Source organism: Gopherus evgoodei, chromosome 7, assembly GCF_007399415.2.
Source record: "Gopherus evgoodei ecotype Sinaloan lineage chromosome 7, rGopEvg1_v1.p, whole genome shotgun sequence".
Taxonomy (NCBI): Eukaryota; Metazoa; Chordata; order Testudines; family Testudinidae; genus Gopherus; species Gopherus evgoodei.
This window is the reverse complement of record NC_044328.1, coordinates 69,235,793-70,364,510: the sequence shown is the minus strand read 5'-3', so window position 1 is coordinate 70,364,510 and position 1,128,718 is coordinate 69,235,793. Positions and strand designations below refer to the sequence as shown.

The 1,128,718-nt window shown below is 45.9% G+C and overlaps 8 protein-coding genes and 1 long non-coding RNA gene across 30 annotated transcripts; 4 read left to right on the top strand and 5 right to left on the bottom strand.

Annotated features, from left to right (window-relative positions):
- Positions 1-42,712: 42,712 nt before the first annotated feature.
- FRMPD2 (FERM and PDZ domain containing 2) lies at positions 42,713-171,523 on the bottom strand. 6 transcript variants are annotated; one of them, XM_030570380.1, is made up of 48 exons: positions 171,452-171,523; positions 151,183-151,311; positions 150,777-150,934; positions 148,614-148,679; positions 143,795-143,980; positions 141,923-142,040; positions 140,215-140,340; positions 135,444-135,528; positions 132,763-132,913; positions 131,424-131,495; positions 130,533-130,707; positions 129,642-129,792; positions 129,407-129,545; positions 127,861-128,013; positions 122,025-122,210; positions 120,599-120,755; positions 116,497-116,707; positions 113,837-113,940; positions 112,309-112,407; positions 109,638-109,745; positions 109,409-109,525; positions 107,753-107,988; positions 106,119-106,223; positions 104,353-104,446; positions 103,795-103,880; positions 103,477-103,624; positions 101,605-101,819; positions 98,341-98,439; positions 96,223-96,590; positions 91,332-91,617; positions 90,886-91,044; positions 89,930-90,104; positions 88,807-89,017; positions 83,706-83,743; positions 75,699-75,785; positions 75,176-75,240; positions 73,317-73,478; positions 71,522-71,690; positions 70,463-70,551; positions 69,223-69,252; positions 68,052-68,125; positions 66,218-66,336; positions 58,041-58,189; positions 53,404-53,494; positions 51,051-51,385; positions 46,387-46,602; positions 46,073-46,135; positions 42,713-44,935 (listed from the first exon to the last, which is right to left on the bottom strand). In XM_030570380.1, the coding sequence occupies exons 2-48, from the start codon at positions 151,304-151,306 to the stop codon at positions 44,855-44,857; spliced, it is 6,636 nt and encodes a 2,211-aa protein (XP_030426240.1). In that variant the 5' UTR covers positions 151,307-151,311; positions 171,452-171,523; the 3' UTR covers positions 42,713-44,854. The 6 variants fall into 6 exon arrangements, 5 of the variants coding, with proteins under 5 accessions (XP_030426240.1, XP_030426237.1, XP_030426239.1 ...); XM_030570377.1 differs by lacking the exon at positions 171,452-171,523 and adding an exon at positions 171,027-171,210; XM_030570379.1 differs by lacking the exon at positions 171,452-171,523 and adding an exon at positions 171,037-171,209.
- Positions 171,524-190,856: 19,333 nt separating this feature from the next.
- Positions 190,857-310,661, top strand: MAPK8 (mitogen-activated protein kinase 8). 6 transcript variants are annotated; one of them, XM_030571383.1, is made up of 13 exons: positions 190,888-190,932; positions 256,191-256,233; positions 264,544-264,710; positions 277,337-277,466; positions 281,690-281,748; positions 281,870-282,008; positions 287,917-288,082; positions 292,376-292,447; positions 294,589-294,771; positions 299,630-299,754; positions 300,816-300,879; positions 307,486-307,563; positions 309,716-310,661. In XM_030571383.1, the coding sequence occupies exons 3-13, from the start codon at positions 264,589-264,591 to the stop codon at positions 309,859-309,861; spliced, it is 1,284 nt and encodes a 427-aa protein (XP_030427243.1). In that variant the 5' UTR covers positions 190,888-190,932; positions 256,191-256,233; positions 264,544-264,588; the 3' UTR covers positions 309,862-310,661. The 6 variants fall into 6 exon arrangements, with proteins under 6 accessions (XP_030427242.1, XP_030427246.1, XP_030427247.1 ...); XM_030571382.1 differs by lacking the exon at positions 256,191-256,233 and having other exon boundaries at positions 190,857-190,932; XM_030571386.1 differs by lacking the exons at positions 256,191-256,233; positions 292,376-292,447 and adding an exon at positions 291,960-292,031 and having other exon boundaries at positions 190,857-190,932.
- Positions 310,662-320,709: 10,048 nt separating this feature from the next.
- Positions 320,710-576,835, bottom strand: ARHGAP22 (Rho GTPase activating protein 22). 6 transcript variants are annotated; one of them, XM_030571381.1, is made up of 12 exons: positions 576,733-576,835; positions 545,247-545,446; positions 543,956-543,965; positions 518,469-518,484; positions 516,077-516,138; positions 376,795-376,923; positions 356,632-356,839; positions 344,859-344,991; positions 338,262-338,335; positions 335,986-336,107; positions 329,318-330,221; positions 320,710-321,414 (listed from the first exon to the last, which is right to left on the bottom strand). In XM_030571381.1, the coding sequence occupies exons 1-12, from the start codon at positions 576,764-576,766 to the stop codon at positions 321,186-321,188; spliced, it is 2,121 nt and encodes a 706-aa protein (XP_030427241.1). In that variant the 5' UTR covers positions 576,767-576,835; the 3' UTR covers positions 320,710-321,185. The 6 variants fall into 6 exon arrangements, with proteins under 6 accessions (XP_030427241.1, XP_030427235.1, XP_030427237.1 ...); XM_030571375.1 differs by lacking the exons at positions 516,077-516,138; positions 518,469-518,484; positions 543,956-543,965; positions 545,247-545,446; positions 576,733-576,835 and adding an exon at positions 405,835-406,050 and having other exon boundaries at positions 376,747-376,923; XM_030571377.1 differs by lacking the exons at positions 516,077-516,138; positions 518,469-518,484; positions 543,956-543,965; positions 545,247-545,446; positions 576,733-576,835 and adding an exon at positions 405,835-406,049.
- Positions 576,836-598,420: 21,585 nt separating this feature from the next.
- WDFY4 (WDFY family member 4) lies at positions 598,421-853,740 on the top strand. The gene is given in 63 exon segments (XM_030569859.1): positions 598,421-598,609; positions 608,184-608,452; positions 627,313-627,427; positions 628,076-628,179; positions 629,945-630,088; positions 643,164-643,353; positions 644,585-644,774; positions 649,410-649,570; positions 651,228-651,680; positions 653,233-653,337; positions 656,862-657,052; positions 660,077-660,690; positions 667,249-667,342; positions 679,938-680,152; positions 681,683-681,795; positions 683,223-683,430; positions 683,765-683,841; positions 684,669-684,887; positions 688,449-688,633; positions 691,997-692,228; positions 694,587-694,738; positions 697,941-698,052; positions 698,834-699,024; positions 700,836-700,988; positions 705,409-705,482; positions 706,778-706,939; positions 708,501-708,592; positions 709,642-709,741; positions 712,142-712,347; positions 714,195-714,364; positions 715,500-715,625; positions 716,129-716,290; positions 717,492-717,689; positions 720,204-720,330; positions 727,274-727,431; positions 732,136-732,374; positions 738,245-738,363; positions 740,045-740,236; positions 741,400-741,539; positions 759,510-759,587; positions 760,645-760,848; positions 763,891-763,927; positions 765,572-765,738; positions 777,943-778,091; positions 780,525-780,645; positions 783,443-783,528; positions 784,634-784,696; positions 798,511-798,553; positions 800,351-800,470; positions 801,513-801,630; positions 803,299-803,408; positions 810,236-810,256; positions 810,258-810,390; positions 811,935-812,026; positions 815,447-815,659; positions 817,925-818,072; positions 827,339-827,496; positions 830,271-830,429; positions 835,201-835,380; positions 843,338-843,520; positions 844,358-844,445; positions 851,870-851,981; positions 853,123-853,740. Coding segments are annotated over 62 exon segments (9,585 nt in total). The 5' UTR covers positions 598,421-598,609; positions 608,184-608,200; the 3' UTR covers positions 853,190-853,740.
- LRRC18 (leucine rich repeat containing 18) lies at positions 786,522-793,767 on the bottom strand. Its single transcript, XM_030569860.1, has 2 exons — positions 793,417-793,767; positions 786,522-787,823 (listed from the first exon to the last, which is right to left on the bottom strand). Exon 2 carries the CDS (start codon positions 787,721-787,723, stop codon positions 786,953-786,955), a length of 771 nt encoding a protein of 256 aa, XP_030425720.1. The 5' UTR covers positions 787,724-787,823; positions 793,417-793,767; the 3' UTR covers positions 786,522-786,952.
- Positions 853,741-900,019: 46,279 nt separating the features above from the next.
- Positions 900,020-959,956, bottom strand: VSTM4 (V-set and transmembrane domain containing 4). Its single transcript, XM_030569904.1, has 8 exons — positions 959,857-959,956; positions 954,251-954,649; positions 941,757-941,825; positions 938,733-938,840; positions 931,468-931,501; positions 924,767-924,873; positions 923,715-923,776; positions 900,020-902,213 (listed from the first exon to the last, which is right to left on the bottom strand). Exons 1-8 carry the CDS (start codon positions 959,909-959,911, stop codon positions 902,088-902,090), a joined length of 960 nt encoding a protein of 319 aa, XP_030425764.1. The 5' UTR covers positions 959,912-959,956; the 3' UTR covers positions 900,020-902,087.
- A 24,711-nt stretch (positions 959,957-984,667) lies between these two features.
- On the bottom strand, positions 984,668-1,025,022 carry TMEM273 (transmembrane protein 273). 5 transcript variants are annotated; one of them, XM_030569905.1, is made up of 6 exons: positions 1,024,877-1,025,022; positions 1,019,994-1,020,047; positions 1,018,917-1,019,027; positions 1,016,036-1,016,060; positions 988,175-988,359; positions 984,668-985,556 (listed from the first exon to the last, which is right to left on the bottom strand). In XM_030569905.1, the coding sequence occupies exons 1-5, from the start codon at positions 1,024,929-1,024,931 to the stop codon at positions 988,209-988,211; spliced, it is 396 nt and encodes a 131-aa protein (XP_030425765.1). In that variant the 5' UTR covers positions 1,024,932-1,025,022; the 3' UTR covers positions 984,668-985,556; positions 988,175-988,208. The 5 variants fall into 5 exon arrangements, with proteins under 5 accessions (XP_030425765.1, XP_030425768.1, XP_030425767.1 ...); XM_030569908.1 differs by lacking the exons at positions 984,668-985,556; positions 988,175-988,359 and adding an exon at positions 990,377-990,419 and having other exon boundaries at positions 1,024,877-1,025,020; XM_030569907.1 differs by lacking the exons at positions 984,668-985,556; positions 988,175-988,359 and adding an exon at positions 990,398-990,434 and having other exon boundaries at positions 1,024,877-1,025,021.
- LOC115654975 lies at positions 997,984-1,009,482 on the top strand. Its single transcript, XR_004001311.1, has 3 exons — positions 997,984-997,996; positions 1,001,598-1,001,609; positions 1,009,393-1,009,482. It is a non-coding gene; the product is annotated as an uncharacterized LOC115654975 (long non-coding RNA).
- A 62,274-nt stretch (positions 1,025,023-1,087,296) lies between the features above and the next one.
- Positions 1,087,297-1,116,946, top strand: C7H10orf71 (chromosome 7 C10orf71 homolog). 3 transcript variants are annotated; one of them, XM_030570440.1, is made up of 4 exons: positions 1,087,298-1,087,598; positions 1,088,691-1,088,781; positions 1,104,022-1,104,233; positions 1,106,274-1,113,319. In XM_030570440.1, exon 4 carries the CDS (start codon positions 1,106,450-1,106,452, stop codon positions 1,111,022-1,111,024), a length of 4,575 nt encoding a protein of 1,524 aa, XP_030426300.1. In that variant the 5' UTR covers positions 1,087,298-1,087,598; positions 1,088,691-1,088,781; positions 1,104,022-1,104,233; positions 1,106,274-1,106,449; the 3' UTR covers positions 1,111,025-1,113,319. The 3 variants fall into 3 exon arrangements, 2 of the variants coding, with proteins under 2 accessions (XP_030426301.1, XP_030426300.1); XR_004001348.1 differs by lacking the exon at positions 1,106,274-1,113,319 and adding an exon at positions 1,116,806-1,116,946 and having other exon boundaries at positions 1,087,302-1,087,598; XM_030570441.1 differs by lacking the exon at positions 1,088,691-1,088,781 and having other exon boundaries at positions 1,087,297-1,087,598.
- The last annotated feature ends 11,772 nt before the right edge of the window (positions 1,116,947-1,128,718 follow it).

The window sequence follows — 1,128,718 nt, the reverse complement described above, 5'->3', positions numbered from 1 at the left end:
GTCTTAGCACCACGGTAGAAGGAACACTAGAAAAGAATCCACAGGAGCAGTTCTCCGGCAAGGATTGCAGTCTCCCGTAGAGTACTGTACTTGCTGTCAGTCTGTTGAGAAACTCGGCTGCTTTTTCTGGTCTTGGCCACAGCATGAGTGGTTTCTATATGAAATCAGAGTGATTTATGTGTTTTATGAAATAGCTCAGACACAGAAATATTCCTAAATCATCTTCTGTTTCCCTGAGTTCACTCCTAATTTGCACCATCCCATTCCAGACATCCCAAACGCTTTCTCAAGGCAGAATCCTACAAAAAAAATACCCTTGTCTCGTTTCGAATCTCCACATTTTAATGGCCAGACTTTCCATATCACCCCAACTGGGCATTAAGCTTTAATAACATGGGGCAGGGCTGCTGGAACTAGAGGTGCAAGGGATGCAGCAGCACCCTCTGGCTTGAAGTTGTTTCCGTCATACAAAGATCATACAGTTTGGTGCAATGGCTCTCAGCACCCCCACTAAGCTAACTGTTCTAACACCACTGATGTGGGGTCACCTTGCACTGCTGGGGTCATTCCTATGTGTCACAGAGTACATTCTTTCAGGGAGCATAAAGGGCAGGGGAGGAATATCCTGTTTGATCTCTGGCTTGCCTCCATCTAGTTCCATGATGCTATTATCAGTTCTTCTAAACCACACATGGAGTTGTTTAAAATGCTTTGACACTTTTGCATTTCTTTTCGACATTTCTGGGGTTACATGAAAATTAAAGTCTGGGGGCTAAGGAGGCAGCGAAGCTGAAGGACCCCATGGAGACCTCTCCTCCTGCATTTCAATGGGGGTGGGGGAGGAAGAGTTCATCCCACTAGGGAACAGGCTTGTAGCCTGAAATCCCCATGGATTTCCCCAGGTTCTGCTTACCAGGAGGCTAGGGCCACCTGTGCAGAGGTCCATGCCTCTGCTCTGGGTCTCCAGCATACACTCACTGGCACGAGAGCTCCCAGAGCAGTAGTATGTTTCTTCCCTGAGCACTCATGCCATCACCAGTCCCAGCTCACCTGTTCCTCCCCAGTTTTCCCACTTCATGCCCCCTTCCCATTCACAGATCCCAAAGAACCCTTGGCAGGGGCCAAGGGAAGGAAAGAGATGCTGGTCTGAAAGGGGCTGATTCCCCTTTCCAAACAGCATGGGAAGATCCATGTACAGATGCGCCTTTTTACACATGGATCTTAGTGGCATGTTCAAGGCCAAAGTCTTGAGTATATTACTGTGTTATATGCTAGGATACTGCAGAGATGCAAAGCCTTTCTCTGAGTCATCCTGACAGCCAGACCAGGTGGGTGCTATTGGCTTCAACCTAGGATATAAAAAGGGTTTGTGTGTGTGTCTAAAGCAAAGGGAAATAATGGCAGGGACACTGTCAAGGTCATGAGCCTGCTAGGAATCTGATGCAAAGAATCAGCTATCAGGATCTGGTCACTTTTTAAGGTTACCCAAGGTGTCCAGGGTGAATTGCTACCACCTGCTTACAGCATGAGAGAGCTTTGTTTGTACTCAATAGGGGAAACCTTCCCCAAGTACTGGCTGCTGGCAATACAAGAGTCCCACTCTGGCCTCTTCAAGCCCCACTCTCTCTCAGCAGGCTAGCAATTTTTTGTCTAATAAGGTATTTCTCACCCAATGGATAGTCCAGGTGCTGGGATCCACCTTTCTTGAGACACCCTCATTGGCAGAGTTTCTTTTATGTAATGGATCCAAGCTTGTACTCTTTCTTCATCTCTTGCACAGTCATAGACCATTGTCTCTTGCCCCAGGAGGTCCCCTATCTCAGAGACTTTTCTTGGGATCTTTTGAATTTGTAAATTCTCAAGCTCCTTCCTGATCCCGGTGGTAAACAAAGTGCAGGCTTCATAGATGTCCATTGTTCTGTGACTCCCCCTCCTCAGGTGTATAAGTTTTACTTCCAATAGATTTGGAACACAATATCCTCCATGTTGCATAACTCTAAAATTATTTCACATACAAACTTCTCACAATAACCATGGCAATCAGCCGATTCTTAGCATTCAACAGAGACCGCCCATGGCCCCCTTTCATTCGAATATCAAGATGATGGTCGAACACAGATGTAATATACCTGCCAGGGCATGCTTCAGTCACAATCAGCTCCTGGGAATCTCAAGGAAATATTTGGCTCCACTAAGGCCTGGGCTACACTAGCGGGGGTGGGAGGGGGGATTCGAACTAAGATATGCAACTTCAGCTAAGCGAAGTATCTTAGTTCGACTTACCTGGCCGTCCTCACGGCGGTGAGTCAACTGCCACGGCTCCCTCATTGACTCCACTTATTCCTCCTGCCAAGGTGGAGTACAGGCGTCGATTAGAGGATCAATTTATCGTGTCCAGACGTGACATGATAAATCGATCCCCGATACATCAAACACTACCCGCCAATCCAGCGGGTAGTATAGGACATACCCCAACTTGGCTTTCACCAGGCTTCACAGGCTTAGTTTGCCAGTTTGGGAACGGACACGTGCGGAGTTTGCTACAGACGGCGCCACTACTGCTCCTTGCATACAGGAAAAAAAACACATGCTGAGAATTGCAAGATCAGCCTAGCAAGAAAAAGGTGAATATGAAGAGTGCAGTTCCAGTCTTCTTTGTTTTCAAGCAGTGAATGAGATTCTGCATCACATATGGTCTAGTGATGGGGAAACCTCCTAAGGTCCAGAATGTGGCTTTGGTTTGGATAAGCATCCAAAAGGAAGGGGTGCCATAGAATTCAGAGCTCATGACTCTCATGCCTTAATGGTTAACCAAAAGACTGCCCATATTCTCCAGCCTACAGCAACATAGTACCCATGCTAATGTGCCGGGACATTAGTTTGGTAATGCCATAAATGGAATAGCATCTGCAACAGAACAACCAGAACCACTGCCACTACCATCTCCATTGCCCTTGAGGGTCTCCTATCTGCACATCACACAGATCCCTGGTGCCTTAGCTTGTGAAGCCCAATGAGAGCCTGACGCAATGGGGAATGAGAGCAAGCAGGCATCATACTTCGAGCTCTTCCTGGAACTGGACATGAAAATGCAGTAACACAGATATCTTGTATGCTTGGAGGCCTGAGAGAAGAGATCTTGCCCAAGCAAGCAAAGAAATCAGGACTCCTGAGTGGAGCTGCACTGATGACTTGGAGTGGGAAAGCTTGAGATCATTCTGGGCACGTGTAACTAGCAGAGCTCCCAATTACCCTGCTGATAACCCAAGCAGACACTGACCTAGCCAGTAACTCAAGGCTAATATTTTCCCTCAGATAAACTGTTCCCAAGCTCGTTCTCCAAAATACTGGAACATGCTTTGCATCAATATCAGGTTGGCATGGCTTCTTTTCCCAGCAATGTTTTTCTTTTGTTTCCTCTCCTTTGCGCAAAACACATGAGCTACATGACCAACAAATGGAAAACTTCACTCAGCAGTGTTAGGAGTTTTTATTTGCTGTGGAGCCCTCCTGCAGATTCTAGCAACAAGCAAGGTCGTTCGCTGTACTACCAGTTCTGCTTTCTGCAGCTGGAAGCTGATTTCTCCTGATGTGGGTGACCCAAAAGAGACAGGACTTCACCCTCCACTGAAGGGGGTGAGCTGCCACCCACCCAGCAGGATGGGGAGAGAGCTGCTATTCCAAGGGCATCAGAAGCAGCAAGGGGAAAAGCCCAGCAATCAGCCTGCCCCAGGGCAGTCCCTCCACGCTGCTAGTGTCACACACAAGTTGCTTGTGCCTGCTTCTTTCCCAGTGGATGAAATGTAATATGCAGCGGTGGCGCAAGTACAATTGCCAGTTGTGGGTACTATCATCAATCACCCAATACACAGTAATTAATAAGCCCTACTTCAAACAATGCCGCTGGGGCTTTTTTATTAAATCAAAAGGTCTGTCAAATTCTGACAGATGCGCAACAAATTGAGAGGGAAGAGAGACAGTCTGCCTAGGGGCCCACCCACTCCCTTGCTGGAAGTTCATCTACAGTCGTCCCTTTTATTCCTCAGCAAAGGATACAGCCTGTCACAAAGAACTGTGAACCCATTTGCTTCTTCAATTCCCATTTGCTTCCCTAGAGGGCCATCAAAACTGAGAGCTCCAGTCTGAATTCCTTAAAGAACTCAGAACATTCGTGACACAAATAGCTTCTCACCCCACCACACCCCCAATCCACCTTCCCTAACTCAGCTACTTCCTCATCTTCACCTTTCCTTCCAAACACCATTCATTATTAAAGGACCACCCTCTACCTGAAATCTAAGCAGTTTTTAAAAATGAGTCAATAGAGGTGTCAGGTTATAGGTCAACCCTCCTAGCAACTTCTGTGATGTTATAATCACATCTTCCTTTAAAAAAAAAACAAAAAAGTTGTCTCTGTATTGCTGCTGTATGAAAATCCCAAATGGGGAAATGGCTGACTATGCAAAGGAAACACAGATTCATAGACTTTTAAGGCCCGAAGGGTCCATCATGATCATCTAGTCTGACCTCCTGCACATCACAGGCCACAGAACCTTACCACTCACTCCTGAAATAGACCCCTAACCTCTGGCTGAGTTACTTGATGTCCTCAAATCATGGTTTCAAGACTACAAGTGACAGAGAATCCACCATTACACTAGTTTAAACCTGTAAGTGACCCGTGCTCCATGCTGCAGAGGAAGGTGAAACCCCACCAGGGTCTCTGCCATCTGACCAGGGGAAAAATTCATTCCCGACCCCAAATATGGTGATCAGTTAGACCCTGAGCATATGGGCAAGACCCATCAGCCAGACACCTGGGAAAGAATTCTCTATGGCAACTTGGAGCCCTCCCCATCTTGTGCCCCATCACCAATCATTGGAGCTATTTACTGCTAGTAATCACAGATTAACTACATGCCATTGTAGGCTGTCTCATCAGACCATCCCCTCCATAAACTTACCAAGCTCAGTCTTGAAGCCCAGTAGGTTTTTTGCCCCCACTGCTCCCCTTGGAAGGCTGTTCCAGAGTTTCACTCCTCTAATGGTTAGAAACCTTCTTCTAATTTCAAGCCTAAACCTGTTGATGGCTAGTTTATATCCCTTTGTTTTTATGTCCACATTAGGGCTTAACTTAAATACCTCCTCTCCCTCCCTGGTATTTATGAGGGAAATTAACTATACACAAAGACCCTGGTTCTCGTCTAACTTGCATCAGGCATACACTCCTGCAATTCTATTGCCAGTCTCGCGATATTTGGTATTCCTATCATAGCAAACAAACCGGAAACAGAAAGAATAAATATTTATTCTGAGATATGTGTTAATTGGAACAATAATAAGTGCAACATTTTCAGAGAGATGCAGACAGGTCCCTTTAAAATCAAGAATCTTGCTCAAATTTTCAAGATAACTATGCAGAACTGATCTGCTTTGTTTCCCTAATTAAATCTTAATTAAGTAATTAAGCTTAATTAAACCTCCTCTGAGTCTGATGTAAATCAGGAGTAACTCCACTGAAGTCAGTGTGGTTACAACATGTGCAAGGGAGACAATAAGGCCACTTTGGAATCTCATTTTCAGAAAACCAAAATTCTTTTCCCTTAATTAAAGATGTTAGCCAAATTCAGATCTCTGTTATAAGCAAGTAATTCTAGAGTAACTCCATCATTATTGTTTGTATTTATATAACCAAGATCAGGGACTCGTTGTGCTAGGCACTGCACATATACAGAGTAAGAAAGAATCCCTGCCCTAAAGAGCTCACAAAACAGAACAAAAGGGAGAAATAGGACTGTTATGCCCATTTTACAGAGAGGGAACTAAGACACACAGAGATTAAGTAACTTGACCAAGGTCATACAGGGACTCTATAGCAGAGCCACCAATGAAACCTAAATCTCATGCATCCCTAATCACCAGACCATCTTTCCTCTCTATTAAAGGGCAATGAGGTTACGCACAATGTACACCGAACAGAATTTAGCCTCATGCAATTGCATACAATGTCTATTATGCCTTTGCAGCAGCATGAAGATTGGGAACAGGTGATATGGCCTTGGCCAACTTCTTCATACAATGAAAATACGGCCATAAAGAATGAGAGGGGAAATACTTTCCTCCACAGAAATGTGTGCAAAGAAAACATGGGTATTCTTAGCTCCAAACCCACTTTCCTGAATTTGGCTGCTTTGCAAAGAAGTGAGAAAGCTCAGAAGGTTTTGGGGGGTGTTTTTGTTTTTGGAGGAGTGAATCATGACAAGATTCTGGAAACTTGGCACCTTCCTGTCTCCGAGCCCTGGCCCAGTGCCCGACCTGTACATGGAAAGAGTGAAAAGCTTTTCAGTTCCTCCAGTTCAATTGAAGAGGCTTGGGTGCACAAGTTGCCACGTGCGCTGTTCAGATGTCTCAGCACAGCTGGAAATAGCGCCTGTCACAGAATAGAGGAGCTCATTACTGCTGATGCTGAGCTTCCCAAGGATTAGCTGTCTGGGAGTTTATAAATAAACTGATTAAAGCCGTGACATGGGCCGGACTGGCTAATGCCTGGGTATTCCCTAATGCAGCTCACAGTGAACTGGAGGAAGAGCGAATGAGGAGGCGTTTGAAAGCCACAAGGAAGAGAGGCTTCCAAGCCTGAGGTTTCTAACCCCCCTATTAATCAGGAGTCTTTTCACCACTATATTTTGATTCCACATGGCGGCTGGGCCCATGTCAGGGATCTGGTCCTTCAACAGGGCCCCCTTGGGGTGTGGACAGGGTTGTAGACTCTCTCTGAATCTGGTCACTCGAGTGGGATGCTCAGGAGCGGATGGAGTCTCAGCCCTCCGGCCAAGTCCTTCTGGATGCTCACCCTTTCTGGGGAGTCGGGGGACCACACAAACTGAGGAACAGGCCAATAAACGAAGGAAAAGGAAACATGCAGTCAGCCCCTGCCAGGTTACTGCCTCCCTTCCTTCCGAGAGGCCTTGACGGGCTGCAGTAAGGTGCAGAGTCCAGCAGAGGAGAATGGTACAGCCCCTTTCATCTCAGGGGACTTGGGCCATATTTAGGCAAGGGAATAGATTCTGCCCTGTGCCAGGCCAGGCCGCTCCCTGGGAGCTGGGAAACTCGGCACTCTGCTCCCCACCAGAGCCGCCAGCTACTGAGTTGCACTTTCCCCCCTCTTGAACTCCTCCTCCGTTCTTGACATGACTTGCAGATGCAGTGGGGCAGGGCCACTCCGGCCAAAAGCAATTCCTTAACCCCTTCCTGCCAGGTGCGAGTTTTATATGCCCCATCACAACTCCCCATAGAGAAATTACCTCCCCGGTGCAGCAACATGAGTTCACACCAGCTGAGCATCTGGCCCAAAGAAACACTATACCCTGTGCTTAAAAAAAACGGCACTAGGCACCTCTTGAGCCCATGTTCAATAGTGTATAAAACACACATGAAAGCTCAAGGAAATGACTCATTTTTCATGATACTCAAAACAGTGCAAGTCAAGAGAGCTGCCTCTGCTTTTGTTCTCTCTGGAATGATGCAGGCAGTGAGTGCCTGCAGCTTCCATTGAGTTCAGTGGAATTTAGGGGGCTCAGGATTGGAAAGTTTGCCCTGAATTTATGGGAACTGAAATTCCTACCTACAGGATGATGTGCTACAGAGAACGATGCAAGTGATCGTTGAACTTCCACCACAGCGTGACTGCAGGGTGGGTCACAGATGGTCTGAGTGATATCTGCTGTGTTATTACCATTTTCTAAACGAAGGGTGTGTTTAGGGATGCAGGAACTGACTCAAACCTTCCTTTAAAAGTTTAACCACATTTTCGCCTTCTGAGTTTTATTTTGTTCTTGACCAGAGGAATAGGGTGACCAGATGTCCCGATTTTATAGGGACAGTCCCAATTTTTCGGTCTTTTTCTTATATAGGCTCCTATTACACCCCACCCTCTGTCCTGATTTTTCACACTTGCTGTCTGGTCACCCTACAGAGGAACAGCATGGGATACGCATTCTAATCTAGAGTCTTGGTATGGGATGATATCTAAATACACTCATGCCTTCAAAACCAAATCTCCTACAATGGCATAGACATTACAAAGAGTGTAAACTCTTGGGTGCAGAGACCGGGTCTTTCAATAGTGTTTGTACAACACCTAGCACAGTGGAGCTCCAGTCCTGATTGAGGCCTCTGGGCACCACGGTTAATATTAAATCAAATAAATTAATTGTTATGAGCTAATGCACAGAACACACCCAGAATATGGAAACATACCTCCAGACGCAAGGACTAAATCCCATAATAAACCCTCTTCAGACCCTACAAAAATAAGAGTGACTTTCTGAATTTGCCAGTGCAATCAGACACCATAGCGTTCTTCAGCTTCTCACCGAGGTGGATGCAGACCCCTGGATTTCCAATTCTATTATGACTCAAAGGATCTCAGTTAAAACAGGTTCTGCAGCTCATTTTGCCCTGGACCTTTCTGGAGGTTCAAAAGAGCCTGGTTTCTCTTTTTGTTAATAATTTTCCTTTTTCACGAATGTCTCTGCAGCCCCTGGTCCCAGCGGGGGTCTGAAGTGGACATACTGTGTCAGTGCATCACAAGACCAACTGGGAGCATAGCAGAGTCCCAATAAAACTCCAGCTCCTCTAGAATTCTTTGTGTCCTAAACAGTTACTAACAGCAGCTTTAGCTTCATATGTTGGCTGCATCCCAGAAAGTCAGTGGGCCAAATTCTGCTCTCAGTTAACCAGCATGAATCTGAATGAACAAGTAAATGGAGCTACTCCAGATTTACACAGGTCTAACTGAGATCAGGATCTGTCCCAATGTCTTAGACTACTCTATGCATTTCTGAGAACGGATATGTCAGATTTGGTTGCAGATGCAATGTGCCAAATTGATCATCAGTGTAACACCCCAGACTTCATTAGTGTTATGCCAGGAGTGAGGGTGGCAGAACAGGCTGAGGCTTTAGTGGTGTGAAATCATTTTACATGTGTTCGATAATTTAGGGGATACAGGGAAGAGAACAAACCTATCATCATCATACACGCAATCAAACTAGCGATGAGGGAAATGTCCCTCCACCCATCTGTACAACTGAATATAAACCAAGCTTTTCGAGTGTCTCCACTATTGGAATGAGATGTTCCTTCACTCCCAGTTTCCAGCTGGGTCTGTAGGCAGACATGCTAAGAAACCATAAGCCGAGACTGTCGCAAACTGCAGCTCACTATGACCAGAGATTGGTCATGTCCCCCAGAAGGAGCAGATGTGTTACAAGATCAGTGGGCACCACCACACAGACTTTTGAGCCGGTGCCTCAAAATGTACCCCCTTTGCTACTGCACATGTCCAAACTTCAATGAACATGCCTCCGGAGCATGTGACAGGGGGCATAAAAAGAATCAGGCCAGATGGAGGTGGATGCAGGAGGGCAGAGGATGACAAAGCATTGTACCGCCCTACAAGAGATGTAAAGAGATGTCTGGGTCTCAGCAGCTCTTAACTATCTCCCACGTTCTGGTTAGCCCTGTGTGTTGCTGTTAACATCACAACTGTAGAACATTATCGTACGCACAGAGGCCCTTGTGGGACTCAAAACAAGCAGCGGGTCTGGTGCTATTCCATAATTAGCGTGAACTTCGGGAAGTGTGAGGCTGAAGAGCACAAAGGTGCCGTGACATCTGTTACGTCTGTTAGCATAAGAGCATTCTTAGGGCTTCTGTGTGCAGCAGCTAACCCCCGCCCTCCCCCTGCCCAGCCCCCTTTGCCCCGACAGCTTTCCCTCATTAAGGGATTAAGGATGTTATTGTAATATTGGTCATAATGTATACAATCTGCAGCACCCCATCTGTTTTCTGCACTTGGAGGTCTTGCTGATTAGATACCATTTATGTTTGCCTTGGAGATATCCAGGCAGGATACCAAAGGGTTCTTGGACAGAAAGGAAATAACAGAGGGCTGGTGTAATGCACTAATTAAAAACTCCAAGGTCAGGCAAGAGGAATCCAGAATGCTCTGGGGAAATGGGATTCCAGCGATGGACACCACTGCCTTTCTGGTAATGGGGCAAACACGATCAAAGCCTCATGATCATCACATCTCTGCGAGCTCGCCCGGCTCCTGACGTTCTCAGCCAAGCATTGAGGAGAGATGACAAGCTTTACTTAGCACACGAGGGATTGTAAGGAGAGCTAGCAGCTTGCTAGAGCAGGGAGTTCATGCTGTTAGTCAGTTACTGACAGGTCAGAGCTGACTGAGTCAAACCCTCCCCACATTGACCATTCAATTGTCTCATTGTCTTGGTCTGAAGAGCTCTGATTGGATGTGAAAATGTAACATTCGGAGGCAGACCGTATCCACATTCAGTTTTTACTTTGCCTTGACATGCTGGCATGGAATTCCTGTCACATCACTGACAGCAACCCGAGTGGAGGAAAACAGAAGTTAGGAGTATTGTGGTAGCACCTGGTCGGGACTCAGCGCCCTATTTCTCAAGGTGATCACAGATGTAATAAATAGCAGAGCCCCTACCCCAGAAAACACAGAGTCTCTATCTAAGAGAAGAGAACTGTTAAATGAAACAAACACACAAGTAATGGAGGTGATTGGGATCAATGTAAGAAGCAGCTGTTACAGTGTGACAGCCGATGTCTTGAGCAGCACACTTGCTATTGGGTTCTCCGCAGCCGAAAGCATGAGCTGGTACAACTTGAGCAAAAGAGAGAGCACAAGTGAGCGCCAGGCTTGGTAGCTGGGGCTGGAACAGACTCACCCCTGTGCAGATTGGACACAAAGGGAGCTGTGTAGTGCACAGCTGCCTAGCCATTGCCCAGTGTTTAGCAGGCATCATGGCAGAGGTGAATTTTAACGTGAGAGTTGAAGGAAGATAAAGCAAGGGCTCCAGCTCCTCCCAGAGCTAATCTGGAGGGTTTAGCAAGCATGCTGGTGCCAGACAAGCAACTGTGACAATGTTTTTTGGTACAAGAGACGGCCTGACCCAAAAGCTTAGATTCTAACTGACCCAAACTTCAGAGCATTCAAAATAGAGACTCAGCATTGGAGTTTGCAAGTCACCCCTGGCCCAGACCTCTCTCTTTCCTACTGCGAGGGGCCCTGCTTTTATCCTGGGCTGGCTTCAGACAGGGCCAGTACAACCATTTAGGCGACCACTAGGATCTCGGGGGCACCATTTTCTTCGATAGCGACCGCGGCGGCCAGATCTTTGGCCGCCCCAGTCGCCACCGGCATTTAGGCGGAGGTAACTGGGGCAGGGGAGTGTGGGGAGGGCCGCCTGCAGCAAGCAAGGGGGGCGGCACGCAGGGGGACTCCTCGCCCTAGCTCACCCCTGCCCCGCCTCCTCCCCGAGCACGCCATGGCTGCTTTACTTCTCCCGTTTTCCAGGCTTGCGGCACCTAAGCTGATTAGCGCTGCAAACCTGGGAGGCAGGAAAAGTGAAGCAGCCATGTCATCCTTGGGGAGGAGGTGGGGCAGGGGGGAGCTGGGGTGGGGGGGGTGCCTCAGGGTGGACGGTGGGGAGCTGCCATGGGAGGTAGGCGCCTCAGGGCAGAGGTGGGGAGCTGCCACGGGGGGGGGTGCCTCAGGGCAGGGGCGTGGGGGGGGGGAGGGCACAAGGTGGAAGTTTCACGTAGGGTGCGAAACATCCTTGCACTGGCCCTGGCTCCAGATCTGACTGCACCTGAACCCAAAAGGTGTTTGAAAACCCAGGGCATTTAGCAGCTCAAACACATGTCTGATTGCGAGATTGCATCTTTGTGAGGACCTGAGATGGGGATCCTGGCACTTCCCTCCCCTCTCCCCCAGGAAAAGGTAATGCTGAAGCTCTTTAAAGTTAAAGTTAGAAAGGGCAATGGGCTTATTCCAGACAGAGCTGGAGACTCTCCCAAACCAGCACCCCTCAACTTTGGGGGCCTGGGTGAAGCAGAGTCAGGGCTGAACCCTTCTTGTGGTTGGTTTTGCAGAGTCCCACTGTGAGAGGTCTTCCAGTGCCTACCTATTCCTAACCCTCCCCTCCATGGAGACACGTAACTCCCCCGTCTGTCCACAGAGGACATACCAGCTGAGGAAGGGAATACAGGTGAGTGGGTTTACCTCCAAGGGCAGAGCAGGGCAAATGTGAACGAGTGATTCTAATGTCCCCTTTTGCCTTTCAGAGCCAAAAAACGTGACCATGGGATTTGTGCTGTTTCCTGGTGGATAGAGCACTAGACTGGGCCCCAGGAGACCTTGGGTCTATTCCTGGCTTGCTGGGTGACCCTGGGAAAACCACATCCCCTCTCTGTGCCTCAGTTTCCTCCATCTGCAAAACAGGTGTAATGCTACTAATCTCCTTTGCAAAGTGCTTTGAGAGCTGCTGACGAAAGAGAGATAAGAGCTAGGTATTACACAACGGCAAGTCCGGGAAGCACTGAAGTACCATGATCTAGACATCAGAGGCAATGCTGGAGAGTTTATCAGCATGCCCACCATGCCAGTACAGGAGTTTGGGGCCACATCTTCAAGGTATGCAGGTGCCAAACTCCCATTCTTTTAACCAGGAGTTCAGCACCTAATACCTTTGAGAATCTGGGCCTGGGGCCCAATTTAGCAATGAGATTAGCAAACCCAGGATCACATCCCTTCTCAGTCCTGCTACGAGGCCTCTTTCTCCACAGCGTTCTGCCAGGCCCAAGGCCTCCTTGCAGCGCCCGAGGCAGGACAATCTAATCTGACACAGAGTGCCAAGGAGTCCTGAGCTGGCTAGCTGTTGAGTGTGGTCCGGCTGCCTGTCTCAGTCACATGTTAATCAGGGAAGGGTAATTTGCGAGAGCGTTAATGAATACAAATCACTCCCCAGGTTCAAGCCGGGGACCGCAGTCCATTATTTTCTCTCTACACGATAACAGCCCTGATTATCTCACCATGAGCAGCTCCTGTCAGGGCGCTCAAGGATGGCCACGTTTGATGAAGACAAATGATTGCCTTCAAAGGAGCACCGCGCCTTCCCTTGGCTTAATAGCTCGCTGACACCGAGCATGGATTTAATCAGAGCCCCAGCATCTCTCATGCCTGGGCCTTGAAGTTGGGTAATTGGAGGCAGGTGCTAAGTACAATTTAAATGAAATGTCTAGTTAATAAGGACAGTTTACAACAAGCAACTTCTCCCTCTCCTTGGGGAATGTGGAAGCAGCCAGCTGTGCAGAGGAACAGAATGATTTAACTTCTCAGCCCTGCCTTGTTTTCCCCCTAACTTTTTGCTGGCTGCTCCAAGTTTTCCTCTGGGATGATGCTGGGGAGCCACAGGAATTTCACAGCTCAGCACACTTCAGTGCTGGAGGGGGAAGCCAAGTTGACATCCGGAAGAAAGTCAAGCAAGAGGCTTTGTGGCAGCATCTGCCTTTTGAACACCCCAGCATCCCGGAGTAGAGCTGAACTTGGGAGCAGAGCACAGTGTCTTCCTAAAACACGTGCACTAGCTCAGCCACAAGATATAGGCTGGATGCAGAAATCACTGGGTGACATTCTCTGGCCTGTGCTATGCAGGAAGTCAGCCTAGATAGTCACAACAGTCCCTTCCAATCTTAAAATCTATGCAAATACACAATTTCAGACTCAATGAACAAGATGGGAAAGCCATTCGCCCACTTTGTCTCCTTAAGGGAGCACAAAGAAAGACTGATGGAGAGGTATTTTTTCCCATGTAATAGCGTGTTAATCTGCAGAACTCACTGCCACCGGGTATTATTGAAGCAAACGGGTCTGCAAGTTTCCAATCAATTATATGAACAATAATTGTGTCTGCCACTGTGATGCTAGAGGTCTCAATTCTCAAAAAATATATTTGAATTAGAAATGGTACAGAGAATGGCAACAAAAATGATTAGTCTCCATCTGAGGAGACATTAAAAAGACTGGGACTGTTCAGTTTAGAAAAAGAGACAGCTGAGGAGAGATGTGATAGAGATCTGTAAAACCAGGAATGATGTGGAGAAAGTGAAGAGTAAAGGGTTATTAACCCCTACACCAGAACCGGGGCTCCCCTGATTAAATGAATAGGCAGCAGGTTTTAAATCACCAAAAGGAAGTACTTCTGCACACAGTCAACCTGTGGAACTCATTGCCAGGAGATGTTGTGAAGGCCAAAAATATAACAAGGTTCAGAAAAGAACTAGATAAGTTCATGGAGGATAGGTCCATCAATGGCTATGAGCCAAGATGGTCAGGGAAGCACCTCAATGATCTGGGTATCCCTAAGCATCTGACTGCCAGAAGCTGGGACTGGATGACAGAAGATGGATCACTTGAAATTACTCTGTTCTGTTCATTCCCTCTGAAGCACCTGGCATTGGCCACCGTTGGCAGACAGGATACAGGGATAGGTATTGGTCTGACCCAGTCTGGCCAATCTTACATTCATGCTCAGCCCTCACTCTTTGTGAGATGATCACTATCACAACCTAACTGCCCTCTGACACTCCTGATGGAGGCAACCACAGGCTAGTGCCTCCTCTCACCATGGAAACATGAGAGAGACATGTCCTCACAAGGTGATTTCTGAGATCCACCAAGAAAACAGCCCCTAAAACAAACCTCTTGCTTCTTCGCTGTTTTCCTGCTGCCATCTGACACTAACCTTGAGACCCAGGGAAGGGATCTGAGAGGGAAACTAATGATCAAAGACATCTGAGGGGACAGTGATCATTCTCTGATATGTTTCCACAGGCCAAGATGCTTGCACAGCCATTACAGTCAAGGAGTGGGCCTGGAGGAGGAGAGGGTCTCAGGAGAAGACATGATTGGTGAGGGAGGCGCAAGGACACAGAATACTTTTAATTATACAGAGGGTGGGGGGACTTTTAAGTAGCAGTTAAGGACTCTGAGAAGCCAGAGCTGATCTGTTCCTCTTCCAGACCCGAGGGCATAGGCCAGGGCTGAGCCTGGTTGGGTGGATCAGAACTCCCTTCCTCCTACAGGAATTGCCTCTCTGCACTTAACCGGCATTTTTCAGAAGCTCAGGTTAACTTTTTTGCAGCTTCCTCTGAAGTGAGTTTTGCCAAACACCACAATGTGTCTGGCTCAGTCAGAGTCTAGGGGCTCCAGGGAGTTTCAGTGTCCCCAACCAGAAGTGGATTAAGGTTTCCTGGGGCCCTGGGCTAGAGCATGTGGGGGGCACTCCCCATCCCTTCCACCTGCAGTCCCCTCAACCTGCGGCCATGCCCACAGCCCCACCCCTTTCTGCCCCTTCCCTGGGGCTCTGCTTTGTTCCATCCAGGATCTCCCCATTCTGCCCCCCCCCACACTGTGGCCCCTGTCCCCATCACTGCTACAGGTCGCAGAGGGGAGTGAAAGCTCCTCCAGCCATGGGGCTACAGCGGGGGTCCCAGTACTGGGGCTTTCCCCACTACCCCCTGCACTTCTGCAGAGGACCAGGCTTGGGGCACTGGGGGCTTACCCTGCTGCCCCCCAGCTTCTTCCAGGGATGGGGAGTACTGGGGCTTCCACCATCCCCCAGCTTCTGCTGAGGAGCAGGGTTGGGGTGCAGAGGCTTCCCCCACTATGCCCGCCTGCCCAGCACTGCTACCAGGGAGCAGAGTCAGGGAGCAGGGGCTTTCCCTGCCCCACCTGCCTGGCAGCTGGGGGTCTGGGCTCCCACAGTTGGCCAGAGACCCTAGGCACAGGTCCTCTAGGCCCAGTGGCTAATCCACCACTGTCCCCAACTCTCACAATTTTATCATGAGACTCATGAGAGTTGCTGTGTTTCTTTTATTTGGAGCCCAAGCCCCTGGTTTCCTGTGATTATGGGGGGATCTCACTTTCTTTAAAAAAAAAAAAAAGTTTCTAGTCCTGTTGGTTGCGGAGAAAAGTTTGAAAACACGACCTCTATTGATGCCAACACGAGAAGGCAAAGAAAAAACAGCCTGTCTCCTTTTAGAAATCTCACGCTTTTTGAGCCAATGTCATGATATTTCGAGCTGGGGATCTGACCCATGATTTCCAAACACAGACTGAGCATAGCCTTTTTATGAGTGAGCCGAGCTGAGTGAATCAGCGTTAACGAATTTGTTGAACAAGTTCAGGCTTTGTTCCTCTGCTGGTGAATAGACAGGAGATCAAACAGGATTTCTGCTATGTCTTGCTGGGGCTGGAGAGTGGGGAACCAGAAGAAAGTGTTTTGATTGTAATTACAAAAGCATAACAAGATAAAATGGCTCGACGCTTTACATCCATCCCAAAGTCATAAGTTGAACCTAACAGATTCCAACTAGAAGTAAGACCCACACTTCTACAACCCATCCTGGACAATGATCCCACACTTTCACAGGCCTTGGGTGGCAGGCCAATCCTTGCCCACAGACAACCTGCCAACCTGAAACATATTCTCACCAGTAACTGCACACCACACCATAATAACTCTAGCTCAGGAACCAATCCATGCAACAAACCTCGATGCCAACTCTGCCCACTTATCTACACCAGCGACACCATCACAGGACCTAACCAGATCAGCCACACCATCACTGGTTCATTCACCTGCACATCCACCAATGTAATATACGCCATCATATGCCAGCAATGCCCCTCTGCTATGTACATCGGCCAAACTGGACAGTCTCTACGGAAAAGGATAAATGGACACAAATCAGACATTAGGAATGGCAATATACAAAAACCTGTAGGAGAGCACTTCAACCTCCCTGGCCACACTATAGCAGACCTTAAGGTGGCCATCCTGCAGCAAAAAAACTTCAGGACCAGACTTCAAAGAGAAACTGCTGAGCTTCAGTTCATCTGCAAATTTGACACCATCAGCTCAGGATTGAACAAAGACTGTGAATGGCTTGCCAATTACAGAACCAGTTTCTCCTCTCTTGGTTTTCACACCTCAACTGCTAGAACAGGGCCTCATCCTCCCTGATTGAACTGACCTCGTTATCTCTAGCTTGCTTGCTAGCACACATATATATACCTGCCCCTGGATATTTCCATTACATGCATCTGAAGAAGTGGGTATTCACCCACGAAAGCTCATGCTCCAAAACCTCTGTTAGTCTATAAGGTGCCACAGGATTCTTTGCTGCTTTTACTTCTAATAGATTAAACACTGCAGCAGATCCCCAAGGGTCAGGGTAACATTCTCCCTCCCTTGACGTCTTTTGCGAAAGCTGGGCTGTTTTACACCAACAAGGACTGCAGGACCCAAACCACTAATCCTGGCCCTACTGAAGTCAATGGGAGTTTTGCCACCAACTTCTGCAGGGCCAGGTTTCACTCTATCAGCCATTAAGAAAATACCCTGCCAGGGGCTTAAGGGAAAAGCCTGTGTCTCCAGTGATCTCAAGTTCCCGCAGATAGCGTTAATCTTTCACTTCCCTTCTTCCAGGCCAAGTTGCAATTCAGCCAGCTGCCTCCCAGAGATAAGGGGTTTTTTATCTCCACCTGACATGAAAATAGCATCGTACTCACTCTGTGGCACCCAAGTGTAGCACCTAACACAGTGGTCCCCAATGCAGTGCCCATGGGCACCATGGCACCCGCTGCGGCATCTGCGTGCGCCCACGTACTGTCTGGAGGACGAGCATCTGCCGAAATGCCGCCAAGAAGCAGCGTCATCCAGAGGCGTAGCCACCGAAATGCCGCTGATTTTCTGCGGCATTTCAGCGACACCACCTCTGGACGACGCTGCTTCTTGGCAGAATTTGGGCGGCGACGCCTATTGGTGTTGCCGCTTCTCGGCAGCATTTCGGCAGATGCTCGTCCGCTGGCTACGGTCCTCAGTGCCTCGTCGTCCAGTGCCCGCCAGACGAAAAAGGTTGGGGACCACTGACCTAACATTTGTCTTTGCTGAATTTCATTTTGCTGTCTATAGCCCAGTTCTCCAATTTATCACGATCCTTTTGAATCTTAGTTCTCCAATGTATTGGCAGCCCCGCCTAGCTTTGTGTCATCTGGCCATTTTTAGCCTAGATGACCTAGAAGCGAAGGGCTAACTTGCCCTAGCTGATTCACTCTGCATGTGTTGTATGCTCCTGTCACTGATGAAGTAAGCTCACTGAATCCATGTATCTCCTGACTCATATGGAAAAGAATGGTGACATCTAGTGGATAATCTCAAACTTTTCCTTCTCCCTCTCACCTCCCCCGCATTATCTATTCATCCTGGGGGTAAGCAACAAGGGGCTGGTGGAAGTATCCTCAGCTGAGAGATGCTGATCACAAATTTTTCATCAAAAAACTTTTTTTTTAAAGGGTCTTCAACAGAAATAAATTTTAATGAAAAAATTCCTTGGAAATTTTCTGATTCAATAGAAAAATCAAAACCTGAAAGACTTTTGGATTTTGATTAAAACATTTTTTACTTTCCTTAGACTGGATATTTTTTTACCAAAATAAAAGGGTTTGGTTTTTTTTCCAAAAGCAGACACATTTTGTTTGGTTTTCTTATTTTGGTTTAGTTTGCCTTGAAATTGAAATAAGAAATAAAAAGAATTTTTTTTTATCTTCCCCCTTCCTTCCACACACAAAACGTCATATCCATCCAAGAGTTTCCATTGAAATCACTGGGCTCTGGATCAAATCACCAGAGGGCCAGATCATGCCCTCAGTATGGGCATACAATTCCTATTGAAATCAGTGAGGTTAACACACTGTATAAAGGGCTCTGTCCTAAGTGGCAAAGGATTTCTTATTGCAGTTGCACATAACATAACACAGCTGAGATTTGAAGCACAAGGTACACAATACCAGGCTGGCATATGTCTCCTGGGTCTTGCCACTTGTATTTAGTCCTGCCTTGAGTGCAGGGGACGGAACTAGAAGGCCTCTTGAGGTCCCTTCCAGGCCTATGATTCTAAGGTGTGTCAGCCTTACATCAGAAAGGCACTTGGATCTAATATAGTGCCCGGTTCTGATTTTGGCTTTACAGCAGCATAGCTCTGTAGAGTTCAGCGGAATCACTCCAGATTCAGAGCAAGGAAGGGGAGGGGGAATATGAGTTCCCACAGTTTCCCCTAGAAAGGAAACAATTGTGCTAACTGTTGGCAAACGCTAGCTTCATAATGGCAGCCACCGTATGCATCATCCAGTCAGACATAAGGTCAATTCACGTCCATCCCTTCTCCAATGAGACTGAGCCAATGAGCCTCAATCTCCACTGTGATACATTGATTTTAATGCTGATGTAAGCAGGGGAATGGTCCCACTATTGTGGGAATTTTCCTGGCTTATACACTACCATGGGTGAAGTGGGCTAGCGAAAGGATCTGAGTCCTCACTCCCATTTCCTTTACCCAGAGGCCTTCCTGCCCTTGAGCGCTCCCCTTCCACTCTCCTGAGTGGCAGAGTCCTCCTAACCCCAACAAGGTTGGTCCAGGATTCCTGGGGGGCTCGACCCCCAACCTTGTTGTGGTCACTTAGGGCAGTGAGTAAGGTATCCCCACTCCAGGGTGCTCTCTCCACACTGGGCACTTCCCTGACCCACTGTTCATTATATGCAGTTCAAAGCAAATTCAATTTATTTAAACAGCCATCAATTTTTGGAAAAATGGGAAAGGTTAAAGGAAAACACAACCCTGTTCTGTGGCACAGGGACATCACCAACAGCCAATTCTGGAATGTAAGGGCAGTTCACAGTCTGTTCCTCACACTGCCCAGGCCTCCTCAGGTCCTGATTGTGCTGCAGAGATGCTGCGGGTCAGGCACTTGCACTGGGGGTGGCCACACGCCTTCAGGCTCTAGGTCACAGGACTCTTCATCTCCGTTTTAACCCCACCCACCTCCTCGGCGTTATGATCCCCCTCCAAGTCTGGCCTGCAAGGCATCTTGGCTGGGGGCATCTCCCTGTGCTGGGCCTGCTGCCCAGGGTTCCCCTTGCTCTCACCAGCTACTCACTGCACCCAGCTCCGGACTGCTCCAGCCCCAGCTCCACTCTGCCACAGCGCTGCTGGTGCTCTCCTTCAGCTCCTTGGGCTGCTTCTCTGCCAGCCCTGGCTCTGGTTGCTGCAACTTCCCGCACAGCACAGGTCTCTGCTCTCTGGGCTGCTTCTGTGGCTCTTTCTGGCTGACAGGGCTCTGCTCCCCAGCTCATGCACCTGCTCTCTCCTTAGCTCGGCCCCACTCTGTCTGACCCAGGCAATTCCGGCTTACCCAGAGGACGGACATCCTCCCCTCCCCTCCTACCTGCCCTGTCAATCAGGCTGACCTTTTGCCTCTCCCCACAGGCATTGGCCTCTCCCCCTTCCCCCTCGAGACTGTCAGTCTCAGAGTCCTGATTTCCTATCGACCCTTCCCTTTTCTCGTGGTACTGGAAATTAGCCAACCAAAAAACCCCCACTGAGTTTCAGTAAGGGGCCAACATACTGGTCCCCCTACTGGGGTAACTCCGCTGGTGAAATGCAATGAAAGCTCAGCTCTCACACTCCCATTCAGCAGTGACTTCCCCAGACAAGTAAGTTACATGCTGAGTCAGCCTGATCAGAATGCCGGTACAAGTGGCAAGACTAAGGGGACACAGGGCAGCGTGATAAGGCACAAGCAGCAGCTGCCTCTGAAATTGATCAGGAACCTGGCAGCCGCTCATTAGAAATCAGGTTTGGATGCGTGACTCTAACGTTTAGCTCTCAGAGATGCACCTGGAAATGATCATGAAAAGGTGATGACCGCTAGAGAAGCACATGGAACCCTGCCTTGGGTTTATGCCAGTCTGGGGAGCGCGGGGAGGGGTTGGGGGGGGAAGTGCTGCTGTGTTAAAGGTGAGCAATTCGGTTGTGTTTGTGCCCTTAGATACAGGAAGGAGGATGTAACCTGTTCCCATTCCCACCCTTTTTTCCCCTTTAAGCCTAGAATTCTGAGGACTCACCACTGCCCTTCACTTTATAGCACTTTCTCACAGTGTCATGGAAGGGACAGATGAATCTTTAATAAAGACAACGCACCCAGTGCCTGTCAGGCACTATATTAAATCGGTGGCTGGAGGCTGTCTCACCAGCCCAAAAGGACCAATTCCTCACCCAAGTCTACACCCAGTCCGTACCTCCAGGCACAACTTATTGGTCAGACACAATCAGGGCCGACTCTGGCTTTTTTGCCACCCCAAGCCAAAAAAAAAAAACCATCTGCGGGGTGGCCGGAGCGAGGGTGCAAACTTTCGGCTAGTGGGACTCCCTGCGCTGCAGATATGCCCCAGGCAGTGGAGTGTGTGCCCAGTCTAGCAGGGGGGAGGGGGAGGGAGCGGAGGGGAGAGAGAGAATGGGGGCAGCCAGGGCTTCCTTCAGCCAAGACACTCACCACTTGGTCCCCCGTGCCACGCTGCCTGCAGGGAGGGCTCTGCGCCACTCCGGTCGGCAGGGAGGGAAGGACGCAGGCTGCCGGGCTTGCTGCAGACCTGGTGTGCTGGGGCAGACGGCGCATGCAGATGGCTCCCAGCAGGGCGCTCCCCTCCTCCGCACCGCCGCCCCCTACAGGGCAGCCAATGACAAAATTAAAAAAAATAAAAGGGCGGCCGTGCCACCCTAGGTTTGGGCGGAATGCCGCCCCTTAGAATCTGCCGCCCCAAGCACAAGCTTGCTTGGCTGGTGCCTGGAGCCAGTCCTGGACACAATGCTCTCAAGTAACATCAAGCAAAGAAAAGCCATTCCCCGGGCCAATGCTGGCCGCAGTCTCCAGCAGCTTTCCCCTGACCAGCCTCCCACAGGTCTGCCCTCCCTGATATCTTCCCCTGCCCTCCTCCTCGTCTCTGATCACAGGCTGCTCTTCTATCCCATCAGGCCTGGGTTTGGGGTACATGCGCCCCATCCTGTGACTCTTTCTTCCCCTGGAGAGGCCTGACCCAAGCACAGCACGGAGACCCATCCTCCTTAAAGGGCCAGTTCACTCTGCAGCAGAGCCCATAAATAAAACAAAGGCCTCCCTGCCTTCTCTAACGGCTTTAAAATCCTGGCATGAAAGGCAGAAGAGTCAGAAATATTATCAACCATCATCATCCTCTTCTTTACCAATGCCTGGTAGGGTCTGCAATAGGAGGAGAAATAAGGGGCAGGAAAGAAAAAATAGAGGAACCTAACAAAATGATTGGCTGAGTTTTTCAAAGGGGATTGTCCGGGCTGAGCCAGCGTCCCTCTGCAAGGCCTGATTTCCAAAGGGGGGTGCTCAGCACTTTCTGAAAATTAGGTCCCTTTAAGGAGTCTCAGGTCCCACCCCCTGATCACTAGTCCCTTTTAAAAGTCATTGGCTATTGCTTTGGTCCACTTGCTATTTTGTATTTCAGCAAGGAAGGGCTGGAGGCAAGGGCTAAAGCAGGGGTTCAGGGTGAAACTCAGTGACTAAGATGGGGCAATTGTGCCTAGTGGGTAGAGCAGGCATTAGCCCTAGTGGTGAGAGTAATTGTTGGCACCAAGAGTCAGAACCAGAGTCAGATGCCAGAACCGAGCATCCCAGCCAGAGTCAGGGATTGGAGCTGAGTGTCAGAGTCAGGGCAGGCCCAAGGGTGGGAACAAGGCAGGTGTAGAAGCTATCACAGTCCTGGGCAAATGCTTTGAACAGCTACTGAATGGCTGCTGCAGCTGAGCTTAAGAGCTGTTCTGTGGACTCTTCCCTTCAGTCAGACAGTGCAGCCAATCAAGCAGCCTGCCACAGGCCAGCTGTGCTCATTAGGCTGCCCAGTGACTGGCTCTGGTACAGGCCCTGATTCCTGACGGTCTTGGCCCCGTTGAACTCAATGGCAAAACTCCCAGCCCCTACAAGGTAATCTGGATTTCACCCAGGTTTAAGGTTCCCTGTTCCACAGGGCTCTGCCTCTTTCTGCTCCAGCCCCAATCTGCACTAGTGCCACGACAAGAAACACCATTGCTGTCAACCTTATCACCAGTGCCAGCCCTCCTGTGTAGCCCAGCTGCCCACCTTCCCAGGAGGCTCTGCCTGCCACTGTTATGTGCCACCATGGCCCTATTGTTAGTGCTAGGTGAACTCATTCATTCTAGTGGGCCCAAAACACATATCCTGCATGTGGCAAGGTCCTCTCTGACAGGCCATTGGCAGCACCCCTGTTACCAGGGGCTATCACTGATAAAGTTTGCAGATGACACAAAAATTGGAGGAGTGGTAAATAATGAAGAGGTCACTGACTCAGAGCGATCTGGGTCACTGGGTGAGCTGGGCACAAGCAAACTATGTTTTCTAATATGGCTAAATGTAGACATCTGAGATCAAAGAATTTAGGCCTTACTTAAAGATTGGGGGACTCTATCCTGGAAAGCAGAGACACTGATAAAGATTTGGGGGTTCTGGTGGATAATCAGCTGAATACGAGCTCGCAGCATGATGCTCTGGCCAAAGTAGCTAATGCGATCCTGGTATGCATAGACAGGGGAATCTTGAGTAGGAGCAGAGAGGTTGTTTTACCTCTATCTTAGCACTGGTGTGACCGCTGCTGGAATCCTGTGTCCAGTTCTGGTGCCTCCAATTCAGCAAGGATGTTGACAAATTGGTGAGGGGTCAGAGAGGAACCACAAGAATGATCAAAGGATTAGAAAAGCTGCTTTATAGAGATAGACTCAAGGAGCTCAAGCTATTTAACTTAACAAAGAGAAGGTTAAGAGGTAACTTGATCACAGTCTATAAGTACCTACATAGGGAACAAATATTTAATAATGGGCTCTTCACTCTAGCAGAGAAAGGTCTAACATGATACAATGGCTGGAAGTTGAAGCCAGACAAATGCAGACTGGAAATAAGGTGAACATTAACAGTGAGAGTAATTAACCATTGGAACAATTTACCAAGCCCCTTCTTTCTGCCCCCCTCCCAGCATCACACTCACCCCCACCACTGTCACTACATATGCTCTTAGGGCCCCTTTCAGGTCCAGGAATCTTCCTCGCCTCACCCACAGTGGGTGCCAGGGGGTGCTGCGTGCGCCTCCTCCCTGCTGTTGCCCCTGACCGTAGCCTCAGTAGGGGCTGGGGATGAGGCTGTCTCCTTGCTCAGCATGTATCAGAGAGCATTGGAGGCCACCGAGACTGGATTCCTCCCCAGGAGGAAGGGGGTGGCTGGAAACTTGTGCCCTGCAGGGACAGAACTGGCTCTGCTGTGAACTCTCTGTATGACTGAAAGCAAGTCCATTGTTCTGTTAGTGCCCCATTTATAGAGTAGGGGTAATGCCGATACAGACGAATATAAGAATGGCCATATTGGGTCAGAGCAAAAGTCTATCTAGCCCAGTATCCTGTCTTCTGACAGCGGCCAATGCCCAGGTTCCCCAGAGGGAATGAACAGAACAGGTAATACCTCCTCTGCCTCTCTAGATTGGGAGCCCTTAAGGGAAGGGCACTATCTTGCTGGGTATTTGTATGGCGCCTGGCACAGTAGAATCTTTCAGTGCCCTGTCATGTGGTTATTAATAATGACAGGTTCCTCTGCTGACCCCAGGCTGAGTTGGTGTTGAAATCCAAGGCTAGGTGAGCATGCTTTAAAATCTCATTGCAAACATTTTGCAGTTTTGGACCCAGCTCGCAGCTAATCAGAAATGCCTGCCCCTGTCTGAGTTAGCAGCGAAAGAAAGAAGAGTTAAAGTGAAAAGTTAAAGCAAAGGGCAATGATATCAATTCAAAGAAATTTGGACACCATTTCTTGATGCATTTGGATAAAGAATCCTGAGATAGCGCAAATGCCAGACTTCCATTCCACCTGACCTCTCTGCTTTTGCCCTCCCTCTTCCAGCCCCACCCTTCACCTTATTTTGCTGATTTGTGTATCTTTTTTTGTTTGCTTTTTCCCACCTTACCACGTTCTATCTATATCCAGTACTGCTGGTTTTGCATTGTTTGGTTTTACAGCTTTGGCAAGTAGCATAATTGCCCAATTTAATCGGTGATGTGGAATGTGCAGCCTTTGATAAATACGGAAGCTGTCAGTCAGTTTACCTTGTTGTATTTCTTATTGTTTCTTTATGCCTATTAATAAAAAATAACTCTCAGAAAAGAAGTGCCTGCACCAAGGCAGAGCAGCCTTTGGTGTGCATTGCGCATGTGTTCTGGGTGGGGCACAGGTGCCAGCCAGGCCCACTCAGTTCTCAAGTTAAGGACCCTGTTTCCTGCCTTGATCAACGCTTTCCATAAAACAGCAGCAGCCTCCGTTACAGCTGCATTTTTCCCGCATGAACTGTCCCTGTTTCTTGGTGTCTGACAGATGGTGCTCATCCAAGGACATTGGCACCAACCAAGCTTACAGCAAGTAAGTACGGCAACTACTGATAGGTGACTAGATGGGCAGTGAAGAGCTCACTACATTTGGGGTTTGGCCGGGAAGGAATCTGTCCCAGCTAGGAAGGAGGAGGAGAAGGGGATGACTAAGGGCCTGCTGGTACATTTGGATGGGAAAGGAGATGCTCCAAATCAGAGGGCTCATTTCCAAGGGGGCTGAACCAAGAGGAGAAGGAGGAACCATGGAGTGAGCAAATGAAACAAGGAGAGAGACCCTGGGGCCATGCTGGTTTGTGCTAATGAGCTAAAAGCCCTGGACAGGAAGTGTATAGTTCCCATTGTGCCTGTCACTGGGTCAGGGCTATACAGCCCTAGGGTATCTTCGTCTTATTTTACATTGAACGGTTTAATTTGCACGCTAAGTAGCTGCAATCTTCAGAGCAGGATCTCAAAGAGATCCCGGGCCCCAGGCTGCATTAATTGGTTTGGTGCATGACCGACAGAGCAGCAAGTTCTGTGCTAGCCACCTACCTCCTCTGAAAGTGCAGGGTACAACTTGTACTGCTGGGACAGGAATGAGACGTGGGATCCAACCACAGACAATGCATAGCCCGGACATGAGCAGGTCTCACCTCTGAGATGCACCTCAGGGGCCTGCCACTTTGATAACCTCTGCCAACACTTGAAGGACTTGTCAGACCATCTAGTCTCACTGAATCAAAGTGAATCAATCTCTGCATTTGATTCAGTCTCCGCACATCAGCACCATCAAGACAGACAACTTCAAAGGTGTCCACCCTAATGTGGACTCCCTAATTGACCGGAATAAGCTATATAAACTTTTTATAGCTCTATGTCTGCCCTAGGGGGGCGACATTAATATAAATAGATCAGTTCCAAAACCTACATCATTTATTGGTGCAAAAGTTGTGTGTAAACCAGCCCTTATTACAAGTGCATTTATAAGGCACGTGCCCATCACAAAGCCTCTAGGCAATTAAAAGAACAAATTACTAACTGATTTCCAGGCCTGTGCTTTGTCTGTTTCAAGTGCAAGCACTAATGATGGGTATGTCTACACTGCAATCCTAGGGTGTGATTGCATCTTGTGAAGTCGTAGCTGAGCTAGTTTTTAACTAGCTAGCTTGTGGACTGGAGCAGGCTTCAGCACGGGCTGTACAGGCTTGCCAGAAACTAGAGGTAATTACTAATGGAGCTAGTTCGCACTGAGGCACATGTTGCCAAGGCTGCACTGCTCTGCAATCTGAGCCAGCTCAATTAAAGCTCTCTCAGTCTATGGCCTGGTCTACCCTACGCATTTAAACCGATTTTAGCAGCGTTAAACCGATTTAACACAGCACCCGTCCACACTACAAGGCCCTTTATATCGATATAAAGGGCTCTTTAAATCGGTTTCTGTACTCCTCCCCAACGAGAGGAGTAGCGCTAAAATCGGTATTACCATATCGGATTAGGATTAGTGTGGCCACAAATCGACAGTATTGGCCTCCGGGCGGTATCCCACAGTGCACCACTGTGACTACTCTGGACAGCAATCTGAATTCTGATGCAGTGGCCAGGTAAACAAGAAAAGCCCCGCGAACTTTTAAATTACATTTCCTCTTTGCCCAGCGTAGAGCTCTGATCAGCACAGGTGGCGATGCAGTCCCAAATCCAAAAAGAGCTCCAGCATGGACCGTGCAGGAGATACTGGATCTGATCGCTGTATGGGGAGACAAATCTGTTCTATTACAGCTCCATTACAGAAGATGAAATATTAAAGCCTTTGAAAAAAATCTCCAGGCTACACAGTGCTGCGTGACAAGCATAACGGAAAACCACAGAATCAAATGGAAGCTCATGGAGGGAGGGAGGGGGTGCTGAGAACTCCAGCTATCCCACAGTCCACAGCAGTCTCCGAAAGCTATTTGCATTCTTGGCTGAGCTCCCAGTGCCTGTAGGTTCAAACACATTGTCCGGCGTGGTTCAGGGTATAGCTCGTCAATTTACTCCCTCCCCCCACCCCATGAAAGAAAAGGGAAAGAAATCGTTTCTTGACTTTTTTCAATGTCACCCTATGTCTACTGAATGCTGATGGTAGACGCGATGCTGCAGCGGTGAAGAGCAGTATCCGCTCCTCTCCCCTCCCTGGTGGCAGATGGTACAATATGACTGCTATCCGTCATCACCATCAGCCCCTGAGTGCTCCTGGCTTGCCTCAGGTGAGGCTGGCCAGGGAAGCCTGGGTAAAAATAGGAATGATTCCTGGTCATTCCCAGTAGATAGTACAGAAGGGCTGGTAACCATCCTCATCATAGCAACTGGGGGCTGAGCTCCATCAGCCCCCTCCCTTTCCTGTGTAAAGAAAAGATTCTGTACTGCCTGGACTATCATAGCAGCGGGATGCTAGGCTCCTCTCCTCCACACCACTTAATGTCCTGCCTGGACTGTCATAGCACTGGGAGGCTGCCTCCCCCTCATTTTATCTCACTAACAAGTCACTGTTTCTTATTCCTGCATTCTTTATAACTTCATGACACAAATGGGGGGGGGACACTGCCACGGTAGCCCAGGAAGGTTGGGGGAGGAGGGAAGCAACGGGTGGGCTTGTTGCAGGGGCACCCCCCGTGAATGGCATGTAGCTCATCATTTCTGCGGGATCTGACATGGAGCAGCTGTGCTCTCTGATACACTGGTTCTCTAGTATACTTGCCCCATATTCTAGGCAGGACTGACTCTATTTTTAGAAACCATAAAGGAGGGATTGACTCGGGGAGTCATTTCCAGTTTTGCCTTTGCGCCCCCGGCCGACCTCAGCCAGGGGCACCCATGATAGCAGCAGACAGTACAGAACTACAGATAACCGTCTCTGCTATCATGCAAAAGTAAACGAATGCTGCTGTGTAGTGCTGCAGTAATGCCTCTGTTAGCGGCATCCAGTACACATACGGTGACAGTAAAAAAAAAGCTGAACAGGCTCCATGGTTGCCGTGCTATGGCGTCTGCCAGGGCAATCCAGGGAAAAAGGGTGCAAAATGATTGTCTGCCATTGTTTTCCCGGAGGAAGGAATGAGTGACGACATTTACCCAGAACCACCCGCGACAATGATTTTTGCCCCATCAGGAACTGGGATCTCAACCCAGAATTCCAAGGGGCGGGGGAGACTGCGGGAACTATGGGATAGCTACGGAATAGCTACCCACAGTGCAACGCTCTGGAAATCGACGCTAGCCTCGGACCATGGACGCACACCGCCGAATTAATGTGCTTAGTGTGGCCGCGTGCACTCGACTTTATACAATCTGTTTTACAAAACCGGTTTATGTAAAAATCGGAATAATCCCGTAGTGTAGACGTACCCTAAGTGAGCCTCAGTCACACCCTGTGCGTGCAATATAGACATACTGCAGATGTTTCTAGTGAAGAGACCTTAGCAGAGTGGCTAAATGCTGCTGTAGCAGTACAAATCCACACAGCCAATCTCCACGTTAATCTCCATTTCAAGGATCTCAGAAACACCATCCCTGGGAGCAGCTGAAACAAGGGTCCCCCCTCCTCCAATTCTTGCTCAGGGCAAAGGCCTGACTATCCAGGCGAAGGCTGCACCAGAGCCAAAGGTCAGGAGATTGAGGGGGGAGGGAGATGACCCGGGAAGCCAGTTTACACGTTTGAGAACCTGCACTAAAAATGCCTCAGCTGGAGGCAGAGCTTAAGCACCAGGCTTGCACTGGTATCAGTGCACTGATACACAGTTACCCTCCCACCAACAGCACAAGAAGAAGAACTCCACATGGAATCCTCCTGAGGGTCAAAATGACAGTCTGGACCTATACACTGAATGCTTCCGCCGACGTGCACAGGCAGAAATTGTGAAAAAACAACATCGCTTGCCTCATAACCTAAGTCGTGCAGAACGCAATGCCATCCACAGCCTCAGAAACCACCCTGACATTATCATCAAAGAGGCTGATAAAGGAGGTGCTGTTGTCATCATGAACCAGTCTTACTACCAAAAGGAGGCCATCAGACAACTCTCCAATACCAAATTCTACAGGACACTTCCCTCAGATCCCACTGAGGAATACACTAAGAAACTGCACCATCTACTCAGGACTCTCCCTACACTAACACCGGAACAAATCAACACACCCTTAGAGTCCCGACCAGGATTATTCTATCTACTACCCAAGATCCACAAACCCGGAAATCCTGGATGCTCTATAATCTTGGGCATTGGCACTCTCACTGAAGGACTGTCTGGATATGTGGATTCTCTACTCAGACCCTATGCCACCAGCACTCCCAGCTATCTCTGTGACATCACTGATTTCCTGAGGAAACTACAATGCATTGGTGACCTTCCAGAAAACACCATCCTAATCACCATGGATGTAGAGGCTCTCTACACAAACATCCCACACACAGATGGAATACGAGCTATCAGGAACTGTATCCCTGATGATGCCACAGCACAACTGGTTGATGAACTCTGTGCCTTTATCCTCACACACAACTATTTCAAATTTGATGACAATATATATCTCCAGATCAGTGGCACCGCTATGGCCCCACAATATGCCAATATTTTTATGGCCGACCTGGAACAACACTTCCTCAGCTCATGTCCACTCACCCCCCTTCTCTTCCTACCCTACATTGATGACATCTTCATCATCTGGACCCATGGGAAAGAGACTCTGGAAAAATTCCACCACGATTTCAACAGCTTCCACTCCACCATCAGCCTCAGCCTGGACCAATCTACATAGGAGGTCCACTTCCTAGAAACCACAATGCAAATAAGTGATGGTCACATTAACACCACCCTATACTGAAAACCTACCGACCGCTATGCCTACCTTCATGCCTCCAGCTTCCATTCCGGGCACACCACACGATCCATTGTCTACAACCAAGCACTGAGGTACAACCGCATCTGCTCTAACCCCTCAGACAGAGACCAACACCTACAAAATCTCCACCAAGCATTCTCAAAACTACAATACCTGCACGAGGAAATAAGGAAACAGATCAACAGAGCCAGATGTGTACCCAGAAGCCTCCTACTGCAAGACAAACCCAAGAAAGAAACCAACAGGACTCCACTGGCCATCACGTACAGTCCCCAGCTAAAACCCCTCCAACGCATCATCAGGGATCTACAACCCATCCTGGACAATGATCCTACACTGTCACAGGCCTTGGGTGACAGGCCAGTCCTCGCCCAAAGACAACATGCCAACCTGAAGCATATTCTCACCAGTAACTGCACACCGCACCATAGTAACTCCAGCTCAGGAACCAATCCATGCAACAAACCTCGATGACAACTCTGCCCACATATCTACACCAGCGACACCATCACAGGACCTAACCAGATCAGCCACACCATCCTTCATTCACCTGCACATCCACCAATGTAATATACGCCATCATATGCCAGCAATGCCCCTCTGCTATGTACATCGGCCAAACTGGACAGTCTCTACGGAAAAGTATAAATGGACACAAATCAGATATGAGGAATGGCAATATAGGAGAACACTTCAACCTCCCTGGCCACACAATAGCAGATCTTAAGATGGCCACACTGCAGCAAAAAAACTTCAAGACCAGATTTCAAAGAGAAACTGCTGAGCTTCAGTTCACCTGCAAATTTGACACCATCAGCTCAGGATTAAACAAAGACTGTGAATGGCTTGCCAACTACAGAACCAGTTTCTCCTCCCTTGGTTTTCACACCTCAACTGCTAGAACAGGGCCTCATCCTCCCTGATTGAACTAACCTCGTTATCTCTAGCTTGCTTCTTGCTTGCATATATATAGCTGCCCCTGGAAATTTCCACTACATGCATCCAATGAAGTGGGTATTCACCCACGAAAGCTCATGCTCCAAAACGTCTGTTAGTCTATAAGGTGCCACAGAATTCTTTGCTGCTTTTACAGATCCAGACTAACACGGCTACCCCTCTGAGGCTTGCAAATGGTTCAGCTAAAAACACCCATCAGGAGGAAATAAAAGAGAGCTTCATAAAACCAGCCTGTGAAATTTCCAATAGGAATTTTCCATTTGTAATGTCAGATCATTTCTAAACAAGACTGAAGCCGGAAAAAACTCCTCTCAATTCCAAAAGCTACCAATGCTCCAGTGTCTAGGCACTGAAAAGGACCACAGTTAATGGTGTAGTATTTGTTATGGGCCAATAGGTGGCAGTCTTTAGCTGTTATAATCTGGCAACATTGGTGGTATTTACATTTATTTACTAATTGTTCTGCCATGGGAGACAATCATCATTAATGCAGGCCACGGACCCCAACCTAGAAGACACTTAGGGAAAAGAGGCTGAACATTGCCCCCTGGGTTTTTACATAAGTTCTCAGGTAGCTTATTCAAGGTGTTACTGCAGGCAACCCAGGTGTCTAACATGCCAACCCCAATATTACTCACTGCACACGCTATCTGTTAAGCCAGTCTGGGTTATCCTTTCTCAAGAGGACAAAATTGCCCCCTTTTCTCAGAGGTAGAGATAAAATCCAGGGTTCCTGAACACCAATATTCTACTGGTGCTTGGAGAATAATTGGTTAACCCACTGAGAAAATGTATCCAGTAGCTGGGCTACAGTAGGGTCAGTAATTACTCCTGTAGCTTAAGCATTAGTGTCAAAGGTAGGGCTCTGAAGATCAACGGATTCAAACCTTGCTGGTGTTCTCTGTGGGGGATGGCATTATTGCATGTGATTCACACAGCAAGACCTCTTCACATCAGGTTACTTTGATCAGTAGTATATCAAGGTGTAAATCCCCAAAACCTGCGTGTTTTGCACTTGCAGCGTTTGTTGCATGATGCTAGTGTAACCCTGCTGCCAAGCGTTTTTGTGAACAAAAACAGGTGGGTTTCAATTAGCTAGGAGTTCCTGCTGAAAACCTAAACACTACTGGACTGAACTCCCCTGCAGAAGCCTGGGGAAATTAAATTATGTCCCCTGGGCACCCTTGATATGCTTCCCCCTTACAAAAACTGAGCTTAGGGATTTCAAACAAAGAGGTCTTTACTGGGGGAGAAGGAGGAGAAGGTAGAAAGGGGGACAGAGAATAAACTTGGGAAAGCCAGCAATTAATAAGTCAGCAATACCTATGAGATCAGACTCCCTCCAACCAGGGTGTCTAGGCAATAGCCTTAGCCTCAGTCCTCCTTTCCTGATTGTGAAGACTCCTGAGGCAATGCCTTCTACCATTAGGCACTCCCTTCCTCTACTTATCCAGAGCCCAAAACTCAGGCAGGTCCACCTCCAGTCCCAAAGAGCAGTACTGCCTCCAGGCACTTTACCATCTAACCCAGCTGAAGCAATTGCAGTGTTGGTGCTAGATATGGAGGCATGCACTACAATCCCTCAAACAGGCAACCATTCTCTGCCAGTTCAGCCCAAACCACCTTACCATCATCTCTCACCTTGAAGCTGCCTTGAAGACATCTACAAAGTCTCCTCCTATCCGGGAAAGCTATTTTTATGCTATTAAGCTGCTTCTACAACATCTCTTTTTTCAAAGGTCTTCAGAAGAGTTCAATAGCATATAAGACTCTGAATAAAATCCCTGCCTTAGGGAACACACTTACACCAGAAACTAACAATACCTCTCTAGTCTTTGTGGGTTTTGTCCAGGCTTTGTCACCCAACCATAACAGACTGTTCTTTCGGTTAAAGGGATCACTCACCTCATTCACATTTGGTGCAGTTCATTGGTCATTTAGTTTTCTGATAGAGACAATAAGGTTGCATTATCCCCAAATATAAAACTTACCTGAATTTTGAGAAAAATGCCCCCAAACTGTCACATAATAGAAATGCAAATGAGGCCCGGCCAACTCAGTTATTTCCTCTTGCTCACCAATAGATGGAAGCAGAGAGCTCCCTCCCCTAAGAAACTTTTGTCCCCTTGGTGTTCTCAAGCAGCTCTGAGCTGTTCTTCTCCCTGTTTACCAACAAGTGTCAGTAGCAAGCTCAAGACTCTCCAGGGCTTCCAGCCACAGGGCTTAACCTAATGTAACCCACTGGTTAGTGTGTGTGTTATATGTTCCCCTCTGTGCCTAATCTATAGAGGATGTGAGGCCTTGACAGCTCTTGAGTTTGAGGGCCTGGCCTTTCAGCACAAACTGTAAAGACTCCTAGTTCTGGAGGTCACTGCCCAGCCTTTCTGTGATGGGTTCAATCACAGAAACTCCCTGGGGCTGCCAACTGATGTGCCAAGACTATTTCTGCCCCTGCATTCCCTGCCAGCTTAGGACTCCAGCACCCTGTCCTGCTGAGCCAGACACGCCTGTCTGCTCCAACACAGACCCAGGGTCTGAACCACCTGCCCCAAAACTGCAGACTTAACTGAAAGCAGCTTACAGAAGTGTTCCTGTCTTTAACACTCAGATTCCCAACTCCCAATGGGGTTCAAACCCCAAATAAATCTGTTTTACTCTGTATAAAGCTTACACATATGCACAGCTGTTTGTCCCCCACCCCAAGTATTAATACATATGCACAGCTGTTTGTCCCCCACCCCAAGTATTAATACATATGCACAGCTGTTTGTCCCCCACCCCAAGTATTAATACATATTCTGGGTTAATTAATAAGTAAAAAGTGATTTTATTAAATACAGAAAGTAGGATTTAAGTGGTTCCAAGTAGTAACAGACAGAACAAAGTGAATTACTAAGTAAAATAAAATAAAACACGCAAATCTAAGCCTAATACAGTAATAAAACTGAATACAGATAAAATCTCACCCTCAGAGATGTTTCAATAAGTTTCTTTCACAGACTGGACACCTTCCTAGCCTGGGCACAATCCTTTCCCCTGGTATAGCCCTTGTTCCAGCTCAGGTGGTAGCTAGGGGATTTCTTATGATGGCTCCCCTCTGTGTTCTGTTCCACCCACTTATATATCTTTTGCATAAGGTGGGAATCCGTTGTCCCACCCCTCCTTCTCAATGGAACAGCACCAAGTTAAAGATGGATTCCAGTTCAGGTGACATGATCACATGTCACTGCAAGACTTCATTGCCCACTTGCTAGCACACAGGTATACAGGAAGACTTACAGGTAAAACAAAGCCATCTACAGTCAATTGTCCTGGTTAATGGGAGCCATCAAGATTCCAAACCACCATTAATGGCCCACACTTTGCATAACTACAATGGGCCCTCAGAGTTATATTTCATATTTCTAGTTTCAGATACAAGAGTGATACATTTATACAAATAGCATGACCACACTCCTTAGATTATAAGCTTTGTAATGATACTTTACACGAGACCTTTTGCAAGAAGCATATTTTAGTTACATTATATTCACACTCATCAACATACTTTCATAAAATCATATACAGTGCAGTGTCACAGCCCAGCCCTTAGTGTTGGCCAAGAGGGCATCTAGCCACCATCTTTTTAGGTGTCCCACACCAGTGGGTTTATATGTAGTGATGAGTAAGGCTGCATGTCTGTCATGGAGGTCACAGAAGTCATGGATTCTGGGACTTTCTGCATGACTTCTGCAATGCCTGAGCCGGGCAGCCCCTGGGCCAGAAGCAGCAGTTTGGGTATATGGGAGGGCTCAGGACTGGGGGTTGGAGTGTGGGGTGTCACTTACCTCTGGGGGCTCCCTGGATCCCACCACGATGTCCCTGCAGATCCTAGGTGGAGGGGCCTGGGGCTCTATGCCCCAGGCCCCTCCACCTAGTTCCCGGCCAATGGGAGCTGTGTAGCTGGCGCTTGTGGCAAGAGCTGTGTGTGGAGCCCGCCTGGCCGCCCCTCCCCCTAAAAGCTGCAGAGACATGCCAGTTGGGGACAGGTAGGGAGCCTGTCAGCCCCACCAAACCCTGCCCCCAGCACCAGCAGGGGTCCCTACCTGCCCCCCCCAGCACCCCGGTGCCTCTGGACCACCTCCCCAGAGCACCTGCAGCCCTCTGGCCCATGTTTTAGCTACAGGTATATAATAAAAGTCATGGATAGGTCAGGGGCCATGAATTTTTGTTTACAGTCCATGACCTGTCCATGACTTTAACTAAAAATACCTGTGACTAAAATGTAACCTTAATGATGCAGTCAGTATCCCTCAGACTGGCCAGGATGGGGGCATGCAGTGGGCAGACTTGCTGGGTGGCCAGCTCCTGGCAGTATCTAACTTCCAGAAGGCCATGAGAGTCTGTGGAAAGTTTTAGGAAGTGTGTCCCAGATCCTCAAAGGTACAAAGACACCTAACACCCATTGATTCACCCAGAAGTAAGGTGACAACATACCTCTGAGGAGCTAGGCCTGAGCGATGACCCAGGCTCCTTCACACTGGTTCCCTCCAGCTGACAGAGATGCTGCCATGACTTACCAGAGAGGGCTGCTCTGGCTGTACTTACTTTTAGTAATTTGTAAGCAGGGGTCAGATGTTACAGCCACCAAGAACTGACTGAGACCTGTCTCAGCTTCTCACACCTTCATGAGGCTCAGCATAGCCAGAAGCAGTGTCAGTAGCATAGTTTCTCCCTCTTATTCCCAGGTTGGGGCAGCCCCTACTTCTCCCAGACTCTAGGATCACCAAAGCTGGAGAAAATTAAGCAGATAACAACTCTGTTTAGTGGCAGTTACGGTGGTGGTAAGACATGGCCCTTGCTCCCAAACTTTAAAATCAGGGAAATCAGAAGTTAAGAGGAAAAACTTGTGCATTCATGTCCACCTCTGTTTTGCCTGCAACTCTATTGATATAAACCCCAAAGTCGAATGCAATAGGAATCTTCTTCTCACCCCCTCCCCAAGTTTGGGGGTGGGCAGGGTGTGCATTCAGGGCTAGAGAACAGCACAGCAATCCCTAGCGAAGCTGGACTCCGTAGCCAGCACTGCATTACGACAACCATCACTATTCATGGCTCTGTACATCTCACCATCCATGTATCAACCAGCCATCTGTGTTACGGGGTATGGCCAAGGTACAGAACATACACTCCCTTGTCTCATCACTACCATTCACAGTCAGACACTTGCTATTCCCTAACTCAGGCCCCAAGTCAGTTTGTCCATGACAGATGCTCAGGCTGGGCCATAGGTGCCTCTACAACACTGGTTCCCTGGCACTGCACCACCTGCAGCACCAGGAGCTTCCAACAGCCATCAGTTCATCGCTGTTGCCGGCTAATTCCATTTTCAGTGCCTGTCACAGGCACCTTTATTTAAATGGCTCTGTCACCTAAAATGCCCCAAAGCACTGTATTGCATGAACAATAATACACTCTAACAGCTGGCCCAGCGGCCCAGCTCTGAGACATCCCTGCTTCCCATCTGCTAAACCTAGCCCCATTCCCCCACAAATCACTATAAGTAGCTACCTAGAAGAAGGGGGTGCTAAATGGTCATGGATATGTAACCCTTCTGCCCCTCTGAGTTGGCAGCAACAAGGGCTGGGTTCAGTATCCAGGGGTTCCGTTTCAGTAACACAATGCATAACCGGCTCGAGCCCCCACCCAGTGACCTGGGACACTCACATACCACACACCCCTGGGCGCCTCTAGGAGGCAATACTTCTCCTCTCACAAGCACAGAATCTGAGTGTAGCAAAATCTTTTTAATAAAGGAAGGAATCAATGCGGCATCCCATTGGAGAAACACCACAAACAGGGTTATAACACAAACTATAAACAAAAACCCACCTCCAAGTACGTTTGGCACTGTCCTTTTTCCCCTTAGGGTTTTAAGTCCAATCACCCCAAAGTCCAACAACCCAAAAGTCTCTGGTCAATGCCACCCCAGAGTTCGAGAGTTTATCTGTAGATGCCCCTCCCCCCAGCCTGGGTAGAAAGGGGCACCTTACGTGGTCCAGGGCCAACTGCCCTGCCTCTCTCTGGGTTCTGCTTCCGCCTTCTCCATGAACTGCTCCGCTTCACCAGCCGCTCCACTCTGCTCCTCCAGCCGTCCTCACAAACTGCTCCGCTCCACCAGCTGCTCTGCTCCATGAGCTGCTCCAGCTCTCCCTGCAAACTGCTCGGCTCCGCTCGCTCTGTGGGCTGCTCCACCCGTCCCACAGCTACTCCGCTGTGCCAGCCGCTCCACTGCCACCAGCTGTCCCGTGATCCGCTCCAGCTGTCCACACAAACTGCTCCACTCCACCAGCTGCTCTGTTCCACAGTATCGCTTCAGGCTCCCCCACTAGTTAGCACAGTACTCAGTGCTCTCAGCTCAGTAATTTCAGCTCTTTAGTGATTTCAGCTCTTAGTGATCTCAGCTCTTAGTAGGGGAGCCCCAGTGCTAGTGCACCATTAGCCCAAAGTGAGTTCAGCTCAGTAACCTGTGTCTAGATTCTTAAGGAAATAAAAAAATCAACTCTGACATTCCACAGTGGAGAGAGTGGGTGTGGAGTGGAGTGGGTGGAACTGGTGCTTCTGGCTCCACAAAGAGACTGCACCACCAGGCACAGATACCTGTCCCCAGCCTCTCTCAATTCTCTGGGTTTTGGAACCCATGTCCCTTGTCTAGTAAGTACCACCAACTGAGGTTGAGTCATTTCTGTCACAAAGCATCCCACAGCTCGGCAGCCTGGGATGGGGCAGGCGTGCCTTTGCAAATACACTCTCTGAAATTCTTTCCACCAGATGTCAGGGTAGAGCTCATCCTGGCTCTGCTTACAGATATACCAACCCACACAGGGAGTGCTGTGAGCAGTCACAGTGGGACCTGGATGGTCCTGAATGGTCTGAGGGAAGGAGATTCACAAACCACTACCTTACCACTGACCACAGATTGAGTCTCAGGAGAGCAAGCAAGAACACTCCAGCTGAGCTCTGTTGCCTTGTAGGACATAAGGAGAAAGATGGTCCTTCAGGTACCTTGCTCTCACATGATTATGGGGGACACTGGCTCCCTTCTGTCTCTAGCCAAATGGCAGACTTGTGCCTACCGTGGTGACAAAGGAAGGCTGAATTTAAGGTTAAGGCATTGAACAGGAAGGCTGGAGATCTGGAATCATTTCCCAGTTCTGTCACAGACTCTCATGACTGCAGGTCATGACTGCAGGTCATCTAACCTTTCAATGCCTCATTTCCTCACATGTAATAAATCTTCCTTCCCATGTGCTGCTGTCTTGTCTCCTTAGACTGTGAGTGCTTAAGTGCTGGCACTGTCCCTTGCCACATATAAGAGCAGCACCGAGCATGATGAGGCCTTGATCTCTGCTGCGGGGCTTCTCGATTCTACTGGAATATAAATAACATTAAGTCAATGGGTGTTTTGCCTAAGCAAAGACTGCAGGACTGGGCCCATCATGTGTGTTTGACTAAGTTCAGCCTTGGGAACAGAGTGCAGTCCATGAGGTTCTTGGCTAGCATGGCTGCGTGTGGTGTAAGAGTCATGGTAACTCAGCTCTGAACCAGAAGATTCATGTGGCAAATGAGGAGCCTAGTTACAAAACTAACAGAGCAGGAATGCTATCGATTTAGACAACAGGGGAACCACTAAGTTAGAATACAGCCAGCATATTTCACCCCAAAGTAGGTGGAGAATGACAGGCTGGTTGTAAATTATATTTAGGGACTCTTCTCAAGGATTATTAGAACTAAAATCAGTCAGTTGTTTCTTATTGCAAAGAAATATTGACTACTGAATTAGCCGGGGGAGGAAGCATGATCCATTGTATTTCTTTCTGATAAACACCGTGGAGCATCAAAGTAATCATTTCTCTGCTTTGCACTGTTGATCAGCATTTTTGAAAGGGAAATTTGCACAGAACTACCACAAAGGCTACTCATCCAAGAGCATTTCTCACAGGCCAGCTGCAAATTCCCATTTAGAATGTGATGTACACTGAAGACTTAAGTCCTTTCTTACAGCCATGAGTACCTCTCTCAGCGAGCTCTGCAAGCGCAGTGAATGTATTTTATGAGAGTTGGCAATAGGCAAACAGATCTGTGGCATCAGGACTATCCCTAAAAGGTGTTGATGTTAGGGGCAGGGTGGCATGTGCCATTCCTGCATTTATCTTCACTCAGAAGCCTGCTTTCCATATGCCTGCTGATCCACAGCAGCACCTTGGCCTTATAACTGTTCTCCCCTCTTTTCTTCTAGAGGTGGAGCAAGTGACAAGATGGCTGCCATTCAAGAGCAGCCGTTGGAAACAACAGGAGGCAAATAGTGGGTAAGGAAAAAAGCCAAGGTCAAAACTTTCAGAACGTGGGGATCTAAAGCCCAGATGTTCAAAGGTATTTAGGCAACTGACTTTCACTGATTTTAGTGGATGTTAGGCACCTAAACACCTCTGAAGATGTGGATCTAAAAGTCCATATTCAGGTACATCATGAATTGAGGTGTCTAAACTTAGATTTAGACTCTTAAGTTTAAAAGTATTGACTCTCTCACAGCTGAAGTTCCTTGAAGTTATAATGGACTTAGATGATCTTCCAGCTGCCATCTTAGGTATATCTATGTAGGTGCTTCTATGGGCTCCACCTTCATAGTATCTGAGCACCTCATAATACAGAAAGCAGACCTATAAGGTAGAGAAATGCTGTCCCATGGCATACATGGGGAACAGAGTCCCAGAGAGGCTAAGTGACTTGCCCACAGTGTGATGAATTGGGGCTGTATCTGGTCAACTGATGAATTCTGATTGATATTGGGAAGTCTGCTCTGTCATGAATGCCTACGTGTATGAGGATCTGCTGTTGTTTCCAGGTCCTGTAGCAGATACAACCCAGACCAACACAATGGGAAATAGTTAAGGCTAATGACAGCACTTAACCCTTACAAAATGTTATGCTAAAAAAGCATCTGAATCCTTAGAAAAATGAGTGTAGGAGACTCCCCTGAAGGGTTGGGGAGAGGTAGGAGCAGTGGAAAGTTAGCAGGAGGAGACCAGAAGAGGCCAGGAGACCAGGAGGGTTTAAAGAAAGAAACACACAGGAACAGGGGCCAGACAGGAAGAGCTAGTGAGAGGAGCAGGAGAGATCAAGAACAGAAGCTGGGCAGAGGCTCTGTGAGGGAGAGAAAGACCAGCTAGCATGCCGCAGCCTGCCTTACTGGGCCCAGATGTTCCCCTCAGGACTCACAGGGGAAGGATGAGCTGCAAAGGGAGGGCCACTGTGGTTTCAGATGTGTATTATTTTGTATGAGCTGTACTCTGATGAGCTTTACAGGACGAAGGATAAAAGAGCAGAAAGGTGGTAGACTGCGCAAAATGTGCATACGTTGACTGTGTCATAACTACTGCACACCCTTATGAGGGTTAAACAGTAAGCCATATGCCCAGGGCTGGAGCTTCCATTTAGGCAACCTAGGCGGTCGCCTAGGGCACCAGGATTTGGGAGGGCGGCATTTTGCTGCCCTCGGTGGCAATTTGGCAGCTGGGGGTCCTTCTGCGCGCTGGGTCATCAGCAGCAGTTCTGCGGCAGGTCCTTCACTCGCTTCGGGACACGCCTAAGTGCCCCGAAGACTGGGAGTGCGGAAAGAACCCCCCGCCGCAGAATTGCCGGGAGCAGGGAAGGATCCCCGCCTATGGCGCCAAAACCCCTGGCGCCGCTCCTGCATATACTTCCCACCTTTCGGGGGGGGAGGGGAGCTCTGAGAGAGGGCTGGGGTTAAGTAGGAGATCACTGGTGCAGGTGGGCTTGGGCACCGTGTTTCTGAGGAGGGGGGTAACACACATAGTCAGAGCCCAAGAAATGACCCAGAGAGGAACCAGTGCTTCAGTCTACTGAGGATCTATGAGCTTGAAACATCCAGGGGACGCAGAGCACAGAGGCTGATATTCCCCTCCCAGAGGTCCTCGTCCATAGCTGAAAGGGGACGCTAACTAGGGTGTGCAACACAAGATCTCATAGGACAGCTGTGGCAAAGCAGGGAATTGAATCTAGGTCACTTAAGCCCACTGGCTAGTCACTGAATCACTGGACCATCCAACCTCTCTTGAGCTTGGCTTTTAGTCATGTTGAGAGAGGAAGGTGAGGAGAGGTTGTGCTTCAGTGCCCTAGGGAGCAATGGGGGAACATACACAACAGCAGCCTCTGCTGCACCCTTTACAAGGGTGCAATGTGTATTCCTCCAACCACCAGGGCTACTCCTCCTCAGGCCTCCTCTCTCTGGCACCTAGCGGGTGTCTGGGCCTGCTGTGAGCACTGGATTCCTCCACTCCCTGAACACCATAAGCAGCAAATGTGAACAGGTTGTGCCTATGCCTTTGCATTCTCTGCCCCCAGATGATTGCATGCACAACCTATTCCTGGCTATTTGCAGCTTGCTCAGTATGTGTCCACATTATCCCTCTCTCGCCCCCTGGCAGGTGCCCACTCTGCAGCATCGACCCTGTGCCAACAACTCTGCTGATGTCCCATGAAATGGAGGTGCAGTCCAGGCCCTGTCCAGATGTGCATAGTATTAACTGAAGTGGCTTTAGGTCTCTCAATGAACAAGGCCATATTTTCTGTTCTAGTTCTGATGGCCATTTGTTGTACCTCAGACTGCGGTTTCTGGAGGGCTAGCTTTCTCCCACCATGCTGGCCATGCTAAGCATCCCAGAGGATAGGAAGACCAACTCTGTACAACGGTGTAGCCCTAACACTAAAGTACATTTTGCCTGTGTACGGATGGCAGGATTGGATCCATTACTACAGTACTTGCCGCAGAGGTTAAGATGTTGAGGAATCAATCTTTGACAGCGTAGGAACACGGGGGTTGCCAGAATGGATTAGATCCACACAGAGCCGGCTTTAGGAAGTGCGGGGCCTGATTTGAATACCCGGCGGTGGTCCAGGTTTTTGGCAGCACTTTGGTGGTGGGTCCTTCACTTGCCCCAGGTCTTCCGAAGCACTGAAGGACCCACCATCAAAATGCTGCTGAAGACCCAGAGAGAGTGAAGGACCCACTGCCGAAGACCTGGAGAGAGTGAAGGACCCGCCGCTGAAGTGCCGCCGAAGACCCGGACCGCTTCCGAGTGAGTAAAAATAAAAAAGTTAGGTGCTCTTCTTTAGGGCGCGGGGCCTTCTTAGGCGCAGAGCCCGATTCAGGGGAATCAGAGGAATCGGCCTAAAGCTGGCCCTGGACCCACATCCATCTAGTCCTGTCTCAGACAATGGTCAGTAGCAGCTGCTTCAGAGGAAGGTACAAGAAATTCCACAGTGGGGGCAGATGTGGGACAGTATGCCCCCAGGGAATCACAGACATGGAGGGCTCAAAGGGACATAAAGAGGTCATTTAGTCTATCCCTCACACTGAGGTAGGATTAGGTGTCCCTGGCCCTTCCCGGACAGGTGTTTGTCCAACCTGTTCTTAAAAACTTCCAGTGGCGGGGATTCCACAACCTCCCTAGGTCACCTGTTGCACTGTTTGACTATCCTCAGAGCTAGAATGTTTCCTTCTAACCCCCAGGATTTAGACGCTGTTTTATGCCCCAAGGCAAGAGGGTTTATATCACTCCCAAACTCTCTTGTTGTTCGTTTATCTCTACTATTATTATATCTATTTCATAGCAAGAGACTGAAATGAAGTGCAAGCCAGTTTTGTCAAACATCTCTTACTTTAATATCCCTGTAAAACAGGAAACATTTATATGTTCAAACAGCTGCAAAGATGATGCACACGTAAAAAGTGGAGCAACACAGGGTACCACCAGGATTGCCTTTACAAGTCCAATAGGCTTGTTCACAGCCATGTTTGTACAAAGTCCAGAACGTTTCCATTGTGAAACTAGTTTAAATCAGTTTAGTACAAAAAGTGAATTGTGCATTAGGTTGTGCAATTTTATCTTACATAGCAATACATGTACAGTGCAGTAAATAAAACCAAAGTGAAAGGCCAAAACCCAATAGAGGTAACAGATTTATGAACATTTGGCTAACGATGCTTGACAAATCTGTGCAAATAATGGCTACTCTAGATGCAGCACTCAGACAGTAAAACAAATTCAAAATGTATGGAGAATAATGCTTTCTAGAAGGCTCAAACTCAGTCAATTCAAGTTAGAACACCAGGTTCTGTTCTCATTTACAGCAGTGTAAATCTGGAATTGCTCCAATGACTTAAGAGGAGTTCTGGATTTCTATCACTGTGACTGAATCAGCATCTGGCTTATGTTGTAAATTCTACTCCCAGTTACCCTTGGGTTAGTCCACTGTAGCTGGGAGCAAAAAGGAGAGATTGACCAGGAATCTTAGAATAACTTTATAAGGATGCATTTTTCTGAAAGTCAGGCTTTTAAGTTGTATTTAATGCCACATTTGTCTTCTGCCATAAATCTATCATTCTGATCCATAATAAAATGAAACAAGAGTATTTATTATTATCTTATAGCTTGCAGAGTGGCTTTGTATGCAAATACCTCTTAATATTACTACTGTCTTGAAGTCAAGGAAGCAGTTTTTATACACACATTGCTGTTAATATTTTTCACCACTGTGTTGCCTATTTTTAACAGAAGGTGATCTTCTGTTGCATAGCTAATAATTCTACTTCCATAAATATAACCCTCTAGGCAAACGAGTTACAATAATATCATAGCTGTAGTTTGCAATTTACAAACATGAACAAATGAACCCCCACAACACCCCAGGCTGTGAGGTAGGTAAGATATCCCAGAGAGTTTTCCAGTTTAATGCAGATTTCAGTCTCACAGGATGAATTGGAGGGGAGGGGAGGAGAAAACAGAAGAGATTTGCTCAAACTGGAACTCTCAGAAAATGAACCAGCTTTCACAAAAAAGTGTATAGTACAACAGCGCTATTTAATGTTGCTCAAGCACCAGATTCAACTCCCCTACCCCCAAAATCAATGGAGCTTTCCATCAACTTGAACTGGAGTTGGATCAGGCTCTAAATAAGCGATTATTAGGTAGTAAATCAATGGGAAGGGAAGAATTGCAGGTTTGGTGTGACAGTTATATTACACACACTCACAGAGCAGGCTTAGTAATACTTTCCTTTTGACATGGGTACAGAATGAAAGGAGCTAATGATATCTACATAGCTGATATTGCTAGGTGAAAACAGTCATCCATTCCAATTGTTGGAGCTCTCTGCCCGCTCTAAAAGTAGCTCACTAGAGCTTTGGGGTCATGTCCCGCCATCAATTTATTTATGAAAACTTCCACCTAACGCTAGAATGATGGCAGAAAATGGCTCTAAGTTGTTCAAACAACCAAAAGCAAATGAATTGGCACCCCCCCTTGAGAGCATCACTGGGAGCAGAGAATACTGATTCAAAATACAAGAGCAAAAGTCTAGAGTGACATGGGAGAGACAACTGAACTTCAGCTTGAAACAGTCATGGTCTCAGAGCTTCTTAGCTGCCCTTCCAATATTAAAGCTAACTGAATACAGCTGCAGTCCTTGACAGGGTACGTTACTTCCTAGCCACCAGCCAAACATATTTTCCTGGCCACCAATATGCTGTTATGCGGAACATCCAAATTACTCTCTGTGGCAACTTACTGGTGATGCTGATCAATTCTCAAGCCAGAGAGCCAGCGTATAAATAATTTACCAACCTACATTATGCTGGTTTCGAAACGCTTTAGAAATCAACATTTCCTAACACAGCGTGACAAGCAAGATAGTGCATGCAGTACAGCGCCTGTCCATGCTGGTCTGACAGCCCATTAGAATAAGTCTCAAGTAAGAGGGAGGTCTCCAAGACGAGTGGCAATAGCAGACGTTCTTATTGGAGGAGACGGGATTCCATGGCTTCAATGTTCTGCAGCACTTGCAGCACTACTTCGTAGCAGAACAGGTACTGGTCCTGGACATGTGGAAAAAACAGCATGGAGTCACCCAGTTACATTCCGTAGACACATGCAAAGGACTGCCTGGCTTGGGAGCACGTTTGTAACATGAATATAATCTAGGGCTGCATGAAACTTAGGGAGAGCTTCCTTCCCCTCCCTCACCCACTCTCTTGCATTCTGTCCTCCTTAGCCTTAAGGCCAGTGTTTAATTTCTAATGAAAAAGGTACTGGGGCTCAAGCAAGTTTTTTACATTCAGAACTGGTGCAGCAAGCCCAGAGGTGCGGGGACTATCAACTGCCAGGCCCAGAGGTGCCAGGGCTATCAACTGCCAGGCCCAAAGGTGCTGGGGCTCTAACTGCCGGGCCCAGAAGTGCAGGGGCTCAAAATGCCGGGCCCAGAGGTGCAGGGGCTCTGAACTGCCAGGCCCAGAGGTGCCGGGGCTATCAACTGCCAGGCCCAGAGGTGCTGGGGCTATCAACTGCCAGGCCCAGAGGTGCAGGGGCTCTGAACTGCCGGGCCCAGAGGTGCAGGGGCTATCAACTGCCGGGCCCAGAGGTGCTGGGGCTATCAACTGCCAGGCCCAGAGGTGCCGGGGCTCTAACTGCCAGGCCCAGAGGTGCCAAGGCTATCAACTGCCAGGACCAGAGCTGCTGGGGCTCTAACTGCCAGGTCCAGAGGTGCTGGGGCTATCAACTGCCAGGCCCAGAGGTGCTGGGGCTATCAACTGTCAGGCCCAGAGGTGCTGGGGCTATCAACTGCCAGGCCCAGAGGTGCTGGGGCTATCAACTGCCAGGCCCAGAGGTGCTGGGGCTATCAACTGCCGGGCCTCTGAACTGCCGGACCCAGAAGTGCTGGGGCTCTGAACTGCCGGGCCCAGAGGTGCCAGGGCTATCAACTGCCAGGCCCAGAGGTGCTGGAGCTATCAACTGTCAGGCCCAGAGGTGACAGGGCTCTAACTACCAGGCCTAGAGGTGGCAGGTCTCAGCCCTCGCAAGCCCTGGAACAAATTAAGCACTGCTCATGGCCCCGATTCAGCAGAGCGCTTAAGTACATATTTAAGTCTCATGAACTTCAATGGATGTGAAGCATGTGCCTTGCTGAATCAGGGACGTTAGACAAAATTAGCCTGGTCTCAAGGTGGAGATCTTACCTTAGTTTGAATCATGCCAAATCGTTGATGCCTCAGCTCTCTCACTATCTGCTTGATGTTGAACTGTCAGGAGAGAACAGTGTTGTTTCATCGCAGGCCAAGTTATTAAAAAGAATATGCTCAATGGGGAAGTGTAAGGTTGTCCCTTCCCTGCTTTAGTATTAATTATTGTCCCTACACTCAACAGGAATCAGAACCTAATACCATTTCCTTTTTACAACCAACTTGAGTTGATTTACATTGGGGCGAATTGGTGTCCCTCCACAAATAAGCCCATGGTAATATTTATAATGATTTGGTTTAGATATACTCACACATAGATCTTTTTCAATGCAACTCAGCAAAATATCAATACAAAGCAGAACCCCGCTCCTTCCAATTCCAGCGCTGCAGTGGGCCGTTATGGGGCCCGTCTGGTGAATTTTTCTCATGTAGCGAATGAATTTTACGAGATGCTCTATCAGTCTGGGAGTACCGTGATCTGGCCAAGTGGTAAACTGCAAGTGTTTTACGAAGCGTCTCTCTCCTGTCTGGAAGAGAGCAACCACCGATGTCAATTTCATTGTAGGAGTTACTCCTGTAAAGTCAACCAGAAAACTAAGGACTGTGGCTTCCCACGTGGAATAAGCAATAAAGAAAGAGAGACCCTGCTTTCAAGACAGATAGGGAGAGACTAGGATTAACCATTCTAAACAATCACAGAGACATTGTGGCACTTTAATATTTTTAAGTGCTCTGAGATCCTCAGATAGGAAGGGCTATGAAAGTGCTACAAGTTATAACAAACCATATCCTGAAACTTTGTAAGGACTTTGGCCAAATGTTAAAAGTATTAAAATTTCAATTTCAAGTAATCCTTTTTCCTTCCTACACAACAGGCATTTAATGTCTGATGTACACTTTGATTTCTTCAGCAGTAATTCATTGTTGCACCTGTATAAGTACCCTTGGGCTCTCGGAGGTTTCACACAGGCATTAAAGAAGAATAAATAGGTTTCCATGGGTCAGTGTCTGATCTTCTTTATGCCAGTGTAAATGAGATCAGATTCTTTGGCACAGTCTATTTCATAGAAGGTCATCTAGTCCAACCCTCTGCTCAAAGCAGGACCAGTCCCCAGACAGATTTTTACCCCGGTTCCCTAAATGGCACCCTCAAGGATTGAACTCACAACCCTGGGTTTAGCAGGCCAATACTCAAATCATTGAGCTATCCCTCCCCCCTTCCTCTTCATGTTTTGAGCATTGGGCATCTGCACTGATTTTGTAAATCTGGCCCATAGTTCAAAGGTAATGAGCTGAATGTGTTCACAAAGCGTGCAAACAACTGCTAGGTAGAGATCTCTACTTCAGTGTTTTCCATAGAGCCTATCACTGTTAACAGCCACAATGGGCATCCTGGGATACTGAAGGAGTGGATGATGGGGATACTGCTTTGGACAAAAGACCTTCACCAGAACCTTCACCCAGAACTCAAAATGAACCATTTGGGCTCAAAACTGTTCCATTAACTTTTGTCTACCCCATGGGATCCCTGCATCTCATGGTTCTGGCTAGGGCAGAGAGTGAAATGTCCTGGAAAGACCACCCTAACTGTATGTCTATGCCAGGGATCCCCAACGCGGTGCCTGCGGGCCCCATGGCGCCCGCTTGGGCGTCTAAGTGTACTCGTGTACTGGCTGGCAGACGAGCATCCGCTGAAATGCCGCCGAAATTTGGCGGCATTTCAGCGGCAATGCCTCTGGATGACGCCACTTGTCAGTGGCATTTTGGCAGATGCTCGTCTGCCGCCACGGTCCTCTGTGGCTCGTCAGACAAAAAAGGCTGGGGACCACTGGTCTATGCCAACTGGAAGCAGGAAGGACTGCACGTCTTGCCCAAGAGCCTGTTCTCATCCAGCAGATTCAGGAATCTCCAAACGTTTGGACATCACTAGGGCCTTACTAATTCACATTCCATTTTGGTCAATTTCACAGTTATAGGATTTTTAAAATGATAAATTTCATGATTTCAGCTATTTAAATCTGAGTTTTCATGGTGTTGTAATTATAGGGGTCCTGACCTAAAAAGGAGTTGTGGAGGGTTGCGCTACTGCTATTCTTACTTCTGTGCTGCTGCTGACAGTGGCGCTGCCTTCAGGGCTGGGCAGCTGGAGAGCGGTGTCTGCAGGCCAGAAGCCCAGCTCTGAAGGCAGTGCCATGGCCTGCAGCAGCACAGAAGTAAGGATAGCATGGTATGGTATTGCCACCCTTACTTCTGCTCTGCTGCTGGTGGGGTGCTGCCTCCAGAGCTGAGCCCTCAGTCAGCAGCCACCACTCTCAGGCCACCTAGCTCTGAAGGCAGTGCAGAAGTAAGGGTAGCAATATCGCAACCCCCCTAAAATAACCTTGCAATCCCCCTGCAACTCCCTTTTGGGTCAAGACCCCCAATTTGAGAAACGCTGGTCTCCCCCATGAAATCTGTGTAGTATAGGGCAGGGATCTCAAACTCAAATCACCACAAGGGCCACATGAGAGAAGTACATTGGCCTGGAGGCCGCATCACTGAAACCTTTTCATACAATGATACAAAAGTATGGTCAAAAATGAAAAACATGAAGAGCAATATAGTATACTATTAAAAGTCAATGGATTAACTTTTTTAAAACTGTAATGCGAAAAGTCAATGCTAATTTTGATAGTCATTTCATTTTTGGCCACTTAGCTGGCAGCGTTTTGCATCAACCAGAGCATCAATATTAGATTTGATATCATGAGACTAAACCAATCTCAGTGTTGCTTGCAAATGTTCGTCAGTGAGCCTTGACCTTAACACAGATTTGTTAATCTTCATGGAAGAGAAAACCTGTTCACATATATATATATGTACTTCTAAACACTGCCATTACCCTTGTGGAAGCAGAGAATAACATGGGAAATCTTTCTTGTGAAAGAAACCGGTAGAATTCTGGAATTCCAACATCTGTAGACTTCTGCTTCAAAATGGTGTCATACTGGAGCTCCACTAACTCCATCTCCATTTCCTTTGCAACACTGTCAATTTCCACAGCAAATGGCGTGCAAAAAAGTTCAAAACGTGGTTCAAGTGCCTTGAAATCTTTAAACCGCACATCAAACTGTTTGTGTAAGTTAGAAATGATCTCTGCATATTCTTTCAAGGATTTGGGTTCAACTTTTCCTAAGGAATTCAGAGTCGAGAAATGGACCAAATTGCCAGCAGTCAGGTGTTTCCCCCACAAAGTAAGCTTGACTTTGAATGACTTAACACTGTCATACATCTGTGCTATCACCTGTTTTCTACCCTGAAGCTTCAAGTTCAGTGCATTCAGGTGATCAGTTGTATCTGCTAGAAAAGCAAGGTTGCTGATAAAAGTGGAATCAGCAAGCTGTGGAACCTCCTTGTTTTTCATTGTCATGAAGGAATCAGTCTCCTCTCTAAGGGCAAAAGAACGCTTCAAAACGTTTCCATGACTCAACCATCTAACTTCAGTGTGATACAGAAGTTCCCCATATTCGCTGTCCATACATTGACTTCAGTGGACCCAGGATTTCACTCTAAACAAGTAGGAACAAATCTGGCAAACTCCTGTTGAGACAGATCCTTTGAGGAGCTGAGCATGCCCAACTGTAATTTAGGATGTTCCGCTGGTACTTGCTATATTGCAGGATGTTGCACAAGTGAAGTTTTTCCTAAGTAAAAATCCTGAATCTCAGGATCTGATATATGGTCAGTATTTTAAAAAATATATATAATAAATCAACAACTGGCAGACCTTTATAGACTATAGGATTTCTATTTAAGTATATATAATAGAGTACCTGAATCTGAACGTATCTTATTTAAGACGCTGAAGTTAAGCCAATGCATGGATTTAAGTTCAATTAATAAAAATCTTAGTATGTTTGCAGACAATTCACAAACAGGAAGAAGGCTATAATGACTGAATAGTTTACGCAACTCTGCTGTCAAATAAGTGCCTTCTCCTATTATAATGAGAGCATAAATGTCCCCCCGTCTGCCCCTGGCCCCGCCCCCACCTCACCACTTCCATGAGGCCTCGCCTCTGCCCTGCATCTTCCCACCCCTTCCCTGCACCCATTCCAACCCCTTCCCCAAAGACCCTGCCCCAACTCTGCCCCCTCCCTGCCCCTATTTCAACCCCTTCCGCAAATCCCTGCCCCGGCCCCACCTCTTCTCCTCCTCCATCCCTGAGCGCGCCACATCCCCGCTCCTTCCCCATCTCTCCTGGAAAATCCTAAGCACGGCCAAACAGCTGTTTGGTGGTGGGAAGCACTAGGAGATAGGCAGAGGAGTGGGAACATGGCACACTGGGGAGGGTATGGGGGGGTGGGGAGGAGTGGAGTTTGGCTGCCAGTGGGTGCAGAGCACCCACTCACTCCAGCCCCGGAGCACCCACAGAGTCAGAACCTATGGTGGTCTGCGGGAAATAACTCCGCAGGCTGCGTGCGTCCTGTGGCCACATGTTTGAGACCCCTGGTATAGGGTAAAAGTACACAGAAGATCAGATTTCATGGTCTGTGATCCATTTTTCATGGCCGTGAATTTGGTAAGGCCCTAGACATCACACATGGCTGCTTCTCTGAACTGAGTGCGGATTGCCCATCAGTGCAGCCAAAGAAAGAACTGCTCCCCCACCCGCACAGTTGTCCTTACTGAGGACACAGATTTATAAAGGTTCTAATATGAGCGCATCCTGCAAGTGCCCTCAACACCCACTGCTGTTAAAGGCCTTCAGTCTCTGTCCTGAAAACTGTCAGATCCCCTGTTTCTGCCCAGAGCTAAGGAAAAATCACCCACTCTATGTGCACTCATATAATTCAGGTTTTGATAAAGCTGAAAATAACCAGAAAATGCTACAGAAGGAAGTTACTCAACGCTGCTCTAAATACTGCCAGAGAGATACAATACGTAGTATCTGAGTCCCCCTCTTTAGGCATACAATAAAATATATTTAATTTACCTGCTTGTTAATTATTTCTATTATTCGGATGATAAAATATTCCAAGATCTGGTAGTTGTCCAGCCTCAGATGGAATTCACTGAAGTCTAGAGAGTGCTGTGGAGGTTCAGGCCAGTATCTGTGACACTTGACTTTTCCAAGCTCTACTTCTTTCGTCATCATGGCAATTACATCTGACTCATTCTCCCAAATCATTTGCCAGAAATCAGCCACAGTGCAAGGCAGAGGTCCTTGTGTTGAAATATAGAAATGTTCCTCTTCTCCAATATGTGTTCGGATGTAACTTGCATTAATATAGCCCCTGGTTGCTCCAAGAGGAACCCGTGTCGCATCATCTGGACAGAAAGAAAAAGTCTTCTGAAGTTTTGCTATTTCAGCTGGAGATCCAAATTCATGTGTCTATCTAGGACCTAAGGGGAGCTTGAACATCAGGCAGTTGAATGTTGTCTCAGTGATATTCATGGTGCATTTGGCTGGCCAAGCAGCGCTAATATCCCTGCTAGCAGGCAATTCCTACAATCATATTATATGATTCTTCTCTTCCTGCTAAGAACTATATTGTTTCTTTAAGGCACTTCTGTCACAATCTGACAAGCCGTATAACCGGGTCCTATGGTAATATTACAAAGCACTGCAGCTCACCCTACTGTTACCTGAACCAGTACCATATGACACTGTAAAGTTTCTGTAACACAGGAAACTTAAAAAACTTGTACTATTTCTCCAATATTACAGAACACTGCAATGCAACATATTCTGTATTTTTATTCCCTTTGTTACAGATTACAAAGAGGTCTGTGTGTAAATGAAAATGGCATAATGCTCTGTTAATAGTGAACATTCTGCTGTGGCAATCAAGTCTTCATTCCAGAAGCCAGCTCCAATTGGTAGGGAAACTTTTGTGCCTTGCTTGGATTGATCAATGGTGGATTTGGGGTCTGCAGGTTGGATAAGAAAATATTTATATTCTCTGATGCCTGGGAACATAGGAAAGAATTTTACCCCTTTTGGCGGGCCTCAATCACGCTGGGACAGAATTTCACTGTATCACAGTCAGCTGACTGGCTTTAAAGCGCAAATCTTCCTGTGCAAAATTTAGGAAGAGGTTCTATGGCAGGAGTGGGTAAACTTTTTGGCCCGAGGGCCACATTGGAGTTGCAAAACTGTATGGAGGTCTGGAAGCCTGTGCCTCCTGAAACAGCCTGGCTCTCACCCCCTACCTGCCCCCTCCCACTTCCCACCCCCTGACTGCCCCCCTCAGAACCCCTGACACATCCAACCCCCTCTGCTCCTTGTCTTCTAACCACCTCCTCATAGGACCCCCCCACCCCTAACCGCCCCCCGGGACCCCACTCCCTATCCAACCCCCCTGCTCCCAGTCCCCTGACTGCCCCAACCCCTATCCACACCCCCACCCCTGGACAGCCCCCCCCCCGGGACCCCACGCCTATCTAACCCTCCCTGTTCCCATCTCCTGACCCCTATCCACACCCCCACCCCCTGACGGGCCCCCCAGGACCCCATTCCTATCCATACCCTGGTCCCCATCTCCTGACTCCTATCCACATCCCTGCCCCGACAAGCCCCCCGGGACTCCCATGCCTATCCAACCCCTCTGTTCCCCGTCTCCTGACACACACCCCCGAACCTCCACCCCATCCAACTGCCCCCTGCTCCCTGTCTCCTGACTGCCCCCTGGGCCTCCCCAGCCCCAGCTGCCTTAGCATGCTGCTCAGAGCAGCATGTCTGGCAGCTGTGCCGCCTGGCCGTAACTAGACATGCTGCAGCTCTGCCCTGCAGGAGTGCGCAGCCCCACTGCCCAGAGTGCTGCCTGTGTGGCGGCGAGGCTGCGGGGGAGGGGGGACAACAGGGGAGGGGCCAGGGGCTAGCCTCCCGGGCTGGGACTCAAGGGCTGGTCAGGATGGTCCTGCAGGCCACATGTGGCCTGCGGGCCGTAGTTTGTCCGTCTCTGTTCTATGGAGACAGAGAAGGGACTAAATCCCGCATTTCACCTCCCACCTCTCCTGCACCCCTGGGAACAATGTCTGGGGAATCTAGATAGCAGCAAATTCATTGGCCTTACTCTTGCCCTACTCCCAGAAACGCACTGTAGAGGGGAAGAGGAGGGACCCCTTGTGGAGCTAGGCTCTGTATCACTGAAGGGGTCCAAATCTCCTGCATAAACCCCACCAATTCTACCCACTGCCCATGTACCAGATTCCACTGTTTCTGGAGGCCCCCATGACAAGAGGAGGGACTGGATGTGCCTGTTATAACTCAGCCTACCAGCTGTTTTCCTTGGCTCCCATGTATTCTTCAAGTGTTTTTAAGGCCCTTTAGTGTACTTGCTTACATGGAAGGATATCTCGGTATCTGTTTTTCTCCCGGTTTTCTGGCGCTTTCCCAACTCGGCAGCCATCAAGCGGTTTCATGTGTTCTAAAGCCTAGATCAAAGGTAGACAATCAAGACACTTCATTTCCTGCCTCCAGAGAGAAGCTGCAGGGTTAGCATTAGGACTCACCATCAATGTATGTGACCTATGACTAGGAAACAGAGTTTTGTTTGGAATACACTCAATATGCCCTACTCTATATTTTCAGGTAAGACGGAAGCCCAAAAGCCAGGCACTTTCATTTCCCATCTTCTAAACACTTTGAGTGACCCAGTGACATTCTTCAGCCCCCAAGAGTGAGTATTTCCAGGGATTTCCCACAAGATTTCAAACAAGGTCCTGACCATGAGTGTGATAAATGAAGGGGGAGGAGGGGCTAGCTCCCTTTTATGGACACTCAGCCAGCCAGTAGCTATAAAATCCCTCTTAGTAGCGGTTCTCTAATTGCTCTACCTGTAAAGGGTTAAAAAGTCTCACTGCTATGCATAGGTAAAAGGAAGTGAGTGAGCACCTGGCCAAAAGAGCCAATGAGAAGGCTAGAACTTTTTTAAATTGAAAAAAAGACTCCCCTTTGTCTGTCTGTCTGTTGCTCTCCTGGGGAGAGCCAGACAGGGCAGCAGCTCTGCTGTAAGAAGCTTGGGCCAGGTATCAAAAAGTCATCAGTATCATACCTAGAAACTACTCATTTAAAACGCCAGATATGTAAGTAGATCAGGAAATGTCTAGGAAGCCACAATTAGATTTATCCCTTTTATTTTGTTATGGCTTGTGGATTCCTCTGTGCTAACCCCAGGTGCTTCTGTTTTGCTTAAGCAGCAAAGAGTCCTGTGGCACCTTATAGACTAACAGACGTTTTGGAGCATGAGCTTTCGTGGGTGAATACCCACTTCGTCAGATGCATGTCATGCATCTGACGAAGTGGGTATTCACCCACGAAAGCTCATGCTCCAAAACGTCTGTTAGTCTATAAGGTGCCACAGGACTCCTTGCTACTTTTACAGATCCAGACTAACACGGCTACCCCTCTGACACTTTGTTTTGCTTGTAATCTTTAAAATGGACCTCAAGAAAGCTATTCTTGGTGCTTAATCCTTGTAGTTGCTCTTTTAAAATCTAGCAATAGCCTGAGTTCCCAGATGTATTTTCTTTCTTCTTTTTTTTATTAATAAAATTTACCTTTTTTAAGAACAGAATTGGATTTTTGTGTCCTAAGAGGTTTGTGCACATATTGCTTAATTAGCTGGTGGCAACAGCTGATTTCCTTTTTTTCCCTCTTTCCCAGCTCTTCCCTGGGGGGGGCGAGTGTGTGTGTGTGTGTGTGTGTGTGAGAAAGGGCTTGAGGGTACCACACAGGAAGGAATTCCCAAGTGCTCCTTCCTGGGCTCTCAAAAGGGTTCTGCACTTGGGTGGTGGCAGCATCTACCCATCCAAGGTCAGAGAAAAGCTGTAACCTTGGGAGTTTAATAGCAGCCTGGATTGACCAGTATTAATTTTTAGAATCCTTGTGGGCCCCCACCTTCCGCACTCCAAGTGCCAGAGTGGGGAATCAGCCTTGACAACGTCATTAAAGATCCCCTGGCGTGTTAGTGAAGGGTGTGTTCATTCTGGTGTCTCGGCCACATTTCAGCAAGGATAATGAACAAGCTCCTGACCTAGGAAACGCTTGTAGTTGCTAGCACAGAGCAGATGTCGCATTTCCATCCCAGTGGTGGCTACATTTCAGTGATGGGGAAAGTGATATGTGTAGGGCACTGTTTGTTCATAGGTATAAGGTTTAACGTGATATAACAGACACGACAAAGAACAGGAAGATGTCAGTTAAGGTAGTTTCATTGACACCTTTTTGCACTTTCTTGTTAGTTGCTTTTCCTGTTCTACATCTTTATTGCCATGGCGTGAGTTACACCAACTTGCACTCTCCAGTACCTACTTACACCCCATTATTGACTTATACGCTACACTAGAGGTTATCAAACTTCTTTGATGCCCACCCGCAACTCCCTTCTGACAATAAAAATTACTACACAACCCCAGGAGGGGGGACTGAAGCTTGAGATTGCCTGAGCCCCACCACCCTGGGGGGTAGGGGAGCAAAGCCCAAGAACTTCAGCCTGGGCAAGGGGCCTGTAACCTGAGTCCCGCCACCCAGGGCTGAAGCCAAAGCCTGAGCTCTGGACTTATAAGGGTACCATGGGCCCAGGCCTCATTCAGACAAAATGCAAACTGGTTTTGAATGTGTGAACAGACCCACAGGACTCAGCTGATAGCTGCGTAGGACACTATGGCCAAGAGTGACCTAGGACACCCTCCTGCCTGAGTCACTGATAGATAGGAGCTTCAGAGGCTGTTGGGCTTTTGGGATGGTTAGCAAACACTACACACTTCTGTAAAACACCCTTGTGTTGGTGGGATTGTGTTACCGGACGGCAAGAGCTGGACAGGAGGTAAAAGGAACAAAGGAACATATAAAATAGGAATTACCAAGGAGACCAAGAGCAATCACCAGATTCTGCAGAGGAAGGTCCAACCTTGTAACAGACAATTATAGAATAACTTGTCTGTAAGGGAAGTTCATGCCTAGTCCCCATTGGTCAATGGTTGGCTTATGCTCTGAAGCAGGAGAGTTTATACCTTTTACCATTTTTATCCCAGATATTGTAACTTTGCATGTTATTATCCATAGAAGTGTCTAATCATCTTTTGAATTCACAGAATCATAGAACTGGAAGGGACCTTGAGAGGTCATGCAGTCCAGTCCCCTTCGCCACGGCAGGACTAAGGCCTTGGCTACACTTGAGAGTTACAGCACTGGTGGTGGCTTTACAGCGCTGTAACTCACTCCCCGTCCACACTGGCAAGGCACATACAGCGCTGTATCTCCCTGGCTACAGCGCTGCTTGTACTCCACCTCGACGAGAGGAATAAAGAGTATAGCGCTGCTGCTGCAGTGCTGGGGTGCCAGTGTAAACAGTGATTAATCTTACTACGCTGTAACTGACCTCCAGAATCTTCCCATAATCCTTTTAAGTAAAGATAACTCTCTTTGTTTTGTTGTGATGCCTCTGTTTGTTTTGTTGTGAACTCGGCGCTCCAGGACCTGCTTATCAAAAAAACGAACACAGCTCCTGTTTGCTATGAACGAGCAGGGGCAGGGAGCTTCCTTTGGAATGCCCACAGCTAGTGTTTGCTTGAAGAGAGGGGGAAGGAAGGGGCTTGCGGATAGAAGCAGCATGGTGGGCGGGGGGGGGTTCCGTTTCACAGCAGCTGCGTATCTGGTCTGTGAGGAAAAAAACAAAGAGGGCTGTTTGCTTTCAATGAGTGAGAGAGGGGTGGGGGTGGGTCGGAACTTGCAAGGCAGGGAGCTGACACAGTGTCGGCTCCAAAAATCCACTCTCTCTCTCCCCCACGCTCCCTGTCACACTCCACCCCACCCGCACCCCACTTTGAAAAGCATGTTGCAGCCACTTGAACGCTGGGATAGCTGCCCATAATGCACTGCTCGCAATGCCGCTGCAGATGCTGCAAATGTGGCCACGACAGTGCGCTGGTAGCTGTCAGTGTGGACAGACTGCAGCACTTTCCCTACTCGGCTGCACAAAGACAGGTTTAACTCCCAGCGCTGTACAGCTGCAAGTGTAGCCATACCCTAAGTATTATCTAGACCATCTCTGACAGGTGTTTGTCTAAACTGCTCTTAAAAATCTCCAGTGACAGAGATTCCACAGTCTCTCTAGGCAGTTTATTCCAGTGCTTAACCACTCTGACAGTTAGGAAGTTTTTCCTAATGTCCACCCTAAAACTCCCCTGCTGCAATTTAAGCCCACTGCTTCTTGTCCTATCCTCAGAGGTTAAGAACAATTCTTTTCCCTCCTCCTTGTAACAACCTTTTATGTACTTGAAAACATGTCTCCTCTCAGTCTTCTCTTTTCCAGACTAAACAAACCCATTTTTTTGAGTCTTCCTTATAGGTTGTTTTCTAGACCTTTAATCATTTTTGTTGCTCTTCTCTGGACTTTCTCTAATTTGTCCCCTTCTTTCTGTGAAGCTTTTGGCCTCAATGGTCTCTTGTAGCAAATGAGTTCCACAGGTCAATCGTGCATTGTGTAACAATGTATTTCCTCTGATCGATTTTTAATCCTGCTCCCTGGGAGCATAGTCAGGAATTCTTCAGTCTGATGCCACCCCTGGAATCCCCTCGACACAACAGCACATCAGATCTGAGAGTGCTCTGTCAAAAAGTTAATACACCTAAGCTGATTCCCAGTTGTATCAGTTGGAGATGTACAAATACCCCCCAGCCAATAGGGTCTAGGGACATAGGGAAAGTGCCATCAAGGTGACTGAGCCCTTCCCTGCATGGAAAGAGGGAGAGTTGCATGTGGAAGATCTCCTTTAAGCACAGATCATGGGGCATAGTCTAGCTGGGAGTGATTCCCTGACCCAATGGAGTCAGAAAGGATCACTCACATCCACAGATCTCTCCTCCAGCTGGTGGGGATGTGCTAATCCTTGAGAGATTGGTTTTTTTCCACATACAACTCACTTTCCCAGCTGTGCCAAACACTTAGGCCTACAAAAGCAAAGCAGCACATCTCACCACAAACTCTTTCAGGATCTCTTGCTCTTCAATCTGCCTCTGAAGGTTCTGGATCAGAACTCTGAGACGAGACCTCAGATCTACCCCAGTCAGGGATGGCATAATGTGAGTAAGCTGAGTCAGCTCGTCTTCAGAAACAAGTGTTCTGCCTAGGCATTGACAACAAAGAAGGAATGAGTTTAATTTTTGTAGTGCAATGCGCACACACTGCTGGCTTTGAAAAGGAGGGGACTGCTAGTCTTCAGTGCCTTTTGCCACCTACTTTTTGGAAGCAGAACCCAGAAGCAGTTTCTCAATCTTGTTTATGTTCCCAGCTGACACAAGCATAAGTCAAATTTCATGGAAGCTGGATCCTGAGCCAGACACTGCAGTTCATGGCCACGTGCAATGGCTAAACAGCCTAGACTAAATACAATGTTACTGCAGAACTGTATACTTCAATGCCTGCTTAAACTCCACCCACATCTTCACGGTAAATCCTCTACTTTGTACAGCAGGGGATGGCATCCTTTCAGAAGTGGTGTGCCAAGTCTTCATTTATATACTCTAATTTAAGGCTTCGTGTGCCAGTAATACAGTTTAACGTTTTTTAGAAGGTTTCTCTATAAGTCTATATATTATATAACCAAACTACTGTTATATGTAAAGTAAACAAGGTTTTCAAAATGTTTCAGAAGCTTTATATAAAATTACATTAAAATGCAGATCTTATCAGTTTAGTGTGATCCTTGCCCTTGCTTTTCCTTGCTGAGCTTTCCAATATCTGGTGGCAAGTATGTGGATACTTTAAGCTGCACACAGGCTTCTGAGTGATCAGTTGTTAACCAGCTGGTAAGAGGTCAGTGGCTGCAACCCCAGAACCGCAGCTGAGGCAAGTGGAGCTGGCGGCTGGTAGGGCTGAGCAGAGCTGGAGGCCTGGAACCTGTCTGGCAAGGGGCCTGCGCTGGAACTCCAACCAGAAGCAAGGTGAGTGAGGCTGCAACAGGGACCCTGGCTGGCAAGGGGCCAGCGGCCGGAACCCCAGAGCAGCAACTGAGTGGCTCAGCCCACTGCCACTTTGGGGTTCTAGCCGCTGGCTCCTGCCAGCCAGGGTCTCAGCCCGCTGCCAGCCTGGGGTTCCTTCACCCAGGCCAGCAGCAGGCACTGAGTGGGACCGGTGGCAGGATCCTGGCTGGCAAGAGGCCAGCAGTGGGAACCCCAGAGGTTCCTTCACCCAGGCCAACAGCGGGCGCTGAGTGGTTGTAGCCCTACCTGAGATAGGTGTCCCAATTTGAGACTGTGGTCCATTGAGCACATGGGTAAATGGTTAAAAATCCTGCATAAATGTCAAATATTCTTACATGAAACACTGCTACTTTAAAGAAATATGAAGACTCACATTTGCTCTATCTGAACTTTCGTGCGACAATACAGTGAGTCTATGTTCAGACTGCTCGTGACACTGGAACCAGAGTTGCTGGGGTGAGTTACTCTGTGGCTTGTCTTTATGAATGTGGTCTGCATATACTGAAATTGAGGGACCCTGCCTTGATTTGCCCTAATATTTCAAGGCTAGGTCATGACTTGGACTAACTGTGCTGGGGAGTAAATACTGTTTACACTTCTGTGTGTGACTTGGGGTCTAGATACACAGAAGTTAGTAGCTGCTGAATGCTCATTTACTGTCCCAGCCCAGACCAAGAGAGAGGGCAGTAGGCAGGGATGACTTATACCCTTCTGTGTCTAGTGATACATGAGGCAACTCATTTTTCCCATTGCTGTCAATCTGGAGTAAGGTGTTTGACTCTATCATAAATTGTCTCCATGATGGCAGCATCCTTTTCAATTGTCCTACCATAGGTCATTCCTTGTCCTCCACACTTTCTCTTCCTTCCAGGTGGAAACCAGTCTAAGATATACTTTGTTTTTCTGCCATGGGATGGCCTGATGACACAGAAGCCATCTCTGCCTAACTACTGAGTCTGCAGTCTGCTGACTCATTCAGCACAGCACTTCCACATTGGTCACACAATTTCTCCAATGAATTCATCTCAAACAATACTTGTGACATGCATTCAGTTCCCTGCCACGTTTCTGAGGTATACAGTAGTGTTGAAAGGGAAATAGCATTGTATCGCCTCCTCTGACTCTTCCAGATGCTTGATAAATGGGTAAAGCATCCAAAAGCTTTACTGATTCTTGACTTCACTTCTTCAGTGAGCTGGCCGCTAGCAGATATTGCACTTCTTTGATAGACAAAGTCATCCACTCCTTTGTACTCTTATCAATCCGCCTGCATTGACAGCATTCTCTCCTATCTCCATGGCCTTGGTCTTCTGCTTACTGATACAAAGCCTCATTTTAGCAGCATCTGCTTTTATGCTCATAAAAAATCTTTTCATTCCATCCAAGTTGGTAGCCAATATCACTACATTATCTGCAAAACTGAAGTCTCACAGCATCACACAGTCTATAACAATGCAGAAGAGAAGCAGGGGGTCGTACGCAACCTTGCCTTACGCTAGAAAGTATCTTAAACCATTTGGCGTCTCTGCTTTGTGTCCAGATGCAACACAAAGTTTTTATCAAAGTAATTATCTTTGCTGGAATTCCCTATTGTCTCAGGATCTTCCAGAAGGCTTATCTGTGTACACTATCAAATGCTTTCATAAAATCAAGTGGGCAGGAAATGGATGATGTTTTGGCTATGTGCCCCTATGCACCAGTCAACAGAGCTGAGCCTGCACTGGGCGTGTCATACTCTGCTGCTGGTAAAAACCACCCATCAGCAAATCACTGCTTCTGCAGAGGAAAGGGAAGCTGAGTGGGAATTATACTTTATAGCAGTGTCTCTGAGATACTCCCGGAGTGGCGCAGCTAGGAGTCATGGGGACTAGTAGGTCAAAGTGCACCAGGGAACTTTTAGTGTGTGGTAGGTAGCGTGGTGTCCACATGGATAGTTAGTGCATGGCATGCTAGTGAGCTGCAAATTTACATCCTAGCTTGCAATCAACTAAGTGTTCATCTAACAAGCCCTCAATCATCACCATCCCTTGCTCAAGGTATTCTTCTTCATTTGGGATAGGAGCAATTGAAATTCTCACAGGACAGATAAGGCTGAGTCCTGCTGTGAGTAGGGGGTCTTCTGAGGCCTTTGGAGAGAGGTTCAGCCCTTGATGCATCGAAGGATTTAACTTCAAGTGCATGAGCAGTCCCATTGATTTCAATGAGATCACTCACACGCATAAAATGAAGCATATGTTTAAGCGTTGGCAGGACCAAGGCCTTACATTAGAATTGGTTCTTTTCCCCTTTCTTTGTTTCCTTCAGTAGTCCCTGTTTGTGTTTTTGGATCAAGTTTTCAGGTCCTCTTGTAACCCTGAGCATTAAAAGGCCTAGTATGAATTTTGTAGCATTGTACTGGAATTCATTTCAGTGCTTCTCCACACTTTGTGTGATATTGTCTTTCTGGTGAATTACTGTATTTATCCTTGGAAACGAATTTAAAATGAAGATGAAAAAATTCATGCATAACTTGTAACTCTTCCATTGTGCCCATAGAACCTTCCCTTTTGCATTAAATAAATCATAAATGTAATAATTCATCATCACTTAGAGTCTTTAAAGTAAGACTGGATGTCTGTTTAAAAGAACTGCCCAGAGGTTCTGCTAGAGTATTCACCTTTGCAGCAGGAAATAATTCCCTGCACTGCAGGAATCAATGATGAGATTCTCTGGCTTGCGTTATACACGAGGTCAGACTAATTGATCTAATAGTCTCTTCTGGCCTTAACCTCTATTACATCTCTTTCAGTAAAACAATGTAAAGAACTGGCTAGTGTGAATGTGTACCACTGCCCCCTAAGTGACAAAATCAAGATTGCAAGTCGAGGTGATTAAATAGGGTATAACTGAATTTGTTCAACAAACTATCAGAAGCCTGCATCCCAAGAAAGGGGAAAAAAATCATAGGCAGGAGTGGTAGACCAAGCTGGATGAACAAGCATCTCAGAGAGGTGATTAAGAAAAAGCAGAAAGCCTACAAGGAGTGAAAGATGGGAGCAATCAGCAAGGAAAGCTACCTTATTGAGGTCAGAACTTGTAGGGATAAAGTGAGAAAGGCCAAAAGCCATGTAGAAAGGGAATTAAATTTCCTTGTGCAAAGAGAATTAAAACCAATAGTAAAAGGTTCTATAGCCATATAAATAAGAAGAAAACAAACAAAGAAGGAAGAAGTGGGACTGCTAAACACTGAGGATGGAGTGGAGGTTAAGGATAATCTAGGCATGGCCCAATATCTAAACAAATACTTTGCCTCAGTCTTTAATGAGGCTAATGAGGAGCTTAGGGGTAATGGTAGGATGACGAATGGGAATGAGGATATGGAGGTAGATCTGAGGTAGAAGCCAAACTCGAACAACTTAATGGGACTAACCTGAGAGGCCCAGATAATCTTCATCCAAGAATATTAAAGGAATTGGCACATGAAATTACAAGATCATTAGCAAGAATTTTTAATGAATCTGTAAACTCAGGGGTTGTACCATATGACTGGAGAATTGCTAACATTGTTCCTATTTTTAAGAAAGAGGGGAAAAATGATCCGGGTAACTACAGGCCAGTTAGTTTGACATCTGTAGTATGCAAGGTCTTAGAAAAAATTCTGAAGGAGAAAGTAGTTAAGGACATTGAGGTCAATGGTAATTGGGACAAAATACAACATGGTTTTACAAAAGTAGATCGTGCCAAACCAACCTGAACTCCTTCTTTGAAAAAATAACAAATTTCTTAGACAAAGGAAATGCAGTGGATCTAATTTACCTCAGTTTCAGTAAGGCATATGATACGGTCCACATGGGGAATTATTAGCTAAATTGGGAAAGATGGGGATTAATATGAAAACTGAAAGATGGATAAGGAACTGGTTAAATGAGAGACTACAACAGGTCATACTGAAAGATGAACTGTCAGGCTGGAGGCTGGAGGGAGGTTACTAGTGTAGTTCCTCAGGGATTGGTTTTGGGACCAGTCTTTTTTAATCTTTTTATTACTGACTTTGGCACAAAAAGTGGGAATGTGCTAATAAAGTCTGCGGCTGACACAAAGCTGGGAGGTATTGCCAATACAGAGAAGGACCGGGATTTCATACAGGAAAATCTGGATGACCTTGTAAACTGGAGAAATAGTAATAGGATGAAGTTTAATAGTGAAAAGTGCAAGATCATGTATTTAGGGATTAACAACAAGAACTATTGTTATAAGCTGGGGACATATCAGTTGGAAATAACAGAGGAGGAGAAGGACCTCGGAGTATTGGTTGATCACAGAATGACTATGAGCCACCAATGTGATATGGCCATGAGAAAAGCTAATGCGGTCTTGGGATGCATCAGGCGTGGTATTTCCAGTAGAGATAAGGAGGTGTCAGTATTGTTATACAAGGCACTGGTAAAACCTCATATGGAATACTGTGTGCAGTTCTGGTCTCTCATGCTTAAGAAGGATGAATTCAAACTGGAACACGTACAGAGAAGGGCTACTAGGATGATCCGAGGAATGGAAAACCTATCTTATGAAAGGAGACTCAGAGAGCTTGTCTTGTTTAGCCTAACCAAAAGAAGGCTGAGGGGAGATATGATTGCTCTCTATAAATATATCACAGGGATAAATAAAAGGGAGGGAGAGGAATTATTTAAGCTCAGTACCAATGTGGACACAAAACCAAATGGATATAAACTGGCCATCAGGAAATTTAGACTTGAAATTAGAGGAAGGTGTCATAACTGTCCTACTCAGATGTGAACCTTAGAGTTCAGAACATGAGAAGCTAGCATGAAACCTCCAAACTTAATTACCAGCTTGGATCTGATATCGCTGCCACCAGCCAGAAGATTCCAGTGTCTGGCTCACTCTGGTCTCCCCAAAACCTTCCCTGGGGGACCCCAAGACTCAGATTCCTTGAGTCTCACAACAAAGGGGAATAACCCACTTCCCTTCTCCCTCTTCCTGTCCAGGTGTTCCCTCCCCAGGTTCCTGGAGAGATATACAGATTCACGCTCCGTGAATCTAAACAAAGGGATTCCACCCTCTTTACCTCCCCCCAGATTTCCCCGCCCTGGGTACTCTGGGAGATTCCCTGCTTCAAGTCCTTGAAACACAAGTACCGAGAGATCTAATCTCTCTTCCTCCTCACCCAGAGGGTACACAAAGTCAGGCTTAGTAAATCTAACACAAAGAGATTTTCCCCCTCCCTTCGTTTCTTAGCCTTAACCAGTGAAAAACACTCAAACAGGTCTTAAAAAGAAAGCTTTATATAAAAAGAAAGAAAAAGGACATAAAATGGTCTCTGTATCAAGGTGACAATATACAGGGTCGATTGCTTAAAGGAAAAAAATGAACAAACAGCCTTATTCAAAAAGAATACAATTTAACACATTCCAGCAACTACACACATGTAAATACAAAAAAATCAATATAAACCTATTGTCTTACTATCCTTGTACTTACAACTTGGAAACAGAAGATTAGAAAGCCTGAAGATAGAAAGATCACTCTCAGAGCCGAGAGGGTCACCGAACCAAGACAAAGAACAAAAAACTCACACCCAAAACTTCCCTCCACCTAGATTTGAAAAAGTCTTGTTTCTTGATTGGTTCTCTGGTCAGGTGTTTGGTTCCCTTTGTTAACCCTTTACAGGTAAAAGAACATTAACCCTTAGCTATCTGTTTATGACAGAAGGTTTCTAACCATCAGAGGAGTGAAGTTCTGGAACAGCCTTCCAAGGGGAGTAGTGGGGGCAAAAGACATATCTGGCTACAAGACTAAGCTTGATAAATTTATGGAGGGGATGGTATGATGGGATAGCCTAATTTTGGCAATTAATTGATCTTTGACTAATAAATAAGCCCAATGGTCTGTGATGGGATGTTAGATGGGGCGGGATCTGAGTTACTACAGAGAATTCTTCCCTAGGTGTCTGGCTAGTGAGTCTTGCCCACATGCTCAGGGTTTAGTTGATCACCATTTTTGGGGTCAGAAAGGAATTTTCCTCTAGAGCAGATTGGCAGAGGTCCTGGGGGTTTATCACCTTCCTCTGCAGCGCAAAGCACAGGTCACTTGCTGGAGGATTCTCTGCACCTTGAAGTCTTTAAACCACGATTTGAGGACTTTAATAGCTTAGTCATAGCTTAGGGCAGTGGTTCCCAAACTTGTTCTGCCACTTGTGCACGGAAAGCCTCTGGTGGGCCAGGCCAGTTTGTTTACCTGCCACGTCTGCAGGTTCAGCCGATCGCGGCTCCCAGTGGCTGTGGTTCACTGCTCCAGGCCAAAGGAAGTTGCTGGAAGCAGTGGCCAGTATGTCCCTTGGCCTGCACAGCTTCCGGCAGGTCCCATTGTCCTGAAGCGGCGAACTACAGCCAGTGGGAGCTATGATCAGCTGGACCTGCGGACACAGCAGGTACACAAACCGGCTTGGCCCAGCCCGCCAGGGGCTTTCCCTACACAAGCGGTGGAACAAGTTTGGGAACCACTAGGTTAGGGGGCTGATACAGGAGTGGGTGGGTGAGATTCTGTGGCCTATGTTGTGCAGGAGGTCAGACTAAACAATCATAATTGTCCCTTCTGACCCTAAAGCCTATGATTCTATGAAATGGAGTGACATTATTCAAATCAATTAGGTAATTAACTTTTTCCCCTTTATTTGCTCAGTTTGTAGATCTGGTCAAATCATATGCAAATATAAACGAGGAGTAATTGATTCAGTAAATTTAATTACATTGTTCAACTAATAATATCTCCGTTGGCCCAGCTCTGGTCATAGACCCTGTAGTGCTAACAGCAAATGGCGATTTCTCGTTAGCTCAAGTTATGAGGGCCTGTACTGTTGGAGCAGGACAATCTAAGCTCTATTCCTGCCATTATCATGAAGTTCCAATGGCCATAGCATGCAGCATAATGATGAAAGTTGTGTTCCAAGAAGCCACAGGTGGGATAGATAGAGAGGGCCTCAGCTAGTGTCCTACTATTATTTATATCAGTGTAGCATCTAGGGGCCCTACTTACAGACCAGTAGTGGTAGCACTGTACAAACACAGAATAGACAGTTCTGGAATGGATCTAATTCTATCGAGCTCATTAAAGCTATACTGGGACTCTGGGTCAGTATGTTAAAGAAAAGAGAGAGCCTTTCACACGTTTACCTCTGGGTAGAACGGAAATCCTCCGGGACACTTCATCTTCCTCACTCATCCAGCTGTCAGTCTCAGACTCCTGACTGTCTGTTCTAAGGCTGCTCTCACACCTGGAGTATTTCTGTGATCTGTAAAGCAACATTCAGTTAACATCCTAGCTGGGAGTGGGAGCCACCACTACAGTGAAGGCTGCATAAGTGTTTGAGTTCTAAGCTCCTTTTTAAACCATTCAGCACTTTCACTAACTTTCCGTTTTCAGGCACTGGCACGCGTTTTGGATGTCACAAGTCCCCCGCAGCAAAGGGTCTCTTTGTCTGTAGCAGTGTCTGTAAATACAGCAGCTAAAAGTATCTGCTGTTAACTTTATGGAGCTTAATTTTAAAAGGCTGAGGAGACCTTATATGTAAATCCAAACAACTCTTTAACAACAGTTAAAGCATGGTAAAATTATGAGCAACTGAAAATAGAGTCTTATAATAGAAGAAGTGTTAACCTATCTTAGCTAATAGGCAGAGCTGGTAGGGCTTCCTAAAATAAATATCCCCCAGAGTGTTTTACAGCATGGAACAGAGATAGCCATGAATAGAAAGTCCTAATCCAAACACTGCTTAACTTTGGAAAGTCTGGATCTGAATCCGAACTTTGAGGCTACTTTTAACTCTTCAATGGGCCAAACCAAAACCCCAGATGTAAATCACACTAAATTTTGGGAAAGTTTGAATCCAGATCCACACTTTTAGCTGGAACTCAGTTCCAGTGTAAATGGTGTATTCCATGTATGTTGAAGTCTTTAAATCATGCTGTGAAGACTTTAGTAACTCAGCCAGAGGTTATGGGTCTATTTCAGGAGTGGGTGAGGGTCTGTGGCCTGCAATGTGCAGGTGGTCAGCCTAGATGATCATGATGGTCCCTTCTGCCTTTAAAGTCTATGAGTCTAGTACAGAACTAAACATAAGAAATGTTAGCTCATCTTGAACTACAACAGTCCACAATGAAACAGCACTAGCAGGTCACAGCAGGGTCACATTCTCATCTCTTAACTACACAAAGACCAATGCAAGATACAAATATTTGTCTTCTTTATCATAGCTGTTAATTTCAAACAGAAAAAAACAATTCTTATGCCTTTAAGTGCAAGAAAATCACACACAATGTCTTTCTCTGCTTGTATGAGGGATGGGCCCCCTACTGATCTTGTGAAAAACACAATCTACCAAACTTTCTATCAAAATTGCAGCTACATACTTTTGACGGTTATGAAAATGGCTGATTAACATTTTCTTTTCCAGTTCACGTCCATGTGTGTCTGCTGGAAAGTGGGGCCAACTATTTATTCAACCATATGAACTCATTTTTCTGTTTGTGAATTATCCCCAAATAGACTTATATCAATGGGCTGCTCAGATGAACTAATTCATTATTCATGATCTCTGTCATGGGGAATTGTTTCGGATCACAGATTCCATGACTTCCAAGGCAAAGCCAAGCAGAACCAGGGACACCCAGCAATGTCAATGGCAGCTGAGTGCTGAGCATGAAAATCTGACCACCTGGTGCTGCACACACAACATAAATCTTAAGATGATTTTTGTAAGAGTACAATACGCCTTGATGTTCTTGTCCAAAATTCCCCCTCCCATCACTGTTGGCGAGGGGGGCTTGTTGGCATCCCCATTCCAGAGGTAGCTGCATTTCAAAAGTGCTGAATAATTATAGCTTGGGACTCACTATGGGATGGATGGTGCTATATATATCTATGATATTAGGATTGCTCAAAGAAATAGAAGAACAAACTGGCCATGCTGTACATTGTCATGGATTTTTATGTGCTGGAAAGACTGACCTGTCTGCATTTGCCTCAAACTCCAGTTCAGTTGATTGACTTTGCAGGAAAGAACTGCATTTACTTTCTGAATCCTGTGGAAACAAAATAAAACCATAATGAAAAATTAATGGGAGAAAGCATTGAGAATATCATTAATTTTATCGATAAATTTAATTCTTATCTGACAAAAACATGTCCCTTGTCAAAGCCAGAAAAGGAAAATGGAAAGTTTCCTAGTTAAAGATACATGCACAAATCTCAATTTAGCATTGCAGGACCTACTCAGCGTAAAAAGTCTCTTCAGCTGTATTTGCAAGCTCCACAACAATCCAGACAACTCTGTACAAGTGCACATCCTAGCATGCGTCATTGAGATCTGGAGGGATCCATATAAATTATTCCTCTCTGCTCTCACAATGAGAGTACAGTCACATACAGGATTTACGATCCACGCCATGCTCTCTGTCTCCCATGTACTATCTTAACTGGCAGCAGGAAGCACCATTGGATGAGCATGAACTACTAGCAATAACTTGCTTTTTATCCCAGGCACAACAATGCCAGCTGTTAGTGGCACGGAGCAGCTGGTCTATGGAAGGAACACTTGACTGGCAGAGAAAGCAGACACTTGATTGCTCTCCAGATGGAGGATAGAGCTTGCGTATTAGTGGCTGATTGAACAGTTCCAGAGTGATAATTGGGTTCTGCATTTAGATTATGATACAGAACGTCTGCCTTTATCACATGCAAATTGCTCCTTCTCAATTGTAACGTATGAGAGAGATTTACATAGATTTCAGTTCAGGATGGATTTATTCTCATTCTTTCCCTAATTTGTATTTCAGATGCAATCAGAAAACCATCTTTGCATGTTACAAAGTATAAACTGTTGAATCCCCAAAAGTACCTCTACAAAAGTCACCATCTCTGTCTTATTGCCATATATTCAGGCTTACTTTCCCTCATCAGAAATGCAAAAGAAGCATGAATTCAGTAATCCAATTTTTACACGTATGGACCAAATTGAGTGGAGAAAGCCATGGGGATTTTTGTTGGTCTCTAAGCAGAGAGAAGATATTTTTCTTTGCTCCTTTATTCATCCATTTTTCTCAGTACTTTGTCAGTTTCCAAAGCTACCTGTTGGGAGCAAATGGCAGCAGTGGTTTTGAAAGTTAAGCATATACACTACCTGCTTGAAGAAGACTGGGCTCAAGACATGCTGAAAATAACCAAGAATAAGACATAATTTTTAGGCTGTCATTCAGCAAAGAACTTAAATGTGGGTTAAATACTAAGCATGTGCTTTGCTGAGAAGGGAGGGACTTAACCATATGCTTAAAATTAAACAAGAGCTTTAATATATTGCTAATTGAGGATTTTATTTTATTTTGGGGCATACTTATTTGCTAGATCATACACACAGCATAAGTGTGAGCCTGTATTTTAGCGATTTTGAACAGTTAAGTTCCAATCTTCATTCTAATCCTTTGCTCAAAACTTTGTCAAACAAATTCCTCCAACTCTGAAATTTTCTCAGCTCGATTCAACTCAAAGATACCTTTTTTTTTTTTTTTAAATATGAGTGAAATTGGTTGAGCTATTTTTTTTAATCATTTGAACATGGAAAGCATTACATTTTGGTCATTTTTTTATCAGCTATTTTACAGCTGTATAACTAAAATATGGCTGAAGCTACAAAACTTGGCATATTTGGTAGACCTTGCTGAGGCTTAGAAACCAACAGGGGCGGCTCCAGGCACCAGCACTCCAAGCGCGTGCCTGGGGTGGCAAGCTGCGGGGGGCACTCTGCCCGTTGCCGCTAGGGTGGCAGGCAGGGTGCCTTTGGCAGCTTGCCTGCGGAGGGTCTGCTGGTCCTGCAGCTTCGGCGGACCTCCCACAGGAGGTCTGCCGAAGCCGGGGGACTAGTGGACCCTCCATGCTTGGGGCGGCAAAATGTCTAGAGCCGCACCTGGATACCAAACTAAGGAAGTTAAGTTTAGCTGCTTCAAAGGCAGCAATTGGAGGTCAGTAAGGTGCAACTTTTTAATATGTATTTCATTAAAAAAATGACGTTAAAAGAATGTTAAGGTTACAAAGTCAAACATTCAGAAGTTAGGAAATGCCAGAATAAAGGTTGTCCCTGCAATCTGAATTCAGCCCCCTTGTGTATCTATTTTATGAGACAGTCTTTATTTACAGGATCACATACTATGTTTTTTCCATATGACCCCTGCCTCAATACGGAGCTAACAGTTCTGCCTATGATAGCCCATTCCCTTCAGCATGGTTTATTGCTTTATTAGAATATGATCCTCCCCAGAGGAGTGGCCCATTAACTGATTTCTCTTCATTTCCCCAAACCCATGCCAATGAGACACATGTAAACAGGTCACCAGGTAATGTCTAGAAATTCCACTCAGGCTCTTCACCTTGCTGCACATCTGGCTGGATTCCTCTTCCCCTCCTCTGAAAGTGAATGAGTGCTCAGCTTCTAGGTTTCCCTCGCTATCTTGTTCATCTGAACGCAAGAGAGTGAGAGCAAAGAAAAAGGTCTTTAGACTTTGAAAGGCACATTCCTCCTCTTCTGTGCAGTGTGACACTGGCAGCTGGGCTGTTGACATGGAAAGCCCATCAGCAGAGAGCTACACAAGCAGGCACTAGCTGTAAACCCTCCAGGCTTCGGGCAAGTGAGCTTCTGGCTCCTCCAACTAGCAGATACAGGGTGCAGTCCTACCCGCACTGATGTCAATGGGAATTTTGCCAGGGACTTTGTGGGAGCAGAATTCCCCCAGGCTGTATATCTGGCAGCTCTTCCCCATCTGCCCCACTTATCCCAACTCCCACACTGGAGATGAGAGGGGAACAGGTCATCTCTTCCTTCCAGGCCAGCACCTAACACAGCTTCCGAGCCCTGTGGAGAAGAGACTTTTAATGTGACTTGTAGGGCGACAAGTCACATTAAAAGTCGCCCTCAGCCTGACACTCAAAAGGACCAGAAAAGAGGGGGGAAAACATAAACCAGCTGCTCTCTATATCTAACTCCAATTCACAGGAGTCACCTGAGGGCCATGTCCCTCATGATCAGCCTAGCCTGATGGCCCCCCGTCCCCATCCGTCCTGCCTCATTCCACCACTGCCGCCAACTGTCACACCCTCTGGTAGAACCTTCTCCCTCGGTCTCTGTGACATCGCTGGCTGGCACCCCCAGCACCCAGCTTGGGTGAGAAACTTCTCCCTACCTGGCACACCGGCAGTACAGTCTCGGCAGCATTAGGGGAAGGATGGGCCAGCACTTAGAGTGCAAGCAAGTCAGAGCAGAGAATCAAGGGCAGTGGGCCCAATTTTACTCTCATTTACAGTGGTGTAAAGCAGGAGTGACTCCTTTGAAGTCAATGGAGCTATACTGATGTCGCCGAGAGCAGAGTTGAACCCAAGCACACAAACTGCCTACTTTGAACATGCAAGGAGTGGATCGCGCTAATGCTTACCCGACTGGGCTGTTGTGCTCTGGAGGGAAGACGTATCACAGTGGCTGCCTGAATAAGCCCAATGCAACGCCGTGCTTCGGCAGACAATGAGCTGAACGGTGCCTTGAGCCTTGCGTAAGAGGTCGATCACTGTATTGCGCGTCAAACCAGACACTAAATCTCCATTCACCTGGAAAGCACACAAAGACAAATGCCTTTACAGTCCTGGAGCAGAAGGGTTTCATATTGCACACTGGCACGAAGCATGTGTGCACACCTCCCCCGCAGCTCAATTGGCTCTGATTGTCCACATCCCCTTCACTGTTAATAACTCAGTAGAACCTCTCTCCTAGATAGGCCTTTGTACAGAGCCGTACCACCAGACTGCCACCACCCTCTAGGAACTGATACATTTTCAGTTTTCCATGTTTTACCCCTTTATCCAAAGGAAAGAAGAGAGAAAGGGAGCTGTGGAGATGAAATATGAACAAGAACAAATTTGGTGATTTGGGATTTTTTCAGCTTTCTGTTAAAAAAGAGGAAAATTTGGGGAAGAAAAACAAAACAAAGTCTGCAAACGTTCAGTTTGGAGCAAGAGGCCATTTTCTGCTGGAAATGCGTGACCACTTCTTCAGCGACCCACCCATGCGCTCCCTGGAATGCCCTCCTGCATCCCTCCCAACCTTCCTGGCAGTCGGCCCCAGCCCAGACAGGAGTTCCCCCCATTCTTGACTCCTCTGTCCTCAAGATTGCTCCCTCTGTGAAATCCCCACCATTTCCTCTCTCCTCCCCACACTTGCCATCCCCAGCCCTGCCCCCCAAAAAAGCCTGGCACTAAGCAGGGGGGAGGAGGGGAGAAAGGAGGAGAAACCACAACTCCTGCCAGTGCTGCCCCTCCTGGCATGGCCAGACTTCTGCTCTGTAGTCACTCAGCCAAGACTGGGGTGTGGGGGGAGAGGGGAAGAAGCCAAGACAGGCAGGGAGTTGAGCTCTGCAGAGAGAAACCCCAGCAGGGGACAGAGTGACTCCAACAGGCAGCAGGCTGAACTGCAGCTGCATTCCACCTACCTGAGCCCAAGGACATGTTGCTCCACAAAGCAGCTTCAGACTTTCCTCTTTGCCTCACTTCACTGCCTGACCGCCTCCCCCCCCCCCCCCCACCGACTCTTCCCGCAGCCAGCCAGAAGTTAGAGAGGACACAGATACCACAACTGCCTCATAGGCTGGAAGTTGTGGAGGGCAATGTATCTCCCCTTCCCCACAATTCTGCCTATGCCCATCTCTCTGGTATCTGGATCTCTGTCAGCCTGGCTGTTTAATTAGCTATTATCATTACAACAGCTGGCATTTGCAGTCTCTGCAGAGAGTTGCTCAGCATTTTGGTCTGGGGTTTTGCTGACTCAAGCTAATTCATTAACAGAAGCCACTACAGAGAGGCCAGCTGATCTGAGTCATGTCAGAAGTAGGCTAATCCTTTTCCAGAAACTAGCAGTCTAACGCGGGCAATAGCATAGATACGCCCTCTCTGCAGTAACTGGTGCCTGCCCTTACGGGAAGCACTATATCTGGGAGTGGGGATCTGCAGGGTTTTGTAGATGAGGAAGCTCAGCTGCAGCCAGGCTAGCATCTCCCAACCCCCGAGAGCCTTCCCAAACTTTTAATATTTGCCCAGGCAGGTGGCAAGTCACGGGAACCCCCATTATGATCTGATTACAGTGATCATGTCCAGTGTTTGGTTATGATCGCACGGCGTAACACAAACTCTCCCTAAGCTTCCAGGGAAAATCTAGACCAAAGCAGCGAAGCCAAATGTTACCTTTAGTAAGATGTCACCCACTTGAAGCCTCCCGTCAAGATCAGCGATACTTCCTGGGCTGATGGCTTTAATTAGGATAGCCCGGCCATTTCTGCCACCTACCAGCGCAAATCCCAGGCTCCTGTTGGCTGTTTTCTCCAGCTCAATCTTAATGATGCAGTCCTGCAACACAGAAGGGCTCTGTTCAAAATGGAGCTAAGTCAGGAGCCAAATGAACTGACAGTGATCGTGACTGGAAATTCCTAATGTGCCCTTCATCCTACAGGATACCAATGGGCTTTATAATTTTCACTCGATGATGGTATAAATTATAGGGCAAATTCTTCTCTTGCATAGACACACAAAGGGACTTAAATGGCAGCTGCACACACGTACCAAAGAGATGGTATGATAGATATTTCCATTAAAAATAAACTTATTAAAAACAATGAAAGTGTCTTGAAGGGAAATCCCACCCACATAAACCCTTCAAAGCAAGAAAATGTCTAGTTCAAGTGTCCTTCTTTAAAAGGTCACATTTCACTGATGGGTAAGTCACATATACCTCCAACATATACAGTAACAAAATCCACAGCCTCTCCACTGGACTATAATGCAAAACCTTAGCCTCAGCAACACCACTATTCATGTCTGTTAGGCATTTGTGCACCAGTAGATAGTATGGTGAGTTACTTTCACAGGCAAAAGTTTGAGGTCAGAGTTAAGGTTTAGGTAGGCAAACTTATATCAAGTGCAATGCCCTGGAAATGTTTAAATTTTGTCCCTGAAAAATATGTAGAGTACATTGATAATGAGGCACATTCTCTAACATTTGTGGCAATCTGTTCCACTCCAAAAGACAAAGAATTGCTCTTCAGAAATATTTGAATGAGCTACTCAGATACAGATGATGATGATGCAGGAGCTGAGATTGAGATGATGTAGGAGAATCCAGTGAGTGGGGTGGGGGGCGGGAGGAGGTAAGCTTCATCAGAAGCAGGGAAGTCATTCCAATTTCCCCTTGAGTTTGGTGGTTGAATTTTAACAGGAGGCTCCCAGAAGCCCCCTCCAGCAAACCACCAGCTGCATGACACTAGCAAATACATTGCCATAAAAATTCCACCCTCAAAATGGGCAAGATTAATTCCAAACCACTTTGCAGTCCTGATATTTTTGCAGAAATGAGTATCTGCAGTCAGACGTGGGAAATGTTGTCCATTTCAGTGGGAAGACTGATTTTCCTGTGAATACACATTTCTAATCTGGAAATTCAAAATTTCAAATACGTAACCTCTTCTGCTAGCAAGTCAGACTATATTTTTAAGATAAAGCCATTTTGGATCAAAAATATTTGTAAAATTCCACAGTTTAACAATTTCATACTGACATACAGAAATCTCATGTTCCAAGGAGTTCTGGGGACTCTCACACTTTGAAGGTGTTTCACAGCCCTAGTTACATTCATTTCCGCAGAATTACCAGCTGTACTGTTAAATCTCTAGTGTCTGTGCCATTTTCCTTCTCTGTTCGGGCTCGATCCTGTGAGGAGCTGGAAACACTAAACTCCTTGTGAGTGCTCCCAAGAGGGCACTGTGTATGATCAGGGTTTTTTATACTACAGAGCCAGTAATATAGCAATATTACACATAGAAAAACAGCAGTAAAGGGACCCAGTCCTGTGAGCAGCTCAGCATCTTCAAGCCAGTGATCGCTCTGCACCTCACAAGCTATGGCCCTCATGGAATATGCTTACACTTGCAATGGAACAGAAGATAAAGCAAATACATTCAGTGTCACTGTAGAAAATCCCACTGCCAAAATCTGTATCGAGAGCCTTCTGCTCAGCAGGCTGCCTTTCACTTAATAAAACGATGACTTACCTCATAATCTGCTGAGGCAGATGTGCTTTGCTCAACCCAAACACTTTCTTCCTCTGAGTGCTTTGCTGTGAGAAAACAGGATGGGTTCTTACAAAGCTGCATTAGCGGTACGTTTTACAGTGTAACACTGGACATCGCACTACTATTAGACATAACGCAAGTTATTTTTATTTTCACAAGCAAAAGACTACCACCAAAAACTCTCTGCACGTACACCGTTTGCTTGTTCAGTTCCACTTCTTGAGCTGTTAACTGAACCCTGTGCCTGTCCTCTACTGTCCTTTTACCTCCCACATAGCAGTTTCCCAAGCAACCCCTAAAGCTGCACAGGGTCGGAAACATCAGTTGGACAATCAATAATGTACAAAAATGTTCTCTGATACTCCAGGGGAGGCCGTTTTGCTTACTAATAATTAATCTTTTCCATTCACAGCCAGAAGCACCTCAGATTTTCTTTTTCTTTGAAAGAGATGGCATGAAACATTACAAAGCTAGATTGAGAAATGCCAAGTAATTTCCTTACTATGTTGATGGGGTAGATGTTGTTCTTGGAGACTCATGTTTTCATTTGAGAGAGATACTTTGACTTCCTCTGGCACAGCAGGTGGCTCTAAAAAACAAGTGTGTAGATTTGCTATAGCTGATAGGCACCCTGCTAAATTTAATGTATCTGAGAGAGTGCAGACTAGGGTTTAGATTAGCCAACTAGTTGCCAGGACTTCTGGATTCTAATCTCAGCTCCAGTACTCACTCACTGTATGACCCTGGATGAGACACTTGGGGTATGTCTATAATGCAATGAAAAATCCTTGGCTGGCCTGTTCTAACCAACTCAGGCTTGCATGGGGTTTGGGCTGCAGGGCTGTTTCACTGCAGTACAGACTTCGAGGCGCAGGCTGAAGCCTGGGCTCTGGGACTCTGCGAGGTGGGAGGGTCCCAGAGCTCAGGCTCCAGCCAGGGGTGTCTAATTGCTGTGTAGACAGAGTCCTTGTCCTGTGCTTAAGTTTCCTCATTTGCACAGTGGTATAATTAATACTTGCATAACTCACGAGTATGTCATGCAGTTTAATCACCATAATTAATGTTTTTAAAATGCTGACAACAAGCACAGGGCAAAGTTAATGTTGTCTTTGGTGACTGCGGTCAAGTCGGGTCAATTTGCTAAGGGAATGAATAGTATGTTTGTGAGTGTATATGTGAAAAGGCAATGTATGTAGATATATAGCTTTACAGTACACTATATTTCCTAAAAAAACAAGGAGGAGTCCTTGTGGCACCTTAGAGACTAAAAAATGTATTTGGGCATAAGCTTTTGTGGGCTAAAACCCACTTCATAAGATGCATTGAGTGGAAAATACAGTAGGCAGGTATAAATACACAGGCTAGTCGTCGCTTACAGACAGCCCCCAAACCTGAAGCAAATACTCACCAGCAACTACACACTAACCCAGGAACCAGGCCCTGCAACAAACCCCGTTGCCAACTCTGTCCACATATCTATTCAAAGGATTCCATCACAGGCCCTAACCACATCAGCCTCACCATCAGGGGCTTGTTCACTTGCACATCTACCAACATGCTATATGCCATCATGTGCCAGCAATGCCCCTCTGCAGGTATAATGGCCAAACCAGACATCTCTATGCAAAAGAATAAATGGACACAAATCAGACCTCCAGATTTATAACATTCAAAAACCTGTAGGAGAACACTTCAATCTCACTGGACACTGAAAAACAGACTTAAAAGTGACAATTCTTCAACAAAAAAACTTCAGAAACAGACTCCAATGAGAAATTTAGAATTGGAATTAATTTGCAAACTGGACATCATCAAATTAGGCCTGAACAAAGACTGGGACTGGATGGGTCACTGCAAAAACTAATTGTCCTCTGCTGATACTCACACTTTCTTGTCAACTGTTTGCATTGGCCTCATTAGCACTACAAAAGTGATTTTCCCTCTCTAGGTATTCACCCCTTCTTGTCAACTGTTGAGAACAGGCCACTTTCACCTTAACTGAATTGATTTGTTAGCAGTGACTCCCCACTTGGTAAGGCAACTCCTATCTTTTCATGTGCTGTGTATTTATACCTGCCTACTGTATTTTCCACTCCCTGCACCTGATGAAGTGGGTTTTAACCCACGAAAGCTTATGCACAAATAAATTTGTTAGTCTCTAAAGTGCCACAAGAACTCCTCGTTGTTTTTGCTGACACAGACTAACACGGCTACCAATCTGAAAACTATATTTCCTGTTCCTTTCTGGCTTTGAGTTTTGCATTATTATCCCTTAGCAACTTTCACTGGCTTCACTATGTGGGTTTTTTATGTTTGAATTATATAAGCAATAAATGTTCTATTGTGTTATTATGGAACTCAAATAATGTAAATTACTACATTCATAGGCCAGAAGGGACCACTATGATAATCTAACAAACATCCTTATAACACAGGCTATAGGACTTCCCTGTAAAAATTCCTGTTTGAAATACAGCAGATCTTTAAGAAAAACATGCAATCTTCACTTAAAATTTTTCTCTGATAGAGAATCCAGCACATTCTAAGGTAAATTGTTCCAGGAGTTCCAATTGTTGACACTGTTAAAAAATTGCATATTATTTCTAATCTGAAGTTTTCTAGCTTTAACTTCCAGTCATTGGATTTTTTACACTTCTGGCTGCTCGATTAAAGAGCCTTTTATTATCAGTTTTTTGTTGTTCATGTAGGTACTGTGATAGACCCAGACCAGTGTGGTACAGGAGTCTGGTAGAGGGCAAATATACTGGTCACTGGATGAGTAGTTTTCTTTTCCCTGAGTGACCAGAGCAGGGGCTGCACTAGAGTAATCAGGAACCTGCTAGGACCAATTCAGGCAGACAGGCTGATTAGATCACCTGCAGCCAATCAAGGCAGGCTAATCAGGGCACCTGGGTTTAAAAAGGAGCTCACTCCAGTCAGGGAGGGGGGAGCCAGAGGAGAAGAAGTGCGTGTGAGGAGCTGGGAGCAAGAGGCACAAGGAGCTAAGAGTGAGAAGGTGTGCTGCTGGAGGACTAAGGAGTACAAGTGTTATCAGACACCAGGAGGAAGATCCTGTGGTGAGGATAAAGAAGGTGTTTGGAGGAGATCATGGGGAAGTAGCCCAGGGAGGTGTAGCTGCCATGCAGCTGTTACAGGAGGTACTATAGACAGCTGCAATCCACAGGGCCCTGGGCTGGAACCTGGAGTAGAGGTTGGGCCCAGGTTCCCCCCAAACCTTGCAACAACTGATCAGATACAGGAGGAGTGACCCAGACTGTGGGGAAGATCACTGAGTTGAGCAAATCTGCCAATAAGCACAGGACCCACTAAGATAGAGGAGGAACTTTGTCACAGTGCTTATAGACTGACCAAGTCACCACTGAACCTTCTCTTTCTTAATCTAAAGAGATTGAGATCCTGAAGGCTATCATTATAAGGCATGAGTTTCCCCCTGAATCCTTTAATCATTCTCATGGCTCTTCTCTGAACCTTCTGCAATTTACCAATATCCTTCTTACATTGTGGCCACCATCACTGGACACCAGTGGTCGCACCAGGGCCAAATACAGAGGTAATAAAACCTTCCTACTTCTTCTCAAGATTCCCCTGTTTATACATCCAAGGATTGTATTAGCGTTTTTGGCCATGGTGTTGCACATAAGGAAGGTGTTACCTTGTCAACACAATAAATGCACTGAGAAGCAAATTATTATTATTTTTAAAAGGGCTTTGCTAAAAAGAATCATTTGGGATTATAAAAAGAATATGTAATCAAGGAGATGAAATTTACTGCGCCTTTGTGTCACTTATCATCACAATAATAAATCTATGGAAAGAGAATAACTGGTTTTGAAAGGGTCCTAGGAAAATTCATGGAAAGCTAGAGTCTCACTAAGATGAATGAAATATGGGCTGGTGAGACACTTTGCTCCAGAAGTGACTTTTTCAGGCCTTCCTCATATGGATAAAGATTTCAGGTAGCCAATCAGGTATCAGAAACATTATCACTTGACTTAGGCCTCACCTACATTCAGGTTTTGCATCAATTTACCTAAAACAGTTGAAAACCAGATTTGGTTACATCCATGCAGCTCCCTAGTGCAGATGCAATTACAGTGCTAAAAAGGGATTTATAACAGCACAGTTTGTTTCTTTTTTTCTATCATTGTGGTTACACTGGTGCAGTGTAGACAAGGCCTTAGATGACCAATCACATTGTGCAACAGTGAAGTATGGATAGAAAATAGTCAAAACAGTCTTAGTGAATCGTTTGCAATCAACCCAGAGACTAAAATATGTTTGCAGAAAACTTCCATCCAAACTGTCTGAACAATGAACAAATTCACTGAAATCTGAGCATGGAGAATTCAAACATGGGTTAAATTCCCTGAACAAATTATTCTTGGCCAATAGTTAACCAAGTTCTTTTGGTAAAATGCTGTGTAATTCTGTTCTCACCGTGGGTGTGATTTTAGTAGAAATAATAAATTAAAAGTGGTATTTATCCATTGCATATTTTAAAAAGCAAAGTATCAACATAGGCATGTGGTTAGTAAGATGAAGGCAGCTGGGAGATTAAGGGAGTTCACCAGCGAAGGAATGCAGGTAACTAGGGTTGTTGTTTTCCTTCCCTTAACTTGCAGATACTCTACAAGGAAGAAGTCACAATAGGAGGAAAATGGTGTGCTGCTAACACCACTGCTAGCTCTTCCTTTGCCTGCAGGGGGGCCCTGGCCAAATAGGTGTCCTCCTGACCCTGGCAGCTTCTATCCAGGTCCTTGTCTTGACTTGCTGGGAATACAGCCTGCATGTTCCTGCCAGTGAAAGCCAGGCATGAGGAACCACCTGGTGTGAGAGGTATCTATTGCTGGAGTCCCTCAGGAAGCAGGTAAGGGAGCTGCAGGAGGAGATGGTATATCCGTGTAGCATCCAGGAGCATGAGATGTCCAGGATGGAGGATGTTAGCTGACTACAGATTGCTACAGCAGCACCATAGAAGGAAGGCGCCTCTGCTGGATGGAGACTGGCTGCCGGCAGCCTCAAACAGTAGACAGTGCTCCACCCCCATCCAGGTTCCCCATCCTTCACAGTCAAGAACCAGTATGCTGTACTGGCAATAAGCAGTGAAGGGCAGACCCCAATGGCTGAAGAGAAGGTGCCACCTGCCCCCAAAGCTGAGAGGGTCATGGCCATCAGACCCAAGAGGAGGAGGCATAGGGTGCTTGTGGTCTGTGACTCCCTTCTGAGGGGGCTGGAGACATCCATCTGCTGACCTGACATGAAGTCCCAGGAAGTCAGCTGCCTGCCTGGAGTCCACATACAAGACATTATGGAAAGGTTATTGAGACTCTGATCCACTGATCCTGGAAACATTATCCCTCTAACCAGTGCCTCATGCTGCTTATCCACATGGGCACTAATAAAACTGCCAGGTACGACCCTGAGCAGATCAGCAGTGACTACAGGGCTCTGAGGGTGAGACTGAAGGAGTTGGGGGTGAGGCTATGTTCTCGTCCATCCTCTCAGTTAAGGGTAAGGGCCTAGGCAGGAGCACACATCCTGAAGATGAATGCATGGCTGTGCAGATGGTGTCGACAGGTGGGCTTTGGCTTCCTTGACCATGTGATGCTGGGAAGAGATGGAGTCTGCCTGACTAAGAAGAGGATTAGCATCTTTTGACACCAACTTGCCAACCTTGTGAGGAAGGCTTTAAACTAGGTTCAAAGGGGGGCAGATAAACCCATAGATAAGCACAAAAAGGCGACTTTAACAAAGGGTTAGATGTTGGGGGGGGAGCAGAAATTTTTTTTAAAATAGAAGTCATGAAAGCAATAACAAGGAAATCATTGGGGGAATCTGCTCAACATCTTAGATGTCTGTATACAAATGCAAGGAGCATGTGGAATACACAGGAAGAACTGGAAGTATTAGTACACAAGCTAAATTATGATTTATTTGGCATCACAGAGACTTGGGGGATAAATCTTATGACAGGAATATTGGCATAGAGGGGTATAGCTTGTTCAGGAAGGACAGGCAGGGAAAAGGTGAGGAGGTGTTGCACTGTACACCAAGAATATATTAACACTTGTTCTGAGGTCGAGCAGGAGGGGAGAGGCAGAGCAGTTGAAAGTCTCAGGGTAAAAATAAAAGTGGAAAAAGAGAGATGTCATCATGGTAGGAGTCTCCATCAAATCAGGAAGAGGAGGTGGATGAGGCATTTCTAAAACAACCGCAATATCCAAAGCACAAGACCTGCTAGTAATGGGGAACTTCAGCTTCCCAGACATCAGTTGGAAAAGTTAGAGAGCAAAATACAAATTTTACAGTAAGTTCTTGGAAGCTATTAAGGACAAATTTTTTATTCAGAAAGTGGAGGAAGTAGCCAGGGAGACAGCCATTTTAGACTTGCTTCAGACCAACAGTGGAATTGGTTACAAATCTGAAGGTGGAAGGCAATTTGGGTGAAATTGATTCTAAGGAAAAGCAGAAGCAAAGGCAGCAGAATAAGGATAACAAATTCCAAAAAGCAGACTTTAATAAAACTCAGAAAACTGGTAGGTAAGGTCCCAGGGGAAGAAAGGATAAAGGAGAGCTGGCAGTCTCTCAAGGAGACAATATTAAAGACAAACTGCAAACTAACCCTGTGAAAAGGAAAGATAGGAAGAATAATAAGAGACCAATATGGCTCCATCGGGAGCTGTTTAATCACATGCAAAACCAAAAAGGAATCATACAAAATGTGGAAACACAGACAAATTGCTCAGAGGGGAATAAAAGAATAGCACAAGCATGTAGGGACAAATACAGAAAGGTGAAGGCACAAAAAGAATGACACCTAGCTAGGGATGTAAAAGGTAATTAGAAGAGGCTCCTTAAATACATTAGGAGCAAGAGAAGAGGAAGGAAATTGTAGGTCCTCTACTTAGTGGGGAAGGAGAGGTAATAACTGATGACATCAAGGTTTTTAATGCTGATTTTGCATCAGTCTTCACTAAAAAGATTACTGGTGATCAGACACTCCACACAATTAATTTAACAATGAGGGGGAAAGAATGCAAGCCAAACAGGGAAAGGACAATTTCAAGAATATTTAGATAAATTAAATGTATTCAAGTCGGCAGGGTCTGATGAAATTCATCTTAGGGTACATAAGGAACCAGCTGAAGCAATCTCAGAACTATTAGCAATTATCTTTGAGAACTCATGGAGGATGGGTGAGGTGCCAGAAGATTGGAAAAGGCAAACATAGTACCTAACTTTAAAAACAGGAACAGAGAGGACCCAGGGAGTTATAGACCCATCAGCCTAACTTCAATACCTGAAAAGATACTGAAACAAAGGATAAACAATCTATTTGTAAGCACTGAGAGGACAATAGGATTAGAAGAAATAGTCAGCATGGATTTATCAAGAACAAATCATGCCAAACTAACCTAATTTGATTGCGTTACAGGCCTAGTGGATGGGGAGAAGCTGTAGAGATGCTATATCTTGATTTTAGTAAGGCTTTTGACAGACTCCCGCATGACAGTCTCATAAGGAAACTATGGAAATGTGATCTAGAAGAAATTACTATAAGGTGGGTGCAAAACTGACTAAAAGACCATAATAAAAAAATAATTATCAATGGTTTGCAAACTAGGAGTGCGCATATAGAGGGGTTCCACAGGGGTCTGTTTTGTGTCTGGTACTTCTCAATAGTTTCATTAATGACTTGGATAATGGAGTGGAGAGTCTGCTTATAAAGTCTGCAGATGACACCAAGCTGGGAATGGCTCCAAACACTTTGGAGGACAGGATTAGAATTTAAAACCACCTTTAGAAATTGGAGAATTGGTCTGAAATCAACAAGATGCAAATCAATAAAGGCAAGCGCAAAGTCCTGAATTTAGGAAGGAAAAATCAAATGCACAATTACAAAATTGTAACTGTGTCCAGTTCTGGGTGCCTAATTTGAGGAAAGATATGGACAAATTAGAGAGATTCCAGAGAAAAGCAACAAAGATAACAAAAGTTTTAGAAAACCTGTTTTACTTGGAAAGGTTAAAAAACTGGGCATGTTTAGTCTTGAGAAAAGACGACTGAGGGGTGACTTGATAACAATCTTCAAACATGTTAAGGGCTGTTCTAAAGATGATGGTGATCAATTGTTCTCCATGTCCACTAAAGTTAGGATGAGAAGTAATTGGGCTTAATCTGCAGCAAGGCAGATTTAGGTTAGATATTAGGAAAAACTTTCTAACTCTAAGGGCAGTTAAGCTCTGGAACAGGCTTCGAAGGGAGGTTGTGGAATCCCCATCACTGGAGGTTTCTAAGAACAGGTTGGACAAACACCTGTCAGGGATGGTCTAGGTACTTGGTGTACTTGGTCCTGCCTCAGTCTAGAGGATTGAACATGATAATCTCTTGAGGTCCCTTTCAGCCCTACATTTCTATGAGTCCATGATTCCCACATTCAGGTCTGTACTGTGAACCCATAAATAAAAATATAACTAGCATTACTTACTATTCTGCTGCTTTGTGGGAACCACTGGATTGCCATTTCTGCCAAAAAAAAGAAAATTTTCTGAATGCTAAGAATTCCAGACCTTGCAATGCAAGTATGAGTACTATATGTTTAAAAGGCATATAGTTTAGTAATATTTTTTACATCTGTACTTTCATTATTGTTGTTTTTAAAGTCGTGTTTTTATAAAGAACTTACCGTTAATGAATGTATAGATTCTTATTCCATATTTATCCAACATCAATACTCCTTAATCATATATGTTTGAGAAAGAAAGCACCTGTTATATATTGTCTGCCCCAATGTAGAGACATCCACAGAGCATTTGGTTAAATCCAACCTCAGTTCCCCATCTGTAACATGTGGATAATAACCTTTCATTTCATTTACCCTTTGTTTGGCTTGTCCATTTACATTGAAGGCTCTTAAGAACAGGTGCTGTCTCTACGTATATAAATGTGCATCTCAGTTGGGGCCTTTAAGTGCTATTATAATACAAATAGTGGATAATAATTAATTATTCAAGCTTAATGGAAATCCTATTGGACATACAACAGACTCACTAGTCAGCTCTTTAAGCAAGATAACTCTTTTTGGTGTGTTTATATTATCTGATTTTCCATCTGAGATGGAGTTGTTTCGGGGTATCATGCTATAGGGGTCTCAAAGTCCTGATCATTGGACCATCTGTGGCCCGAGAACCTCTTCACTGCAGCCGGCAGAGGAGAGATACATGCAGACACACTGCCAGCAATGTCTGCTGCAGGCACCGCTCCCTGCAGCTCCCAGTGGTTGGGGGAGAGGGACAGAAATACCATCACTAGTTGCCGGGCAGAGTCAACCATGGAGGCAGCATCACTAGTCGCCAGGCAGAGTCAGCCATGGAGGCAGCATCACTTTTTTCCATGTTTTTTCCATAAACATGTCAAAATACGGAACATGGCTATCTGATGCACACCTTGCTGCAATCCTGAACGTTTCAACTGCTCAGTCACTGGGGCCAAACATCAACAAACTGACAGAACTGAAGCATTGCCAGGTGTCTGGCAAACACTAAAACTCTCTTGCAGGTGAAGAATTGTACACAGTTATATGACAGTTTTATTATTTCTAAGAAATTCAAAATAAAAAATACAATATAAAATGTTTTCTTTTCTGAACACCATCTTCAGTGACATTATTGGCTCACTTAGGAGGATTTGAGGACTGGCACTGGCCTTAAGGTACATTGAGTTTAAGACCTCTGCTATTGCCTGTGCAGGGCTTCATTGAATCAGGGACCAAAATAAATTCAAAGTGCAGTCAAGACCTGATGAGAGGGGTGTGTGCCACAGTTTGAAAACTTCAGTGCTAAATAAAAGGCAGAAATCTGGGAGAGTAAATGACCCCACGTGCCTCCCCCTCCATTTTTCTGCCCTTGCAGCTTTGCAACCAGGGCAGCTTCCCCTCTCACCCTGCCCTGGTTACATCCCTAGTCCAGCTGCAGCATAGGAAACCACAGAAGTGTAAAGTCAGGTCTTGGCAAGTATACAAAGGAGTAAATGCTTTTTAATTACATTTTTAGGTGGGCCTGAACAACCCATGACTCAGGGTAGTTACAGGGCCAGTGCTTCCATTTAGGCGACCAAGGCAATCGCCTAGGGCGCCAGGATTATTGGGGGGGGCGGCATTTTGCCGGGGGGATGGCAGGCGGCTCCGGTTGACCTGCCGCAGGTGTGCCTGCGGAGGGTCCGCTGGTCCCATGGGTCCGGTGGACCTCCCGCAGGAACGCCTGCGGCAGGTCCACCGAAGCCGCGGGAGCAGCACAAGAGGCGGCGAAATGGCCGTGCACCTAGAGCGCCAAAAACGCTGGCGCCGGTGCTAGACAGTTAGACCCTGATCTCACTTGTTGAGTCTCTACAGATTGGTTTTTATTTCAGATCTTGTACTATTTTCTTTGTTTTTAAGCATTTCACTTCACCTTTAAGAAAAGAAGGCAGTAATTTTAGATGGTTGGGGTCACTGAGTTTGGTTTGCACCTGCTAAGAGCAGAAGCAGAGGAGAAATTCCTCTCGGGCCCCATTTACTGCATCTGTAAGATGCTTCAGAGTCCAGCGATAATGCTAAGAGCAACACCAAGGAAGAGGGTGCAGCCTACATAACATCATTTTATTCTGTTGATTGAACAGATGGGAACAGGCCAGTGATATTCAAACCTCAGTGTTTCCAGAGCCAGATTAGCAATCAACATTACCCAAAAGAGCCACAGTCGTGAATTCATTGGTTCATTTACTATAGTACTATAGATTCAACAGCTCTTCATGAGAAGGAAACATGTGATCATAGAAAAAGCAGCCTGACTGGTTAACAATGAAATCACACAGTGTTTTAATATCATATGCTGCAAAAAGTCACAGGAGACACATTAAAAAGCCACTGGCGGCTCCCCAGCCTCAGTCTGAGTATTACTGGAATAACCCATCCAGCTCCTAACCCACTTTTCTCCTCCACCAGGCAAAATCCCTCTAATGCCTATCTCTGCAGTAATCTTTTGCTAAGAGATAACTAAATTACTACCTCCTAATAGATGGGTAACCCAGGAGAGAAACATTAACTACAAATTACAATTAATCTGCTACTAGATCAGAAAAAATGACCACTTCTCCTGATAAGCAACAGACCCACACTGAAACCACAAACATTCCTGGGAGTTTGGATCTGAGTCTGAATTTGATGACTGGGGCCAGTTCTATCAGACAGATCTGAACAGGAACACTGGGAAAGCTTGGATCCAAATCCAGATGAAACTTTTCTGGTTGGATCCATAGCTACTACAAATGTTTGCCAGCGAATTGTTCTGCCATGCATTCAGCGTAACGACATGGCACTGCTCCACAGGACAGACTGACATTCTCATCCACGTCAATTAAGGTGCATTAGAAAGTGATGGCTTGGGAATGGATGTGGGCTGAAAATGAAGTGATGGCTATCTGCTCCACCTAGGAGAAGACTGGTTTGTCCATGGCTCCTTGTTACCTTCACCACCACCTTCCTCATGTCACAGCCATCTATGTTAGAAAACACCTATACCACCTCTCTCATGCACTGCCTGCTGGGTAATAATAAACAAGGACTCCATGTTTCTAATAATAAACTGGTTCTTTATTATGACAACTATTTACAGAGGTGCTGCAATTGCAGCAGGCATGCCAGCCATGTGCACATACACTGGCTTCCTGATGCCTCCTGTGAGCAATGATAAGCCTCGAATCCAGCCTCACAGGAAGTGCTCAAACCACAGCTGCCATCTAGCAGCTCACCTGAACAACTGGAGAAGGGGGCCAGCAAGGCTGTAGCTTGCACGAAGCTCCTGATTGGGGGAGACATCCAGCTTCACTGACTGGCTGGAAAGCCCTACTTAAACCAGAAAGAGGCAAAGGAAGTTGTCTGAGCAACTAGAAGACTCCTTGGCTGGCTGCTACCACAGATCTTGCCCACTTGCCTTCCTCCCTGTTCCTGTCCTCCTTATCCCAGACCCCATCAGTTCCCAGTTCCTGCTTTCCTGCCTTGATCTAGGTCCCTGTTCCTATGCCCTACGCTGACTCCGGCTTTGACCCCTGGCTTGGCAACTGGATTTGGTTCCAGGCTCCTGATTCTAACCACTAGGCATGACTGCTGATGCCCGAGTCCCTATACCTCCTCCAAATCTTTCTCTCCTGGAAGCTGTGCTCCTCCCTCTAAGTTCTATGCAGCTGCTACATTTCCCAAAGTACATTTAAAGTACTAAGGAGAAGTTTGTACTAAGATAATTGGCCTGAAGGTCACAGCCAAGGAATAATTGGATGGCCAGCCAGTTGGCTGGGAGGAACTTGAACTCGAGTCACCTGGGATGATCCACCTACAACCTGAGAGTTCACACTGGTACTTGTTAATCAAATACGGGGCAACACGCTGGGGTGAGTGAGGTGCTTCCACCAGTCATATTATTTCTTAACCCCCTGGAGGAAGGACTCTGAAAATGAGGGTCTCTCTGCACTAGCCATGGTCTAGAATGAATTCTGCCACCTGGACTAGAAATATTTTCCTTAGTAAATGATTCACCAGCAATTATTTTAATATTTAAAGTAATTTAGAATCAAATCCTCCCTTATACCCCCCTGCAACCCTACTGTCTTCAGAACTTGGCCCTCTAGTAATAACTAGCTCAGTGAAATTACCTGTAAAACAATGACATCTAAATTGGAGATTCCCCCTCCCTCAGGAACCTGAACTAAGCCTACACTGTGGAGACCTTCCATGTTCTGAAAGACTGACCCGAGGCACATTTGGGCAGCCCAGGTCAGGTCCTATATTTTGTAACGAACTCCTTCCCTTCAGTTCACCCTCTATGATTCCATTCATGAATGTGGTCTGTAATGGCAAAGGACTGAGATGAAGCTTTTCAGATTGAGATTACAAGCTTCTCTTTTTCAGATGCTACTGTGTGTTGGAAAAACTGTGTTAAGATTACATGCTGTTATTTTAAATTGTAACGGTCCTGCTTGCAGGCTAGGGGCTCTGAGGAAAGTTGTGTGAACTGGATTCTCTTTGGGAAGTCTGCAAAAAGCCAGCCTAGAGTAAGGTGGGTTGAATTGTGCCTGCCTGCCTTAGACAGCAGCCTGGTTTGTCTCACTCTGGTTTTGGTTGTGGTGCGGTAGGGTGCTGGATTCCAAAATATAAAGTAGTGTTACATTTCTTACTTCCAGAAAGCAAAAAACCAAAACACTCTAACTTCTCTGTGAGTGTGTCATGAACATAAGAGATGCCAACACATCTGAAAAAGTGGGGGTTTTACCCAGGAAAGCTTATGCTCAAATAAATCTGTTAGTCTTTAAGGTGCCACCGGACTCCTTGTTGTTTTTAGGGATACAGACTAACACAGCTACCCCTCTGATATTAGATGCCAACACAGCAATATGACTTGCTACTGAGAGCAAGACTGATCTCTCCCACTCACACCACAGAGCAGCGGAAACGGGGAGAGAGGAGCAGCAACAGACTAGGAGGAAAAGAGGGAGATGGGGCACTGCACCCTGCAGTAACCCACAGAAGTCTCATTAAAGCATCACAGAGTCAGATTTACCTTATTGCCCTGATGCAGACATTGTGGCTGGCAGCCTCACACACTCGCACTGCATCGTCCAGGCTGAGGCCTTCCGTCCATAGCCCGCAGATGTAGATAATCTGATCCCGTGGCTGCAAGCTGCCTTCTATACTGGCGGGAGAGCCTGGCACGATCTCAAGCACGTAGATACCCTGCAATTTGCTCCCGGCTCCTCCTGTTAACTTCAAGCCTGGAAGGATACAGATAAGTGTATTGTGTCTAAGTGGTTTCTGAACGTTCCTTAGCATGAGACTAGGACAGTGGAACAATCTCCCACAAGAGACTCGTCTCCACTGACGCTAGGCTGGACAAAGCACTGGATGATATCCTGTAGGGAACAATCCTGCACCAGCTGGACTAGATGTTAGAGCACAGGCTGGGGCAGTGAAGAACAGGGACATGTTACTGAGAGAAACGTAAGAACAAAACAATGAAGGGCCTACCCGCACCCAACTACTGGAGTGTAGCACTTGCTATTGGATAGTTATTGAATTCAGACTAGCCAAGGTACTTATACGGCTCTCATTATCTCAGCACCACTCTTTAATTGATTTAACCTCAGCACTTTTATGAAGCAGGACTATTATCCCATTGCACAGATGAGGAAACTGAGGCACAGAGAGATGAAGTGACTCACCCATAGTGACACAAGAAGTCTCGGGCAGAGCAGAGAATTGAACCAAAGACCCAGGCTAGCACTCTAACCACTAGACCACCCTTCTTCTCAAAAACACACTTGTGTTTTTTTGGTCTAATGCTGCTTCATGTATCTCAGCTGATGGTAGACGCCAACATCTAGGCATCTGGCCTAAGTCCTTGACATCCCAAAATCTGATATTAAAGAGATTCCCCAGAAAATATATCTAAAGCCAGATCTTACTGCCACAACAGTTTTGCCCTGACTTCAGGAGCAGCAGTGTTCAGCTCCCTGTGTGATAAACAATGACCTATAGACTTGAGCCAGCCTGAAGAATGGCATTGGGAAGCTGGCAAGCTAACCCACCAGTGCACAAATCTAGGATTGTGCCAGTTCTCATGCAGCTTACCACTAGCACTGTCCTGGCCTAAAGAAGGGGCAAATTTCAGCCTCGGCACCACATACCCAGTTGTCCATTGTCGCCTTTCGTGAGGATGATTTCAGGAATCTCATCTGGTCTAACAGAGGCATGGGGGTCCTCCTTAACCCGGCCAACTACCAGGCTCAAATCATCAGAAGAGCTGTGCAGCAACGCCAGGGTTTCATCAAAGGAGAATGCTGTGACGTCAACTCCATTCACCTAAGAGACAGAGAGGAGCTATAATCATGTCCTAGGTCTTTTATTAACTGACCACACATTCCTTCCTTTTATAAAGCTTGGTATACAGGCTTCATGCAGTCTCCAGTCTGGTCTGACTGAGTTGTTATAGCATTCACTGCTATAAAATTCTCTTTTCAAATAGCCTTTCCATGCATTTTGCCCTGATTTGTTTCTTCACGATGTATAATGAAAGTGTGAAAGACATTTTTTAATGTCTTTCTCTTTCTTTTTACATTAGAAATATCAGCTCTTGTCTACCTTATTTTTGTTGGCGGTCTTTATGGAAGATGGGAGAACTAGCAGGATGACATCAGCAAACTAGGTATGGAAACCCCAGATATTCAGAGGGGAGGGAGAATCTAGTCAGACTGTTTAAAACTCATTGGGGTTATTTTTGTTTTTGTTTTTTGTTAACATATTTAACTCAAACACCTGACGTGCACTTGCAGGGAAAGCTGCCTTTGTTAAAGATTCAAACATTCCCAATACCCATCAGTTTGAGGACTGAAAAACCTCCTGCTCCAATTCTCTACTCCTCCAAGGAAGACAAGGCTTAACACAACAAGCTGAGGAAGAACCTTCAAAAAACTAGGCCTTGTTTATACATCAAAGGAAGCAAACTATTATGTTAATATAGCTTGTTACATTTAATATAGTGAATGAATTAACATTTCTGGCATCTTACACTCCTGCTACAAAGCAAGACGACACTGGTCTACTAGCGTCTGTTCCTCCTTTTTAATTCAAAGGATTTCTGTACCATAATGAGTCTGTCCCCTCTTCTCAGTCTTCCATTAGACAGGGCAGGCTCAGCCAGGATCTCCTCCACATACAGGCAGTTGTCCAGTTTGTTAGGAACCACCGTGAATCCATAACAATTGTTCTCCGATCTTGTCACAGTGACAAGCACCTCCGTTTCCTGTCAAATGCAGCACACAATGTGTTTTAACACCTTCCTTTCTCATGCCTTCTTCTTTTATGTTTTAGATACAAATTAGGGAACAGATCTTCAGCTAGGAGAAATCAGCATCAGTTGTAGCTACACTGATTCACAGCAGGTGGGATCCTGGCTGCAGGTCTTTAATGCACCAAGCAATACACAGATTCAGTGTTTGGGACCTGGTCAGATCAGACTCTGTATTTTGGACTGTAATAAAAATAAGGGTCACAGCTTATGATAGGGCTATTACAATAGTTATCACTTACCATGGTATATTCCTCTTCCTTCTCCTCTCCGTCTAGTTCCTCAAAGTCCTCCCACTCGTTGTCGCTATTGCCCAGTTCTCTGGCAGGGAAGGGGGCCGAGAAAGGGCCACGTGGCTGTGGGGTGGCGATAGTGGTGGAGGTTGTGTCTGAGCTCCTGCCACATGAGAGCGAGATCAGAGATGTGGAGCTGAGCGTGAGATACTCCTCATCAGCTGGGGTGGGGGAGAGATTGTCAGGGATGCAACAGGTGCTGGCGAGGTCATCGTCACTCCTCTCAAAGGCAGGGCTGGGAAAGAAAGAAAAACCCATATGATTGCAGGGCAGGAAGGACTTGCCTCCCAGATACTTCACCAGCAGGACTCTGAAACCTCTGCTGTAGGTAAATCATCTCCTTTTGTCTTATCTAAATACTTATGATACTAAACTGCTCTCCATGGCCTCCAGGAAGTATATAGCTACACAATACAAGTAATCAGTCATGAGAACAAGTACTGCATTTTGTACACTTACACAAATCATTTCAGGCTTCAAAATTTGTCTGTAGAAAACAGAGACATTTTTCACAAAGCATTTTGGACAAAATTTTCCTCATTTTGTCACTAGTTCTAGTTTTTTTATTAAACAGGGAAGAGAGTCAATAAAAAAACTTAGCTCTTATCTAGCACTTTTCATCCCTCGATATCCAAGTGCTACACCAAGGAGAGTAGTTTCATTATCCCCATTTTACATATGGGGAAACTGAGGCACATGGAAGCAATGTGACTTGCCCAAAGTCAGCCAGCAGGCCACTGGCAGAACTGGGAACAGCACCTACCTCTGCTGAGTTGCAGTCCAGTGCTCTGTCCCTGAGGCCACATTTTCAATTACCCTCCTAGCATTATAAATTCATTCACTTGCCTTTTAAAAAAAAAGGATAAGCAAATAACTTGTCCAATGCATAGTATGAATTTGTATTACATCGTCTCATCAGTTTTCATCTCCACCTTCTCCTTATTTGAAAGGCAATGCCTAACGCATACAATTCTTTGCATGGCAACCGTTATTCATGGGACCAACAGGTACGTTATGATGAAGCAGTAATCTCTCTATAGTTAAGGTGGTAAATAACTTTCCATTACAAGCCCGCTCTTGACCCCGTTGATGTAAATGATGTAAAAAAAAATGATGAAAAAACATTCAAAACAATCTCAAAATGGGCTTCGATGTGTGTCATTTACAAAGAACCCTGTTTCACAGAGGATAGATATTTTATTAATAATAATATCTTTCAACATTCTCCCCATCCCTCTGATTACAGGTTACTGTTGCCCGGCATTCAAAAGCAAGTGAATAAATGCAACTAAAAGGAGTGTAAGTCACTCTAGCCTTTCCTATATTAAGCCCGAGAGCCTAAGAGCTGAGTTTTGTTTGAGCTGCTATCTGTGATTGGCCAGAAAACTGAAAAACACAGAGAACCCTTCTTAGCTCATGTGATCAGTCCCACTGAGATGGTACAGACAGCTGTTATGTGGAATGTCCCTGTGGAATGAAGACCCATTCCCATTGGCTCCGGTAGGTTTCCTGGTAAGAGTAAATGAGGAAGAGTTTGGAGGAGCGGGGTGTGTATGCAGCTCAATGAAGAGAGCAATAGTGCTTTATTAGCTCGTTGCTATAGAGAGAAAAGGGAGAGGATCTGGCCATATCAAATAACACTGCTATGTGGGGAATGAAACAGACAGTGTGTCAGTGCACGTGCTTCGATAGGGTGACAGATGTTTATGATGTGCTGGAAGAGCACCTTGATGATTTAATGAAATATTTAAGAAGGGCAGCACACAAGGTCTGGGGAGAAGGAGGAGGTCACAAGTTTAACAGAGATCTCAACCATTAAGCATATGGCAGAGGCTGTGTTACTTGACAGTGAGGCACTGGGCCTGGAAGGTAGTTGGCAGAGCTACAAATGCTCATAGCAATCAGCCAAGTAATGGCTCATACCACTTCAAGCAACGGCTGCTTCTAGCCCATCTCTCTGGCACCAGGGAAGACACCGAGATCCTGACCCTGCTCTCCCTTACATAAATCAGTAATTCAGCCGAAATCTATGGGCTGGATTCTGTGTAGCCTGTGTATAATGAGCACTACAGCTGCAGTTTCCATGGTAATTCTGGGCATGTCTACACTAGAGCTGGAAAGTATAATTCCCAGTTAAAGGAGACATACCCACGTTAGCTCCCATCGAGCTAGCTTGCTAAAAATAGAGGGTAGCAGCATGAGGGGCCAGCTGCCCATAATATGTATCTAGGGCATTGGTCAGCAACCTACAGTATGCGTGCCAAAGGTGGCACGCAAGCCGATTTTTACTGGCATGCTGCTGCCAGTCGGGGTCCCAGCCGCTGGCCCCGCTCAGCCCCTTGCCTGCCTGAGTGAACAGAATCCTAGGCCGGCAGCAGGTTGAGAGCAGCCGACAGCCAGACCCCAGCTGGCAGGAGCTGGTGACAGGAACTCCAGACCATCAGCTGGCTGAGCCGCTCAGCCCGCCACTGGTCTGGGATTATGTCCACCGGCCCCTGCCAGCCAAGGTCCCTGCCGCTGGCCCTGCCCAGTCCGCTGCCAGTCTGGGTGAACGGAACCCTGGCCAGCACCAGGCTGATCGGGGCCAGGACCCCGGCTGGCAGGAATCGGTGGACAGAACCCCAGACCGGCAGTGGGCTAAGCAGGGCCGGCGGACAGAACCCCAGATTGGCAGTGGGGGTGGTAGATGGAACCCCAGACCATCTACCACAGCAGACTGAGCTGCTCCCCCCACTGCCGGTCTGGGGTTCCAGCTGCTAGCCCCATTCAGCCCGCTGCTAGTCTGGGGTTCTGTCGGGGGACCCTGTAAATGTAAACATTATTTTGGCGCAGAAACCTTACATTACTGAAGACTTGGCACGTCACTTCTCCAAGGTTGCCGACCTCTCATCTAGGGTTTCAGATGGAAGTGTACCTGGGGCAATGCACGCCATTGTGGCTGCACTTCTGTTCCAAGCATGGCAGCTCGATCAGAACTAGCACAGGTACATCTCCTCAAGTTGGAATTTACACCCAGTTTGAAGTGAAGATGTAATTCCCACAGACCCTGCTCATCAGCAGGCAGAATAGAACCTGGAATATCTGAAGCTTAATGCATGAGCCTCTACTGCATGAGCTAAAAGCCATGTGGCACTTAGCCAAAGCTGTAGCAGACTCATTAGTGCCACACCAAGCTGGCATGGGTTACATAGGCATAACCAAAGTTACATCATCCTAATTCTCCAGGCCTTTTTACTGGAGTTGATCCAAAAATGTAATTCCTTCCCATGTGAAATTGTGAACAAAAAACAACAAAGATGAGTCCTTGTGGCACCTTAGAGACTAACAAATTTATTTGGGCATAAGCTTTCGTGGGCTACAACCCATCTGATGAAGTGGGTAATAGCCAATGAAAGCTTATGCCCAAATAAATTTGTTAGTTTCTAAGGTGCCACAAGGACTCCTTCTTGTTTTTGCTGATACAGACTAACATGGCTACCACTCTGAAACCTGTGAATAAAAAGTCTTTTCTCCAGTGGGAAGTTTTGAACCAATGGGAAATGAAAATTTTCATCCCATTTCAAATTAAAATGACAATTTGGTTCAATTTTTTTAAACAGAAGGCTATCTGAAGTTGAAATGAAACAAAGATCATCCTTTTGAATGGACATTTTGACATAAAGTGTCAATTTTGTTTAGGTTTATTTAAACCCAGAAGCTGAAACAAAATGACTTTTTAAGTTGATACCAAACTAAAATTTCTGTTAGACCTTTTTCACAGGAAAAAATAAAAAATCATCATTGGAATTGCCATTTTCCTGCAAAATCTTCCATTTTTGATTAAACTATTTTCCACCAGAAAAACTTCCAATGCAACAAATACTGATTGGCTCAAGTTTTCACACTAGAAATGCTCGAATGCATAAATGCACAAGAGCTTTTTGGGGAATGGGTGAGCTAAAGGTGGTGTGGCGTTGCAGCCACCCCCTGAATTGACCCTGAGCAAGGGTACTAGAATCCCTGAATTTCTGGTACTGTCATTGCTGCTAAGGGAATCTGGACAGCCACACCAGGATCTCAATTGGCTGTATGTGAGAATAGGTACAAGCACCTCCTAAAGCAAATATCTCATAAAACAGAAGAAGTGGCCCTCTCGAAGAGCTCTCACTCTTGTGCTGCAGTCCCAGAGCTCCCCCCGCCATCCGCAGCAGAGCACTCATTTCACGGCGTCTCCTCTCCCATTTCTTTTGAGAAGGGGAGGACGGCTAGAGAATTTCACATTGCAGAATGGTACCTGAATGAACTTGATATTCTTTCCTCTATTCTTTTAACAGCCTTTCCTTTCTTTAAAAATTGTACAGAATCTGGAAATAAAATCTTATGAACACTTTATGCTTTTAATTGGTGAGCTTCCCTTTGTACTTAGTACAATGGGCTTGGAAAAGACCATAGGCCTGATTCTCATTTACTCTGTAGCCCTTTATTACCACTCTGATAGTACACAGAGACCTTAAACTAGAACTCAATTACTTTATTTCCCAGTTAAGTCAATAGGGGTCCTTCTGCTGAGTTCAATGGAAGCTGAATGAGGCCCTGGCTAGACAATGCAGTTTATTTCCATAATGCATTATTCATTCAATTCTCTCACAATGCATCTTATTGCACAGTTCCAGGAAGGAGGCTGGAGAAAGTGGAGACAGCAGGCTGGGACAGGCATGAACAGCTGGTAAGAGGAAATCTTGGTTAATTAACACAGCAGTTAAAAGCACAGAACCTTGTGTTTAACCCCCAGCACTTCACTTGGGTGCAAAATTCTAAGGGCCAGTGAAAGCAGCACAGGGTGGAGCTCTGCACTTCTTACCTTTCAGCCCTTCCGCTCTCATATGGTGAATAGCAGTTCTGCATCACTTCTTCCTCCAGAGACAGGAACATCTCAGAGGCAATAGCTTCCCGACGCCACTTCCAGAGGTGCTTGTAGGAGCACTCACTGTGGGCTCCCAGCCTGTCATGTGGCTTCTCTTGGGAAGGTTCCGTGTCCTGCTCCTCAGGAGAAAAGTTCTCCTCCTCAGGAGGGTCACCAAAAGAGGCCACTGCTTCAGAATCCGTATGATCTTCCAGTTCTGGAGAGGTACTGTCCCTCTCACTAGCAGCGTGAGACGCACCACTGCTGGGCTCTGGAGTAGCTGGTGTCACGGTCCCAAACTCCTTAACCGGAGAAGGCACTGGGGTCTATCAAAACAACAGAGAGGGATTAATCTAGCTTCACCTCCCTCTCCTATCACTCCTTCACCATCTTCCTCTGTTACAGGCTAAGAGGAACACAGTAGAGCCAATATCAACCGGCTCTCCATGCAGGACACCACAGTGCTGGTGGCGTGGTGCAAGAATAGCTCTGAGAGACACTATAAAAAGCTGAATCTCCAGGGAAAGAACGATGTGGAAAATACTTTTCCCCAATTAACGTATTGCTAGTGGGAGGTACCCGACTCCCCACTCTGGAGACTAGCCTGGAAGTTCTCTTCAGCAAATAGGTGCAGTATGAGCAGCAGCAGGATACATTTTCGGGCCCCATTCTCCTCCCCCTTTCACTGCCCTCTGGTGTGTGGACAATCTCCAGTTAGCAGTAAGTGGCTTCCAGCTAATTTGACCCCTGTGCAGCAGAGTGCAGAAAGAAGAGCAGACAAGCCCGTGAAGCACAGTAGTGTGGGGATCTGTTTGTCCCATGGGGACTATTCTAACAGCCATCTCCAACCACTCAGGCCCTCTGGCAGTGAAGACTGGCATGATGGGGAACCACAGGGTGGTCAGCCTGGCCTGAATCAAGTCTAATCCAAAGGCCTGTGCACCAAGAGAGTGCTTGTGTGTGGATATGAGATGTGGTACAGCACAGGAGGAGTTTGTCTGGCACACCAAATTTCTCTAGTGTAGACAAGACTATAGAAGGAAATTAGATTCATTAAATTCAAGACTATAGAAGGAAATTACATTCAGTCCATTCATACTTTGGCCTTTCTGATGTCCCTGCTAATCAGTACTAGTCATGACAGTGGTTTCTGAGAGGCGGACATCTGCACACAGGAAACTGGACTTAGACCACTGGTGGCATTTCATGAAGTTCACTAACTCACAGCCTAGAGGTCAAAGGTTCAATATCTCATGTCCAGTCTCAATAATGGTCCAGTCTACTTAAAGCTCCAGATTAGCACCCAGAAAACTGCTGCTTAGAACATGTGCAATGTTTGGCCTAGGCTAGAATGCCACAGTTCTGTCCCAGAACACTGCAATCACCCTTTGACATACCACTGGTTCAGTGCTACAGTGCCACAAGAAGATCAGACTGGAATCACCAGCGGGGCAGAGCTGCTCCCCTCTTACTACTCTGGCTACTGAGAAAGTTGCTGCTGAATTGTGGGAGCAGGGTTTGTTGCTGGGAGAGCGTACCAGGGCGGGCTCAGTCGCGAGCTGGTTCAGCACCCTGCCACTCAAATCCCCACTCGTTTATATTAACCGAGATTTGAAGGTGGGCAGTTGACAAAGCAGGCCAGTTATCTGAGTGGAGAGACAGTTAAGGGGCTAACTGGGTGGAAGCGTCCCCAGCAGCTAGCACTATATAAGTACACAGGAAGGAAGTGCTGTGCAGAGAGTGGGGGGCCCAGAGGAAGGTAGAAGTAAGTAGGATGAGCTGCTGCTACTGTCCCTTCCCCAGAAGCAAGCAGGGAAGCTCGCTACTGATTGTAAATATAATATATTCTAAAGCACAGCAGTGGTTAAGACGACTTGGTGGTTTTGGTCAATAGCTGAAGCTGGAAAGTTCTCTCAGGGGACCACTCCAAGACAGAAAGTAAAGGAAAAGAACAGAGCTGCCTGATGGAGGGAGGAATAATCCATGTCCTTCTTGTTTGAGACTCACTAGCAAGTGCTTCAGTGAGAACTTCCAGGCCTACGGATGCAAGTGCAGTACTAAGAAGGCTTGTCTTACCAGTGCGCTCTGGTCTATTTCCGGAAGAAGACCTTTCGGAGGCCTGCAAAGAAGAAGCGTGACTTGTCGAGGAGCTCCTCTCAGCACGTGCAGGACATCCTACACAGGGGAGAAATGCCGTTAGCCTGGTATGGTAATACACAGCCCCCAAGCTGCAGCACATCCCTCTCTGCTCATGACTGAAGGAGCAAGGTTAGTTGTGCCATTAGTCAGCAGCTAGTGCCCACAATCACTGCTCTAGGACATGCATCCGGTGGCAGAATTAGCCCTTTTATACTAGCTCAGGATCTGGCCTTCCAATGGCCACCTGGATTCAATGGCTCTTTGCTTTCATTACAGTAATGGGTGTAAATTACACCCAAGGGGTATACACTATGTAACCTATAACTTAGTTGAAAAAACAAACCCGTTGGGCACAAACATCCACTCTCCCCCGGTTTCTCTTGATTTGGTACCTTCTGTAAGAACTGCAGGCCTTGCTGGAGCCCTAGGCATAACTAACAGTGTAAACCAAAGGCTGTGAACCAGAGCAGGCTTGGCCTTGGCAAAATAACAACACACCAGGTATTGGCTAACCAAGTAAGCACATTCCTGACCACAGAGGATGGTGCAAAGACACCCAGAGTTCTCAAGTAACTACGTAAACAAGTTCCCAAGGGATGGCACAGGAACACACTGGCCCCTCGTAAGATAAGGATGGGATGACAGGATAATGGTTGAGGATGTTTTGTTCAAACTAGCAGGTACAAGCAGAAGAGTGGTAACTAACCATGTCTGGAGTGTAATGCATAACTTTTTTATATCAGTGTATAAAAGGAGAAGTCATAGGAGGGGCATCTTTGCACTCATCGAACAAGTACCTAAAAGGCCAAATCTGGATTTCTGTGCACAAACTGAATAAAGGGGCTGTGCACAGGGACACTACACAGGGAGCTGGAGGGGAGGGAACACTCTTCTTCAAGACAGGGGCAGGGCATGACATACATCTGCAGCCCTCCACAGTCAGCTACCACAGCTGCTGCATGTGGGTTTTGGACCTATGTAGTCTCAGTTCAGATCTGTTCAGACTGGCCACCACACAATTTTTTTCCTCTGCAGACCTGCTGCAGAGGCCTGAGAGGAGTGGTGCTGATTGGTACATGGAGTTAGGGGAAAATCCCACTGCCTGGATGGACTCTCTGTACTCTGCCTCTTCACTCATGGAGGAACTGTGCTGAATCTGCTGCATTTGCCTCTGCCTGTGCCTTTCCCATGCCTGGGATGATCTGTCCCTAACAGCGTATGGAAAGGATGTCTAGCCAGTTACGGGGAGGCCATTGACCAGAGGGGATGTGAATTCAGCATGCGGACAGAATGACTGAACCAGCACAGAACATCTTAGCCCCAGCCTTGCACACTGCATAGCGAGCACTTTTCCTGCCCCAGCTGCATGTTGAAGACCTTGCTCTAATGCTATAGTACAGGTTACATCATCATACATGAACGATGGGCAAACCTCCTGGGGCCTGGAATTTGAACAAGAACTGAGATGCTAGGATGCTCTTCAAAGCGCTGGGGGATTTCTAGCATGGCCTGCTTCTAACCAGACTGAGGATGCTGTGGGAACAGCCCCTTCCTCGAGCCATTCCCACTTCCTGCCCTGGCTAAAAACTGGAAACGCAGAAAGGAGAAAAAAGCCACTTTCCCTCTTCATACTTGTTCTCTGGGCAAGAGAGGCCTGTCTGAGCTCTGCAAGGGCCTTGTAGAGCCCACCAGGCATGCAGCCCCCCCCACTCATGTTGTCAGCAGCAGCAGCAGGCAGGATGTGCACTTTGGAGGCAGCAGTAAGGGGAACTACAGAGCACACTGCCTGAAAGCCCTCTTCCATACACAAGGCAGAATGCCTCTGGATCCCTCAGGCTGTCAGCACTTTGCTCCTCCCTCCCAGCATGCCTCGCTCTCAGAGGGACGAGGACTGGAAGAGCCATGGAAGAGGCTTTAAAGTGTGATTCTACCATGGAATATGGCAGCTGGGGTTCCATATTCTTTATGTCTCACTGATTTCCGGGACAGAGCATCCCCATTTGCCAATCAAACTATGTTTTTTCCTATAGCTAGCTGTGCAAACTCAGCTAGGATCTGAGAGTCAAGCTGGGCTCTCTCTATCTTGGCCATCAGTAGTGGCAGGGAAGATTGGATAGGCCATATTACGTTCACTACCTTCCGTTTATGCCCTCAATGACGCCAGTGTTAACCCACTTGGCCTTCATCAAGTGTCACTGGAGGACTAATTTGGCCTCCAAACCCTTTCTTATGACGATGAAGCAAAAACTGGAGAGGACCTAGCTTGACTTTCCAATCCCAGGTGGCGTTTGCACAGCTATCTGTTTTCAAACCATACTTTTAAATGTCACCTGAGCAGATCTGAACTTGAAACCAGTGCGACATGGTGAATACGGAACTCTATGGTGTCATTTATGCCAGGTCATTTTTTAACATAGCACCTGAGTAAAGCAATAATATACACTTCTATAGCTCCCTCCATCAGAGAAGCTCAAAGTAGGTAAATAGTGTATTATTATCTTCATTTTACAGATGGGGAAACCACTGCATGGAACATTTAAGTGACTTGTTAATGGTCACAAAGTATCAATGGCAGAACTGGGTACAGAATGCAAGTCTTCTAATGCCCTGTCTCTTGCTAACCACACCGCTATGCTTGCAATAAGAGCGTTACATAATATTACCCATCATCCATGTTCAGCAATAGGCAACCTCATTAACCATGGTTTCACTCATGTAGATCTATCAGATGATTTCACAAGGAAAGAAAATATTATATTTTGAAAAATAAACAGTCAAGATAGAACTGAGATCCAAATCCAAACCTATTGGTGTAAATCTGGAGTAATGTTCATTCAAGACAAAGGAGTTACTCCCCTTTATATCATTATACCGGAATCTTGCACACGGTATTTAGCATGACATTATAAAACACACATGAACCCGAGGGGAAAGCGTGCCAACTCATGTATCTAAAAGCAACACAGACTGCAGCTAATTAAGTAACTGGTGTGTGTTTGCCAATAGATTTTGTATGTCAATAGTGGAGAGCAAGGAAATTAAATAGTGAAGGAAATTCTGCATAACAATTTTATCCAAACTTAGTAGAGTGCTGCCTGTATTGAGCCTTTTGGGCAAGAATAAAATGGTGGGGTGAAACTTCATTCACACTTAATTAATATGTTACACAGCGGGAGGCCCATGCAGAGCCCTGCTTGGTACCTGATACGAGAGTCCTTGAATAGGTTTCTCATTAACAGCGAAAATGACGTCTCCGACTTCAATCTTTCCATTCTCTTCAGCTGGCTGCCCTGGAAACAGTCTTTTGATCCTCACAATCTCTCCTCCGAGGTGTTCGCAAGCCTCTCTTTCCATCTGCAGAAAACTGAAGCCGAGGCCTCCTGAGTTCTTCATCAGCTTGACTTCAAACGTATTATCTGTTCAAAGAGGGGACAGGAACCTGAGTGTGCTGCACAGCGCTCACATCCCATAAAGTGCCGTTCAGCTCTGAAAAGTGCCTATATAAAAACGACGCCCTCTGCCTCAGCAGATCTGCTCCTGATTTGTAGCACTAATTGAGAGGAACACTGCCTTGGGGCAGATGAGGACAGACTCTGCACCTGGTCTGGGCTCTCTGTAAATACCATTTATAGTATATTTACTGAGCCTAATTCAGATGTCACTCGCACCAGCATCAGTCAGGATTTGGGGGGGGGGCACTAGAGTAAATCTAGGGTTGTGCAGAACAGAATCAGACCTGTTGTTTTCTTACAGACTAGAGAGAGGGACATGCCCTCCTCCCAGACATATAGGGCTAAATCCTGGCTTTTGCCTCAAGAAGGGTGCTGGGAAGGAGGTGAAAGGGCTGGAGAGTGGCGGCACCCTGTAGACTGAGTACTTCTGGGGGAACTGAGAGGGGGACCTGCTAGACCAGGTGGGCAAACTACAGCCTGTAGGCTGTATCCAGCCTGTAAGCCGTTTTAAGCCAGCCCATGAGCTTCCGCTGCTGCCAGCTCGGCCCTGCTCTGGTGCTCCAGCTGGGGCGCCAGGTCTGGGCTGCACCACATGGCTCCTGGAAGCCACGGGGTGGCCCTGCTCCAAAGTCAGGGGCCACTCAACACCTAAAAGCCAGAGAAGTGACATGCCACTGCTTCTGGGAGCCACTTGAGGTAAGTGCCGCTCGGAGCCTGCACCCCTAAGCCTCTCCCCATGCCTCAACCCCCCGCCCCAGCCCTGATCCCCCTCCTACTCTCCAACCCCCTCAATCCCAGCATGGAGCACCCTCCTACACCCCAAACTGCTCACCCTCAGCCGCACCCCAGAGCCCACACCCCCAACCAGAGCCCTCATCCCCTCCCACACCCCAACCCCCATTTTGTTAGCATTCATGACCTGCCATACAATTTCTATTCGCCAATGTGGCCCTCAGGCCAAAAAGTTTGCCCACCCTCGTGCTGGACCATCAAAGAAGGGCAGTAACTGTTCTTTTCAGGTCTGGTTTCCTGGCAGGGTAAGTGCATCATAGGCCACACCCCTGATCCAGGCACTCCTCCTTTAGCAAGAGTGACATGGCCACTCTGTCTTCGTGCTCATAGCAGTGTCTGGGTGCCCCTGGCATGAAGATGCGGTGGAGGAGGTGAAAGGGGCTGTTTGCCCCATCCTGACTGGTGCACCTCTGCAGAGGGAACCATTATTCATCCCTTGATCAATTAACTGTGCATATGTAGTGCTTCAGCCAGAGGATAAAGCAAAAAGTGCCACTTACAATACCTGCCAGGCCTGATTTTGCTCTTGCGTACACCAGGAGTCACTCTACTGACCTCAATAGGGTTACACTGGGGTAAATTAGCTGGTGTATCTGAGTTGCAACCCAAAATGCTTCAGAAATAACAAATTCATTTAAATCATGGCAGTAGTATTACCTGTTATGTTTCTATTTATTCAATATGTAGTTACACTGTATAATCTGCAGGAAATATTCTGGCATATCTTTTTGTGACCAGTGCAAATCTTGTATGATCTTCCATTCACTTCTTACAGAATGGAATGAGTAAGTGGGAGGAAGACACCCTGGGTGCCTTTATCATTGCTCACCATCTGTTGCAAAGGAGTAGCCCTTGGGACCGGCTGACAAGGGCGTTGCCAAGGAAACAATCACAGATTTCTCCTCCGTTCTGTCTTTAGCAGCTGGACACGGCTCTGCAGATTTGTGACGTCCCCTTTCTAGAAGCAGCCTGACAACCTAGCAAGATGATGGACAAGTTTCCCTGACACTTTGCATAATCAGCATTGGCTTTTCATTTCTCTCTAACTAACAGAGCAGAAAAGAAATGTTCCTGGGCCCAGTTCTGCCACCCAGACTAACATGAAATAGCCTCTTACGCCATCATTGAGATCTCCCCTTCTACAAACCTGGCCAGATTTCTTCAGGCATTCCACAGCCTGCTTGTGCGTGATGCCACAGAGGCTGGTCCCGTCCACCTCCAGCAGCCGATCACCTGGGGCAGACAACAATCGGGGCAAGTTGCTTTGACGTTTTAATCTAACAGGGATGACCTACCAGCACTTTGCCAATTGTGACTGATCTTGGTGAGTTAGGCTTTACAACTGTATACTGTTACTGCTGTGTTTGCAGTATTTCCTAGATAGTCCTTGTAATGAGAGACCCTTCAGATTATGCACTGATGTGATCTAGATACCAAAAGCAACACTAAAAGATGTTCGCAAGTGGAGTCACTGAACATATATTTGAGAACCACTGGTCAGAGTTCCCTAATCTACAAAAGGACACCAAATATTGCCAGAGTGAGCTACAGGGACTGCATATTCTGAATCCCAGACAGCTGGAAGGTAATAGTTTTGTTTGCCCCTCCAACTTGTAACTGTTAACACATTTCAAAGACTCCTAGAGAGAATGCAGAGCCAAACGTTTAATTCTGCAGAGCAGAATTGTACTGTCAAATGTCCTACCTTTTTTTATTTGTCCATCCTTATCAGCTGGTCCTCTGGGGATAACTGACTTCACGTATATTCCACCATCACGCACGCTAGTGTTGATCCCACCCTGCAAATATTCACCCACCATTTACATTAGTGCCTCAGCATGATTTTCTCCTCCCTTGGTAAAATCAAAACCATATTTTGATGTGTTACCAAGCAAATTCTGAACAGAGTTTTTCAGAAATCAACAATGGCTTCAGAAATTGCATATTTTTAAAATGGGGGTGGGGTGGACTGGAAACAGATACTACTCCCCCACTTTGTACCTAGTTTATAACATGCTCCTCAAAGCAACAGCCATGTCTTATTCTCTCTGTAAAGCACTGGGCAGATCGATAAGGCTACACACAATTATTTAATCATATTCATTCATAAACACCTCCCCATGCCATTGGGAATGTGGTTACATCTCAAAGCCTGCTAACAGCCCCAACTCCCTAAATCTGTGCAATGCACTCAATGGCTATTAATGTTTCAGAGGAGATATAAAAACAAGGTTGTGACTCCTGACTACTTGGAGCCATTCACAATCCTACGGCATTTTCCCTAAGAAGAGAAATGTGAGTCCTCAGGCCCTGGGTAAATTCCAAACTCACTTAATTCCATTCTGCCAAACCACATCCCTGGGCAATTTTAAGTGGACAAGACTGGATGCCTTTCTGGAAGATATATTTTAGTCACAAGTTATTGGGCTCACTAAGTATTGAGGCCATAGGATGGGATTCTCTGGTCTGTGTTATACACAGGCCTGTGTTATACATAGATGGTCGTAGCAGGGGCAGATTAGTCACTGAGTTAACACAGCCAATACCCAGGGGCCCCGGCCAACTGGGGCGCCCCCACAACCTGACGTGCTCTGCCGCCCGGCGCTCCTGCTAGGGAGCAGGGTGGGGGCATTCCTGCCAGGGAGCAGGGTAAGCCCCCACATCCCAACCCTACTTCCGGCAGGAGTGCCAGGCAGAGAGTGGGCCAAACCCCAATCCATTTTGCCTATCAAGAGTGCCAGGAGGAGAGGACTGCAGGCAGAAGGGGTGGGGAAGGGCCTCCACTTGCTGTGACCCAGGGCCCCACAAACCCCTAATCTGCCTCTGCACCACAGTGGTCCCCTCTGGCCTTAAACTCTAGGAAATCTATGACATACTATTAAATGGCTGTTGCTTTCCACCCCAGTGGCAGCTGCATTTCAGTGGTTGGTGAAGTGATCCCCAGATCTATAGGGACGATAGATTAATTCCCCAGATGCAGTAGGGGGTGTTATCTCCCAATGAAATAACATTCAGCATTGCCATTTTTGCCCACCCTGGCACCTCTGAACTAGGGAAGGAAACATTATGTTCCCACTGAGATCCCATGGTAGCCTCACTAGTAGATGCTGTCTAGGAAATACTCTGAATTGGTGTATTTCCCAGATGCATTGGCCAGGCCCCTCCCTGGCATACCCTGACACTTTCAAGCCTCCAGCTGCATTACGGTTTCAGGGAGCTTATGCTGCTGTGACCTTTATCCAGGCTGACCTTCTGCCACTGTAGCTCCTCAGCCCGTGTTCTAATGGTGAGAATTGGGATGACTAGAATCCGTGGTTTATAATCACTTCATCAAGCACTGGGATCTCAGACTGAAATTCATGTGCTGGGTATCGCTATCAGTACATCTTCCTTTAGAGCTGCACTTTGCCATGTGTACCAGGTAATGTCACAGTGTTAAGGATGCATTGCAAAATCAACAATAATACTTGCAGTCACACTGATTCCAAGAGTCCCGTCTTCTTTAACCAACTCCACAGAATAGATTTCATCTGAATTGCTTTCGGCAGATGGTGGAAAGTGAGAGGAGTTGGCTTCCTGTCTCAAAATATAAACACTAATGAGACTGTTACATGGGAGATCAAGAAAAATATTCCAGCAGAAATAAAGGGCTCAATCATGCTCTCATTTACGCCAGTGTAAATCCGAGTAACACCACCTATATCCATAGCATTCCTCCAAATTTACACCAGCGTCACTCACAGAAGAATGTGGCTCAAAACGTAAGCTGCGGATAGACAGGGAGGTCAGTCAAGGCTAGACCCATAAGATTTTCTGTCTGGTTTTCTAGAACCGGTTGAAATTTTCTGCAAAAACATCAATCAAAATCTTGACATTTTCACAAGAAAAAATAGGGGGGGAAACCCCAACAATACAACCTTTTCCCCTAATTTTTGACCAGCTCTAGACTTGGCCAATATTTCCCAGTTTCAAAATTTTGATAAACAAAAGCAGAAGATTTTAAAGCAAAATTTTGCCTTGATATTTTCCCCTCATTTTTTGACTGAGGGCCAATGGGCAGAAAGCACAAGGGTTCACAGATTTTACAGGGATCCCCTGTGTCAGATATAGGCACAAAAGTGCACTGAGGGGTGGCATGTGAGGTGTCTGCTGAGAGTCAGTAACCCAATGGTCATCGTAACTATTACAAAATGTATATGTGGGTAATATTTAAGGAGTTATGTGTCTATAATGAAAATATGTTCTCAAGGTCTTGGAGTTAAGGCAGGTCACCAGGAGGTGATGTACCTTGGAAATGTTCCTTTCAGACAGGAGGCAACAGACACCTGTCTCCCTGCCTGTCCACTTGTGTATTGTATGCCTCATAATATATGCCTATTTGGATACTGAGCAAGTAATGAAATGAGAGACTGTGAAATTGACAAGATGACACAAACAGCAGCGGGTGTCCTGTTTATGAATAAAGACAAAGGACTGTTCTTGTATATTTTTGAGTGTAAGGAATCATACTGAGTCCTTCACCTAGGAGGCAAGCCAACAGCATGTCTATCTCCTGAAAGGAGGGTCACACCCAAACCTGACTCTAAAACGCTGCAAGGATTTTGGGTGAACAATACTAGACATGAGAATATCTTGCTAATTAAATCTAGGCTCTAGAACGTGTGTTATGATTTTGGTTTATATGTAACCATTTGTTTCTAATATGCAGGCTTGCTCTTACTTGAATCTCCATGCTTTGTTAAAGAAACCTATACTTGATTTCACTATAAACATATATAAGTGCTGCGTGTTAAGTGGAGCGGTGATCTGAGGTGGAACTGGTAACCTGGGGTGTTTTGTTCCATTGGAAGCAGCAAATCTGCAAATATTGTGAGTGTGCAGTGGACCTATAAGGCTTGCTAAGCACTGGCATAGGTCACCTGAGGAAGTTGTGGAATTACTATTATTGAAGGTTATTAAGAACAAGTTAGAAAAACACTTGTAAGAGGTGATCTAGGTTTACTTATTCCTGCCTTTGTGCAGGGGGATGGATACTTCCACTAACATTTCTATGATTCTTTATTTGACGTAGTGTCACAGCTGAGCAATATCAAAACTGTGGTTACCTCCATATCCTGGCTGTCAACTGAAAGAACAGGAATCTTGGGACGCAATTTTGGTGCTAAATTCCAGGAAAGAACCTTCTCGAGTTCATCTGTATTTATGTCTAGTTCTTTGGAAGGTGCTGTATGACAGTCTTGAATCCTTTTTCTTCCACTGTCTGCACAAGAGATCTCAGACCCACTAGTGCTGTTTTTTCTTGACAAATTCTTCTCCTCATTCAGTCCTTCTTCAGATATGTCTATGAAAACAGACCAAAAACAAACATTGCCAGCTGCAAAAATGTGGAGAGAAAGATATTCTTATGTATTGGCACAGCAGGAGGAGTTAACTTCAAAAGTGGCTTGGTCCTGAAATCTCAACAAGATCTACAAAACAAGCCATTGTGGAGATAAGCATTTCTGCTTAGAAAATGTGGGGCAAGTGTATTCATTTCACCCTTGCAGGACTCAAAAATTTCAGAGAATATTTTGCTGAAACTTTAAATAGAATAAACCTTGTCCTTGCATTAAGATGGAGCATGGAGACTTTTAGCACAAAAAGAATTTTTAAGAAATTTATTAGCTCCTGAATGAGGCAAGAGTGGATGGGATTTATGAAGGAAATCACATTTCAGTCTTGACTATTTTGATTGATAATGCAACTGCTTTAACAATCTGTAAACATTTCTTACCTGTATCATCTTTTTTGATACAACCAATCACTATTTATTAAATACTGTAGTTTTTTAACGTAAGCACCTTTTCTTAACCAATGCAGATAACAGAACATCTTTAGGATTTCATGATTTTAAACGTCCAAAATTTTGTTGTTGGTGGTTTTTTTCCCCATTTTTGAGTGAATTGATTGCTGGTCTGACAGCCCCGGGGACTGAATCTCCTTATAGCCATAGAACAGGTAAAGTACACAGCTGGTAGCAACCATGTAAGTTTTACAACAGTACCCTTCTAATGTGCCTCAGTACTGCCCTAGAGGGAGCACCTAGAGTGGATTAAAAGAGGAACTTTCATCTCTATTCAGGCTCTTATACTGTGCCCTTCACCTTGGTATATGAGCTCCTGATTACCTGGATGCTGGGATCCAGGTCTGATAAAGCAGTTACTCTATGAGACATCTAGACCCTATGGGAATGCTGAGAGAGAAAGATCCATTAGATGGAGGAGGGCCAAAGAGGATGAGTTAGAGAGCTGGAGGATGAATTTTAAGGTATCTATGGGGGCACTGATGTTCTCTGGGAATGCAAAGTATGGTGCATCTGGGCCCTGGTTAGTTTTAATCTGCCGCTTGTAACCATCTCTATGAGCCCAGTCTCAATGGCACATTCGTTTCTTGGCCACTTACGAGGGGTGGTTTGCGAGGTGGACACCCACTAAGAACTTGGACAGTGGGATCAATCCTGAGTCCATAGAAGTCAACGGCCAAGTTCCCATTGACTCTTGTGGTGCTGGCTCAGGTCCTTAGAGCATCAGCTCATTTCACAGTGACTGCTGAACAGCTGTCCAGGGTATCTACTTGTGGTCACATGCACTCACTACCGAGCTGGGCTGAATTATGACCTACAGTTAAGAGGCAAAAGCCTCCAAAGGTATCCCACTAGCAGTGCCCTGAGCCAACCACTTCCATGGCCCATAAAACCATTCACCTCCCAAGCCCTATTGTACCTTTGGGTTGAGAGATGATCAGTTCCACGTCATCAGGAGAATTCTGTATAATTTTAACCGCGGTATTAAAAGAAACACCCTCAAGGCTAACATTATTCACGGAGATGAGTCGTCCCCCTAAGAACAGGATTAAAACAAAACACATCAGGAGGGGCCGAAATAAGGCCAGATCAGTCCATTTTAAACCATGAAAGCATTTGAATTCTAATTAAAAACCGAGGACGGTGACCTGGTTTGATATGCCCAGCTCTGTCTGCAGGTCCCCCGGGGATAATTGATGCGATAAATATTCCGAGGTCTAATTTCCCCACATTTTCTCCTCCAATAATTACAAAACCTGCAAAAATGAGATAGCATGAGAAGTTGGAAAAGCTGGTGTTAGAAAAATGAACCTTAGAAGAACAAAAGCATCTTTTCCATTGCCATAAGTTATCTACATACTCTGGGGAATGGAGCTCTTTGATTTTGCCTCATCGAGGCCCTGGTTCGGGAAGCAATTCAGTTTGCATTTAACTTTAAGTATGCACTTTTTTTTTCATAGATTCATATATTCTAAGGCCAGAAGGGACAATTGTGATCATCCGGTCTGATCACCTGTATAACACAGGCCAGAGAACTGCCCCAAAATCATTCCTAGAACAGATCTTTTAGAAAAACATCCACTCTTGACTTAAAATTTGTCAGTGATGGACATTGTTCCGATGGTTAATTACTCTCACCCTTAAAAACGTACACCTTATTTCCAGTCTGAATTTGTCTAGCTTCAATTTCTAGCTGTTGACTCGTGTTAGATCTTTCTCTGTTAGACTGAAGAGCTGATTATTAAATATTTGTTCCCCACTGGACACAGCAGTTCCAGTAGCAGTTGCACCAGTGCAAAATACAGAGGTAAAATAACGTCTCTTCTCCTACTCAAGATTTCCCTGTTTATGCATCCCAGGATTGCATTAGTCCTTTTGGCCACAGTGTCACGCTGGGAGCTCATGTTCAGCTGATTATCTAAAATAATTCTCAAATCTTTTTCAGAATCAATGCTTCCTAGGAAAGAGGCCCCCCGCCTAGTTTGAGTATGGCCAATATTCGTTGTCCCTAGAGGTACACCTTTACATTTAGCTGTATTAAAACACACAGTATTTGCTTGCATCCAGTTTACCAGGTGATCCAGATTGCTCTGTATCATTGATTTGTCCTCTTCATATTTACCACTCGCTCAATTTTTGTGTCATCTGCAAACTTCATCAGTGACAATTTTATGTTTTCTTCTATGTCATCGATAAAGATGTTAAATAGTGTAGGGCCAAGAATCAATCCCTGGGGATCCCGTTCGATGATGATTCCCCATTTACAGTTACATTTTGAGACCTATCAGTTAGCCAGTGTTTAATCCACTTAATGTCTGCCATGTTAATTTGATAGTGTTCTAGTTTTTTAATCAAAATGTCAGGCAGTACCAAGTCAAATGCCTTACAGAAATCTATGTATATTACATCGACTCTATCACCTTTATCAGTCAGACTTATGACCCACTTTAGCAGCAAGTGCTTAGGTGCCCTTCCAGAATAGGAGTGCTTTCCTGAATAAGGGCCCCGAAGAGCCATGCCCCCAAGTCAAAGAAGCCAGTGTTTCCCAAAATCATCAGTGGGTTGCAGGAAAAGTCCAGGTGGGTTGTGCCTCCCTGGAGGTGTTCATCCTTCCCCCATGCTCTCACTGGCCCTGTGCAGCAAGCAGCAGCATAGGGAATGGGATCCAGGCAGCAGCAGCCCAGAGGAAGCACCTCCAGGATATGCACAGGATGGGGACAGATTACTGACTGCCGGCTCACTGGCTCCATCCATTTCCTCAGCGCTACTGCTGCTTCCTGGACCCAGCTCTCACTTCCTCGAGGCAGCAGCATGGGGAGCGGGAGCAGGGCCACAGAAGAAGCGGCCGGAGTCAGCAAGCAGCCAGTCAACAGCCTGATAGTGATTGCAGCCCCTTGGTACAGCTGGGAATAAAACCCAGATCTCCTGAGTCCCAGGTCAGTGCTCTAAACACTAGACCACACAACTGTGCTGTCTGGATCCAGACCAGATCTCTCACAAGATTCAAGTTTGTTTGGATCCAGGCTTCAGTTTTGGGCTTAGCTCTAAATAATAATTCTGTTTACTCTAAGAACTCCCCACTTGGTTGTCAGCTGGTTTTGAACCCAGAACTTTCAGTACAGATCTCTGTTACTTAAGACTTCAAAGAGTAACTGTGTTAGCTGTCTGCAGTAGTAGGCTGCTACTCTCTAGTGGGCCAATATCTAACAGTGGATGCATTACACACTTTGTCAGTGTGTTACATAATATAATATTAAGGTTGTACAGTCAGGCATTTAAAAGTCAGATAATACCCAAGTTAAGGTTGCATAGTCACTATGCAGCTAAGTAAGCGACATATATAACTGCACAGTGCATGCATTCAAGCCACATGTTGGCATAAAATGCTAAACAAAGAAAACCTAAAAAAAAAATCAAATTTCCTAGGTGACAGATGTCTGTCCAGAACCTAGCGCATTTGGTTCTACACCCAATGCCTACCCAATGAGGCCACCACAAACTTCTCTGTGTTGGTTAAACCTGATGAAAAACTGGCTAATAATGATGCTTTGACATTTTTAACCAGCAGACCTCAAAGTGATATGCAACCATTGGCAGTCACATTGGATCAGCAAGATCAAGGAAGCTACTGACTTGCCCAGTTTCACAGGGCAAATATCCTGTTTGCCAGATTTATTTTTCTAAATAGATGTCTAAAAACTGTATAGAAAGAAAGAAAGAATCTAAAGGCCTATATACATGCTCGGACAGTAACAAACTAGTAACAAACATGCTGGTTACATGCTGGTAACAAACATACCATTCATGCCCCTTACTCACCAAAGCCATTTTTAGGATCTCGTTTCAAAGTGACACAAATGATTTCTCTTTCTAATCCAGCCAGTGCATTCTCTCTTTGGTTGATTGGGGAACCTGGGGCTGCAGAAACAAAACAGCTGGAATAATTAGACAAGTGCAGACAAGGGGAGGACACTTACATTCTTTGACCATTCAGGTGTTTAGGGTTAAGACGCTTTCCTCTTAATTTCAACATCATTATTCCTTTTTTTACATGAATATGCTGCAGATGAGAGGTGCTAGATGGAGAGCCCTGTAGACTGGTGTCCTGTATGTAGCTACAGAACGGGCAAGCACTACAGTGCAAGCTTCCCGCACAATGTCCCACCTATACATATTTCCCCTCACTTGGAGGGACCACTTCTATTTAGATGGTCAGGGACCATTTTTTTGTTCTGTTTGTACAGCACAAGAGGGTCCCAGTCTATCACTGGGGCTCCTAGGCTACTGTAATACACCTGGAAATGTACTGCGCCTTGCACGGTGGGGGCCTGGTCCGTGATTGGTTCTATGATAATACAAAGAATAAATAGTAGTAAGGGGGAGGGGCCATGCTGGGATCTTTAAAGGAGTTTATGGGAATTAGGTATCCAAATCTCACTACGCCTAAGGCCTGGGGTCATAAAAGGGATTTAGCTTTTGCTGCACTCAGTATTGCAACACCTGCAGATTTAGCAGCCAAAGTGTCATCGACTGGCAATGGGATTTTGGCAGCTAGCCCTGTTGAAAATGAAATTTTGGCTCCTAAATCAATTGCCATGCTGAGTGGAGCAATGCCAAAGCACTTTCTAAAATCAGGGCCTTCATCTCCATGCCCTTCCTGCTGGCTAAGGAGGCAGGTGCTGTCATGGGATCCAAACAGCTCCAGACGTCACGATTGCTTTTTGGTTGGGGTCACTGGTCGTACCATGTCACTTACTGCAAAGTGAACATTGAAAATGTGACTCTGTTCTGAAAAGGGGCTGTGTAAAAATGACATCTTTGTCTTCATCAGATCACCCCCAGCGTGTCTAAGAGTCACAGCTGCTGATTTCAGTGCCTAACATTGATTTCTATGGCTTTTTACTCCTGCAGTGCCAGCACAGGCATAGAAGGGGGAGCTGCGTTCTCTGCCGCCTCACGCATCAACTATAGAATTGCTGTTATATTTCCACTGGAAGGCCAAATTCCATCCTTACTGACATCTGTGCCACTTCACGTCAGGCATTTAGATACAGCTAAGCAACCTCACTGAAGACAATGGGGCATCACTGGAGGAACAGCTTGGCCTGCCAGGCCCTTACTACTAGTGTCGATTCAGGGGGAATAAAGAACCCAGCTTGAGTCGCTGAGCCCAGGGATAGTTTGCAGGCCTGGGCGTGAGAACAACAATCCTTTACATTGTAAAGTGAGTACACCTGATCTGCCATCATTGAGACGTGATGAACCTGGAGTCCCATGGTGCCAGTTGTTATGTTTCCTTTTCAGATCACTGGTGCACTCCGAGTGCGTCACAGACTAGCATACTCACTGCTGGCTGTATTTGGAGTTGAATGGATAGAGAGATAGTCATAACTCCGTCGTTTTTCATTCAAACTAATGTGTACTTCTGACTGGGACAATCCAGAGTGGGAGCTAGGGGCAACAAAGGAGACTGACATTAATGTAACAAATTGACAACAGCACTCTCCATCTTCAAGAAACTTTCCAAAGTCAGTCAGAACCAAGATGGGAACAGAGAAATTCCTGGCTCTGGACATATGGCTCAGGCTACTAGATCTTCTTATCAGAGAAGACTGGGCTTAGTCTGGCTGGCATTAGCGTTCAATTGATATCCACTACTCGACCGCTCATTAAAGGACTGTATGGGGTGTCCACTCCACACAAGCCCTGAGCAGGTTAATGTCGGCCCAAAGCAGCCAGTTAACCATGAAAACAACAAGAAGTCCGGTGGCACCTTAAAGACTAACAGGTTTATTTGGGCATCTCTCAAGTTTTTTACCCACAAGAGCTTATGCCCAAATAAATCTATTAGTCTTTAAGGTGCCACCAGACTCCTTGTTGTTTTTGTAGATACAGACTAACATGGCTACCTTGTGATAGTTAACCATGGACGCTGCACCTGGAGGGGAACCATGAATTGCTAAGCATGAATGGCAGGTAGAGCCCAGCTCGGGGAGGAGTTGGGCTAGGCGTGTAAAGCCAGGAAGTGAGAGCAGGGAGGAAGTCTGCAGTCACTCCCTAGTGGGAAAGGGAGCTGGCCAGGGACAAGGAGATAATCCAGGGGGAGAGTAAACACTGGGTTCCTTCCCTGGACTGGGGAGTCCAGCGAAAGGCCAAGAAAGGGATCAGAGGAAGCTCCCAGAGAAGGCAAGGAGGGGTAGAAGGGGACTGGGGAAACAGCAACAAGTTCTGAGACTGGGCAGATCTGGATTGCTACACATATGGTCCCTGAGCTGGAACCGTTAGTTGCAGGCAGGGCTGGGTTCCCCTATCAGCCACTGGGAAAGTGGTACTGGACCTGGAGTCAGAATGGAAGACTGCCTGAAACAGCATACGGACAGCTTGTCTAATGGGACTCTATTACCCTGGAATGGGGGGACTCTATAGTGATCCTCTCTCTTCTAGGCTTTGTTCTACTTCATAGCACTTCAAATGGCATTCAAATCTCTTAAGGGCCTCAGGAGCCCTGTGCAGCTACAGCAACCACTCACACATTGGCGCATGTAGTAATGTCAATGAAAGGAGATGTTCTCATTCTGTTTTCTGTGTACTGCACCTTTAAACATAGAATAATAGAAGGACAGGAAGGGACTGAGTCCTCGGCACTGTCCATCTAGACCATCCCTGACAGGTATTTCTTTGACCTGTTCTTAAAAACCTCTAATTACAGAGATTCCACAACCTCCCTAGGTATTTTGTTTCAGAGCTTAACTACTGGACAATTAACAAGTTTTTCCTAAGGTCCAAACTAAACCTCCTTTGCTGTAATTTAAACTCATTGCTTCTTGTCCTGTCCTCAGTGGATCAGGAGAAAAAGTTATCACGCTCCTCTTTATAACAACATTTTACATATTTGAAGAGTGTTACGGCCCCACTCTGCCTTCTCTTCTTCAGACTAAACACCTTGCCCTGGTGCATTCAGGCCAAATGCTACCTCTCACAGAGGAGACACACACACTGTGCTTTCTCTTGAAGACTTCACTTTTGTTCCTTCTTTTCTTCATTGTTTTTCTTAATCCAAAATTAATGGCACTCAGTCCGAAGGTAAATGGGTTGCTCTTTGTGTCTGGAAACGAATATGACACCAGTTCTGACTCAAGTTCTTACTTGTTAGATTGTTTGCTCTGTGTCTTCCTCAGTGTATGTAGAGCACCTAACTCAATAGAGAACCTATCCTGATGGGTGCGGCCTTTGGGCATGAACGCAATACAAATATTAATGGAGGGTACAGGCCAGTTCTGAAACAAGGGACCTGAAGAAGTCTGCAGTGACCTGAAACAAACTAGTTAATTTCAGCCCAAACTGCAGCAAAGCCTAGGGACACTGTTATTATGACTAGACCATGCGGTGTAGAGCAGAAAACTGGTGCTAAACAAATAAGTCCCCTGCCCATGGCACAAGCTGGTAGAGAAGAGGACAGCACAGAAGCAAGGCGGTGGGTGGTCATTATAGGTGGAATGGCTCATAAGTTAACATCTGAAGGGAGAGGTTGTACTTTGGTGGAAGCATATTGTGAAGTGAGGTTGTATGACACTACAGAAAAGGCCAAGTAACTTTAACCACACAAGTCCAGGCAGAGTTCCCAGCATGCTCCATATAGAGTATGCACATATAAGATCTATCTCTTTGCCTTTATTAACTTAATTAACAATAAAATATAAACCTAAGTTTTCTCCTAAATTTAGCTGCTTTCTAGGGTTTCTCACTACAGGATCTCTTCTGTGTTTGCCCCTAGTCCCCTCTGGCTCAGAGATTTTCAAACCTTTATATGCTCCAAGATTGGAGCTAATAGGACCCTCCTGATCTGACATCACAGTAAATCAGCAAAAGTAACACTGCACCTCCATGCAGGGTCCTAGCATCTGACACACTGTCAGACAAAGATTTTAGGTAATAATCACAAGCCCAGTTGTTGACCAACATCTGCTTTTTAGTCCCATTCAGAGGAAAAGGCCAATTTAAACTCACCTGCCTAGATTGCTTTTATCCCTTATCCCATTGTTGGTTTCCACGCTGAGATTATTGCAAGACTTGCTCATCATCCCAGCAGACATGTGCTCCAGGTTAGCCCCATACAGCACATTTTCTGAGCAGGACAGTCTCTGAATCATGGCAAGATGTTCGCGCTGAGTTGCATAAGCAGAATTTGATTTGACTATTTCCATAAACGTGCTGTCCTCTGAGGGAGAAGGGTGAATGAGAAAAAGACAAATCGACTGACTTTCTTCCAGCCTTTTATGTTCAGAACTGCTTTCTGTTAAGCCTTTTCAACATGCCAGCCATACAAAAAAAACCCATTATATATAGTTGTTCTGATATTCCTTAAACAATCGAGAAGCTGGAGTGCGAGAAAGGGTTTTCAAGCATTTTCTATTATATCACAGGAGGTATTGTGTTTTTCATTTGGATTTGGCTTTCATTCATGTGAACTTTGCTGCAAATTCAGTCTCCACTAAGGAAGATGCAGTGTGCAAACCCATTAAACCTGCATGCGTCTCTGAAATGTACATTTAAAAAATCTGTCAATGGAACTGGAAGGTTCTGTCTGCAGAGGTCTGGAGCAGCTATGATCAGCTGATGCTCACCTGTGTCATGGGCCACCAGCCCAATACATGTGTATCTGAGGAGACATGCTCCCACGACATCAGAGAGAGATCAGGTCATCAGCCCTGCACACTCTGTACTAGTGAAGAAGGGATTATTTTGGTGGCAGTGAATGACATCTAGCTTTGCACCTCTAAGTGAAACCACCAATTCCTTATTGATAGCCAGATTTGGGGACTGCAAGAAAGGATCTGCAAAACTGGAGAGGGGTCAGAGAAGAGTAATAAGAATGACTGAAAGATTAGAAAACATTCCTTATTATAGTGCTAGACTGAAGAAACTCTAGCTTAATAAAGAGATGGTTAAGGGGTGAATTGATCACAGTCTAAGCATCTACATGGGGAACAACCATTGGATAATGAGCTCTTCAATTTAGCAGAGAAAGATCTGAAATACTCCAATGGCTGGAAGCTGAAGTTAGGCAAATTCAGACTGGAAATCAGGTGTCAATTTTTAATAGTGAGGTCAATTAACCATTGGAACAACTTACCAAGGATTGCAGTGGATTCTCCATCACTGGGAATTATTAAATCAAGACTGGATGTTTTTTCCTAAAAGCTCTGTGCTAGGAATTATTGGGGCAGTTCTCTGGCCTGTGTTAGGCAGGAGGTCACACTAGATGGTCCCAGTGGTCCCGTCTGCCCTGAGAATTCTATTAATCTATTTACATCCCCGCCTCCAGGCCCAAGGAAAGTCTGGGTATAAGTTAAAGCTGACGGAGTCAATATTAATTTATTCAGGTTCCATCTCAATGGGTTGGAATACCCCTTAAAGTGGACTTGGGGGCAGTTGATAGTTAAGGACGCACCTAGAAGTACAACAGAAACCCTGCTGCCATGACGATGTGGGTTGCAAGTTGGAGGGCTGGAAATCAATATGGCTGCACATTCCCCACTCTCTCCCCTGTGTGACCCTGATCTCCAGTGCCTCTCCCTACTAGACATTTTTGTAGCCCTCTGGAATGTTGCTTTTTAGTTTCATTACACCTAGGCTGCCCATTTCCTCGGTAGGTTTGATCAGAGGCATTTGTTAAGAGGCACTGAAAGGGTTAACTTTCCATCTTCTCAGCAAAGCCTGAGAGTTGCCATAGTGATGGCTGAGTCGGGAGCTGCATTAAGATCTGCAGAAAATGTGGCAGATACATCTGAGCCAGGCAGCAGTAAAAGGACAGATCTCCGAGCCACTCGTGTGGAAAGGATTCTGCCTTGCTGGGGAAAGACCTGCGCTGGGTTGCAAAGAGGGTCTAATTCTGAACAAGGGTCACTGCTGCCTGCCTTCAAAAACCAATCCATCCAGGAGGACCCACAAGGAAAAGATGACTCTTCACTCAGGATCCACTGCCCCAGCCCATCAGGCTAATCACCTGCACAAGACTGAACAGTCTGTGATTTGAAAGACTTGTAATCAGAGCTTGCATTATAATTTTCCTGCCTCCTAATTAATTTTTCTCCCTCATATCTTGAATGTAATCATTTTCATTACAGAATATTGCTGCTCAACAAGCCTGATGGTGCAATCTCAGGTCTCATTTGTATACTGCAGATCACAGCTTCCTGGCATTAAATCAGAAATAAAAGGGGGTTTCATGGACATAAGTAGGGCCCTACCAAATTCGGGGTCCATTTTGGTCAATTTCACAGTCACAGAATTTTAAAAATCATAAATTTCATGATTTCAGCTATTTAGATCTGAAATTTCACAGTGTTGTAATTGTAGGGGTCCTGAAGCAAAAAGGAGTTGTGTGTGGGGGCGGGGAGTCACAAGGATATTGTCGAGGGGGTTGTGGCACTGCTACCCTTACTTCTGTATTGCTGCTGGCAAAGTGTTGCCAATAGCCGCTGCTCTCCAGCCACCCAGCTGTGAAGGCTGGGCAGAAGTAAGGATGGCAATATCACAACACCCCTAAAATAACCTTCTGACACCCCTGCAACTCTCTTTTGGGTCAGGACCCCCAATTTGAGAAACACTGGTCTCCTCCCTCTCTCACTCCATGAAATCTGCATCGTATAGGGTAAAAGCACACAAAAGACCAAATTTCACAGGGGAGACCAGAGTTCACAGTCCATGATGCATTTTTCGTGGCCGTGAATTTTATAGGGACCTAGGCATAAGCTGCCTTTCTGTTACTTTCTAACAGGGCTGCAGGGGCCGCCACAAGAGTTTTTCGGGGCCCCTGGAGCAGGGTCCTTCACTCACTCCAGGGACCCTGGAAAACTCTCACGGGGCCTGGGATCCTGGAGCTGCTTCTGCTCTGGGTCTTTGGCAGCAATTTGGTGGCGGGGTGTCCTTCCACTCCGGGACCCACCGCCGAAGTCCCCTGAAGACCCACAGCGAGGGGGTCCTTCCACCCTGAGACCCGCCGCCAAAGTGCTAGGTCTTCAGTGGCAATTCGGTGGTGGAGGACCCAGGACCCCTGAATCCTCTGGGCGGCCCTGCTTTCTAACACCTCTGCAGAGTGATTTCCTGTTAATTAAGTTGTGCAACAAGAACTTTGACTCCTATGAAAGAATTTTGAAAATAAACTGATTAAGATATTAACCATTCTGTGCCCATGATATAACCTCATTGCCCAGCATGCAACACTTCCACTTGAGAGGGGGGCAGTCTGACCTAATGGCCAATACACTCGTATGAGATTCAGGGTTCCCAGCACTGCCACTGACTCACAGGGCCAAATCTGCAGCTTACAGAAATTGGCATAACTCCATTGAAGTCAGTGGGCCACATCCTCAGCTGTGAATCAGTGTAGCTCCACTGAAATCAATAGAGGTATGTGAAAACTTGGCCAAGTTATTTCCCTCTCGTCTCTGCCTCAGTTTCCCCATATATTACATTTACTCACTTCTTCAGAATACTTGGAGAGCTGTGGATGCAGAGTGCTATATAACAATCATAACATCATAGAAATGTCAGGCAGGAAGGGACCTAAGAAGTCACCAGGTCCAGCCCCCTGAGCTGAGACAGGACCAAGTAAACCTCACTTTTGGTCCTCACTCAGGCAAAAACTCCTAATGGACTAAATTCTGCCCTTGCACAAGTAGGCATAACAGCCATTGACTGCAATCGAACATGTCTCTGCTTGCCCCAGGGCTAGATCTGGTCTGTTGTACTTAAAATTCCCAGCAGGGTTCCTGCAGCTAAGTATAATAAAGCTTATTTCATACTAACCCAGTTTTATGTCGCACGTCACTAGAGCACCTCCCAGAGGTTAATTCAGCCTCACAGCCCTCAACCCCTGTGAGGTCAGGAAACATTACAGAGGGACAATTGAGTCAGAGTGAGATGAACTGATTGCACAAGGCCCATGGGAAGTTTGTGGTGAAGCCAAATGGCAAACCCAGATCTTCTGATTCCCAGCTCAGTGCCTACCCAGCCAGCATCTCTCCTCTCCTTGAGTTTCCTCCATTCCTTACCAAATCTGCCCTTGCCTATTCCCCGTGTGACAGACAGTATCTATGACACTCACCAGATGAAGCTTGCTGAAGCTGCCTGGAATGCATCTGGGCATTAAATTTGTGCTGGGCAGAGCAGAGGTCCAGTATATATTTACAAGTCTTTGCCGTGTCAGTGACGAATGTGTGTTTTTTGCCACTGAAGTTGCTTTCAATCATGAACTTTCTTCTCTAAAGGAAATAAAAATGCACCTTTCACTTTATATTCCACCCAGGACATTACCCAGGGGAATGCAAAGCTTCCCGATAGAATCATATTCGTTTGTCCAGGCATATATCTGGCCTGGCTCTGTAAGTGCAATGAACTCCTTCCACAACTCTGATATGAGTGAGTGGGGTGTCATTCATTTGCATTTGGGTCCTATCCTGACATCCATTGAAATCACTGGGACTTCTGACATGGACTTCAGTGGCAGCAGGATCAGTAGGTTGAGAAAACTTGGCCCTAAGAATGATGACATTTTAGCCAGTTGGACTGCAGACTGCAAATGCATTAAAGGGGCAAGCAGGCTAGTGGTAGGAAGGGAGTGGATGGCTGCGTGGTAATTGGCTGATATACTTCTAATGTCAGAATGCCATGGTGGGGTGGGGGGTGGTATTGCAGTCCCATAACACTGTTCCTAGCACATTAGCATATAGAGAGGCGGGGGGGGGACATAGAGAGAGATCTGAGAGAGGAAGGGACAATTGCCACAGTGGCCCAATACAGCAGCAGAGGGGTCAAAAAAAGGGAAAGGCGGAGAGGAGATGGGAGAGAGAAATGGATATGGGTTAGAGCAGCAGGCTACCAGCTGCCTGATAGAATCCCTCTGCTATGACCCACGCTGAGGGCTATGCTAGAGCCATGTGAATAGCTGCTTGTTCAGTTTGGCGGCCGAACCAAAAAAGTAAAAAAAAGGAAAAATTCATTTGGGGTCAAATGAAATATTTTGTTTCATTTCTGGGGGTGGGGGGCATTAACACATTTTCACATGGTTTTATGGGAGGTTTTTCTCCAAGATCTGGCCTTGGAATCTATGAAAACGGGGGGAAATTCCAAAACAAAAAATTCTGACATTTCCCCCCAAAAAAAACTTTCCCTTCCTCCCTCAACTGAAATCGGCTCAAATTTGTGAACAGTTTTGGTTGACCTCAATATGCATTTTTGTCCAAAAAAGGTTTTGCATGAAAAATGTACCCCAGGTCTAGGTTATGCAGGGGGTGAACATCAGCCCCTAGAAGCAGGTCAGAACTCAAGATCCAACCATCACTGAGCATTGGGATGCTCAGAACCTCATAGCTGGATCTCAATGTTTTTTGAACTGGGTCAAAAATGGGCATGTCTCGTGCATAATGATTCTGAGCATGGCTCTGAAGTAGATGTTTGCATTTACCAAAGGAACAGACCGAGGGGGAGTAACCCAGAGCGGAGGGGTAAGGATTCAGTGGGATCACACTCACATGAGCTGAAATCCTCTCCATTTCCCTCCATTGAAACCTTAAACTGGCAATTCTGATGTGGTTTTTCATCTCGTACACAATGATGCCCTTGGCACAGATTCCCAGGACAGTGTCCCCTCCAGCTGCCTTCTTCTCTTGGGACACTCGATGGAACAGCACCCCATACTCCGGGAGTTGCTGAGTCACCTTTGCAGAGAGGGAGAGGGGTGCACTTACTTGGCATTATGTGCAATGAAGGCTAAATATCACACAGGGCCCAGTACTGCAATCCCAGGACTTGAGCAGAAAGGAGCAAACCCAAGGGGACCCAAGGCAGACGACGTGGACGGGAGATGGGGAGCAGTGGCTCCCCTGCATGCTCCCACTCTCTTTAAGCCTTGGAAACCCATTCAAAATTCTCATCCCAGCTCTCTCACTGACTCAGCATTTGATCTAGGGGACGTCAGGTCACCTCTCCCTGCCTCAATTTCCCATCTGTAAAATGGCCATTAACCCTTCCCCTCCTGCCTCACAGGGGAGGCTGTGAGGACTCATCACTTGTCTGTACAGTGCTCTGACAATTACAATGGATGCATGTACTCAGTGTCACTGCTACTTAGACACAGTACAGATTCCTGAGTAGAAGTCTGCTTGGGGGTTAATGCCACTCCACGAACATTCCTTCCCACCTTCTTCTCTGTGCCTTTGTTCCCGTGATCAAACCACAAAAATACAAAATGCATTAAACACACTGACAGTGCTAAAACTGCTAAGCAATTGATATCAGGAGTCAAGGCTGCCCTGGCACTATGTGGTTGTGGAATTTGCTTTATGCATCATAAAGAACCTCTGGAAATCTTAGCTGTCAAGGAAAAAGCAGCTCTCTGCCTTCAGTAATCTCACTCAGAGGTACTGCCCCATGGTTCTTCTTTCTTTCTTTTTTTTTTTTAAATATACATTACAAGCTACTGATCACCTGGAAGCTTCAGCTCCAGGGCTCGCTAAATTGTAATTAAAGTGCAGGCCAAGCCTGGCAGCAGCTTTGGGGAGGGGAATTTGGTTCCCACCAGGACTCCACTGAATTCCAGAGCAGTTGTTCAGCCCCGTGCCCTTCCTGCACAAGGAGTGGGAGCAGTGCTTCAAAGATCCAGCACTGCAGCCGGGGGGACCAGCACTGTCCCTGCCCTGAAGCTGAGTATATAGGCTGGAGTAGAATAGGAGAAGTACCCAATTGTCCCCTTATTCTACAACCCCTCACCCCAACATCTTTACACCTCCTCACCCTGCCACAACATGTTCAACAATTATCCTGGGACTCAAATCTTACAATCCCTTGCAAAGGGCTGGTGGAATATGGCAAACCACAAGCTGATTTTTCATACATTTTGTGAGTTGTAGGCCAAAGCAAGGCTGAGAACTTGTGGTCTAGTCCATCCTCCTGCAGGCCAATCCAGCCTCTTAGCCCAAGCTTCTCAAAAGATTTTGGGAGACCAGCATGAGTGACTTTAAAGGGGACTGGTTTTCAGAACGCGCTCAGTGTCTGTCCTTTGAGAATCAGAACCTTTTACAGTGAGTCGAGATGGGCACACAATATCTGAGGCCTTCAAAACCAATAGCTAAATCTTGGCCTTAGTCTAAATCCCATATCGTATTGGGAGGAAGAATTTGCATGTCCTTGCTTTATGCAATAACTTTCTCACCATGTGTATGGCATGTTGGTGACACTTTATACAGACATCATCATTGAAACACAGACTAACAAAGTTATTTTTCTACACTGGATTTTCTATGCATGATGGGATGGTCATTAATCACCATTAAGAAAACTAACACCAGGAGAATCAACAAACAAACAACATGAAACACCAGTAATCCTTAGTATCAGATGGCCAGTAATCCTCAGTATCAGCTGGCCAGAAAGAATTCACAAATGAAGAACTCCAGAGGATGACAAAACAGAAACTGGTAATAAAAAAAATTATGGAACAAGAATTGAGATGGCTTGAACATACATGGAGGAAAGATTGAATAACATAATGAGATGTGTTGGACTGGAACTCTCAGGGCAAGAGGGGACGAGGTAGACCAAGGATAACATGGAAAGGCACAGTAGAAGCAGAATTGAAAGATATCAAAATGACATGAGAAGACACTGAGACTGCAGTAGGAGACCTGCAAAGATGGAAAGCAGCAGTGAAGGCCCTATGTTCACGGCCATCCTTAGCCATAGGCAGAATAGGCAGCCGCCTAGGGCACAACTAGGTCTAGGGGCACCACTCTGCGAGAGCCTGAACAGATGGGAAGCAATGGAGCATGTAAGAGCAGGGCTGTTCGGTCCTAGAGAGAGGAATGCAGCACAGTCTGAGGGAGGGGATTGGCTGCTGGTGTCCCTGGGAAGGGGTGGGGGAAGGAAATCACCTGTGAGTGTAACTCTTTCCCCTGGTGTGAGGTGAGGCAGGCTCTGCGGCTCTGGCAGTATCCTTTGTTGTCCCCCATAACGTCCATTCTTCTCCTCTCTGCCCCACAGAGCACCCCCTCCGTTTCTCCCTTCCCCCCCCATGGAGCACCCCTCTCTTCCCCTTCCCCTTCATCAGGGCTGGGTTGGTGAGGTGCTGGGGGGAAGGGGAGGCTGGCTGGCTGCCGGCTGAGGAATGAAAGTGAAAGTAACTCACTTCCTTGGCAGTCAGCCAGGATTGGAATGGTCGCACTGGGCTGAGCCGGCGGTAGCCAGATAGCATGTGTGAAAAATCAGGACAGAGGGTTGGGGTAGGGTGAACAGATGTCCCACTTTTATAGGGCCAGTCCCAGTTTTTTGGTCTTTTTCTTATATAGGCTCCTATTCTCCCCCTCCCCCGTCCTGATTTTTCACACTTGCTGTCTAGTCACCCTAGATAGAGGTAATTGGTGCCTATATAAGACAAAGCCCCAAATATCAGGACTGGCCTTATAAAATCAGGACATCTGGATCTGATCACCTTAGCTGGGGAGCACATCTCTCCCCGGGGCTGGCAGTGATCCATCTCATCCGGGAGGAGCTGCACAGGGCAGGATGAGCTGCTGTGGCTCCATGGGTGCCCTGTCCCTGAGATCAGATGCTGTGCTAACTTCACCATGGTCCATTGGGCTGGCGGTGGTGCCCATTGGCGTGTGATTGGACCTGAGGGTTTGCTACTGCTGTAGCCACTCTGCACCCCAAGAGGTGGATTTTGGGGTCCTGCAGTTTTCCATCTATCTCCTCCTCTACTGCAGCTGTTGGACCAGCAGGCTGGGGGGTGAGCCAAGCATGAAAGCAGTACTGTGTTGCCATTTAGATTGTCATTTAACAACTTTGTTTGCCAAACATGCTTACTAACAATCCTGAATTCAATTTCAATATATTTTTTTAAAAAATCAATATCTTAGCCCAAAACAGAAAATTAAGTTGTTGACAATTATTTGTGACAAGTTTGGTATGGGGAAGGGAGTGGACCAGTTTTCATCAGAGAAACAAAAAATGTTGACTGACTTTCCTATAGCCCTGTTACTGCTAAATAGAGCCCTCCAACAACTGTAATATGCTCATCTCCTTACTAATGTATAGAGCAGGGGTCGACAACCTATGGTACACGTGCCAAAGGTGGCACGTGAGCTGATTTTTGATGGCATGCAGCGGTGAGCTGAGCGGCTCAGCCCGCCACTGCTCTGGGGTTCTGGCTGCTGCCCCATTGATACCCAGGGTCCCGGCCGCCGGCCCCACTCAGCACTCACTGTTGGCCTGGGGACCCCCAAGGAACCCCAGGCTGGCAGCGGCTGAGCAGGCCAGAGGCTGAGATCCAGGCTGAGCCACTCAACCCACTGTCGGCCTGGGGTTCCATTCACTCAGCTGGCAGCGGGCTGACGGGACTAAATTCAATGAAATAGGGAAACAAGAGCAACTAATGACAAAGTGCAAGAGCCTAGAGCAGTGGTCCCCAACCTTTTTCGTCTGGTGGGCACCAGATGAAGGACTGTGGTGGCAGACAAGCATCTGCCGAAATTATGCCAAATTTCGGCGGCATTTTGGCAGATGCTCGTCTTCTGGCCAGTATGTGGGTGCACTCAGAGGCTCTGCGGGTGCCGGGACACCTGCGGGCACCGCATTGGGGACCCATGACCTAAAGAGCCTCCTGAAGCACAGTGATCGTTTTGATTTAAATGGACTTGAACTGTACGAAAAATTGAGTTGTTGCCACATGCAAAATCGATGATGGACATTGTACAGTTTATTCGTACCAGCAAACTTGTTGACATATATCCTAATGTGTACATTGCCACTCGTATTCTACTAACAATTCCTGTAACAGTAGCATCAGGATAACGGAGTTTTTCAAAACTAAAGCTCATTAAAAACTATCTTCGCTCTACAATGAGTCAGGAACACTTGACTGGTCTTGCTGTTCTTGCAATCGAACAAGACATCACTTTGTCTTTGTCATACGATGACAATATTACTGATTTTGCAGCCAAAAAAGCCAGAAAGATTGCTTTTAAATAAAAACTAATCCTTGTTTCAATACCTCTTCATATAAATTTCCAATAAAATGTTGACAAATTAAAAAAATTGATATTATTTGCATCATTCTGTCAAATCAGAATTTTTTCTATAGTGCTACTTCTTTAGTGCTAGTCCATCAGCATTACAGTGTGCTTAATTAAGTTAAACTGGTTTTAATAACATGCATGTGGCAAGTTTTCCAGTACTGTAAGCTTATGTTTGTGTTCCTAAGAGCAAGACAGGCACGGGGGCACCAGTTTAATAATCTCGTCTAGGGCACCATAAATCCTAAGGACGGCCCTGCCTATGTTCCACATGAAATTGAATGGCAGAAGAGAGAGAGAGAAATCAGCCCATATAATCAATTCCAGTGACAGTGTTAGACAATAAACTAACACAATTAAGCAGCTACTCAGCTGAACTGATTATATAAATAAAGGTATAAGTCACTGCTGCAAAACAGATAATGTTCAGAGAAACTCTGATCCCAGATATTTCAGATGTAAGGGGAAGGAAAAGACAAGGTAAAAATCACATACACAGATAACCCACACCTAGGCCAACGGTGTGTTGTAGCCATGTTTGTCCCAGGATATCAGAGAGACAAGGTGGGTCAGGTAATAACTTTTATTGGACCAACTTCTGTTGATGAGAGAGATGAGCTTTCATGCTATACAGGGGCTCTTCTCCAGGTCTGGAAATGGTACCCGGAGTGTCACAGCTAAATACCAGTTTGAACAGAGAGTTCATCCATTGCAGTAATGGGGAGAGGGTTGCAGGAATGGACCCCATAGCAGCTAAAATTTTCCCAAAGAGAGGATCTTGCTATCAGGAGAGTGTGTGACTGGAAAATCAACTGGCAAATGCAGCCACCCTGGAGAGTAGCATTCCCTCGCACTACCACTGTGAAAGCTTTCTGGTCACAATGGGAAAGCTCGGAGATGAAATATTGTATAGGAGATGGGAGAAACCAGCATGTGATGGATACAGGTACCTGCCTCTCGCTCCTCTCTGCCCCCTCACCCCCCTGTCACTCACACTTAAGGCAGGAGAAAAGTGGAAGTGCATAGCAATAGAGCAACCGCAATCAGCCTTTAGGTGTCTTGTCAGTTTATCCATAACTCTGAATGTCCTGGTTTTTCCTGGTTGCTTTGCTAACTCCAATGTCTTGGAAAGGACTTCTATCCCTAACCTGCTGATACATACTCTCAGCTTGCACACATGTTCTGCCACCTTTCTGATGTCATATCAGACCAGTGACAGGGAAACAACAACCCCAGGAGAAAGAGACAGGGCCCTTTTACTGCAAAATAAATAAATAAAGTTGGACGTATTGGAGGATACCCTTAAAAATTCCAGCTCAGCTTCATCTTCAAAGAGGGAGTGGTTCATGCGGTGCAGCTTGGCGAGTTCTCGCTGTATGCACGCCAGGGTCATTTTCTCTATCCGGCTCGCGGGAACGTAGTCTTCAATGCGGAAATAGTTCTTCCCATGCATCTTCAGGAGGGAAATGGAGAAACGAGAGGGGGAAATGTTAGTTCCCAAGGAGCTGTAGATAGGGTTGAAAATACAGTTCACACAAAAGCAGAAGAGCTGTCGAAGGGAGGGTGCAGTGATCTACAGTGTGCAACATCACACATGCCGTGGGGCCCCATTCTGGCTTTTGCTGCCGGAGGCACGACGGAAGCGATGGGATGCAGAGTCATAGTGGGCAAATGCAAGGAGACTGCCTCAGGGAAGTGTGAGGAGCACGGCTTCTCACATCTACTGCACAAGCATGCAGAATCTCTCCCTCTGCATGCCGGCCTCTGGGTACTAACTGGTTCATGAGGGGAGAAGCTCTGGCTTTCATTGCTCTTGGAGCACAATTAGTTCTGGGTCAGCTAGTCCCCAACATGCTTTCAGGAAACCAGCTCCATTCTGTCTGGCTCCTGTGCAGGTGTTCTTGGGAGAGGGAGGAAGAGAGGTCCCCAGCTCTTCTTCCTCCTTTCCTTCCCCCAAGACAACTGCACAAGACAATGCAGAATATAGCCTACACTGTAGTCTGGAAACTCTGTCTATATTGTCCAGTGTACATGGCAACATGTAGTGCCTCTGCTCTCTGTGTACTGCCTGTGGCCAGAGACAGCAGCCATTCTGTCTCAGAGTTACTGCAGCTGTTACTGAGGAGGACAACACTCCTAGTAAGCTCCTATCATGAGTACTTTACTTCTGTTCTTTCTTGACTTTTATATTAGATTAAAGAAAACAACAACAGAGACTGAGAGCCAGATCCTCGGCTGGTATGAATCAATGTACTTCCACTTCAGGTGATGGAGTCATACCAGCTGGAGATCTGGCCTGGACTTAAACAGCTGCTCTTTGTATATGGAAAAAACATCATTTATTGCACCCAGGGACTGGACAACTGGTTCAGAAATATCTACACTGACATCCCTTATCTTTGCCTCTTCCTACAACCCAGCCCAAATGGCAACTCTTAGAATGAGCTGAAATGTTCAATTCCAATCTCTTCCTTATTTTTTCATCTCTGCAAGCCCCTCTGCACTTCTGAGTTGCATCCATGGCTGGAATTACTCTGGAGATCTTCTGGGATTTCTGGCCTTACCACGCAAACAGGAAGTACCAGGAATCTCCCAAGAAGGACCAGTCTCCAAGATTTCCAGCCAAGCTTGGCAGATTCAGGAATGCTGCATACTCAGGCAAACTTTAGGGACAACTAATCTGAACCTGAAATGTGAATTCTTTCGGGTTCACTCACTCTACTAAGAAATGCCAGCAGAACTGAAGTCAAGGTGCTATTTAACTTGCATCTTAACTGTAAGAGACAGGGAAAGCCGCACAGGCTGATGGCGGACACCTCTGAGAAGAGGTGTATTATTTACCGTACCTCGGGAGCATAATTTCCAAGTTCTGCCTGCAAGGCTAAAGCACCTAACTGCAGGGAGGTCTCGTCATTGCAGTACAGCCGCTCCTCCAGAATATCTTTACGAAGCTGCAGGTAAAACTGATGCCTTGTCAGACCATGTCTGGAAAACAAGAGAGACTGGGAATGTCACGAGCTTCGAACTCCAATATTAAATGCCACCTTCCTCTTTGGCTGCCGATGGAAACCTGGCACTTACTGGATGATGTTAAAGTGGTTGACAAAGAATTTTATCCTCAGAAAGAGCGTGAAGTTAATGATGAAGGTTTTCTTCTTGGGTTGGTCATTCCAGCCCTCTGGGGCCACTTTGTAGAGTTTGGTCTCATCATCCAAAAAGAAAAACTCTTTACCTGAAATGAGACATTGAGGTTTCATGATGTGTGAAGTAGAAGGAGACCATTCAATAGAGCTGAATTCTGCTGCTTTTCATCCACCCCTTGCATCCCTCCCTTCCTTCAGCAGATCACAAGGAAGGGCTCAGAGAGTCAGAGACCACAGCTGCCCTCCACGGTGGTTATTCATGGCTTATTTCACCCTGGAAATACCCAGGATAACTCCCTGTACAGCTATCCAGATGTTTGATGGGGCTGGCCCTTTGTTGACACTCAAGAGGTGGCGAGGGCATAAAAAGATCCTGACACTTCACACAATCCTCATGCTGTGAGTGTAAGGACTGCTCCCTACCAGCGCTCTGTGGGTGCTAGCCACTCCAAAGGGCCAGGCGTGGGCTCTTTAAGGGGAGTAGCTGAGATTACACTCCTCCTCTGGACAAGGATGCTTTTGGAGGCATGTGGCCCACCTGAAGCACAGAGCTTCCTGGAACTCCTGATGGGGCAACAAGGCTCTGCCCTACTTCAGGATAAGTCTGGGTCTAAGGCCTTATCTACACTGAGATCACGTAGCTGCACTGGTGCACACTCCTGCAGTGGACACGGTTTACACCAGAGGGGCTTAATCCTGTTTGAAACTGAACTTCTAAAATGCCTTCTACCTGAGGAATTCAGAGGGTTCCACTCACATTAATTAGTACAGGCTAGCATGACTCCCATAGTCACGAGCCACTGTGCAGCCACTAGACATGGCCATGTACCTTTCAGGTAAGCTAAGCCAAAGTAGAAATGTTCCACCAGGTTTGCGTAGGCCACGACCGTATTGAAGACATCTCTTGCCTTCGACTTGATGTCACATTTCACCTCGAGGCACTGCCCGCTGAGCAGAATCACACTGAGGTCCCTTTGAGACAAATAGGATTTCCCTTTTTTAGTCTGAAAACACAAACCGGAGAGTTGAGAATGAGTGTCGTGTTCACGCAGAAACATCTGCCGAATTCCTGGTCTCTGGGTCTCCTGGTCCCATGGCCCAGCTGAAGGGAATCAGTTGCAAGGACTGCTGCTGCCTAGTTATGTCACAAGCGTTTCAAAATTCTCAAAAATGTATGGAGTCCCCAGGCAAACAGACAACCATTTCCAGACAGCGTCTGGGGCTCTTTCAAATTGGACCTTAGCTCCTGGGGTTCCAGTACTTGTTTATTTCATAACATTGATATTCCTGTCAGGATTTTTACCAGAACATCCCTGCTATGTGCTCTCAGCCTTAGCTCCAGCTTAATGAAGTTTTTTGTCTGGGAAGTACACTACACGTGTTCACTGCGTTAGCATAGGCAGCATAGTGTACATGATGTGCTGTGTAATCTCAGAGGACATCTATCCTCCTCCCCAAAGTTTTGCATCAAAATGACCTTCCCTAACTGAGACTTGATGGATGAGGCTCCATCAGTTTCACTCTGACTGCAGCACCAGGGATCACAACATAGCAATGTGAGGTGCTCACCTGTCTTTAGGTTCTCAGTATGCTACCTCTGGCAGGACTCCCATCATGGGGAATACCAGCCTGGGAATTAAAGGCAGGTTTTACAGGATAGCATGGAGATTTAATCTAAGAGTCACCAGATCAGGCCAAAATTCCAAACATTCATATTTACCACAATGGATCCAGGCAGTTGTAAGGTCACTGGTGGTTCACTGGACAGAATGATAAATTCTGGCCCTGAAAACTGGGAAGAAGCAATTTAGAAAGTTAATAAAATGATTTATTCATATTCTGAAGATCCCAGCTCTCTCTCTACAGACACCCAGCAAAGCAGGGACATGAACCTGGCCCTTCTACATTGCAGGTGAGTCCCTGGCCTCCAGGCTATTGGCTACAGCAGGGAGCAGCTTGCTTCCTCATTTTGCACAAGAAGGCCCCAGTTTCATCCTGCTGCAGAAATGGAAAATTTTTGAACTCTCAAAATTATTTGTAGGCTGGGAAAGCCCTGCCGAGCCCTACCCTTTACACTCCTTCAGCAGCCAAAAGGAGTGGGACCAGCTGAGGCAGCTCTAGGTCTCCCACTCCGATGCAGAGAAGCACAATAGCTTTTCTATCTTTCCTTCACTATTGTTTTATACTTATATTGTCAGCTGTATGGGGCAGAGAATCTTTTTGTGCTATGTATGGACAGTACCTAGCGCAGCTGGGGCCAGTCCATGACTGGGGGCTCTGAGGTGCTACTGTAATATAAACAGTAAATAAATAATAGCTTGCCCTGTCCATTCACTTCACACTCCCTCTTTCTTTTCTCCTGCAAAGAGTTTCGTTGTGCGATTATTGGATTCCAATTACGAATCTGACACACACACCAAAAAAATCTAAATTCCACTGTAGAACAATTATTTTTCTCTCTCTAACAAGCTCCAAGTGCTGACGCACGTAGCTATTGATCTTCAAAGCCCTGCCACTGCTCAGGCCCAAGACGGGAGGGAATTTGAATTCTCTGGGAGCATCAGCACTGATTTGAAAGACAGAAGAAAGAAGATGACAGCAGCAGCCCAAGGGGCCACGCAGGCAGCAACAAGCCTGAGTTGCTTAGAGGAAGTCTGAAGAGTGGACCTGGCACGAAAGAAATAAAGTAACCTGAAGAGAGAAGCGTATTTCCCAGCCCCACAGAAATCTGCATGCCAGCATCTTTTGCTGCAGCATTATGGAAACAAAACCCACCCAAATTAAAATAGTGAAAAGCTTCTCTCTCTGCGTACACAGGCCGCTGAGCAATTGACAGTTCTGGAGGCTGACCCCTCTGCTCTGCATAAGGATACCACCCTCAACCACAGGGTGCGAAACTTCCTTGCACCGGCCCTGATGGTGCGCCTTCTGGGCTCGGCCATTATGGGAGATCATTCTAATGAGCTGAGTCAGCTATCCGATAGACCCTACACCGTTGGAGGCAGGTATCTGTGCAGGCTTTACATTTTGCAATCAGTGCACTCATTTTCACTAGTTACCTTTTCTTTCCTTTGGAACAAGCACCTCAGAGACGCAGCAGCTGCTAACGAGTCCTTGGCAGACACTGAGAAGGTAGAGCCTAAATTCAGAAGGTTGGGCTTGTTGTTCTTCTGAGTTCCAGCAGGGATTTCATCCACAGCACTTGCTGATCTTCAAAGGAGTGAGCAATATTTCAGATTGTGTATCCAGAGCAACGGACAGAGAGTTTAAAAGTCTTTGAGTGGCACTGTCTTATGCAATAAAGGACAATCTCCATCATCTACAAGGCATGACCCCTACAGAAAAGTGTTATATGGATAAAACTGTGAAGGTTCTACAGAAATTAATCTAAAAGCCTATAGGATTTAAACAGAGAATGTGTTCCTTTCTATACTGCCTGGCGAGATCCTCAGTTCCTGGAAATCAGCATAGTCCCCTGAAGTCAGTGAAGTTATTGCCAGTTTACATCAGCAGAGGATTTGGCTGCAGGTTGTTTGAATTATCCTCAAGAAATCTGCAGCAAGGATGACATTTTCTATTAAATTCTACAGGGGAAAGGGTATCATTCTTCATTACTTTCTATAGGCTATTTTCAGGACGGGAGACACTGAATCTAATCAAATAATTGAGGTTTCAGACAATCAAGGAGATTGTCAGTGTAATTAACAGATGTTGAGCGCTGTGGAAAACCGAGGTTCAGATAATGACAACAATACTGGAGATTTAACCCTTAAAATACTGATGTCATCCATGCTCCCAGACAAATGTACACTTAGCAGAAATGTATAATGCATATGCACTTTTATATATAGGGAATGGCCAATGGCAAGCTGTGGATATGAAGGTTTTGCTGGCATTAGTCTGGGTTAGTTGTGTTATTAACAAATGGCAAAATGGTGAGTGAGCTTTGCCAGACATTCCAAACTTCTATTCCCACCGCGCTATCATATATTCTGTATATACCACATGTATTACAGCAAATCTATTTGAGAGAGGTTTCCAAAGATTTTTAAATGTTTCCCTGAGAATATATGCTGTATCTTTTTTACCGTCAGTCCAGCCTCAGAGGGAGAGAAAAATTAAAGCCAATGACCTAAAATAGCTTTTCTAGACATAAAAATGTCAGGAGTTTGAAGCCTAATGCCAAGCATAGTGGGTCCAGTGGGAAGATGAGAGTCTCTCCTTGCCCATGGGAGAAGGCTGCCATTTCTCATCCTGCAGGGGGTGAGATATCAGACTTCAAAGCTGTGACATTTTTATGTACAGGCTGCAATCCTGCATACACTCGTGGGCATGCTTGATTTGAATACCCTGAGTAGTTCCACTAAAGTCAAGGTAGCAAAGAATCCTGTGGCACCTTATAGAAGTCAAGGTGGTAAAGTTAAAACACACGTCTATGGGCCATCAGGATTAGAGTCATAGATAGTAAACTCATCATGGGCCCAGCACTCTATATTGCCCATCCTGGCGCTAGACCTTAGACGATAGTAATTTGGGAAGTGATTCCACCTTTGAGCAGAGTTAACAATAACTGTGTCAGCATGTTGACTTAGAATGCCCTGGCAGGGATGGCCGATTGGGAAGAGGGCCGGTGAGGTGCTCAAAAAGCACATGATAAATACACTGATCAATTTAACATGTGACTATCACCTCTACGTGATACCAATTCCCCACAAAAATCACTGCTGTCCTGGGGCATTCACTGCAATGATTTCTTACTGTACGTACAGGGGAACATGGAGTAGCTCACAGCTCTGGTAATTGTGGTTAACTGTTGGCTGTTTAATAGGAAGTTCAATAAGTTTACTCAGGACGTGATTAATGGAGAAATCTAAATGCACCACTTCCCATGGTTCTGAATTAAGTCAATCACGCTTGATGGCAGGAACTCCTGTTTAACTGGGACAAGAATTCTGCTTAACTGGAGTACCTATCATGGATTAAGGGGTATGTAAATAGGGGATTCTGGTCTTTGTGATGCTCAGAGGCTAACCATTCTTAGGCCTTGTCTGCACTTGGAATTAGCCCCAACTGCAGTTGCAGCATGCAAGCCCCCTGCTTTAGACATCCTAAGACAGGTAAAGGTGCAGCATACTCTGTTTTCAAAAAGGAATTAGCTCCAGTGATGCAAATCACAGCGTCCCTGGTCTACACTTGGGATTTGCACTGGAGCAGTCACAACTGGCTGCTGGCCACCTATGGCTGAATAGAGGCCAATCCCCCAAGTACAAGCCCCATAGCATTCTGCTGGTGGCATCTGTTGGTTACCTTTAACTCTTCAGTGAGCCAGGGGCGTTGAAATAGTGACTCAGTCTGAGAATCTATAGGAAAAACTAACATTACTCTGAAAACCATGTACTGCAAACTCGGCCTATCAAGGCCCATCTCTTATAAATCAGACGTCTTGTACAGTAACATCAGCACAAGTTGGGGGCCCAAACCTGAAGTCTTTGCTCCATTTTCCCTTCGCCCTTATTCAGGAAAACACTCCCTGAAGGGAATGAGAGGTTTTCTCTGAGGAAGGACCGAGCAAGAGTGCAGTGAAGTCTTCAGGATTTGGCTCTAGATGAACAGTGTCTGCTACCACATGGCTAACTGATCCAGTTTCTCCCTGTAGTTTCACACTGGCTCACTAGATCCCCTGTGCCTCCCACAGTCATAAAAAGGTCCATCTTTTAAGGGCAAAAACTTTACTGATTACCTGTTAATGAAGAGCTTATAGCTACTGTGTGTCCTCGATCCACTCTGGTTTGGGTCCCACGCCTGCTGTGCCTGCGGAGCTCTCCCTAACGTTAAATCAAGGGAATATCACAATCACAGTCACTGAAGCAGTGCCAAAGATGGCAAAAGCTTGCTTTACATAGGGAGGCAGAAGGATGGGATGGGGAGCAGGGGTGGGTGCTCTGCCTAGGGAGCAAGGAGGGGAGCTACTGAGACTCAGAGGGGTGGGACAGCCGGCTCCAGGCTGGGAAAGGGGTCCTGGCGGTTCATGTCTCACTTTTGCCAGCCACCAGGTGTAGCTGCTCCCAGCTCCAGCCCAGTCACCCCGGTTCTCACCTGCTCCCCAGCCCAGTAACAGGCACCATGGTGGCTGCTCCAGCCCCTCCACGTCCAGCTCTCACTTCTACCACCCTCCTACCTAGTGCATGTATTCGTTCCCAGAATGCAGCAGAACAACACTTGTGGGTGGAAACATAGATCTGCCCCCTCCCCAATATTTCCATTGTGAGGGCACTAGCCCCAACCGCCCCCCAATTCCATCTCCTCTGAGGCGAGCACAGCATTAGATCCTGGGACAATATAGCAGGGAGAAGATCGAACTGGCTGTCCTGTATCCTTGTTTGCGGGACATAATAAATGACTGCACGACAGAGCTGGCTGAACACCGCATTAACAGCATCAGTGAATAATCCTTCGTATTGGGACTGGCTGTTTGGTTCAGCCCTGTCTGAAGCCCTTGTTATTCGCTGTTCGTGGACGTTCAGACAAATGAGTTTGGGGGAATGGCTGTTTGTGTGTGAATCCCTATATTTGCATGAATATGAGGATCCTGTGTGAAAACAGGAGCATTTATAATTCCACTGATAGTCCTTATTCTTCTGTTTAAATGTTTTCCAGTCATCCGATCAAAGAAGAGAAACAATATTATGTAACATAGGTCGCCAGTCACACCCCAGCAATACAAAACAGCTGAAGTGAACTGTTTGCAGGCTATTTGGCCAACATTTGCAGAAACTATTTGGTGAATACTTCTGAATAACTAATACAAGCACAGAAACCAGGGTTTGTTGAGGAATGATTTGCAAATGGAAATGAGCTAGAGGCGAGCAGGGTCTAATTCCCTCCAATTATGGGGGAGCTAAAATTAGGTGCAGCACCAGAAATGAGTGTTACTATCGAGGCCTCTTTCTAAATAGCAACACAAAAATACAAAGTTGGATTTCAATAAAAGAGCCGCCATTTGAAGCATTAAAAAAACCAGTAACTCGGAAATCTACAGTTAACGTATGTTAAATACATAAAGCTGAATAGCCACAAACTTTGTGGATGTTTGGCTCTGAATCCAGACACAAACTCTGTGGGTACCTCTACACTGCAATAAAACACCCTGGGCAACAAGACTCAGAGCCTGGGTCAGCTGACTCACATTGTGGGGCTTGGGCTGCAGGGCTACAAATAGCAGTGCAGACCTTCAGACTCAGGCTGGAGCTCAGGCCACCTTGCAGAGCCTGGGATCCACCCTCGGTCTCAATGTCTACACTACTATTTTATAGCCCTGGAGTCTGAGCCCCTCGGTCGGAGATAGCTGACCTGGGCCATTCACAGCCACGCTGCTGGTCTTTTACTGCAGTGTGATTCCTGGTCCTTTGATACACAATTCTAACTATTAAAATCTTTCTAATGAAAATCTGAGCCACTCGCTCACAAGACAGGTCATACCATTTTCAACATGTTTGGGCATTTGGAGCAAAAATATTAAGAAAATTAATCACTTAAATATAAGCTTGGTGAAGAACAGCAACAATGGCAATATGCAAAAACAAACAAATACGTAACTATAAAAAATGAGACTAAAGAAATCAAAGTGTATTTTCTCAAACAGCAGATGGCAGTATTGCAAAGTCAAGCTCTTTGGGTGACTCAGAGGCGAAGATGCTGGCAGTGAGAAATGAAAGACTATGAGACATGTCTGATATCAAGGCCAGATCCTCCTCTGATATCAGTTAACATAAGCCCATTGAAATCAACATAGATGAGTTGATGTACACCGGCTGAGGTTCTCAGGAGGGCACGCTTACATTCCTATCTGATAAGACAGCCTTGCAAGTCTCTACTAGGGTGACCACATGTCCCAATTTTATAGGGACAGTTCCCAATTTTGGGGTCTTTTCCTTATATAGGCTCCTATTACCCCCCATCCCCGTCCCTATTTTTCACATTTGCTGTCTGGTCACCCTAGTCTCTACTTGCCCACTCGCTCAGGACAAGTTATCTGTTTGTATTCTTTGACAAGCACTTCAAATACCCTTAACTTTTCATCATCCTGGTGGGATGACCTGACTAGTTCACAGGCCTTGATGCCATGCTTTTAGCACAAATCAAGCCCATTCCTTGTTCTGCAACAGCCTTCCAGTAGGAACAGTGGGGAGAAACAATTTATCAAGAGTCATCATAAAATGAGTTACATTTATGAATGGGATTATATGATGGGGTTGCTTGTGATTGGATTTGATGATCCAGGAAGTCCCATCCAGTCCCATATTCCTGATTTAAGATTAGCATGTGGCTCTTGAAGAAGTTGCTTCCCATGAACAATGAATTTTTAAATGCAAATGAGCTTCCAGAGTACAAGCTGGAATACTAGCAAAGATCACTGAGGATATGGATCTCCCTTGATTGTGGTGGTCTTTTCCTGGACTGTAATAGCCTCGTGGGGAGAAGAATGTCTTTTTTGGATATATTATCCTGGGAAAGGATGGCTATGGTGAGCAAACTCTCCGAGTCTAGTTGTGTTACTTTATATATTGTGCTTTTAGGGCCTGCTCCTACAAAGTGCTGAGCACCCTCAATTGCCACGGATTCAGCAGGAACTGAGTGTATGCACCATCCCACAGGACTCAGCCCTTGGTTCTAAGCATTACAGCCACGATTTTCAAAAAGGGGATAGCCTCTAAATCTATATTCAGGCACCTTGATAAGTAGTGGCTCCCACACTGCTGCATCCATGGTTTGTTGTAAGTTTATAATGACTACAGTTTTGGAGCTTTAAGTATCCACCTCTCTTCCAGGAAGGAAGGATCTTTTTTTCCCCTTCAGTGATGAGGCGAGGGGTGGATTCTGTGCTGTGCATCTTAAAGGCACCCTAGAACTCTCAGCCAGAGAAGTCGGAGGGGGAGTAAGGGGGCATTAAGACCCTTTTACACCTCCCAGACCTGGGCTGCTCTGGGAGCTGTAACAACTCCTGGCCCAAGTTAGACAGTCTGAGGCACGTCTAATTGTGGACAGATCTCTCCGGCTACCCTATGGGCCTCAGTGCTACCTCGATGCCTTCTCCCACTCCCAGCCCCACTCAAGACAATCTGTTGTCTAAGGCAAAACTTCAGTGGGCCGCCCTCCTCCTACCTGCCTGCCTCAGCTCAGTCACTGCAGTCTCTCTGCCCATTGCTGATTAACAAATCCTATTGCAACGTTGCCAGCGAAAGGAGAGCTGTGCCACCAGACCCCCTCCTCCAAGAGCCCACTGCAATCCAGATAAGTTTGTCACCAGTCAGGCTGGGAAGGGCCTCTCCGAGACACTATCCCCCTGCACTCTGGAGTGTCCAGCCCAGCCCACCAGCGCAAATGTCCTTAAATTAGAGCTGAGTTGCTGTGTGTGTTATCAGTAAGGACACATGCTGCAGGCTGCTCCCAGTTTGCACATTGCTCCATGCAGGCGGCTCTGCTCTAAGCTGTGCCCTGGGGGTAGGACTGAGCAGGTCCCGGGAGATCAGAATTTGGGGGCTCTCCCAAATGACCATGGTGCTGAAGACTCTGAGCTAGCTGTGACTCCCTTACAACCAGCTTCCAGGAGCAGTTCAACAGCAGGGGTCACACACAGCAGCCCTCTGACTCCAGTGGGGGCAGGATTGGGCATAGAGCTGCACTCAGCAGCTTGATCTCCCCTCTCCCCTGACAGCCAGGGTCCTGGAGACCCCGTGTACCTGCCCCAGCCACCTGCCCCAGTCAGTTCCGCTCAGGGCAGGAGCAGATTGTTAGACACACTTGCAGGCTCTTCAGCCTTAACATTCAGCTTGTTCTGCAGTAGGCCCTCTGTCAGCCCGTGCTCTGTGGTTGGCCGGCCTGGTTTTCAGCATGCTTGCTTCGGGGGGGGAGACCGCTGAAAGGGGCTTTTCCCCACTGGGGAGTGGGACAGCTCCAGCCACCTGGGCTGAATGGAAAAGAGAAGAGTGGCCACAGGGCAAGGGGACACAGAGGGGACGGAGATGACAGGGGAAGGAAAGGAGGTATAGGAAGGCTGAAGAGGGAAAGGGGCAGGTGGGGAGGCTGGAGGGGGAGCCGGGATGTGTGCGGGGGGATCCCCAGCCCAGCCCAAAGGCCCTGTCTCACTCAGCATTCAGCATGCTGGCAGTCACCAGCACGTAAAATCTTTATTTTTACATAAAATGTTCATCTGCAGCCCTGGCAGCACCGAGCAAGCAAGAGACCCAGCTCAACTGGGGGCAGGGGTGGGGGAGCAGCTTCTACTATTTCAACTGCTTTTTACGCACACAGCTCCCCATACACAAAACAGAACCAGCAAAGTGGTGTCGATAAAATTTCAGAATCAACCAACTGGTATTTGCATGTTTGCTGGCACAATATTGACCGTTCAATACCTTTTCTGATTTCTGCACAGGGAAAACTGGAAGTCAGTCTGGAGGTGACCTGCTGCAAGGATAAATCACAGTAACCATTTCAAAGTAGAACCCTACCTCTCCTGTGGCCCCTGTTTGACAGTATCAAAGATGTGCTCTCCGAAATGCTGCTGGAGTCACAATAATCCACAGAAAGTTGTCTGTAGTCCTCTGCTGACTGACTATAATTCAGTAACCTGGCCCCTGTGTTTGGAAACAGAAAAGAAGCCTGGTAAATCACCATATTCTCTTTTGATTCTAAAATTGCTGTATCCGAGTGCTCGCTTAGCTATCACTTGGTCTTGGCTCACTTTGATCGAGTCATCTTTGCTGTTGAATGTCTTGAGCGCTTTTCACTTCCATCACGAAAGCATTCACCATCCCTTGGAAGAGCTGCTTCTCTTCCCTTGTGCTTTTTAGAGCCCTACTCTGACAGTCCCTACAGCCCCTTCAGCGATCCCAACCAACATGAGTCTAATGTACATATTATTTCCCTCAAGTTTTAATTGAAAAGCATTAGGAAGGTTCAGGTAGCCAAGGAACAAGTTCTAGCTACTTCTATCCTCCAAAGTCACACGTCCGAGAGAACCCAGCTATTTCCCTCAGGAGTGCTCCATATTGAGTGCCAAGATACAGATCCACCATATAGTGCAACTGCAGCAATTCCCCAAGAATGGTGACCCAAAACATCATGAAGTTGCAGCCGCTCTTTGCTTCTATTATATCTTACCCCTATCCTTTTCTCGGGCCTTACAACTTGGGGTGGTAATTTTTAAAGCGGAAAAATATTCAGTGAAATGCACCCTCAATAGAAAATGCACCCCGAATGTTCACACTTTAAAATAATGAAGGTACTGATTTAGCAAAGCATTCAAGCAAGTGTTTAACTTTAAGCATGTGCTTAATTCTATTGAAGTCAATGAGATATAAGCATGTGCTCACATGATTTGCTGAATAGAGACAGGGCTATTCATATGTTGTGCATAAGAGCTTGCTGATTTAGGGGCAAAACCAGGACAGAAATACATTGATATTAACTTCTACTGAGGTGAACATCAAGATTTATTGACCTGAGAGGAAACAAAAGGACATGAAGCCGAAGTCAATATTTATCTTACAGCAGAGTTTTACCCAGAGGGACAATAACATCTTGAAGTTCAGTTAAAGTGAACCATGAAGTCAGGATGCATACATTCTGACCAGGGATCCAAAAGGATGAATCCCACTCGCCTTTCTCAGGTGGGTTGTCTAGTTGGCTACAATAGGGCTGCCTTCATGGGTATGATGAGCAGAATTTGGCCTTGTTTCTTAAAACTACTCTAGGAGTAATAAAAGTAAGAGTAAAAAACTTTTTGAAAGGAAGATGTATGCTGACCATTACTGGGCTATTCAAGAAGGAAAGATGTGGATATGCTTTTGAAATGGCTTGAGCACAGATTCAGGGAAAACTATTCTTCACCTTTGAGCATTCGGTTGGATACACAGAGTACTAAAACAATTTTTCTTTGGTATAGTGTCTTTCATGCAGACCGTTTTAAGGAGTTAAATATATGCATGCTGATCAGTTAATATTGCTCCATAGCCTTCAGATCACAGTCCTTTGCATCTGTAAGCAGTGAAAGTCTTGCTGAGTTGTCACAGATTTTTCTCCATCATACACTCATTCAGAGGTAAAGCAGTAAATATCATATTCAACTCTATATATAATTGACCCAACGTAATTTGAAACAATTCACTTGGGCTGGGAGACCCTTTGAGAAGCGCAGTGTAAACCAGAAACCTTTACCTTGATGAAAATTCAGCTGGGAGGGCAATGCTGAGCTGTCAGATGCTTTCTCATGCAGCCTTTTCCTTATCACATGGCTTCTGTTCAGCTGGCTGTCTTCAGTGGCTACCTGTTCTACCTGCAAACCAATTGCACTGCAAGTCAATGTCAGCAGACCAGGGGACTGCAAACATTCATGAGGAAATGCTCCTTACCCTCAGCTTGGTCTAGGCTCATCAGTGACACTGTATGTGAGTGTGTGTTAAATAAATGATACTTCCTATTGGGGTTGGAAATAAACTATTTGCAAATGGACTATTGGACTATTATTAACTAGAGCTGATCAAAAAATGGGACATTTTATTTGAAAATCTCATTGACTTTCTCTTCCATTTTTTTCCAGTCAAAATGTCAACAAAAGTGCTCCTTGAAATCGTAAACTCTTGAAAACAATTTATCAAGCTTATTTATTAACCCCACCACCTTTCAGGCTTGATTGTGCCTTTACGGCCCAGCCCCACGGCAAAGGAGGTGCAGGGAGCTCACAGATATCTGATATAGGTAAGATGTCTTCGAGCTCATAGAATGACATAGACCAGAGTGGCAAGTGGAAACTCTTTATACAGGGGGCAGCATGCTCTCCTCCCTCATGAAGCCAGTTCCATTGGCCAGTGTGAAGTCTCACAGCCTGTGGAAAAGCTACTATCACTGTGGCATTAGCCTGGAGCGTGAAGTCTGGGCAATGATCCCATGGAGACTGGATCTGTATCTCTCTATGCGTGGAGGTACATTGTATGGGGAAGCCTCTTTGCCTCATCCACACAGGCACACCGACACAAGGCCACTGTCAACTGCTCTAGAGGCAGTCTCCCAGATGTCCCAGCACTCTCCTAGCTAGTCTCCCTCTATTCATCTCAAATTAACCCAATCCATTAATTTAACATAAAAATCAGACAACCAGCCCTAAAACTTCAGGGCTTTCAATCTTCCTTTAGCACCCTGTCAGCTTGGCCTGAGACTTGCCCCTCTGCTACCACAGGCCTTTCTGCTTCGCTGTCTCACTCTGTTCTCCTTGCTTTAAAGCAGGGCTTGTTTTCCTTATTGGTCCCAGCTGTGGCTGCATGCCGCCATGATTGGCAGTGCTGGCAGCTGTGCTGGCAAGTGGTCAGCCTGGTTGCCTGAAAGTGGGGAAGATGCTCCTCTCCCTTCTATCTATACCCAGATGGGTTTGTAAACCCCAGGACAGCCACAAAATCTGGTTTAGGGGAAATTAGGACCAGATCCTACTTCCTTTACTCTCACAAATATTCCCTCTGAAATACAGTGAGGTTACTTGGATGGGTAAATCCAGCCGGATATAGCCCATAACCCACAGCACAGTTGCTTTAAAGGTACTTAGCTAGTCTTAAAAGTCATACAGCATTCAAGGTTTTCACCATGCTCTGGGCTGGGGCTTTTACATCTGAGAATCCTAGGAGTGATAATATTGCAATCCTGTGATTGGGGCCACGGCATCCCAATGTTGACAATACATTGTATTCCTAAAACTTAATGGTATCTGGGTATAATTTTCAAAATTGCCTACCTCTGTGACTTAGGAGCCTAAGTCCCATTGATTTTTCAGGTGCTTTTGGAAAAATTCACGCCTGCTTCCATGGTGTCAAAATATGTAGAAGCCTAATAGAAAAATGCAACCTAAACACTGAAGAAAGTACATGCAGCTTCTTCCATGGCACAAGAGTCACTCATTTAAAGCCATCACTGACTTTTCACAGGCTGTCTTGTTCTAAAATATTCGACTCTACTGTCCTTACTCCCTGCCCCGCCAAAAAAAAAACAGCAACCAGAACTACTATATTATTGTCACTGCTGGGAAATAAAAGAGGTACTGACCTCAGTGATGCTTCCGAGTACAAATTTGACCATTCTCTGGATGTAAACACTTGCAGGAGAAGAGGAAGATTCCTTCTGGTGCACTTCACATGCCTCCAAAATGGACTCTGGGGAAAGTCTTTTATGTGGCAGATCTTCACACAGCTTTAGCAGCAGGGCATGTAACTGATCACTCAGCTGAAGGGACTGAGACAAGAAAGAGATAATGGTAAATAATAGCTCTCATTTAGATAAAACACTGTAAAATGCTCCATGAACTAGGGCTGGAATTTTCTGCAGGACCTTTGAGTTCCAATGAGAATTCACTTAATTCCCTTAGCCTCTTGGGAAATCCCAGTCTAGAGACATAGAGTACCACTGAAATGAAGCCACCCGGGGAAGGAGGATGTCACTGAAGGTAAATGTCATATATTATGATTCAGAACAGTGCATAGAGGGGGAGATGTGGCTACTGACAACAACTGTGGCTGCTCCACAAATCTGAAGTTTAGATCATTCATTTTTAAAATCTCATCCTTAAGCTGCATGGCACTCTATCATATAGTCTCAGAAGGGTCAAGAATTGAGCTACTCAAATCTATGTTTCTATGGAGACCAGATATTTAAATTCTATGTAGTTATTTAGGTCACGGGCTCCCTACACTGAGACCACGGAGAAGTAAAACATCCTAGAAAAGGAGCTCAGATGGACTAAATACTAATAGCTTCCCATATCACCAATGCACAGTTAATAGCTCGGAGGACATGTTAGTGAAACAAGAGTGCCTCCTGCAAATCTCTGAAGAGACACTGAACTGGCTGAGCAGGAAATGGAAACGGTTGGCTACTAATAGCAGTTCTGGTGGTAAAAATCTGCCCAGGGCACAAAGAGAGATTGTTAGTCACTTCACAGCCATCCCATGCTTTGAACAAAAGTCACCTTCATTTGCACAGAGCTGTGTGTCCAATACTGTATACATACAGGTCACCAAAAAGATTCAGATGTGACTTTCTTCAGCATAAGAACATAAAAACGGCCATATTAGGTTAGACCAATGGTCCATCTAGCCCTGTAGCCTGTCTTCCAAAGTGGCCAATGCCAAGTGCTTCAGAGGAATGAACAGAACAGGGCAATTACTGAGTGATTCATTCCCTGTTGTCCACTCCCAGCTACTGGCAATCAGAGGCAGGGCCGGCCTTAGGATTTATGGTGCCCTAGGCGAGATTATTAAACTGGTGCCCCTGTGCCTGATCTGCTCTTAGCAACACAAACATAAGCTTATAGTATTGGAAAACTTGCCACATTCACATTATTAAAACCAGTTTAACTTAATTAAGCACACTGTAATGTTGATGGACTAGCACTAAAGAAGCAGCACTATAGAAAAAATTCTGATATGACAGAATGATGCAAATAATATTTTTTTTAATTTATCAAAATTTTATTGGAAATTTATATGAAGAGGTATTGAAACAAAGACTTGTTTTTAATTAAAAGCAATCTTTCTGGCTTTTTTGGCTGCAAAATCAGTAATAATGTCATCGTATGACAAAGACAAAGTCGTGTCTTGTTCGATCGCAAGAATAGCAAGACCAGTCAAGCGTTCCTGACTCATTGTAGAGCGGAGATAGTTTTTAATGAGCTTTAGTTTTGAGAAACTCCGTTCTCCTGATGCTACTGTTACAGGAATTGTCAGTAGAATACGAGTGGCAATGTACACATTAGGATATATGTCAACAAGTTTGCGGGTATGAATAAACTGTACAATGTCCATCACCGATTTTGCATGTGGCAACATTGATGACAGTGTACTCAATTCTTCGTACAGTTCAAGTCCATTTAAATCAAAACTATCACCGTGCTTCAGGAGGCTCTCTAGATTCTTGCACTTTGTCATTAGTTGCTCTTGTTTTCCTATTTCGTTGAATTTAGTTATGTCATACAAAAATCCAAACTGTTCATGGTGTACTTGTAAGGTTTTAAACCTTTCATCAACAGCAGTTACTGATTTATCCATCACAACATTAAAAAATTCAACCTCAAATTTCTTTTCTGGATCGTCTATGGGCATGATCTGCTGTACAGATTCTTCATAAAGAAGTGTTCCTGGCCTTTTAAACTCATATTAACTATGTATTTACTTTATGAAAGTTGGAGAAAACATTGTGAAAACGTAAAACATTGGCTGCCCAACTTCTGGGCTGGCAAAAGTTATACTGACTCACAGGGGAAAAAAAAAGCAGGAGAATCTTAGTACAACATATGGTCACTCTATACCAGGGGTCGGCAACCTTTCAGAAGTGGTGTGCCAAGTTCACTGTAATTTAAGGTTTCTCGTGCCAGTAATACATTTTAATGTTTGTAGAAGGTTTCTCTCTATGTCTATATTATATAAATAAACTATTGTTATTATCTGAGGTCTTGGCCACCGGTCCTCCTCAGGCCACTGCTAGCTGAGTAAATGAAACCCCAAACCGGCAGCGGGCTGGTGGCTGGAACCCTAGACAAGGATCCCAGGTCCTGCTCAGCCCGCTGCTGGTCTGGGGTTCTGACCACCAACTCCTGCCAGCCAGGATCCCGGCCGCCAACCCCTCCTCAGCCTGCTACCAGCCTGGATTCTGCTCACCCAGGCTGGCAGGAGGAAGAGTGGGGCTGGTGGCTGAGCTCCTGACTGGCAAGGGGCCGGCAGCCGGAACCCCGGAGTAGCAGTAGACTGAGTGCTGCTGGCACCCCAGACTGGCAGCAGATTGAGCCACTCAACCTCCCACTGGCCCTGCTCAGCCCGCCACCAGCCCGCTCAGCCCACCACCAGCCCACTCAGCCCACTGCCGGCTGAGTGAATGGAACCCCAGGCTGACAGCAAGTTAAGTGGTTCAACTGGCCTGCTCAGCCCACTGCCAGCCTGGGGTTCCTTGGGGGTCCCCAGGCCAGCAGTAGGTGCTGAGTGGGGCCGATGGCTGGTATTCCAGCTGGCAATAGGGCAGCAGCCGGAACCCCCGAGCAGTGATGGGCTGAGCCGCTCAGCCTGCTGCTGCATACCATCAAAAATCAGCTCACCTGCCACCTTTGACACGTGTGCCGTAGGTTGCCGACCCCTGCTTTATACACTAGTAAGGAGATGAGCATATTACAGTTGTTGGAGGGCTCTTATCAGGAGTAACAGGCTATAGGAGAGTCAGTCAACATTTTTTGTTTCTCTGATGAAAACTGACCCACTCCCTGCCTCAAACCAAACCTGTCACTAATAATTGTCAACAACTTAATTTTCTGGTTTTGGCTAAGATATTGATTTAAAAAAAAAATATTGAAATTGGATTCAGGATTGTTAGCAAGAATTTTTGGCAAACAAAGTTGTTAAATGACAATCTAAATGGCAACACAGTACTGCTTTCATGCTTGGCTCACCCCCTAGCCTGCTGGTCCAACAGCTGCAGTAGAGGAGGAGATAGGTGGAAAACTGCAGGACCCCAAAATCCACCTCTTGGGGTGCAGAGTGGCAACAGCAGCAGCAAACCCTCAGGTCCAATCACACGCCAATGGGCACCGCCGCCAGCCCAACAGACCATGGTGAAGTTAGCACAGCATCTGATATCAGGGATGGGGCACCCATGGAGCCACAGCAGCTCATCCTGCCCTGTGCAGCTCCCCCCGGATGAGATGGATCACTGGCAGCTGCCAGCCTGGGGGAGAGGCGCTCCCCAGCTAGGGTGGCCAGATCCAGATGTCCTGATTTTATAGGGCCAGCCCCGATATTTGGGGCTTTGTCTTATATAGGCACCAATTACCCCACCTAGAATGACCAGACAGAAAGTGTGCAAAATCAGGACAGGGATGGGTGAGGGTGGGGGTGGGGGAGTAAAAGGAGCCTATATAAGAAAAAGACCCCAAAATTGGGACTGTCTCTATAAAATAGGGATATCTGCTCACCCTACCCCAAGCCCCTATCCTGATTTTTCACACATCTGGCTAACCCCAGCCAAGCCCTGTGTGACATTCCAATTCTGGCTGCCTGTGGAGGAAGTGAGTCACTTTCACTTTCATTCCTCAGCACGCAGCCAGCCTCCCCTCCTCCCACAGCACCTCACCCAACCCAGCCCTGACGGAGGGGAGGGAGGAGAGAGAGAGGGGTGCTGCTGGGGAGGAGGGAGAAAGGAGGGGGTGCTCCGTGGGGCGGAGGGGAGGTGAGGTCCTTTCCCAACCCCTACCCTCTCCCCTTCCCAGAGACCCCAGCAGCCAATCCCATTCCTCAGACTGTACTGCATTCGGCTCTCTCTAGGACCCAGCAGCCCTGCTTCTACACTGTCTGGGCTGCCTGCAGAGTGGTGCCCCCAGGGAGAATGAGGCCCTACGTGGCTGCCTATTCTGCCTATGCCTAAGGACGGCCCTGATCAGAGGTTTAGGGACACACAGAGCATGGGGTTGCTTCTCTGACCAGCTTGGCTCATAGCCATTGATGGACCTATCCTCCATGAGCTTTTACCTACCAGTAATTCTTTTTTTGAAACCAAGCTTGAAGCTCTATTTATCTTATTTCTGGTATGAAGGAAATTCCCCTCCTCTTGCCTCGAGGAAGGGGCTAGGGAATTGTAAATCTTAAAAGAAAGGGAATCTTAAAAGAAAGATACAATTCAAATGCAAATCCTGGATTTGGATAATCCTAAACTTTGGCATCTGACTCTGAATTTCCCAGCTGGTCCTGGTCTCTCTAATGGGCCAAGCCAAAACACTAGCCACAAACTTCCCACCTGGACTATGGAAAGTTCAACTCATACCTCCCAACTTTCCAACATGCCAATGTCTGACAAGATTAAGGAGAACAAAGATATTGATATTACTGACCTGGTTTGGAGGAACCTGATAGTCTGCTGACCAATAGAGGGTCATTCCCAATGAATACACCAGCATCTGGCAAACAAGAACACCCAACCAACAGTTATGAATTATATGTCAACAATTACAAAGAACTCGCCTGGCAGTGAGATCTCTGAAGCTGTGAGCCGAGATTGGGACTTTTAAAGCTGGACTGGATAGAGCACATGTACATGTACAATGGGACACAGCCCTGACTAGCAAAGAGATGGAATAGACAGGACATAATAGATCTTCAGCTCTATGGGCCAGATTGTCTCCTATGCATGAAAACACATGCTGGAGATGGTTTGACAGGCTGGCGAGCCAGCAGCTGACCCATGCCCTGGTCACTTAGACACAAACTAGTTCCCCAGAGAAGTCCTAACTGAGGGGCCAAAGACAATTACCTAATCAGACTGTGGGCTGATGTGCTCAGGGGCTACTTATCCCAACAGCTAAGAAGGTAGTTGTAAAGCACAAGAAGAAAGTGCAGAGGAAAGAGAGGGGCTAACAGGGGAAGCCAGGCCTGTGGCTGATGAGATTGTCTCCTCTCCTTGAAGACTGCCCTGAGGATTACAGTGCTGCACTAGGACTGTGATGGCAGCGTTGTGGTAGGAGCATCAAAAAACACTCACAGAGGGGTTGGCAATCAAGAGGCATGCAAGAGTGTTTGTGAGTGATCCCAAGGCAGGAAAGGAGCCTCTGCACACCAGCTGGGGTTGCCAGCCACAGGGCTGCGTAGATGCTGTTCACCTTCCCCTGGCTGGTGGGATTCTTGGAGCACAGCACTGTCAGCGTCCCTCACCATAGCATCAGCCAGGACAAGATTTGATGCATATTCCTGTCTTTGGAGCTAGGCCCCCACCCGCCAGGGAGCAAAGCTGCTTTACAGCTTGCACAGGAGAAAGTGGGTCCATTCACCTTTCTTTCTGTGCTTGCATAGCAGAAAGTCTGGTCCCCATTGCTATATATCGTTTCCCTCAGCTCTGCCACGGCCATTTCCTGCACTTCTAGCGTCCTGAGGAGATTTCCGTTCTGTTCTGCAGCCCTGACATTATCCCTGTTTATTACCAGCTGTGATTCCACTTGCCAGCAGGCTGCCACAAGAACAAACCTGGTAAAGACGTCTATTAAAATGTCTATTAGTCCCATCTGCTTCAGAGGGCCAGAGCTCAGTTTGCAAATCACCCCAGCAGAGCAAAGCTGCCAGAGATACCCATTTTGCAGGGTGTCTATTGAACAGTTATTAAGCAAAATCCATCTGGATGATTAGCACATTCCTGTCTCATGTTTATACAGACAAGCTGCTTTCAATTAGCCAGGTTTCATACAGTCATTGATTTAGTAGGGAGACTTGACTTTAAGAGACCATTCTTCTCTAGCCTTACTCTAGGATCTCTCTTTGCCATGGAAGGATGGGAACCCGATCCATGCAGAAGCCCTATACCTCCACCTAATGGCTCCTGGCCCCCCACAGCTCTGCCCAGCTCCCAGACAGCCCAGATCCAATGAAGCCAATGGCTGCCTCTAGGACCCCCTCTTGAGCAGATAGGTGCCTCAACTAGAACAGTCCTACAGTTTCTGGCATACAGTGAATTAGCCCATTCTGCCATCAGCCCTCCTGCTCTTTCTATATACCCCAAAATGGCAGGGGGTCCTCTGTGTTAGAGAGTGCTGAGGAATAGGCAACCCATCCAACAGGGAGATGTGAGATAAGCATGGAAGGACCCTCTGGATGTGAATCAAGGGAGCACTATCCTCCCGTAGTATCTGATATTAAAATGACCTTATTAGATAAAAGACTTTTTTTTTAAATGTTCCTTTCACAATGTGGCGTGACTGGATGCAAATCAGATGGGATGAGATGGCTGGTGCAAATCACTTTGTCCCATTTCCACCAGACTCGTGGGGCCATCGGATGATGTTTGAGATTGCAGTAGAATCTCAAATGCCTCTTGATTTCAGGGGGGTTCTGGGTTCCAGGCAAACCTTTCTCGCAGCCTTAACTACAGTCTAACTTGGTTTTGTTCACTGCCGTTGTGAGAGGGAGTCTGATGTTAGATGCTGGGTCTGTTGTGCTGACACATTTGGATCTGGGTATTTTGTCTAACAAACTCCAAGGTACAATCAGGCTGTTCAAAAACCCCTCACCTTTGTCAATCCAACATGCTTGTTTTCACTCTGTCCTTGGAGCAGTTCTGGTGCCCTGAAAGGGGCAGCCTCTTGGTGAGACATATTGTCTTGGAAAGACAAACTTCCTCTGGCTGAAAGTACCATTGACCATGGGCAAATCACATGGTTATGTGGATCTGAAAAACAGGACCAGCAGGAAAGCAGGGTTAATATTGTTGAATTCACTCTGCTAGGACAATGAGCTTCTGATGCAGTCTCATTTTAAAAACTCTCAGTCTGTTTTGAAGGATCCTGTCTTTCCCATCACTGCTCTTTGTTTTGGTAATGGGGAATCCCATGAGTCCTTCAGAACAATATGAATGTTCCAGGGTGACCAGTGCAGGCAGGTAGATGGACAGCTACCAAAACATAACCATCCACTCACCTTTGTGCAGGTCCTGGAGAAGATTTTCTGTGCCCAGATGTAAGAGAGCCCATATATCTTCCTCCTCCAAAGGGCTTCCCTTCAGCTGCAGAACCTCAGCCAGAGTCACACATGAGATGCTCATCCTTGCTACAATAGAAACCAGACAGCTAGAGCTGACTGAACTGTTCAGAATAAATCACATTCATTGCACATTTATCCCCTTTTCAGGGTAGCTAACCATTCATTAACCTGATTTCTTAGACCTTGGGCAGCATCACCAGATTGTCTGGGGCGAATGATTTCCATCTACCAGATTTTTTGTAGAAGTGACTGGTATGGTTATTCATTATTCAGGAGGCTTGAGTGGTCACCTGAATCACATGGCATCATTTCTGCTCCCTGATTGGATGACTTACAATTTCTAAATAGGAGGCATGGCTGAACAAAGCATTGTTTCTGTGATTTTCCCTAGGGAGGTGGTGGATGGGTGAAGGAGGGAGCATCTGAGAGTGAGAAAGAGCTGGAGAAGAAAGAGATGCCATGAGACAAGAAGGTCTATTAAATGTATGACATTTAAAATACTTTCCTTGTGCTTTTTTGCACAAGAAAAAGCATAATATCTGGCTATCTATATGGACCCAAGATTAAAGAAATATCTCCATTCCTTCCTGCTGAAGGAGAGGTGAACATAAGAATGGCCATACTGGATCAGACCAATGGTCCATCTAGCTCAGTAGCCTGTCTTCTGATAGTGGCCAATGCCAGAGGGAATGAACAGAACTGTCAGTCATTGAGTGATCCATCCCTTGTTGTCCACTCCCAGCTTCTGGCAATCATAGGCTAAGGACAGCCAGAGAATGAGGTTTCATCCCTGACCATCTTGGCTAATAGCCATTGATGGACCTATCCTCCATGAACTTTTTTGTACCCTATTACAGTTCCAGTCTTCACAACATCCCCTGGCAATGATTTCCGCAAGCTGCCTTTGTCTTGTGTGAAGAAGTACAGTGAAACCCTGCTATAATGCGCCCCATGATAATGCGAATTCAGATATAACGCGATTATAAGGTGGCTCCGGCCGACCCAAGCAAAAAAAAAAAAGGGCCTTCCCCACTGCCTCTTCCTCCCTGTCCCTGCTTCCCTTTTTGAAGAGAAGAGCCATTCTCCTCTCCAGCTGCTCCTCGCTCTTCCTCTGCCCCTTGCACATTTCCCCTGCTCTCCCCAAGTGTTTCCCTCTCTTGCTGCATGGTTGAGAGCCCCCGCTGCTGGAGCAGGCTGACAGCTGGACTGGGAGGGATGCTACAGAAACAGTGGCACGAACTCTGCTCTGAATATCAGCAACTCCTCAGTGTCAAATGCTGCAATCGGCTCTCCGGGTGGAGGGGACTCGGATGAGAGCCTTTGTACAGATCTCTCAAGAGCCGTTCCAGCCCCAGTCTGCCAGGTCCCAAAACTCCGGTTTTCAAAGTCCAAACCTAACCAATCTCAGGCTGGTTCTGGCTTGTTTAATAGATTGATTAGCTCGTGCTGCCACTAATTATTGCTACACCCTTTCAGTTACTGTTATGGGCAGTTCACAAGTCATTTTCTGCCCAAGAGAAACTGACCAGCTTGAAATGTTAAATTTTCGTAACCCTGCTATAATGCGACCCCACATTTATGGCAATCAAATTTTTGGATCCCAATTATTGCGTTATAACGGGATTTCACTGTACTTCCTTTTGTTTGTTTCAAACCTGCTGCCTATTAATTTCATTGGTGACCCCTGGTTCTTGTGTTATGAGATGGGGTAAACAACACTTCCTTATTCACTTTCTCCATGAGTCACAATTTTATACACCTCTCTCACATCCCCTTTTTGTCGTCTCTTCTCCAAACTGAAAAGTCCCAGTCTTATTAATCTCTCTTCATATGGAAGCCATTCCATACCCTTAATCATTTTTGCTGTACCTTTTCCAGTTCTAAAATATCTTTTTTTAGATGGGGCGACCACATCTGCATGCAGCATTCAATATGTGGCCATACTATGGATTTATATAGAGGCAATATGATATTTTCTGTCTTATTATCTGTCCCTTGCTTAATGTTTTCCAACATTCTGCCAGCTTTTTTGACTGCCACTGCACACTGAGTGCATGTTTTCAGAGAACTATCCACAATAACACCAAGATCTCTTTCTTGAATGGTAACAGCTAGTTTAGACTTCAACACTATCCATGCTGGTGAGGCAGATCTCCTACCGCCTTGAGAGCTGTGTTTTTTCCTTCCTCTCCCCTCAGAAGATTGAACCAAGAAGGGTTTGGAGGCTCTCAACAATTCGACAGCTGATAACAACTGAGGTGTGGAGCTCAGGGTGGACATAGCTCACGAGTTTCATTTTCCTTCACCAAGCGAGACCGCATGGCACAGGTTTCCAGATCTAATGACAGAGCTGTCTTATGGTCTTTGTGTCAGCAAACTCTGAGCACCCCTGAACATAAGATCACTGCTTGAGGGTCACCAGAAGTGAGCCTAGCTGGACAATCACTCAAAGGAGAAAGAACAGTTACTTACCCTCCTGTGGGCCTTTGAAATGTGTTGTCTATATCAGAGGTTCTCAAACTGTGGTCTGCAGGATAGTCCCCTCTAAGGTGTGCGCCTGGGTGGCCGCACACAAGAGAATGAAGGGCCACCCACCTAATTAGTGAAGCTGCGCAGGCGTGGCTCCATTAATTAGGTGCCTGGACCCTGAAGAAGACGCACATGTAAGGTGAGGTGGTGATCTTGGGGAGAATAGGGGGCAGGTGGAAGGGGGCAGTGGGGTGAGAAGAAGGGGTGGAGGCAATTTGGGACGTGCAGAGCTGTGGCGGCCAGAGAAAGAAGGAACTTTCCCCAGCTCCAGGGCTGCGGCTGCCAGGGGAGAGACAGCCCTCTTTCCCAGACTCAGTTATGCCCTCCTTCCCAGACTGCTATGGCAGGGGAAATATCCCCATCCTTCCCAGACCCAGTTTGGGGGCTGCCACAGTGGAGAAGAGAGAGACCCTCCTCTTTCCCAGACCCAGCTCAGGAGCTGCCACAGCAGGAGAGAGAGGGCACATCCATCGCATTAGAAAGGTAAGACTACTGATAGTAAAATATGAGTTGTGTGCTTTTATTTGTGGAACAAAAACACATTAATTATTATTAAGGGGTTTTTCATATAGTGCTTTTATCCAAAGCGCTATACAATAGTTAGCTAATGGTACTAACAACATTTGGAAAGATCATTAAGTGGTCCACCAAGACCCTCAGCAATTTTCAAGTGGTCCGCAAAAAAAAAAAAAAGTTTGAGAACCACTGGTCTAGATGGATTGCACAACCTGCCTTTCTTCCCTGCTGCTGCGAAGTCCTAAATCACCTGGAATCTGGAAAGAACTGCAGGGTGATTGCAGTCACCCTGCCCTTTATGCCTTAAGCTACAGGTATTTGGGGCGCAGGCGCAGGCCCAGCCCCAACAGACACTGCTATTCCAAAGAATCTGATCTCACACACATAGGGTGCACCAAGAATAGAATACCTGTGGACAGTCACTCAAAGAAGTAGTCCAGCTTGCCTGTGCAACTTTAATTCTGCCCCCTGTACATAGGCATCATTACCACACAGGTTCTAATTACATACTGAGCACGTACTACTCCTTAAACAATATAAATGCATGCATTTTTTTTCTACAGTTGTCAATACACGTATGTAGCATTTTGTGGCACTATTCAGTGCAGGCCAGACAGTCATTTACATACAAGATGCACCTTACAAGGCTGTAACAACCCCTAGATGATCACAGTGAATTATCTCCCCTGTGAAGCCTGGCTTCATTCAGTAATACACCTCACAAGAAGTTCACTCCACAGTTCTAAGCGTCACACAGCCTATCTTCCATCCAGAGGCAGATTAACAAATAGGGAATGTTCAATAATGCACTCCTCATATCTTTCCGGGAATTACTTTTCTTTGTATACCAGCTATACACTTCTTCTTTGGCCCCAAAATATGTAAGTTACACTTGTGTACATTCGCTTGTTCTCAATGGGCCAAATTCAGAGCTGATGTGTAAGAGAAGGTAAATTACATTGATAAGCAGATGTTAGTCTAAATGAGTCTAACTTACATTTTATGGTGTCAAAAGAGGGTATGAATTACCTCAGTTTAGAGTCCTTTATAATCATTTACAGTGAGATTCACCTTTGAATATACTCTGAAGTTTTTAATACCCTTCCAGCTCAGACTATCTCTTAGAAACAAGCAGACGTACAAAAATTCACATTAGACATTCTAATCACCATCTTAACTCTAACTCCTAAGATTTAACTATCAAGAGTCATAGCATTTCAATGTACAGATTACACATAGACTGTTAAAAAAGGTTTAAAACTAAAATTACAGCCTATTAAGTGCAAATAAATCCACAGTAATTATAACTGCCTCGCACCAAACTACACATGGAAGTCTATGGCATACATGTACTTTGTTGAAATACATTTCAAGGTCTACTGCAGAATACTAACATTGGAATTATTTTGACATTACACAGAGAACACTGTTCTGTATCTAATATTGGTATGTAACTAAGACAGATCTTTCTATAGTACATCTTCTGCTACACATATACACCCTATACAGTATATATGTATATATATCTTCTGCTAAAATTACTCCCAATACTAGTTTTATTCATTGTCCTTATGTAAGCTGTGCTTATAGCACACCATAAATATCCAAAAGATTGTTGGACAATTGTATTACATAGCAAGATTACAAGGAAGGAAGAATTAAGGTTTCTCTTAAAATGTTTAATGTGACTTTTCACATCTATCTATTTTGAAGTGTATGGGATTGAGAAATTTTGGGGCCTGATTCCAGTTTCACTGATTCCAGTTTTATCTTTGTGTAACTCCACTGACTTCTCTAAAGTTGCTTCTGATTTTTAAGTGAGAGCAGAATTAGACCCTTTTGCTTTCTGCCACCAATCTTAACATCCAATTCACATGCACACATGAACATTATAAGAAAAGAGCATTTCTTTAGGACAGATTCTGCCACTCATACTCATGTTGAGCAGCACCCTCTTTAGAAACAATAATTGGACTACTCATGCTACCCAGTGTGAGTAAGAGGAGCAGAATCTGGTCCTTATAGACCAATGCCCAAATAACCTTAACTCTGCCCCTATGTTCTGCTAATCTTTTTCTGTGCCTTTTAAAGATGAATTTTGGGGAATGCAGTAAATGTCTGTATTTTCCACATGAAGAAATTGAAAATGTGATAGATAGAACTTATTTGCATAACTGAGATTGTATATATCTGTTCAATATATTAAGTGTGATAATTTGTTATGACACTACCAGCTGGTGTTTTAGCATAAAGGACAGAGTATTATGCTCCTACATAGGAGTAGGATATGATTTCATTACACATTAGCTTTGTGTCTCATGATATGGGTATATGGCATTGTTTGGCCAAGTGGGAAAACACTGCTGATGGCAGTGGTATTCAGATAGTCTGGAACTGTTAACATAGCTTTGTTTTCACAGACTGTATACAGTTGCACAGAAGCACACACTTTGCATGCATAAGCATGAGGTGTTAACTCTGCATGCACAGTTATGAGAGCAAGTTTTGCAGACTATACATGCCTTCTGTGTGCCACTGAGTGTGGTTCCATGGGGCTCCCAGCACATTGTTCTATGTGAGTTGGATATAGGAACTGCCATTCTGGCAAAGGCTGGTGGTGCACCTAGTATGCTGTCCTATCTTGCCAGTAGGCAACATCAGATTCTTAAGAGGAAAGTGCAAGAAACTCCACAGTGGACAATCACCACAGGGGCAGTTTCTTCCTAACCCCAGGCAGTTAGAGGCTGACTTGTATCCTGAAGCATGAAGGCTTATATTCCTCAGCATGCTTTATCCCATTGAACGAAACTGCAGATGTTTTCCTTATTCACAGAAGAGTCTAATTCTTCTCTCACTTACTCCATTGTTATGCTGCTGTTGACTTCAGTGGAATCACTCCAGATTCACACTGGTGGAAGCAAGATTGAATTCAAACTGATAGATGTCTCATCCTGTTTTGGAATCCTGCCAAGCTCTTGTTCTCAATAATCTCTTGTGGCATTCAGTTCCACAGGTTAATTTGTGTGTGTGTGTGTGTGTGTGTGTGTGTGTGTGTGTGTGTGTGTGTGTGTGTGTGTGTGTGTGTGTGTGTATAAAATATATATATATATACACATATAAAGGCTTTGTATCGGGTGGGTAGTGGCAGGAGAGTGGCATGCTGGGGAAGGGTGGAGAGGACAGATTCACCACAGTCCGTATCCAGCCGCCATTGCCATCCACAGAGTAGAGGTATTGGAGCTAAGGATGGTACTGCATCTTTGTGTTCACCCCACAGCCTGAAAGTGCTGGCCTTTTGGGACACTCCTGTGTATAGCCTAATTGCCACAGCTGCTTGCTTTCTGCACAGAGAAGAGTTTGGTAAGTCCAACAGCCTGTTCCTCAGCCAGCTTTTTCTTTATAATGCAGTCTTCACCAGGTTGCTCTGTATATGCTTTGGTGTTCTGCATTATTTTCACTCTGTTCCAAGGGGCTCTGTGTCCCAGACTCATTATCTTCCAAACCGGAAGCCACTGTATTGGTAGTAAACTGAGCCCTCAGTGCCCTCCCCGTGGTTTTCTCAACCAACTTGTTGACATTTCAGATGGGACCCAAAATATTAATTTTAGTCTACGTGGCTTCAAGGGACAGTAAAGCTTCTTAAGGCCTAACCTTAATTAGAAAAGCCAGACAAAATCTTCTTAATCTAAGCCATCTCCATTCTCTCCTAGTAATAAATTGCTGGGGCAGTATTTCATTTAACTCTGTGGTACTGGGACTCGGCAGCCAGTTCAAATCCCCAGTGCTAGAGTTAAGATGTTCTCCTCACCATAGGGTTAATCCACCATGCAGTTTCCTCCTGAAGAAAGCTGCTGTATCTATTTTAGATGGAAACACTTCTGCCAAGTTAGTTCAGCATAGATGCTTCTAACTAGCTTAAATGGCTTAATAAACTAATGCGGAGGGTCAAGGCAACCCCTGGTGGCACCCGGCCACTGAAGCAAGTGGAGTGACACCAGTTCTACTTAACCTTCAGAGGACACGTTTCTCTGGGGAATCAGGCACGTGTCCCGGATTGATATTAAGCATAAGTTAAATAAATTCTGCTAGCACTGAGGTGCACAGTTATCTAAGGAAAGTAATTAGGTTGTGTGGGCAGGGACATCAGAATCACTTTAAAGGGTAATAAATTGTTGCTTTAATGCTCCTTTTTACTGCATAGTCAATGCTTAAGCAGTGTTATTTTAAAAGCAAATTAGCAATTGATTTTTAAACACATAACTAAAGCGCTGTTTATTTATGGAGTGCACTTTTGATTTTTGACTTTCAGGCTCAGCAGGAAGTGATATTTCTGTACCATGCTGGAAACAAACACAAAACTGCCCTCATTTTCAGGAGTGTACGCATTTTGTCTTTTTCCAGCCAACCTGGGACTTTTACATAAATCAGAGGAGTAAAAAGGAGCTATTCTCATTGTAGTGCCACACGTGTGCCTGGTCCTTCCAATCAATGAAAGACACGATCCATGCCCCAGGGGGGTTCAGTCTTTAGTTGGACATAACACAGGTGATAAGACAGAATGGTTAGGTTAGGAGGAAAAGCAGACAAAGTTAACAACTGTGCAGGCTGAGGTTCTAATAGCTCACAGTGACTCCATATAATAGGAAGTGAAGAAGAGTGAAATTAAGCCTCCAGGGGGAATGGAGGTCAGCAGAACATAATCACCCACATGGGAATTTGGCCAGGACGCTGATGTTAATATCCCTGCTCTGTGAAAAGTAACAACGGACCTAATCCTGCTGCAACTGAAGTCAGAGACAAATCTTCCATTGACTTCAGTGGAAGCGGGGGGCAGCTCCTTCACCTCCAAACACACAGACCTCAGTCTGGAAAAATCAGCGTGAAGGACCCTCCCCATCCAAACCACCATAGCATAGATTCACCCATTGCATAATCCCCTTGAGATTAATGAAGAATTTTGTCTCATATATGTGTGTAGCTCTCAGTAGTGCAATGTGAACAGACCCCAAAGGTCCTTCCCCCAGTACCCACATGTTTATCATATTCCCTTTTATTTTGATATATTTCACATTGTGACCACTGGGGGTCTCCTCCTATGCACACATCTATCTCCCTGTGAACATTCATGAGATTTGGGGTCAATGAAGGTAATAGACTTGATTATGCAGGATAATGAACTACAGGTTTGTAGCTGAATATGACACTTCATATCAATCAGCTACTGCTCACTTCATACGCCAGGATCACTTTACGTGCAATTTGGCTTTATTAGATTTGACAATGTGATTCAGTAGCATGTAAGGGAACAAGCTCACTTTTGTCAGCCTTCTCCTTTATTTTTGCTGTTTTATTCACCGTGTAACAGAGGAAAGAATTGCAAATTATGATTCCTATGTTAGTGAAACAGGCTTTCCTTTGGCAGACACAGCTAGGTGGATTTAAAAACCCAAGAGAATGGGGATATTTAGAATCCTAGCTAAGTGAGAGGCATTTTTCATAAAAGCCTATCAGGAGGACTTCACTAGAGATTTGGTTCAGCTGTGAAAGCAGTTTCTATATAATAAAGGCACTGTTTAAGCCATGTCCTTGATAATATAGTAAAAGGCAGCTGAAAGAGAGACCACAGGACTCAGTCAGTCCTTGGCAAGGTTCTGGGGGAAGAGTGGGACTCACTGGCTCAAATGTTTCCCTGCTGTAGCTTCAAAGGGCTTGTGCCAGGGATGAATTTGGCCCATTAAGTTATTTGAGCAGCCTGAACGAGACCAATAACCAGGTGGAGATGAACAGTGAGACAAATGCTTTGTGCATAAATAGTGGTGGGGGGGAGGGGGGAATTAAAGAATCCATCCCAGGTTACAATCCAGCCCTCTGTGAACCGACAGGGGACTCTGCCTTCTCCAAGCCATCTCCCAACTCTCACTGCCAAGGAGCTATTCCTGGAGAGTGCCTTGCCTTTCCTCTGACCAGGCCTCCAGTCTCCAGCCCTGCTTCATCACTCCATCCCCTACAACTGTGAAAGATCTGAGATAGGACCTCCAGTAATGTCAACAAGTGAGATTGCTGCCTTGTCTAAACACACAAGTTCCACCAGTTTAACTAACAGGGTTTTTTAATATGCAATGTGGTTGTAGCTGTGTTGGACCCAGGATATCAGAGAGGCAAGGAGGATGAGAGAATATCTTTTATTGGACCAACTTCTGTTGGTGAGAAAGACAAGTTTTCGAGCCACACAGAGCTCTTCTCCAGGTCTGGGAAAGGTACTCCAAGCATCACAGTGAAACGCAAGGTGAAACACCTCAGAACTCCAGTATGAAACTGGAGAAAAGCCTGTCGAGAGTCTTTGGGTTAAGTTTAGAGGAGAGAGCAACAAGGGTGATGTTGTGGTGGGCATGTGCTATAGACCACTGGATCAGAAGGATGAGGTAGACAAGGCTTTCTTTGGACAACTAACTGAAGTTTCCAGATCACAGGCCCTGATTCTAATGGGGGACTTCAATTAACCTGTCATCTGCTGGGAGAACAATACAGCATTGAACAGACAATCCAGTAAGTTTTTGGAGAGTGTTGGGGACAACTTCCTGGTACAAGTGCTGGAGGAACCAACTAGGGACCATGGTCCTCTTTACCGGCTGCTTACAAACAGGGAATAATTGATAGGGGAAGTAGAAGTGGGTAGCAACCTAGGCAGCAGTGACCATGAGATGGTTGAGTTCAGGATCCTGACAAAAGGAAGAAAGGAGAGTAGCAAAATACGGACCCTGGACTTCAGAAAACCAGTCTTAGACTTCCTTAGGGAACTAATGGGCAGGATCCCCTGGGAGGCTAATATGAGGGGGAAAGGAGTCCAGGAGAACTGGCTGTATTTTAAAGACGTCTTATTGAGGGTGCAGGAACAAACCATCCTGATGTGCAGAAAGAATAGCAAATATGGCAGGCAACCAGGTTGGCTTAACAATGAAATCTTCAGTGAGCTTAAACTCAAAAAGGAAGCTTACAAGAAGTGGAAATTTGAACAGATGACTGGGGAGGAGTATAAAACTATTGCTCTAGCATGCAGAGGTGTAATCAGGAAGGCCAATGCACGACTGGAGTTGCAGCTAGCAAGGGATGTGAAGGGTAACAAGATGGGCATCTACAGGTATGTTAGCAAGAAGAAGAAGGTCAGAGAAAGTGTGGGACCTTACTGAATGGGGGAGGCAACCTAGTGACAGATGATGTGGAAAAAGCTGAAGTACTCAATGCTTTTTTTGCCTCGGTCTTGACAGACAAGATCAGCTCCCAGACTGGGCAACACAGTATGGGGAGGAGGTGAGCAGCCCTCATTGGTGAAATAACAGGTTAAGGACTATTTAGAAAAGCTGGACATGCACAAGTCCATGGTGTGACGGTGCCACCCATAAGGCTTTATGGAAATACGCTTATGAATGTGTATATATATAACATAACTAGAATGTGTTTTATGCTACATATACCAGGTAAAATATCTCTGTAAAGGTCATGATCTACTGAATCTATTAATCCTATTTGTATTCATGTATCATTTTGTATTCGAAGTTATGAATATTGGCTGCTGTAGCAGGGTGGACTCCTGCTCCGGGAGAGAAGGGGTTAAAACAGCCCTGGCAAGGGGCCGTAGCTGGAGCCAGAAGCCTGGGCTGATGGCAGGAGTGGCTGCAGCTGGGGGCCACGCCCCAAACTGAGGCACAAGGCTGTATAAGAAGGCCAGGGGAGCCAGGGGTAGAAGGAGTCTCTCTCTGACTGGAGAGAGAGAGAGAGACAGACAGGTCTGGCTGCTTGGGAACTCACCCAGGGGACCTAAAGGAAGGCAGGGCTGGGGGAAAAGCTTTAGGAGCTGGGAAGCCCTAGGCCAGCAACTTGCCAGGCTGCAGGGCCTAATTCTAGGCCTGCAAGGTACTGAGCTTGCAGAGGGGCAGCCGGAGGGTGGGTAAAGGCAGCCAGGCCAAAACCCCTTTGCCTATGATGAGTGGCTGATACTGCAGTCTGCCCAGAGTGTGGTGGCTAGACAATGACTGGGCAGTACCCAATACTGAGGCAAAGTGGGGATAGTGGGGTGGGGTTCCCCTGGGAGGGGGGAGACCCAGTTAAAGGGGCACTGAGGTCCTGGGAGGGGCCTGGGGCCAGCTGAGGACAGGTGGATCACTAGCCTGCAGAGGGTGCCCTGTAGCTGAAATTGAGCTAATTCCCTGAAGAAACCAGCAGGAGGTGCTGTGGAGGTGAGTCCACACAGTTACAGCAGCATACTTGTTTGATTCTAAGTAGGCTGTAGTGAAGCAGTTGGTCAGCTTCCTGAGAAAAGACTATTCTCAGTAAGTGTCCCATCAAGAAACACTTACGCCAACAATGAACTTGGAGACACTAATCCACATCTGGACTTTCCTAGGAATGTGGCTTGGCTGGTAAGGAACTCAGTCATGCATGGACATGTGACTTGCCCAGGTGACTCCAGTACTCCATTTTGTAGCTGGACTTTGCATTGGAGAAAGGAGGGGTTCTTCACCCACAAGAGAGAGTCTATTTAAGCTCAGGAGAGACTCTCCATTTTGTCTTCAGCTGGCTAAAGAGAGGGCCTCTCCACCCCCAAAGATATCTGAAAAAAATTGGAACAAAGGACAGTGACTGCAAGGGGGGTGGGTGATTGCTGAACCCAGACTGAAATGAGATTAGTCTGTAAAAGGAACCATTCTGGAACTGGTGAGGATCTTATCTGTAGTCAGTCTCTTATTGTATTAGACATAGATTTGTTTTATTTTACTTAATTATTCACTTTGTTCTGTCTGTTACTACTTAGAACCACTTAAATCCTACTTTCTGTATTTAATAAAAATCATGTTTTACTTATTAATTAACCCAGAGTATGTATTAATGTCTGGGGGTGGGGCAAACAGCTGTGCATATCTCTCTACCAGTGTTATAGAGGGCAAACAATTCATGAGTTAACCCTGTATAGCTTTATACAGGGTAAAACAGATTTATTTGGGTTTCGACCCCATTGAGAGTTGAGCATCTGAGTGTTAAAGACAAGAACACTTCTGTAAGCTGCTTTCAGTCAAGCCTACAGCTGTTAGGGGAGGTGATTCAGACATGGATCTGGGTCTGCAGCAGGCTAGCAAGTCTGGCTGAAACCAGGCAGGGCACTGAAGTCCTAAGCTGACAGGGCTGGAAAGCTGGGGCAGAAGCAGTCTTGGCATGTCAGTTGGCAGCTCCCAAGGGGGGTTCTGTGATCCAACCCATCACAATGGTGTAGTCGAGCAGGATCTGTGCACAGTGATTGGTTTGAGATACTGGTAGTGATATAAGTGGTTCACATTCTAGTTATGCTTATGAATGTGTGTATATATAGAGAACATATTTCCATAAAGCCTTATGGGTGGCACCATCACACATGGATCCAGATCTAATTCCACCAAGGGTGGTGAGGGAGTTGGCTGATATTTTTGAAAATTTGTGATGATTGGGGGAGGTCCTAGACAATTGGGAAAAGGCAAATATAGTGCCCATATTTTAAAAAGGGAAGAAAGAGAACCCAGGTAACTACAGACCAGTCAGCCTAACTTCAGTTCCCAGCAAAATCATGAAGCAGGTCCTCAAGGAATCCATTTTGAAGCACTTGGAGGAGAGGAAGGTGATCAGGAACAGTCAACATGGAGTCACCAAGGGCAAGTCATGCCTGACCAACCTGATTGCCTTCTATGATGAGATAACAGGCTCTGTGGATATGGGGAAAGTAGTGGATATATCTTGACTTTAGCAAAGCTTTTGATACAATATTCTTGCCAGCAAGTTAAAGTAGTATGGACTGGATGAATGGACTATAAGGTAGATAGAAAGCTGTCTAGATTTTTGGACTCCATGGGTAGTGATCAATGGCTCGATGTCTAGTTGGCAGCCAGTATTGAGCGGAGGGCCTCGGGGGTCTGTCCTGGGGCCAGTTTTGTTCCATATCTTTATTAATGATATGGATGATGGGATGAATTGCAAGTTCACAGATGACACTAAACTCGGGGGAGAGGTAGATAGGCTGAAGGGTAGGGATAGGGTCCAAAGTGACCTAGACAAATTGGAGGATTGAGCCAGAAGAAATCTGAGGTTCAACAGGACAAGTGCAGAGTCCTGCACTTAGGAATGAAGAATTCCATGTACTGCTACAGGCTGGGAACCAACTAGCTAAGCAGCAGTTCTGCAAAAAAGGACATGGGGATTACAGTGGATGAGAAGCTGGATATGAGTCAGCAGTGTGGCCTTCTTGCCAAGAAGGCCAATGGCATATTGAGCTGTATTAGTAGGAGCACTGCCAGCAGATTGAGGGAAGTGATTATTCCCCTCTATTTGGCACTCATGAGGCCACACCTGGAGTATTGCATCCAGTTTTGATTCCCCCCCACTACAGAAGGGATCTGGACAAATTGGAGAGAGTCCAGTGGAGGATAATGAAATGATTAGGGGGCTGGGGCACATGCCTTGGGGTTGGTTAGTCTGCAGAAGAGAAGAGTGAGAGGGGATTTGATAGCAGCCTTCAGCTACCTGAAGGAGGATTCCAAAGAGGTTGGAGCTGGGCTGTTCTCAGTGGTGGCAGATAACAGAACAAGAAGCAATAGTCTCAATTTGCAGTGGGGGAGGTCTAGGTTGGTTATTAGGAAATACTGTTTCACTAGGAGGGTGGTGAAATACCACCTGGTGCACCAGCGGAGAGCGGTTCACCAGCCACAAAAACAACCTCATCACCTACATCGCTTCCCGAGGGACCAAGCCCATGTCCACAGTCTAAGGAAGAACTGGTGTCTCCAGCCTCCAGGAAACAGTTCCAGACTGAGCAGGAAGCAGATGACAGCCTTCAGAAAGCTTGGGTGATGGCACAGAGCACCCCACCGCCTTTCAGCTCTTCTAACCGATCCCGGTTTGTTATAGAACAAGGGCTTTTATATAAGGAGAATCTTTCTGGTGGACACCGGGAAGACTGGCATCCACAAAAACAGTTGGTGGTTCCAACTAAGTACCGGGAGAAGCTCTTAAGCTTAGCCCATGATCATCCCAGTGGCCATGCTAGGGTGAACAGAACCAAAGACCAGTTGGGGAAGTCCTTCCACTGGGAGGGGATGGGCAAGGATGTTGCCAAGTATGTCCGGTCTTGTGAGGTATGCCAAAGAGTGGGAAAGCCCCAAGACCAGGTCAAGGCCCCTCTCCAGCCACTCCCCATAATAGAGGTCCAATTTCAGTGAGTAGCTGTGGATATTCTGGGTCCTTTCCCAAAAAGGACACCCAGAGGAAAGCAGTACATACTGACTTTTGTGGACTTTGCTACACGATGGTCGGAAGCAGTAGCTCTAGGCAACACCAGGGCTAAAACTGTGTGCCAGGCCCTATCAGACATTTTTGTCAGGGTAGGTTGGCCCTCCAACATCCTTACGGATTCAGGGACTAATTTCCTGGCCGGGACCATGAAAGAACTGTGGGAGACTCAGAGGGTGAATCACTTGGTTGCCACCCCATACCACCATCAAACCAATGGCCTGGTGGAAAGGTTTAAGGGAACTTTGGGGGCCATGCTACGTATATTTGTGAATGAACACTCCAATGACTGGGACCTAGTGTTGAAGCAGTTGCTCTTTGCTTACAGGGCTGTAGCACATCCTAGTTTACGGTTCTCACCATTTGAGCTTGTGTATGGCCACAAGGTTAAAGGGCCATTACAGTTGGTGAAGCAGCAATGGGAGGGGTTTACACCTTCTCCAGGAACTAACATTCTGGACTTTGTAAACAACCTACAAAACACCCTCCGACACTCTTTAGCCCTCGCTAAAGAAAACCTAAGGGACGCTCAAAAAGAGCAAAAGGCCTGGTATGATAGACATGCCAGAGAGCGTTCCTTCAAGGTAGGAGACCAGGTTATGGTCTTGAAGGCGCAACAGGCCCATAAGATGGAAGCATCATGGGAAGGGCCATTCACGGTCCAAGAGTGCCTGGGAGCTGTTAACTACCTCATAGCATTTCCCAATTCCTCCCTAAAGCCCAGAGAGTACCACATTAATTATCTTAAGCCCTTTTATTCCAGAGACTTACAGGCTTATCAGTTTACAGCCCAGGGAGGAGATGACGCTGAGTGGCCTGATGATGTCTACTATGAAGGGAAAAGTAACGGTGGCGTGGAAGAGGTGAACCTCTACACAACCCTGCAACGTCTGCAGTGGCAACAAATCAAGGAGTTGATGCACTCTCCCGTGAAAGTTTCCCAAAATCAACTGGTTAAAAATTGTCCTTACAATGTGAAAAATCTTGTAGTTATACATAATTAGTAGCATATGTAAGGGTGCATGTGTTTAAACCTCTAGAATAAACAGATTAATAGGGAGAAATCACTGCCAGTGTGGTTCCACACTGTCAGCGATTTGGGGAGGCGTGTCATAAACAGATAAGCAAGAGTTAATAGAACAGAAGTACTTCATATTTCTTTTGCCTGTAAAGGGTTAACAAGATCAGTGAGCCTGGCTGTCACCTGACCAGAGGACCAATCAGGGGACAGGATACTTTCAAATCTTGAGGGAGGGAAGTTTTTGTGTGTGCTGTTAGATTTTGGTGGTTGTTCTCTCTGGGTTCTCAGAGGGACCAGACATGAAACCAGGTTTCTCTCCAAACTCTCTGATAATGTCTCTTATATGTCCAGAACTAGGTAGATCAGGTGAGTTAGGCTTATGTTTGTTTTTCTTTATTTGCAAATGTGTACTTGGCTGGAAGGAGTTCAAATTTGTATTTTGCTGAAAGGATTTTACTTTGTACTTGTATACTTAGGCTGGGAGGGTATTCCCAGTGTCTATAGCTGAAAGACCCTGTAACATATTCCATCTTAAATTTACAAAGATAATTTTTACTGTTTTTTCTTTCTTTAATTAAAAGCTTTTCTTGTTTAACAACCTGATTGGTTTTTTTTTTCTGGTGAGACCCCAGGGGACTGGGTCTAAATCCACCAGGGAATTGGTGGGGAGAAAGGAGGGAAGGGGGAGAGAGAGGTTAATTTTCTCTCTGTGTTAGGATTACTTTCTCTCTCAGGGAGAGTCTGGGAGGGGGAGAGAGAAGGAGGGGGAAAGGTGGATTTTCCTCTGTTTTAAGCTTCAAGGAGTTTGAATCACAGTGATCTTCCAGGGTAACCCAGGGAGGGGAAGCCTGGGAGAGGCAACGGTGAGGGAAAGGGTTTACTTTCCTTGTGTTAAGATCCAGAGGGTCTGGGTCTTGGGGGGGTCCCCGGGCAAGCTTTTGGGGGGACCAGAGTGTACCAGGCACTGGAATTCCTGGTTGGTGGCAGCGCTACAATTACTAAGCTGGAAACTGAGCTTAGAGGAATTCATGCTGGTACCTCATTTTTTGGACACTAAGGTTCAGAGTGGGGAATTATACCATGACAGGGCTCAACTCATCTACCAATGAGACCTCTCAACACATGAGTTCAGTCTCACTCTCAAGTTCAGTCCCACTATCTAACTGGCTGGTTTTTTGCTCTGGTGAAGACACTGGATGACCATCACCCATTGGACACAGTGAACAAGTGCCCCATCTTTTCATTCTTAGGAAGTATCACAAAGATACACTCTGCATCTGCTGAAGCCCTTGAATGTATTTCACACCTTTCTATTAACTTGTCAGTGTTGCTATTTCCATACAAAAGAAGAAAAGTCTCACATTACTGTCTCATTACAACCTATAGAATTGTAACATGCAAATTAGCTCTAGAGAAGAAGTAATGATTGGGTGAGTTACTTTTTGTGTTACAGTGGTTCCACTAGAGATGGCCAGGTCAACAGCTTAGATCACTTCTAAGGGCTTGGCTACGCTAGAGAGTTGCAGCGCTGGTGAGGGGGTTACAGTGCTGCAACTTAGGATGTGGCCACACTCGCAAAGCACGGCCAGCGCTGCAACTCCCTGGTTGCAGCGCTGGCTGTACACCCAGTCGAGCCTCAGGTGTAGGGATTCCAGCGCTGGTCAGCAAGTGTGGACGCCCACCAGCGCTTTTATTGACCTCCGGGGTATAAGGAGGTATCCCAGAATTCCTGTCCACAACAAACCGGAAGAAAGGGAGAGCTCGGAGTTCAGCCAAACTGCTTATTTAAAAAACAAACATAACTCCTGTTTGCTGAGCAAGCTGAGGCAGGCAGGGGAATTACTTTGGAATGTTCACAGCTGTTTGCTTGAAGAGAGAAACAGCACTCTCACACGGCGGGGGGGAGGGGGAAGTCCGTGTTCAGCAGTTGCTGATCGGGTCTGACGGGTATTTAGCAGTACATAATTTGCATTTAGTGAATGAGAGAGGAGTGGGGGAAGGGAGTTAGAACTTTTAAAATGATTGAAGGTAGGCACAGTCCTTAGAACTTGCAAGGCAGGGAGCTGAGAACAGTGTCAACTCCAAAAATCCATTCTGTCTGTCTCCTCCACACTCCCTGTCACATTCCACCCCACCCCCCTCTTTTGAAAAGCACGTTGCAGCCACTTGAATGCTGGGATAGCTGCCCACAATGCACCACTCCCAACAGCGCTGCAAGTGCTGCAAATGTGGCCACACTACAGCGCTGGTAGCTGTCAGTGTGGCCACACTGCAGCGCTGGCCCTACACAGCTGTACGAACACAGCTGTAACTACCAGCGCTGCAAAACTGTAAGTGTAGCCATACCCTAAGTCTTATATTATGGAGGTGACAGTCCTGGCTTCACAGTTGAGTTAATTTTTGTACCTGAAGCAGACATTCCATCTCCTTTTTATATATTTAAAAATATCATATCCCCCCTCAAGTTAAAGCACACGCTCTTTGAGAGTAGAATGAATGTACTGAGAAATTACAAATCTATTAAGTAGTTTTTGAGTTAAAAGTAACACAAAATTGTTCCTCTAAGAAATGTAGCTCCCTGTAAATGTGAGGATGAGAAGGATGGAGAACCTGAGTCAAACACTCCAGCTGCCACGCTCCACTGTCACAGTGCAAGTCAGCTCTAAACCCAGTTCAGTTGTCCAGTATGTTCCGGCAGCTTTGTGCAGCTCTAGAATGCCATAAAGCTGCCAGAACACACAGGTGAATATGGTCCTAAAAGATCAGCATTTTAAAATTGATACTACATATCTTCAAAACATCAGAACTATCATTCTTGTTGGGTTTCTTGTTCGTGTATGACATTTTTAATAATTAAATAACTCCAAATTAATTCTCAAACAGAAACCATCTTGAGACAGAGCTAAGAAAGATGGTACATATCAGTAGTTGAAGGTAAAATACTTTGAAGAGGTTGAATTTATCCCCAGAACAATGCCCTTTAGTGCCATCATGAGAGGGGAAAATAGAAAACATCTGTGCCTTTAAAAATAGTTTCTTCCCACCTCCCTTTTGGCCCAATACCTAAGTAAAGGAGAAATAACATTAATTCCAAAGTCCTCTCAGAATATGTATATTAAGGACTGGCTCCTGTCATTGTTTTATTTCCCCCAAACATCTCTCATAAAGAGCAGATGTATAAGGAGAACCTTTGAAGCAACCTATGTAGCTGTTGGCCTACAGTTAAATCCATATTCTAATGCATGCCAAGATTAACCCTTCAGAGATTTGCTCCCCATCCCTACAAGGCCAGCTGTGAAAGGGCAGTAGAACTCACATAGTACAGTATTATTTCTATTTTCCACTTGTGGATTTTTATGCATCAGAGGATCCACCTCTCTTCTCTCTAGGCTGCTGTCTTTTACCAACGCCTTTATCATAATAATTCTTTGCAATGAGGTGGTGTCATCCCCTGGATAGCATACTGGACTAAGAGTCAGGAGACAAAGATTATATTCCTGGCTTTGCCATCAGCTCTGTAAACTTGGGAAAGTCTCTATGCATTAGTATCTCCATCTGACAATGGGGACCATGAGATTTATTGTCTTTGGTAATGTACTTTGATATCTTTGGATATAAGAGTTAAGGGCTAAGCATAATTATTAGTTGCACTCCGTTGGGGATCTTTCATCTAAAAATTTCAAAATGTTTTACACTTATTAGGTATGCCTCACAACATCCTTGAAAATAAGGATTAGCCTTATTTAACAGATGGAGAAACTGAGGCACAGAGTAGTTAAGTGACTTGGCCATGGCCAAGTACTGAGACAGTAGCAGAGATAGAAACAGAAATTGGGAGTTCTGGTGCCTTTTCTGCTCTAACCACTAGAAAACACATCCTCCCTTTCTTGGGTCTGTAGTATAATGGTTAAAAAAAATATTGTGCATTACAAGTCCATGAACTGTAATAATAGAGTCTCTCATTGAGTTTGACAGATGAGCTACAGTCATTATTATTATTATTATATTGTGGGTACTGAGACCAGAAAATATAATTTAAAATGGTATTATAGAGCTTTTGGAGTTATGTCATATAAATGCAAAATTATTCAGCATTATCTGTGCCAAAAGAACAAACAACATTCAGCAATTTCTTTTCCTTCACTTTAAAGATTTATATCCAGATTCAGCCCTGGGATGGATGTTTCCAACTTCTGTTGAAGTCAGTGGGAGCTGAGCAAAATCTGGCCATCCTAAATGACTGTGTTTAATACAAGCAACCATCCTGTTACAATCTAAGCAGCTAATGGTCTGTGAGAAAAGAAATTATATTTATTCTAAAAGCCAGGGTAGCTATTAAATATTGTGTCCTAAGCAAGAAAGCCTCCTATTTCTTATTTAATCAATAATGATATGAAGAGAAACATACAAGAAACTACCTGTGACAGATGCTGCATCCAAAATAGTCCAGAATCTTGGATATCTTTCCCTGAAACCTGTAGCCTAAATCTTCATAGCCACAAAGTTCCCAGTGAAGTGCAGGGTTGGTTTGTTTTTTGATTTCTTTCTTTCTTTTTGCTGCTCTGTTTATGTTTCGTAACTAAGCACTCAGTAGTCTGGCAAGTGGCTAAGCAAGTGAACAATACATTCCCTTCTCTCAGTTGCACGCCCAGCCTAGCACCTCCTAGGTTGGAGCTGAGGGCAACAACATGGCTGCTGCGTGTTGTTTATGCTTCCCTCTTTTTTTTTTTTTTTTTTGGACAGTTCACCCTCCAGTTGAAGCAGTCAGCTTTTAGAAGCTGGCTGAATGGGAATCTGTGGGGCCGTGGGCATGTAAGAACTCAATTGGATTACCTGACGCATAAGGCAGCCTTAGCTCCAAAGCTCAGCGGCCAGTCAGCAGGCTGACGTCACTTTCAGACCACAGCCAGTCCAAAGAAGGAGAATGCGCACCAAAGAGCCAACTGACAGCCTGAGGTGGAGAGCCTTTGTTTTATGATCAGGAAAATTGTCAGTCCTGAAGAACACCGATGAGGGCTTTGGAGACAGATCCTAGGAGAAAAAACAAGGGAAAGTTACAAGGGAAAACAACTGATTGGATTGCAATGCAACGCTCAAAATAGGAAGAGAAAAATCAAAGAAAATCCTGTAATACCACAGGACAGGTCGGACTTGGGACTGGAACACATGGAGAGGAAGGGATGTGAAAGCAGGGAAGCTCCCTGCGAGGCAGGTCTGAGGTGAGCATCAGAGTGTAGAGAGGAAATAGCAACATAGGAGAAGGATTTCTTGGACTGATTTGATCAAACCCTCCCATTCATTGTTTTTTAAAAAAATCTTCCAAAATATATTTCCTTTAGCATTTTATTTCATTCCTTCAGTCTTTGAGTAGTTTCCTACTGGTTTGAGTTGAATGGTGTAAAACATGTGATTTATTTTGGAGAATTAAAATAAAAGTTACATCAATAGATATCTTTTATCCCAAAATACCTACACCACCACCAAAACACAGCCACCTCTGGGGTAGAACAACCAGATAGACAACTGGTGCTCAGCTTTCTACGCAGCATTGTGGGAAGGAGTGAAGCGTACTGAGGCAAACATGGCTCTTGTAAAAAGAACCATGGCATCTTTAAAGTTCTTGCAGTGTGGCTAGGGCCTTCTTTTTAAAGGATACCCACAGAGAGTACATCGCATGGATTTCGATTTCATGACACACCAGAATGAAGACACAATACAACACAGAGCATATGGACAAAAGGCCAAAATTTATAGTAACAAACTACCCAAAAGCAACTGTTAACTAGCCCTTGCAGTCCAGTTATAAGGCAGACATGAGTCAAGACATACTTACCACCTTCATTCGAGTATGAGAAGCTGAAGCAAACCCTAGTCCGTTCTCATCCTCCTCCTCAACTTGTCAGCTGCCTTGTGAACTGTTGATCATGATATCTTGTCCTCCCTTGGCTTCTAAGACTCTCTCCACTCACCTCTCTAATTGCACCTTCCACAGGGTTCTGTCCTTGGGCCCTTTCTCTTCTTCCTCTGCACCTCACGTCTGAGGAGTCTAATCCGCAAACACAAATTCAACTTTCATCTCTATGCCGACAACTCACAGATCTACTTCTCTACTCCAGACCTCTCTCCTTCCATCCAAACTAAAATCTCTGAGTCATCTTTGACTCAGCCCTCTCTCTAGACCAGGGGTCGGCAACCTTTCAGAAGCGGTGTGCTGAGTCTTCATTTATTCACTCTAATGTGAGGTTTCACGTGCCAGTAATGTTTTAAGAAGGTCTCTTTCTATAAGTCTATAACATCTAACTAAACTATTGTTGTATGTAAAGTAAATAAGGTTTATAACATATTTTAAAAGCTTCATTTAAAATTAAATTAAAATGCAGAGCCCCCTGGACTGGTGGCCAGAATCCCGGCAGTGTGAGTGCCACTGAAAATCAGCTCGCGCGCTGCCTTCGGCATGTGTGCCATAAGTTGCCTATCCTTGCTCTAGACCCTCACGTCCAGGAGGTGTCTAAAACTTTCTGAGTCATTCTGAATAACACCTCTGAGATACAGCCCTCCCTATCCATCCCACAGCTAAAACTTTTTTTCAGGCTGTCATCATCTCATGTCTCAATTACTCCAGCCTCCTCTTCTCTGGCCTTGACAAATGCAATCCTGACCTGTTCATATCCATTCAGAATGCTGCTGCAAAGATCATTTTTGTAGCTTACCATTTTGCCTGTATCACGGCTCTCTTTGCATCCCACCACTAGCTTCCTTTTCTCCATTGCTTGCCTTCTCTTACAAGGCCCTTCATAGCCTATCCCCAGCATACCTAGCACGTCTCATTCACTATTGAAATGTCAGCTCCCATCTCCGATCTCCCCATGAGGCCAGCCTCTATCACCCACTTCTTCTGTGCTTGCTCCTATACAAAACCCCCTCAAAAATGGGTAGGCAGCTGGTGTTCTGAGGCCATCCTGCTGACCATTACTGTCTCATTGTTTCTTTGTACTCTCCTCTTTGTCTCTCTGAATCCATCTCTGGTCTCATGCCTTGTGCTTAGATTGCAAGCTCTTTGGGAGCAACAACAGTCTGCTTTGAGGTTGTACAGCACCTAGCACAATGGGGGTCCTGTCGATGACTGGGGCTCCTAGAGGCTTCCATAATACAAATCATAAAGTAGCGTCTGAAGATTAGGATTCAAACATAGCCCCCTAGCAGAGTCAACCCGATTGCCTTTCTCAAGGAAGTACCAGTCAGGGTCTGTGGAAGGCCAGTGTCAGCCACCAGGACATGGGCAGTGTGGCCTAATGGTCAGCACAGTGTTCAGGAACTGGAAGCCAATGGGCAGTACCAGTGTCAGGAGCCAAGTGTCAAAGCTGTGGTCAGATAGGACAGAGGAGCCGAAGCCAAGGGGCAGTGCTGAGTCAGAAGCCAAAAAGCCAAAGCCGTGGATCAGTGGTGGAGCAGTTGGAAACCAGGGTGACAGGGTTCAGGGCTGGTACAAGACTGAGAGCAGGAGCCAGAAACAGGGTAGGATGGAAGTCAGAAATCTGGGACAAGGCTAGGAGCTAGGTGGCAGACAGCAAGGTTTATAGCAGCAGCAAGCCAGGATCTATCTTGTTGCACAGACAATTTTCTGTGTCTTGTTCTAGTTTAAGTAGTGTACTCAGCCCAACCAGGGACTCCGGAGCTCCTTCAATCAGGTCCTGGTGGGCGGTACCTTTAGTGGAGCATAAGGCCTTAGGACTCCCACTTCTCCAGTGATTAGTAGAGTCATTAGGTAGTATTGTGGATGGGGCAGTGGCCCAAGAGCCTGTGGGTCCAGGTCAGGACACACATATCCTCACAGTACCTCGATCTAGGGAAAAGGTGCCCCCCATCAATCCATTCCTGCTATAGGACTACGCAGCCAGCCCACCAAGAGACTCAGCTAGTGCCCTGTATGGCTCCAATCCCCCCACATGCATCAAAAAAAACCTTCTAACCACGACCAAATACCCACGCTGAAGGTTTCTAACCAACTGCTGTTTCATCTCTGTACAACATTCCTTAAGAACTGAACACAAGTGACCATGGGTGGTGTGCATGCTTGGGCGATGGTTGGGACCCTGAACATCCCTCTATCATCTTGCAGGCCACAAAGTCTTTCCAATAGGTCCTAAGGCCACTCCTACGTGTAAACACAGCATACAAGGGTTGTGCCTGCTTTTTCTGTGGATAAGGACTGTGGGGGATAGATAGCACTACTTACAGTGGTTTATTTGGTAGGTCCCAAATGAAGTTTATGGTGATAACTCTATAAGGCTGTTTGTACAGTTAATAGTGAGGTTTGCTGAATCACTTTTCTAGAAATAATCTGCTATGTGAGTTTGCCCTATTATAATAAAGTTAATAATAATACCTACTATGTCAGGTCCAAACACAGATTTTATTAACTAATAAACGTATCTAAGTATTGTCACCCCATTGCTATAATAGACCTAATCATCCCAGTTATGAACCCCTGGGACCAGATTCTGATCTCACCTCCCTGGTAAATCAAGACTAGCTCCACTGACTTCAACAATTATTCTGGGTTTACACCTTGGTAATGAGATCAGAATCAGACTTATGGTTTGTCTTCCTGTGTCCGAAGAGAACTTTCCTTTGAAAACAAAGCAACTGCAGAAAAATTCATTCATGCACTGCACTGGTTTGAATCTAAATGTTATTTCAGAGTCATAGACACACCTCTCTCAGAAACAGAATATTTCCATGTGAAACCTGCAACTAGTTTATTATGCATCCATAGTACCCTTTACTGGATGACAATGATAGATGCTTATGGCAAAGTTTACATAACTAGACCACTGTGTAAGAAGGTTAACTAGATTGAAAGGTTGTTTATCCTGGAGGAGGAATTGCTGGATGAAGGCTTAAAACTCCCTTATGTTCCATCCAGCTTTCTGAGAATTGGCTGGGGTCAGAATCCAATTATTCTGTGACATTAATGCCTTTTCATCCAGTAGCAAGGCCGAAGAGTGGGAAGCACTTAACATTTACTTAAAGGTAAGGATTATTATTTACACCTCAGCAAAGGCTGGTTCCGACAAGCTGCTAAAACGGCAGCCACAGAACCGCTCAGGTCTGGGGGGACTCACACTGCTAATGTAGGATTTATTGCTTTTGGTCTAGGGTTGCATGTACAAGGTGTTGCCGTGCCTTTGTGAGTCACAATTCAGAATGCCAAATTCAGGACAAACTGCTGAGAAATAGGGCAAACACAACCCAAAACTGGTGGTTATTCTTCCATAAGATATATCAAACCAACAATAAAAGTAAATTTCTGTCTCACCTTACTGGCTAACAAGAAGTCAGGAGAGCAGTTTCCTTAGCTATTTCAGTCCTTGTATCACCACCAAAACCACTGGATTTAAAGATGAGTGGTTCTTTAAAACCAGGCTCATCAAACAAAAGGTTCTTCTGATTCTCACAGGACCAGCCACATACCCGGGTCAACATATAATTCAGATCTTACCCAAAAATCACGCTGTTGCCAATCCTTTAGTATCTAAAATCTAAAGGTTTATTTATAAAAAGAAAGAAAGGTGAGAATCAAAATTGGTTAAAGGAATGAAATACATACTATAAATGCAAAGTTCTTGGTTCAGGCTTGTAGCAGTGATGGAATAAACTGCTGGCTTAAGTCAAATCTCTGGATGCTTCCAAATCATTGGAAGGACCTCAGTCTCTTGGTTAGAATATTCCCATTAGTATAAATTCAAAGTCCAGAGGTTTGAGCAGGAAAGAGGCTGGAGCAGAAAAAAGGCAAAATGGAGAAATTTCCAGGGCCTTTTATAGCTTCTGCCATGTGAAGGGAAAACTATTGTTTCAAACAAAGCTCTCTGTGGAAAATTACAGGTAGCAACATGGTGTTTGGAGTCACATGGGCAAGTCACATGTCCATGCATGATTTCACTTAGTTATAGCAGGAAGCCATTACCTATACCCCAGTGGTTGGCAACCTGTGGCCTGCAGGCTGCATGCAGTCCATCAGGGTAATCTGATTGCAGGCCGCAAGACATTTTGCTGACATTGACCATCTGCAGGCACAGCCCCTTGCAGCTCCCAGTGGCCTTGGTTTACCGTTCCCGGCCAGCCTCCTTGCACTTGGGTCATTCTTCCAAAGCCAGATACATTGCCTCTATAGCTAGATTCCACCAGAGGTGTAGCGTATGGCAGCCACATTGCATAGGAAGATCTGGGCATTTAGTTTTCTTTAACTTTATCACCCTTTGTGAGAATAAGAGGGAGACATGGGTATAAATTAGGGCTGTCAAGCAATTAAAAAAATTAATCGCAATTAATCACACTATTAAACAATAGCATACCATTTATTTAAATATTTTTGGATGTTTTCTACATTTTCAAATATATTGATGTCAATTACAACACAGAATACAAGGTGCACAGTGCTCACTTTATATTTATTTTTTACTACCGTGTAGTAAACCAAAAAAATGTATTTTTCAATTTACCTCATACAAATACTGTTGTGCAAGCTCTTTATCATGAAAGTTGAACTTACAAATGTAGAATTATGTACAAAAAAAACTGTATACAAAAATAAAACAATGTAAAACTTTAGAGCCTACAAGTCCACTCAATTCTACTTCTTGGTCAGCCAATCACTCAGACAAACAAGGTTGGTTACAATTTGCAGGAGATAATGCTGCCTGCTTCTTGTTTACAATGTCACCTCTCAGATTTTTGGATGGCATTTCAGATTCTTAAACCTTGGGTCAAGTGCTGCAGCTATTTTTAGAAATCTCACATCAGTACCTTCTTTGCATTTTGTCAAATCTGCTGTGAAAGTGTTCTTAAAACGAATTTGTGCTGGCTCATCATCTGAGACTGCTATAACATGAAATATATGCAGAATGTGGGTAAAACAGAGCAGGAGACGTATAATTATCCCCCTAAGGAGTACAGTCACAAATTTAATTGATGCATTATTTTTTTAACAAGCATCATTAGCATGGAAGCATGTCCTCTGGAATGGTGGCCGAAGCATGAAGGAGCATATGAATGTTTAGCATATCTGGCATGTAAATTCCTTGTAACGCCGGCTATAAAAGTGCCATACAAAAGCCTGTTCTCACTTTCAGGTGACATTGTAAATAAGAAGAAGTCAGCAGTATCTCCCATAAATGTAAACAAACTTGTTTATCTTAGCGATGGCTGAACAAGAAGTAGGACTGAGTGGACTCGTAGGCTCAAGTTTTATATTGCTTTGTTTTTGAGTGCAATTATGTAAAAAAAAATCTACATTTGTAATTTACACTTTCACAATAAAGAGGTTGCACTACAGTACTTGTATGAGATGAACTGTACACTTTGTATTATGTTGTAATAGAAAATCAATATATTTGAAAATGTAGAAAAACATCCAAAATATTTAATAAATGTTAATTGGTATTCTATTGTTTAACAGTGCGATTAATTGCGATTAATTTTTTTAATCGCAGTTAAAAAATTGTAATTAATCACGTGAGTTAACTGTGATTAATCCCCAGCCCTAGTATAAATTAGAAGTGTTGGGGGGAGGGGGGAAAGGTAGGAGATTTGTGAACTCAACTGTGCAAATCTAAGAGATCCACAGATCCACATATTTACTTCTCATCTTTCCCAGGCAATAAAAAAAGCATAGGAGCAATTGTTTGTGCACACAGATATTTGGATGTATTGCCAGGATCCAGCCCTAAATATCTACCCAAAGCAACAGCAAGCCCAGTCATCCAATGTTCTGGGCATATAAAGCCAAATCGTGAGTTCCTTCCTAAGGCTGGTTCACACTCAAAAATTAGATCGACTTAGCTATGTCGCTCTGGGATGGGGAAAATTTCGTGCCCTGAGTACCATAATTAAGGCAACCTAATCCCAGTGTAGATGTGGCTAGGTCAGCAGAAGATTTCTTCCATCATCGTAGCTACTGCCTCTTGGAGAGGTGTATTAATTGCACCAACAGAAAACCCCCTTCCATTGATGTAGAAAGCATCTACACTATGGCGGCACAGCTGCTGTGCTGTTGCTATGCTACTGCAGCAGCTATTGAGCAGACATGGCCTTGGTTTTTACATAATCTTTACCCAAAAATTACTCAAACTTCCCCTGAGTAAGGACTAATAGTGAGAGTATGAAAAAAGAACCCACAGTGTTGTTGTATTATAATGCATATATGGAAGTAAGAAGAGTTTAGAGTGATTTCTTAAATCCTGAAATCCCTTTCTTCTTTGGTTTAAGACAGACCTTTTGCCCCTTAATAGTTTACAGATATTTCAGGCATATTTACATTGCTGCCAAACACACTAAGTACATTCATTAATTTAAATGGACTGTTCAAAATGGAATTGTAACAGCTCAGGAAGAACCACACAGGGTCAGAGAAGAGGTTAACATACATGGCATTTCAAGAAATGTATGGATTTCCTGGCTGGACACATATCAAAGTCATTTTTGCTGGGCTGTAGTATAACTTCAGTGATCTCCATGAACAAGGCCTCGTACTCACGTTCATAGTCTGTCCCAGGGTGCCCCATGGTGGCTGCTTTCCATCTACTACACTTGGCAAACATAGCACCTACTCCATTTATTTTGACACTTAAGAAAGCTCCTAAGTCACGCTTCTTTGCTAATATCCATTATAGCAGAATACAGCAACATTTTAAAATAAAGAATTGTTTATTAACAACAGTCGTTAAAGAAGGAATGATGATTTCTTCCCTCCAGTTACCTGGTTTTTGATGTTATACAGTCATTAAAGAGACAGGTTAAAATAATCTATTTTTAAAAATAAATGTCTTTACCATGGTCACTACTGATCCATTAGATGATTACACCTGAAAGAATTCTCAACATTTAACTTAGGATACATCTACACTACAGGATTATTCCGATTTTACATAAACCAGTTTTGTAAAACAGATTGCATAAAGTCGAGTGCATGCGGCCACACAAAGCACAATAATTTGGTGGTGTGCATCCATGTACTGAGGCTAGCGTTGATTTCTGGAGTGTTGCACTGTGGGTAGCTATCCCGTAGCTATCCCATAGTTCCCGTAGTCGCCCCCACCCATTAGAATTCTGGGTTGAGATCCCAATGCGTGATGGTGCAAAAACTGTGTCCCGGGTGATTCTGGGTAAATGTCGTCACTCTTTCCTTCCTCCGTGAAAGCAACGGCAGACAATCATTTCGCGCCCTTTTTCCCCTGGATTGCACTGGCAGACGCCATAGCATGGCAACCATGGAGCCCGTTTTGCCTTTTGTCACTGTCACCGTATGTGTAATGGACGCCGCTGACAGAGGTGGTACTGCAGCGCTACACAGCACCATTCATTTGCCTTTGCAAGGTAGCAGAGACGGTTACCAGTCGTTCTGTACCGTCCGCTGTGCCATTGTAAATTGGCGATGAGATAACAGTTATCAGTTGTTCTGTACCGACTGCTGCTGTCATGGGTGCTCCTGGCTGACCTTCGCTGAGGTCGGCCGGGGGCGCAAAGACAAAAATGGAAATGACCCCTGAGGTCATTCCCTCCTTTATGTTGTATCTAAAAATAGAGTCAGTCCTGCCTAGAATATGGGGCAAGTGTACTAGAGAACCAGTGTATCAGAGAACCAGAGAGCACAGCCGCTCCATGTCAGATCCCACAGAAATGATGAGCTGCATGCCATTCTAGGGGGTGCCCCTGCAACAACCCCACCTGTTGCTTCCTTCCTCCCCCAACCCTTCTGGGCTACCATTGCAGGGTCCCCTCATTTGTGTGATGAAGTAATAAAGAATGCAGGAATGAGAAACACTGACTTTTTAGTGAGATAAAATGAGGGGGAGGCAGCCTCCTGCTGCTATGATAGTCCAAGCAGTACAGAATCTTTTCTTTAGACATGAAAGCGCTACTCCTCTTGTCGGGGAGAAGTACAGAAACCAGTTTAAAGAGCCCTTTATATCGATATAAAGGGCCTCGTTGTGTGGACGGGTGCAGCGTTAAATCAGTTTAACGCTGCTAAAATCAGTATAAATGTGTAGCGTAGACCAGGCCTTACTTGCCACTAGTTAAGATCTGTGTTTCTTTTTTGCATTTTTTTCAGTTTGGCCAATGATAATAGACCATCCAGTTTTACTTTTCTTTATAGTCAGTTTCTAGTGAATTTCAATTTCTCCTCATGCAAAATGTTGTAATATTTAGATTTTAAAAAACCCTTATTAATTTAAATCAAATTATTCCCACCAGATATTTGGAGGTGAGGGGGGAGGTTGTCTTCATGGAAACACTTGTATTAGTCCTAGGTTTTTGTAGAATTTGTTTTAAAAATAAACCAACGTTTTGTACGAAATTTAATTTCTTACTCAAGATATTGATTGATCTGTTCTTATAATGGAACACGGATGGGGGTGTTGATTCTGGGCTGAGTCTACAACCCTTATGAAAGTGCTATTCAATATGCGTGAGAGTTGCACAGCTGGGCCCCCAAGAGTTGCTGAGCACCCACAATTCCTGTTGATTTCCTCTCAATTAGGCCATTAGAGAGGAATGTATGTAATTACCAAACCAAAGGCTTATGTTTTGTAAATTTCTACATGACTGCATTCACTGATGTAAGACACCTGGGTGCCTTTGTGATAGGAGCCAACATATATGTCTAAAATAAATAAATGATAGAGCCAGGAAAGCTACCTGTTTGTACAGATACATCAGCCTAGAAAATTGAAGGAGATGTGATTTTTTTTTTCCTTGGGGGGAGGACTGGTTAAAAGAAGAAATGTTAGAAGCCATTGCTATTTTCGCCCTTGCGAAAATATATGTATAAATATTGTGATCCATTTGAAATAGATTATTTAACTACCACAAATACAAACTTTTTCATATATGCAGCAAACAAAATATGCACTCTCTAGAGCAGCATATCTGAATGTTGCTGTCAGAATGGAGGAAGGATGGTCTCATAGTTTGGCACAGGCCCAGGCCTCTACAGACCTGGGATCTACTTCCAGCTTTATCGCAGACTGACTATGTGATCTTGGGCGAGTTATTTTATAATTTTCAATTTTGGATACCTGGACTTTTTAATGCCCACCTTTAAGCACCGTGGGGATGTGATTTTCAGAGGCATTGATCAGATCCCAGTGACTCCAGTTTGCATTGTGGTTGCTCAGAACTTTTGAAAAAGTTAACATATATTACACCACCACGCAGTACCCGGACTGGCCTGCCTCCCAAGGCCTGTGAAAGTGAGGGATCATTGTCCAGACAGACAACCCACCCACAGACAACCCACCAAACTTAACTATATTCTCACCAGCAACCACACACTGCACCGTAGTAACTCTAACTCAGGAACCAATCCATGCAACAAACCTCGATGCCAACTCTGCCCACATGTCTACACCAATGACACCAGCACAGGATCTACCCAGATCAGCCACATCATCACTGGTTCATTCACCTGCATGTTCACCAATGTAATATACACCATCGTGTGCCAGCAATGCCCCTCTGCTATGTACATCGGCCAAATTGGTCAGTCCCTATGTAAAAGGATAAATGGACACAAGTCAGATATTCGGAATGGCAATATACAAAAACCTGTAGGAGAGCACTTCAACCTCCCTGGACACACAGTAGCAGATTTAAAGGTTGCCATCCTGCAGCAAAAAAAACTTCAGGACCAGACTTCAAAGAGAAACTGCTGAGCTTCAGTTCATTTGCAAATCTGACACCATCAGCTCAGGATTAAACAAAGACTGTGAATGGCTAGCCAACTACAAAAGCAGTTTCTCCTCCCTTGGTGTTCACACTCAGCTGCTAGAAGAGGGCCTCATTTTCCCTGATTGAACTAACTTATCTCTAGACTGATTCTTGCCTGCATATTTATACCTGCCCCTGGAAATTTCTACTACATTCATCTGATGAAGTGGGTATTCACCCACAAGAGTTTATGCTCCAATACATCTCTTAGTCTATAAGGTGCCACAGGACACTTTGTCGCTTTTTACAGATCCAGACTAACACGGCTACCTGTCTGATACCTGGTATATTTCAATCATTGAACAAATGAAGGAACAAAATTAAGGTTACATGGGCAGCAAAGGCGGGGTGTGGGGTGTGACAAAATGGGGTATGATTACATGGAAGTGGAGAACTCTTTGCATTCCCTTAAGTATCCATTACCTTGACTTGTGAGATTGTTAAATATAACATAAAGTTGCTATGTGTGAATTTCCTGTATTTAACAAAGAAAATTCAAGCCTGTGAATAAATATCTAGAGACGTTGCTCCCATGCACATAACTCTCCTACCCCACAGAGCTGTACTCCTCCCCACATAGCACTCTGGAGAGTCTGTTCTCCCTCCTGACACCTCTCCATGTATAGCCTGGATTGCTCGCATATCCCTGGCACATCCCAGCCAGTCTCTAACCCAACCAACCTTACGTTCACTCTACTTCATTGCTCCCTACTGAGCCCCCTAATTTTCTGACACATTCTGGGTGAAATCCTGGCTCCACCTACATCAGTGGCAAAACTCACATTGACTTTAATGGGACCAGGATTTTATATGTTTTTAAGCATCAGCCAGCACCTCACAGAAAACACAATCTTCACCTGGCCCCATTCAATACACATGTAATATCCATCATACTCAAAAGCAAAAGCCGCATCTCATCAAAGCTTGAAAAATGCCCCATATAGAGATGCTTGCCTACAGTTGTCAGTTCTTTGTTCCTTTCTTTGATGTTTTTTTTTAACTAACCAACCCACCCCCTGTTCACACAATTAAGGATGTCCATAGCCTTACTTTTAGAAGTGTGGTACTTCTGGATCTAGTAATTTTTCTGAGGGGCATAAAAAGTTCACAGTTCTGGCTGAGGTTATCTTTTAAGTTTTTTAAAACCAATATATTGATATGTAGTGAATCTACTTCTATCATGCTCCCATCTTCCCTTCGTAAATCCTTTCAATATTCTGTAGTCTATGGAAATTAACATTAAAGTATTAACACCTCTATTTGCCCACTAACCGTAGCTCTCTTTGTGCAATTTGTCTCATCATTCTCTAGTGCAGTGGTTCTCAACCAGGGGTATGCACATTCCTGGGGGAATGCAGAGGTTTTCCGGGGGGTACATCAACTCATAGAATACCAGGGTTGGAAGGGACCTCAGTAGGTCATCTAGTCCAACCCCCTGCTTAAAGCAGGACCAATTCCCAATTAAAATCATTACCAGCCAGGGCTTTGTCAAGCCTGATCTCATCTCGATATTTGCCTAGTTTTACAGCAGACTACAGAAAAAGCACCAGTGACGTCAGTACAAACTACAATTTCATACAATGACTTTATACTGCTCTATATACTATACACTGACATGTAAGTCAATATTTATATTCCAATCAATTATTTCAGCAATAGCGTGCTGTGACACTTTTGTATTTTTATGTCTGATTTTGTATGCAAGTAGTTTTTAAGTGAGGTGTAACTTGGGGTGGAGCTGCAAGACAAATCGGACTCCTGAAAGGGGTACAGTAGTCTGGAAAGGTTGAATGCCACAGGTCTAGTGTTTATCAGGTGAGTATGCATTCTCTCAATGTGTAGTGGCAGAGGACGAAATTTTTTACAGAGGTCATTTAAAAATGTTTTTCAACTAAAGATATTACTTTTTTAACTGATACAGAGAAGTCAACTGGCCCATGAAGGACTGTGTGAAACCGGGACCCTCACTCCAACTTCATGTTCTACTTTAACAGGACTGTAGTTTTTAACTGCAAATCTCAGTGCAACTTTCATTACTGGGCAGCTGCTAAGGTGCCGCTACAATAAGGAAGAAATGAGATATTCTTGATATTGTTAGGGGTAACATGACTAACACGTAAGATGCCTCAACAAGAAAAAAACCTAGGGAGAAAAAAAACTGGCCAATTCAAATGAGGGGCAGTCCCTACCAAAACTTCGAAAGGCAGAGAAATTGGACTCCTCTATCTTGGAAACAAAATCAAGAGTATGGAGAAATTAAAACAGGAATCTGTCCTAGAGGTCAAGTCCAAGCAATAATACTTTCTGATTGTGTAAAGAGAGGACCGTGTGACTGGCCTGCAGCTGTTTGTATTAGAAACATCTCATGAAGGGAAGGCTGCCTTGACTTGAATCAAGTGAGCCTTGACATGGCCTTCTAATTACAGACCAAACAGGTTACAACAATGTGAACTGAAAACAGCCAGGCATTTAGACATGGTCTTCTTTGTAATAGCACGGCCTCACTGAGATGGGTGTGTGAGCATGAAAAAAATATTAGCACAATGACAGACTCATTAAGGGGTCAGAATTGACACTTCATTGGAGAAGAATTCTGCATAAGCAGCACCACCCAGTTCTCTCTAAAATATGGTAATATGTGGATCGATGACAGCAAGAGGAGAGAGATGCCAATATAAAAGGTTTCCTGAAAACCTGATTCTGTAACCCACCAAATAGTGCTCAACACCCCTTTGTCTGAGCTGACCAGGGCACACGTGGGATACAAGGTTGACAAGTTGTTTGTAGTGACAAGCTGACTATAAGCTTGGGACCCATTCAGAAATATTCAGGATTTTGTTGCTAGGTGAAAAAAGTTTTAGGACCTTTTACCTTTTGTTGGCACTGTTGGGGCTAAGCATCCTCTGAAGGATGGGTACCAGGCTACCAGGAAGCCAGGCATCTGTGAACACCAGCATACAAATGGAGCCATTCCCTTCCCTCCCCTCTGAGGGTGCACCCAAGGGACAAGTCTCCTTTGCCACCTACTCCTCAAGGAAGTCTTCTCTGGTATAAAGCAGGCCTTCAAGTTTTTTTTGGAGCTCTTGACAGAAATCGGAGACCTATAGCCAAGCAGATGCACACCTGAGGCAACAACTCTTGCCATTGCATCACCTTCATCAAAAACTGCCTGGGTCAGGTTTGCATACTTTTGCACATGCTTCTTCAGCTCCTGGTTTGTTTTTTTAATGTCCTGCTTGGGGAAAGATTCAACCACAGTGAACACTTTTTCTCTTTCATCGCTCCATCTGATCTTTGGTTATGGGGGCCTGATAATCCATGATTCCGAGTGCTGTAGCCATGAAACAGTAAACCCAACACCCCAAAAATCCCAGTCCCAAGTACCAGGGTGCTGGGTGGGTTGCTACTGCAGCCTCCATCACCAAGCTGTCATGTTTCAGGGCGAGAGACATAGCCAGAGTCACTTCATAAAGGCAATTCTTTTTTCTTAGCAACTTTTGAGATGTAGAGATGCTGTGCAGCAAGGTGTCTTCCACACATTTTTAGTTAGCTGGTTAAAACAGGACAGGGGTGGGGTCTTGAATCAGGTATCCCTCAGTAGTGGCCTTTCTAGATTCCTGGACTGGTTTTAATTCAGGTCAAAGGTAGCTGTCTTGGATTTCTTTTGTAAAAGCTGTGGAAGAGTCCGATCTCCTCAATGCAGAGTTGCCATCTTGGTTTCCTCTGCAGGGAAGATGATGTACTTGGTATCTGAGTGATCCTCTGGTTCCACTGAATCCCAGTAACATCCCTGGAGTACTGAGTGATTCAGGAGGCATTGAGACTGGCTGAGATGTTTCCCACATCACGAGAAGCAGCCACTAATGAGGCCAGAACTTTCTGCCTACGACCACTGACTCCCAGGGCACAAACTTGGATCTCAGCAGAAAAAGTGCTCTCACCGCTGAGGGACATCACCTTGAAGTTAGTATCATACATCTCACTCTTGAAGCCAGTCGTTGTATGATACAAACCATTGAAACATGACAAATGACCATAACATGGAACAGTAGTTTTTTCAATTATGGCTCATGCCATAGCTGACAGATTATATATATTTACAATAAAATCTGTTTGTAAGGGTATTTTCTCATTGTGTAAATTAAACAAGTTTTAAATAAAGAAAAAAGGGAAAAGCAGAATTTTCATCATGACCACCTTGTGGGGTTGAAGCCTGGACCTTTAGATCCCCAGCACAAATCTCTGCCACTTCAGCTAAAAGAGTAACTGCTAGCCTCTGGGAGGACCACCTACTAGAAGGACACATGAAGTACATTTTGCCAGTGGATTATGCAACTATTTATAAAGCAGCAATAGAATGCTGGGAACCAGGATTATTTAGGCTCTAGTCCTGGCTCTGGGAGGAGTTTGTGGTCTCATGGCTAGAGCAGTGGTTACAGACAACATAAGCTAAGCAAATAGATCTGGCAAATGCATTTAGTCCGAAAGGCAACATAGATGAATGGAGGTGACTTGCATCTACCGTGTTTGAGACCTGGATTCTAGCCACAGCTCTGCTAAAGGTTGTCCTTCTGCAACCTGTCAGTTATTTGTAAAAAGTGGGTAATGCTACTTGCCTGCCTCTGAAATTAAGGGTATGAGTGAAGCCTTGCTCTATAACAAGGGCTGTGAAGTGCACAGAAATATAAACAGTCACCAGTGGAAGAGATAAAATACGAACTGATGATATGCTGGTTCCTACTTCCCATAGGCTAAGAGGTATGCTCTGTCTCTTGTGCTTCTTTGCTCTCTGTGGTGAAGCAAATCAAAAGAGTCTGCTTCTGCTGAAAAGCCCCATACAGAAGGCTTTGTGACAGAGAACCAAGTGGTTATCTGGATAGGTCTCTATCACAGGGCCTGGTCTATGCCCCAGCCTTCAACTAGTCTCCTGGAAATGGGTTGGCCCCCAATGACCCACATCATCCCATAGGAAAGGCTGATGACCTCCAAGTCTGGGCCTTTGGCACCAGTGATCCCTGTCTCTCTTTGTGGCTCCCTGCAGCGAATCCAGCCAAGTCAGACTCCTGTGGGAGGCTTATACTGTAGCCCTTCTGGGCAAATGCTTTCAGTGAGTATTTATAGTGTCAATCAGCCTTTCCAAAGAAAAGGTAACCATTTATTAGTCACCTGCAAGTCCTTAGGTTAGTACAGGGAGGCAGAAGTTAAACCATAGTCCACTCTTGTCAGACCAGCGCCATGATGAGCCAATCAAGCTGTGATGGACTCCACCTCTTGCTCACTTGTTCTCTTTGTTCCTCCCTTTGTCTCCCCAGTTCTGGCTCCTAAGCCACCTGACACCTTGTTTTCCAGCTTCATTCCCAAGTCCCACCTGCAGGGGTTTCCTGCTGTTAGGTGTTGGTTGTTCAATCGTGGGGCATCTCTTTGTCTTGCTGGATCCTCTGTTGATTTGGGTCAGTTTTTAAGACTGTATTTATTCCCCACAGACAGCAAGGAGACACACGAACACTTCCTGCCACAGTGAGCAATCTAGAGGCTTCATAGCTATGCTGCCAGGAGTCAAAGTCCTCGAGAGTGGCATGTCAGAATATGCCTACACTGAAGTAAAACACCTGCAGCTCGCCCATGTTAGTTGGTACAGGCTCATTGGACTTGGGCTGCGGAGCTATAAAGCTGCAGTGCAGAAGTCTAGCCTTGGGTTGGAGCCCAGGTCTAGGACCCTTCCCCCCTTGCAGGGTTCCAGAGCCTGGGCTCCAGCCTGAGCCCAAACATCTACACCGCAATTTTATCAGCCTTGCAGCCCAAGCCCGAGTCGGCTAACATGGGCCAACTGCAGCTGTTTATTGCAGTGTAGACATAACAGCAGGGCATATAAGAGCTAGCATGTCAGAAGGAAGGGGCTGCCCTTCTGAGTGGCAGAGTTTGGAGGTGCTGCTGCAGCAATTGTTGGAAAGCACAGCAGACATCTCAGCTCTCTAGGTTGCCTCAGAGGAGAACACTGAACACCGTGCTCATTCATCTGGTTGCGGGAGGGTAATTCTCACTTGCATACAGGGAGTGTGTCACCAGCTGCCACTCTTTCACTGAGGACAAACACACACCCATGACATGGCAGGGGGAGTACTAGCCAAGTCATCGCTAGTACATCGCTATTACTAGCCAAGTCATTGCATGACATCGCTGGGGCAGAGCTCTCATCGCCTCCCTGATCCTGAGGTCCGTCCTTACATTTGGGTTCCACCTACCTGGATGCAGTCCAGGGCTGTCCTGTCATCGTGAGAGTCCTCAGAGCTGCAGGACATGGTAGTGGTCCATTGATCCTCCATCCTCTTACCTGGGTCCCATCCTAGGGGAGTGAACTTACCCTCAGTCACAGTCAGCACACTACTGGCCCCGTACTTACCTTTAAGTGTGCCTCCCCGTGTACTTACCCTGTTGTGGGGGTCCTTGCTTTACTTGTGTTCCTATTCATTTAGTTCACCTCTGGTTTATCTTGTTTAGGACTGTTGATGGTTTAACAAATACCTTGGTTGTTTACACCCCCACATGCTAATTGTTTTTTTTTTTTAAGGGTTTGACAACAAACCGCGATGATAGATGCGGGTAGGGGGACGTTCCTTTAGACTGGTTCTCTGTTGGGTCTCATAAAAATCATGGATGTTGCTTCATGTCAGAAGTTTTCCCACCCCACCCCTTTGGTTTTGGACTTGTAACACAGGTAAGGAAATGCTAGGACAAATTTAGAACACTTCTGGAAAGGGAAAGGTTCGTTATTGGCTAAGTAAACTGCAAATGCTAACCACATGGAGCACTACGTTTTATTGCAAAAAAAGATTCAGTGAGTACTATATGCAGGGGAAAGGACGGGGCTTTGAAACATGGTAGCCTGCCCATTCTTCTCCTAATTTCTTAAAATTTTTGGAATTTATTATGTTCATTCCATCCTCAAATGCAGTACTGGAAAGAATATTTTCCTTGTTACACAGATATGGAGAGACTGCAGAAACTTGTGCAGCTGAGCTTCAAATTAATGTTAATTTTGATTGGACATGTATAGAATTTTATGAACTGATTTAAAAAAAACAAAGAGGTGTTGAAATGTTTTAAAACAGGTAAGTACCATTTTAAATAAGCTTATGGTGACTGCACTGTATGTTTGAGGGCAGTAGAAATATACATGCCTGAAAAATACCTGCTACGCTATGGGAAATGGTATTTCCCTAAAACATCCCTTAAAACAAAGCTTTGTCCTTACCTTTCATATGGTTTTCCCTTATTTCCATCCAACAAAGGTGGTCACCCTAGGGGCTGGCCTGTTGGGGGAGAAACGCTTAGCAGGGGGGATTGATCCCTGTTGATGGGCACATAGGCTGGGGCGGCCTGATCCCTGTTTGGGGGCACATGGAGCAGGTGTCCTGGTGCCGTGGGGGGGCTGTCCAGTGGGGGCACATGGAGCACAGGGGGGCTATCCTGGTGGGGCAGGGCTGGGGGAGCACACAGAGCAAGGGTCTGTCCCAGGGCGGGAATATGAAGTGAAGGGGTATGTCTTGGGGGGCTGTGCAGCGGTGGGAGGGGAGGAGGAGGTGATGGGGTCTGTCCCAAGCAGGGGGACACATACAGCTGGGGGGGAGCTGTTCTAGAGGGTTGTGCGGTAAGGCATATGGAGGCAGGAAGGATGTCTGGGGGAGGGTCTTACAGGGGGAGCACATGGAGTGGGAGGGCTGTCCTGGAGAATGTGCAGGGGGTAAATGGAGGGGGGCACACAGAGAGGGGGGGTTGTCCCAGGAGGAGTGAGGGGGGCACACAGAGCAGAAAGGCTGTCCCAGGCCGGGGACATGCGGTGGGGGGAAGCATGCGTATTGGGGGGAGCATCTGTCCCGGGAACGGGGGACATATGGAGTCTTGGAGGGCCATAGAGGTGTACACAGAGCTGGGGAGCTGTCCTGAGAGGCCTAAGGGGGGCCCACAGAGTGGGGGGATCCGTCTGGGGGGCCATGCAATGGCGCACACAGAGTGGGAGCTGTCCTGGGGGCATGTCTGAGGCGGGGGGGCACACGGAGCCGCAGGAGTGCGTCTTGGGGGACCGTACGGGAGACACACGGAGTGGGGGGCTGTCCCGGTCTGTGGGGGGGGGGAGATCATGGAGCAGGGGGATCAGTCAGGAGGACCGGAAGCCAGGAGGGTCTGTCTGGGGAGGGCCATGACGAGGACACATGAAGTGGGGGGTGCTGTCCCAGGGAGCGGGCTGGGGGCACACAGACAAGGGGGGGTCTGTTTCAGGGGGCCGTGTGGGGGACACACGGGGAGGCACACGGTGCTGGGGGGCTGCCCGGAGGGGGGCACGGAGCTGGGGTACCCCCAGAAGGGCACAGGGAGCCTGTGGGGGGGTCTGTCTCGGGCCCGGGGGAGGAGAGGCTCCCGCTCCCCCTCCCCCTCGGGCCGGCGGCGCAGGGGGCGGGGCGCTGCGTCTCTGCGCGCGGCTCGGCTCGGCCCGGCCCCGGCTCGTTACTCAGCGGCCGCGGGTGAAGCAGGAGGCGGAGGCGGCGGTGGTGAGTGGGGGGCCGCGGCCTGTCCCGGGGCCGCAGGGGGAGCCCGGCCCGATTCGGCGCTGGGGTGGGTCTGACTCGGCCATTCCGTAGATGTTGGGCTGGGGGTGGGCGAGGCGATACCGGGCTGGGGGAGGGTGCGGCGCCAGCACAGGGCTCTGTGGGGGCGGGGGCGAGGGGGCAGTATGTGGGTCTTTGGGGGAAGGGCAGCGGGACGGGGTGCAATAATGTGCTGATGGGGGCAGCTGGGGGTGTGTGCGTCGTGGGGGAGGGGCAGCTAGTGGAGGTGCGTGCAGTGGGGAGGGATGCAATGATATTTGTCTTATGGGGGGCAGCTGGAAGGGGTAGGTGTAATGGTCCTAAGGGGAGGGGCAGTTATTGGGGGTGCATTGCAATTAGGTGGAATAATATTTGGTTGTTGTGGGGGGAGGGGCGGCTGAAAAGGGATAGCTGCAATATTTTCAGGGGGAGGGGCAGCTAGTGGGATGCATGCAAAGGGTGCAATGTTTAGATCTTATGGGGGTGCAGTAACAATAGTGGGGACAGCTGGAGGGAGAAGTGATCATAGTGGGGTGAAAGAGGAGGTATGGGGGACATTAGTGGGAAGAAGGGGTGCCAAAGGCCGGGGCCTGTACACGTGGAGTTCCTGTTGTCAGCCCTTGATTTAGGGATTGTCATCGTCTGTTTACCACCTTACACCCCTCCTGCATTTTATACATAACCTGTAGCAGGTGGATGGTTTTCCACAGCTGTGCTGAACTGTTGTTGCATGTGGGCTGGGTGGCATACTGGGGACCAGGAGAGCACTGCAAAACATGGGGATATGTTTGAGGGTGGGAGAGAGTGGAGGAATATCTCTTTGTTGGTCTGGAAGTAGAAGCATAATGCACGACAGTGGGACTTTTCTCCTTGGGAGCAAGGTAACCCAAGCTTAAGCTGTGGAAGGATCTTTCATCTTGCATACCTGCCCTGTATATAGGCTTGGCAGAATTTGATTTTTTTAAATATAATTTTGACACATAATATCAATTTTATTTTGAAGTACTTCAATCTATTTAAATGTTCGCAGTTGTGGGAAATGGTGGAGGCTGGTCAGACAATAATTTCATGACTCTGAACATTGAGATTCAAAAAGTTAGTTTTATAGCCATTAAAACACAAATTGTCAACATCACGGCAGAATATGCAAAGTAAACATCCTTAAATCAAACTCTAATAAGTTTTTTCAAGCAGCATTTTTCTTACTTGGCGTATCTGTAAATTTTGGAAAAATCGTTGGTTGGCTTCTGGGTCTACAGTAAAATCAGCAACAAAGAGTCCTGTGGGAGCTTATACACTAACAGACGTATTGGAGCATAAGCTTTCGTGGGTGAATACCTACTTTGTCAGCATTTATCAACATTTACAGATAAAAATTAATTTTTATCCAAACCGACTTGTATTTTATTGTAAGTTTTTTTGGGGGAAAGAGGTTTGAGTTGCTGTGGAGTGTAACAATTTGAAATGAATGAGATCTGTAACAGCATTCCAAATCACTGCTTTTGAAAAAATATCTTTTTGTTCCTCTGGGATATTTGACTTCTAAAGACAGCTGCTTAGAGAGTTTGGCAATATTTTTTCTCTCTTCTGCATTTTAATCCTGATACTTTTTGTCAAAAGTGAGTGAAGTGTTTTTTTGCAGCTTTTCTGTTGCCCTCTTCTAGTTTCTCTTTGTCTCTAGTAGTGTCAGAATTGACTCTGAAAGCTTCTGATTTCTTCAGATTTCTCTGTGTAGTGCTTCCATCAATGCAAAGTGTAAGAGTCTGTTAACTGGTCTCTGTTAATAAGCTGGAAATGTGACTCCCACAAGCCTTGTTTCTTCCCAGTTATGGTGGCATAGCTGGGTTTATACAGTCTTGCTGAATTTCAGTATTATATAGAGCGGCCTTGCAAAAGTATTATGAATATTTTTTCAGCCCAGGCAGAATATCTGCTTACCTAGTCTGACCATAATTATGTAAACACAAGTGATGTTTTACTCACCCATCTAGAGAAATTAATTGCTCTAGGGTAAGTGTGCGAGGCAGAGTTTTTTGCAAGCTTGTATTACAACTTGGGTTTATTTAGAGGTTTAGAGATTACTTTTGGTAACAGTCTGCGATTAATTCATTGAAAAACTAGTTTTAATTTTCAGAGTTATAGGCAAATGCACTCCTCTTTGGGTTAATCGGGTGTTTAAAACATAGTTCTGTAGCCTGTTTTATTTTGTTTGCATAAACTGGTACACTCTCAAGTATTGAATTCATTTAGAATTAATTCAAATTGTAGCCCGAAGGGATATTGGGTCAAATTCCTAGCTAAGGGTTCTAACTAAAAGTGAATTCAGTGATTTTTTAGACCCCTCAAATTGTACATTCTATGACGAGGAACCTATAATAACAAAAACATAGCTGGTGAAATTCAAATATGCCTATGCCTCTATTTTGACCTCAGTCAATGCAGGAACCATCTTAAATTATTTTATATCTGAATCTCTAGTGGTGCTCTTCAGTTCTTCTATCAAGTAAATTCTAATGCGTAGAGCAATACATTTTCCTTCATAAGTATGTGTGTTGTAAGCGCTTTGTTTTCTTCACAGGTGAGGCCCCGTACTGGCAGAGTGGTGAACTTAGTGGAGCTCTCTGCTAACGTAGGATTTTTATTATACAGTTACTAGTTTGGTGTCCAGTCTAGTGTTTCATATGCTAAGCAGTGAGATTTCCATATGTAGGGAGAGGGTGATTAGGGGACCTGTTTGTGGTGATGGATGAAATGTCCAAGCATGGAGTTTGGCTTCTGGAGATGGACTCTGAGATATTTCAGATAAGTGACATTTTCCTGAAAAAACGTGAGGTCTGATGGATGTAGATTGTATTTGAGACAGACTTACATACACAAAAACTTAATAACTGATTCCATCTCATTGAAACACATCTTTCTGAGCTTCCTGTTTCTCCCACTGAATGTGTTGGAGTGAGAATTTTTCTGTCTTGCCATCAGGTATCATAGAATGATTGTCTCCAAGTTCTGAGCGAGTTGTTTAACTTTGAAATGTTTGAAATAAGTATCAATTTATCTTTTAAGTGTGGGGAGTGGGTTGGAGGAATGAACAATGGCGATCTGAAGTTTTGGAAATACACAAGTCTTCTTTTCAGAATGAGATTATAGTCTTTTAAGAAGGACTGTAGGAAAAAAAGGGCAGCATCTTGTGTGGTAAATCTGCATCCTGTGCATACTCAAAAGCATACAGTCTTGCTTTTTACTGACTAATAAGGTTTTACTCCTGTTGGCCCTGCAGAGCCAATTCAGCAATGATAGGATGAGCAGGATTCACTTCTGGTTTTCACTTCTGACAGAATTGCTAACCGGATTTCTGATTGTAGAATCTTCATTGCTGATGATTCAGGAGCCAGAAGGAACCCAGCTTGGCTTTCAGATTCCAGGTCAGTTTTCAGGGTTGACAGTTAAGACGTAGGGGGTGGGGGAGAAAAAACTGTTTTTGTATAATGAGCAGATTTAAACTGGAATTGCTGAGAGAGATCAAATGTTAAACCTCACAATGCCATTTTTTAGATTCACTTTCCAAAGTAGGAAAATGATTCTAAAAAAGGCACAAAAAGGTTTTCTAGGAAAAAGTACAGTTTTTCAAACATGCTAATTTTAGGGAGCAGTGTTTTTGAAGCTTTGTAGAAATGCATGTACAATTTATTTGGCAAATCTATTAGGTGGACTTGCTTATAAGGTCAGGTATCTTATTTTAACAAATTTAATCATTATACAGTAAAAGCTGTGTTATCTGGCACTTTACCAGCCAGAAAGCTCCAGAAACTGGCATTTCTGATATCTCCCAATACAAATCTTCAGTAGGGTTGCCATTAAAAGTCTGGTTGGTGTGGGGCCGGCAGGCTCCCTACCTGACTCCACATGCCTCCCCTGAAGTGGTGACATGTCCCTTCTTCTTTTAGGCAGTGGAATGGCCATGGGGGCTCTGTGTGCTGCCCCTGCCCCGAGCGCAGGCTCTGCAGCTTCCATTGTCCGGGAACCACAGCCAGTGGGAGATGTAGTGGTGGTACCTGCAGGCGAGGCAGCACGCAGAGCCACCTGGCTGAACCTCTGCCTGGGAGCCAAGGGACGTGTTGGCACTTGTGGGGAGATGCCCGAGGTGAGCGTTGCCTGGATACGGCACCCTGAAACTCCTCCATTGCCACAACCCCCTGCCCTGAGCCCTCTCCCGCATCCAAACTCCTTCCCTCCATTGGTAAGTATAACTCTTAGTTAACCGGAATTTTTGACTAACCGAACACCCCATTCTCCCAACGTAATTATGCAATGTTTTGGTTCTCCATCTGGAATATATATAACAAGTTTGAGTTACTTTCATGTCTTATGGGTGGCATGTGTTCTGCAGCGGTTCTTCGGCTACAGAGATTAGATTTTGATGTGGCTGTTTTAAGCAACGTGTTAATGTTATAGAAGCATTTGGGACTGTAGTTCTTTCCATTTATTCAACGTCAGTTTGCTACCTTTGATTCTCAACTATAAGTACTATTTCAGTTCTTACAGACTGTTCCACAAGATGTGTAGAGTGCACATTGAACTATCCGATTGTGAATAATCAGATAGTGTTGTGCTCCATATGTCACTGTAATTGTATGTTTTTTTTTCTTTTAACATCTTATTGGTAGTATGTTGAGAAATATACTAAACTGTCTCTCAGGCTTGGTCTACACTATGCATTTAAACCGATTTTAGCAGCGTTAAACAGATTTAACGCTGTACCCGTCCACAGTACGAGGCCCTTTATATCAATATAAAGGGCTCTTTAAATCGGTTTCTGTACTCCTCCCCAACGAGAGGAGTAGTGCTAAAATCGGTATTACCATATCGGATTAGAGTTAGTGTGGCCGCAGATCGACAGTATTGGCCTCTGGGCGGTATCCCACAGTGCACCACTGTGACCACTCTGGACAGCAGTCTCAACTCGGATGCAGTGGCGAGGTAAACAGGAAAAGCCCTGCGAAATTTTGATTTTCATTTCCTGTTTGCCCAGTGTGGAGCTCTGATCAGCACGGGTGGCAATGCAGTCCCAAATCCCAAAAGAGCTCCAGTATGGACCGATACTGGATCTGATCGCTGTATGGGGAAACAAATCTATTCTATTAGAGCTCCATTACAGAAGACGAAATGCCAAAGTGTTTGAAAAAAAAAGTCTCCAGGCTACACAGTGCTGCGTGACAAGCATAATGGGGAGCCAGAGACTCAAATGGATGCTCATGGAGGGAGGGAGGGAGGGGGTACTGAGAACTCCAGCTATCCCACAGTCCCCAGCAGTCTCTGAAAAGTATTTGCATTCTTGGCTGAGCTCCCAATGCCTGTAGGTTCAAACACATTGTCCGGCGTGGTTCAGGGAATAGATCATCAATTTACCCCCCCCCCCCCCCGGCCATGTGAAAGAAATCGTTTCTTGACTTCTTTCAGTGTCGCCCTATGTATACTGAATGCTGCAGGTAGACGCGATGCTGCAGCAGTGAAGAGCAGTATCCGCTCTTCTCCCCTCCCTGGTGGCAGACGGTACATGCTTGATAACTGCTGAATACCCCTGGCTGGCCTCAGGGGCGCCTGGGTATAAATAGGAATGATTCCTGGTCATTCCCAGTAGATGGTACAGAACGGCTGGTAACCATCTTCATCATAGCGACTGGGGGCTGAGCTCCATCAGCCCCCTCCCTTTCGTGTGTAAAGAAAAGATTCTTTCCTGCCTGGACTATCATAGCAGCAGTGTGCTGGGCTCTTCTCCCCCGCACCGCTTAATGTCCTGCCTTGAATGTCATAGCATGGGGAGGCTGCCTCCCCCTCATTTTATCTCACTAACAAGTCACTGTTTCTTATTCCTGCATTCTTTATAACTTCATGACACAAATTGGGGGACACTGCCACGGTAGCCCAGGAAGGTTGGGGGAGGAGGGAAGCAACAGGTGGGGTTGTTGCAAGGGCACCCCCCGTGAATGGCATGTAGCTCATCATTTCTGCGGGATCTGACACGGAGCAGCTGTGCTCTCTGATACACTGGTTCTCTAGTACACTTGCCCCATATTCTAAGCAGGACTGACTCTATTTTTAGAAACCATTAAGGAGGGATTGACTCGGGGAGTCATTCCCAGTTTTGCTTTTGTGCCCCTGACCGATCTCAGCCGGGGCATCCATGATAGCAGCAGACAGCACAGAAGGACAGATAACCGTCATCTCATTGCCAAATTACACTGGCAGCAGACGGTACAGAACGACTGGTAACTGCTCTGCTATCATGCAAAAGCAAATGAATACTGCCATGTAGCACTGGAGTATGGCCTCTGTCCGCAGCATCCAGTACACATACGGTGACTGTAAAGAAAAAAAAAAAAGCTGAACGGGCTCCATGGTTGCCGTGCTATGGCGTCTGCCAGGGAAATCCAGGGAAAAAGGGCGCGAAATGATTGTCTGCCATTGCTTTCCCGGAGGAAGGAATGACTGACGACATTTACCCAGAATTACCTGCGACAATGATTTTTGCCCCATCAGCCACTGGGCTCTCAACCCAGAATTCTAAGGGGCGGGGGAGACTGCGGGAACTATGGGATAGCTACGGAATAGCTACCCACAGTGCAACGCTCCGGAAATCGACGCTAGCCTCGGACCACGGATGCACACCGCCGAATTAATGTGCTTGGTGTGGCCGTGTGTACTCGACTTTATACAATCTGTTTTATAAAACTGGTTTATGTAAAAGCGGAATTATCCCATGGTGTAGACGTACCCTTAGATTTGATCTCTCCTAGGTTGTGATGGAGGGGGTCTCGTGTTGAGTAGAAATGTACTGTATATTCTTTGACAAATTATGCTGCTGACTCTCTTTTTGGGCCTAGGTGCCCTTTTAAGAAGGGTTGTGATATATTTAATCTTCAAAATAATATCTACTATTACTAATAATATCTATCTATTGGTTATTAAACTGAGATTTTAAAAATCCTATTGAAAATGTGAATGCTGCTTGTTCTGCATTTATCTCAGCTTGGGCAATGAAAAATCAATGCCATTGTTTACACTCAGTGTTCTTAATACTGGGACATTAGGCTTTCAAACACTGCAAGAAATTATTTGTTAAAAGCAACTGTTTCCATGTATGTGTCTTTTTAAGATTTGGGAATGCTTCTGCTGGTTGTGTGTAAGCTAAAGTTAAATTGACACTACCTCTTTAAATGCATTGTCTGGCAAGCCAGAAATCTCAGTTGTTCTCTCTTTCAAATCTTCTCTTTTTAGCAGTGAATTTAGTGTTAGTGAAAGATAACATGTGAGGTTGGTGGCCTCTGGAATTCATCAGTACAGATGTACCATAGGCAGCCTCAGTACTTCCCCCTGCACTACTCTATTCTGCTGGTATACCTCAGTGAGGTTATGGAAGAACCCCCTTTAATGCTAAGAAGTGTTCGCTTTCTAATCCCACCATAGAGGTCAAACTGAAAGTGTGGTGACTTGGACTAGGAGAAACACCTGTTCATGTCATGTAGGGAACTGAATATTGACCTAGAGCAGATGTGAGCTTGTGACTTACAGCTTGTCTGTACAGAGGACTTTTACTGATTTAGTTGAACCAGTGCAAACTTATAGGTGTGCACCAGTCAAAAACTGGCTGTGTGTGAAGCTAAACTGATAGAAAATAGATTATAATGGATATGGCTGCCTGTCTACAAAGCTGCACCGATGTAACTAACTTGGTATAAAATCACTCTTTTAGTTAAATTAGTGCAATTTTGTGAGTAGATCAGCCTTTGAGGTTCAGAGCTCCTTATCTCATTACCAATACCCTGAGCCATTTTAATTTGTGTTGTCTTGAAAAACTTCACTGGAAGTATGTTAATCTTAGAATTTAAGAATAAGTAACAATCACAAGAAGCTTTGGCAGAATTCTTTTGCTCCCAGACTTGAGCAGTGGCATCAGGGCAGCATGTTGTTAGTATGTGCCCCTGAAGTAGAATACATTTGGAAATATTTGAAACAAAGTTGGGGTACAATCGGAGGGAAATCTTGGGGAAATTATCCTTGAAAAGGCAGATAATCCTCCTTGTAAAGCTACTATGCTTTTATAATAGTTATCTTTAGGATGTGATGTTTGCGCTGGTGTGTCTGTTTACATCATCCTCATTGATCTCTATGGAAGAAAGTAATTTAAAATTGATCCAGATTGTGTGTGTGAAATGTTCTGGATCAGGAGGAAACTTGTCTATAAATAGAATTACAATTTTTTAAATTCTTCCTAGGGAGTACTGTACTACTAAGAGCATATTTTAATGGTATCTTACAATATTTAGAAACTGATAGTTAAGGCCTCTCTCCAGGGAAAGATTTCCACTGGATTTCCAGTGGCAAGTCATCTTTATTTATTTAATCTCTTCCTCTAATATCTATGCATAGGAGATAATCTTAGAGACACTGTCTTTCTCTCTCTTTGCCCCACCCCTGGCATGAAATATGGGACTGTTTATCTACTGGAATCTGATTCTGTGGTTCATGGGGGCATGTTGACAGTAAGATGATTTGAAGAGTTCAGTTCTTGCAATTTATTGGAGGTAAATGTTGATGACTGCAGCTCTGGATGATGATATGCCTTTTAATTAAATGGAACTATAATATGAAATTGAAGGGTATGCCCAATGTCCTCTGTTTGTATGTTCAGTCTGTATTATCTCTCTCTTAAAAATGAGGTGTTTGTGTGACTTTGCATGTTCCTATGAGAACTTCCTATCTATGTAAAATGCAAATATATTGAGAGCTGCTTATATTTTTCCCTTTCTCCAGGACACAAATCTATTTCTATCTACTTTTGAGTTGAATGTGGGTGAGAGCTGTTGCTGGCTAGTCAGTTTGCAGATGTAGAGTGCCATTATACAAATGGGCACTGCATGGCTCTTAGAGCTCCCGATATTTGACTTGAGTACTACAGAAAACCCAAAAACTGTATATCACCTTGTTTGAGGCTGATAAAAAGGTAGCATGAAGGTCATCTTCAAAGGAAAAACAATTGAAATTATGTTATTTATGATCTATAAAAAAGGCCTTGAGGGTTTGTTCACTAAAATAAACAAAAAAACAATCCAGGTAGTTCTATCTACTCTTCACTGGAAATTCAGGTCTCATTTATCCTTGAAGATTCTATGACGACTTGAGAACTAGTTTAACTATGAGATCACAAGAGAGTGAAGGTTGAGTAGTTGAAAACAGAATTTTAGACTGTTAAACTGTTTGCCTTTCGGGTTTGTTTCAGTGGTTTTTCTGTTAAAACTTGTTTAACTTTAGCAATTAACATTGAGTAGAAAGGAAGTCTGTTAAGATGTGAGAGCACACAATGCAAATACTCTGAAGGTATGTCTGTAGTTCAGTGTGAGGTGTGATAGCCGCTCAGGCAGACATATACACACTAGCACAGTTAAAAATAGTCGTGTAGATGTGAGAGCACATGCTTCAGACAAAGTAGGTGTCCAGGGTCCCCAGCATGCATGTACAGCTCAGGCTGAAAGCCTGTGCTGCCACATTTACATGGCTATTTTTAACTCTGCTAGTGCGTATGTATCTGCCTGGGCTGCAGTCACGCCTCACGCTGCAGTATAGGCATCCCTGAAACGTCCACAAAGTTCTCCAGTAAAACCAGAGTTAGCATTGCTGATATTTTTGAAGTTAAATAATAATAAAAGCAGAAAAAAGAATACATTGAAAACTTTCAGAATGCATGTATACATCATAAAAAGGCACAATCCCTAAATCCATGTAGGATAAGTTTAAAAGGCACCCTGAAAAGTATAGGCTGCAAGCAAACTGGAAAAGAGAAAGTATAGACTTAGCAAGAGGTGTCATGCTGTGGAAAAAAACAAATGAACACTTAAGGCCCCTGGGCTGGGGCAGCAGTATTCCACTCTCCACCATCTGTAGCAGACCTCTCATTGCTACCGATAATATTCTGCAATCAAAGATTGCAGGTAGAATATGGCTGTGAAGAAATTCCTGTGCTTTTTTTGCAACAGTGTTACGCTGTTGACTCATATTTAGCTTGTAATCCACTATGACCCCCAGATCCCTTGCCGCAATATTCCTTCCTAGGCTGTCGTTTCCCATTTTGCTTGCTGCAAACCTCCCTAGCCTTACCTAACAGTCCTGGATTGGATTACCCTATCTGCTGGGAGAGCAGGTTACTTATCCCTGTCTCCTAACACTTTTAGTCCTTTGTCTCATGTCACAGTCTTACTGTTCTCACCTATACTGCCCTCACCCCTGGTTCAGCTGAGGGAAAGCAGTTGTAGTCAGATGAATAATTTCCCATCTACATCCAATAGATCCATTTCTGGTACTTGTGAAAAGTTAGTAGTCTGGTTGTCCATTGTATCGCCAAGGTGTCTGCATTCACATGTTCACAATTCTTGTTCAACCATTCACCCAACCCAAACATATCTACCTGACCTGCACCCAGTCAATTCATTGATTATTTCCCAGTCTCTGGAAAGAAGTTAATACCGATAAAGTACGTAGCAGTACAAAAGTTAGTGAGTAAACTGAGTCAAACATAATTTTCACAAAAATAATACAGAAATTTCTTATGTTCTTTGCACAGCCAACATTATCTGAATGTTTCTGCAGAAATGATCAGCAAATATTAATTTTGACTTTTGAACCAGCGTCGTCATGCTTCAGAATTAACACTTTTACTTAGAAAAATGGGGCAGTTTACACCTTTTAGTGCTGTTGCTTCGGACGGTATCTGCAGACTCTGCAAAACAGCACTGTCTGGTCATATAAGCAAGGTTATTTTCGCAACCAGATGGGCTGGATGCTTTTTTAAAATTGAAGCATAAGATCTGCTAGATGCAAAATTGTTGTAGTGACTGGATGAGTATATTAAGGCATACCCAATCTCCAGGCAGGAGTTAGAAACCCATTGCTCAAATCATAGAGGAAGGAGCTGAACAGTGCTCCAGTTGACCATTTATTTCCAAAATGGCTACTCTAGAGCAGGACCCAGATACTGCCCTAGAATTTAAGAAGCCTTTTGAAGGAGGAACATATTGGGAAGGACTCCGCTACAAAAGGAGGGACTCTGGGACTGATGGAGTCTGAGAGATGGAACAGATCCATGACTACTACTGAAGTACCTATAAAGTGAGTGACTGAGTTGTCAGACACCTGAAAGACGGGAGCTTGATTTGAAATCCCTCTTGTACAGTAAGGGCTTGGCTGCACTTGCAAGTTACAGCACATTAAAGGAGCCCTGGGCGCACTAGCTCACTACCTGTCCACACTGGCAGGGCACATAGAGGACTCTGATTCCACAGCTAGAGCACTCCTGATACTCTAGCTCTGCAAGTAGAATAAAGTTTGATGTGCCCCTGCTGGAGCACTCCAGTGTCAGTGTTAACGAGGTGTTGTATTACTGCGCTCTGATCAGCCTCTGGAAATGTCCCATAATTCCCTTAAGTCAAGTGGCCAGTCTTGTCATTGTTTTGGATATGCCCTTTGAAAGCTCCATTTGACAGCTAGCATGCTTATCTGCTCCGAGACAAAGCAACCATTACTGTGGAATGCTGTGTGTGTGTGACAGAGAGAGAGAGAGAGAGAGGCGAAGGGGGAGTTCTGCTGCTATCTGAACATACAAGACAGCATGCTGACATGCTCTCAGACCCCCAAAATCCCACTCTCTCCCCCCCCACACACATACACACAACACACTCCCTAAGACTGCGAGTATATTATTGCCCTTATATAAATCCATGGTACGCCCACATCTTGAATACTGTGTACAGATGTGGTCTCCTCACCTCAAAAAAGATATTCTAGCACTAGAAAAGGTTCAGAAAAGGGCAACTAAAATGATTAGGGGTTTGGAGAGGGTCCCATATAAGGAAAGATTAAAGAGGCTATGTCTTTTCAGCTTGGAAAAGAGGAGACTAAGGGGGGATATAATAGAGGTATATAAAATCATGAGTGATGTTGAGAAAGTGGATAAGGAAAAGTTATTTACTTATTCCCATAATACAAGAACTAGGGGTCACCAAATGAAATTAATAGGCAGCAGGCTTAAAATAAATAAAAGGAAATTTTTCTTCACACAGCACACAGTCAACTTGTGGAACTCCTTACCTGAGGAGGTTGTGAAGGCTAGGACTATAACAGTGTTTAAAAGAGAACTGGATAAATTCATAGTGGTGAAGTCCATAAATGGCTGTTAGCCTGGATGGGTAAAGAATAGTGTCCCTAGCCTCTGTTTGTCAGAGAATGGAGATGGATGGCAGGAGAGAGATTACTTGATCATTGCCTGTTAGCTTCACTCCCTCTGGGGCACCTGGCACTGGCCACTGTCGGTAGACAGATACTGGCTAGATGGACCTTTGGTCTGACCCGATACGGCCGTTCTTATGTCACCCTCCATCCCACCCACCACCCATTTGAAAAGCATGTTGCAGACACTTGCATGCTGGGATAGCTACCACAATGCACTGCTCTTTCTGGCTGTTGCAAGAGCTGCTAATGTGGCCGTGCCAGTGCACTGTCAGCTGTCAGTGTGGACAGACTACAGCACTTTCCCTACTGCGCTCTACAAAGGCTGGTTTAACTGAAAATGCTCTACATCTGCAAGTGTAGCCATTCCTTAAGTGTTCTTTCTACGTGGAACTTGTATGAATATTTCTTATACACTTTTACAATGACATAACACTCATCCCAAAATGCTCTATAAATTTAACTCACTGATATCCAAACAATAATATATCTTACTGTCTGTGGAATGGAACCCAGAAATTCTTCAAACATTTGCACCCTTTATCTTAAGTCCACCACTCTACCCTAATGTATTCAGCGTTAATATTGGACTGTGGCTGATGTGTATAAGATATCCCAAAATAATGTCTATCAGGTGTTACCATTACCTTTCAAAACTTTTTTTTGTAAGCTTGGGAAAGATGTTTATTATTTCTGTGTACAAGTTTTGTTATAGTGAGGCCTACCTCTTCTATCTAAACTATGTACGTCACAATATAGTCATCTTTCTAACGGTTTTAAAATAGAAAATAGTGTTTCTAAGCTTTTATCTTCCCCAATAGTTATTGGACAAAGATACTGCTAATGTTCCATAGTGTATTTCAGGCCATGTCTACATCTAAAATTTTGCAGCGCTGGTTGTTACAGCTGTATTAGTACAGCTGTATTGGGCCAGCGCTGCAGAGTGGCCACACTTACAGCAACCAGCGCTGCAAGTGGTGTTAGATGTGGCCACACTGTAGCGCTGTTGGGCGGCTTCAAGGGGGGTTCCGGGACGAGAGAGCAAACCGGGAAAGGAAACCAGCTTCGCCGCGGTTTGCTCTCTCGGTCCCGGAGCCACCCAGCAAACCGCAGGGAAGGAGACCTGCTTGCTCGGGGTTCCGGGACCGAGAGAGCAAACCGGGAACGCCGCGGTTTGCTCTCTCGGTCCCGGAGCCACCCAGCAAACCGCAGGGAAGGAGACCTGCTTGCTCGGGGTTCCGGGACCGAGAGAGCAAACCGGGAACGCCGCGGTTTGCTCTCTCGGTCCCGGAGCCACCCAGCAAACCGCAGGGAAGGAGACCTGCTTGCTCGGGGTTCCGGGACCGAGAGAGCAAACCGGGAAAGGAAACCAGCTTCGCCGCGGTTTGCTCTCTCGGTCCCGGAACCCCGAGCAAGCAGGTCTCCTTCCCTGCGGTTTGCTGGGTGGCTCCGGGACCGAGAGAGCAAACCGCGGCGTTCCCGGTTTGCTCTCTCGGTCCCGGAACCCCGAGCAAGCAGGTCTCCTTCCCTGCGGTTTGCTGGGTGGCTCCGGGAATGCGAGAGCAAACCGGGAAAGGAAACCAGCTTGATTACCAGAGGCTTCCTCCTTCCACGGAGGTCAAGAAAGGCGCTGGTAACTGTCTACATTGGATTACCAGCGCTGGATCACCAGCGCTGGATCCTCTACACCCGAGACAAAACGGGAGTACGGCCAGCGCTGCAAACAGGGAGTTGCAGCGCTGGTGGTGCCCTGCAGATGTGTACACCTTCAAAGTTGCAGCGCTGTAACTCCCTCACCAGCGCTGCAACTTTCTGATGTAGACAAGCCCTCAGTCAACCTTCATTGCATATAGGCTTAGCAGTAAAATGATAATCCTCACATTTTTGTTGCCTGTTCTGTTGTACTTTTGCAGTTGCATAGATCTAGCTTGATGTATGACCACACTAGATTCTTATTCATCTCCTCCTCTTGGGTACCATAAACTAATACCATAATGGATATTGGCAGAAAACGCAACTTTAAATTACTTAATGGTTGTGATACTACATACTAACTCCTGAGTGTGTACATTTCTACATATTATAGAAAGGTTTACAGCATACAGTACAATAGTGACTAATAATAACCTCTCTGTAAAACCAAGATTTAGCTTTTAAAGTGACTGAATAGCTTTGCAGTAAGGCCATAATGTGTATATGTAATGTGAATATGGAAATATATGTATTAGGATAGCAAGTTATGATGGCTGAGGTGCTTCCATTCTACGTCCTGTTCTCGGGGGTGGGGGTGTTTATTTTGAAATTTCTCATGTTTATCTTTCTATGCAAAGGCAATGGTGTTGTCTAGTTCAGTTTAATAATAATTTTTGACAACTTTTTGTGATAGCAAATCAAAGTGCTCATAAAGAAATGCATTGGGTTTTTTTGTTTTTGTCTTTGCTGTAAACTCTTAACACCTTCCTTGTAAAACTTCAGACTTTGTGTGCAGGTGGGCCTGATTTGGTCAAGTGCCTGGAAAGTTCATTAGTTTGACTATAGTAGGACTCATTTTAAAAAAGCACTGCTAGACAGAGCCACCAGCGACAGGTTTTTAAGCCTAATTATTAGCCCTGATGCTTGGTAATATAACTTGTCCCGTCCAGCACTCAGGTACACATTTGAGTAAAATGAGTCATGTGCATGACTTTTTTTACAGATTAGGGTCCTGATTCCTAATGTATATTGTAAGGGAAAGCTGAATCTCTTCCAGTGGAGTGTGTGTAGACACTCATCCCTCCCCCTTCCCCCCCCCCCCCGACTGGCAAGTCATAAAATCACATCATTTATAATTATTAACTTGCTTTTTCTTCTTCCTAGCCCCAACCTCCTACTTCAATTCCAGCATTATTTCAGTCGTAACTGTGTCAACTCCTAGAAGTAAAAACCAATATTGTGACTGTATGTTACCCACAAGCCTGGAACCCATCTTTCAAAAGTTATACAATTGAACATGGTTTGAAGCAGAAATACAAATGGCTGCAGAACCAGTGATTCCCTCCTCCTCCTCCCTTCTAAGCCTCATCCAGAGCTGGGATCAGAAATGGGGGTGGCGAAACCCTGATCCTTGAGATAATATGGTTATAGAAATGTTACTTAGACATAGCATAATTACAGAAGTTTGAAGATGGTACATATACACATGTACAAATTGCTTCATCAGGTAAAATAAACTCTTTGTAACCAACCTTTCACTCTGACACACACACCTCCATGGTGCATTCACACACTGGCTTCTTTTTGCTTTCTTTAAAAAAAAAAAAAAAAGCTTTAATTTTTGTTTCCTGCTGTACAAAATGTCATGATTAGGCCCTTGTCCTTCTCCATTCATGATACAGAGTTCTGATCTTGTTCTGGCTTTTCTGGAAGCAGTACTGCCTTGCATTTTTTTTCACACTTGTCACTGTAGCATGTGATTTATCAAATACTGATGGTTCTTCTAACATGTGTAGCTAGTTACTAGGGGCTTGTCTACATCAGAAAGTTGCAGCGCTGGTGAGGGAGTTACAGCGCTGCAACTTAGGAGGTGTACACATCTGCAGGGCACCACCAGCGCTGCAACTCCCTGTTTGCAGCGCTGGCCGTACTCCCGTTTTGTCTCGGGTGTAGAGGATCCAGCGCTGGTGATCCAGCGCTGGTAATCAAGTATAGACACTTACCAGTGCTTTTCTTGACCTCCGTGGAATAAGCAGGTATCCCAGCATCACCGAGGAAGCCTCTGGTAATCAAACTGGTCTCCTTCCCCGGTTTGCTCTCGCGTTCCCCGAACCCGAGCAAGCAGGTCTCCTTCCCTGAGGTTTGCTGGGTGGTTCGGGGAACGCGAGAGCAAACCGCGGCGAAGCTGGTCTCCTTCCCCGGTTTGCTATCGCGTTCCCCGAACAAGCAGGTCTCCTTCCCTACGGTTTGCAGGGAGGTTTGGAGAACGCGAGAGCAAACCGCGGCGAAGCTGGTCTCCTTCCCCGGTTTGCTCTCGCGTTCCCCGAACCCCAAGCAAGCAGGTCTCCTTCCCTGCGGTTTGCTGGGTAGTTCGGGGAACGCGAGAGCAAACCGCGGCGAAGCTGTTCTCCTTTCCCGGTTTGCTCTCTCGTTCCCCGAACCCCGAGCAAGCAGGTCTCCTTCCCTGCGGTTTGCTGGGTGGTTCCGGGAACGCGAGAGCAAACCGCGGCGAAGCTGGTCTCCTTTCCCGGTTTGCTCTCTCGTTCCCCGAACCCCCGAGCAAGCAGGTCTCCTTCCCTGCGGTTTGCAGGGTGGTTCGGGGAACGCGAGAGCAAACCGCGGCGAAGCTGGTCTCCTTTCCCAGTTTGCTCTCGCGTTCCCCGAACCCCCCTTGAAGCCGCCCAACAGCGCTGCAGTGTGGCCACATCTAACACCACTTGCAGCGCTGGTTGCTGTAAGTGTGGCCACTCTGCAGCGCTGGCCCTATACAGCTGTACTAATACAGCTGTAACAACCAGCGCTGCAAAATTTTAGATGTAGACATGGCCTAGGTCTTCCCTGCTAGGACAGAGGGCCTTAGGGAGGAACAAAGCAATCTTGCTCTCCTAACCCACAATATCATCCTTTAGTAGTCATTCTTATTTTTAGACCATTATACTTGAGCAATGAACTTCTATAAAACATCTGAAAAATCAAGACCCTTATCTTGAAAGTTTTCTGTCTGACGCAATGTTGTGCCTGTTTGTACCACACTGTGGGAAGCCATGACGGATTAGACAATGAGAAGATCATTATATTAGTAGTGGACTTTGTTGTTAGTTTATAAGGTCCAAGTGGTAAATACCTTAGACGAAAGAATTCATGGAACACTAAAATATCTGAGGCTTATATTATTAAAGTACAAATTAACTTAATGAGAAGTAATATTCACAAACAGACTTAGCTGACAAGTTCCAAACTTGCGTTCTAAGCTTTCATATTGGTTTCTGCAGCAACTTTGATTTAAAATTAAGATTTTTAGGCATTTCCTTTATATTTAAAATGAACTGTCATACCAATATTTAACTTTTTAAATCTAAAGTCCTTTCTCAGCTAATTTATATCTCCATATTTCTTGCAGTGCTCTTCTGTCTCTCTGCTTTCTTTCATTACTGAGAGGTTAATGCCTATTCCAGATCACTAGATGAGGAAGCAGACAAAAAAGCAAAGAGATGAGAACCTGGGATTCTGTTTTTTTGTTCTGCTACTTTTCTTAACACTTTGAGGCACATAGCAGTTAAGTGACTAAGCCAACTTCTTCCTCTTTGAGATAGGGGTAAAAATACCTGGTAGAGTGAAGGCTTCGTTTTCAGTGTTGTGCATCTCCTATCAGAGGATATTAAAGTATGATTCTCCCCACCCCTAAAACTAACGCCATATAGCGAGGCGGTGGGATACCCCACAGCCCTGCTGAGGGACAAACCTCCCCCAACCCTGCTGTGGGCAGAGCCCCTGGGTCCTGCGCCCGCCCCTCAGTAGGAGCCCAGCCACCGCCGGGACCAGATGCCTGCGGCCGCTGCCAGCCAGAGCTCACACCCGGCCAGCTGAGCCTGCCTCGCGCCCGCTTCCCCAAGGAGGACTGGCCGAGCCTGCCCCGCGTCCGCTACCCCTAGGAAGAGCCTACCTTGCCTCTCTCCAGCTATCATGAGGAGCCACTGAGCCCGCCTCTCGCCAGCTACCGCGAGGAGCCGCTGAGCTCACCCTTGAACACTTACCCAGAGGAGCCAGTGGTGGTTGAGACTGCTGGTGATGCTACAACGGCTCAGGTACCCGACGAGGGGGAGAGTGGAAGTAGCCCGGGGGCAGCCGACCCCAGTCTGGCTGCAGCCAGGACCCTCACTGACAGCAGCGAGTTTCTGCTGCTGCTAGGGCCCCGGGCTGGGACGCAGTGGAGTGGGAGGGCCGGCGTCTCCCCTGCCACCCCTCCAGAGGTGGCAGACTCCCCCTTGCCTTGGCCTGAGGAGGCAGAAACCTACTATTGCTGCTCAGCCCTGCCTGAGGCCCTGAGCATATTGACTCAGGGCTTGTCTACATCACAAAGTTGCAGCGCTGGTGAGGGGGTTACAGCGCTGCAACTTAGGAGGTGTACACATCTGCAGGGCATCACCAGCGCTGCAACTCCCTGTTTGCAGCGCTGGCCGTACTCCCGTTTTGTCTCGGGTGTAGAGGATCCAGCGCTGGTGATCAAGTGTAGACACTTACCAGCGCTTTTCTTGACCTCCGTGGAATAAGCAGGTATCCCAGCATACCTGAGGAAGCCTCTGGTAATCAAGCTGGTCTCCTTCCCCGGTTTGCTCTCGCGTTCCCCGAACCCCTGTGCAAGCAGGTCTCCTTCCCTGCGGTTTGCAGGGTGGTTCGGGGAACGCGAGAGCAAACCGCGGCAAAGCTGGTCTCCTTCCCCGGTTTGCTCTCGCGTTCCCCGAACAAGCAGGTCTCCTTCCCTGCGGTTTGCAGGGGGGTTCGGGGAACGCGAGAGCAAACCGCGGCGAAGCTGGTCTCCTTCCCCGGTTTGCTCTCGCGTTCCCGGAACCCCCCTTGAAGCCGCCCAACAGCGCTGCAGTGTGGCCACATCTAACACCACTTGCAGCGCTGGTTGCTGTAAGTGTGGCCACTCTGCAGCGCTGGCCCTATACAGCTGTACTAATACAGCTGTAACAACCAGCGCTGCAAAATTTTAGATGTAGACATACCCTTTGTGTTTGTTGCCCCGCCCTGACCTAGGGCCGGGTTTAAGACTATTGGTAGCAAGGCGGTGGGATACCCCACAGCCCTGCTGAGGGACAAACGGAAGCCGAGCTGCACTACGCGCCAGTGTAAAAATTGTGACATCACTAACATTAAATATATTTTGACCAGCGCCACTGGCCTTCCATTTTACTGCTCCTCTCTTCAGCCTGCTCACTTCCAAGTCAGTGAAGCCTGAAATTGCAGGCGAAATTTAAGTCTGTGCTCTGTATAAGCAGATTTCTTGAAATGGGCCTATTTGCTTTCCATATTTGTGCAAAAGACTAAACCTAGTAAACCACTTGAATTTGGTGCTATAGGAGAAACCACTCTGATAGTGTTTCTTGTGTATTTTGGCAGCCAGGCTTAGTCAAGTGCATACTTGTTTGATTGACTGCCAGTTTGCCTATTTTAAAGTCTATTACTACTATGTCAACAGTATGGGGGTTATCAGAGAACCAGTATTGCCAGGTTTCAGAGTAGCAACTGTGTTAGTCTGTATCCACAAAAAGAACAGGAGTACTTGTGGCACCTTAGAGACTAACAAATTTATTTAAGCATAAGCTTTCGTGGGCTACAGTCTTCTTCATCGGATGCATGCTGTGGAAAATACAGTAGGAAGACACACACACACACACACACACACACACACACACACACACACACACACACACACACACACACACACACACACACCATGAAAAAGTGAGCGTTACCGTACACACTCTAACAAAAGTGATCAGTTAAGGTGAGCTATTACCAGCAATATCTCCAGGGTAAACTTGTCTCATATTATACGACTACAAATAACGATCCTGCACCTATAGAGTATTGAAACAGAGGAATGACCAGGTTTTTAACTTCTATTACGAAAGAACAGAAATGAGGAAAGTGACTTTAAAAACTGTTCTTGGTATTTTCATTTTAAAACTATAAAATCAAAGGAATTACAAGTTAGGGCTGCATCTTCAGCATCTGCATATGCTTGGGTGCGTTTTATAAATGATTGGATGTGAATTCTGCATGAGTAAGAAGTTCCACTCAGCTTTGTGTCATAATCTTGTATATTCTGTGGTTTCAAATGCTTAGCATGGCTATTTTATAGGTGCAATTTTTCATCTTTGCTGTTAGTACTTCTTAGGCAGCTGGCTTGAACATGTCTTGTCTGTCTGTCTTTCTTTCTTTCTTCTGAAAATTGAGCAAATCCACTAGATTTTCACAAACTTTCTGCTTTGTACGTCTTCTGAATTTTGGGGATAGGGTGAAATATTGCTGTGACATAAAATTGAGAACCTGCTTTGCAATTTAGTACTTTTGAGTGGTCAACAACCACATTTAACATTAAAGACGCCTTGAAACACCCATCTAACTTATATTTTTCCCTCTCCTCCACCTTTTGGCCCTTTATTTGTGAAAGGATTAAGGCTTTGGAAAATGTCTTTTTCCCTCTCTTGTTATCCTGTTATTTCTATAAGAGAATTTTGTTAGGAATAGTTTTTTAATCTGCTGTTCAAACAGCTCTTTTGCCAAACTGTAGAATTACACTTGTTGTTGTCTTTTGATGGAACCATTTTGATCACAGCTTGTGTGATAAAACTGACCTGCAAAAAATAGTTGGCAAGATTTCATTTTGTACCTTGTGATAACAGGATTCATCAGAGAACCATCTGTGGTGAAGTCTCGCTGGACAATGTACTGTAGTCCTATAAAGTGTGGTGCAATAAAGCATTTATTTTTCTGACTCTATAGTTGTAGGACTTTTCTCTTCAATGATGCTTGTCCCAGAAAAGTGACATTTGTAAAATGGTTTTAATTTTTTAATTCAGGACACAGTTTGAAAGTTGCAAAAATACTTACATTTAGGGGAAAAAAAAGACATTTTCGGGAACATTTAACAGACAGCTGGTAAACTGTTGATTGTATTGTGTTTTGTAAACTATATACCTTTTCAATATCCTCCTGTTGACGCAAGGATTTTAAATAGTCTTTAAACTAACTAAATAGCTTTCTTTTCCATCTTAATTGTTTCAGTAGTTTGTTTGAAAATCATCTGTGCTGTTGTCTAATCTGTTCTTAATTAAGTTTCATAAGAATACAGAATATTTTAAGAGTAGATAATTCCAGCATAAAACCCCACCGCAGTCAGTTTTCGTATTTTTTAATGGTAGGCTCTACGGAACGAGAACCTACCTGCAGACTTCTGTTTATACTAGAGAATTTATTGTGAACACCAACACATGGTCCTCATAGTATAGCTGTAATAGACCTAATTCTAAAGTGAATTATGATTAAGGCTATGTTGTAGTCATGGATATTTTTAATAAAATCATGGACAGGTCAGGGGCATTAAACAAAAATTCACGGCCTGTGACCTGTCCATGACTTTTACTATATATCCCTAACTAAAACTTGGGTTGGGAGTCCACGAATATGGGAGGGGGGAAGAGGGGTGGTCTGAGGGTGCCACGTGTGCTGGCATGTCCCTGCAGCTCCTAGGGGAGGGGTGGCCAGGGGGGCTACGCAGCCCTCATTGACCGGGAACCCAGCCAATGGAAGCTGCAGGCATGGGCAGTGTGTGGAGCCCCCTGGCCTCTCTGCCTAGAAGCTGCAGGGACATGCTGGTGGGAGCTGGGGCACCCGCCCTGCCCCTGCATGAGGTAAGCGCCACAACCGGGTAGTCCCTGAGCCAGCACCAGCCGCTGCAGAAGTCATGGAAAGTCACAGGATCCGTGAAGACACGCAGCCTTAATCATGACTTGCTAGTGTTTTTTTTTTTCAATATCTAATATACAGTACCAGCAGAGTTCATTGTTGTTCTTGTGCTCCTCTGTGCCTCTTTCAAAAAGTGTATTCTCTTCAGTTAAACTAGAGTCACAGAATGGCCATGTAAACTCACCAGTCCAGATCCGGACAGTACACTTCAACTATTGACTGTGGTGAATGATGTTGAAAAAAAATTACTCACCTATCAAAATAAACCTTACTCATTGTAGATTAATAGGATATTTAAAGTTTGAATGAAATGTCAATAGAACAGCTACAAGCCTTGGATTTTTAATACTAGCAAATTATACAAAACCTATCTCATGGCATTTTAAACACATGTGACAGTGGTTTTGCCCTGGAATTCATGTGCTGGCTGCATAGGCAGTGGGAACTCCAGAAAGCACAAGGCTTTATATACACATTAGTGCTTTACTTGGACAAGATACACACAATGTTCTAGGTTTCACCTGTTGTTCTCCCCGATCTCAGCTTATTTATCTGCTTGTCCGTATCCCTCTTCCTCTAGCAAACATGGAATTTTAAATTTTCTTGTGGGTGATAGCATATACATCTGTGTACTTCTTGTTGCCTTTATTCAAAAAGTGGGGAAGTATGTGGCAGAGAGAGAAACAAATGGTTTAGTCCACGAGTGCTAATTTAAAAAAAAAAAAGTTGCTCCTCTCCTGCTACCTCCAGGATAAGAGTTTTAGTTCACTATGAACCAGGCAGATCTTTGAAAGCTAGTCTATGTGACCAAGCAGGCTGCCTCCGGATGTACCAGCATACTGGCCTCCAACCAAGAGGAATGTTTGTTTGTCTTGCAGATCTTTGCATTTATTGTACCCCACAAGTAGTCTTATTTTTGGACAATATAATGAATTTGACTCCCTTTCTGACTATCTTTTTTTGCTTTTAATTCTGCTGTTGCTACATTCTTCTTGGGGAGGGGTTGGTGGCTCTATGGGGTCCATAATGCATAGTAGTTTAGTGCTGTTGAAGCAGAGTATATGGGAGACTTGGGCTGATAAGATTACTGCTTCCGCTTGTGTATGTGTGTGTATGAACTCACCTGTGAGTAGCTACTCTCAGGATTGCTGTGAGAGGAGAGAGGCGCATAACATTCAAAGAGACCAGGTAAATAAGCATGGGACCTGTGGGATCACATTAGCAGTCAGAAGGCTAGAAAGCTGTAGGGTCAGGCATCTTTATCTGCCCCCAGTGGTGGTCATCTGCTGTAGCCTGGTATCCACAAGGTTGGGAGACATCAACTTTTCATGATTGACTTTATACTCATTAGCACAAAATTCAGATGCAATTTGTTATTTTAAAAGCTTGCATTGCTGACTTACATGTATTACTAGTAAATCCTGGGTGCGGTGTCATACCTGCTTAGCAACAGACTAATTTGTATTTTGAATTCATGTATGCATATACTCTGGGCTTCTGAAGAAAATATGATCTGAAATTGCCACAGCTGCCCAATTCACACTCTAAAGGGAGCTGTGTTTGAAATCACTGCTTGACGTGGGGTGGCCCTATCCATGCCAGCTGGCCAAACAATGTTAAATAATGAGTCCATTGAACCATTTAATGACGACAGTATTTATATTGCTTGTGGAGTGTTTGGTTGGGGCCTTACGCTCTTACCTTGAAGTAGGTCTGACAACAATTTAATATTAGGATAATAACTGTCTTCATTTTATTACCATGATTCAAAGGCCTTTCCTTATGGGTGAACAGCATCTGAAAATTTAATTTAGCCCAAAATAGCATCTGTAGTAATGCAAGGTACGGAAGTAAAAAGCTAATTCACGGTCTTGCCTAATGCAGCAATAAAATCCATTCTTATTAGGGCTGTCAAATGGTTAAAAAAATTAATCATGATTAATCGTGCTCTTAAACAATAATAGAATACCAGTTATTTAAATATTTTTGGATGTTTTCTACATTTTCAAATATATATATTTTAATTACAATACCGAATACAAAGTAGGGTGCTCGTTTTATTGTTTTACAAATATTTGCACTGTAAAAAACAAAAGAAATAGTATTTTTAATTCGCCTATTACAAGTACTGTAGTGAAATCTCTATCATGAAAGTTGAACTTACAAGTGTAGAAGTATGTACAAAAAAAATTACATTCAAAAATAAAACAGTATAAAACTTTAGAGCCTACAGGTCCACTCAGTACTACTTCTTGTTCAGCCAGTCTCTCAGACAAACAGGTTTGGTTACAATTTGCAGGAGATAATGCTGGCTGCTTCTCATTTACATCACCTGAAAGTGAGAACAGACATTTGCATGGCACTGTTGTAGCTGGCATGCAAGATATTTACGTGCTAGATGCGCTAAACATTTGTAGGCCCCTTCATGCTTCAACCACCATTCCAGAGGACATGTGTCCATGCTGATAACGGGTTCTGCTTGATAACAGTCCAAAGCAGAGTGGACCGACGCATGTTCATTTTCATCATCTGAGTCAGATGCCACCAGAAGAAGGTTAATTTTTTTTTTGAGTGGTTCGGGTTCTGTAGTTACCGCATCGGAATGTTGCTCTTTTAAGACTTCTGAAAGCATGCTCCACACTTCATCCCTCTCAAATTTTGAACAGCACTTCAGCTTCTTAAACCTTGGGTTGAGTGCTGTAGCTACTTTTAGAGATCTCACATTGGTACTTTCTTTACGTTTTGTCAAATCTGCTGTGAAAGTGTTCTTAAAATGAATATGTGCTGGGTCATCATCCAAGACTGCTATAACATATATAAAATTATAAATATATCACAGAATGTGGGTAAAACAGAACAGGAGACATACAATTCTCCCCCAAGGAGTTCTCTCCGAAATTTAATTATTTTTTTAGCGAGCATCATCAGCATTGAAGCATGTCCTTTGGAATGGTGGCCGAAGCATACTAATGTTTAGCATATCTGGCACATAAATACCTTGCAACACTGGCTACAAAAGTTCCATGAGAACACCTGTTCTCATTTCAGGTGACATTGCAAATAAGAAACAGTATCTCCCATAAATGTAAACAGACTTGAACAGGACGTAGGACTGAGTGGACTTGTAGGCTCTAAAGTTTTATATTGTTTTATTTTTGAGGGCAGTTATATAATAAAAAAAAAATCTACATTTGTAAGTTACACTTTCATGATAAAGAGATTGCATTACAGTACTTGTATGAAGTGAAATTGAAAAATATTTTTTATAATTTTCACAGTGCAAATATTTATAATAAAAATAATAAAGTGAGCACTGTACATTTTGTATTCTGTGTTGCAATAGAAATCAATATATTTGAAAATGTAGAAAAACATCCAAAATTAATAAATTTCAATTGGTATTCTATTGTTTAACAGTGCAATTAATTGCAATTAATTTTTTGAGTTAATCGTGTGAGTTAACTGCAATTACTCAACAGCCCTTATTGTTATAAATTAGTTTCTCCTACTTTCCATTATTAAACCCCCTTTTTCCTGAGGTCAGTGTTTCAACTTCAGATTCAGATGTTGCAAGTTGCATTGAATCTGCAGAACGTGGTCCATACTATTGCCAAGGTGTCATTACATTTAGAATGGACTATGATTTCTCAGGCAATTAGTTTCTGAATATAGATTTGATGTGGGGAATCCAGGTAGCAGAAACTTTTGTGTATAAGACTTTGCATGTTCAGCATTAAATTTGCCTAACCTTGCCCAAAACCCAGTGTAAATTCCCTGTTGGAATGGATATCAGGGGTCCTATTGAAGTGTCACTTTTTTACTCTACCAGGGCTTCTGAAATATTCAAAGGGGGTTAAAATTTGTTTCCTGGCCTCTGCCTCCACTTCTTCTGGCTTGAGTTCAGTGGCTCTCAACCTTCCCAGACTACTTTACCCCTTTCAGGAGTCTGATTTCGCTTGTATACCGGCAAGTTACACCTCACTTAAAAATACAGAAGTGTCACAGCACACTATATTACTGAAAATGCTGGCTCTCATTTTACCATAGAATTATAAAATAAATCATTTGGAATGTAAATACTGTTACTTACATATCAGTGTATAGCATATAGAGCAGTATAAACTAGTCATTGTTTATATGACACTTGTTTGTACTGACTTTGCTAGCGCTTTTTATGTAGCCTGTTGTAAAAATAGGCAAATATCTGGATGAGTTGGTGTACCCCTTGGAATGTGTACCCCTGCATACTCCCAGGGGTACACATACTCTTAGGCCTTGGCTACACTCACACTTTACAGCGCTGCAACTGGGGTGTGAAAAAACACCCCCCTGAGCGCTGCAAGATACAGCGCTGTAAAGCGTCAGTGTAATCAGGGCAGCAGCGCTGGGAGCACGGCTCCCAGCGCTGCACGCTACACCCGTAAGGGATGTGGTTTACATGCAGCACTGGGAGAGCTCTCTCCCAGCGCTGCCGCTCTGACTACACTCACACTTCAAAGCGCTGCCGCGACAGCGCTCCCACAGCGCTGCCGGGGCAGCGCTTTGAAATTCCAAATGTAGCCATACCCATAGTGTAGAACCACTGAGCTAGAGGATACTGGTGTTGCTCTGATATCTGTGATAGCTCTTTACAAGAGCAGTACTACAGACTGTCAGCATCCCAGTTTAAGACGCCTGCTTGCATCCAGAAATGATCCCATTAAAAATAACGGGACATCCTCTCCCTGGAGTCTGTCTCCACATGTGCAGGGAGGGGGACAGAGGAGTGTAGAGGGAGGCAGAACTCAAGGAGCCGAGAGAGACTGCAGGTTACCAGCAGTTGCTACTAAAAAGTTGCTTAGGAAGCAAATATGTTCCTCTCCACTAAAGAGACTCTTCACTAACTGCCAAGAGCAATCTCCCCCTCCCCCTGCAATTGGTGGTTCCTATAAGTCATGCCTGTTCACCTGCTCTCTCCTCTGGTGGCTGCAGCTGTCTTCACAGTCTCTTCCATAGGAGCCAGTGAGTGGCTGCAGCTGCCGGAGGGAAGAACAGGTGGAATGGCTCAAGATGGAGGATGGGCAGCACAATGCAATGTAGGGTGTGCTTGCTCTATGTTTCTGTAATTTTTAATAGTTTAAGGGACACCCTATTGCTTTATATCCTGGCTTTCAGATGTTTGTATTTCTTTTAATTTCCATGGAGACATTTTCTCCTCCCTCCTTAAATAGCAGTGCACATTTTACAAGCAGAATGCCAATTTAAACATGTTTAACCTTGAATTTATAATTCATTTAATGGCTCTGGAGAACATGGATATTAAGGTGGGAAAGATTTAAATTAAGGAAATACTAATATAACTAAAAGTAGGTCCAAAAATTAAAATAACTTACTTTGAGGTACATTTGTGTTTCTGGAAGGAAGTCCTCTCCTTTCCTATTTTTGAATCTACCTGTTCAAGTGATTTAAAAACAAAACTTGATTCAACTTCCAGAGTGGCTGAAAATATCAGGGTGACCCCTCTCCTGTCAAAGTACTACTCTGAGCTCCTTGGAGAAGAGACCCGATAGGCTGCTTCTGTTAATACAAGAAGTCTTTTTCCCTATAGTTTTTGCCTTGAGAAACAGATACCCAGCAAATTTGAGTAGTACTTGTACTTCAGTTCCAGGGCTGGGTATGATTTACTGCTTCATCTCTGATTGTTAAACTAAATCTGAAAGTTTCTCATTCATAATCAGTGTGTTTGGTGGTCAGATTGACTAGGCATAAAGAGATCCAGTATACTATGGATATACCAAATGTAATTCTGGCAGAGCTTTTAATTCCCTAATACCTCTAGGTATGGGTGTAGTGCAGATTGTTTACCTATTCAGAGGGTCTCACAAAAAGTTTAAGGCTTGCATACTGCCCAGGTTGCTACATCTGAACTCCCAAATGAGCGATTTACAAATGGGGTTTCTACTTCCTCCTTTCTAACAGCCTCTGAATCCTGTATAATCTCTCCAAAGATATTTCTGAGTTTCCAATGATCTCTTCCTGGTGGAGCCTTCTCCTCTGCCTTGATCTTTCAGTTGCTTTTGATACTGTTGATCCCTCCCTCTCCTGGATACCCACCAGAGCAGTGTCAAGTTATCCTGTCATCTTGGCCACTTCTTTTTTCTACTTTGGTGGATCCTCCAAGTTTTCCTTTCCTCTAGAGTACCACTGGACTTCCTCTACTCCTTTTCCCTGGAGTCTTTGTCCACTACCACTGCTTTTAATGTATTTCACTACCGCTTGGCCAATCTGACTCTCTTCACACAAGTCTAATTTGCTGCTGTTCTCGTCCCATGTAGTTAACTGGCATGTTAGCTATGGCACCTTCTAGTGGTAGGAGTTTTTTGGTTTTGTTTTAAATCAGCCTGGAATGATTTAAATCAGCTTCTCTCTCCTTTTTTTTCGTATCAGTTTGAAATTTTGTTGTTGTAATTTTAGATCTCTTCTTCCCCGCACCCCCAGCATTGTTTATGTTGTTATGGAAGAGTATCTTTCTTGAATCTGAATTTGGCTATCACAAGTGTGATAGCCAAATAAAAAAGCATGGAAAATTAAGGCTTTGATTTTTTTGCAAACACCTGAGCATGTTAATAAACTTATTCATGTATGTAGTTCCATTGGCTATGAATGTACGGCCACTTTTCCATTTGTATTTTGAAAGAATTTGTTTTGTAGGACCTCATCCTGCAATTGTGTCCGCATAGGCGTAAGCTTCAGTGGTGGAACCCTGCTGATGCTAGTGGAGCACTGTGGAGTTAGGGTTGTGGCTCATACATACATGTTTACCAGACAGTCTCTGAAAACTTAATCTTTTTTTAATCGCTTCATCCAGAGTATGTCCTCGCAAAACCTAATATAGTGTAGCCTTGTGGATGAGTGACATGGACTGCAAATATAATAGAGCTATTTGCTTACCTTGCATTTTGAGTTTGTATGGTTCTTGCAACACAGGATGTTAATACATCCTTGGAACTTGGCTCTTTGGGGTTGATAGAAAATTTTAAATGTCAGGCTTCTTAGAACAACTTTATATTCTACATAGTGGTTTTTTTTTTTCCTACGTACAGTTTAGGAAACTAAACAAGTGAAAATATCCACTTTAGCCATTTAAGGGTATAAAATGAAGAGAGAGGTAAAAAACTAGTTATCACCAAAAATGAAGTAAATAAAAGTTTTTTATTATGCACTTTGACTATGCTAACTTATGAAATAATGTCCCAGTTTAGCTTTAAAAGAATTGGTTGAATGTTTTAAAATCTTGTTGACAAGACAAATATCAGCTTCTCATTTTTTCAGTCCTAGTCATGCCATGTACTTGGCCAAAAGGAATATGACCTTATATCTAATGGTAGAAGCTAATCACCCATTTTAAACCCTTTTTGCACTCTAGCTGGTCTACAGGTGGGTGAGGAGCTGTTGCCAACGATCAGATTGAAATCCAGTACACAACACAGGTGTTGTTTGCATCAGCCTGTAGCACTTAAGAGGTGAAAAGCTGCATTCTATATTGGAGGCTCCAAGTGGTCATAAGAAGTTAGTCCTTAAGTAGAGCAGTTCGACCCCCCCCCCCATACATTAAAAACACTTTTTAAAAATATATTTAACACCATTATAAATACTGGATGCAAAGCAGGATTTGGGGTGGAGGCTGACAGCTCGTGACGCTCCATGTAATAACCTTGCGGCCCCCTGAGGGGTCCCAACCCCCAGTTTGAGAACCCCTGAAGTAGAGCATATTATAGTATTGAGTCATTTAGGAGGTAATGGTATTGAAAATCACAGCAAGTATGTGTTAGACAAGAAAAGATCATTTATTTCTCTTCGCTGAATCTCAAAAGGTCTTGCAGGCTTCATGTACTTTGTGGTGTTTCATCATTCAGATCAGACCAAAGCTGTCCCAGAGGGAAACAGATGCTTATTTCCTTCATGCCTGACCACAAGACCACAAACTGAGAAACGGAGTTATTAACTGTATGAGTTTATAAATCTGACACTTAAATGGTACAATCATTAGGGAGATCAGTAGATCAGTATTAATGGGCTTCATGATCTCTTCCATCCAAGAAAGTCATCTGTGTACAACATACTGAGGCAGCTTTGTTAAACTATGTCGTGCTTTAAAGCTTCATCAGCAATGACATTTCCTGAACAACGAGGCAATTCACAGGTATGAAACAGCTCACACTGTGTTCTTATATTCGATTTCATTTTGCCACTAAATTTTCAAGATGTTTTTTAACTAAAGCTGTATATTTGTTTTCTGTGCAAAGCCTGTCATGTGTAATAGAATTGTTTTTTAGTGCAGAAAGTTTCCTGGTTGTTCAATAAGCCTGTTAAGTCAAAGACTTGTCTTTAAATTTTCGATAGGAAACGAACATGTATGTATGCATAGGGAAAAACTATATAATGGCCTCAAATTTAAAAGAAGAAAAATATATCTTAAGTCATTTTCATTTTTGCTTAAGGATGTGTACTTCTGTCCTTTCCTCCCATTTCTGAATGCAGGCTCCCTACCTTATTTGTCCAGCTAATCAAGGGCATATACAAGTCTCAGTAAAGTCCATATGTGGTCCTAACTATGCATGCCCCTGCCTTCTCTGCTCCTTTCACTGGGGGACAACATTACAACATCTAGTATCAACGTAGCATACAACATTAGCATAGTTCTTGAAGGGCCAACACAACCATTGACTAATGTTGACTGCCAGCCAGCAGGTATGTTGAGAAATATGTTGTTTTCCCTCTTTCCAGAAAAGCACCTCAGCAGCACTTTAAAAGCCTTCTCTTACCGTAGTCATGAGTCCTGATAGCGCTATAAAGAAGTCTTATTTTACCAAATGGGCTGAAGTTCTAGTTTTAAAAAGTTTTAACTTTGCAAATACATTGTGTACATCAGAATCTTCTGTAGCGTAGCTATCGATTCTTTGTAGTACAGGAGAGTCAACTCCAACATATGATGGAAGATTGCTCAATAACTGAATTTGATGGTGGCATTGTCTGTGTGCATGAAATGGGCTCAGAGGTCAGTCTGTGGCTGTGAAGTTTTGTGACATGCTTCTATTAGTGACATAAGGTAAATAGAGAAATCATATAATGAAGATGAGAGGCACTTTCAGTGTCAATTAATGCACAATCAAGAGACCTCATTAAACTTATGTCAGCACTAATAGAAGCTAAGGCAGTCATCCAGAAGTTGTTCAGCTCATAACCATCTGATCTTTGAAGACCTAATTTAAATGCTATGCAAAGAAAAAGGTGGGGAGGGAACCCTACAACAAACCAACAGGCCTTTCCATTTAGAAATGAACTTCAAACTTCTCAGAGATCCTTACAATCATAAAGACACAGTATAGTGCAACCTTACTGCAGTGTTCTCCCAATTAAGATTTACTCCTTATCTCAAATCCCTGATCTGTGTTTTATAAGTGAGATTTAATAGAACTTGGATCATTGTGGAATACAACTGTTCGGTTCCAAGGGCAGTGTGGAAGGTGAAAATGTTAATAAAACCAATATTGCGTTCATATACCTATGCAAATCGCAAGATTGTTTTTAAGAAGTGGAATAGTTCATTTCCAGCTTTTTCCCTTTGATCATTTGAAGCATTCATTTGACTAAACATCTGAGAAATGGGCTGCATTTACAATACGCCATTTAGCAGATGTCCAGAAGCCTTTAAAAGTGACAGCTGAAAATTAGGCAAGCATTCAAGGCAACCTCACCATCCATGCCAATCAACTATGTATAAACTGAATTTCTATTTCACAAAGAGCTAAAATGGCAAAATCATGAATACTAGAGATTTTAAACATCACTGAGTGGCACTTGCTCAGCTGTCAACGGTCTGCTATCATATATTCATAATCCCATCAGTATTGTGCTACTTTTTAGATCAATTTGTCATATCTTCAAAGATCAATTTTCTATACTGTTACTTACATTCACTTAAATTTTTCAGTTTACAATAATTTTCTAAGCAGAGCTTACTTCTCCTTGACCCTATCTGAAAAAAATAAGGTGGTATTAGCTCACAGTTTTTTAAACTGGCATAATTTAACCAGGGTTTCTATTGTAGCTACTTGGTTTGCTGGAAAACTGGCTCCAAGAGTTACTACTAGGGAAGGGCGCTATCTTCTTTTTAGATCTTTTGCGGTATGTACTGGATGACAAAAAGTATTGTCGGAGCTGCATGTTTAGTACTCATTAACACTGTAACAGTATTAATATGGAATCCCCATTAATTAGGTGCTGAATTACCATAATGCTATGCAGTGTGTCTTCATAACATGATGCAGGGAAATTCTGCAATGTGAGAGGCTGATGGAAAGTCAGAGTTGCTTTTTGTTTTCTAAATTATAATATCAGATAATCTACGATTTTTTTTTCCAGTAGTTGCTGCTGGCCAGTCAGAATTAGTTGGAAAAATGATGCATTGATATCTCAGTACCTTATTAAAAACTGTATGCACAGTTTTTAAAATGACCTTTTCAGTTATGCCTCTTCATCTGTCCTGATCATCTCTTCTCTTCCCTCTCCCTCCTCCCCTAAAGTTCTGTTTTAAAAGGATGATTGTTTTCTGACCTTCTGAGTTTCCTAACTTCCCTGGAAGTGACTCTTCTAGCACAAATATTCTTGGTGTTGTCATTCGGTGGTATTGTGGTAGCTCCTAGGGGCTCCAATTATAGACTAGGAGCCCCACTGTGGTAGACTCTGTACAAACACACTATAAAGCGAGGATCCTTCCTTGCCCCAAAGAGCAAGTGCTCTGCCACCTACCTAGTTCTTGTTCTCTGACTACACCTCTCCATGCTCATCCCTGGGATGAGACTTGATTAGAGGACATGAAATCTGAGAACTGAATGTTTACTAAACCTCACTTCCTCTTCAAGATGCCCTCCTGTCCTTCCAATTGCTTATCTTGTGTATCGGCTCAGGCTACTTGAGAGTGTGAAAGTTTATTTTCCTACAACTAACCCTAGGAGTGCCCAACCATATAACTAAAATTAATTGCAATTAAGGATATTGAGAATGAGGCCCCACAGGCTAGAGCACTATGATCAAGCACAGCATCAGGGGAATCACAGATGTCTATTCGATGGTGTCTAGTAAAGATATGAATGCTAGACCAAGGAGAAGCTTCTAAGACTATTTCATATGTAGCATACGTTTCTCCACCCTTGAAATTGCCACTTTGATAGGTGAATATGTTTTCTTATCCGTAGTGGGAGCATTCTCTTGCCTCATTTTTAAATTGCTCTAAAATATATGCTTTTAGCCAGCTTGCAGTTTCAAGCCTTTGAAGCTTCTATGCCACTGTCTGTAGTGTTGAAAGAGAACAGAAGAGCTTATAAAATCTTTTGTACTGTTGTAAATTGTGAGCTCTCTTCTCACACAGGGCCTACACCAATTCTTTTTCGTTACATGTGTGGAATGGGTGCAGAAAGGGACTACAGCATATTATGAGAGGAAGTTTAGTGTTCAATATAAATAAAATTCACTGTAAAAGAGACTTAAGTGTGCAGGTACAGAAGTGTTTCTAGTTGATGGAGCGCCTAACTTATGTAATGGCCACAAAAAATACCATTGAATGGTAGTGTGGAACTGAACTGAAGTGCAGCAATGTTTTAGTGACAGCATGTTTTTCTCAAACCGGATTCCATCTGCGAAATAGATGAACCTACTGCAATTTCATCAGAAATGCAACTCCACGCATTGCCTGTGGTGAGGAAATTTATCCAAAATATTCCCACTAGCACTCCTGCCATTTCAGCTAAACCAGTGGGAGCCCTGGTGAAGACAGGCTTCTTGTGGCTGGAAGTATTTTTACTGCTGAGTTTGTCAAATCTCCTGAAAGGAAGTCTAATGATATTGTTGTTAGAATGGGTCTGGCTGCTGGAGGGAGTCCCTAGGACAGATAAAGCCTCTGGTGTTGATACAGTTTAGTGGCAGTAGGGGGAATATTTTTTTTAATTTCTGAAATCTAAATGTAACATTAGAGATGAATGTGGGGAAAGATATGAAGCCTGGTCTAGTAACTTTGGTTGTATTTGCATGGTGGTATTTGTAATAGTAAAGTGTTCTGTTTATAACTGGTCTCCTTGAAGATATAGTAATAGCTATCTGAATGCCTTCCCGATGTGCCTGTATGACGGAGCTGTGGGAGCTGTGGGTTCATAGCACTTCTGAAAATCTGGTCAAGTTAAGCTATATAATCTTGGCTCTTCTATATTTGGCCATGGAGAGGAATACTAGCATGACAAAGGCCCAAAAATGGGAGTGGGAGAAAGACAAAGGGAAAGCTGTTATTGTTGGAGCAAAAGAGCTGGTACGTGCTCCATAGTGGTGTCTGTTGCTTCCTCCACGTTATTGGCTGGAAAAGTCATTCCGAGTTAAACTTACAGCAGTAGGTCTAAACATACTAGGGGACTTTCACCATGCAGCAGCAGGGTCCACATGGGCAATTAGCATGCGGCATGCTAGAGCGCTGTAGGCTTGCTGCTCTCTGACCTGCCATATAGACATGCACTCGCAATATAAACTCTTCTGGGCAGTACCCATGTCTTGTGACACATGGACACTTAACTAATAACAATGTTTTTGCTGCCCACCTTCAGCATTTGATCTTCTTCAGCAGCTGCAGGGTGTCCTCATTGGTTCAGTCTCGGCTCAGAAGTTCAGTCTTTCCTGAATTCTGTCAGAGCTTGAATTTGTTGCTTTATTTCTTTAAAGAGCACACAGTACATGGCACATTTTGTCCATTTATACTTGTTTTAATTTGGGGCTGTAGAAAGTGGTGAGAATAGGTGATGGCTGTTTATCCTTTTAATGGGTGAGGGTGGTAAAGACATCGGCTGGTTCTCCTCCTAACTTGCTTGATTGTTCTATAAGCATCTTTTGTGGGGGCTTCTCATCTTCGAGCCTCACCACATGTATAATTACATCTGTTGATGACCCTCTGGGTCCTGCTTTTGGTCTCCTCCTCTTCTTCCTTGTAGGCTACGTCACTTGCTTTTTCAGTTTCAACTACCACTCATGTGGATTGCTCCCAGAACTGTTGCTCTCACCAATTTCATGTCTCCAGCTGTCTTTCTGCACTTGTCACTATCTATCTTAAATACTTATATGCTCTGCCCCCCATCACCATAGTGCCTCACAATCTTTTAATGTTTGTGTTCTCAGTACCCCCGTGAGGTAGGGGACGAGGAGTATAACGATCCATATTGTACAGAAAAGCTAAATAACTTGCCCAAGGTCACATCATGCAGGAAATCTGGAGCAGAGGAGGGGATAGAATCCAGGTCTCCCAAGTCCTAATTTATTGCATTAACCCTTTCTCTCTAAAGGCAACCGTCAGCTTAATCTAACATTGAGTGCTTCTGTGTCCCTTAGTCCCTGTCCTTGTTGGCAGCTTTCCCGTCTTCTCAGATTTTCAATCTGTGTGTTGCCATCTTTATGCTCCCCTCTTCTCTCCTTACATCCAGGCTTTTGTTAGTTTGCTGCTAAAACCATGTCTTGATGACTTCTTTTCCAGCTCCTCCCCTAACCAGTAGATGTTTTTAGTAGTTTTTTCTTGCAGTGCTGACCCTCTTGCTGCCTTCCTGTGCCTTGTGCTTGTTCCCCACCACATCAAATTCCTTTGTTTTCAGTGAAAGGCACTTTTTAATCTCACTCCAGCCTACTACTCTGTCTCTTCTCCTACTCCCCCCTATGCCCCTAAGTGCAATGGTATAGTTCAGTTATTAGATGAAGATGGTAAAATTGTCAGTAACGATGGAGAAGTGTTCAGTGAATATTTCTGTTCAGTATTTGGAAATAAGCAGGATGATGTATTCATATTTTACAGTGATAACTAAATGCTTTCCATTTTGACAGGAAGTGTGGACACTGTTAAATGGCAATTATTTAAGTAAAACACTCTCAAATCTGCAGGCAGTGATGACTTGCTACGAAGACTCTTAAAATAATTGGCCGAGGGGCTCTCGGAGCCATGGATGTTGGTTTTTAAGAGCTCTGGGAACACTGAGAAATTTCCAGAGGAGTTGAAAAAAATTATTTTTTTCACATTTGCCCTTTAAAAATATTAAGACTCTGGTAACTGTGTAGGCCAGTCAGATTGATGTAAATAATGAAAAGGCTGACATGGTACAGTCAGTAAAGAATTAAAGGATGGCAATGTAACTGTTGCCTGTCAGTGGTTTTATGACAGTTAGGTCTTGTCAAGCTTGATACTTTTTCATGAAATTACAAATTTGGTTGACATAATACTTAAACTTATGTAAGATGTTTGACTTTGTATCATACAAGAAGTTCAACCCCGGGCAAGACTGAGATAATGATGGTGGGTTGGGAAGCAGCTGAAGGGATGACTAATATCAGACATTAATTAACAGGATTCACAATTTAGCGGTGTTTCTAAACCTCAAACTGATCATATTACAGCACTGGCCCAGTCATCTTTTTTTTACTATTTGCATCTGGCTGGGAGATCATAACCGTTCCTTTTGGATGCAGACCGTGCCACTGTTGTCCATGTCTGATACCTCAGTATTAGACTATTGCAATCTGGGGTGCACCTAAAAATTATTCAGAGACTGCAAATGGTACAGAATGCAGCAGCTCACTTATTGAGCAGAGCTTCTTTCTAGGCGCACGTAACTCAGTGTGCTGGGATCTGTACTGGCTGCCCATCACTCTCTTGGTAGAATTTAAAGTGTTTTATGTCACATAGTCCTAAATAGCCTGAGACTGGCCTGCATGAGGAATTGCCACTCTCCCTGTGCCATACTGCCACAGCTATAGTCATCAGAGTGGCTGAGCTGAATTCCCCCTCATGGTAAAAGAGATGGGAAGGATTGCAGGACATTCCTTGAGACTTTGGCACACTTGCTTGCTCCCCTGGTCTGAAGAGCCTAGATTTGGTGACTTTTGGGCATGCTGCAAAAGCTAGTTAGGGATTTGGAGAGGGTGAAGGCATGTTTCCCATAACAATGAAGAGGTGGAAAGGAGTTTCTGTAGGTGTTGAGTTCCTGTTTCAATAACTAATTCTGCTGGGATTTTATTGGGTCAGTGATGTTAAGGTGCCTAAAGCCTTGGATGATAGGCATCTCTTTATTTTAAATCTAAACAAGTGAAGTTCTGATAAAAAAAAAAAAAGACACTAGCACTATACTACATTAATTTTGTATGTTCTGAATGGATTAAAAACTGGCTAACCGGTAAATATCAAAGTAACTGTAAATGAGGAATAATCAACCAATGACAGTTTCTGGTTGGGTCCTACAGATATCTTTTCTTGCACCAATGCTGTTAAATATCTGGATCAATATCTGGAAGAAATTTATATAATTATCACCAGTAAAGTTTATAGATGACTCACAAATTGACCTGTCATATTTACCACTTCACTGGTTGTGCAGACCAATCTGAACTGCTTGGTAGTCTGGGCTCATTTAGACAGTGTACACTTGAATACAGCCAAATACAAGGTTGTACATCTAGAATCAAAGAATATATGTTACATGTACAGAATAGGGGACTGTATACTAGAAAGAAGTAATTGTGAAAAGGACTTAAAGGGTCATGGTAACAACCATTAGACATGAGCTGCCCAATGCAATGCTTGAATGTATATTTATTAAAGCCAATGTTTAAAATCAAATTTACACAAGTTAAGAGGGAAGATACTGTACATCTGAGATCAGGCTTGAGTTATGAGGGATTACAAGTGTCAGTTACAAGGTTCACAGCATACACACATAGTACATAACCAGCATAGACCCAGGTTGGGGTGTAGGACTTTTTAAAACGTCAGTGGATAAATGGTCTCGGGTACTGCATCCATAGAATGTATCTAGAGTCCAAGTCAGTATTGGTGTAGTGAACAAGTATATTACTCTTCACTGTGTCCAGTTCTGGTGTTCTCCTTTCAGAGGATCTTGCCAAATTGAAAAGGCTTCAGAAAAGAGCTGTAAGAGTGATTTGAGATAGGGCAAGCCTCCTAGAGTGAGAGAGAGAAAAAAATTCAGTTGATTTTCTTATGCAAGAGAGGGAGGGCTAAGAAGAGACTTAACCACTCTGTAAGTACCTAAATGGAGAGATTTCTGATTGTAGATCTACCAAAGGCATAACAAGATACAGCAGCTTGAATCTGAAGTCAAACCAATTCAGAATTGAAGTAATGTGAACATTTTTAACAGTGAGGGCAATTCACTATTGGAACAACTTACCTAGGATGTGGTGAATTCTCAGTCATTTGAAATCTTTGGAAAGACAGACACTCTTCATTTAAAAGATTATGCAGTAGCTCAACAAGAAATTATGATCTTGATACAGGTTAGACTGGGTGACCATAATAGTCCCGTTGGGCCTTAAAAGTTTATGAATCTGAGTGTTCTCTTAATCTAATTCCCTCTTACAAGACTTTTATCATGCGGCCCTCACTTTGCAAATTTCCCACCTCCTTGTATCCTCCTCTTCTCCCCTCCCACTTTCCAAAATAGCCAAATCTTTCCTTAAAACACAGCTCCATTAAATCCTTCCTTCCATGATCTCAGGAGTGAGGTTTCCATAATCTCCCTTAGGCCTTGTCTGCACTAAAGAGGGTTTACTGGTATCAACCCTTCTAGTGGAGATGCAGGTTATTTCATTTTCATAAATTAAATAAGTTGTACTGGCAAAAGCACTTTTTTGCTGCTGTGACTACATGTATACTGGGGCTTTTGCCAGCACAGCTATGAGTTGTATCAGGGGTGCGATTCTTTTCCTCCTGCCCCCCATATTCATAGCTGACATAGCATAGTTATGCCCGCAAAACTTTTAGTGCAGAGTAGACCTTATTTGAACTGTTATTCCATATGTTGACTAGTAAACTGCAGGTTTTCTTCCTTATGGATCATGTCTTATAGGTTTGTAAAAATTTGGGATGCTCAAAAAGTGTTTGTGAAATATAGAAGATAAAATTGGCAAGGTGGACTACATCTCGTTTATAACAAATCCCTGGATGTGGCTATCTGCCGCAGTTTAAAGGAAACAGATTTCCACTTTCTTTGAGCCTGAAGTCTTTCATTTTAAAATGTAAAATGTACAGTATAGCACAAAAGATATTCTGATGATGGGGGTACTTGCACTCTAAATCCCTATTTTTCAGGGGCATATAACCTCTTTTCCCTTCCTCCCCCAGCTCTGCTTCAACCCATAGTTTGCTTTTGTTTGTTTTTGTAAAAGTACTATATTCCCATAGAAAGCATGTTTTACAACCCTCACCAGGGAAATCCTCACATTGCTTGATCGCCTCACTTTTTTTACCCTAGAGAGCTGTTCAGTAATAAATTCTGGTGCAGATTAAAACCAGGATGCTTCTTCATGGCATGACACTACAAAAATTCAACATTTTTCTTCATAGATCAGTATTAAAATATAATGTAAAACTTGTTGGATCTTGAATACCTTTATGTGCAGCCCTACTGATATAATAGTTAAAATGTTTAAGGCATAGCTTTTTCTTTAAATAATACCAATAACTACAGATTCTTCTTGTATATACATGCATGAAACAAATGTATTTTCTATACTGAAGTTTTTGTTACAGTGAAAAAAATTAAGATCTTAGTACTCTGTAGGCTAGATAGGTAAGTTTCAGCTAAAGGGGGATAGAAATTGAATGATAGAAATTAATTATAGCATTTTTCTATGAATCTTTTGATTTTCTGGTTAACAGTTGCAAATAGTAAAACATTATATCTGTAATCTTGGAGCAGAATCTGAATAATGTGTCTAATACAGTGAGGTCAGGGATAATGACTCATAGTCAAGAAGTGCAGGATAACTAGAGGAAAACAAATTATTGAATGTTTTTAGGTGTCACAGCGTATAAGTTTGAATTGATAGAAGAGAAATGCAAATTTTGTTTTTTATCGAGATCTAACCTAGGTAACAGCAAGATTTCTGTACTATTTTTAACTGTGGGAAGAGTCCATTATTATGAGGGGCGGGGATTTGTAGTGCATATTCACATGCCTTGCTGCAATGCAGACAAGGTCTTCCTAGCGCTATCTCCTGGAAAGCATACTGGCTTGAATGGAAAATTTACTTCCTGCCTGCAGTGTTGGATTTGGATGAGCCTAATGTTTCCAAAGAAAGAGTCCTCAAACTCTTTCATAGCAGAGAGAGTGGCTTGTGGACACAACCCCTCCCATTTGTCAGTTCATGGACCCACCTCTCTTCCTGCATGGATTGCATAACATTCTTGTGACTGTTACAGTAATCACTCTCAGAGATAAGTAATATTAGGAAAGTATTGTCTATCTGCCTGGTGGAGCATAGAAGGTAGGAATAAGAGCTGGCACCATGTGACCAGTCAACTCGCTTTCTAAGAGCCAAATTACTGTTTCTATTAAATTATAATAATAATAATAATTAATAATGGAATAGTGCCATCTTGACTTCCAAGTTGTTTACAGGACTTTTCTGTGTTCAGAAGTCCTGACTTCTGTAGTACCCATTATACATGGGTTTCAAATCATTTCATCAACAACTAGTTTAGCTTTAACTCTACGAGTTAGGACAGGCATTTATAGTATAGGGATCACTTCATCCACAAATTAAATACAACCACCTCTGGCTATGTTCGATCCCAGAAGTGGCTATTTTTAGGTGGGTGGGGAAAGGATTTTTTTGGGTATTCACTCAAAATGTAACAAACTTCATCCTTGGAGCTTGGGGCAGGATCACTATGAATTATTTTTGTAACCCTACCTTAGGGCTTGTCTATACAAACAATTGGACTGTATAAATCTACCCTACTGTGTTCTGTTTGTGTGCACCCTGCTGCTGTGCATTAACAATTTGTTAATGCACTTTGAGTCGCATAGACCATTGTCTAATTGTTCATGTAGACAAGCCATTAGTTGTGTGTATTTTTTTTTTTTCCTGGAGGCACTGGTCTCTATAGCTTACGGTGAGTTGAGTCTTGTACTTGAGGTTGAATCTCTGTTTTATTGATGAAAATACAGCATATTCTTGCCAAAATTATAGACCTCGTTTTATGTGTGCAGAAGGATTTGTTGAGAACTTCCAAGTTACTCTGTTGATTAGTTTGAGTTAATTTTAACTTAAAATGGATCCTTTAAGTTAACATTTCTTTTATGGTGACAAATTGGGACCAAGTATGCAATAAATTCTTTCCATATAATTAAAGCTCACTGAAAATTCATACATAGGAGACATTTTGAAAATATTGGGTTGTAATTAAGCTAAGTTGTTAGTCACGTGTATTACATTAGTGCCCACTGCCAAGGATCATCCAAGAATGGGGCCTTATTATGGTAGGCACTGTACAAACATAGACTAGTAGTGGTCCTTGTCACCGAGTTGGGGGAGACAAGGCCTTGCACCCCCGGCTTCCTGCGATACACCATGACTCTCGGCCAGCCAGTAAAACAGAAGGTTTATTTAGACGATAGGAACTTGCAGGTACAGACAACAGGACCCCCTCAGTCAGGTCCATCTTTGGGAACCAGGGGAGGCCAGGAGGTCTGTCTGGCCTCCCCTCCATTTTCCCAGCCATCTCCAAACTGAAACTCTCCAGCCCCTCCTCTCCCTTTGTCTCTCTTCCAGGCCAGGAGGTCACCTGATCTTTGTTCTCCAGCACCGTTTGAAGGGGAGGGGCCCACACTGTCAGTTGCCAGGAGACAGGATGTCAGCCAATCTCTGTATAGACCCTTCCACACCCCTGCCCTCTAGGGCTCTGCAACAATTGCACATCCTTATCCCACCACCTAGATACTTAAGAAATGCATAGGGGAAACTGAGGCTCCCACATGGTATTTAGAGAAAACATTAAGAACATTCCCACTTCATCACAGTCCTGGCCCCTAAGAGCTTACAATGTAAAGAGGGTAGGGGTAAGGGCAATAGGTATAAGGTACAAGCAGACATCACAATGCCATAGTGGCAAACATCACATTAGGTTTTGCATTAGAGAGCAAGTTGGGTAAAGTGGTGGTATGTATTGCTTTTTGGTATCTAGTAGAGATGGAAGTGAAAGGCTTAGAGATCAGGAGTGACTGTTGATTATTTATCCCAGATACAAATTATGTTAAGATAGAGTTAAAGTTGAGACTATGCATCAGTAATTTAAGGTATAAAACATTACGTGGCTGTTGTAATTATCCCCAAAAGAAGTATTATAAACTTGGATTTCCTTTAAGGTTAGCTTTAATGCAGAATTTCCTAACATAAGGCACCCAGGCATCCTATATTGACATCAGGAGGAAATAATTCTAATGTGGGCCCACTAGCATGAATAGTCATTAATTATAACTGTATGAATTGCGAAATGATATCACTGCAGGGCAGGGGAAAGGTTGTTGGGGTGTCCTTACTGTGCATTTCCATATCTTAACATGTTTGAGTTTCTTTTAAGGTTAGCCTTAACTTCCATAATTTGTACTGAAAACAAGCGTTATAAATGTAGGAAATTCTGTGTCCATGTAATGTTATTTTACCCTTAAGTTATTGAAACATACACTCAACTTTAATTCCAACTGGGAATATAAAAATCGGATGGGGAATCCTTCAACCATCTGTAGCCTCCTGCAGCAGAAGTGAATAACCACCGCTCCTATTGGAATACATGCATAGTTGGCAGCATTTCTTAAAGGTTTTCAAAGGCAACTTCTCAAATAAAATGAGGTGTTCCTGGCCACTGGAAGCTTTACAAATATTAACTTAATTTTTAAAAGGGACTACAGTAGTCAATCATTGTTTTCATTGCTTTCGATCAAATTATGTCAGTGTTTGCAGTGTTCATTGTGTATTTCTGTGATTCTTTCTGATAACTAATTAATATTGTCTCACTATACTTATCTATGGCAATTCAAGAGTTGTTAAAGGCAACCACTGTACTTATCTCAAGTTCAGTTATGGGGAAACTAAGGCAGAAAGGATAAGTGACACTTGCTATGTCAGTATGGAGGAGTAGTGGTCTTCATATAGAAGTACCTGGCTCTTAAAATAACTTCCAAGCAAACTCTGTACATTGTTTAGAACAGTTTAACTGGGGGGAGGGTAGCACCTTCCAGCCAAACTGACCCTTGGTCAGTGGAGTGCTGAAAGGTGACCAGACAAGACACTTCTGCAGTAACTGTTGCTCTGTAAGACAGCAGTGGATGGGCTGTTGGCTTTGAATATGTTATGTTAATGGGATGTGGCCACACTGGCACACAGATCAATTGAGCTAACACTGATTGAAGCTCATCCCTGCACGAACTTGAGGGAACTCATACCAGTGGATGGCCAGCAAAAAAAAAAATAGGGCATTTTCCACTGATGGAAGGCCATATCAGTCAATTATTTCTTTATAGTAACCTAAGGCTGCTGAGTGAGTTACTGTCAGCGCCAGAGGCAAGATATAGAAATGCCCTGCTGTTAGTACACTACTAGACTATGCTGTTTCTCGTGCTGTTGAAGTGCACCTCCTTGTGGCCAGAGACCACCGCTGCTCAGCAAAGAAGCCAGCTGTGGTGTTAGGAGCAAGCTTGCAGTAACATTGGTATTATCAACAGAAGTCCAGCTGTCACTGCCCCCACAGCTTTGAATTCTTTTTAAGGTCTGCTCTCTCTTCCTCTGCCCTGTTAGAAAACATGGAGGAGATCAGCAGGGTGGGGGAGATGAATGGCAGATAACTAATTGTCAGCGGAAACCAGTCACAAACATTGAACCCTAAACAAGTGAACGTTTGAACCTTTGTCACTTTATATGTTCAAGAACTTTTGCACACATAAAAGAGCTAGAAACTTTTAGATCGTGAAAGCTGAGGTTTAGAGTACTCCAATGCTGGATACCCATAGAAATTGATGACGGGAAGTGTAGAAGAATCCTATACCAATTTGCAACTGTGGGGGAATTTAGGAAGATATGCAGTTACCAGAGTTGGGATTTGGTCAGGTTAGAGGTTAAAACTACCTGTGAAAAGGTCCATAGGATTTTCCGTGATCACGTGTGGACAAGACTTTCTGTTTTACATCTCATTTGTGTCTGAGTTAATAGTGAACCAGAGTCCCACCTACTATATTGCCAAAACCACGTTTTGTGACACTCAGCCCTGGTCTATGTTTAAAATTTTAGATCAACTTAGGGGTGTGAAAAACTGACACCGCTGTAAAAGCAGCAAAGAGTCCTGTGGCACCTTATAGACTAACAGACGTATTGGAGCATGAGCTTTCGTGGGTGAATACCCACTTCATCGGATGCATCCTGAGCACCGTTGTTTAGCTCAGTGATTCTCAACCAGGGGTCTGGGGCCCCCTAGGGGGGCTGCCAAGCAGGGCCAGCATTTGACTTGCTGGAGCCCAGGGCAGAAAGCCAAAGCCCTACTACATGGGGCCGTAGCCTGGGGCCGAGCCCCACCACCCAAAGCTGAAGCCAAAGTCTGAGCAACTTAGCTTCATGGAGCCGGCTGTGGTGTGGGGCCCTAGGCAGTTGCTCTGCTTGCTACCCCCTAATGCCAGTCCTGGCTTTTATATGCAGAAAAACAGTTGTTGCGGCATAGGTGGGCTGTGGAGTTTTTATAGTATGTTTGAGGGGCCTCAGAAAGAAAAAGGTTGAAAACCCCTGGTTTAGCTGACCTGTTTCGCAATGTAGGCATGGCTACATTGATGTAGAAATTCTTTCTACTGCTACTAGCTACCATTTCTTGGGGAGAAGGGGTTTTTATGTGGATGAAGGAATTGTCTATGCTATAGCAGCATAGCTGCAGCTGTGCTACTGCAGTATCTGTAGAATAGAGGTGCCTGAAGATGGATCTGGGAGGTATTTCATCCAAATACTGACCTAGTCGGTCTCCACTTAGCTTTTGAGATCCACTGCAATCAGAGCAAAATATGGCATTGCTGCAGGCAGCAGCAAAGGACACATTTCATTGCTTTGACAATCTTCTTTGGAGGCACAGAGTCAATTAAAAGCTGTGACTCATTCAGGGAAAACAAAGTGCCTAGTGATCTTATTCTTGGGCCATAAGATCATTAAAGTTACCATGAGCACTAGTGGTTTTTCATCCTGAGATGGCAGCATGCATTTCTTATTTCCAATCTTCATAACAATGTTTCCTAGAATTGATGGGGGATTTAACAATAGAAAAACTTTAATTATCCATTATTAAATTTACTTGAGACACTCTGTTAAAGGAATTTTTATTTACATTATTTTCTAATATTTTAAAAATGGCTTCAGTTAACAGTATTCAGTCTCACTTGTACTAGGAATATGTTCAAATCTTTGTCTGTCAAACAGTCTTTGTAGGATGTTGGCCTTGTCATAACATTTTTCCCAGATCTGGACCTTAGCATCCAAAATATGGGTGTTAGCATGAAAACCTCCAAGCTTAGTTACCAGCTTGGACCTGGTAAAGCTGCCACCAGCCAGGAATCTATACAGTGCCTGGCGCACTGTGGTCTCCCCAAAACCTTCTCTGGGGGGACCCCCAGACTCAGATTCCTTGAGTCTCACAACAAAGGGGAATAAACCATTTCCCTTCCCCCCTCCGGGTGTTACCTCCCTGGGTTCCTGGAGAGATATACAGAAGCAAGCTCCGTGAATCTAAACAGAGGAACTCCACCCTCCCTGTTTCCAGTCCTGGAAAACACAAGTACTTCCCCCCTCACCCAGAGGATATGCAAAGTCAGGTTAGTAAATCTAACACAAAGAGATTTTTCCCCTGACTTCTTCCTCCCACCAATTCCCTGGTGAGCTGCAGACTCAATTCCCTGGAGTCCCCACTAAAGAAAAACTCCAACAAGTCTTAAAAAGAAGGCTTTATATAAAAAAGAAAGAAAAGGACATAAAAATGGTCTCTCTGTAATAAGGTGACAAATATAGGGTCATTTGCTTAAAAGAAAAAAATGAATAAACAGCCTTATCCAAAAAAGAATACAATTTAAACATTCCAGCAACTACACCCATGTAAATACAAAAGAAAACAATATAAAACTTACTATCTTACTATCTTTGTACTTACAACTTGGAAACAGAAGATTAGAAAGCCAGGAGACAGAAAGATCACTCTCAGAGCCGAGAGGGTCAGACACAAAAAAAAGAACAAAGAACTCACACCCAAACTTCCCTCCACCCAGGTTTGAAAAAGTCTTGTTTCCTGATTGGTCCTCTGGTCAGGTGTTTCAGGTTACTGGTGTTACCCCTTTACAGGTAAAAGAACATTAACCCTTAGCTATCTGTTTATGACAGACCTGCAGTAATAGATTAAGACAAACCAATCTGAGAACTGCATTAAAGTGAAACATTTCTGATGGAATTTGAACATATGTTGAAGAAACAGATGGGGAAAAATATTTCAGAAATTAATCAGTTCTTGCTTTCTGGATGCTTTTTGTATGGCACCTTTTTGACACATATATTGAAACCCTGCTTGTTTGATTTTTTTCAAGAAAAGCTCAGCAGTTGCCATGGGAGGAAGAGCAAGATGGTTTTGGGGGATCCCTCCCCCATCACCACCGGTTACAACATTCTAGCAGACTCCCTGCTGGTGATGGCAAATATGTTAGCTTTCTCATTAACAGGAAACATTTTAATTCCACATTTCTTCTTTCTTCTCATATGTGCTTCTATAAATATCACTTGAAACTGGAACAAAATCTTAAAACTTTAAAGAGGCAAGTTCATCTGATCCTAGTTTTAACTACGTTTGCCTCACATATGGAGGCTAGCTGTAGAAGAATTTTAACTCTGCCTTTTTCTAAACTAGGTTCAGATTTCTCTTAAGTATTCTTGAACCCTTAGGGTATGTTGGCATTGCAGCTAGGAGGTGTAGATTGAGTTAGTGCACTAAGAATAGTAGTGTGGGCATGGCGGCTCAGCCTAGCATCACAGATGGGGTTATACTCAATGGCTATCGTAAGGTGCTGCCATGGCCACACTGCTATTTTTAGTGTACTAGCTTGTTCAGAACTAGCGCAGATGTGTCTACCCAAGCTCTGGTTACATCTCCCAGCTGATATGTAGACACACCTTTAGTGCTAGGGTACGTCTATCCTATAGCAACACAGCTGCAGTACTGCAGCTGTTGTCGCATATAAAATGTGTTAGGTTAAGAAATTAGTAGAAATTAGTCTTTGGCCTAAGGTAGGCTCAGTATAGAGGAGTATGGGAAATTGAATGTATTAGTGTGAGCAAAAGCTAGAGATCAGTTGGAGACATGAGATGGGAAAATCGAAGTTAGCAAGGATTTGACCCAGGGTTATATCATGGCTATGTTTGGTTATAACTGGTTTTAGCTGGATTTCTAACGAATGTTTGAGAATTTGTATTGTAATATTAAAATGCTATCTGTATTGAGCATTGGGACAGCAGATGTTAATTTAAATAATGTGTAATGTAAAGAGCTGGCAGAAATGTAGATATGGTAATTGGTAGGCTTAATGTTAATTACTGTTATAACGGGTTATAAAAAAGAGAAGCCTTGATAAATTGCCAGAGAGGTCCAATTAATACCAAAAGGGTAACCATTAGGTTATGGGTTATACTTCATTCTGTTGTCAGTGACCTAATCACCCATTGATACACCATTCTGTCTTTGAATGTGAGTGTAATTGTAGTACTTGTGTAAATGGCAATTGCATGCCTCTTTACTTAGCTAATCATTTTTTCTCTTAAATAAAGTTTAGTTCTATCATTTGAAGCGTCATCCAAAGTCCTATACTAACTTAAATTGTCTGCAACTGACCTCAAGGCTCAAACTTGACAATTAAGTTTGGTTTATTGCATTCTGAACTTTAACAATGTAATATTAACTGGGAAGATTTAAAATTCAAGGTTACAGTGTGTCACTGTAGTGTCATAGCGTAGACATTTCCTACATTGACGGAAGTGTTTAATCTACCTCTCTGTGAGGCAGTGTAGCTAGTCTACGAAAGAATCCTTCTTTCAACCTAGCCACATGTACACCAGGAGTTAGGCTGACCTAGCTTCGATTCTCAAAGCACAAAGTTTTCCCAGCCCCAAGCGATGTAATTACGACTATCACATTTTTGTGTGTAGACCAATCCCTAGGCTTTTTCAGCTTGCCATTGTGCTGGGCTGTTTTGAAGTCGGACTTCAGGAGACTAGGCACTAATAAATAAGCGGGTGAAAGAGCTAAGGTCTTTAGGCTTTGTTCTAGGTAGCTCTGTTTGCAGAGCTAGGTAGCAGTCGGTCTTTCTCAAGTGAAGAGATTCCATGCCAAGTGAGAGCTCAGCAGACAGAATGAGCACAGAGCAGTTTTGACTGCATGGGAGTTTAAATTTAGAGCCTATTTCCCCTTTAATGCTTAACTGTTAGTAGGCTGGTAGACTGAAAAACTAAAACTTCTAGATAGTGTCAAGTATCAGGGGGTAGCCGTGTTAGTCCATATCCACAAAAACAACAAGGAGAAGTCCAGTGGCACCTTAAAGATTTAACGGATTTATTTGGGCATAAGCTTTTGTGGGTAAAAAAATCTCACTTCTTCAGATCTGAAGAATGTTATGTATGTTGTTATTCTTCAGGAATGGTAACATACACAAGCCAGTAGGAGAACACTTCAATCTCCCTGGACATTCTATAACGGATTTAAAAGTGGCTATACTTGAACAAAAAAACTTCAGAAACAGACTTCAAAGAGAAACAGCAGAACTAAAATTAATTTGCAAATTTAACACCATTAATTTGGGCTTGAATAGGGATTGGGAGTGGCTGGCTCATTACAAAAGCACCTTTGTCTCTCCTGGAATTGACATCCCCTCATCTATTGTTGGGAGTGGACTACGTGCACTCTGATCGAATTGGCCCTGTCAACACTGGTTCTCCACTTGTGAGGTAACTCACTTCTCTTCATGTATCATTATAAAATGCCTGCATCTGTAATTTTCACTCCATGCATCTGAAGAAGTGAGGTTTTTTTATCCACGAAAGCTTCTGTCCAAATAAATCTGTTAGATTTAAGGTGTCATCGGACTCCTTCTTTTTGTAAAACTTCTAGAATCATCAGACAGCAGAAAATTGAATCCATCTTTAGTCAGTCAAAACCCAGTTTAACTATCTAGGCAGAAGATGAGCCTAGGTGGGCGCTATTCATTTTATTGCACAGAGTACAGAATATGCAACCACTTGCCTTCTGACCATGTAGTGTATGCATGCACTGGAACAAGCAGCTCTCAGGCTCCAGATACAGCATCTTAAGGCTAAAACGCTAGAGTTGGTGACCTGGAGAAACAGAGAGGTGGAACTATATGTAGATGTGGCATATAGGGATGTTGTGGAGTGGGCCCGCATCAGAGCTGACTCCCCAATCCTCCAGTTGAGAAAGCTAGTCTCATAACAGAAGGGACCTAGGGCATTGTTCCTCCTTTCCACCTCCTTCCAACTGAGATAGTGGAGGCTGGCAATTCCTCATGCACCAAGACAAAGGCAGGCACAGTTTTGGCAAGCTAGTCAATTGACTGCCTGTTGTTTGACTGTGGTCACATATTGTCAAATATCCTAGCAAGAATACTCTGTAGGTTGTGGCCTACCTAGTTGATAGCATAATGGTGGCTACTTAAATGTCTTGATCGCTCACTATACAACATGCTAATGCCACCTCTTAGGGAAAAGGTGACCTAATTAAAAGTTGAGCATAGTCCTTGTCTGGACTGTTGCACACAATGTGTGTTCTAGCTGTTTCATGGATTCCAAGGCCAGAAAAAAACATTGTGATCCTATAGTCTGACCTCCTGACAGGATGGATTTGATTTAAATCACTAGTCCAGAAGACTCCAATTTAATCATGGATTTCTGTATAAAAGTGCATTCTTGTTGGTTGTTATAACCTTAATACATATTCTTCACAACTCAGTGATAGATGTAGGTTTCATTTTTAGAAGGTACAGACTATACATTTTTAAAGTGATTTATTTTGAAAAGTTTTCAGATTAATTTTACAGCTATATCAGAAAATGAATGATTAATTATTTAATTTACCAAAGGTAACTGAAGCGGATATTTATGAAGTCATTGGGAGGTGAACTATTTCATATTCAACAGGTTAATCATTAATATTTGGAGGATTTTCTTGCCATGCTGTATTAGGAGAACATCACCAGACAGACATTTAAATTGTTTTATTTAACTAAAACAACAACGTTATGTATTCTGGATTTTTTTTTTTCAAACAGCACACATATAATATTTTAACAAAACAAGGATATGAATTTTTTAATTTAGTTAAACATTCAAGCTTTTTTAAATCAGGTTTGTTTTCGTTAAAATTGTTTTTAGCTAAAGTAGTTAAATGAAATATTTTTTAAAAAAACAAACCCAAAATTAAATCGACTGTCAGCCAAGGTCAACATGAGAAACTTAAAATATTGGCTTCTGCAGCTAACTCAGTCGTCTTCACCTTCATTTTCCTGTTTGTTCATAATCTGGAAAAGAAAAACAAGCTCTCCTGCTTTTTCAAGTCCCAAATGATTTCTTAATTTGGAATGAATTAGTCCAAAGGAAGAAAATATCTGCTGTTAAAAGTCAGATTATCACTTCAACAGTTTTTGAATCCAAGTGCTTAAGTAACTTCACCCATTTACTGGTGTGACTTTCTTTAAAACATCATCAGCAAACATATATTTCTTGAATGGTTCACCCTTAGCTCTGAAGTTTATTATAGGTGGCACTGTGGAGGGATGATTGCTGGATGTCCATGTCATAGCCAACTCCTCTTCTTCAGCAGTTAAGATTTGACCCTGGTACCAAGTATTGAGAACATTTGCAAGAAAATGAGCTGGAGATAGTGCTTGTCCCATTTGTTTTTTTAATGCTTGTAATTTAATTCTGTCATTGCATATTTCTCTTTTTAAGATCTCACTCAGATCCTTCCAAATTTCAACAGCATCAGCAATAAAACAGGTATTTCCTGCTGTCATGAACAGATAGTTAAGGGTTAATGTCTCTTTTACCTGGAAAGAGTTAACAAACATGAACCTTGAAACACCTGACCAGAGGACCAATCAGGAGACAAGATAGTTTCAAATCTTGGTGGAGGGAAGCCTTCGTTTGTGTTTTTTGGGTTTTGCTTTGTTCTCTCTGGGTCCTGAAAGGGACCAGACGAGCAACCAGGTTTTTTGCCAATCTCCCTGCTACAGTCTCTCATATATTCAGAATAGAGAGTATTAAGTAGAAAAGGCGGTTATAGTCTTTTGATTGTTTTCTGTATTTGCAAATGTGTATTTTGCTGGACGGATTTTGATTGGTATTTGTGCTGGGGGGAGACTTCTTTCTAGTGTTTATAAGCTGAAAGACCCTGTAATATTCCATCTTGATTTTACAGAGATTTCTTACTTTTTTCTTTCTTTTATTAAAAGCTTTTCTTTTTAAAAGACCTGAGTAATTTTTTTCCCTTGTTAAGGCTCAAAGGAACTGAGTCTGTACTCACCAGGGAATTGGTGGGAGAAGAGGAGGAGGGGGAGGACAGGTGAATTTCCTCTGTTTTAGATTCACGGAGCTTGAATCTGTCTATCTCTCCAGGATAGCCCAGGAAGGGAAAGCCTGGGAGGGGGAGAGAAGGGGGAGAAAAAACCTGATTTCTCTGTGTTGTGATTCAAGGAGTTTGAATCACGGTGATCTCCTAGTGTACCCAGGGTGGGAAAGATCTGGGTGGAAGAAAGGAGGGGGAAGGGAAATGGTTTATTCCCCTTTGTTGTGAGACTCAAGGAATTTGGGTCTTGAGATCCCCAGGGAAGGTTTTTGGGGGGAGCAGAGTGCCCCAAAACACTATTTTTGGGTGGTGGCAGCCTATCAGATCTAAGATGGTAATTAAGCTTAGAGGAATTCATGCTGGTATCCCATCTTTTGGACTCTAAGGTTCAGATTGGGGAATTATACTGTGACACCTGCATTTTTGTTCAAGGTTACAGAAATAGGCTTCAGGGTACTTAGCATGTGTTCAACATTTCTCTTAAGCCCAATGTTGAGAATTTTGGCTGTGATAGCGCCATCTATTTTTTTTACGGTTTTCATAGACTTTAGGGTCAGAAGGGATCAATATGATCATCTAGTCTGACCTCCTGCACAATGCAGGCCACAGAACCCTACCCATCCACTTCTATAACAAACCCCTAACCTATGTCTGAGTTATTGAAGTCTTCAAATTGTGGTTTGAAGACCTCAAGCTGCAGAGAATCCACCAGCAAGTGACCCATGCCCCATGCTGCAGACGAAGGCGAAAAACCTCCAGGGCCTCTGCCAATCTGCCCCGGAGGAAAATTCCTTTCCAACCCCAAATATGGCGATCAGCTAAACCCTGAGCATGTGGGCAAGACTCACCAGCCAGCACTCAGGAAATAATTCTCTGCAGTTTTGTTCATAAACTGTCATCAGATGAGTTTTTGAGATGGTGCTCAAAACAGTCCACTACTTAGTTCCATCGCACATCTTGTGGGGTGTTCCTCCCACTTTTTTCAGAGTAGCTGCTGCTGCGAAGTGGTTGTTCTGGAAGTATTTTGCAATTTCAACAACAATTAACCTTTATTTCTGGAACACTGAAGTCTTTGGCTAGGAGGTGCATCAAGTGAGCACTGCAACTGTATGTTGTTAGCTTGGGACTGTCTTCTAAATAATTTCTTCTCATCTTGGATCTTTGCAGCATTATCTGTGACCAAGCGGCATACTAGACATTTGAATTCTTTTCAGTTTGTTATAGCTTTTACTGCTGCTTCTTGTAAGTATTCTGCTGTGTGTGCATTTCCTGATGTATCAATTGTTTCTGTAAGGAAGACATTCCCTTCTTCTGTTGTCACACAAGCACATACAACAGGATCCTTGTGGACATTGCTCCACCCATTAAGACTCAGGTTAACAATTGTACCCTCTAGACCTTTTGCACACTGCTCAATTTCTCTTTCATGCACTTTATCCAGAAATTTGCCTGCAGCATCTGCTCTGTTGGATGGACTGTATCCTGGTCTTAATAATTTAACCATGTTAATGAAGTGTTGGTTGTTAATCATACAGAAAGGAGAGTTTGTTGCATAAACAAACCAGGCAATTTTTTCATCAATTACCTCTTTTTATAATCTGCTGGTTCTTATCACAAATTTAACTGTGTTTTTCTGGATGATGGAGTTTCCCCTCCTTTTTGCTACTGGTGATATACTGTGGCTATGTGACATACATGATGTGACTAAAACACTATCATTGGCAGATAACTCTGAAACTACAGAAAATGATGGTGATCTTGAAGGTGGATTGTCTCCAGAATCCTGTATGTTGAGGATGGAATCTCCTAAACAAAATAAGTCAATGTAGTTATTTTAATTATTACCATACTGCTCATTTAGTATTCATTGCATTCACTGACACTCAGTACTCTTTTAAAGGTGAAATTGTGCAAGGAAGATCTGCTTATTTCAGCTATTTATTTTTTATCACAACTGCATCTAAAATGATAGTACCGTAGAGCAACAATTATATTATTTACTCAAACATGAGAATTCAAGAATCATCCAGAAGGAAGACAGGCAGTCCTTAAGAAAGAATTATGGAATAAAAAAGTTTACCAGCCTGAAGATCCTGCATGTTCAGACATGTTCCTTTCATCATCTTCAGTTCCGCTTCCTCCTGAGAAGGAACACTTCTCATGATCTTGTTTCATTCAGGCGACCAGGCCTTGCATTTCTTTGTTGCACTGTTTGCATTTTGCACGCATGCCTGTCTTACCCACAGGTAGAGGAATTTCATTAAAATATTCCCAATCTGGGTCTCTTTTACGGCCTGCTGCCATAATAGGTTTTCTCTTCTAGTGAGAGAATGGTATGGTAGATCTCAAATCAATGAAGGTTACACTCAGAAAGACCTCAAGACTTCTGGAATATGCTGCTCAAACAGTTTCACTTTTGTTTCTACTGCCAGTCCCTCCCTTCTCACATTTATCTCCAGACTTTTTCTCCTTGTCCAGATCTGTTCTGCCCCAAGCAGTCATTGAACTTTTTGAAACTTTGCACTTCTAGAGAGATGTAAGGATTTGACTCTGTGTACACAAATTTGCAGAGGGACAATAGGGTTGAGGTCTGTTATTTCTCTCCTCTATATATTTATTTATTTTAAAACATTTTTGCTGTTAACAAGCATGTTATCTCTGCAGACACAAATCCACAGTTTGAGAACTGCAAAACTAAGCATCTCTGATGGTATCTCTAGGCTGAGCACCGACTCCCATTGAGTAGTTAGAAAAATTAACCTAAATAATCTATACAGAAGCCCCTGGAACCCCATAATTAGGTCCCTAATCCATGAACTATTGGAACTCTATTTACAAGACTATTTTTAAACATTACATGAATATATTGTCTCATACTATAGAATTAGAATTTCTAATCCTTATTTTCCATGATGAGATATCTTTGAGCTATAATGCATCTTAATTAAAACTATCTTTAAATAGGTTTTTCTTCAAAAAGCATTTTATCAAAAAAAATCCTATTTAAATAAAAATCCAATTTTTAATTTTTTTTTTAATTATTGATTTTTATCCACCTTGCTCATGTATAACATAGGCAAGTGACGCTCAACCTTTCCAGACTACTGTATCTCTTCAGGAGTCTGATTTGTCTTGCGTACTCCCCCAAGTTTCACCTCACTTAAAAACTACTTGCTTACAAAATCAGACAAAAAAATACAAAAGTGTTACAGCACACTATTGCTGACAAAGTGCTTGCTTTCTCATTTTTACCATATAATTATGAAATAAATCAACTGGAACATAAACATTATACTTACATTTCAGTGTATAATATATAGAGCAGTATAAACAAGTTACTGTCTGTATGAAATTTTAGTTTGTACTGATTTCGCATGTGCTTTTTATGTAGTCTGCTGTAAAATTAGACAAATATCTGGATGAGTTGTTGTACCCTCTGGAAGACCTTTGCGTACTCCATGTGTATGCATGTTCCTGGTTGAGAACCAATGACATAGGCCATAGAACTTCTCGAAATAATTCCCAGACCAGATCTTTTAGAAAAACATCCACTCTTGATTTAATAATTGTCAGTGGTGGAAAATCGACCCTGACCCTTAATAAATAGTTCCAATGGTTAATTACCCTCACTGTTAAAAATTTATCTAGCTTTCCAGCCGTTGGATTGCAGGGGGGCCGGAATGGGTGGGTGGGGGCATGGGCAAGGGTCCATGGCTCTCCCACTTGAGAAAGTGGATGGGTCTGACCTATCTACTTTTTGCCATGGGCTTAGCCCCCTGCCTCCCCTTCCCCCCCTCCTTCTCCTCCCCGCTCCTGAGGTCCTGCCAGGCAGGAAGCTGGAGCCTGACTTGGGTAAGAGCGGCCTGGGGAGCTGCAGCCCTTCCACCTGCCTGGGGTGGGGGGCCACCCAAGAGCAGCACCCAGCCTGTGTCCCCAACCTCCAAGCCCCAGGGCAGAGGGAGGGTGCATGGCTCCCCACAGCTGCCCTCATGGCTCTTATCATGACCTGGCTGTGGCTCTTCAGCAGTGAGACCCTGCTCCCAGGCCAGGCCAGGCCAGAAGCCAGAGCTGAGTTGGGGTAAGAGCAACAGGGGCAGGTGGAGGGGGCTGGGCTTTCCAGCCTAGCTCTGGCTTTGCTGGGGGTGGGATCTTGGGGGGAAGAAGAGGGGCAGGGGTGGGGCCACAGGGGGTGTGTGGCATGGTCACAGAAGGGGCAGACCTTGTGGCCCCCCCACTTTTAGGAAGAATCTGTTGCTCCTGTAATCAAGGCATCCCTTAACCTCTGTAACTAAGTAGAATCAAGGGTTCAAACTTCTGTACTGGTGACCCTTTTTACATAGCAAGACTGAGTGTGACCCCCCCACATATAAAAAAGTGTTTTTAATTTATAACACCATTATAAATGCTGGAGGCGAAGCAGGGTTTGGGGTGGAGGCTAGCAGCTCGCGACCCCCCATGTAATAACCTTGCAACCCTCTGAGGGGTCCCAACCCCCAGTTTGAGAACCCCTGCTTTCAACATTCCTGTAGCTCTTTGTATGTATAGCTTTGTGTGCCAGACCACCAGTAGTACATTGTGGTTTACGTGGTAGGTTAAACACATTAAAAGACATGCTCCCTGCCCCAAAGAGTTTACAATCTTGGCAGACTAGACAAATATGCAGAAATTAACTCCGAAAGGAGGGAGTGGAGATTCACTGTCATTAAACTTTGTCCCCCAACACAAAGTAAAAGCCAGTTAAGCTGCTTGAAGAGTTAGCCTGCTGCCTGCCTAGTAAAAGTGCTTTTAAAATTACTTTTCTTTTATAATTGGTTTGTTTTTATTTTTGTTGAATTTCATTTTTTTTCTTTTGTAAGTGTTCAATCTTGGGTAATGTTCATATTTAGATGCTAATCTAACCTTTCCAAAAAAAATAATAATGCTTTCATTTTTTAGATCTTGATTTCATTGTTACATTTACCCAAGTTAAAATAACTAAAGTAACTTTGTTGTAATTAGGCCCAAGTATCTAAGGCTTAGCTTGTTGGAGACCATAAAGTCTTGCTCTTTTTTGTTCCTGTTCTAGTAAATAGTGCTTTAAAATATTTGACCATTTTTGACACGGACTTGTCAAATGCCCAACTTTAGGCAGGCTGTGGTGATAGGTGATTCGATCATGAGAAACGTAGGAGTATTGGGTATGTGGTGACCATGATAATTGCCACTTTACTTGTGGCAGCCCTCATGAAATGAACTTCTGGGGAAGAACCTGTGGTCCCAGTACATGTTGGTACTAATGATGCAGCGATACATTATAGAGGTCCTGGAAGCTAAGTTTATACTGCTAGGAAGAAGGCTTTTGTCTTGGCCTCTATGGTAGCTTTCTCTGACGTGCTGCAGGTTCAGGTAGACAGAGGGTGTCAGGGCCCCAGGGCGTGGTTGAAAAGATGATGTAAAGAAGTGGGGCTTGGTTTTATTTGGGGAAGAAGAGCCTTATACAGAATCAGACTCTAGGTGCGTGTTTTAAGGATGTGAGTGTTTAAACTTAGAGTTGGGGGAAAGCTGGCAGTAGAACAGGGATGAGATAAGAACACAGTAGTAAATTATGTAAAATCAGCAGAATTTCAAATTAAGGAGTTAAATAATGACAGGTACCCAGTCAAGAATAAGAAGTAGAGGTATTTTGCATGCAAATACAAGAAGTTTTAAAAGCAAAAAAAAGATGTCATGTGATGGACAAGAACCCCAATACAATAGGCATATAGACAGTTGGTAAATTGCAAAAACCAGTAATATGCTGCAACCCAGGAAAGACAAACTAGACTGAAGAGGATGTGAAGCAGTACTGTATCTAAAGGATCAGAGGGGTAGCCGTGTTAGTCTGGATCTGTTAGTCTGGATGCATCTGAGGAAGTGGGTATTCACCCACGAAAGCTCATGCTCCAAAACGTCTGTTAGTCTATAAGGTGCCACAGGATTCTTTGCTGCTTGTATCTAAAGGATTACATAGAATCTAATTGGATAAAAATTCTGAGTGGAGATGACCACACTGTTGAATCTATATATATAAAATTTCAAGTTGTAAAAATGTAAATATGTCAGTAGGGCTATACTACCTGCCTCTGGGTCAAGGAAAAAGAATTGGAGAGCACAATCCCCCCCCCCAAGTGACATAAATTATGTCAACATAAGTTGTAGTGTAGCCATAGGTGAATGAGCAACACAATGGGAAATGAAATGCAGCATCAGTAAATGCAAAGTATTGCACTGGAGGAAGAAAACTGAACTATTTGTTCACCTTAGTGTTTTAAATTTGCCATATCAGCTCAAGAAAGGGACCAAAGCATCATTCAAGATAGCACAATGAAGATATCGGCACAGTATGCAGCTCTGGGATGTTGGGATGCATAAGGAGTGGAATGTTGAATAATACAAATAATATTATAATTCCTTTATATTAATTAATGGTGCAGCCTCATCTGAAGTAGTGTAGTATTCTTTCAGCCCATCTCAAAAAGGGTATTGCTGAACTAATGAGATGACCGAAGAGCAGTAACAAGAACAATCAGGGGCCAAGAGAAACTTTCACATGAAGAGAGATAGAAAAGATTCGGATTATTTACCTTAGAAAGGGGGACACATAACTGGGGACTGATTCAAGAATATAAAATCATGATGGATAGAGAAGGGTGATGGAGAGTTTCCATTCTTTTCTCATAACACACAAACAGGGTGACTCAATTACATTAAAAAGAACAAAATTAAAAAATAGATAAAAGGGAATGCATTTTTGCAGTGTGCAGTGTAAACTTTGGAACTCACTGCCGCATGATGTTGAGGCCAAGAACTTAACAAGAACCAAAAAATGATTTGACATTCATATAAATATCAAGAATATCTAGAGTTACTATGAGTTACTGACCAATTTTGTGGAAAGGCTATTAAGCTCAAACTTAATGTCCTTAATCCTGATCTCTAATAGTTAGAGGATGTCTCAAGATCTAATGTGGGTGGTGATAAGGGGAATTATTCCACATCTGCTTACTGAGAAGTTTCTACATCTTCCCCAGAAGCATCTGGTGCTGCCTACTGTTGGTGAGAGGATACAGGACTACATGAACTGTGGTCTGATCCAGTCTAGCAATTCCTGTGTTTGACCACTAATAACAATGAAGTTTTGCAAACTGAGATAATTTTAATTTTATTGCTTCTGGAGGTCAAGAAGAAAATTATTTTTAACCCTGCCATGTACAGCATTGCACAGCTGGGTAGATGCACAGGTATTTTCCTGAACCCACCCCCTTTTCATTTAATTTTTGCTCAGTTACTGTTTGAGGGACTTGCATACTGGCTCATAGACCACTGCTTAGTCCAGGAGAGGCAGTTGTACATTCCTAAACCTATATTGCATTAATTTCCTCACTACTGTAGGTAGCTACTTACTGAGAGAACTCTCAACCTGAATTTCATTCACTGCTCATCTTTTTTCACCAGATAAGCAGTATATGAAGTTAAAATTGTGCAACCAAAACTGTGGAGTGCTCTAAGGTATAATACAGAATTAAAGCTCTGCATCCTGGAGTGTACACAGGCTTCTGCCAGCATAAACTCATGCACAGATTCCTGTTGGCAGGAAGTCTGTCATGGTTAGGGCTCGGAAATGTTTTTTTAATGAATAATAAACTGCATTTTTTAGCAAATTTAAGGGCAACCAAAACTTATTTTGCAAATTTGGGTTGAATTTGGCAAATAGTTTTGAACAAATTGGAGGTAAGGGTGCAAAATCAAATGTTTGTTTGGACATTTTACAGATGAGCAATTTTGTTGATACTAATCAACACCCCACCAAACCAAAAAAAAAAAAAATCAATTATTCTCTCAGCTGTCATCATAGTGGGAAGAGAAGGTGCAACACAAGCACCAGTTCCCCTTCTCCAGGCAATTTGTAGGCATAATCCCAAGAATTGGTATGGTGCTAGTCAGGATAACAAGGTGGAATGTGCGCATGGAGCCATTTTTACGTAGCCCCCAGCTGTAAAACTAAAAGCTCATTCACTGCTATCCCTTCCCTGTTCTCTCCCCAACTTGCTAGTGACATGGTCTGCCCTTCCTCAGATTTCATTCCTTGGTGGCATTGGGAGACGTGGTTTATTTCTTCCTGTGCTTCAGTGACTATGGACTTAGATGTGCATCACAGGAAAATTATGTATTCAATTAAGGAACCAATAGGAAACCTAACCACAATGGTTCTGGCTACATCTAGTTGAATTGTATCAGTTTGGCTACATGTGGGATCCCAGGACCTGTTACTAAATTACTTATTATTCTGCTGTTAGATTGGATAACTGCTTCCTGCATACATACCAGATATTACCTTACAGTAAGTTGGGTGTACGCTAGGGTTGCCAGCCCTTCAAGATTGCCCTGGAGTCTCCAAGAATTAAAGATTGTCATGTGACGAAATCTCGAGGAATATGTCCAAGCAAAATTGGCAACCCTCGTACACTCATCCTCCTCATGCCCTGAACGGTGTAGCATGTTGGTGGGTGTTAAACAGTAGTGTTCTTCCACTGCAGATAAGTCTGTGTATTTAAGTGGTGGCTTCACTTTGGAATGAACGGCACTATATATAATTATAAGACTAAGATGAAACATTGTGTAGAAAGTAGAGCTAAAGTTTGTCAATACACATTGGTTTGTTAGATGGAAACATTTCCAACAGGATCTAGCATAGTGTTGTGTTGTGGTATGCTTAGTTTGATTTCCAAAGTGCCTGTTAACATGAAGTTACTCATGAATTCTTTCAACCCCTTATCTTCTGTACAGAATTTGAAAATAATCCCCTTCCCTGAAGTAATGGCTTATTGGGCATGCAGGATATGTTTAGCTTTAATGAAAGCAGGAAAGCAGGGCTGTTTATTTTTAGTGGCTTATTTCTTGTATTTCTCCCACTAAACAATTTTTATGTATGTGCAACCTCAGTGTTGGAAAAAGGCTCACCATCTCATTTTCCTACTCAACTCTCAGGGCTTGAAAATTGAATGATTAGAAGACAGCCACTCGAGGAACATTTGAGAGTCCAAGTCTATGAAGGCCAATTATGTTTGGAGCAGGGTATACTTGGTGCTTGGGAAGCAGCAAAATCAGAGTGAGATTAGCATTCTGATTTGCAAAATAGATGAAGTACACCTTTTATAATACGGAGATTTTTCACCAGCAGTACAGTTAGTTGGCTCACAATGTGAATATACCATAATAATCAGCATGGATTGAAAACCATAGAGCACTGAGTTTCTTTAATTGACAAAATAGCCAAATAGGTATACCTACATCTAAAGGAACTGACTGAATTACAGGGTAGTCTGAATAAAGGAAAGGTGTAGAACAGTTTTGGGTTATGTTCTATTTCATTCAGGTAGAAGGCAAGCCTCTTAATATAATTTTAAAAGAATCTAATAGCAGAGAGAGGATATAGGATTTTAACTTTCAGTGCTTTACAATATTATATGGATTTTGCAGTCTGTTACTTGAAATGCTAATTTGTTCTTTACCTATTTGTTTTTCTCAATTTTTTCCCCCCAATGCTAACTGTCATGATTGATTGTGAAATTAAACTGGTAATATTTTTTTAACAGGATGCAGGCACATTTAATTACATCTGGCTGGTTGTCACGGAATCATTTCTCTCAGACGTGTACCCAATTCTTTTTTTAAACCAGAATCATAATTACACTGCTGGTACCATGAATTTGTTATAGTTCGTGTGGAATTAACAGATAGTCATATAATCCTTGAGATTTGGAAGCATTAGGGGCATTTCTGAATTGCTTAACTATTACTCCAGATTGTGAGGCAACATATCAACAATTGCTTTGGGGAACATTGGAATAGCTCTGGTAAAACTTTAAACAAAACCTCTTTGGATAGGATTAAAAGATTTCAGATTTGAAAATTAATTGTTTAACCTTTATGTATTAAATTTGATGTTCCCTTCCTCCAGTTAACAATCCAAGTGTAGTAGAAATTTTGTCCACTCACTGACTTAACCCTCTGACGCAGAAATATCTTGCACTTGAATTGAGGCTAGGTAAACCTGCTTGCTCTGTGCAAGCTTAACATTTTTTGAGTGAGTGAGGGACAACTGTGAATGAGGGGAATGGGAAGGCAGGGCACAGAGCGGACCAGACTAGGTATATGGGGGGACGGGGGAGCAAGGGGCAGAAGGCCCAGTAAGAACAGGTGGACCTTCTGTATGCCCAGGAGGGCAGCAGCAGAAAGAACAATAAAGTAACTTGGTAAGGATCCTAATATTAAAGCATATCATTTATTTGGTTTGGGGGAGTAATGGTGGGGGAAGGAGGAGAACACTAATTAGCCTCATGCTACACTGATGGGCAATTCTTAGGATTACCATGCTCTGAGTATTAACTAAAGCAGTTTGTAGGTCAGATGTTTTGGCAACCAGCTGCTTATATGTCAGTAGGAATTGTGCTAAAAGCCACCTCCATTGTTCTCACTGACTGGCAGGTGTGATGTTACCAGTCCAGCAACCTGTAGTCAGCTCTCAGTGAGGTGTGGTTTTCATGCATTTGTTCTTGTTAAATTGTAAAATCCTGGGGGCTGGGATTCTGTCTTGCACAGTGGCACTTAATGACCACATTTTACTGGGTACTCCATCTGCTATATCTGTAGTACAGGAAAACCACTGAAAAATCCTACTCAGTTAGCAATTGTTACCAAAGAGATGCTAAATATGGTCTGTGTTATGCAGGAGGTCAGACTAGATTATCACAGTGGGCCCTTTTGGCCTCAGGAATCTGTGAATATAGGGGAGAACCTCTGGTAATCTGAGACTGACAGTCAGACTTGAGTCCCAGATACAAAACTAGCTTTTAACTGCCACTAATTTTGAAAGGAATTATGTTGATGTATCATCAGGGGGAACTCAGCTTGAATGAAAAACTTTTATTACCAGGAATTTGTTTTGCATTCACCTACCACTTCTGCATGAGTTGATTTACTTGAACCTTTTAACCATCTATCATCACAACCTCACTACTAAAACAAGGATTTCTACAAATGTCACAATCCAAGATCCTTATTTAAATAATATCAAAGAAATGGCTCTGGGTAACATCTGCGTAATACTTAAAACTGAAGAATAAAATCTGTAGGCACTCAAAAACCTGAAGCAGGCAAAGTCACTGGAAGTCTATGAATTAACTTTGCGTGGAAAATGAGTGCACAAACTTTTTGGCATACACAAGAGCTATTGTCCTCTGGAACCACTATATACACAATGCATTTTTGTGGCTTCATTGTTAAAAATATTATTGGCTTTAAAATAATTCCCCTACCTAGAAGAATCAGCACATAACCACAGTGTCCATGGCAAGTTCTAATACAATCACTTCTAGTTGAATAAATTTGATGTAATTTAAGAATAAAAGCAGTATTCCAAACCTGTTACTTATAACTGTATGCCATCTCCTACAGCAGTTGGAAACACATTTGCCATTCCAAGGATAAAAGGAGACAACATATGCTTGGGGTAATTATTAGTTCTCCAAATACTTGCATTCCCTACTGTCTCTGTTTTTCAGTAGTATGTCTTCTGCAGTTTTGTAATTCGCTGGCAGTATTAGCACACACCAAAAAATGCAAAATGCCCACTATTAATGGTTAATTGACATGACCTTCTGTCAAGGCTGATTCCCCACTCTGGCACTTCGAGTGCAGAAGGTGGGGGCTCGCAAAGATTTTAAAAATTAATACCAGCCACTCCAGGCTTGTATTAAACTCCCCAGATTACAGCTTCTCTCTGACTTTGTATGGGTAGATGCTGCCACCACCCAAATGCAACCCCCTCTTTTTGAAACCCAGGAAGGCACACTTGGGAATTCCTTCCTGTGGGATACCCTCAGGCCCTTTCACCCCCCCACACACACCCCCACCAAGGCAAAGAGATGAGAGAGAATACAAAGGAAATTAGATGTTGCCACCTGCTAATTAAAACACAAAAAAATTCAATCCCATTCTTAAAAAAGGTAAATTTTATTTAAAAACAAAAAGAAAGAAAATACATCTGGATTTTAGGCTTTTACTAGATTTGAAAATCCCACTGACGAAAATTAAACGTCAAGAATAACCGTGAGGTCCAGCTTAAAGGGTACAAGCAAAACAAAAGCATTTGGGATTAGCACAGAGTCCACAAGCCTTACAAAATAAAAGAAATAAACCTAATCCTGTCTTTCTAGACATTTCTGATCTACTTGCATATCTGAGTTTCCAAATAAGCAATTTCTAGGTATAATTTTAATGATTTTCATACCTGGCCTTCAGCTTCTCACAGTGTAACTCCTGCCCTGTTCCCCTCTTCCCTGGAGAACAACAACAGACACAGAGGAAGTTTTTTCCCCATTTTAAAAAGTTCTAGCCTTCCCATTGGCTCTTTTGGTCATGTGCCCACTCCCTTTCTTTTACCTGGGGGACTTTTTAACCCTTTTTATAAAAAGCAAGCAGATAACATCCACCAAGAGGGAGGTTATAGCTAACTGGCTGCTGGGTGTCCATAAAAGGGAGCTACCCCCCTTCATTTATCACACGCCCCGCAAATCAGACAGTGCTGGCCAGCCTGGTTCAGGTCTGGTCCACACTGGCTGGAATTTCTTCCTGGAGGTTTAGGAAACAGAGTTAATAAGATAGTGTACCTCTAATTTACTAATAATTACATGGAGAACTAAACAGTACTTTTTAAATTTCAAGGACTACAATGACTTGGAATACAGGGACATTTTTACCTGGCTGATTCTGGGAAACCTTCCCAGGAGAGTGCATCAACCACTTCGTTAGAGGCTCCTGAAATGTGTTGTATTTCAAAATCGAAGTCTTGAAGAGCTAAACTCCACCGAAGAAGTTTTTTGTTAGTATCTTTGACTGAGTGAAGCCACTTTAGGGCAGCGTGGTCTGTCTGCAGGTGGGAATGCCATCCCCAAATGTATGGGTGTAGCTTCTCCAGAGCATACACAATGGCATTACATTCTTTTTCTAAGACTGACCAGTGGCTTTCTCCCTCAGAAAGTTTTTTTCTGAGAAACACGACAGGATGGAATTGTTGATCTTGTCCTGTCTGCATTAAAACTGCTTCTACACCACGCTTGGACCATCTGTGGTTATGACGAACGGTTGGTCGAAGTCCGGGGCCCTTAGTACACGGTCAGATGTAGGGGCTGCCTTAAGCTGGTTACAGGCTTTTTGACGCTTCTCAGACCACTGAACTGAACTGGCTGTTTTTTTTCCTGGTTAGGTCTGTCAGTGGGGTGGCAATTTGGTTGTAGTGTGGTACAAATTGTCGGTAATACCCAGCCAAGCCCAAGAAGGATTGGACCTGATTCTTTGACTTAGGGACAGGCCAGTTTTGGATAGCATTTACTTTAGCCTGTAGGGGGTTGATAGTTCCTTGACGCACCAGGTGTCCAAGGTACGTAACCCTGTTTAGGCCTATTTGACATTTTTTGGCCTTAACGGTTAATCCTGCTTCCCTTATGTGCCGGAAGACAGGTTAGAGGTGTTCCAGGTGTTCTGCCCATGAATCTGAGAATATGGCCACATCATCAAGATAGGCAACTGCAAATTCCCCAAATTCAGCCAGAAGGTTATCTACCAGTCTCTAGAAGGTGGAGGGTGTATTTCGCAGCCCAAAAGGGAGCACGTTAAATTCATACAGCCCTACATGAGTGATGAAGGCTGACCTTTCCTTGGTGGAGTCATCTAGCAGCACTTGCCAGTACCCCTTAGTTAAGTCTAAGATGGAGATGAACTGGGCATGTCCCAGTTTCTGCAATAGCTCATCTTTGCGTGTCATTGGATAGTTTTCTGGTTGAGTTACAGCATTTAGCTTACGGTAGTCCACACAAAAGTGGATTTCCCCATCTGGTTTGGGAATAAGAACCACTGGAGAGGCCCATACACTTTGAAGGGCGGATTACACCCATTTGTAACATGTCCTTGATTTTCCTTTCTATTGCAGTTTTGACTTGAGGAGCCATCCAGCAGGGCTGGGCTCTAATTGGGTGAGCATTATCTGTGTTAATGCAGTGATATGACTGTCTGTCTGTCTGTCTGGGGTGGCTGAAAACATTGGCTTGAAGCTGGTGCACAGCTCCTATGCCCAAGGGTTATGGAAAGGCTCACCTCTTTTACGCCACTGTTGCTATTTCCATCATAACAGACTCCTTCAGGCCACTCAGCGCTGTCTCTCTCCTGGGCTGTAAACTGGAGGACCTTGATTTCTCGGGAATAAAGGGCCTTTAGAGAATTAACATGGTATACTTTAGATTTTTAGATAGGGTCTGGGAACACTATGAAGTAATTAACTGATCTTAGGTGATCTTGGACCATAAATGGCCCCTCCTATGACACTTAAATTTTATTGGCCTGGAGCGCTTTCAGGACCATGACTTGGTCACCTACTTTGAAGGAACGCTCTCTGGCCTTTTGCTTTTGTTGAGCAACCTGTAGGTTTTCTCGAGCAAGGGCTTAGAGAGTCTTTGAGGGTGTTTTGCAGGTTGGTTACAAAGTCTAAAATGTTAGTTCTTAGAGAAGATGTGACCCCTTCCCATTGCTGCTTCACCAACTGTAACGGCCCTTAACTTCGTGGCCATAAATGAGTTCAAAAGGTGAAAGTCCCAAACTGGGATGTGGTACAGCTCTGTAGGCAAACAGCAACTGCTCAACAATAGGTCCCAATCACTGGAGTATTCATTCACAAATTTATGTATCTTGGCCCCCAAAGTTCCATTAAACTTCTCTACTAGGCCATTTGTTTGATGGTGGTAAGGGGTGGCAACCAAATGGTTCACCCCATGAGATTCCCAAAGACGTTTCATGGTCCCTGCCAGAAAGTTAGTTCCCAAATCTGTAAAGATGTCGGAGAGCCAACCTACCCTGGCAAAAATATCTGCCAGTGCCTGGCTTACGCTTTTAGCCCTGATGTTGCCTACAGCTACTGCTTCCAGCCTTTGGGTGGCAAAATCCATGAAAGTCAGTATGTAAAGCTTCCCTCTGGTTGTCTTCTTAGGGAAAGAACCCAAAATACCCATATCTACATGCTGAAATGGAACCTCAATGATGGGAAGTGGCTTGAGAGGGGCCTTGACCTGGTCTTGGGGCTTTCCACCCTCTGGCACATCTCACAAGACCAGATGTAGGTAGAAACGTCCTTGCCCATTCCCTCCCAGTGACATGACTTCCCCAAACGGTCTTTGGTCCTGTTCACCCCAGCATGGCCACTAGTTGATTGTTGCCTAAGCTCAAGAGCTTTTCTCTCTTAGTTGCAACTACCAACTATCTCTGAGAATGCCAGTCCTCGTGCCCACCAGAAAGGGTTTTCTTGTATAAGAGTTGTCGTCCTGCAACAAACTTGGACCTATTGGAAGAGCTGAGAGGTGGTAGGTTGCTCTGTGCTGCCGTCCAAACTCCCTTGAGGCTTTCATCCGCTTCCTGCTCTGCCTGGAACTGCTCCCTTGATGCTGGAGACCTTAGTTCCTTGATGAGTTGTGGACTTAGGCTTGGTCCCACTGGAAACCGTGCAAGTGATGGGGGGGTGTCTCCGTTGACTGTGAACTGCACTCCACTGGTGCTCTAGGTTGTATTTCTGGCTTCAGTTGAGCTTCTTACGCCAGTTTAGCTGCTGCAGGTGCAGGCTCTGTGGCACCCTTTGATGCTGGCTTCCCTGACTCTGGTGGGGTTGCAAGTACGGACTCTGGTGCTGACTGCTCTACCAGTTCCAATTCTTGGGCTGATTCTGGCTGAGTCCCAGGAGCTGGGTCTACAACTGCTGCCATAGACTCTGGGCTGGGGTCTGATTCCACCACCTCTGGCTGGATTCCTATAGGAGGCTCAGGAATGGAGTTATGTTTGGAGGCCTGTTTAGCCTCGCTGTGGATGACCATCCCCACCCTTTTTGTTAGTCTCACATAGTTGGCTAAGTCTTCTTCCAGCAGCATGGGAATGGGATAAATGTGATTGACTGCAAAAGTCCATATTCCTGACCAGCCCTTATACTGGACAGGCAGCTTGGCTATAGACGGGTTAAGAGTTGGCCTTAAAAGGTTGCACCGTCAATTGGGCCTCTGGGTCAATGAATTTGGGGTCCACCAGGGATTGATGGATACCTGACACCTGTGCTGCAGTGTCTCTCCACGCAGTAATCTTCCTCCTGCCCACACTCAGTTTCCCTTCCCTCTGGCGGTATTTGCAAGGTATCTGGGCCTGAAGGCTCTGAGTGGGACTCCAGGGTGATGAGTTGCAGTCAGCTGGTGCTTTTGGGGCAGTTGGCCTTCACATGCTTCAGATCATTATGATTAAAGCAGGAGCACAATTTATGAGCTTATCCTGTATAAGCTTTATACAGAGTAAAACAGATTTATTTGGGGGTTGGATCCCAATTGGGGTCTGTGTGCTAGAGACAGGAGCACTTCTTAAACTGTTTTCAATTAAGTCTGTAGCTTTTGGGGGACTTGGTTCAGGCCTGGGTCTGTGTTTGCAGCAGGCTAGCGTGTCTGGCTCAACAAGGCAGAATACTGAAGTCCCAAGCTGGCAGGAAAAACGGGCTGAGAGAGAGTCTCAGCACATCAGGTGGTAGTCCCAAGGGGGTCTCTGTGACTCACCCCGTCACATCCGCCACCTCCACCCATTTGGTTCCGGTCTCCCCTGCCTTGATTACAGTTTTGGGCTTCCCGTCTAGGCTGTACCTTTCTATTTCCTCAGGAACACTCTCTAAGAACATTTGTATAAGGAGACACATCTTTCAGAGATTTAACATTTGCTTCTTATATCCAGGCATCCCAATTTTTTACAATGTGATAGGCATGTCGGGAAAATGCCATGTCTGGTTTCCACCTTAGGGCTCTCAACTGCCGACGGGTGTTAGGCTCGTTCTAATTCTGGTCTTTTGTTTAAAACATTTGTATTTGTTCATGTGTTCTTTAGGCATTTCAGCTGCCACCTTTGCTAAGGGTCCACTGAGTTGCGGCCTCTGCGCCACCATATACTTGTCTGTAGCAGTATTGTATCCAAGGCAGACCCTTTCAAAATATTCTAAGAAGGCCTCTGTATCATCAGCTGCCTTGTGTGTGGGGAATTTCTTGGATTGGGGAGCGGTGCATGGAGGAAGACTGTTAGGATTTCCTGGTTGACCCAGCTTAGTCCTTTCCAGCTCTAAGTGCATCACTTCTAATTCCACTTCCAAGCGCTTCGCCTGTCTCCTCTCCTCTGCTTCCAAGCGTACCAGCTGTAGGACGAAATTCCTGTCTTCTGCAGTCAGAACTCAGTCTGAGTTAAGGGCATCCCTCCATCTTGGCACCTGGATCTTGAGTTGGGGAGGGCTGACCCTTCCCTCCTGGGAAGTTCCTGTTCCCCCCATCCCCTCCCTGCGTTTCTGTTGTGGAGCTAGATGTCTGGGCTTGATCTGGGTCTGTCTCCTCCATGGTGTGTCACTTTGGGAAGACTGGTTGCTCTAGGGTAAGGGGTCCGAAACCTGTGGCATGTGTGCAGATTTTGGGTAGCACGCTGCTGCCAACCAGGGTCCCGGCCGCCGTCCCTCCTCAGCCCGCTGTCGGCTGGGGTCCCAGCTGCCATCCCTTGCCAGCCTGCTGCTGGCTTGGATGGACGGAACCTGGCTGGCAGCAGGCTGAGCAGGGCAGGCGTCAGAGACCCTGGCTGGCAGGGGCCAGCGGACGGAACCCCAGACGGGCAGCGGGCTGAGCTGCCGGGGTTCCACTGCCTGGGGTTCCACTGCCGGTCTGGGGTTCCACCTGCTGCCCGCGCTGCCAGTCTGGCATGTGAAACCTTGAATTAATGAAGACTTGGCATGCCACTTCTCAAAGGTTGCCGACCCCTGCTCTAGGGTTTCCGTACCCAACCTCAACCTTATGCACAGGGCTGCCCTACTCTAGCCTAGCTATTTCGTTGCCACAAAGCTAGAAAAAAATAAAATTAAATAAACTGCTTCTTGGACTCCCTGGCTTCGCAGGCTGACCCTTTTGTGTGCCTGTTCCCCCTCAGGCAGCAAAGAAAAGAGAGGGAGTTTTTTTTCCCCCTGCCTTTCAAGCAGTCAAAAGGAAAAATGCAACCTTTTAAAATCCTGGGGTCTGTGCCTGTGGTTCAAAATGATCCCACCGCTCCGCCACCATGTCAAGGCTGATTCCCCACTCTAGCACTTCAAGTTCAGAAGGTGAAGACCTGCAAGGATTTAAAAAATTAATCCTGGTCACTCTAGGCTAATATTAAACTTGCAAAGTTACAGCTTTTTCTCTGACCTTGGATGGGTAGATGCTGCCACCACCCAAGTGCAAAAACCCCTTTTTTGGAACCTAGGAGAACGCACTTGGGAATTCCTTCCTGTGGGGTACCCTCAAGCCCTTTCACCCCCACCCCCTCCGGGGAAGAGCTGAGAAAGAAGAAAAAGGAAATTAGCTGTTCTACCAGCTAACTAAAAAAAATGCACAAACTTCTTAAGAAACAAAATATCCAGTCCTGTTCTTAAAAAAGGTAAATTTTATTAAACGAAAAGAAGGAAAATACATCTAGATTTTAGGCTTTTACTAGATTTGAAAATCCCACTGACAAAAATTAAATGTCAAGAATAACCTTGAGGTCCAGCTTAAAGGGTACAAGCAAAACAAAAGCATTTGGGGAGAGAGGAGTCCACAAGCCTTACAAAAAAAAAAGAAATAAACCTAATTGTGTCTTTCTAGACATTTCTGATCTACTTGCATATCTGGGTTTCCAAATAAGCAATTTCTAGGTATAATTCTATTGATTTTCATACCTGGCCTTCAGCTTCTCACAGCATAACTCCTGCCCTGTTCCCCTCTTCCCTGGAGAACAACAACAGACAAAGGGGAAGCTTTTTCTCCTCCATTTTAAAAAGTTCTAGCCTTCCTATTGGCTCTTTTGGTCAAGTGCCACTCCTTCTTTTTACCTGGGGGACTTTAACCCTTTATAGGTAAAGCAAGCAGAGAACATCCACCAAGAGGAACTTCATAGCTAACTGGCTGGCTGAGTGTCCATAAAAGGGAGCTACACCCGCCCCCTTCATTTATCACACCTTCTGATTACATAAGTGAGGTAGCACATTACCCAAAAGCACAGGGCATGCACATTTTTTAAAAGGTGATCTACATCTATATTTGTGTTTCTCTCCTGAAGTATTCCCGGTCCCCTATGTAATCCCTTTAATCCTCCCTCCTCACCCATTTTACCATCAGTTGACCCTGGGTTGTTTGAGTTTGTGATGCCACTTAGTTGCTAGGTACATACCGTAGTAGACTCTATGACCTCTAAGAAGTTGCAGATAATTAGAGGGAACCAATTTTAAGAATATACAAATGCTTTATTACAGGGAAAGAATGGGGCAAATTAAAAAAAAAAACAAAACCCAAAAACAGGAAAGGTCAGGAACCAAGGACAAATGGAAAAGGCAAGGGAATCAGGGATAGCTACTAACTAGTCACACAGCAATAATTAAACACTCCCTTAATTTCTGAACCCTCTACAAAAACCATGAAAATGCCCCCCAAGTATCCCCACAGGTTAGTGGAGTTGGAGATGGAGAAGTAGTGCATTCCTTGTTAGAAAGTTGGTAGCTGTCCCTTTTGGCTGGAGTGGGTCTCTGGCCAGCTCCTGGTGCAGAGGAGGCCTACTGGGTTCAGCTGGCAGGCACCATTGTGGGCACAGTATAGTACTGGGGCTTAGTCTCTTCTCTGGGTGCACTGCATTGGCCTGACTGAAAAACAAATGTTCTCCCCCTCTGCTGCAGGGAGCGACTAACGGGTTGTTTCTCATGCTGCTGCTTATAGCCAGTGCTCTGGAGTCACTTCCCCTCCCCAAACATATGGTATCTCTCCGTGCACATGTCTGGGGGCCTATCCAAGTGTAGGCTATCCAGACCTGCAGTTGATTTTAATGTTTTTAGAAGGTCTTTTTCTATAAGTCTATAACATATAATTAAACTATTGTTTGTATGTAAAGTAAATAAGGTTTTAAAAATGTTTAAGATGATTTATTTTAAATTAAATTAAAATGCAGAGTCCCTTGGACCGGTGGCCAGGACCCGGGCAGTGTGAGTGCCGCTGAAAATCAGCTTGCGTGCCGCCTTTGGCATGCATGCCATAGGTTGCCTACGCCTGGTTTACAGTAAGGGCTCAGAACTTATACAGCTTTCCTTTCTTCTTGTCGTGACGGTCGTGTCTGCTCCAGTGAGGCATTCCATAGTAAGGGGAACCTCTACATCCTCTTCAGTGAGCTGATATCAGCTCCTATAGTTAGTGAATTGAGCCTTTGAGGTTTGTGTGACACAGGTACAATTTAACAGTTGCAAAGAGAACTAGTTTGATAAGGCTTTCTTCTCAGACAGATGATCCCTCTGATGCAGTTTATTTTAGATTATATAATTTATTAAATAATTTAAAAATACATCATTTTAGTCCTTTCTAGTTCCCTTTATTTTATTGCAGCTGGTAACTGAATTGAATGCAGATCAGCTAACTGAGAACTGAATTTGCTGAATTTTTAGATTCTTGAAGAATTCTAATTTTAGAACACTTATTTTAATGGATCACACCAAATGTATGACTTCTATGTAAATAGACTAGCCACAAACACTAATTTCTGATTCTCTCCCTGAAGAAAATATTGTCCCTATTTTCAAATGTCTTTTAAAATAAAGCAAGTATATATAATACAAATCAATAACAATATAGTGCTGCATGGGAGCTAAGAATCTGTCATTGTTTCTGTTAAGCAGCTGAGTAAATGACTAAAGTAATATATTAAAACAACATGCTCTTTCTTAACCATTAGAGGTCAAACTCTTCTTGTTCTAGTCAAATGTGTGAGGTTTAAATATTAGATACCTTACTAAGGACCATTTACTCTATTAATTTCACACAAAACCTGTATTAAGAGAACATTGAGACTGCACAGTTAGCATTCACCCAGAATTAATTCACAGCCATGCACAGGAGACCGGAGAGAAACAGTATTTAATCTCAGACTGGTAGTGCATATACAGAAAGGAGCAGAGTTAAACTTACATAATGTAAGCTTAATATTGGGTTGTGTGGTTTTTTTATTTTATTTTATTTTTTTTTGGACAGTTTGTTGATGCAACTTTAACCTAGGGATCTTTAAGGAATCTGTAGCCTATGGTAAGACTTCCTTTTTTCCTGTGAAGGAAGGGAATTTTTTTCCCCTCCTTTCTCTGATCATTTTTTTTGTCATTCATATCTGTCCGTCAGAACGCACGCACACGCACACACACACTTTTGGTAAACTATTAAATTCCTGGGCATTTGAAAGTTACTCTTGTTAGGTTAAAAGATACATTGTACTCCTCCTGTGCAACTCAGTTTTTCTTCCTGGAACTCTTTGATTTGAAGTCTAGCTCAGATTGTTTCAGGTTTGGGAGTGCCATGCTCTGGTAGGCCTCTGTTAGGCAGGATTTAGTTTTTAGCCTCAGGTAGTATATTAATAGTTTGTTTCTATTGCAATAGTTCTTCATGTGACCCTGATCCTGATCGGGGCCTTTATTCCAAAAGTAGATATGTGCAAAGACACTGTCTCTGGCCTGAACACCTTACAGCAGTGATTCTCAAACTTGTTTTTTCCCATGGACCACTTCAAAAATTGATGGTCTTGGTGCACCACTTCATGTTGGCGGTTGGATAAAAATACTATATAAAAAAATTAACCTTTTTGTCCTACAACTAAAAGCACACAACTCATATTTTAATATCCATAGTCTTACCTTTCTAATGCAATGGATGTGCCCTCTTTTCCCCACCATGGCAGCCCCTGAGCTGGGGCTGGTTTGAGGGCGGGGAGGTTCTCCCCGGCAGCCGCAGCCCTGGAGCTGGGGAAAGTTGCCTCTTTCTCCAGCCACCACAGCCCTGCATATCCCAAATTCCCTCCACCCCCTCTTCTCACCCCACTGCCCCCTCCCACCTACTCCCTATTCCCCCACCACCACTGCCACCACCTCACCTTACATGTGCGTTTTCTCTAGGGTCCAGGCACCTAATTAGTGGAGCCAGGCCTGCCGGCTCCACTAATTAGGTGGGTGGCCCTTAGTTTTCTTGTGTGGAGCCGCCCAGGCTTGCACCTTAGAGGGAACTGTCCACAGACCACAGTTAGAGAACCCCTGCCTTACAGTCTAAAACCTCTGTGTGACAGATCTAGTATCGTCTCACTGGAGATGTTCCCTATACAATTGGCAAAAGTGGATCTAGGAGAAGAAATCCTCTGATAAGGCAACTTTTTGTATTTGATACTTAAAAAACCAAAGTTTGACAATTACAATTGTTTCTTTTTGTTTTTAGAGGTTGAGAGAATTTTGGATGAAGCTATCTGACTAGATTGTCGTCATGAGCAGAAGCAAGCGTGACAGCAATTTCTACAGTGTAGAGATTGGAGATTCTACTTTCACTGTACTGAAACGATACCAGAATTTAAAACCCATAGGATCAGGGGCACAAGGAATAGTATGGTAAGTTTTTTCTTTAAATTTGAACATAAATAATTGTAGCTTAATTTAGAAGAGAAAATTGAGTGTGATGACTACTGTATCTTACTGAAAGTAGGATAGGGTCAGTAGGATGTGTTTCAGAGTAGCAGCCATGTTAGTCTGTATCCGTAAAAAGAACAGGAGTACTTGTGGCACCCTAGAGACTAACAAATTTATTTCAGCATAAGGTTTTGTGGACTACAGCTCACCTTCTTTGAATGTGTGTGTGAGAGAGAGAATTTGATTCTCAAAGGGCTTGGCTACACTGGCACTTTATACCGCAATAAAGCCTCCCAGAGCGCTCTACCTTACTCCCTGTCTACATTGGCAAGGCATGTAGAGCGCTCTAACTCCCTGGCTAGAGCGCTTTTGATACTCCACCTCCACGAGAGGGATAATGGCTGTTATGTATTGGCTGAGACGCCCCAGGGCCAGTGTGAATGAGGAGTTACATTATCGCGTTCTGACTGACTTCCAGAAACGTCCCATAATCCCCTTAAGTCAAGTGGCGCCTCTTCTCTTTGTTGTGAAATCGGCTGAGGAATGCAGAAGTGCCTTTTCAGAGCTCCATATCAGACAATGGCTGCTTATCTGTAATGGGGCAGAGCAAACATTTACTAAGTGAGTGAGAGGCAGCGGGTTAGGGGGATCTGAACTTACAAGATAGAGTGCTGACACACTTCAGCACTCCAAAAACCCTCCCTCTCTCTCTCCCCCGACATACAAACAACGCACCCCCCCGCCATTTGAAAAGCACGTTGCAGCCACTTGAACGCTGGGATAGCTGCCCATAATCCACCACTCCCAACGCCTCTGCAAATGCCGCAAGTGTGACCACGCCAGTGTGCTTGCAGCTGTCAGTGTGGACAGACTAGTGTGCTTTCCCTAGTGCGCTCTCCGAAGGCCGGTTTAACTCAAAGCACTCTACAGCTGCAAGTGCAGCCAAGCCCAAAGTGAGGAACTAATTGTAATGACATTTAATGCCCCTTCCCGCTCCAACTCAATCAGTGCATCTTGCCTCTAACCTGTAACTGTCTTGGCGGACCGCTTAATATTCTCAAGACCACATCATGTTCTCAAAACCTTTAATCATTCTTGTTGCTCTTCTCTGGATCCTCTTCAATTTCTCCACATCTTTCTTGAAATGCAGTGCCCAGTCCTGGACACAGTACTCCAGCTGAGGCAGAGTAGAGCGGAAGAATGACTTCTCATGTCTTGCTCACAACACACTTGTTAATGCATCCCAGAATCACGTTTGCTTCTTTTGCAACAGCATCACACTGTTGACTCATATTTAGCCTGTGGTCCACTATGACCCCTAGATCCCTTTCTGCTGTACTCCTTCCTAGACAGTCTCTTCCCATTCTGTATGTGTGAAACTGATTGTTCCTTCCTAAGTGGAGCACTTTGCATTTGTCTTTGTTAAACTTAATCCTGTTTACCTCAGACCACTTCTCCAATTTGTCCAGATCATTTTGAATTAGGACCCTATCCTCCAAAGCAGTTGCCATCCCTCCCAGTTTGACGGTATCTGCAAACCTAATAAGCATGCTTTCTATGCCAATATCTAAGTTGTTGATGAAGATATTGAACAGAGCCGGTCCCAAAATAGACCCCTGCGGAACCCCACTTGTTATACCTTTCCAGCAGGATTGGGAATCATTAATAACTACTCTGAGTACAGTTATCCAGCCAGTTATGCACCCACCTTATAGTAGCCCCATATAAGTTGTATTTGCCTAGTTTATTGATAAGAATATCATGTGAGACAGTATCAAATGCCTTACTAAAGTCTAGGTATACCACATCCACCAGTTCTCCCTTATCCACAAGACTCGTTATTCTATCAAAGAAAGCTATCAGATTTGTTTGACATGATTTGTTCTTTACAAATCTGTGCTGGCCATTCCCTATCACCTTACCACCTTCCAAGTATTTGCAGATGATTTCCTTAATTATTTGCTCCATTATCTTCCCTGGCACAGAAGTTAAACTAACTGGTCTGTAGTTTCCTGGGTTGTTTTTATTTCCCTTTTTATAGATGGGCACCATATTTGCCCCTTTCTAGTCTTCTGGAATCTCTGTCTCCCATGATTTTCCAAAGATAATAGCTAGAGGCTCAGATACCTCCTCTGTTAGCTCCTTGAGTATTCTAGGATGCATTTCATCAGGCCCTGGTGACTTGCAGGCATCTAACTTTTCTAAGTGATTTTTAACTTGTTCTTTTTTTATTTTATCTTCTGAACCTACCCCCTTCCCATTAGCATTCACTATGTTAGGCATTCCTTCAGACTTCTCTGTGAAAACCGAAACAAAGAAGTCATTAAGCGTCTCTGCCATTTCCAAGTTTCCTGTTACTGTTTCTCCCTCCTCACTGAGCAGTGGGCCTACCCTGTCCTGGGTCTTCCTCTTGCTTCTAATGTATTGATAAAAAATCTTCTTGTTTCCCTTTATTCCTGTAGCTAGTTTGAGCTCATTTTGTGCCTTTGCCTTTCTAATCTTGCCCCTGCATTCCTGCGTTGTTTGTTCCTAAAGCTAACTTAAAACTGATTTGGTTATAAACAATGCCATATGAACTGAAAATTAGGTGAGGGCTGCAGATTAAAGATAGCACGTAGTAATTTCAGGCAGAGAATTGGAATTGCTCCAGGGATAGGTCTACTCTAGGGATAAATGTTAGGTCTAGGCTTATTTTACATTTTTGTGAATGATCAGGGAGAAGATGTAAATAGAGCATTAACTTTCAGCTGATACTAAATCAGGAGATACCAAGAGGCCATAGTAATGACGAAAGAAACTACTTGAAGGTAGGAGTATGGGCACGAAATAAAATTGCCTGAACCTCTAGAATGGAACCTGTTAATCTGTATTTATGTGTAAATTTCTGACAGTAATATGGACAAAGGAAAACTAATGCAGTAGAAAAAATGCAGGTAGTACGGGTGAGACACTTAAAGAGTAACAGTGTTGAACAAGGTATTATTAGAGTTGATAGTTGCCAACAAAGTAAAATAGAAGCTTGCACTGTGATATGATAGCAGAAGAGCTAATGTGAATTCTGGATGGGTCTGTGTTGTCATGGATTGCCACAATTTTCTTGGTAGTTACATTCAGTTTGGAGCCCCTTTAATACCAGAAGGGCACCTTAAGAATACTTAAATAGATGGAGAGATTAAAAACTAAATATACAATAACATGGCTGAAGTGGGGATAGGGAATGTAGACACACTTGTCGAATACCTGAAGGCAGTAGACACACAGTGAGGAAGAGGAATTGTTTAGGATGCTACAAGTGTGTATTACTAAGTGGAATGGGGTGTGTTTAAAGGAAAACTCAGGTTGAATTTCTGGAAGAACATCCAGACTGTGCAATAGGTTCCCAAGGGAAAAAACAAAAGGCAAAAGGCTCCTGTCACGGGGTTTACTCACCATGGGGGCATCTCCTCCTGGCCACTGTGGGAATTAGCTCCTGCCAAGTCCAACACCCCTTTCTGCTGCTCATCTGCATGCCTTGCCCCTCTCTCTCTGCAACTCAGGGTGCTCTTTGTGATTTGCTTTGATTCTCCCCTTGGTTTTCTCCTTTCTCTCCCTAAGGCTACATAGTGACTGTAGCCCATGCTGCGGCCAACTTCCTGGCTTTCTCATAATCCCACCTGTCCCTTCTCAGTTGGGCTCTGTTGCCAGTCAGGGGTTGTTTATCCAGCCTAATTCCCCTCAGGTGTGACCTGTCAAGTGATTGGCCCCCTTCTTAGCCTCATTAACCCTTTCAAGATTGATATGATGTGAACCTGTCATAGGTTAGTGGGTGGTCCCTCCCCCTCTGGGTCAGAGGGAGGCCACTCCACCTCACTGGATATACCCACAGTCAGGGAATTAGTAAACAACTGCTCCCACCTGCAGTCGGAATGAGTCTCTGGGACCCTGTTCTTCCATCGGGGCAGGGCAGCAAACTGTCTATGGCCTTGGCCTGTAATCAGAACAGAGCAGCAAACATTTAGGGGCTCTGGCCCATGATCTGGGCAGAGTAGCACAAGTCTGTAAGGCTGGGCCCTCAGTCAGGGTGGGGCGGCAGTTTAAGGCTCCGGCCCACAGTCAGGGCAACACAGGGTTCGAGTGTCCTAGCTACAGCTGACAAATGCAGGCCTCTTGGCCTGGAGAGGAGAGGCTGACACCCCAGGGGTGGGGTGGCAGGGGATAGGAGAGCCCAGCCCCCCTGACTCCACAAGGCCCCGACCCAGGACCTTAACAGTGGTGGAATATTTCAGCACTGGGTCAGCGGTGAATCCAGCAGCAATATGCTGACCAGATCTCTGGCAGTAACACAGCCAGACTCGGGTCAGCTGCCTCTGGGCCACTTCCTCCCCTCTCCTTGGAGTATACCTGGATCCATGGTGGGAGTCCTCCATTTCATCGGGGTAGAATGCCAGTGGCCGTCCCAGCGACTCCTCAGTGCCTTGGCAGCAGGCAGTTCTGGTCAGTTTTCAGCTCGGCAGAGATCTGCTGCTGTCTCCCCTCTCGGGAGTGGGCAGAAGGCATCTGTCTCCTTTGGAGGGAACCTGCACTTTATATTTCCTGTCCTGCCTCCAGACTTCTGGTGGGAGGGGCTATCATGGCCTGGCTCCACCCACCTGGGTTCAGAAAGCGGTCCCTGCCCCTCTGGCTCAGTGGGAGGCCACTCTGTGTCACTGTAATCACCGTCACAGCGTCTAACTCAGTGTATGTTATGACAAAGTTCCTCCTCTGCCTTGGTGGGTCATGCACTTATTGGTGGATTTTGCTCACCTCAGAGATTCACAGTAGCCCTCAGTCTGGCCTCTTTTGCTTGTGGCTCAAACCTGCCATTCACTCAGCTAGCCTCATCACTGGCCAGCATGGGGAAAAGGAAGGAGAACAATCCCCACAGTCTCTACTGATCCACCTTGTGGGTCGGGGGATAGGCCAGGGACCTTCCCCTCTGGTGGGACCCACAGTCCAGCTCAACTCCTCTTACATCCAGTAGGGGGAAGGAGGATGGGGGGAACCCGAGCCCACCCTCTACTCTGGGTTCCAGCCGAGGGCCCTGTGAATCACAGCTGTCTACAGTGTTTATGTAACAGCTGTGTGACAGCTACAACTCCCTGAGCTACTTCCCCATGGCTGCCTCCCAACATCATCTTTATCCTCCCCACAGGATGTTCCTTCTGGTGCCAGATAGCGTTTGCACTCATCAGTACTCCAGCAGCATCCTCTCTCACTGTCAGCTCCTTGTGTGCCCCTCACTGACTGAAGTGAGGTCCTTTTTAAACCAGGTCCCTGATTAGCCTGCCTGTCTTAATTAATTAAGGGTCTTCTCTACCCCAAAATCCCCCAAAAAAGATGACTATGGGCAAGACTTAATACAGTGTTCTGGTGTTTTTGAGGTACTGGGATCTGTTGTACCTTCTGCCTCTCTACTGGTGCAACTCGGTACAAGAGATTCTTTTTCATTAAGAAGTAGGATCCTGGTCCCTTGGTTTTCCCTTCCACAGGGACCCCATCTATTTCGGTCACCTCCTTCCTAATGTTGTTGTACCTTGGGTCTTCAGCCTGTTCCCTTCCAAAATTTTCTCTCCCAGGGCTAATCTGCCAGAAATCTAGGGGGCCAGTCTCTGTTGCCTATGCTAGTTCAGAGGCATTAGGGTGGGGGTCAGATTTGGGTGCTTCTCCCTCCTGGGCAGCCTCTTTTTCAGCTGCTTGGGTCTGCCTACCTACGAGAATGATCCTCTGGCTTTGGGTCAGTATTCAGGTTCCCAAGGCCTTAGCTACCCTTTTCCTTTTCGTCTTTCTACCCTGCCTGGGAGTGGAGAAAAAATCTGGGGATATTTCAGAGAAGAGTAGGGGTTGACAGTCTTCTGTGGATGTCTAACTTCAGGGTTCCTACTCTCTCCAATTCCCTTACCAGGAGTAAGTCTCCAAACCCTGGAAAGTCCCTCCCTATGAGCACTGGGTATGGGAGTTTAGGGACTACACCTGCTGCTACCTCAGTAGTGTTCCCCTGGATTTCAGTTTTTACCAGGATGGTGGGGTAATAACTAACTGTCCCATGGACACATGTCACCCCTGTGCGCTTTGCCTACAGCAGCTGACAGTGCTTCACAAGCTTCCCTGAAATAAGTGCAGTCGCACTCCCTGAATCAACCAGTGCCGTGGTTTCTGCCCCATTTAGTTTTACTGGTCTGATGTACATATGCGGGGTTAGTTCGACCCCCACCAGGTGAATTAGGGTGCATGGATCTTCCCAGTTCCCCAGGTTACACTGCATAAGCTCCTAGGCATTGGCACACTGTGCAGCTACATGTCCCTACTCCCCACAGGGGTAACATCTGTATGGGGCCCTATGCATTCCCCGGTCTCTCAGTTTGGGCAGTCTAATGACACTATCCTCTTTCTCCCTCAGTGCTCCGACTCATTGTGGCTTCTGATTGGCCTTCAGACTCGCTCTTTTTGCACCTGGGCCCTCCTAGGGGCCCAGTCACTCGAGCTCTGGGGCTTGGTGCTGCTAGTTTAACCCGAGGTGCCTCTTCCTTAAGTGGTTGGGTCGGTTCTTCTTGGAATGATTGCTTATGTGTATTCCACAGTAGATGTGCGTGCTCACCACGTGCACCAGTGTGAGAAGTTTTCCCCCTAGCAGTTCCCGTAGGGGAGCGCCGCAGCGACCCCTGGAGTGGTGCCTCCATGGCACAGTATAAGGGGTGCTGCGTGCTTCCCCAACCCTCAGTTCCTTCTTGCTGCCAGTGTAGGTGCTTTGGAACTGTTCTGTTCCAGCTTTCCTGTAGCTCGTCCTCAAAACTGTTTGTTCGTTCAGTGTATGATACCTGTAGTTAATTAATTTAGTTTAGTTTAGCTAGAGTGCTCAGGCCGGGGCATGCCCCGTGCCCTGGGTTTTAAGTCGTGTGACGCCTGTAGGTGATCTGTGCCAGTGAGTGATCTGCACGCGGACTCTTTACGCTGTTTGGGGGAAACTCATCTCAGCAATAGCTGCAAGATTTACAAGTCGTTTAAGCCTCGGATCAAGAGAGAAAGGGATATTAGGCTCCAGGCTATTCTGATGAAGTCAGCGCTGACCATGGCACTGACGGGCCACTCTGAGTTGGCACTGGGCACCGCAGTGTCAGTGCATAGTGACCCTTCGGTACCATCGACTAGTCAGCACCGCTCCTTGTCCACAGGGCACGCCAAGAAGGCTAGGAAGAGGTCTTCTTCGCCGCAGCACCGGAGTAAACACAGGACAGAGCTAGACCCATCTTGGGTAGTCCTCAGTCCCCACCAGCCTCCAGGCCTCCAACTCAAGTCAAGCAGAGTAGTCTGGCCCATTCGGAGCAGTCCTCCCTGGATGTCTGGATGCCCTCCAAGCTGGAGACCCTGCAGGCAGCCCGAGATGTTATGCCCATACCGGTATCAGGAGCACCGCCAATGTTGGCCCCGCACTCTAGAGGCAAGCCGCTGCTGAGATCTCCACAGTCACCTCTGTCACAGTATCAATCTCGGTCGAGGGAACGTTCCCGACGCCGTTTGCCGCCCAGCGACTGTTCAGGGCAAAATCCACGTGGATTGCCCTCGATGCCCACTAGGCTGTCTGGTTGGGTTCCGTCTGACTGAGACTCTCGGCACTGCTTCGCTTTGAGGAGAAAACGCTGACGGGACCGAGGCAGACGACACAAAGCCCCTCATCTCGGAGGGGCTATTGCAGCTGGTCACAGCACGAATGTCGACATTATTCCCATTCGTCATCCCTCTCCAGGACCCCACAACAGCACCACTACTGCAGCCCTGGGCATCGATCACCCTCTTCTCGCCGTCACGGGTCTGCTTGCCGGAGCTGATCACGGAGCAGCTATTACCGATGGTACTGGTCCTCTGTCAGGATCACAGTCCAGTGGTCAGCATCGCTTCCGGCAACACCACTCCTCCCGGTCCAGGGACAACGGCAGGTCATATGTCAGCCTGGCCTCCTTTTGGAGTTATCCATCGATGGGCCAGGCCGAACAGCCAGCTCCACTGGTGCCACAGCAGATGTAGTGGAACTGGGCCGCATGGCTGGGCCAATGATGCCAGTGGGCACCGTGGCACCCAACGCAGCCCCCGGTGTGCGTTTGCTCGGTGGCAGGAGCCTCAGAAGGACCTTCGGCCTCCCTCTCCAGACCTCCGAGGAAGGAGTTGGTGGGACGTACATCTTCAGCACCATGCCTGGAGACCGACCAGGTGGTGGACCCTCCGGTGTTGGTGGACACCCAAAGTACCACATTGGCCTCCTCACCCTCCCCGGATGAGGTGATTGCGGCCCTTCCTCTCTCCATCCCTCAGGAGGACTTTAGGGCCCACCAAAAACTCTTAAAAAGAGTAGCATGAAGACTCCACCTCCAAGCAGAGGAGATGGAGGAGCCCTTGGACTCCTTGTTTAACATGCTGTTCTCCCTCGGCACCGAGCAGGGTGGCATTGCCTCTCCGTGAAGGGGTGGGGAAAATTTAAAATGCCTTGTGGCAAATCCCAGCCTCGTTGGCCCCCATCTCTAAGAGCATGGAACGCAAGTATTTTGTACCCACCAAGGGGCATGAAGGCTGGACTCATTTAGAAAGAAAATGTATTCGTCCTTGAGCTTCCAGTTATAGGTGGTGAACCACCAGGCTCTCCTGGGCCAGTATGAGTTCAATCTGTGGGGCTCCCTGCCCAAGTTCCAGGACTCCCTCCAGGAGCGTGACAGAAAGGAGTTCAAAGCACTGGTGGAGGAGGGTACAGCGGCTGCAAGGGCAGCCCTGCAGGCAGCTTCGGATGCAGCCTCCACGGTGTCCATGAAAAGGGCATCATGGTTCTCGCTCTCTGGGCTGTCCAGCGCGGGACAGACCTTCGTGCAGGACTTCCCATTTGACAGCAAAACTCCATTTGCAGAACAAATGGATACAAAGCTGCATGGCCTGAAAGACTCCCGCACGACTCTCCAGACTCTGGGTCTCTATGTTCCGGCTCCAGCTAAATGTAAGTTCAAGCTGCAGCAAACTCCCGCTCAGGCCACCCTCTCAAAATACAAGACCACTTATAAGAAGTCGTGGGACTATAAGAGGTGTCCACAGAGGCAGTCTCGGCCTGCCTCCTCCAAGAGTAAGCAAGCAGGGAGAAGGCGGTTTTGACGGGATGCCCTGCCAGTTCTCATTAGGGATCCACCCTCAATAAAGCTTCTCTTCTCCATCGGTTGTGTGCTTTCCTCCCGGAGTGGTCACAGCTGACCTCGGACTGATGAGTCCTCAACACCGTCTCCTGGGGCTACACCCTCCAGTTTACTTCCTCCCCGCCCAACAACCCTGTGCCTCCTGGAGAACCCCTCGCAGGAGGTCCTGTTCGAGCAGGAGGTGGGGTGGCTCCTAGGCCTAAGAGTGGTGGAAGCGGTCCCCGGGGAATTCAAGGGCTATTTTCTTATCCCAAAGGCCAAAAGGAGGCTCAGGCCCCTCTTGGACCTGCGAGGCCTGAACCATTACATAGTGAAGCTCAAGTTCTGCATGGTCTACGTGGCCTCCATCACCCCCTCCCTGGATCCCAGGGACTGGTACGCCACCCTCGATCTTCAGGACACGTGCATCCACATTCATATATTCGAGGGGCACAGATGCTTCGTCCGTTTCATGGTGAGGCAGGAACACTACCAATCTACGGTCTTCTCGTTTGACTTGTCCTCTGCCCCCAGGGTATTCATGAAATCTCTGTTGGTGATGGCGGCCTAACTCAGGTGTCGGGGGTCCAGATCTTCCCCTATCTGGACGACTGGTTGGTCATAGGCAGCTCCTGGTCACAGATGCGGGATCACGTGGCAATCCTTGACACCACTTTGGGCCTGTTGGAAAACAGCATCAAGTCCACGTTAGTCCCAGTACAATACATAGGTTTTATCGGGGCGGTCCTGGACGCCTCATCGACACAGTCAGAAGATTTCCAATGACAACAGCCAGAGCATGCCTCCAGCTCTTGGATCACGTGTCAACATGCACATATGTGGTCCATCATGCCAGACTCAGTATGAAGCCTCGCCAGCCTTGGTTGACCTTGTCTCCCAGGCCAGGGACAGGATGGACAAAGTCCTCACAGTACCCGAGCTGGTGGTCACCTCCCTGCGATGGTGGTCCTCCCCAAGAAACATACTCCAAGGCGTCCCGTTCAAAAGCAGGGCCCCATCACTGGAGCTGGTGTCCGACACGTCAGACCTGGGATGGGGGGCCCATGTGATCAGCTCAGGATCTGACCCTACACATGAACGTCAAGAAGCTCAGGGCAGTACAGCTGGTGTGCGTAGCCTTCCGCTCGCACCTGAAAGGCCAGGTGGTCTGAGTCCTCACAGACAATGTGGCCTTGATGTTCTACATCAACAGGCAAGCCGGGGCCCGATCCTCTGCCGCAAAGCCCTCAGACTGTGGGATTTTTTTATAGCCCACATCATCTGCCTACAGGCCTTCCATCTCTTGGGTGCCTGGAATGTGAGGGCGGATCGCTTAAGCAGGGACTTCTCCTCTCAGCACTAGTGGTCTCTCCACCCAGAGATGGTGCACAGACTTTTCCAAGTGTGGGGAACTCCCCAAGTGGACCTGTTAGTGACTCTGAAGAACTGTCGCTGCTCCTGGTTCTGCTTCGGGGGGGCTGGGATGGGGCGCTGTCTCCAATGCCTTCCTCCTGTCCTGGTCAGGCCAGTTTCTCTATGCCTTTCTCCCATTCCTGCTGATTGGCAAGGTCCTGGAAAAGATAGACGGACAAGGCCCGGGTCCTTCTGATTGTCCCGATATGGCCCAGGCAGCATTGGCACAGGACTGTCACAGACCTGACAGTTGCCCTGCCATAGCTGTTGCCATCCTGCCCGGACCTGCTCTCTCAGGACCGAGGCCGCCTTCTCCACCCCATGGCATGGCTGCTCAATGGTTAGGTTGGGAGGAAAGAACGTGTTCGGAAGGGGTTCAGCTCATTCTCTTGGAAAGCAGACGGCCCTCCACGTGCCGAGCCTACTTGGCAAAGTGGTCTCGGTTTTCCAGATGGGCAGATGAGCGGGGTGTTTCTGTGGTGGCCGCCCCAATCCAGTTTATTCTTGACTACCTCCTTCACCTTAGAGCCCAGGGCCTGGCGACTTTGTCTGTCAAGGTGCACCTGGCAGCCATTTCGGCCTTCCATCCTCCGGTGCAGGACCACACGGTATCCTCCCATGCTATGACTGGCCAATTTCTTAAGGGGTTAGATCACCTATTCCCGTATGTTAGGCCCCCTGTCCCGCAGTGGGACCTAAACCTGGTATTGGCCCATCTCACAGTGCCCCCATTTGAGCCGCCAGCCACGTGCTCCTGGTCACACCTCGTGGAAGGTGGCCTTCCTGGTTGCGATCATGTTGGCTAGGTGGGACTCAGAGCTCAGGGCCCTGACCTCCGAGCTCCCGTACACGATGTTTCATAAAGATATGGTCCAGCTCGGCCCACATCCTTCGTTTCTCCTGAAGGTGGTCTCCTCCTATTACATGGCTCAGGACATTTTTCTGCCGGTCCTCTGCCCCAAGCCCCATGCGTCCAGTGAGGAGCACCGCCTCCACACACTGGATGTGAGATGGGCTCTGGCTTTTTACCTGGAGCAGACTAAGCTGTTTGGAAAGTCCTCACAACTGTTCATCGCCCCAGCCGAGCGCATGAAAGGTCGGCCAGTCTCCATTCAGCGGCTCTCCAACTGGATCACCTCGTGCATCCGTACCTGTTATGACCTAGCGGAAATCCCTCCGCCACCAATTGTGAAGGCTCACTCGGCTCGGGCGCAGGCCTCCTCGGCTGTCTTTTTGGCCCATGTCGCCATTCAGGACATTTGTAGGGCTGCCACTTGGTTTTCAGTTCACACGTTCACCTCGCACTATGTGATGATCTCCCAGACCAGGGATGACACTGGGTTCAGCAGAGCTGTGCTCTGTCCCGAGAATTTGTGAACTCCTACCCACCTCCAACAGATATAGCTTGGAATCACCTATTGTGGAATACACATGAGCAATCACTCGAAGAAGAAAAGACAGTTAGTTACCTTTTCCATAACTGGTGTTCTTTGAGATGTGTTGCTCATGTCTATTCTACATCCTGCACTCCTTCCCCTCTGTCCGAGTTGTCTGACAAGAAGGAACTGAGGGTAGGGGGAGTAGGCAGTGCCCCTTATACCGTGCCATGGAGGAACCACTCCAGGGGTCGCTGGGGCACTCCCCTCCAGGTACTGCTAGGGTCATAACTTCCAGCACCAGTGCATGTGGCAAGCACATACTCCTATTGTGGAATAGACATGAGTAACACATCTCGAAGAATGCCAGTTGTGGAAAAGGTAACTCTCTTTTGCTCATTATGATGGAGACACTCGCTTGTACACTTGTTGTATTGGAGTTCAATATTCATGGGAATTCTGGATCACCTGCTGAGTTGCTGTGTGACTTTGGGGATAGTACCTTAATCAGTGTCAGTTTCCCATCTGTGAAATGGAAACAATACTCCTCCTTTCTGAGATGAAAGAGCATGTTCTAAGAAATAATCAATTTATAAAGTGCTTTGAAACCATCAAGTGCCATCTGAATGATGTAACAATGGTTTACTTTTAATTGCAGTGCAGCCTATGATGCCATCCTGGAACGAAATGTTGCAATCAAGAAGCTAAGCCGGCCATTTCAGAATCAAACCCATGCTAAACGAGCCTACAGAGAGCTTGTTCTCATGAAGTGTGTAAATCACAAAAATGTAAGTGAAACATCCTGCCTTAAATGTTTGTGTTAAGAAAAAGGCCGTTAGGTACTGTATAGTTAGCTCTAGAGGGTAACACCTTAAATAGGCTAGAGATGTGTTTTAAAGGGTGGCCTGTTCACATCTAAAGTATAGGAGGATGCTTCAGAGTGCCACCACTATGCTTTTCCTTAACTCTGGTCCCCACCCTGGCTTCCAGGCTGAAGGCTGGAGCCATGGTGCTGCTCTGCTAGGTGTGGTACAGGCAGACTTTGCTGATGTACTACAGGTAACCATTCTCCCTTCTGTGCTGCATCTGCTAAAGAGTCTGCTTGGGAGGGATAGAAGGGACAGCAGATTTTGGTGCACAAGTGGGTCAGGTGGTCTTGCAGGACGAGAGCAGAGCATTTCAGGTTCTGGAGATGGCCGTGAAATCAGAGCAGAGCAGCAGAGGTGCTGATAGGCCAAGTGGCTGCTTATCAGAACTGCCCTGAAGATAGCTGGTAGGAGCCAGCTCCTTCCTTCGCTAGGGGCTGCATGCTATAGAGTCTTAATACACCACCTGAACCCAGTGGGACCCAACTACAAGTGTTGGTTTCAGGTCAAGTTGGGTCTAAAAAACCTTAAAAAAAAGTCTCTGATCACCTGCTCTTGCCCCTGGGGCTGGCTTGGCAGTGGCTGCATACCATGTTCCTGCTAACCATCACCAACTTGCTCCACTGTATGCTGTGGTGTTAGTGTGCCAACAAGTCTCAGTGCCTCTTGTTCCAAAGCATGTGAAGTGTGGCAAGGGTGGCTGCCAGGAACGGGGTACACAGTCACCGCCGCACCAACCTCACAGCTGGAGATGGATTGTGGGCACAGGGAGTCTGTGGAGCAGGAAGCCCCCACAAAGCCAAGCCCCAGGGACAAGATGAAGCTGACAGGTTCAGGGGGAAGTATCGGGTTCAGATCTGGCTTGAAAATGATTCAGTGCTCTTGGGTGGAGTTTGGTTGTCTGTGCTCAGGTTGGTGTTTAGCTGTGGGTCAGGCACTAAAATTAGCCCAGAGCAGACCTCTAGCATGCTGTCCTCACAGACCTCACTACCTCCTCTCCTGGTCCCCATGTGTGAAGTTCGAGCTTCCTCAGGGTGATAGGCGAGTAGGGCCACCACCCACAGGAGAAGAAGCTGCCTTCTACTGCAGATACCATTGCAGTGCCACACTGAGAATACTGCCTGTATGATCTCTGAGCCAGACACTGTTGCCTTCTGTGTTTGGAAACTTCCAAGCTCATTTTGGATGTTACCGCAAACTATATAATGATAATAGGCCCTTTCTGCTCAGTGACTCTTGATAATTAGCAGCTGCTTGACCTTGCACTGCATTCCCCATCCACTCACTGCAGCTGGCAGATATCTCTCATCAGCTATGGAAGTTCGCGTCTATCCTCAAACTGCCTTATTGTACTTACCTGGAATAGGGAAGCTTCTGCTTGGGCAGGGTTTATCAGTTGCCTGCCTGTTCTTCCTCTGATATCACTGAAGCAGCAACCCAGCCCCTTCAGTCTGGAAGCATAGGCAGAGGCTGGAGAGAAACAAACTAGTTCCAAACAAAGCACAGTGCAGCCAGTCTTACTCTAAAGGCCCTTCATACTTGTGTGTGCATGGTTTGGAGAGGAGGTGGTAAATGTATAACAACCACTCTGACACAAAGCAATAAACATGGTTAAGATGTTAAACTCTTTAAACTGCACTGAACTTCACAAAGTGGTTTGCATTGGAACATCATATGTTAATTCGGAAACAGTGATTGCTGTAGGGTTATAATTTAGAGTGATTGTCCACATGGATTCCACTTATGGTGTGCAGGCATCTGATGCACAAGAGATCTAATTCTTTTGGCAGCAGTGTCTGTTGGGGCTGTGCCTGTAACCTGGGTGCCCTAGTGTTCCCCCACTTGAGGGCAATATGGAGTGCATGGGCCCAACCATCTTTCAGTTCCTTCTCGCCACCCATGGTTGCAAGATGGGAATCCTTGCAGGATCTACTTATCTGTTCACTGTGCAACTTTGATACCCGTGTGTGTAAATAAATAAATAGCATAGTTGGCATAGCGTGTTTCTCTTTTTTATGGCCTTTGGCAAAATTAAAAGAAAAAACTGCAAAACAAAACTTAATATTAGGGACTTCCTGGTACTGGGATTTACCAGCTACAGCAGAAACAAGGTCCCTAGCATTCAAAACTTGTCCCTCTTGTGATGTGGCTGTTTCACTTAATGATGGGCACCTGAGGAGCCTTTTTTTGCCTAGTTTTCTTCCCTGCTGTAATCAAGAAGGAAACCAAACTGCACACCCTGGATGTGATCAGGGCTTTTTTGAATGACCTTGACAGCTCCTTCAGGAACTCTCCCAGGCTGTCCGTAACAGTTACAGACATGATTAAAGGTCCAACAATATCCACCCAAAGATTGTCTAAATTGATATTTAATTGTATTAAATTGTGCTGTGATATCCACCCATGCAGGTTAGAAGCCATTCTACCAGGACTCAGATAGCTTTGGCTGCTTTTCTAAAAGGCATCCCCATCTCAGAAATTCACAGGGTAGCTACATGAGGATCAGTCCACACTTTCACCCAGCACTACTCCTTAGTTGTGGCCTCAAGATCTCACTCCCACTTTGGTAGAGCTGTCCTGCAATCCTCATTTAACTAGGACTCCTAGCACCTACCTCCTGATTTGAAGGCACTGCTAGCTAGCCACCAGAAGTGAAATCCATGTGGACAATCACTCAAAGAAGAGAGAGAGATGACTTATCCGACAGTATCTGTGGTTCTTTGAGATGTTGTGTCTATTTGGATTTCATGACCTGTTCTCCTTCCCTGCCACTATGGAGTCCTGTGCCATCTGGATTCTCTATTGGCGAAGGAACTAAGGCACATTTGGGGCCTACTTTGCCCTTAATCCCATCAAGTGGGGGAGAGGATGAGGACATTCAGGGCACAAGGACAGCCCCAGCACTGCTGGCCAAAATATTCTGATCTTGCATGCATCAGAGTCTTCTTTTTATGCTGAGTTTGGTGGGAATTATAGCATGGCATTTATAAAAGCAGTAAATTGGTTACTTGAATGGCTCTGCTATAAATTATCTCAACTGTAAAACAGTTAGTCGCTCCTGCAATGAAATGGTAAAACCAGTGTCCCACTGACGTCTGTAAAGATTTGATATTTGTATGGTAGTGCTTATTTCATTTTCTTGTCCCTCAGCTGGAAGATAACAGGCTTGGGCTCAGTATAACTGTGTTCCCTCTTCACACACAGCATCAGTAATCATGGTGACTAGTAGTAACTCATTCTCTTCTTGTATGCAAACACTCAAGCTACTTCCTCTTCCAGTCATCCTTCCCTTGGAAGCTCTGGTTTCCTCTTTTGCTCACTTATTCTTGTGCTTTTCTTTGTGATGAATCAATGGTGCACTTCATTTAATAAGCACTTACTCTGCTTCCTAATCTACCTCTGGATTAATTTCTAATGAAATATTATCGTAAGGTAAACACGCCACATCTCTTGAAGGGTTATGACATTGCAGTAGCTGTCCTTAGAGAACCTCTATGCAACCTGTTCTCTTCAGCTGAAGCATTTTTATCTGCCGTTCTGGCTGCCTGGCAATGTAACTCTTACTTCCATCACTCAGTGTGTGTAAATTTCTTCTTTTACAAGTTATATTTCACCTTGAGTTTGAACACCGCAGAACTTCTGGTACAGCACAGAATCGTCTTCAGCTCTTCTGGTTGTCCAGAGTGCAAAAGAAGTTTCTCAACCTTTCTGTGTCGCTTTATCCTGTTACTACATGGGCAGTTCATTTGGACATGCACTTTGCCAGTGATAATGCGTATTACTGTGCAAAAGTGCTGTAGCTCTGACATCAGAGGTTAGGTTGGAAACAGGATTGCCAGTTTAGGTTGGACATATTCCTGGAGGTTTCATCACGATATAAACTTTTTAATTAAAGACTAGTCTTTACTTCCTGGACACTCCAGGGCAATCCTGGAGGGTTGGCAGCATTAGCTGGAAAGTTAGTAAATGCAATTCTTAACAATGACTGTTGGGTTATATGTAGTAGAGAGCAAAATGCACTTGTATGATCAGGAGACTTCTTAGACCAAGTTTTACTTCTTTCCAGCCACCAATTTTGTGTTTTGCAGAGGTAAGCAAAATCTATTTGTTGACCTTTTGTAAGTTTTCTTTATTTCTCTTCACAGATAATTGGCCTACTGAATGTGTTCACACCACAGAAATCCCTGGAAGAATTTCAAGATGTGTAAGTCTAATTTTTACCCAAGTTTGTAACTATTTAGTTACTTGTCATGAGCGTGTGCAGTGGAATGGACTTCAGACATACACCTTATCTTCTAATTACTCATTTGTTGTTGTTTCATAAGTTACATAGTGATGGAGCTCATGGATGCAAATCTCTGCCAAGTGATTCAGATGGAGCTAGACCATGAACGAATGTCGTACCTTCTTTATCAGATGCTGTGTGGTATCAAGCATCTTCACTCTGCTGGAATTATACATAGGGTTAGTGATATACTATACTTTTTAAAATCCCCCTAATGTTCTCGCCTTCAGTATTAAGGAGCTGGGAAAAATTCTGTTAATATCGAAACCATGTATTTACTTTCAAAGCCTGCATTGTTGTTTGTGTGAGTGTAAATCTGAAACAAAAGTATGAGTCCATCTTGAACTGGATCTCAATTTGGCTAGACTAAATTGTCCAAAATATGTATAATAGGTTGCATCACCTCCTCTAATTTTGCAGTAGAATTCTTATCCCAGTGGATATCAGAAGGAAAGAATACCTGGAAAAGAGTGACTTTTTATACTAATTGGTTAAACCAACTAAGCTCCTGTTTTGTTTTTTGGTAACCAAATGTGAAATTCCATATATTTTTAAACTGCCATCATGTAATCTTTATTTTTGCATTTTTTAAAATAACAAGCACATTATACACCTTTAAAATTATCTGCATAATCAAATATCGTCTAGTCCTGTGAGTGAAACTTTATACAACCATGTAGCTTGGAAAATTCTATCCTGTAAGCCGCCTAACTATTTCCTCATTGCAGGGGTGGCCAACCTGTGGCTCCAGAGCCACATGCAGCTCTTCAGAAGTTAATATGGGACTCCTGTATAGGCAGCAACTCCGGGGCTGGAGCTACAGGTGCCAGCATTCCAGTGTGCTGGGGGGTGCTCACTGCTCAACCCCCTGGCTCTGCCATAGGCCCTGCCCCCTCCCCTGAGCCTGCCATGCCCTTACTCCTCCCACCCCCCACTTCCCCAGAACCTCCTGCACGCCACAAAACAGCTGATCAGGAGGTATGGGGAGGGAAGGGAGAGGCGCTGATTGGCAGGGCTGCTGGTGGGTGGGAGATGCTGGGAGCGGATTGTAGGAGCTGCTGGGGGTCTGCAAATGTGTTATGGTGGCTCTTTGTCAATGTATATTGGTAAAGTCTGGCTCCTTCTCAAGTTCAGGTTGGCCCCCCCCCGCCTCATTATTGTGTTTATATTAAGTCAAGGTTGCTTAATTAGGCACTCAGGTCAGAAAATTGTGAAGTTAAGTTCTCCATTTTTTACAATACTGTCTACAGTTACATAATTGTGTATGATTTCTCAAAAAACATATATATTGTTGTGTATATATAAGATCGCAATCTTATATATACACAAATATATATATTTTTAATATATACACAATCTTTAGGAATACATAGCAACTTATAATACTTCATTTGCTTACTCTGTTTTCATTGTTACGATATTTAATTATATGTGTGTATTGACTTCTTAAATAAGTTCTCATCTCGGTATGCATTTAATTATTTTTCAGTACCCATATTCTATACATTCTCTTCAGTCAGCAGTGCAGCCTTCCTTAGGTGCAATTCAGGGGATGAGACAGTTAACTATCCAAGGTAATTTACTTGGATATGTATATGCCAGGAAATTTTTTTTTATTATTATGAAATACTTATCCTGTTGTACTTGACCTGTAGTTTTGTGTGCTATTACTGTTTTTCCATGTACTCTTTCATTTCAATGTTTGTATTATCCTTTGTATGCCAGATTAAAAAAAACTACAGAATATTGCATTTGTTTATTTAGGATGGTGCCAAAAAATTGATTGATACTATGTTGTATGAGAAATTGAGTGTGATTTTTGTGATACTTTTGTGTGTCATCAAAGTCTTCATCAAAATGCATAGACCCAGGGGTTTCAAAGAAAGGCCACACATGCAACCTTGGCATTTCCTGTCTGAGTGCTTAGCTGTACAATCTTGATATTTTCCTAGGGTTTTTTCGCTGAGGAAAAGAAATCCCAATACTATGGACATACTTGGTGAGAATGCCCTCCCCTAACCCATGTTGAAATACATAGGAGGGGAGGCCCTATTCTGTCAGTTTTAGGAGTTTCTATTGGGTTTCTGGGAAGTGGGTGGGCACTGCTAAAGGATCCCCCCCCCCAGCCTAAGGGGAGGACCCACAGGACCTCAGAACCCCATCGATTTTGGGGGACAACTAATAAAAGAACAAGGACAGGAGTGCAGTCAAAGGGTCATAAGAAAGGAGCCTGATGGGGACACCGAGCAGAGAATCCTGGACTGCGCCCTCTGCTCCTCGAAGGCATCCAGGGAGCCACTGGACACCGCCCAGAGGAACTCCGCCCGGATACGTGAACGGACCAAGGATCAGAAACAAGCCCCACAGTCACCGGAGTATCCATCGGCCAACCTCCTCTCCCTGGTTGCGTAGATGGCCCTTTTAGCCAGGGCGAGGAGTTTGCAGGGCAGTCTCCTTTCAGACCTTCTAAGCACACCATAATACAGAGCTCCTGCTCTCAGAGAACCTGCAGGTGAATGGAAACATTTATGCAATCACAGTTATAAAAGGAGCTACTTCACCACCACAGTGATCAGTTCAGTTCAGTTCCAGATATTATTGGTGGTGGGTGATTAGTTTGAAATTCAGGAAATCTAGTTTCAGTGCTTCCTGGTAGTTGTAATGTAGAATTTGTACGGACATTCCTGAAGTGTTTGAATTGCTTCATATTGTAGTGCAGTATAAATTCACAAGATGACTTGTTCTGGCAAGGCTAACTTTTGACACTTTTGCTTTGTAAATAATGATCTCTGAATGCGTTAATGGCTCTGAATGACACAGGTGGATCAATTTCACCTTCAGGTCCTCATATTATGACAGATCATTCTCAGCCTTCATAGAAAGATCAGCCTGCTGTTCATAAAAATGTTGTATTGCTTAATTTTGCATCAATTAATCATTTGTATTTAAAGGTGTAAAGCTTTAGTTTTCCTTGTGTCTGTCAAGCAAGTTACAACAAACCTTCTAAAGAAAAGGGATATTTGCAAAGGACTTTAGCTTTATGTGGAACACACATAGCTTCAGCAGTGATTTTATTTGTACCTCACTGAGCCAGGTCTTCAGCAACATTATCATTAAAGTCTAATGCCAATTTCCCTGTTGACACTGTTCATCCCATACTATCTCTTTCTGTGGTTATATGTGGTGCATTTGGGATCTTGGTATGTCATGGCAACGGAGAGTCAGGAACTCCTGAGTTCTAAATCTTGCTCTGCTATTAATGAAGCCTAATTGGGTTACTTAACTTCTCTATGAAATAGTAACGTAGGTTGAGAGTTAATATTTGCACAATGCTTTGAAGGTGTAAAGTGCTGTATAAGTGCTTTTATGCAGGACATATTGCATTGCTTGTGGAAATACTTGCTTCAAACCGTAGCATGCTTGAGATGCACGAACATGCCAGAAACACAATACATGTACAGTGTGAAGGCTAAGAATGAAGGAAACCTCCCACAATTTTTACTGGCCAAGCAAATTGTATAGAGTGCCCACACACACAATTAAAATGCATAGCTTTCACATCAGTACTTCTCAGTATAGATTTGACTATAGATAACTTAACCTTACTAATATTTTGTACATGAGCACCTGTTCCCAGAATACTCAAAGCATTTTACAAAGGTTGAACCTGCAACAGCTCAAGAACTATGGTTTAGTCTCCATTTTGCAGGTGGAAGGTGGTGATTGAGCTGAGTCCCAGCGATGTCTGGAGTGACTTGCTGAAGGGCACGCAGAATGTCAGTAAGGGAGTTGGGTATACAATTCAGGATTTGTGATATCAATTTCCTGCTCTAGCCACTGCATCACTCCCACGTCAGGATTTTGAGCCCCTGCTATAATGAAAATGTGTATGTTTGTACACCTGAATGAGTTTAAAATATACCTTGTGGCAGTACTAGCCATGGGAATTCTGAAGCATGTTAGGATACGTCTTGTTGATTTGTATTCATGTTCAAATTTTCTAGACTTTCTGGAGGTCAAATACTGGAAGGAAATTTAAGAATGGATATGCTTATGTAGGCATTTACTTTCTGCATGCAAATGATGTGGGTGCATGGAATTATTTCCTGTTGATGATGATGGTAAAATCTTTCCTCAATTCTAGCCTCACAGTTTTGAAGAGATACAGTAATATTGTGGCAGGCTGAGATGCCACATAATTTATTGATGGGGAAACAGGACTGCTCCAGAGGTCCTATAATAATTGCATCCCCACAATAGAAACCTGCACATATACAACAGTAACTATTCAAACAGGATATAAACACAACTCCAGCACAATCTGAAATAAGTGTTGTCCTAAGTAGTTGAAATGTCTCATCATACTTGAATAAGAGAAATAAATGTTGAGGATCTTGTAAGCAGAAGACTAATCTCTAGAGTCAATAGAATCCCTTATTATGCATCATATTTTCAAAAACATTCTCCTAGCATGTGATTTGGGGAGAGGTGGGAAGGTGACTGACTTCAAATGTTCCTGTACACTGGTTTGATTTATTTTATATTTTGTAGTAAGTGTTGCAGTATTCTTGTATATTATAGAGACTCACTGGAAGCCTGAAAATTACCATATAAAAACTACCTACATCAATATCTTCTATCTGAAAGGGGTACCAGATCTTGGTCTTATATCCCACAGTAATTCTGTCTTTTGGGGAATCACTCCTCTAGTCAGGACCGCCCAGAGGCGGGGGCAAGTGGGGCAATTTGCCCCGGGTCCTGCAGGGGCCCCTACGAGAGTTTTTTGGGCCCCTGGAATAGGGAGGTCCTTCACTCGCTCCAGGGGCCCCGGAAAACTCTCGCGGGGCCCAGGCCCTCGGAGCTTCTTCCGTTCCGGGTCTTCGGCGGCCGGGGGTCCTTCTGCCCCGGGGCGGGGGGCTCCCACCGCAGGTCTTTAGGGCACTTTGGCGGCAGGTCTCGGAGTGGAAGGACCCTCTGCCGCTGAATTACCGCTGAAGCGGGGCATCCCTGCCGCTGAAGTCCCCATGCCCCCTGAATCCTCTGGGCGGCCCTGTCTCTAGTGATCAGTTAGGTGGGAATGAGAGATCTCATGATGTTTTTTAGGATAAACCTTCTAATGATATTGCCAGCGTTTGCTCTGTGACATCTAAAGATGTGGAAGATATGGCTTAAAACAAAATGGTTGTCTTGTATGCTTCTGTAGACGCTGTGTGGGCAGTTTGAAGCTTGTAGCTTTGTAAAGCATCTTGGAAGATTGAGTGAGTTTAAAAGGAGCAATGGAAAATAAAAATCTGGTTGTACAGTTCAACTGAAGAGTTCAGTTGCAAATCTTCCAGCTAAAGTGCCTTGAAACTTTGTGAAGGTATTTTGATTCCTGTTTTTAAAGGTGCAAGGTTATCTTCTGGAAGTTTTTCCAATGGCAGTTCGGGCTTCTGTCGTTATTAAGCTTAAAATGGGTTAACCAATGACCAACCAAATCATTATTGCAAACTAAATCTTTACAAGCATGAGTTTCCTTCTGATCATTCAGAGAAATATCTACAACAAATCAAAAGAGGTAATGCAACCTTGATTGATAAAGTTGATGCAGGATAATTCACTTTTTTAACAGATGCATTTTAACAAAAAAAAAAGTTTTGCTTGATTAAATCGTAAGAATCTTCATGTCTTGAATACCATTTATGATTAAAAGTCCTGCTGTGACATTATCTCTAATAATTCAACCATCTTTGTTTCCCTTTGGAACGGTAATTCCCTTAAGCAATTTGTAATACTTGACTCAGTGCTAACATTTCACACTAACCCCAAATTATTTCAAACATTGCTAATATATCTAGTCATCTTAGTTGTGTTTTTCTCCCCCTGCTTGTTACATAAACTGCTGAAGAGTAATACCAGAGGTGTAATTCTTTGGTTGGCTGAAGATATGAAAATTAATTCATATGAGGAAAAAAAATATTGGAAGAATGAAGTTATAAAAATGTCCCCAGTTTTTAATTTTTATGCCAGTGGTTATTTTCTTTAAGATTTGAACTGCAGAGTGTTTTGTTCTTGTCGTAGCAGTCATGTATGATGTTTCTTTTTAAGGATTTAAAGCCCAGTAATATAGTAGTAAAATCAGACTGCACTTTGAAGATTCTTGACTTTGGACTGGCCAGAACTGCAGGAACTAGTTTTATGATGACGCCTTATGTAGTGACTCGTTACTACAGAGCACCAGAGGTCATCCTAGGGATGGGATACAAAGAAAACGGTCAGCAAATATAGTCTTTCTTTGACATAGCTTTTATTTTTTGTTTGGCACACCACATTTTACATGTTAATGTTTTTCAAGCTGTAGAAACTTTTAAAGTAACACTGTGACCAAAATGTATAATATAGTTACACCCAATAGTTCATATTTAATAAAACCTATTAGAAATGTTTACATTTGATTTAAAAAAGAAATTGGGGGTCTTGTTTGTTTAAAAAGATAAATAATCTACTTGGGACAGTGGTTTGTTTCACCTGCAAAAAGTGAGAAATGCATTTTCCCCATCTGTACTATCTGCCTTTGATCTATAGAATATCTTGGGTTGAGAGTTTATCACTGGGCCTATTGGTAATTAATATGAAAACAAATACTTCTAAAGTGACATGAGAGAGGAAAAGGCTACATTGGAATATATTTGCTACTTTTTGAAAGACACATCCCAAAGAGGGATATGCATGCTGAGCCCACTCACTACTGGCATTAATTTGTTTTTATGTTAAAATGTGCCAGTTCTGATAAATTAGCTTCCTCTTTAGTTGGTTTAGTATTTACAAGCCCAGAAACAAGAACTAGTCACCTGATGTTATGAAGGCTTCTGCTACGCTAAAGAGCTTACAGCACCGATGCAGCTGTGTCACTGGAAGCGCTCTCTTGTAGCTGCTCTAAGCCAATGGGAGAGAGCTCTCCTGTTGGCTTAACTACTTCACTCCTTGCAAGTGGCAGTAGCTATGTTGGCGACATAGCGCTGTTCATATTGGCACTTACATTTGTGTAACTTATGTTGTTCATGGGGGATGGTTTATTCAAACCCCTGAGTGGCAGAAGTTATGCCAACATAAGTTGTAGTGTAGACATAGCCTAAGACAATGATGAAAAAGTTACTCCAGGTGGATGAGTGAATAGTTTTTTTTGTGAGGCTAGGACTATGTTTTCCTCCAAAGACTGTTAGCTTGTATTAGTGTGTATGTTCCTCCAAAATGCTGTATAAAGGGCTAGGTAAAAACTATGCATTATTATTTAGAAACCCAACACAGAGTGAGGCAAGCAAGGGATGAAGGTTTTTTTCGCTCTAGGAATCATAGATTATTAGGGTTGGAAGGGACCTCAAGAGATCATCTAGTCCAACCCCCTGCAGGACCAGTCCCCAAATCCCTAAATGCCACCCTCAAGGATTGAACTCACAACCCTGGGTTCTGAATTTACCTAGCTGATCAGGCTAGCTCAGGCACTTATTTTCTTTTTTCTGGGGCTTTAAAGTGGCTAATTAGAGAAAAAAAAGGACAAGCAAACCTTTTTTTAAAAACAAACAGAACTTTTCCCTGAGAGAGAAGTTTTCTTTAAAAGCAGCATCGCACCCTTTGCATTATTATGGCCTGTTGTCTCATATATAATTGTACAATTATGTAAGTCCCAATCTGGCAACAGATTTTCTTTTAAAAAAATAATTAAAGCTTGTCTTTTGGGGGGCTAATAGTATTACCAGCTATTGACAGGAATTACCTTCTAACATACTCTGGAATGGAGCAAATGTGTTGGTTTGTACAGATGTCTCATACAAGAATTAGTGCACTTTAAAATTTAAATGGCAGATTCCCTGGTGCACTAAAGCAGTCAGAACACACTGGCCAATTAAAAAGTGGAAATACAGATTGGGCAAATTAAGGACCAGATTTACTATTGCATGTTGGCTGATCAAAAAGAGCTGTAAAAGATTTAAGGTTGATAGTATGTATCTTTAATAGAAATATCCTGTAGTAGCATTCTCTTTGGGTTTCTTGTTTAGTGTTTTTGTACGAAATCTTCAATTTAAAAAAAAAAAAATTAGAAAAGTTCCAGACAAAAAACAGTTAAATTGGAGTTACAGTTAAACGTGTGTCAGTAACTTAAGGATAAAAAACATTGCAGGGATTATCTGAAACCCAAGTATTATAAACCCAAGAAATTCAAACATTCCTGTAATATTTTTACCCTTTATTACCAATATGTAATATCAACTTTACTTCCACTTTAACAGTTTTTTTTCCTTGGAATTTTAATTAGGAGTAAGTACTTCCCATATAGGGATTTTAGACAACAGGCACTTTATCACAATTAGAAGAATAGGAAAAGTGATATGAAAATGTCTCATCAAGATCATTTTTGACCTGAGATCTTTTATTCCAAACTTCCTGAGACCATCTCTTAAGGTTTGGTTACATTTTAGCTTCACAAAATCTTTGTAAAGAAACCTTTGTAATTGACAAGGTTCTTCAGAGCAAACTTCTGGAAATTTTGAAGGTTGAGCAAAGAAGTTGTTTGTAACATTCACTCATTTGAGCCTGTTAAAATCCCTGCCCTTTGATGCAAGAAGAGAAATACTTGATGCTCATATAGTGTTGCTCTTCCCTTACTCTCCACACAGTTCATGTTTATCATTTTGAGCCAGACTATCTCCAGTAGGTTTCGGGTGCATTTCTCTTCATGAGAGCAGAGGGTTGCTTTGCAGGTGAAACAACCAACATTTAGAATCTTCATTAAATTGTCAAGAACAAAATTTTACCCTTTTTAGTTTTGTGGCAAAAATGCATATTTCTTAAATACCTGAAAATAGTTTATAAAGACAATATTAATACCAATCTTCAAATGTAGTGGAGACTTATGTGCTACAATTATGTAATTACGATCTGGGATTTAAAAGCAACAAACTTTTTTAAAATGAACCAGGCCCTTAATTTTAACACCTAATCTGTAGAGTTGAGATTGTAATCAGGAGATTGATTTAGGTAATATTTTAGAGGAACTCTTAAACATGGGGAAAAGGAATATTTTGGGTAAAAAGCTACTCTGTAGTGTGTTTAACTCAGTACTATTACACATGCTTTTATTATGCAAGTGTTCTCACTTAAAACCCATTCTTTTCTGCTTCAATGAAATTCTAAGGTAGTGTCTGACAAGGAGCTAATAGTAATAAAAAATCATCACTCTGATTTCAAGAAAACTCTTGCATAAAAATCAGCAGCAGTAGCAAAGAAAATTGGCATACCTGTAAAAAGTAAACATGTACTTCAGTGGGGATGCCTTCCATGGTTGTTGAGTTTTTTTGAGAGAAAGTGAGAGAGAGGTAGGGCAGAAAGTCTAAGTACTTTTTATGTACAAACTCATATTATTATGAGTGTTTGTTAATGTTGTCTGATACAAAAGAAAGTTCTGATGTTGCTGGAGAAGTATTTTTAAATCAATTATTTCTAGTCTGACTACTTCCAGGAACGTACTAATCTTGTTAACTGATCCTCTAAAATGCTAAATAATCTTTTATTGCTTGTATTCCCTTTTTATTTAAAGGGAGAGAGGACTGCACAGTAAAGCACTTTTCAGGAAATACCTGCCAAAAGTTTCTTCTGTTCCTACTTAATCAAATTTAGCCAGTAACCCATAAATTCTGCTCTAAAAGAATTGACTACTGAAACACGCTTCCTTTTTTCAAATGACAATTTGGTTTGCTCAGTTTAAAATGACTGACTTTTGCAAGCACAATGAAACATTTAAACAAATATACTTATTTTTGCTATTCCAAGCAAATCTATTTGTGGAAATAATTACATATTGTTATTCCAAGCCCCAGAACTTCAAGTTGGGCTTTAAACTGTCTGATATGTGTGCATCTCTCTCACTTTAGACAGTGTTTTAAGCAAAAGGCTATCTTCTGACTTCTTTGAGCCAGATGAAAAGATAATCCTTAGAGATACTATGTGTTTAAAATAGTTTCACTGCTTAATACCACAATGATTTCTTTCCTTCCTGTGCTGTCTGCAGTTGATAGGATGTAGTCATGTTATGCTTCTTTAATTTTAAATGACCGTTTGCTTTGCTTTTCCTTCTTTTTGTGCTACAAACATAGTGGATTTATGGTCTGTGGGGTGCATTATGGGCGAAATGGTTTGCCACAAAATCCTCTTTCCAGGAAGGGACTGTATCCTTGTGCTTCTGCAGCAGGTTGAATTAGTTAGGTGATTAACGTTCTAATGTTCTCTCGTGAAAATGCATATGGGTCAATTTTTTTCTTAAATGGACATGAATTTTTTTGTGATACATTTCAAAAATTGTTGAGGTAAGAACTTCAGTTATATTCAGGCTGCATCTAGCAGTAGGACATAGTCTCTGCTGGTACCGTAGTTAGCACACATTCACCCTCACTCATTGCCATTGTACACTGCTTTTTTTATAATTACTTCACGTGTGTGTGGATTATTTTTTAATTTTATTTTATTTTGATAACTACCTTTTTATGTTAATGTCATTGCATTTTGTTTTCAGTTGACATTTGGTCAGTTGGGTGCATCATGGGAGAAATGATCAAAGGTGGTGTTTTATTTCCTGGTACAGATCGTATCCTTACCTTTGGCCTAGGATGTAGTTTTGAAAGGTCCAAACATACAGCAGCGTTTCAGGTCCATGTCAGAGTAGTCTTTGTCTGCTCCACTGCTGCCTGCTACAACACTGTTTAAATTACTGTTTCAAAATACCATTTGTGAGTTCATGATTTTTAGTTCTGATTGTCACAAAGTTGTTATGGGAATATCATTTTTTAAAAAGCAAAGCAAATAACTGTAGCTTGCAGTGCTACATTTAGCAATTCATGCAGACTAACTTTAGAGAGACGAGTAGCTATCTACTTGGACACACTGAGGTTTTTACTTTTTTATTTTCACTTCAGATTTTTATATAGTGCCTATCCATTGCTTCTGGGTGTTGCCATAATTAAGTTGGACTTCTTTTGTTATAGAGTGCTTTACTTGTTATATGTTCTGATTTTCCTTTTTAACTGAACATTTTGTGGAGTGATCTACTATTCTACTAATCTCAGCTATTGTCTAAATATTTCCGCAATGTTGCTTTTTGTGTTTGTAAGTGGACATTTAAAAAATTCCTAACCAGTCTGGCTTGTGTCACGTTGTGTCAGGTTATGCTTTGTGTGCTGCTTTAAAGGAAAGCTCCAGAGATGATGATCTTAGATAGCTGAATATATTGATAGATAAATCTATATATGTAATATAAAATTTGGTAAAAAGTGAATCTTCATCTTTTAGAAATACCTACCAGGCCTGTTGTTTCCATTCAGTGAATGAGTTGTTGTGTCTCTCTCTGGGCATTGCCATATTAAAGATACTTCCAGCAGAAGACTTGTTAATCACCAGTAGACATTACTAAGAATCAGAACTTTTGTTTGTGCAGAGTTCTGTTCACTTCCTCCCCAAACCCTTTGACTAATTTCATTGGTTAAACCGAGCATTAAATTCCAGATTTGTTGGTTTTAAAGGTAAAGCTACTGGAAAAAGCCAAAACCCTTTAATTCTTATTTCCAATATTTCCAGATAGGAACAGAATTATTGGTCTTGCTCTGCATCATCCAACTGTCGGGGCTGCAGTTATTTATTTGAGACACTGTTCCTGATTCAGCTTAATTTCCTAAATACATCTTAGATGTATCTAACTTCATGAACATGAGTAATCTTTTTGTCTTCAGTGGGACTTGTTGCATACTTCAACACAACACAACAAGTACTTTATTGAATTGGAGACACTTTCTGTTATGTTAAGACTCAAGGGCCCAAATTTTCAAATATGTATGCCTAAGGTTAAGGTATCTTAATAAAAATAGCTTTTTTTTTTTTTCTTTTCACATCTGCTAAGCAACCCCAGTTTTTGTTTGACTTTAGAGGGAGCTAAATTAGGTCCCTCTGATTTATGCAGTTATCTTTGTTCATTCAAGTTTGAACACTTGGCTTTCATTTTATGACTTATTGTGGTAATTAGAACTTTCTTGTATTTACGACATTTTAAATGAGAACTGCAATATATTTATGGGGCTTTGTTAGATACATCTATATTCCATAGGCATTTTATAATATCCTCATGACTGTAGTATCTAGCACTTAAGTGAGCAGGAGCACAGGCAAAGTTCCCATTGACTTAAGTGAGGCCAGGATTTCAACCCTGTTGTGCACATCTCCGTCACCCAAATGTGACCTCTCTCCTAATTAGTACACACTTCACGTATTGCACAGCCAGAGCTTTAGTCAGGCTATAAAATATATAGATAAAACACCGATAAGTGGCTTTTCCCTCGAATTCTTTATTGATGCCTAGCAAATTTGGGAGTTGAATCTAACAGAACTTGACTGACTGCTCTCTGGACAATTATACAAATAGTAAGTGTGGTAGGTTTCTGTTAAACTTATATTTGAGATTTGCTTTAGCTCAGTGGGTTTTTAACTCACTATACTTTCTACAAGTGTATCCTTTGGCAAGTCTGGATATTTTATGGGTAAAATCAATATTAGCATCACTACTCTTCAACCAAGCTTACAATTATTCATCATCACCTGTTCTCTTGAACAAGCTAATAGTGTCTTTTTATTTATTACGGCCTGCTACCTTCATCTCTGTTAGATATTTTGTATTGTCTTAACATAGCCTTTATGCTTAATGTTAGACATGCCATGTTTTTCTTAGCTGCTTGACCTTAGATATTGATCAATGGAATAAAGTTATTGAGCAGCTAGGAACACCATGCCCTGAATTCATGAAGAAATTGCAACCAACAGTGCGGACTTATGTGGAGAACAGACCTAAATATGCTGGATATAGTTTTGAGAAACTCTTCCCAGATGTACTTTTCCCAGCTGATTCTGAGCACAACAAACTTAAAGGTAAGATCTTTGTACATGTATGTTGTATTATTTTTCATATTGTAGTAGCCTCGTGAATGAAAGTTTAAATTTTGTCCATTGTCAGATGAATCTTTTAAAGAGTTAAACTTTAAAATGTTGTTGCCAAGGGATGGGATGTATGTGCTGGGATTACTTCTATCTCCTTTTTCCTGTTTTCTCCTGAGCTACTGCTGCATATTCTTGTAGTAACTTCTTTGTTACCCAGAAACAGAGATTTTCCTTTACAGCTGCCACTAAAACCCCTGAGAGAGGGGTGTAGAGGTTTGGAGGAAATGTGGAGTGGAGGGAAAAGGCAAAAAAGAAAGCTATTGTTGTATGCTATATAGCCACAATTCTTTCCTCTTTAGAGATAAAGTAATTTTACATCCCTTTTTTTGTATCCTGTCTACCCATGCCTTTGGCTCTGGGATCCCTTCATTCTAAAAATAAGAATTTCTTGTGCTAGAAGTCAGCTGCTACTTAACACAGTAGACTGGCATGAGCTCATCACATTTTGTAGTCTAGCAAAAGATGCTTAACCTGGTAGTGCTTTGAAGTGATATAGACTTTAAGGTCAGAAGGGACCATTATGATCATCTAGTCTGACCACCTGCACAATGCAGGCCATACAATCTCACCCATCCACATGCATCCCTAACCTATGTCTGAGTTATTGAAGTCCTCAAATTGTGGTTTGAAGACCTCAAGCTGCAGAGAATCCTCCAGCAAGTGAACCGTGCCCCATGCTGCAGAGGAAGGCAAAAAACCTCCAGGGCCTCTGCCAATCTGCTCTGGAGGAGAATTCCTTCCAGACTCCAAATATGGCGATCAGTTAAACCCTGAGCATGTGGGCGAGACTCACCAGCCAGCACCTAGGAAAGAATTCTCTGTAGTAACTCAGATCCCATCCCAGACCACTGGGCATACTTACCTGCTGGTAATTTGGCAAATGATCTTTGATTAATTGCCAAAATTAGGCTATCCCATCATACCATCCCCTCCATAAACTTATCAAGCTTAGTCTTAAAGCCAGATATGTCTTTTGTCCCCACTACTCCCCTTGGAAGACTGTTCCAGAAATTCACTCCTCTGATGGTTAGAACCCTTCATCTAATTTCAAGTCTAAATAACTTCCTAGTGTCCAGTTTATATCCATTTGTTCTTGTGTCCACATTGGTACTAAGCTTAAATAATTCCTCTCCCTTCCTAATGTTAATCCTTCTGATATATTTATAAAGAGCCATCATATCCCCCCTCAGCCTTCTTTTGGTTAGGCTAAACAAGCCAAGCTCTTTGAGTCTCCCTTCATAAGAAAGATTTTCCATTCCTTGGATCATCCTAGTAGCCCATCTCTGAACCTGTTCCAGTTTGAATTCAGCTTTGGAAAAAGTCACTTGAGGCTTAAGGGAGAATGGAAGGTTCTCACTCTTATAGCCCCTGCTTGTCCACTGGATAGCCTAGGTTGTATCTCAAATGGGGATTTTTCATTTCCACTATGAGCCAAGGAAGGGACTGACCAGCACTATGACCATAGCCCATTTAGGGGTAAGAAGATTCTTGGGAAGAAGAAAGGAGACATTGATATGCTCAGAACTCCCCTCTTTGCCTCTGAGTTTACACATGGAGAATGGTTTCTTGTACCATTTATTTATGCAGTGAGGTAATTTTGAAACGCTGGAAGCTCCACATTGTAAAAACACTTGCAGTGATAGAGGTTGTTACACTGAATTAACTGAATTTTAGTATGGCTTCCCTAATATGGCCAGCTTTGCTATCTACTCAATTTTACTTGTATTTACTTTCTCTAAATATCCTTGCCTAAATAAAGAGTAAATTTTTAATTATGAGAGTAGTTAACCATTGAACAATTTACCAAGGGCAGTGGTGGATTCTCCCTCACTGACCATTCTTAAATCAAGATTGGATGTTTTTTTCTGAAAGATCTGCTCTAGGAATTATTTGGGGGAAGTTCTCTGACTTGTGTTATACAGACGGTCAGGCTAGAAGATCATAATGGTCTCTTCTTGCCTTAAAATCTATGAATCCTAGGGACTATATATTAAAAAGATATAATCTAGTGTGTCCATCTCCTAACCCCAACACTTCCTAGCTACTACGAGACTTTCTCTTACATTACTTTATCCTGTTGAGTTCTGAGTAACTCCAGTGATATGGATACCAACCATTATTTTGAGATACTGTTCCATAGTTCAGTTGCATAGTCAGTCAGAAATATTTCCCCCTGTTGTCTAGAAATTTTTCACTCTTTTACTCCTAGTTCTACCTCTCAGGACAACCCTAAATGATTCTTTCCCTCTTTAGTATTTACACACTTCAAACTCTTGTAAACAGGTTTTCAGATTCCCTTCCTTTTAATGTCATGAACCAGTACAACTAATCTCCCCCTTAATCACATTTTTTTAGCTTCTCTGTGAATTCTCACCAATTCTGATTCTTTCCAACACGGAGATGCCTAAATATAGCATTCACCTATAGTTGTAGTTTTGCAGGTGGAATACATTATAGGGGGTGACTTGCATCCCAGGTTTATTTCATGATGGCTCTGTGTGTTGCATCCAAAAATTCATTGGCCTTTTTAGGTGAGTTTGCCACAATTTTACACTGCAAATTCCTATCCAATTGCTTTCCTAGTATATCCAGCCTGTTAAAATGATAGGAATATTTTTTTCCTAGCTGTACTAGCCCTGTACACTTCCTCTTGTTTAATCACATTTTATTTCCTGTCCATTTGTTTAGCTTGAGGTTTGTTCCTCTGACCTGGTTGGAATTAGCTCTGCCTTACTACCCAATTAGTCTGCTTTTTCACCACCCCCTCCAGATGATCAATAAAGATGTTAAATAAAATTTAGATCCAACACTGATAATTTGACTGTGTGATGGGGGACTTCTCCCTCAGTACACTGGTCGGTCTCACCTACTTGCTTAGGGTCTAACTGATTGTCATATTTGGGGTCAGGAAGGAATTTTCCCCTGGGTCAGATTGGCAGAGACGCTGGGGCAGAGGGAGGGATGTTCACATTTCTCTGCAGCATGAGACATGGGTCATTTGCTGGTATGAACTAGAAGCCTTTAAATCATGATGTGAGGACTTCAGTAACACAGCCAGAGGTTATGGGCCTGTTGAAGGAGTGGGTAGGAGAAGTTGTGCAGCTGCAATGTGTAGGAGATCTGTGATAAAGGGTGGGGGGGAGCTCCCTTTTATGGACACCCAGCCAGCCAGTTAGCTATAAAATCCCTCTTGATAGCAGTTTTCTGCTAGTTTTACCTGTAAAGGGTTAAAAAAAAGTCCCCTCAGGTAAAGAAAATTTGGCACCTGACCAAAAGAGCCAATGAAAAGGCTAGAACTTATTTTAAATTGGGAAGGAAGCTTTCCCTTTGTATATGTGGTGGTTCTCCGGAGAGGGGGAACATAGCAAGGTCATGGCTATGACTATGCTATAAGCAGCTTTAAGCCAAGAATGAGAAATCATCAGATTCTACCTAAAATTACTGATTTGAACCCCCCCAAATACATAAGTAAATTAGGAATATTTAGAAAGATGCGATTCAGTTTATTTCTGTTTATTTTTTTAAGGTTTGTGGACTTCTCTGTGCTAACCCCAGATGCTTTTGTTTGCTTGTAACCTTTAAGCTGAACCCCTAAGAAAGCTGTTTTGGGTGCTTCATTTTGGAATTGCTCTTTTAAAATCTAGCAAAAGCCTCAGTTCCAGATGTATTTTCTTCCTTTTGGTTTTTAATAAAATGTACCTTTTTTTAAGAACAGGATTGGATTTTTGGTGTCCTAAGAGATTTGTGCATGTTGTTTGGTTAGCCGGTAGCACAGCTAATTTCCTTTGTTTCTTTCTCAGCTCTTCCCCGGGCTGGCAAGATGGTGTATGTATGAAAGGGCTTGAGGGTACCCCACAGGAAGGAATTCCCAAGTGTTCCTTCCTGGGTCCAAGGGTTTTTTTTTCTTTTGCATTTGAGTGGTGTCAGCATTTACCAAGCCAAGGTCAAAGAGAAGCTATAATCTTCGGAGTTTAATACAAGCCTGAAGTGCCAAGTATTAGTTTTTAGAATCCTTGCAGGCCCCCACCTTCTGCACTCAAAGTGCCAGAGTGGAGATTCAGCCTTGACAAGATCAAATTAGATGATCATGATGGTCCCTTCTGACCTTAAAGTCTATGAATCTTTCAACCTTTTTTCATACTTAGTCCAATTTTCACTCTGTGTCACAATGCTCATATGCAAGCCAATTTGAATCCAGTCTACAGTTTGGTTGCTCTGAATTCACGCATCCTGTATCCGATGACAGATTTATTTGGGGAGAGGGACAGGAGGCAATCCTTCATATTAAGGAATAGTTTCTTATCAGATACTAGTTACCAGGTTTCTCTTTTTTCCTTTGTTTGGTGATCTCTATCACCTGGATGTTTTTTTTAGTCCTCTGGTAGCTGTCCAGCTTCTGATATTTTTCCCAGAAATTGCCATTTTAATAAATCAATCTAGTCACTGGTGATACATGTATCAATAAAACTTATCAGACATGAAAATGTGTCCAGTTGTCATGTTGCCTTCTTTGCATGAAGGAGTACAATCACCCAGGTACTGATTACTCTTCCAAGTGAGGTTTTGTTCTTGTTGCATGTGATGCAAATTCAAAAACTCTGTCACCAGTTTTACTCATTATTTTGACTTCTCTTTTTAATGTAGTACCAGCTTTGCTAAATCCTGAATTCTGTGCAGACCTTAAAACTGTAATTTGCTCTCTGCTAAGCCTTTTAAGTTCATAAAATTTAAAACATTGTCTAAAGTGCATTCAGCATAAACCTAAATAGAAAATTTCACACTCTTGCAGCCAGTCAAGCAAGGGACTTGTTATCAAAAATGCTGGTGATAGATGCTTCTAAAAGAATCTCTGTGGATGAGGCTCTGCAGCACCCATACATCAATGTCTGGTATGATCCATCTGAAGCAGAAGCAGTAAGTTCTTGGCTTTGGTCTTTTGTTAGTGGGATACTCTACTGAAGGAAGCAAACTTGGAATGTGGTGATTGGTATCATTGCTTGCCCTAATAATACACTACATTTCTGATATGCAGCTGTCAGAGTTACAGCTGAAATTGGTAGATGTTTTTTAGAATTTTCTCTCTAGAAGCCAAAATTTCAGGCAGTTGTGATTCACCTGTATTTCTATGCATAATCATGATGATTGTACCTACAAATAAGACATGCAAATATCGTACTTAAAAATCTCCTGAAAATCAGGCCCTGGATTTATTAAACCAGATATTTGCCTCAGACTCACGTATGCATACCTGTTACATTTAACAGGAATTTGAGCCATTGACTCCTGGGCAAGAAAAGAGGAAGAAAGTATTTTCACTAGTTAGGGCAATTTGGTAGTATCTCAAAACTAACAAAATTGGAGCCAGAGGCAAAACTCCAGTGCAGGAGCATGTGCTGTCAAATATCACCACTGGTGAATGTGATTTAGTTGAAACATAAAAGTATATCACTTTTTAAACAATTAACTTCCGGCTTATTGAAATAAGATGAAAAATAAGTGTCTGAACAGGAGGAGATGGTTGGCTGTGACCTAGTAGGAATTAAAGAAGACACTTCAGTATCCTAAACAGTATTTAATGTAAATGGTGCAACTAGAATTCTACAGAATATTTACAGCTGGCAGAGAAGAAAATGAACTATTGACAGTAAATGCCCCCAATGGGGAGTCAGGCATGGATAATGCTCTACCTAGATACAATGTCTCCATTTAGCCATCTTTGTCAAACATAACTGTAATAATGCAAGGAAAACTATTAATCACTAGGAGTCTGAAACATCACATGAGGTATAGAAAAGTGGCCAGACATGAGATGACTATGTTTCTAACAGTTCTGGTGAAGCATGACACTGTATTTTTAAAAGATTGGGTTGGGATTCTGAAAACTATTCTTTGTACAACAACTTTCCTTTTAGGTGATGTGCATTTTCCCTTTCATTTCACTGTAGTTGTTTATCATGCGTCAATTCTGTTTGCAGCCTCCACCCAAGATACCAGACAAGCAGTTAGATGAAAGAGAGCACACAATAGAAGAATGGAAAGGTAAGAACAACGTTTTAAATTTGTCTTTGGGGCTTGCCATCCAGTCAAGGATTATTGTGCTACTGGAGTTCTGTTAAGAAGTTGGAATGACTAGCACAGGGGTCGGCAACCTATGGCATGCATGCCAAAGATGGCACGCGAGCCGATTTTTAATGGCACGTGGCTGCCTGCTGGGACTCTGCATGCCATTAAAAATCCTGCCAACATGGCAAGCTGCAGGGTCCGCACGCCCGGGCCAGAGCATCCGGCAGAGGGCAGCAAGCCGCCGGCCCCTCCTCCGCCTTCCCCTGGAGCCTTGCCACCGCGCATGCAGCGCTCTGGGGGCCGGGGCTGTGCGTTCCCGTGGGGCAGTGTTTGGGTCTGTGGGAGAGGAAAGACACTTCCCGCTCATCCAGAACCCTGGCACTTCGCGCTCAGCGCTCTGAGGGGCGGGGCTGCGCGCGCGGCGGCGGCAAAGCTCCAGATGAGCGAAGAGCCTCGTGGTAATGGGTCCGGGGCCGGGGGGGGGTTGGGTAAAGGGTCCCCCTCTGTGGGACCTTAACTCCATCCTAGCGGCCTTAATGGGACCTCCGTTCAAACCTCCTGTTCCACTTTTGTGTCAGAAAACTTCATTCCTGGTAGCGATAACATCCGTAAGGACAGAGTTGAGGCTTGCAGGTTCCAATGGCGGAGTCGTCTTATATTCAGTTCTCCAAAGATGAAGTGACTGTATGACTACATACTACATCCTAAGTTCTAGTGTACAATGGTTTTTCAGTTTCATTTGAAGCAGATGGTATAGTTACCTGTTTTCTTTCCCAAGATGCATTCATCTCCGGAGGCGAAGTGTCTCCATACGTTAGCTTTTAATCTGGACAGGATTAACTATTTCATGCTTTCCCTTGTCTTGTTTGTGTCATATGCAGACCACATGAAGGGTCGAGCAGTTTCTTCACAGACAATAGATAACATCCTGCATACAAAATAGCTTTGGCTCGCCCCCTGAGTGAGAGCAAGCTCATTCTACGAGCGTGCAAGCAATGTCCATAGCATTCCTCAGTGACGTTTCCATATTGGACATTTGCAAGGCTGCTGCGTGGTCATTGATATATATGTGCATGAACCATTTATGCCATAACCACATCTTCCAGCCCAGGCTGGATGCAAGCTTTGGTAGAGCGGTCCTGCAGTCCTTGTTTAGGTAGACTTTGAGCCCTGCCTCCTGGAGCACGGTACTGCTTGAGTCATTTAAGAGGAATACACAGCTGCACCTACTCAAAGAAGAAGAAATGGTTACTTACTGTAATTGTGATTCTTCAAGATGTGATGCAGACGTGTATTCCATGACCCACCCTCTGTCCCCTCTGCATTGGAGTCTCATTTCCAGGTGTTCAGAGTGAAGGAACTGAGGGATGGTCAGGGCAGCACCACCTCATGTAGCCAGCGTAGGGGACTATTGCCCCGAGGTGTGAACTCCACCCCTCTACCAGTACTCCTACGTGCACACACATCTAAGTGGTATCACGTCTCACTTCTCAAAGAACCACAGTTAATGTAAGTAAATGTTTCATTCAGTTGCACTCGGGAATATTCTAGTAGACAGTATCAGGGGGTAGCTGTGTTAGTCTATATCCCCAAAAACAACGAGGAGTCTGGTGGCACCTTAAAGACTAACAGATTTATTTGGGCATAAGCTTTCATGGATAAAAAACCTCACTTCTTCAGATGCATCAGAAGAAGTGAGGTTTTTTACCCACAAAAGCTTATGCCCCAATAAATCTGTTAGTCTTTAAGGTGCCACCGGACTCCTTGTTGTTTTTCTGGTAGACAAGACTCCAACAGCTTCCAGTGTGTTTACTGACATTTTACTTAACCTTTCTAAGGAGCAAGTTTTAGTTAACATGGTAGCTTTTTATTTAAAAGAAAGTGACCGTTCTCGCTGCCTAGAGTATTGCTGGACTTGTACTCGTGTACATTAGGACTAACACCAGTGCTAATGAAACAAAGTTGGAAAACTGGTGAGAATACTTTTTCCCCCTAAAATTCCATAATGTAGACAAGACCTTGTAAGTCAGCTGCAGCCATTGATAACACTTGTTGTCAAAGAGGAGTAACTTTCCTAAGCATGGGTGCACATCTGTATGGTGCTTCATGATCTTCTGTTACGGTGGTAAAACTTCTCAGTTCTAAAATGTTTTGGAAAAAGAGTGGCCAAGTATTCGCTTTCCAATTCTAAGGCCTCCCTACCACCAAGAAACCTGAACTCTTTCTTGCTTCTCTCCCCTACTTCCTGTAGAGGCAGCATGCTGAGATTCTGGGGGAGCAGGCCCAGCTTGTGATGTGTCAGCAGTAAGTTTTGCAGACTGCGCAAAGAGTAGTCTCTAAGGTTGGGGACTGCGGGGAGTCAGCTAAGCCTCCCTGCTAAGAGAAGTTTTTCTGTAATGCTGGTGATCCACAAGAGAGGTGGCAAGAATCTTAGGGTATGGCTACATTTGGAATTTCAAAGCGCTGCCCCGGCAGCGCTGCGGGAGCGCTGCCGCGGCAGCGCTTTGAAGTGTGAGTGTAGTCAGAGCGGCAGCGCTGGGAGAGAGCTCTCCCAGCGCTGCATGTAAACCACATCCCTTACGGGTGTAGCGTGCAGCGCTGGGAGCCGCGCTCCCAGCGCTGCTGCCCTGATTACGCTGACGCTTTACAGCGCTGTATCTTGCAGCGCTCAGGGGGGTGTTTTTTCACACCCCAGTTGCAGCGCTGTAAAGTGTGAGTGTAGCCAAGGCCTTAGCATACAGATAGGCTTTCCCCATAGCCATAATATCAATCCTACTCCCTCTATAGAGTGTTTATGCCTTCATTTACATTTCTCCTGAGGGGAAAATTAGTGTGCTCATTTGCAATTTTCCTCTTTAAGGAAGCGAGCATTGGCCTATGTCCAGACTAATCTTCTGATATGTGTCTTGCTTCTTAATACCAAGTTCATATATATATTCTCCTATCATGCCATATTTGGTTTTTAATCTCTCCTTGCTTCAGTCGCTTCTTATCGTCACTTGCATTGTCTGAAAGAGGCTTAGCCGCCTTTAGTTTTACAGATCTTCCTCAGCTGTTTCTTCAAATAAAATTTTTCTTCAGTAAAAGTAAATGCTGCAATTTGATATACATTTCTACTGTTAAAGGTGGATTTTTGGTTCCATGTAGATAAGACTAATCAATTATCACTGGGGAAAAATGGGGAAAGTCATGACTCTTTATGGCACAAAATAGAGATGTCACAGTTTTAATTGAAGGAAAAAAACAGTGTGTTAATTATTTTTGAGTTGTTTGTCATGGGAAATTAAGAGGTCAAATCTGGTTTACAACAAATTGTTTTAAAACCTTTCAATAATATCTGAAAACCACTGTCCTACTACAAGACAAATATAGAGCCAAATGTACAAAAAATACGGAGACGCACTGCTGTGACTTGCAAAGCCCAGGACTCTTGATATATCACCACACCCCTTACCCCAAATGCCCAGTATTTGTCACAAAGATCATGTTCTCACACATATAACCTTACTTGCAGAAGATAAATGTAGGCCAGCGTTTCCTTTCAGTTAAACATCTGCACCCACACAGGCATCAAAGCTTGTTAGCTGTACCTATGGCAATACCGAGGCCTAGCACCACAGCAGTAAGTAAAGCCTATACATTCTTTCTTGGTTGCCTGCATGCATGATCATGAAGCCTTCTGTAAAGTCTCTACTCTTGAATTTTTTTTGGACAATACCCATTGTATGTTCAGAGATACTTTCATCTGCTATTTCTGTATACTACCTAGTTGATACTAACCTTATGACTTCAATCATACAACTGATAACATTATGGTAGGTTTTGAGATATTGTTCTCAATGACCTTGTATCGCTTGGATTTTAAAGAATATGGTCGCAGCAAGTGGCCGCTACCTCTTATAGATCTGCACTTTTCTATATCTCCTCCAAAAGTTATCAAAATTCATTGCTAAATCAGAAGACAAGTGATAGCAAATGTCACACTTTTATCCTGTTGAGTGTGTGTGTATGTACATATGTATGTATATATATTTATATGTTATGTAATAGTAAATACACCACTCACTCTTTTGTGATGAGATCTGAATGCAAACTTGGTAGAAAGAAGTCCTCGATCCAAGCCTCTATCATTGACAATTGACTTTAATGTGTTACTGAATCTCTGTGGTTTTAAAAGCTTGAAAGAACAAAGAAAGGACTTTAATTGCTGCCTCCTAGATTTCTTGCTCTTAGGTTTTGTGTCATTCACTGCGCTGGTGAGCAGGCAGAGGTAAATGTTTTTGTTTGTTTGTTTAGAAAAGTCTCTTTACAGATAACCAGAGTACCCTGCTCCCAAACCATGCCCCCTCCCCAGTTGGACCTTGTGATCTAGCATGTGACAGGATTTGAACGGCTTCAGGTTACAGACTTGGCGAAAGTAGTCCTATCTTGCATTGAGGAATAACAGGCACAAAGTCCCTTCGCTATCACTTACATCTTGCAGAGGAGCTCAGAGCAGCCAGCACATTCTTCCATACAAGGGTCACATGCTGCGCCTCTTGAGCCCTTTGACCCTGTGCCTCATATTGCAGATCCAGCTGTCAAAGTAAAGATGTAGAAGGTCCCACACCATAACCATTTCCTGTTCCTCTGCCATGGCAGGCCGGCTTGGAACCATGTTTTTCTACTTGCAGAGTTTGCTTGTTTACCTCAAATTTCTAGTTAATTTTCAGTTATTTGGGGATTTTAATAGGATTAGTGATAGGATCCATTTAGATGGATCTAGAAAAGCATTAAAGTGTAAAGTGTTGCATTTAATGTGTGACTATAATGCATTGAATGGACTGGTACCCTTTTAGGTGCTTAAAATACCTGGGAGAAAGTTCAGCCTTTGCTGCCAGAAAGAGAAGGAAGTAGGAGGGGTGCTTCATGGTAAACTTCTGGAGGATTTCACTGTGCATGCAGATGCCAGCTCTGACCTGCTAGCATAAGAATGTCTGACCCTTGTGCCCACCACAGGCTTACCGCAGATAGTCTGGAGCCCTTTGCCATTAGACTCTGGTCATAGTCTTCAATATGGGGGTCGAGCTAGAGAGGAAGGCAAATGTTCCACTAATGTTGTTTGATCACCATCACCTCGAAAGTGAGGCCATGGCTCTTCCATTTCCCTCTTGAGGTGGGAGATGTACAGTTATGAGCTTCCCAAAGAGACTGAAGTAACCTCCAAGGGTTCTTTGAAACACAGTACAATACTTCAGTCCTGCCCTAGTGCCAGGTATGGGTAGCCACCTGGATTGCTATGCTACCCCAGTCTGTTGTCTCTGACCATTGATAGTGGCTCCTAAACAATCCTTTCCTCCATATTGCACCAGAAATCACTTCAGTTTGCCACTTTCAATCTGTCACTGACAATTTGCATCTAAGGCATTGGTCCTTTTCTTCTGCCAGTGCTTCTACCTAACCAAAACCTCCTCTGGGTGGTTGGCCATCTTATCAACCTAGAGCACCCCTTCCTGACTGTTGAGGCATCTTTTTCATGCTATGTGTGGCTTTTAATCGCCACGGAAAAGGATGATCTGATCCAGAGTGGTTTCTGGATATTTATAGTGACATTCAGATCGGGATGGTACAGCCATACCACTATCCCTTAGTGAGTCTCAGCCAGTGTGCTTGTGCCCACCCTCATCTGACTTGGGCCTGTGGATATTGTAGCTGATCAAAGCTAGTGGGGTATATCTGAGCCTCCTGTTGGAAAGAGTTGTCCACACATCTCAAATAGGGTTGTCTGCCAGCATCTCTCAAACAAGTTATGGCTAGGCCTCTGCTAAGAAAAATGGATTGGATGAGAATACCTTGGTTAGCTATCATCCAGGATCCTTCAGGCAAAGATATCTGGGAAGGGAGAGGCAGGCCAGCACCAGTAACATTTAACAGTTAGGTTGTTTGAACACCATTCAGCACGTGAGGCGTGGCCATGGCATGATTTTGCACTAGTGAGGAAAATCAGGGATGGGGTTGGGGCAGGGGAATATTTGTTCTTCAAAAAATGTTATGCTTTCTGATGCAAAGCTGTCTTGCAACTTTGCACAGGATAGTAATGGACTTATATAAACACTGTCTGCCTGTCTAGCGAAGAATCATGGTGTTGCTGGGTACTAGCTCTTCTAAAAAATGTTGCCTTGAGCCATCCTAATTCCAGCTAGATAAGGCCTTCTGCGCTCCTTGTTTTTCCATCAGACCTGTTCATCTGTGCAGTAGGCCTCCATAACATTGAGTGAATTGATTGCCTCAGCCTTGTGGCTCTACTTTGAAGTCTTCCATCTCAAACCAACCTGGACAAAATCAGCTACCAAGCAGTGAGCAATTTCAGTGCATTCCGTGAGCTCCAAACCTTTGAAGTTTCAGCAGAATGGTGCTGGAAGGTGGTGCATCACTTTCAGTTCTAAATATGTTCCTTTCTTCTTTGTAGTCTAATATTGTCTAAAAATCATTCTGAAGAGCAATAAGCCTACAAAACTGGAATATTAATTTGAAGATGTGCATTCATCGTTATCAGTTTAAAGTAATGGATTGGTATAACTACTATTTTTGTCATGTTTACAGAGTTGATATACAAGGAGGTCATGGACCTGGAGGAAAGGACCAAGAACGGGGTTATACGTGGACAGCCAGCCCCTTTAGGTTGGTTACAATAAAAGCACTATACAAGCCTGCCCTGTGTGGTAAGCTAGAAAGGCGCAACGCTGATCCAAGAGTAATAGTTAATATAGCTTGAAGTATGAGTCTAGAATTTCAAGAACACTTGGGCAGAAGTTGCTTTCAGCTAATTCACTTCATGAGTGATAATGTTTGATGCCGGTGCTCTTCTTTGGAAACATAAAGCACTATATAGAGATTAGTTAACTAATCCTCCCAACACCCCCATCGAGCAAGGCTTTGGGGCAGGGACTGTCTTTTTTTTTTTTCCTCTATTTGTCCAGCAACTTGCACAATGGGATTCTTTCCTATGACTGAAGGTACAGCTACAAGGGAAGCAGAAACCCTCAGAAGTGAGACGCAGAGCCCGGGTCTACAAACTCAGGTTCATGCTGTGATGCTTAGAATAGCTGTTTAGACATATGGGCTTGGACCCACCCCCACCTAGGCTTCACAGCCTGAGCTCCATCCCAAGCTGCAACAGCTGTCTTTAGCACTGTAACCTGAGCCCGAGTCTGTAGACCCGGGCTCAGAGACTGGCTGTTGCAGGTTTCTGCTTGCCGTGTAGAATACCCAAAGGCTCTTAGGAGCCACCACAATACAAATAAAGAATACTCCCATTTTACAGCTGGAATACAGTGCATCTGGGCCAAGATAACACAATGCGTCAGTAGCAGAACTGAGATTAGAAATTAGAGTTGCTAATCCTCTCTGCTCAGTCCATTAGATCAGAGTCTCCCAAAAGGGTGATTAGCTAATGAAGCTCCAGAGAGCATCATCAGAGACAGACATTTAACCAACAAGCTCACACCACGGTGGATGCCAAAAATTAGCCTCCTAAATAAGCTTGGTCTCAGTTTCAAAAGTATTTAGTGCCCACTGTTTGTATTTCAGTTAGATCCCTCTTCCGCCTGCAAACTCTTATAGCAACAGTGCCTGGGCCTACTTGGCCAATGTAGAAAACTGCAGTGTGATGTCATAAAGAGGTCAGCCTTTACCAAGCCCTCCTGAAATCTTGGCTGATCCTGATGAGCATGCTGCTCAAAGTGCTTGTTCCCATCCTCAGCTCTTCTCTTGACTTTTAATTTTGGGGCTCCTGACACTGCTCCATGAAATACCCCTTTTTATTGTCTGTGATATTCTCTCCCATCAGCAGCTTCTCACTACCTGACATTAATTTCTTGTATCCTGCTCTTAGGAAGCCTATTATTTTTTTTAGTAATTTTACTGCCACAATTCAATATCTCATGATTAGACTGGGACTTGTAACTGTTGTAATACCAAGTTGCTTTCCTCTTTAATTTGCTTTAAAATGTTCATTGTAACTAAGTTACATTGCTGCATAGCTACTATAAAAGTATACTTTAACACTTGCATTTAATGTCTACTAAATATTGAGATCAAATTTCTCATTCGTATTGTTTGCCTGAATAACTAGTTTCTAAACAAGAAAGTGTAGAAAGGCCTTCAGAAGCCACTCTTGTATTTTTGTATAAAATACAGCTGGGTCATTAGAGTACCCCTTTTCCATAGTGGGAGGATCTGTGGCACAGAGTGGGATAATAACTGCCATTGTCTCCCTATGTATCCTTGAGCACCTCAAAGTGAGTAAAGCACCAGGAGTCCTGACTCCAACACCACGATTTTCTCAGGTGGCCGAAGTTCAGAAGTATTGAGCATGAAGCAGTTCCCACTGAGGTCATGGAGCTGAGGAGTGCTCAGAACTTCTGAAAATTCAGCCACTTTTAGGCCTAAGTGTATAGTTAGGAGCCTGTTTTTAGGGTTTTTGAAGATATTCTCAGGCTTGTGTAGAACTGCTTGCCGTTACCTCCTTTCTCTCTCAGCCACACTTGTGAATTTGGCACTCAGCTGGAAGTGTTTTTATCTCAGATTTACAAGCATCCTTTTATGGAAGTCCCATGGTTTTTGGCATAGATTAATGGTTCAGAAATATAATCCTTCACTTAAATAAAAAATCCTCAAATCTTATTTGGTAATGGACTCCAAGAAATCTCTTAGCAGCTTCTTGAGTGGCAAGAAAAACTAATGATCCCTAGAGAGAAAAATACTAATGCAAGTATTAAACCATGCAACTGTATCTGCAACTGATATTGCTGTTTTGTTTCTCATAGCACAGGTGCAGCAATGATCAATGGTTCTCAACATCCGTCTTCATCATCATCTGTCAATGATGTATCTTCAATGTCAACAGATCCAACATTGGCCTCTGATACTGACAGCAGTCTGGAAACATCTGCTGGACCTCTGGGTTGCTGTAGATGACTACTTGGTCTTTTAGGGGGGAGGGAAGGGGAGTCCTTTAGTCATTGATAGGGCACCTTTAAGAAAATCAGTGGTATTATTTTTGAGTGTTTTTTCAAAAATAATTGTAGGATTCATTTTAAAGTGCTGTAATTTTAAACTGTAAGTTGTGTTAAAAGCAGCCACAAAAAATGCATTTTTTTTGCTGTAATTAACTCTGTAAAATATTAAACCTGATAATTGTATCATGGTTTTAAAAAATCTGCATATTTGCTTTACTATTATGCTGCTGATCTTTTTTTACTGAATTTGTAAGATTTGTTTGATCAAAGCACATATTAATGTTGTCTCTACCGTATCATGTATTATTTAAGATTTTATAGGTTTTTCAATTTTTTTTATTAGAATTTTTTCCAACTGTTTTGTTCATGATTATCCTTCAAAGTTATATGCTTGGTCACTTGTCTTACCCATGTGCAAGAGAAAATAATACATTGTAGCCTGTTATAGCTTTGAGTGTAGCTACTGTAGTGGTAGCAGTGAACACAGAATCCTTTAATTCTGTCTTCTTGCCTATAACAATTGAATAAAAGCAGCAGTTAGTGAGTTTCATTAGGAAAACTGTTTATGACCCTTGGCAAAGTCACCTCATCTGAGAGGCAATATAAATATAAAGCAAAGCATATCTTTATAGCTGCAGAAGTATCCAGCCTGCCAAAAGGAGATGGTGGCAGAACTGTGGCATGCTGAAGCTTATGATCTCAAGGAGGATACTTCATGAATAATACATTGCAATGCAAATAAATTGTTTACTTCTACTAGCTATTAGGCTGTTTTTGTACACACAAAACAAGGTATACCCAGGATATCTAGATTGTCAACAAGGAAATCTATAGCTGTAGTTCTGCATACACATAGCAGGTGGTTCTTTGGCATTTAATTTCCTTCTTATTTTCCGTGTTAGGATAGAGCAGTTCTATGTTGGGTGTATGTATGGAAAACTCCAGCTTTTTGACCACTCTTTCTTCACCCAAAGTAACTGATTCCTGTAAACCAATCACTGGTGGGAGAACCTCAGGTTGTAAGATTTCTGTAGCTAATGCATTGAGAGCAATATATGCCATGGTAATGGGGGAAATGGCAGTGCTGGATAAATAGTTTTTCTCTTTTACTTCACTATCAGACCAGCATAGCAGAAATCTTAATAATGGTTCTTTTAAAGCCATGAATATTCAGTATCTTTAAGCATTGAAGCCCCAGCTGTCAATGCTCTTTTTAAAAAAACCAAACATGTAGATCAGTTGCTAAGTAGTCATGTAAAATGGTGCTGATCCTTACAGAACTATGTTAACTGTTTACATTTTATATTTACAGAATGATTTGTGTGTAACTGACTGACTTTGTTTATGAATGAGTAAAACAATCATCCAGAGTTTATTCCTTTGAAAAGTGCAGATTTCTCAAGAACCTAAACTATATTGATTGCCTTGTGTAGATAAATATTTTGTGTAGTAAATTAAAATGTGAAAAGGGATTTAAATTAGTGACACCTACAAAAATGAACTTTTAAAAGAAAAGCACAGGAGTCTTGCCAGGCACAAAGCCTGAGAGAATGAATAGAAATAGCTATTGAGATCATCCAAGAATGAAACATGCTGCTCAATGTCTGTTCCTTTAGAATTTGTTGGATAAATAGAATAAATATTCTTTTAAAATTTATAATTGGAAGAGGAAAAATTGCCTTTACCCACTTTCTTCCCCAATTGTTTTACTGTTTTCAATATCTAACAGAAATTAGACTTAAAAAAAAAAAAAAAAGACGGGGTTGCAAGAAATGGTAATGTCTCCAAGAAAGCTGACAGTCAGTTGTTAAAGTGCAAAGTTTTATTTTTGTTGCCTGGCTAGACCACAGGGAAGTGATGGTATGTAGTTTTGCTGTTCTCACTTATATCAGATATTTCAGTAGTGAGCTTTAAAACACACACTTATTAAGGCAATTATTTGTACTGTATGTTACCTAAAAGCTGATAGGCCACACGATGGGGATTGGAGCATAGCATACTTTTTCTTGTTGTATTTGGACCAACAGGGCAGTTTATTTTGTCTATTGAATTTTAAACGTGACATAAAGCCAACCGTATTTAGTCCTATATTACAGGAGAACATCATTATATAGACCTAGATTATGTGCTGGTACACTGGTGTATACATCCAGAGTAACTCAGTTACAAGCAATGAAATTACTCCTGGTTTACATTAGTGTAACAGAGCAGAATTTGGCCCCAGTTATTCTTGTTTTAGCTAAATTTGGGAATGGTCATCGTCTCTGGTACGCGTGCACCCATCTTAGAGTCCAGTTCACTTAATTGCTCTTATTTAAGTGCTCTTAAATGAGTTTTAGTAAGACATTTTATTGGCTCCTCCTCCCCTCTCGTCTTCGATTTCTCTAGTGCCACCCACAGTAGGTACTGGAAGTGAAGAGATCATTCAGAGAGCAAGAGACCACTTCAGTCAGAATGCAGCATACCAGCACCCATAGTCCTCCTGGGTCCCACCTTTCTAATAAGTATTCAGATTATTGTGGTCTGTATTTTATGCAAATTAGGTGCCCATCGCAGGCTCCTGGCAAATTTCCAGTGAAGCCTGCTCAGCCAGGAAAAGTTTGAGCTCTGCAGTTTTAAATCATTGCAACAGTTTGCTAGTCTGAATTCTCTTTTTAGTCAGCGAAATTCATTTTATATTTCAGGGACAATTGCATACGGATGCAAACAGTAAGCAGGTGGCTAGCTAGAATTGTCCTGTCCGTTGCTGTTCTCACATTATGTAGGTAGATGTCTAATATCCAATACATGTTATACTTTCTGATGTGCTAAGTATCATTGAATTTGGTTTATTATTTTGATAAATAGTTCCATAATGTTTCCATTGCAACAGTCCTTGCTAAAAGATACGCAGCTTTTCCACCTCTAGGATTCCAGCAGCAGTCTAGCCCAGACTAGTAGGCCTGGTCTACAGTGGGGGGGGAGGGGGAGATCTATCTAAGATACGCAACTTCAGCTATGAGAACAACGTAGCTGAAGTCGACATATCTTAGATCAACTTACTTTCCATCCTCACAGCGCGGGATCGACGGCCACGGCTCCCCCATCGACTCCACTTCTGCCTCTTTCCCCGGTAGAGTTCCGGAGTCGACGGCAGAGCGTTCGGGGATTGATTTATCGCGTCTAGACAAGACGCGATAAATCGACCCCTGATGGATCAGTTGCCACCCACTGATCCGGCGGGTAGTGTGGACGTACCGTAGTGAATGAAAGTGACCCACATCTAATGTCCTATGTAAACTGAGGTGGACACCGCCCACTAAGAACTGTAGAATTCTCTCACTTTCTGACTAGTTGCAACAAGTCCCAGGACTGAACAGACAACTAGAAGTGGGTCCTTCCAGGTCAGTATTAAACACACTGGTGAGAGAAGTTTGTACTGCCTTTGCCTGTGCTCCTACCCGTTTTGTGTGTTGAGGACTTCACTCAATGCAACACAAGGAGCCAGACTGTCTTTATCTTTCTCATCTTATATAAACTTCTGTGTGTTTAAGTCAGCTGAAGTCCATTTAAATCACACAGCAATACTGATTGGTTCAATAACCCTATATGCTTGGTTAGGCTCAGTCTCCACCAATTAACTAATTCAGGTAAATGGCCCAATTTTTTGACCCAGGGTAACTTTTTCATCTTGGGGATCTAAATTAGAAGAGAGTTGCTGTATATGGGATAGCAGCTTTCATGGTATAAATCCCCACAAAACAAAAGAATAGCTGTACAGATTATCTATGAAATGCCAAGGAATTTGTTTAGGATAGAGCAAACCTTGATTTTACAGGTTATGGTGACAGTGCCCTCTACTGGTATACTACATAAGTAAGTAGAACAATGAAGTTAGATGTGTAATAGATTTGTAATAGCAGCATTGGCCCCCAGATGAACACATTCTAAGTTAGACTGCAAGATCTAAGCACCTGACGGGTCAGTCTCTAGTCTACACATGACTCTGCTGGTCCCACACTAAACATACAATGCACACATGTCAAACTTAGATACACTGCTGTAAACCATCAAAAATACTAGCAATACACATGAGCAGTCCCTTACACACCATATTTCAGACACTGTCAATTCAGAACATTTGGGAGGAAGAGAACATTCCAGTTTGTGTCTGGTTTTCATGACTTGAGTCACTGAAGTAGTCCAGGATGGGCTGCCAATATCTGAGTATTTTTCTAACCTGCTTTATAGCGGTTTCTTTTATTGTGTTAGCATTTTGTATGTTCCCGTTAATGTTTCAGTTGACCTACTTTTCCCTGCGTAGTTATAGTAAGTTGGAAGACTGGAGAATGGAGATGAATTAGAGGTCATCTGCATTCTTCAATTAGGCTTGAGAGGTTCTGAATGGAGGAATATGCTGTATTTGTAACTCTTTTCAAACTTTCCAGCTCACTTAATTGCTCTGATTTAAGTGCTCTTAAATGAGTCTCAGTAAGACATTTTCTTGGCTTCCTCCCATCTTATATTTCTCTGCATTACAGAAATTTTCTTTGACAAAAGTTAACTTCACATATTTCCACTCCCACTGCTAAAAAGTGAAACGAGTTTATTATTGAACTACCTCGCACAGACTTTCTCTGCTTCCTCGAGTAAATAGAGCTAACCTTCTCTATTGGAGCTACCCTGAATGTGAAATAGAAAGTACACTTCCCTTTTTCAAAAGCCCAGCCTATCGGCCAATGTTGAGACAATATCAGTAAGTATGTATCATGTATACTTCCCGTACAATGTTCATGTGTAATATATAGCTCACGTACAATAATGTACATCCAGAAAATTGTGTTAGATGTAAATTGGTGAATTTATTACTGTAGTCTGTTTTTTGTAGGTAAAAATAACTTACTAGTAATATCAGTCCATCCTTTACATTTTACAAAAGGAATAATTCTTGGTAAGCTTTGCATACAGATGAATTACTTTTGTAGGCCCAATATCTAGTCTATTTTTGAGAGTTCTTAAACTTTTAACTTACTACTAAAGTTGAGCAAAACTGGCTGAATTCTCGTGATCACTCCTCCTGCCCCCGTGAAGTGCATTCTGTCCTGGGAAGTGTGGAGGGGAAGGATGCACCTTTTAAATATGGAAAAATTACAGTTAGTTTTCTTTCCCACTTGCCACCCTCCCCTCTCATATTCCTTTCTACCCCTTCCCAATAAGCCATTGTAGGGAAATACTGAGATCATTGTGGTTTTTATCATCCATGCCATTGGTCATTACACGTGCACCACTGGAATGTATACATTGTTATCTAGTATGTCAATTGGTTATAATGATATTTTAAATAAAAAAGGATAAAAGTTGTTTGATGACCACTCTTTAGTTAGTGTTTCTTCATTGCAGCTCTGGGGCTCTAAAGCACTACATGGTGGACTTCATAGGACAGTTGCCATTTATTTACCTCAGTCGTTTGGGGGAAGTCTCTGTTCTTAATGTTGGTTATGTCAGCCTGCTTGAGTGCACAGTCAGACCTGTCCGTCACTGGCAACAGGGGAATGCACCATCTCGTCCCTCTCCCACCCATTTTGGCTTTCTCAGCACTCCTTCCTCTCCCGAGTTCCAGTATTGGAGGTCAGAGATCTGCCTGCTGGTGTGATTCAGGCTCTGATGCTCTGCTGTGGCCTCAGACTGCATCTCCCCCTCCGCCGCACTGTCCCTGCACTTGGCTGGGGAGAGAACCAAAGGCATTTCTGCAACTCCTTCACCCTCTTCTGTCAAGTGTCTTGTATGGGAACAGCGTCTCCTGTTGAGTGGGGAGAAGGCAGTGTGTCCTGGTCAGGGCTGGGTTGGAGACATTGGATCTGAAAGGCTGGCTCTGGGGGCAAATGGTTCCTCCTCCAGAAGAGTGACACAAGATGGCAATGCAGCAGATGGAAGGTGGCACCTGCAGCCATGCTTCTGACTGGAGTGGACACTGGACACAACACAGACCCTGATGCTGGACAGTGCAGTAAGGGTCTTTGGGTCCCTGCTCCCTCCACCTGCCACCCCCTCTAGCAGGCTTCCTGGGGCTTCCCTACTGTTCTCCCAGGCAGCGGCTCCAGGCATTCAGGCTCCCGTTCTAGGCAAGGTAGGCCCAGAGCTTCAGGTTTGTGCAAGGCCCATTCTCACACTCCAGCCCACTCTTTGGGAAGCCCAAACAGGAGAGGGGACAGCAAGACCTGCCTCTTTGAGAGCATCTTAAATATTCTGGGTGCCTGGCGCTCCCTGCAGTGCTGTGAGAGATCCCTGTGATGGTGCCATGGGAAAGTCAGCATATGAAATCGGTCCCCTATCTTAATGCAACTCTCTGCTTCTCTCGCACACCCTGGGAGAGTTATTTAAACAGAGATTTCTTACAGCCACTGCTGTATGTCTATAATGGGGAGAGTATTTCCAGAGGGAAAGGTGCCTTGTAAATGTAAATTACCATTAATCTAGGCTGTGTCACCTGAGTAAAGTGTATGGGGACAGCTGTATTAGCGGCATGTCCCCTGAGGAAACTCTGGTAACTTAATGATGACTGCTGTTTAATTGCAATAGCATTAGAATACATTTTTAGCAGGTGCTATGTAGTTGACTAATGTTGATAGTGTGACAATCTAAGCTCAGCCGGAGGCTTTGGGTATAGGTGGCTTTGGTTTTCGTTATATCTAGTCAAATAGTTCCAGTCAGGGAATGTATGTGGCTGTGCTCTAGCTGAAACTTTGGTTTTGCAATCCAGCTGTGCTTTGAATCCTTGGAGATTGTAGCACCTGCTGTTGATTTTATCATGTGTGCTCTCCCTTCAGCTCCGGCTAAAATGCAGCTGGGGATGGGGAGGGTGAAGGGGGCCTACTGGCATCTGACAAAGATCCCGTGTAAATTTCTGCTCTGATCTCAGTTCATTAACAGGCTAGGCTTCTCAAGAAATCTAAAGAAATCTTCAACAAGAAGCGCATGTTTATCTTGCCACTTTGTGTGGGGGTTCTTTGGTTTAGAGATTTTTTCCCCCTTGAATATAACAGGTCCTGCTATAAAGAGAGGGGATAGATTCTTGCATGAACAATAAGTCTTGCTTTTTTGGGGAGGGTCATAATTCTTCAAAGTATTAAATGTGTTTAAAATGTCCTAATTCCAGGAGTGGCTATCAGTGTTCTAATGACCCTGCTTCCCACACTAGAAACATCACAAGCAAAGAACTGAATAAAGCCGTTCTGCCACTGGCTGTCTCCATTCAGCCCTGGGACCCAAGGAACATTCCTCCTTCCTGAGTTGCAGCCGCTTGGCTTTGTTGCCTCCTGCAGATTCCTGTATTTGCTTCATTGTTAATTTCATTTCCTGCCTCTCTTTCCCCCCCCCCCGCCCTCTGTTCTTGCCTTTGTGCAGTTGCCTCCTGTTTTAGGTGTGGGTGGAAGGGAGTTTTGTGCATGGGATGGTGGTCAAGGAAAGCTGGGGGAGGGCGCACTCCAAGGGCAGGCCTGCATCTTTTGAAGTATTGTAACAATGAGTTTGTCCCTTATGGAATAGGCTCCACTCACCACTGGGCCAAAGCCAGATAATTCTTTGGGGGTTGTCCTAACACAGGGTCATCACCTGCATGAGAGTCTTGATGACAAAGGGGCAAAACGCTTCATGAAGCTGCTGCAGCTGTCAGCATGAAATAAATAGAGCTGTTGGCTCTTCTGCCAAAAAATTGAATAGATCAGGCTGCCTCCTTAATGTCCCTGGAGCATGAAAGCCTAGAACAGCAGCTTCATGCAAACCTCAGCAGGAGCTAATCTTCCCCACGCTCCCCCAGTCTGTAGATGTTTTTTTGTGGTAGGGTCTTGGCTCCAGTAGGCACAGAGGAATGCGTGGGGGAGAGAGGAAGGAAATGGTAGTACCTCCCTAGGTGCAACACCACAGCTGTTAGATGGCATAGAAATGCACAGAAAAAATGCTGCTCCTCTTTCTTGCATGCTTTGATCAGACGTGAATGCTAACATTGAAATTGTCATTGTTACGCTTCAGTGTTAACACCCACTGAACAGCTTGTCCTGCTAGGGTTCCAAAGGGCCTGCAGATGCTGCTGCAGTGGTTAACCGCCAGACTGAACTGAACGTGTTCTGTGCAACCGTAAGGGTTAGCGGCATCTTTACCAATCTAAAGTGCTGTATAGGGCCTGGATAGTAGGCAGTAAACAGAAGTTTATGCACATGGTAGCCAGCAGGGGACAGTACTGGCTTCCTGAATGCCTTGTCAGCCCAGGCTGACGTGTAAGTAAAACCACCACGTCATGTAACAGGCTGCTATGCAGGTGCCAATGGAGGAACACTGGATGGCTGGGTGGTTCGTGCGGGATTTGCGGGAGACAGCGTCAGTTCCCTGCTCTGCCGTAGCCTTCCTATGCGACCCTTGACAAGTCACTTAGCCTCTCTGTTCATCAGGGCAGTGTGAGGATAAATGCATGAAGGACGGGGCAGTGCCAAGTTACTGCAGTGATAGGGATCATAGATGTAACTTACTTAGACAATTTGGTTGCTATGTCTGTGGATCAAGTGCCATCGAGAGGAAAAATCTCCAGCTCACATTACTGATCAGGTGAGCTGGGCAGATGCAGTGGAGAGGTCTCCTTGATTGTCACTGGAGATGCTGGTATCTGTAGTCTTCCTGCCCTTGCTGTCTAGTCACAGTAGGGATTTGTTTTATGATAGTGTAGGAAAAGTGGCCTGAAATGATCAAGGAGCCACTTCAAATGTTACATATACATTGAATTTTTTTAAAAAAGTGGATCCTAATTCCCCTGGGTGTGTGTCAGTTGGCTTGAATGGAGTCAGATGAAACAATTGCCAATGCCCTGCAGATGGCAGGCTACTCCCAGGAACAAGCAGCTGGCCGACAGTGCTTTATGGCACTGCGCTGGGGCAGTGGCTGAGTGTGAAAAGGCCAGTGCTGGCAGGGGAGGGGTGTGTGTGACTGTTTACGTCAGCCACTTCACACTGAGCTATGTTTTAAAGCAGCAGTTCTCAACCAGGGGCAGACAGAGGCCTTCCAGGGGGTACATAAACTCATCTAGATATTTGCATAGTTTTACAACAGGCTACATAAATAGAGCCCTGCGTGGGTACAAAATTTGTATCTGCATCTGGTCTGCAGATATAAAGCAAATAGCTGCAATTTGCAGGGCTCTGTGCATAAAAAGCACTAGCGAAGTCAGTAGAAACTAATATTTCATACAGGTACTGACTTGTTTATACTGCTCTATTGAAATGTAAGTACAATAAGTATATTCTAATTGGTTTATTTTAAATTCTATGCTGAATGGGAGTCAGCATTTTTTCAGTAACAATGTGCTATGACACTTTTGTATTTGTATGTCTGACTTTGTAAGCAACCAGGTAGTTTTTAAATGAGGTGAAACTTGGGTGTACACAAGACAAATCAGATTCCTGAAACGGGCACAGTAGTCTGGAAAGATTGAGAGTCACTGTTCTAAAGTATCCACCGCAGTAACAGAACCTGCCTTCCTGCCAGAGCCTAGCAAGGTTTGAGTGTTTTGCAGAGAAATGGGTTTCACTTTGCTTAGCTCATTTGCCATGTTTGTCACTGTGGGAGGAAAGGGGAATGATGCGATGGATGTGCAGTAGGTGCACATGAGCCCAAAGGAAACAAAGCACCATGGCTTAGCTCATGGAGAAAAGCAGGCCTCTGCTGGTTCCAGGGGGAAGGCTGGGATGGCACAGGGGCAGCTAAGTGTAATCCATCAAGACTTGGAACAGCCTGGTAGAGAGAGGAAACTCAAGAGCGTGATATACCCTGGGCAGCTCTGAAAATCCTACAGCAGCCCCAGCACTGGAACTCTAGCCCAAAGCATCCCTAGGGCCAGCTCACCCAGCCAGTGGGGGCTAGGGATGCTGACTCTCTCCTTTTAGCCTCCTACGCTGCCAATTTCTCCCATGCGGGCTACTTAAACTGGGGGGCAGAACAGAGTGAGGAATGGTGCCGGTTGCACCCAGCCCAGGGGAGCTCATGACACAGCAGGTGATGTCAGTGCCAGCACTAGCATGCAGGCTGCGCATGGTTCTGGTGTCAGGCCACACAGTGTTGCACTGCAGGGCAGTTGAGCCCCCCTCAGTATTGGTTGAAAGCTGATGCTAGTGACCTTTCTCCATGTCTTAGCAGAGGTGTGTGTGTGGCTGATAAAAACCTCCTTGTTGAGAGCCACAGACACCCCCAGGCCTGAATAAATTCGTCACCTCTAGCTCAAGAGTGGGATTCCCCAGATGAGAATTGGGATAAATCGGTGAGGAACAGAATCTTTCTCTCGTATTAGAGTTGTTGAGAGAATAGAAGCCTTCAGGTACCTTTAGGCCTATATTCAAAACTGATCTACCACTGTAACTGCGCTGGTAGTTTCCAAGCTGTGGTCTTTAACTACCAGGGGATATTCATTTAAAACAGAGCAGCAAGGAGGTTAGAAATCTCTCTCTGTCTCTCATCTCCCCACGCTGTGCTCCATTACAGCAATTATTGGTAAAGTCATTATTTCAGAACAAAGAAGAGAGAAAAGCCTGGCTGCAGAGGATGCTTGTGGCCAGATGTTTAGTTCAGGCTCCAGGGGGGTTGCCCCTCCAAGGTATTTATTAATCACATATTTTATCAAGTCACATTTGGTGCAAACAATAATATTTAGAGTCATAGTTTTGGCACGGCAGAGTTGGGGGGGATTAGAAATTGGGTGACGAAGTGTCAGCCTTTCAAATGCCTTCAAGTGCTTGTCGGCTAGTTTTGCAAAACACCTTCATAAAATAATACCCAGTACAGGAATAAGAACTTTCACCAAGCAGATTTTTAAATAAATTTCATGAAGGATGGAGAACTCGCCAAGTTCAACTTGATTCATCACATGAGCTAAACCCGCGGCCATGCTAGTAGTGTCATCTTTTCCCCAGGAACTGGCATGCTCCTTCGGCTCCAGCCTGCCTGCAGCTCGCTTAGGGCATGGCAGCAGTGGTGGGAGCAGTGCTGTTGTCTGTGGCACAGTCAAGCCAAAGGCAGTGACAGAGTTGTCCCTTTGACATTAGGAAAGAGAGGCCCAGCCATTTGCAATCTAGGGTCTACAGTTTCAAGCATTGCCTTTAGCAGTCAGTTTCCCTGATAGCCCAAATACTAGAGCATCTGTAAACAAACCAACACAGCAAAAATCCTTAAGAGCAGGGACTCTCTGCCAAATTACTCATGATGCATGAGTAACCCAGAACAAAATGACTTGTGCTGGAATTAAAAAATGGTGTCGTCCTGCTTCCTTTACTTCGGCACGTTAGCTCCCCGGCTTGTAACAGTCAAGTTTCCTAATGTCGAAAAAAACTCTTCCATTTCTGTCTGCAGGAGCTGGTTTCTCTTTTCAGCATATTCACGTGCACGCTCCGAATTCCTCAGTTTGATCTCCAGCATTGTGTATTTCTTTCGCTCCTGGTCCAACTCCTCTTCTAACCGTGTCACTCGTTTTCTCAGTTCAGCGCTTGTTTCTTCAATTCTTAAAGCCAAGAGAAAACAAAGAGCATTTTAGTCTCTTGACAACTGCTCCACTGAGTGCCATGAAATATACAAGTTTGCCATATGACAGCCAGAACAAACATCTTACATGATACCATCCAAAGTGGGGTTTGTTATGGAGGTACCACTATTAACTCGGGAGGTTACAGTGAGTTGAGTTTTGTATGTTGATCAATGGTTCAACCTCTCTTTTAGGTATAAAAAAAGACAGTGTCCTCCCCACACTTACAGCACTGGCTTTGTGGGCAGACAATCAACCTGAGAATTTCCAAATCAATCCATTCACTAGTTAGAATTAAAATTAATTTCAGCAACTCTCCTCTTCCTTCATACCATTGCTTTTCCTTGTCAAGATACCCTTTAACTTACAGGAATGTAACCTGCCTTGGAAACCAGGAGTTCTAGACACTTCTACTAGCTGGCATTATTAAGTCTATGTCCTTCAGAACCCTTATTAAGCAAAGACTCATAGCTCTCTACCCACTGATGGGAACAGAGCCCCAATACCATTCATTTAGTCATGCTGCCTCTCCTGCAGAAACATGCTCTGTCTCTAACACAGGCCAGCTCACGTACAGGTCACCCACTGCTGACTTGGGTATAGCATAGGGTAGGGGTCGGCAACCTTTCAGAAGTGGTGTGCCGAGTCTTCATTTATTCACTCTAATTTAAGGTTTCGTGTGCCAGTAATACATTTTAACCTTTTTAGAAGGTCTCTTTCTATAAGTCTATAATATAAACTAAACTATTATTGTAAATAAGGTTTCAAAATATTTAAGAAGCTTCATTTAAAATTAAATTAAAATGCAGAGCCCCCTGGACCGGTGGCCAGGACCCGGGCAGTGTGAGTGCCATTGAAAATCAGCTTGTGTGCTGCCTTCAGCACACGTGCCATAGGTTGCCTACCCCTGGCATAGGGCATTATACATCTCCCTCTGGTGACAGGTTCATGTGACAGAGATTCCTGGTGCTTCTGACCAAAGTAGGTCTGAGTGTTGCTCCAGTGGGTGAAACATACGCTTTAACGCTGGAGTTTAAATCTTAGTGAGGGGGAGAGGAGTTGAAGTTGTACATAATTTATTTTTTTAAAGGCAAAAATAACTCTAGGAAGTTACATTAAAAAAAACCTACATCAGAAGAACATTGCAATCACAAAATCAAGAATTCAAAAGGGCTAGATAGCCTATACAGCTTATGCCTAATGATCCAATCTTTAATTACATGATCACTGATTGGTTTTTCCTACAGCACACCTGCCTCAGTCAGTGCACAGGATGGACCTGGCTCTGCAAATGAAGCAGATGTTTAATACCTTTTTTATCCTTATTTAACATGGCCACATCTGTCAATCACACTGCACCAGCCACATCTTGCTCAGACCACAAACTAAATAATTTCCTCAGTGGTGTTTCTAGGGTATCTGGCACTAGAGTAGAGAGTGCTTCGCCAACATCAATGCACTTCTCTTCACAGCACCTGTGGCTCGGGGGGGGGGGAATAAAACTCTTCTGTTACAGAAAGGAAAACAGAGACAAACCATAGGGACTTATCTAAAGCAACACCATGAACCAACATCCCAGACAGGACTGGAACGCAGACCCTTGTGAATCTAAACCCTGTGCCTCAGAGTCAGGCAAGCACAACGCTTGGTTTTGGGATCATTATAACTGTCACCATTCAGGGTACCTGCACCTGTATTTCCCCTCAGTGCTGCAATATGGGCACCCACTCTCATGCTTCCGGCTCCCCAGCTGTCACCTCTGTGAGGAGGAGACCTGCATCTCGCTCCCTGCTGACTGAGGTGCTTCCAGGCTGCAGAGACAGGCTGCCCAAGCACATCTGTTTGCTTTCTCTTCAGAGACTGATAACAGGGATTGTTAATACTTCGAGGTTACCACATAGTTCTTCCTGTGCAAGCCTATTTTATTCTGAAGATAAAAGCACTACAGACAAAGCATATTAAAAGCAATAGAATAACCTACACGCATGCAAATGAGGTTACCCGAGAACTCACCACTACCCTATCGGGGGTTCTGGCAAGAGCAGTCCTTCAACTTTCATCCTCAGGGTTTCCTTTGTGGTCACAAGTTCATTACAGCTTCTGCTCAGAACAAGTTTAGTCCACCCTTCACACAGTTCAGGGACTCTGATGTGGCATTTCCAGGAGCAGGCGATTAGTATCAAATAGGTTTTCCTTTCCGGCCCAGCTTTAAAAGGGTAGAGTCCAAGTAGGTCATTTGCATAGCCCTCACCCCCAGCTTTTTCCTAAGAAACCACTTTACACACATTGTGCCAGAAAGTCCTTTAACAGTCTTAAAAATTTACATTAGTCAAGTCCCTAGAAAAATTACATTCACTCCACCACTACCATGAACAAAGGCATTTTCAACACCAAGACATCCAATCCAATCCAATAAAGCTTACCTGAACTCCACACAGTTTGTCCAGGATATATAAGATACTGGCAGTCTGGCACAATAACAGCTCTATGATAGTTTTGACCCCTAAGTTATCAACACATTCTCTGAGCCTTAGCTCTATCGCCACTACATTTGTGTCTGGGAACACAGTGGCCTATCAGTCATCTACCTAGTAGACTGCAACCCAGGGCTCCTTATGGGCCACCTCTGTAGCTTCATGTGTGTGAGTTAAACTCCAGCCAAGTCTCCTCGGGTTGGATTGAGAGTTGCTCACAAGTGTATTTTGAAAGCTCTTGTATGCAAAGAAACAAAGCTATTTCAAAGCAGTTCCATCACCTCCAGCTAAGGATCACAGTCTTGCCGCCAGCACCTCCCATCAAAAATAACAGGCAGACCTAAGAGTTGGCGAGGACACTAGTCTTCCTCCACAGCCAGATGATGGCCAACCACTGGCACCCTTTCTGTTCCCTACCCAGATGGCCCCAATGCCAAGGAAATCTTGCAGGCCACTGCCTCACTTGATGAACTGATTGAGTGCTGGCCCGCTGGAGGGTCCTACAGTTATAACTGGAAATGTGCACCTGTGTATTGAAAGAAATAATGGTCCAAACCAAGGCAGTTCTCCTACTACCCAGCAGATTGGCAAGGAAGAAAATCCAGCTTCTGCTTTGGAAAAGCCCTGGAGAATTTAGAAGAAAACTAAAACATTAGTACATTGCCAATTAACACACACACAGCCTCGTGCGATTCTATAAGACAGCTGAACAGCGAGGGCTAAGAGTCTCATTCTCAGCTGAAATTCTATAGCTTCTGAGGGGTTTACAGAAATTACTCTATTACGTTTCTATGCAGCCCTATAGCTTTCATCCCTATTATATTCTGCAGGATGTTTCCATTAGGAAAGAATCTTTCCTGGAGCCACTGCTATGCAGTCCTATCTGTAACTGTCCTTTTACCACCTGGCATTCTAATAGCGGGAGCCTGATCATTATAATACCCGCAAATTGTTCTGGAACAGATTGCTCACAGGGCAGCTATAAAACCTGCCTCCTTCTGACTAAGAGTGAGAGAGAGAGAAAAAAAACAGGTAAATAGCAGCCCTTCCATTAACAGGGACTCCTGTCCCTGCCCCTGCTCCAGGCAGTGAGTTCACACACACTCTCAGCTTGTCTTTGTGCCACAAAGTAAAAACACAGAATCCTTCATTAAAACATATCTTGCTACTGAGATGGAGCTCTGAGAACCACACAAGCACAACCACCAGCCAGGGAAGAGGTTTTTAGACAAATGGCTTTAATCCACCACTTTTTCCTAAATAAACAAAGCAAGAAGCTATAGCCAAAATTAATCTAATTCGGCCAGGCTGCATGCCCACTTCTGCAAGCATGAGCCACTGCCTCTTGCAGCAGTGGGCACCCAGCTATGCAAATGGTTGCAGATGCACTCAGAATGGGGGGAGGAGGGGGCACTCAGCCACCCCCAAGGCCCAGGCAGCAAGGCCAGCACTCAGTGTAGACTGGCAGCCAGTGCTTTGACTCCACACGCAGCACTCAAGAGTGAAGTCAGCTCAGCCCTTTCCCAGGGGAGTTGTGCAAGGTGAGTTAGCACTGCCTGAGATAGCATTCACTCCTCTACCTTTACCTCAACTTTGGTCTGTCTAGTGGAGGAATGTGCTGCTCTGGGTGGCTGCTTTCCCCCATTCCTAGGCACCCTCCCATTTCTGTAAAGGGAAATCGTGTCTTTCTAATCTATTAGAGTTCTTTGAAGGGGTCAACAGACATGTGGACAAGGGGGAGCCAGTGAACATAGTGTACTTAGATTTCCAGAAAGCCTTCCTCACCAAAGGCTGTTACGTAAATTAAGCTGTCATGGGATAAAAGGGAAGGTCCTTTCATGGATTGAGAACTGGTTAAAAGACAGGAAACAAAGGGTAGGAATTAATGGTAAATTCTCAGAATGGAGAGGGGTAACTAGTGGTGTTCCCCAAGGGTCAGTCCTAGGATCAATCCTATTCAATTTATTCATAAATGATCTGGAGAAAGGGGTAAACAGTGAGGTGGCAAAGTTTGCAGATGATACTAAACTACTCAAGATAGTTAAGACCAAAGCAGATTGTGAAGAACTTCAAAAAGATCGCACAAAACTAAGTGATTGGGCAACAAAATGGCAAATGAAATTTAATGTGGATAAATGTATAGTAATGCACATTGGAAAAAATAACCCCAACTATACGTACAATATGATGGGGGCTAATTTAGCTACAACGAGTCAGGAAAAAGATCTTGGCGTCATCGTGGATAGTTCTCTGAAGATGTCCAAGCAGTGCACAGAGGCAGTCAAAAAAGCAAACAGGATGTTAGGAATCATTAAAAAGGGGATAGAGAATAAGACTGAGAATATATTATTGCCCTTATATAAATCCATTGTACACCCACATCTCGAATACTGTGAACAGATGTGGTCTCCTCACCTCAAAAAAGATATACTGGCACTAGAAAAGGTTCAGAAAAGGGCAACTAAAATGATTAGGGTTTTGGAGAGGGTCCCATACGAGGAAAGATTAAAGAGGCTAGGACTCTTCAGCTTGGAAAAAAGGAGACTAAGGGGGGATATGATAGAGGTATATAAAATCATGAGTGATGTGGAGAAAGTGAATAAGGAAAAGTTATTTACTTATTCCCATAATACAAGAACTAGAGGTCACCAAATGAAATTAATAGGTAGCAGGTTTAAAACAAATAAAAGGAAGTTCTTCTTCACACAATGCACAGTCAACTTGTGGAACTCCTTACCTGAGGAGGTTGTGAAGGCTGGAACTATAACAATGTTTAAAAGGGAACTGGATAAATTCATGGTGGCTAAGTCCATAAATGGCATTAGCCAGGAAGGGTAAAGAATGGTGTCCCTAGCCTCTGTTCATCAGAGGATGGAGATGGATGGCAGGAGAGAGATCACTTGATCATTGCCGGTTAACTTCACTCCCTCTGGGGCAACAGGCATTGGCCACTGTCGGTAGACAGATACTGGGCTAGATGGTCCTTTGGTCTGACCCAGTACGGCCGTTCTTATGTTCTTATGTTCCACCTCACCTGTTATCCACCCAGATGTTTTGCTGAGGGGATACATAAAAGAGTTAGATTTTGTTCCTCCCACATGCCTGGGGCCAACTTCAGCTCACATGTGCACAAGTCCCTTGGATTGGGATGGGAGCTGTATGTAGCCTGCTTGGTTTTGAAAGGAAAACTCTCTTCAGAGATGGGATGATTATAAACCACTCCAGCTTGGAAACCAGTGTGTGCAGAGGCCCAGCAACCTGGGTCTCAGTCTGAAAGGGACCTGATGGCTGAGGAAAGCAGAAATGACCATTTCTCTGTGCATCTTTGAATGGCTAAGTCACAATGCATAAAAGAAAAGAGCAAAGCCAGATTTCCAGCAAAGGGAACATCTGAGCAAACACCTCCCAATGTGTGTGTACACACAGCCCACCTCACCACTACCGAGGGAATCCCACTGGGAAGAACTCCCAACCCACTTCCATACCCCAAACCTCTCCCACAAAACAACTTCAGTCAGTCTTAGACTTGCTCTGAGCTGCTGGGGGCAAGTGGTTGCCAGGCAGCACATTCTGGGGCACAGATTCAGCCAGTTTGACCCTGTGTCTACGAAAGCCAGTGGAAGGCCTTTGCCATTCACTTGCAGAAAACACCCACCTTGTTATGTTCTGCAAAACCCTCCCCCTAACTTATTAACGAGGAAGACAGATATTTATTCTGAACATTAAAACAGCAGCGAAGTAAATGACTGCCATCCCGTCTTATAGAGAAATCCCAACGCGGTCAGTGGGCTAAACAGATACGAGAAAGGGGCACTATGCGAAGATCCCAATGCGGACAAGACAGCCCTAAGACAGACTGGTGGAGCCAGCTACTTGTAACACACAACAAACACCTTGACTTAACGCTGCACCATATCTAGACTAATTTCAATCCGTGTGTTGTGTGTGTGAACTGCCCCATGCATGACGGGGGGTCCTGGCCCATGACTGGGGCTCCTACCCGCCATATACATAATAGCACAGTGAATAAAATCCAGAACAGTGTTACTTGATACTTCTCAAACACCCAGGGCCCTACCACTTACAAAAACGCAACACCAACTATTTCTGGACCTACTAGTGTCTAGCACCAGACACCTGAACATATAGCTGTGGTTCTGCAGGGCCTGCTGGGTGACCTTAGGTAAGTCACCACACTGCTCTATGCCTCAGTTTCATCATCTGTAAAACCAAGATAATGATGCTTACCTCCTTTGCAAAGCGCTTTGAGCTCTACTGACGAACATGCTACATAAGAGCTACATGTATAGAACAATACCACACCCTCCATCAGCCTGTGTCTCTTGTATGCAACAGCACATTCAAGTCTTGTAAACTCCCTTATGTATTTCACATGCATGCTTACCTATGTGTTTAACGGCAAATATCCCTATCCCTATCACTCACACACACACACACACACCCCATTCTGATCCTGCAGCTCCTACATTTGTGCGTCCTGAGAGACTCTCTCCTTGAGGCTGCAGAAGGTGTGTATGTGCAATGCCTGCAGGACTGGACTGTATACAAGGGCTACGTTTTCAAACCAGCATGTGAATTTGCTCAGGTTGTGCCCACTCCCACATCTGCCTGCAAAGACCAGGTGACCAAGCACCTGGGTACCTTGTTTGAGCTCCCAAAGACCAGTTCACGTGTACAGGAACGGGTCACTCATGGGTGTGTTTGCTCAAAGAGGAGACCCAGCCCAGAATGTCTAAGCTTTGAAAGTACAAGAACTAAGTGGTAAGTAGGGGCTGGTCTAAAAATTGCAACTGAAACCCATTCTCGTCGGCAAATGGGGCTCTGTCAAAAATCACATCCCCCGCCCGCCAAGAAAAGATGGATTTTGGTGGAATTTTCCACTGGTAATATCTTAACCAAACCTTTTCTTTCAGGCTGGGCTGAGAATCTTTGCGTCAGGGTGAGCTGCCACAGTGCCTCATGGGAGTAGTAGTTCAGGTGCCACATGCCCTCTTTCCCCTGCTGTGGGCTAGTCTCTCCAGCTGGACTACATTCCCCCATGAGGTCAACAGACTGAACTAAGACCCCTCCAATGTCCACTGAAAATGACAAAACACTGGACTTTCCCACAGGATGGAAATCTCACTTTTCAGCCGTGGCTAGTTGTAGGAGATTAGAGATGAGAGCAAAGCTGGAACCAGCCACCACTGAGCTTTGGGGGACATCAAATCCAGATCTGTATCTAACCTGCACAGCCCCTTCTCCTAAGCCAACCTCAATCCCCACACTGCAGCTCAGGCCCACTGCGACAGAGCTGGGTCTATTCCCTGTTTGGAGCAGGATTGTGTTGCTCAGACAAGGACAGTGCTGCAGTGAGCGACCCCCGGCACAGCTAACAGTTGTGTTACCTTTTGATACTAGACTCATACTCAGTCCTCTGTTTGCTCAATCCTGTCTTTAGCTCTGAAACCAGGCTCTGCAGCGCCATGGAACATTTGGCTGAGTCTTTGGAAGCAGCCGCCAGGTCACTCTGCTCGCTACAGCTGCTGATGCACATTTCGAACCTCTCCATGCTGTTCTCCAGGTCCACAGTCTTGACCTCGCTCTGCGACAGTGAGCCCTGAGTGGCACATTCCGTTTTGAGGGAGCTTAAAGCAGAGGAGTCACTGGCCCGACAGGCTGGGCAGCTGCTGACAGAATCAACGACAGAGATCTCACAGGACGAGGTGGACCAGGCGGTGCTGGCGACGCTGTGTGCACTCAGGGAGAGGCTGGAGGAGGGGACGTTGTCGTAGGTGGAGAGTCTTTGGGATGAACCTGAGTCTTTCACCCGCTCCCCAGAGGACGTCCGGCGGTGGCCTCGGAGAGAGTACAGTCCATTCATCAGCCAGTTCCCACTGGACGGTAGATTAGGAATGTCCAAGGATGAACTACCCAGCTTGGGGCTGACAGACCTTGCCCCCTGTTGCCAGAAGGAGTACTTCCAGGTGGGTAATGTCTGCACCCTCTTGCTGGGGCTAGTGGCAGGCTGTGTGGCTTTGCTGCCGTGCTCCTGAGGGGCGTTTTTCACCAGCGAGCTGAGCATAGCGCCCGGCGCCATGGCACTGCTAGAAGGCAAGTCAGCAGGGCTGGGGGCACTCTTCTCTGACCTGCTCTCCTCCCCGTCTTCCTCAGAGATCCACTCCACCATGCTGCGCTGCAGCACGGAGCGGGCTTCAGGCTGAGCCCCGGCCGCATCGGCCTGCGAAATGGCAAAGATCTGTCCATGTTCACTTATCAACACCGTCATCAAGTGCTGGATCAGTGAGGTACCTGCAGGGAGAGAATGGAGGCAAGTTCTTAATGTGAGAAACGAGAAGGCCTTGGATATTCGTTTCCTGTCTGTAAGAAACCCCTGGGCTCCCCAGGACAGGGGCATGTCCTTGAGCACCAACAACAATGGGTCTGTATAAGCAAAACATAACAAGGACTCTGGCCACCTTTCCTTCAAGGACTGCAGAGGGGGAGTGGGTATCATTGTTCCCATTATTAGAGAGGGGGGAAATGGGGCACAGAAGAGCCTGATCCAGACCAGTTACCACAATACAGATCATTAACTCCCACTCTCCCCTGCCCTAACCACTACACCATGCTTCCTTGCCTGTTAAGCAAAGAATCCTGGAGAAAGCTTGACACCAGTGCAATTTTCCCGTACATTCGTTAGGTGGATGGGTGGATTACCATATGCAAGCAGAACAAATGGCTTTCTGCACCATTCAATCCAACTACCTGTTTCTATACTTCTGTTTCAAATGGAATTGTTATGATCTTCAATCCTGTCCTGAAGTGTTAAACACCTGTGATGTCCCAACCTCGGAAGTGGCTTTCAAGATAGACAAAAAAGTCACCCCTAGTTTACATAACAGTTTGGAAAGTGCCATAGAAATAAGATTTTTAAATTACTGTGGTAGATTCATTTTTGGCATAACTCTATTGACTTAAGTTGAGTTACCCTACTTTAACTCATCAATGTTGAGCAAAATACTCTGTGCAGACTGTCAGAGAATTAATAAAAGGCCAATCCATAAGTGAGTTCTAATTGTTTTTTCAGCAGTGAAACAGAAACTAGTAGAAAACACCACCCATCAAGCTCATGACAAAGTATTTTCTACCATATATATTAGAAAATCGCCATCAACAGCAATTTCATTAATTACCGTTTCTCTTTTTTGTTGAAGATCAATAAAGAATAAAGCCAAAATTTTCAAATATGGACACTTAAAATACATACTTACAACTATATTTACAGGATCTCAATAAGAGGTCTGACATTTTGAGATGTTGAGATCCTACAACTTCTACTGAAGTCCACAGGAGATGGGAGAACTAAACACTTATAAAAACTGGACTGCTTATTTGGTACCTAAATACGGATTCAGGGCCCCAACTTTAAAATGGGGCTTTTCTTGAACACAGAAACCAAAATGTTTAAATGTATATTGTTAATGGCTCAGAGTATTTCTCTGTATCTCTTTACACACACAGAACCTAAAAACAGCTATACTGGGTCAGAGCAATTGGTCCATTTAGCCCAGTATCTTGTCTGACGGCAGCCAATGCCAGATCCCACTTCACTCCTTGAGCTGAAGAGCAGCTATATTAGACAGAATCCCCTCCCCCTTCCACCATTTATATCCAACTGATCTTTTGCCCTCAATGGACAGTAACACAAAGCATCCCTCATGCTGTCTGCTTAGGACTCCACATGTATTCTTTTCAAATATGGTCACAGGCTGCAAAGTTTAGAGTAGGATCCCAGCTTTTCTTCAGGTTGGAGATATTTGAACCCAGGATTCTGGTTCAAGTCAGTCTACACTTCATTTGACCGTTTCTGAGAAGAGCACACCTGAGTAAGGAATCTGTGGAAATGTACATACAGTATCAACACTTTGATCAGCAGCTGAATTACATAACATGCCCTGGGCCGTGATCACCTGGGCCCTCTGGCTCTAAGAACCCGGGACTCAGCTCATTGACCTAGGTCTGTCAGCTGAGGCAGGTGATTCTGTAGCAAGGGCTCCTCATCCTGTGTGTGTGGTCCAGCCACCACTAGAGCGTGGCAGAGCACCTCAGTGAGTGGGGGTGGATATAGCTATACACCCATGTGAGCTTGGGGAATAATCCCAACATGTGCGGCTCAAAACAAAGCATGAGGTCTCAGAGACATTCCCCTTTAAGTTAAGTGTCAAAGTTACTGCTAGTAACATGGCCTATATCATATTGCTTGGCCTCCGGCCACTAGCAGGCAGCAGTATTTGTCACACACACCAGCTGAAGTTGGGCCCATAGCAGGTTGAGCCTTAACCTCTTAGGCCTCCATTCATAGATTTAAGACCTGAAGGAACCATTGTGGTCATCTAGTCTACTCCCATGTGTAACACAGGCCTGAGAACTGTCCCCTACTAATTAAGCAAGGTGCCCACTCTGTGTCTTTAGGAAGCTCATTTGGACCTTAGGCTAAAGGCAGCTCCATTTCAGAGGATGAGAATGGCTGTGTGATGTTGCAGTCTATATGGTTTTATAAAAAGTATGCTAATGAGTGAATATAATGTAATTGGAATATGCTTCATGCAAAAGGTCTCTTGTAAGGTATCATTACAAAGCTTATAATCTACTGAGTGTGATCATCCTATTTGTATAAATGTACCACTCTTGTATCTGAAACTAGAAATATGAAATATCACTCTGAGGGCCTATTGTAATTATGCAAAGTGTGGGGCATTAATGGTGGTTTGGAAACTTGATGACTCCAATTAACCAGGACAATTGTCTGCAGATGGGTGTGTTTTACCTGTAAGTCTTCCTGTATACATGTGTGCTGGCAAGTGGGCAATGAAGTCTTGCAGTGACATGTGATCGTGTCGCCTGAACTGGAATCCATCTTTAACCTGGTGTCTTTCCATTGAGGAGGAGGAGTGGGAACCCAGAGAGGGACAAAGAATTCCCACCTTATGCAAAAGATATATAAAAGAGTGGAAGAGAGGAGCCATTATGAAGAATCCCTTAGCAATCACCTGAGCTGGAACAAGAGCTTTACGGGGGGAAAGAATTGTGCCCAGGCCTGGAAGGGGTCCAGTCTGAGGAAAAAACTTACTGAAGCATTTCTGAGTGAGATTATCTGTGTTCAGTTTGATTAGACAGATTTGCACATTTTATTTATTTTGCTTGGTGACTTACTTTGTTCTGTCTGTTACTAATTGGAACCACTTAAATCCTACTTTCTGTATTTAATAAAATCACTTTTTTACTTATTAATTAACTCAGAGTATGTATAAATACCTGGGGAGACAAACAGCTGTGCATCTCTCTCTATCAGCATTATAGAGGGCAAACAATATATGAGTTTACCCTGCAGAAGCTTTATACAGGGTAAAACAGATTTATTTGAGTTTAGACCCCATTGGGAGTTGGGCATCTGAATGTTAAAGAAAAGCATGCTTCTGTTAGCTGCTTTCAGGTAAGCCTGCACCTATGGGGCAAGTAATTCAGACTCTGGGTCTGTGTTGGAGCAGACAGGAATGTCTGGCTCAGCAAAACAGGGTGCTGGGGCCTCAAGCTGTCAGGGAAAGCAGGAGCAGAGGTAGTCTTGGCACATTGGGTGGCATCTCCCAGGGGGTTTCTGTGATCCAACCCGCCACAGGCTGTTTTATCCGAAGTAATTCCATCGCATGTAGCATGCTTCCACTGACACTCTTCGAGCCCAGTCAGTTACCAAACAGAGCAAGAGGCAGATTTCAGCCACTTTGCAATTAGCATCTTGGGGCCAGATGTCGGGTGGCACCAGCAGAACTGCCCCCTGTTCCTCAGCCCCTGTATTGGTTGCACATGTCTTGTTGATATGTGCACCATTATGATTGTACTGCAGTTCCACGGAGCAGGAGGCTGTTCCTCGGCTCTGAAGCAGAACTGCAGCCAGAGAGAGCGCACTTGAGGAGGTGGATATTTCAAGCTTTGGATGCTGGGACGTGCTTCAGAGATGGGGGATGTCATATGTTTGTGACAGAGACTTGCACAGAGCAGGGAGCGTCCAATGCCATACAGCTCATTGTTTTCTTATTAGTTTTATGCAGCCTCATACTTTTTTGAAGAATAGTCTCTCTGATTTCTCTCGGTGTCTAATAAAAGCAGAGGGCTGGGTGAGATGATGTCGCTGACAGTATACATTACAGGTTTCTGTAAGAGGGGGGTGTAATTTACACACTGAGAAAGGCATGGGGGTGGAGTGGAAAAACAACCAACAGGAAGGTGTAAGAAGATGCATGGTACAGCCGAGATGGCCTGACATACACTGATTTACTGCTGAGTAACAAACACTGCCATTTACCACCATATCACATTGCCTCTGAACTAGGCTGAAAGGCCCACAGAATATGTTTGGAACACTATGACTGCCCGACATTCCAGAAATGATGCTTGGTATAAATGCTTTGACCCAAGTCCCCATTTCTTGGCTACCAATGTCCAGCATCCCCAATTGAAGGGGCTCAGCTTCAGAAGAGAAATGACCAGATCATCACAGAACAAGAAAGAATTCAAGTGGGGAATTGCTTTTTAAGTGATGATCATTGCCCAATGCTTTGTGCCTGGGTTTCTCAGACAAATCCTTGGATCATCCTTCATCAAACAACAGATTTTTATAACTCCCCAACAGGACTGGGTCCCCATTGGTGCAGATCCCAGTCACGGGAAAGGGAAAGTGTTCTGCACCCCAGGAGATCTGCACTTACATGGTCTTGAATGGACAAATCTGCACTCAGCTCAAATGGCAATGAAAATGTTATTCTTGCAATTATGCATTTGTACAGCAAGGTCTGCATTAGGGGTGTGATTCGGCTGGTGTGAACAGTTAGGCTAAAACTTATAACAAATGAGCAACCACTTTATAGCAGTCACTGTGCTGCTCTCAGAGTTTCATGGAAACAGGGAGAAAACTCAGATTTTCCTGCTCTGAAAACACAGGCCTCTACCACTGGAGCTACACAGTCGAGTAGTTCTGAATACATCAGCTAGCAGGGCAGGAACCCACACACGCACAATATAGACCTGTCTGCACAAGCCATCGTTGCACTGGCTGGACTGACATCAGTTACCATGGATCTCACACAGTCAGTATTTGCCCATCTGTGTTGAGATGATACCAGCCACACCGCCCCCCTGGGAAGAGCCCATGCCTCGGAAGCCTATGCCCAGAGCATGTGGACGAGAAGTCTGACTCCCCCACCACATTCTCCCTACCTCAGCAATCCCTGCAGTATATTGCAGGAAGGATGCCCAGCATGCAGTGAAAAGGCAGCTGCAGTGCAGTCAGATCTCTGTGGGTGTTTTTCTATTTCTAGCTGAGCCACAAACACAGGAAAAGGGACGTCCTCTCGATGGGACCGACTTTATAACGCCAACGTCAGTAATGACTCCATAGTTATGGCTGCATCCAGGTTTCTGTTCTAAGCCCTGTTTTCTGCCCTCCTCATTTTGAATTGAAGCAACCAATTTGTTTGTGACACGTCAGGAATAGAATTTTTCTAGGGATTTTGTAAAGTTTAAGATTAAAGACTTTTGAAGGAAAGTTGATCCAAAACTAACAGTGATTTTAAACTGATGCGCTGGGTCTTACCTTTGTCCCACACGTCCTCGGCACAGCAAGCGTTTTAGAAGCCTATACTTGGAAGGGTACATCTACACTGCAGCTGGGAGGTGTATTTCCAGCTAAGATAGACGTACACACATTATCTCTGCTCAAGCTAATGCCTAAAAATAGCAGTGGCACAGGCTGGCTGAGTCCAACCCCCAGGTACACACTCCCATATCACCTCATTGCAGAGGTGATATGGGAGGCTGCTCCAAGAGCTAACGGAAATGGTATGCCCCATACACAGGCATTGACTGAGAGGATGCCCAGCTTGCTGCCAGTGATGGCTCCCCCATGACATTATCTTCAGTGTACATGACAAATGGCATCTAATTTCTGGCAGCGGTGCTTTACAAGCGACTTTCCCGCAGGTCCAGAACATGGCCCCCTCTCCATAATGAGAGAGCCTACCTTCCATAATGGTGACTGGATCTTCCATTTTGGGCCGCAGTATATTTGGGCCGAACACCGTGGCAAGGTTCTGGACGCTCATCTTGTTCACGCTGGAGTGAGACTGAACTTCATCAAGGAATCTTCAGGAGCCCCCCAGAAAAAAAAAAACAGCGAGAGAGAGAAAAGAGTAAATGGCACATGAAACCTTCCATCTCACTAGTTCCTTGTGCTCCTATAGCCACCAGTTGTCTCTCGTCTTAGACTGTAAACTCTGTGGGCAGGAGCTGTCTGGATTGGTTCTTACAGCACTTAGCGCAGTGGGGTCTCGGGCCATAACTGAGGCTCCTCAGTGCTGCCACAGAACAAATCTATAATAATAGTAACTCCAATTCCACCGGAACGCGGAAAGAGGAAAGGGCCAGTGTCACTAGTGCTGCAGACATGGGACCATTTAACATGTGTGAAAACTGAGGTTCTTTCCTCTTTTAACAAGGATCCACGATACGCCAACCACATCACTTGTAGGCAAATACTTTTCACAAAACAACCAGTCTGTATCTGACCTCTCGGTCCTCAAAGGAAACCGAAACAACACCTTCAAAAGACAAGCTTGGGAACATCAGTTCATAACTGCTACACATCAAAAATCAGACATTTTATAAAGACACAGGATTTATGGCTCATTACAATGATCTGTAACCCCTTCACCTTCCTTTGTCCTATGGCTGTAGCAACGTTAACTGACCATTTCACTTTGAATGGGCTGTTGCAATGTATGCTAACTCCATATCTGTTTAGCTGTGACACACTTCGGCTGCTCTGCACTACAGAGTTAGGGCAAGTCTACACTACAAACTTGCATGTAGTGCTTCTGGTGAAGACACTCTAAGCCATTGGCTTAATAACTCCAGAAGTTATGTTGGCAGGAGAAGCTCTACACAGGGGTTAAGGTCAATATAACTATGTCGCTCAGGGGCGTAGATTTTTCACAACCTTGAGCGATAGTTATACCAAAGTAATTTATAATGTAGACCTGGCCTTAGGTTGACACAAAGCAGCTTACATTGACCTACCTATGAAAGTGTCTATACCTAAATTTCGCTCCTGCTGATGTAACTGTTCAGCTACGCCGACTTAACTCCATCTCCATGAGCAGTGTAGCGTCAATGTAGCTAGGTCGACACAGTGTTATCTATGCTGCATTACTTATGTCAACTGTTACTGGCCTTCAGTAGCCTTCCCACAATGCCCCACCCTGACAGCACTGACACGATACAAGCGCTCCTGGTGAGGATGCGCACTGCCAACACAAGGAGAAAAGTGTAGACCACACACAAGCAATGTGATTACTGTGGTGGCGATATGCCAACCCAAGTTAGGTCAACTTAATTTTGTACTGTAGGCATGGTCTGAGTACCTTTCACTGACCTGAGGAGGAGCCCTGTGTAGCCTGAAAAACTTGTCTCTCCCACCAACAAAAGTTGGTCCAATAAAAGACATTATCTCACCCACCTTGTCTCTCCAGGAATTCACAATGGCAATTAGAGCAAATTCCTGCTGTTTCTTAACCAGGAACATGGCAGAAAGGAGCAAACCACCATTCCCAGAAGAACTGCCATTCTCACTGCCGCCCCCCATATTTTTAAAAATCATTTGAGAAAAATATACCATCCATTTTTGTGGAAAAGGGTGAAAAAATTGAGGTGAAATGGCCCCCCCAAAAGTCTTGCTATGTTACAGCACGGGGGAGGCAGGACTTATTGATGCTCTATTTAAACTTTAGAGAGACAAGGTGGATGAGGTGATATCCTTTATTGGACCACTTTCTGTTGATGAGAGAGACAAGCTTCTGAGCGCGCACAGAGCTCTTGCTCAGGTCTGAGAACTGTACTCAGAGTGTCATAGCCACATAGAAGGTGGAACAGATTGTTTAGCATAAGTAGTTAATGAGACTGTAAGAACTTTAGTACAAGATCTGTCTACTCCTCTGCATTAGCACAGTGTCTAGAGCAGTGGGGGCCCAGTCTTGGTTTGTCCCTAAGCACTACCGTAACAACATGATTAATACTGAGTTCTGCTGGCAGGGCAGTGGGTGAGGGCAGCCTGTCCTCGAGATAAACCAAGTGCTTCATTTATCAGTGCTGCATAAGCATTGAAACCAAACACATTTTTAAAGCAGGAGTTTAGTTATATGGTGCAAATCAGCTCACTAAATAATTTGCATATAATGTCACACAAAGCCAAACAAAACTCCGCAGCTCTGGCATTCCTGGGTGCTAATTAATGCCACTTACTTGCATATGTATTTGAGGAGGTTGTAGTTTGCCTGGGGCAGGGTCTTCACCTGTTTAGCCAGCTCTCGGGTGCCCTATGGGAGGAGACAAACAATGAGAACAGTGATGTAGAGCAAGGTGTAGCCTGTTCCTCTGCAGTCAAGGGCAAATCCTCTTCCCTCAGCCAGGCCCATGCCATAAGACACTGAAAGCGGGGTGCTTCATAGAACCCCTGGGTAGGCATGCCCTGTCACTCCCAGCAAATTGGTACCCCCTAGGATGGTGCACTCTACCTCGGGGGGAGAGGAAAAAAGATAATGACATTGCAGATCTGCCAGTTCCACCCTGCCTCCAAATGCACCCATCCCGAGAAGCTGGATGTGTGCAAGCCCCGTGTGTTAGACTCCAAGGATCTGCATCTGTTTTGCTGCAGGCGATGTGGCTCCTAACCCCCAGGATGTTTCCTGAACAATACTGCCTTCAAAACTTGTAAGAATATAACAGCCAGACTGGGTCAGACCAATGGTCCATCTAGCTCAGTATCCTGTCTTCCAACAGTGGCCAATGCCAGATGCCCCACAGGGAATGAACAGAACAGATAACCATCAAGTGATCCACCCCCTGTCGCCCATTCCCAGCTTCTGGCAAACAGAGGCTAGAGACACTTCAGAGCATGGTTTTGCATCCCTGCCCATCCTGGCTAGACCTATCCTCCATGAACTTACCTAGTTCTTTTTTTGAACCCTGTTATAGCCTTGGTCTTCACAGCATCCTCTGGCAAGGAGTTCCACAGGTTGACTGTACGTTGTGTGAAGAAATACTGCCTTTTGTTTGTTTTAAACCTGCTGCCTATTAATTTCATTTGGTGACCCCTAGTTCTCGTGTTATAAGGAGTAAATAACACTTTCTTATTCACTTTCTCCACACCAGTCATGATTTTATAGACCTCTATCACGTCCCCCCTTAGCCATCTCTTTTCCAAACTGAAAAGTCCCAATCTTATTCATTTCTCCTCATATGGAAGTTCTTCCACACCCCTAATCATTTTTGTCGCCCTTTTCTGTACCTTTTCCAATTCCAATAGCTCTTCATGTGCAAACTCAATTCCCGCCATCATTTTACAGAGGCACTGATCTGAGAGCGAGATCCCCAGCTCTGCGACCCACTGGCACTTGACCCTCCTCCCCCTCCCCCTTTCCCCCCAGCCCCTAGACACTATCAAATCCTACTCTCTACATCTCCCAATTTCACGAGCACAAATTCTGCCACTGCCCTTCGCAAGGCACTGCACCTCAGTGCCTCAGTTTCCCCGCCTGTTACACAGTACTTACACTACCCCTGTCTTGCAGAGGAACAGAATAATGACCCTTTGCACTTCCATGCAAGAATCTCAAGGCATTGTACAATGGATTTAGCCTCAACAGCCCCTGGAGAGGTAGGGAAGTATTATTCCCATTTTACAAGCAAGGAAACTGAGGCGCAAAGAGGCAATGGGACTCCATGGCAACACTGTGGTAGAATCAGGAAAAGAACCCAGGAGTCCTGACATCGAGTTTCATGCCTAACAGGCAGTCCTACTCTGAGCAGTGACAGCAAAAATGGCTTTGTGCGGTTTCTTGTTTAGTGCCTCTCTATGGACTGGACCAAATGTTGTCACTTTATTAGTAAAGTAGGGGACTGGGAAAAAATAAGCTGAGTGGTTGGCCCGCCCCCCCCCGCACTCCTGTAGCTTGCCCTAGCCTACCCCCAGGTCCCCATGAGCCAATGTGCACGGCACCCCCATGAAGCTGGGATCCACACCTCTAGGAATATACACACCTTGTACACCCCCCACCCAATCTTGCCTCAGTTTGTGCAGCAGAACCTCACTGGTTCTGCTGGAAAATGACCACTGCATCTGCATAGTAAGCAGCAGGAATTACCCTTGAGCGGAGTGCCTGTGCTATTCCCCAGTCTGAAAAACCCTGCTTGGAATTTTCTGGAAAAAAACCACCCCACTCAGTTGGGGAAAGAGAAACGGGCTGGGGGAAGGACGACAATGACACACACTTGTGTTTTATGAAGTGAAACAAGCTATGCACTCTGCAGTTCACCACGTGAGCAGACTGATTCCTCCAGCATAAAAAGCACACACTGTCCAAAATGAAGAGGTTGAAAAATTCTGTACATCAACCACCAGTGGATACCGATCAAGTCACTAAACCTTTACTGCTTGAGTCAGCGCTCATTCAAGTCAATGGAAACTGTCCCATGGACTTTGATGGGTGGTGGACAATGCCTTAACTAGTTATGATTACCGCTCTTTTCAATCTGCTCTTAGATAAAAATGCAATTTGACCAGCTTATTTGCCTGCTTAGCTACCAGTTTGATATGAACAGCGCAACTGATGGCTGGGCAGTAACGCAGGTTTTAGAAATGGACAACAAGCAACTGCTCCATTTTCTGTGATTTTACTTCTCACATTCCTCATTTGAGGACACTAAGTTATGGATTATTAAGTAGTGTTGGGAAAACTTGAAAAAAAGGACACTTTTCACAGATTAGAGAAAAACATTAGACAAATTCAGAAAAGCTTCAGAGAATCATCCAAAGAAAGAGAAAAACACCCTTCTTATAATATTTCACTATTTCTGCTTCCATTCTCAGCCCAATCCAGTAAGTTCCAAGACGTGGAGTGAGGGGAAATCTAGTTATTAAAAAGGAAAATTTAAAGGTCAAGAATTCCAAAAGTGACTAGTTGGATGCTTTAATATCTGGAAGTCCAACTTGAGACACCTTAAAAGGGTCAGAGAAAGCGGGTGCTTAGCACTTCCTGAAAACCAGGCCTGTTTAATGGTGTCAAGAAAGGTGGCAGCCCAAATCACTAGCCAGCTGTGAAAATGCCAGCCATAGATGTTTGAACCTCCGAAAAGGTTCGATTCAGGTACAGTTATAGTTTGGGATGAAAGTTCAGCTCAGTTTTTAAGGGACTCTAAACAAGTTATTTTACCATATTTTTAGAGACGGGCCTGATCTACAAGAAATTGAACTAACAGGGCAAATTCTTCCCTGGCTTTTACTCTGTGTAACCCTATTCACTTCAAGGGTATCAGTCAGGGCAGAATCTGGCTGTGTGTGTTGATAAATTGCTCCATGCCACGGCCCCACAGGACTGAGCAGAGGGCTTTGCCATGGGAGCTGCACCTGATCCTTCTCTCATCAGTTAGAGGGTTCGTTTGATACAGGACCCAAAGCCGGTAGACAGAGAAAATGGGGTTAGAAAGATAGAGTCCACGGACTGATCACGGTGCAGATATTTGCCAGATAAAACTTCTATCTTTATTGCTGCAGACTTTGCAGAAGCACTCGTCATTCTGTCACAAGCTGGCATCCACTGACACTGAGACCAACTGCTGCTGAAAACGCCACCACCACAAGAAAGTGTGAAAGCACTTTCCTGAATGCTAGGAGCACTAGGCAGAAATGGTCCAACAGCACTGGGCATGAGTGACAGTTGGGATCGCCCATGAGGGCCAGCTAGCTCTGGTACTCTTTCAATTACCAGTGCAGTGTGTTTTATTAATGGCTCAACCCTCTGGAGTGACACTAACGTAAACTACAGTGTTTTGCACCGATCCGACAAGCGACTGCTTCACAAGGACTGGTTTCAGGAATCTCCATGGTGCAAAACAGACTAAGGCTAACACGGGAGCCTCCAGCTTGGGCTAGGAGAACCAGAGTTCAGCAAAGTCACTCAAATATTTGCCCCAAGCACTAAACTGAATCCCCTTTTTATATGTTTAGAACTAGCTTATTAATCCCATGAGTGCTGGGTTTCATGTGGAAGTGGAGAGGCCAAAAATACTATCAGGAGAGCTCAGCCTGAATCACATAATTTTTTAAAAGGTTTCAAAGTGTTCCTCCAATTTTTCATTCTCATGCACCTGGGCACTGCCCTGCACTGGCTGAGACCAAAACCAAAGTGCCAAAATACCCTGAGAAAGGCTGTAAATCATCCCATTTACAGCGCTACAGCCACGCCAGGCACTTGGAGGTTTTACCATTTTCAAGGACATTATTAAAAACCTGTCTGCATTATAGCAGCCACATTGGGGTTGTACCAGAGCTGAGGGGCCTGGATCACTGTTGGAAGAGAAGCTGTTACACAGAAAGCCTGTGGCGAAAGAGACTGACCTGGGGAGCTCTGGGCATTTGGATAACAAACACAAAGTTTAGGACAGCTCCTGAGGCTGGTTTGCTGCAGTTGGCGAGGGCAGATGCATTGAGCAGTACTAAATGTTTTATACAACAATACCCAACTCTGTTCAAAACAGAACAGCCCAAAGAGTCAATAGAGACATTTTTAGTGGGGTAAATTTTAAATGAAGAAAACTTCAATCAAAAGTTTTAGGCCAAAAAATTTCAGTTCCCACGGGAAATTTCAAACTGCTTCAAACCCGACTTTTTGAAACAAAACAAAAAGTTTTCATTTCAGTATAACAGGTTTTTCGAGCAAAAATTTGTTAGTTCTGTTTTCAATTGACCTTTTGACTTAAAATGTCTTTTTTTTTCAGTTTCAAACAAATTAAATGAAAAGACATTTTGACTTTTTAAGTCAAAACATCCAATTCAAAACAAAGATTTTCATTTCATTCAGAAAAATTGAAAAACTGATGGCTGAAGTCAAATTGAACATTTGTTTTTGGGAGTGTTGATTCAAAACTAACTTTGGTTTCAAAATTCCCCAGGGGAAACCTGACATTTTTCATCAGAACCAACATTTTCCCCAGGAAACACTTCAGTTTCAACGAAACTGCATTTTTCAGCAAGAGAATCTTCCACACAAAGTTCAGCCAGCTCGATGAGCCAGTGCAGTGTTCCATGTTAACTGTGCTTCCCGCTCCACTGGGCACAGAAAGACTGGGGAAAATCCCTGTCTGTGCTGCGTGTGTTCCCATTCCTTCAAGGAAACGATCCACGCTGAGACTCCAAATCTTCTTGACAACTCAGAAGCTGTGACAAGTGCATTTTCAGTAGTGGCTTAAAGAGACACCACCAAGGCATGGGCAATGCTCTATGCTAGACAGAATAATACGTACAATTCTGTCTAGCATCATTCACACAAAAGCAACTCAGATGCTGCTTCCCAGACAATTGCAGCCAGGACAGACAAATACAGGCCAACTGTGTCAGTTATAAACTAAATGAGGACATAAAATGATGTTTGCCAAACTTGGTATTGAGTCTGCTCTTGTGTAACAGGCTTCAGAAATCCAAATCTCTCTCCCCAGCCTGTGCAGGTTAAACCCAGTCCACATTACCACCAAACTAAATCAGCTAAAGTGCTGCTGCTTTTTATAGGCAGCAGAGCAGCTGTGCTTGTGTCATAACGTAAGAAATCTGTGTGCTGAATACAGAATCCAGGCCTGGAGGCTGCACCACATGCTTTGCAAATGGTGGCCACACTTGTACATCCTCAGCAGGGATTGAATGCAGGACCATCAGCATCTCTACACAGACCTTTGCCACTTGAGCTAGAGCATAACTAACTGTGTAACTTGCTGTAAGTAGCAGGTTTGTATTATAGGCCACTAGGAGCAGCCAACAGAGGGAGATACGGGCCTGTACTATGGACCACACATACATGAAAAGAACAGGAGTACTTGTGGCACCTGTTCTTTTTGCTGATACAGACTAACACGGCTGCTACTCTGAAACACATACACGGCAGAGGTGATCGAACCCAAGACTGTTGACTCCACAGGCATCTGTTCTTTGGCTGACACTAGAATCAGGCTTATAAAATCCGCACTTAGAAAGTGATAGTCACACAGATGACAGCAGCTCTGACATGCCATCCATTAGAGAGCTCAGATATCACAGTGACAGGAGCAGGACTCTTGGATCAGATCTATCCCTTTGTCAAACATCCTGCCCCTCCTAACAAGTCCATGAGAGAAACGACCCTCCCGAATCTCTACCACAGCCAGAGAGCTGGAGGGCTCCTTCAGTCCCTTCCACTGCTTGGAATAAGATAGGGAGAAGCTGAAAAAAAGACCCTCAAATGAAAGGTGCTGTAGAGGTGCTAAGTGTAATGTCCCATCATACCCACATGGGAGAATATAATTTGCCCTTTTCTGGCTCCTTTCCTCTGAAAAACTCAAAGCCCTTTACAAACATCCGTTCGAAAAACCTCCCCATACCCCTGTGAGGTAGGAATTATTATCCCCAAGGAAGAGATGAGACACTGAGGCAAAGGGACTTGTCCTAAATCACAGGAGCAGAGCCGGAAATAAAACCCAGCTCTCCTGACTCACAGTTGTTACTGCAATGCCTACAGGACAGGCCTGCTAAGGAAGAAACAGCCATAGCCCAAGAGTACGTAAAAACGTGCACGATGGACATAGAACCACAGGATTTCAAGACTAACCTGCGAAAGACGTCGGCTCCAAGCTGGAGCTTACAATGTTAAGGCCTGATTCAAAGCCCGTCAGAGTCACTGGGAAGGTTCCCATGGTCTTTAGTGGGCTTTGGCTCAGGCCCTGAAGGAGAAAATGGAAAGGCTGTTGTTCATTGAGTCGCGAGGCTCCAGGAATGGCACTGCGGGTAAAACGAGGAAGGACAGAAGGAGCACTAACCTCTCCCTTGTCCTTGGAGAGCAGCTGTCCACATGACAGGAAGTCTTCATATTTGGCAAAGGGGATGACGGGCTCTGGCAGCTCTCGGAGATAAAGCTTCAGGAGGGACGCCACGGTGTGAACATCCGTGTTGCTGCAACAGGAGGAAAGAGGGGTGAATTTTAGAAACATGAAGGCTGACTGCCCCATAAGCCCTATGCACTTTTTCTGGGAAGGGCGCAGGGAGGCTTCTAACAGGCCCTTCTTATGATGTATGAAAGGGCAGGCCCCGAGGAGCGAAGGAGGAGGGCACTCCGGCCACATGTCCAACTAACATGGGCTAGTCTACCTGAGGGAGTCACAAAACCCTCAGGTAGGGAGCCCACGCATACTTTCACTATGGCCTGCCCCAGAATTCATGCCCTCACTCCTCACCACACAGTGTAACAGAGACAAAGCACTAGATCAGAGAGGAAAGTGCCTTCATTGCTCAGCTGCTTACATCGTGACCTGTTGGTGATGGGGAAAATCTCCAGATCTGTCAAGGAGAGAGTGTGGAGCCAGGTGAGCGGGGGAAGCAGGATGGTGGTGGGTGGACACTCTTGTGAAGTGAGGAGAGCAGAAAAGGGTGCTGTCCAGATAAGCATGCTGTTGTGACTGCTGTGCTGAAAATAAAGCTTTGTACCTTCTAAAAACCAAACTGATCCAGCGTTTGGCACAACAGTGTAACCTTTGCTGCTTCTGATAGTTGTCACTCTCCCCAGCCAGTGCCCAACGCTGTGACTGTCGGAGCAGAATACAGCCATTCTGAGCTGCGTCTGCCCTGCGTGCTGTACAGCCGGTGACACTCCTGCCTGGGTTCGCCCCTTTGGCTTTGAGGCCCTCTGCCTCCCAAGCCATGTCATTTGGCACTTGCTGTTTCATACTCTATACCAGAGCACTAGCCCAGTGTGTCTCTGCTCTACTCACACAGCTCGTACTGCTCCGCTCAGGGTTCTGCTTTCTGGGTCATCCAGACAAGCTGACCATGCTGGGGACAAATTGCTAAAGGAGAATAAAAGAATAGCACAAGTATGTAGGGACAAAATCAGAAAGGCTAAGGCAAGAAATGAGTTATACCTAGCAAGTGACTTGAAAGGCAATGAGAAGAGGTTTTTAAATACATTAGGAGTAAGAGGAAGATGAAAAACGTAGGCCCTCTATTTAGCAGGGAAAGAGAGCTAATAACTGAGAACATCAAGAAGGTGGAAGTGTTTAATACTCCTACCTTTTGCTCAGCTCCTAGGAGGAGGCATGGCCAGGCTGTTCTGCGAGCTGCCTCCAACCAGAGCACTGACTTTGCAGCTCCCATTAGCTGGGAGCCACCGCCAATGGGAGCTGCAGGAGTGGTGCCTGCAGGCTGAGGCAGTGCATAGAGGTGCCTGGCCACAGCCTCTGCCTAGGAGCTGAGCGAGGGGGATTTCACTGCTTCCAGAGAGCCCCCCCAGGTAAGTGCTGCCCAGAGCCCACCTCACCCCAGCCTGTGCCCCAATCCCCTGCCACCTCCTACACCCAACTCTGCTGGCAGTGGCCTGAGACTGCCCAAGCAGCGGCCAGTGTGACTGGCGCAGGAGCTGCTCGAGCTGCCCCTGAACCAGGCGCACTGGTCACTGCAGAAGTCACGGAGATCACAGAAAGTCACAAAAACTGTTATTTCCGTGACAAACTCGCAGCCTTAGCCATGCTCAATTGTTCTCCATGTCCACTGACAGCACTAGTAGTAGTAATGGGCTAAATCTGCACAAGGGAGATTTAGGCTGGATATTGGGAAAAACTTTCTAACTATAAAGGATAGTTAAGCGCTGGAATAGGCTTCCAAGGGAGATTGTGGAATCTCACCCCCCATCACTGGAGGTTTTTAACCGGCTAGGCAAACACCTGTCAGGGATGGTCTAGATTTATTTGGTCTCATCTCACTGTAAGGGACTGGATTTGATGACCTCTTGAGGGACCTCCCAGATCTACATTTCTATGGTTTTATAATGTTTTTGTATTACTCTTGATCCCCTTCCTTGTGCATCCTAATATCCTGTTTCCTTTTTTGGCTGTAGCTGCACATTAAGCAGAGGTCTTCATTGAGCTATCAACAATGACACCCAGGTCCCTTTCTTGAGTGAAGAGAGCTAATTAAAACCCTGTAAGGTTTGAGCAATTTCTATTATTCCCTCCCATGTGCCTTACTTTGCCTATATCAACATTGAATTTTATTTGCCATTGTGTTGCCCATTCCCCTAGCTTGTTGAGGTTGCTCTGACTGTTTCTTACCAATGCTCTCTGGTCCTGCCTACTAAGTAACTGTTTCCTCTGCAAATTTTCCTACCCTGCTGCTCACCCCCCTTTCCAGATCATTTGTAAGTAATCAATTAGCTGAAATAAATCAAGTAAAGAACACAGACCCTAGTCTGGAACCATAGTGCCCTCAGGAGTTAACCTTTTACCATTTTGAAAATTGGCCACTACGCCTACTCTTTTCCTTCTGACTCCAAGCCAGGGTTTGATCCATGGCAACACGTTGCCTCTCACCCCGACTATCTAGTGGTACTACAGAGGCCCCTTGCGTGAGGCCTTTTGGAAGTCTAAATACATTACAGCAAGTGGCTCTCCTTTTCTGGCTCCCCTACTCTGACATGTTCAAAGACTTCTAAGAAAGGTACATCTGGTGACAATGGAGAACTAGAGGGGTGGTGCTGAGCACCTCAATTCCTTGTCTCTGCGATAACGCCCCATTCTATTTTGTTTGGTTGCATTTCCAGCCCTTCTAATAACTATCCTGGGAGGTACCATAGCTTATCATATGCAGGGCTGGATTAAATTAGATGGGAGTCTGCAGATATCCTTTTGGGTTCCCCTTGGTGCATATTCAGTTCCTTCCCTTTACTGTTTTACCCCCACTCTGCCTGATGCCAAACACTCTATTGTTAAAGTACCTTGGTATTTCAGTTCCAGGTTTAAAATGTGATAGACCAATTGTAAAACTGCACGAAAGCCAAAGCAAACAAAACCATTTTAATTTCAACACATAACTGGTAGTAATAAATATAGTAATGCCATAGCATTAATTAACTAATTACCTACAGCAGCGGTATTCAAAGACATTTTCTGGTGGGCTGGATAAAGCAACATCCAAATCTTAGCAGGCCAAATGGCTCTTCAGGTGTTTGCTCTCTAATGAGCCTGCCATCAGCCAGGGATCGTTAACGTTTCAAGAGTTGTGTCCCGGATGGTATTTATTAATCTCAAAATAAAAGGTTAATTGTGCCATCATACAATATTCCAGTGAAATCTTGCAAACAAATATACAAATACACTGCAATAAGATTCAAACAACATGCTATTAATTCTATTAAAACTAATTAAAATTAGAAGTTAAACTCACAAGAAATACACTGACATCTAATTTCCCTTTCTTATTGACCGAAATGTTGACACTCATTCATATAGTCCCTTTTTTGGAAAAGTACTGAGCAGCATACAATCAAGTTATCTAAAGAAAGCATGTCAGTTATGGATCACTTTGTGTTGCACAAGTATATCTGTATATACTTGTTCATAAGCCGGATATTTTTGGTAAAAAAGTGATGCATCAAAGAGCGGGGTCAGCTGATAAACCAACATTTGATGATTTTAAACTCTATGGAATCACTGAATTGAACATCTAATACATTGTTGTTTTGTTTACCTGGAGCGTCTGCAGGCATGGAGCCCCTCAGCTCCTCGTGGCTGCGGTTCGCCATTCCCAGCCAATGGGAGCTGAGGGGCTCCATGCCCGTGAACGCTCCAGGTAAACAAAATGTCCAGTCCCACTAGCGGCTTACCCTAACGGGCCAGGAGCCAAACTTTGCCAGCCCCTGAAATATAGGGTCAGCTTATGAAAGGGACATACAGTTTTTGCTATTTTTATGTAACCACCTTGGGGGGTTGGCTTATAAACGAACAGGCTAATGAACGAGTATGTACATAAGTGCCTGATTAAAAGTGCACCACTGGAAGTCAAAATGCACCAACACAATCTAGCGCCAATGCGTTTAAATGTAAATGTCATGTTTCTAAATTAAAGACATGGGATGAGGGTAAACAGAGGGAAAACAAATAGAAGTGCATCTGCCCAGTCCCAATCAATTCATCCCCCAGGTTCCATCAGTTCTGCCTCTATCTCCCACCCCGCTATCTGCCCAACCCACCATCAGCTGTGCCCCCCTCATAATTCCTCTTCTGCTCGCATAGGGGTTCTTCAAATCCCTCCAGGCTGCAGCAGGGCCCCCTCCTCCTTCCAGACAGAGGGGAGCTCCAGGTGTTCTTCATACCCCTTCTCCTTCCCAGGCCAGGAGTTACAGGGAGATTGGGGCAGGAGCAGGGGGGCATCCTTGCTCCTAGGAGGGGAGGGCAGAAGAGGGCCCAGAGCCATCATGAGTTGTCAGGCTCCTTCTGCTGTCTCTCCTCCCGTCCCCTTCTGTGAGGAGGCACAGCTCCTCTGCTCCTCCCCACACCACATGTAACAGTTTGAGGGTGCTGTGTGCAAACAAGGCCTCTTAGCAAGGTTTGGGAGTGGCATAAAGGGGATTTCTTTCACCTCTATGCAACCCCAAAAGCAAGTGACTGAATCTCACTCACAGCTGCAGAAAAACATTCACCTCTGGGCGAGATCATGCCAGGACGCTCTCAGACAAGGACAGAAAAGGCCAGGAGGAATGGAAGCTGAAACCCAGCCTTAGCTCTACTGTGCGATGCTCTTGCCCGTGCACTGCCCACAGCCTTCGCTATACATGGTGCCCTCCTCTTGCCCATGTGCTCCTCTCTGCCTTAGCTTTACTGTCCACTACCCCCGTCTTCGTCACACTGTCCGCTCCCCTCCCCCTTAGCAATGCTGGGCACTCCCCTGGCCCATATGCACACCTCCACCAAAGCTCAGGCTCAGAGATTTTAAGACCAGAAGGGACCATCATGATGATCCAGTCTGACAGCCTGCGCATCGCACAGAACCTTGCCCACTCACCCCTGCAATTGAGCCCTAACCTCTGTCTGAGTTATGGAAGGCCGCAAATCATGCATGGTTTGAAGACTTCAAGTTACAGAGAATCCGTCATTTACACTAGTTTAAATCTGCAAGTAACTAGTGTCCCATGCTGCAGAGGAAGGCAACCTCCCCGCCAGGGTCTCTGCCAATGTGGACACAAGAACAAATGGATATAAACTGGACACTAGAAAGTTTAGACTTGAAATTAGACGAAGGTTTCTAACTATTAGAGGAGTGAAGTTCTGAACAGCCTTCCAAGGGGAGTAGTGGGGGCAAAAGACTAAGCTTGATAAGTTTATGGGGGGGATGGTATGATGGGATAGCTAATTTTGGCATTTAATTGACCTTTGATTATTATCAGGTAAGTATGCCCAGTGGTCTGTGATGGGATGTTAGATGGGATGGGATCTGAGTTACTACAGGGAATTCTTTCCTGGGTGCTGGCTGATGAGTCTTGCCCACATGCTCAGAGTTTAGCTGATCGCCATATTTGGGGTCGGGAAGGAATTTTCCTCCAGGGAAGATTGGCAGAGACCCTTCTCTGCACCTGTTCCAGTTTGAATTCATCCTTCTTAAACATGGGAAACTAGAATGGCACACAGTATTCTAGCTCTTAAGCGATTTCAGCTGTTAGTCTCTAAGGTGCCACAATACTCCTGTTCTTTTAGCTGTTAGTAGGGGAGCCTTAGTGCTGGTGCACTCAGAACTACTATTCTAAAGTAGGTATCAGTGATTTCAGCTCTGCAGCATGTAACAAGACTCCTTATGGAGTCAAAATTAGCTCTGCTATCACACTGGAGAGGTCAAAGTGCCCCCAGAAAGAAGCCATCCTATCAAGCATCCACCTCTGTCCCCGCCCTCTCTCAGTTCTCTGGGCTTTGGAACCCATGTCTCTTGCCTAGCGAGTGCTACAAAGTTGAGGGCTTGTCCCTCCATCGTAAAATGCAATTCACATAACCAGGATAACCACACTTTATTTACTCCTGCCCCAACAACAAAGAGACTGGGGATCCCTCAGCAGCCAAAGTGACCATTTGGGCAAGCAGTCCTATCATGCTAGGGAGGGTGGGTGTCCATGCAAACAAGGTCAGCCCCTGAAGTCCTTTTCCACAGCTCACCACCAGATGTCAGGGTAGAGCTCATTCTGACTCCACTTACAAATATAAAATAAACTCCAAACCAAAATCCTAGAACAAAGCCCACAAAACAAACATTTCTCTCTCTCCCTGCATTGGCAGGTCTCTTCTAGCCCCTCCCTGGCTGGAGTCCCAGTCCTGACTCCCAAGACTCTGCTACACCCTGCTCACTCCTAACAGTTTAAGATCCCTGAGGATTCCCACTCTCTACAGCTTTCCTGCAGAGATGGGTTTATGTTTTCTTCCAGGTTAGTAATAAAAATGTTAAACAACATAGGCCAAAAAACAATCCCTGCTGGACCCCACAACCAACACAACTGCTCAATGATGATTTCCTATTTACAATTACATTTTGAGACCAATCAGTTAGCCAGTTTTAATCCTTTTAATACGTGCCATGTTAATTTTATATCATCCTAATTTTTTTTAATCAAAATGCTGTGCAGTACCAGGTCAAATGCCTTACAGAAGTCTAAGCATACAACAGTACACTATTACCATTATCAACCAAACTTGTAATAAAAAAATCAGATTTGTTTGAAAGGATCTATTTTCCATAAGCCTCTGTTAATGGGCATTAATTATATTAACTCCCTTTAATTCTTTATTCATTGTATCCCATTTCAGCCCCTCCATTATCTTGCCCTGGATCAGTGTTAGACTGACATGAGTATAAATACTTGGGTCATCTTATTTACATGTTTTAAATACTGGCATAAAATGGGCTCTCTTCTAATCTTCTGGAACTTCCCCAGTATTCTAATCAACAACAAATGTTAATCAAGCCCCTCAGCCAATTCTTTTAAAACTCCTAGAAGAAAGTTATTTGGATCTACCAATTTAAAATTTTTAAAATTGGTAACATTAGTAGCTGCCGTGTAACATTTTCCTGAGATACTAATGGTAAAGGTGTTATCATCACATGACGAGACTACATCATCTGGTTTTTATCCAAATACAGAACAAAAATATTTATTCAACACCTCCGCCTTTTCTGTTTTATTATTGATAATTCTACCATTTCCATCTAGTTATGGGCCAGTACTATTGTCAGGAATTTTTTTGTTCCTAATATACTTGTATAATGCCTTGGAGGCCTTTACTCTGCTGTCCATAGCTTTGCTTCCCTTATCAATTTTCTACAATTCTTAGCTTCTGATTTATATTTCTTACTATCAACTTTCCCCTTTCTTCCATTTGTTTTATACATACATACATACATACACACAATGTACATAAGTAATCATGACTTGATCACATTTATAATGTGCAAACAGAATAAAGTCCAGTCCAGTGATTATATATACACACACACACACACACACACACATTTGGTGCTTTAAAAAGGCCAATTTTACAAAGCAGGAAACAATTTTGCGTCAGATCTGCTGACAGGAATAATTTAATCAGAAAAATGGGAGTGGTAGTTGGGAATTGTTATAAGAACATTTTACTTAGATGTCCAAAAAGCCAACGGTGAGGAAGAAGGCTATATTAGTTTAAAAAATGACATGGTTTAAAGGGGCAGTGAAAGCAGCTATAATTATATTCCTCAACGCTGGCTTTTTGGGCGTCTAAGTACAATGTTCTTAAAACAATTTATGATTAAATTATTCCTGTCAGCAGATCTGACTCAAAATTGTTTCCTGCTTTGTAAAATTGGCCTTTTTAAAGCACCGCGTGTGTGTGTGTGTGTAAATATATAATCATTGGACTGGACTTTATTCTGTTTACACATTATAAATGTGATCAAGTCATGATTACTTGTACCTACGCTGCCATTAATTTTTAGTTCTGTGATCAGTTCCTTTTTATCTGTTACAACAAGGTCTAATATAGAGTTCCCCCAGGTTAACACTTTTTGAGTTAGAGGACAATTTCCTACAATATTTAGAAATTCCAGGGATGTTTTAGTACTCGCAGCATGAGACTGCCAGCATATATCACACAAACTGAAGTCCTTGAGGATCATGCACCTTTTTTGCCTACATATTATAGTTAGATGTGTAAGGAGCTAGTCAGCCTGTTCCCCATCCTCTTCCTTCAGCTTTAGCTATACAATGTGGTCTTTCATTGCCTGTCTGCTCCCACCAGCCTTAGCTATACTGTACACTCTCATTACCGGTGCGCTACCTGAGCCTTAGCTACACTGGGCACGTTAGCTGATCTAATTCTATGAAAAAACAATGCTAATGGATGTGTTTCAGACTTTAATTGGCCAAAGGCAGGATGTTCAGTATTAAGAGGACTGATATGGAGAGTTACGTCAATTTAGCTAAAGGTGTGATTTTAAACCAGTTTAGCTAAACCTGTGCAAACCCCTGTCTAGACACTTATTTTGGTTAACTGTGGCCGCCTTCTTTTTTTTTTTTTTTAGTGTAACTTGAGTTGACTAGGAAGAGGTTCATGCTAAACTGAAGTAAGCTATTCAAACTAAGGGCTGGTCTTCACTCAGAGATCGATGTTGCTGCAATCGATGCAGCAGGGATCCACTAAATCGATGGCAAGCACTCTCTGATCGACCCCGGTACTCCAGCTCTCTGAGAAGAGTAAGGGAATTCGACCGGAGAGTGTCTCCCATCAACGCAGTGCAGTGAAGACACCGCTAGCTGGAGTAGCAAAACTTGGGTCCACTTACCCCCACAGTGAAGACAAGCCCTAAGATAAGGGCATCAAAACAGGAGTTTACACCAGTTTACTCCCAAGCTTGGTTTGGACAATGACAGTCTCCACCATAGCTAGGCCTCTGCTTCTTGAGCACATGTAAAGAAAGGTCTGACTCCGGACAACAGTATCTATGCAGCACAGGTGGGCCAGCAAATGGGTGGTCAGAGTCAAAGTAGGCTGAAATTGGGGTTCACAGTTTGGGCTCAATTCCAAATCTGGCTTTAGGTTCAGATATGCCGGCAGCAAATTCTCACCAGGCCCAAGAAGGCAGAAAAAACTCCTAGAACCAACTGAGCTCACAAGCTGTGTTATCACAGCCTCTGCCTCCCCCACCCCTTCTCCCTTCCCCTTGGAAAGTACAAGACCCAAGTCTCTTCTGCACAAGCAAACAGAGTCACTTCTCCCTACATGAAGAGCCAACTTCTGCCCTCTGATAGGCACCTGCAAGTAGGATTGAATTCAGTGGGAGCAGTATCAGGGTGCTGGGGAAGCTTGCCCTAAGACTGCCAGGGCTGCACTTTCCTGGAGCTACAGCTATCTTAGGGCTCGTGTACCAGGGGACAAGCTGAATTAACTAAAGGTGTGAAGTTAAAATGCATTAATGTCCTGTGTGGACACTCTCATTCAGAAGTAAAATGACCTCAGTTCATTGCAGCTGAATTCCCTTTGAAGGAGGCTGAAGCTAAAGCAAATTAAATTAACTTTACGCCTTTAGCTAATTCATCTTCACTTTCCTGAGTATCCCCGTACAGACAAGCCCTAGGAGACGCAAGAGGAAGGCATGCACTCAATCGAAGCTTCCCCAAAGCGAAGTGCAGAGATGATTTCATGGGGTTTCATTCCCAGCAGCACTATCGTGGGCACCCAGAACAGTGGCAAGTTGATTTTTCCCATCTGCTGAGCTGGAGGATGGGAGCCACGTGCCTTCCCCCCACCCCATTCCCCCTTCCCAGCAGGAAGCTGAACCACAATGTAAGGAGTCATCCAGCCATGTGGAGGAGGGGGTGGACTCCACTTGGATAGTGCCATTGAGTGAGCAAATATTGACTGTAGTTAAGAATCAAAGAAGAAGGATGGGTGGCCCGGAAGTGGAGATGGGGAGGGAAGAATTGGAAGAATGTCTTCAGTAAATTCTTCAAGACATTCCTCCCAGGCTGGAAATGAGCAACCCTGCGTCTCCTGCTACCTCTTCCTGCAGCAGTGAGCATGAGGGGCACAGACAGACAAAGTGTAAGCTAGCTTGCAGGGGCAAGGAGATGGTGGCATCATTGCTTAGAGGTCTGGCCACAAGACCTGGGTTCAAGTGCTGCTTAGATCACCAGTGAAAATTATCTCACCCAGCAAAATCACTAGCAACAGGTCACGGTCATGATATTAGGATCCAAACTCACAGCATCTGGACTTGGATCAAATCTTCCTGGAGTTCAGCTGTGCAGGGTTACTGCTGGGGGGCCCATTTCTAAAAGCACTGTGCAGTTTGGCAAACTGCACATATCTTCAGGAGAGGCTCAGGGCTGCAATGTTGGGCATATTTGGCTAGATGTTTCCCCCCTCCCCCGTATTCTGGGAGGGTTTTAAAATCTCCTTCCTCTGAAGCATCAGGGGTGGCCACGGCTGGGGATGGGAAATTGGACAGGATGGGACAGGGCTCTGAGGGGGCACTGAGCATTCTCTCTCAGGTGCATGGCTGACTAGTTCCTGCTCACATGCGCAGCGTCTAACCCATCGCCATAGGTGGGATTGGATGGAATTTCCTCCCAGGTCAGATTGGCAACGAGCTTGGAGGGAGGTGGGGTGGGGAGGGGGGGTTCACCTTCCCTTGCAGTGTGGGGTGCGGGTCACTTGTCAGGATTATGTCAATTATTTCCCAGCCATTACGGGGCCTCAGGCCTGCTGCATCTCGGTCCCTCCTAGTCTCTGCCTGTGGCACATAATAATCTAGTCTCCTGCAGGTTGTAATATTTGGTCTCATTTTGGTCCTGGGTTTAGTATGCAGGGGCTGGTGGCCTGTGATATAAAGGAGGTCAGGCTAGAGGATCTGGTCTTAAATTTGATGATACTATAAAAGTCACTTGGCATGTCTGGGTGGGCCTGCTTCCCCCACCCTCACCCACCCCCAGCACAGCGTGTACTCCTTGTTCCTGGACAGGAAATTAGTTTTCCCCCCGTGACAATTTTCAAGAAAACTGGAAATCATCAATATTTTTGTCAAAATTCTCCAACTTTTTATTTTTGGGGGTGGGGGGGACCATTGTACATGGAGAAATGTTTCAATTTTCTCCCAACCAAAAGCAACCATTTTTCAGTTTTCAGTTTCACTGTTCTAGTTGCTGGAATTTCAACGCAAACATTTCCATTTTTATCGAGAAGCCATTTTTGTTGAAAAAAAATTGTTTTGGTGGAAAATTGTTAACCAGCTCTCCATACTTCAAGTGTAATGGCCAGGGGACATCCCTTTGGTGCTTCTGACCGAGACTTCAGACCAGTCAAAGGGGAAGAAGAAACCAGCCTAGGTCTTGCTGGAGATCTAGCGCATGTTGAGAGGACCCTATGGGAACAGGTAGTCAGACACCCTGCCCAGACAGAGTGTCATACATGTGACATCTGTTCCATGTCTTGATCCTCCCGTAAGCAGCTGAGCACTCTGGCCCAGAAAAGCACTTCAGCGTGTGCCTATCTTTAAGCACATGAGCAGTCTCATCAACTAGGCACATGCTCAAATTTCAGGTCATGCTTAAGCACCTTGGACCAGAGCCCAGTGGACCTTGCAGGACTAGCCTATAGACAGCATGTTAAATAAACGGAACCACAGTCGGAAATGAGCATCTCCCAAGACTGCCACATCTGGGACGTTATCAGAAGCCAGGGATGTTACAGAGACATGTGTTAACGATCAAGAGTTTGGTGCTCGCCTTGAGCAACTAAGATACCAACTCACCTGTCAAACAGGGGCTTCTCTCCACAATCAAATGAATCCTGCAGGTCCTTGACAAGGTTGGCTTGACCAGGCATGCGAAAAAGCCCTTCTTCGGTGAGGCCTCGCTCCCGGATAAAATCCACACATTGCTCCACCAGCAGTGGGGCCAGACGCAGGCCATACTTCCGCTCGTACTGCACCGTGTCTTCCAATCGCTGCCCAAAGATCCCTGCCAATGAGAGACGCACCCTGGCATTAGTTTTTATTCGCCACAAGCCAGTGGATGGGATGGGGTCAGGGTGGGAGTTATATTTAACATGAAGGGAGCAAAACTGGAACATGAATCCACTTATTACCAGAATCAGCAAAAAATCAACCAGGAAAAATTACAAACTCATAATTTTCTTCTACTTAGAATGAAAAATACTATAGGCCAAATTCTGCCCTGACATATTCAACCAGAGCTTCCACTGAGGTCACTGGCAGGTGCCCAACTAAGGGCAAAAATTTTCCTCCCAAGAAAGGTATAAAAGAATTCAACATTGGTTTTGATGACTTGCAGCTGTTCTCCATCTTTATGGTAGACCGGGTGATTGTGTTGACACAGTGCCTTTGATCCAAAGGATAATAAAGCCCTATTTTAAAATGGATGCACTGACTTGGCACATCAGAATCTACCACTGGATTACACCCACCTCTGGAAAGGGACACAGCTGCTATTTAACAGCTCACAGCAACCCAGCCTAATGGCTAGGAAAAGAAATGAAGCTTGGGACAGGAAGCGAAGACTAATGTCCCCCACTGACACTGCCAGGGGAGCGGTAAGCAGGCAGAATGTAATAACCCACGCTGGACCTAGCCACAGACCCAGGAATTAGTGGTAACACTTGCTGCTGTGAAAGATCCTTCCTGACCAAGGCCTTTACTTTTACATTTCATTTTCAACCATTTCAGCTAACTAATCAGTCTCCTTTGCGGCCTTCACGGGGATTATTTACCATGTATTTGCAGTAGCACCTCAGGCCACCACCCACTTGGGCCCCAGGGTGCTAAGTACTGTACAAACATATAGCAAGTGACAGTCCTGCACTGTGCTGTACAGTAATTAATGCACGTGCTGTATAAATGGAGTCATGTTTTCTCAAGAGAAAATCCCTAGTGTAATATCTGTGCAGATCAAATCCTCCAACCCAAAGAATATGGAAGGGGGCTCTGGGGGTGCAGGCCATGAAAGCACTGAATGCCATGGAGAAATGCTGCCTCTCCATGGACCTGTTCCACTGCACAACACTGAAAATTAACAGAAACACTCCATCAGAAACCCAATTAAGCTGCCTTTCTAGAAGAAACAGCTACCCACGCTATTCAATCATGAGCACCTTTACTTACCACACATTGGATGCACCCTAATGCACCGTACATACAGTATGCTCCTGTATGGTCATGTGTAAATGTAAGCCACACCTGCACCATGTATGTAACTCACACCATGTGGAACTCTGTCTCCCTCTAGTGGTGGCTGGGCCTGCTATAGCCTGAGCTAACAAAGCATGATTCCTTAGCTCAGATACTACAGCCTCATGATTTTAGATTCAAAGATCCCAGGATCAATCCCCACTGCTAGGGCCCCATCCAACTGTGTGGCCTAACATATGGATTGTGAACCCTTAGTTCTGCTGCTCAAGATGTGGCCGTGGGAGCGTAGGAGAAGCAGCATTCAAGCAATTGACCCTGCTCAGAACAGAGATTTCAGATAAAGGTATAATCCCCAAATCTATTCAATTTCAGATGCAACCAGACCATGGCACATATGCAGCCTGATCCCAAGCCCATTGATGTCAATAGACTTTCCATTGTACCCATAATTAATCTTATGGCTCTGAAGATACAAAAGCATACAGAACCGGGTTCATACTGTACTCAGAGCCAATTTCCTAGGAATAATGTCAGGTATGTTCTGTGCATAAGAGCATAATATGCCAGATAGTCAGCACTGTTAGATTATGAGATGTTTTGTTGTTTTTAACATCTCACTTACTATCCCAATATTAACCACAGGACTTCATGTTCTTTGTTTATTTTACTAATGCTTTCATGGTAGGTACAGGACTCCTAGTAGGAAGTTTTCCCAACCACCATTCACTGTCTTTCAATGGAGCAGCCATACTAGATCAGATATATGAGCCATATTTGGCCCAATCCTGTACATTCCTTGCTGAGATTCTTCCCACTGACTTCAAGGAAGATATGCCTGAATAGTGTGCATGATTGGGCCCTCTAGTCCAGGATGCTGTCTCGGCTCATGATCAGTAGTTGAAGTTTCAGAATAAGGGTTAACCTCCCTCAGTAATATACCTAATTGTGCATTACTGTATCATGGTTGGTGTGCAGGAAGGAACTCCCCTGCTGACACCAACTAGTGATCAGTTTACTGAAAAATGGGGATCGATCACCTTTGTCAATCTAATCCTAGCCAGTGTCCATGCTAATTTAAATTCTTATTTGTATCAGTGTCTAATCAACTTGTGAAGCTTAGCTGAGCTATATGTCTCAATAATATCCCAGGGCAGGGAGTTCCAAAGGTTAACAATACATTCTGTAAAAACTAATCTCTCTCTCTCTCTTTTTTTTTTAGCTGTTGCTTTTTAAACTAATCAAGCAGCCTGTCCCCTTGTTCTTGTGTTATAGCTCAGGGTAAACAGAAGTGCCTATTCTATGACACTCAGCACTGTATGTGGTTCTAGAAGAGGTCTTCTTTCGAAAACCAAAAACAATGTTTTTAAGTGAATTTTGTGACGGACTGACAGCTCTGGTGTCCAGAGTCCCCACAGCACCTGACACTTTTAGCATGGGCAGCAGCAAAACATGCTTCCCTACACTATCCTATAGCCACAGCTCAGCTCCCACTCTCCAGGTGAAAGGGCATGTCTGCATAGCCCCATACAGTCTTGACTTCCCTGCTGAGGCTGCCAACAAGCAGGATGCATTTGGTCTCTCTCAGGAAGGTAGGTTTTGTCTACACACAAATGGACACAGAAGGGGAATCTCCAGTTACTGGAGCTCCCCAATAATAAGGCTGCTCATTAGCTATGAACAGAGGAGCAGAGACATTTACTCTGCTAGACTCTGTCCCCAGTAGGTCATTGCAGCTCCCTTCACAGCCTCTGTTTATTTTCCACTCTGCCTCCTCTCTAAGCCAGTTTCCAGGCTTCCTTTCCTAGTACGACCTGGTTTTGAGTTGAACTTTTGATCCCAGCTGAGTGGGTGCAAAATCACCCCAGACCATTCCCCCTCTTCGTTAATCATTTCTGGCTTTTGCCAGGTTCCAGGCAGCAGCTGGGAGATGAAAGGCTCCATCTCCTATTATCTCCCACAAGCACACCTCTTCCTCTTGGAACTGAGGATCTTGTGTGACAATCGCTTTCTTCCGGGAAAGGACCCATGTTCACAGGATGCTCAAGCTATGGGAGACTTCGGAGGCAGTGTCACAGGACGGCAGTCTTCCTGCCAGGGAGCTCCAGCCTCTATCAGAAATCAGATTGTCTTCTACCACCAGCCCTGTCTTCCCAAATCTCTCCCCTTCCCACCCCCATGCCTACACATCCCCTTCCCCCCACATAACTTGCCAGTGATTTTCAGGGCCTTTTCTCTTTCTGGTTACATGCATGGGGTTGGGAGGAAGAAAAGAGGCAATATGGACACTGCTGGGTAGGAGGTGAGGATTCGGCCACCTCTTGGGCAGAGCGGATGGGATTAAAGCTACTTTATTGCTGCTCCAGAACAGAATCAAGGCCTCTCCCCCACTCCACACACATATACACGATGTTGCACTATGTGCTGCCCCTAATGGCTAGACCATACAGCAGTTCAGGGGTCTGCTACTGACCTCCAGTTAACACCCCCAGGCAGTGTTGGGTGGAGCTTACAGATCCAGCGCCTGAGCATGGATATGGACGCGGAGGGTAGAGAGCGAGGTGCTACCGTACTGTCTTTGAATTGGTCTCCCTTCTGCATCTCCTAACTCATCCAGCCCTGCCCAACAAGGGCTTGTGAAAAGGAGGCAGCCACATGGTCCCGTTGCCTCCCCCACCCCAAGGCTGGATTGGCTTTGTCCTAACTTTGAAACAAAAAGCAAACTAGGAGCCAATTCCACACAGCTCAATTTGTTGGCTCCTGGAGGCTCAGGCCTGTTTTTAATCACCGGTGCCTGCAGCTCCCACTGAATTTGGCAGCGTTTTGCTCTCAGTCTTTGATCATCCGGTTGGAAGACGTTACTGCCCTGCGCTGCTCTCTCTTCCCATCCCAGCAGATGTGGGAGCCAATGCCACTCAGCCTATAGACCCAGCGGCCAAGGTTAGACTAGAAATCAGGCCCAAAGCTATTGGCACCCAAACAGTTAACTCCTCTTGTCCTATCCTTATCTAGTGTCAGGAGTTTTGTTTGGTTTCAAAGCAGTAAAAGAACATGCCTGGGACCACATCTTTAATCTCTGGAAGATCCAATAGATACCAGACTAATGGGTTAGAACAATTGGGGGGGTGGGGAGTTCCAACATGCTGCCTCTGTTCTTTAAAGAGTTAGGTGGATCTCTGCAGAAAACCAAGCCAGCAAGGATGCACTGACTCACAGACTGGCTTTCTGTCCCTGTCTAAAGAGCTCCCCCACCAGCTCCAGGCACACAGTGCCTATACATTCAAACATGCTGTTCAGACATGCAGTGGGCAGGAAATACATCCTCCTCCTGGTTTCATTCTTCTCCATCCCAACTAAACTACAGAGAGAAACAAGAAAGGCAGATCTTGGTTCCCTTTAGCTCAGATCGCTGCTCCAGGAGAACACAACGCTTAAGAGTGGAAAGATCAAAGCAGATGTGTGTAACTAACATACGTGTGTGTTGTTACACACACAGAGAGACAGATTCAGGCACACACGCTCACCCCTGCATGCACGTACATTCTCACCACGGACATGCATACTCTCACAGAGCTGTCAGCCTCAGACATACATTACCACAAACCCATGGAGACCCAAGAGCTTGCACAGGGTTACATATATGCTAACCAACATATGGACATCTGCTCTATCTATCTCATACACTCCTCCCCCACCTGATCTGTCACTCTCACATACACAAAATCATGGATGGGCACAGGGTCAGCCACACACACACCTCTCATTTCCACACACCATCATGCATGCTCACCTCCACGCATGTGGACACATGAACACACATTCACCATCATGCACAGACTCGTTTTCCTCACTTGTGTACATCAACACACCCTCCAGTGCACATCATTAGTATTTCAGTAGCAGCTACAGGCCCAATTGTGCAAGGACGCACATGCACAAACAGAGGAAGTTCCTGCTCCTAAGAGCTTATGCTCTAACTAGACAAGGCAGACAGAGGGGGAGAAAGGGACACGACTATCAGGACTGGAGGAACAGAGAGATTATCAGACATGCCCAAGGTCAAACTGGGAATCCCTGGTGGAGATGGGAACTGAACTCTGATCTCCTTAGCTCTAGTCCCTTCAACAAAAGACCGTCCTTCAGACATGTTAAGACATGTTCACTCATGCATATACATACGTACGTACATATGTACATACGTACACACACACACAAATTCAGCTGCAAAAAACTCCCCTGAAAACCTACTTAGCAGTTAGCTTTGTGTCTGGGGGGTAAAGACAGCATTTCTGGCCCTAGACCATACCCTCCTCACTGTTTTACTGCTGTAAAGACTGAAGGTATATTTAGCCTGTGTCTGAGCTTACCCAAGTATTAATGCAAAGATCTGCGTTTCCTCTAGCAAAAGGAAACCATAACAACAGGAAGCTCTGGAAAACTGTTGCGTACCTCTGGTTCTTGTGCAGCACTCAGCTACATGGCAGGCACTGAGCTTCAAGCAGAAGCCAGGCAGCGTCAGACAGCAGGAGCGGCAGAGAAAGAAAGTCCTGACTTCAGGCATCAGACACATTCTGAGTCCCAGCACTGGCAGTCTTCCATGCACCCAACGCTGGAGAGCACAGAGCAGCCGGTCTGCCCTGGGAGATAATCTCAGCAGCACATCTGGTCTCAGCTCCACGACTCGGCATTAATTATGACTTGTGCAGAAAGCATTTGAAATATCCAATGAGATGCTGAGCTAGCCAGCAACCTCAGCAAGTGGAAAGAGAGACAGACAGGCAGGTAGGATCTTGCTCACCCTCCATGCTGTAGCCTGTGTAAACAGCTAAGTATGGGTCGCAAGTTTTAAGAAAGGCATTCCCTATAGGCTGTGTAATATATTCATGCTCTAATTGCTTGTCAGATCTATGCCTGATAGCCAGGGGAACTCAGCAACAGTTGCTGTCTGCATGCCATGCTCTTGGTCCCTTCATGCTATTAGCTGCCCCACAGACAATCCGTTGCCCCCACCTAACATTTTGATTGAATCCCAAGTGCTAGACCTCAGACATGCATCCCTCCCCACCTGAATCAGTCACGGGACATCCGCTCAGCTCCAGGTTAATTTGTAGCTTCTCACATGGTAGAGTCTGAGCAGCAGGCCCAGCCATAGCCTTATTTGCTTTAGCCATCCCCACAGAAGCTACCCAATGTTACTGCGAAGAACTGAGCAGGATAGTCAACAGGACAGAACCAACTAAGGGGCCCAGCCACATGGGGAAGGGAGGGGTTTGCAAATATGAAGGCAAACACCAGGTATTGAACCAGCAACCTCCAGGGCTAGAGGCAGAAGTCACTGCAGCTTGAGCCCAGAGATCCACCCACCCTCTAGATTAAGCACAGCAGGAGAATGTGTAACACACTGACCAGTGGGTCCCACAGATCTTGGGCACAATACAATAGCTTTACTTCACTCCATTTAAAAAATGGATCATAGGACTGCAGATCAGTGACCCATAACCCACCAGCACCATCACCCCAAACTTGTGAGATGTGCCAAAGTTTGGCTAGCTATCCTCCCACCCCAAGAACTCCCATGGATGCAGCTGCCTATTTGCTTCTGGATATCTGAGGTTAAAATACCGCATATATAGTCATTCATACAGCTTATGTTATCTGAACTGAGGAGTCTAATGGTTCCAGCTGTTGCCTGCAGGAGATCACCCTACACTTCAAGATACAGTACAGGGGCATGGGAACAGCAGGACAATGTCATATTGCAGTTACCTCTGCCACAGTTACCATCTGATCTCCATTGGGTGGCCCACGTGAAGTAGGTCTCAGTCTAAATCATAAGGATGGGGCGCATGTTGAATACAGCATTCCTAATCCAAAGCACTCAGAAATCGTGAATCAAAGGCCAAACTGCCATGAGATTGGCTTTAAAATCATGAGATTTTTCTTTTAATTTGCCTTCTGGGTTTTGAGACACTAGGCTGGATGTGGATCACACTTCCAAGCTTTTCTGGGCCACCACAAGGGCAAGAAACACTTTTAAATCAAAATGAAAGCTCCAGTCCCAGTCCCAGGAGCTGTGGATTGATGAAGGACACCCAATATTGCTAGACTCATGAGAAGGATTTGAGAGTTGGTATGAATGGGTTCTCCCTTCAGCTCCTGGAACTCTTGGCTGGCAGGACTTCTTTGGGAATTGAGCAGACACACACAGTCCACCAGGATACCAACTCTTTACTACTGCTTATGCTCCAGGTACATCATAACATAGCAGCAGTTGTATGGAGTCCCCTTCCTGACCCCTGGCTCAGCCTTTCATACTGCTTGCTTTCTTCTCAGAGCTATCCAGTTACCTCATTAGCTCATCAGGCTCCCTACTGGTGCAAGTGTTCCCTTCCAAGCTCAAACTAACCAAGTCCCTCCTGCTCTAACTACAGCCAGAGCCCTTTGTGTTTTCAGTGACCTGGGTACTGTCTTCCAAAGGGCTCATTTCTAGCTGCTAACAGCAGCATCTCTCTGCTGGCATCACTGCATACAAATTACCATCACAACTGTCACTAGGTGCTCCAATGGAGACTGACCACCTCTCTCCCCAAGGGAATGGGGTTGCTGGGGGAGGGGGTGTAAGCTGCCGCTACCGGGCTGCTTTTGTTCTGTTGCTAGAGTCTTGATCTCCAGGGCTATGTGTGGCTGGGGGTGGAGTCTCCCGGTATGCGCTCATGAGCAGTTAGTCCGTAGGGGCTAGAGCTGTGGGAAAGAGACCTGGCAGCACATGCCTTTACAAGTCTTCAGACTCAACCCAGGCTTGCTGGGAAGCTCACTCAGGCTCATAACCCCCCCTGAAAACCTGGGCAGGTTTCTATCTTGGCATCTGTCACAGGCCAAATTCAACCCTGAAACCGACAGCAGAACTCAGGGACGGTGAGCCCCCAGGAACTGCTGAAAGGTTCCACTCCAACCCACTGTGGGAATGGAACCTGCCTGCCTTCACACAGCTCCCCAGGGGGATGCAAGTAAACTGATTCTGGGCCCAAGCAGCTATATTCAGGGATGTAAGATCCTGGGGTTTGGTTTGCTTCTTTTTAGAGCAGAGGTGGGCAAACTACGGTCCGTGGGCCACACCCAGGGCGTTGAATAGAAGGCAAGGGAGTGCAGGGTGGTGGTCCGGGGGCAGGGGGGAACGGGTCCAAAGGGGGCAGAGGTCCCGAGGGGGACAGTCAGAAAGAAGAGGGGGTTGGATGAGGCGGCAGGGAGCAGTCAGGGGCAGGGGTTCGGGGGGCACTCAGGGGACAGGGAGAAGGGGTGGTCGGATGGGACAAGGTCCCCAGGGGTGGGGGGGGGCGCTGTCAGGAATGAGAGGAGGGTTTGGATGGGGTGGTGGACGTCCGAGGAGGGGTCAGGGGACAGGGAGTAGGAGTGTGTGGATGGGGCAGGGGTCCTAAAGGGCCCATCAGGGAACCGGGGGGGTGGGGGTTGGATGGGGGCAGGAGTCCTGGGGGGGGCAGATAGGGTCATGGCCCAGCCCCCATCTCCTCTCCTCTAACCAGCCCTCCATACAATTTACGAAACCCAATGCGGTCTCAGGCCAAAAAGTTTGCTTGCCCCTGTTTTAGAGGTAGGGCCTAGTCTTAAAGTTTTAATCCAGATCTGACCTCACTCAAAGTTTGGGCACATTCAGATCCAGAATTTTCACTTCAGGCCCATCTCTTATCCAGCCAAACTCAAGTGGATGGGTCACTTCCTTATGCCAAAAGAAAGCTGGCACTCAAATAATTAAGGACAATCAGTCATACTGCTAAACTCAGCAGAAAATCATCTAGCAATCCTCCTTCCCTGGGCACAGAACAATTCCCTTCTATTCCCTGCTCTCCCAGATGTTTGGGACAGATCCTCTTAACAAAACTCCACCCTGCCTTGGTCTAGTATTCTGGACCAGGGAGCCATTTACTGTAGTCTGAATGAAAATCAAAGCCTCAAAGTAAAGAGTCCTCTGCATGCTGACTGAAATAACCAGATCACACTGATTTTTCAGCTGTGTCAGCCGGACCTGAATTTAGGACAAACATGAGACATGGTGCAAGCATTGAAAGATTATTAAACATCACTGCTCATCTTCCCTTAGCAGTAGGGGGGAGTCAACTAATCCTGTCTAAACAGTTTTTCCATCTCTCTGAAGTATGATGGGAAGGAGCCTCATTAAACTGCGCAGTAAATGACACTGCAGCGGACTCTGCACGGCTTATTCTCTGAACTGAGCTTATAACTGTTTGCACGGAGAAAACAAAAAGATGATAAACAGCCCTGAGCATTGCTTAGCCACAACATCCAGAGTGCCACGCCAAAATTAGCCACTTATTAGTCTGCTTCTCTCTAAACAACGACAAGAAGAAATATTTGGAGAATGAAATGTCGAGAGCAACATAAAAATACCTTTCACATTAACAGGCAGCGATCTGATCTGAGCAAATATCCTTTGGAAAACTTGATTCTCCACACAATGCTATAACAACATGGGGAAACATACATTTGGTAAAGGGCTCTTCAGTCTAGCAGGCAAAGGTTTAACATGACCCAATGGCTGGAAGTTGAAGTTGGACATATTCAAACTGGGGATAATCATACTGACTTCCTTTGTAACTTGCTTTGTGATCTGGGGATGAAAAGCAATAGATAAGAGCTAGGGAATATTTATTCAGACCAGTGATATGTAGATCAGTTCACATAAAGTACCAATCAAAACCAGTGCCCCCAAGCCTTGCCAGAACCCCAGACCTCAGCAGCTTAGGTACCTGGGAAATGAATGGAGTGATCATTGGTGTGCTTCTCCAAACCAAACCTCAGGAGTGTCCAGCTCTGCTGGTAGCACGCCCCCATAAACCTCTCATTGCTGAGTCAATTTCACATTCATCGTTTCACTTTGCTACATAATTCAGGCTCAGCAAGAGAATCCAATCCATTTGCTAATTCTCATGCATGGTCTTATCTTTTACATCTAAATTTAAGTTGCAACGAACACAAAGCATAACTGAACAACCAAAACCTCCATCCTTACATGTGAAGGGTGAGTATAGGGTAAAAACAAACAAACAAACAAACAAAATCTAGTATAACCATGACATGCAATGCAGTAACCTACTCTTCCCAGCTATGGAGCTGTTTGTGCTTGGGAGCCTGGAATGGCTGCCATTTGGCACTTTGAATTGCAAAAAGATTGCAATAGATATTGATGATTCCTCTGAGATCTGCATTTACAAAGGAGTCCCGAACTCCTCCCATGTGTGAACTGATTCTGAACTGCCAGCCTTCCCTTCCCTTTAGAAGGAAGCACAAAACTGGGTATCAATGGAGACTCATTTCCAATTCTTCCAGTGACTTCCCCTGTGTGACTGCTCTGTGCCTACTAATACTTCTCTAGCTCACCGGAGGGTAGGGAAGCTGATTTACCAGTGGTGCTCTCCATCCAAACTAAGATCCTCTGATGAAAGGTGTTCATAGCTTGCCTTCTGCTAAAGATATTTGTGGACAACTAACGCCACTGCATCTCTGTCTGTCCAGCTAGGAAAAATCCTATTCTCTGAGACTGGGACAAGTGAAGTCGAGTCACTCACTGCTCATGGTGAAGCTACCAACCTGCACTGAGACACCACATGTCCTGACTGAGCAGCAGTGTCCAGCTTGATGCTGAAAATGAGGACTGACCCCTGGCTCAGACAGTGTCCTTGTCGAATTCCCCACAGGGTGGATGTGGCAGTGGCAGTGGAGAAGAGAACACACAGAGTTAGCACTGTGCCCCCTGCCCTGTGCTGCAGTCTGGGGCATAACAGGGCCAGCGGAGGAGTCTGGGAATCAGGAGAAAGGCTGGTCTACTGGCTAAAGCACTGGCCTGGGAGTCAGACCTGGGTTCTAATCACAGACCTGCTGTATGACTTTAGGGTGACCAGATAGCAAGTGCGAAAAATCGGGACGGGAACGGGGGGTAATAGTAGCCCATATTAAAAAAAAAAGTCCCAAATATCGGGACTGTCCCTATAAAATCAGGACATCTGGTCACCCTATATGACTTTAGGGAAGTCACTCTCTGTGGCTTAGGTCTTCTTCCTACCCTTTATCTGTCTGGTCTATTTTGAGTGTGAGCTCTCACTTGGGGTATACACAGCCCAACAGGGCCTCTGCTTGCTATTTTAACAACAACAAAGCAGCACACGTTCTTATTCAGGTGGCATTTACTACTGAGGCAGGAACAAATATGTCTCAGGACTGACATGCTCAATTCATCTAGAATCTGTAAAGTTAGATCAGAATCAGATCAATAACAGGCCCATTGCTGCTCCCCCCGAAACTCCTGTACACAGGTGAGCTGCTTGCTGCAGTTCCTGTACCTCCTCCACTAGGCCAGGTGATCCAGAATTAACCTGGGAATCAGGAAAAAGGAGGACAACTTCCTGGAGCTTAAACTCAAGTGGCCACTGAGCCTGGATGGGTCAGGAATGTTACAGCACAGAGATACACAGTGGCTTTCACCCCGAGGGCAACAGCTTGATTCCGGCCAGAGCCCTTAGCAGCAAGCAAGGAAGACCCTCAGCGGAGCTGGAAAAGCACTGGAAGGTTCAGAGGTTTAGTCAAACATCGTGGGGATGGAAAGAGCAGGGAAGCTGCCCTTTCTTGTGGCATTCAGGCATTCCTGAACCAGAACATGAGGAATTCTGTTTAAATAAGTTAACAAAACTTTTCTGAGCTGTCTGACCAGCGACCCAGGATGGAGTCGGCCACGGCAGACAAACCTGCAGCCCAAAAGATAACAGGTGGGTGGGGACTGTAAAGCTGAAGGTCTACTACGGGGGGAGGGAAGGAGGAACTTCCAGCACTTAATGAGCATCCTAGAGGAGCTGAAGAGATTGGAGGGTCTCTCAAAGGGTTAAATCTGCCGCCTGCAGGCAGCTAGCTGCCTTTCTCCTTTAACACAGATTCTCGCAATATTCATCAAAGAAACAACACAGAGATATTAAAAAACTTGCCTGCAAGCTGAGAAACACCATAGGTACATATTTGACCTATTAATCACCCACTGCCATGGCCTGCTCTGAGAGCCAGAGGGGCTTGAGTCTGTCAGCTTTCATAAACTTAGCACAAACATGGCCATAGCTCACAGAGGAGGCCTGTGCGGGAAACCAAGAGTGTGTCAGGAAGTGAGGTGGGTGACTCAGTCGGGGGGCACTTCCTCTTCTGAGTCAGCCCCCCAGGCACTGCCCCCACCAGGGCTGGAGGGAGACATTAAGCAGTCCAATGTAACAAATCTGTGGCCATCTAAGATTTCACCGTTATCACTTGGCAGTGGCACACTATGGCCAAGAGGAATGGAATTCAGATCAGTCTGCTGATGGGCTCCTTCATACTTGATCTAGAGGAGAATCACCATCAGCAGTAAAGGGCATATGAAACAGAGATGAGCAGTTCTGATTGTCTCCAGTAGAGGGCTGAGGTGCAAATATACATACGAGCCTGTTGGTGAGAGTTTGTAACGCAATAGGGGCTCTTTTGGGAACAAATATGCTTATAGTCACACTATCTTCAGGGAAGGGATTGTAATTTCTGTGTTCACCCAGCACAATAGGGCCTGAGGCCTTTGGCTGCTGCTAAGACCTCCATGTAAAGAGGAGCTTCTTTGCAGGGCACAAGAAATGTTATTGGTCCCACAAAATCCAGGCACTATGCTACACACTCTTGAGTGCCATCTATTGGCACCTTATTTACATATATGCATTCAGACATCTTGTTAGAACACTCCTATATCAGGAGCTACTGTCATATTAATAATTATTAGCACTGTAATAGTGCAGAAGAGGCCACGTGGCACAGAAACAATGTACTACTACTTCTAGCCAATAGAGGGAGCTTCTGGTTTGTGGGTGAGTCCAGCACGCCCTCTAACACAGTACAAGCCCTTGTCCTTTCATGGGCCCTAAGGGCTTACATGCAGCACTGTGGCGATACTTGCCACTATATATAAAGAAGCTACTATATTGCCCAGCAGACACCATTCTTGGCCCCTGGTGCCCATGACCTCATGAGCTAAGAGACAACGAGCAAAAACGTCAGCTGGTGGAAGCCATAGACCGAGTCCAATTTACAGCACCTGAGGGATCTGGCTCATTGTTTCCACCCTTTGCAGCAGCACTAACACTAGCCTCACTGGCAGCCTTCAGCTCCAAGGTTCTGGGGGTGCATGTCCTTCCCTGGATAGAGTGGTGCTAACACACTTCACATGATGCCACACACTGCTGGGCGCTGCTCTGGACCTTCCATAGTCCTGAGCTGTCACTCATCTCAGTCTGGAGCCAGGCAAAGCTTGGATGTTTGAGCTGAGTTGCAAAGTCATAGCTCTAAAGCCAGAAGGGTCCACTGTGACCACTAAGTCTGAGCTCCTGGGTAGCACAGGTCAGAGAACTTCCCTGAATTAATTCCTAGAGCAGATGTTTCAGAAAAACATCCCATCTTGATTTTAAAATGGCCAGTGATGGAGAATCCACCCTGCCTCTTGGTTAATTGTTTTCTAGTATCTTACAAGTCATACGTGTGGAGGGAGTGAACCTCACAGGGCAGAAACCTAGGAGTGTCTCACGAAGCCCTGAGAAATGTAACGGCTCTGGTTCATCTCCAGACAGTAAGCTCTAGGGCAGTGGTTTTCAAACGTTTTGTGTTGGTGACCCTTTTCACAAAGCAAGCCTCTGACTGTTACCCCTCCCCCTATATAAATTAAAACTGGGGGTAATTTAATTTAATGGGGGCTTAGGGTTGTCAGCCCCACAGAGCTGAAAGCCCACGACTCCCATGTAACCACCTTGCAACCCCCTGAGGGGTCACGACCCCCAGTTTGAGAACCCCTGCTCTAGGGATCAGGGCTGTCAAAGCCCCCTAGGGTCACTTAGGAACACAAGTCCCATTGATGTTCACCCCAAGCACGGTCTTAGCCTTGTAAGAGTCTATGTGCCCTGTTCCAGTAGCTGTAACCACCTCAGATCCAGGGCTCATGTTTTCTGCATGTTTGAAGTCTATGCAGGGTCTGATTAATGGGTCCATCTTTGTCTCTTCTCTAGTACAGATCAGAGAGAGTAGCCAAAGGGAAGGACAGCCCCATGGTGAGGGTGCTAGCCAGAGATCTAGGCCTGCTCCATCACAGACAGCCTGTGTGATGTCAGGCAAATCACTTGGCCGCTCTGTGCCTCAGTTTCCCCATCTGTACAATGAGGATAACAGCCCTGCCCTGCCTCACAGGAGTGTTGTGAGGATAAATACATGGTGAGGTGCCCAGACACTATGACAATGAGCCCATAGGGGTACCTTAGACATTAGGTAAGTCAGGTCTCGTCATATCCCAGGGGCAGATGTGAGAGACAAAGAAGATGCTGAGCAGACTGCTGTGTTTGGGGGACAAGGTGCAGATAGCTAGGCCCCATACCTGACTCAGTCTTCTCTTAGTCACATGCCTCAGTTTCCCTATCTGAAAAGAGGAGATCCTGACTTCTGCTGCTACAAATACTGACTGGGGTTAAGCTGATCATAACCTCCTCACAGATATTTTGTCCTTCTTGTCCCAGGTGGATCTTTCTGAATTCATCCATTCCCTTAAGATAGACCCCTCCTCTGTTCCTCTTCCATTGCTTGAGTCTGTCTCCCACCACCAGACAACACTGACTCTGGGTTGGAAGAACAAACACTGATAAAACTAGCTGGGCGCCACTTGTATCTCTGTGCAGAGATAACAGCACACACGGGAGGCAAGGCAAACACCCAGCAGCTGTTCAGGGAGCAAACCAGGTTTTAGCCCGCCTCCCAGCGTGCCCTTCCCTGCCCTGTGTGAAGGAAGGAAAACCTGGCATAGGCGGTGCCTGCACGACAGAGACATGGACGGAACAATGCTAGAGGAGGCTGACCTCCACTTCCGGGGCAGCATCTCAGCTGTGTAATGCCACTTGTCATTGTGAAGATAAGAGGAGTCATCTACCTGGCCCGTATCGCTGCAGTACCGTGTGCACCCACAATCATGAATGGACTCAGAACAGTCCCACCGGAAAATCCCCATTGTACACAAGGAAAAGAAGAGGCACAAGACAGTTTAAATAATTTACCCCAGATCACACTGAGTCTAGGGCTAATCCAGGAGCTGAACCCCCCAACAAATCCCATCACAGTGTCCGAGCCACTAAACTGCCCAGCTTCCCAGTGGGCATGTGAATCTGATGGGAATATTTCGCACTCCAGAATAATTGAGTTTTGCCTTCATACAACAACTTCCATGCAAGGCAAAGTCATTGATTCAGCCTGGGTGGGGCGATCCCCATGTCAGCAGTGAGGGCACAGACACAGGGACCCAGTTGGTCCAGGTAGGTCACTCAGCTGCTCCACCGTTTCTGGGAATTCCTGCATTTCCCTGGACAGATTCCATATTAGAGGATCTGGAGCCCCTGTCGGCTGAGCTGAGGGGAGAGAGCAAGGGGAGCAGGGAGCCACTTATGTCCAGTGAGATCAGGAGGAAGAGAGAGGAAAGGAAATAAATAGCCATGCAGCCCAGCCTAGCAGAGTCTGGCTCTCTGCCAAGCTAGCACTGATCCAGCAGAGAGGTCTACACATTAGCTGTAGCCTCACAGCTCCCATGCCCGAGTTTTCAGCTCAGGCAATAGAGGCTCATGCTTTCAGAAGCACAGGCCCTAGCTTCAATCCCTCAGCCAACCTGAGTGGGACTTCATTAAGTGAGACAACGAAGGAACAAGAACCCCAGGGGAAGTGAACAACCAGCCAAGCCCTGCTTAAAGCAGCCAATACTCGCTGGCTTTTGCTGAAATGAGCAAGCATTACCATGCCCACTGAAGTGATAACCTCACTCTTCCCCTCTGCCAAAGCAGCATCACACAGCTGGCTTTGGTGGATGCTGGGAGGTGCAGCTAAACCCAGCATTGCACAGCAAGTCCGTGGTACCCTGCAGGCCTGTGCTGCAACCATTAGACCACAGTGCACCATTCTGCAGTGCTGCAGCAAACACACTGTAAGGGACAGTAGGAAGAAAACACCAAGACTTTGGGGACTGGAGGCAACTCTCCATTGAAAGAGAAGGGCACCCCTAGTGGCAAGGAGAGGAGGCATGCAGCAGCATTTGTGGGTCTGAGTTGCATGTCTGTCATGGAGTCACACACAGGTGCCCAACAGCAGGCAGATTCTGCTCTTGGCTATGGGGAGTAAATGCAGAGTAACTCCATGAACAGCAGTGGTGCAAACAAGAGATTTGTTTCTAAGAGAGTGAGGCAGGGTCAGCTGGAGTTTTAATCAAGCCTGGCTAACACTTCACAGCCCAGCTGTATCCATTCATTTTAAATGTCTGCTCTTTAAAATAAAAACCAGCCACAAACAAACTCAATGCACACAACTCCTTTCCAAAGCTGAGCTCCACAAAACCTCTGTTCTGGCTGCAACTGACTAGACGCACTGATCCCAGGCCCTGAAAGCCAGGGGAATCTTAGAAACCACATTGGCCCTAAGCAAGCCAGCCTTCTCCAACAGGCTCAGGAGCCCATGGATTTTATTTTAAGGCCAAATTTAAAAGTTGTTTCAAAGCATAAACTCTGTGTGGCTTTTAAGTCTGCACCTGTCTCCAGTTAATGACTTGGGATCCTCAGCAGCTTTGGGGAGTTTTCGGATTCTTTTTTGAAAGGCTGTGCCGGTTCGTGTGCCCGCACCAACATGTCCCCCATCCTCTTTGATTTAGGACTTTCTTCAATACCTCAGCAAAGATGAAAGTGTGTGGGTAAGCCGCCCTTTTATCTTGGCATAATTCATTTTCACATCCTATCAACCTTCTCCAGGGCTGGATATTTACATATTAATAATAAAGCCTGATTTTTTTCCTCCCCAGTTTCAAATATTAAAATGTGTCGACTGATAAGACTTGTCTCTTAAATTAGGAGCGGTGGCAGTGAAGCGGAGTTAAAATTATTTGGTTAACTTAAAACACAAAGAGACAGCTTTGTTTACAGCCTTCCCATATAGTGAGCTAGGCTGAAATACCACGTGCAAAGAGCCCTGCTCTGATTCCAGGGAAGGGGTATGGGTGAATTTGGTCATTTCCTCAAAGCCTGATGAAATACTTCAGAAACGAATGTAGCGACTAGATCTCCTGGTGATTGGCATGATATAAATATGAGAGAAAGGAAGAGAGACAGAGATAAAACAGGCAGGCATGATAGCCAGAATGGGGTTAGGCATTATTTAAAATTAATACTGGTCAATGAGCTGAAGTGAAATGACCAGAATTTCAAAAAAAAATAAAAAAAATAAAAAAAATTCAACTACTTGCAATTAAATTGTTATGGCTCTCTGACCTAGCAAATAGGGTAGTGCAATGGGGCTCAGGAGTCCTGGTTCTAGTCTTGGCTCTGCCGTTGGCCTATTGGGTAACCTTGGGCAAGTCATTTCCCTGCTCTGTGCCTCAGTTTCCTCATCTATACAATGGAGATGGTGATACTGACCTCCTTTGTAAAGTGCTTTGAGATCTACTGATGATGAGAGCTAGATATTAATATTATTACAGGGCCTGATCCAGCTCTCATTGACATCCCTAGTAGCTGGGAAGCTATTATCCAGCTCCTAGTCTACAGCGTCGCCACCTCTCATGATTTATTCTCAGTCTGATGATAGTTGGTGTTTTTTCTTAAAGCTCCAACTCCTGGAGTCATGGGATTATGGGAGAACATCAGATTTCCATTCTTTAAAAACCCCCATAAGTTTCTAGCCCTCGTGGTTGCAGAGGAAAGCCTGGAAGCTTATGTGCACCTCAGAGGCTCAGAAACCAGAAGGCCAAGCAAAAAGCTCCAAAATGTATTAAAAAAACTTCTTGATTTTGAAATCAATCTTGAGCTTTTGAGGCCTAAATGCAGATCTTTGGATTCCTTTAGGGTTGGCAATGCTGAGTCCAGAGCCAGTGGATTTACCCCTAAGGGTATGGCTACACTTGCACTTCAAAGCGCTGCCACGGCAGCGCTTTGAAGTTTCGAGTGTGGTCGCAGCGCCAGCGCTGGGAGAGAGCTCTCCCAGCGCTGCACGTACTCCACATCCTCTATAGGTGTAGCTTGCAGCGCTGGGAGCCGCGCTCCCAGCGCTGCAGCACTGTTTACACTGAGGCTTTACAGTGCTGTATCTTGCAGCGCTCAGGGGGGCCCCTGTGCGAAAGTTGCAGCGCTGTAAAGCTCCAGTGTAGCCATGGTCTAAGTGTAGATGTCAGCCTGGTATTATTTCAAGAGACTGGTAAGTCCTTGGTCACTTTGACAATAAAAATACCCAAACACACGACAGCAGGAGCAATGATGCCATCTGCCCTGGAGGAGTACACTGTCACAGACACATCTCCTTCATTGAATTGCTGCTTTTCTCAGTTTTTCTTGCAGTGTTTGCTGTGTGGCCCAGCTAAAGTTGCCTCTAACAGACCTACACAGGCTCTACTAAAAGCACAATCTCTAGCTGTGGTTGCACTGGTGCATTCTGGGATTCCTGACACCCTTGGAGGAGGCATCTTTGAGGTAAACTGAAAATGTGGGCATGGCACTGTGGGCTGGGCTTAGGAGGAGCAGCTGAATCAGTGCATCCTGCTGCTTGTGGGGACCCCGCACCACATTAGATTACATCCAACTGAACTGGGGCAGAGGCCTTGTCCTAGATGTTGCAATGGACACGTGTGCCCATGGTACAACATCTGTTCCAGGGCACTGTACAGATACAGCAAGCATAGACTACAGTCAGATAGGCAGCAAGGCCTCTGACCTAGCTTGTCAGAGGGATTTAGCTGCCCAAGTCCCATTAATGTTGATGTAAGTTAGGCACCAAAATACCCTTGAGGATCTGGATGCTTCTGCCTAGGGTAGGCAGGGCCTCAGAGAAAGGGAGACATTACCAGTGAGACAACTGCTGGCTCCCGACACTCCAATACAGCCGAACCTGGGCATTCCAAAACATGAGTCAGTTCCCACCAAAAATCAGCAGATTGGCATAAAATCATGAGATTAGAAAAAAGTTGGGTTTTTTGTTGGCTTGTGATGGCAGAGGCTTCTGGATAGACAAGGGTCACATTCTCAAACTTTTCCCCACAGCCAGAAGGGACAGAAACTTAATCTCAGCATGAAAAAGTCTTGTGTAATCACAGTACTCCAGTCTTGTGTAATCACAGTACTCAAAATCATGAGACTGAAGATTAAAAAAAAAATCACACAAGTTGGCAACACTTATTACCCTCTCAGGTGCGTCCTGGGTCTGACCGTGCAGTCCTTACACAGACAAAGATACCCACTAAAGTCAATGGGAGCTTCACTTGCACACAGGCTGCAGAGTTGGGCCCTATCTTTGTCAAGTGGAAGGTGACGCTGCCTTTCAGATGTTCTGAGAGTTTGGAAATGGGCATCTGGCCCAGTGGTGAAGAATGGAGGTGACTGGACACTCTCCTGCTCAGCAAAAAAGGAAAAAGGAGGCGGAGTCAGAGACAAGGGAATAAAATAGCTGTAAACAATGAGAGTTAAAATAATAAAATAATAATTAATAATACAATGTTATTTCTTTCACCAATCAGCTTCTTTGGTGGGGGCAGTTTTACATACTGCAGAGGGGCAGAAATGTGGGTTCACCCCCGCCCCCAAATTGTGCTTTCCATGTGCTTTCCATGTGCTTTCCTAGTATCACAAGAATATGTTTTACCTTGAGGCAACAGTTTTAATTTACGTGCATGTGAGCTATGTGCAATACCTCCACCAAAGGGAGCCCATATGACCCGCCGGATGGCTTTCACCCAATCTTCCATCTCATTCTGGGAATTAGCCATGAGCAAGAAGGCTTCATGATTGACAGGCATCTTTTCTCGGTCTCCCGCACCACCTGAAAAGACAAAACACACATCTCGGTTAGCATCTAGCCCAGCAGTGAACCCTTGTCTCTAAGACCATGACTGGCCTCACTCAATCCAGCCTCGCTGGGTTCGCTTGATGCCTACTTTTTGCACTGATGTACAGGATCATGTAGGGTGCAGGTCCATGGCCTGGCGTGAAGCCACTGTCCCAGTGGGTGCTGCTGGCAGAACGTTCCACTAGGCTCACCAACATGCATGGGGATAGGTGTAAACTGCATTATCTTAAGGACAGTGCAGCCCAGCCTTCCTGCCAGAGGCCAGCTATGCATGTCTGTGCTGACATACGGAGAGGGTTGGCTCCACCCTCTTTAGGGTGATTCAGTGCCCTTGGGGTGCCAGAGGGAAGATAGTGCTGGACAATCTAGTTGTAGGCTTCACATGCTGCATGAGAGAGGATCAAGGTGTGAGCATCTGGCTATGATTACCCCAGTGATAGATTTAACAATCAAGATCATCACTGGAGCAAATCAGAAAGCTAGACATTATGCATGATGAGAGTACCAGCAGAATTTGAAATCTGCCATGTCCAGGAGGATCCAGATCAAATCTAGACTCCAGCTTTGAGCTGAACCAGATCTACAGCTCAGGTTAAGGCTGGATGGCCATTGGAACCTCTGGAGCTGTCATCAAGGAGCCTGGAGACTGAGAGATTATGAGATTTTAACAACTTGAGCAGCAGAAATCTCACACGACCAGCTGTTCTCATGAGATTTCCAACATCTGGAGCCACTTCTGAATCTGGAGCTGGAAGAGTGTGCCCCCACATTCCCACTCCTTCTGATTTTGGATCCACCCCAGAACCAGCATTTTAGGGAGCTTATTATTTGAACCTGACTCTCCTGTCAGAAATTCAGCGGATGGGGTGCAATTTGGAATTCAGATCCAAGCCTACTTCTATTTCATACATGACTGATGGGTGACACCCCAGAAAAGTTATTGGCCAGGATGTCAAATATACACAGCCTGCCCTGTATGCTGTTCACCCAGGGATGCTCAGACTACCACCATCTATGCCCATTCTCCTATTCCAATTTTCCTCTCTGCTGCAGTACACAAGGCCCAACGCAATGCCCACTGAAGTCAGTGGGAATCTTCCCCTCCCCCCACCTTGTGCCCCAGACTTGGATACACTTCAGTGAGGGCCCACGTGAGGACACATAATAGGTGTACTGGAGCAACTTCTATCTAGAGGCTGAAGAGACTGGCCAACCCATCAGCTGTCACTAATGGCTTGGAGTTTCCCCCTTCCACAGAGACTGCCTTTGACTTTGTTCTGTGGACAGTGTCTTCATTGTTTCATCACTGCCACCTCCATACTCACTTGTCTCTGGAATATTAGATCTATTGGAAAAGCAGGAACTGTTGCCCTGAGCTGAGCTGCCGAGATGGCTTGTTCATGGAATTCAGAGATAAGAATAGGGACAATGGTATGCGCTGGTTTCTATGGAACTACCTTAATATAAACAGAATTTAACCCGACTAAATCCTAGTTAATCTGGGGAAGGGAGTGTGTTGGAAGGGCTACAAGCTGCCTGTAAGCCAAGGAAATGCTTGTTCTTGCTATTAATTGTTGCTTAGCTTAAACAAACTCACAGGCCAGGCACTGATTTGCAAAACGAAAGGGGCCGCATGAATCCAAACTCCTAGGGTTTCGTTGTTTTCTAAAAAGGAATTAATTTGAACCAAGAAGCCAATGGAATCTTAGTGCATAGAATAAGGCAGCATGGCAGTGTAGATACTGCAAGCGAAATTAAAGCCTGGGTTCCCCTCTCCACATGCAACCTAGTTCTGACCCTTCTCACACGAGCATTTTAGCAAGCTTCACAGTGTGGATTTTTCAGATGATTTATGTCCTGTGCAATCTATGAACTAGGATTCCTCTTAGAGGGGAGAATCAGGCACCAAGCCCAGATACAGTTCTGGTTTTTATGCCCCCTGCTTGTCGCCTTCTGATGGTCAGAACTGATCTATCTGATGCCACAGTCTCTACCTGCTTTGCTTCTTCCCAACCCCCCACCTGTCCTCCCACTCTTTATAAAGGTCAGGACAGGGATTCCCACTCTGTTCTCTCAATCCCAACCCCCAACCTGGCCTGGCATAGTCAGATGACCTGAACACTCACCCCCTCCACCTGGGGAGACAAGTTAGCCATAGCAAAGGTGCAGCTGAGCCCCAACCCTCGTAAAAAGCCAGCTCGCCCTGCGACAAGCCACTTCTTATTTCCCTTCAGTCGCTTCCTTTCTGAGTAACCTGCCCTGCCCCCTCCCGCCACGGACAACAGGCTAGACCAGGGGCAGGCAACTTATGGCATGTGTGCTAAAGGCGGCACACGAGCTGATTTTCAGTGGCACTCACACTGCCTGGGTCCTGGCCACTGGTTTGGGGAGGGGGTTCTGCATTTTAATTTAATTTTAATTGAAGCTTCTTAAACTTTTGAGTAACCTTATTTACTTTACATACAAGAATAGTTTAATTATATATTAGATTTATAGAAAGGGACCTTCTAAAGTGAATAAATGAAGATTCGGCACAACGCTTCTGAAAGGCTGCCGACCGCTGGACTAGACAACCTACCTGCCCTTTTCCTGCTGATCTTCGGGGAGCCCAGGTCCCTTCCTTAGTGTTCATGCCTGACTGTTACTTGAAGCACTGACCTCATACCCATCACCATGGTAACTGGGAGTCTCGCAGGTTACAAAGGCAGACAAGAGTTCAGGAACAGAAGCCAACGTTGCTGCTGCCTGCAGCTTTGGCGGTTGGGATAGAGAGCAGGAGGTAGGCATTAACGCAGAGTTGGGCAAACTATGGCTCACAAGTCACATCCGGCCGGCGGGACCATCCTGCCCGGCCCTTGAGCTCCCAGCCCCTCCCCCGCTGTACCCACTCCCCTGCAGCCACACCACCGCGCAGGTAGCACTCTGGGTGACAGGGTTACGTGCTCCTGCCGAGCGGTGCGGCAGCGTGTCTGGCTCCAGCTGGGCGGCACGGCACGGCTGCCAGACATGCTGCTCTGAGCAGCATGGTAAGGGGGCTAGGGCTGGGGCCGGGGGGTTAGATAAGGGGCAGGCGATCTCAGGGGGCAGACAGGGGACAGGGAGCAGGGGGCGGTTGGATGTGGCAGAGGTTCTGAGGGGCAGTTGGGACAGGGAATGTGTGTGTGGAGTTGGATAAGTGTGAGAGTCTCAGGGGGCAGGGGAGTGGATAGGGGTCAGGGGACGGGGAACAGTGGGGGTTGGATAGGCATGGAGTCCCGGGCCTGTCGGGGCAGGGGTGTGAATAGGGGCTGGGGCAGTCAGGGGACTGGGAGCAGGGGGTTGGATAGGGGGTGAGGTCCCAGGGGGTGTTTAGGGCATGGGGTCCTGGGAGGGGGAAGTTATGGGTTGGAGGGGGTTGTATGGATTGGAGGTTCTGAGGGGCAGCGGCGGCTCCAGGCACCAGTTCTGCGGATTTGGCGGTAATTCGGCGGTGGGTACACCGAAGCCGTGAGACCAGCGGACCTCCCGCAGGCATGCCACTGAATCTGCGGGACCAGGGACCTCCCACAGACAAGCTGCAGAAGGCAGCCTGCCTGCCATGCTTAGGGCGGCAAAAAAGCTAGAGCCGCCCCTGCTGAGGGGGGCAGTCAGGGGTCGGATAGGGGGCAGGGGCCAGGCTGTTTGGGGAGGCACAGTCTTCCCTACCCAGCCCTCGATATAGTTTTGCAACCCCAATGTGGCCCTTGGGCCAAAAAATTTGCCCACCCCTGCATTAGTGGGAATTGGCTCTCAAAGAGGAGGCTCTACATCACTGTGCTTGGATGCAGGGGGGCCTCAAGGATACCCTCTCCCATATACACACACCTGCCAGAGCAGAAAAATGAAGGATGAGGAATTCCTTATGTAGCCCGACTCCTCCATTAGCACCAGGGCTACATTTCTAGGCCCTCTGCTGGGGGATCAATGGGTTACGTTGGCCAGATTCCCTGCTGGAGAGCAGATCACTATTAGGTGGCCTCTTACAGCCCACAGTGCACATAAAAGCAGAGGTTCAGGGCTGGACTTCTCACCCCAGCCATCAGAAAGGAGGTGGCTTTTAAATGGCCTGGGCTTCCGGCAAGGGCTATTTGCTGGCAGTGTAACCCAGCTTCCCCCAACAGAGTAGACATTTTTAGAAAGGGAGCTTCATTTTCAAGGGTCTTGGCTTGCTTGGGCAACTGTCATAGAGCCTGTCCTTGGAGCCAGGAGGATCAGGCTACAATCTCCTGTTGTGATAACTAGGCCTACAAATTTACTCTAATTGGGAGCTCAATTGTGAAAAGTGAGTGAAAATTCTTAGGGGTATTTAAATAGGAGCACGGTTGTGAACCTACGGCTGTTTGTGGGAAAACCCATCATCACTAGTCACTTGGGGTTGGGCAGAGTAATTATAGCTGCACACAAGGCAGAAAAATAGACTGTGCTTCAGAAATGGTTGTTAGAAGGGGACATGTTAGTTTAAGGCTCATGCACAGCAGTGGAGTGCCTGCTTCCCTATCTACAGGGGACTTTTCTGTCATGACATTTTGGACATGTTCCTTTTCTTCCCACTCACTGCTGGCTCTTCTCACTGCAGCCTAGGTGCAGCAAGCAGGACAGGTTAGAGCGGGGGTCGGCAACCTTTCAGAAGTGTTGTGCCGAGTCTTCATTTATTCACTCTAATTTAAAGTTTCACGTGCCAGTAATACATTTTAACGCTTTTAGGAGGTCCCTTTCTGTAAATCTATAATATATTACTTTACATACAACAATAGTTTAGTTAATAAGGTTTTTAAAATGTTTAAGAAGCTTCATATAAAATTAAATTAAAATACAGAGCCGCCAGGACCTGGGCACTGTGAGTGCCACTGAAAAATCAACTTGCGTGCCACTTTTGGCATGCGTGCCATAGGTTGCCTACCCCGGGTTAGACGGTTCCCCAGAGTCTCTGACAATTATACCTCACTACTTGTCCAGACAAGGGCAGGAGTCAGACATGTGTTTTTATTTTGTTGTAATATGCATCAGCTTTTGGGAGGCTTGGGATTCACAGGAACTAGAGATGGTAGCAAGTTTCAAACCCACAGAGCTAGAACCCCACAAACTTTTGGAGTCCACATCCTAGCCGGAAATTCACAACTACTCCTTTTCCTGGCCCCAAGCCAAAAATGGATCTGGTTCTGGGGTTTCAGATCACAGTTTGTAGCTCCAAGCTATCTTTATAATGGTACAAATCCAAACATTCCGGGGTCTTTGGGAAAACTCTGATTAGGATCTGGCATTCAAACTTCTTTGTCTGGCGATGTTCGGAGCTAGTTGTTTCAGTTCTGCTCATTACAGATATATGAAGTTTGGATCCAGATATTGAGCTCAAGCCTCATCTCTCTCTGTAACAGGCTGAACTGAAAACACTTAGCAAAAAGTCCTCATTCAGCTCTAGACTGGAACGTGCACTTTGTGGAAAAGGTCCATTGCTAATATAAACTAATGCTCAGGGCACACATTCAAGCCCATAGAAGTTAGAATAGTCTTGCCCTGAGATGTCCACTCCCCTCAGTGGAGACTTTAAGGCAGTGGATCTCAAATTTTTATACCGGTGACTCCTTTCACATAGCAAGCTTCTGAGTGCAACCTCCCTTATAAATTAAAAACACATTTTTTATATATTTAACACCATTATAAATGCTGGAGGCAAAACAGGGTTTGGAGTGGAGGCTGACATGTAATAACCTCTTGACCCCCTGAGGGGTCCCAACCCTCAGATTCAGAATCCCTGCTTTAAGGTGACTGTGTACAGCCATTACTTCTTACTGTGTGGAATGAACAGGCTGCTGACTGCATTGCCTCATGTAGAGGGAAGAAATACCCTGTTAGACACAGGTAAACGCAGACAACAACTCCCATCCCCACCCTGAACAGAACTTGTCACAGCATCCTTAATCAATTTCCTGTCCAAATACGACCGGCCCTTGTGCACACACAGCCATCTCTCCTTAGTTGGGCCAGGGTTCACCACAGCAGGCATTCCCAGCACTTTGGCTAAGAGTCATTTTCACTGCTAGATTTATAAAGAACCTTGTTACAAACACAGTCTGGGAGCATAGGCAGCTCAATGGGGGTGGGTGACAGGGCAGTCTTGCCTGCACTTATAGAGGGGAAGGAAAGGAAGCACTGTCCAGTGGTTAGGGCACTAGCCTAGGATTTGGAAGACCTGGGTTCAATTTCCTGTGTGACCTTGGACACCATCCTTGGTTGCTCTGTGCCTACAATGGGGATGACAGCCCTGCCTTATCTTACAGGGGTTTTGTGAAGATAAATCCATTATCAAGCATGAGGTGCTCTAGGTACTGCACTAATGGGGGCTACAGAAGTACCTTAGATAGAAGCTTTCCACCAGCATGCTTGAGTCCACAACAGGATACATTGGCTTGATCTGCAGATGTCACCAGACATGAACGCGTTCCCAGCCCTGCCTGGGGAGTTTACAGACTCATTGCTTCTGTGTACCCTGGTAAACATCAGCAGTCACTGTGTAAACAGCCATAAATGCACAATTCATGCACAACACCCACTCCTTTAGTTAGATTGACATTACCTTAAGGGACTGGATGCCCTAGGAGCACTAGTAATGGGATATGGAGCCTTTCATCTCTAGGTAACAGAGTCATCCTAGTTAGCAGTGTTCTCAGCTGCTGGCTGGTGACCTCAAAGCTTTTGTCAGCAAGTGGATAGCCACAACACATCACAAAGCCACGCCGGCAGCTGGAGTCAACTGGCGCCCTTATTGCCATTTCAGTACAGAAGCCCTTGCCAGAACAGCAAGGAGATCAGATTCCTAGAGATGGTCCCTTCATGGCCTGCATGGAGGGGAAGCTTTCTCTAACATTTCCAGTGTTGCACTGTTCAGTAGATCTATCTATGGTATATATACAGCCCTCGTCACCACAGTAGCTGGGCATCTCAGTCTTTACTGTATGTATCATCACATTCCCCTGTGTGGCGGGGCAGGGCTATCATCCCATTACACAGATGGGAACCGAGGCACAGAAAGACAAAGTGAGTTACCCAAGGTCACACAGAGAGTAAGTGGCAGAACCAGGGTCATGAACCCTGAGCCACAGGCCAGCAAGCTAACCACTGGACCATCCTTCTTTCTTCTCACTGGACCATTGTTCCTCTTTATATTTCCAGAGCTGTGAAACCAGCTGTAAATTCACTAGGAACTACAGAACAAAGCACAAGTCTGCCATCACCCCCTATCAGAACTGCCCTCCTCTGTGCTCCTGTTCCAAGCTAGCTACAGCAGGAACTCCACTGGGTGTCTCTCTTCACAGAGCTATTTCCCACAAGGGATAATCATAAGAATAGATTCACACACCTGGAGTCATTCCTCATCCACTTTCCAACCACCACAGCATGACTTCACCTGCCATGCACCCACGACGAACTTGGCTCTTCCAAGAAGTTCTCTTGTGAGCCAGCAGTAGGAACAGGATTGGGCCCATTGTACATGGAAATGGAAAATAAAGGGGAGTTAGTAGAACACTTCTACTGCTCAGTACAGCTTCAGGGTCAGGTAGAGTTCAAGGTTGAGATGAAAAGGCAGCTACATTCCTTTTATATCCACTAAGCTTTGCCTGTCCCGACCTAGAATGTGTCTGTGTGTATTTGCACACCTGTGTGTGTGCACACCTAGGTCTGCATGTGTATGCATGCCTATATTTGAGCAAACAGAGTAATATTTGAATGTATTTAAAGGGTTCCACTATATTTTCAGAATAAATTTTCCAACTGATTTCGCCACGCCCCCATTACTCACAAAGCTCTGCTATGTTTATGTGTATGTTTGTGTATCAGAGGTTTTGAGCATTTGTATATGCGTGTATGTGTGTGCGTGTGTGTGTATTTCTGCATTACACATAGATGGCTGTGCGCACTGGTTCGTAGGTGGATTGCAGGGGGCTAGTTTTGTGTGTGTGCGCGCGCGCGCGCATTCGCGTGCCTGCAAACACACGTACTGTTGCAACCTGGTAGGAAGTGAATGGAAGCCACAGGCTGCATATCAAAGTGTTGGCTTGGGGGGGGAAAGGAAGGAAGAAAATGGTCACATCTTGATGACTTGTTTGCTGTGTAGGCTGGGGAAGCTGCACAGGCTGCCTTTGATTGCAGGTAAGCAGCAGTGATGATCTTGACAAATGGGCAAAACTAGTGTCCATAGCTAGAAAGATGGGCTGCACGGTTTCCTCATCCCGGGCCTGCTCTTTGTGCCAGCAAGGCGACTAACACATTCAGGGCTTGAAGATCGCATTGCTAAGAAGAGAAGGTGAATAATGAGGTGAACGAATTCTCCAAGGTTAGCTGACTAGATTGGGGGATCTGTTTCTGCAAAGTGGCACAAAACCAGCCTTGATCTTGGATTTCAGAAAAGGACAGATGAACTATTAGGCGTCTCCAGTGCGAGCAAGAGATGCATGGTTGCAATGGAGTGGGTCAGTCACAGCGTTTGGAATGGTCACATGAGCAACTATTTCAATCCTGCCATTCACTGCCTTTGATTATGGCTGGCATTGATCCCCCACCAAACACCATTATGGCTAAAGATGGACTCAGGCTGCAGTTCCCAGATCCAGATAACCCACAGCTAGAGGAGTGGGATGTGGGATTTTGGCCCATATCTAACCATAATGGGATGATCGTGGAGTGAGTGACTTTTCCTCTCCACTGCTGCTTATTCTGTATGTTAGCCCTTTGACAGAAGGAAGCTGGGAACAGAAGCATCCGTGGGGTGAGAGGTCAATAGGAAGCTGATCTTAGAAAGTTCCATTAGGGCAGGTGAAATCATCTGAAAAAAGTACGAGGAGCAGGAAGGCCCTGAGGGAGTGGCAGGGACAGGGGAACAAGCAGCGGGTATGTGGATTGGAAGAGCTCTGTGAAGAGCTAAGGCTATGTCTACAGTACAGAGCACGTGTCGCCATAGCTATGGCCGCACAGCCCCATCCTGTAGATGCTGTCTGTTCTGACAGAAGAGCTTGTCTGCAGACACAGTAACACCATCTCCCCAGTTTCTGTCAGCAGAGCCACGTCTATCCCGGGGTTCTGCTGGCAGAACTATGTCGCTGAGGAGTGAGAATTTTTCAGACCTCTGGCTGATTGCTATGCTGGCAGAACTTTGCAGTGGAGACCTGACCAAAGAATAGACAGTAGGAGGTGACATGCTGTTGCAGTAAATGTCCCATCCTACACTTGTTTTGACTCAATCCATTTGGAGGCAGAGCTGATCTGGGAGCTGCTGGAGTGGGTTTCTGGAAGTTGGTTGGCTTGCTGTTTTGCTCTCGATCACACTTCGCAAAACTTATGAAACCAAGATACGAGCTTTGGGATTTTTCAAATACACCGAAAGGGTCGAGTGAAACAGATGAGCTACAGGAGCCTAGTGGTATTATCTGTCTCAGTTGTGGTGGGTAACATAGCAGCAGCCTTTTCTAAAGAAATACAAAAGTTATTTATATAGCCACTTAGGGGGATTTGCTGAAAAGCTACCGCAGGACATGTCACATAATCAGGGACTCTCTATGCCTGGGGCTTGGGATGGGTTTGACGGGTTTCTCCATGAGACCTTTTCTGTTGTGTGTCAAAACTGGGGAAAAATATGTTGCAAAATCAAACCCCCGTTGTTGTGTGGGAGCATTCACTAACTCCAGCTGAGAGTCTGCCTGGTCACAAACTGACATGGTTCACATTTACATCCGCTGGGGTATTCAAAAAAAGCCTGGATACTCAACTCCCACTGACTTTCCATGGAATGTGGGCCCTAGCTCTCGTGGACTCTTTTGGCAACCACAGCCTTAACGCTGATCTCCACAAATGGGTGATGGCCAGGTTCCCACTGGAAGCCTTTGGGTGGTATTTCCAAAAACACCCAAGTGATTTAGCGCAAGTCCCAGCCCCAAGTGCCAGAGGACAGAGTGCAAAACACACACACTCCGTAGTGCTCTCTCCAAAAACTCACCAGTCTGCAGGAGCTAACTTTTCTGTCTGGTGCTTTCAGAGCAATATTTCTGGGAATTTCAAATTCCCTGGAACTGCTTTAGAGAAGCATCAACAACATGCTTAGGCCACAGAACTGTGGTCTGATTGACAAAGAGTTGGACAAAACCTAACACGAACAGAAACTCAGCCCCACTAGAATTGTACTAGCACATAAGATACAGGAAGTGATTACAAGTGGAACATGAAACCCATGTCTCCCCTGCGGTGGGTTCCGAGGGGCTGCCATCACATGTGCGCCTCCTCCCCTGCTGCTGCCCCTCACTGTAGCCTCACTGGGGGTGTGGCTGCCCCTTGTCCAGCATGGGGCAGGACCGGTGACTGCAGGGGTGGGAGGGTCCCATTGGAAAATGAAAGGGTCTGAGGGGGAAGGGCAGGCTGGGCTTCCAGGATCTGAATATTGCTGAAGCCCGGGCATCATGAGCCCATATAACTTGCAGCCTATGCTTAGGCCTTGACTTACCATGAAAGTTGTACCAGTTCAATTTAAATCCTTTTTTAAACTGCTAATCTGGTGCAAATCCCTGTTTAGACACTCTTTCTTTGAGCATAAGAGTGGCTAATATTGCTTTAGCTTAAACTTTTTTTTTTTTTACACTGAATTAAGATAAATTGATATATCTAATTAACCAAATATAAGCAGGGTTTGAATGAGCTCTCCCCTGACATCTAGTGATGCACCGAGGGAAAAGACTTCAGGAACAGACTATATTTGCATATAGAAACTTACACTGCCTACCTGCTCAGCAGATGGAGCTGCTTTGCCAAAGTGATCTATTTTGGCTGTTCTGGGGTTACAGTTCACTTTAGGCAGGGGTAATGAAATATTGTTACCCTTAGCGTACGAATAAAGGGAAGCAGAACTGTGCTTAGTCTGTCCTGATTGAGGGAATCACCTTAAACTGAACCTCACTTGCTAAGCAGGGAGTAGAGATGCCAAATTCCCCTGAAGATGAAAAGGGTGTGGGGGGAAGGTGTTTCTAAAGAGTCCTAGATGTCACTTGTAGATGCCACTTGGCCCTCTCCAGTATATAAAGACAGTGGTGATGGGACTTCATGGAGATCCTTGTTTCTGGTCAGTGAATACTAGAGCTGAATTCGCTGATAAGCAGGGCTAGGGTCTCAGCCTCGCTGTGCTGCCAACTGGACTTTTAATGGCCCAGTCAGTGACCATGTGTTCGGGTCAAAAACTGGACACCTGGCAACTCTACTTAAAGGGCATTGCCCTTTCACCAGCATCAGCACAGACCCAGTTGGCCCCTTCCCCAGAGACGTTTCAGGAACTAGGGTGCCCAGGGCAGGAAAATATCTACTGCCAGTGCTGTCAGTAGTTCCCAGTTAAACAAAGACTTTCATTTGTACTGCTCTGGGCTTTGACCGTATCAAGTACAGTTAACTAGCTGCAAGAGATGAAAGCCCCACAAACACAGTGATAGCTAGCTCAGGAAGCCAGACAGCACCTACTCCAGGGTTTCTCAAACTGAGGGTCACCGCTTCTGTAGGGAAAGCCACTGGAAGGCTGGGCCGGTTCGTTTACCTGCCCTGTCCGCAGGTCCAGCCGATCGTGGCTCCCACTGGCTGCGGATCGCTGCTCCAGGTCAATGGGAGCTGCAGCGGCGACCTCTGTTTGAGAAACCCTGACCTACTTCAAATATAAACTAAACAATGCTAATTAGCACTAGGAGCAAGTGCTAAATTGATTAATGCAGCATTTACTGGTAACTGCATGACACTATTCTTTCCCTGCCTTGACTTGAGTGCTTCATCCTGAGCATGAACACTAGCGCTTACATTCCAATTATCTCCAATGAGGATGCTTCAGGGCTTGGATCATCAAATAAGTGATGGCTCACTCAAGTCAATTAAACTCTTGTGGCTGAAAACTGGAATAATAGGTTTCCTGATAGGGAACTGCTAACACAGTGCAAATGTGTTCATTAATGGAATTGGCAGCATGATGTGCTAGCTTCTTAGCTACAGATTTCACTATAAACTGGGCACTGTGGCAACCTCTTAAAGAGGCATCTGCATAAGGAATAGACTAGAAGATATTGTTGCCCCTCTTCCAGCATTAGTAGGTCACTGCTAACACCAGTGTTGTCTCCCTGCTGAACACCAACACATATCCACAGCCTTCCAAGAGGAGGATAGCTCAGTGGTTTCAGCATTGGCCTGCTAAACCCAGGGTTTTGAGTTCAATCCTTGAGGGGGCCATATAGGGATCTGGGGAAAAAATCTGTCTGAGGATTAGTCCTGCTTTGAGCAGGGGCTGGACTAGATGACCTCCTGAGGTCCCTTCCAACCCTGATATTCTATGATAAGGTGGCTTCCCATTGGAGAAGAGATCAATGATATTGAATCTTGGTATATTCTTAATGTAACTTGTTTTATTTAAACATACACCAGCCTTGGAACAGAGGCAGTCATAAACAACATGCAGGCAATCCTCTCTCTCAAGAATCTTCTCAGCCCAACACCTATGAACAGCTCCCAGGGAACAACCAGTCTCAAGATTTACCTCTAGTTGGAGCAATAAAGGCAGAGAGAAAACTCTCCTGTCAACATGGCCATGTTTTTCTAAAAGGTATGTAGTGTAGACGAAGCCTTAGATAGAAAATATCATATTGCCTATATATAAATCCATGGTATACCCACATCTTGAATACTGCATGCAGATGTGGTTATCCCATCTCAAAAATATATATATTGGGATTCGAAAAGGTTCAGGAAAGGGCAACAAAAATTATTAGAGGATAGAACAACTTCCATATCAGGAGAGATAAATAAGATTGGGACTTTTCAGCTTGGAAAAGTCAACTAAGGGGGGATATGATAGAGGTCTATAAAATCATGACTGAGGTGGAGAAAGTAAATAAGGAAGTGTTATTTACTCCTCATAACACAAGAACTAGGGGTCACTAAATGAAATTAATAGGCAGCAGGTTTAAAACAAACAAAAGGAAGTATTTTTTCACACAACACATAGTCAGTCTGTGGAACTCTTTGCCAAAGGATGTTGTGAAGGCCAAGACTATAGCCAGGATGGGCAGGGATGGTGTCCCTAGCCCAGGGGTGGGCAAATGTTTTGGCCCACAGGACACATCTGGGCATGGAAATTATATGGCAGGCCATGAACACTAACAAAATTGGGGGTTGGGGTACAGGATGGGGTGAGGGCTCTGGGTGGCGCTTATCTCAAGCAGCTCCTGGAAGCAGCAGCATGTTCCCCCTCTAACTCCTATGCAGAAGCATGATCAGGGGGCTTTACTTGCTGCCCTGTCCACAGGGGCCACCCACGCAGCTCCCATTGGTAGTGGTTCCTGGCCAATAGGAGCCGCAGGGGCAGCGCTTTGGGCGGAGGCATCGTGCAGAGCCCCCTGGCTGCCCTTACATGTAGGAGCTGGAAGGGGGACATGCTGCTGCTTCCAGGAGCTGCGCGGAGCCATGGCATGCATGGAGTGGGGAAAGCCATGGACCCCCCTCCCTGGCGGGAGCTTGAGGACCAGATTAAAACATCTGAAGGGCCGGATGCAGCTCCCATGCCATAGTTTGCCAACCCCTGCCCTAGCCTTTGTTTGCCAGGAGCTGGAAATGGGCAACAGGAGATGGATCACTTGATGATTACCTGTTCTGTTCATTCCCTCTGGGGTAGCTGGCACTGGCCACTGTGGGAAGACAGGGCTTTGGGCTAGATGGACCTTTGGTCTGATCCAGCATGGCTGTTCTTATGTTAATAGTCTCCATGTACCAAATTAAGGCCCTGTCTGCAATATAAATGTTACTGTGTTGGCGCAGGCTAGTTTAACACAGCGGTGCCCTGATCATCTTGTACCACAATTCGGACTTGCCTTTGTGGGCAGTGCTAATCTGTTATAGCCCTATTCTGGAAGCATACGAAGACCTTGGGGCCAGATTCTGTTCTCACTTGTGCCTAGGGTTGCCAACTTTCTACTCACACAAAACTGAGCACCCTTGCCCCACCCCTCCTCTGAGGCCCCGCTCCTGCTTACTTCATCCCCCCATATCTGTCACTTACTCTCCCCACCCTCACTCATTTGCTCATTTTCACTGGGCTGGCTCAGGGGGTTAGGTTGCAGAAGAGGGTGAGGGCTCTGGATGGGGGACATGAAGCAGAGGGATTCGGAGTATGGGAGAGGGCTCTGGGCTGAGGGCTGGGTGTGGGAGGGGGTCTGGGCTGGGGGTGTGGGTTCCGGGGTGGGGCCAGAAATGAGGGGTTGGGATGCAGGGGGGGCTGAGGACTCCAGCTGGGGGTGCAGGCTCTGGTGTGGGGATTTGGGGTGCAGGAGGGAGTTCCAATCTGGGACTGAGGGGTTTGGAAGGCAGGAGTGGGATCAGGGCTGGGGCAGGGTGGTGGGGCACAGGGGTGGTAGTGATGGCTCTGTCTGGGGGTGTGGGCTCTGGGATGGGGCCGGGGATAAGGGATTTGCAGTGCAGAAGAGTACTCTGGGCTGGGATTGAGGGGTTCAGAAGGGGATGAGAGCTGGGGCAGGGGGTCGGAGCTCAGGAGGGGGTCAGGGGTGCAGGCTCTGGGCAGTGCCTACCTCATGGAGCTCCTGGAAGCAGCGGCATGTCCCTCTCCAACTCCTAAGGGGAGGGATGGCCAGGCAGCTCTGCATGTTGCCCTATCCGCAGGCACCCCCGCAGCTCTCATTGGCTGTGGTTCCTAGCCAATGGAAGCTGCAGAGCTTGCACTTGGGGCAGGGGCAGCACATGGAGCCCCCCAGAGGGGGCACATGCCCCTGCTTCTGTGAGCCATGTGGAACCACAGCAGACAGGGAGCCTTCCTTAGCCCCACTGTGTCTCTGACCGGATTTTTCACAGCCCGATCAGCAGTGCTGACCGAAGCCGCCAGGGTCCCTTTTTGACCAGGTGTTTCAGTCGAAAACCGGACACCTGGCAACCCTACTTGTGCCAATATAAATCAGGAATAACTCCACTGAGGTCGCTAATGTTAAAGCTATCGCAAATGAAAGGAGAACCAGGCCACAGAGACAAGATTAAACTGTGTTATGACACAATCTATTGTGTTTTAATATGGTGCCCCAATACAGTAACAATTGTAGATTGGGTCCATAACACCCCGTTGCGCTGTGCACAAAATTCCCATTACTAAGCATGCAAATATCATGAGTCAGCCCTCTGCCTCTCTGCAATCATGAGAACAGCTAAAAAAATCATGATTTTTAATGACAAAAGAGAAGGCAAATTAAAAAACTCAGAAGTTTAGGGATTTTTTTGACCTTTAGAGATTATTACATTTTCCAGATTTTCTCAGCAATCATGAGGAACAGAAACTCTCAGTTTTAATTCTTCAAAAAAAAAGGGAGTCTCTTATGATCACATGACTCCAGGAACTGGCACTTTAAGATGGATATCAGATCTCATATGACTCGCAAATAAATATATAAATAAAAAATCATGAGTGTTGGTGACATTGTGAAGTTCTTATAGAGTCAGAGTGTTTAAGGCCAGAAGCAGCCACCAGTTCATCTGTAGATCAGAGGCCACCAACACCACACAGCATTGGCATATTAAACCCAGCAACCAAAGTGAGACCTAAGTATTACAGCCCAGAGTGGTGGCTCTCAAGCAACGGTCCGGGACCCCCTAGTGGGCCACAAGTAGGTTTCAGGGGGGCTGCCAAGCATGGCCAGCGTTAGACCTGCTGGGGCCCAGAGCAGAAAGCCAAAGCCCTACCGCATGGGCTGAAACCCCTGGGGCTGCAGCCGAATCCTGAGCAATGTATCTTAGTGCCTCCGCCCCCAGCATGAGGCCCCAGGCAATTTCCCTGCTTGCTGACCCTGGCTTTTATATGAAGAAAACTAGTTGTTGTGGCACAGGTGGGGAGGGCTCAGAAAGAAAAAGATTGCGAATCCCAGGCAGAGAATAGGAGGGACTGAGGTGCACCAATGCCCGAGGCCCCCAGAATGGCAGGGAAATGATTAAGTGAGATATATGCAGATAATCCAGGCAAATGACCCACACCCCCACACTGGAGAGAAAGGCGAAAACTCCCCAAGCTCGCTGTCAATCTGACCTGGAGGGAAATTCCTTCCCGACCTCACATATGTGATCAGCTAAACTCTGAGCACGTGAACAAGAACCAACCAGCCACAGACCAGAGAGAGACAAGGCATAACAAAGGAATATGCATATACCTCTCAAAACAGAAGTTACAGTGCCCCTGGAGCAAAATATTTAAAGAAGACTAATGGATCCTGTATATAAATCCCAAACCAGCAGAATCAATTAAAGCATCACACACTCTATTATCCAGGCATCACAGAGGAAGCAAAGTGCCCCTTGAGATTTAATCTTAAGCAGGGCTGGACCGAGTCAGTCCTTGTGTAGAGAGATGGGCAGGGTGCAGTAGTTGGAAGTCAATTCTAAATCAGTGCTACCCTATAGTGCTGGGCTTTCCTGAGGTTCCTCCTGACTGTTTGTGATCATTACAGACCTTATGGCACTCTTTGCAAGAGTGAGAGAGAAAACATATTTAACAGTCCAGAGGTCAACTAGGGATCATGGTAGATAACCAGCTGAACATGAGCTCCCAGTATGCTGCTGTAGCTAAGAGGGCAAATGTGATCCTTGGACATATAAGCAGGGGACTATCATGTAAGTGGAGGCAAGTGGTGTTTAGGGTGACCAGATGTCTCAATTTTATACAGACAATCCCGATTTTTGGATCTTTTTCTTATATAAGCTCCTATTACTCCCCATCCCCTGTCCCGATTTTTCATATTTGCTGTCTGGTCACCCTAGTGGTGTTACCGCTATATATGGGATTAGAGAGACCATCACTGGATACTTTGTCCAGTTCTGGTGTCTGTATTTCAAAAAGGATGTTGAAAAATTGGAAAGAGTTCAGAAACTAGCTACAAGAATGATTTGAGGTCTGGAAAAATATGCCTTATAATGAGGGACTAAAGAAGCTCAAGCTACTTAGTTTACCAACGGGAAGGTTAAGTGGTGACTCGTTCATGATCTACAAGGGGAAGACTTCTGACAGCAGACAACTCTTTAATCTTTCAGAAAATGGCATAACAAGATCAAGTGGCTGGAAGCTGAAGCTAGACAATTCAGACTAGAAAGAGGGCACAGATTTTTAACAGTGAGCATAATTCACCACAAGAACAACTTACAAAGGGATATGATGAACTCTCTATCACGTGAAGTCTTAAATCAAGACTGGATGTCTTTCTCTAGTTCAAACAGAAGTTATAGGCTTGATGCAGAAGTTATTGAGTGAGATCTGCTGGCCTGTGATATACAGGAGGTCAGACTCGATCATAATGGTCCCTTCTGGCCTTAAACTCTATGAAACAATGAACTAAAAACAACAACAACTGGGTTTATTAAAAGAGACTAACTTATATTTAATAGAAGTGACACAACATGCACCCAATATGGAGTCTCCTCCCAGATTCATGAAAGCCACCCCTCCCCAACAAAGGAATGAGTGACATTAACTGTAGTATCCATCAATGATTCAGCATCACAGCACATAAGTAAACATTACATCAGAACATTGTCTCTCATTGGTGAATCCTGAACTGAGACCACTGCTGGCTAGCAACTACTGAGAGATGATTAACCTTTTTATGGCTGACATACACACCACAGGTAAAAAGTATTAGCTTTGGTACCTTGGCCAAATTCCAAACTCGGGTAAGTCCCCTCACAATTCTAGGCGGAAAAGGCCTTCCTACAAACTGTGCTGAAAGAGACAATGCTACAGAAGGCCACTGCTCTCCACCACAGAAGGGACTGCATATCAAAGATGGGCCTGCACCAAAGCCACAGACCTGATGATGATGTCTTGATAATGAAGTAAGCACAGCTTTGAATTCCTTTTTCTGCACTGAGATTATTCCTGCACACTTCTGGGCTTCCTCATTATGGCCAGAAGAGGAACAAGAGGGGTTTAAATAAGAAAGTCTCTTCCTGCAGAATTTTGGTTTCCAGCATGACCAGAAACAGAGTGTGCCTAGAATTTTTAGCAAGGACTTTCCGGTACTCCAGATCTAATAAGCAAGTCTGCTAAATATTGCCAATTCTGAGGTTTGGTAGGTTTAGACTATTGAATTAATATTGGCATAATTCTATTGAAGTCTATGGCACTACACCACTTTAACCAGCTGAGAATTTGGCCTGTTGGTTGTGCGTTTTATCCCCTATAAGCAGAAAGCAACCATATACTTGCAGTATAAAATAAAGCCATCAGAAAATCGACAACAAAAGGTGTTGGAAAAATCTGACTGGTCAAAACCCAAAATTATTTACAGGAAAGGGTCTGCTTTGATGAATTTTCCATTCTGAAAATATTTGAAAGAAAAAAAAAAAGGTTTAAAAATTTAATGGCCTGTGTTGTGCAGGAGGTCAGTCTGGATGATCTAATGTTCCCTTCCTGCTTTACCAAGGAACTAAGAAACCTACACTCATCCATACACAAAGACCCGTCCAGATGTGCATGTATCAACACCCACCCAAAGACATGTCAATACAGCCTCAAACACATCAGCCCCCTCTCTAGCCACTCCTGAGGTCATCACTAGAAGGATTCAGTTCTGTCTGGTGGCATAGGCCAGAATAGCCTGAAGGACTGGTGTACTTAACTATTTAACTTGTCAAGGTGTCTCCTGGGAAGCCCTTCCATTCCCACGGGTAGGTTGCATCACACTCATCTCCTCCATAGTCCTCTGTTCTCTCTGAAACCGATGCTACCTTTCCTAAACATAACAATGCCTGCCGGTAATACCCTTATATCTCTGCTAGCCATTGGGAGTCTCATTCTGCCAAATGTAAAGCCCATTCAAATCGGGGGTTTATATTTAGATGAGCTCTCCAAACTACTGAGATTTGGGTTCTGGTTGTCTCTGCTGCAGTATTTTCTGGGTTGCTCCAGGCCTTTGCTGGGCCATGTTTTATATGGTTTCTGTCCAAAAAAGACTTGCATACTCAAAACTCCCAGCTGAACCAGTGGGAATTTTGTGTGGTCAAGGCATCCATGATCAGGAGACTTGACACAAGAATCTGTTTTTTACATTAAACTTCCAATGAAAATCCACAGGGTAGAATAAAAGGAAAAATGGCTCATTAAACTCAAGAGAATTTTTGCAAACCACCCCCTCCCCACCAAGCAAAGACAGGCATCCAAGTGGTTTGAGGAACTTCACACACTTCCAGGGCTGCCCCATCCCCAATCTGCATGAAATCCTGCAGTTCCTATGTAGAAAAATATTCTCCTATGCCCATCCAGGAACAGATGGGAGCCCACAGGGTGTGAGGAGTCCAGGCTGGGTGAGGGGAGGGTGCCAGTTATGTTGTATGCTCCCTGATCCCTCATGCCCTGCAACAGCTCTTCAGCTGGATTCCCCTTGTGGCCTGAATCCCACAGAAATTCAGGAAGAGACACAGCTGTAGAGTAGCTTTTCTCCACAGCATGTTCTCCTTGCACCTCAGATTTCCCACTGGAAGTCACACTGGGATTTAATGCTGCCACAAGCAGCCCGGCTTCCCTAGAGAAACGGCCACAGCATTTTACCGCCACCATCGGGTTGGACACCAGCAATGCATCCCACATTGATGTTCATGAATCTCCCTCTATGGCCGACCTCTAAGGCCTGCGTGATGATCCTTTTTGGTTGACAGGTTCACATGCACCTTGGGTGGGGGTAGAGGGCAGACAATGGACACACATGTCATCAATGGCCCCAGCACAATTTGGGAACCCCATTCGTTCAAAGCCCACTATTATTTCAGGGACATCTTCATTGCCTGTGGGTGGCCCAAACCTCCATCACCACAGCACCGGCAAGTGACTCACCAACACCAAGCTGATTAGCCACAAACTCCCAGCAGTTTAGAATAGCCAGCTTCCAGTGGGTTATAGCAACCTGCTTCTGGACTGGTGCAGCCACCCTCATTTGCATGTCCTGGCACTCCAACACTCGGGCAAGCTCCTTATACAGCTCCAGGAAAGTGGCCTTCCTTATACAGATATTTTGGAGCCACTGCTGCTCAAGGCTGTGCAACACTGTGATTCCCCCACTCTGTGCTTGCGGCCCTATTCCAGAACCTCCAGTCAGCTATTAAAAACTGCATCAGCTGTCTCCAGTGCATGCAGCCTGTGCGATCTCCCCAGCAGGACATGCAACCACCTTCTTATGGTGACAAGTTGCTGCTGAAGTGACCTCCACAGCATCTTGCACCCAGTATTGGGCTCCTGTTGCCAAAACGAAAGTTGCATTAAGGCCAACAACTGGAACAGGTCATTGTCATCAGCTGGATCTTTGCAGCCTGTGCTGCGCTAGTTCTACAGAAGAAAACTCCACGGCTGACAGTCGGGCACCTTTCATCTGCATGACAAAATGTATAAAAGATTAGCTACACCGATTAGATCAGACAGATCCAGCACTTAAGAGAGAAATTGGGAAAGCATCCTCCAGATTGCCAACCGTGAAAGCCACTGTACATATGAGAGACTCATGTCTTTCTATACATAGCTGAACGATCAACTTCTGGTGCAGGGACGGTTCTAGCTTTCTTGCAGCCCCAAGCACAGCAGTCAGGCAGCCTTTGGCGGCTTGCCTGCGGGAAGTCCGCCGGTCCCGTGGCTTCGGCGTACCTGCCACCGAATTGCCGCCGAATCTGCGGGACCAGCGGACCTCCCACAGGCAAGCCGCCAAAGGCTGCCAGACTGCCGCCCTCGCAGGGACCAGCAGGCCTCCTCCCGCCTGGAGCACCAGTGCCTGGAGCAAACTCACTGGAGTTGCACCAGAGAGGAATCTGGCCTAGTTGGTGCACTGAATACATTGCGAGCAAGAAACAAAGAAAATCTTTGGAGAGGGCTTTCTCTGCCTTGAAAAGGCTCAGGCTGAGCAGAGAGAATTTAATAATATTTTGCCCAAGGGATGGCACTTTTTATAGGATTTGTGTTTCCACATTTAACGGCAGGATGACAACAGGGAGACCAGATCTGCACAGCCAATGACATGGTATATCAAAAAACCTTCCGAGTTCTGTTTCAAAACAAAGAGCTCTTGAGCAATCTTAAGACAGCAGCCTCTGCTTTCCATGCGCTGCCTTCTCTACCTCGAGGATACCTGCTGGGCACTGCCTCTTTAATAATACATTAAAAAAGTGGCTTTCCGAAGAATGAATTATACATCTGCAGTCCAAGCACTGGGACGCAGGGAGCAAGGAGATGCAATAACTGCTGGTGCTGCTGGAGAGAGAACTACTGCCAGCTTTGTGATTTGTCTGACCCACAAAGGTAGGGGGCCATGAGAGGGCTTTTAATTGTGCCCTCTCAGTCTTGTATCTATAGATGGAAATCAGGCTGGTGTGTGAGTTGCTAAGGAAGCATGTGACTTTAAAGTAAAAATGACAGGGCCACAGACAGTCACTTGCGTTGGGCTCTCGTTAAAGAAACTGAGAGCTTCTATTTAACGAGTATTTTTATTTAAAGATTTACAGCAGCGAGAGCAGGCTGTCAGCTGCAGCCAGCCACAATCTGCTCTTCCCTGCAAATCCCCAGCCCAGCCACCCAAAGTGAAGAATGGCCTTCAGCCCCAGACTGAAGCTACACCCCACGTTGTTACACAGCAGGGCCCCTGACTCCACACTCCAGCCAGGTTCAGTGGATTTCAGTCACCCTGCCTTTGTTTCTTATACCCAGAGGGTTTTGGCTTTGGATAGCTATGCATTAAAACAGTAGTTACCAATAATGATTATTATTTAAGAATAAATATTCATAATACATTGTCAGCAGGCTTTGTCTACAGATTGTTCCGTTCAATAGCTCCCCAGATGCTGAAAAATCTGTGTTAAAGCTTGGGACTGAATAAAACCCTACTCTCAGAAGCAGGCACACAGTAAAAACAGCTCTTCACGCCAGCTCGGTTCTAAGGGCTGATCTACATTAGAGCCCTGCGCGGGACTATTTGTTAAATCCCGCTCCCATCCCAACCCACCCCACAAATACCCACTCCCACCCATCCTGTATTGTTTCTTGCATTTTTATCCCACTTCCACCTGCAAAAACCTTAGATCCCTCACGAATGGGGGGAGGGATTGCTCAGTGGTTTGAGCATTGGCCTGCTAAACCCAGGGTTGAGAGTTCAGTCCTTGCAGGGACCACTTAGGGATCTGGGGCAAAAATCAGTACTTGGTCCTGCTAGTGAAGGCAGGGGGCTAGACTCAATGACCTTTCAAGGTCCCTTCCAGTTCTAGGAGATACATATATCTTCAATTTAAAAAAAAATTCCTTGATGATTAAAAAAAAAGTTGATTATATATAAATGGAATTCAGACACAATTTTTACCACTGAAAGAAAAAAACAAATCTTGCTTAAATCATGTAAGAAAACCCTTTAATTCCTGTTATAGACGTCAAATCTCTTTTTTTCCCTCATTTAAATGTAAGTAATAAAACCGTTATTTATGCTTTACATCACTGAAATTCTATTTATGACAAACTGATGAGAGATTTAGTATTTTCCCATGAATTACTGAAGTCTGTTTTTTTTGCCCACCCAATCCCACCCGCAACAAAGTACATTTTACCCACTCCCACTATTATGGCAGCAGGGCCTGCGGGATCCCAGTCCCTCTGCAGGGCTCTAGTTTACACTCTGGAGACTGTACTGGCATCACTAGGGCACTGTAGCTATGCCAGCGTAGTACACTACAATGTAGTGTAGATGCAGAGCACAGTGAGGGAAGGGATTTTTCCCATCAATGTAGGAACACTCCCTCCCCTGACGACAGTAGCTACATCAATGAACGCATTCTTCTGTCGACACATCTGAGTCCACACCGGAGGTTAGCCTGCATAGCTGTATCGCTCAGGGCTGTGTTTTTTTCTTGCCCCTGCCTGACATAGCTCTGTTAACCTAGCTTAAGCATAGGCCAAGCCTAAGAGTCAGACTTATCCAATCAGGAAATATGAACAATACTTTGTTATCTACCCATCCAATCAAAAATATCCAACACAGCTCAAATGGCACACTTCGGAGAGTGAATAGCAACACCACACTGATCACAGACAACCTAAAGACCAAGCTCCATTAATAGAAATGAGCTGGGTAATAGTTTAGAACAACAAATACCTCTGAGGAATCCAAGACTGGTCATGCACGATGAAAGTTGGAAAACAAGGCTACACTGAGGTAGTCCATTATGTGCTATGGATTATTCACTTAGTTCTGATTATCATCATCCTAATTTTACAGAAAGGGAACTGAGGCACAGAAGGATTAAACATGGCTGATTGGTGGTTTTAAAATATCAGGCACACCTAGGAGCCCATCTGCCTCTTTAGGCACTTACACATCTTTAAAAATCTGGCCTCAAGTGACTTGCCCATGGTCACCTAGCAATCGGTGGCAGGACCAGGAATGGACACCAGCTCTGCCAAGTCCTACTGCCTTCCTTTAACCAAATGTCACTTCTTGGCAGGATAGGAATAATGCTGCGGGAGCTTTGATCTTGCCCTGGGCCATGCCCAGTGACACATGCTGTAAATGCACAATGCCAGTGTGGGAGGGCATGAAATGGGGCAGAGCAACAGGCAAGACAAGCAAGGCCTGGGGATATCAGGGAAGCACCCACAGCATGGGATGGGAAGCAGGCAGCTTGCGAACCAAAGGAGTGCTCTGGACAGTGGTGAATTCCAATAAATCAATAAATAAATCAATAAAGGGAGCCCATCACTTTCTTACCAGCTGGCTCCTCCCCTGCTTGGAGAGCTTTAACTCATGAGCCAGAGTCACTGTTCTCTCAGCAGCACATGCACGGTTCACTGAGTGGCATAGGAATGTATTACCAACACCACTTCCCCAGTGCTGTGCTTCTTGGCAGTGCTGGTCTCACTAGCAGCTGAGTCGCAGGGCCCCGCTGAGAGAGTGGCCTGAATCCCACATGGTCGGCTGCTCACTGCTGCCTGGAGAAAGAAACTGCTAACATTTTAACAGCCCTCACGGTGGGGACTCATGCTGGAGCCACCTGACTGCCTGAGCTGCTCGAAGGCGCCCCGCCAACTCCTTTCAGAATCCCTGGGGGCCAGGAGCGCTGAGCTCTGCCTCCTGGCCTCCCTCAGCATTGCAGCGGCCAATCATGCAGAATCCAGCAGTCAGGATTTGGAAGGAGTCAAGGGTCTCCCAGTATTACGTTTCACCTAAGGGTTCCTGTCAGGCTGGAGTTTTTACATTTGTTTTGAGTAAGAAGGGCCAGCCTAAGAATCCTAGAAAGTTATTCCCTGCATCCACAGAACAGAGATGACTCAGGGAGCAGCAGCAAGGCAAGCTTTACCCAATCCTTCTGATCTTAGTCTGGGCCTGAAGGCACATTTACATAACGGAGGTACAATCATCCCCCACTCACCATTAACAGTAAGGGTCCTGCTCTGCTTCATCCCCCAAGTGCATGGGGAAAACAGTGAGGTAGAAGGGACCCGAGCGATCCAGCCTGGAAAATAATGCCCCAACCCCATGAGTGCCACCTGGGCCTTCGTAGCAGCAGAGCTCGCGTTGGCATTCGGTTGCCATTCAACCCCCAGCCCAGCTACCCATGACAATGGATTGCTCTTGTGCTGTTGGCTAGACTGGTACTCATGTTGAATCGCAATAGCTGTAGTCTTTAGGCCCCCTTCCCAAGAGATCATGATGAGAACAGCAGTTGCTTCTCGATTCTCTTGAGCTCCAGTCCTGGCCACCCACCCTTTCACACACCAGAGCTCCCAAAGTACTGGGCTTCTGCTGGCTGAGCAGCAGAACCAACGCTTGCCTTAGTGAAATCCCCCCACACCCACTTCCTTGCACATAAACACCCCTCTGCAAACACAAGGGGAAGGGAACAACCAGGCCATATCAGTGAGGGAGAGAGAAGGGTGCAGTTGAGAGGGTGCAGCACAGACCTAGGAGCCAGGATGCCCCTGTGTCCTTAGAGATGAACACTCAGTGCCTCCAATCTCTTGTCCACATGGTGGGGACACTGGGAGCATCCAGCATCAGCACTGATTTGCAGTGGGAATCACTAGAACTTCTGAGGCCCTGGCCCACCACTCCTCCCAACTAGCAGCCAGAGCTTCTATCATCATCAGCAGTCCCATCACTTGTCTAACACACACAGCATCTCCCTGTCAGACCCATTTGCTGAACACAATGAGTGTGCCCACAGCATGAAAGAGCACAAGTGAACGCGTCCCCTCCTTTTATAGAAGTGATTGTTTTGTTTGTCTGGCTAGGAACTGAAGCTGTGTCTTAATCATCCGACTTTTAAGTCCTACAAATCTACAGCTGCAGCAGAGTTGGAATCACTCGGCAACAGAAGATGTATTATTAATTTTCTGAATTGAGGAGGACAAGGAAACAATATCTTTGGAGAAGATGAAATGACTGCTCCCTTTGGAATCAACAGACAGGAGAAAATCAATGAGGATTTTCATGATTTGACTGTTGCAGGACCCTACCCTGAAATTTCACCACTCCTACCAACACCAGTGGGGATTGCAGGTGCCCAGCATCGCTCAGGATGTGGCCCATGTTACAGCATTGCAAGTGTACATGGGGCTGGACAAGATACATAGAGACAGAGGGATCTTGCCCCCAAAAGCCAGCAAATACTGTACAATTCATTAAACTGCTCAAGCAAGAGAAGGCAGAGATATTATTGCTGAGGCTGGAGCTCTGAAAGGTTGGAAAAAGAAGTGGGTTTTAATGGCAAATTGCAAAGAGGAAAACGTTGTTGCTCTTGGCCTTGACAGCACCTATAGTGGGGTGTTTGTGTGTAGCTGGCAGAGGCTGACAGGAGTTGCGATTGGCTGAGATGCCAGTGAAGTGTCACTTTCCACCTAGTCAGGGTGAAGTAACTGGACCCCTGAACTGTGTGTTTCCAGACTTTCTAATGCTGGCGGGTTTATAGGTGCATGCTACAGAGGCCTAAAAACACACTTTTGGGTGGAATAAGTGGGAAGCAATGACCCCTTTCTTTATTCACCACCCATTACTGTTTGTGGGAGAGAAGGCAGCAAGAAAGGGCCCTGTGCTTTTGGGTTGCGGTTCCCCTTTAAGGAGGGAAGGATGGATGCTCTACCCATGAGAAATGGCAGCTGAGTCCAAGTGGGAACAGAGGCACAAAGCCGAGAGCAGGACAAAGACAAAGGGGCCGATCGCAAGAGGTACATAGCAGCCCTGGCTCCTGTCACAGCTGGGATCAGGCCCAAGGAGAGGGGGGATGTGGAATTGCCTAAGGGAGCAGGGGTGATGTAGGATGAGATGAGAGCAAAGTTCACCATGGGACATGTACGCACTTAAGTACAGTTTAGAACTTGACTCACAAAGCCTTGGAAATACATGCTACAGGGGACAACTGGCTATCTGATAGGTCTGAAAATGATGTAAATGTAACAAATTGTCGAGCTGATGTGTTTCCAGTAGGGTCCCACAGGGACTGGTTCTCAGCCCTATGGTATTCCACATTTTTAGCAATGACCTGGAAGAAAAGATAAAATAGTCACTGATAAAGTTTGCAGACGACACAAAAATTGGGAGAGTGGTAAATAATGAAGAGAACAGGTCACAGATAGAGTGATTGGGATCGCTTGGTAAATTGAGTGCAAGCAAACAATATGGCTAAATGTCAATGTAGCTATCTAGGAACAAAGAGAGTAGGCCATATTTACAAGATGGGGGGACTCTATCCTGGGAAGCAGGGATTCTGAAAAAGATTTGGGTGTCATAGTGGATAATCAGCTGAATGTGATCTTACAGTGTGATGCTGTGGCCAGAAGAGCCAATACAATCCTGGGATGCATAAATAGGGGAATCTCAAGTAAGAATAGAAAGATTATTTTACTTCTGAATTTGGCATTGGTGCAACTGCTGCTAGGATCCTGTGTCCAGTTCTGGTGCCCACAATTCAAAAAGGATGCTGATAAATTGGAGAGGGTTCACAGAATAGCCACGAGAATGATTAAAGGATTAGAAAACTTGCCTTATAGTGATAGAACTCTTTGAGTCTATCTCGTTAGACTAACAAAGAGAAGGTTAAGTCTGGAAGTACCTACATGGGGAGCAAATATTTAATAATGGGCTCTTCCGTCTAGCAGAGGAAGGTCTAACACCATCCAATTGCTGTAAATTGAAGCTAGACAAATTCAAACTGGAAACAAGGAGTACATTTTTAACCTAGCTCCAGAGAGAGCAGCCACACTTCCCCTTCCCACCCCACCCACCCACTCTCAGACTGTAATTCCAGCTGATGCATCCTCACTGCATCACTAGCTCCAGTGTCAGCAGTACTCAGATTTCATCCTACCCCCTTGAGGGGCCAGACAGCTCGGATTTAAACCAATACTTAACTCAAGCTAGAAACGTGTGTGAGAGAACGGGAGTCAAGATACAGATAAGAGTAGGGTGACCAGATGTTCTGATTTTATATGGACAGTCCCAATTTTGGGGTCTTTTTCTAATATAGGCTCCTATTCCCCCCCCCATCCCAGTCTCGATTTTTCACACTTGCTGTCTGGTCATTATAGATAAAAGTCAAGTGATAGCTCTAGATAACAGTGCAGATAGAAAGCCTTAACAAAACACATGCGCTCTCCCCTTCTCTGAACCGAACACCTTAAAAGCTTCCTGAATTCCAAGAAATATATATTGAACAAAATTGGATCCCCAAAAAATTTAAAGTCATCCCTAAAAAGTCAGCCAGTGGCAGTAAGTTTGCTTGGTACAGACTAGTTAATTCTCATTCCTTGACTCCACTAGTTCTGACTGCATGGTCACCTATTCCACACCAGCTTGAGAGGAAAGGCAGTTTGAGGACAAGACAATTTTCATGTTCAAAATCCTTTGCCCGACTTTAAAATCACCATTTAAAATCCACAATTCTGCCTCTGAGTTTCGCCCTAGAGCCAATGTCCATTCAAGAGAGGATCCCACGGGATCGCATGGGGATGAGTGTGGTATAAACGCTTGTTAGGTACCTAAGACAAATCTCTGAGAACTGATGGTTGATTCCCTACTATGAGAAATCACTGCTGTTCTCCTTATTGCAGACTCACATCCAGACTGACGGCTAGATAACCACTGTCACAATACAGAGACAAGCAGCAGAATGAGTCAAATCCATTTTTAATGTGATTTCTTATGGTGAAGGCTATAGCCTTATTAATTTTTACAATGCTAGAAGCAAGTGGCTCTCAAACAGCTATACATCTACCTGAATGCAGAACAATTACATTGCTGGGGAAGACACAGACAGCCATTCTGAATGCAAACATCAACACAGCCACCCAAAAATCTACGTACAACCATGCACTCATGTCTCCCAAATATAGGGAAGGTGCTTGGAGGAAATGCGATTTTTCCATTTTGTGGTGTTGGAGGTTATCATCTCTATCCAGAGAAACATGCAACTCCTTTTTGTTAACACAAATGAAAATGCTAGAGAGTGTTATCCCTGTCCAGATGCATAGCTAACTTACACGAAAAAGACAAAAACAGAACACACACCATATAGGTTTTTTGTTCTGAAATAGAAAATCAGTCCATGTGGCAGAAAATGCATGCAGCGTTTACAGGGTTAAACATTCTTCTGATTAGTCTGCTTTACTGAATATAGAAAGCATAAACAACAACACATACCATATCTCAGATCAAAAATGCACAGAGCAGAATAAAGCCCCCTTTGCTAACCGAACTGCTGCATGCATAGCTCCATTCCCTCTGCATGTTAATACAGGACAAATCCTTTCCTGTGATTTAAAGTAAAACGTACAACACTGAACACACCAAAAATATCATGACTTACCCTTTCGGAGACACTTGCTTTTCTTAAGATATTTGGCAGTGAAAAATGGCATAGCTGCAGTAGCAAGGTTTCAGCCAAAGCTGACCTTTTATTACCAAGTGCTAAGACCAAAATGACTGGACCAAAAAGAGAGAGCCAATTATTATACCAGATCTTTAAAATGCTCAATGATGAGCAAAGGGAATTCAGAGTGGGGTAAAGTATGTCAAGTTGCACAGTGGGGATTGCAGATATCTTTCTGCTCATTAGCACTGCTGTTCGAGTTATTTAAAGTGCGCTCAGGGGAAATGAGGACAATTTCCATGACAATATGTACAGTATCATATAAGGAGGAAGCATTTTTTCAGGCAGAACTTCTGCATTACTCAGCTGCCACAGCAACCAGCAGTATGTTGAGAAGGAAAGAAAGGAGGAGGAAAAAAATCCATCAAGTCTGGGAAGAGTAAAAACTGAGCCTATTAACCAGGTCTTGTCCCCAGTGGAAAATGTGCTACCACACACCTTCATACTAGCATACTGGAATATCGTCTTGTTTGTTCTTAGAAACCTCTCAAAAAAGGAAGCATTGTCAAGAGCTGAAAGTCAGCCAATTGATTCCTGGCTCTGCTACAGATTTGCTCTGTGATCTGGGACAAGTCAATTCACCTCTTTCTGCCTCAGTTTCTCACTCCTTTAAATTCACAGTAATAATACCACCCTGACTCATGTGAATACTGTACTGCTTATTTCATTAAAGTTCATAAAGGGCTTTGAGAATCTTGGGTGGAACACAATATAAAGGTACAAATCATGATCAATAATAGATCCATGGTGTTTGCGCTCCGTCAGCATGTCTGTTTTTACTGCTAACATTTAGAATAAAATGCCATGTAGTGTATCTTTTTTCTTACTCACCTACATCCCCTAACTTTGTCCAGGACTCATCTATGTGATCAGTTAGTACGCAGCAAGCCGGGGTGTGAATGGACCACACACTAGCCTGCCATGTGTTCACTGGCCATGTGGTCTCTGTTACTATGCATTAGAGTTCCCTAGAGCTTTGACGTATTCCTGTTTCAAAGCACACAATATGACTTTTTAGCATGCGGTAGCAGTGTCCACTGGGCGAGTGCATGAGTGACAGGTTAGTGCACAATACATTCTGTCAAACGGATAGTTAAGAGTTAATAGAATAGAAGTACTTCATGTCTCTTTTGCCTGTAAATGGTTAACAAGATCTGTGAGCCTGGCTGTTACCTGACCAGAGGACCAATCAGGGGACAGGATACTTTGAAAACTTGAGGGAGGGAAGTTTTTGTGTGTGCTGTTAGTGTTTGGTTGTTGTTCACTCTGGGGGCTCAGAGGGACCAGATGTGCAACCGGGTTTCTCTCCAATCTCTCCGATACAGGCTCTTATAAGTTCAGAATAGTGAGTACTAGGTTGATAAGGCGAGTTAGGCTTATGTTTGTTTTCTTTATTTGCAAATGTGTATTTGGCTGGAAGGAGTTCAAATTTGTATTTTGCTGAAAGGATTTTAATTTGTACTTGTATACTTAGGCTGGGAGGGTATTCCCAGTGTCTATAGCTGAAAGACCCTGTAACATATTCTATCTTAAATTTACAAAGATAATTTTTTACTGTTTTTTCTTTCTTTAATTAAAAGCTTTTCTTGTTTAAGAACCTGATTTTTTTTTTATTCTGGTGAGACCCCAGGGGACTGGGTCTGGATCCACCAGGGAATTGGTAGGGAGAAAGGAGGGAAGGGGGAGAGAAAGGTTAATTTCTCTCTGTGTTAGGGTTACTTTCTCTCTCAGGGAGAGTCTGGGAGGGGGAGAGAGAAGGAGGAGGGGAAGGTGGATTTTCCTCTCTGTTTTAAGCTTCAAGGAGTTTGAATCACAGTAATCTTCCAGGGTAATCCAGGGAGGGGAAGCCTGGGAGAGACAACGGTGAGGGAAAGGGTTTACTTTCCTTGTGTTAAGATCCAGAGGGACTGGGTCTTGAGGGTCCCCGGGCAAGGTTTTGGGGGGACCAGAGTGTACCAGGCACTGGAATTCCTGGTTGCTGGCAGCGCTACAAGAACTAAGCTGGTAATTGATCTTAGAGGAATTCATGTTGGTACCCCATTTTTTGGATGCTAAGGGTATGGCTACACTTGACATTTCAAAGCGCTGCCATGACAGCGCTTTGAAGTGTGAGTGTGGTTGGAGCGCCAGCGCTGGGAGAGAGCTCTCCCAGCGCTGCACGTAAACCACATCCCTTACGGGTGTAGCTTGCAGCGCTGGGAGCCGTGCTCCCAGCGCTGCGGCAGTGATTACACTGAGGCTTTACAGCGCTGTATCTTGCAGCGCTCGGGGGGGGGGCTTCACACCCCTGAGCGCGAAAGTTGCAGCGCTGTAAAGCGCCAGTGTAGCCATGGCCTAAGGTTCAGAGTGGGGAATTATACCATGACACATTCGCACCCTGGCTTGCTGAGCATGAAATGGCCAGGTAGGCAAGCCCTAAGAGATTATCATCAGTACTCTCACCATCTCCTCTACTTCCCTAGAGAACTTCATGGAGTCCAGACCTAGTTTGGCACCCCAGAACCTAAAGTCTTCCATTTCCACTCAAGAGAGACAGCACACACTGTGGCAAGGAAAGTACTCCACTCATGTGCTTTTCATTCATTGGACTTCACTGCCTCTCTTTGGAGTTCAGCTGCCTACTTACATCACAGAACGCAGTTCAGATGCAAGGAGCAGCAATGTTACCCCGTGAACAGAACACAGGATTGGGCTGGGAGATTTGGATTCTGTTCCTGGTGGGGTCACTGTATGCCCTAGAGCTTCATAAATTCAAGCTCTAAGGTCCTAAGAAAACCCAGATAATTAGAGGTGCTTTGCCCTTCATTAGAAGATCTTCCTGCTGTTTAGCAGCTTCTGCATCTAGGAGGAACCCAGGTAGTTCAATGATATGGTGAATAGGGATCTGTTGGATTCACTGTACCAGAACAGAGCATCAGCCTTGCTAGCTGCTGCTCCTGGGAGCTGCTGATACTTCAGGCTTCCCAAGCTGAAAAATCTTGTTTTTTAATCAGTAACCACCTCTAACTGCACCTGTTGCACTCAAAGTCAGACCACGTGCAGTGGTAGCCATCTATCCCCAGGCCAGGAAGGACCATGCCCAGAATCTGGCCAGGCTCTTTTCCCAGGGCTCCAGCTTTATTTCTTCCACATAAAAGCTAGCACAGCACATTAATCATCCCTTTCCCCTAACAAGGATCTTTTGCAGGGGACTATCTATTCCCTGCAGGTTTCCACTCTATAGGCCACATGCCTAAGAGTCATACCCTGCTTCAGGGTCTGCCATGGGAGCCAACCTGCTTCCTTTCTCCCCTGTCCCAGGAGCTTCCTGCCAGAGCCTCCTTGCTGCTGACAGCTCTCTCCTTAACTGAGCCCCTTGCTGGCTCTTTTAATCACCTAATCTCTAGCTGATCAGTCTCAGCCTGGAGGCAGCTGATCCATCACCAGCGAAGCTGGATCCAACTCCCCTTAATGGGCAAGCCACCTTATGACAGGTGATGATGGGGATATTGGGATGGGGAGGCATGAAGTGTTGTCCATTATTCCATGAGTCTCTGTCTGTCCCCATTTCAAACCAGGAGCTATGCCCTGGTCCATTATGTTCCCTCACATACAAAGGGCAAAATGGTGCTTTCAGACACAATGATCTCTATTTTAAATTACGAGAACAACAAAACAAGAAAGAACAAAAGTGGTCTCCTTGCACAAGAGAGCACAGTGTGTGGTTTCCTCTGGCACTCTGCACTGGGCTCTGAGAATAGGAAGCCTGCTGAACTGTGCACACAGAATACCTAGAAAATGTAAAGGTAGAGCATGACCAAAGAGCACCAGTTTCATAAAGCCCAATACACACAGTCTATGTATGGTACTTATTACTGTAGTACTTGAGCCCCTCACAATCTTTTCACATGTATTTATCCTCACAACACCTCTCTATGGGGTACTACTTTCCCCATTTCACACAATGGGAATTGCAGCAAACAGAGATTAAGGCTATGTTTCCCCTAGAAACACTGCAATGTAGACACTCACTATTCAGCATAAAACCCCTCCTGTTGCTGTAGTTAATCCACTTCCAAAAGGTGGTAGCTAGATGGACGGAAGAATTCCATATACCTAGCAATGTCTAAACCAGGGACTAGGTTGCCTTAATTGCATCACTCATGGGTGTGGATTTTTCACACTCCTGAGTGACAATATAGTTGTATCACTCTAACTGTTTGGAGTAGACCTGACCTAAGTGACTTATCCAAGGTCACCCAGGAAGTGTCTACAGAGCAGGGAACTCAACTGAGGTCTACTGAGTCCCAGGTTAGTGTCCTAACCACTGCACCCTCCTTCCAGTCAGGTGCTGCCTTTTCTCTCACTCCTCCCTGCCAGGCCATGATTAGTAGCTCTCCCTTTACTTTCCCCCTGCCCTCCTCCTTTTTTAGGTTTAATGGAGAGAGATTTCTTTCCTCTAAAATGAGAATTAAATCCAAACCTCCCCCATGGCAGACACCATCCAGTGCAGATGCCTCTTCCTACAGATGGCTGGAAACATTTTTGGGATTTGCAGCACCTCCCTCCGCCATAACCAATGTGTTTATCTCAGAATCAGGCTATTTTAAAGAACTAATTAGGCCATTTCTCTGCAAACTTCACTCTCGATCCCCACATCTCCTCCTCCTCCTCCTCCCTGCTGTCACAGCACAGCACAGCAGACGGGGAGATTCAGAGAACAAAAGTACAACTATAACTTCCCCTTTATCCTTTGGCTTCTTCGTCATCCCATCGCTACCTATTATCCTCCCACACAGCGATGCAGCAAATGGGACTTTTGCTGGAGAAAGCCATCTACATTTTATTCCTGGCAAAAAAAGTTCAGCTGAAACCACAGCAACCAGAAGGGAATTTCTCACTATGCACTTTAGTCAGGTCCAAATTTAGACCTATTTTAGGTTCTAGGGACCTGCCTTTCTAAGGATCTATTACCACATGCCCCCTACACTTGCCAGCCAGAGGGCCTACCCCATATCACCACCTGCAGCTGACGCTGGATCTAGCGGGCAGAAGCTGAATTCCTGGAGTTACCTCCATACCCCCCATTACTGCTGCACTGCTTGCTTCCCAGAATGGGGCACCACCCTGAGATTTCCAGAGAGAACCTGGTTTGTCTCTGTCATAAACAGATAAGTAAGAGTTAATAGAACAGAAGTACTTCATATCTCTTTTGCCTGTAAAGGATTAACAAGATCAGGGAGCCTGGCTGTCACCTAACCAGAGGACCAATCAGGGGACAGGATACTTTCAAATCTTGAGGGAGGGAAGTTTGTGTGTGTGTGCTGTTAGATTTTGATTGTTGTTCTCTCTGGGTTCTCAGAGGGACCAGACGTGCAACCAGGTTTCTCTCCAATCTCTCTGATACAGTCTCTTATATGTCCAGAATAGTAAGTACTAGGTAGATCAGGCGAGTTAGGCTTATGTTTGTTTTCTTTATTTGCAAACGTGTATTTGGCTGGAAGGATTTTAATTTGTACTTGTATACTTAGGCTGGGAGGGTATTCCCAGTGTCTATAGCTGAAAGACCCTGTAACATATTCCATCTAAAATTTACAAAGATAATTTTTACTGTTTTCTTTCTTTAATTAAAAGCTTTTCTTGTTTAAGAACCTGATTGTTTTTTTTCATTTTGGTGAGACCCCAGGGGACTGGGACTGGGTCTGGATCCACCAGGGAATTGGTGGGGAGAAAGGAGGGAAGGGGGAGAGAGAGGTTAATTTCTCTCTGTGTTAGGATTACTTTCTCTCTCAGGGAGAGTCTGGGAGGGGGAGGGAAAAGGAGAGGAGAAGGTGAATTTTCCCTCTCTGTTTTAAGCTTCAAGGAGTTTGAATCACAGTAATCTTCCAGGGTAACCCAGGGAGGCGAAGCCTGGGAGAGGCAACAGTGAGGGAAAGGGTTACTTTCCTTGTGTTAAGATCCAGAGGGACTGGGTCTTGGGGGTCCCCGGGCAAGGTTTTGGGGGGACCAGAGTGTACCAGGCACTGGAATTCCTGGTTGGTGGCAGCGCTACAAGAACTAAGCTGGTAATTGAGCTTAGAGGAATTCATGCTGGTACCCCATCTTTTGGACACCAAGGTTCAGAGTGGGGAATTATACCATGACAGTCTCCATCAAACAAGAACAGTCAGCCATCACATACATTTAAATCAGGACAGTAATATACATACACTGTCCATATATACCACTTTAAGGGCCATGGGGGCCTATGCCCTGGGGAGTGGGAGTTACACTTTGTGTCTATTTTGTTTGCGCTGGCGCAGCTGTGTACTTCCAGCCATCTGACATGCCAGCAATCACGTCAGAAACACTATTCTGCTGAAATCTGCAGGCTTCAGGGAAAGATTTGAACTCTGAAGTTTACCCCACCCTGTATGGGCTCCCCTTGCTGATCACTGATTCACTTAACAGATGCCACAGGTGTTTTTAGAAAGGGCTCCATGTAACAGAAGTCCCTTGGGATCTGAATATCCCTGTGCTACGTAATGGGATCACGTGGCCCATCACTCCAGAGATTTCAAAGCACCATTTGTGATGAATCCAGCTCCCCTAGCTCTGCTGAGGGGGTTAAGCACAATTACCCCCCATTTCACAGAGGGAGATCCTGCTGCACACAGAGCTGACATTATTTGCCTAAGGTTATGTGGTGAGTTACTAGCGAGCAAGGAACATAACTGGGGGTGGTGGTCTCGATTCCCAGACTCCACGCTGTAACCGCTACACAAGACTACTTCACGGCTTGAGAGGAAGAGAGAAGTGGCTGATTGAGATAGTGGTACAGGCATGAGAATTATCCCCATCCATTATAGCCACATGGTTGCACCCAGACATGGGAATTTTTCACTGAAACCCAGCAGTGGGGGACTTTCTGTTGTTATTTCCCACTGTGCAAAGTGAGTGTGAACATCTAGGTACCAGGCACTGGAGAATAAGGCCTGGGATTTTTTACATCTGAGAAGCTCCATAGCTAGGCAGTGTGTCCATGTGCTTCTCGCTGACTCATCTTCCAACCATTACCACAGCAGGATGCAAATCAACTGAAGAGGAAGGGAGAAGAGTGAAGATGAGTGTGTGTGTGGGGGGGAGGGGGGGACGGGACAAGTGCCCTCTGTCCCTCAGCAACAAGGGCTTGTAGTAAGGTTCCCAACTTTCTAAATCACACAAAAGTGAACATCCTAGCCCCAGCCCTTCCCTGAGGCCCCGACCCTACTCACTACATTCCCCCTCCCTTGATGGCTCGCTGTCCCCCACCCTCACTCACTTTCACTGGGCTGGGGTAGGGGGTTGCAGTGCGTGAGGGCTCCGGCTGGGGGTGTGGGCTCTGGGGTGGGTCTGAGGGGGTCAGGGTGCAGGAGGGGGCTCCAGGCTGGGGGGTGAGGCTGAGGGATTCGGAATGTGGGAGGGGGCTTCAGGATGAGACAGGGGATTGGGGTGAGGGAGGGGGGTATGGGCTCGGGGGTGTGGGGTCTGTGGTGGGGCTAGGGGCAAGGGATTTGGGTTGCAGGAGGGGGCGCCAGACTGGGGGTGGGGCCAAGGATTCAGAGTGTGGGAGGGGGCTGTGGGTTGGGGTGAGGGCTCTGGGTGCTGGCTCTGGGGTGGTGCTGGGGATGAGAGGTTTGGGGTTCCTGGCCATTGGGAGTGCAGAGATGGTGCTCGGGGCAGGAGTGGCCCCCCTGCCTAGGAGCTGGACTTGCTGGCCGCTTCTGGGGTGCGGTGCGGTGCAGTGCCAGGTCAGGTAGGGACTAGTTTGCCTTAGCCCCGCAGCACTGCTGACAGGACGTTTAATGGCCTGGTCAGCAATGCTGAGTGGAGCCACCAAGGTCCCTTTTCGACCAGCGTTCCGGTTGAAAACCAGACACCTGGTCACTCTAGCTTATAGGATCACTGTAGAGGAAGGTACAGAGTCTTTGAAGCAGGATGCCTGGTAAAGGAGCAGCCTGATTGAGAGGGTACATGCTGTGTGAAAGGGGCTGAGCTAAGTGAGCTCTGAGACAGCCATAGAGGAAGATGATTGCAGCAAGGCTCTCCCTGGCCTGTCATTCAGCAGCCCTCCCCTAGAGGCATATGTTATTGAATGGAATAAATGTATGCACTGGGTGGGGGTGATGGGGGGAAAATGAGGGAGGAGAATCATTTGCAAAGATTTCTCATTGTCCGAAACTGCCAAATAATTAGCAATCTGCAGGGTTGTTGTAGCTGCATTGGTCCCAGGATATTAGAGACCCAAAGAAGAGCTCTGCGTAGCTGGAAAGCTTGTCTCTTTCACCAACAGAAGTTGTTCCAATAAAATATATTACCTCACTCATTCTAATAATTTACAAGTGTCTTCTGATTGTACTTAGGTGTTTTTATAACCTGTGCAATAATGTGTGTACACATTACATTTCAAAATCAGGATAGTTTTACTCTGTAGTTATGTATAAATAGTATTGATAGAACAAAAGAATCTCAGACTCAGTTAAACTACTGTGACTACAATATACTTCTGGGAAGCCTGGATCTATATGTCCTTACCATTGCCTTGCAAACTCCTGCTCAATTATTTGCCTAGGGCAAGTAACAGTTTATGAAAGGCAAGTAAAAATAATATATGTTTTTAGCATCATTGATTCCAGCCACTGTGGTTGAGATGTCTGGACTTACAAAAATTCATAGCAATTTAGAAAGGCTGCCTTATTTTATAATTTAATAATTTATAATTTACTATATAGATGTAAGCAGAGTCAGGATAAGCTCTACCCTGACATCTGGTGGAAAGAATGTCAGAGAGTGTATTTGCATAGGCACGCCCACCCTATCCCAGACTCCCAAGCTGTGGGATTGCTTGGTGACAAATTGCTCACCCTCAGTTGGGTGGTACTGGCTAGACATGGGACATGGGTTCCAAAACCCAGAGAATTGAGAGAGGCTGGGAACAGGTATTTGTGCCCAGTGGTGCTGTCTCCTTGTGGAGCTAGAAGCACCAGTTGCACCCTCTCCTCTCTATACTGTGGAATGTCAGAGTTGATTTTTTATTTCCTTAAGAATCCAGATACAGGTTACTGAGCTGAAATCACTTTGGGCTAATGGTGCACTAGCACTGGGGCTCCCCTACTATGAGCTGGAATCACTAAGAGCTGAAAATCACTAAAAAGCTAAAATCACTGAGCTGAGAGCACTGAGTACAGTGCTAACTAGTGGGGAGCCCAAAGCTATACTGTGGAACAGAGCTGTTGGCGGAGTGGATCACGGGACAGCTGGTGGCCGCGGAGCGGCTGGTGGAGCGGAGTAGCTGTGAGATGGGTGGAGCGCCCACAGAGCAAGCAGAGCTGAGCAGTCTGCAAGGACAACTGGAGCAGCTCACAGGGTAGCTGGTGGAGCAGAGCAGCTGGCGGAGCGGAGCAGTTTCTGAGGACGGCTGGAGGAGCAGAGTGGAGCGGCTGGTAAAGCGCAGCACTTCGTGGAGAAGGCGGGAGCAGAACCCACGGAAAGGCAGGGCAGTCGGCCCTGGATCACGTAAGGTGCCCCTTTCTACCAGGCTGGGGCGGGGGAGACCTCCGCAGATAGACTCTCGAACTTTGGGGCTGCACTGACCCAGGACAGAGACTTTTGGGACTGTGGGTGATTTGGGGGTTGCTGGACTCAGGAGCCCAGGAAAGAGGACACAGCTCAATTTCCTGGGGTGGGTCTTGGCTCACGGTTTGGTCTATGAACTCTAGTAGAGGTGTTTTTCCCAATTTAGTGTTTGTTGTTTATCTCATGTATTAAATCTTTTCTGCTACACCAAGACTCTGTGCTTGCAAGAGGGGAAGCATTGCCTCTTTGAGGCGCCTAGGGGTGTGTGTAAGATTTTCCCAGGTCACTGGGTGGGGGCTCGAGCTGGTTTGGAATTGGGTTATTGAAACGGAACCCCTGGATACTGAACCCGGCCCTTGTTGCTGCCAACTCAGAGGGGCAGAAGGGTTACATATAAATATAATTTATAATTTACTAGGGCTTCCTTACAGCAATGCACTGCGACTCAACAGCGAGTGACATAATTGTGTCTCTGATCCTGCAAACAGATCCACACAGTTGGAACCCTGGCACCTGTGTGGCTCCAGTAGCAAGCCAGGGATCTAAGGTCTGCACTGTTCCTATCTGAATGCATGTGGATTCATGACCAAACTCCCAAAGCTGCATCCCCATGGGCACAGAGTAAAACCAAAGCTACAGACAATTTTTGCCGGCTGTTGCAAAGTCCTGGGTGATGATCTAGAGGGCATTTGCAGGACACTGGGGCTGAGATTTATGGGAGTTAGGTGGCCAAATCCCAATGAATTCCATGGGGATTCCTAACTCCCTTAGCCATCTTGGCAAAGCTATCCATCTGAAAACTGGAATTAAAATTTTGGACTAACTCCTGTCCTCCTTATTAGCATCTCACTGACATTCCTGGAAGTTTTCCCTGGATAAGAACAGAAGAATTTGGCCCATATTTTCTTAAAGCTTTAAAGAAGAAAAGCAATGTAAGACACTCCCCAGGACAGCCTCCCCCGCCCCCCTTTACTTTCTTTCACTGCCTAAGGCTCCCTAAGATGAAGAAGACGGTGTGTTGAAAACCCCTTTGATACCGCAGATTAAGACAGAGTGTGAAGTGCATTTAAAATTTTCAGCCAGAATTTTTATCTTGATCTATATTTAAATGGTGTGTTTCTAAATGAACAGTGACAAGCTAGAGTCTGTTCTCCTCCTGCAGTATCTGGCTTCTGCACTATGGCTAACCCCAGACATTCCAAAATCTTGAGTCAGGCCCCAAAAATCATGAGTGTGTTTTTATTTCCCCGATAGTTTCTGGGCCATTTTGGGGTCATGTTTTCAAGCTTTTCTCTGGAACCAGGAGAACTAAAAACCCCACTCTCCAAAAAAAAGGTATTTGTAGTTAATAACATGACTCCAGGAGCTAGGGATTTAAGAAAGAAAAAAGAATTGGCCATGCTGTTTCTAAGTTGCCTTCTTGCTGTCTTCTGACCACCCCCTTGCAATTTCTGTGGATTCAGCTCTTGCGGAATATGTATTAAAAGCAGAGTTCTGCCTAAGCTGCAACTTTTAGGTCTCAATCCAGATCTGCACTTTTCCTCGGTCTGGACAGGGTGCTACCTAAGCAGCTGCCCATTCATCAAGAGAGGCCCCACCAGAAAGCATAAATCTGGATTCTGTTTGAGTGGTTCATATCAGGAGGTTTGGTTCAGACCCACTGATACCAGAATGATGTACTAAGGAAGCTGGCTGCCCCGACAACCTTCCCATTCATGTATTGTGTTCTCACTAGTGCTGCACTTGTGTCCCCCTCATGACCGGCACTAGAGTTTTGAGCGCCCTAGGCGGATGGCAATTTTGCCGCCCCGCGCCCTGGTCCCGTGGCTCCGGTGGAGCTGCCGTAGTCGTGTCTGCGGGAGGTCCACCGGAGCCGCGCGAGCAGCCAACCGTCCGCAGGCATGACTGCGGCAGCTCCACGGGAGCTGCCTGCCGCCCCCTCCGGACACCTTGGACTGCTGGCTGCCGCAGCGGCAGCCGGCAGCCTGGGGTTTCCCTGACCCGGGGGACACCCGCCCCTGGGCTGCCGGCTGCCGGGGCGGCGCCCTGACCCGAGGGACACCCGCCCCTGGGCTGCCAGCTACCGCCGGCAGCTCAGACTCCCTCTCTCTCCCAGCAACAGCGGCTGTTCAACCATTTAAAAAAAAATTGGGGGGCGCTTTTTGGTGCCCTCAAATCTCGGCACCCTAGGCAACCGCCTAGTCCACCTAAATGGTTGCACCGGCCCTGGTCCCCCTAGAACATTTGGGGGCATATGCCAGGGTTCTTTGTGCTGCACTGAACCAAGCTGCTCTATGATTCTTTCCCAGTGAATTGTGGGAGAACTTGTCTGTCCTTCTGGGCAGCTGGGGGTGGGGGGAAGAATTATGGGCAGGCACTGGAGGGCTATCAGCACTGAGTGGTTTAGCCTGCATCCTCACTGCAAAGTGGGCAGGTTACTAGTCCAGGCATTAGACTATACCCCCAGCCAGGCCATCTAGCCAGAGTAAAAACCATCATCATACTCCCCTCAGAGAGTGTGTGTGGAGATGGGAAGGGACTTCAGGACAACACCCAACTAAGATCCTAGGCTAACGCTGCAGTGAAGTCACAGCCTTAGAGTTACCCTCCAAATGAAGGTGGTTTCAAACACTGGGGACAGGAGCTCTTTAGGACTTTGTCTGGCAATACATATGCTCCCCCCATGCTGCTGCTATGAAATTAGGCTGACCTAGCACTGCACAGGCACTTGCTTGCTTGTTTTTTAAATCCTGGGGAAAGGAACTGCACAGTGGGCTCTGAAGTCCTCTGCTTAAGCACAGAACATTTGCACGTTGGGCAGCACAAGTGCTGAATCTCTCTCTTGCATGCTACCCCATCCCTTGTGCATACATAGTGCAATCCAGCAATACCTGCCTGTTTCTTGGCTGCCTTGCCATGCAAAGCACCAGAGGCCTTCATGGGAATAATAAAGGGAGAGTGCTTAAAAAACAAAAAAACAAAAAACCACCAACACAAAGAATAGCAAGATGCAAATCAGCCACACTGAATTTCAAAGCTCCTCTTAATTCTGGTCTCTTCTGGTTTCTGTAGATGCCACAGGCAATGCTCCAAGCCATACTGATGAACAGAGTTCAGATCACATTGTTAGCCTCACTGTCACACACCTATCTAACTTCTTCAGGGGCAGTTCCTTTGTCTCCAATGGTTGCTGAATTAGCAGATGCGATTGCACTAAAATATCAGAGCCCTGCTGGATCATTTTGTTAATGCATTTACATTTTCACATCCCTCCACTGGTTCCAGCTGGGGTGGAGACAAAGAGATTGTGCAGTATTTGAGTCTCATGAAAAAGCAGGAGGCTGACAAAGCATGTTCTTGGGAGACTTCCAAACCAAGCGGCTTTCTTGATGTTTGTCAAGGGTTAAATTGCTATTCTGCTCTTGATCTGTTTCTGACCTAGTCAGTCCTCAGTTTAGTCTGAGGTGGGACCCCTTCTTTGTGGCTGATCCTCCCTCCATCGCCTTCTTCCAGAACTGACAGCAGGTAAACAGTGCTCTCCTCAGGGACAACAACAGTCAGGACTGTCCTGGCTAGAAACAGGCAGTTTCAAACCAGATTCCATCAAACAAAAGCTGTCTTTATTTTAAGGTGCTGCAAAGGAACCAGAATGCAGAAAATAGTGTTACTGAGCCACGTTCTCAGCTGGTGTAAATTGATGTATCTCTGTCAAAATCAGTGCAGATACATCTATTCACTCAAACTGAGGATCAGGGTCTGTTTAAAAAAAAAAAAAAAAAAAAGATACTCAGCATAATTACTATGGAAAGTTTCATGCATGCTAACTGAAGTCAGTAGTATCTGTTACTAGATTAGCATCTAAGGGCCAGTCTACATGGTGAAGTTATACTGGTATGAAGTAGGGTGTGAAATGAAAGCACTATAGCTGTATCAGTACAACTCCTTGTGCAGACACTTATTCTAGCCTAACATGGGAAGTTATAGTGTTATAACTATACCAGTAGAACTAAATCTGCTGTATAGACCCAAACCTTAAGGGTCTGATGGATAAGACTCCTATTGTTTTCAGTGGGCTTTGGATCGGGCCATACAGGACAGCTGTGCTATGAAAGGTCCCATTGCTTACAATGCTAGGGTGGATGGGATGGGACAAAGCCTTCCCCAGCAGCATTGCAGTGGCAGTGACGGAGAGCTGGAAGTCTGTCACGCTCCCTGTGCTGGTGTTGGAAGCTGTTTTGCCTTATCTACACTAGCAAGGGAGACTCATTGCTGATGGCAGTTGTCTACATCATGGTCATTTACCTAATGTAGACAGGCCACCAGGTGTGGCTACTGCTAGTTTGGGTTGGACTGCGGGGCTACCAAGATGTAGAATACAGTGACATGCTCATGCCATTGTGGGGAAGTGGACTGTAGCCTCTCTACATTGCATTTAGGAGCTGGTAGTTCTAGCTAGGGCACACTGAGAATTTAATATTTATTACGGATATTACCTTAGCACTCAGAAGCCTGAGTCAAGAGATTGACCCCATTGTACGAGGTGCCATACAAACAGAACTACACACAGAACACAGCCTCAGAACCCAGGACATATTTACTTTTACAGGGAACTCAAAATCCTCTGCTTTTAAGCTGTATCATAGAAGATTAGGGTTGGAAGGGACCTCAGGAGGTCATCTAGTCCAACCCCCTGCTCAAAGCAGGACCAGTCCCCAACTAAGTCATCCCAACCAGGATTTTGTCAAGCCTGACCTTAAAAACCTCTAAGGAAGAAGATTCCACCACCTTCCTAGGTTACCCAATCCAGTGCTTCATCACCCTTCTTGTGAAGAAGTTTTTCCTTAATATGCAACTTAAACCTCCCCTACTGCAACTTGAGACTATTACTCCTTGTTCTGTCATCTGCTACCACTGAGAACAGTCTAGATCCATCCTCTTTGGAACCCCCTTTCAGATAGTCGAAAGCAGCTATCAAATCCCCCTTCATTCTTCTCTTCTGCAGACTAAACAATCCCAGTTCCCTCAGCCTCTCCTCATAAATCATTTTTGTTGCCCTCTGCTGGACTCTTTCCAATTTTTCCATATCCTTCTTGTGCTGTAGGGCCCAAAACTGGACACAGTACTCCAGATGAGGCCTCGATGTCAAAAGAGGGGAACGATCACATCTCTCGATCTGCTGGCAATGCCCCTATTTATACAGCTTAATATGCTGTTAGCCTTCTTGGCAACAAGGGCACACTGTCGACTCATATCCAGCTTCTTGTCCACTGTAACCTCTAGGTCCTTTTCTGCAGAACTACTGCCTAGCAGTTTGGTCCCTAGTCTGTAGCAGTCCATGGGATTCTTCCATCCTAAGTGCAGAACTCTACACTTGTCCTTGTTGACCCTCATCAGCTTTCTTTTGGCCCAATCCTCTAATTTGTCTAGGTCCCTCTGTATGCTATCCCTACCCTCAAGCTTATCTACAACTCCTCCAAGTTTAGCGTCATTGGCAAACTTGCTGAGGGTGCAGTCCATGCCCTCCTCCAGATCATTAATGAAGATATTGAAAAAAACGACCCCAGGACCGACCCTTGGGGCACTCCACTTGATACCAGCTGCCAGCTAGACATGAAGCCACTGACCACTACCTGTTGAGCCCAATGATCTAGCCAGCTTTCTATTGACCTTATAGTTCATTCATCCAGCCCCTACTTCTTTAACTTGCTGGCAAGAATACTATGGGTGAAGCTGCCCCAGTCTCCCACTAGTTGCACAGCTGTGTCAGACACTAGGCCCACTGCTGTGCAGTTTAGGTTAGGCCTGAAACACGGTACACAGGGTCTTACTTGTAGCTAAGTTCTGCCACCACAGTCCTAGATCTTAAAGCCAGAAGGGACTATTACAATCATCTAGTCTTACCTGCAACCCAAAAGATGGCAACTGTGGCTAGATTTAGGGCAGGGATGGGCAAAGTACAGCGCATGGGCCGCATCCGGCCCTTCAGATGTTTTATTCAGGCCCTCAAGCTCCCATCAGGAAGTGGGGTCTGGGGCTTGCCCCGCTCTCTTCATGCCATGGCTTCACGCAGCTCCTGGAAGCAGTAGCATGTCCCCCCTCCAGCTCCTATGCGTAGAGGCAATCGGGGGGGGGGGGTCCACATGCTGCCCCCAAGCACCATCCCTGCAGCTCCTATTGGCCAGGAACCACAGCCAATGGGAGCTGCAGGGCAGCAACTGAAGATGGAACAGCACACACAGCCACCTGGCCATGCCTCTGCATAGGAGCCAGAGGGGGTACATGTCAGTGCTTCCAAGAGCTGCTTGAGGAAAGTGCCACCTGGAGCTCACACACTGACCCTCTCCCATGCCCCAACCTCTTTCCCCAGCCCTGATCCCCCTCCTGCCCTCTGAATCCCTAGGTTCCAGCCTGAAGTACCCTCTTGCACCCCCAACCCCACCCCAGAGCCTGCACCCCCAGCTGGAGCCCTCACCCCACCTACACACCTCCTGCCCCAGCTAAGAGCCCTTTCCCACACCTTGAACTCCTCATTTCTGGCACAATCCCAGAGCCTTCACCTCCTCCTGCATCACAACCCCCAATTTTCTGAGCATTCATGGCCCACCATACAATTTCCATACCCAGATGTGGATCTCTGGCCAAAAAGGCTGCCCACCCTTGATTTAGGGTCAGATTGCCACCAGGAGAATGTAGCTCCATTGAAGTCAATGGAGCTACACCAATTTACCCAGCTGAGTACCAAGCCCTTCAAGAATACAGAGGGCAGCATCTCAGTTTCTGATGTGTTATTCTTATTTCTTTAACGTTATCCCTAGTAGTAGGATGCCATAGTTTCCCCTCTGGTTTTCCATCACTGCCTATAGGACTAGCCAGTAGGTGGGTCAGGAAGGAATTGAAAGAGTCACTCCTATACCAAGGATAGAAAATAAACCTATGGTGTCTCAATATCACTATTTCAGGGATAATCGCCACCTACATCCTGGGCAGACCACAGGGGAACAGAGAGAGGGGGCCAAAATATTAATAGCCAACTCCAATATTTCAGACCCACTACCTCTCTAATGATATCTGATGGCCTTCTCCAATAGATCAGCATCTTTTGGTACTGATCAGGCTAAGATGTTTCCTCATTGTCTAAATTCCTTGTTTTGCTATTTCCTAGCCCCGCTCCAGTAGAGGTTTTCCATTTGGAAGCTGTGCACAGTTTCAGAGAAGTCTGTATTTTGTTGTGCAATTCACGACTGGGAGCCACAGTTGGCTATTTTAGGGTATTGCTGAACTTGCCTATGCAGGCAGGCAATGCAAGAATGCTTCCTGAAGCCACTTCCTTAGGTCCTCCTGGAGATGCTAACTACAGTTATGGGAAGGAGGAACTTAACCCAGGTTGCTTCAGCCCTTGGCTGCTGAACTGGTGATCCACATACAATATTATTGGCGATGTAACTGTGTAGACCAGATCTGCAGCTGCTGGGCCGTTCCTACTGGCCCCTGCTGCCAATTGACTCAAAGGGGCTATTGCAGAAGCTGTGGATTGCCAGAGAGGACTTGTCACAACACTTTCCACCCAACTCCACTTATTGTGCCAGCCTACAGCAGTTTTAGGCTATGTAAGGATCCCTGCTGGGTAGGGCATGTCAGGAACAGGGCCTTTGGTGCAGCAAGGCTAAGCAGCCAGCATCCGGCTCAAGAGTGGGACCTCTATTTTCACTATAAAAGAGAACCAAGGGGCTGAATTAAGACTGGCATTGCCAGAGTTTTCAGTGCTGAACTGTGTAGTCTTAAATGTTTTGTATTAATAGGTGCAAATGGTAGCACAACCTGTTCTTAAAGTTGCCTGACCCTTCTGTGACAGGTTGGATCACAAAACCCCCTCTTGGGAGCTGCCACCTGATGTGCCAAGACTAATTCTACCCCTGCTAGCTCAGGGCCCCAGCACTGTGTCTTGCTGAGCCAGACACACCCGTCTGCTCCAACAAAGACCCAGGATCTGAATTACTTGCCCCAAAGCTTCAGGCTTACCTGAAAGCAGCTAACAGAAGTGTGCTTGTCTTTAACTCTCAGATGCCCAACTTCCAATGGGGTCTAAACCCCAAATAGATCTGTTTTACCCTGTATAAAGCTTATGCAGGGTAAACTCAAAAATTGTTTGCCCTCTATAACACTGATAGAGAGATTGCACAGCTGTTTGCCTCCCCAGGTATTAATACATACTGAGTTAATGAATAAGTAAAAAGTGATTTTATTAAATACAGAAAGTAGGATTTAAGTGGTTCCAAGTAGTAACAGACAGAACAAAGTAAGTCACCAAGCAAAATAAAATGCACAGCTCTGTCTAATCAAACTGACTACAGATAATCTCACCCTCAGAGATGCTTCAGTAAGGTTTTTCCTCAGACTGGACCCCTTCCAGGCCTGGGCACAATTCTTTCCCCTGGTACAGCTCTTGTTCCAGCTCAGGTGGGCACTAGAGGATTCTTCATGATGGCTCCTCTTGCTTTGTTCTCTTCTACCCCTTTATATATCTTTTGCACAAGGTGTGAATTCTTTGTCCCTCTCTGGGTTCCCACCCCCTCCTTCTCAATGGAAAGACACCAGGTTAAAGATGGATTCCAGTTCAGGTGACATGATCACATGTCACTGAAAGACTTCATTGCCCTTTTGCCAGCACACACGTATACAGGAAGACTTACAGGTAAAACACCCATCTGCAGTCAATTGTCCTGGTTAATGGGAGTCATCAAGATTCCAAACCACCATTAATGGCCCACACTTTGCATAATTACAGTGGGCCCTCAGAGTTATATTTCATAATTACAGTGGGCCCTCAGAGTTATTTCATATTTCTAATTTCAGATACAAGAGTGGTACATTTATACAAATAGCAGCAAAGAGTCCTGTGGCACCTTACAGACTAAAGGACGTATTGGAGCATGAGCTTTCGTGGGTGAATACCCACTTCGTTGGATGCACGTAGTGGAAATTTCAAATATAAACAAATAGGATGATGACACTCAGTAGATAATAAGCTTTGTAATGATACCTTACAAGAGACCTTTTGTATGAAGTACATTCGTTACATGATATTCACTCATTAGCATATTTTTATAAAATCATATATAGACTGCAACATCACACTCCTATTATAAGGCCTTGTTTTTAGACACTCATAACTTTGCCATATTAAAATAATATGGGAGGGATAGCTCAGTGGAGTGAGCACTGGCCTGCTAAACCCAGGGTTGTGAGTTCAGTCCTTGAGGGGGCCACTTAGGGATCTGGGGTAAAAATCAGTACTTGGTCCTGCTAGTGAAGGCAGGGGGCTGGACTAGATGACCTTTCGGGGTCCCTTCCAGTTCTTTGAGATAGGTATATCTCCATATATTATGTCTTCTTTAACCCTTCAGACTGGAATTTTCCATTTTAGGTGTCTGCCTCAGGCTGACCTGTTCTGAAAAGTTTCAGCCAAAACTGTTCAGCCATTTCTGAAAATAAGTGAAAAAACACATTTTGCCATATTGAAATAATTCTGGTGATCTTTTCTCTGAAAAGCTCTAGTGGCCTCCATGCTTTGGAGCGTGGGCTTGAAAGATGGCAGGAGGGTTGGCCTTTGCATCAGGGATGTGGTATCCCTGTGAAAGTCTGCCTAAATCTGGCCAAATTATAAGCTTGAGTGTGTGTGTGGGGGGGGAAGAGTGAGAAAAATCCAAAGCTTACATATGTTCAGTAAAGGAAAAAAAAAAAAAAAAAAGATATTCCATCATTGCTGAGCATGTGCCATTCCCCCCATAGCTCCTAGCGCTCACCAGACTGTGCATGAGCCATCCCCACACAGCTACTGACACACAGCTACTCCAGCCCAGCTCTGGGCCAAGCTTAGGCTGGGCACTGGAACTGAGTGGTGGGAGAGAGACACAGGCACTGGGCAAGGAGACTGGGAGCTGTGAGGAACTGGAGGGTGTGTGAGTGGAAGAGTAGTTGAAGAACCATTGTCGGAGGAAGAGACAGATTGGATGAGGAGCCAGGGGGAGAGGAACTCAGACTGGCTGGGCAAGAAGACTGGGACTGGAAGTGGGAGGAGAGAGATGGAGATTTGGACAGAGAGCCCCAAAGGGAGACACACCTAGAATCTGACTTTCCAAATACTTGTTATATAGCACTTGTCAATGGGAGCTGTGCGCTGAATGACATCATCTGCAGCTGAGAATGCTCAGCACTTCTGCAAATCAGATTGCAGGGTCTCAGCTGGGCACCCAGAAATGAGGAACACACTGTTTGTGACCACATGTGAACAGTTTGGTTTAAGTCACTTTTCCAGCATTATACAGGAACTCTGTGGCAGAGGCAGGGATAGACTTCTGTTCCCAAGCACTCAACTGCCTTAAGTTTGAGATCCTCCTTTCTTTCTCTGCAATCCTCAGCTTCAGTCACTGCACACTTCAACTTCTGCAATGAATGAGGCAGGGGTCCTACAGACAACAGTCTCCTTCACTGCACAACACTGGTTCATCATCTTTTCTGTGCACTGAATGAGACAGGGATCCTGTGGGGGAAAAATAGCATTTGATCATGTCATTAAAGATTACATCGTAATGCATGCATACGAGGGAGGTGAATTAATGTTGCAGGGGGCTGAATTAATTCTGGCATTTCCTAACTTCTGAGTACTTCACTTGGCAACCTTAGTGTTCTTTTAATACGGTGTGTGTGCATATAACAGATCATAAAGCACCCTGTTCGTAATGCCTCTGGGATCCTGTGGGCTGAGGGGTCATATTACAGCAAGTACTCTACATTTATATTAAAACTACCTAAAATCAAGGATGCATTTCATAACACAAGGGTGATATGGTTAAATACTCATTTCGGCAACCGACATTCAGAGGTGCTGACTTTCTAATGTGCTGTGCTCCCCTCTGGCTCTGCCCCAGGCCCCATCCTTACCCCCACTCCACCATTTCCACAAAGCTCCATCCCTTCCCTCCCCTGAGCACACCCCACCCTCACTCCTCCCCCTTACTGCCAAGCCACCTCCTCCATGCCACTGAACAGCTGATCACCGGCACACTGGAGGCACTGAGGGAAAGGGGGAGACACTGATCAAGGAGGCTGCCAGTGGGTGCTGGGCACCCACCATATTTTTCCCCATGGGTACTCCAGGGCCAGAGTTGGCACTTATGCTGATATTAATACAGGCTGGATCCCTAAAGAGACCATTTGACAACAATTAGTACTAGGCAATGCAGAATCCCCAAACCATCTCCTTTGGGCATCATTTGTCATGGTCAGCCCAAGGAAAGGTTGTTCTTGGGGCTGAGGCACTGGATTTGGACTCAGGAGACCTGGGTTTGATTTTTGGCTCTGCCACAGACTTCCTGTGGATCCTTAGGAAAGCCACACTGCACCTCAGTTTCCAAATCTGTAAAAGAGGAATAGTAATCCTTCCTCTATCCCCTTCTCTATATAGATTGTAAGCTCTTTGGGGCAGGGATTGCCTCCTGCCAGCACACTGGTGCCCTGATTGCAGCTGGGGCTCTAGGCACTAGCCTGTAATACAGGGGTACACACTAAGGATTCCGAGTGGTCACTTATCACCAGATGTTTTCATTTCAATGAGCACATCCCCTGTTTGTCAATGACACAAACATGAAGAGTCCAGATAGCTGCCAAAGGTACCCATTCCTGGAGTGTCAGCATGACAGTAAAGACTCCATAGCGTCTGTGAGAGAGGGCTCACAGCTAGTGACCTTGAATCATTATTCAATCTCCCATCACTCTCTGCGTGGAAGTGGGCAGTATGGATTATACTATACTATTCACAACAGATCTAAAATAGGTACTATCACCCCAGGGGCTTAGAGGTCACTTTCCATTGCTCTTTACACAAAAGACAAAACATGAGGAACCACATGGACACAGTGGGGTCTAAATAATGGTGTTTACTAACTATAAACCGGCAAGGGTAGGCTAAATATATAGCTCACTTGCCGGCAAGTTTCTAAATAGAGAACAGGGTGAATGCCACTAGAGGGCTCACAACCTATTTAAAGCGATACCACTAAATTTCATCTCACTTTCCCAAGAACAAATGAGGATGAGGGAGACAAGGGGCAGGGAGCAGAGACGAGTGAAAAGGAGGGATGGGCAGATTTCCCTCTCCCAGGACACTGGAGTGTGAAGGCTAACAGTCAGTGAAATTCCTTGAGCAAGACCTGGAGTATGGAGATTGTTTAGAATCCAGAGCACTGATATCTATGCCACATTCATGGCTGAACTATTACTCTGTCCCTCCGCATCCTGCATGGGTCACAGACACAGTGAAGACCAGCAGAAATGTTGGAGCCCTAAACACCAATGGGTAACAATCTGCTGATGGAACAGGATGCTAGTGGTGTTGAAATGGACCTTCTCTGCAACTTGCAAGGGTGACTCAGGACTGGCTGTGAAGCTGTTTGGTTCAGAGCTGATCAGGTGGGAATAATGAGAACCTGCTTCTACAACAGTCATTCATGGGAGGTGACTAGCCTCCAGTTACTGTCACTATACCCAGTGGCCAGCACAGTGTGCTGAACAGCCTTGACATTACTCTGGTGCCTGGCCGTCCAGTAGGCAGCTCTTCTCTCGGAAGCCCTGCTCTAGCAGGACAGTAGGGGTTGCTGTGCTAGCTAGAAAAGCTGAGAGAGAAAACTGGACATCCCCAACATGGACATCACTGGCATAGTGACATCAGAACGGCACCTGACCTTGAACTAGACCAGCAGGTTAGGGCATGGTTTTGTACAGAAATAAAATGTTAGCGTCAGGATCCTCTCCTTGGGGATACCCCATTATTCTCTTATTGTGGTACTCATAATTGTCTCACTGTTACCTAGTGCTCCTGCCATCTGTCTCCCCACTGCTTGTCTCTTCTTATACTTGCACGTCAGCACGTTAGGGCAGGGACTGTCCTTTTGTTACTTGCATGTACTGCACTTGGCACAATGGAGTTGCTGATGGCTGATTGGGACTATAGAAGCTACCTCAATATGAATAATGCTGCTAGTTAGACTGCCAAATTACACTGTAATGAACTGGCTTCTGTCTGTGTACACCCCCCACCCCAAAGGATGGAATCAACAAAGTTCACCTGTGTGCCATAGACACTACATGGCCAATTCCAAAATAAAGATTCTCCTTTATCTTATGTTGTAGAGGCCTGCCTTTCACCAGTAGGGTCCATATAGCATCTCCCCTTCCCCCAATCACTGCCATGTTTCATCAAGCACAGTGATAAAAATGAAGCTGTACGTTAGTATTATCCTTACTTTATAGGTAGGTATAGTACAAAAGGAAAGAAGAATGACCCTGGAGCTACTGCCCCAAGTCTGACTCCTCCCCAGCCAAATAAGAAATATTAGGCAGGCCAGGGCACTCACTAAGCAACAAGATGACAAACCATGATAAACAACAGAGACACCACAGGTTTGTAAAGAACTAATCATCCCAGACAAACAGGATTGTTGTTTTTTTTTAAAATGAGATTATGGACTGAGCAAAGGAAGGAAATGCCGCAGAGGCAGTGTGCTTGGAGTTCAGTAAAGCACCAGATTCAGTGTCTCCTGAACTCTCACGAAATTAACTCAAATCACCTGGGATATTAACACGGTCGCAGGGATTCAAAACTATCAGAACGACTGTTAAAAAAAAGAGCTAATGATATCCACCTCCAATGAGCTAATGCACAAGGGCTAGAGAGGAAGGATGGTCTTCTGACTAACACATTGAACTGGATTTACTGTCGCTCCCTGCCTCAGTTTCCCACAGGTAAAAATAGGGGTACTATCACTACTACCACCACCTCCTCCACCACCTGACTTATCTGTTGAGGTTGCAAATTCTTCAGGCCAGGGACTGTCTCATATATGTACAGCACCTAGCACCACGGGACCTAGCTCCTGGCTGGGGTTTTTAGACACTCCTGCTGACAACGCTACCGCTGCTAGTTCGAAGTGGAAGTTTGTCGGCAGGAGAGCTAGCTCTTTCCTGCCGACAAAGCAGCTGCTACACTGCGTGCCTTTTAGCAGAATGGCTGTGTCGCTAAAAGCTGTGTAGTACAGACATAGCCAAAGAGTCATAAGTTTAAGTAGTAACAATAGAAAGGGTTACAAACAAACAAAAGGAAAAATACACTTCCAAGACTAACACTTCATTTCAGCAAGTTACAGTCTTTGCCTAAAAGCAGGTTTCTCACCTATATTCAGTTCTCAGAGGTGAGAACTGCCTTGGCGGCAGGACCCAACATTCTGTGATTTCAAGAGCTAGGGCCCCATGGGCCCTGAGAGCTGGATACCTAAAGGGGAGAGATCCCCTTTCTTTTATAGTCAGTAAACCTTTGAAATGGATTCTTTGAAGAGTAAGCCTGCATAAAAAGTTCTTTACCTCTGTGGGATGTGGACACCATGCTGTCTTCCCCCCGCCAGGGATTTTTACAATGAGAATGATCTCTTCTGGCCCCTTTCCAGCACGTCAACTCCTCCTGACATGCCTTGTTTAAATACCTTTTAGCTGAAGACTTTAAAGCACGTCAGTGAGTAGCACCATATGCAGAATTATGGATAATGCACACTATTATGCACACACAGTGATATCACCAGCAGTGTCTCACAGGCTTTCATAAGAGACCCTACTTAATACAGCAATACTGTATACAATCGGTTGATTCAATCGCTTATCATTTGAGGTTCAGACCCCCTAACACCCCATTCGCTGTGTTGATGGCTTAGTTTACCTTCACTGTCTTTGCCTGATGAGCAGGTTGGTCAGAGAAGCAAATAAACATTCCTTCATCTAGGCCAGACTGGGTTATTTACTGCTTGCCAAACACATTTCAAAAACATAGTTCAAAAACTTGTCCATAACTCTCGGTACACACCCTCTACATACACCACACAAGAATATTAATGATCAGTGAGTTATTAGTTGTCCAGTGATATAGTACATGCCACCTTTTGAGTAGATATCATGACAATAGTGTGTTAGGTGTAGCAAATGCATCAGGCCTAAAAAGAGTTGCTAACACAGTAGTGACCAGCCTTGGGACCTGTGTCACCCACTTGTCTGCAATGGAAATCCTGTCAGCACTGAGAGATGATGGCAGACAACAATTTGGGTATGAGTGTGCGATGTGGTCGGATAGAGCAGCAATGCATAAGCAGCCCAAATGGCAGTGGCTAAGGCATCAAATCATGGAGACAACATTCCTGTTCTAAATGTCACTGGAATGTTACATTGAGTCTTGGACACCATCTTGCAAGTAGAGAGGCACATACTTCATAGCTTCTGTGGCTGAGCTGTACACCCAGCCAGGCCTTTGCCTGATCAGAACCTCAGCAATTTTGGTGAAAACTGGAAGGTCTGGTATCTAGTTGACCAGAATAGAGGAAAGGTCTGGCCAGAGTTAGATGAGAGGCTACTAATCCTAACTCTGAGGTCAGTGCCTCTCCCCTGTTTCCAGAGTCACTCTGCTCCACTGCCATGGGATCCCTGTGAGATCACTGCCTCGCATCTGAACTGTGAGGTAGAGCTCTGCCCACTGGTCCCTAGAACACTCCCTAGAGTTCTGTAATGGATCTGAAGCAGTTTTCAAGAATGATCACATTACAGACCAACAGAGAAACACCATCGAGCTGAGTGATGGAGGGCTTGATTTCAGAAGGAGGAACACAGATTACTATCGAGGTGCGGTTGTGAGGCCATAATTAAAGGCAAGTGCTGTGTTGCACTAAAAGCAGGGAGTCAACTTCTTTGTTACGCATGGAAGACACATCTGGGGAGGACACGCTGTACAGCACTGACTCATTGGGCACAGAATTAATTCTCTGAGAATTTACAAGCAAATTTGTTTAAACATTTAAATTAAATTAAAAATTGGACCCTTAAAGAAACACCATCTGTGCCAGTCTTCTCGTTGCTCTGAAAGCTTTTGCTAACAGCACAACACAGATGCTTCAAAAACTTTCCATATAGTTAAAAATCAACATCTTACACATAAGTTTCTTCAAGTGTAGCCTAAGTTGTAATTAAGCTACGTTTTGATGACTGTGCTTACTGTCACGAGACAGGCTACAGGCAGGGTCAGATGGCCAGTTCAGTGGGGCCACTAACACCTTCTGGAGGAAGCTCCCTAGTTTTACTGAACAGCTGGTGGATCTTTTACTCCAGTAGCCTCAGTCCAACCAGCAGCCGGAGGGGTTACACTTTGGGTGAACAGCCCATATAACCTAGGGAGTTACTAAAATGATATGGAGGCAGATGCAGAGCCAGGGTGTGTCTCTCACTCCATTTCCCCTACACCTCCCCTGTGCCCCCCATTGGTACCCAGCCCTTTCCCTGTCGGGCTGGCTCTCACCCCTCCCCGATCTCTCTTATTCACTCCCCACCTGTAGATAACCTGGACTGGACGCTGCAATCACAGTTCTTCATCTCCATGGCTTCTCTGGCTGGATTTGGGGTGATTAGTGCCAGGGCGAGCACGCCTTTTGACTAACTTCATTAATCTAGTCCATCACAATGCACATTCCCCACTCACACCTCAATGATAGCCACCCACCATCTCATTATAGCAACGCTCCAGCACTTTGAACAAATCAACACGGCTCAATGAACAAAACTAACTTTCCCAATACCGGAGAGCTTCTCCACCGAGACACCATTCAGCTCAAGCTCTTGGTCTTCTAATTCAGGCCTTGGGCTGTGTCTGCACGAGTCTTGTTTTCAGTTTAGATATTTATGTGGCCCTTCTGGATGATGTAGCGTATACAGTAGTGGATTTTAACACCTACATTCCCTCTCTCCCCACAACATCCCTGTGAGGTTGGACAATGCAGATGGGGACCTGAGGCAAAGGTTAGATTAAATGATGTCTACATTGCAATCGGAGAGATGATTGCAGCTTGGGTCAGCAAACCTGCACTGCCTTTATTCTAACTAGTACGGCTAAAATAGCTACACAAACACAGTGACATGGGACCCTGGTAGGGGTTAGCAGCCTGATCAAGCCTGCCCAGAACCCTGGGCACTGAAATAGTCCCCCCACCCCACCCCACCCCAAGCCCATACTACTGCATCTTCTCTGCTGTTTTCCGCTGTGCTAAGCTACAGTAAAACTAGCTTGGGTCCAGCTGTGGCCAAGCTAGACATACCCAAAGGCAGTCTGGGGCCGAGCTAGAGTTTAAACCCAGGTCTCCTAAGTCCCAGCTCCATGCCCTATCCATTAGGCTGTGTTTCCCCCCTGCCTGGGCAATCTCACAGCTGCACTTCTGTTGTCACTGGCAGTGAGGCAGCTGCACTAGGAGTCCCAGTACAGCCCTGCCAGTGGGCTTCTGTCATCACAGCACACTTAGGGCACATCTAGACCCCAGGACAGGGAGAACTGCAGCTGCCAGGGCTGCTCTGGGACTGCCTCCATGGAGTAGAGCTGCACTGGCACCAGTGCCTAGTGCAGCCAAGGTAGACAGACAGGGGCTAGCAGGGCAGCCCGTGCCCAGAGGTAGCATGGCACCACAGTGCTATATTAAGCCTGGACTTCATTTTCAGCTCTGAGCATCACAGCTACAGCCACCTGCAACCCAGAGATGAGCTGCTGGTTAACCATTTATTTACTGAAGACACACAGGAAGAACCTGATCTGGCAGGCAGAACACACAGGAATGGCCCAGCCTAGACTAAGGGTTAATGCCAAGCTATTTGAATGATCCAGAAAGACAGCACCACAGCTGGCATCCATCAGCATAAGGCAGTGGTTCCAAACTTTAACAACCTGTCAACCCCTTTCACTAAAATGTCAAGTCTTGTGAACCCCCTCTTAAAAATGAATATTTCCAGGGATTTTCTCCTTTACCTGAGTATAAGTTATAAAAGCAGTCATCTTGGAAATATAAAATTTGTTTTTGTGACATGCTTATTACACACTATGTATTATCATTACAGTATTTTTATTGCATTATGAAAACAGCAACACTTTTCAAAGATCTCACTTTAATAGCTTGTATCACTTTGCATAAACCTGTTACAAGACAAGGCTCCTATGTTTCAAAGAGTATCAGATGTGAAATAGCATGAAGGTATTTAAGAAGCCAACTCAAAGAATTCCTCCTATACAAGCATTCAGGTCTTGAGCAGTCCAGGCAAACCACACACATTACAACAAAGCTTAAAACTTGTTCTTCATAATAATTTTTAGAACAATACTAGCTGCCTATTTAATGTTAAAAACAACAAAAAATATCCACCTCCTTTTCCATTTCTTACAAGAAATCTTGAAGGTTAAGTCTCCTCAGTGTGATAGATCTGCTTGCTTTGATCTGCTTAGCTCTTGGAAGTCTAGAGACTCCAGGCTGCTGGTCCCATGCTGCCTGGAGTCCCTAAGGACAGCTCTGTCCGCCATTAGGGAATCCCCCCCCCCCCCCGAGAACCCCCTGTAACATTTCATGAACCCCCAGGGGTTCACAAACCCCAGTTTGGGAAACACTGCCATAAGGGAACTATGCCGATTTATACCCACTGAGGATCTGGCCCCTGCAGATACAAACATAAGGTATTTCCATCAGATCCACAGGGGAACATACTGCCAATGTCACTCCACATTTAGGTACAGGAGCAGGCACTGGAGTTTGTGAACTGCTAGTGCAGGCAGCAAAGAATCCTGTGGCACCTTATAGACTAACAGACGTTTTGGAGCATGACCTTTCGTGGGTGAATACCCACTTCGTCAGATGCATGACATGGATTCTTTGCTGCTTTTACAGATCCAGACTAACACGGCTTCCCCTCTGATACTGAACTGCTAGTGTCTCCCATGCACCTCACTCACACAGCAACTGGTGGCCTTCCTTGAGAAACAGGCACTTATTGTCACTGGAGGTGGGCAGCTGCCTCCTGCAAACCCCCTCATGAGCAGGGCAGTCTCCACGCTGCCCTGCTAACCATTTCTTCCTCAAAGCCATCTTCAACAAACACAACACTGATTTTCCTGCCCAAACCCCAGCCCTTCTCCAGGGTCCAGGTTTATTCTCATAAATCAAACTTAAAAGTCCCAAGCCCCAGGTCATTAGTTTTACCCTAAATGCTTTTCCTGTCCATCCATAGCCTCTGAAGAGCAAACCCACATCCCAGGCATTTCTGCTGGAGCCTGCTCATCCCCAACAGTCTTCAATTCATCCTATTCTCAGGCTTCCCCACCAGGCCCTTTCCTGCTTCAGCAACCACAGCCAGGACCTACCTGGATGAAGGCTTGGATTTCCAGCTTCCAGTATCAGAGTCTCCCCTACAGGAGCCTTTTTTTACTTCCTGCAGTTCCCAGCACTTTCCCCTTCACTGTACCCACCCACTGCCCTTTCTAGGGAATTACCCTGATCTCTGCCAGCTGGGATAATTCTGCAATCAGGAGCTTCAGCCCTCAGAGGTGGTGAGCTCCCCTGTTACAGAATTATATCATGTGTATGGCAGTAGTACCTCTGGGCCCCAGTCACGGCTCAGGTCCCACTGCACTAGATGCGCTTCACACTCCGATGGGGAAAACAGGGCAGAGGGAGGGGGTAGCCAAAATTTCTAAATGTGATCAGTGGCTTTGGACCTGCTTTTCCAGAGGGATGAAGCTGAAGCTGAATAAAGCACTCTCTTGGGTTTTCCCCTTCCCTTCCTGCCTCCTCTGACTCTATCTCTTCCCTCTTTCACATACCTTGCTACTTACTCTGCACTGTTCCCTCTTTCTCTTACTTTCCCTACCCACCCTCCTCTTGGCTGAGGAACAGAAGGAGAAGGGAGAAAGTGGTAAAAGGAGGGGTGGCCAGGCAGCAGGACGTAGGGGACCATGGAGGCACATGGAAGGCAGCCTATGCAGCAGGCATCTCTCTGGGGAATGCCTGTTCTGAGGGGGCACATGCACAGGTGGGGTGGGCAGGGGGCCCTAGTGCTCTGCAGCCACTGAAGTCAGTGGCAGCTGTGGGGGCTCAGCATCTTTGAAAAACAGAACCAATGGGGCTCACCCTGGGCTCCCAAAATTATTAGTTACTTTTGCAAACATTGGGATGTAGCAAATAGCCCCTGAGCAAGATGGCGTTAGCAGTGGGATTAGCACTTGGGAGTGGAGGGATGTCTATTCCCAGGCCTGCGCTCCAGCCACGAGACTCCCTCTCCTCTGCCTGGAGCTCCCTGAACACTGAAAGCAGATTGGTGAAGGCTGAGAGGAAAAAAAATGACAATAAACAAAGGGAAAGATCTCTATTAATAACAAACAGCCCAGGGGAATGAATGAGCCAGGCGCATCCTGGGACAGGCTAGGGAGAAAGGGCAGTGCTGGCTTTGGTATGCCAAAGGGAGTGTGGAGCTGTGAGAAAGAAACTCCCAGAATTAAACACTATTTAAAAATAAATTCTGTTCTTTTCAATGTATATATTTCCTGTGCCGTGTACAGCCCTGAATTACTGCCCACAGCAAAGGCTCGGGACTCCAGCCAAGGAGGATTTAAAAGCTGGAGATCCTTTTAAAAATTTTTTTCCTTGGTTTGCCATATTTTTAAGCATTCCCACAGCTGGGAAAATAATGATGGACAAGAGAAGCTGGTGTCTGGGGCTTTAGGGGTCTCAGACAGACCCAGACACACACACAGCTGGAATTGCTGATGGGATCTCAGGGCAGCCCACGCTACAACCCTTTCACTGCCCGGCTCTGCAGCCTTGTAAATGTGGGCAGTGATTTGAAACTTTCCCATAGGTTTCTTACTGGGCAAAGCACAAATGATTGAAAAAGTGAATTTTCCCATAAGCTGACCCAAAAAATGTCTGGGTGTTTCCAGGTGCCAAGGGTTATGGAAGCACTGTGAATTCCCAGGAAGATGTATTAATAAGCCACTGCTGAGCATAATAGAGCTGAGGAAAGAGTTAATATTTATTTTACAGTGGTACCATAGAGACCTCAGTTGGAAATAGGACCTCACTGTGCTCTACAAGCATATAACTGACAGCCCCTGGCTCACAGAGCCCACAGATGTAACAAGCGGTTGAGACAAACGCACAGCCAGGGTAGTAGAGGACAAGGTGTAACAAACATGCCAGGATGGAGTTCCGTTCCCCCCCCACGTAAAACACAGATTCATTGTTTTCAAGGCCAGTGTGATGATCAAGTCTGACCTGCTGTATAGCATAGGCCATGGAACTTCCATTCAATAATTCCTAGAGCAGAATTGTGAGAAAACGTCCAATCTGGATTTTAAAATGGTCAGTGATGGAGAATCCACTATGATGCTTGGTAAATTGTTCCAATGCTTAATTACTCTCACTGTTAAAAATATGTGTGGACAGTTCTTAGCCCAGAATAAGAGCCAGCCCCTGCCCTGATGAGCTTCCAGTTAGAGCTGGGCAGGAATCTGTTTCCCCTCCCGTGAACATTTTTAAGATATCATTTTTTCCCCCAAATCGAGACAACAAATGAAAATCTCAAAAATTTACACACACCAAAAAAGTTTTCAATTCAGGTCAACATACTTCATATATTTGGAAACGTTTTGTTTAGATGTTAGAGAGACAAGGTGCAGGAGGTAATATCTGTTACTGGACCAACTTCTGTTGGTGACAGACAAGCTTTTGAGCTTACACAGAGCTTTGAAGGTAACTCACCTTGTCTCTCTAATATCCTGGAACCAACACAGCTACAACAACACAGGGCATTTTGACAACTTCAGAACTTTTTATTCCAAACATTTTTCAAGTTGGGAGTTACATCAAAATGGCTCCTATTTCATGAGCAGTTCTGGTTTGACTGTAATGGTTCTGCCTCACCACCATGGTGACTCCTGCTGGTCTTTCTGGGAATTAGCTCAGTCTTTTCACAGGGCACCCTCCTCTGGTGGTGTTTCGCCTGCTGTCACTTCTGCTCCGGACCCGCATCGCCTCAAGGATCGTGGCTTCCTCTTCAGTACACAGCCCCCTTGGTCATGCCACATTCTGTTCTCCCGCTTCTTTCAGGGGAGCAGCAGTCCACTGTCCAGCCACTTGCCTCTGTGGCCAACTGCAGCCCAAGGTTCCAGCAAACTGAACTCCACTTGGTGACAAGTGGGAGAAAACAGGCCTGCCCACCACGCTAGGTCCTAACCCAGGACCCTTTAGGCAGCAGCCATGTGCTGCATCTCCTTCAATCCCCACTGTACATTTTCCTGGGCCAATTCCCCACAGCCCTAGCGCCTTCTCTGCCCCTGTATCCAGGCTTCAGTTTTTCAGCCAGTCAGGCTGAAGTTCCCTTTCACTCCCCTGATCCAGCCCAGTATTGCCCCATCCAAGGTGTTGGCAGTTCCCTCAGCCCTTCAGAGACCCAATTCTTTCTCCCTGGACTCCCAAAAGGGAACTGACTCCTCTGCCCTGCAGCTCTCTTTAAATATGGGCCTGTTCTACCCTGATTGGCTGCTCCTTGCAGCCCCTGACTGATGGTCTGTCCACTGCACAGCCTCCCCAGGGCTGCTTTTAACCCTTTCTCCACCAGTGTGGGGAAGACATCCCATCACATTGACCAATCAGTATTTTTTGCTGAAAAAATGGTTTGTCAAAAAAATCCTGACCAGCCCTACTTATCTACACAGACTAACTTTGTGAGGGGGAACAAGCTCAGAAAGAGGGAGTGACTCACCCCAGCCAGTGGGAGAGCTGGGACTAAAACCAATATCACCTGAGTCCCAGTCCAGTGCCCTACCCACCACACCTATTACCTCTTTAGTGAAGGGTACAGTTCCACTGTGACCCCCTACATATGTCAGTGGAATTCCTCCATGCTTCTACACCTCACACGCATTAGATTGTCTTAAGTACTGTGTGCTACTCATTTCTGTGAGTTTGCCTGTTATACACTAATAATAAGTGATGACACTTTTGGACTACAACACAGGTTGTCAAAAAACAAAACTGGATACCTTCATAGAGTTACCATTTTTGGCCTGTGCAGTTAGCCAATTTCACGGTCTTGAGAGTTGTTTGTCTGAAGAAGAGAAATAGATGAATCCAGTATTTCTTTGTAAATAGGATTGCATCAAACTCCTGTTTTCCTGAATACGGTAGGAATCAAACAGGACACAGTTTCTTTGCTGACCGCGCCAAGTCTCATTCAGCTGGCACTCTGCCCAAATCTTCTCTCTCTTCCCTTTTTCTCAGGGTCACCCTCTGTGGTTCCATACTGTCTCTGCTCTCTCACTCACTCACACACACAGCTGCACTCAGATCAATCCCATGCCCGTGTTTATTATCAGACCTGTGGGGTACCCCTCTGGCTGCACAGCAAGACACTGCCTTGGTTTCAATGCTGTCTAGTCCTTGGGCCATGGATTTCCATTGTTTCAACTATCATTGAACAAAGAGGAGGTTACTTGTTGCCTCATTACACACAGAACTGGTAGCTGCAATGTTAAACTGGTGACAGGTTTCAGAGGGGTAGCCATGTTAGTCTGCATCAGCAAAAACAACGAGTCCTTGTGGCACCTTAGAGACTAACAAATTTATTTGAGCATAAGCTTTTGTGGGCTACAGTCCATTCATCAGATGCATGGAGTGGAAAATACAGTAAGCAGGTAAAAATCTACAGCACGTGAAAAGTTGGGCCAAGTGGGGGGTCAGTGCTAACCAGGCCAATTCAGTTAGGGTGGATGTGGGCCATTCCTAAAGTTGACAAGAAGGTGTGAGTATCAACAGAGGGAAAATTATTTTTGCAATGACCCAGCCACTCTCAGTTTTTATTCAGGCCTAAGTTGATGGTGTCAAGTTTGCAAATTAATTGCAGTTCTGCAGTTTCTCATTGAAGTCTGTTTTTGAAGTTTTTTTGGTTGAAGAATTGCCACTTTTAAGTCTGTTATTGAATATCCAGGGAGATTGAAGTGCTCTCTTTCTGGTTTTTGAATGTTACAATTCTTGATGTCTGATTTGTATCCATGTATTCTTTTGCATAGAGACTGTCCGGTTTGGCCAATGCACATGGCAGAGGGGTGTCCCTGGTCAAGGTATAGCTCAGTGGTTTGAGCACTGGCCTACTAAACTCAGGGGTCTAAGTTCAATCCTTGAGGGGGCCATTTAGGGAATTTGGGGTGTAAAAAAACACACACACACCAACACTGTCAGGGACAGTACTTGGTCCTGCTAGTGAAGGCAGAGACTGGACTCAATGACTTTTCAAAGTCCCTTCCAGCTCTGTGAGATAGGTATATCTTTATATATTATACATGATGGCATATATCACATCTGTAGACATGCAGGTGAACAAGCTGCTAATGTGGTTAAGTCCTATGATGGTGTCCCTTGAATAGATATGCGGACAGAGTTGGCAAAGGGATTGGTTCCTGGGTAGTGTTTCTGCTGCATGGTGTGTAGTTGCTGGTGAGTATTTGCTTCAGGTTGGGGGGCCATCTGTAAGTGAGGACTGGCCTATCTCCCAAGGTCTTTGAGAGTGAGGCATCATCCTTCAGGATAGGTTGTAGACCATTGATGATGCACTGGAGAGGTTTTAGTTGGGGGCTGTAGGTGATGGCTAGTGGAATTTTGTTACTTTCTTTGTTGGACCTGTCCAGTAGTAGGTGACTTCTGGGTACTCTTCTGGCTCTGTCAATCTGTTTCTTCACTTCACCAGGTGGGTACTGTACTTTTAAGAATGCGCGATAGAGATCCTGTAGGTGTTTGTCTCTGTCTGAGGGATTGGAGCAAATGAGATTGTATCTTAGGGCTTGGCTGTAGACAATGGATCATGTGATGTGGTCTGGATGAAAACTGGAGGCATTTAGATAAGTACAGCGGTCAGTAGGTTTCCTGTATAGGGTGGTGTTTATGTGGCCATTGCTTATTTGCATTGTAGTGTATAGGAAGTCGATCTCTTGTGTGGACTGGTCCAGGCTGAGATTGATGGTGGGGTGGAAAATGTTGAAATCCTGGTGGAATTCCTCAAGCGCTTCTTTTCCATGGGTCCAGATGATGAAGATGTCATCAATGTAGCACAAGTAGAGGAGGGGCACTAGGGGACAATAGCTGAGGAAGCGTTGTTCTAAGTCAGCCATAAAAATGTTGGCATACTGTGGGGCCATGCGGGTACTCATAGCAGTGCCGCTGACTTGAAGATATAAATCGTCCCTAAATCTGAAATAGTCGTGGCTGAGAACAAAGTCACAAAGCTCAGCCACCAGGTTTGCCGTAACATTATCAGGAATACTGTTCCTGACAGCTTGTAGTCCATCTTTGTGTGAAATGTTGGTAGAGAGCTTCTAATTCCATAGTGGGTAGGATGGTCTTTTCCGGAAGATCATCAAAGGACTGTGGTTTCATCAGGAAGTCAGTGGTGTCTCAAAGATAGGTGGGAGAGATGGTAGCATAAGGCCTGAGGAGAGAGTCCATGTAGCCAGACAATCCTGCTGTAACGGTGCCAATGCCTGAAATGATAGGGCATCCAGGATTCCCAGGTTTATATATCTTGGGCAGCAGATAGAATACCCCTGGTCGGGGCTCTAAGGGTGTGTCTGTGTAGATTTGTACCTGTGCTGCTTTGGGGAGTTTCTTGAGCAGATGAAGCAGTTTCTTTTGGTAACCCTCAGTGGGATCAGAGGGTGATGTTCTGTAGAAAATGGTGTCAGAGAGTTGCCGGGCAGCCTCTCGTTCATACTCTGACCTATTCATGATGACTACAGCACCTCCTTTGTCAGCCTTTCTTATTATAATGTCAGAGTTGTTTCTGAGGCTGTGGATGGCCCTGTGTTCTGCACAGCTGAGGTTATGGGGCAAGTGATGCTGCTTTTCCACAATTTCAACCCGTGCACGTCGGCGGAAGCATTCTGTGTAGAAGTCCAGTCTGTTGTTTCAACCGTTAGGAGGAGTCCATGCAGAATCCTTCTCCCTGTAGCACTGATAGGAAGGTTTCTGTGGGTTAGCGTGCTGTTCAGTGGCCTGGTGGAAATATTCCTTGAGTTGGAGACAGCGAAAGTAGGATTCCAGGTCATTGCAGAACTGTATCATGTTCATGGGGGGGCAGAAGGAGAGGCCCCAAGATAGGACAGGCTAAGAGTATAGCTGGATAGATTAACAATATTGTTGGGTGAGTTAAGGGTACCAATGTTGTGGCCCCTTGTGGCATGTAGTAGTTTAGATAGTTTAGTGTCCTTTTTCCTCTGTAGAGAAGAAAAGTGTGTCTTGTAAATGACTTGTCTAGTTTTTGTAAAGTCCAGCCACGAGGAAGTTGGTGTGGAAGGTTGGTTTTTTATGAGTCTCCAGTTTTGAGAGCTCATTCTTGATCTTCTGTTTGCTGTACAGGATGTTGATCAGGTAGTTACACAGTTTCTCTCAGAGTGTGTGGCATAATCTCTCACCATGTGGTATGTCGATTGTAATGGATTTTCTACCTTCAGTCCTTTTGGTATGATGTCTTTCTGTTTGCACTTGGAAAAGAAGATGATGTCTGTCTGTACCTGCACGAGCTTTTCATGAGGTTGATGGATTTTCACTTCATATGGATAAATTCAGTGCCTGCATGGTGACAAGTTTCAGAGGGGTAGCCGTGTTAGTCTGTATCAGCAAAAACAATGAGGAGTCCTTGTGGCAGAGCCAGAAGGGTACCCAGAAGTCAACTACTACAGGACAGGCCCAACAAAGAAAGTAACAAAACACCACTAGCTGTCAGCTACAGCCTCCAAGTAAAACCTCTCCAGTGCATCATCAAGGATCTACAACATCTCCTGAAGGATGATCCTTCACTCTCACAGACCTTGGCAGATAGGCCAATCCTCGCTTACAGACAGCCCCCCAACCTGAAGCAAATACTCACCAGCAACTACACACCACACAGCAGAAACACTAACCCAGGAACCAATCCCTGCAACAAACCCTGTTGGCATCTCTGTCCACACATCTATTCAAGGGACACCATCATAGGACCTAACCACATCAGCCACACCATCAAGGGCTTGTTCACCTGCACATCTACCAACGTGCTATATGCCATCATGTGCCAGCAATTCCCCTCTGCCATGTACATTGGCCATACCAGACAGTCTCTATGCAAAAGAATAAATGGACACAAATCAGACATCAAGAGTTGTAACATTTAAAAACCAGTAGGAGAGCACTTCAATCTTCCTGGACATTCAATAACAGACTTAAAAGTGGCCATTCTTCAAGAAAAAAAACTTCAAAAATAGACTTCAATGAGAAACTGCAGAACTGCAATTAATTTGCAAACTTGACACCATCAGCTTAGGCCTGAATAAAGACTAGCAGTGGCTGGGTCATTGCAAAAATAATTTTCCCTCTGTTGATACTCACACCTTCTTGTCAACTTTAGGAATGGCCCACATCCACCCTAACTGATTTGGCCTGGTTAGCACTGACCCCCCACTTGGTAAGGCAACTCCCACCTTTTCACGTGCTGTAGATTTTTACCTGCTTACTGTATTTTTCACTCTATGCATCTCAAGAAGTGGATTATAGCCCACAAAAGCTTATGCCCAAATAAATTTGTTAGTCTCTAAGGTGCCACAAGGACTCCTCGTTGTTAATGCTAAACTGAAGAGTCAAGCAACAGGAAAGCTGTTAAATTTAGAGGCAATCCTGCTCTCTGTGCATAATCTCATCACTTAGCATGGAGGCCTTGTCGACACTCAGTTTTTTGCATTGATTTAACTAAATCAACCTGAAAAGGAATCCAGTTAAAATGGTGCTGGCCCCTTAGTGAGGCCGCAGTTATAGTGAGATTAAAGCATTTATATAGGTGTGGCTTGATTTGGTGTAGAATTAACAAAATAGGTTTTTATAATGATTTAGTTAAACGGATAGAATGTAGAGCAGGCCTAAACAATACTGAAATCTCATCAATACAATTATTTCTTCCTGGGCTTCCCCAGCACACGGGTGGCTGGGCTGTCTCACTGAATAGGCAGCCTTGTGATATTGGTTTCATAAATCCTTATCCCTGATGGAGAACCCATCAACTGCGTCCTTTAAGACATCAGGAAAAACCCAGGAGGGGGTGATGGTAGGCTAGGTGTCACCCTGCAGGGCTTTCTCTTCTTCATTGACTATGCTTCACAATAAGTGTGGGCAGAATAACTGGAGGTGCACCATTCCCCTTGCTGGGCACTCCGGTATGGAGAACCCTCTCAAAAATCCAAACAATGAGGTTCTCGCCAGCATGAAGTCTCTGTGAAGCCTTGTTGCTGTGCTCCCCCTTGTGACAAGAAAATCTATTTGCTTCATTCCTAAAAAAATTGGTCTACTACTGTACTCTAAATGATGCTATCTTCTCTGCAGGTAAACGTCTCCTGGCACAAGTTGAGGCACATTGCTGGGTTAATACAGGCTGTGCTGTACCTGCTCTGCAGCTAAATAGAGGACTTCTGTATTCCAGAGCTGTCGACCTGGCACCTTTAAACAGCAATGTCCCATTGTTTAAAGGGCTAAGTAGGCAGCATATGGAATTCAAATGTAGTCTCTATTTTAGATACAAGTGCATAAAATGGTGTGTCATCTTAGCAGCACTAACTTGGGCTAGGAGCTAGATTAACACAATCTCTCCCCCAAATTGCTTATTGTAAATAGTAACGAGATAAGTGTTTGCAAGGGAGCTGCACATTCTATTTATATACATAGAACAATAGGTTCAGCCCAAAGCATCACCAATACCAACAAGATAGAAAAATACTGGAGGGAATCTGGAAAAGAACAACAAAAATGGCTGAGGGACTGCACAGACCTGCCTGATAGGGAAAGTCCAAAAGAACTAAATTTAGACTGTCAGCTCCTTGGGACAAGGACTGCCTCTTTGTTCCATGTCTCTACAGCACCTAACAAAATGGAGTCCAGGGCCAGGAGCAAGGCTCCTAGCTGCTACTGCAATACAGAAAATACATAATACTACAAGGTATAGCTGCAGTGAAGGAGGCGCATGAAATTTGAGCTGAAAATAAGGCCCAGGTCTGTAACACAGCAGGTGATTAAACATTGCAGCAGCTTATCATGGGACATGGTGGGTTCTGTGTCACTTGGAGTCTCGACATCAACATTGGATACCTTTCTAAAAACTGGTCTAGGTCCACCACGAATGGATGGAGGAATCACTGGTGAGGTCCTCTGGCCTGTAGTGTGCGGAGGTCAGACTAGGTGATCATAATGGACCCTTCTGGCCTTAAAAGCTACTCTCTCTGAAGGATGTAAACCTCAAGGAGAAAGGGGATGGTACAAGGGAGGATGCTACTAGGAGTACTGGGGTAGAACTAAGGATAAGTACTATGGAAACTAGGAAACTATCAAATGAAACTCCAAAAAGGAAGTGTAGGCTGAATAATAGGAAAGCCTTCGGACAGTGGGCTCTCACAGGCTGGGGAATAAGCTCCCAAGGAAAATGGCTCAAGATGATTAAACAACAACAGGACAAAGCTCAGGAAAATATACCACTGGGGACAATCGTGCACTGGTCTCCAGCAATGGGTGGTTTAGATGTGACTGATTTAGTCCCTCCCATCTCTAACACCTCAATCTATATTTCTATGAGATTTTCATTCTCTGGGACAGCAGCAGTGGCATTTCGGCATGGAAATGTGTACAAAGTTAGAGGGAATATTTCTCCGGGTTTAACCTGGACCTTTGAAGTGGTATGGGGCATCTATCTTTAGGGCAGTCTCCTAACGGATTCAAGCAAAGGGACAGGTACTAGACTAGCTGGAGTGTTTGGATAGTGGGCACTGGAATTATGTTTGTTGTCTGAGCAGACACTCTGGGATGTTTCAAATGGAGCAGCAGAACTTGGCACCAGTGGGACCTGCAGCTGTACACATCATGTTCCATTTTGGCCCCACCGTCCCCCCATTGTGATGGAGGGTGTCAGGGCCCAACACAAGTAAGCAGTGGGCAGCCAGCACTGCAGTGGAGCTGGCTCCTGCACCAGGGCTCCCCTACAGGAGCTTATCCAGCCTTGCCTCACTTCCAGCAGCCCATGTTCCCTCTCCAGAATGGGGAGTGACAATGCATCTGGGTGGACTGGGCTGGAAGGCAGTGGCTGAGTATGGATTAGGCTGGCAAGGTGCTGGAACCAATGGATGTGACGGAGATGACACCACATGGATTGATGGTGCATATCATTTGAAAAATTTCTGGGAGTGCCCTGTGTGGTACTGAAATTCCCTTTATAGTAAATCTGACAAACCATTTGGTGTGTGAGATGGGTAGGAAGAGAGAGATACAGGTACCCCATAAGGCCAACTAGTTGGATGGCAAAAAACCAGAACAAAAATCAATTGCTTGCGGAATACCCCAGACCCATCCTGACAAATGACTTCTGCTCTAGTGGTTAAACCCAGTTTCCTTCATCTGGGCCTGGGGGCAATCTGAGAGGTCAGCAACCAGCTTAACCCTATTTCTGAGAGTTTCATTCTCCATCCTAAAGCATCTATGGCTCACTTGCATATGAGTATGCACAGTAACCCTCATGCATATGGAAACCTTTGCTGCTTTATGATTCCATGCGCTTCTTTGATGCCTAAGGGATAAGGGAGAGAATTCCATTTAAACGCTGATAGGTGATCGTCCGTGATTATGTCACAATCATTATTGTTATTAGTATTTATGCAGTTCCATAGACATGCATGGCAATGTCGACAGCACCCAGAGAGCTAATTTCTTGTCATGCTTCTTTTATGATCTAAAAGAAGCCCAACAAGATGACACCAGAAGGGAGGGTAATGGGCCAAACAATATGGCTGACATCTTCAAACCTGGGCACTTAGAAGTACGCATCTAAATTCACATTTAAGCAACCAAATAACTGCCTCGATTTTCAGTGGATCCGAAAATTAGGCCTCTTTTTGAGGTGCCACCTGGACTTAGATGCCTAATGCTAGTTACCCAAATCTGGAAACATTGGCCAGGCTGTCCCTGCTGTGTTGGCTTTTCACTGGAGCTGGCTCTGCTGTCGTTTTACAGATGGGCCAAGAGACTGGTATGGAAGGAACGACTGCACTTCAGTTTCAGATTACCATAGCATTCTCAGTGCATCACACTGAGATGCTTGAGAACAATGTCACAGACTGTTATGTCTATGCAGAGCAATTGGTTTTACTGCCCACTATCTAGCAATTTATAGGCTTCATGCCAGGGGAGCCCGTTTTCTATAAAACGTGGTTTATTAGAACATCTGATTCCTTAAGAGGCGCTTCTGACAACATGAATCTCAATAATAGGATGTATATGAGGTCTATTACCTTGATATGGGGTTTTCACTGTAATTCTTTCCTGGCCTGTCGATGTTTAATACTCAAATGAACAGAGGTAACAAACAGCACAGACAACTACCCTGCATATTTCTCCTCAGCTACATTATTTATTGCCTAAACATTTAATAAAGCAGTTGATCTAGACTTCTTCCTTCAGAGTGGAATACTAATAGGATGGCAGAGCTTATGCACTCTGCAAGCCCTGCGTGCACTTTGTATGAGAGCAATAGGATTAGCTAAGCTGCTTACGAGATCTGCAGGCCCAGCCCCTTTCACTGTTCTATATCAGGTCCATGCCAGGATGGGGAACCTCCATGGGAGACCTAGGTTCCCTGGAAAGTGAGGTTGATCACTCAAGTAGGTAGGCGATACCCAGGACCGGCGCTAGAGTTTTTCGTGCCCTAGGTGCACGGCCATTTCGCCGCCCCGCGCGCCGCTCCCACGGCTCCAGTGGAGCTGCCGCAGCCATTTCTGCAGAGGGTCCATTGGTCCGCGGCTCCGGTGGAGCTGCCGCAGCCATGCCTGCGGGAGGTCCACCGGAGCCGCGTGGGACCAACAGACCGTCCGCAGGCATGACTGCGGCAGGTCCACCAGAGCCGCCTGCCGCCCCCCCAGCAAAATGCCGCCCCCCGAAAATCCTGGTGCCCTAGGTGATAGCCTAGTTTGCCTCAATGGAAGCGCCGGCCCTGGCGAAACCCCCTAAGTTATGGTAAGGGGTGCTGTGTGTGACAGGCACTGTCCTTCAGATGGGTGATGAAACCAAGGTTCTAAATAAGGGACTCTAAATCAGCTGTCTTAGCAGGGTTTCCAGCCAATTTCATGTCCAGTTTCAAGATGGAACTTGATAAATTTATGAGTGGGATCGTTGCCACAGGGGGTTGCCTGTGACAACAGTGCACAGGACTCAATGACCTAGAAAGTCCCTTCCAGTCCTGTGTTTCTAATCCAAGTCTCACAATCACTCTGAATTTTGGTTTGGAATGAATCCCCAAGCTTTAGAACAAAGCTCTGCCAAAACTGCTTAATTTGCAGCTGTTCTTAATTGAGACAAGAAATCTGATTATTACAAGAAACCATGAACCAGACCTGCAAGCAAGGGACAAGCAGCACTTTTAGGTGCGGATGTCCTGAGTTCACAAAAAAAAAAACAAACAAACCTCGGAGAGCACCTGAAATGCCGCCCCTGAAATTGTGTCGCCCCAAGCACGTGCTTGGTTTGTTGGTGCCTAGAGCTGGTCCTGGTTCACATCAAGCCCCAAAGGCAAGTGAGGAGCCTTGCACTGGGTTCTGCTGCAAATAATGCACATGGCTGTGATCCTGTCTGTCTATCTCAGATCCTATCAGCAGCCATGCAGCAGCATTACTCAGTAACAGGGAGACAGCAGAGGTGTCAGGAATCAGGACCTGCAGCAGAGCCAGTCTCCAGGCAACCTAAGGAGTGCATCTGGCCTGTAGCAGGCTGCCTGCCCAGCAGGAAGAGACATCAGACCAGCTCCTAAGCCCAGCAGCAGCAGTTTGGTGGCAGTTTATAGCATTTGCCCATGGCTGTGATAGCTCCTGCTCCAGCCTTGGACCCAGCTGGGTTTCTCCTTGCCTTTCTCCAGATAACCTGGTTCTGACCCTTGGCTCCAATTGCCGACTTCTGATCCTTGGCTCTGACCTCTGAGCTTGGGTTCCCATTCCTGGCTACTGACTCCTGCTCCAACCACTAGGCATGGCCATACACATCCCCGTCTCTGACAAGAGATGCCCAAGATGCCTTTGCATGAACTAGGATCTGGCCCATGATCAGAATGGCTCTGGCAAACCCCAATCAGTATTGCTAGGAAAATCAGCCTTCTGGGATGGCCACAGCTCTTGCTCATAGTGCAGGCAATTTAATAAAAAAACCTTTGCCTGCTGCTGAATCTATCCATATTATAATATCGCGCACCATAGCCATTTCGTATAGCGAGGATAGAACTTGAGTCCTCCTGCTCCAAAAGCACAGTTCCCTACCATGTGAGCTAAAGGAAAATCTTCACTAGGTGTTAGCAGCCTAGCATCTATGACACAATTCTGGTTCCGTCCACTAAAATGGGCAGCCCATGAATGCATGCTCTCCCTCTCTCACCAGGCCATTACAATAACACCCCGTACCAATACTTAGCACTTATACATGCTTCATATTTCCAAGGTGCCGTACATGTTTAGGATGTTGGAGAGACTGTAAAGTCAGCATGGTCTGTACATTTTAAATGGCCTGATGTTGTGAGCTGCGAATCAGTCTTCCTTTATTTTTACAACCCAGCTGCTAATGCAAAATGAATTAGCATTTAACAGCAGGATTGTGGAAACCACTGCTTCCCAAAGGGGAGAAGAGCAGAATCCTCCTATATCACTGTGTGGTGATGACCACCCCTATATTGCACAGAACAAGCTGACTTCGGATAACGCAACACAACACTGCCCTGCCAGGAAAGCCCCTTCTGAAGCTCTCTATCTGGCTTTACGTGCTTGCAGTTGGAGATGGCTGCTGCTGTCCTGCACTGAGACTCTCTTTCAATTAGTCCTGCCCCAGCAGATTGCATCGTGTACTGGAATGAACTGAATTGGTTCCCGGGCTTCCAAGCAATCCATCATCCTGATGGGCAGCAGTTAGGAAGGCATCAAGTGCTGTGCACCAGCCAGACGCTTCCTGCTGTACTAATCTTTGCTTGCTTCCCTGGCAAGGAGCCATGAGAAGGAGAAAAACAAACAAACTGGCCTTAGTCAAAGCAAAACAACTGGGCTCCTTGCTGGCAAATGACTGGAGCAAACCTCTTCTAAATATAAGCAGAGCCCCAGGGCAGAGGAGTTCGCCCTGAGGACAGCAAAAGCCAATTCAGAAGTAGTGAGGACTATTCCAAATGTAATCCACACAACTTCTGAGGGTGGTGTTCTGTCCCAGCTAGTGGCATTGAGACCACTTAAAGAGAGAGATAAAATGAGTCTGCTCTACAGCCTTGGCTAACAACCAGTTGGCTTTTAGTTTATGCGGTAGAGGTTCCTGTACTAAGCTCCAAAGATCCCAGGTTCGATCCAGCCTGATGACAACTGGGGTCTGTCGGCATTACACAAACACTTCCCAAAGCCCTTTGTAGGGGGTTGAAAAAAATTCCATTATCCTCAGTTATTTGCACTATGATAGTGCCTCCCAGCCCCGTTGTGCTAAGTGCTGTACAAACCCAGCAAAAAGTGAGGGGTCCTGCACCAAACAGCTTAGATATGAGAACAACAGATGGATACAACACACAGCAGAAGAGCGCAAGAGAACAGTGAGAGGGGCTCAGTACAAACACCAGCTGCCTAGCCACTGACAAATGTTTTCTAGGCATCACAGAAGAGGAGAGCTTTAAGGAGGATGGCGAAGTGGAATTTTTACAGGATGCTCTTCCTATGCACGGGAGGAAATGCAGAAATGTTGGAAAATTTGATCCATGGATAATCAAGACTGTCAGCATTAACAAAGCAAAGGTGGGTGTCAGGGACTCAATAGCATATCAGATAAGTGTTGTGGGGATAGGCTGCGAAGGGCCGTGGAAGCAAAGACAAGCCATTTGTGTTTGATGTGCTGGAGAAGGGGATCTGGAGGAAGGGTGTAAAGAGGAGGGTGATGTGGCTGAAGCAACAAGCCAGGCTTGGAGTGTTTTTAGAGCTGCATCTTTCCTTTGCTAACTCTGGCCATGATCCTGAATGTCCTGGGAAGCAGGATGTTTGCATGACAATTCTCCCTCCAAGTGCTATTCCCAAGCAGCCAACCCATTTTTTTTTTTCAGAAGCAGGTTCAAAGAAACATCCAAATATCTGAAAGCTTCCCTGAACTGCATATCTCTGCTTCCTTGAGGAAGGAGCTTCCTGCTGGTCATGGATTGGAATGGGACTTGGGAGTTCAGCTAAGAAATTTTGGGGGTTGCTGGGAATTCCAAAAAGTTTAAAAAAAAATCATTGTGGGTTTATCCCAAACCCTTTTTTTTTTAAACCTTCAGCCAATCAAAAATAAAACGGCAATGGGTCAAATAAAGCGTTTTGTTCAACCCAAAATGAAATGTTTTGTTTCAGATTTGAGCTGGTTTTGTACTTTATTTTTAAGGAAATTTCTAAATACTAAGTTGGTTCAAATAGAAACATTCTGATGTCATCGAATCTGCATTTTTCACTGAAAAAAAAAATTAGCTCAAAAATTTCATCCAACTGTGCTTAGAAGATGTGAGTTCAGGTCCACACTCTGCTGCAGACTTCCTGTGGGATTCTGCACTCATCACTTCCCCTCTCTGGTCCTCAGTTCCCAATCAGTCAAATGGGGATATTAATATCCCCTTTCTCTGACTTGTTAAATGGATTGTAAGGTCTTTGGGGCAGGGACTGTCTCTTACTATGTGTCTGTACAACACCTAGCACAATGAGGCTTCATCTTAGTTGGGTTTCTAAATGCTAGTGGAATATTAATAATTATAATAATAGCTTGTCATTCACTAGCATTTCACTTTAAATACAAAATGCTGTAGCATAAAGTGAGATCTCTATAAGATGTCATTTATCCATCTGATTTCAGTAGAGTTTTTCCTTTTCCTTTTAAATCCGCATGGACGTTCATAGCTATTAATTCACACAAATTTCCAGCTACCATTTTTTTGGGGACTTGTACTGAATGTGTTACATGGAGAGTCTTTTCCCTTTTTTCTTGGGGCAGGATCAGAAAGAGGAAGACTGTAATCCTTCAACATAAATCATATAAATATGTTAGCACCTTGTAAAAACAGACTGTAGCTGCCATAAACATCAGCATGTGTCAAATGACAGCAAAGCAAAGCCCTGCGATGACTGCATTAAGGAAGGGGGAGGAAGACTAGTACTGGCAAAAGGGAAATCCAGTTGCATGGTTCATTTAGGATATAAACCTGGTCCATGCAAAGTTCAACATGCTTCACTAAACAATTGGGAATATCCTATGGATAAACTGAAACTGCTGCTGATGTGAGGTAGCATCTGTATTCATTCTCTACACTAGATATTTATATGTATCTCACATACAGCTGAGGGACGTGGTTAGGGTTGGGGAGGAGAAATGATGACATACACCGTTCACACCTGCCTTTCCTTCCCCTAACATGAGCAGTGTAAAATGGGGTTATGACATAGGCACCAATCCAGACACAAATTGTTGTATCTCTCTTGTCTTGTTCTAGTTTTGCTCAGATGTGCTGCCACCATGGCTGATTTCACAAACTCCACATCAGTTCATGACTTCAGTCACCCTGATATCTGCTGGGAGAGCAATAGAGCAGTGCACAGACAATCCAGGAAGTTTTTGGAAAGTGTAGGGGACAATTTCCTGGTGCAAGTGCTGGAGGAACCAACTAGGGGCAGAGCTCTTCTTGACCTGCTGCTCACAAACAGGGAAGAATTAGTAGGGGAAACAAAAGTGGATGGGAACCTGTGAAGCAGTGACCATGAGATGGTTGAGTTCAGGATCCTGATACAAGGAAGAAAGGAGAGCAGCAAAACACAGACCCTGGACTTCAGAAAAGCAAACTTTGACTCCCTCAGGGAACTGATGGGCAGGATCCCCTGGGAGAATAACATGAGGGGGAACGGAGTCCAGGAGAGCTGGCTGTATTTTAAAGAATCCTTATTGAGGTTGCAGGAACAAACCATCCCAAAGTGTAGAAAGAATAGTAAATATGGCAGGCGACCAGCTTGGCTTAACAGTGAAATCCTTGCTGATCTTAAAACACAAAAAAGAAGCTTACAAGAAGTGGAAGCTTGGACAAATGACCAGGGAGAAGTATAAAAATATTGCTCAGGCATGCAGGTGTGAAATCAGGAAGGCCAAATCACACTTGGAGTTGCAGCTAGCAAGGGATGTGAAGAGTAACAAGAAGGGTTTCTTCAGGTATGTTAGCAACAAGAAGAAAGTCAAGGAAAGTGTGGACCCCTTTCTGAATGAGGGAGGCAACCTAGTGACAGAGGATGTGGAAAAAGCTAATGTACTCAATGATTTTTTTGCCTCTGTCTTCACAAACAAGGTCAGCTCCCAGACTGCTGCACTGGGCAGCACAGCATGGGGAGGAGACCAGCCCTCTGTGGAGAAAGAAATGGTTCAGGATTATTGAGAAAACCTGGACAAGCATAAGTCCATGGGGCCGGATACGTTGCATCCAAGGATGCTAAAGGAGTTAGCTGATGTGATTGCAGAGCCATTAGCCATTATCTTTGAAAACTTATGGCGATCGGGGAGGTCCCGGATGACTGGAAAAAGGCTAATGTACTGCCCATCTTTAAAAAAGGGAAGGAGGAGGATCCGGGGAACTACAGGCCAGTCAGCCTCACCTTAGTCCCTGGAAAAATCATGGAGCAGGTCCTCAAGGAATCAATTCTGATGCACTTAGAGGAGAGGAAAGTGATCAGGAACAGTCAGCATGGATTCACCAAGGGCAAGTCATGCCTGACGAACCTAACTGCCTTCTATGATGAGATAACTATGGGTGAGGGGAAAGCAGTGGATATGTTATTCCTTGACTTTAGCAAAGCTTTTGATAGCTCCGACAGTATTCTTGCCAGCAAGTTAAAGAAGTATGGGCAGGATGAATGGACTTTAAGGTGGATAGAAAGCGGGCTAGATCGTCAGGCGCAATGGATAGTGATCAATGGCTCCATGTCTAGTTGGCAGCCGGTATCAAGTGGAGTTCCCCAAGGGTCGGTCCTGGGGCTGGTTTTGTTCAGTATCTTCATTAATGATCTGGAGGATGGTGTGGACTTCACCCTCAGCAAGTTTGCAGATGACAGTAAACTGGGAGGAGTGGTAGATACTCGGGAGGCTAGGGATAGGATACAGAGGGAGCTAGACAAGTTAGAGGATTGGGCCAAAAGAAATCTGATGAGGTTCAACAAGGACAGGTGCAGAGTCCTGCACTTAGGATGGAAGAATCCCATGCACTGCTACAGACTAGGGACCGAGTGGGTAGGCAGTTGTTCTGCAGAAAAGGACCTGGGGTTACAGCAGACAAGAAGCTTGATATGAGACAACAGTGTGCCCTTGTTGCCAAGAAGGCTAATGGCATTTTAGGCTGTATAAGTAGGGGCACTGCCAGCAGATCGAGGGGCGTGATCATTCCTCTCTATTTGACATTGGTGAGGCCTCATCTGGAGTACTGTGTCCAGAATATCAAGCCCATGTGAATGGTTTTAGTTATGAGACCTCCCAACGGCTGAGGTCTCTCATGGAAGCCCCAGCTGAAAGTTTCCAGCTAGTTCCCACTGGTTCCAACTGGCATCTAGGTTTTGGAACAGAACAACAGGTCTACCAGACTGCTCTAACTGCGACGAGCTTACTGGTACTGATCAAAGTGCAAGCAAGGAGATGGAGAATTCTAATGGAGTCTATTGCAACTTTCACTAGGAGAGGCCTGCAAAGGAGAATCTAAGACTTAATACTGCTGCTCTAAGGGAGGTTCCATGTGATTTTGGTTTTTATTCTCCCTGCACACAGCTCTGTGGCTTAGCTGACAGCCATGCAGTCTATACTCATGCAACCATGGAGTCATTACGGAGCCCTATGTGTGTGCCCTGGCAGAATTCACCAGTCGTGCTGCTGAATATTCCCGTCATGCGTGGCTTTCTTAAGACGTCAGCCTTGACTGACATGGTGGGATCTGAAATTAGCACTGTGTCTCCTTCCACTCCCCTCCCACCATTGGCAGCTGTTGATTTAACAATGGTTTCCAACTGTGAGTGCAGGTAAATCACTGAATGTTCCAGGTACGGCCTGGTAAATTGCACCTCATCTGCTGTTGAATGTAATATCCTTACATTCCAGTGGCTTAAGTGGAAGGCTTACAGGCACAGCACAACAGGTTTGCCAAGCTGCAGCAAAGAATGGGTGTTTAACCAATGCCCAGGTCATTTTACTGCCCTACGGACCAAATCTGCACCCTTCTAATACTACACGGTGACTTTACAGCTGGTACAAAAATAACTAAAAGGGTCGGGGGGAGGAGGGGGATTGTCATGCCCTGAGCTCCTGGATCTGCTCTTTCAATTGTCCTTAAAGACATTATCCAGAACCCCAAGTGACCTTTCCTTCTCGGGGATTCCATCTATCTTGGTTATATTAAATCACCACTATCTGGAGCCATGTTACACCTTTACCCTAAAAGGATTGGATGCACAGTATGAAGGAAATTAAAAGCCACAGAAGTGATTGTTCGAGGGGAGATTTCCACTGCAGTTTAAAACATTCACAACATTACAAGGTAAAAGGAAACCAAGGCCCTTGGGGATATAATATGGAATTGCCCCTGGTGGTTCATTTTAATCAAAACATGTTCCCCCTCCACACATTTGCCATGTGAATGATCTCTCTGCACAACTTCTGAATCTATAGGGCACAAGAAGGGAGTTACTGCTTAATTCCCCACTGTATCTTCTTTCTTCCTATGGGTCTTTACCCCTTCTCTAGCTGCACAGTATAAAACAAAGCTACACTATCACCTGGCCAAGAGGACTATGCACCAGGGCTCCAATTCAGCAGCGAGGTTAAGCATGTGCTTTGCTGAACACGGATAGACTGGGAGGCAGGATTCCTGGGTTCCCTTCCCAGCTCTGCTGTTGACTTGCTGCACGACTTTGGACACGTCACATATGCCTTGATTGTAAAGATGTCAAGCACCCATCACTCTCACTAACTTCAGCTGGAGGAGCAGGGTGCTCAAGGCTTCTGAAAGTCAGATTCTTAACTGCTCTGTGCCTCAGTTTCTCTATCTGTAAAGTGGGAATGAATGAGACTTGCACACCATCTAAAGCCTGCTGGAAGTAGGTGAAAAGCAAGGTAGATGGGTGCAGCAATATATTTATTTCTCATCACTGCCTTGTTCTGAGTCTATGAAACCCTTGGCCATAGTCGAAGATTTACAGTTGCTGTGTGAGGTTTCCTCAGCAGTGCAGTTCTGGGAATACCAGCTATTGTTCTAGTTGCATGTGCCATGAAGTTCACTAGTAAATTGTCCAGTAATTACTCTGGTTGGAATTCTCAGTACAACAGGTCCTGCTGGGAACTGAACCTGAACTTTATTAGGTCACGTACAGCCGGAGCAGAATGTACAATGTGCCCTTCTAAAGAGCTGAGCTACCATGCTGCCAGCTTATTAAACCTTTCTCTGGGAAACTTGCTGGCAAATATGCACTAGGCCAGGGGTGGCAGACCCAGCGGGTAGAGGGAGCAAGCACTCTTGCAATGGAAATATTGTGGGGGCCCTGCCCCCACATAAACTCACACGCTGGGAGGGGTTTGGGGAAGTGGGGCTAGAATGAGTCCAGGAGTAGGGACTCTCCTTCTCCTGCCTGGAGCTGACTGTCCCCCAGCTGGTTGTCTCCCCAGTTTCAGTACCTCTCCTCACTCCCCCTCCTATTCCTTCACCCCCACTCACAGGGAGTTTCCACCCCTCTGTCCTAGGCTATGGTAGAATGGATGGTATCTGGATTTATAAGCTGTGTTTTTTCTCTGCATAGTATTGCCTTGTCTTAGAGCCACAGATTCTCACAAAGACATCACACTGCAGGCAGGTCATCTCACCACTTCAGCCAGGCACCGTGTACAGAACTGAGGTTCTTGAGAATTCATACATGGGTTTTTCTTCCAAGAGGGGGATATGGTTAAAGCATGGACTGGGAGACAGGACTCCTGCCCTGAATCATTGTGCAACTGTGAGTCACTTGCCCACCCTGTGCCTCAGTCTCCCTATTGTAAAATGTGGGTGATGACACCACACAGAGGGAGCGATTCTTATCGAGCTCTACATAGCCACACAGGGGCACAAGGGACTGAAAGGTCCCCCACATCTGCCAGTGTGGCCATCCTGCATCTGGAGTTCAGGAGTTTTGGGGCAAACAGGTTCCACGAGGCCCTTACTCCCCCACTGCAAGCAAGCCGATGGGATGGGAACAAAGGGGGGCAGGGGAAGTTGGCTGTTAGCAGAGCTGAGATTGTGCCAAAGAGGACATAGAAAGCGCTGTAGTAAATAATTCCCCCACTGAAGCTACGAAGGAGCCAGGGAAAGAACTGAAAGCCCCTGGTACTAGGATGGTGCAACTAACAGAGCGCTGCTGCTGGACTGGCACAGCTGTATACCACCCTTGCAACAGGGTTAGATCTAGCCCAGAGATGTGAGATGCAAATTGCTGAAGAAAGTGCCATGAACTTATATGGGTGGCTGGGCTGCACAGCGCAGAGAAAATATAAAATGGCACCGAGTGGGGATCTCAGAGGCTGCACACGAGACGTGCTAAAAAGCAGTAATCTATACACCAGCTCTCCAGCTCTGTGCTCCGTGACACAATCCAACAGCCAGAGCAACTCTGGGGGCAGCATACCCAGCTAATTAAGCCTCTTTGTAAAGGAGACTTCACATTCCATCCCCCACATCCTACCTCTCTCCCCACACTCATCTAAACCCCTCCTCCTCTGTAGAATGCAGGTTAATTCACAGGAGTGTCAGAGATCCCAAATGAGAAAAAGCAACCCATCCAACAAGCGCACAAACTGTTAATACCAGGAGCAAATCTAGCCCTGGCGTGTCTATCGCTCAGACTAAACCAGCTACGACCAGTTAGCTAAGAGCCCCCTCCCATATCCCATTGCTATCATCTGTTTCTGCATTCCCAGCATTCCCCTAGACTCTCATTCTCTTCCTCACAATGAATATGTTGCTACATTTTTAGCTTCCCAAGGGAAACATTGGAAGCCCCATCACTTGAATCACTTAAGGCCAGGCTGGACAAAGCGCAAGAGACGAGGCTGCCGGGAACAATGCCACATATGGCTTCTCAGCATTCCTGCGAGTGGCAGACAAAAATGGCCAAAGGCAGGTCTGCCCAGAGGATTCAGGGGCCCGGGGCAAAGCAATTTCGGGGGCCCCTTCCATAAAAAAAGTTGTAATACTATAGAATACTATATTCTCCTGGGGGCCCCTGCGGGGCTCAGGGCCTGGGGCAAATTGCCTCACTTGCCCCCCCCCCCCCCGGGCAGCTCTGCCCAATAGTGCTTGCTCTCCCTGTGTAACTCTTACTCCTCAGGAGCATTTGACCTTGGGGGCTAATCAGCAAGGCATGTGCCCACAATAGCTGGACAGGGGCACCCAGAGCAGGAAGCCACAGAGACACAAGAAGACTTCCCCACGTATGAGGTTTAGTCAACAGGGAGGCACCAATTTCTTAATCCATCACAGAACCCCCCTCATTACACTGAAACCAATCGCTTTGGGTCACAGGGTGGAATGGGATGGCCGTCGAATGACGGGGGCCAGGCAGAACTTTGGGCATACTCTTTCCTATCTAGTATTATCAGGTTTCTTGCACCCTCCTTTGACCCTCTGGGTGCTGGCCACTTGCAGAGACAGGACTCTGCCCTGGTATGGTAGTTGTCTATTCTTTGGCTTGGTCCAAGCATCGACAGAACCACAGGTTCAGATCCCAGCAGAGTTAAGTGGGTCCTTCTCCCCCAGAATAGACACAGTGTTCTAGGCTCTCTGCTGGGGGCTTTCAGACTCACCAAAGGTCTGTTTGTTCGGCATTACCAATCCCATGACAATCTACACAAGAGTACAAATCCACCCCATGTGTTTGGCCACAATGTCAGTTTTCAGCACTGCTGCATGGGGTGCTTGTGCACTGGCCAGCCCCCAACGTGGTAGCATTAAAGGGATCCCTGTCTTCCTTGGAACCCTATGGGGAGAATGTGAAGGCTGCACAGGCAATGCCAAAGGTAAGCTGCACAGTCAACCTGAACCCTGCCTGTCACCCTGTGTTGGCAGTGTTATGTTGCAAGATACTCATGGTGGAAACAGTGGGGTATGTTGGAACCAAAGACACTCCCAGCCCTAACTAAAGCCAAGGGGTGCCAAGCACACTTTCAGGCTCAAGAGAAGGAGCAATTATGTAGTAAAAATAGGTGGGGGCTGCAGGAAAAAGGCATGAAGCTGCATGGCCAGCCATGCTGTGCAGACTGAGGGATTTCCCTGGGTGCAAACACAGTAGCTAGGATCAGTTGCAGCCTGTGTGGGTTTGTGTCAGTTAAAGTCAGCTGGAGGAGTTATGAGTGCGACCCTGAGAAGACGCACAGGGCCTGCAGTGGCAGGGTTGGAAATTTCTTAACATGGAAACTACCTGCTGTTTGCTCCCGCTGTGTTTAGGGAAAAGATAGTTATCTTTTCCGTAACTGGTGTTCTTCAAGATGTGTTGCTCATGCCTATTCCACAATAAGTGTGCATGGAAGTTTTTCCCCTAGCAGTACCCGTGGGGGAGCACCCCAGTGACTCCTGGAGTGATGCCTCCATGGCACGGTATAAGGGGCGCTGCATGCTCCCTCCACCCTCAGTTCCTTCTTGCCAGACAACTCCGACACAGGGGAAAGAGGGCAGGATGTGGAATAGACATGAGCAACACATCTCAAAGAACACCAGTTATGGAAACAGTAACTTCTTTTCTTCTTCGAGTGATTGCTCATGTGCATTCCACAATAGGTGATTCCAAGCTATATCTGTTGGAGGTGGGCAGGAGTTCACAAATTCTCGGGACAGAGCACAGCTCTGCCGAACCCGGCGTCATCCCTGGTCTGGGAGACGATCGCATAGTGCGAGGTGAATATGTGAACTGAAGACCACGTGGCAGCCCTACAAATGGCCTGAATGGGGACATGGGCCAAAAAGGCAGCCAACGAGGCCTACGCCTGAGTCGACTGAGCCTTCACAATTGGTGGCGGAGGGATTCCCACCAGGTCATAACAGGTACGGATGCACGAGGTGACCCAGTTGAAGAGCCATTCAGTGGAAATTGGCCGACCTTTCATGCGCTCAGCCGAGGTGATGAACAGTTGCGAGGACTTTCTAAACGGCTTAGTCCGCTCCAGGTAGAAAGCCAGAGCCTGTCTCACATCCAGCGCTCCTCACTGGACGCATGGGGCTTGGGGCAGAGGACCAGCAGAAAAATGTCCTGACCACCTTTAGGAGGAATGAAGGGTGTGGGCAGAGCTGGACCATATCTTTATGAAACACTGTGTATGGAGGCTCAGAGGTCAGGGCCCTGAGCTCTGCCTAGCTTATGGCAGGTGATTGCAACCAGGAAGGCCACCTTCCACGTGGCTAGTAGCTCAAACAGGGGTCCCATGAGCCAGGCCAACACCAGGTTTAGGTCCCACTGCAGGACAGGGGCCCTAACATATGGGAAGAGGTGATCTAACCCCTTAAGGAATCGGCCAGTCATAGCATGGGAGAATACCAGTCGGCCCTGCACCAGCCGATGGAAGAGTGATATGGCCGCCACGTGCACCTTGACTGACGAGGGTGCCAGGCCCTGGGCTCTAAGGTAAAGGAGGTAGTCCAGAATAAGCTGGATCGGGGCAGCCACCAGTGAAACACCCCACTTGTCCACCCCTCAGGAAAACCGAGACCACTTTGCCAAGTAGGCTCAGCACGTGGAGGGCCATCTGCTTTCTAGGAGGATGCTCTGAACCCCTTTCAAGCACATCCTTTCCTCTCGATCTAACCATTGAGCAGCCCCGCCGTCAGGTGGAGTGCTGCTAGGTTGGGGTGAAGGAGGCGGCCTTGGTCCTGGGAGAGCAGGTCCGGGCGGGACAGCAATAGCAACGGCAGGGCGACCACCAGGCCCATGAGGGTCCCATACCAATGCTGCCTGGGCCATGCCAGGGCAATCAGAAGGACCTGGGCCTTCTCCGTCTTTACTTTTTCCAGGACCTTGCCAATCAGCGGGAACGGGGGAAAGGCATAGAGAAACTGGCCTGACCTGGACAGAAGGAAGGCATCGGAGATAGCACCCTGTTCCAGCCCCCCCGGAGCAGAACCGCGGGCAGTGACAGTTCTGCTGAGTCATGAACAGGTCCACCTGGGGTGTTCCCCACACTTCGAAAAGTCTGTGCACCACCTCTGATGACTGGTTGGTGAAGGGCAGGTGGAGAGGCCACTCCTGCTGAGAGGAGAAGTCCCTGCTCAAGCAATCCACCCGCACGTTCCGGGGGCCCAGCAGATGGAAGGCCTGTAGGCAGATGTTGTGGGCTGTAGAAAAATCCCATAGCCTGAGGGCTTCAAGGCAGAGAGCAGAGGATCGGGCCCCACCTTGCCTGTTGATGTAGAACATCAAGGCTGTGTTGTCCATGAGGCCCCTGACCACCCAGCCCTCCAGGTGTGAGTGGAAGGCCATGCATGCCAGCCGTACTGTCCTGAGCTCCTCGACGTTTATGTGGAGGGTCAGATCCTGAGCCGACCACACACCTTGGGTCTGAATGTTCCCCACATGGGCCCCCCATCCCAGGTCCGACACGTTGGACACCGGCTCCAGCAACAGAGCTCTGCCCCAGAACAGGACCCCATGGAGCATGTTTCGTGGGGAGGACCACCACTGTAGGGACGTGATCACTGGCTCAGGCACTGTGAGGACTTTGTCTATCCTGTCCCTGGCCTGGGAGAACTCCGAGGCCAACCACAGCTGGAGCGGCCTCATCTTGAGTCTGGCGTGACAGACCACATACATGCATGCCAACATGTGACCCAAGAGCTGGAGACACGCTCTGGCTGTTGTCACTGGAAATCTTGTGACCACGTCGATGAGCCCCTTCAGGGTCTCGAACCTGTCCGGTGGGAGGGAGGCTTTGGCCGACGAGGCATCCAGGACCACCCCAATAAAATCTATGCGGTGTACCTGGACTAACGTGGACTTGGTGTTATTTATCAACAGGCCAAAAGTGGCGCACATGGACAGAAGGAGTGCCACGTGATCCCGCACCTGCAACCGGGAGCTGCCCTTCACCCACCAGTCATCCAGATAGGGGAAGATCTGGACCCCCGACACCTGAGATAGGTCGCTACCACTGACATACATTTCGTGAATACCCTGGGGGCAGTGGACAGGCCAAATGGGAGGACCGTAAATTGGTTGTGTTCCTGCCCCACCGTGAAATGGAGAAAACATCTGTGCCCCTCGAATATATGAATGTGGAAGTATGTGTCCTGCAGATCGAGGGCGGTGTACCAGTCCCCAGGATCCAGAGAGGGGATGATGGAGGCCAGGGAGACCATGTGGAACTTGAGCTTCACCATGTATTGGTTCAGACCTCACAGGTCCAAGATGGACCTGAGCCTTCCTTTGGCCTTTGGAATAAGAAAATAGCCCTTGAACTCCCCGGGTACTGCTTCCACCACTCCTACGCAGGGTGCCCCCAGGCATCCGATCAAAACTGCCTTTTCCCCGCTTGCTTGCCCTTTGAAGATCTAGGCTGCGGGGCAGGCCGAGACTGCCTCTGGGGGCACCTCTTATAGTCCCACAACTTCTTATAAGTGGTCTCGTATTTTGGGAGGGTGGCCTGAGCGGGAGTCTGCTGCGGCTTGAACTTAGGTTTAGCTGGAGCCGGAACATAGAGACCTAGAGTCTGAAGAGTAGTGCAGGAGTCTTTCAGGCCATGCAGCTTTGTATCTGTTTGTTCTGCAAACAGAGCTTTGCCGTCAAACGGGAGGTCCTGCAGGCAGGTCTATGCCTCACTGGACAGCCCAGAGAGCAAGAGCCACAACGCCCTTCTCATGGACACCGCTAAGGCCATTGTCCACGTGGCTGTGTCTGCTGCATCTGAAGCTGCCTGGAGGGTTGCCCTGACAACCGCTGTACCCTCCTCCACCAGCGCTTTGAACTCCTTCCTGTCACGCTCCTGGAGGGAGTCCTGGAACTTGGGCAGGGAACCCCACAGACTGAACTCATACTGGCCCAGGAGGGCCTGGTGGCTCGCCACCCGTAACTGGAGCTCAAGAAAGAATAAAATTTTCCTTCGAAAAGAATCCAGCCTGCTTGAATCTTTATTTTTTGGGGTAGGGGCTGGCTGGCCCTGCCGTTCCCTGTGGTTGACTGATTCGACCACTAGGGAGTTAGGAGCAGTGTGGGTGTATAAGTATCATGCCTCTTGGTGGGTACAAAATATTTGCATTCCACTCTCTTAGAGATGGGGGGCCAATGAGGCCAGGGTTTGCCACAGGGCACTTGAAGTTTTCACCACCTCTTCATGAACAGGCAAGGCCACCATGCTCGGTGCCGAGGGAGAAAAGCATGTTAAACAGGGAGTCTGTGGGCTCCTCCATCTCCTCTGCTTGGAGGCTTGATGCCATCCTTTTTAAGAGTTCTTTGTGGGCCCTAAAGTCCTCCTGTGGGACAGAGGGAGGAGGGGCTGTAACCACCTCATCTAGGGAGGGTGAGGAGGCCAGTGCGGTACTTTGGGTGTCCACCAGCACTGGAGGGTTCATCACCTGGGTCGGTCTCTGGGAATGGTGCTGAGGGATGTACGTCTCACTGACTCCTTCCTCGGAGGTCTGGAGAGGGAGGCCAATAGTCCTTCTGAGGCTCCGTCCATCGAGCGAGCCCCCAGCGGGGGCTGCGTCGGGGGCACAGTGCCCACAGGTACCATTGGGCTGGCCATAGGGCTTGGTGCCACTGCACCTGCTGTGGCACCAGTGGAGCTGGGTGTTCAGCCTGGCTGGCCTGACCCATTGATGGATGACTACGAAGGAAGGCCGGGCTGAGATATGACCAGCTGCTGTCCCTGGACTGGGAGGAGCAGCTGTGCCGGGAGCAATGCCAATCATGGGACTGCGATTCTGATGTGGAGAACTGGTACTGTCAGTAACAGTTGCTCTGCGATTGGCTCTGGCAGGCGGACCCGTGATGGTGAGATGTCGGTGATCTACGGCCAGGGCCGCAGACGCGGTGCCGTGGCAGGGTCCTGGAGCGGGATGATGAACGGGAACGATGTTGACGTTCGTGCTGTGACCGGCTGTGATAGCTCCTCCTAGACGAGGACCTTTGGTGCCGTCTGCCTCGGTCCTGTTGGTGTTCGCTCCTCAAGGCGGAGCAGTGCTGAGAGTCTCGGTCAGACAGAACCCAACCAGACAGCCTGGTGGGCATTGAGGGTGACCCACGTGGCCTTTGCCCTGAATGGTCACTGGGTGGCAAACATTCCCTCGACCAAGCCCGGTACCGAGTTGGGGGTGACTGTGGAGATCCCAGTGGTGGCTTGCCTCTGGAGCATGGGGCCGATATCGGCAGTGCTCCTGGTACCAGCATGGACATAACATCCCGGGCTGCCTGCAGGGCCTCTGGTCTGGAGGGCATCTGGACATCCAGGGAGGCCTGCTCTGAATGGGCCGGGCTACTCCACTCGACTTGAGTCGGAGGCCTAGAGGCTGGTGGGTATCCAGGACTGCCCAACATGGGTCTAGCCTCTGTTCTGGGTTTACTCCGGTGCCGCAGTGAAGAAGGCCTCTTCTTAGCTTTCTTGGCTTGCCCCGTGGACAGGGAGCGGTGCCAACTAGTTGATGGCGCCGGAGCGTTGCCGTGCACCAACACCATGGTGCCCAGTGATGACTCAGAGCAGCGCGCTGCAGCCAGGGTCAGCGGCGACTCCATCAGAATACCCCAGACCCTAATGTCCCTTTCTCTTTGGTCAGAGGCTTAAAATGACTTGTAAATCTTGCAGTGACCGCTGAGATGGGTTTCCTCCAAACAGTGTAGACAGTCCACGTGCAGATCTCCCAGTGGCATAGATCATCTACAAGTGTCACACGACTTAAAACCCAGGGCACGGGGCATGCCCTGGCCTGGCCTCTCTAGTTAAACTAAACTAACTAAACAACTAACTAGCTACAGGTACTATACACTGAATGAACAAGCAGTTTCATGGACGAGCTTCAGCAAAGCTGGAGCAGAGCCGTTCCGAAGCACCTTCACTGGCAGCAAGAAGGAACTGAGGGTGGGGGGAGTGCACAGCGCCCCTTGTACCGCTCCATGCAGGTGCCACCACAGGGGTCGCTGGGGTGCTCCCCTATGGGTACTGCTAGAGGAAAAACTTCTGGCACTGGTGCACATGGCGAGAGCGCACCCCTACTGTGGAAGTACACATGAGCAATCACTCGAAGAAGAAACAGAACTTTGTGCATATTTTTTAACAAATCACATTACGCTAAGAACAGACCCAGCTCCTTTAACAATTTTTCACCCTAATAGAACAACCGTGCAAGGCCCCCAATTTTGCTAGCTATTTGGGCCAAAAGGCAACTCTAGTTTACAATAGCTTTCTAGGATGTGATCACATACTGTTTCTCTAATACAATATCATGCCCTTTTTTCTACAGCCTCAGATGAACACTTGTAGCTCTTATAATTTTTCCCCATTCCTCTGCATTTACACTAATTTCATTGTCCTATTGATCCAAGAACATTGCTACTGGCTTAGGGCCAGACCCTTGGAGCTACTGGCCACAAGCCACTCTTGTTGCTTTAGTAGCATTTTCAGATGCTCAGCTCCTCTCAGAATTTGGTCCTTAGACATTTGATATGGTTGGTTCTCTGCTTTCTAGGATCTGTGTTGCAATGATTTCCTCCGCACCCACGTACTGTACAGATAAGAGGGCATTTTTTTCCCACAGGCAGAAAGATACACCACTGAAATGTTTGTTATGCTGGTATGTTGGAAGAACTAAACACAACAGCATGATTTAACCCCTAAGCACCTTAAATGCTCCACAGAGTCTCAACCAAGCACTCTATTCAGCTCCTTACCTTACCCAATGCACAGAAAACCTCACATCTTTAAGTTCCTGTGGGCCAGGGGTGGCCAACCTGTGGCTCCAGAGCCATATGCAGCTCTTCAGAAGTTAATATGCGGCTCCTTGTATAGGCACCGACTCCAGGGCTGGAGCTACAAGCACCAACTTTCTAATGTGCCAGGGAGTGCTCACTGCTCAACCCCTGGCTCTGCCACAGGCACTGACCCCACTCCACCTCTTCCCGTCCCCTCCCCTAAGCCTGCCATGCCCTTGCTCCTTCCCCCTCCCTCCCATAGCCTCCTACATGCCACTAAACAGCTGATCGGGAGGTGCAGGGTGGGGGAGGGGAAGGGAGGCACTGATTGGGAGGTGCTGGGAGCAGGGGGGAAACTGATTGGGGGCTGCTGACGTATTACTGTGGCTCTTTCACAATGTACATTGGTAAATTCTGGCTCCTTTTCAGGCTCAGGTTGCCCACTCCTGCTATGGACCCTTCGAGTTGGCCCCAATGCCTTTTTGTACCATTTTTCACTACACAGCTAAATTAGCTAATCACACACATGAGCAGCAATGTCTTCCTTAGGGGCCCAGTGCAACTCATGGGATTCAGTGGAAAGGTTCTCATTGATTTAAATGGGCCCCAGGCCCCAGACAGTCACTTTATGAGCTAATTAATAGCCCCTGTGTAAAATGCAGTGCATTACATGATTTTTTCAACAGGTCACAACTCTCACATCGAATCCAGTTTACACCAGGAAAATTAGATGAATTTCTCTCAAACGAAGGCTGATTCCCTTCCAGACCTCAGCTTTCCACTCCCACTCATTCCTGCGCCAGAGCCATTCAAAACACAGTCATAAGAATGTTTGTAATAACAGGAAAAGTATTTTAATTGTCATTCTCTTCATGTTCTCAAAAGGAGAGAGTGATTTTGCTCAGACTTCCAGAAACCAGCCCACGAGTTGCCTCTGGCAGAGACCATGCCTAGAAAATATTTGTTCAGAAGGTGAGCAATTCAGAAAGTTAGGAATAGCTGAAAACAGGGAGTTAGAATGGAAACTGTTATGCAGCCTTAGCTATAGCTATCATGGCCACTCTAATACTTCATTGTATATGCTTACTACATTACTTTAGGCTATATTGCAAATTACTTACAAACACTGCATGATATGCCATTCTCTATTGTATCTAAATATGATAAATCTCTCTGATATGCTGTACTGTCCTAAAACACTATCTGATAGTAATGCCAAATAGCCTTATATCCTACATATTATACCTTATCTAGCCATATTGCACAGGACCTCACAGACAGACATCCATATATATTACGTATATCTAAGGTCCTCATTATCGTAGTACCTGAGTGCCTCATAGTCTTTAATGTATTCATCCATTTACCAACATGCCTGGGAGGTAGGGTTGTGCTATTATCCCCATTCTACCAATGGGAAAACTGAAACAGAGTGACTTTCCCAAGGTCACACAGGAAGTCTGTGGCAGAGCAAAGAATTGGTGCTGTTTCTCTCTTAAGTCCCTAAGCTAGTGTCCTAAGCACTGGACTATTCTTCCTCTGTTGTAATGTTTCATGGCATCTGAAACACTCTGACCATCCTGCATGGTATCTGAGTGGCAATAATTTGGGGATGCAGGAACTGATAGTGTATTGTGTCTGACATTTCTTGAAGAGGCAGCACTTTGCTAAGGGGCTGTCATAAACAGATAGCTAAGGGTTAACGTCTCTTCACCTGGAAAGAAGTAATCTGAAACACCTGACCAGAGGACCAATCAGGAAACCAGAACTTTTTCAAATCTGGGTGGAGGGAAGTTTGTGTGTGAGTCCTTTGTTCTTGGGCTTCTGCCTGTACTCTCTTGGCTATGAGAAGTGATTATTTCTGTTTCCTGCTTTCTAATCTTCTGTTTCCCAGTTGTAAGTACAAAAGATCAGATAGTGATTTATATGTTTTTTGTATTTACATGTCTATAGTTGCTGGAGTGCTTTGAATTGTATTCTTTTTGAATAAGGCTGTTTATTCATATTTCTTTTAAGCAATTGACCCTGTATTTGTCACCTTAATACAGAGAGACCATTTTTATGTATTTTTTCTTTCTTTTATATAAAGCTTTCTTTTAAGACCTGTTGGAGTTTTTCTTTAGTGGGGAACTCCAGGGAATTGGGTCTGCAGCTCACCAGGGAATTGGTGGGAGGAAGAAGTCAGGGGGAAATCTGTGTGTGTTAGATTTACTAGCCTGACTTTGCATTCCCTCGGGGTGAAGAGGAAAGTGCTTTTTGTTCCAGGACTGGGAACAGAGAGGGTGGAGTCCCTCTGTTTAGATTCACGGAGCTTGCTTCTGTGTTTCTCTCCAGGAACACCTGGAGGGGGGAGGGAAAAGGTTTATTTCCCTTTGTTGTGAGACTCAAGGGGTTTGGGTCTTGGGGTCCCCAGGGAAGGTTTTTGGGGGGACCAGAGTGCCCCAAAACACTCTAATTTTTTGGGTGGTGGCAGCTTTACCAGGTCCAAGCTGGTAACTAAGCTTGGAGGTTTCCCATGCTAACCCCCATATTTTGGATGCTAAGGTCCAAATCTGGGACTAGGTTATGATAGGGGCCACTATCTCTATGCGAATAACCTATTAAAATAGGCCCTGTCCACTGAAAAGGTAGCAGTGACTGTGAAGGGTAGTTAATATGCCTTCCCTCATTGACTGCATTTTTTATGTTCTGCTGAGGCCCCTTTGGCAGGGAGAATATGCTGATTGATGAAGCTAGCCAATTGCGTGGATCTGGAAAAACTTGACTTCTGCCACCCAGGGGGTTCTTCCAGGAACAGACAGCACTAAACAGGTTTAAGGGGTGGATTCTATAACATAGGCACGTTCTCTCCCAGCCCCCTAACTCAGGCAGCAGCACCCAAGATGCTGTCCCTTTGGGCTTCTTTCACATTGTTTATAAAGCTGTTGGAGATCAGATGGTATCAGTCAGTCTAGGGCATTCTGAGCAAACATTGGGCCAGACATGAGCTCCTCCTCCATTACAAGGAGGTGAAGGGTTGTCCCCTTATACAGCTAGAAGGAAAAATTCTCTTTCCATAGACTTCAACAGTGAGCTCAGTGTCACAAAGCATTAATAATCTCCCAACAGAACTACAGCCCTCTTTTTATAGGTTTGTTAGAACAGAATTAATTCACAAGGAGACACATGGCTGGTCTCATTCGTTTCTAAGCTCTGGGCCAGTTTCACTTGCACAGCCAATCAGCCCCTCAAACATAGCACAACTGGACTATTCATTCCCACTCCTAGAGGCTGGTGAGTCTGACCCGATTGGCACACATGATCACCACAGCAGAGCCCATGGGTGAATCTGCACAGCATGGAGGAAGAGATCACAATGGGCAGGATCGCCTATGACTACTGACAAAATCCCCCGACACTCAAGAACCCTCTCCTCTTGCTCAGCTCTGCCTTAATTGCTGGTTAAGATGTCGAACCCCTCCCGCACCCATATAAGCCCCTTATGCGTGAGATTCAATTAGAAGCAAGATGTCACGGCTGCCTAGTCTATGGAACTGAGTTAAGACAAACTTTTCTGGTCCTTTTTCCCCTCAGGGATCTGGCTGTGAGGATCCACAGGCCTAGAACGTGGGTCTGCCGCAACCTGAGCAGTTGCCCCATTCACACCACCACCCAACAAACCTGGCAGAGCAGCAGTCATCGGCTGTGAGCTTTTTGGGACCAAGTACCACCAGATGTGCTGCCCACAGACAGCATGACTCACTGGCATGTTCCCAGGGTCCCTGAGTGGCCCAGGCACTCTCCTGAAGTCTGGAAGTTGTTTGTGCAGCTAGGTGGATCCTCATCTGGCTGCTGTCATAGACCCTGCTCCTCTGCCTGGCCCTGGTTCCTGACTTCTGACTTGGGCTCTGACCCTCAGCTTTGGTACATGGTGGCTGACCTCAGCTCTGACCCTTGGGCCTGGCCATACCCACTAGGCCTGACTGCCCATGCCCCAGCCTTGGGTTTTCTAGCTTTCTGATCAGTGTCAGGATTTTGACATCAGGGGCAGTTCAGCCAAGCAGTAGAGAGCTGACTCAGTTTATTTGCATACTGCTACCCTCTTGGTTAAAATGCTGTTTGAGTTGTTTCTTGCCCTCAAATAAACTCCTATTTTTCTGACTATAAAGGAATGGCAGAGAGGTGAAATCACACATCCTGAAACCACCTGAGTTATGAAGTTTGACTTTCTGGCTGTTGGGTTGTTACAGTGTCTGTTTCACTACCTGGGCTGAGTGAGGGGCAGAAATTAAACAGACCACAGAGGTGGTGAAAAGTCCACTGGATTTGTAGTAGCCTTTCAGACTGAATCATCTAAAATACCTTTGATTACTAGGGAGAGGACTAAAACCTAAACATTCCTAAACTCTCATGTGCCATGATGGCTATTAAAAAAACTTGCTAATTGTTAACCCGCTGATGCACTGAAGCCACTGCCTGTCATATTGACTAGTATTGTTTCCTTGTACTCCCGCATCAGTCTCTCTGTGTCCAATTGCTGTCTCTTGTCTTATATTTGGATTGTCAGGTCATGGCAGCAGGGACCCTGCGTTTGGACAGCACCTAGCACAATGGGGTACTGGTCCATACCTGTGGCTCCTACAAATTACCATGAACACCAAAAAATAAACCGCAACTGCGAATTTAGGGAAGATTTGGATTTGCATCTGGTCCAAACTTCTTGGTTAACTGAATTCTCAATAACAGGCCAAACCAACACCCCAAATCTCATCTCATCCAAACTATGGAAAATGTCTGACTCATAAACTCATCTCTCTTCATAACATTTCTATTCATTATTTTAAGGTTCTTAGATACCACGTGATCACACCTTACAACTACCTAAGAGAGAGGCACAGATACTGTAGATAGTTTTTAAAACATGTGACTTTTCTTGCCGGATTAACCTTTATGCTTTGTGAGACAAAATTACAGTCAGACAATGGTGTAAGACAGTTTATTATCCCAGCAATAAATAAAATGTTCAACAAGCAGTTTAAACAAAAAGGAATTAGTCCTGCCACTGAACTCAGTCAACATAACTGATCTGAAAAGCCCTTTTGCTTATGGCAGCTGTTAACAGCAATGTGATCACCTACAGCAGATGCAAGCAATCCAACGTTAAAGTCTGAAACAAGGATAAAATATTAATTATAGTGAAACCAGTTGATAACAACAATACAGATGTTGTCAACATATGCCACAGAGGAGCGTTAATCCCTCCAAGTCAGAGAACATGTCCCAGTACAGGTTCCAAGAAGAGAGCCACTGAATCAGAGACTATAGGGGTGGAATTTACCTCATAAATCATCTTGTGCAATCCCCCCCCCCAGCCCCCCTGAATGGATAAGTACAGGATCCTTCCCTGCAATGCTTCTCCAGTCCTGTTGTAAGTGTGCCAAGCAATGGAGCTTCCAAAGGACTTCTCCAGTCTAACAAATCTCACCACCAGGAATTTCTTTACGATATTCAGCCAACATAGTCCTTTATCAATTACATCCCATTAGGACTCATTCTAGTCCATCATATCACCCTAAAGCAACTCCTTTAGCTCCATAGCTTTCACACTCTTCACACAGCTATATAGAGTTAGTCTCCCCCACTTTAATTATCACTGTGGCAAGATAAATGTGCCAGGGGTGTAATTCAGTTTGTTTGAGATTTGGTTGAGGAATATTTAGTTCTTTAAATCCATCTTGGTCACCAAATCTGTATTTATTTATGATAGGGCTCACCAGGGCTAGGAGACTTCCAGACAGAAAAGGTGGCATAATCTTGGCCTTAAACTTGAGGAATAACCCCTGCCTTGTGGCTAAGGCATTAGTTGGAGACCTGGGTTCATTCCTAGCTCTGCCACAGACTACCAGGGTCCCATTAACCAAGCCTTAGAGTTTGCCTATACCTGAAAGTCAATCCGCATAAAGCAGGGTGTGAATTTAACGTGATTAACTATTGCTGATTAACTCCCACGTGTGGATGCTCTTATTCTAGAGTCAGAGTGCTTTATTCAAATTAACTTAAAGCAGAAAAGACACTCTTACTCTGGAATGAGCTGTCCATGTGTGACAGAGATGGCAATTTGCTGCAATCCTTGGGAGACATTGAATTAAATTTAAGTAGCTTTGAGATATATTGTTTTAAATGAATGATTTATGTATAACTGTGTCCTACTCCAGGAGGAGGCTAACCTACCGCTCCTTCAGGAACTGAAAGCAGCGCGTGTGTTGTGTGGTGTGTTGTGTGGGTGGGTGGTGGTGGTGGTGGTAGGTGGGGGAGGGTAATTGAGGCAACATCAGCCAGATTGTAACCCACCAGACAGGTATCACACTACCTGGAAAGGCTCCGCATATACTAGGTTCTTCAGAGACCAGCAGACAAAGAAAGGACTTTGGGATAACAGCGTGAGTTTAAACTGACTCGGCTCCGCTTTCTGAATCCAGCACACAGACAGGACCTCTCTGACCAGGAGCCTTAGGGAAGGGTTGGAAGGACTGACACCTGCCAGCACCTGAGGTTGGAAAGGGGTGATTACCAGTGAGCTTATTAGCATGCTTGGAGTTCTTCGATTGTTTTTGATATTTTTTCCTCTGTCCTGCTTTCACCTTAAGAATAAATGTGCTTGCTTAGAAAGAGCTGGTGGTAACTTATAAGTACTGACAGTTAACCTGGCCATAGCCTCTGGAGAAAGCAAAGCACAGGCACTGCCTTGTAGGCAGCCTGCTTGTAGGGGAATTCACAGTGTAGTCAGGGAACTGTGCAGCCTGGACAAAACTCAAGTCAGGAAGGAGAGGGATGTGGTCTCTACCCCGAGAGAAGCGATGGCTGAGAAGCCATCAGCCTACAGTGGGTGACCTTGGTAAACCACAGAGGGGGAATACAGGGGCAGTTGCCATTCACTGTGACACCATATATGGAGTTAATCAAGAACAGCTAGTCTAGATTTACTCCCCTTGTAGACAAGCCCTGAGTGTTTCCTGAGCCTTGCATACTCCCAGTATAAAATGGGGACAATAGCACTTCCTTTCTCTCATCCTTTGTCTGTCTTGTCTACTCAGACAGTAAAATCTTCAGGGCAGGTCTGTTTCTTACTATGTGTCCATGCAGTGCCTGGCACAGTGGGGCTCTGATTTCTGCTGGGGCCTCTAGGAAGCTACTGTAATACAAATAATAAGCAATAATGTAATCAACACAGCACAAGATACAGCTATCCAGACAGGGCCAGCCTTAGATTTATGGTGCCCTAGGCGAGATTATTAAACTGGTGCCCCTGTGCCTGATCTGCTCTTAGCAACACAAACATGAGCTTACAGTATTGGAAAACTTGCCACATTCACATTATTAAAACCAGTTTAACTTAATTAAGCACACTGTAATGCTGATGGACTAGCACTAAAGAAGCAGCACTATAGAAAAAATTCTGATATAACAGAATGATGCAAATAATATATTTTTTTTAATTTATCAAAATTTTATTGGAAATTTATATGAAGAGGTATTGAAACAAAGATTTGTTTTTAATTAAAAGCAATCTTTCTGGCTTTTTTGGCTGCAAAATCAGTAATAATGTCATCGTATGACAAAGACAAAGTCGTGTCTTGTTCGATTGCAAGAATAGCAAGACCAGTTAAGCGTTCCTGACTCATTGTAGAGCGGAGAGAGTTTTTAATGAGCGTTAGTTTTGAGAAACTCCGTTCTCCTGATGCTACTGTTACAGAAATTGTCAGTAGAATACAAGTGGCAATGTACACATTAGGATATATGTCAACAAGTTTGCGGTATGAATAAACTGTACAATGTCCATCACACGATTTTGCATGTGGCAACATTGATGACAGTGTACTCAATTCTTCGTACAGTTCAAGTCCTTTAAATCATAACGACACACGTGCTTCAGGAGGCTCTCTAGGTTCTTGCACTTTGTCATTAGTTGCTCTTGTTTTTTCCTATTCGTTGAATTTAGTTATGTCATACAAAAATCCAAACTGTTCATGGTGTACTTGCAGGTATTAAACCTTATCATCAACAGCAGATACTGCTTTATCCATCACAACTTAAAAAATTCACTCAAATTTCTTTTCTGGATCGTCTATGGGCATGATCTGCTGTACAGATTCTTCACAAAGAAGTGTCCCCTGGCCTTTTTAACTCATATAACTATGTATTTACTTTATGAAAGTTGGAGAAAACATTGTGAAAACGTAAAACCTTGGCTGCCCAACTCTGGGCTGGCAAAAGTTATACTGACTCACAGGAAAAAAAAAAAAGCAGGAGAATCTTAGTGCAACATATGGTCACTCTATAACCAGGGGTCAGCAACCTTTCAGAAGTGGGTGTGCCAAGAGCACTGTAATTTAAGGTTTCTCGTGCCAGTAATACATTTTAATGTTTATAGAAGGTTTCTCTCTATGTCTATATTATATAAATAACTATTGTTATTATCTGAGGTCTTGGCCACCGGTCCTGCTCAGGCCACTGCCAGCTGAGTAAATTGAACCTCAAACCGCAGCGGCTGGTGGCTGAAACCCTAGACAAGGATCCCAGGCTCTGCTCAGCCCGCTGCTGGTCTGGGGTTCTGACCACCAACTCCTGCCAGCCAGGATCCCGGCCGCCAATCCCCCCTCAGCCCGCTACCAGCCTGGGATTCTGCTCACCCAGGCTGGCAGGAGGCAGAGTGGGGCTGGCGGCTGAGCTCCTGACTGGCAAGGGGCCGGCAGCCGGACCCCGGAGTAGCAGTAGGCTGAGTGCTGCTGGCACCCAGACTGGCAGCAGACTGAGCCACTCAACCTCCCACTGGCCCTGCTCAGCCCGCCACCAGCCCACTCAGGCCCGCTGCCGCTGATTGAATGGAACCCCAGGGCTGATAGCAGGTTGAGTGGTTCAGCTGGCCTTGCTCAGCCCACTGCCAGATTGTGGTTCCTTGGGGTCCCCAGGCCAGCAGCAGGTGCTGAGTGGGGGCCGATGGCTGGTATCCCCAGCTGGCAATAGGGCAGCAGCCAGAACCCCAGAGCAATGATGGGCTGAGCCGCTCAGCCTTGCTGCTGCATACCACCAAAAATCAGCTCACCTGCCATCTTTGACAACGTGTGCCGTAGGTTGCCGACCCCGGCTTTATAAACTATAAGGAGATGAGCATTACAGGTGTTGGAGGGCTCTTATCAGGAGTAACAGGCTATAGGAAAGTCAGTCAACATTTTTTGTTTCTCTGATGAAAACTGGCCCACTCCCTGCCTCAAACCAAACCTGTCACTAATAACTGTCAACAACTTAATTTTCTGTTTTTGGCTAAGATATTGATCTTGATCTGTTTTTGGCTAAGATCAGATATTGATCTGTTTTTGGCTAAGGTTTAAAAAAATATATTGAAATTGGATTCAGGATTGTTAGCAAGAATTTTTGGCAAACAAAGTTGTTAAATGACAATCTAAATGGCAACACAGTACTGCTTTCATGCTTGGCTCACCCCCCAGCCTGCTGGTCCAACAGCTGCAGTAGAGGAGAAGATAGGTGGAAAACTGCAGGACCCCCAAATCCACCTCTTGGGGTGCAGAGTGGCAACAGCAGCAGCAAACCCTCAGGTCCAATCACACGCCAATGGGCATCACCACCAGCCTTATGGACCATGATGAAGTTAGCACAGCATCTGATCTCAGGGAAGGGTCACCCATGGAGCCACAGCAGCTCATCCTGCCCTGTGCAGCTCCCCCAAGATGAGATGGATCGCTGGCAGCTGCCAGCCTGGGGGAGAGGTGCTCCCCAGCTAGGGTGACCAGATCCAGATGTCCTGATTTTATAGGGCCAGTCCTGATATTTGGGGCTTTGTCTTATATAGCACCAATTACCCCCACCTAGAGTGACCAGACAGAAAGTGTGAAAATCAGGACAGGGATGGGGGGGGGGTGTAAAAGGAGCCTATATAAGAAAAAGACCCCAAAATTGGGACTGTCCCTATAAAATAGGGATATCTGATCACTGTACCCCAATCCCCTATCCTGATTTTTCACACATCTGGCTAACCCCAGCCAAGCCCTATGTGACATTCCAATCCTGGCTGCCTGCCGAGGAAGTGAGTTACTTTCACTTTCATTCCTCAGCAGGCAGCCAGCAAGCCCTCCCCTCCCCCCCACCTATCTCCCAGCACCTCACCCAACTCAGCCCTGACGGAGGGGAGGGAGGAGAGAGAGAGAGGGGTGCTCCTGGGGAGGAGGGAGAAAGGAGGGGTGCTCCGTGGGGTGGGGGGAGAAGAATGGATGTTATGGGAGACAACAAAGGATACTGGTTCCAGAGCCACAGAGCCTGCCTCACCTGACTTCAGCCGGGAGGAAAGAGTCACACTCACAGGTGAGCTCCTTCCCCAACCCCTACCCTCTCCCCTTCCCAGAGACCCCAGCAGCCAATCCCATTCCTCAGACTGTGCTGCATTGGCTCTCTCTAGGACCCAGCAGCCCTGCTTCTACACTGTCTGGGCTTCCTGCAGAGTGATGCCCTCCGTTGCTGCCTATTCTGCTATGCCTAAGGACGGCCCTGTATCCATACAGTCCCTGCCTTGGGCAGTTATTCAGTCCTTCTTAGCAAGTGCCAGTCAAGCCAATGACAGTTAAAGACACCAGACACATTGGCCATAACAACCTTCACTCCTACACTCAGCATGATTCTTATGAGTTTGCCCATCCTGTAGGCCAATGCTTGGATTCCAAAGAGACATATTATTAAAGGGGTCCTTCTGGATGAATGGGGCTGTGAAGGGACTATATTGCAATATATGCTTAGCTTCTGAGAGTCCCTTCCTTCCATTGCTGTTTCAAGCCCTTATCGGACTGACTGTCCCCAAAGTACAAAAAGGGAGTTATCTAGGCTAGGGTTGATGCTAGAGTGCAAACTAAAGCAGGAATTAGGGGTGGGGTGGAGGATTCATTTCTATCAAGCCTTCTTTCATGTAGCACAACTTTTTATATCTGTGGCCTAGAGACAAATTTATAGTAGGCAGAGATGCATTAACTCTGGAACTTCAAATCCCATAATATTGAACTGTGTTTACATCTGAAAATGAAATAGAGTTTTTTGGCCAATAACAAAGATTAACATGAGTACCCTTGCAACTACATGGTCACTAGGAGCAGTGCGCTCAAGTGAACAGAGCAGTGCAAGAGGACTCTAGAGACCTGGGCTCTACATTTCCCCTCTCTATGCCTCAGTTCCCATCTGTAAAAATGGGGATAATGATACTGACCGCCCTTGTAAAGCACTCGGCGATCTACTGATGAAAAGGGACACATAAGAGCTAGGTATTATTATGTTTAGAGTAACAGTGTCATTTTACATCTTCAAGGCTCCCTAGATTCTCTAGCACCTCAGTTAGCTATGGGAACAAGGGGGTTTCAGGACTAGCAGGGGGTTTTGCCATATACGACCTGTAAATTGATTTCATTTGATGTGAACAGGTCTACAGAATAATCTATTTCAAAGGGGAGAAAAGATCTTTGTTTCAGAAAATCTTTGCATGGCACATTTAACTGATTGATGCATTTAATATTAGTGTGCACTCAGGTGTGAATTCTGACTGTAGAGAATACAAGGTTTGGCTTATACCAGGATGGCCTTTAAAATCAGGACACAATTTAGAAGATTTGGGTAAGGTAGACACTATATCAAAACTACAGAAAATGATAGAAAGAGATGAGAGAACAGAAACTTCACAGTCTTTTTAAAAAACTTTTTATCAGAAATACACATCCAGAAAGGCCAAGATGTCAGTACGGATGCACCTCTCATCTTACCTCCATTTAGGTAACTTTCCTGCAGCAAAGAAAAGATATGGTAATAGTAATAAAGAAGAAATGCCACTGGCAGGTGCCTCCAAGAGCACACATGAGCCACTGTCTAGGGAGAGCCTGAATCAGAGTCAGATACTAAGTAAAGTCCATGAGTTAGTACCACTTAAACAAGCCAGGAATCATGGATTTGGTGGAAGTTATGAAGTCTTCAGGTGTTAAGTTCAGTTGTACCCATGAAGCATACCCATAGATGCACATTTGGGCGCAATCTACAAGATACTAGTGACCTGCACTACCACCGATATCAGTGGTAGTTGATAGTACTCAGCACTCGACCCTCTAAAAAATGTGTTTTATTTTCTGTGAAAAAAATCCAAACTCCTAAAAAGAACAAAAGAAAACATTTGCAGGTGGTTTCTCTCAGAAAAAACAAAAATGAGTTTTCTGTTTTCAACAATGAAAAACTGAAAAAAAGATGTTTTAATTCAGAAACCCATTTTTCATTCAAAAAAAAAAGTGTCAAAGAAAAATCTCTGACCAGCTTCCTCAGCAAGCACCGATACTCAATCTTAGAATGCACACAGGACTGAGCAAAAGCCTGAACACATGAGCAACATGCACTGCCTTTGAAATGATATTGGTTAATTTCCTTCCTCTTTGGTGCATAAGGGATAGAGCCCATGAAGGTTAATGGTTCTTCTGTATCCTACTGGTGCAGGAACAGCTTCACTTGCCTCATGACAAAAGGACAGCGTTTGCTTTTGTGGAACAACAAAATCACAGATGAGATTTCAGACTACAGTTAAAACTGCACCAACTGTAGTCTGGATTCATTATTAAGCATAGCTGCTCAAGTGTTTCCAATTTTTAGTTAAATGTTTTATTCAATTAAAAAGGGGTGGAAATGAATTTTTCACAAAAAAATCCTGGAATTTCATCCCTTTTGACCAGTTCTATTATTAACTACATGGCAAAAAATAATCAAAGGGTGCAGGGCTAGCCACCAAGCCACGGTAAGGACTGTGCAGTCTCATCTCGGCTGCTTTAGAGTGATCCTCTTCTAATCAATGGCCTTCTCATTCAGCTCAATCTAGGAATAAATTCCACGTCCTATATTATACAGGAGGTCAAACTAGGGACCATCTGGTTCTATGCTTGTACAGCACCTGGTCCATGACTGGAACCCCTAGATATAATGGCAATACAAATAATAAATAATAATAATAGATGATCATAGTATCCCTTCTAGCCTTAAAATTTACCGCCAAACTGTGGTAACTGTTATTATGACGAGGATGAGGAACTGGGCCTACATCCACCAGCTCATTTGGCCCTAAGCCACTGAACCCCGGCTCTCTAATGGTAATAATCTGCTCGTGGCTGACCTGGAACCTAGAGATGAATGGCTCCGAACCCCATTGCCAATTCAGCTCTTTGGCTAAGCACCGGCCTGGCAGGAGGGAGGTGCTTCCCTAGCTATGATACAGCTTTTACTTCTCAGTGAGAGCATCTTAACAGGAAATGATTAATTGTGTAGTAGTTTGATCTGAAGCAGCCGGATGAGAAGATAATGGCTGCCTCAGAACTTGTACAGGTAAAACAAACACATTGGTCCATTCCCTAGCCATCCAGAGCCCCACACCTGCCATTGTATATTGATTAGCTGCTGAGATGAAGGTAATCACTTACATACCAGCACAGGACGTGCATGCCTGCTTAGGAAAGGTACTTGGCTGTACAAAAGTGCTTCGGTCCTATTAAACATCAAAGAAAACCTAACGCCTCCTATGAAAGAAGTGAGATTGCAGTGTGAATAGAGACGCATACCCTACCCACCACAGCCATTGCCTGAACCCAAATGGCTAGAAGAAGTGTGCTATCATTCACCCTACAGCTCTGCACAACCTGTCCATGGGCGAGCCAGAGTGAAATCACCGTCAGTAACCATGCCACAGTCCCGTTTGCCAGACATATTTTTGGGGAGTAAGACTTTTTTTTTTTAAGAACTATGCATAAGAACTATGCAAACTGGAAAAAAAAATCTGGAAAATAATGGGAAAAAAGTGAAAAGAAAAGAGTGAGCAAGACAGAGACTTCTCCCAGCTTGTGATTCTTAGGAACACTCCATTCTTTAACTCACAGAGATAGTATTATCAGACCCAACTCAATGTTTGTAAAGTGCTTTGAGATTCTTGGCTAGGCTAGGTTAAATTAAGCTTAAAATATTTATTATCAATAAATATATTTGCTAAATACCATCTTCCCAGGTTTTCTTGTCTACTCTGTCACAACAGAAGCTCCCCTATTCTTTGGATGGGCCAATCAAATTCTTTTAATGGCTTCCCCGCTCAATTCTCCACATCAGATCACAGCTGGAACCCCAGCTAGCTGTAATATTAAAATAAAACCCCTCACTGTTAATAAAACCTCTCACTGTGCTCACTGGACTTTAGACCTTCAGCACAGGATCCAACCACAAAACACTCAATGGCAATCAGCAGCCACTCTGACGCCAGATAAAATCAACAGGGCAAATGGCAGTTGGCTGCGAACTTGTAAGGTCTGGGCTTATGTTTGCTGAGCTTGGAGTTCGTAGTAACCAGTTCACTGGGGTTTGATTTTTAGGGCACTGAATGCACAATAGATTTCTTCGCAGAGTTAACTCAAACAGCAAATTGATGGCCAAGTTAATGGTGGCAAAGGGAATATTTGTTAATCTTCACAGTTATAGTGCCCCACTGGAAAGTCACTTACAGGAAAATATCTGCAAACGAGTAACAGAAGCGTTTTTCTATAGCTGTTCTAAGGGAACAACAACTGATGTAAAAAAAAAATATCAAGGAAAAAAAAGAAGGAATACAATTAAATTAAAATGAATAAGCCTGGCTCAGGGGACTTGGCAAGGGGTATGGTCACCTTCACCTACAAGCTGCATGTCAGAAGCTAGCACAGGCTAGCAGGGACTGCAAGCAGCTGGAGGGTGGCCTTTCTCTATAGTTTCATTCCAAATTCCTAGCGGTCGCTGTCCCTCATCTCCCAAAAGTCTCATCACCTTTACTGACAATCACAGCCAAGATGCCTAAGCACTGGACTGATGACTCCATGTCAAGCACACGGTCTCAGTGAGCATACTGCATAGATGCAGTGCCACTGCCAGTGAATCTAGCCCCTTTCACCAGCATGGCAAACCCAATCATGTAACCATTGCTGAAAATGCTTTTGGCCTTTCTTTGTCACTATTTTTACCTCTTAACCGTTCTGATGAAGATGTTGCTACTCAAGCATTACCATTTCAGATTAAGTGGACTTCTTGGTTACTTAGGCCTCTCTCCTGCTGATGGACAAGATAAGCACACCACCACATCTGTTTGCATGGGCTCAAAATTCTTTCTGCACTAATCTCTCCTAAAGCCAATAACGTGGGGCCTTATGTTATGGCCCAGGATGTAGGCAGTCTGGCCTAGTGATCAGAGCAAGAGTCAGGTCTAGGGGGCAGAGCAGGTGTCTAGGTTGAGAAACAAAGCCAAGGGTTAGCACCAGGGTCAACTGCTGATCATCAGAGCCAGGAATCAAGCCAAAGTCAGAGCGAGGAATGAAAGCTGAGGGTCAAAGCCGAGGTCAGGGTACAAAATGCCAGAGCCAAGGCTCAAATTAGAGCCAGAACTGGTAACTGATGGAAGCAAGGTGTAAGAGCAGGAACTGGAGCAAAGGCAAGGATCAGGGATGGTGCAGGAGTATGGTGGGAGCAGAAGCAAAAGCATGGGTGAGTCAGGAATCAGGACAGGGGTGCAGGAAGCAGGCACAAGCAGGAACCAGTGCAGCCTCAACAGAAAACCACCTTGCTGCTCAGACAGTTCCTGTGACTCCTTTTGGATTAAAAAGCTGTTAGGACCAATCAGTGAAGCCAGGTGATCCTTCAATCAGCACTCCTATGAGTGGCCTTGGCTGAGGCTCTAGTACTATGAGCTTCTTCGCCCAGCAGGTTTAGGCAGATGTGGGGTGGAGGCCAGGATGTGGTGGCTGTCTGGGCACTCACTGGCCTGGGTTCCTGACCTGGCACAATCACGCCCTAGATGATCAGTCATAGACGGAGATCTGTGATTTGGTCTCCCTCCAGATCAAAATCCACTCGCCTGCCAGCGACTCTGAGGTGCCAGGGACAAACTGAGCTGTTCTTTTTACAAGGTTGAAGCTGGCAGGATCAGTGCAACAGCCCAAGGTGTGCAACCGTCAATGCCTTGGTGTGGTGAGGGTGGACTGGCCCTCCCCAGACACTCATGGGCGGAGTCCTGCCCCCAGGCCCAGCCCCCAGAGGCCAGGGGCAAGGCTGGAAGTATAGAGGCGGGACCTGGAGGCTCAGTGGGGGCCTAGCCACTGGAGGGGACAGATGCTTCCCCTGAGCTCTCACGCTGGGAGATGGCAGCAGGCCCACAGAGTACAGACGATTGGCCCGGACTGACCTGACCCCAGGGGGAAGCAGACAACTGGCCCAGACCACCTGAACCCCAGATGACCCGAGCCCTGCAGGAGACAGATGGCCAGCCCAGACCACCGGCTGGCCCAACCCCAGCAGAGCTTCTGCTGGCAAGTAAGGCCCACGCAGAACACCTTACCTCACCGGACCAGCAGGTACCTGTGGAGTGGGGGTGTGGACGTGGCCCTGGGGTAGTAGACCCCTTCTAGGCTGCAATGCTTGCAGAGGGTTTGTCAGCGTGTTGTGGCTTGGATCCGCACTGACATGGTGGCAGACCCCTGCACCACCCTTCGGGCCCTGGGCTGGGATGCAGTGGAGTGGGAGGGTCTGCGTCTCCCCTGCCACCCAAGAGGTGGTTGGCAGTCTCCCTCTACCTCAGATTAGCTGAAGGAAAGCCTGAGGTAACTGACTTTGGGTACAGGCCCAAACTGGGAGACTTTGTTTCCCGCCCAGCTCTGAACCTTGGGCTTTTTAATTGCAAGCAGCCCTACCTGAGTGCAGGTTGGAACTGAGTAACTTTGCTTACTGCCCAGCTCTGGGCTCGTTAACTGTCTGCAGCCCCACCTGAGTGCTGACTCAAGCCAAAGGACTGCAGCTTGCCCTGAGTTAGGGGCTAGACTACAGGCTCTAGTTTGCCACTGTGGCAAGAAGCCTGGTGAAGGACTCCTGGCTCCCCTGGAAGGGGGGAAGACAACAGAGGTGGGGCAGAGCAGAAGGGCCGTGCCCTGAAGAGGATGCTGTAGTCCAGGAGCAATGTGGGCCCCTACAGACAAAGGAAACAGCAGAGCAAACAACAGGGGAAAGACCACATGCAAAGGGTGCTCCAGAGCTGGACAGAGCTAGTTCCTGGAAAAAACAGGAGGAGGCATTGCGATGGTGAGTCCAACCTGTTATACTTGGTCACAAGCCATGCCATCCCTCCTGCATCCACCACCAGGACTGCCAGAGCTCACCAACAAACAGTGCCAGTTAAAGCACATGGGCAAAAGGCCAGAGCAAAAGCAGCCATGCTCTGACAACCTGCCAACAGCACAAAGTCTACCGGCAGCCCTGTGCTGCCCCAGCAACAGACCCAAAGAGAACCTCCACGGAAGCTGGTGTGGGAACAGCATGGGGATCAGAACCACACACAAAGGCAATCTGACTTCAGTGGCACCACATTTAGCTGAGATCCCAAATCCAGGCCCCAGTTCTGCAGCTGAGACCCATCTCTAATATAGATTGAGGTGGAAAATACCCAGGGTCTCTAGCTGCCCATAGATCAGGTTGATACATTACAAAGCTTGCACCAGTCTCCAGTTTTATAAAAGCTTGTTTGTCCACAACCAATATTAGGGAAGAAATTTGATTGGGACTTTTTCTTTCTAAACAGCCTGAAAGAGAGAGTTGTTACAGTGGGAAACATTTATGCCATGCTAAAAGTGGCATCCAATATACTTTCACATAAAATAACCCGTGGCAGGCACTTTAATGGGCTAAGCTGGAAAGAAAGCCCTGCGATGTCTGTTAGTATGAAGTACTCGTACACTGTATTTTCTGGCCCCTCTGCCTGACCAGGTGGCTCTGTAGATAAAGAATAGCCTGACTAATGCTGGACTTTCATCTCAGTTGGGATAAAAGTCTGTGATGTGCCAAGCTTTTCAGGCTTAGTTGATGGTACAGCTCTGACACACAAACACTTGACACTTCTGAGCCTAAATGAAGTGTTATGACTAAAATGCTCTCTCTTTAGAAAGGGTTTCCCCTTGGGCAAGGAATGCTGTTGAGGGGGCAATGTGGATTAGTGTACTAATCTTCCCCTTTAGAAGACATAGAGCCAGATTCTGATTTTACTTATACCAGCGTAAACTGGAATAATTTAGGCAAAGTCAATGGAGTGACTCTGGATTGATACCAATATAACTGGGATCAAAGAGTTTGGCCCCTGGAATCAAGCCTCATTCAATCCAAGAATGAAATTAGTAGAACCCCAGAGCCAAACCTCAGCATTGCTTTAATCTGGGGGGTTGGTTTGGCCCACCTATAACGAGAAGCGTGATGCATCTCATCCTGGGTCCTCATTTGTGAGCCTCAGCACAAGGAATAATCAGCTTTGGAGTCATGTTAACCAAGTGTCCATTGTCTCTGAGTTAAATTAAACAAGGCACCTTTATAATCATCTTGATTTGACCCTCACCACTTCTGAGCTCCCATCCAAGAGAGGGCTCAGGAGGACAAATTACGCCTCATCTGGTTTGGATTAACTCCTTTTCAGCATCTACCACTTTCAAATATAGCTGATTGGATAGCTATCACCTCATTATGTGTTCTTCATTTAGATTTCTTTTTGGTATCAACTTTTATTTGTTTGAATGTAGCTCATATATCCTGACTTATGACTCACTGGAATAATAAAGTTGTATGGAGTGATGGACGTACAGAAGCTACAAGTTGCATTAAGGCTACACCAAACATTTTGTATTTTTTTTTAAAGGTCAAAATCAAACATAAGCTGTTTAACACCTTACCACTAAAACTGTGACCCTGAAGGCTAGAGCTTGTCAAAGCATGTATTTTCACTTTCCAGGAAAAGTTTCAAAGAAAAAGGACATTATTTGACTATGTCAAAGATTTCCTAGAATGTTTAGGGTTTTTATCAAAAACTTGAAAAAGGTTGGGTTTGATTGTCGAAAGACATTTTATTTTTTAGTTGTCTAAAATGGAAAAGTTTTGGTTTTGTGACAACCCCTTCACAAATTATTAATTTTTTCAATGAACCACCAAAAAAATTCAGTGAAATGTGTGATTTTCTTACAAAGGTTTCTGTTCTCTAAAAAAAAAAAAAAAAAAAAAAAGCAGTTTTTATCCCCAAAATTTTGAGATTAAAAATGTTTGACCAACTGTACTAACTGTTTAGTTGCCAAATCACATTGTTCTGTCCAATATGTGTTGTTGTTTAATTTGAATACAACTATATGACCAGTCAGGGCTCCTGCTTGGAGAGAGAGAGACAGAGAGTCCAAACTCCTCCGGCTTACCTGCACCCTGAAACTATTCCTAATTCCCCGAAGGTTTTGTTCTTCAGAAAAGATCTAAGTCTCACAGGAATAAATGGGAACAGATGAGAAACACAGTGCATCAGATGTGACTCCCCCAGGGCAACCTTTGTAGTTTATTTGTCAAGTTTCACTTTATATTTGGGAAAAAGAAAAAGGATTGAACTGTATTTCAATATAATTCACACCCACAGCGATTTACCATTGTGGCTGTTTATTAACCATTTTAGAAGTGATCGCACCTTTCAAAGGATTTAATGTTTTCAGAAAATAGGGGGAAATGACCCAATTCTCCATTCCACTTTATGCTGTTAAAACCCAAGTCATATCCAACTTATGCTACGCTAGGTAGGGACTGGACTAGTAATAAATTGGGGGGGGCAAGACCCAGTTTCGACCCATTAATGATTTACTGAACACAGATCGCATGCAGCACTCAGAGTCCGTGAAATGTACGTATTGTGCATTGATCACCGATTGACTGAAATCAAAGTGAAATAAATTGAGAGCAGCTGCTGCCCCCTACCCACACTGTCCCTTCATCCAGCATCTCCTAATATAACTGTTTGCTTTTGGCTGGCATGTAGCAAGGGGCTGCCCTTGCACCACTGCCACTGAATAGCATTACTCACATAGCTCAGCACTATGGTAAAAGGGTGGAACAAAAAGATGACTCTCATTCTGACCGAATCAGACATCAGGACATTAAAACTGAACTTCACAGATAGGATCCTTTTCAATGCCAATGTGGCTTAATGAGGCCACAAGGTAGTGCCATTCCAGAAGCAATTATATCCTGCAAAATAACAACCCATGCGAGAGGCAAAGGTGGGGGGATGAGGAAGGAGACTTTTCTCTGAAGCCTACAGAGAGGTTTCGAAAGGCAACGTTACCTTTGGGCTCCCGAGAGCGGCCTTTCCAATCTTTGCAGCAGCACAACCCCATCTCAGGTGCTGCGTCTCTCCAAGCCTCACAGCCAACAGGTCATCATTATTCCCACGAGACTGCTCCCATCACGTAGGTACCCCCAGCAGCATCCTAGGCAGCAGGTACCACAGGAGGATGCAAAGGGCCAGAGCTACATCACTGGCCTCAAATCGAGTCCTCCCGGGCTGTCGGCCAATGCTCAGACATGCTGTTCTCTCTGATCCCCCGGCACATTTGTAACACTGCTGGCTGGACAGTTTTCCCTGCTTGTTTCCCAACTCGCACCAACCCTCTAAGATGTGCAGCCCAAGCTCATTCCCTGCCAAGTCCTGCAAACATCCCAAACACAAACAGACCCTGCTAATCAATTTGAGAACTAGCAGATTTGCCTCGGGTCTCCCCTCCTTTATCTCCTATATTTCTGGCTGGTCCTGGCGCATTTCACTGGCTCCTTTGCCTATTAAACTTCCACCGCTTATTAATTATACGTGCCCCTCTCTGAAGGAGTGAAAGGCCACGAGAGGGGGCTTTATGTGAGCAGCAGATGCCTGTTCTCTGATAGCCAGAGGGCAGCAGACAGACTCTGAATGTAAACCCTAAGTGTGCAGAAAAAGACACCAGAAAGGCCATTTAACCTCATGCAAAACGATGTCAGCAGAAGAAAGAGACGTCTCATTCCCCCGCCTTTCCCCAGATTAAAGCGTTAACAGTATATCTCTGAGACTCTCTGTAGATATTGGGAAGCACTGAGGCCTGTGGAGACCTTACTTTATCTTAAGGTCAGTGCGACTGTAGCAATATTCCATGGGGTTACTTAAACACTCACTTTTAATTTAATTAACCCAGCAAAGCACCAGCCCACACAGATGAGGCTGTGACATTCTGACGTGTGTTTCAGGTCAAAGGGAAAAGGTTATTAATCATGCTGAGGTTTACTAACTCTGATCATTGCAGGTTTGTTTTCCAGGCTGTTCAGTTCTCAGTTTTAAAACGGCAGTGTCACTGTTTCTTAAGACCTGCTGCCTCATAGGAGTAAATCCCTGCTGTACATTTGACAGTGCAATAACCCAGCTTTGTTTTGCTTCCCGCCTCTGATACACCTGGGCCCCTGTAAAGAGTTAGGGTTGCAGAGCTCAATAATAAGGGACAGCAGAGGGAGAGAAATTAGGAGGCACAAGCAAAAGATTGGACAAGAAAGAGATACAGGAGAACAGTTCCAGGGGGCAGGAGGCCAAGCTGCAGAACTGGAGGGCTTTTCAACACAGCAATGAAGACAAGCAGGGGATCAAAGAGACAGAGAGAGACTAGCTGGGCAAGATTATGGAGGATTTTAAAAACAAGGAACCCCATCTTGAAAAACAATTAAATCTATTCAGGATGGGCCTGATCCCGAGAGGCATACAGGACCTGTATCTCCTATTGATTTCAATAAGAGTCTCAGGTGGCTAGCAGGTCTCTAGATTGGGTTCACCAAAGCAGAAGAGATTATCCGAAAGCAGCCAGAATGAATTAAAGGGTGGAAGTTTACTTGCTCTCCAACTAGTCAAGGTTCTTCTTCTAAGTGATTCAGAGGGAAGAGGTCCCTGTTGGGCACGCTGTTGCTATTGTTAGTTAGAGCCATCCCGAAATGCCAGCATTCTGTACTGACATAGCACCAGGTGGTAGGAGATGCAAGTCCAGCTTTTCCAAACCAACTGCTGTAAGAGAATCAGTTATTCTGTCTGTCTCCTCTTACTCGGAGAAACAACTGCAAGCTACTCTGAAATGAACTAAGACGGGTAAGCAAATCCTGTTCAGAAATGATTTTAGCCATCAGCATCTCTGAACCTTTCACAAGGAGAAAACAAAAGAACACTAACAAAGCAAGAACCAGCTCTCTTCTCTGAAGTAAGATTCATTTTCTGATCTTGCACTCCAGCCAAGGAGTAGGAGGGTGCACACACAAACCACCTGTCCACAATGCCTTTGTATTATGCTGGCAAAATTCTGAGTTCAGCACAAAACAAAACTCAAACAGTCCACAGAAAGAGGAAGCTTTCCACTTGCTGGGCTATCTATATAACACATTTTCACTAGGTCCCCCTGACTGCCAGGTCAGAGAGGAGTGGGGAGGGGTTATGGGCAGAGCACACTGTGCATCAGCAAACCCTGTCTAGGCAGATGGGCCTTGGGAGCAATTACAAGTGAGTATAACTTAAGCAGTTCCTAGCCTCTATCTAGCTGTTATAATAATAATAATAATAATAATAATAATAATTTGAGATATACCTATCTCATAGAACTGGAAGGGATCCTGAAAGGTCATTGAGTCAGCCCCCTGCCTTCACAAGCAGGACCAAGTACTGATTTTGCCCCAGATGCCTAGGTGGCCCCCTCAAGGAGGCCAATGTGCAAAACACTGAGCTATCCCTCCCCCCTCAGTCTTTATGCATTTTAAAGTCTCACATAATCTCCAAGGGAGGTTGTGGACTCCCCATCACAGGAGGTTTTTAAGAACACGTTGGACAAACACCTGTCAGGGCTGGTATAGGTTTCCTTGGTTCTGCCAGGGCCGGTTTTAGGACATGCGGGACCCGATTCGAAAGAGCTGCTGCCTAAATGTCACTGAAGACAGCGGCAGCGATTGGGAGCTGCTGCCAAAGATAGCGGCGGTAATTCGGCGGCAGCTCAATCGCTTGCTGCTGTTTCCGGCAGCACTTCAGCGGAAAGTGCGGGCCCCTCTTCCAGACGCTGGGGGGCCCTCTTAGGCACAGGCCCGATTTCTGGGAATCAGGGAATCTCCCTAAAGCCGGCCCTGGTCCTGCCTCAGTGCAGGGGGCTGGACTTGATCACTTCTCAAGGTCCCTTCCAGCCTGACATTTCTATGATTCTGTGATCTCATGTTGACCAATAGAGGCCGCTGTTTAGTTAAACACATTTGCTTTAAACAATCCAAATATCAGTGTCGCTATTGAGAAATGCACATGCCTTAGAATATGTATGAATTTTTACGTTGACCAGGTGTCACTTCTTCACATTTAAATTCTAAGAACACTAAAGTGTCCCAAGGAACTTGGGAAGCCAACAAAAAGCTTTTCTCTGTTTCTTGTGCGCATTAACTAAATAGTCCATGGGGAACGCAGACAAAGTTGTCGTAATTGGATTCACATACAGTGACACTGGTGATGCATGTAGAATAGAAACCTTTTCAAAATACAGTCTAAATAAACACAATGACAAAGGAAATGGCGAGGGGGAAGCTTCTGATGTGTTGACCATGGTGGCATTTGAATGCATTTTACATTGCAGGAGTTTTAGAATGAGTATCATTCTATACACATAGGCAGAGATTTTCAAGCCTGCTCAGCACTGGTCTAACTCTGTTCTCACTGAAGACAATGGGAATTTTACCATCATAGAATCATAGAAACAACAGGGCTGGAAGGAACCTCAAGATACATGATTGTCTAACCTAATCTTAAAAATCCACAATGAGGGAGATCCCACAACCTCCCTAGGTATCAGCTCCAGGGCTGAACTATCATTATGGTTAGGAAGGGTTTTTTTTCTGATGGGAGCAGAGTTAAGCCAGTGCAGAGTGCTTTGAAATCTCACCCATAATTTATATGCCCATGGCTTATTCAGACTCCCATATTCACACAAAACCAAGTCCTCGAGATCCTCCAAATCACGGAAGCAAACTCCTCACTCTAAAAAAGTCTTTTTGTAAATAAAGCTCTTTACTGTAAGCGATTTTCGAAGTGTGGGCATGTGTTTATCAGATATTGGTCGGCAAACAGGATGAGAAGGAAGAGGTGGTGGTGATGGTTAGGAAAATGCTCAAAGAGCAAAAGGATTAGGAACATTATTCACATAATTATAGCTGCAAAGTTATTTATTCCTCCAAATAGATGGGATGGGGGGAGGGAAATTACAACCAGTTTAGCTGTGACATTTCAGAAAATATCTGTGGTTTGAGAGAGAAGAGGAGTTTAGAGGGAGGTTGAAAATAGCAAGCTACAGACAAATCATGTCTCTCCCTAATAACCTAAGACTCTGTATACCCAATACGCACTATGTACCCATAGGACCCTCTATATGCCCTGCTACTATCTACAGAACCTGAAAACCCCATATACACTAGTATATCTACATACAGCAGAGGTTGTACTCTGCATGTATTCTGTATACATTGTGTACGTCATTGACCATTGTCCATCTGATATTTAGAGATCACAAGTTTTGCCACCTAAAACTTTTGCTAACAAGTATATTCTTGTCAAACCCATTTGACAACCAGATATTATCTAGCGATGTAACTATGGGGTGGGCTCAGGGCAGTAAGAAACACCTGCAGAGAGCTGACTACTTCACTGAGAAGCAAGAACATCCTTGGACAACACCTCCATAAATGCAGAAGCCAGGTCTCCAAACACTCCAGAGGGAAGCCAATGTGTCATGGTATAATTCCCCACTCTGAACCTTAGCGTCCAAAAGATGGGGTACCAGCATGAATTCCTCTAAGCTCAGTTACCAGCTTAGTACTTGTAGCGCTGCCACCACCAGGAATTCCAGTGCCTGGTACACTCTGGTTCCCCCAAAACCTTGCCCGGGGACCCCCAAGACCCAGTCCCTCTGGATCTTAACAAAAAGGAAAGTAACCCTTTCCCTCACCATTTCCTCTCCCAGGCTTCCCCTCCCTGGGTTACCCTGGAAGATCACTGTGATTCAAACTCCTTGAAGCTTAAAACAGAGAGGAAAATTCACCTTCCCCCCTCCTTCTCTCTTCCCTTCCCAGATTCTCCTGAGAGAGAAAGTAATCCTAACACAGAGAGAAAATTAACTTTTCTCCCCACCAATTCCCTGGTGGATCCAGACCCAGTCCCCTGCGCTCTCATCAGAATAAAAAACAATCAGGTTCTTAAACAAGAAAAGCTTTAATTAAAGAAAAAACAGTAAAATTGTCTTGTAAATGTAAAATGGAATATGTTACAGGGTCTTTCAGCTATAGACACTGGAATACACTCCCAGCCTAAGTATACAAGTACAAATTAAAATCCTTTCAGCAAAATACAAATTTGAACTCCTTCCAGCCAAATACACATTTGAACTCCTTCCAACCAAATACACATTTGCAAATAAAGAAAACAAACATAAGCCTAACTCGCTTATCTACCTAGTACTCACTATTCTGAACTTATAAGAGCCTGTATTGGAGAGATTGGAGAGAAACCTGGTGCACGTCTGGTCTCTCTGATCCCCCAGAGTGAACAACAACCAAAAACTAACAGCACACACAAAACTTCCCTCCCTCCAGATTTGAAAGTATCCTGTCCCTGATTGGTCCTCTGGTCAGGTGACAGCCAGGCTCACTGATTTTGTTAACCCTTTATAAGCAAAAGAGATATAAAGTACTTCTGTTCTATTAACTCCTACTATCTGTTTATGACACAAGGTTCTTCTGTATTGGATGAAAAGCTCATTTAACATGTCTTTGGGGCCTTACACATAAACACGCAGTGTCAAAAGTGGATTGGCTCAGCAGCCAATGAATACAGCAGGGAGAGTGGAGTTTCCACCTAGATGTGTTCATGGATGTAAAGATGACTCTGAGAACATCATCCATAACCTATTCACACTGAAGTTAGAAAAGTTGTCCAGATTCTACTCCAAGACAGACTCCAAAGCTCTCATCACAGACTCTTTCTCCAAAGATGGACAAGAACTCTACTGTGTGCCTTCATGTCAGTGGCTTGATGTCTGGGACAATCCAACAGATCCAGGAGGACGAGCGTGAAGTGATAGTCATTACTTGTTGCTGGCCAAGGAGGAGGCCATGGTTGTTGGATCTAACCTATCAGGAAGTCAGTCTCTCACTTTACTTCCCCTCAGGAGGGATCTCCTCTTGCAAGGTCTGATCTTGCAACAGGAGTCAGAAAAAATGGAAGCTGTGACTTCCAAGGAAAAGACAACAGGGAGTTGCTTTGATGAGCTGAATGAATACTTTATTAGCCAGCTGCAAAGCCTCAGCAAACAAGACGTACAGCAAAAGAAAAGACAAGATTCAGTTCCTGAGGCAAGGATATCAATAATGTAATTCCTGAAATGATTTTCTACTCAAAGAAAGTAAAATTCCAGGTAAGCACAGGTCAATTGTATTGTGGGATATCTAAAGATAGTCATACCTTTCCAGCAACAGAAATCAAATGCTCTGTGGTAATGAAGTTGTTTGATGAGACTCTTCATCCATGTGCATCAGTTTTCCCATAAGTGAAATGGGAATAATGGTACTGACATCCATCATAAAGCACTTGGAGATGTAAGGATGGAAAGTGCTACAGAAGAGCTAAGTAATATTATCATAATGGTCAATTAAAGATGACCATTATTCTGCATAATATTAGTGGGAATCACTCAAACTGGCTTTGGATTGCCATAGTGTTTAATGTTTTGGCCTTTTAAAGGTATATTAATTGTATATCTTTCTCCTGAACTGCACTTACCAACTTGGACTTTAGGCCAAGATTTTCAAAAGCTGATTCCAACTCCTGAGTAAGTGATCTTGTTTTCAAAAGAGCCGAGCACTTAGCAGCTCCCATTAAGGCAGCTGGTGCTGCTGGGTGCACAGTATTTTTGAAAAACCAGCTGACATATTTAGGAGCCTAAGGGTCTGTCTACACTAGAAAGATCCACCAGTGTAACATATGTGGAGGTATCTTATGCACTGATTACGTGTGTTTACACTGTTGTGGTTGCATTGGTATGAGCTACCTTTTATTTGAGCCATAACTTTAGGCTCCTACTTCTGAGAATCCTGGCCTACAGCTTTGTTGAGAGAGGAAGGGGTTTGTTCATTTGTTTTGCGGTTTTTATTTATTTATTAATAATGGAGACTGGTGCCTCTAAAACAATAATCACTGATAACTTTGCTTAATTATCAAAAGTGGCCTGTGCATGAATTTCCAGCAGGACCTAATGAGATGGAAAGTTGGGAGGGTCAGTAACAAGGTGCTTTTGGCTAGAGTGGCAGTTCCCAGACTGTGGGTCAATGGAGTATGTGGGAAGGTACACCTGATGTATTGGCATCACAACATCAAGCAGATTCGGATTTACCTCCAAAACAAAGACAACCGTGTGTATCTGCTCTGGCTGATCGAATTCTGAAGTTCAGGACACTGTAGTTCCAATGATTCCTAGCATGGAGGAACCAGAACATGAATTGTCATCTGAAGCATCTGCTCAGGGGTCTACTCCAGAATCTGAGAGATGTTACCCTTTGCAGCAAAGGAAACCACCAGAGCGACTCAATTGGAATTGAAATAGTTGATAGTTAAGGCTGACGGGTGATACAGAGGCAGAATAATCCTCTCTTTCTGTCTGGAGTACTCAGATCGCTATTCTGACCTCCTTAGTTACACTAGCAATTTATAATGTTAGGTTAGACATGTTGGGGGCATGGATAGCAACTCAATAAGGAGGGACTGTAATTGTGTGTGTTCTATGCCTGATCACCAGAGGGCATCTGTAGATATCAAGAGCCCTAGTAGTGGAGCAATAGAGAGAGTGTCAGAGCAAGAAGCAATGCAGTAGCTGAATAAAACAAGCAGTACTTAGCTCTCTGTCCATGTCTTGGTTATTAGCCAAGATGATCATGCTCTGGGTGTCCCAAAGCTCCGACTGCTAGAAGCAGGGGCTGGATGACAGGGAATGGATCTCTGGATAATTGTCCTGTTCTGTTCTTCCCTATGAAGCATCTGGTACTGGCCACTGTTGGAAGACAGGATACTGGGCTAGTTGGACCATTGGTCTGACCCAGTACAGCCAGTCTTATGTCTTAACTGGCAGATTCCTGGGTCCAGAGATAACAGATCTAACAACTGGGGGTGGGAGGGGCAGGCACATGACTGCTATCCCTTTACCCAAAGGCCCTTTGCTCCTAGAGCACTGCCTATCTGAGGGTCTCTCAAGTGCTGTATAGGCCTGAGAAAATTCACCCGCCCTCTGCGCCTACAAGGCACACAGGGAAAATAAAATTAATTCATGTCAGCTCCTGATCCCTTGATCTCCTCGATCCCCTCCTGATCCCCACCACCACTCAGCTTGCAACTCCTGTGTTGCCAGTTACTCCCTCATTCCACCTGTGATACCTTCCTGGCCCTCAAACAGGCTCATATTAATAATGTTCAGGAGAGAGAATTGCTTATGCCAAAGAAATATCTTGAACATGGCACCATGTTTACAGCTGTTACATGTTTGGGTCACAGTGCTGTCAATAAGGTGTGGGTGTTCTGTTGCTGCACTGGGTGTGGCCATCAGCAAAAACTGATGAGCAATAAAGACCTCTGAAACCACAGAGACCGAAACAAGAGCTGTACAAACCCCATTAAACTCTGGGTTTGTTCACCAGAAATAAGAATCAACAGAGTTTTCATGAGAAAGTTGTTCTCATGAGATTTTCTGCTTGGCTTTACAGTTCAAACAGGGTGAACAGATAGCAAGTGTGAAAAAATCAGAATCGGGGGGAGGGGAATAGGTGTCTATATAAGACAAAGCCAGAATATGGGACTTCCCTATAAAATTTGGACATCTGGTCACCCTAGGTCCAAATGACACAGACACGGTTATGCAAACCAAAATTTTCCACCATTAGCACCTGTCTACTTGAGAATTTTTGCACTGATGTAACTTGACTGGTAGATATAACTACAACCATGTAACTAGACTGTTTGGCAACCTCATATAAATGTCCTGCTTTGGTGTCAAACATACATCACTGCAATAGTACAGGGCACCTGTATATTCACAGGAACTTGCATCAGTGTAGTTACATTGGTGCAGGGTCCCTATTTCAGACAGGCCCTTAACAATCTAGCAGTTTTCGCAGCAGCCACAGGTTGGCCATGTTAAAAGCACAGCTCAGATCCTGGAGAGGCCAACAAGGGTTGCAAGATTGTCCATCATTGCAAGGAAGGCAGACTCTCTTTTAACCAACCCTATTAGCCTAGCCTCCCAGACCTTCCCCTGTAATGTGGGACTCTCCCACTGTTCAAAGCTCTTATCTCCATTAGCCCCCACTTACATTTTTTCCCCAGACTCAGTTAGCGTCAGACACCCGGTGCTTAAAAGCAAAAACAGAGCTTACGAAAAAAGGGCTTGAGTTCAGCATGATATAGAGCCTCCTGGTACTAGGTGGGGGGTGCAGTTATCAACATCTTAAGTGGATTGCAATTAGATCAGCTCTGTTTATGGATGTCAAGCACAGTATAATCCTACTTTACAAAGCAATCTGTCTACGTTGGCTGACATTCAGTCAGCCGTTGAAAGAAGTGTGCGTGCCGGCGGGTCTGGCACCTGCCAAGAAAATGAGGATGGAGGAAGGAAGCTTTGGGGAAAGTAAATGTTTAGAGCTGGTTAAAAATGTAAGTTACAGTTAGCAACACCTGAACTCTAGTTTCTTTACGGAAAAAGCTAGTTCATGTCACCTCTAAAGGCTCTCAAAGGAATAAAGAAGCTGCACTTCTTACAACACGCTACAGAAACAGGACTTGAGTCTGATCAGGTTATTTATATACTGTTTATTTGTATTACTGATAGCACACTGAGTGATCGCAAGCAGGTTGGGGTCCTGTTGTGCTCAGTGCTGAACAGACCAGCTGTAACCCATAAGCCCTTCGCCAAAAGCTTACCTCAGCAAGTCTTGTGCAACTCCACTGACGTTTACAGCAGTCGTTCTCCACATGAAGCTGCTGCATGCTGAGCTCTTTTGAAATACTGCAGGTAAACAAGCGGAGGCATGGATCCTGCATAAACGAATGGATGTGCTTAACTTTATTCATAGATTTTAAGCCTAGATGGGACTGTTATGATCATCTGCTGTGGAACACAGGTCCAGAGAATGTCACCCAGTGATTCCTCCCTCAAGCCAAGATTTTGTGGCTGAGCTAGTTGCATACTCTATTTCAACACTTAAATTAGCAGGTTATAAAACATGAATTACACTTACATCACCGGGACCATGCAGGAGGATAAAGTTAAGCACATCGCTGGATGAGACCCTTAACTACCACTAAAATGAATGAAATTGAGCAGCCACGACCTATCAGCAGTTGTTGAAAACATCAGCCCTAGCTAACAGGCACTTTAGAAACACATGGCAGAAGTTAATGAAAGCTTTTAAAATTCTGTTTCCAAAACAACAGTTCTATTTCATGGCCGTAAACACTTAAAAGATAAATACAAATCTGAAATGTTCTGCCCAAGGCTGCATGCCACGTCCTTGTCAATCTCTCCCCTGTCTTGTTTAGAAAGCCCAGTGCAAGCTGGTGCCCACTGATAGCACAGTAGCATTTCTGGAGAATTTCAGATGTAAACACAAGAAGGGCTTTGCGTGGGAGATCCCTGCAGCTGTTTGACAGCGGGCCCAGCTGCCACTTCAAACTGGCTTTAGAGATCGTTCAGAAAGAAATGGGTTCATAAATATGCAGATAGTAGTTTACCAATTAGAATTCCTTCTAGATGTCAGAGTGGCACATTATCAGCTCTGCCTCTCTCCCCCCCTCAACCTTTCTGTGGCCGTGTGCAAAGGAAAGGTACTTTCTTTCTCCTACTTTCATGCCAAAGAACAACTCCCACGCGATATTTTCAAGTCACTATATTTACTGAGCGTTAAGCTTCCAGCACTAACATGCACTCCAACTGCACCAGAAACATCGCTGTAGCTTTCTGGATTCCCCTCTGCCCCCCTTAAATAAGTACCTCGAAACATTTACTTGTTGGGATAGCGTTTCCTTCACTGGCATTATGAGAGCAAACCGCTTGGTCTGTGTTTGATCTGCATGCGTAAAGCACAGACCAACCTTCCCATCCCTCCCGTTCCCACCTCTCATTAGTGGGGCTGGGTTCAGACTGGTGCAGGATTTGGCTGAGACACACATAAGCCTTGTTTACAGTAGAGCGAAGAGAGTCAGGCTGCATTCACAACGTGGTTGTGTAGCTTTGCCATGGAGGAGGCAGTGAGGAAGGGCTCCAGCAGCAAGGAGTCAGTGTAAATAGCCATGTAGTCATGGGAGGACACTGCGTGGGTGTGTTGCGAGCCATACAGGGCACATACCCTAAGGCCCTAGTGTGTCTTTACTAACCTAAGCAGTGCCTCACCATCCACACTGCTATTTATACGGGTGCTAAAGGGGTGTGCAGTGTATGTAGTCTACGCGCTGCTGTATGTGTAGATACAGCCATTCACACAACCTCCAGCTATGTAGGGTTGCCACCTGTCCAGGTTTTACCCGAACAGTCCGGTTTGGCTTCTGTGTCCGGATGCCATTTAGGGTTGCCAGGTAACTGGTTTTTGAACGGAAAGTTCTGTTGAAAAGGGGACCTGGCAGTGGTCAGTCAGTACAAAGTCTAGTTAGCACTAGGCAGGGGCAAGTGTCAGATCATTAACCTGCACCAGCCTCTGCTCAGCCAGGGCCACCTCCTACCTACTGGCAGGCTCCTTGTCAGGCTGCAGTAGCTCCTGTCCCAGCCCTGGAGTAGAGGGAGCCCAGAGGGAGGTGGACGTGATCCGCAAGCGAGGGGTCTGGAGGTGTAGAGGATCCAGCGAGTGAGGGGGCTGGGACTGGAGAGATGTGAGCAATGGGGTGGGACCTTGGGGGGAAGAGGCGGAACAGGGACAGGGCTTGGGGATAGAGGCACAGAAGGGGTAGGGCCTTGGGGATCCAGTTACCAGCAATTAGAAAGGAAGCAATCCTACATCTGCTGCATGCCAGATCTATGAGACCCACTCTGCCCCAATGCACAAGGCTCTGTGAATTTGTGGCTCAGTAGATTCCACTAGCCATTGCCCCTTGTGCAAGTAAACACAAATGTTACAACAGCTCTGTGAATGCAGAGCAGGGTGGTAGTGGACACCAGCCATCTAAGATACCTTCTGCATCCATCCCCTCCCTTGAAGATCTTGTGCTGTAAGGCATGAAGTGGTATAACAAAGGGGCAAATGGAGGGCTGCAGAGCAGGCCAAGGGACAGAAGAGATTTGAAGGAGGAGAGGGAGGCTGTCCCAAGCACAAAGGGTGAGACATCAAAGGAGGCCTCAGATGGGGAGTGGAAGGAGACAATACACAGGAGAATAAAGCAAACAGCTCAAGTGGACTGTCATGAGCAGCCGGGGGAGGCAGGATTAAACCAGGTCCGAGATTTAGGTAAATGTCTGTGCTGTCTCTGATCTAGGATCAATGAGTGCTCACAAGCCTGAGGGCCTACTCCCACTCCCACTGGAGTCGATGGCACTGGTGGGGGCAAGGGCAGCCCTGAGTGGCCTTGGGACAGAACAGCTTCTTGCTTGACTCTTAGAGGTTTCCCTCATATGCCAGGGGTCTCTTGTTGGGCTCTGCTGTTTGTTGGCCGAGATGTCCTTCGACTGCTCTCCACATGGCTCACTACAAATCCTTTAAAAGTCCTACACCAAACAGGCTGTTGCGCCAGCAAGCTAGCCTGCATGGGACCACCCTTGTACTAATCCATGCGCTGAGAGCAGCACGTCAACAAGGTTTCTAAGGTGGCCTGTACTCTAACAAGGATTACTACACCTAACTCCAGCATTTGGGTGCCTATATCAGTACTTGGTGGTTTTCTGCCCTGCAAGGTGATATTCACTGAATTACACTTAGGCCCGGTCTACACTGGGGGAGGGGGAGGTCGATCTAAGTTACACAACTTCAGCTACATGAATAACGTAGCTGAAATTGACTTACTTAGATCAACTTACCGTGGTGTCTTCATTGCGGTGAGTCTGCTGCTGCCGCTCCCCCGTCGACTCACGCCTCTCGTGGCGCTTGAGTATAGGAGTTGATGGCAGAGCGCTCGGGGGTCGATTTATTGTGTCTAGACTAGACACAATAAATCAATCCCCGCTGGATAGATCGCAACCTGCAGAACTGGCAGGTAGTGAAGACATACCCTGAGCTCCTGTTAAAACATAACCCAAACCAGGCACTCATTACCCATGGGCCATGAGACATTCTGACTCTCCAGCACTGTAAGCATGGAGGTGACCCTTTATATGGCACCAAGCTGTGGACCAGATGTAGCATTTGGATGCCCTATTAGGCTACTTACCTTTGAAAACTTCCAAAGTGAATTAAACTAAACTGAATTAAGGCCACTTTAAATCTGAATGAGACTGTCCCCTGAATGAGAGGAGTTTAATGCAGTTCAACTAACCCACACCTTTAGTTAATTCAGATTAATTTTCCTAAACCACCCCAGATAGGTTGTCCTTTTAAGGGAAACTGGGCCAGCCCCATCTGACTAATGAGCAGCCTACAAGCTGTGGTGGTGAGGCCAAGGATCAGGTGACAGCTTGAAGATCACCAGGTCCTTATAAAAGCCAGTAAGTAGTTCAGTGGGGCATAAGAGCTGTAGATAATAGAAGGCTCCTGCGGGAATCCCTGGCTCAGGGGAAAAGAACCTAGGTCCACATCCACAAAGATGCCCATTGAAATCTGGGCCCTATTTCCTATGCTTTTTTCTGCAGACAGCCAGTAGTGGGGCAGAACAGAACTGTATTTTCATGGTAAATAATACATTTGCTCCCCCCACCCCCCAAAAAAAAACATCGGGGGGGAGAGGTCATTGAAACTAGTGAATTCAGGCCAAATGCAGCCAATAATTTTTAAGCTGAAAAAAAAAAAAAGGAAAAACAAATTAGAAAAGTTGAAATGGCCATTTCAAAAGGGAACCTTTGGACTTTTTGTTTTGAAATGTGTTTCACTTTGAAATTTAGCTATTAAAAATAAAGTGAACACTCCAAAAGAATCTGAAATGAAAATGCCTCTCAAAACTTGTTTTGACCCCAAATGAATGTTTTGTTTGACCTGAAACAAATGTTTCGTTTGACTCAAAATAAAATTTGAGGTTTTTTTCTTCCATTTTGGTACCCCCCACCCCAAAAAAAATTAGTTTTGGTTCAAACCAAACCAATTTTTGTCAGATTTTGTGGGCAGGTCCCCAATCTAAAATAATCAATGATTCACTCAGCCCTGGCATAGACTTGCTCCTGCAGAAGGTTCTAGGTCAGGGGACATGGACCTTATTTGTATTGTGAGTCCACCTAGAAGAACCAATCGCAGACCAGGACCCCATTGTGCTAGGGGTTGTGCAAACACAGTCCCTGCCCAAAGATTTGACAATTTCAGTATAAAACAGGGGAGTATGGGAAACAGCTTAATCATTGTTTTGCAGTCACTGCAGCAAATAGCATTTGGGAATCATTTTGGATTAGTATCTCTAGTAATGGACAGTACGAACAGATGGTCTGTGCCCCAAAGGGCTTGCAGTCTGATGACTAAAAATACTGAACTTATGTTAAATAGTTTTTATTTTGAAAACAAATGGCAGTGGGTAATTAATGCCTGTTGTTAGCCACTAGACAGACTGTTTCCACTGATGCACTAGGAAGTCTATTGGGTGGACTATGTCTCTGGCAGAAACCAAATGTTTGTTCCACCAAGAGAAAGCAGCTCAGTTCTCCCTTCTGAACATCCTCCAGGACCTAGAGTAATGGTTGAAGAGTTACTGTAACAGCAGTCTGGAGGTCACCTATGAAAACTACTGAGTTTAAAAGTAAGAGATTAATTCATCTGAGCTCAGCTGAAATTGAACAAGATACTGGAGGGAAAGTATGCCACAGAAACTCATGGTGTGTCTATGGCCCCCATTACCATGATATCTGAGAGCCTCAATCCTTAATGTGTTTACTCTCACAGCACGCCTGTGAGGTAGAGCATTATCCCCATTATAGAGCTAGGCAACTGAGGCACGGAGCCTATGAGCTTGTCTGCATGGGGAAATTGACTGACCTGACTACAGCTGTATAATTCCAGAATAAGTGTATGCCTGGGGAGTATAGTGATGCCAGAAGACAAGCCCAAATCTAGACTTTTAAAAGTATGCAGGCATTGTTGCACTCAGCATTGCAACAACTCCCTGATTTAGGAGCTTACCTCTCATTTCCAAAAGGAACTTAGGCTCTTCAAGGCCTAAATCCCTTCTGAAAATAATTCAGGCTCCTAAATTGGTAAGGCTTTGCAACACTGAGAACAGCAAGGCCTAAATACCTGTTAAAATCTGGGCTTAAGAGATTTACCCAAGGTCCTACAGGAAGTCTGCAGTGAAGTCGGAGTTTGTACCTACGTCTCCCAACTCCTTGGCTAGTGCCCTAACCACTGGACCATCCTCCCCTCCTGGGTGGGAGGTCCAAATGCACTTAGAGTTGGCCTAATGCTGCTCCAGTTGAAAGCTGTGAGAACTTTACCAGTAGGAGCAGTTAGACCACTGTGGAGGAGTACTCCTAAGTGGGAATCGGAAGGATGCATCACAGGGCAGGGCCAATTGTCATTCACTGACTTACCAAGAGGGCAGAACCCAGCTCCTAAGAGCATGGGGGGCAGCTGGCTTCAAAAAATGAATCCTTTCACGAGTGCCCCTCGTAATTGCTTGAAGATATGCAAACCGAGCATACATTTAACCAGTCTATTTGTCTCTCCTAGAGTGAGGAGCTGGGATTTCCATGCAGAGCAGGGTATCTGGCCTACAGTGGGTGGAGACCATCCTGTCAGGAAATAAGAGGGAACCTCGCTGGCCAGAGCAGAGAGGACAAGACACACACAAGGGCGGGACAGCGACACCAGACTACAGACTCCTAAGAAATCAGTGCTCACCCGAAATGTGAAGTGGAGGAGGGTCAAAAACATGTTGCAGGCATGTCCCCAACATCAGCTGCTTTAGAATTAATGGCAACAGCACACAGAGCCTGTGGCTGCATGTGGAGCCCACCTTTCTTTCCATCAGAGGTTTGGTAAAAGCATTAATTCCCCCCACACACACCCCCAAAGCCAAAATTTCAGGCCTGATCTACTTCACAACTTCCCTGTCAGACAGTAAGGCTCCCTGCTGCACCACTGGAGTTGGTGGGAGTTCAGATCCCTATTTAGGCAGTACCGTTCCATGTGCTTTGGGGCTCAGTGCAGGAATCACTGAGGGAAATCCTCTGGCCTATGTTATGTAGGAGGTCAGACTAGATTATCATAATGATCCTTTCTGGCCTCATAATCTAAGACAGCTGAATGTGGCTTTAAGAAAATATCCAGTATAAGAGAAGCCGTGTGAGTGAACTGCATGAGCAGCTTTCTGCTGCAGCATCTCATAAATTGAGTATTAAAAGAACAAATGGCAAGACAAACATAAGCATTAATATACTGCACCTGAAACATCTGCCCCCTGGAGACACATTGATTTACTTCTCCCACTGTCAAAGAAAACATGCAGCCTCAGCAGGTAGTCTGACCCCAGGACAACTCAAATGCATGAGATCAAGAGGGAAGATGTCACTGAGGACACTGATGGAGATATTGCAAGTGAACCTACCTGCCATCCCACCTCAATAATGCCGGTAGGCCCTGGCCAGTGAGCCCAAACTTCATTATAGCCTTAATACAAGTTATGCCAAACCAGAAATCAGCCTTGTGTTTAACCCATTTAGGACTACGAGGCCACATATCAATTACACAAACAGGCCCTGATTCTGCAAACACTTGCATACAGGGGGAGTCCGGCTGTCTTCAGTGAGACTTCTCATCGGAGCGTGTATGGGATCAGGGCCTAAGCAATAAACCCACACATAGCTCATTCAGGGATTTTCTTTTCTTTCTACCCACTTAGTAAATGCCAACCCTGAAATTCCCTTTTACTATCACCTACAGTATAGTGTGAGCTATTAGTTTAAACTGCTGCATGTAGTCCATTTGATTGCACTATTTTGTATAAGAATACCTAGCTCTTTTCCTCTTTAGATCTCAAAACACTTTACAAAAGACTGTTTTATTATCCCTACGTGGGGAAACTGATTCACAGAGAGGCAAAGTGACTTGCCCAAAGTCACCCAGTAGGTTAGTGGCAGAGCATACAGAAGTCACTGGGTCCACTTCAGAGCTCTGTCCATTAAGCCCATTTCTATAACACTGATGATCCTGAAGAATCCCAAAGCAATGTATAAAACTGACATACCAAACTGCATCAATCAGATCATTCACCCAGCAATTAAATGCAGCTACTTCTGGGGTGAAACACAGTGTAATCCCACCACACAACATGCAGTAGCAGGCCAGGAAGTGAAGAACAATACTGGGTCTGACTGAAATTGGCAGGAAACTTTACGAAGGCAGAATATCTGTACAATTGTTACAAACTGTAATTTGGCCAGGGCACCAGTACCCAGTACAGCTGCCCTTGCAAAGAATGCTAGAGGGTCTTCAGTGGTCACAAGAGGCTTTGGCCTTTCATTTCATCTTGAAGGCAGTGCCCTCAACAGCAGAGCATGCCCTAACATCTGGCTGGAGCACTGGCTCAGTGGGAAGAAGCTGGGGGGTCTCCATCTATGAAAATTGGGTTGATAATGTGAAGCTAGCTCCAGTTTTAAGTGGCTCTCCCTAATCTAATCCTTATAGGTGAGACTCACACCATTAATGTACAGCTAGCCTGGCTCATTGTTCTGCATCAGCCAAGCAGCTGGGTGCATGTTACAATACACTGTCTATGGGCTGTACATATTTCCAGTTGGTAGACTCTGGGCTTCAGGAATATAAAGTGTTAAGGAAAATCACCTGGGAACAGCTGGCGAATACGGTTTAACAACACTCCAGTAGCAGGAAATTATTTATGAAGCTATTTAGGCTTAATGCTCCTCTCCCAGTGGGCCATGTGTTGATTCGTTTGAAGTTGTTAAAACAGCCTTCCTCCTGAAAGCCGGTGCATGCACTGAAAGTCAGCCAGGAAAAGGCGTGTAGCTATCTGAAGAGTAAACTTACCGGCATGAGACATTGTTAGCCATGGAGCTGGGGCTGAATGCAACCGGAGGCCACATGGCATTTCCTCCCAATGGGAGTCAGGTTGCTGATGCTTCCAGAGGGAGGGCAGTAGGGTTGCCAGGCGTCCGTTTTTTGACCAGAACGCCCGGTTGAAAAGTGACCCTACTGGCTCCAGTCAGCACTACTGACCGAGCTGCTACAAGTCCAGTCGGCAGCGCAGTGGGGCTAAGGTAGGCTTCCTGCTTGCTCTGGCTCCTTTTGGCTCCTGGAAGCAGTGGAATATCCTCCCTCCAGCTCCTACACACAAGGGTGGCCAGGGAGCTCCGTGCGCTGCCCTCACCCCAAATGCTGGCTCCGTAGCTCCCATTGACTGAGAACTGTGGCCAATGGGAGCTGTGGGAGGGGTGCCTGCAGGCAGGGGCAGTGTGTGTAGCCCTCTGGCCGTCCCACCGCCTAGGAGCCAGAGAGGGGGACATGCCGCTACTTCCAGGAGCCACCTGAGATAATTAGAGCCTGCATCCCTCACTCCCTCCAACCCCCTACAGCCCTGAGCCTCTCCTGCACCCAAGCTTCCTCTCAGAGGCCGCAGTCCCTCCCACACTCCAAATCCTTTGGCCTCAGCTCGGAGCTCCCTCCTGCACCCCAAACCCATCATCCCTGGCTCCACACCAGAACCCGCATCCCCAGCCGGAGCTCTCACCTGGCCCCCACACACACTTCAACCCCCTGCCCCAGCCCATAGCCCCCTCCCACACTCCAAACCCTCATCCCTGGCTCCACCTCAGAGCCCACACCCCCCCAGCTGGAGTCCGCACCCCCTCCCGCACCCCTACCCCTGTCCCAGTCCGGTGAAAATGAGCAAGTGAGTGAGGGTGGGGGAGAGCGAGTGATGGGGGAGGGGGTATGGAGTGAACAGAGAGTGGGACCTCAGAGAAGGGGCAGGACATGGCCTGGCCCTAGGGGCAGGGGCGGGGCAAGGGTATTTGGTTTTCTGCAGTTGGAAAGCTGGCAACCCTAGAGGGAAGCTTTAACTTGATGCCTGGGTTTCACAAGCCCTGCTGTCAGCACATACTGGAGCTGTGGGTCCCAGGCTTGCAAGAGCCTTGCACTGTCACTGCCCCCTTTCCTGGGGGATTTTACACTATCCCTGAGCCCAGGGTCATGCCAGCTGGAGCCCGCATAACTTGGGATGGATCAAAATTGCAATATAATTGAACAAAGGCAAAATCAATGTATAATCTGGAATAAAAGGGTTCCTGGGGTCACTGTCCCCTAGATGCCCAGTGCAGATGCAGCCCATGGGCCCTCCATACCCTAGGAAAGGAACCCATGATTGACAAACTATGGCTGCCTCCTGGTTCCCCTCAAAACAGCTTGTCAACATTTAGGGCCCTGGGGATGTTCCAACTGGAAGAAGAAATTGATGAAGCCTGTCCCCAGGCCTGGGGCTGTGGCAGGGAGAATGCCTCTCCCCCAGCCCTGGGTTTTTTTGTTATTGCTCGTGGCACATATCCACACATTACCTTAATATTGGTGTTACACAACAAAATTCATTCTGCACATGGATACAAAAAATTAGAGGGAACATTGCTCAGGACTCCTGGGTTCTGTTACTGAAATCCAGGGAACAACAGGTACTCAGATCTATAAATACATCCCATGGATTTTTACAGACAAAGATACTCCGGGAAGGGAGCTCATCTTGTCTGTACTGAGTCACTCTTATTATTGATGCTGGATCAAAATCACTTAAATTCATTTCAGTGAAAAGCAAATACAAAGAAAGAAAACATGAAATGCCAGACTTTGTTCACAGTCCTAAGTGCGTGGTAGCTCAGTGTGTGTGGGACAGCGCTACTGAAGAACTGTAGTGTATTGATTTGCTTTTGATCAGACATCAGACAATGACTGTCGTTAATAATTTTTCATTATTTTATGGGCACTTAATAAAATATAACTGAAAGTGAGACCTACAGGCCTGGCGGCAAGAAGCAGCACCATCTAGTGCTCAGGATGGGATTCGAACTTGCTTGAGTAAAGGTGCTGAATATATACTGTAGTGTGGGCCAATGGAGATGATTTCTTGCAGACTACAACTTGGAAAGTGGCAATTCAGCACAGGAACACAGGCAGGCTCAAGTTGTGTTTAGCTTGCACATAAAAGGACCTGCAATTGACAAAAGCTAAGCAGATCTCAGACATTATTCCCAGGCCAAGACATTATCTTAAAAGGGACAGTAGTCCAAGCTGTAAGGCTGTTCTATAGCATGTGTTCCCAGGCTCAGTGTGTGTGAGACTCCTAGCAGAACATCTTTAAAGCTACTGCAATCCTCTTTTCCTGCACACACATCAGGGCGATGGGTCACAGGAGACGCATTAGACCTTCGCTTGCTATGAGGAGAAAAGTCTATCCAGCTTCCCCCAAGACAAAGCTGTTCCTAATGATACAGAAGGGCTGCTATATATCAGCACATGCTCTGAACCATTGGAGGCTTGGGCAGGGGCCAAAACCAAAGCTCAAAAAAGGTCCTGTAACATGCCATGACCCCACTGCAGGCACAGCAGCATTCGAAGCTACTGGCAACTCTCCCACTCTCCATCCCCAAAATGTGAATGCACAGCACCAGGACATGGAAGCAAGGAAAGAAGGCACCTGCTGGCTCTCAATTCCTGCTGGAGCATGGGATCAGCCTCCCACCTTAGTTTATTGGTTCATAGGGTGAAGGAGGCTGCCCCACCCCAAACTCCTTATGCCCCAACATAGCTGAAAATCCAGGGAGCAATTCCCACTGTGACACACTCTTGCTGTTACTTATTGACATCCCCTGCAGTTCTGCCTGGTCACACACAGATTGCTGGGGTGGGCACCTTACCTCTGGGCACGATACAGCTGAAACAAGAGTGCAAGCTACAAGTGGATTTTAAGAAATTCCCTAAGGGTCACAACCTCAGAATTATTATCTGCACTGCCATAGGACATAGAACTATGCTGAGATCAGACCCCTGTAGTGCTGAGGTCTCTAAAGATACACAGGAAAGCTGGTCTCTGCCCTAAAGAGCTTATGGTCTTAATATAGAAGAAGACAAAGAGTGGAAGGAAGGGATGAAATGTACAGGAAGAGTGAGAGTGAAAAATGGGTGGCAAGCAGCCTATTGCTTCCACACTGTGATTGGTTAGGAAGACAGGAAGGGCTGAGTTAACATGAACAAGAGTTTTAACCTGCCCTTGGCCCCTTTCTGGATGGATACGAGTCTGTGGTAAATGGGCCCAAATCCTGGATCCCACATATTTCCAAGCCCCTTGGGTCCAGTGGTCACTGCTCCTAGTTCTGGTTCTCTCAGGTCTTCTCCCATGCTTACTCCATGTTTGCCTCTGTTCTTATGCAATGGGAGCCTACAGTCTGGCCACCTTAGGAACCAATGCCACAGCTGTCTAGAACCACCAGTCACTTACGCATGTTCCTCAGAGTCCACCTGGCTGTGGAAGCTCTGGTTTCTCATTTAACCTTTTCAGGAACAATATGGCAGGCAAGCAAGGAAACCAGGCTCAACAAAGGAATTTCTTAACCACAGCCACTTTTCTATAAAAGCACTAGGGAATTACAGATCTTTTGAAAATAAAGTCCTGATGGCAACCTCTCACCCTGATCTCAGTCTTTCTGTAAGTCAGCGTCCTTAGGCCAGTCAGAGTCTCTTCTGCTTTCACTCCCTCCAGCAACTCCTGCTTACATGTGGCAGTAGAAAAGCCCTTGGCTTAGATCTGTCTGTCCCATTTCTGCCTACGTGCTGTTGCAGGGGAACTGGAGCTTTTTGTGTAGGAAGCTCATGGTTCTTGGGGATGGGCCAGTAGCTGAGACACAATCAGAGTGGAACCCCCTTTATAGCTTTCACTGAAGATCTTCTTTGAGGTGTCCCTGTCATAAACAGATAGCTAAGGGTTAATGTTCTTTTACCTGTAAGGAGTTAACACAGGGAACCAAACACCTGACCAGAGGACCAATCAGGAAACAAAACGTTTTCAAACCAAGGCCAGATACAGAATGAGGATAACCCTGGATCATGCCCGTCGGCGTTTCAGAACCCAAAAGTGGAAACCATGTGTCATTTCCCAAACACACCTACTACGTTGGAAAGAATTTTGAATAACGCTGTTTATTCATTTTTTTCCTTTAAGCAATTGACCCTGTATATTGTCATCTTATTACAGAGACCATATTATGTCCTTTTTCACTCTTTTTATATAAAGCTTTCTTTTTAAGACCTGTTGGAGTTTTTCTTTAGTGGGGACTCCAGGGACTTGAGTCTGCAGTTCACCAGGGAATTGGTGGAAGGAAAAAGTCAAGGGGAAAATCTCTTTGTGTTAGATTTACTAAGCCTGACTTTGCATATCCTCTGGGTGAGGGGGAGAGATTAGATCTCTCGGTACTTGTGTTTCCAGGACTGGAAGCAGGGAATCTCCTAGGGTCGTCCAGGGAGGGGAGCCTGGGAGGAAGTAACAAGGAAACAAGGGGAGGGGGTTATTTCCCTTTGTTGTAAGACTCAAGGCATCTGAGTCTGGGGGTCCCCCACGGAAGGTTTTGGGGGGACCACATTGAGCTAGGCACTGTATAATTCTTAGCTGGTGGCCGCGATACCAGGTCCAAGCTGGTAACTAAGCTTGGAGGTTTTCATGCTAACACTCATATTTTGGACGCTAAGGTCCAGATCTGGGAAGAAATGTTATGACAGTCCCCCATTCTTCAGAGTACTCGCTGTCCAGTGGACACAGAACTTGTCAGAATGAGGCTGTTTTTTTTCCAACACACCTTGGATGGCTTAATTGAGCATGGAGGTTACAGTGTAAAACAGAAGGTTACCATCAAAATGGAGTTTGCAATTTAACACAAGCACCCCCCCAGTCTATCACCCAAGATAGTGGAAAAGAGGGACATTTGGAGAGATGAAGAGAATGGAGGGAACGGTGGGAGGCAGAGGATGGGGGCTGGCCATGGAGTGACAGAGAGGTAGGGTGTGAAGGGCAGAGCAAACAGCCAATTAGCAGATGGCACATGTCCTGCAAACTGAAGAAGGAAGAGTCTGATGACATCAATTGTTGTCAGGGGTTTATGAAAGCTGCTCCAGCCAGGGGGCAGCAGGGGAAGTGTCTCTGCTTTTGGGAAGACATTTGGACTTGGTGCCCCAGGGGGGTGTTCCTTCCTCTTTGATCTGATCTGGGGTGCACTCACTCTGCTGGTCACACTGCTGTCTCCAGTCTCATTTCATGCAGATCAAAAGGTCAAGATCATGACATACTAAGTGAGAACACTGGCCAGTATTGCTGAGCTTTAGTCTGGGGGTTCCTTCCAGCCCAGGGTGATAAATATGTTCCCAGAGGGCCATGCATAGAATCACAGAATATCAGGGTTGGAAGGGAACTCAGGAGGTCATCTAGTCCAACCTACTGCTCAAAGCAGGACCAAGCCCCAGGCAGATTTTTGCCCCAGCTCTCTAAATGGTCCCCTCAATGATTGAGCTCACAACCCTGGGTTTAGCAGGCCAATGCTCAAACCACTGAGCTATCCCTCCCCCCACATACATACAACCCCTCGAACTCCCCTGCTTCACCCTGCTCCACTGGGAGCCCCTGACACTGCCTGGAGGAATCAATCCCAAGCACCGAGTGCAGAACAGAATACCTGCCTGGAGAAGACATTAAAGCCATGGCACGTCTACACTTCGTGTATATAGGCTGTGCAAACCAGCCATGGGGGAGGGTGGGTGAGCAGAAATGGGTATCAGGCCCTCAGGAGGAAACTGATAATAACTGGAACTGCCATAAATCAGGCTGAGCAGAGCACAGGGCTTTCAGCACTAAAATATTCTTCTGACCTGCCAACCACAGGGAGGGCATTGCGGGACTGATCCTGCAAACACCAGTGCTCAGAAGTAATCCTTATTGGGATATCTCCATTGAAGCCAGTGTGGCCAGTGACATACATAGAGACCTTGTATGAGTGTGTGAGAGATCAAACTGACAATTTAGAGTAAGGCTGATTATGCATCCCCTAGTTTTACTGCTTCCTGTTTGGAACCATAAAAAAAGCCCAGTGTCACACAAACTCATGCCCAGAAAAGCAGAGACAGTTGTCAACACTGGGCTTCTGGAGTTAATTGAACTGCAGGCCGCAATTCTGATTTCCTGCTGTAATTAGAACATTGAATATTTTGAATGGAGGCATGAAATAATTTTCCCTCTAATTATTTTAATTAAAGCCTGATGAAGCAGGGACTGGGGGAAGAAAGGATGAGATGACTTCGTGTGTCTTGTTCTGCTGGGCCACGCATGCTCTGTGATTTCAGGTTTGTTGGTAATGTTCATCATGCCGTGACAAAAGAAGAGCGAATGTTCTTCCAACCTATGGCCTGATCGCCTTAGTTATACGCACCAGCCCTCACTCACTGAAGGCACAAAAGTCTGTCCATGCTGCTGCACTGCACGCTGAACTCCTGGAGGCAATGTGGCAGACACAGATGGAAGCCCTCCTGGGCAGCATTTGCAACACCATGCATAGAGAGGGCGCAGCATCCTTGCTGCTCTGCCTGGCCTGTACACCCTGTTCCTTCCGTTTGTGGGCATACAGTGCATGCAGGAACAGGGTCTCTTGTGGCTCTGTGCAAGGTCTGGATAGGACCCAAATCAAGTTCCACCCTGCTCACTGCACAAGATTTGGCCAGAACCTGGCCCTCAAATAAAGTGACTTCAGTAGAGCTACTCACTTGAGTAATGGCTTCTAATAAGAATAATCTTATATATCTGCAGTGAAAGTCATGCCACAAAACATGGAATTTAATTTGAGCAAATCACAGTAATTCCATGGTTACATTTTCTTTTTAAAGGGGTTGCCAAAGTCCTTGTGGTTTTGAAGATAACCTTCCAAACATGTGGCAAGTATAACTGATGCACTGATGTCTGTCTGAGGTCTGCAGTGCAGCCTGAAACAACAGCTGTAAAGGACAGGTATGAACTGCTCCATTCACCTCAAAGGGCTGTTAACTCTGTTGCCATTGAGTTTCAATGTAAATAGCAATGTTATTAACTATCACATAACAGAAGGCCTGGCCAGTGTATTGATTCATCATGGTTGGATGCAGCGGGGGATATTGGGATGGGAGGCAGCATAGCGGTTGGTTACCATCAGGGGCTGTTCAGAGGCCTGAGGTACTTCTGCCTCACTTCCCCACAGCCAAGCACCTCAGCTGCTTCCTCAGCCCCATTCTTAATGCCTCTTGTCCCAGCAGTTCCTTACCCTCCACCCTATGATAAATTCTAAGGTAAGCATTGCCACACAGAGGATCTCTGCCCCACTGAAAATGGAACATTTGGGGACAGCTTAAAATCAGTTGAACTTACCAGGGAAATCAATATCGTAAGGGACACTGGGGAGACACTATCATTCAGATTCCATTTGTAGTGCTGACCGTGCCTGATTCTGCAGAGGAACTTCCAGCCTGTGTCAGACTGCTGCAGAACCAGGAGGCCTGGCAGCTGAGCTTAGAGCCAGCTTGCCACAGGGCATTTAAAGTATCATTCCTGCCAGATCAGAGGCTGGGAGCAGTCGTTATTCTAGCTAAGCTGCCCCTGATCTCTGGAGAGACCAGGCTTACATTTTCTAAGTGTATTACTCTATTACAGGGGCAGACAACCTATGGCATGCATTGCCAAAGGCAGCATACGAGCTGATTTTCAGTGGCACTCACACTGCCTGGGTCCTGGTCACCGGTCTGGGGGGGACTCTGCATTTTAATTTAATTTTAAGTGAAGCTTTTTAAACATTTTAAAAACTTATTTACTTTACATACAACAATAGTTTAGTTATATATTATAGACTTATAGAAGAGACATTCTAAAAATGTTAAAATGTATTACTGGCATCCAAAACCTAAATTAGAGTGAATAAATGAAGACTCAGCACACCAGTAAGGTTGCTGACCGTCCTCTATTAGATGCTCTCAGCATTGCTTACAGCATTTTACCATCCTTCTGTGCTCTTGTAACCCAGGCTAACACTGTGGCTTTAATCTCCCACCACTGCCTAGATTAAGGCAGCTACTGCCTCCATGGTTTAAGTCTGTTACTGCGTCCATACTACAGAGCTGGTCCTTCACCTCCAGCAGTAGTAGTTTACTCTTTTAGATCCAGAGATCCTGGGTTCAGTCCTAAGTTCCCTGTAAGCTGTATGGCCATGCAGTAACCTATTAAGTGCTGCACAGGTGCTCAGGGAACTCTTCCTGGATGGGACAGCCAGGGCCGGGGAGAGGGCGCCCCTCCCTGGTCCAACTCAGCCCAGACCAGACCTGCCATGGCCGGGGGAGGGGCCACAGCCCCTATCCCACAGCCCCAACCCCAGACCTGCCGAGGCAGGGAGAGGCGCATTTCCCTCCCAACCCAAGTGCTGCTGTGGGAAGAGAAGCTGGGGTGAGTCCTCTCTCCCTACTGTAGCCCCAGGGCAGCCTTCACCCAAACCCCTCACCCCAGAGTCCACATCCCCAGCTGGAGCCCTCACCTCCCAACCCTCTGCCCCAGTCCTCAGCCCCCTCCCACACTCCGAACCCCTCAGGCCCACCCTCACCACATGAATTTGTTATGTGCACCAGTGGTTGGAGCAGTGGCAGTTGGGCCTAGTAGTCAGTGTGGTGGCAGTCAGCCCAGGTAAATGGAGCTAGCGGTCAGATCCAGAATCAAGAGTCAAGAGCAGAGTCTAAACAAGGCAAGCATAGGACTGGGAGCTGGGCTGGAGCAGGCTGAGGCTGGTGGAGTCTGTCACCACTATCAGACAGGGGAGAGTCCCAGGGCAGACTATGGATCCTATGAGGCTTATACGCCTGCCCTCCAGTCACCAGACCAGTTCCTGGCTTGTGGATTGACTGAACCTAGCACAGGAATGACTCCACCACTGCAAGTAACTTAATCAGGCTCTAGTTAGGGACTCCTCATGCCGCCAGACTTCTGCCTGTCAGGGAGTGGGTCACGAAGCCACACTCCCAGCTCTCTAACTCTCCTTTGGCTGGAGAGTAGCTTCACAGTCTCTCTCATGTCCCTAGTTAATCCTCCTCCCAGCCACATTATACAGCTTGGAGAGGGACTCGATGAAACATGATAATACTAAGTGCCCATATTAGCTCTTGTTACTCAGCAGAAAATCAATACAGGCTCTGTTACAAAATGAGACATGCTGTTACTACCAGCCCTGTGTTTTAAGGACACCGCTACAGCAGCCTGTGGCATAGAAAAGCGATAAAGGCCAAGCAGCAGTTCTGGGAATCAGGCGACCGCAGCCCTGGCTATTAATCACACAGTTCTTGCAGGTGGCCTGTGCCAGCAAGACTTTATGAAGCCTCAGCGTTTCCCTGTGGGTCGATAAGACAAAGCTTCCACCCCTCCGCTGTACCAGACACTGGGTTTCTGCAGATGCCTGGTGACAGCAATATTATCATTAATGATAACATACTTTGCTCTTGGATTTCTTTTCTTTGAAAATTCTCCCTCCAGTCACATGCACAATACAACCATTAACACACACAGATTGCCTTTGTTATCCCAAGATTCCAAACTCCACTATGAAGAGTGAGTATTGTTATCCTTGCAAGTGTATAACCCCCAGCTTACAATAGGGAAACTGAGTCACAGGGTGAAGTTCCCTCAGTCCACAGCTTAACAGAGCTGGGGAACTGAACCCAGGTGCCCTGACACTAACACCTAGACCTTAGCCATACGATCATCCATCCTTCCTCTCCTATACAGCATTCATTAAGAGCAGTGCATGGTCGGCAGATAACTGCCCACAACCAAAGCCATTTCAAATAGCACACACAAAACAATGACATCTCGGCCAAACATAGCCTGGGGCAGGTGTGGTGGAAGTACAATATGGACAGCTCCAGGCCACATCCACCAACCGATGTAAGTGCCAAGTGACATTCTGCGGATGTGCATTAGCTAAATATCAACTTTTCAATAGCCTCATCACCGTGCTGTCTGAGCAGCTCACAAATATTAATGGCCATAGTCTCACAGCACCCCACTAGGTAGGGAAGCTTTATACAAATTTCCACAAGCTGAGCGGAGGTACAGAAAAGTTAAGCGATCCACCCAACATGTCTTTAGTAACAGCAGGTCCCAGCCTAGTGCCTTAAACACAAGGCCACTCTTGCCTGTGCACAGGGTAACAAGCTTCCCGCCCAACAGCAGTCTTTCTCCCAAAAGATCCCAAATGACTTTGCAAGCTAGCCACACGGATTGCCACATGAAATGCAGCCACTTTTAGACTAAAGCGTGACAGCTCTTTAATAGGGCACAGTAACACCATCTACAGTTCAAGGCAGGAAGTGAAAAAATAACCTCTTACTCCAGTTGAATTTGCAGGACAAATGGAGAACTGCCCAAAAGCTGAAATTCCAGCCAAGACAACAGGGTTAATACCGATTGTTACTCTGATAAAGATGCGATTAGATCTTTAATAACGAAGCTTTGCTTTTATGGCTCATGTGAAAGGCACGTCTCAGGTAGTACAAGGATAAAGATTTAGAAAAATCTGTTCTGAGAAGAAAAGTTAAAAAGACTGGGCATGTTTAGCCTTGAGAAAAGACGACTGAAGGGGACCTGAGAACAGTCTTCAAATATGCTAAGGGCTGTTGTAAGAGGACAGTGATCATAGTTCTCCATGCCCACTGAAGATAGGACAAGAAGTAATAAGCATAATCTGCAATGAGGGAGAATTAGGGTAGATATTAGAAAAAAAACTTTCTAACTATGAGGAAAGGTAGCATTGCAATAGGCTTCCAAGGGAGGTTGTGAAATTCCAATCACTGGAGGTTAAGAACAGATTAGACAACCCTGTCAGGGAGACCCTGCTCTAGGTTTACTTGGTTCTGCCTTGGTGCAGCAGGGCAGGGTTAGATGACCTGGTGAGGGTCTTTCCAGCCCTATGTTCTCTGAGTCTATGATAGCACGACGCTGGGGAACTGGCTTAGAGGAAGGAATGCCAGATACTAATCGCTATCTCACTTCCTAGAGGTCTCCCAGCTCCCATGCAAATAACAACCAGCTCCCACCCACATTTGGGGTATGGGAATACAGCCAGCGCAGTGCAGTACAGGCTGCCTGATGTGTCACTCACATGAGTATTTATGACAGACAGTGGTGAGGGAGCAGAAAGTGTCCTACTCTTCAGGAAACTTCCATTGAGAGTCAACTAGAATGCTGTCACAGTGGCGTATTCCGATGGCCTGGCTGCCACAGTAACTGAAAGCTTTTCAGCATCATCTGTCTCCCATACTCTGCCTGATACCGTGACAAGAGGAGTTTAGATAGAACATGGGCCGTGGAAGTCCTTGTTGGGTTAGATAGCAGGAGCAAGACCCCCGACACACTATTAAAAGCACATCTGCCTCCAGTGCTAATGCACAACTGCTTGGACAAATGTACTCTGCCTTCAGAGAGACAGTCCATTTAGATGTAATTGTATTAGGCTGGAGTTTGTTGAGATACGATAGCACCAGCAGCACCGTGGGAACAGAACACCAAGGAAGGAGACAGCTAATCCATGCTGGGGAGATGGACAATGTGAATGGCAAAGCAAGCAACCCACCAGCACACGTGAACCACTGCTAGAGAGTGCACCAACAACCTCAGATATCATTCCTTTCAGGAGCTCATTCATAAATCCTTCCACGTACTAGCTCCAGCCAACCTTAAGGGCTCATCTATCTCCCTTCTCTCTCCTCTTGCAGTGACCTCAGTTTCACTGCTATTGGTGCAAGAGCTTGCTCCTCTGCAGCTCCTGCCATCAGCAACAGCATCCCTGAAAGTTCTCAAATGAATTTCAAATTACAGCAGAAGGCATCCTTGCTCTCCTTTGCCTGTGTCTCTAAATTGCTCTCTCCTCTCCTTGCATCATCTCTGTAACTGCATTGCTGAGCTCTGGAAAGCCTTTTGGGATAGAGGCCATATAATAGATGTGAGACAAAATAAATCTGTAAAAGGGAAGATTCTCTCTTCTAGAAGATACAAAAATGCACTGGATTTCAGCTGCAGGTAGCATACAGGGCACAGGGGACAAATGTCAGTCACATACTGCCCCTGGAGACACCTGTGAGAGGACTTTACAGGACCTCAACCTGGATAACAGAATGACTGACAATAACCCTTAACCCAGAGTCTTAAGTCTATGATTTTCAAATCGTCCCTTTGAACATCCCAGTCTAAATGACTATGAACTACTTATGGGTCCTTCTTCCAAATTCACCTACAAGTTAAAAAATACTGTGTACTGGAATCAGATAAAAATGTTGGTAAATTATTTATTTTCAGGGATCAGTGCAAACTTTGAAAAGCCAAGATCTTCCTTCCACAGCCTGGTAAATCTGTGGACAGAGCAGAAGTGTCCCTAAATATACCTAGAGCTATCAAATCAATTCTATGGTAAGTGATTACATGATAGATAAGACTAGGTCTTACCTGCTCTACAACAGAGCCAGATGGGTGGATACTGTGCACATAGCATCACACCTCTCAGAACAGAAATGTGCCTGGCTGGCCATTTACTGTGTTAAATGGTGGTTGTGAGCAGGACCACGTCAGGTATGAAGGAAAAGGAAATGCTGGCCTACCTGGGGCAATTTCAAAGAGGTGTTTCCCTGGTTCCTCAGGCTGAGGGGTCAGCTCGCCTACACTGATTGCCTTTGCAGTGGAATGAAACCCTGTAATGGACACAGAAATACCAGTGAAGAGAGAAAGGCCTTAAGGAAAGCAGGGAAGGGATGAAACACAGAACATGCTTTTGCAGATTTAGACCCCCTCTCTTTTCCACCCCACCCTTTTCTTTCTTGTTTCTCCCTCTTTCTCTGGGTCTGCCTGTCTAACACTTGCCTCCTCTGTCCTTTCCCACCAGTCTGACCAACTGCTTAATGCAAGAGAGTCTTCTCACCTCTTCCCTCAACTGATATTTCTTACTGAGCCCCAGCATGTTCAGTGCTCTACAATCAGAGAAGGAGACACTTGCCACTCCAAGGACCTCTATTTCTGACATCAGCACTACCTCTGCCGTTGGGAACAGCCTCCCTGTCTGCTGATGCCATCTCTTATTAGTCTAGTCTGAAACATCTGTTCTTAATTTCTCTCACTCTGATTGCAGTCTGAAAGCCAAACTTCTCATGCGCAGGTGGCTAAGGTGTACGCACCCAACATTCATATTTAGGTCCAATAAGTGGCTTGATTTTCAGAGGTGCTGCACACCCAATAGCTCTCACTGCTCCCACGCTCCAGAGGAAGGCATTTGAAGCAGATCAGCTGATCCAAACTCCCTTGGATGTTTGAGGAATTGAATCCTGGTCCAAACTCCTCTCTCTAGTTTTCAAAAATCCCAGGCTGTATCTCGAGAAAGGGCTGAGCTACTCCATTTGCTTCCATGTCCAAATGCCCCCAGAGTTTATGGCTGTCTGCAGCTGGGGGCACTGATGGTCCAATGCTATATTTGGATTTGCCAGAAAGGCCCTTAGAGTGATGTCACAGTGTGATGCAATAGGGACTGTCTGTGTGGGGAGTGGGAGAGCAGGGGAGGACTTTTAGGGGATGGACGATGCCAGGGCCTGTAAACCTGAGCTAGGTAAGGGAGGGGAAAGGTCAAACCTTGCCCGGGAAGGGGAACAAAGGAAGGGAGTGGCAGGAGGGAAGCAGTTTGAGTTTGGGTTTGGGGCTGTGTGGGTGGAATTCAGGGTATCCTAGCTAGGATCCAAGCACCCTGAAAGCGCAGAAGGACTCGATGGAGGGGTCCTGACTGTGCCTGCAAGCTCTGCTGTAACCTGTGTTCCTGTTGTCCAATAAACCTTCTGTTTTACTGGCTGGCTGAGAGTCACTGTGGGTCCCAGGAAGAAGGGTGCAGGGCCGGACTCCCCCACACTCCGTGACACACAGCCATCCACCATCTCCCTGTGGTGCACAGCTTGGCCTCCCATTACCCTGAAGAGGAAAGTCTCTCCCCTTATTATGGGCCGGGAGAGGAAGCAGCACTTCCCTTTGAAGTCCTGCTATGGGACACCAGAGGGAGCTGGCTAAAAAGTTCCCAGTTCAGGTTCTTAGGAATCTATATGAAGTGAAGAGGGGAATGGGTGGCCAGAGGGGCTGGCAGACAAGAAAGGGAGTGAGGGGCAGATGGGCCACATGGATGTCCTGTCCCCAATGAGCCCACCTGCAGTCATCATTTATATTCATGCACACAGTTATCGGCTTTCAACATTTTAACAATAGACAACCGAGAGACAATGGAGCATGTATAATATACAATGCTGGTAATCAAAATCAATCCAATTAGATTCTCCATCTGCTTCCAAGTTTGTGTTATTCAAGTAACACAATTCTGGTATTTGATGGGGATGAGAGAAACCAGAATTTTGATTAAAGGAATAAAACCTGCCATGTGACCTTTGCATTCTTTCTTGGGTAGCTGGGAAGACAGTAAATTAATTTTTTCATTTATGTTATTGCATAATTTTTTCTCTAGCTTTGCCTTTTTGGAATAATGTCTTTTGTACAGTTGCTTTCTTTGGAGAAATTACTGTAATAAACCAAGGAGCCAGCTGGTATTAAATGTAAATGAATTAGCTTTTACTCTTTTCTTCGAGTGTATAATGTTGAAATTACCGACATAAATACCGAAGCAGCAATTCTTGAGATGGAAAATATTGTCGGCTGGGTAAAATAAGCTCGAATTCATCAAGCCTCATGATGCAATGAATTGGGACTCACTTTGATACAGCCCATGTCATTTAAAATTACCTGCTGCTCTGAATGGATGGATCAGCCTGTCGCTATAGAGGGGGCAGGGGCGGCTCCAGGCCCCAGCACACCAAGCGCATGCTTGGGGTGGCAAGCCGCGGGGGCACTCTGCAGGCGCCGCAAGGCGGTAGGCAGGCTGGTCCCGCAGCTTTCAGAGAAAACTCCCGCAGGCATGCCTGCTTGGGGCGGCAAAATGCCTACAGCTGCCCCTCTGAGGGGGCTTGTGACAGCGTACCCCATAAGGCTTTATGGGGTAGGGGTGCTTTATAAATGTATGTATGATATAACTGGAATAGAGTTTTGCTACATATGCCATGTAACATAGCTATGTAAAGGTTAATGTTCATCCTAGCTGTGTGCGGGCACCGTTTGTGTGTTCAAAGTTATGAACATTGGGCTGTATAATTGCTTGATTTTAAGTAGCCTTACTTGGAACAATTTGATCACTTCTTGGGAAAGGAATGTGCTCAGTCAATAAGCATTTAACAGACAAAAGAGCTTGGAAGACTCCAATCCACATAAGCAAGTCTACCTGAGGACATTCAAGGTAGCATGTGGGTAATGACTGCTGCCGGCAATTCCCAGTTCATGCATGGGCATGTGACTTGCCATGTGATTCCAAATCTCCATTTTGTGACTGGATTCTACACAGGGTGAGGAGGGGGTCTCCACCCACAGACTGAGTCTATTTAAACCCCTGGGAGACCCCCTCCATTTTGTCTTCAGCGGGCTAAAGAAGGTTCCTGAGTAACCAGATCACACATCCCTTCAAAGCCTTGTAATGCCTTTTCCTCCGCACTCATTTATCTACCAAATCTCTCATTTCATTGGCATAAAATCAAACAATTATATAGTCAATGTTCATACTTTGAACACACAATGGTGCCTGCATGCAGCTAGGATGAAAATAACCTTTACATAGATTTATGTACATGGGCATATGTAGCAAAACTCTATTCCATTATATTATACATACATTTATAAGCACCCCCACCCCATAAAGCGTTATTGGGGTACACTGTCACACCTCCCCCTGAAGTTACTGCCAGAGATTGGACACTGTCCATGGTGGAGGCAGTACCTGTAAAATTCCTGTTCGTCTTTTGGTCACACTCCTTTCCAGTACCTTGAACCATGTGATGTCATTCCTAGGGGTTCTAGCCTGTTTGGGGTTCCTGGTCCCCCGGATGCTGGGAAAACAGGTTGGGGGTATTGTATTGCTAACAGAATGCAGGCAGCAATAGCTGTTAAAGTGGAGGTGTCTTGGCATTTTAGCCACCAATGCCATGAGGTGGTGGCCTCAGTTTCCCCGTCTACACAGCAGCATGGGCCTGTTATGCTTTTGCCTTCTTTTACAGGTATGGGCTGAAAAGTAACATGCTAGTGGGGCTGTCTCGTCACATCTCTAAGGCATGTACACACAGCTTCTTCCACAAGTCTGGTGTAGGTCCACATCTTTTAAAGCGTTTTACCACCAGTATGAATTTCTTTTGTTTTATCCCATATGTGGAATTAGCACAAGACACAAGGATGTTAGCAGCAAATCTATGGGTGGACAGGCCTTCGTTCACTCAATTTGACTTGTTTTATGTCTATTGCATTTTCCCCAGTTCTCTTGGTCCCTCTGGTAGACACACTGGGTCGTGTTGGCCAAGAAGGGGTTTGTATTACAACCCTGCCTGTGCCAGCGCTGTGATGTCGGTCAAGGGCAGGACTGCCTCGGCAGCTTGCCCTGCGGAGGGTCCACTGGTCCCATGGCTTCGGATGAACCTCCCACATGGCACGGCCTGCTTAGGGGTGGCAAATGCCTAGAGCCACCCCTCTGAGGGGGGCAAAACCAGGCATCTCACTAAAACCTGGTAGGAATGGAGAGTCGGGTCCACTCCTAACAAAGTGGTGGGGGAGGCAGCCCCCTTATCAGAGTGGAGTTGTCTGGCCAACTCTTGTAGTGGCATCCATGGACTCTGGAGAGAGCTTTATTCAGCTCCCTTAATGAGGGGGATTAATGTCAATTGATAATGGTGACACTCAGGTCACTCAGGAAAGACCCACTCCAGAGTTTGATACTCCATTCCAATGAATTACATGTTACAATTCACTCTAGAGTTTATAAGGCTACAGTCCAGTGAACTAATAACCCACTCCAGAGTTTATGAGACTCCTCAAACTAAGGAAGAGACAATAACAAATTCTAAAAAACCCACCCAACCCTATGTTGCTGCCTCATTAAGGTTAACAATCACAAAAAGTTGGGAAATGCAGAAGTTAGTCTCACAGCAAAATTACCTTGTTACACTGCACATAATACCTAGCTCTTATGTAGCACTTTTCATTCATACATCTCAAAGTACTTTACAGCAGAGTATCATTATCCCCATTTTACAAATGGGGAAACTGAGACAAAGTGACTCGCCCAACGTCACCCAGAAGGCCAGTGGCAGAGCAAAGAACCCAAGTCTTCTGAGTTCCAGTCATCTATCCACTAGGCAACACTGCCTCATCTGTGTTGTATATTTAATGAAACACACTATTGCTGTTTGTTTGCAGAGAGTAAGAGGAATACTGTACCAGAAGAAGAGGAAGCGAAATAATATTACCCAGCCTGGTAAGGGTTCTGCTGGGACTTTCACTTTTGCAACGCCTGCCTTTTTGTTATTTAACTGTGCAGTCTTAATGCATTCATGTCAATTTCCTCAATTTAATTTCTCTGATCAAAGAATTTCCCTCCCGTACTTAATATAATTACAACAGATGAGTATGCCTGTTTTTTAAAAAAAATTGTTCAATTCTTTATGGTAAATTTGATGTGGCTCTGAAAAAATTTGCATTTGAAAGAGAAAAGAAGGATGGAGTTGAGTCATAAAGTCAACAGCTGGCACACAGTGCTTGAAATCGGAGTGCTAAGAGAGCTGGCCAAGCTACGGGAGGGACTTGGACCATCTACTACTGCTGGATGGCCCACCCATGGCTCCTGTGGCAGAACAGCTGTCAGGAGGCAGCTGATGAAGACTTTGGAGTACATGGGAGTAGCCCATCTGAAACACTGGAAAGGTGGCAGAGCTCACCAGAAAACTAAAGGCCCTCCTGGCCCCCGCAGCAAGTGGGGGGGCCACAGATAGGAATCACTGACCGCATGGACAAGAAGAAAACAGGAGCCGTAGTGAGGGTTTAAAACCTGGGAACCTAATGGGGATAGCTGAGCAGAGAACCCCAGGCAACACCCCATTGCTTCACAAAGGTGTCTGATGACTCTACCCAGAGGAAATCTGCCTTAAAGCAGACAACTAGGAACGAAAATAGGTCCCTGGTGCTTGCAGGTTTTTTAAGTTAGCTTCAGCTGAGATGTCACATCTAGACAGGAATGCAAGGAACCTATAGGCCTGAACCTTAAGTTATTACCGTAAGCAGTAAAGGACTATAAGCCGTAGCATATAGTCACTGCTGGGAAATTTACACCAAGTCACAAGATGCATAAGATATTTTGCTCATTCTGCAATATGCAGTTTGTTGAGAGATCTTGCATAAAACGCTGATATGATAACTGCAAGAAGTCAGTTGATACTAGTTTTGGGGTATTTTGGGGATAGGAACATCAGCAGGTGGCATAATTGCAAGATTGCAACAGTAACCAACATAATATGCTAATAAGTCTGGGATAATTACTATACCAAGCTGTAGGACAAGAACAGCCCAACATTAGAAGGGTGAGAACGTTTGTTATGGGCAAAGGATGCAGAACACGCTTGTCTTCAGACCCGGTAATAGGCCCAATCACAATCTAGGAAAACAAGACCTTGTCCACTAGACTCACATGGCATGACAGAGACAGGAGAGAACCCCTGTAAGCCACCACCTGTCTTCTATCTCTAGGTGAGTATGATATGACAAAGGATGTCAAATAAATATTGCACTACTGCTATATTCTTGTTTGAATTGGAACTTTTGTGTTTTTGCAAAACCTTTGTGTTAAAATATTGAAAACTCAGCATTTCTTTAAGGGTGAGTGATGCCATTATGCATGTTGGGGTTCCCAGTCAGTAATTCTAATTTTACTGGTGCTAGAACTATCAAACCTCAAAGGTCCAATCAGTTTGCTAATTAGGGATTTAAAATAATCAATATAGCCAATAAATGAGGCAAGACCCCTAGTCACAGAGAGCCTCCCTGTGAAGCTTCCTTCGCCTGGACTGGAGGGGGTTGATGAGGAAGTCTCACACCAATGTGGAACATGATATCAGGCTGATGGTCCTGAAGACTGACGTCCTCTATTTATCCAAATCTAGTGGAAAGAGGCCAATCTTCCCAGTGCTGCCCTGTCAAAAAGCCTCCTTGCTGAGCTAGAGGGACCATGATTAAAGGTGAGAAGACAGTTCGTTTCCATGGCCCATTCTTTCTTTTGGCCTCTTGTTTTGACTTGCCATCAAGGGAGCTAGTTAGATAAAACAAGATAAATACAGATGGGGTTACAACAACTCCCTTGGTTTCAGTTGAGTTTCACCTGCTTACCCAGGATTGGATTTTAAGCTAGCCAAAAATATCTTACACAAAAGGTTTTTCCATGAAAAAAGGGAAAAAATGGTTTTTGATGAAGATTTGTGGTTTTGTTGAAAACCCAAAGATTTTTTGTTTAAACTCAAATTTGTCTGAGCTTTTGGTTTATCATCAAAAACTTGAAATTTTTCACATGTAAATGAAATAATTTCCAGACAGGTCTACTGAATTTGGCCCAGTATTTTGGGCTGTCCTAGACAGAGAACCCATTCTCTTCTAGGATTTGCACATTATTTACAGTATGCCAGGTTTAGCCCAGGAGGAAATTATTTGGATGAAATTAAGATAATGAATATACTTGCTGCCAAGATCTTCACCTAAACTGCATAAGCACAGCTGGCAATTTAACTAGCTGAGCTTCCATTAGCCAGGGGACTGTCGGATCCAGCACTCCACATCATTAATGAGACTAAATGCCACAGCTACAACAACTGGCTTCTTCCTCTTGAACTCGCATTTGTCAGCAGGACGCAGATCAGGAATATGTCAATGAGCACTAAAATGTCATTAATGCAAACATGCTGGGAAAACACAATTCAACTCTCTATTGCAGAGATGAGTGTGCAGGAAAGGGCCTTTAAGGGGGGAAAATTATCAAGAAAGCATAGAACTGACTCTACAAACTTTTTCACACAGTTGAAAGGCCACGTGCTCATCAGCCATTGAGTGGGCAAATACAATATAATATAGACCCGTAGGAGTTCATCATCTAGTTATATTTAGTTTAGAGATGGGCACAAGCCTCAAAGTTTGGACCGAGATTCCACATTTCCCAAAGCTCAGGTGTGTTCTGGTCCAGGTAATCTCAGATTTTGGCCTGACGTTCTATTTTATTTTTGTTCGTTCTAACATAATATCTATGACTCTCACATTACATCAATTCTTGCCTGCCATAAGGCACATGGACTTCCAAAGCTGCTGGCAATGTATGGGGAAAAGGATAAGGAAATTACAGAGGGAAGCAAAGAGCAAGGGAAAGGAAGTATTAGCCAATGGGTGTTTCAGAATTGCTTTCCAGCCCCTCTCCGACTCAGCAAAGCATTTAACAATGCTTAACTCCCCACTGATTTCAATGGGACTTCAGCACATGCTTAAAAGTTTCAGAGTAAAGATCATTAGAGTTTCCTATTTTGGGACCTTAGTGCATTCCCCTTCCAGGATAAACAAAGAGCAGTGATCTGGCTGGAGGACGAGGCCATAGAAAATGGACAGATCACCGTGGAACCGGAATGGGTAAAGGGGGCATTAAACTGGAAAAGGCGTCCGCAACCCCATGCCTGCTGAACGTACTCTGAAGGTGAGAGGGTTGTCTACAGAGACATTTTGGTGGGGAATCAATGAGGGTCGCTTTTGCCCAGCCTGGCTTTTTCAGGCAGTTTGGAAATCAATACGGCCAAATCAGATCATTCCAGGCAAGTCCATATGACACTGACATTTCAGCATTAGCTGTTACCTGCTGATCATTTTAGAGAATGGGAATGGGGGAGAGGGAAGACTTGGATAACTAGAGCAAGGTGGGGTCAAACATTTCCATCAGCATTGATTTTTGAGGGAAATTGAGTGTGTCTATACAATGTTTTTTCATAAAAAGTGTCTTTTCTGCAGAAAATTTAGATTTTCATCGACAACCAAATGCCGAAAACTGGAATATTTCAGACAAAATGTGGATATAGTTTGCTGTGGCACATCATGGGAGTTTGTAGAGTGGTTTTTCCTCCTCCCCGTTCTCAACTATGGGGTTGGGCTTACAGCCAGGTTAAATCTCCCATAATGCACATAACCAGAGAGACTAGGTGCATCATGGGAGATGCAGTCTGACCAGGGAGCCTATCCTATAGGGGACAATGGGGCCTTGAGGCACTTGAACCACATCTCCAAATCAAGATGTTTTGTTTTCATTTTTTCACTGAAAATTCCAACATTTCAGTGAAACTTTTTGATTAAAATGAGTTTCCTCGCATGGTCTTAAACATTTTCTGTGGCAAAAAGACCATTTTTCAACCAGCTCCACTGCAGAGGGAAGAACAGTGGAGAGAAACAAGACAAGGAGGAGAAGGAAAGACAGAGAAAGGGAGGGTGGAAAAGGAAAAGAAATACAGGGTGGTGAAAAACATGGCAACAGAGTGATGTTGAACAGGACTATGAGGTAATGAATAACTAGAAGGGGCCACTATTAATGACAGACCATATTTTACCCTTGATCTTTGTCCCAAACTTCCAACTGATATCAGCGGGAGATCGGCAGTGGATCAGGGTGACAAGTCTTCAGGTTCATCCCCCAGCCCATAAAAGGTACAAGACACACAGCTTGAAATCTAAATTCAGATTTTGGACACCCTTGAATGTAGGTAGAGGTTGGATCAAGAGCTGCAGTTGTCATTCCGGCCTCTCTCTCTGGAAAGTACTTTTAGGTCATGGGTGCCATGGTGAAGGGATAGATTGTCACAGCAGCCTCCAGCATGGTTTTCCCTACCTGCATATTGTCCGACTGCACTGGGTGGAGTTGCTCCTCCTCACAACTGCTCCCATCAGGTGATAAGAGACTTCTCTGTGGATAATAGAGTCTAGCTCGCTACCGTCAGTCTTTCTGGCATTTCGTAAAACACCCTGTAAATAAACTAATAGAAAGTAGGAATGATATGAAGACTCTGTATAAGCAGGCAGGGCATATTGATTCCATCAGCAGCTCTCACTGGTAGTGAAACATTACTGAATTTAAACAGATTGATGTGACTTCTCCACCAGTCAATCTGGCTGCATTAGCAACCTTGCTCAGGAGCTAAATTAACAATTGTTTAAATCAGTTCAATATCACAGGGTCCAACTTCTGTATACCAAAGCAGACTAAACTCCAGCAGGTCCAGAAACAAAAACACACCAAATCCTAACTAAACGTACCTTCCTGAGCGTTCTGTGAGGGTAGGCGGTTAGCCATAGAACCCTGCTGGGTCAGGGGTTCAAATCCAACCTATGTCAATACTAGCTGGAGTTACCACTGTTTCACAGCTGTTTAGTGTGCCTCTATGAAATGAGTTCTGAGGACAAATCTACACATCACAGAAGCCCCCTGTCATAAACACATAAGTAAGGGTTAATATAACAGGAGTACTTCATGTCTCTTTTGCCTGTAAAGGGTTAACAAGTCCAGTGAGCCTGGCTGTCACCTGACCAGAGGACCAATCAGGGGACAGGATACTTTCAAATCTGGAAGGAGGGAAGTTTTTGTTTGTGCTGTTAGTTTTTGGTTGTTGTTCATTCTGGGGGCTCAGGGGAACCAGATGTGCAACCAGGTTTCTCTCCAGTCTCTCCAATACAGGCTCTTATAAGTTCAGACTAGTGAATACTAGATAAAGCGAGTTAGGCTTATGGTTGTTTTCTTTATTTGCAAATGTGTATTTGGTTGGAAGAAGTTCAAATGTGTATTTGGCTGGAAGGAGTTCAAATTTATATTTTGCTGAAAGGATTTTAATTTGTACTTGAATACTTAGCTGGGAGGGTATTCCCAGGGTCTATAGCTGAAAGACCATGTACCTATTCCATTTTAAATTACAAAGATAATTTTTACTGTTTTTCTCTCTTTAATTAAAAGTTTCTTGTTTAAGAACCTGATTGTTTTTTATTCTGGTGAGACCCCAGGGGACGGGGTCTGGATCCACCAGGGAATTGGTGGAGAGAAAGGAGGGAAGAGGGAGAGAGAGGCTAATTTCTCTCTGTGTTAGGATTACTGTCTCTCTCAGGGAGAATCTGGGAGGGGAAGAGAGAAGGAGAGGAGAAGGTGAATTTTCCTCTCTGTTTTACGATTTATGGAGTTTGAATCACAGTAATCTTCCAGGGTGACCCAGGGAGGGGGAAGCCTGGGAGAGGCAATGGTGAGGGAAAGGGTTTACTTTCCTTGTGTTAAGATCCAGAGGGACTGGGTCTTGGAGTCCCTGGGGCAAGGTTTTGGGGGGACCAGAGTGCACCAGGAACTGGAATTCCTGGTTGGTGGCAGCACTACAAGTAGTAAGCTGGTAATTGAGCTAGAGGAATTCATTGCTGGTACCCCATCTTTTGGACGCTAAGGTTCAGAGTGGGGAATTATACCATGACACCCCCATTTGGATTGTGTCAGAGAGGCCAAATCAGTAAAAGCTTTCTTATCTTCCATATTGGGGGAATGGAGTTCAGAGTGAAAGACAGGATGCAGGGTGCAGGATTGGGAGGGAGTTTGGATGCAGGAGGGAGCTATGGGCTGGAGCAGGGGTTGGGGTGTAGGAGGAAGGTCAGAGTACCCCTGCAGCTCTCATTTGCCACAGTTCCCAGCCAATGGGAGCTGTGGAGCTGGCACTCGGGAGGGAGAAGTGCACGGAGCACCCATGGCCGCACCTTGGCCTAGGAGGCAGAGGGAAATGCCAGATGCTTCTGGGAGCCATGTACAGCCTTACCCAGGCTGTACCGCCAACCGGACTTTTAATGTCCCAGTCAGCAGTGCCGACCAGAGCTGCCAGGATCCCTTTTCGACCAGGGCATTCTGGTTGAAAACTGGACACCTGGCAACCCTATCTACATCAGGGAATGTTACAAAACATTTCCCACTAGTGCAACTGCTGGTTCAGCTGTACCAGCATGGGCCACAATATAGACAAGTCTCCTGTGGCCAGACATTTTACTTTGTTAGCCTCCTCTTAGTGCTGGTAGGATTTTTTTGCAATACTCCTCATGCTCATAGAGTCAAACTGCAAGAGACACTGCTGGGTGAAGGCCTGGAACACAGCCACTTTCTGTAGCCGTATGAGCGTGAAGCTTTCATGTGTAGATTCTAAGGCCAGAAGGGGATCACTGGATTATCTAGTCTGATCTCCAGCATTACACAGGCCAGAGACTTCCATTGCTGCTGCTTTGGCTGTTTGATATATTTCTGTGCTCAGAGGAACACTTATTGTGAAAGCAATGCAGCCTAGGGGAAAATATCCTGTACCTGTAACTAACTCATTTCTCTCCCAACCAGGAAACAACTCACTCCTAGAGTCCAAACTTCTTCCGGTGGCTTGGAAGCAGTGACACCGTTACAGAGACAAATCTGGTCACCACCTCCTGTTCTGCTCTGACCCAGGAAAGATGGACAGCCATTTGTGGGAATCTCAGGCAATCAGCTGGAGTGTCTTTTGGGAAGAAGTAAGGAAAGTGGGTCGAGTCCTATGTTTCTCACTAACTTTTTTTTTTTGGAAGGGCGCAGTGTTTTGCATGACAGTACAAATTTGTGGGTGGCCATATTTTAACCTGAGACAGCAGCAACCAGGGATCTCCAGAGCCAATCACATCGTTTAAGCTGGTAGCAGCTCAAAGAGCCCAAGGCTCTTTAACTCGGGTGTACAAAATTCACATCCTCTGCTAATGAAGCCCAGCAGGCAACCCGTAAGACACGCTGCCCAGTGGATTACAAGAGCTTCAACACTAGGAGCAGTATGCCATTGATAGAGTGTCCAATCTAATCAATCAGTAAATTGCATGGATGCGTTCTGGTTATTTTTAGAGGGTTCCCTGCTGTTTGCGGATGCAGAGACAAGAAGAGAAGATTCCCAGAAGCGGCTGGCTGTCCCCACAGTGGTTTGTGGCAGGATAAATCTCCACCATGCTCTACATAATATATGATTTTGCCTACTTTGAAACTGCTGCCACGCCGCTGCTAAGTGCCGTGCGGTCTGTTAGGGCCAGTGGGACTGCCTTGTATAGATGCTCCTGCCAACACAGGTGCTGGAAAATGGAAGTATGCAAACACTCTTCAGGTCTCAGAGCACAAGGAGCCAGGCAGAGAAGTGTGTCAGCTCCTTAGGGGCTGGGCTGAAATGTCTGATTATTACCAGGTGTCATCCAGCAGTTTACAAATCCCCATTATCTCAGTGAGATAGCTCCAGAGGAATCTAGAACTCCATCCTACACAAGTCAATAAACATTTTGCAAATACTTGACAATGTGCTTTGATCATTGCTTATTATACTCATTATAATGGCCCTACTGTTTCCTCTGTGCTCCTGTCTGCTCATTGCTATATCCACCTGTTGTGTCTCATTCAGATTGCAAACCCTTTTGGGCAGGCACCATTTTGTTACGTGTGCGTACAGTCACCTACCACAATGGGCTTGATCCCCAAATGGGCTTTCAGGCAATACTGCAATATAAATAATTGTGATGGAAAGTGCAGAGCTAGGTTATCTGTCCAAAAACCATACACACCTGGGGATGGAATCTAGGGAGAAGACAGAACTCCATCAAAATCCAACCTGAAAGTTGTTTGTTTTTGAAAAAGGAATGAGAATCAGTTAAAAAAACATCCAAGGGATCAGAATAAAAAACACCCCACACCCACAAAGCCATAAGCACACTGTGAATGAGGTTCACTTAAGCTAGAAGACACACTGAAAGCATCTGTAAGATACAAAATGAGGAAGCAAAGGATAATCAGAGCCAAAAACAATTCCAAGGAAGAGAATGGAAACACACAAGAAAAATCAAACTGAAAGCCATCTCCGCCCATGTACAATAGACAGAGCCAGAATCCTGGCACATTTTGGGTGCTCGAGATCCTTAAATCATTTTCAGTATAAAATGTTCAATACAAAAAGAGAACAAATTAGCTAGACACCTACTCCTGCTCCCCTTGAATCAAATGGAGTTGTGCTACTGGCTGCCAGAGGCACAGCTTCTTTAAAATACACATCCACTCACCCCTTTCTCTGGATCATCAAGAAACCTTTCAGGTGAAAATCCCTTTTAACACAAGAAAGCACCTGCTACCTGAATAGCAATGTTCAAGAAGGGCAGTACCTGTAAAAGTTAACTCTGTGACTTAGACTGGGGAGTTTGTTTGTTCGATTTAAAAATCAAAACTTTGCCATTCTTCTGGAAAGACCTGTCTATAATTCTTACAACGGCCCTTGGATCAGCCTCAATACAGTGCCCAACTACTCTAGCACATGTCTTCTAAGGAAACAATGCATGCTGGGAAAGACTAGTTCCGGGGAGTGTTCTGTCATGTCCAGGAAATCTGTTGCCAAAGCTGGCTGGATTTACTAAAATCTGTTGTTTTATGTTTCCATATACAAGAAGCAAAGAGATGCTTCAGCCTGAATGAATTCCTGTAGATCAAGAGGGCAACCAACCAAGAGTTAAATCTCCATGAGAGAGCACGGCGGTGTGTGTGTGTGTGTGTGTGTGCGCTCTGTGACTTGCAGTTTCTGAACTGAACATACAAAGGCTGTTGTCTCCAGTAGACAAAACTCTTAGAAAATGTCAACATTTCTGTACACAGACAAACCCATAACAGTTTCAAACCATATGCTTTACCTAATTATTAGTGCATCAGTTAGAGATGGCCCAGAAACTATAAGAACTACTCTGCTCTCCCCCTGAAACTGCACATATCTAGAATCAAACTAAATGTTGGGCTAATTACTCTTCCCTGCCACCCACTGGTTTTTTCCTTCACATGCATCAGAAATGATGAAATCCTATGGCTGAGATTTTCAAGACCCACCACTTAAGGGATTTGGATGCAGAATCTCTGTTAACATTAATGTGAATTAGGTATCCAAATCCCCTAGGCACATTTAAAATGGTCTCGGAGCTGGTTGCAGGAGGTATTCTCTTGAGGAGCACAGTTCTCCTGAGTTTTTCCTGCCAAGGTTTACCAGACTCAGGACAGCGGGGTAGTTTGGAAGAGCATGCAAACGTATGCGTGTGTGTGTGTGTGTGTGTGTGTATAAGAACCAAACTTTCTGAAACTGACTCCTCACATTTAACTCTGGGCTCTTGGTTCTAGCACGTATAGCTTCCCACAGGCTCAATAATGGCTCTCAAAGTGTGGGTGTGAGGTGGTGAGCAAGGAGTCCCTTTGTTGGACCTCTGCTCTACACACATATTCCTTCTCTACTGCTAACACCAGAGCCCTGTGTTTCTCATACTGTCATTCCTCTAAGAGGAGCATATTTACAGAATTCTCTGTGGAGAGCTGGAGTCATAAGATTTCCTTTAAGCAAACAATGCAGAATCCATAAACTAAGTTATAAATGGCATCGTCCAAGGTTCATTATCCCTTGTAGTATTATGGCAGCCTCTGACAAACCTTAGTAGGCTTCGGTAGATAAGCAATCAACACCTGAGCCTCCATGGGAGGTCAGATAAATAACCTGCAGGAAAGATCAAATGGGATGGTGGAAAGTTCTGTTAAGCTAAGCTTCCCCTGTCTCCCCCCAGTATTTGCAGATCATGCTGAATACTGACATTAGCAGAAACGCAGATTTTTAAAAAACAGCAAGCGTAACCTAAGAGCTGGAGATAATTAGGGATTAAAAAAAATTGACCTAGCACCATGAGGCCTTCAACAAGGAAGGTCTCCCAAGAACACAGCTGACCTGCAAACAGAGAACTAAGTTTTCATGGATCATTTCCCACCCATGCCCCTTTAAAGTCCCAATCCACAATTGTCCACAGGGCTCTGAGAATTCACACACTTCCAGTGATAAAATTCAGCAGATGCAGTTCCTATGATGTAAAATGGTAAAGAAATATCCAATCAGGCACTCTGACTTGACTTACTTTTTCATAGGACATGGGGTCCTTCCAATGACTAGGCAATGCATTCAATATTGAAAGGAAACAGCTTTACAATTAACTTTCAGTTAATTTTGTCAATACAGCTGTGGAGCTCACTGCCACAAGTTACAATTGAAGAAAAAGATTTGGGGGTCACGGTAGATAATCAGCTGAAGATGAGCTCCCAGTGTGATGCTGTGGCTAGCAAGGCTAATATGATCCTGGGATGCATCAACAGAGGAATGAATCTCAAGTAGGAGTAGAAAGGTAGTTTTATCTCTCTATTTGACATGGTGCAACCATGTTGGAACACTGTGTCCAGTTCTGGTGCCCACAATTCAAGAAGGATGTTGATAAATTGGAGGGAGGTCAGCAAAGAGCCATGAGCATGATTAAAGGATTAAAAAAACCACTTCATAGTGATAGACTTGAAAACCTCAGTCTATTTAGCTTAACAAAGAGAATATGAAGAGAGATAGAATGTAATCAAGTTAAGTATATGGGGAACACATTTAATGAAGGGCTTGTCAACCTAGCAGAGAAAGGTCTAACATGATTCAATGGCTGGAATATGAAGCTAGACAAATTCAGACTGAAAATAAAGCATGCATGTTTGATAATGAGGGTAATTAAACACTGGAACAATTTACCAAGGATTATGGTGGATTCTCCATCACTGACAAATTTTTAAATCAAGACTGAATCCGTTTCTAAAAGATCTGCTCAAGAAATTTTTGGGGGGCACGTTCTGCGGCCTGTGCAATACAGTTCAGACTAGATGATCACAGTGGTCGCTTCTGGCCTTGGAATCCATGAATAAGCCATGAGCATAGCCAGATTTAAAAAAAAAAGTTAGCTGGGTAATTCTCAGAGCTAGCATAGAGGCCACCAAAAGCGTTCTGCACTTGTTTGATGTTCTGTCCTGCACCATATCTGACATGTTACAAGGTAAGATGTCTGTGAAGGACAGATGTCTGTTGATGCCATCCAGCCAAAGCGTTAGGTCTTCCAAGGAGGTCATGTCCATCCACCTTTCACTAGAGGAAAGCTGAAGAGGATTCTTGCAGGGCAGTTGGTAGCCATTCAGAGTGAAAGACCATACTACCTTAGAAAGCTTTGGGCGACCGTTTGAGAGAGCAGGACCTATTAGTTAGAAGAGAGGTCTCTTCATTCAACTTGAATTCAACCCATTTGATGTTTCTGATCATTCGCAGATGCTTCATCTGGATGATGTCCAACTTCTTGTCAGTTTTGAGGGCCATGTTGAAGACCCATAGGTCAGGATACTGATAACTGAAGCATTATATATGCTCAGCTTCATCTCTCTGCTTATCAGGATGCTTGAGGAAATGCCCGAATACTGACAATGCTTTCGCAGTGTGAAGTTCAAGTTCTTTCCTGATGCAGCCCATATTATACATTTATAGGAACAACAAGAATATGAACCAGTGAAAATAAAATTGTACAGAGGCAATAAAGCCTCATGCTTCATTAGCCAGCCACTTGCTGATGGGGGCTAGGAAGAAATTGCCCCTGAGGGCAGGTTACTCAGAAATCTTTCCATCTGGGGATTTTTACACTTGCCTCTCAAGCAGCTGGCATTGGCTATTTTTAGAGTCTGGATGAAATGAATTATTGGTCTGGATCCTGCCTGGCAGTCCTGAGGTGGATTAAGGCAGGTTTTGCAGCACTGGGCCCCAAGCACAGCACTGTGGATCCACAGGTTGGTGCTACCACCAGAGACAGCTCCAGCCTGCCATGGGGACTGCAGCACAGCATGAAGCCTGAAGCATGCTAAGGGGAGAGGAGAGCAGGTTAATGGCAACATTCCCCAGCAGACTCTGGCTCTGCCCACACCCAGCCAGCCAACAGCAGCAATATTATGAGTCTGGGTGCTGTGTGCAGACTGCAAGAAAAGAGAGAACAGCTGCATGCTCCCTTGCCCAGTCCCCTGGAGCCTGCCACACATTTGTTTTGGCTAATAAGGGCCAGAGTAGGATGGGCCCCAGCCTGGGATAATGGATAATTCAGCCAGCCCAGCCCGCAGAGTATCGTGCCACTGGAGCTGCCTGCACGCTGCAACCCACCGTAATGCAGCAAGCTAAAGGCCAAACTGTGCACGCTGCTGTATTATAATTACTTATACTGCAGTAGTCATGGACTGATCGTGCTACCTCCATGCAAGCCCACACATGGTCTAATTAATGCCGGCGTGTCAGTGGGTGAACGGTAATGGACATCACAGCCTACTGAAAACAGGAGTATTTGTTCAGCAGTGACAGAGGGCTCTACACTGTACAAAATCCAAGAGAGCATCTACCCAGCAATGTAAGCTGTTGTGAACACATCATAGTGCTGCTCTGCTCTCTGTGAAACTCTCGGACAATAGCAGGAGGCTCAGTCCACAAGCTGTATGAGAAGGGCACCTGACAGATGACCAAGCTGGTCCCTCCCACGATGTTCAGGCTGTGGCCAAGTTGCAAACCTAATTCAATACATTGAAGATGGTTTTGAAACCTGTAAAAATTACAAGGTGTAGCAAGGTGGTCATCCGCTCCAGCCCTGAAGGGGTTAAAACAGCTCTGGGAAAGGGCTGCCCCAGGGATCCAGATAGGGTGACCAGACAGCAAGTGTGAAAAAATCAGGATGGGGTTGGGGGGAGAGCAATAGGAGCCTATATAAGAAAAAGACCCCAAAATCGGGACATCTGGTCACCCTAGAGCCAGAATACGAGGCTGATTGGGGAAACAGCCATAGCTGGGGCCACGCCTCAATCAGACTACAGCTGGCCCTATAAAAGGCTGTGAGCTAGCAGCTCAGGCAGTCTCTCTCTAGTTGTGGAGAGAGATGGGCCTGGCTGCTTGGGAGCTCAGCAGGGTACCTAGAGTGGAGCAGGACTGGGGAAAGGCCAGAGAAGCTGGGGAGCTCCAGGCTGGAAAAACCTCAGGCTGTAGGCCTTGGTAAAGGCCGGGAAGAGTACTGGGGTTGCAGAGGTGCAGCCCAGTGTAGGCAAAAGCAGCAGGTCCAAACCCCCCATGCCAATGATGAGTGGTTGATAGACTGCAGTCTGCCCCAGTGAACGGGGGCTAGATGGTGACTGGCAGTAGCCACTGAGGCAAGGTTGGGATCAGGGCTGTCTCCAGGCCACAGCGCGCCAAGCGCGTGCTTGGGGCGGCACGCCGCGGGAGGCGCTCTGCCGGTTGCTGGGAGGGCGGCAGGCGGCTCCGGTGGACCTGCTGCAGGCGTGGCAGTGGACGGTCCGCTGGTCCCGCGGCTCCGGTGGACCTCCCGCAGACACACCTGTGGCAGCTCCACTGGAGCTGCAGGACTAGCTGACCGTCCGCAGAAATGCCTGCTGGAGGTCCACCGGAGCCGCGGGACCGGCGAGCAGCAGAGCGCCCCCCCTGGTGTGCCACCGTGCTTGGGGCGGCGAAATTGCTAGAGCCGGCTCTGGTTGGGATAGAGGGTAGGGGATTCCCCTGGGTGGGAAGATCAAGAGAGTGAGGGTACTGCCATGGGGCAGCATGCAAGGTAAAGGGGCATCGGAGTCTGAGAGGGACACACGTGGGACATCAGCCAACAGAGGGTACTATAGAGCTGGAGAACTAATTTCCAGGACAACCATCAGGAGGCACCATGCCAGTGAGTCATCGCCATGCTACAAAAGGGATGTGTTTGTTGATCTGTTGGCTGCTTATGACACTGGAAACCATCATGCACTTTTCCTGAAATTGGCAAGAATTTTGAGTAACAGTAAAATAATCCAGGTCATCTCCTCACTGCTCAAGAACTGACTTTTTTGGTTGAGGTGAATGGTCAGAGTAAGTGATGGTGAACTCAGCAGAATGGATTGCCTAAAAGCTCAGTGCTAGTACCTTTGCTATTTAATGTCTACACAAATGACCAACCAGAATTACTGTGAAGATTCATTTATGCAGATGATCTTTGTATTGCCATCCAGCTGGAAAGTTCTGAGGACCTTGAGCTCATCCTAACTAGCTTAGCACGTACTTGGAGAATACTATCGCACATGATCCCTGAATGCCAATCCCAGCAAAACACAAGTGTGTGCATTCCACCTGAAACATCAGGCCATCATGAGATGGTACAATCCTTGAGTATAACGACTGAACAATGACATACAAAGAGCATATCAAGAGGCTGGAAAAAAAAAAGTGAACTCCAGGTACTGTGTACTCCAGTAACTGGGCAATACAAAACCAGAAGCTGACCCCAAAGCACTTCAAGCAACCAGTGTTGTCTTGTGCTACTCGACTGCAGAGTACTGTGTCTCAGTATGGTCACATTCAAGCCATGCACACAAAATTGATTCTGAATTCACTCAGTCCTGTAGGATCATCACAGGGACCTTGAACCTGCCCTTCACACTGTTGCTATACTGCCTGGCAAGGATCGCATCACTATCAGCAATGCCACATGCTTTCAGCAGAAATGAGAGACAAAGAGTGACCGGGCAACAAAATAGTAGATGAAATTCAATGCTGATAAATGCGAAGTAAGGCACATTGGAAAACATAATGCCAACTATACATACAAAATGGTGAGGTCTAAATCAGCTGTTACCACTCAGGAAAGAGATCTTGGAGTCATTGTGGATAGTTCCTGAAAACATCTGCTCAGTGTTCAGCAGCAGTCAAAAAACAAAAAAACTCTAACAGAATGTTAGGAACTATTAGGAAAGGGCTAGATAATAAGAGAGAAAAATACCATGATGCATCTATATAAATCCATGATATGCTCCCACCTTGAATGCTGCATGCAGTTCTGGTCGCTCTAGCTCAAAAAAAGATATATTTGAATTGGAAAAGGTACAGCGAAGGGCAAAAAAATGTCTAAGGGTATGGAAGAACTTCCATATGAGGAGTAATTAAGAAGACTGACACTTTTCAGTCTGAAAAAGAAATGACTAAGAGAGGGATTATGATAGATGCCTATAAAATCATGAATGGCATGGAGAAAGTGAAGAAAGAAGTATTATTTACTCTTTCACATAACACCAGAACCAGTGAAATTAAAGGCAGCAGGTTTAAAACAAAAGGAACTACTTCTTCATACAATGCACAGTCAACCTATGGAACTCATTGCCAGGGGATGTTATGAAGGCCAAAACTATAATGAGGTTCGAAAAAGAATTAAATTAGTTCATGGAGGATAGGTCCATTAACAACTGTTAGCCAATATGGTCATGGATGCAACCCCATACTCTGTCCTGCTAGCCTCTGACTGGCAGAAGCTGGGAGCGGATAATGGGATGGATAATTCTGATTGCCTGATCTGTTAATTCCCTCTGAAGCACCTGGCATTGGCCACTGTCGGAAGACAGGTTACTGTGCTAGCTGGACCATTGGTCTGACCCAGTACAGTCATTATTATGCAGGTGTATGATCTAAGACACCCACTGCATTGACACATTCCACCACCGAGTCAGCTGAAGTCCAGAAAGAGCTTTGCCTCTGAAAATCCCTTACCCCCAACATACAACTGTGAAAAGCAAGAGTAACAAAATGGCAAGAAATGCCAGTGATTCTAGAGAACTTGGCTCCTTCAGAACAACTGTCCCCGGGCATGAACCTTAAACAAAACTACTGGTATATGCTAAATGAGTGAGAGCTGGAGTGGCAAAGACTGGGGACAATATGATCAGGAGGAAGATGAGAAATAATCCCAAATGTGAATGTGGACAGCCAAGGCAAACACCTCCTCACGCAGTACCCACTGTCAATATCCTGTACCCTCAAGGAACTATTTGAGATACCTGATAACACAAGGCCTTGGCTGCAGTGTTGGAGCAACAAGCTATGATGATGATCAAGAACCTTGTTCTCTGAATTGAATGCAAGTCTCATTTGACATTGTGAACTCTAGTACAGAACACTGCAGTGTCTCTCCTCAGCAATACAGACTACTTGCAAGCACATCACACCTGTCCTCTGCTCTCTCACTGGCTTCTCAAAGAACAGAGAGTCAAGTTCAAGGTCTCAGTCCATATCTTCAAAGCTTCTCATCAAGGGTGGACCTGTGCCAATGATTTAGAACAGTGTTCCCCAAACTTATCATGGTCGTGCCCCCCCTTTACTCCTGTCCCTACCCCCCACCCAGCAGTTCAGAAACATAATGGCTGACTTGTTCAATTATCTTCTGCCTTCTATTCAGTGACTTTAGTTTTATGGCATCTGGATAATATATAGAAAATGTGAAATATGCTGCGTGATACATCACAGCAGCCAAGGAAGCATTTAGCCAAAGTGCCATTATCGAGATAGGTACACTTGTCCAATAATTTATCAGAGAATTTAAACATGAAATTATGTCACAGTTGTAGGCTTCACACCAGCCTGTAATATAGAACTACACAGCCTTCTCTATCCATTCAGAATCAAACAAATGGAAGAGATCAATTAGCAGTAGTACATTAAACAAAATCGGTAAATGTAGTGGAGAGTCCAGCCTGACAATTGCTGGGACTGAAGGTCTGCATTCATTCACATCCAGAAGCTATTCCACCCTGCCCCATAACAACATGTCACAACACTCTTCTGGAAGGATCCCAGCTAGGGCTGAGAAGATAGCTTGGTCTCCATGTCAACTTTGCAGACTGCCCATTAGTCCTGAGTGCACAGGAGCTGGGCACCAAAGTCCCTGTTTTTGGTGCCTAAGCCCCTAAACACTGCAATGCATAAAACCCTGTAGGCAGCTAAACTCACTTAGTAGCTAAGTTTTTGCAGTAAAAGTTTTCCAGGTGTCTATATTTCTGCCTCTGGGCCTGCGCATTGCTGCCTCCCTCTAGGCAACCCAATTCCTATCTCCTGCCTAACCCCGAGAGCAATTCACAAGGATTTACTAGACACTCACTGTCGCACCACCTAACTCCTTTTGTGCATTCAGGCCTTAGTGCCTGCAGCAACTGTTGACTTTGATGTGGATACTTGTTCCCTGGAAACTGGGTTGAAAACCACTCAAATCTTTCAATAATGGTCACTGAATAATGTTGATAGTGAAATGGCTCTCTACAAAGCTTGTCATCAAGGGCGGACCTGCACCAATGATCTAGAATAGTGTTCCCCAAACTTTTCATGGCTGTGCTCCCCTTTACCCCTGTCCATACCCCCTACCCTGGGGAACCAGGGCCGGGAGCGGGGCCATGGCACCCGGGAGTGGGGTGGGGGGGAGGCACGAGGCTGAGGCCAGGAACGGAGCCACAGCTAGGGCCGAGAGTGGATCTGATGGCAGAGCGGGGCTGGATGGCACTCCCACCCCATCCCCTTTGGGAGCAGGGCCTGGACCAGCCCCTACATGTTCCTCCACACACACCCCAGGGGGGCATGTCCCACAGTTTGGGGACCTCTGACCTAGATGTGAGCGGAGCTGCATTTCCTGTGTCTCAGACTATGTCAGACTACACTTCCTGCCAGGAAGCATCAGTGTGACAGAGTGCACTCCCCTCACGTGAGCACTTCCTGTTGGCCAGCTATGAACCTGAACTCTTTGCTCTGCTGGCGCCCCCTGTTGGCTGTTGCCCTTATCAGACAGCTCTTCAGTGGCTCAGCCCTCTGGCCAAGTCACACACAGTCAACATGTGAACGAACAAACCCCCTCCAGGGTAACCAATTGTTTAAACTCCAAGCCCCTTCTTGGGTTTTTAAGGTAGTGTCTTATCCCCTCCTTGGGGCTTAAGCCACTTCCCTAGTGGCTGGTGGGGGGGACCCAGGCCTGCCTTCAACTCTGGGTCCCAACCCAGGAATCCTACAAATAGCACGCCCCTGCTGCTTCCTTTAACTCCATTGCTGCTGTTATACCCTGGGCCGCTTCCCACCTAGCCCCTTCCTCTTCACCCATCCTGCAGGGTTCTGTGTCTGCTCCCTGCTTAAGCAGAGTCTCTTCTAGGCCTCCTCGCCTGGAGAGTCTCATAGCCCTTCAGTCCTTCCTCACTCATCTGGTCCCAGCCAGCAATTGACCTACTCAGGCCCTACAGTGCCTTTAAAGGGAACCTGCTGCGCTCTGATAGGCTGCTTCCCTTTGTAGGCAGGCCTGGAGGCCCCACCTTCACTGGTCCTTTTCCCAGGGCAAGGTGTGGCAGGACCAGAAGGCCTGAAAGAGCCTGCTACACACTATCACAATCAGTAAAAGGTGCTTAGCCAGCAATGCACAGCAGTACAGATATTGTAACAACAAGAGAGATTTGAAAAGAAAACTATTCTGAGTACATATTGTCCACCACACAAATAGTCACCACAGTTTTCCATCAGGATGCAATTTTCAAGTTGAGCATATTCCCAATATGTCTTTTGGAAATCTGCACAGTGACTAATTATCTACTACTATGTATCCCTGGCAAGTCTAGCCCCAGAGCTGTTCAGCAAATATCAAATTAGAACTTCCTAAGCACTAGTTTGTAGTACGAGAGTATCTTGGAAAGCTGTCTCTGGCACACATCTGTTGTCCGACAAAGGAACTCAACTATCTGATCTTCACTTTCCTGATTAACTAAGTAGACCTGCTTCAGTTAGCTTTATTAAGTCATTCTCTCTCACTCCCCCAAATAACCACCAGCTGGTTCTCTTCTGCTTAAGTTCCTTAACATTCTTCTCTCATCATCCTCTCCCCTGATGTCCTTTCTTCCTTGCCTCTGGCCATCTCCCCTAACACATGCACACTCCCATGAGCCACCTCACGACTCCCTTTCACTCCCCCAACATTCCTTTTAGGAGAACTCCCCAATTAACTTGGATTGTTTGGCGAGGCTCCCTTCTCTGTTAATCACTAGCACTGCAAGCTTGCTTTATGCCTTTACTTTGTAGGAGCAATGGATGCTTGCAGAGAAGGAAAAACACATCATTTACTGACACACCACTTGGCTAGGACCGACACTACAGAAAGAAATCAGTCTGAGATGCTGATGCTCCTAAATCTTACTTGGGTGCCAGAACTGTCCTTAGCAGGACTTGGAACTTCTCTAGCACCTTTCACACCATGATCTCAAAGTGCTTTCCAAACAAATGAAGTCTCCCAATCCCTAGGACAGTGGTCTGCAAACTGCAATGTGCGCTCCTGTAGGGGGGCACAGAGGGATGTCCAGGGGGGCACAGTTAGGGCATGGGCCAGTGTGGCAGATCCCAGGCCAGCCCCCACAATGGGGCAGGAAGGGAGCGCCACCCATTCCCGCTTTGCTCTGTCAAACCTTAGTCCCAGATTTGGACCTTAGCGTCCAAAATATGGGGGTTAGCATGAAAACCTCCAAGCTTAGTTACCAGCTTGGACCTGGTACGGCTGCCACCACCCAAAAAATTAGAGTGTTTTGGGGCACTCTGGTCCCCCTGAAAAACCTTCCCTGGGGACCCCAAGACCCAAATCCCTTGAGTCTCACAACAAAGGGAAATAATCCTTTTTCCCTTCCCGCCTCCAGGTGCTCCTGGAGAGATACACAGACACAAGCTCTGTGAATCTAAACAGAGGGACTCCCCCTTCCCTGTTTTCCAGTCCTGGAGAACAGAATTACCGAGAGTTAATCTCTCTTTCCCCCCTCACCCAGAGGGTATGCAAAGTCAGGCGAATAAATCTAACACACACAGATCTCCCTCTGACTTCTTCCTCCCACCAATTCCCTGGTGAGTACAGACTCAATTTTCCTGAAGTTTCCCAGTAAAGAAAAACTCCAACAGGTCTCAAAAAGAAAGCTTTATATAAAAAAGAAAGAAAAATACATACAAATGGTCTCTCTGTATTAAGGTGACATACAGGGTCAATTGCTTAAAAGAATATTGAATAAACAGCCTTATTCAAAAAGAATACAAATCAAAGCACTCCAGAAACTATAGACATGTAAATACCAAAGAAAAGAAACCACATAACTCACTATTTGATCTCTTTGTCCTTACACTTGGAAACAGAAGATTAGAAAACAGAAATCACTTCTCAAAGCTGAGAGAAAAGCAGGCAGACAGACCAGAACAAAAAAAAACCTCACACACAAAAAACCCTCCCTCCAGAGCTGAAAAAATCCTGTTTCCTGATTGGTCCTCTGGTCAGGTGCTTCAGGTGAAAGAGACATTAACCCTTAGCTATCTGTTTATGACAGCCACCCATTCCCGCTTTGCTCCCAGTGCTGCTCTGACACTGCCCCCAGTCACAGTCCTGCTGCAGGCCTCAGCCCCTGGCCTTGGCTTCTGGCCTGTACTCTCAGCTCCCACTCCAGGCTCCAGCTGCGACATAACACACGAGCGACAAAAGTTATATCAACAGAAGCACAATGTCGGTGCGAGTCCTTCTGCCGCTGACATAGCTACCGCCACTTGTGGAGATGGTTTTATTATGTCGATGGGAGAGCTCTCTCCCGCCAGCTTAGAGAGGCTACATGAGCGATTTTACAGCACTGTAAGCTCACTAGCGTAGACGTGGCCTCAGTCATCCAGGATTGCAAAATACTGTAAAATGTTTCAGTGGAGTAGCCATGTTAGTCTGTATCAGCAAAAACAATGAAGAGTCTTTGTAGCACCTTAGAGACTAACAAATTTATTTGGGCATAGCCCACGAAAGCTTATGCTCAAATAAATTTGTTAATCTCTAAGATGCCACAAGGACTCCTCGTTGTTTTTACTCTAAAGTGTGTTATTGCTGTCTCTGAGGTGGACAATTATTAATTCCCTCATCTGTAAAATAGGGATAGCTGATGCACAGAAAGGGTAAGGTCTAGATTTGAAAGGTATTTTTGCAACTCCTAAGATGACATAGGAGCCCCAGGGCTAGGTTTGTAGAAGTATTTAAACAACAAACTTAGTGAGGGGTTGCAACACTGAGTCGAGCAATGCCTAAATATCTTTACAAATCTGGGCCTAAGTGACTTGGCTGTGATCATACAGTGATGCAGCACCAGAGCCAGGAACCCAGGAGTCATGACTACAAGCACCCTTCTTTAATCACAAGACACATTGCCTTCCAGAAGAACTCAAGTGGCACCCAAAAACAGAAACAAGAAGAACTTTTTAAGACAACGCAGTGTAGAGTCCCAGCACATCTTGTCCCCTTAAGGTATCTGGAATCTGTATAATCCATCCCAGATACATGGAGTCAAGCCTGAACAATTATTGCAAGGTTATTGCTGCCCGTGGTGTGCTCTCTGTCCATGGACACCAACTGAGCCATGCCTCAACTAGTTAAGATCATAACACTGTTAGCAAGAACCTGAAACTCTGAGCTCTCAACAATGAAGAGCTGGACTGGGAGAAGTCAAAAGCCATCTTGAACTGTGACCACAAACTAAGCCTAGTCATACTTGGTCAGTACTAGGATGGAGACCTCCAAGTAACAAATACAAGGATTCACACACACAAATCTGTGAAAGAGTAAATGATTCTGGCCTGTGTTTTGCAGGGAACAGCACAATTGAGGCGTAAAGAACTGAAGCATAAATGGGTTGTTCATAGCTCTTTACACGACGGCATATCCGTGTGGGCTTAAGGCCCTTTGACAGCATGATCTTCATCTATCATGGCTTTTCATCAGCCAGTCTGCAGACAACAGCTGATAGACACTAGAGTGTTGAGTGTGAGAGTCTCATGGGGTGAAAGGCACTAGTCTGTTTTGTGTCTGTGGGAGGGATGGTGACCCCAAAGGGGCCTGCCCCAGTAGGAGAGAGATTTCCTGCTATAGATATTGTTCCTTAGAGCCCAACTTCCATGGCTCTAGAATTCCAGGCATGGAATAAACAACAGGAACCAGTGAACTGCTAGAGAGCCTGTTCTCATGCAAAATATTACTGCTGGGACATAGTCCAGGTTTCGTGCCTCACCTTCAAAGTTCTCCATGTGTCTGTGCTAGGTTACCTAAAGGGGAGACAGTCTCACTCTGCATGATTGCAGCTGCCCAGGAAAGCTGCAGTCCTTTAGAACTGTCAGCCCCAAGAGCAAAGGACACAAAGCTTTCTTAGTGACCAGCTCCGGAATCTGGAACTCACTCCCAGAAGAGAGGAAGCTGAGTGTTGACAGGAAGGGTGGTGTAGTGGTGAGTGCACTAATCTGGGACTTGGAGACCTAGGCTCAATTTCCTGCTCTGCTACAGTCTCCCTGTGTGACTGTAGTCAAGTCACTTAATTTCTCTGGGCCTCAGTTCCCCAGCTATATAATGGGGCTAATACCCCTGCCTCATAGAGTGAGGATAAAAATATTATTGTGTATGACACACTGCAATTATGTAGTACCAGGGCCTGATAAGTACCTACACAACCTAGAGAGATGAACATTAGCCATTTCAGAGCACAGCACAAACCCCGCTTCTTTGACCTATGTTCCTACAAGAAGTGAACAAAGTGGATAAATGCAGCCCAGGCTGACTTATGGGAAGAGAGAGAATATCTGTCTTCGTATTCACTTTTTAATCTTGGAAGATACTCAGACACTATGAGACTAGGCACCATATAAGAATCTAGCGAGAGAGAGGTAGGGATTGATAACAATGAAAAATAAGGGCAAAAAAAAATACAGACTATATGGACAATAGTAAGTAAATTGTCTCTAAATCAAGACTTTCATGGGACATCAGCAGCTGTTTAACAGCCCCATCAGATCCAGATGTTTAACAGAGGAACCCCTTGACAATTACAGCTTGTGCTGGGCGTCCTTTCATTAAAGACAATTCAGATGACAGATATTTACTGTGGTTTCTGAACTGTGATCAATGCATATTTTTATTGAAACCCGATGGCTCAGATTAGTCCATAATAAATAATAACACACTATTCCATGTAATTGGACTTCCTCGTCAGGAAAGCTGCAGAGTAGAAAACTAAAGATTCACCTGGGAAATTTAAAAACCTTAGTGATACATTAGGAAGGCTGCTCCATATCCAGGCAATACTGAAAAGTCTTGGAACAGTTAGTGGGCAAGGCAAGAAAGCCAAGGGTGCTAGACTAGATCTGTCTGACCTGCAGCAGTCCTCTCACCCCCACATCTCTTTGCAGTGCTGGTGAGCCACGCAGAGGGTGCTGCTATGTTTTCCGGAATCCCATCCCAGAGCTTCATCCTGAAGGTGGTACTGCCTCTACATCTGAGGGGGGCTTAAGGGGCACAGTTTAGATCTGGATTTCTAACAGCCCCAAGTTTGGAGGAGTAAAAGGAAATACTTTTTCATGCAACAGGGAATTAGCCTGTGAGAATCACTGCCACAGGAAGTTCTTAGGCCAAGAATTTAGCGAAACTCAGAAAGCGATTGGACATATATATGGATACCCAGCATATCCATCATTATAATCATTACACATAAGAATTTTGGAAGAGATATTAAACCTCATCCATTTGGTGGGGGGAGGGGGGCAGATTATCTATTGGACTAGAAGGGCCTCAGGTCTGATTGTCTCTGGCCATTCCTATGTTCCAGATCAGATCCATTATGCCTGTCTCCTCCATTGGCTCCCACCCCAGCATCCATCCCATTTACAACTGCAGCCCCCTCTGTGGATGTACGTCCTCCTACCTCCTGTTGCTGTGGCTTAGTTCCTTTCCTCCTGGCCTCATCTCTTCATGTGTGTGCATGTGTGGGGGGGGTAGTCTCTCCAGCTGGAACTCCAATCTGTTTTTCCCTCAGAGCCACTTCTTACTAGCCTCCCCTCCCATTCTGCGCCATGCGGACAGCGACACTCTGGCAATGTTAGTGAGGAATTGCCCAGAATTCCCTGGGAGCTCTGGATCCATGGTCACCACCCTTGGAAACCCCAGTAGTGCCTCCTAGCTATGCTAGCTCTCTTACTGTTGAGTCTTTCCAGCACTAGGAGTAACCAAAAATGGCTCAGAGAGAGGTCTCAAAATGGAAGACTGGTCACATCCATAGCTCTGGGGCCAGGGCCAACGCACCGTATCACAGAGTGGCCTTACCTGTGGCTTGGTTTCCTCCTCATCCTTATAGTAGAAGAGCTGGTCTCCACGCAGCACAAACCACCGTTGCTGCCAGTTCTTCATGATGCTCCTCTGCTTCTTCAGCCAGCCAGACTTCAGCACTCGATCCTGCAGGCTAGGGGACGATGGCCTGGAGGGCAGCCCGGTCTGCTCGCCCATCACCAAGCTCTTCGACCGGGCTGAAACACAAACACATGCTGCATGAAACCGAAGTGCCAAACACAGGAGGAGATGCCATTTTGAGTATGAAGAGAACATTCTAAATTCAGCCCATTTGTCCAACTGCTTGGGCCTGGCTTCCTGGGCAGGGATGCCTCCTTGATGCCCTGTCCCCTCTACGTTACCCTCCATGCTCCTAGCGAGGTTGCTTGTCCCCCACAGCTCTCTTTGCCTTGAGGGAACACCTGCTTTTCAGGAGGCTATCCCTGAGTTGATACTATTCAGACACATCCCTATTACCCTAGTGTTATTGCACATGCTAGGGACCATCCAGGCACTAGCTAACACTCCTACGTCGGCGCCACTGGTCATTTTATTTCTTACTGAAGCAGGTCACTTTCCTTCTCGGTGAAAGGGGAATGATGGCCCTGGCTCCCCTCCTGTGGGGTTGGGAGGCTCAGTCACTGAAGGTGTATAAAGTGCTTTGAGGGGTTTGAAGCAGAGGGGTAACAAAATTAGAACAAGGTGGAATTAAGAGAAATCTAGGCTGGATCTCAGGAAAAGCTTCCTGATAGGAAGACCTATCAGAATGGAACAGTCCCCCACGGGAACTGGTAGGAGTCTCATAGTTCAGGCCATTTAAAATCAGACTGGACTGCCAGATACCATAATATACTGCACAGCGCAATCTGGTGCCCAGGGGTCTTCTCCATTTCTGCTCTCTCTGGTTTTTATGAAGAGCAGAGCAACAGCAATTATTATTCACTACCCAGATCATTTTCCTGTCTTAGTACTAACCTGAGTCCATTCCTTCCCATTTCCACAAGGTGCTCTTCCAGCTATAGAAGCCAGTTGTGTTTCTCAGCAGCAGCCTTTTTCTGAATGGAGGATTGAGACTGCGTACAGTGTATATAACCTATTCCAGTCTGCCAGCAGCCAGGGGGGTGAGGTAATATTTTTATCAGGCCCACTTCTTCTTTTGGTGAGAGAGGCAAGCTTACATGAAGAACTCTGTGTGGCTTGCAGGGGTGGCAGATATACCAAACAGGATGCAGCACATCTCCACAGGCTGTCCTGCCACCTTTGACATGCTGCTGCTGAAAAAGCGCTGGGGCCATGGCCCCGACTATGCTCCGCCCTGTGACCCTCTTCCTGTCCCCACTCCTCCCCTACCCTCCAGGCCTCCCCCACCTGCCGCTTGCATCTCTCCACCCTGGTGGGCATGATAAGGGCCTTTGGGGAGGGGGCGAAGAGTAGAGTCCTGTGCAGATACAAAATTTATATCCGCGGATGCAGATATCTGCAGTGCTGCCAGGCTCTACCAGGAACCGCAGCGGCAAAAGCAACTTATTTGGCCGCTGCTCCCGGAGCCAGTGCCCCACGCTGGCAGCTCCTCCAGTGGTGCTGTACCACCCCCAGCCCTGCCCACTGAGGCATGCACTAGGCTCACCAGCAACTATCCTGGTCACACTATTGTGTGCAAGTGGCTTGCACACTTCTGGACAGGAGAGGCAGACCACTGTGTGGAAGGAACTCCTATCTGGGAGTGTGCGAGCCACTTGCACACACTAGCGTGGCCAGAGACAGCTTCCAGGGAGGCTGGTGCCTGTCCCAGTGGGCAGGGCTGGTGGCAGTATAGCCACAGTCAAGGAGCTGCTGGCACAAGGTGCTGGCTTCTGGGACAGTCGGCCCGACATGCTGCTGCTTTTGCTGCTGTGGTTCCCAGTAGTGCCCTGCATCTCCGTGAATATAAATTTTGTATCTGCTCAGGACTCTATCAAAGAGACACAAGTGGTGAGTGGAGGGTGCCTTGCAGGAGGGGCTGGAGCCTCAGAGGAGAAGACTAAGTGGGGGCAGGTGTCGGGGGTGGCACCAAGGGGGGAGCATGAGTGGGGCCTCCAGGGAAAGAGGCCAAGCAAGGGCAGGCCTCAGAGTGGAGCAGGAGGTGTGGTCCCCCAATTCTAGGGAGCTTCTGGTGCTCGCACCCAGCAGCCTCAAAGGCAAAAGTCATGCACCGCCCATGGTGGCTCAAAAGCTTGTCTCACCAACAGAAACTGGTCCGATAAAAGATACTATCTCACCCACCTAGACTCTCTGATATCCTGGGACTGACAAAGCTACAAGACTGCAAATACCAGAGGCTATGCAGTTTTAGGTGTTCCCTGTTCAGTTACCATGTACCCAACAAATTTTGTCCTCTAGAGGGTGAGCTGTGCTGTCACACAAATTTCCAGAGGTGGCCTGGCTGCACACAAGATGGTGGCCGGCCAGTCGGGAGAGGAAGCATTCTGCTAGACAGCTGTGCATTCTTCACGTTCCCAGATGCATAGGTGCTCTGACAGGAAACCACTAGAGGCAATTTCAGCAGAGAAATCTGTGTGTGATCTTACTGGCTACTGAACGTGGCAGTTAATCAGCCACAGACTGTGTCCTGGGCTGTGAGAACAGAGCAAAGATGCCCTGAGGTGACTTCTGACATCCCCTCTGCCTTATTTGACTGATGTACCGCACTGGATCTCAGAAGATCACGGTCACTCCGGAGTGGGGAGGCACTTAGCATTGAGACTGTATCAATGCTTAAGTGATACAATGATACAGAATCAATGCTGGCTACTCTTGCCATGTCTCAATTGTTCGTAGTAGAGCATCTGCCTCTGCTGTAACCACATGTGGCTCTCTGGGATGCTTGCTGCTGCCTCTACCATGATGCCACATGGTGTTGGACTGTCTGGATGCCACCTCCAGAGAAAAGAGGAAATGGAGGTGGCCAAAATTTTGTTGGCCACTTTGTACATGGCCCTGCAAGCTGCACAGCACCTTCTTCTGTGTGGCTAGTGGGCGACTGGGCAGGAAGGGCTCTGAACTTCTCCTCAGCAGGTCCTGGACTTCTCTATATTTTTCTTGCAGTTCCTCGGTGTAATGCACTGTTAATGAACATGTTATCCATGGTAAAGCCTGTCACTGCCTCCACCCAGTAGCCGGCCCACTGCCTGTAGCTCATCATTTGAAGTATAGGCACTTTTAGCAGGCTTTCATGGCAGAACTGCTGTTGGGTCTCCGCCCTACAGGGTCATTAGCTGAGGGGTTTCCTCATTATCATTTAAGGGAAAGCTCTGTGATTGACAGCATCCCCCACTCATGTAGCAATGGGGAGCTTTTCCACTAGCCCAGGAACCTGCCCATCTCGTGTACAGTGGCCCAGCAGGTGGCCATTTTGCATTCTGCTCAGTCCCCAGTTTTGCAAGGGGAAGCCCCTGTCGTCTCATTATCCTTTGAAGTGTCTAGTACATAGCAAAACCCTTCCAGGAAAACACCATGGGAGATTGTTTCCAGAACAATTTGCAAGGTGAGCTCCACTATCCTCACTGATTTTTATTCTTTTCACATATCCAGAAAGGATAAAAGCTCCTTTCAGACAGAATCCACTTCAAATAGCCACAAAATCCCAGCCTCAGACGTAGCTGGAGGAGGATGAGCTGTCCATCTCACCAGATTTATATTGATTTCTAGGCTTCATAAAGGATGGGAGGTGAACATGTAACGTAACCTTTTGAGGAATCCTTAACCACCACTAGTTCCTCTGTATACATTAACTACCCCATCCTCTTACCACGCCCTCTGCCCATCATAGTGCCCTCTACCTCCCTCTGCTGGATATTTACAAAGATAAGTTACAAAAGAAATACTAAATTTTTCCCTTTTTTTTTTTAATGTTTCTGAAATGGATGCACCAGATCACTCTGCACATATGTACGATCGGTAAGAGTTAGTTCACATTGAATTATGTTGACTTTGCAAAAGGTCTCTGAAGAATTCAGCTGGTTGACTAAGCTCTTTGGCTTTACCAGGAACACACATTTCGTCAAGGACAAAACTGACATTTGCAGTTTAAAACTCCAGGGGAACTGTTTGATCTTAGACCCCACTTCCACCCCAGAATTAAAAGCTGCCTTCTAAAACAGCAAGAGGCCAAGGTTTTGTACTTCCTGGGACAATTAGCCTAAACAATAAGCCTAGGATAATTAGCCTGAAAATCTCCTAAATCCATATTTAGGTACCCAAATAAATGCCCTGGTTTTCAGAAGCGCTAAACGCTCAGCAGCTTTTTCTGACAGCTGCTTTTTGTCCTCTTTGTGCCAGCTATGACAGCATCAAGGGGACTTTCACTGGACCATGAGTTGCCTCCATTGTGTTTCATAGATTCCAAGGCCAGAAGGAACCAGTGTGATCATCTAGTCTGATCTCCTGTTTAACACAGGCCAGAGAACTTCTTCCAAAATTCGTAGAGCAGAGCTTTTACAAAAACTTCCAATCTTGATTTTAAAATTATCAATGATGGAGAACCACAACATTTGGTAAGTTGTTCCAATGGTTAGTTACTCACACTGTTATAAATGTACACCTTATTTTCAGTCTGAATTTGTCTAGCTCGAACTTCCAGTCATTGAGTCATGTTAAACCTCTCTGCTAGACTGAAGAGCCCATTATTAAATATTTGTTCCCCATGAAGATACATATAGACTGGGATCAAGTCACCCCTTCACCTTCTCTTTGTTAAGCTAAATAGATTGAGCTCTTTGAGTCTATCATTAGGCAAAGTTTTCTAGTCCTTTAATCATTCTCGTGGCTCTTCTCTGACCTCTCTCCAATTTATCGACACCAAACTGCACACAGCATTCCCGCAGCAGTCACACCATTGCCAAATTCAGAGGTAAAATAACCGCTCTCCTCCTACTTGAGATTCCACTGTTTATGTCCCAGGAGCACATTAGCTCCTTTGGCCACATCATCACACTGGGAGCTCATGTTCAGCTGATCATCCACCATGACTCATGCGTCTCTGTTTCCCAGGACAGAATCCCGCATTGTGTAAATATGGCTAACATTCTTTGTGCCTAGATGTATACATTTAGCCATAATAAAATGCATATTGTTCGCCTGAGCCTAGCTTACCAAGCAATGCCAATCACTCTGTATCAGTGACCTGTCCTCTTTACCACTCCCCCAATTTTTGTGTTATCTGCAAACTTTATCAGTGATGATTTTATCTTTTCTTCCAATTCATAAATAAAAATGTTAAATAATGTAACATCAAGAACCGATCCCTGCGGGACCCCACTAGAAACACACTCATTCCATGAGGATTCCCCATTTACAATCACATGCTGAGACCTAGCAATAGGTCAGATTTTAAAGTATGCCATGTTACTTTTATATTGTTCTAGTTTTTTAAATCAAAATATGCTGTACCAAATCAAATGCCTTACGCAAGTCTATTATATCAACACTAGTCTCTTTATCAACCAACCCTGTAATCTCATCCATAGACCCACGTTGATTAGTTGGCATTAATTATATTATCCTCCTTGAACTCTTTATTAATTGAGTCCCATATCAGCCACTCCATTATCTTGCCCAGGATTGATGTCAGACTAATAGGGCTTTAACCCTTTTTAAATATTAGAAGAAAGTTGGTATTGTGCCAGTCTTCTAGAACTTCCCCTTTGCCCATTTGATCCTTCCTAAATAGGTTTTTAACCATTAACTTTAACATTCCAGTCATGGGAATCATCCTACCAGGTTTCACTAATACCAACTGGATCAAATTTAAGCTCATAAATGAGCAATTCAAATTTCTCATGTTCGTTATGCAGGCTCCTAGCATTGATGTAGAGGCAATTCAAGAATTTTTTTCTCCTCATGTCCTTTGGCTACTTGATTAATTTTGTTCTCAGCATCTCAATTTTGTGCTGAGTGCTCTGATCTTCTCTTTTTTACCCTCCTCTTTTGTTATTAGTTCAATAACTGACTTGCTGCAGGGCAGAGTTAAGGGTGTTTGGGCACTTGGGAGGACTGTTCTGTTAACCATCATTTGCATGTGACTTGGATGTGTCAACTGTTCATATTACCTTTGTTTTCAATATCCTTAGACCCTATCTACACTAAAGGGACTCTACGGGCATAGCTATGGTGCTGTACCTATGCTGGCATAAGCTCGTAATGTAGATGCACCTCCAGGGACAGAAGAGGTGTAGAAGTATAGAAGCACCACCTTCCTGAACAGTAGTAGCTAGGCTGATAGAAGAATGCTTCTGTCAATCTAGTTCTGTCTACACAAGGGGAATTTTAAATGCAGCCCTCGGTGCCTGATGTTTGAGGGGGTACTAGCAATGTGTGTAATGGTCCATGTGGTTAGCAGCCTCATCTGTAAGTTAGCAAATCTGTTTGGGTGAGAATTTTAAAATGCACTAACAACGTATTGGGGCTCCACATCTAAAGTAGTGGGAATAACATCTCATGCTTTAGAGAATAAAGTGATTGCCATATATGTTAGCAAGGAAAACTTTCCTGCATGGACATCACTGCGCAATTGATTAGGGGGAGTTGTCACCTTTCTTTGGAGCAGCAGTATTTAAAATCTCTGACTGGATGATCAATCCAATATGTCGTCAATCAATCCAATAGTGTTCTTAATGGTGTTGTGTTTGCCTGTCTAGAGGAGTCACGACCAGAGCATAAGAGAGAAGGTAACTGAAGTGGTGAGACTGTGTCCTCAGGCTGACTCAGCAAATACTTTAACATGCTCTGAAGTTCTAAATACAGCAAGTTCCTTAAGTAGCCCCAATTAATTAGGTTGTGCTCTTCACATTTTCATTAACGATGTAATTAAACTGGCCACATGCAAAAAAATATCTGAGCAATAAGTGAGAGAGAGAATTTAAGCTTCTCCAGGAAACAGATCAGAATTCAGTTGCAAGATGCGGAGGTTGCTGAAATGCAAATCCAATGCTCTCTGCAGCAAGCTGCAGTCACAGTGACTGTGTGATCTGCAGAGCCTGCAATGGGCCATGGACCCAAGCAGATGTGCCCCATAGCCATATGTAGTGAGGCGGCCTGGCTCCCAGCCGCCCCAGAGAGGGATGAGCCCTTACAGATGCCAAAGTGGGCGGAGCCACAGGAGCCTGTGCCCACCCCCCAGAGGTCAGTGCACAGGGCAGGAAGTATAAAAGCCAAGCCCCAGGGCTCAGAAGTTGCCTGACTGCTGGAGAGGCCAGATGCTGGTGCCTTAGCTCCTGCTGGGGAGATTCCTGCTGCCTTTGACTGACCTGTGGACTGGCAGTATCTGTGGAGCCTGGATGCTGACCAGGCACTGGAAGAGCCCCTAGGCTGGCTGGTACCAAGGGACCCTGAGGAGCTGCCCAGTTTACCCCTTGCTCAGTGTTCTGAGGAGCCCATGGTGTGGGATGCTGCGGAAGATGCTGCTGAGACAGAGGTACTGGTAGAGGGGGAGGTCAGAAGTAGCCTGGGGGCAGCTGACCCTAGTCTGGCTGCAGCACACTCAGAGCCAATGTCAGTGTGTGGTGGCCAGGATCCCCACTGACACAGCAGCAGGCTATCTGTCACTGTTAGGGCCCTGGGCTGGGATGTAGAGGAGTGGGGGGGCCTGTGTCCCCCCTGCCACCCCACTCATGGGTAGCAGTCTCCCCTTCACCCTGATGCTCTGGCCCAGGAGCCTACCTTACTGAACTGTTTGCTTAGCCCTGTCTGAGGGTCTGAGCCCTGAACTGTTTGTTGCCCCAGGTAGTGAGGTGGCTGGGCTCCCAGCTGCCCCAGAGAGGGGAAAACCCCAACAGCACATGCTTATGCGGTACCAGAGCTGATCCAGCATGTTAACTCAGTGACAGCACTGAAGGAGGGACCTTAAAGCTACAAAGCCTGACAAGGCTCCCAGGGCTGGAGGTGGCACTGGCATATGGAAGCTTTTGCATCTGGGCCCTTAGAGGAGCCAGCAAGACTGAGAGTAGGGTGACCAGATGTCTCAATTTTATAGGGACAGTCCTGATTTCTGGGCCTTTTTCTTATATAAGGTCCTATTTACACCCCCCCCCCCCCACCTCCGTCCTGATTTTTTACATTTGCTGTCTGGTCACCCTAGCTGGGAGTGAGGTGTGACTGAAGGCTGCCACTCAGTCAGCTGTGTGATGGCCTGTGGCACGTGTATTGCCTTGGCCCCTGTTCTCTCCTCTCTGGCCTTCCTCCACATTGCTTGCCTTTACAGCCAGTAAAAAGTGATGGGGCCATAGTCCCTGGACCCCTGCCCCCATTCCAGCGCACCTGATTGGGCTTCATACCCACTGCAGTGGCCAGGTGTGCATACCACACACACACCCCCTCCACAACTGGCACAATGTAGCTCCTTCACTAGAAGGTCCCAGCTCCCTGGCTTTGTTCATCACAGAGCACTCACCTGCTCCCATATAGGTTCTCTGCAATTGATGGAAACCTATTTAAATTGGGAACACTGGAATCAATCAAATCAATGCTATGTAATATCAATTGAAAGTGTCATCTTCTGCAATTTCATAGGCAGTTAGCTTGAATCAATAAACACATTACAATTGATTTTCATTAAGATCTCCTGGCCTTCAATACAGGCACTCTGGACTAGTATTACTGGAGTATTTGCTTTGGTGCATTATTTGTAAGGTGGTCTTTGTTTAAGCTGAGAGCCATAAAGGGAGATAATTCAATGAACAAGCAATATTTTCAACTGTTTGGTTGTAGCCTACTGTGGCAAGGCACCTTCTCAGTTTCCCCAGCCTCTGCTGCTTTTAGCCCTGGTGAGACAGGCTTGGGTAATGTGGTCCCCCTTGGGACACAGGGGGAGCAGACTTCCCCTATCTCCACCAGTCCTGTTTAGAGTATTTTTACTCCCTTGTGGGAGAGAGTAATGCCTCTCCTCCTAGTAAGGCTTGCTGTCTTGCTGCTCCTACACTCCTGGCAGCAGGACTCCTTCTGTCTCTGCTCTTCCCACTCTTTCCTCCCAGGGAAGGGTTTAAAAAGGTCTTAGGCAGCCCTAAGTTGGAATCAGTTGATCCTAATTAACCTCAGGTAGCTCCCCCTCAGCTGATTCTAATTGCTACCTTGGTAACCCTTTCTCAGCTGAACTTGACTGACATGTAGTTTCCTCTCAGTTGATAAAGAGGAGGGCCTTTTAACCCTCTGGGACTGATTCCTACCCCTCCCTTGCAGCTGTCTGTCCTGAGTTCATCACGCTACCTTTGAAAGTCTTAAAGAAAAGAGTTCACACAATATAAGCCAGAACATTATAGAAAACTCTTAAACCTTTATATAAACTATTGCATTTCCTTCAGATTAGATTTCAGGAGGCTGGAAATTCCAATCTACACATCTGTGTTTGTGTTAGGATTTGATCGCTGAGATGTTGTGAACATCTGTTTTCATCTCCACTCAGTGTGGAAGCCCCGATACACTTCCCCAAATTTAAGAGAATTTACCATTTCGGAAGACCACAAACACAAAGAAATTACTAAAAGGGGCCTGGATGCCTGAAGTGAATGGAAATGGAGTACATCAGGTTCATATGTTTAAATATGGACCCAGTCTGTAGTGCGCAAAGATCATTGAGGTATACAAAAGTTATTCAACTAGTCAGACTAGTTACATAACTGAGTGTAGTTTTGTAGAGATTGGTAGCAGTTTTTCACTCAGCACAGATTATTACAGATCCAAGAAGACGCACACTGTGTGCTCTCCTAGAAATTTTACCCTTTCCACCTTTTTGTGTCTTCACCAAAAACAAAAGGATCTAAAGGACCTGCTTGCTCTTTGCCCAGAGGATTGGAACACAAGGGAGCCTGTAAGAATGTGAGAAAAGCCACTAATGAAAACAGAGAATGCTTCCAGTTTAATGAAAGAGAGAGAGGATCTTAAATAGACACACAGATGCCTGGATAGTGATATTATAAAAATGCTACTGAAGGCAGGTAAAGAGCGGGAAACAGATGGTGCAAATGCTGGTTTGACAGTGTGTCATTTAGCACAGATATAAATGAGTGCACAAGGTACAAGCCAGTGGGGGAAGTCAGGCACATTGATTCCCAGGAAGGCAAAACTCCACCTTTAGCACAATTCAGAATTCAGAGAGGGGCTTCCATCTTAGCCGCATATTAGGTACAAGCCTTCAAATGTATTACTCTAATTGCCACTGAGAATCCAGACCCAACAAGAAGTAAAATCATCCAGCAGATGCTCTTTCCTGGAGGACCTTCGCTCTACAGCCAATGTGATAGAGATGGAAACTAAATCCCATCTGCTCAAGTGATGTGCTCTGCTCTCTCTAGTAGGATGGAATAGTCAGGAAGAATGAATGTTTATCTGGAGGCTCCTTAAATCAAGTTCAGGAATTCACGGCACCTGGAATGCCAGAGCAAGGGAAGAATTTGCTGAGTCACTAATGAAGCAGCATGTTAGTTTCTCTGTTACCATCTCACATGTGCTCTGGGGGCCCCACTGTTTAATTCCCCAGTAAATGAAATAAATTTACAGAGCCTGATTCACCTCTCAGTTACAGGGGGCTAAAGCTGCACTGGCTCCAGTCAAGTCTTATAAATAAGAGTTTGGGATGAGATTTTTCAAAGGCACCTAAGCAAGTCATGTACCCAGTTTCCCTTAAATTTCAATGAGATTTTGGCACCTCATTTAGGTTCCTTTGAAATCCCCCAGACTTTTATTTTGCAGAGTTAACTTGGGGTGATCAGCACCTGGGGGCAAGCAGCCACTCTGCAAAGTCCGAGTGACTGCATCCTCACTGCCCTGTGTGTGGCACTAGGACATCTGGGGACACATCCCAAGGATCTTAGCCCTGCTGTGAGCTGAGCCACTCTGATTCTTTCCCAGTGATGTGTGGGAGAACTTGTCTGTCCTTGTGGGCACCAGGGAGAATTGTGGGAAAGCACTGGAGGACTACCAGCACTGAATGATATAGCCTGCATCACCACCGCAAAGTTTGTGGGTTACCAGCTGGAGTGAAAGCAGCACCTGAGCTTTAGCCAATAGCCCCAGTGAGGCCAAAAGCTCCCCCCACCGCTATACTCAGATCAGAGGGTTTTGTGTGTGGACAAGAAGGAGAGTTAGGGGTTCACTCTGCTGTGAAGACAAACCCTTCGGTAGGAAGGGGCTATTACTATGTACAGATGGGGAGCTGAGGCACTGAGAGGCTAAGTGACTGTTCAAGATTACACAGAAAGTCTGGGACAGCACAAGGAACTGAACCCAGGTTTCCCTGAGTCCCAGGCTAGTGCTCTAACCATTAGACCATCCTTCCTCAACTGATGCTGCCACTAGAAATGTACAGGTTGTGTGTTTCAGCTCAGCCAGGCAATAGCTTGAAGAGGTGTGAACTGCCCCATTCATGGTAACTGGTTTAACTCAAACCTAATTATGACAATTTAAGGCAATATTAGACATTTTGACACTGATCATTTAGCAGAAACAGACAGCCTCTCTGGGACAGATCAGAATCGGAGCAGAGTCCCATCCCTTGTCTACTGTTCCCTTGCGCTCCCCCCTCTGTCTCTGTTCATCTGTTGGCTCTTGTTCTAAAAAACAAGCTCTTTGGGGCAGGGAGCATCGTTTTGGTTAGTGGTTGTACAGCACCTAACACCATGCATGCTGCTCCATAACTGGGGCTCTCAGGAGCTACCCCAGTACCCCATAATAATAATCCAGCCCTCAGGATCTGTCTGCCCTCCATTCTGACCTCCTTCTTTCACTGGGAACTGACTTCTTCTCCCTCCCGCAGGGAAACTACTAATCCGGTTTTGCAAAAGCTGCTGCTGGCCCTATTTTGAACAAACGCCATTCAGTCTAGCCACCTTTAACCCATGCAGATACCCTTGGCTGTGTGTGATGAAGTAATCCCCTATTCCCGCCATGGTGGCAGTGCTGCAAACTCCTGCCAGGTATCAAACACTAAAAGCAAGGAAATACTATTTGTTAAGCAACTACAGGAAGGGGGACACTAGCTACTGGGTTATGTCACGATGGATTATTTATGATGATCTATTCCAATAGACAGCAGGTTCTATTGGGTTCACCTTCAGCGGTTTGATACATTTTTTTTAAACAAGAAAAAAAATCAATAACTGAATATTTTTCCATCTTTTTTTTTTTTGGTGCTGATCATGAGTGAATTCAACATACCATGGGTCAGGGCCCAGCTTCCATCAGCTTTGTCCTTGGTTCATGCAAGATCATGAATACCAAGGCCTCTGCAATACTGACAAGGGAGTTCATGTTCAGAGCCAGCTGTCAGAATGGCAGGGTGTGGGGGAGGGAAGAGGGGAGCTGATCCTTTCCTGCCAGCACCATCTTTGGAGAAGGATTTCCTAATGGGTCCACTGCAGATTGTTCAGTAGCTAGCCGGCTCCACATTCTGCCTTTAGTACCACAAAAGAAACTATGAATTAAGTGTCACCGCAAGCCCCTGTATTGCGGCTCAAGTACACTCACCTAAGATAGGTATCTCGAGTGTCAGAACAGTGAAACTGTGGCAGTGCATGGACTAGCCCCACAAATAGTTATCCAGGGTTCTGGGCAGCCTTGGACAGCCCATGCTGCCACAGCTTCACTGCTCTGGACTTGAGCTAGTTAGATTAAAGCTAGGACGGGTATGTCTTCACAAGCTGACATCACACCCAGGACTGCAATGTAGACAAACCCTGAGAGTAAAAAGGAGTGTTGTCTAATGGTTATAGCAGGAGACAGCAACAAGGTACCCTTTACAGTTCAGCCTTTTGTCTATTGTGTGACCTTTGCAGGAACTCACTGAACTTTTGGTGCCAGAGTTTCTCCATTTGTAATAGCAGGATAGTTATAATTACCTGTCTGGGAGGAGTTTTGCAAGGCTTATGTCACTAGTGTTTATGCAATGCTTGGAGGTTCCTGTGTGAAGAAGGCTCTAGAAATATCAAGTGCACATATTTTAAAATAGCGTTGCCCATTTTTTATGAGGGGCTAGTCAAAGTTGGGAGCCCTGGGGACATTCCAGCTGGAAGGAGAAGTAGATGGAGTTTTGTATTTCTTTGAAGTCTTGTTACATTATAAGGATTGTACAAAGTCCTGTGTCTCCAAATGCAGAAGGAATCAAGAACGGAAGGAGCTGTTTCTTCCAGCTTCCAAGCCTCTTTCACTAACACTACACCCAAAAGCTGACTCTTCCCCCCTGTTCTTACAGGTCCCTGCTTGGGTTTGTTGCTTTTCCCGCTGGTCTTCTCTTTTGTGATCTCTCTTCCCCTCCCACCTACCCCAAACAATACTCCACCCAAAGCCTTTGCCCTGTTGACATCTTTTGTCTTAACTGAAAGCATAAGCCCCCACCTATGTGAGTTCTGTGGCACCTTATAGACTAACAGACATTTTGGAGCATGAGCTTTCGTGGGTGAATACCCACTTTGTCGGATGCATCTGATGAAGTGGGTATTCACTCACGAAAGCTCATGCTCCAAAACATCTGTTAGTCTATAAGGTGCCACAGGACTCTTTGCTGCTTTTACAGATCCAGACTAACACAGCTACCCCTCTGATACTTCAGTTATGTGAGTTCATACCTATCAATCTCTAAGATTTTAATTCAACCCATAACAAGGTTACACCTAGCTCATGCAATGTCAACCACCTTCCCTAAGCCAGACAACAATGACTTACAGACAATAATGTGCTTGCACAACAGCTGGTGAAGAAAAATAGCCCAAAGAAATACTGTCTTTGCTGTTAAACCCTCAGTTTTTGGGGGCAGGGACTGTCTTTCTGTTCTATTTCTGTACAGTGCCTAGTGCAATGGGGTCTTCATTCATGATGCGAGCTTTGAGGCGATACAGCAATACAAATAAGAGTGGGCTATGGTGGAAGGCAAGGTGACTACATCTGGTGCATCACAACTCCCAGTGAAGAGGGGCACTGACATCAGAACCTAGCACTCCCATACATCTTTTTATACAGGCACTTTGTAAACACTCATTCATTCCCAGCGTGCCCCTGTGAGGTTAAGTACATGATCACCCTACTGTATTTTATAGAAGTTCTTATCCCGCAATCATCACTCATCTGAGCACCTTCCCCACTCACCTGCAGTTTGGCCTCTCAATCTCTCCTTAGGGGTGAATCCTGTGCAGTGGAATGCCTTGTTTTGGTAGTGTTTTTTGTTTTTAAACTACAGTGTTACACTAGAGAAGTCAAGGTCAAAGCAATGCACAGACTCTTCAGGGGCTGCAAATATTGCAGGGGCTGATGGGATATCAGTGCAAGACAATGAATGTGTGGCAAAAGTTGACCACTTCAGGTGCGATCTACATCGAAGGGGCCCTCCACAGAATGAGGGACAGAACTGCCAGAACAACATGTTGGAGGCAGAAGAGCCAAGCAGTAGTACAGGGGAGAGAAGTGAGCAGCAATAGTCCGGAGATGTAAGAATCTCAGCAATGGGGAAGACATCCAGGCATGAGATGGGAACAGACTAATCAAGAATTCCGAGATGATGGATCCAACTGTCTCACAGCTGAGATGCTGGAGAAAGGATCGACTAGCCGAAGGAGTCTGAAGCGGCAGCCTTGTCTCCATCTTTTGGGCTCTCTATTAGCAACAAACTTTGGAAATTCTAGGGCAGTGATTCTCAACACATGGACCACTTGCAGCCCAATCAGCACATAGCTGCATTCCATATGACATCCTCAGGGCCATACAGGTAGTACATATTGTGTGGATACGAGCCACATAACACAGAGCTGCATATGTGGCCCACAATGGTGAACAGGCTGAGAACCAATTTTCTAGGGAACATCTAAAGCTGATGTTTGTGTATTTGCACATATTTCTGGGGGAGATGAGTGTCTTTAGTGGGACTCCAAGTACTGGAGCCTCCAAAGCCCATTGCTTGGCATGCTTTTGATATGGTCTCCCACATATTCTTACCAGCACATGAAAAAAGTATGGATTAGATGAATGGACTATAAGGCGGATAGAAAGTCAGCTAGATTGTCAGGCATAACGGGTAGTGATCAGTGGCTCTGTCTAGTTGGCAGCCAGTATCAAGCGGAGTGCCCCAGGGATCAGTCCTGGTGCCAGTTTTGTTCAACATCTTCATTATGATCTGGATAATGGATTGCACCCTCATCAAGTTTGAGGATGATGCTAAACTGGGAGAAGAGGTAGATACACTGGAGGGTAGGGTTAGGGTTCAGAGTGACCTAGACAAATGGGAGGCTTGGGCCAAAAGAAATCTGATGAGGTTCAGCGAGGACAAGTGCGGAGTCCTGCACTTAGGATGGAAGAATCCCATGTACCACTACAGGCTGGGGACCGACTGGATAAGCAGCAGTTCCGCAGAAAGGGACCTGAGGATTACAGTGGATGAGAAGCTGGATATGAGTCAGCAGTGTGCCCTTGTTGCCAAGAAGGCTAACAGCATATTGGGGTGCATTAGTAGGAGCACTGCCAGGAGATCAAGGGAAGTGATTATTCCCCTCTATTAGACACTGACGAGGCCACATCTGGAGTATTACATCCAGTTCCCCCCCACCCCCACAACTACAGAAAGGATGTGGACAAATTGGAGAGAGTCCAATGGAGGGCAACAAAAATAATTAGGGAGCTGGGGCACATGATTTATGAGAAGAGGCTGAGGGAACTGGGGTTATTTAGTCTGCAGAAGAGAAGAGTGAGGGGGGAGTTGATAGCTGCCTTCAACTACCTGAAGGAGGGTTCCAAAGAGGATGGAGCTAGGATGTTCTCAGTGGTGGCAGATGACAGAACAAGGAGCGGTGGGGGACATCTAAGTTGGATATTAGGAAAAACTATTTTACTAGGAGGGTGGCAAAACACTGAAATGGGTTACCTGGGGAGGTGGTGGAATCTCCAGCCTTAGAGGTTTTTAAGGCCCAGCCTGACACACCCCTGGCTGGGATGATTTAGTTGGGGTTGGCCCTGCTTTGAGCAGGGGTTTGGACTGGATGACCTCCTGAGGTCTCTTCCAATCATAATCTTCTAGGCCTACAGCACCTGCCTCCAAGCCTGCAATACAGACAGCATGCCAGATAGATATCACAAAGGGACTGGTGTGTCATAGCACACAGTAAAAAACAATGAGGAGTCCTTGTGCACCTTAGAAACTAACAGATTTATCTGGGCATAAGCTTTTGTGGGCTAAAACCCACTTCATCAGATGCATGGAGTGGAAAATACAGTAAGCAGTATATATATTACAGCACATGTGAAGATGGGAGTTGCCTTACCAAGTGGGGGGTCAGTGCTAATGATGCCACAGCAGACAGTGACACCCAGCCTTGGGATCACTTACCTTTTGCCTTTTCTAGCTCCTTTCATCGAAGCACTTTACAAACATTCCTTCCTTCTCAGCACAGCCTGTGACACTAAGGGTATGTCCAGACTACCCGCTGTATCGGCGGATAGCGATTGATTTTTCAGGGATCGATATATTGCGTCTCATCTAGAAGTGATGATATCGATCCCCGAACGCGCTCCCGTTGACTCCAGAACTCCACCGGAACGAGCGGTGGTAGCGGAGTCGACATGGGGAGCCGCAGACGTTGATCCTGCACCGTGAGGACCCGAGGTAAATCGATCCAAGATACTTCGACTTCAGCTACACTATTCACGTAGCTGAAGTTGCATATCTTAGATCGATAACCCCCCTAGTGTAGACCAGCTCTTAGTGTGTTATCATCCCTATTGTACATGTGTGCGGGTTGTGGGGTGGTGTTACTGATGCCTGGAGCTAGAGAGCAAATGGATGGCAGAGCCAGGAAGACAAATCCAGGAGTCCTTACTCCCAATCCCAGGAGTCAAAGGACTACATTGACTTCAGTGGGAGTTTTGCCCAAGTAAGGAGCTCAGCATTGATGCAAGATTTTCAGTGCCCCAGGCTGACAGGCCACAGTGAAGACTAAAACCAGGCAGGAATCACTTTTCACATCCTGTGAGAAATTTGAGATTTGGAACACTTTTTCCACCCCGAACTGGGACAAAGCCAAAATCTCAAACTTTTGTAGGCCAACAAACTGGGGGGGAAAAAAGGGTTTAGGGAGAAAGAAGGGGGAAAATGGTTTGGGTTAATCAAAATATTTTGTTTAGATAATTTTGAAACATTGCATTTGATTTTGATATTTTCTTTTTTAACTGTTAGAATAAATTAAGTTGAATTTTGAGATAAAAAAAATCATTTTGAACCAAAATCCCAAAACTTCTTAAAAATGTCAGAGAGGTGTTCCAATACAGTCCCCTCTCCCCCCCAAAAGTTACCCTTTCTTTGTGTCAGGAACTTTGTCAGAATTTACCTGTTTCCATGAAAGTTTCAGTTCTGATAAATCATTATTTTTCATCAAATGACACCAGCCAGTCAGCTCTGTTCAAGACTCCAGGCAGTGAGACATCACAACACAAACCTCTCCCCTAAGGGGTGAGTGATTCTAATTTAACATCGGTTCTGCCTTGCAAACTCCTCCTCTGTTCACTTAGCCCCTTGCAGAGTGTGCAAATGTAGATGCCGTTCTGGGAATCAAATTTAAAAGCAGCCTTGTCTCACTGAAGCATAAATAATTCTTACCACATGCATTTAGGAAGCAGGATGTTATCAGTTACTTTCCCAGATCCCACCAACAAAGCACTAAAGGTCTCTTCCTAAAAGGGATTATTAAGCAGATGTTTATATGGAAGCAGAGGACCAACACATGTTATTTAAAGTCCAGCAGATTTGACTAGCTCGATGCTCTGCAGAAGCACAAAATAGCAACTAGATAAATCTTCATCCTGCAACAGACTGAACCGGTCAATGGCCTATGCGTAAAGGGTCTGAGTCCATCTTCATGGCCCAAAGCCACCAGCACAACTGGCATCAACTGCATCTTTTGTTTATACTCTCAGCAGGTTAATTCTGAGCCCACATGACAGGGAGGCATGAGAGGTGTAAGTCAGCTGTTACTACTCAAGAAAGATCTTGGAGTCATTGTGGCTAGTTCTCTGAAAACATCCACTCAATGTGCAGTGGCAGTCAAAAAAGCTAACAGAATCCTGGGAATAATTAAGAAAGGGATAGATAAGAAGACAGAAAATATCATATTGCCTCTATATAAATCCATGGTACACCCACATCCTGAATACTGCATGCAGATCTGGTCGCTCCATCTCAAAATATTAGAATTGGAAAAAGTTCAGAAAAGAACAACAAAACTGATTAGGGTTATGGAACGGCTTCCACATGAGGAGAGATTTAAAAAGACTGGGACTTTTCAGCTTGGAAGAGATGACTAATGGGGGATATGATTGAGGTCTATAAAATCATGACTGGTGTGGAGAAAGTAAATAAAGTGTTATTTATTCCATCTCATAATGCAAGAACTAGGGGGTCACCAAATGAAATTAATAAGTAGCAGGTTTAAAACAAACAAAAGGCAGTATTTCTTCACACAACACGCAATCAACCTGTGGAACTCTTTGCTAGAGCATGTTGTGAAGGTCCATCGATGGTTATTAACCAGGATGGGTAGGGATGGTGTGATTAGCCTCTGTTTGCCAGAAGCTGGGAATGAGTGGAAGGGAATGGATCACTTGATTACCTGTTCATTCCCTCTGGGGCACCTGGCATTGGTCATTGTTGGAAGACAGGATACTGGGCTGGATGGACCTTTGGTCTGACCCAGTATGACCATTCTTATATTCTTAACAGCAGTGAAAATGATGGTGCTTATACTGCTGTGATAGCAGGCAAGGGTTGCTAGCCAGTGACCATTGAGAGGAGGAGAAATCTGTGGGAAAGGAATCCTGGCATCCAGAATCTCCTCTCCATGATCCTTGCAATACCAGCTTGTAGCAAGGTGTGATTCCCTGGTGCCCTGGAGAGGGATGAGTCCCTCCGGATGCCAAAGTGTGCGGAGCCAGGGGAGCTTGTGCCCGCCCCCCAGAGGTCAAGGTGCAGGACAGGAAGTACAAAAGCCCCAGAGCTCACTAGAGGCCTAGCTGCCGGAGAAGCCAGATGTCTGTGGCCTAGCTCCTGGTTGGGAGACTCCTGCAGTTTGCGACTGACCTGAAGACTGGCCAGACCAGCCAAGGCCTGATGCCAACCAGGCCCCAGAGAAGCTATTAAGCCTGCTTGTGGCAAGTTACCCTGAGGAGCTGCCAAGCCTACCATTCGCTGAGTACCCTGAGGAGCCCATGCTGCTTGACTCCTTGGAAGACACAGTCCAGATGCAGGTACCTCTAGAGGGGGAGGTAGGAAGTAGCCCGGGGGCAGCCGACCCTAATCTGGCTGCAGCACACCCAGAGCCGATGTCAGTGTTGCAGCCAAGATCCTCACCGACAGCACAGCAGGCTGTCTGCTGCTGCTAGGGCCCCAGGCTGGAACACAGTGGAAAGGGTGGGCCTGTGTCCCCCCTGCCACCCAATGTAGGGCTGGCAATTTCCCCATCTCCCAGGCCCTCTGGAACCAGGCCCTGGCCTAGTGTTTCTCTGTTTGCTCAGTCCCTGCCTAAGGGCCTGAGCCCCAAACTTTGTATTGCCCTGCCCTGATCCAGGGCCTGGGCTTCCCTGAACTTACTTGTTTCCTCAGCCCTGCCTGTGGGCCTGAGCCACAGACTCTTTGCTGCCTGCCTTAACGCAGAGCCTGGGCTTATTGCTAGATGGTTTGCTCTGTCCCTGTACAAAGATCGAAGAATAGGACTCTCTACTACCTGCCAACCGTGAGCGAGTAACCATTGTTTTGACTAGTTCCCCGAAAAAACCAGACGGACGTAGCTAGGTGGTGTGGTTCCCTGCAGCCCCGGAGAGGGATGAGCTCCAGCCGAACCCCTCTATGCAGGTGTTAGCAGCATTGGTGCCTGCAATGCACTCATAATGCCTTGGCTAAGTGTATCACATTCACCTCTAGAGGCTGCTTGGCCAAGAAGTTAAGGACCTACTACCGTTACCAGCTATCAGTTATTCTTTTAGTCCTTCCCAGCTCTCTGTTCTATGCCCAGAAGCCCAGCTCCCCTTGGAGTGGCAGTCTGTGGTCCCACAGTCCCTTTCGACTCACTTCCTCTATGAAGAGCACAGGTTGGGACCACTGGATAGTGCCCAATTTGGCTTTCCGCTAGGAAGTGGGTTGAGAGTCACTGAAGGGCCCATGAACGGTTGAGGAAAGGCAGCCTGCCAATACTGTGGACTAGGATAAGGATAAAACATCACTTCCTCCTGCAGCCCATAGATCCCTGCGGGGTCTGGCTGCCATTTCCCTGCTAAAAGGAGTTCACGCCCCCCACCCCCCAGGGTTAGGAAGCCCCCACTGGGCCAGCTAAGGGGCAGGGACACCTCTCAGATACTACCCTTCTCTTTTCCCCACATTCACCACACTGTACCATCTCCCCTCAACCAAGGGGCTGCAATGTGACTTCCTCCATGCCATTAACAGCCAGGCCCCAGACAGTCAAGGCATTCCACTTCTCGCTGACCTGCCTGAACCAAAGTGGCTGAGTCAGTCACCTCACGAAGGCTTGGCTATAGGAGCACTAGCTGGGCCCTAGTACAAATGGGATTAAACCCAGCTTCCCTTCCCTGAGCACACAGAGAAGGGTGGCTGGAGTCACAGAAAGGGATGGGTGCCTGGGGGAAACAGTGTTCCTAGCCCACCTTTCAGGGTGGGGCTGGGCTCCTTTACTTATGCCCCCATTTTAGTTTGTACAGGGAGCTTCTCCTGTTATCCAGACCTTGGGGCCTGCTGCTGTTTATTCTCTGCTCACTCACTCCCCCCCAGCTATCCAGCCTGTGCCTTGGCATCATCTCAGTAAGTCAGAGATGCTGAGCCAATGCCCTCTGTCCTGGGTTGAGCCAGGAAGAGGTTAAATCCCCTTACTGGGGTGTAATGAGATGCACTCACCTCTCATGAGCACCCCCTGTCTCAGAGTGTGTGCCTGCTCTCTCCCTGTGGTGGGTCCTTGGTGACTCAGCCCTGCAGCTGAGTCAAACACAGTCTGTATGTGAAATAAAAACAAGGCAAACCCCTTCCGGGACAAAAGCCCAACAGGGGCCTCTCTCAGGGTCCTCTGTCACATCTCTCTTGAGTTGTCCCTATTTCAGTACAGAGCAGTGCCTCAGAGCTCCCTCTCCAGAGGCAATGCCTTTGCCCTCTCAGGGCCTTTCTTGCCCCAGCTATTCAGCGGGGCCACTACAGTTCAGTTCCCCTACTGGGGTGTCTTTACTGGGGGGACCCAGCCCAGGGACCCTATAGACAGCAGCTGTACTGTGTCCCTTTACATAAGCCACACTGTGGTTCCAATTCGCTAGGCCACTTCCCAGTGCTCCATAACATTCTTCGCCCTCACCTCAGAGCCTTGTCCTGGGGTGCCTTCAAGTTCCCCTTGGCCTTTGCCAGCACTGCTCTAAGGTTCTGTTGTGCCCTCAAACACTCTCCTCCAGTTCTAGGGAAGAACTGATCTTAGACCTCTCTACTGCCCTTTTCTGGGGCAGGGTGTGGCAGGGCAACAAGGTCTCCAGCAGGGGGCCTGCAGACCTGGTCCGTCTAGTCACATGGGATCCTTCCCCTGTAATGACTGAGCAAGTGTCAGGCACAGAGGGTCATTAGGGTGACCACCTGTCCCATGTTTTACTGGCCCATTCCTTAGGGTGACATTGAAGCTTATGATGACTGCACTGTATGCTTGAGAGCAGCAGAAATGTACAGACATGAGAAAAATGCCTGCTGTGCTACAGGAAATGGCATTTCCCTAAAATGTCCCTTAAAACAAAGCTTTGTCCCTTACTTTTCATGTGGTTTTCCCTTATTTCCATCCAACAAAGGTGGTCACTCTAAGGGCAGCGCTAGCTGCTGTGGTTCATTTGGCCAATGGTTGGGGGAGCTACTGAACAGAGAAGCCATAAGCCATGGAGGAGAAGGGAAGGAAGAAGCCCCAACTGGAGAAGAAACAACTTCTCCTCCCTCGGGGGTGCGGAGGGAACAGGGTTAGAGGTTTCCTGGAAGAGGGAGCAGAGCGGAGACGCTGAAGAGGAGCAATGGCACTTACCTTGCTGCTCCCCAGGGCTGCTGTGTTGGTGGAGGATGGGTGTTAGACACTGCGCTCTCCCCAGGGGCGGCTCTATGTTTTTTGCTGCCTCAAGCACAGCAGTCAGGGTGCTTTTGGTGGCGTTTCTGCGGGAGGTCTGTCAGTCATGCGGCTTCAGCAGAGGTTCTGTGGGTGATCTGTTGGACCCGCGCCTTCATCGTGCCCACCACTGAATTACTGCCGAAGCCATGGGACCGGCGAACCTCCCGCAGAAATCCCGCGGAATGCTCCCTGACTGCTGCCCTCGCAGTGACCGGCACGCCACTGCCCCCTGCCCCTGCTTGCCACCCCAAGCATGCGCATGGTGCGCTGGTGCCTGAGCTGCCTCTGGCTCTCCCTGGGTTCTGTTTGAACCATTCTGAAGAAAACTGTGCTTGCTGGGCTCCTCTGTGGACCAGGCTGGAGAAGCAGTCTTGTGGCTTCCTTCTCACTCAAATGAGGCTGAGGGAAGCGCTGACTGACCCACTTACTTTGGGACCTGGTAGGAAGGGCCTGAGGACTCCAGTGCTGTCTCCCCAGGCTGGGCAATGTGGCCCAGTAGCACCCTCGCCACTAGCCCTTTATATTCACCCAGTAAGCTGAGTCAACAACTTCACACAGGCCTGAGCTCTGACAACAACCCACAAACTGGAGATGCAACTGTGAGCTCACACAGACCTGTGACTGGCCATCAGCCTAGCAGGTTGGTTATGGATGGCCAGCAGTGATGAGAGGAAGAATGCACCCCACTGCTAACAGTATCAGGAGCCTGGCTCTCCTCTTTGCTGGCTGGTGGGATAAACAAGAGCTCCTCAGGCAGGACACTGCACTGAGAGGGAGCAGCAGGAGGTGGTAGTGCCTGGCTGAGGAATGTCAGGATTGGGCCCTTTATCTGGGCTTGAGGGCTAGCCCTCCAGGTAGATCAAAGATCTCAGCTGAGTTGCAGTAGGATTGGCCAGTCTGCCTGATGGCTGAGGGAAGCCACAGACCTGCTTTCAAATTTGGCAGCTGTAGCAGATCATTGGCTGCTCAGTGCTTCTGCTTGCAGCTGTGATTGTTCTAGCATGACCTTGTGCTGGTCCCACCTCAGCCCTGCTCCTGGTCCTGATTCCAGCTGTGACTCCCAGGTCTGGTTTCTGACTCTGGCTCAGACCCTTGGCTCCAGTTTCCTGTGCCCTCAGCCTGGTTCTGACAGGGAGTTCACAGGGCTCCAGCACCCACATTTGATGGGAGAAGTATTGTCCACACTGGGCGTCTCCTACCTGCCTCCTTTCTCCACCAGGAAGGTCTGTTCTCCCCCCATTTAAAGAGGTAACCTGCTTACAACTGTTCTGACCAGTGAGCAAACATGCTGCTGGGTTTTTTCACATCTTAAAAAGTGACCCAGTGATGAGCAGGGCCAGGTATCTTTCTTAGCACAGAAGGATTTTGCCTGAGATCTGCCATCATTATCTCTTGTATTGAAAAAGGCCTGTCTCCAAGCTGGAAAGCTGTACTTCCCATACCCCAGCGCTGCAAGGAAAGGGAGAGAATGTGGACATAGGAGGCATTTCCCCCCGAAGCCTCTTATTTTAGAACCCAAGACTCTCCAATTACTGTAGTAAAACACAGCAGATGGGAAAAATAATGCAAAACCCACTCAAGCCTAGCCAATATGAAGGATTTTCCTTTATGCCTGTTATGGTTTTCAATCTATAAGGTTTTACTCCTCGCATAAGGCCATACTGGGTCTTATGAAAAGATAACCTCCATCCAACTGCATGTTTTTGTGCTGTATGGACTTGATTTAGTGGGTGTAATGGTAATGACTGTGATGCTGGCAGACCAGGTGCTAGCTCATGCCAAGGCCCCTGGGCCTCACTGAATGCTGACAAAAGGAGAACTGGAAACCAGTCTGGCTAACCTGTGCGCTAGCATTGTTAAAACAGATGTTAAGTTGATAAGAATGTGTTTAGACTTGATGAAATGTTTTCTAGGATGCTGCATGCATTGATCTCACTGATCACATCTGTAGCCCATGGTATAAAGTTATATTGAGGGTATGGCATTGTAAGTCTCTGTCACTGAGTAACTCACCAAACAAGATAGAGGCATTAATTACATGTAAACTACTGGTCCTGCAGACAAGAAGGGCCACTGAAACCAAATGAGCCATTGTGAAAAATCAAAGGACAAAGACTTTGTTGATCCCCCACACACATGCCCCTGAAGAGGAGATGGATGCCATGCTTGTTCAATCTGCTTGAACTCTGAGGGAAGAGAATAAATTGCCTGAGAAGATACTTTATCACATTGCTGCTTAGAATTTGGAAAGGGTAAAATTTTCTAACCATAAGCAAGAGATCCCCAAGCTGCTCGGCTTGGGTTGTCCCTAAGGGACATATAGAAATTGTATATATTGCAGGTGCTATAAACTTTTGGAACTTAAGACTAACTCATTTGTGTGTGTATGTTCACCTGCTTTAACCTTGTAAATAACTCCCTTCTTTTTCTTAGTTAATAAATTTTTAGTTAGTTTATTACAGGACTGGCTACAAGTGTTGTCTTTGGTAAGAGAGATAGGGTAAGTGACTGGTCCTTTGGGGCTGGGAATAATCTGAATAGTGTGTGGTTTTGTTTTTCGGTGTAAGGGACCATCCACCACAAAGGCAGGCTCGCCTGACTGGCAAGATAGATGAAGTGCCCATGGAGACTGTCTGACTCCATGGTAAGGCTGTTATAGTGCTTTAGGAGTTAACACTTGAAATCTAGTTATAAACCAGTTTGGGGTTTGTGCCTTGGTTTGCGACAGTCTGCCCTGAAGTTGGCACTCAGGTGAGCCACTCTAGACAGCTTCACAATGACCACATAACTTTGACAATACATTCTAGCAATACAATGTAGCTTTTGTTGCCTGTACCATCTTTCACAGAAAACAAGAACTGGACTCAAGATGCCAGATCCAAGTCCAAATTTGGAACCCCTCTCTCCCCCATGCCACACACACCACCCCAACTTGGTTTGGGACCATCCTGAACTCAAACTGTATCTCGAAATATTCTAGACTAAGTAATAAGATTATAGAGTTAAGTTAAATCTTAACAACCCTAGCAGTGGGAGACCCAGACATAAGCGGTGTGTGTGTGTGTGTGTGTGTAATAGGCTTTCAAAGGAGATTTGAAAACGTGGAGAGCTGCTGAAGCTGAGAGGTACAAGAAGGCTGATTCGGACAGCAAGGAGATACAGAGAAGGCTCTTGCACAGTCCCCTTGGTGTTGATGCGAGAGGTCAGGAGGGGAAGCCAAGAGAAGGAAGCGGATTTCAGCAGGCGGTCTCCCCAGCTAAGTATATGTTAGGATTTGGTCCAACATCAATAGGCCTTTTGTTTTAAGCTAATCCGGACCTCCCCTTTAATGTGTATTGATACAGTCTGTGGCCATATAATGCCCAAAGCACATGTTAAAAATCTGCTGGGCAAATCAATGGCAGCCTTCTTGGGAAAGTGTTATACAGCATTGAACCATGTTAGATTTAGGGTCTGCCTGCTGGCTCCTGGGCGAGCTATGAAATAGGTTAGGTACAGGCTAGCCCATGTCTAGTCAACAGGGGTCCATGAGACAAAATCCACCTGTGAACAGGTGCCATTCCCAATAACTCCTACACTTGCTGCATTAAAGTCAAATGTAACCCTCTTCCCAGGGTTTGGCTTTTTTACGGACTCCAGTGGCAATGGAATATAAGCCCCATCTATGCTTTGTCCTTAGGCTAGGCTGTTCCCAGCGCTTCCTGCAAGCCTGCCCTGTCTCTTCTAATTTTTTCCAGCCAGACATTATACCCATCATTCTTCCTAGGTCCTGGTGAAGCTAACACTGCACCTGCCACTGAGAGTCAGCAGAGCTTACTCAGCAGCTGGCTGCAGGGTTCTAACTCCTGTTGTCTCATCTTGCTAGTAGGAGATCCTGGCAGCCCTTTGCTGGATGACAGACCTTGAGTAACAAGAAGGGTTTCTTCAAGTATGTTAGCAACAAGAAGAAAGTCAAGGAAAGTGTGGTCCCCTTACTGAATGAGAGGGGCAGCCTAGTGACAAAGGAGGTGGAAAAAGCTAATGTACTCAATGATTTTTTTTTTTATTTTTATTTTTTTTTTTTGCTGCTTCTGTCTTCACAAACAAGGTCAGCTCTCAGACTGCTGCACTGGGCAGCACAGTATGGGGAGAAGGTGACCAGCCTTCTGTGGAGAAAGAAGTGGTTCAGGACTATTTAGAAAAACTGGATGAGCACAAGTCCATGGGGCCGGATGCGCTGCATCTGAGGGTGCTAAAGGAGTTGGCAGATGTAATTGCAGAGCCATTGGTATCATAACCTAGTCCCAGATTTGGACCTTAGCATCCAAAATATGGGGGTTAGCATGAAAACCTCCAAGCTTAGTTACCAGCTTGGACCTGGTAAAGCTGCCACCACCCAAAAAATTAGAGTGTTTTGGGGCACTCTGGTCCCCCCAAACCTTCCCTGGGGACCCCAAGACCCAAATCCCTTGAGGTCTCACAACAAAGGGAAATAAACCTTTCCCTTCCCCCTCCAGGTGTTCCTGGAGAGACACACAGAAGCAAGCTCCGTGAATCTAAACGGAGGGATTCCACCCTCCCCGTTTCCAGCCTTGGAAAACAGAAGTACCGAGAGCTAATCTCTCTTTCCCCCTCACCCAGAGGGAATGCAAAGTCAGGCTAGTAAATCTAACACACACAGATTTCCCCCTGACTTCTCCTCCCACCAATTCCCTGGTGAGCACAGACCTCAGTTCCCTGGAGTTCCCCACTAAAGAAAAAACTCCAACAGGTTTAAAAGAAAGGAAAATACATAAAATGGTCTCTCTGTATCAAGGTGACAAATACAGGGTCATTTGCTTAAAGAAATATGAATAAACAGCCTTATTCAAAAAGAATACAATTCAAAACATTTCAGCAACTATACCCAGGTAAATACAAAAGAAAACAATAGAAACCTTACTGCCTTACTATATTTGTACTTACAACTTGGAAACAGAAGATTAAAAAGCAGGAAACAGAAATCCTCTCATAGCCGAGAGAGAGACAGACAGAAGACCCCAGAACAAAAAACTCACCCACAAACTTCCCTCCACCCAGATCTGAAAAAGTCTGGTTTCCTGATTGGTCCTCTGGTCAGGTGTTTCAGGTACTTCTTTCCAGGTGTAAGAGACATTAACCCTTAGCTATCTGTTTATGACAATTGGCCATTATCTTTGAAAACTCATGGCGATTGGGGGAGGTCCTGGATGACTGGAAAAAAGCTAATGTAGTGCCCATCTTTAAAAAAGGGAAGAAGGAGGATCCGGGGAACTACAGGCCAGTCAGCCTCACCTCAGTCTCTGGAAAAATCATGGAGCAGGTTCTCAAGAAATCAATTCTGAGGCACGTAGAGGAGCGGAAAGTGATCAGGAACAGTCAGCATGGATTCACCAAGGGCAAGTCATGCCTGACTAACCTAATTGCCTTCTATGAGGAGATAACTGGGTCTGTGGATGAGGGGAAAGCAATGGATGTGCTATTTCTTGACTTTAGCAAAGCTTTTGATACAGTCTCCCACAGTATTCTTGTCAGCAAGTTAAAGAAGTATGGGCTGGATGAATGGACTATAAGGTGGATAGAAAGCTAGCTAGATTGTCGGGATCAACGGCTCCATGTCTAGTTGACAGCCAGTTTTAAGCGGAGTGCCCCAAGGGTCGGTCCTGGGGCCGATTTTGTTCAATATCTTCATTAATGATCTGGAGGATGGCATGGACTGCACTCTCAGCAAGTTTGCAGGGGACACTAAACTGGGAGGAGTGGTAGATATGCTGGAGGGTAGGGATAGGGTACAGAGGAACCTAGACAAATTAGAGGATTGGGCCAAAAGAAACCTGGTGAGTTTCAACAAGGACAAATACAGAGTCCTGCATTTAAGACTGAAGAATCCCATTCACTGTTACAGACTAGGGACCAAATGGCTAGGAAGCAGCTCTGCAGAAAAGGACCTAGGGGTTACAGTGGATGAGAAGCTGGATATGAGTCAACAGTGTGCCCTTGTTGCTAAGAAGGCTAACGGCATTTTGGGCTGTAAAAGTAGGGGCATTGCCAGCAGATTGAGGGATGTGATCATTCCCCTCTATTCGGCATTGGTGAGGCCTCATCTGGACTACTGTGTCCAGTTTTGGGCACCACGCTACAAGAAAGATGTGGAAAAATTGGAATTAGTCCAGAGGAGAGCAACAAAAATGATTGGGGGCTGGAGCACATGACTTATGAGGAGAGGCTGAGGGAACTGGGATTATTTAAGTCTGAAGAAGAGAAGAATGAGGGAGGATTTGATAGCTGCTTTCAACTACGTGAAAGGGGGTTCCAAAGAGGATGGATCTAGACTGTTCTCAGTGGTAGCAGATGACAGAACAAGGAGTAATGGTCCCAAGTTGCAGTGTGGGAGGTTTAGGTTGGATATTAGGAAAAACTTTTTCACTAGGAGGGTGGTGAAGCACTGGAATGGGTTACCTAGGGATGTGGTGAAATCTCCTTCCTTACAGGTTTTAAGGTCAGGCTTGACAAAGCCCTGGCTGGGATGATTTAGTTGGGAATTGGTCCTGCTTTGAGCAGGGGGTTGGACTAGATGACCTCCTGAGGTCCCTTCCAGTCCTGATATTCTATGCCTGTTACACCACCAGTACCGCGTGGATCCTTTTTAGCAATCTCCAGAGAGGCCAAGAGGACTGACCTACCTTTTCCCTCTCAGCTCAATGCTACAAGGGGTTCATCACCTCTTGGGAGGTGCTCAGCTTTTTCAACTCCTGGGTAGGTCAGAAGGAACAGGGGCACTCTGGCACCTTGCAAGACTGGGCCCTTCTGCAAGCAGGCCACTTGGCCCAGGCTAGCAGTACACTGAGGAGGAACTGTGGGCGTGGGAAGATTGCCCTCCTGCCTGCATGCACTGTCCCAGCTCTGTGGATAGACAGAGCCATTTCCAGGGCCAGCAAGCCAGCCCCTTTCAGAAGTCTGCAGTTGACTTAAAAGAATTTTATCAGAGCATAGCTCTTAGTATTTGTTTTCCATAGTAACAGAGCCAAGGTAGCTTACAGTTCACCAATTCCAGGGCACCCAAGCCATAGAACTACAGTATAGTCTGTGTATCTATCACATGTGGGGATTGTGTGCAAACTCACCGCTAACTACACCCCTGTTAGTTGAGTGCTAATATAACTTATCTTCAAGATGAGCTGAAAGAGAGGTTACGTGCTAGCTTCGAACTGGGGCATAGGTGTGGGGGCACGCCCTTCCTTCCTTTGCCACAGACTTCCTGTATGACCTTGGGAATGTCACTTAGCCTCCCTAGCAGTAAAGGAGGGATCATAGCAGTGCCCTGTCTCACAAGAGTAGAGGAGTGGTAAGAGGATAAATACAATAAGAAATGTGAGGTGCTCAGATACTACAGTAATGGGGACCATGTACCCTGATAGATAGGCAGCACTGATTGGAATGCAAACGTTTCCCAATGCATACAAAAAAAAATATCTAAGGAAAAAATCAAATGCATATGTATTTACTGTGCCAGGGATGGTACACGTGTATTCCCAAAGCTCCAGATTGCAGACAGGCTCTTTATTTTAAGAAACTCTGTGTTAGTCAATGGACTTTGGGTGTTTTAAGGACTGTATGTATACTGTACTGTGCTACATGTATCTTACTGTATGAGCCGCAGTAACATTCACCTAGAAGCACTCCTCTCTGAATTACTGCAGGTAACTATTAAACCATTACAATGTTATCTCTTCTTTGTACACAGCTGGCAATTTCCTATTTTACAAAGCCGGTGTGCCTGAAGAAAGCTCTGTCCTGGTCTACCCTGAAAACTTATGTCTGCATCCCTGTGAGATGTAGCTATTCAGACCTGTCCCCCAGTGTAGACAGCGCTAGATTAACGGAAGAAGTCTTCCATCCTGGGGAGGTGGATTAATTATAGCAAAGGGATAGACTCCCCCCAGCCTATCACTGTAGTGAATGTTTACACTGAAGCACTACAGCTGTGCCACTGTAGCATTTGAAGTGCAGACAGAGCCTCCAAACCTTAGGCTTTCTTCCACACTTCCTGACTGCACACTGCTTCAAGTCTAAATGATACTGCTCTAATCTCTGTTTCCAATGCCTCTGAGATTGCCATGAGGCTGTGAATGACAAGGATGCTCAGCACAGTCTGCAAATGTGATGTCAAGCTCAGAGCTGCTACTGCAGCACAAGATCACATAATGCCTCCCCTCTGCTAGAAGATATCCGTCATAGGAGAAGGAGTGTAGACACAAGCTATGGCCAAAGGACAACAGTTCTGTAACATGCTGCCTGTGCTCGTGTAGTTTGCAAATCTGAGCTGTTTCAGAAACAGGACAGGTTTTCCCTCCTTTGTCGTCTTCAGCAGAAATCACTGAGTGACTTTCCCTTTTCTGCCTGCTGAGCTGGAGGGATAAGGTGCTAAGATACTTGCTAACAACTACTTCTTCAGGATGCTTTAGGCGAGACTACTGTACCACAATTGTCCATCTGATCTTATTAAGTGTAAAGATTCCGTGGCATATTCTGCACTAGAAAGGTTCCAGAGAAACAGTGTAATGAAATATGCACACCTAACTACACGTACCCTTTCTTAGACTCCGGACAGATTAGAAGTTATGTACAAGTGATGCAGCTCTACTTCTGAGCTGAAACGGCACACAACACTAGTGATTAAAAGACTAACTCCCCTGCTCATAAGTCGCAGGCAGAAAAGAAATAACTCATCTGACTAAGTGCAGCTGCAAGAATAACTAACTTATTCTGCTAGTTTAATGTAGTTTAATTTGGCAACAGAGCATAATTGTGGGATAGCACACTCAACAACTCAGCTGACATTGCTTTCAAAGATTCATGGATTCCAGTGCCAGAAGGGACCATTTGTGATAATCTAGTCTGGCCCCCTGTATAATACAGGCCGGAGAACTTCCCCACAATAATTCCTAGAGCAGAGTCTTTAGAAAAACATCCAATCTTGATTTTGAAATTGCCAGTGATGGAGAGTCCACCATCACCCTTAGTAAATTGTTCCAAGGGTTAATTACTCTCACTGTTAAAAATTTACATCTTGTTTCCAGTTTGAATTTGTCTAGCTTCAGCCTTGCTTTGCAGAGTATCTTGGAAAAATGATGCATGTTATTGAGGATGCTACAGTAATTAAAGTGCAACAGCGTTCAGAATATGAGCCATCTTATAGGGCAAAATTCAAAGAGTCAGTTGATGTGTCACCATGAAGAGTAATGAAAAGTTTCCCTCTTGTGCTGATTAGGAACACTGCCCCCCTCCCCCCCACACACACACCTGGATGTATTTTCCAGGGAGCAAATCCCAAGATATAGAAGAGATTCTGTACTCACCTCTCCTGGCCTGCCTTATCTTGGGACTCAACATATTCCTGGTTCCAGAGTCACCTTTCTCGCAGCCTTCAGCATGCTGTCATCCTCCTTCCCAGCCTCCTCACCCTGTTGCAGCTCATCACGGCACAGCCTGTCCTGCCGGTAGCAGCCTCTCCCCAGCCTGCTCTGCACTGAAGATCCACTTCCCTGCACTCCCAGTACGGGCTCAGGAGCGATGCCTTGCATTTGGCTAAATAAACCTTAATGCATTATTTATCCAGCCCAGAATTAATTCCCATCCAAACTAGCCATTAAGTGCCTCAGTAATTACTGTCGATAAATCACTAGAGCCAGAGACACAAGGGCTGGACCTGGCTCCTTCTCCTAATTGGCCATGCATCAGTGTTATTAATACATCCCTACTAGGGAGTCCAAGCAGAGTCCCTTGCTGTATTTTTCTCTGGCTGCGCTGAACAGAAGCTTTGATTTGACAAGAATCAGATCAAGAGTTGAACCTGCTCGAGTCAGAGAGAAAAGGGCACAAAGACCATGGCCGTGTATAGCTCGCAGCTCTGATAAGGTTGCACATTAGGAGAAATAATAAGTGCACTGGTTCACAGGGAAGTGGCATGCTGGGTTGCTTACTGAGTAATGCATTCAGAAAGCACACAGGCTGAATCAGAGCTGGGTTTGTATTTCAGAGTGAGACACACACCGGCTTTGCTGGAAGCAAGGCAATTATTGCGGGGAAGAAAAAAATCCCTCTTCCTGCATTGGTAGATTTGCAGGTTGGGCGCTGTGGAATGCCATCATTCCCTCTTAGCTCAGGGGCACACGGTCATTTTTTAAAGCTACCTCCCCTCCTGCTGAAAAGGGAAAAGCTGGGAATCAGCAATTACAGGGGAAGGACAAAGAGATGATGTAACAGTGAAAAACCGTTAATTGGAGGGGAATCTAATCTGTCCTGCTAACTGAGATGCATCCTTCACGCTGCTGCTATTAGCATAGTCCTGCCTCCCCCTTTCCCTCTCCCTGCAGGCCCCCAGTGTAGAAGGTCCCTCTGCCGCAGGGAAAGGGATGTAGCTATTTTGCTGGCAAGGTGCACATCTACCCTGCAGTGCTCTGCACTGCTAAGTAGCACTTATGAAGAGTAAATTTATGTGCTAAAAGCACTGTGTGAAGCATCCTCTTTCTCTGGGCTACAGTAATATCTTGGATCCTGAATGCTGCGCATGCCCTCTTGGCACCTCCCCATAGCTAATGAGCTTGTCAGAGCCCTAGCACAAGCCAAAACCCAGCTGCCCCAAGGTGAGATTTTCAAGCTACATGGGGGAGCCTCAGCAGAGCCCAGGTTGTGCTCTGAACACACCTCGGACTTCATACCTGTCAGACACCCCAGCAGGAGGGCCAGCAGTGGGCCATGGAGAGGTAACAGAGCAACAAAGAACCTGTCAAAAAAGACAGTCAGAGGCATGGCTCAGGCACTCATCTGGGATGTAAGAGACTCAGGCTTGAATCCCTGCTCTGGAGTAAAGACTTGAACCCAGGTTTGCCACATGCCAGGTGGACACCCTGCCTGCTGGGCTGGAGATTTAATTATTTCTGCAAAGTGGATCAGCTCCAACAAGGGAGCTAGAGAGACCCAACCCAGGATACCGCATGATCCTGCACTTAGGGCACTCCCCTGGGATGTGGCAGACCAGGATTCCAGCCCTTGCTACAAATCAGACAGAGCTGTGATGTGAGCCTGAGTCTCCTATATCTCAGGGGAGAGCCCTACTCACTAGGCTGTCGTCTACTGCAGGGTCTTGTTCCCTGGTTTATCACTGGCAAGGGCTTAGCTAGCCATGGCACCTAACTCCAGGAAAGGGTTTGTGGCTGAGAATCCCCATCAGAGAGAAGTGCCTGTCATGGGACTGTTGGCCAGGTGCCTCAGGCCCAGGTCAATGGGATTTAGGCGCAGCTCCCCATTCAGCTTACTGGCTCTTGAGAATTCCTTTCTTCAGCACTAACTCTCCCCATGCATTGTGTGAGGAGGCTGGGCACCTAATCTGGCACTCAGAATTCCCCCAGGAGTGAGGTGTTGCAAAGCTGAGTGCAGTAGAGCAATGCCCAAGTACCTTTACGAATCTGGCCCCAAGTGCACAGATTTACTCAGCTTGGGCCCAATCCTACAGGAAACCCTCTTGAGTGGTGCTGAGCATCTCTTCAACTCCCTGGCTGCAATGAGAGTTGGCATTGCTCTGTATCTCTCTGGTACTATGCTGGATCAGGCCACCTGCAAGCACTTAGGGCTAGAATCTGGAGGCCTGGTGTAAATCTGCAATATTGAGTGCAAGGGAGCTATCTTGGACTTACACAGGTGTAACTGAGGACAGAATTTAACCCAACGGGATTGGAAGTCTTGGGATTACTGTGGATAGGCCAAATGGGCAATTCAGTACAATCACTTGTTTGGTGTCCCTGAGAATTTTGCATGTACAAGTATGAGTCAGCACTAGGCTCTGTATAAAGTACCAAAACTTGTGTTTTCATTGACCAACCCTTGTAGCAAATGCTCTGACCCTAAGTGGACTACAAGGGATGGACAGTCTTCAGAAGGATCACAGTTCAGGCAAGCTTGGCTTTGCTGCCCTGACTCACACAGCAACTAGTGGTACGTCCAGACTACCCGCCGTATTGGCGGGTAGCGATAGATTTTTTGGGCATCAATATATCACGTCTCATCTAGATTTGAAATATTGATCCCCGAACGCGCTCCCGTTGACTCTGGAACTCCACCAGAGAGAGCAGTGGTAGCGGAGTCGACGCGGGGAGCTGCGGACGTCGATCCCGCGCCGTGAGGACCCGAGGTAAATCGATCTAAGATACTTCGACTTCAGCTGTGCTATTCATGTAGCTGAAGTTGCATATCTTAGATTGATCCCCCCCCCCCTCAGTGTAGACCAGCCCAAAGTCCGCAGCACCGGAAATCTCTTGAAAGTCTGTTCCTTTCTTAGCATTTCTTCCAGTCAGGCTGGACAGTGTGAGATCTGCCTTTCTGGTGTCTTTTAAGCCCATCAGCTTCTGCCTGAAAGCAGGAAGTACAGAGGCATGGGAAATAAAACACAACAAGGGACACCTCCAGGCCACTTAATGTGAGAACACAACCGTCTCCTCTGCAACTAGAAAGGGAAACATAGGTGAGGGCTGGAACAGGCCCTTGCCAGCTGGAAGAGAAAGAGGGATGCTGTCAGCCAACATCTACTAGCTACAAAATGACCACTTTTGGATTACAGCTGCTTTTCTCTGCCCAATTTAAAGGGCCAACCCTCAGAAAGGCATGCTGGGAAAAAAGGTCTTATAAAGAGAGAGTTTGAAGGAATCAGTTGCTAAGAAAGGTCTGTCATAAACAGATAGCTAAGGGTTAATGTCTCTTTCACCTGAAGCACCTGACCAGAGGACCAATCAGGAAACCGGATTTTTTTCAACTCTGGGTGGAGGGAAGTTTGTGTCTGAGTCTTTTGTCTGTCTGCCTGCTTTCTCTGAGCTTTGGAGAAGTAGTTTCTGCTTTCTAATCTTCTGTTTCTAAGTGTAAGGACAAAGAGATCAGATAGTAAGTTATATGGTTTCTTTTCTTTGGTATTTGCATGAATATAAGTGCTGGAGTGCTTTGATTTGTATTCTTTTTGAATAAGGCTGTTTATTCAATATTCTTTTAAGCAATTGACCCTGTATGTGTCACCTTAATACAGAGAGACCATTTGTATGTATTTTTTCTTTCTTTTTTATATAAAGCTTTCTTTTTGAGACCTGTTGGAGTTTTCTTTTCTGGGAAATTTCAGGGAAATTGAGTCTGTACTCACCAGGGAATTGGTGGGAGGAAGAAATCAGGGGGAGATCTGTGTGTGTTGGATTTGCTAGCCTGATTTTGCATTCCCTCTGGGTGAAGAGGAAAGTGCTTTTGTTTCCAGGACTGGGAACGGAGAGGGGGAGTCACTCTGTTTGGATTCACAGAGCTTGTGTCTGTGTATCTCTCCAGAAGCACCTGGAGGGGGGAAGGGAAAAAGGATTATTTCCCTTTGTTGTGAGACTCAAGGGATTTGGGTCTTGGGGTCCCCAGGGAAGGTTTTTCAGGGGGACCAGAGTGCCCCAAAACACTCTAATTTTTTGGGTGGTGGCAGCAAGTACCAGGTCCAAGCTGGTAACTAAGCTTGGAGGTTTTCATGCTAACCCCCATATTTTGGACTCTAAGGTCCAAAACTGGGACTAGAGTTATGACAGTCCTTCTAGGGAATGAGATGCTTTGTGTTTAGCCTGCTTTCTTGGCAGCACTTCTTATTTGGCTGGACTTCCATGTTCAAAGTGATTATATCACTGAGTGCACACTAGAGCGTAGAGGAGACCAGGCTGGAGTGTGCACAATTTAAGGGAAGGAAAGTAGTAACAGTGAGCTGGGGTCCAATCCAGGCACTCTTTGCTATGGCCCGGATGCAATTATTTTTTTAAGGGCACCCATTTCAGCAAGAGGAGCGTAAAGAAGCCGTTATAACAGCTTCAACTGCCAGTACCAGCACCTGCACCAGCTTCTTGGGAACTACAGTGTACACAAGAGAAATTAGATAAACACATAAATACTCTTGCTGGAGGATTGCAAAGTAACACTGCTTTATTTCAGAGACCTTAGAATGGCAACTCCAGAAACCAGAGACAAAGGAGGCTGCTCCCTGAAACTGCGAGACAAAGCTCACCCCACTGGCTGTTGGCTGCTGACTGACTGTGATCACAGGCTTCCCTACAGAGCCCTCTTGCTTCAGGTTTCTCAACCAGTGGGTCACAACCCAAAATTGGGTCATCTGCATGTATCAAAGGGTTCTGTGGAAGGCATGGGGTTGCCAATCCTACCCTGCAATTCACCCCACAATGACAGTTCTGTTCCTAGAACACTGGCTGGGCTTGTCTCCCTGCTCCGGGTGCTGTGTCCTGGCACATGGGATCACAGTGCCACTCATGTCTGGCCCAGCCACCCCTCTGTCTGGATGATGGGGGGCCTGGTGGGGCCAATTTTGCATCAGATTGCAGTGCCACTTACACGAACTTGATCTGGCTTTTTGCCTTATTACGAGACAAACCTGAGCAGTGCTGTGACCCTGGTGGTGGCAATGTCCAGACAGAGGAGACCCACTCGGTCAGTCCTGCAGGACAGGAGTTGACACTACGGCACACACAGTGTGCTTATTTAGTACTTATTACTGTACTGAGGGGGCGTGGCCTCCCTCCCAGATGGACGGAAGGACAGCCACAAGATTCCCCCCCGCCTCCCCGTGAACTACACAACAGCTAGAGAGGATGCTCTCCTCACTGCCTCCCCTGCAAAGGTTAAGGCCTTGATCTTCAAAGGTATTGATTTCAATGTCTGTAAGGTGACTATATACTTCTGAGGATTTGAACCTACATGTCTATTAACCACCAATTTATGGCAGAGGAAAGTCATGGCCTTTGACACTTAGGTAGTGTACTATTTATAGCAGGTAGTCATAACTCTTAGCAGAACAGACATAACCAAGGAAGATTGTGTTGACTAGTGGTTACAGCACAGGAGTAAAGTTGGGAGACAAGGGTTCTAATCCTGAGGCCACTGACTTGGCATGCTCACTAGCCAGCCCTTTCCCCTTCCCCAGCCACCTAGGTAAAGTGCTTTGTGAGCCTGGGACGGGGGATGCTGTAGCAATGCAGAGGATGTTGATTGTTACAGGATCTTGCAGCTGAAACACTCGCCATACACATGAGTCAGCAGCTGGCGCCAGTTCTGGTGGCTCTAGGCTACAGAACGTCTCGGGCGCTTTGGAAAGGAGACAGTGTGGGCCAGCATTGTTGCTGAATCCCTGTTTTGAAGGCTGAGTGGAGCTAACCTTCCCCAGGCTGCACACACAGAACGCTGCTGCCAGCCAATAACTGCAAAGGATGTCTTCCTCCTCCTCAGCATCTGCTTCCACGTGCTGGCCAAGGACATGTTGTAAACAGGTGATTTATACAGTCTTACTCAGCAACAGAGACGGAGCTGGGCCAAAGCCCAGGATCTGCTCACTCTGAGGGGATTGAAATGCTCATCCAATTTTTGTAGCAGAACCTGCTGTTCTTGATTGTAACCAGCTAGTCTGTCCCTCTAGAAGCCAGGGGGCCAGGTCCTGTTTGACTATCAGACCCAGCTGGGAAGGGGTTGGATAATTCCTATAAGACCGAGAGAGCTTGAAGGGCCTGAACATACTATGGGTGAGGTGTTAGGTCTTCCTGGGCTGGGTTTCAGGGTGAACCCCCTACTGGTCCAAAGAATCAGCAAGACCCTTGGAGGTAGCTAGCAAAGCAGAGGCAACAGCACCATCTTTCACAAGGGCCTCTACAGGGCTAGCGTAACCATGGCCATGGGAACTGTAGGTCTTTCCTTGCTGGAGAAGACTGGACCAACGTTGTGGTATGAAAGGCTTGAGGGACTTGTAATGGGTTTCTGGGATTTGAGTCTCCAGGTCAAAGAGTCACATTCAGATCAGGTAACTAACAACCAAAAGCTGCTTCTGTGTTAAGGCCTCTTGGACAAGTGTGACATGATTTGTGGTTTAGGGTGAAGTAATCATTGGCTTGTTTCCTGGAGGAGCCATCGCCTTCGTGAGAGTGCATGGTGCCGGGCGGTCTGCGTGAAATGGGCTGGCTGGGTTCAAGCCACTTCACAACTGACTCTAGCCAGTCCTCTTGTTGGTCACCTCAGCAGAGGGACCAAGGAACAGATGGACTGTGGTGAGCGTTCCCCCTCGCCAATTGTCCCCTGGGTCACACCAGCTGCTGTTGCAGGGTGAAGAAAGCTGCACGGTTGCTCTAGACCTGTTTTGGAGATAACTAAGAGGTCGTTAGTCTCCAGAGTGTTCCTCTGCACAAGCCTCTCTTTGCAAAACATACACTGTACAAATAAATTCTAGTCCAGGGATAACCCTGTGACCAGTCTGTAATGTAACTGATTCCTTGTGATGAACTGTAAGCTACAAAATGCTTTGTAGAAGCCCATCCTTGGGTAAGCACTGGCAGCACTGGTTTGTAGAGCAGCAATTCAAAGCAGTGACCTTACCGAGGTTGAGGAGGGTCTGGGCTACATAAGTGGAAGATACATTAGGATTTCATCAGTCCAGATTCTGGGAGGATGAGGGAGAATTTGGTGGTTGCCCATAAGAATTGGAGACAGTGTCTTGCATTTTTGCAAAGCTTGGTAGTCTCTGGGTGTGACAGACCTCCTGCAGTTGCTATTACTCCTCATCTAGACAGATATCATTGTGTTAACCCAAGTGGGCAGCTCCGATTTGAAGAAGGACATGAGTAATCTCCAAAGAGCAGCAACCAGGTGAGACAGTTCAGTCCAGCTCAGGCTTGGGGAGCAGCTCATCTAGCAGAAATCGAGCTGATGGAGAGTCTGAGACATGAAAACATAGATCAGTGACTTTAATTCATTCACTGCCCTGCCAACTTGATGAGAATAATGACAGCAATGTATTCCTTAGTCAGCCTCTGCAGTGTCTCAGGAATCTACCACCACAGAAAGCAGCAGTTCTAGCATTAATCTGGACAGTCAGTTATCCTGGATGCATCAGCCAGGAGCCTGGATGAAATGGGGTCCTCATTTCAGAGAGCAACCACAAAAGTGTGTGGTTTAAAACTGAAAAGCAGCATCCCTGGAATGGAATTTGTTTTCTTCTAGCAGCAATAGCCAAAGCATCTGCACAATTCAGAGAGCGTGGGCAGATCTCTGAAGCAGCTACCATCCTGCTGTCTCAAGTAAACATACAGTCATTTGGGCAGATCTGACTGATTCAGAGTGAAACTGGGGGTGGGAAATGAGAGCTGGCTGGCAAATGAATTGAGCCAATGATTGCAAAGCTGGTTTCATTTCAAACTCTTCCATTTTTTATTCTTTTAAAAAAGATTTATCAACATTTTTAGCAGTGAAATTACCGAGATTTTTCCTTTAACAAAGTCCCTACAGCACTGGACTGGGACTCAGGAGACTTCGGTTCTGTTCCTGGCCTGGCCACTGGCCTGCTGCAAGTCATTGACTCACCCTGTGCCTCAGTTTCCCCATCTGTGAAATGGGGATAAACCTACTGACCTCCTTCATAAAATGCTTTAAGAGCTACTGCTGAAAAGCACTAGATGAGAGCAGGGTAGGCATTCAGTATGCACAAAAGTTGGTTAACGTGTCATTGAAAGTTTGAGCCAAACCATTATTCACTATGTCACAAGGTATTTTTGCAATTCTGGGGGGATAACGTCAACTTTTTGGAGAAAAAATTCATTTTGAGGGAGAGGCCTTTTTTATGAACATGCTCTTTGTCTGGAAAAATTCTGATCAGACGTAGGACAAACTGTCTTGGAATTCTGGTGATCAATAGCTTCAGTGCGACAGCTCTTTGAAAGGTGCCCAGTTCTAGGGATTGGACTGACGATTTCCCCCTCAATCCTTAGTCTGTGGAGCAGATCTGCCTGGGTTACACAGCTCTGTATTTACAGGGTTGTCGTTGTAAACGCAACCTCTTGCAGGGGTCACTTGTGTTTACAGGTTTCCTGTGGCGAGAGCCCAGTGACTCCTGAGTCACACGCTAAAAATAGCAATTATTGCATCATAAAAAAACCTCTGCCACTAACTCTTGGGGAGGGCAGCTCTGGGAGCCCATATTACAGCAGGTGGAATTTACAGCTTGGGAAACAACATGAGATACTGCCAAAATCCCACATGATGTATTTAAAGGACCATGCCTGAGCTACCCATTGGTATCTGCATGAGCTGCACATGGGCAGTGGGAGTTGTGATGGCTCCGGAGGTAAAAGTGGCTTCTGAATTGGGCATCCGGTTGGAGAGACCCAGATGCTATGTCCCTGCAGTTCCTGTTGGCTGGGCTGGAGTTGTGGCTGAGGCACAGAACAATGGGTTACATATGTGGCTGTGGCAGAGGAAACTCATCATCCATCCCAGACCCTCATCCCAGAATGCCAGGCAAACCTCCCTATAGCAGACTCTCATCATCAAGAAAACCTTCAGTGAAGGACCTTCCGCAACCTCCCTAGGCAGGTCGATTCCATTGTCCTACTGTTCTTACAGTTAGGAAGCTTTTCCTGAGAGTTAATACATATCTGCTATGCTGTAGTTTGAACCCACTGCCTCTTGTCCTGTCCTCTGTGGCAAAAGAGAATAACTTTTCTCCATCTTTTTTTATGGCAGCCTTTCAAGTGTTTGAAGCCCCCTGTCATATCTCACCTTAATCTCCTCTTTTCCAGACTAAACATACCCAGTTCCTTCAGCCTCTGCTCATATGCCATGCATTCAGGGGTGAAAGTGAGCGGGTACGGGCTGGTACAGCATACCAGTAAGAACCCCCACTGGCACGTACACAGCCCACATTAAAGTGCTGCTGCGGCAGCACTTTAATGTCTCTGCCCCTTTTGCCTCTCCCGTTGGTGGCCCTGCTGGTAGGGTCCATACTGGCAGGGCCACCGACACGGGAAGCAAAAGAGGCAGGGATGTTAAAGCACTAGTCCTTTGCCATGGCAGTGCTTTAACATCTCTGTCCCTTTTGCCCCACCTTGACTGCCGATGGGCGTGGAGGGAGCAAAGGGAGCAGCTGCCCTGGGGCCGGCGATTTGAAAGGGCCCAGGGTTCTGGACGGTGCTGCCATGCCCAGAGCCCCGGGCCCTTTAAATCGCCACTGGAGCCCTGGGTGGCACGGGCCAGGTGACCTGGAAGGTCTGGCTGGGGGATGCTGATCCCTGGCCTGCCCCTTCCCCCTGAGGCCCCGCCCCTTCCAGGGGCTGGAACCGGCCTCAGCCCTGTACCAGTAAGTGTCTGTAGTTATTTTCACCCGTTTGCATTCCATCCCTTTGATTATGTTTGTCACTTGCCTCTGGATCCTTTCTAGTTTCTCTACCTCCTTTCTATGCATCAGTGACCAACAATGTCAACATGACCAACAGTACTCCAGCTAAGGCCTAAGCAGTGCTGAGTAGAGCAGTACTATCACCTCCTGTAACTTGCATGTTATGCCTCTGTTACTATAACACAAAATTTCATTATTATTTTTTGTAACAGCATCGCATTGCTAAGTCATATTGAGGTTGGGATCCACCACAACTCCCAATCCCTTCTCAGCAGTGCTGCTTCCACGCCAGTTAGCCCCCATTCTGTTTGTGCATTTGGTTTTTCATCCCTAAGTGTAGCACCTTACATTTGTCTTTGTGGAATTTAATTTAGATGTCTATAGTTCAGTGTTCCAGTTTATCAAGAGCCCTCTGAATTTTAGCTCTATCCTCCAAAGTATTGGCAACCCTGCCTAGCTTTGTATCATTTGCAAACTTGATCAGTATGCTCCCTATTCCTACATCCAAGTCAAACAACACCGGACCGAGAACAGATCCCTGTGGAACCCTACTTGAGACCTCCCTCCAATCTGACATCATTCCATTAATAGTTACTTTTTGTTTGCAGTTGTTTAACCATTTATGTATCCACTTAATGGTAGTCCTGCTGAGCCTGCATTTCTCCAGCTTACTTATCAGAATATCATATGGGACTGTCTCAAAAGCCTTGCTGAAGTCCAGATATATTATATCCACCACAGTCCCCCTACCCACCAAACCAGTTACCCCATCAAAGAAGGAGATCAAGGTGGTTTGGCATGATTTGTTCTTGGTAAATCCATGCTGGCTGCTAGTGCTTACCCCCTCATCCTTCAAGCATTCGCAAATTGAATGTTTTATACACTTCTCTAGTAGCTTCCCAGGTATCAAAGTCAGACTGATTGGTCATAGCTCCCTAACCCCTCCTTTCCCCACTTTTAAAGATGGGCACTATGTGAGCTCTTCTCCAGTCTTCTGGGATCTCTCCTGTCATCCATGAGTTTGCAAATATTATTGCTAGTGGCTCTGAGATTTCTTCAGCTAATTCTTTCAGCACCCTGGGGTGAATAGCACCAGGCCCCACTGAGCTGAATTCATTCAAATTGGTCAGAAGATCTCTGACGTGTTCTTTACTTATCCTGATCTGCATCCCTTCCCCTTTATTGTCTATGGTAACTTTGCTAGTCATCCATCGTGTGTTATTTTTTGTGAGAAAACTGAAGCAAAGTAGGCATTGAGCAGCTCTGCCTTCCTATCATCTTCTGTTACCACCTCACCTTTTCCAGTGAGTGGCGCACCCACACCGGCCTTGATCTTTCTTTTTTGTCTGACATATTTGAAGAACCACTTCTTGTGTCTCTAACATTCCTTGCCAGCTGTAACTCATTCTTTGCCTTGGCTTTCCTGATTCTGTTCCTACACATTTGTGCTATTCCCATGTATACTTCCTTGGTCACATGTCCCTCCTTACATTTTATATATGTATCCCTTTTGGTTTTCAGGTCACTAAAACGCTTGTTGTGCAGAAACTTGGCCTCTTCTTATCTTCCTCTGTGTTGGAATAGCTTGATGTTGAGCCTCTAGGAACTGCCAGTCCCCCTCAACTCCTTTTCTTTCTAGTTGCTCTTTCCATGGGACCTTGCCTCCCAGTTCCAGGTGCATTTCTGAAAAGCACACCTCAAACTAGCTGGAGGTGGGCGCCTCCAGTACCCATGCACACAAGAATCAGCTTTGGCTGCAGGCTGCCATAGAGGGGAGCTGGGAGCTGAGTGCTCCCTGGGATTTAGGTTAGCATCTGCTATTGCAAGTGGAAGATGTGTGCAGATTGAGCATTGTATATATGGACTGAGGGCTGGATGGGGCCATGAGCGAGTTGTGTAAATCTGCCTGGCAACCATTTTTCCTGCTTCTTATTCTAGAAACAGTAACTGGAGGCATTTTAGAAAGTGTCCCTGGTGCTGTGCAGTGACTGGCTGGCTGCTGATTGCATTAGCAGACCCTACTGGAATGCACCTATACACAGTAACCAGTCTGGAGCACTTGTAAGGGTGTCTTTGAATTCATCCTCTGTCTGGAAGAGCCATTGCATTAAGGTGACAGCTGTGAAGAGTTCATAGAAAGGACACGGAGGTAAATTTATTCCACAATGTTCGAGTCCTCACCCTGTGGCAGAACCAGTGCCCAACAACACAGATAGCGTGTCTTTGCAGCAAGCCAACTAGCTCTGAACAGCAATCTGGAAACATCTGGCTTCTAGATTTTCAGGAGTAGGCACCATGATCTATTCTACAGGTAGTGGACAAGGTTTTCAGGGATGCTGATAAATGTACCAGCATCCCACAACGTTCAGTCTTCCTTAGAGAGAGAGCAATATGCAGTGTTGTTGTAGCCATGTCGGTCCCAGGACATCAGAGAGACAAGATGAGGGAGGTGATATCTTTTACTGGACCAACTTCTGTTGGTGAGAGAGACAAGCTTTCGAGCTATATAGAACTCTTCATCTAGTCTGGGAAAGGTACCCAGAGTGTCACAGCTAAATATATGATCAAACAGATAATTTAGCATAAGTAATTGTCATATATTCTAATGGAGCATTCAAGGTGAAGTGGCCTGTTAACGCCCCGTAGTCATAGGACAAAAAGAGGGTTAGTAGGCTACAGATTGTTGTAATAAGCCATAAATTTAATGTCTCTGTTCAGTCCATGAGTTTTAGAGTCTAGCAGAATTATGAATTGAAGCTCCCAGGCTTTTCTTTTGACAGTGTTGCGCAGGTTTCCTTTGAGGATGAGGACTGAGAGGTCAGATCTAGAGCAGTGGTTCCAAAACTGGGGTTCGTGAACCCCTGGGTGTTCACGAAATGTTACAGGGGGTTCTCAGGGGAAAAATTCCCTAACGGCAGACAGAGCTGTTGCTTGGGATCCCAGGCAGCATGGGGCCAGCAGCCTGGAGCCCCTGGACTGCCAGCTAAGCAGATCAAAGCAAGGATATCTATCATACTGAGGAGATTTAAACTTCAAGAATCCTTATAATAAATGGAAAGGGAGGTGGATATTTTTTGTTGTTTTTAAAATTAAAATAGGCATCTAGCATTGTTATAAAAATTATTATGAAGAACAAGTTTAAGCTTTGTTGTAACGTGTGTTGTTTGCCTGGACTGCTGAAGACCTGAATGCTTGTGTAGGAAGAACTCTTTGAGTTGGCTTCTTAACTACTTTCATGCTGTTTCACATCTGATACTCCTTGATGAAACATAGGAGCCTTGTCGTATAAGAGGCTTATTTAAAGCAATACAAGCTACAAAATTGAGATCTTGGAAGAGTGTTGCTGTTGATCTACCACTGACCTAGAGTGATCACTTTGTGAGAAGTGTCCACCCACAGGTGATGGGGTGTTTGTGTCTTTTATCATTTTCCTTATGAGTTCTTTCAAGAGTGTTGTGATTGTCTGGTTTCACCCACATAGTTGTTGTTGGGGCATTTAGTGCACTGGATGAGGTATCCACATGTTGCGATAGGCATGTGTAGGACCCATGGATCTTGAAAGGTATGTCATGGGAGCTATTGAACACTGTAGCAAGGGAGATACAGCTACAGGTTTTGCATCTGTTGTTCTGGCAGGTTCTGGTGCTGCTGTGAGCTGGTGTGTCCTGGCCTATAGGAAGCTTGCTTCTGATGATGATCTTGGCGAGGTTGGGGGAGGCTGTTTGGTGACCAGAAGAAGGGGTTCAGGAAAGATTTCTTTCAGGATGGAGTCCCCATCAAGTATGGGTTGTAGTTGTTTGATACCTGGTATGGGTTCCAGAGAGGAGTGGTAGCTGAGAAGTAGGGATGTGTGGTCATTGGGGGGTTTATTTCAGTGTTGAAACGGGTTATCTTGGGGTAGTTGGGTGGCCCATTCCATGACATGATCTACTTCTCTAGTGGAGTGTTTCACACTCGTTTAATAACTACATTGTGAAACATGTTTTCTAGGCAACAAACAACTCCATTCTTTAAGGTTAATTAAAAGGAATTTTGGCAGGCTGGGGCAGTCTTGCTCCCTAGCTCTTCCCCCCCCCACTCTTCTGGGGTGCACCCACGCTTGTTTATCACAGGTCCTTTGCATTGAAGTTGTTTCAATAATCTGGATCTGAAGTTACTAGCCCAGACCTATTAGTCTAAAAATAAAACCAGAGCCCTTGAATAATTCAACTTAAAAGAACCTGTTTTAAAAGAGTGACATTTGTGCAGATTGTATCCAGTGTAATGCTTAAATACATGTTTGCATGTTATCACTGCAGTTGGCTGGCAGCAACCCTGACTCAGGAAATGATTGTGCCCAGAGGCTCAAGGATAGAATAAGCTTTTCAGCTCCTGATAACTCTTGAGGGTGGTGTTTTCCCTAAAAGAACTGATTGTCTGAGCATCCCAACTTTCCTTTTTAAAGTACGTTTCTAGCCTTTGTAGTTGCAGAGGAAAGCTTGAAAACATGATTCTGAAGGCAAATAAACAGAGCCCCCAATGTATATGGCTTAAAAATCATGATTTCAGAAATAACTCATGATCTTGGTTACAGGGGGCTGATGTTGAGATGTAACAATGAACCTCACCCCACTAACTATACAAGATTTCTTCAAGGGCTAACCCATTCAGAGCAAGGCAGACCTTGTCAGGATTTCTGTCCTGGTGCCACCTGGTGGCATCCAGATAAAATGGCACCCAGCACAGCATGCAGGAGTTGCTCTGGGTGCATTTACCTGTGTGCACTGACCTCTAGAGGCCAGCTCAGGACAGGAGCTGCTGAGATGTCTATAGCTCCTTGGGAACACTGGTGGCTGAAGGCAGGTGGCTGCACTAGCATCAGGCCAGGAGGTTGGCTGGAGAGTCTGATGCCGGAAGTGGCAACATCTCCAGCTCTACTTTTTGCTCAGCATGGAGGAAAATGCTGCAATGGGGGTCACTGTCCATTGCTTAGGTGTTGATGTAGCTGCCGCTGATTCCATGAGGGGGACCAAGATGGCAACTGTCTCCCTCACTGCAGCTAGGGCTTCTCATTGGGTTGGCTCACTGAGTTCTGTGCTTGCTGACCCACACCCTTTGCTTGGCCAGCCACTCACACTCTGTGCTAGCTGCTGCTGAAAGCTCTGCCCCTGTGGGGAATTGAGCTGGAGTGTCCTGCCCTGGTCATGTAGGGAGTCTGGCAGAGCTGTAGTTTCATTAATACACTTGGTGGAGGATATTGAAAAGTCAGGAGTGATTAAAGGCAGGGGAGTATAATGGAGACAATTTGACCACCTGGGCTATAGTGGCTGTTATTAATGCTCCAGCCATCCCCCAGTCCTGGTGCCTCCCAGAATCAGGGAGGAAAGGCTACTCAATGGGAGGGGCTTCACCCAGCAGCACAGATAAAGGGTTAAAGCTGGGTTGTGATACATAGTTTACCTGTCTGGCCACTAGGTGTCAGGATTGCCCAAGATAAACAGAGCAAAAAGCAGGCTGGCTAGAATGTAACAGCCCAGGCCAGAATTTAGATAGTTCTTGACCCACAACTGGGGTCAGATTGAAAATGAGTCCAGCCTGGGGGTTTTGACCTGTTTGGAAAATCTGCTCCTCAGTGCCATACTTGGAGCTGGAGGGCACTGGGTATTTTTGAAAATCTAGCCTCTTGTTAGCACCTAACTGGGAGTAGAGCTCTCTGGAAACCTCAGCAAATGCAATGACCTTCCTGTTCAAAGTGCTCTTGAAAAGGGGTGGCTGCTGGTGTATAGTCAGGCCCAGTCATGCCAATCCCACATATTCATAAATCACAAGTCAGGCCCCCCAAATCAGGAAATTGAATAATAATAAATGTTGGGTTTCTTTGCCTTCTGATGTCTGAGCCCTTATGGCACACTGGGGTTACCTTGTCAAGCTTCTCTCCACAACCAGAAGGGCTAAAAACTTACTCATTTACTTCAGTGCAAGCTGAGATTCTCACCTAATCCTGTAACTCCAGGAGCTGGGGCTTTAAGGAAAACACCAAGTGTTGTGAGATAAAATTGCAAGAGTTGGCAATGCTGCTGGGCTGCTCACCCCTCCTCACCAAATCCTATCAGTGTGCCAGGGGTGGGGAGGTTAGACAGCACTTGAAAAGGAATGGCTGAAGCTCACAAGCTAGTGATCTCAGGTGAGACTGATTTCCAGGTGGTGTGGGGGATTGATGGCTATGATAAAATGTAGGGGTTTTTCCTTGAGTTCAAGCCAATGTCTGAACCCTCAGTACTCGAGTCACTCATTAATTCCTCTGCAGGGTCTCAGGCATTGTGAATCTTTAACCCAGCTGCACCTGTAACCAAATAACAGCAATTGTACAAGTGCACTCTATGATCTCACAGAGGATTTTATGATACAGTAACTCCTCACTTGTCCCAGTTAACATTGTTACATTGCTGATCAATTAAATAAAATGCTCATTTAAAGTTATAAGGGGGCATTGCACAATGTTGTCTGGCAGCTACCTGCTTTGTCCACTGCTTGCAGGAAGAGCAGCCCATTGGAGCTAGCTGGAGGAGGCTTGCTACCAGGGTGAACTGGCAGCCCCCCATCAGCTCCCCACTCCCATGAGTTCCCTGTACAGCAGCCACCCAGCAGGCTATCAATTGCCCAGCAGTTCAGCTGTCCCTCCCCCCACTGTCCTGTGCTGCTCCTGCCATCTGCCTTGGAGCTGCTCCCACAAGCCTCCTGCTTGCTGTGCAGGGGGGAGGGTGTTAATGTCAGGGTATACCCCTCTTATGCCTCCCCACCACTCCTTTATCTCATCTCCACAGAGCTGGGGGAGGGAACAGGATAGGGCTCAGGATGGAGGGAGCTTGCTGGCAGCAGCTGCTGTTTCAATGTGCTGATCTATCTAAAAAGGCAGTGTACTTAGAGAGAGGTCAACATACTTAAAGGGGCAATGCATGTGTCTCTCTCTCACATACATGGTGTGTATCTGTCTCTCTCTCTCTCACACACACACACACAGTGTGTGTGTCTCTCTCCATTCGTGCTGCCTTGTAGAGCGTGAGGCTACATTAACAACAATGGGTTAACTCTTGAGGTCTCAGTGGAGTGCTAGTTCATCATTTAGCAGCAAAGCATTCCCTGGGAAATATCCCACCCTCTGACTCCACCACCTCACCCAAGCTTCACAATCATCATTGCTGTGTACAGCATTAAATTGTTTGTTTAAAACATATACTGTGTATGCATGTGTGTGTGTGTTTATATATATATATATATATTTGTCTGGTGAAAAAAATTTCCTTGGAAACTTACCCCACCCCTATTTACATTAATTCGTATGGGGAAATTGGATTTGTTTAACATTGTTTTGTTTTAAGTAGTGTTTTTCAAGAATATAACTACAATATTATGCGAGGAGTTACTGTAGATGTTAGACAAATCTGCTGTATCATGTACTTTAGTCCCCTTTGGAGCAGGGGGCACCGCAGCATTAGCCCTCTAGCACAACTTTACCTTGAGACAGTTCAGGGGAAATCTCTCTGTTTCTCAGTGGAAATGCCTGCAAAACTATGAGCTATGTGAGAAATGCAGCCACAATCTTTATTCAATTAACAAAATACCAACAGGTTGTGGGAAAGAATTTCTTTCATTTTGTTTGTGACCAAGAGAACAGCACAACCAGTGCTCACAGGAAATAACCTCATGCCAGACGTGGACATAAACCTTAGGGAGGGTTCTGGAACCCAATTCCCAGAGCAGCAGACCTCTCAGCCTTTAGATCTTTGCATCACGTTGGCAAAACCCCTTTCTCTGACTGAGTGGCAACTATAAAATCCTTGGCAAACCAGCCACGCCCAGGGGCGAGCTGGCTGGAGAATGGCAAGCAGGCTTTGACAAGTTTGAATGTTCAGAGTTTTCTGACAGAAAAGCAAAAACTGACTATTTGGGGCTGTCCCTTTATCTTACTTCCCCTCACCTTACCGTGCCACTGGAGGAAAAAAGAGTGTGTGGGTGGGGGTGGAGTTAGAAAGGGAAGGAAACCAAACCTAAATATTTAAATTTTATTTCTGTTGAAAAGTTGTTTTATTTTAAAGAAAGGTTTGTTTTAGAAAAGAGGCCCAGCTTCTCAAAGGCCTGCAGGTTAGGAATCTAACTACTTTTGAGGATTTGGGCCAAAAGAGAGTTTTGAATGGCACATTCTAACCAAGTCTACTCTTGGGCCCTCTGAGGTGGTGCCTGAGACTCAGTTTCTTTCTTACGGGCAGGGCTGTTTACCAATGCACAGTGGGTTATGTGCTGCTGGGCCAGGATGGCCGCAGTCCCTCTCCTGAGTGTGTGGGGAAAGGACACGGCCACCAGCCTGCTGCTGTCGGAACAAAGCCAGACTCTTCTCTAGTGACGTTCCACCCCATTTGCTTCTGCACTGGGGCTGAACTGTTGGTTAGGCAGATGAAGGTGTTCCACCTGGGCAGTCCTGGCAGCTGCACTAGAAGTTGTCATAGCCATATTTGGTTTGAAGGCCAGGGGTGGAGTGGCTAGCTCTGCAGGGCAGCGTCCTTCTGGGACACCTGCTTTTAAATTCACTGTAAATGTCCTTTCAGAGGAAACACGCAGCTGTTAAGAGCATCAAGCTAGGGGGAAGGAAATGGCAGCTAGCTTGTATGGATGGCTAAATGATTGCAAGGCAAGGAGAAGAGACCAGGGTTGGTTAGAATATAAAGGGACAGGTGTTCTCTCCAGCTCTTAGCATCATGCTGCATCATGCCTGGTTCTGCCCATCCAGTTGGAAGCAGGATGCAGGCTCTGTATAACCGATTGCTTATTTCAGGCAGATCAGCCATTAGCTTTCTTTGCTGTCTTCATATAACCACACATTGCCTGCTTTTTCAAATGTGCTGAGCAGGCCCCAAAAGTCTTCAGAGGATAAGCCAGCCTGAGGATGCCCGGCCGTGCAGGGATCAAGGTTTTTGTCCCAGGAATAGTCAACAAAGAGTCTTGTGGCACCTTATAGACTAACAGACGTATTGGAGCACCCACGAAAGCTTATGCTCCAATACGTCTGTTAGTCTATAAGGTGCAACAGGACTCTTTGTTGCTTTTTACAGATCCAGATTAACACGGCTACACCTCTGATACTTGTCCTAGGAATTCTCTTCAGTTGATCTTGAGCGACCTTCTGGTCAGTTCTTGGAGAGGCCTGGCCTTAATGCAAATGAGTCTGGTGCTCCTTGGCTAATGCAGCCCGTCAGTATCCCTTTCCTGTAAGGTGCAGGCCAGACTGGCAATGACTTGATCTGTTCTGCTGTTCACCCACCAAGACGCTAGGGACTCAGGAGATGGCTACAGAGCCCACCAGCCGCTTCTGTGCTGGTCGGGTCCTTGTCCCATTCTGATGTCAACGGAATGCTGTGTACAGCCAGCAATTTATGTCGCATGGTGTGGTGATAGGGGTGTGGGCTCTAATAGAGTAAGGGACTGGACTGGATGGAGGCCAGGACTCCTTGGTCCTGTCCTTGCCTCTGCAGGTGTCCTTGGGTCAGTCTCAACCTCATTGTTCCACAGTTTATCCATGTGGTCTGATAAGACTAAATGGCACCGAAATCTGACCCAGAATCATGTCCAGCTCTCAGGACCCAATCCTGCTCTCTCTACTGAGGTCTGGCACCCATGGACATCACTGGGGATTCTGCCTGGGGAAGGCACTCAGGGCCCTCTTCTCTCCAGTTCAGAAAGTTGATTGCCTCTGTTACATGCTGACTTCCAATACACACTGATGGAGTTAGGCATTGACCTTGCTAAAGCAATGGGGATTATTGCAGTGAACATCCCAGGGGAGACCAGAGCTAGGCACTGCATGAACACACTGTGTGAGACAGTCCTGCCCCCAATCTAAACAGAGGTGGGTGGGAGAAAGAGAATTATGATCCCCATCAAAAGATGTGGGAACTGAGGCAAAGGGATGCTAGATGACATACTCAGGGTAAGGGGCTCTGGGCCACAGCTAGGAGCTGAACCCCATGCTCAGGCCAATGTCTTAGCTGCAAACTTATCCTTCCTCCCTTGTGCAATTTTTACTCCCTGATTACAGCTGCTTTGCTGCAGTGATGTGGGGATGATGTGAGAGACCCTGGGAGCTTTGGCCTCTGTGCAAAATGAAGAGAAAAGTGGGGTGGCTTCTACACTCTGGCTTTCAGTGAGGGAGATTTTCTCCCAATTCCCCAAAGCACAGACCTCCTTGCCAGGCCCTGTTGCTCCCAAAGGTCACAGCACCACCAGGCGAGAGCTTCCCCATGGGATAGGAGAAAACAGCCTGAGAGCAGGCACCTGATCACATGGCTGCAGCTGACAGCAACAGACAACTTTTGGCTCTGTGGTTTAAGCTGACTGAAAAGGGGAAATATAAGCACAAATGGTAACATTCAGGCTTGTCTCAGAGCGAGGCAAGAGGCATGTTTTGTGAAATTCTCTCCTGGGCCGTGCAAACTCTTTCTCTCTGCCTGAGCCTCGTCCCCTCTGTCTTGTACTTTGCCTGTGTGGCTTTGTGCTGACTGGGGTTTGGAAGGAATTAGCTAATGGCCTAATGCAGCCTAGTTTGTGGAGCTTGCCCCTTCCAAACCCTGATCTGCCCAAGGCCTATATCTGTCTGTGGGGCCTGGCATGGAATCTGTTTTCTCTCAGGATCCACTGGTGCAGTACTGCTTGCTTTAAAGCTACAGGGCTGGATTAATCCCTGGACTAACCTGCACTGATTTTACACCAGGGGGGAACTTTGGCCTACAATGTGTTGCTGTTGACTCCATCACTACCTTCTCCTAGGTAACTAACTGCACTTGCACATGCAGCAAGGAAAACATGTTGTGCACTAGACATGCTGCTATGTGGAAACAGAGCTGCCAGTGGCTGGGGACAAGAGGAAAATCCTCTGCTTTCTCCTGTTAAATCAGCTGTGCCCCAGACACAGAGTCCTTTCCATACAGTACTGTGAGGGCATGTGGCTTTGGAAATATCAGGAGTGTCACGTCTGCTCTGCCCTGGCTTTGCTGGAAGAGGGTGGGGGTTTAACAAAAACATCTTTTCTCCCAATTATTTTTCAGGCATTTGAGTTAAATAAATGTTAACGAAAACCAAAAGGATCTAAACACCCTGAATAAAATCACTTTCCTCCTTAATTAATCAGGTTTCACTTGCTTGATATCTGTGATGACATAATCCTAGTTCTCTAGTTGCACACAGAATCTGCCAGGTGGAACAGACTAGAAAATACCTGATTTTCTAATGTTAAAAAAATAAATAAAATAAATGGCAAGCTTAAAAGCTAAACAAAAATCCATCCAGGCCTATTGTTATGAAAGGGAGTGGGGGGGGGACAAATCCCCTTTGTTTTTTATTCCTAGGTGGGTCACTAAGTTCATTTGTGTCATCATTGCAGTTTACATTGTCGGCTTCATAAAGCCACTGAGCAACCCCATTGTTAGCAAGCTCAGCGGGGCGGTCAAAGACTCGACAGCATTTAGAGGTGACATCTCCAGATCAGAGGCGCACTGGTTTGGGAAGTTCCTGCTGCTTCTTGCCCATGTCCTGTGGATCGAGAGAGAGGGCTTCAGTCTCCAGGGCTATCAAGCCAGCGCCTTGCCCTAGCAATTCAGCAAACCATAAAGAAAACACCATTTATTTGTTAATGTTGGAGCAAGGAAACTCTCTGATGTACGAGACCAGAAAGAAGCCCATCTTCCTGGCAGCTTTATACACCAGCTGAGCTGCTCTGAGTCATCTGAGCTGGTTTGAGTGCCTCTTGGCTCCAGTAGCTTGTGGTTCATTTTGTGCTTCTCCACTTCTGCTTTCCCCAGGAAATAAGCACAGTAGCTAACCAAGTGATTCACAGTGGAAAGTTTAAAGAGCAGAGTGGGAGCTGTTGAACACTTTAAGATGCCTGGCAGGACAGCTGTGTCACAGACAAAAGAAGAAAAGCTGGTTATCCTGGATATAGCAACTGCTAGCACTGGAAGTCACTGAACCTGCATGCCCAGGTATGTCACCTGCTTTTCAGATTTGCTTTGGAATTGGAAGTGACGGGTTTACTGCTGTAGCAAAGCAGATGGCGTCTGTTGTACTGACCAAACACTTTGTTTTGATAGAGTCAGTTTCAAATGGCAGCGGCTTTTGTGAAAGTTCAACATGGTGTTGTGCTGTCGGGAGAGAGTGGAACTGCAGGAATACACACGAGTCTGTGTTCTTTATTCTAGGGACAGCAGAGGGATTATAGGTGCAGAATGTATCGGCAGCTGTTCTTAGCAGAGTTGTTTGATTTGCTGTAATTGCCTCCAACTCTCTCATACTTCTATTTTTGAGTGATTTATGTTGACCTGGCTTCCATTTTGCTCTTCTTGAGGGTCTCTCTCAGAGATTAGCTTTTATTGTTAGACTGCCTGTGGGTAACTAGCAGCGTCCAAAGTTCTACGTAGCATCAGGGAACAATATTTCACTGATGGCTGGACAGCACCTTATAAATGCAATTCCTCACTGCATTATCCCCCATGCTATTCTGACTGACCCCAACAGGGGTACCGGGTATATTAGTGGAGAATCTGACTTGACAAGGTGATTGCAAGCTTCTCCCCCTCCCTCCAGTGGAAATAACGAAAGCAGGTCAAACATTAACGTTCCATAACTATGCTTTTGTTGTGCACAGAAAGGCTGTTCAAAGCAAAGCAAACAGAGAAGCCCTTAAGAACCCGAGAAAGAATTAATGATTTGCCAAAATGCCGTATAGAAAGGCCTGCTTTGAAATAAAGGCAGCAAACCACCCACACAACTGAAATGTGTTCTAATAAGAAGAACACGTTGGGCCAAATTCAGTCTTGATTTAAATCTATTTACTTTAACGAAGTCACGCCTGTTCATGCTGTGTCTGAACTGAGCATGTTGTTATGTTAATCACATTGCGGCAGAAACCAAGGACCGTATCCTATGAAAAGACATCTGCCCTTCAGACAATGTACAACCCTCTCCAAATGTATCAGTATGTTTAATAGTCCATCTTCTCTTATTTTTGTTCAGGGAATACTTAGGGGCCCCAACCAAGCGCCCTGTTGTGCTAGGTGCTGTACAAACCCAGAAGAAGAGACAGGCCATGCCTCAAAGTGTTTACAGTCTAAAGAGACAAGACAAAGGGTGGGAGGGGAGCTGCACTTAGCAACCTTAACTAAGTTCTTAGTTTTTGTATAGCATATAGTCTGGGATCACACTGTAAATCTAGATGTTTTTAGATTTTTCTTGTGAAATATTATTCCCAGTTCAAACACTAGTTGCATGGTTGAAAGTTGTAAATAATGTATAAGATCAGTGGGAATTCAGGGAAGAGGAGCAAAGATGATTAGGAGACAGAAGAGATTTACTAAATGGAATGATAAAGAAAAGTAAATATGTTGCATTTGACCAACTGACAGTTATGAGGCAATAAGATGCCCTCTACAAGCATGGAAGGGCACAAGCAACCAGGTGGGAGAGGAGTCGTGGTGGATTCTCCGTCAGCGACAATTTTAAAATCAAGATTGCATGTTTTTCTACAAAATCTGCTCTAGGAATTATTTTGGGGAAATTCTCCTCTGGACTGTGTTATACAGGACTAAATGATCACAACGGTCCCTTCTGGCTTTGCAATCTGTTAATTTATATATTAATTGAGGGAGCTAAGAGTGAATAGACCTAGAGTGTATGGGATGAAATTAAGTAAAGGAAAATGTATACTGATTATCAGGAGACACTTTCAGTCAGTGAGATCTGTCAGGCAGTAGAATAATCTCTCAATGGAGCTGGTTGAAGCCTCGTCATTTGGGGCATTTAAAACTAGTCTCTGAGTATTCACTGGAGAACAGCGGTCCTTGCCTTGCTGGAGAGGAATGGAGTAGGGGACCCAAGAATGCTTCCAGCTTTGATTCAGTGACTTAGTTGTTTTTTATGCTTACCAGAACATTGGAGTTTTTTGTACAGTCAAAGCAGAGAACAGCTTATGGAGAGAGACCCAGGCTGCAGAGTTTGGAATCAAACTTCCCAGATGTTTTGATACAGCATCTTACTTTGGGACTTGTCTCCAACTGACTATTTTCTCATTTCGCAAGATCATTTGGTTGAATCTCTCGAGCTCTGAGCAGTCTAGTAGTTGGTAGACAGAATAGAACAGTGGACCAAAATGTGGTCTGGTGTGGGGATCGGTCCTGTGTAGGTACAACTTATTCTCGATAACGTGAACCACAAAAGAAGAGCTACACTATTTCAGCTAATGAGGCTTTTTGATTGTTTCTCATCGCCAGACCCCACTTTTCATTTGTCCCTTTTCAGTCAGAGAAGGCCCAGCCACTTTGCACTGTGATTTCAGACAGATGTCATTTAGAACAAAAGATAAAATTGTGCTAGTAAGTATCATTTCCCCTTTTTTTACTTGCTGCCACTTTCTGAATAACAGCAATGGGCCTTTTGTATGTTTTTACTTTCATGTCCCTTTGAAAAACACTATTGTATTTTAAAGAATCTTGTTCCAGGTCATCTTGGTATGTAAAAATGTTTCATAACTTGTCAAAACTAAAAAGAAAACAGTGCTTAATAACTAGATCCCCAGATACCATCATCAATGTTAAAGGTGGGCAATAGCACAAGCAAAAGGGGCCTCTTAAAACTGTTTACACCAGGGGCTTTCAACCTTTTTTCATTTGCGGACCCCTAAGACATTTTGAATAGCGGTGCGGGCCACTTCTGAAATCCGAGAAATAGTCTGCGGACCAGGGGTCCAGGTGAAAACCACTGGTTTAGTGATCTCAGATGCTAGCTCCGTGGTAGCAGATCTTTTAAACAGAATAATTATCTTTTAAGAGGACTAGAAAAGTCAAGAGATGCAGAGATTTTAAGCCCAGAAGGGACCACTACCAGGAGAAATATTTGTTCAACAGCAGTCAGCAGAAGAGTTGAGACTGAATTAGCTCAGTGTCTCTTGGCTTGAAGTTTAATGCATCTTCCCCCTAGACTATAGGTATCAGTAATGGGATAGGCTGTAGCCTCCAGTTTGAAGAGATGACATATACACCTAGATTTAGACATCAGTGGTTTCCAGGGGTGGCAGGTTTGTAGAAATTTTGGTGGTGCCCAGAACGCCCAGAGCCTGCCCCCCTAAAACTCCGCTCTCACCTGCCTAAGGCTCTGGGAGCGAGTTTGGGTGGGGGAAAGAGGTCTGGGGTGCAGGCCTTGGGCTGGGACAGGGGATTGGAGTGCAGGAGGGGTGCAGAGTCTGGGAGGGAGTTTGAGGTTGTGAGGGGGTATGTGGGAAAGGGGTCGGGGTGCAGGCTCTGGGAGGGGACGGGGAAGTGCGGCGCTTAGCTGGGGCTCCTAGGCAGGGTGGGCTGGGGGGCCTCTGCGTGCTGCTACCCCTAGGTACTGCCCGTCTAGCTTCCTATTGGCTGCAGGGATGCTTGAGGTGGGAGCAGTGCACGTGGACACAAACCCGACCCACCCTGCCCAGGGGCCTCAAAGAGGGGCCAGCAGCCACATGGAGCGAGCAGGCAGGAAGCTGCTCAGCTCTGTTGTGCTGCCGGTGGTGGGTGGGTGGTCCCAGGGCCGTTTTAAATCGCCCAGGGGATGCGCAGGAGGAGCGCCCAGGGACAGAAGGTGGGGCCGAGGGAGAGACCCAGCCTCAAACAGTGCAGGAGCCGGGCCCTGGGCCAGGAATATTCCTGGTGCCCAGGCACCATGGGCCCATAGATCGCACTGCCTATGGTGGTTTCCCTATAAAATTCTACTTCTCGGATGGAAAGAGTGAACTGTGTTCTAAGTGAAAGGGAATGTAACCAAGCCTGGGTTTTTTGGGTTGCATAATGATCTCAGTTTAGGGTATTTTCAGCCCTGATTAGGTACCTGCCACTAATACTTTTCTGTGTTTTCCTCTCTCTTTACTTAATTTTACGGGCTCAGAATGACAGAATCATAGACACTGGGGGCAATCCTTGCCCCAGTGAAGTCCCTGGTAAAACTCTCATTGACTTCAGAAGGTGGCACGATTTCACTCTAAGGGACCAATCCTTCAGTGCCATACTCATGTGAGTAGGCCTCATTTAAGCTGGGCTAATAAAAAAAATAGTTAAATAAATCATTAGTTAAAAAAAGAGACAGTTCATAAATTTGTCAATTATCAAATAATTTTGTCTGTTTCTGGATCTGCCACTGGCCTACGTCACTTGACCACCCTGTGCCTCAGTTTCTCCATCTAGAAAATGGGGACAATGATACTGACCTGCATTGTAAAGTGCTTTGATGTCTACTGATGAAAAGTGTCACATGAAAGGTAGATAGGCTTATTATTATCATTGGACCATCTTTGGTCTTTACTCATGGAAGTGATCCTGCCGAGTTGCATTGGACTATACTATGTTACTCACCTGAATAAGCATTTGTTGGATCCAGCCAAACAGGCAGAAAAATATTTAAATCCAGTGTTCTTCCTGCTGGCAATAACTGGCTTTCAGCTTTTGCAGTGCCACCCCCAAGATAGTGAGACTACTGTTATGAAGAAGGGATGCCCTTTGGACTTGTTGCAAAGGGGAAGGGCTACCTCCTTGACAACAACTGGCTCTGAACACACTTTTCATTAGCCCCCTTGAAAAGTCAAGACTCTTCTGAGGCAATACGTATCTCAAAAGTGGGCTGAGCCAAGCAATGTTATCTTACCAGAGCCAAAAATAAAGCATGACAAATGCTGCGCCTACTCAGTCATAGGGCACGTGGTCTTCCTGTCTGTCTTCTGCAGTGCTGTCATTGCACACGTTCTGCCTATGTCATGGTGTTGTCTTAATTAATTACTTATTTTTTTAAAAAACTGGATACTGGTGACAAGTGCCAGATCAACAGCCTTGGAGACTGACGTCTCCTGATTATTCACAGTGGTGAAGCAAGCTTCCCCTCTGGTGCCTGGCCTACAGCCCTGACTCAAAGGTACAGAACTAACCCCATAGTTCTGTCTCCATGTCCATTTCCCCCTTGCCTTCCTGCTGTGACTTCTAGCAAAGAGTATTGACTAGGGTTATGACCACCGATTTGTTCCACATGGGCCACTGAACAGCCATGAAATGGTAAAAATATCCCCATCACTGGAGCCCTGGACTACTGCGTGAGAACCAGGGACTGAAACCGACCAGATTGGTTTCAGTGCCCAAGCTAGGCAAAGTGCCAATAGTCAACAAGCAGCATACGTGCTGGAAAGCAAATGAGCATGAAGCTTTAATTATTTAATCTGGCTGTGGTGAGGGAATTTAAGATATGTTTAGTAGAGATGGCTTGGGATTTTCTCTCAAAATATTTTTTCAACAGAAAATAAAGTTTCAGGAGAACAAATTGAAATTTTCCAGCAGAAATGTTTTCTTTTTGGAAAATCAAAATAAACTATTTTGTATCATCCCCAACATATTGATGTTGACTATTTCATTTTGGGTCAATTCAACATTAATCTCCTATGTTCTTCATGTCCCATATTATCCATTAGACTATGGGCTCCTTGGTTGCACTACATCTCCCAGGGTGCATTATGGTCTTCTCTCTGGTTGAACTGCTGTGGTGCATCATGGAAGTTGTGAGACCAGTAGGCATCATGCGAAATGTTGTTTGGCTCGAAAACACAGCCCATAAAGAAGAACGGGGGCATGAGCCACCAAAAACTACAACTCCCATAAGGCACCAGGGCCCTCGGGGAAAGCAGATTCATATCCAGCCAACCTGAAAGTAAGTGTTTCAATTTGGTTCACAAACCGGAACAAAATATGTTGATTCCGAAATGTCAAAATGTTTCCTCTATTTGGAACTATTGAAATGAAATCTTCTGATGTTTCTGAATCAAAATTTTTCAGAACTTTATTACATTAAACTTTTTGATATTTTGACTTTTTGTCCCAAATTGGGATAAAAACAAATGCTGAAATATTGTAACTTCTCATGGAAATTTTTCCAATTTTTCCAAATTCATTTACTCTTTACAGCATTGCCAATTTTCATGATTTTGTTGTGAATCTCATGATATTTGGTGTTTAAGTTAAAGTCCCAGCTCTGAGAATCTTGTGAATATATCAAGTATCAGAGGGTAGCCGTGTTAGTCTAGATCTGTAAAAGCAGCAAAGAATCCTGTGGCACCTTATAGACTAACAGACGTTTTGGAGCATGAGCTTTCGTGGGTGAATACCCACTTCCTCAGATGCATGTCATCTGAGGAAGTGGGTATTCACCCACGAAAGCTCATGCTCCAAAACGTCTGTTAGTCTATAAGGTGCCACAGGATTCTTTGCTGCTTTTGTGAATATATGAAAATCTCAACTTTCATTTAAAAAAAAAATTTCTAGCCCTCAGTGTTGATGAGAAAAGCTTGGAAATGTGACACCCTATGGCTCAGAAAGTAGCAGGTAGCAAATAGAAAGAATGTCCAGTTTAGTATTTTCTTAAAATCTAATGATTTTTAAGCTAAGCTCATGATTTTGGGGGGCCATGAATTTTGAATGCTTGGGTTGGCTATATTGCCTTTAACATTTTTATTAACTATCTGGAATCAAGAGTAAGTAGCCCATGTAGGAAAAAAAACTTGTATTTCATATGCATAGGAAGTATGCCATTGTTTTTCTATATATTAACTTGTGTGTGGAGTGTAATGTTGTATTAAAGGGTCTGCTCTCATGTTAGTTCATGTACTAATAAATTGGGCATGTGAAGTGAGCCCTTACGTTCAACTCCATGGCATTTCTCTGGCTGTCTAGTGGTAATTTTTTGAAAAATGCATCTGATTAATTCCAAAATTCCAGGGAATGATCTAGGTGTCAGTGGGCAGAACCTTATTGATGTGGGTGAGAATTGGAAAACCCTGATTTCCTCTATCTAAGTGTTGTGACTGGATACGCGAGTGAGGCAGTGACCTCACAGGGGCCTGTGGCAGGGAGCAGACATTCTGGATATAAGGACGAGGCAGTGACTTCAGGGTGAGAACAAGTTTAGGGCACCATAGAGCTTCCCCTGCCTGCAGCACCAAAAGGGCACTCCGTGAGCCTAAGTTTAGTGGAAATCAGGCTATTGGAATACTCACTCCCCTACTTTGGCCAGTTCCCCCCACACTGAGCCACTCACCCCGACTCTGGCCTGCAGGGGCATGAGCTAGCCCTAGTGGTGGCAAGTTTCTGACTGTTGCCTGTGTGGGCTGAGCTATCCATTCAAAGGGTGCTATCCTCTAGTGATAATACCTCACTTTTAATCCATAGATATCAGTGTTTTACAAAGCAGGTTAACATCTTCATCCCCATTTTACAAATGGGGAAACTGGGGCACAGAGTGGGGATGCAATTTGCCCAAGGTTATCCAGTGGGCCAGTGGCAAAGCCTAGGTCTCACGAGTCCTAACCTAGTACTCGATCTGTTTTCTCTGTCCAAGAGGTAAAGCCTATGCTAGTTCTATAGCATTTGCGTGTTGCGCTTGTGAGGGTTGTTCTCAGCAATGAGTAGAGAGCTTAGATGTAACAATTAAATGATTGTAAGGAAAGATAGTAGAAAATAGTAACTGGAACCTGCTGTCTTCAGCAGTCTGCAGTTCCCTGATTTCCCCCCAATGCCACCTTTCAAGGCAGAGGCAGGACAGCCTGGTATTATGCATTCCCGCGGCCCAGCCTGAATTGCGTGCGGTTGGCTGAGCTGCAGTTGCACCTGGTGGTCACTAGAGGCAACTATGCTGCATAGTGTTAAGTGGCTGCCAGCGTGGAACCTGCCCCAAGGAGGAAGTGGTGATGATGGCAAATGGAATAGACAGGGAGTGAGGTGGGCAGAGGAGTGTGTGTGTGTAACTTGGCTGAATGAGGAGGAAGAGGCTGGAGGGGAACAGAGGCAGAGAAGCACAGAAAAGGGGGGTGGCAGGCCATGACTGAGTGGGGGGTGGAGGTGGGGGACACAGAATAAGGGAGCTGCTCCAAGCTGAGCTGCCAGCCACTGTCCTTCACCAGTGATCAATATGCAAAGCTATGCCAATCATCTCATTACACATGGCAGCTCCAAGGAGGACAACCGCATTCAGCAATGCACTGAAGCAGGCACTTCACTTTAAGCACATGAGCAGTCCCACTGACATGCTTACGTGCTTTTCCGGCTCGGGGCTGGAGCACTCCACATCCTTCAGGATCGAGCCCAAATGGCCAGGAAGTGGAGAGCAAGTTACTGCTGAGCTGACGGGGATATGGCTGCAAGAAAGAGGCACTGGGTGAAATCCTGGCCCCAACTGAAGTCTATCAGAAGTTTGCCATTGACTTCATTGGGGCCAGGACTTCACCTCATGTGATTTGGTGATTCAAGACCAGCGCGATCATGTCTTGGAGCAGGGAGGCCTCTCTACATGGGTCCTGTGAGACTGCATATAAATTCTGCATCTCGTTTGGAGCATGCTGATACCCAACAGATGTGTACAAGTGAAAGGGATTAATAGAAGAGCAAGAAAAATAACTGTGGAGTTTGGGGGGCTGATTAGCCTTTCTAACTGGTGTGATAGACCCAGGCCAGTTGGAAACAGCAGAGTAGTAGAAGGAGATATACTGGCCACTGGATATGCAGTTTTCTGTTCCCTGAGTGACCAGAGCAGGGGCTGCTCCAGGCTAATGAGCACACCTGACTCCAATTAACCTACTAAGAGTCAGGTGAGGCTATTAAGCACCTGAATCTAATTAGGGCCCCCCTGATGCTATAAAAGGGCTCACTCCAGTCAGCTCAGAGGGAGCTCGAGGAGAGGAAGTGTGTGCAAGAAAGTGGGAGCAAGAGGCGTGCAGGAAGCTGAGTGTGAGTAGGTATAGTGTTGGAGGACTGAGAAGTACAAGCGTTATCAGACATCAGGCAGAAGGTCCGGTGGTGACAAAGAAGGTGTTGGGAGGAGGCCATGGGGAAGAAGCCCAGGGAGTTGTAGCTGTCGTGTAACTGTACCAGGGGGCACTCTAGACAGCTGCAGTCCACAGGGCCTGGGTTCCCCCCAAACCTCCCAACTCCTGATCAAACTCAGGAGGAATTGACCTGGACTGTGGCTTCTACCAGAGGGGAAGTTCTCTGGGCTGTTTCCCGACCCACAGGGTGAATCTGTGAGGTAAGCAAATCTGCCAATAAGCGCAGGACCCATCAAGGTAGAGGAGGAACTTGGTCACACTGGGAAAGACTTAACTAACTAACTACAGTGATCTGTTGCTCAGCATCTTCTGAGTGTTGAGACTGTTTCTGGGTGTTGCATCTTTAATGGGCTGAAACTGCCATTTGGTGAGACAGCAAGTGCAGCATGTTACAAGTGAAACCCACACGATGTGGTCTCTCCTGGAGAATTTATTCTGGTGGCTGCCCTTAGTCTGAAAAAAAAGCTACTGAGACTGAGTCTAGCTGTTTTCCTTGTGCAAAAAGCAGTCAATCTGCTCTTCATGGAAAATCCTACAAGAAAATAACTAAGGTTTCCAAGTTTAGTTGAACATATTCCTGGAGGTTTCATTGCATAACATAACCTTTAATTCCTGGGAACTCCAGGACAATCCTGGAGGGTTGGCAACTCTAAAATAACCCTTGTTTTTAAACTCAGGTCTATTTGGCCACGGCATGGACCCAGCAGAGGAGCTCCTGAAGCAGCAGGGGGATTTCCTGGACAAGACGGGGCAGAAGACAGGACCTGATAATGATGTGGAAGCCCCGGCGCAGCCCGAGGCCAGTGGGGAGGGACAGCACCATTCCCCCTCTCTCCAGTGGGAGACGCTAGCCAAGCAGTTTCTGGAGTATGAGCAGGCATCTCCTTATCTCATCCCTGAAGAGCAGCAGAGGAGGCTTCTGGGCTTCCTTCCCCTCTTCCTAAAGGTTTGCTCTTCTGCTATCTTAGGGGCTTGGCTAGAGGCTTTACCCCTAATTCTCTGTTGCCCTGCACCAAGCGTGGTCGTCATTTACACTGTGGGTGGGCGTATGCTTTGTATGCCATGGGGTCTGTTCTGTAGCTCCCTCGTGGGGTGCTTTTGTCCTTCAGCCACCCTTCTAACAGCCCCTGCAGTGTGTGTGATTACCCTGGGGAGCTGTGCTTTGTGGGACTGGGCGAATGGAAGCAAAGGATCTGCCAGTGGATGGGCACGTTTCAAAGCCGGGTTGGGACTGGTGTAGCATGGGAAGGGTTAGAACAGCGGTGCCCCTTGTTAAGAAAGGATGCGGATCAGGTCTGGGTACAGGTTAGGCTGGGATGGGCAAGCTGTTTGGTTTATGCAACCTGATGAATAGAAAGCACAGAGTAAATGATATCCAGATCGAATTCTTGGAATAATAATACCTAGCTCTTGCAAAGCCCTGTTCATTGGTAGATCTCAAGGCCCTTTGCAAAGGAAGCAAAGGGTACACTTCTACATGAAAGCCAGTTAACAGTAACAATCATGCTGTTGATGGTCCACGTGTCTGTTGCAATATGTACTTTGTGCTCTGAGCCATTTTACAGAAGGTGAAACTGAGGTACAGAGAGGTGATGTGACTTGCCCAGGGTCACCCAGGAGGCCATTGGCAGAAATAGGAACAGACCCTGGATCTCCTGAATCCCAATCAAGTGCTCTAACCACTAGGATGTACTGCCATTTCCTACAGACACTTTCCCCCGAGCTCCTATTTGCAAGAGGCTTCAGGTGTGTGATTGATTAGTCACTGCTCCCCAACTAGTCAAGGCAATCTTCCACAACAGGAGTGGGGGGAGGCAGGAACCATAGGTCTGGACTGTTCATAGCTTTTGCATAGCTGCACAGATTGCTGTATGCAGATTGCTCCCCCCCCGGGGGCCAAATGGCCCCAAAGGAGTTGGGAAAATCACCATAGTGCATAGTGCACCATGTGTGCTGGGAGGCACAAAATCAATTACATCTGGCAAGGGACATAAAAGGCAATAAAAAAAGCTTCTTTAAATGCCTTGGGAGCAAGAGAAAAGGAAGGAAAGTGTAGGTCCCTTACTTAGTGAGGAAGGAGAGCTAATAACTTATGACATCAAGAATGCTGTGGGGTTTAGTGCCTATTTTGTTTCAGTCTTCACTAAAAAGTTGAATGGTGATAGATTACTTCTGAGTAGCTATATTCAATAACTCTGGGAGGATGGGTGAGGTCATACTGCCCGTCTTTAAAAAGTGGACATAGGAATTATAGACCAGTCAGCCTACCTTTGATACCAGGAAAGATACAGGGACAAATTATTAAACAATCTAGGGGATAAGGTTGTAAGGAATAGCCAGCATGGATTTGCTAAGAAAAAATTGCACTAAACCAACTTAACTTCCTGTTTGATGGGGTTACTGGCCTAGTGGATGGGGGAAGCAGAAGATGTGATATATCTTCATTTCTTATTAAGACTTGTGATACAATCCCCCATAACATTCTCAAGGAAATGTGGTCTAGATGAAATTGCTATAAGGTGGGTGCACAGCTGGTTGAGAGAACATATTCAAACAGTAGTTATCAATGGTTTACTGTCAGACTGGGAGGCTGTATTTAATGGGGTGCCTCAGGGGTCGGTCCTGGGTCCGGTATTATTAAATAGTTTTGTTAATCCAGTTGGATAATGGGAGTATGTTTATAAAATTTACAGATGACACCAAGCTTGGAGGGGTTGCAAGCACTTTGGAGGACAGAATTGGAATTCAAAACCACCTTGACAAATTAGAGAATTGGTCTGAAATCAACAAGATGAAATTCAATAAAGACAAGTGCAAAGTACTTCATTTAGGAAGGAAAAATCAAATGAACAACTACAAAATGGGGAATAACTGTCTAGGTGGCAGTACTGCTGAAAAGGAGCTGGGGCTTCTAATGCATCAAAAATGAAATGTGAGTCAACAATATGATGCAGCTGTGAAAAAGGCTAATATCACTCTGGGATGTATTAACTAACAGGAGTGCTGTATGTGAGACACAGGAGGTAATTGTCCTGTTTCACTCAGCATTGGTCCCTGCTGGAGTGCTGTGTCCAGTTCTGGGTGCCACCTTTTAGGAAAGATGTGGACAAATTGGAGAGTCCAGAGGAGAGCGACACAAATGATAGAAGGTTTAGAAAACCTAACATGTAGAGAGAAGTTAAAAAAATTGGCCGTATTTAGTCCCAAGAAAAGAAGACTCTGGGAGGGACCTGACAAGTTTTCAAACATGTTAAGGGCTGTTATAAAGCGGACGGGCTTAATCTGCAGCAAGGGAGTTTTAGGTTAATATTAAAAAGTTTTTCCTAACTCTAAGGGTAGTTGAGCTCTGGAACAGGCTTCCAAGGAAACCCTGGAGTCCCCATCATTGGAGGTTGTTAAGAACAGGCTGGACAAACACTTCTAAGGGATGGTCCCAGTTTATTTGGCCCTGCCTCTGCGAACGGGCCTGGACTTGATAACTTTTTGGGTCCCTTCCAGCTCTGCGTTGCTCTGATTCTGTGCTCTGGGAAGGACTGTGAAATCCACACCTAAGCTACCCCATATCCAGGTCTGGCCATCCCCTAACTCAGGCCTGTGCCTGCCAGGTATAACATGGCCCATGACAGATAATAAATAATATCCTTTGCAGTCCATGTTTTCAGAGAAATAGTCGCTTGTGATAAAATCCGTGACTCTTTTGTGTTTGGTCGGTATTTCACCAGTAAAATGGCAGCCGTCTGAACTCTCAGGAACAGTGAATGATCTGCCCCAATGAATGAATGAGCAAACACTTTGTGTTCACCCATCACTCCTTTTTTGTACTGCTTAACCAGCCAACGGCCCGTCTGGTCCTAAGCGTTTTAAACCGGAGGCTTCGCCCACTGTGCCCGTGTGTAGCACAAAGACCTGTTTAATGTTCTATCAGGTGAAAGGCGAAGGCCTCACTGAGCTGCCCCTTTCTCCTTCCCCTGGGGATTTGTTCACATACAAGCGTGACTGTCCCAAGTTCAGGAACCTGCCCTCCTTCTGCCTACAACAGACTTTGTATTTGTGGGGGGAAACCCTTACCCCTCTGAGTGAATGGCAAAATTCTGACTGACTTCAAGGGGACCAGCATTTCAGCCTTGACCTTTAAAAGACACTCTGCTTTGACTCAGGCACTTATCAGCTTGGCTGGTTTCTGTTGGCAGGGCCCATGTGCTTTTTAAACACATTAGAGCAGGGATGGCCAACGTGAGCCTGAGAGAGAGCCAGAATTTACCTATGTACGTTGTCAAAGAGGCACAGTAATGTAAGCAGCCCCCACATCAGCTCCCCCAACCTGCTCCCGGCACCTCCCACCCACCGGTAACCCCGCCAATCAGCGCCTCCCCCTTCCTCCCTGCACTTCCCAATCAGCTGTTTTGTGGCATGCAGCAGGCTCTGGTGGTGTGGGGGAGGAGCCAGGGCATGGCAGACTTAGGGGAGGGGGCAGGAAGGGGTGGAGTGGGGACAGGGCCTGTGGTAGAGCCCAGGATTGAGCAGTGAGCACTCCTTGGCACAATGGAAATTTGGCACCTGTAGCTCCAGCCCCGAAGTCGGTGCCTATACAAGGAAACGCATATTAAGTTTTGAAGAGCCGCATGTGGCACAGGTTGGCCACCACTGCTTTAGAGACTGTGCCATGTCACTCCCCTCCCCATGCATTGCCTGGAACAGTGCAGCAGTGACACACAACCCCTGCAGAGGGCACAACCTCACCCTGAGTGTCTGTTCTCCCTTCGCTAGCAGTGCTTCTCTCCGGGTTCCCCCTTTGTGCTCCGACTGGACTAGGGGATGCCCACTCCTTAGGTAGGCTTGGCCAGCCACAGCCCCCAGTCGGTATCTGGCCTAGGCTGGCACACACCCAGGAATCCAGGTTTGTTAAGGGAAAGAGAAACTATCTCTGTTGGAAGAGAAAGGAATCAGAAGTGAAGCTTCTTTGGTTTCGCTGCTCTAGCCCCTGAGCTAGCTAGATTAATGCTTGCATGGGTACGTCTACGCTGGCTGCAATTGCACCTCATGACTGCAGTGTAGACATACCCCTAGAGGCAGGCTGGTGAGGCAGCAGAGTTGTCATAAACAGATAGCTAAGAGTTAATGTCTCTTTCACCTGTAAAGGGTTAACAAACAGTGACCTGCAACACCTGACCAGAGGACCAATCAGGAGACAAGATACTTTCAAACCTCGGTGGAGGGAAACCTTTGTTTGTGTTTTTGGGTTTGGCTTTGTTCTCTCTGATTCCTGGAAGGGACTAGACATGCAACCAGGTTTCTTTCCAATATCCCTGCTACAGTCTCTTATATATGCAGAATAGTAAGTATTTAGTAAGGAAGGCGGTTATAGTCTTTTAATTGTTTTTTTCCTTTATTTGCAAATGTGTATCTGGCTGGTAGAGTTCTAATGTGTATTTGGCTGAAAGTATTTTAAATTGTATTTCTGTTGGAGGAGGCTTTTTCTCCAGTTTCTATAAGCTGAAAGACCCTGTAATATTCCATCTTGAATTTACAGTGATTTTCTTTATTTTCTTTTATTTTTATTAAAAGTTTTGTTTTTAAGACCGGTTTGATTTTTTTCCCCCTGTTGAGGCTCAGGGGAATTGAGTCTGTACTTAACAGAGAAGAGGAAGGGAGGGGAGAAGGGGGAATCCCTTTGTTTTAGATTCACGGAGCTTGAATCTCTATTGCCTCTGAGTGAGGGAGAAAGAGGAGGAGGGGAAGGGACATTCCTCCCTGTTTTAAGATTCAAGGGGTTTGAATATCAGTAATCTTCCAGGGTAACCCAGGGAGGGAAGCCTAGGAAAGGCACTGGTGAAGGAAAGAGTTTACCTTCCTTGTGTTAAGATCCAGGGGGTCTGGGTCTTGGGCATCCCCAGGGAAGGTTTTTGGGGGGACCAGAGTGTATCAGGCACTGGAATTCCTGATTGGTGGCAGCGCTACAGGTTCTAAGCTGGTAATTGAGTTTAGAGGAATTCATGCTGGTACCCATATTTTGGACGCTAAGGTTTAGAATTGGGAAAGATACCATCACAAGAGTGGAGAGGACAGGGAGAGGCGGCTGCTCTTCTCTAGAAGGCAAGGGCCCAATCCTGCCCAGACATCTTCATCACCCTGTCCCCTGCAAGGACAAGGAGGCTCTGTCGCTTCATGAGACTCCTCGTGGTAGTAAATTTAGGGGATTGGGCGCTAAGAGCTGGTTGCACAACCCCTGCTCTCAGGGACTGGGGACTGGTTTGGCCCCGGCACGAGTTAGGGCATCCCTGACCTCTGTAATGGCCCCTTTGGGCTACTGTAAGGGTGTAGAAATCCCTGGGGTATATGTCCAGCCATTCAGCCTCCTGGCTCGATCCACCCCTGCCTCCTCCAGCCCCATCTGTATCTCAGAATGCTGGTAGGGCAGAGCTGGTGGAGCTGGCTCTAGGAATGGACCAAGGATATTCCCTAGGGGAGGTTGTGGGGCACTTGCTTATCCTCCGGCTCCAGTGCACCAGCCTAGCTGGCAATAAGGGGCCATGGGGCAGTTGTGATCTGGCCCCTGGTCAGCAAGTGTAATTCCTCGTGGGTTCTGTGTGGAGCAGAATCCTGATTCTTCCACCAGAGACCTGTGGAAGTGAAATTGTTCTATAAAACTCCATGACACGTCTCTCTAGGCCATCCCAGGACGGTTTAGGCAGTGTTTCAGCAGTGATGAAAAAGAGCATTTTCCAGCACTTCCATGCAAAGTTGGATTTGTCTCAAGGAAATTTTGAAATACAGAATTTTAAACCTTGAGGGTTTCACCAAAGATGGACTCTCTTCCATGTGAAAAAACAGTTACTCCAAACTGATGCTATTTTGAAGCAAAACATTGCAAGTTTCTTGTGACTGATAGGGAGGAAAAACACAAAGTTGCAATGAAACATGAAAGCTTCAGACACCAAGCAATCAGGGCAATATAGGCCCAGAAGGAACCCTAAAAAGTATCAAGTTGCCAATATTTCACACAGCCTTATTCAGCAGTTCACAGCCCAATCAATCAACACAAAATAAGCTGGAGTGAGCCAGTAGTGACTATATATAGTAGCTTCAGAAAATCTTCTTTGCTATTCAGTATTATTTCTATGGAAGGGATATTTTTTGGAGTGAAACTTTCAAAGGATTGCAAATGTTAGCCATCCAGCTTGCTGTTGCAGAAGTTCTTTTGAATGTACACCCAAAGCTAGAAATCTAAGGATTTAGAGCTATGCAGAAAGGCAGGAAGTCATGTTGATTTTTGATCTACCACTATGACAAAAAAAATAATTTTTAGCACATCTAGGAGAAAGAATTTCTCTTCCCAATGATGCATGCTCAGAACTGCAGAGACAGTCACATTTTTAAACAAGGTCTCCTTGGCCATTTTTTCACACTCCTTGTGCATTTGCTTTCCACATACATCCTAGTATGACTGCTGGTGGAAAGCGAATTCCCAGAACTCACTCCTGCCCAGTGATAGTGAACTTTAAATTCCTAAGGACCTTGAATGGCCCCGCTGCAATCCAGAGAGGGAGCTGTGAAGTCCTTGGGGCTATAGGTTCATTACAATGTTTTCAGTGAAGGGTTTTCCCAGTTCCCTGGGACGAATCAGCAGAACTTTGGACAGTGTGAGCATTCTGGGCCAGATGACCTAGAACTCTGCAGATTTGCATCACAGAGAATCGAATCCTTTAACATTGAAGAGAATCAGGATTTTTACCTTTTTCTTCTTTCTTGTGAAATCTTCCCTCCCTCCCTGGCCTGTACTTAGGGACCAAAATCCCAGCTCAGTTTGTGTATGTTGTGAGGCTTTCAGCCACGGGAGGTGGCTAGGGGCTTGTAAGCCTCAGTTCCTCATTCTAATTAAGATGACTGCCTTTTGCAGTACCTTCCTCCCCCTCTTTGTCATTTCCTTCCTCTATGTATCACTCCATGGCCATTACACATTTGGAACCTTTGCACTTAAGTAGTGTTTTGATTCTATTTCCCATGGCTATAGGCAGGAGGAGGGGATGAGTGCTCCACAGGCGGAGCACAGGGGCTCCATGAGTCATTCGAGCCCACAGTCTCACGGGGTTAGTGGAGAAACATTGTGCATGTGACTCACATCCAAGCCAGGGCAGGGCAGCGTGACCCCTACAGCTTCTCCTGTGGCTCTTCATGCTACTGAGAGCATTGGAGTTATTGATTTATTATACGGTTGGCTGTTGATCCAGCCAAGATCTCCTATCCTGCCCTCCAGCACTGGGCAGGAGCTGATGCTCCAGAGGAACATTAAGTCCTCCCCAATGGAAGTATGACAAGGTCTATGATCCTGCATAGGAAACCAAGGCTCTTCTGTTGAGCTACCTTGTTAATAGAGTTAGAAACCTGTGTAAAACTGCCTAGTGCGTTTTGTTGACTCACTGAGGCAGGTGCAGCATGTTTGTGCTAGCAAGACAGGAGAGCTGGACATGGCAAATGCTACAGAGACCGGGAGTTGCCATAGGAAAGAAACCTGAGGAATAGCCAGGGTTGGCGAGAGAGCTCAGGCTGAGGTTTGTTATATGAGTTACCAGTAAAGGAAGGGAGTCGGTTTGACCTTCAAGTCTGGGAGCAAGTTGGGCATGACACCAGCTCACCACTGGGTCTGGGGAGACAAGCTAGAGACCTGGAACAACGCTTCCTCAGCTCTCATCCACTCACACCCCTTCTCTATCTATGCTACATTGATGACATCTTCATCATCTGGACCCATGGGAAGGAGACTCTGGAAAAATTCCACCATGATTTCAACAGCTTCCACCCCACCATCAACCTCAGCCTGGACCAATCTACACGGGAGGTCCACTTCCTAGACACCACGGTGCAAATAAGTGATGGTCACCATCATATGCCAGCAATGTCCCTCTGCTATGTACATCGACCAAACTGGACAGTCTCTACGGAAAAGGATAAATGGACACAAATCAGACATTAGGAATGGCAATATACAAAAACCTGTAGGAGAGCACTTCAACCTCCCTGGCCACACTATAGCAGACCTTAAGGTGGCCATCCTGCAGCAAAAAAACTTCAGGACCAGACTTCAAAGAGAAACTGCTGAGCTTCAGTTCATCTGCAAATTTGACACCATCAGCTCAGGATTGAACAAAGACTGTGAATGGCTTGCCAATTACAGAACCAGTTTCTCCTCCCTTGGTTTTCAAACCTCAACTGCTAGAACAGGGCCTCATCCTCCCTGATTGAACTGACCTCGTTATCTCTAGCTTGCTTGCTAGCACACATATATATACACCTGCCCCTGGATATTTCCATTACATGCATCTGAGGAAGTGGGTATTCACCCACGAAAGCTCATGCTCCAAAACGTCTGTTAGTCTATAAGGTGCCACAGGATTCTTTGCTGCTTTTACAGATCCAGACTAACACGGCTACCCCTCTGAATGTTTAGCCATTGAATCCAGTCCTCTCTTGGCACATTGGGAGTGAGGTGGCCTTTCAGCAAGGTTTTTGCACTAGCACTGTGTTATGATGAAGCTGTGATTGTACCATTGCTGGAACTGCACAGCTCTGTGACCTGGGCCCTATTCTGTTAGCAGCTAGCGAGTCTTCTGCTAAGTGGTAGGGGCTTGTGCTTTTAGAGCAGGAAGATCAGAGATCTATTCCTGTTGTCACCCTGAAGTGGCAAGGGTATTGCACCATGGAGACAACCATTACATCTCAGTAAGTGCCCCCATGGATTTCTTGCAGTTCTGTTTGCCCTGCTGAATGATCCCCCCCACTATGCAAGGTAGTGGTGGGGCAGTATATGACCAAATATCTACAGACAGGTTCTCAGTTACAAGAACATTATTTTAAGTTGGCTTAACACGTATGTACACACACACCTCTACCCTGATATAATGCAATCTGATATAACACGAATTTGGATATAATGTGGTAAAGCAGTGCTCCACGGGTGGGGGTGGGGCTGCGCACTCTGGTGGATTAAAGCAAGTTCGATATAACATGGTTTTACCTATAACACGGTAAGATTTTTTGGCTCCCAAGGACAGCGTTATATCGGCGTAGAGGTGTATAAATATTATTGATTGGGTTAAAAACTGAATTGGTAGGGGAACAATGCAATCATACTCTGCTCATTTGTAACAAGAATGTACACAGTCCGTTCAACTTATAATGAACTTAGATACAGAGGAATTTCTCTTCCAGTGAAGCAGAAGGAGAAGCCTGGATGGTCTCCCTGCATTGCCTTCTGCACATTTCAGGGCTGGTCTACGCTGGGGGGGGGGATCGATCTAAGATACGCAACTTCAGCTACGTGAATAGCGTAGCTGAAGTCAGAATATCTTAGATCGATTTACCTCTCGTCCTCATGGTGCAGGATCAATGTCCGCGGCTCTTCCTGTCGACTCCGCTACCACCATTCGTGCTGGTGGAGTTCCGGAGTCGACGGGAGCACGTTCAGGGATCGATATAACACGTCTAGATGAGACGCAATATATCGATCCCCGAGAAATCGATCGCTACCCGCCGATACTTACCCTCTAGACGTACCCTCACTTGCAGGTATGCTGAAGCTCTGTGCCCAGAGAGCTTCTGTTCTGTGAAAACAATGGCTTTGCAGTCAGTGAGTTACACTGCAGATAAAGACTGGATCCTAAGAAACAGAGACAGATTGCCATACTCTTGCTCATATTGCATAGGGGCTTGCAGTTTGCAATATCTGGTTTCACTGGGTAGGAATCGCAAATGTCTTGGTATTTTTGTTACCTTGTCTCCTTCACTTGTTTGTCTCAGGCAGCCCTTTAGTCTTATCTTTTAGACTGTAAGTTCTTTGGGGCATGCACTATATGTTTGTACAGCTAGCACAATGGGGCCCCAACCCAGCTGTTGGTTACTATTGCAATTGAAAAGTTAAATAATAAGTCAGGGTTGGGGTACTATGCATTGTGGGTGAAAGTAGCACCATCTGCTCCAGAGCCATTGGTCTGGTGCAAAGGCCTTAGTCCAGATTGTTTTTGACGCTTTGGAGAAGAAACAGTTTTATAAGTCCCACTTAGGAAACCTGTTATGTGGATAAAAATGGTTAATGATCTACTCGGTCAGCGCAATGGAAAACCAGCCATTAAGCAGCCATTTAGAATGGGTAAAATGAATAAAATGGCACTTCTTCCACTCCACAATTTGACGAAAAAAGATTTAATAATAATACCTGGTGTCCTTCTCTCCATTAAACAGATAGGAAAATTGCCGACGGTGACCCAGCAGGTCTGGAAATAGAACCCAAGTCCTACTCCAGTGCTCTCTTCACTAAGCCACACTATCTAACAACCAGATCAGGGAATGGGAGATCAAGGCTTCTGGGTTTTGTTGCCAGCTGTCCAGCCATGGGCAGGTCATGTATTCTCTGTGGTATGTCTTCTCCTCGCTAGTCCCTGCATCTGTAATTGTGAGACAATACCCTGACTCAGAGATGCTTGTGATGCTTTGTGGAGTGGTTGCAGACCCTGGGCTGTAAGTGTCTGTTGTCATTATTTCAACACTTCAGAAATGAACTATTTCCTTTAGTCGGATTTAAGTTGTACCAAAGAATCAGTTTGTCAGCTGAGTGAAATAAGGCCCTATACTCAATCGATGGCATATCTCTGTCTGTACTGTGATAACTCTCTTGAAAACTGCATCCGATCAATTCCAAAATTCCAGGGAACGTTCTAGAGAGACAAGGTGGGTGAGGTAATATCTTTTATTGGACCAACTTCTGTTGGTGAGAGAGACAAGCTTTTGAGCTACACAGGGGCTCTTCTTCCAGTATGGGAAAGGTATCACAGTACAAGATCAAACAGATAGTTTTAGCATAAGTAGTTAGCACATATTCTAAGGCAGCGGTATGCAAACTGGGGGTGCAAGAGATCAGGAGCAGCGCCAGAGTTTCTGGCGCCCTCGGCAGAACTTGGGGAGGTGGCATTTTGTGCGCTCCCCACGGGAGATTCCAGTTCCACTCCCATCGCGCTGCCAAAGAAGTACCCTCCACCGAAATGCCGCAGGCGACAGCGGCAGTCATTGAGCTGTTCAATTGCCTGCCGCTGTTTTCTGTGGCACGTTGGCAGAAGGTCATTCTTCGGCGGTATGGCGGGAGCGGAACCGGAAGCTTCTGTGCGACCCGTGGGGAGCGCACAAAATGCCGTCCCCCGAATCCTGGCACCCTAGGCAACCGCCTAGGGTAACCTAATGGAAGCGCCGGCCCAGCAAGAGGTTTTCTGTGGGGGAGACAAAGAAACTTTGTTAATATCACTTTTCACAGCAGACTTACTAGCGCCACCTTGCCACCCTTATTTCTGCGATGCTGCTGGTGGCAGCACCGCCTTCAGAACTGGATGGCTGGAGAACGGTGACTGCTGTCTGGAGCAATGTTCTTTGCAGAGCAGGATTTAAAACGTATTCCCACACAGGGCTCTACAGCAATGCACAGATTTTGGTGCCATAAAAAGTACCAAGCAATGACTCTAGGGATAGTCAGTGTCGAGTGCACGGTTATTGTACGTATTCCTAAAGGTTAGTCTGATCTTTTTCAAACAAAATGGATAAGTTGGTTGTGGATGGTAATAGTAAATGTTGCAGTGTTTCTGATTCCTCATCAAATACTAACGTTATTCCAATAAAAGTTTAAAAAACCCAACAACCCACTGATATGGAGGGTAATGCAGCTGAACTTGTATGTGAACCTTCAGCAAGTGTTAGCACTAATAAGTCTGCTGTGAAAAGTTATATCAAAGAACCTTTAAGTTTTAACTTAAGAAAATATCAAGATAAATATTTAAAACTGAGATTCTCATGAACTCTTGTCAATCATAAGCAATGACAGCTATGTGTTTTGCATTCTGAGGTATTAGCAAAGGACAGCATGAAACTGTCAAAGCACAGAGGATACATTATGATTGTAATGCTTCTGCCAGGTGGAACCGGCAGCAACCAGGACTGGGTTCAATATATAGACTCATAGACTTAATGTCAGAAGGGACCATTATGATCATCTAGTCTGACCTCCTGCACAAAGCAGACCACAGAATCCTACCCATCCACTTCTATAACAAACCCCTAACCTATATCTGAGTTATTGAAGTCTTCAAATTGTGGTTTGAAGACCTCAAGCTGCAGAGAATCCTCCAGTAAGTGACCCACACCCCACGCTGCAGAGGAAGGCGAAAAACATCCAGGGCCTCTGCCAATCTGCCCCGGAGGAAAATTCCTTCCCGACCCCAAATATGGTTATCAGCTTAACCCTGAGCATGTGGGCAAGACTCACCAGCCAGCACCCAGGAAAGAATTCTCTGCAGTAACTCAGATCCCATCCCATATAACATCCCATCACAGACCACTGGGCATACTTACCTGCTGATAATCAAAGATTAATTGCCAAAATTAGGCTCTCTCATCATACCATCCCTTCCATAAACTTATCAAGCTTAGTCTTAAAGCCAGATGTCTTTTGCCGCCACTACTCCCCTTGGAAGGCTGTTCCAGAATTTCACTCCTCTAATGGTTAGAAACCTTCGTCTAATTTCGAGTCTAAACTTCCTAGTGTCCAGTTTGTACCCATTTGTTCTTGTGTCCCCATTGATACTAAGCTTAAATAATTCCTCTCCCTCCCTAATATTAATCCCTCTGATATATTTATAAAGAGCAAGCATATCCCCACTCAATCTTCTTTTGGTTAGGCTAAACAAGCAAAGCTCTTTGAGTCTCCTTTCATAGGACAGGTTTTCCATTCCTTGGATCATCCTAGTAGCCCATCTCTGAACCTGTTCCAGTTTGAATTCATCCTTCTTAAACATGGGAGACCAGAACTGCACACAGTATTCCAGATGAGGTCTCACCAGTGCCTTATATAACGGTACTAACACCTCCTTATCTTTGCTGGAAGTACCTTGCCTGATGCATCCTAAAACTGCATTAGCTTTTTTAATGGCCATATCACATTGGTGGCTCATAGTCATCCTGTGATCAACCAATACTCCAAGGTCCTTCTCCTCCTGTGTTACTTCCAACTGATGTGTCCCCAATTTATAACTAAAATTCTTATTATTAACCCCTAAATGCATGACCTTGCATTTTTCACTATTAAATTTCATCCTATTACTATTACTCCAGTTTACAAGGTCATCCAGATCTTCCTGTATGATATCCCGGTCCTTCTCTGTGTTAACAATACCTCCTAGCTTTGTATCATCCGCAAACTTTATTAGCACATTCCCGCTTTTTGTGCCAAGGTCAGTAATAAAAAGGTTAAATAAGATTGGTCCCAAAACTGATCCCTGAGGAACTCCACTAGTAACCTCTTTCCAGCCTGATAGTTCACCCTTCAGTACGACCCATTGTAGTCTCCCCTTTAACCAGTTCCTTATCCACCTTTCAATTTTCATATTGATACCCATCCTTTCCAATTTAACTAATTATTCCCCATGTGGAACCGTGTCAAATGCCTTACTGAAATCAAGGTCAATTAGATCTACTGCATTTCCTTTATCTAAATAATCTGTTACCTTCTCAAAGAAGGAGATCAGGTTGGTTTGGCATGATCTACGTTTTGTAAAACCATGTTGTAATTTGTCCCAATTACCATTGACCTCAATGTCCTTAACTACTTTCTCCTTCAAATTTTTTTCCAAGACCTTACATACTACAGATGTCAAACTAACAGGCTTATAGTTACTCGGATCACTTTTTTTCCCTTTCTTAAAAATAGGAACTATGTTAGCAATTCTCCAGTTGTACGGTACAACCCCTGAGATTACCAATTCATTACAAATTCTTGCTAATGGGCTTACAATTTCATGTGCCAGTTCCTTTAATATTCTTGGGTGAAGATTATCTGGGCTCTCTGATTTTGAACAATACAACACAGATCAGGCTTGAGCCCCCACCCAGTAACCTGGGAAAATTACACACCTCCCCAGGCGCCTCTGAGAGGCAATACTTCCCCACTCGTAAGCACAGAGTCTGAATGTAGAAAATAAAACTTTTAATGAAAGAAGGGAAGTCACCAAACATTAATTAGGGAAAATGCCACAAGCAGGATTCATAAACATAAAACTGTGAGCAGGAGACCCACCCCAGAGTGCGTGGGGCAGAGTCTTCTGCCTCATATTCTTGATTTCTACAACTAAAAGTTCCTTTACTGTGCCCCTCTCAGCTCCCTCACCAGACCCCACTCACAGTGGTTGTCCTTGGTCAGTGAGGACCCAGAGTTCAGAGGTGCAGCTGTGTGAGTTCACCTTCCACCTGGGGAAGAAGGCACCTTCCTTGCTCTGCCATTAAGCACTTGCTCTGGCTGGCTGCCCCGCCAGCTGTGGTTCCTCTCTGCCGGCTGCCCTGTCAGCCACCATGCTGCTCGACATCTCACCAGCACCGTTTCACTCATTGGTCACCTTCTGCCACCTGCGTCTCTGCTGTGACCTCTGCAGGTCACTCCCTTGAGATTCCACCCAGCTCTTAGTGATTTTTAGCTCTTAGACAGGGCAGAGACACTGTCCTACCATGAGTGATTGTCAGCTCTTCTAATCACTTAAAATAACAAAGACTCCAACAGAGCCTATATAGCTCTGTTGTTGAGTAATGGGGAGGAACAGGTTAAACCAGATGTGAGACTTTTAGGGATAGTCCACATCTCCTGATTGGAGCACCTCTCCCCACCCCTTCTCCTTTCACATGGCTCTGGCATTTGAGCCCCTGGCTTAACGAGGTCCTTTCTGTTGATGGTGACCCCCTCATTTGGGACAGGTTAAGCACAGTTCTGCTCTCCTTTATTCATACAATAAAGACAACAACACTGATAACATTTCACTACCCCTGCATTCAATACTAAAGTGATTTGTAACCCAGCGCCAGCCACTTGATCACTTTAAACGATATCTGCTGGATATCTATGCAGAGTAGGTGTGTTCATGTAAAAACAGTTTGTTCCTGAAGTCTCTCCCTCTCCCAACTAGGCGTTAGGGGAGAATTCATTCAGACCCTGCTTACATCCTCCCCCCATAATTAAGAAACATTCTGAACACACAAAGATGTTAATTTTTTCAAAAGCCATGCTAAGTTGTTGAGCGGTCAAAGAGAGATGATGAAAAAACAAGTGTCTGTGCCATTAAAAGCTCTGAAAGCATCCCTGGAAGTAGCATATTTGATTGCTAAGTGAATGAAGCTGCATGCCATTGGTGAGGCATTAGTATTACCAGCTGCGTAAAGATGTGTCAAATAATGCACGAAAACAGATGTGGTGAAACTTTGAAAACTATTCCTTTGTTATGGGATACAGTGAGCCAGTGGATCAACTAACTTTCTGAATTGCAGCTTTTGACTAGAGTTAAACAAAGCACAAAGTTTGCCATACAACTTGATGAGAGCATTCATATTGTGAATTTGGCTCAGTTCATTGTGTGTGTTAGGTATTGCTATGAGGAGGAAATTCTGGAAGATATGCTGTTCTGCAAATGACTTGAGGGGCAAACTATGGGAGAAGACATCTTCAGTCTTGTGAATGAATTCTTCAGAGCACATGGCCTGTCAAGGTCTAATTGCATTGGCATGTGTACTGATGGCGGAGCTGTGATTGTGAGTCCCAAGAAAGGCTTCATAGGGAAAGTACTTGGCATTGCTCTGTATGTTAAATTCATGCATTGCATGATACACTGTGAGCTCTGGCTGCTAAAAAAATAGAATTTGAAGCAAACAAGATTTTGAGTGATGCAGTGCAACTTGTGCATTTTGTAAAAGCAAGACTTTTAAAAAGCTGGCTGTTTTCTATTCTGTGCAATTAAATGGGCATCCAATATGACTAGCTCCTTCTGCATGAGGAAGTCAGATGATTGTCCCAAGGGAAGGTGCTTTGCTTTGTTGTCAGTCTCTCAAGGATGAACTCCATCTCTTCCTGCTGGAACACAATCCTGCACTGGCTCTTGATTCTTTGCTATTTCTGAGAAATTAAATCATCTCAACTCTTCACTCCAAGGAAATAACCACAACATCTTGGTGACAGGATTTCTGCATTCCTGAAGAAACTCACTTTATGGAGAGAGAGATATGAACAAGGAAATGCAGACAGTTTGCATCACCTCAGTGAATTCACAGCATAATTTCAACTTGACCGCAAACAGACTGATTAAGTTATTTCCAAACACCTGAAAAATTCACCTTGAGTTATCAGAGAAGTTTCATGGATTACCAGCAGAGGAGGTGGATTGTATTAGAAACCCTTTTTACACAGGTTTTGCAGCTACACATCTCCCTCTTGCTAAACAAGAAATGGAGTCAGAGTTGTCAAATAATCGCACCCAGTCGATGGAATTCAAAGGAAAAGCGCTGAGAAGCTTTTGGCTCTCTGTGAAAAAGGAATATCCAGGACTCTCCGCAATTGCCATGGAAGTGCTCTTGCCATTCATGTCCACATACTATGTGAGAGTACCTTTGCCAAGTTGGTGGCAATCAAGCCCAAACAGTGCTCATGACCGCAGGTGGATAATGATCTCAGACATAAAGCCGAGAATGGATGTTATTGTCTCAGAAATGCAGGCCCATCCGTTTCACTGAAGAAGGAACAGTTAATATGAGTGGTTACTTTTTTTTTTTTAATTTGAAATTTTTTTAAAATACATTTGCAGTTTGTGATACTTTGTGTTTATTACTTCCTAATAACCTTTACCTACTCTTATAAATTTAATAAAAATAAATTTTTCGTTCCTTCTACCAACTTGCAAAAAGCCAGTTTAATATTACAGGTAATGGAGGGGAGTCATGACAAATGCTGTGAATGGTAAGGGGGAGCGTGACTAGAAAAGTTTGCCCACCACTGTTCTACGGGATCATTCAAGGCAAAGTGGCACATTAAGACCCCTGTAGTTATAGGACAAAAAAGGGGGTTAGTGGGTTACAGATTATTGTAATAAGCCATAAATCCAGTATCTTTATTAAGACCAGGATTTTTAGTGTCTAGCAAAGTTATGAACTGAAGTTCCTAGGCTTATCTTTTTACAGTGTTGTGCAGGTTTCCTTTAAGAATGAGGACTGAAAGGTCAGATATAGAGCAATCGTTTCGTGATAAGTGTTCACCCACAGATGATGTGGTGTTTTTGTCTCTTCCATGTGCGAGTTAATTCGAGAGCATAGTGATTGTCTGGTTTCACCTACATAGTTGTTGCTGTGGCATTTAGTGCACTGGATGAGATACACCACATGCATGTGCAGGACCTGTGGATCTTGAAAGGTGTGTTGTGGGGTTGTTGAGCATTGTAGCACTAGAGATAAGTCTGCAGGTTTTACATCTGTTGTTCTGGCAGGTTCTGGTGCTGCTTTCAGTTGGTGTGTGTGGAGCTTACTTCTGATGAGGAGCTTGGTGAGGTTGGCAGGTTGTGTGAAGGCCAGAAGAGGGGGTTCAGGAAAGATTTCTTTCAGGATGGGGTCCCCACTGAGTATGGGTTGTAACTGTTTGATGATATCCTGCACAGGTTCCAGCGTGGAGTGGTAAGTTCTAGGCATCCTATTGATTTTGGTGAGAATTGGGAAAACCGGAAAAGCCTGACTTCCAGGAAAACTTTCTGACCAGGGAACTGTTCGCACTCGGGGTTAGGGCCCGGCAGGGCATATAGCTCAGTTGCAATGAAGTGTGCGACCCTCTAGTTTTACATTGTTATAGCTAAACCTTGCCCAGCTAGGAATTTCAATTGCTGCTATGCTGCTTACTGCGACCTCTGAACTTCATAGACATAAGGGGCCTCAAACTCAAGCTCCTAGTCCAAAAGCACAGCCTACTGCCTAATGAGCCAGAGAACAGTTGTCCTGTCCTTTTCCCCGCCCTTTGTTTTGTTTCCTTGTAGACTGTAAACAGAGCTGGTTGAAAAACAGTATTTCCATCCTACAGGAAATTCTGATATTTCAGCATTTGTTTTCGTCCCAAATTGGGACAGGGTTGAAATGTTGAAACCTTCCAAAAAAACCTTTTGATCTGGGAATGTTGAGTTTTGCTGGTTTCAATCCAAACAAAATGTCAGTGTTCTTGAATCAAAACATTTCAGTCTGTCAACCTGAAACTCAACATTTTGTTTCAGGTGAACATTATCTCTGAGTCAATCTGCCCTGTTGCAGTGCCTCATGGGAGTTGTAGTACTGGATCCCGCTGTGATCACTCTGTGGATGAGCCCATGCAGTGCCTCATGGGAGTTGTAGTCCTGGATCCTTCTGTGGTTTCTTTGTGCCTGAGCTGACACAGTGCCTAGGACTTTGATGGACACAAAATGTTTTATTTAGATTTTCTCGACAGAAAATGCCACCAGAATCTCTCTCTTCCTTTGGAAGACTTAACTGACATCCCATTTTCCAATAGGAAAATGTTTTGTTCAAAATTTTTCAAACAGTTCTAATGTAAATTCCCCAGGGCAGGGAATGTGTCTTTTGTGTTTGGAAAATGGCTAGTGTGTTTTGGGTTCTACTCAACACAAATTACAAATACTGTTGGCAGTGAGCAGTATAGGACCTATGAGACATAGTTGAGCAATGCCAGTTCAATCCAGTAGGGAGCAGTGGTGTATGCACATGCTCACCAGTTCCTTACATTATTCAAAGTATGTTCTTGGACCTTGTTTCTCACTTCAGAGTCCTGCAGTTTCAGTCTGGCAAATGTTGCTTGAGGAATTATCCTGGTGGGATTGGCTAAAAACCCTGGCCAATTTGAGCTCTTCCCACTAGGTCTAAGTGCTCCTCCATCCACACAGACATCCTGCATCAGCAGCACCTAAACAGTTGCTCCCATTTTCTGTATTTCAGGCCTGGGAAGAGTCTGCTGGGATAGTCTCTTTCCCCAACATTCACTTTTTAGCAAGTGAGGTTTCCAAACTTCTGACCAAAGAAATCAAGAAGAAGCTAAACGGCAAACCTGCAGGTAATAGCCAGAGGGCACATGGCCTGGGATGTGCTCAATCCTGTATGTTTTGTGATCCAGATTTAACCATCAGCTGTAATGTATTATGCTATGCATTTAAGGAAAGGTGGAGAAACAGCAATAGAAAATACTAAGTCGGATCTTTAGCTGGTTTAAACTGGCATCGACTTCAATAGAGCGTCACTGATTTACACCAGCTGTGGCCCTGGCCCCATCTGAGCCAAGTTAACTTGTTTTGAGCCATTTGCATTCCCTGTTTTCTGATCTACCCCGGGGATGATTGTAATAACTCTTAGCATTTTGTTTCTTAAATGTTTGTTCTGTCTTAAAAATAAAAACAAAAGATCATGAGCCTTTCCCAGTGACCACTGTAAATTCCTTGAACTATTTGGCTAGCAGAGCTTACGAACTATGCTGGCATTGCCAGGGGAGGTTGTAAACTCCACGAACCAACTAATTTGCATGACCTAACTGCTCACTTGGTGCCCCATCCAAAGCCCATTAAAGTCCTTCCACTGACATCAGTGGGCTTTGGATCATGCCCTTAGTTAATGGAGCTTTGCTAGTTTGACCCACTGCACTAAGAGTTGCTAAGTACAATGTTGTCAGCTTCCTTAATGGAACTGAAGTCTACTGTTGTGGTGATAGAGGATGCTCGGCTGGCCGTGGGGCAGTTGCTGCAGCTGAAAGGGGAAGAGGAAGACGGCTGTGTGCTTCTGAGATCGGTGTACCTCTTCTCACAGATTGACTCGGTAAGAGAAAGCAAAAGTGCACCTTCTCCTTGTAAAGGCCCGGGAGCTAGAGGAGTGAGGCAGCCGCTCCAGTAACAGAACCCCCAGTTTTCAGTAAGTGAATATTGTCTCCAAGGCTTTATCCTTGAGCATTAATGTGCAGAGATTATACCAAAACATTACCCCCCCCCAAGCATAAAATCAAAGATAAGATGCCCAATGTGGGTTACAAACTGTCCTTCAGTGAAAAGACAGGGGAGTTCTGCCCCATTCTGCCTGCCAGGCAGATGTTTTTGCTCAGTTCCCCTGAATTGGCTTCAGTCCTGCTTTATTATTCCAAGCTATACACCTAGGGGAGACCTGAGCAAGGAACTAGCAATCTGCTGCTGACATGACCGTTGATGTCCATGCTGCACAGACAGGTGTCTTTTCATCCAAATATATGAAATTAAATCTTACACACAGCTGTTAAAGAACATTATCTATGTAACTGAGAGAGACCCTTTAGACCAGGGGTAGGCAACCTATGGCACGCGTGCTGAAGGCGGCACACAAGCTGATTTCAGTGGCACTCACACTGCCTGGATCCTGGCCACCGTTTCGGGCAGTTCTGCATTTTAATTTATTTTTAAAAGAAGCTTCTTAAACATTTTAAAAACCTTATTTACTTTACATACAACAATAGTTTAGTTATATATTATAGACTTATAGAAAGAGACCTTCTAAAATGTATTACTGGCACGCAAAACCTTAAATTAGAGTGAATAAATGAAGACTTGGCACACGACTTCTGAAAGGTTGCCGACCCCTGCTTTAGACTGATTCATTGGTACAGGCACGGTGCGATAGTTGCAGTGAGATCCAGAGCCACCCAGAAGATTCAGGGGGCATGGGGCAAAGCAATTTCAGGGCCTCTTCCGTTAAAAAAAAGTTGCAATACTATAGAATACTATATTCTCGTGGAGGGCCCTGTGAGGCCTGGGGCAAACTGCCCCACTTGCCCCCCCCCCCTCGGGCAGCCTCGGTGAGATCTGTGCTCTTCGTAGAGTTTAAAAGTTTGATATTTCGTATAGCACAAGATGTCTAAGTTTGTACACTACTCAACTCCTCTTCTATTTAGCTTGTTTCTGATCATTTCCCTGTAAGCTGAAGCAGCCACACTGTTACTTCCACATTCCTGCGGTTGATTAGTTAGTACAAGGCCTTTCTGGAGAAGGGAGGAAATTAATTCATTAGTGCCAGAAAAGTCAAGTCTCTTGGAAAGGTTGCCTCTTACTTTTAATCATGCTCTTTCTAAAATGTATGTGCAATGACTCAGCAGGTTGCAAACATGCAGTCATCACTGTCCTCCTCTAAACTGCATACAGGCTGCTCCTGGGTTAGCATCACAGATTTCAGTTGCTATAGTCTGTTCCCAGTGGCTAAAGATGAGGCAGACACTGATGAGAGCTGCTAGTCAGACTGCGGGTTGGATCCCTTGCATGACTCCACTACAGACTTCCTCGTGCAGGACATTTCAGGTGTCTGTATAGGCTCGGAGGAGCCATAAACACAGAACGTGGGACAGCCTAGTCAGGTAGCTTGTAGGAGGTCCTGTCAGGATACCTGCTGCCCCATAGCAGGTACTGCCTAGCCACATGACCTTGTCACTATGCTGCACACTGTCTAGGACTTTTGAGTGACAGCAGGGATAGGATGCAGGAGTCCTGAGGCTGCAGGGTGAATGGATAGAAACTCAGGGAGAAGTACAATAGTCATTGTGTGTGATGTTGTTTTTTGTATTCAGGGGACACTGTGGAATATCATCAAATCCGGTCTTCCAGTTGCTCTGATGCAGTGCCTGTACCTTTTCTTCACCTTTCCTTTGGGGAAAGCCAGTGATGGAGAGACAAGGGAGGAGGACAAGCAAGTTCAGGAGATGTTTGTTCAGGTAAGGGCTCCCCTCTAGTGCTCCTTGGTTTTGAGCACTCAAGGACCCTGGAAGAGGAATGGATGCTGGTGCTCACTCAGACTTTGGGTTGGAGTTAGAATCAGTTTATCATGCTAAGCCAGACATGCGTGGATTGTGCTGTTCTTTCCAATACTAGCTTGAAACTTTTCTGTCCAAAAGTTTCAGTTTTCCCATGTTTTGAACCAGCTTGAAATGAACATTTTTCTTTCGAATCGACATTTTGACTTAAAATGTCAGTTTGTTTTGATTTTTAAAAACAATGTGACATTTTAAGTTGAAACAAAAATGTGTTTCTACATATGTGCTCAAAACAAGCCTTCATGCTGATATTTCCCACAGGAAAATCTTAAGTTTTTCATCAGAATTGACCCATTCCTGTGAAAAACGTTGCTTTGACTGAAGCCACATTTCTCCTTGGGAAATGTGCTGCATGAGAAGTTCTGAGCAGCTCTGTGTCAGAGCCTGCTCGTTAAGCTGTATGAGTTTCCTAAGAAAAAAATGTTTGCAGAGTTGCTGTAGTGGTCCTAGGAAATGAGAGAGACAAGGTGGGTGAGGTAATATCTTTTATTGGACCAACTTATTTTGGCGGACGAGACAGAGACAAGCTTTTGAGCTATTAGAGCTTGTCCCTTTCTTGTCCACCAAAAGAAATTGGTCCAATAACAACAGGGGCGGATTAAGACCTTTAGAGGCCCTAAGCACTGAAAAGTTTATGGTGCGCCCCCCCCATTTGTAATTCAAAGTAAAAACAATACTATACTGTAAAATAAAATTTTATTTTTCAAAATAACACAACTTACATGTATGCTGAAATTAAAATAGCTTCTTTCTAGATTTTTGATTGCAAAATTCTGGATAAGTTCATCGAAGCTGACTCGGCGAAGCATGTCCACTTCCATACACACTAGGGAAAGTGAATCAAGTCGGTCCTGACACGTTGTTCTCTGAGGCTTTTTTATTCTTTTCAGCTGAGAAAAAGAGCATTCTGCGGAGCAGTTAGTAATCATCAGTGTTAGAAAAATACATAGTTCGATCTCTACATTTGGAAATACACATTCTATTCCGTCTTTCAATATTGCGTCATGAAGATCAATGTGACTGAATTTCATTTTCCCTGTTTCATTAAACTTTGTGTGCATATAACAGTGGAACTGCTTCTCCACAGAGATTCATGTTTAAGTCAACAGGGTATGAGTCAACTAGCTTTTGGGAACCTTGTGAATATTGTTCGTCAGATAAGTCCATATTGTTTAGAAAAGAAAATCTACTTGATATACTTCTTTGTATTGTCAAAGTTAGACTCAGGATTCACCGTTTGTCAAACCACTCTGTTTTATTAGCACAGCGCTCTGCTAATAACACCCAGATAATGTGAGCACCATGCAAGACACAAACTATCTTATTTATACAGATAAAAAGGCGCAAACTTAACAAGATAACAAAGGAAGCAGAACTGATAAATTTCCCTGGGCTAGACATGCATAGTTAATTTCCTTACTAACTTTTACCAATCTCCGGCTAATGTTTCACCATTAGCTTAAGTGGACTCATTGTTTATTCCTTAATGTTCCTGTAAACGGGTTGGGACTCACCACCTGGCACCTCCTGCTGGTAACTCTGGGAATTAGCTCAATTCCAGTGGAGCGCCCCTCCTGGTGGTGTCCTGTCCGTTTTTCTGCCCTCAGTTGGTGTTTCTGGACCCACGTTGCTCCCTGCTCGGTGGCGTCCTCTTCGAGGCCACTGCCCTCCGGCAGTGCCCCTTAGTCCATCTGCACCCCCTTCTGGGGATCGATCATCAGCAGTCCTCCATTCCAGCCGTCATGTGCAACCACATGCCCTACAGTCTAATCCCTCTTGGCAGGATCTGGCGTGGTCTATAATGGCCGTTCCCTATTGCCAATGGCTGGATGTACTGCAAGGAGGAAGGGGGGGACCCAGGCCTGTCCTCTACTCTGGGTCCCAGCCCAGGGACCCTCTGGCGTCAGCCTCGCTGTCCTCTTTCTTCCTCTCCTATGTCTGTTTCCCTGGGCCGCTTCCCCTACGGCCCCTTGCACCCGCTAGGCCCTTCCCCTCAGGGCCTGCAGCCTGGTGGCTATGGGCTAGAGCCTTCTAGCCTCCCTGAGCCTGCCCAGCACTGTGCTGTCCATGGTGCTAGTCTCCCCCCCTTGGAGACTGACCTTCCCCTCTCAAAGGCCAGGGACAGACTGACTGCTCCTGCTCTGGGCAGCCTTTATATATTGGTGAGCCTGGCCCTGATTGGCTCCCTCCAATCTGGGCCCTGATTGGCTCCCCATTAGCCCTTTTCTGATTGGCTCCAGGGCTGCGCAGGCTCCCTGGCCTGCCACAGCCCATCCTCCCAGGGAGTGGGGCAGTCGGCCCCACTACAGTTCCTTTTCCTGACACCTGTATTTTAATATTTTTTACTTTTGCTTAAAGGTACACAAAGCATTTCTTTAATCCTTTCTATTTTTACAATATAATTCATTCTACTTTCACAGTACGCTTCACCTCTCCTCTTCATATGAGCTTCAAGGGTATCAGTTATAGTGTAGTAAGTAGATATGTAAAATTTGTCTCTAGGATTCAATGCTGTTTCTGCTGCACTGCTATCATTTGCTTGTTTTTTCCTGATTCGCGGGATGGGGATTCTTTGTAGTTAGTATCAGGCAAGATATCTTTTGATATGTCTTCAAATCTTTTGAAATCATTCCTCAAAGTGTGTAAGTGGTCTGCTAATGATTGACAGAGGTCTGCACATGTTTTCAAATCCAATTCTTTTTCTTGAAGAGCTTAACTTGTGTGGTAAAAATGTTGTAAAATTTCATTCCACATGGTGAACAGGAATACAAACTCTAGTTCTTCTTCGAGTGCTTGCTCATATCCATTCCAGTTAGGTGTGCGCGCGCCGCGTGCATGTTTGTCGGAGACTTTTTTACCCTAGCAACACTCGGTGGGTCAGCAGGTCGCCTCCTGGAGCGGCCCCACTATGGCGCCTGATATATACCCCTGCCCGGCCCATCCACTCCCCAGTTCCTTCTTACCACCCGTGTCGGTCGTTGGAACAGTGGAGCGTGGTTTAGCTGATCTCCACCTCCCTAGCGATTCGCTCGTTTGTATAGTATCGTGTATATAGTTCTTTTCTGTAGTTCTAATTAGTATTTAAGTTAATAATTCTTATAGTTGTGTATATAGTTAAAGAGGATCAGGGGCTCGCCCCTTCTCCTCCCCTGGTACTGGGGCCCATGCCCGGTTCACCGGGCTTCAAGCCTTGTGTGGCCTGTCATCGGCCGATGCCCACAGAAGACCCGCACGACTCCTGTTTAAAGTGCGTAGGCGAATTCTACCTTGCGGACAAGTGCCGAATCTTCAAGGTGTTCAAGCCCCGGACAAAGAGAGAGTGGGACATTCGCCTGAAACAACTTTTGATGGAGGCAGCTTTAACTCCTCCATCCTTGGCACCGACTCCAGCACCGGGAACAAGTGCCTCTTCCTCACCGGACTGCCCAGTACCGATAAAGGCTCCTCGTCACCACCCTTCAGCGGCCCAACCCTCCGGCCAGCACCGCTCCCTCTCCCCGAGGAGCAAGAAGCACAAGGCTCCTGCGGCACCTACAGCTACACTGCAGTCGGAGCGTATCTCCAAGACGGACCGCCTGGCACCGTCAACTGCCGCGGCACCGCTTATCTCCGCACCGTTGATTCCGGTTTCACAGGAGCCATTGAGTCTGATGCCTACCAGCTCCCCAGCGCGCGCTGTGGTTGAGCTCGTTGTGCCCTCCACACCAGAGACCTTCTCCGCGGTTCGGGACCTAATCACTCTAACAGAGCCCGAACTGCCCCAACCCCTGGCACTTCCGGTGCGGGTTATTCAGTTGCTGGGCAAGCCCACGATGGTGCGACCACCTTCACTGCGCACCACTGAACACCATCGGTTCTCCACGGTACCGGTCGTACTCACGGCACCGCTCGAGATCCCGGTCACCGTTGTGGTACTCTTGGCACTGGTCCAGGTCCCGACACCGATGTACTTCTCGCAGCTGATCCCGGCACGACGACATAAGGCACCGGTCGACCTCCCGGCACTGAGCTAGTAGCAGGTCCCGGTCCCGGTCCCGCTCCCGCCACAGTTCCTGGTACCGTTCGCTGGTACCGCGCAGGGATGAGCTCTATGGGCGCAGAGACCTGGCCCAATCAACTTCAGCTCCTCCGTGGCTGTCGCGTCACCCGTCCGCCTCCTCACATGCGGACAGTGCCTCCTACAGGGGTTCAGATGCGCAGGCCCACTTGGACCATGGGCCACCTCAATGGTCTTTTTGGACACCTTGGGCCTATCACCAAGCCCAAGGCGAACCAATGGGCCCAGCACACTCCGGCCCTCGGAGCACCGTGCACCAGAGGCCACAGTCAGCAGGCCTCCCCCCACTGGTACGGAGGAAGACTCTGCACATGCACCTGAGCAGCATGATGTTCCAGAGACGGAGGTCCCCCAGAATGAGACGTCAGTCCAGGACCCACTCATCCCAGGGTTGTCATCCTCCTCTTCCCCGGATGAGGTGGTAACGGACACATCATCATCGGGGCCCCCGCCAATTGATCTCCGAGCACACCAGAAACTTCTGCGGCGTGTTGCCCAGAATATCAATCTTCCCGTAGAGGAAGTTCCTGAGGTGGAGGACCCAGTGGTTAGTATATTATCGGCGGAAGCACCAACCAGGGTAGCCATCCCCTTCATCAGATCGATCCAAGCCAGAGCAGACACCATCTGGCAGTCCCCAGCTTCCATCCCACCCACAGCCAGGGGAGTAGAACGAAAATACATGGTGCCTTCTAAGGGGTATGAGTACCTCTACGTGCACCCCGCCCCCTGCTCGTTGGTGGTACAATCAGTCAATGAACGGGAGCACCACGGCCAACAAGCCCCCGCGCCAAAATCTAGGGAGGCCAGGCGCATGGATTTGTTGGGCCAGAAAATATACTCTGCTGGAGGCCTTCAGCTCCGTGTGGCGAACCAACAGGACCTCTTAAGCCGCTACAGCTACAACACCTGGGAGGCTGTCGGCAAGTTTACCGAGTTGGTTCTCCCGTCAGGAGTTCACAGCTCTACTAGAAGAAGGAAAGAGGGTCACGAGAACCTCGCTACAAGCCTCGTTAGATGCTGCCGACTGCAGCCAGAATGGTCGCATCTGGCATAGCTATGCGTCGCATGTCTTGGTTGCAAGTGTCCGGTCTACTGCCTGAGCTACAATACACCATACAAGACTTGCCATTTGATGGACAAGGTTTATTTTCGCAAAAGACAGACCCCAGACTACAGAGTCTGAAGGACAACCGGGTTATTATGCGTTCGCTGGGAAAGCATACACCCCAGACTCAGAGACGGTCCTTCCGCTCCCAACCTCAGCGCCCTTACCCCCCACCTCGGCCAAGACAGGATCTTGCCCAAAGACGAGGTCGTACTACCCGCAGACATCAGTCTGGACCTCAAGGGGGCAACAATTCCGGTCCCGCCAAATCTCCACTGGGACTCAAAGCAATCTTTTGAGGGTGTGCCTGAGAGCAGTGTACCAATTCCCTCCCTGGATCCTCTTCACTTTTACAATCACCTTTCCCCATTCCTTCCGGCGTGGTCCCAGTTGACCTCAGATCGTTGGGTCCTACGTATGGTGGAGCTTGGATACCGTCTTCAGTTTATTTCTCCCCCTCCCTCCCACTCCCCCTCCTCGTTCCTCTTCAGGGACCCCTCTCACGAGCAACTCCTCATTCAGGAGGTTCGCAAGCTCCTCTCAATCGGAGCTATAGAGGAGGTACCGGAGGAGGTAAGGGGCAAGGGGTTTTATTCCTGATATTTCTTAATCCCCAAAACAAAAGGGGCCATCCGGCCCATCCTGGACCTGCGAGGACTGAACAAATTCATCAAAAAGTTCAAGTTCCGCATGGTATCCCTAGGAACCATCATTCCTTCCCTGGATCCTGGAGATTGGTACGCCGCTCTCGACATGAAGGACGCATATTTCCACATTGCAGTTTATCCCCCACACAGGAGGTATCTGCGCTTTGTGGTAAATCAGGGTCACTACCAGTTTACTGTCCTTCCCTTTGGTCTTTCTTCGGCCCCTCGGGTCTTCACGAAGTGTATGGTGGTCATCGCTGCTTCCCTGCGCCGTCGTCGAATACACGTCTTCCCTTACCTCGACGACTGGCTTATCCAAGGGGCTTCAGAGGCACAGGTCATCAGCCATGTCGCCATCATCAGGGAGCTGTTTATGCATCTAGGCTTGATCATCAATTTGGACAAGTCCACTCTGGTGCCTACGCAGAGGATAGAATTTATCGGGGCAATGCTGGACTCCAACCTTGCAACGGCCAGTTTGCCCCTACACCAGTTTCAGGCCATAGTCTCCCTTGTCAAAAGTCTTCAGAGCTTTCCAACCACCTCTGCTCGTACTTGCCTTGCTCTCCTGGGGCACATGGCTGCATGCACTTTTGTCACAAGGCATGCCAGACTCCGAATGTGCCCTCTGCAAACCTGGCTCGCTTCGGTCTATCGGCCGGGCAGGGACGCCATGGACATTATTCTGACAGTTCCGCCGGATGTTCTAGGCTCACTCGACTGGTGGAAGACGTCATCCCGAGTGTGTGCAGGCCTGCTGTTTCATCCTCCCCGGCCCTCCATGCCCCTAACAACGGACACGTCCTCGCTGGGCTGGGGCACCCACCTAGGGCTCCTGCGCACCCAAGGCCTTTGGTCACCCCGGGAGTTGACGCTCCACATCAATGTACGAGAGCTGAGAGTGGTCCGGCTGGCATGCCAAGCGTTTCAGCACCATCTACATGGCTGTTGTGTTGCAGTGTTCATGGACAACACAACGGCTGTGTATTACATCAACAAGCAGGGTGGACACGGTCCTCCCCTTTGTGTCAGGAGGCGATACGGCTGTGGGACTTCTGCATAGCCCACTCCATACATCTAGTGGCCTCCTTTCTCCTGGGGGTACGGAACACTCTCGCAGATCACCTGAGCAGGTCCTTCCTATCACACGAATGGTCCATCCATCCAGACATTCTCCATTCGATTTTTCGGAGGTGGGGCTTTCCCCACAAAGACTTGTTTGCATCCAGAATGAACAGGAAGTGCCAGGTGTTCTGCTCCCTATAGGGTCGCTCCCCGGGCTCCCTGTCAGACGTGTTCCTGATTCTGTGGACGGGCCACCTCTGTTACGCCTTCCTACCATTCCCTCTCGTCCACCGAGTCCTGCTCAAGCTCCGCAGGGACAGAGCCCACCTTATCCTGATCGCTCCGGCTTGGCCGAGGCAGCATTGGTACACCATGCTGCTCGACCTGTCGCTGGCAGACCCAATTCCCCTGCCACTCTGTCCGGACCTGATCACACAAGACTTCGGTAGGATGCACCATCCGGACCTGCAGTCCCTTCATCTGACTGCATGGCTCCTGTCTGGTTAAACCAGTCAGAGTTGCACTGTTCCGCCACAGTACAGCAGGTGTTGCTGGGAAGCAGGAAGTCCTCCACACGCTTGACGTACCTCGCAAAATGGAAGTGCTTCTGCCACTGGTGTGACCAGCACGGCCATTCTCCGCATTCTGTATTAGTCCCCACTATCCTGGACTATGTGTGGTCTCTCAAAGAGCAGGGGTTGGTGATCTCCTCTCTGCGAGTACATCTTGCGGCTATATCCACCTTCCATCCGAGGGAAGCTGGCAGTTCTGTTTTTTCCCACCCTATAGTTTCCAGATTCCTCAAAGGCTTGGAGCGACTATACCCATGGGTCAAACGCCCTACCCCTATCTGGGACCTGAATCTCGTCTTAACCAGGCTCATGGGACCCCTTTTGGGCCTTTGGCCACATGCTCACTGCTGTACCTGTCCTGGAAAACAGCTTTCCTAGTCGCTGTCACCTCGGCTAGACGAGTCTCAGAGCTTCGTTCATTGACTGTGGATCCTCCATATATTGTGTTCCATAAGGACAAGGTACAGCTGCGACCGCACCCGGCAGTCCTCCCTAAGGTCGTCTCCGCCTTTCACGTTAACCAGGACATCTTTCTGCCAGTCTTTTGTCCAAAGCCGCATTCATCGCGACGAGAGCAATAGCTCCATACTTTGGATGTCCGGAGGGCTCTCGCCTTCTACATCAAGAGGACCAAGCCCTTCCGGTGCTCACCTCAGCTATTTGTGGCGGTGGCGGAACGTATGAAGGGCATGGCAATCTCCTCTCAACGTATTGCATTTTGGGTTACATCATGTATTTGGGCTTGCTATGACTTGGCTCATGCTCAGGAGAGCCATCTCACTGCCCACTCTACTTGGGCTCAAGCTTCATCTGCTGCATTGTTGGCCCATGTTCCCATACAGGACATCTGCCGCGCAGCCACCTGGTCTTCCATCCATACCTTTGCATCGCATTACGCATTGGTCCAACAGTCTAGAGACGATACCGCCTTAGGCTCAACGGTCTTACATTCTGCAACGTCTCACTCCGACCCCTCCGCCTAGGTAAGGCTTGGGAATCACCTAACTGGAATGGATATGAGCAAGCACTCGAAGAAGAAAAGATGGTTACTCACCTTTGTAACTGTTGTTATTCGAGATGTGATGCTCATATCCATTCCACACCCACCCTCCTTCCCCACTGTCAGAGTAGCCGGCAAGAAGGAACTGAGGAGCGGATGGGCCAGCAGGGGTATATATCAGGCGCCATAGCGGCGCCACTCCAGGGGGTGACATGCTGACCCACTGAGTGTTGCTAGGGTAAAAAAGTCTCTGACGAACGTGCATGTGGGGCGCGCACACCTAACTGGAATGGATATGAGCAACACATCTCGAAGAACAACAGTTACAAAGGTGAGTAACCATCTTTTCTTGCATCTTGTTTGCAATGTTTTCTGCCTCTCGTATAGTTTCTCCCTTTTGTGATTGGTCTTCAGCTATAATTTCTAATGCATCCATATGCCCAAATATGTTTTAAGAACTGCCCATTGGTGTGTTGAGGCAGAGAAAAATGTATAAAGTAACTGGATGTTGAGAAAAACCTTACTACCACCAGACAACAATCAACAGCACTGCGGCCAACAAGATTGAGAGAGTGTGCAGCACATGGTATGAATATCGTATATTTGTTCTGTTCTATAAGCATCTTTCTGCATTCCTTGATAATGCCCTGACACATTGGCAGCATTGTCATAAGATTGACCTCTGCACTTCGAGAAATCTATTTTGCAAACTTGGCACAGATGGTGCAGTACTTGATTTGCCATTTCTTCACCAGTGTGGCTTTTCAAATTGAGGAATGTTATAAATCATTCAACTTGTTTTCCATCTGTGGGAGACACACATCTTAGTAAATACTCAGTTGATCAATATGTGAAAGATCAGGTGTACAGTCGACAGATAAATTGAAGTACCCAGCAGTACTTATTTCGTCCACAATAGCTGAACGAACTTTGTCACTCATTAGATCAATGAGTTCATCACTTATTGTCTTGGATAAGTATGATGGGTTACCTTGGCCAGTATTCCCATATTTTGAGATATGGCCTGCTAAAAATGGGTCAAACTGAGCCACAAGCTCCAGCAATCCCAATAAATTTCCATTCTGCAATGATCCAAATGTGTCATTTGATCTCTGGAAAGGCAGACCACATTCAGCTAATATTTGAATAACAGCTATATTATGCTGCGAGACATGTTGCCAGTATTCACTCTCCCCTTTAATTTGTTCTTCCAATTTCTGTGTTAATCCAAAGCCCTGTCTTCAATTTAAATATGTCAACATTCAATCTCTGTGAGTAGTGCTATTTTCATATTGTTCAATTAAAACAGTATTCTGCCAGTCACTAAAACCATCTGCAGCAAACCGGGATGTTGAAGGTTTATATGCAAAAAGTTTGCAAACAAAACAGTACACAGACCCTGTTGATGGTGAATACAGTAGCCATTCTCGAGTGTATTTCTCACCATTCACATTCATGCCGAAAAATATTTTTTGTGGACAATATCTTGTTTGTTTGCCATTGGTAAAAGTCCAGTGTGATTTCTCAAATGGCCCAGTGTGGTGTTGACAGTCATTTGGTCCACAATTTATCCGGTAAGCTACATCATCGGTACTGAAATCAACCCACATACGAGGATCTTTTCTCCTATTATTTACAGCATGAGCAGGTTGAGTCTCTGATACATCCACACCTTCTAGAACAATGTCTGTTTTACCACCAGGAGTAGCATGATCAGTTACAGTCTCTGATTTCCTCGCATTATTTCGATCTGCGTTAGTAGGACGCCCCGCTGGTTTAGGTGGGGATGAGTAATAAAAAGAGAACAAAAAAACAGGGGAAGAGTGTGTAGTGGAGTGTAAGAAAGTCTAACCAAGTTCTGGTTTTTCCCATGATGACTACTGTACTTCAGTGCTTTTTTTGAAATATCAAATATCAAATTTTTTTAAAAAAATCTCATTGTTTTTGGTGTCCCCTGCTTTGTTGGTGGCCTAAGCACGTGCTTAGTCTGGCTATTGGGTAATCCAGCCCTGAATAACAGGTATTACCTCACCCATCTTGTCTTTCATTTCCCGAAAAAGGGTACTGTTTTAGTCTTGTTTAGATTTGCTTTTGACTGCAGTGATATAAGTGTACTGTTGGCTGTCCCAGAACTCAGCAGGCTGCATGGCTGTACCGTGAAACCCATGGGAACCATATTCTAGGCTAGGGGTGTGCAAACGTTTTGGCCTGAGGGCCACATTGGGGTTGCAGAACTGTATGGAGGGCCCGGTAGGGAAGGCTGTGCCTTCCCAAACAGCCTGGCCCCCACCTCCTATCCAAACCCTCCCACTTCCCGCTCCCTGACTGACCCCCTCAGAACCCCTAACCCATCCAGCTCCTCTTGCTCCTTTTCCCCTAACTGCCTCCTCCTGGGACCCCCTGCCCCTAACCACTCCCAGGACCCCACCCCCTTTCCAACCTCCCTGTTCCCAGTTCCCTGACTGCTTTAACCCCATCCACACCTCCGCCCTCTGACAGCCCCCCCCCGGGACTCCCAAACTTATCCCACCCCCCAATCCCTTGCCCACCCGCTGAGACCCCATGCCCCTTGTCCAGCCCCCTGGCTCCAGCCCCCTTACCATGCCGCTCAGAACAGCAAATCTGGCAGCTGTGCCACCTGGCCGGAGCCAGCCATGCCGCCGCGCTGCTCGGCAGGAGAGCTCAACCCCGCCACCCAGAGCGCTGCCCGCATGGCGGCAACATGGCTGCATTGGAGGGGGGACAGTGAAGGAGGGACCGGGGGCTAGTCTCCCTGGTTGGGAGCTCACGGGTTGGGCAGGATGGTCCCGTGGGCCGTAGTTTGCCCACCTCTGTTCTAGGCATTTAGGGGGAGAGGGAGATGAAATCCAACAGCTGTTGGGTAGCATGTGAGTAGCTTTGATCTGGTGGGTGTCCAGGATTGGAAATCACACTTGCAGGAGTCATTGGTTGCCTGAACTCACTAAGGTGGTGAGAGAGAGAGAGAGAGTAAGGAAGAAGCCAAGATTCTTGAACAGCCTATTCAGTCCTTTTGTAAAAGACTATGGGACTTAATAGAGAATGATAACTTTTTTCCATAGAATTTTTAAGCCATCCTATAGAATTCTAGAACAAGGACTATTGTTCTGTGACGTTCTGTAGATTGTCCTAACAGCTCTAGAGAGAGGATCTCACTGTCTGTTAGATTCTATAGAGTTTGAGTAATATCCATAGAGCCCTATCGGTTTAATCACTGTCAAATTCAATAAGGCTTTTCCATAAGTACAGTTTGGACCCCTCCTTCATGAGAGATTAAAGGGTGTGAGCAGTAAAATTTCTCAGTGGGCCAGAAGAGAAATCCAAAGGCTCCCTCTGGAGTGGTACTTCATTGTGTCTGTAGTGTGTTGCTGGCACCGGCTAGCCCAGAGTTTTGTGTTACACTGAATTACCATGCTGGTTCATTTCCCCCCTGTGCACATTGGCTGAGATTTCCAATGCCAACATAAACACACAGCCCTCACTGAAGGTAAATGTTTGCTTTAAAAATCTTAGATATTGTTTAGAAATCTAAATGACAGTAAAGCACATGATGGTGCTGACAGTTGCTAGGAGTCCCAGTGATATCTTCTGACCAACCCACAAAATAGGGCCTAGTTCTGCAAAATGCCAAATGGCCTTAATTCCCATGGACGCTAATGGGAGGAGACCAAGTCTGTACCTTGGACCTCCTGTAATGTAATGTAATACATGATATTTATTATGTGTCTGCCTTTGGCTTGGCTTAGAACCAGCAGTGAGCTGCATATAAGGTACAAGCTAGAGCAGGGAGAAGATAGAAAGATGCCATCTATCCTGTATTAAGTATTGGGCCAGAGATCCTTACTAAATGTGATTAAGGCAGGGATAACTATTCTTAGGTACCTGAAGGTGCAACAAGGGATTGTGTAGGTGCAGGAAAGATTTACATATTAAAACTAAGGAGAGGTTCTACTGGGCAGAAGACATTTCTTGAGGGATCACTTTTGCTTCCAGTCATGAGGTTCCATGAGAGTTCCACCAGAACAATGACACTGTCAACCAATAAGCAGTTACCAGTGATAGTGGGAGACTGACCTTCCACTGGAGCTGGGACCAAGCTGTGGAACTCCATGCTGCAAGAGATAAGAATGGCCTTGGAACTGGCCAGTTACAGAAGTGAATGAAAATCTCATTCCATCAACTTATCTTTCCCTCCAATTTTTACACCTGCATGGCCCTCTACACACCTGAACTATAAACTAATCTTGTTATGTCTGCAGGCTGGGATTGAGGACAGATCTTCTTGTTCTGATGGTTAGATACTTGGGAGAGGCTCTGATATTATGGTGATAGCGGCCATAGCAGTAACTAGTTACACAGCATAAAGTATTCAGCTGCTTTTGTTTTCAGTGGAACTGCATCCACTAATTTAGGATCAGATTTGACCTGATATATTCAAGCCTATGGAGCCCTTATATACTTCCCAGAATTCTGCATTTAATTTGCATTACAATCAATTTTCTTTTCCAGACAATGCTCAACTTATACAGGGAGGAACAAGGTGTAGAGGAACTTCTGTCAGCTGCCGAGCTTCAGTCTCTAATTATAGCAACAGCCTCACTCTGGGACCAGTGCAACCTCTCATGGAAAGCACCCACAAGCCGTGTGCTTCGGACAATTTCAAAGGCCCAAACCAAAAATGCCATCATGTACCTACAAGGTTTGGTTTTTCCTGAGCACCCGTGGAATGAATTCCTGCAAGAAAAATCGCACTTAGCTAGGTTTCATTTCTACATTCCCCCAAGAGTCAATCACTTGCAAATGCATGAGCTTCTAGACTAGAGCTCAATCTAGTGCTGGTGGGAACCTGGGAACTGAAGTCCTTTATTTATGCATAGAACAGAAAGTTACAGGCAGCAGCATGTCATGTCCTGTCCCACTTCCACCAAAGGTACCCAAGGCAAGAGATACATTAAAGAGTTACAAGTCACATGACCCCAGAGCCAATTCGCTTCTCTGGGGTTCCCCAGCTTTCTAAATATTGCTCCCCTGATATTTGCATAGCACCTTGCTGAACTTTTGTCAGCTGCAGTGCCCAATGCATTGGGGAATCCTGATTGGTTGCCAGTGATAGTTTGGCTTCTTCCTAGCGGGAATTTTCCATTAGATTAGGGGTGTTTTCATTTTTTAAAAAAATGCAAAGATTACTTATCTCCACCTTGCAAAAGAAAAAACAATCAGGATAATTTATAATAAACATTCTGCCATAAGAACTTCCTCATAGGGTGTAAATGTGTGTGGTGGAGCTTTTTTTGTGTGTGTGTGGGTTTTTTTAATGCAAAAGTCCCCAAACATGGTTTCTTCATTCACACCACTTGTGAGATCAGGTCCTTGTGTAGTAAGAGGTAGACTGACAGCAGGTGAGTTGTCTAAGAATTGCCAGCATGACTACACTTGGAAGCTGGGCTACAAGACTAAATGGAAAAGACCAGTCAACAATAGTAGCTTCAGAGCAAAATGTGTCCTCCTCATTGTGCAAAACTATTAATTTCTATCTGAGAATATGTTATCATCTTAATACAAGATAATCTAATTATCTGTCATTCACCATGTATCAAAAGGGCTGGACTCACAGTATGTAGATTTCATTGGGGGCAGATTTATATTAATAAAGCTGCTTGCGTTTCTATGGGTCAAACACAGAAATTTAATGGAAATTGAGGAACGAACTTTTTTTTATTTTTAAATTTTATTACTCTAAAGCCAGCAGTGTATTCCTGTATTCTGCTCACCACCTCCCCAAATCTCTTCTCCAGCCAAAAGAAGAATTAACTGCCCTGTTTGATTGGAAAATATAATGTCAAGCATGTTGTTACATTTTGTCTGTGATTTTGCAGTTGTTTGTAACATTAGGCTGTCAATACTAAACATGTGCTGTCATTTATTCACAGCTGCGGACTGCATTAAGATAGTCATTCAGAATCTATTCAAGTTGGCTGACACCTTGCCGGCTTCTGACATGTGTGAGGCAGTTAGCATCATCTTATGTTTTGTTAAGGATTCCTATCCTATCTCCTCAGCTTTGTTTTTGGAGTTTGAAAATAATGATGGATATCAGCTCCTGATAAAAATTTTACTTAGGTTAGTATGGAGTTTTCACTTGGTTTCTAGGGGATGATAAAACATGGGTCTAATTCAGGGGTCAGCAGCCTTTCAGAAGTGCTGTGCCGAGTCTTCATTTATTCACTCTAAGGTTTCGCATGCCGGTAATACATTTTAACATTTTTAGAAGGTCTCTTTCTATAAGTCTATAATATATAACTAAACTATTGTTATATGTAAAGTAAATTAAGTTTTTTAAAATGTTTAAGAAGCTTCATTTAAAATTAAATTAAAATACAGAGCCCCCCGGACTGATGGCCAGGACTCAGGCAGCATGAGTGCCACTGAAAATCAGTTCCTGTACCGCCTTCGGCACCCGTGCCATAGGTTGCCTACCCCTGGCAAATTAAATATAATAATATAATTTTCAGAGGTGATGATGGCTTGTTTTAAAATTTCAATTGCATTTTAGAAAGATCCAGGTAACATAGTGGGCAGGTGAAGCACTGAGGTGCTGGTAAACAAAGGGTCTCATTTAGCAAACCACTGACAACACCGCACTGCTGTTTAAAGAGTGGAACTACAGCATAACTTCTCCCTTTGAAACCACAAGGGGAAGTGCCAATTGAAGAAGTTAGTGTAGAGGTAGGTTAGGGAATTACCTAAATTGAGACCCAGACCCGGTTTTGTTCATCAAACACTAGTATATGGATAATATCAGAAGAGACCTCAACCGGACCTACTTTGCTCAGAAAGGCTCCCCTGGTCATGGACTCTTTGTCCAGAGGAAGCATTTCACCTGATGGAGCAGATCTCTAAGTAAAAAGCTAAATCCAATGTGCATGTTTAGGATTAATATGCTCGCACCTCGACAAGACCCATGGGTTACCCTGGGTAGAGCTGGGCAACATTTTTTGACCAAAACTTTTTTTGGTGAAAAATGCAGATTTGGCAACATTAACACATTTCACAAAATGTTAATTTTGCCAAATTATTTGTCAGGATAAAACCCTTTACAAAATTTTGAAAAAAAAGAAAATGTCGTCAACATTCATGATACATTTTGATTTTTCTGTTCAAGATGAATTTTTCTTTTAAATTTCTCTTTTTTTGACATTTTTAAATTCTAAAAAAAAAAGGCTCAAAATTGAAACAAAGTGTTTTGTTTCAGGTCGAAAGAAATGTTTATTTCGATCTGAAACAATTTTTTTAAAAATGGGCTCCATGGATATTACTCAAAAAATAAAAATTGCTTCAGAATTTCCACAAAACCAAAAAAATCCATCATTTGCCTGCCTCTAATCTCGGGTCAAAACACAAAGCAGTTTTGTCTGCTATTTCTACTATTATTGCACTCTTTATTAAGGCCCTGAGTTTACTACATCAACAGCCAGTGGAATAACCATGAACCAGTTTCCCCAAAAGCACTGAGCAGTTTTGTTCCCACAGGTATAGTCCTCAAGTTAAGAGAGTCCCTCCAGACTTTACCATCCAGCATAGATTCCACCATAGTCGCCAGCCTCTCCTCCCTCTCCCTCCCCCCACACTAGTGAAGGCCTCAGGGCTGTCGGGGGGTGGGGCAAGTGGGGCAATTTGCCCCGGGCCCCACAGGAGCCCTCACAAGAATATAGTATTGCAACTTTTTCTTATGGAAGGGGCCCCCAAAATTGCTTTGCCTCAGGCCCCCTGAATCCTCTGGGCTGCCCTGGAAGGCCTTGTCTGCACCAGAAATACAGCTATTCCAGGTAACTCTCCGGAAGAGTTCTGGTGCTATAACTTGTACCACTTTCCCAGATAAAATAACTATGTCTATAGCAGGGCTTTTGCCAACCTAGCTATATTGGTTAGGGGGGCAATTTTTTCACCTTCTTCAGTGACTGAGCTCTGCTAGCAGAAAAGCACGGACTAGCCCTGAGAGGCAGAAAAACCTGCATTTTACAGGGCTTCAGGCTCCTTCTCTTCCCAGCATTCTTTGCCAAACTGGAATTGACAGGCAGGCCTCCCAGCCTTTCCCCACTCTTTCAGTGAGTGACCTTCCTGTATGCTGATATCCTGAATCTGTTCTGTAGGTAAGGCCAAATCTTCCAGGTCCCATTTCCTGCTTTTTTCTCTTAAAACCAGACACCAGTGTCATGCTGTCTGGACTGGCTCTCGACTGTGAATGCCTACCTCAAAGCAGACTGTCAAAAATAAACAGACACCTCAAACCACTGGTGTGTCCTGTGGTTAGATTTCACCAAGTCAGTAACAAATGTGAACTCCTGGATCATTGTAATAGCCTCACCATGGAGTCACAGACAGTCCCCTGTGACTCTCCAGTCTGTCTTGCCACGCAAGCAAGCTGGACTTACTGACAAATAGTCACATACACCAAAAGTCACACACTATTCAGTTTGTTTCCAGTCCCCAGAGACCAGTCACTTACCCCACATCAATTGGTTCCCTAGATCTTACACCAAAGGCAACGCTTGTATTCAAACCCATAATAAACTATCTAAAGGTTTATTAATTAGGAAAAAGAAATGAGTTATTTGCAGGTTAAAGCAAGCAAACATACTGTGGTGAACTGCATTCAATTAGGGTGAACTGCAAAGAATGGAGCAGACATATTCAGGGTGTACCAGCATAGCTGGGACCTCAGTCTTGCGACTCAACTTCCCCGATGAAGCTTAAGCAGATCTGAGATAACAGAATCAGGACCCAAGGATCTTTTATAAAATTTTATGTTCTCTTTGACAAGTTTCTTGGGGAACACAGGTAATTTAGGATGACTTAGCTATATAAATTAACATAAGGCAATTGGCTTGTTCCTCCACTATTCACAGGGGATGATTTTCTATACATTTGAAAGAGAGATGAATACAGAGATATCCCATGTTTACAATTTATTTAAATTCTAGGGTGTTCGTTTGATCTCTGAATTATCAGAATACAGCATAGACAGGGACTGTTGATGACATTGTCGACCTTACTCATACATATGTAAATACGCAAAACACAACCATTACCTTGCCACATATCTTTAAGGGTCGAATTTGAGTAATTTATTTTGCAGGATGTTTAATTCTTTCTAGCCATGCATCACAGATAAACACAACTGAGTTGCAGTCTAAATCCTAAGAGTGATAATGTTGTAGTGATCTGTCACTTCAACGAGTGTTTCAGGGTAGACCCAGGAAGTAACCCCTGGGGATCTCTGGCTTCAGTTTGCTGTCTCTGACCCTGGGAGATTTCCTGTGTGTCTGTTTTTATTTCCTTCATTCAGCCCCCAAGTCCATAGGACGAGCTTCCTTGTACCTAGCATTTCCAAGGGGTGATGGGACCATCAACCAATCCTTTGTATTGCAATATTCCTTGATGACCTGTCTGATTTTGATAGTTTTTTTGGACAGGCAGGGGGAAACACTCTTCCCATATGAATTCGCAAATTTAGAGCAAACATTTTCAATGCTATAAAGCAAAACTTACATATTTCCTTACAGCATGGCATACAAACATTACAAATAAGATTAACACATGTGGCCACTTATGAATGTTCTATAGAGTCTAAACATTAAATACATTCTTATAAAACCAATACCTAATACATAAGTGACCTGATCTGGTCTCCAGCTATGAGTTTGTCTGTTATTAGCTAATGCCTGCAGCCTTGGCAAGAGCTGCTACCCGGCCTGCCAGTGTCACAATCATCTCTCCCTTACCCCCACTGAAAACCCTAGAAGGGGAAAAGATGGTCTTTTATTCCCTGAGGCTTTTCTAATTTGTAATGATAGCTTGTTCTGGCACACAGACCTGTGCACAAATAGGTCTGAGGAGAAAGATTGCACTAGTCCCAATCGTAAGAGCAGTGGACGTAACAACATGATATATGGCTGACTGCTTTTCACCACTTGCTCTTTCTCCCTTTGATCTAAGCTACTGCAAATCTGGGAGATGTTTGGAACCAGCCTACGGTTTAAGAGAGACTTCAATGCACTAGCCATGTCTCTAATCCCATATGGATAGCACACATATCAGATTAAACAATGTCTTTCCCTTCCAGTGGGCCCATGGGTCTGTAAATCTCAGGCTGTTTTGTAGAAACTAAAAAATTATATATGTTTGTGGTTTATATTTTGCTAATTGTGTTTCCTTTTTTATTTTATTTTTAAGTATAGGCTAACATTCTGAGTTGGATTTCTAGAGCTGTTTGAAATATTCCAAATTTTGATTTTTTTTTAAATTATAAATTTGTTAATTTTGACCCCAAAAATCAGGATATATTTTTTGTGAAAAATTTCCCCTTTTCCAGCTGGTGCTGTGGATTGCATTTCTAGTGGTACATGTAATGGGACTTAATTTCAATATTGGCTAGTTTCTTCTTTTGCAGTGATTTATTGACCTCATCTCTTTAATTATCTGGTTCAGTTTGTAGTTCTTCCCCTGATCCAACTGCGGAGTTATTCAAACTGTCAGATTATCTGGAGAACAATTCAGTTCAATCAGTCATCCAATCAGTGCAACAGAAATCATAACTGATTACTGTGGTGGAAGCATCTGGGGGAGGGAGAAAAGTGAGAAATTGTTATTTCAGTATCTGGTGTCCCTGTAGAATGGGTTCATAAAAGGACCTGGTTATTGTAAATATTACTGAGTCACAAGCATATGACTACATACCCCAATCTTTGTTTTTAGGTGGGAGGGATCTCTGCACAGTGAAGGAGACCACCATGTCGAAGAGGTGCTGGATCTACTGACTTGCCTCACAGTCTGTGGGAAAACTGAACTGAAAGTTTCTGGCAACATTACACATCCTCAGCTACCGCACTTTGATTTTGAACAGACACAATCCTCTGGTACTGTATATACACATACAAATATTAGTGTGGGCTTAGCATGGGAAAATAAACCATTATGCACAGCATGTGCATGACAGAAGAAAATGTACATGATTGCATGTGTGCATCTGCAGTGCTAAGGTTACATCTACATTGTGACCAGGGATATGAACGGCAGCTCATGTCTGGTTTAATGGCTGCTAGTTTGCTAAAAATAGAAGTGAGAACTGTGTAATGTGGGATTCAGCATGGGTTGCACAGGCCCGCCTGATGCCCCCGGGGTACATACATGCTTGTGCAGCCAGTGCTGAGGCCTGGGCACTGCATCCTCACTTTTATTTTTAGCAAGCTAACTAGAGTACAGCTAGCATGGGTACATCTACACAAGCTGCCATTCTCACTGCCAGCTGCAGTGGAGAGGTGCCCTAACCCACACGGCATGGATAACACAGTCAATACAGCTGGCTGGCAAATGGGCAAAATATCATTATGTAAATGTTCAAAATCATTTACAAAAAAAAAATCACAAACTGCGCTTATCAAAAAAAAAGAATTCTGATTTAACAATGAGAAATATAAAAAACCCCAAATTATTCTATCAGCATAGTCACATAGTGGGACTGTTTAAAAAAAATCACTTTTGAAAATGTTCATATATCTAAGTCTTAATTGTGCAGCCCCAAGGCATCCCAGTGGGGACTTATACAGATGTGTAAGTGTTTACAAGATGTGGGGCCTAAAAGGATACATGGAAAATTTGATGAAAACTTAGCAAACCAACAATTTTTCATAAAAAAATGCTGACATTGTAAGAAAGGGGTAGCTTTGCATTGAAGATTTTCCATTCAAAACATTTCTATTGTCTCTAAACACAGTTTTTTACCTGTTCTGACTAATAATTTGGTACTGCCTGTGGACCACCCACAATTGCACCACCCACAAAGTCCCTCATCTGAACAGCTTACAGTCTAGACAAGACAGGCCCAGCGTGGAGGAAGGGGTAGAACCTACAGAGGGATCAGTGGGATTGTTTCCCAGCACATGCTGGCATCACTCTTTTTGTTTTTGTTTAAATTTTGTGGAGTGAGGTTTGGTTGGGAGGGGACTGGCTAAGCCGAGAGATCAGGGGAGGGAGGGAGTGGGACAGGGCAAGGAAAAGAGGTTATGGAGGGGAAGTGGAGTGAGGCTGAGGTGCAGAGACTGGGGATTAGAAGGCAGGAGGGGCCAGGAGCAAACAGCAAGTCAGCACAGGACAGAAAATGTCTGGAGTCAGACCTGTAGAAAACACTTTCATGGCATCCACCATGCCTGCCAGTCCTTCCTGCGGTACCCACTGAGGCTGCTTTTGTGCCTGCTCCTGCCAACTTCAGTTTCTCTGGACCCTGGGGCTGGCTCCTACCTGGAAATTTTTCTTCCCCAAGCCCACGTGGCTCAGGAGAGTTGGGGTACTGCATAAAGTTATGTTGTGGGTCACCCCTGCAGAGTTCTGGGTCCTGAGGATGCTCAGGAGGGGGTGTTCCCACTTTTCCCCTGTTCCTCTATGCTCCAATACTTGCTGAGACTGGATGTATCTGATTTGTGCTCTTAGATATGCCTTAATAGTGCAGATAGGGCATCTGTATTGGGCTTGAGATAAGAGTAGTTAAAATGATCTGGCTTGATTTCTATTTCTCAGGAATGACAGTGAAAAACCTCCAGGCTTTTCAGGTGTTGCAGTCCATCTTCCAGAAAACCAGCAACCTGCACCTCTGTAGAAGAATCTTACTGGCTATAAAAACCATGTGGGCCTGGGACACAATGAACTTCTTTCTCCTGGAATGGACACTACAGCCCATCTCCCAGTTCACTGACATCATCCCCCTCAAACCGCACCTGGTTCAGATACAGTTCTTCCAGCTGGTGGAATCAGTGGTGCTAGAACTGTCCTACATCCCGCATGAAATCCTGAAGAAGGTTGAGTGTTTGATAAAGGAGAACTTGGTGCCATCCTGCACCATAGCTGCTCTGCGGTGCCTTCACAGCATCACCAAGAGGGACTTGATCTTCACTGACATATTCAGAGACTCTGGGCTCTTGGGCCAGCTGCTGACTCAGCTGAGGAAGCAAGCCAAGATCCTGAGGAAGACAGGTACAGCTGGTTTCATTGGCAATGAGTGGTAGCGCATGCAAAGTTGTAGGAAAGAGATCTACCCTGAGTGTGTAGAGGAGGCCAGTGTTACATGCCAAGGTGCTGGAGTTTGTATGGAAGCTGCCTGGCCCTGGCTTAAATTCCTGAGCTGCTGATGCCACACCAAACTAGTTCCCTCCTGAAATCTGACTTTCTCCAGTTCCACTCATCATATACAGCTTATGGGCTATGCATCAACCACAGGACTTAACCTCTCTCAGCAGTTTTGTCTCCAGTGGCAGCTATTAAAAAGTTGGCCCAAGTTACCAAAATTAGTGTCTCACTTTGGGTTCCTTGGGAGCCCAATTTAAGATCCTGGGCTTGATTTTCACAGATGTTGACTATTCTCTTTCCAGTTAAAGTCACTGGGAGCTGCAGCACTCATCCCCTTTGAAAACCAGGCTCAGGTTATCTCATCGTGGGCACAGCAAGGTCCCCGGAGCACCCATGGCCACTCCCAGAGTCTCTTCCTAGGCACAGTTTTATTTTCCAGACAGAGAGGAAAACAACATGGGCATGACCTTGGCTCCCTGGGGGTTTTCCCCTCTGCTTCTCAGTCCTTCCTGCTTAGGGCTCACTGCAATACTCTATTGACTGAGCACTGCCTCCCAGGGCTCTCCCCCAGAGGCCCTTTTCCTCACTGCCTCTCCTCCCAGGGGACTGTGGCAGCCTCTCCAAGGGAACTTACTGCTGTTCCTGCTCCCCCTTCCTTACTGACTGCCTGGCTTTTTATAGCCCTAGGTGCTTTTATAGCCCCTCTTAATTGGCCAAACTGGAAGTATCTGTTCTAGACAGGGGAGCCAGACCCTAAGTACTAAAGGAACACTGACAGGAAGGGTTAGAAGCTGACTTCACTACAGGGGCAGAGTTAAGGTTGTTTGGGTGCTTTAATGATGCGTTTTCAGACTTTAAAATGTTTGGCCTCCTTTTAAGTGTCACCTTAATTCTGAATTTCCTGGTAGTAACAATTTGCTTTTTGATCACTACTATATCCTTTAATGTATTTTCATCCTTAAGTCACTGACATGTGCACTGTGCCTTAATGAAGAGACTTGTCTGGGAATGGAAGGAGGTTCTGATTCTTCTGCTAGCTGACAAGACAATAGGGACATATCTATCATAGGTCCCTTTACCATAATGTCTGGGCACCTCACAGTCTTTACTGTATTATACTCACAGCATCTCAGTAGAGCAGAGCCATTATTCCCATTATACAGATGGGGAACTGAGGTGCAGAGACACTAAGTGGCTTAGCCAAGGTCACACAGGAAGTCTGTAGCAAAGCAAAGGTATTGATCCCAGGTCTCCAGAGTTCCAGGTTAGCACCCTGACTATTGGACCATCCTTCCTCTCTCTCAGTATTTTATCAGGTGCTGTAGGTTTCATGTAGACTGTGCCAGCATTCATGGGAGTCGTATTTGCTGAACACTTGTGCAGAGAGGAATTCTAGTTACCAGTAGCAAGGTATCTTGTGGGATATTTGGGGGGAACTCTCTTTGTTTTGTATATGCAGCTGGGACCCATGCACCCTGTCTGGAGCAAGGCACTGAGAAAGAGCTAACCTGTGTGATGCTGAAGATGGTTGCTGCCCTTGTCCTGGGATCTGTGAGGAACGCTGGTAAGAGAAGATGATGTTTCAACTGTCACAACATCGCCTCTGTGGTACTTGGTATCAGATGTCCTGGGTACAGCATAATGAGCATCCGACTCACTTCTTCTGTTCGTATGTTTTATTCAGAAATCATGTTGGATAGGAATATAGTAATGGCCATATTGCATCAGGCCATTGGTCCATCTACTCTGGCTCCTGTCTTCCAGCTGTGGCCAATACCTAATGCTTAAGAACATAAGAACGGCCATACTGGATCAGACTAATGGTCCATCTAGCCCAGTATTGTGCCTTTTGATAGTGGCTAATGTCAGATGCTTCAGAGAGAATTAACAGAACACTGCAGTTATTGAGTGATCCATCCTCTCTTTTCCAGTCCCAGCATCTAGCAGTCAGAGACTTAGGGACACCTAGAGCATGGGGTAGCATCCCTGACCATCTTGGCTAATAGCCATTAATGGACCTATCCTCCATGAACTTATCTAGTTCTTTTAAAAATCTTATTATACTTTTGGCCTTCACAACAAGTCCCAGAGGTTGACTGTGCATTGTGTGAAGTACTTCCTTTTGTTTGTTTTAAACCTGCTGCCTATTATTTTCATTGGATGACTCCTGGTCCTTATGTTACATGAAGGATTAAATAACACTTCCTTATTCACTTTCTCTATACCAGTCATGATTTTATAGACCTCTATTATGCCCCCCTCTTAGCTGTCTCTTTTCCAAACTGAAAAGTTCCAGTCTTATTAATCTTTCCTCATATGGAAGCTGTTTCAAACTGCTAATCATTTTTGCTGCACTTTCCTGTACTTTTTCCAATTCCAATGTATCTTTTTTGAGATAGTGAGACTAGAACTGTGCTCAGTGTTCAAGATGTGAGTACACCATGGATTTATATAGTGGCATTATGATACTGTCTTACTATCCGTCCCTTTCCTAATGGTTCCTAAAATTCTGTTTTTTTGACTGCCACTGCATGCTGAACAGATGTTTTCAGAGAACTATCCACAATGACTTGAAGATCTTTCTTAAATTCTAAATCAGCTTTTACCACTCATCATTTTGTGTATATAATTGGGATTATGTTTTCCAATGTATACTACTTGGAATTTATCAACATTGAATTTCATTTGCTATTTTGTTGCCTAGTTATCCAGTTTTGTGAGACCACTTTATAACTCTTCACAGTCTGCTTTGGACTTAATTATCTTGAGTAATTTGGTATCGTCTGCAAACTTTGCCACCTCACTGTTTAGCCATTTTTCCAGATCATTTATGAATATATTGAATAGCACTGGTTCCAGTACATATTCTTGGGAGACACTTGTATCTATGTCTGCACTGTGAAAACTGTCCATTTATTCCTGCCCTTTATTTTTTGTCTTTTGACCAGTTACTGATTTATGAGAGGACCTTCCCTCTGATCTCATGACTGCTTACTTGGCTTAAGAGTCTTTGGTGAGGGACCTTGTCAAAGGCTTTCTGAAAGTCCAAGTACACTATGTCCACTGGTTCACCCTTGTCCAATATTTCTTACCCTTACAAAGGATTCTAATAGATTGGTGAGTCATGATTTTCCTTACAAAAGTTGTATTGACTCTTCCTCAAGAAATTGAGTTCATCTATGCATCTGATAAATCTGTTCTTTACTATAATTTCAACCAATTTGTCTGGTATTGAAATTAGTCTAACTGGCCTCTAATTTCCAGAATCGCATCTGGAGCCTTTTTTTAAAAAATCCACATTACAATAGTTATCCTCCAGTCATCTGGTACAGACACTGATTTAAGTGCTGTGTTATACACCAGTTAGTAGTTCTGTAATTTCACATTTGAGGTCCTTCAGAACTCTTGGATGAATATCATCTGGTCGTGGTGACTCACTACTGTTTAGTATATCAATTTGTTCCAAAATCTCCTCTTCTGACACCTCAATCTGGGACAGTTCCTCAGATATGTCTCCTAAAGGGAATGGCTCAGGTATAGGAACCTCCCTCACTCCTCTGCAGTGAAGATGGTTGCAAACAATTCATTTAGCTTCTCCACAATGGCCTTGTCCCTTGAATGCTCCTTTAGCACCTCGAGCCTCCAGTGGCCCCGCTGATTGTTTGGCAGGCTTCCTGATTCCCATGTATGTAATTTTTTTTTTCTGTTTAGTTTTTGTGTCTTTTGCTAGTTGCTTTTCAAATTCTTTTTTGGCCTTTCTGATTATACTTTCACACTTGACTTCCCAAAGTTTAGGCTTCTTTGTTATCCTCAGTAGGATTTGACTTCCAGTTTTTAAAGGATGCCTTTTTGCCTCTAACTACTACTTTTATTCTGTTGTTTAGCCATAGTGGCATTTTTTTTATCCTCTTGCAATTTTTTTTAATTTGGGATATACATTTAATTTGAACCTCTATGATGGTGTTTTTAAAAAGTTTCCATGCAGCTTGCCAGCATTTCATTCTTGTGACTGTTCCTTTTAATTTTCCTTTAACTAGCTTCCTCATTTTTGTGTAGTTCCCCTTTTTGAACTTAAATGCTACTGTGGTGGAGGCTTCTTTGGTATCCTCCCTCCTATGGATGTTAAATTTCATTACGTTATTACATACTTCAGAGCAGCAGCGTGAAAACCCCCATAATCCACTAGGCCAAGAGGAAAACTTCCTCTTCATTTTAAAGGTTCGTTTCCTTTTGAGTTTCTCTTAATAGTTCAGACATTGTTACAACATGTTTAATTGTATTACAGTAGTGCTTGCATTAGGGTGACCAGACAGCAAGTGTGAAAAATCGGGATGGGGTGGGAGGTAATAGGAGCCTATATAAGAAAAAGACCAAAAAATCGGGACTGTCCCTATAAAATTGGGACATCTGGTCACCCTAGCTGCATGCCCCAGCTGAGATCTGGGCCCCATTATGCTAGGTACTGTACAAACACTGAGCAATAGGTCCTGCCTGTAAGATCTTGGTCTAAATAGGCAAGACGGTCAAAGGATGGGAGGAGAAACTGAGGCACAGAGAGATGAAGTGACTTGCCTAAAGTCACTGAGCAGCTGAGTCAGGAATAGAACCCAGGTCTCCTGAGTCCTAGTCTAGTGGTCTATTCACTAGATGCCAAGAAGGAAATATTTTAAAAACATACATATTTTGTATGAGTGAGTTTCTCCCCCAATAATCCCTAATTTGTCCTTAGTTACCTACTCTGTAGTGAAACTTGGGATGATTTATACAATGACTTAGTTGTAGACCGGGGAAAATAACACAGCCGTCCATTCTACTGGATTTTCTTAGATGGTACCTGTTTCCAGGTATCTACATATCCACTTAGACACTAGACCGGTTATGTGCTGGCACTAGTAACAGATCTGTGCACACAAACTGGACATTTGCACACACATACACTAGGTGTGTGCAATTGGAGCCTTGTGATAGTGCACAGTTGACATGGAAAATTTGCCTCTGTGTTCAAACCCATATTGTGATTGGACATAAACCATGCTCAGTTATATGGGCACCAACTGAACTAACAAATGGCATCTGATTGATTCCCAGTTGTTATAAAAGATTATGGGATGGTACCATACATCAAGATATTTCTGGACGATGACTGCTACCGAAGTGATACCCTCTGTATCTTGGAGCAGCTGTCAGTCATCAACACCGAAGAGTACATGAGCATAATTATTGGGGCCCTCTGCTCTTCCACTCAAGGGGAGCTGTACCTGAAACTGGACCTGCTGAAGGTGATTAACATTGCTTCCCATTTGCTTCGTCATCTGCTCTGAATATGCCTGGTTTAGATGGCTGGTGGCTCCCAGCCTAATTACCAGCAGGAAAGTGAAATCAAATGCAGGGGCAGAGTTAAGGTTGTTTGGGTGCTAGTCACTGAGTGTTTTAATCATAGGTGTGTGAACAGATACTCCCTAATGTCTTGAAAAATGCTTTAGATAGTTAAAATAGATGTATAATAGAGAAATAATGGCTACAGAATTGCAGTTTACATATTGTTGAGTACAGCTACAGCAGAAGGAGAAAAGAGAGACATGGGAGAGGAAGCTGAGACTTACAAAGAGGAAGTGAGAGGAAGTAGAAGAGGGTAAAGGTAGCAGCTGAGTTGGGTGTGGGGATGAAACAAATGGCTTGATTCAGGTTTCATTTGCAGAGGTGTAACTCCATTGATCTCAATGGGGTCATCACTCACATATAACAGGGTAAATCAGAAAAGGATCTGGTTTCAGTTGGAGAGAAGGTGATAAAGGGGATGGAAAGAAATTTACTCATATTCTCTAATGTATTCCTAGCAGCCTGATCAAAAATCCATTAAAGTAAATGGAAAGAATCGCAATGATTTTACTCTGGATTAGGCCCTTGGTTAGCAAACTAGAAAGCAGCAGCATTGTGAGCATTAATCTGGGATTGCATTCCACATTCATTAGCTGGCCTTATTTGAAGTCCCCTCTTAGCTGCTAATGCAACAGCTAGTCTTTGTGGTACAGTAACTGTGCTCACTAAAACAATCTGACAAACCAGGGAACAAAGCCCGTTGCTCTGACCTGAGCAAACAAACTTTTGTTGTAGTTTGTGGAGAAGTTAAGTGCAGCTCCCAAACTGATATGAGAACAAATGCAGCTTTGATGTCTAATTCTGACAAATGATAACCATGTTAAAACATAATGTAAGCAAATGAATTTATTATTTGTGCCCTTTGGGACTGTGATTGTGTTATGCACAAATTCAGATTGATTTGCTAATATATATTTAGCTGTTAAACTGCGAGCCCAAATGTGATTAGCTCTCCCGTATTCCAGAGTGGCATGTGGACAATTATGAGGAATAACAAATAATGGAATGTGAAATAAATTCTGTTAGCTATAACTGAGTTAGGGGTTTCCAGCAGGCATCCAGTTGTATAGATTCAAGACAGAGGAATACTAACTCATAGGCGATTAAATTGTAACCGAGTTAGAGCCGGAGAAAATGTTGTTATTGCTGACCTTTCCTGAAATGTGTCAAAGCCATCCTGATAACTTCAACTCCAACTTATTAAATTTACTCCCTGTTCAGGAGTCTCTGCTTGGTTTGATACATTATCATGCGAAATTGAATGACAGTAATAAAGTCCCCCTTCCTACAGTTCTGGCAAGCCCTTTCTCATAGTACTAGTTCCTGTTATAGAGAGATATTTATGATAGAAATGCTTTTCTTCAGTGGATTTGGAATTAAGCCTTTCATTTGATTTGAGAGGCTTTTCTGTATGACTCTCAGCCAACATAAGGTTTAGTGTTTTTCAGAGTAGCAAGAGACAAACCCAAATCCCAAGTGTGTTACCCCTGTTTACCTCTTGTGGCTTCTGCATTTAATAAATTGCACAAGGAGGAAAAATTAGGGATGGGTTAGATGCAAATATACTGGGCCTCATTCTTTTCTCACTGATTTTTACACTCAGATTATTGCAGTGTAAGTGAGGCCCGAATCAGGTCCAAAGTATCTCTGACTTACAGTGGAATGGGTTAGGTTTTAAATACATACAGTGATACATAGCACTCATTTATAGCCTGATACAGAGTCCACTGAAATCACTTGAAAGACTCCTACTGACATGCGTGGCCTTTGGATCAGACTCTCAGCGCTTTTTGTCTCCAAAATGCTGTATAAGCATTAACTATGTTTGTCCCTGGGAGACTGGAAACTGTTATTGCTAGTTTAGCGCTAGGAGAACCTACTCTCTGCAGTATCTTTTGGACCATGTTATGTTGCTGGTTTTGAGCAGATTGGGTTCTGGTTAACACCTGATGGGCCATTATGGCTCTGTATGGTCACGCTATCTGTGCCAGTTGAATGTGGAATATTTTTCAATACGTTGATTGTAGCCATTGGTAGACGCTATTGGAAAAGTCCCATCTGCCTCCAGGAGTTTTGCTTAAACTATTTTAAAATAATCTCTGCTCTAAGGTATGTGGAATGCTTCCGGCTGGTTTAAGGCTTAGGCACTGTGGGCCCACATCTGTAGCCCTGTCTCCTTGAGTGAGGAGATTACGCTGAAATCTCAGCTCTCACTTTTAGACAAAAGTAGGTTTCTAGCCCTCCTGGTTGTGAAGAAAAGCTCACAACCTTGAGCAATGTCTCGGCTGCGGTGAGCTCTGCCTGCATCTGCAGACAATCTGAAGTGACAGCTCAGAGACGGGTGAAATGCCTCATGCATCTCTGTTGGGTATTCACTCCAAGCCCCACTGCTCTGGGGCAACCCACCCCACCTCATCAGGGAGTCTTTATGAGTCAGGAGGAGATAGGTGCAGCTGCCCCCATCAGTAAAGCAGATATACTCTGGCTGCAGGGGCAAGCCATGGGGGCATCTCTTCTAGTGCTGTTGACCTAGAGTTCCCTGTAAGAGCAGCATGGAGCCTCCCTTCCCCTGGAAGTTGGCTACTCCTGGTCTCTACTTTGGCCAAACAGGCTAGCAACCGGCAGTGTTTAGGACTGGAACTTTGCCTGCTGGCTTGGAGCCTTGTAAGCCTCATTCCCGAGCCTCAGGGCTGCCTGCAGAGATGGCTTCGGAAAACATGTTAAATTCTCTTATGTTTGAGGTGGTTGAAAAACAGGCAAGAAAGGTTTGCAAAAATGTCATTCCTCCTCTCCCCTGCATTTTTGATCAACAATTGAAATGTCAGTGAAATCAAAATTCTGAGAGCATTGTCTAGTCCAACTTGGTACCTTATGTGATGTGAGGTTAAACGTTTGCTTTGTCTCCCTTCTCTCTAATGCCGCAGTCTCTCCTGAGGATCCTGGAGAACCCCAAGTGCCATTTGGCTTTCAGAACATGCAGCGGATTCAATGGACTCCTGTCCCTTCTCTCCGACATGGAAGGTGCGTTACAGGACCCGCCGTCAGGGGCATGGGCAGCTACGGGGCATAGCCCCATCCTGGAGCTTGTTTTGTACACACTTGAGGGGATAGCAGCTGCTCTGCACCTGGACCCCATCAACAGTGACTTCTTCCAAAGGAATGGCCTCTTTGAGAAGCTGGCGGAGGATCTCGGCTCACTCGGCTGCTTCTGGACACAGGGGAGCCAGCAAGTCCCTGTGCAGCTTGAGAAAGGAAGGACGTTTGCAGAGTTCTTGAACGCAGCCTTGTACTCATCAGAACCTTTCCCAGCATGGCTCAAGAGCTGCATACGGATTCTGAGTTTCCTTGACCATATGATCAAAGGGACCCTTCATCTGGACAGCTGCTTCCTGGAGATAAAGCCTGCTGCAGAAGAACAACCATGGGATGTTCAGAAGGGACAACTAGATCAACAGGAGGGGCATGGTACAAGCTTCAAACCACAGGAGAATAAATTACCTGCCTCTGACTACCGGGCATGGGCAGACCCTGAAGACAGGTAGGTATTTGATTCTTTATTATAGAAAGACCCCAGCATTCAAGAGCAGTAATACCTGGGTGTTTTCTGGTGTCACTGAGGAGCCCACAGTATTTTACATGTAGGAGTGAAATAAGCTGGACAAAGCCCCCTGAACTGCAGGCTGATAGTATTATTTGCATTTTACAGGGAGAGTGGTCATCAGCCAAGGCCCAGAGGTGGTGTGACTTGCCCCAGGTCACACAGAGAGTCAGGGAGAGGGTCAGGAATCAAGCTGAGGAGTCCACACTCCCAGGCCTGTGCTCTAGCAGGCAGACAATGCCACTTTATAAAAGGTGAATGACTGCAAACGTTGCAGCATAAATGTCAGTGTTTGACTTCAGAGGGACAAAGTAGGGACAAGCTTGTCTCTTTTGCCAACAGAGGTTGGTCCAATAAAAGATATGTCTTCACCCACCTTGCCTCTGTAATATCCTGGGACCAACAGGGCTACAGAACTGCACACAATTGTTTGGTTCAGTGGGACAAGGGGCTATGAGAGCTTTTTGTCATCCCTGGGCTCTGGATTATATACTGGGTGAGCTTTCAGAGTGATCCTGTCTCTTTGATCAAGTACCAGAGAGAGGCTGTAGGTCACTGGAATTTGAAAACTATTTTTTAGCCTCTGCTCCAAACCACCCAAATCAATATTGACTCCTGCAATGGGATGGAAGATTGTCTCCAGTCACTGGGTGCAATGTAAATAGGCCTAAATCACTATATTTCAAATGCCCTGTACTGGAAAAATGAAGAAGGAAGAAGCCATACTGTCTGCCTCATTTTATCTATATCAAGGCAAGAAGGTCAGGGAAGACATTCAGGGAAGGCTGGGAGATTTCCGCAGCACTTGGAAGGGCAGTTCTGTTTCTGGATATCTTTTATTAAGTTGTGCCTTCCCTCAACGTTTACATTTCTTCCCTTAAGAGACAGGGGAAATCTCCGTCAGTTTCCTGTGTCCCTGGCTGCAGCTCAGATCTCCCTGTGCTCTTACATACAATTCACTGTATTTCTGGTTGGAGCTAGAATCCAAGCGGCAGAGATTACAGATCTGGCCATGTCACCATGGAGGCATCTCCAGCTATCTTTAAAGAAGGAAAACGACTAAGTCGCATTTGAAGGCCAAACCTTGACATCCTGACTCATAGGAAACGCTTGTTGAAGTTAATAGGAATCTTGGTCGAGTAAATGCTAAATGCAGACTGGGTTAGCACTTCAGCATTTGGCCCTCTGCGATTCATCTGTGCATTATCTGAAGCTGTGTGAAAAGTCTTTGTAGTTTTCCTTGGCCAGCTATCAGAATGGCTTCAAAGCAGGTCACAAGAGATGCTTACTGAACGCCCTGGTTTGTACTGAATGTGGGATTCCAACTGGGGATGGGCTAGCTAGTTCAGATGAAATGCTATGGTGAATATGCTGAGTGGCACATTCACTAGTGTTCTTCTCTTGGCCCAGGAGAAACTTGGAGGGACCTGGGTCAGCAGGCAGGGGGCTCACTCAGGCTGGGCAGCGGGCTGAGCTGGGGCAGAGGCTGGGTGAGAAGCAGAGAACCAAGCAGGGACTGGCAGCAGCAGGGGACAGGATGAGTGACTGGCAACCAGGAGGCATGAGGAAACAGCTCTGGCTGGATGACAGCAGGACAATGGACAGTCCCCCGCCCTGATATCACAGATGACATATTTTTCCCAATGAGACCCAGCAGCCTGTAGTTAGGTTCCCTTATGAGAGTGAAGGACCTGCTTACTCCAGGATACTAGGCCTGAGAGGTGCCCAGGGGCAAAGCCCTACTTCGACCCCTCTCTAGTACTGCCTTCCAGGGACTAAGTCAGGAGCTGTGGGTTTGTATTATGGGACTCTGGTTGGATCAGTCAGATACAAGTGGCCTCTGGTTTTGGGTGCCTCAACTTTTTGAGCTCCCTTGTGCCCTGAGGAGATGGTGCCTGGAGACATGAGCGGAGCCATGTTAACCAGAGGCATCAGCAGAGGAGGGAGCTGAGCTCAGCAGCCGGGAGGCTTGCAAAGAGGGTGGGGAAGCTTTCACTGCCACTGCCTAGGCATCAGCATTGAATGCTCTGCAAGTAGGCATGGGAAATCCAGTGCACACGGTTGGCTTTCCTGATAACCTGCAGCTTCCCCTTAGCTGCTTCTCCCTCTTCACACTTTCCCCTGTGAGAGGCTGCAGCCCCCGGTGCTCTACTGAGCCAGGCAGGTCTATAGTGGCAGGGCCGGCTCCAGCTTTTTTGCCACACCGAGAGAAAAAAGAAAAACCCGATTGAGCTGCAGCCAAAGAAGAAGAGAGGGAGTGAAGGACCTGCCACCGAATTGCTGCCGCAAACCGGGCTGGGCCGCCCCAATAACGGACGGAGTGCCGCCCCTTTCTATTGGCTGCCCCAGGCACCTGCTTCCTTAACTGGTGCCTGAAACTGGCCCTGTATAGTGGGAACCAATGTGTAACAACCATGCATTACCTGTGAGGCCCCAACCTGCAGATGAGTACTGAAAAGTTAGTGAAAAGTAGGTGTCTGGGGAAAGGCGGGGATGAAGTCCAAGGGCCTGGTGACTTGTGCAGTCACTTCCTTGTGTGCTCAGTGGGTGTGAAATCCCACTGGTAGTATTCCATGTCGGTGGCTCCAGGCACTAGCGCTCCAAGCGCATTCCAGGGACTGCAAGCCACGGGGGGCGCCCTGCCGGTCCCTGCGAGGGCGGCAGTCAGGCTGCCTTTGGCGGCGCACCTGTAGGAGGTCTGCCAGTCCCGCGGATTCGGCGGCAATTCGGCGGTGGGTACTCCGAAGCTGCAGGACCGGTGGACCTCCCGCAGGCATGCCGCCGAAGGCAGCCTGCCTGCCGTGCTTGGGGCTTCAAAAAAGCTAGAGCCATCCCTGCTGCATGCCCGCTTTGCCCTACTGTAAATGATTATACAGAGTACAGGGCCATGCAGGATTGGGCTCTTCAGTCTCATCTGAAGTGCAGCCTCTTTGAGTGAGGACAAACTCCTTTGAAACCACTCCACAGTTCCATCCACAGGCTATGGCCTGTGAGAAGATGAGGGGGGTTTCTCACTCCAATGCAAATGCCTAAAGCAATTTGTATGACAGACGGGCGCCCTCCCTCTTGCGTTCCTTTGATTAGAGAGAATATTTTGCTGCAAGCTGTTTTAGTGCAGGCTGATCTCTCGGAACCAGATTGCCCCCTGCTGCAGAATGGTGGCAGAAACTGCCTTTCCATAGGCTCACTGTGCTTAATGTCTCTTCAGCTTCAATGGGGCAGTTCACTTTGTCCCCAGCGCCCCCTCTGTCTTAGTTTTAAATAGCGGTGCCTCCTGACTGGATTTGGGATCAACAATGTGATGGCACCTGATGGCCTCTGTCAGGGCCATGCAGTGGGGAGAGGAAGACAGGGCCTTTCCCAGGATAATAGTGGAGAGGGAGCTGTGGCCTATTGGAGTATGACAGGCAAGAAGATGGGGCCTTTTGGAAGATCATTGGGGAGAGAAGAGATGGTCTGGGGCCTATTGGAAGATCATGGGGGAGGTAGGTAAGTGTTGTACTGAAATTGCTCTGAAAGGCCTAAAGAGTTAAAGGTGTTTATAAACCCTTTCACTGTCCAACGTTAAACAGTGACGGGCTGGTAGGGTTGTGAAGTTTTGGTGGAAGCATTCCTGGCGGTTTTATCCCATGACATAATCTTTAAAGATTAATCATTAATTCCTGGAGACTCCAGGGCAACCCTACAGTTCAGGGTTGTTTTTAAACAGAGTGCTTGGTTTTCCTTGTTTACGTGGCAAACACTCAAAAAGCTTTCATTCAGATTGAAACTATATTGATTTAACACATGAAGTTAAAACTAGTATTTCTATTGAAACTTTGAGTGATTGCGCAAAACAAACGTGGTCAGACCTTCTCAAAATCTGTTTCCTTTTGGAGTCAGAATATCAGAGTCTTTTATTTTCAGAACAACTTTCCCTTGATGAAAAGCAAAGGGTTAATTTTATTCCACTCTGGTGTGTAGAGGGCATTCACTTATCCTGCTGTTAACAAGCAGACAAACCCAAGGAGAAGGAGAGACAGGATAGAAGAGATGGGAGAAATACGGCTTGTGTTGATGTTTTTGGAACTCTGGACCGCTGGTTAGTTACGAGTGGATGCTTTGGCTGGCAAGTTGACCATGACGCCTGCATTTTTGACCCCTGGTTAGTTATGGTCTGATCAGGGTTGTGGTCTGGTTGGATTCTTTCTCCTTAGACGAGGCAGGTTTGGATGAACACAAAATAGTTGACTTCAGGATTCGATGAAAAGCCAAGAGTGAGAGAGGATAGGAGGAAAGAAATGGCAGAGTGAGAAAGTCACACAACAAGGGAAGGGAATATAATATAGGATCTCAGGCACTGTTCCCTCTAAGCTGTGCGCATGTGCACATGCACACAGATCCTAAATACTGTGCACACGGTGAAACACACAAATTTGCACAGAAGCATAAAAATTTGCACAGAAATTTTTTGCACACACAGCTTGTCAAAAATTAGAGAGAACATTGGTCTCAGGAGCCTTTGTGGTGCTGGTAGTTTGATCTCCCCACTGATGGGCTGAGCAGATGTCCTAATGTGATGACTTTCAGCACTCACCGGTGAAAACAAAGTTAATTAAGCAAGAGCAAGGCCAGCCGGCTTCCTGTCAGGAAGAAGGTCCCTTAGATGGGTCAAGATGAGTTGCAGGGCTGGCAGGTTGGGGGATGAGCAGGGGGAGAGGAAATGAATTCTTTTTTTTACCCCTCAAAGTCTCGTCTTAAGAACCCCACAAAGGAGTAAAAGGGGTGGAATATTTTATCCTCATTATTTTGTCCACCAATTAAACCCATTTCTTTAAGGCCCAGCTTGGCACAGTAACTTTGTTCCCAATTTTTTTTTTTTTTTTTACCAGAGATGATCTCACCACAGTGCTTTGACTTATATCATTAGCCATTTTCATTGGACTTGTAGAGTTTCTCCATCTGGTTTTGTTGCACCTATTACAATAGTCATTTACTGAAAATAACTTGACCTATTTTTCATGGTTATTGTAACATCTTATGAACGTTCATGTATTTTTTACAGCTGATCTTAGGGTAACTTTGTAAATCCAATAATCACAACAGGTCTCTTGGATGATTGTGGGGAAGGAAGGGGGCGGGACCCATTGGAGATCATGGGAATAGGGGGTTCTATGCAGTCCTTGAAGGTGCAGTTCAGGGACAAGCAGAGATTCAAGCTGGTTCTTCTTTGTGTTCTAGCCTATTCATAATTATGGCACTGGCTAGGCACTTGGACAGCACTGTCAACCCAAATCATTCAGGAATTATAAGTCAGCCTCTAAAAATCAAGAGAGAGGCTTAACATTTTTAAAAATCATGAATTTACCTCTTTTTATTTACCTCCTAGTGTTTGAGCCTAACAGAGGCTGGTTTTCCAGCTTTTCTCTACAACCATGGAGGCTAGAAACGTCCCACGTTAGTCACTTTGCACTGGTCTGTTAGTATTGGCTCCTGGAAATGACAAACAGGTGTTTGTTACAGACATTATTCTCTTTTAGTTTCATATAAAGGCCTTTTTTATTCCTATCCTGTTATGTATTCTTCCTGTTTTACACTGTGTGATAGTGCTTGCTGTTTTATTTTTCACATCCATTTAGTGCTGTCAGACATTATCTGAGTTTCACTCACCAGGATCTATTGGAAAGGACAGTGTATCTGATAATACCATACAGCCCACATCTTTCAACTGGCTGGAGCTTTGGTTCAGCTAGAAATTTGTGTGTTTCTCCAAACATCCTGAGCCTGCAAAGCCTGAGCTAGAAATCTCATGAAAAAGCAGCTCTCTCATCATGTTACCGGCATGTCCTTCTTCTAGCCAGTAACGTGGCGTGAGCAGACTTCCCTGTGAATTTTGATGCTTCATTTTCCTCTCCCTGAATGGGCAGAGGTATGTGGCAAAAATGAAAAATGGTGGGGAAAAGTAAATAACCACAAACTCTTTCTCCCCTTCTAGGCAGGTTCTGAGTTGGTTTGATGTTTGGGGAAGGGTTTAGTTGTGCAGGAAGGCGTTCTGATTTTATTCACACTCTGTACCTTCCTCACTTGCTGCTCTTGGTTTGGGGAATCCTAGAGATCTTGCTCAGTGTTGGATCCTAGGTTGTGACCTTGGATCTCAAGAGAATGTGGCACTGCCTCTGGTGGCATCAGAGACTTTTTGTAGTTTACTCTTTATGGAGCAAATTCTTCAAGTCAGAGTCATTTGAAAAATGGCTTTGCACACCTGGGTGTCTTTAGGGTCATGATCCATGAGGTCAGATTTGAGCTTTGGTTGTACCTTTCGGTGTTTCTAGCAGGGTGCATCTTGGTGGTAGTTCTGTTTCTGGCCGTCCCAGGTTGCTGGGCCATTGGTTTACTTTTTAGCACTGAACCTGGTCAATGTAAGCAATAAACAATGCAGTTGTCCACTGGGGAACTGGCTCACCTTGTGTGATAATGTCAGCAATGCTGTTACAGATTCTTCGCATCTATTTCCTGCAGGTTGGAAGGGGGAAACTGTGCCATTATACATCCAGGTGCTGTCTGTGTCATGGTGAGGCTGCTTCCAAAGCTCTACAAGGAGGAACACCCTGAGGTAAATCTCCGTCTAGATGGTGCTTTGAGCCGTCTTTCCTTCACCCCTTTGACCTGGCCCATGCTGTAAGTACCATTCGCTCCTGTACACAAGCATCACTGAAATCAGTCCAGATAACTAGCAGAGAAATAGCCCATCGTTCATCATGCTCATCGGGGCAAGAAGAACAGAAGAACTCTTTTTCCAGGGTGATCATAGAACTAGGATTAATGGAGCTTTACATTTGGGAAAGCGGTGCGCAGGAGCGACGCCAGGGTTTCTGGCGCCATCGGCAGAATTCGGGGGGCGGCATTTTGTGCGCCCCCCACGGGGCACACGGGAGCTTCCGGTTCTGCTCCCATCGTGCCGCCGAAGAAGGACCCTCCGCCGAAATGTTGCAGGCGACAGTGGCAGTCATTGAGCTGCTCAATTGCCTGCCGCTGTTTTCTGTGGCACGTCGGCAGAAGGTCCTTCTTCGGTGGGGCTGCAGGAGTGGAACTGGAGGCTCCCATGGGGAGCGAGCACAAAATGCCACCCCCCGAATCCTGGCGCCCTAGGCAACCGCCTAAGGTCACCTAATGGAAGTGCCGGCCCTGGCAGTGCCATGTGGGTTGATAAAACTTGCATTTATATTGCACCATTCACATTAAAGGATCTCTCACATCTGCTAGACCAGGGGTAGGCAACCTGTGGCACGTGTGCCAAAGGCGGCACGTGAGCTGATTTTCAATGGCACTCACGCTGCCCTGGTCCTGCCACCAGTCCAGGGAGCTCTGCATTTTAATTTAATTTTAAATGAAGCTTCTTAAACATTTAAAAAGCCTTATTTACCTTACATATGACAATAGTTTAGTTATATTAGAAAGAGACCTTCTAAAAATGTTAAAATGTGTTACTGGTACTTGAAACTTTAAATTAGAGTGAATAAATGAAGAGTTGGCACACCACTTCTGAAAGGCTGCCGACCCCAGGGCTAAACTGTGCCACTGGGTTTTGATCTGGTGCAGAACACCGTCCCTGCTGCTCTCTGGATACTCCCCACAGCAAATAAGAGGGTGGCTGGGTGGAGCCTTGGTTCCGTTCCCTCTACTAGCTGACCAGAGTATCTGATCAGGTGCAAGGGGATGGGGGAATAAGCTGCACCCTCTGGTCAGCAACAATTTATTTCCCTCCCAGAGCAAGAATGGAGATAGAGAGGGATATGTCTGCATATGGCTGCTGTTTAACAGAGGCACAGCAGCTTACAGAACAGTTTTTACTACAGGAAGAACATCAAATCCGTTGGTAAATGCAGGGGGGGCGTTGAGGTAGAGTTGGAAGAAGGTGCCCACTTTGTCCAGGACACCTGGGGCTAACAACTCTGCTTTTCAGATGAGTGAGTCTCTAACTGCCATCAAATGAACAATGATCAGAGACCCGGCTCCTGTCCAGTTTGGATTGTAAATAGCCTGGTGTGTTCCAGAGTGTGTGGATTCATGCTCTTTCTTTAGCCAGTGCAAACAAAGCCATTTATTTCAAAGAAGAGGGCAAGGGACAGGGGTTGGTTAAAGCAGGAGGGACTTCCAGGTTGCATTGTATTTCAGGGTTACATCTCATCCAAAAGCATCCCCTCTTGATTTAACCCTTTTTTATCTTTTATAGCCCCCATGACTGGACTACTTTAGCTTCAATGTAGCTAATGTATTCACCCTCACACCCCCTGTGTGGTAGGGAAGTACTCTTATCCCCATTTGACAGATTGGGAAACTGAGTCATGAGAAATAAGTGACAAGGTCATAGGTCACACTTGAAATCTATGGCAGAGCATGAATAGAACCCATGTCTCCTGTATCCAACGGTAGTCCCCTCACCACTGGCCCATCTTTCCTCTTTTTCTGCAATACCCATCCAACTACTGGCTACATCTGACTGTTTTGTTTACAAGGCTGATGTGATTGCAGTGTGGAAGTTTAATGGAGAGGGTGGCAGATAGAGATGGGCAAGAAGGTTTTGGGATAAATTTTCAAGTTTGGGATGTGTACCTGCCTCTTTGTGGAGCTGAGGTCAGCTGTGTTACAAGGCCATACTCAAAACTGCCAGCACTTCCTGGGTTAGGCTGAGGGGAAATACAGCAAGATCTGCCTCTCCTGTAGAATTCTGGGATTCTTGCTGCCACCCTGCCAGGAGCCAGGGAATGCAGACTCACATGGCGTGGGAGGGGGAAAAATGGAAGGGCACCATTTCATGGCCCAGGAAAGGGCTGGGTGTGATTCAGCCGAGTCTGGGGCAACAGACTTGGATCTTATCTTCTCCAAACACCTTTACCAAGTTGGACTAGCAAAGTACCACACAGTCACCTTCCTGTTCTTCCTCCCTTTGAGGCGAATCAATTTCCTCCAGGTACATCTGATCTGTAGTGGCCTTGGATTGAGTCCTGGGGGTGGATTTTCCAAAGAGCTCAGGGCCTGGTTTTCAGGATCTCAGCACTATCTGAGCTCAGTTCTCTGAACTGTCTGGCTGCAACTGTGGGTGCTGAATGCTTCTGAGCTACTAGTTCCTAATATAAAGGGGTGGGCACTTACAGGTCAGGGCTCCACTGTGCTACCATAATACATATAATACATAATAATAGCAATTGTTATTAGTTGGAGGGAGTTGAGATCTCAGGTCCTTGCTCAGTTGGTCATTAATTGCTAAGAAGCATCTATCTTGACGGGTGTCGATGCTGCTGCTTTAAAAGCATGTGAATGGATTCAGTTAAGAACATATAAAGGGTGGAATTAAGGGCCTGATCTAGCAAAGTGAGCTGCATATATGAACAACTGCTCCTGCCATTGATTTCACGGGTTCAGGGTGTGTGTGAGAGAGAGAGAGTAAGGGCCTATGGTACGGGGATCTCTTTGCAGGCTCCCTAGGGGGGATTGTGCTGGAAAAAGGAAAACAGAGTGGCACTCCTGTGCGTGCCCCAGGAGGCATGTCTGTTCCATGTAAATGACACGGACTCCTTTGTACAGCACGTATTTACAGAGGTGCTGCAACTTGGCATTCCAGCCAAGTGCACATGGACTGACCGCTTCACTTCTGCAGCCTCTCACTTGCTACTGTCTGCAAGGCCAGTGGAGGACATAGTGCTCTGGGGGCAGTATGCTCACTAGTGACCGCTGTGAGCTCTGCTCTATGGATGGGGCTAAAATTCTCTCACTCATTGGCTAGCACATAGCAGAAACCAGGGAGGTGCTTTTCTCAATCCAGATATGCCCCATCTGGGTAGGTACTCCCCACTCCGCATCATGCTCCTAGGACCCAAGAGCCCACATGAGAGGGAATGGGCTTCCCACACCTCATCCTTCCTGCAGTGCATCTCATGCATGTACCACACAGCAGCTGTTGTTTGGGCCAACACTTGGGATCAGCACTTTCCCTGGTATCTCCAGCAACACATGATGCATTTTTCTGTTTACAGTCCTGGAGCTCAATTCTGCTCTCGGTTACAGTGATGTCAATCGCTTAAGTCAGTGGGGTGATACCAGGACAATTATGGTATACATAAGATCAGGATCAAGGCCTGGACTCTTCCTAGCAGTTACAGACTGGTGTAGCAATTAACAGGAAATTGACACTCCATTAGCTTGATCACAACTAGGAATCTGCTCAGGTGAAATTTCCTTTCTCGGGCTCTCCCCACGTGCACCCTGACCGAATGAGCAAATTATCCAGTGTATGTCTGCTGGCTTTCCTGAAATATTTGGATTCAACTAGCAGATAAACGGGAGGTTTGGAATAAAACCAAATTCCTCATCAGCATCTTTGGAAGGTGAGAGTGTAATTAACTGCTGATGTTTCTTGACTCTTCATTGCAAGCCAAGCCAGCAGCTATTAAAATTTTGACAATTACTATAATTAATTTCTGAAAAACAAGTAGAACAGTTAATTGGATGTGAGAGAGGAGCTGTCAGAGAAGTCGCTGTGTCAGAGCTGGCTCTACAGCTCTGCTGGATGAGGCAGGGAAAATGAAAACCCCACAGACTTTCAGTAGATGGCAGTGTTATTAAAAATATGAAGAGCTGGGAAACAAATTCCATCAGTCTCGGTAATGTACTTGAATCTATTAATCTTTCCTTCCCTTCTTTTTTCTTCTTTCCCCCTTCTCTCATTTGATAAGGAATCAGTAGCAGTTGTAATATTTATTGATTTATAATTTATTTAGTATTATAACAATGGAGATCAGAGCCCATTGTACACAGATAGTAAGAGGCAGTCCCTGTGCCAAAATGCTTGCAATCTAAACAGATGCAAGAAAGGGTGGGAAGGTAAATAGACACATAAAGAGGTGAAGTGATTAGCCCAAGGTCACATCAGCAACACAGACAGGAATAGAACCTGTGTCTCTTAAGTCCTCTGGTTCTGTCCAGCAGAACATGCTGCCTTCATTAATAGATGTGATTTGAAGTTTCATTGTAATCTGAAGATGAACTCTGTGAAGCTGATTGTGTGAATCTCCATATTTTATTCTCACTGTGATTTCTGGGCCAAATTTGTTCTGCATACAAGCTGAACTAGCAGCTAGTGCTTCTGAGGTTTTTCTGTCTCCTAGCACCACCCATGATTATGATGTAATCTCCTGAGCTTCACTGGTGATGGGTGACACACAGTAGTCTGAAGCTCTGCCATGGCTGTGTCAGCTTTCTGGTGCCAGCCTCTGACACATTCCTGGTATTGAGCAGTGCTGGGAGCCCACTGGCGGACTGGCGAGCTACTCAGGCATCAGGCGGTCATGGTCTTGTGCAAAAGCTGTAGCTCAAGGATCAGTGACAGATAAATAACTCCCTGTGGTGGTAGAGTGGTAGCAGCTAGAAGGGAAATGAGGAAAGGTCTTGAAAAGCCAACAGGGGGCTGTGGTGCTGTATGTGCACATCACACTGGACACAGCATGTCACCTATTCTTCCTTTCCTATCCATACGCTGGCTTGGTAGTCGTGTTGGAGGTGGCTGGAATGTTTTATGGTTGGACCTTTCTGACAGTGGGTCTCATGTACATAGGGTATCTGTCCTGTACACGGGCAGTGTCCTACCTGCCAGAGAGAGAATGGGTTTTAGCATGTGTTTGGCCATATGAATGCTCCTTCATTTCTGCTTCCAAACAAGGAAAGAACCCTTGCGCTTGGCTCACTATGTATTCTGTGCCTGAGAGACCAGGAAGCAGCTGCAGCAAGGAATGGAGATGGCAGGTTGTTTTTCAGTCCCTAACCCTATACCATGGTAGTGTTGTGGAATATGCTCCCTGCGCCCAATTCCACTCCTGCTGAAATCAGTGAAAGGGCTCCCACTGAGTTCAGTGGAACAGCACTGGGCTCTCTCTGCCCATAGGGACTCATACAGCTGGCTGGCAATGTGGGCTGGTAGCGCTTGTGCTTTGTCACACGAGACACATCTGAAGGCCAGAAGATGACAGAAGGCAAAGCACTCCTCTGATAGCTCTGCAGTGGATCTTGACACAGATGTTCAGCTTTCCCAGAGGTAGGAGCCTGTGTGTAAGGAGAATAAAATGTCAGTCAGGATCCACCACAAAGGTCTGGGAGAAGGTTTTCGGCCCAGAGTTAGGGCTGAGTTGAACAGCATGTTGTTCAGTAGCAGGAATGGAAAAATGGGTGGGCACTGAGCACCGCTTTGCTAGTCTGAATGCTGTGTAAAGACATTTTGGGATGGAGCATGAAGTTATCTTCCTGAAGGAATCAGTCCAGCTTCATATTCCAATTCTTCCATTTCATCAAAGTGGGGAACCAGCAGGCGCTGCTCTGCAGAAGCATTAGTGGAACTCAATAAACATTAATGCATTCTGATTCTGACCTAAGGAAATAGGATCCATTCCCAGTTGGATTTGCTGCTTCTTGGTGACCTTTATCAGACCCAAGCAGTGATGTGCTGAAGTAACTCTGAGCGTGTCAATGTACTGAGAATGGTAATAAGTAGTAAGACAGACAGGAGACTTGATCTCACACAGCAGCCTTTTCTTCTGACCTAACCAGAATGACAATTAACAGCTGGTGAGAATAGATCTGTGGTTGTGTGTTGCAGCCATCTCTACTGGCAATTAAAAAAACATTTGGATGTCAAATGAGACATATGAAAATTTGCTAAAAGCCCTTCAAAAAAAAAAAGGCAGAGGTGCTGTTTGAGTCTTTAAAGGAAATTTATCGAGCATCACGCATGTGAACACTCAGCCCTGGTACTTTTGCATACTGTGTGCATTCATTGTAATGACCACATTTATGCAAGGCAAATATTCTCTTTCCTTAAATGCAAAATCATCAGTGTCAAAATGAAGTTGATGCTTATTTGGAAAGCTGACGACAAAATAAACTTACTTACCGTCCCCTCTAAGCAAGCTTTGTGGCACAGGGCACTTGCCACAGAAGGATATTTATATTGAACTTTTATAATTGCTTCTCCTCTCTAAAGTTATCTCGGCATTTCCTGCTTTCTAGATGATTTCCCAGGACGAAGCCTTTCAAATGCTAAAGTGTCACTGCCGGGCCTAGTCTTTGTGTCACAGAAAGATGCATTCCGTGCTCGTCAGTGAACCAGGAAGTACAAAGAATGTATTGCCCAGGGGGAACACCACTTTTTAAAATGTATTTCTGTGCTGAATGTTCCTTGTGATCAGTTTGTATAGTCATTTTCAGGGATGACTGGGAGTGGAGGGGGACTTAGGAGTTGACTCTTTCATTGAAACCTGTCACAGTGTTCATCATTTAATCAATCTTGCGGATTAGGTTTATCACTGCAATCTGAGCTTGGCCCAGTTTTCTGTTTTGTGCTGCGGTTACCTTTAGCAGGTCTCTCTCGTGATCAGATTGTATTTGGGAGGTTGTGTGTGACTCAATTGTATGGATAGAGGAAGACGGCTGTGCATTATCAAAAGGTTGTGCTGACTCACACGCTCCAAGCATACTGAAGTCCAGAGAGGCAGACAGGGATTGTTTTAATACCCACTTGCATCTTTGCCAGTGATGCTGCTTTTAGGCCTTTTCTCACTACTTTGCCTTTGGATGTAATTCTTGATTTAATCATAACCAAATGGTTTGTTCTTGTTGCTAATGTTCATAGCAGGGCTCTTCACAAAAACTGCACAACTGCACTCACCAAGTAGTGAATTGCTGCTTATAAAGTTGTGGCAATATCATAATTCATCACATTTGTGTTCCCTAAGATATTATTTTGATATTTGACACTTCTCTGCCCACAAGCATTTATTATTACGTATATTATAGTAGCACCTAAAGGACCACAACCAAGATCGGCGCCTATTCTGCTATAGCCTATACACACACAGTAATAGATAATCTCTTCCCCTAGAGGGTTCATAATCTGAATAGACAAGACAAAGGGGAGCGGGGGAAATGGAAGCCCAAAGAGGAGAAGTGACCCACACAGTAATGACACAGTGAAGACTAGAACTTAGCTATCCTAGCTCCTACTCTAGTGCTTTCTCCACTAGACTATACTGTCTTTTTAAAAAGAAGAAGATGTGATTTAAAGTGTCATTATCATAGAACCATATAACGGCGGGCTGGAAGGGACTGGGAGAGGTCATCTTGGATAGCCTCCTGTGCTGAGCCAGGACCAAGGTAACCTAGACTGTCCCTGCTAGGTGTTTGTCCAACCTGTTGTTAACAACCTCCAGTGATGGGGATTCCACAACCCTCATTATAGAGTCTATATTCTGTTATAATCTCTGTTCTCATGGCGTAGCATTTTACACTGGTGTAAGTGACCAGGGGTGCTGGAACAATGTGTATAGGTGGGGTGCTGAGTGCCACTGAAATCCTGTGTATGATGGAAACCACAGGGGTTGTGGCAGCCCTCCCCCTCCCCAGCACCTATGTAAGTGAATACCCAAGATGCAAAGCAAATGGAAAATCTAGCCCTAAGTCACAGAGTTCAAGGCCATAAGGGACACCCCAGGTAATCTAGAGTGACTTGCCTAAGCAGAGCCAAGAACTGAATCCAGATCTTCCTTATCCAGAGCCATAACCACAAGGTCACCCTCCTCCTCTAGCACTGATCACTTCTTCCTGGGGATGTAGGTGAGTGCTGTATCCTTCCTTGCTGCCATTCTTGCTTGAAATTGCTAGGATGCCTTTAATTCTGTGTTCATACATTCATTTTAACAAGTGAGTTGCAGATGAGAGAAACCAACAGCCAGGTGTCCCGTGTGTAGAAGATGGATTTGGGCAGCATTAATAATGGAGTAGCTGAAGGACAGAGAAGTGCCTACCCTCCTGGCTGCCATGTATCAGGGTATCTTCCTGTTCTTACTGAGCTGTTGAATTTTCTAGGATTGCTAGACACAGTTAGTGGGGTGGAGATGCTAAGGGGTAGATATCTCCCCTCCCATATGGAAAAGGGGATCAGCTGCTGTCATAGCACAATTTCTTTGGAGTCCATTGAGACTCTTCTCTTGGCCTTGGATCTCTGTGTGCGCCAAGGGGTAGGGGCTGTGAAACAGCCTGGGTGGAGGCACATCATCTTCTCTGTTAATGCCACAGCATTCCTTAGCTTACAGTAATACACTCTGTAAGGGGTCTCCATCTGAGGTCAGGGTTCCATTCCTCCTTGGGTGCTGCACTGCCAGGTCCTGCAGGGAGATGTGCCTGGGGCACAGAGCTGGACAAATGCATGGGTTGGGGGAGATCTACAGGGTGTGGGGGCAGGTCCTGAAACCTGTTTTGGGGAGCTGGGAGCCAAATCTTCCTCCCGAGCACCTCCCCCTCAGGTTTGACCCTGAAAGGAGGGGAGCCAACTCAGCTGACTTGTCTTGCTTTGAGAAATGCCCATGCAAAGATGTCATAGCATCTGGAGGACTGCAGGATTGACTTAACGTAAGAGTCTCTGTGCAGATGCTGTCCCAATTGTAACAGAACAAAAAAAACCTGCAGCTGGTCTGCACATCACTGTGCAGCTCTTACCCTGGGGCAGTGTAATGTGCTCTTCACACTCTCCATAAAAAACATCCAAACTCTCTGGAATTGCCCAAACTCTCAGAAATGTACATTTGCTTAAAAATCAGGCTCCAGCTATGGGATCTTCCAAGAAACCCTATCAAATTATGCAGAAATGTTCTCTTTCTGCTGCACCTTTCATCCAGAAAGACCCTACCGGGCTTTATTGACTGTAGATCAGGATCACTACGTCCACCTATCAGGCCAGACTCAGAATTCTGATGGAACAGCACTACACAAGAACTTAGAACACAACATGGAAAATATAGTATTCAGCCGAGTCTGCAGGAGGATGTTAGGGAAGCAGAATGTAATTCAATAAGTTAGACTTTGGATGAGACCCCAGGGTTAATACCCCTACCCTTAACTTTCCAAGGGGTTTTGTTTGCCTTGATTACTAATGGTTAAGTCCCTAGTTGTACATCTCTTCTAAAAGGCAGCACCTCTAGCATCCTTAGCACCAGCCTGGTTCGATGCTGATGTGGGGTGGGGAGGGTATCATCTACTGATTCCCCAACAGGAATTACTGCGGCACAAAGAGACACCTTTCATCCTAGCCCTGACTCCCACTTAGAGCGTGAGATTGAATACAAGGTGACAGTCCCAGCAGCCTTTATCTCAGTGCTGCTCTATACTCTGAAGCTGTGGTGCAAGCCATGCCATTCCTTTAAAAGCTCACTCCAGAACTTCTCATGAACCTTGCTGGGTGCAGGAGCCTCTGGAACAGAAAAGAGAGCCCCAGGAGCACATGGTGAAAAAGCACAGTTGAAATGGTTCATCCAAAGAAGTCAGACAAGCTATCTTTGTCTCCATATGTAAGCGTAATATGTACAATTGAATTCATAGTGCCTACTTCCCACTCCCCCTTCTCACCACACATGGATGCTGCAAGCCATAACATATCAGGGGGAGGGATAGCTCAGTGGTTTGAGCAGAGGCCTGCTAAACCCAGGGTTATGAGTTCAATCATTGAGGGGGCCATTTAGAGAACTGGGGTAAAAATCTGTTTGGGGCTTGGTCCTGCTTTGAGCAGTAGGTTGGACTAGATGACCTCCTGAGGTCCCTTCCAACTCTGATATTCTATGATATGGCTTTAGTTGTACTGTGGCATGACAGAGCCCAGTTCTGAAAGCATTGACTCAGACAGTTCTTACTCATTAATACCAATGGGTAAGCTCCTAATTAGTAAGCTGTTGTGCTAGAGACAGACTGTCTCATGGCTGCAAGAGGGGACTCAAGTTCTGGGTTCTCATCCCAATTCTGGCAGACCTGGCTTGGTGTGACTTACTTGCTGTGGGAAACATTTTCAAAAGCACGTAAGTGACTTAGGAGCCAATATCTCATTGAAAGTCAGTATGTTAGGTTCCTACAAATGGGATTGTCAAAATGTGCCAGGTGCGTAACTCTCAATAATTTCCAGGAGAGTTAGGCACCATAGCTGCTTTTGAAAATCCCTCTGTAAGTGCATCAATGAGATATAGCATCAAATAGTACCTCCCTCAAGAGTGTGTTGGGAAGTTACATCAATGAATGTGTGCAAAGGGCTTTAAGTTCCTTCCATGAGAGGTGCTGGGGGAGTGCAAGATTTATTTGTTGTTTTGTGGGTCTATGCCTATCTCATTTTTAAGCCCAAGGGGACAGTATCCTGTCGAAATGAATCCACACTTTGAACCTTTCGAGGCATTTGTCTGTCCCCTAACAAACCAAAATCACTTGGAGGGAAGAGAAATTCAACTACCAAGATTTGAAGTGATGAACTGTTAGGAGGAGGAAGCTGGAACTACTTAAGAATGTTGGGCAAATTACTAGATGACATTTTGCCCTCAGACTTTAATCTGATGCAGAGCTGTGAGCCCTGCTGTGTTCTAATTGAACCTCCAGTTCCCTGACTCATGGTGCAAGTAATATGTGTTAGGAAAATCAATCCATGTATATGGGGAAATGTAGACTGGTTTCCTGCTACCATTAACATTTTCACTAAAAAACCATTTTACTGGAACTAATATTCCTGAAAACAGCACATTTTATTCAAAACAAGACAATCTCGGTATTGACAGCGCTGTTGTGATAATGAGAACGATCAATTTTTTTGTACTCCATTATGGTTCTATTGGATTTATTTTGGAGTAAACCTATAGTTTCACTTAGCCAAGATCTGTATCTTTTTTATTTTTTTTCAACTTTACACAGATTGTAAATAATAATTTTTTTCATCCAGTGAAAGAGTAAGTGAAATAACAGCAATACAAATATGAAAGAGTTCTAAACTAGACATTCATTTCCACAGCTAACCCAATCCTCTTGCTAGAAGAAAAAAAATGTATATTGGCTCTGGAAAGGGTCTTATAAGTGTAGTGAGAGAATATACGTTTCTGCTTGTATAAAGATAAAAGAATAAATAATGGAGATTTAGAGCTAGATTTCTAAACAGCTTTATTTCCAATGAGACACCAAAATAAGGGGCCAGATTGTCCAGAAAGCTCTGCATGTTGGGTGCTGGGAGCTGTCTTGAAAATCTGGCCATCAAGATTGCAGTGGGGGCTGCCGAGCAGGCGCTCAGCACTTTTGAAAATCTGACCCTAATTTAGGATACCTAAATGGGAGCTGAGCTCTTTTGAATATCAGGCCCTGACAGTGAGCTTTGAACATGTCAAATTCCAGCCCTGAGCTCTTCAGAATCTAGCCTACATTGGTCAAAAATGTGACTCTCCTGTTACTTATACCAGTGTTATACCAGTCTAGTGAACTTGGTGGAGTTATTTCAAATTAACATTGCAAAATCAAGCCCAGAATGTGGACATCAGCAACATTTTCTGCATGTCTGATGCCACTGGACATGTCATCATCTGTAATTCTTTACTAAGTAAAGTTTGTATTAACTATTTCCTTCAACAATGTTTAACACATCCAAATGCTTCTCCAGTGAGAGATGCCCCAATCTTACAAAGATTTATGGTGATATAGACTATAAGCAGTTAGTCCTGCAAAGTCCACTTGGGTCTCTGGGCCATCCTACATCCTGGCTGGCCTACAAGCTGCTTCAAAAGTCAACACAAGCTGAGTTTTTAAAAAGTGCTTAAGAACAATTGAAGGCCTCCATTCAGCAAATCACTTAGGCGGTGCTTAAAGTTAAGCATGTGCTGAAGATTTTTAGTGAACCAAGGCCTTAATTCATGGTTGTTTCTAAAGCACTGAGTAGGCCACATCAGTGTGACTGCCCGTGTGCTTGAAGTTAAGCATGTGCTTACATGCTTTGCTGGATCAGGCCCTGTGTATCGTGAGAGAGCAAGTGGTGTTATCTCTACCTTTATCCTGGAGAACTGACTGACTGCTCCCCTAGTCCCTTCACAAACATGGTGTTGCTGCAAGAGAGCTTGGCCACAGATGACTGAGCAGTAATCAGATGGGAGAAGATGGCTGGGCTCTCCTGATGCTGAATATTATGGCACAGCCACTAATGCATTTAATCAAAGCAGCATTGGTGTAGATTTAGACACTGATCCTGCAAGTTGTTGCTCATGGGTGGACCTCTGCAGCTATGGGTGCATCTCTGGAGCCCATTGAAATCAAGGATCTGCATGGAGCCAGCCTTTGGAGTTAGGGTCTTAGACACACCAGCCTTCTCTTTGTTTCAGCTTTCCCAGGAAATCCAATGCGCAGTGGCTGATCACATCCAGTCCTTGGTGAAATCGGAGAAGAGCCGTCAGGTGATGTGCACATCTGGCTTGCTGAGCACCATCATAACCTCCTGTCAGCATGCTCTGAACAATGATAGCCACCCATTGCACCTGCCTCTCATCAGGATTTTTGAGAAGCTTGCCTCACAATCCATTGAGCCAGATGTATTAAGGTATCGGATCTGTATTTAGCAGAGTGGTTTCACAGTGTCTTTCAGCAGTAGGTCTTTGGATCCTTTAAGGAAATGGGCAAACGCAAACTAGCACTGTGATTCAGCAAGGCACTTCACCAGTGGCATTAAGTCCCAGTTCGGACCCCTCACAGGCTTAAAGTTAGGGACATGCTTGAGTAAATTGCTGAATTGGGACCTAGGGTAGTAATTCTTTGTGTTTCTGTAGAACCTTCCACCTAGGGATCTCAAAGCAGTTGACAGATGTTTGTTAATTAAAGAACTGCAGTACACCTGGGAGGAAAGGATTATTTTCATGTTTTTCAGATGGTGAAACTGAGGTGCAAAGAGACGCAGTGATTTTCCCACAGTCGCACACACTGTCAAAGACAGACCCGGGGTAGAACCTGGAGTCATATTTCTCAGTCTCCTGCTCATATCAATAAACCGCACAGTCTCCATTAAAGCTAACAAGCAAAGGCCAGTGTGGAGTGGGCTTTGGAAGGAGTGGAGTGCAGGCTTTGTTTGAATGTGCACCACAAATTTGTCCAGATTCTATGAACATATTGTGCAAAGCTGAGCTGTAGATTGTTTTCTTGTGAGATTTCTAAAGCTTCCTCTTGGTCTGGCTGGAAATTCAACTTTTCTTATGGCACTGTGGAACTTTGTCTGCATATCACAGCCAGCACCAGACAAAGCAAAGATCTGGGAGAGAGAAAAATACTGAGGAAGATATAACCAGCTTTGTGGTGCTAATATTAGGGATGTTGAAATCAGCGATTCCATCACATCATATCTGAAATGCAGAGGATAATCAAGAGGCCACTGATTTTATAATTATCTTGGGAGATGTGATTTTAAGTAAGTCTTCCTTTAAGAGTTTCAGATGGCTCCCAAGATCCTTATGAAATCAGTGGCCTCTTGATTATCCTTTGCATTTCAGATATGGTGTGGTGGTGTAACTGATTTAAATTCATGCCCAGGCTGGTGTACACACAGGCTTTTCTGTAGAGCTGGTAAAACTGCTCTTTCTTTCTTTCTTTCTTTCTTTCTTTCTTTCTTTCTTTCTTTCTTTCTTTCTTTCTTTCTTTCTTTCTTTCTTTCTTTCTTTCTTTCTACCAAAAAATAAGAGAAAATCCATTTCATGCCGTTTTAAACTTTTCCAGGAATTTTTGAAAAAAGAAATTGATGAAAATAATGAATACGAAGATGTTTGTCTTTTTTCAAATGTGGCCTCCCCCTTGTCCGCTCCCCGCCCCAATAGAAAACAAGTTAGAAAGTGAGGGATAAAAGAAAATTAAACAAACAATATTTTCTTTAATTCAGGAAATCTTGGAAAATGTTGATTCTGTCAAAAAGCCTTTATTTTGTGTGGGAAAAGCTTTAGAGTGTGATTTATATTTTTTGTCCCACTCTGCCTTTCAAAATAAAGATGGCTTTACTAGCTAGAAGGCAGTAACCTCAGGGCTTTGCTGTGTATGCATTGATGCCAGTGCTCCCATATATCCTATACAAAGGTGTTTGTGTTCTCAGGCAGTTCCTCTGGCTTGGGACCCCTCCGCCAACCGTGACTGAGGCATGCAGAAACCCAGCTAAGACTACATTGTGTCAAGAGACTAGTTTGTGTAAAGCAGCTTGCAGTGAAGGTGAGAGCAGCAGCGTGGAGAATGGCGTTAGTATTCTGGGTGCACGTGCCGGGGAGGGGAAGCTGCTGCCAGACCTACTTGCTGAGAAGTCAGGCACAGCACAGATCTAGCGTGCCAGAGAACATTAGTCTCTAGAGCAGGCCACTGTGACAAACTGGTGTGTTGATCAACAGCAGGAGCTGAGCCAAGAGCGTTCAGAACTCAAAGCATGAGGTCTGATAGCTTGAGCTCATGATAGACTCTATCCCTGAGGCTGTGATAGACTCAAATCCTCACACAGAGTGGAATGCCTACAACACACTGACTGGGGGGTTGCACTTGCACATCCAGCAGCACTCCTCAAAGGTCTGTGGCCTACTGGGCTAGGGCATGGGCATACCTGCCCTTTCCTGTGGGTCTAGAGGGAGTGCATCTATATGGAGCACTATTCACTTCGGGCAGCACATGCCCAGCGCTCCTTACTGGAACAAGACCATAATGATAGCATTCCTACCCCCCCCCCCACGTTTTGCACATGCGTCAGTAACCCCATAAGGGGAATGGTGGTGGAGAACCAGCCCCACAAGTCCCACGCAGGCACAAACTCAGCTCTCACCTGCCCGTTTGGTTTAGCCCTTTAGCTATTGAATAATGGAGGTGAGGAAAGGGGCAGCAGGGTTAGGCACCTGTCTCAAGGAGAGGAGAGGGCAGGGAAGTGCACTCCTACCTGAGGAGCTATGTTGGGGAAGAAGAGCTGCTGCTCAGAGCTCTTCTTGCGGACCTCGCCTACAATTGGAGGATGCTTTATTGTCTGAAATGTTTTTCACTGAAAAATGCAGGTTTGGTGACACTGAAATACTTTGTGAATTTATGCACTAAACCATTTGTATAAAACAAAAAACAAACAAAAAAAACAACAGCCTCACCACCGCCAGCTTCCCACTGCCCCAATGGCAACATTTTTTTTTCAGCTTGAATTGATGTTTCTTTTCAAAATTTCCTTTAATTTTATTTCAAAGTTCAAAAATGTTCAAGAAACATCAACATTGAAACCAAAAGTTTCAGTTTTGTCCAAACAAAAAGTTTCATCTGATCTGAAAGGAAACTTGTTTTGGCTTTTTTACGATTTGCTGCAACATTTTTAAAATTTCAGTTTCCATTCAAAGTGAAAGAATGGTTTTTTTTCTGATTTTTCGAAATTGCTGACTGACTGAAAAATGGATCAGTCCCCCAGCTCCACTCCTATTTCCTTCCCTCCCCCTGCTCCTCCAGCAGCACCGGAAAGGTTTCGGCAGCCCACTGAGGACTAATTGAGCAAGAGAAGAGAAGCCATGACTAATAAGATACTTGCTTTGTGGCTGCAATCAATGAAATGGGAAAGAAGCATGTTACAGAAAGGAAGCAATGACAGTGCTGTGCATTGCTAATGATGGCCATTATTGTCCTAGATTCAGGAGCAGCCGTGCTGGACAATCCTGTGGTTCCTCAGCTAGCCACGCAGACCACCAGTTCCCCATGGGTGTCCAGGGGCTCTGCAATAGCTCTCCAGACATCTATGAGTCTCATCTCCATGACTTCGCCACGGAACTTCCAGCCACACAACACTTCCTTGGCACCGTCCTTCGTGGAGTTCGACATGTCTCCAGAGGGATATGGGTATTGCTGCAATTCATGCTGCTCTTTTTTATCACTTTACAGAGCCTCTGGTCTCTTATTTTAGACCAAACAAGAGAGTCATAACAGAGCCTCCTGCTCCCATAATTCCCCTCCGTGCAGCACTGCTAGCAACCATACAGCCTGCCCACAGCCCTCCTAGAGATGGCAGAGAGAGTCTGCCATGCTGTTACCCTCATCTTCAGCCTAGACCCAGTGAGGGGCCAAGGCTGCAGGATTGTAGTCAGTGGGAGGCTGGCATGTGGAAGGAGCACAGAGCCAGGTCCTTAATGACTCGCCAAGACAGGCTTGAATTTCTGCTTTCTTTGTTTTGCAGCTGTTTGTTCCTCCCCACGCTCTCCACTGTGATGGGCCCCAATGTGGAACACTCCATCTCAGGAGGGATCGGAATGGGTAGGTACCTGCTGGTTCACATGGAGCCTTCTGAGAGAGGTGAGCATAGCCCTCCTGCTCTCTGGAATCCTGCAGTAGCCAGAGATGGTCATATACAAGACCACTGCTTCAACTCTTGCCTCACATCCTCCTCTGAGGATAGAACTCAGGCCTCTCTCTGCAACACTCCATGCTGCAACATCTGCTCTGACTATTAGGAGTAAAGGGGTGACTTACGGCAGGGCAGATACCAGGAAAACACCCTAACAGGTGAGATCTGTTAGATTGTGGGATGATCCCCCAGAGGAAGGGATGGAAGCTGCATCACTTGAAACATTTAAAACTAGACTGGAAAAAACACTTGGAAACATCCTGTCTGTAAGAATCCTGCATTGGCCCCTGGAGGAGCTGCTAGGTCTGCTCCATATCTGACCTCTAGGATTCTCTGAACTCTGGGGAAGCTCGGTTCCAATTCCAGATCTGGACTCCTCAACAGGAGGCACATCTCTAAGTGTCTCTCTCCTCAGTCAGTGGCCTGGTAACCCCATTTCTCATCAGATAATCCTGGGCCACACACATCCTGTCTGGCACCATAATAAAAGAGGCTGTGCGGTCTAGTGGGGGGGCGGGGGGACTTGGAATTAAAGCTCTTGAATTCCACAGTTGCTGCTTCCACTTACATGTTGGCGGACTTTGGAGAAGTCATTTGATTGCTCTGTGCCTTACAGGGCACTAGATTAATGTTGAAAAGCACTCTGAGATCCTCAGGTGAAAGGGACAGAGCCCTGTTGTCAGGGACCGAGCAGGGGAGCCTGCTTCCTTACACTTATTTCGTTTCTTACCCGCAGGTGCCAGACTGTTCCCACCCTTGGGCGGCCTGACTGTCTCCTCCTGGTTCCTGGTCAGCAGGTTGTGCTCTACCCGTGATGCCCACCCTCTGCGCTTCCTCACCGTGGTGCGGCACATGTCGAGGATGGAGCAGGAGTTTGTCTGCTTTGCTGTCAGCTTCTCCCCCACAGACCGCTCCTTGGTCATCTCTACAGAGGAAGTGGAGTTCCAGCCACTGGGTAAGGCTTTCCACAGCCAGCTGCTGGGCACTGCAAGGCCAGGGCCTCAGTCATTTGGGAGGACTAGAGATGTAAAGGGTAATCTCCACTTTCCTTTTAAAAAAGAACTCTAGACCTCTGCCCTGGAAAGAGCCTTGGAAAACAGAAACAGCTATCAACTAATCACTGGGGTTAAAAGGGATAAGGAGTGGAAGGATGGGGGACCAAAGATCTCTTCCCCTTCTTATCTGTATCTGTTTATCTCTGAGTGCTGTACTGCCACCCATCACTGCTGCATCTGACACCTATATTCACAAAGACTTGGGCATTAGGATGCTGGGTGTCACAAGGCTTAAGTTTTTGGTGCCTAGAAAATCCTGCAAAGGCTGAGTGAGGTGCCTCTGCTCCCTAGACAGTAAATAGAGAGAGACAGCCCCCTTAGACAGCAATTCACAAAACCCAGTGTACTTGGCAGCTCCTTGCCTAAGCCAGCCCAGCCAATGGGAGAGGCCAACCAAAGGTGAGCCCGTGGGGATAGGCGCCTACGTCTGGGCTGCAGGGTGGCAGTTAGCTCTGCTTGTGATCTACAGTGCAGGAACCTTCTTTGGAGTTAGTCATCTCAGGAGTTCTGTAAAGGAAGCAGGGGTGGGGGAGCACTGCGGTGGGTGAGGTAGGACGACCTCCCTCATCATTTTTAGCCTCATGGTTGGGATACTCATCTGGGATGTGGGATTCCCCTCATTCAAGTCCCCCCCACACACCTCATGAGGATAAAGGATTTGCACAGGCATCTGCCCTCACCAGTGTGCCATGGGATATTGTGACGTGGGGTCTCTGTCTCTCCCACTGAAGCTGTTCCATTGTGGATACAAGTTACAAGGGAGGTCCTCCTCCCCTCCCCAATCTGGGAGGTGACCTCTGAGCATGCCCATCAGCCTGGACCCTGCACACGGGTTAGGGAGCTGAATGCCTGTTTTCCCCTGCTTTGGGAATTGCTCTGGGGCTTAGGCAGGAGATGAGTGCCCAGGAGCCTAGAAGGAGGAAGCAGCACATAGGCCAGAGGCAGAAATGGGCACAAAGTTCAACAGGAGTTTTATGAATTGCAATGGAACCTAAAATGTAGGTGCCTAAATGCTTTTTGAACCTAGCCCTGTGTGCCTTCCACGTACAATCAACAGAACTAGGTGGCCAAGTATTCTGGCATTCTCCTTTCCCAACCCCTCTACCAGGATTATATTGGGGCTGGCTCAGTGGCCAGGCACATGAGATCTGTACCAGCTGGGAGTTCCCCCACCAGGGGAATTCTTACCTGGTCAGCTCTAATTGACAAGAGTAGCAGAAAGGGTCTGGAACTCACCCAAGAATTAATATCAGTTCTGTTTATTACTCCACATCTATTCTTTGCACTTGATTTTCAGTGCTCTACTTAGGACAGTGTAGTTTATTGCAATTAACAGAATTTTGTACTGCTTGGAGTGAAAGTGGAGTGAAATTGATGCAGATTTCATTGAAAATTAAACAGATACATTGTGCATTGAGTGCTCTTTTATTCTTTTTAATTACATTTCTGATTCCTTTCCCCAACCCTCAAGAGAATCACTGAACACGTGTGAAAGATCTCGTCTCCTACTTCTATTATACAGTGTTTGAATAGCATTGTGTTATGCCAGGTGGGATCTGCAAACCTGACATCAGAAACAGAGGCCATCTGGCTGTATTTAAGCAATCATTTGATTTGTCTTACTTAGAGCGGAGTAGATGATAATTTTTTTCAGTTTGGCCACTGAACAGAAAAAAAAATCCAGTTTATTTTGAAACAAAATGGATTTTTTTTTCTCGGCATAATGAAAAACTGAAAATTTTGTCCAGGTTGAATGAAACATTTTGAAGATCTATTTGAAGCAACATTTTCAAAATGAAGTGTCTAAAGGATTCATTTAGAAAATGTCAAAGCAAACCCTTTAGGTGTTTTTCAGAAAAATTATTCTGACTCGTATTTGTCTGAAACTATTAATCAGATTCCACCATTATTCACAAATGAGTTTGTCTGCCCCAAAACTTCATTTCTGGCACATTTGCTATTTAGCCAAAACATTCACCCACCTCTAGTCTTAGTTAAGAGTTGGTAGCGGCTTATAAGTACATGTTGAGCCCCTACAGAAGTGGTTATGTCAGGCTGTGGGGCAATGCATTGAAATGGATTGGAATATGATGTACGTTCCCTTCAGTGTTTGGTAGAAGGTGTTATGGAGTTGCTCGTATGTTGCTGTATTACTTTGACTGGACCACGAAGTCCCAGTTGTTGAGAAGTACCTAGAGTGATACGTCATTCTAGGTTACTTCTAAAGAACAGAAATTCTGTAGTCCAGTAGTATATGTATGTTACTGTGTGGCTGTGTAAGAGCTGGTATTATTACTGTGTCTGCCCTAGTCACAGTATTAGATAATAAAGATCCCATTGTTGCTGTACCCTAGCAACTGCACAAACATCTAATGGGTATCTTCCCCACAAGAAGGGGAGTCTTCTCCAACAAAAATGGTTTCTTAGGTATGTAAAATGACATCCCTTTTGCCATTAATATTCTGCTGTTCAAGGAGACAATGCTAAATTAATATGCTAAATTGTGCCAGGTGCCCAGAAGTCTTTGAGAATAGTGCAGCTTATAAATTAATATCTGTTATTATTCTCACTGATAATGACATGAGGGATGTGCGCAGATCTGGAGCACAGAGGGGACTGAGATGGCAGTGAACACCCCCTGATCTCCTGGCTTCCAAAGCAAACAGCTAGTTGACTTCCCTGGTTTTTGAATGTCTGTTCTCAGGCTTTCACTTATCCATTTCTTCTTATCCAGTGATCAGAGCTGTGCTTGGTAATTCAAACATGACCCTGATTAATCCATGGGAGAAGGGGGCTGGGACTGAGAGTGGAGGTGTACAGTGCAGCTGGGACTTTCAAAGAAGCCTAATGGACTTAGGTGCCTGATTTCCATTGAGCTGGTTCCCAACGCCCTTAGGCACCTTCGAAAACACCAGCTTACCTGTCTCCGTAATGCAGTCACCACATACAAAGGATCTGAACTTGTCCAGCCTCTAAGAGATCCTCTCCATAGCAGCTCAATCAATGAGTCTTGAGGATTTGTCTTGTTTAGAATTGGTTTCATTTTACAGCACCCAGGATGATGAGAAAAAAACATCGTTCCTGAGAGCTGGCTCTATTTGGGAGCACACGCCATGTGAATCTCAAGGCTTAGGGAAACCATAAGTCCTGATAATAGGACTCCAGCAGTTTAGGACGTTTTTATTGCTCCCTCCCTCCCTGCCATCACTGCTTTCCAGAAGGCTCCCCAGTCCTACCCCCTGGCTCTGCCACTGACTGACTCTGTGATCTTGGGCAAGTCACTTCACCTCTTCGTGCCTCAGTTTCCCAGTCAGTATGTTAATATTAGTTGCATTGCAGTAATGCCCAGAGGTCCCCATCAGGCTTGAGGCTGTATTTTGCTGGGCCTTGTGCAAACACACAGTAAAAGACAGCCTCTGCTCTGTCTGCCTGCCGCTTAAGTGCTTGTTCTTCCTGTGCAGACATCATGGAACCTGAAGTGGAGGTCCCAAATCACTCCTCAGCCCCAACTCAGATTGAGTTCAGCTGCACCCAGCAGCTAGCCACGGGGCAGTGGCATCACCTCACAGTGACGGTTGCTAAGGAAACGAAAAGGAACTGCATAGTTTTGGCGTATATCAACGGACAGATACTTGGCTCTGCTAAGGTAAAGGCTCTCTTCATAAAACCATGCTTGGCAGCTGGTCATTTGCATTCCTTGGGTCAGTTTCTCCCTGTCTTGTTAATCCCACAGGGAGGAGACCTCAAAGAGCAATGCTGTCTGTGTGGGTTGGAGCATGGGCGCTCAGGCTGGCACTGGAAATCACACGAATCCTTAGAGATTGAGGCTCAGATTTTCAAAAGTGACCAGTGATTATGGGGGCCCAAACTGAGACACCTTCAAAGAGCCATTCTTAGGAATGCTGAGAACACGCCCTTTGAAATTCAGGACCCTTTTGAGGCATCTCAAGTTGGCGATGCAAAGGCTTTAGGCCTGTATTTTCAACAGGGAATAGTCATTTTGGATGCTTCAGTGTTGGGGTTGCAGAAGGAGGCCCTGGGGAGCAGTGTAGAGACACTGATCCTCTGTGTGACTGCTCAGCCTTCCACAATAATGCTAAACCTGATGGGATTTCCCTCTATATCTCAGACATCTATGGGTTTAGTGTGTCCCACTGCTTCCCTGCCCTGCCTGCTGCATCCAATGGAACACTCTGAGTTTCACATCCCTCAGGTAGTCATTCCCTCCATACTGGCCAACCTGCTCCCAGCTCTAGTATCAAACAGGCTGTGAACTTGCTCTTCTCCTCAAATAATAGACTCAGTCTGTTTCCAAGAGCTATGTTCAGATGGGTTAATATTAAATAAGAAAGATGGTTCAAAATGGGGAGTAAGGAGGATTGCAAAACGTGATTTTGTTTTTTGCAAGTCTTGCAAAGTTTCATTGTTTTTTAATAAAGCCCCAGCTCCCGGAGTCCTGTCATTTCACAAGAGTCTCAACTTTCATTACAAAAAATAGTTTCTTCACCTTTTGGGTGTGGGGAAAAGCTTGAACTCAGTGCACCCCGAAGGCTCAGAAACAAGAAGGCAAATAAAAAGAACCACCAATTTATTATTTTATTTTAAATCTCAAGATTTTGAAGCCAATCTCACGATAGTTTTGAAGCCTTACCTGTGATTCTTTTCAACACTTGTGGTTGGCCATACTGAAACTGTCATCCAATTCTGGGCAGTCCCTAGATCCCTTCCCCTCTCCACTGTTTATAGCAACCTTGGTCTCTTCCTTCTGCCTCCTCTATTCTGATGTATGCAAAGCTCGCTTGTGTGTTATACTTCCCCTGTAAAAGCAATCTGTTTCATTCCCAATATTCTCTTTCCCATACTTGAGAAAAATTATGTCTCCACAGCATCTTGTGGGACCTATATCCATTCTGAGAATGAAAACTTAATTTAATTTGTCTTTTTTTAAATGAGACTGGAAGTCATGGCTAAAACCAGGCTTGAGCATCACAACGGATTAAAGGATTCACAGCAAATGTGCTTATCATAAGTCAAAATAAAAATAAAACAAGGCTTTAGTAAATAAGAGATGGGCCCAGATTCCGTGTCTTGAGGAAATGAGGTGATGCTTTTTTCATGATATTGAAAGCGAAGAGGAAATCGGGCAACAAATCAGAATTACACAGAGGTCATTAATATCTAGGGCCAGGATTTTAGTGTCATGGGAATTGCAGATAGGATCAGACCTGAGAGCAATCTGATCCAGTCTCCGACTGTACCCAGCATCAAATGCTTCAGAGGAAAAGATAAGGACCCTGCAGTAGCAGATTTGGGATGATGTGGCCCCATAAAGGTCATATCCCTACCCCAATAGTGGCTGCATTAAGCTCTGAAAACTCTTTGCCATTATAACTGAACATTTTTTCAAAAATAGGCAGGTGCCTACGTCCATATTTCAGCACTTAAGTGGCCAGATTTTCCAAAATGCTGATCTCCCATTGAAGTAAACTGGAGCTGCTGAGTGATTTGCACTTTGGGAAAAATGGCTTGTTTAGGTGCTTGGTGTAGATGTAGGTACCTAGCCTTTAGGCTTCTGTTGTTGAAACTTGTCTCCCAAGTCATTCTGGACGTGCGGTAACCTCTCTATACTTATGGTTGCTACACAGTTTCCATTACAAGCCTGATTCTGGATCCTTCTCTAAAATCTACCCAAAAAAAAGAACATTGGCCTCAAGGAAGTTTAAGTCTGGGATCAAGGCAGAGTATTTTTCTACTACATTTGAAATGAACAGGATGAGTGTTCTTAAGAAAGACACCTTGGGTGGAGTTTTCAAAAGTGCCTATGTGACTTGAGGAGTGCAAGTCCTGATGGTATTTTTGAAAGTGATTTAGAAGTATAAATCACTATGATGCTTTTGAAAATCTTAGCTCTAAAAATAATTATGTATTAAGTTGTTGATTATAGTAGAGTCTAGGGAGGGACTAACCAAGAACAGGGCCCTGTTGTGCTAGATGCTGTACACACACAGTAGTACATAGTCCCTGCCCAGGAGATTTTACATTTTAGACAATCTAGATCTTAGTCTAGATTTTACAATCTAGAGGAACACAATAGAGTTGCTCCTCAGAGTCCAAAAAGGCATCTTAACTTTTTTGCTGCATTGGGGTTGAATAGCCTTCCTCAGAGCCCAGTTGCAATGTTGACTCGATTACAATCAAAGATGAAAATTGACTATTTATTAAATGATAGGCCCTGGTCCTGTAACTTGATCTACCCCTGGCAAATAGCCCTATTGAAGTTGATGGGGTGCAGGTGCAAGGGTCTGCCCAAATGGAACAAGTTGCAGGGTTGGAGCTTTAAAGCGACAGCTGATTCCTGGAGGACAACACCAGGATTTCCACAGTTGCTTAAGGAGGTAGGAACCCAAAACTCATTACTGAACATCCCTGTTATAACTATAGTAATTGCTGACATGGAAGTGTAGCATCAGGGAAGTATTTAATGTAGATTTTGCTTCTTTGCTGCTCTTTAGCAGCTGAGAACAAAGAGGTGATTTAGCAGCCCCCTGGGAATAAGAAGGTCTTCACAGATCACTGGCAAGGGCTCTGGAGGTCACTGATAGCACACAGAGCACACTTCGGACTTTTGATTCCACTGGGGGTGTACTTGTTATCTTGTTCCAGGAAGGAGAGACCAGATGTATCAGGTGACCAGGTTACAAAAGCCTAGTTTAAGTGCTGCAAAGAATGGGCCAAATTGATCCCTACTGGAAACCAGTTCAAGTCAGTGTGATTGTACTAGGGATGAATTTAGCCTGGTGTAGTTATGTGATCTCTACGCGAAACAGCGTGATCCCTTGTGTTAATGTCAGTCCTTATGTAACTGGGATTTTCACTGAGTAAGGCCTCGATCCTGTGACATCACATGCAACTCCCCTTGACTTCAGTAGGGATGAGGACAGACAGTATCTTGCTGGGCAGAGGCCCTACAGTTCTGCAGATACGCAAGTGAATTCTTTCTCTGGTGCAGATGCAGTACATACAGCCCTTACCCGGGAGCAGTATTTCCATGGAACCGTCTTCCTTCGTCGACATCTACGGCTACATAGCTACCCCCCGCGTTTGGAAACAGAAGTCCTCCTTGGCTTGGCGCCTGGGCCCAACATACTTGTTTGAAGAGTCGATCTCTGGGGAAACTGTGGAGGCAATTAACAAGCTTGGGCCCCGGTACTTCAGTAACTTCCAGGCAGTGCAGCTTCCAGGTATGCAGGGACACGGACATGCCGCACTGGGCATCTGCCATGGTTTATTATCATCATCCATTATTAACATTCCCGGTGTGCCTAGAGGCCTCCAACAAGATGGGGCCCCATTGTGCTAGACACTGGGCGTATGTGTGGTAAGGCCGTACGATCTAAACAGACAGGACAGACGAGAGTGAGAGGAATGAAGTATAATTATCCCCATTTTACGGGGCAAACTGAGGCATAGAGCTAGGCCTCCACTAGGAGTTAGGCACCTAGTGGGGTTTTCAGAAGTGCCAGAGTTCCTGTCTGCATCTTCAGACACCTAAATACTTTTCAAAATCTGGCTTTAAGTGACTCGCCCAGGGCACCTGTGACAGAGTCAAGAATTAATTAAGATTGAGCGATCTGTCGTGCTTCTATGCCCCCCATCACCATAGTATCTGGGCGCGTCACAATCGTCAGTGTATTTCTCCTCAGAACCCCACCCCCCAACCCCCTGTTGGGTAGGTCAGTGCTTCTAGCCTCATGTGACCTGTGGGAACTGAAGCCGAGAGAGACTAAGGCTATGCCTACACTGTCAGTGGCATGTTGAGTACAGACACCCCCCCCCAACATGGGTATAAATTGCAGCATAGATGGTGAGGCATTGCTTAGGTGAGTAGAGTACAGAGACACCAGAACTTTAGGGTGTATACCCTACATGACTCTACACACCCCAGCCCTGCCTCCCCCATTTACATGGCTGTTTTTAGCTGTATAGAGTCCTGCTGTTCCTGGAGCCTTTCACTGCCCCTCCCCCTGCTGATGGAGCCTTTCGCTGCTCCATGGAGCTATACGCTACAATGTGGAAGCAGCCTGCTTTCCATTGGGGCATGTGCCTTAAACACTGCTGCAAGAGCAGACCAGGCCTAAGTGACTTGCCCAGGGTTACATGGGATTTTTGTGGCGGAGCCGGAATTGAATGCCGATCTCCCACAGCCCAGACTAGAGCTCTAACTCCTGAGTTCCAGCTCAGTGGCTTGACCACAGTACTAACCCTCTTCATTTTCTGTGGGCATCTTGTTATTTATGGAGACTTCAATCTGAGTGAGGCAGACATTAAGGAAGAACCTTTTGTAACTGGGATGTGCAGTGCTAGACAAAAACATCGCAGAAAAGGAAACAGCAATCTCCTTAGCTGCACAGGCCCTCAGAGGAGAGTGGTGCAACAAAGTAGGGGAGAGAGCGGGAGGCAGGGAGCACAAAGTTGCATTCAGTTTAATGAAGACGCTTTTTAACTAAAGTATACTGTTAGCTTCAATTATTAAACAGGCAGACAGAGCATCTCCAGTACATTTTAGTGATTGATTGCTGCTTGGTCAACTGCTGAGTGTATCCACCTCTGCATTAGGAAGTCAGTGGGCTGGGGATGTCTTCTCCCACTTTAAAAGAGTGGAACAAACCCATATGCTGAAGCTGCAGTCTAAAGCAAAGGATACAGGCAGGGTGAAATTTTTCATCAAAATTGGTTTTCAATGGAAAATTGAAGGGGTTTTTTGACAATAAAACATTTTCCATGTAAAATGTTTGCTTTCTAGGGAAAACGTGGATTTTTTTGTCAAAAAATTGAATGCCTGAAAATCAAAATATTTCAGCCAAAAGCCAAAATATTTTGTTTCTGCAGCAGTGCCTTATGGGAGTTGTTGTTTGGGAGTCTCATGTTCCCATTCTCCTCTATAGACTGGGATCCCCAGCCAGACTTCATTTCCCATGATGCTCCATGGCCACGTGACTGCCGTCATGCACCACCTCCTCTCTCCAACAAGGGGGGGACTGTTGTGCAACAAGTGAGGTGTAGTCAGATCCGGGAACTCGGTGATCTGACTCAGTTTCCCAGCACAGGGCTTGGGAATTACTTGGAGAACAGGGTATAATTGCTATGGGGTAAACCATGCCCTAGCTCTCAGCGGGTGGGTGTGGAAAGTCCTTCATGGAGTGGTTCCACTGCCCAGCTTCTTTACTTGGACCATGTGGAGAAGCAAGGATTTATCCTATGAGAATAATTATATAGTGACAGATACCTGCCTAATGAAACCTGCACTGTGTGTTGTGCTCTCAACTCTTGGGTTCCTGGAGATGCTGGTAGTAAGATCTACAAAGAGCAGTTTCCAGTGGAGAAAAGCTGAGTGCAGCTCCTACTGGTGCCCATGCTGGCAAATTCCAGCCTTTGGGCTGCAAAGGTGTAGGTCCAGTTGTGGTTCTGGTGAGATCAAAGCAGAGCCCTTTCTAAACACACCCTCTTCCCTCGCATTTTATCCACTTACCTCTTTTAGGCTCATGTGCCGAGAATGTGAAATTGCTCACGGGTTTAAAAGTCTCTCTCTCTTGTTTTAGCTAATGATGACTCCAAAGAGCCTCAGCTCACAGCCTTGGTTGCAGAGGAGAGAATTTCATTTGGGATCAACGCCATTTGCTCATCCACCACCACCATCCAAGACATAAAGAGCTGCTACAACGAAGTGGACGGTCGGCTGGTCGCCAAAGAGGTCACAGGCTCTCTTCTTTTGCTTTCAGACAGGCACCTTTGCATTCAGATTTTCTTGGAGCAAAGTCTCTGGTTTTGTTGTAACTTCCTCGCTCTGGTGCTTTCCCTGAATTCCTGGATCTGAGTCTCTTCCCATGTACACCAAATGTACATTAATATAAATCATTCATTTCAGCAGAGTTACTCCTGATTTGCACTGAAGGAAGTGGGAGGAGATTCAAACCAATTTGCATTACAGGAGGAAACTTGTCTTCTTAAACACTGTTTGCACCAAAGGCTAATATGTAACTGACAACTAGAGCTGAGCGAACAATTGATTTTTGGGTTTGATTGTCAAACCGAAAAATAAAAAAAACCTGTTTTATTTCAGACGGAAATAGAATTGTTTCCTATTGTTCTTGATTAAACAAAAAACAAACAAACAAAAAGTTGGCCAGGTCAAATGAAATGCTTCAAATGTCTATTTGAAATAATATTTTCAAATCATGGTTAACATTTTAAAAGGACATTTTCTAAGTAAAATGTTGTGCTGAGTCAAAAATAGCACGACAAAATAAAATGTTGAAATGGCTTGTTTAAAAACTGCAAAAAAAATCCATTTTGACCTTTTTTTTTTAAAAAAAAGTCAGATTTTTTTCAGCTGAAACGATTTACTAAATTGGACCCCAAGTAGTTTTGGAACCCTGAAAAATGCATTTATGGCAAAATTTCTGTTTGCAGAAAAAAATTCACTCAGATCTGTTCATAGATTCCAAGGTTAGAAAAGATCATCTTGTGATCATCTAATCTGACCTCATGTATAACAGGCCAGAGATCTTCCCCCCAAATAATTCCTAGAGCAGATCAATATTTAAAAATGTTATCTAATAAACAACAAACTGGGGTTGTCACCTTTGTGCATTTGTCCAATAAACCAAATGCTATTAATATAAGAACACAGGGAATACAAAAATCACCATAGTGGATCAAGGCTATGGTACATCTAACCTAGTACCCTATATCAGACGTCGATTAGCACCACATGTGTCAGAGGAAGGTGCAAAAATTTCATAAAACAAAATTATGGAATAACCTGTCCATAGGAGACTTTTTTCCCTTGATCTCAGTCAATTAGTAGTCGGTTTATGGCCTGGGGGTTATGTCATATGACTGTAATTTTTAAATGATTTAAGGTCTGCTGTTACAAATCTTCGATCCATTAACTGTCACATGGTAGCATTCTCTTTTAGGATCTTGTTGAGTGCTCATGTATGAAATTGTTTAACAAGGAGAAAATTCCTGGACAGAAAACTTTTTGTTAAAACTGGAGTTGAAATTGAGTGTATATCAATAATTTACGGGTTAAAAACTTTACAGGTATTTTGTAATTATCCCCAAGTGAACCGTTACAAACTCACATGGTTCAGGATGTAAGTTACTCTTAAAAGAAATGCAGACATGGCAAAGTAAGGGATGCACAGTTAAAGTTCTCTAACAACCTTAACTTTGCTCTGGAGTGATGCCAGGAGGAAAAAACACTTGATTGGTTCATGCCTCTGCATCTGAGACACCTGACCATCCCAACATCCAGCCACAGTCTAGCCTCCAGGGGGGTCCGATGAGCGGCAGTGAAGTGCAGATACTACGGTATTTCTTCAGTGACAGTCTTCAAGCCCCTCATCCACAGGTGTCAAGTGGAGTATTATCTGCAGTATCCTATACGGGGGAGCCAGATGGCAGCAGACTCTGCATGTGTACACACCTTTTACCACCACCATTGCCTCCAGCAATGGGTACAGAGCAGAACCATTGCATGCATAGGAGGTTAGGTGTGGTGGTGTCTTCCACCAGGAGAACCTCTTTGTTCCAAAGGTGAGGGAAAGGGAAATGGTGGCGACTCCAGGAAATGGTGGAGAAGGATGCGCTGTGTCACATCTGTGAGCCTCTATGAGTGCAGTAAATTGTGAGGAAGCTGCAGACCGTGGCAGCAGTGTGGCAGTAGTGGACTAACCTCCCCAGGGACTCCTGTCGCTCTACAGATATGCCATGTTCTCCAGGATTTCCCTCATCCTCAGCCCAGTGTGCACAGGGCTCCTCACCCCACAGACTTTCCTTAGCCTCCAACATCCTATAGGTCTGTGGTTCTTAGGTAGCTTCCCTGAGTGCTCTGTGCATCCCTTCTCTGTTACTCCAGGCTCAAAGCCCTGATTCCTCCTCCCACTCCCAGATTTTGCTCCCAGCAGTCTTCTTAAATCCAAAGGGAGCAGCTTTGGATCTTAGTAGGGTCAACACTGGGCTCAGTATGAATGTTTGGGTATCTTAGCTCTAATTTCCAAAAGTTTTTTACTCTTAAGTTACTGGTGAGCACTCTTGACCTGAACTCCATCTTCACCATGTTTTTGTTTTAGCTGGAGTAGGAGATACAGATAGAGCTCTGACAGTGCTCAGGTAGTGTTAAAATCCTGTTGAAATTATGACAAAAGACAGGTTATTCATGCCTAAGGCTGTGTGAGGGAGTGGGCTGCGCCAGTGCGCCCCTGGAGGACAGGGGAACAAAGCCAAACCCACTAATCCAAATAAGTATGTCCCCTTTAATAAAGTCTCACAGTGGGAACATTTGTAAAACCGGTCGCGAGGCCCTTACTCCTCAGCAGCCAGGACCCCTGGTTTACAAACATCTCAACTCGACATCCTCCAGCAAAGTCTCTGAGCCTGGTCCAACTACTCCCTGTGAGCTGAATGGCCTCTAGTCCTCTCCTTGCTGTTCAGCTGCCTTTCCTGTTTCAGTGGGGCAGAGACCTCCTTGATCATACCCAGGCCGGTCTGATAGTGAACGCCTGGCTGGCCCTGGAAGGGGGAGTGCACCTCAATGGGTGCCTCATTTCACTCAGCTGTCCCTGGGATTTGAAGCGTGTACTATAGGTTATCAGCATTGCTGTTCTGAGGCCCTGCCAATGCAGTACCCATGATAGGAACAGTAAGAGGCATGTGTGGCGGAGCTGGAGGAGATATTTGGGCTGGATGAGCAGTTCTGACTTTGGATCCCTTGTGATATCAATTTTGAGCAACAGTTTATCTTTGTACATGAAATGTTCTATCATAATCTAAAAATACTAAAATAATCCCAAACAAATACAATCCCTGATTCCTTGCTTCCTCCTCTGTTTCCCCACCTCTGATTTAACCTCCAATGTTTCCTACAAGGTCTTTTTGGTCTATTTTAGATGGGGATCATCTCCCGTGACAGTTCAACACCAGTTTTCCTGGCTAGAAACATTGCTGGACACCTCGCTGGTCCCTTACGAACTATTGGATCAGTGGCTGTGGGCCAATTTGGTAGGTACAAATTGGGGAATGGAAAAGTAGAGCATGAGACCCAGGGTGAGTCAGACTGGATCTTCAGACATTTATATGTTCTGTCCTGAAATGTGTACATAGGACTCCCCTTGTAATCAATTGGACCCCAGCATGTACATGTATCTGAGGGGATAACTTGCCTCTAATGCTTTAAGCTTCAAGGCATTTGGTAGTGTTCAGATATATGTAATAGATGTGGCTCCAAAGTCTCATAGGTGTCATTGGGAATGATGTCATGGTCACATGATGTAGAATAATGAGCCCTTTTGCCAGACTCAATTAGTTAATGGCATTTCTACCTTTTCCTCTTGCAGTTTCATTTCTCTTCATCTCTCTTATGCTGTAGGTTTTCTTAGAGATGAGCCTAAACCAAAACCCTGGCTCAGAATAATCTTGAACTTGTGAGAGATTCAGAGCTAGAACTCAACTTCATGGCTGGTCCCTACCCTGACAATAATGGCCAGGACTAATATTGCAGATTGGCTTTCTCTGGAGTTCTGATCCAGATTCAGGCATTGCTGCTCAGATCCATCTCTCTCTCAGCTGGGTTGTTGAGCAAATGCACCACCCTCCCTTTCAGATGCAGCAGAATTCAGAGATTTACTGCAGTCCACTCTCAGGATGAAAGTTCTCCCCTGCCCGGAGACACCGCATGGTAACAGGGTGTCCCTGTTGTACTGCAGTCATGTGCCCATTAATGTCCATCTCTAGATTTGTTCCATGTTGGTTCATGGAGCAGTAACTGTTGGTCTCTCCTCAGGGGTACGAGTGTTCCAGTCTTGCCCAGCAGCTAACAGCCTGAACTTTATTGGGGGCCCAGCCATTCTGCTAGGCCTCATTGCCATGGCCCGGGATGACCATGCAATGTATGCCGCAGTCAAAGTCTTGAACTCCGTCCTGAACCGCAGCCCCATGAGTGAGAAGCTGATGAGCCACATCGGCGGATATCAGGTGAGAACAAGCCCCTCTTGTTCCAGGTGCTTACTTGCATTATGTGTTCTCTCCTTCTCTGAGGGCCTGGCCCAAAGGCCATTGCAGCCAACGGGAGTGAGGCATTAAAGTTAGTCCCAGGGAAAGCCTGAGAGTAAGGCCTGCAGGACTGAGCTCTAAAACCTGTGCCCATCATCTCCATCACAGCTCAGCTGCTGTTGGTGAAAGCAGCTGTGCAGGACTCGCTCCCAGACACAGCCAATGAGACTCAGTCTTCACAAGATTCACTGCATCTTCACTTACTTGTTATGATAATGAAAGGTGTCACACTGGCCATTGCATTAAGACCTTAGCCACAGAGCAGGTAATGCAGAGGCAGCAGCTGTGCAAACTCTCCCTACATATTGCCCTCTGCCAGCATACTTCAACCCTCATCCGGAAAACTGCTTTTAGGGCAAGAGCTCTGTTCCTTCCCCATGGCCTATGCAGTCCTTGACTTCTCTCTGCTGAGCCTGCTAGTAATGGGGACGGTTAGTGATAATGGTGGAGGGTCTTTTGTCTGCTGGGCAAAAATGTAGTCTGCCTCTCAGAATGCATCATTCAATTTGCCCCAAACTCAGCTTTTGGTACTTTGCAACCCTGAAAGTAGGGTTGGCTCCTAGAGTTTTGAATGAACTTGAGTCCCGGCTTGTGGAAGAAGAAGATCTATATTCTATAGTAGTTTGGGATGGAAATCAGGTGCTAGTCTGCAGTTTCAGTGGAGTGTATCATTGGGTAAGTGAAATGATTGGTGTCACCCAGACTAAAGAGAGATCTCACTAAATAATTAGTGCTACTGCGCATGGAAGGTATCTTTAAAGGAGCAACAGAGAGGCCCTCTGGATCTGGAAACACACACTACAGTATTTGAATGAATGTTAGAGCTGGCTGAATTATTCGTTGTGAATGAATGAGCTGATGGATTTAGCCCATTTTCCCCATCTGATCTCGATTCCTATGATTATCATCATTATTCGTAAGTGTTCGCCAGTCTGTGAAAATAAATGTTAGACTCGGGCGTCTTGGCTTTTTGCTATATGTTGTTCCGTCTATGTGATTGGTTACCTGTGTCACATGGAACTATTTTTGCTCTCTTATTGGATTGCTGAAGCTTTCTAAACGGGAGACTAATCAATGGTGAATTACCCATGTACACACTTTCTGGTGCATATTTCTGGGTAAATAATCCTTCCTTCTAACTTTTGTGAAACTTGGGAGCTTCTTCAACACTTTCCAGATACAGCAGTGATCACCCAAACACTCACGACTGGACCCAGTTGAAAAACAAGAAAATTTTCACAGAAATGTGCCTGTTTCTCATTAAAAAAAAAAGTTGAAATTTGAATTTTTTGATCTGCTCCTCTCCCAAAGAACTAATAACATGAGTAAGTGCAGTGAGCTCTCCATGTGCATTCACATGTTGTTCTTGGTAACCTTCCTGCAGCATGAGTTTACATGTGTTTCACTCCTTCCTGGTGCTTCTTATCCAAAAAGCCTCCTGCTCTGCTGTCAAATTCTTCCTGAAAGCCAGTTTGCCAATTACAACCCCTCACATTTTCAATGTATATTAAAAATGTCACTCAGTGCTTGAAACTTCAGTTTTATGCACAGTGTATGCTGCGTGTATGAATAATACGCATACATGTATGAATATGGTATCTGGTGTGTGCTGTGCATGTCTTTTTTAGTAATAACACTGGATTATATGTTATAAGGTTAGTGAGACAGATTGTATTTTCTGTTGTGCTCTCTACAGCTTTTGGGCTCAATGAATGCACAATAACTCTTTTCAGCTCCTGGCATACCTACTAAAGAGGAAGACAAAACTGCTAAACAACAGGATTTTACAGCTGGTGCTCTCCATAGCAGGCACGGCAGAGCTGGGCTTGGAATCCTCGACTATAAAGAACTATGGTGCATTCCAATATGTTCTCAGTAACTTTGAGGTAAAGCTATTTAGTTCTGTGGCAGCACCTTCTCAACTGGTGTATCTGATGAGAAGGCTACAACTTATCTGGTGTGGATCTCAATTAAAACCCTGCATATAAGTACCTTCCAGACATGGGGTGTTTGAAGTCTGGATTCTGGTGCAGTTTGGGTCTGTCTCTAGATTCCCCCAAGGAGGGTAAGTTATTTTTATGTTTTGCTCCAGTCAGCAAATCCAGAATAGTATGTTTGTAATTTGAGATGGGCTGGAGATTAATTGCTTGTCCTGTTGGTGCTGCCACTCCATCATCAGTTGTCCAAGTACCCTGATTATTCCAGGAGCTGAACAAATCTGAGTTTGTCACCTACTCTGGAGCATGGAACCTGCTTGTAGGGTGAAATTCCCCCCAAGACAGAGGGCCCATACAAAGCTCTATACACCACTGAAGTCAGGGTTTAGGGATGCATTCTGTGAGTAAATGAGCATCTGCTGGGTGGTGCTGTCAGCACCACCCTGGATTGGGTCCATAAATGGGGTTTATGTGCTGGATGGGTCCTTGTAATCAGACGCAGATTCACCTGGTAGCACCTCCTGCAGGTCCTCTCAGGGAATTAGCTCTCCAGCCTCCAGAGCGCCCTCTGCAGGCCAGTGTCCCGCTGCTGCTTGGCCCCTGTGTCCCTCCCTGGACTCCAGTACCCCATTATCTGGGGTGCTGCCCTCTGGCCATACATCCCTCAGTCTCAGGGTCTTCCCTCCTCAGGGAACCGCCACCCCCTGTCCCCACCTCACCTCAGTCATAGGCTACTGCCAGTCACCGATTAGACCCTGTTCCCTGGGGCAGACTGCAGTATAAGCCACTCATCACTGGCAAGGAGGGTTTGGCCCTGCTGCCTTTGCCTACCCCTGGGCTGTCCTCTGCAACCTCCAGTACCCGTTGGCCTTCTGCTAGGCCGCAGCCTGGGGCTTTCCAGGCTGGAGCTTTCCCTGATCCTCTGGCCTTCCCTCAGCCCTGCTCCACCTTAGGTACGCTCCCCAGCAGCCAGGTCCCTCCCTCTCAAAGGCTAGAGAGAGAGTCTGCTGAACTCCTGGCTCCTAGCCTCTTATGTAGGGCCTGCTGAGGCCTGATTGGGGCGTGGCCCAGCTGCGGCTGCTTTTCCAATCAGCCTAGTAGCTGCTTTTCCCTGCAACAGCCCTCTCCCTGGGCTGTTTTAAGCTCTTCAGGGCCGGAGTGGGGTTATTGCCCCGCTACAGTCCTGCTCTGTGATCTCAACAGTAGGGTGAATTTCTTCTATCATTCAGTCACATGGGCTGAATTCAGTTTCATAGAAATTAGTGATGGGAGAGACTTAATAGTTCATCTCCTCCATTCCCACCCCTCTCCATCTACTGGACCAAAACAGGATTAGTCCCTGCAATCTCTTTTCCAGTGCTTTGTCCAGCCTCGTTTAAATGTCTCCAGGGATGGCTCCTCAGGCACTTCCCCTGGGAGAAAAACGTGAAAGTCCCAGATTGGCTGAGTGTGTTACCACATGTGCTCTGCAATTCAGGCTCAGGCTACACTCAGGCCTTCACTTAGTGTGGAGTTGTTCTTTGGAAAAGATGGCTCCCCTGCAAAGGGTTTCAGCTCTACTGGATGTGTCACAAAAAGTCTCATTGAATAAACTCACCTTGTTCTGCACTCTGACCGATAACTCTGACCACAAAAAATCTTGCAAAGAGAGAAACTTCTGCATCTGTGAGCATTAACCAGGCCACCCTAAGCAAAAAAAAAATTTGGCTGCCCCATCCCAGCCCTGGGCTCCTCCGCACTCCTCTGCCGCCCCAGCCCTGGGCTCTCTCCCCTACCTGCACCCCCTGCTGCCCCAGCCCTGGGCTCTACCCCCCCCGACCCGCACCTCCCTGTCATCCTGGCCCTGGGCTCTTCCCTGCCTGCACACACCATGCTCCCCCAGCTCTGGGCTCTCCTCCTCAACCCGCACCCCTGCCGCCCCAGCTCTGGGCCTCCCCCCACCTGCACTCACCTGCTGCCCTAGCCCTGGGCTCTCCCCCACTGACCCGCACCCCTCTGCTGTCCCAGCCCTGAGCTCCCCCTCCCACACCCTGTGCTGCCCCAGCTCTGGGCTCTCCCCTTCCTCTCCACCAATGCCCCCCCACCCACACACATCTTGGGCTTTCTCTCCTCCCCCGCCCCGCACCTGCACCCTCCTTCTGCCCCAGCACTGGGTCACTGGTAACGTGCTCCCAGGGTGAGTCATTTAGCAGGAATTTTGGATGTGCGCAGAACACAGACAGGATTGGTTCCCATATGGTTACAGAACTGCAGTAAAGTGGAACAATTTTCAGCTTGTGTGATTGGAGGCTATCTGGATGCATATTATAAGACTGTCCTCCATAAATGAGGAAAAGTTGAGGTGCCTTTATTATTTTTTTGTTCTACTCTTTGTTTCTATGGGGAGTTTGCCAATGCAGTATCACTGTCTTCCTTTTAAACAAATAAAACTTAAACAACAAAAAAGGCAATGCTGTTGAAAATAGCAATCCCAGTCCTAAAAACCACTGGGAAGCATTTCTTGCTCAATTTTATCCTACTTTTTCTACAGCAACTTACAGTGGAGCCAGATATTTGATTTGGGAGAAATGAAGTAACAGCTGCCCAAATAGATCTTCATCACTCCTGAATTTTGAGGTGCTCAAATCTGGAAGTCAGGTGCCAGATTCCCTTTCTGAATATTAGCTAAATCTGGAAAGGAAAAGTCAATTTCTGCTTCCATGACTCAGAAGTGGAAATCCTCCTAAGTGTCTGGTTCTGTATCTAAAAATGCCCAGGTCCAGAGCCTCCCCTCCCTTACTTTTCATTTTAAATTCTAGTGTGATCCATGTACCTCCCTTGCTAGGCTTCAAAAAGAAAGGGTTACTATCCATTTAGTCCACCCAATTCCTTCTTTGGGGGCTGCAAGGTGAGGTCACACCAGTATCCCTAATCCAGTCTGGGGATGTCTTCTGAAGGGGATATCTGGGCCAAAGCCGCCTACTCCTTGGGCACACTTGCTTCCCATTCACAGTGCCACCCCGCTCTAGCAGTGAACTCTCCATACACAGGAAGCTGAAGCATGAGGTTTCAGCTACCATACTCCCTCCCCCTCCCTTTCCTGTTGATAGTGGCCAAAGGAATGCTGGGAAATGTAGTTCTTTCCCTGCTCCAGGGCTGGTTCTATAGGCAGGGAGCTAACCAAGGAACTACAGCTCCCAGGCTGGATCCCTGCCAGCTGCTGCCCCTGCAAATGGGCTGCCCAAACAGCTGCTTGTTTTGCTGGTACCTAGAGCCAGCCTTGCCTCTGAGCTGAATCTGTAGTGTTCTTGGTGTTCCAGGCCCTGGGTGGACCAGGCTATGTGGTAGGAGGATCTTTATTGAGCAAGGGGTGTACAGAGTTGTTCTCTCGCTCTCTTCTAAAGCACCTGCACGCTGGTGTTACTCTGCTCACGGTACATAATCTCAGTTTCTGCAAAAGTCTCTAGTCAGGGCTGCACAAGTACGTGTTTCGGAGACAGACTCATGGCAGATCTCTCTGGGGCTTGTCAGTCAGAGCAATTGTGGAAGCTCATTCTCTGGGTGGAAACTGCAGATTGCCTGCTTTTGTGCACTATGCAATCAGATATATTTTCTCTCCACAATCATTTCTGCATTTCCATATTTCTGAAATTGTCATTTTTTGTGCTTTATTTTACTCCTTTCCCCCTAAATCCAAGAAACTCTTGATGCAAGTTGAAAAATGTCATTGTGAGTTCACTTAAAAATGTACTATATGGTATATTTGTTTTTTTCCCCCCAACATAGATCAATCCATGTGCTTTTACATGGTATAATAATACTTATATCTTATACAGCACACTTCATCCACAACACTTTACAAAGGGAAGTATTGTTGTCCCCATTTTACAGATGGGAAAACTGCGGCACCGACACTTGCCCACATTTATATTGCAGATCAGTGACAGAGTCAGAACCCAAATCCACTCAGTCCCAGGCCAGTGTGCTTTACACTGGGCCACACTTCCTCCAGGCATTACTGGCTCATATTAGATTGTGTGTGTGGCATGTTTTCTGATTTGTTTTTAAACCAAATGGATTTAGTGGGGATGTTAGGGCAGAAAAAGTGGGACCAGAACTTCTGGGTTCTGTTCTCCTCCTCTGCCACTGACTCACTATAGGCAAATAGCACTGTGCCTCAGTTTCCCCATCAGTAATAGACACACTCTGTTACCTCATGTGGATATTATGAGGCTTCGCTAATGTTTTTAAAGTGCTCTGAGATCTCGGGATGAAGGCATGTGTTGCAGAAACACATCTGATTTTTAAAAAACATTTCATCTCATGTCAGCAGGGAAAAAGGAGCTGAACTCAAGAAGCTGTGAAATCTCTGGTTTCATTTGTCTTTCAGCTTTGGTCAAATGCACCAGAAAATCTCGACCTTGTCCTGTTTTCACATCTTGTGGAGATCCTGCGGCCCTCAAGGTACATAGTGGGTATCTATGGCAGAGACAGGATGAACTAATAAGTTTAGGCTGGGATTTTTGAATGTCTCTGAAAGAGTTATGTACCCAGATTCCATTGAAAATCCATGGAAGATGGCAGGCAACTAGCTTTTCTAGAGCCCTATGAAAATACAAGCTTTCATTTACTGGTTCTGTTGACCATGTTGCAGAATCGTAGGACAAAATTCCTGGCTGAAGACATTGCATTGACTTTAGTGAGGTTACACCTGCAGAGTACTTGACCCATAGCACTTGGAGAAAGAAATGTCATTTTGCCTGGTTAGACTAGATTGAAAGTTTTTCATGTGTTGAATGGAAACAAGTCCAGATGACTGAGTTTGGTAATTGCAGTTTAGCTCTATGCACACAACTGCTCTGGAGAATAACATCTGTAAGGACTGGTTGGAGCAGTCGCTGTTCTGCAGTGCAAATCTTGGGATGACAATGCCCTCAAAAGGAGATCAATTTAATGTCAGAATTCTTCATATCTTCAGCTTGTAGAGGGAGAAGATGGCATATTATTTTTCATTGGTTATTTATTCAGTGCCTAAAGTATGCTGGGCACACTACAGACAACTCGTAATAGAAAGCCAGATGTCTATTTATTCATTTGATTTTTTAAAAATAATGAAGCTGGTTGAAAACATTGTTGCCATAAAAAGCTTTTAGACAAAACATTTTCATTTAATCAGGGGTGAAAGTTCTCCCCCTCACCCCACAAAAATCTTTTTTGATGAAAGATTTCAGGTTTAAAACTGAAATTTAGACCAAATAATGTTGAGATTTTTAACAACCTCCCCCAACCCAAATTTGCGCAGAAGAAAGAATAATTTCCCGGCCAGCTCTACGTTAGAGTTAAATATATTTGGAGACACAGAGTGAGACAGACCGGCTGCCTCAGTGTGGCCTGTAGATTCCATTCTGTTGGCACTGAAAAGCCATGCACGATCCTGTCTGATGTCCTTTGCTGAGTTTTACAAGAACAGCATTTATTTCCACCAATTCAGGGCTTTCCAAGTCAATAACTTTGTTTTGTTTGAACTCACTGAAAGGCAGCTGTTTCCGGGGAAAAACGGGGGGAGGAACACACCAAGAAGGCTTCAGATCCTCATCTCTGACACATATTCAATTTGTCTGACAGAGTTTTGACCGGTTGCCAAGGCAACGTCAGAAGTCCGTGGTACAAAGAGTGAGCACAGAACCCTTTTAGCAGAAACTCGGCAGAATTGACTCTTTCCAGTAAAGGCTATTAACGTTCCTCTTGCTTTGACGCAGAGATGGATGTCAGAATGCCAAAGTCGCCTACCAGATGCAAATGGTGCCCAAACTGGTTTTCCTCCTCAACGACGTCGAGATCAGCTGCTCACGGGTCACCACTATCTGTACCATCTTTTCCCACCTGCTGCAGGGCTATTTCAATACCAAAGACATTCTTAGGTAACCCCAATTTTGCTGTATTTTTTCAGCTCACAAGTGAGCAGTCCTCCTACAAGTATAAGAATCCTATTGTGTGATCACACCCACCTCATCCAGCCCTGCTTTGTGCTCTGGACAAGGGCAGAGTCTTTGTAGATCCCTGCCAAGGAATCATAGGGGATAACTCTCCTGACAGCCAATTCGGCATTTAATTCAGCCCTGTTCAAGTGAGTGAGAATCACCCCCGGCTAAGTTGTGACCCTTACTGTGAATATGGCACAGGTTGCCCCGTTGACCTCAGTGGGATGACTAAAGGCATAAGGAACTACTCAAGGTAGGTAAGATTACTGCAGGCTGCTTCCAGGCTGATGGGTGTCTGATCCCATTTCTTGGACCGTGTCCAACTGGCCATTTTATTCTTGAATCTTGTGGATACTGCCTTTGCCAGGACCTTCTGGAGAAGAGAATTCCAACCCTTGATCACCGTCTGAGGAAAAAGCTGCCTGAAACACAATTGCTGCAGTATTTGATAGCCTGTGTCCAGACTGGTCAGCCTCTGGCCTGTGGGCCAGCTAAGACCTATCTGGTGCTGTCCACTACCCTCACGCACAGAGGTGCCGGCCACTGAGAGGACACAGGTCAACATTCAAAGCTCCATCTTGATTTTAATGAAATCGCTCTGGTCCAGATGCAGCATTGCATGCTGGGACCTGCAGTCTCCATAGGCAGCTTCTTTCTTTATTAAAGATGAGGGTGGCTGCAACTTACTAAGTTTTATTTATTGTTAATTGTTTTGATCTGGCAATGTGCATGGTACTGTACAGTGCGAGCAAATAAGGACAGCTCCTGTCTCTCAGCCTCTAGGAAAGGGGCTAGTGCAGCAGGCCCTGAGCATCATTAAAAAACAGGGGACCTGTACTGTCCTGAACCTGGGGGAATGCTATAGTACGTAGTAGTGTCTGGAGTGTTCCTGTAGTGTGGTATTTTTGTCTATAGAGAACACCACTCCCAGAATCAGACGGTGGCACTGCAGTCACTTGCTTTGTGTATGTGTAACATTCATCCATTTGTGATGAGAACTGGAAAATGGAATTCAAGCATTTCATAAGTGAAAAGGGGTTGCCACAGCTGTTTCCTATCAGGCTGCTAGAGATTCCATGCTGGGTGTTGCATGCCTGGAAGCCAGTGAGATGTCGCTCAGAAACACTATGAGGGGAGCTCCCAAGGAGACACGGACACCTGCAGCATTGCTAACCCAATATTATCAAATCCAGTGGCTCAAAAACCATAAATCAGGCCCCCAAAATCACAAAACTGACTTCAAAATCATGAAGTTTTTTTTAAAAGGGGGGATCCTTTTTATTTGCCTTCTATTTTTGAGTCGTTAGGGGATCACATTTTCAAGCTTTTCTCCTCAAGAGCTAGAAACATACTCTATTAATGAAAGCCAAGGTTCTCACATAATCACATGATTCCAGGAGCTGAGGCTTTAAGAAAAGCAACAACTATTATGAGACTCACAGTACAGTAGTGATAGTCGGCAACACTGCTAACCAAAAATGGTTTCCTCTTCCTCTGAAAGGATTGGATTGTTCCTTGTTTATACTTTAAAGCCCTCTTCTGTGGATGAAAGTCAGATATGCCTGGATGAGACCTCTGATCTGCCAGGAGAAGGTAAGGAGATCCCTTTGGTGAGTGAATTCTGATGGATGCTGCCCCTCATCCCCCTGGCAGGTCCTAAATGCATCAGGGCTGTGCTCAGGATGGGGGCGGGGACAGGGGGAAGGAGGGCAGGAAGGACAGACCCTCGAGGGACATGCTGCAGAACTGCTCATGTGTCCAAAATGAATTGCTTTGCTGGGTCAGGGCCTTACTCTGAGCAGCACAGGGGGTTGTAAAGGGACAGAGAACAGTCATGTCTGGAAAGATTTGTTTTAAAACCAAGTGACGTGCTTAGTTATGCTTTCCCCTCTCAGGTATTTCTCCTGCAGTTAGGTTGGCAGACCTTGGTCACTGCACCAAAAGCCTCTCAAGTGCTGGTTTTCACAAGTCTCCAGGGAGAGAAATGTCCATTTGGTTCAAATTTCACAGAGATCAATATTTGTGGGTTAAAAACAATAGAATGAAATGGTGAAAATTCCCTCTCAGGATTCTATGAGAATATGGTTGTTCTTGGCCCACTGTAGTTTTTACATTGTGCTGGAGTCCCATGTGGATGAAAGGGCATTCTCTAGGGCAAGTGCATACTCCAGTGCAAGGAGCCACGCATCTTTTAAATGTCCACCCTATTTGTGTCTGACTTGACTGCTGGAAGAGCCAGCCACCTCGACTTCCTGTTACTTTTGTCCTATTAGTGGTCCCAGCGGAGAGCCTCATGGATACAACACATCCAAGCAAAAGAATTAGGGTGACCAGACATAGTCATCCATTCCAGCCTTCTCTTCCACCCAGTCTAGAGTTGTTCCCTGAAGATTATTCATTATCAAGCATTTTGTCCAGTCTAGTTTTAAACATCCTTCATGATAGGCTTTGGGAACAGAGCTCAGAAATGACTAGTGCTTACAGTGACGGGATCCCCACTCCCAAATGTTCGCACCTTCTTCACTCCACCCAGTTAACAACTAATTATATTTGTTTTGGCTACAAACAAGGCTGTTCATCAAAGTGCTGGAAACAAGTGTTTTGTCTCCTCTTTACTTTTTATTTCCTTCTGATTTTTGTAGCCTTAAGCCAAACATCTGGAAAGACAATCTGGCTCCGAAACCGGTTACTGAAGATGCTGTTAGATGTAATGTGTTCAGACAAACTTCATCTGTCCTCTGAGTAAGTAGAACCATTTGAGCAGGGGTCTCAAACACTTGGCCTGCGGGTTGCATAGGCGCTGACTCTGGGGGTAAAAAAAAAAAATGGGGAAAAATTAGTGGGTGCTCTGCACCCACTGGCAGCCAATCTCCCAGAAGCAGCTCCAGAGTTTCGGGCACCCTAGGCAGAATTCGGGGGCAGCATTTTGTGCACTCTCCATGGGGCGTGCAGGAGCTTCCAGTTCCACTCCCATCACGCTGCCAAAGAAGGACCCTCTGCCGAAATGCTGCAGGCGACAGCGGCAGTCATTGAGCTGCTCAATTGCCTGCCGCTGTTTTCCGCGGCACGTCGGCAGAAGGTCCTTCTTCGGTGGTGCAACGGGAGCGGAACTGGAAGCTCCCGTGTGCCCCATGGGGAGCACACAAAATGCCACCCCCTGAATCCTGGCGCCCTAGGCGACCTCCTAGGGTTGCCTAATGGAAGCACCAGCCCTGCAAGCTCCCCTTCTCCTCCTACTCTCCTCCTCCCCCCTGAATGCACCACATCCCTGCTCCTCCACCTACCTCCCAGTGCTTCCTGCCCAGCCGCTGCCAAACAGCTGTTTGCACACTCTGGGAGGGTGGAGGAGGAGTGGGAACGTGGCGAGCTCAGGGGAGGAGGCGGGGAAGAGGTGGGGCAAGGGTGGGGATTTGGAGAAGGGGTTGGAATAGGGGCGGGGGGAGTGTTTTGTCATTTGTGTGAGGTGGTTTGGCATTCTGCTTTGGCTGCTGTCTGCTGAAGGTGGAAGCTTTGCAGCACTGCAGGATGAGTGATTTGGCTGGGAAGTTCTCTGCAGGGTGGGAGTTGGATGGTTTTGTTTACTTGAACCAGATCAATGTGCCTCTATCCCCCATTCTTTCAGGATAGCACCTCCTGCCTCACACACTGCACATGCTCCCTGCCTACAAATTGTAGCTGGCTGCTGCCTGTCCCTTCAGCATTTTCATTCTTTTGTGTACATGAACTAGGAGGCTCTTCCCCCACAGGAATGGTTACAACAGAACATCACCTTGTGGAAGCTCGTGTCCTCTTTGCCTTTAACTCCAGCCCAGGTGCTCAGAGCTGGGGGAGTCTCAAGGACTGCATCCTGCACATGTTGCCATACCTCTGGCCCCAGAGCCCTAGGCTTCCTTTAAATCAACAGATAGGAGTCACAAGAGACTTGATGACCAGAGCCTAAGCTGAGACTAACAAATTCATATTATGTAACATCAGTTTGGCTTTAAATCCTAGACTCAGGAGGTGGGAGCCAAGTGTCTTGCCCAGGCTCTCCATTTTCCCTTTCAGATCAAATCCCTCTTGGTGCCTCCAGAGTAGCTGACGGGGCAGGTGAGCCGTGATATGTTCAGCAGGACCCCATAGGTCTCACTTAGTTGTAGTTGTTTATTTTTTTCATTTTTGACTATACTTTTGTATCGTTATATGAAAAGGTTTCAGTGATGCGACCCTTGGGCCAATGTACTAGTCCTCCTGTGGCCCTCGTGGTAATTTGTTTGAGACCCCTGCATTTGAGAATGGAGTGGACGGAGGAGGGACTGTGGCTCCTTCAAGGTTCCCTCTCTCTGTGTGTGACCAGTGCTCAACACCCGGTTAGCATTTATGAGTGTTTTCAGTCAATGAGAGAGAGGCGGAATGTGTCAGGTTTGGGTTCGGTGTTTTTTTTTTCCAGTGACGTATCTGAGGTTTAGAGTGATATCCATTAAATAGACAACATTTTCTCCACAGTTGCCAAACAGTGGTGTCAGAGATATCACGGTTTCCTTATCTCTTCTGTGAGGGGAAAAGAAATCTGACGTGTCTTTAAAAAGTGGTTTCATCTAACTGGGATTACAAATACTACAATGTCTTAATCCTAATCACAGTTGTTGCATCACTACAGGGCAGAATTTAAGTCGCTCAGGTGCTAAAGTACACATTTGCATACGTTAGCATGTTGCGATTTCTTTCAAATTTAAACCTTAATTCTGAATTTCCTGGGTTTATAACAGTTGAATTGGGATAATTACAATGTCCCTGTCATGTGTTTTATTCTGAATTACTGAGATGTTGACCTTAACTGTGACTCCATATTGATGTAGTTTGTCTGGGAATAAATTAAATTGAGACTGATAGGGATTAGATGGCTCAAACTATGTGGACAAACAAGCTAATGAATCTCCTCAGCACCAGATTGTGAGCACGATACCCAGAGCCTAAGTGACTTAGGGGCCTAAGTCAGTTGCAAAGATCCTCAAAGGTAGGGGAGTTGGGCATCTAAATACTCTTCAGAGTAAGGACCTGAGTGATATAGGAGAATAAACTCTCCATTCTGATGTAGGCTCCTAGGTCAAATCTTCCTCTGTGTCTTTAATGTGTATACTTCTCATGCTGTGTTTCTCCTAGGGCTCAAGAGGAGACATTCCTGGTGCTGGGGCCTGACTGGTTCCTCTTGTTCACACAAAGCCATCTACACCCAAGCACCATCGTGATCGGGGTCAAACTGCTGCTGCACTTCCTCCACAATCCCACACTGCTGAGGAAGTTCAAGGAGGGGGTGGTGGCTGGGCGCTGGGTGTCAAACAGCTCTACAGGGATGGATATTCTAATGGGTACGTTCCAGATATGAGACTTGCTCCCAGTATAGCCTTTTCCAGGGACAGGTTCATGAAAACTATGTTGACCCTGGTGCAGAAGCAATCAGCTAGGGCTCCCAGTCCAGCTCCAGTTGCATAAAATAGCAAATCTCTCATTGACTTCAATGTGAGCTTAGTATGGGCCAAGCAGCAGGATGATCTCCTACTGCTGGGCTGGGAGATGTCTTCTCCATCATACCGCAGGCTGAGGATTCCAGACCAGAAATCACTGGGTGAGGAGATTGGTGGTCTGGTCTGTGCAGGAGGTCAAACTAACTGGTCTGTACATCTGTGAGTTGGTCGGCCACCACCTTCTAGTCCCTCTGAGATTTGCTCCGACCCTGTTCTGCTCACTCCCCCAGCCCAGATGAAGGAGTGTGTTATGGGTTGGATCACAGAAACCCCCTTAGGACTGCCAACTGGTGTTCTGAAACTACCTCTAAGCCCGTTTTCCCTGGCAGGTTGGGACTTCAGAACCCTGCCTGGCTGTGCCAGACACACTTGCCTGCTACAAATGCAGTCCCAGATGTGAACCACATCCCTCAAAAGCTGCAGGCTAAATTGAAAACAGCTTAAGACGTGTTCCTGTCTCCAATACCCGAATGGCTAGTTTTCAATGGGGTCCAAACCCCAAATAAATCCGTTTTATCCTGAATAAAGCTTATACAGGGTAAACTCATAAATTGTTTGCCCTCTATAACATTGATAGGGAGATATGCCCAGCTGTTCTCCCCTCCCCACCCCATAGTAATACTTACTCTGGCTTAATTAATAAGTACAAAGTGATTTTATTAAATGCAAAAAGTAGGATTTAAGTGGTTCCAAATAATAACCAACAGAACAAAGTGAATTACCAAGCAAAATAAAATAAAATATGCAAGTCTAAACCTAATATAGTAAGAAAGTGATTACAGATAAAATCACCCTCAAAGATGTTCCAATAAGCTTCTTTTACAGACTAGCCTCCTTCTAGTCTGGGTCCAGCAATCGCTCACACCCCTCTGGTTACTGTCCTTTGTTCCAGTTTCTTTCTTTTGGGGTGGAGCGGCTAACTCTTGAGCCAGCTGAAGGCAAAATGGAGGGGTCTCCCAGGGGCTTAAATAGACTTTCTTTAGTGGGTGGAGATCCCCTCTCTCCTATGCAAAATCCAGTTCCAAGATGGAGTTTTGTAGTCACATGGGCAGTCCATCATCTCCTGTCCATGCATGACTCAGTTCCTTACAAGTGGCAGCCATTGCTTCCATGCTACCTTGAATGTCCCCAGGAAGGCTTCTTATGTGAATTGGAGTCTTCCAAGGTTCCCTTGTCTGTTAAGTGTTTCTTGATTTGGCACTTAACTTGCAAATCCCTTTCTTAAGAAGCTGACCAAATGCCTTACTAAGGCTACTTAAAATCAAACAAGTACACAGCCAATATTCATAACTTTGAATACAAAAAAGATACATGCATACAAATAGGATGAATATATTCAGTAGATCATAACCTTTGCAGAGATATGTTACATGGCATATGTAGCATAAAACATATTCCAGTTATGTCATATATACGTTCATAAGCATATTTCCATAACGCATTATGGGATGCAATATCACAGAGTGTACAAGGAGGACTTCACACCATATGAATGAGAATGGAGGGTGGTTTTCTATTTACTAATGTCAGAGAAATTCTTCTAACGGCTGGGGTTGTTGCTGGGAGGACGGCAGGGTGATTTGGGTCCCAGAGAATTGCTGGTTGTTGTCAGTCAGCCATCCCTCTCCACTACACCTGATGCAGGATGGAAACTGAGCCGTTCAAAGCATGTTTTCTTCCTTTGCTTTTAGACAATTTGAAAAGTGGGCCCCTGATACCTGACTATGGCCCCTACCTAGTTTTTGGGCTCACAGTGCTGCAAGCATGTTTGATTAATCACATTCACCTCCCTGAGATCTACCTGCTGGTCTCAGGGCTGTTCCTGGGAACCCCAAAGTGTGACCCGCCAGAAGCCTCCAAGGTAAGGCTCCCACAAAGGCCGGGGTTGGGGGTGAATGAGAGTTTGCACCTTGGCTAAGGGACCTTGCTTTGCCCTCTGGGATTCCTAAGCTGCTTCTCTGTAATGGCTCCAAAGGGAGAGGCAGCCCAGCAACGTCTGCCCTAAGCAACACAAGCATCCAAGCTAGGGGAAGCTTGTGGTGTTTGGAGCTACAGTAGAACCTCAATGATATGAACACCAGAGTTACGGACTTACCTGTCAACTGAACACCATGTGGACCTGGAAGTCCTCAATCAGGCAACAATGCAGACGGAAAAAAAAAAAGCAAATACTGTACTGCCTCAGTGCTTCTGCCACTGGGGAACTGGGGCTGCAACCGTATGGTGTGGGGGGGTGGGGTCAGGGCTCCTGGCAGAGTGGGGGCTCAGGGCTTCTGGCCTTCGGGAGCATTGGGACTCAGGGCTTTAGACCGGGGGGGAGCGCCAGGGCTCTGCTCTCAATTTCAGCTGGGGTGGGGGGAAACTGAGGATTGGGGCTTCAGCCCCATGGCTCTGCTCTCGTTTTCACTCCCACAGGGGGCGCCCGGGATCGGGGCTTTAGCTATGGGGCGACTGCTGTTTTCAGCCCCAGTGCTCCCTCCATAGCTAAAGCCCCGGTACTCCCCCCTGGCTAAAACCAGGAGTGGAGCCTCAGGGCTGAAGCCCTGATAACCAGCGCCCCTTTCAGGCCTGAAGCCAGAATGGAGCTGTGGGGCTGAACCCCCAAGTCCCAGCATTCCCCCCAGGTCTAAACCCCTGAGCCCTGGTGCTTCCAGAGGGCAGAAGCCCTGAACCCCCCTCCGGGAGCCCTAATGGCCCCTAGGGTCAGAAGCCTCATCCCCGATCTCTGCAGCTGCAGCCTCAAGTTCCTTGTGGCTGAAGTCTATAACATCTTGTTCATAGCTACGGACCATTTCTGAGTTACTGACATCCTCTATTCCTCAAGTGTCCGTAACTCTGAGGTCCTGCTATCCTTGTGGCTGATGCAGCTGGATGTGGAAAGAACAGAAACCTCCCGGAGGTTTCACCCGTCGCTCTAGACTGCTCTGAAGGCAGTGAAGGGTGCAGCCATGCCCCTGTCAGCAGCCTCCTCCTCGAATATCTCTCCCTCCCTTCAGGCAGATCTGGACTCCATGCTGCAGTGGCTCCTGCAGAACCACCATGTGGAGGACGTCCTTAAAGCTGGGCTGTGCACAGAGGCAGTGGCCCTGCTGCTAGAGATGGTTAAGGCCACAGTGAACAAGGTGAGCGGCTGTCTGTCTGCGCGTAGGGCCCCACAGAGGGAGTGGCAGAGAGTTCTGCTTGAGGCAGCCCATTCCCTCTCCAAGTAGTGGGCAGGGAGCTGATGGCTGCCAGCTACTGACCTGGCTGTGTTGTCATTGCTGGGAGGAGGGGGCTTCAGAGAGACCCTGTCTGTGCTTATGGCCAGGATCTGAGAGTTGGGGGCTGGATCTTGGCCCCTCCCAGTGTGCTTCTGGGCCCCAGCCCCTGCCCCTCTGAGTGGAGAAAGCCCCAGCTCTGAGGCTAGAGCTGTGTTCAGACTCAGGAGAGGAATGTGTAGATCTAAGCAGTTGCTCCCCTGTGGCCACTGGACCAATCCGTCCATGACTTCTCCAGCTCTGGCCAAGCCAAGGCCACTCAGATCTTTGAGGACTGCTGAGAGGAACAAAAGCAAAGTGTGCCAGCTCAGCTGAGCATGCGTACAAGTGAAACACTGCCCTGACAAGACACACCTGTCGGTGTTCAGCCCTTTGCAGGTACAGAGGGCTCCTGGGAGGTGGCCTATCCTGGGAACATCATGCAGTTCCTGTGCCTAATCTACCACAGCTACCCCCAGGACCCGGTGTGGTGCTGCTCGGACTTCCTGCAAGCCTTAGCCACTGTCGTCTTCCATGTGAGGGCTCCACAGGTAAGTGTGAACCAGCTTGGATTGCTATGATCGAGCCAGACGCTGACACCTTTTCCCTGGTAGTCCAACCGAGCCCCTGCTGATGTCCGTGTGAGTCGTACCCAGTCAGAGCTGTGGGATCTATCCCATGGTCCGTGCCCCTCAAGCTGTCAGTCTTTGCAGAACCTAAAAGTAGGGGCTGATGTATTGAATCCAGCCCTCACTGCTGAGTATCTTCATCCTTCCCTGTCTCCTTCCTCTTAGCCATGGCCTGGATCACCATCCGTGATAGCTAATGGGTGGCTCGGCCCCAGGTGTGATGCAGCCAAACTCCTTAATCCCATTGCTCCTTGTAGGGCTGGGGCCATCCTTTTGCGCTGACATCCTGTCTACTAAAGAGCCACCCCTCTGAGTGTGACCCCCTCACCAGAGCATGCAGCGCTCATTTCCCTTAGCCAGCTGCTCCACCCTTGCTCAACGGGAACGTTGCTTCTCCTTTGCTTCACTACCCCTCAGCCCAGCAGCCACAACAGCCCCACTGCCCTCACCAAACTCCACTCAGCTGCCAGCTGATTCCCCCATTCCTGATTTTAAAGCATGTTGGCGGAGAGGGTTAACAATGACTCGCACATGCTGCAGCCCCTTTCATCTGAGTGCATCCTCCTGCTTTGCTGCTACTATTGTTATTTGGCACACTTGGGGCACTGGTATATGTATTAGGCATCACTAAACCTTCTGGGTGTTAATATTAGCCCCATTTGACAGCTGAGGAAACTGAGGCACCGAGAAGTGAAATGACTTGTCCATGATCAGAATGATTGTGCATATGTCTATGCAGCAGCTTGGAGGTGTCATTCCCAGCACAGGTGGAAGACTTGCACTAGCTCTGCTAAAAGTATCTGCATGGCCATGGCAGCTCGGGCTGGCCACCTGAAAACAGTCCTGCCTGACTTCCTGGATACACACTCAGGCAGCTAGCCCAAGTTGTGCCCATGCCATTGCAGCTGCACTGCTATTTTGGGGGCACTTGCTTGAGTGGAGCTAATGCACTTACATCTGCCTGGGAAGCATCCACCCAGGAGTCCTGGCACTCAGTTTTTATGGCCATATTACACTGCCTTCCCTCTGCTCTCTGTAGAGCTGTGCTCAGTTGTGGGGAAAAAGCAGTGCTGGTAAAATAAGCTCCCCTGAGTACCACTGTCTGTCTGCTCTCTCTACTCAGGGAGGCTATGAAGGCCTGTCGCACCTCAAAGGTCCAGCTGCTGCTGAAGCAAACAGCTGTCCCAACTCCCCAGCTGCCCCACTGCCTGAGCACCCTGCCAAGAAGCAAGTGTGGGACTTCCTGCGCATCCTGCTGATGGAGAGTCTGCTCAGCATCCCAGCGCACAAACAGGGGCACCCATTCGAGCTGCTTCTTGAGGTCTCATCACCGCAGACTCCCGCTCTTGCTACTCTGCATCAGGTGTTAGGGGGAAGGAGGAGGACACAGGAGGCATCCTGCAGTGATATAGGGAAGGGATGACTCAGAAGGGTCTGCACCCCACCTGCTCCTCTCTAGTTCTCTAGGACAGAGCTGGGTGTTATCAGATTTTTATATTTCGCGGGATATTCCACAATTTCCAAAACCTTCCTGTTCTGAATCAGAACTAAAAAAACATTGAAATTCAGAATTTTTAGAAAAGTTTGTTTTGGGTCAATGGAAACATTTTGTTCTGGCTTTGACCTTTGAGAACTTAAAAAGAATAAATTAAAATAATGAATTTGATTTTGAAGGCAGGTTTTGAAATGCCAAAATCAAAATATTCTGTTCTGAAAAATGTCAGAGTCAGCCACTTTGACATTAACAAAATCCTTTGTTCCTTTTTTTCAATGAGAGTTCGTTGAAATTGGCATGTTTTTCAAACCGCTTAGATTCTGACAAAAACATGATTTTTCATCAAAAAAACTGTTTTGTCAAAAAAAATTCTGAGCAGCTCTACTCTGAGAAGGGGATGTCTACAGTTCCTCCTAGCAAACACCATGTGATCAAGAGGGCCTGAGGCCAGATCACACTGCTGGGATATGGGGCACCTTCAGTTATGTTATCCAGGACAGCCAGCTAGAACTAAAATCCTAACTGCCCTGTAGAGAAGAGATTCCCCTGTCCCCCATACGTTCATATAACTGAAGGCATGATGCTACCTGTATACAGCAGCAATAGTAACTTGCGTTGGAGAAATGTATTATGCTAGAGTTAGATCTTGGCCAGTAAAAAATCTTTCCCTGTCCGTTTATAATGTGTGCATGTCATTCTAAGGCAGCCATGTTAATGCCATGAGACCCCATATAGGGCTGTCTTGTATGCTAATTTACTTAAAAAGTCATTTATTTTCAATGGACAAAAAAAAATAAAACCCCTTCTAAGTACAGATGGATAGATGGCTGCTGCAACAGTTGAGTCCAGACCCAGGTTGCAAACACTCCAAAGCAGGGGGTTCTTGGATCGACCCACTATAAAGAAGGGAGTAGTTGCAAATTTAGTATCCAGGCTTAGATTTTGAATGGCCCAAGGGCAGATGTGTCTAGATCACTGGTTTTAAGACAAGTAGAAATGAACCTCAGTTCTTGACTGTGGCTTCCATCTTCTGTGAGTCAGATCCACTCAGAAGTAAGAGGCAAGTGAGGGGGAAAGCTCTGAAGACTCAAAAAGTAGTTGGGGTTCAGTCCAGAGAAGCTATCAAAAGCATGAACACTTCTCCAAGCTATCCAAATCTCCTGAGCCTGCCAGGGCTGTAAATCTCCAGAGAACCAGTTATCTGGAGAGCTCACTGGGAGACCTGCTGCTGCTTTCTGTGAGGATGGCCTTTCTCATGACGCTGTGATGTCTTTAGTCTCAGGAATGCAAAGGGCATGGCAGAAATGCATCAAGCTTTCTTGGAGCCTCCGTGAAGGTTTGGTTGTAGAATGAGACTAAGGGTTGGCTGAGGCGACTGCCCTTGTTTCCTCTATACCAGTTCCTACCTCCCTAAGAAGGATGCTCCTGGAGATCAGAAAGGGGCATTTGGACCAAAACCATCTGGAGTTATACCCCTGTTAGGCTCCTGGGTGAAGGCAGGCAGGACTAGTGACAGGAGCTTGGGATCCTGGAACTGAAGCCGGATTCAGAGCCAGTATCAGGGTCAAGGGTCGAGGGGAGGGTCAAGCCGGAGTCAGAGTCAGGAGGTAAGCCAAGGGTCAGAACCAGGAATCAGGCCAAGGCTCAATACCAGGTACTGGGGTCCATGTTGGGATTCCAAAGGGTCAATGCGGAGCCTAAATCCAAATCAGCACCAAGTTCGATGCCAGTTCAGTAACAGAGAACAGGGTGGTTGTGGCAACTAGCTAGGGATCTGTGTTGTTGCCTGGACCCTTTGTGCTAAGCCCTATGGGCTTCTATAGGGACCAAGAGCCAATCAGGGACTGCTAAAACCATTGTCATCAGATCCCTCGAGGCAGAATGTCCCCTGGGGTCAAACTTTTGTGAGTTGTCGTACATGGGGTGTGGCTGGGTTATGGCTGTTGTTGGGTTACAGTGTGGGGATGTTGGTTAGCTAGTAGCCCTGTGGGTCTTGGTTCAAGTTCTACCAATCCTTATGTCCCTGAACCAAAATCATCCCATGTTATTCTGGGCATGCACCGAAACCAGCCCACGTTGTCCTGGGCCTATACCCTGCACTGGGACAAACCCTGATCCTAACCCATCCCAGATTATAATGGACCCTCAACCCAAACCACCCTGGATATATTGGACCCTGCAATCCTTACTCAGTTGAGGCAGATCCTCAGCTGTGTATATTGTCATAGCTCCATTGATGTCAATGGACTTTGCCTGAGTAAAGGCTGAGCGAGGTTGTCAGTGTTTGCGCCCCTCGTTGTGTTATCACTGTGCTGATGGTTTCATGCTGTGGTTGTGCAGGCTTCTGTAGAAAACTCCACTAGCGAGCAGAAGAGATGTTTCCAGACAGAAGTCTTGCTTTTGACTATGGATATCTTCCACACCATCAGCCAAGGGGCTGGGAACACTGGCTCCTCCAGACCAAGAGGTGAGTGCTGAGCTTCAGATCTTCAGCTAGATAGTTTTTAGGTTGGAGTATCTGACTGTATTCTCTTGAGAGATTTAGAAACGTCAACTGAAATTTCGGTCTGGTATCTTAACGTTGTAGACTGCATGGGGCATTTGAATGCTCCCAAAAGCAAGTGCATTGAAATTCCTGTGGTCCTGCCATGTGGCTGGCAAGCTTCTCCACCGAGTGTCCCCTGATATAAGAAAGATTAAAAATCTGGAATTGAGAGCAAGGACTAATGGGAGTCCGTGTGAACTAATGGCCAGAGTACCTGACTAGGACCTGAGAAATCTGGGTTCTATTCTTGCCTTGCCTACTGGCCTGGTGGGTGACTCTGTGCCTTGATTTCCCCATTTGTAAAATGTGGGTAATGATTCTGGCCTCCTTTGAAAAGCTCTAGGGGTTGCTGTTGTTAAAACATTCTTAGTGAGATGAGAGTGGTGCTGAAGCATGCAATCTAGCAAAGCCAAAATACGACTTAGCTGGCTGTGCTATTATCTGCCTACAAGCGTAGTAGCTGTAGCTGTGATTTCAGATGAGACCTGAGTGAGCTTGCACCTGGGCATTACTTCAGTGGGAAACTTTTTTAAGAAAAACCTAAAGTGATTCAGGAAGTGGTATGGGTGACTTACTAGCTCTCCTTCTTGTGTCTCGGCATGGTAGTGAGGAACAGTCCATTGTGGGATGGATTCCAAATTGGCCGATGGAATTATGCCATTACTAAGTCAGTAACATTCATTGCTGTAGCACCTGCATTGTTCTTGGGGGATGTAACAATGCTGGCTTTGGTCGGACTCAACTGAGAGTACCAATTCAGGACAAATTGCTTGAAGCTGGGCAGTTACAGCCCAAGGCTGGGGTTCCTTTGCACACCAAGGCAAACCAAACCAGCCAAACAGAGAAGAGCATGGCTAACCATAAGTGACATAAGCAATTCCCATAGACTCTCCAGTTCTTCTTCGAGTGATTGCTCATATCCATTCCAGGTAGGTGTGCATGCCGCGCGTGCACGTTTGCTGGAAACTTTTTTACCCTAGCAACTTCAGTGGGCCGGCAGGTCGCCCCCTAGAGTGGCGCCACTATGGCACTAGATATATACCCCTGCTGGCCCGCCCGCTCCTCAGTTCCTTCTTACCGCAGTGTCGGTTGCTGGAACTGTGGAGTGCGGCTTGCTGTCCTCCACGTACCTAGCTCTCCTGTACTCTGTTTGTAGTTGTAGTTGTAAATAGTTTTATAGATAGTTTGAAGTAGTATATTAGTTAGTTGTTTATTATATATAGTTGTTTAACTTGTTCGCGGGTGGGCCGTTGCCCTCCCGCTGCCCGGCACCGGGCTCATGCCTGGTTCGCCGGGCTTCAAGCAGTGCTCGGCATGCAAGAAGCCGATGCCGACTAGCGATCCCCACGACGCGTGCCTCAAGTGCCTGGGGGAATCGCACATCAGTGAGAAGGGTCGTATATGCAAGGCCTTTAAGCCTCGCACAAAGAAGGAGAAGGATCAAAGACTCTGCGCTCTCCTAATGGAAGCGGCACTGACTCCGGCACCGGCGGCGCAACCGGCCACTTCTACTCCGGCACCGGACCGAACCGGCACCGGCAAGACTCCCCGGCACCGTCCATCCCCGGCACCGGGAGCAGATCCAAGACCCTCGACGTCTGCAACACCATCGAGGCAGGCTCGAGTGGAACGCCCGGCATCTACCTTGGCCACGGCACCGCCTGCAGGGCTGCTGTCGACTCCGGGTCCGGAAGGTCCGTCGAGTCCAGCCCCTCCTAGCTCCCCCTTGAGATCAGGGGTCAAACTGTTAGTCCCATCTACGCCGGAAACCTTTGCCTCGGCATGGGACTTGATAGCGCTCACGGAGCCATCGCAGCCTCAGACCACGGCACCCCCTGGATGGGTAACCTCCAGAGGCAAACCGATGCTGAGAGCACTGTCTCCGGAGTCCCGGCACCAATCGCCCCGGAGACGGGAACGCTCGCGCTCAGGGCGCCGCTCGCAGTCCCGGCACCGTTCTCCCCGGCGGTACCGGTCGCACTCGCGGCGCCGATCAGCATCTGCACGGTCCTGGTCTGTCTCCTCTTACCACCAGCACCAAGACTCTAGGAGCCGTTCACCTCAGCGTTCAGCTCCTCGGTCGACCTCCCGGCACTGAGCCGGTGGTAGGTCCCGATCTCGGTCAACCTCCCGACACCGCGTCGGTGGCAGATCCCGGTCCCCACTGCCATCCCGGCACCGCGCTGAACGAAGGTCGCGGTCCCGCTCTCGGCACTGACCTCGAGGCAGATTCCGATCTGGATCCCAGCACCGACTACCACGCCGTTCCCGGTCCCGATCCCGGCACCGATACGGGTCGCGGCACCGATCCTCAGCACCGAGGAGAGCGTTGGCATATAGAGAGGTCTATCAAACTGGCTCAGTGCCTCCGTGGCCTTCAAGGGAACCATCCGTGTCCTCTCAGGCAGAGAGCACCTATGCGTTGGGCCAGAACAGACACTCGGCCCTGTTTCAGGACCCTCCACCTCAGGAACGAGGGCCTAAACAGTGGGGGTTTTGGACCCCATGGGCGTACCGCCAAGCCCAGGGTCCACAACATATTACTCCCCGCCCTGCGGCGGAACGCAGGCCACCTGAGGCAACGGTGTCTATACCCCCTCCCTCCCCGGAAGCAGAAGACAGGTCCAGCCACCAGGACCTAGAGCTCCCTCCAGTGACGGAGGTACAGCCTCAGACAGAACCCCCCGTGGACGCTCTGTTGCCGGAGGTTTCCTCGTCGTCTTCCCCGAATGAGGCAGTGGCGGGTACCTCGTCCTCCAGCCCTTCCCCTCTAGATCTTAGGGCACACCAGGACCTCCTCCGACGAGTGGCACAGAACCTGGACATTCAAGCAGAGGAGGTCTCTGAAATCGAGGACCCGGTGGTGAGCATCCTCTCCGCCGATGCGCCCACCAGAGTGGCCCTGCCTTTTATCAAGACTATTCGGGCCAACGCCGCTACTGTCTGGCAGTCACCGGCCTCCATCCCTCCGACCGCTCGAGGAGTGGAAAGGAAGTACATGGCCCCCTTGAAGGGCTATGAGTACTTGCACGTTCACCCGACACCCTGCTCCCTTGTGGTCCAGTCGGTGAACGACAGGGAGCGCCACGGTCAAGAGGCCCCGGCACCCAAGTCGAAGGAGGCGAGACGGATGGACCTCCTGGGCCGCAAGGTCTATTCAGTGGGGGCGCTACAGCTCAGGGTCTCGAACCAGCAGGCGCTCCTTAGCCGCTACTCCTTTAACTCTAGGGTAGCGGCGGGAAAATTTGCAGAGCTGTTACCACAGGACGCCCGCCAGAAGTTTACCACCATCCTGGATGAGGGCAAAAAGGTAGTGAGGACCTAGCTACAAGCCTCCTTAGATGCTGCGGACTCGGACGCTCAGACCCTTGCCTCGGGGCTTACGATGCGCCGAATTTCCTGGCTTCAGGTCTCTGGCCTTCCACCAGAGCTCCAGCATACTATCCAGGACCTCCCCTTCGAAGGCCAGGGCCTGTTTTCCGCTAAAACAGACCCCAGACTAAAGGACCTTAAAGACAATAGGGTCATAATACGGTCCTTGGGGATGCATACGCCTGCGACACAGCGCAGGCCATTCCGGCAGCAGAACCAACAACAGCAGCGTCGCCCGTATCCTCAGTTCCGTCCACGGCAGGACCTCACCAGGCGCCGCGGCAGGAACAACGAACGCAGACAGTCGGGTGGCCAAACGCGGCAAAACCAAGGCTCTGCCAAGGCCCCTCCTGGACCCAAGCCTTCATTTTGAAGGTGCGTCCGAGGGCGCAGTACCAGTTTCCCCTCCGGATCCTTCCCCGCAGTTCTCCAACAGTCTTTCATTTTTCCTCCCGGCATGGACCCAAATAACATTGGACCGTTGGGTCTTGCGTACTGTGCAGGCCGGTTATCGCCTGCAGTTTTCATCGCTCCCCCCCTCCCACCCACCATCCTCGTCCCTCTTCAGGGACCCCTCTCACGAGCAATTCCTCCGTCAGGAGGTGCACACGCTCCTCGTCAAGGGAGCCATAGAGGAGATTCCAGAGAGCGAGAAGGGCAAGGGGTTTTATTCCCGCTACTTTCTAATCCCCAAGTCCAAGGGGGGCCTCAGGCCTATCCTCGACCTGCGGGAACTCAACAAGTATATGGTGAAGTTGAAGTTCCGTATGGTATCCCTTGGAATCATCATCCCATCCCTGGATCCCGGAGACTTGTACGCCGCCCTCAACATGCAGGACACTTACTTCCATATCGCCATATTCCCCCAGCACAGGCGTTTCCTCCGCTTTGTGGTCGACCGCCAACATTATCAATTTGCGGTCCTCCTGTTTGGCCTCTCTGCGGCCCCAAGGGTGTTCACAAAATGCATGGCAGTCGTCGTCGCACACCTCCGGCGCTGCCGCATTCATGTATTCCCCTACCGCGACGACTGGCTGATCCGGGGCACATCGGAGCTGCAGGTCCGCGACCACGTCCGCAGGATCAGCAGCCTCTTTGCTGCCCTAGGCCTCGTGATCAACGTGGACAAGTCTACTCTGCTCCCCACGCAGAGGATAGAGTTCATCTGGGCCGTTCTGGACTCTACCCTAGCCAAAGCCTTGCTACCCTTGCCCAGGTTCCAGTCGCTGTCGGCCATCATTCTGCGCTTGCAGGCGGCCCCGCTGACCTCTCTAAGAACATGTCTGGCCCTCCTGGGCCATATGGCGGCCTGTACGTTCGTGACAGCGTATGCCCGACTCCGCATGAGGCCTCTTCAATCTTGGCTCATCGCGCAGTACCGGCCGGCCAGACATTCGTTGGACACAGTTGTCACCATTCCCCAAAGGGTACTGGACTCCCTTCGGTGGTGGCTGGACCAGTCCATGGTCTGTGCGGGGCTCCCATTTCATCCGCCCCAACCCTCGGCATCCCTGACTACGGACGCCTCAGATCTGGGTTGGGGGGCGCACTGCGGCACCCAAAGAACTCAAGGCTTGTGGACCCCTTAGGAGCTGGGCCTCCACATCAACATACGGGAGTTGAGAGCGGTCCGTCTTGCTTGTCAAGCGTCCGTCCATCGCCTTCAGGGTCGTTGTGTCGCGGTGTTCACCGACAACATGACGACCATGTTCTACATCAACAAGCAGGGTGGCACCAGGTCCTCTCCCCTATGTCTCGAGGCGATGTGTCTCTGGGAGTTTTGCATAGCCCATGCTGTTCACCTTTCCGCCTCCTATCTCCCGGGAGTACGAAACACTCTAGCGGATCAACTGAGCAGGTCCTTCCGCTCGCACGAGTGGTCCCTCCGTCCAGACGTCGCCCTCTCACTCTTCCAGAGGTGGGGTCATCCCCGGATGGACCTCTTCGCATCCAGGGAGAACAGGAAATGTCAAACTTTCTGCTCCTTTCAGGGTCGGGACCCTGGGTCTATAGCGGATGCCTTCCTGATCCCATGGGCGACCCACCTGTTTTACGCGTTCCCTCCCGTTCCGCTGATACACAGGGTTCTTCTCAAGGTGCGCAGAGACAGAGCTCGGGTGATTCTCATAGCTCCAGCGTGGGCCAGACAACATTGGTACCCCATGTTGCTGGACCTCCCAGTAGCCAACCCAGTTGCCCTGCCCCTACATCCGGACCTGATCACCCAGGACCATGGCGGGCTCTGTCACCCGGACCTTCCGTCTCTGCATCTTACGGCATGGCTCCTGCGTGGTTGACAGGCTCCGAGCTACGCTGCTCTACCCCGGTTCGGAAGCTTCTCCTGGGCAGTAGAAAGCCTTCCACCAGGGCTACTTACTCGGCTAAGTGGAAGCGTTTCTCCTGTTGGTGTTCGGAGAAAGGTCTTCTCCCTATGGAGATTCCCATCACCACTATTCTAGACTACATCTGGTCCCTCAAGGCCCAGGGTCTAGCATTGTCGTCCCTCCGGGTCCACCTAGCAGCTATTTCCGCGTTTCATCCTGGAGTGGACGGATGTTCCGTCTTCTCCCACCCTATGGTGGTGAGATTCCTGAAGGGACTGGAGCGTCTCTATCCACAGATCCGCCCTCCTGCCCCTTCATGGGATCTCAACCTGGTCCTAACTCGGCTCATGGGTCCTCCATTCGAGCTGTTAGCTACTTGCTCCCTGCTCTATCTCTCATAGAAGACCGCCTTCCTAGTGGCCATCACCTCAACTAGATGGGTGTCAGAACTACGGGCCCTCACAGTAGATTCCCCGTATACGGTCTTCCATAAAGACAAGGTGCAGCTGAGACCACACCCTGCCTTCCTTCCCAAAGTGGTCTCAGCTTTCCACATTAACCAGGAGATCTTCCTCCCCGTCTTTTTCCCAAAGCCCCATTCGTCCCGCAGGGAGCAACAGCTCCACTCGCTAGATGTCCATCGGGCGCTAGCATTTTATGTGGACAGGACCAAACTGTTCCGCAAGTCCCCCCAGTTATTCATGGCGGTAGCGGACCAGGTCAAGCGGCTACCGATTTCCTCCCAAAGTTCATTGTCAGCTAAGTGTTTCTTGTCTGGGCACCTATTAAGAATAGTCCCTTCTGAAGAAGCTGACCAAATGCTTCACTGAGGCTACTTAGAATCAAAACATACTGATATACAAGTACATAGCCAATATTCACAACTTCAACCACAAAAATGATACACCCATATAGATAGCACAATCAGAATCAGCAAATCATAACCTTTTCATAGACACCTTACATGACAACCTTTTACAATATTTGCTGCAAATATATAGCAGTGGTTGCAACAATGATCTATACGGTTATGAGTTATATCAGTAACATCACAGGGGGTCTCCTGTCTGAGTCCCCCAAGATCCCAGCCTGAAATGGGACAGCAAGACGGCAGCATAGTTTGTGCTCCAGCATATGACCGAACTGTCCCCTCGTTGTATTCCCTGCAGGCAGCAGTGACCCTCATGGCGGGGCAGAAGTGGCTGTGCCTATGTTGGTGGCGAACGTTTCCTATTTCACTCAGAAGCTGGTGGAGAAGCTTTACAGTGGAATGTTTGCTGTAGATCCTAAGCAAATCCTGCTCTTTATTGCCGAGCAGATCATGTTGGTAAGTAGGACACTGGGGTTCCTTCCACTGTTGTTGATGTATTTTGATGTTTCTTATGTCATGCTGGCTCTGAGATCTGGGAGTTCACAACACAAAGGGCATGATCCACTGGCTTCTCATCATCGTTGCTTATATTGCACTGGCCTCAGTTAAGGATCAGAGCCCCATGGTACAGACTCACCCAGACTACCACAGTTCCTGCCCCGGGTAACACACCATCTCACTTGTTGACCCTCAGGTTTCAAAATATCTTTACAAAAATCCAACCCTTTGTCACTGAGCAATTTTTTTTTAAAAGTCAAAGAATGGTCCCCTTTTTATTATGAACATTTGTGTTACTGTGCCACCACAGAGCTCCAGATATGGACCAGGGTCCCACAGTCACTGCCTGAAACAGCTTACAACCGAAGAACTTTAGAGCCGTACAACATGTGAATCTAGCTTCAATAATTATCTGGCCTCCCTTACTCTAGTATCTGAGCAGCTCATCTTCTCTAATGTGAGGTGAGAGATGCGATGTCCTGGGTCTTGAACAGAGGCCTAAGACCCACCCACCCCTGACAGCTGCTGTATCCTGACCTCTGCTCAATGCCTACTGAAATCTGTTGGGCTGAGAAGCTACTTGCACTATAGCCCCAGCCAAGGCATGCCCCATGGAAGCTCTGATTGGAGGATCTCCTGGCTCCATTGATTGGTCCAACTATGCTATTTAAGCCAGGAGGAGGCACAGGAAGCTTGTCTGAGCAACAAAGTGGTTTCCTGATGTGGCTGCAGTGGATCCTGCTTGTGCCTGTCTCTTTCTCTGCTCTTCTTCCCACCGTGTTCCTGCTTCATGCTTAATCCTTCCCTCTCCTCCAGTTCCTGCTCTTATACCTCACCTTCAGTTATCAGTGACCAGTCCTGGCTCTGACCCTGGCCTCCACCTTCTGACCCTGACTCTGGCACTTGGTATCTGACCTCAATTCTGGTCCTTAGCTTCGATTACTGATTCTGACTCTAGCTTGGCCCCTGGCTCTGGTAACTGGCAGCAGACTCTGGTGCTGACCCTTGGCTTTGTTCCTCACCCTGGATGCCTGCTCTGCCCACTAGGCCTGACTCCTGCTCTGCCCACTAGGCAAGACAGCCTATGTCCCTGTCCATAACAAGACAGTGCTTTTATCTCCATTGTACAGATGGAACCAAGGCATGAAGAGACAGAAGGTATGGAACTGAGGATGAGAAAAAGAAGGTCCGAGAGCACAACTGTCCAAGCCAAAAAACGGGCCAGACTGCCGCCCCTGGAATTGTGCTGCCCCAAGCACATGTTTACTTTGCTGGTGCCTAGAGCCGGTCCTGGTCATCCAGTTTTAGCATCTAGCAGTCAGAGGCTTAGGGACACCCGGAGCATGGGATTGTGTCCCTGACCATCTTGGCTAATAGCCATTGATGGATCCATCCTCCATGAACTTATCTAGTTCTTTTTTGAAACCAGTGGCCTTCACAACATTTGCTGGCAACAAGTACCATGGTTGACTAGGCATTGTGTGAAGAAATACTTCCTTTTGTGTGTGTTAAACCTGCTGCCTATTAATTTCATCAGGTGACCCCCTAGTTCTTGCTTTATGAGAAGGAGTAAATGACAACTTCCTATTCACTTTCTCCACACCATTTGTGATTTGTATAGACCTCTATCATCTTCCCACCTTCCTTTTCTCTTTTCTAAGATGCCCAATCCCAGTCTTTTTAATCTCTCTTCATATGGAAGCTGTTCCATACGCCTAATCATTTTGATTGCCCTTCTTTGCACCTTTTCCAACTCTAATATACCTTTTTTTTTTCAATGGAGCAGCCAGAATTACAAACAGTATTCAAGGTGTAGGCATACCCTGGATTTATATAGTGGCATTATGATATTTTCTGTTTTGTCTGTCCCTTTCCAAATGGTTCCTAACATTTCTGTTAGCTTTTTTTGGCTGCTGCTGCACATGTGTGGATGTTTTCAGAAGACTGTCCACAAATAACAGCTAATTTAGAGCTCATCATTTTGTATGTGTAGTTTGGACTGTTTTTTTCAATGTGCTTTACTCTGCATTATGAATGTTGAATTTCATCTGCCATTTTTTTTTCAGTCACTCAGTTTTGTGAAATCCCTTTGCAACGCCTCACAGTCAACTTTGGACTTTAACTACCTTGAGTAATTTTGTATCATATGCAAATGTTGCCACCTCGCTGTTTACCCCTGTTTGCAGATCATGTCTGAATATGTTGAACAGCACAGGTCCCAGTATAGCTCCTTGGGGCCTTGCACTATTTACCTCTCTCCATTGTGAAAACTGGCCATTTATTCCTACTCTTTGTTCCTATTTTTGAACTGGTTACTGATCCAGGAGAGGACCTTCCCTCTTATCCCATGACTGTTTACTTTGCTGAAGAGCCCTTGGTGAGGGACCTTGTCAAAGGCTTTCTGAAAGTCCAAGTACACTATGTCCACTGGATCACCCTTGTCCACCTGCTTGTTGACACCCTCAAATAATTGTAATAGATTGGTGAGCCGTGACTTCCCTTTACAAAAGCTGTGCTGACTCTTCCCCGCTCTATCGTGTTTATCTATGTTCTTCACTAGAGTTCAACCAATTTGCCTGGTCCTGAAGTCAGGCTTCCCTGCCTATAATTGCCAGGATCACCTCTGAAGCCCTTTTTAAAAATTTGTGTCACATTAGCTACCCTCCTGTCATTTGGTACAGAAGCTGATTAAAGTGACAGGTTACTACCACAGTTAGTAGTTCTGCAACTTCATATGTGAGTTCCTTCAAAAGTCGTGAGTGAATTCCATCTGGTCCTGGGGACTTCTAACTGTTTATTTTGTCAGTTTGTTCTAAATCCACCTCTATTGACACTTCAGTCTGGAACAGTTCTTCAGATTTGTCATCTGAAAAGAATGGTTCAGGTGTGGCAATCTGTTCTCCCCCTGCCCCCTATCCCCTTCAGTGAAGACCAGTAAAGTTGGATAAATGAGGAAACACAAAATTGCTGGGCACAGGCATTTTATTGTTAATTTTCTAAGACTGTGTGTTGCAAGTAAAGAAAAGTCAAAGTATCAGAATGGGAAACCAAACTGTCTTTAATGGACTATGTTGATTATCACTACAAAAGTTTTTTCTCTTAATTAATTAGTCTCTTAGAGTTGGTAGGACAACTCCCACCTTTTCATGTTCACTGTATGTGTACATATATATCTCTTTACTATATGTTCCATTCTATGCATCCAATGAAGTGGGCTGTAGCCTGCGAAAGCTTATGCTCAAATAAATTTGTTAGTCTCTAAGATGCCACAAGTACTCCTGTTCTTTTTGCCAATACTTGTCAGCGTCTCTTTTTTGAAAGTATAAGGAATGGACTAGGAGTAGACTTAAAAAAATTATTTATGCATCCTACTTGGCATTTAATCCAGCTAATATGGGCAAGATTTTCCAGAGCTCAGCTAGATTTCCAAAGAGCCTAGTTGCCATTTAGCCACAGATTTTTCCAAAGTGCTCAGTGCCTGGCAAGCTGAGCTTTTATTGACAACCTGGCCCTTGATGCAGGTGCTGATGGCTTTGGAAAATCTACCCCAAGCCAGCTTGAGGATTCATTGATCCTATTTCAGCTGGGATTTCATTTCTCTTCCTTGAGATGCTTGTTTTCTCTTTAACACTGATCCCTCGCTCCAGAGCTCTCCCGGTAGGCTATTCAGTCAGGAAATCCCCAGCCATGCACACCAGAAGGTTAGAGTGCTTTGAAGTTGCACTGTGTATAACACAACTAGTTACTGTTGCTCTGCAGTGGAAAGTTTTGGCAAACTAGAAGAGACTATCTTTATTTCTGTCTCTTGCACAGTGCCAAAATAGCAGCAACAAATATATAATAATAATAATATGGAGCTAGTTGCATAATGCTCCTGGATGGATGAAATGGCATGCCCTTTGGGTTAGCGCCACTGGGTGGTGCATCAGGAAATGGCCTCCTACCTGCCCCTTGTGGGCTGCTTCAAGATCCAGAGGAATAAGGAGGAAACTGTGTTTCCCCAGAGTGCTGGGGCTGCAAACCTGCCTGGATATTATGTGGGCTGCACAAGGGGAAAGGCTCCCATGCTGCCTAACTCACTGCACCTCTGTGTAGGGACCAGGCTGAAGTTGGTCCTCAGACTAAACAAGAATTAATGTGCATGGGAGAATAAGTTACATGGTAGTAACTGGGTCTGAGCCTACCTCTTAAAACATCTGTGCTGGGGTAACTTATGTGCCGAGGTAGCCAGGACAAGTTGTTACCTGCAACAGCTTAGACTCACTTTGATTCACCTCTAATTGTTGCCTATGAATCAATGAATAGTGGGAGCAATTTTCAGGAGTGCCTGAGGAGCACAAGTTCCATTGAAGGACCCTGGGAATTTTACTCCTGAGTCACTTGGGTGCTTTTGAAAATTCCACTTTTTAAGACCCTCCTTCACCCCACAAAGATAAATAGTCACCTTGGGAGACAATGAACGTGTCAATGTTTAAAGGCTTCCTCTTTAACAGGGCCAGATTTATCCTTGTTGTAACTCTGGGGAATGGTTTTGTCCCATAGATCATAGGGGACGTCATGGTGGAATGACTGTACAGAAGCCCAAGTGGGAGAGGTGGAATGGAAGGGACAAGGGTCTTGTACCAGTCATGTGCCAGATCATGCTTTGCTGTGTTTTAACAGGTCATGGAGAACACCTTTTCCCAAAAGGAAACTGTCATCAGCACCCTGTACAGCAGTTTAAACCGAGCCATCCTGTATTGTCTGTCCAGGCCACAGCAATCACTGCCTGAACAGCTGAGTCTCCTGAACACCCTCCACACCCTGCAGGAACAGTGGGACATCATCTTTGCAACTTACAACTCAAATATTAGCTTCACCATCTGCCTTATGCACTGTCTGTGTCAGCTGAGCTCTGGGAGGTACATGCACTACACTCGGTGTGACTTCTGATTAACTTTCTCTCCTGATGTTTATTGCAGTGGGTGGTGCACACAGAAGAGAAAAGATTTCACATACTCTTTCAAGGTCATGGTGCCAAAGGCTCTGAACGGTGGAAGTTGAGAGCACTCAGTGCCTTGCAGGATCTGAGATTTAGGATGTACTACATCCTAACAAATCACTGGCCCACTCTAATAGTCTGGTACTACATGTGTAATTGCTTGCATTGGTGCACAGTTCCTTCCTGGATTGCTCCCATTAAAATTACTAAATTGAGCGGCATGTGGGATTTTTTCCTCATTAAAGTTTTTGATAAAAACATAAAACAACTTTTCTAAATTTCAGTTTCAACAAGACAAAAAATATTTTAAAATGTCAGTAGTTTTACGAGCACCTGAAAGTGTTTAGTTGAAAATGGCATGTTTTTGTGAAAAATTCTGTATAGTCAAAAACTTGTTTTCCCGTTAAAAATACATTTTGATGGAACAACTTCTACCATTTATATTGCTACGGTGTTGTTGTCTAAAAATATATACAGTGGTATGTATAATGAGGAGCACCAGCTATTAGCAATGGAACTCTTGATTTCCATTTGTTATTTTGAAAAGTGATTGAGTAAACCTCCAGAAAACACCCAACTGATCTGAATTTTATCTGACCCGTCTAAAACCTCTGATGGTTCAGAACCTGGTCTAGAACAGGGGTCGGCAACCTTTCAGAAGTGGTGTGCTGAGTCTTCATTTATTCACTGTAATTTAAGATTTTGCCTGCCAGTAATACATTTTAATGTTTTTAGAAGGTCTCATTCTATAAGTCTATAATATATAACTAAACTATTGTTGTATGTAAAGTAAATAAGGTTTGTAAAATGTTAAGAAGCTTCATTTAAAATTAAATTAAAATGCAGAGGCCCCCAGACTGGTGGCCAGGACCCGGGCAGTGTGAGTGCCACTGAAAATTGGCACACGTGCCAGAGGTTGCCTAACCCAGTCTAGAATCTCACAGGAATAAGCTTTCCTATGGTGTGTTGGCACTGCCCCTTCCAGCTGAGGCCAGGACATGCAATTGCAGAGACTAAACCGGGGCCCAGTCTGCAAGTATGTTTCCAGACTTCAACTGTGCCTCCAAATCTAGGTATGTGTTTTTTGTGGACAAGGTCCTAAACCCATTGAATTTACTGGGACTCTTGTCATTGGTTTCAATGGATGCAGGGTCAGACTTTGTGAGAAGGTTATGGGATGGCTGACCAGTGTTGGTGCGGGTTTTGAAGTTGTCAGGGAATGTTTTGTTGCAGGGCAGTTCGGGTTCATTGGGAGTTGACCTATGAGGATTTTTCCTGTTTGGTGTGTGGGAAAACTAGCAGTTGGCATTGTTGGTGTAATCTTTGTGCGCGATTTCCGCAGTGGTCACTGGGTTTCTGGTAATGGCATGTCTTCTTTTGTAACGTGGGTAGCAACTTTCATTATAAACTAATGAACAGCGTTGTGGGGAAATAGGTGTAGGGGTCAGCTACAACATTCAGATCCGAGGCCACTTCAGAGGTGATCAGGGTAGGCTTATAGCAGAGAGAAACATGCAAATGAAAAATGAGTGAGCAGATCATTTCTGAACCTTCTAACCTTGACGACAACAACAACACAAAAGAGCATGTGTGGATGTCACTTGTATCTGGGGAAGGTCATGGCTGGTTCCTATTTCATGCAAATGCTTTGTTCTTCCCTACTTATGATGTTTTGTGCTTGGATTGTTTTCTGCTGCTACATGAAATTCTCCAGAAAGCAAAAATGAAGGGGGGGGGGGGGGAATCATTACTGAGTACAATCTCTGTAAAGGAGGCAGGCAAGGCAGAACAAAAAGAAGGAATTCTAGGAATAACAGAGAAACTAATCAGGGCTCCTATTTCATTTCTATATGCTGTGAAGCTAGGCACCACTGCAGCACCCTACCCCTAAGCAACTCAAAGCACATTTACAATGGTGCCAATGCATTGCCACTCCTGTGATGGGTGAGAAATATGCATAGAGATGCTCCTGGTCATAGAGTGAGTCCTTGTCCTGACTCATCCCTCGCTCTGACCATTAGATCGTGCTGCTGCTTGTGAAGTGCAGAAAAGCAGACAGCTGCAGTGATTCCATCCTCAAGAATTCTGCACACAGAAAGGCCTCAGGAGGTATGAATGGAATTTAAAGGCACCACAACAAAAGCCAGATGAAAGGAAATACCCTCCCGCCCACAACATACTGTTAACCTGAGGAGCTCACTGCTGCAGGATATTATTGAAGCAATTGTTTAGTAGGCAAAACAGGATTAGATAACTGAGGAATCAGTGAAAGCTCCTAAGGGCAAACAGGGACTACCCTGTAGAGTGTATAACAGAGATTCTTTAATTGCTACTGTGAATTGGATTTTTATGAGCATTTTTATGCATCTGCTGTGCCTTCCCAGCAATGTTCAGATTGCAATCGGCCTCTGCTGTTGAGAAAAACAGTTGCAGTTGCATGATCTTGGATTGATTTTACTGGGATTGATCTATGAACTCCTCACCAGATGGGAGTCTGGAAATCGTTTCTCCACATGATATAATACTGTTATTCAGATGCATTGTATGTGCATGGAAGTGGCCGTTCTCTGGGGGCATCTGTTACTGGTTAATTTTGGAGACTGAGGACTCAGATGGACCATTCTGCTCCAGCATGGCAGTACCTGTGCTGCTAGATTAAAGCAAATAAAGCCAATGCGTGAGTCTTTTAAAGAATCTCTCAGTGCATTGCTATTATTATTGCTTCTTGGATACCAGGGATGAAGTCCTGACTCTGTTGAAATCATTGGGAGTTTGGGTGATGACTTCAGCAGTGCTAGGAATCCTTCCTCCAGTATGTTGACTTTTCTCACAGGTGATGTACCCAAGGAATTCTTACTGACTTTACTTGCAGAGTAACTTTAGAGTCTTTGTGGCAAAAGAAGCAAGTGCTTGGCATTTCTTTATTCATCAGAATGGTGCTAGACCTAGTCACTTTCTATGCTCTGTAGAGGTTTAGGAAGCCATTTAATGTATCCCATATAAACTGAATCCAGTGAAACAACAGAACATTTGAGGTGAGCCACTTTTCTACATGGCTTTTCCAGATCTGTTTTTGTTCTTATTTTAATTTGATAATTCCTAGACAAAAACTGTTAAGATGGAGTTAAGGTTGAGAGTATGTAGCAGTAATGTAAAGGTAAAAAACATTATAACAACACTGCAATTATCCTAAAACCAGCCCAACAAACCCAGGAAATTCAGGGTTACTGTTACCTTCACATCTTTGGTTTACTTTTAAGTGTAAAAAATGCCTACATAAGGCACCAAAACAGACTTAAGTCCTGTAGTGATGCCATCCAATAACATACCACTATGATTGGGGCATTGTAGTGTTTGTGGACTCACATTAAATTGAATTGATTTTTAGACAGATCAAATTTTTCCCCATTAGTCTTCTGTTTATGGCATCATTACAAGGCAGAGTTAAGGTTGTTCATATCCACCACGATTTCAACAGCTTCCACCCCACCATCAACCTCAGCCTGGACCAATCTACACAAGAGGTCCCCTTCCTAGACACCACGGTGCAAATAAGTGATGGCCACATTAACACCACCCTATACCGAAAACCTACTGACCGCTATGCCTACCTTCATGCCTCTAGCTTCCATCCGGGGCACATCACACGATCCATTGTCTACAGGCAAGCACTGAGGTAAAACCACATCTGCTCTAATCCCTCAGACAGAGACCAACACCTAAAAAATCTCCACCAAGCATTCTCATAACTACAATACCCACACGAGGAAATAAGGAAACAGATCAGCAGAGCCAGACATGTACCCAGAAGCCTCCTACTGCAAGACAAACCCAAGAAAGAAACCAACAGGACTCCACTGGCCATCACATACAGTCCCGAGCTAAAACCCCTCCAACGCATCATCAGGGATCTGCAACCCATCCTGGACAATGATCCCACACTTTCACAGGCCTTGGGTTGCAGGCCAGTCCTCGCCCACAGGCAACCTGCCAACCTGAAACATTCTCACCAGTAACTGCACACCGCACCATAGTAACTCTAGCTCAGGAACCAATCCATGCAAGAAACCTCGATGCCAACTCTGCCCACATATCTACACCAGCGACACCATCACAGGACCTAACCAGATCAGCCACACCATCACCGGTTCATTCACCTGCACATCCACCAATGTAATATACACCATCATATGCCAGCAATGCCCTTCTGCTATGTACATCGGCCAAACTGGACAGTCTCTATGGAAAAGGATAAATGGACACAAATCAGATATTAGGAATGGCAACATACAAAAACCTGTAGGAGAACTCTTCAACCTCCCCAGCCACACTATAGCAGACCTTAAGGTGGCCATCCTGCAGCAAAAAAACTTCAGGACCAGACTTCAAAGAGAAACTGCTGAGCTTCAGTTCATCTGCAAATTTGACACCATCAGCTCAGGATTAAACAAAGGCTGTGAATGGCTTGCCAACTACAAAACCAGTTTCTCCTCCCTTGGTTTTCACACCTCAACTGCTAGAACAGGGCCTCATCCTCCTTGATTGAACTAACCTCGTTATCTCTAGCTTGCTTGCATATATATGCCTGCCCTTGGAAATTTCCACTACATGCATCTGACAAAGTGGGTATTCACCTACGAAAGCTCATGCTCCAAAACATCTGTTAGTCTATAAGGTGCCACAGGATTCTTTGCTGTTTTCACAGATCCAAACTAACATGGTTACCCCTCTGATACATATGCATTAACTGTCCATTTCTTACCTTACCATGGTTGGATTTCTTTTAACTATCACCTTATCTCTGAATTTCCTGCCTCCTCCTACTCCGTACTGTGGTAAACTCACTCCAAAAAAGTTTATGAACATAAGAACGGTCATACTGGGTGAAACCAAAGGTCCATTTAGCCCAGTATCCTGTCTTCCAACAGCAGCCAATGCCAGGTGCCCCAGCGGGAATGAACAGAGCAGATAATCATCAAGTGATCCATCCCCTGTTGCCCATTCCCAGCTTCTGGCAAACAGAGGCTAGGGATACCATCCCTGCCCATCCTGGCTAATAGCCATTGATGGACCTATCCTCCATGAATTTATCTAGTTCTTTTTTTAACCCAAAGGCTTGTTTGTTATGGTCTCAGCACTCAGGACTATTGTCAACCATATTTACTAGGTCTTCGCTATGGATCAACCAAGAGCAGGGACCCATTGTGCTAGGTGCTGTACAGACACAGAGCAGTAGACAGTCCTTGCTGCAAAGAGCTGACAGTCTAAATCGACAGGACAGATGAAGGGTGGGGGAAAAGAGTATATAGCTCACAAGAGAGATCGATCAGTGTGGTGGTGGTAAACACTATTGGGCCATTATCAGTCATCAGAAGCTCAGTTGTGGCTCTGTAGTGATTGTGCCTCCTACCTTAAGTACAGGACGGGAGGCAATGTGGCCTAATGGGTAGCGCACTGGACTGGGACTTTGGGGGGATCTGGGCTCTATTCCCAGCTTAGCCATTAGCATGGTAGGTGATGTTGGTCCAATCACTGTGCCTCTGTGTGCCTCAGTTTCCTCTCTGTAAAATTAGGCTAATGCTATTAACCTCCATTGTAAAGTGCTTTGAGAGCTACAAATAGAAAGTGCTGTGGGCTCTGATTATTGTAGATACAGAAGTTGGGGAATATTGGCTTTTGAGTAAAGAGGTTAGGTGGAAATCCCTGGAGTGTGCACTGTTCATTTTCCTCGTGTTGATGGGATGCTGAAGGTGTCTGTGTCTCTCATGCCGCCTGTTCTGTTTTCTCCAGCTATCCAGAAGGGTTTGGAGTGGATGCAAAACCAACACTGGCTTCCTATCGCCAAATTTTCCTGGCCCCGAGTGAAGAGGAAAAGGAGAGAGGAGACAGTCACCCTGCTCCAGGCAATGGTAACGTATGACCCAAGGAATTCACTGCCCCAGAGGAGCACGACAAGGAGCAGGTCTAAAGAGACCTTCCAAGCAACTTAGATAAGTACTTGGAAATAGGAAAGACAAGGCGTCTCTCTAATACTTTGGGACCAGCACACCTACAGCAACACTGCATGAAACAATGGAAATAACATATTTTCCTATGTAACAGCTACCTCAGAGGACAGAGGGAGCTGTGATGTGGTGGTCAGAGAATGATAGTAGGTGCTGGTATCACCACATTCCTAGTTCCTTCTGATCCTGAGATCTGCTGTGGTACTGGGAAGTCTCACTGTGCCTCAGTTTCCCCATCTGTGAAATGGGTACAATAAGCCTTCAATCATACATAAGCCCCTGTGAGGATTGGTGGTGCCACAAATGCTGTCACTTTGCAGAAACAATGGCAGCTGACAGCAGGAGGCTCAGATATTCCAATTTTAATTAAAAGCTTCATTTCCCACCCCTCTGCTGGGAGAGGAGAAACTTGACTCCATGGGAAGCTGCGCTGAACTGGGGATTTGAAGCAGCTTTTCAGTGCAATTTACTTTACTTTAAAAGGCTCCCAGTTCTAAAAGAGCTGCCACTCTCATTCTGCTCAGTGCAGCAGCTTACGGAGCCTCCCACGGCTAGTCGCCCCTCTCCCAGCACAAGGGTGGGAAAGGGCCTGCACTGGGAAATGAAGCTTTTAATTAAAATTGACATTTCTGAGCCTCCCGCTGTCAGCTGCTGTTGTTCCTGCAAAGTGACAGTATTTGTGGCACCAGCAGTCTGGCAGCCCAGCCAACTGGGAGAGCAGGGCACTCGGCAATTTCTACCTTCGTCTGGCACTTGTTAAATATCAGGAAATTTCACAAGGGGTTATTTTAGCTCACTTACTCCAGCTTCTCTTTAAGGCGGTATAAGTTATCTCTGCTCTCCACAGATTACTCACACCAAAGGTTATTGTCCAAACTATATCCCCCCCTGCCCCCCCCACTCTTTTGGGGTTTCCTGTTGTTTTTCGATAACCACAAACATAAACCCTAGCCTGACTTCCCTGTAGAGCTGGCTATTTCTAAGATTTTTCCCTGCTGAACTTTTAAACTCTCCCCTGAGTTCTCCTCTGCCTTAGAGAGATGCTCAATTTTTTATACTCAGGCTGTGATCCAGTTGGTCTGGTTTCCAGAGTGAGTCAGCAAAATAGCTCTGCATTTCCATGTAGAACATCCAGTCACAATGGTCACAACAGTTTTACAGTCCCTGATATATGGCTCACATCCTACCAGGGTTTCTACTGATGCTGTCTCAAGGATTAAAAAATGTCCTGTACGTGCTTTAAATGTTATACATCAAATGTTAAATGTCCACAGACAGCTGATCAGGTGCTTATCCAGAGCAATGCATGATGGGGTCAGCTGTTATTCCCACTGGTATTTTGGGGGTTGAATATGGAGGAAGAAAGGTCCTATTGTTTTATCACAAGGCAGTCAGTAATAAAGCTAAGAGGCCTTTGCAGATAGTGCACAAAAAAGGGTGATAATCTAGAGTAACTCCAGTGGCTTTAATAGAGTCACTCCAGATTGGCACCAGTATAACGGAGAGACACTTTTGGCTCCTATGCTGCTGACTTCATATTCTCAAACAGAAGGTCATTCCTCATTGACAACTCTTTGGTTTCTAGTTCAGCAAGAGATTCTGAAAACAGTCGAAGTCATCTGGAAGCAGCTCATTTCCCAGAGGTGGCAGGTCCTGGAGGACACCTACAAGATGGATCTCTCTGTGAAGCCGGGAGACAGAGAGAAGGAAGTGAAGATAGCTGAGATCACTCCTCTGTGGGAAGAGATGATGACGAAGGCTTGGCAGCACTTCATAGGTCTCTGTTCTTTAATGGAGCACTTACCTCAGCGAGCAAAAGCATTGCAGGAAGCATCCCAATTAATGGAAGGATGCTGACGCCTCAGTTATAGTCTCCCATTGCACATCACAGCCCAGATACCTTGGGTCCTCACTCTGTGTTTTTTCTCAGTCCAACTCCAGAATTTGAGGGAGGGATTCTGTCCCACATGCCAGCCCCTTTATACTGCTCTGATGATGTACAGGTACTGACTTGGTGCCACAAGGAGCTGGAAGAAGATTCCCCTGGTGCAACCACACAGCATAGGGCTCCTCAGAAATGGGCATGCCAGGGCCAGAGGGGAGCCTTGGCAGCATATACCACTGCAGTGATTCTGGGCGGTTCCAGATTGAAGAGCAGCTGTTAGGAAGCTGCTGTCCATTAGAGCATTCTCAGGGCTGCTCTAATTTATGCCAGGGCCATTTTGGCCCCCTGAAGCAGCCCACAATCCCAAAGGCACAAAACTACCGTTGCTTCCCATCCCCAGCGGATCTTACACCCCCAAGAATAAGTACCAGACTGAATATAAACTGAGTAAGGGCTGAGGAGAGCCCCATACAAATCTCACCCACAGACATTTGGAGATAAGCAGAGTGAGCTTCTCTGCAAATGAATGACCTCATGATTCCTGACATTCCTTGCAGTATTTGAAAAGCCTGGGAAGCTCTTAAGGGTTTGCCTAATAGTGCTTCCCATCTCCCCAGAGGACGGCACTTGGAGATGTTGGATTAATTTGCCTCCAGTGTCATTCTCTTCAGGTCAGTGAGTTTACACCCAGGGTACATTGGACCCCATTAATTTTGTTAGAAAGAAAGTAGTACAGGTGGATTGGTGGGGACGAGGTGGGTCTTACCCTAGCCAAGCTTATGGAAATACAAAAAATAGGACTTTGTAGTAGAAGCTGGTTGCAACTGTGTTTGGCCACAGAATTGTACAGTGTATGGTCTGAGGTAGTACATGGTCCACCGGCTACAGGGCCTGAGAAGCACATGCTGATGAGCAAGTGGGATAGCACAGTGACAAAGTACGTGGAGTTTCCACCATGATACTGGGTCACGTCCCATGCAGATGCCAGCCTGCCACTCGTGCTCAAGACTTGGGTCCACCTTTCCTTCCTAAGCATTTTATTTTCTGGTCTACAGCATCTGAGAAGAAGACTCTCCAAAGTAAAGCAACACCAGGCCAGTTCCAGAGCAAGCCCAGTTCCTGGAGCGAAAGCTTGTCTTCGGCTAGGAGGTTGATGCCTGGCAAGAATGTAAAGGAAACGGTGTGCAAATCTGAGGTAACTTCTGTTTCCCTATTATCATCCTACATCACCCACTCAGAAGCCTTGGGAGGATGCCATTAAGGATGGCTGGGTTCAGGAGGTATCAGCTAAGGTTGCCTGGGGTGTTCTCATATGAATCACATTAGTAATTATATAATTATAGGGATAAGTATAGTAGTAATTATAGGCATCTGTATTACCATTAAGCTTCCTTTCATAGATGTCCAGGCTAGAAATGACCATCATGATGATCTTGTCGGACCTCCTGCATAGAAGAGGCCAGAGAACCTCACTCAGCTTTAAACCCAGGTCTTGTAGTTGACCTCTAGGCTCTCCTTTAATCTTAGCAGGCTTGGTTCCAATCTCTTTATTAAAAGGCTTTTAATCAAGTAAGGCTTTCATTTAGCAGGACGCTTAATCACACACCTAAATTTAAGCCTGTGATTAGTCCTAGTGGGTTTAAAGTTAGGTGTTTGGTTGCACACCTTGCTGCATGGAGGCCTAATTGCAGAAAATAAGAATAGAACATTGCACTCTTCCAGTGAGGAGAGGGGTGAGGCATTCCCAGGTGTTGCTGCTACTTTTGGCTTAGATCACTGTGTGGAACCCATCTCTCTGTTGTGGTACACCCCTCCCCCCCATCAGCTGCCTCCATGGCACTATCCTCTCCTCCTCTGCCCACACTGGAGGCCCCTCCTGTGGGACTAGGTAGGCTGGGAGGAGAAGTGTGTATACCAGGTATGCGGCCAGAGGGGATGCATTTCACTGCCCTACCAGTTCCACAGCTGTTCTCAGGGAAAGACAAGGACAGCCAGATTGTCCATGCAGCTCCCCAAGAGGAGTGAGTCTGGATTAGTTGGGATCGGACCGTGTTAGCAGAGTATTCCTATCCTCTCTGGCTGAGAAACAATAATGGGGTCATGGCTCCCTCCAAGCACCTAGCAGACACTTGTCCATACCACCAATAAAGAGCACAGGTTAGTGGCTGTTAGCCGGCCCTTCTTAAACAGCCCCCGGCCTACAGCGGCAGAGGATGCTGCAGGGCAGGGTGCAGTGTGCTGGTAGGGTATCCTGAGCAATGCGCCCCAGCCTTGAGGATCCTGGATTTAATCCACTGGTGAATGTGTTACCGGTCTCCACCCTCCCTTGCTCATTGGCAGAGGAGATGGCTCTGTTATAGCCCCAGCTGGGATGCCTGGGCTCCTTAGGTCAAGCTGCACCTCCTTATGCTTTTATCTGTGGGGGCGTCCCTGGTTCAGTCCCCAGTGTGTCAGCCAAGATGGTGGCCCTCATATAACCACAGCACTCACCAAGCTTTCTCTGAATAATGTCCTACTCACTGCTTAAGATCTCTTTGTTGGTTACAGAGTGAGCAACTTCTTCCCAGGTACACATGTAGCCTGTGATGTCATGCTGCCAGAGCACCGACTATTTGCCCTGGGGTCTGTTTAATTATTTTTTAAAATTAATTTTGATTATTACAGCTGATTACACCTCAGTGAGCAATGTAATTGATATTTGTTAATGTATCCCAAGGAACATTTTGTACAACATGCTTTTTGCTGTTGAAGGTTAAAGACTTCGTTATTGGTTTTTCCCTAAATATGCCCACATCATTAGTTCCTCCAGTGAAAAGGTTGCCATCTGGAAAAGGCAGCACAGAGACATTATTCAGGCACAAGTGCATGAAATTGGTGTTTCTGCATCTTCTGTCTCTCTTCTGCAAGGGAGAGGCTTGTAATTAAAGGAGCTGGGTTGGAGGAAACATTACTCATTCGGTGTTATTCCTTGTCATGTCAGCGACTGACAGCTCTGCAGCACTGACAAATTGTTCCTCGCATTGAGCCACAAAATGACAATTCCAAATGTTCTTCTCTCTCCAACTTCTCTTTGCGAGAGTTAACAGAACTTTTCAGCCAGACCTACTTGAGAGACGAGAAAATGGATCGCCAAGCTTCTCTGCAGCCTGCAACAGTCCCTCTATCCAAGATCCATTCATAGAGTTTAGGGAGAATCTCCAGAAGTGCCTAAGTGAGTTAGGAACAGAGATCACATTGGTAGTCATTGTGTTCCCAACTCACTTAGGTGCTTTTGGCATTTTCATCCTGTGGAGCTCATTGGCAAAGTTCCCTTTGACTTCAGTGGATGGAGCCCGTGGTATAGTTGCAGATATAATATAACTCATGGGGCCAGATCCATCTCTGTCTTCTTCAGTGGCACTGCTCATGTGAGTAAGGGTGGACAGGAGTTGGCCTTTGGCTGGGTTGGCTGCTTCTTTGGTACAGTTCCCAGAACTGGTTTAGCTAAATATTAATGAATGGGAATACCTGCCGCCAAGTTGGGACCTTATGGAAATGTTGCTTAGTGAGCAACCTACTGGCAGTGCCTAGGGTTACGTGGAATTGAACTCAGTATCAGATTTTGACCTCTGCTCTTTTCTCCCTATTGCCAAATTAGTCTGTGGAGAAGGAGAAAGGGGGATGACATGTAGGGATTCTCACTTGTGTCTTTGCATTTGTTTTCAGCGCTACATTGTGCATTGTGTTATGTCTTTTCATGCTGCTTGAAAAGTTCAGATTCTTCTCTTACTTAGTAGAGCTAATTGGTAAGGATGTCAGGTCCTCACCCAGGGGGTCCGAATCAAGAGGATTACAGTGTATTTATGAAGCGGAAATAAAGCCTGAAATCAAACTCTCCATATCCCAAGCCTATTGTTAATGAACCTGTCAGTCTCGTAGGTGATACCTGTGGCCAATGTTTTCAAATTTAGGGCCCTTTTTAAAAAAAAAATTGCCACATAAAGTTATTCTTTGAGCTCCACATTTAGCCACTAAATAAAAGTGACCTAGTTTCAGAGGGTGCTGAGTACTTGCAATTTCTCAATTAATTTTAGTGGCTGTTGGGGATGCTTAGCAGCTGTGAAAAACAGGCCATTTTTATGTAGGTGGCTACCTTTAGGCACCTCAGTTTTGTAGCCTCTAGGACTAACCTGCTTGTGTGTGTGTATAGACATAGATATAGATATCTTTTTATTTGCTTTATTGTATTAGATTTATAGATTTGTATTAAAATAAGTTTTTACTGTAATGCAAGAGACCTACAGGCCATATCCTGTATGTTAAGCTAAAGCAAAGTTAGCATATCTATATTAAGACCTTTTATTCAGAAAGCAACGTTGACCTATATTTTGTTACCTAAATAGATGAGTACCCACGCCTATGTCTATGACTTTTTATTTAGACTGATAGACAATGACGAATGGCATAGGGGGGGTTTCCCACAGACTTAACAAATGCACCACAAGAGACTGATGTACATACATGCCTGTCATCAATACACACATACATACTAGCCTATGGGGTAAGTGTAATCTAACATTTCTGTGGGTGAGGAATGAAATTTGGGCATAAGAGGAAGGAGGTCTGATGTTTGCCGTATAAAAGAGGAAACCACCGCAATAGAGGATCTCCATTTTCTCACTAGCTTTAGATCTTCATTTTTCTCTCTATCTCCATTTCTGAGGGCTTGGCTACACTCAAAACTCCAAAGTGCTGCTGCTGGAGCACTGCCGCGGCAGCACTTTGAAGTGCGAGTGTGGTTGCGGCACCAGCGCTGGGAGAGCTCTCCCAGCGCTGCAGGTACTCCACCTCCCCGTGGGGATTAGCTTGCAGCACTAGGAGCCGCCCTCCCAGCGCTGGGGCACTATTTACACTGGTGCTTTGCAGCGCTGTAACTTGCTGCGCTCAGGGGCGTGTTTTTTCACACCCTTGAGCGAGAAAGTTGCAGCGCTGTAAAGCGCCAGTGTAGCCAAGGCCTCACTTACTTCTTCCACTCTATCTATCTACGATGGCTGCTACTATTTGTAGGCTAAACTTGTTCTTCGTAAACTTTAAGTTTCGAGGGAACTAGGCTAAGCTTGGTTTCCCTAAGTTTTATTCTTTGTTTATTAGGTTTTGATTTAAGTTTAAGATAGTCAAGTAAACCCTAGTCAGCTTTAACAGCTCTTAGCATTTTCTAAGCACTGCATCCCTCACTCAAGAATTGAGAAACCTGAACTGCAAGGCTGGTCCTGTGTCTCTTACCACCAAGTTGTCAAGGAAGGGTGTGAGTATATTAACCAAAGCTTTGTTACATATAATACTATATTCTCATATGTATCTTTTGAATAGCAGTAATGCAATTGTAACTTTGTAACTCTTGAGTATTTTACCTTTTACATACTATTATTGATTTTAATAAAAAGTCTTTAAGGCTATATCTGTCTTAGTGTAAGCTTCCTGTCATACCCCTGAGGGTCCTTTATAAATTCTGTGAAGCCTGATTCAGCACAAGAACTTTTATCTTCTGATCAAACAGATTGGCGAGCCTAAACCCATACTAATTATTATTATTAGTAATAATAATTATTATTAAAATAAAATAAAATTACATTAATAAACTAAATTCCCATATTATCCAAATTAATATTATCAGTACACCTTAAAACACGCTTCAGGCTGGCGAGCCAGGCAGGATGCTCAGAGTGTGTGACAGGAATTTTCAGAGATTCCAGGCATCCTTAGACCCCTGAAAATCTCACCTGAGACATAAGTAAAGAGTTAGAGTTACAGGGAGTTAGAGAGCAAGATTTGTGTGTCTTGCTAACTCGCTCTTGAGAGCACAGGAACCTGATTTCCTGTGGCTGCGGCTTGGTAGCAAGCCCAGTATTTCTGTTTTGTATTGTGGTTTAACTTAAAGTTTTGACTTATAAGTTTTGAATTTAATCTTGCAAGATAAAGTAATAGTGATGTTATTTAATGTGATACGCGCCTTTAAGGGGCTTTGTTGGAGATTGAAGCTGTAACGAATGATACCGATAAGATATAAGCAGTAGCACCTGGCCAATGACCCACACTGAGTGGTGGTGGGGGAGTTGATAAATCTATGTATTAATTGCCACCAAGAGGCCACTATAATTCAGAACTTGTATAGTTCTTCACTCCCCACAACTCTCCTGGGCTGCACCTCTGATCTATCTGCCTCAGTATCCCCAGATATTTGGCAGGTCCCGACAGAGGGAAAAGACCTTTCGATCAGCTATGGGGATGGCTTGAATTCCCAGTTCAGTCACGGGCTGTGGCTGGCCCTCCACAGGAGCTTCCCAAGCAGGTCCTTCCCCTGCAGCCTCTAGCCCAGAATGAGCTGGGTTCCCTCCCTTTATACTACTAGAGCACTTGGAGCGTGCCCAGTCTTGCCAGGGAGGTGGGACTGCCTCTGTGAATAACATGGACTTAACTCTGTCTGGGCTAGTGCCGGGTAAGCAGACTCCATCACAGTAAGATAAGATAAAATATGTAGGACCACTGGTTAAATAGTAGGGAAAAAACCCTTAAAACCCAAACATCCTAGCACCAAGTACAAAATTCCTGTTTCTTTTTACTCAAGGCTAAGTTCTGTGGACCCTAATTGAGCAAAACTCATGTTGGAATCAAGGGAAAATTTTCCTGAGTCAGTAAAAACTCAGTGAGGACCTCATGATTTACCTCACAGAAACCAGAGATGGAAGGGCTCTGGTTGGGTTATTAAATTTATTCCTCTGCTCCCCAGAATGTAGCTAATGGAGGGTGGAGAATTATCTGTATTTGATGTGAACAAAAATATATTTCTAATAACTTTCCCCCAAAAAATTGTTGTTCATAAAAGAATCCTAATCCATTGAGCTGGACTGATTTACACCAGCTGAGGATCTAGCTCTCCATTCCTGCTGCACCTTTCACCCCAAGATCTCAAAGTGCTTTACAAACAATGAATCCAGCCCCCATTCCCACTGTCCAGCTGTTCATCAGTGGGTATTCTAATGGGCAGAGTTCTCTCATTAATGCCCCAGCTCTGTCCACTAGCCCCCCACCCCCTGTGCATTTGTTGCAGAACATGTGCAGGGTTAAAGAAGAGTTTGCAAAGCCGATTGATGGTGTTTGTGGGAGGAGGGAGAGAATGAGCCCAGTCTGGTAATTGCTCCATTTTTCCTACTTGGAAGCCTGAATAACCATGCAGGAGCCACAGGAGCGCTGTGCCAAGCCAGCAATTCTTTGAGATCTGTCAGCTGGCAGAGGTGGAAGGATTTTCCCATGTCTAGCTCCATTCCTGCCTTTCAGAGCCATCTCAGAGGGGAGAGTTGGATGAGAGCTTATCTGCCCTGAGGGCTCTCATACTTGGTCCTGCAGGGTTCTGATCTGCCAGCCAGTCTGTTGACCCTCAGTACATCTGCTTGCACAGGATTTTACTGTTGGGAGAAGGAGGGTTATATTTATATTTGATTTTAGGGTTAATGTTGGCTGATTAATTTTGTTTAGCTCTTTTAACAAACTGCATAGGCTGCCAGAGACAATTGTAGTAGGTTCCTTATTCTTTATCTAGTTCAGTGTGGTTTTTTTTTTCTCCAAGGCAAAGATGCCTTGAGGGGCTGGGGAAAAAATAAATCTTTTTAACTCTGAACTATGGAATAAAAAGCTTAAGATGAGCCTGGGCTATTTACGCTGCTCGAGCAGAAAAAACAGACTAGCTTTCTGGTCATTTTTTAGTCTGAGGTGAACAAAGGGTGCGAAGAGTCTTCACTCATCTTTGGACTCTTGTGCATGAGGCCAAGCACAGTATTTCTTCTTGGGGAGTCTAGTATTGAAGTCACTCAGCAAGTGGACCAGAAGCAGCATAGTGGGGAGCCTGTCTCTAGCATGCTGGGAAAAGCCAGCAGAGTGTGCAGCCCCTCCTCAGACGCCTTTTGTGGCCGTATGGTCAAGGACCCAACACTCCTCTGACTGCGAGATCCTAACATTCAACAGAATGTTATCAGCACTTGCATTAAACCCACAAACAGTGGTGGCAGGGCAGGGTTGTGACTGAGGGTAGATCAGGGCCCCTTGACTTCAGTGAGATTGAACTGAAGTAACTACAGCACCTATATTCTTTATGGTCCCTCTGGCTAGGTACCTATATGCTCCCATCACTACAGCCTCACAACACCCTGCTAGACAGAGTGTTAGTTCCATTGCACAGGTGGGGAAATGAGGCATAGAAAGACTCTGGAGCTTTCTCAGGGTTACACAGTGGCAGAACCCAGCCTTGAACCAGCTATCCTGAATCCCAGGTTGGGATTTCTTAACCACAAGCCTTTCCTTCCTCCTCTCTGGATTGGAAATTAAGGTTGATGTTTGCACCGCACTTCCCAAACAGTGCTGGAGACACCACAGCAGAAAGAAAGACTGCCTGTTCTGAGCAGTGAGCTATATAGGTGCTCAAGCAAAGAGATAAATACTGTTAGATGGACGACAGAGGGAATTTGAACTGAAATGGAGAACCTGCTGATTTCTACAGAACATTTGAGAGGCAGAAGGAACCTGTTGATTATAGCAGCCTACACAGTGTGTGAACTGAAGATGGGGATAGATGAAACAAACACTTTAAAGCAAATATTTTTCTTACCAGTCACTCTGGTTTCCTCAGTTACTTCAAACCAAGCTAAAACAAGCAAACATATAATTATGAAATTTCTTTGCAAAGTGCATCATTTGTGTAACATCTTTATCTTCATAATAGAAAGATAATTAACATAACTACTTATCTAATTAAGTTCATTAAGCATCCACCAACAGTGCACCGTGAAGTTGACATTATGTTCTACTGTCAACAAATGCTTTGAGTAATTAAAATGTAAATTAGCATGCCATTAAATGCACAAGGGAAGTGTGGAATCTCATATTAATTTTAAAACTGCTCATAGCAACATAACTTTTTTTTTCCTGCAATGAAAGTAGGCACTTTGCTATTAATGATGTATATTAAACAATTCCTATTATAATAATATTGTCTTGTTTGATAATTGGCTCACAGCTAAATTACACTGGCCTATAGCAAGCTGGAGAAAGTTAAAGAAACTTTAAACAAAAAAAAGGTTTTAGTTCCTCTGAAACAAAGATATCCAAGTAACTGTGTTCAGTTCAGCAGAGGTGAAAGCAGATGTGTGGTGGGAAGTATTTTGCATGAGTGAGCTGGCTAGAAACTAGATAGGGAATAGGTCTAGCAGTACAGATATGATCCTAGGGTAACTGCTGGAAATCTGCTGGGTTCTCAATGATAGAGTTGTGAGGTGGAGAATTTAAATTTGCAAAAATCCAGAAGTTCCAGTTTTTTTGCAGTTAGACACCAGGGTGATAGTTGCAGCATAAAAGCCTGAATAGAAAGTGGTGTGACTATTGGCAGCACCTCTTATATTAAATATTTTGTATAAAGTTACTCTTTTGAATAGAAAGTGAGGATCTAGTGGGAAGCATAAGTATGGGAAAGCAGGAGACTTAGTTGTATTTATTGTTAGCAATGCCAAAGACTAACCCCTCCTCCCCCGCCAAGGGAGGTCAGCGTCATTATCCCCATTTTAAAGATGGAGAAACCAAATTCACACAAGAAGTCATTGTCAGAGCCAGGACTAGAGGAGCCAGGTGTCCTGTTCCCCAGGTTTGTTCGCTGCCTACTAGAAGATAGCCTACTTCTTCTTGTGTTAATTTCCTAAGTAATTTTTTTATTGCTATAAAGTCAATGCTGCTTCCAGGCTGTCTGCATTTAGCTGTGCAGTATGCTATGGAATTCTGTTCTGTAAGGTCAGACACAAACACTCTACTTTTGGTTTTTCCTCTGCAAAGCCATCTTTGTGTATCTGGTAAATTGAAATGTGGGGCTCTTTCTCATTAAGTTTGCTATTCCCCAACCAACTGGTGATGCCAGGAATCTGTCCATGATCCTTAAGAGCAGTTGGCAATATGCATTAGCCTCCTAGAGGGTCGAAGCACAAGGCTTACATGCAGCACTTAGCTGCTGGAGTACAGTCTGTTGAAAAGCTAAATGAGTTTTGGCTATGTAATGTACAATCAAATCTATGTAGTGATGACAGTGTTGTGATTAATAAGAGTGTGCCAACAGCTCTCAGTGGCAGGGGTGTCTGCTAGTGAAAAAGGGCAATGAACTCTCTTTTTATGCTAAAACAAACCATCCTTTTCTTTAGCTTGACATTTATAACCTGATGAATAATAGAATGCACCCTTTGCAATGAAGTGACCATCTGGCTCCACTGTTCCAGCAAGTCACTAGAAAAGAAATCTGATCACAAGACTTAAATATGGCCTATTGGTTAGAGCAGAGGACTGGGTGTCAGGACTTCAGCAATCTATTTCTCATGCTACCACAAATCTTGGAGCCTCGGTTTCTCTGTCTGTAAAATGGGGAAAACTATCCGTCCTTCACTGAGGTTAGACTGAGTGATAGAGCCACTTCAGCTGTCCATGGAAGAATTCAGACCCTTTCTTTTGCAAGTGAATTGTCCATGATATAGTTCTGGGTTTTGTATGTTTGTTACTTGTAAGGACTTTTTGATGCCACGTCGGACTTTCTGTTCTGTGTCTGTACAGTGCCTAGCATAGGGGGGTTCCTGGTTCATGACTGGCTTCTGGGGGCTACGAAAATACAAGTAATAAATGATCATTATGATAATAGTCCCTGAAGCAGGCACAGAGACTGTTGAACAGTGAAAGCACACGTGTTGCATGTGTTTTAAAAATCAGTGCATACGCCCAAAGTCTTTTAAAATTCTCCTAACTTTGAAAAAGCACAACAGTTTCCCAGACTAGTAGGAAGCATCCCTATGATGTAGGGACCAAGCTAAAGCTGTTTAGAAAAATCCCAGTTTTTATAATGGCAGGGGATAGTGAGTGCATTTTTCCTTGTTTCATTCTGGAAAATGGCTGAACAGTTTCTCCTCACACTTTTAAAACACAAAACTTCCAGACTGAGACCAAATGTGCTGGATTTCAGCCTATAAGTAAAAGATTGAGACGAATAACTGAAAATGTGCTGTTGGGAACCAAATCAGAAAAGCATTAAAGCCCTTAACATTGAAATGAGTGAGTCTAAGGGTATGTCTTCACTACCGCCATATCGGTGGGTAGCAATCGATTTCTCGGGGATCAATATATCGTGTCTCATCTAGACACGATATATCGAACCCGCTCCTGTCAACTCTGGAACTCCACCAACGCGAACGGCGGTAGCGGAGTCGATAGGGGGAGCCGCGGACATTGATCCGCGCCGTGAGGGCAGTAGGTAACTCGATCTAAGATACTTCGACTTCAGCTACGCTATTCACGTAGCTGAAGTTGCGTGATCTTAGATCGATCCCCACCCCTAGTGCAGACCAGCCCTAAGTTCACACTTACAGTGCTTTCCTGAATCAGGGGCCCTAGAATGGAAACGCTTTTTTGCTACCTCAGCTCTAGCTGTCACTCTGCCTACAGTTGTTGCCTTTCCACCCAAAAACCTGTCTACCCAGTCCAACTAGAACAACAGAATAAGTTTAAAAGCCAGTCCATTGCAAGACACTAACCCTTCCTGTAAGTATAATAGCATCACCTCCTTTCATACACTGATTCCTGATCCATCAAAGCAATCAGTACATTGGTCCTGATCCTGCAGTGTAGTTATGTGAATGCTCCTTACTCATATGCATAGTCCCATCAACTCCACTAATGCCCGTTAATCATGGGAGTAATTCTGACATGGTCACACACAAGTTTCCATGATTTCCAATAAATCTGCCCTTTCCTGTATCTTTGGAATCATCCTCTCCTGCAATGCAATCTGTACTCATCTCTTCAGTCCTGCCGATCAAAGGCCGGAATATTCTTTGCCATTATTTCTCCAACTGAAATCTGTGCTGCTTTCCCTGAGGAAGTGCTATTCAGATCAGGGTGTGGTGAGAGAGAGATGCTAGGCTGTGAGGTCTACAGCCAGGATCATCTTCATTTTTCCACTCCAACATAAAACACATGACAGTACCGTCATAAAGCACAGAGAGGGCATGAGTCTGCTTTCTTTCCCACTGGTGTAAATCAGGAATAACTCCCTTGAAGTCAGCAGGATTGCACAGGGCTAAAACCCATGTAAGCGAAGAGAGAGTCAGTTCAGTAATCACCAGTGTGTAACTTGGTGCAGTTCCGGAAGGCACTCAGGTAGTGGTGTAAACAGAATGGGATAAGACATGGTATTCACACCTCCATATTAAAATCATACATCTATGTGCAAACTACTACAGCTGGTGGCAATACTATTTACATAGGGGGGAGGGATAGCTCAGTGGTTTAAGCATTGGCTTGCTTAAACCCAGGGTTGCAAGTTCCAATCCTTGATGGGGCCACTTAGGGATCTGGGGCAAAAATCAGTACTTGGTCCTGCTAGTGAAGGCAGGGGGCTGGACTCAATGACCTTCTAGCAATAGGTATAGCTCCAATTATTATTATTATTAACATTTCACCTAGAACTGGACTGGAATTTTCCATCCAATTTAAGCACATCCTCTTTAAAATATAGGCATTATTTAGACACCTATGGTCTGATTGGGAAAAAAAAAAAAGGACAAGCCAGACAAGAGACAATCCTTCCAGCAATATGAAATGTGACATCTGTCAGATCAGCCCTGTTAGAATAGCATCAGGCGTAACGATGGTCAGTTATGTACAATATCTTCCATTGTTCTTTGCAGTGTTGTCGTAGCCAGGCTGATCCCAGGATATGAGAGAGACAAGATGGTGATGTCAGGAGATTGAAAGCTTGTCATTTTCACCAACAAACGTCAGGCTAATAAAAGACATTATCTCACCTACCTTGTCTTTCTCAAGTTAAAGCTGCCTTGGTCTCCCCTCTTGAGTTATGGGTGGGCAAAACTGTTCTGAAGATGGCTAGTTTAACTTAATCTTAACAGCTCTTTACTAGAGCTGGCTGAAAATCTTCTGCTGAAACTTTGTTTCTTTGGATGGAAAATTGGGGTTTTGACAATTTTTTGAGGGGAAGGGGTGGAACCAAAACGCTTCAAACTGAAACATTTTGACTGGAATCTGGGTTTTTGGCAGTTTTTGACACTTTTTTTTTCAGTTTTTGGCTGAAATTTTTTGATGTACGGTTGCTAGAAACCAAATGAAAAGTCAGCAGTTTCTGCTGAAATTTGACAAAAATGAACATTTCTTTTTCTTTTGCTAAAATTTTCCACAGGAAAACAAAAATTCCACCAGCTCTTTTGCTTACTTAGCAGATGAGTTGAGACATGAGACCTCTTTCAAATGACTGAAGTCCTCTCTACTCTTTGTGGATATTAAATCTCCCCTCCTACTTTTCATAAAACCAAGGTTTTTCCTGGAATTTTGACTAAAACAACTCCCTCCAGCACTGTTGTTAAATGTTCTGGCTAGATGCCAAATCCTATCTTAGCGCTCGTTATGCTGCCTGCAGGGAAGTGGACCTAGCATTATAGTACTGGATTGGGACATGAGAGATGGATTCTATTCCTGTCTGTCACTGGCCTGCTGGGTGACTGTGGGCAAGTCATGTCAACTTCTTGTGCCTCAGTTTCCCCATCTGTTAAATGGAGGTGACCTCTGTTGTAAAGTGCTTTGAGGTGCACTGATGAAACGCACTATGTAAGAGGCAGGTATTAGTTTTGCTATATGTATGTAAGTGCTGTGGCTTGAAAGGTGCTTTATAAATTCCCCTACCCCCACACCCTCCCCCAAAAAGGAAAAAAGAATTAAATTTGCAGACACATATCAGCAGTTGGAGGCCCTGATTCAACAAAGCACTTAATCACATGCCTCACTTTAGGCACATGAGTAGTCTCATGAACTTAAATGGGACTGCTCATCTGCAGAGATGTGCATTGCTGGATGGGGCCAGAGCATTCAGCACCATGCAGAATTAGCCCAGACAGAGGATCTTAGACATGTGGGCTCTCAATTTGGCACTTCTCTTGGATAGTAACCCCCCATTTCCTGAGCTACTGGCTTTGGAACGTACTGTGTGTGAGAGGGATCATTGTATTGTGGGCCTATAATTCCTCTAAAGAAAGCACTAACGTGCAGAGCTGCAATGACATCATGTTTCTTTAGGAGAGAGCTGTGTATTGACCATGCAGTGTCTGTATCATGCAGTAGGAGCTTGTTATGGCAAAACTGAATTTTTGTGGACTATGGTGGTGTTTAAAAGTCATATAAAAATCAGATATAAAACTTTCCCGAGCTCAGCACAGCAGGATATTGATAACTTAATAGTCACACTTCTTGCTGCGCATTTATTACAAGTAATACCTCCGGTTCCTCTCACTGACAGAGACTAGGAGAAATGGGTCTCTGTTCTTTCAGTTTGCTTATGTTGTGCATTTGCCAGTTCTTTATGTTCTGTCCATTTCCCCTTTCCCCAGCATTAGTCACTTTCCCCTGTTGTTTGCACGGACCTTTTGCACAACAAAAGGGGGAAGGGAAACATTTTTTAAAAAACAGGAAAACATGATTGTAAACCCAGTTGTACTGTAAAACCACAAGAATTGGCAGAGGACTTGGGAGCAGAAAAATAACCTGAATCTACTTGTAATGTAAGTGATGAGAAGAAGGCGTCTAATGGCTTGTCAATACAAAACATTTAGTTTTCAGCAAGCTGTGGTGGGAATCTACCCCGCATTAGCCTGCCATGCACTGACTATCCAGGTGGACTCTGCTGATGCGCATTAACAGTTTGTTAATGTGCCTTGATTTAGTCCTGTTGCAAAGAGGGCTTGATCAAAGTGCGCTAGTGCAGGGTAGATTCACACCCCAGTTTGCCACAAACTAAATGTTGACATAGAGAAGCCCTAAGTGGGACTTGTAGCAGGGTGATGTATTCCTTCATGTTAAGGGCATCCGGGGCTGCCATGATCATCTAGTCTGACCTCCTGCATAACACAAGTTAGAGACTTTGAACCAGTGAGACCTGTATCAACTCATGCATGTGACAGCCTTATCTTAAACTATTACCATCCAAATACCAACAGTTCAATATTAACAATGACAAAAACTAAATGATCACTTCCAGTTTTAGCCAGATATGATACCACAACACCACTGTGATTATCCACAGGGCAGGGTGTTATGTTAAAAGATAAACCTACTTATTCCGTTAAGGACACATTATTTCTGGGGATTTTTTAAACTGGAAAACCATTATGTCTTTACTCAATAGCAGACAACTGCAAGCCTGATATAGTTATTAATATTCCTAAAACATGGTCAGATGCAATTGGTTTTGGTCAGAGTATTGGAGAAATGGTAATCAGTTATCTAGATATCTGTTTAATATTATTATTTATATTATCACAGTGCCTAGGAGTAACCCTCTGTTTTGCTGGGTACATCTCTGATGCATTAATTTTATTCCCCCATTAACCTCCTAGGTTTGTGTTGTTTTTTTTTACCTTTTTTCTAATTTTGTGACCACATGCTTGACTTGTGGTGGTTATCCTCTGGGGTTTGCTCCAGGATTGGTGGTTCTGGTTAGATACATCTTCAATATCAGTCCCCAGCTGACCACAACTGATTGTTAGAGGAACCCTTCTTCCCTCAGAGTCAACTTAAAGATACCTAAGCACTGCCAGCTCCAAAGCACCTAAACCCTGCGAGGCTGGAGCCTTGTCCAGAGTCCAGGGAAATCAGTGAGCGTCCTGGAGCAGATCTCTGAGGGCGATGGACCATCGCTGAAACGCCCAACAAGGACTTCTTTGAAATGGCTGCTGTTGGGTCACTGACCTGGTCTGGCCTTTCAGAACTCTGGGGTCTCTGGCCGTTGCTGGCACATAAAGGAGGTTCTTGTCTGATCTGTGTGGTTTTTGCTGTATTTCTGTAAAGCTGGGACCTGAGCTCCCCGTTTTGCCCTGGGCCCAGCTTGGCAACGTGGGAAAGCGATTGCTGTCTAGGTCAGTCTTTATGGGAGTTTTATATGAATTTATGGACTAGTTTTGTGAGGCCGCAACTGTGATTACAGGTTTAATGATGCTTCACACAAACAAAATGTAATGGCTTCCATCAGTGTAAAACAGGAGCTTCCTGCGGGGAAACACCACTAAATGGGACTTCGCGGCAGGAGGACGGAGTTGGTTCTCTGCCAGCAGCAATTGGCACCACATAGACCTTGTGTGTTAACTCAATTATAGCACAGCGCCAGCAGTAGCTAGGCAGTTTGCTTTGAGCAATCGCTGCCCGCATGGCTCGGAGTCCATGAATTTAAATGTTACCCATCTGATCCATGGCTTTGGGTTGAGAAGGACTGGGATTGGCACGCTCACCTCAGTGCCTGGACTCAGAGCAATCTGACCTCCCCCAACCCTGGAAGAGCACAGTGTCTCGGTTCTGGTGGGACAGAGGTCTTTGCATGGTAGTGGGACTTTCTGCAGTCAGTCGTTTATTTATAGGAGATGGCTGAAAGGAGCACTCGTTAGCACCACCTGTACGGTCTGTGCATTCAGTGCCTTCCCAGCAGCAGGGCATTTCCCTCTTTTCTTCCAGTTTGCCAGAGGGTCATATTTTCCTGTGCTCAATACATCTGAGTGCTGTCCTCACCTTGCCCTGCACTTCTGAGATCTTTTCCAGCCAGTCCCAGCAATCTGTCAAAGAAATCATGGCCTGTGATACTCCCTGCAACTTCTCTGGTGTTCAGCAAACCCCGGCCTCCTTCTCTAGCCATCTCCTGGCTACAAGTTGCCGTCTATAATTGCTAAGAGGGGGAAAGTTCTTTGTCTGTTCTGTGTGCATGCAGCTGCCACATTGGGGCACCTGTTGTATACACAGGTACCGATATTGTTCTTTCGGATTTGTACTGCGGTAGTGCCTAGGAGCCCCAGTCATGGATAAGGATGCCTTGGTGCCAGGCGCTGTACAAACACAAAACAAAAAGACAGTCCCTGCCCCAAAGAGCTTCCAGCATAGAAGGTGTTAAAGAAAGTGAGCATCTGACTGCAAAAGGCAGGTGATGGCATCTAGTAGTTAGAGCAGGGAATGGCCAGCACCATTTTCAAGCAAAAGTTTTATGTCTCCCTCAAGAGAATCTTTTGTGTGTGTGTGTGTGTGTGTGTGTGTGTGTGTGTGTGTGTGTGTGTGTGTGTGTGTGTGTGTGTAGGGTTTGTGGTACTACATCCCCCCAAGAGTTACCCTCTCTGAGGCCCTGTGGGGGCATTTGCATGGGAGTGGGGAAAGGAGTGAACTCACGAGTCAAAGCACTCAGCCCGGCCCTCTAGCGTGAACAGGCAGGTAACTTCACAGCACCCATTGATTCCTCGCTGCTTCACCTCCTCAGCCTGCTCCCTGATGAGACCCCATGTGCTTCTCAGCAGGCTAGAAATATGGAAGCAGCATTTTCACGTCACAACCCTTCTGGAACCCAGAAGTTCAGAGGCAGCCAAAAGGCTAAACCTGCCATTTCAAAGCAGAAAGTTTGGATTTGTTTTAGGTTTAATGCAAAAGTTTGAGGGGTTCTAATAACAATGATGAATACTTCAGGCTTGATTCTGCTCTCACATGACCCCAGTTTTCCTGGTGCATAATTGCATGGCATTAGATGGTGTCACTCCTGATTGGAGATCTCCCTAGAAGTGAAGTTTTAACTCAAACAGGAATTGTTGGATGAAATTCTGTGGCCCATGTTACACAGATGATCACATGGTCTCTTTTGGCCTCAAAATCTATGGATCTGTGATTTACACTGGTGCAAGTGAGCCCAGAATCTGGCCCAGTATGTTTCTCTAACCCCCTACTCCTGAGAATCTCGTAACACTTCACAAACATTAATGAATTTAGCCTCGTAACTTCTTGTGAGGTCCAGATTCTTGTCCCAATTCAAAGATGGGGAAACAGAGGCACAGACCGATGCATAGGCATTGGCTCAAGGTCACATAGCAAGCTATTGGCTGAGTTGTGAATGCAACCCATGTCTCTTGCCCCGCTGGCTGTGCTTCCCTTGGACTAGCACAGAGCTGCTGAGTTTGAGAGACTCATTCAAATAAAAATGTCAATGAAATAGACAGGTGGTATTAGATTAATTCTTGTGTTGGACAAGACCAAACCCTCCTGCCTGTGGGAATGAAGGCAGACCTTGAGAGTGTAGTGCTGGAGTGAGACACAACAGCTGTGGTTCCATTCCCAGCTCTGCCACACATCTCCTATGTGACCTTGGGAAAGTCACTTAGGCTATGTCTACGCTTCTTTAGCTCAGGTTTGAGCCCAAGCCCCATTTCCGTCCACACACAAATCAGTTTGACTCAGGCCATGAAGTATTCATGACACACCTCAGAAGACCCTGATAGGGGGGTGGGTCAGAGCCTGACTCCTGCTTTCTAGGGCAGTGAAGACATACCATAAAGTGTTAAATTTTCAAAAGCACCTAAGTGACTTAGGAGTCCAAGTCTCATATTCAGAAGTGATTTAGGAGTCTGAGTGCTGTTAACTATCAATGACGCTTGGGCTCCTGCTCTCCTAAATCACTTTTGAGAATAGATAGAGGCTCCTAAATTACTTGGGCACTCTCCCAGCTATTGTCCTTAAACTCTCAATTGGCCATCTGTAAAGTGGGGACAATAATCTTTCCTGTATCTGTCCCATCTATTTAGACTGTAAACTATTTGGGTCAGGAACTGTCTCTCACTAGGTGGATATACAGCACCTAGCATGTTGGGGCCGTAACCTCAGCTGGCGTTTCTCAGTGTTGCAGGAATAGAAAAAAATATTACTAATCTTTCACTATTCCTGTGCTGTTATCTCCCCCATTTAAACAAAGGAAGCCCGAATACTAGTTTGTGTATAAATGCTGCCATATTTGCTCTACTTTCTTTCTCCTCCTAAATAATTCCAGTGCCAACACATGTGTTGAGTTCATGGATATATTGGGCTCCCTCTCAGGGGTCCTTTCATTGCTCTTCTCTCATGGGCTGTAAACAGAAGAACTCCAGTCATCACCTCATCATTCTGCTTTCTGGAGAGTTCCCCAAACCCGCCTGGTCTGCACTCATAAAACCCCGAGTGACCAATGGTTGCTTAACTCTGCTTCTGACCCACCACCAAACCTGTGCATGCAGTGCCTGTTACTGAGCATTGCAATGTCTTCTGGTGTCTCCTCCAGGGCTTTGTGTCATGTATGGAAAAGTACAGAAGGAGTGGGCAGGAGCTGTACGCATCTTTACACAAAGATCATGTACAGGTAAGGGACTGAAGATCTCATAGTTTGTTTCTATCATGAAAATGACATTTTTTTAACTTCTCAGACTGCCTTGGCAATGCAATGTTGTGTCAGAGGTGAGATGTTGTCCCTACTGTATATACAGCCCGCAGAGTGCATGGTGAAAAATTCTGGCTCATGACTGGCTGAAAGCAGTCATGTGAGGAGTCAGTAATTTTCTATTTACCTCCTGTGTGAGTAACAGTACTGTGGAGTAGCATCAATCACCAATCATATTGCACAGGTCTGTCTGTCCTCAGGTACTCCTGATTTCCACTGGAGTAATTTAAAGACTACTCCAGATTTGGCTCTTCAGCAGTCAATATAGTTTTCATGGAACTCAGCTTTACAGCTACTTAAATCCCACATGCAACTCTTTACTTCCCAATTGGTTCATCAGAGCTCAGTAGGCGCTTTATGCCCTGGAATTCTAATCTCATCTCCCCTTCAGAATGGTAGTTTAAAAGAAAACCCAACTCAGGTATACTTCAATTCAGGCTACAATGGAGAGATTGCCCCCTATTTCTGATGAGACATTTAGAATGTTTGTAACAGTATGGATCCTGTCTGTGTTTTGGTGAATGTCAACCTTTGCCATCACTGGAGATGCACACTGAGCAGGACAAGCACAGGTGCATAAACGTTGATGTTCATTTCAGATGAAGTCAATATCTGTTATTTCATGTTGTTTAATATTTTATTGCAAAATAGTTTTGTTTCCTATTTTACCTGGTGACTTTGTGTAATGGTGGGTTAAATATATCTGGTTGAGTATGGCTAGTCAGTGAAATGTGAATGATTCCATGTGATTCCAAGAGTTCCAGTATTTAGCCTGGATCATGCAGAGTTCAGTGAGGATCACTATCTGCTGGACTGGCAGCACTCCTTCCTGCCATGCCTGGGCTTTCCATGAAGGGTTCCATCCCAGTCCTGACTGATCAGGGTCATTGGATCCATTGAGATCGAAGAGCTCGAACAGCTGAGGGTGGTCTGTGAAAGTGGAGCGTGATGGAGTGATCCAAGTGATTCTTTCCTACAGATGCTGCAGTGTGGTTACAGCAAAGCGGCGAAAGACTGGGCCATACTGGAGGAGCAGTTGTTCAACAGAGGTGGCCCGTGGGGAGCTGTATTAGGGCTGTCAGCCCCACAGTGGTGTCTCGATGGGTACGAGGGGCCTGCACGGATGCGGAAGAGGGTTCGGTGTGAAAGGGCCCATGGGGCAGTGATGCAAATGAGGAGCGAGGTAACAAGCTTTTGGATGCGGTGTGCAAATTATCTATCCTTATAATAATAAATAATAATTTATTATAGCTCAGTGGTTTGGGCATTGGCCTGCTAAACCCAGGGTTGTGAGTTCAATCTTTGAGGGGGCCACTTAGGGGTCTGGGGCAAAAATCAGTACTTGGTCCTGCTAGTGAAGGTAGGGGGCTGGACTCGATGATCTTTCAAGGTCCCTTCCAGTTCTAGGAGATAGGTATATCTCCAATTATTATTATAAACTTTTGGATGTGGTGTGCAAATTCTCTATCCTTCCTTTCCCACTGGAATAATCCACAAATAGCACCCTATGCGTGTGGCTTTCGGATCCTCTCCCCTCAACTTGTTCTCCTTTCCTAGTAACATTCTCTTGACTCACTGGGCCATGGCCCTCAAGATTGGAAACTGTAGTGGTCTCTCGCTCTCAAGTGGAGAGGGAGGCCACTTCACCTCACTGTATTAGGCAATAGCCTTTGGGCTCGGGTCTCGCAGCCAGGGTCGAGCCGCACGCAGTCTGTAGTTTGGTAGCCCCCTAGCAGGGGTAAACCAGCAGGAACACTCTAGTCCTCTTGCCCCTTTGGGCGGGGCGAGGCAGTGAGCAGTCTTTAGCTTGTAACCTCTTGATTGGGGTGGAAAGCAATTAAGAGTTCAGGTTCTTGTCCTTTGGGGCGGAGCCCAGCAGGGAGCAGGTTTAGCCTCAGCTTGTAGGCTTAAGGCAGCCAGCAAACACGCAGTCTAGGGGCTCAGGTAGGGGTGAGCACACACACAGTCTAGTGTCCTAGCATGATGGGTGGGGATGCTGCCGCCCCAGGAGTGGGATGGCAGGGGTAGGAGGATGCGGGCTCGCCTGACTCCACTATGTCCCAGCCCAGGGCCCTCACAGTGGTGGCAGGCCCACCAATGGGGGCGGAGTGAGGGGGAGGAGAGCAAATGGGGGGCCCCCTGGCCACTGCTGCGGTAGTGGTGGCCGGGAGCCCCAAGCCCTTTTAAATTGCCTGGGCGGGCCACAGGGCTCCTAGGCATGCACAGGGTGGTACCGGTGGTGGCGAAGGCAGCCTGGTGGGCATGTGGAAGCACCAGCTGGCACAGGCACACCGCACACACACACACTTCAGTGAATGCCATTGTCACTTCACATATTTGTATCTTAAAATATCTAACAATATTCAGAAAAGCATCTTTGGCTATGATGTTGTCAGGCAGTTCAGTATACCACTATCAATAAGGCTGGTCTCTGTCCAATGATACAAAGCCCCACATTCAGCACATGCATACAAATGACTTTTCCTCTCAAGATCAGATAAAGTCCAATATTTTTCCTTGCAATAAAAATTTGTGTTGTATGATTTATTTCAACTTCCTCTTCCATAGCATATGCACTGTATGTGAACCTTCATATCCTATAAAAATTAATTTAATACCAGGTAGTTGAAGGCTGCTATCAAATCCCCTCTCATTCTTCTCTTCTGCAGACTAAATAAGCCCAGTTCTCTTAGCCTCTCTTCATAAGTCATGTGCCCCAGCCCCCTGATCATTTTCATTGCCCTCTGCTGGACTCTCTCCAGTTTCATTCCGTAATGTATTTATTTAATTTAAACATATAATTCATAATAACAAATTCTACAGCTTATATTTAGGCTCACAATCTGTTTAATACTAGCGCTGTAACTGGAAAAAAAATTAACTACATCAAGCAACGCCACAACTTACGTACATTGGATTCTAATGTGTTATCAATAGGATAAAAAGTAGTGTCATAAACCTCAGCCATCCCTTGCTAGGGGGCGCATTGACTGTTCTGCTCTGGGGCCCGGAATTGCTGTCAGCAGACCTGAGCGGTGGAGTGATCCACCATTGGTCAGTAGGGATCCAGCTGCAACACACTAGCCAGCATCTTAGCCGGACAGTTGTCGGCTGCCCCTGGGCTACTTCCTACCTCCCTAGGGTTTGGTACGTCTGTAATCTGCAGGTCTGCTGGATTCTCTGGGTACACAGTGGATGGCAGTCCCAGCAACTTCTCTTCAGGATCAGTCTCCTCCGGGGGCAGGGTGCTGCAGAGCCTAGATTCAGCTCCTACGTGCTGCAGCAAAGTGGAGGCATCCGTCTCCTTTCCTGACTCCCACTCAACTGAACTGCAGGACCCTTCTTTTATACTTCCTGTCTCTTCCTTCACCCCCCAGTACTTCTGGTGAGGGGGCGGGGCAGGTTTGGCTCTGCCCCCCAGGGGGAGTTTAGTGGTCCTTCGCTGCCAAATCCAGAGGGAGGCCATTCCACCTCTCTACAGAAACCCATTGAGATTTGCCATTTTTGAGGGGTTTAGAGAGGCTGCTACATTTTTAGTAGTGGTGGAATGATTGATCTTCATGGTACACTAGCCACACTCCTGCCTAGTCAGATCTCACAGATAGACAGGTTTTCTTTCTCTCTGCAGTATCCTAGAATTATAGCATGCCCTCCTGGTGGCATTTTGTATCCTGAAGTCCCATGTGGAGAAAGTTATTCTGCCACCATGGGCTTCAGTGCATCAGACTGACTGTCCTGCTGGAACTGGACAGTGATCAAATGAGTCTTGCTTGTGGAATTAGAGTAGTCTGAGCCAGGAGTCCAACTATTTTATCTTGTTTTATGTTATTGCCTATCACTGTAGGATTTGAGCGCCAGCTCCTATCAGCAAGAAGCAGAAGGACTTAGCTTGAGTATCTCTGAATATTCGCTTCTCCAGTCTTTGTGATTTACAAATGGCGCTCCAATTCTGCAGACCTTTCATAGAGTAGAATATGACTTTGTCCTGGAATTGGCACTGTTCGGGCATCAGCAATGAGGTCCTGCTTTTAGGAAGAGCGTGGGCCTTTCCCCCTTTGATTGTAGCACATGAATGTTTATTTTTATGTTGTTTTGGTCTTTTGGGATCCCCTCCAATGCATTCTTTGCAGCTCAGCTCTGAGTCTGCAATCTGTGCCGCAGCTTGGTGTTGGGGTATGTTGCCAGGCTACATATTCCATTCTAGTGATGGCTGTTTTCTTTTCAGGTTCACGAAGCTACCCCAATTCAAGAAGAAAATCAAGGTAACATTTAAACTGATCTATAGAAGAAAATGAACTTGTAGGTCCAAACTTTGAGCTGAAGTAAGCAGTTGCGACTCCAGGTCTGAATTTGGCCTGGGGATTGTAATATGGTGGCAAGTCTAGCTTACCGCTGTCTAAAGTGATCTGAATTTTTTAGGATAAAATTGAAGGTATCATTACACATAGCACTTAACCAGATGCTGATTTAATTACTGTCCTGTGGCCAGTGGGAGAAAGAAGAAGCCAAAAATTTACCATAAAATCACCTCATGGAGAGGACTGGAAAGCACTTGCCTTTAAGTGATGTGTGCTCAGCAGTTAACTGTTGTTTGCTGAATGTTTACCTTCTACAGCAGCATCTTCTGTGTTGCGCCCACTACTTCTCCATCCTCTGCTGCATGCCATGAGACACCCCTTTTTGAAAAGAAATGAACAGGGCACTAATTGGCTCAGGGAATGATAAGAGATTGTGACTTTCAAAGAGCTGGAGAAAAAATGGGGGTAAAAATCCCTTTTTCTTTTCTTTTTTTTTTTTTTAAATTTCAAAGCTTTTCTCCAAAAAGAACAGGAATACTTGTGGGACCTTAGAGACTAACAAATTTAAGTGGCTTATAGCCGACGAAAGCTTATGGTCAAATAAATTTGTTAGTCTCTGATGTGCAACAAGTACTCCTGTTCTTTTTGCGGATACAGACTAACACGGCTGCTACTCTGAAAGTTGTTTCTGTTTCCCTGGGTTCAAAATGGAGCCATTTTTTCATTTGTTTCTAAACTGTCGACATTTTTTCCAAATTTTTCTTTCCCCAAGCCTTGGTTTTTCAGTCAGTACAGAAGACGTTTGGATAAAAAAAATTGCAAAAAATGAAATAATGTGAAAAAGTCACCACAAATTTTGTTTTAGGAAGAAATTCCATTTTGGGGTGTAAAAACTTTTGGTTTGATATATTTCAGCCAACACTGTGGAGTTCAGCTTCCCGTGTTGCTGCACTGGGGGAAACCTTTAGTGTACGTTGGTGAAACTGTTATTATGATAGGGCATAGCTACCAACTGAGAACAGGGCCCCTTTGTACTAGGTACTGTACAGAGTACTAAATAGCCACTGCTCTGAGGAGCTTACAGTCTAAATAGAGAAGGCAGGTAAAGGGTAGGGGAAAAAGATATAATATACACACAGATCATGTCTGCACTGCATGAGTGTCTACACAGCACTACCTGAACTCCCAACATTCTGTTGCAGCATGCGCTGGGCTCCATGAGTGTCCCCAGGATATTACAATTGCCACTTCTTCCTAGTTTCATCTGAGCAGCCTCTTGTTTGATTTTATTTAAGTTCTTCTAGTATCAGCCAGAGCTAGTATGAACATGGAAATAAAAATGTTTGTTCAGTATTTTCCAATCTTCAGCTATTATCGGAGCTCAGTTTTGAGTTATGGTTGAATGTTGGGATCAGTTTCTAGTTAGTCCTTCCCTAGCAATTAACAGATTTCACTTCTCTCTTGCCTAGTTTAACCGTTGGAGGGGGGCAGGGTTGGCAAATAAATAATGCCGTTTCCCTAGGCAGAACAGATTGGGTGAAAGTCTAATGTTGCTGTTCGTGGCATCCGGCTGCCACTAAAACTGCAATCTCCTTTATATTGATGTAGAAGAGCCGATGCTAAATGGAGCAGAAAGGGAGATGGATGAGAGGCGAATGGATTGTAACCAGCTGACATTCTTCCCTGCCCTACATGAAAGTTTCCACTCAGAAGACTTCTTGGAACTGTGTATGGAAAGACAAATTATCCTGCAGGAATTCGCTGAGAGTGAAAAGGTACTGCCTGACAAACCAGGAAGATCTTTGTGGGGCAGGAGGCACTTTGTGGTGGTGCTGGGCATGGACAGTGGGTGTTAGGGGACTTGGGAACAGTCTATAATAGCACCATTGTTGATGTTCTTTTATTTGTATTCCTGGGAGTGCCCACAATTTACTAGACACTGTCCAGCAGCTGAGAGATAGAAGAAGTCAGTATTAGCTCCTGACATGCTACATTCAAATTCCTTAAGATTCCTCCCCTGATTCCTCACTGCCAGAAACTTTTCCTAGTTCCCAGTGCAGTGTCCTGCACTTGACTCGCTCCCCGGCTGCCCTGGGACATGCCAGTTCTGTACAGAGAACATTTCATTGCTTCCATAACTGCTGTTTGAAATGATGGTCAAATCCTGTCACTTCTCTTCTCTGCTGCTCCAAGAGGAGATGCCTTTAATGCCCTCAGCCAGCCCTTCCCTGCTCTTCTTCCTCCCCTGGGCATGCTGGAGCAGACTCCTACCCTCTGAGCTCACACACAGCCTCCCTGCCCCCTCCCTACCTGTGTCCCTCATCTGGCCACATCAGTGCTGGTGCCTCCTGGATCCCACTCTCACCATGCTGCCCTTCCCCATTGTGCCTCCTAGAACTGGGGAGAGGGCAGGACTCAGCAATGTGGCCCATACACTAAACATGAGGAGTCCCGAGAAGGGGCAGATGAGGCAGAATTGGCTCCTCTCAGTACCCCCAACGTACCCCCTCCGCAATCAGAGACCCTCACTTCTCCCCATTAGATGATTCCCACGATAGCCATTGTCAAACCCTAAGAGAAGGACTAGTTCTTGTTGTTGGAAAGAGATAGGGATTAGCCATTTTCCAGGGAGTTCCGAGAGACCCTACACATTTAGTAGCTATGCCCTATACATGCTGCTTTCCAGTGGGTTTTCTCCTGGCATTTGGCCCTTCAGTGTGGGACACCCAGCAGCTTGCATTCATCAAACAGTGAAAGCCACTCATGAAAAATATGATTTTACATTCTCCGTGATCAAAATGTTCCACTTTGGAGGCTGTATATGGATATAGATTAGAGTTGGCTGGGAATTTGCCATTGGAATGATTTTCTGATGGAGAACATTCTTTTCACACCTTCAAAACTTCCCTGGGGGAGCATTTCAGTTTTACTGAAAAAGCCTCATTTTCCATCGAGACAATTGAAACTATGGCTCCCCGGCTGCCCACCTGAGGAAAGTAAAGTTGATGACAGCCTTCCATTTTGGTTCTTCTGAAACTGAATTTTCTGGAAATCGCTTCCCCTTCAAAAAATCAGATTTGACTTTTCATCTTCATTCAGGATGTAAAAATGTTCAAAACAGCAGAATGGTCTGTGGGAAGGGATTTTCCATTTGCTGGCCGGGAGAGAGAGAGCTTTTATGTTTTTTGTGTAGATTTTCATGGCACTTTCCCAACAAACAGTAGTCACGTTCTGTCTCTCCAGTGCGCTGGCTCCCTGTCCTATTTGAGCTATAGGTACCGTGTACAATGAGGTGCCATAATTAAATATCCCCCACCCCCAGCAGAAGGGGAAGGAGATGAAAATGTAAAACATGTTTTCCATGCCTTGTCCTAATCTCAGTTGGAGGCTTCAGGCTCTCGCTCTCCTCCGTGTAACTCCATGGGAAGCCATCAGAAATGCCAGACGTTTTCCTCCAGCAGCAGTCACTGCATCGCCAAGCTGACAGAGTATTAAAAAAAGCAGTAGGGGGTGACATTAGCTGTCCTGTGCTACTTAGTACGCTGCGGTCCTGCCTTGTAAATGGCTGCCTCGTGAGCTGTTTGCGCTCTAACCATGCAAGTGGAACTGGCTTACTTACTGTATTGCAGAGAGATGTCACTGCAATGCCTTGGCAGCTAGGAGATTGATTTGCTCCAGCGCAGGGTTGCAGCGGATCTGGAAAGCACCTGAGTATTTTATAACGTTACATGATTTTGTTACTGTGGCACAATCAAAGAGAAACCTTTGTAACATCGTCAACTACACAGCCTCACTTTACACACAGCAGCAAATTCTCTGCTGGTGTGTGACATCACTGAAGTCCGTGACATTACACTGGTAGAGCATTTAGCTGCACTCGCTGCAGGTGAGTAACACAGTCAGCAATTTGCCAGCTCCACCTAGCCCCAGACTAGCAGGCATTTGCTGTGTGCTGGGACCTGATCTGAAAGCCATATTGCACTGCCAAAGGATAAGATGTCTTACATGCCATCACTGTCACCTGCCCCCCCTTGGATGCACAGAGGAGGAGGTGGCATAGGCCTGCCTGAATGCTCACACACCCCTCTGAGCTGCTTGCGGAGACTGAGTCTGAATGCAAGGAAGTGAGAGCAGGCTCAATGCAGTGGCCACTTTCCCCTTAGTAAGAGATGGGGGAGAGGTGGGTCAGTGGAGGAAGTTTTTGCTGCACCCACTTCCCTTTTCCTCTGATGCAAGTAGAGCCCCGCACAAGCAGGGAGTAGCTGCACCCTTTGGAGGGTTGCAGAAAATTACTTGCTCTCTGTGAGTGCAATAGGGAACAATGAAGGAATTGTGCCGCTTTCATTACCCAGGGCCAGGAGTTAGATCTCAGTCTCATCCTCACAACAGATGAAATTGGCACTATAGTTATAGAGGAGTGGGGAGGGGGACAAAGTGTAGGGTTTTTCTATATGTTGGAGTAAGCGTGTGTAATGTGCTGGAATGTGTGTGTTCCGTATCTGAATCTCTGTGCAAAGTGTGTAGGGGAGACGGAGCATTAGGCAGCGTGTATATACACACTCTGAGGCTGTGTGTAGGTTGGCTATGAGGGAAGGCAGTGTGTGTGTGTGTGTGTGTGTGTGTGTGACAAGACATGTTAGGTGGTGTGTGCGTATATAGAATATGCTCAGACTGTGTGTAAGTTGGCTGTGAGAGAAGGCTGTGTGTGGGAGGCAGGGGTGTTAGGCCGTGTGTGTATATACAATATGCTGAGGCTGTGTGTAAGTTAGCTGTGAGGGAAGGCTGTGTGTAGGGGGGATGGAGGTCCTAGGTTATGTGTGTGTGTGTGTGTGTGTGTGTGTATGTGTGTGTGTATGTATGTATATATATATATATATGTACACACACACAATATGCTGAGACTGTGTAGGAAGGCTGTGAGAGAAAGCTGTATGTTGGTGACAGAGGTGTTAGGTTGTGTGTCTATATACAGTATACTGAGGCTGTGTGCCAGAAGGCTGTGTATGTGGGAGAGGGGGGTGTTAGGTTGTGTGTGTATATACAGTATACTGAGGCTGTTTGTAAAATGGTTCAGAGAGAAGGATGTGTGTGCGCAACAGGGAGTGTTGTGCAAAATGTGTTTGTGCATATTGTTTGGTTGATGCAAGAGAAACACAATGTGAGCACACCCCTGCCTATTCTCCCTAGGCCAACACTTTAATAACCCTGGCTCACCAGATGAGCAGGGGAGATTTGATTCTTGTACACGTGTCAGGTTCACATCTGCAGCCTGAGCCCCCCTGCTGCAGAATGTTTCCCTACTCGTCGTGCCAGGGTATTAATATGTTGTTGTGTGCCCAGACTGAGGAGGAGCAGCAGCACAGCTTTGCTGACCAGGACAATCCAGGGGGTGGTTTCTCTCTGGTGGAGAGATTGTGAATTTTGGAGAAAATAAGCCATCAGCTACCAGCAAGTTACCTGAGACCATAAGCAATTCAAGCGCCAGCAGGTAATGTGTCTGGTTACCAAGAGGCCTGCAGCCTAGCAATGATTAGGCACCAGGCCCTTCCTTGAAGGGAGAGCTGAAGGTGCCAAGGACAATAGAAGCAGGTAGCAGAAATCAGGGAGCTGGACACATAGTTGTAGAAAAGGAGCTACTCAGTCAGGGCATCCCTTCTGGAGGGGAACTGACATGAGGTCATCGAGGGCACTGATACTTGGGGCAAATAGGGCTGGTCTGCATATGCTTCAATGCTGCTAGTGTTCCTGGCTACACCAGCCCTGTCACAGGGACTTGCCAGTTCCAGGTGGTACTGACACAGTCAGTTTTCACAAGGGCACCATTATGAGCTACCACAGCACAGGGACACAGCTGTGGAGGGTTTGCACAGTACTGAAATACACTGGAGACAGAAAGCCGGACTAGTGATCAGAGCAGGGAATTGGAAAGGAAGATACCTAGGTTTAATCCCTGGCCTGGAGAAAGTCATGTCTTGCCCCTTACCTCAGTTTCCTCATCTGTAAAATGGGGATACCAAAGGCCATCCACATCACAAGGGAGGGGCAGGGTTGAGTGTTAATCAATGTATGCAGAATACTTTGAGGTCCTCAGACAGCAGGAGCTAGAGATGGGCAAAGTTGTTGTATGAGCTTATTTTCTTCACTGTCAAATCACGGCTGGCCCTGTGTGTGTCTTGCTGGGTTGGTAGAGGAGCCAGGAGACCCTTCCTCCACCAGCACTGGTGCACAGCAGGTAGCCGGAGTCTGGGTGGCTGGGCTAATAGTGCAAGGGATAGGGGTTCACTAGCTTGGACAGGAATGCTCACCAGGCCAGTGTGCTAGCCACGGCTATGACAATGCAGAAGAACACCAAGACATGGTCCATGGTGCCACTTGTGGCCTCTGATGGCATTTTGCCTTGTAGACTCTCCCTTCAGCACTGCAGCAGCTTATGGAGCCATTCCTATGCCCTGAATCTCTGCAGAGCTCCTCACTCCCCTGCCCCCCCACCACGATCTTGGACAGCCATCCCGAGAGCCCTGTCTCTTAGCACAGCAGCCCTGTGAGTCTTACTCATAGCAAGAGTGGTCAAGGCTGAGGAGGAGTCAATAGCAAGACATCTAGCCCAGGGGATGTGACCAAGGTTATTACCGAGTGGCTAAGAGGCATGAAGTCAAGGGAACTGGCTGAAGGGGAAATTTAAGGGCTCAGCTGGCTGGATACAGGCACAGAAATCAAAGCTAGCGCATGGCCTTGGGTTTCTACGGCCATACGTGGGAGTGGGACCTGGAATTAGGTGGGACAAGCACAACTGCATGTGTTTTGCAACATGTTTTTTTTTTCACCCTGTGTACAACACCTTCCCTAACAGAAGTGAGCAGTGCTTAGGAAGTCAGCCAAGCGAGACAGCGTGCCCCCCTTAGTCGATGGTTTCTGTTCTAGTGTGTGTGAGCAGTGCTGGGAGGGAGCCCAGCAATCGTCAGCACTGAACTTCCATTACATTTTGTGTCCTGGGCTTTCCCGAGGACTCCCGTCTTACAAGGTGAATGGGAAGAACTATGTGCATGGGTGAGATCCCTTCCCAGTGTAACTGCATTGACTTCACCAGAGTCATGGCAGCAATTAATTTGACTGAACCCCAGTACTTGTGATGGCTCAGTCACAGATGAACTTCAGACCTGTGCCCCTAGTACTAAACACGGGGTCAAATAGATGTCACTTCCTTTAGTGGTGGACAGACGAGGTGCTTGAAGCAGGCACATACCACTGTCTGGAGTTAGTAGGGCCTTAAATGGCCTACGACCTTCTTAACTGACGGAGCACCTTTCCTCATGCCATGCTGCCACAGCTGATGTGCTCCAGCTGGAGTTCTTTGGCATATAGGGGAAGGGAGCTGCTGGCAGGAGAGGCCCTTAACCCTGGCAGTCACCTCCCTGCCTCTGAATTTGCTGGCCTTCTGGGCACAATGCAAAGCCTGTCTTTCTGGGTCTGGGTGAGTGAGGTCTGTTTGGAAAATGTACAAGATGAGATTTGAATTTGCTCTGTAAAATGTTTTGCCCCCTGGTGGTTGTGTGTGGGGTGTGTGAAGAACTTGTTGATCTGATGGTTTTGTGGTTTTTGTTTGTTTGTCTGTTTTGTTTTTTTTTTTGGCATCATACTTGCAGCTGAGAGGAAAGGCTCACAGGGCCAGATTATCCCATTGAAATCTATTGGAGTTAGACTAACCTGCTCCAGAGCTATTGAAAATCACATTGAGTGCCTATCTTACTCTAAGCTCCTAACTGGGAGAGCTGATGGTTGGAAAAGTGCCGTTCCGTTGAAATGGATACTTGTTGTGGGTGTGTGTCCATTCTGACATTTTGTTTTGGAAAAAAAACCAAACCCGAAAAGAAGGATTCTGAGACTTTCAAAACATCCTGTTTCAATGTTTTTAGAATGGAATGTCTTGATTTTTTATTTTGAAATGATGTTTCATTTGACATGTATTTTCTCTTTATTAAAAAAAAATTGAAAAGTCAAAAATGAAATGTTTTGATTGAATTGAAAGAAATTGTTTTCAAACCTTTTGTCTCCTTTGAAATTGATTTTTTTTGTCTTTTTCTACCAATCTGAAATGAAAAAAAATTAAAATGCCAAATTTCCTGTGACACAGAAATTCCAGTTCCTTACCAAATAGATTCATTTAAAAAAAAAAAGGTAGCAAACCCTTTACCCTCTAGATGGTATCTGCTTTAATTCCTTTCCTGCGTCTGAATGAGCAGAACAATCTGTAGTTGCCTTGCTTTAGGCAATATCTTAGAAGGTAATTATTCAATTATTTTATGTCACCTTTGCATCATTGATTAATGATTCTAGCAACCAGTGAACTCGATTCTGTTTTAAAAAAAGGGGAAAGTTTATTTAATCTATGTTAATTTCAGGTTGGCTGGTACTTCATTAGATTGGGGCCCTGTAGGTACAGGAATGGGTACACTTCTTCATTGTTAGATCTTTGTTACTCGGCGGGAATGAAATTTGCTTCAAGTTCAGACTGGGAAGAAATACCTCAGCCCAGGGCTTCATTTATTTTTAACAACATGGAAATATATTTTGCTGGAGGGCGGTGGTTGTTTTAAATGAAGTGGATTTAGCGCTGGTGACGGGTATTAGATTGACAGTGCCGGAGGCAGGGTGCTTTTGTTCATTCACAGCACCAGCCTACATATGAGAGAGATTCCCTGCCACCGCAGCCCCACCTTGGATGGACTCCTCCAGAGGCCGTGCCAAACCACCCCCATGAGCACCAGTAGGACCTACTCTTGTGTACATTCCCCCCCATGATCACAACTAGGTATTCTGAATAGTTAGGTTGGGAATAGCTTGGAGGCCATAGAGCTGCAGCATTCCCACTATGCCGCAAACCACTGGGGCAGGTCTGTTGTGCTGATCTTCTGCAGACCAAGCCCCCCATCTTCACACAGTTCTGATTGTATCAGTTTGTAACAGAGCTCCAAGTGAGTCTAGTTATTAACCCCATGTTGCTCACAGGGCTATGTCAAGGCCATGGAATGGAGCACTCTTGAGGGGTTCCAACCCTTTTAACACTGTTGCTCAGATCCTCCTAGGCCAGTTTTGCAGCTGATGACCCCTGCTGGCCTCTACTCCTGTCCCGTGCCTGTCACACCCTCCATCTCTGAGTAACACCAGTTGCAGCTTCTCCCCTGTGCTCCGCCAGCATGCTGCTTCCCACCTCTCCATCTGTCTTGTCTGCACTAGAAAGTTATACCCAGGGCTATCCCTAGGCATACATAGAAAATGCAGCTACATAGGGCACCAAATTACCCCAAATTTCATGATGTCCTAGGCAGCTGCGTGCTGCATACGTGGCAGAACCAACTCCAGCAACCAGCCGTATCTCTGCACCGGCCGCCCACTGCAAGGGGCAGGACTGTCCCTAGAAGGATGTGGGGCCCTAGACAACTCCCTCCGCTCTGTCACTTAGTCTTCCCCCCTGCTTCACCCTCAGCCCACCCCTATTCTACCTGTTCCCCCAGTGACCCCACACTCACTGGCAGTGGTGGGAAGTGGAGCAACCCGGCCCCAGCCTGCTCTACTCTGCCAGCTCCAAGCCATGTCGCTTCACTTCCCACCACTGGTGAGTGTGGGATTGGGGAAAGGACTGCCTCCCTCCCTCACCAGTGGCAGGAAGTGGAGCACCACGGTGAGTGTTGGGGGGGCACCTTCCCACAAGTCCCCTCCCCTAAGCGACACAGGGCCGGGATGAGAAAAGTGGAGTGGGCTGCTCCCGGCCCTCCGTTAATCCCCTGGGTCGCATTGGGCTTGTGGGGCCCCTCAAAGTGACCCCTCACAGCTCCTGCCTCCTGGGCCCCACAGGCCTTGAGTGCAGCCTAGACCCTGGCGGGGGGGAGCAGCCCGCCCTCACGGAGGCCTGGGGCCCCACACAGCCCCCCTATGAGTCGGCTGCATAGGGCACCCAAATGGCTAGGGATGGCCCTGGTTATACCACTTAACTATACCAGTGTGGTCATAGTGGTATATCCCTGAGTGTGGATGCAATTATACTGGTGTACAGGTGACCTACACCTGTATAGCTACTCCAGAATAGAAGGGAGAATAAACTATTCGGATACAGTGCACCTTTATGCTGATATAACTGCAGCCACACTAGGTTTTTTTTGCCAACATAACTAAATCAGTAACATATTTACCCACTGGGCATAGCTGTACCAGCATCACTGTGGAATGGTAATTAAGACTCAAATCTTGAGCATACAGAAAGCCTGAGATGCAAAGGGTGTGTAATGGAATCAGTAGCTCCAGAGGTAGGTTGATAACAAGTTTTCCGGGCAAAGTGATTCAGGACTGGGAGTTGTATGAAGTCTGTATCAGAGGAGGAAAGAGTTTGGGATACTGGCTGTGTTGGATGGAGTGAAGGGGAGGTAATTAGGTAAAGTAGCTGTAACCTTAGCTTAGCCCAGCACAGAGGAAAGGACTTCCAAGATTGAATCGTATCTGAGAAAAAGGTATCTTTAGCCCTGTGTACCACTAACCTCATTCACCCCAGTGGCCATGAGAGCCTCTCTTCCCAGCTTCAGACATCCAGATGAGAAGCCCAGCCTCGCAGAAGAAAGAGATGATATTAAAATGGCTTCTTGTTCAGTACAGGAATTCACCAGCTCTATGGTGTGCTCTAAAAACAAACAAACAAACAAATGAACAAAAACCCTCTGGAATATTGGCATTCAAATGAAAGATAAGTCCTACCCAGATGCTCATATTCCCTTTGGTGGTTGTGGAGAGAGGAGAAGCTGGATTTCCATTGCTAGATCTTCACCTACCCATACAAATTTGGTTCTATGTTGAATCCAGAAATGAAAAGGGTCTTGTAACAGATTGCAGGACCCCGCACAGGAATGCTGGGCTCTTTCACTGACTCATCCAATGTTAGGTCAGAGCACCTTCAAAGATGCAGAGCTATTTCTTCTGACTTATGCTGCTAGATGGGTACCAGGAATGTGTGTCTTTGAGGCCAAGGGAGCTAGGTGTGGAGGCAGAGAGGCCCTGCAGGGAAAAACCTAGGAGCATCCAGATTTAGGAGAGCCAGGCCTAAACTGTGTACTTTGTTTACATCAGGATGGGAATTCCATTGGCCTGCCAATAACAGTGCTATTTCCAAGCTCATTCTGCATGTGGATGAAATCTTACAAATCAGTTTCATGACATTTGGGACAAAGAGGTGAAAATCTCATAAGACCTGATCTTGGGACACTGGACCCCAAATGGCAGAAGCTCTCCCAAAAGCAGTTCTGAAGGTTTCTGAACATGTCCCCTCACCTACATCCATTTCAGGTCCAATTGCACTCTGTGCTGGCCATCACTCATTCTGATTCAGGATGGGTTTGTGTTGCAAAATTTTGCAATCTAGATCTGGATTACAGGCCTTCTGGAGTATGGGAGATTGTGGGTCAGGGCCAGCTCTAGTAAAATTGAGAGTGGACCATAGGTGCTGGAACTAGGGGTGCTAGGGGTTCTGCTGCACCCACTGACTTGAAGTGGTTTCCATCATATACAGGTTTTACAGCTTGATTCAATGACTCTCAGCACCCCCACTATACAAACTGCACCCCTGCTGTGGAGTGAATTGGTTAAAAACAAAACACAAAATGTTTGTCCTTTCTAGAACTGACCTCAAACCAAGGCATTTTAAATGTGATGAGACTGGACTCCCATAGATCCTAAGGCCAGAAGGGACCACTGTGATAATCTAATCCAATGATACTCAGACTGAGGCTCGAGTGTCGCAAGTGGCTCTTTAATGTGTCTCCTGCGGCTCTTTGCAGCACATGATATTAAAACTCTGGGTGATTTCATTATTAACCAATCAGGATGCTTTTACTCTTATTAACCAATGATAGATGATAAAATAATAATGCTTGGTCAGTCATCTTGCTGTAAGAATGATATATATATATATATACACGCACAATATAAACTAAATATTTCCCCTGTCATACTATTTAAATACGAATCTATAGCACTACAGTAAATGAAACAATGAATTCACATGACTGTGGCTCTTTTGGGTAATGCTGATTGTTAATTTAGCTCCTGAAGCCCTGTGGTCTGAGTGTCACTGCTCTAATCTAACCTGTATAACACAGGCCAAAGAAGCTCAAATGCAAGAGGGGCTGTGCTCCCTGGCTTTCGATCCTGGCTCAGCTGGCCATATAGCTTGGATAATATTGGGATAAATATCTGGAATATCAACTGCTTTCCCAGGTCATTCATTGCTCCCTGGAATCCCATAACAGTGCTTGTTGAGCTATCTGTTTCACTGGGATCCAAACAGGAGTGTCTGGTTTTTCTCTACAGAGTAATGTGAATAAAGATCCTTTTACAAACAAAAAGGATCGATAACCTCAACGGTTTCCTGGGGGCTTTCTGTGTGGAGTTCCCATCTGTGTGAATGGGTGTGTGTTTGGGTGTTAGTTAAAGAGAAGGCTAATTACCCTTTGCCTCAGTGGGTCTTGGTCAGGTTCATGGCAGGGGTCACTGAAATCAGCTGGCCCCAAATCTAGGGACATGCAGAACCTTATTTTCTGGCCATGGCTCATTGACCTGTAGGTGCTCCACAAGAATTCATTTGACACGGAGGCTTTTCCCACCAGGTTGTTGTTTGGAAATCTCATTTGATTTGTCCGGTGTTCCTGCCAGGGCTCTGGGCACATAGCGGGCCAAATGGCACCTTGGTGCTGACTATGACTTATTACCATCTGATCACTGCTGGGAGGCCTGAGTGAAATGAATTGGTCTCAGGTCAGCTCCCAATAGGCAATTATCCAGGCAGGGCCGGCTCCAGGCACCAGTGGACAAAGCAGGTGCTTGGAGCAGCCGATCGGAAGGGGCGGCATGTCTGGGTCTTCGGTGGCAATTCGGCGGCAGGTCCCTCAGTCCCTCTTGGACTGAAGGACCCGCCACCGAATTTCCACTGAGGAATGAAGTGGCGTGGTTGAGCTGCCCCTGAAATGCCACCCATCGCGGCTTTTTTTCCTTCCCTTCACTGCTTGGGGCAGCAAAAAAGCCTGAGCCGGCCCTGTATCCAGGCCATAGAAACCAGCACCACAACATGCGCTACCTGCCCCGCTGATTGACAGTTCCAGAAGGGAGACCAAGGAATGAGTGAGCCAGGCAGACTTGCTTCCCTTCTGATTCCCAGAGAGGAATCTGCTAGGTTAGGGATGAGGAAGACTGGGAGAAGCTTGCATTGATGCAGCTTGTGCCATATCTGTTCAGTGGATAAATAGAAGACTGCAGGCTTCAGACTATCCTTTCTGAAGCCTTCCACCAGCACATCTTTGTGTTTCCCCCTCCTCGCCCCAGGTATAAATGCTGAGTTGGTTCATAGTGGAAGGGTGACCTCATGGCTAAGGCTTTGACTCCTGTAGTTCAGAGAATCATGAGATATGCCTGTGTGACTGCCAGGGCCGGCTCCAGGTTTTCTGCCTCCGCAAGCGGTGAAAAAAAAAATACCGTCTGCGCTTTGGTGGCAGCTCAATTGTGCTGCTCCATTCTTAGGCAGCAGTTCGGCGGCGGGTCCTTCACTCCCTCTCTTCCTCTTCGGCGGCACTTTGGCGGCAGCTCAAAGAGAAAGAGAGGGACTGAGGGACCTGCCACCGAATTCTCGCAAAAGACCCAGATGGGCTGCCCCAATACTGGATGGAGTGCCTCCCCTTTGTATTGGCCGCCCCAAGCACCTGCTTCCTTAGCTGGTGCCTGGAGCCGACGGTGGTAACTGCAGGCAAGTCATTTCAACTCTCTTTGCCTTAGCAGGGGGTCACACTTCCCTGCCTCATAGGGGTGCTGTGAGGCTAGATTAACATTTGCAAGGTGCTCAGATGCTACAGCCTGGGGACCTGACTGGTAACTAGATAGGCAGCATACAATACAGGCAGAGTGTATTACCAAGTTCTGGCTACATCTCTTCCTTCCTTCCATGTTAGGTTACATTTAGATGCTCCGTGGTGATTGTGCAAGGGCACCTGGCATCAGAAGGGGTGCTTCTCCTTGGCAAAGAGCACTTTTACATCTGTGAGCACTTTGTCCTCTCCCAGTTTGAAGAGGTTTATTGCACCAAGCACTGCTTGTCCAGGTGAGTCATTCTTCCCTTCCTGCAGGCACGCTTGGCTAAGCTCAAAAGTGAAGCACTCGGCCTTTGGGAGCCCTTTGACTTCAGAGAGCTGCACAGGGTGTGCATCAGCACAGAGTGTGGCCCACTGTGCTTTTCTTTCAGCTGCAATGGTGCTTCTAATCATTAGGGAGGGACAAATGGCCAAAGGGGCTGGAGGTTCTGGTCCATGTGGAGAAGCACCCCAAAGTCAGAATGCTGCTCCAAACTTGGCCTGAGACAGGGTTTCTGGAGCTGGATGCTACCATTGCTTCCTGCATTTGACCCATTGGGAATGGCTTGTGGGAACCCACTTTCTCGTGTCTGGTCCCAGCTGGAACCCAGAAGAAGAAAGGCAGCTGCAAAAATGGAAGTGGGTGAGAAAAATGAACCAAACTTTTGTGAGGCCTGAAGGCTCAGCGTGAGCTTTGAGTAAAGGTTTATGTGTGTGTGTGTGGGAGGGGAGGGGTCTGATTTCATCCAAATCACTCCTGCCATTCTTAATAATAGCACCTCCATCCATGGGCTGAAGGTGAAACAGACCTGTGACAGAGAGACCAAGCGGCAGAAGGAGCGGAGTGTGAGCCAGGGCTGCAGTACAGACTGAGGGTTCCTGCACAGCCTCCACAGCTATGACCTTTCTGAGAGAGGCTGACAGCTAGCCATAGCATGGTATCTTCCCGTGCTCCTAGCCCACAAAGGCAGAGGGCTCTCTACATAATACAGTACACTAAAGTCTTGACTCAGGAATAAACCCCCTAACCCATCTGGATCCAGAGAAAGGAAAAGTGGACAGGAATGAGAGAATCTTAAAAGGAAGGTCTTGGAGTCATGCAAACAGCCACAGATGAGTTCTGTTGGGAGCCACTCAGGGACCACATTCCAGTGTCTGCCTCCACCCCCAGCCTTGGAACAGCATGTAAAGACATCCTCGCTTATTTCAGATGCCTCAACAGGACATAAAGCCAAGGATAGTGCCTCAGTTACCTGGATTACATGGGGCCAGATTTCAATATCCTTACTCCTGTTGAATAGGCCTTACTTGTGCCATGAGTAGTATCACCCCAATCGATGGCACTACCTGACAATAAGGTACTTACTGCTCAGTGTGAGTAAGAATATCACAAACTGAGCTGAAAGGGACTTCCACCTTCAGCTGTATTGACCTTTCCCTGCTTTTCAGTAACAAGCATTTTCCAAACATTGTTTAGAGTGAGGAGTACTTAGCAATTAGAGTTGTTATACTGGATATGGCTATTATTTATATTACAGCACCACCCGAAATGTGCTAAGCGTATAGAGAGAGATAGAAAGACATAGCCCCATTACAGATGGAAATTATTCTCTTTTTCTGGTGTCGTTAAGTGTTGTTGGTATTTCCTTCTTCATCTCTCCCATCTTTTATTCATTTGGAACATTCTTTAGAGAAGCCTTTTGCTTTATTGGTTGATAAGTTCCTATTTCTTTCTCCAAGGCTGAAGGGATCATAATTAATACTTGGCACACTGACCCCATTTTTATGATTCTTGTTTTACTGAAAATGATCAATATTGAAAGTGGGTTTGTAGGCTGGCTTTCTGCTCATGCTCTGTGGATGCATATGGGGGTGTTTGTGCTCAGAGTCCACTGGAAAGTGAGTGACTCATTGTTTTTACTCATTGACCATGCATCGATGGTTACTGCTTTACATCCACTTTCTACTGGATCAAATGTTAGTGACTCTGTATGATTGGGTGAATCAAATAGTGACCAGATTGGCTTCTGGGAAAACACTGTCTCATGCTTTCACTGGATTTCTTTTAAAGGATGTGATCATTTTGGACCCAATTATTATACCTCTCCTCACACTGAGTAATATGTGAAGACCCTTTCAAGTCAGTGGGACTATCTGAGAAGTAAGGTACTACCAAACGGGGGTAAAGATGTCACAGTGCAGCCCTTTGTGATCAGCAGCATCCCCTGGCCATGGCTCTATTTCATCCAGACCTCTATCTCCTCCCACCTCGACTATTGCAAATCCTTTCTCTGTGGACTTTTTTTTTTTGTGTCACTGCTTTTCAGACAGCATATACAGAATGCTGCTACTGTCCACTTGCATGTCCTAAAAAGCATGATCACACCAAATGGACCTTCACGCTCCACTGCTCCCTCTTTGTTTCAGGATCTAGTATGAAATTGCCTTCAGGGTGTTTGAAACCTTCCATGCTCTGGCTGAGATCACAGACCTTTTAGGATACCAGGCTCTGTAGAAACGTACATAAAGCCATTTGTGCATTACTGAAGGGTATTCCAAGACCATGTGGTGGTTGCTGTGTATAGGGTTATGCCCGAGGCTTTCCTCACATCCAGCATGTTTGTTGCAAAGGCCTTGCTTGTTCTTGTCCATCTCAAACACGTTTCTGTTTTTACCTCTTTCAGCATCACCGATCCATTTATTTTCAGCTTATGCCACAAAGAGCAGGGCATGGGAGATCAGACATGTTCCCGATATGTGTACAGTGACATTAAAGAGATACATCTGATGCGCTTTCTTCTACAGGTAGGTGTCAATACGCCATGTTGTTTGGGAAACAGCTGCAAGAAAAGTGGTAAAATATGACCAGGAACCAGAGATGACCCCCTACCTGCCAATAGTGGGGGCAGAGTGAAGGCAGCTGGCTTCAGCAGTGTTACTGAGCATGCTCAGTACAAGCCAAACAGCATATCTTGGGGTGGGAGGGGGGCTGTCTTAAACAGATTGTTAAGGTTAATGTCCCTTCTACCTGTAAAGGGTTACAAGCAGGGAACTGGACACCTGACCAGAAGACCAATCAGAAGACAAGATACGTTTAAATTTGGGTGGAGGGAAGCTTTTGTGTGTGTTCTTTGTCTGTTGTGTGTTCTTCTCTCGGAGGGTCTGACAGAGACCAGACATTACTACAGGCTCTCTACGTTTCTTTTCAGATAGTAAGTAAAAACAGGTGGTTTAGGCTTTTTGATTGTTTTACTTTATTTGCAATTGTGGATCTGGCTGGTTAACTTTTATATGTGTAGTTGCTGGGAATATTTTGATTTGTAGTGGTACTGGGGGGAAAGTCTCTTTCTGGTGTCTGTAAGCTATAGGACCCTGTAATATTTACATCTTGAAGTTACAGAGATAATTCTTTACTTTTTCCTTTCTTTTATTAAAAGATTTCTTTTAGAGAACCTGATTGATTTTTTTCCCCTTGTTTCCCTTGTTTTATTCCAGGGGATTGGGATAACTCACCAGGATGGGTGGGGCAGACGGGAGTGGGGAGAGAGAGAATCTCTCTCTGTTTTCCTTGAATCTGTTTGCCTCTTTGTGGTAGGGAGATGCTTCTCTGTATGGTGATTAAGAGGTTGGATCAGTATCTCTCAGGATAGCCCAGGGAGGGAAATTCTGGGAGCCGGAAAGGTGGAGGAATGGTTTATTTCTCCTTGTTTTAAGAACCCAAGGAATCTGGGTTCTTGGGGTCCCCAGGGAAGGTTGGGGAAGTCAGAGTGCCCCAAAACACTATATTTTTGGGTGGTGGCAATGCTATCAGATCTAAGTTGGTAATTAAGCTTAGAGGATTCAGGTGCTAGTATCTCATTTTCTGAACTCTAAGGTTCAGATCTGAGTGGGAATGCTATGACAGGGGCGAACATGACCCCCATACCCCCCTCCACTGCCTCTGCCAGGAACTATTTGCATTATAACGCCTAAGGATTGGACTTTCTCCACTCCCACATTACTGCTCTTGTCCCCATCTCTGCTTTGCTAGCTGTGGATGTTGGAAACTTCTGTCCCTGCTCGCCAAAGCATTAGCCCTGTTATTCCACTGTATGACTTCTCAGGAACTGAATCAGTATTACCAGGAAAGAATTGCTATGGAGACGTGTCCCTTATAATTGAGGCCAAGATTTTCAAAAATAGGTGCCTCAAATCAGTCCACTAAATCCTGATTTAAGCTCCTAAACAAGTGGGCCCATTTTCAATAGTGCTCAGCTCCCATACACACCCAAAGAAGGAAAACACAGAGCTCTGTTGCTCCTACTCTTGTGGGATAACTTTTCAGCTAGTGAACCTGAACCTCTACTAGAGCTGAGTGAATAATGGATTTTTCCATTTGAGGAATAACTCGAAAAATATGAAAAAAAAATTAGTTTGGTTCAAACTGAAACAGGAATCTTTTTGGGATTTTATTTTATGGTCAAAATGAAAAAATGAAAAAATAATTAGAGTAGAACTAATCATTTTGTGTGACCCAAAAATGTTTTTTTCACCCATCTTTCATTTCCTTTCAGGCTGTTTTTCAAGTGTTTTTCACCTATTTCTTTTAATTAGCTACATTTCTCAACAGAACCGCATTCTGTTTCGGAATGTCAAAATGTTTTGTTTTGAAATCATTTAATTTTTTTTCAGACAAAACTTCTAGCCAGATTCAACCTGAATGTAGGAATACTCTTAGTGCCCCCCCAATGCATTTTTTCATAAATTTACTATTCAGCCAAAAAAAAAATCACTGGCTCCAGTCATTATGGCTGTAACTCCTTTGCCTTTAGTAGAAATACATCAAGGTTGCCCATTCAGTTCACTCTGTTTTAGCCTTGATCTTGCAATGAGAATCCCACCAGAAGTCCTTTCAGAATCAGACTCTTAACTTGCCATAGAGCATTTGTGAGTTGTTTGTTGCGATCACTGCTTTCCTATTGCCTCTTGTCTTATACTTAGATTGTAAGCACTTGGGGGCAGAGGCTGTCTGTTCTGTGTCTGTGCAGCACCTCACACAGTGGACTCGTAGGTGCTATTGCAGTGGAGATAATAAATAGTATTAATGCTTTTACTAGAGCAATTGGAAAAAAATAAATTGATTTGGCCCAGGATAAATAATAGGTTTATAAACAAATTGTCTATATCATGGGGGGGAGACAGCAACTTTAATCACTAAAAGATTCTCTAAATAATAGCATAAACTCCACCCAATTTAGAGGAGATGTCTCATAGGTTTTCCTTTGAGCTTGATTCAGAGTTTAGGAAGGGGTGAACTTTCTTGGTAAAAGAGCTGTTTTAACTAGTTGATGGGCCAAAGGTTTGGAGTTTGCGTTTGCTTCTTGAACTTTCTCCAGCCTGTTGGACCTTGCATATTGGGCTGGCTATATTGTGAAAGTCACCTCTCATAGGCTGGTTATATTGTGAAAGTCACCCCTTGTGATCCCACCTGCACAGAGATCATTACATAATCTGGCCCTTAGTGCTGAAAACCCTGTAAAATTGGGCAAACAATACGTTCCTCTCTGCTATGCTCACCCCTTGCTCCAGGGGTCTCCACGGTGCAAATGGTTTATCCTTACAGGAGATCGCCTTGGAAATATTCTTCAAAAACGGCTATTCCAAGTTTCTCGTCTTCCACGACAGTGACAGGAATAAAGCCTTTAAGAGGTAATTACTGCTTCAGTCTGGCATATTAGCACCAAGGTCACAGCAGCTGGTATTGTTTTACGCTTGCGGCACCATTCCCCTCCATTCACATGTGTCTCCCAAACAGCGACCCTAAGGGTTCACTCTAAAATTGCAGCTCCTGGGTCTTTGGATGTTTCCACTTAAGCATGAAAAACATAATTTCTCCTGGCCAATGTCATTTTCCCCTTGCTAAGCTGTAATTTTTTTGGAGCATTGCTTATGATTTTTTAGTATTAGGTACATAAGATGAGTTTGGTTCTCTGGCCCTTACTTTAAATCTTTGGCATAAATAGAGCTGACATGACTTTTTAAACAGTGGCGCTTTTGTTTGGGAGAGAAGGCTTTTCTTTTATAGCTGCCTTGTCCTGGTGTCGTTTTCCCTTGCTGACGTTAGAGTATAAAGTGGATGATTTGTACATTGCTTTCTATCAGCCACTTTAATTTAACCACGATGGCCTGGCAAAACTGCAACTCTGGTAATAATATTGGGTATAATTTGGCTGTCCTTACCAAGGCAGAACACTCATGATGCAGAAATTCCCAGGTGAAATTCTGTGGCCTAGGTTGATCATTATGATCATTTAATCTAGTGGATCATAATGATCCCTTCTGGCCTTAAAATTTATGCGTAGGCCCAATGGAACTTTGCCTAAATAACAACTGCAGGTTCTGAACCATTCTTCCTATCTCAACTCACCTTGCTGTTTCAGTTAGATAGGGAAACCTGCCCTAAAATGCTGCATAGTATAGCCATTGGCAATTAACCGGCAGCCAGATTCTACCCCAGAAGCAACAGCATTTTAGTGATGGATGAAGTTCTTCTTATCTTTGTTGACTGAATATCAGTTGAAGGCATCGATTCAGGAAGCACTTAAGCTGAAGACCATCCCTATCCAGGACAGCATATAAATGCCTACTTAACTTTAAACATAGCAGATGTCCCACTGACTTGAAGTGCTGTCCTGACTGTAAGGGGTCTCAGTTTGTAAAGTGCTTTGGCATCATTTGGGATTAAACCTCAGTGATCATTACAGGTAATGGTCTTTTAAAGACCATGTTGATTTATTTTCTCCTCTCTGTTTAGATTTTGTTCGTTGCAATCTGTTTTGAAGGCAAAAGGAATAACTGAAGAATCCCTGAATATAAGGTAATAAGCCGGAATCATTCCCAATCGTTCTGATAGTTGTCTGCAGTAAATGTAATTTTTGTTCTACTTTAACAAAGGACACTATAAATTGACTTTTTTTGTTCCCTTTAAAGCTTATTTCGAGTATTCAGAGGCATCCCAAAATCTTCCCAAAGCATTCGGCTGTAAAATATCTTCATTACAAAGGCATGAGGGATGCATTAAGTAGCTGTTATCCATAGTTAATTAATAATGATTATCTTCTTAATATGACTTTATTGGTAAACTCTTATGTAGATGGTTAGTGTGGGGAAGAATAGGGAACAGACAGTCTATGACGTGAGGTTAGAGAGCTAATCCATAATGCTGCTGCATAATGGCATCTTTAGTGGGCAGTTAGAGCAGACAGTGACAGATGTGCCTAGTCCACAGTGATGCTGCAGAACCTACTATAACAGCTTCACAATAGAAATCCCAATGTGCTACCCCTTGCCAAGTGGGTTTATTTCCAAGCACAGAGTGATGTGGCTGGGCGAATATTCTGTGCTGATCCTGAATACCTGCGTACCCAGAACTTCTCTTGAGCTGGATGCCCAAGGAATACTTTCTTAGGCTCCTAATTGGCATCTTCATGGTGACCCTCCCATGGGTTGACAGCTCCTTTTGATTTGGATAAACACTCAGAAGTTTGGACGATTCTCTTAATCTACCAAATTGCTTGGGCTGGAAATCTCCCAGGAAGAGCCACTTCCATTATTTCCTGCTTTCCCTCTTCCCAGGTTCTAATGCAGGTCACTGGGCCCCAGACCATGCAGAGCTTTGTACACTATAGCAAATGGCTAAAGCTGTTCCTGAAAGGGAACCAGAAACTAGTACAGAGCCATGAAAACAACTTTTAAGTTGTGAAGGGGTCCCAAATAGTTAACAGTGTTGAGACATAAATGATCACCAAGGGGCACGAGCATCAGCAGCCCATTGAGATGAGAGAGGTTATGCCTCTCTGAGCAGTTGCCCCCATCCTTGTCAGGCTCACATAGTTGTCTCCATTGGTTACTCTCAGATCACTGGTTTTAGATTTACAGTTACAGAGTTACTTTTTTGGACTTGAAAGATGACACTCCAGAGCGAGAAGGCAGCTTAAGACAAGTACCACCAGTCCCGGTCCAGGCTGAGCCCTGTTGGGACTAATGTGGATCTCTGAGAAACCCAAAGAAGATCCTAGAGTCAGTATGGAGCAGCACGTTCCACTCTGTACTGGACGACTGATATATTTAGACAGAATGAAACAGCCCAAGGGCTGGTGCTGTAGGAATAGATTTATTCTATGTTTTCCTAACACTCATCAATCAGTAATTTTCCAAATCCTCCCGGATCATGTCTTCATGACCTTTGGGCTGGAGTTGGGCTCAAGAGTAGGTGAGAGAAGTATGACTTGTGTTAGGCCTTATCCTTGCTGAGGTTTAAGGAGCCTTACTCTGCCTGTTCTGAATCTTGGAAGCACAGTTGAGCACAAAGGGTTTTTAGTCCCCATGAGGATCTGCCTGGAATGTTATCCCCTTGAGGGGAGAGGACCTCTTCTACATTGTTCCCTCTGAGGAATGGGGATAGAAGCTTGGCACAGCTCTCTCTGGGCCATGCTGTAGTGTGAGCTAGCAGACACCAGACTCCACATGCTTAAGTGAAGGATTAGAGAGAACATCCTCCTACCTGGAAATGCTTTCTCCATGCACAATGGTCTTGTACAAAACTGGTAGATACTGGGCCAGATCCTGGAGACCAGTCCTTCTGCCCAGTACAGCTCAGGGCCATAAAGGAAATTTTGAGCAACCTTTATGCCTGTCCGGCCTAGGGTTTTCCAAGTCATGCTAACTGGTCACAGCCCTTCAGGGGACTGAGGGCAGTTGCTGATAGGCTTGGTGAAGCAGTTTCTTGACCCTGATTGGTGGGGGAAGAAGGGTTACAGGAGCCCTATGCCACTTGGAGGTTTAATTACGCTGCAGAAATCCCCAAAGCAGGTGGGACAGGAGTCAGGATCTGGCCCATGGTGTCTGCTGGTAAATAAAAGTCAGGAACCAAGCATGCTCTTTCACCTTTATTTTTCTGCACTTCTGTTGCTTTGGGGCCCATTCACTGGTTTAGGAGAAACAGCAGGTCCTCTCCACCTAACACTGAGCAAACCCTTAAATGAAGAAAACTGCGGTAAGGGGAAAAGCTGTTTATTGGCTTGGACTGGACGCTGTAAGAGTTGGATGGACAGACTTTGTGACACTGCCACCTTCACCGCCACTCCACTTGGTTATCCTTTGCCGTGGAGTTGGGCGTCATGAGGGAAGAAAAGTTTGGCTTCCTCAGAGAGGTGGGCACTGCGTTCTTCAGCTTGTTCAGCTTGTCCCTCTCCTCCTGGCACCTCTTCAGACAGGGGCCACACAAGTCTTTCTCATCCACCAAGTACAGGGCTTCCATGCGCTTGATGGTGTCAATTAACAGTTCCTCCTCTGTTGGTTGGGGGAAGGGGTTCCTCTTCACGTTCATCTTCTTGAGCTTGGGGAGCTTTGCAACACTGTTAGGTATAGTTGTCAGGTAGTTGTCAAAGAGGCCCACTTCCTGGAGCTCCTTCAGGGCCCCAAGGGTGGTGGGGAGATTGTCGATCTGGTTCAAGCCCAGGTTGAGGGTGCGCAGGTTCTTCAGCTGGCTCAGCTCCACTGGCAGGCTCTTGGTGGTCAGCTTGTTGTTGCAGATGTTGAGGTAGAAGAGGTTCTGGAGCATGCCGATCGTCTCCGGCAGCTTCTCGATCTGGTTGCTGTGCAAGTCCAGCCAGCGCAGGTTTTGGAACTTCTCGATGAAGTCTGGGATTTTCTTGATCATGTTCCTGCTCAGATCCAGCTCGTCCACATCAGCCAGCTTGAGGATGCACTTGGGGAAGGTGGTGATGCCCATCTTGCTCAGGTCAAGGCGGCGTTTCCCATCAAACGTGATCTTGATGCAGTTTTTGGCGACTTTCAAGGTGACCTTTTTCCCTTTGGGGCCTTTTGCTTTCCCCTTGGCCATTTGTCCGCTGGGGAAGAGAAATAGGTCAGATTATGTCAGGAAGGAGTATTCAGATGGAGGGGCCCAAGTGAAATCTTCTGAGGCTGCTTGCTGTTAAACCCTGGTTCAGAATAAAAAGTGACCTTGTTAAAAGTTAACACATAACCACTGGACTCTTTAAAGTCACAACATTTCCCTTAGGGGCATGAGTTCTCCACCTAGAGGGCATGATTCCCAAGAGTGTCATACATATGTGTCGGGGTCATGACCCAGTGCAGAGGAGGTTTTGAACCACTGGTCTGTGGTGTCCCAGGGTTTTAGTGATGGAGTATGGGGACTCTGGAGCCTTTCACCACTAGGGTGCTGGTTTCAGTCCAGCCTGTGCTGATAGGGGATAAAAATGATTGCCATCCATTAGCTCTTTGGTGGCCTGTGTGAAATAAGTGGTGGGTCTCAGTCCAGTCCCCAGGGGGCACTTGTTCATCTCAGAAAACCCATCGCCCAAAAAGGTATTAATTAGATCAGACGCTTTGGAGACCAATTGGCCATACATACTCCTTAGACAGCAAGTGTGTAGCAGCGCCCTCTTCCCTCGATGCAGCCTCATTACAAAGGCTGGGCAGAGGGACCAGGATTGGGCCCTTGGCCCCCGTTCAGCAAAGCACTTATGTACTTTAGGCACGTGCATAAGAGCTTTGCTGAACTGGGGCCTTGAGTCATCGTCAAAGTAAACATAATAACAGAGCTAAATCTGACGCTACTTTGTACACCTTCCCGTTTCCATTGACTTTAACAGTGCTACAGCCAACGTACATCTAGACACAATTTGATCTAAAGCTTTACAATGACATTGTTACCTTGGGACCATAAAAGAGACTTTTAAAGACAAGAATGCCTGTGTTCCCTAAACAGCACCCACAGCTGCCCTTCCTGTATGCAGAGAGATGGCACTGCCCAGCAGGGACGCAGCAGGTAGAGCATACCCCTAGGGAGCACAGGAAAGAGTGTCCTAGCAGTTCAAAATGCTTTGAGATCAGCTGAGAGGAGATGCTACAGAAGGGCAACAGAAAAGGCTATAAAACCCTTATAAGACCTGATCCAATGCCCATTGGAGTCAATGGAAACCTTTGGCTCTACCTATTGTGACACCGGTGGGCAGATTTTCCAAAGACCTCTCCACCCAGATACTATGGTGACAGTCGGCAGTATAAACCCATAAGGCAGAACATCCATCTACCTCTAATTGTGGAGCACTTCTGAAAATCCAGCCCATTCAGGGCTTTGCTGAACGGAGGCCTAGGTGGCTAATAATACACTGCAATCGCAGGGATGTCATTAGTAGGTGAGGTCATCAAAGGTAACTGACAATACACATCAGCAGTAAAAGAAATAGGAGAATTCATTGGCAAGGAGCGGCAGTGACTGTAGCTGCTGGGGAGCTGAGAGGAGCACAGGTTACGGCTGGCTAATCTCCAGCTGATCCGGGTGCTCCTGCATTTAATTGTAAAGAGTCAAATCACGGCTTTGATGAATGATTGTTTGGGAAGCAATATGGATTTGTCTACAATACACTTCTCCATTAGAAAGGCTTCATTACAAACCCTTCAGGCTTTTTGGCTACTCATTAATCATGTGCAAGTACATCAAAAGGGAGCTCAGACTGGAGATAAGACATATCGACTCCTTTCAATTATATGCCATAGCCCAAAACAATGCAAAGGCAGTGTGTCTGCGTCAGTCACGCGCGCCCTGCCAGGCCTTCGGAAGTGAGACAGACTCTTCAGGAAATTTGGGAAACAGCACCAGGTTTCAATCTTGCTGAGAGCTGAATGCATCTTTTGACCACTTTTATTTTTAATAGTGTTAGATAGATTTCAGTGCCTTTATCAGCCTAGCCCCATACACACCCATCACTCTATCCATCTATTATGCTTCTCTACCCTGGTAGTCTTTACTGCATTGATCTTTACCCACCCCTATGAGGTAAGGCAGAGATGTTATCCCCATTGTACAGATGGGGAACTGAGACACAGAGAGACTAGGGGACTTGCCCAAGGTCACACAGGAAGTCAATGGCATGGCAGAGACTTAAACTCTGGTCTCCCATATCCCAGCAATCAAAGTGTATGTATTGGTGTTAGCCCAGGAGAGAGGGGGTGGAGTTAATCTCCAAGGAGAGCAAGGGAGGATGTCAGGATAACCACAGTGAGCCATGTTCATCCCTAGTGACACTCCACTGACTGTAGGAGATGAATTTTGGCCTCATCCTTCCCTGTGTTACTCATAACACCGCCGAGTCCAAGCTCTGGGCCCAAGCTGCATTGTCCTGGGGAGAGGCTAGGAGGGGGTGGTACCCGGACCCTGGATGCTCTAGGAGGGGGACTTTCAAGTTGACCTTTCAAGTTTCCCTCAAATTATCTCCTCAAGGGTGAGGGCTTTCAGGGCCTCCAGAGAAGGCAGGCAGTGTGGCTTCCCAACCCAGCTGATCCTTAGGGGCTGTGGAGAAGGTGTCACCCAGGATCCTGTGTAGGATGTCAGTGCTGCCTCTCTGGTATCCTTCCCCAACCCCTGTGGCAAAGCCTTCACTATGGCTGTGCAGTAGGGTATTAGCAAGTCATCCAAGGACAAACTTGCCCCTCTAGGGCTGGGCTTCTATTCCCATTTTGATTTCCAATAAGACAGGCCTGTGTCCTTACTGCATTGCTGCCCCCTCATGCTAGGAAACTGCCTGCCTGCCTGGCTGAGCAGAGGAGAGTTTTGTGGAGCTGCCCTGGAGGCATCTCTCTGTTGCACCATCACGAAAGTAGCTGGAAGGTGCCCAAAAGAGAGGATGGAGAGAGGCTGATGCTGCCCTCAATGGCAGCTGTTTGCTGACGTCTGTGGTGTTACATAGGCATTGCTATGGGCAGGGTCTGGCCCCCAGACTAATTCAGCCTGAATGCTGCTCCTGACAATAAGAGATTTTAACAGCCAAACCCGATTCCTGTAAGAAATTAGGGCAAAATCCTCTCCTGACTGTGCAGGGGGAGCAGTGCCAGCCACATGAGAGATCTCCGAGCCTCCTGCTAGCACAAGACAGGTTCAATCAGCGCAGCAAGGAGCTGTGTGTGGCAGGGCCCACCTTACACTGCAATGAAAGATGCAGCTAGCAACCCCCCTTCAGGCACAGCCTGTGGACTCTGCTGCAGACTTCTATGCTAGTGTTCACTTGGACTCCGGATTCCAGTCCCACCCAGGCAAAGAGGCTCTCTGTATCCCCACCCCTTGTCATTAATGCTGGTTGACTACAGCAGGAGTTAGTGGGTGCTATCCATCTTTGGGAAAAGTAGAGGGAACCAGAGTGCGGACAGAAGGTGGCTGTGGCTGTTACTTGAATAATGAATCCAGTTTAACTCTTCTGGGTGCCTGTGCATCAATGCCTCTGGCTGGGTCATTTGTAGGGATTGAATTTGTGACCTTTGGGGGCTGGATGCATAAGCCTCTTTTGCTCAAGCTAAAGAACCAGCTGCATTCGCTGAAAGGCAGCAGCTAACTCATGAACTGCATTATGTGATTCAGAGGGGGACAAAGACACGCGCTGGTTAACGTGGGTAGTACTTGGGTTCAGATTTGTAAAGGTATTTAGGTCTCTATCTGCATCTTTAGGCATCTTAAAAAATATGGCCCATCATTGCTTCAATCAAAAGGCAATATGCCCCCTCCTCCCCCTGCGTGCATCCCCACCACAGGAACTAGCCATACCATGAGTTTCATACTTACAACAACTGTGATTTCTGAACCCACCAGCAAGACTGAGCATTAGAGCTCTTCCAAAGTTCTGGGGTAAGGAGGCAGCCCAAATGGGATGGAAAGCTTTCCTCTCCGCCCATGGTAAACTAATTAGCAGCCTTTCACAAGTCTGCGGTTGGAGATAATGGGAGCTTCTTTAGCCGCGTCTGGGTCTGGTTTGAGCTGAATAAAAGGGCTCCAACTCCTTAGCTATTGACATTAAAAATTCAGGAATGGCAGGGGACAGCCTGTGGTGGCTGTTAATTATAAACATTCAATATCACAATTACACTCCCGGGGAGGAGCTGGAGAGTTCGGGCTGGAGACTCACGCTCTGCCACCTGAACAAAGAATCGGGAACACGATGGAACTTTCTTTTAGCAAACTTTCTTTCTTTGATTATCCTTTGTGTTCTCCCTCTGAGTTAATGTGGAACCTGGGCCTAGGCAGCACTGCTGGAGGTGCTGACTTGCCAAAGAAGCTCCTGACCATAAAACCCCTTTTTATCCATATTCCCTGGCTAGATCGGGCCTTTAAGGCACAGGGTTGAGTGGCAGAGGGTGCGGAGCTGCACTGCCTAGGGTGGTTGTGCTTCTTTGTTGTCAAACCTATCTCCCCGTTGTTGCATGCAGAACGGTGATGCACAGGATGCACCTGATGCATAAGGTATGTGTTTAGGTTAGAACCTTGGCCCTGCCTCCTTTGGGGTGGTGCAGGAAGGGAAAAGACCTTATGCTCCCTGAAGCATTGGGACTATGATGCAGGGTGTGTAATGGGTGGGGACTCCTTGTTCCTTCCCAGCCCCTGCTTACCTGTGCAGGGCCAGGTATATGACATAGCTGCTTAGACCCCTCTGATAGGTGAGTGGGAGCTGAACTGTCCCTAGCTACCAGGAGAATGCAGATTCTCTCTTGGTCCTGATGCTCTCTGTGCTGCCCCATCACCAGTCTCCCCTTTCTCAGCAAAGCGCTTGGGGGAATCAGCCCCTCTGCCTAGTCACCTCCCACAGAGTACTTCGTAGAGGTCTCCCCACTTAAGAGTCTCCTCCCACATCAGGCTCCCTGAGCTCAGTGCTGGCTTGGTCTCTGGAGCTTGCTCAATAAATGCTCTTTCTCTGGCTGTGGCAGTGACTCCTCCTCTACACCAAGACTCCTTCATCTCCCACAAATCCCGTGGGTGCATTTCTGCTCCCTTCCCCTCTGTGCCACCTTTGACCTTAGCTACCACTTGACACTGCTTAGGCTCACTCAGCTGTACGTATCTCTCAAGGCCTTTAAGGACTAATTCCTTTCCATCTTCTTTGGTCTCTTCCCATCCCCCTTCCTGTGCTGATTTTAGTTCATCTTCTTGGGGCAGACGACATATCCATAACTGGATCACATGGCTGGTGCTACGTAAATAATAGCCATACAGGTACGGAGCCCATGGATAAATCTTTCCCTTTCGTGTGTGGTAACTTAGACTTGCCAAATACAAGAGATCAGCTACTTGTTTGCTTTGTGCCTAGACACTACAAAGACTGGGCCTATAGACTGACCTGAGATTGATACACGATCAAAAGCCAAACCAGGTGCCGTTTGTGTTTTGCATTATACCCTTTGCGCACTAGCTGGCAGGTACTGCAAATCATAGTAGGATTCATTTTCCTGCTTACTGTTTCTTGTTGTCAGCTACAACTTAATATGAAGGAGAGATTAATTCACTGACTCTCTTAAACGTGGTTTCTGCTAACAGGGACTGGTTTAGATTAAATGGATCCTGTTTGCAAGCAGGAACTGCAGCTCCCTTTAAATTCCCTTAATTTTCCACACTGCTTCAGAACAACCCTGTTAACCTGCCGCACAAACACTGACACCCCCCCCCCCCAAAAAAAAAGTAAAGAATATGTCATCTAAACAAGTCTCTGGAATTGCAACGGTGCTGTATAGAGCTGTTTGAGATCTTACCGGCTGGCATCTAGGAAGCATCTACGCCAGGCGCATACACATCGCAAGCTGCCTGCTTTGTCTGTGCAGCAGAATGAGCTTCCATGCTCTGTCAGTGTGCAGTTGTCTTCTATGTAGTCTTCTCTGAATAGTGAATTAGTCCTTCTCCCGGGTTTGTAAATAAAACCCCAGTGTGCTGGGGAAGCCTGGGCAGATTTGCTTTCCACAGGCCTGCAAATTCTAAAGTCAGACTTCCTTTTTTTTTTTTTTTTTTTTTTAAACAGCAACCTTTCAAGAAATCATTGTTTATGTGTGTGTTGGGGGTGGGGGGGAAGTGTTCTAAGGACTTACCCAGCTACAGTGTCACCCTATTCAACTCTCCTTCCACAGCCTGTGAAACTTTTGTTCCTAAGCAACCAGAATCCCAGGTCCTTGGAGATCATTAGCATAATGTTTTGTTCCAACATGCAGGTTCAGACAAGAGCCGGAAAGGACTCAGCAGCATGCAGGTCCTGGAAATGTCAGATGTGGATTTATGCAGAGAAGGAGACCATTGCAACTGGATTAGGAAAGGAGAAGGGAATTGAACTGTTTGCTAGCTGGGTGCGTTAGCTGTGGGTTTCAGTTATTTGGCCATTTCATCAGACTCTGCTGTAGTGCAGGTGAGAGTTGTTTGCAATGTGTAGTTCTGATCTTACAACACTTATAATGCCATCCCCTATGTTGATCCTTGGCAACCCAGCTAGACGAGTAGACACAGCAGGGAGTAGACATGGCACAGAGAATGACCACAAAGTATCCCCAATGCTGCAGCTGTTGGTATGAGCTGCTGTCTGTATGCAGCTGCCTCTGATCCCCTCGGAACAGAGTTATTCATTCCATTATGCCTCCCTGGGGAAGCTTCTCTTATTATGACATGTGAATTTACCATAATTCTTCTCTTAGGCCTAGGGTAACAAGCTTGTGCTTCCCGTGGCCGGGTATGATGGCTTCAAAGTGGAACCAATAAATCACTGAGGAAAAGAAATAGCTGTAATTTAAATATGTTGTGCAAGGGGCTACTGGAGGTGCTGTCTTTCACGTGAGGTGTAAAACCAGGGAACTGTTTGAAATGTGTAGTCATTAAAGATCCCAGGATGGTCTGGGCATGAAAAGGTTTAATGTTAACGCTGGTGTAGTTGCCAGGTTCCAACACCGGTGAATATAGTCCACCTACATCCCACTGCTAGTTATGGTGTACACGGTATACTTGACTGCCTGTGCTTCTCTGCACTGGATGCTACATTTCAGTAGTGGAAAAGGTACCCCTATGCCTGTATCAGTTTGTAAAAGGCCTGTGGTGTCAAAGGCATTCTGTAAATATAAGATATACTTTTGTACCACTCAGGGGTCTCAGCACAGTCTGACCAAAATGAATTAAACCTCAATGAGTTAAGCCTTGTGAGGTGGGTTGATAGCATGACCCTCATTTTGTGAAGAGTTAAACTGAGGTACAGAGCAGTCATTATCCAACTCGGGAATACAGCCAGAGTCTTGTCACCTATCAAATAGGAATGATATTTCCCTAACTCTCATGGAAGGGTTGGGAGGCTAATTTGACTGATGTTCATAAAGCACTACAAGATACTCAGGTGGAAGGTGCTACAAAAGTTCAAGCTTTTAAATTCTTATTCTTATTATTTACATATTCCATATTTTCCCTCCATCATTGGAGTGGTGGAAGAATATCAGGGACAGGTAAACTGGAACAGTCAAATAACAGCAACCTTGCATCACTGCCCTTGTGTCACCTAAACTGAACCTTGCTGAGGCTTGAGGAAAAGCTGGTTAAGTTTAAAGGGAAAGCAATTATTTCCATGCACCTCTACTCTTCTTGGTCGGTGCAGGAAGCAGAAGTTGGATTGTTGATATTCCAGGGAAAGGTCTGATTGTAGAGTATTCTCAACTCAGTGTTGAGCCGGTAAATACTGGGAATTCCTCAAGGAAGCTGCTGCTTATGAGAATTCCTACCCTATTTTGCAGACTTTAGAACTTCAGATAGTTGAGTAAAAACAACAGGAGTGAAATCCTGGCCCTACTGAAATTAGTGGGAGTTTTGCCATTGACTTCAACAAGGGCAGAATTTTACCCCAGGGCTTTGATGAAAACTTTTGAGCTTTACCCATTGCTAATGCACAGAGAGCTCTGGCTGGCTGTAACTAGAATGAGGCCACAGGCTGATCTTCATCGGATAGGGATTAATTAATCACTCCATGGATGGCCCAGGCAAAGGTAAATCATCGTGAGCAGACATACATGGTGCTCAGATATTGCAGTGGTTAACACCCTAGAAATAGCATACAGTAGATGGACACTTCTGTTGAATCCACGTAAACTCACCCCCTTGGAAAAGTTCAGCTATTTATGTTTATAAAGCTCCTGTCCCCCTTTCCTTTTTGGCATTAGCCCTGGATTTTGTGTTAAGTGCACTCACTGCTCTGTGGTAGCTGCTGCTGATCTACTCTCAGCCTGCACTGTGTTAGCTGGGGAGATGTTGGCTGGAGACACGCTGTTTGATGAAAGATGGTCAGGGACATAGGAGGAATTGTCTTTACCATCCCAGGCCTGTGGTCAAAGTTCTAACTTCTGTGAGTCATCATGTTCTGGCACAGAATTCCAGAATCTTTGAGACTGGGAGGGGCTATCAAGTCTAGCCCTCTACATCCCAACAGGATATGCCTGAGATGGGACTATCTAGACTTACCTTTGAATACCTCCATGAGGATGGCTGACTCCTCAATCTCTTTAAATTCTACAGCAAACACTTAGAACTGTGTGACACAGGCAGAGGTCTAAGTGGCCCCCAGAGAATCCCCATTAGCTGTTAGGAATATAGGGCCTGTGACACACAGCTTAACAGTTCTGTTTCTATCCACTAAAAGGCAGTGGTATACCTGTGTAAATATATGTACACTTGGCCAATTGATTGCAATATCTAATATTTTAATCTCCCCCATAGAGTGGTGCCTCTTTAAAACTCTGAAGGACTGAGGGGTGCAGCAAGTTCATACGTTGTAGAACTCCTTCACAATTCCCCACCAAAGGGTTCACCACGGACCCTCGATTAATGCCAGCAGCCCGGGCACCCCTGTCCTCTCATCCACCCCTATGAGAAGCAGGTTGATCCAATCCTGTCTGCCAGCTGCTAAAACCCAACCTGATCCCTCCGTGACAGGTTCCCTAATCCAATCCCCCTACAGCCTCATAACCTGACCATAGGCAAGCTCCTTAACCCCTCTCCCCCTCTCGTAGCATACAGTCTGCTTTCCTCCCTTCCAGAATATGCTAGCCAAGACGATGCACAAAATTCTGCAAAACCTGCACATAGGAACGTGAGAACTGTGTGACAAATGGCAGGTATTTATAGTACCCCAATTTGCTACTTTAGAATTCCTAAATTCCTGTGCCAAATTCTACTCAGAATCAGTGGTTCAAATCCAAAGTAATCCCATTGCAGTCAGTGGAGTCCCTCCTGATTTCCACCATGTAACGGAGAGCAGCATTTACCCTCTTGTCTTTAGGACAAAGAGCCAAGATCTATCCTCCCGTATCAGATGTGAATGACACTCGTTGTTTGCGTGCATGGTTGCTATAAACTTAACCTATGATTGGCTGGTCATGCAGGGGAACTAAACAAAGAAGTGTATGAGTTTTAGGTCGTGAGACAGAATCAGTCCTAGATTTTATTGTTTGTTCAATGAGATTAACCCATAATCTGCTCTAAAAACGTTATCTAAGCAACAGGCAAATAATACTAATTCTGAGACATTCACTTGTCCAACAGAAATTATACAGCAACATAATGATAGAGAGAGGGTTAGGTGAATAATTAATTTTTCAGTCTAAGGAAAAAATCATTTCACACCGAACAAAATGTTTCATTTCATTTTTGAGTGTTTTTTACCTTTTTTTGGTAATTAAATCTTGCTATTTTTTAACAGAACCTCATTTTGAAACAAAAATCAAAATGTTTCATTTAGTAAATGTAAAAATGAAACATTGTGACTTAATTTTTCTTTTCTTTTCTTTTCTTTCTTTTGCCAAACCTATTTGACAAATTCAATCCAAAGCTGTATTTTTTGGGGAGAAGGGAGGGAGGGAGGGAGGGAGGGAGGATGAATAAATTATTTGACAAAAGAAATTGGTTGGTTCCAATTATATAATCATTAGGATCATGTTACAGGGATTTATTCCTGATAATTCATTAAATAAAAAGTGGTGGTAAAAGTAGAAAATTCTAGATTTTCTCCTAAATCGTTGATTTTATGGCCAGAAGGGACCATTATGGTAATCTACTCTGACCTCTCGCATGAAACACAGGCCAGAGAACGTCACCCAGTAATTCCTGTTTCAAGCCCATAGCTGGAGTTGAGCTAGAACATATGATTTTATTTCTGAGGAGTTAGTAATTCTATCTCTGAGAGGGTCACCATGCTGCGGCAATGTACTCATAAGAAAAGGCTCCTGCTGCCCAACTGAATTGGCAGTACCACACGGCAGCACCTTGGCAGGTGACATCCGTCCAAGAACCTACCAGACACTACCCTACTTAACTTTTTGGATTTAACAAGAGCATAGCCCACGGTAAGAGGTTTGAGGGTACTACTACTGAACAACATACTTGGTTTTGGTAGCTCCCCACTATTTGAATATATTCTACATCTTGTTTTAATTTGCTCAGAACTCTTGATGCTTTCATCTTTTGGGCTGAAATTTCTCCAACTTGTAATCTTCTTCAGGGCTATTTTTTTTGAAAATGAACAAAAGTTGCTGAGCATTTATGAGAGTGAAGAGGACAAGGAGGGAGGAAAATACATTTTCCTATTATTAAAAATAATAGAAAAAACACAAACCTGGCAACCATTTTTTCAGAACTGCTGTAAGTCCAAAGTGACAGGGGTGGGAAAGCAGAAATTTTATATGAAGATTGATTGGGAAATAGACTTTATTAATGAGAAAATCCTATTCAAAAGAAGTTGGGGTCCAGGGCAGGGATTGGAATATTAATGTAATTTCTTAGTCATTCTCCAGTGGTTTTGAAGCACATGGTGACAATAAAAACTTTGTTTCATGCAGGAAGAACACGGGAGGAGAAAAGACAATGCTCCAGAAGTGGCAGGTAAATGTAGACACATCTCTGGCTAACTCTCTGATAAGTAAAACCATGTCAATACCTACGAGAGGAAAGAAAAGGATGGACCAACTCTCTCTGCCCTACTGAAGTGTACCAGGAACCCCAGCAATACTGCTAAAAAGACAAACTTCATCCTGCAGGGCTTAGAGTCAATCTCTCACTATTTGGGGTTGGGGTGAGACCCTTCATGGGGTACAGATTATCCCACACTGGGTTATTGCAGATTCCTTGCACCTTCCTCTGAAGCAGCTGGTGCTGGCCACTGTTGGAGACAGGACACTAGACTCAATGGACCTCGGGCATTAGTTCTTTGCTGCCGTGATGCCTAAGCTGACCACTCTAGTCAAGATGAGGGGATGTGTAGAAGGAGGTCTCAGCAGATGTAAATAAGCAAAGCTCCATTGTTTCACTGGAGTGACACCGTCCTACACCAGCTGAGTGCCTGGACTGTAGCTTCCAGTGGCTACGCACCTCTGATAAAGATCTTGATGGCCATGGAAGACAATGTAGAAATCCACAGGCTCTATCACATTTGGCTCTGCAGGGTGTTTGCCAGGATTCTCCTGCACATGGATAACAATAAAACAGTTATGTGTTTGGCTCTCCATCAAACCGTATGAAAGCAATACAGTTCCCTGTTACATACGTATAACACTAGAGCATTTAGTGGTTTCAGCCAGTATGTAAATTACATAGTCTGAAGAAGATCCAATGAGAAAACTTATTTAACATTTTGGTGAACTGATTATTATAGAATAGTAGCAGGCTGATGTAGGCTTGTGCTGATTTGAATAGAGGTTGCTGATTGATTATAGTATTTATAACACTGTGGCCCAGCTGAACAGGGGCTCCTTGGAGTTCTGAGAATGCTTCCAAAGTTTAAAAGCAGCTGCTGTCTCTGATGGCTCAGAATCCAGGCCAGTGGGCATTGCTACTATCTGAACATTATTACCAGCTGAGAGCTCTTTGTAATGCATGCAAAATGAGCTGGTGGGTTCAGTCCAGTTTCTAGAGCACAGATGTCCAGATCTCAATGATTGGGCGTGTGTGTGCACACAGCACCTAACAAAGCACGTGCCACTGAGCCCCTGAGGTGCTAACACAACACATATATTAATAATAATCATCACAAGAACTACACTTACAATTGGCACCCTTGCTGGCATTTCAGCACAGAGATCACAAGAAGAATGAACTCCCCTCTCACCCAGAGAGGCGGTCTCTCCAAGTCAGATTCAAGGCACTTTGCCCTGTGCACACTGGGGACAAGGGAACAATGTGTGGGAAATTTGCATTGTCAAATTCCAGACTGTATTTGTTTTGTGAATTAGTCCCCAGTAAGGGGGCTTCACTTGCCAGGACAGTCACTCTGGCACCATTCACAATGAACTGAAAGACCAAAAACTGTGCAGTGGCTCTGGATAGCGAGTAGAGCTGGTAACTGTTTTTTATTCAAAACATTTAAATGAAAACGGGCTTTTTTGTCCAAATGGAAATTTCTGTTGGAAATGCCCAAGTTTGAAGGCAATTTTCGTGTTTTCATCGAAAACCCATAAACCAATTTTTTCTGTTGATGTTTTTCACCAAAAACCCAAAGCTTTGTGAGGAAAATTCTGGAGAAAATAGAAACTTTTTAATTACCAGTAAAAATATTCCCATGTCCCGACTGGCTATGCTAATGAGTTGTGTTTAGACTGTGTGGGGTTGGCTCTTACTGATTAACCAAGAGCCAAGAGCAGCTTCACCTTAGGGGTTTGTGATGGTTTTTCCCTGATGTGGCAGAAGAGAGAGATCAGTAACTTCGACTACCTGATGTACCTGAACACGCTGGCGGGGCGCACATATAATGACTTCATGCAGTACCCTGTGTTCCCCTGGATCTTGGCTGATTACCACTCCCAGGTGAGCTCTTTGTGCTTAGTAGTTTTTCTGTGCTTTCTGCAGTAGAAGCCATGCAAAGGGTTCTTCACTGACGTGAATGCTGGGGTGGGCCTAGTTCTAGAACCCACTCCTGAGGTCTCAAGCCAGAGCTGTACTGTGCTAGAGAGTGGGCTATGGAGGGAGCAGGCCCTGTGCTCCTCTGAGAGCAGGTACTGCTTGCTGCTTGTCCCTTCATGCAGGCTGTGCCAGTCTGGGTACATCTACACAGCAATCGGGAGGCACAATTGCAGCGCGTTGAGGCATACCCGATCTAGCTATGATTGGCTAGCTCACTAAAAATAGCAGTGTAGCCACAGCAGTATGAGCCAGCTGCCTGAGTACAGTACTGTCTGGGACCACAGAGACATGGGTAGCTGGCTTGTGTCATCATGGCTACATAGCTATGTATTGCAAGCTAGCTCAGTCCAAGCTAGCACGTGTATGCCTATGCGTGCTGTCCTGATTGCAGTGTGAACGTACCCTCCGGGTGGGAGGCTCCTTGCACATACTGCCCTCTCAGAGGCACATGCCCTCTGCTTCCAAGGATCTTTCCCTCTCCCTTGGGAGGGGGATCTTGGTAGCATTGAACCTCTGCCCAGAAAGGCAGATATGCTGCGGTTTCTGCACTATATGCTGGGGTCACTCCATGAACCAACCGGCAAAGGGGTGATGCCTGAAGGCAGGGCTCATTCTCTTTCCCCAGGGACTGAGGGCATCATTTCTACCAGCTTATACCTGCCCAACACATAGCTTCCTGTGACGCGTCTCCCAGTTTGCTTTGGCCATACTGACACCCTGCACTGGTTAACGCAGTTCCCACAGAGTAACAGGGAGGCATTGCATATTGGCGAGGGCATCACACCAGGTTTGACGGGGTGAGCACCAAGCTCAGCAAATTCCCCTAGCTGCAGGTGTGGCTGACACAGCTAAGCCGATGCAGCTAGGCAGGTCACAGAGCCGAGCCTGGTCAGTGGGGTTCCAGGAGAGTTCAGCTGCTCCCCCATCCCCGATGTTTGCCTTGCAGATGCTGAACCTTGCTAGCCCCCAGACATTCCGAGACCTTTCTAAGCCCATGGGAGCTCAGACACTGGAAAGGAAACGCAAATTTATCCAGCGCTACCATGAGGTGGAGAAGAGTGAAGGTGAGTGCTTTCGGAAAATCACGGGAAGCACAAATCCAGCTCCCACTGAACCCCTTGAATGCTGGGTGAATTCTTAGGGAGATGTCACCTGCGAGAGGACCAGTTGATTTCTAGGGTTTGGGGAGAGCCGGAAGAGAGAGGGCCTCAGGTTCCTGGGACGTGCCTCCTACAAGGAGTGACTCGCATCCTGATGTTCCCCGTCCTGCGTGTCCCCCATCCTGATGTGTCCTGCATTGCTAGGTCCCATCCCCACCCTCAGGCCAGAGACCAGTATTGGGGCAGGGGGCTTAGCAGCAGAGGCCATCTGCCCAGCGAGGGTCTTGCAGACATCCTGGCTGATAGGTACATTAGGGGATTGGGGGAAGTGAGGCAATTTGGCCCCTGGGGAGTGGGGCTTTGCTGAGGAACAGGGTGATGTGGGAGAGAATAGGGATGGGGTGCAGAGCTTAAAGGGGGCTGAAAAATGTCTCTGCATTGCGGGAGAGAGGCTATCATTTTCTACTAAAATGAAGACACCACCTCTGCCTGTTTCCCATCCCACAACAACTCTGCCCCCCACCTGCCCAACCCTCCTGCCCCCTCATCTGCTCTGCCCTTTGGGGGAGGGGTAACTCAGTAGTTTGAGCATTGGCCTGCTAAACCCACAGTTATGAGCTCAATCCTTGAGGGGGCCATTTAGGGAACTGGGGTAAAAAAGAAATCTGTCTGGGGATTGGTCCTGCTTTGAGCAGGGGGTTGGACTAGATGACCTCCTGCAGTCCTTTCTAACCCTAATATTCTATTCTATGATTTAGCCTCACCACTGTTCCTCTTGCAGCTCCTGGGGTTCTTCAGCCCCCTCTCAGACTGGCAGGCCACAGCGAGGTCCCCTCTCCCCCTTCCAGGCAGGGATGGAGGGGGAAGGAGAAGGGTAAAGGCCTCACAGGAGGGGATGGAGAAGGCACCACCCTAGCTGCTGGGTTCTTCCCCTCCACCCCCAAGAATAGCCTTGGCCCCTGGGGGAAGGGTAAAATTGCTTCCTGCAGCAGCTCTGGCTGGCTGCTTGTACCTCAAGAGGCAGGGCTGAAATGTGCGCTCCGCCAGGGCCCGGCTCAGAGGTAGACATTTTATATTTGCCAGGTCTGCACCCCTTTTGAACTGGTGCACTTTAAGCACTGGGGGGATGGAGGAGGAGCAGGCAGGATGGCATGGAAGGAGGAGGGCATTCGGAATCTAGCTCCACAAATGTTAAGGCACCTGTCACTGGTATCTGCATCATCCACCGGGCTGTAGGGATTACATGGGACTCCATCCAGTCCTTATGTGGCCACATGGCTGATCATTATGGGATTAAACCTCTTGCAAATGCAACAAAATAGCAACTAAGGACCCCAGGGACATTAAGAGGCACAGGGTGAGCCACATAGACCCTTTGGGGACTCTGCTCCCCTCCAGTATTACATCCAAAGTGTATGCAATCACATGTAAAGGGGGTATGCACACATAGCCAGGTTGCACTGTACCTGCCTGGTCGTGTGTGCCCACATCCCATCTGGCATGCCCTTGCACATGGATCTTTGCACACCTATTTTTCAAACCCTGTCCCCCACAGTTGTGTTGTGGTAATTTGCAGCTGTTCCTTCAAATGGCAATGTTTCAAACTGAGACCCGATTACCTCTAATTTACAGGAGACCCGTCGGCCCAATGTCACTATTGCACCCACTACTCGTCGGCCATCATAGTAGCTTCATACTTGGTCCGATTGGAGCCATTTACGCAGACCTTCTGCGCTCTTCAGGTAAAAGGACACAGCATTTAGCCTCTCTCATACAGAATAGGTTCAGCTCTTCTATGCTATGTGGAACTGATTCCAGCCACTGGCTAATGAGCTGCCCGTTCGTTCTTGTTTCACAAGTGAAGTCTGGGATTGGTGGAGGCCCCATCCTGTTCCCATTGAACTTACTGGCAAAGCCTTAATGGGAGTAGGATCAGAGCTGTGTGTATATATTATATTCTAACAGAGGGTCCAGTCATAGGGCAGGGGAGCCTAGATTATCCATCACAATACCCTGACGTATGTGTACTGGGATGGGACGGTACCTGGTACTGGGCCTTACACATCCTTCCCAGTGCACCTGTTATGCCCCCTGGGGCCTGTAGGGATACATCTGCAATGCACTAAAAAACCCACAGCACCAAGTTTCAGAGACCGGGTCAATTGACTCAGGCACATGGAGCTTGGGCTGCTGTGCAAAACTTTGCAGTGTAGAGATTTGGGCTTGGGCTGGAGCATAGGCTCTGATACCCACCCCTTTCCGCTGACCAGGCCCATCTGTGGCCATGCTGCAGGTCTTTTATTGCAGTGGATGCATACCCTAAAACCAGGCATGATGGGAAATGTAGTTTGCCCAGTCAGGACTGAAAATCTGGAGGTCACATGACCAGGGAAGGCAGTGCCCACATTTGGGAAACTCTGTAAGGCAAAGCCTGAGCTCACCACAAGAGCTAAGGGCTCAGACAAGAAGACCCGGTGAGGGTTTTTTTGTGTTGCTGTGCCTGGACATGACTCCTTTTGTTTGGTGGTAAAGCGAACTCTGAGGAAAGAGGTTATTTCATTTGTCTCAAGAGCTTCCTTTTTACCTTCCCTGGCTGAACTGGCCCGTGGGCCTGCTTATTCAAGGGCATCTTGTTCAACAAGTGGCTGGGGTCACACCTTCAAGGACAGCGAGGTCCTTGCAGTTCAGTGCTATGCACCTGGAATTTTGATGCTGTTTACCTGGGGTTGGGGAGAGGACCTGGGACAAGGTATTTTAGGGCAGCTCCTACTGACATCTGCATGTCTTTATGGTACAGTCTGATCAAGGGCATCTGGGCTGAGCTTTCGGGCTGTGGTTCTCGGGTGCCCAGGGACTGCTGTGTGGCAGAGGAGGACTGGCCCCATCCCTCTCCAATTGCTTTGCTGCAGCTCTGCTTTGGTTTTTTTTTCTTTTAATGAGGTAATGGAAATAATGTGCTGTGTTAATTAAGCAATAAACCCCATGAAATTGGTTGTTCCTAGCAGTGAGCAATGGGCTAGTGAATCACCTGAGGCAATGCTTTTCCACGGTGTTCTGTGAACCATATGTTAGCAGCAGTCATCAGTGACTGGGGCGCACTTAGCACTATTGTAAACTACAAATGCTGCTCTGGCTCACCGGGATGCTTTTTATCCATAACAAGCCACCAGTCTGCGTGGCTGCATTCATGTGTGATTGGTAGGTGGCTCCAAAAGCATCTGAGATCTAGATAAGCATCCAAAATTTTGCCTTGAGGTGGATCCGGTTAAACCACGGACTGGTTTCACCAGGTGCTTCATTCCTCTGGTCTTGCACTGATGCACGTGAATCAAAGCTGTATACCTGATCCTTTAGCAGCTTAGCGACTGCTAACTCCCAGGTACAGTCAGGAGAGCAGCAGACTTGAGCAGCCTGAGCTATATGATTGGTTGAGCCAGGACTTGCAGCAATGTCCATAGCACGTAGTCTGGGAATGATCTCTCCAATTCTGGTCACTGCAGTCTAAATGTAGCACCTTCTGCTGGCAGGGACACTACATACTATTGCTGAAACAAACCTCTGTATTGGATGACCGAAAGGTAGCTAATGTAATGCTGATCTTTTTAAAAGGGCTCCAGAGATTACAGGCGGGTGTGCATAATTCAGTACCGGCCAAACTGGTAGAAACTATAGCAAAGAACAGAACTATCAGACACATCAACACGATATGTTGGAGCAGAGTCAACATGGCTTTTGCAAAGGGAAATCATGCCTCACCAGTCTATTGGAATTCTTTGCGAGTGTCAGTAAGCATGTGAACAAGGGTGATCCAGATAATACAGTGTACTTGGACTTTTAGAAATAACCTTTAACGGGGTCCCACACTAAAGGCTCGTAAGGAAACTAAATAGTCATGTGATAAGAGGGATAAGAATGAGGCTGAGGTGAGAGCTGCCTCTTAAGAATAGAAGAGGCTTTATTGTTATTGGCCTGCTCCAACCCCTTCCACCCCCCACCCCCCCTTTTGAACTCATCTGAATGGGAAACACAGCATCTCAGTCCAACTTCCTTTAAAAGGGCAGAGTTGGCTGGGGATCTTGATTCCTCTGTTTCATAGAGCTGATAGCATCCGGCAATCCATGGGTCTAGGACAGTGTTATTTAGTAAGGGAACATACAAAAAAGGGATTCCGGAGCCTGTGATACTTCATTAAGTGTAATGGGCTTCAACGTGGGTGGAAGGGGACTGCTGTGTTGCGACGCTGCACTGGGACTTGAGAGATGTAGGTTTTATTTCCATCTCTCTCAGTGACTCCAGATGAGTCACTGAAACTCTTCCTGTAAATGCAAATAATGGCTGGTTAGCCTCTCTAGGGAGCTTGTAAAGTTTTATGTCTTTATAGCCATCTGAGAAGCGCTTTGAGCTCCTTGGATTTAAGGCCTTATCAGGACCCAGTATTATAATCCCTCAACTTTATAATCAATGGCCCATGCTCGGCCCCACAGAATCAATTCTTATAGGAGCACAGTTTGATTCTAACTTAGATTCTCCCCTGTGGATGCTTTGCCTAACTGCTTTGCACAGCCCCTTATTGTACTATGGCTATAACAGTATTTAACTTAACCCATATCCCTAATCACTGAAATGGCTTCACAGAAAGGAAGGAAACCCTAGGTCTTACTCCATGCGGCCCATGAAAAAGCTGTCAGAGTTTATGTTAATGTGCAGTTGAAAAGCATAATGCAATTCCAGATTTTCTTTTTCCCTCTCAGTGCAGTTTTTGTATTCCAAGAGAGAAAAAACCCATTAATTCTGATATAAATATATGCAAATAAATTTATTAATATAAGAAATGGGAAAATCAGTTATTGCTTCCTTTATAAATAATACAGGCTTAAGTTTTAAAGATATTACTTTTCCTTAAAATGAATTAGACAGCCAGGGAAAAAATCACATTTTTTCTTGGTGGTAATATCTTTAACCAGATTTGTCACACTAACAGCATTTTCTATGTATATATTATTTTTATTTAATACAGGTAATCTTTTTATTACAAATCATATTGTTTCTCAGGAGATTACCATCAGCGCTCATAAAAGCTGCAAAAAAAGATGAAAAAGCATCAATCACTACCAGACACAGTGCGCTGTGTGAAGATTAAATATACAAAACCCTTTAATATGCTTCAATGAGATACTTGTTAGCTGTTGATTTATTTATAGTCCTCCTTCTACTGTGTTTTAATTTCAATGTGAATTTGACTCCAAGGGTCCTTGCCTGATATTGATCAAGAGCAAGATGACCTTGTGCATCATACTGTCTCCTAGCTAGGCTTGCCTGTGTGATCTTGGTCAAAGGTTTGTTTGTGGTCCCTGGAGTTGGAGTGGAAAGGCTCCATGATGCTCAGTGGGCTGGGTGAGAAACAAGGAAGTGGAGTGGAAGTCATGCCCGGGTATTGTGAATTGGAGATGAGGCTGGGCCAAACTTCTGATCTAAAATGGCTTTGCTAAAACTACAGCTGGGTGTTTCCCTTTGATTGCGGCCAGGAGTGGCCTAGTATAGATTTTTGGGAACAGGAGCAGAACAGGCACGTTCCAAACTTAAGCTCCATTGACTTCAGTGGCATGCATCTGCTTACCCAAAGGTGGAGTTTGCTCTGCAGTGTGATATGGTGGAGGGGTAGGTGTCTCATTTTTTTGCACACACACAGCTCCTCTTGTTGGGCTGCATGGATGCTTATCTGTCACTTTTATATTTTTGAGACTGAAAGGTAAACCCCAGTCACCTGTAGCTAGGTAGAAAGGATGTATTAGTCTTGATCTAGCTCCTGAAGCAAACAGGAGGAGGAGAGATGTAAACAGAGGAAATGAGGTTATCCCAACAAGTCAGCAACGGACAGAACCTTACGGGCTTGCATGCAAATCTGGCACTGTTTGTGCTTACGTGATGTCCCTCCCCTGGAACTGAACTGAGGAGCTAAAAGCACGAACTAAGAGCTAAAAGCATGAACTGCTACAGCTTGAGCTAAAGGAGTGTCTCTCTGTAGCTGTGGGCTGTCACAATTAATATCCTCTGCAGATCAGCAGAGCTAGGGACCTGTAACACACATGGACCAGTGGATTACACTAACTTATGTCCATGCCTGTACAGAGCAAGCTGATTGCATGTAGGAAAGTAGCAGCTAGGAAATTTAGTCCCTCACAAAATTAATCACTGGGGATTCACGTCAGCTGAAGTGCAGCCTCTGGGCACCCAGGTCAAGTTTAATGTTACCTGGCCTTTGACTTCTCAAATTCAGCTTGGGAAGCTGCCATATGTGAAACAAATTACCCACATCACCAAACCCTTACATAAAATTAGGCCCAATGAAGCCTGAGTGAGAATGTTTTCTCTGGAGAGGCCTAATGGTCTGGCTAGCCCAAGTGCAGCTCAGTACCGGAATTCAGCTTTCAGAAACAGCATCCCTGGATCCAGCATCCTTTGGTCCAGTCTCCCAACATGAGAAGGGCCAAGGGTCCACCTTGGACTGGTGAGGCCTAGCCCCGCTATAAATGAATCCAATGCAGACTGTACCTGAACCCACCATCTCTCTTGGTGAAGAGGATTGTGGAACACAGTAGCTGAACTGGAAGCGGCTGTTAATTGCCCTAATATTCCTACCTTCCTTATGGATAGAATTTAGGGTGCTTCTACTGGCTGAGCACAAGGCTGTTCCCGTGGTCCCCAGATGCTTCGTGGCTTCTCTTTAACAAAGTGGGCAAACAGCAGGAGTGAAATGAGCTCTGTTGATCTGTCCAGGTACTTCTATGTTCCTCATCACTATAGCATCTGAGCACCTCATAATTAACAGATTCTATCTTCACAGCACCCGTAGGTGGTAAGGAAGGACTAGCCACATTTTACCACCACGGAACTGAGGCGCAGATTAGAATAAGTGATTTTCCTAAAATCACACAGAGTATCTGAGCCTCCCGAGTCCCACACCTCTGCCCCATCCACTGGGCCATCTTTCCTGCCCCGATAAAGTAACTTCTATATCCAACCTTTCCTTCAAAGATGCCGGAAAAGCCCATATTCTCCAGGATTTGCGTGGGACTTGGAAAAATTCTGTATGATGTTCTGTGGTGGTGTTTGGAGAAATATTCTGGGTTCAATGGTGGAGTTACCCCAAGCCCTGACCAAGAGGCCGTGCGGAGTTGCACTTCATCAGTATCTCTAAGGGTATATCTGCACTTGGGGTGTGATTTCCAGCTCCCGTAGACGTGCCATACTGGCTGTCATCAAGTTAGTGCACTAAAAATAGTAGTGTAGCCACAGTGACGGGAGAGGCTAGCCCTACCAAGGGCAAACCCGTCTACACCCGTGGGTACATTCTCAGGCGGCTAACCCAAGCCACTGCCTGTGCTACTGCATCTACACAGCTACTGTTAGTGTGCTAGCCCGATGAGAGCTAGCAGGGGTATGTCTGCTCCAGCTGGGAACCACACCCCTAGCTCCAAGAGTCGACATACTCAAAGTGCCACTGTTGGAATCTTTAATCTACATTTATAGGAAAAGAGAGAGTTACGAAAAACAGGCTTCTGCACTGAGTCAGGTGTTACCAGCTAAGCAGGCTTGGACGGTTGTGGATGGGAGACCTGCAAGGAAAGACCTAGGTGTGTCCCTGTACTGAGTCAATACTGACACAACACCCCAGCCCAGTGTGGAGGGGTTTGGATGAAATGTGAAACCAAGTCCTAAGAACTTCTGGCCAATGGAAATCCCAGGGCACTTTTCACAAGGGTGGCAGCAGGGGCATGGGACCGACATCCTAATGGGGCAAATTTCCCTCTGCAATTTCAGTGAGGCATGGCTGTCTTCACTATTGGATAAAGTGGCTTAATGCTGATAAATAGTTATTTTATGCTAGAAGTAAATGTTTCAGTGATGGGGGTTGTGATCCCAATATAAATATAAGAGGGAGTGGGGTTCTCGAGATGTGCCCATGTGACTTAGGAGCACAAATCCCTTTGGGAGTCAGTCGGACCTGTGCTCCTAAATCACTGTGGCACATTTGAAGATGACACCTGAAATATATCATGGTCTCCATCCTAAGCAAAACTTCCAATTAAATCAATAAAAACATTTCTCAAAGGCCCTGATTTTATGAAATCATCCCTATTCAGGAAGGGCACTTACGCTTAGCGCCCATACAATTAAGCATGTGTATGTGGTGGATATAAGCATTCAATTAATTCTGTTCCTGAGTCAGGGTCTATGGAAGTATCCCAGAGTCAGGCCCATTGTTTGTAAAGCACTTGGATGTAAGAGACCCTACAGAAAGGCATGATCATTATCAGCATTAATGTAGGAGAGCCATATTTCTGCTTGGTTCCAAGTTCCTGCAAGCTACACAATATCTCCAGGCCTGATTGCCCTCTCGGTTACACCTGCATAAACGAGGGCAGAGTCAGGTCCTTCCTGATATGTTCCTAGATTATCATTAAAAAATGGGCTGTGATTCGGCATCTGCCTCTTGGGTTAGTGTAAGGTCACGAAGAACATTGGAAATCCAGCCCTGATCACTGTCTTTCTCTCCCCATGTCTGCAGGGGGGAAGTTTTGATGTAGCAGGACCGGATGTTTCACAGTGTGAAGAATGCGTGGGACTCGGCATCGAGAGAGAACATGAGTGACGTCAGGGAGCTCATCCCTGAGTTCTTCTACTTGCCTGAATTCTTAACCAACTGCAATCACTTTGAATTCGGTAAGTATTGGGTGGAGTGTGAGCGTTCCTACCGGCATTGTGCTGGGAGATGGGATCTGGCTGTCACAGCTTTCCTGGCTGGCTGACCTGGGGCTGAGCTGTGAATTTGGATCCAGACCCAAAGCATCTCAGTTTCAAGGGGCTTTGGTTTCAGTCTCACATTTCAGGACTGTCTTCTGTGGAGAGAGGCAGAAGGGTTGGCATGGGTGGTCCAGTGGTTAGGGCACTGCCCTAGAGCCTCGGAGAACTGGTTTCAATTCCCTGCCACAGACACCCTGTGTGACCTTGGTCAAGTCACTTATCCTCTCTGTGCCTCGGTTTCCCATCTGTACAATGGTGAGAATCACCCCAGATTCATACCAGCCAAGGCAACTTAACCAGCCATGTCAGTGTCCAGCTGCATATTGGTCACGTTTCAGTATTTAAGGTCTCATGAGGTGAGCCATGGGCTAAGGAAAGCCAAGGCAGGGAGAGGTTGCTAACAGGCAGCAAGGACCTAGGGTGATTTAGCCTTGAGAGGAGAAACCTTAGAAAAAGAATGGACCTAAACACAGCTGAACCCTTTGGGTGACTGAAATCAGAACCCAGACCCTGATCTGAGTGGAGCCAAATAGGATGAACCAGAACATAGATCTGAAATTTACATTTATACACTTTCTAGTCAGTCTGTCTCTATAATGGGCAGAAGCCCACATCCACACACTCCTAAATCTTGTGGACGTTTGTTGTCCAGACCTTAACCTTGGTCTGGATTTTGTGATCAGGGCCCAGCTCTAGAGAGACGGGACTTGGCTGGAGTATTTAAGATGATGATAGGTGCAGTGAAAAGTGATTTGCACATTTCTGTTACACTGTCCCATGATGCAAGAACAAGGGGTCATTCTATGAAATTAATGGTAGGCAAAGGATGATTACAGTTTTTATAGAGCAGATTCCTTCAGGGAAGTCCTACAGCCTGTGTTACACAGGAGTTAAAACTAGATGGTCACAAAGGCCCCTCCTGGCCTTGCAATCTATGAATCTGTGAAAATCCCTGGCAATGGGCTGTTTTAGCAATTTCCAGTGATTAGCACTGCCCAGTGCCGAGGCTCATAGAATGATAGTGTTTCAATAAAGCAGATGGTGACAGGTTTGTCTGGATCCAGTCCGTAGTCAGAGCTAGAACAGAGTTCATGTTGAGAACGTGTGATTTTATTGTGGTAATGACGAGCAAAGAGAGACCTTCCGCAGGTTCCTCTTTGGGCAAGCACCCACAAGTTTGCATTCTCACTGGAACATCCTCTCAGCTATTTGATCACTCTAGATCTACCAAACTGGACTGGGAATCCCCAGAGAAACAGCTTCCTGCAGTATTTTAGGAGGCCTCGTCTATATTCCGCTAGAACCCAAATTGCACAAGGGCAAATCAGTGGGAATAGGAAGTCATCTGACCTTCTTCAGACCCCCGGCTCTCTTGGGTTTTGGAAAAGCTTGATTTCCATTTGCCATTGGGCAATGACTCTGGTTGGTTCTTGTATCTAATTTTCCCTTTTTAAATGTTGCAGGCAGCATGCAAGATGGAACTGTGCTGGGGGATGTGCAGTTGCCCCCATGGGCAGATGAAGACCCTTATAAATTTATCCACTTGCATAGACAGGTTAGTATGTAGCTCAGGCATTGTGGTTTGGCACCACAGTGGATCCCAGTCAATGGGAGATGGATATAATGTACTACAGATGGGCCCAAAAAAAACATCTGACTCAAACACGCCCCAGCTTGGAGGAGGTTCAAATCTAGTTCTGAACTTTGCGGATGGCTCTGGTCCCTGTAACAGGCTAACCCAAAGCAGGGGTGCAAACACTCCACTGCAACTAACCAGTCCTTTTACACAAGCTACAATAATATTCTTGTTTGTTATAGTTTTACTTGGGTTCCAGTAGCACCTAGAGATCCTGATTGGCATCAGAGGCCCATGACACTAGGCGTTGTACAGATACGCACATAGTGAGTAGAGCAGGTCGAAACATTGTCAACGAAACACTTTTTTCCACTGGAAAATGCAGTTTTGTCAAAATCAAAATTCTGATGAGAATGCTCCAAGTTTCAATTAAATTTTCAACGGGAAAGAGTAACTTTATCCTTTTTGTTTTCAATTTTTATGTTATAATGTAGTTTTTAATATGTTGTATTTTTATCTCTAATATTTTATATGTATATCCTGTTTTATATTCATTATAACATGTTAGAGAGACAAGGTGGGGGAGATAATATCTCTTATTGGACCAACTTCTGCTGGAGAACGAGACAAGCTTTTGAACTTACTCAGAGCTCTTCTTCAGATCTTGGAAAGATAATCAGAATGTCACAGCTAAATACAAGGTGGAACAGATTGTTTTTAGTGTAAGGAGTTAATACATGTTCCAAAAGACAGTTCAAGGTGAAGTGGGCAAATAGCACCTCTGCAGTCATAGGACAAAGGGGAGTTAGTGTGTTAACTGTTGTAAGGAGCCATAAATCCAGTCTCTTTGTTGAGTCCATGATTTTTAGTGTCTAGCAAAGTTCTGAACTGAAACTCCCAGGATCATCTTGTGAAGGTGTTGTGCAGATTTCCTTTGAGGATGAGAACCGAGAGGTCAGATACAGAGTGGTCACTTTGTGAGAAGTGTTCACCCGCACATGATGTGGCGTTTTTGTCTTTTTGTGCGAGTTCATTTGAGAGCATAGTAATTGTCTGGTTGTTGTTGGGGCATTTAGGGACCAACAGAGTCATATAGACGTGGATTCATTGATTGGCCATCCCCTGGACTTGCTTATCAGGTCTTCCCTGCCTCCAGGCACTTGGCTGTGATTCAGGAGACCTGGATTTAATTTCCTGCCCTGCCACAGGCTCCCTGTGTGACCTTGGTCAAATCACTTAATCCTCCTGCGCCTCAGGGTCCCTGTCTGTATAGTGGGGATCATATCCCTGACTCCCAGAGGTGTTATGAAGATATATTCATAGATATTTGCGAGCTGGTCAGGTACTGTAAAATCCATGGCCTGCCTGTTTAGACTGTAAGGTCTCCAGCGCTGGGACTGTGCCTTTGGTGTCTTATGCAGTGCTGTGCATGCTCTCGGCACTTAAAGAACCACAGCTAAAGCCATGTTCTTTGTGCCAAAAGGCTCAGAGTCTCAGCTGGGTGCAGTTCAGCAAAGAACAGTATCAAGTTTACAAGATTACCCATAGACTGATCTGCAATAGATGAGCTCAGACTCAGGCTGTAGCCCAGTGTCCTGTATCTGACAATGGCCAGCACTGCAGCTTCAGAAGAAGGTGCAAGATTCCTACAGTAGTTAAATTTGGGGTAATCAGCCCCCCATGAAGGTCTCACTCTAACCCTGAGTAGTCAGAGGTGGGTATGAACTCGGGGATTGTATCTTTTCCCAAATACAACTGTTCTAACCCTGGATGTTGTCTGTATAAATGCCCAATCCCTCTTTCAATCTTGTTAATTTCCTAAAGAAGACCATTAAAAAAGTCCATTCCAACAGCGTTGAGCACCCCGGTTCTTGCTTCTGAGGCGGTGGGGAACAAAGGGTTGCTCTTAAAATAAAGTTGGGATGAGCCAGTTTACATCCCAAAATGAGGAACTGTGAAGCAGCCCCCCAGGGTTGCTGTTAAAATGCATGTTTGTCTCCCTGTGGCTAGTGGAGCTGGGGAAAAGTGACTTTCAAACACAAACTGAACAGCTGCTCTGTCGCCTTTGAATCCATCATGCACTTTCTTGTGCTTTGCTGACCAGCACCAAACAGTTTGCTGTATGTAATTCATATGCTAACTGCTCTCACTAAGGAGAACGGCTTTGGAGCCCAGGCATTGTGTGTTTTTGTTGTTCAGGTTGTATGATGTGCTTGTTCTCTAAGCTACCCTTTAATCAGTGTCGCTGCGGACAGGGTAATTTAGACGGGCTGCATTTGACTAGTTGTCTGCTCTGTGAAATGAGCCATTCTTCAGGCTGCCATTAGCTCATTTGTTTCTGCTGGTTGCTGGATGGGAGGGTGTTCTGGGGAGACCCGCTAATGCAGCACCAGGTGTCGTTGCAGAGTCAGGCTGGAGAGAGATGGAAAAGCTCTGTCAGTAACACGTGGCACTGGCATGGTGCATTGTGGTTTCAAAGCACTGGGTAAATATTTAAGTGCCTTCAAGGTGCAGTGTGGTGGCGCACAGTGCCACTGAGAGTTCCCAGAGCACAAGGATGGCAGGGAGCATTGGCATGACATGTAGTGGCTACAGGGAAGGTCAAACTCAGCCCTGCCAATGCCACTCAGTCCTCACTTGCAGCACCCCCTGCTATTCGAGCAATGGGCTTCACCCAGCCTTGCCGCTGCCCCTCCGTTCTGACCTACTGTGCCCCTGTACTTCAGCACCTCTCCTGAGTTGCAAAAACTCATCTCTTGGGACTGAGCATTGATGGCGTGATGGGAACAAAGTATCCTCTAGGTCAGGGGTGGGCAAACTACGGCCTGGGGGCCGCATCTGGCCCTTCAGACATTTTAATCCTGCCCTTGAGCTCCTGAAGGGAAGCGGGGTCTGGGGCTTGCCCTGCTCCACATGTGCTGGGGCTCTGCAAGGCTCCCGGAAGGAGTGGCATGTCCCCACTCGAGCTCCTATGCATAGGGGCAGCCAGAGGGCTCTGCATGCTGCCACTGCCCCATGCGCTGCCCTCACAGCTCCCAATGGCCGGGAACCATGAGCATTCATGGCCCGCCTCCCATGCAATTTTGATACCCAAATGTGACCCTTGGGCCAAAAAGTTTGCCCACCCCTGCTCTAGGTGGAAACCACTGAGCTAGTTTGACTTGTGACGATGACCAGGGCTGGAATGCCAGTCTGTGAGCCCACTTAACTGCCTTGGGACAATGTCCGCTGAACCCACCTGTGCTGAGAGGTAACTGTGTAAGAAGAATTAGAAGCATCCAGAAGAGCTCATTTCTGAATTGAAAAGCTCTGTATTTACACAACCAGTCTGAAGTGCAGCCTGGCAATGTATCTAAAACAGATGCACCTTATTGAACAAACTTTGGCTCTTGGTTCCAGGCACTGGAAAGTGACTATGTTAGTGCACATCTCCATCAATGGATCGATCTCATCTTTGGTCATAAGCAACATGGCTCAGCTGCGGTGGAGGCAGTGAATACCTTTCACCCTTACTTCTATGGAGACAAGGTGGACCTCAACAACACCAGCGATCCTCTGATTAAAAGCACCATACTGGGATTTGTCAGCAACTTCGGGCAGATACCAAAACAGGTACAGCACCACATTTGTTCTTCCGCATCCATTCACTTTGTTGTTTTAATTACAGGGGCTGGACATGAGACTAGGTAAAAAGGAGAACGCGTGACTCATTCAGACCTGGTAGTGTGTTACTCCCCCATATACACTTTGCACAGGTGTAAATGATGATGCAAGGTGAAGGGCAGCAGTGAATGGGGAGAGAGGGAAAAAGAGTTTGCCTGGGGGTAGCTGAGAGCAGAACTAGAGAAAGGTTGCACGGGTGTTGCTCAGAGTACGATTTGCCTGCAGAATTTTTATCACTGGTGATGGTGCATGGAAAGAGCTCGGCTTGACTCTCTCAGTCCAGGATGGGTTTGCAGGACTGGCAGCTAGACAAATTATATTTTTACTTGTGAACTGAGCAAATCTGATCTGGGTTCTATGACTGCCAGCACATATGGTCCATGGTACCATTTTCACAGTTGCCTTTAAATGCTCTGCAAGATGAAAATTAAGGGCCCCATTTTACTCTCAGTTGCATCTGGTAAATCGGGCATAACTCTCCTTAAGTCAGTGCAGTCGTAGCAGTGTAAATCTGGTGTAAGTAGCTTGGAGTCAAGTCTGAAGATTTCTACTCCCTGCCATACACTTAATAATATGAATAATACCTGTTTCCCATATAGCACTTTTCGTCAGTGGTTCTCAAAGTGCATTGCAATCTTCAATTGGGTTATCCTCACAACACTCCTGTAAGGAAGGGCAGTTATGCCCTTTGTACAGAGGTGGAAATGAGGTGTAGAATGGCTAACTGACTTCTCCGGGGTCACACAGTAAGTGTTTTGTGGCCAACACACTCCTTTGTAAAGTCCAATTTATTCTGTGTGGTAGAGAGAAGGCACTCAGATACTACAGTAATGAGTGTAATATACAGACTATATAGTATAGTCTAGAACAGAATAGAATTAGAGATGCGCCCAAAGAAAACACGTGAGTTAAGTTCCAGGGTAATATTTCATCCCCTCATATACGACGGGGCCATTTTCAAACACCAGAGCTGGTTCTGGGGATGGATTTCAGACACCTCTTATTTGGGGGATGTTCAGATCTCAGCAGAGAATACGTGAAAACTTGCCATGGATTTGGATTCAGATCAGAAAATCCAGGGTGTTCTGGTTCAGGCCCATTACAGAGATGGGCCTAAGCTGCAGCATCCAGACCAGATCTGGATCTAAACCTCCCCAGACTTTAGGTGGGTGAGGCTGGCCTGAATCCAAGATTCCACAATGGGTCCATCTGAGAGTCGTCAAAGCAACAAGGATTCTTTAGAAGAGAGCAGGCTTCCCCCAGAGCAGCTTCACCCGCAGAGTGTTGCCACCCTTAGATCTCTGGTCTTTGTCTTGCACCCTGTGACACACGCCGATTGCTCTACTGGTCCAATGGATCCACATGGTGCGTCAGGGAGCAGCACAAATCAGGATAAACTGGGCATTCTTGGCAGCCCAGTCACCTGGCTTTGTGTTCATGGAGAAGCCAGGATTGCTGTCAGATTTGCAGAAGTAAGCAGAGGGGCCCGTTCGAGCCACGTGATCCCATTGCCAACGTCTTTATCCTCTTGTTAAACAGTTTTGACCTTAGTTTTAGCATTGAGGGGAAGAGGCTACATCCTCGCCTCATTGTACCGCCTTTACTCAGCACCCTACAAAATCTGAAGCTCTGTCTTGTTACAGTCAAAGGCTACAGCAGCAGGAAGGCTGAGAAGTAGAGATATAAGAAATAATAATAACCCCCCTTAAGAAAAGTCACTCAGCTATTTCCTCTAGACATTTTGTTGCTGAAAATTTCCTAGAGATGAGGCCAGATGGCTGCATTTCCCCTGAATTCCATCAGAGCGAGGAAGATCACGGAGCTGGGAGGAAATCAGGCTATAGGCAAAGCAGTAGGGAAGGCGTTCAGAGGGTAAGACTGAGACCACCAAACTCGTTTTGTTTGTGATCTAATCATAGTTAGGGTGCTAGCCTGGGACTGTGAAGTCCTGCGTTCAGGTCCCAGCTCAGCCACAGACTTCCAGTGTGCCCTGGGGTAAGTCACTCAGCCTCCATTCCCCATCTGTAAAATGGGAATAATAGGTCTTCCCTACCTCACAGGGGTGTTGTGAGGATCAATCCACTGAAATTGGTGAGATGCTCAGATACTGTGGTGATGGGGGGTATAGAAGTACCACAGAGAGACAAATGTATCCACTATGCATTGGGGCAGATTGTTTTAAATATATTTTTAAGTGTTGTTCCTTTCTTCTAGCTCTTCACTAAACCCCACCCATCCAGGAATGCCACGGGCAAAAATGCATCAGGGAAAGAGGCTGCATCCTCTCTGCATTCAGCTGGACATGTGCCCCTGTTGCTCAGCAGCCTGCAAAATCTGAAGCTCTCTCCTGTCACAATCAAAGGTGCTGTCAGTGCCACGAATTCAGCCGTCTTTCATGTATAAATCAGTGAAAAGTCCTTGACCAGCAAATAGCTCTATGTGTTTGAACCCTACAGCTGGGCATAGCTCTATTTTAGCAAAGTACCAAATTGATCCCATCAAGGTCTATGTTGCCATGTCATGTAGTTTTTATTATTTATAGAGAGAGAGGGAGAGATTGAAAAGGGGAAGAAATAATTCCATGAAAAATTAGAAAGATTTGAAGTCATTCTTATTTCATGTGGTCCAAAACAGAAAAACATTTGGTTTTTTTATTATTATTTTTGCCAAACTTTTTTTCATTTTGAATTTTTGAATTTTTTTCCTCTTCCCCGCCCCCTCCATGGACTGTAATAAAATGAATGATGTCCATGGTTCCACCCACCCACCCACTCTCTCTTTTTTATTTACCTTCTTACCATCCCCCTTTTTTCTATTCTGTAACTTTTCCCATGTGAAGGTGGTTTTGAAAAGCTAGAAAACTGAAAAAGAAAAAAGAAAATATTTTAAAAATGATCAAACCCTCAAATCCCTTCACTCATTTTATTGAATTCGGGGGGAAATAGGGAGAAAAAATAGAATTTTGACATTTTGACACTTGAAATGTTGACATTTTCAGTTTCATAAAAAACCAGGACAATTTGCAACATTAAAAAGCTTTTCATGACATTTTTCATTTTTGAAGGAATAAAAACTATTTTGGGGACAGGAGAAACATTTTGGAAAGAAACATTTCGACCTGTTCTGCTCTCTCTCAGTGGTGCCTACATGCCCAGCCAGGCTCAGGGTCCCATGTACCAGGTTCTGCACAGACAGAATAGAAGATTCTTATCTTATCTTATCTTCTAAACAGACAACTTAAACAAATGGATAGAGACAAACAACAAATATGCAGTTGTCAAAGGTACGGAACTTATACATTTTTCTTCGAGTGATTGCTCATCTCGATTCCAATTAAATGTGCTCACACTGCGTAGCACAGTCGTCGGAAAATTTTCCCTTAACAGCTCCCATTGGGTCAGCTGTGGAGCCCCTTGGAGTGGCGCCTTCATGGTGCTGGATATATGACCATGCTGATCTGGCCCCTACTCAATTCCTTCTTACCACCAGTGCTGGTAGTTGGAACTGTGTTGGCTTGCATAGCAAGTGCTTCCCTTAGCTTATTTTGTAATTATGGTTTGTAGTTTTGTACTTGTTAGTTAGTAGATTAGGTAGTGGGAGTGGGGTCTAGCCCCAATCCCATATCCTTCCCCTGGGTCCCAGGGCATGCCTCGGTCCCAAGGGTTCAAGCCCTGCAGAACCTGCAGTAAGCCTATGCCTACAGGTGACCCCCACAACTCTTGCCTCAAGTGTCTGAGGGAGTGCACCAAACAGAGAGATGCAAAATCTGCAAGGCTTTCCACCCGAGGACGAAGAAGGAGCAGGATTTCTGAAACAGCTCCTAATGGAGTCTGCTCTTCATCTGCAACCTGCCACTGATCGTCAGGACCCAGCACTGGGTGTGTCCATGCAGAGCACCCCAGCTTCAGTACAAGACACAATGCCGAGAAAGGACTCGGGCCTAAGTGACCCTTGGCACTGGCGCTCCCCGGCACCACAGACTGCGGAGACAGCCTGGCACCACTCCCACTCCCCAGTGCCGCATAAGCGGAACAGGAAAACTGACGGAAGCTGTTCTCCTGGGCTGAGGGCAACAGTGCTGGCAAGTGTGACAGCAGTGTGTCCTGTGCAGGAGCACTAGTCGCAAAACCTCAGGAATTGGGGCCATTGACTTCGGGCCCATTAAGGGAACCATTGAGTCTGGCTCCCAGCAGTACCTCTGAGTACCAGGTAGAGGAGTTGGAGCTGCCATCCACCCCGGACACTTTTGAAGCTGCAAGGGATCTGATTGCCATGATGTCACCTCAGCCCCTGGCAGGTAGAGACAAGCCTCCGGTGCCACATCATCCAGCACCATCTAGAAGCAAACCTGCGATGATGAGGCAGTCGCCCTCTCCAGATCAGCACCGCTCTCCACGGCAGCGCTCCAGAACACCCCTGTCTCAACACTGATCGCTGGTGCCGGCCTCCAGGAAGTCTTCCCCAGCATTGTCAGGGTGACGCGCGCCTTCCCTGGCATTGAGAGAGGAGCGGCACCGGTCTCCGGCACTGGATGAGCGGCACTGGGTGAGCGGCACCGTTCTCTGGCACTGGGTGAGTGGCACCAGTCTCTGGCTCCTGGTGAGCAGCACCAGTCTCCAGCACCAACGGAGCAGCTCCATTCCCCTGCCCTGGCTCCTTGTCACTGGTCTCCAGCACAGTATTGTTCGGTGCTGCCATGGTCATCAAGATCAAGGCTGCCTCATCAGACTCTGATGCTGACTTGTTCTATTCCCAGTGTAGCCGGCACATATTGGACAGGCGTTGGTATTGACACGACGCAGGGATTGGCCTTGGCAGCCCCAGTGGCAACCTCCTACACAGTGGTCCTTTTGGACTCCCTGGGCTTACCACCAGGCCGAGGGCTCTCTTTTGGTGGCCTCAGATAGTAGAGCGGCCCCACCTCTCAGAGACTGACCCGCACCTGCACCTGACCCGCCACCAGACCAGGCTACTGCCACGGTGACAGTTATTGACAATGAGAGGTCCCTGGTGGCAAACAGGAGCAGATGGAGGAGGTGGTCAAACCTGAGGACCCCATGGTGGACATTTTGGCATCACAGGGGCCATCTGGAGTCACTCTGCCAGTGATAAAAACTATCCAGAGCAGTATCAAGACTCTGTGGCAGCTGTCTGCATCCATTCCACCTACTGCAAAAGGGGTTGAACGGAAATACTTCATACCCTCTAAAGGTTACGAGTACCTCTTCTTGCACCCACAGCCCTGCTCTTTGATGGTGTCTGCAGTAAACGAGAAAGAGAGAAAAGGTCAGCAGGGACCGACTCCTAAATCTAAGGAGTCAAAAAGGATGGACCTTTTTGGAAGAAAGGTCTGCTCAACTGGGGGCCCACAGCTGAGGATAGCTAACCAGCAAGCTATCCTAAGCAGATATAACTTCAACTCTTGGGCCTCCATGTTGAAGTTTAAGGAGCTGGTGGCGACGGACTCCAGAGCTGAATTTGCAGCGATAGTTGAGGAAGGAAAGGCAGTGGCCCAGACCTCTTTGATGAGGCAGGCCTATTTTCATGCCAGATGGACTCCAGGCTGCACAGCCTTAAAGACTCCCAAGCGACCATGAAGTTGTTGGGCATGCACACCCCAGCAACCCAAGGCAGGCATTTTAAGCTGAAACAACAACACCCCATCCTCCTTGGACAAGGCAGGACTTCTGAGGGGGGGCGGGGTAAAGAAATGGCAGGCACAAGCCTTCCCATCCCCTCTCTGGGCAGTGCCAAGGCCCAACCAAGCCATCGTCGGACTCAAAGCAGGCCTTTTGCAGGTGCGCCCAAGAACAGTGCATCCACCATGGCACCAGATCCTTCTCTTTGTTTCATGAATCGTCTATCCCACTTCTACCATGCCTGGTCCCAAATAACATCAGATCACTGGGTTCTTCATATGGTAGAAGTGGGATATTCTCTCCAATTCTGCTCCTCTCCTCTCTCCCACCTCCTTTCCCCATCCTTCTCCAGGAACGCTTCTCATGAGCAACTTCTTATCCAGGAGGTGAAGGCGTTCCTTGATGGAGGAGGTTCCTCAGGAGCTCAGGGTCAAGGGGTTCTACTCCTATTATTTCCTAATTCCCAAAGCCCAGGGGGTCTCAGACCCATTCTAGACCTGCGAGGACTCAACAAGTTCAGGGAAAAGTTGAAGTTTGGCATGGTCTCCCTGAGTGCTATTATCCCTTCCCTGGATTTGGAAAACTCGTACGCCGCCCTCGACATGAAAGACACGTACTTTCACATAGCTATATGGCCTTCACGCAGATAATTCCTCAGATTTGTCATCAACCACAACTATTATCAGTTCACAGTCCTCCCTTTCGGTCTGTTGACAGTCCCCCCCCGCCCTGGAGTGTTCACCAAGTGCATGTCAGTCATAGCAGCCTTCTTCCGAAGGAGGCAGGTGCAGGTATACTCCTACCTCGATGACTGTCTGCTCAGGGGACACTCCAGGGAACAGATGGAGTCTCAAGTCCGATTGGTCAGATCCACTTTTGAAAGACTGGGTCTCCTCCTCAATGTGAGTTGACTTTGTTACCGACCCAAAGAGTAGAGTCCATCGGGGAGGTATTGGACTCGATACAGGCAAGAGTGTTTCTGCCAGAGGCTGCTTCCAAGTGATGGCAGACATTATTCAAGGCCTCAGGCAAGGGGATGCCTGAGTCTCCTTGGTCACATGGCAGACTGCATCTACATGGTCCAGCATGCCAGAATGAGGCTCAGACTCCTCCAAGTGTGGCTCGCATTGGTCTACCACAGCAGCCTGAGCTCAGTGGTCACTGTGCCAAAGTGAGTACTCGAGTCCCTTCAGTGGTGGCTTGACCCTCAGATAGTGTGCGAGGGCATCTCCTTCAGCAGTCCCCAGCCCTCCACGTCCCTGGTAACGGACGCGTCGGCTCTGGGATGAGGTGTGCGTTTGGGAGATCTCCAAACGCAGGGCCTAGGGTCGCAGAACAAGCTCTCCCTCCATATCAATATCAAGGAGTTGAGGGCAATGCAGCGAGCATGCAAAACCTTTCAGGCCAACTACAAGGACAGTGTGTGACAGTTTTGACAGACAACACTACTGCCATATTTTACATCAACAAGCAGGGTGGAGCCCGTTCCTCTCCTCTGTGTTGGGAAGCCCTCCAGCTATGGGAGTTCTGCATAGCCCACTCCATTCACCTGGAGGCATCATTTCTACTAGGAGCTCAGAACGAACTAGCAGACCACCTCAGCAAGTCCTTCCGCAGTCACGAGTGGTCCATCTGCCCATCTTTCAGAAGCAGAGGTTTCCCCAGGTCAATCTGTTCCCCACCTGGAACAATAGAAAGTGCCCACAATTCTGTTCCTTCCAGAAACACATTCCAGGCTCACTTGTGGATGCATTCCTGCTTCCCTGGGCAGGATGTCTGTTGTACACCTTTCCACCAATCCCCCTCATCCACAAGATCTTACTCAAGGTCCGCAGAGACAGGGCACAGATGATTCTGGTGGTGCCGGCGTGGCCTTGCCAGTGTTGGTACACCACACTCCTGGAGCTGTCAGTGGATGCCCTGATCATGTTACCACTACTTCTGGACCTGATCACACAGGACCATGGTCATCTTCATCACCCCAACCTCCAGTCCTTCAACTTCATGGCCTGGAAGCTTCATGGCTAAACTCCATGGAGCTCCTCTGCTCAGAACCAGTAAGCGAGGTCCGACTCGGCAGCAGAAAACCCTCCACTAGGGCCACATGCCTCACAAAGTGGAAGAGGCGTACATTCTGGTGTGCTCAGCATCGTACCCCCCCACTCCAGGCACCCATACCACTCATCTTGGAGTACCTACTGCACCTGAGGCAGCAGGATCTCGCAGTGTTGTCCATCAAAGTGTACCTTGCAGCCATTTCAGGCTTCCACCCAGGAGTGGCCGGGCGTTCCGTCTTCACCAACTGCATGGTTCCCCATTTCCTCAGGGCCTGGAATGGTTATACCCACAAATTAGTCAACCAGTCCCTATGTGGGACCTTAACCTGGCCTCTAACAGGGCCCCCTTTCGAATTGCTGGCAACTTCTTCCCTTCTCTACCTGTTGTGGAAGGTAGCCTTTCTGGTTGCCATTACCTCAGCAAGAAGGGTATTTGGAGTTAAAGGCCTTCATGTCCAACCCTCCCTTCACGGTTTTCCATAAGGACAAGGTACAACTTATACCTCATCCAGCCTTTCTTCCAAAGGTGGTGTCACATTTTCACACCAACCAGGACATTTGTCTGCCTGTCTTCTTCCCTAAACCTCACGCTAATATCCAAGAACAGAGGCGCCACTTTTTGGGTGTTCGGCGGGTGCTAGCCTTTTACATTGAGTGCATGAAGCCGTTCCGAAAGTTAAACCAGCTCTTCGTGTCGGTGGACTGGATGAAGTCACATCTCAAAGAATCTCATTGTGGATCACGTCCTGCATCCAGACGTTCTACGACCTAGGTAAGGTTCCAGCCCTGGCTCTTATGGCACACTCCACAAGGGTGCAGGCATCATCGGTGGTGTTCCTGGCCCAGGTCTCGAGGAATGAGGTCTGGAGCGTGGCAATGTGGTCCTCGGTACATACATTCAACCTCTCATTACACCATCATCCAGTGTGCTAGAGCTGATGCTGCATTCATAAGAACATAAGAATATAAGAACGGCCGTACTGGGTCAGACCAAAGGTCCATCTAGTCCAGTATCTGTCTACCGACAGTGGCCAATGCCAGGTGCCCCAGATGGAGTGAACCTAACAGGCAATGATCAAGTGATCTCTCTCCTGCCATCCATCTCCACCCTCTGACAAACAGAGACTAGGGACACCATTCTTTACCCATCCTGGCTAATAGCCATTTATGGACTTAACCACTGTGAATTTATCCAGTTCTCTTTTAAATGCTGTTATAGTCCTAGCCTTCACAACCTCCTCAGGTAAGGAGTTCCACAAGTTGACTGTGTGCTGCGTGAAGAAGCAGCACACAGTGTTTGAGGTGCCCAACTTGAGACTTCCTTTTATTTATTTATTTTTTTGCAACAAAAAAACTTCAAAAACAGACTCCAAAGAGAGACTGCTGAACTCAAATTAATATGCAAGTTAGACACAATTAACTCAGGCCTTAACAGAGATTTGGAATGGCTGGGTCATTACACTAATTGAATCTATTTCCCTATGTTAAGTTCTCCTCACACCTTCTATGAGTCATCTTAATTATCACTTTAAAAGTTTTTTTTCCCCTGCTGATTATAGCTCATCTCAATTGATTAGACTCTTCCTGTTGGTATGCATACTTCCATCTTTTCATGTTCTCTGAATGAATAAATATCTCCTGTCTGTGTGTTCCATTCTGTGCATCTGAAGAAGTGAGCTGTAGCTCACAAAAGCTCATGCTGAAATAAATTTGTTAGTCTCTAAGGTGCCACAAGTACTCTTGTTCTTCTCGTAATTGTTTTTCTTCGAGATGTGTTGCTCATGTTTATCCCAAACCCACCCTCCTCCTCTCTGTCAGAGAAGCTGGCAAGAAGGAACTGAGGAGGGGCCGGGTCAGCAGGGTCATATATCCAGCACCATGAAGGTGCCACTCCAGGGGGCTGCACAGCTTACCCGACGGGAGCTGCTAAGGGAAAACTTTCTGACGACTGTGCATGTGGTGTGAGCACACCTAATTGGAATGGACATGAGCAACACGTCTCGAAGAACAATAGTTACAAGAAGGTGAGTAACTGTTTTATACAGTCCCTCACATGACAGCCTTTCCCATAAACCTCCCATCTGGCCAGCTCCCAGAGTCAAACACCTTCCCAGCCCTAGTTCACCCCACATGCCTGCCCTCTCCACTCTCTAAGGAGCATTCTACCACAATCTAGGGTGGAGAGACACAAGCAACCAAAGTGTCTGCAGATAGGCCCTGGACTCTTCTCCCTTCACCTCATCCCAAAGGGGCAGGAGTCAGGTGGTCCATATGGCTGGTGTCTGCCCCCCATCACTCTTGGAGTGGTGGCTCATGCTGCTTCTTCCCCTGCAGGAGGTGGAGTGAGTGTTGCTAACTTAGTGACTTTGTCACTAGATTTAATGATTTTTTTGTTTCCCTAGTGAGAAAATAAGTGCCAAAGTGACCCGTGACAAATCTAGTGACTTTCACTGCCAATTACAGTGACATTCAGAGAAAGAAGTCACCAATATGTATAGTCACAAAATCATTCACAAGCAGCTCAATAGTATTAATTCATTCCATGCTCTTCTTACTACATTCTGTTGCACACCAAGTCAATGTCATTACATCTCAACTGAGCATGTCCTCGGAAGGAATCGCATTCCAGGGCTTCTTGGGCTGAGATCACTATAATCTGCAGGCGAGGAAAAGAATTTTGTGGAGGCTAATTCAACACTTTGCTAAAGCCAGGTGCACTTTGGAGAGAGCAGCACATTAGCCAAGGCTTGTTTTTACCCAACCGTGTTCTTTCTCGCCCCTCCATAGTAGGTAGCACACTCTATGATGCAAGGAAAGATGGCCAATGAAGTGGGCTGGTTGGGACTTGGGAGAGGCAGGTTAGCCAGCCAGGAGAGCTGCACAGATGGAAAGTGGGGTGGGATGAGACAGAGCCATGTGCCCCAATTGGCGGGGGGGGGGGGGGGCATTGTGCATCCAGGAATGAAGCCCTTACTACAGGATCAAAGGTGGAGCTAGCTTGATTTCAGTTGCACTTTACTCCTTCCCCTATCTTGGCATGGGGTTAGCTGCCCAGATCTTTTCAGAAATGAAACCCTGGAAGCGGGGGGAAGGGGCCCGGTTAGCTGATTTTTGTTTTTAAATCTACTTTCTTGGCTCCCTGCAGTGCTGAGCTCAGGTCAGGCGAATTCCCTCTTCCCTCTGGCTCTGGGCTCTCCCTTTCACTAACCTGCTGGCTCAAATCCAGGCTGGCAAGAAAGGGAGGCTCAGCTGAATTACCCAACCCCAGCCAACCTGGGCTGCAGTGTACAGAGCGCCCTTCCCAATGAGCAGAGGGCTGCAGTTTCCTTCCCAGCGAGCAGAGGGCGCCCTCCTGGGGATGACAGTGTACTGTTGCAGTTGCTTCTAGTGTGCAACAGTATGTAGTAAGAAGAGCATGGAATGGATTTTATTAACACTATTGAGCTGCTTGTGAATGATTTTGTGTGTGTGTGTGTGTGTAATTCTCTGTTGAATTCTCTGGACATTTTGTTCAATGACATTTTTGACTCCTTTTGAGTGCTTAAACAGCTACATCTAGAAACTTTTCAGGGTTTGTCTGGTGACTCCCTGCTATGTGGAGTTGGCAACACTGGAAGCAGGAGGAAGCATGTGGCCCATATGACTTCACCTGCACTGTGAAGTTTAATGTGATGGAATGAAGCATTATGCGTAGATGAGGGGACTTGGTGCCACCTGGCGTGACACCCCCTCCCCCAGGTGTGTGTCAATGTGTTTCCATAGCCCTGCCTCAAATGTGGCTGCATCTCAGCCCCAGCGTGGCCTTTGGCCTCTGGTGCTGGTCACATCACCCAACATAGTTAGGGAGACACGCAAACCTTGCAGGGGAGGGAAAGTCACTCTTAGCATGCTAGAAACAATAGGATGAGCTGTGATCTCCTTCTTCTACTCAGAGGCCCCCAAGGGAGCCATCGGACACATTGTCCATACCGAGAAAATTATTCTGGCCGTCGAGAGAAACAAAGTTTTGATCCCCCCGCTCTGGAACAAAACCTTCTGCTGGGGATTTGATGATTTCACCTGCTGCCTTGGAAACTACGGAACTGACAAGGTAAATGAGAACAAAGGCCAAGGGTTTTGAAACACCGGAGAGGGTGGGCCAGTGTTCTGAGGTGGTACAGAGAATCCTCTTTCAAGATGCCTGCTTGGTGGGTCTTGATCATGTGCTCAGGGTCTAACAGATAACCAGATTTTGGGGTGGGAAGGAAGCTCCCCAGGTCATATTGGCAAGGACTTTGGGGGTTTTCACCTTCCTCTGCTGCCTGGGGCATGGATCGCCTGCTGGGATCCTCTGGGCATCTCCCACCTAATCGATTCTCTGCCAATGCAGGGGTCTCGGTCATTGGTGGCACCTCAGTATCTCCCACTCTCTGCCTGTGGCTCACAACAGTGTAGTCTGCTGGAAACTTAAATGTTTTAGCCTAACAAAATCTTTGGCTTTAATACGGGAGTGTCTGGGTGGAATTTAATGGTTTGTGCCATATAGGAGGTCAGACTGGATGATCTAATGTTCCTTTCAGGCCTGAAACTCTATGGAAAATGACTCGTGATTTTGGGTGTCTCAGTGTTTGAGGTGCCCAACTTGAGACATCGTAAAGAGTCCTCATTTTCAGAGGGTGGGTGCTCAGCACCTTCTGGAAATCTGGCCCATTGAAAGAGTCTCAGATTGGGCACCCAAAATCACTAGTTCCTCCTGAAAATCTTGGCCAATATTGAACTGATCTGAAGTTCTTATCTAGTTCCAATCCTTTCATCGTCTGTTACACTGAAACTGAGACCTCGTGTGATAGGACTTAATAACAAAACAGAGTCTCTTGGCCCTGATGAGAAATTTTGTGATGCAGAACTTTCTGCTGGGATTAGGAAAGGACCATCGGTCAATTTCCTCCCATCCCAGAGTTTAGCACAGTGCTGTCATTCAAAACACTAATGCAGCTTCCCCTAGAAATCTGTAGACCCCTGCTAATCCTCGGATATCTTTTTTATATCCACAGATATCTGTGGGCCATTTTTGCGGATAGTGCGGATGCGGATACAAATTTTGTATCCGTGCAGGGCTCTGACTGTAAGAGCTGGGCAGGCAGCTGTGAGGAACTGCAGCACGGACCCTCCACCTGCCCTGGGTGGTGGTCTGTGGGGCAGGGACACTGGGCGGGAGGCTGCTTAGGCCCACTGCCCAAGGCAGGTGAAGGGTCCAGCATGGCTCCTGGCAGCTGCCTGCCTGGTTCTTACTGTGGCCTGGCTGTGACTGTCTGGTCGGGGATAGCCACACTGGCAGCTGTGGGGAGCCTGGGTCCCTCAATCCCCCTCCCCATGCAGAGGTCTGGGGGGCAGAGACACAGGTTGGAGGCTGATTGGGCCCCCTGCATAGGGCAGTTGGAGGGACCCAGGCTGCCCACAGCTGCCAGCACAGCTCTTCCTGACCTGGCTCCGGCCAGAGGGCAGGTCTCGGAGCCCAGCTGCAATAAGAGCCGGGCAGCTCCACAGGACACCCACCTGGCCAGACCAGTGTGGAGCTCAGCCAGGGAGCCATGGGGAACTGTGGTGGACCCTTCACTTGCTCACGGTGCAGGAGATGGGGCTGAGAGCAGGCTGCGATCATGTCCCCACCCCCAGACTCCCCACCAGGCCAAGGACAGGTGGAGGATCTGCAACTCTGCACAGGCTCTTCACAGCTACCTGCAGGGCTCTTCTCGACCAGCCTCCGGCGGGGGTGGGTGTGTGTGTGTGCTTGTGTGTGTGCGCGTGCCTCGAAGCCTTAGCCTAGCCCCGGAGTAGAGCCCTGCAAATCCATGGATGTCCACAGATCATTTTTGCAGATTGGCTGCGGATACACATTCAGGGCTCTAGAACTGATTCTCTGACTTCTTTACTGTAAGGAATCAACAGTACACATCGCAGTGCTGCGTGCATGCTGGAGTGCCAGCGGCCAAGGAGAGAGCAGCGTTCTCTCTTAAAAGGAGGGATGGCCAGTGCTAGTGTGGGGCTCAGGAGAACAGCGTTCAGTTCCCCGCATAGTTCATCAGATGTTCAAAGTAGCAGAAACCTTTCCCTTTTCCTTGGGAAGCTCAGTGTGTGCTGAACAATTTGCTGTGAAAACACACAGAACCAGGGGTCACTAGTGGGGATAGAATCCAGGGATCTCTGCACCAAAAGCACCAGCCTCTACACTTGAGCAATGCCTCTACCTATGAGTAAGTAGTAGGTTGTTCTATCTATTTTAGGTACTTATATGGCCCCCCATCACTGTAGAATATGAGAGCATCACAATCTGTAATGTATTTATCCTCACAACATGCCTGTGAGCTAGGGAGCTACTTATCCTTATTGTACAGGTGAGGAACTGGGCACAGAGAGACTAAATGACTCACTCAAAATTACACAGGACACCTGCTGCAGAGCAGAGAATGGAACCTGTTCCCTGAATCTTAAGCTAGTGCCGTAACTGCCGAATCATCCTTCCAATCCAGCCAGCAGGTAACGGTTGATTCACTCCCACACCAACATACACATAGCTGTGCTGATACACACGCAGGCAGTGAGAGCAGAACTGAGAGGAAAATTTAGTCTTTAGTCTGACTTCACTGTGAGTTGAAGATGCCCTGCACCTTGTAGGACCGGACCTTTTCTTGGACTGATCTTTGAGCCCAACCTTCCTTTGGTTCTTGAAAATGGGTAGGAGGAACATTCCTTTCCCAGCCTCAAAGGGAAGATGAGAGCTTGGTTCTCAGGCCCCAAATCTGCTCTCTGGTTTAAATATTAACATGCTGCAATCAAAGGAATCTGTGCCACAGAAATAGCTGCCAGTGTTTTTACCTTCTGCAGAACACGATGACACTCGAATGCATGGCAGATTGGGGCAAGTGCCTCTGTGCTGTATGTCCCACACCAACTACTGTCATTACTTCTGGAACGAGCGCCGTCGTGTGTGTCTGGGAGCTTTCCCTGGTCAAAGACAAAGCGAGATGCCTGAACTTGAGACAGGTACTGTACCACAGCTCACCTGACGTGCCAGCTTAGTAAGTGCAGGTCTGAGATCAGAGCTGGGAAGGGTTTCGATGAAAGCTGTTCCTCTACCAGGGTGGCAGAGAAAGATGGTATAGATGGCATCACACAGCATATCAACCTGCTACCCATTCACGCATTGACAATGACAAATGGACTCAGGGGAGCTAACTCAGAATTGTTTTGACTAAACACTTTTTCAACATCAAATGCCGTTTTCAAAAACAAACCTTTTTTTTCCAGAAACGGGTCATTTTCAATGAAAGTTTTGTTGGGAAGGTTTCCAAGTTCAAAGTAGGGATGCTCTGGGTCTCCCATATTGTAAGTGTGTATTTAATGACTAGGCTATTTGCTATTCTGAAGTGGGGCTCAGGTCCTTGATTCACAGCATGGATCTCTCTCTCTCAGGTGAGCACCCTAACCACTGGCAGTTGGCTGTTCTGGGGTGAGAGGGCATCTCTTTCATTCTCTCGGGTGTTTGGCTGAAAAGTTCAAAAGGTCTCAGGTTCGATACAAAACCAAATGTTTGAAACATCAACTTTTTGCGTAAAGTGGAATTCTTGTTTTCCGGCCTTCCCTATATGTAACCCCAGGGTTGGCTGTACCTGTCTCTAACAGACTCCTGAGCAGTCTGTCTTTTTCTCACACTTTGGCAACACTAGTATAGCTTGCTATGCCCTCAGGTCTTGAAAATTAAGAAATACACCCTTCCTCTCCAACCTCCCGTAGACCTTCACCCTACCCAGCTCCATCTGAGTCGTTATGTATTGTTCAAATGGTTCCCATTTCCTTTTCTCTAGCTGGGTCAGGAGGCAGGAGCACCAAAACATTGTGAGACGTCGCTAAACAGATTCCCAGCCCAGTATTTCTGACCAAGAAGGTTCAGATAAGTAACCAGAGTTCTGGATACTTTACCTGTCCTGAATTTGGAACCTTTGTGAAGTTCATCCATCACTCCCATATGGCGGAGAATGGCCCAAATGGCTGAATATGAATCTCTATCCAGATCCAAACTGCCTTTCTCTAGTTTTCTGCTGGGGTAACTCCATTGTAATCAGGATTTACACTGCCATAAAACTGAAGTAATGCCATCGAGATTCAGGCCTGATATTGTGACCTTCTGGGCTGCTTTTATGAATACACTTTTGATGTTCTTCAGTGATATCTAAGGAAATAGACAGCAACTTGTTCCCTTTTCCCCTTAAACCAAATCAGATAACTCTCCTCTGTTACTCTCAGCTGAAATAATAAGTGGAAGCGTTCATGGGGTTTGAGAGACATGAAGGTATTCATGCCGTAGAAATCTGCTCTGTCCCTCGGTTCCTGCCAAAAAGAGTCAAAAGAAAATTCAGGTTTTCCCAGATCCAGGACAAGAACATATTTCATTTGTCATAGGTGATGGGAAACGTCAAAAGGCTGAGTCTGGGTTGAGCTGGGAGAGGCCCCAGATTATTATCTATTTAGCTAGACCCCTTGGCCCTGCAAAACGGGGCACAAATTGTAGTAGGAACGACTCCTGACATGAGATTCTAATACTTCCTGCTTCTGAAGAGGCCCAAAAATCCCATCAGAAGACCTTATCTCATGAATTTTAGCCTGTCTGTTTGCCTCAGAACCCAGGACACCGACAAGGAAGGGAAAGAAACAGCACTAGGGTAAAATCTAAACACTTTTTGGAAATCAAGAAAAGTTCAGTTCAGGGTCAGTTTGTTTTGGGCAAAGCTTCAGGGAGGTTCTGTTTTACCCTATCTCCTAGAACTGGAAGGGACCTTGAAAGGTCATTGAGTTCAGCCCCCTGCCTTCACTAGCAGGATCAAGTACTGATTTTGCCCCAGATCCCTAAGTGGCCAATGCTCAAACCACTGAACTATCCCTGCTCCCCTCCCCCCACCTTTACTGGTTTACCAGTCTTGTTAGCGGCCCACAATTTATGACTGACTTTTGAGGAACAAGTATTGCTAATGTGTATGCTGCAATTAAATGATATTGCCCATATTCCACAAAGTACTGGTGTGAGATCACGCAATGCCAAAAACTGCATAGATTTCCTTTCTGTCTCGGCTAGCAGAGGGCATTAGTCATTTAGACGACTCTCTGGCCTAGATGTCAATCTGACCTATGCCCCTAAATGTCTTCCAGTGAATTACATGCTGTTGTTTCATGGTCGTTGTTTATTCTGCTGAACAAAACTATTGTATCGTCATCCCTGAGATACTGAGCTTCACTTAAGTAAAGCTGATGTGCTATAAAAGTGATGCTGTTCACTTATCAGCCTTCTCAAGGGACTAATGCATTCTTGTTTGAGTTGGAGTAAAAGATGGAAACTATGTTTCAGCAGGAAGATCTTATTCCCTTCTTATCAGGCTGCCTTCAGAGTTTTGTGTAGCATTGAGGATGCAGCGTAATAGCCACGGTATCCATCTGTGCAATTTTATCTGACTCACACTCCCATAACTCTGCTCCAAAGGAAACACATAGCCAGTTCGGATTAGCATCCAGAAGAGCTGTGTTGCGTCTTTCAAACACAGACCCATGGTGAAGTGGGTGCAGCAGAGCCACAATGCACCCCTGCTGAGTCACCCTAGTAGCGGGTGCAGTGTTTCCTTTTGTGCCTGACCAGTGTATGGAGGGGGTGAACTATGGCCCTGGCTCTTCCCAGCCCTGTGCACAGTGACCACTGACTACTGCCACAGGTCATGTGCAGTCTTTGCGCACAAGCAATCAGAGACCGGGGCTCTGTCTGCCCTGAATTGGCAGCACTGACTGCCAGCTCCACAGCCTGAGCCCTAGAAGCCCAAATCAGTGAACCTGGGCCGGCAAAGACTGCACCACCAGTCTTGCATATCTGTGTAGATGTAACCAGAGTCTCAGGCTCACATCCCTGCTCTGATTCAGACACAGAGTCGCTCTCTCTCTCTGCAGCCCACTGAATATTTAATTATCTATACAAAGTGGAAGAGCTCCGACAGCAGATACGGAGAAAGCAAGAGGATGACTCAGTAGTGTGGTGATCAGGACGCTTACCTGGGTCTCCCACATCCCAGATGAGTGCCCGCACTGGCGGGCTATTCAGGAGTGAGGTGTGTCTCACTCTCTTGAATTCCATCCAAAATGCCACCCTCAGAAACTTTCCCAACAAAATTTTTGTCAAAACCAACATGTTTCCGCAACAAGGCTCAGTTTTGATGAATCAGCGTTTTATTCTATTTTGTGTGAACCAAAAAACTCTGGGTGAAATTGATCAGCAGCCACCTAGTTCTGTGTGGCATAGGAGCAAACTCCATTGGGTTTGGTCTGATTGTGACCTACAACCATAAATTGCTCGCAGGCTGCCCTGAAGTTCCAAGCCTGCCCCAAACTCACCCCACAGCCTGGAGTCCCCCAGAGCTCAGTTGGGAATAGGCTTCAGGGCTGGGATGAAAACTTTGCACAGCTTTGATTAAATCCCCTTTTGTCCCATTGTCTTTTACCCCTGAGCTCATACTTTGATAGGGTCTAAAATTATATCCAACCCTGTATCTCAGGCCCATGTCAAGCCTAAAATAATTTGTGACACCTGAAAGTCATCTCGGTCCTATACAGCCTGGTGCAACCGAGCATCTTCACCAGAGGGGTTCATGTTTAAATGCTGTTGTCCTAACAACCTTGTCAAATAGCAGCATTTATTAGGTGGCTAGCAAGAAGTTGGGCTGACACAGGAGGAGAGTATATGCCATACGTGTTCTGAGAGGTCAGCAGGGACATTCAGGACTGAAACCCACACTGAACTGAGTCAAACCCTAGAAGTTCATTGATCATTCCATGCAGAGAAAGCCAGCTGAGAATTCACCTCTCTAGTTAAAATTAGCGTAACAACTCTGGTGTGACGTTCAGGGAAGTCGAGTCACAGCACTCATTGACTTCAGTACAACTGAAAATCAGGCCCAGGAATTTTAAAGAAAGCAAGTAGGGCCCGATTCTCCGTTGTCCAACACCTTGTATCCTCATTTACACCACTGCATGCTGGGTGTAAAACCAGATCAGCATATCACATCTATTAAATGAAATGACTTTATTAGTTTCTGTCCATAATACATTGACTTAAAATTAAGGGTTTTTTTAAATGGAAAACCTAAATTTTGGGGCTAAACTAAACTGGCCGTGTCTCTTATGATAGAGATGCTTACAAAATAGTGGGGGAGGGGTGAAAGAGAGTAATGTTTAACAGAGAGGTTCCCAGAGAGTTTTATTTTAATTACGCAAAACTTCAGTATTCGAAAAAAATATTGAAATGGTCTGTATTGGGTATAATAATAGGGACAAATGTCTCAAAAATGTCATTGAAAATTTTTTGTATTTAAAAATTTTATAAATGTTGAACAGCTCTAACCTCTGAGTATGAATTTCACCTTAATAAGGCCAGAAGGGCAAAGGTAAGAGATGTTTCACGCTGCTAACCAGGGCTAAAAATGTAAGTGGGTGTTACATATGAGGCAGTATGGTCAAATAGCTATAACAAGTCTAAGGAAAAGGAGATCTGGGTCGGTTGCCACCTCTGATTCACTGGGTAAGCTTTGGAAAGTCACTTAACCTCTCTGGGCCTCAGTTTCCCCATCTGTAAGTTAAGGACAAGGGAGCTTTGAGATCTCCATTGTAGACTCTGATTTTGTGGAGTAGATCACATGTTCTTGCTAAGCTGTTCCCAGTGGGAATGCGGATCCCTAGTAACCCAGCTGCTTGGCTGTGGTTTTGGATTGCTTTGTACCCCTAGGCTTTGTATGGACACACTCAGGCCGTGACTTGCCTGACCGCATCTGTGACCTACGGCATCCTTGTGAGCGGATCCAGTGACAGAACCTGCATCATATGGGACTTGAACCAGCTGACATACATCACCCGTCTCCCTGCCCATAGGGCCAGTCTCTCTGCTATTGCCATCAACGATTCAACGGTAAGAACTTCATTTATCATCCTTCTCCTGATGTGTTCAGGAGCGTTTCATGATAATGTAAGGGGTGCTCTTCCCAACGTAAAAACATCCTGAGATGCTGATCAATTGATTTTCCCTTTTACAAAGGTTGCTAATAGTACTCTTAAGGATGAGAAGGGAGCACTAAAAGGTACAATATAGATGAGTAGTTAAGTAGAAGCATCCGTACGTGCGTGGCTGGATAGTAAGATTAAACCTCTTGATTTGTGAGCTGGCTTGAGAAGCATAGCAGTATAGTCCCTTGCACTTCTGCCTTTGGCTCACATGTGACTCTGTTGCTTCCATTGATTTCTCCTGACATGCATGTGTTACAGCAGTGCCACCTGGGACTAATTAGACCCAAGTCCTCATCCACAGTCTACCGGCTCTGGATGTTCCTGAATCAGCAGTCTCAGCCAGCAGACAATTACCTGAAGTGTTATTGTTTTTCTTTCCCCTCCAACCCTCCCCGCTAGAAGGGTGCTTGTAAAAATGGCCATACTGGCTCAGACCAATGGTCCAACTAGCCCAGCATCCTGTCTTCCGGCAGTGGCCTGTACCAAATGCTTCCAAGGTAATGAACAGACTGGTGCAGTTATCAAGTGATCCATCCCCTATCATATAATCATAAAATATTAGGATTGGAACAGACCTCAGGAGGTCATCTAGTCCAACCCCCTGCTCAAAGCAGGACCAACATCAACAAAATCATCCCAGTCAGGGCTTTATCAAGCCAGACTTTAAAAATCTCTAAGGATGGAGATTCCACCACCTCCCTAGGTAACCCATTCCAGTGCTTCACCATCCTCCTAGTGAAATAGTGTTTCTTAATATCCAACCTAGACCTCCCCCACTGCAACTTGAGACCATTGCTCTTTGTTCTGTCATCTGCCACCACTGAGAATGGCCAGGCTCCAGCCTCTTTGGAATCCCCCTTCAGGAAGTTGAAGGTTACTATCAAATCCCCCCTCACTCTTCTCTTCTGCAGACTTAATAAGCCCAGTTCCCTGACCCTTGTCTCATAAATCATGTGCCCTGGCTCCTTTATTTTCATTGCCCTCCAATTTGTCCACATCCTTTCTATAGTGGGGGGCCCAAAACTGGATTTATACTCCAGATGTGGCATCACCAGTGCCGAAGAGAGGAGAATAAGCACTTCCCTCAATCTGCTGGCAATGCTCCTACTAATGCAGCCCAATATGCCGTTAGCCTTCTTGGCAACAAGGGCACACTGACCCATATCCAGCTTCTTGTCCACTGCAATCTCCAGGTCCTTTTCTGAAGAACTGTTGCTTAGACAGTTGGTCCCCAGCCGTTAGCAGTGCATGGGATTCTTCTGTCTTAAGTGTACGACTCTGCACTTTTCCTTGTTGTCTATCGTCCAGGCCCAGCATCTGGTAGTCAGAGGCTTAGGGACACCCAGAGCATGGATTGCATTCCTGACCATCTTGACTAATAGCCATTGATGGACCTATCCTCCATCAACTTATCTACTTCTTTTTTTAACCCAATTATGCTTGTGGCCTTCACAACATCCTTAGGCAATGTGTTTCACAGGTTGACTATGTGTTGTGTGAAGAGATACTTTCTTTTGTTTGTTTTAAACCTGCTGCCTGTTAATATCATTGGGTGATGCCAGGTCCTTGTGTACTGTGAATAACACTTCCTTATTCACTTTCTTCATGACATTCATGATTTTATAGACCTCTTGTTGTATCCTCCTCCCCTTAATATTCTCTTTTCCAAGCTGAACAGTCGCAATCCTTTTAATCTTTCCTATTAGGGATGGTGGTAGAAATGAAAAATCCACCTGCCGTCTGTTCCCAGAAACACAGCTTGCTCATCATTATGAAAATAATCTGTGTTGGATTTAACTGTAGGCATTCAGCTCTCTTGGATGTGAATTCCCCCAGATCTCTGCTTTCTGAACAGGGCATTTATATGCCTGTATTTCTATGTTCAGTTGATCTTCATGAAAGAGAACAGTGGTTGGGCTTGGTTAACATTTTTGTCAAGTCACAGAGTACTGTGGCTTGTGCTGAGAAGTGTTAGAGATGCATCCTGATGTCATAGCAATAAGAAGTCCCAAAACATCTGTTTACCCTAACAACTGAGATTGTCAGCACTTTGGGGCAGGGATTTCTTCTGCTTTTGTACAGAACCTAGGATGAGGGGACCTTGTCCACGACTGGGGCTTCTGGGGCCCACAACTGCAATACAAATGAATAATAACTTCCACTAAAGCCCAAGGAGTGGGATTTTCCATAGCACTTAATGACAAATACCAATGGTCAGTGGGTAAAACTCCCACAGAGTTAGGCCAACACTTTACTGTTCTTGTCAGTCCCCTGCAAAATAAACTGGAGAAGCCCACACATTTTAAAATAAATAGGAGTGCTGGTGAAAGATGTTGGGTTGATAGCCTTACAGGATAAAATTATCTGTTTCCAAAGCTTCCTCCACTGTGTCGCACCATAGGTTTCTGCTGGAGGGAGAGTGGGGTCCATTGTCTATAGCTCATGCAGTCCTTGGCTCCTTTGCCAAGCAGTGGACCAATCAGAATCCATGACAGTGATGATGATTGTTCTGATGTGAGATTAGCGCAGTAGGGATTGGATTGAGATAGGGGTCACTGAGCAGCAATTTTCAGAGCTAATTGAAAATTTTCCAACAGAAGGCTTTTCTATTGGAAACCAAAACTTCCTGCAGGAACCCTTTGATTTCAATAAAATCTCATTTTGGGGGGAAAACCATGAGAATAGTGTTTCTCTAAGGTCAACACTTTCCATTTCAGTTTTTTGAGGACATACTGTTTCCATTTTTCATTCTGAAATGATTTTTTGTTTCAACATGCTTCATTTTATATTATAAAGACAAACATTTTTTAAATGTTGAAACAAATGGAATGTGTTGATTTTATCTTAAAGAAACATTTGGCTTGATCCACGGGGATTTTTTTTTTCAGAAGTTTTGTGTCATGAGAAATTTTGAACTTCTTTGTTTTCATTCTGATTTGAAATAAAACAAATTTTGAAATGGAGGAATTTGCTGAAAAACAGAAATTCCAGTCTCCACACAGCTCTATGTTTGATTCTTATTATTTGTCCTGTGGTAGCAAGTAGGGCCCCAATACTAGGTTTATTGCAATGACACCTGGGGCCACAGTCATGGACCAGAACCCCGTAGTGCCAGGTTAGGCACTGTACATGATTAGGTATATTACAGTAGTGTCTAGGTGCTCTAGTCATGGAGCAGGACCCTGTTGTGCTAGGTGCTGTACAGACATAGAGCAAAAAGGTGATCCTTGCATTGGAGAGTAAGAAAGAAAAAACTTTCTGTAGCTGCTGATCTCAGTCAGATTTCAGTCAGTGACGTAGACCTGAAAAACTCCTTAGCCTTTTTACCAAATCAGTGAGCCTCCCAGGCCCACATGCAGTTAAAGAAGTTTAAAGACTGTTTTAGACTGAAAAGTTACTTTGGCATAGCCACATCTCTCAGAGGTGTGAGAAGTCCACACCCTGAGGGACATAGTTAAGCCAATCTAACCCCCAGTGTACGCATTGCTAGGTCAATGGAAGAATTCTTCTGTTAGCCTAGCCTGCCGCTTCTTGGGGAGGTGGATTAACTGCAGCGATGGGAGAACCACTCCCATCACTGTAGTCAGTGTCTGCACTGAAGCACTACAGTAATACAGCTGCAGTTGTGCTAAGGAAGCGCTTCAAGTGTAGCCAGTGCCCACTGTTTCAATTCTTTCAGTACTGGCTATGCCATTTCAAATAAACCCTTCTCAGTCTGCCTCAAGATTTTTTCCACTGTGATGTGAAGAGCCCTGGTCCAAAATCAGGAGGAGGGAAAGGCATGGCAATAGTTAATTTAAACCAGATGCACACTGCTTATTTAAGGACAGATCAGCCTCTGCCAGGAGCAGATGGACTTGCTGCTGCTATTCTATTTTAGCTGGTTCCTAAAGGACGGAAAGTTTGGATGGAGTTTAAATTGGGGAGTGGAACCCAGAAAGTTTAATCAATATGCACTTGTAAATAGATCAGGTGCAATATTATAAACACTGCATCCTAGAGGCTGCTCCTAGGGCTTTGAATATCTGCATTTTCCTTGCTCTTAAGCTTCAAAGATCTGTGACTTTCTGCTCCCTCTTCACACACACAATTACCCTTAAAGCTGTACACACAAGCACTACGGGGAGAGGAGAGACTCGGTTGTGAAGGGTATTATTACCATAACACTAAACACTCTGGGGGGCAGAGGAGAATGCTGAACTGGACAGAGGTTTAGGAATTGGTGTCCACATGGTGAATTACTGATTTGTGAGAATGGTGGTTATTATTAATATTTTCTATATATCTCTCAGTAGCATAAGAATGGCTATGCTGAGTTAGACCAATGGTCCATCTAGCCCAGTGTCCTGTATTCTGCCAGTGTCCGCTGCCAGGTGGTTCAGAGGGAATGTACAGGACAGGGCAATTTTGAGTGATCCATCCTTTGTCGTCCACTCACAGCTTCTGGCAGTCAGAGGTTTAGGGACTCCCAGAGCATGAGGGTTGCATCCCTCACCATCTTGGCTAATAGCCATTGGTGGACCTATCCTCCATGAATTTGTTTAGTTCTATTTTTAACCCAGTGGAAGCCCCAGTCAAAGACCAGGACCCCATTGTGCTAGGCACTGTATAAACACAGAATGAAATGCAAGTCTCTGCCCTAAAGCGCTTCCAATTATCTACATTAAAAGTTAAGGGTCAAATCCTGGGTTAGTTCTTACTCTCCCCTTGCTCCCATGAAATCACTAGGAGTTCTGCCGAAGCAAGGACCTAGTAAAATCTAATTAAGGAGCTTAGGATTCAGCCCTCAAAATTTATTATTAATTTTCCTTCATTCTCTACATTTTCTGTTGGCTTTGTTTCTTTTTTAACCCTTCAGGGTTGCCAGGGTGTTTGGGAATTAGCTTATTTGAGGGTTGCTTGTCTAGTGTACAATGAAGCAAGTGGTTGCTTGGATCAAGACACAGCCTTGCATGTTGGGACCAGTAGGATCTACTGGCAGGCTGGCTGCCTCTTTGCCTTGAGGATGGCTCTGTTTGTGCTTTGGGATGATGCAGGCACCGCTTTCTCCATGATCCGGCACAGGGGCTTTGGCTTGGCTCCAGGGTGCTGCCATCTGAGTAGTCCCCAGATTTATTCCACTAGATGCTACAGCAGCTACAACCCATCCCAACCAGAAGGAGGCATTGGCAATTGCCATATTGCAGGCAGGTGGGGAGTAGGGGTAGTGGTGATTATTTGAACAGAAATGCCAAGCTAAGTTACCCAACACTCAGGAGCAGCCTGGGATGGGCCAGTCTCCCCTTCAGGTTTCAGGCTCTTGCAGACATGATAGCCAAACCACTATGCCTACCATTCTAGGTTACAGCCTAGAAGTGTCCCTGGAGGGGGGGCATAAGAACCACATGCAAGTTTGGTTGCTCCCCATCTATCTATCTATTGATTGATTGATCGATCTATCGATCGCTGTATCCTTGCAGTGTTTTTTAACAGAGTGGGATTACAATGAGGTAAAAATCCCTACCTTTGAGAGGCAGGTTCTGCTGGCCAGTTACAACAGCCTTGTATCACCGAGTGAAGGGCACCTGAGGTTCAGGAACATGCCCAGTTCTGCAAATCTATGGGGTCATGAGGAATTTTGCAAAGCAAATTTTGTTCTTCAAAATGTCTCCCAGCTTCATTCTGCCTTGTAAACAATGCTGAGGCTAGTGGGGGAGCAAACGGACATGATGAAGCATCTGTTGGAGCTGCAGGAAAGCCAACAAGAGCATAGACCCCCGCTGCATCTACTGTATGACCGCCTACCCTCCTTCCCATGTTCCATAGCCTCCTCACCCAGATGCTCAAGAACGTAGGGGGGCGGGGGAGAAGGCTCTGGGCACTCAGCCACTCCACTCCAGAGGATGGCCCAAGCAACAGAAGGCTGTTATTCAAACAGTTTCATTTTTAGTGTGGCTACAAAAGCAATGTGGCCTTGTCCTTCCCTCCTCCCCCACCTCACCCGAGCTACCTTGTCCATTATCTCATTTTTTTAATTAATAAAGAAAGAATGCATGGTTTCAAAGCGGGGAGGGTGGTTGGCTTACAGGGAATTAAAATTAACAAAGGGGATGGGTTTGCATCAAGGAGAAACACACACAACTGTCACACCGAAGCCTGGCCAGTCATGAAACTGGTTTTCAAAGCGTATCTGATTGCCCTGGTGTCTGGCACGAAATGATTTTCTGCCATTGCAGAGCGGCTACTGATGACATGTACCCAAAACCACCTGTGACAGTGTTTTTGCCCCATCAGGCATTGGGAGCTTAACCCAGAATTCGAATGGGCAGCGGAGACTGTGGGAACTGTGGGATAGCTACCCACAGTGCACCACTCCATAAGTCGATGCTAGCCACGGTAATGAAGACGTACTCTGCTGACTTAATGCGCTTAGTGTGGACATACGCAATCAACTGTATAAAATCAATTTCTAAAAATCATCTTCTATAAAATCAACCTAATTTCATAGTGCAGACATGCCCTTCTACAAAGGAAAATGGACATGAACCAGCCTTTGCAACCGGAGCAGATTTCCCAAGCACTTCAACCAAAATGCACTGTTTTGGGTAAAATATAAAACAGATTTATTACCTACAGCAGATATATTTTAAGTGATTATAAGTAATAAGAGTACAGATCAAAGTTGGTTACCTAAGAAATAAAAGTAAAATCACAATCTGAGTTCTATAAATTAGACAGTATTTGAATCAAGCAGTGTCTCACCCTGACGGATAGTACGAGCAAGTTACAGCTCGTCCATATACAGGCTGGGACTCTCCTTCAGCCTGGGACCACCTTCCCAGTTCAGCCTTTTACCTCTGAATGTGTTTCCAGGTGTTAAGTTGGACGGGGGCAGAAACAGGCCAAGTGATGATGTCACTTCCCCTCTTTTATAGTCTCTTCCAGCTTGCTGGAAAGACCATTTGCTATGTCGTGAGTCAAGCAGCCTCCATTGTCTACATGCCATCTGTGAGAAGTCTCCATTGTATACGGTTCCTTGGATAGTCCTTGGGAGTGTGAATTCCCTTTAATGGGCCATCAGCACATTTGGCTCCTCCATTGTTGCACCTGAAAGGCTGATTGTGGGTGTTCCCATCTTTACAACATATTTCAGTAACATACACAGAGCAAAACTTCATATCGTCATCCAAAGGCCACAGGCATTATTGTTCCAACATCGGTATCGTGCCTATTCCTTTGGCAATGCTTGGCAGCCTCGTCTTTCCACCACCCGATGTTATTTTTCTTATTTCTTTACTAATTCTGGTGTGTGAAGTTTACTTGCATGCACTGCCTCAGCTGACTTTTGTCCCTCAAGAGCAGAATGTAGTAAAAATACCAAGCTGTTAACTAGAGCTGCTGGAAAATTTTCAAATGAAAAGTCATTTTGTGGGGAAATGGCCTTTTAAAAAAAAATTCACAATAAGCTATTTTTCCTTTTTTTTCAATTTTTTCACAATTTTCTATGATTTTTTTAATTGAAAATGTTTTAGAAAACGTAATCAAAAATGGTTATCGGTGTTGTTCGTTTACCTAAAACTGTATTTTTCATTATATGAAAAAGAACCATTTTCATAAAACTTTTGATTAAAAAATGCAACAAAAAAGTGAAGAAACTGCAAGTGAATCTGTTTCAAACCCTGCAAAATGAAATTCTAGAATTTTTGCTTCGAAATTCCAGAATTTTGAATAAAAAAATTCATTTTTTGACCAACTCTTCTACTGAAAAGAGTGGAAGAGAAATAAAATGAAGAATGGGCAAATGCCATAGATTACAACAAGGGCCTAACAGCCCCATGTGGTGTTTGTGGGATCTTGAAATAATGCTGCTTGGTATGTTCTAGGGTGACATTGCCTCTTGTGCCGGATCCTATTTACATTTGTGGACCATCAACGGCCAGCCTCTGGCAAGCATCAGCACTGCCTGCGGTCTGGAAGGAGCCATTGTTTGCTGCTGCTTTGCTGAAATAATGGACTGGGACACATGTAGCATCATCATCACAGGGGGCACAGATGGAATTGTGAGGGTAGGTGTCATGTTTTTGCTAAGCCAGTTCTGGATTAAAGTCAGAGTTTCCGATACTGAGTGGGGTGACAGTGGTTTTCATTAGCTCCACATCTCACCTGAGACACATTACAAGCAGAGAGTGATCATGTAACCCAGAAATGAAGGGATGTAATTTGTGGTACTGGTAGGGAAAACACTAAGCATTCGCCACAACAAATTTAGAAAGAAACCAAATGATGTCATTTTGTTTGAAATATTCCTCAGAAATTTTCAGTACGAATTATTTTTTTCCAAAAACTGGAAAATTGTGTTTTCGACAAAAAAGCTGACAAAAATGAGAGTTCATTCATCAAAAAGGCATTTTTTTCATTGGAAAAAAAATGTTTCAGTGAGTTGTTTTTCACCCTCTCTGATCATTTGGAACAGGGGGAAGGTTTAGGGGCAAAATTTTTAAGAGACCTCTTGTCCCCCTGAGAAATTGTTTTGAAAATGCTGTTCATTCTGGTCTATTCCAAAGGCAAAAACAACAGATCAGAAGTGTGTTTAGGCTCCTGGGATAAAGCATCTGTGTCCAAGGAGGAGGACACTTCATTAGAGACAAGGAAATCACTCGCAGCCCTACCTTCAGGCTAGTGGTTGAACTTCAACAAGGGAGTGCTCTCTCTAACAAAGTCCTTGTCTAATTGTCTAGCAACTGCATGGAACCCAGCAGGACAGCGGATCAGGGACAGAGCAATACCAACCTCGGATCCAGCCATTGTACCTTTGACCTTATAGAGATTCTATGAGCCCCAGAATTGAGGTGTCTTACTTAACACCTCTGCATTTTCTAACCCCTCCTTTCTTGCCCACACAGTTATGGAAGACAGAATATGCAACAGCCTCAGGCCAGGGTGTTGGATCAAGATCACAGAAAGCCACAACGGAAGATCTGGATAACAAGGGTACAGCCTGAACTGAAACACTGCTGTGTTGTGTGCACTGCATAGCTGTGAGAGAGAAGCAGCTAGGGCTAGGAAAGGGTGCTGAGATTCAGAAAAACTGAGGAACCCTCCTTCCCCATCTCCCACAAAACCTATCTAGATCTGAGCTCTTGGACTGGATTGAGTTCACGTTAATAACTCACGTGGGAGATGAGCTTTCTCTGTGCACAGCTGCAGAACAGGGCAGCTTCTCTCCTCCTCCACCTGGAGGACAGGACTGCTATGCCACAGTCAGCAGCCACGGTACTTTTCCAATACCTGCAGAGTGACTGTGGGTTCACCCTTCCCATCACCCCAGGGCTCTGTGCGGCTCCCCATTCATTTCTGGGTCTGAGTCAAGCTCCTGTGCCTAATCTCAAGGTGCCCCAATGAAGCAGATCCTGGCTAGCTTAGAGACGTGCCTCTCTTGGATGCTGAAGCTGAGGGCAGAGCATCCTGGGTGCATATAAGAACAGCCATACTGGGTCAGAACAAAGGTCCATCTAGCCCAGTAGCCTATCTTCTGACAGTGGCCAATGCCAGGTGCCCCACAAGGAGTGAACAGAACAGATAATCATCAAGTGATCTATCCCCTGTCACCCATTCCCAGCTTCTGGCAAACAGAGGCTAGGGACACCATCCCTGCCCATTCTGGCTAATAGCCATTGATGGACCTATCCTCCATGAATTTATCTAATCCTTTTTTGAACCTTGTTATAGTCTTGCCCTTCACAACATCCTCTGGCAAAGAGTTCCACAGATTGACTGTGTGTTGTGTGAAGAAATACCAGTACTTCCTTTTGTTCTTTGTAAACCTGTTCCCTAATAATTTAATTTGGTGACCCCTAGTTCTTGTGTTATGAAAAGGAGTAAATAACACTTCCTGATTTACAGTTCAGGCCCTGGTTGTGGAGTTTCTTCCAAGTGGAGATCAGCACAGGCCCTAGCCAGTGTCGCCAGAACAAAGGAGGCCAGTGGGGCATAGCTCCATCACTTTTAAAAGTGGGAAGGCTAAGTAAGGTGCTTAGATACTGCCATGAGAGGCCTTTAAAAATACCTAGGCAGCTAGGGCTGGATTCCCTTCTGCCCTGTCACCTTGTGTGGACACACAGCCAAATGCTTGTCAGAACATATTCCCGGATTTAGACCTTAGCGTCCAAAATATGGGTGTTAGCATGAAAACCTCCAAGCTTAGTTACCAGCTTGGACCTGGTAAAGCTGCCACCACCCAGAAAATTAGAGTGTTTTGGGGCACTCTGGTCCCCCCAAAAACCTTCCCTGGGGACCCCAAGACCCAAATTCCTTGAGTCTCACAATAAAGGGGAATAAACCATTTCCCTTCCCCCTCCTCCTTCCAGGTGTTCCCTCCCTGGGTTCCTGGAGAGATACACAGAAGCAAGCTCCGTGAATCTAAACAGAGGGATTCCACCCTCCCTATTTCCAGTCCTGGAAATACAAGTACCAAGAGAGAGAGCCAAGCTCCCCCTCACCCCCCTCCTTCACCCAGAGGGAATGCAAAGTCAGGCTAGTAAATCTAACACACACAGATTTCCCCCTGACTTCTTCCTCCCCCAATTCCCTGGTGAGCTACAGACTCAATTCCCTGGAGTTCCCCACTAAAGAAAAACTCCAACAGGTCTTAAAAAGAGAGCTTTATGTAAAAAGAAAGAAAAATACATAAAAATGGTCTCTCTGTATTAAGGTGACAAATACAGGGTCAATTGCTTAAAAGAAATATGAATAAACAGCTTTATTCAAAAGAACACAATTCAAAACACTCCAGCAACTACACACATGTAAATACAAAAGAAAAAAAAACAATAACCCCTATTGTTTTATGATCTTTGTACTCACAACTTGGAAACAGAAGATTAGAAAGCAGGAGACAGAAAAATCCTTCCCATAGCCGAGAGGGACAGACACAAGACAAAGAACACACACACAAACTTCCCTCCACCCAGATTTGAAAAAGTCTTGTTTCCTGATTGGTCCTCTGGTCAGATGTTTCAGGTTACTCCTTTCCAGGTGAAAGAGACATTAACCCTTAGCTATCTGTTTATGATAGTGCTAAATTGGGGTGAAACACTGCCACACCAGGAAGGCTGCATTTTACCCCCACTCTGCGCAGGGGTGCAGAGCTACTCTGAGTGCACGGCCCCAGAGAACCAGGCCTGGGGCTTTCTGAGCTGTGCACTCTCTTTGCCGATGCCATGGCCTGTTCCTGCTGAGCCTCTGCATGGACCATTTCAGACCCAAATTCACCCCTCAAATCTGCAGAGGGTTCTTGAGTCTTATAGTCAGCATGTCCTACCAACAGGGGAGCTGTAAAGAGGGTAGGAGCTGGCAGTTCCTTTGACTCAGGAGAAGGGGTTTAATGATGGGAACCCCGTATGGATAGAGACAGACAGATGCTGGATAAATTTATGAGTGTCATTCCATGACAAGGTTGCTTGTGATGTGGCAGGGGCAGGACTTAGCAACTCGGGGGCTCACTTCCAGTTTACATCTCACATTCCTAAAGCTCAGGCTTTAGCTTTCAGCTGCCCTGGCATCAGGAAGGGAGTCTCATCCCTCCACAGTGTATTCTGGGTTGTTTATGTCCGTCCCTTGACACATCAGGGATGGCCACGTCTGGAGATGGGACATTGGACAGGGTGGGACAGGGCTCTGAGGGGGCACAGAGCATTCTCCTTCTGAGGTGTGTGATTGGATGGTTCTTGCTCACATGCGCAGGGTTTAACCAATCGCCACAGGGGGGAATTTCCCCCCAGGTCAGATTGGCAGGGACTTTGCAGGGGTTTCACCTTCTCCCACAGTGTGTGGGTACTTGCCAGGATTATTTGGGTATATATATATATGGCTTCTTCTGGCCTTAGGGTTTGGCTACATTTGGAATTTCAAAGCGCTGCCCCGGCAGCGCTGCGGGAGCACTGCTGCGGCAGCGCTTTGAAGTGTGAGTGTAGTCAGAGCGGCAGTGCTGGGAGAGAGCTCTCCCAGCGCTGCATGTAAACCACATCCCTTACGGGTGTAGCGTGCAGCGCTGGGAGCCGTGCTCCCAGCGCTGCTGCCCTGATTACACTGACGCTTTACAGCGCTGTATCTTGCAGCGCTCAGGGGGGTGTTTTTTCACACCCCAGTTGCAGCGCTGTAAAGTGTGAGTGTAGCCAAGGCCTCAGACTGTATGCCTTTCACCTGGCTATGAAAGCAATCAGCTGGTCCTACTGTCACCCTGTTCTCCTCCCACCCTCTTTCATTTCCTCCATGGCCCACTGAGAAGCCCCCTGCTGCCCTCTGGTGCCATCCCTATCATGGAGATCCGCAGCCCATAGCCATTCGAGCAGGCAAGTGGCCGTGTCCCTGTCCTGTGCACTTGCCCCACTCAGAGCTGCTCCTGACTGCCTGGCATACCAGCATGCACAAATCAGAATGCAGTGCCAGAGGGTACGTCTTCACTACCCACCGTATCGGCGGGTAGCAATCAATTGCTCGGGGATCAATATATTGCGTCTCATCTAGACGTGATATATCGATCCCCAAACGCCCTTATATCGATTCCGTAACTCCACCAACCCAAACAGAGTTGCGGAATCGACAGGGGGAGCCGCGGACATCGATCCCGTGCCGTGAGGACAGTGAGTAATTCGATCTTAGATACTTCGACTTCAGCTACGTTATTCACGTAGCTGAAGTTGCGTATCTAAGATCGATTTTCCGCTGTAGTGTAGACCAGCCCAGAGTCCGGCCAGCAGGCCCGGGGATCAGCATGATAAAGTGCTCAGCCAGGAGGGATGGGGAGCCGGTGGCATCACTGAACACAGAGCATTGGACTGGGACCCAGGAGACTTGTTTCCTTTACAAATGTTTGGGCACAGTCAGGTCTGCATTGCCTCTCAGCTTTCCACCAGACAGTGTCCTCGCTTCCTGTCCTAAACCACGCTGCAAAATGGCTACACATTCCACCCCAGAGGTAGCAGGGAGACCACTCCCCCACATGTGCATGGACAGCGCTGTGAGAGCCTTGTGCTATTTGAATGGTGCAACATTACTGTGGAATGTGCGTAGCCCAGGGAAAGCCTGCCCTGCCCTGCCTTGGAGATGCGGGGCAGCACTTAGCCCTCGTCCAGACTAACCCGCGGCATCGGCGGGTTAAAATCGATAGCTCGGGGATCGATATATCGCGTCTAGTCTGGACGCGATGTATCGATCCCCGAGCGCGCTTACATCGATTCCGGAACTCCATCAATCCGAACGGAGTTCCGGAATCGACACGGAGAGCCGCGGACATCGATGCAGCGCCGTCCAGACTGGTGAGTACCTCGATTTTAGAAATTCGACTTCAGCTACGTTATTCTCGTAGCTGAAGTTGCGTATCTAAAATCGATTTTAATACCTAGTCTGGACGTGGCCTTAGACACAATGCAATGGGGAGATCCTGCCTGGAGCTGCTGACGCTGCAGATGGGGGAGCTCGGTATTCACCTGTGGCAGGATCAGGCCCTAAGTGAGCTCTGGTTACCAGCTCAATAAACTTAATGTGCTTCATAAACCATCCTGCTGCAAACCTGTCTGCAAGAGGACACTGGCTGAAAGCCCCGTTGTGTCCAAAGGGCCTGAGTAGCTGCAGAGCCTCTGACCATAACATCTGCACTGGTGGCTGTAATAAAGCGCCCTGGCCCAATTCCAGGAAGGAGCCGTGCCAAACCCGGCAACTGGCTGGAGGCAGAGAGCCTGGCTCGGCTCAGGATACTGCCTTTGCCACCCACAATGAAGTAGGAGGCTTTTCAAGGCAGCCTGAGGCCAGCAGGGGGCCCCTGGAGCCCGGGTTTATTTATCTTTTCCCCAACTGGATTCCTGAACAGCCGGTGGTTATGCTGAGCTGATGGCAACGTTATTAAAGGAAAAGCCACGAGCCGGAGGGTTACAATGTGTTGAAAGCTACAACGCTGTCGTGGTTATAAAAGTAATTGGAGTTAAACGTTCCTGACCTAACAGATACAGGAGCCAACGCCTGCCGGGGCTCCGTTATCGTCTATGGGCATTTGAAAATGCGCGTGTATAGGACAGAGAGAGGGCGAGACCAGGTGTAATTTATAACATTTATTTTTGTGACCCTCGTTGCTGAAGGCATTCGTGCTGAAGGCACTCCCTATTGTCCCAGGATTAGGCTTACAGCTTGCATAAAGATATAACTATGGACAGTCATCTGCATATTAAAATATTCTACAGTAATCAGGCGTTGTGGGGGGAATTTTCAGAAGCACCTTGGTGACTTAGCAGCACAAGTCCCATTAATGGGACTTCAGCTCCTAATTCACTTAGGTTCATAAACAGCTATACAGGACCAAAGGATTTAGCAGACTGGATCAGTCCAGGGGTCCAGCTAGCTCAGTTTCCCAGCTGTGACAGTGGTCAGTACCAGCTGCTACAGAGGAAAGTGTGAAAATCCTCACTTGCCAGTTGTGGGATAACCTGCCCTCCAGCCTAGTTTCTAGTAGTGAGAAATTGGCTTAAGCCCTCAAGCAAGAGGTTTAATAGTCTGTCTAAATTTTATTGGAATTAATTATGATATTTATGATATTCTTGGTATCCATATTAATATCCAATCCATTTTTGAATCTCCGTAAATTCTTGGCCTCACTGACTTCCTGTGGCAATGAGTTCCACAGTCTAATTACATAGATATAATTATGTTGGTAGATCTAATTATATAGGTATATCTTTATGCAAACTATGGCCACATTTGGGCTTTAATCCCTGATCAGTCAGAAAGGGCTTCCAGAGCAGAACATGTTTCCTGGGGGAAGGTGAAGGCAAGGAGAGCAGCAAGAGGGGTGTGGCAGCTGATTTTAAGCCAGAAAATTGGGGCAAGAGGGCTGAAGGTGGGAGGTGCCTGCTTGCTCTGAGCTGGATTTCTAACTAGGGCTGAAGGCAGGGAAGCAGTGGAGGGGTTTACCTGTTGATGTCTCCACACCAGAGAGCTGAACCCAGGGAACAGGGAGAGTGAGGGATGCTTCCCTGGTAAAGATGATCTCCTAGCAGAGAGGCTGGGTGGGGAAGGGGAGGGAAGGGTCCTGTAGGAAGAGTGGAAGGGCTGGGATACCTGTCCTGGTAGAAGGACTGAAGAAGACTGATAGAATCCCAGTGTGTGGAAGACATCAGAGTGTGGAAGCTGAGGTATGTCAAGATGAGATGCCCTGGGATGCACAGGGGGTCATAAATGGACTTTGGTCTGTTTATACTATGGTTTTGTACTAAACTAGCCCCAAGAAGGCAAGAGAGGCTGACGTCGCGTCCTTGGGTTACTGGATAGGGAAAACTGAGGCAGGAGCACCTGTCATGCCATGGGCTGTCACGAGAGTGTTCCAGTGAGGGCCAGCATATGTTAAGCCCAGAGGCTTCAGTTAGACTGAATCATTTCAGTCATCAGGAGGCAAAACTCTTGTGGCTGCAGACAAAGGACCGGAGAGACTGAGGTGTACCAATCCCTGAAATGGTGGGGAGTGATTAGGTGAGACATACTTAAAGGATCCCAACAGGCAAACCACATGCCATGCTGCAGAGGAAAATGAAAAAAAGAATCCAAGATCCCTGCCAATCTGACCTGGGGAAGGTCCTTCCCAGCCCCAAATCCAGCCATCACTTAGATCCTGAGCATGTGAGCAAGAACCAGCCAGCCAGGCATCTAGAAAGAGGATCTGTTGAATAGACACACACACACACACACATTCATTTTCTCACATGTGCACCCATAAGCAGCAGCGTCATTAATTATTAGTCAGTTGTGACGTTTAATTACAGCAACGAGACGCTCCCCAAAACTCCTTGAATGACTTCAGAATGATTTTAGATGGCCTACTAGTCCCACATCTCATTCTACCCATTAAAGGAAATAAAATTAATCCAAAATGTGACCATTAAGAAGACTGACGTAACAATGACTGAGTGACATTGCTGGGTGTGTGTGTGTGTGTGTGTGTGTGTCCATATGCACATGCACATTTAATTATCAGTTCTGTTCTGAGCAGATTTAGATAAGTTGATGATACCGGAGCTTTATGTAATTTATTTTTAGTAGGCAATTATAGGCTGCATTATATCGTGGCAGCAAGGTATTCTGGGGCATCTTATTAAGCATAGAGCCAGCAAACACTGATGAACAATTTTGCTGAACTAGGCATGCAATTTAGAAAGCAATAATACACAAATCCAATTTAGCACACAATTGGTACAGCCGCACGTCAGCACATGTAACTATCATCGCCGCAAATTAAATTGGGATGGGCCTATTCTGCAACAGCACAGGCCAAGATTAAATATATTTGTTCTCAATTTAACAACTTGCTGACCGTAAATAATCACATACCCCCGCCCCGTCCCACAAGCAGTTTCTAAATATTTATTCTACAGATAACAAGTGGGGGCAACATCTGCTTCTCTGCCGGGAGTTGAACATCAGCATGGCCTTGACTGGGAAACCAGCTAAGAATAATCCCTCAGTGACGGCTCTTGCAGTAACCAGGTACAGTCATTTCCATTGCAATGCACCATTTATCCAGCAGAGGGCAAAACAGCAGCCCCAGTGATTCCAAGTGTCTGTTCTGAGTTATAGTTTCTTTTTATTATTTCTTAAAATATCAAAGTAAAATCCACCTGTCCTAATAAGATACAGCCATCCTGTGATATGGTCTTGTCAGCTCTCCCAAGCTAAGGCTGGTCAGGATTCAGCTGAGAGACCTCCAAGGAAAGAACCAGCTGTTGTAGGAAGCTGTTAGTAGTTGCTGCTCCTACCTCTGAATCAGGGTGAAACTGCTGTCCCAGTACAGTGCTAGGGGCCACTGGAGTTGCCATCTCTTGTCTTCGGGGAGATGCGAAAGTGAGGCTATCACCAGAAGTGCTCTGTAAAGATCCTGTGATTTTATTCTCCAAAATGAAGAGGCTGTTGGGCTCCAGTCAGATTCCAGGTAGCATAACAAGTTAGCTTTTGCCTCACTAACTACCTCCTACCATTTCAATTGGCTCCAAGGTTCAGTTTCATTTCCTGTCCTGTAATGTAGCTGTGCACTGGTAAATAGCTGCTGTGCTTCTCTCCAGAAGTGGTGGCTTTTCAGTGGTCAGCAAAGTGATTCCTATAAACAGCATCATTAGATTGCAGAGACTTTGGGAGCGGGGTGTATCTGTGCCCTGCACTTTTGAACCTTTTGAAGCTCCCGAGAGTGTACAGGATTTAGAGATGTCAGAGGATAAAGCTGCCACATGCACCTACAGGAGAACTTGATTCCTATAATTGTCTGCCAAACAGATTTATTAGGGGCAGTGCTACGTTGTATTGGAGATGAATGAATCTTAGAGCTCTTGGCAGTTCAGATCCAAATCCCAACTGGCTACAATGTCCATAATTGGCCAAACCAAACCTTGGATCCTAACCCCATTGAACTCTTGAGAAAGCTTGGCTCTGAATCCAGCTCCAACCTTTGGAAACTTGGACCTGTATCTAGTTTACATGAGAGTTCTTCAGGCTTTAATGGTGGAGAGCTCTCTCCAGTCAGCGCGCTCTGTCCCAATTGCTGCACAAACCAGAGAGAGTCTCGAACATGCAGTGCCAGTTTTGCCTTTTGTTATTGAACACTGTCTTTTTTTTCCTTTTTCTTTTCTCTCCCAAGGAATTCCTCCAAGCTCCTAGTTGGTGATGAGAGGGGGAGGATATACAGTTGGGCCGTGGATGGGTAGGCAGAAACAACAAGGAGCTCTTGGTCTCCTCCAACCTTGTGTGGAGTTGATGAATGAAACGAAAATTATCCTTCAGAGTATACAAGATTTGGAAGGAAGAGTGGAGTGAAACGACTCTCAAGAGAGTCAGTGGACTGTAGGATCAATTTGGGAGCAGAGGAGGAATTTGACATCCTCTGATACAGCTCCGCCCCATTACTAAAAGTAATCAGGTACCAGAGTCCAGTCCTGGCCATGCTGCACATACAACCCACCTCACTGAATTTGCCGGTGAGAATCACTGCCAGCGGTATAGTGCAATGTGCTATCTGTTGTGTCTCCTGTGATGGACTCAGTGTCCCATTCTGCTCCCAGTGAAATCAAGGGGAATTTTACCACTCTTCAATTGGAACAGATCTGGGCTCTGAATTGTGGGCCACTGTATAGAATACAGCAGGGAAATGCTATTGAAATGTGTTTATAACTGATCCTCATTGGCACGTGCATTTGAACTGCACATGAATTTCCTCTGTACAAAGTGGTTTTTGCATTAAATAAAATCCAGCTGTTTATTCGTGTGGTTTAACGGGATGGTAGTTGCTCATTCTACTCAATTTATGGTGGTCAGCGTGTGTGTTTCTTAACTTGGATCCGGAGGATGGTATGCAAACCTCGTGCTGGGATGTAGATTGAACCTCTCAGACACTCTTCATACTGGGAGATTCCGACTGCAGGGCTCCTGGAATGATCCTGGCCAGCGTTTAGATTTTATGTCACTGTCTGTGGGGAAATTTGCCCACTGAAGTGGATGGAGCAGCAGCCAGTCGCAGGAACTGGGAGTGTGGCCCCCTGGAAGGCCAACAGGGCATTAACATCTGAAACCAGCTGAGACCTATGAAATAGTCTTGCTTGTGGATTGGTACTAGGCTTTCTTGAGGACAAGATGATACACCTGCATTAGAGGTATCAGTGCTGTGTGGGGCTGTCAGTTTGTAGCCTGGAGTCCAGAGAATGATCTCATCAGAGCCCCTTCCTGCCAAGCAGAGCTGACAGTCCATCCAGCAGGGGGCAGAGGTGGCACTCCCATACCTCATTATTGCCTAGATGTTGGTTTCTGCCCATCCTGTGCTGCTTGGTCATGGGCCTTGGTCCCGATGGGTTCAGGAAGAGGGTACCAGGGGCTGGTGACCAGAATCTTCCAGGTAAACATTTAATGCTGACCCACTTCCTCACCGGCTGCTGCTGAGAGAAACGAAGCAAGAGGAGGAATCAAATGCAAACTGAAAAGGAGAGAAGGAGAAGATCTCTTCTGCTTCTCCTGTTGCAGCTACTCTGCTGTAGCATCTGTGTCTAAGCCCCCAGCGTCCACATGGTGTGCAGCCCCAGGCCTGGGGGCCTCCTGGGACCCAGCCAGGCCAGATCCCCTATAACAGGGGCTTAGCTCATCCCAAATGCTGACCCTGTGCAGAAGGGCCCTGAACTTTGGCCATTGGTGGTGTCTGGAAAGACCCCAGTGCTGGGATGTATTTTGCCCAATAGCACTGATGCAGGTAGAGATAATAAAGGCCAACTCCGTGTGGTTTAGTCCAAAACCTTAACAAAGACCCACTGAGAAATGACAACACTCTGTGCCGAATCAAAGGCACATGAAGAGCTGGGTTGTTCGGCCAGGCGCTGAGTGTGTCAGACTCCTGGACACACACTGTGAAGCTGGCAGCTGGCCAGTCCCTTACTCACAACACGCCCTTGGCCTGTTTACATCTGAACATGACCACAAGCTAGGGGCTGGATCCTGTGAGGTGCTGAGCACCCTTTTGTCCCCTGGGCGTCAATGTTCTATTCCCAGTGCCCAGGGTTTGCCCTACTGAAGTCGGTGGGAGTTTGTTCAGGCCCTGATTGTTACTGAACAGTTGTTGCTCTTTATCTGCTACTTTGTTTATTGCGAAGCCCCCATGGTGCCATACTCTATGGCCGCTTTGTAAATGCTGTCAAAGGACTGCACGCCTGGGATCCCAGCCCCGATGGAGCCAGGCCCAGTGCACAGAGGAGGGGGTCACCGCTGAAAGCGACAGCCCTGTCCAGAGGACCCACTGAGGCCGGTGGCTCAGCTCTCGGGTCTGTGATTTCAAAGCTGTGTGCAAAACAACACGGGCCTCTTGGGGCCAGATGCTCATTCCCCACAACTGTGGCCTAGGCAGAGCCAGAGCCCGCAGCTCCATGTACCCCCAGGGCAGCTCCCAGAAGAAGAGACGTCCGGTCACATGTAGCCAGTCACAGAAACTCAGTGAGGGTCCTTCCGCTGTCTGGGGCCTGCTCTGTCGTTTGTTCTCTGTTTGGAAAGGGCCTTGCGCAATGGGTCCGGGTCTCCACGTGCGACCCCAGTCAGAGCCTAGACCACACGGGACAAAATCGGCTAGAAAGAGCCAGCCCTCCCCACGCAATCCCAAGAAATGGACCCTATGGAATCTGCTCACGTGATCCTAACTGAGCTGAGTGCTGGCTCCAGAGGAAGGCAGATGCTCTAATCCCCAGACCAAGCTTCCTAGCCGTGTGACCGCCTCATCTCCAGTCCAGTGAGCAGGTCAGGATCCCGTGGTCAGGCAGATCTCTGATCTGGCATAGAACTGGAGCTGATGCTACTCTCCCAGTTACCGGTCATGTTGTTGTTTAATAATAACAATGCCAGCTCTTATTGAGGCCTTGTCATCCACAGATCTGACAGTGCTTTGCCAAGCGGAGGGGAGGTATCATTATCCCCTTTAACAGATGGGGAAACTGAGGCACTGACCCATGGCTAGAGTTGCCTCAGGTCACCCTCACACCAGTGCTAGAACCTGGCATAGAACCCAGACCCCAGTCTGGGGCTGTCGGCTAGTCTACTCCACCTCCTGAAGTGTACTCTGCCAACCCCTCCAGGACAGGGTTCTCAAGCGAGAGAGGGAAAGTGGGTGGGAAGCCTGGGGCTGCAGCAGCAGTGCTGTGAGTGTGCACAGCACACCCTTCTTGGAGTGGTGTCAATGTGGAGCAAACTTGGCTGAAAAGAACCTTACAGCCAGTAGGTCCTGTGCGGTGTGGCCAGCTCCTCTTGTTCCTCCTCCCCCGCCCCTTCCTTGTCTCTAGCTATCTAGATACTCCAGCTCTCTGTTACTTATATTATGTGGGCCCCTTGACACCAGAGCGGAGATCAGTGTCCCATTGCACTGGGTACTGCACAGACACATTGTAGAAGACAGTCCTTGCCCTGAAGAGCTCCCAGTCTAAATAGACAAGATGAGGGGAGACGACCTGCTTAGGGTCACAGGAAAGACCCCAGCCACCCCCCACCCCAAGTCCTTGTCTGATGCCCTGTCCACAAGACAATGCTGGCTGTGTCGTGGCTGTTGAGTGGATTTGTACCCAGGGCCCAGTGCAACCATTTAGGCGACCAAGGCGGTTGCCTAGGGCACTAGGATTTGGCCATTTTCTTCGGCCACCCTGGTCGCCACCAGCATTTAGGTGGGGGGAGCTGGGGCAGGGGAGCGTGGGGAGGGCCACCTGCAGCAAGTAAGGGGGGGGTGGGGGGCGGCATGCAGGGGAAATCCCCGCCCCAGCTCACCCCTGCCCTGCCTTCTTCCCGCGCACACCATGGCTGCTTCACTTCTCCCGCCTCCCAGGCTTGCGGTGCCTAAGCTGATTGATGCCGCAAGCCTGGGAGGCGGGAGAAATGAAGCAGCCATGGTGTGCACAGGGAGGAGGCGGGGCAGGAGTGAGCTGCTTCACTTCTCCCGCCTCCCAGGCTTGCAGCGCCAATCAGCTTGGACGTCGCAAGCCTGGGAGGCGGGAGAATTGAAGTGGGCATGGCATGCTCGGGGTGCTCGTGCGCGGAGGAGGGGTGAGCTGGGGCAGAGGGGGTGCCTCAGGGAGGAGGGTGGGGAGCTGCCGCAAGGGGGGCACCTCAGGGTCGATGGGGGAAGCTGCCACTGGGGGGCACCTCAGGGCAGGGGTGCAGGGGGCGGGGGGGCACACAAGGTGGAAGTTTCGCCTAGGGCGTGAAACATCCTTGCACCGGCCCTGTTTGTACCTCATCAACACACACACTTCGGTATCCCCACACATACACTGCTGCACATGCTCATGCCCTTCTCCTGTTTCAGTGGTTCTTGGCATGTGGTCCAAGGGAGAGGTTCTCTGTTGTCCGTCTCCAAGCAGCGATGCTGCCTGCTGTGGGCTAGGAGTCAGCTAAGGTTTCCAATGGCTTTTTTACCATTGAACCCAAAACCAAAATATTTGAGCTGCTCCCTAAACCTGCACTGGCTGCTTTGTGCGGCTTCCCTTGCTGCGTGATCCTTTGGCGTAAATTAACCAGGAGTTAAGTTCACAGGAGGGGTTGAAGATGCACAAGAAACCAGAGCCAAGCTAAGGTGTAGGGAATGCTGGCAACCCCAGGAAATTTGGTCCTAACTCATGTCAGATCCTAGCGAGAGGAAAGAAATCGCAAAGACCCAAAATAACGGAGGCAGAGCTAAGCAACCGCAACCACCGCATTGATGCAAGTTTATTTTCAGCATATATTTTTCATTTTGTGGTGACATTGCTCTCCCGTGTAATCAAGCCCCATATTGGCCTCAGGGCAGATATAGGGTGACGAGTGGGGCCCAGCAGGGCTTGAGACATGCCGGCACACTGCAGAATGATGTCTCAGGACTCTTTAGGGTATTTCAGTACTATCACTCCAGAGAGACAGTTTTAGAAGAACCAGAAGCATGTTCCATATGGGCAGTGCGTAATGGAGGCTAGGGGAAGCTAAGCCTCCACAAACCTCACGCCACTGTGGGGGACTGTGGTGGATTTGGGGACCCCTGAAAAATCTCCCTCAGACAGGGCCTCAGGGCCACAGAGAGGGCAAACAGCTTTTCTGGTCTTGGGGCCACAGTGGGGCCAGATGGGAAGGAGCGTGCAGGGGGGTGGGGGGCAGGTCCTCAGGAGAAGGGGCGGAATGGGGTTGGGCCATGGGTGGAAGCAGAGGAACAGTGGAGGGCTCCAGGCTCCAGCCAGGGCAGGGAGCTCTGCCGTGATCCCAGTTGAGGCTAAGTCTAGAACTCGGCGCTGGCCAGAGCCATGGTGGGGGCCTGAGAGCTGTGAGCGGGCGTGGGGCCTGAGCTGGAAGAGGCAGAGCAGGGGGCCAGCCTCTCCAAGGGGAAGCTTCACCTGCTGGCCCTGGTGGTCCAGAGGGCAGAAGTGTCTGTATCAGAGGAGAGGAAGATTGGTCCAATGGTCAGGTACCTCAGGGATGTTTAGGGTCAAACCTTCTATTGAAATCAATGGACATTAAGAGCCTAAATACCTTTGAAAGGATCTGGGCCTCAGTTTCCCATCTGTCCAATGGGCAGAATCGCCCTGCCCTACCTCACAGGGTGTATGATGCTAGATACTGTAATGACTGTGAGGTGCACAGATCCTATTGGAAGGAGGGCAGGACAAGTACGATGGCTAGAAAGCTGGCCTGCAGAATGAGTGACGTGTCAGAAAGTTTGCAAGTCACTGTTCAATTTGCAGCGGAAGCTCAGAGCTGTGCAAAATTCACATGCTAAAACTGCTGCCGATCTACATATTTTCTCTGACTAGAGGAAGCAGATCACCCCAGTGCTGTGCCAGAAGCTGCGCAGCACAGGAAACCCACAGGCGTTCAGCAGTTCCTGCTGGCAACGCTGCTGGGCCTGTGCGCCTTTCTGGCTGCCTTATTTGTGGTAGCCCTGCCTTGCTTCCCACAAAGGGAGAGGACTCTTTCACAGTGATACCCACTTCCCGTCCGTGAGAGAACATGTTGTGTTTGTTGGCGATCCAAGCCTTCCCCTAGGCTAGTCTCTCATTAGAGATCCAGGCTCTCGCTTGAGGTTCTTGGCACCAATTCATTTAGCTCCCTTTCCCTGCTGTGCTTCAGGACTTTGTTAAGGGAAGATGTTCTTCAGGGCCTGGATTGCTGGCTTCTTCAAGGGAACACTGTCCTCCTGAAAATCTTAATCACTAGCCTAGGAGTCCTTCAACAGCTGGGGGACAGCCTGACCCTGTACATAGAGGAATGGGGGGGGGGGAATTCGGGTGCCCCAGATTTCCTTTTTTCAAAAAAACTAAGAAATTACAGCCAAGAACTATGTGAGAAGAATGGTTTTCTACAGGTTGTGCTAAGTCAGCCACTTAAAAGTGAGGCCAAGCCAGATTTAAGGCTGCCCATGCAACCGTCATTCAGCCCTTAGGTTATGATGCAGGTTTTAATTGTGTGACCCCTATCTCCTTGTGGGCACAGAATAAGCCAGGCTCAGGAACTAAGACAGCCTCCCAACATTTCTTTTTACCCTCCTCATTCAGTACGTAGCTCTTGACTTCTTTCCTGCATGCTGTGCAAACCATGTACCAGGTAAGGAATTATTGATTGATAACGGACTTTTCTCTGGTGCACATGGTTGCAGTGTCTGAGCCTCATGTCCCTTTTATCTTCACAGCTCCCTGGTGTCATACACAGGGTTTTTACAGATGAGAAATTGAGACACAGGAAGATTTAAGGCCAAAAATCTCACCTAATTTTGGGTGCTGTGGTGATTGGCCCCCAACTGGAGACACCTAAGGCCTGATTTTTTTCTGCACACTTAGCACTTTTTAAAATAGTCTGTCATATGTCAAAGATGTCGACAGCCATTAACTAGTTCATCCGCATGGCATCAAGGTGAGGTCAGTGAGTATTAGAATCCCTATTATATATGTGGGGAAACCAAGGCAGAAAGGCAAAGTGACTTGCACAAGGCCACTTGTCAAGTCCATGGCAGAGCCAGGATTAGGCTCCAGCAGGACATCTCATTCTATAGCCTCTTTTCATTCCACCAGTCACAGTTCCCACTGATGCCTGTACAGTTGTGAGCCGTGACTCCTGCAGCCGTACATGTTACGTGGTGAGGAGGCAGGGCACTTGGCACCCCACTGAGGTTTGGGCCCATTCACGGTGCCGGCATCCCATTCTGCAGCAGGACCAGCCGAAGTAAATACTCCAGCACTTCTGATATCAAGTCATCCCTGAGCGCTATGAGCCATTGCAATTCCCCCGTGACACAGGGGGACACGATAGACCCCTCACCTCACCCCTGGCATCAGCTCTCCCACATCTCTATAAGAGGCACTGAGCTTCCTTAGCTGCCTTACTGATTTCTGCTCTCCTGGAAGACAGAGATCAAATAAAGGGCTTGTGAAAGTATGACATGGGAGAGCCCATTTCAGGAGCTAAGTTCCATAAAGTCCTTCTGTAACAAAAGGGAGAGAATGCGAACACAACAAATGGAGAGAATTGGGTCAGACCTGAGGTGGCCTCATCTCCCATAGAAAGCTGTGGAGTAATTATTTGTATTACCATAGTGCCCACAATGGGCTAAGCACTATCTCACATAGAGAAAGACACAGTCTCTGCCCCAGAGGGGTTGCTGGAGCCTGCAAATTTGAATTGGTTGCATCGTGTCTTGTGTCACTTACATGATAACCTGAGACATCACCGCCATCAGATATTGTAAGCACCCTACTGACTCAGCAGCACAGAGCTCTCGTTCAGTTCTAATACCAGTAGCGGGTCCCCCCTTTCAACCACAGATGCAGACAGAGGTGCTGAAGTGTGTCAAAAATATTGTATCAAACAGCATGTTTGTCCTGTGTCTGTGCAAAGCCTTGCACTGTGGGGTCCTGGTCCATAACTGGGGTGCCTAGGTGCTACTGCAATTGAAATAATAATAGTTAATTAAAGCCTGGCTCATAGTAACACATACACTCAAGGGGATAGAGTTATGGCTGCACTTCATCCTTCATGTGGGCATCACCTGACTTCTCAGCATTTAGCTTTGCAACCTTCACATTCTTTGAATGTAGTTTTTGTGTGGAATTTCCTTTTTCTTCTTGCAGATTGAAGGGCAAAACAGAGCAGGAGAATGGGCTACTGCTGTGTGCAGGACGTCAGAGCTTCTCTAGCTTGCCAAACGTTGCAAGCGGAGCACAGAACTTTCCTAGTCTGGAAACGCTGGGATAGACACACCCAGCCACCTTTGACTGAGTCTGTGCGACCTTACAGGCATTGCTCAAACCTGGCTGTGGGCGCCGGAGTCCCAAGGAAAATGGACGCCAGAGCTGACATCTCTTTAACATCTGGGCAAGCCCTGTTATGCTCCCTGGCATTCACTGAAAGACTCTCCTTGGGCTTCAGATCAGGCTTACAATTCACTAGGAGGTTTGAGTGATTTATTTCCTCTCTAGCAGAGCTCTGGCTGGCAAGTCCTGCTGTGAATTATGCAGCACACAGGTCCACCAAGGTACCTTCACCACCTGTGTTTATCATTTGTCTCCTTCTTAAGCTCCAAGTCCAATACAACCCTCTAGCAGCAATTATGAGGAGCCCTCTCTTGCTCTCTGGGTAGGCCTTATATCCTGCCTGCTTTCCTTCCCGGGTTCTCCAGTTGGTGAGCTAATTACCTCATTAATTACCAGCTACCAGCAGGTGTAAGTGCTCCCTTCTACCTCAACCACAGCTGGAGCCCTGGATGTTCTGAGTCACCAGGGTGCTGAGTTGCAGAGTGCCCGTTTGAAGCTGTTAACAGCATTCTGTCTCACTTCCCCATTCAGCTCAATAGGCTTTTTCGATCAATAATAAGGCTCCAGTCCGCAAAGGCACACGCACTGTGAGTAGTCCATGGCATTACTTGTGATGCCTAAACGTAAGTGCCTGCGAAAGTCTGTAGGATCAGGGCCCAAGCTAAGGTGGTCGCTCAAAAACCAGGCTAGACTAGAACCACTGCCCTATATCCAAAAGGCTCCACCTCCCTTTACCAGCCCTTTGAAGCCTCCCATTCCTGCACAGTTGCTCTTTAAAGATAAGTATGGGGTGAATTATATTTTCTTGTGGATCTTGGCCCCTGGCTATCGGTAAACTTGGCCAGGGAGCTGGTGGTTCCTCCTTTTGGGTGTTACCAAGACTAAGGGGAAGCAGAGATGAGAAGGCTCCTTAAGCTAAGTAGGAGTTGGTGCCTTGCTAATAATAGCAATTCCCTTCCCCACTCCCTGCCCCTCCAGTCCTTGCCCAACCTCAGCCCTTTCCTTGTGGCTCCTGACAGCTTCCAAATTAGAAGCTGTGCCTGAAGAGCACCGTAATTTCAGGGAGACATTTTGTCCCGGTTCCTTGCGTGTGCTGGGGAGCTCCAGAAATCCCTGTATCAAACCTGCCAGGACAGGGAAGCTGCTGTGGCACCCACATTCCTAGTAGCCAAGCTCTAAGCCACAAAGCAAATCTGGGGGATGGAGGTGGATCAGCATGTGGATTTATAAGGTGCTAACCCACCCTATTCATCTTAACGTATGTTGTTTTGGTGAGACATTAAAGCACTGTGGGGCACAAGGGTCAAAAAGTCCAAAGCAAAATCCCAGCTCTTGAATGTGGGGAATCCAAACCCTCATCTGGATCTGCTCATCACAGCACGCCCTAATGCACTGAGCCATGCTCCCAGATCTGCACCCACAGGAACCCACGCTAATACAGCCTTCCTCTCTGTCCCCGTCCAGTGGCAAGTCCACACATAGGCAATTCCATCACAAAAAAAGATGTTAAGGCGGAGTTATGCTTGACAGTAAGTCTCTTAAGACTAAAAATATTACAAGATTCTTGTAATGATCCCCAAAATCAAGCATTACAAGTGCAGGAAATTCAGAGTTAAAATTACACTTAAAAGAAATCCAATTACATGTTAAGATAAGAAATGCAGAGTTAAGGCATCCAAGTAACTTTGATTTGTCCTGAAATGACATAATGAGGGGAAAGTTTGGAAAAAACCCTGTGTGTACTTAAAAAATCAGTTTCCTCTGATCTGGCAATGCAAACAGTAAAATGCCTTAATAATCATCATATGGCTATTGCATGGACTCCTTTGCTTCCTTGCACAGCGCTAGCTGCCTTATAAATGTTGCAGCTAATATTCAATGTTCCCTGATTTCTGGAGCTTTATAATGGGCTAATAAAGCCTAGTAAGTGAAGCAATCTTTGCCAAGTTGCTAGTGCACTGCAGGGCCTTCACTTCCTCATTAAAAAAGAATTTATATTGCTGGCTTCTATGAAAAATCCAAGCGGAATTAGAGTCCTGGAACTTTCATAGGGAAAGTTTTCTTGCAATCATCACCAGCATTGGCACTTCACTAGCACTTGTCATCTAAGGATCTCCCAGCATGTCACAAAGGTGGGTGAGTATCAATCTAATCTAATCTATTTATCAATCTAATCTAATCTAATCTAATCTATCCAACAATCTAAAAGGTTTTATGCAGCCGCCCATCACCATGGAATCTGATCATTCACATAAAATCAATAGCAATTACAAGATCCCTAGCTGACTTCATGAAAGGTCCCTAGAGTATCATTATCCACATTCTAAGGACCTGGGGGAAATGAACCACAGAGAGGTTTAGGGACTAATCGTAACTCCCAGCCCATGGGATCTTTCCCCTCTTTTTGGTGGGCATTGGATTGGATCCTACATTTTCAAAAGGGATGACAGGTGCCTGATTTTCAGAAAGTTCTCGGTGAAAGTCTAGCCCCCTTAAGGAGCAGGAGAAGGGATGCTAACATGATGTTTGCGAACTGTCACTGCATTCACTCTGCTAATGTGATGTAAACCTTTCTCCAGTCCTCCGTCTTCTCTGTTTAGATCATCAATTACTGGAGGCCGGGACTGTCTCTTATTCTGCACTTGTTGAGCACCCAGCTCAATGGAGATGCAGCCTCTACAAATAATACAAATAATTATTATTAAGAGAAGGTGGAATCTTGGTGTGACCCCACGTACCCCTATATTCACACCCTATGCACTACTGCAATAATGTTTGTACAAAATATGCCTTGTGAGCTATCATATAAAAGCTAATGACATCCTGGTTATTAATAATAGCGTAAAATGCAAGTGTCAATGCTACACACAAAGTTATGAAGTCCCTCTATGTGATGTCACTAAACTGGGCAGTTCAGAACAGATGTTTTGGGGGAAATTTGGGATGTGCTGGAGTCACTTGGCTGATAGTAACCGAGGCTGGTGGAGACCAAGGGTTACTGGGGTGTAACAAGCAGGCTGCTGGAGTCTCAGTTGCTGGACCAGGGCTGTTCAGCACAGACACTCAGTGCATGGTCGTATGCTGGCTGCAGGGCCGACTCTGGCTTTTTTGCCGCCCCAAGCAAAAAAAAAAAAAGGGGCGGGGCCACGAGAGCAGCAAAGCAGGGGGTAAAAAATGGCACGGCTGGAGCGACAAAGCGGGGGGAGGGGAACATGGCACAGCTGGAGCGGCAAAGGGGGGGGAACATGGCAGGGCTGGAGTGGCAAAGCGGGGAAGGGGGAAACACGGTGTGGTTGGAGTGGCAAAGCGGGGAAGGGGGAAACACGGTGCGGCTGGAGAGGCAAAGGTGGGGGAACACAGCGCGGCTGGAGCGGCAAAGCAGGGAAGGGGGAAACACAGTGCAGCTGGAGCGGCAAAGGCAGGGGGAACAACACAAAAATGGCACTGCTGGAGCAGCAAAGCAGGGGGGCGGAGGGAGAAGCACAGCGTAGCTGGCAAAGCAGGGGAAATACAAAACAAAAAACCCTACAGGGCAGCCGGAGCCAGGGGACTCCCTGTGCTGCAGAGTGCGCACCCGGTCTAGTGGGGGGGGAGGGAAGGGAATGGGGGGGAGAGAGAGAAGGGGGGCGGCCAGCGCTTCAGCAGGGTGCTTTCCACACAGCCCCACCACCGCACCGCCTGCCGGGAGGACTCCGCTCCACTCCGCTCGGCGAGGAGGGAAGGACGTGGGCTGCCCTGCCGAGTTTGCTGCAGGATGCTCCCCTCCTCCAAGCTGCCACCCCCTACAGGGCAGCCAGAGCAGTGAACAAAAAAAAAAAAAAAGCAGCCATGCCACCCTAGGTTTGGGTGGAATGCCGCCCTGTAGAATCTGCCGCCCCAAGCATGAGCTTGCTCAGCTGGTGCATGGAGCTGGCCCTGGCTGGCTCGGAGCATCCAGAGAGGGAGTTACAGCAGCAGAGCATTTTAAGGCACTCAGGGTTACAGGACAAGTCATGACACAACTTCTCCCTGGTCTCAATTGCACCCCAGAGCGTGACACTTGGTCTCTCCACTTCCTCCGTCCTGATGATCCTGTCAATTACCTGGCAAAGTGGCAGTCAATTACCTGGCAAAGTTTAACCATTACCCATGCCCCCTCTAGTGCTCACTGGGCTACAGATAGAAGTGGATGAGCCAGCTACAATCTTGGCCAACAGCGTTGGGTTGTTGGCAGTGAGGGCTGAATCCTGTATCACTGGATCTTAATGCAGGAGCCACTACCGCCTGAACTGAAAGACTGAGTTCTGTTAGTCAAGACAATAGCAGGCTCATAGCAGGCTCAGCCACTACAAGAGAGGCAGGGTGCTACACAGAGTTGGGTTGAGTAACAAAAGCCACAAAGAGAGCAGGGGAATGGCCCCCTAAAGACCCTAGTGGGGTGGCCACTAGTGAGGAAGTAGTTTGGTGGGGTTTTAAAGGGATCTACTCAAATTCTTTCATAGAGTTTAAGGCCAGACGGGACCATTAGGTCATCCTGACTTCCTGCATCTCAGGCCATTAAATTTCACCCAAATATATTGAGCCCAATGTCTTCAGTTAAACTAAACCATTTCAATCCTTCCTCTGGAGGAACCAAGGTGGATTAAAACAAGAAGCTTCTTTTCTTGCTCTCAAAGAGCCTGTAGCATCCTCTCTCTTACTGCAGTGAAACTCTCTAATCTTTACCTTTATTTCTCCTCATCAGCTCCATTGATGGGTGACATGGTCCATGGTGTTGATTAACAGTATGGCTGGCTGATTGAGTACACTCGCGGTTCGTTATTAAAAATGCTCAAGAGACCAAATAACCAAGCTTGCCCAAAGATTATTGTCTAAGGGCTAGTCTACACTGGCAATGTTAAAGCACTGCCATGGCAGCACTTTAACGTGGCTTGTGTAGTCACGGCACAGCGCTGGGAGAGGGCTCTTCCAGAGCTATAAAAACCCACCTGCACAAGGGGCGTAGCTCCCAGCGCAGCTCCCAGCGCTGGGGCACTGTCTACACTGGTGCTTCACAGCGCTGAAACTTGCTGCGCTCAGGGGGGTGTTTTTTTCACACCCCTGAGCAAGAAAGTTGCAGCGCTGTAAAGTGCCAGTGTAGACAAGTCCTAAGAGAATGTAGCACAATCTGAAAAGGAGGTGTCCGTACCCCTCCATTTGGGAAGCAATTCTTATCTCCCAGCACGCTCCCCTTACTCTGTACACCCCCAAACCACTCATATTTATAGCACAATTGCTTACAAGTTAGAAAACTCTTTACATGTCACCTATGATCCAACCACCAGTTTGTACCAGTTCCATAACTTGCTGTTCTGTATTTTTCCTACATCTGTTTTAAATACTACGTTTCAAACCAGTTGCCCAGGAAGGTACCTGTATTCGGATGTAGGAAAAATGTATCTGACCTATGATAGGCTTTGTATTCACTAATGTCAACAGCTATGTTTAGCTTTGCGGAAGATTGTGGGATATATAGCTCTTGACATAAGTGAGCAAAGTGGACAGAATTGTGGGAAAGACATAATATAATCTGGTTAACATAACTGCCTATATGCTAGGTATAAAACAGTATTAATATGGGATGCCCTGCACCTGACGCATAAGTGTTGGCTAACGCTTGACATACAGACCAACCTATGGAGGAAGGCAGTGCTATGCAGTGTATTGTGACTATTTGTGCCTGTCCAGCGCTGAGTGCCAAATTGTGCCTAATGAGACATACTCACTAGCATGGGAGTCTCAATAGATGGGCAATCAGATCCAAATGTATTGGGGGATTGTGACGGGGCAGAGTGGCCCCACACTGGTACCTCAGGGATTAACTCTTCCTTCCTAGCAGAGGAAGCCATGCCCCTGAGGCTCTGCTGGGCATGCTCCAACTGGAGAACAGGTATAAAAGCCTGCAGAGCTGCTCAGTCGGGGCTGACTGCTGGAAGGGAAGGAGGCATGCTGCCAGCTCTCGAGGAGGAACAGCCTGAGCTCCAGGATCCAGAGGCCTGCCAAGCCGGGACGCTCTCTGATGCCCAGACGGAGTACATCACAGAAGGGGAACTGACCAGAGGACCCCCTGAATTGGAGAACCCTGAGGTTATGGTAGGAAGTGACCCAGGGGAACTTTAGAGGAAAATGACGTTACAGCTGCACAGAGGCTCAGTGTATTTCAGGCGAATCCCCTCCGAGCCGGTGGGAAAGGGAACTTGCCACTACCAGGGTACTGGGTCTGGATCCGGTGGAGAGGGCAGGCCCAGGTCCCCCTACCATCCCTCCACACCATGGGAATCATATGGACTATGGCCGCTAGGCCACGCTATCCTGTCTGAGAGGGGTGATTATATGGATACTGACCACTGGGCCACACTGCCCTGTGACTTGGGACAAATTACATGGACTCTGGCCAGTAGGCCGCACTATCCCGCCTGCGAGAGAGGAGTTATATGGACTCTGGCCATTGGGCCGCACTGCTCCAACACTGGGAGCGATTTATATGGACTCTGGCCCTTAAGGAAGACTATCCCGACCAAGGGGTGATTGCGTGGAGGGAGGCCATTAGGCTGCATCTGGCCGCCCGCAAAGAGGCAAGCATGTGAACTTGTGAGTGGCGAGATTCTGACACCCTATCCTACCCCTGCCACGAAGGGGCAGGGCAGTGCCGGGCCCACCACTGGGATACAGAAGCAGGTCTAACCCAGAGCAGAATTTCTACACCATGGACAGAGAAGAGCATCTGGATGACATTGCTGGAGACATACAGCCACTACGACAATGCTGTGCAAACAGTGCATGCCCTGAGCAAACGCAGCTCATTGGGGATGGCACTGTCAGGCTGGACTATTTCCATCGATGGCACTTTTCATGACAGCAATGCAGTGGTTCCTGTGGATGGTGTGTTGTGGCCAGATTAGAAGTGCTCCTGGCTTTGTTCCAAGTCCCTCGGTTACATTATGGTCTTGGAGGCATTGCAAAGTAGTCTGTGTTTGTGGGGAGGTGAGGCCCCCATCCTGGCTCTGAGCTGAGATGAGTGTGTTAGTTAAATGGCTCCGGGTGGTTTTCAGATGCATTCAAAGGCTTTTCAAGGTGTCCTGTTTTATTGCCTGGTCTTGTCAATGAATTCACCCAGATGGGATGGCTTGGCCAACTCAGTCCTAGGCATGAAACACTGAGATTTCTTACACACACAGTCTCTAGTCCTGGCAGAGTCTACACAGCCCTTCATCTCTCCTCTCTTGCCCTTTAGGACGGGACCTTAGAGACTGATGACCAATGGGGACATTAGAGTTCTCAAGACAATAGGGTCTATTCTGGCCTCTACCCCTATACGTCGCTCAGGCAAGGCAGAGAGTCTGAAAGGCCAGGGGAGCGCTCCCTCTGTGCAGCAGCAGTATAAGGGCTGGGTAAGCCGCCCCTATGCTGCCCACCCCCCTCACAGGCCACAACAGAAGGGTTCTCCCATGGATCCCAAGGGGTGGGATGGTGCCACAGAATGCTGGCTTCCCTCTCCTCCCATCCCCCGCTGATCCTGCAAGAGCTACTGTTATAACCTTATTCCCAGATTTGGACCTTAGCGTCCAAAATATGGGGGTTAGCATGAAAAATCTCCAAGCTTAGTTACCAGCTTGGACCTGGTACCTGCTGCCACCACCCAAAAAAAAGACGGTTACTCACCTTTGTAACTGTTGTTCTTCGAGATGTGTTGCTCACATCCATTCCAGTTAGGTGTGCGCGCCGCGCGTGCACGTTCGTCGGAAACTTTTTTACCCTAGCAACTCCAGTGGGCCGGCAGGTCGCCCCCTAGAGTGGCGCCGCCATGGCGCTCTATATATACCCCTGCCGGCCCGCCCGCTCCTCAGTTCCTTCTTGCCGGCTACTCCGACAGTGGGGAAGGAGGGCGGGTGTGGAATGGATGTGAGCAACACATCTCGAAGAACAACAGTTACAAAGGTGAGTAACCGTCTTTTCTTCTTCGAGTGATTGCTCACATCCATTCCAGTTAGGTGACTCCCAAGCCATACCTAGGCGGTGGGGTCGGAGTGAGAAGTCGCGGCCCGGAGCACCGCATTTCCGAAGGCCGCATCCTCCCTCGACTGCTGGACCAGGGCGTAGTGGGAAGCAAAAGTGTGGACCGATGACCAGGTCGCTGCCCGACAGATTTCCTGGATGGGCACACGGGCTAGGAAAGCCAGCGACGACGCCTGCGCCCTGGTAGAATGCGCAGTCACACGGCCCGCAGGGACATGGGCCAAGTCATAACAAGTCCTGATACAGGACGTAACCCAAGAGGATATCCTCTGGGAGGAGATAGGAAGACCTTTCATACGATCTGCTACCGCCACGAAAAGCTGGGGGGATTTTCGGAAGGGCTTAGTCCTGTCTATGTAGAACGCGAGAGCCCTACGGACATCCAGCGAGTGGAGCTGCTGCTCCCTGCCTGAGGAGTGAGGTTTTGGGAAAAAAACCGGAAGGAAAATCTCTTGGTTGACATGGAAGGCTGAGACCACCTTGGGCAGAAAAGCAGGGTGTGGTCTCAGCTGCACCTTGTCCCTGTGGAAGACCGTATATGGGGGGTCTACCACAAGAGCTCGGAGCTCCGACACCCGTCTAGCTGAGGTGACAGCCACTAGAAAGGCAGTTTTCCAAGAGAGGTAGAGCAGGGAGCAAGTAGCTAACGGCTCAAAGGGGGGCCCCATGAGTCGGGACAACACCAGGTTAAGATCCCAGGTGGGAGCAGGGGGACGGACGTTAGGGAATAACCGTTCCAGCCCTTTAAGGAATCTCGACACCGTCGGGTGAGAAAAAACGGAGCGACCGTCCGCACCCGGGTGAAAGGTGGAGATAGCAGCTAGGTGGACTCGCAACGACGATAAGGCCAGACCTTGCCCTTTGAGGGACAAAACGTAGTCTAATATTTCGGAAACCGAAACTTCCATAGGGCGGAGATTTCTCTCTACGCACCAACAGGAGAAGCGCTTCCATTTCGCTGAATACGTGGCTCTTGTGGACGGTTTCCTGCTGCTCAAGAGCACCTCTCTCACAGGCGTGGAGCATCGCAGCTCTGGGCCAGTCAGCCACGCAGGAGCCACGCCGCTAGGTGCAGCGACTGCAGGTCTGGGTGACAAAGGGTCCCGTGGTCCTGGGTAATCAGGTCCGGATGAAGGGGCAGGGGAACTGGGTCGGCTATGGCCAAGTCCAGCAGCATGGTGTACCAGTGCTGCCTGGGCCACGACGGGGCTACCATGATCACGAGCGCCTTGTCCCTGCGCACCTTCAGGAGGACCTTGTGGACTAGAGGGAACGGGGGAAATGCATAGTACAGGTGGGTCGACCACCGGATGAGGAAGGCGTCCCCTATCGACCCCGGTTCCCTGCCCTGAAGGAGCAGAATGCTGGGCACTTCCTGTTCCCCCTGGACGCAAAGAGGTCCACCCGGGGATAACCCCACCTCCGGAAAATGGAGAGAGCGACATCCGGGCGAAGGGACCACTCGTGCGACAGGAAGGATCTGCTCAGTCGATCTGCCAGAGTGTTCCGTACTCCAGGGAGGAAGGAAGCCCTGAGGTGAACGGAGTGGGCTACGCAAAAGTCCCAGAGACGCATCGCCTCGTGGCACAGGGAGGAGGACCTGGTGCCGCCCTGCTTGTTGATATAGTACATCGTCGTCGTGTTGTCTGTAAACACGGCGACACAACGACCCTGAAGCTGATGACAAAACGCTTGACAAGCAAGGCGGACCGCTCTCAACTCCCGTATGTTGATGTGGAGCCCCACCTCCTCCTGGGACCACAGGCCCTGTGTCCGCAGGGTCCCCAGGTGGGCCCCCCAGCCTAGATCTGAGGCATCCGTTGTCAGGGATACCGATGGCTGAGAGGGGTGAAAGGGAAGACCCGCACATATCACGGACTGGTCCAACCACCAGCCGAGAGAGTCCAAGACCTTCTGGGGGATTGTGACTAACATGTCTAAAGGTTGCCTTTGCGGCCTGTAACGGCTGATAAGCCACAGCTGGAGAGGCCTCATGTGGAGCCGAGCGTAGCCGGTCACAAAAGTGCACGCTGCCATGTGGCCTAACAGGGTTAGACATGTCCTTACTGACGTCAACGGGGCTGACCGCAAACGCTGAACGATCGCCGCCATGGTCTGGAACCGTTGCAGAGGCAGCGAGGCCCTGCCCATCGTGGCGTCCAAGACCGCCCCGATAAATTCCACCTTTTGCGTGGGCCTCAGAGTGGATTTGTCTGTGTTTATCAAGAGGCCCAGACTTGCAAATACGGCAGTGATCAGGCGGACATGGCTGCTGACCTGCTGCTCCGACGCGCCCCGAATCAACCAGTCGTCCAGATAAGGGAACACGTGGACGCGGTTGCGTCGAAGATGCGCCACGACAACTGCCATGCATTTTGTAAACACCCTTGGGGCCGTGGACAGGCCGAAAGGGAGGACTGCAAACTGATAATGAAGAGCCCCCACAACGAAGCGGAGAAAGCGTCTGTGGCGCGGCCAAATGGCAATATGAAAATACGCGTCCTGCATGTCGAGGGCGGCGTACCAGTCTCCCGGATCCAGGGATGGAATAATGGTCCCCAGGGATACCATGCGGAACTTCAACTTCACGAGGTATTTGTTGAGTTCTCGCAGGTCGAGGATAGGCCTGAGGCCCCCCTTGGCCTTGGGGATCAGAAAGTAGCGGGAATAAAACCCCTTGCCTTTCTCGTTTTCCGGAACCGCCTCTATGGCTCCTTTGCTGAGGAGCGTCTGCACCTCCTGTCGAAGGAATTGCTCGTGAGAGGGGTCCCTGAAGAGGGACGAGGAAGGAGGGCGGGAAGGAGGAAACGAAACAAACTGCAGGCGGTATCCCGTCTGCACCAGGTTTAAGACCCAGCGGTCCGATGTTATTTGGGACCACGCCGGGAGGAAAAACGAAAGGCGGTTTGAAAACGGGGGGAAAGGATCCATAGGGGAAACTGCTACAGCGCCCTCGGGCGCACCTTCAAAATGAAGGCTTAGGACCAGGCGGGGGTTTCGAGGAGCCTTGGTTCTGCCCCCCTTGGTTCCCAGACTGCCTGCGCCTGCCGTTCCTGCCGCGGCGCCTGTAAGGGTCCTGCCGCTGGCGGAACTGGGAAAACGGCCTACGGTACGGCTGCTGCTGTGGCCTAAAGGGTCTACGCTGCGTCACGGGGGTGTGCATCCCGAGGGACCGCGCAATGACCCGGTTGTCCTTCAGACTCTTGAGTCTGGGGTCTGTCTTTTCCGAAAACAGGCCCTGGCCTTCGAAAGGAAGGTCCTGTATCGTGTGCTGGAGCTCTGGCGGAAGGCCGGAAACCTGCAGCCAGGAGATGCGACGCATCGTAACTCCCGACGCGAGGGTACGGGCAGCCGAGTCCGCAGCGTCCAAGGATGCTTGTAAGGCCGTGCGCGCGACCTTTTTGCCCTCGTCCAGGATGGCCGTAAACTCCTGGCGAGCATCCTGTGGCAGCAGCTCTTTAAATTTGTCCACTGCCACCCAGGAGTTAAAAGCGTACCTGCTCAGCAGGGCCTGCTGATTAGAGACCCTGAGCTGCAGGGCCCCGGCCGAATATACCTTACGGCCAAGGAGGTCCATCCGCCTGGCCTCTCTGGATTTGGGGGCCGGAGCCTCCTGGCCGTGACGCTCCCTATCGTTCACCGACTGCACCACCAGTGAACCGGGAGTCGGGTGAACGTGCAAGTATTCATACCCCTTGGAAGGGGCCATGTACTTCCTCTCGACTCCTTTCGCTGTCGGAGGGATAGAGGCCGGGGACTGCCAGATAGTATTGGCATTGGCCTGAATGGTCCGTACAAAGGGCAGGGCGACCCTGGTGGGAGCATCCGAAGAGAGGATGGTAACAATCGGGTCCTCTATCTCCGAGACCTCCTCTGCCTGCAGACTCAGGTTTTGGGCCAACCGCCTGAGGAGGTCCTGGTGCGCCCTGAGATCCAGCGGGGGGGGACTGTTGGAGGAGGTACCCGCCACCGCCTCATCCGGGGAGGAGGATGAGGAGACCCCAGGTACGATAGTGTCCAACTGGGGGTCTTCCTCAACCCTCGCCTCTACCTCCGGAGCCACAGCGGAGTCCTGCTGTTTGGACCCTTCCTCCGCCTCCGGGGAGGGAGGGGGGCGAGACAAGGAGGCTTCAGGGGCCCTACGCTCCGCAGTCGCCGGCCTAGCAGGGAGCTGCTGGGGGCCCTGGGCCTGATGGTACGCCCAGGGTGTCCAGAATCCCCACTGTGGTGGGCCTTGGTCTTCCAGCGGCGGATCCCCGAAGAGCGCCGCCTGCCGGTCGGTGCCGAGCGCATACGCACTGTCCGCCTGCGAAGATACGGACGGCTGTCTCGAGGGCCACGGCGGGGCCGACCCCGGATGGTACGGGCCGGCGCGGGTCGGCACGGAGGATTGTCTCGGTGCCGGGGACCGGTGCCGGGAGTCGTATCGGTGCCGGGATCGGGACCGGGACCTGGATCTGTCACGGTGCCGGGATCCTGATCGGTACCGGGTGTCGCTTCGGTAGCGGGACCTGCCACCGGCTCGGTGCCGGGAGGTCGACCGGGACCTACCACCGGCTCGGCGCCGGGAGGTCGATCGAGACCGGGACCTGCCACCATCTCGGTGCCGGGAGGTCGACCGGGACCTACCACCGGCTCGGCGCCGGGAGGTCGACCGAGACCGGGACCTGCCACCAGCTCGGTGCCGGGAGGTCGACCGGTGCGGCGAGTAGCGATGGGACCCGCTCCTGGAGTCGCGGTGCCGGTGACGCCGACTGGAGCTTGACCGCGACCGTCTGGAGGTCGACCGTTGCCGCAAGTGCGACCGGTGCCGCTGAGGGGAGCGGTGCCGGGACTGCGAGCGGCGTCGGGATCTGGAGCGCCCAAGACGTCGGGACCTAGATGGCGAAGGACTGTCTCTGGGCGGCGCCGACATCATGGGCTTGCCCCTGGACACGACCCGCACCGGAGGTACCGGGGGGTGGCAGCCGAGTGGGCTCCGTCAGGGCAATCAGGTCCCGAGCCGAGGCGAAGGTCTCCGGTGTTGATGGGACCACTATCTCAACCCCAGATCTCATGGGGGAGCTCGGCGGCACCGGACTCAACAGACCCGCCGGGCCCGGAGTCAACGGTGCTGACGGTGCCGGCGGCGCCGCGGCCGATGTCGAGGCCGGGCGCTCAAGCCGGGTCTGCCTGGCCGGAGTAGCAGACTTCGACGGCCTAGGCTGTGATTCCGGTGCCGGAGAAGGTCGGTGCCGAGGAGTCTTCTCGGTGCCGGAGCGATCCGGTGCCGGTGCCGAGACCACGGCCCGCGAAGTCGACGGGTCAAGTGCCGCCTCCATTAGGAGAGTTCGGAGCCTCTGATCTCTCTCCTTTTTTGTCCTCGGCTTGAAAGCCTTACAGATGCGGCACTTGTCAGACCTGTGCGATTCCCCGAGGCACTTCAGGCACGCTTCGTGGGGATCGCTGGTGGGCATGGGCTTCTTGCAGGCCGCACACTGCTTGAAGCCCGGCGAAACAGGCATGAGCCTGGCGCCGGGTGCCGGGAAGGGCTAAGCCCCCGGCCAAGAACTATTTAACAACTATTGACTAAACTATTTACTTAACAACACTAATTAACAACTATATAGAACTAGAGATAAGCGATTGAAAACTAGGAGAGCTAGGGACGTGGAGGACAGCTATGCCGCGCTCCACAGTTCCAACGACCGACACGGCGGTAAGAAGGAACTGAGGAGCGGGCGGGCCGGCAGGGGTATATATAGAGCGCCATGGCGGCGCCACTCTAGGGGGCGACCTGCCGGCCCACTGGAGTTGCTAGGGTAAAAAAGTTTCCGACGAACGTGCACGCGCGGCGCGCACACCTAACTGGAATGGATGTGAGCAATCACTCGAAGAAGAATTAGAGTGTTTTGGGGCACTCTGGTCCCACTGGAAAACCTTCCCTGGGGACCCCAAAACCCAAATCCCTTGAGTCTCACAACCAAGGGAAATAATCCTGTTTCCCTTCCCCCCTCCAGGTGCTCCTGGAGAGATACACAGACACAAGCTCTGTGAAACTGCACAGAGACTCCCCCCTCTCTGTTCCCAATCCTGGAAACAAAAAGTACTTTCCTATTCCCCCCAGAGGGGATGTAAAATCAGGCTAGCCAATTCAACACACACAGACCTCCCCTGATTTCTTCCTCCCACCAATTCCCTGGTGAGTACAGACTCAATTTCCCTGAAGTAAAGAAAAACTCCAACAGGTCTTAAAAGAAAGCTTTATATAAAAAAAAGAAAGAAAAAATACAAATGTTCTCTCTGTATTAAGATGATACAACACAGGGTCAATTGCTTAAAAGAATATTGAATAAACAGCCTTATTCAAAAAGAATACAAATCAAAGCATTCCAGCACTTATATTCATGCAAATACCAAAGAAAAGAAACCATAGAACTTACTATCTGATCTCTTTGTCCTTACACTTAGAAACAGAAGACTAGAAAATAGAACTACTTTTCCAAAGCTCAGAGGAAACAGGCAGACAGACAAAAGACTCAGACACACACTTCCCTCCACCCAAAGTTGAAAAAATCCGGTTTCCTGATTGGTTCTCTGGTCAGGTGTTTCAGGTGAAAGAGACATTAACCCTTAGCTATCTGTTTATGACACGCCCCCCAAATTGCAGACAGTGGGGAAGCTCACTGGCGGCAATTTCCTTCTAGAACTTGAAAATAAACAGATTAATACAACACATGCACCTTTACATATACTACTAAGTATATAACTAACAGACTTTTACATTTTAAGAACACTTTTTAACTACTGGATTCTGGGAAACTCTCACGGGAGAGTGCATCAGCAACTTTGTTAGAAGCTCCTGTGATGTGTTGAATTTCAAAATCAAAATCTTGGAGAGCTAAACTCCAACGAAGAAGTTTCTTGTTGTTCCCCTTGGCAGTATGAAGCCACTTTAGTGCAGCATGGTCAGTTTGTAGTTGGAACCGCCGTCCCCAAACATATGGGCGTTAGCATGAAAAATCTCCAAGCTTAGTTACCAGCTTGGACCTGGTACCTGCTGCCACCACCCAAAAAATTAGAGTGTTTTGGGGCACTCTGGTCCCACTGGAAAACCTTCCCTGGGGACCCCAAAACCCAAATCCCTTGAGTCTCACAACCAAGGGAAATAATCCTGTTTCCCTTCCCCCCTCCAGGTGCTCCTGGAGAGATACACAGACACAAGCTCTGTGAAACTGCACAGAGACTCCCCCCTCTCTGTTCCCAATCCTGGAAACAAAAAGTACTTTCCTATTCCCCCCAGAGGGGATGTAAAATCAGGCTAGCCAATTCAACACACACAGACCTCCCCTGATTTCTTCCTCCCACCAATTCCCTGGTGAGTACAGACTCAATTTCCCTGAAGTAAAGAAAAACTCCAACAGGTCTTAAAAGAAAGCTTTATATAAAAAAAAGAAAGAAAAAATACAAATGTTCTCTCTGTATTAAGATGATACAACACAGGGTCAATTGCTTAAAAGAATATTGAATAAACAGCCTTATTCAAAAAGAATACAAATCAAAGCATTCCAGCACTTATATTCATGCAAATACCAAAGAAAAGAAACCATAGAACTTACTATCTGATCTCTTTGTCCTTACACTTAGAAACAGAAGACTAGAAAATAGAACTACTTTTCCAAAGCTCAGAGGAAACAGGCAGACAGACAAAAGACTCAGACACACACTTCCCTCCACCCAAAGTTGAAAAAATCCGGTTTCCTGATTGGTTCTCTGGTCAGGTGTTTCAGGTGAAAGAGACATTAACCCTTAGCTATCTGTTTATGACAGCTACTTCATACCTCTGCCCATTTTCTTTGTGAAAGCTCATTCCCTATTGGAGAGGTGGAAAGGCGAAGGCCTGGAGCCCTGCATTTTCCTGCCAGCCCAATTTCTATCAACTCTACAAAGATTTGTCACATGGTGACTGCATGGCCAGCAGGGCAGAGAGTCCACAGCACCTACTGGAACTAATGGCTGGTGCCCAGCATCCTGGGAAAATCAGGTCATTCTGTCTCTTTAGGCAGTGAGCTGCTGGGGCAGGGAGTGGGAGTGGTGATGAGGTTTCTGGCTCTCCCTGCATTCAGATGCACATCATCTAAGGATCAGGCTAATTGTCATCTTACCACTCACAGCGGCCAGAAGAGCATGCAGTGATTACTGTCATCAGGGCTGCTGGGAAGGCAGGGAGAGGGGCCGGAACTAATGGAAGAAGGCCAGTCTTCTTTGTGTGCTCTCTTTACTGGAAGGTTATCGTTAGTATCAGTTAGTGGCCGACTCTACCCGAGTGTTATGAGATGCCTGGAAATTTGATGCATGGGATTTTTTAAAAGGCACGGACCGAAGCCAAGCATAACAGAGAGGGCCGCATGGTGTGGGCAAGTAGAACCAGCCACGCAGCAGCAAGACAGATGTGTGGGGAAACCTTGGAGTGCAAAGAAAGGGTTTGATGCTGTTATTGATGAACAAATGCAGAGGCTATGGGGATTGCTAACCCACGCGCTCACGTTTACCTGGGTGTGTTTCATGCCAAAGCACTGTACTAATTCCATGCTGTGTGCAGTCAGCGCTGGTGCAGGGGGTGGTGAGTCTTACCTCTGGATGCTGTGAGCAAACCCCTGCTCTTAGAAACAGCATCAGGGTTTCCAGTGACTCTCCAGAATGTGGAAGACACACACACACACACCCCGTGTGGAGACTGCAGCTGAGCAATTAACTGATTATTCAGCTCAGGGGCTGAACCAAAAAAATCAGCAAAAAACATTGGTTTGGAGCAAAAAACCCACCCACAATGAAGCAAAGCTGAAAATACAGGCAATGAATTTTTTTTTTTAAATTTTGTTTAAGTTTTGGGTGTTTTTCAGCCCCAACTCTTTTAAAAAAAAATAGAGCTAAATTTTGAAACCAAACGAGTCAAAACGTTTCATTTTGAAGCAGCTGAAATGAACTTTCGGCTCTTTGGTGAAACTATTTGTAAAATTCAGCCCCAAATAGTGACTGATTTTGGTGCACTGAAAAATGCAGCATTTCAGCCTGCTCTGCTGGAAACGCCCTGGGCCACTTCTGGGAGTGTTTCGTTGCTTGCTTTGGCTTGGCGGGGTTGGCTCTGGAGCGCACCCATTGCCCTCACCTCTGCAGAAATGGCAAGGAGGTTGCATTTATGAAATACTATATTTAAAAAGGGGGAAAGGGTTCTTTTTTCTAAATGCATCATTGAAATAATAATAAATAATAAATAATAAATAATAAATGCAGACCAACCTGGTAAAATTATCCTAAATATGCATCATGGGCATTGGCTTCACATCAAACCTGCCCAGATTACAAACAACAAGATTTATTTTTTACACAGCTACCAGCCCTCAAAACTCAGCCTGGGATCTGAGAGTCAAGCTGGGCTACTTCTTTCTTACACCTCATTAGTGACAAAAGCTCTGCAGGCCGATTTATGCCAACAGTGACATCATTTTGATCCTGTCAGCTTCAATGGGCTTAGGCTGATTGGAAGGATTCTGTTGTTGATTGTCAATCAGGAACAGACTCCAACACGCATGCTTTCATCTTTACCGGTTCTGCAGGACTAACCACAGTGAAAAAAACAGTAAAAACATGCTACTCTCATATATACAGGGGGCGGGTCTGTTAAGTAAGAAAGTGCCATATTTGCAGATGTGCAGTGTTGTTGTAGCCATGTTGGTCCCAGGATATTAGAGAGAAAAGGTGGGGTGAGGTAATCTATTTTATTGGACCAATTTCTGTGGGTGAAAGAGACAAGCTTTCAAGCCACACAAAGTTCTTATTCAGGTCTGGAAAGTGCACTCAGGGCATGGACTCCACATGGACTCCTCCTGAGAATTGAAATGACAGTCTGGACCTACACATTGAATGTTTCCGCTGATGTGCACAGGCAGAAATTGTGGAAAAATAACATCCCTTGCCTCATAACCTAAGTCATGCAGAACGCAGAAATCAACCTGACATTATCAACAAAGAAAGAGGCTGATAAAGGAGGTGCTGTTGTTATCATGAACAGGTCTGACTACCAAAAGGAGGCTGCCAGACAACTCTCCAATACCAAATTCTACAGGCCACTTCCCTCAGATCACACTGAGGAATACACTAAGAAACTGCATCATCTACTCAGGACACTCCCTACTCTAACACCAGAACAAATCAACATACCCTTAGAGCCCCGACCAGGGTTATTCTGTCTACTACCCAAGATCCACAAACCCAGAAATCCTGGAACGCCTCATCATCTCGGGCATTGGCACTCTCACTGAAGGACTGTCTGGATATGTGGACTCTCTACTCGGACGTCTGTTAGTCTATAAGGTGCCACAGGATTCTTTGCTGCTTCTACTCAGACCCTATGCCACCAGCACTCCCAGCTATCTCCGTGACACCACTGATTTCCTGAGGAAACTACAATGCATTGGTGACCTTCCAGAAAACACCATCCTAGCCACCATGGATGTAGAGGCTCTCTGCACAAACATCCCACACACAGATGGAATACAAGCTGTCAGGAACAGTATCCCTGATGATGCCACAGCATAACTGGCTGCTGAGCTCTGTGCCTTTATGCTCACACACAACTATTTCAAATTTGATGACAATATATCTCTCCAGATCAATGGCACCGCTATGGGCACCCGCATGGCCCCACAATATGCCAATATTTTTATGGCTGACCTGGAACAACGCTTCCTCAGCTCTCGTCCACTCACGCCCCTTCTCTACCTATGCTACATTGATGACATCTTCATCATCTGGACCCGTGGGAAGGAGACTCTGGAAAAATTCCACCACGATTTCAACAGCTTCCACCCCGCCATCAACCTCAGCCTGGACCAATCTACACGGGAGGTCCACTTCCTAGACACCACAGTGCAAATAAGTGATGGTCACATTAACACCACCCTATACTGAAAACCTACCGACTGCTATGCCTACCTTCATGCCTCCAGCTTCCATCCCGGGCACATCACACGATCCATTGTCTACAGCCAAGCATTGAGGTACAGCCGCATCTGCTCTAACCCCTCAGACAGAGACCAACACCTACAAAATCTCCACCAAGCATTCTCAAAACTACCATACCCGCATGAGGAAATAAAGAAACAAATCAATAGAGCCAGACGTACCCAGAAGCCTCCTACTGCAAGACAAACCCAAGAAAGAAACCAACAGGACTCCACTGGCCATCACATACAGTCCCGAGCTAAAACCCCTCCAACGCATCATCAGGGATCTACAAGCCATCCTGGACAATGATCCCACACTTTCACAGGCCTTGGGTGGCAGGCCAGTCCTCACCCACAGACAACCTGCCAACCTGAAACATATTCTCACCAGTAAATGCATACCGCACAATAGTAACTCTATCTCAGGAACCAATCCATGCAACAAACCTCGATGCTAACTCTGCCCACATATCTACACCAGAGACACCATCACAGGACCTAACCATATCAGCCACACCATCACCGGTTCATTCACCTGTACGTCCACCAATGTAATATACGCCATCATATGCCAGCAATGCCCCTCTGTTATGTATGTCGGCCAAACTGGACAGTCTCTACGGAAAAGGATAAATGGACACAAATCAGATATTAGGAATGGCAATATAGGAGAACACTTCAACCTCCATGGCCACACAATAGAAGATCTTAAGGTGGCCATACTGCAGCAAAAACACTTCAGGACCGGATTTCAAAGAGAAACTGCTGAGCTTCAGTTCACCTGCAAATTTGACACCATCAGCTCAGGATTAAACAAAGATTGGGAATGGCTTGCCAACTACAAAACCAGTTTCTCCTCCCTTGGTTTTCACACCTCAACTGCTAGAAGAGGGCCTCATCCTCCCTAATTGAACTAACCTCGTTACCTCTAGCTTGCTTCTTGCTTGCATATATATACCTGCCCCTGGAAATTTCCACTACATGCATCTGATGAAGTGGGTATTCACCCACGAAAGCTCATGCTCCAAAACATCTGTATAAGGTGCCACAGGATTCTTTACTGCTTTTTCAGGGCAGATCTACGCTGAAAACGCTACATCGGCACAGCTGCACAGATGCAGATGCGCCCCTGCAGTGGTTAGAGGCATGTCTACAGGTGCCATGCTGCTGCAGTGTGTCTGGTGAAGACTCTCTCTGCTGATGGGAGACCATTCTCCCATCGGCATAATAAAACCACCTCCACAAGTGACAGCAGCTATGCCAGCAGGAGAAGCACTCCTGTAAACATAGCACTGTCTACACAAGGAGTTAAGTTTGGTATAACTACGTTGCTCAGAGGTGTGGATTTTTCACACCCCTGAACAAGGTACTTATACCAGCATAGGTCTGTAGTGTAGACCTGACCTCGAGTGCCACAGCTAAATACAAGGTGGAACAGATTGTTTAGCATAAGTAGTTTGCACATATTTCAAGGGACTGTTCAAGGTGAAGTGGCTTGTTAACACCCCTCCAGTCATCAGGAGGAGAGGAAGGAAAAAGGCTGAAAGTGTGCGGGGGTTAGTGGGTTGATGTAATAAGCCATAAATCCAATGTCTCTGTTCAGTACATTGTTTTTAGTGTCTAGCAAAGTTATGAATTTAAGCTGCCAGGCTCGTTTTTTGAAAGTGTTGGGCAGTTTTCCATTGAGGATAAGGACTGATAAGTCAGATCTGTAGTGATCACTTTGCAAGAAGTGTCCACCCACAGGTGATGGGGTATTTTTGTCTTTTATCATTTCCCTGTGTGAGTTCATTCAAGAGTGTAGTGATTGTCTCGTTTCACCCACATAGTTACCATTGGGGCATTTAGTGCACCGGATGAGGTGCACCACGTTGTGCTAGACATGTGTAGGATCCATGGATCTTGAAAGGTGTGTCGGGGTGGGGTGCTGATCATTGTATCTATGAAGATAGGTATACAGGTTTTGTATCTGTTGCTCTGGTAGGGTCTGGTACCTCTTTGAGCTGATGTGTCCTGGTCCGAGGGGAACTTGCTTCTGATGATGAGTTGTTTGAAGGCCAGAAGAGGGAATTCAGGAAAGATTTCTTTCAGGATGGGGGTCCCCATCGTGTGTGGGTTGTAATTGTTTAAAAATACCCTGTATGGATTCCAGTGTGGCATGGTAAGTGAGAAGTAGGTGTGTGTAGTCGAAGGGGATTTTATTTCTGCATTGAAGCAGGTTCTGTCAGGATATTTGGGTGGCTCATTTCATGATGTGATCTACTTCTCTGGTGGAATCTCCTTGTTTTGGTGAAGGCAGTTTTACACATGTTAAGGTGTGTATCCTGGGCTTTCTCAGATCATATTATTCAGTATTGGGGTGCCTGGCTGTAGATAACAGATTTCTGGGTGTTTTTTAGTTGGTTGCTGGATCTGTGAACAGAAGTGTGGCAATCCTTGGATTTCTTGTACATAGTTTTCTATAGGGTTCCATTTTTGAAGCTGATTGTGGTGTCCAGGAAGTTGCTGCTGTTGTGAGAGTGCTCTAGAGAGCGTTTGATGGATGGGTGGTGGTTGATGAAGTTGTGATGGAAATCTATGAGGGAGTTTAGGTTGTCTGTCCAGAGGATGAAAATATCATCAATGTAACTCAGGTATATCACTAATGTTGTGGTACATTTGTCCAGAGTTCTGCTTCAAGGTGGCCCATGAAGAGGCTGGCATACATCAGAGCTATCCTAGTACCCCTAGCTGTTCTCATGGTTTGGGCAAAGTGCTGTTAAATGTAAAATTGTTATGGGTGAGGATGAAAGGGATGAGTGTGACAATGTGTTTTTGGTGGAGAGCTGAGGGTTGTCCACTGCCTATATACAGAGTCACTTTGGGCCAGATCCTCAGCTGGGGTAATCAGGCTCAGTTCCATTGAACTCAATGGAACTATAGCAATCTACACTAGGGTCTGTTAATTCTGAATTTTGGCTCTTTTGCTATCAACCTCTGCCTTTGTTTGCAAAGCTAGTCAGCCTCCTTTTGCAGACCTGAAGAAGCTCTCTGTGTTGCTGAAAAATGTGTACCTTACACCAGCAGAAGTTGGTCCAATAAAAGATAAGTCCTCAACCATCTTGTCTCACTGGGACCAACACAGCTATGACAACACTGCAAATAGCATGACACTTGTTGATCTCAACAGTGCAAGGTATCAATTGCAGATTATCATCTAATGTGACATGGTTCTCTTTGGCTTCCGACAGGGGATTTTGAGTAGCTTGGAGTGTTTTGGATCTCTGTTCTGAGCTGAAGGGTGGTGAAGCACTGGAATGGGTTACCTAGGGAGGTGGTGGAATCTCCTTCCTTAGAGGTTTTTCAGGTCAGGCTTGACGAAGCCCTGGCTGGGGTGATTTAATTGGTGTTGGTCCTGCTTTGAGCAGGGGGTTGGACTAGATGACCTCCTGAGGTCCGTTCCAATCCTGATATTCTATGAGTCTATGAATATGCCTTTGATATTTGGGACATATATTTACAAGCCCTTTTTTTGCCATGCCATAGCTGTGATAAGTGGGAGTAGGCCCTCTAGAAATCTACTCAAGCGGGTCTAATTGTACCAAATAGAACAGCTCAGTAGAGTGGAAAATAGTCCTCATATATCTAACAGAAGAAGATAATGACCTTTTAAATAACAGAAGCAATTTTATTTCAATACCCCAATTACTCTGAACTCTCAAATGTCAAAGTGCTGGGCTCTTTCAAAATAACTTAATTTAGACATTTATAGCACTGAGACACTGCTAGTTTCTTATCTAACCTAATTATGGGTTGTACAGGAAATTGCAAAGCATCCCAATTAATGTTATTTTTTATAGTGATACATAGAAGCAGCCTTTGACATTTGCTGCCATCTCGCGCACCATGATTTACTCAGTGGGGTTTTTGATTTACTCCCTTGAAGGATGGAGCCCTTCCATTCTCTGGTATCTCTGGCGAGCAGCTGAAAAAGCTGGTGGCAGAGGTGGTCGTGAGCCCATCTTGCTGACGGCCTCCATCTAAAGGACACTCTTGTTTCCATGAGAGCAGAGTGCCTTTCATTGGGCAGGGTGCTCTGTGCCGTGCATGTGATAATAGTGAATGCTCACTTCACTGGCTGATGGATTCTCATGGGCCAAGGCACCCAGGGAGGACACCTCCCTATTTTGAATCCCTTATGCTACGATGGCAGCATATGGGGGCTGTGAAAGCCTCTTAGCTGGCTAAATTAAAAAAAACCTCCTCACACAGGTACTGTGCAATTCCCTGATCCTCTGTAGGGGGCAGGATTGAGGTTGGAGGAGGTGAGGCCATAGCACACAGTAGTAAAGGGTATTCTGGGCAGCCTGCTATAACTTAAAACAGCTATCAGAGCTGCTCCAAGTTATTCCAGGCACCACACCAGCCCAGAATCAGCAGGGCAAAAAGATGGCTTTTAGGGATCAATCTTCTGGTGTGCTCGGCGCACAGAGTGCCCATGGATTCTGTGGGGGACACAGGCATCAGCAGTTTGCAGTGTCAGACCTTTGATAATCTGGAGGCTGAGTTTATTATTATAGGCAGGGTTGGTAGCGCCACCTATTATTATTCAGGTTGCCTGACACTTCCCATTCTAAGACCCTGTTTTCAGTTGCTTACAACTTTGCCAAACTTTCACTGTTTGGGCTGAAATTTTACATAACTGTGTGTGCCTCAGGATTATTTTGTTTTTTAAAAAATTTCAGCCAAAATGGTTTACCTGTTTCCAAGAATTCTGCTAGGGAAAAATACATTGCTTTGCAATGTTAAAAAAAAAATCTGGCAAGCTTTTCTTTGACAAGTCCTAGTGCTCTTGTGCTATGCTGGATTTGAAATTTGGCAGGAGGTGTACGGCTTTTTGCTAGGGATGGCCATGTCCCCCTGAAAATCCACCCAAGATTGGCCAAGATATAAACCTTTGAAAATTGCAATTCACACATGCTCAGTAGAGATTTCTTTGATTTTAGCATTTAAAATCAGTGAAGAGTCTGTGCTCAATGAGCATGCTCCATTCCCTCACAGCTGTTATGTGTGACCAGACTGTGCCTGCAATTGAAGAGCAATTGAATATGCTCCAGCCAGGGGCTGAAGGGCTGAAGCTGGGTTTGCCCGTAACAGCTGCTCCAGGCAGGGTTGGGGCTGGGCACCAGAACTGAAAGCAAGGAGCCTATCTCTCCTGTGCTCTCAATGGCTCCTGCTGGCACCCAGACAGTATGGAGGAGGAGGCTGTCGGATTCGAATACAGAGGGTACAAGAGACGGACCTTGTTGGGAGGGGGAGTAGATTGGGAGTCGGAGCCAAAGAGGGCAAGAATGGGACTGGAGGCAGGGGGTGAGGGAAAGTGGGACTGGGCGTTGGGAGTGTGGGGAGACTGGGACTGGATAGGCACGAAGACTGGAGTGGGAGCCAGGGAGGCAAATGGGGCTAGGAGCCAATGGATGGGGGGAGAATGAGATTGGATGAGGAGCTGGGACAGAGACTAGGACTGGGGAGCAGTGAGGTAGAAGGTAAGAGGGGGCTGGGGGAAGGGCCAATGGATCTGATGAGACACTGAGGCAAGGAGACAGGGACAATGAGCTAAGCAGGGAGGACATGGAGACTGCATGAGGACACGGGTTGGGAACCATTGGAACAGTGGTGACTGGAGGTGGGGGAGGGAGGCAGCTTGGATGGGGAGATGTGAGAGGCACACTGGGATGGCCTGGTTTCTTTTGAAAATTCCACCAAAATTGACACTTTCCCATGGGATGTTTTGAGTTGAGGAATCGGCATTTTCCGATGTAACACTGTTCTGGCTAAAAATTTCCAACTGGCACTACTTGCAACACCCCCTGAGCAGCGGGCTGCATCCAGGGCCCGCACCCCCAGCCAGAGCCCTCACCCTCCCTGCACCCCAACCCGCAATTTCCTGAGCATTCATGGCCCACCATACAATTTCCATACTCAGATGTGGCCCTTGGGCCAAAAGTTTGCTCACCCCTGCTCTAGCTCCACCAGAAGTTATGGGCTTAATGTGGGAATTGCTGGGTGAAACTCTGAGGCCTATGTTATGCAAGAGATCAGGGTATATCATCATAACAGTCCCTTCTGGCCTTCAAAGCTATGAATCCACGTTCACTGAGCCCTGAGAAGTCACACACTGCCTCTGTCTTGGTCAGATTCCTGCTATGCCAATGCAATTTGTGGAGGGAGAGGGGGAAGGCTCTGTGCGATGGGGTGTGCAAACTCCACGCTGGCACTGAAAGCGTTAGGGGAGCTGGAGAGTGAATTAGTGCACCTGATGGCACCTGGAGGGATGTCAGGTTTAATGAAGGATGAGACCCAGCTGAGGAGGAGCAGGGTGGCTGATTTACAGGGAGGAGCTGCAGGAGGGAGCTGGTATCCTGGGATGGGCCTTGGAGGGAGAAGGGGGATGCCAGTGAAGGAGACCTGAGGGTCAGAGGCCTGAAAGGAGCCAGGATGAAATCCCTGGAAAGCAGTGCTCTGTAGTAGAGCGGGAAAGTACAGTGCAGAACCTGAGAGGGTGGGGACGAGTTTGCTAAGGATTGGATCCAGGAAGGGTGGGATAGTTCATTCCTATGTGTTTCATTTGGACTCGGGGTGCCCTAGAAGGGCTGAGACAGAATGTGATCTAGCCCAAGAAACAAGTGACGGAAAGAAGTGGACCACTAGCAGGTGTTTGGTGGAGATAACTATGCACAAGGCCGTGATGGGGAGCGCTGGCTGGTGAGCAGCTCTTTTACACTTTGTGGTTAAAATCTTCTGGTAGAGAGACAGCAAGAGACCAGAGTTACCTGCCAAAGAACCAAATTAAGACAGGATTGCCAGCTGTTGTAATAGTTGCAAAGTGCTTCTTGGGTCAAGTGGCTATAGAAGTGGAAGAGGAGAGATTGAAAAGACTGGCACTGTTCAGTTTAGAAAACAGGTAATTGAGCAGGGATATGATAGAGGTCTATAAAATCGTGAGTGGTGGTGTGGACAAAGTGAATAGGGAATGGTTAGTTACCTTTTCACATAACCCAAGAACCAGGGGTCACCAATGAAATGAATAGGTAGCAGGTTTAAAACAAACAAAAGAAAGTATTACACACAACAGTCAACCTGTAGAACTCACTGTCAAGGGCTGTTGTGAAAGACAAAAGTATAACTGGGTTCAAAAAGACTCAGATGAGTTCACGGGTATAGGTCCATCAATGGCTATTAGCCAAAATGGTCAGGGATGCAACCCCATGCTCTGGGTTTCTCTAGCCTCTGACTGCTAGAAGCTGGGAGTGGATGACTGGGTGGATCACTCAGTAATTGCTCTCTTCTGTTCATTCCCTCTGAAGCATCTGGCATTGGCCACTGTCAGAAGACAGGACATTGAGCTAGATGGACCTTGGGTCCGACCCTGTCTGGCCATTCTTATAACTGGCCATTGGCTTGTGTAATGGTTGCAAAATGCTTTGAAGCCTTAAATAGAAGCTGGTATTGAAGTGGAATTGTTATGGTATTGTCACTGAAATTATTCCTGTAATATACTGTGCTCAAAAGCAATGAGGAATAGACAATGTCCATTACATATATAATTCTTCCAGTCATCTCACATGGACGCCTCTGGTACAAAAACATTGCCTCTTAGGTTTTGAGGTGATTAGAAAAATCCCCTGGCACTCCCTATTTCAGTTTCCTTAGTTCCAGACCCCAGCCACTTTAGCAGAAAGTATCACATATGTTTGCTGGAGAACTGCCCATCGAGTCGCTGTCTGTTTTGGAGGAGGCGTGGGAAAGGTTTTGTAACATAAACCAAGTCCAACATGCTGTAAGTGTTGCCTCCTGCTCTCCATCAGTGGCAACTGGAGTCAGATTCTCTCCCATTCTTGTGGGTGGGCTCCTGTGTCTCGCTCAGACCATCAGATGCTGTCCCATTCCCTGGGGTAATCTGAGGGCAAATGGCAGAGGGAGGCAGCCATGGCAACTTTTTTATTCGGGTAAATCGGGTGGCCGACATGAACTGTGTGCACGACGTGGAGTCAGCAGTGGCTTTCTTCCTGACTGGTTTTGGCTGCTTTAATAAGATTTTATAGCACCTTCCTATTGAGCCCTCAAAGCACTTGCCCAACACTAATTAAACTAGCCTCACAGTACCCCTTTGATATGGGTGGTTTATTGCCATTCTACAGCTGGGGAAACTGAGGCCCAACATGACAAGGTGACTTGCCCAGGGTCACACACACAATTGGTGTCAGAGCCAAGAATAGAAACCAGGTTTTCTGGCCCCCAGACCCCACCCAGCCATTTCAATCTGTTAGGACTTCCTACTGTAGCTACGCCTGCCTGTCAGCAGCAAGTTGGCCAGAAAGAACAACTCCATGCATTAGTGGGAGTACACTTATTGCCTCTGGAACTACTTGTTCCTAACCCACAGGAAAGCTTCTCACTGGAAGCAATTAATACTTCATATAAGGCATAATTCAATAATATGAGTCCTCCCTTTACATAACACCGTTATACTACAACACTCACTGATGAAATGCAGCTGTTGCTGGGGTGGAACAACACACAGCATCCCTATTGTGTCCTAGTGGAGAGGACATTGGAGTGGGAGTAAGGATACATGCTTTCTAGACCCAGCTCTGGCACTAGCCTGCTCAGCAACATTAGGCACGTCTTGTCTCTATGTGCCTCCGTTTCCCCATCTATAAAATGAGGATAGTAAAACTGACCTCCTTTGGAAAGTGCTTTGAGATCTATTCATGAAAAGTGTGATGTAATAGGTTGGTGGTATTAGTAAATCAAAGGAAATCCAGGAGAATAATTACAACTACAGGTACCACTAAGGGCAGCAGAATGGAATTACACATTTTATCCTGCACACTGGGATTAACCACCCCAGCCTTGCAAACATGCCATGGGGTAGTCACATCCCAATTCTGCAGCCCTTATGCACATGAGTTGAGGTCCAGGGGAACACTTAAGGAAGCAGAATTGGGCCCACAAATCACTATTAGAGTAAACATTTGAAATGTCCATCTTATCTGGCACAGCGCTTTTTAGCGCCATGCTGGGATGCTGATTCTGAATTATCCAGCTCTGCTTCCTGCAGCATCTTTATTAACCCAGTCACATCTCTTCTTTTGGGTTTTACGCAGGCACTCCTCTTTACTTCAGCTTCAGCAAGGACTGAATTGAAAACTAAATAAAAACCTCAGGACGTGACCCATGCATATTAATGCAATGGCATTCATTCTGAGTTCTGCTGTACGGGCAAAGCCCTGGCAAAGGACATAAGTCGACCGTCCTTAATGAAGAGAACCTCACAACAATGTTACAGTTATTCTCAAACAAATGTTCTCCTTGTAAAGGGGGAGATAATGACATTCCAGCCACACCTACGAATTAGAAAGTTGTAATCAAGAATAATAACTCTCCCCCCGTTTCCCTGGAGCTGCAGAATCTGCCCCCACACAGCATCTGACACTAATGTGATTTACTCCTGTTTGCTGATGGAGGATTCTGGCCATAAAATTTAATGTAGAGGAACAAGGTGCATTTAAGCAAAGCTGTAAACATCTCTAATTCTATTTAAAGCTATAGAGTGCAGCACATTAACATTTAACAATCTGCCACTAAATCAGTGTGGTGCTAATAGAGCTGCATTTGTTAAAATTTCAGCACCAGGCCACGTTTTACCAATGACGACAAAAGGAGTAGCCCAAATAGCATGATTCAGTGGAGTCCAGCCACTGCTCAATCAGGTGTTGAAAGAGTCTTCTTGGGAGCTCCTGGCATATAAAAGGACAACAGGCCACATTCAACTCTGCAGTAACTCCACTGAACCCAGCAAAGTTGGACCGGAAATGTATTTGGCCCTGTGTCTCCTATTAAATCGACTATACATGGCATTCTCCTGTCAAGTGTAGTCCCATCCCTGCTTTCACTCGCTTCAGGAGGAAGTAAATTGCAGTAGTACATCTTACTTCCTGCTCTGTGCTGGCTCATTGAAGGGGCAAAGGCTCCACCTGTTCCCTGCTCAGAGGGCCAGCAGCAGACTGTCCGTGACTGCTCTCCTCCAATGCAGGGTCTGCCCATGCGGGATAGCCAAGCAGAGGATGATGGGAGCTCATTACATCTCCTTATATCCTTGCAACCTGGGCTCACAATGGAGTTCTCTCTGTTTGGAAGTCTATCTGCCCTCTACACTACTAAAAATTACTTTTTATTCTCATTGCGGCAACTTCTGAGGGAGAAATAGAGACGGGTGCTGGATTCCATTCTGCCTCATCAGTCAGTCACCAACATTGTCAACTGCATTGTCAACAGGTCTCAGCTCACAGCTTGAGCACATGGTGTTGAACACTTGGGAAATGGAACAGAAATCAGAGGGAATGGTTCCACCATGTCAGGACCATTTAAAAAAACTAGGGAAATTCCCATGCAAAAACATTGGTATGGTCCAGCTAAGGTTGCAGCCACGGATTGTGTTTTGAGTGTAAGTTACCATCTAAGAACACTTGGAATTAAAGAAAAAAAATTGAAACCTAGGAAATTCAGAATTAAGGTTAAACTGACAAGAACTCAAGTATTTGAAAGTTGGTAAATTACCAGGTAAGGTACCTAAATGACTTAACCTCTGCCCACATAACCATCCCAGTGTTCCTTTTGGTCACTACTTGGTAAGGTGTGAATACTGTGGAATACAAGGTATGAATAAAAACATTTTCATGTCCCCCACCTCCATTTTAAAAACAGGGGTAGACTCTTTCTTTCTTTCTTGTGTGCAGGGGAAAATGGGACTAATGCATTCTTAAAGTTAAGCACATGCTTATGCACTTTGGTGAATCTTTCTCAATAATTATTGGAGCTAGTCGGAGTTTTTTTATGGAACATTTCTCTGTTGGAAAATGCTGATTTGCTGAAGGCAAAACATTTCATGGAAGTGTGCCGATTTCGATGAAATTTTGTTTCAAGAGAGAAATTTGAAAAAAAGCGCTTTGATAAGGTCAAATGTTCCATTTTGACCTTTTTGGAATGGAATGTTTCAATTTTCTGTTTACAAACAACGTTTTATTTCAATTATTTAACATTTTATGTTTTTTTTTTTAAAAGTAAGTCAAAAATCACAAAGACATCATTTTGATTTAACCTAAATTAAATGGTTCAAGGGACCCCAAATAAATTTTCAAAATTTTTTTTGCAGGAAATTCAGAAAAAAATTAGTTTTATTCCATTTTGGAATGGAATTTTGGAAATCATGGAATTTCACACTCAATATCATTTGACCTTTCTTCGGCAAGGAAAAAATTCTACAGAGGCTGACTGAACTTCTCACCAAAAAGGAAAAGGTAATTTATTTAGCTCAATCAACTGTTGTTAATTTGGGGAATTAGATATCAAACATAGACAAGACAACACATAACCTTAATACATGAACAAAGGTATTCATTAAAATACCGGGCAAAGATTAAACATAGAATGGTGCATTTTTTCTAAACAAGGGGCCCAATGTCCAGCCGTTTGTGACCAAAATTGTTTAAAACCCAGATTTTGGGATATTTTCATAAATAAAAGCACGGGACATTGATATTTATGGGGTCAGATTATTCATTAAGGTGAAATTCACCAGTGTGCACATGGACAAAGCATATCTTCAGGTTTCTGTACAAGGTGAGTTTCACCCGTTGAGGGATTCAGTCGATATAAGACGGTTACTCACCTTTGTAACTGTTGTTCTTCGAGATGTGTTGCTCACATCCATTCCAGTTAGGTGTGCGCGCCGCGCGTGCACGTTCGTCGGAAACTTTTTTACCCTAGCAACTCCAGTGGGCCGGCAGGTCGCCCCCTAGAGTGGCGCCGCCATGGCGCTCTATATATACCCCTGCCGGCCCGCCCGCTCCTCAGTTCCTTCTTGCCGGCTACTCCGACAGTGGGGAAGGAGGGCGGGTGTGGAATGGATGTGAGCAACACATCTCGAAGAACAACAGTTACAAAGGTGAGTAACCGTCTTTTCTTCTTCGAGTGATTGCTCACATCCATTCCAGTTAGGTGACTCCCAAGCCATACCTAGGCGGTGGGGTCGGAGTGAGAAGTCGCGGCATGGAGCACTGCAGTTCCGAAGGCCGCATCCTCTCTCGACTGCTGGACCAGGGCGTAGTGGGAAGCAAAGGTGTGGACCGATGACCAGGTCGCTGCCCGACAGATTTCCTGGATGGGCACACGGGCTAGGAAAGCCAGCGACGACGCCTGCGCCCTGGTAGAATGCGCAGTCACCCGGCCCGCAGGGACATGGGCCAAGTCATAACAAGTCCTGATACAGGACGTAACCCAAGAGGATATCCTCTGGGAGGAGATAGGAAGACCTTTCATACGATCTGCTACCGCCACGAAAAGCTGGGGGGATTTTCGGAAGGGCTTAGTCCTGTCTATGTAGAACGCGAGAGCCCTACGGACATCCAGCGAGTGGAGCTGCTGCTCCCTGCCTGAGGAGTGAGGTTTTGGGAAAAAAACCGGAAGGAAAATCTCTTGGTTGACATGGAAGGCTGAGACCACCTTGGGCAGAAAAGCAGGGTGTGGTCTCAGCTGCACCTTGTCCTTGTGGAAGACCGTATATGGGGGGTCTACCACAAGAGCTCGGAGCTCCGACACCCGTCTAGCTGAGGTGACAGCCACTAGAAAGGCAGTTTTCCAAGAGAGGTAGAGCAGGGAGCAAGTAGCTAACGGCTCAAAGGGGGGCCCCATGAGTCGGGACAACACCAGGTTAAGATCCCAGGTGGGAGCAGGGGGACGGACGTTAGGGAATAACCGTTCCAGCCCTTTAAGGAATCTCGACACCGTCGGGTGAGAAAAAACGGAGCGACCGTCCGCACCCGGGTGAAAGGTGGAGATAGCAGCTAGGTGGACTCGCAACGACGATAAGGCCAGACCTTGCCCTTTGAGGGACAAAACGTAGTCTAATATTTCGGAAACCGAAACTTCCATAGGGCGGAGATTTCTCTCTACGCACCAACAGGAGAAGCGCTTCCATTTCGCTGAATACGTGGCTCTTGTGGACGGTTTCCTGCTGCTCAAGAGCACCTCTCTCACAGGCGTGGAGCATCGCAGCTCTGGGCCAGTCAGCCACGCAGGAGCCACGCCGCTAGGTGCAGCGACTGCAGGTCTGGGTGACAAAGGGTCCCGTGGTCCTGGGTAATCAGGTCCGGATGAAGGGGCAGGGGAACTGGGTCGGCTATGGCCAAGTCCAGCAGCATGGTGTACCAGTGCTGCCTGGGCCACGCCGGGGCTACCATGATCACGAGCGCCTTGTCCCTGCGCACCTTCAGGAGGACCTTGTGGACTAGAGGGAACGGGGGAAATGCATAGTACAGGTGGGTCGACCACCGGATGAGGAAGGCGTCCCCTATCGACCCCGGTTCCCTGCCCTGAAAGGAGCAGAATGCTGGGCACTTCCTGTTCCCCCTGGACGCAAAGAGGTCCACCCGGGGATAACCCCACCTCCGGAAAATGGAGAGAGCGACATCCGGGCGAAGGGACCACTCGTGCGACAGGAAGGATCTGCTCAGTCGATCTGCCAGAGTGTTCCGTACTCCAGGGAGGAAGGAAGCCCTGAGGTGAACGGAGTGGGCTACGCAAAAGTCCCAGAGACGCATCGCCTCGTGGCACAGGGAGGAGGACCTGGTGCCGCCCTGCTTGTTGATATAGTACATCGTCGTCGTGTTGTCTGTAAACACGGCGACACAACGACCCTGAAGCTGATGACAAAACGCTTGACAAGCAAGGCGGACCGCTCTCAACTCCCGTATGTTGATGTGGAGCCCCACCTCCTCCTGGGACCACAGGCCCTGTGTCCGCAGGGTCCCCAGGTGGGCCCCCCAGCCTAGATCTGAGGCATCCGTTGTCAGGGATACCGATGGCTGAGAGGGGTGAAAGGGAAGACCCGCACATATCACGGACTGGTCCAACCACCAGCCGAGAGAGTCCAAGACCTTCTGGGGGATTGTGACTAACATGTCTAAAGGTTGCCTTTGCGGCCTGTAACGGCTGATAAGCCACAGCTGGAGAGGCCTCATGTGGAGCCGAGCGTAGCCGGTCACAAAAGTGCACGCTGCCATGTGGCCTAACAGGGTTAGACATGTCCTTACTGACGTCAACGGGGCTGACCGCAAACGCTGAACGATCGCCGCCATGGTCTGGAACCGTTGCAGAGGCAGCGAGGCCCTGCCCATCGTGGCGTCCAAGACCGCCCCGATAAATTCCACCTTTTGCGTGGGCCTCAGAGTGGATTTGTCTGTGTTTATCAAGAGGCCCAGACTTGCAAATACGGCAGTGATCAGGCGGACATGGCTGCTGACCTGCTGCTCCGACGCGCCCCGAATCAACCAGTCGTCCAGATAAGGGAACACGTGGACGCGGTTGCGTCGAAGATGCGCCACGACAACTGCCATGCATTTTGTAAACACCCTTGGGGCCGTGGACAGGCCGAAAGGGAGGACTGCAAACTGATAATGAAGAGCCCCCACAACGAAGCGGAGAAAGCGTCTGTGGCGCGGCCAAATGGCAATATGAAAATACGCGTCCTGCATGTCGAGGGCGGCGTACCAGTCTCCCGGATCCAGGGATGGAATAATGGTCCCCAGGGATACCATGCGGAACTTCAACTTCACGAGGTATTTGTTGAGTTCTCGCAGGTCGAGGATAGGCCTGAGGCCCCCCTTGGCCTTGGGGATCAGAAAGTAGCGGGAATAAAACCCCTTGCCTTTCTCGTTTTCCGGAACCGCCTCTATGGCTCCTTTGCTGAGGAGCGTCTGCACCTCCTGTCGAAGGAATTGCTCGTGAGAGGGGTCCCTGAAGAGGGACGAGGAAGGAGGGCGGGAAGGAGGAAACGAAACAAACTGCAGGCGGTATCCCGTCTGCACCAGGTTTAAGACCCAGCGGTCCGATGTTATTTGGGACCACGCCGGGAGGAAAAACGAAAGGCGGTTTGAAAACGGGGGGAAAGGATCCATAGGGGAAACTGCTACAGCGCCCTCGGGCGCACCTTCAAAATGAAGGCTTAGGACCAGGCGGGGGTTTCGAGGAGCCTTGGTTCTGCCCCCCTTGGTTCCCAGACTGCCTGCGCCTGCCGTTCCTGCCGCGGCGCCTGTAAGGGTCCTGCCGCTGGCGGAACTGGGAAAACGGCCTACGGTACGGCTGCTGCTGTGGCCTAAAGGGTCTACGCTGCGTCACGGGGGTGTGCATCCCGAGGGACCGCGCAATGACCCGGTTGTCCTTCAGACTCTTGAGTCTGGGGTCTGTCTTTTCCGAAAACAGGCCCTGGCCTTCGAAAGGAAGGTCCTGTATCGTGTGCTGGAGCTCTGGCGGAAGGCCGGAAACCTGCAGCCAGGAGATGCGACGCATCGTAACTCCCGACGCGAGGGTACGGGCAGCCGAGTCCGCAGCGTCCAAGGATGCTTGTAAGGCCGTGCGCGCGACCTTTTTGCCCTCGTCCAGGATGGCCGTAAACTCCTGGCGAGCATCCTGTGGCAGCAGCTCTTTAAATTTGTCCACTGCCACCCAGGAGTTAAAAGCGTACCTGCTCAGCAGGGCCTGCTGATTAGAGACCCTGAGCTGCAGGGCCCCGGCCGAATATACCTTACGGCCAAGGAGGTCCATCCGCCTGGCCTCTCTGGATTTGGGGGCCGGAGCCTCCTGGCCGTGACGCTCCCTATCGTTCACCGACTGCACCACCAGTGAACCGGGAGTCGGGTGAACGTGCAAGTATTCATACCCCTTGGAAGGGGCCATGTACTTCCTCTCGACTCCTTTCGCTGTCGGAGGGATAGAGGCCGGGGACTGCCAGATAGTATTGGCATTGGCCTGAATGGTCCGTACAAAGGGCAGGGCGACCCTGGTGGGAGCATCCGAAGAGAGGATGGTAACAATCGGGTCCTCTATCTCCGAGACCTCCTCTGCCTGCAGACTCAGGTTTTGGGCCAACCGCCTGAGGAGGTCCTGGTGCGCCCTGAGATCCAGCGGGGGGGGACTGTTGGAGGAGGTACCCGCCACCGCCTCATCCGGGGAGGAGGATGAGGAGACCCCAGGTACGATAGTGTCCAACTGGGGGTCTTCCTCAACCCTCGCCTCTACCTCCGGAGCCACAGCGGAGTCCTGCTGTTTGGACCCTTCCTCCGCCTCCGGGGAGGGAGGGGGGCGAGACAAGGAGGCTTCAGGGGCCCTACGCTCCGCAGTCGCCGGCCTAGCAGGGAGCTGCTGGGGGCCCTGGGCCTGATGGTACGCCCAGGGTGTCCAGAATCCCCACTGTGGTGGGCCTTGGTCTTCCAGCGGCGGATCCCCGAAGAGCGCCGCCTGCCGGTCGGTGCCGAGCGCATACGCACTGTCCGCCTGCGAAGATACGGACGGCTGTCTCGAGGGCCACGGCGGGGCCGACCCCGGATGGTACGGGCCGGCGCGGGTCGGCACGGAGGATTGTCTCGGTGCCGGGGACCGGTGCCGGGAGTCGTATCGGTGCCGGGATCGGGACCGGGACCTGGATCTGTCACGGTGCCGGGATCCTGATCGGTACCGGGTGTCGCTTCGGTAGCGGGACCTGCCACCGGCTCGGTGCCGGGAGGTCGACCGGGACCTACCACCGGCTCGGCGCCGGGAGGTCGATCGAGACCGGGACCTGCCACCATCTCGGTGCCGGGAGGTCGACCGGGACCTACCACCGGCTCGGCGCCGGGAGGTCGACCGAGACCGGGACCTGCCACCAGCTCGGTGCCGGGAGGTCGACCGGTGCGGCGAGTAGCGATGGGACCTGCTCCTGGAGTCGCGGTGCCGGTGACGCCGACTGGAGCTTGACCGCGACCGTCTGGAGGTCGACCGTTGCCGCGAGTGCGACCGGTGCCGCTGAGGGGAGCGGTGCCGGGACTGCGAGCGGCGTCGGGATCTGGAGCGCCCAAGACGTCGGGACCTAGATGGCGAAGGACTGTCTCTGGGCGGCGCCGACATCATGGGCTTGCCCCTGGACACGACCCGCACCGGAGGTACCGGGGGTGGCAGCCGAGTGGGCTCCGTCAGGGCAATCAGGTCCCGAGCCGAGGCGAAGGTCTCCGGTGTTGATGGGACCACTATCTCAACCCCAGATCTCATGGGGGAGCTCGGCGGCACCGGACTCAACGGACCCGCCGGGCCCGGAGTCAACGGTGCTGACGGTGCCGGCGGCGCCGCGGCCGATGTCGAGGCCGGGCGCTCAAGCCGGGTCTGCCTGGCCGGAGTAGCAGACTTCGACGGCCTAGGCTGTGATTCCGGTGCCGGAGAAGGTCGGTGCCGAGGAGTCTTCTCGGTGCCGGAGCGATCCGGTGCCGGTGCCGAGACCACGGCCCGCGAAGTCGACGGGTCAAGTGCCGCCTCCATTAGGAGAGTTCGGAGCCTCTGATCTCTCTCCTTTTTTGTCCTCGGCTTGAAAGCCTTACAGATGCGGCACTTGTCAGACCTGTGCGATTCCCCGAGGCACTTCAGGCACGCTTCGTGGGGATCGCTGGTGGGCATGGGCTTCTTGCAGGCCGCACACTGCTTGAAGCCCGGCGAAACAGGCATGAGCCTGGCGCCGGGTGCCGGGAAGGGCTAAGCCCCCGGCCAAGAACTATTTAACAACTATTGACTAAACTATTTACTTAACAACACTAATTAACAACTATATAGAACTAGAGATAAGCGATTGAAAACTAGGAGAGCTAGGGACGTGGAGGACAGCTATGCCGCGCTCCACAGTTCCAACGACCGACACGGCGGTAAGAAGGAACTGAGGAGCGGGCGGGCCGGCAGGGGTATATATAGAGCGCCATGGCGGCGCCACTCTAGGGGGCGACCTGCCGGCCCACTGGAGTTGCTAGGGTAAAAAAGTTTCCGACGAACGTGCACGCGCGGCGCGCACACCTAACTGGAATGGATGTGAGCAATCACTCGAAGAAGAACCAGATGTTCCAAAAATGTCCATAATAATCCTTGAATGTTTCATGAATTTTAGCACAAATTATTATTGATTAAAAGATTCCACTGGAAGAGTGGTGTTAACCCTGGTTAGTCTCATGTTCAAAATGTATGTCACCCAATGAGAGCAGAAAAAATATCATCCCACTTAGATAGCCAACACCACCCTCTGAATGGCAAAATGCATATTTTTTCAATAGCTCACAAGCCTGAATATTACTCATTCAAATAGTTACTAGCAACAAACTACTTACAGAAATCGGGGCCAGCTTGAGAATGATTGGTTGTTCTGAAAAGGGGCTGAATATGGTATTAATATTATACATCACATTTACCTAGTTTTTCTTAACATTTTTTCTTACCAAAGCAATTTAGCTAAGATGGAAACACACAGATGACTACATTATACATACCATGTTTACAAGATAAATTATGTTGACTATGTAAAATGTTATATACCCATTTAAAAAAAGAGGCTTAAAAACCCGATTTATACAAAAACTAAACTCTTCCAAGGGAACTCTCATAAAATGCAAATTTGCGCTCTCTCTGCATGCAAAACTTCTGTCATCCTAGCTGTGCAATGGGTGAGGCAGGGTCCTGCAGAAATAATACTTGATTAAAAATTGTATAGTAACATACTATATATTCAACAGCTCAGTATTAAAGTTGCATACATATCCTCAACTTTAGTACTTCCTGATTTTTTTTGTGGAGTGCTTGACTTTGCAATCTTAAGTAGCGTGCTCTTAATGTAGTTTCTTTGCATGGAATTTCCTAGGTTGTTTTGAAAGACTAAAATAAAATAAAATAAAATAGTGCCTTACATGGTCAGTCTGGTTAGGCAGCTCACGAATGCCCAAAGTGAAAAAGGGGCATGCCATAAATACAGGCATGATCTGTCTGTGTGCACCTGACATCACAATTTTGCCCAAATCCACCAAACACAAAATATCAACTCACATTCTTAAGCAAAATGAACTAGCGAGGAACGTGATTTTAGAATATAAGGGAGAGATCTTCAAAAGCACTAAGGGATTTTGGAGCTCAAATACCATCTTCTTTCAGTGGGACTTGTAATCCTATACCCCTTTGGTGCCTTTCTAAATCTGCATGGAGGTGGGTGTCATCAGAATGGCACAGATTGTTTAAATCCATAGGCAATACCAGAACTGATGCATTAACTACTGCATGTTGCATCAATGTGAAACTATCAGAGGGGTAGCCGTGTTAGTCTGGATCTGTAAAAGCAGCAAAGAATCCTGTGGCACCTTATAGACTAACAGACGTTTTGGAGCCTGAACTTTCATGAGTGAATACCCACTTCGTCAGATGCATGTAGTGGAAATTTCCAGGGGCAGGTATATATATGCAGGCAAGCTAATGAGGTTAGTCCAATCAGGGAGGATGAGGCCCTGTTCTAGCAGTTGAGGTGTGAAAACCAAGGGAGGAGAAACTGGTTTTGTAGTTGGCAAGCCATTCACAGTCTTTGTTTAATCCTGACCTGATGGTGTCAAATTTGCAGATGAACTGAAGCTCAGCAGTTTCTCTTTGGAGTCAGGATTAAACAAAGACTGTGAATGACTTGCCAACTACAAAACCAGTTTCTCCTCCCTTGGTTTTCACACCTCAACTGCTAGAACAGGGCCTTATCCTCCCTGATTGGACTAACCTCATTATCTCTAGCTTGCCTGCATATATATACCTGCCCCTGGAAATTTCCACTACATGCATCTGACGAAGTGGGTATTCACCCACAAAAGTTCAGGCTCCAAAACATCTGTTAGTCTATAAGGTGCCACAGGATTCTTTGCTGCTTTTACAATGTGAAACTGTTATTCTAAAATGGCTAGTGCCCATTCCCAGTCCTTGAACTTCGGCCTGTAGCTGGATTTCAGCAGCTACAATGTACATGTTAACCGGTTGGAACCGATCCGGATTGCATAGGGATAGAACCAAACCCACACCTTGCATCTCAGCCTCCCTTGGGAGACTCTAGTTAAGTGCTGTAGCTGAGCCTGGGCCAGAGGTTAGGAATCTGGGGGGACAGGACCTGAGAGAGGTTTCACAACCAGGTTGGGTTGGGAAATAAAGGGGGATGAGAAGTGTTGCACTTCAGAGGGGGTAGTTTTTGAGCTAAAGGGGGTGTTTCTCCTTCACTTGTCACCCTTCCTTCCCTCTTCTTCTACAGCTGCCCCATCCCTGCAAATACCTCTGACCTTGTTATCTGTGTCCTCCCCTCTTCCTCTGCACTTGGCACACTGGTTGCAGGGTAGTGTCTGACCATTTCAAAGGTGGGGTCCCAGCAGTGCACCGTTGGGCACTGGTGCCTGGTTGTGATGTCATCAAAAAGGCCCAACCAGCCCGTGAGGATGCAGCTTTGGCCAAGCCGGTCGAGATTTTCAAAAAATAAGGGCCAAAAAGTGCTGCTCCAAAGTCCATATGTAGGAGTCTCAATAAGGAGTCTGATTTTCAAAAGTGCTGAGCCCTCAACAGCTCCTGCTGATGTCAGAGAGAACTGCTGAGGGCTCCGCACACCAAAAACAAGGGTCTCGGGAGCCTAAAAGTGGATGTAGGGGCCTAACTTTTTGAAAATCTTGGCTTTGGTGTCCCCACCCAGAGGCTAATTGCATACAGGCCATGACCCAAAGAGGCAGAAGGAAGCCCAACTCCCCCTGGCCTGCAATGGGTGCTGGGCTTAACACTCTCATGTTCTTTCGAAAATCCTAGCCCATGTCTCCTCCCTGGTGGAGCGCTCTGTTGTGCACGTTTGCCAGAGATCGGAAAAAGAGAGGTCCTGGGGCTCAGCACCTTCTTTTAAACCAAAGGCCGGTGGAGAAGGGGGATCCACGCTGAGCAATTCAGACAGCAGGAAGAAGTGAGATGTCTTAACATCCTGGGCCCAACTCACAACATGTTAGGGGGCTCTAGGCTCAACTCCCTAAGTCTCCAGCCCTGGTCTGTGCAGATTTGTAGAGGGTGAAGTGGGTGGGTGAGGTTTTTTTTTTTTTGCCTAGACATGGATGGAAATCAGCTTTCCTTTCCCTATGCTTTTCAAGATATATATTTAAAAAATAAATAAATAAAAACAAAAATCCCATCCTAAATCTGCATAAGTCAAAATCCTCACAAATGGAGGGCAGGGGGCTGGAAATTGGTTCGGGTCAATTGAAATGGTTTGTTTCAATAATCTCAAAACATTTTTTTTCAATGCTGACCATCTTTAATTCTTTATTTTTTCAACTATCATTAGCTTCAATTTCAAAACAAAGAGTAGTTTTGAATCGGAATTTTTTAGTTAGAAAATATCAAAATAAAAAGTTCTGACAATTTCAAAACTTGAAAAGAAATTTCTCTTTTTAATTGAAAAATTCATTAAACCCAATTCTTTCCTGGGCAAAGTTTCGGTTTTGATAAATTGGCATTTTCTGATTTTTTCACAGAAAAATTCCTCACCAGCTTGACTCTTGCCTTGGGCATCAGGCTTGCCACAGTGGATCCAATCACTGCAGCTTCTGGGCTTGCATGACTATGGCCATCTCTATCTAACCTGGGCTCTTTTGTGTTCAGATCTCAGATTTGCATGGAAGTGGAAATAACATTGCAAATGACCCAGGGTGCTGCTGAGTGCTACAAAAAGGGGTCCTGGGGCAATGGTTTGTCAGTTTACGCTTGCTACATTTCCTTTCAACTACAGTTTTTTAAAAAGTCTCATAAAAATATAGAAGTGCATGAATGGAAGTAAAAAAATAAGGACATTTGTATGATTTTTATAAATAAACAGCACAGCAAGAATTAAATAGAACACAGCCAAAGAACATTTAGCCAGACACCAGCTTTTACAGCTTGTTCTCCTCAAACAGGATCTGGGCGTAGACCGTTGTGGTGGGCACACCTTTCGCTGCCTGATGGGGCTTGATCAGCTCAAGTTCGGCATACGTTAAATTCTCCTCTGCAATTTTTGGCTATAAAACAGAACCACAAAATAGAAACATAGGGTTAGAAAGGATTGCAAGGGTCATCTAGTCTATCCCCCTGCCAAGATGCAGGATCTGTTGAGTATAAACCATCCAAGACAGATGGCTATCCAGCCTTCTTTTGACAATTTCCCATGAAGAAGCTTCCACAACCTCCCCATGAATCTGTTCCACTGTCCTATTCAGCGACGGCTCCAGGCACCAGCGCTCCAAGCGCGTGCCTGGGGCAGCAAGCCATGGGTGGTACCCTGCTGGTCGCTCTGAGGGCGGCAGTCAGGCAGCCTTCGGCGGCTTGCCTGTGGAAGGTCTGCCGGTCCCACGGATTCAGCGGCAATTCAGCGGTGGGTTCACTGAAGCCGCGGGACCAGCAGATCTCCCACAGGAAAGCTGCTGAATCCGTGGGACTGGGGACCTCCCGCAGGCAAGCTGCTGAACTAGAGCCACCTCTGGTCCTACTGTTCTTACAGTTAGGAAGTTTTGCCTGAGATTTAATCTAAACTTAAAATAAACAGTTACAAGGTTCTTACGGATCTCCTGGTGGGACGGCTGAGTGTGAAGGACTGCTGTAATATCTTACGCAATGAGCCAGATTTCAAGTTCCTATCTCCTATGGATTTCACTGGGAACAAGATGGCTAAATACTTTTAAAAATCTGGTCCAATAGGCCTAGTTTTCCTCTCAGCTATACGCTGCAGCCAACCAGTTTACTCCCTCACTAGAACTTGCTTGGGGTTGGCGGGAAGGAAGGGAGAAAAAATCATGAAGATATTTTGGGGGAATTTTTACCTATTTCCCCCCCCAAAATTTTCAATTTGAATTTTTGTTTTTGTGTTTCTCAGTTCAAAATTTGAAAAGTGGCCACCAGCTGTTTGGTTGGTCAGAAAAATGGAGGGAAAATATTCAATTTCCCACTTTATTTTCAAATTTCAAAATATGAGCAATTTCTACCAGCTGTGCTCCTCGCATGCAACAATGTCCATCACAGAATAATCAGACCCAGAGGCAGCTACTTTTACTTGCTCAAGGTACTTCTGTTATTGGTATGTGGTATTTGTACATTACCTACAACTCTGCTCAGTGCCTTACAGAATAAGTCAAAGGCCTGTTTCTCCTCTTACGCTGATTGTACATCCTGTGATGCTTGACTTCAATGGGGTCTCTCCTGTTTTAGATGAGGTCATACTTAGGCCACGGTCCCTGCCCCAAAAAGGCTAAAGCATTGTTAATATTGGCAAATGTTTGACCCAAAACAAGATACAGACAACCGAGCGAACATGTGGTTTTATTTAACTAATTATAAATATGCCATAGAACAGCCATCAGATGATACACCACTGTCCAATTCATCTGGATTCAGACTGGTTTCAGGACATGGGACCTACATCCTGGGTCTTCCAGTCTCTCATACTCTGAAGTGACTACTGTTGATATATGCAGTGTTATAGCCGTGTCGGTCCCAGGGTATTAGAGGGGCAAGGTGGGGGAGGTAATATCTTTTATTGGCCCGGCTTCTGTTGGTGAGAGAGACAAGCTTTTGCGCTTACACAGAGCTCTTTTTTGGGTCCTGGAAAATAGTGTTGATATACACAGGACTCGGGAAGCTGGTCTTATCTCTTTGCTTCAATAACCAACAAGGAACTGAACTTTTATTGTTCCTGTGAGTAAAATACTCAAGATAAGGTGGATGAGGTAATATCTTTTATTGGACCAACCTCACTCTCCTTATCGCTTTAATATCCTGGAACCAACACAACTACAACACTGCAAGCAGCATCAAGATAACGGTGCTAATTTTCAGCCTAAACAGTTCATCTGCTTTCTTCAAATACTTGTAGAGAGTTATCTTGTCATTTGGCCAAGCCATACATATTTAGCTCTGTGACTATTCCCTCTGAGTCAGTCCTTTAATCCTCTTCTGTTGCTATTATCTGGTCTCACTTCATTTTTGCCTTGAATATCACTCAGTATCTGTGTTTATTTCCAGATGTATTCGTTTGCATTTTTCCAGCACACATCTCATATCATTATATCCTTTCCATAGTTCTGCTCCTGGATCCCTGTCCTCGGGTCGAGTCTGCTGAAGAAGTGGTATCTCGCTGAAGTCAACTGAACTGTCCACAAGAAGAGGGTCTGTCTGGGTGAGTAAGGGTGTCTTGCAGGATTAGACCCAATGGCCTCACTCCTGCAAACACTCATGTGTTTATCTTTGATACATAAGTAAATCCCATTCAATTTCTGCTTAGCACAATGCTGCAAAGCTGCAAATTTCTGTTTATTTTCATAGGTCATAGATGTTTAAGGCCAGGAGGGCCTATTGTGATAATCTAGTCTGGCCTCTGGCATGATCACCCAGTGATTCTTGCATCAAGTTCGGACCTTGTGACTGAGCTAGAACATCATTTTTACAAAAACCTGCATCCCATCTTGATTTGAAGACTCCAGTGTTGGAGAATCCATCATATCCCATGGTGGATCCAACGGTTAGTTACCCTCACTGTTAAAAAGGTGCTCCTTATTTCTAGCCTGAATTTATCTAGCTTCAATTTCCAACCATTGGATCCTGTTTTGCCTTTGTCTGCTAGACTGAAATGCCCTGTGGAGGGTTCATAACCTTTTGTGCCCCTCAACCCCGTCACCCCCAGCTAGCTTTTATTTAATACAAAACCTAAAATTGGGAGCTAAGCTAATTTAATGTCCCATTAATCAGAACAGCAAGAATACGCAAAACATTTAGGCTACAATGTAAAACATACAGTAACAGATCCACCCTAAAAGCCTGAAGCCACTGGGAGTTTTGCCATTGCCTTCAATGAGAGCTGGATTGGGCCCTAAAAGTAAAATTGCATGATGCAGATGGAGATCCTTCCAAAACTGAATCTGGTGAGACTTGGCAAACTGGTGATTGCCAGTTTAAAGCTCTGCATTGCTCAAGACTGTGCCAGTTCATCCTTTGCAATGGAAATATTTACATAGCTTTGTAGAAATCAATTGCTTGAGGCAAACTCAACCCATGTTTGCGTTCCCCTCTGCTGTTTAATTACATTTCATGTTTATTTCCATTTAGAAAATGCCATGTGTCCTAAAATAGCCACCCCGACGCCCAGCTCATGTAAATTTTAGAACAAAGATTTATGAAATCATATTGTCCAGGTGTTTTATTATATTATCTCAAAATTGCATTGTTTTCTAGTGTAGATTATCTCTTTATTCCTACTTTATTCTATTATGTTTGGATATGAAAAATAACACTAGATTCCCCAAAACAGGTCATCGGGCAACGTTGGCTGATGTGTTCCTTTCATACATTTTTATGATGTTCCTATAGTAAACATAATTTAATAAAGCCAAAACACACTAAATAAATAATTGCATCTAGAAAAGCAATAAAACCAAATAAAATTAGTACTTTCATAAGTGGAAAAGGTACCTCAATTACTGCTACAAGCAACAGCACACCATAAAATGTGTAGAATAATTTCCCTTATGCATATTTCTAGTATGTAATAATTTGATTGAAAATATGAGGAAACACACAGGAGGTTCAAAATTGAGACGTGTGTACAGCTTTCAGCAAAGGATGTGTAATAACAGTACATGGGAGCCAACGCTACTTTAAAGGTCCTATAATATCTAGTTTTTGTGGGGGTTCCACCACTTTCTTGTATTTCACTCATCGGCCATGTGTTTAATGCTATTTTGCTGGTTTGTTTATCTGAAAACAAATTTTCCGACAGGCAGGGAAAGAAAACTAATTCCACAACTCCTCTCATTTACGTTTGATAGCATTTTGGCAAGGTACGAGCTGGGAGAATACCACCCTTCTGTTACTGGAACGGTATCACCCCCTTAATTACAAACAATCTCATCAGCAGGGCTGGAAGATGAGAGAAATGAATGACTGGTCATTCACCTTCTATGTTTCAAAGAGGTGTGCGGGTGAGTTAGAAATGCTACCACAACTATCTCCTGGTCTACACTACGAGTTTAGGTTGAATTTAGCAGTGTTAGATCAATTTAACCCTGCACCCGTCCACACGACGAAACCATTTTTGTCGACTTAAAGGGCTGTTAAAATTGATTTCGGTACTCCTTCCCGACGAGGGAATTAGCGCTGAAATCGACCCTGCTGGGTCAAATTTGGGGTAGAGTGGACCCAATTCGACAGTATTGGCCTCTGGGAGCTATCCCAGAGTGCTCCATTGTGACGGCTCTGGACAGTGCTCTCAACTCAGATGCACTGGCCAGGTAGACAGGAAAAGCCCTGCAAACTTTTGAATTTCATTTCCTATTTGGCCAGCGTGGCAAGCTGATCAGCACAGGTGACCATGGAGTCCCAGAATTGCAAAAGAGCTCCAGCATGGACCGAACTGGAGGTACTGCATCTGATCGCTGTATGGGGAGACGAATCCATGCTATCCGAACTCCATTCCACAAGACGAAGTGCCAGAATATTTGAAAAAATCTCCATGGGCATGAAGGACAGAGGTTATAACAGGGACCTGCAGCCGTACCGCGTGAAACTTAAGGAGCTCAGGCAAGCCTACCAAAGAACCAGAGAGGCAAACGGCCGCTCTGGGTCAGAGCCCCAGACGTGCTGCTTCTATGATGAGCTGCATGCCATTCTAGGGGGTGTCCCTACAACTACCCCACCCCTGTGTTTCCCTCCTCCAACACCCCTCCTGGGCTACCTTGGCAGTTATCCCCCCATTTGTGTGACGAATTAATAAAGAATGCATGAATTTGAAATAACAATGACTTTATTGCCTCTGCAAGTGGAGATCAAAGGGGGGAGGGGAAGATGGTTGGCGTACAGGGAAGTAGAGTGAACCAAGGGGGCAAGTGAATCAAGGAGAAAGAAACCGAACTTTCACACTGTAGCCTGGCCAGTCACAAAACTGGTTTTCAAAGCTTTTCTGATGGACAATGTGCCCTGCTGTGCTCTTCTAACCACCCTGATGTCTGGCTGCACGTAATCAACAGTCAGGCGATTTGCCTCAACCTCCCACCCCGCCATAAACGTCTCCCCCTTACTCTCACAGATATTGTGGAGCACACAGCAAGCAGTAATAACAATGGGAATATTGGTTTCGCTGAGGTCTAACCGAATCAGTAAACTGCACCAGCGAGCTTTTAAATGTCCAAAGGCACATTCTACCACCATTCTGCACTTGCTCAGGCTATAGTTGAACTGCTCCTTACTACTCTCCAGGCTTCATGAGCCATGGAAGCAAGGGGTAGGCTGGGGTAGGTGCGACTGTGCGGTGCTGCTGGCTGGGAGAGCAAACTGAGGCAGAAGCCTCCAGCTCGCATGATATTCCAGGCAGGACTAAATCTCCATTGGACGAAACTTAAAGAAGAGAATGACTTGGAGTCATTCCCAATTTTGTCCAGGCATCCCCGACTGACCTCACTGAGGCCAGCCAGGAGCATCCGTGTCTATCCAGGCACCCCGGACCATTCCCAATTTTGTCCAGGCACCCCCGACCGACCTCACTGAGGCCAGCCAGGAGCACCCATGTCTACCCAGGCACCCCGGACCAACCTAATCGAGGTCGGCCAGGAGCACCCATGGGACAATGACGATAGCTAGCAGTCATATTGCATGGTCTGCCATCCGCAAGGCAAGGCAAGGGGATGCTGCTGTGTAGCACTGCAGTACCGCGACTGCCAGCAGCACCCAGGAGACATACAGTGACAACGAGCTGAGCGGGCTCCATGCTTGCTTTGGTTTGTCATCTGCACAAGTAACCCAGGAAAAAAGGCGAGAAACAATTTTTTGCCATTGCTTTCACAGAGGGTGGGAGGCCTGATGACGTGTACCCAGACCCACCCGTGACAATGTTTTTGACCCATCAGGCATTGGGAGCTCAACCCAGAATTCCAATGGGCAGCGGACATTACTGGAACTGTGGGATAGCTACCACAGTGCAATGCTCCGAAAGTCGACGCTAGCCTTGGTACTGTGGACGCACACCGCCGACTTAATGTGCCTGGTGGGGACACGCACAAACGACTGTATCAAATCTATTTCTAAAAAATCGACTTCTATTAAATCAACCTAATTTTGTAGTGTGGACATACCCTATGACTGACCATTGCTACGAACTTTGGAAAATTAGATGGTTGGTCTAAAATGGTGTAAAAAATGAATTATTCAGACTCTAAATCACTTCCAAAGCAAAGTTTCTAGATTCAGAGCCTTCATCTTGGTAAAATATTGTTTTTTCAGGCTTCATGATCAATACAGTGTAACATACATCAAACAATCATAAAACTAGGAAGAACCATCATGATTCTCCTTCCAAGTCTTCTTCAGGATAGTATTTAAGTTACTCCAGTAATGGGGCTTCTCTTGGGAGACTATTCCATAGAACTCACTGCTAGCTATATCTTTCCTGGTAGTCATCCTGCATAACTCACGAGCTGAGATGTTAGAGGTGAGCTGGAAAAGACTTTTTTAAAAGGGGGCGTGTACCTTTTATTGCTTTTTTAATGGCATACAAAAAAGGCCTGAAAGGTGTGAGGTTTAAAAAAATAATTGTTTAAGTTTGACCTTAGAATTATCAGGAATGTCAAGTCTGGCTTAGCTGGAGAACTTCTGGGAGGTCTCAGGGATGTTTATTGTGAACTCTCGCTGAAGGAGTGAAGGGTTTTGAACCTTTAAGCAAGGATACCTTTATCCAAAGTGATAACTTGGAGCAGTCTGACAAAATAGCCCATGTTCCCCCGTTCTTAATAACTGAATTTCCACTCTCTCGGCTCTTGTGATCTCACCATTTTGCTAGCTCTCTGCTTCCAACCTCCGAGTGTGAATTTCAATTTAAAAAAATAAGCAGATTTTTTTTAAACTAGCCATTTGGTCTTCCTACATCCATTGTAAAGAGGCAAAAAAAAAGGCCCAAACCTGATCGATTCCACTTGGGGTTCAATTTTAAATTTCAATGGACAGAAAAGCTTCGGTAACTACTGCGTCAGCTACAGACTTTAGCAATGAAGTTCAGTATCTCCATGTTCTTGCACTGCTATTAGACTGTCATGGATGTGATGGTGAATGACTGTAACAAGGGCGAGGTGGGGAGAATGTGTTATATTTACTTGCCCCAGTGAATTACCATCTGTTTATTTTCTGGCCTTCACAAATACATGTGTCCCAAACAGGTACCTCAGAGAGCTGTGTAAATACTACATTTATTCTAGCTCTTGTGTACTATAGAAACCCTTCAGAGTGAAACCCTCCTCTGCCTGGCTGCACTCAGCTGGGGGAGTGTATGGACTAGGAGAGCAGGAAGGAAACAGTTGCACATTAACTCCCAAAGCTCTTGCCAACAGCTGACTTGGTAGCTCAGGGTGGGTGACTGCACTGTGCTGTGAGGTGTCGATTGCTACTTCATAGAAAAGACGATTAGCTTAAAAATGCCACACGTAGACATGAGTTGTGACATTGCTTCTTTGATCCAAATGCTCTCTGATGTGAACCTTTCCAAGTTCCCGCCCTGTTAAGTTGAATCTAATCTGGTCTCTCAAGAGCTGAGTTTTTCAGCCATGCCCAGATGCTATAAATTACTCTTTCCTTGGTATTTTCCCAAAGGGCCACTCTTTCACTCATTTTTTTTGCACATGCCAGACACAAAGCTTGAGTCCTTTCCACTTGATATTTGAGTAACATCCTGTTTTGCACTCGTGCTCTGTGACCGCTCCACATGAAGAGGGCTGATGTTATCCAGATGGTGCAGCTCAGATGTATAAATATACAGTATCACATCCCAAATATTTACAGCAGCAAAAAAGCATTGACAGGCCTCTCCAGGCCAGTTGGAACTGACCCAGCCCAAGGACCAGATCACTGGTACTCTCTGCAGAAAGGCAGAGAGGGGGTGAAACAGCATAAATCATGGAGTGCAAGGGAATGAAACTGAAGAGGCACCATCAGTCCAGATAGTCTTTCATGCAAGCCGCAGCTGTTGGAGCCAGGACTATGTGGGACAGCTGCCATGTTGGCCAACCCTGGGAATTGACCTGGGGACCTCCAAAGGGAAACACATGAGTCTCTACAGCTTAAGCTCAGTACCAATGTGGACACAAGAACAAATGGATATAAACTGGCTATCAGAAAGTTTAGACTTGAAATTAGATTAGGGTTTCTAACCATCGGAGGAGTGAAGTTCTGGAACAGCCTTCCAAGGGGAGTATTGGGGGCAAAAGACATATCTGGCTTCAAAACTAAGCTTGATAAGTTTATGGTGGGGATGGTATAACAGGGGAGCCTAATTTTGGCAATAAATTGGTTTTTGACTATTAGTGATAAATATGCCCAATCAGGGGCGGCTCCAGGCACCAGCGCAGCAAGCGCGTGCCTGGGGCAGCAAGTTGGGGGCGGGGAGGGCGGCGTGCTGGTTGTCATGAGGGCAGCAGTCAGGGAGCCTTCGGTGGCGTTTCTGTGGGAGGGCCGCTGGTCCTGCGGCTTCAGCGGCAATTCGGTGGTAAGTATGCTGAATGCACGGGACCGGAAGATTACCCACAGAACTGCCACTGAATCCGCGGGACCAGCGGACCTCCCACAGAAACGCTGCCAAAGGCTGCCTGACTGCCACGCTTGGGGTGGCAAAAAACATAGAGCCGCCCCTGTGCCCAGTGGCTTGTGATGGGATGTTAGATGGGGTGGGATCTGAGTTACAACAGAGAATTCTTTCCTGGGTGTCTGGCTGGTAAGTCTTGCCTATATGCTCAGGGTTTAGTTGATCGCCATATTTGGGATTGGGAAGGAATTTTCCTCCAGGGCAGACTGGCAGAGGCCCTGGGGGTTTTTTGCCTTCTTGCAGTGTGGGGCACAGGTCACTTGCCGGAAGATTCTCTGCATCTTGAAGTCTTTAAACCGTGATTTGAGACTTAAATGGCTCAGACACAGGTTTGATACAGGAGTGGGTGGGTGGGTGAGATTCTGTGGCCTGTGTTGTGCAGGACATCAGACTAGATGATCATAATGGTCCCTTCTGACCTTAAAGTCTATGATTCTATGAGCTAAAGAGCTAGTACATGTAGTGGGGGGCTGTAACAGACTTACATCCTCTGTCAGTAGGGTCCTGTGGAAAGATGTGTAGAACCCACTGGCCAGTGGCTTATACATGTGCCCTACAGAATAACCATGGGAATTCCTACAGGGCAATGTTGCCAGATGCAGCACAAACTCCTGCTGGGTAGCTTCTGCCCCCTCCTATGGGGCACAGAGGATTGGGAGGGAGCAGTGCACAGCTCTTTGGCACAGAGCCATGGGCATCATGATACTCCGTGTGGCTGTTGTGCTGCAGGGAATGAGCCCTCCGAAGCCACAAGCTTTCCCTGGGATTCTCTACAGATCTTTAGGATGGTGGGGCTAACGGGCCCCGTGCCCTACCCCTGAAGAGGCTGCTTAAAAGTCTCCTTTTCTCCAGGTGCACCTTTTTTCTCTGGTGGGGAGGGGGAAGGTGGAGTCAGCTCACTGCATTCTTATGAGTCCTCAGCCCTTTAGCAGCCATGAGCCACATGGGACTTTGCAGGAAGGAATGTGTCTGGCTGCCCCAATCTCCTGAGCTCCACCTCTGCAGGCCCTGGGACAGTGGAGCTCTTTCTGGAGATTTCCCCCTGTTTAGCAGATGGGGTGAGCACACATGGGGCAGAGGAGATTTTATTCATAGATCCCAAGGCCAGATGGGACCATTGTGATCATCTAGTCTGACCTTGTGTATAGCTCAGGCCATAGAATGCCTACAAAATAATTCCTAGAGCAGAGCTTTTAGAAACACATCCGGTCTTGATTTAAAAATTGCCAGGGAGAGAGAATCCACCACAACCCTTGATAAGTTGTACCCTTGTTTAATTATTCTCACTGTCAAAAATGTACCCCTTATTTCCAGTCAGAATTTGTCTAGCTTCAACTTCCAGTTATTGGATCGTGTTAGATCTTTCTCTGCTAGATAGAAGAGCCCATTATTAAATATTTGTTCCCCATGCAGGGACTTACAGACTGTGATCAAGTCACCCCTTAACCTTCTCTTTGTTAAGCTAAATAAAATCAAGGAGCTCAATCTCTCACTGTAAGGCACATTTTCTAATCCTTTCATCATTCTCGTGGCTCTTCTCTGAACCCTCACCAATTTATCAACATCATTCTTGGATTGTGGGCATCAGAACCAGACACGGGATCTCAGCAGTGGTCACACCAGTGCCAAATATATAGGTAAAATAACCTCTTTACTCTGATTCAAGATTCCCCTGTTTATGCATCCTGGGATCACATTAGCCGTTTTGGCCACAGCATCACACAGGGAGCACATGTTCAGCTGATTATTAACCAGAATCCCCAAAACTTTTGGTTTTGGTGAATGATAGTACAAATCCCATTGACTGTGAGAAGTCCCAGGGGATCCTTATTGCCTAGGTGGCACACAGGCACTTGGGCTCAATATTCAAACCTGAGTGACTAAAGCGGGGTGCTGAAATCCATATTTGGGCACTGTAGTGAGACAGAGTGGCCTCCTTCTCAGTAGGAGAGTGAGGGACCACTACACTCCCCCTGGTGGGTGGAGCTAAATCTGCCCCGCCCTCTCTCGCTGGAAGTCCTGAGGCTGGACAGGAAGTAGAAGAGGAATGCCCGGAGCTCAACTGGGGCTGGAGCACCAGAGGGAGCAGACAGCTCTTCCAGGGAGCTGGGATCTCAACAGGATCCCAAACTAGGCTCTGAGTGGAGCTGCGCCTTGCAGCCAGAGGAGACTGATAAGTGCCCCAAGGAGCTGCAGGACAATCGCTAGATGAATGCCCTGAGGAGCTGTGCAAACTGCCGGCAGCCAAGTACCCCAAGGAGACAGACGACCTTTGGACTGCAGAGCCCTACACTCAGACTATGGTAGGAAGTAGCCCAGGGGAACCAGACTCTGGTCTGGTTCTGCTTCCGGAGTGTGAGTCAGCATGTTGCAGTGGGATTCCCGGCTGACCCAGTGGTGGAACACTCTGCCATGGTTAGGGCCATAGGTTGAGACGTGGTGGAGTTGGGTGGGCCCGCATCCCCCTGCCCCCTGCCACTTCACCCCAGGGGTGGCAGCCTCCCCACCTGAGGCCCAAGAGGCCTGCATTCATCTGCCATGCACCCAAGCCAGGACACCAGATCCCAGATTGCTTTGTCTGCTGTGTCTGCTCTGCCCCTTCCTGAAAGACCCAGAGCTCACAGACTGTGCTCTGCCCTGCCCAGGGAGACAGTGCTCCCTTATAGGCTGTTAATTACTGTTGGCCCCAGCCAGAAGGCACTGCGCTAAAGACTGTTTGTGCTCTGCCCCACCCAGGGGATGGGAGTGTCTCCTCCAAACTATGACTTGCAATCTGCCTGTAGTGAGGCAGAGTGGCCTCCCCCAATGTTCTACACAAAGGCCCATGGCCAGGTGGAGAAGGTTTCCAAGACTTCTGCAGTTCTGTCCTTCTGGAGATCCCAAGAGCTAGGGAGGATGGACCTTTCACCCTCATCAGTGTTTGAGCAATGAAACAGTTTACAATACAGGAGCAGAGATAATGCTATAGCTTTGAATCGAAAAGCCTGAGCTAAAGGCTTTAGCAGTCTCATCAACCAGTATCTGTGACCCAACCACTAGAGGGGATCAATGTGCAACACTAATTGTGGGTGGCTTTCAATAACACTGCACCTTGGTTGAAATTTTCCAAACCACTTGGTGCTGGGTTAACTGGCAAAACTCCCGTTGGCTTCATTAAGAGCAGAGTTTGGCCAACCCAAGGTGCTTTTGACAATCCCACACTTTATACCCAGTGGAAAATCCTGCCAGAAAGTCATATTTTCCCTTGGAAGAAAGGAGTTTTAAAAATTGCTTATGCAGACACTTGTGACAAGTTAGCGCTTCTGCAAAGATGCAGCTGGATCTGCAAGTTGAATTAGTTCTTGGAAATGAAAGCAAAATGCAATTGCTGGCCAATGTGAGCTTTGAAATGTCAAGGGTTCAATTGAGTTTCCACTTGAAGGGATCAATAAATATGGCATTGGAATGTCCAATGCTGTCCTTAGAGTTAGAAATATGAATCGAGCTTTCCACGGTAGGATGTCTGCTTGTCCAGGGGAGAAGGGCTGCTTCTCTCACATAGTGTTCCCCCACTTCAAGATAACGCATGGGCCCATTCTTTATTCACCAGGAAAGTAACTGCTAGCAGAAAACCCCACAGAGTCATTGCACACATGGACTTTGGCTCTAAGCAGGAGGCTTGTCCATCCTTAGTTCAAACAGGTTTTAGCCCCTCAGTGTAATGGCTCATCCCTAGTATATTGCTACCAAAGTCATCAAAGTTACACCAGGGATGGATTTGGCCCACTGAGTCCCATTTTGATCACCTCCTCTTAAGAAGATATCATGGGGATGAAAAAGGTCCCAAGAAGGGGAAGAAAAATGGTTATAGTTCTACAGGGACTTTCATTAGAGAGGGGTACATCAAAAATGACAGTGCAAAAATGTCATCTGCTAAGGGGTTTTGTATCTGTTCAGTGCTTAGCCCAGCTCCATCCAGGGCCAGTGCAACCAGTTAGGCAGAGTAGGCAGTTGCCTAGGGTGCCAAGATTTGGGGACGCCAAAAAGCAGCGCCCCCCAATTTTTTTTTTAAGTGGTTGAGCGGCCGCTGCTGCTGGAATGTAGAGGCAGTCTGAGCTGCCGATGGCAGCAGCAGCGGGCAGCCCAGGGTGTCCCCTGGGTCAGTGCGCCACCGCGACAGCCGGCAGCCCAGGGGGTCCCCTAGGTTAGTGTGCTGCTGCGGCAGCTGGCAGCCCAGAGTGTCCCCTGGCCCAGGCAAACCCCTGGGCTGTCGGCTGCCGCGGCGGCGCACTGACCCAAGGGACCTGGATCAGCGAGCCGCCGCAGCATCCGGCAGCCCAGGGTGTCCCCTGGGTCAGCGTGCCGCTGTGGCAGCCTGCAGCCCAGGGGTTCCCTTGGGTCAGCGCACTGCCGCCGGCAGCCCAGGGGTTCCCTTGGGTCAACGCGTCGCTGCTGGCAGCTGGCAGCCCAGGGGTTCCCCTGGGTCAGCGCGCTGCCCCCAGCAGCCCAGGGGTTCCACTGCGCAGTCGCTGCTTCACTTCTCCCGCCTCCCAGGCTTGCGACGCCAATCAGCTGTTTGGCGCCGCAAGCCTGGGAGGAGAATTAGAGCAGGACAGCGTGCTTGGGGAGGACGCGGAGCAGAGGTGAGCTGGGGTGGGGAAGTACAGCAGGGCTCCTCGGGCCAGGGGGTGTGGAGCGGCCGCGGGGTGCTGCCACGGGGGTGGGGGGCACACTTCGCGGTGGGGGGAGCAGGGCGCTGCTGCAGGGCTGAGGAGGCGCAAGGTGGAAGTTTCGCCTAGGGCGCAAAACTTCCTTGCACTGGCCCTGGCTCCATCGAAAGGTTTGACAAGGTTTCACAAACTGTTTCTGTTTATATGTGAAGCTAGGATGATTTTTGGTCCTGGTGTGAAAGCCGCCATAACTCAACAGGTTTGAATGCATTGTGCTTTGAGTTTGAACCTCAACGTGAATGCAAACTTCAGGGAGTGCAAAAGAAATGTTCTCATGAACCCCTCAAATTCCCAAATGCTAATTTCACCACAATTCCTACGACGTGTCTCTGAGAAGATACTGCAAAAACTAGGGTTATCTAGTGTGGAAAGGAGATGACTAATGGGAAAGGATGAAAGGTTTCAAGATGACAGAGGGACCCGTGAAAATGGATCAGTCCATTTTTCTATGTATATTTGCTCAATTTCATATCACACCTACAGAGATCATTAATATCTTGAGAGTTCACAGCTGAGTCTGACACATCCTGGGAAAAAAATAACCTTTCCAAAAACACCTGGCACTGTCTTTGACTCCTACTCAACCAGGGGGAGCTCATGTCTGGTCATTCATATGGTCGGACTCCCCAAATCACTATAGCTATATACCTATATCTATAATGTACAACATACCTTTCACTCAGGGAATGAACCAAACTCATCCCTGGTATAACCCCAACTGGAAAAATAATCATGCAAACATACCAGCTTAGACAGAAAATTGCCTGCCTCCCCTTTACTGGGTTAATAATGGTAATGTGGGGGGGGAAAGACCTGAATGGATTTTATTCAATCATTAAAAAAATCACATACCCAAGGCATATGGATGAGTACAATGTTGTATGTAACGGATAAATTTTGTTCCCATGCCTGCAAGAGACTGCGGCTATAAAATGACTAGTTTAAAAACATCACTCCAAAGTCGCTATCAGATATTGGAAAGTGCTTCACCAAGCATGGGTTTGTAAAGCAGCAGCTAAAATCGTGTCTCTGTATTTCACAAGCTTATATTTCTGAGCCAGTAATTGGATTGTCTGTAATTCACTAACACCCGTAACCCGTAATTATGCTCTGGTGCTAGCTCCGAGGCCCTACGATTCATGTTCTCCCTGCAGTGAGTCTGGAGTTGCTATGGTTGATTGTAGTGCCAGGAACATTTTCCTGGAAGCTAAAAGTCAAAGGGACGTTTGTTTAGGAAAACATAAGCTCTAATGCTTTTAACCTGCTCTATGTAGGCATGTGCTCTCAGTGCCTTGTTAAGAGGATGACAGTGATGTGAAATATTTAACTACATTCATTATACTTAAAAGTACTGTGAATGCTTATTATGGGGCACCACACTGAAGGAAAAGTTTGATTTATAGGGAAATATATGCACAAAGAAATACGACTAAATCATACCTTTCGCAGACATCTTCACTGGTTTCCTGTCCTCCCTAGCCTTAAAAAACACCTCCGAGGTTTTTGGAGTTGTCCTTTCGGAAGAAACGTTTGCAGGGGCTAGTCGCGTTGATGAATTAAGCATTAGACTCTGATTTCTTCAGGGCAGGGCCTGTCCATAGTGTTGTGCACTATAGAGCTACTGAGTGCACTGTCAGCGCTTAGCACAGAATAATAATTAAGGCTCAGCTTTTCAATGCTGCAAAAGGAATTTGGGCATCTAGTTAAAATTAATAAGAATTGGGAATCCAAAACACCCAGGTGGCTTTGAAAAAAATTCTGCGCAAAAGTAGGAGCTTTATAAGCATGTATCAGAAAAGGGAGCCTGCGTCAGCTTTTGGGAGTGTTCTGCCCTTACTTACCAAGAGCCAAAATGATGTCCTCAGCCCTGTCTCAGTCTTTTACAGCCCTGGACCTCTCCTTTTTCTCAAATGGCTGTGACATTATCAGAAAAGTCCAGGAAAAGCTATGGAAACCAGATTCTGAAGAATTAAGACCCTTGATGATGAAACAGCTAGTGTGCGTCACATTTCAAAGCATTCGACTACCGTAGCTGAGGGCGTCATTTGTAAGAAATAATCTATCTGATCAATTTGGAGGCATGGAGAAGTTATGTAATTAGCCCACGGTCACACAAGTCAGTGGCTGAGCAAGGAATATTCCCAGTCCTGTGTTTTAACCCCCAATCATTCCTCTCTTTAAAAACCAATGTCTAGATGTTCATGTCAGTGCTTGATTAAGGATTGCAGGCTTTGGGTCTGATCCAAAGTTCATTAAACCCATGGGGAGTCTTTGACTTCCATGGCTCAGGCCCTAAGTTTGCTAAAGATCAGCAGGGCCGGTGCAAGGATGTTTCGTGCCCTAGGCGAAACTTCCACCTTGCGCCCTCTCCCCCGCGCCCCCGCCCTGAGCTCCCCGACTCCTGCGGCAGCTCCCCCCTTGCTCCCTGAGGTGCCCCCCTCCTATGGCAGCTGCCCCCCCGCCCTGAGGCGCCCTCCTTGTGGCAGCTCCCCACCCCCCACCCTCAGGCACCCCTCCCGCCCCAGCTCATCCCTGCTCCGTCTCCACCCCGAGCACGCAGTCGCTGTTTCACTTCTCCCGTCTCCCAGGCTTGCGACACCTAAGCTGATTGGCGCCGCAAGCCTGGGAGGTGGGAGAAGTGAAGCAGCCACGGTGTGCTCGGGGAGGAGGTGGGGCAGGGGTGAGCTGGGGCGGGGAGTTCCCCTGCATGCTGCCCCCAACCCTTACTTGCTGCAGGCAGCCCTCCACGCATTCCCCTGCCCCAGCTCCCTCCGCCTAAATGCCGGCAGCGACTGGGGCGGCCGAAGATCCGGCTGCCGTTGTCTCCACCGATGAAAATGCGGCCGCCGAAATCCTAGCACCCTAGGCTACCACCTAGGTCGCCTAAATGGTTGCACCGGCCCTGAAGATCAGCAATGTGACAGATACCAAAGATGTTTTATTGAGACTCTGTTTTGAAGCTGGAACTCTGTGCTCCTCTGAGGGCTTGGGCAAGGAAAGCCAGTCTCTGGGTGACAGCCAAAGGCCTGGCCAAACAACATGGATGAAGAAGTGTAAAACCATGGAAGAATTAGCTTTACCAGCTCATAAGACCAAACACTTCTGGATAAATGCAAACAAGGCTGCCACTGGCTACAATAGAAGATCCCCAGGCGCATGGAGGGCAGAATTTTACTTTCTGAGCTTCTAGCATCCCATAAATATACATCCCTCCTTGCATTTCAGCATCTCTACTCCTTTGATCTGTGCACATCTCCTGCTGTCACTAATGGGAAAGGACCGCAAAGGGAAGATATAAGCATCAAGGGGACCATACAGTTTTTATTCTGGATAAAAGAAGAGCGATATGACTTGAGAAAAGTTTTTTAAAGAGCTTTTTGCAGGGCTGTGGGTTTGAGTGCAATATTATGGGTTTTTTTGTTTTTTTTAATTTTCAGTTGAAATTATGTCCATATTTTACACAGGTTCCCATATTCATTTCTTTAATTCTTTTGTAAAATTCAGCTGCAACCAATTCTAGCACATTAACAACAAAAGAAATTCTCTAGCTTATTATAAACATCCTTCCAGAAACCTAAAGCACATGTCCTCTGGAAACAATTTTGCTGCTATTTAGGTTATTATAAAACTTCTCCCACAACACTAGAATTATTTGGTAACGTGGCTCTGAGGCCTACCTTGATGGCTTAGGATTTCCAGAGCACTCTGTTTCCATCAAAGTTGTGGTATCTGATCTCAGGTTTGGGGTGGAGGGAGAGGCTGCAAGAGAAGCTCACAACGAAACAGCTTTGTCTAAGCAGGTCTACCTTTCCAGTGACTATCACCAAGTGACCACACAGCACCTGTGAACACAGATCTAGCGCAGAAGGCAGTTGTGCAATAAGACATTACTACAATGTCATTTAGCCTAGCATAGGTAGCTGTGCCCTTGGGAGAATGCCAATAGGAAATATGCAGTAAGTGGTGCAAACAGCCCTCCGTCCCTGGCACACCTCCTCCTTAGGTGTGCCCTCAGATAAAGAATGAACTGACATGTGATTGAGGGTTGCACAGTGCTGGGCTTCTTAGGAAGTTTTTATGTCCAAATCCCTTGGGGGAGACAGCCTGCTCTGATGGTCAGTGAGAAAACAGGCGTCAGGACCTGTGGGACCTACTTCCAGCTCAGATGGAAAACTGCCCGTGGGACCTCTGGCAAGCCAGTTAAAATTTCTGTGGTCCAGCTTATCCATCAGGAATCATAATAAGGACTGTTCTCCCTGAGGTGCAATGAGTGGTCACATGTAAAGCTCTTTGATGACAGAACATGCCACATTATGCCCGGTCGTGTGGAAGGGGAGAGGAGTGTGGCTGCCGTGCGTGGCCCCTCTTCAAGTTGACTTCATAGAAGTTCCTCTGTGGGGTTCTACATACATGGATTTGGAGGTGGTGGGGGCAGAAAGGGGCAGGTATTTGTTGGAATTTCTCCATGCTCCCACAATGGGCTGGCTCAAGCTACAGACCAAGTTTGTGGTAACGTGCGCATCTTCTTTCTTTTTGCCTTGGAGCCTCCATCAGCAAACACCCTGGGGAAGCTGTGGGTTGGGGTCTGGCAGCTCAGGGGAGGGGCTGGTTGAGGGGTCCATGCATAGCAGAGACCAGGGGCTTCCCTTTTGTGTCTGGTGAATCCTTGGAGATCTGTGTGAATCCAGAGTGAAGCCATAGCTTGGGGGACGGCATGTGTGTGGGGGGGTGGAGGGATAGGGAAGTGGGGAGGGGATTCCCACAGGGAGCATTACAATAGTGCTGAGTTTTATTAAACTCTGAAAGGAGAAAAATGAATATTTCCCTTCTCCCTTTCCCCTGTGCCTACGTAACTCCACTGATTTCAGGGGAGTCACTCTTGATTTCCACTGAGCTCAGAATTAGACCTGAATTTTTCCTCTCACCCTCATAGCAATAACTCCACTGACTAACACCAGATTAACCAAAAGTAGAATTTGACCCTTAACATTCAGACCTCCTTGAGTGATTTTTTTTAATCCAAAATCCATGTGGTGAGCTTTTCTTGGGCGTATGTTTTATTCCATTTTTAACAGGCTAGATCAAATTGCTACGGCCTACTTAGTGCTGTTCACTAATTTGGAATCTTGATTTTTGGGCATGCACCATCAGTGTCTCAACTGGGGCACCTGAAATTTCAGGCACTTTTGAAAATTTGCACCTTAAATGTTTTGATGGAAATCTGAACATAACGGCTACACATTTCTCGGTAATTTTTACGAACTGGCATAAGGAAATTACTACAAAAGTGTAACAGAAATTCCTTGCACATTCATGCCTGTTAATCCATTTAGGCTGCATTATTAATCTGATTATGGAGAGATGTAATAACTGTTATTGATTATGGGACCTAGGCTTTCATTCCCATGCTGTTTATAGCTTTAACTAGAGCCAACCAGAGGATGACAATGTCTAGTGACAGCAATATTTGCTTTTAAATTTGATTTGGTTCTGCACTGGAATGAAACCAAAATGTTTTTGTGAAAACAAACTTGCATCAAAATGTCTGTTTTTGGATCACAACTGGAGCTTTGCAGGTCTGAAAGGTCCATGTATGTGGAAGACCCAGTCCAAGTCCCTGCACTGCCTCATTCACAGCTGAGTTTTTCATCCCAGAACACGACGAATCAGGAAGAACAGGGAATTCTTTCCTCTCACTAAAACACTTTGTCCAACCAGTTCCGACCCAATGTACTTTTACCCCCAGCTTTGCATAATGTCTTCTCTGTGTGCTCACACCATGAGCGGGACAAGATTGTCTCATTGATAAGAGACATGGCATATATTGTCAGATTTTTTCCACCAATCAGCTTTGCTGTATGAGGAGGATTACTATACCCAGAAATGCCTATTAGAGTGTCTCTATATAAGAGGCTGTGACAAGTCTAATCCATTTTGTGCAGGTTTTGACTCTGCTGGGATATTAGGCCAGACCCTCATCTGGTACAGATTGGGTCATTACACTGAAGTCCACAAAATGATGCCAATTTATGCCATTTGGGGATCTGGTCACACACCTTTACTGCAGGCATTGGGTGCAAATTTTGCCCGGGAACTTATATACTAATGCTAATGGCATCATGCAAATACTTTTCTGGAAAATTTCCCACTGTTGTTAACACTACAGTAGCTCTAGTATGCCTACACTTTCACATTGTTTTCGTTGGGTGAATTGAATTCTGTTCTTTAAAAACAAGCCCGGACCAGCAGATGAACTGTACTCCTCATGCTCTAGTGGGTCCCCAGGTGTACTCTGGTGTGAAAGAAAAGACAGCCAGGGATGGAGACAGCTTCCAGCTTAAAGCCTGACAGCAAGGCACTAGCCCAGAGTCTGCTGACTGCATGGAACGAGAGACTTCACTCACTTTGGAAAACCGAAGCAGATCACTTTCTTTGAAAAGCCTTTTTTTGCTGTTCACCTCCAAAACAGACAGAGAGACTGAACCTCAGCAGGGGCCATGTGTGATGTAGCCAGCTGGAGAGTGAAAAAATATTTGCGGCCAGATTCACCAGCAGCATTCAAGAGAGACAAAGCAACTGGAATCAAATGCTCTTAAAGTTTAGCATGTGCTTAAGTACAGTGCTGAACCAAGGGCTAAATCTGACTGTTCATGTGATCCTTAAATAGGAGGTCTGAAGAAGGAAACATCTTAGCAACAGCAGCGGCTCTCAGGCACAATAAATAAGGATAATAGAATTAATATTTGTGTATTTCTATCACATAGTCTATAGGGTAGCGGCAGTCTCATGATTTTGAGTGTTTTACTCTGTGCCCTCAATGTTCTAAGCACAAAGTGTTTGGATGGTGTAATACCCTGCATTTATATAACTCCTTTCATGCACTTTGCAAACTTCACACCTCCCACCAGTGAAACCTGCCCCCTCCGGGGAGGAACGCGACAGCCTTTCCAGGAACTCTCGCCTGGCAGGATGTTAATGAAACCAGTTGGAATTAGGCCAGGACACCACAGTTAGCCCCCATTCATGCATGAAGGGCATGACCTCCTGAGGTCCCTTCCAACCCTGATATTCTATGATTCTATGGAACACTGAACGACCACTGACAAACAGGTATCCAGTTTCAGTTCTCTCATCTGAAAGCAAAGTCATTAAACAGAAGCTTTGGGGACACAGTGCCCCTTATGCCCTGCTGGGGTATTGATTCATTAGCAACAGTGAAAAATGTCAGTCTGCTTGGGTTTCTGGAGGTTCGGTCCATCAATGGCTATTAGCCAAGATGGTCAGGGATGCAATCCCCATGCTCTGGATGTCTCTACACCTTTGTTTGCCAGAAGCTGGGAGTGGACGACAGGGGATGGATCACTTGATGATCACCTGTTCTGTTCATTCCCTGTGAAGCATCTGGCATTGGCCACTGTCAGAAGACAGGATACTAAGCTAGATGGACCAATGGTCTGACCCAGTCTGGCCATTCTTATGTTTTTGATCATTTGAACCTGCAGACTAACCATGAGACCAGAACCCCATTGTGCTAGGTGCTGTAGGAACATGGGACAAAGACAGTCTCTGCCCTCAAGAGCTGACAATCTAAGTATAAGACAAGAGACAACTGATGGCTACACACAGACTGCCAGGAATACAAGGAAACAATGAGACAACATTAGTCAGGATGCCAGGCAGAGGCATCAGTGCAGCAGTATCTGGAAGTTAGTTTGACTCATTCACCAACTGTCTTGGAAGTTTTGTTTTCTCTTACCCTAGGTTTACAGATGGGTAACTTAGTGAAGTTACCTTTGTTACTCCTGTTTTCCCCAGTTTGGAGAAGAATCAGGCCCCTATGTTTGGTATTAGAAAACACTCAAACCAACGTTGCCATCTTTCAAGTTTCGTGCTATCTGGTATTTTTCTCAAAGTCCCAGCTCTTGGAGGCATGTGAGACTCAATCTCAGCTTTCATTTTTTTTTAAATTATATTTCTAGCCCTTATGATTGCAGAGAAAAGCTTGACAAGACCCAAGTGTCAGCTAAAGGCTCACACACCAGAAGGCAAAGGTGAAATATCCAAAGTGTATGACTTTAAAATGATCTCTTGATTTTTAAGCAAATCTCAAAACTTTCTGAACACTGGATGTTAGCAATACTGCCAAAATTATATTGAGAGAAAAGAATAAGGGGGAAATAAAGTTGTATAAAAAGACTACTCACCAGGAGAATTTTTCTTTGAGGTTTCAACAGCTTAGGTTTCTGAAAAGTATTGGCTATTGGAGCTATAAAAATAAATATCAAGAGATTACTTCACTTAATACAATTTGGGATTACTTTTAGCATGTGCATCAGCAGTTATGCACCTGGATTAATAGCAGGTTAGCAACAGCAGCAAAAACCCCACATGTAAGTCTTGAAGTGTGAAGCACATTTGTTATTAAAACCTGTAACATAGAAAGAGCACAATTTTCAAAGCATGGTCCTTGTTTGTGTTCGGAGAGATGTGCTGGGCATCTCTGCATGCTATGACTCACACGTGCTCATGATACCCAGGCAAACTGCACCCCTTGCATGGCACAGGCAATGGTGCTCAGAAAGTCACATGCGGGGGTCTGCGTGCATGGCATTGGAGGTTATGTTGAAACCCCCTTTGAAAATTAGGCCCTGAGGACTGGACTTTCACTCACTCAGTCTCTACAACCCAGGCAGGATTTTGTAAGGAGTTCAGCATTCTGGGTGCATTTTCTTTTGAAAATCTGCCCATTAAATGTCATAATGGGAGCTGAGGGGAGGTGAGCAGATTTGAAAATTTGGCCCCTACCAGGGTGCTGAGGACTTGACAGTCTGGCCCTGGATGTATAAACAGGTCTAAATAGCATGATGTGCCCTAGCAGTTCTCAGATAACAAATCCCCGCTCTCCACTGCCTTGCCAGCGAGGATTACAAGGCTCAGAGCCTCTAAGGCATTTAAGCGCCTATCAATGGGAGTTAGGCACCTAAATATATTTCAGGATGTGGGCCAAAGTCCTTCACAAACACTGGTTACATGTCACAGCACCTGTGGGACACATTCGAGGTATGTAGGGCCCCTGTTTGTCATAGTGGCAAATCAGAGGCACGGAGACGTGAATTAATTTGGCCTAGCTCATGCAGTGAGTGGTAGAGTCCAAGATAGAACCCAGGAGTACTGGCTTCCAACTCCTTGCCCTCCCTGCTCAACCACACCCCTTGGTGGAAATACAGCTCTGTGGGCTGCGTTAGTTGCCTCGTACCTTTCGCTGGAATAGCTGGGGGTTGCTCAGCCTTCTCTTTCTTTTTCTTTACTTTTTTGGGTTGTAGCGGGGACAGACTTGTCACGCTAGTGACCGTCTCCCCCGAACTGGAAAGCAAAGAGAAGGGAAAGGGGATGGTTATGGCAAGAATGAAATCCATGCACTGATGTGTTCCAACCAATTGTTTTCAATGACTTGGATTCTGACTTCAAAATGTTTTTAAAATCTGTAACAATGCTTTGCAACTTCTGTCCCACTCCACCAGGCCTAACTCCTTGTCCAATACACAGGCTCTATGGTTGATAGACTTATAACTTCATCTGCTCTGGCTAACACAGGAAGTGCATGGTGTCCACATGGCCAGATTTCGACACAGGTTAATTTCAATGGCAATTGTATCTTAGCTATGATACTTACATGACCCAAGAACTACAGTATCTGCACATGTTACAATTTGTAACACACACACACACAAACCAGGAGATAGGAAACTGTTTTTTTTTCTCTTGGGGACCACAGGCCCACAGACACTAGGGCCCAGTGATTTCAATGGGAGTTAGGCAGTTGGAAGATCTGGGAATTGTAGGATCTGGGCCTACGTGGCTTGTCCAAGCCAGATAGCACGTTTGTGGCAACAGGAGGTCTTGACACCACGTCTCTGATTAACACCCTAACCAGTGGACCATCTACCCTGTGAACTTTTGGAACCGAGAGAAGAATTTGTTTCAGGATCTGGAGACACATGAGTCTGCAGTCACAGAAGGCGTCAGAATGACTACAGCCCTGACAGGTAAAGTCATGAATTTCGATGCTTACTCTTAAGCCATTAACTAGCATCATTATGGGCCTAGCCCTGTATGGTGCTGAGAGCTTCCCAGGATACATGGAATCATCTCTACTTCAACAGGACTTGTGGGTGCTCAACATGACTCATGAGCGGGCCCCAGTTTTCAGTTGATCAAAAAGTGCCTTAAAAAAAGAGCAGACATGCTTAACATTGGCTCCTAGTCTGTAACGGAAGCATCTAGAGTTCTGCAGGGTATCTGTGCTAATGAGCACTAGTTGGTTTGGGGGAATATGATAGATATGGCATGTCATAAACACTCCTGCAGAAAGAGGACCTCTGCAGTTGGACCACTACATTTCAGCAGCCTATAAATCCCCCAGAGTTCTCTTAGCTTAGCCAGTGTGATTATCAATTCTCAGGCCAGGATTAGAGCAGTCCTTCCTGGTTTGAATATGCATGAAAGTATTCAGGCATATAAGCTAATTGGGTCAGAGACTGTTTGTTCCGTTTGTACAGCACCTAGCACAATGGGATCATGGTCCATAACTGGAGCTCACAGCCACCACAATAATAATTAATAACAGCACTACAATCTATTCATCCTAATGCTTTTACAACGAAGCTTGATGAAGAGGCAGTCACGTTGTCTAATCTAGAGTAACAGAAATCAGGCCAGATTCTCATTTTAAACAGCGGTAAAGCTGGGGTAAAGCCATTGCCATCAGCGGAAGTACTTTGGATTTACACATGCATCTCTCAGAATAGAATCCGGTTCATTGTTTTTGATGGATGCCAGGGTTGGAATATTTAGCCCAGCGTGTAGGTTTCTTTTAAAAAAGGGGTTTTGTAAAAGGAAATGTTCAATGTTTTTTGTGATTTTGAAAATTAATTTCAGTTATGCAAACTAAGTTTTAGGGCAGAAGGAATTTTGAAGTTCCCCTGCACTGTTGTGAATCTAAACACCACCAGCAATTTGTTACCGCATGAAAACCACAAAGGGAAACTGACCAAACAAAAAAATAACAGTAACAGGAAATGCAACTGAACAGCCTATATTGACCAATCAAGAAAAATGAAAAGAAAAAAAAAAAAGGAAAGATCAAACCGTAATGAAAAGAGGATTTGATTGTTTTAAAAGTCTTCTGCATTGAAAGGGTTGTTAGAGTGTAAATATGGTTTACAAATATGATTATCCTGATGTTGGCCAGTTAAGCACTGCAATCGGAAAGGGCTTAATGTCAATTCAGTGCATTCATTATTATTCCTGCTTTACCACTTTAAAGAGAAACCACTGAGAAACTTATCTGTGGCTTGCCCTTTAATTATAAATGCAGGGATTGGGCAGGGTTAATTAGCACCAGAAGATACAGTAATTGCATTTGCAGTCTTAGAAGCTAGTTCCTCAAACTAAACAAAGAGATTCATAAAGGTTCCTTGGCTCAGAAACACTGTGTCTTTGTCTTGCTTCTCTTGTCCAGAGTTAAAAGGAAAGCTTCTTTTTTAATCTTGGGATTCCCCCCATGGCTGCCCCCCATCTCCTGGTTTGTACTTCAGGTCACATTGAGCTTTCCTCATAGGATCTAACAGGCTTTTAGAGAGCAAAGGAAAGCAAGGAATTTGGAAAAAAATAGGCATGCAAGTTGTTTTAAGATTAGAGAACTGGAGGAGAGGGTGATTTGTGGGTCTGTTATTGATGTTGAACGTCAATGCACTGTGTTTCTGGATTTCAGACTCTTGTGAGACCAACATGCTGAGTTTTAGGGTTTTACTATCCACACTAATGTCAAGGAAGAACCACTTCTCCTGTGTTTGCTTTGGTCAAGTACTCTCCCTCCTCCAGACTGCTGCAGGATAACTAGAGATTGGATCAAGCCATGAAATCTGCAGGTGGATTTGAAGCAGAAACTATACTTTCTCAATGGGAGTGAGATGAAGGGGTTCCCAAGGGGAAGACTGGCTGTGGCTCAGAAAAGAAGGCTTGCCTAGAGTTTAGGGTGTTACCGTGGGACTCAGGAGATCTAAGTTCAATTCCCCACCCTGTCACAGACTTCTTGGGTGACCTTGGGCAAGTTTGAGTTCAGATCCTAAATTCCATTGATCAGATGGAAATTAGGAGTTTAAACACCTTTTCTGAGGATCTGGGCCTTAATCTCTTTGTGCCACACTTCCCCATCTGTACAAGGGGGCTCATAGCACTGCCCAGGGCCAGTTTTAAGCCGATTTACCCGATTCCCCGGAATCAGGCCCTGAGCCCGCGCTTAAGGGAGCCCCGCTCTGGGGGTTTTCGGCAGCATTTCGGTGGTGGGGGGTTCTTCGGTGCTGCGGAAAACCTGGAGCAGATGCCCCGCCACCAAGTATTCTAATCGGGCCCTGCGGGTCATAAAGCCAGCCCTGGCACTGTCCTACCCTGCAGATACACACATTAAAAACTCTGAGGCCAGGTGCTCAGATACAACAATAATCAGGGCCATAGAAGTCCCTCTGACAGCCCTATCTATGCAACAGGGACCTGGATTTTGGTTCAAATCTGAATTGTCCCAAAGGCTGGGTGGAGAGTTGGATCTATCTCTAACCAGGATCTCAGCTATGCACAATGAAATAGTTAGGGTTTGCAAGAGTCTCGTGTAAAGTGGTTCAGGGGTTTGGGTCGATGGATTCTCATCCCCTGCATTCCCATCCCCCATGCAGACAGTCCCTACCGCATCACACTGCTACACCAGGTGCTGGTGGGATGGCAGACTCCATGACTTACCAAGGCTTTGTATCTAACTACCATACTCTTATTTTTGACTCTCCGAACTCGGGGGCTTTTTCAACTGGTTTAATTTTCTCCTTTCCTTGTGTTCTCCACTGATCTATTTTCATTTTTTCCCCTTCCTGCTTCATCTGAGCTGCTAGTTTCAAAACAGAAACAAGCAGCAATCATCAGTGAAGGGAAACATGGAACTGCTGAGCTATCTCTTCTGAATCCATGCTGCAGTTGCAGTGACTGGGAGGGTCACAAAGCGGAGGTCATTCAAAGAGTAACATCAAAGCCTTCTTGAACTATCAATTGCTTTATTGTGAATTCACTTAGGGCTCAATGTAGGGTAGGTTGCTATGCATGAATGCAATAATTATCCCATTAGAGGGGATTGAACATTACACTGGCAGAATCTGGGATATGCTATACTTAGTCCAGGACCAGAGCCAAAAAGCACTACTAGACTGAGGGACTAGTGATAGATTTGCTGTCCAATATTGTTCAGACTACAAGGGCTAGAAACAAATGCTTTATGTCACTGGAAAGCTGCAAACCTCTGCTTTCTTTGCACTAATATGAAGCATCCACTTCTGGGCCTGGCTGGTCATATGACATACTGTCATTTTTTGTTTTTACTTTACTTCCAGTATTATTTATATCTCAGGAAACTCAAGAGTTGGGAATCAGCGATTAATACGATCTGAAAACTAGAATTCTGCCCTCACAGCTGTGCAAAGTAATTAACCACCACAGCAGCTTACCAAGGGACCTGGTGGATTCTCTCCAGTCTTAGGAATCTTTAAATAAAGATGGGATATCCTTCTCAGAGAGCTGCTTTAGCTCAACCACATTATTAAGCTGTAGGCATGAATCATTAATAAAAATCGCTGGCCTGTGCTATGCCGGAGCTCAGACTAGATGATCAGAAAAGGTTCCATCTTAGTCTGACAGAGCCAGATTTATAAAGGCATTTAGGTGCCTAATTCCCATTGAAATTAATGGGAGTTAGGTGCCAAATAACTTTAAAATCTGACCTTAAGTGACTTAGAAGCCACTGAGTCTTAGGTTCCTAAGTCACTTATGGACTTTGAATCCTCACCCCCCTCCCCAATCTGTGACCCTACAAAGCTGCAAAATCAGGAGTAACTCCACTGAAGCTAATGGAATATCACCACTATAACTCCCATCTGAGGTTGCAAGTAGGTCTCAGGGTGGTGGGATTTTCAGAAACTTAGGGGCACATATCAGTGGGACTTGTGCTCCTAAATAACTCCTGAAAAATCCCACCCTGTGTCTAATGCTAAAAGTCACAGTTGCTGTAGAGGGTAAAAGTAAAGGGAATAGGAATGTCGTGATTGCAAGGGCTGCTCCCCGGTGTTAGGAACCCTGCGGTGGGAACAACAGCACAAATATTTACAGGAGCAGTAAAGTTATCTGCGCACAAGTCCTGGCCCTGCTCCGCCAAGGGGAGGATTTGTAAGTTCCCAGCTCTTCTTTTTTAAATTCAGTGCTGACTGTTACATGTTGTTAAACTGTTAACAAACCAGCTGCTGCACACAAACGCATCAAGTTTGGTGCCACAGAGACCATACAGATTTTTCCAGCTTTCACTCCAGCAAGGTTGATGGTTCAAATCCCAGCAAGCACCAATGGTCTGGTCACACCGGCATGCATTTCTTGCCTTCCCTCTCCCTTCTGATGTCTAGCATGGAACTGTGCACTTGCCAAGCCGCCCTTCTGTTGGAATAGCTCAGAGTCTTTATGCACTGGGGATTGAGTGCTTTCTTAAGGGGGAAGAAATACATGGTAGTGTTGTCCTCTAGTGTACAGGAAGGGAATACCATGGCTAGCTGCAGGGGCAGCTCCAGGCCCCAGCATGCCAAGCACATGCTTGGGGCGGCATGCAGCAGGGGGCGCTCTGCCGGTCGCCAGGAGGGCAGCAGGCAGGCAGCCTTCGGCGGCATGCCTACGGAGGGTCCGCTGGTCCCGCGGCTCCGGGGGACCTCCTGCAGGCGTGCTATGCTTGGGGCGGCAAAATGTCTAGAGCCGCCCCTGGCTAGCTGGTGGCACTAACATCTGGTGGCATGCCGGCTGACCATCAGCAATGAGAGCAATGACAGCTGGCATAAGCTTATATTGCTCTCTGATTGGGAGACCCAGCCCCTGAGAATTTGTTTTGGAGGTCCACGCCTGTGGCCCAAGGCATGGGTGCGTACTTGTGGCAGACAGAAACAGGAATATCAAGATGCAGTCTCTGTCCCATCTCCTGGAGGACATCCTCCTGCAGTCGACAGTTGAGGGATCGTGTTCAGCCCCAGCATAGCCACACTGGCTTTACCCAGCTTCAGCCAGGGGCTCACCCCTTCCAATCCATCTACTCCCATTGTTCCCTTGTCTCAGTCAGTGACTCACAAATAAACAATGTTCCAAAGGAGGCAGTGACCTCGTCCATTATCATTAGCCAATCAAAACACATTTCAGTGAGTTCAGCTATAAACATTCTCTCCCACTTCAATAAGCATTCCGCTCATTGTCATGTCATCCCATGACCTTTCCAGGCGACTTGCAGACCCCTGCAGAGTTCTTTTAATCTAAGCATGTCCAGTTTCTACCACTCTGTCTGTCTCCATGATTCACTGACTTATAACCATACCAGACTATGATGGGCTTTTCTAAGCTGTCCATGGTAACACTACAGGCCTTTGGCCTATATGTCGCTGGGCTAAGTTTCTGCTTTCAGTAAAGTCTAATTTGCTCAATGGGATCTTGCTGAAGGAGTCAAAGGCAGGAGGCAACTATGTTTGTGTTCCTTTGCCATGCATTCTGTGCTAGAGATGAGAACAGCTGATCTTTGAAATGTGTGAACTCCAGAGCTGGATTTCATCCAATATTTGTCTGAGGATGGAAGTAGTCACATCATCATCATCATCTTCACCACCATTATTTATTATTTATACAGTGCACAACAGAATGCTGGGTGCTTTACACACATCCCATGCAAAAGACATTGGGTATGATTTTCAAAAGCACCTAAGAGATTTAGGAGCCTAAGTCCCACTGACTTTCGCTTAGGCACTTTCTGAAATTTTACATATCTTCTTTGGCTCCCCTAGTGAAAATAAAAGAAGATTGGTACAACACCTTATAATAAACGGAAGTGCATTCTCATACCTGTTCTGGGGATTTTTCACCAGATAATGCTTCACTGTTAAAGAAAAAAAACAACAGCAATAAATAAAGAAATGTGGCTTCACATATCCAGGATTTATGCTCTACAAAGAGACACAGCAGTTAGGTCCTAGCATAGCCACTCCTAGAACTGTATAGATGCCAACTTTTTACCACCGGAAAGCTGCTAGCTATAACCATGCATCATGCTGCAAATCACAACATATTCTAACTTGAAGGAGATTGCTACCTTCTTTCCTAGTAGCCTTACAAACAAAGCTAGGAAGCTGCTGCAGAAGTGCAGGGCCATTTAAATTCCAGTGGTCAGCTTAGCCAAGGGAGAGCAGGCTAAGGACAGCCACTAAAGGCTGAGCATTGGACTTAAAAGTTTTTGATTGTCTTGTGGTGCTTCAGTTCTGCATTCTGTCCCCAAACTTCATTTTTAAAAATATCTCTTTCTGAAAGCCTGAAATAAAAAATAAACCATTTGCCCACAGGTGCTGATGTAGTTCTTAACATACAACTAGGTCATGGTTTTAGACCAGGGGTCGGCAACCTTTCAGAAGTGGTGTGCCGAATCTTCATTTATTCACTCTAATTTAAGGTTTTGCGTGCCAGTAATACATTTTAACATTTTTAGAAGGTCTCTTTCTATAAGTCTATAATATATAACTAAACTATTGTTGTATGTAAAGTAAATAAGGCTTTTAAAATGTTTAAAAAGCTTCATTTAAAATTAAATTAAAATGAAGAGCTCCCTGGACCTGGGCAGTGTGAGTGCCACTGAAAATCAGCTTGTGTGTCGCCTTCGGCACCCGTGCCATAGGTTGCCTACCCCTGCTTTAGACACAGAAGCATTGCCAAATGGGATCAGCACCAAAGTCCAGTATCCTGTCCCTGTCAGTGCTCAGCACCAGCTGCAGAGGCTGGTATAAGAACCCCGCAGTAGTAGATGTGGGATGATTTGCCACCCGGAAAGGTATCATCAGACTGGCTTTGGCCCTGAAGCATGAGGCGTTATGTCGCTTACAAAACAATTCTTTTAGCATTAACTATTCTAACTCTGGGTGTCCTTGTGATCCGATCCCTCTTTCAGTCCTGAGCCAGTGGTGCTCCCCTACCTTCCAGAAGGAACTGAGGAGATATTGCCTCATAGACACCCTTTGTGGAGCAAGCTCTGCTGGCTGGCATGTGGGGGTCTGACTTTCTCACTTGCAGGGGGAAAGGTTGGGCATACAGCCCCGATTCTCCTCCCCATGTCCTGAGCCAGGATGTCTGGTCTTATGTGGCATATTCCCCCTGGATCCCCTGAATGGTTGCATAAGACTGGGGCCCAGCCTAACTCACATCTCTGATCAGGGTGTGTGGCCATATCTTTGTTTATTTTAGGCCCCACAATGCTTCACCCATTTGGGGGGGAAATGGTTACCTGTCCTGAAGGACTGCATTTTAGCATTAAAAAGAAAGCTGATGATTCAAGGGATTGGTCATGCTAAACTACAGTTAGGTCCCCAAGTCTAATCTAGTTTAGATCTGTGGTCATCAAAAGTTGTTATTGCTTAGCAGCTGTTTGGTGGCTGATATGATATAAGTAGACCTGGTTGGAAAACAGAATTTTTCCCCACACAAAATGTTTGACTTTTCAGCAAAATATCAAAAACTGAAATATTTCAGCCAATACTCAAAACATTGTGGTTCAAAATGGCTCCACAGTGCCTCACGGGAGTTGTACTTTGAGTGTTTCATGCCTTCATTCTCCTGTATGGGCCAGGCTCTTTGACTGACTACATCTTCCATGAGGCATTACTTTCCTCTCTTTTGGTGAGGGGAGGGGTGCCTTATATGAGTCCCTGGCTATGCTGCCTCATGGGAGATGTAGTCTGGTATGATAACTCAGCCTACTGAGAAAAATGGGAGCATAAGGCATCAAAACTACAACTACAAGGAAGACATTCTGGCAGCATTTTGAATTAAATATTTCAGTTTTTGGCCAAAATATTTTGGGTTTTGGTTGAAAACCAAAAATGTTATGGCTATCAGGTATTCAGATTTTTGATGAAATGTTGAAATTTTTTGAGGAAAGCAGTCACTCAAAAAACAGTTTTGAGGAAAAATTTTTACCAGCTCTAGATGAGAGTTTAGTGGCCTAGAGGAGATCATTCAGTCCTTCATATCGGGGAGCTAACTGGAGAAGTCTAGACCGTTGTGACTTGTCCTGTGAGTAGAGAGTGGACTTCAGTCTTTACCAAAGACACACAGGGCTTTTGAACTGCACAAGTTGCTACTCTGCATGATGGGACACAACTCCACTGAATTCAGTGAGTTAAACCTGTGATGAATTAGCTCCAGTCTTACTCGTTTTCACATTAGTGCCCTGAGACTAACCACAACTCTGGTCAAATTTTTCCACACTAACACCACAGACAAGAGCTCTTACTGTTTCATCTTCTGTACATCATTATACGAGTTGCTCACTGTCACAAGGTGAGCTGGACCTTTAAGGGACTTGAGTTCAGCCTCACCTTTGACTATTTAGCCACCTGCCAGGTGATAGACTTGGGCTTGGGTCAGGTGATCATGACATGGTAGCCTGGGTGTGAGGCTCATATAAGAAGCAGCATGGGGGTCAGCAGAGTCCTGAGTGATGACAGGAGCAAGGAAGGGCTCTCCAAAGTTAAGTATAAAAGGCCTGCAAGAAGCTAGTAGGTAATCAGCTAAGGGGCTGAGGGAAAGACAGAGAATCTGGCACGGGCTGGACCGCCCATGGTGGGCTTAGGAGATAGACTGACTGACCAGGAAAGGATTACAGGAAAAGCTGTGAGACAGGTCAAAGTAGGCAGTAGTTCAGGGAGGTGAAGAAAGGAGCCAGAGCACTTGGATCTTCTTTGTTGCTATTGGGTCCTTGGACTGGGACCCACAGTAGAGGAAGGGAGGGCCTGGGACTCCCTACAAGATCCCAGAGGAAGGAGGTGTGACAATCCTGAGATGTGGGGTGGCAGGACTATTGAGCCTGAAGCCCAGCTGAAGACCCAGTATGATATTACTGCATGACTGTTTTGTTGGCCTTTCTGTTTGTTCTCAGCTGGAAGATGAGCTGGGCTGCATGATTTGGCTGGAAGGGCCCATTGTGAAGAAGCCTGTCCTAGAAGGGGAAGCTGAGGTGTGGAGCACAAGGGCCCAGAGAAGGTAAGCAGATCGTATCACCGGGTGTTATAGGGGGACCTGGGGAAGCCAATTAAAGGTGGCTATTGGTGGCATGTTCTGCATATGAATATCAAAGGGAGAGAGAAGCTGTTGGATGAGAAAAGGCAGATTTGAGATTCAATGGGAAGGGGCCAGAAGGTGACCTGTGGTACATGTCCATACAGGGGATGTAAGGAGCCCCTCACTCCCCTGTACTTGCTACCAGTGTCACACTGGGAGTAGGGAAAGGAGCTTCCATAGCATTGCTGCTCCAGCTCCTGTGCAGGTGGGCAGGGAGTGGTCGGGCTCCGCCCCACCTCACACCTCAGTTGAGCCAGCACACCAGAGGGATTAAGTTGGCTGGGCATAGTGGTGGCGCAGATTATATCCCCACCAAGCAAGGGACCAAGCTGTGATTCTCAGAGGCAGGCTGGTTCCTGCTCTGCTCTAGGGCTAGCACAGCTGTGTGCTGCCCCGGGCTAGAGGCAAAACCAAAAGTGACTCCACAATGTGGACTCATGAGAATGCATGTTCATGGGGTGCTGGTCTGAGCAGATACTTGCCCTAACAGTATTGCCAGTGACCAAAACGTAGCATACTGAGCCTCTCTCCCGGCTAAGCTTCATCTATCCAACACAGAATCATAATGCTGGCACTTCTTGCTGGATGATAGTCAAGATTTAAATAAAAGTTGAAATCAGCCTGCCATTCATTTCATTCTAGAGCAGCCTAGGAAAGGCTTATCTTTCATACACACACACAGAAGGAATTACATGAGCCAGCACCCAAGCCGCATTAGCTCTAGCTCAAGAGAGGGCTTTTCTCGAGGATGCTCATTCAGTTATATCAGTGTCAATAAACAGAAATGGGAGCAAAATCTGTGCTGATGTTCCTTGAAGATCAGCTAGAATAAATCAGTGTGGTTAGCGCCATGGCCCCAGTGCTTGTGGCTTATCTATGTAACTCATTGTTAAAAACATTTAACAGTTAGTGTTTTGTTGCTGTCTTGACACAGAGATTCTTCCACACTCTGAAGTGGTAGGAAAAGTACTGCATGTTCCTCTTGGTTGCTATTCCCACAAACCCTGACTGATTTTTGCCCCAGATCCCTAAGTGGCCCCCTCAAGGATTGAACTCAGAACCCTGGTGGCACCTTGTTCTCTCTCTTGGTCTCTGCCTGTGGCACACAATTTAGTCTTCTGAGGACTGAAATGCTTTGGTTGGAGTAGGATCTTTGGGCTCAGCAAAGGAGTAGCTGAGTGAAATGTAATGGCCTGTGATATAGAGGAATCCAACTCGTTGATTTAATGGTCCATTCAGGCCTCAAACTCTGTGAAACTATCCATCAGAAGCAAAGCAATTTGGGTAGGTGCTCCACTTGTAAAAGGCAGCCCTGGCTTGAAATGTGCTTATGGTCAGACAAGATTACCTGTATAAATTATCCCTCTTTTCCCTGACATGTCTGTTCTGTGTGTATCTTAGAGTCACGAGGGCCTTCCTTATTGACACAAACACATAAGTCCTCAAGAGCCAGCACAAGATAACAAGATGGATTCTCTTCTGCCTGATGCACCACAGAGAAAATCACTAGCAAAGGGTACGTCTACACTACCTGCCGGATCGGCGGGTAGTGATTGATCTATCGGGGATCGATGTATCGCGTCTAGATGAGACGCAATACAATCGATCCCGAACGTGCTCCTCGTCGACTCCAGAACTCCACCAGGGCGAGAGGCAGAAGTGGAGTTGACAGGGGAGTGGCAGCTGTTGATCCGGTGCTGCGAGGATGCAAAGTAAATCAATAATAATAAGAGATATACCTATCTCCTAGAACTGGAAGAGACCTTGAAAGGTCATCAAGTCTACCCCCCTGCCTTCACTAGCAGGGCTAAGTACTGATTTTTGCCCTAGATTCCTAAGTGGCCCCCTCAAAGATTGAGCTCACAACCCTGGGTTTAGCAGGCCAATGCTCAAACCACTGAGCTATTCCTCCCCGCCACAAGTTGATCTAAGATATGTCGACTTCACTATGCTATTCTCATAGCTGAAGTTGCATATCTTAGATCAATCCGCCCCCCCAGTGTAGACCAGGCCAAAATTCCCATTTCAGGATGCCTCTATCTCTTAATGGGGATGATGTGAGAGGCATTTCACAGCTGGGCTTCCAGATCTCCAGGTAGTTTGCAAGGCTGGCAACTGGAAAACTCCTCTTTTGACTTGCAGTAAATCTGACATGGTCTCACTGAGAGAGAATAAGTAGAAGACAAAATCTAGATCCAGATCTCAACATTACCAGGGTTTGGGTGGGTTCAAGCTTCTCACTAAATGCCAGGTCCTTTCACTTTTCAAGTAACATCTGCACTTTAAACACGAGCATAACATTTACAGCCACAAAGTCCCTGCTTAGAACAATGCCTCTGAGTAGATCTGGGCCCCCCCAAAAAAGGCAAGTAAACATTTTGTTCAGCCTCGCTCCACATTTTTTCCACTTTTTGATTTGCTGAAATTTTTTAAAAACAGTTTTGGGTTGAATCAAACACAAACCTTTTTTCAATGTTTTTCCCCCAAACTGCCAATGAATCAAAAATCCATTATTCACCCAGCCCTATTTCTAAGCACAGCTGATAAAAAAAGTTAATATTTTGAGGGAATTTGTCAATTTAACTGTTGGGTTTTTTTTTCAAATTACAGTGTGATTTAAACTTTTTTTTTCAAAATTTGAAAACCTCAACCAGCTCTAGAGCTGGTCAATGAAAAATTGCCAGCATTTTTCAAGGTTTCTTATCTACCATTATTTGAATTTTTGACAAATATAGTCCTTCAAAAGTCAGAACTTTTTGACTCTACTAATGCTAATGCAATTGTACCAGAGGCAGGATACAGAACTCGAAAGAACAAATGTGTCATCTGATATGGCAAATCCTCAGAGGTGCGGATCACCGACCTGCTCACTTAAGTCAGTGGGTTTTATCCAAGCACATGTTAAAGTCAATAGCAACAGCTGAAGAACTCGTTAATAGCAAATTTAGTAAATGTTTTAAATGTTTTACAGCTCCTTCCAAGAAGATGTAATCAGTAGCATTATATCTGTGAGGAAATAGACTAAATGACTGCTTGAAGTCCTTCCACCTTTATATTTCTATGATTCAGCACACTCTGATCTATGAGAGGCTGCAATTGTACTTCCTTATAGAGTATTTTATTATTTCTTTTAGTTTTACGTGAATTACAAAAGTTTTAGCTTATGTCTTGAAAGATCACTTCTTCCTCACACTTGCTGATACAAAACAGCCTTCAGAACAGAGTGATCCTTTGGTGGTGGTGGCAGTAGTATTAATGTTGGTGACATCTCCTATTTTTAAGAGTATGGAAGTAGATGTCTGAGGTAATAAATGGGAAAGCAAGGGAAGATAGCCACTGCCCACTGCCACCAAGTGAGTGGGGCTAGAAACTGACCTGCTTTCTCTGAACCAACAGGCACTATAGCCCTATCTACACAATTTACAGACTTAGGGCAAGTCTTTTTTTTTTCCCCTCCCCTTTCCCCTGGGACATACCCTCTGCACACATCTCTTCAAACAAAAGTTTTTTTAACTAGATGTTAACTAGCGCTGGTCACATTTTTAGTTAAACTGCTCCCCCCTCCCCCCACCCCCCCCCACACTTCATTTTAAGTCAAAATATTTTGCAAAAAGTCTGATTCAACAAAATTCAGGGGGAGGTTGATGAAAAAAATCAAAACAAAAAAAAATGGTTTACCAAACATTCATTTTGTTCTGAAAACCAAAGTGAAGCAAATTTCAGTGCTAAGCGAAATTAAAATGGCTTTTCTTTCTTTGATTTTTTAAAATCAAAATTATTCCCTGAAAAATGCCAGTACAAATTGTTCAAAATTTTGGCAGAAAATATATTGGATTTTTTTTTCCACCTTTGAAGCTGGCAGACTTTATTTGTAACTTCAAGGGAAGCTGATATTTTTTTTTGTCTACTCTCTGCATCATCTGCTGCCTTCTCATGTTTTTGTTGTTCTCTTTGACAATCCAATCTCCCCCCTGCCATTGGGCTGACACTTGTCTGTCACTTACCTCTGGATCTTTTCTTGTTCAGCAGTGACTGGCAGAGAATGACAAGGGTAAAAAGGAGGACACTGATGATGCCGATGGAGCACACAAAAACTGCATATACGTACAGGTCTGAAAGGCAAACAGAGAATTACTCAGTCTGGCTCTTGATATGATTAACATTTCAACACAGGAAAAAGGATCAGCTCTGTGCAAGACAGAAATAGATAGGTCCTGCCCCAAAGAATTTAAGGTAACATTTTCAAAAGTTTCTAAGTCACATAGGCACCTAAATTGAAAGTCTATAGTATTTAGGCACCTACATGTCTTTGACAATCTTACCCTTGACCTTTAAATTGAGCAAGACAAGTAGGCTGGGGGTCTCAAAATTACCCCGCGGTGGCCTAATTCTGCTTCCACTGAAGTCAGTGAGAATTTGATCATCCCAGATTTGGGTCAGCATGGAGCACTTTTGAAAACTCCTGCCTTCTAAAATAGGGCCTCATGCTTCTTCCTGTTCCTGCCTTTCATATAACAATGTACACAGCCCACTTCATTGAAGGATGCTTTACACACTAAGTGCCTTCAATACACCAGGGAAGCAGGCCAGTTTTACCTCAGTTTTACAGAGGGGAAACTGAGTCACAGAGTGTTCAAGTGACTTGTAGGAAGTGGCAGAGGTGGGAACAGAATCCTGGCTGGTCACCCTCTTTTCTACTCACCAGCCTGCACTCCTTCTGCCCAGGTCAGTTGTATATTTTGTAAACTGTGTTTTAAAGAATGTCACAAAAGCTCCCAAGTGGAACCTTTGTACATTGTCAAATATAGCAGCAACGGAGCAAACCCATACAGAATAGCTGTGAACATTTGCAACACCTGCCACTTAATCTGGACTGGCATGCACTGAAAAAGGTTGGTTGATCCCAGTAACACTATAGTCACTCACCAGTCTGCCTTAAGTACTCTACTTGGTATTTTTCTACTTTATAATGGGCCCTAGAAATAACCAGCCATTTGATCATCTCACCAAAGGTGTGGTATTATCAGGTACAAGTGCAGTCCAAAAACCCCACACGGGGTGTTTTGCTGCAATCCGTGTTCTTCTGGAGCAAGAGCAAAGCGTCAAAGACACACACTGTGGCAAAGTGATGGATGAAGGCTGCAGGCCGACTTCTAAAAATGTAGGGGCCAAGCTTCACATGCCCCCAGATTTGCAGAACTAACTGTGTAATGGCATGCCAGGTCCGGAACAAATGGACTGCACTGAACAGCTGCTTGCTTAGGGCTAGAGGGGTTATCTTTGCTTAGGGAGATGGGTTGTCATGCTACAGACCAGGCATCTTTGCTTGGCTTGTTCCTACAGAGTAGCGCTGAGTGTCCAGGAAGTGCTAAACTCACTGAGCCAACCTCCACTGAAGTCACTGGAAGATGAGGGACCTTGGTATGTCTTAAGAGGTGATCAGCACCAGGCTGGATTGAGTCCTGTGTTTCCATGGCTCTCTCGCCTACAGGCCAGATACAAATTAGTTTTCTAATCGTCTTAAAAAGAAAACTCATTGATATGAGAACTTGATGAAGTGGGGACCTTCCCCTCTCTGGTTTCCCATACTCTGTAACATAAGATTATAACATAAGAACAGCTATACTGGGTCAGATCAAAGGTCCATCTAGCCCAGTATCCTGTCTTCCAACGGTGGCCAATGCCAGGTGCCTCAGAGGGAATGAACAGAACAGGCAATCATTAACTGATCCATTGCCTGTCTCTCATTCCCAGCTTCTGGCAAACAGAGGCTAGGGACACCATCCTTGCCCATCCTGGCTAATAGCCATTGATGGACCTATCCTCCATGAACTTATCTCGTTCTTTTTTGAACCTTGTTATAGTCTTGGTCTTCACAACATCTTCTGGCAAGGTGTTCCACAGGTGGACTGTGCATTGTGTGAAAAAATACTTTCTTCTGTTTGTTTTAAATCTGCTGCCTATTAATTTCATTTAGTGACCCCTAGTTCTTGTATTCTGAGAAGGGGTAAATAACACTTCCTTATTTACTTTCTCCACACTGATCATGTTTTTATAGACCTCTATCATATTCCCCCCCTTGGTCATCTCTTTTCCAAGTTGAAACGTCCCAGTCTTTTTAATCTCTCCTCATATGGCAGCCGTTCCATACCCCTAATAATTTTTGTTGCCCTTTTCTGAACCTTTTCCAATCCCAATATATCTTTTTTGAGATGAGATGACTACATCCGCATGCAGTATTCAAGATGTGGGCACACCCTGGATTTATATAGAGGCAATATGATATTTTCTGTCTTATTATCTATCCCTTTCTTAATGATTCCCATGGTTCTGTTTGCTTTTTTGACAGCTGCTGTAAGCTGAGTGGATGTTTTCAGAGAATTATCCAAAATGACTCCAAGCTCTCCTTCTTGAGTGGTAATAGCTAATTTAGTTTAGTTTAATTTGCATTTATCACCATTGAATTTCATCTGCCATTTTGTTGTCCAGTCACCCAGTTTTGAGAGATCCTTTTGTAGATCCTCTCTACAGTTTTGAGAGATCCTCTTCTCAGTCTGCCTGGGACTTAACTATCTTGAATAGTTTTGTATCATCTGAAAATTTTGCCACCTCACTGTTTACTCCTTTTTCCAGATCATTTATGAATATATTAAATAGGACTGGGCCCAGTACAGACCCCTGGGAGACACCACTATTTACCTCTCTCCATTCTGAAAACTGACCAGTTATTCCTGCCCTTTGTTTCCTATCTTTTAATCAGTTACCAATCCATGGGAGGACCTTCCCTCTTATCCCATAACAGCTTACTTTGCGTAAGAGCCTTTGGTGAGGGACCTTATCAAAGGCTTTCTGAAAATCTAAGTACTTCATGGTAAGCACTCTGGGAGCAGCCTGTCTTTGTACAGCACTTAGCACAATGGGGCTCTGACCACAAACAGGGCTCTCGGTTGCTACCACAATACAACTACAGCCAGTATCTTAATGAGAAACTGCATGTAAACAAGTGATAACGTTAAATGTATCTTTACCTTCAAAAAACTTCCAGGCCTCATGGGTTTTCTCAAAAGTAGGATCTTCTGAAGCTTTCGATGAAATCACTGTGAAGGACAAATAAACACAGTGTAATGATGATGCACGTGGGGTGAAATTCTCCATTGAAGTCAGTGGGAGTTCTACCATTGACTTCAATGGGGCCAGGACTTCACCCATACTGTCTAACAGAATATGCATCCGATGAAGTGGGTATTCACCCACGAAAGCTCATGCTCCAAAACGTCTGTTAGTCTATAAGGTGCCACAGGATTCTTTGCTGTCTAACAGAATTTTCATCTCTTATGCTGAAACAACTGAATTATAAAATGGCAGCATGTCTCTTGGCAAGATTTGATCCTTTTTGGCACCAAATATCTGCCACTCTCGTAGAAGTGGCAGCGAGCTCTCCAGACTGAGTCCTGGAGGAAGACATGCAATGATGCAACAGAACGAGCTGGCAACCTTCAGCTCTGTCTCACCTTGGACTATGACAGGAGCTAAATAGACTGATTCGTGATAGCAATATGTTTGACCGATCTGGTGCCGTGGCAGAGTGAACTATCATGGGGGAGGGGAAAAAAACCTGAGCAGTTGACTCCAGTTATCTAGTCCCCTCAGAGGCTGCTGGGAGTGGGAGGGGTCTGGGGATTATATAAACCACACCCAGCTCATTCCAGAGGGGAGAAGAGGTAGCACTGGGATGCTGGAGAAAAGCCAAGGGGCAAGCAGCACCAGAAATGGAAAGAAGGAGAGGCAATTACCTTGTGAGTGTGGGCACAGGCTGGGGCCTGCTTCCCTAGGAAACTGAGGACTTGCCTGAGAGGTAAGAGAATTTATAGGGAAATGGGACTAACAATTTGGGTGTAGATGATAAATTAAATACTGATATGCCCCTTTTATAACTACTACTTTCCTCCTGCTTCCCTTTTTCTTCCTCCTTCCTCCTCCTTTTTTCTGTGGGGGTCAGATCATGCTGGCCCACCAGACAATTGTGTGGTAGGGGTTACCAGATAGCAATTGTGAAAAATCAGGATGAGAGTGGGGGTTAATAGGTGCCTATCTAAGACAAAACCACGAATAGCAGTGCTATCCCTATAAAATTGGGACATCTAGTCACCACATTGCATGGTGACAGGTGACTTTCAAGTATTGATTGCAGAGTGCATGACAAATACTACTTGATCAAGCTGTGCAACAGCTCTGTGGGGTAGGCGGAGTATGGCAGCAAACCCTGTTGCTGAGGCTATATATAAATGTTTCCATTCTGATGCCTTGCTTTGGTCAGAACTCTCCAAAAGTTCTGTCTTGGGGACTGTATTTTCCCAAACTTTGTCTCTGTCCCAAAGTGAACTATTCTGAAAGTTTGTAGGCCAACAAGGAGAAGGAAAAAACCTTATTAATTTTCCAGTTACATCCACATTAACAAAGATCTCTTTAAAAAAAAAAAAGAGGTCTTGTGCTAAAACACTGGGGGTAAAGTAGCCTCCCAGAGGAGATGTGCTTTGAAGAGTTCCTGAGACAACTGACTTGGATTTGACCAAGTTAGAAGCTTTTTCAGCATGACAGTGTACAATAAATGTGACAATTGTTCTAGCCAAATTCAAAGCTAAAGGAGTCACTGCAGGGTTAGCTGCGCTCCACAGCTGACTCCATAGTCCCCTGAACAGCCAGGACTCTACCAAATATTTTTGGGACATGCCAGTCCTGGTGAATGGGACACTCCTGCAGGTCCTACAAAAGCATTGTACCAGGGTAGCTGCCACCTCAGCACACACACACATGGCCTGGGGTGGCTTTGTAGCATTCTGCCTCAGTCTCCCTCTCTTACAAGCATCCTCACTAACCCAACCAGTCCATATCCTTTTAAAATAGAACTCTTCTGGAGGGTATCCATCCTATTCAGTCTATACACACAGTACCTCACACCCCCAGCTGGCCGTTGGTTCCACAGTTCCCTGATCTTGAGTCAGAAGTCCCCAGCCCATCTTCCCAGTGTTGGGTTATCATTCACACTGTTCCTTTACTGCCTGCAGCTGCTTTCTCAGCCATTTACAGCCTTCCAGGAGTCTGTCACGGCTGGCACATGCTGGAGTGTTAGCAGCGCCACAGGGCTCTCCTGTATAAGAAACCTGATTTGGTCACCTGACCCACTGGTTACATGACCTTCATTATTTCCACCTGGGAAGGTGAGTTAAGCCTGTCACAGGTGGACTGAGGCCCATCTCCCTTAATGAGCCAGCCACCCTGTGACAAGCACCCATTCAGTCCATCACAATGAGCTCTGGACTGGGTGTTAGAAGCCCCCTATGGTTTATTTCAATGACAGGTTTCCCTTTTCTGCATGTGCAAACCTTTCCATATCACTTCTGACGGAGCCAGGCCAACTTCACCCCTGCTCTGCGGAAACGGTAACTGAGGCACAGTGAAACATCGTGACTTGCCACAGCTCACCCAGGAAGCATGTAGCAGAGCTGGGGAGAGGTCATTATCGACCAGATCTCAGTGACTCTGAAATACCAGTTCAGATCTGTGTACTTAGTTACGCTGCTCTAGATCCTCAGCTGGTGTAAACTGCCAGAGCATCAATGAGTTCTGTGGAGCTACTCCAGCTGAGGGGCTGGCCTTCCCATCTGTACAACAGTACTGCTCACGCTCACACAAGTGAATGCTACTACCAGGTCAGTTTTACAAATGGAAGAACTGTGGCACAGGATGACTGAAGAACTTCAGACTTGCCTGAGACTTGACACCTACAGCTCTTTGCACAGAACTGCATTCTTCATTGTGCAGAGAAGTAAACTGCAGCCATGAGGGGCTAAGTGACATGTTCAAAGGCACAGAATCCATCTGCTGCACAGCCAGGACTAGAACCCCCAGGCTGTGACTGGCAGCACCTCACCATGCTCCCCAAACAGATGTGCAGTCATGCCACAACTCTGGCTAACCTCATGTGAAAGATTCTCCCAGCTGATCCTACTCGCTGATTGCCAGCAAACAAAATCCAACAAAACTTCAGTCTGGTGATAGAATATCATTTTCCAGCTAGGAGGCTCGCAGCCCTAGCTCTCCAGAGAATGGCTTTTTAATGGCTTGCCACTTAATGCTCTGTTCATCGGCCAACAGCCAAACTGCCTGAAGAAAGACTATACTTGAAAGAGTACTTTGGGAGTATGTCATCACGGCCCAGTGGGCAGGGAACTGGCCTGAGGGTCAGGAAACCATGGTTCTCGGGCTGGCTCTTCAATGTGACCTTGGCCAAGTTATGTCACCTTTCTATGCCTGTTTCTTCTTCCATGTGTTATTGTTCCTGTTTAGATTGTAGCCTCTTTGGAGCAAGGACTGTGTACTATGTCCATGCCTTGCCCAATGGGCCCTGATCTCAGCTCAGGTCTCTCAGTGCTACCGTAGCAACTATCATTGTGGCAGATTTGGAGCTACCTGTAATAATTTATGAATATTGTATCTTGACCAGGTAATTGTGTTTATTGCATGCATATACTGAGTTAATTCACAAGCTGGTTTGGCAGAAAATGCACCCAGAAGTGCATTGATGCTGAAACAATTTTTATGGGGGGGTGCTGAGAGCCATTGAACCAAACTATCAACCCTGTATATGATGGAAACCACTTCAAGCCAGAGTGCGGCAGCACCCCCAGCACCTATGCTAGAAGGAGGTGAGCCTGTGTGTATCCTGACCAGGGACCAGGCAGAAGCCATTCACTTTGATGCTCTGGTTCCAACCCTCTGCAGAGCTCACCAAACTGGTTTTGTATTAGCAAGGGAGAGAGAAAGCCCAGGAAAGAAGCTCAAAGATTCTTTCTAGAAAAAAATCCTTCAAGGCTGAGCTAAGGTGAACCTAGACCCCAGAGAGTGGGGTGTCTGGGGTAAGGTAGGCTCACCTAAGACTCTGTGAGTGAGTTATGTGTGGACCCTGTATTGTTTTCATAACCTCTTCTCTCGGGTTCTGCTTTGTTCCTAGTGTTAAGATTAAACAATACTTCGATAAAACCGCGGGAGGTGGAGATTATCTCCAAGAAGACAAGGTCATAGGAAGGCTCACAGCCTGGCTTTCCTGTGAGGAAATTATTTCTTAACTGTGGCACTTTCAAGGAATGACTCAGGCCCAGTCTACCCCTCTGCTAGTGTGTGTGCAGTATCTTGATGTGGATATTATGATGTATAAGGAATGAACTGGAGATTATTTTAATATCACTATCTAAATCGATGGTGTGCACACTATTTTCCAAATCAGGGTAACAGTAAGTGGAATTGGAAGGAGAGAGTGGGTCATATGCTGAAGTGCAGCACAACCTACCCTGAAATATGGCGTTACTACTATTATTCGCAATCTGTTAGCAGCCACATGCTGTCGACACATAAAGATACAGTCCCTGCCCCCAACAAGTTCACAAGCCAGGGGTGGAATAGTCAAAAGTACCTAAATCACTTGGGATTTGGGCTTACTTAAAAATCCCCCTCACCCCAAAAAAGGATAAATAGCATCTGACATTTAAACATTACATCTGTTTTAAAATGAAATAAATATCAACTATCCTTGACTGTTCCTTACCCTAACCAATTCTTACTAGGGTGGTTTCTTGTATGCATCACAAACCTGTATCTTGAGGAGAGGCTGAAAAGGAGAGAACAGTGGCATCTTGCATATGGTCAGAGCTGGGGGTATGGGTGACATGGGAAGAGTACCACCAATACTTTGATTCCCTGTCATTGCTTTCAACAGTACTTGTAAATATGGGGAGCAGGATTGACCTTCTGACTAGACTTCAAAATTTGCCCTTCTTCTTCCCTGGAAGACTGAAACTTATCTGAACCTCAGACTTCAGCTGTTAATAGCAACTTGACAGTGGTCACTTAAGACTTTTCAGAGATTTGTATATTGCAGGTATCATGAGTCTGTGAGGCTATTAGAGATACAGAGCAGCAGTCTGTAAGGGTGCCTGCCCATATTTTATAGTGGCCTTTGTTCTGCTGCCAATTACCTGGAACATGTCCTCATTCCCTATCCATGTGTTTCACATGAATCCATGTGTGCCTGTTTTGCAGACATTCAGGAAATTACATTGTTCAATGTGTGAAACACACACATGACCACCTCTTTAATGGCCTGGCTATATTTAAGTGGATTATGTGAACTGTGCAGAGAAACATTGCATAAGCAGAAAGGGCCTGACAATCTGACCTGATCGAATAAGGAACAAAAACGACCGTATATTTGACATGCCGGTAGCCCTAAAGTCCTGCTGATCTTGTTCTTCATTATTTGGATGCATTCCTCATAATACTTTGCAACTCCCTGGATTTTTCCAAATTCATGCCAGAAATGCTATGGCCAATTTTAAGCCATCCTTCACTTGTATGATCACACTGCTCTGAACAGGGTTGGAAGGTTTGTGGGAGGGGATCATTTAGCCTGCACCTCAAATGTAACTGGTCCTTCATAATTCTATTTATTTGCCTTTTTTGCATCCCCGCACCCATTCCTTCCACCCCGCCTATGCTACCCATTTGTCCTCTTCTCCTACAGCCATGCTCATCCCCACTTCCACAAAGCCCCATACGCATGGAACAGGGATGTGACATATGACCATTTCCTGCCTTGTCTTTAGGAGCTCTTACTGTATTGTGTTTAGGTATCATTGTGGGCCAGAGATTGTCTATAATTCCAGGCGGAAGGTGACCTCAGCCCTCCAGGAACTAAGAACAAAGACAAATTTTCTCAGGTTGTAGCACCTTGAGGTACCACCTCCTGGAGAGGCTCGCATACACCAGTTCAAATTAGATTCATTAGAGACCAGTAGATAAAGAAAGGTCTTTTAGGTAAACCGCCTGAGTTTAAACTGACTCAGAATCTTCTGTCTGATCCAGCAAGCAGAGAGGCCCATCTGTCCAAGGGGGGGGGCCCAATCCTCAGGAAGGGCTGGAAGGACTGACGCCTGCCAGTGCCTGAAACTGGAGTTGGGGTGATAGATGTAAGTTCTGTATTGTTTTCTCTGTCATGCTTTCACCTTAAGAATAAATGTGCTTGCTTAGAAAGAACTGTGTAGTAACAGTTATAACTGTGGACACTTACATAGTTAACTGTCTGAGGAGAGAAGCCAAGCAGGCTTACTTAAGCAATCTGGATTGCTAGGAATATCACTGTATATGAAAGGGAGTTGTGCAGTCTGGAAAAACCGTGGTCAGAAGGGAGAGAGAGACATGAGTCTCTGACTAAGATAGGTGATGATGAGGGGCTGGGAGCCTATTGTGGCCTTGCTGGATCATAAAAGGAGAATACAGGCGCAGTTGCCCTGAACTGTGATAGCACATACATCCCTGAACTAATCTGCTAAAGCAATTATCTCTCCTTCCCATCTCGCCTCACGACCCACCAGCAGAGATGCCCACAACCCATTACCTGAGCTGGGCTAGCTGAAATGGACAGGAAGAAGCAAGCAACAGAAAATATTGATTATGGGCTGGGATCAGCCCTGCCCTCGGTGAGCCACTGATGCTGCACCTGCTCTCCAGCTGCCCTCTAGACAGGGACTGCATTGGCAGAGGAGTGGGCTAAGCCTCAGGCCGCAGCTGCTAGGGAGTTTCCAGTAGCCCAGTGCCCTCAGTGATATCCTGGTGTGGGCTGCTCACTACAGCTGACAACTGAGGCAGCATCTTCCCAACAGCCCCCAGAACAATGGCCACGGTTTTACTGGCCCCATATCCCAATCCAGGGAGGCTGTGAGGAGCTGTGACTAACCTGGCATCATTGGGAAGAACCAGGGATGGGCAGCAAGCTTGCAACATTGGATACATTGTGCAGCCTCTTTGCAAGAGAATGGGCTAGAAAGTGATTCTGCTGAACATGAGCTCCCAGTGCCATGCTGGGGCCAAAAAGGCTAATGTGATCCTGGGATCCATAAACAGGGGAAGCTTGAGTAGAAGCAGAAAGGCTATTTTACCACTGTATTTGGCATTGGTGTGACTGCTGCTGGGATACTGGTGCCCACAATTCAGGAAGGATGTTGATAACTTGGAGAGGGTTCAGAGAAGAGCCATGAGAAAGATTAAAGGCTTAGAAAACCTGCCTAATTGTGATAGACTCAAGAAGCTCAGTCTATTTATTTTAACCAAGAAAAGGTTAAGGGGTGATTTGATTATAGGCTAGAAGTACATGCACAGGGAACAAATATTTGATAATGGGCTCTTCTATCCAGCAGCGAAAGGTATGACATAATCCAATAGCTGGAAGTTGAAGCTAGACAAATTCAGACTGGAAATAAGGTGTGAATTTTTGAAAGTGCGGATAGTTCAGCATGGGCACAACTTACCATGGGTTGTGATGGATTCTCCATCACTGACCATTTTTAAATCAAGACTGGATGTTTTTCTAAAAGATCTGCTGTAAGCCTTTTTGGGAGACGCTCTCTGGCCTGTGCTATACAGGAGGTCACACTAGATGTTCATAAGTCTTTTCTGGCCTTGCAATTTATTAAATGGAAGCTGAGATTCTTCTTTACATCCCTGGTCCCCCAAGTGTCCGAAAGAGTTGCCACCTTTCTAATTGCTAGCAACCGGACTCCCAGGCTTCGCCCCCTGCTCCGCCTCTTCCCCCAAGGCCCCGACTCATCACTCGTTCCTCTCTCTGACCCCAGAGCTCACCTCCACCTCCTTCCTCCTCCTCTAGCTGAGCTCCCTCTGCTCCCGGGCTGGGACAGGAGCTGCTGTGTCCTGACAAGGAGCCTGCCTGCAGGTAGGAAGCAGCCCCAGTTGAGCAGGGGCTGGTGTGAAAACCAGACACCTGACAACGTGAAATGGTCCCCAGACACAGAAGCCAAAAACCGGCCTGTCTGGGTAAAACCCGGACAGGTGGCACCCTGCAGTGTGGAGGAGCTGGCCATGGGCTTTGCCGGTCTAAGTAGTCTGCTGAGAGAGCAGGACATCAGTAATGGAGCTTTCTGCACAGGATCTACAGAGGTCTCTAGTCTCCAAGGATGGCCCCTTTCACCAGCCTGGAGTTTAATTAAAACACACACAAGGAGCAAAACTCTTTGTTCAGTTTAAAAAAAAACAACAGTGGATGCAGTTTGGCCAAGCAGGCGTGGAGGCCTCTCTCTGACTAGCTGCTGAGTGCTGGTTGCTTGGCAATGCACCCCTCATGGCACGGAATTCAGAGCAAAGTTTTTCCCAAGGCTCCCCTTCCTTTCCCAGACCCCGACACAGCAGTGAGCCCTAGCTCTCCCGCTTCCCATGTATGGACAGTGACTCTCACTGAGCCTGTGCCCACGCTGACTGATTAAAGGGACTGTCAAGTGCCAGTAGCCGAGGCCCCCCACAGTCTGTTTAATACCCACATTCTCCAGCTCTGCTGGAAACCTCAGGCTGGCGCATGAGAAGCAGAGAAGGAAATGGGCAGGGCTTTTGGGCCAGCTCTCTGGGTGACACCACGCTGTGGCTAGATTGGAGAGGAAGAGGCAGAGCCTGGGAGCTGGAGAAAGCACAGGGTTGTGTGGGGTCTGGGGGTAGCCAGAGCTGATGGTTTGGGGGCAGTTGGCAGAGCAGGGTGGCTCAGTTCAGGGAGTGGCATGGGAGGGCCAATGGGAACTGTGTGAATCAAGAGGTGGAGGCAGCAGGAAGTGGGGAATGGGCCCTCATGCAGAAAGGAGCAAGGGGAACGAGAGGTTGGGAGTCGTCTTTAAGGATTTCAGTGCTTGAGGATAGGAGATTTGGGGCAGTTGATGCCAGGGGCCAAGGGGAAGCCAGGGCTAGTGCCAATCTTCACCCAGCATTCCTACTGGATGTGCGCAGCCCAGGCGCCCACCTCAATCATGCCCAAAGCCTTGCTGCCCTGCACAGCTCCAGTGCCCCACACACCATGCTCACACATTCCTATAGCCTCAATAGACACAGCCCTAGTGCCCAGGCCCCAGCACAGCCCTGTAGCTACCAGTTCTTCACACCCACTGCCCAGAGCCTGCTTCCCAGTTGCCCACTGGTGGGAGGCTGAGGCAACTGCCCACCTCTCCTCCTCACTTTCTTTTCAGCAATGGCTGGCTCTTTCATGTGGGCTGGGAGGAGCAGTGGGAAGGGAGGAGGAGAGTCGGCATGGCACCACCATGGCTGGCCAAAAGCCTCAGTAGGAACCCTGACTGGTGCTGGGCTGGATGCCTGACAGCTCAGCAGGGCTATGAGGTTATGACAAATGCAATCAAGTTGCATTGCACACAGCTGAGTCATTAAAGAGACTGTGACTGGGCCCAGTCACCTGACATATAGTCAGAGCTACAAAGGCTAATACCCAGAGTTGGGAGATCACCATGTTCTGCAGATGCTTGGATCTAGCAATTTGCTTCAGCCCAGTGCAAAAAAGAAAAAAGAAAAAGAGGGGGGTCTCTTTTGAGACTTGGTCCCAGGATTAGATTTGGAACATCTGTGGTTGTTAATTCTTGTGACTTTTGCAATGCTTGCAATATTTGGTGTTTTTCCCCCTAAAGCTCAAGCTCCCTGGGGCTTGTGATTGTAGAATAATCTTAGCTTTCTTTCTTGCTGTGAGAATTTCTAGCCTTACAGAGAAAAGCTGGAAAATGTGACTCAAAAACCAGGAGACACATAAAGAACCTAAAATGTATTTTTTTTAATTGTGATTGTTTTAAAATCTCATGATTTCTGGGGCCGGACTCATGATTTATGTTGAATTCCTCTTACAGATTTTGACTCTTAAGATTCCACCTGCTCTGCAGCGGGTAAGTGTCCTTTTTTTATGCATGAACTTCATGTTTCCCAATAAAATTCTCCCTTCAGGACAGGTGGATTTTTAGGGCCATGCTTACCAATTATTTTGTAATGGTGACCATCAGGGGTTGTCACAAGGACCCTAAAATCAAGATCCTCAATCACTCAACTAAAGGACTGATTCCAGTCCGTAGCTGTTGTATGACTTCTGTCCTCTGCCCCAGTCACAAGAGGGGGCTGTGTAGCGTAGCCTAAACAGTGGATTACAATCTGTTTCCCTGGCTGTGAAAACTCAGTTCTTTTCTCAAGTCACCATTTAACACCTTTGCTGCCCTCCTTTGACTTCCCACCCATTCACTACAAGCTTTTTATTTTAATCCAAGGGTCGGCTCACTGATGTCAGTGGCAGTCCATCCATGGACTTCACAGGGTGCTGGATCAGGCCCATGTCAGATTCTGCAGGAAATCCAGTTGCGGCTGGAAGGTCAGAACTCCACTGTTGATATGCTAAGGTGTGGAGCCCTGCTTTGAGGAAACACACCGCTTGGATAAACTAAGACAAACATCCTTGGCCAAAACTCAAACTAAACATGAGCTTTCTCTGTGGTCTGGGGAAGTGTGAGAATCTTCTCTTCCCTCCTCCTCCCGGCCCCCTGGTACTTTTCCTATTTGAGTTCTCTGTGCTTCTTTTCACATTTTGACCAGGATCTGAAGCAGAAATGCCAAAATAATAGAGATATTTGGACACCACAAAGAGAGGAAATGCAAATCTAGCGTTTAACCGCTCCAAAAACTGGGGGAATTAAGATCTGGGGTAGTTAGCTAGGGGCCAGAGGAAAAGAACAGATCTAGATTTGGATCTGTACATTCCCCAAAATAAGTGAGGGTTGCTTGGGTCTGAGATTTCAGATCAGGTCCCTCTTCTCACATTATGTCTGTCTGGCTGCATACAGGAAGCATGGAAAATCTCATTCAAAATCTTGCAGAAATCTTGCCAAATTTTGCAGGCCCAAGAGGATCAGATGGTTTAGATTATGACTTTTGAAAAAATTCACATTCATACAATTTGGTACTGAGCCAAACTGAACTTCAACTCTAGATCTTTGAAAGAGCTTCCACAGCTACTAATAACTTCAGCTAATTACATTACTTTAATCCTCCGATTTTAATCAAGGCAGGTTTAAACATTAGTGGGCAAAATGCAGCTGCTATTTTTCTGATCATATATTTTACATATTCTGTCTTTTATCTGTGAGATAACAAAGCAAAACTTGTCATGTCTATGAGCTATCAATAGAGATCGTCTGTTGCACTGTTTTTCTCCTTCTGTGTATTAGTACAAAGATGCTATAGGAAGCTTAATTAGAACTATGAAGCTAGCACCACGGGAAACATGCTTTAGGTTTCTCTGGCACAAGATATTAACGAAATGAGACCTTTGGGCCTGATTCTGATCTCACAGCAGTTGTAAATCAGGAGGAACTCTGCTGAAGTCAGTGGAGCTCCATCAGTCTAAAACTGGTATAAGTAAGAGGGGAATCAGGTTCATTTTCCCCCCAGAAACACATACTAGTTAATTAGGAATATGTTTGCCTCAATATTTAGTGCAGCTACTTAATTTAAAAACATCCGCCCAACAAGTCAAGCATTGGCAGGGCTGGCGGAAATTCCACGAGGTGAACCCTAGAGTTTTCATCCGACAGGTTTGTCTATGCTGGGTTGGTGATTCCCCCGTAGGTCATGCAGGCATTCACACCCTTCAGTTCCAGTAACTTAGGGCCTGATTCACACTGACTTCAGTAGTCTTTGGATCAGGCCGCAGTGAACTTAGTCAACACTTCCTTTTACCACACACCCATGTCTATGAGGAGACCATCTATCAGACACAGAGGAGCGTTTCCCAGCCAACGTTGACTCTGCAATGTTGAGCACAGCTGCCTTCTGACATGAGCCCAATCTATGAAATACAAATCCAGAACACAACCCTTTCTCAAAGTCTGGGTTTGTTTGTATCAGGGGCTTTGATATGGCCTGCTATTAAGGGGCAAGGGGCAGCTGTAAGCATGGGATCTGGCTTTGGAAGGGCCACCTCAGGTCATTTTTATGCTGGACTTCAACCCAATCTTTCTATGCAATTCTGGAACATTCCGATCAGTGCTTTTCCACTTTCAGGCCAAGACTAGAGCAGAAACTGCATTAGAGAGACTGCTCCTGAACTACTTCCAGCTGGGACTAGAATTTAAAGCAATCTCATGAGGAAGATCTATTCTCTGGAGGTTTCTAGAGGCAGAATGGAGGACTGGGACACAGGAAAACCAGTTTCTATTCCCAGCGCAGACATTGACTCATTGTATGACCTTTAGAAAATCACTTACTCTTTCTGTGCCTCAGTTTCCCCCTGTTTAAAATGGGGATATTGTTTAGTCCCTTTTGCAAATTCTCTGAGACCTATGCTTGAATGAGTGCAAAGTATTGTTAACTATCATCATTTTGGCTGAACAGCTAAGGCAATGATCTGGAAATCTATGGCAGTGAATTTCTACACATGTTCAATTGCTGCCTTTAATTTTTCAGTTGTGAGGTATAATTATTATTTATGAAGCTAAGTATTATATGATATATTTCAAAATGATTTTTTGGGGAAAAAGCTAAATTCAAGCAGCATCTGGATTAATTTGACATGGGGAGAAAACCAACAATAAACAATAATGAGCAAGAGAAAGGTTGGGATCAGACTCAGTAGCATCAGATGCATCCTCACCTTTTACTTCAGTAGCTGCTGTGCCATTTGACCATGCAGTCCACTTATTCCTGTGCTTGCCAATTTCCTGGACTTTGCATATATAATGGCCTTGATCCGTTGGCCGCAGATTCAGAATTAGGAATTTGTACATTGTTCCATGTCTCTCTTGGAGAAGGCGAAGTCTTTGCTTGTGGAAGTGGTGGGTGTAATTTCCATAGTACTGGACAATTCCAAATTTAGTCATTTTGATCATCAGATACTCCTGTGTGGGTGAGAGGGCAAAAACCCATCGGACAGCCAGTAAGTTGTCTGTCCGTCTCTTTTGAGAAACGTGACAATAAAGGGTAGCATTGTCTCCCTCGGCGTATCGCACTATCGGTCCTGGCGAGACTGTCACATTCAGAGCCTTGCAAACATCTGCAAAACAGAGAATGGATCATGAGAATCTTCCATGGCAGCACAAAAGCACCTGAATCAGCAAACAGCTAGATTGGCAGGTTAACTGTGAGGCAGATAAATCGGGGTCTGTGCAGTTGAGTTTCTGATGAGCTTTTAAAGCCTGAAATCTTGGGTGCTCTCCATGTATATTAAAGAGCCTATGACATTTGCCCTAGTGTTCTTGCCTAAACTTTCCCCATGTATGACTTGCCAAACTGTATCAGACTAGTGCTATGTCTAATTCTCTGTCCTGCCTCTAGCAGTGGCCAGTACCAACTGCATCAGAGATAGGTGGAAGAAATCCTGTAATAGACATTTATGGCATATCTACACATACAGGCAATTGCTTCCTGACCCTGTCAGACAGATAGTGCGTGACTTATACCTTGGAGCAGAAGAGATTATATTCCTATTTCCTCCTTTCTAAAGTAACCGTAGATGTTCTCATTATTTATGATCTACTTTTGAAGTCTACAAAACTGTTGGCCTCAATCTTGTCTTGTGGCAATGAGTCCCACAGATTGTCTCCAATGTATTATCGAATAGTGTGCTGCCCTCTACCCTAGTCGTAGCTGTATTTCAGCAGCAGGCAAGTGGTCCTTGCAGTCCTCTCTGCAAAGTACTTTGGGGTCCTTCAGGATGAAATGCACTTTGAAAATGTGAAGTATTATTCTGGCCTCTGCCTTGTTTGTACAAACAATCATGGCATATACGCAGCCAAGGGAGAATGGCTCTCTCCCTGCCTGTTACTTTTTCAGCACATCAGCAAAGAACAGGTTAATCAAGAGAGGATGAGCATTTGGTAGAGGATTTTGTCTGACATCAACTCCTGAAACACAAACATATACTTATCTTTAAAATAAGCAAGTCAAGTATTTACATTTACTGTTGCAGGAGTATTGGAAGTAGAGGTGCTAGTTCTGTTTGGGCACAACTAAGCTGTGAAACTGAGTGTTGTGCTGTGGTTATATATTTTACTTTAGTAGGCTATGACTTCAAATAAAGTGTTACTTATCACAGATATTTAAGAGAAGACCCTTTATTCAAAAAGTAGGGTTGCTTAGTGAATCAAGCACTGAATTAGGACTCAGGCGATGTGAATTCGATTGGTGGTTCAGCCTGCTGGCTGACCTTGGGCAAAGCATGTCCCCTTTCTGCCTCAGTTTCCCCATATGTAAAATGGGGGTAATGATACTGATCTCCTTTGTAAAGTGCTTTGAGATCTACAGCTGAGAAAAGCTAGGTACTACTATTACAGTAATGGCTCCAAACACTACAGTAAAACCATGGATTCCTGTACTGTTTGGGGCCTGTTTTATAGACCATTCTACTTTTTTGCATTTGGTTGGTTGGTTGTTTTAAAAAATAAGGGCCATTTAAAAAAGAAAATGAGAGGTAAATAAAAATATCATACTTATTATCCCATAATACTGAATGGATCTTATTTGAATTGATTTGTAAGAAGATGTCTGACCCAGCTAGGCATAGTCTGGATCAGTGATATTAACTGAGGGATCATGATAACTGTTCATAAGCACAGAAAGTTGTAAATCCCAAGGAGAGATGTTATTTCAGAGTTTGCTGGGGTCTGAGTAGAAATAGCGGCTTGTAATAAAGAAAAGGAAATTGAATAGCAGGAAAAGCCTGCCTGCAGTGAGGTGACGATGGTTTTATTACTTATTTCTCTAACACTAACAGTGGACTAACTAGGTGCTTTACAGTGAGATATGCAAATAGGCCTGCTGTCTCACACCCTAAATGAGATCTTTAAGGCTGTGGATAACGCTGATCAAAAAAATGAGAAATTCAAAGTTTCATTAAAAATATCAGGGTTTTTTCTAAATTTTCATTACCTATTTATCAAACATTTATAATGTTTGATTTTTTTTGGTTGATCAAACTCATGTGTTTTTAGTCAGTTGAACGCACTATAAAACATTATTGGCAGTTATTCAAATGTCCTGACATTTTTCAGGACAAACCATTTTAATGATGTCCTTTTCTGATGTGTAAACTTCTTGTTCCAAAAATACTGACCAGCTCTAATTATGGCCTAGTATCCCAGAGTAAGAGACCATTGTTTGAGTAACTGAAAACTAGACAGCACACAGTGCCAAAAAATAGACAACAGAATATGTAAAAGAGGAGTTCAGATACTGCCGTGGCGGAGACCAGTGTAGGCAGTTAGTACTACTTCTTCAATTTTTCTGATCACTTCTACCTGAGTATTGGCCCCAGTATAAAAGTTTTCTTTCTTTTTTGTTATGTGCAAGTTTTTGGCTTTTTGTTGGGTTTTGTGGTTGTTCCAAAGAAATGATTACATTCAGCTTACCTCTCCCAAGCAAGAAAGAACATAGACTGGAGAGCACTAGTTGCATGGGTAAGGCATGTAGGATTTGGTCCAAATGCCCAATAGCAGACACTGTTCCCTAAAACTTCCTGCTGTTGCTATCACCAGAGCTGCTCTGGGAGGTGGGGTTGGGGGGGTGAGTAGCAATAGAGAGAGCTTTATGCATTTGAAGCCACTGGCGTTTTAACCACCATGTCATCTAATCCTGCTGTGAACAGAGTTAGGTAATACTGTTTTTAAAACAAGCAAACAAGTGACTGATGGAGCTAGTGGAGCACCAGTGGAGCTGGAATGGTAGTTGTAACAGTAGGAGATTTGGGGAAACTGAGGATATTGTAGAAACATACGGTAATGAAAGCTCTGATCCAAAGCCCACTGAAGATCGTGGAAGGCCTCCCACTGACTTCAAGTGGGTTTGGCTCAGCCCCCAAGTGAAGGATACTCCTGTAACAGGTTCCTTTCCAATAGTGGAGCATGCTTCATCAATTAGAGAACAGCAGACCCTCTTGCACACACAGTGCTGGGTTCGCAGACTTGACATGGTTGCTGCTTCAAATGGGGAGAGATTTGGGATGGCAGGGAATGAAAACTGTGTGGCATGGATGACGCTGCAGCACAGACAGAGCTCACCACAAGAGTTTAGTCTTGCTGTTACCACTGCCTGAGAAGGGAACTATTTATAGTGCATGGAAGAAGTAAAAAAAAGAGTCAAATATTCAGGACTCGTGTTATACATTCATAGATTCCAAGGCCAGAAGGGACCACTGTGATCATCTAGTCTGACCTCCTGTACAATACAGGCCAGAGAACTGCTCCACAATAATTCCTAGAGCAGAGCTTTTAGAAACACAGCCAATCTTGATTTAATAAACGTCAGTGATGGGGAATCTACCACAACCCTTGATAAGTTGTTCCAGTGGTTAGTTACTCACTGTTAAAAATAGCAAAGGGTCCTGTGGCACCTTATAGACTAACAGAAGTATTGGAGCATGAGCTTTCGTGGGTGAATACATGCATGTACTGTTAAAAATGTGCGCCTTATTTCCAGTCTGCATTATCTGAATTGCAGCATTCCTAATTGTCAAGGGCCTTTGTCTGCTCTAGCTTTATTTACAACTGGCTGCTGTAATTGTCAATGCTTTTCTCATTTGTCTCCCTTGGATCCCAAACGCCTTTTTCCCTGGCTCGCTGGGAGGCAGCCTGGGATAGTGGATTAGTTGCAAGACCAGGGCCCTGTCTACACTAGGGACACCTTGCAAAGATTTCCCCCTGCTGGTAAGGCCACGTCTACACTTACAAGCGTACAGCAGCATAGATGTATGGATGCAGCTGTGCCACTGTAAAAGCGTTTGTGTAGCTGTGTTACGCTGACAGGAGAGAGCTCTCTCACCGACATAACGCTGTGCACACGAGGGCTTGTACTGACAAATTTATGTCACTCAGGAGAGTGTTTTTTTCACCTCTCTGAGTGACAATAATAAAATAAAAATAATCAGCATATGGCAAGAAAGATCACAACAAACAACCAGATGTTTTCAGTTGGCCTGAGATGTTTATAAGTTTCACTGGTAAGAAGGCCCCTCTCTCAAAGAAAACTTCTCAGCCTAGTTCCAGAGATTGGCCTGAACCTCCATTCAGCCTTCAAAACTTTGATAGGCAGATGTGGATCCAGAACTCTCAGCCAGACAAACAAAAATCCCTGCTTGGAATATCCCCAAACTCTGAAGTTCAGGTCTGGAGTGGTGTGCAGCATCAGAATATTAATTCTTGTTAATCAGCAGTGCCCAGGTGAACCCCATGTCTGGGAAGCATAGTCAGGGGTAAAAATTACAAAAATGCCTAAGTCCCATTTTCAAAAGGGACTTTGAGTCTCAATGAAAGTCTATGGACTTTCTCATTGGACTTGGGCTGCTACATCACTTAGATGCATTTGAAAATTGTCCCCCAAATCGCTCACTGCTACAGATTCACCTCTAGTGACACAAGAAATATTTTCATGGTTTCTTCTTAAATTCAGTGGAAACATGATACTTTATTAAGTCCGCCTGCCCCCTCTGCAGGGAGCAACCAAGGCTTGTGATAGTGGAACTGAGCAGAGAAGTCAAAATGACAAGTCTCGTTTCAATTGCCCAAGCTGAGAGAAACGCAAAAAGTTAGCAGCAAACCTAAAACAAAGTAAACTAGAGGTTTTAAAATTTCTGCAGCTTTAGTACGGTCCAAGGTTAGTAAAGAGGGTAATTAAAAAAAATAAATACTGGGAGCTGTATGTTGTTCCTGCCCCGTTAAACAGAAAGCGACAATTGTCACAAACTCTACAGTCGGGTTGGGGGCTGGGTTTTTAACTCTTTCAGTGTCTTCTCCTTTCCCTCCTGGTGCTGTTGACGCATTGTCTGGAGTTTAGGGCCGAGTATCTGCAGCAGCTGCCAGGGTCTGCAATGACCGGAGCAAAAGCCGCCCAGACCCGAGACAGAGCGTAGAAGACTTGATTGCGAAAGCGCAGGGACCCAGCTCGGGTTACAAGCGGGTCCCGGGGCAGGAGTCGGATCAGCTGGCGCGGCTTGGGGGCTCGCACGAAAACCTGGCCAAGAAACGGGCCGAACTCAGCCCCGCTCCGGTGCGCGCGTCTCGGGGCGGCGGGGCCCCCTTTCCTGGGCCGTGCGCGGGATGGGCTCGGGGCAAAGCACCCGGGGGCTGGAATACCCGCAGCCCCAGTTCTTTAACCTGAGACGCAGATTTCCCCAGAGCCAGCGCTGGGGACGGGGCTCCGCTGCCGGGAGCGGGGGAGGCAGCCCGCAGCCGTGCGGAGATTCCGCCCCCGCTCCGCGCCGCTCCTTACCTGGGGTGGGCGCTTGGGCCAGCAGGGCGGCCAGGGCCACGGCCAGGAGGCGCATTGCCCACTGCGCACAGGGACCCTTCTGTTTTCTCTCCCAGCCTGAATCTCGCCTCTCCTCTCTCCTCCTCCTCCCGACACGTCCCCTTCCCCTCCTCCCGGATCCCAGCCTCTTTCCTCTTGCTCTCCTCGCCTTCCCCCTCCCAGCGACTCCCGCTAGCCTGGGCGAGCACTGGGGTTTCTCCAGTCAGTCCCTTGGGGAATTCCCTGGGATCCCTCCCCCAGGGCCGACTCTGTGTGGGGGGTGGGGGAAGAGAGCGGAGAGCTCCAGCTGTGGCTGTCGGAACCATCCCAGGAGAATCGGATCTCTGCGGAGGGTAACTGGGGCTCTGTTCTCCTAGGATGCAAAGAGTTTGGGGAGAGTAGGGTGCGGATAGCAACTGTGAAAAAATGGGTAGGGGTAATAGGCGTCTAAATAAGAAAAAATCCCCCCAAGCAGGACCGTCCCTATAAAAACAGGACATCTGATAACCTTAGGGGAGAGCTCCCTTCACAGCTGAGGCTCGCTGCTGGCACCCCCGGTGTTTGGAAGCAGGGGAGGAGGCATTTTTTTGGCTCCAGCCCTCTCTCCATTGTTAGAAGAGTTTGAAATCTTTCCCAGCCCTGCTGCCAGATGGACCTTCAAAGCTATTTTGGTTTGAAATCAATAGCAGTTAGATTCCTAAACACCTCTGAGGATGGGGCCTAAATGTCTAAAAAAAATGATCAAACTCATCAGTTGTCTGGTATCATCATGGGTGAGCCCTCAGTTCAAGGATGATCTCTAAAAGTTGTCAGGTATAGCAGGATGCTCTTAGGGTTTCTCACCACATAGATATTGCACTGATGTAGATACATTCATAGAGCTTATGGCCAGAAGGTACCAGTTAGTCTGACCTCCTGCATATCATGGACAACCCCTGGGGTGCAATCCTTTTGTCTGGACATTCTTTAACTGATTTAGAGTGGCAACTGACAATGTAGCTTTGCATGGTGTGTTGAGGGGGGAGGGACAGTGTCCATCTGTGCATCTAGTGGTGTTCCAGGTGATGAAGAGGTTTGAACTCCTGTGGTACAACCATAGAGTTGCCAGGTGTCTGGTTTTTGACCAGAACACCCAGTCGAAAAAGGATCCTGGTGGCTCTGGTCAGCACCTCTGACCAGGCTATTAAAAGTCCAATTGGCATGGGGCTGGCAGGCTCCCTACCTGGCTCCATGAAGCTCCCTGGAAGTGGTGACATATCCCTCAGCTCCTAGGTGGAGGAACGGCCATGGGGGCTCCGTGCACTGCCCCCACCCTACTCTGAGCGCCGGCTCTGCAGCTCGCAACTGGCCATGAACTGAGGCCAATGGAAGCTTCAGGGGCAAAGTCTGTGGGCAGAGGCAGCGTGCAGAACTGCCTGGCTGCATCTCTGCCTAGGAGCCGAGGGACACATCACCACTTGCAGGGAGCCGCCCAAGATGAGCACTGCCTGGAGCCCGGAGCCCAAAACCCCTCCCATGCCCCAACCTCATGCCCTAGCTCAGAACCCCCTTCTGAATCCCAAACCCGTCATCCCCAGCCCTATCCCAGAGCCCACACTGCCAGCCAGAGCCCTCCCTCCCAACCCCCTGCTCCAGTCCAGATCCCCCTCCCACACCCTGAACCCCTCATTTCTGGCCCCACCCCAGAGCCTTTACCCCCCCAGCACAGAGCTCACCCCCCCATCCCCACATCAGCCCAGAGACCCCTCCCACAAGCCGAATCCCCTGGCCCCATCCCCCAGTCCAGAGCCCTCTCCTGCACCCCAAACCCCACATTCCCAGCCCCACCCCAGAGCCCACACCCCCACTGATACCCTCACCACCTCCAGCACCCCAACCCCTTGCCCCAGCCTGGTGAAAATGAGCAAGTGAGGGTGGGGGAGAGTGAGCAAGAGAGGGAGGGGGGATGGAGTGAGCCTCGGAGAAGGGGTGAGGCAGAGGAAGGGGCAGAAGGGAAGGGGATGGGGCAAGGGTGTTCGGTTTTGTGCAATTAGAAAGTTGGCATCCCTAGGTACAAAGAATCTCAGAAGAGTTTGTGATTCATTGGGAGGCAAGCCCTGGTGATTTGCCCCCCTTTTTTGCTGCTTAGTGATGAGTTAAGAGGGCCGGAATCTTTTTCTGAAGGTGTTTTTGGGGATGGAGGGAAGTTGGTGCCAACCAGAGAGGAGCAGCTCCAGCTGGCTCAATGGGGAAAAAAATCACCAGATTCCACCCTAAGGACCCAATCCTGCTGGATGCTGAGCACCCTCGACTCCTACTGACTTCAGTGGAAGAGAGGGGGCTGGGGTGAGGGGGCGCAGATATAATGGCTGAGTAGTCTGCAAAGTGAAGTGATTTTTAGCCACACATTCTAAAGCTCTTTGGGCCACATCCTTTAGCAATTATTAATCATGTTTAGTTCGGTAGTGCCTAAGGGCCTTACTGTGCTAGGTGCTGTGCAGAGTAGCAGACGATCCCTGCCCTGAAGTGCTTACAATCTAAATAGACAGCAGCCGCAGTGCAGGGAGAGGGGTCTCACACACCAGCAGAGTGAGCAGTGTGACAGCAGTAAGCGGTGTGTTAGCACCATGTTTTGGGTTGGGGGGTTAGTTAGGAGGGGAGGGTTGGAGCAAACAGTCTCATGGCAGGGGGCAGAGACAGTCATAGAATCATAGAAGATTAGGGTTGGAAGAGACCTCAGGAGGTCATCTAGTCCAATCCCCTGCTCAAAGTAGGACCAACACCAAATAAATCAGCAAGTTCGCAGATGACACTAAGCTGGGGGGAAAGGTAGATATGCTGGAGGGTAGGGATCAGGTCCAGAAAGACTTAAACAAATTGGAGGATTGGGCCAAAAGAAATCTGATGAGGTTCTACAAGGACAAGTGCAGAGTCCTGCACTTAGGACGGAAGAATCTTATGCACTGCTACTGGCTGGGGACCGACTGGCTAAGCAGCAGTTCTGCAGAAAAGGACCTGGGGATTACAGTGGACGAGACGTTGGATATGAGTCAGCAGTGTACTCTTGTTGCCAAGAAGGCCAACGGCATATTGGGCTGTATTAGTAGGAGCATTGCCAGCAGATTGAGGGAAGTGATTATTCCCCTCTGTTCGGCATTGGTGAGGCCATGCCTGGAGTACTGCGTCCAGTTTTGGTCCTCACACTACAGAAGAGATGTGGACAAATTGGAAAGAGTCCAGCGGAGGGCAACAAAAATGATTAGGGGGCTGTGGCACAGGACTTACGAGGAGAAGGAACTGGGGTTATTTAGTCTGCAGAAGAGAAGAGTGAGGGGGGATTTGATAGCCACCTTCAACTACCTGAAGGGGAGTTCCAAAGAGGATGGAACTAGGCTGTTCTCAGTGATGGCTGATGACAGAACAAGAAGCAAATGGTCTCAAGTTGCAGCGGGGGAGGTCTAGGTTGGATATTAGGAAACACTATTTCACTAGGAGGGTGGTGAACCACTGGAATGGGTTACCTAGGGAGGTGGTGGAATCTCCATCCTTATAGGTTTTTAAGGCCTGGCTTGACAAAGCCCTGGCTGGGATGGTTTAGTTGGTGTTGGTCCTGCTTTGAGCACAGGATTGGACTAGATGACCTCCTGAGGTCTCTTCCAACCTTAATCTTCTATGATTCTATGAAATCATCCCAGTCAGGGCTTTTTCAAGCCAGGCCTTAAAAACCTCTAAGGATGGAGTGTCAGTTAATCCTTTTATTGACAGTTGTGTAGGATTGCGTCAAATGTTAGTGTTAAACCTGAGTGACGCTTGCATGATAAAAGCCCCTTGGAATCCCCGCTTCTCTACTTAGTGTAATTAGTACTGATTTAGCTGCTCCATGCCTGAGCCAAAACTCTTCTAGTCAAGGCAATACGTGTCTGTTTTATGAAAATTGGGCACCTCGAGGGACTGACCCTGAGATGTGCTAAGCAATTGCCGAGTGGCCTTAGCTTCCATCAAGGCTGCCGGAAAGTGAGGGCCACTGCTGGACTTAAATCCTCAAAGGCATTGAGGTGCCTGTCTCCCATTGAACTGAATAGCTTTGAGGTGCTAGGCCTGTGTCCCTGGTGTGTAGGGCCCTTTGTTCTCAGTTTGTATTTTATTTATTTTTTCCTGCAAATTTTTCAGTGTTTATTACCACAACAAAAACAAGTGAAAATCAGTGAAAAAAACTATTAACAGAAAGATGGGAGGAAAGTATTCAGTAGATTAATGCTTTGAATTCCATTCATCAGTGTGGTTTGCTGCAGGACTAAACCAGAACAGAATGCCATCTGTGAATTTAAGAAAACAGTATATCCCAATCCCCAATTAAAACTTTTCATTTGAATAAACAGTTTGCTGTTGTAGACTTAGAACTATTAGCCTATAAATATTGACATTTAATATTTGGGCCACACCATGTGCAGCACGTACACTCAACTTCATCTTTTTCTCTTTTTGTTTTTTTAAAATTTTCAAATACTTCCTTGTGTTCTGAAACATATTCTGATACAGATTTTTGTTTTCTTCCCATTTTAATGTGTCACATCTTTAAATTGTTATCTGCTTGGAATGTGGACATGGTTGGCGTGAGATTCATCAGTACGTTCAGATGCACACACCCTTCAGAGCTTGCAAGCATGCCTGTTTCTTTATCGTGTGTATCTAGACTAATACAGAACCTCACTTCAACAGGCAGCTTTGTATGTTCACACAGACTAATATATTATCGTAATACATATATCTCATGCAATATATTCTATTTTCCTAATTTAAAAAGTTATTTTTTTATATATTTGAATGATACAACAGAAGGGTGAAAATTGATGGGAAAAAAAGAATAATATTTTTTGTAAACCTGGGAATTTTTTGGTAAAAATAGTTTTAAACTGAAAACGAAGGGGCTTACTAATGTGCTACATGGTTGGCCGGGCCATTGGCCAGTCTGGTTCTTTCAGCAATGCTCTGAATGTGCCTTATTGCCATCTCAGTAGATCAGCAGAGTTGCCCAAATGAACATCCCATGTTGGTGGCAAACCAGAGAGAATTACAAGGCAGGAAGATCCTGAGCATAGAGGAACTAAAATTAGCATTACAAAAAGTTAATACACAGGGAATTCAATGGGCTCTGTAGATCTAAATCTTCCCCTTTTTCATGGTGAATGAAAAACCTAATGAGAATTTCCAGGACTTTGATTCCATCAGTGGGGCTGAGATTAATGGCTAAGCGGGGCTGTGACCCAAAATCTCCACAAGGAGCAATGTAAACCTTGCTGTCCCAGCCCTACAGGCAGCATGATGGACGGCAGCATTTAAATCCCCCGAAGTTGGGGGCTGTTTGGATTAGGGGGTTCAGTGGGTCCATTGCAGAGGTAGACATCAGCCATAAAATGCAGACCTTGCTGAGGGTATTACACAACACGGTCCTGTGGTTAGAAAGCCAGGGACTAGCACTAGGATTTTGGACTCCTGAACCCTGTTCTTGTCTCTGCCACTGACTTCCTGTGAAAAGCTTCTGCACGTCAGGGCTGTGAGGATTCATTGATGGGTGTAGAAATGTGTTGGCTCTGGGTGAACACTTGCACTTCTACAATACATATGTCTCGGCCTAACCCTTTGTCTCTTAACCCCTTTGTGGCAATGGAGATTTTTTTCTGCTTTGGAGATGATGTTTCACACATCTCTGTGCCTCTCACCGGAGTCAGATTCCGGTGTAGCCACACAGAAGTGACAGGTTCCCGGTGAGGTTGATGGGTGTGCATTAGACTTTCCCTTAGCAGGGATCTGACCTGGCGTAAGTTGGCATAGCTCCGTACACCGATGCACACCTGCTGAGGCTCCGACTCTCTGGACACAGCTTCCGCTGCCTTGGCAGCACCTATCTGGCCTGTTTCCTGTCAGAATGGGTCTGTTCTAACCGGGAAAGGGCCTGCGCAGCACTTTCCTGGGGCAGCTGACTCAGATCAGATGTTTTTCTCGGTCCCAGTTTGGAGCCCTCATTCTCTGGAGAAGCTGCTATTCAAATTCCTTAGCTATCCGGGGAGAGGGTTTCTATTCACATTCCTCCTGCTCTGCTAATCCTTTGCAGAGGGGTGGATTTGCCCCCCACCCCTTCCCCACTGGCTGCTCTTCTCAGTCTAGCTTTTCCTATTTACCTTCTTTGTGGCCTCCCAAAATCTCCGTCCTGCCTCCACAGACCCCTGGCCGATTTCAGTCACTGCGAGCAAGGTTGTGTGGCTTTCCCTTATGACCCTGTTTCGGGGGAGTAAAGGGGCCTAAGCGGGGCTAGCCACATTGTGGTGTGGGGTGAGCATGCTCCATGCAGCTCCTGAAGCCATACAGCTCCGTGCCACCTCTTACTCAGGGCAGATTGTAATGTCACAGTCAGCAGCAGCTCCCATGGCCACTAGTGTCCCGTTGATTAATTAATATTTTTAGTGATCAGTGATGAGGCCAAGCCAAACCAGTGATCTGGGACATTGCCAAGTATTGGGGGAGTTTGGATCTTCTTCAGAACTTCACAGCTGCCCCCCTCAAACTCCTGTACCTATTGCAGTTCCTGGGATAAGATGATGGCCTACTCTGAGGATGAGGAACCACAGAGAAACAATGATTCCAGGAGCTCAAAGAATGAAAAAAAAACAGGGACAGGAGTGAGTCCTCAGAGTCAAAACAAGGGATCCAGAAGGGGAGACTGGGCAGAGAACCCTGGACAGCGCCCACTGCTCTTCAAAGGAGTCCAAGGAGCCAGTGCACACCACCCAGAGAAACTCCGTTCAGAGACATGAGGGAAAAGAAAGAGGCCCCATGATCACAGCACACCTCCTGGTAAAGTGTCATCCTCCTGGTCTGGTGGTTGGCCGTCTTGGCCAGCCTCAGGAAGAGTTTGATGAGAAGGTCTTGACACTTTGTGAGGCCATGGATGGAGTGTGCAAATACAAGCAGGTGTGGGGAAAAGTGCAGCAGAAACTCAGCAGGAGGTTCTGGAGGAGCGGGAAAAGGCACTGCAACCTAGAGCACTCTACACAGATATGCACCTGGGTCTCCCTGTTGCCTCACAATGAGCAAGTGTTGGGAAAGTCCTTGAACTGTGCTACATGCTTGTGCTCACAGGTCCATGGAGGATCCACCAGCATAGAGCCCCAGTGAGCTGTGGGACTAGGGTGGAATACAGGCTGGTTCACTGCATCTCCTCACCCTCTACAGGTGACTGTAAGTCCCTCCAGGTGGTGTCGGGGTGGGATGCAAGGGGAAGGAAGTGAACAGTGTGGAGCACAAGCATGTAGCGGTGTTTGCAGGGTGGAGTTCAGAGATGGGCTGGCAGGATGGCATTCAGCCTGCTTGGGTGGTGCATTGGAATCAGCCAGGGTCGGGGACCACCTCCCCACCTCCCCCTGTGGAATGGACCAAACTAAAGTTTGAGCCTTAAAACCCTGGAGCTTCAGAAAAGTTTGGATCTGGATGCAAACTCAGGCTTTGAGGTTTTCACATAGCCTGTGTGATGGGAAATATTTGGAGGAAATGGTTTAGGGCAGTACAAGGGGATAGAAGTAGTCACAGTGGGTTGAAACAAGGAACAGGCAGAATGTCCTAACTAAGAATTCTATCCTGCCATGGTGTATTCTCTGAAAGGAAATGGGGGAAGCCCCTCCCCACCCCCACCCCCATGCAAGTGCCAGACAGGGAAAATGTTTTGTGAATGCCTCCTCTCCCATTTGTGATTGCACCATGTCCCTGTGGCTACTACAGTACTCACTCCCATGGAAAAATAGTTAGTTATTTTTAACCAGACCCTGAGGGTAGTTCCTGCTTCCAGCGGCTGCTGGTTGAGACATCTAGGCTGGCTCATTCTCCTTGTTTCCAGCTGCTTTTAAAGGCATTCAGGGAGGCTCCTCTTTGTCTGGACATCTTTAGAAGCCGCTGGAAACAGGAGATGGAGCCAGCACTATGTGTGACCACCTGCCGCAGATCTCCAACAAAGTTCTCCATGGAGCACCAGAGTTCCACAAACTGCTGGAGGTAACAATTCTGCCTCAACATGACAGGTTGTACCAGGGCTGCCAGAAGGTGAGAGTCTCAAGTCTCTGTCACAGGTGGGTACAGTCTGCCCAGGATGGGGCTTCATACTGAGTTGGGTTTTTTGCATGGGTTCATTTGTTGTTACTGTCCATTTCTGATCTGATGGTATGCTGCTAGATACTATGATGCACTTTCTGCCATGTCTTTCCTTTTACCCAGGGATGGACACAGTTTTCCTCTTTACTTTCAGACCTTGGAGTGGCATTGCTTTTTTTGGGTGGACACTGATATAGTTCTCTAGAAAGTTGAAATCCTTAATGCTGGTATTGTTATGGCAGGTGTCACCACCTGGCACTGTTACACATAGTCTTCCAAGTTCTTTTTTCATCTAGTGCGAGTGAGTTTTTAGTCTGGGAAAAAATGCTTAACGTGTTGTAATTTTTGGTTACAAAAGGTTCTGGTTAAAGGTCACTGTGAACAGCAGGAGAGTTTTCTCTGTGTTTCTGATTAGAGTCAGTTCTTGAGGCAGAGTTGCTCTCTGCGTACCAGTCATTAGTGCTGGGCTGAAATTCCCGAAAGAAGAGATTGCCCTTCCTCTGTTTCGGTAAGTTCTGCATGTCTGTTTAGAGTCTCTATCATATCAGATACTCTCTATGCTTTATTTACACTCATTATATTAGTTCAGTACAGGTAAAGTTGTACTGAATGAAACTTTCATGCACACAGACATTTCCTCAGCTCCGTATAAGGTACAGAGCAGTTTCAATGCTTTGTCATATAAGGCCTTATAAACAGTGCACTCTAATTCCATCTCAGCTGCACAAAGAAATTAATATTTGGCTTCCAGCTGTTCTTGTTTCTGGCAGGTGATGTCTGAGGTGTCACCATAAGACATTTCAAGGCCTGTTGAGTACATTATATGAAATCAGTTTCTGGCCACTGTGACAAGGCAGTTCTGGCCGGACCCAACTGAGAGTGCCAATTCAGGACAAATCACTTAAACAGGGCAGTTACAGCCCTAGCCTGGGGTTTTTCCACCTCTAAGGCAAACCAAACCAGCCAGACAAAGAGGACTTTGGTTTCACCCCACTGGCTAACCACAAGTTACACAAGCAATTCCCTTAGACTCTCCAGTCTCCCAGTATCACCACCAGTGCCACTCATCCTGAGGATGAATGGTTATGCAAACCAACACCCCAGTAAAAGAAAACGGTTCTCTCAATCTCAAAGAATCAAGCCTCAGACCCAGGTCAATATACACATCAGATCTTACCCACAAATCATACTGTTGCCAGTCCTTTAGAATATAAAATCTAAAGGTTTATTCATAAAAGGAAAAAGATATAGATGAGAGCTAGAATTGGTTAAATGGAATCAATTACATTCAGTAATGGCAAAGTTCTTAGTTCAGGCTTGTAGCAGTGATGGAGTAAACTGCAGGTTTAAATCAAGTCTCTGGAGTATATCCCCCACTGGGATGGGTCATCAGTCCTTTGTGCAGAGCTTCAGTTTGTAGCAAAGTCCCTCCAGAGGTAAGAAGCAGGATTGAAGACAAGATGGAGATGAGGCATCAGCCTTTTATAGACTTTTCCAGGTGTAAGAACCTCTTTGTTCTTACTGGGGAAAATTACAGCAATATGGAGTCTGGAGTCACATGGGCAAGTCCCTGCGTACTTTGCTGAGTTATAAGGCGTATCTGCCTTCTCTCAATGGGTCAGTTGTATAGCTGATGGTCCTTAATGGGCCATCAAGCAGGCTAGGCAGAGCTAACACCAACTTGTCTGGGATGTCTCCCAGAAGCACAGCATAAGTTTGAAATACAGATAGTATAGAGCCAGTCCTCATAACTTCAACTACAAAATGATACATACATATAGACAGTATAACCATAACCAGCAACCCATAACCTGGTCTTAGACACCTTATATGACCCCCTTTACATAAGATTTGGTGCCATTACAGGACCTTGGTTGCAACCATGTTCTATATGGTCCCAGATGATATCAATAACGTCACAGCCACACATTCCCATTAAGTGGCTCTTCCATTTAAAATGATCCTGACAAAACCATGCCAAATTTTGCTGTCAGCTACCCTAGTGTAAAGCCGCAGAGATCCCAGGGAAGTCCGTACAGTCTGGCATAACACAGCAGTTAACTAGAGAGCATTAACACGAGCAGTGTGTGCTAAATGAGAGAGAGTGTACTACATTGTCATTGTGCCAAATTATCTGCCACCAGGAAAGAACCATTCCAACATGCTGTTGAATGGGAGGGTTGCACAGGCATGGTAGATCTGCAAGATTCACTGCTGGAGACAGTTCGGCCAATGTCATCTGCAGATGTAAAATCTTTCATACATCAAGTGCAGAGTCCATTCTTTGGCTCCAGGCCCCCCACCTAACAGTGGGAAGGTGTCAAACACCCTGAATACTGGTGGGGAAGGGATGGATCAACCATATCAGGCACTTCTTCAGAGCCTGTGGCAGAAACCCGAAGCTGTGCGTTTGCATGCCCAACCCCATGGGCATGGTGGCCCAAAAGCAATCTGACACTGGAGTAGGGCTTGGAAGTCATAAAACATGCATCTTCTTTGTTTAAACAGGAAGTAGAGGGCAGGAGTCTGACAGGTTAGGGGTGTGAACCTGGGAGCATCACTGCAGCTGGGTCCACATGGGGAGACTGTCACCCCTAAGAAATTCTCAAACTGCCTCTAAAACTATGTTAGACTGGCACTGTGCTCCTTAGATGGGATAGCTGGTGCTTGTCTCTGCATCTGAGAGCTCCTATCAGTGTGTTCATACTCATCCCTTGAACGGCCATATTGCTACAAGAGGTGAGCTCATGTCAAAAGATCACAAGTTCAGGTTCAGTTCAACTGGACACCCATGAGATCAGAAGCTGATCTGGAAGGTCATGAACAAGAGATGGGTCTGACCTAGCAACCAAATTCAGATCTGGATCCCAACTATCCTGCTGTCCAAGGGGCATTGTGCTAAGGTTCGTTGTTGTAGCTTCCAGTCCATCTCTAATCTGAATCTTTTGGGTTAGCAAGTATGGGCTGGAAATGTCACAAGAGCAGGGCTCTCACATGAGTTTGCTGGTCCTACCTACTTCTGTTTGGCCCAGAAATACCACAAGAAGAGCTTTTCACAGTGTTTCTGCCCTACCTTTTCCAATTCAGCTGGAACCCAGCCAGGCAAGCTGGGTACAAAAATGAAGATAATGGAGAAATAGGAAAGTGAATTCTTTTGGATCTCAGGTTTTTGTGAGAAGATTAAAATGAGAAGGAGGTTTCTCATTTTAAGCAAACCTATTCAGCCATCTCTGCTAACTCATATATCCCTCTGTGTGTTGGCACCTATAACTCATGTGCCATTTCTCCTAGCCACAGAACTATGATACCTTTAGAATCCTCCTCATCCAAGTATGTTTCTTGAAACAAGACAGTACCTGCCCTTTTTTTTAATTTAAAGAGAGCTCCAAATAGAATCTCCGGCTCTCTTAAAACCGTGACCCTTCAGGGAAGTTTGGAGGAAATCTAAAATCAGACTTTGTAGTTGCTACGACCTCTATAATTTAATGGGCTGATGACTTTATTTCCCTTGATGGAACTGTGACGCCACTGGACATCCCATGGAAGAAACATTAAGCTCTTCCTGGTAGCTTTCAGAAACAATCCAGTTTTCTCTCCGACAACTTTGCCCTGCTCAGAGTTGGAAGCCATTCAGTCCCTTGTCTCTGTTTTCCACTGCCTCCCCGACGGTCTCGTTCTGCTCTCTGTAGCCTTTGGTTTTAAGACTAAATCCTGCCGCTTTGTGGTTTGTTTTGCATTTTTCGAAACATTCCATACAGGATGCTAAGTACCCACACAGTGAATGGCCCTGTACGTGTCACCAGAAAAGCAGGGAAGCCTTCTCTGCCTCAGGAGTGTCCCTGGCAGAGGTGCCCACCATCCACTCAGCTTTGTTGCCAGCCAGGAAGGGCACTTCTGAACTCTGGCAGCTATTAATGAGAAAACAGATGCTTCAGGGTAGCAGGAACCTGCTGTTTCTAAGGAATGCTTTTCTTCAAACAACAACTGTGGTGCTGTGATGCAGTTGCCCTTGTATGTTAAGTAGGGTTGAGTTGGGCCAGTAGTTGGATGCGAGACCACCTATGAGGTTCAGGAAGTGTTACTGGTGAATCAGTTGGTGGTACTCCTCCCTCTGGATCACTAATGCACAAATGGCCAGCCGGGTTTTAGCATGCTGCTGAAAATGCTGCCTTTTGGATGACATGTAAAATCCTGACCACTTGTGATTATAAAAGCTCACACATAAAAGCTTTCTTTAAGAGCCAGTCTTAACCTAGGGGTTCTTGCTAAATTCCTGCTGTGATCATTACATCCTGTTTATCTCCCCTGCAACTTCAATTGGGTAAGTGTCTTTTTTTAACAGTGTGTAGCAACATTACACAGCACATTAGCAAGTAAACAGCTGCTGCGCTCCACTTCAGAACTGACTGCACTTCAGTGCATGATGGAAGGATCCTTATCTCCCTTACCTACCTCACAGGCCTGTTTGTTGTGAGAATTATTTAGTCAGTGCTAGTAAAGTGCTTTTAGATCTTCAGAGGAAGGGCAGAGGGCAATTATTATTTGTAATTAAAAAGAAATTATCCCAGTTTTGAGGCATTCCCCTCTGTTTCAAAGGTGTGCAGTGCATACTGTAGGAACCATTACTGTGTAGACTGATCAGATTCGTCTAGGACTTGGGATAAGAACAGTGTCCTGACCTTTTGGGTTTATGAATGCCTGGCTGCGAGGAGTTGCAGAGTTTGTGGCCACAGTTCATCCTCCTTTGGTTGGAAGCATGCACACATAATGGGTCGGTTCAGTCTGTGGTTTCGTAGTGCTCTTGGATCCCCTGCTGCTGCTAAGCTCTTACAGCATCTGCAAGTAACACTTTCTACCATTCCTGGATGGCTAGGAGACTCTGGGCCAGATTTATAAAGGTATTTAGGCACTGCTCTGCTCAGTGACTTAGGCACTTAGGGATGAGCGCTCAATGGTAATCAATGGAGGAGACAGAATCCAGTTCTCCAGGGCACCATTCAATTGCCTTAACCATAAGACCCTCCTTCCTCTCCCTGCAATCCCCTTTTCAGTCACTCCACACTTCCCTACTTCTACAATGAACCAGGCAGGGGTCCTGCAAACAACAGCCTCCTTCCCTGCAAAACCCTGATTCATTCCTGGAGCAGGTTCATCCTGTGCACTGAAGGAGGGGGATCTGCCTGGCTCAGGCTGATAGGATCAATAGGACCAGGCACTTAAGGAGGCAGTACGTAATCAGTCATGCAGTATGTAATCATCACAATGCAGGCACCCAAGAGGGTGTGTGATAAAGCTCCTGCCCCACATAGGTGCCAACTAATTAGTGGGTGCTCTACATCCACTTGCAGTGAACCTCCCCTCATCCCCACCCCCACCCCCACCCCTGAGCATGCTGCATCCCTGCTCCTCCGCCTACCTCCCAGCGCTTCCCACCCAGCTGCCGCAAAACAGCTGTTTGGCAGCGTTAGCATGCTCCAGGAGAGATGGGGAGGAGTGGGAACGTGGCACGCTTGGGGGAGGAGGTGGGGAAGAGGCAGGGACGGGATTTGGGGAAGGAGTAGGAATAGGGCAAGAAGGGGGCGGAGTTGGGGTTGGGACTTTGGGGAAGGATTTGGAATGGGGGCAGGATGGGGGGGAAGGGTGGGGCAGGGCCTCATAGAAGAGATGGATTAGGGGTGGGGTCGACGGGGATCGAACACCCATGGAAAAGAGGGGAAGTCGGTGCCTATGTTTCCCCACATTGGGCTCTCAGGGGTTAATAGAGTCCTAGGGAGGCTGCACAGGAGGCAGCCAATCACAGAAGGGCTTATAGGAGCAGCCAATCAGGGCCAGGCAGGCCCATATAAGAAGAGCTGCAGAACAGAGCAGCTTCAGTCAGTTCCTGGATCTTAAGGAGGACTGGTTGCTTTGCAGGTGGATAGCTGTAGGCAGAGACTCAGGGAGCTAAAGGTAGTGCTGGCAGGGCAAGGGCAAAGAGGGTGCTAGGGCCATAGGGAAGTAGCCCAGGGAGATCTATAGAGGAGTCAGAGGGGGAGCAGCAAGTGGCAGCCATCTACAGGATCCCCAGGCCAGGACCTAGAGTAGTGGGTGGGCCTGGGTCTCCCCTACCCCCACTTGCCACTGAGGAAGTGGCTAGATTGAGGGACTGTGATAGTGTCCCTGTGAAGTGGGGCATATAGAGTGTGGCACAGCTGGAGGGCTGTGTTGAAGAAGATGCTGTGGTCCTTGGAGAGATGTTGGTCTTAGAGCAGGAGTGGCAGCAGTGTGGCACCACCTGAAGTGGGTGCACTACAATGCAGAGCTAATTCCCAGGACAGCTGGCAGGAGGCAACAGAGTGGTGAGTGAACCCCATTACATGGACAAATCAAGGTTCCACAGGCAATCTTAATTATGACGTTTTCAAAGAAAAGGTCCCTAGGATTGGCTGAATCATTTTGGTTGAAGTTTTTCAAAATAATTCAACCTGAGGCAGACACCTAGCACATAAAATTTCAGCCCAGATGATTAACATTAGAGAAAGTTATATACAGCTGAAAACAGTCTTTAAGTGCCAGGAAATGTGAATATAATACATAGTGCTAGCAGCCATTCTCCAAAATTTTGTCCAGCACCATTATAAATACCCCCAAATAATGCCCCACTTCCCCTCAGTCAATTCCCCAGTCCAACAGATTGCAGCTCAGACAGAGCATTTTTCTTTGCTTGGTTTCATCCTGGCACTCCTACTTAAAACCCATTTACCACCGTAAGTAATTATTCTGCCTGCTTCCTGCTTGTTCAGTTGATGTACATTCTCTCCACTGGAGTCAACAGGAATTTTACCATTAACTGAAAGGGTTGTGTACTATAACTACAATTTCTCTGCATGTCTCAAGCAAACTTGTGAACCAGTCCACTGTTTCTCTACTCCCTATAAAAGTTCTAAACTGATTGATTGATTTGAAAGTCTCCTCCTCTGTGTTCTCTACTGATCCTTTCAAAGCATTTCACCACAGCTTTGAAAACAGGGAAATGTTACTCATTAGGTTTTAATGTTGTTGGTATATTTCTTTTTCAGGACATGGTCTGCACATGTCATGGAGGAGGTGGTGTAATAGCTGCCTTTGGGGCAGGGAACAGGCTGGTAAGGAAGGTAGAGTTGATTTGCTCTCTCCTTTGTAAAACCACAGATGCAATATCTTGTGTGTCTCCTCATCTCCTTAAAGGTGAAAAATGAGGTATCCCCAGGCAGGACTTCTGCACAGCTTCCAAACACTCATTGCCACACCCAATTTCCTTAACACTGTCGAGCAAAGCAACACAATCTTTCAGCTCATTCCTTTTCTCTCAGGCTTCAGGGCCACCCCTCCAGGGTCTCCCATACACCTGCTTCTGGCAGCTTCCCAGTTCTAAGTCAGCTCTGCTCCCTTCTTGGAGCAGGAACCCCACGGCTGCTTCCATAAGCACCTGGCCCTTTGTGCCAGGGACCCACAACAGGAGTTAATTACACTCCACCGTGGCTTCCCTTCCCCAGGCGCAGCCTGTCCCACTTCCAGCTCTTATTTCCTAGCCTCTGGCAGCCCTTTATAGGCCCCAGTGTAGTCCAGCCCCTTTTAATTGGCTGGATTAGGCTCACCAGCTCTGACATATGGGCATTGGGCCCAGTTCTGCTCACAGGGGCCAGCTACCTTGTGATAGTGGAAACTCCTATAAAAAAGGAACAGTTAGGAATTTCAGGTGCCCTTTGTTAAGGATGCTTTGCATGTTCAGAAGCCAAATTTTACTGTAACCAAGCACACACTAGGTAGATTTTTTCTTAGCAACTGTATGGCTATGTAGATGAGACATGGGTTTGCCATTCCCAAAACTGGGCAGTCACAGGTGATTTCATACAAACTGTCAGATCTGCCCTATCTGTAAAAAGGGTGTTTTGTTACCAATTTGATCTTCAAGGTGGATGGGGAAGGATACTTGCGTACCTCCTAAGGACTTGTTTTAATCATAGATTATTAGGGTTGGAAGGGACCTCAGGAGATCTAGTCCAACCCACTGCTCAAAGCAGGACCAATCCCCAAATAGCCCCCTCAAGGACTGAACTCAACCCTGGGTTTAGCAGGCCAATGCTCAAACCACTGAGCTATCCCTCCAGGTTTGGGAAGTACGCAGAATTCTTTATACTGCGCAGTGGAAGAGGTGAGACTAGAATGCAGCATGTCTTGGCTCTCAGCCCACTTTATCTAGGCCAAAAGGTATCTTGATGTGCTGCTTTCCCCCAAGGAAGATCCATTTTGCCTGTGTCCTGCCTGGAGCTCTGGCCTGTATGTCTCACATTGCATATGATGCAATAGGCAGAGTGGGGCTGCAGAGTATGTGCAGGGTTATCTCAGAATTAAGAGCAAGAATAGAACAAATTGTGCTGCACATGTACAGGCATATCCCCCCTGTCTCATAAATTGGCTAAATGTGGATGGATTTTCATGGGGTCAGTGTGGATGGATTTTCATGGGGTCAGTGTAAGACACACTCTGATCTCTGAACTGTTCCCCTGACAAATTCCAAGTACCATCTCCTAACTATGATGGTGCTAAAGCTGTTAAACACAGAACTAGTCAGAAAAATGTTAATATTGGCAAAACTCTCAGCGGTTCAAACAGCTGAACAAGTTTTGCTCAGTCTCTCCAAACAAATTCCCAACCTGGTGCAGAGACCAAGCCTGGAAAATTTAGACACCAATATTTAAAGTCTGTCAAAGACATAAATCACTGAAACATAGGATTGTGATGGAAAGTGTTGAGGCAATTGCAGAGGAGCATTAAACATGTCCTTAAAAACATTCAAACATTACAAACTTTGGGACTCACAAGTTAAGCAAAGCAATGCTGCCACCAGTCTAAATACTCAATCACGCCCACAGACCATTAAGCCTCCATTTCAACATCTCATCTGATACGGAGAACTCCAGCAGCATAGTATCATCTAAAGTCAGGCTAGGATTGGTTCTGCAGTGATTTGCAGAGAAGGGCGCCACCTGCTAGCTTCCACCACTATTTCCTGCATCACTGAGGTGTTGCTTGGAGGTTTCCTATGCAAATACTGACCCAACCTGCCACCGCTTAGTTCTTGAGCTCTGGCAGTGATACAGCAAAAGGTAGTATGTCTGCAAGATATAAACTTGGTGTAAAACTGCTGGACAAAGCACTGAGGTGATCCTATATGGAATATTCAGGGGAATGATACTAGTCAGGGGAAATATGTCTATTGAGTTATTTTAAATCTGTTTTTGAGTCTATGAAATGTCTGTTATAAAACAAAAAAGCTATTAACATCAGCAGTTTTATCAAAGCTTGTAATGACCAAGTTTCTGCTCCAATAGGTTGATTTTTTTTCAGGCAGACTCCTGTCCAGCTGCCAGTAAATAGGCAATCCACAATTTGACCAAAAAGAAACTAGGTTTACTGTAGCATGACCACTAGTAAATAAGCAGAATATAAGCTGCTGCATATGCAAGTAATTTTCTAAGAGGAGTACACTGCTGTAAAGAATGAAAGCTCTTAGAAAAAAGGGAGACTATCTTTTTTTAAAAATAGTTGTACATGGGGCATGCACTAAAATATACAGTAATTATGTGGTATAGCCTTAGAGTAGAGAAATATAATTGAGAAGGAGTAATTTGAGTGAAGGTTGGGAATCTAGCATTCTGCTTACTAGCTGTAACTGTCATGTCAAAACACATGTTTCTGATAATACAGGGAGACCTTCTTTGTTCCTTTGATCCATTTGCATGTTACAACTATGGTTGCGTCCTCCAGCAGTAACCTTAGGAAAGTAAATAAAATCAAAACCATTCTTGAAACATTGCCTACTAGCAAAACACAGCACATGCTCTATTAGTCTTTGTAATTAAAATCTGCACACGTCTGTTTTAAGATGAAATGTGAGTAATGTCTCACTAATGAATAAAAACTGTAGCACTTTCTCACTATTTCCATTGTAAATGACTGTACATTTGGTGGGTTAATAAAATGGGTGAAAGGGCTTAAAGGTTCTGGTCCCCTGGGCCAGATTCTGATCTTAAGTACCTGTGTAAATCTTTGGCAGAGATACTCTGGATTTACACCATTGGAACTAATATCAGAATTCCCCCTGGCCCCCGTTTTTTTTCTGTTAACAGTTTTTCAAAAGGAGGCGTCAGCATTCAACCACACAGGTAGGATAATTCAAAACACTCCCTGAAAGACAAGGCTCCTGCATGCCTGAAATGTAATTCATACTTCAATCCCTGGGGAAAACTAGAGCTGCCTCATTCTAATTTACCATAGCCTCTGGAAGCTTCCCAATGAGTTGTCACCAGCCACAAACTCCACAGTGCTGTGTGCCATAGAGACAGCCCCTCTCGCCCTGATAGGCACCTTTTCATCCCCAGTACGCTTCCCTATATTGGGGCTTGTGAGGTGGCAATGTACTGTGTACTCCACAGAGCCTGAGAATTCTCCCCCAGCCCTTTGCAGAGTATGAAAGGGTCTACCAAAGTGGTATACCAGGGCTAGAGCAAATCTGGCCCAATAGTGTTAAAAAGTTTTACCTGTGTTAACCACACCTTAGAGTTTATGAATGACCTTTTAAAGGATAGGCCCTGACTCTGCAAAGTCATATGAATTTAACTATAAGCAGGTGAGAGTAGTCTCATTTACTTCAATGGGATGTTTACTCAGGCACAATTCCCACTGTGCTCAGTTGGAATTTCTCCTGAGCAACACTTGCATAATAGAATCCTTCATGATATTTTTTTTAAGAAAATACTTGACTATTACCAAATTCAATAGAGTACACTGCTTTAAAGCGTGAAAGTTGGTGGAGTGGGGGGGGAAGGGAGAATGTCTGTCTTTGTCTGGATACACACAGACTTGGAGAAAGAACGAAGAAGGGAGGGCCAAGTGAGCACAACAGAAGAAGGTCATGCATTACTGTACATTCTCTTCAGCACAATTTCAACACTGCTCCACTAGTCAGACTGGAGTGACTTATATCATATTCACATGACCCCTCCCTCTTCGGGCTGCCATTGCACCCACTGAGCTCTCATTGTTAGCAGTGGGAATTTATCTGCACAGTCAGTACAGAAGCAGCCCGAAGTTCGCATTCTTCCTCCTCCCTGGACATTTGCTTGGATGCACACACAGCACAAAGAAGGGAGGGCTAAGTGAGCCACAGAGAAGGGTCATCTATTTATTGTACATCCTCTTCTGCACAATTTCAACACTGCTCCTCTAGTCAGACTGAGTAAATGAAGTGAATTGTCATATTACAGTATATTTATACTGTACCTAGTTCTATTACATTACACATATAAACTCCATTGGCTTCAGTGCATTTGATTTACCCCAGTGTGAATGAGCCTAATTCTGCTTCAGTATCAATCAGGAATGATTCTACTGAAGGCAACAGAAGTGCCCTAGTATGAAACTGGCAACACCATTAGGAAAACAGCCTATACAACATTAACCAGTTAACAACATTTCAGCAGGTTCTCCAAGCCATCCTATTGAATTGAATTGATATACAGTCACAAGCAGGTGGCTGCAGCCACCCTGCCCTACCTGTACGACTAATTAGCTCTGGCTAGATGGGAGGAAAGTCTCAGGGGGATCCCAGGTATAGGAAGATTGAGAACCACTGTGATAGAGGTGTGAGTGTGTGTTTATATAATATATGCACTATAGGATGGTACCAAAAATTGATAAATATTATCAGTTAAATTCTGCAGGATTGATCCCAATTCAAGGAAAACTCTCTATTCAGGGAAGTTATGAAGCGTGTGCTTAAATGTTTTCCAGAACTGGGGCTCTTAAGGGTAACTTCTCTAGAGCCTTTTTGGTTTCGTACCTATGACATTCTATCATTCCTCTCCCTGAGGGAATCAGACCCCTTTCCTCCACATTCTCTGTCTTTGGGGTAATTAAAATCTCAACTGTAATGTTCCATTAACATATGATTTTGTGCACCTAATGATATATTAAATCTTCCCAAATTATAGCTAAATTGCAAAATGGGTAATTTACCCAAACCAGTTAATAAATGTTTAGAAAAGGAAGCTAATTGAATTATCCTTCATTTGTCAGAGATGGATAATCTTGTGAGAAATCTCATTTTTTCGGAGCCATGATTAATTGGCCTGACTAGTCAGAGATTATGACAGATGACGCAGGAAGAGATAATAAATAAGTCAGCAGGGAGGGCTGGGAGCACAGGACGAACAGCTGCTGTTCGGTCTAAGTCCTAGCGCTACTTCCGGACTCGGCCTGACCTTTGTGCGGTTTTCCTCGAAGCCCATACAGATCTTACTCAATCTAAAATGCAACAGTGGCAAGTGGTAATTTGACTCTCTCCCTCTGCACAGCCAAACTTTTCAGATCAATCAGATAACCTCATAGACAATAAGCTTTCCTGAAATTCACTGTTACGGTGAAGCCTGGTGTTTAGTTAATGGATGAACTAGAGTATATACTGAATGTCCTATTTGTTCTTAATTGTTTGGGGTTTGTGACCAAGTTACCTAAGGAAACAATTAATGTGTGTGCCATAAATATCAATGCTTAAGTGATCAATCTTGTTCCCATTAAGCTAAATATAAAATATTCCCATTGAAATCAAAGGAACAGTACCAGGCCCTAAATACTGGTGGGAGCCAATTGTCTCCAGTGCCTGCTGACACAATGTGGTTTTATCTCCCCCTCTCTGGTTAGGCCATATATGAGGTTTAGGAATCCATTGCTTCCTGCCAGCAAGTGACCTTGTCTGTTAGTTCAGCTAGGAAATGTGTGTAACCTTGATGACCAGAAGTCAAAGTTCAGTCCTGGTAGACAACCTCTCCAGGGGCAGCATTCATTATAGTAGGAACAAAGAGCTGCATTAGCCCAATTGGGAAACTCATTCATGTAGGGTCTTTTTTCGCAGCAGAATGGATTTTAGCTGCAAAATTGGGAACCCCTTCTGGATCCAGATTTAGAAACTTTCCCCCAAAGTTTATAGGTGCTCAGGTCTGAGTTTTTTTTCTGTTTGGTTCATGTTTCAGTCCAGGTTTTGGGTCCAAGTCCCCCAGAGTTCAGGAATGTCTGGTACAAGCCATCTCTGGACATACAGTGCTGCCTGTTTTCACTAGCCTACCCTAAGCCCTGGCAGTTGCTAAGGTGTGCCTCTTCATTTTAGATGTGAAACAAATAGGCAAGTTATTTCATCTGGGTTTGAGAGGAGGATCTCTCACTTCACATCTCACTGCATGCCTCACTCTCTTCTGATTCTGATAGACCAGTACATGTGTAAAGAGGGTTCAGAGGTACTGAACCCTCACAGCTCCCACTGGAATTGTAGGTGCCCTGTAGCTCTTAAAAACCACACCTGGTGTTCATCACCACACATACCTTTCTCTGCTTTAGTCTCCTGTTTAATTAGTATTCTGTGGATGTGTGTCATGTCTTCAGATATTCTGCTTATGTGCCATAGGGGTGTGGTAGGTGTGTATTTTCCTTTGGCTATATTTTTTCCTTTTTTCATTGGTGAGTCAGAGTCCCTTCTTTGGTAATTGTCTAGATCTGTTGCACTTGATTAGCGAAGAGCGCTTTTGTTTCCTGACCTCTACATTTCAAGTGACCTGATTCTCCAGTTATGGGCAGGAGAACAGCTAAGGGATAGCCAGGAGGCAACTGTTTTGCCTATTGACATGTTTCACAATGTGTCCTGTTTGGGAAACATGGGGGAAGAGTCTTCTCTCAGTTACCAGATGTATACCTGTGCGGCCTGATTCACTGGGACTGATTGCCATCTCACTGCCACTGCTTTTATGCCAATGTAACTCCAGTGAGTTCTGTGGAATTACTCCTATTTTATATCTATATGAGTAAGAGCACAGTCAGGCCCATTGACTTCAACAGTTACTCCTGATTTACAGTGGTGTAACTGGAGCAGAATTTGACTCTCTCTCTCTCTCTGTCTAGTGAACAATTCCAGCTGCTGCTGGGCAACTGTGTGTCACTAAATGTATTGATTGCTTACTTCTCTCATTAAAAAGGCATGGTGTATACGAAACCCTAACTGTTATACATGACCTGCAAGTAAATGTTTGTTTTCTTATCGAAATGAGACAATCCATCATTACTCTGTCCATCTGCTAGGAGTAAGGAGCATGGTCCAGTAGGAAATAGTGAATGTAGTTATCTGCATATCAGGGGGCCAATTCTGAAATCGTTCACACATGTATAAATCCAGAGTCACTCCAATGATTTCACTGAGCACGTTGGTGCTCAGCATCTCTGAAAACTAGGCACAAGGTGTCTCAGGTTGGGCACACAAACAGGACTTGATCGTGGGCAGAGGTCCTATTGAGTTGAATGGTGCAGGGTCGGAGCCCTTCGGAAAAATACAGAATTAATGAGCACTTCTGAAAATGCTGACCATAGTGCTCTAAAGTGTGCTAGGCACTTTATAGACCAGGGGTAGGCAACCTATGGCACGTGTGCCAAAGGCGGCATGGGAGCTGATTTTCAATGGCACTCACACTGTCCAGGTCCTGGGCACCAGTCCGGGAGGCTCTGCATCTTAAATTCATTTTAGATGAAGTTTCTTAAACATTTAAAAAACCTTATTTACTTTACATACAAAAAGTTTAATTATATATTATAGACTCAGAGGCCTTTTAAAAACATTTAAATGTATTACTGGCATGCAAAACCTTTAAATTAGAGTGAATAAATGAAGACTCGGCACACCACTTCTGAAAAGTTGCCAATCAGTTATAGACCCATAGTAGGCCAAGCCTTGCTTTGTCAAGAGCTTGCAGTCTAAGTAGACAGCACAGAGGCAGAGCATGGGCAGTAGGTGAAGCTTCTCTGGGGTAAGCTAGTTCCCTGTCCCACATCTTCTTCGCTCGACCCCCACCTACCTCTTCCACCTGTGGCCCCGTTCACACTCCATGCCAGCCCCTGCTGCTCACCCCACCCCACATCACTGCTTATTGCATTCCTCCTCTCCTTCTCACACCCCTTCTCCTGAGGCCCCTGCCACGTGCGTTATCCGTGTCTCTCATCCCCTGCACCCCCCCCCCTGCCCCTGTGAGGCCACCACCACCCACAAGGATGCGGTGAGCGGCAGGGATCTCTGGAGATGGGGGGTGGAGTGAAGGAGAGGAAACATTCAATTGTCAAGCAGTGGTGGAGGCCTCGGGGAAGGGGCGGAGCAGGGAGGGGAAGAGGCGGGGCGCAGGCGGGGCTACCATGGCCAAGATGGCAGGGTAGCAGCAGCTGTGGCCTATTATGCCCATGGCCTATGAGACAGAGTGAGTGAGGAAGAGTTATCATACATTCACATTGCTCCTGTTGAAATCACAGGCAAAGCTGGGCCACTCATGAGTGCTTTTGAAACTCCCATCCTTAATATATTTTTCATTCCTAGCCCATGTTCCCCAAGAGCATTATTCTTCAGTCCTTTAAATTTGCCTGAGCTATATTATTAACCTTGACTCCCCAACTCTGCCCATTCACAGATGGCCTGTAATGTCCTATTTTCCCTGTTACTGTCATCTCATTTTCCTGTGCAATTCTGCAAGGGTGTGAAGGAAAGAGTTGTTCATAAAGATAAGTAAAGGTACAACTTCCCTCCATGACCACATCCTCTCTCCTCTTCCAAACCAGAAGTCTTAATTAAAATGATGCTAAAGGAAGCAAATCAATTAACAGATACCCTACACAATGCTTTATTTTCTCCTACCCCCCCCCCCCCCAAACAATTACTTACAAGTATCACATTACTGCTTTAGGTGATCTGTTAACATTGCAGTTCATTAGCAGCATTTGCTACTGAATTGGATAAAAGACACCTTGGGAATCCAGGCAAATCATTCTAATATAGCTCTTTTCTTTGTCTCGACTGCATTTCCCCCTATTCTGAGCAATGAACGATGAGGTGTATTTTAAAGCAGAGTGCTCCATGGTGACTAGTTTCACTAACATATTTGGAATCCTCCAGTTCGCTGAATATAGAACAAATCATGTTTTTGTCATGATTTTAGACACTGTAAACATATTTTTTCTTCACAGGTGCAAAAAACTGGCTTGAGAGCTGTGCAGTTATGATATGGCCAAGCAATGAATGTGCATTGATCATTAAGACCCTCATTCAGCTCTTGCTTAACCATGTAGGATCAACTGAGTCTGCTCCTGTTCATTACTGAATTGGGGCCTTCATTTCCATGGTTCTGCAAATCCATGAACAAGTGGTCTGTCCTTATTGAGACACAGTGCTTCCATTTTGGGCTTCAGGCTACCACCACTGTTCAGTAAAAGGACAAATTCTGGTGCAGAACTGGAGAACTCCACTGATTTCAATTGAATTACTCCAGACTGATGTTGATGTAACTGAGAACAGAAGCGGGCTCTAAATTCAGATTTAGCAATCAAGCCTAGGATTAAAATATGATATTGTAGAATTTAAGTGTCTGTAGAGATGAGCCAGAGCTACAAAGTTTAGACTCACAGCGTAAAGGATGAAGTTGAGTGTACGCGCTGCACATGGTGTGGCCCAATTATTAATGTAAATATTTATAGGCTAATAGTTCTAAGTCTACAACAGCAAACTGTTTATTCAAATGAAAAGTTTTATTTGGGGATTAGGGATATATTGTTTTCTTAAAGTCAGATGTGGCATTGTGTTTTGAGTTCTGTTTTAGTTTGGCAGCAAACCACATTGATGATCGGAATTCAAAGCATTAATCTATTGAATACTTTCCCCTCCATCTTTCTGTCCACCAAAATAGACCCAGATATTTACCCAGAAAACTACTAATAGTTTTTTGCACTGATTTTCATCTCCTTTTGTTGTTGTAATAAAAACTGAAATTCCCAGGAAAAAATAAATAAAATGAAAACAAAGGCCACTTAACATATATTAAAGAGAGAATATGAATAATCCATTTTCTCTACCATTACTTCTAGTTCAGTTACAGAATTGAGGTCCCAGATCAGAACACCTGTAGCTTTTGCATCATGCTGGTGTTCAAAAACTAAATCTTACTTCACATTTTGCAAATGGCCCCTATATTTGCAATAGACTGAACAACCCCGCTTGCCGTTTTCTCTCCCTTCAGCTCCATTTCTGAAGTGCTTGCTATGTCAATACAAATGAACGTTGTTGCTTGAACCCATCTCTAGTTCTGGGGGACCTTTGATTCCATTCATTTTTTAAAAAATCATATTTATCATAGCCCATACAGGACCTGTTAATGAACAAAGCCTATCTCATGTGTATTTCCATCATGCATTCCCCTCAGGCACATGATATGAGTGCACAATGTGTTTTGAGTGCAGAGATAACCTTAGGTTGTGCACACTATAAAGCCTTTCCTGTAATCAGTTACTCAGTTCACTTTTTCAAAAAAATTGAATTTGGGGCTGGTGAGACAGCCCCATGGACAAAGGTCTTCCATTGACGCAGAGATCAGGTGCAGCAGTAGTTAAATGTCCCGTCTGAATGTACCCCATTCCAAAATGGCTAGAGATCAGTTGTATTTTGCTGTTCTTATGAATTGATGACTTCTCTGAAAAAGAAGAAAAAATATCCTAGATAAACAAGACTTTTTTTCTCTCCCTTTGGTAGCAGTGATCTAGGGTAACATACTAAAGTTAGAGCTGGATAAATGTTATTTAGTAAATAAAAAAAATATTTTTTTAACTGGCAGGAAAGTCATTCTAATCCATTATGCCAGTTGGTTCTCAAACTTTTTGTATTGGCCACCACTTTCACACAGCAAGCCTCTTGAGTTAAATAGTTACTGGGGGGCGGGGGACGAAGAAACTTCGTCAGTATCACTGTTCACAGCAGACTTAGCACCCCATTGCCACCCTTACTTGTGCGCTGCTGCTGGCGGCAGGCACTGCCCTCAGTGCTGGGTGGCTAGAGAGTGGTGGCTGCTGGCTGGGTGCCCAGATCTGAAGGCAATGCCACCGCCAGCAGCAGCACAACACTGCAGGAGTAAAGGTGGCAATGTCATACCACGCCACCCTTACTTCTGCAGAATGTTTGTGCTTTGTGCTGGAAGGAGTGGGTATGGGTGCACTAAGTCAAATTTTGGGGTGGTTATAGACCCTGCAAGCCTTCCCCAGGATCACCCCTGCTTGTGAGTCTGACTGTTAATTATAAATGGGGGGGCGGTTGGCTGCTCTGTCTGTTGATTGGTCTGTGGTTTAAACCAGTTCTTCAGCTGCTGAACAATCAAGCTCTCTAATGTTGTCTCAGTCCCAGGACTGGCCTTAGGGAATATTGCACCTTGGGCAAACTTCTGTTTTGACACCTTTTCTTTAGAGCCAGAGACCCACCATGTGCGGGGCTGACAGCCAGCAACCCCCATGTAATAACCTCATGACCCCCACTTTGAGAACCCTTGCATTATTCTAATATTATTTGACCATTTCTACAGTCATAAAGATCTTCACAGTTAACTCTTGTTTGGCAGGACATCTCTCTGTCTTTACAGCTGTCCTGTTTTTACCAAATTGACTGTGACGCACAAATACACTGTGTATTTCCAACCTGTGGATCTAGTTGGGGAAATGACTGCAGATGCATCTTCCCCTGCAAGAAGGGGTCAACTAACAGCATGCAGAGTCCCTGGCAGCAAGTAGCCTGGAGGACTGAGCACAGTGTTGGCAGGGGAGGCAGGAAATCATGTGACATAACCCCAGCTGTGAAACTCTCTTGATGTGTGGTTTCATCAAGTTGCTTCATCTCAGTTTCTCTTTGTGTGAACTGCAGATGATGATACTGATCCACCTTTCTCACAGGGGTTGTGAGGCATAGCTGATGTTTGTAGAATGCTTTGAAGATGTTAAATGCTATAAATGTGTTGTTTTTATTGCTTCAAGGAATCCTGTTCTGCTTTTCAAACATAAAAGAGCTTTATAATGGCTGGTGCAGAAATGACGAAGGAGCTCATTTAAACAAAATCTGGGATAGTTCTGTTTTTCACATTTATATTTCTGTGCAAAGATATGGATTCCAACATGCATTCTGATAATAAAATATAGCAACATTTGTTTATAGTATTAGTTTTAATTTTGTACTATAGTATTTCTTAGAGGCATCAGCCAAGGATCAGGACCCGGTGCAGACTGTACAGACACAGTAAAAGACAGTCATGCCACAAAAAGCTAACAATGTAGAGCCTTTGCCTCTGCAAACACTTATGCATGTGAAGTGTCACTTACTGCAATGGAACTGCCCTTGCAATCAAGCTCATGCATAAGTGTTTGCAGGATCAGGTCCTAGTTTATGACAAAGTGCAAGAAGTAAATGAGACAGAACAGAAGGAAGGGGAGCACAAGCTGTTTTACCCTAAGCAGGGGGTCTCAACTTACTACCTCGCCAAACCATTTTCAGCTGGCAGAGCTAATCTGAAGGGAGGGATTGGAAGGAAGATAAAGTGAGGGGGCTTTCTGGATTTTTCCCAGGAGTTTTCCCACTCACAAGGGGGTGACTTTGGAAATCTACTTTTTCATTGCTATTTTGAGTGAATTTTATAAAATTGGTTGTGCTTCTTAATCATTTCACAATACTGGCCTATAGCATAAAGATATAGTTTCCCTTTAAGTAACATAACGCATAGGGAAGCAGGATTGTGTATGCATCAGAGGTTTACTTTCAGTATTTTACTTTTACGGATTCCAATTTCCTCAATGGTCATTCAAAATCCACATATGATTGGTGGGCAAAGAAATTGTCCTGGAGGCAATTTACACTAGCAAACACATGTTATGGGTCTGACATTTAACTGATACATATCAGAGAATGGCACTTAATGATAAAATCACTTTAGCTTCTCTGTCACCTTCCACCCAAGGATCTGAAAGCATTTTACCAACATTAAAACAAATAGCCTTGCGATACTCCTGTGAGGTAGGTAAGTATTATTACAGCTTTTTTACAGGTGGGGAGCCTGAAGCACAGAAACGTTAAGTGGTTTGCCCAGAATTGCCAAGGCCATGTCTACACTGCATTGTAAACCTGGGTCTGTGGGACCTGGAGTAGTGGACTCGGTGTTTCCAAGCCCACACATGTGTCCACACTGCACTGTAAACCTGGGCTTACAATTGCTGGACCTGGGTCTCACAGCCCTCCATTGTTTTGTACGTGCCATGTTTATTCTTCTTTGTTACGTACCTGGATGCAGTTTTAGAAATACTCCCCAGCTTCTTTATATCTGACTCCAGGCTGCCACCAAAGACTCTGTATTACCACCTTCACCCCCTAATTCCTGCTGTATCAGATTGGAGGAGGATCTTGAGCTCTTCCCACCTGGCTCCTTCTGTAGAACATACCTCATCGCAGCTGATTCCACGTGTGACCTGCAATGTGTAAAAGAATGAAACAGGAAGTGTGAGTATAGGAGAATCCATCCACAGGTGCTCACTCAAACAATCAACCTGTTGCAGACACAGCAGTGCCAGAGGCAAGCAACAGTGGTTCGTTGCCTAGAGTGCTTAAGCGCCAATAAACACACCAGGGTGGAGAAGCAAACAACCAAATTTATTTGAGCTCAAATAAGGTGCCAGGGAGAAATAACAATCTCAGATCCTGCACCCCTAAAACAAGCAGTTTCTTCCTTTTATATCCCAGTTGTTTACTACAAAACTTTCTTGCTGACTAGCTGATTTCTTACTCCCCCCTCCTTTCCCATCCAGCTGCAGTATCTTCTCTCATTCAATCTTTTGACTTCCCCCTTCCTCCCCCCTCTCCTCTGCTGAGCCATGTATACAGTATCTTAAAACGACCTTGAACATGCTCTAGCCTAGCTTCAATGTGTTACAGCAGAGAACTGGCTATTACAATCAAAAGCTAACTGCTAATACTACATTTTTGCAGTTATTAGTACATTAGGTTACACTAGGTTACACAAAGTGTTTAACATGGAGGAACACTGGTTCATTGAGGCCTACAGCAGAAGGGCTTCACTGACACTTGTGGTCTATCACCTTTCCGAGTTACCTAGGGTTATGCCAGAGTGACACCAACAACTCCCTCCTTTGAGAATACTCAACAAACTTTTGGCTGAGTGTTCTCACATTTAAAGGATAACATGTGATTAAGCTCTAGGGAGCTGGAGTGCTTTACAGCAAGCAAGCAAGAGAAGAGTAACGATACACAACACCACACCAGTGAGCAGGAGGTGAACAATACCTTCCCTTAGTTTTTCCAGGTTGAGCAACCAGCCCCAGGGGGAATCAGAAATAGTAGGTTTCCTTTCCTGGGCCTTCCACTGTTCAAAAGCCTGTTTGGCTGACAGGATGTGCTTGTTAATATCCTGTGCGCTTTCTGGGACATAAATACAGTATTCATCCCCTATAAGGGCGCACACCCCGCCCTGGGAAGCCACACTTCCACCCAGGAAGTGTCCACATATGTCTCCATGATCACAGATCAGATGGTATTCCTGATGCATCTGTAAGGGCAGTGGGCCAAGTCTGATACTCAAGATTACTCCGAATGGCCATCAGCTGGTCATTCAGGAAATCCCGAATTCCTAAACATACTAGATCCCACTGCAATGCCTTCCCAGCCTCAGTTATCTTCAATACCATCCCTTCTTGGTGTAGTACTATAATACACCTGTTATTTAACTATTCTCAGGTACTGTCAAAAGGCATTCCCATTAAGAGCATACATTATTAGTCATTGGAATGGTTTCAATATGGGTAAAATTTTTAGTAGCAGAACAAACTTTTGGGTACTTGTTATTTAAAATCCAATTAGAGAGAGCTATATATGCTGAGGGATTTATCCAAAACACAGGGCGCAGCCTGTAGAATAAACCCCAAAATCCATTCAATACCACATTCCCAAACATGGGTTCCACAAATGTCCTCCCACCAGTGTATAATTCTTTGTTTCTTCACCAGGGTCAGTTCTTAATGTCCTTTCTAGTCAGGAATTCCTGGACTTTGGCAATTTCAGTGGAGCGAGTGTTCCTTCTTCTTTCCCAAAACAGTCGTGATGCAGCATCCTACAGGGCAGAGGTTACTAGCACATAACCCTGTAATGGTTTTGATTCTTCTAGAAAAATTCAAAGGCACAGTAGATCTGTCAGTGGATAAGGGAGAGGTTACTAGCACGTCACCTTGTACTTTTTCCCTGCTGTCCAAAAGGCACAGTGGAGCTAGAAGGTGAAATAAGCTAACCATCAGTAGGAGAATTCTCCCGATGTGAAGGGGTCTTTTTGCAGTGAGAATCTTGGGTCCAAGCAGTCAGTCTTTGACATTTTACAGCAATGTTGGTAGTCACCGGGACTTAAGGGCCTTTCCAGCATGGAGCCAAAGCAGTCTTTCGTTGGTGGACCTTTACATCAATCCCGTCTCCTGGTTCCAAGGAGTGGCAGGGCTGCTAGGGTCTTTGGGTAGCGCTTCTTTACCTGTGAGAAAAGAAACTTAACACATTTCATCAGTGCCTGGCAGTGTTTTCCAGATTTCATAGCTGTGTGGGCAAATTCAGGCCCTCCTTTTCCTGGTTGTTAGCCAAGTCTTAACTGTGAGCAGTGTCCTTGAATGGAGTCAGTGTCTTATCTATAGCCTGAGCTTGCTAGCTAATTCTGTTTTTCCAGTTAACTCATTCTGTTCTTTGTTCTTTTTCCTTTCTTGTCTTCTTTTAACCTGCAAAGGAAACTTCCACTTTTTACTTATACACCTTTTTCCCAACAATGAAGACATAAACATTGTCATTATACAGTAATTAGTCTTATTATTTAATATATGCCACACACACACCCTTTTACTAAAATAACCTTATTACAGAGCTTTGGAGCAACAAGCCAGGACAAGCACACCCACTTTGAGGAGTTCATTAAATTTAACCTCTAGTCCAATAGCTTTCCACCATCCCCAGCCCTCTGGCTAGAAATTTGAGGTAGCCAGAAAGATCCCATATACAATATGGGGAGTGGGTTAACTTTTCATGTCCTTGCTTTCAAAGACTGTTGGTATGCAAATTTTAACAACAATTTTTGCAATTAACAGTTTGACCAATGAAGTTTCTTTTCCTTGAGGAAATGCATTAGATTTTAGTATATTATATTCTTCTGATTTACCCAAACACTTTGTATTCCAAATTGAACAAAACAAGTATCTGCATTTTAATTTAACCTTTTTGTTTGATTTTAAACTAGACTATTTTATAAAAATATTAAACACAAAAATTCCGGCCACAAGACAAACACCACAAGACAGAACATAGAACACAAAACATAATTTCTATTGTGCCAGTAAATGCATGGTACGTTGAATGCTGTTCAGCTGGCATCAGTTTTCTCTGATTATCTGAAAGACAAAAAACAAGAGGTCTACCCACCCTTGCTGGGCAGACAATCATCACTTGAAATATAGAAATACCCTTGTTGACTTCAGGCAAAAACAGAGGAATTACCCCATATTTTCTTGTATTTTTTCATAAGCAGCCCAGGTTTTCAGTTATATAACACTGTATACATTCTTCAGCTAATTTAACTAAATTGTTCATAGCCAAACCAAATGATTGCAATCCAATAATTTCTTTGCCTGAATTTATTTACAAACATTTCACAGACACCAAAAACCTTTTTTCTTTAGCATTTTTACAAAGTTCAACTGCTGTTTTCTCCAGCAACTACAGAGTTAACTTCTCACTCTCCCTTAAATCACTTGCTTGTCTTCCAACAGCCACTTTTATCAACTCAAATCACCATTCCAAGTAAGTCCTAGGTATTTGAAATCTCCATGCTTACACTTAGTGACTCCTTCCTTCCACTACACCCTTAAAGTTTTCCAACCTGTTTTCCAATCTCTCTGTCTGTTGCCTGCCCACCTGGGCCTGATCCTGCCTTTCTCGCTGAACCGTCCCTTCCATGGCACCAACTTGTTCCACTACCAGTTTAGCTAGGAGGATGGGCTTCTCAACTAGCCCCCACCCTTCCTGGTCTCTTCCCTTAAACATTCTTACTCACAAGACTACCCAAGTCCTCCTTCACGAGGCTTGTCACCTGGACAAAAACACATGGCCCATTGGGCAAAGGCCAGTTACTTAACATATAATTTAAAGGACTATTCTTAGAGGGTTTACCCAGAGACTCATTCATCTGTTTGACACTCAAACAGAAAAGAGAATTACACAGAGCGCAGAGGGAATTACAGTCTAAGCCAGACTTTCCCACTTCTATATACTGACCTCTACAGGGGACGGGACAGAAGGATCTCAATTCAACCTCAGAGCTTTCTCGCACACATGGCTTCCACTCGGAGGAATTACAAACGAGAGGTTCAGTTCGGCCCACACTCCTAACGTCCAAATGAACAGAGCAGAAAAACAACAGTAACCGGTTAAACAGAACAGAACCAGAACCAGATAGTGTTTCCTTATCCTATTAGGGCTCACTTTTACTCATGCAATTCTCAACATATAACACCAACAGTACCAAGCAAAGCAAACATAAAATAACAAGGGTAAAACAAATAGATGGTGTAAGTTCTGCAGGGCTCCCCCCTTCTTAATTGCTCACCAAACTGTGACAAATTTCTGTTACCAATCTATCCCTCGTGTCAGGTGATCAGGCTGACACTACAGGATCGTTGGGGGAAGATAAAGAAAACACACCATATAACTGAATTTTAAAGCTTCATTAATAAAATAATAAAACAACAGAGAGTGTTGGGAATGCTCCCTCATCACTCAGGAAAACATTAATGCCCCAAGCCCCTTTCATACCCACACACGTATGTCCAGACTGGCCACTTCTGTGTATAATGTTCAGAGGAGGGGGAGAGGTGGACAGGAGATTATCCTGTATACAGCTTGTCCAGAATTTCCAACATGCTTTTGCTCTTGGGAGGGCTGTTCTCTTACACCCTGGAATCTCCTGCGGCGTCTCTTTCAGAGATTCCAGTCCAGGTCGGCTGCCTGTGGCTTCTTTGGTGTCACCAAGCCACACCGACTCCAGGGTCACAAAGGCACACTTACTGGACAGTTAAGCTTTGCAAATATAATCTCAGTTCTGTAACTTGTATTGCCTTTGGTTCGCCTCTGTCTATATTTTTTTCACAGCCAGCTGGGGCTGAAAGCAGCCCCTCCCTGCACCAAGCACAGTCCGCGCCGATTCTTGACCCTGAATGCAGAGCAACCCCCACCCTTCCATCCCTGGGCCAAGATGATTTTTAACCCATTCCTTTCCTCAATAGACAAATTTGCTCACGCTGTGTCAGGGCTTTTTGGTGATTAAACGCTCCTCTTCGATGTATGATCTTATCTAGATTGAAGTACCTTCTAGTGGGCATTGTTTAGATGGATTTTCACGCATGTAAATATTCCAATTCTCTAAATACCTGCAGGTTGTTGAACCATAATATACGTACATGTAATATGCTGGGGTACTCTTAGGGGGTGAGATGGAATGTTTAGACTGCCCCTCCCCCATTTTCCACTTACACACACAGGGAGGGTGCCCTGTCCGCGCTAGCGGCTCATAAACTAAGGATTTTTCCCTACAGGGTACTCACACAGGAGAGGCTAACGAGGGTGGCCACGACCCTCCTACACCTCCCTTCAGCAAAGAGTGTCGGCTAGTCTCTGGGAGACGGCACCGCTTACTCTGATTGCATCCAGTGAGATGATCAGACTGTCAGTAGCCCACACGGAAAGGAAAGGGGAAGGGAAGATGGGTACACACACTCCTAGACCCAGGTAGCTTCCTCACCGGACAATGCCAGGCCAAGTCAGCCCACCATGGGTCGGACCTCCTAAAGATCCACTAGTTACCGGGCTTGCGTTAGAGTAGTCCTGGTCACGAGCTTTTGCTTCACAGGGTACTCTGGGCGTCTTCCGGTAACAGTCACTCATACTGCCCCCCCCCTTTTTTTTTTGCAGCCACAACAGGGAGAGAGTGCACTAGGACATAGGGTCTCCCATTCCTAGACAGGTCTCTCCTTTGTCCCTGAACTATCCCTAACCTGCTTTTGGATCCTTGCACTCCGCCAGACAGGGGGAAGAACAGGAGTTATGGTTTGTTTGTTTTTTCTTTTTTTTTTCTTTAACCAGAGCTTTTCATACAAACAGTTTCAGAACCTACCTGTTCACTGACAAAACAGGAGTAATTGTACTGTAATTTACTGATCCTTCAGGTGGCCACCTTTCCTGACCCTTTAATTTGTACTGAGGCCAGTCCACTGTACAAAACCTTTGTAACCTAGTTTTGGATAACGGATCCGATCCAAACACCTTCAAATTCTCCAGAATGCATTCTAGGGGGGAGCACCTTGCCTTCCCCACCTTGCTCTGCCCCTGCCCCGTGTCGCAGGTAGATGCTGGGCGTCCCCAGATCCTAACAGAGAGAGTCCAGACAACCGGACTGTTCCTACCTTATCCAAGGGACCGGTTCCTCACCGTCGCCCGGGACCGGTTCCACACCGTCGCCCACAACTGCTTCTCCACTATTTGAGCGCGTTGCACCGTTGTGCCCTCTGGGGTCGCTCACACCGCGTCTCCGCCGAGGCCCCCGGTGAAGTCACCGGTGTGCACTGGGCGTCGGTCATCACCGCGATCCGTTGACCTCCAGGAGGGATCCAGGCAAGGCTAATTTTCGCCTCAGCCCACCCAGGGACGCCAAAAACTGTTGCAGACACAGCAGTGCCAGAGGCAAGCAACAGTGGTTCGTTGCCTAGAGTGCTTAAGCGCCAATAAACACACCAGGGTGGAGAAGCAAACAACCAAATTTATTTGAGCTCAAATAAGGTGCCAGGGAGAAATAACAATCTCAGATCCTGCACCCCTAAAACAAGCAGTTTCTTCCTTTTATATCCCAGTTGTTTACTACAAAACTTTCTTGCTGACTAGCTGATTTCTTACTCCCCCCTCCTTTCCCATCCAGCTGCAGTATCTTCTCTCATTCAATCTTTTGACTTCCCCCTTCCTCCCCCCTCTCCTCTGCTGAGCCATGTACACAGTATCTTAAAACGACCTTGAACATGCTCTAGCCTAGCTTCAATGTGTTACAGCAGAGAACTGGCTATTACAATCAAAAGCTAACTGCTAATACTACATTTTTGCAGTTATTAGTACATTAGGTTACACTAGGTTACACAAAGTGTTTAACATGGAGGAACACTGGTTCATTGAGGCCTACAGCAGAAGGGCTTCATTGACACTTGTGGTCTATCACCTTTCCGAGTTACCTAGGGTTATGCCAGAGTGACACCAACAAACCCATCAAAACACTGATTCTTTTCTTCCTTTAACTCTTCCATGGTTTCTTTGCTTCTCTCTAATCTTTTATTCTGTTTTACTCCCCCTAGTGTCAGTTCCTGGAAACTAAAGTTCAGCAGAGTTCTTTTCCTTCAGGACTAAAGACAGCTGCAGAAAAGGAGCTCTTAAGAGTCTTGGCAAGCAGGAAATGTTTCTTCAGCAGTTGGCCTTTCACAGGTCTTTTTTCCTCCCTCAAAACAATTTTTTGCCAAACTATTTTTTAGAAACAGAGATTTTGCAAGAGCAGAGAAATTCAATACAAGTCATTAGGTCTTAGTTTTTTCTTAAGGACTCTGATTCTCCTCTCACCTACACCAGTGTTAACTGGGGGTAACTTCACTGGAGGCCAGTAGTTTTACCTAGAGTTGCCCACAGGCCCGTATTATAAGAAATGTCCCTTATTTAAGTATGGGACAGGCAATATGTTATTTAATCAGTTTGGGGTGCCTTTGATCCCCTATTTCATAAAGTAAAACTATTTCCCCATGCTTATTTCCCCCCCCCCATTCCTTACATCTCCTTGTCAATTGCTGGAAATGGGCCATTTTCATTACCACTACAAACAGTTCTTTTTCTCTCCTGCTGATAATAGCTCACCTTAAGTGATCACTCTCCTTATAGTGTGTATGGTAACACTCATTGTTTCATGTTCTCTGCGTGTGTGTGTGTGTATATATCTTCCTACTGTATTTTCCATTGCGTGTGTCTGATGAAGTGGGCTGTAGCCCACGAAAGCTTGTGCTCAGATAAAGTTGTTAGTCTCTAAGGTGTCACAAGTACTCCTGTTCTTTTTGCGGATACAGACTAACACGGCTGCTACTCTGAAATATTTCAACTAGGATTGCCTCCTGGCTGGTTTTCGTACAGCCTTGCTGATTGCTGGTGAAAATGTGCCATTTAATTTTTTTACTGGGATCCACTAAGGGAATACTGGTCCCAGTGGAAAAAAACCCAGAACATAAGCTGCACGCATGCAAGGCCTGGCAGCAATACTGCACATGTCCCAGTCTCGTGGCTTGGAGCACAGCCAAGGTGGTACCCCAGGGCCTGCTCTGTGTGCTGGGCCCAGGCTCTCAACTTGTCGAAATTGTGCAAGCTCCTGGGAAGTGGGACGGATCTGAGGTTCACCAGTGGGGAGGGGTAAAGAGTAGGGACCTGGGAGGGGAAGCAAAGGCTTCTGGGAGGGCACAGTGTAAGGACTCATCTCAGTGCCAAGGACCATGGAGTGGAACAGACATGAGCCAACAAGGAGGGTGAGGAGCAGAGTTGTGCTAAGAAAACTGTCCAGTATTCTTGAAATACAGTGTTGGCAATCCTAGTTACACCAGTGTAGACTGGAATGAGAAGACAATCGGGCCCTTTGTGTCCTTTTTCTACATGCAAACCAGTGGCAGCTCTAGCCAGGATCCATGGGTGCAAGTGTGCCCACAGAAATCAGGCCTGGATGCGCACTCTCACAGTCAGGGATGCCCACTGGGGAGTGGAAGAGAGAAAGGGATAGTTTGTCCCAAGCTCCCCATTTGAGAGGGTTCCCCACAAATGATGGAGGGTGCCGCAGGAAGCCTCAAGCTAGCAGGGGGGTGAGAAGTGTGTGTGTGTGGGGGGGGGTAGGCAGGGACTCCTGGAAGGGGATGGTGCAGCCACTGAACTGGGAGGCTACATTTGCCCGTTTGCAAACTCCACGCTTATAGTATTTACTCCATAAACAGTCCCTCGATTTCAGTGAGATTCACAGAACAAGGGTCTACTCAATTTGAGCATGATGGCAGAATACGGCCCATAATGCTTTGCATTTCTATAGCACCTTACATCCAAGTGCTTTATAAGCATGAGTTATGCCCCACAGTTGCCCAGAATGACCCGTAAGGTATTATTTGCATTTTTATAGAGATAAGTTGTCAAGGTTCCTTTCCCACTCTGAACTTTAGGGTACAGATGTGGGGACCTGCATGGACACTTCTAAGCTTAATTATTAGCTTAGATTTGGTACACTGCCACCATCCAGAATTTCAGTGTCTGGAGCACTTTCTGTTCCCCCAAAACTTTCCCTTCCCTGGGTTGCCTTGAGGGACTTCACGAATTCCCTGGTGAACACAGATCCAAACCCCTTGGATCTTAAAACAAGGAGAAATTAACCATCCCCCCTTCGTTCCCCCCACCAATCCCTGGTGAGTCCAGATCCAATCCCCTTGGATCTTAAAACAAGGAAAAATCAATCAGGTTCTTAAAAAGAGAGCTTTTAATTAAAGAGAGAAAAGTAAAAATCATCTCTGTAAAATCAGGATGGGAAATATTTTATAGGGTAATCAGATTCATATAGCCCAGAGGAACCCCCTCTAGCCTTAGGTTCAAAGTTACAGCAAACAGAGGTAAAATCCTCTCAGCAAAAAAAGGAACATTTACAAGTTGAGAAAACAAAAATAAGACTAACACGCCTTGCCTGGCTATTACTACAAGTTTGAAACATGAGAGACTGATTCAGAAAGATGTGGAGAGCCTGGATTGACGTCTGGTCCCTCTTAGTCCCAAGAGCGAACAACCCCCAAAACAAAGAGCAGAAACAAAGGACTTCCCTCCACCAAGATCTGAAAGTATCTTGTCCCCCCATTGGTCCTCTGGTCAGGTGTCAGCCAGGTTTACTGAGCTTCTTAACCCTTTACAGGTAAAAGAGACATTAACCCTTAACTATCTGTTTATGACATAAGTGACTTGCCCCATGTCACAGAAGTCCAAAGCAGATCTGGGAATAATGCTCAGGCCTCTGCATGCAGCCATATTGGTGTAACTGAAGCCCTGAGCCTCAGCAGGTGCCTCCCACGGGGCTAAAGCCCGGGCAGGTATTCCCGAGCTCTCAAACTTCTGAAGATTGTTGTATCTGGCTTGGAGAGTCAGTAAGTTTGGCTACCCCGTGATATAAATTAAAGTAATCTTTTTTTCTTTGAAATAAACTCTGGGAACCAAGCAAAACCCTTGATTTTGCAAACAGTTATACGCCTGCCTGACTTTACTTATATAGCTAGTCCCATTGAAGTTATGGAGCCGTAAGCATGTGATTAAAGTTATGCAAGTGTTTGCAGGATTAGGACTATAGTCATTTAAAAAAATGAACACAACTTTCTTTTGATTATGGCACCAAAATCTACCAGCTGAATGTAGAATGGGACAAATTGCAAATGGATGTATTTCCCCACGTAAAATAAAACATATTGGGATTATTCTCGCTGGCTAACAGAATACATCAGTGGTCACTCTATGTGTTGCACTCTCTCAACACACCTAATCTTAGTGTGGTCAGAGTTAAAGACATAGTAGTGGTAGACATATGTATAGTATTTGTACAAGAGAAAGCATGACATCTGAGGGCTGGTCCACACTATGGGGGGAAATCGATCTTAGATACGCAACTTCAGCTACGTGAATAACGTAGCTGAAGTCGAATATCTAAGATTGGATTACTCACCCGTCCTCACCGCGTGGGATCGATGTTCGCGGCTCTCCCTGTCGATTCCGCAACTCCGTTGGGGTTGATGGAGTTCCGAAATCAATATAAGCGCGCTCGGGGATCGATATATCGCATCTAGATGAGACGCAATATATCGATCCCCGAGCAATCGGTTTTAACCCAAATCTAGAGTGACTCTAGATTTGACAAAGCATTTGCTAGAGGAGATGGAGTCTGTGTGTCCTGGGGTAATATGATTGGCAAATCAAATATGTGAAATGAGGTGCTGTGCAGGTTAATGTCTTAACTGGTGATTTCCTGGATGTTTGATGATTGCATTGATACAAAATGCATTTGAACTACCTGTTTTCTTATGGGGCAATAATAAATGGGTTGGTGGTCAGAGATTGATGGTTTCTTCCACACTGCTCTAGATGAAAACTGTTTATGATATTTATTTTGTAAAAACTTCTTAATTTTTCTTACAGGTAGATAAAAAAGAGCAAATTCACATGGTAAGGTGAAAGAGTAATTGCTGAATAATTTTATTTAAAAATTACATGTAAAATTACCCTTTTTAGCTCATGGATTCATATATTATGTAATATTAAATATGATGTTTTTTGTATTATTTAATGTACAAATACAAAATAAGCCTGGAAAAATTGTTGGCACCCACCACACTCTTCTGAAAAGGTTGGGGACTACTGGCCACAAAAAGGTTGGGGACCACTGCTCTATGCACTGCCTCTTACTATGGGCTGCATGTTTAGTAATGATCCTCCCTGGTGAAGTCAATAGAACTATGCTGACTAAAACAGCTGAGGATCTGGCCTGATATATTTTGAGGTGGTATCATGTCCTCCCTCATGTGAAGCCAGAGCAGATAAGAGGTAACGGATAAAGTAGGGGGAGAGGGAGACATTTGACAGCAACGGTGGAATAGAGTCTAAATTGTGCTGTTGGAAAAGATCTGGGAGAGGTTAGCTGGAGAAGTACTAGCATCCACAGAAAGAAAGGTGGCAGCAACACTATGGAGACATTAGGAAAAGTGCAGGAGAGACTAGAGAGGACAGAGGTGTAGCTAGCCCTGTAACCATGATGTTGTGTATTTGGTTGTCACGGTTTTTGTTCCTATGGCAACTGAGTTAGATTATTAAAGGATAGCTCAGCCAGCTTCGGCAAACCTGAGACTAAATCTTATTGTGGAAATCCTGGGGTCCCATTTTTCCCCAAAACCACTGGTAATTGCTGAAAGATATCGGTTCCACAAAAGAGACCAAAAAGAAGATGAAACAGTTATACAATTTGTAGCAATTTTAAAAAAGCTAGCAGAACACTGAATTTAAAGAGATGTTAAATGATGCCCTGCGTGACAGGTTAGCGTGTGGCCTGTACAGTGAAGCTATACGGAAGTGCCTACTGACAGAGGCTCAGCTTACATAACAGAAGGCTGTTGATATTGCTATCTCCATGTAACTGGCTACAAGGGAGGCGCAATACATCGGTGCATCCCCTAGGGTGCAAAAAGTGTCACAAGAACCTACTCAGAAAACTGTGCAGAGTTAGGAATGTTACCGCTGTGGTAAGCCAGGTCACCAGGCATCAGAATGCTGGTGTAAGGACCTGGTGTGTCGACACTGTGGCAAAAAGGGACACATTGAGTGTGCCTGTAAACAAAAGAAAAAGAGGCCTGTGGTCTGGCCGACAAAAAGAGGAACCCTGCATATCCTAGAGCAGACCCAGGATGATCAAGGTGACACCTCACCGCAAGAGGAAGTGCCACTGCATGTTTTGTCTTTGGCAGTGGGCTCACATGAATACTGGGTAACCCCGTTGTTGGATGGCAAACCTATATGCATGGAACCGGACACCGGTGCAGCCGTCTCGCTGGTCTCCGAGACTGTGTATAAAGAAAAGCTACAGCATCTTCCACTTAAGGCAACAAAAACTGTTCTGAAGAAGACATATACGGGAGAAGCTGTGCCCATGTTGGGCACTACTGATGTTAAGGTGGAGCTCAATGGACAGACTGCTAAATTGCCACTGTCTGTGGTGAGAAGTAACTACCCAGCCTTAATGGGCAGGTCTTGGCTTGGGAAGATTCAGCTGAACTGGGCAGAAGTGCACCAGATGACTAAAGAAGAAACCAGTCTAACCCCTATACTAAGGAAACATGCTGCTGTTTTTGGAGAGGATTTGGGAAGTATGAAGGGAATCACTGTGACATTGAACATTAAACCTGACAGTCCACCAAAATATCTGAAAGCCCGAACTGTGCCATATGCCATCAGGCCAAAAGTTGAAGCAGACCTGGAGCGCCTCGTCACCAATGGAGTCCTAATACCAGTTACCCATAGCCCATGGGCCACTCCTATCATTCCAATAGTGAAGAAAGATGGCTCTCTCTGGATTTGCAGTGATTTTAAAGGTGCTGTCAACCCAGTGTTGTGTGCAGAGCAATACCCGCTTCCCTGCATCGTTGACCTCTTCACAGGCCTGGCTGGGGGACAAAAGTTCAGTAAGTTTGATCTGAGTCAAGCATATTTACAGATGCAAGTCAATGAAAAGTCCCAAGAGCTGTTGACTATTGTGACTCATAAGAGGCTTTATCGATACTGTCGCCTACCCTTCGGAATAACGTCTGCTCCCACCCTGTTCCAGAGGGCTATGGACCAGATCTTGTGTGGCTTGTCAGGAGTTCAGTGTTATCTGGATGATATCCTGGTCACTGGAAGGAATGAAGAGGATCACTTAAAGAATTTAGAGGCTACCCTACAAAGACTGGAAGAGTATGGCCTACGAGTTCGCAAAGACAAGTGTGAATTCTTCAAGCCCTCTGTTGAATATTTGGGACACATCATTGATTCTGCAGGTCTTCATAAGGCCCCTGCAAAAGTTAAAGCTATTGTGGAGGCTCCCCCACCTCGAAATGTAAGCCAGCTGCGCTCGTTTCTAGGACTACTGAACTATTATGGAAAGTTCATCTCACAGTTAGCCACACTGCTAAAACCACTTCATGAGCTCCTTGGGCAGAACAAGGCCTGGAAGTGGACTGAAGCCTGTGATGTTGCATTTAACAAAGCTAAGGATGCATTGCTAAATTCTGAAGTTCTAACGTACTTTGATCCATCCTTACCCCTACAATTGGCCTGCGATGCCTCCCCTTATGGAGTGGGAGCAGTCGTGTCACACATTATGCCTTCGGGAGAAGAGAGACCTATTGCTTTTGCTTCATGCACTCTAAGCAAAGCAGAAACTAACTATGCCCAAATCGAATGTGAGGCATTAGGAATTGTTTTTGGAATTCGGAAGTTTCATCAGTACCTGTTTGAGCGGAAGTTTACTCTTCTCACAGACCGTCGACCTCTGATGTCAATTTTTGGACCCTACACCGGCATTCCTCCATTAGCTGCTAGTCGTATGCAACGTTGGGCATTGTTACTTTCAGCACACACATATGAAATCAAATATCGGAAATCCACTCTGCACGGCAATGCAGATGGCCTCTCAAGGTTGCCTTTGCCGGTCAAACATCAAGACAGTGCCCAAAAGGAAATCTTCTACTTTGAACAGATAGAGAATACACCCATCACTGCTACTCAGATAAAGAAGGCAACTCACGTTGACCCAGCATTGTCCCAAGTTATGGACCTCGTGGTGCATGGAAAATCTCGACAAACCTCTCTGGTCTCACCCGACCTTGTTACCTACATGTCCAGGAGGATGGAGTTATCGGTCCAATCTGGTTGGTTGTTGTGGGAGAGACATGTCATTATTCCACCACCACTGATATCACAGGTGTTAGAACAGCTACATTCCGGTCACTGTGGAATAGTGCGCATGAAGGAAATTGCACGAAGCTATTTTTGGTGGCCTGCATTGGACAGTGCTATTGAAGAGAAAACAAAAGCTTGTATGTTATGTCAGGGTGTGAAGAATGCACCCCTACACCCATGGGACTGGCTTGAAAACCCATGGCAACGTATTCACATTGACTTCGCTGGGCCCCTTGAAGGAAGTATGTTCTTGATGGCAGCAGATGCCCATTCTAAATGGCCAGAAGTCTCTATAATGCAGTCCACTACTGCAGAGAATACTATCCGAAAACTACAGGGACTCGTTTTGGTCTGCCAGAACAACTTGTGAGCGACAACGGACTGCAGTTCATCTCTCAGGAGTTTCAAAATTTTATGAAGGCAAATGGGATACACCACATCACGTCAGCACCATATCATCCATCCACCAGTGGATTAGCTGAAAGATTTGTGCAGACAATGAAACACGTTTTGAAATCAGCAAGGGGACAACACTCCATTCAAAAGCGTCTGGATACCTTCTTACTTTCCTACAGAAACACACATCATGCTATGACCCAGGCATCCCTGGCCTTTCTAATGATGGGACAACAGCTGCGCACTTGCTTAGATCTGCTGAAACCTTCTGAATCCCAACAAATTGTGCAACATCAGCAGCAATATCAAGTCATCAGACGGGCACCCAGAGCAAAAGACGGAACCTTTAGCCCGGGACAGCCAGTTTTGGCTCAGATTATACTTCCAGAGCTAAATGGATCCCTGCCATGATCATACTCAAACAGGACCTGTTTCCTACACAGTCCGGACTGCAGAGAATCTTACCTGGCGGCGACATGTAGATCAGCTGTTGCCAGGTCATGCCAGTCCTCAGGACACATCTGCAGTTGCGTGGTCTGACTTCACCTCTTCTGGTGAGACACCGAATCACGAATCACCTGTTCCTGACTGTTCTCCTCCGTTACTGCCAGTGGCTGAGATACCCCTTTGCCCAGCACGAGCTGATACCACCTCCTCACCTGTTCGTGCTGCGGACCCTGAGCCCATGGTACTTTCGGGTGCAACACCATCAGAAGTTCGCTGTAATCCACCTAGAGACAGAAGGCCTCCTTATCAGCTGGATCTTTAGCTAGGGCGAACCCACGGTTATGGGGCAAAATAATCCCCAGGGTTTAGCCGGTAATGGAGGCAGTCTACCCTCCTTCTCTAGTCTAGTGTGTTTTTTATTTAGGAGAGGTGTTCTTATTACGGGGGGAGGAATATGTTGTGTATTTGGTTGTCACGGTTTTTGTTCCTATGGCAACTGAGTTAGATTATTAGGGGATAGCCCAGCCAGGTTCGGCTGGTTAGGCGAGCTCTGTGTCTGTAAATAAATGGTAGTTTTGTTAGCTGTCTGCTGTCTGACCTCAAGTGATTTCTTCCTAAACTGGCTGCCCCCAAGGATATAACACATGAGAGTGGGGAAGCCATGCGGGCTGTGGGATGCTCTGGAGGAGAGTTGAGGCTGGAATGCGGAGGGTAGCTCAGTCAGTATGCAGTGAAGCAACAATATTTCAAGTGCTCCTTATGGGGGATGAGCCAGGATGCGGAGGTTACAGTGGGGAAGTAAGAAAGTCACGTGTGCTCAAGGGAATGAGCAGGGCTGCTGGGGCCAGGGAGGAGAATGAATGGTAGGGTGGGAGGAGGCTGGCAGCCATTAACTCACCCCTGCCATCAGGGACCTGATGAACTTCCTGTGGATTTTCAGAGCGCAGGGCCGGGGCAGCAAACCACAGGGTGTCTGTTGCCAGGAAAATCAGGGCAGGGCTTGTGGTCTCTTGATTTCTTCTCCAGAGCATCTTCTCTGCCTTCCCACAGCCCCACACCAGTCTGCCTGCACTCTAGCCTGCCCCCTGCCTCCTTGCTCTCAGGAACAGCAGGGATGTGTGTGAGGAGAGCTGGCCAATAGCTGATTGATCGGGGCAGTTCCAGTGGGGAATTAAGTTAGATGATTATTGTAACATGTCTGATCCAAACTGTGAACGTCATTTGGTTTTGTGCCTTCCATTTAGAGTGCTACGTGTCATTCTGTGTGGGACTGTCAGTGTGACCTTGAGAAGGTCAGTCTGTTCCACATGCTGCATTGCCAAGAAGGGATGATGAAAGAGCCACTGAGGGCCATCAACTTTGAATGACACATGAGGACTGGCCCGCCTCAGGGGACATGGGATTCCTTCATATCAGACTCACATGCCTGGGGGGTCCGAATTTTGCAGTCTGGGCACATGGCAAACAGCACCAGAGAGAGAGGATGCTCTCTGAAAATGTGGAGGCTGTCCACCACATGTCAGAAGTCCAGCTGGAGGGAGGGAGGGAGAGAGAGTAAGAGGGTCTCTGCCTGAAAAGTTGACCAGACCTTTGACTCACAGAAGGGGTCAGATTGGACGGAGGAAGTGTGCCTTGGGACTGTTGGTTGTTTTGCAAAGATCTGTAACTCTCTTGTGCTTTCCTGAAAGTAAAAATGACACGTGTTCCTTACTTGACTGTCACGTTGTTCTTGAAGGGGTTAGTTAGGAAGCTCAGAACGCTCATAGTAAGGTAAAGCTTTTAGCGACTGGGGGCTCGGGAAGGCTGGGGCACTGATTTGGGGAATACAAGAGTCTGGGCTGTGGAGCCCCATATCCCAAGGAAAGGTGACAGACATGGTATCGGTGCTGGGAGTGTGCCAAAGACCCAGAGCTAGGAACAGTGGCCTGGCTCTAACCAGACCCAGGGGGCTTAGAAGTGCATGGGATCCGGCGGTCAGGTCCCCTCAGCAGAGTGGTGTCCATCCAGAGAAGAGCCAGCTTTGTGACAGTGACAAATAAAGGAATAAAGGGGATAACTCAATATTTAAGAAATAAGCCACTTTTCAAATGTAATGAGTGTGTGTGTGTGTGTGTGAGAGAGAGAGAAAGAGGGAAAGGAAGAGAGTCTGATGGAAAATCTGATGGAAAATTCAGTTGGCCTCTGAAGAGTTGATCGGCTACACGTGGAAAGTAAATTCACTTGTAAATTGTGAAATGGAGGGATTATAAATCCTGCTTTCAGTGGAAATCTCAACGCAGCCTGAACTTTGGAGTTGCTACAGATGCCTCCATAATTTCACCGCTTCAAATGCAGCTGACGTGGATAGTGGTTGTAAGCAGTTTCTAGCTGCTGACTATTCAGTGGCCTATGTGAAATGACTTGATAATTTCAATCCATTTCCTTATGGAAAGGTGTCCCCATCACAATGGGCATTACCCTCACATTGGCAGTCTCCACAGAGAGGAGGACATTCAGCTGAAAACGTTAAAATCCACAAAAAGACTGTAGTGTGTGTTGAAACAACAGCAAATTCCTGGCTCCGTCTTGCTCAATGTGTGTAAAATAGGGTGACCAGATGTCCTGATTTTATAGGGACCGTCCCAATTTTTGGGTCTTTATCTTATGTAGACTCCGATTACCCCCCACCCTGTCCTGATTTTTCACATTTGCTGTCTGGTCACCGTAGTGTAAAATCTTATTCACCACCCGCCCTGCGCCACAGGAATGAACTTTGAGAGAAAGAGAATTCCTCCGATATTTTTGGTATCTAGCTATTCTGAGTGCTCTTCTCTGAGAACTTGTTTACAGTATAGCGTGTGTCAGCCTCTTAAACAGATACGATTTCAATGGATGGTATAGCTGCTGAGATTTTAGCCCTCACTTGGGTATAGATGGAATACATACCGCTGTGTGTGAATAGTTTGTACAGTATATTAGTCAAGGCATGCATTGCAAAGCCCAGTGTCGTTCACAGAGTGTGGGATACTGGTCAAGAGTCAGAACCATCTTTCTGTGCCATATTAAATCAAATGCTAGAGGATGTTTCAACTCATGGAGAAAACAGATCCCAACATGGCATCTTGATTAAAGTGGAGGCTAGTTGGATTACGATGGCAGGTAGCATTGTGGGCCATGTCTTCTAGAGACAGCACCTCAATGTTAGAAATGTAGGTGATCATGAGCCACTTTGTAGAACTCTATGGATCACATTTAACCTGTAGGTGGTGCTTCGTCACCCTTGATACAAACAATGTACATTGCAATAGAGTAAATTGTGTATGTTGTGGTGTTACATAGAGAATGGTATGCTTTTTGCTGTTGAATTATCTCTTGCATCTATTTCAAGGGGGATTTGTTTTTCCTTGGAGCTTGTTTTTATTTACAGTACTATAAGAAATATGTGGTAGCCAAGGACTTAACCATTCTCACTATGCTAGGTTAGGAGAAACAGGATACATGGGGATTTGGTGCATTACATGTGCCTAAAATGAACAGACAGATATGCTGCACTCCATGGTCACAAAAGCACAATCCTCTACCACTTGGCCTACAGAACAAAGAATCTCCATTAGCTGTTAATGGTACAGAGACTATGACACAGAAGTGAGCAGTTCTGATTCACATCCAGTAGTAGGTATATGATACATACTCAAATTAATTCCACATGCTCATGCCTTAGTCAAAGGAATGGTAAACATGCTGCAAAGCCATAACTCACAAGAGCAAGCTGTATCTCACCAGCCTTACTGGCAGTGCCACAGGGCCTACAAAGGCAGCAGATACATTGGAAGAAATGAGATGGAAAAACAGATAACATTCAGAGGCTATTCCTAGAAGCAGAAAAGAAAAGAAAAAAAAATCCTTGCTGGGCTTGGCAGTTGGATTATGCAGCTGCCAAGCTCCTTGCCTCCTTCCTCAAATATCCCAATGACTTGTGCACTGCATTTAAAATATGATCTCATACTGAGTGATTTATATTGGTGATTGATGATTGATACAATGAGCTGTATGGAGGGGGAGGGTGGTGAATGTGTTGCTCAGGATTTGTTAAGTCAACAAATTCCTGCTGGCTATTGCAAAGGTTTTAAAATACGTATATTTTCTTTCTAAGTAAATATTCTGTCTCTCTGTCCTTCTCCTTGCCTCTGTCTATCTCTTTCTTTGTCTCTTTCTGTCAAAATAAATCTGTCTGCCATGTACTGTAGTTAACTCAAAATACTGCCAACATTAAATGTGCCCAGACATTTTTATTAATGCATTAAACTTGCGTGATATTTTAGGCATTATAATTTACCAAGCTTACACCAAGATGGCATTTGAAACTAATGTGAGCTATTAATTTTTTTTTAAAATGATACCTAATAATTGTCAGTTGACACTGAAATGACTGTTTCGTTAACTGACAGCATGATGCCTAAAACCTTTTACGTTTTCAAAGTTTTAGTAAATATCCCATGCCCATTGTGTTTACAGGCATCTCATTATGAATTTACTGCTTAAATAATGATATGTACCTGTGTCAATAAAGGGGCAAATTTTGTAAGTTACTTCCTAGTGAACTGCCAACGTGATTTTGGGCTGCATACACTTTAAGGCATGCCTCTCTCACTGCTTATCTAGTGCTTCTGTACTGGGGATGTGGTGCTTGATTCTGGAAACTGTAATGCCCGAAAGATGTTGACATATTTGGGGAAATTCAGATGAATTCTACAAATAATCATTCCAGCCCCTTGAACTTGACTTTCAGGAGGAGTGGAAGTGAACTAAATACTTTGGCTGGTGTAATAATAATAATAGATATATCTATCTCCTAGAACTGGAAGGGACCTTGAAAGGTCATTAAGTCAAGTCCAGCCCCCTACCTTCACTAGCAGGACCAAGCACTGATTTTTGCACCAGATCCCTAAGTGGGCCCCTCAAGGATTGAACTCACAACCCTGGGTTTAGCAGGCCAATGCTCAAACCACTGAGCTATCCCTCCCTAAATTAGTGTAGACCCGTGGACTTTAATGGAATTATACTGATTTACCCCAGTTAAGGATATGGTCCAGAGAGTAAGAGAAATTATTTTGTGCAAAGCATACTAAAAAGTAGTGGGTTGGAATTAAAAGAAAAATGAAACTGCACATAGATTTGGGGACACTTTATTGGTTGGATTAAGCTGCTCTGCATCAGTGGTTCTTAACCAAGAGTACACGTACCCCTGGGGATATGCAGAGGTCTTTCAGGGGGTACTCAACTAAGTGTTTTTCAACCTGCAGATTGCAGCCCCCCAGGAGGTCATGGGATGGGTTTAGGGGGGTCACAAGTGCAGGGCTGGCATTAGGGGATGGAAAGCAGGGCAACTGCCCAGGGTCTCGCATCACTGGGGACCTTGTGAAGCAATGTTCCCTCTAATTTTTCCCATCCACGTGCGGATGAGTTTTATTATGTGCACCGTATATGATGTATGGCAAGGGTGGGGCCAGGGAGTTCAGAGTGTGGGAGGAGGCTCAGGGCTGGGCCAGAGGGTTAGGGTACGGGAGGATGAGGGCTCTAGCTGGGGGTGCGGGCTCTGGGGTGGGGCAAGGGATGAAGGGTTTGGCATGCAGGCTACTCTGGGGCTGCAGCAGGGAGAGAGGACTCCCCCCAGCACTCTCTCCCTGCAGCAGCGCCTGGGCTGGGGAAGAGCGTCTCTTCCAGCCGCTCTGGTGCTGGGGCCAGGGGAAAGGCGTTTCTCCCCACCGCAGCCCTGGAGCTGGGAGGGAGAAGCATCTCACCCCACGTAGCCCCAGGGCTGGGGGTGAGAGGCATTTCTCCTCGCCACGCTGCAGCCCCAAGGCTGAGGGAGTTGCCGCAGCCCTGCACACCCCAATCACCCCCATCATCACCCTCACCACACCGCACTGACCCCATCTCACCCCACTACCATCTTCTAGGCCCACCTGTGGCCACGCCCCTGAGTGCAGTGAGCACACCTGCTAATTAAATGTGCAGCCCTTGGTGGCCTCCTGCGTGGTTGCGCAGGTGCACACCTTAGAGGGAACATAGCCATGAAGCTAAGTTACCTGTTGCAGCCCTGACGCCTGAGGCTCAGGCTTCAGACAAGGCTCACAAGTGAAAAACAGGCCCAAGTATCACACTGAAATGTAAGTACAATATTTATATTCTAATCAATTTATTTTATAATTATAGGGTAAAAATGAGAAAGTAAGCACTTTGTCAGTAATAGTGTGCTGTGACACTTTTGTATTTTTGTCTGATTTTGTAAGCAAGTAGTTTCTAAGTGAGGTGAAACTTGGGGGTACACAGGGCAAACTGGCCTCCTGAAAGGGGTATGGTCGTCAGGAAAAGTTGAGAACCACTGCTCTACACTAACCCCTCCAGCTGAGTGATCACCAATAACTAAATTTCCGCACTATTCATATTACAGGTTGCCTGCTATCCCAGTTGCTCTTCGACACAGCCCTGGAACTGTTGGCATGCACAAACCAGGGCTGTGTGGATATAATGAGTATAAAGACTGGGCATATTGAACAAAGAATTATGTTGTATGCAGATGCTGCGCTAGTTCTACTCCCTAACCTACAGAAATCCATACCCAAATTATTAGAATTCATTGAAAGGTTCAGGGGCTTGTCCAGATGGGTGGTGGGTATAATAGGCCAGGGGAGGCAGGGCGATGAGGAGGTGAGCTGGGGTTGAGAGGTCTGGCAGGGGAGTGAGGAGGCGAGCGGCTGGCATGGAGTCTCATGGCGGGCACGGGGGTCTGGTGGGGGAGTGAGGAGGTGAGCAGCGGGTGGGAGGGTGGTGGGGAGGTACACGGGAAGAGATGGCAGGGAGAGGCCAAGCAGGGAGTGAGTGGAGCAGGTGTGGAGTGCAGAGAGAGCCGGGGATGAAGAGGTGGAACAGGGAGCTAGGCTTCCCCAGGGGAAGCTTCACCTGCCATCCATGGATATACAATCCAAGATGTTAGGATTAGCTAAATAGGCATACAAGGTCTTGCTTAGTCAGTGAGGTTTCCAATGGCATTAAAATATTTAGGAATCCTAGTCCTCAGAGATTTAAAGCAAATAACTCAAATCCATTTAGACCTGATTATCTCACAAGTCACCAATGACCAGAGTAAATGGGAAACTGTACACCTCGGCCTCTGAGGAAAAACAAACACAGTACAATGGACACACTACCCAGAATAATATATGTGCTCAGGGGTCTCCCACACCAAATACCCCAACCCTTTTATCAGAAAATCTCCTTTAAGTGATTTCCTTAAAACTAGTGTATGGAGAATGGGGAACCACCCACGCAATTCCTTTAAAAGACTTCAGCTACTGGTTGAACTAGGGCAATTAGATTCCCAAATCTGTGGCTGTTCCATCATGCCTTTATAATAAGCTGGGCCATGCAATGGGCATACGCTATCACAAATAAAACGCCTACACAGGTGAGTGTCAAGAAGAAGCTGCCATTCCTTTTACCACACACAGCTATATTAGGCCCTGGATACTGTAGATACCATAACGATCTAATCCCCGCCATCCATACAGACCATCAGTGATGGGCCAATTTAGCATGCCACCCAAATTCCACCTTCTTCTCACATAGAGTTCCCAGTCTGGGGGGAATCCCATGCTAAAAACTGGGGGGAAGATAAAGTGGAAAACTGGATGGAATGTGGCATGCTATATAGGTCCCACTTAATAACTGAAGGCTGGATCACACCACTGACTTCTCCACAACCCCAATACAACATGCCAAGTACTGCACTATGGTAACACATTCAGATCTGTCACCTCAGAATTTGGCCTGGAAGCACCCGCACTGTCCGAAGTGCTTGAACTCCTCCAGTTTTACGGAGAGCTATACTATATCCCCAGACTGTCAGCTACACTGTGTGAGAGCCTAATAGCCCATCAGAGAGTTCATATAGTTGCAAGTAGGCCAAAATAGACCAAAGAACCGGCAATCGATATCTCACCCCCATAGCAGAATACGGCAATCAGAAAAAGAAATGACGTTGGACCCCTCTTTATGTCTCATTCAACAAAAATATCCTCTTTAGGGGGTATTGGTCAGCACAAAGACTTTACAAAATTAAAGCTGTCCCCAAAGATCTATGTTGGAAGTGTGGGGATGGAGGAGCTACACTTGCATATGTGTTTGGGACGTGCCCAGTTGTTTCAAGCTTCTGGGATGGCATTAAGACCTGAATTAACATGGTCCTAGAGACTTTGCTCGAGTTACAGCAGATACCTGAACATTGAGTCGTGCAAAGGGCAAACCCCAGAAAAAATTGACTCCGTCTGGGACAGTTTCCTGGCGTCTAAAGATCCCTGCAGGCAGTCTGGATAAAAAGCAGGAGATAAATCCTTATGTTCCCTCCTCATCCCCTCTCCTCTTAGGGTATGTCAGCACAGGAGCCAGAAGGTGTAATTTCCAGCTGGAGGAGACATATCAGTACTAGCTGTGATTGAGCTAGCATGCTAAAAATAGACAGGGAGCAGGAGGGACCAGCTGTCCTGAGCAGAGTTCCAGCTGAAACCCTAGGCACATGCTCAGAGCAGCTAGTCCCCCCTGCTACTCACACTGCACTTGAGCTGTAAATCACACCTGCCAGCTCCAATGAAAGAGCTCTCATATTATTTGGGTATGCTCAAATAAGGAGAAAAGAGGGAGTGAGAGGTTTTTTTGTTTTGTGAGACAGATGCAGAAGGCAGAGAAGAAAAGTATGAAATTGATCCTGTCATTTTACAGTTGGTATTTAAAATCCAGGCTTTCCCCAATGGTATCTAGCCATCAGGATTATTTCCTCTTCAACACTCAGCACACTTTGGATAATATATGCACTTGAATGAATATTAATTATGCAAAATGCTATGACATACTGATATAGCTTGGGTAGCATGGTGCAGCAACCATCTGATACTGGTTTGGTGGCCTCAATCCAGTTGGCAATGGTCATGACAGCCAATATCACAACTGCCTCCCTCTCTTTGTTTGCAGCCTCACAACCAGGCCAGGGCCTCGATGACACTATTTAGCTTTCATATGACACTTTTCACCTGTAGGTCTCAGAGCACTTTATAAGGATCAGGGTCATTATCCTCATTTCCAGCTGAGGACACTGAACATGAAGCTAGGTTAGTGACCGACCCCAGATCAGAAACTCCGGCATCCCAAAATGCTGTGAAATGTGACTGGACCCTGCTTCCATAATGTGAGGAAACAAAAGCCTGGATCTCAACAACCTTGAACTCTGGGACAGTCAGGATAGGAAGCTGAGCTGTGTGAGTCTCACCCATTTTGTTTTTAAGTCAACCTGCCTCATCCTTCCAGCCTGCAGGGAGAAACTTCCCCATCTGTCATGCATATGTGTGTACAGAAAATATTTGATTAAATTTGAGAAAACTCTGATAGTTGATAACTTTTTGAACTCTACTTGCCCAGAAGTGATTAACATAAAGATTCTCCCAGGCAGTTCAGAGGCTTTGTCCCATATTCTGGTGGGGTCAGGCTATGTCACTGAATCTCTGACATGTGTTTTGCTCTCTGTGGTGGCATAGGAAAGGACGGCTACACTTGTTCCTATCCAGAAGAAGCAACATACGAGCACATTAGCTCTGGATGAACTATGGTTTTCAGTTGAGTTTGGATCTTAACTTGAGTGATAGGCCTAAAGCATGCAACCAAAAAGAATGAGATCACAAGAAAGAGACATTGTCTGTGCTAAACTTGTAGTGACCCTGGAAATACCAGTGTTATCTGATTTAAGGTTTGGGTTGAGATAATAGAAATAAAGAAAATATGGTTAATTGTGCTCCAGGTGCAGTAAATAATGGTTTTGTTTAGTTAATTATAAATGAATGTATAGTTTAGTAGTTAGAAAGGAATATAGCAAAATGCAATAAGAAGGAAACCAGAGGGCAGGGTTCAACCCTAAAACTCCTAGCTTTAACTAAGGTCCAGTAACTGGCAGTGACATCACTTGTGTATAAAACAGCCAGGTTTTCTGGGGGCTCTTTGTTAGAGCTTTTCCTTACCCCTCTGGATAGGGTGACCAGATGTCCCAATTTTATAGGGACAGTCCCAGTTTTGGGGTCTTTTTCATAGACGGTCTCCTATTACTCCCCACCCCTGTCCCGATTTTTCACGCTTGCTGTCTGGTCACCCAACGTCTGGAGGAGGCTGTGATGGGACAGTACCTCCCAGGCTTGATCCTGTTATGGGTATTTTGGCCAGTGCTTATAACTGAATTACTGTTGGGTACAGAATATGGGTAGATAGGCTGAGTCATGTTAATGCTTAATAAACTGATTAGGTGCTAAGCACTCTGGTGAGGTACTGAGTTCCACTGACTCCCGTTCAAGGCACTAGACGATCAATGCCTCCCAGGACTGGGTCCGTAACATTGCACTGCAGCAGCTAAACACTAAAAAACACAAATCAGATCATGCCTACCCCAGCCATTGCAAGATTGTTATGGCTGTGGGCTGGATTCAAGCTGTAATGGTCAGCAGAGAATACCCCTTCTGGAAGGCAACACCTTACTGGCATAAAGCCAGCATAGCCAACTCTGGTGCCAGCCAACCCCACCATCCCCAGAGTAGGGGGCAGTCTGGGGGCTAGTGGAGCTCCACTCTTCTAATTCTACCCTGGCATAACTTACAGCAACTCCTAGGTTGCTCTAGCAGATACTGGGGCTGGGCTGACACCAAATTAGGAAGTCTTAACTGGCTCCACAAAGCGGAGAAGCAAATCTTCTGTTTTCATGGATTTTGTTCATTGTGGTTTTAATTGTCCCAGGCAATGGAGCTTCCACAATTTGCCGTGAGAGCCTATTCTACAGTCTAAAAGTTCTCACACAAAAGAGTCTAGTCTCTTGCGGGCTGTAATACTTTGGTCTCAATTCCATTGTTGGGTTTGGTGCACGGATGCTGGGTGATGCTAGTGGCTTGTGATAGACAGGAGGTCAGACTAGATGATCTGGTTGTCCCTTCTGGCCTTTATGACTCACTCTATGACTCACTCTTAGGAACATAGGAACTGCCATGCTGGGTCAGACCCAGGGTCCATCACGACTATTATCCTGCCTCTGACATGGTTCCACTAAATAAGGACATTCCACTAGAGAAATAGATCACATTATGAAACAGGACATCAAAATATCTCAAGAGAATCTGCTTCAATACAGAAATAAAATCTCCTCTGACTACATACCTAGTTGTCGCCTACTCCTCTCTCCTCCCTTCCCCTCACACACACATTGGAAACCATACTGGGTATCAGTAAAATTTCTTCCCATACTCAATAGGGACTGCATCCGAACAGAAATCTTTCCTGAACCCCCTCTTATGGCCTTCCAGTCTTGCAAAGTTCATCATCAGAAGTAAGCTCGTCATAGACCAGGACACACCAACTCAAGGCATACCATACCCTGCCGGTACAAGATGCAAAACCTGCAGACATATCTCCATTGCTGTGATGATCACCACCCTCCACAACATTCTTTCAAGATCTATGGGTCCTACACATGCCTATCACCACACTGGTGTACCTCATCCAATGCACTAAATGCACCAATAACAACTATGTGAATGAAACCAAACAGACAATCACTATGCTCTCCAGTGAACTCGCACAGAAAAATTATAAAAGACAAAAACACCCTTATCACCTGTGGGTGATCACTTCTTACAAAGCAATCACTCCATAGCTGACCTCTCAGCTCTCACCCTCAAAGGAAACCTGCACAACATCTTCACAAGATGAGCCTGGGAACTTCAATTCATAACTCTGCTGGACACTAAAAACCGTGGACTTAAGAGAGTTTTATGGTTGTGTGGCTCATTACAACAATTTGTAACACATCCTGCTGCCTGCTAGCCCTTAATTGCTCACTTCATGTAAATGGTATCCTCCAATATGTGTGAACCCCTTCTGCTTAACAATCTGTCCCACCTTGTATTTTGCTATGACATTCACGTTACCTTCTCCAGACCTGAAGAAGAGCTCTGTGAAGCTCGAAAACTTGTCCCTTCCACCAACAGAAATTGGTCCAATAAAAGATATTATTTCACCTACCTTGTCGCTCTCAATTGTTTCCATATCAGTCAGGCACACAACCTGTTCAGGCTCATATGTAATTCCCACTAGGCATCTATCTGCATCTTTAGGTGGCTAAATAGAGCTGGTCAGAAAATGTTCTGTGGTAGAATGAAGTTCCATTAAAATAAAAATGATTCACAAAACTGTGTCATTTTTGCTGAAATTTTGTTTTGGAGAAAATGGGGGGAAAGTCCCATTTCAACATTTTCAAAGCAAAACATTTTTATTTTTCTTTTCAAAAGTTTGGTTTGAATTTTTGTATTTTGTGTTATGTTATTTATTACAATATCATAGGAAAATTCATTTAGATTCTGATTTTAAAATATTTTTTTGAAGAATTTTGAAATTTTGTTCCTAATCAGACTGAAAGTAAATTTTGAAATTCTCAGCAAAATGGAATTTCTCTGCACAGCTCTACTAAATGCCTTTGGAAATCTCATCCTTAGTGACTTACATGCAGGTTTGTATCCTTTATATATTTCTGCCTCAAGCACCATCACTGTTAGCAGTAATATATGTAGGGAGAGGGGGATTTGTACTTTACATTTTGCATGCCAAAACACCATAGAAACTGCTTACAGCAATGACTCTTACCTTTTATCCACTCTGTTGTCTGAATCTGAAGAGAGAACAGTAAGAAAAGGTGGTTATGTGAGATACGGGGGATAGAACTGCAAAGCTGATCAGCCTGTTTAGATACTAAGGTGAGGGGACCATGAGTACCTAGGTACTATGGCTAAGAAGGGAGATCCACCAAATCTTACAGAGGCAAACTGATTGACATCAAAGGGATTGTTGTCTCACAATGGATAGCAAGATCAAGCCCAATATAAAATATAATATATTATAATATTCCAAATTCTTTCTGAACCCTTTAATTTGGAACATTTGATATTCTGCTTCTTCAAGACTGCACATGAGCTAATATCACAGCTCATTCATCAGCCCCAAATGCAGTGAAAAACAATTCTGAGAACAGATACGTGATGATCAGGGAATTAGGAGGAATGGGCATGATTTTTTTAAAGCTGTTATATAGTAGCAATAAGAGAAATTTAGGCCTCTGCCCTTAACAGCAGATTTTCAGTGTCTATGCAGAGTAAAGTGGGCTGCCTAAGTTCTCCTTTAAAAGACCCACATTTACACCAAGTAGCATAGAATCAAGTTACCTACCTTAGAAGAAAGGGGTGAGACCTAGCAGGATCTGACCCTGTAGTTTCAGACAGTCTATTGCCACTCTGAAGGTGATGCCACTAAACCAATGGTTTTCAACCTGTGGTCCGCGAACCCCTGGCAGACCACAGACTATGTCTAAGGAGTCCGCAAAAAGGTTGTCATTACCATACAGCTGTGGTCTTCAACCTGTGCGAGGTGGGCCACAGACTGTGTCTAAGATTTCCAAAGGATCTGCACCATCATTCGAAATGTTTTACGGATCCGCAAATGAAAAAAGGTTGAAAACCACTTGCGTTAAGCCCCTGTACTGAGGTAGCTGGTAGGGCTGGTGTTGGAGCTACTTGTCTTGCAGTGCTATTGACCTAACAGGCTTAGATGGCTGCCACGCTGGCAAAGCTTTTACCTCTGTTGATTACATGAGGATTACCAGAGTGTTCCAACCATAGAAGCAAATGTTTTCAAATGCAGGCGATGGATGGCCAATCAAATACCTAGCCATGCTCTCATTCTTTCTCTCTGTGAATGTTCCAAGGTCTTTCAGAATATTTTCCTTTTTAATACGTGGCATGGTTTTCATGGCACAAACTGGCTACCCTTCATCTAAACAGAGGCTAGATTAGCATCAGTTCCCTGCATGACTGACAAATTGTGCTTCACCTGGAATTCATCACAGAAATGTCATTAAAGAGAGTACCTGCTTGGGTCCCAGGTCCTACAATAATTACATTTCTATCGGGGGGGGGGGGCTTTTATTTGTTTTTCCATGACCACGTTACATTAAATTGCATCATGACTCCATTTTGTGCTATAATGCAATTCAAGATGCCTTTTTTTTTTTATATAGAAGGTGGCTTGGGAAAGGTATTAAAAATCAATATTTTGTAATTCAAGACAACACAAGTTTTCAGGCTATGAAGCTGAGAAGGTTTTTTTTTCCAAGGATTCCCTCAGCTCTGGAGTGTCTGGATATGGGATACTGGTTTAGAACCAGTTCTGCAGTGCGTGGGGCATAAGACCTTCAAGAAAAATCCAGGATACTGGATGAAGGGGTTGCTGGTGATTCGGCAGTCAATATGTCTCCCCTCTAACCCATGCTGTGGCTATTGGAGGTGTTAACAAGTAAAACTGGAGCTCCTGGAATCTTGTTCTCTTTAAAAATCCCATGGGTTTTTTTGCAAGAGTTGGGCTGTTCAAACTGGTATTCTGGAAAAATTTCAATCTGGGTAAATATTTTCTGCTGCCTTATCTCTCACTATAGTTGCAGCAGGGTTTGGTATTCCTCTTTATTCCTTGTTCTCAACTTCTGTGGAGTGTTGCTGTGTGCTGTTATCACATCCTGCACCAGAGCTGATTGCATTTCAACGGTGAGAGAAATTATCTCTTTCTTTACTCTGTGTTTTAGTTCATAAAGCATTTTGGAATCTGGGTTGAGAGGTGCTCTGTGCAGAGGATGTATGCCAATGAGCCACACTCTACCCCCAGGGAAGTCAGTGGGTCAACATCTCCCCACAGGGAAGTGAAAGGGGCAAATTATGCTCTCTTTTAAAGTGCTGTATATTCACATGAAAGGGGGCAGTTTCCGCTCAGTTTCACTTTAAGATTTTGGTTTGAACTCAACACTCTGAGTGGCCTATGAAGCCGTGTGGTCTGAAACCAAAGGAAGTGTGGGTTCCAAGAGCTATGAAGTGAGACCACAGAGCTTTTCTCTGCCCTAAATAATGCAGCCAGTAAAAGCATGCATTCCTGCAGCAACTGGCATCCAAGAGAACCCAACAGCATCTTACAAGCCAAGGTCCTGTTCCTGCTCTCATTAGAAGCCAGTGGGAGTTTTGCCAGGCATATACCTTGATGGAAGTTACAGGAATCAGACAGTGCCTTCTGAGTAGGAAGGGTGGAACCAGTACAGTGGGGGAAGTGAAAATTCTGGTCAGGATGCTTGTGCAGGCCCCTACTCATAGCTAACATGCCATGGGATCTTTAACGTATATGCAGAGCAGAAAGAGCCGTTTTTAAAAAAGTCTCCTCCAACATGCAATGCAGTTTATTTCCCTTGGAAAGGTGAGTTGACATGTCAGGATTCAAATATGGGGATCTATGGATACCAGGGATTTCAAATCTGAAATTCACACCCCTTTTCAAACACAATTCCCTTCGCAGCTCCACCCAGCAGGTACTCTGCTCTTACTATACACAGATCTACTCCTTCTAAAGGAGCAGAGCAATGGAGTTTAGCTTTGCTCCGTTGATGCGTGAGAAGAATTTCCCTCTAAGTCAGAAAGCAAGAGTATGTTTCTCTTACCTACAAAATCATTGTCAATCAATTGCCTTTTGATCATGCAGATCTTTAGTGCTAAAAAACCAATTGCTAGGAAGACTCCCAGGGTAACTCCTATGATAACATACTTGGGGTCTGCAACGAGAAATGAAAATAAGTCACTGAATACACATTATTAAATAATAAAATATTTGGTCTTTTGGGAGTGTGGGGGGACATAGGACAAAGATTCCAACGTTAATCTGAGCCTTATTCTCGGCAAATGGCGGCTACATTAGTTCTCCCACTTTAGAATAAGTTGAATATGTTGGGCTAGCTAGTGACCCTCCTCCACCGCACACCCGCAGTGCTAATTCACACCTCCCACTCCCACAGTAGAACTGTGCTCATTGGGGGACCCAGGACAGCTTGCTGAACTTTGTGAGCCAGTGAGTAAATGAACAACCTTCAGTAAGACGTGGGGTCAGTAGGAGAGCTCACGTGGGCTAGAGACGAGGCTGGTGGCTTGTACTTCAGGAGACAAAGGTGCTGTTCCTGACTCTGCCATTGGCATCCCATGTGACCTTGTCTATTTGGATTGTAAGGTCTTTGGGGCAGGGACTGTCTGTAACTGTGTATTTTGTACAGCACATAACATAATGGGGCATCCAGCTGGCTTGGGGCCTAGCTGCTACGTTAATATTAATAGTAATTTAAAAAGCCAGGTTATGGCATCACTGTGCATAATGTCTATTTCAGTTGTAATTATAATAATATTTCCTGGAATACTAGTAGGTGGCTTTGTAAAAGTCAGGAAGGCTTAGAGCCAGGAGCCCCCAACTCACCAACTCTGCTATTCGAATTTTTGCTGAAGGGAGAGAGCAGCATTTTTAGATGTGACTTACAAAGCACATGATGGTTCTACTCTGTTTAAAAATCAGGCTCTGAAACCTGTATACTGCCACTGTTCATAGTCTCTGGGGTTCCAGTCTGCATTCCCATTGCTCTAATTAAAACAGAAAAAGTCTAAAATCCTTGAAATATAGTTGTTGCTGTTACTGTATTTTCTTAGTTTCTGGCTCCCACCCCTGTACAGACAGTAACATTCTGAGATGGACTCACCTATTACCTCCTCCTCGGATGTTCCAGAGGCAGAGACCTTTGCTCTCCAGAAATCTGAAATAAAAGTGATTTGGCTTGTCAGAATATATAGGCGAATGTATTGTATCCTGCTAGTGACTGTACTTAAATAGAGCTGGAACGAATCATGCTAGGATACAACATATGATCATGTGATCAATTAATAGCCGTACATAGGGCTTATAAATGGATCTAAGGCCTTGTAGAGCAGAGATGCATTTTCAGAATGATATTTAATGGGGACATCCCTGAGGAACTGGCATCTGCCTTTCCATTCCACAAGCCTGTAGGCTGCATGCATGACAGACAAGTCTGAAATGTTGTCATTCCACTGGAAACAAAAGAGAGATTCCAAATCTGACAACTCTATTAAAACATCTTGGGAAAGGCAGATTCACCCATGGCAACCCTTCCCAGGCAAAACATTTGCTCCAGTCCTGCCTAAGCCATGTCTCCAGACTTCAGCATGAAATTGCTGCCAGAGGGGTCTCCTCTGGGATGTTGTCTCATGAAGGAAAACGTGATGGTGTGAGAGGGAACTTTTCAGAACCCTCAGCCCCAACCTCCCACTTCATCATAGGGCCGCTTGCCAAGTTCCATCCTTTCCCACAAAGCCCTGTGCGGCCTACATTCTGAGCTATCAGCTTCTGCAAAACAGAAAATACCTACTGTTTTTCATGGACAATTTCAATGGGGAAAAAAATTAACATTTCCCACTAAACAAAAAGTTCACAATTTCCCCCTGCATCTCCAGCTTTTGGTCTTTCACTGAAAATTTCTAATGAAATGAAAATTTTCTGCAAAAACTTTGGTTTAGGAAAAAAAGCCATTTTTGCTAGAACATTTCCAACTAGCGCTGCTCAGAATGACACTAGTGGCCCCTGATGGCATCAGGCACACAGACATTGAGATGGGATTTTTATGCAGATTTAGTGATTGACAATGGATTTATACTGGAACAAATGTAACCCTTCATATTAAGGCTTCAGAAAATGTTGAGATTGGCTTTAAAAATCATGAGATTTTAAGCCATATAAATGTCAGATTCTTTTTGAGCCCTCAGTTTTCACATTTTAAAACTTTATTCTGCAGTCAAGAGGGCTGTAAACTTATTTTTAAAAAATGATTTGTTTTCCTATTGTAGTCACATGACTCCAGGAGCTGAGACTTCATGAAAAAAATCTCTGATAAACCTGCAAGAGTGGACAACACTGCATGACCAGTGTCCCGGTTACAAAAAAGGAAATTAAAACAATGTTGAAAGGCTCTAAGGGAGGAAAGGGTGTGGAACATTTAGGTTTTAATTTAGAAACCAAAGAGCTAACTTAATTCGCTTTGCTTTAGCATGTGAACTTATTTCATTATAAATATAAAAAAAGCCTTCTTTCTACCCATCCCCTTAATTATTCTTTCTGCTCATATGAAGAATGTTTTAAATTCAAACATAATAAAAGTAATATTGTATTACTTTTTTTATCCTAATGATCATAATACAGAGACCTTCATGTCTGCTTTCTAATGGAATTAAACTGGTGATGGATTATGTGTTTTATGTCAGGAATCATATTTTACATGGCATATTTCATGTAGGTCAGTTTAATATATAGAGATTTAATTATTAGTTTCTTTTTAAAAAGGGAGGGACGGAGGCCTCTGCAAGCCCATAGGAATTGGGATGATGCTTTCAATTCACACGCTTCAATATAGATTTGATTAAGATTTAATAATAGCTAGTGGGTGCTGTTTAAATATCATTTGCTTCTGAGTTTAATTTCACTGATATATAAAACAATCCGGTTGTTTTCTTTCACACGATAAGAGTTGTGTCATGGAGCCCACTCCTGAAACCACGCGTTTGCTCACATGTTTGTTGCAACCCACAAAATCAGCTTTGGTTTGTTGAAATGTTTGCAACTTCTCAGCAGAAAGGGGATAGAATGGAGGGAATAGTTTTGAATTCTCCTCAAATTCTGGAGAAGTCCAGATCCAACTTTACGACTGGCCACCATCTCTATAATGTGCCAAACATAACTCCCAGATCTGCATCCCCCATAATTTTGGAGATAGTTAGATCTTGATCATAACTCTGCAACTTTACAGAACTATCTCTGGTTTTGAGCGACTGCTGGACCATTTTCCAGCAAACTTGGGCCAACTGATAGTCCCTCGTCCTGTTCCCTTCACTACCCAACTCATGTGCAATATGCAATTTGCACAATAATGCAAATGTACTATTATTTATTTGTATTGCGGTGGTACCCAGGAGCCCCTGTCATGGATCAGGATCCCCTTGTGCTTGGAAAACACAGAACAAACACAGAATAGAAAGATAGTCCCTGCCCCAGAGAGCTCACAATCTGTCTTATGAGGGTTTAACTCAGCAGCTTTAACTGAGTGTTTCTCTATGTTCTTGTTCAAACCTGAAATCCAGCCTGACATTTGTGTGAAACCACCTGACTTGAAAGAAAAGGAAAAGGGTTGACTATGTGAGACCTGCATTTCCAGTCTGGATGGACTGCATTTTAAATTAGAGAAAACAAGAAACAAAAAAGAACAAATGCAATGTCTCCATGAGGGGGACCAAAACATCTCTGTCTGTAAGAACCTCCACTATGAGTGCTCTCCCCACCCCAGCAGATCTTAAATATAAAGGGGCAGAATACCAAGAACAGAATCATAGCTAAATGCCCCACAGTGCGAACTGTTGCAATGTGAAATGGCCCCTTGTGTACAGCTCTGCTGGTAAATTTCACTGTGTATGTGTGTCCCTGGGCCAAGGTGCAGAGAAAACTATGGCTCTGTGGTGCGCTGTGATGTGCAGACTGGTGCTGGAGGAAACATCAACAGTTCATCCCTCGCATCTCAGTGCTGAACAATAACATGAAAAATAAACCATGTCAAATGTTTCCACGTCATCATCTGGCCATGAATTGTATCAATATGATGCCTCATCTCTCACAGCAATCAGCATTTTCTCCAGCCTCTTTTCTCCTGTCGTTTTCTAGTCCCTTGAGAACTTTTCCCTCTTTATCTTTTCAGATCTCTCCCTCCCTCCCAGTCTTCACAGCAATCCAGCAATCAACAGATGGCCTCATGGCATCTCAGTAGCCACCACTGGCATGTGATCAATGCTGTTAGTGCTGGGGAAAGCAAGTGGGTGGAAGGGGAGAGAGCGGCAGAGTCCTGGAAAATTGAGAGGTGGGGTACAGGGAAAGGCAGACAGCAAACCTTGAGTGGGCAGACAACTCTGGAGACAAATATAGATTACCCATGGAGATGAAGGGGAGAGAGAAATCCAGGGGGGATGGAAATCATTCCTGAGCTATTAGAAAAAGGAAAATATTTGGGCTAGATACCATGGCATTTGCACACCAAGAATACAAGAGCAATACTAATGGGTTGGTTCATGAGTCAGGCATTGCTGATGTCCAGGCAAACTTCTTTCTTCATCATTATGGGCCATATGTTAACACCCACCCAGAGACAGGAATCTGGGCCCCTCTCTAGCTTTATCTGCACTGGAGAGATGTGGCATTGGCTACAGCAGTACAAGTAACACACACACACCCTGTTAACGCCCCTTGCATCTTCTCCAAAGGATTTATGGTGCTGCATGGTGCCACTGCAATGGAGCAAGTCTCAGTGCAGTGCTGTGTGGAGGGCAGTTGAACTACAACAGGGGTAGGCAACCTATGGCACACGTGCCAAAGGCGGCACGCGAGCTGATTTTCAATGGCACTCACACTGCCCAGGTCCTGGCCACTGGTCCGGGGGGGGGCTCTGCATTTTAATTTAATTTTAAATGAAGCTTCTTAAATATTTTAAAAACCTTATTTACTTTACATACAACAATAGTTTCATTATATATTATAGACTTATAGAAAGAGACCTTCTAAAAACGTTAAAATGTATTACTGGCACGTGAAACCTTAAATCAGAGTGCAAAAATGAAGACTCAGCACACCACTCCTGAAAGGTTGCCGACTCCTGAACTAGAATGACCTGTGTGCACATGTAGGACTGCTGCAAGCTGCACTGGGGTAACTCTCTGAGTCTGTATGAGGCTAATGAGTTTCCTGTGATTACTCACATTGAGATGGAGGGCTGGGGTGTGTTCCCCTGCAAGGGTTGCTGCCCCCAGTAGCAGCAGATGACTCCCCAATCCCGTAAATCAATAGAAACAAGACTAATCTGCATATTGGCTGGGTGTTTTTGCATGAGCTGCAGGATCTGCTCTGCCCCTTCTTAGTAGGGCTGTTCCTGACATGTCCCCTCAATGTGCCTCAGTGTCCCCATTTGTAAAATGGAGCTGGATAATCTTAGCCCATCTCATGAGAGGGCTGTTGTGAGAGCAAATGTGCCTGATGCTGGCAGATGCTCTGAGAACACCTAGGAAACTTTATGTCCTGCATGTCCAGAGTGGGCATGTGAATTGCTAAGCAAGGTATATGGAGAGGTAAGAAAGGGGCTTGCACACAGAATGCACATAGACTATTGCTTTTTAAATACACTGTAAGTGAAACCCCTAGGAGAACACTCTGCAGCCATCAGCTATCTCACCAGCAAAGAAGCAGGTATGTAACTGAACTGTGCCTTTTGTTTTGTCATGTCCAATCCCTCATATATCTGCTGCACTCCAGTATGAAACTCTGTCTAGAAAGCTCAGCAAAATAACACCACTCCCTTGATAAATATTCCCTTTCCACTTTGCACAGAAATAAACTTCAAAACTCAGCACACGCATAATGCAGCTGAGGAATAAACAGCACCAGCACGCTCAAGAGATAGACAGTTTAGCAGCACCCCATCGCTTAAGTATTTAGCTTGTGAAAAGAAAGGGAAAGGAAATACATTGGATCACTTACGTAAGAGAAGCAGAAATGTAGTTAGGACAGGAATCCAGCTTGTCTGGAGGATCATTGTACCTTTCAGTGACCCAACAATTTCACCTAAGCTTGCTGGATTTCTTTCTTTTGCAGTGTGGAAAAACAACCACCAACTCAGGTCACGTGTTTGTGATAGGAAACAGCAGCCACATCCTGAGTGTCTGTGTGTTTGCAAATATATCAGTTCCCTTTTTTGGATTTAAAACGTAGCAATAAAGTCCCTGCTTGAAAGTGTGGCATGGAAATGATGCATTGCAAACAGCCTCAGGCCAATACAGAACTCTTGCTTATTTAGCAAACCTGATGTACCAACAAGTTTTTTCCCTGAAGCAATGACTGAACTGCAAACACTAACAGTAGTGAAATGGTCTTTGCAATAGTCTTTTAAATCTAGAGGAGTGTGACTCTGTCATGTGGGGTTGCCCTGGTTCAGATTTAATAATAGCCATCTACCAGAAACTCCCTGAATGCTGCCAAATATTTGGAGCTCAACTTTAACTATTTCATATATTCTTTAAAGGGACAAATTGGAGCCACTAGATCTACATCCAGCTCTTAACCCCTCCCAATGTCTGGCTGTGGGTTTTGTTTTGGCCCCTTGGTGAGGTGTACTGGCCTTTCAGGACTTCAGGGAACCTGGAAAGGAAACCTACAGTGCCTGTCTCTACCAACAAGAAGCATAGAATCATAGGACTGGGAAGGACCTTGAGAGGTCATCTAGTCCAGTCCCCTGCACTCAGGGCAGGACTAATTATTATCTAGACCAGGAGTCTCAAACATGTGGCCCACCGAGTTATTTGCTGCGGCCTGCCAAGCTCCCCATTCCCCTCCTGTCCCCCCAGAGTTATTTCCTTCAGCCACCAAGCTCTCCTTACCCACCAAACCCCACAGCACGCTGCGTCCCCACTCCTCTGCCTACCTCCAGGAGCTTCCCGCGGCGGTGCTTAGCGCTTTCAAGGAGTGATAGGGGAGGAGCAGGGAGCCATGTGCTCAGGGGAGGAGGCAGGGCAGGGATTTGGGGAAGGGGTTGGAATAGGGGCGGGGGGGTGGAGTTAGGGTGGGGCCTTTGGGGAAAGAGTTGGAATGGGGGTGGGAAAGGGATAGGAAAAGGTGGGGTAGGCGCAGGGCCTCATGGAAGGGATGGAATGGGAGTGGGGGCGAGGGGGGGTTTGTACCCTTATATGAAAAGATGTCAGTGATGTGGCCCTTGGGCCAATGTACTAGTTCTCATGTGGCCCTCGTCATGATTTGAGTTTGAGATCCCTGATCTAGACCATCCCTAGCAGGTCTACCATATTCTTAAAAAATTCCAGTATGGAATCCACAATCTCCCTAAGCAATTTATTCCAGTGCTTAACCACCTGGACAGTTAGGAAGTTTTTCCTAATGTCCAATGTCCTAATGACAGGGACAGGATTCATACAGGAGCAGAAGTATTCTCTTTTCTTCACCTTCCCTCACCTGGGCATCTCTGTCTAACCACAGCCTTTTGGGGAAATCCCTTGGGCCTACTCCAAGAATCTTAGGGCTTTCAGTGCTGCAGCAGTGACAGTGAATAGAATAGTGGAGAGATAGAACCTGTTTATGCATACAGGAAACAAGGCCTATCTTGATCTCCAGGGTGTGGCATCACGTAGGTCTAGTTTACACAAAAAGTGCAGTCATTTAACTAAAGCTGGGTTTTGCACCAGTTTAAAATAACAAGTGTGGATGCTCTTAAATGGATTTAAACCTAGACTTTATTCCATCCTGTACAGGTGCTTATCCTGGCCACTTCACTGTAGTATCTGACCACTCTCCACTCATGCATTGTGGGTGCAATGGCATATTTGGTTTGGGTAAGGTTGGTTTCTGCTTTTTGTTTTGTTTTTTAATATTTTAATCAGTTTTGTTTGTGTCGGTAAATATAGAGACACAAGCTTGTCTGACATGACCCATTTTAAATCCAGATAAGAGGATTCAAACTGAGGCTTTGTAATGGGTTGACTAATTCAGATTCAAAACTTATTTTAATTAACCCAGTGCAACTTCTGCATGTAGACAAGGCCTTAAAGTCAGGCAGGAGATTCTGTCCCCGGTTTAAGGTATGTCCATTTTTTGGCAGAGCTCACAGATATACCACAGGCCAGAGAATCTCACCCAGTTGAACCCAATAATTGTGTTCAATCCAATAATTGTGTTTGGCTAAACACAAATCTTCCAGAAAGTCTTGATTTGAAGGCATCAAGAAATGGAAACTCCACCACATCCCTTAGGAGTTTTTCCAGCGATTAATCACCTTCACTATAAAATGTATGCCTGATTTCTCATTTTAATCCATCTTTCTTTAACGTCCAGCCATTGGTTCTTGCTGTGCCTTTCTCTACTAGGTTAAAGACCCCTTTAGCACCTCATATTTTCTCCCTGTGATGTTACTTATACTCCATAATCAAGTCATCTCTCAATTTTCTTGATGCTACAGACTGAGGAACATCTCAGATAAATAAATCTCATGCCTTTTTATTTCACGCTGCAGAGCAGTGCTACTAGATACCCTGCCCTCAACAGACTTTCAGTATCTTGGGGTTGAAAGAAGCATCTGGTCATTCAGACAGTCCCATAGCTTGAACCCAGACTCCAAACAGTTTGAGATTTGGCTGTCACTTAATTCCACGCCAGGAGAAATTCCTCTAACACAGTTGATGGATGAGTGTCAGGCAGTGACAGATATGTGGGGTGGAGTCGTGGGGGATGGAAAATCTGATTTCAGTACTAAGATTTGCTCTCATCATTTCCTAGCCTGGACGTTTTATGGGTTCTGAAACTTATCCTAAAATAGCTCTTATCAAAAACAATTGATTGCCAGATAGACCCAGGTCCTAGAGAACAGAAAGAGAAATAGGTAGATGCATCTTCATTTCCTTTCCGAATGGATTCCAGTAATGAAGAGACATGCACAGTTAGGATTCAGAATGATGTCTGGGTGGAGATGGGGTTCTTACTCACAACACCTTATCCACTTCACTGCTCTTTCAAGGAGACAGTACACAGCAGCTTATTGCCCTAACTGGGGTTAACAAACACTCTATTTCAATCAAAGCTCTGAGCTGGTTTCTAGTAAAAGTAAAGTACGTTTATTAATAAAAGAATGCAGGATATCCAGTCTAAGGACTAAAGATAGAAATAGTTACCAACAAACAAAAGGAAGCATATGCATCTAAACCTTCAGTCTAATTTAACAGACTAGAGTCCTTTGTTCAAAAAACTTTCCCACCAGTTATTCTTGCAGCATGGCAGCAGTTTTACTTAGCCAAGACCCTTCACAGAACTCCTAGTGCTCAGTTTCTTTCCCCCTCGCTTTATAGTCCAGTAAACCTTTGAAATGTATTCTTCAAAAAGTAAGCCCAAACAAGTTTCTCTGCCCTGCTGGGGTGGAGATGCCATGCTTCTGAGCTTTGTTTAGTTCATATGTAAATATACCTTCATGGTCTCTGCCAGAGGACCAGGCTGGTCAGACAAGCAAATCCCCATTCCTCTGTTTAGGGCAGACTGGATTATGCACTGCTTACCAAACAAACAATTCTAGCACATAGTTATAACCCTTGGTACACACCCCACATAGTGATTTTTGGGACCAACGTGTCACTGGTTTGTGTACATGATACCTTGCAAGACACCTTTTATATACAGATTATGACACCAGTGTGTTAGGTGTAGTGAGTGTTTCAGGCCTGGCAACGGTTGCTGACACAGAGCAATGAACTGCCAACAGGCCTCTGTGGCCCAATAGGATCCAGCAGCTTCAGAGAAGGGAGCCTGAACTGGGGATGTGTAGTAAGACTTTCCTGTGCTCAAGAGAGTGAAGAGGCCACCTCTAGATCAGAAGTTCTCAAACTGGGGGGGCAGGCCCAGCGGGAGCAGGCAGGAACATATTCTGGGAGGAGACCTTATTGTGCACATTTTACACAGCTATGACTATCTAGCAAAGCTGATTCCTCCTGCCCTATCAGATCCTCAGATGGCACTGTGCATTTGACTCTAGATGGCTCTGTGCATTTTGATTGATTTCTGTTAAGCTTGCATAGCATTATAAGTCGTTGCCATCTGTATGTTAAGCCATTTGCTACAATGGATCGTTGGCACTATTTGACAAAACATTAAAGGCATTGATTCAGAGTTGCATGTCATTTTTAAAATCAGTATATGTACTTGTGTGGCGGGAGAGGGGGCCATAAACTACTACAGACACAAAGAAAGGGGGGTGCGATCACATACGTTTGAGAACCACTGCTCTAGATAAACAGCAGCTGAGTTCGTTCACGGGTTTACTTGTAGTTAGTAAAGTAAGAGTCTGTTAAAACAAGTCTGGAGTGAAGCTGTGATGACAGTTTTCCCGAAGTAGCCTTTGAAAAGCACCTACCATACTTACCAGCAAGCACCCCGCTGCTCAGGACAGGGTGCTTGGAATAAAGGAGTAGCGGGAGGAATGATACGAGGTAAAAATTTCCAAGTGCAAAGCTTGGTGGTGGCAGCAGTTACTGAGATGCAGGAAAACCGGGGTCATGAGTGTAAGTTCTTATGTAAAAGACATTTATGGGGGGTGGATTTTACACCTTCTTGAAGCATCTGCTGCTGGCCACTGTCAGAGACAGGGCACTGGACTAGATGGACCACAGCTCTGATCCTGGATGGCAATTGCTTAAAAAATAGCTACTGAGAACAAGCATTGATCAGAGACATGCCGAACTGCCATGTCATGAAGAGGTCCTCCCTAGCTAGTGAATTACATTTTGAAACTCACAATTGCTTAAGAGAGCAGCTGTGGATGGGCAAAACGATTTGGTTAAAATAAAATGTGATCCAAAACGTGCATTGAGTCTGTCTGTTTATTTAAGACTCGCACAAGATTGGTTGACTATTCTCTCCCCCCCTAATTTTTCATGCTTTCTAGTTCCGGCTGATCTCACTGTATTTCCGGCTCAGCTTGAGGCAGGAAGTATCGGACCCTCTAAGAAAATCTCAATCCTTACCTAGCTCCCATCGTTGCTGTGCAAGGAAACCCAGGCAGTCAAAGCCCACTGAGCTCCTCAGATGAAAAGGGCTCTATAAATACAAAGAGTTATCATTTCTAGCCCAGCTTTACATGTTGCAGTATTTCAGAGAAGCAAATTTAAACAACTGCGTCTTTATCTGAATCCTTTTGAGGTTTTTCTTTTACTAATTCATATGAAAATGCTTCAGACAGCTCAAGAAAATGACCACACACTGCTCAGTGTAGATAGGTCAGTGCTGCCCAAGCTCTCGTTCATGGCATACTTCCACGAAGGAGGCGCATTGATCAGAACGAGCCATGCTTAATAAACTCTTACATACAGTGGATTTACCCTGATTCTTGACCGATCTGGGAAATGTGGACTCTAACCACAGGCATTATTGCTCAGCCCTCTGCTCCATTACCCACTCCCCACCATCCGGCTACTGGGCAGGATATATACGTTTAATTAATTCCACTGTTACCTTTGACCTGTGAATAGTGGGAGTGGTGTCAGATTTATGTGATATGAATAACAAGGGTTTCTCTGGAGACTCCATCCTGGTGAAAGAGGCTAACTGTAATTTTCAGCCATGAGTAATTGTGTATAATATCATCCTAAATGATTTTTCTTCTGTAATTTCATTAGAGTTTAGAAATTTAATTAGATTTTGAATCGCTCTGAAATAAAATAGCAAAACACCCAGAGACTAAGAGCAGTGGTTATTTTGTCCTCCGAGGCCAGAATTCTTGGTCTCAAATTGGCATGTGTTCATTAGGAGGAAGTTTGCAGAACTTCTTGATAGATTATTGTCTTTCAGAATGGACTCTGAATAGGTCTTTAGAGAGCATTAGAGGAGCACACAATTATTACGCACACTCTTCTTGAGGTTTAAGATCATCTGCCTTGCATCTCCTTAATAAAAATATGCCTCTAAAGTTGTTTAAGAAACTGTGGAGATAGGATAGATGCTCCTTCAATGCCCCAATGCTCTTCCTGGTTTATTAGCAACTCTAGTACCTGGGCATGATGATACAGTGAGGAGCTGTTTGCTTTACTTTAATGATTAGGTAGGTTTATGGTTATTTTTATTGCCGCAGCATATGAACTGTCATGGTGGCTGTAATTAGAGGCATGCTATAATGCTCCTCTTCCCTTCCACCAGAATCTCAGGGGAAACGTCTCCCTGAGCCAATTGAATCCATCCAAAAGTTGCAAAACAAGGGGAAAATGAAATCAAACTGTGTAGAATGTTTTTGCACCAAATCAGGGGCCCAATATGGCAGCTTCTACTCACCTGAGAGTTCCCACTGAAGCTGGTGGGGATGCTTGCTGAGAGATGGCTGGGAGATTGGACCCCAATAAAGGCCTATAGAAGGACTAGCCATACAAGGGTGCATTCACCGTTCACTGTCACCAGTGTAACTCCTTTGACCTCAGTGGAGATGCTCCTGATTTACACATTGAAAGGGAAATGAGGCCTTTAGGGTCCAATTCAGAAGTCCCACCAGAAGTCCCACCACTGATGTCAATGAGGCTAGTTGCATGAATCGGGACCATTCACATGAGTAAGGTTTTGCAGGATTGTGTCCTTAAAGGCCTGATCCTGCAAGCTGATGAGCACCACCAACACCACTGTAATGAATGAAGGAGCTAGGCAAAGGTGCAGAAATGGTTAGACTTGGCATGGAGGCGACATAAGTGATCATAACGGAGTCGGGGAAACCCCTGAATGAAAAGGGAAGTAAAAGACAAGGAAAAATAAATGTTGTCGTGCATAGAGGTTCATCAAGATTTACTAGCAAAACAAGTGTTCCAGGAAAGAATGGAAATCCAGCCCAAGTGAAGGCAATAGGAAGAAACCGAGACTATAACAGATAAAAAGTCAGATGGAAATGAGAATGGCCGAGTCATAAAAGCAAATACCAAAAAAATGTTATGAGTGTATCAGAAGCAGGAAGCCTGCAAGAGAATTGCTGAACTACCAGTGTATAAAGGGGGCAATTAAGGAGAACAAGGACATTTCAGGGAAGATAAATAATTTCTTTGCATGAGTGTTTATCACAGAGGATGTTGGGGGAGATGTCTACTCCTTCTCAGGAAATAAAAATGAGATACTGCTGTAGACTGACGTATTAGCTGAGCAAGTACCGCTACAAATTGATACATTAAATAGCAATAAAACCCCAAGACCACATGGTTACACACAAGAGCTCCACAGGAAATTAAGAATGAAAGGTGGGGTTTTCAAGTAGTCATTGTTGACCTCTCTCTTCTCTCTTTGAAGTCTCTTTTACCATTAACTTAAATGGGTTAGAAGAGATAGGCAAGGCAGAGTGGTTTTGATAATCCTACCCTACCATCTGAGCGGCTAACAAAAGAAACGCTCATTAAAATCAACAGCAAGGCCAAGCTACTGGAGAGTAACAAATGCACCTTTTTAAAAAGTTTAGTACAGCAAGGGCTGGCCCCAGGAATGACCAATCAGGGAGCCTTATTTCACTTATTTCACAGGTAAACTGGTTTAAACAATAAATTAAAGACAGGATTAACATACACATATAAACATGTTATATGGACAATTGGTACAGCTTCTATAAAGGAAAGAAGAGTTTCTTCAATCAATGAGAATGTTTTGAGAATGTCCTCAAAATAATGGATAAAGAAGAAGTAGATATAATTTATTTGGACTTTCTTAAAGCCTTTTCTAAAATCCCTCACCAAAGGCTATTTTGGAAACTAAGCATTGGTGGGCAGAGAGGTGATATTCTGTCACAGAGTAGAAACTGGCCAAGAAACAGAAAATAGAGTAGGTGTAAATGGTCAGTTCTCAATATCACAAAAAGTTGATGGTGTGGGGCCAGAAGGTTCTCTACTAAGGCCTGGTCTACACTGGGGGAAGAAGAGGGGGAATTGATCTAAGATACACAACTTCAGCTATGAGAATAGCGTAGCTGAAGTCGACGTATCTGAGATCAACTTAGATTGACTTACTTCGCATCCTCGCGGCGCACGATCGACGGCCATCACTCCCCCATTGATTCTGCTTTCGCCTCTTGCCCTGGTGGACTTCCGGAGTTGACGGGAGAGCGTTTGGCAATCGATGTATCAGGTCTTGCCTAGACACGATACATCGATCCCCGATAGATCGATCACTACCCGCCAATCCAGCGGGTAGTGCAGACATACCCTAAGACAGGTATTTGTTAATGATCTTATAAGATGGTACAAAATTATTCAGGTTAGTCAAAACAAAAGAAGACTGAGGTACTTCAGAGAGACTTAATTTAATCAATGCAAATGGGCAGCATGAAGGCTGATGAATTTGTTTGTTGACAAGGTAGCGTACCTTGGAAGGAATATATTGAACTACTCACATGCCTTACTGGGTTTTTAATTAACTGGAAAAACTCAGGGGAAAGACTTGGGCATCAGATAATGGCATAGAGAGTACACAAAGTTTGCAGACTATACCGGGCTGGGAGAGATTGCAAGTGCTTTGGAGGATAGGATTAAAATTCAAAATGATCTGAATAAACTGGAGAAATGGTTTGAAGTAAATGGGATGAAATTCAATAAGGACAAATGCAAAGTACTCCCCTTAGGAAGGAACAATCAGTTGCACACATACAAAATGGGAAATGACTGCCTAGGAAGGAGTACTGCAGAAAGGGATCTAGGGATCATAGTAGATTGTTGACTCATATTTAGCTTGCAGTGTAACACTGTTGCAAAAAAAGTAAACATCATTCTGAGATGTATTAGCAGGAATATTGTAAGCAAGAGACGAGAAGTCATTCTTCCGCTCTACTCTGCGCCAGTTAGGCCTCAGCTTGTGTACAGTTCTGGGTGCCACATTTCAGGAAAGATGTGGAAAAATTGGAGAAAGTCCAGAGAAGAGCAACAAAAATGATTAAAGGTCTAGAAAACATGACCTATGAGGGCAGATTGAAAAAATAGGGTTTGCTTAGTCTGGAGAAGAGAAGACTGAGAGGGGACATGATAACAGTTTTCAAGTACATAAAAGGTTGTTACAAGGAGGAGCGAGAAAAATTGTTCTTCTTAACTTCTGAGGTTAGGACAAGAAGCAATGAGCTTAAATTGCAGCAAGGATGGTTTAGGTTGGACATTATGAAAGCACTGGAATAAATTGCTAGGGAGGTTGTTGAATCTTCATCATTGGGGATTTTTAAGAGCAGGTTGGACAAACACCTGTCAGGGATAGTCTAGATAATACTTAGTCCTGCCTTTAGTACAGGGGACTGGACTAAATGACCTCTTGAGGTCCCTTCCAGTTCTTTATTCTATCATTGGGGACAGCTCAATGAAAACAATTGCTCAACCCACAACAGCAGTCAATGAAGCCAACAAAATGTTAAGTATAAAGAATGCTGAAAATCTTATAGTACCATTATATAAATCAATAGGATGCTCTCACTCATGTTCATTTCTGGTGATTCCACCTCAGAGAGGGCATAAACAGGAATAGAAGGGAGTCATAGAGAGGCAACAAAAATTAGAAAGCTGGAAAGATTTCCATAGGGGGAAATATTAAAATTATTAATACATTTAAGGACCCTGTGACCCTAAGGACTCCAACTGGGGTCAGAGCGAGAAAGCCAGTCATCGAGGAAGGAAAGCTAGGGAACTCAGGATGTCATTTGTGACCACTCATTTACTTTCAATAAGCCCACAGTGAGCTGGGGGTGTACAAGAGCTGCCCTGTGTCACATCACATGGTGGAACAAATGGAAGGAAACATGTTCAGGCTAGTTATGTCAAAAATCAGGGTTCTTCTGCACCGGACATCTGGAACTATGTTTGAGAATTCACAGCTGCTCTTCCACTGCTATTTTCTCAGTCTCCTCTAACTGTCAGGGCTCTGAGCTGCTCGGACAACTGTGCAGGATTCCACCTCTTAGCAGGGCAACCAAGTAACAGATGTTGGATGCATTAACAAAGGAAAATACCACCCCACCAATTATTCAGCACCTCCCTTCTCTTACCCCTAAAGGAATGATAAGGGAAAGCTCTCAATGTATGAGTCTCCAAATCAGCCATCTTCTCTCAATTTGACTCATTCTCATTTCTGTGGCTCTCTTATCTCTCTCTTTCAGTATGAAGATCCCCTGCCTTGTAAAAACTCATGTTCTTGACTTTTACAAGAGGAATCCTACAGTTAAATGCAATTACAGGCCAAACAAGGCATAAGAGAGAGAGCAGAAAGCCTCAAGGGACATATACACATGGCATAAGAGAAAGTGCAGAAGCAGTGCACGCCCTGACTGAACTCTGTTAGAGTCTCTGTTCCCGCAGAGCTTATAAACCAAGCAGGGTTCCTCAGTAAAGCTATCATCTTTGCTGCAATGTAGCATACCTCCCAGTTAGTTTCTTCCCTAGCAAATGGATTTTCATGTATTCAGCCAGCATAGCAGTAGATCAGAACTTGTCCCACCATTCCTTGGAACCTAGTAAATATACCACATTTAGCATTCTTTGAGCAGATTGATTTTAAGTTATGCAACAGCTAAAAAAACCAACAACAACTGAGGAACATTTCCAAAAGCAAAATGCCTGTCCATTATTTTTAGAAATAGTGCCTCTCCGACTACCACGTTAAGTGCATGAATGATACTTGGCTAGCTGGATAATCCAAAATACCTCAACCTTGGACAGAAAAGAAATCCTTTGGGAAGGAACGACATGTATTACATTTCCGGTGGCCAGGTACTGTCCTGTGCAAATTCCCTAGCCGTGCATGCATAGTAGAATTCATTATATGCGGTTTAATACGTACCCAGGGCCAGTGCAAGAATGTTTTGCTCCCTAGGAGAAACTTCCACCTTGTGCCCTTCCGCCGCCCGCGCCCCTGCCCTGAGGCCCCCCCCCCCGTGGCAGCTCTCCCCCTCTGCCCTGAGGCATCTCCCCGCCCCAGCTCACTCCTGCTCCACGCATGAGCACCCTGAGCACGCTGTTGCCACCTCACTTCTCCCTCCTCCCAGGTTTGCGGCACCTAAGCTGATTGGCGCCGCAAGCCTGGGAGGCAGGAGAAGTGAAGCAGCCACGGCGTGCTCGGGGAGGAGGTGGGGAAGGGGTGAGCTGGGGCGGGGAGTTCCCCTGCATGCTGCCCCCCCACCTTACTTGCTGCAGGCAGCCCTCCCCACGCTCCGCTGCCCCAGCTCCCTCTGCCTAAATGCTGGCGGTGACCGGGACAGCCGAAGATCCAGCCACTGCGGTTGCTGCCAAAGAAAATGGCGCCCCCCAAATCCTAGCACCCTAGGTGACTGCCTAGGTCACCTAAATGATTGCGCCGGCCCGTACATACCAAGAGTTCAGTCTCTTGCCAGCCCACCTTACATATATGCTCAGATCCCAGTCAGCCTCCTGCATTGTTTCATAACTACACCAAGTTTTAAAGCATCTAACTGGATACAGACTAAAGGAAATCTTCACCCTTACTCTTCTTTTCCCGCTACCTTTGCACACTAAATAGCCCTTTGGCCTACAGTAAGGGATGCTAGCTTAAGTGTTATGCAATCATGTTCTATTCTTACTTCTTCCACTAACAGGATCAGTAATTCTCCTACTCCTTCTCCAGGCATCAGCCAAGCAGTATAGTGGTAGGGACAGTGACCTCTATATCTAAGTTGCCTAACATTTTCCAGTTTGCAAAATTCTTGGCTAGTTTCTTGGAAGAGCTCTAACGTCTGCATGGATTGGAACAAGACCGTGAAATTTGGCAGTGGAGTGATGGTCCTGAACTCAGGGCATGTGCCTTTTGTCATTCCCATGAAAATCTGTTCAGATTTGGCCAATGTATAAGTGGTTGAAAAGTCACCCTCTCCCATCTGTGGCTTGTGTCATACAGCCTGTTTGGCAGCAGACACCCCAAGATTCGATAGCACTGTAAACATACTGCCCCCTGGTGTTTCACTTCAGCATTTCATAGAGAGCTCAAACTCTAGGTAGGATACAGACAGTGCCCTAATGACAATGATGGTGATTCCCACTTCTCCTGTATTCCACCTTTGGCCTTGAGTAACACACTGCTCTGGGAACCAGGAAACTGTGTGTTTTAGACTCCTTCCTGGTGTTAATAATTCTGTGCTTCATCACAACCCATATTACTGAGCAACGTCTCATTCCTAACAGAGAAGCTCTGCAGGTAAAATAGAACCTGAATAATCCACTAGTTACATTGTCTTGCAGAAAGAGCCTGCCATATCTTTGTCCTTGGCTGGGCTTTCTGTAAACTGGGGCTACTCCTGCAGTGGTAACCCACTGTTTCAGTGCCCCATCTCTAGTGGTTGATTCACACAGGAAAACGGCCTTCTGACGCTGACTGCTAAAATAGTTCCTCCTTTAGCTCAAGTGAAAATTCAGAGTTCACACCCTGCTGGTAACACGTGATGAGAGGCTAATATAAGGGCACGTAACAGAATCTGGTTACTGCTGTTTCTTTCTTTTTTTTAAAAATAGTCAATTACATGGAAAACAACTTTAAAAGAACTTTGCAAAGTCAAGCTCTTGGGTGTTGGGAATGCCTGTGCCACCTTAATTATATCCTTCTATGTATATTCATTATGATACAGTCTTCACTTATATGATCACATGCTATTTTTCCACAGGACTCGTGCTGAATTTGTCAGTGCCCAAAGCCAGCTGAGCCAGAGAGGGAGGAGGAGGGTGCCCCTTACAAAAAAACACTTTCCAAAGCTCTACAACTCACAATAGGGACACAGCTGTGTTTGGGGTGATACTAGAATCTTCTTTGAAGGGGCTGGGAGACTGGAACAAGGAACTCCAATCCCACAGACTTTATAAAACCTCTAAGAGCAGAGCTGCAAAACCATCTGTCCTTGGGGAAGATGCCAAGCTGTTCATAATCAGGGGAGTGAGCCTAGGGTGGAGTGACCCTCTAATTAGCAGATGGCTCTGGATTTGCCACCCTCTCTGAGCTGATAAAGGGCCAATGCTGGGGCAGTATCAATGGGATGTTTCCTATGTAGGTTTTGCACACAACATGAAAGAAACATCCCAGGCAGCCAGGCTGTGTCATTGTTGCTAGTTTCTGATAGATCCAGCTGTGTCCTAAAATAGCTCTGAAGTATCTAATGGTAACTTGAAAAGCTCCAAAGGTAGCTTCTAAACAAAGCTGGGTGTTTACTCCTAACAGGCACCGAGCACAGAATCTGAGCAAAATGAGGAGTACCGGTAAAAGGGACAAGGCAATGGGGCTTCCTATCAAGGGTACTTAAGAGAGACACACAGTGAGAGCACTGTACAGACGTCCTCTGTATAATCAGGTACAACCTAGATAAAATCCCAGACATAAAACTTGATTCAGTTCGAGTTCAGGTTGAGGGTTCACATCAGTAACTTCAGGGGGAAAGCCTCACAGGAACATTGCTTTGATAACTATAATGAGCACTAAAAACCCAGGAAATTCAGGTTACATTAAAGGAAATGTAAACCACTGAAAGCCTGGAAATGCATAGTTAGGGCACGTGAGGAACTTTAACTCTGCACTGCAGTGACATCAGCCTCCAACCTTTACTCTTATTTCCTTTCCTAGTAGGGCCTGATCCTGAATGGGCCCTTACTCATTGATTGAGACCCAGATTCTCAAATGTATTGAGATGCCTAACAACCATTGACTTCAGGGAGAGCCAAGTGTCTAAATTGTTTTGTAGATCTGAGCCTAAGTGCTTGCACTATCTGGCTCTGCACTGTACGGTGTGTTAATTTAGGCTCAAAGATTCTTTCAAAGGGCTTTAGGAAGTGCACAGACTATGCCCGTGGGCATCTTCGACCTGTAAAAGCCAGTCTACTGATGTAGAGACTGTGCCACTGGCATCTCCCCATCTGCATCTTTTTTCCTCCCCACAGTGTTTATGAGGAATCTGCTGTCCAAGGAAGCTGAAATCATAAGTCTGTAGAAGACACTGATCTTGTTGAGCTTGGACAGACTTGGACATCGGGTGCCAGTTGTAAAAGTGATGCTTTGTCACCAGATTTAGTCTTTGCTCTTTTCATGTAAATGCTAAAATTCCATAAGCTAGACCTAGTAGATTTGTATCATAGAACTATATGGTTAGAAGGAACCACAAGGCTCAGCTACTATAACCCCTGCCAAATGTAGTATTTGTTGTTGCTAAACCATCCAAGACAGATGGCTAGCTAGCATCCTTCTGAAAACCTTAGAATCTCTAAGGATAATATCCTTAGATATTATTGCAGAGTGGTAGCTCTGGTATAGTTAAAGTTAAGACCAGCTTTCTGTTTAAAGCTCATCCATTCACAGTGCTATAAAATCCATATGGTTACTTGGATTGCCTTGAGTTTTGGTGTGCCTTATCGGGGGTCAGGGTAGGATCGGTCATCCTAATTCTGGCAGTTTGACCGAGGAATTCAAGAGATCCAGCCTCCCAAAACTCCCAGGTTTTTTCTTTAATTCATGGATTCTGACAGTACTTTTTTGCACACAGATAGTGATCAAACCAGGGCTCGGATCCTTGCACCAGGGTCTCCAGCACTTTAGGGTTACCCCAACAGAGTGCATGGCACCCCCTAGCCCTTGGGCGTAAATCAAATTAAAACTTTTTTTTTTTTAAAGAGAGTTTGTTTCTCCATTTAGGCATGTGCCAAGCAGTTCTCAGGCTCTTCTGCCAAACGTTTACACTGAACATATACAGCCAGAAGAGTTAGCAGGATTTTGATCTTTCAAAGTTTCATACTAGTAGAGGAGATAAGCAGTATTCTTATGAATCTCACCCATCCAACTGGTACCAGTTCAAATTCTGCCTTCAGCAGACATCTGGAAAAGTCAGAAGGCATATTGCTAAAATCTGTCTCAGGGCTGGAGGTTATTGATGTGTTTGTGTAGGGGGGATGGACTAGTAGTATTTTGGTTAAAAAATGGACATTTAAGTGCCTGCAGGCAGGGCTTTTTAGAGGAGGGGGGGAATAGGGTGAAAGAGACTTGGGGCAGCATCAAGGGGAGGGTGATAAATGGGGATGGGCGATAGGGGAGGTGAGAAGGCTGCAGGGCTCAGGTGATGGGGATGTGTCAGGTTTTGAGTCTCCCTCTCTCTACATTTGTGTGTGCGCTAAGCTCTGGGGGTTTTTAGAGGAGGGGGGGAATAGGGTGAAAGAGACTTGGGGCAGCATCAAGGGGAGGGTGATAAATGGGGATGGGCGATAGGGGAGGTGAGAAGGCTGCAGGGCTCAGGTGATGGGGATGTGTCAGGTTTTGAGTCTCCCTCTCTCTACATTTGTGTGTGCGCTAAGCTCTGGGGGGTTTGCTTAGAACAGGCATGCTGGGAGCATGCACCAAGATTGCACTGCTGGCACTGGGGTCATTGGGGCACGGAGCTGAAGGGTGGCATGCGTGTAGGGCCAGGGTTAGTAGTCCAGCTGGTCTGCATGCTATCTACAACTCCCCAACCACTAATTCTTATCAATGAGTTTTCTTTCTGTTAAAAAAATTGGAAATTCAACTGCAAAAAACCTCGTTAACACAGAGAGAAGGTAGCCCAGGGATAGCTTGTGTTCTTCCAGAATGCCCAGCTCAGCACAACTCTAGCTTTGGAAAGCCCTGAAATACATAGTTGAGGTAAAAGCAGCAAAGAATCCTGTGGCACCTTATAGACTAACAGACGTTGAGGTAAATGCCCATGGTACCTTAACTCTGAGCTCTCTGAGCAATGTCCCAACGCACCCATAAGACACCTACTTGCACTTTGCCTTTCCTCTACACTCGGACACATCCCATGTTCCTGACAGAACACCGCACCTGTGAAATGTGACAACCACTGCACATGATTCCAGCTAAACCCAGGCTTTCCTTTCCTTGCCACAAACCCACAGACTGCTCTCATACCCCCACACCTCACCACTGACAAGCCCTCCCCCACCACCTCATGCCTTGCTACTGAAACAACCAATAAAATTATGCAGACTGGATCCTCAAGAGGCACATGTTCAAGGTTTTCCCTCCACCCCAGGTGGGGTAAAGGAAAGGGGATCTCCTCATGTCACAGTCACAGCTCTGTGATGCTCCTAAACTAATCCATGTATCTTCAGCTCACAAACACACCTCTGTCAACCTGACCCACTGACTGCCTCCACCATCCAATATAGCTACAGCTCCCACGCTGACTGCAGCTGCCTATTAGCTCCAGGTGAGCAGAGTTAAGGTTATGTGGGAATGTATCTTAACTCAGTTTTTGCTGGTTTTCAAGAGCTTGCGTTTGCTGAACTTGACATTCTGGAAGGGTATGAGCTATCAACGGTAACCTTAACTCTATTTTCACAGAGTTTTTTGCCACTTCATATTAGCCCTGTATTTACTGATACTGGTGTCAGTAGAGTATACCGAGTCTCAGAGTCTGATCCAACACTCACTGACTTCCTGTTAACTTCAGTGGGCATCACATCAGGCTCTTAGCACAGGAATAGGAAATGATGTTCTTCAGTGTGCTTTTTGATCAGGAACTGATAGAGTAAGTCTTTGTCTGTAAACTGTGTTAGATTCTAAAAAAAAAAAAAGCCAGAGTTATATGACTACTATATTATTACAAGTAAAGAACTCTGCTTCTTGCGGTCACCCATGTTTGTGATAGATGGATAAAGCTGTCTCAAAGTTGTTGGGGGTTTTTTGTTTCTTTTTTCCCCTCAGCATATCTGTCCAGGGACCAAGTTAAAGCTGTTTGGCTGGTCTGTTTGTTTCCATACTTATAAATATACTTAAATTTAATGTTAACACAGAATTCCTGAGTGTCTAGTGTTTGTTTGTTACAATAGTCTTGTAAGGCTTGCATAGCTTTAATGGATGCTATGGACCTTCTAATTTCACTCCAGTTTAATAAAGATTTTTATCTGTGAATTATTATTGCATTTAAAACATATTTGCAATCCGAACCAATATTTCCCGGTAGCTCTTTGTTGGATATGGATCACAGAAGAATATGCACCAAATAAGGGGCATCTCTTAAAATAGATGCTGGCTGATCTCCTAATTAATTGGGGATTAATTTTACCTACTATAGAAATAATGAAATTCTAGTCTGGATGTACATTTGGATTCTTGAACAAACATAGCTCCTGAGTTCAGAGGGGATCAGAATTATGTGGGTTGCCTACCAAAAATTCCCTCTGGAGTGTGTCAGGTGACACAGTCTTCTCCATTTCCTAACCTAAAATGGTGCTCTTTGCTTATCACTTTTGAAAAATCATCCAACTTATTTAGGAGCCTTACTCAAGATCTTGGCTTCAGTCTTTAGCCATTGTGTAGGACACTATAAATGTAAATAGCTATGCTGATGGAAAGTTAAGGTTGCCAGTAAAAATGAAAATGTCAGGAAACACAGACATGACAATACTGTAGCCAGCACTGTCCTTGATCAGAATTTTTCTGTCCCCTTTTTCTTGTTAAATGTGTGATTTAATAGACTGCTGTTTGTGTTGTTAAATACAGGCCATGAAAAGCACAAGATGTGCAACATGGCAGAGTTAGCTTGGCTGTAGGAACCTTAGTTTTGCCATTTCCTGACTTACAATTTTTAACGGGCCAGGTTTATGGATATTTAGGGGTTTTAGACATACTGAATATCCTTTTTGTTTGTTTGTTTTAAAAGGAAAGTAAGGAGAGAGAAAAACTGCTTCCATTTAATATTTATATTTAAATGGACCCACTTAGGCTTCGAAGCTCCCCTGGAGATGAGTGAGAAGAAGGAAGGTGGACGTCACAACCTTGGTGTTGCTATTCGGTGCTGTTGCTAATGGCTAGTAAAAAGACGGTTACTCACCTTTGTAACTGTTGTTCTTCGAGATGTGTTGCTCATATCCATTCCAGTTAGGTGTACGCGCCGCGCGTGCACATTCGTCGGAAAACTTTTACCCTAGCAACTCAGTGGGCCGGCAGGTCGCCCCCTAGAGTGGCGCCACCATGGCGCTCCATATATACTCCTGCCGGCCCACCCGCTCCTCAGTTCCTTCTTGCCGGCTACTCCGACAGTGGGGAAGGAGGGCGGGTGTGGAATGGATATGAGCAACACATCTCGAAGAACAACAGTTACAAAGGTGAGTAACCGTCTTTTCTTCTTCGAGTGATTGCTCATATCCATTCCAGTTAGGTGAATCCCAAGCCTTACAAAGGCGGTGGGGTCGGAGTGAAATGTGGCAGAATAAAACTGCTGAGCCAGAGGCTACAGCCTCTCTTGACTGCTGAACCAGGGCATACTGCGAAGCAAAGGTATGGACCGAGGACCAATGGAGCTTCGCGACAGATCTCGTGGGTAGAAACACGAGCCAGCAAGGCGGCAGATGAAGCCTGAGCCCTGGTAGAATGCACGTTGATGTGGCTTGTGGAAATATGAGCCAAATCATAACAAGTGGGGATGTCCGCCATCACCCCAGATGAGATCCTCTGAGAGGAGAACAAGCAAGACCTCCCTTTGGCCCGCTACCGGGATAGAGCTGGGGCACCTTAGGAAATGGTTCTGTCAGCACAATATAATGCGAGCACTCCACAGATGTCCAAGGAGTGCAACGGTTGTGCCCATTGCGTTGAACTGTGGGTAACATGAAAAGCCAAAACCACCTTAGGGAGGAAAGCCAGGTGCGGTCATAACTGCACCTTGTCATTGTGAAACCTAGTGTACGGCGGAACCCCCGTAAGAGCTCTGATCTCAGAGACCCGTCTGGCCAAGACTAGGTTGAGGTCCCAGGTCGGGGCTGGGCGGCGCACCCGAGGGTGCAAGCGCTCCAAGCCCTTGAGGGACCTCGAACCCATAGAGCGTGAGAACACTGAACGTCCATCTCAGCCTGCTGGAAGGTAGAGATGGCTGCCGAGTGTATCCTCAGCGCTGATACCGCCAGGTCCTGCCGCTGAAGGCCAGAGGCAGGCCAAACAGAGGGGATCGAGACCTCAGCAGGAGCAAGATCGAGCGTATTGCAGCTGTAAAAGAAACGCTTCCACCTGGCCCGGTACATCGACCAGGTGGAAGGCTGCCTGTCACCCCGACTCAGGTACGCAGCAGCCACCGTGAGGCGAAGAGGCTGCAGGTCCGAGTGACGAAGCCTGTCGTTGCCCTGAGTGATGAGGTCTGGGCTGACAGGCCGAGTAACGTGGTACGTCAGCGCTGCCTGGCCCATTCTGGAGTGATCATGATGATGCACGCTCTGCCCCTGCGGAGTTTGAGCAGGACCTAATGAACCAGTGGGAACAGTGGGAAGGCATAATGCAGTTGGCCTTTCCACGGCATCAGGAATGCGTCCAAGATCGATTCCGAGGAGAGACCTTGGAAGGAGCAGAACACCTGGCATTTCCTGCTCTCGCGGTGAGCGAACAGGTCTGTGTGAGGAAACATCTCCACTTCCGGAAAGCGGGACGCCTCACATGGGGCAGAGTGATCACTCGTAAGGCAGGAAAGACCTGCTGAGGCAAAGAGCTAGGACGTTCCAAACGCCTGGGAGAAAGGATGTCGCCAGCTCCATCGAGTGGGCCATGCCAAAGACCCGGAAATGGATGGCCTCCTGACAAAAAAGGGGGGGGGGACTATGTCCCCCCTGAATACTTATGAAGCACCTGGTCGTTGTGTTGGCTGTAAACACCGAGATACAACGGCCTCGCAGCTGCCGCTGGAACCCCTGGCATGCCAGGCGGACTACTCTCAATTTTTGGGGCATTGAGGAGGAATGCCAGCTCCCTAGAAGACCAAAGGCCTTAAGCTCAGAGGTGACTATGAACACTCGAGCAGAGAGATGAGGCGTCCGCCGTCAGGGGCAGTGAGCCGGACTTGGAGAGGACGGAGGCGGAGCTTGGCATGTTTGGTTACAAACTTGCGGGCAACCATGGACCCAGGAGACTGAGACAAGAACGAGCTGAGGTCGTTGGGAAAGCCTTCAGACCTCAGATGATTGTTGCCATCGTCTAAAATCTCAGTTGCAATAAGCAGGCTCCGGCTAGGTAGGAGACCAGGATAGCCCCTAGGGAGCCCAACCTCTGCGTGGGGACCAGAGTGGATTGCTCTATAATAAACAGCAGGCCTTGACCTGTGAATAAGACCGTGGCGATGCCCACGCGCTGAGTGGTTTGTGTCTCAGAGTCTCCGTGGATAAGCGAATCGTCCAGATACGGAAAAACGCATATCCGACATCAGCGACGGTAGGCGGCGACTATGGCCGTAAACCGGGAGTATTGACAGTCGGCTATAGAGCGGAGGCATCTCCCGTGCGGAGGGAAGATGGCATTGCGAAAGTACGCGTGCTTCATATCCAGGGCGGCACAGTAGCCCCCAGGAGGCAAGGATGGAATAATGATTCCCAGGGATACCATGCAGAACTCCAACCTTATCCTAACCCGGTTGAGTCCGTGCAGGACCAAGAAGGTCTGAGACCTGTGTTCGAGTGGGGGACTAGGGCATAACGGGGGTAAAACCCCTTACCCCTTTCGTCCGCTGAAGTGGGACAGGGCTGGAGCAAATTCAAGGTGGTACCTATGCTCCATCGTGCGCAGGACCCAGCGATCTGAAAGTAACTGGGGCCATGCCAGGAGAAAGCGGGATCGGGATCCCGTCCTGCGACTGGTACACCGCCCTCAGGTGAACCTTGGAAGGTCCGTCTTTGGTCCCAGTGGTAATTGCGAGGGACCTTGACTTTGGCTCTTTAGGGGTCCTGACGTTCGTCTGCGACCACCTTGGCCCTGCCGTTTGCCAGAGTTCTGCCTCTGGCTAGGCACAGAGTATGGCGGCTGGGGCCAGAAAGGCCTGCGTTTTGTCGCTGGCGTATACATGCTGAGACGCATTAGGACCCTATTGCCCACCAGACTTCGCAGTCTGGGGCTGTCTCTGCCGCGAAGATGCCTTTACCAACAAAGGGTAAATCCTGAATGGCATACCGCAGCTCCGGCCGGAGGTTTAAAACCTGAAGCCATGAAATGCACCTCACGGCGACACTCAAGGCCAGAGTGCCGGCCGCAGAGTCTGCTGCGTCCAACGAGGCCTGGAGGGACGCTCTGGGAACCTTCTTTTCCCCCGTCCTCCAAGACGGCAGCGAACTCCAGGTGGAAGTTTTGAGGGAGAAACTCCTTCACTCAGGTGCTATAATTATCGCAGCTAAGCAAGGCTTGTTGCTTTGCTACCCCGAGCTGCAGGGCCCTTGCAGAGTACACCTGGCGGCCAAGCCTGTTCATTCGCCAAGCCTCTTTCTGCTTCGGGGCTGGCGCCCGCTGGCCATCATATCAGGATCGTGGTCCTGAGCATAAAATCTGCGCATATGGGATGACACGGATGCGTGTCCGGACGGCCATGGAGGTACTAAAAGAAGGCACAGGCAGAGTCTCTGACTCACTCGGACCTTGCCCAACTCGGCACCGGGGACCGGCATCGGGAGGCGTATCGGTACCTGGAACGAGATCCAGACCCGCAACCAGAACGGTGTCGGGAGGTCGACCGAGATCTCGAGGCTCGGAGAAGGGCTACAGGAGTCAAGGTACCTGCCCCGGTGCCAGAGGTCGGAACGGTGCCGATAGCGGGTCGGCGAACGGGATACCGACCGGTGCAGCGAGTGTGACCAGTACCGAGGAAAACAGCACCGGGACTGCCAGTGGTGTCCGGCGTGCCGAAGAGACTTGGAGTGTCTGCGGGACCGTGATCATGAACGGTGCCGCTCTGCTGTGCTGACAGGGGACAGTCCCCTGAAGAGACTGTATTACCCGTACCGGCGGTGCCCGGGACAGGCAGCACTGACTCTGTCATGGCACTGAGAGCCCTTGCCGTTGGTAACATCTCCGGCGTGAAGGGAACAGCAGGCTCAACCACAGTGCGTACTGGGGAGCTGTCAGGCACCGGATTCGACGGCCCTCGTGGGACCGGGATCCACGGTACCGAGGTCATCAGAGCTTCGGTAGGTGTCGGTGCCGGGCGAACCGAGTTAGATAAGCTGTCTGGCTGCGGTGCCGTCAGCACTGAAGCAGCGGGAGTAATACGCTCAACCACGGCGCGTGCCGGGGAGCCGTCGGGCACCGGATTCGATAGCCCTTGTGGGACTGGAATCGACGGTGCCGATGTTGTCGGTGCCTCAGAGGCGTCGGTGCCGGGCAATCTGACTTAGACTAGCCCTCTGGCTGCGGTGCCGTTGGCATGGAAGCAGCCGGAGCAGGAGCTCAACCACGGCGCGTGCCGGGGAGCCGTCAGGCACCGGATTCTACGGCCCTTGCGGGACCGGGATCGACAGTGCCGACGTCATCGGTGCCGCAGCAGGTGTCGGTGCCGGGCGATCCGACTTAGACTAGCCCTCTGGCTGCGGTGCCGTTGGCACGGAAGCAGCCGGCGCATTAGCTCGACCACGGCGCGTGCCGGGGAGCCGTCAGGCACCGGATTCTACGGCCCTTGCGGGACCGGGGATCGACAGTGCCGACGTCATCGGTGCCGCAGCAGGTGTCGGTGCCGGGCGATCCGACGTAGACGAGCTCTCTGGCTGCGGTGCCGTTGGCACGGAAGCAGCAGGAGCAGTAGCTCAACCACGGCGCGTGCCGGGGAGCCGTCAGGCACCGGATTCTACGGCCCTTGTGGGACCGGGATCGACGGTGCCGACGTCATCGGTGCCGCAGCAGGTGCCGGTGCCGGGCGATCCGACTTAGACGAGCCCTCTGGCTGCGGTGCCGCTGGCACGGAAGCAGCAGGAGCAATACGCTCAACCACGGCGCGTGCCGGGGAGCCGTCAGGCACCGGATTCTACGGCCCTTGCGGGACCGGGATTGACGGTGACGACGTCATCGGTGCCGTAGCAGGTGTCGGCGCCGGGCGATCCGACTTAGACGAGCTCTCTGGCTGCGGTGCCGCTGGCACGGAAGCAGCAGGAGCAGTAGCTCAACCACGGCGCGCGCCGGGGAGCCGTCAGGCACCGGATTCTACGGCCCTCGTGGGACCGGGATCGACGGTGCCGACGTCGTCGGTGCCGGGCGAGCCATCTTAGACGAGCTCTCTAGCTGTGGTGCAGTTGGCACAGAAGCAGCAGGAGCAGTAAGCTCTACCACGGCGCGAGCCAGGGAGCTGCCAGGCACCGGATTCCGTGGTCCTGGGGGACTGGAATCGACGGAGCCGAAGTCATCGGTGCCTCTGCAGGTGTCGGTGCCGGGTAACGCAACTTAGGCGAGCTCTCTGGCTGCGATGCAGGTGGCACGGAAGCAGCGGGAGCAGGGGGCTCAACCACGGCGCGTGCCGGGGAGCCTCCAGGCACCAGCAGGAATCGTAGGCTCTCTCGACCTCGGAAGAAGGGAGCGGTGCCGAGTCGACATCGGTGCCGGCGACGGTCGGTGCCGAAAGGCCTTGGTAGTAACGGCGGGGTCCGGTGCCGAGGAGGCGCTTCTGCCCGCCGCTTGAACATCGCTCGGCGCCCAAGGTGGAGGGGTAAGTGAAAGTCCCGCACCTTTTTGTTCTCGGCTTAAAAGCCTTGCAAATGGGGCACTTATCTGTCAAGTGTGCTTCCCTGAGGCACTTCAAACAGGAGTCATGTAGATCTCTCTTCGGCCGCGGCTTTTGGCAGGCCGGGCCCCTTTTAAAACCCGGTGAGCCATGCATGGCTCCGGCACTGGGCTCATGGAAGGGGCTACTTCCTGAACCCCGCTAACTAAACTAACCATGTTAGCAAAGAAAACACGTATAACCATACAAATATATATATAAAAGGGTTATAACTGCATAATTATATACGAGAAAACGAGTAGCTAGGGAAGTAGAGGTCAGCTAAGCCGCGCTCCACTGTTCCAACGACCGACACGGGCGGTAAGAAGGAACTGAGGAGCGGGTGGGCCGGCAGGAGTATATATGGAGCGCCATGGTGGCGCCACTCTAGGGGGCGACCTGCCGGCCCACTGAGTTGCTAGGGTAAAAGTTTTCCGACGAATGTGCACGCGCGGCGCGTACACCTAACTGGAATGGATATGAGCAATCACTCGAAGAAGAAGGCTTTGTTCTTCTCTACACACAGACATTGTACCACTTTAACTATATTGGCATCGTTAAAGTGGTATGAGCCCTTAGGCCTGGTCTACACTACGTTTTTATACTGAATTTAGCAGAGTTAAACCGATTTAACCCTGCACCCGTCCACACAGTGAAGCCCTTTATGTCAATATAAAGGGCTCTTAAAATCGATTTCTGTACTCCTCCCCGACGAGGGGAGTAGCGCTGAAATCGGTATTGCCATGTCAGATTAGGGTTAGCGTGACCGCAATTCGACGGTATTGGCCTCCGGGCGGTATCCCACAGTGCACCATTGTGACCACTCTGGAAAGCCATCTGAACTCGGATGCATTGGCCAGGTAGACAGGAAAAGCCCCACGAACTTTTGAATTTCATTTCCTGTTTGGCCAGCGTGGAGAGCTCACCAGCACAGGTGACCACACAGAGCTCATCAGCACAGGTAACAATGCAATCTCCTGAGAATCGAAAAAGAGCTCCAGCCTGGACCGCACGGGAGGTACTGGATCTGATCGCTGTATGGGGAGAGGATTTCATGCTAACAGAACTCCGTTCCAAAAGACAAAATGAAAAAACATTTGAAAAAATTTCCAAGACCATGATGCAGAGAGGCCACACCAGGGACTCAGTACAGTGCTGTGTGAAAGTTAAGGAGCTCAGACAAGCTTACCAGAAAACCAAAGAAGCAAACGGAAGATCCGGGGCAGGGCCGAAAACATGCCGCTTCTACGCTGAGCTGCATGCAATTCTAGGGGGGTCCGCCACCATTACCCTATCCCTGTCCGTGGATTCCGAGGTGGGGGTGGTAATCTCAGCCATGGTTGAGGATTCTGCAGATGGGGAAGATGAGGAGGAGGAAGAGGAGGACGAGCTTGCAGACAGCACACAGAACTCCATTCTCCTCAACAGCCAGGAGCTTTTTCTCACCGTGACGGAATTACCCTCCCAGCCCTCCCATTCCCACACAATGAAGCCATAGAAGGGACTTCTGGTGAGTGTACCTTTGTAAATATAAAACATGGTTTAAAAGCAAGTGTTTTTTAATGATTAATTTGCCCTGAGGACTTGGGATGCATTTGCGGCAGTACAGTTACTGGAAAAGTCTCTTAACATGTCTGGTGATGGAGCAGAAATCCTCCAGGGACATCTCTATGAAGCTCTCCTGGAGGTACTCCAAAAGCCTTGACTGAAGGTTTCTGGGCAGGGCAGCCTTATTCCATCCTCCATGGTAGGACACTTGACCACGCCATGCATGTAGCAAGTAATCTGGTATCATTGCATGACGAAGCCTAGCTGCGTATGGTCCCGGTGTTTGCTGGCATTCAAGCAACATCCGTTCTTTATCTCGCTGTGTTATCCTCAGGAGAGTGATGTCGTTCATGGTAACCTGGTTGAAATTCAGGAATTAAATTAAGGGGACAGAGATGGCCATTCCTACTGGACTGTTTGCCTGTTGCTTAAAAGAAATCCATCCTTGCAGGTAGCCAAGCAGGGGGAAGGGGGGAGTGATTGGCGCTGAGCTTTTTCGCGTTTGGCTAGCAGGGATCTTTCCTGCTACCAGTCACGCGGTGCTGGGGGGTGGGGGGTGTTTAGCAGTGTTTTTCCATGATACCAGCCACATGGTGAGGCGAGGGGTAAAGCGATCATCCCAGAGAATTGGATGGGAGGATGGTTTCTGCTGCTGTAAAATGTATCTTTTTAAATACTTCTCTCCCTTTTTAACCTCCCTCATGCAGCTGCAAATTTTTCAAGCCTCCCTCCTCCATCTCGAAGGCTATCTCAGATAAGGTGGCGGAAAAAAAAGACATGAGACGAAATGTTCTTGGAAATTATGGAAGTGACCCGCAATGAAAGAGCTCATCTGAATGAGTGGAAGGATGTGGTATCAAATTACAGGAAAGATGCCAGTGAACATGAGGACAGGAGGGACGCTCGAGATGAGAGGTGGCGGCAGGAAGATCAGAGGTGTATGCAGGAATATCAGCGGTGGCGGGATGCAATTCTGGGGCTGCTGCGTGATTAAACTGACATGCTCCGGCATCTGGTGGAGCTTCAGGAACAGCAGCAGGATCACAGAGTGCCGCTGCAGCCCCTGTATAGCCACCCTCCCCATGTTCCACATCCTCCTCCTCACACAGATGTGTAAGGACGCGTGGGAGGAGGCTCCGTGCACCTGCCCACTCCACCCCCGTGGACAGCCCAACCAAAGGGCTGTCATTATTTTGAAATTTTTTTAGTGGCCTTTTCCTTCCTTCCCTCCTATCCTCCTCCCAAACCACACCCAGGCTACCTTGTCAGTTCTCTCCCTCTTTTTATAATGAATTAATAAAGAATACATGATTTTTAAACAATAGTGACTTTATTTCCTTAAGCAAGCTGTAATTGAAGGGGGAGGGTGAGTTGCTTACAGGCAATGAGTCAGTCAAGGGGGGGCTGCTAATCAAGGGGAAACAAACACAGCAGTCACACCGTACCCTGGCCCATGATGAAACTCGTTTTCAAAGCTTCTCTGATGTGCACCGCTTCCTGGTGTGCTCTTCTAATCGCCCTGGTGTCTAGCTGTGCGTAATCAGCTGCCAGGTGATTTGCTTCAGCCTCCCGCCCTGCCATAAAGGTCTCCCCCTTACTCACACAGAGATTGTGGAGCACACAGCAAGCAGCAATAACAAAGGGGACATTGGTTTGACTGAGGTCTGAGCGAGTCAGTAATGTGCGCCAGTGTGCCTTTTAACAGCCAAATGCACATTCTATCACCATTCTGCACTTGCTCAGCCTGTAGTTGAACAACTCCTGACTACTGTCCAGGCTGCCTGTGTATGGCTTCATGAGCCATGGCATCAAGGGGTAGGCTGGGTCCCCCAGGATAACTACAGGCATTCCAACATCCTCAACTGTTAATTTCTGGTCTGGGAAGTAATTTCCTTGCTGCAGCCATTTAAACAGAATAGTGTTCCTGAAGATGCGAGCATCATGAACCCTTCCTGGCCATCCCACGTGGATGTTGGTGAAACGTCCCCTGTGATCCACCAGTGCTTGGAGCACTATTGAAAAGTACCTCTTGCAGTTTATGTATTGGGTGCCCTGCTGCTCCAATGCCAAGATAGGGATATGGATTCCATCTGTCGCCCCACCACAGTTAGGGAATCCCATTGCAGCAAAGCCATCCACTATGACCTACACATTTCCCAGAGTCACAGCCTTTCGTAGCAGCAGCTTAATGATTGCTTTGGCTACTTGCATCACAGCAGCCCCCACAGTAGATTTTCCCACTCCAAATTGATTCCTGACTGACCGGTAGTTGTCCGGCGTTGCAAGCTTCCAGAGGGCTATTGCCACTCGCTTCTCAACTGTGAGGGCTGCTCTCATCTTGGTATTCTGGCGTTTCAGGGCAGGGGAAAGCAAGTCATAAAGTTCCATGAAAGTGCCCTTACGCATGCGAAAGTTTCGCAGCCACTGGGAATCGTCCCAAACCTGCAAAACTATGTGGTCCCACCAGTCTGTGCTTGTTTCCTGGGCCTAAAATTGGCGTTCAATGACTAGAACCTGCCCCATTACCAGCAGGATCTCCAAAGCGCAGGGGCCCGTGGTTTGAGAGAATTCTGTGTCCATGTCCTCATCACTCTCGTCGCCTTGCTGCCGTCGCCGCCTCCTCTTCACCTGGTTTTGCAGGTCCTGGTTCAGCATAGACTGCACGATAATGCGCGAGGTGTTTACAAACATCCATGATTGTTGTCTTGAGCTCAGCAGGGTCCGTGCTCGTTGTGCTATGGCATTTGCACAGTTCAGCCAGGAAAAAAGGCGCGAAACAGTTGTCTGCTGCTTTCACAGAGGGAGAGGTGAGGCTGTACCCAGAACCACCCGCGACAATGTTTTTTGCCCCATTAGGCACTGGGATCTCAACCCAGAATTCCAAGGGGCGGGGGAGACTGCGAGAACTATGGGATAGCTATGGGATAGCTACCCACAGTGCAACACTCCGGAAATCGACACCAGCCTCGGTACATGGATGCACACTGCCAAATTAATGTGCTTAGTGTGGCCACATGCACTCGACTTTATACAATCTGTTTTAAAAAAACAGTTTCTGTAAAATTGGTATAATCCCATAGTGTATACATACTCTGAGTGTGGCCACAGTTATATCAGTATAAATGTGCCTATTCTCGTTTAGGAAGGAGAATAAGCTATTCAGGTGTAAGGCACGTTTACACTGGTGTAACAGCATCCATACTGGGGTATTACTGGTATGCCTAGAATTGCAAAAATATCACAACCCTAACTGGCATAGTCATATCACGATACAAAGTGTGCTTAGACCAGGTCAAGATGAAGATCTTGATTAGATAAGACCTGCCTAAATTTCACCACTTTTTCTAATCAAGGCAAAACCTAAGACTCCAACTCTCTCCCTGCTGCAGCTGCAATCTATGGAGGCATTGGAGTTAACAGCCCCACTGTTTAAAAGGGTCTTTACTGCCTAATCGTCCCTCCATATTGATCTGACAGAATCTAGATGCACAGACTGTATTATGCAGCTCCTTTGCTTTCCTGTTTTTTTCTGGAATGGGTAGATTGTAGGACCTTGGGGAAGTGACTATTTATGGTGGGTTGATTAAGAGGTCAATTTATATTTTAAGGATTGGGTAACTCTAGGAAGACAGTTAAAATCAAGAGATCTGTTTTTCTGCCATCCCTCTTTTGTTTTGAAAGCATAGTGTGTATTTTGGTAACATTTGCGATTTCCTTCATAGAAATTGCCCTGGCAGCAGCATCTTTTGCTACCAGAGAGCACAGCAGCCATATACTGCTCAGGCTAAGGAGGAAGAGTATCTACATACCTATTCCTAGGCCCAAAGTTTCATGAAGATGAAGTTAAGGCTGCCAGTAATGTGTAGTTGCAAAGAACAGCTAGGAAATTCAAACTTCTACCTAACCATAAAAAGGGACCTGGTGTATTTAAGTGCACTATGTGATATGATCTTTTGGAAAAAAAAGGTTATGAAGTGATAGCCCGAGAAAGTATCTCCCATTACAATTGTCCCCCTGTAGTAGCTAGACAACATATTTAGGTTTATTAATCTGTTAGTTTAGAAACATAAGTAAATATAAACTTTTAACTCAAACAAATGAGTCTAATTTTAGATCCTGGGTTAAATTCCTGAAGATGACTAACCCAGGGTTGCTGTTAATAAGGCTACTTGAAAATTTGCTGCCAAAATTGTTTTTCAATGTAAACTTGCGTTTCACAAACCCAAGTTTACATGAAAAATTTCTTCCTTCTGTGGAAAATTCTGGATTTGTCAGAAATGAACATCTGAAAACCAATAAGGTTAAATTTTGAAATGTCAATGCCGTGCCTCATGGGAATTGTAGTTTGTGTACATCGTGACCCCATTCTGTCCTGTGGGCTGGGTTCCCATGCTTGACTACTACTCCCATGATGCACGATTGCAAGCAACTCATGATGCTTCAGCAAGAGGGAAGACCAATAGTGGTGTGTCATGGGCGATGCATTCTAGCCAGGAAGCCCAGCCAGTAGAGAGATGGGATCATGCAGGACCCAAACTAGAACTGACATGAGTCACCATGGTAGCATTTCTGAATAAAAATATTTCATTTTTTTTTTTACTTTTTGCTAAGAAGAAAAAAATTGGCTTGTAAAAATATAGCATTTTCAAGCAGTTCTAGTTGTTACATATACAGTGGTAAGAAAACAATTAGATTTAAAATGCTAGGTAAAGATAACAAAAATTTCCTATATTGGAAACATCCCAGTGGACAGTAAAGAAGGAGATCATGCAAATCACATCACATTAATTTCTCTCTTTAAATAAAAGATCATATTTCACCTTCCCCTACAACTTCTAGGATTGAAGTGAAATTTTTGAATTCACCTAAAACAGGGGCAGTTAACAAATTATTACTTCTGCTTAAAAATATTTGCCACTTGTTTTGTTTAATTTGAGCTCCGCTGGCGACATTGGATTAGATTTAACTGCATCTTATTTTGATGCTAACTAACATTTGCCCTAAGACTAAGCATACATAAATTGGAGTTTCTCCTGAGACAAAGCAGATTATTGCATCTTTTAAGGGAGCTAATAGGCATAAGCAAGCCAATCACCCCACTATGAGATTAGAATTGTGGTTTTTTCTCCTTTTACAGTTAACAAACACAGAAAAGCACTAGAAGCCATTAGGCTTCCTACATAAACACCAAGTAAAAATAAAACAATCATCATTCATTCTCACACACAAAAGCTTACATGTTCTCTAAAATACACTGCCTTGTCCTGAAAAGCAGGCATTCTGTCCATGAGTCTGAGCTTCAGACCTTCACATCAGTGCAGGTTGAGGGAATTCATCATCTTCTAAGAACCTCTCAGGAGGGGGCTGTACATGCTTCACCTTGGAGCAAGTGTAATGCCATCAGCTGGGATAGACCCTGGAATTTCTGAAGTTTAGTGTATGAGCCTCTACTGCATGAGCTAAGAGCCTCTTAGCCAAAGATATAGCAGGCTCAATCTCTAACTGGCTACAGGCCAATAGAAGGGGACAGAGTGCCACACCAAGCAGGCATGGGTTACACAAGCCCACTGGGGAAAGAAACATGCATTTAGCCAAGCTGACATAATAGTCAAATAGTCTAACATACCTGAGGCCCTTCGTCCCCTCAGCAGTAGAGCTCATCTCCCACTGGTGTCAATGAGACCTGAATGCAGCTGCCTGAGGGGACAATCTGACTTCTTTGGAATAAGCCGTTTCAATCAGATGCAACAAGTATGGGGTCCTTTGGTTTCCCTCATGTTCGTTCTCCTTATTTTTCCCTTTGTTCTCTGCACTGAAATACTCCTCTCTCTGTCTCCTCCTCAGCCCCACACTGCTACTTCCATTATGGTACAAGACAAGGGTTGTTCAAAGGCCTATGGAAAATAAAGATGCCTCTCAGTCTGGTTCCCAATGAGACAGATATGTACATGACAATAACCACCACTGCTACTCAGGCTAGCCATCTCTCACCAACGAGTGAAAGGTTCATCCTGACTGAGCCTTGGAGCCCAGAGGTGCTTCCTACAGGGTAGGGATGAGGCATATTGAGAAGGAACTTGTTTTGCTGCTGTTCTGGGGCTAAATGGAGGATGGCATTTTCCAGAAGCGCCTTTCACCAGCACGACATTCATTCAGATAGACTCCTGCTGCTCCTCATTTCTGGCCCTGCTGTTTGGCTGGGGGAATTGGTGGTGGGACAGCAGGGATTCTGTTCTGTTTCCCAGCCCTGTGGATGGGTAGGCTAGGCAGGAAAAGGCCAACATTCAACTACGCATGCCTAGAATTAGAGACCTCAATCCATATTTAGCCACCTACATACTCCTGTGTGCTCATTTAGGGATCTAAACACTCATTTTATGTTCCCCCATAAGGATCTCAGTGCTTAAACATACCTAACTCAGACACCTAGGCTTGAAAATGTGACCTGTATTTTTAGCCACTGGTCAAGCCTGAGGAGCCAGTGACAATGATGGGTAATGATCATAACCTTTGTCTCACTGCAGTTACTTGCTCATCAAACCATCACTATCCATAACCTAGTGACAGCCACAGCATCCAGCTTTATTTGTATTATTAAAGTCTGGCTGTGGGCAGCCTGAGTTACTTGTATGTGAGCAGCACGTAGGGACCCCTCAACCTGCTAATCCAACCTCTCTCTGGTGCCTCACAAGAAGCCCTGGCAGGGACCCCCATCTCAAACCCTCCATCCCCCTAGCCACTTGGGCATGGTCCCCCACTCCTCACCCTGCCCTCCTACACAGCAGATTGCAGACTGGATTTATTTGATTTGCACAGTGAGGAATATAGCATTAAAAACCAGTATAATCTGTCAGTTGCAGTGCAACACACAACATTACCTAGGTCAGTGGTCCCCAACATTTTCCGTGGGGCGGGCGCCGGACACCTAGTCACCGAGGACCGTGGCCGCCAGACAAGCAGCCGCTGAAATGTTGCCATGAAGCGGCAACATCAAGAGGTGTCGCCGCTGAAATGCCACCATGAAGGAGCGTCATCAAGAGGCGTTGCTGCAGAAATCCGGTGGGATTTCGGCAATAGTGCTTCTTGACATTGCCATTTCTCGGCTGCATTTCAGTGGCTGCTTGTCAGGTGGCCAGTAGGCAGGTGCACATGGATGCCCCGGTGGGCACCATGGCACCCACGGGCACCGCGTTGAGGACCCCTGACCTAGGAGTTCCACATTTTGGCTGTTTCTCCCACATTTCAAGGCTTGCATCACACACCAAGTCCAAGATGGAGAGGGGTGTACGCAAAGCCTCCCTGAAGTTCAGGGCTCTATAAAAACTGCAGTCGGAGGTAAAAAGGAAATGAGCAGATGAGCACAGCAATGTGTCTCTTGTTCACCTGCCCTTCGTCATGTGTTACTGATTCCTTGGCAAGACATACGAGCTATGCTGGCATGGAGGCAATGGAGCAAAAATGCTGCTGCCTGATGAGAAGGTAACACAGAATGACACATATACAAAGGCTGTTTTTGAACTAGGAGGTGACCTTGACATCACGTGATCTACCCCAGAAAAGAGTATGTGACGTTATTCCAGTCAATCAAGTTTAGGCAGGTATTTCTCATCCCAAAGCTATGGTGTTGAAGGGCTTTGGATCAGAGGAGCAAGTGAGAAAAGCAAATGGAAAACAGGAATGTAACTTCTCAGAATCCCAGTATATTTAGAGCAAGAAGTGTCTGATGTCACCACATTATCTGGCTCCCTCTTCCTGGGATGGGGTGGGAACAAAGGCAATAAACTTCTGTTGGATTTCTCAGGATGAATGTTAATGGTTTATGGAGGCATGGGTCAATTTAAATCCAGACATCTAAATTTAGGTCAGGTGTCCTATATCCAAGGGCAATCCCAAGTACACTCTTGTTTCATGTAGGGTTCTCTCTACAGGTGCACTGTAACCTGAGCCCCTCCCTGAAGAATGAGGTCTCAGATGGGCTTGGCGGACCTAGGGCCGCCGAAAGCGGGTTCGGGCTCCAATGAAAAAAATTTTCGGGCCCCCCAGCAAAGGCGGACCAGCTAAACAGGGCCGATAAAGCTGGGGAAGCCGGGTCGTGGGCCCCCTTCCGGACTGCTAGGCCCCGGTAATTTGTACTGGCTTCCCCCTTCCCTCTCATTAGCCCTGGGTGGACCTAGAAGACTGTGTGGACTGTGACTGAGATCACCTCCACGAATGTGGGTATCAGTATTGGAAAAAAACAAAGAATAGCTCAGTCCATGTGTTACTGGTATCCTGCAATGCCAGCAGCAGCCACTGCTAAGAGGCAAGAAAAGAGCTCCTCTCAGAGCACGTCCAGAAGCCCTCTGCTATTGGGTGATTTGGTGTGTATAGCATGCAGCTCTGGATTCTGCCTGGCAGCCTTTGCAAGATAGTTCAACTTGAATCATAACAAGATGCTAACCAGGCAGGCAGCATCTGTCATCTCCTAGATGCCTGCGTGGCAGTGCTTTTTCCTAGCTGCTGCTTGCACTGGCCAAGTGATGCACAACATACTTGGTCCCACAAGGTGATGAATGCCCTTCAGTGCCATATGACCTCAATGGGAGCCAAGGGCCCTCAGTACCTTGCAGGGTTAAGCATTGCTGCAAAGACATTTCTTAAGATCTTCACGATTAGAGCTGGGGGAGAGGTGCATGGACATCATGCTTTTAAGTACACTTTGGGCCACCTCTGGTTCTTTCCTTGCACCTCTGTTCTCCACATTAGCTTGGGCATAGCCACACTGGGTTCTCCTCAGAAGACTCCCCTTCACAAAGCTAAACAGTAGAGGTACAAACAGAACATAAAATAAAAGAGAAGCCAAGGGCAAGTAGGAGGCATCAACTAGAGGGAACAGAGATATGTTCAGATGGAATCTGAAAATACCAGGAGACCCAGTGTGGGCAAGAGATGTAGGAAAATTCCTCTAGGCAGCTGCAGAGGAAAAGGCTAAGGTGAGATTGTGGGAGGAGATACATAGGAGGCCTTAGCTAGATGGGTGAGAAGGGAAGGAGAGAGATTTACGCAGTGGCTGGAGCAAAACACAGGAGGGTTCATTGAACAGTGAAGGTGATTTTGTTCTGGCTCCTGAAGTGAAAATCTGATGGTGAGGTCGGTGGGTAATTCTTCCTTGTATTTATGTGAAGGTGGGCAGCAGGGTGCTACGGGCTGGAATGTGGGAAAGCCATCAGGAAGGGAGCTACAGTAACTAGGGCAAGAGGAGATGAATGCCTGGACGAGGATACCAGTATGTTAGAGTGGAGGCAGTGGCACTCGTGGGGCAACATGATGAGGTGGGAGGTGAAAAGTGCAGGGTTGAGGTTCACACCAAGAATATAGACAGTGGAGTGCAATGGAAAGACCAAGTCAAAGAGAGAGGCAGACAGAGGAGATGGAAATCTCTTGGCAGGTGCTTCTGTCCCAGCCTTCAGAGAGCTTTTGCTGCAGGGAGTTAAGATGAAGCCACATGTTCCCTTGGCCAGGTGAGGCAGGGAGGAGTCATTAAAGGAAGCAGTGCATATAGAACATTCAGGATCGTGCACCAAAACGCACACTAAGGCTACAGACAGAGATCATAAATCTGACCTGTCAGCTGTGTTAAGATTCACAGCAGAGACCGAGTAAAGGAGGCTTGGATCTAAGTTTAGACAGTTTCATAGCATGCGCCTGGGATTTTCAAAGCAGCTCAGGAGAGCTAGGCACCCAACTTCTACTGAATTCCAATAGAAGCTGGGCACCTAACTCCGTTAAGATAGGGGTCTCAAAGTCCCAGCCAGTGGGCCATCTGCAGACCGAGCAGCAGCCAGCAGAGGAGAGACACATGCAGCCATGCTACTGGCAATGTCTGCTGCAGGCACCACCCCCGGCTGCTCCCATTGGCTGGGGGAGAGGGACAGAGATACTATCACTAGTCACTGGGCAGAGTCAGCCATGGAGGCAGCATCACTTTTTTCCACAATGACTATAAAGAAGTCTAAATACCGAACACAACTATCTGATGCACACCTTGCTGCAATCCTGAAGGTTTCAACTGCTCAGTCACTGAGGCCAAACATCAACAAACTGACAGAACTGAAGCGTTGCCAGGTGTCTGGCAAACATGAAAACTCTCTGGCAGGTGAAGAATTCTATACAGTTGTATGGCAGTTTTATTATTTCTAAGAAATTCAAAATAAAAAATACAATATAAACATTTTCTTTTCTGAACACCATCTTCAGTGACATTATGCACCCATTGGGAGGATTTGAGGACTGGCACTGGCCCTAAGGTAAATTGAATTTGAGACCCCTGTTTAAGATCCTCAGGCCATCCCAGCCTCTATCTATTCAACGGGCTTTGCTATCACACGTGGAATAAAAGAAACTGTTACAACTGGAGGCCTCCAAATGCCTCTGCTCAAATCTCTGATGAGCTCCTCCTTGTAGCTCTAGGTTTAATTAGTTTTCATTGCAATATTAATGATCCAAACAAACCATTTTAACTTTCCTGTTGCACAGCTGGAATCCTCTTATTTAGCATTCTGTCTCTATAAGGGACTCACACAAACTTCCTTTCCCCCACCCCCATTTGGGCCATTAATATGCATTAAAATCACAATCTCACTTGCTCTAGAGCTTCCAACCTGCTATATAGCTCTCATCATTTCCCAAAATGTCAGGGTCGAATCACACAGCCTCATCCAAATAATATAAAGATGGATCACTTCATGGTTTTGACGATGATGGTGATTAATATTTCATTTATTTACAGTATCAACCTTTATGAAGAATATGCACATTTCTCTGGGCATACTTATGTTGTGGCATTAAGACAATAATTCATATTACAAGAATTCATAATGTGTTACCCACTATCAGCAGCAAATAGACCAGCTCCCAATCAGCTATCAGCGACCCCCAGAAATATGTGCCCTAGTATTCCCAGCACAGGCCTACCAGCCAAGCATCCCAAAGTTCTTCCACCAGGTCCCAGTGGGCGGGGGTACAGCTCACAGCTCTCTCCAGTAGAAACACTGAGCAAAAGACAATCAGAGACGGTAAGCTGTTTGTCACCCCCTGTTGAGTTGTTGCCCCCCAGCACATCTGGGATTTTACAGTTGTATCACGTTGGGCTAGGATCTTGTAAAGGAGGCATGGTTGGACCTGGTAAGCACTTGAATGGGGGACCTTCAAGGAAAAGCCCAACAACTGCTGGGAGTGGTGTTGGTTATTCAGTAGATGGGGCTCTCCCCTCTGACTCAGTGCTGTAACTATGCCCCAGGTGGCTTTATGGGGTCACTGTCTCCTTAGGGGAGCCATCTTCCAGCTGAAATACAAGACAGAGTCGTGGCCATCGAAGGTCTCATGGTAGTTTTTGCAAGGGTAGAAATGTGGCCAAATTCATTTGTTGCTAGTTTCAATGAATATTCTGCACTTCCCATTCTACACTCTGTCATGTAACAGCACTGCGCACTATTAAATAGCAGCTGTGTTTCACCTAGTGAATGTCTGCTATTGAATGTTAGTGGGGAGTGAAAAGAGTCTTGTATGCAGTTTGGAAATAGTTTGTGGATCTTTTGTGCTGAAGGGTACTAGAGAAGTGTTAACTTAGCACCTGCTTAAGGTCTGAGACTGAGTCCTTGTAAAAGGCACTCTCTTTTTCCTTGTGGAGTTGATGTGACACAGAGCTAACTGCAGAAGTTGCACAATATAATTTAAAGCAGGCTCATTTCGGAACCAGACTCTTTCAGTATAGACTGTCTGATCTGTCTCAGTAGGAAGTCGGATTTTGTTGGAAACAATTCTGTTTGTTTAGAATATAATAAAGATGGAAGTCTCATTGGCATGCTAGAAGGGACCCAGTACAGAAGCATGTATACAGTGAGTGTGAAAGGGGATCAGGGCTGCATTTCTGCATGTTTATTAGAGATGTACTGAAGCTGAACAATTCAGATCAGGATTTTCAGTGTCTCTGAAATAAGGAGTGGGCACCCAAAATTCCAGGCTAGGAGTATTTGCAGGGGAGATTTTCCTTTGTCCTATTATAGGTAGCAATCAGGGGTAACATTTTCAAAAATGCTTCTGTGACTTAGGAATTTAAGTCCCGTTTTTACAAATTGTCTTTCAGTGACAGTCTCCTAAGACCCAGATCCTCAAAGGTATTTAAGCACCTAACTCCCACTAAATTCAATGGGAATTAAGTGTCTAAATACTTGTTATAGGAACCTAAGTTTCTTCTGAAAATGGCACTTAGGTTCATAAGCCACATAGGACCTTTTGAAAATTTTACCCCAGAAGTGAATTTCAAATCCAGTTTTGAATTCCCAGACAGCTTTCCACCCACCCACACTGAACTGCAAGAGGGCTCACAGCTACCATTATGGGTTTGACCTCTCAGTGTGAAACAAAGAAATAATAATAAGTAAAAACATCATGAAGTAGATCCTTTAGGGATGAGCCAGGCAGTCAGAAAACAAGTCAGATGACGGCATAGATGACTGCAACTTCCAGAACAGCATAAAATTCCTGCTCTGGCCAAATATTCACAAGCATGAGAAACCCAAAGCTGCAACATACTGCAAATATACTACTGAGTCAGGGCTCATGTAGGAAAACTCTGGGGTGGGGACACTAGCAAGCACCTCGTAATGCTTTCTTTGAGGGACTGGGAGCACTTTGTCCCTATTGCCTCACTCTCAGTTCCTAACCAAGACAGACTGAACTCCAGGACTGTCAGTTCTGATCTCTTTGATTCTCCTTCTCAACTTCAGAAAGGTAGAAGTCAGAGGTGGTGTCTCAGGGCAGGGTTTTCTCACCCTGGATTCTTACCCCAAACAGTCCTCTCCTCCTATCTGCCAGTGACAGGTTCAATGCCAAGTATTTTATTTACAATGTGCTATATAAGAAGTGTTAGTTCCCTGCAGCATAAGGCTTTTCCCCAAGTCTTTTATCTACTACCAAGACACAGAGCAGGGGGACTGGAGATCTGTACTCAAGTTTCTCTAATCCTTCCTTCCAGCCCTCTCCCTCCTGCTGTCTCTTCCTGCCTCTCTTTTACCTGTTTCCAGCTGATTATCTGAATCATCCAGCTTATTAGTTAAGCCCTTAATACTGGAACTATTACCTCATCAATTTACCCCACGCGGGGACACTGCCAAAGTGCACAGAGTGGTGAGTCACCATAGTCACATCTCCCTCCATTTTTTTCCTTTACCAGGGTCTTCTCTCCTCCCTCAGGCTCTACTGTTCCTCTGGAGGCTACTGTCCCCTCTCATGAACTATGCTTCTTTCTCCTGGGTCTCTTGCATTTCTGCGGAGGCCACCTCCACCTTCCATCTGCACAAGGTGCACTCTGGCAGCAGAGTAACCCCCACATCTCCATTTCTGTCCGGCTGTCCTTATACCAGGGCAACACTTTCCCCTATGGAACTCTTCCTCTGCTCAGAAAAAGTCTCCCTTTCTCCTCCCTCACCCAGGTTACTTTCAACATCCACATCTGCTTGATCTTGCTCCGGGTCCTTCTGGCCCTCGGTATTTTTGCCTCCCCATAGGCCTTCTTTATTTGCTAAGTCGTATTCTGCATTTACCCCCTGTTCATTCTCTTCTACTTTGGGGTCCTCTCCCAGGCTTTTGGTTTCATGGCTTGTCCACCGTCTAGTATGACCTATTTATTCATTCTCTAGCCTTCCTTGTGTGCTCTGCCTTATTCTTTGGCACCTCACCTGTTTTGGTTCTGCCCTTTCTAGCTGCTTAGGCTCACAAGGGTTCTTCCCGGCCCTTAAAGGAAAAGGATCCCAGTTTGTCACAATCAATACCAGTTGGGTCAAGGTCTTGACCACCTCAACTGGCTTCCATCCAAGTGTGTCCCTAGTCTCCAGAGATACTCTGGCCACTGGATAGGTTTGCTCCTTCCCATGAGTACATGCCACTCTTAATTTTTCTCCCAGCACCATCCAATAGGGCTTCATCCCGTCTTTCCTGACAAACAAGGTCCATCTCTTGCCTGCACTCCAGTCTCACAGAGACAGTAGGTGTCTGTTTTGCCTGCCCCCCACCCCTGCAAAGGTTTCTGTCCACTCACAGGATTCAGGAAAGTCACAAACCATGTAGTAGTAGTCCCTTTTCAAGTGCCTTGCACTTACACTAGTCACATACAATTTGTCAGTGTATGGGTGGGGTCTCCTCCTCATCCTCTCTCTTTTCCTATGGCCTGACCATCTGTAACCCTCCACTTTTCCTTCCTGGGTTGTGTCCTTGCAATAGACAGGTGATTATTACGGACTTCTGCCTCCAAGAGTTTCCATGGCTGCTTCTAAGGTGACAAGTTAGTGTCTCCTCACTCAAGCCCTAGTGACCTTGGAGAGACTCTGTAATAGTTGCTCCAAAATGGTACAGTCCATGACCTCCCTGATATCTCAGACATCTGGCTTCAGCCGCTACTTGCCCCGTCTGATAATTTTTGGGTGAAGTCCCTCGGTTGCATCTCCTCTGACCACCTTGAAACTCAAAGCTTCTGTCTAGACTTTTCTGTAGGCAGCCTCATTCGATCTAGGATGACAGCTTCTATAACATCATAATCAGCTACCTGCACATCACTCAGCACCAAATCAGAGGTCTGGGTTTCACCCAAGCGCTAGGGAGCCAATCGGAGGCCCCATGCCCTCTTCTCCCATCCCACTCATGCTGCCACCCTCTCAACTGTTAATAAAAAGGCACCAGGATTGTCTGTCAGGCCCATTTTACACAGACCTGTGCCCACCATCCGGTTCTCGCCCCCTGCCAGGAGACTCACCAGCTTCTCCAAGTGCTATTGTGGCATCTGCACCTGGCCTGTAATAAATCACTGGAAATTCTGTTGTTGTTCTGCCCGTGAGGATAACTAAGACTGTCTCTCTTGTCACCAGGTCTGCAGAAATTCTTGGAGAGGTTTCTATTACTCCTCCTGCTAATCTGCTACCAGCACACCAGCTCCTCCATGCTGCCCAGTCCACCAAACCTTCTTGTCAGCTCCCTTCTCCAACACTGGAGAGTGGGATATCCCAGACAAGCCCCCACTTATCACTGGGCAGGGCTCCCTCAGCCTGGATTATTTTTGCAAACAGTGTGTGTGTGTGTACACACACACACGCACGCTCAACCTCATGGGCATATTTGACTGCTTTATAAATGTTCATTCCCCACAGCATAAGGCCTTTCCCCCCAAGTCTTTACCTGCTACTAAGGCACAGGATGGGCAATCTGGCCTTTCTGACCCTTCCTTCCAGCCCACTTCCTCCTGATGTCTCCTCCTGCCTCTTAACTGTTTCCAGCTGATGAGTGGAATCACCCAGCTAATTAGTTAATTACCTAGTACTTAAACTACCCCCATGTGAGGACATAGAATGGTGAGTGCATGGAATGGTTAGTCAGCTGATCACACCTTGTCACAGAGGGAAACCGAGGACAGTTTAGGTGTGTGGAGCCAAGGAGGCAACCTCTAAACAGAGATCTTCCTACCTCAGCTCTAGCTAGAGTCCACCCATTTTAGGGCCAAATTGCTTTTGGACACCCTATAATATGGTCCATGAGCAAAAGAGCAACAAACACTCAGTCTTCAAGTAAGGGAGGTAACTAGGCTGTCCCTCTAGCACAGCTTCTCAGCCTTGGGATCCTTTAATTGAGTCTATAGCGGAGACAAGAATTGAATTCAGATGGCTTGAGTTGCCAGCCAGCACCTTAAGCACAAAACCATCCTTGCTTTCAAGGGGCACCTGCTCAGTGGACAGGCATCTCCTCACCAGAGAGGTACAAAGTCAACCCCTCGTATCCTGGTCTGCTCAAAAACAGCTCTTTAAACATCATGATTATTTAAAATAAAAATACATTTTGGGTTCTTCTGATTTGCTTTGGGTTTCTGAGCCTTTGGGGCATAGTCAGTTTCAGGCTTTTCTCTGCAATCAAAAGGGATAAATGTATTTGTACTTTTAAAGGAAAGCTTGGATTTTTGCATAATCATGTGACTCCAGGAGCTGAGGCTCTAAGAGAAACACAAAAGCTCATGAGCCTCCCCATAAAACCACAAGAGTCGGCAACACTCTGCGGCTCTGATCTGGACTTGCTGAGAGCTGATAAACATGGAGCCCCCCAGAGCCATTTTGACAGACTCATTCTCCTGAGCAGAACTGCACTGCAGGAGCCATGTACATTTACAGTGCTGGATAAATAATAAATAATCACAGTGGAGGTGGCAGAGCAGGCTTCTTCTACTGGTACTGAAATATCAGAGTGAAATCCTCAGCCGTTGGGTGTTTGATTGAAAGCTACACGCAGTGTGGCATTTCCACACATAAGCTCTTCCAGAGAAAGGCTTTGCGCTACCGATTGTTGTGAGAGCTAATGCAGGCATTAAAAATGTAGCCGCTTACGGGGGGAAAGTGGGGAACATGTGTTACAAGCATATGCTGTAACTAGATTGTAAGTGTCTCTGTGTATTAATGAGCGATGGCTGACCTCCCCTCTGCTAGGGCACACATGTGGGTGTCCATCATGACAACACACTCTGAACTTATTCCACCGGAGGCTCTTGGAAAAATATCTACCATGCCCACCTCCAATTATAGCCCTGCCAGTCTGCAACATAAGGCAGTGGGGGAGAGCAGCTTGACTGAAGAATCATTTGGAAACTGTGCTGGGTTTCTAGCCACTGAGATCCTCAGCATGGGTTTGACCATCTCTGCTAAGAGGCAAGTGTCTGCAGCTGGTAAAGAGAAAATGCCTTTGAATGCCTCCCTGCTTTTAAAAGATCCCCACTGCCTGCATATCAGCCCACATGAAACATATGAAGCAGCAGCAGCTTATACTGTACTTGCACTGGGTGTATATATGCTGCTACACATAATACATAGACTGACACGTGATCTACTGCTTAGATCAGGGGGCTGGGAGTCAACACTGTTGGATTCTATTCCTGGATCTACCAATGACTAGCTATGTGACTTTGGCCAAACCATTTAATGGGACCTTGGCAAAACCACTTAAGGGGAACAGCAGGTGCTCAGCGCCTATGACAATCAAGCCATCAAACTCTGTGCCTTAGTTTCCCCATCTGTAGAGCTGATAATAGCTCACAGGGGAATTGTGAGGATAGTTAATCAGAATTGAAAAGTGCTTCAAGATCCTTAGAGGAAGCACTTCCTCTGTGGAGGAAAGGTGCCATATAAGGGCAGCAATTAATAATATAAAAAATAATTATTTTATTATCACTGTGAAATCACAGGGGTTTGGTTAATGTCACTCGAGCATGGTTTGTTTTTCCCTTTACTCTGCTTTGAAGACAAAGAACAAATCATTTTTCCTATTTCTTTTTAAACACAGTGGGTGAAAATGATATATTGCTATCTTTTAAAAGAAAATTAAAACTTTAACTCTACGGTATATGTAATAAAATGGCACTTAAATTCTCTAATGTGCCATGCCAGCTTCTTCTGTTAATTTATTCTTTTCTTTCTGTGCCACATGTAATGTTCTGAAAATTATTAATGTGGGAATATATTTGACCACAAAAACTTACTTTCTACTGTTGTTAAGGCCGTGAATTAAACCCATAAACAGAAGGAAATTCAGAGTTCAGGTTGTTTTCTTTAAGACAATTAACAGCTAGACAAAAACACTGAGGGTGACATTTTCAAATGTGCGTAAGTGATTTAGGAGTCTAAGGGTTAGATGCAACGAGGAACTTCGGCATCTACCTGCCACTTTAGGTGCCTATGTCTGACATACAGGCTCTCCTGAGATCCTCAAACCCCCATTCAGCTGCAGCCTAAACCCCGTAGCTGACTAAATATCTGACAGTAGAGTCCCCTAGATGCATAATTTTCTACCAGTGGGCATGTGCAACCTGCGTAAGTTCTCATGACGCAGAACTGCTCTTACCCAGTAAGGTTCTCAAACTAAGGCTCCTCTCACCTATCTTGTCTGCAGTGCCCGATCCAGTCAGCGTGCTCTGAGCACATCAAGCCCTGACAAAAACCAGCTCTTAAGGGGTGGGTGCATCTGTCTCCCAGGGGCTTTCTGCGAAAATGTTCACCCATCAAGCCTGACTTCCCACATACACTGGCCGCAGAGGAGCTGGCCTAAAGCACATCTTTAGAACGATAGTAATCCTGTCTTCAAAACTCCCGGTGAAGGTGAGCCCACCTGTGGCAACATTTCATCACCCGCATGGCTAGGAAATTGTATCTGATTTCAAGGTTAAACTGGTTTAACTTCAGTTTCCAGCTGCAGGATCTCATTCTGCCTTTGTCAGCAAGGTAGCAAAGCCCCCAGTTCTCAGAGCTCTTCCTCATGTCTTGGGACCTACACATCATGATCTCCACCCCACACCTTCTCTCTGATAAGCTGAGTTCCTTTAACCCCACAGTGCAAGGCTGTTTTCCAGCCCTTGGATCCTTTCTGTGGCCTCCTTTGAACTCTCTCCAATATTTCCACAACTTTCTCGAAGTGAAGACACCAGAACTTAGCACAGTGTTCTAGAAGCACTCTTACCAGTGCTGTGCACAGAGGCAAAAATCACCTCTCTACCTCTACTCCCTACACCCCTCTTTACACTTCCAGGGCTCACATAAGCCCTTTATGCCACACCATTGCATATTCAAGTTAAGGCAACTATCTTTGCTGACTCCTAAGTCTGTCTCTGAGTCGCTGCTTTCCAAGACAGAGGCTCTGTTCCTGTAGGCGTAACCTTCATCCTTTGTTCCCAGAGGTATTACCTTGCATTTGGCTGTGTTCAAACACATTATGTTGCATTGTGACTATTTATCCAGGTGATTCAGATTACTCTATAACAGTAACCTGCCATACTATTTCTTATCCCACCAGTCTCTGTGTCATCTGCAAGCTTACGCAATAAAGATTTTATATCATTGTCTAGATCTTTAATAGAAACATTAAGTAGGATTGGACTCACCACCAATCCCTGGAAGCAGAAGTACTGACTTCTGGAATTCCCGGGGTGGTGCTCAACCCCCTGCTCTGCCTCTGGCCACACCCCCACTCCACCTCTTCCCCAAGCCCCTGCCCCACCTCTTCCTGCCTGAGCACCCACTATTTTTTCCCATGGATGCTCCAGCCCTGGAGCACCCATGGAGTTGGCGCCTATGCCTGGAAGACCCTGTTAGAAATGGCCCTGTTCACTGATATTGCCCCCTTAACAACTACATTTTGAGATCTATCTGTAAACCAGTTTTTAATCTCTCTAATGTGTGCTCTGTTAATTCCATATAATACAAATTTTAAATCAAAATGTCACACTGTCCAGTGTAAAATGCCTTGGATAAATCCAAGTACCCACTGGGGATAGCTCTGGAATAGAGTCTTAGCAGGGAAGTGAACAGAGAATGATTTGCAAAGATTGTGTCTTGAAATGTGTTGCTGCAATGTTGGATGTCTGCCCCTGTATGCTGCTAGGGTAAGAGCCACTGCTCCCTTAGGAGAGCTCATGTCCTGGTTTTTACGGGGGTGACTGGTGTTCACCCTCCCCATGTGACTCACAGGCTGCACTGCAGCCCTCTGCCATCATTGTCTCAGGCTGTGGGCTGCAGGAGCAGATACTGCCCCATTGACAGGGTGCTGAGCCACTTGCATCTCCATATGCATGGATTCTGTGGCCCTGCCCCAACACCCCTCTCGATAGCGAGCTAGCAGAAGCACCCATTGTGCAGGGGTTGTGGAGGAGGCCTGTGCCTCCCACTCCATGGCAGCCCCATGCCCAGGTCAGGAGGTGAGATTTCCCTTGGCTTGCTGCACCCTGACCCATTTCAGGACATCAGCAGATTGTTTGGACGCCTGGTATTTTTAAATCCCTTCTGTTCAATGTTAAGCCTGTAATGCCATCCCTTAAAGGGCCATGGTGCTGTCTGCATAACTGCACTGGATGTACGCCAAGATTTTTAAAATACGTCATTTGCCAAGGTCATTATCTACATTGTTGCTATCTCAAGAGGTCATTATCTTGGGGAATTTCTGTACTAAACATTTTTATTATTATATTATAATTATTTTTTTCATAAAAACATAAGAATGGCCATGCTGGGTCAGACCAATGGTCCATCTAGCCCAGTATTCTGTCTTCTGACAGTGGCCAGTGCCAGGTGCTTCAAAGGGAATGAACAGAACAGGCAATCATTGATTGATCCATCCCGTTGTCCACTCCCAGTTTCTGGCGAAGAGAGGTTAGGCACACTGAGAGCATGCTGTGGCATCCTAACTAATAGCCATTGATGGACCTATCCCCCATGAGCATATCTAGTTCTGTTTTGAATCCTCTTATAGGCTTGGCCTTCACAACATCCCCTGGCAAAAAAATTCCAAAGGTTGACTGAGAATTGTGTGAAGAAATGCTTCCTTCTTTTTGTTTTAAACCTGCTGTAAATGCTTGTAAATTGAACCCCAAAGAGATGGCTGCTTGCGCATTTGGTGGAGCTGCAAACTGGAAGACATAGTAAAGTACAGGCTTTGCTCAGGGAAAAGTGTAACCCTAATCTCTCCTATACACACTGCAGAGGCCATTTACTCCAGCTAATGCTAATACGAGCTGAAGAATCTTCAAAAGACATTAAAAAGCCATAAATTTAATGTCTTTGTTATACTCTTTTTTCAGCAAAAGTCCAAAAGGACTGAACATCTTGGAAAAAATAGAAGATACACTGTGACTGAAGTTCAAATTAGTCCAACCAGGGTAAACCCACTGGCTTTCTCATGAGTGATCCTTGGCTGTTGTCTTAAAATTACTGCAACTGTTATTATTGGCTTTGGAAAGTCTCCACCAAGAAGGGATGAATCTAAGTAGTGAGGCTGGTGGCCTACTTTTGCTACTAAGTGCAGAGAAGACTATTGTCATTCTCTCTGTTGCAGTACGGTAGAGCTTTGTCCAGCAATGGAAGCTATACTTGTATCAGAGAGAGACATTGAAAATGTACAGGAAGAAGCAAAGACTTCAGTCCAGAAGCTGACTCATAAAGGCACTTATAATGAGTTCTTAAGTGAAGAGGACCAGATGTGTTTATTAAGCCAGCTGATGAAGTACACAGACTTGATTCTTACAAATCTACAACAGCGACTTCTGGATTCTACTCAACCTCTATGTAGCTTTTACAGATGCATGTCTTATCAAACACCAACAGACACAGGCGCCAACTTTTGTTGGCACCAGTGGGTGCTTGCACCCCCCCGTCCCCATCCTCACCTCTGTCCCCACCCCAACTCTGCCCCTCTCTGCCCCTGTTGGATCTCTCCCCAAATCCTTGCCCTGGCCCCGCCTCTTCTGCAAGCGTGCCATGTCCCTCCTCGTCCCCCTCTCCCTCCCAGGCTTACCACGTGAAACAGCTGTTTTGTGGTGCAAGTGCTGGGAGGGAGGGGGGAGAAGCAGGATACGGCAGCCCGCTCAGGAGAGAAGGTGTGGAGGCAGAGATGAGCTGGGGCGAGTCATGGAGCTGCCAGTGAGTGCTCAGCTCCCACAAATTTTTCCTGTGGGTGCTCCAGCCTCAGAGCACCCACAAAGTCAGCGCCTATGCAAACAGTTAAATGAAGTGAGGCACTACCAAAAATGGGGCTGCCATGTGATCGGGACAGAGCAGAGAATTTAAACTCAAAGTGGAATGTCATACAACAAACAATTGAAGATTTGACTTCAACTTCTTTTTTTATCATCCCTAGTGGTTTGATCCAATCTTTGTGCTATGTTTCCTGGGATGAAAGAAGTAGGAATCCATCTCTTGCTATTCCAAGTCACAACAGCTACAGTTGAGCATTCTTTTTCCTCATTGAATAGAATTTTGTATTCTGAAAGAAGTCACTTTCTGCCTGATCAGGAGCATATCATGAAGGACTGGCAGTACCAGATGCACGAGATGCCACCAAAGATGAATGCACTGCATTTAAGAAGTTCATTAACAGAGTTGTGCAAAATTACAACAAGAAACCAAGAAGGATGCAGATGTAGTGCTTCCCAATAGGCTTGAGTTGCCCATTTTAATTTCTGTGATGATTTTAAAACATGAGTTAAATCTAATAAAATGGTTGTGAATCATTTTTCAGTTTTTACAACCTGCCTTCACCCTCACTGTCTCATCCCTCATCAGCCCTTACCCCCCTGTAAATTCAAACAACATCCCCTAATTTCAATTCCTGGGGAAAACACTGCCAGGAGGCTTCATTCTCCAGGGCTGTCAAAGAGCAGTGGAAGAAAGCAAAGGCCGTCTTTACTTAGAAAAGGAGGCCTCTGACTTTTTAAGAGCTCATGTTTGCTTGTCACTCCTGTCAGCAGCACTGGCTCTTGCTGAAAGACCTTTTTCTTGCTGAAAGACCTGATTAGGTAGGAGATGGAGTTATTTTTTTGTGCAATGTCACTGCCAATAAACCAGGAGGTGGATGGCAAGTTACAGGGAGGGGGGAGAAGGGTTAAATATCAGTTCATAGACTCATAGACTCATAGGTCAGAAGGGACCAATATGATCATCTAGTCTGACCTCCTGCACAAGGCAGGCCACAGAACCCTACCCATCCAATTTTATAACAACCCCTAACCCAGGACTGAGTTATAGAAATCCTCAAAATTGGTTTGAAGACCTCAAGCTGCAGAGAATCCACCAGCAAGCGACCCATGCCCCACACTGCAGGGGAAGGCGAAAAACCTCCAGGGCCCTTGCCAATCTGCCCTGGAGGAAAATTCCTTCCCGACCCCAAATATGGCGATCAGCTAAACCCTGAGCATGTGGGCAAGACTCACCAGCCAGCACCCAAGAAGGAATTCTCTGCAGTAACTCAGTTCCCATCCCATCCAACATCTCCCCGCAGACCATTGAGCAGACCTGGTGATAATCCAAGATCAATTGCCCAAATTAACTATCCTATCATAACATCCCCTCCATATACTTATCAAGCTTAGTCTTAAAGCCAGAAAAGTCTTTTGCCCCCACTACTTCCCTCGGAAGGCTGTTCCAGAACTTCACTCCCCTAATGGTTAGAAACCTTCGTCTAATTTCAAGTCTAAACTTCCTTATATCCCCTCTGTGCTGCTCAGCGCTGGGTCAGACACACAAAGCAAGCCCAGCCACATGGGTAGTGTTTGTTCATATGCCATCCCTAGCCTGACTGTTCCAGGGCAGGTCTATGCTACTGCACATTTTCTTTGTTTAATAACCAGAAGCTACATATCTATTTGGGGTGTGCCCGTGGCTTCCTTCCTGTGTCAGTGTGAAATACAGACCCATGGTGTGAACCTGACAAATAAACAAGTTATCATGTTTTGATCTTGTCAACAGTTTAAATTCTTTTTTTCCCCCCTTAAGCTTAACCCTAAAATCCTGCTGCAAAAGTAAGAAGTGTGTGCAAAGGCAACACCTGGTAAAATGTATAACTGTGCATACTAACAGTGCAGCTTGTGAATACACGGGCTGCACTCCGTTCACTGGAGATTTCATGCATGGACAGATTACTCAGTATGTTTCATTTAGACCTGCACAAAGTCACCTCGTGGGAAGGTTCAGGCGGTACCTGACCATTTCATGCTGATATAGCTTGGAAAACTTGGTCTACCTTTTTACTCATGGAGCTAGATCAGGGGTAGGTAACCTATGGCACGCATACCAACGGCAGCATGTGGGCTGATTTTCAGTGGCACTCACACTGCCCTGGTTCTGGCCACTGGTCTGGGGGGCTCTGAATTTTAATTTAATTTTAAATGAAGCTTTTAAAACATTTTTAAAACCTTCTTTACTTTACATACAACAATAGTTTAGTTATATATGATAGACTTACAGAAAGAGACCTTCCAAAAACATTAAAATGTATTACTGGCATACGAAATCTTAAATTAGAGTGAATAAATGAAGACTCGGCACACCACTTCTGAAAGCTTGCTGACCCCTGAGCTAGATTATAGCCCAAGTCAGTTGACTGTGGTTGAGATTTTTAAAGGGACCTAAGGGAGGTAAGCACTCAACTCTCATCAAATTAAAATGGATTTGGGTGCCCAATTCCGTTAGGTTGCTTTGAACATCCCAGTTAGTTTCTTTATTAAAGGCCTGGTCCTGCAAAGCTTTACTTACATGAGGAATTCTCTTGCACCTGAACAGACCTGGTGGAGTCAGTGAGAAACAAGATCAAGCCCACAAGTTTTAGAAGCAGATAATAGCTCCATTTTCCAAATTCTGTCATTGCCTTCATTCTTCTGTACATTTTGAAGTCCCCCGCCCTGCTGTCTATTCTTCCATATTTTCATTTCCTTACCCAGAACCTATCCTCCATACTTCTCATCCATTGCTGGGTTTCAGTTCTCTCTTCTAAATACTGACTCACATCCCCTTGCTTCGCTGGGACTTTCTTGGGCAAAGGCTTTGACCACCATCAGGTCATCCCCCTCATTGCTTGTAAATCCAAACACTGAAACTAGCATGCAGAGGTGTCTCTCTTCCCCTGAGGTAAGCTGCTGTGATTCTGACTGTTCCCTAAGAGTGATCATATTTTACAATCATAAAGCCCCCAAAGCCACCTCTGGGGTAGAAAGTATCAGCTGCTAAGGAGTGCCCAGCAATGGCAGGCAACAGTTTAGAGCAGAAATGAGCTCTGGAGATTTTACCCTCTGTGGAGTCAGCATGATCTGATGAACAGGACATAGTGCTAGAAGTTAAGGAGATCTGGATGCTAGTCCTGGTTTCACCATAGGCTCATTGTGTGACCTGGGGTGAATGACTTAACTGCTCGGAATCTTAAGACTTGTCTGCACAAGGAAGTTGCATCTATTTAACTAGAGGTGTTATTTTATATCGACTGAGTTCAACTGGTGCAGTCTCTCTGTGGATGCTCTTATTTCAGCCAAAGAGTGCCTTATTTCAGTAGTGTCTGAAGTTGATTTCTAATTGATTTAAGCTAAATCAAAATAAAACTATTGGAGATAGATTTTACAATCACCCATTTTAATTACTAATGTAACGGCTTGGTTAGTAGGGGGCTGGTCAGGGCTGGTGCAAGGAAGTTTCGCCTAGGGAAGTTTTGCACCCTAGGCGAAACTTCCACCTTGAACCCTCCCCAGCTAACCCGCCCACTCCACAGCAGCTAACTCAGCCCCCTACCTGGGGAGCACCCCCCTCAGCTGCTAACCCCCTCACCGCAACAGCTAACCCCTCTCCCCCCATGGCAACTAACCCTACCTGGGGAAACTTCCTCCCTTCCCTCCCCTCTCCGGTAGGTGACCCTGCCTGGGGAAATTTCCCCCTGCCCCGTCAGCTAACCTTGCCTGGGGAGACTTGGCCCCTTCCCCCCCCCCCCCGCAGCTAACCCTGCCTGGGGAGACTTCCCCCCTTCCCCTGTCAGCTAACCCTGCCTGGGGATACCTCCTGCAGAAACTGAGCCTGCCTGAGTAGCCCGCCCCAGCTCACCTCGGCTCCACCTCCTCCACTGAGCACGTCGGCACTGCTCTAATTCTCCTCCCCATCCAGGCTTGCGGCGCTGATTGGAGGAGACTTAGAGCTGGGCTGTGTGCTCAGCGAAGGAGGCAGAGCAGAGGTGAGCTGACGCAGGGAGCGGTTCCTCTGTGCACCCTCTCCTTGTTATTGCAGGCAACCCTCTCCATGCGCCCCCTCACCCAGCTCACCTCTACCTCCTCGCCTGAGGGGGCTTTTAGGCTCCCCAGGCGACTGCCTAGTTTGCCTAAATGGTTGCACCGGCCCTGGTGGTGGTCACTATAGAAAATACTAAGATAGGGTATGTTATAAACTCATGAGTGTGTAAGAGACATTACAAACTAAAACAGCTTGAGTGCTAAACAAATGGGGCATGTGGTCTGAAAGCTGGAATACTTTGTGGAAGAGGTGAGTTTTCAGATGATGCTTGAAGGAGAGTGTGAGTGTTTGGTGAACATTAGCTTTGAGGTTGACTCAACAGAAGTGGTAGAACTGTAGAAAATGCAAAGCTGGATATGAGTCAGGATACTAAAATTAATATCTCCTGCAAAAAGTGCCTTGATTAGAGTGGTGTAAGATTTTTACAAATATTTGAAGTCAAAAGCAAATTTCAGTTTGAGTGTGTTTGCAGTTCTTTCATGATTACATTCCATGAGCATTTGTGTACTCAAGCTTTACTGGCTCAGTGACTAAAACAAAGTGAATTTTCAGATTCAATATTCGAAAGTGAATTTTTAATTTTGTATTTGACAGTAAAATTCACAATTCACACACAGTTGGCTAGTTACATGCATCATCTTGTATTGATTCCAGATTAAAATGACATATGTAACTAACCAATGCAGAGCATATTGAGATTTATGAATATTTACAACGGAATATACAATCTGAAATTCACACTTTCAGTTAGATAAAGACAAACTGCTGACTTAAAAAAATCACTTGGCTGTCTGAAAATGTTTTACCTCTTGCTGTTACAGTTCTTGTTAAATTATTTCACCTGAAAGCAGGGTGGATAAAAATCATGGTTTAAAACCCCCTGGTCTTTACAATTTAAATCTTGATTTTTTTTTTAAATTTAAATTGATTTTTATCTATATGTTGCTAGTTCTTTACCTTCTTGCCATTTTATAGTCTTAAATTGTTAAAAAGTGAAACTTTTGTAATTGTTTCTATAATTATTTTCCTGTTAGTAGAATTTCTGATTAACAGACCAATTTTTTTTTGATGATGAAATTTCACACTTACAATGCTCATCCATACTGACAAAGACAAGCCCAAGACCTCATTAACGTCCTTACTGTGGGAACAACACAAACTATACTAAACCACTGACCTGATGAGCAAATAGGGCCTCACCAGCTTCCGCTGAAGTTTATGGGAGTGTTTCCATTGACTTAATGGGAGCTGGACCAGGCCAATAGTCCATGCTCTATTTGCAACCAATATCACCATCCAGTATATTGAACTTCCACAAGTTAAGAAAGCTGAAATGCTTTGACAGGCTCTACTCTTTATCTGAGTTTGCATTTTGAGGTCAGTGGGACTTATGCTCCTCCACCACATACGGAGGTGCTTTTGAAAATCTCATCCTTAGGTCCATTCTTCTTCTCTCATATGGAAGTAGCAACATTGACAAGTTAAAAGGTTTGAAATCCTTGGAAGAGCTTTAGGAGATGCAGAGTGCACCTTTGCAATATCTCCTTGAAATGAAAAGATGGGGCACAGGTTCACAATGTGTCCGATGGTTTAGAAATCTCTGTATTTGCATTGTGGCAAATTCTGGATTCTCCATTTGTGTATCAGGTACCTGCATCTTCCACGGTCATCTCCGTTCTTCAGCAGAGCAAGAAATCTCAGAGTTCTGATGTCAAGTATCAGAGGGGTAGCCGTGTTAGTCTGGATCTGTAAAAGCAGCAAAGAATCCTGTGGCACCTTATAGACTAACAGACATTTTAGAGCATGAGCTTTCGTGGGTGAATACCCACTTCGTCAGATGCAGCGTCTGATGAAGTGGGTATTCACCCACGAAAGCTCATGCTCTAAAATGTCTGTTAGTCTATAAGGTGCCACAGGATTCTTTGCTGCTTTTAGAGTTCTGATGGTGGGATCATCTAAGAGGTGCTTGTTGTTTACATCAGAACCTGCCCACTGCATCTGCCAGGTGTCTTCTGGGTTGAAGCTGGAACACAGAAGAGCTTCTCCGGCCTCCCAGAATGCAGGATTTAAGGTGAGTGAGTGTAAGGTAGGCGAACCAAGTTATCATGAAGCAGAAGCTTTTGGTTAGTGAGAACTTCCTTATACTCGCACAAGGTAGCCATCTCCCATCCAATAGTTGGAGGGAGAATGTTTGTGAGGACCCGAAGCCAAGGCAACAAAGTGGATTTCAGGGTGCCAGTTACAAGTCTCTTAACCACATTTAAAGTGGATATAGATGAGGTCTTTTTACAAGCTTCTTCCCCAGGTAGGTGCATAGTACTTGGCCGGAAAATAAACTAAAGCCAGTGTTGAGACGGGCAGCGATGGTGGCAACCGTCACATGGCCTTCTCCATTAAGTACACTTTAGTGTATGTGTATGAACTAATGTCACCACTTCGGAGACTGAAGATCATTCATCGACCTCCCAATACGTCTGTTAGTCTATAAGGTGCCACAGGACTCTTTGCTGCTTTTACAGATCCAGACTAACACGGCTACCCCTCTGACACTTGACAGTCAAAATAGCAACTTTCCAAGAAAGGCTCCTTTCAAAATCATGCTAAATTGATTAATAGGCCCATCAGTTCATCTATGCCAATTTAAATGTTGAGGACCCATCTCATTTGAAGGCTTAGGTGCATAAATATGAGTTTAGAAAGCTCACTTTAGGCTCCTGTTTTTGAAAATGTTGGCCTCTGTGCGTAAAAAGTTCACAGTAACTTTGTTAATATACTGAAAGTATAAACCATGTCCCATTGTTAAAACCGCTGAGATTTTATTTTGTAGTGAGAAATGTTTTATGCCACTAAAAGTTTTTTTACACAAATACAGGTGTAGCCCAAGGCCTTGCAAACTCAAAAGCACATGCTAAACGTTAAGTACATGCAGAGTCCCCGCCAAGTCACTGATATTATTCATGTGAGTGAAAATATGTACCTGCTTCAAGGTCTGATTCCACAAAAATTTCTGCATGTGCTCAACTTCGTTACTATGATAATCCTGTGGAAGTCAACAGGACTACTCACAATAATAAAAGTAAGCACATGAGTGTTTATAGGATCAGGGCCTTCATTTGCAATATTTTGTTAATAGCTGTTTTGTAAAATTCAAGTAAAAACCCTACCAGTCGTGGCATTTAAAAAAACCCCCAAACCCTAGCATTTATAATTTAGTTCATTGTCATTTTAATCAAATGTTGCAATAACACAGATTTTCAAATTAGTTTTACAGAGCTCCAAATTTTAAAATCTTTTTAAGTCAGGTGATTTAAATGAATGATTTAAACCATCTCAGGTGAAATTGCACAGCCCTAACTGCAAGAGATTAGAGGAAAACGGTGCTTTAGGGGGAGGTTTTCAGTGTTTTTACTTTGGCCATTCTAGACTATTGCATATAGTCAATGTCACTGTTTTCCCAGCATAGACCCATGAGTCACTTTACTCACTAGAGTAATCCCTGATTACTGGGAGCTCTTTAATTCAAGGAACTGAGACTTAACGCGGTACATAAATGATGAGCTTCACTGGGGATGCCTGTACTGCATGAGTATCCACACAGCACCAATTCACCTAGCAAAGTCCAGCTCCAGAAAAATGTGGACAGTCTCTTTTCTGTCTGCTCCAAAATCCTGGTCTGGATTCCAAACCAGATTTTCTGTAGGACAACCAGCAATAGGTCTGCCTTAACAAACCCAGTTTCACATTGGCCTGAGATCAGGATTTCCTTCTCTGGTAGCAACATACATTTCTATTTCCTGTCTTTTGTGCAGCTGTACCTTTCGCTTCCTCCATTCTGTTATTTCCTTCCAAGAATCATTATTTAATAATATCCTTCTTCAGGGAAGTGCATGTGCTATCTTTCAGACCACGTTTTTAGATGTGCTGTGCCCTTCTGTGTTTGGCTCAATTGATCTCATTAGTTGCTGATAATCTCTGTACCCTGCCATCTGCATGCTTGTTAATCTTGCACTAATTGCATTCAAATAACGGCTGTACAACAAAATGAATTTTTAAAAGGTGGGGTTCTACACTGCATTTCCTTTGGCACTGCTTCCTGGTTAACTGGATGGCAAATTCAGATTGTTTAGTGTTCTCACTGTATCATTTTGCAAAAATACAAAAAAATCTTTGTTTGTCACTATTGACACTCTTGTTTACATTTTGCATTTCACTCTGCTAAGAGGGTGGATAGATGCTCATCAGTTTCATTTTCTGCTTCTCAGGCAGTAGCACTCATATTTCTGGCTCTGCAGAGCATGGTGTGTAGGTGTGACACTGGCATATCAGGTGCCAGCTCATGCCAAGATCCCCATGCCTCAATTGAATACTGACAAATTCATAGCTGGAATCAGTCTGGCTCACCTGTGTGTTACAATTCTAATACTCATTTTAACAATACTAAGAATATGTTTAGTATTTAGACTTTATGAAATGCTTATAAATTGCTGTCAGTGTCCATCTCACTTATAATATCTGTATCAAATAAGATAATATTTGAGCAGTTCTGTTGTGAGCCTCTGTAACTGTGTAAATCACCAGATGGGAGCGAGACATCAGCACTTCGCACTAGTTAGTCTCCAAGAGAAGGTATGTCCTGCCCAACAGGGAAGACCCATCAACACTAGAGAAACTACTGTGGAACATTAAAGGAGACAAAAAACTTTGTTGATTGCTCTCCCCCACCTCCATGAAAAGGAGACATGCAGGTGGATTCATCCCAGCAGCTGAGCTTGGAACTTAGAGCACAAGGGAGGAAGGGAATAAAAAACCTAAGGAAGCAAGAACTGTATCTTTATGCTGCTTGGACTCTGAGGGACAAGGGTGACTAGGCACGAGCAAAAGATCTCCAGTGCATAGCCTGGGTTGGCTCTAAAGGACATACAAAGCTTGCTTATTATAGAAGCCTCTATTACTTTTTTGAAACTTAAGATTGGAACTCATTTGTGTGTATCTATGTTTACCTGCTTTAACCTTGTAAATGAGTCTCTTGTTTCCTTTTCCTAGTTAAGCAATCAAAATGGAATTGTCCTCTGGTCAGCTCTGCTCAGCAGTTGCCACTTCACAACCCACAGTAAGACCCAAGGCAAATCACAGGGTGAAAAACTCTGCACAGTTCAAGCAAGCTGCCCACTATTTAATAGCTCTAGTGTCTTCTAATTTCCCTCCTGACACCTACAGCACCTGAAATGCAGCCACCTCTGGAGTGGAACTCAGCAGCTGAACAGCAACACTACACAACTGTTTGGGACAGGAAGTGTATCTGATGAACGGAGAATTTAGTTAACCCAATTAGATATGTGCTTCTGATGTAAAGATTGTATCAGTGGTTTGTGGGTTAGGGGCTGAACTGTAGCTCAGAAGACAGAAGTGCATGTCACTCAGTCTCTCCACTACTCAATTCTCCAGCAGTAAAAAACAGCAACAAAAATTACTTCCTCTGTCTGGTAAGACTTTTCTGGGGGACTGTCTCTGACTATGACTGTGGTCAGTGCCTAGTACAATGGAGCCCCAATTTTGACTGGGGCTTGTAGTTCCAATAAATAAATACATTATTAATTATTTATTATAATTATTCTTACTAAGGTTTGAGCTTTTCCCAACGTTGGGGGTGTTTGGCTCTGGGAAGATAGCACCAGACCCATCTCTAAAACAAACTGGAATTTGGTGCACATGACCGGGTTATTGGCCTCGTGAAAGATGTCATGGCATCTTTAATGCCATCTGATCCAATGTGTTGTGTAAAATTCAAAGTACTGCCTGAAATGTTGAGTGAGGTGGTGATGGGAAGCTGGAACACAAAGTGCCCTGGCTGACTCACCTTGTCTGTTGTGGAATAATACAGTGCGAAGTATTCCGAGAGGAACCATGTAACACAGCCAAGTTGACTAGCCTTCTAGCATGCTGGGCTTTCAAAACAATCTCTCATATGATTCCCTAAAAATAGTGCCTTATGTTTCCCATCACTGATGTCCGACTATTTTAATTAGTCCAGTCTCCCCTTCTGCTCTTGCTTTGTAGTTTGTAAAGAGGAAATACTGGTGTTGTACCAATACCAATGCTGCATTCCTCATGTCTCTTTTCCGAAATGGAGGGTTTATAAAAATGCCTGGTCAAGGTGATGTTTATAACATTTCTGGCACACTTGTTTTAACATTGGTAAATGTCACTGTTTTGTACTTATTATTTTAAAGCCTAAAACCTTCTCCTAGCTAATTTGGAGCACTCACATACACTTCTTTATTTCTTATCAGCTTGAGCTGTCACATGAATGTGCCCCCTGATTTGATTTTGAATAGAGATGCAAACATAGTACACTCTAGAATCAGGAACTGTGGCACATGTTAACATACCTGAGACAGTTTTGATCTAGCTAGCTCAAGTAACAATAGCAGTGAAGCCATGGCAACACACGTGGTCACCATTCTAAGATGGACTGGGATGGGTGGATGGAATTAGCCTGTGCAGATTAAAACTAGATCGACTATGTCTTCATTTACTGCAGTGCAGACCCATTTAGTGCCTGATCTTGTGAGAGGCTGTTCATTTCCTCCTGCAAAGCGCTGAATGCCTTCAATGGCCTCTGTCTTCACTGGCAGTTCAGGATGGTCAGGAGGGGACACGTTTTTCAAGGGTATTTAGGCCTTTAACAACGCAGATATGTGCCTTTGTAAATCTGGCCTGAGGAGCTTAGCACCACACTGTACTGAGCTTCCTTGCTGTGTGATGCAGAGAAGGAGCCTAGCTTGAGTTTCAGATCCCAGGGGGAGTTTGCGAGGCTTGAAGCTAAAGGAATCACCTCTGATTTGTGGACTTGAGCCAGTTTCATCTGGATGCTGCTGAAAGAGCAGGAGTAGCTGAATCAGGCCATGTAGCAATATGTTTTACTCTAATTTATGGTGAAACCCACCTTGGTGGGGAACCCAACACAACTAGTACCACATAAAACCTGCTGTGTGGAGGGGTGGCAGCTTCTAGCATGGGGTGTGGGCTCCACACCTGCTCTAAATAGGGTGACAAGGCATGACAGCACCAAGAAAGAGGCCACAAAAATCTATGAGTAGCCACGTCCACCTACCCAAAGCCCTGCATAACAGGTGTGGAGGAGCAACGTCCTGAAAGTACAGCAAAACAAAAGTACAGCCCAGGTTCCTGGAATGTAGGCTCTCTTCCCTTGTTTAGCCAGTGCTTTGCAGTAACTCCTGTCTTTCAGCGCATCTGTTCCCAGTTTCACAGTCCCAGTGCAACAGAATCCTTGTGTTTCTTTGCTACTCTTACCCGTTGGGGTTTATCTGCTAATGAAATTAAGGCCTGATCCCCACAGATGCCTGTGTGGATAGCCTGACTCAGGAGAGGTTGGGGCTCCTTACCTGAGACAAGTTCACCATGTCTATAAGTGTGAACAGAGGTGTGGGGCTTGATTTTGTGCAATGCCTCTCACAGTCCAGGCCTCAAGGCTGCTCCAGGGCTTAATGTAGGCCTGGCATTTGTCAGAGCAGTGGTTTTCAAACTGCGGGTTGCGACCCATTGCTGGGTTGTGGAATGGAAGGCACTGAGTCATGGTGGCTCTGGTCAGCACTGACTGGGCCGTTAAAAGTCCCATTAGGGGTGCTGACCTGGCTAAAGCAGGCTAGTCCCTACCTGTTCTGACACTGCAGTGTGCCCTGGAAGCAGCCAGCAGCAGGTCTGGCTCCTAGGCACTGGGGGGGCCACAGGGCTCTGTGCGCAGCCTTTGCCCCAAGCACCAGCTCCACACTCCCATTGGCCAGGAACTGGCCAGCAGGGGTTGGGGGCAAGGGGAGAAACAGTGCTTGCGTGCCTCCCCCTAGGAGCCGGACATGCTGCTGGCTGCTTCTGGGGAGCAGTGCAGTCCACGGTGCCAAGACAGGCAGGAAAACTGCCTTAGCTGCGCCACTGACTGGGAGCAACCTGAGGTAAGCCCACGCCCCAACCCCGCACCACAAACCCCTGCCCCAGCCCTGAGTGTGCCCCAAACTTGGAGCCCCCTTCTGTACCCCAAACCCCTCATCCCTAGCCCCACCCCAGATCCTGCACCTCCAGCCCTCACTCCCACCTACACCCCAAACTTCTCATCCCCAGCTCCGCTGAGTTGCAGGCATCAACATTTTTCTTCAACTGGGTCACCAAAAAAAAAAAAAAAAAAAAAAAAGTTTAAAAACCACTGGGCTACAGCAGCCACAGGGACTGTTCTAATTTATGGCAGCCATATCTGGGTGGCTCTGCCAGCCATAATTGCTGGAGTCTGATTTCGCTCCACTCCTAGAACAGCCCACTGCCAGTGGCTGCAAGGAGGTGCAGCACAGGGTCACAGACGCATATTCCCCCAGGGGGAGCTGCAGCCACTCTAATGTTACCAAAGCAGTGCAAAGGGGTTGTAGCAGTGCCCAAAATCTGACCCCTTGTCTTCCCTTTGCTCTGTAAAGTACCTAGCTTGCTTTTGGGCTATGTAAACCTAAATAAATAATGCATCATACTACTGTGATGTGAGAACCAAGCCTGCCTTACTCTACTTCATTGTGCATAGAGATATTGTACAGATAAACAAAACTCAATATGGTATTTTTAAAAATTGCTTTCCTCTGTTACTATGTAGCCTCTTTGTTTATTAACACAGACAGAATTGTAAATCCTCTATGTTACCTTTCACAATGGAGGCTGTTTGTTCATTTTTTGCATTTCACTTACAGTAGAACCTCAGAGTTACGAACACCAGCGGTATGAACTGACTGGTCAACCGCACACCTCATTCAGAACTGGAAGTACGCAATCAGGCAGCAGCAGAGACCAAAAAGAAAAAAAGCAAATACTGTACAGTACTGTTGTCATGGTATATAATTCCCCACTCTGAACCCTAGCGTCCAAAAGATGGGGTACCAGCATGAATTCCTCTAAGCTCAATTACCAGCTTAGTACTTGTAGCGCTGCCACTAACCAGGAATTTCAGTGCCTGGTACACTCTGGTCCCCACAAAACCTTGCCCAGGGACCCCCAAGACCCAGACCCTCTGGATCTTTCAGCTATAGACTCTGGAAATACCCTCCCAGCCTAAGTATACAAGAACAAATTAAAATCCTTTCAGCAAAATACAAATTTGAACTCCTTCCAGCCAAATACACATTTGCAAATAAAGAAAACAAACATAAGCCTAACTCGCCTTATTTACCTAATACTTACTATTCTGAGTACATAAGAGCCTGTATCAGAGAGATTGGAGAGAAACCTGGTTGCATGTCTGGTCACTCTCAGAACCCAGAGAGAACAACCACCAAACACTAACAGCACACACATAAACTTCCCTCCCTCAAGATTTGAAAGTATCCTGTCCCCTGATTGGTCCTCTGGTCAGGTGACAGCCAGGCTCACTGATCTTGTTAACCCTTTACAGGCAAAAGAGATATGAAGTACTTCTGTTCTATTAACTCTTACTTATCTGTTTATGACAACTGTGTTTAATGTAAACTACATTAAAAAATAAAGGGCAAGCAGCATTTTTCTTCTACATAGTAAGTTTCAAAGTTGTATTAAGCTGAGGTTCTACTGTAGTTTGCCTGGTGAAAAAAGACTGGTCAGTTTCCCTTTCTGTTTATAATCAGTTTCACTTCCTGGTTGCCAAGCACTGGCCCAGGGCAGTTGTGTCTAGATGCTCAACACTGTGGAGGAAGAGCTAAATAATCTAATCTAGCTATATATTATTTTAATTGAAATATTTTTATAAACTATAATGAGCTTTTAGGTAACTTTAGAATGTGTTCAGTGCAAGATCCAGTCTAACTAAATCCTCATTGTACTTTTAAAGGGATCTATTATCGAGCCACCATCCAGTGAAATCAGCAGGAATTTTTGCTACTGACTTGTGTGCCACTGTATTGTGTTTGCTGTTAAACTATTTCAGCCCAGAGATGGCTTCATTTTAGCAACAGGCAAAGTTATCTCTGTATTTAGTTTGTTTATTAAAGTTTGTAAATGCATCTATTCATTATCCATTCAATTGCACAAATAGAATGATTAGAGCTTGGGATGAGCTTTTCAGGATCTTTAGTCTGGAGAGCACATATAATATTTTTATTAGTCCATGGCAATTTGACAGTGCCTTTTTCAGATAACAGGCCGTCCTGGGTTTTTCCATTTGATGCTTTTCTTCCCAATAATGCACTGCACTTGAACAACATGCCATCCCCTTTGCATAAACAATCAGCTGCTCCTTCCAGCACTTGAAAGCCATGGTTAATTTCCACAGGAACCTTTTCATCTGTGATTCAGTCACCTATACAGAGGGGTCACCAGCAGTTGGCAGAGACTAGGCTGTACCTGACTCTCTTCATAGGCAGTGTGACTGTTCTATCTCTAGCAGAGACATTGCAGAGCTTTTCAGAGCTGTGTATGTAAGAGACAGTTTCCCCTTCATCAGTGTCTGTGGGTGCCTAAAGGTCATCTGCCTGCCTTTCATTTTCACCCCAGATCTGAGAGGAGGATCTCTTTTTCACCCTCATTCTGCAACAAACATGAATTCTCTTGAGTTGAGGCGGTTTCCATACTCCAGTTCCCCTGGTGTATGTGATCTGGGCTTGGGTGCAACTAGCACTTGGAAATATGAACAATATCAGGCCACATCTTGGCATCACAAGAGGAAAATGCCGTGGAGTTAATGGGATCTGGAATTGGCCTGCAATTGACAAAGGAGACATGGTCTAGTGGTTAAAGCTCAGACCTAGCACTACTACAGACTCTGGGTGAATTGTTTAGTTGACTAAAGTTGGGTATCTGTAAGTAAAGGCCACCTTTGAAAATGTGAGTCTTAGTTAATCCGTGCCTCAGTTTCTCCATGGGTTATATGGGAGTAATGATTCTGACCTACCGCCTGGTAAGGATTAGTTCATTAATGCCTGCAGAGTGTTTTGAGTTCCTCAGACTGAGGGTGCTGTATTAGTATTATTATTATTCACATTGCCATGACTTGTTAATTTCATCTGTAACTAAAACCTTTTAATAATGCAAACAAGTCCAGGGCCCAATCCCGCTCCCAGCAAAGTCAGTGAGAGCTTTGCCATTGACTTCAGTGGGAGCAGGCGTGTAATCAAGACAGTTCTGCTTCTTATTTTTGCTACAGTAAGTGTGCCAAGTCCAGACTGGTGCTGAGCAGCCACATCTCCCGGTGACTTCAGCAGGGAGCTGGGCAGACTCAGCGGCGCTGCTCGGAATACATCTCATTGTTTATATTTCTGAGACCAAATCTTAGCTTGCTGACTTCTTGACGTATTCCTCCTATTATTTAATACCCTATTGCAATTCTCATAATGAACAACATGACAGCGCCCCTCTCATGATGGCTGCTCATGACGATGACAGCAAAGCAGGGTCTTTACACTAAGAATGCAGGATACATTTGGCCAGGCCTGATGATGAAATGACTAACGAGCTATTTCTGAACTGGTATATTGGGACAATCATGTGTTACTCATGAGCTCATGTTTTAGATATTGTCTTTAATGATCACTTTAATGAACATTTTCACCCACCACCTAGAGACCTAAAAATGCAATGCTTTAAGGTTTGAATCATTGGCAGTGACCAGCCAATCACATAACATTTTCTGCAGAGTATCTCTGAAGCATTACCCCTGGCAATGTAAAAATAGCTGATGAGTGAGTATGTCTGTTACTTGACACCGCATGGTTATTCTAATACGTATGTTTGCTTCTTCCCCAGCATGAACTCCATTTGGTTTCCCCTTGCCTGATATCTATTTAAGTACATTTTAGTAACTTTGAATTTCTTGCTCACTTCATTTCACTTGACTAGGCAGGACTGTGAGGGCTCAGAGCTTGGTCTTCTCTACTTTTTTTTGTTTGGTTTTCAATTCTTATTCCCATTAAAGAGTCGTGTTAAAAAGGGTATCCTGGAGCATATAAATATTGGGAAGAGTTAGTAATCAGCTAACTGTTCTATACAGTGGGGTAAGGTTTTGGCTTAACTGAAGAAAGCACAATGCTGTACTATTTCTGATCAGGAAACTGGATCACAGAAGGTAAGGGGCAAAATTACACGGACTTTTTAAAATAGGGAAATGTTGATGCTCTGTGTGTGTGTGTGTATGAGCATGTGCACACTTCAATATCCACTGTGAAACTGATCAGATGAGAAACTTTAAACAGCATTTATATTTTTCCTACAGTAATTAGAGGTGAAAAGACTCTGGTTACTCTTGTCCATCTCCTCCCACTCTGGAGAATGCAGGATTGTCCTTAGAGTCTCCAGATGGAAAGTTGTTGGGTTTTTGTTATTCTTTATGGGACTAATGTTTATGCAATAAAATGTAATGTTATATGGAAAATTAGCTTGAGCCTCTAAAAAGATTACTAAGTTGTTATGAATGTCTCTTTCAGTATGTTGTTTAACTGTCTATTGTGCTGTGAACAACTTTAAGCAATACAAATGGATTTTGTTTTCCAGCTGGTTACTGCATACACAAAAGATAGTTCTAAAACTCTGGGGGGATATGTGTAGGGTTTTGGGGGGGATTTTTCCTTTTTTTTGACAAATGGAAAAATTCCATGCAATGAGTGTGCTATGAGTGCATGAAAAAACAAAATAGTTCAAATGTGTAGGCAATGCACAGGGGCTGATATAAATGATCAGGACTATGACATGTATCCAATTGTAATCGCTGGAAAATTTCTTAAATGACATGAGCTTTTGGAAGACAGTTGTTGCAGGAACATCTCAGTCTGCCAACATAGGAACCATGTTTTATTATCCCAGCTGCAAAGCTCATCAGCAAAAAAAATAAGTAAAAGTCTAAATAATTCAAATGGATCTTGAGAATCCAGACTGATTATGCTTAGTTCATTAGTCTATAATTAGACAGCCCTTTAAGAGAGCTGAGGAGGAAAGAGGATTCAAACCCTGGGCCTATGGGGCTGATGGAAGCTGAATTTACCATTGAGATGTTTAATTTTGTTCTGATATTGGTCAGAGGGACACTGCACTCGTTTACCACCATTGCCAAGACGCTGGCTGGAAAAAAAGAATGGGGGAAATAGAGAAGGGGTGTAAAGGAATGGAAAAGAAGTAATAATCATGGGATCAAACACTGACGCCAATATACTTTTTTTCTTAGTCTTGACTGAGTCAATGGGATTTTTATTTGCACAAAGACCAAAACTCCTGAGTAAGGACCTGAAGGTTTAGCCTATGGAAAATACCGACAGGTAAAATTGATCCCGTTGTATTTTGGACTACACACAATTAACTCTATCTATCCACCATGTTTGTCACTGTGGTATCCGACCTTTTTCAAATTATGTACAAGTGTTATGCCTCCCACTCCCAACTTGGTTAGCAAACTATTTGTAACAGGGGCTTATCTACTGAATTTGAAGGCCACAACAAAGAGTGGTTTCAGAGTAGCAGCCGTGTTAGTCTGTATCTACAAAAAGTACAAGAGTACTTGTGGCACCTTAGAGACTAACAAATTTATCTGAGCATAAGCTTTTGTGGGCTACAGCCCACTTCTTTGGATGTATGCAGTGGAAAAATACAGTAGGAAGATATATATACACACAGAGAACATGAAACAATGGGTGTTACCATACATACTCTAACGAGAGTGATCAGTTAAGGTGAGCTATTACCAGCAGGAGAGTGGGTAAGAAATAGCTATATCCCTGCAGCGTGAGCCAGAAATCGATTACTCTAATCCTTCATTCCTACCCGTTGCTCTGAGCTGTTTGCCTTGTCTGCTCTCGGGGTTTGATTGTGCTGGTGTTACCAGAGCTGAGCAAAGATGCAGATCAAAAAGAAATGACAGCCAGGACCAGAGATATTCCACTTGCCTGAAATGCAGTTTTGTTTGTCCACCGTAGCCAGGTTTATCAATACATTTGGAGTTGCTTGATCAGGCAAATGCAGCTGCTGGGTTTTTTAAAATCTATTTAGGATTAGTTCTCTGCATATAATGCAGTGGAGTGTAGCATGCAAGATGACATGTGAGGTTTTATGTATCTTACATGTCCTCTGTGTATGCCACTGTGAGAGATGTTTGAGGAAGTTGTGGGTTTCCAGGGTTTGTGTGTTGTGTCGTGAGGTGGTGTGTGTTTCAGGATTCAGGTGTGTGAAATATTTACCAGACACGTATGGCATATGTAACCGAGAGCATGTATCTTGGGGTGTGGAGGTGTGAACTTTGTACTGGTGGTGGACAAACTTTGCCCAGAGGCAAGTGGTTGTAACTCCACTTACTTCAGTGAAGTTCTGCTATCTGCATTTGGCCCAAGTTGGTTGCATGCCACGAGCTGGCTTATGCAAATTGTGTGATTTGGTGCACATTCGTCTTGATTTGTATCTAGATACGATGTGATCAGATGGTGAGTGTTGTGCCACTTGTCAGGTTCATGTGCGCTGCTTGCTTGTCCATGTGTTTTGGGGTGATTGCCATTCGCATAAAGTTCTGGCCCTGTATGAAGTGGGTGGTACAGATCTTTGCTCCCTTCCAGAATCCATTTGAATCAATTTGTGAGATCATCAGAGGGTGCCCTCTCCCCTTAGACTTGGGATAATGGCTTCCCCTTCTCTCAGAATCCCCTTGCTGTCCTCCCACATGGTCATGGATGGACATGGGGTGTGTTTCTTTAACTGAGTTCCGTGTTGCCTGTCTCCTGGGCTTGCTAATAGTGATGTATGCAGAGGCACTAATTGGGAGTGATTAATCTAAATTATGCAGTGATGGAATCCAAGTAATCTAGCCACAAATAGAAGAGGCCCGGCAGTGGTGCAGACTCATTTCCAAGTCTCTCACCTAGCTACATCACCTTTACATCACCCCCCGCCCTTTTCCTTGCCTTGCGTGTGCTCTCAAGTGTTACTTCTGGAGCTATTTGGAACAATGTGCTAGAGATTTGGATCAGAACAACGCTTGGAAACTTCATATCTCATGTTCTGCACTTAGATGGGGGGGAGGTGGCAGAAGGCCCTTTAATTTGTTAGAAAAGTTTCTAAAGAAGTGCAACAAGATTAACTCTGGCCATGCATCAAATTAATGTGCGGGGTCAGCAAATGGCAGAATCAGCCAGTTCACAGCTACTGTAGATCCTGCCTCTCCAGCTCTGCCTCTGTCATCAGCTTTAGTTGGATCACACATGGGTTGCCATACCTTACAGTCAGTTCTGCTCAGTTTGAGCTCATTTTGATGTCCCCCTTTGCCCTGGACATGGTATATTTCAGCTGCTTGCCATGCCCTTGGGTTTTTTTTTCACCGTACAAGACATTGTGTTCCAATGCACAGATCTAGGAAGAAATGCAATGCAACATGATATAGCATCCACACAAAGCAGTGTACCTATACATACTACGTCATGCCAAGGGAAAACATAGAACTGATCCTGCACCTATGGAAAATAATGGGACTTTTGCTATTGAATTTTGTTGGGCAGGCTTGATATTTTAGTGGAGAATGGACCAGCTCTTGTAACTGTTATCCAGGCAAATCTGTCAATCCTTTTGCTTGAGCCATTGTGGAATGACTTAGGATTTGATATATGGTATGTTTCCACAAAAGGGTTGGATTGAGAAGTAATTTTGTTTACCTATGTGGTCTGTGTTCTTGAATGTACCTTTGAATTGCATGTAGACATGTGCACATAGGTAGACTGGGCCTTTGGGGCCCAGCAAAACCTGGGCCCAAAAGGGTCCTGATTGGAGGGTGATCCTGTGCTCAGCAGGACTGTGGAGTCTGCTGCTGCCCGTTTGCACTGAGTGGTGCTCTGTTAGTGACACACAACATCCAGCAGTTAGCCAAGCACACCTCTGGGAAACGACCTGGTTTAAGGCCTTTTCCATCCCCTCAGCCAGGCAGGCGGGAGAGAAAGGAGTGAGGAGATCTGGGAAATAGGGAAGGAGGATAAAATGAGAGGATGAGTATCTTACAATAATGTCTTGCTGGGGGGCTCCTGTCATAACTCTAGTCCCAGATTTGGACCTTAGCGTCCAAAATATGGGGGTTAGCATGAAAACCTCCAAGCTTAGTTACCAGCTTGGACCTGGTACTTGCTGCCACCACCCAAAAAATTAGAGTGTTTTGGGGCACTCTGGTCCCCCTGAAAAACCTTCCCTGGGGACCCCAAGACCCAAATCCCCCAGGCAGGTGGGAGAGAAAGGAGTGAGGAGATCTGGGAAATAGGGAAGGAGGATAAAATGAGAGGATGAGTATCTTACAATAATGTCTTGCTGGGGGGCTCCAAAAGTCCATATTTGACCCTGGATTCTGGAACCTCTCCAGTGAGCAAAACACCTGCTGTGGCAACAGATACACAGAGAGGGAATTGGCCTTACCGAGGCGACGGCGAGTGATGTGGTATACAGAATGGGTAACAACAAACTCATCTATGAGCAGGACTAGATTCTGGTTAGAACTAGTTGCTTGTCATCTTTCTTTGTTGTTATAACGAATATTTATAATCAAAAACAACCAACTGTCAAGGTCTCAGAGCGCTTGCTTTAAAACAGAGCACAGAAACTAGGACATAGGTACAACAGCGCTGAGAACAAAGCATCAAATCAGGTTCCCAAAGCAGAACAGTAAATCCTAGGAGCCCATCAACGCAGCCAAAGAGGAAACAGGTCGTTCATAAGGATGCCACTGGTGGGTTGCTCATTAAGAGGAAGAGAATCCAAGATCACAGATCCCTCAAGAAAGAGACAATAAAAGAAAGAGAGAAAGAGAAAAGGCCCCATGTCCTGTCCTTTCAAGGTTATTTCAGGGATGAGCACCTGTTCCACACATATCTCCAGTGCTATGTAGGTAGATGGGGCCCTGCCTGTCCTCCACGAGACTAGTTCTGTACTTATTTTATATGATTACAGAAGAGGCAGGGGACAAATTCTGAGGAGCAGGATATAATCATAGGGAAGATATTACTATGTCAAATTGATTCCTTTGTATTTTGGCTCACACACATTGGCATGTATATGAAGCTTTAGTTCCTTCCCCACCCTCCCACCACTTGGTTGGCAAAACACTTGTGACAGGTACTAATCTACTGAGTGTTGACGGCTACAGCAGTATGAAACAGCTGTATTCCTGCAGCATGTGCAAGAAACCTTGGACATTGAATCTCCCAGCCATATATCCCTATTGGGTCTGAGCTGTTTGCCCTGCCAGCTCTCAGCTCAGCTCTCGGTCTAATTGCAGTTGTTGGGCTAGTGTGCGGGTGCAGGGTGGTCTCAGTGGCCTGTGATAGACAGAAGGTCAGACTGGATGATATGATTGTCCCATCTGGCCTTAAGTTCTATGATTATGTCTGTACTGGTGTTGACTAGCGCTAAGCACGGGGTGCATGGAAATGCAGAATCAGTGGAGAACAAGAAATAGTGAGTCGGATCCAGACTAACCAGTAAAAGGCCTAAAGTTTAGTTGCTTTTTTTCTGACACTAGTTATTACTATTGACTCAAATCCCAAGGCCTCTACTCAGGCTCCAATTCTTCTCCCATGTACCTTGCTGTAATTGTGCCCTAACTCCAGTGGAGTTGATGAAATTACACAGGTGCAAATCTGGAATAAAGGAAGAATTCAGCCCTCAGTTTCTGTCAGGCCTTACCCTGGGTTTGAGTAATAACTGAATAAAGTCCTCCATTTCTGTCCCATAAGTGCATAAAGAGGGGCTGGATTTGGAGAAATTGGTTCTTCATTTTTATCTGCATATGGCCTAATTCTCCACGGACTTATACCCCCCTGAGCCCAATGAAGCTGCAGGGGATGCAGGGCAAGCTAGAGCCTGGCTTGGTGTGTAGGACATGGCCTGGAAGTGCTGCACCTGGTGCCTGTTTAAGAAGAATATTCGATGATTTATGGTTGCACTGCTGAGACATTTTCTGAGGCATCACTTGCACCTGTCTGACAAGTCAGACTTCCTATTTGCAGATGAGGTATGTTTTCCCAGGATGCATTTTTTATGAAGCCTCTGAATTGCATTGAGTGATGGAGGATCAGGGATGGGTCCTCAATAAATAAAAGTGTTACACTGTTTTCGATAATAACTGAAACTCAAGTGTCAAACCTTGATGTCTATTTTGTGTGTGAAGGAGTTTGGTTTAATAAACTCTGCTATATTCTGGATTTCACAGGATCTTTAGAAAGTTCTGTATGGTTCACAGATCATCCTAGACTCATCTAGAATGTTTCCTTGGAAATATTAGACAGCCCTGCAGTAGGAGTTACATGTACTTAGAAATGTATTGGCTGCACTCAACACCTTAGAGGATCCAGAAATATGATTTTTCCTCTTCCCAAGAAAAATAAGGCCAACAAAGTCCCTACTTCAACAATCAAAAAGGGCAAAGTAGGGACAAAGAGGGGGAGCCATCAAAAACCAAGTGATTGCAGCACATGTCTGGTCAATGGTACCAATTCAGATATTTCTGAGTTAGGGGAGCAAATTCGGGTCCCAACCCCCACCAGCACAGATGCTGTTCTAATCCCTGCTTCCCCCTGTAGAGACCCTGGGTCTTTCTTGACTAGGGAGTCTCCTCTTTCTCTCATCACATAGTCATGAGCTGGGGTGGCCAGGAGTCAAGTTCTCAGAAGATGCTCCCCTACTCTGACATACTGGAATAGACTCCCCAGGCCCCAGGTCACACACCATTGGGCAATTTGGTCTGGACAGAATGGTGGCTAGGCCAAACTTCAGTAGCATTGTGACCACCACAGCAGGAGTGATGGGCTGGCCTGCTCAGGCAGCAGCTGTACTGATTTAGTACAGGACCACAGCTTAACAGTGGTCGGGCAATTGCGGTCAGGCCCTAACTACGTGGCCTATGAAACTTTGAGCAAGAGCAAAAACCTTGAGGGGGGCCACATTCACCCTCCTCAGTGCCTCCCTCGACTGACGCCACTGCATCTTGTTAGTTCCTCAGGCTGTGTTTGTGCATGGGTAGGTCTGAACTTCCTTCTGGGGTGGACTAGAGTTCAGACACTTCACTGACCTAAGGATGGACTTGAAGGAGGAGAGAGTGGAGGTGTATGCGGTCAGGCTCAGGTGGATGTCAGTCTTATATTTCCCAATTGGGATGGATAAATCTACCAAGGTCAGATGCTTGCTGCAGATACTCTTGTGTAAGCGACAGGGGAAAGTGTCACAGGGTCCCTGTCCTGTGCTTCTCACTTTCCAGAGTTCAATAGCATTGCGGTCTCCCCATGACTGCAGCTGTCACTCTGCCTGTCTGAGTCTCTCCTTCCAAGGCCTTCTCTATCTCTGCTTCTGGGCCTCCATCTACCTTTGCTTCCAAGCCCTATTTCTGTCTTTCAGCACTTTCCTCTCCGTGGGAACTTGTTTTCCACTTGTGTCTATCTCCAGTGCCTTCTGCTGTAGGTTTTGTGTCTTTTGACCTACTGCAGACCATGCTAGCACTCTGCTCTGGGATCTTTTGCTTTCCTCCATTCTTTCTCTGGGAAATTTCATCCTGTTCCTTTTACTGAAGAGGGGAAGACTGGAGATGAAAACCTGCTTCTTCAGCCTAAATTTTGTCACTAGAAAGGAGGTTTGAACCCACACATCTGACTCTGGGAAAGCTCTTCCACAGTCTTGGGGATGGGGCATCTGCAGTTTCAGAGAGGGACAGAACTGAGGGGAATCCTCAACTTACCCAGGGTGGTGGTGGATTCTCAATCACGAACAATTTGTAAATCAAGGTTGGATTTTTTTCCTGCTCTAGGAATTGTTGAGGGGCACTTCTCTGGTCTTGGTTATACAGGAGGTCAGACTAGATGATCCCAGTGGCCCCTCCTGGCCTGGGAATCTATGAATCCTGGTTTCTGTGGGATCATCCCCCTATAGAGCCAAAAGGATTTCTCTATACAAGATAATACTGGCCTGTGGATTTCTAATCTGTGCTGTCAACTCTGATCCTAGGGATCACATGGAAATCAGTGGCTCTCCATTACCCAATGCCACTGCAGGGATCCCCCATGGCGTACTCATTCTCCATTTAGTTATTTAATATCAAGAAATGTCCTGCTCTTCAGTCGCTAATGCTTAAATATCATTCGCTTGTGTCAGTCACAGGGCTGTGCACATGGCCCCTGTCCTGTGGCTCTGTAGGACCCTGATGCTCTGCTCTCTGCCTTCCTGCCCTGTACCTTGCCATGTTCCCCACACTGGTTTTGCCACTTCATTCCCGGTCATTTTTGCACTTCATAGGATCTTACTTCTTTCAAAGGTGATGGGCAGGGCACCGGTTCTGGGATGGCATAAACAGGAGGAGCAAAAAGGCTTTCCCTGTAACATACATTGTGTTGCAAGCAAATCTTTTCCTCCTTCCAAACTAAACAGACTTGCTAGGATTTCCTTTGTTGAGGGACATTCAGAGGGTGCTAAATACACTGTGGCACCAACCTCTACCTCTTGAGCTAAATAGCCTGGCTCAAGTGCATGTGGCTATAATAGACCCACTTCCTCTGTGGATCAGGTGCCACAGGGGACATATAACACACACAATGAGAATTATACTTATCTTTCACATCACACTCAAACTTCCTCATAAGCAGTGTTGCCATCTCTCGTGAATTTATCATAAGTAATGGGACTTTGGCCACTGCTGGTGGCAGCCTTGTGATGATGTGAAAAGCTGCAGCCTTCATGTGCATTTTGGGAAATCAAACCAAGGTGCAGCACTTCCCATGACAATGTCCTCTGGGCTACAGAGCATGCACTGATCTCCAGCAATGACTTCTAGTGCTAACTTTTCTTCTGACCGCTGTCAATATTTCTGGGCCCGTATTATTAGTCAATATTTTATATTTTGAGGGGAACTTATACTGCAGATTCACAGCTAAGACAATGGAGGACTTGCACAAGGTCACTTCAGGCAGAGCTGGAAGTTGAAACCATGTTTTTAATAAATCAGATCTAACTCTCAATCACTTTGCAGTCTTTCAAAAGGAGCCTGTCAGACAGACACCTGTGTAACTCATGCCACTACAACCACTAGACCTCATTCTGCTCCAAGAGCCAGGAATAGAAACCAAGAATCCCAATGTTTTACTGATGTCTCTCAAGTACTTGTGTAACTCACTAGAAATGCATGTGTTGCATCTCCCTGTATGGGCCCATCCAGGCAGAGAATAACACTGTAGTTGAAGCAGATGAGGTCTGTACAGTGACTGGGAAGGTTTTGTATTTAAAAGTGGGTTTGGATATTGTGCCTAACAGTTTATTTTACTGTCGCATTTTTATTATTTGCATATGATGAACAGGAGTGGTCCCTTTCTGAATAGAGCGTGTCAGACTTAGCATGCACTTGACCCCTTAATTCATAGAATCATAGGGTTGGAAGGGACCTCAGGAGCTCATCTAGTCCAACCCCCTGCTTAAAGCAAGATCAATCCCCGGACAGATTTTTACCCCAGTTCCCTAAATGGCCCCCTCAAGGATTCAGCTCACAACCCTGGGTTTAGCAGGCCACTGCTCAAACCACTGAGCTATCCCTCCCATGCTAACTTTCAAGTGCAGAGAAGCCCTAAGAACAGGGGGTGAAAATTTTGTCTGTCTGGGCAGAGAAGGGCACGCCCTGCGGGTGTCCGCTCCAGTGGTCAGAACTTGATGTAATAAACCTTTCTTTCCAGAAAGCAGCCTCAGTCCAAACAGTGTCAGCTTAGCGCTTGTATGGAAATGAACACCCCTGGAGTTAGTAATGAGTAATGAAAGTTTGCACCCGTAGATCACCTGTTTGGAGCCTGTCCAGCTCAGCAGAGATCAAAAGCCATTCCCATCTAATGGAGGTTTGGTGGCCCCTTATGAGAGTAGTTTAGTAAATCCCAGCTGCAGATCCCATATCACAAACTCCCCCCTAGGCTTTGCACTAAGCTCTTAGGGTATGTCTACACTGCAGCTGGAAGCAAGTGTTCCCGCCTGGGCAGACAGGCTTGTGGTAGTGGGGTTTGAGCTACTGCATTCAAAAGATCTGTGTGGATGTTACAGCAATGGCAGAGACTTAGCCAACCACTGGAGCTTGGATCCCAGGGGTAGGGTGGCCTTGAGCTCGGTGGCCAGCCTTAGCCTTTGCCATTGCTCCAGTGTCCACACAGCTCTCTTCAGTGCACTGGGCCAGCCCTGCTACCACAAGTCTGTCTACCAGGCTGGGAGGCTCACTCCTATTTGCAATGTAGACATGCCCTGAAGGCCAGGAACTGTTTCTTATTATGTGTGGGGCCAGTCCTTAGCACAATGGTGCCCTGCTCTCAGTGGATTCTCTAGTAAGTGCTCCTGCATGGGGGAGCAAAGTTGCCTTACACACTATAAACCTGCGAGAACTTGCAACATAAATTGTCACAGACAATTGGAAAGGAGAGTTGTTAAAAACCAGAAGAGTTACCAAAAAGCATGATTTAATTATTTCTTTTTAAAGCTCATGATTTTGGTGGGGGTCTAACTCATGATTTTTAAATTTTGGGGCTTAGCAATACTGGTCAGATTTAAAATCCCTCGGCTTGACATGTCAGTCACACCACCACCTTGTGGCTATGTTCCCCCTACAAGGAAGTTGAACTTTACTATGTTACAATCACAGTTACTTAACCAGTCCCCTTCACATAACTCAAGAACAAGAGGTCACCCAGTGGAATTAATAGGCAGCAGGATGCACAGTCAACCTGTGGAACTTGTTGCCAAGAGATGTTGTAAAGGCCACAAGAATAACTGGTTCAAAAGGAAATAGATAAGTTCATGGACTCAGGTGTATCAATGGCTATTAACCAAGATGGTCAGGGACGCAACCCCATACTCCGGGTGTCCCTAACCCTCCAACTGCCAGAAGCTCCGACTGGGTGACAGGGGATGAATCACTCAAAATTGCCTTCTTCTATTTATTCCCTCTGAAGCATCTGGCAGTGACCACGGTCAGAAACAGGACATTAGGCTAAATGGACCATTGATCTGACCCAGTCTGGCTGTTCTCACGTTCTTATGAGTAACACACAGGAGGTGGACGTGGAGGTTAATGTAGTTTGAGTCACACAGGGCCAAATTCTGCTCTCAGTTACACTAATATAAATCCAAAGTAACTTTCCTGATGTCAGAATAATTACTCTAGATTTATACCAGTTTAACTGATAAGAGAAGTTGGCTTGAAGTCATGAAGAGCCTCTGCTACAGTCCAGAGCAAGCTGTCCAAGATACTATTGTTGGACCAGATCTTCAGCTGAAATGGAACCACATCCATTTATACCAGTTGAGGATTTGGCCCAAGGTTTTTCCAAATCATCTCCCACTGCAACATTCAACCACATTATACTTGGGTAGTTGGAAGGCACCCGTGCTAGTTCTTACATCGTCATCACCTCCCTGATCAATCTCTGCATTCACAATCCTTGTTCTGGTCTGGAAGGAATCACTGAAACATCTTAGTCCTGATTGTCTATGGTCTTGCACCTTGTGTAGTCATATATACCTCAGCAATGTCGGTGCAACATCCCTAGATTGGAGAAATCTGATTGGTTCCCATTGACAACCACTTTGTGCTCACTTTGCCTAACTGAAAATGACCCCACAGGGGGCGAGACAGGGTAGAGGCCTGCTCACATATTGCGCCTTATGGTCATCTTCACCCAGAAATTCTCTCTCTGCAGAGCCCATGGAATCCTGTCTATGTGGCACACACCCTTCTGCCATGCCTTGGCCTGTCATTGCTGGAGATGCCAGAGCTAGGAATTACACCCTACCCCATCCCCCGTGGTTATTATCTGATCCCAGCTTACTTCAAAACACTTCTGAGGCAGTTTTAAGTTACACTGTGGGCCAACCCAGTCCCCAGCGAGCCCAGGCTTCGGGAAGCACAAAGATGGCTTTTGATTCCCTACCTTCTGTTGCGGTGAGCAGTGCTCTGATTGAGCTGAGGCTGTGGCCCGTTATTTTTCAAGGGGGTATCTTCATTCCAAGCATCCCAGCTCACCCACTGTTGGGTCGAGACTCATCTAACAGATTACACTGTATTCTTACAATGCTTAACCCTCTATTTCAGTTTTGCCACTTTAGAGGGCTTTCAGTTACATTGCAAAGGTTCTTTGAGCCAGTGTGAACACTCGATTGTAGGGTGACCAGACGTCCCAATAAAATCGGGACTGTCTCAATATTTAGGCATTTGTCCAGTTAGTTTTTTCCCTGTTTTGTTTTGTTTTTTCTACGCCAGAGTAGAGGTGTCTGTGATTTTCTACGTACAGAAGTTTTGGGTTCTTGTCTCAACCCCTGGCAGTGATTCACTGGATGACCTTTAGCAAGTCACTGAAGCATCTTTGGCCCAGATCCTCAAAAGGTATTTAGATGCCTGACTCCCACTAAAATCAATGGGAGCTAGGTGCCTAAATAGCTTTCAGGAGCTTTCAGGAGCTGCGTGCCTCAGTTTCCCAATCTGCAAAATGAAGATGATGATACTGTAATAAATGACTGACCACACAGGACATCCTAGTGGTCACCGTGCTGAATAGCATGGCCATGTGGAAATGTCCCTGCTATTGCCAGGAAGAATTCTGATCCTCCTGCTCCAAAGAAACAGGCCACTGCTACTTCAGCCAAAAGAGAACAGCCATTAGCTGTAAGCAATGGAAATCTATGACACATGGGGGAGAAGTTCTGCTCTCACCCAACAGAGGGTTGCGGTGCATGTGTCTGCACAAGCAATGGCCAATTCATTAGAGACTGATCTGCTTCACCCGGGTATGTGAGAATTAATTGCTATTTGCAAAGAACGTAGGAATCCTCTGATTAGAGAGGCTTCGGGGAAGTAGTAAGTGCAAGCAAAGCACTCCCTTAAATAAACCTTGCCCAGAATTCACCCTGTGGATGCACATTTTGGGATTCCTTGCAGACTAATATCATGCAGCAAGTGCCACATGGAAAAATCATCACATGAAAATAAAAAGATACCCACCCGCCAGGGCAAGGCTGGGCTGATGACTATAGGCTGCAATGTAACACACAGGGTCCCTGCCAAAATGCCACAGTGATGCATCATGGTGCGACATTTCAACCAAACACCGACCCAAAGGAGAAAAATAAAACCCTGTCTTCAGATATTGCAGCAACAGTGATGTCACAAGCCTTCAGTCAAGTATAGTGCTTACCTAGTCCCTGCCCAAAAGCTGACATTCAGCCGTTGCCAGAACAGGAATAGCATGTGTAACCTTACCTCCTAATCACAACGGGCTAGGCATGGAAGTGCTCCACTGAAAACCTGCGATAAGTCCATTAGGAACGAAACTCACCCTTTTTTTCAGTTAGCTCCCTTAAGTATTCACATTTATACAAGTGCTTTAATTATTTCAGATCAGAGATGAGCCTACACTGAAAACTCAGCGCTTTAGAGTATTGCCAATCCACCTCCAAACTTTATCCCTTGCGCAGCCTCTACCATAGGCCAAACGCAAAGTCCCTTGAACAGAACAATTTGAATTCTGATCCACGCCTGAATTTTACAGCTATTTCAAATGTAATTCCAGGGCCTCGCTGGGTGCAGCTGGCTGCCATGTATGTCCAAAAGGGTAGAGGAATGTGGCTTCACCAGGTTACTCAGTGGGTTATAAACAGCTTCTTTGTCCAATATTTCAGCTGTTGTATCATGCTGGATGACTTTGGGTTGCTGACATTCTGTTCTTCTAACAGATTATACTGTATTCTTACAATGCTTAACCCTTTATTTCAGTTTTGCCGCTTTAGAGGGCTTTCAGTTACATTGCAAAGGTTCTTTGAGCCAGTGTGAACACTCAGTTGTAGGGTGACCAGACGTCCCAATATTTAGGCATTTGTCCAGATATTTTTTTCCCTGTTTTGTTTTTTCTCTGCCTACGGGACATCAGCTTTTTTTTTTGCTCCACTAGTGGCACTCCCCCCTCATATGTGTCCAGATATTTTATTCCATCTGGTCACCCTACTTGGTTGCTACCGCTGTTACTTCTTCACTTCTGTATAGAGAACACTCCACATTTGACACTACCTGTGCGCTCACTTAGTGCGTTTCACAGCAACCAAAAAACAGCAGAGCAGGTATTTAGTCCACCCCAGCCATACAGAACTCAGTCTAGAGGTCTTTATACATGCAACATTCCCACTGAAGTCAGTGGGAGTTTTCCCTGAGTCAAGATTAAATTGATGCTCCCCTTAAAACCAAACTACAAAGGCGGAAAACACTTAGCACCTCACCCAGCAGCGACTTTGGGGTGCTGCATTGTAGGTTCACTTGCTGGTGAAGCTCATCATCACATCAATGGAGAGCCTTTCTAGAGTTTCTAGGGGTCAGCATTGGTAAATTCCCAAAAAGGGAGGTTAGTTTTGTTTTGAGGAGAGTGTGTATCCATGATCAGGGAGAGTCTATGAGGTAGAACCCACGTAAAGGTTTTCTGAGCCTGTTTTAGTCTAGTTGCTAGGTTCTTCATCCAAGTGCCAGGCCTGCTAATGATTAAATCCAGTTTCAGTGCTTTTTCTAACAGTAGTTAGCTGCTGTTCTTCCCAGGTAGACGGCTTACTCTCTGAAAGGTCTTAAAATGTCAAGACTTGCTCTTCTGTTGCTTGTTCATTGGTAATGAATATTGTCCTTATTACCAAGGACAACAGTGGCAAAAAGGCACATGAGCCTAACTAGGCAGGTAGATATTGAATAGATATGGGCCTGAAATCAAAGCACCAGATCTGGGCCTGGCTGAACTTGGGGGACGTTTGGATCTGAATCCAGAGCCAAGCTTCCCAGTTGGTCCCATCTCTATTATGGCTGAACCAAAATCCTGGATCTGAATGCTCCTGGAATGTGCAGATCTAGATTTGCTATCTGAGGCTTGATCCCATCTCTAATATGGAATCTGTACTATTTCCTCTTTCTGATCTTTGTTTGTTCTTTCTGGTGAATATTAATCCATGTTGGAAAGTTCAGTATGTTTGTATTTAACGAAAATGTACCTGAAATTCTCTGGGTTCTCTACAGCAGAAGGGCAGCACTGGAAACAGCAGCGTGTTTCCCCCATACACCACTCCTCTTTTAAGTGTCTTGGCTCCAGGCATAAAGGACCACCCTTTGGAGAGGGAGGAGCACTCAGTGACCATAGCTCATTCAGTCACTGCTCTCTGCTTCAACTGCCACATAGGGTCCATTACAATGCAATTAGACATCCTTGGCTGGCCCATGTCAGCTGACATGGACTCTCAGGGATGGGGCTGTTTAATTGCAGTATAGACATTTAGACTGCAGCTCAAGCTCTGGGGCTCTCCAGCCTCACAGGGTCCTACAGCCTGGGCTCCAGTCCAAGCCTGAATGTCTACACCACAATTAAACAGGCCCCTAGCCCAAGCCCCGTGAGCCCGAATCAACTGGCATGGGCCAGCCAAGGGTGTCTAATTGCAGTGTAGACATACCCTAAGTGTTAGAAGGGTGGAACTGGACTAACTCTCATCTATTCATAGACTACCAAAATGCCAAGCACACGGTAACAATTCCTAGCTTTCATCAACTTGGGCTGCCATCAGATGAGCAGCCTAAAGATGAAAGGCTCCCTACCCTACTACCCTGAGGTGTCGAACCCAGCCGCAGTAGCTTTCCTGGTGGTGGTTTTTAAAAAAAATAAGCTTGTAGTTCATGTTCATAGCCCTCAAAATTTTCCCCTTGCAGTTGTCCTTTTTGTCAGCTGTCTGGGCAAAAACACATGAAATATTGTTGTGTTTTAAAATGAACTAAATTTGGCTGTATGCAGTGTTGTTGTAGCTGTGTTGGTCCCAGGATATTAGAGAGACAAGGTGGATGAGGTAATATTTTTTATTGGACCAACTTCTCTCGGTGAAATAAAGATCCAGTAAAAGATATTACCTCACTCACCTTGTCTCTCTAAATTTGGCCAGACAGACATAATTTACTTTAATTCTCCTGCATTTAATATCTGGCTAATTTCCAAGGATTTTTCTCATGTGTTGGAGAGTACAGGGCTGGGGAGAGGTGGTTTCTTGCTGCTGGGAGACTGAGGGGATTGGTACTAGCTCCCCACCTTCCTGTTGAATAAAACACCTCTACCCTTCGATTAGGCTGCCAATATGTCCTACCTCCCCAGCTGGTATGCTGGGCCAAGGGAAAGCAGACTACACCGGGGTGTTAAACTGAGGGCACAGAGGAACCAGTATGGAATAATTAAACCTGTTGTCTTGAGTGCATTAAGGTCCAGATCCTCAAAAGGCACTTAGGTAACTTCCACTGAGAGCTGAAAAAGTGAAGCAAAGAAAAATTACTGCAGCGCAGAGTTCACTGCAAATTGTGCAGATTATGGATAAAACTGTGCTAAATTGAGAATTACAGAGCAGCAGTGACAGTCTGCAATTGGCCACTAAAATGGTTATTACAGAGTGAATGTATGAATGAATAGCTCCAATACATGAGCCAGTCATACCTAATTCAGCTCACACAAACAAATGAATTTGTTTTTGAATTGCAGAGTTCACTAGAGGTCAAAAATGCTGAAGGTCGAAAACATATTACGACACCACTTCTGCCAAATCTACTTCATTGAACTATTTTTAACTCCTCACTAAAGATGGGCAGCAATGAGGCCAAATGCAAGCATGAGAGGAAGTTCTAAATACACCCAAGCACAGATGACAAAATTACACAAAAGGTTTGTGCCTGCAGTATCCACTGACATAACAGGTAAGAGTCCCAGCAAGAATGGGATGGCATGTCATTTGTGTTCTCTTTGTTTTGGCTGAACATAACCTTCCTACCCCAGCATAAATTAAGCCATGTCAGAAAAATCCTACACAGAAGGAAATGGAGTATCAGTAAGTATTGGGCCTGAGTGTGGTCTTATTCTGGAGTAAATCAAGGGTAGCTCCACTGAAATCAATGGGGACAGAATCAGGTTCCACTATAGCCAGGTGAGTCTAGGAAAAGGTTGGCCGAGTTTTTAATGAGAGCAGGAGGGTAAGAACTAAATCTGAATAACCCATCTGAGCAAGACTGTTCCCTGAAATATCACTGATACAGATCACCCCGAGCCATGTTTGGGGAGTTTACTGAAATCTCAGCATCCAGTTGTCAAGCCATTTCTTCAGGAGACCTTTTTAAAGGAGAGATGGGCCAAAAAGGAACCCTGGATCAAAACATAGAGGGAGTTCAGATCTGGATCCAAACTTCATATCTCAGGTCTATGATGGGCATTTTATTCAACAGCCTGGCTCTTACTATTGAATATAGATACAGGGAGAATCAAAAATAGTTTAGGGCTGTACTGTGCCTATAAAGCTCAGATCTGCATTGGAGGTACAGTAGAGCCACACCAGTCCACCACTGGGTCCAACATACTCCCCAGTGAGCCCTGGTCCATCTCAGCAGACTGCTGTAGAGGGGCCAAAAACTGTTACAATGTGGCTCTTAACTTGCATAATGCCAGTGGATTAATGGGAGACCCAGACAGCCTCTGACTGAACTATTAACAATTATTGCCTTTTGGTATTGTTCCTTCTGGAAATTGAGAACAACTGTTGCTTGTGCTCCTTTAGTGGGTCTAATGGGTCCCCCTAGGCTGTCCTGCCTTCTGCTGGCTATGCTGATATTAGCAGTCTCCTCATTTCAAGATACCAGATCCACTGCATTCTAACATACTTGGCGAAAGTATGTTGTAGCAAGAGCATTTGCCTGGGATTTGTTAATACACAATGGATTAAATTTATCTCTGGTGTAACTCTACTCACTCAAGTGGATTTGTGCTCGGGATAAATACATCCTAAAAGACCAAGTGTGATCTTGGTGAGAGCAGGTGCAACTCTACTGATGTCATTTACCAGAGGGCTGAGCTGGTACAAGAACCTGAATAGAACAGAGATAAGGTAGGTGAGGGAATATCTTTTACTGGTCTAATTTCTGTTCGTGTAAGGTACAAGCTTCTGAGCTACAGAAAGCTCTACTTCAGGGCTGGGGAAGGAAGCAGAATCACACCTGAAGAAGGGCTCTTTGTAACTTGAAACCCTGAACCTTCATGTTTAAGCACCTAAATAAGTCGTCAAATGATCGAAGAAACCCCTGAAATCAATGGGAACGGTTGGGTGCTCAGTTCTTTTGAAAATCTAGCCATTTATTAGGATCCTAACTATGAGATCACATTTTTTGAAACCTTGGCCTATAACACCTAGATTTTACTCAATCTTTGATTATGATGGGTCTCTATAGGGTGTGTTCACTGTAGGAAATACCATGCATTATTAGCCTTGCCATGCATTATTTATTATTTGTTAACTAACAAGTGGTAAAATCTCACTGAAGACAAAGCAGTTTGTAGCTTTCATGCCATTTAGGGGTGAGTAGAGTTTACTTCAGTTTACTTACATGTGTGAAACCTACAACTGTCTCTTTTCTTCTCATGTAAAAGCATTGGCCCATGTTCAGCAAAGCACTTTAAACACATGCTTAACTTTAAGTATGTGCTTAAGTCCCATTTAAATCAATAGGTTTTCAGTGCTTTGCTGAATCCAGACCCCATCTTATGAATTCAATGGCACCTTCCAGTGATAGAATTATCCAGCGATACTCATTTACGGTGACCAACATAAGAGTATTTTTAAACACTAATTATTTGATTCCTGAGATTTTGATTTGATTAAATATAGGATCAAATTAATGGAAGATGCTGTATGTAGGACAGGATTGTACAGTGTACGCTCATTTGTATTTTCATGTCTGTTGGTTTTGCAGAGGAGAAACTCCCGTTTTGTGATTCCATAAGGTGAATTAATGTAAAGCAATACATTCTGGAAGACTAATTCTAGGAGAAAACATTGCAAATGGTTGGGAATATCCAACAGAATCTTCTATCTATTTGACATATGCAATTAATGCTTGGGATAATTTATTCATGACTCACAAGGACAATGCAGGGAAATAAGAAACACATGGATGGACTTAGTGACTCCTCTAGTATAGGGAGCCTCCTGGATGACACAGACAGAGAGGTATGTAGCCTCACAGACCGAGCATTCAAGAGTTTGTGCGTGGCAGAACTTGAAGCATCTGACAAGGAATTGGAGCTTGTCATTTCACCGGAAATCACCCACCAATTCTCTAGTAAAATTCATCAAGGATCACTAAACCATGCCATCAAGAAAAGTAATATCTGCAACAAGTTATCATCGAAAAACAACGAGCATACAACATGGGCTTCAACATTCCAGCAATTACCAAAACGTGTTCAAGAAGAGAAAAAAGTTGCTAAAAACAGCACTGCAGAAAGGAAAAAGCCAAATTTGCCAATATCTGGTCCAAGGAAAAACAAACATGCCTCCAAAGTGTCCTGTTTGATAAAGACATTCGATAAGACTGAAAACCAATATCCAGAAGGTTCCCTGGGAGCAGTTAAAAATAGTTCTCAAAAATGCAAATTAATTCAGGGAAATGACATGGCTTTCTGGGATGACACAGCAATTTTAAATATCCAAAGGGAACTTTCCCACTTTTCTGATGTGTGTCGAGATAACCACTGGCTCAGTGACAAACACGAGGTCCAGAAAAGACATAATAAAATTGATGGGGGCTATTGTGGTCCAGATGGTTGTCATCCTGCATGGATGGACACTTCAAACGTATTTAAGGCAAATCTCACCAGCTCTTCTAAAAAGACAGTCAAAAACAGGCGTGGGAAAGTTAAAGAGCCAGTCAAAAAGGGCAATTTTCTTCACAGCGAGAACAGTGCTTTTGAATCATGGAATGCCCATCATGATAAACTAAGTGAAAAAGAGGAATTTGCAGATCTTATACCAAAAAAGGAGGATGTTACACACTTTGAAGAAACACCATTGGTTAAACCATCCTACACCTCTGAACATAAACCACCACCCAGAAAGGTCATAGGAGCTAGAATTCAGGAAAAAGATTTCCTAATGGATCTATTTCCCCCCACAACTGAATTCCAGGACCATGTCCCACTAGCGACTGTACCTCAGGTCCTTGGCTCACTAATACCTGTACACCCTGACCCTCGAGAAGCTGAATTTCAGGTTCCTATTCTACCAGCACCTATACCCCAAGTCTCTGGCCCATCAACATCTGTACCCCAGGTCTCTGGTCCACGCCTAGCACCCATGTCCCAGACCCCTGCTCTCCCCTCATCACCTGTATTCAAGTCCCCTGCTCCACCACCGTCTATGTCCCAAGTTACTTGCACTCAGAAGAAGGCAACCAAGCCTGAATTGGACTATATCTGTCCACCATGGAGGAAACAGAGAAACATAAAAGGGGTAGCGGCAAAAGCACAGGAGAGTTCAAATGAAAAGTTACAGCTCAGTGGAGAAGAATTCTCTTTTTATAAAAAGCCATCTGCTGTTGAACCTTTTGCTGACACAACTGCAGTAGATAACCAGGTAAACTCCCCTGAATCCATTAGCCCCTCTTTCAACATCACAAAACTTTTAACACCAATCATACCATTAAAACTAGAGACAGAAAATCAACCAGTGCTGGTGACACCACCAATACCTGACATTGCAGCAACAAAAGAACATGAGGGAAGTGGGTTTAGTGACTATCAATCTCGGGATAATTACAAGTCTAAAGCACCAAGTTTATTATTCAACCTGAAGGATGTTCGAAAACGGGTTAAAAGCACCTATAGTCCGTCTCCTCTCTTAAAAGAGAAAAATAAGGCTAAGGAAAACATGAAACAAGAAAGTGTAAAAATGAACACTACAGTGTCCACTTTTCTAGAAGAAAGTAGCTTAGAGCTTGCAGAGAGAGATGAATTAAGCCATGGACCTTTGGTACAAACTGACAGTATCCAGGAAAAGGACAATAAAACTGATTTAGAGGGACACGTCACAGATAATTACCTATCTTTAAGTTCACCCCAAGTAACAGTAGATACTTCATTTTACCAAAATCAGGACCATTTGCAACAGGATGATTCAAAAAACAAAGATCTATTGAAAGACACTGAGAACAGTGAAAATGTGTCTATCTCCGGACACCAGTCAAACAAGCATGGTTTAAGGAAAAGTCAACATTATCCTTCACTGAAAGGCTACAGTAGAGACAATGCAGATGCAAAAGCTGCGCAGCAAATGCAACTGTATAATTCGAGTGTACAATGCCACGAAAGTGAGAGAGATGCTGAAAGCCAGAATGGAAATGATGACCCTAAAATACCCCCAAAACTTCTTTCATCAGCAGAAGATGATGCGCCTTACAATGCAAATCAAACCAGTGCAAGAAGTAGCAATGAAAATAAAGGCAAAAGCAGCCGTAGTTCTTCCGAATACTCTTTTGTGCCCACAGTCGATCAGCCATTTCAGGAGGAGCCCTTTTCACAGAGTCAGCTGTTTCAGAAAGCATGCCTTGAGGAAAGCCAGAGGAGTAGGAGTAAAATGAATGTAGATGACAAGCAAAGTAGTAAAGGGAAAAGGAAACCGGTAGAGAAAGAGGAGTTGCAGTATTATGCGTTTAGTAACTGTGACAGCAGCACAGAAGAAAAGCCTGAAAGAAAGGTGGCCCAGGATGACAGCAAGAGCATGGCAGAAGAGAAATTGATGAGTGAGAAGAGGAAAGAGGTCAGTAGTATGAATTCTGCAGCAGAAGGCAACAAGGATGCTTCCACCTCCCTGTCAGAAGAGCCAGCATCACCACTGTCTTCAAATTCACTCAAACCCAGTCTCTTTCTGATTAAAGACAACACATTCAAATCATCTCCTGTGATAAAGGCAGTCAAGCTGCCTCTGCTTAGGTCCCTGTCCTCAGAAGACACAGCCAGTAGTAGTTACAGGGACACAGAAAGCAGATTGGAAGCTAGTGTAGAGAAAGACAAGCAGCTTTACAGGCAGGGCCAAGGTACACTTACCATTCAAGAGATTGACCGGTCATTATCAAGAAACATAAAAGAACAGAATGCAAGAGAAGATGCACTAATCAGAAATGAGGATGCCAATGCACTGGGATCTACTCCAGCTGGCATGGGCTTTCAAGGGGCAGATAACACCAGACTAATATGGGAGCCCACCCTTTCAGAAGATGTAGGGAGTTTTTCATTAAGGGCATCAAGGGAAGACAATGAAGTGACTCATACTTTATTAAATAAAGTTGGGAAAAGTAATGAGGAAAGTGTTCACCACAGCAAAGAGAAGTCCACGGTTGGAAGGATGAAGCACTACTTAGCACGGTCAAAATCAGCTTTAGGAGTTAGCTCAGCACAAAACAAATTGAGCTCCCCTTCAGAAGAGAAGACAAATTATTTTAAGAATTATCTTTTGTCTAATCGGAGAGGTGGATCATGTGCGAAAAAAATAATCACTAGAGAGAGAAATTCTCCTGCAATAAGCTCGCTATTAGAGAACCACGTGTATTGTCCTGTAACCAGTGACATGTCAAGAGACATCAGACACTTGGAAGAAACACCTGCTGTGTTAGACGATCTTGAGTGTACCATTGTAACAAACCCAAGGTCAGACAGCATTATGTTCTCAGCTGTTACCAGTCCATTGTCAGAGAAAATTGCCAGTTCTAGTGTAACAAAGGCAGAGGATATTACAAATTCCACTTTGTTGAATTTGGTAACAAAGAACAGTGCTGATATTTCTGCAGAGGAAATACTCGATTCAATGCGGAGAAGCCTGCTCACTGAGGACACCAGTGATTCTAGAATGACAAACGAGAGATCGCAGAGTCGTATGGAGAAACCGCTGGGCAAGCCACCTGCTGTGCCACCAAAAAGTGAAAAGGCCCTGCGGCGAGCAAAAAAGCTGGCAAACAAGAGAAAAAAGATAGAAGCACAGCAGAAGAACCTTCAAACAGAACACAAAGATACTGTTGTGAGAAAGCTGTCCTATTCTGGACAGATTCCATTGTCCCCCTTAGCCCTGATCCATTCTCCACCATCTCCTGTGTCCTGTTCGCCTTTCCCTCCTACAGAATCTAGCATGGTGAGACTCAAAGGTGCCCAGTCAGTAAGCCCCACACCCTCTTTACCTGCAACTCAGCGTAAACTCCTTCAAGATCCTGACTCAGGGCAGTACTTTGTTGTTGATCTCTCTGGTCAAGTTCATTTAAAGACCTTTTATGAGCCAGAAACTGGCAAATACATCCAGGTACCCATCCGTTCCTCAGAAAGGGGCTTACACCAAACTGCCTCTTTGGAAAATTTAAAATCTCCTTGTGTATTGTACCCTAGTGCGCTACCTTTACCTGTGGCACCTATGAGATCAGTTTCCCAACTCTCTGAACCTCTTTCACTAATGCAGAAAGTACCAGGAGCACCAGCAGAAGCAGCTGAAGACTGTTGGCAAGATGGCAGAGATGCTCAATCGCCAGAGAGTCAACCCTATATTGAACCTGTATTTGACTCTTACAGTCAACATGCTGAGGAAACTCAGTGTAATAGTACAAAAGACACAAGTCCAGCTACAAACATGGACATCATTTCAATCAGTGATTTCGAGGATTTTGCTGTCGAAGGGATATCTTAAGAACTGAAATGATAAATTATTTGAAATATAAATATATTCAGACAGACTCACATTCGAGATTTGTAAACACTAAAAGTCTGAATCTTGTTGTGGCTTGGGTTGGATGAAAAAGAAAATGAAAGCTTGCAACTCCAAAGGGGAGAGATGTCACTGTGAAAAAATTTGCTGTTAGGGTGAGCCCCTGGATTATCAATAAAACAAAGGGGCAATGCTGGCAAAATCCAAATCTGATGGTAGGAAACCACCTACTGCTGCTGCTACCACTGTTGCTTTGTCACTAGGGTCACAAAGATGGCAAAACTGGAGGTGATCTTGTCCAGTGCTTGGAATGGTCCATGTGACAGGTGACTGGGAGTAAGAGTGCTGAGTAGCACAGTCTCAGAACAAAATAGACAGCAACTCTGTTAAGACTCTTCACGCTCTCTGTCTTTGACCCACGTTTACCAATAGACAATATTGGGCTGTGAACATCATATACACTTGACAGAGAGTCACCTTTTTTGTGTACACTGAAAAGCCAGAATTTAATGACTAGATTATTGTATGTTGCCTATACAAAACAGCACCTGAATTGAAAGCAAATCAAAACACTGAAAAGTAAAAGCAGCAGCTCTACTCTTCTGATATACCTATGCCCGCTAAAGTGCTGCTAGCATTTTAAGATTGATGAATAGTTCCATATATTCACCCACACTCTCTGGAGTTACTACAGATTGAAACTTGGCTGGAAGTAGTCTACCAAGGAGCAAAATTGAAAGAGATACAGTTGCAATATGCTTTGTTAGAATGGGAAAATTTTGGATCATTGCTTCAGATGCTTTTCTTTTTCTTACCAAGCTCTAGTGAAACACAAAGCTAACTTTAAAAAAAGTGAGAAATGTTTAGTTGTTCTTTATTTTGGACTGGTCCATTCTGTGATTTTAAAAAGTGACAAGGAACAGCCAACTTAGTAATTTCTAGAAAGTGCAGTAAGCAAGCAACTTATTTTGATCGTTACTTTTTTTGAAAGATCTGTATCAAATTTGTACCACCCTTTTTAAGCTCTTTTTTTCACCATATACTGGAGGAGACCTTGTCAAAGATCTGCATAATCAGAATTGCATGGTCACAAGATGGCACAAGTATAATATACAGCATATGTCTGCTTATAAATGTCTCTGTTCTGTGCACTGGTTTCTTTTTTTATCCTTACCACTTTCATTTTGTCCTCCCCAAAGGAAATATAAAAGTAAAAGCTCTATGGAAGAATAACTTCGGGCCTGATTCTCCTCTTACACCAGAATAACTCAGTTGTCTCCAGTAGAGTTTCTCTTGATTTTCAATTGAGTAAGAAAGGGGAGAATCAGGCCTTCTGTCTATAATTGACGAAAAACAGACAAAAAGCTGAATTATAAACAGTAAGTCTGACAGTTGTTGTTCTTGGGTGTAGCCTAACAGGCTCCAGGAAATTCTGGATTTCTCATGAGAGACCTTGTTCTCACGACATAGACCAAAGGGGGTTGATTAAACTTCACTTTTTCAATATTTCCCCAAACTGAGCATGGATTTCAAACCATCTGAGGTTCACCCATCGCTGGCACACACCTATACTAGCCAACCAAATGCTGCCATTCATCACATCTATTCAATGATACAGTTCCCTTAGAGTCAATGGTCTATGGGAATCATTCTGTTTATTTCAGTGGGCTTTGGATTGAGCCCTAAATTATTTTTTCATGCATATTTTAATGGTTGTGCAGAACTATGCAAAACTGATGCAATTTTGTGACTTGGGGGCGAGTTTGCACCTCTCAGATTTGAGTTTTCAGTGAAGTTCAACAAGATGTCTAAATATAAGCAAATATTCTGTGACAATTCAAATTTCTATGCAATCTTTGACTTGGAGCGGGCTCATTTTACCTCAGAAAAATGCATTCCAGTTTCCCCTGGAAAAGGGGCTCATTTTTTAGCACAAGCATTTGTAAAACATGAGTGTTTCAGGAACGAATATCCCTTCTCAAATCAGTATGTTAAGGCACGAGTCCAATGCTGAACTCTTTTCTCTTTTATTGCCAATATTTTGCAAACTTCTAACATGGTACCATCCACATTAGAATCATAGGACTGGAAGGGACCTTAAGAGGTCATCTAGTCCAGTTCCCTGCCCTCAAGGCATTATACTTTCCTGTCTGCTGTGCCAACCTTTATACAACACAACAGCTTATCAAGCACAAAACAAGTATGTATATAAATATTTCTAGCCTTGGAATGATTAGATTTTTATTTGTAAATGTTGATTTCACTGAACACACACAAGCTATCGAAAAAATATTTCCATCAATAATAATCAAAAATTATACATAGGGAAAGAAAGAAAAATGCTGCTTGAGAACTTATTAGAATTTGATTTAAGGATACTTACTTTGTATATTTTGACATATGATGTTGATAATTCGTGTTTTTGCAGTTATACAGCTTTAGATTTTTGAATCTTAACGTCTATCATTAAATAATTATTGTTTGACCCCCTTATTGTCTGATTCACCATAATTTCCTGCAACTGTGAAAATTTATACAAGTAAAAAAAAATTAAAAAATGCTTAAAACCCATAATTTTGTGCAACTGAAAATTTAAACAAACCAATATCAATATTATCTGTCAAAATTATAAAAAAAATAGAATTCTGCCATGTCTAAATATTTGGTATAAAATATTCAATTGCGCGGACAAAGATGTTGCAATTTGCTTTTTGCTCATGCAAATGGATATTCTTCATGATTTATTTGCTTTGCACATGTAGCTGTACATTTTGTGTGCCTACACTCAACAGCCTGGCTCACACTATTGGAAATGAGTGTGCTGGCACAAATGGGAGGTCTTAACAAAATAAAGGCTTATAAGATCTATTCAATATCCAACAATACTAAGTACAATCATCCATTCCTTCCTCATCTGAAACACTGCTAAAGTCACCGGGAACTTTGAGTGTGCAAGGAATGAAGGAGCAGGTCCTAAATATACTGCCAGGCAGGACTTCTTTTTACCCATTTCTGCAGTTAAACAAAGCTCATTAACAGCTGACTGAGTCTCTAAAATAGTAGATACTTGAGAGGGAGCCATTCCTTAGGGCATACACAGAAAGAAGAGAAAAACACATGCACAGAGAGTTTTGAAAACAAATCTGAACATGATTCCTGTTATATGTCTGGAGTTTTCCTTAGGATCCTTCTCTGGGGGCGGGGGGAGGATTCAGTTTTACTGCCCTGTACCCCAGTCCGGCAATGACTCTATATGAGTGAGCAATGACTCCATCCACCTGTATGGAGCTCATTGTGGGGTCAGACTCCTAGTGGGCACAAACACTGTTTACTTGGAATTCTGGGTTAGGTTCAGAAAAAAAAATTCAGATTAGATTTATTAATAGTAACTAAAAATGGTTGGTGCTTATATTTCATGTGACTACATCTTAAAAGCAAAAGATATCTAATGAGAAAATGAGCAATAGTTATAGTTTGTTATGGTATGGTAAAGCTAAATATGTGAAGCAAATAGGGTTAATATTCTTAAAAATAGGGGGCCAGATACTCAGCTGGTGAAAAAACAGTGCAAATTCATTGCCTTCAGTGGAGATGCACCCATTTACATCTGCTGGAGATCTTGGTATAGGAAAAACTTCATACAATTCTTTCCATCCATTTTTCAAATGCAGTTGTTTTAGATTTTTATAAGCAAACTGCGTATAGGCAACACAATGATTGTAGCATTACTGTCAGTTTTCTATTTTTACATATTAAAATCACTTAGCATCAATGGTTCTCGTTACTAACATCACATGTTTGTGCACCAGAGGAAAATCAAGTGATATCAAATGTCCACTGCTTTAGATTTTTTACATCACTGCACTTAGAAGTTTTGTGATGCACAGTCCATCTTCTGTGATCACAATACAAAAGTACTAAGCGTAGCTCTGATTTGTGTGGGGAATGTGCAATATTCATAAAAAATAATGGGCAATCACTAGATTGGGAGTCTAACTCCCAAAGAATAATGCTGACTTTAAATAGAAGTGTGAAGCCTGTTCTAGACTAATAAATCTAGAACAAAGCAGGGTTTCATCCTTTCCAGAAGAGAAAAGATAGGACTATCAAAAACAATAGACTTTTTGAATGCAAAGAGGTACAGCAAATTGAATACTGTTTATGAATCCTGATTTCACAAAAGCCTCCTTTTGTCTTATAAATGGCCTCCTTTGCATGCTGCATTTCTTGGTGCTCCGGGGCTTCTTCATGGTGGTTCTTCCTCAAAGGGCATGGCTTGTTCGAAAGCTGACCTGAGATTCCATAGTCATTTGTTCTGGGCGCCAGCTTTTTCTCCCTTTGAAACTCACTCCTCTCACCTTTCTAGACAGCCACAACTCCTTCTCCTCCAAATGCCACTTCTCAGACTGAGGCCAAGCATCCACACTACCAGTGGCTGCCTCGCTGCCTTAAGAGCTCACGTGGCATTTTCTCCCTCCTGAATGTTGGATTTGTTTTGATGAATGCAGTTTGATTTAACTGGCCCCCATGTCTGGATTTTATAAACAACTCCCTGATTGTTCAGTCTCTGGCTGGATCATCTGTTCCCGAAATATCTGTGGCTGGCATATTTTACAGATGAAACTGTATTTACAAATTAATAAAATTAATGGGACTTATTTTACAAGGTTGTTACCCAGCTTTTTCTCTTTAATTACATTTCAATTGTTAATTGTGCAAAAGAAGTCAAAAGACAATGAACCGGAGAACTAGCTGGCTCAAGGGGCAATAAGGACCTAGAGTAGGGATTGATTGAAAGAAAAACACACACACAAAGACCTCATCGGCTAGGGTTGCCAGCTCTGAGGTACAAAAACCTGGAACATCCAGGATGATCCTGAGCCCATAAAACTGGACAGCAGTCAGTGTATACTGAGCACCCAGACAGATTTCCTAGGACAGCTCCCTCAAAAAGAGAAAACCTGGATTGGGGCAACCCCACCTCACACTTAAAGAGCGGGAGCAGCAGACCAAGGAGAAAGGTCCCAGCCATAGTGAAGGCCAGGATAGCTGACCCCCTGCCTGCTAGACCTTTTCTTGCTTTTATGCTACCGCACCTGGCCTTGTAACTGAGTGTCCTTTGGTGGCAATGAAAGGAAAGCATTACTGTGTTTTGAACACATAGCAAAGCACAAATGGAGAAAGACACTAGTTACATGTTTACTGGATGTGATTTTCATACATACATTTGGGAGAAATATTTTCAACTTTTGTCTCCTGTGTGAATAAACTGAAAATTCTGAATCTAGATCCTCTGCTTCTGAGCCAAAAACAGCATCAGAGGCTGACTATATTGTACATGATGGGTTACAAAGGCTCCAGTGAATAAATACAAATGGGTAATTTGGAGCAATTTAAGTACATCAGTCATTTTTATTGAGGAAATTCTGCTTCAGAGCCATTGAGGACATAGAAAGAACATGGAGTACTTGAGTAAATTGAACTTTAATGTTTCTGTAAGCTGTCCATTATATCAGGAGGGGTCAATGATTTATTTATTTTGAAGTATGAACTGTTCTTCACCATGACTATTCTGGATCTTCTGCCACTGTATACTACTGGAATGCAAGGGTATATGTACCATGGGAATAAAATAGGCAGGAAAAGGGTTAAAGATGACCTATAAAAAAGTGGGGGAGACAGGCCCTTATCCTGGTTTTCTTTCTTTATGATATATAAAGAAGTGCTGAAAGGATGATGTCTCCTTTGTTTTCCTTCTCACAGTTTGTTACACTACATATTCAGGTCTTATCTACCCTGGAAGACTCTATGGGCAACTAGAGAACTCGTTCTATTGTGATTTCACCGATACTAAAGAAGCTGAACTTCTGTAACTGAGAATAAAAGTAATTAATAGTCCAACTATTTAAAGCTCTATGCTTTTGTTAACACCTGTTTAACTCAAACACTTGGATAAAAGCTCACTTTGTTAAGAATTCAGCACTCTCACTCTGAGTTAAGGGCTAAGAAACAACATGTCTAAGTCCTTCAGCAAGGACTGGGAAGACAAGATTTACTTTGAGGTGATCAACAAGCATGTGAACAAGGGGGATCCAGTGGATATAGTGTACTTAGATTTTCAGAAATCCTTTGACAAGGTCTCTCACCAAAGGCTCTTAAGCAAAGTAAGCAGTCCTGGGTTAAGAGGGAAGGTCCTCTCATGGATTGGTAACTGGTTAAAAGACAGGAAACAAAGTGTAGGAATAAATGGTCAGTTTTCAGAATGGAGAGAGGTAAACAGTGGTGTCCCCCAGGGGTCTGTACCGGGACCAGTCCTATTCAATATATTAATAAATTATCTGGAAAAGGGGATAAACAGGAAGGTGCCAAAATTTGCAGATGATACAAAACTACTCAAGACAGTTAAGTGCTAAGCAGACTGTGAAGAGCTACGAAAGGATCTCACAAAACTGGGTGACTGGACAACAAAATGGCAGATGAAATTCAATGGTGATAAATGCAAAGTAATGCACATTGGAAAACATAATCCCAACTATACATATAAAATAATGGGATCTAAATTAGCTATTATCAAAAAAGAGATCTTGGAGTCATTGTAGAGAGTTCTCTGAAAACATCCACTCAATGTGCAACGGCAGTCAAAAAAGTGAACAGAATGTCAGGAAACATTAAGAAAGGGATAGATAAGAAGACAGAAAATATCATATTTCCTCTCTATAAATCCATGGTACCCCCACATCTTGAATACTGCATGCACGTGTGGCCACCCCATCTCAAAAATATATATATTGGAATTAGAAAAAGTTCACAAAAGGGCAACAAAAATGATTAGGGGTATGGAACAGCAGCCATATGAGGAGAGATTAATAAGACTGGAACTTTTTAGCTTGGAAAAGAGATGACTAAGGGAAGAATATGATAGAGGTCTAGAAAATCATGATTGGTGTGGAGAAAGTAAATAAGGAAATGTTATTTACTCCTTCTCATAACACAAGAATTAGGGGTCACCAAATGAAATTAATAGGCAGCAGGTTTAAAACAAACAAAAGGAAGTATTTTTCACACAACTCACAGTCAACCTGTGGAACTCCTTGCCAGAGGATATTGTGAAGGCCAAGACTATAACATGGTTCAACAAAGAACTAGATACATTCATGGAGGATAGGTCCATCAATGGCTATTAGCCAGGATGGGCAGGGATGGTGTCCTAGCCTCTGTTTGCCAGAAGCTGGGAATGGGCAACAGAGGATGGATCAGTTAATGATTACCTGTCTGTTCATTCCCTCCGGGGCATCTGGCATTGGCCACTGTTGGAAGACAGGATACTGGGCTAGATGGACCTTTGTTCTGACCCTGTATGGCTGCTCTTATGTTATTATGTTCTCACGATTCAAGAATTTCTAAGGGGGGCAGGGAGTGGAATCCAAGCAGGAAAAAACCCAATACTTTAAAAAACACTTTCAGGTATTTTTTATTGTTCATAAAGAAGAAAAATGTTGCAACTGAAGTAGTACTAAAAACCAGGACACCCCCAAGTTAAGTTTGCTCAGACAACCTTCACTTTTTCCTCTTGTGTGTATTTGTTACAGTACTGGTTCAGGTTCTCCCATTCTTTACACCCCACAGGAAGTGGTAGAATCAGGCCCTAACTGGCCAGCTGAGAATTTCCTCAGTTTATGTGAGCGCTTGGCTAGCACAAAGCCGCAGAGACAGCTCTTATTCCACCTTCCCCGCACTACTCCCCACCCCTGCACACATTCTGGTATAAGGAGCAGGAGGGGTGGTGTTGGAGTGTATCTGCTACGCCAATTCACAACTGGGGTGAGGTTCCTAGCCAGTTGGCATAAGTCAGAGCACCTTGTGGGCTACCCTGAACTATACTGATGGGCCAGAGCTGGCACAGATGAACCATGAGAAGCAGAGAGGTACCGTGGAGATGAATGCCTGGCTGCGAAGATGGTGTCGCCAGGAGGCCTTTGGCTTCCTTGACCACGGAATGCTATTCGAGGAAGGACTGCTAGGCACAGATGGCTTTCACCTTTCGAAGAGGGGAAAGGCCTTATTTGTGCACAGACTGGCTAACCTAGTAAGGAGGGCTTTAAACTAGGTTCGACGGGGACAGATGAGCGAACCCCACAGGTAAGTGGGGAACAAGACCTGGGAGATGGTTTGGAAACAGGAGGGAGCACGGGCTATAATGGCAGTGAGGAAGGAGGGTCAGGGCAAAGCTGGGAGGCAAGATCAAACCAGTATCTTAGATGCCTATATACAAATGCAAGAAGTATGGGTAATAAGCAGGAAGAACTGGAAGTGCTAATAAATAAATACAACTATGATATTGTTGGCATTACTGAAACTTGGTGGGATAATACACACGACTGGAATGTTGGTGTGGATGGGTATAGTTTGCTCAGGAAGGATAGACAGGGGAAAAAGGGAAGAGGTGTTGCCTTATATATTAAAAATGTACACACTTGGACTGAGGTGGAGATGGACATAGGAGACGGAAGTGTTGAGAGTCTCTGGGTTAGGCTAAAAGGGGTAAAAAACATGGGTGATGTCGTGCTGGGAGTCTACTACAGGCCACCTAATCAGGTGGAAGAGGTGGATGAGGCTTTTTTCAAACAACTAACAAAATCATCCAAAGCCCAAGATTTGGTGGTGATGGGGGACTTCAACTATCCAGATATATGTTGGGAAAATAACACCGCGAGGCACAGACTATCCAATAAGTTCCTGGACTGCATTGCAGACAACTTTTTATTTCAGAAAGTTGAAAAAGTTACTGGGGGGAAGCTGTTCTAGACTTGATTTTAACCAATAGGGAGGAACTTGTTGAGAATTTGAAAGTATAAGGAAGCTTGGATGAAAGTGATCATGAAATCATAGAGTTTGCAATTCTAAGGAAGGGTAGAAGGGAGTACAGCAGAATAGAGACAATGGATTTCAGGAAGGCGGATTTTGGTAAGCTCAGAGAGCTGACAGGTAAGGTCCCATGGGAATCAAGACTGAGGGGAAAAACAACTGAGGAGAGTTGGCAGTTTTTCAAAGGGACACTATTAAGGGCCCAAAAGCAAGCTATTCCGATGGTTAGGAAAGATAGAAAATGTGGCAAAAGACCACCTTGGCTTAACCATGAGATCTTACGTGACCTACAAAATAAAAAGGCGTCATATAAAAAATGGAAACTAGGTCAGATTACAAAGGATGAATATAGGCAAATAACACAGGAATGCAGAGGCAAGATTAGAAAGGCAAAGGCACAAAATGAACTCAAACTAGCTATGGGAATAAAGGGAAACAAGAAGACTTTTTATCAATACATTAGAAGCAAGAGGAAGACCAAGGACAGGGTAGGCCCACTGCTCAGTAAGGAGGGGGAAACAGTAACGGGAGACTTGGAAATGGCAGAGATGCTTAATGACTTCTTTGTTTTGGTCTTCACTGAGAAGTCTGAAGGAATGTCTAATATAGTGAATGCTTACGGGAAGAGGGTAGGTTTAGAAGATAAAATAAAAAAAGAGCAAGTAAAAAATCACTTAGAAAAGTTAGATGCCTGCAAGTCACCAGGGCCTGATGAAATGCATCCTAGAATACTTAAGGAGTTAATAGAAGAGGTATCTGAGCCTCTAGCTATTATCTTTGGGAAATCATGGGAGACGGGGGAGATTCCAGAAGACTGGAAGGAGGCAAATATAGTGCCCATCTATAAAAAGGGAAATAAAAACAACCCAGGAAACTACAGACCAGTTAGTTTAACTTCTGTGCCAGGGAAGATAATGGAGCAGATAATTAAAGAAATCATCTGCAAACACTTGGAAGGTGGTAAGGTGATAGGGAATAGCCAGCATGGATTTGTAAAGAACAAATCGTGTCAAACTAATCTGATAGCGTTCTTTGATAGGATAATGAGCCTTGTGGATAAGGGAGAAGCGGTGGATGTGATATACCTAGACTTTAGTAAGGCATTTGATACGGTCTCGCATGATATTCTTATAGATAAACTAGGAAAGTACAATTTAGATGGGGCTACTATAAGGTGGGTGCATAACTGGCTGGATAACCGTACTCAGAGAGTAGTTGTTAATGGCTCCCAATCCTGCTGGAAAGGTATAACAAGTGGGGTTCCGCAGGGGTCTGTTCTGGGACCGGTTCTGTTCAATATCTTCATCAACTATTTAGATGTTGGCATAGAAAGTAAACTTATTAAGTTTGTGGACGATACTAAACTGGGAGGGATTGCAACTGCTTTGGAGGACAGGGTCAAAATTCAAAATGATCTGGACAAATTGGAGAAATGGTCTGAGGTAAACAAGATGAAGTTCAATAAAGATAAATGCAAAGTGCTCCACTTAGGAAGGAACAATCAGTTTCACACATACAGAATGGGAAGAGACTGTCTAGGAAGGAGTATGGCAGAAAGAGATCTAGGGGTCATAGTGGACCACAAGCTTAATATAAGTCAACAGTGTGATACTGTTGCAAAAAAAGCAAACATGGTTCTGGGATGCATTAACAGGTGTGTTGTAAACAAGACACGAGAAGTCATTCTTCCGCTTTACTCTGCGCTGGTCAGGCCTCAGCTGGAGTATTATGTCCAGTTCTGGGCACTGCATTTCAAGAAAGATGTGGAGAAATTGGAGAGGGTCCAGAGAAGAGCAACAAGAATGATTAAAGGTCTTGAGAACATGACCTATGAAGGAAGGCTGAAGGAATTGGGTTTGTTTAGTTTGGAAAAGAGAAGACTGAGAGGGGACCTGATAGCAGTTTTTAGGTATCTAAAAGGGTGTCATCAGGAGGAGGGAGAAAACTTGTTCACCTTAGCCTCCAATGATAGAACAAGAAGCAATGGGCTTAAACTGCAGCAAGGGAGAGTTAGGCTGGACATTAGGAAAAAGTTCCTAACTGTCAGGGTAGTTAAACACTGGAATAGATTGCCTAGGGAAGTTGTGGAATATCCATCTCTGGAGATATTTAAGAGTAGGTTAGATAAATGTCTATTAGGGATGGTCTAGACAATATTTGGTCCTGCCATGAGGGCAGGGGACTGGACTCGATGACCTCTCAAGGTCCCTTCCAGTCCTGGAGTCTATGAGTCTATGAGTTTGCTCCCTGAGGGCCCTCTCTCCCCCTACACCAAGCAGATCTTTGTGCAGGAGAGAATATAGGTCACTGTCTTTAATCACATGATCACATATCCAGACCTGTAGCCAGCCAGCCAAAACTGAGATGGCTGGAGGAAGCTTTGAGGAGGTTAAGAAAAAGGAGGTTGGGGGTGGGTGGGGTGTCAATGTCAGAAAATTCTCAGGTCAATAGTGTACTTTCCCAGTGTTTATCTCTACATCTGCATTTGTCTAACTTGTCATCATGCCAAACCTTATTCCAATACAATGTCAACAACATATCCTAAAACCACTGTGCCCTACAGGCCCTCTTGCATTTCCCAGTGGCTGCACAAGAAACATGCAGAAAAGATATTCAAGCCAGCCATGTTTTTGTGGGGAAAAAACCAAGCCTGAGAGTCCAAAACTCATCAGCCAGTCCTTAAGAAAGCATGAAATTAAAATAAATAAAGAAATGTGGGGGTTCTTTTTATTTGTCTTCTGACTTTTGAGCCTTTAGTTTGCACTTGGGTCACATTTTCAAGCTTTCCTCCGCAATCAGGAGGGCTGGAAACGTACTTATTGTTTTAAATAAATGCTGAGATTGTTTCCAGGAGTTGAGGCTTTAATTAAACCACCCAATATTGCAAAACTCACAATAAAATAACATCCACAACACTGAAAAAAACAAATATAAAGCTAAAAGCTGTTGCCTCTTCCCATACACAGAGCTACAGAGCTTCCATATTAACTTTCTACCCACAATCAGGTCACTCCAGTCTCCTTGTTTGGCCACATTCACACTGCCTGAAAGGTTCCTGCTGTATAAAACTGATCAAAGCAGCAGGGTCCTGATCCTACAGTCAGATCCATGTAGAGGACCCCTGGGCAAGCACCCAGGGATAAGGGGCTATTTGTGTGGATTAGCTTGCAGGATCGGGGCCTAGGCGTACAGTTTAAGGCAATGTTTTGGCACCAAGTTGTCTATTAAAAAATAAATAAAAATGATCCAAACAGAATGCCATATGCTCCTCTTTCTATTTCAGTCACGCCAGCTTTCACTGCTGCCTGCTCCCTTTCGTTGGCATAGTGTGTATTTAGACCATAAACGCTTCAGGGCAGGCCTTGCATGATGTGTCAAGCACCATGCACATTGCCATATAATTATGAAATGACAAAGGTAGCTCATTGGGTCTCCCTGTATTTCTCTCCTGCTCCCTCCACAGTTTTCAACCCCATATCACTCTTCTGTCTCCATATTTTGCAGTTTAATTTTCTGCTCTTCTGTCTTTCTTCCCTTTCCCTCTCTCTGTCCCAACACTCTCCCCCTGCCTTGGCCAACTAATTTGTTCCCCCCAGTAGAGGTTTCTCTCCCCATTCCTCCTGGGATCTCTCTGCTCATGTCCTCTCCCCATGGGGCTCACTCCAAATTCCTCTCTCCATCAAGTCAGGGGTTGCTAGTTTCCCTGTCCTGCCCCTTAGTCGGGATGGTGGTGGGGGTGTCCCTGCTTCTCCTTGGGAGTCTCTCACTCCCTGTCAAGGGGGCACTGACTTCCCCTGTGCTCATCAGGGCCATCCCCATCCCCTTTGTCAGGAAGGAGATGTATACGTGTCTTTGCTCCTTACTCTCTCTCATTGGGAGAGGTTACTAAATCCCCTCACCCACCCCAAGTCTCCCTCATGTTCACACCCAGCTTCCTCAGGGTGGTGGGGGCTAGCTGTCCCTCAGCTCTGCCCTGCAGAGAGGCATGCTGAGTTGGAGGGGAAGCAGCAGCCATCAAACTCAAGGCAAAAGCAGCACCACAGCAAGAGGCCAGGCAGGGCTGTGAAGAATGAGGGATCACCCCCCCTAGCCATAGTTAACATACCCCCTAGCAACCACTTCCCCTAACAACAGGACTGGTACTCACACTCACCTTAGCAATAGTGCCAGCCTTCCCTTCTGTGATGAGTTGGCCATGACAGCTCTGCTGTGGTCTTGGGAAGTAGCTGCTCTGGATGCCTGTTACTCACAGGTGCTGCTGTGGTCATTTTGCTGTTAACTCTGGGTGTAGGGAGCTGTTGCTCTCACTAATTCTAGGTGGTCTCAAGTGGCAGTGATCTGTGGCTTTAGAACTAAAGGATGAGAGTTCTAGTCCCAGTTCCCTCCGTGGGAATCTCCCACACAGTAATGGTGCGTGTACTCTGTAGCCAAAGGATCCCCTGCAAGGAGATGCCAGATTGCCCTACCCAATGGATCACATGACTCAGAGTTGTTGATTCTCAAGCTTCTCATCTGTAAACCCGCAGGAAGGCCTTGTTTACGCAAAAACCTCAGTTAAACTGCTGTGGATGCTCTTATTTTGGTTTATCTCAAACTGGATGACAGTTGACTTAAGCTAAACCAAAACAAGCCACACTGCAGCTTGAACCAAACTGAGTGTCCACACAGAGATTTGCATCAGTTTGATTATGTTAACATTAATTCACACCGTTAACTAAAAGATACTACTTTCTGTTTAGACAAGCTCTAAGACTTGCTCCAGTATGGGCTCAGTAAGTAGTAATTCCCACAGAGTGACAGCAGGGTACTCCCAACCCCACACACCTTGTCTGTTTTGGCAGTGCATGTCCAAAGGGCCAGGGACAGACATTGCTCCCAGTGAAGTCAATGCCAACTCTCTCACAGATGTGGATGGTGGTTGGAGCAGGCCCAGCAATAAGTACAGAACTAAACCATGGTTCTTCCTTCTCACAGAAATGCAGGGCTGGAAGGGATCTCAGCAGGTCATCTAGTCCAGGCCTCAGCCCTGAGGCAGGACTAAGTAAACCTAGACCATCCCTGAGAGGTGTTTTTCCTGTCTGTTCTTAAAAACCTCCAGTGGCGGTGATTCCACAATCTTCCTTGGAAGCCTGTTCCAGGTCTTAACTAACCATATAGTTAGAAAGTTTTTCCCTCATATCAAACTTAAATCTCCCTTGATGCAGATTAAGGCCATTACTTCTTGTCTTACCTTCAGCGGACATGAAGATCAATTGATCACCATCCTCTTTATAACAGCCCTTCATATATTTGAAGACTGGTCTTAGGTCATCCTCCTACCCCCTAGTCTTCTTTTGTCATAAAAAAAATGCCCATTTTTTTTTAACTGTTCTTAAAGGTCAGGTTTTCTAAACCTTTTATAATTGTTGTTGTTCTCTTCTGGTCTTTCTCCAGTTAACCACATCTTTTCTAAAGTGTGGTGTCTAGTGGATACAGTACAGTGGAAGCCTCGCCAGTTCTGGATAGAGGGGGACAATTACCTCCTGTGTCTTACATACAACATTCCTGGTAATAAACCTCAGAATGTGATTAACCTTTTTTGCAACTGCATCACATTGTTGACTCATATTCAATTTGCGATCTTCTATAACTCCCAGATCCTTTTCAGGAGTACCACCACCTAGCCAATTATTCTTCATTTTGTAATTGTGCATTTGAATTTTCCTTTCTAAATGAAGTATTATGCACCTGTCTTTATTAAATTTCACTTTGTTGATTTCAGACCAATTGTCTCATTTGTCAAGATTGTCTGAATGCTAATCCTGTCCTCCAAAGTGTTTGCAATCCTTCCCAGCTTGGTCTCATCCACAGATTTTACAAACATACCCTCCACTCTATTATCGAAGTCATTAATGAAAATATTGAATATTACTGGACCCAGAACAGATCCTTGTGGGACTCTCACCAGATTTGTCCCCCAAGTTTGACAGCAAACCATTGGTAACTACTCTTTGAGTACGGTCTTTCATTCAGTTGTGTAACATACCTCATAGTAATTTTATCTATACCATTTTTCCCTAGTTTGCTTATGAGAATGGCATTTGTGTCAAAAGCCTCATTAAAATTAGGATACATCCTGTCTTCTACTTCCTCTCATCTACTAACTAGACCAGTTACTGATTAACATACTGATAGATAAGGTGGGTGAGGTAATATCTTTTATTGGACCAGAAAGATATTACCTCACCTACCTTCTCTATCTAATATCCTGGTACTGACAAGGCTACAGCTACACCACACATAAAATACCAATAGTCCTGCTGATTAACATACTACATTTCAAAATTATAATGGATGCTTGTTCTCTCTCTGCTTCCTCCCTTCCTAATTCCTCCCACTCTTGCCTCTCAATTTGCCAAATCCAAGTGAGAGAGAGAGTGTGAGTTGAAGGTGCAAAGTGAAGACACAAAAAACTAACGGCATAAGGAGCTTTTATCACAATCCAGTTAATTTATGTATTGTAAATAACACGGTCTATAACTCCAGGTTCATGATTCCACTTCTTTGATGGTAGGATAACAGAAATGGAAACAAGACAGCACAAGATCAGAGGTCTAAAGTGGATGCCATTCCTCCTACTGAAGGACAGTTGCAAGACATGCACCTAGCAGGGTCAGTTCAGCCATGCCAGAAAGGGTCCCACCCAAACGAGTCTGGCTATTCTGGCTCATATTCCAGTGCTACATGGTGTGCAGCAGGAGAGGCATCACACGGACTGAGTACACTGAACTGATAGTAACTTGGCAAATCAGGATATCTCCCTGTGGCTGAGGCATACTGCTCTCAGCTCCTGTTTAACATGAATCCCTCATCCCTGATCCCTCTAACTGCTGCCACTAACCCACACCCCAGTCCTGAGCCTCCTCCCAATCTGGCATGACACAGACATTGCGGGGAGGTAGGCACAAAAGGTTGCACAATGACCCTTGGGCCTTGTAGCAAGTCAAATGGCTTTGCAGGGCACCCCAGGTTGGCTTGAAGCAGCCAACTGATTTATTTAATATGCAGTTCCTCAACTCTGTAGATAAGATGCCACTACATGCATCTGACAAAGTGGGTATTCACTCATGAAAGCTCATGCTCCAATACGTCTGTTAGTCTATAAGGTGCCACAGGACTCTTTGCTGCTTCTGTTGATAAGGGAACCCCAAGGGGACTGCATCTGTGGTTTGGTTTGTATAATTACCCAAAGAGTTGATTGCACAGCTGAATATCATCCAAGCAATCTACCTGAACCTTGAGTCTGCAAAAACAGAGCTGGAGAGTGCTGGGGAAGAGGCTCACAATAGAAATACTCCAAGAAGTAGACTTTTTCTGAGGGGATTATGGAACCTTCACTTCTGATCCTGACTGGCAAGTGGAAGTGAAAAACCCAACCAGAGGATTTCAGAACCTTCAGAGCAATTCCATGTGAGTTCTGCTCAAGTCAGGAGTAATGGTCTGAAGGAAAGATGGGACTTACTGTTTTCTCCTGAAAATCTTCCTTTTCCACTGTCCTTCATGCAGCTGGAGCCTGCCCACCATCAATTATTTTTACTCCATAGAAACATTTCATTTAAAAGCCAACCATTCCCCAAGCCCTCATTTCAGGCTGACACCAACTGACAGCATCAGCACTGAACCAACTGTGTTCTTAGGCCATGGCAACACTGGCACTTTACAGCGCTGCAACTTTCGCGCTCAGGGGTGTGAAAAAACACCCCCCTGAGCGCTGCAAGATACAGCGCTGTAAAGCCTCAGTGTAATCAGCGCTGCACGCTACACCCGTAAGGGATGTGGTTTACGTGCAGCGCTGGGAGAGCTCTCTCCCAGCGCTGGCGCTCCGACTACACTCACACTTCAAAGCACTGCCCCGGCAGCGCTTTGAAATTTCAAGTGTAGCCATACCCTTAGTCCCATTTTGGGGAGGTCTACACTTACAGTGCTGCACCAGTGCAGCTGTGCCACTTCAGTGAGAGAGCTTCTCTTGTCACATAGTTAATCCATCTCCACAAGAAGCTCCCTCATAGACACAGCACCGTCTACACCAGCGATTAGGGTAGTACAACTGCATCTCTCAGGGGTAGGGATTTTTCACACCCCAGAAGGACGTAGTTATACTGATGTAGACCGTGCCTTAGGCCATGCCTACATCTAAAATTTTGCAGCGCTGGTAGTTACAGCTGTATTAGTACAGCTGTATATGGCCAGCGCTGCAGAGTGGCCACACTTACAGCAACCAGCGCTGCAAGTGGTGTTAGATGTGGCCACACTGCAGCGCTGTTGGGCGGCTTCAAGGGGGGGTTCCGGGAACGGGAGAGCAAACCGGGAAAGGAGACCCGCTTCGCCGCGGTTTGCTCTCGCGTTCCCGGAGCCACCCAGCAAACCGCAGGGAAGGAGACCTGCTTGCTCGGGGCTCCGGGAACTAGAGAGCAAACCGGGAAAGGAGATCCGCTTCGCCGCGGTTTGCTCTCGCGTTCCCGGAGCCACCCTGCAAACCGCAGGGAAGGAGACCTGCTTGCTCGGGGCTCCGAGAACTAGAGAGCAAACCGGGAAAGGAGACCCGCTTCGCCGCGGTTTGCTCTCGCGTTCCCGGAGCCACCCTGCAAACCGCAGGGAAGGAGACCTGCTTGCTCGGGGAACGGGAGAGCAAACCGCGGCGAAGCTGGTCTCCTTTCCCGGTTTGCTCTCGCGTTCCCGGAGCCACCCTGCAAACCGCCGGGAAGGAGACCTGCTTGCTCGGGGAACGGGAGAGCAAACCGCGGCGAAGCTGGTCTCCTTTCCCGGTTTGCT

Bases quoted from the DNA above. Each gene is read 5' to 3' on its own strand.
- FRMPD2 (XM_030570377.1), bottom strand. From the start codon at position 171,054: ATGCAGCATCTGTCACAGGTAGTTTCTT. The intron at 148,680-150,776 runs GTGAGGGGTTTT...CTTGTTTGCCAG, and splicing joins AGCATGTTGGATTGACAAAG to ATGCTGGTGTATTCATTGGG. The intron at 46,136-46,386 runs GTGAGTATATCT...CTCTCCTGACAG, and splicing joins GCATTGAAAAAGATCTATGT to TTCAACATCAAGCAGATAGT.
- MAPK8 (XM_030571382.1), top strand. From the start codon at position 264,589: ATGAGCAGAAGCAAGCGTGACAGCAATTTCTACAGTGTAGAGATTGGA. The intron at 282,009-287,916 runs GTTAGTGATATA...TTTCTTTTTAAG, and splicing joins CTGCTGGAATTATACATAGG to GATTTAAAGCCCAGTAATAT. The intron at 299,755-300,815 runs GTAAGTTCTTGG...TTCTGTTTGCAG, and splicing joins ATCCATCTGAAGCAGAAGCA to CCTCCACCCAAGATACCAGA.
- ARHGAP22 (XM_030571381.1), bottom strand. From the start codon at position 576,766: ATGTTGAGTCCCAAGATAAGGCAGGCCAGGAGAG. The intron at 545,447-576,732 runs GTGAGTACAGAA...TTTGTGTTTCAG, and splicing joins GATAAGGCAGGCCAGGAGAG to CCCGGTCGAAGAGCTTGGTG. The intron at 344,992-356,631 runs GTGAGTTGGTAT...CTCCTGTTGCAG, and splicing joins GAGAAGCCCCTGTTTGACAG to CAACACGGATGTTCACACCG.
- LRRC18 (XM_030569860.1), bottom strand. From the start codon at position 787,723: ATGGCCAAGGGGAAAGCAAAAGGCCCCAAAGGGAAAAAGGTCACCTTG.
- VSTM4 (XM_030569904.1), bottom strand. From the start codon at position 959,911: ATGCGCCTCCTGGCCGTGGCCCTGGCCGCCCTGCTGGCCCAAGCGCCC. The intron at 924,874-931,467 runs GTATGAGAATGC...TTTGCTTTCCAG, and splicing joins GTGAAAAATCCCCAGAACAG to TTCGGGGGAGACGGTCACTA. The intron at 923,777-924,766 runs GTACGAGGCAAC...TTATTTTTATAG, and splicing joins CCCAGCTATTCCAGCGAAAG to CTCCAATAGCCAATACTTTT.
- TMEM273 (XM_030569905.1), bottom strand. From the start codon at position 1,024,931: ATGATCCTCCAGACAAGCTGGATTCCTGTCCTAACTACATTTCTGCTT. The intron at 1,019,028-1,019,993 runs GTGAGTCCATCT...TTCTCGTTGCAG, and splicing joins ATCCGAGGAGGAGGTAATAG to ACCCCAAGTATGTTATCATA. The intron at 988,360-1,016,035 runs GTAAGAGTCATT...TACACATTGCAG, and splicing joins GACAACAGAGTGGATAAAAG to GTCACACGTGGAATCAGCTG.
- C7H10orf71 (XM_030570441.1), top strand. From the start codon at position 1,106,450: ATGCAGGGAAATAAGAAACACATGGATGGACTTAGTGACTCCTCTAGT.